Genomic DNA, 1104708 nt, shown 5'->3' with positions numbered 1-1104708 from the left:
TGGCATGCTTATGACTCTGGAACCAACTCCGTTTTAGGATTTCACAACACTTTTAGAGATCCTGCAACAAATTTTAAGAGTCTGTGGCCCATTTGTGGCTTAATAGTAATAGTTCTATTGAGTACTTCTAACATTGGCAGCATTCTTTGAATAATGGGATTATTTTATAGCTTTGTAAGTATCTCTTTAATTTACTTTGGGAATCCTTTAGGATTTTACAACTTCACTGAGTCTTGACGTTCTGTGTAGACCTTTTATGTAAAACTTTTGGTTTTAAGTAGCGCTCGTCAAATCCATCTCTTTCTGTTCCTACTCTGTATTGTCGCTGCTTTCTTCACACCTGTAAACTCTTCATGTGATTGCTAACCGAATTAGCACATTATCTGTGTTCCTTTCTATCGCATGGAGAATTAATTAAATCCCAACAATAGGCATTAATAAATAAAGCTGATGAATAAAAGCTGTAATAGATTTGACTCCACAGTCATATCTTAAGGTATTTACAAAGCAACACAAAATGAAACTTATTAAAGAATATATTTACTTCTAAGCATAGCAACTCAGTTCAGAGAGCTACCAGAGGAAAAACAGCAATGGATGGGGGCACTTTTTCTTTTTTAATTTGAACAAACGAAATTAGAATTTAAAAAAAGATTAAAAGAATACAGTTACTTTTTTTTTTTTTTTGGTACTGGGGATGGAACCCAGGGGCATTCTACCTCTGAGCTACACCCCAGCCCTATTTTTTATTCTTTATTTTGAAACAGGGTCTCACTGAGTTGCAAAGGGCCTCACTAAGTAGCTGAGGCTGTCTGCGAACCCCGATCCTCCTGTCTCAGCCTCCCGAATGCTGGGATGACAAGCATGCACCACCATACCTGGCTTGAATATAGTAACTTTTTTTTTTTTTTTTTTTTTTTGGTGGTGGTGGTATTGGGTTCCTGGGAGCCCTTCCGCCTCCAGGCTACACTCCCAGACCTATTTTATATTTTATTTGGAAACAGGGTCTCTTAAACCAGCGCGGCTGGCTTCGAATCTGCGCGATCCTCCTGTTTCCGCCTCCCAAGCGTGGGGATTACAAGCGTGCGCCACCACGCCCGGCCCGGCGGATATAGTTACTTTTAAAGAGAGGGTCTTTAGGTAAACTTGTCTCAAAAATCCTCTAAGTGTTCAAAGTAAGATACAAATGGGGGGAAATGCCACTGGCATGTAAAAATATCCCCAACATTCATTAAATGCTACAGATTTAATAAGTACTTATTAGAAATACACCAATAATAGATTAAACCAAAAGGCTTAATTTTGACTGTGTTAATTTTAAAATCCTTACAATGTCAAAAGAGATGACATAACGAATAGGATATCTGAGTGGATACAAAAAAATCAGAAGAGAAGGTGAATTTTTTTTTTTTTTTTTTTTTTTGTGGTACTGGGGGTGGAACCCAGAGGCTTTCTACCTTCGGGCTCTACTCCCTGACCTTTTTTATATTTTATTTGGAAACAGGGTCTCACTAAGTTGCTGAGAGCCTCACTAAGTAGCTGAGGCTGGCTTCGAACCCATGTGATCCTCCTGTCTCAGCCTCCCAAGCGCGGGGATTACAAGCGTGCGCCACCACGCCCAGCTAAAAGAGAAGGTGAATTTTAAGTGCTCTGGTCTCTGGATGGAGTAGTTTTAGACAAAGCAGCCTTTGAGCCCAGCCTGACTATGGAAGATTTGTTATTGGAAGAAAGCTCTGGAGGAGCAATCTTTTCCTAGAAAAGCAGTCTACTACTTGGGCTTCACACGAGGGATACTGAGTAACACATGGACGTCAGCCTGGCTTTGGAGAAACGCCGAAACCCTCTTCATGATTTTCTCCAAGGGCGTGCTGTCCACGCTACTTCAACAGCTGTTTCAAAGGCCACTGTTCCAGAAGAACAGCTGGAGACTGAAATTCCTTGCTCCCTGCAACTTCTTTTCGAGGTCCCCTGGACCAGGGCAGGTGATTCTAGGAATGCAAATAACTAGGACATTTTTCTTTCCCTCAATAATGACCAGGTTCACCTACTCACTCAATCCTAAACCAATACCCTCCCAGCGGCTAGATGACCACTGCAGAAACAAAAGGAACATTCTCACTGAGACCTCGCACACCTGCTGTCAAGAGACCAGGCTGTGGGTAACACGCATGCGTGAACAGGAGCCCTCAAACTCAAGTCCTCACGGGAAGTCTGGCGTCTGGATGGCCCAGCTGTGCTGGTCAACCCAGCACTCTATCTTTTCTTTCTTGACTTCTTTCTTTCTTTTTTTGCTACTGGGGTTTGAACCCAGGGGCATTCTACCTCTGAGCTATGCCCCCAACTCTATTTTATTCTCAGTTGGGCGTGGTGACACACACTTGTAATCACAGTACTTGGGAGGCTGAGACAGGAGAATCGCAGGTTTGCAGCCAGCCTCAGTACTCATTGAGGCCCTCTGCAACTTTAGTGAGACCGTTTCAAAATAAAGAATAAAAAAATAGGGAGGGCTGGGGATATGGCTTGGGGGTAGAATGCCCCTGGGTTCCATCCCTGGTACCTCTCCCCCTCCCCCCCAAAAAAAGACACAGAGTCTTACTAGGTTTCTGAGAGTCTTGTTAGATTGCTGAGGCTGGTCTGGGATTACACCAGACACATGTACCACCACACCGAGCTGCACTGAATCTTTCTAATCATCTAAGTGCAATATCAGAAAGAAAAACACGTCCTCACACAGTATTCTCTTGCATATGTAAGAGGAAAGAGTGATTTAAAGGCCAGTCACTTACAGTTTTTGGAGAATAAAATCACTCTAGAATCTCTGCCTTCTCTCTCACAGCACTGAACATGAGCCCACAGGTCAGAGAAGCACCCTCATCAGGGAAGGGGCCCAGGCTTCAGAAATTCCCTCCTGTTCCCCATGCTGAGGAAGAAGGCTGAGGTCTGGGTGCTAGCAAGCTTAGATCAGTGTTTCCTAAACCTCCATGATAGGAATTAGCAGGGCATCTGCTATAACTACCAGTTACCAGGCCCCACCCTGGCCCCTGGAACCTTGCTCTGCAGGGAAGGGGCTACATCTTACAAGAGTCCCAGCTGATATTCATTGTCAAGGAAGCTGGGGAGATGCTCACATTAGACATTAGCTGACGATCTTGAAAAAAATGGAAGAAGTGGCCCCTAGAGCCAGCATCTCTCCTCCAGAGTGAACAAGCTGGCTGAACCGCACAGCATGATGCCAGAAAGTCTTCCCATCACCGCGGCGGCCAACAGAGGGACCACAAAACGGGTTCTCTGGATGCAAAGGGTGGAGGGGAAGCAAAGAGGGCAGGATAGAGGCCAGCTTGTGGCAGCCAAGCAGAGGCCTTCTGCAAAGACGCTTCCCTTAAGGCCCACAGGAGTGAGGATGTGAACGGCACAAAGTTAACAGTGCAGGAGAGGGACAGGAGGCAGGGGCGTGGCAGGGCGTCCTGACCAGGCATAAGCAAAAGCAGCCTGCCACCTGCCTGGCACCATGCAGGTCAAGGTGAGCAGGAGACTAGAAGGGCTCCATCTCCTCACTGGCCTGCTCAGCTCTGGGGATGCACTGAAGTTACCTGTTGCTCTTGAAACCCCGATGATACAAGAAGCCCCACCAGCCCCATTCTGAGGACAGTCACCATGGCAGAAAGCTATGTGTCTCCCGAGGCCAAAGACCTGTGCTCCTCAGCCTTGGACAACCAGGGGAGGCCTGCGCAGCGAGTCTGGCAGAGGCTCTGTGCCCAGGAAACTACCCAATAGGGTCGATTTACACATGAAAACCAAATGTGACAGCATTGGGTAGTTTCACAGTATTCTTCCGAAATTCGAAAGGTCTACTGGTATTTCAAGAGAAGTCAAAAAAGGCAAGGATAAAAAGAACAGCCGGTACCTGGCATTTATTGAGTGCTTCCATTCTGCAAAGCTTTCCACATGATGTCTCATTTAGGACCACAGTAATGCTGTGGGGCAGGTGCCACACAGGTGGGTAAACGGGTTCAGACCAGGTCACCTGCCTTGAGTTATACAGTAAGTGGCAGGTCTGGGATTTGAAGTCAGTTCCAAGTGACATGGAAAGCCATCTGCTTAACCATTGATATGCTATCCTCCCTAGAATCATAGATTGCACGGTTTGGGTCTGGAATGTTCTCCCAAAAGCTCCTACGTTGAAAACACAGTCCTCAATGCAGCAAGGTTCAGAGGCGGGGCTAATCTGGAGGCAGTAGGTTGGTGGCGGGGTGGCCTCGGGGACTACAGCTGTCTCTCTGTCTTTCCACCCCTCTCTTTCTGCTTCTCAGTTGCTATGAGCTGAGCAGCTCTCTTCTGCAATGTACTCTGCCATGATTTTGCTATCTTGGAGCCAGCTGATTATTATTTCTCTCTCTCTCCTTTGAGTGTGTGTGTGTGTGTGTGTGTGTGTGTGTGTTACTACAGAGAGAAGAACCCAGGGAGCTGCTCCACCACTAACTACACCCCCAGCCCTTTATTTTCATTTTTGAGACAGCATCTTGCTAAGTTGCTGAGGCTGGCCTCAGACTGGCGCATTCTGTTTCAGCCTCCCAAGCACTGGGAGTACGGGCGTGCACCACCTCATCCAGCTCTCTCAGTTGCTCTTGTTAGGTATTTTGGTCATGGTGACAAAAACCTGACTGAACACAGCAGCTGTTTGCAGTATGCAGCTTCTGATGTGGCTCCGATACGAAGCCCCTCCTTTGAGTGTGAGCAAGACTAGTGACTTGCTTTTAACCAACAGAATATGGCAGAAGTGATAGGTTGGGCTGGGCGTGGTGGCGCACGCTTGTAATCCCTGCTCTTGGGAGGAGGAGACAGGAGGATCGTGCAGGTTCGAAGCCAGCCGCGCTTGTGTAACCCGGAGGTAGAAGGGTTTCCAGGAACCCCAGTACCACCACCCAAAAAAAAAAAAAAAAAAGGATCGGTTGTCACTTGTGTGGTTAGGTTACATGGGATTATGACATTTGTCTCACTTGTCTTCCTAGAGGACTCTTTCGATTGGCTCTCCCTTGCTGGCTTTGATGAAGCAAGCTGCCATATTGGGAGACCCAAATGCAAGGAACTGAGACAGGACTCCAGCCAGCAGCCCTCAGCCCAACGTCCCTGGGTGAGCTGAAATTCTGCCACAGGGGCCCAGGAGCAGACCTCTCTGCAGCTGAGCCTTCAGATGAGACTACGCACTATCCCCTTATTACAGCCTCATATGAGACAAGACCCTGAATAAGAGAACCCAGCTAAGCCATACCCAGGTTCCTGATGCACAGAGATGGTTTTCCTTAACACGTATTAACTGAAGAAATGAAAGGGATTCGCCATGGCATTTCCATACATGAATACATTATGCATTGATCTGTTCATCCCCTCCTCTTCTCCCTCTTCTCTTCGCCAGCAGCTCTCCCAGTCTCTACAAGACCCACCGAATTTCTTTCTCTTCACTCTTCCCCGTCTCCTTTGAAAGTATAAAATAGGTCTGGGAGTGTAGCCCGGAGGTAGAAGGGTTTCCAGGAACCCCAGTACTACCGCCAAAAAAAAAAAAAAAAAATCCACTGCACACTTCTGTAGGGTTGACGTGTTGGTTTCCATAAATGAATGAGAACATGTGCTGTTCAGCTTTTTGACTTGTCTCGTTCAATATCATGTTCTCCAGTTCTGTTGCTGAAAACAACAGAATTCCATTTTTTATAGCTGAGTAGTACTCCTTCGTGTGAACGTATTTTCCTTAACCATTCCTTCACTGAAGGGCATCTGGGCTGATTTCATATTTTAGCTATCGTGAACAGTGCTGCAGTAAACATCGGGGTTCATGTATCTTTTCAGTAAAGATTTAATGTACTTAGGGTATATACCCAGTAGTGAAACAGCTGGATCACATGGTAGTTCTATACTGTTTTCCATAATGGCTGTATTAATTTATCTTCCCACCAACGGTATATAAAAATTTCCTGCCGGGCATGGTGGCGCACGCTTGTAATCCCCGCGCTTGGGAGGCAGAAACAGGAGGATCGCACAGGTTCGAAGCCAGCCGCGCTGGCTTAGGAGACCCTGTTTCCAAATAAAAATGTAAAAATAGGTCTGGGAGTGTAGTCCAGAGGTAGAAGGGCTTCCAGGAACCCCAGTACCACCAAAAAAAAAAAAAAAAAAAAAAAATTTCCTTTTCTCCACATTCTCGCCAACATTTGTTATTTCTTATCTTTTTTATTTTATTTTATTTTTTTGGTGGTACTGGGGTTCCTGGAAACCCTTCTACCTCCAGGCTACACTCCCAGACCTGTTTTGTACTTTTTTTTTTTTTTAATTTGGAAACAGGGTCTCTTAAACCAGCATGGCTGGCTTCAAACCTGCAGGATCCTGCTGTCTCCGCCTCCCAAGCACAGGGATTACAAGGGTGCACCACCACGCTCGGCGCTATTTCTTATCTTTTTGACGATAGTCATTCTAACTGGAGTGAGATGATATGTCACTGTGGTTTTAAGTTTCCTTGATAATTAGTGAAACTGAGCAAATTTTCATCTATTTGTTAGCCATCTGTATGTGTCCTTTTGTGAAGTGTCTTTTTAGTCCTCATCCTAAAATTAGATTATCTGGTACTGGGCAAGGTGGAACGTGCCTGTAATCCCAGTACTTGGGAGGTTGAAACAGGAGGATCACAGGTTCAAGGCCAGCCTGGGCAACTAAATGAGACCCTGTCTCAAAATAAAATATAAAAAGGGTGCTGGGCGTGGTGGCGCACGCTTGTAATCCCCGCGCTTGGGAGGCAGAGACAGGAGGATCGCGCAGGTTTGAAGCCAGCCACGCGCGCTGGCTTAGGAGACCCTGTTTCCAAATAAAAAAATGTAAAAATAGGTCTGGGAGTGTAGCCCGGAGGTAGAAGGGCTTCCAGGAACCCCAGTACCACCAAAAAAAAAAAAAATATATATATATATATATATATATATATATATATATATATATATATATGGCTAGGGATCTAGCTCAGAGGTAGAACCCACCTGGTCCAATCCCCAGTACCACTAAATAAATACATAAATAAGATTATTTGGTTTTTAGGTGCTCATCTTTTTGAGTTCCCTGTATATTCCAGAGATCAGTCTGTCCAAGGTACCATTTGCAAATATTTTCCCCATTCTGTACGCTCTCTTACCCTGACAATTGCTTCCTGTGCCGTACAGAAGCTTCTTACTTTAATGTGACATCATTTGTCTGTTTTTACTTTTATTTCTTGTGCTTTCGGGGTCCTATCTAAGGGATTACTGCTAAAACCAATGTCTCCGTATTTCATTTATATCTTATTAAAGTAACTTCAGTTTCAGGTTTAAGATTTAGGTCTTTGATCTACGAGTTGATTTGTGTATACAGTGAGAAAAAGATCTTTCTTCTATATCCATCTATCCAATTTTGCCAGCACCATTTATTGAAGAAACTGTCTTTTTCTACTTTATGTTCTTGGTGACTTTGTCAAAAGTCAGTTGGCTATATGAGCATGAATTAAATTCTGGGATCTCCATTCTGTTCCATTGGTCTATGTGTCTGCTTACATGCCAATACCACATTGTTTTAGTCACTATAGCTTTACAGTATGTTTTAAAGTCAAGTACTATGATGACACCAGCTTTTATTCATTTATTTATTTATTTTGTTCAGGGTTATGTTGGCTATTCTGGGTTGTGGTTACATATGAATTTTAGGATTTTTTTTTCTATTTCTGTGAAGAAAGTCATTGCAATGTTTATGGGAATCACACTGAACCTACACATCACTTTAGTTAGTAAGGTCATAACGACACTGATTCTTCCAATACAGGAACAAAGGATTTCTTTTCCATTTTTTCTGTGTGTGTCCTCTAGAATTTTCTTCACCACTGTTTTATACATTTTGTTGTCGAGTATTTCACTTCCTTGGTTGATTTTATTTCTAAATATTTTAATTTTTATAGATATTGTGGATTGGGATTGCAGAAATACATATTAAACTGCTAAATTTGTAATGGCTGATTCCATAGCAACAGATAACTGATACTTTGTCCTTCACAGAAAGTTTCCTACACACCAAGCAGATTGCATATTATATCCTCATGTCATTCTCTTATCAGGACTGTGAGCTGGCAGCATTATCCACACAGATGACTGAGGGTCACAAGATAACTTCAGGCACCTGAAAAATAAACCTGTACATCTTTAAGGGCAAAAACCAAGAGTATTTTCCAAATTCACTCCAAAATCCAGAAAAGCAGACCCCAATTTTTAGAGAATATTTTGCCTCACCCGAGGAAGCAAAAGAGATGGAACTAGGCCACAGGAGTCAGTTCCTGTAAGTGTACAATTCTGTATAAATAGAAAGAGTCAAGGCGTCAGAACCTTCCCACCCAGGAGGCCATATTTCCTTCCCAGCAGGGAAAGGCAGAAGCGTGTGTGTATCAGAGAACAGAAACTGCCTTCAGGTTCAGCTTTATCCTCCTGTCTTTGGTGTTCAAGGCTCAGGGAGTATATTTCAAATACGCTCTCATTCCCTCTTCACCGCTTTAAATAGAAAGCAGATGTTTCTGGATGACAAAACGCGTCTTTAGGCAGACAATATAACCTACTGTTCCTTTGCAGGGTCTTTTTAAAGCTGAATAAACACCAATTGCTGTTCATTGAACACATTTTGGAACCTGACAGTAATTGTCCCCAAGAATAATTAGACAGTCTGTGCAACATATGTATGTTTGGAATGTAGAAACCACTCGGCAGAGAGACCACTCCTGCTTTGAACAATTTTTAGCTCCATGTGAAATAATTCTGCAAAGGAATAGCATAACTACTTTTTGAAGAAAGAAAGTGATGTTTTAACTTGTCATAATTCTTCACTTGCGATGCTTAGTGCCAAGTTTTTTTCTGACATGAAACTATAAAATCTCACCATTCTTATTTTTCCTACTTCTATTTCATTTGGATTATGACAAACTATTCAGGCATTATTTTATAGCCACCTAAGCCATATTCCAAAGTCTCTTAAGGTGCCCGAATTTTTCTTGAGTCTTGAACCCCCTCTGAGTAACACCCATGCAACGCCAAGAGAAAGGTCTTCCCCCTGCCCGGACTGGTAAGGCCGTTCACCCAGCTGAGCTTCAGAGGCCTCCCTGGCTCTCGCCCCCAGAGGACCTGCACCAGGAGCTTTGGAATGGCCCTCAGGCTCCTGACCACTCTCCCTGCTCCCCTGCCAGGCAGGTTCTGTTGTTCTTTCTGCTCGCACATCTGGTCCCCAGTACCACACAACAACAAGACCTCAGTATGTGAGTAGAGCCAAGAAAATTCTAAAAATGTAGAGAGGAGACTTGGCGGTACGGCGTATCCAAATGTATTATTATATAGTTAATAGCGAAGCAGGAAAGTATTAGCAAGTAAGTAGACATACTCATGGAACAGAACAAAGTCTAGAAACAGAAGCCTGTGGAATTAAGGATGTTACAGGCAGTATTGCCCATTAGCGGGAACACAATAAATCATTTTACAAATCCTGTTACAACAATCAGCACCTGGGGAGCCTGCGCCTGCCAGACCTTAGCCAGCAGTCATTCTTTCTCCTGGCTGCTCTGAGCCCCTTCACATGGACCACAGGTGCTTCATTCTATTAACATTATTTCCACTTGCTCTCAAACTATCCTGTTAATAAACCTGATAAATCTGAGGTCTCAGAGAAGAAACATTTGTCATGAATCCTAATTGTCCACCAACAGGGATTCCCCTTTTGGGTCACATTTATACCATGGAATACAAATGCCCTGAGGAATGCTGGCAGGCTTTCTTAGTGACAGTGCTATTCCCCAGAGTACCTAAGGGTATTTAAGGAGCTTTCAGCCCACACTTTCTTATGCCTGGGGTTTGCCGAGTTCTGGGTAAGTTCATAGCCTTAGGGCTGTCCCAGAGGGGCGGATCCTGACTCAAAGGGTGGGTCCCGGGATTGCAGAGCTGCTGAGAGGCAAAGCTAGGGGGAGGCATCTGCGTGGTGGGAGTGAAGCTGTTCTGAGGGTGCGGGGTAGGGAAAGAGATTATGGGGGACAAAGGAAGGGTGAGTCTTGACACAGGAGAGAAATAAAACTCACTAGCAAGACTGCAATGCCATCCCATGTGCAAACAGCACCCCTCAATTTAACTCCCCCACTGCCGCACACTTTCTCCCTTTGTCCCAGACCAGGGCTCAGCAAATGTGCTTGGTTTGGAGGATGAGAAGGTAAATCGCTGTACAGGCCCGGGATGCTTAAGAGACCAGCAAGAGTCACTGTGTGGCTACAGGAGGAGGCCTGAGGGTGGGCCCAGCCTGATGGCCGTGGCCCCTGACTGCTACGCCAAAAAAAATCAGTCTTTATTTTGGAGTCTGAATCTCTTGACTGTGCTCTTTGGAAAATTCACATCAAAGCTATTTTCTCTTCCAAATTCATTTCAAAAGATAACTTGTGGAGAAAAAATTATAAATGCCTTTGGATAGTTGATCTTATAATTATGCAATACCACCTTTAATAAATTGTGTTTCCAAGCCAGGCATGATGGCATAGACCTGTAATCCCAGTACTTGGGAGGCTGAGACAGGAGGATCGCAGGTTCCAGACCAGCCTCAGCAACTTAGTGAGACTCTCGGTAACCTAGCAAGACCCTGCTTTTAACTAAAAAAGGGATCAGGGTGAGGTTCAGAGATAGCATGTCTCTGGGTTGAATCCCCGGTACACACACACACACACACACACACACACACACACACACGCACACACACACACAGTGTTTTCAACCCAAGAATGCTAGGGAACAACACGTGTGATGTGGCGTGTCATGAGAGCTGCACACAGGTATTCAGCTTGCACTTACAAACCCAGTGTGTGGATGGACGGGTTCCGTCTACGATGTGCTGTCCACAGCAGGTATCCTGTCTCAGGACTTCGACATATACTCATGGTTTTACTGTGTGTGTGGCACGCTGAACATTTATACCATAAAACTCATTCTGCTTGAATGCACAATGAACAGAATAAATTTTAAATCAAAAAGCAGAGTTTTATGATTCACATACTGTGAACCCTACTAGGGTCAAATTGGAAAATATTCAAGTAACGATTTCTAAAAAGCCAGGTGGTGAGCTGCCTGAATTACAATTAATGATTTCTGGGACAGCCTAATTCAAGAGAGTGAAAAATCTCGCCAAAGGAACAGTTTGTGTTCTTCCTTTTGCGGAAACACATCTGTGCACAGCGATCTTCCTACTACACGGCAATAACATAAAATACATGACTTACATGCCACACCTGATATAAGGCTATAACTTGACAGAGCCATTCTTCATACAAACCAAATATGTTTGTAAAAAGACGAGAAAAATATTATTTTCGATGTCAAAATGTCAAAGGCTTTTGTATTTATCTACAATAAAAATTAAATGAGATGTTTGACTATTATGTACTTAGTTCTTGATAAACTAGAAATAATTTTCTTTGATGTTAATTATGTTACAGTTAGAAAGTATTCCCACATAAATGTGGACAATCTTGTAGCAATTAATTCATCTGTTTAGATCATATTGTTCTGCCCACTTTAAAGTCTGTTAAATCTTACAATCTTTTAATCTCCCTTTAATATATCAAATGGGTAAAAAAATATTTTTGGTGGAATTTAGGATTGAACCCCAGGGGTGTACTACCCCTGAGCTACACACCCTCAGCCCTATTTCATTTTTTATTTTGATACAAAATCTCATTAAGTTACTGCGCCCTGGCCTCATACCTGTGATCCTCCTGTCTCAGCCTCCCAAGGACTGAGGATTACAAGCATGTGCCAACACGCCCAGCTTCAAAATGGGTAAATTGTTTCATGGTAAAGCAAATTAAGGAAATGCTGGTTTATTATTTTTTTTAAAACAAAGGAGTGGCGCAATCGGCTAAGACTCAGAGAGTAACTGTGGCACCTGTGCTGAGATGGGTGGAAGAGAGAGAGGAGGCTGGAAATGACTGAGGAGGCACGGCGCAGGCACCAGGCACCTACGAGGTGCTGTGCGGCCACCCAGGCATCGAGAGGCGAGGGCCTGGCTGGGCGCCGTGGGGCAGAAAAATGGAAGTGGGCCGGGGAGCTTTCAAAAAGTGGCATCAGAGCTTCTGGTTTCTGGTCTAGCATGGAAAGAACTTGGCAGTCGCCACTTCACCTCAACAAACAAACATTTGAATGAACTGAACAATCAGCTTTTCATGACCTCATCCCAGAAACGAGGTCAAATGGCAAACCACAGCCTCGCCCCCCAAACGGAAGAGATACAAGAGTGGATACAGAGACTCCCCGTGACCACAGCAGACACCCAGATGTGGACACTTCTGTGGGAACCAGTACCAGGGCAGAAAAACCTGAATTGCAATAGACAAATTGCCTTTGGCTCAGAGTGTACAATCTTGAGTTTAAAACACCACGGGAGCCGGGCATGGTGGCACAGGCCTGTAATCCCAGTACTTGGGAGGCTGGGAAAGGAGTACCACAGGTTCATGACCAGCCTCAGCAACTTAGTAAGATCCTGTTTCAAAAAATAAAGTCAAATAAGGCTGGAGCTCAAAGGTAGTATGCCTCTGGATTCACCCCCCAGCACCACACACACACACACACACACACAAAATCTCCCTGGGACCCACTCATAGTGGTGCATCCACAATTCTGTGACTTTCAGAGCTCTACCAAGTTCTTACAATGAAAATATAATAATTTTTAAAAATCCTCACATGCTTCTAGCAGGAAGAGGGAGAAGTAACCACTCTCAAAAACACCCGAGCACTCTGTTCCTACATGGTCTGCTCTTGGAGACACTAATTCAGCGGAGTCTAATCGGCCGGGGGCATTCTCAGAGCCCGAGGTGAAGTTCACTGTCCAGGGGCCCGGGTGCACCAAAGACCCCAGTCCTAAGCGCAGGACCGCAGACCCCTCCTCTCCCCACAACGTACCACTATGTTACAGAAGCCTCTTTTACCCAGTACACTGTGTTATTTTTCAACAGAAAATTACAAGGTATACTTAAAGTGGAAAAAGAGTTTGAAAGTACTGAACAAGCACCAGAACCCACAGTCTGACATGACAAGAATGATGGAATTATCAGACTAGGCATATATGTATTTATTACTCATTTACTTATCTTTGTGGTATGGGGGTTCATTACTCTTTATTTATCTTTGTGGTATGGGGGTTTATTACTGATTTGTTTATATATATTTTTGTGGTACTGGGTACAGGAGCATTCTACCTCTGAGCTACAACCCCAGCCCTTTTAGATTTTTGTTTTGAAACAGGGTCTTGCAAGGCCGCTGAGAGTCCTCCCTACATTGCCGAGGCTGGCTTTGTACTTCCTCTCCCAGCCTCCTAAGTTCTGAGGTTACATATGTGCACCAAGATGCCTGACAAATGTTTTTGAACTTTGATGAATCTGCTAAGGATTTTAATGGAAAAAGTACACAATAAGCCATAACAAACAATATAAGCAGACAAATGGAAATTCTAAGAAAGAATCAAACAGAAATGCTACAGACTAAAAACACTAGGAGAAATGGGGAATGCCTTTGAAAGGCATCACAAGTGGTTAAAAAAAAAAAACAAAAAAAACTACTGTCCCAGCCAACAGTCTCACTGCCATAATCTAAAATGACTGATCATACAATTTAGGGGGGGGGTGATTTGCTCACAGTTCTGGAGACTTAGAGCTTCAGTCCATGTTAGGCTGGATCTGTGGAGTACAGGCCATGGCGGTGAGAAGTGACAAGGGGAGAGAGAGCGCCAAGGCTCTGCTTTCACATCGAGGAGGCCAGAAGCAGCGAGGGAGCAGGGTGAAGAGGAAGCATATAATCCCCAAGCCCACACCCCCACGGGCCCCTCCTTAGCAAGCACACCCCGCTTCCAATACTGCTTCTGTGAGGGGTAGGGGGACAATCTAAATCCAAACCATTACAACTGCTCAGGGAAAGTCCTGAGCAAGAACAGAGAAGACAACCCGACAGGGAGGCGCCTGGGTGAGGGGCTGTCCTTACAGAAAAAGCACAGGGCCCAGAAAGAGAAGCAGACTCACACCAGCCTTCAGCATCTTTCAGGCCGGTGGCGCTCTCCACGCACATGTGGCATTGTGTCTTATTAAAAGCCATCATGTTGCCTTACCTTTATCAGGAAGGGAAAAGAAAACGACAGGTAGGAATATAAAACACACACAGAAGATTCAACCACCCTCATCTTGTCTCAGGGATGTTATCGGGCCTCATTTTAATATTAGTTTCTGTTTGGGCTCCTTCTACCAGTTAGGGTTAAAGGTAAACCCGGGGAGGGCTGCTTCACAAAGCTTTTCTGTTGCCCTCCTTTAAAGAGAAAGGGAAGCACTGGTTCAGGGACCTGGAACAATGTCTTCCAGATGCTGCGACCACCTCACCTGTGTGACCTGGGAAAAGTCACTTCACTCTCTGAAGGGGACATTAATATAACTGCCTCAGGGTTTAAGACTACATGTGATAAGCTGAGTGTGTTGGCATGTGCCTGTCATCCCAGTATTTGGGAGGCTAAGACAGAAGGACAGCAGGTTCGAGGCCAGCCTCAACAACTTGGCAAGACCCTGTTTCAAAATAAATAAATAAATAAATAAATTAATTAATTAATTAATAAGAAGGGGTGAGGATGTAGTTCAGAGATAGACTGCCCCCCCTCAATCCCCAGTACACCCTACTCCCAAAAGAGTCAATGTAACAATGTGTGCAAAATGCCTCTTTGTTATTAATAGCAACCTGCTAAAAGAGTATCATAGTATGTTAATTATAAGCACAAGATACTACCAGAGGGAAGAAAATCTTTTTTACCTCAGACAGCTGAAACTGTCCAAAGGGAACCTAGTTCTCTCTCCCTTATTATCATCAGCAAACTAAAGAAGTCCTCCAAAAGAATAACTTGCTTCAATCGTTTTTTTAAAATAAAAGTTTAGAAGTCTGGGACTTGCTTTTACCTTTGCTGATAAATTGGTAATACTAGTGTTAGCAATGGTCTAATGGCTCATTTTTCCCCTTTAGGTTCTTGGGTAAGTAGCCAGGGGGATTCTATTTCCCATTCTAGGAGATAACCCTTGTAGGTAACACAGCTACCACCATGAGTTGGGGAGAGAAAGCTATTCTTGTTTTCCTGGGAATGGGAATCATGCTTGTTTAAAATCAGAACTGCATGGTTAAAGAGGCTGGGAATTTGCCAAGTCAATTATGAAAAGTGTAGAACGCAAAACCAAAGGTGTAGACATGCCTCAGAAGACTGCTTGGACTGCATCAGTTGGTCTCTCGGGTTAGTGAATATTTTGTACGTGTATTTCAATAAAACTTTATGTACAAGAATTGGTGGTAAGTATAGAGCTGCCAGATTTGGCAGATAAAAATACAGTATTTCCAACTCCATTTTAAACTTCATGTAAACAATGAATAATTTTAAGAATTGTTTTTGCTGAGATATAACTCAGATATCATAAAATTCATCCCCTTAAAAGTTCACCATCATGCATACCTATGTACCTATGTTCATAGCAGTACAATTCGTAATAGCCAAAATATGGAACCAACTCAGATCACCATCAACAGATGAACGGATAGCAAAACTTTGGGAAATACACACAATGGAATTCTATTCAGCCATAAAGAATAACAAAATTATATCATTTACAAGAAGATGGAAAGTCCTGGAGAACATTATGTTAAGTGAGATCAGCCAAGCACAGAAGGAGAAGGTACATATGTTTCCTCTAATATGCCCAAACTAGGAAACACAGAGGATACCAGTGGGACTCCAGATAATGGAGGGGAAATACCAGCAAAGTTTGAATGGAAAGATAGGAGAGGAGGAAGGCTGATCCTGATTAATGAGGGTCTACATCTGAACATGTGTAAAATTATGAATATGACATGGTTAACCTGGACAACCATTGGTGGGAGGGGGGAAGGGAAAATGGGGGCCGGGGGAAGAGGGCACCAAATATAGTTTAAATGTATACCATTTATGTTCAATAAAAAATTTGTTTTAAAAAATAAAATAAAATAAAATTTAAAAAGTTCACTATCAAGAGGCTGTCAGTTACAGAACTGGGCAGCCATCGGCACCTCTCAACCTCAGAGCACCCAAGCAGTACTCAGGAACGGTCACTTTTCATCTCTTCCCTTAGCTTGTGACTGCTCTTCGCTTTCTGTATATGAATTTGTTCTGGGCAGTTCACATAAATGGAATAACACAATACATGAACTTTTGTATCTGGCTTTTTTCACTATCATGTTTTCAAGGTTCATTAATGATGTAACATATATCAGTACTTCATTGTTTTGGGGTTTTTTTGTTTTTTGTTTTTTGTTTCTTGGTGGTTTTTTTTGTTTTTTTTTTTTGTTTGTTTTTTTTGTTTTTTTTGGTGTTACTGGGGTTTCTGGAAGCCCTTCTACCTCCCAGCTACACTTCCAGACCTATTTTATACTTTTTTATTTGGAAACAGGGTCTCTTAAGCCAGCGTGGCTGGCTTTGAACCTGCACGATCCTCCTGTCTCTGCCTCCCAAGTGCGGGGATTACAAGCGTGCACCACCACGCCTGGCCTTACTTCATTGTTTTTTATGGCTGAAAAAAATATTCCATTGTATGGATATACTACACTTTATCCATTTTTCTTTCTTTCTTTGTTTTTTCGATACTGGGGATAGAACCCAGGGGCATTCTACCTCTGAGCTACACCTCCAGCCATATTTTTTATCCTTTATTTTGAAATAGGGTCTCACTGAGTTGCAAAGGGCCTCACTAAGTAGTAGCTGAGGCTGTCCTTGAACCGCAATCCTCCCGTCTCAGCCTCCCAAATGCTGGGATTACAAACTGTGTGCCGCCACGCCCGGTTTTATTTATCCATTTTTCAATTGATGAACATCTGGGTTGCTTCCACTTGGGGGCTATTACAAATAATGCTGATAGGAATTTTCAGCTAGATTTATTTTCTTGGCTCTTGGGTATGTACCTACGAGTGGATTGCTGGCTCATATAAAAGCTCTATGTTTAACTTTTTGAAGAACTGCCAGGCTAATTTCCAAAGCAGCTTCACTATTTTTCATTCCCATCAGCAATGCATGAGGCTTCCAATTTGTCCACATTCTTGCCAACACTTGTTATTTCTTTTTTATATAGACATCCTGGTGGGTATAAAGTGAGGATCAGGGATGCTTAGCACACCTCTAAAGGAATAATCATGTACCTAACTGAAGGCAACCCACACCCAAGCAGGCAGAGCGTGGGACCCTCCCCTGAGCCCCTGCTGATGTTTTTAGGTTGTTGCTGCTGAAGACGGGACCTCACCTCCCAACGAGGCAGGCTATTGCAGAATCTCTTATTAATAGGAGGATTTTTTTAAAAATGCCTTTGGCCAGGCGTGGTGGCGCACGCTTGTAATCACCGCGCTTGGGAGGCGGAGACAGGAGGATCGCGCAGGTTCAAAGCCAGCCGCGCTGGCTTACAAGACCCTGTTTCAAAATATAAAAAAATAGGTCTGGGAGTGTAGCCTGGAGGTGGATGGGCTTCCAGGAACCCCAGTACCACCAAAAAAAATGCCTTTGAAGATACCCCAAACACAGAGAACTGGGGTTTAGAGATGCAAGGAAGGAGTTATGACTAATAAACCATTTTTTATGCAATGCAATCTTGAGAGATACAAGAAAACTTATAGATGACACAGGGGCCACATTTCAAAGGCAGGAAAGATGTCTTACTGGCCTCTGCCTATCTGGAGTGGCCTGGACAAGGTCCAGACTCAGCCTGGGTGCCCAAGGAGAACATCCATTTTTCTTACTTTGCCTTGAAGTTATTCTGCTATTCCTGGGGAAGCCTGAGCTGCATGGAGAAGAGTGTTCCAGATCCTTCTAGAACTTCACTTGTGCAGCTGGAAACCCCATATTGCTCCAGACCAGTGGTGCCCATCAGCAGGACCTGTGAGTCTGACACAATGCCTGCAGCCCAGAGCGCACAGCCTGCCTGACTAGTTATCTCCACCACCGTCCCTGCTTCTGTTACCCCATCCCAAGAGCAGCACTCTCTCAGGTCACTGCCCGTAAAGTGACAGAAACCACTGCTGAGCGGGCTCAGTGACCGACAGATAGGTACCTGGTCCTGAATCAAGCTTTGCACACTTAGAAAACATTCTTGCTGCAGGCCCTCTGCCAGGACCCTTTATCCACAGCACCTGCGCACAGAGTCCCTCTGCCTGGCTCCCTGGGAACTCTCAGATGCTATCTCTTTTTTGGTCATATGTTAAAAACATGCTCGGACTGTGGAAAACAGTTTGGTGGTGTCTTAAAAAGTTAAACATAGAATTATCACATGGTCCTATAATTCCACTTCTAGGTACACACCCACAGGAATAGCAAAAAGATACTGAAATAGCTATTTGTACGTTAAAGTTCAAAGGAGCACTCCTCACAAGAGCCGAAAGGTAGAAATGACTGCACGTCCTTCAACAGAGAAATGGTAGAACATATATACAGTGGATATTATTTAGCCTTTAAAAGGATTGAAAATCTGATACATGCCATCCCACAGAAAAACCTTGAAAATATTATGGTAAAATAAATCACACAAGGACAAAAATATTGTATTACTCCACGTACATGCATCAGATTTTCAAATTCACAGAGATGTAAAGTAGAAAAGTGATTACCAGAGGCTAGAGTGGGGAAGATGAGGAGCTATTACTTAGCAGTACAGAGTATTGAGATGGAGCAGGGAGGACCCTAACCCCACCCCCCAACACACAAGGTTTCCATCCAACGCAAGCTGTTTTCTTTTCTTTCCTTTTTAAGTTTTCTTTTCTATTTTTGTGGTACTTTTAAGTTTTCTTTTCTATTTTGTGAAGATTGACCTCACAGATGTTATACCTCTGAGCTATGCTCTCAGCCCTTTTGATTTTTTAGTTTTAAGACAGGGTCCTTTTAAATTACCACGTGCCAGCCTTGAACTTCTGATCCTCCTGTCTCAACCTCCCAAACACTGGAATTAAAGGTGTTTGCCACCAGACCTGGCGCAACACAATCTGTTTCCAAAAAATGTTTCCAACTATGACCCGCAACCCTGTGTGAATGCCTACTTGATTAACATGTGACTTTCCTGGGGCAGCAGGGGCATCTCTGCCTTTTTTTTTTTTTAAACAAGGTCTCCCTAGGTTGCTGAGAGTGTCTTATGTTGTTGAGGCTGTCCTGGAACCTGTGATCCTCATGTCGCAGTCTCCCATGCGCTGGGATTACAGGTGTAGGCCACCATGCCTGACTCTCTGTTATCTTTTGAGAGCCAAGCTCAGACAAAACCATCACAACACGCACAGACATTCAGGTCAAGTGCAACGCCAGTGACGAGAGCAAGGACCGACACTTGTAGAACTGTAACCACAGCTGGCCGGACACGGCGGGAGCCGCCCTGTTCATCTGTATAAGCTTTGCTCCGGGCGCCCTGAGATGGAGTCAAGATTCTACCCTGTGCACTGTCTCCCCTGTGAAGCACACACTCCAATAAAGCCTCGGTGGAATAGCACTGCCTGATTCTTGGCGATGTCTATCTCAAACTGAGCAAAAAAATTCCTTGGATGAGCCAGGAACACTAAGAACGGGTAACTGGTAACATGAGAAAGAGCTTTCCTTTGCCTTTTGTGATGTCTATTCCAAATGAAGTGTGCTGATCAGTAACGGTTTTTATCTGGGATGATGATACAGTTCTAGGAATGGAGAGTGGCGATGGCTATACAGCACTGTTACTGTCCTTGAGAGTGCCCGAGGAAACAAAACTGGCCCCAGGGGCACAGTAAAAAGTCACCACTTCACAGGGCTCGGGGTGGAGCTCAGTGGCAGAACACCGGGCAGGCACACACAGGCCTGGACTCAGTCCCCAGCACCAAGAAAGTTAGACCTTCTCAGTAAAAAAAGAAACATGACTTAAGGCAATGAGGGTCCTTTTCAACATCAAATTGCAAATACTGAGAAAAACACAGTTTTTGTTGGGAATTTTCTGGAAACGGGGAGTGGTAATAGTTATACAATAGTATGAATACACTGAATGCCCTGGTCTGTACATCTAAAATGGCCAAAGTGGTAAGTTTTATGTTAGGTACATTTTACCACAATTAGAAAAAAATATTGCAATTAATCTCATCGTCTGCTGGAGTGGAGCACATCTGTGTCCTACACACTATCAACACAGCAGTATTTCTTCATAGAACTAGAAAAAAATCAGCCCTAAAATTCATATAGAATAACCAGAGACACAGAGTAGCTAAAACAGTTCTCAGCAATAAGAACCATGCAGGGGGCATCACAATACCTGGCTTCAAACTATACTGCAGATATATAGTAATAAAAACAGCACAGTGTTGACACAAAAACAAAACTGTAGATCAATGGAACAGAAGACTCAGAAATAAATCTACACACTGATATAGCCAACTGATGTTGATAAAGGTGCCAAAAACATACAATGGAGAAAAGATAGCCCTTTTAACAAATGGTGTTGGCAAAATTGGTTATCTATTTGTAGAAAAAATGGAATTAAACCCCATCTTCTCACTCTGCACAAGAGTCAACTCAAGATGGATCAAAGACAAGAAAATTAGACCAGAGACTTTGCAATCACTAGAAGAGGGCATAGGACCAACATCCCAATATATAGACACTGGTAGAAACTTTCTCATTAAGATGCCAGGGCACAATAAATTAAAATCAGGATTAACAAGTAGGACTGCAGCAAATTAAAGCGCTTCTGTGCAACAAAAGAAACCATCAAGAACTTTCAGAGAAAGCCAACTACTTTGCCAGCTACTTCTTTAGAGGATTAATATCTAGAATATACAAAGAACTTAAGAAACCTAACACACACAAAAAAACCCCACGAAGTAGCCCAATCAAAAAATGGGCAAATGTACTAAATAAGCACTTCACAAAAGAAGAAATACACATGGCCAATAAATATATGAAAAAATATTCGATGTCATTAACAATCAGAGAGATGAAAATCAAAACTACACTGAGATTTCGCCTAACCCCAATTAGAATGAAAATAATAAAAAATACAAAGAATAATAAATGCTGGTTAGGGTGTGGGGAAATAGAAAGTGTGATTCATTATTGCTGAGACTGTGAATTTGTGCAGCAACCATGGAGATCAGTGTGTGGAGATAAGTTGGAGGTTCCTCAGAAGAATGGGAAAAGGAACCGCCATCTGATCTAGCTTTATACCACCACTTTCTCAAAGGGATTGAAACCAGACTACTATGGTAATGCATTCATATCTATGTTTAGAGCAGCACAATTCACAAGAATCAAATTATGGAACCAGCCTAAGTGTCCATCAACAGATGAAATGGACTATAAAATTATGGGGTATACACATGATGGAATTCTACTTAGCCATAAAGAGGAATAAAATTATGCCATTTATAGGCAAATGGATGAATCTAGGGAATATTACGGTAAGTGAGATTAGCCAACCACACACACACAAATGATGGGTCAGATGTTTTCCCTCATATGTTTAAGCTAGGGGGAAATGTGGATACAGAAGGAACTCTACACAAGAGAAGATAAACCCTAGAAGAGTGGTGGAGGGGCCTACATGGAGTCTCGATAAAGAAAACACTTCAATGGACACGGAGCACATACACAGAATCATCAATGCCAGCCTCGGGCATGGTGGCGCACACTTGTAATCCCAGTACTTGGGCAGCTGAGAAAGAAAGACAGTAGGTTCGTGGCCAGCCTCAGCTACTTAGTAATGCCCTCTACAACTTAGTGAGACCCTACATAAAGAGACCCAAATAGTGAGACCCAAAAATAAAGAATAAGGAATCAGACTGGGGGTGTAGCTTGGAGGTAGACTATCTCTGGGTTCAATCCCCAGTACAAAAAAAAAAAAAAATCATTGCCGGGCGTGGTGGCGCACGCTTGTAATCCCCACGCTTGGGAGGCGGAGACAGGAGGATCGCGCAGGTTCGAAGCCAGCCGTGCTGGCGTAAGAGACCCTGTTTCAAAAATATAAAATAGGTCTGGGAGTGTAGCCCGGAGGAAGGAGGGCTTCCAGGAACCCCAGTACCACAAAAAAAAAAATCATCAATGCCAGTCTCAATGTCATGCCCAGGGAGCGTGAGGGCACGGGGTGGGAGCTGGGGAGGCGCACTGAGGGCTGTGTGCATGTTTGTTTCTACTGCTCTGAGCCTCACCATGATGTATGATTACAAGGTACCAATAAAAAAAAATAGTAAATAGGAAGCAGAGATATCTAGAGACATAACTTGAGTGGTAAGGGTTTCTGAATGTTATTTCTGGGATGCTTCCAGGAATCTGACTGCTGCCCATATCTACCTCTGGGTTAATCATCTCGAGAGGCGGAGACTGTGGTGAAAGCAGATCCCTTATGTTTGTGCCAGGGCTCCTCCTAAAGCAAGGACTGGGGAGAAGGGAGCCATGTCATCATCCTCCAGGGCAAGGGAGCTATAAGTTTAAGAATCGGGGGCTTTCCATCTTATTGGAATCATCAGAACAGAAACAATAATGGCAGATATACTGGAAGAAACTTATTTTCTTAACATGAGTACACTGTCATTATATATCATAGTTAGATTCAATGTGAAACTTGTCATGTAATAAGAGAAAGGTCTGAGTTTTCCAAATAAAAAAGCTCACTTTCCAGGCAAAATTGTAGTGAGACCCTGTTTCAAAATAAAAATAAAAAAAATAGGGCTGAGGGTGTAATGTGGAAGTAGAATGCCCCTGGGTTCAATCCCCAGTACCAAAAAAAAAAAAAAAAAAAGGAGAGCAATCAAAACCTAGACATAGTCTCAGGAGGAAAATATAATAATAATAATAATAATAATAATAATAATAATAATAATAATAATAATAAATAAAATGAAGTAAAAAATATTAGGTACAGTGGAGCAGACCTGTAATCCCAGTACTTGGGAGGCTGAAACAGGAGGATGGAAGGTTTGAGGATAGCCTCAGCAACTTAGTGAGGTCCTCCACAACTTAATGAGACCCTATTTAAAAATTAAAACAGGGCTGGGGGCATAACTTGAGGGTAAAACACCCCTCGGTTAAATCCCCAGTAACAAATTTTTTAAATTTTAAAATAGGCATTAAAACCGCATCCTCCTGAGCCCTACAACTCCACTGCTAGGAATCTGTTCAAAGGTGATAAATGAGGCACAGATTCTAGGCAAAAGGACCGTCACTGAAGAGCTTCTTACTAAAAACAAACCTGGAAAGAATCTAAACCTCCCCAACGGTGAAGAGTCAAATGAAAAAACTGCCAGCCTTTTAAAATCAAAATGAATATTACTCACATGGAAGGATTTTTCTTTACCCATTATGACTAATTTACTACTTCATTATTTATTACAAAATAAGGCGGCCACCAAGGGTTGCCAAGTCCCCTTCTCACTGCTATCTTCTCTGCGCCCTTCTTCACTAAATAGAAGTAGCCAAGCCGGGCATGGTGGCGCACGCTTGTAATCCCTGCGCTTGGGAGGCAGAGACAGGAGGATCGCGCAGGTTCGAAGCCAGCCGCGCGCGCTGGCTTAGGAGACCCTGTTTCCAAATAAAAATGTAAAAATAGGTCTGGGAGTGTAGCCCGGAGGTAGAAGGGCTTCCAGGAACCCCAGTACCACCAAAAAAAAAAAAAAAAAAAAAAAAAACTAGAACTAGCCAGGCCTTCAAGGATGTGACCATCACTTAACACTTCCTGCCCCAGAGCAAAAAAAAAAAAAAAAAAAAAAAAAAAAAAAAAAAAAAATTAAAAAATAAAAATAAATAAATGGGGGCGGGGGTAGAGATGACTCACAGGTTCCAGAATTCCAGCGATGACCAGCCAACACGGGATTTGTGAGGTGAAAGCAGCAGGCCACAAAACAGCATCATTCCCTTATCAATATGTATACTAATATATATTCACTTGACAAATATTTAGTTCACAACTCTAAAGGAGAACTGTGCTGGGTACTAAGGATATGCCAGAAGACAAGACAGCGACGGCCTCCGCCTCGGAACCCAGCCGCGGTCCCTGTGTGGAGGGCAAGGGTAGTGGGGCGGTACCATAACAACCGGGCTTTCTCAGGAAGGCTGCAAACCCGCGAAGGGCAGACAACGAGGCGCTGCCGTGTGCGGCTGCGCCCAGGCAAGACAGAGGCCGAGACTCTGGCCTCCCAGGCTAAAGGTCAAGTGCAGAGCCACTGGGACCAAACAGAACAGGAGTAAGACAACCCAAACGCGACAGCTGGCAGAGGGAGAGAGGAAGATGCTCTAAAGAACTTCCGGTGGCAAACGCTAGACAGGGGCTTGGCACGTGGGAAGCTGAGCCTCCAGCTGCTGTGGAAAGGGCCAGAGCCCTTGTTTTTGGTTATCACTGGTTACAACCTAGTGGTCAAGAAGTACACACTATTTGTACTTTCCCAGCGAGCCCCAGTATTGAGGGATTTTGTCCTTCCAGGGAGCATTCATTCATTCATTCATTCACTGGTACAAAGGATTGGACCTAGGGACATTCTACCTCCAATTCATACCCCCAGCCTTTTTTTTATATTATTATTCTGAAACAGGGTTTCACTAAGTTGCTGAAGCTGGCCTCATACCTGTGATTCTCTTGTCTCAGCCTCCCAGAGTACTAGGATGACAGGCATGCACCACCACACCCAACTCTAGGAGGTATTTATGAAAGATCATTTGCTTTCTCATTTCTGTATTGGTCTAAGTCACGCGTGCCTGCCAAACACCCTCCTAATCTGCAAGAATTCACTACAGTAATAGGATTCCAGCCGAGAATGAAGGTAGGTTAGTTACGGGCTCCAGCAGCTGGAAGGCAGAACAGCTGGCCTCTGTCTTGGAGAAAGGCTGAAGCAGTGCGGGCGGGCGGTCCCTGCTCCCCCAGGCCCTGGATGGGAAGCGCTGGGAGGGCCACTGCTTTCACACACAAGGACACAGCACATTACACCAAAGATACGGGTATGAAGATGCAGCCGGGGAGATCTGTCCTCCATGGGGACAGTGACGAGTCCTGGAACACACTTAAGGCAGAAGAGATGTGTTTAGAACTTCCTGTTACGAGGCCGAAGCACTTAAGGGAGGTCTTCTTGGAAGGAAGTGTAGCCAGTAAGAACAAACCCCTGTCCTAGAGCCATGATGAGCTTACCATGGGAACGTGGTAGGCCCAAAATATTTGCTTAACTAGCTTATTTGGCTTTGGATAATGTGAAAATAATACCCACATGTGCCCTGCAAGACAAAAGTCCTTTCTATTATTTCCCACAAGATCAAGGGCAAAAGTGTGAGCAGTCACATCTGGTCCATAAGAACAGGTGCAGGGGCCCCATGGTGGAACTCCTGCAGTCTCTCAGGATGGGATGGCTACTGGGACCAGAGCCCTGTGAGACTGAGCCTGCCTGGTCTTGGCTGGACCATGTGCTCTGTGGAGCATCTCAGTGGGAATCACAGAGGACACTGGGGCAGCAATGTCACAAAGGAAGCTGGGACTGAGGGCAGGCAGGACTGCCAGAGCCCCCGACCCGCTCCTCAAAGCCCCAGCCTCCACCTTCATAAGGTGGCACACATCTGCAATCCTACTACTCGGGAGGCTGAGACTGGAGGATCGCAGGTTTGCGGCCAGCCTCAGCAACTTAGTGAGGTCCTCTGCAACTTAGTGAGACCCTGTTTCAAAAAAAAGAATAAAAAATTGGGCCTAGAGATAGAATGCCCCTGGGTTTTATCGCCAGTACCACAAAAAATAAAATAAAATAGGGGTGGGGATGTAGCTCAGAGGTGGAATGCCCCTGGGTTCAATCCTCAGTACCAAAAGAGGTGTGGGGCTTCACAAGCCTAGCACTTGGCCTGGGGACAAAAGGGTGGACGAATGCCGTCCCTCCCTGATGATACCGGGGAGTGCAGGGTGCGATTGCTCCGCCTGGGGTATTGTCTGGCTTGGGTCTTGGCCAGGATCTTTTTGGGACAGTGTGATCTTGGAACAGCGCCCACGGGCCCCAGGACAGGACACCCCAGGGTTCAGATTCCTCTTCCACCAGGGCCTCATTTCGCCATTCTACTCAAATGTCGAGCCCATCTTGGCAGGCAAGGCTTGCTGGCCCAATGGGGCTCATCCCTGAGTTCTTGTCTATGGGGTTTTCCCACCACACTCACTCCACACGTACGATGCCTGACTGTCCGCCTCCTGAACCCCAGGCTCACGACTCACATCCCTGAGAGGGATGCCTCTTTGCACCCCTACTTCAGACACTCACACATTGGATCTGCCACCTGATGGAAGTCTCGTGTTCTGAGAATCTCATGCCCAGCGTAGGGCAGAAACGTCTCCTGTCTCTGTCCTCTTCCCAGCAGACCAGCCCTCCGCCTCCTTCCTAATGGTGACCCCTCACGGACCACAGGTGTGCTTAGAACGGCCCTGCCAATGGCTCCACAGTGCTCAGAGCTGAGAGCATCAATCATAGCATGCTCATAAGAGATTTGCATCCTTTTTTATGTCGACTGACTAGCAGGTAGCACTTACTCAGAAGTGGCTTGAGAAAGAAGTCAATTTGTACAAAATATCATTTGGGCTGGGAGGAAGTGGCCTGTTGAGGAGGGACTCTCCTCTCCTGTCAGGGAGCAGGACAGGGCCCAAGCAGCTGGAGGCCAGGGCTGGGCACTGACTCCAAGCAGTCAGTTCACTTTGCCTGTGTGCTGTACAAATATTTTCCAGGTGTCCACAACATTAAGAAGATTGGGAAACACTGACCTGGATTATGACAGTAGCTTGTTTCTGGATCATTTCTGTTGGCAGGTGAACAAGCTTGGGTTTCTCCTATTTGCTCCAGACCAGTAAGTCAGCTCCACCCGGCAACCCCTCTGCCCACACACCCCACTCAGGGAAGTCACGAGGCTGCTGTCAATGCAGGACCAAGGAAAGCGGCCTATGGGCCAGATGCCCAGCACAAAAAGCTCAGCCCAGTGAGGTTCAGTCATTAAATAAACCAATCAACCACCTCCACCCTTCAGAGTTCTGCTGTCACTCTTGTACTTGGGGCCCCTCCCCTGTTATATATGATTATACATTTCTAGTACAGTATTCGGTTCTCCCACTCTTCCAACAGAAGAGTCTTCATGGATCAAATTAACCTTAGGTACCAGCATTATTTACAAAAAGGTCAACCAGAAATTAACTGAAATGTCCAGCATCAGGAAGAGTCAAGTCCACAAACTAACACAATGGGGTACTGTGTAACCATTTTTGAAAGAGAACATTGTTCTGACTATATAAATATTGCTCCCTCCAAAAGGAAGACATGTTGCTGGGACTACAGTCCTTTCTGATGGTGCTAATGTCAAGAGCTGAGTGCTACTCAAAGGAAAAAGTTCCCAGCATCGAGGTCAAGGGGAGCTTCTCCCTTCTAGCACGCCTCCTCATTGTTCAAAAGCAGACCATATTGAGCCGGGCATGGTGGCGCACGCTTGTAATCCCAGCATTTGGGAGGCTGAGACAGGAGGATCCACGTTCATGGATAGCCTCAGCTACTTAGGCCTCTGAAACTTAGTGAGACCCTGTTTCAGAATAAAGAATAAAAAATAGGGCTGGGGGTGTAGCTCAGAGGTAGAATGCCCCTGGGTTCAATCCTCAGACCCCCCCAAAAAAAAAGAAAGAAAGGAAGGAAGAAGAAAAGAAAAAAGAAAAGAAAAGAAGCAGACCATATCTTCATGTGCTTCATGTTTGGAACATAATGTGCTTGTGATCTTTTCTTTCTTTCTCTCTTTCTTTTCTTTTTTTTTTTTTTTACTGCATCTTTTTCTAAGGAGAAAAGAAACACAGCCCCCTCTCCCATTTGATCCCTAGGTGTATTTAAATGGCCTTCCCTCTGCCCGCTGCCTAGAGTCCGGCGCAGTCTCTGGCCTGAAGACACTATTATTTTTGGAGCCGAGGGCTTCCAGTTCTAATTTGGACTGAGTGCTTCCGAGGCCAATTCCTAGCTGGCTGGCTGGGAGTGCTTTTCATTAGACTCCAAGGGGCTGCTCATTCTTTGTGCCCCTAACTGCCTCCCTCAGAGCCTTCGCCCCTGTTTTGCTGGTATAGATCCTTGAGATGAGTGGAAAGTCATTTTTAAGTTCCCGCATATCTGTAATGGCCTTTATTTTCCCCCTTACAAACTTAACTGGTTTGGCTGGATGTTAGTTCAGTAGGGCTACTGTACCAAACTACCACAAACTCTACAGCTTAAAACAACAAAAGGTTATTCTCTCACAGTTCTGGCCGTCCGAAATGGGTTTCAGCATGCTGACAGGTGTGAGCGAGAGCATGCTCCCTATTGACACTCTAGGGAGAGTCCACTCCCTGCCTCTTCAGCGCCTAGAGCTCACAGCCTTTGCCTCCATCTTCAACCCCTGCAGCGAAGCATCTTCAGTTAGTCTCTGTAAGGCCTTCACACCCCCGTCTTCTGTCTGTGTGCTAAATCTCCTCTGCCGCTCCTTTCAAGATGCTTATAATTGCCAGGTGCGGTGGCGCACGCTTGTAATCCTAGGACTTGGGAGACTGAGACAGGAGGATCGCACAGGTTCGAAGCCAGCCTCAGATACTTAGTGAGGCTCTCAGCAACTTAGAGAGACCCTGTTTCCAAATAAAGTATAAAATAGGTCTGGGAGTGTAGCCTGGAGGTAAAAAGCTATTGGGTTCCATCCCCAGTAACACACACACACACACACACACACACACACACACACACGCTTATAATTGCATTGGGACCTGAATAATTCAGAAGTATCTCCCCAATACAAAATCCTTAGCTTAGTCATAACCTACAAATATTCTCTTACCATATAAGGGAACATATACAGTCTTTCAGATCCTAGAACCTCTTATCTTTGGGGACGTTTTTCAGCCTACTGCAATGGGTATAAAGCCATTTCCCCTCCTGAGCCACTTGGAAGGCATTGCTTCATGACCTTGTGACCTTGCACCCATCTGATGGGAAGCTTGCTGTGCTGGCTCCTCCTCCTCTGCCCTCCTCCCTGTCAGGGCGCCCAGGCCTCCTCCCTCGCTGATCTTCCCTAACCCCACCGCTTCACATGCCATGCCAGACCAAGAATGTCAACATCAAACGCCCGGCCTTGGCTCTGCCAGGCCTCTCTCCTCATCCTCCTCCCCTCTGAGAAGCAGGGGTTCCGAGACCTGCAGCCGAAGCCCAGCTCCAGCCCCTCTTCCCATCCCTGCCTCATGGCACCTGCGGCTCAGGGCAGAGACTGGAGATCTGCGGGAGGGCCTGGCTGCCTCCCTTCCCTCTCTGGCTTCTATGCTGCGGTTCTGACATTACCATTCCTGCGCTTGGTTTCTGCTGTCCAGAAATATGTTTCAATCTCTCAACTACTGATAATCCCCTCCTCTTCATTTTGCTGTCCTAGGATTATGCTTTTCATAATCTCTTTATTATCATTTTAACAGATTCTGGGGAGAGTAGGTATAAATGCACCCAGGCAATGATTCTCTATCTTGAATTCTCAGTTAATCTCATTAATTTTTCAGTTATGATTTGCATATGTTTAAAAGATAACAGACATTCTATTCTAAGCCCTTCCTACACAGCCTCCTGGGGGTGGGGGCTGGGAGGGACGGCAGATCGAGAGTCTCAGCCCAGCTCGCCACACACACCAGCCTCACCTCCAGCCCAGCGCCCTGCCTCGTGTGAGGGGAGCTGCCCTACACAGATGTAAGGGACTGCTGCACTGGGTGTGTATTTCCTCTTTCCAGGATTTTTTTTTAAAAAGCATATTAATTCTTCCAGAAACACGCATTGTGAGACTGAACAACTTTAAATCAAGAACACCTTTTACAGGATCCATCAGCTAAGAGAACCTTTTTACTCCAAAGCAAAGACTGCATGACACATCCCTGCTTTACAAAGGCTCCAGTTTAAAAATAAACATGGGCATTTGAAGGAGCACAAAAATAGTTTGCGCCCACAGATCTACAGAGCCCCGCAGCACTAGGTGTATGCTGGCTTAGAGGGAGCCAAGAGGCCACATTCAATAGGAAGCCCTTGCGGGCCTCAAACAAGCCATCAGGAGTGGAAGGAGCCTTTCCTGTGTGCTTGAATTCCTTGTAATGTGCCGTGCCAGCCATGCTTGTTCAAGCCAGCCACAGGCACACATCCTGTCTAGCTATCCATAGATGGGCTGTAAAGACACCCCCGACCTGAAACCCAGGACCACACCCAGCCTCTGTCTCTGTCTGCCCCTCTGGTCTCCTTCCCACCCATGCCTGTACCCACCCCACAGGCTTAATAAAAGAGAAGCTCCTGCCGGGTGTGGTGGCGCACGCTTGTCATCCCAGCATCTGGGAGGCTGAGACAGGAGGAGCCAGGTTCTCGGGCAGCCCCAGCTGTTTAGCGAGCCCTCTGCGACTCAGTGAGACCCTGTTTCAAAATAAAGAATAAAAAATAGGGCAGGGGGTGTAGCTTGAGGTACAATGCCCCTGGGTTCCATCCCCAGTACCGCAAACAAAACAAAACAAAACAAAACAAAAAACGAGAGATAGAGATAGAGATAGAGACAGAGATAGATAGAGAGCGAGCTCCTGCCCACACCACACCTGTGCCTTCCAATGAACATTGCCCTCCCAGAAATGCTTCTTGTTCATATCACTCTCTCTGAGCCAAACCCCACTGGTCAAAACCCTACCACCCCTCAAGGTAACATGCAAATTAGCTCCTCCTCCAGTGAAGCAAGAGACCTTCCCACCACACAGGGTGCTCTGCCTGGAGCCCAGGCCTTGCTGTGCTTCCTCATCTTTGAGTAGCTATAGGTGGCTGTGTGTCCCTCCCCAGAACTGGGCTGTCAGCCTTGCTGGACAGCTCATTGCTGTGGTGCCTCAATCGTGGAAGTGCTTGACGTTGTACTGAGCTTTGAATGAAACTAAGTCTCAGAGTGACCAGCCCCAGCTAGGGGGTCCCTGTGCAATGCCAAAACTCAAGCCGATGCCTGTTGGCTGAATGACACGAAGTGATGAAGACCACCCCCCTCTCTCTCTCTACACACACACACACACACACACACACACACACACACACACGAGCATGCTGAGGGAGGCTGACCCCCTAAGCTCCAGACCTCCCTGCAATGTGCTGCACAACTGACCTCTCCCGAGATGCCCTGCCTGGCCTGAGAGATGGGGAAACATAGCTCTAAACGCCCGTAGTGTGTCACACCCACAGCCGAGAGCCAGACCCCCCAGGACATGTCAGTCAACAGAGACAGAGGTGAGAGAGAAGTATGCACCGGACAAGGGAGAGCGGAGGTGCAGCCCAGACCCCGCAGAGTTCCTTCTAGACTTCTCTGGATTTGGAAGGGAAATGCACAGAGCACTGTCCTGTTCTCTGTAGGGAGACGTAGGAGACTAGCACAAAGAGTCGTGTTTCTGGAGAGCTCTGGCGGCCAGGTGGGTGAGAGGTCACCATCAATCAGATGTGGGGCTATGGGACTGGAACTTCTAGAGGTTCTTTTGGAAGAAGGTTTAATGATTAGCTTCCAGCAGGTGTCCAGACAGGTGGGGCTCGTACGTGCTGTCCCCGGGAAGCCTGTTTGTTCCCATGCAGCAAGGACATGTCACCTGCTTCCTCCCAAGAGCCAGATGGCCTGTGTATGTTAACTTCTCCCCACTCCATTTTTATCTTCTTCGAGTGTGCTTCTCTGAGCTTCTCTCCTAAGACTCACTGGTTTCCATGAACATTTTCATCTCAGGGCCACAGGGCAATTTATGCTCCTCTCCTAAGAGATCTGTTTTCTAAATAGGAAATGGTCATGTAGCAATGCTGAGATGCACTCCACCAAGGTCTCTGCAGGACACTGGAAAAGGTAGTTTCTGAGGATTTGTTGTTGGTACTGGGGATTGAACCCAGGGGCATTCCACCTCCAGGCTATAGCCCCAGCTATTTTTATGCTTTATTTTGAAACAGGGCCTCACTAAGTTACTGAGGGTCTTGCTAAGTTGCTGAGGCTGGTCTCAAACCTGTTTCAGCCTCCCAAGTACTGGGATTAGAGGTGTGTGACCATGCCCAGACATTCCTAGCAATTTCAATGTTTATTGATCATCTGTTATATGCTAGGCATCACGCTGGGTGCTGACATATACATGACCTCACTCAGTCTGAGTAAGAAATCGACATCCGGGTCTTCATTTTACAGAGAAAAACATAAGAGAGAAAAAGACTAGGTAGCTTGCCCAACGCCACAGAGAGCCTATGACGGTCACCAAAGCCCAACGAGATGCTTCAGGCTCCCTGTACTTTCATTTGTTCCACTGTGCACAGGACCAGTTATGTCCCACGTCCTTGTTCTACCCCCATTTCCTCAGGCCGTCCCTTCCCGAACAGGTTCAGGCTGAGGCCCTCTTGTGATGCTCAACTGGTCTCTGGGTAAACAGGTTCAGCCTTATGTATCCCTTACCAAGCCTGGAAGGAATGATCCAGAAATCCTGACTGTCTTGTCATCAAACTCTGTCAACCACTGCCTCTCACTGCTCCATCAGCTACCAACCCCCGTGTAATTCCCCCTCATTTCTTGGTGATTTTAGCTCCTGGATCACAGCCTCTCTCCTACATGACTCCTGTTTCGATTTTCAATTATTTCAATACATAAAAAGATGATCCTTCCATTGGTCTCTCATTCTTGATCTTCTCTTTCTCTTCCCTCACCTCCCTCTCTGAACACCATGGTATAACCTGTCATTACCATTAACTCCAACCATCTATAATCTTCATGTCATGGATCCCCCTCTCTGAAATTGATACACATCAACCTAATCTGTTCATACTAGAGGTATAAAAATACACATTGACTTCTCGTGGTCGTGGGAGCTGGGAAGTCCAGGATCAAGGTGCCAGAAGGTGTCCTGGCTGACAGTTGGCACCTTCTGGCTGTGTTCTGTGTGGGAGCTGTGAGGGAGTGCTTTGACACTTCCTTGATAAGGGCACTAATTCCCTTCCTGAAGACTCTGTGCTCATGACCTAAGAACCACTTCCCAAAGGTTCTACCTCAATAATAGCATTACACTGGGGAGTAAGTTTACATATACGAGATCTTCTGGGACATCACCTTTACACTGGTGAGTAAGTTTACACATACGAGATTTCCTGGGACATCACCATTCAGGCCATATCACACGCAACATGCCCACGCTCCCAGCCCACATGGCACACGCAACATATCACACGCTCCCAGCCCACATGGCCAGGCACCTCTCCCTGCCTCTGGCTCCTCACCACAGTGAGCTCCTTCTAACACACATGCCATAAAACTGACTTATTTTGTATGTTTCACTTATTGTGTGCCTCACTAGAATGCTGGTTTCACGAAGGCGGAAATTCTTACCTGTCTGGTTCCCTGATACACCCAGTACCACACACAGCGGCTAGAATACACTATGTCCTCAGCAAAACTCAGTGAATGAATGAATTATAGTTGAGTAACTATATAATTATTCAATACCCATTTTCCCTGCTATCCAGTTAGGTCTGCAAGGACTGGAGCCAAGTCTGTCTTAGTCACCCCTGGAGGTACACAGTAAATGTTAATTAAATCGGTGAAAGGAGGAGGAGCAAAGTTAGGGTGTAAGAAGTACCCTGCTGGGCTAGATCCCCTGCATGCAAGGGTAACCTCCGCCTGGACTGCTCGCGCGAGGCTCTGTCTGCACTGGCTGCGACTTAACACAGGTGACCTAAATAAAGGTATTGATCTGGCCAGCCCAAGCACAAAGCACCAGAGGTCTTCGGAACATCAGAGGTTTGAGCACACAGAGTGGTTTCTGTCCCAGCCACACAAATATTTGATACCAAGAATGTGGGGAATTAATTTCACCTGTTACCAGGAAAAGTTCCAGAAGCTGCCTGAAATTTTCATTCTAAACAGATTACCTAGAAGGCCTCAACCATGAGTTTCTTCCAGTAGTAAACACTTTATGACAGCCTATCAAGGTTCCAAATCATAACTACAGTCTGTTGACTTCGCTGGTAGACTGTATTCATGATTCTCAAGGTTAGTTTAGCCTTTACTTGATCAAAGACTTGCTCCAGGAGAAAGGGCATACATAAAAAACAGACAATCAATTTTTGTAATATGTGCAAAGAGAACCAAATTTTATCAAATTTTTCAGAGTCGGTCTGACTCATCACCTAGACTGGCTTGAAACCCCAACTTCTATGGAAATCAAGCGCTGTTTGACTGGAAGACCAATCCTGAAAACCACATAACTAAAAGGATCTTCCTGCCCAATGCTTCCACCAAAGCAAGCAAGTAAATGAACCAAACTCTCTTGTATCTGAAGCAAATGGCGTGGGATGCAGGTAGCCATCTAATGTGTCAGCACTGATGAGCATGAGGAAGATTCTGATTCACAGCCAAAAAAGAAATGAGCAGTGCGGGCTTTGGAGAGCTTAGAGCCACATTCCGTGGCCAGGTTAATGTCAGTACAGCTGGGCTGGGGATACGCCTGAGAGGCAGAGTGCTTGCTCCCTGCACAAGGCCCCAGGTTCGTTCGTTCATTCATTCATTCATTCTCTCTCTCTCTTTCTCTCTCTCTCTCTCTCTCTCTCTCTCTCTCTCACACACACACACACACACACACACACACACACACAATCAATCAATCAATCAATCAGTCAACCAATCCAACTGTAGATTCAGCTCAGCGGGTGTATTTATTTGATATTTAGGTTCCTCTTGCATAGTATGATGAAATGTGACTGGAGCATATAGCCTACCAAGACTGAAGAAATAAGTCATTCTGAAAAACTCTACAGAAATCTAAGAAAAGGACCAGGGAAAATCTATGAGACAGAGGAACGAGACAGAGAAGGTAACAGATTGGCTTGATAGATTCTGAGCAAGAGAAATCTGTAGACAAAAAAAAAAAAAAAAAAAAAAATCTGTAGACAGATCTGTAGTCAGAACATTAGAGTTAATCCCTACTTTAAACCTCTGCCCTTGCCGGGCGTGGTGGCGCACGCTTGTAATCCCCGCGCTTGGGAGGCGGAGACAAGAGGACCGCGCAGGTTCGAAGCCAGCCGCGCGCGCTGGCTTAGGAGACCCTGTTTCTAAATAAAAATATAAAAATAGGTCTGGGAGTGTAGCCCAGAGATAGAAGGGCTTCCAGGAACCCCAGTACCACAAAAAAATAAAAATAAAAAAAAATAAACCTCTGCCCTTTTACAGGTACACTTACAAGGCTTCCTTGAGGCATATCTCTGCTTTTCCTTTTGAAATAAAGTTTTTTCTCATGGAGCTATAAAAGTCGTACAAAATATAAACCCTAGAGTGACTTGCCTTAGACCTAGACAACCTATATAATCACAGGCTTTATTCTATGTCCTGGCTGTGTGGCCTTAACCAAATAACTTAGCCTTTCTGAACTCCTCATCCACAAAATGTAAAGCTTAAATGAAATAATGTATGTAGGTGATCAATAAATGTTAGTTCCCTTCCCCTGGTAGGATTCACTCTTCCACGGATACCAAGTAAGATTCCAAAATGGCCATCTGGCGTGACCCTGGGTCCTCACAGTATGTCATTCATTCTGTGACTTCAGAGATAAAGATCTTGTGCAGCCCCATAATGTGCAGCCAGCCACGAAATAAAGGACCAGTTCTGAAATGCCACCATTGCCCCCAGAAGGAAAGATCTTCTGTCAGGAGATAAAGCAGACCTCTCTGTCCTGCAGACTTACCAGAAATTTCCACCAATGACACAGAGAAGTCAGTGCCGATCTCACTGTGGTGGGAAAGACAGACTTGGCCTGAGGCCGTGGTCATCTCATGTGGCAACCAAAGGACGAGTAAGACCAAGAAGAATCCCGGGGTCTGACATCAGCAGCTGAGAGACACAGCTCCGAGAAACCCATTATACCACATGCCCCCTCGTCTTCTCCTGTGAATTTCCATCATAGGCCAACAATGCCAAACACTTAAAAAGCAACCACTGGAGCCGCACCTATTTCTGCTTTGAGGACAAACTCCTTGGGCCCCTTGGCTCTGCCCTTAAGAGAGAGGACCCAGGACTACAGTGTGACCAGCCCAGGTCAATACTGCTATGCCCAGCGTAGGCCAGCTAATTGTTTAAAGCGTAAGACATTGTTTCCTGCATGGGACAAAGCTTTCAGAATATTTAAAATTCAAGGAGTGGCTTTTTTTCCCCTCCCTCATTTTAAGCAAGTGTTGTGGGATTCTAACAGTTTTCCAGAATATTCCAACCTTGTTAAGGCAAGTGTGGTTTACAAAAAAAAAAAAAAAGTCCTGAGAAAAGAAAGGAGAGAGATTTGATAAAACCAAACTGGATCAGTCAGCAGTTTGATCCCAGGGGAGCTGTCTTTAAATTTAGGGGATCAGGTTCTGTTGGTGCTAAAGTCAGGTAGAAGCCCTGACCACCACTCAGAACACTCTGGGTATGAGTGCGAGGTGTACGGGATCCTCTCCAAGAGAGAGAGAGCTGGCTGCGCTCAGTGGCACACACCTGTAATCCCAGTACTTAGGAGACTGAGACAGGAGGATCGCAGGTTCAAGGACAGCCTCAGTAACTTAGAGAGACCCTGTTTTGAAGTAAAAAGAGCTGAGGGGTCTAGCTCAGGGTTCAACCACTTCAGTACCAAATAGAGGAGACACACACACACACACACACACACACACACACACACACACGGCTGTGCTCAAGTTGACTTCAGTCCAAGTTGGCACTCCATCCAGCTCCATGTCACAGAAGATAACCCAATGCCCACCACCCTGAATAAGATGGGGCAGGAGATACCCACTCCCACAATGCCATAGGAACTTTATTCCCATGCCATAAGGGAGGGAACTGAGGCCCACGACAACCCTGAGTGCCCACTCATCCCAAGGTGATATCTAACATGCTGTTTCCAGAAAGAGTCCGGCAGCAGCTTCCCGGCCACTGCACTGTGCTCAGGCCACGCCGCCCCCAGGGCTAAGCTGCCCCCAGGGCTAAGCCTCAACACCAGCTCCCTGAGGATGCGAGGATGCAGGGAACCTGGTGATGCCCAGCGCTGTTTACTCCTCAGAACAAGGTCCAGGCAAAGGCTTTTCTGGCATCACAAGCCACCTCTTTCTGCCACCTCCCCTGTACATATCCCACCCATGACAGGTGCTCTTGGGAGACCCGGTCACCCACACAGAGCCAGGCCTGGGCCCCTCCCACTGTCCTGAGTCCCATCGACTGGGTCAACAAAGAGCAAGCCCCCACCCCCAAAGGGCAGCCGGTCATGTACATGGACACAGCTCTCTCCTCTCCCTGCCCTCACCTCTCAGTCCATGTTCTCCTTCCTCCTTGCAAAATATGTCCAAGTCCTTTAAACAAGTAATGCCAATCTCTTTGGGTCAAGGCCCCCTTTCTTTCTCTTTCTTTCTTTCTTTCCTCTCTTTTCTTTCTTTCTTTCTTTCTTTCTTTCTTTCTTTCTTTCTTTCTTTCTTTCTTTCTTTCTTTTGTGGTACTGGGTTTCCTAGAAGCCCTTCTACCTCCGGGCTACACTCCCAGACCTATTTTATATTTTTTTATTTGGAAACAGGGTCTCTTAAGCCAGTGAGGCTGGCTTCGAACCTGCGCAGTCCTCCTGTCTCTATCTCCCAAGCATGGGAATTACAAGTGTGCGCCACCACGCCCGGCATTCAAGGCCCCCTTTCAAATTCTGATATAAACTATAGAAATCTTCCCCAAAAGGCATATACCTATCTATGACTCTCCACATGGGGGTGTTCACAGACCCACATGAAGATCCCCTTCTTCTACATACCCTTACAGAACAGGCGTCCAGCCGGGCGTGGTGGCGCACGCTTGTAATCCCTGCACTTGGGAGGCTGAGACAAGAGGATCGCACAGGTTTGAAGCCAGCCTAACCTGGTTTAAGAGACCCTGTTTCCAAATAAAAAATAAAATAGGTCTGGAAGTGCAGCCCGAAGGTAGAAGGCCCCTGGGTTCCATTCCCAGTACCACACAAAAAAAAAAAAAAAAAAAAAAAAAGAACAGGCGTCCAGATGCCTCTTGCTCTTCCTCTCCTCTAAAAGTCCCCGCCACATCCACATCTGGATGACCTCTGGCAGCCAGGACCAACTGCAGTGGCCCACGGCCTCCTTCCTCACTACTTCCACTAAAGCCTCTGAAGCCTTATTCCCCATTCGGAGCAACTGCATCCGCAGGCTGGCCAGGGAGCTCCCTGCCACTGGGACTCCCCAAGTCTCACACCCACAAGAGAGTGGGCCACTCCCCACCAGAGAGAAACTCTTGCCATTACTTTTCCTTGGGGTGGAGGAGGGACGCACACCTCCCTGGTTGCCCAGTGTCACTGAGGATCCCCCGACCCTGGCCCCATACATTTCCTAACCTGAGCTGGTCCTTCCCTCCTCTCTCTTCTCAGCAAAAAAATCCTTCTTGAATTCATCAGGCATCAGGACCCCTGGCCAGAACACCCTCCACCTTTGTGCCTCAATGGAAACCAGCTGGTCCCGAGGGCAGACCCCACAAATACACACCCAGCTGCATGGTCCCCCCTAACCCTGCACATGCGGGACAAGGGAGGGATGGTGCTCTCGTGAATCCTCCATGCCCTTGGTGGCCAGGCACTCCAGTGACCAGCCCCGCTGCTTCTTGGCCACCTCCCGCCAAGGCCTTCTTCCTCTGCTCCTTCAGTGATCCTCACCAAGGCCACACTGCATCCCTCCCACCTGGGAGCACAAGCCCCGCGCCCCTCCTGCCCACGGGCCCTTCTCCCAGCTCGCTCTCAACGTTCCTCCTCACTGAGCTGCCCACCCCCACCACCTCCTGGCGTCCTGTTCTTGCTCAGATCATCCACATCCATCCAAGGCCCAGGCAAGCACCTGCCTCCCCAGCCCCAGCCTGAGGCATCCCACCTTCCGCCTTCTCCGTGCCCAAACCCAAGACACTGGGCAGCATCACAAAACTAGGCAGATGAGTTTCACTTTAAATTCAAGTCCTCTGACCTCAAACTGTCACTCTGCAGTAGCCCACAGGCCTGTTTCCCTGGTTGGCTTGCCACCCACTCCCAGACAACAGTTTACATCATCTTCTCCTCCCCCGGCTCCCCACGCCCTGGCCTCCACCCTGCTCACAGCTGATGACCCAACCATCATGGACAACTGTGCCTTCCCACCACACCCAAGCCTGCCCACGTCGCCCCCACCCCACGGTGGCCTTCTTTCCAGGGGAGGGTGCCTCCACCCGCCTCCAAGCAATGATGCTTCCCTGGTGCTCTGAACCCCAACCCTCTCATCTGCCCAAGGGTGTGGCTCCTCTGTCATCGTCTTCTCTGGCAGAAGTCCTGTAAGCATCCGTGCACACTGTAGCTCTCCCAGGAAACACCTCTGCCTTTCCCTACAATCTCACATCATGGGCCCACTTCTCTGCCCCCTGAACACAATACCAAAGAAAAAAAATGGTCCATGCATCTGCATACAACTCCCCTTCCCAGTCTATTTACCTCCCCAGTCACTGGACTGTTGGCCGCACCTTGATGCCATCTTGGCTCAGGTTAGGGGTACCAGCAACCACCAGGCCACCCAGCCCCACCCGCCTCCCAGAAGGCTCAACAGCAACCCTCAAGCCCTCTCCCTTGAGATGCTTCTCCACTGGCCACCACTCTAGTTTTCCTCATTTCTCACTGGCCACCCCCACCCTGTCTTCTTTGCCACCCAAACTATGGATGTTCCAGGCTCAATCCCAAGAGTCCTCCACCTGCCTTCTCCCATTGGACTCCTCTGCTGAGCCCCAGATTCGTGTAATTAACTTCTTCCTCCCCAGTTCCAGTCACACTCTCAGCCTGAACATGTTGATGCTAAACTGGGTCCTCGCCCCTCCCTCCAAACCTGCTCCTCCTCCGGGCTTCTTACATCTACCAGCAGCATAAGCTCACAGCCCAAGGGGTCCTCTCCACTTCCTCCCTCTTCCTCACCCTGTATGCCATATGTCACCCACAGGAAAGTCCCAAGGGACCCCACATGACACCTGCCCCCGCTCTCCCTCTCCTGAGACCTGCCCAGCCTCGGCCAGCACTGCTCCCCTGAGTCTCACCAGCCTCCTGGCTTCAACCCTGGCCCCTTCCAAGCCATTCTCCATAGAGCACAGCATAGTCTTCTTGGAAACTGACCAGGATCATGTGGCAGCCCTTCAGTCTCCACTCACTGCACCTTAGGTAAAGTCCGCAGCCCCTGCCACAGCTTCCGAGGGCCCACCCTGTTTCATTCTTGCCTACCTCTCTTCAAACCCAGCGGGGCTCCCTCTCACGGCTTGCTCTGGTCCCAATTCTGACATACTGGTCTGATTCCTATTTCCCAAGTGCATGGGACAGCCCTTGCTCATTCTAGGCCCTTGCCCTGTCTTCTCCCTCCACCTGGAATATCCTGTTCCCGTCCTTCGCACGAAGTTACGGCTTAAACATCACCTCTTCAGAGAGGCATCTCGTCATCACACATTCTGAAGCCAGCCTCGGCCAGTGCTTTCCCTCCAGCCCTGGACCCAGCCTGCCCTGGTTTCACTGGTAGATCCACTGCAGGGCGGTCTTCTCTTGGGGGAGGGCGTGAGGCTCACAGACAGGTGGAGTCTGTCTCCCTCACTAGAGTGTAAATTCCATGGCGAGAGAAACATTAATTATATGTTCAAAGGGCATTTGGAACATAGTGGATTAAAATGTGTTCCACCTGTTTCTTTTGATTTTTTTTAATGTGGATACTAGAAAATGTGAAATTGCATATGCAGCTGTCTTATTTTATTGGGCAGCATTGGTTGGGTTGGCAAGGGTACAGGAGTCACCAATGATAACAATATGTTCACCTAACTTCATATTGTTTGTTTGTTTTGTGGTGCTGAGGACTGAATCCAAGCTACACCTCTATTTTATATATTTTACTTTGAAACAAGGTCTCTCTAAATTGCCCAGGCTATCCTCAAACATGCAATCCTCCTGTTTCAGGCTCCCAAGAATTAGGATAATACACATGAGCCACCATGCTCAGCTTCCTATTGTAAGTATTTTATGTGATAAACAATACACATAGGCATGGGCCAAGTGTTCAGAGGCGCACAAAGGACAGGCAGGTCTGGCTGGGTTTTAGCATGCTCAAGGTGTCAAACTAATAGGAATGAACTCATGAATCATCCCTACTTAGCTGGACGCCTTGCGAATAGCTTATGCTAAGTATCCATTACATGGGTAGATTTGAAGGCCCACACTGGGATGACAGAGATGTGTCTCGACATGGTCACCTAGCAAATATCCTACTACCCCTCCCAACTTCAGTGGGTTCCCAGGCTGCTGTGAGTGATACAAGCCTAGACAGTCTCGTCTGCCTAAGACCCAACACTCCCATCTCCAACCTCCCCTTCTACTTAAGAGAATTAGACTCATTAAGAGAAACATGGGTTTCTTACGAATTGGCTTCTCTGATCTCAGCTTTGGGCTTCTGCCACACTCAGTGATGGGCTGAAGGAGAGTGATGGACAGAAGCAATTCCATCCATCTTCCATGGGACACGCTCCAAGTCCCATGGTGAGGGGGAGGAGGACAGAGAGAGAGAAGCTGCCCACACTGCCTCAACCCTCCGGTGTCCAGCTAAGCTTCCAGGTCAGCACATTAACACTCACTTCCAAAAGATTATCCGCTCCTACGCAGCAAAGAAACCACTTCTCACAGAGGCTGATAAACTTCTGGAGTCTATCACTCAAGGAGGTGAGAATTTTAATGAATTTTTATTTTTAAAAAGTCTGATTGACTAACAACAGATCACTGACTGGGCCCTGGGAGAGGCAAGGGCAGAGAGGTGACTGACAGGGATGGAGCAGGCTCGCCCTCTTCTCATGAACTGCCACCACAGCTGCAGGTGGCAAAGCGCCCAGCGTCCTTCCAGAGTGGCCATCCTGTGTGCCTGCCCACTCTATAGTCTAGGACTGCTTGCCTCTGCGGCCCCTTTCCCTCCCAGGTCACTTGTCATATTGGTGAGCCACCTAGCAGTGGCCACCTTTATGAACTCTCAGTCTTCAAGGGGCCCTGGAGGCTGCTGTATTTGCCTGCCCTAATCCCTGCCCCAACCCCTATAAGCAGCTGTATCATTCTTTCCTTTCTTGTTGACCCATCCCCTGGTTTTCAGATTATTTCTTTAGCTCACACAGAAAACAAAATGCCAACCAACCCAGCTCCCCCGGTACCTTTCTTGCCACAGCCTCAAAAGCCTCTGTACCGGCCCCTTTGTACCTACACCATGTCTGGTCTCTGAGGATGATCATCCTGGGCCTCCTCTAGAGGCTTCCTCCTTCTCTTAAGCTCTCCTGCCTCCAACCTCACAGCCTTGACCCTTTTTCTAATATCTTCCACCTCTATTTTCTTTCTTTGCCCTTAGCCTCCCAACACATTCAACTTACAAAAGTCAACCTTCCTTTATCCCTGACTCATCCATCCTCACATTCACCTTCATCTCCAGCCAGACTTCTCCACTCCCTCCTTCAGTGGATTTTGACTGCAAATGAATCTATTTTTTTTCACACTTGGCTGAAGCTGTGCTCACCATCCATCAGTGTCTTACTACACCACTCCCACAGTATTCGGGAGTGTGCATCTTCTCGGTCCCCACCCTCCTCGCAGCTCTCAGAGGCCTCTGAGCTTGCTGAGGAAGTTCTCCTTCGCAGCCTCCTCTCCCGTGGTTCCTACAACCCTTCCCTTCTCCAACAGCCTCCATAAGTCTTGTCACTCTCAGTCTCATTCACTGGCTTATTTTTCTTCCCTTCAATCACAGTCCTCTGCCTGAGTTCCATCTTTATCTTTCTTAATCTAATCTCTCCATAGGTGGTCAAATCCATCTCAGAAGCTGGGCGTGGTGGCACATGCCTGTAGTCCTAATACTTGGGAGGCTGAGATAGGAGGGCTGCAGGTTCGAAGCCAGCCTCAGTAACTTAGTAAGACTTTCAAAAACTTGGCAAGATCCTGTTTCCAAATGAAAAATAAAATCAGTCTGAGGATGTAGCTCAGAGATAGAATGCCCCTGGGTTCAATCCCCAGCAACACACACACACACACACACACACACACACACACCTGAAAGGTGGTGGCTCTCATATTTGTATCTATGACTATCCTAGTTGCTGAGTGCTAGAGCAGAATTTCTTACAGAGGGCACCCAATGGGTGGCCCATCACAAGTGGAAATTAACCACATCCACCCAAATTCAACTGTCATCATTTCCTCCAAAAGGACTGCGCCTCCTCACATGTACCAAATCTCAACCAAGGTTACCACTATCAGCCAGACTCTAGAAAAATCCACACTGCTGGCAACTCAGCCTCTCCCTGTCTCTCATCCCAACAATTAGGGCTGTAAATCCACCTCTCTCATGACTTTCATGAGGGCTTTGGCCCTTATGCATCTTAAGAACATGGACTTTATTCTCTACAGGTGCAAGCTGGATCCCCAACTCTGCCACTTCCTGGCTGAGAGCTTGGATGGGTGACTGACTCTCTCCTATGCAGTTTCTCTAGCTATGGAGGGGGGGACTGCTATGAGAATTAAATGAGATACGGGGAGAGTGCAGGCGGCACTCGTGCTCCACACAGTGACGCCAACCTACTAAGTTCTCGTTAAATGATAGCTTAATTTGTGTCCACACTTAGCAACTACATCGGAAAGACCTTCAAGCTTTCTACCTCTTGATTCCTGTGAGGTCCCAGACATATGTGTTTTTCTTTTATGTACATTCCTCCAGGCTGCCTCAGATCCATTACTGAATAGAGCCAGGCTTCCGTTATGTAAGTCGGTGCCCTCTTTGCTCTGTCTTCTCCATCCATCTGGCCCTCGACACTTCTTGCCTAAACCATGATTATATCCGATGAGGGCTCATTCCTTCCAATCTCTTAACTCTCCATAATATCCTTCACTGCTTTCTCCAGAATAATTTTTTCTAAAATAACTATTTTTCTTCCCCTCAAAATGGAAAATACTTCCTCACTGCCTAGAGACTGAAGTGTATGCCTTAGCAGGTTTCTCTCCCAACCATTCTTCCTTCTTCTTCCTCCTTCTTCTGTCTTTTCTTCCTCCCTTCCTTCCTTCCTTTCCAAGCCACTGACTGCCAATGGTCAGGCCTCATTCTCTGACACCTGGACTCAGTGCCCCCTGACCTCCAGCGTCGCCCACGGCTGGCTCCCTGCTGCCCATGGGATTAAGTCCCAGTACCTGAAAACAGGGTCTCTACTTCGTAGCATTACCTTCCTGAGCCCTTCTCCACACTCACCTTGTACCCCCACTCTTTTTCACCTGACTTCATGTCTACTGTTAATAGCAACACACGAGAATGTGCGTTTCATTTAATCCTAACGCTGGCCCTTAAGATGTTGGTACCATCGTTATTCCCATTTCATGGATGAGGAGATGGAAGCTCAGGGTCTTGCTCCAAGACTGGATCCTGATCTCCATATTTCACTGCTTCCCAGGGCAGCACTTACACGCCCCCCCCCTTCCTCATCTGGTCTACCTGGGAAACGCCTATTCAACCTTCAAGATTCAGCTTGAAGATCACCTTCTGAGGAAGGAATTAACCTTCTCTAACTCCTTGCAGAGTTAAGCACTTCATCCTTGTTCATATTTCAAAACCAGGGCTTACTTCTTTTTCCTAATTACCTGCTCATCACCCATCACCCTCAGGAGGGTAGAAACCCTGTTCTGTGAACCTCTGTTTACCTGGTGCCAGACCCAGAGAAGGTACCAACATCCAGGTGATGGTCACTGGTCAAAGAGTCAAGAAAGGGGCATGAGCTGATGAACTAATGAAGGCCATGGAGTTCAGCTCCATATGAGTAAGGCAGGCACTGAAGAGACGTGAGACCCTGAGACCTGCTGAATAGTCCAAATGGATGCTGGTATCAAGCTGAAATGTGAGGTCATATCCGTGTGACGTTCACCTCCCCCACCAGACTGTAAGCATCAGAGGGCCAAAGACACTCATGACTGTGTTCCCAGCCCCGACACCGGTGCCTAACACAAGGCCACTATTGGTAGACAGTCATTAGTCCCTGAATGAATGAGTGAATGACTAAACAAGCGGTCTAAGGGTTTCTCAATCAGCAACATCATCCCTTGGTCTAATGCCCACAGTAGAGAAAAATGCCTCTTCTTCTGCCCACGGTTGTCTCTCTCCATGAAAGCAACTGGTTGGCAGACTGGTTCACTCGTGCGCATACACGGATCAGCTCTTCTGACCTTCCCGGTCCCCTGACTGGTAAGATTCCTCCACTTGCACCACCTGAAGCTGAGCCATATGAGGTGACACTTCAGAGGGCAAATTTCATATTGTCCGAGTCACCTGATACTAGGGAGCAAACTCTGGCACTACTTAAGACCAGGCATGGAATGATGAGGCTGAAAGAGGCTGGGAGAGCAGGCTGAGGATGCCTGAGAGGATGGACCACGTGGGGAGGGAAGCACTCGGCCCCGCCATCTCCTCCAGAAGTACCCCAAGGGCCACCAGCCAACCTCCTGCCTGAAGAGAAACAACAATGATGGTGGTGGTGATGGTAAATGTGGCCACTTAGTATTTAGTGAGTGATTGTGTGTGGCATGGTGCTAAAGTTTTGCACACATTTTCTATTTAATCGTCTCATTGAACAGAGAAAGACAGTGACGCTGGGCTAGGGATATAGCTCAGTGGTACAGCGCTTGCTCAGGACACATGAAACCCTTGAGTTTCCTCCCAGTACCCCGCACACATGCGCACACACATGACAGTGAACTTCTTTTGTGTGTGTGGGAGGGGTACTGGGGGTTGAACCTGGGGACATTTTACCTTCAAGCTATACCCCCAGCCCTATTTTATTTTTATTTTGAAACAGGGTCTCCTACTACTGAGGCTGTCCTCAAACCTGTGATCCTCCTGTCCCAGCCTCCCAAGTACTGGGATTACAATAATGTGCCACTATGCCTGGCTGACAGTGAAGCTTCTTAAGAGAAATAAAACGACTACTCAAGCTTTCACGATAGCCAGGGGTGGGGTTTGACCTGTTTGCACTGAAGTCATCCCTTCCAGACCCCCTCATGGGTGGCCCTACATGACAACGAACTCAGCCCTGGGTGAGACAGTCACATCCACCCTCAGTGCACTTGGAGGAGTTAGAGAGCTCTTCCTCATCCCAGGTGAGCTGAAACTGGCCTCAGCACCCCTCCACCGGGAGCTGCCTCTCCTGCCCTGTGGAGCGTCCTGGAACAGGTTCCCTTCCATTTCCCCATGAGGACCTTTTCCATCACCCTCCTCCCCTGGGATAAAAGAAGCCAAAACAACTCTTCTTCATTTATCTGAACAACTCCAATTAAAAGCTTTCCCAATTAAAGATCCCAAAGGGGACCAGTGCACAGGCGGTGGGGTCTACAGCATTCCTCACTAATTAGGTCCCGGTGCACATCCCTGGCCCCACAACCCACAAACAGGACGCCCCCAGAGCTGAGACTATCAAAGGGCAGATTGGGCTTGGTCCACCCTCATGGAGGATCTGGATCGACATTTCCCCAGGCAGGGTGAAGAAAGGGACGGCTGGAGCTCCTTACACAGCTGGGGCCCGGCCTCACACGTCTTCCCTTGGGGAGCAGGTGCCTATGTACCAAACGACTTTTAATGCCCAGCTCTTTAGCTAACTGCTTGGGCTGTGGGTAATGCCTTATCCTGAGCTTGTCTGCACAGAGGCAGAAAGTCCACGGTCCCTAATTCCTCAGAGGAATAGTATTAATAAGCCTATCAACCAGGCTTGTGAATAAAAATTTTAAAAAATCTCTCTAGTCTTTGACAAATGTCTAAATGTGTTCCCCACAAGCATATTTTTATTCTAACAAGCTAATTTGAAATATAATTTAAATAATTTCTACCAGAATGATACCATATGACTAACAGCACCTCACTGGCAGAACGGCTGGAGCCTCTACCAGGCATTCAGAGAAGCTCCCATCCTGCCGCTCTTCCCACACAGACCACCCCGCTAGGAAACCGCTCCCCGAAGCCAGCTCTCACCTCCAAGCCTATAAATACGACCGGGGGCAGCCTCCACGCACAATGCCCAGGAAAGGCAGACTTGTAACAAGCAGTGCTCCAGAGACCCGGGCGTCAAAGCCAAGGCCTATCAGAAGCCTTCTGCCCTAACTCCTCATGATGCTTTATTTGATTTTATTTTTTGTACTGGAGATGGAATCCAATGGTATTCTACCTCCAAAGCTACACCCCAACCGTTTTTATTTTTATTCTATTTTATGTTGTTGTTGTTGTTGTTGTTGTTGTTGTTTTGCTTTGAAACAGGGTCTCACCCAGTTGCTGAGGCTGTCCTGTGACCTGCAAAACTCCCATCTCAGCCTCCCAAGTACTGGGATTACAGGTGTATGACATCATGCCCAGCTCAATTTACTTTCAAACAGAACAAAATACAAGTTTTAACTTTCGAAATCTATAAAGCTAGACGTTGGTATGTCAGAGTTCTGATGTTCTAAAAGAATCCCTTTGTTCTATTGTAAATATTGCTTCACATTTGGCGAAGATGGCGGAAGATTTTCTTGTCAAATGGAAAAGAAGCCCCCAGTCCCACCCTAGGCACCCAAGGCAAGTTCTTTCCCAAAGGTCATGGATGCCTGTGCAGGCGAGGTGACACTTCACTGACTTTACCTAGGGTTTGTTGTTAACTTCTTTAAAATTGTCTTACAACTAAAGCAAAATAATGCTTCTAACAAGAAATATAATGTCCTACCTGCATGTATGTCCCTGTCAATCCTCTCACTAAAGAAATTCCATTTGAGCCCTTGATGCACAAGGGGCCTTCCAGGCAGGGGGATGGGGGCTCTGTTTGCAAAGAATCTCCTCCAAGTCTGAAGGTAGAATTAATCTTCCCTGATATTTCCAAACAAGGAGAAACAATTTGAATAGCCAGGTCTCTGTCCACCAACCACCTTAGCAACCACGATGAATCCTTGGGGTTCTTAACAAGATTCGCTGAGGAACAGTGACTCACCCAAAATTACACAGACAGTGCAAATTACCCAGCGCTAATTGTGATCCTGGTTTCTGCTACCATTTCTTTTTCTTGTTTCAGTAATTCACTTAAAGCGAGCAGTTGCTTTAAAGAATTGTCAAAATGTCTTTCAAAAAAAAAAATCCTGCCTCATTCTCTCATTCTAGAAAGGATTTAACCAGGTTTACAAAGCTATCTGAAATCAAGCAAAATGACAAATTAGAAATAAGTGTGGGCTTAAATAATGATGTATTTTTAGTTATTGGTGTGGAAAGATGTCTACTCAAGATACACTAAGTCAAAAATTTATGTTATAAAACAGATGTATAAGATGATCCCACTTTGATTAAAAAAATATATATACACGCTCTACACATACATTTAGACACACAGGGTCATATATACAGGGAGAAAAAAAATCTGTGAAGATAGACACCCAGATGCTGACTGAGGTTATCCCTAAGACGTGGGAAGACAAGTAATTTTCACTTCCTTCTTTATGCTTTTTTTTTTAGTATGAACATGTAATGTTTTATAATTAGAAAAAAAGTCAAGGCTATTTTCATTTTGCTAAAAAAGAAAAAAAAAAGTGGCAGATGAAAAGAGGTAACGGCGACACGAGGGCAGAGCCACAGAACTGAGCTGCCAGTCAAAATGAACGCGCGCCGGTGGCCGTACTCAGGCAACCACACATGCCACGCTAGGTTTTCCAGGAGGCTTTACGGAAGAGAGACCTAGTCGTTTACACAAGTCACTGAGACCGTAAGGAAAAGCAAACAAAGCACCTGCTCTGCTCAGAGCCCTCCTTCAAGAGACTGTGTACAAGCAGCAGATGTGCCCTTGACTCCAGCCAAACACCCCTCGAGGCCAGAAGTGGTAGGGCTGTTTCCAACAAGAATACTGACATGTCCCAAAGTAAACATCCACCCAAAGACGTGGTCTGGCCACAGCCGCCTCCTGGCCTTGGCACCGCCACTCTCCTTCCTTACTGTCCCTTGGCATGCCAGGCACGCTCCTGCCTCAGCACCCTGCCCTTGCTGTCCATGCTGCCGGGAACGCTCCTCCCTCAAACACGCATGTGGCTCCCTGTCTTCGCTCGTGTCTTTCATGCCCCCTTCTCAGGGACGTTATCTAAAGTCTATCCTGCCTGATCGCCTTCTAGCCTGCTTACCTATTCTTTACTATCACCAAGTAAAACTTTACCAACAAATTTAGAAAAGTCAAAGAGTATCTTTCACCCCCATTCGCTAATTCATTCAATACACACGTATTTAGTGCCTACTCCCTCCCAAATTCTGTGTATTTTTCCAATTCAGACAGGAAGAGAGATGTCGTTATCTCGGTGAATGCGGGTGATACTAAATGTTAACAGAACTTCAGCTCCTCCCCAGAGTGTCCAGGGGTATCTCTCCTAAACTCCCCCCAAGAGATGGGACCCTACTATCACCTTTTATACCTTATGAATTGTAACGTTTTGTTTAAACTCACTGCATTGAAGCATAAAGCTAGTACTTGGATATATGGCTTATCTCCTTTTTCAAGATATAAACTCCACAGACACAGGAACTAACTAGTAGATGGGCTCATCTCTGGATCCCCAAATGCACTTGCTGCTTGCCTAACAGACGAAGGGGCTGGAAGAACGTTAGTGCAGTTTTTAAAAACCTACAAACTGAGATAGGCGTGGTGGCACATGCTTGTGATCCCAGGGCTTGGGAGGCTGAGGTAGAAGGATCACAAGCTGGAGGCCAGCGTCAGCAGCGTAGCAAGGTCCTCCACAATTTGGTGAAACCCTGTTTCAAAATAAAGCTGGGTGTGGTGATGCATGCCTATAATCCCAGTACTTGGGAGGCTGAGACGGGAGGATCGCAGGCTCACAGCCAGCCTCAGCTACTTAGGGAGGCCCTCTGCAACTCAGTGAGACCCCATTTCAAAATAAAGAATTAAAAAATAGGGCTGGGGTGTAGCTCAGAGGTAGAATGTCCCTGGGTTCAATCCCTAGTGCCACAAGAAAAAAAAAAAAAAAGAAGAAGGAATGGAAAATTAAATAAAGAAATGAACACAAAAGAAAGTTAATCAGTATAGATTACTGAAAGGCAGCCTGAGGTGTTAGATAACCAAGATTGTGGTATTGATGTACTGTGAGGTCATCTTGGCTGAACAAAATAAATAGTGTAAAGTGAAGCCAAGTGGTAATACAGTAGGTCTGGGCTGCAAACACTGACAAAATTAGCTCAAAGTCACACACAGCAAACAATACAGCTTTTCTGTTGGCCTCCCCCACACCCTGTTTTTGTACTGGGGATTGAACCCAGGGCCATTCTACCTCTGCCCTACACTTCCCGTCCTATTTTACTTTTTATTTTGAAACAGGGTCTTGCTAAATTGCTGAGGCTGGTGGCAGACCTGTGATCCTACTGTTTCAGCCTCCTGGGTACGGGGATTACAAGCGTGTGCCATCACACCCAGGAAGGAAGGAAGAGAGAAAGATAACTTACAACCCCGGTACCTGGATGACAGCAGAGAGATTCCTCAATTAACCCATATCATAATAAAACTTAAATGGCTTGCTTTAGCATTAAAAGAAAACTGCGTCCAAATGTGATCTCTTTCTCTCTTGGCCGTTAGAGCTCCCAATCAAGCAAGCTACATAAAAGGGAATCTGAAAGTTACTCTAACTCCCAGGCCAGCTTCCAAGCCAGGCTGCCCAGCACCGCTGAGCCCTGACTCAATCAAAAGCTGTTTACTGAGGGTCTGCTAGGTGCCAGGTACTGCGCTAGGTGTTGGATACAATGGTGAAAGGGCAAGACCCGGTCTCTGTGGGATTATAAACAAGTCAACGAGGCCCGGATGATGTCAGCATGCTGTGGCAAGCAACTTCAGATACAAAGGCAGCCCTGTGTTAGGGAGTTACGGGAAAGTGTTCTACGTGGGGTGGTTGGAAAGGCCGAACAGTGGACTCCAACACCCAAACCTGAAGAGGAGAAGGTATCTGCAGATCCAGCAGAGGAAATAGCAAGTTTTAGGGCCCCCGGCAGGGCTGGAAAAGGAAAGGTGGCTATGAGTTGCGGGGATGTGGTGAGGGACACCGGCGAGTGAGTCTGGGGGTGCTGCGGGTGAGGCAGGGCCAGGGCCTGGTCTGCTGATGGGTATTTAAGGAGACTAAAATGACCTGATGCGCAGTTTTAAAAGCCAGCCACTCCGGATCCTCTGGGCAAAAGAGACTGGAGGCAATCCAAACTGGAAGCTGAGGGGTGGGCTAGGAAGTCTGTCCAGGAAAATAAAATAGGGCTGAAGGGTGGGGTGTAGCTTGGAGGCAAACATCCCTGGGTTCAATCCCCAGTACCACAAAAAAAGGGGGGGGGGATCAGAGAGGTTAAAGCTATGCTGTCCAATATGCCAAGCACTAGCTAAATGTGGCTCTTTTACATTTAAATTAACTTAACATTCAGATCCTTGATGACACGAGCCACATTTCCGTGTTCCCAAGCTCCACACGGCTGGTGGCTGCTCCACGAGAACATGCTGATATAGGACGTTCCAACACGGTAGAGAGTCCTATTGCACAGAGCTGAACACGCTTTAGCGCGCTGCTGTATTGATGGAAAAGATGCTGAAGAGTTAGGAAGGAAGATATCCTCGGAAAGGAGAGGGGGTGGGCGGAGGCCACGCGGGGAAGAGCGGGCCACTGCCGGGTCAGCAGGAGGGACTGGCCGCCGGGCAAACATTGGTAGCTACAGGTGAGCGCACAGGCGTGGCAGAAGGTGAAGATGTTCCCTTGGTCTGTGGCTGCTATTTTGTCTGTGAAGAGGAAGGCAAGGGGTGCGTAAGAGGAGAGGGACAGGAGAGAGGCCTGGAAGGGAGCAGGCATGACATAGTTGCCTTGGGAGTCACAGCACAGCCTCACTGGGGACCCCACAGCCGCAGAACAGAGAAGAAGTGGGAAGAGACAGCGACGTCTAGAGGAGGAGGGTGTCCGAGTGAGGAGAGGGGAACTCAGGTGGTTTCTTTATTTTCTTAAGTTCTGGCTGTGCCTACCCAGGAGGGCCATGGCAAGGCGGGAGGAGCGCGGCAAGGCTTACTACTGGCTCTCCTTCCTGGGCTCTGCCCCGCCGTCCTACACACGCCTAGAAAGGGTGACACTGGTTCTATTTTGGGTTAAAATGGCTCCCTCCACCTCCCCGGTCTAAACTGCTTATCCAGCTCTTAGCTCCATCTCAATTTACCGCTACGGTTGGTACAGTCGCATAAATTATAGAAGAAGTAGATATATTAAAAACGGTAGAGGTAGGTAAGAGTTACAAACCAGCCCTTACCTACAAGCAGTGAGTAATATACATTTATTGGGTGATATTAAAATTAATGAAAGACATGTTCTGTGTTTAAGCTAAATCCCCAAGCTACCTCGCCTTGCTTTTCCACAAACAAACATTATTTTCTGGCATTTCCTTTAAGCTTTTATGAATAAACTTTTTCAGTGCCACAGAACTACGTGATCTCAACCACAACGTTTTTTTTTTATCACATACGTGTGCTGGGTTGGTTCTGTGTTGGGGTGGGGGGCTGGAGAGAAAGAGTGTGTGTTAAAATTAACAGATTCCTTTTATCTTCCATCTTGAGTCCTACATTTGCCAACTCCTTCCCAAACATTTTTTTAAGTATAAGTATGAAATCTGAGAACCTCAAAGGTTCTCACTGCTCAAAGATTAGCTCTTTCATAGCCCTGAGGGCTCACTGGAAGTGTTACAGGAAGGCTGCCTGCCAGGTAGGGAGCCCCTGGTACACCCCCCACGGGGGCTGAGCACAGGCAGAGTCTCCCAGATGGACACTCTCCTCTCCCTCTCGCCCCCCAGGTCATGTTGGCCCACTGCCCTCATTCCTTCCTTCCTCCGAATTCTCTTGCCTGCCTGTGCCCCCTCCAAACACTGCAGCCCCCAAGAATAAAGATCGCCAAGTGATATGACTCCGGACACTTGCTTGGAGTAGGCGCACTAAAGCTCCCGAGCCGAGGGGCGGGCCAGGCCAGGGGCCCTTTCCTCTGTACCCCCCCATCCCATGTCCCATCCATCCCCAAAGCAAGATCTCCAGACCCCCCCCCCCAAGCACAAGTGTCTGGGTGCTGTGGCGGGCTGAGAATCCTGGGCTCAAGAGCAGCGGACACAGAGATTCAGGACTGGGGTTCACTTACCGACCCCCACCAGTCCCACCGCCCCTAAGTGCCCCGGTCTTCCAAATGCGCACGGGCTGCGCAACCTGGGGAAACGGCACCGAACTATTGCGGGCCTCAGTTTCCCCACCTGTAAAATGGACACCGAGGCCGCTCCCGGATCTGCAGGCGCAGTCAACGCGCCTTCGCCGGGAGCGAGGTGCGGGTTACCGTGTTATCGGCACAGTGGCTCCCTGACTCGGGGCGCAGACTGGCTTCTCGGAGAGAGAGGAGAGATCAATCCAGCTTTTTAAATTACTTTCTACACTCACGAGCATCCGTCACTTCGCCCGCGCTTGCAGGCAGCTTCCCAGCCCGGAGCCTCCCCTCCCGCGCAGCCTCCGCCAGCCCAGCCTCCGCCAGCCCAGCCTCCGCCAGCCCAGCCTCTGCCTCCTCGCAGCCGACCCAGTCCCGGTCCCCGGGCTGCCGGGGCAGGATCCCTTCCAGAAAACTTCGCTCCATCCCGCCGCCGCCCCCGGGCCGAGCGCCGGCCGCGGGCGCGCCCCGGCAGGTGTCCCCGCGGGTGGGCTGGGGGGCCGGCGCACTCACCCCATCTCCGGGCCGCTCCGGCCGCTCCGACGGCCCGGCGCTGGCTCCCCCGCGGCTCAGCCCCGGCGCCGCTCCATGCCGCGGGCTGCGAGGCCACTGCCGCCGCCGCCGCCAGCGCGGGGCGGGGGCTGGGCGGCCCGGAGCTGGGCGGCCGCGCTCGGGCGGTGCCAACCCGCGCCCCGCCGGCTCCTTACGTAACCTCGTGGCCCCGGGGCGCGCAGCCGCCGCTCGCCGCCGCCCCCCCGCCCCCCCCCGCCCCGCCGGGGTCTCCGCAGCCGCCTCGGCTTGGCAGATGGAGGGGACCGAGGCGGAAAGTGGTTTGCACAAGGTCACGCAGCCAGGCCCTCCTTTTTAAAGTCCACCTTCCCACTGCCGGGCTGGGGGGCGGGGGGCTTGGGGTGCCCGCCCTATGAGATTCTGGAAGCCAAAGTGGCAGGGAGGATCGTACACCCCCAAGCAGGTGCCCTGGGGTGTTTCCCTGGGTAAAGAGGGGACGGGGTCTACCCACGTGGAGGGTGCCTCTGAAGGAGACTCCATCAAGGCTGGCTTTATTCTTAGAGCAAGGGAACTTGGGATGGCAAAAGTGGGACTTAAAGGACCATCTCTTAATCTAAACCTCTTCATATACTGGGTCCTGATTCCTCCCAAAGGCTGGCACCGGGTCTAACCCAGCCCTCGCCCCCCTCTCGGCTTTGCGCAGGACCGTCTTCTGCTGAGAGCACACTGCACCCGTGAGCCTGGCATCTGGGGACAGAATGCCAAGGGACAGCAGGTGGAGCAGGGCCCGGCCTGCCCTCCTCACTCTTGGGACCACAGCTGTCACCGCCAGCCTCCACTGCCTCCTCCCAGGGGCACCGGCCCCTTCTGATCTGTGCTTCACATGGCGACCAGTAATTTCTCAAATACAAATCTGATCATGTCGTTGTCCCCTTGAATATCCTTCGGTGGCCTTCCTCCCGCCATCCTTGGGATGAAGACCTAGATATTGGACCTGCCTGTGAGGCCCTGTCCAGTGGGGCACCTTCTCCAGCCTTTGCCCATGCGATTCTCTGTCTGCAAAGATTCTGTCTCCTCCCTTATCTCTGCCACCCCAACTGCCTTGCCTACCTAATTCCTACGCATTCTCAGTTAAACTGACCTTTCCTTTAGAAGCTTTACCTAATGCCCCGATGAGATTGTGAGCGTCTGTACTTGGTCTCTTCATGGCATTCATTTTTAGCATCACCTATTTGTGAACTTATGGGTTTACTCTGTCTCCCGGACACATCTACAAACTCTTATGAAGACCCCACTGCCTAGAACTGAGCCTGAAAAATCCTCCAATAAACACTTGTCGAATGAATAAGCAAATAGGCCAGGCCACGCGTGCGCGGAACCAGCGCAGGTGTGTAAGTAGCAGCCGGTCTGTTCAGAGTCAGCGTTAATGAGCTCTTGGTCGGAGAGGACGTTTATCTATCATAAGCTGAATTCCAAAGACCAGGGCTGAGCCAAGGCACTTGGGGAGATGTTCCTGGCAGAGTTAGGAAGTCAGCAGGAGGAGAATAAAGAGGCGCAGAAGCCAGGTCAGGTGGACTCAGGGTACCAGAAGATAAGAGTCTCAGAGGGGAGGGGCCGAGCAGCTATCCAAGCCCTGAAAGGGAGTTTCCTTGGGCTCCCCTGCTAGAGCACACCCACATCGCCTTGGCGAGATGCAGTGATGCGAAACAGGTGGGGTGGTGAGTCACTCTGATGGCCTCACACAGGCAGCAGTGGGATCAGGATGATCGTGGAGGTATGAGCCCACGTGAGGTTAAATGCTCCGTGATTAAAGTGGCTGTCACTCTGGGATGAGTGAGAAGATTAAGGGCGTGTCAGACGAGATTTGAAGATGGGCACCCCTCCTTCCCTCTGTGGGGAGTGGCCTCCAACCCTCTCCTCCCACCCTGCTGCAGGCCAGGCCAGGTTGTGCCCTCAGTCTCCTCCTCTACAGCAGTCCTGGCCAGCACTAGTTCGTTATCTTGGAATCTTCCCCAGATAGGGGTCCTTACTGTCCCTATCAGGGTCCCTCCATGGAAACCAATACAGCCACCCTCTTTCTGTGGGAAACCGCCCATTTCCGTAGTCTCCATAGCCCAGTTGCCAAGGGAGATGATCTAGGAAATCTGTGCTCAGGGGGCCTAAAATGGAAAGGAGAGAGATTCTTCATGGCCAGAGGCTGAGGCAAGGCTGAGGAGAGTCTTTGCAGGCCGGGAGGCTCAGTTACCCATTTGGGCTGAGTAAGAGACACAGGTGCTGGGGGACAAGGCTGGTGATGTGAGATGGGGCCGGTCCTGAAGAATGTGGATGAGGATGAGGTCCAGGCCCCATGGAGGAGTTAGCCTGGGGGAGGGGAAGAGGCTGTCACAGGGAAGGCCAGCCTGGCCGGCCATCTTACCTAAAGGAAGAAAGGACGGCCACTGAGCACGCGTGCACGAGAGGACCCAGGGTAGAACCCAAATTGGAAACAACAGTTCTGGGCAAATAAAAACTGGTGTTTGGATAGAACGGTATTTGGGGATGATCCCGACAAAGATACACTGGGAGACCGCACCTTCACCAGCATAAGCTCGGGGACTCAGAATGTGTGCCGTGCTGTGCAGGCAGCCACGGCTTCTAGAATCTGATTGCCAGGCACAGACAGTTGGTCTCTGGAACATTCTGCATCCCAACAGATGAGATAACCTTGGGTAGCTCAACAGAGAGCTATAGCCAAGCCATGAAAATAAGAAGCTGGAGCAACAACACATGTGCCCTTCCCTTCTCCGCTACCACTAATTCTCCAAAGCGTGCTGGGCAGGGAAGCACTGTGCCCCTCTTGTGTCGAAGACATTCCACATCCCTGGCTTCTTGACTCTCAAAGGCTAGCTCAGGGACAAGTGGCTGGTCCTAGGTCTGAGGCAGGGAAAACACAAGATGATCCTGGAGCATCTGGTAATTCCAAGAGGTAAAGAAATGCTCAAGAAGCTCCCGGAGGGGGCATGTCCAAGAAGCCGCCCGAAAGAGCTCCAGCCGCCAAAGCTAGGACCGTTTGAGCAAAAATAAATAGGTAATCCAGAATACAAAACAATTATATACACAAGTTCATGGTGAGACAGATATCATTGAATAAGTAAATGGAGAAGAAATCGATTTTCCTTACAGAAGAATCCCAAATAATGTGTGTAGATAGGGGTTTAAACCAGCACCACCATTATCCCACTTCTATCCCTGCCGGAGGACAGGCCGGTCTTCGTGATCTGACTCCAGAGAATAGGGTATGCAAGGGGCACATAGGCCACTACCATAGAGAACCCGGTGGAAAAGACCTTAACCAAGAAACTAGGTGGGCGTGGCCAGAGACACCGTGATGAAGACTTGTACCTCCCCCAAAAGGATGTTCACATCTCTTTCCCAACCTATAACCTCCATCTAATCATGAAAACTACACAGGCACACACCAGCCATATTTATATTTTTTGGGGGGAACAGGGTCTCAGTTGCAGAGGGCCTCACTGTTGCTGAGGCTGGCCATGAACCTGTGATCACATCTCAACCTCCCAAGTACTGGGATTACAAGCATGTGCCACCATATCCAGCTCAATAATTCTTTTTTTAAATTATTTTTTATGGTCCTGAGGATTGAATCCAGGGGCATTTTATCTCTGAGATACACAGCCAGCCATGTTTTTATTTTTTATTTTGAAACAGGGTCTTGTTAATTTGCTGAGATTGGTTATAAATCTGAAATCTTACTGCTTCAGCCTCCCAAGTACTGGAATTATATGTGTCTGCCACCACACTTGACTTATACAAAATAATTCTTATTCTCTCACCTGCAATGCATTCATGCCCTAGAGGCCAAGGAACATTCATGGGCATTACTATACAAGAAATGTCTCTGTGGCTGGCTCAATAGTGTATGGCGGGACAGATCTGAGGAACTTGGGACAACATTGTGAAAGAGCTTAGGGTACAATAAGGAATTCAAACCTGATTTTACATTTTGCTCTTGTTTTATTTTTCTTTTATTTTAGCAGTAGTAGGGATTGAACCCTAGGAGTACTCTGCCACTGAGCTACATGACTAAACCATTTTTTTTATTTTTTTTATTTTTTATTTATTTTTTTTTTAATTTTTATTTTTTTTTTTATTTTTTTTTTTTGGTACTGGGGTTCCTGGAAGCCCTTCTGCCTCCGGGCTACACTCCCAGACCTATTTTTTATATTTTTATTTGGAAACAGGGTCTCCTAAGCCAGCGCGGCTGACTTCGAACCTGCGCGATCCTCCTGTCTCCGCCTCCCAAGCGCGGGGCTTACAAGCGTGCACCATCAACGCCCGGCCTTTACTTTTTATTTTGAGACAAAGTTTTGCTAAAATTGCCTGGGCTGGCCTCAGACTTGTGATCCTTCTGACTTAGCCTCTTGAGTAGCTGGGGGTCTAGGTCTGTGCCATTTTGTGCCATTTTTAAAAAGCATTGCTTTGGCCAGGCATAGTGGCCAGTACTTGGGAGGCTGAGACAGGTGGATTTCAGGTTCAAGGCCAGCCTCAGCAGAGTAGCGAGACTCTCAGAAACCTAGTGAGATCCTGATCCCAAATAAAAAATTTAAAAAGGGCTAGGGTATAGCTCAGAGGTACAATGCCCTTGAGTTCAACCCCCAATACCATAAAAAAGAAGAAAAGAAGAAAGAGGAAAAAGGAAAAAGAAATGACCATGAATATCCCAGCCAGCTGCTAATGCCCACAGGGGCATCGGGTTGTGCTGACCAGACGCCCTGAACTATCACTAATTGATTATCTACCACCTTTACTGCTGTGTGTGTGTGTGTGTGTGTGTTACTGGAGGTTGAACCCAGGGACATTCTATCTCTGAGCTATACCCCATCCCTATTTTTAATTTTATTTTGAAACAGGATTTCATTAAGTTGCTGAGGCTGGCTTCGAACATGCAATCCTCCTGTCTCATCCTCCCAAGTACTGGGATTACAAATGTGTGCCACCACACCCGGCTTCCTTTTTTGGATGTGCGAGCAGGCAAGTCTTTCCCACTAGACGACAGTCTTTCAAGGTCAGGTCTCTCCCTGGACTGTTCTTGCTTTTGGACTCCATCTTCAGACAAGCTGTCTTCTGGGCTTCAGTCTCACTTTCGAGTCTAGCGGGAAATGAAGCAGGTCAAACCAAACTCTTAGAATGAGTCTCGCTGTGTCCGATCGGCTTGCACTGGGGCAAAGGCCCATTCTTGAGCCCTCCCTGTGTGTGAGGGGGAAGGGATGGAATGTCCAGCTGCAGTCCTGTGGTGAGCTGAGCTTCTCACAGAGCGCCATGGTCTGGCAGTGGGACGAGTGCAGACACCCGGAAGGAAAACGAGACAAATGGACACGAGGCGGGGACCAAACATAATCAGAGGCCTACTGTCAGCACAGAGTTACATTTGTTTCCCAGAGTAGGCGGATGAATCGTTAGATGGAAGACAATGGAGGACATTGTTGAGCTATTCCTGGAGAAGAACTTCAATGTACCAATCTGGGGAACTGGAGAATGGCCACAATTCGGAGGATCCAAGGCACAGAGAGTGGGAATGCATGCTTTAAACCAGTCATTTTCTTTCCTTTTATAAAAATATACTTTTATTCGGTACATTATAATTATACAACATACCAAGCTATAGAGTGATAGGAACACCTGCACACATCTCTTAGAGCTCTTCCCTCTGGGTCCCACTCCCTCTCTCTTTCTCTCCACGCATCTTTGAGATTGGAATTGACATTTTTATGTATGTATACAGCATTATTTCAACTGTTAAATTTGGGGGTGGTGGGTATTAGGGATTGAACCCAGAGGCATTCAACCTCCATGTTATCCCCCCAGCCCAGTTTTATTTCTTATTTGGAAACAGGGTCTCACTAAGTTGTAGAGGGCCTCTCTAAGTTGCCAAGGCTGGCTTCAAACCTGCGATTCTCCTGTGTCAGCCTCCCAAGTATGGAGAATACCAGAGTGCACCATCAAGCCTGGTCCAACTGTTACATGTTTACCATCTTCATTCCCTCTTCCTCCCTCTCCCACACCCTGTCCATCAGGCCACTGGAGTCTCTGCTTTTCTATCTGATGTTACGCTTGTTTTCCAATTTTTATCTAGCTTCTACATATAAGAGGAAACATACAATTATTCATTTTTTGAGACTGACTAATCTCACTTAGCATTATATACTCAAGTTCCATTTTTCTACAAATGCTATAATTTTGCTCTGCTCTATGGCTGAGTAAAATTCCATTTTGTGTATCTACCACAGTGTTGTGATCTATTCATCTGTTGATGAACACCTAGGTTGGTTCCATAATTTGGCTATTGTGAATTGTGCTGCCATAAACATAGATATGCATGTATCCCTGTAATATTCTGACTTCAATTCCTTTGGAAAGCTTTGCCCAGGAGCACTAGATATCACTGGGTCATGTGATGTTTCCACTCCATCTGAGAAACCTCCAAAGAGTGCCATAGTGGCTGTGCTAGTTTGCAGCCCCATCATCCACACCCTCACCAGCAGTTATTATTGTTTGCCTTATTGATGATTGCCATCCAACTGGGGTTAGATGGAATCTCAGTATAGTTTTGATTTGTATCTCTCTGATTGCCAGTGATGTTGAACATTTTTTCATATACTTATTGGCCATTTGTATGTCTTCTTTTGAGAAATGTCTCTTCAGTTGAGTTGCCCATTTTTTATTTTTTTTATTTTAGTGTTAAGTTCTTAAACTCTTTGTATAGATATTAGTTCTTTATCAGAGGGATAGCTGTCAAAGATCTTCTCACATTCTGTAGACTCTCTCTTTAGACTCTTGATGGTTTCCTTTAGTGCACAGAAGCCTTTCAGTTGAATGCCATCCCATTCATTAATACTTGTTTTAATATCCTGAGCTTTCGAGGTCTTATTGAGGAAGTTTCTACCAGAACCTATGTGTTGGAGTGTTGGTCCCATGCCCTCTTCTAGCCGTTTCAAAGTTTTCTGGTATAATTTCTAGGTCTTTGAACCATCTTGAGTTGACTCTTATGCAGGATGAGAGGTTGGTTGGTATTTAATTCAATGCTTTTACAAATGAATAACCAGTTTTCCCAACACCATTTCTTGAAAAGGCTGTCTTGATGCACCACAAGGCCCTTGAAGAACAGGAACAAACTAACCTCAAAGCCGAAGGTAGGAAATAATCAAAAGCAGAGCAGAAATTAATGAAAGCAAAACAAAACAAAAACAGTCCAAAAGATTAATAAAGCAAAAAGCTGGTGTTTTGAAAAGATAAAATAAAGTTGACAAACCCTTAGCCAACCTAACAAAAGGAGAGCACAGACCCAAATTTCTAGGATAGGATAAGAAATGTAAAAGGGGATGTCACTGCAGATAATGTGGAAATACAGAAATTACTAGCAACCATTTTTAAACTTATACTCCAATAAATTTGAAAACCTAGAAGGAATTGACAAATTTCTCGATACCCGCAACCTACCCAAACTGAACCAAGAGAGTAGAAAAAACCTACAAGGTCAATAGGAAGCAAAGAGATTGAAATACCAATTAAAACATCTCCCATCAAAGAAAAATCCAGATCCAGAGAGTCCCAGCTAAATTCTACACGACCATTATAGAATGAGTAAGCCCAATGCTCCTCAAATTATTCCATGAAATACAAAAAGAAGGAATATTACCAAACTCATTCTACAAAACCAGCTTCATCTTAATCCCCAAACCAAATAAAGATATTGTGAGAAAAGGAAATTACAGACATCTCAATAACACTGATGAACATAGATGCAAAAGTTCTTTTTTTGTGTGTGGTACTGGGGGTGAAACCCAGGGGCATTGTACCTCCAAGCTACACCCCCAACCCTATTTTTTATTCTTTATTTTGAAACAGGGTCTCACTAAGTTAAGGAAGGCCTCACTAAGTAGCTGAGGCTGGCTGCGAACCTCAATCCTCCTGCCTCAGCTTCTCAAGTACTGGGATTACGAGTGTGAGCCAACATAGCCCTCTACAAAAATTCTATAACATACTAGTAATTCACATTCAAAACTACATTAAGAAAATAGTATCCCATGGCCAAGTAGGCTTCATTCCAGAGATTCAGGGCTGGTTCAACATAAACAAATCAATAACTGTAATCTACCACATTAACAGAGCTAAGGACAAAAATCACATGATCATCTCAATAGAGGTGAAAAAAGCATTTGGCAAAATCTAACATCCTTTCATGATTAAAGATAAACTCTGAAGAAATTAGGGATAGAAGGAATTTACCTCGGCATCATAAAGGCTATATATGATAAAACCAAAGCCTGCCTCATAATGAATGGGGAAGAACTGAATTTCCCCTAAGATCAGGAAAAAGACAAGGATTCCCACTATCACCACTTCTTTTCAACATAGTATTTGAAACTCTAGCCACAGCAATGTGACAGGAGAAAGGAATTAGAGGAATACAAATAAGGAAAGAAGAACTGAAATTATCTTTGTTTGCTGATGATATATCCCTTACTTAGGGGTTCCGCTGTCTTCCTCATCCCCACCTGTGTTCACTCACCAAGCTCTTTCTGCCTTGCCAGCCTGCCCAACTGCCCACTGGACATCTCTTATTTGTTCCCCAGATTCCTCCAAAACAGTGTTTCCAAAATGTTACTCATTATGTCACCTCTCTGATTTGCTACTGTTTCTTTCTCTCCTGGATCACATACAAATCCTTGAGGGTGTCACCCTCTGCTCAACATCTGTAGTCTAAAGCCTCAGTGCTACACATGGCTCCACTATCTGTGTGTGTGTGTGTGTGTGTGAGAGAGAGAGAGAGAGAGAGAGAGAGAGAGAGAGAGAGAGAGAGAGAGAGAGAAAGAGGGAACCAGAACATGAGACCTCCTCAGGGGCATTCCGACTCCTACACCCCCAGCCCTATTTTATTAATTTATTTTTTTTAAACAGGGTCTCTCCAGGTTGCTGAAAGTCTTGCTAAGTTGCTGAGGCTGTCCTCAAATCTGCAATCTTCCTGTCTCAGCCTCCCAAGTACTAAGATTACAGGCCTATGCCAACATGCCTGCCTCTCCTCCTCCTCCTTCTTGATCTTGATTGTTTATTCTGCCTATCCAAGAGCGTGGAAAGGCTTTCTATCTTCTAAAATCTTCAAATTCTTTCTTTCCTTCTCTCTCTCTCTCTCTCTCTCTCTCTCTCTCTTTTTTTTTTTTTTTTTTGTGGTACTGAGGATGGAACCCAGAGGCATTCTACCTCTGAGATACACCCCCAGTCTTATTTTATTCTTTTTAATTTTTAATTTTTGGTGGTACTCTGGGTTCCACCCCCAGTACCACCAAATAAATAAATAAATAAATAAATAGTAGCCAGGTGTGGTGGCACACACTTGTAATCCCAGCATTTGGGAGGCGGAGACAGGAGGATCATGGTTTGAGGACATCCTCACCTAATTAGTGAGGCCCTTTGCAACTCAGTGAGACCCTGTTTCAAAATAAAGAATAAAAAAATAGGGCTGGAGGTATAGCTCAGAGTTAGAATGCCCCTGGGTTCCATCCCCAGTACCTACCGCAAAAAAAAAAAAAAAAAGATAAAAAAATTAAATAAAAAATAGGCCTGGGGTGTAGCTTGGAGGTAAAATGTCCCTGGGTTCCTTCCCGAGTACTCCCCCCCAAAAAGCAAATGATACAAAATAGAAACAAGTAGGCTATCAATTTGTCTCAATGTAGCAAATATTTACTGACTGCCTACTATGCGCCAGATTAGCCACAGATGGCTTGGCGGCATGGTTAGCTATCAGCACACGGCCCCACTCCCACTCTCTCCCAGCCCCATCTGGGAGACCTCAGCGGTTCTAGTTCCTAGAATCTTGGCCTCTAATAATGCTCAGCTGATCCACTTAACTGAGGTGCCCTTTGCAAATCTGGATGTGGTGGGTAACATCTTTCCTGGAAACTTATATATTTCATAGCAATTGCCCAGTGGGCTTTTGGCGCCGTCTCACAAAGCCCTTGCCCGTGCTGGGCTCCCCAGTGAGCCTTGGCTTCTCCTCCGAAGCACCTTCCAGCCTTCCCTAGCTCTGCCCTGTGTAGGGCAGAGAATCGTGATCTGGAAGTCGGCCCAGCATGCGTATGCCGCGGAGCTGGCCATTTCTAATCATCTCTCCAACAGCTACAGCTCAGGGTCTTCAGGAATTTTCTCTGTGGCTTCAGAGTGACAATACCTGAATAGTTCACAGAAAATCGCTTTGAGTCAAGACAATACTGTCTACAAAGTAAACATCTGGTTGATGCTTCACAGTCTCCACCCACCCTCGGAGGCCTCCCTTCACCATTTGGGCAGTCCTGCCCCAGCTCATCCACCCAGCAAAGCTTCCCACATCCTGGCAGGTCCGAGGTGTGAGGGCTGCCTCTTGAAAACACCCTTACTTTTGTAAATTTTCCTTTACGTATGGTATGATTTATTGTTCTCTTTACATATGCTGTCTCTGCCTTTCCCAATATACCAATTTTTAAAATCTCCCTCAAAACCACCACAAAAGCTGTTTAATTTACTCAAATATCCCTTTAGCAGGGCACAGTGATTTGTGCCTGATCCCAGCGACTGGGGTGGGCAAGGCAGAAGAGTTCAAGTTAGAGGCCAGACTGGGTCACTCAGCAAGACTGTCTCAAAATTTCAAAGGGCCGGGGATGTAGCTGGCTGGTAGAGCACTTGCCCGGCATGTGGGAGGCCCTGGATTAAATCCCTAGGACCACCCTGCTTTTTTACATTTACTGGTTTATCACTTGGTAAATGGTTTCCTCTGGTTGGCTTTTTTTTTTTTTTTTTCCCAGAACTGGGGATTGAACCCAGGGGCATTCACTTCTGAGCTATACTTCTAGCTCTATTTTTTTTTTTTTTTTTTTTTTTGGTGGTACTGGGGTTCCTGGAAGCCCTTCTACCTCCGGGCCACACTCCCAGACCTATTTTATATTTTTGAAACAGGGTCTCTTAAACCAGCGCAGCTGGCTACGAACCTGCGCGATCCTCCTGTCTCCGCCTCCCAAGCGTGGGGACTACAAGCGTGCGCCACCACGCCCGGCTGCTCTATTTTTAATTCTTTATTTTTAAACAGAGTCTCACTAAGTGACAGAGGACCTCACTAAGGAGCTGAGGCTAGCCATGCACTTGTGATTCTCCTATCTAATTGATTGTTGTTGTTTTTTTTTATATTGTATCCTGGCCAAATTGTTTCTTTTTTGAATTATAGTAATATGTATCATAACACTTATCATCTTAATTGTTTTAAACTGTGGAGTTAAGTAGCACTAAGTACATCCACAGTACTATACAACCCTTGCTGCTGTCCAGTCCCCAAAATTTTCACTATCCAAAACCAAAAGGAGTTTTTAAAAATGCCCAGAAAGTAGGGATATAATTTACTTTTTATTTCTACCATTGCACGTAGTATGTTCTTGTCTTAGTCCACTTTCTATTGCTAAGACAACCTAAGCTGGGTATTTTATAAAGAAAAGAAGTTTATTTAGCCGGGCGTGGTGATGCACGCTTGTAATCCCAGCATTTGGGAGGCTGAGACAGGAGGATCGTGGTTCGAGGACAGCCTCAGCTACTTAGCGAGGCCCTTTGCAACTTACTGAGACCCTGTTCCAAAATAAAGAATAAAAAGAAGGGCTGGGGGTGTCGCTTGGCGGTAGAATGCCCCTGGGTTCCATCCCCAGTACTGCAAAAAATAAAAAAGAAAAGTGGTTTATTTAGCTCAGAGTACTGGGAATCCGAGAGCACGGTGCCGGTGTCTGGTGAGGCAGCCCCTGGCTGCTCCCCAACGTAATGGGAAAATGGAAGGAGGAACCAGCCACGTGTAGAAGAGACCAAGAGTGTGGGATGGCCTGCCTCTCTCTCCTTGCACATACTTGTGATGGGCATGTGGCCTCCATTCCTAGCAATCTGCTCTCAGGAGAGCTCACTCACTCTGCAGGACCAGCAGAGCATTGCTCCCTTGTGATGTCGTACCCCATGACTAATGACCTTTGAGGCCCTCCTCTCACAGGTTCTACCACCTCCCAACACTGCCACTCAGGGACCAAGCTTCCAGCAAGCGACTTTAAGGGGAACGTAGTCAAACCATATCCAAGCCGTAGCAGCACCCCAGAGTCTTATCTAATTGTGTCATCAAATGACCTATTATAAAATTATTTATTAAGGGTGGGCATGGTGGCACATGCTTGTAATCCCAGTACTTGGGAGGCTGAGACAGGAAGATCGCAGGTTCAAAGCCAGCCTTAGCTACTTAGTGAGGCCCTCTGCAACTTAGGGAGACCCTGTTTCAAAATGAAGAATAAAAAGTTGGGCTGGGGTTGTAGCTCGGGGATAGAACGCTTCTGGGTTCAATCTCCAGTTCCACAAAAAAAATAAATTAAAATTTAAAAATGAATTATTAAATCAAGAAGGAACACTGGGTATGGTGGTGTGTGCTTGTAATCCCAGTACTTGGAAGGCTGAGACAAGAGAATCATAGATTCAAGGCCAGCCTCAGCAAGTTAGTGAGGCGCTCAGCAACCTAGTAAGACCCTGTCACAAAATAAAAAATCAAATAGAGCTGGGGTATAGCTGGGATGCAGAACAGCCCTGTGTTCAATCCCCAGCAAACAAACAACACAAGAAGGGAGGCAGATGTGGTGGCGCACACTTGTGATCCCAGCGTTTGGGAGGCTGTGAAAGGAGGATCGCACGTTCGAGGCCAGCCTCAGCAACTTAGTGAGGCCCTCTGCAACTTAGTGAGACCCTGTTTCAAAATAAAGAATAAAAAATAGGGCAGGGGGTGTAGCTCGAAAGTAGAATGCCTCTGGGTTCCATCCCCAGACCTGAAAAAAAAAAAAAAAAAAAAAAAAAAAAAATATATATATATATATATATATATATATATATATATATGGCTGGGATTGTAGCTCAGAGATAGAATGCCCTGGATTCCATCCCCAGTACCACAAAAATAGAAATAAAAATTAAAAAGGAGGAGGAAGAGGAGAAGAACCTGTAGAAAAGGGAGAAAACATTTATAAACTTATTGTAGCTAGGGAAAACATCAGATTAAGACCTCACCTTGGCAAGAGGGATGAGGATCCCCAAATTACCAAAAAGAGATTCCAAATCAGGCTACAACATTAACTGATGGGGGGGGGGGGCATTAGCCAGAATGAGCTAAGCTCAGGACTCCTGAGTAAGTCCCAGTGCCTAGAGCAGGTCTCCCCCAACTTGCCTCATCTTGTGACTCATTCGGGTCATTTTCCAAACGCACTGATTCAGGACTTCTGGAGCAGGGTGTAAGGATCTGCGTGTTTAATGAACGCCCGAAGTGGGCGGACTGGTGTGTTCCATTAGCAAGGAGGGGCTGACAGCTGCCTAGGGCTGTGCATGTGAGGGTTCCCCGCCAGGCTCCCTGCCTGCTCCAGGAGTTAGTACTTTCTGACGCTTTGCAAACCCCTGCAGGCCCACTGGGACTGAGGACTCCTGTGGACCTTCTGCATCTCTCCCTCCTCCGACACCCACCATAGAGGGCCCGTGAGCCTCTGCTGCTGAAGGCCTGGGAGGATCCCAGGTCCTGGCGGCCCATCCCCTGGCTGGTTTCCTACAGAGGGCTGACAATGAGACGTGGTCCCGATTTAGAACAAAAGAACCATGTATGCACCAGCCAGGTATTAATTAGGGAATGACTACAGATAGCTGGTGACATCAGAGTCTATCTTGAATCCAGCTGGATCGTTTTATGGGAATAAGTTGGGAAGTTCTTATCTACCACATCTGAGGTCAGTGTTAACAGAGGTAGAAACTAGATACCAACTATAACCTACAGAGCTAAAATTTCACCTTGGGGCCCTTCTGATACAGGCCAGCTGAATGAAGCCTGGGGGGCTCATTCATGTTCAGATGAACCCAAACCTACACCTGGACGCTGCCTGGACCACCAGGACACTGCCTCCTCCTCCCGAGCGCAGCCCCAGAACACAGAATAGACTATAGCTAAGCAGGGTGGTGAACACCACTGGCTGGAGATTCACAAGTCTCTTCCTTTGGATCAAGTAAGGCTTTGTTTTCATAAAAACACAACTTCTAAAATAGCCCATTTATTCTGATTCTGGAAAGTTTACATAAGATAGTGTTTCTAAAGGACATCAATAAAGTGTTACACTATAATACTTATGTTTGGGGAATAGTGGGCTAAAAAAAATTAAAATAGGTTTTTTTCAATATTTGTTTTGTCTTCAGAACCTTTAATATGTCAATGTAGACTTAGGAAACTCTAATAAGTGAATATAATATACTAGATTTCCTCATTAACTGGAGAGAGAGAAAAAGAGAGGTGTGTGTATGTGTGTGTGTGTGTGTGTGTGTGCGTGTGTGTGTGTGTGTGTGTGTATGTGTGATTGGAGATTTTGGAGACTGAATTCAGGGGCATTCAACCTTTGAGCTACACCCCAGCCCTATTTTATTTTACTTTTTAAATTATTTATTTATTTATTTATTTATTTTTGCGGTACTTGGGATGGAACCCATGGGCGTTCAACCTCCGAGCAACACACCCAGACCTACTTTTATTCTTTATTTTGTTCTTTTTTTTTTTTTTTTTTTTGGTGGTACTGGGGTTCCTGGAAGCCCTTCTACCTCCGGGATACACTCCCACGGGCTACACTCCCAGACCTATTTTTTAATATTTTTATGTGGAAACAGAGTCTCTTAAGCCAGCGAGGCTGGCTTCGAACCAGCGCGATCCTCCTGTCTCCGCCTCCCAAGCGCGGGGATTACAAGCGTGCGCCACCACGCCCGGCTTATTCTTTATTTTGAAACATGGTCTCACTGAGTTGCAAAGGGCCTCACTAAATAGTAGCTGAGGCTGTCCTCGAACCATGATCCTCCTGTCTCAGCCTCCAAAATGCTGGTATTACAAGCATGTGCCACCACGCCTGGCTTACTTTTTTATTTATTTATTTTATGTATGTATGTATGTATGTATGTATGTATGTATGTATGGTGGTACTGGGGATGGAACCCAGGGGCCTTCTACCTCCGGGCTACACTCCCAGACCTATTTTATATTTTATTTGGAAACAGGGTCTCTTAAACCAGCTGAGGCTGGCTTTGAACCTGGCGATCCTCCTGTCTCAGGCTCCCAAGCGTGGGGATTACAAGGGTGTACCACCATACCCGGCACTTTTTTATTTTAAAACAGGGTTTCACTAAATTCCGGAGGGCCTCACTAAGTTGCTGAGGCTGGTCACAAACCTGCAACAGAGACACAGTCTCCTGAAGGGAGGTAAATCCTCTAGCCTAATTCTGGGCCTGATTTTCCAGCAGATAAACTAATCTTCACTTTAGGGGGCAAAGCAAACTTAGAACTGAGGGGCAAATGGAGGGAGTGGGAATAAATGGCGGGGCCACTGTGTTGGAGCTCGGAGCTCCTGGGAAGCAACACAGAGGCACAGGGCCAGGGCAGCAGGCCCAGCTCCTAAAATGTAGAGAAAGAGGAAGCCAGTGGTCACTGACAATTCCTGGATACAGAGTATTTTATAAGCAGTCTTCTGACCCAACTAGATCTCTGGGGCAGGTCTTTTGATGTGTAGATGGCCTGCTCTGTCTCCAGCACAGACCCTACAGCCTTTTGTTAAACTCCAAAATGTGTTAAGCTGCTTGTCTGGAGTCTGGGATTCCCCCACATCCTTGAGGAAGTTTGCCTCTCTTAGAAATGTAAAAAGGCCCTAGGCTTTTGGGCTTCTTATATTCTCCGCTAATTATCCTTGGTGCCTGGGAATCTGCAGCCCTTTCCTTGAAGCTCCTGGCTCTTTTTTTTTTTTTTTTTTTTTTTTTTTTTACTACCAAAGATATATTTTGAAAATAGAAAATCTTTCCCAGTACTGGTACATTAGTATATTTTGAAGCCCCAATACTGGTCCATTACGGTCCAAGGGGTGATAGTAGTCTAAGGTGCAATTGGAGGGTGATGAATAGGAATAAGGGGGTGGTGGAAGCACCAGGGGAATTCTGCATTTTACTTTTTGGTACTGGGGATTGAACTCAGGGACACTGTACCTCCAAGCTATACTCGCAGCCCTATTTTTTATATATTTTATGAAACAGGGTCTCACGAGGTTGATGAGAGTCTCACTACTTGCTGAGGCTGTCCTCAAACCTGTGATCCTCCTGTCTCAGCCTCCCAAGTACTAGGATCACAGGCATGGGTCCCCATGACCCGCTCACTTCTGTATTTTAGAAATCTGGGAACTGAACCCAGGATAGATGTTTATTTGAGCAGACAGGCATGTGAATGAGGCAAGTAAAACATGAAGCCAGTAAGAACTTGAAATTTATCTGTATGAAATTGAAACCACATGATGAATAAGTTATAGGAGGGTGCAGGGATAGAAAGGGAACAATAGCCCAGTGTTGTGGCACTCTTACACCTGTAATCCCTGTACTTGGGAGATCAAAACAAGAGGATTGCAGATTCAAGGCCAGCCTCAGCAACTTAGTGAGGCCCTCAGCAACTCAATGAGACCCCATTTCAAAATAAAAAAAAAATAGGGCTGGGAGTGTAACTCAGAGGCAGGACACCCCTGGATTCAATCCCCAATACCAAAAATAAACAAATAAAATAAATTTTAAAATGCCAGTGGGGCGTGGTGGTGCATGCGGGTAATCCCAGCATTCAAGAAGGTTGAGATAGGAGGATCGCAGCTTCATGGCCAGCCTCAGCTACTTAGTGAGGCCCTCTGCAACTTAGTGAGACCCTGTTTCAAAATAAAGAATAAAAATATCACGCTGGGGATATAGCTCGGAGGTAGAATGCCCTGGGTTCCATCCCCAGAATCACAAACAAATAAACAAATAAACAAACAAACAAAAATAGGGCTGCGGCTTTCCCTTTATCTGGGTTCAGCCCCTAGCACAAAAAATGGAGGGAGGACAATGTTGTAGCAGCCAGGAGTTTGGAGCGAGGCCTCCCCAGCCTCGGATCAGAAACTTCTCCCTGAGGCAGGGAGGACAGGGCCATTCGGTGGCTTGGGTTTTTTTTTTTTTTTAACAATTTTTTATTGAACATAAGTAGTATACATTTATACTATATTTGGTGCCCTCTCCCCCCCTCCCCCCCCACCAATGGTTGTCCAGGTTAACCATGTCTTATTCATAATTTTACACATGTTCAGGTGTAGACCCTCATTAATCCAGATCGGGGCTTGGGGGTTTTGTGATCTCCATCAGCAGATGACTTGAGATGGCCCAAGAAAAGGGAAAGCTCCTGTCTGGGGCCTGAGAGGAGTTCCCTTACCACCAGTGACCGTCTACCCAGGGCTCTGACAAATGGACAGGGCGCTTCCTTCCCAAACAATATAATTTTCACTGAAAATGGACCTAATAATGTGCCTCGCATACCCTCCAGGCTAAATCGGACTCCAGTGACTCATATTTCTTTTTCTGTCTTCAGTTCCTATCCGTGTTTCCCATTCAGCTCTGTAAATGACAGCAGCGCTGTTCTTCCTACTGGAGAATCTATTTCAGGAGCAGGCAGTGGACAAGTCTATAGTTGTGGGTGTTGTTACCTGTGGCGTAGTGGAAGCTTTACAGCATCCTTTTCAAGTGAAAGGGAAAAGAGAACACACCAAGTGAACTAGATTGATATTTTGCTAGATAAATCCTCAGAGATAAATTTCCTTTATAACACAGTCAGCTCTGTAAGAAAAGAAACTCAAAACAAATGGCTTCTTCCCCAGTCTTGTCCTATAGCTCTGAATGGAGCCAGGGCCCAGAAACAGCCTTTAGCCCAGCTAATAGGTGGGTAGAAATATCTCGAGCTCCTGGGGTTTTTGTTTTGTTTTGTTTTTGGTACTGGGGGTTGAATCCAGGGGCATTCTACCTCTGAGCTACACACCCAGCCCTATTTTTTTTTTTTTTAAACAGGGTTTCATTAAGTTGCAGAGGGATCACTAAGGGGCTGAAGCTGGCTTTATCTGGGTTCAGCCCCTAGCACAAAAAAGGGAGGACAATGTCGTATCAGCCAGGAGTTTGGAGCGAGGCCTCCCCAGCTTCAGACCAGTGATCCTTCTGTCTCAGCCTCCCAAGAACTGGGATTACAAGTGTGGGCCACCATGCCTGGTTTCTAGCTCCTGTAAGACTGAAAGTAGCACACGATGAACAAGTCTTATCCTTGGCAAAATTCAATTCCGTTTGGCAAACTTTCATGAAGCACCCACTACATTCTAGATCCTGTGCTCTGCTAAGGTGTGGGGTGCAACGCCATAGTCCATGGTCCCCGGAGCTCCTCCATACCCAGAAAGGAGAAGGGTGCACCCTGGATCACCGATGCAGAGCAGACCATCCAAAGGGAAGGTGTACCTCTCATTTTAAATTAAGAAACTGATGGGAATATCACGAGCTTGGTTAACCTAAGTCAACTCTTGATAATGAGAGACCCTGGCTTTCTGGATGTTTCCAGATGAGGCTGGAGTGCTGAATCATGCCTTAAGTGCAGAGGCAACTAAAATCATTTGGGGGAAGGACAGAAGCAGCTTTTGTACCCCTTCCTCCAGTCCTACCCTTCCACAGGCCTCTGAGACATGGTTCATGGTTTTTGTTTTAAACACCAGTGACTTGTGTCTTTTTTCTCTGAAGAATTCTGAACCAGGCTGAGAACGATGGTGCATGCCTGTAATCCCAGTACTTGGGAGGCTGAGACAGGAGGATGGAAGTTTGAGGCTAGCCTCAGCAACTTAGTGAGACCTTATTTAAAAAAATAGGGCCACAAATAAAAATTGGAACCGTGTGTGTGTGTGTGTGTGTGTGTGTGTGTGTGAGAGAGAGAGAGAGAGAGAGAGAGAGAGAGAGAGAGAGAGAGAGAGAGAGAAGAGAGAAAGAGAGAGAAAGAAACAGAGATAGAAATGGACAGAAAGCTATTGGGGAAGCAGAGCCACTGAGAGTGTAGAGGGTTTTTTTCTTTCTATTAATTTGACACCATTTTCAAATAACTTTTACTAAATGTAGTAATTTAGCAAGTTTAGTAAAACTTGGTAACTGCAGGCTGAGGGCCTGCAGCCCGGGTGGGTGACTAGCTTCACCCTAACATTGCTTTTTAGATGCAACAATTTTCGCTATGCAGAAGTGATTTAGAAATTCAAATAGATTTTAGAGGGTTCCTGGAAGCAAGGAACTATAACAAGTCCGCTATACTCTCTGACTCTGCTAAAATCAGTTCAATTCTGGGCCAGTGCCATAATTGATATTATGGTTGTCATCTTTCCAAAGAGTACATCAGAAGGCAAACTACTCCAAGGTAGAGGTCTGACACTAAGATTTTAATTATTAACCTCTGCCCTGAAAGCGTCTGGGGCCAAAATCTTCTCTTCTCTTCTGTACCCCTCTGGGCAGTTACCCTGAGGCTTCATCTGTGCTTCAAGTTAATACAGAACAGCTTGATCCAGAATTCATTTCTTTTCTTCTCCTTTCCCTCCCCGTAGTTTGCTTCTTGTAAAGTATAATTTACATAATACAGATTCACTCATTGTAAGTATATAATTCATGATCTTTAGTAAATTTATGGAGTTGTGTGGCCATCATCTCCATCCAGTTTCAGAACATTTCCATCACCCCATGCTCATCTGTGGTCAATCCCTTCCTCCCCCAAGCCACAGGCAATCCTGGATCCACTTTCCGTCTCCATTTCGAGCTTCTTTTTTGAACAGTTTTGGCCTTAACCACTCAAGAACTTCTGCGTCTCTACCTGACGGTGGGGTGGTCCACTAGCTGAAAATATAAATTTCATTATTCAGTTTTTTCAATACATTGCAATTTTATGCCTGTGTGTCTGTAGTGGGTCATGGCGAGTCCTACAACATAAATGAAAAATCCTTAGGCCCTGCGATCAAGGTAGGAGGAAGTGGAGATTGCCTCCAGTGCCGGCACAGCAGGAATTTCAAGGCCTAGGATGAGGATTCTGGCCCCAGGTGAGGTGGCCTCCTATGCAGCGGAATGCTTGCTTTATGCTGAAGTACAAGTTGTTTCTGGGCACCAAGCAGTGAACTCATGGTGCTGTATGTTTTGGACCTGGTGGACATCTCGCTCTAGGTGAGCCATTATATAGTTTGGGTACACCTTCATGAGGTACAAAAGGGACGGGCAACAGGAAGCCTTGTTCCACTGATGCCCCTCGCACTGATTTTTCTTGCTTCTATGTAACTATGAACCGAGTTTAACTAGGTTCTCACTTGGACCCGGACAGACTCCAGGTTCTGGCTCAAATATTATCTAATAGAAAAGCAAATGGATCTTGCTTCAGTCTGTGCCACAGAACATCTGCATTCTGATCTCGTACCACAGAGAATCTGGACTAACCTGCTACACGGCTTCTGCTTCTCAGAACCACAGCTCAAATAGTTGTACAAAGAGGTGTCTTAGTGTCCCTCCAATGGGTAGGGTACAGGCTTTGGAGAGAGAGCTGAGTTCAAATACCATCTTTCCTGCTTTGTTTGTGTGGCCTTGTACAAGTTACCTGTCATCTCTAAGCCTATCTAGGAGGGTTGTTGTGAGGATAATGGGAGATAATATAAATACAAAGCATTGCCCAGTGCCTGGCATCCAGTAAATCCTCCACAGCAAGTGGGAGCAGTATTCAGATTTTGAGGTGGTTGTTTTCACAATACGATGACAAAATGTTTGCATTAGAACCTCTTCTTAGTCAAATCAGCAAAGTCAAGAATATTTTATTTTGCTTTGGAAAACAGCAAGGAACTAACACTACTTAATGATTAAAATTTAGGCTATAGAAAATAGTCCTTATCTCATTTCAGAAGTCAGGGAACTAGTTTCAGAAAAGTATCTGGGTCAAAGTCACAGAGGTTGTTTGCACTTAAAGCCAATGCCCTAGCTGGGCATGGTAGTGCATACCTGTAACCCAAGAACCTGGAAGGTTGAGACAGGAGGATCACAGGTTCAAAGCCAGCCTGAAATGACTTAGCATAATCCTGCTACAAAATAAAGAATAAAACAGGACTGGGGTGCAGCTCCCCACTACCGCACACACACAAAGATAAAGCCAGTATCCTTTCCACTTAAAATCAAGATGACCATAAAGCAAAAGCTCTGTACCACCTACGAAAGGGCTGACTCCTGCCTGGCAGAGGGAACAGTCAACTCTCAACAACTGTGGCATGCTGAAATCTGAGGAGCGACGGCCATGTCTCCAGGTTGAGTCTAGATCACAGTTCATATTCCAAACGTGATTACACAGGGGCTCCCTCCGGGGATTCGGGAGAGGAGATTAGTAAGGACTGGTGGAATGGCCTGAAGAGTATTCAACAGAAAAACGGGCAGTCTCCATCCTCCACAGGCAGGAATCTAAATTCCTCACAGATATAATATGTCTACGTGCTCTCTAGATAAGCTTGTTGGGAAATCATCTCTTTAGTACATTTCTGCTGGTAAACCTTACTTTGTTCTAATTTTTTTCTCACCATGAAGTCCCTTTATCCTTATGTATCAAGTTGGAATTACCTTGTCCATGCCCACACACAATTGCATTTTATTTTATTGTGGCACTAGGGATTGAATCCAGAGGCATTCTGCCTTTGAGCTAAACCTCCAGCCTGATTTTATTTCTTATTTGGAAACAGGGCCTCGCTAAGTTGTCGAGGCTGGCTTCAAACCTGCAATCCTGTCTCAGCCTCCCAAGTACTGGGATTACAAGTGTGTGCCACCACGGCCGGCTCACACATGATTTTATATAATGCCTATGTTACATCACAACTATCTTCTGGTTGACTTTGTTGACTTTACAAATTACATCTTAAGATTTGTAGCCGGGTGTGGTGGCGCACGCTTGTAATCCCAGCATTCGGGAGGCTGAGACCTGAGGATCGCAGTTTGCGGACAGCCTCAGCTACTTAGTGAGGCCCTCTGCAACTCAGTGAGACCCTGTTTCAAAATAAAGAATAAAAAATAGGGAAGGGGGTGTAGCTCGGAGGTCAAATGCCCCTAGGTTCCATCCCCAGACCCACAAAAAAAAGATTTGTGACCCACATATTTTAGATTCTCCCTCCTCCCCCAACACTAAGCCTAAAATATAATAGATATCAACAAATGTTTCTGCAGTTAAAAACAGGTAAGCCAGGCATGGTAGTGCACACTTGTAATCCCAGTACTTGGGAGGCTGAGGTAGGAGGATCACAGGTTCAAAGCCAGCCTCAGCATCTTAGTGATACTCTCAGCAACTTAGTGAGACCCTGTTTCAAAATAAAAAATAAAGTATATCTGAGGGTATATCCTGGAGGTAGAAGGCCCCTGGCCTACATCCCCAGCAAACACACACACACACACACACACACACACACACACACACACACAGATATTAAGGATCTTTATATTATGATTCTATTCCTAGACTTCTACCTTAACAGAAATAAAATATTAAATAAATGATCCAGCTTTATGTTGAATTTACAAAAATGAGCAAATTCAAGTGAAATGTTGAAGAAAAAAAAATTTTTTTTTTTTTAGCTGCAGAGAAATAATGTGCTTTCAGCTCATTTCTAACCAGTGGGATTTAGTCAGAGAGTGGTTGCTAAACACATTCCTGAGAATCTCTCAGGCACATGTGTTATCGGAGGGAACAGAAGGAAACCACCATCGGGTGCAAAGGGGGTGCCCGTGACTGCCTGGGTTCATGCTTTAGCTTCTGTTCCCAGCCCTTCCGGAGGATTCACCTCCACTTTGACTCACTCTCTTAGATGTTTGCCTTTATACTTACCAACTGTTTTAATTTGTGCTTCAACTGTTCTGACCATCTGCTTAGAGAGAACTTCTAGATTATGTCACAGGCTTGTGTGTGTGTGTGTGTGTGTGTGTGTGTGTGTGTGTATCTGTCTGTCTGTCTGTTACTGGGGATTGAACACAGGCACATTCTACTTCCAAGATACACCCCCAGCCCTATTTTATTCTTTCTTTCTTTTTATTAATTAATTAATTTATTTATTTGCGGGTCTGGGGATGGAACCCAGGGACATTCGACCTCCAAGCTACAACCCCTGCCCTATTTTTTATTCCTTATTTTGAAACAGAATTTCACTAAGTTGCAGAGGGCCTCACAAGTTGCCGAGGCTGGATGCAGACCTGTGATCTCCTGTCTCAGCCTCCCAAGTACTGGAATTATGAGCATGCGCCACCATGTTACTTTGCTTTAGAAACAGGAGCTCACTAACTTGCTGAGGCTGGCTTTGAACCTGCAATCCTCCTGTCTCATCCTCCCAAGTACTAGGATTACAAGTGTGTTCCACCACAGGTTTGGAACATCAAATCATATAATTTTGAAGTTGGAGGAGAGCTTAGAAATCAGCAAGACTAACTCCTTCCTTCACCAATGTTCCTTTACTGCTTAATGTTACGTCAATGGCTGGGTCCAGGAGACAGAGACAGACAGACACCCATCACACAGTCCCTGGACTCTTGGCACTATACTCAAGCAGGGAAGATGGATTATGGAACTGATTCAATAAAGAAATATGGATGCCTATCTGACAGATATCCAGGGAAAGATATATTATGCACATGGGGTAAGATGAGTCTTTATATATCACTGGGTGATTATTGGGTGTGGTGGTGGTAAATAGGAAAAGATTAGTCAAATATAAAATTGGAGAGGAAGGCAGAGACATTAACTTAGATAATAAACATTAACTGAGCACCAACTACATATCAGATCACCAGATTTTGGATAATTGCTAAAGATGCGAGAAGTGCAACTTTATCCTCAAGGAGTTTATAGTTTAGGTGGATGTAAACAAATCACAACTCTTTGTGATAAAACATGACTATATATGAAAGATATAAAAAACCACTTCTACTTGGAGATGGGGACAAGTGGGGAGTGTGCTAAGGAGGACCACCTGAACATGACATATGAACTTACGGTTTATCAGGTAGATCAGAGTGGGGAGGAACAGCATGTATATAATACAGCATGAAATCTTCCAAGAACATTACTTGATTTGATAAGAGTGTGCATTTAGTTCAGTTAGGGAGAATGACAGGAGATGAGACTGAACAGAGAGGACACATCTAAATCTTCTCTTCTTTTTCTTTTCTTCGGTGGTGCTGGAGGTCAACCCCAGGGTCTCGTGAATGTTAGGCAAGTGCTCTACCTCTGAGTTACAGCCCCAGGCCCACAGCAAAATCTTGAGACTGGGATTCTATCCCAAGGAGCTTAGACCGTATCCTGTGAGCAACTAGGTATTACCGAAAGGATGAGCCAAGCATGGTAGTGCACACCAGTGACCCCAGTACTTAGGAGACTGAAGTAGGAGAATTGTAGGTTTGAGGCCAGCCTTGGTAATTCAGTGAGGCCCTCAGCAACTTCGTAGGTCCTGTTTAAAATTAAAAAGGGCTGGGGGCATAGCTCAGAAGTAGAATGCCCCTGGGTTCAATTCCTAGTACCAAAAATAAATAAGTAAATAAATGAATAAATGAATAAATGAATGAATAAATAAATAAATAACCAAAAGGATAGATCAAGGTACAACAGTAACAAAGTCTGTGTCTTAGAAAGAACCTACTCCATGGCCGGGCGTGGTGGCGCATGCTTGTAATCCCCGCGCTTGGGAGGCAGAGACAGAAGGATCGCGCAGGTTCGAAGCTAGCCCCGCGCGCTGGCTTAGGAGACCCTGTTTCCAAATAAAAATGCAAAAATAGGTCTGGGAGTGTAGCCCGGAGGTAGAAGGGCTTCCAGGAACCCCAGTACCACCAAAAAAAAAAAAAAGAAAGAACCTACTCCAAGCTGGGCATGGTGCCACATACTTGTAACCCTAGTACTCAGGAGACAGAGGAAGGAGGATCACAGGTTCCCAGTTAGCCTTAGCAACTTAGCAAGGCCTGACAGAACGCAGTGAGACTCTGTTTCAAACTAAAAAATAAAACAGGAGCTGAGTGTGTAGCTCGGAGATGGAATGCCCTTTTGTTCAACCCCCCAGCACCACACACACACACACACACACGCACGCACGCATGCACGCACACACATGCACATGCACACACGCACGCACTCACGAATGAATGAAAGAAGGAATGAACGAACATACTCTGAACTGGCTGGTAGATGATATGGTTATATTACCCACAGCATTCTTTTCTGAGCTGGGCACAGTGGCGCACACCCCTAATCCCAGTACGTGGGAGGCTGAGACGGGAAGATCACAGGTTCTAGGACAGCCTCAGCAACTTAGCAAGACCCTGTTTCAAAATAAAAGTAAAAAGAGTTGGGGGTGTGGCTCAGAGGTAGAATGCCTCTGGGTTCAATCTCCAGTATATCTATATCTATATCTATACCTAACTTCTCTGTATTTTCATGACAATAAAGTAAGAACTCTCTACTCTCTACTAGTGGGATGGAGAAGAGTCTGGAGGGAGCAAGGCTGGATACAGGGACCAGTTAGAGGCTATCATCATGTGTAAAGTAGGAGAGTGACATAAAAGGAAAAAAATGGACAAAGAGAAGAGTTGGTCCAGAGTGACGTCCACAAGGATTAGACGGGGGCTAGGTGTGTCTCTCACAAATTCTCACAAAAAAGAGAATTCCAGGATGCCACCAGGTTTCTGGCACAGGTAACCAGGAGGAAGCATTCTTTGAAAATGAAAATAGAGACAGATAAAGAGGTTCAAAAAGATAAATGTGTATTTAGACACATACTACAGATGCCTATTGGACATCCAGATGGAAACTTAATATGATGGCTGGCTGGTGATATCCAATGTTGAGTCATTAGCACAGAGATAGAAGCTGAAGCCACCGAGAGACAGGGTGCACAGGCAACACAAGGCGACTAGACAGGGCTGGGGCACCATCAGTGTAAGGGGCCAGGAGGGGCGAGGAGTCAGCCGAGGACACAGGGATACAGAGGTGCATTCTGGGTATGTGTGTGGGGTTAATTTTCAGTATATTATGTTTTGACCTCTTAAAAACTTTTCTGACTTGGGCCAGTCAATTCTTAGAGATAACAAAGAAATCAGCCAGGTTCTACCATATCTTTGTTATGTAAACTAACCACCTAGAGCCCTACCTCCTCTATCTGGCCCCTGCACCCCAGAAAAAAATATTCCTATGTCAATCATCCCAAGACCAGGTATTAGGCAGCGAGGGACCAGTCCTACAGTTTAGAGCTCTCTGAAATCATCCAAACTAGCCAATCCAATCGTGTGTGTGTGTGTGTGTGTGTGTGTGTGTGTGTGGTATTGGGGATTGAACCCAGAAGCATTCTATCTCCCAGCTACACCCCCAGCCCAATTTTATTAAGCTCATTAGATTGTTGACAGACTGGCTAAGTTGCCAAGGCTGGCTTCGAGCCTATGATCTTGGCCTGGCCTCCCAAGTACTGGGATTACAGGCATGCGCCACCATGCTCAGAATGACAATCCAGTCGTAAACTGTGCCTGCCTTGTCTTTTCCCAGAACACCCCAGTAAACACTCTGGCCTCATGCTTTCCCCCTGGCTCTTGCTAACCATCCACCCCGGTGTCATTCCCACATGGACCTATGTGGGGTGCTGTGCCTCCTGTCACTAGCATGTGTATCATATACTTTGTTTTCCTGAGTCTTTCCTAACACCTCCTCTTATGGCTGCGCCTGACTAACCATCACACACACACACACACACACACACACACACACACGCACAAAGTAAGATCACATCATAATGCAATATAATAAGAAAGAGTGGCTCTTGGGAGACTGAGGCAGGAAAATGATAGGTGCAAGGTCAGCCTCAGCAACTTAGCAAGGTCCCCTGCAACTTGGTGAGACTCTATTTCCAAAACAAGCTGGGCGTGGTGGCGCACGCTTGTAATCCCAGAATTTGAGAGGCTAACACAGGAGGACTGCGGTTCTTGGCCAGCCTCAGCTACTTAGTGAGGCCCTCTGCAACTTAGTGAGACCCTGTTTCAAAATAAAGAATAAAAATAGTCTGAGGGTGTAGCTTGAAGGAGGTAGAATGTCCCAGGGTTCAATCCTCAGTACCACCCCCCCCAAAAAAAAGAGTGACTTTTTTCTTCTCAGAAGAGAATCATGAGAACTTAGAAACAAGTGAGAAAACTTGAGGGAAGACGGACACTAACGTGCCAACTGCTGCTCAGATGAAATGAGCTGAAGCTGGAACCTTACGCTTGGCCTCAGGTCAGCTCTTCCCTGGTGGCCTTTCCAGCGTGGTTTCAGTGGAGCGCCCGAGAATAGAAACCTGGCTGCAGTGAGCGGAAAAGGTAGAGATGTGCACACCACGGGCCTTGGTAAAGACTCCCTTCGTGGGGGAGAGAGAGAGAGGAGAGCACAGGATCGAGACGGTAGAAACTTGATCAAGTCTGGGGGTGGGAGCAGCAAGTAAAGGGGGAGAGTTGAAAACAGAGAAGGAAGGAAGGAGCAACTTGCCGAAGCAACATGCAGAAGAGCAGAGGCTGCCCTGACCGAGAACACAGGTGGCAGCCAGAGACTAGAGGACAAAAAGTGAAAGGGGGCAGACAGAAGTGAAGCTGCCGGTTCTGCAAATACATACATACTTCTGTTGAAGATACTTGCATTTTAAAATTTATTTATTTATTTGTGTGTGTGTGTGTCCTCGGGATGGAACTCAGGGGCATTCAACCTCCGAGCTACATCCCCTGCCCTATTTTTTACTCTTTATTTTGAAACAGGGTCTCACTGAGTTGCAGAGGGCCTCACTAAGTAGCTGAGGCTGTCTGTGAACCGCGATTCTCCTGTCTCAGCCTCCCAACTGCTGGGATTACAAGCATGCGCCACCAGTTCAGCTCCATACTTGCATTTTTAAAAACATCTCTGTTGCCGGGCGTGGTGATTTCTGTTTAAAAAATGATGGCCTCTTGGTTCCGGCCTCCGTGATGTGAACACAGCCTGCGAGCTGCCTCTTCGCCAAGCCCTGAGATCCGCTATCCCCAGCTTCAAATGGACTGAGCCTGAAACTGGCTCAAGAAATATATATAGGATGCTATTAAGAAAAGTTTTCTTCTTGACATGATTGCCTTTCAAAAAGCCTGTGACAGATTTCAAGGTGCTGAAACAAGGGTTGCAATCATGCAAACAAATGCCATGTATAAGGTTCCCAGAGGAATGACAAAATGAACCCATACCAGATCACGTCTGGTGATCATCTTAAATTCTGGCCAGTACTTTTAGTTGAAGGACTTTGAAATAATACTCTGAAATACTCTATTTGCAAGATGGATTTGTGTATAAATCTTCTAAAAATATAAAGAATAGTTGAAAATGCTTTTTCTGCTGACCAGAATTTAACTTAAATCTAGTAGACTTAGTACCCCTAAAAGGTTTCTTAGATATCTAGATGTCTAAGAAACATTAGAAACTGATTTCCCTTCTTGTAAGCAATATTGCAAGGGCACTGCTTATATTTTCTTTCATATCCTCAGTGTAGCCATTTGTGAGCTATTTTCTGTTTCTCTGGCAAGGTTAGCATAACTTTTACCCTGATTGCTTACTTTTATTAAGACATTGTATGCTTTGATTATTTTTATTACCTGCTTTCATATATTAAATTCTATTTCCTGTTTATTTAATTTACTTTTAACGACTTTTATTGGTGCATTAGAGCCTCACATCATACTGCAATTCATAGAGATAGTGACATGCATGCACACAGCAGCTGGTGAGTTCCTCCCCACACTCCCTCCCTTCCCCACACAGGGTCTGAGATCAGCACTAATGTCCTCACATATGTCCATGCCAATGGAAGGGACTCCGCTGATCCGCCCTCTCCCACCACCTTCCCCTACACCACCTCCCTGGCTTCACTGCAGTTTCTCCTCCAATATCTCAAGTACCACTGGTATCCAGATTGATCCTGCGTATGAGGGAAAACATATGACCTTTCCCTTTCTGTGACTGGCTTATCTCACTTCACATAATGTTCTCCAGGACATTTATCTGCAAATGATATTTTGTTCTTCTTTATTGCTGAATAAATTTCCATTGTGCCCATATCAGTAAGACTCCCAAAGCTCAGAAAACTAGAACAAGAATTAATAAATGGGACGGCATTAAAATAAAAAGTTTCTGCTTATCAAAGAGTACCACCAAGAGTCTAAAGAGAGAGCCCAGCCAGGAGTGATGGTGCACACTTGTAATCCCAGTACTTGGGAAGCTGAGACAGGAGTATCTGGATTCGTGGCCAGCCTCAGCTACTTAGTGAGGCTCTTCACAACTTAGTGAGACCCTGTTTCAAAATAAAGAATAAAAAATCGGGCTGTGTGTGTAGCTCGGAGGTAGAATGTCCCTGGGTTCCAATTTTGGTACCGTTAAAAAAAAAAGAAGAAGAAGCCGGGCGTGGTGGCGCATGCTTGTAATCCCCGCGCTTGAGAGGCAGAGACAGGAGGATCCTGCAGGTATGAAGCCAGCCATGCTGGCTTAAGAGACCCTGTTTCCAAATTAAAAAAAAAAAAAAAGAAAAGAAAAGGTACAAAACAGGTCTGGGAGTGTAGCCAGGAGGTAGAAGGGCTTCCAGGAACCCCAGTACCACCAAAAAAAAAAAAAAAAAAAAAAAAGAATTCAAGCAGAAGGTGGGGGTGGCAGTGTGCATGCTTGTAATCCCAGTGCTTGGGAAACTGAGGCAGGAGGATCTCAAGTTCACAGACAACCTCAGCAACTTAGTGAGGTCACCTGCAACTGAGTGAGACCCTGTTTCAAAATAAAATAGGGATGTGGGTGTAGCTTGGAGGTAGAATGGCCCTGAATTCTATCACCAGTAACACATACACACCAACCACACCTAACACACACACACACACACACACACACACACACACACACACACACACACACGTCATGTCAAACAAAAATAAATCCTGGCGAGGATTTGGGAAAATAGGAAACCTTCTACACTGTTGATGGGATTGTAAATTAGTGTAGCTGCTGAAATCAGTGTGGAGATTCCTCAGTAAATTAGGAATGCATCCATTATATGATCCAGCCATACCACTCCAAGGTATCTTTCCAAAGGAATTGAAGTCAGAATATTAATATATGCATATCCATAATTATAGCAATACAGTTTGCAATTATGAAACCAACTTAGGTGTCCATTAGCAGATGAACTGATTACAAAATATACACACAATGAAATTCTTGTTTGATTAGAACAAGTTCTAAATTTTTTTCAAAATAAGGTTTTCAGCATTGTATCAATGTTTTATGTTATTATAAAAAATTAAAAGTATAAGGGCCAGGCATGGTGGCACACGCTTGTAATCCCAGCATTCAGGAGGCTGAGACCTGAGGATTGCGGTTCACGGACAGCCTCAGCTACTTAGTGAGGCCCTCTGGAATTTAGTGAGACCCTGTTTCAAAATAAAGAATAAAAAATAGGCCGGGTGTGGTGGCGCACGTTTGTAATCCCCGCGCTTGGGAGGCGGAGACAGGAGGATCACACTGGTTCGAAGCCAGCCTCGCTGGCTTAAGAGACTCTGTTTCCACATAAAAATGTTAAAAAATAGGTCTGGGAGTGTAGCCCGTGGGAGTGTATCCCGGAGGTAGAAGGGCTTCCAGGAACCCCAGTACCACCAAAAAAAAAAAAAAAAGAAAAAGAATACAAAATAGGGCAGACGGTGTACCTCGGAGGTCAAATGCCCCTGGGTTCTATCCCCAAACCCGCAAAAAAAAAAATTAAGCCGGGCGTGGTGGCGCACGCTTGTAATCCCCGCGCTTGGGAGGCGGAGACAGGAGGATCACGCAGGTTCGAAGCCAGCCGCGCTGGCGTAAGAGACCCTGTTTCAAAAATATAAAATAGGTCTGGGAGTGTAGCCCGGAGGTAGAAGGGCTTCCAGGAACCCCAGTACCACCAAAAAAAAAAAAAATTAAAAGTATAAAATATGAAAAGTAAACATTCTTCTCACCTTAAAATCAATGACTGTTCTAACAAATATGGAGAAAAAGAAAACCAATGAAGAACAGGCTGTACTTTACTATTGTGTGTTGATATCAAGTAGAAATTGGCAGAGAGTACAAGTTTCTGATTTTCTAATAGAAGAGATCCGGAAGGAGGTAATAGAGCTTCTAAATTTAAATTTTGAATTTGCAAGGAAACTGGTGCTTCAGTTGGATGGGCTGTGCTTTGATGTAAACCAGGTTGTCATTTTCTATATGGGCTTCAGAGAACATGTGTTTTCTACTTTACTGGAGACTTTGTGCCACTTGGTTGGAAACATCAACCTGTTCAAATAATTACATGTGGAAATTACAGAGACTCCTTATCATGTACTACTTGATTATAGAACTTATTGAGCCTATTATAACTTTTAGCATGTTACAAAGCCCTTGTTATAAGAATCTTGTTTTCATAGAGGCTGTTTACAAATTCAAGCAATAAATGTGGGAATGTTTTACTTTAGGGATGCAATATACAATAATAATGACATCTTTCAGGAAGAGACGGTGAAAATGACAATTCACGTGCCTTAAAAAGCTGCATGGTGGGAACCAGAGGAAATGCTTGGCAGGGGTTTCTGCAGCGCCAGGAGTGATGCGATGTCTGAAGATGAGGTTACAGAAAGGGACAGACGAATGCGCCTGAGAGCACATGGGAAATAAAGTGCTACCGGAAATGTGGGTCTAGCAGAGCACACTTAGCTTGTTCCTCCGTGTCATTATGGAGACAAAATTGGGAGTGTTTGGGACGGAGAGGTATTATCTATAATCCAGATTTCCCAAAAGCCAAAAAGCACACATTAACCAACTGTAATCATGCTGTAAGGACTGAATGTTTTGTTGGAAGAGGCATCACCTACATTACTCAGTCAGCTGGAACTCAGAGTAAATATCTACTAAAGCAAGACAACAAGTTCAGAAAAGATATTTCAACGATACTGATAGTTAGAATTCTAATTTTTTTTAATAAAAAAGCTCATGTATCAACACAGCCACTCACTGTTTGGAATAGTGTCTTATATGAATTCAGAAATAAAACTGGAATCTTTTATACACAAGTGTCTACCTTGTAATTAAGAGCCCAAGATGAATGTTTTAAGCAGGGTCTGAAAACTCTTGGTGTTTGGGGGGAAATTCAGATTTATCCAGAAGCACTTTATAACATTCCTGTCATAAACCTGAGGATCCTATAAAAATCCTTAGTGATCTTTTTACAGTACACATATTATATGATGTGCAAGTTTTGGGTTTTGGGTTTTGGAACAGTTACAGACTATTGAGGAGAGTAAATCTGCTACAATAAAAAGACATCCTTATTTTTGTAACTGGTTGCAGTTCCTTTTTACCTGCTGGATTTTAACCTGCTCCTTCAACTGAGTATCTACATATGGATTTTCCTGTTAGGAGCAAGTCTAACTGCTTAGCTCATCTGTCATATACTTTTTATTTTTTTTATTTTTTACAGGTCTGGGGATGGAACCCAGGGACATTTAACCTCTAAGCTACACCCCCTGTCCTATTTTTTATTATTTATTTATTTATTTATTTATTTATTTATTTATTTATTTATTTATTGGTGATACTAGGTATGGAGGCCAGGAGCCTTCTATCTCCAGGCTACACTCCCAGACCTATTTTTATATTTTATTTGGAAACAGGGTCTCCTGAGCCAGCGATGCTGGCTTTGAACCTGCGCAATCCTCCTGTCTCCACCTCCTAAATGCGGGGTTTACAAGCATGCGTCACCACGCCCGGCTTTATTCTTTATTTTGAAACAGGGTCTCAATAAGTTGCAGAGGGCCTCACTTAGTAGTAGCTGAGGCTGTCCGTGAACCACAATCCTCTGGTCCCACCCTCCTGAATGCTGGGATTAAAAGCATGCGCCAGCCGGGTGTGGTGGCACACGCTTGTAATCCCCGCACTTGGGAGGTGGAGACAGGAGGACCACACAGGTTCAAAGCCAGCCACACTGGCTTAAGAGATCCTGTTTCCAAAAATAAAAAAGTATAAAATAGGTCTGGGAGTGTAGCCCGGAGGTAGAAGGGCTTCCAGGAACCCCAGTACCGCCAAAAAAAAAAAAAAAAAAAAAGCTGGGCATGGTGGTACACACTTGAAATTCCAGTACTTGGAAAGCTCAGACAGGAGGATCACAGGTTCAAAGTCAGCCTCAGCAACTTAGTAAGGTCCTCATCAAAGTAGCAAGGCCCTACTTCAAAAAAAGGGAAGAGGGGTTGGGGTGGGTTTGGGGTGTAGCTTAATGGTAAAATGCCCAGGGTTCAATTCCCAGTAAACATATCTCTCTCTCTCTCTCTCTCTCTCTCTCTCTCTCTCTCTCTCTCTCTCTCTCTCTCTCTCTCTCAACAAACAAGATTTTATGTAGAAACATATACTTCTTTTATAGTTATATTTTTACAAGTTTTTATGCTTTAAGTAATAACTTGAAGTTTTGTGCTTCAACTAATGCACTATAAAGGTAAAAACATATTTATCATTATTATTTTTTGGTTTTTGTTTTTTCAGTACTGGATTGACTCTACTTCTGAGCCACAACTCCAGCCCTAATTTTGAAACAGGGTCTTGCTAAGCTCTTGAGGGTCTTATCAAACTGCTGAAATTGGCCTTGAACCTGAGATCCTCTTGTCTCAGCCTCCGAAATACTGGAATTACAGGCATGCGTCACCATGCTTGGCTAATCAATATTTGAATGCATTTTACTTGTAGTTTAGGAAAACTTGGATTGCCTTGAAGAGACCCATTTTAAAAGTTATTATTATTTTTTCTGTAGTGGGGATTGAACCCAGAGGCATTCTACCTCCGAGCTACACCCCCAACCCAATTTTTTATTCTTTATTTTGAAACAGGGTCTCATTAAGTTGCGGAGGCCCTCACTAAGTAGCCAAGGCTGGCTGCAAACCTGCAAACCTGTCTCAGCCTCCCAAGTACTGGGATTACAAGTGTGTGCCACTACACCCAGCTCTCAAGTTATAATTTTGACCACTGTTTTTACTAATTCCCAAATGTATCCTAATACGTACTATTGCCAGGTATCATGCTAAATGATATTTATATGTTAACCTATGTTCACCTTTTTGTGTGTTGTGATATTGGAGATTGAACCCAGGGGCATTCTACTTCCAAACTACACCCCCAGTCCTTCTCATTTGTTTGTTTTGAAACACGGTCTCTCTATCTTGCTAGGGCTGGTTTGAATCTGCAATCCTGCAATCCTCCTGTCTCAGCTTCTCAAGTACTGGAATTATAGCTGAGGCTGTCTGCGAACTGCAACTGCGATCCTCCGGTCTTCGCCTCCCAAATGCTAGGATTACAAGTGTGTGCCACCACGCCCAGCCAGCCTTCACCTTTTTAAAGACTGCTAGATGAAAGCAAAAAACACAATTTGGGGGGCGGCGGGGTACTGGGATTGAATCCAGAGGCATTCTACCTCTGAGCTACATCCCCAGTCTTATTTTGTTTCTTATTTGGAAACAGGGTCTCACTAGGTTGCTGAGAGCCTCACTAAATTGCCAGCACTGGATCTGAAACTGTGATCATACTGTCTCAGCCTCCTAAGCACTAGGATTATAAGTGTACATAATCAGACCTGGCAAAAACACATTATAATTAATTTTTTTTTTTTTTTGGTGGCACTGGGGTTCCTGGAAGCCCTTCTACCTCCGGGCTACACTCCCATGGGCTACACTCCCAGACCTATTTTTTTACCTTTTTATGTGGAAACAGGGTCTCTTAAGCCAGCGCGGCTGGCTCCGAACCAGCGCAATCCTCCTGTCTCCGCCTCCCAAGCGTGGGGATTACAAGCATGCGCCACCACGTCCGGCTATAATTAAATTTTCTAAATAAATGTTTATACCACTAAAAAAGTTATGGAGAAAATTAGGTCAATTTGTAAAACTGGAAGAAAATGAAGCACTGAGAGGAGATGGAAAGCAAAATGGAAGAAGATAGTAACAGAGACAGCAAAATCAACGGTGTGTGTATGTGTCCTGGGGACTGAATCTGGGGCCTTTAGCATACTAGACAGGTGTAGTACTAGAGTCATACCCCCAGATCTTGCTAAATCAATCCTCCTGCTGAAAGGCTCCATTTAGAAGAAAAAATCATAAGTCCCTAGCAGCCAGCTAATAGTTAAAAAGAAAAATATATTTTACTGCAGCTCACAGCTTAGGAATGTAAAATATGTGATAAGCCCACCCCATCTTATGTATACTGACTGGGTCAGAGCGCCTTGACCCGGGAGCTTACTGACTACACTTGGTATCTTATCTAACACCTGACCACAGAATGTACTTTTCAAATGATTCTGTAATTTTCTGTAAACGCATGCAATCTGGCCCAAACCCCTACCCCCCCTAACTGGTGGTCTTTTCCCTATAAATATCCACACTTTCAGTTGCTCGGGGCCGAACTCCTATACGAGTCGGCCCCAGTGCACTGGCTCCTTAATAAACTTTTACCTTTTGCTTTTGCATCAAGGAAAATAAAGTCTCTCATGATACTTGATGTCGCTTATCCTGAGGTTGATTGAGGGTCTCCCCTCGGCGGGGGTCTTACACTGCCTCAGCCTCCTCAGTACCTGGGATTACAAGCAAGCACTATCTCACTCAGCTGAAATAAATGTGTGTGTGTGCATGTGCATGCGCACGTGCATTTTGCTGGCTATTGAACCTAGGGCCTCACTCATGCTAAGCATGCACTCTACCACTGAGCTATGTCTCCAGCTCAGAATCAACTAGTCAAGTGCAATCTTTCTCATACATAAACAAAATCCAAGAATATTACTATACAGAAGAATAGACTAACTCACACTCTTAACAATAACCTTTAGTGGCCAAGGAAAAATTAAATTACGGTCCAACTACTCTGTTTATACCAGATAAGCACTAAGTTTTATGTATACTTCAATTTTTTAAAAAAGGTTCCAATGAAAAAGTCTATGTCAGTTACTTAGAAAATTCACTTTCATGGATCAGATTACTTCCTGATATCAAAGAGAAAAAGTAATTGATAAGATACTGTATTAGATAACATTATGGGCAGAAAAAACTTCATTTGAAAACTTGAAAATTAGCAATGTTTGAGTTCTTCATAGAAACTCTCACAATCCTAGAAGCTCGTAAGTGCCACATATAAATTTAAAGTAAAGAAATATATATATTTTTTCTGGGTAATTCTTCATTACTTCCAAATAATGACAATAGTCACAGGGTGCTATAGTTTTAATCTAGGCTGTCCCTCTTAAAAAAAAGTATATTTGGCAGGGCGTGGTGGCGCACGCTTGTAATCCCCGCACTTGGGAGGTGGAGACAGGAGGATCGCGCAAGTTTGAAGCAAGCCGTGCTGGCTTAAGAGACCCTGTTTCCAAATAAAAATATAAAAAATAGGTCTGGGAGTGTAGCCCGGTGGTAGAAGGTCTTCCAGGAATCCCAGTACCACACACACACACACACACACACACACACACACACACACACACACATACACACGTGTATTTGTTAACTGCTTGGTACTCAGCCTGTAGTGCTATTGGGCCCAGTGGAAGGAAGTTAGGCCAGCTGTGGGATGCCCTGAAGGGGATACTGGCACCCTGGCCCCTTCCTATCTCCATTTCTTTGCTTCCAGGCTGCTATGATGTGAAAAGGCCTCTTCTGTCATATCCTCCCACCATGATGTCCTGCACTGCCTCAGGCCCAAAGCAACAGGGCCCAGTGACCATGAACTGAAACCTCTAACTCATGAGCCAAAATAAACCTTTTCTCTTATTCTCAGGCATTTTGTCTCAGTGATAGAAAATAACATACAAGGAAAAAGCAAACTGGCCTATAAAAACAACCCTTTTCCCAAATATCCTCCCTGACTCATACTAGGTGGGGAAGCATTTTTTTTCAACCCTTACATTACTCTTCATTTCATACATCCTATTCTTGTTCCCTAAATACGAGTATTTCCTGAGTCGTAGGCCTTGGCCTTCTGCTCTTCTCTATAAATACCTTCTCCCTCAGAAGAGATTACATATACCCACGATTTCAACTGTTGTTTCTTCATGTACAACTTACACATTTGCATATTTATGCATAGCCTCTCCTAAGCTTTAGTTCTGTACTAACAATCCCTTAGAAATTTTCTCTTGGATATACCAAATGTCAAAAATATAGTTGAGTCTTGAGCTCATTTTTGCTGTAAAACTAATTTATCCAATGGATATTCCTTTTCAGTCCCAACTTCCCAGGCTTGAAGAATTGGAATTTTCTGATTCGTGCATCAAGTACTTTACGTGGGTGCCGTTGGAGGGGCATCCGTGATCAAAGGACTTCATTCCTCCTCTTGGGCGAATGATGAATTTGGGGTATGTGGAGGCAGTGGGTATGTATGGGGAATGGGCCGGTGCTGGAATTACTGCAGGAATAGAATCGACAGAACTTGGCAAAAGACTGAAGCAGGGTAGGAATGAAAAGGCGCCCAATTCAGACATTAAAGTTTCCAAGTTGTGCACAGTGTGGGAGGAAGAAGGCCAAGTGCTGTCTGGGATCGTCCGTGGCCAGTCACTGAGGCACATCCGAGAAGACATTCGAGAAGATTCTGAGGTGGCTGACACGTCGGCACAGGCGGGGCAGGTGGCGTTTCCGCGGGAACCTAAGTGCCGGGACGGGCGGGCAGCTCCCAAGCAGGGCAGAGGCCGCGGCTCCCGCTCCGACCGGCACCGGCTCCCGCCCACCGGCCACAAGTAGCGCCGGCGCCTCCTAGGCGGCCACCGGGAGGGAAGGTGGCCGAGAGCGCCCTCGCCCTCAGCCGCCCGGGTATTCCGCTCGGCGTGTAGCGCCAAAAATGGAAAGCGGGGCGTGGCCACGAGACTCTCGGCCGGCTCTAAATATCGCGACACTTCGCCCGCAGCTGGCGCTCTCGCCGCCCGGAAGCGGAAGTCGCGTCCCGCTGGCGTCGGCGGAAGCGGCCTCGTTACCCTGGAGAGCGGCGGGCCGGAGGTCGCTTTCCCCGCGACCTTCCTGGAGGCGTCCGGCCCGGCGGGCGCAGCCCTCGCGGTGAGTCGCCGAGTCCGTGCGGTGCCCGAGGCCGCCACCGTCCGGCCTGGCTTCCCCGCGGGTGACGCCTGGCAGCCCGGGTGCGCCGAGGTCGGGCTGGAGCCCCCAGGGCAGCCAGAACTCGTGCTGGTCAGGGGCTGGGGCTCGTCGGCCGCGGCGCAAGTTGCGTGTGCTTTTGATGGCTAATAAATTAGTTGTGTTCGACTATAAATCTGAAAGGCCAAAGCTTTCCTTTTTTCAACAAAAAGGAACGTGCCTCATGAAGTTATGAATGTTTGAGCTGGCTTATGGATTCTAAAGGCCCAAAGGACAAGCTTTGTAGCCGCTTGTTCTTTAGTATAAGCGCTGGTACCCTCTTTACAATGTTAGCGTTGGGCGTATTTAAAGCACTTTATCCCCACATCTTCATTGGCTGAGGCCCTTAAATTCCCAGCCTCTCCGCCTCCATCGTTTGAGGATTTTCCATCAAATCTGTAGGGTAAATTTAAAGCTTGCATAATTCAAATGTTTTAAGTTCCACTCATGAATAATGAGGTCAGTATTTGTTAGCTGGATGCAGGGCTGAAGCAGGAGGATTTAAGGCTGGCCTGGGCAACTTAGAGTATTTCAAAATTTATAAAAAGGGGGAAAGAAGAAGGGAGGGATTTGCTGGGGAGATAGCTGAATGAATGCTACAGCTCTTGCAGGAGGCCATGGGTTCAGTATCTAGTACCAAAAACAAAACAAAATAAAAAAGAAGCCGGGCGTTATTCCGGAGGCTGAGACCTGGAGGATCGTGGTTCGCGGACAGCCTCAGCTACTTAGTGAGGCCCTCTGCAACTCAGTGAGACCCTGTTTCAAAATAAAGAATAAAAAATAGGGCAGCGGGTGTAGCTCCGAGGCAGAATGCCCCTGGGTTCCATCCCCAAACCCGCAAAAAAAAAAAAAAAAAAAAAAAAAAAAAGTTATTTGTCTACTTCTATGTTGGGTGGTGGGTGTGGGATAATACAAAAAGAGTAGAAAAATTTCCCTACCTAACGATTTTACTTCCCATCTGGATTAGGTGTGGATCTTTTCTAGTGATTTCCGTAAGGTTTGTTTTGTTTTCAGTACTGGGGATGGAACCCAGGGGCATTCCACCTCCAAGCTACAACCCCAGCCCTATATATATATATTTTTTTCTAAAACAACAAAAGAAAACATATTCTTTTATCACAATATGAAAATTAGAATACTGATTGAATACAACTGAGATTTCCCTCATGTCTTTCAATTATCAACTTTTAGCCTTAGCAACCTTAATGGTTATCAATTCCCCATCACTTCATAGAGGTTTCATAATATTCCTTCTTATATGTATCAAAACTCATAATGAACAATGAGTTCTGGGTTGCAAAAGAGGATTTAACCTTGCACCCACTTACAAGTCTGTCTTTGTTCACAAGTTTAAACAAAAACATACAAAAGTGCTACCCCAGCCCTATTTTTTATTCTTTATTTTGAAATAGGGTCTCACTGAATTGCAAAGGGCCTAAGTAGCTGAGGCTGTCTGAACTGCAATCCTCCTGTCCTCTCCACACCCAGCTAAGGTACAGTTTTTTAATTAGTTGAACTTATTTTAAAATCATCTCTTGGACTTAAGTACTTGACATTAGTTTGCCAATCCCAGATACATCGAAAGTATAATGTTTGATAAAGCATACTAAGAGCTTGAAAGGTGGAATGTCCATATACTCTTTCTTGTATCCAAACAATTTGGCTGAGGGTGTAGCTTGGAAGTAGAATGCTCTAGGTTCAATCCCCAGTACCAAAAAACAAACAAACAAAAAAAAACCCCCAAAGCCCAGAAAGCTTAATATAAGAAGAAAAGTTATGAGGTTGATAGGGAAAGATCTGGCTTTATTGGGAGGCTGAGATAGGAGGATCATGGTTTGCAGACAGCCTCAGCTACTTAGTGAGGCCTCTGCAACTCAGTGAGACTATTTCAAAAATAAAGGGCTGGGCATGGTGGTGCACGCTTGCAATCCCAGCATTTGGGAGGCTGAGACGGGAGGATGGCTGTTTGCAGACAGCCTCAGCTACTTAAGGCCCTCTGCAACTCAAGTGAGAGGCTGTTTCAAAAATAATGAATAAAAAATAGGCCTGGGCCTGAGGCTTGGAGGTAGAATGCCCTGGGTTCCACTCCTAGCAACACAACAACAACTAAAAGATTTGTTTTTAAAGTTTTAGTATGAGATTAAACCATAAGATAGGTTTTAGGAGTGGGGGGGAGGTTAGGGGCTGTTCTTGAACTTCTGGGCTCAAGTGATCATCCTGTCTCAGCCTCTGAAGTTCTGGAACTTGCAGGCATGGGCCACCTCACCCAGAAGGTTTTAGAAATCTTGAGGCAAGAGCAGAAACAAAGTTTGTGTTAGGAAAAGTAAGGGATGGGAATATTGACTCCTACTTAGTCACGGAAGATTAAGAGAAGTGAAATCTTTGTATTCTGGTTTCTAAGGATTCAACCTTCTGAAGTTTATATTTATTTATTTATTTATTTATTTATTTATTTATTTATTTAATTTTTATTTTTGTGGTACCGGGGACAGACCCAGGGAACTTCTACCTCCGGGTTACCCTCCCAGACCTATTTTTTTTATATATTTTACTTGGAAACAAGGTCTCTTAAACCAGCTGAGGCTGGCTTCGAACCTGCACGATCATCCTGTCTCAGCCTCCCAAGTGCAGGGATTACAAGCATGCGCCACCACGCCTGGCTCCCATCCTTCTGAAGTTTAAGCCAAATATTTTCCTATAGGCAGAGGTCTCTCTAAGAAATAGTGTTTGTTAAATGAATCCATAATTGGCCTGGAAAACTTAGCTGATACAGGTTTCAGTTTTTATAACCATTAGTCAATACCTTATTTACAGTTGTTTTTATTTTAAATTGTCACAGAGTCTGCAATAATAATAATACAGTGGATACCATTAAAAAGTTACCTTAAATGTTAACAGCTGTGCATTTAAATGCTTTTCTCTTTGCCTGTTTCACATCTCTCCTGTACTTTTAATCTTTCCCTTTCTTAATTGTCTTTTTCTCTTATAAGCAACTTCAAGTGTTTTATCTGGTTAAAGCAAGAAATAATCTCTCAGTAATCTCTTCCTGTACTGTTGTCCCCTCTCCCCCCTTAAGAGACAGGAACTCACTTAATTGTCCAGGCTGAGCCTGAATTCCTGGGCTCAAAGATTCTTCCTACCACCCTCCGAATTAGCTTAGACTGCAGGTGCTTGCCAGCTTGCCCTGTCTTATTTTTTTGGTGGTACTAGGGATTGAACCAAGGGGCATTTTACTTCTGAGCTACACCCCCAACCCTATTTTATTTTTTATTTTGAAACAGGGTCTAAGTTGCTACGGTTGGGAGTGGAACTGTGATCCTGCCATCTCAGGCTCCCAAGTATGGGCCACCATGCCCAGGTCGACTTGCTCTTTTATCTCTTCCTTTTACCCAGTTTATTGAAGGCTTACTCTACATCCTGTACATTTCTAATTCCTTACCTTCTAGTTATTTCTCTATCAATTGCTTCAATCCCCTACTCCTCTAAAATAATTACTTGAATCCAATTCTTTTTGGTTTTGTCGCTGTTGATTTGCCACTTCTGGCCACTCTCATCCTTTTGCTTTGGATAGCAATCTCGTCTGGTTGTGCTCTGATCTACCTGTGTTGGTTTTCTTACCTTCCTTGACTGTCAGTGTTCTCTTTGCCATGGTGGCACATAGCTGTAATGCCAGTACTTGGGAGGTTGAGGCAGGAGGATCACGGGTTTGAGGCCCTGTTGCCAAACAAAATTAAAAAGGGCTGGGGATGTAGCTCTGAGGTAGCATGCCCCTAGGTTCATTCCCCAGCATCACAATAAATAAGTGGTAAATTGGATCCTGAGACTTAACATCTCAAGCCACCTATTGCCTACTAGAAGAGATGCCAAGTTGTTTGCATTGAATCTACATTCTTTTCAATTTGTCTCATGCTTCCCTTTCCAGTCTCATTTCTTAACATCTACTCCCTCTTTAATTATACCATTTCTCTCTCTCTCTCTTACTAGAGTGGCAGCTCTTTGGGTGCAGGATCCATGATATAGTGTTCCTCTTTGTGTGGGCTCCTAGCAATACAGTGCCTGGACTATAGTCAAGAAATGTTGAGCTGAATGTAAAAAAAAATCTGTCTTAAATTTAAAAATACATTGGGACTTTTATGAATATATTGTCAAAATTGTTCTTTTTTAGTATCTAGTAAGAGTGTTAATTTTAATTTTTTCTAATAGAAACATCTTAAACTACAGAATTTCAGGATGACTGACATTTCTAAAGCTGTTGTAAATTTTGAAGAGATGTTTGCAAGTAGATTCACAGAAGATGACAAAGAGTACCAGGAATACTTGAAACGCCCTCCTGAATCCCCTCCAATTATTGAGGAATGGAATAGCAGAGCTGGTGGTAATCAAAGAAACAGAGGCAATCGGTATGTATTATTGAGGAGAATAAGGGCTGATGATCTGGCGAAGGATAGCTTTAATCTGCCTCACCACGGGCTAGTGAAGGCAGTACGGAAAAACTACTGCCTAGTAACAGTGCCTAGCACACAGTAAGTGACAACATATATTTGCCCTAATATTTTGTCAGTACTGTGTATTCTTTTCCTTGCTATTCAGATGTACATAGGTACTTTCATCTTTTTTTTTTTCTTTTTTTTTCGGTGGGGGGGGGTGATTGGATCTGGGGATTGAATCTGAGACATTGTACCTCTGAGTTACACACTCATCCCATTAATTAATTTATTTTTATTTTATTTTATTTTACAGTACTGGGGATTGAACCCAGGGGCGTTCTACCTCTCTGAGCAATACCCCCGGCCCTATTTTTTAATCCTTAATCTTCAAACAGAGTTTCGTTTAGTTGCGGAGGTCCTCACTAAGTAGCTGAGGTTGGCCAAGAACCTGCAATCCTGTCTCTGCGTCCCAAGTACTGGCATTACAAGCGTGCACTTACCACACCTAGCCCTTTTTTATTTCCAAACAGTGTCTCACTAAATTGCAGAGGGCTTCCCTAAGTTGCTGAGGCCAGTTGTGAACCTATGATCCTCCTGTCTCAGCCTCCCAAGTACTGAGATTATGGGTGTACACTACCATGTCTGGCTTGCTTTCATCTTTTTTAATGTTCTTGTAAACCAGTATTTTTGCAAAAATACTTTAAAAATTAGTCTGTGTTTTATTCCATATAGAAGGTATTGTTTTGATTATACTTTAGAAAAAACTGTAAAAAAAACTACTTTATAATTCAAAATAATCAGCCAGATGTGGTGGCACATGCCTGTAATCCTAGTACTTGGAAGGCTAAGCAGGTTTGAGACCAGCCTCAGCAACTCAGTGAGGCTGTCAGCAACTTAGCAAGACCCTGTTTCCAAATAAAAAATAAAATAGGGCTGGGGGTGTAGCTTGGAGGTAGGATGCTCCTGGTCAATTCCCAGCACCACAAAAATAAATAATCAAAGGCAAGCTGGGCGTGGTGGCGCACCCTTGTAATACCAGCATTTGGGAAGCTGAGACAGGAGGATTGCAGTTCGCAGACAGCCTCAACTACTACTTAGTGAGGTCCTTTGCAACTCAGTGAGACCCTTTTTCAGAATTTAAAAAAAAAAAAAAAATAGGGCTGGTGGTACAGCTTGGAGGTAGAATGCCCCTGGGTTCCATCCCTGGTACCGCAAAAAATAAATAAATAATAAATAATCAAAGGCATAAATTACCATTCTGACATTCTGATTTTTGTGCAGTTGACTAGAATTTAGTTTGATCTAAAACTGTCATATCATTTGGGTATTTGCCTGTAAAGTGTCTCCTGTAGGATACCAGAAGAATGATTTAAATCTTAGGGAAATTTGACTGGTACTATACATTCTGTAAAAAAAAAAAAAAAAAAATGTTTTTTTACTCTATTTACTGTGTATTTAAGAAAGTAAATGCATTGGGATAAGTTTCTCATTCTTCTTAAATACAGGAAATTTAAAAACCTTTTTGCTTTGTTGTAGGTTGCAAGATAATAGACAGTTTAGAGGTAGGGATAGCAGGCGGGGATGGCCAAGTGACAACCGATCCAATCAGTGGCATGGAGGATCCTGGGGTAACAGTTACCCACAGCACAGACAAGAACCTTACTATCCGCCCCAGTATGGACAATATGGTTACAACCAGCGGCCTCCCTATGGTTACTACTGATGGAAATGTCAGCATCTTTTAATAAAACCATTTGCTTTGTTAACATGACAACAGTTTGTGTGTCTTTTGTTAGTCATAGTTTCCACCCATTAGAGAATGGATTATTAATTTTTGAAACTTGACTTTAAAAAGAATCTTAAGAGATGTCTTGGCTACTGGGAATAAAAACTTCCCTAAAAGCATTGTAGATTATATTACTTGACTTCTACCTCAGATTCTTCTTTATTTTGTAACCTAATAGTGCTTTGGGTTTGTTATATTTTCATTGTTTGACCTCAGGGAGTTCTGTCTTTAACACTGAAATAAAAACATTAAAACAAAAATGCAGCTAGGTGTAGTGGCACATACTTGTAATCCCAGGACTTGGGAGGCTGAGCTAGGAGGAGTGCAGGTTCGTGACCAGCCTCAGAACCTTAGGGAGGCCCTCTGCAACTCACTGAGACTGTTTCAAAATAAAAAATAAAAAAGGACTGGGGTGTAGCTCAGAGATAGAATGCTCCAGGGTTCAATCCTCAGTACCAATAAATAAATAATAAGCATAAAAAATGAAAAATAAAGTAGGGCTGGGGGTACAGATCAGGTAGAATGCCCCTGGGTTCAATCAGCCCCCCCCCCAAAAAAAAGGAAAAGAAAATGCTTGCTTTTACTTTGTAAAATAAAGGACCATCCATACACCGAGATGTGTTTATTTCTAACATTCTACAGAGGTCAGTATAATCAGTTCATGAATGTACTACAGCTATGCTTACTTATATATTGTGTATAACAGCAACTGAAGGTATGATAAAAGAACTCTTTTCTGTATTTCTTTTGGCTTTTGTTATATGACTATGATACTTTGTGATTACTTACTCTATGGGTATGATTCAACTCCAAAATTAACTTGGTCTGTTTTTAAATGGAATTCAAAAATAAAGCTGTAAAATGAAGGACTCATTCTTATTTCAGTGTCTTGATGTGGGTTGGATCAGAACACACATCATTTTGTAGAAACTCGGGCTTTTTGCTTACATACACATAGTGGGGGGTGTTGGGGAATTCATGTTATACAAAAATTTATACTATTCATGTGATAAAGCTGCATTTTGACTTTAACTATTATTCTTTTTCTTTTCTTTTCTTTGGTACTGGGGATTGGACCCAGGAACATTCTATCTCCTAGCTATACCCCCAAACCCACTTTTATTTTTTGTGTGTGTGGTACCAGGGATTGAACCCAGGAGCATTCTACCTTCGAGTTGCATCCCCCAGCCCTATGTTTAATTCTTTATTTTGAAAGAGGGTCTCAGTAGCTAAAGCTGTCTGCAAACCTGCGATCCTCCAGTCTCAGCCTCCCAAGTACTGGGATTACAAGTATGTGCCACCACGCTTGGCTCCCTACTTTTTATTCTTTATTTACTTTTTTAATTTTTTTTTGTGGTGTTGGGGATTGAACCCAGGGGCATTCTACCTCCGAGCTATACTCCCGGCCTGTTTTTTTTTTTGTCTTTTTTTTGGCGGGTCTGGAGATCAAACCCAGGGACATTTGACCTCTGAGCTACACTCTCTACCCTATATTTTATTCTTTATTTTGAAATGGTCTCACTAAGTTGCAAAGGGCCTAAGAAGCTGAGGCTGTCCACGAAACGGATCCTCGGGTCTTAGCCTCCCAAATGCTGGGATTACAAGCCTGCGCCAATACGCCCGGCTTCTCTTATTTTGAAATAGGGTCTCACTAAGCTGGGCGTGGTAGCGCATGGCTTGTAATCCCCCGAGTTTGGGAGGCGGAGACAGGAGGATCGTGCAGGTTCAAAGCCAGCCTGGCTGGCTTAAGAGACCCTGTTTCCAAATAAAAATATAAAATAGGTCTGGAGTGTATCCTGGTGTTAGAAGGGTTCCATCCCCAGGACCACCGAAAAAAGAAAAATAGGGTCTCATGAAGTTTCAAAGTCCCTAAAAGTAGCTGAGGCTCTCTGTAAACCTGGATCCTCCTGTCTCAGCCTCCCGAGTACTGGGATTACAAACTTGTGCCACCACACCTGGCTTATACTTTATTTTGGAACAGGGTCTTACTAAGTTGTAGAGGACCTCACTAAATAGCTGAGGTTGTCTGTGAACCTGCAATCCTCCTGTCGTAGCCTCCCAAATACTGGGATTTACAAGCCTGTGCCACCTTGCCCAGCTGACTCACATTTTTTGGTACAAATGCATACCTTTGCTCCTTCCCTTCTATACATATAGTGGTGATGTCCCCTTTCAAAGGGATCATTCTATTTAAAATCATTTTAATGGTTATTAAAGGTTTTATTAAAAAAGATGTAAGCAACTTCATTCCTAAGTTTTGCAGTTATCCTATTAATAGGGTATGGTGAACTATTTGGTTTTTTATTACTCTGTCCTTCATATCTGAAGAAATTTTAACAGGGGTGATGCTAAACAAGTTTCATGAAAGGTCAAAGGCACTAAGACAACTTCCTAAGTCGACCTCTTTGAGCACTCCGCTGTAGGTCCTTGAGGTTGACTTCTCCAGGTTTCTCTGTGCTCTGGGTCCTTCTCTCCAACCTCCCTTCCTAAACGGTTATCTTTTCAGGTTGGCCACTTTCTTGGAAAGGTTCTGGTAAATCAAGTGTTCACATGCACACAGATGTGAATAAAATTTTAAGGTAAAGTTTTTACCTGTATCCCTCTATATTAATAGACAACAGGCCAGTGCTATTATATAGATAGGCCTGGATAATACAGATGGGTAGCCTAGAAAGTCAAAATGGCCCACATGCACTTCAGGATTTTCTCTGAAAGCAGAGGGGTTTATTAAAAATATCTACCAACTGACGAAGCATAGGCACCAGCCAATTGGGACAGTGCTGATTACGGCATTAACACAGGGCCCTGTGCTGTGTCAGCCACTGACACCACTTAGGGGAGCTGTGGATTCAAGGGACAGTGTTGGAGTGAGAGATGCTTCTCAGGATGCTCAGAAGAGATTCTTTTCCAACAGTACTTTAACAGCTGGCACAGCGAGGCTGCATATGGGGATATCAGCCCTACTTGAATGAGGAAGGGCTCTGTGTGTGTGTGTGTGTGTGTGTGTGTGTGTGTGTGTGTGTGTGTGTGTGTGTGTGTGACTGAACCTATGGGTTTTCTACCATTGAGATACACCCCCATGCCCTTATTTTTAAAGAAAGTTCTTGCTAAGTTGACAAGGCTGCCCTGGAACTTGGAATCCTCCTGTCTTAGACTTCCAAGTATTGGGATTATAGGTGTGTGCCACTGCATCTGGTGGGAACGTCCTAACATGAGTTATTTCTCATTCTGCACAAGTAATCCATGTGATAGTGGTAGTTACGTTTTTGCGTTTTATCAGCAGTCACTATCAGACTGCCTCCCTATATGCTTGAAACCAGGAAGAAATTAAAGGCATGCTTTCTGCTTTCATAATTCAGACACTAGCATTAAAAGAACAAGTATAATTTAAGAGTGGGCACCAAGTCACGTTAAACAGAATTCCCTCTAGATGGTCTGCTATGATAGCATATGCATTAAACAGAGGAGTCCTGGCTTCCCGCCTGTGCTTACAAGGAGGGTGGCCTTGAGGAAATCAGCTCTAAAATTATTGGCTCACCTGGAAAAATGGGGACAATACCTAACTTGCTGCCCTTGCAGAATTATAAAGATAGATGACAAACTGAAGAACTTGAGAATAGAAACTACAGTTGTGAACATTAACCCCAGGGGCACATAACAGGTACAATGCAGAACATTGATAAAGATGTACAATACCCAACTGAAGATGAGGTAGGGCAGGAGACACGACGTTGAGAATCTGTGGTTTCTTTATGTGAATTTATATGTGAATTTAAAAAGGAGAGCAAATTATATCCTTCAGGAAACAGCAAACACTTCAAATGCGGAAGAAAGTCTGTGTAAAGGTTGAGCTAAAATTGGTAGCATTTGCTCTTTCAAAATTGGCACTGACTTTAACATATCCAGCATGATTAATGAATGTATTAGATTAATGTCCTTTTGAGAACATCCTGCTGGATACCTCATCTAGAGGTTTTTACATCTTGTTTTGCTTTTTAGTGCTAGGAGAATTTGGGGTATCCAGAGTGCAATAATTTTGAGTCACTGCTCAGAATAGTTTTTAGGCTCTTGAAACCACGTAGGAAGACATATTAGAAAGATTTCTACCATGGTTTAGTTAACAAAGCTGCATTCCTTATAATGTTCAACATACAAGGATGTAATTTTCCTTTTTTTTTTTTTTTGCCACCACTGGGGTTCCTGGAAGCCCTTCTACCTCCGGGCTACACTCCCAGACCTATTTTACACTTTTTTGTTTTTGGAAACAGGGTTTCTTAAGCCAGCGCGGCTGGCTTCAAACCTGTGTGATACTCCTGTCTCCACCTCCCAAGCGCGGGGATTACAAGCGTGCGCCACCATGCCCGGCTTCCTTTTGTATTTTATCTGCCGGAAGGGAAGTATAGGACTTAATGACAGAATTAAGAGTGATGCATGTCAGTTCCTTTTTTCCCTTAAGAGATGGAGTCTCACTGTGTTTTCCAAGCTCGCTCAGAACTCCTGCACTCAAGCCGCCTGAGTAGGACTACAGGTGTGTGCTATCATGCCTACCTGAAATGTCAATGTTAAGTTTAGAATGGTAAAATGGACGATGATCTTTTGCTGTGAAGGTGTGTGTGTGTGTGTGTGTGTGTGTGTGTGTGTGTGTTTGACTAGGGATTGAACCCAGAGGCATTCTACCTCTGAGCTATACCCCAGCCCTATTTTTTATTCTTTATTTGGAAACAAGGTCTCATTAAGTTGCAGAGAGCCACATTAAGCAGCTGAGGCTGACCATGAACCTGCCATCCTCCTGTCTCAGCCTCCCAAGTACTGGGATTACAAGCGTGCGCCACCATGCCCAGCTGCTGTGAAGGTTCTAAAAGTACTTTTTTTGTGTGGGTCTAGGGATGGAACCCAGGGGCAGCTACACCCCCTGCCCTATTTTTCATTCGTTATTTTCAAACAGGGTCTCACTAAGTTGCAGAGAGCCTCACTGAGTAGCTGAAGCTGTCCCCGAACCATGATCCTCTGCCGGTCTCAGCCTCCCAAATGCTGGGATTACAAGCGTGCGCCACCATGCTCAGCTCTAAAAGTACTATTTGTGAACACTAATAAAAGCACTACACATTGTTCCTAAAGATAATTTTTTATCCTTTATTTTCTGTTCTATTAGATTTAATTTTTTTTTTTTTTTTTGTGGTACTGGGGATGAAACCCAGTGGCCTTCTACCTCCGGGCTACAGTCCCATACCTATTTTATATTTTGTTTGGAAACAGGGTCTCGCTAAGTTGCTGGGAGCCTCACTAAGTAGCTGAGGCTGGCTTTGAACCTGCATGATCCTCCTGTCTCAGCCCCCCAAGCGCGGGGATTACAAGCGTGCGCCACCACACCCGGCCTGTTCTACTCGATTGATTGAACCTGTGTTATTCAGACAACATCCTGAGAGTTATTAACTTATAAGGAAGAAAAGTTTTGCTTACAGTTTCCAGAATTTCAGTGCATAGTCAGTTGGCCCCGTTGCTTTGGGCCTGTAGTGAGATATTCTCCTAGCAGAGGCGCATGCGGAGGAGCCTTCTCACCCTCTGGTGGTTTGGAAGGGACAGCGAGAGGGAAGGGGCTGAGGGTCCAAATATCCCTTCCAAGGGCATGTCCTCAGTGATCTTTTCCCCACTAGGCCCAAAGGTAAAACTCAAAACTTATATCACCTCCCAATAGCACCATGAGCTGGGGACCAGTCTTTTCACACATGGGCTTTTAGGGGGACATTCAAAACCCAAATTGTAGCAGAAGACAACCATAGGTTTGGCTACATGTGGGCTGTTGACTTAATTAGTGCTACTGTCTATGGTGATACTTTTTTTTTTTTCATTAGGAAATAAATACTCCCAGCTCGACACAGTTTGTATTACCATTGGATTTGTTAGTTGAAAATGGTACCTCTGAAAGCACTTGCTTTGGTAATGTCAAACAAAGAGGTAGTGTATGTAAGCTATTCTATTAGCTGGGTGTAGTGGTGCACACTTGTAATCCCAGTACTTGGGAGGCTGAGACAAGGGATCACAGGTTTATGACCAGCCTCAGCTATGTAGTGATGCCGTCCGCAACTAAGTGAGACCATGTTTCAAAATAAAGAATAAAGCCGGGTGTGGAGGCACACACTTGTAATCCCCATGCTTGGGAGGTGGAGACAGGAGGATCGCGCAGGTTCGAAGCCAGCTTCACTGGCTTAAGAGACCTTGTTTCCCAGTAAAATATAAAAAAATAGGTGTCTGGGAGTATAGCCTGGAGGTAGAAGGGTTCCATCCCCAGTACCACCAAAAAATAAATAAATAAAAATAAAATAGAATAAAAAATAGGGCTAAGGGTGTAGCTCAGAGGTAGAATGCCCCTGGGTTCAATCCTTAGTAACACACACACACACACACACACACACACACACACACACACACACACACACTATATGCCAATTACAAATTATTTTTAAAAAGAAAGCACTTATATAAAAGTATTCAACACTGGACTAGGCACATACAGGTGACTGGCCAATATCAAGTTTGTGTCTGTAGTCAGAGGGAGGCATCTGGATTAACTTGAACATAAGAAGTTCAGCTCAAAACCTCTTTCGCTGATGTCTTTGTGGACTGATGGCCTGATCTGGCAGGTGTTTTTGTTCTGGTCCCTAGGGGGCACAGAGAGCCCATGTATTAATTACCAGTTAGATTTTCTCTAGGTTTCAGTGACCTCCTGAGATAGCTCTGAGGGGATGTGATGATGATCTCATGTTTTTTTTTCCACTGCCAGTGACTTTAATTCCCTGAAGAGTCTCCACTCTCTTTGTCTGAATTAGGTAAGAAACAAAAACAAAACAAAAAAACCTACTGTAATCACTAAAGGCTAGAGCTTTGTTGGGATGTATTTTTCTTTTCTTTCCTTTTCCTTTCTTGCTTTTGGAGTATACCTCTGAGCTACACCCCCAAGCCCTATTTTACTTTTCATTTTGAAACAGGGTCTTGTCAAGTTATTGTGCACTGGCCTTGGGCCTGTGAGCTTCCTGCCTCAGCTTTCCAAGTACTGGCACTACAGGTGTGCACTACCATGCCCAGCTTGTATTTTCTCATTTTAAAAATGTCCTTGCCAAGGCATGGCGGTGCACACATGCAATCCCAGTACTTGGGAGCCTGAGACAGGAGGGTCACAGGTTCAAGACCAGCCTTGGGAACTTAGCAAGATCCTGTTTCAAAATAAAATGTAAAACAGGGCTGGGCGGGGGTAGCTCAGAGGTGGAATGTCTCTGTATTCAATCCTCAATACCAAAAAGAAATCCTTAACTGTATACATTTTGTGTGCATACAAAATATTATAAAAAGCAAAACAATACAAAAATGAATAACCTGCACACCTATTATCTATTATGTACTTCTCTCTCATTCATTATGCTCACAGTATATAGATGTGTGTGTGTGTGTGTGTGTGTGTGTGTGTGTGTGTGTGTGTGTGTCTGTGTGTGGTGCTGAGGATGGAAACCAGGAGCATTCTATCTCTGAGCTACACCTCAGCCCTATTTTTTATTCTTTATTTTGAAATGCTCTCACTAAATTGTGGAAGGCCTCACTAAGTAGCTGAGGTTGGTCATGAACCTTTGATCCTCCTGTCTCAGCCTCCCAAGTACTGGGATTACAAGTGTGCACCACCATACCTGGCTAGTATACAGAAATTTGATGTACATATATTTTTTCTTTCCTTACTAGAGTGGGGTTACATTTTTTCATCTACTATGTGAATGCATTAAAAAAAAACAACCTCTTTACTGAGGAGCATAATTGACATCACTCTGAGTCAGCAGCTATAAATTACAAACTAATGATTTATTTTTCTCTTTTCAGTACTGGGGATTGAACCTATGGGCATTCTACCTCTGAGCTATAGCCCCAGACCTAATTTTTATTCTTTATTTTGAATCGGGGTGTCACTAAATTGTACATGGCCTAAGTAGCTGAGGCTGGCCTCGAAGCTGCGATCCTCTTGCCTCAGCCTCCCAAGTGCTGGGATTACAAGTGTGCCCCACCGTGCCCAGCTAGTGACTTAATTTTCTACAGTATGAGTTGACCGGTGTTTCCTTCCTGCTCTTCCTTTCCGTCCATGTCATTAATGCTGCACTGCTTTTGTACACATAGCCTCTTATGCGTCTATGTGCTCTGTGGAGTACTCTCAGAACTAGAACTGTTGGGTTAAGAAGTCTGTTTTTTATTTTGAGCAACGTTAACATTTTCATTGTGCTGTGGCAGTTCACATTCCCATCAGCCACACGAGTGTACATATATGTGTCTCTTCCTCCCACCCTGTGACTTCAGCCCTTTCTTGATGGTCACAAGCTTTTTAATTTCTGAAGCCAGAGAACTTCCCTAGGTTATGTCTCCCTGTCGACTCTCTGGCGTTGTTTCACTTGGGACACTGCCCCTTTCTGTACATCCATCTTTTAGTTCTTCAGTATCTCCTTGATTTTCTTTCTCTATTTGTTCTGTGTCTTTGGTTCCGTGGATTCTCCTTTGGCTTCCACCCTCTCCTTTCTTCGCTCACTCTTCTCTGTCTTGCACTCTAAATGCTCTGCCATCTGCGCAGCCTCCTCTCTCTATTGTTGTTTCCAACATGGCCTTTAGCTCTGATGCTTTTCTTTTGAAATTCAGTGAGCCACATTTCAAGTGCCCCATGGCCACCTGTAATGAGCAGCTACCATACTGGGAGTGCAGCTTTAGAAGAGGACTGAAGGCTCTTGCAGTTGTACTGACTCGACTCATTCCTTTATTCTCCACATTTCCCCAAGCCCCCAAGGCATCTATGGAAATCTAAGGCTCTAAAACAACTTAAAAGCTACTGACAGTAAAAGCACATCACTGGTGAGAGTTTCTTGTAGGAATGACCAGGGGGTCTGTAACCTGTGACTGCAAAGTGAGGATTCTCTGCCCAAACCCTACTAATAAAGAGAACCAGCCAGACGTGGTGGTGCTCGCCTGTAATCCCAGTGCTTGGGAGGCTGAGACGGGAGGATCACCGGGTCCAGGACAGCTTCAGTAATTTAGTGAGGCCCTCTGCAACTTAGTGAGACCCTGTTTCAAAATAAAAATTAAAAAATAGGGCTGGGAGAGTAACACATAGGTGGACTGTCCCTGAGTTCAATTTCTAGTACAACAATAATAATCATAATAAAGATGATGGGGGGGACTGATGGACCTTGGGGCAGACAGGTAGTTATAAAATGTTAAAAACATCTGGACGTGGTGGCAAACACTTGTAATCCCAGTATTTGGGAGACAGAGACAGGAGGATGGCAGGCTTGAGACCAGCCTCAGTGACTTAGTGAGGATATCTGCAATTCAGTAAGATCATGTTTCAAATTAATAAAATAGGGTTGGGGGTGGAGCTAGGAGGTAGAACATCCCTGGGTTCAATCACCAGTAAAATACACACATAGTGCTTAAAAACCTTATCATTTGAATTGTAAGGCTTATCTGAGGAAATCCTATGTAGGTAGAAGGTAGGCAATTTTCTTATAGCTAAGAAAGAGAGTTCTTGGCCATTAGTGTTCAGTGTTGTCTCAGAAGAGGTCCTAGGCCTTGCTGATAGATATAATGGGTCAATCCCTGCAGCAGAAATGGGAGCTCCTGCTGGTCACAGCTCCCTGATTCAGGCCCCAAATTTCCCTGGTTCTGCCCTCAAGCTTTCCAAGTAGTCTTCAAATGATGACTTTTTTTTTTCTCTACTAGAGATTAAACCCAGGGACCTAAATAGAACCCACCGAGCCCTTTTTGAGACAGGGTCTCATTAAGTTGCCCAGGCTGACTTCAAACTTGTGATCCTCTCGCCTTAGCCTCTCAAGTGCCTGGTATTATGGGAGTGCACCTCCACACCCAGTTTAAATGCTAACTCTTGAAGAGATTTCCCAAAGGGACAGAATGTACTAGCTAGAGGATCTCACTATATGACCTATTTGGCAGGTATGTACTTCAGTCAAATAAGTGAAAGCTATCTTGATTAAAAATTAGCTCCTTGCCAAAGGCCCAGCCCAATTCTAGAGTGTGTGTGTCTGTTTGTGTGTGTGTGTGCGTGTGTGTTACTGGAGATGGCACCCAGGGGCATTCTACCTCCAAACTATATCCTCAGCCCTATTTTATTTTGAAACGGTCTCACTAGGTTGATGAGTCTCACTATTTGCTGAGGTTGTCCTTGAACCTGCAATTCTCCTATCTCAGCCACCCAAGTACAGGGATTACAGGTGTGCGCCATAGCACCCAGCCCGATTCTATTTTGAGGAACACTGACTGCATGGGATTTCTGAACACTGCGGAGTTCAGGGGTGTATTCCAGACCATTGACTCCACATGACCCTGAGCTGATTAACAACTCTCCTTAGAAAAAGTCCTAAAGATGTGAGGGCCCAGCCGAAGCCTGAGCCAAGTCTTTCAAAGACAAGACGATCTGTGTGTAGTGGCAGTGAAGAATGGACTTCCTGGTAGTGCAGGTTAAGCTCTCTTAGAAAGGAATCGAGAAATTCTCTCCTTCAAATTCTGTGTGTCTTTCTGCTGTTGCATTATGGTGCCACCTCTTGGATGTAACCTGAAAATCTAGCTTAAGTGCATTTTAGTCACATGCACTAAATCAATGTGAATTTGGGCCATGATGGGTTCTTTTTTTTTTTTTTTTTTTTTTGGTACTGGGGATGGAACCCAGGGCATTCTACCTCCAAGCTACACCCTCAGCCCTATTTTTTATTCTTTATTTTAAAACAGGGTCTCACTAAGTTGCAGAGGACCTCACTAAGTAGCTGAGGCTAGTTGCGAACCTGTGTCCTTCTGTCTCAGCCTCCCAAGCGTGTACCACCACACCTGGCTTCATAAGTACTTTTTTTCATGTGCTTATTAGACAAAGCACACAAATACAAATCAGCAAAGGTAATTATTTACTAAATTACTAAATTTGCACCAAATATATAAAAATATACTTATTATCTTTTTAGCTTTAATACAGATATGGCTCTAATTGGCTTTTACGAACACTGAAATAGCTTTCAGGGCTTCTTTATTCTTTTAAGGATCTTTGGAAATTCATAAGAACTAATAGATTTGAAGATTGCACCTTACCATTACAGAATAAGAAAATTCAGTGACATCTCAAAAATAATTGTTTCAAGTATTGATTATTCTTACCTACTGTTTTATAAAATGTTCCTTATGGTTTTGTTTGTTTGGGTACTGGGGATTGAACCCAGGGACATTCTACCTCCAAGCCACACCCTAGTCCTATTTTATTTTTTATTTTGAAACAGGGTCTCTGGTCTCACTAAGTTGCTGAGACTGGCCTCAAGCCTGAGATCCTCCTGTCCCAGCCTCTCGAGTACTGGGATTATGGATATGTGCCTGGTTCCATATTGTTCCTAAAATATGTAAAAGACTTTTTTTTTACATTTAGGTAAGCATCTTAAATATAAGATAAGGCTATAAAAGCAGTGTGAAACTAGGGATGGTGGTACATACCTGTAATCCCGGTACTTGAGAGAATGAAACACAAAGACCAAAGGTTTAAGGATAGCTTCAGCAACATAGTAAGACCATTTTAAAACCAAAAACAGCCGGGTGTGGTGGCGGATTCTTGTAATCCCTGCGCTTGGGAGGCAGAGACAGGAGGATCGCACAGGTTCGAAGCCAGCCTGGCTGGTTTAAGAGACCCTGTTTCCAAATAAAATATAAAAAAGGTCTGGGAGTGTAGCCCGGAGGTAGAAGGGTTCCATCCCCACTACCACCAAACCAAAAAACCAAAAATAAAAAAGGGCTAGGGGTGTAGCTCAGAGGTTAAATGCCCTTGCATTCAGTCCTAGTACAAAAAAAAGAAAAGAAAAAAAGAAAGAGAAAAGAAGAAAAAAAGAAAAGAAACACTGTGGAGACATTATTGTTTTAGCTTACAGTCTGGGTAAATGCATTCAACTAGGAGTCGAAAGACCTAGGTTCTAGTTGTCATCTTGCATGGCATGATCTTAAATAAGTCTCCCAACCTCTGGATATCAGAAGCCTCATCACAGAGTGCAGGAAGTAGTCAAATGATCCTGAAATCCTTTCAGCTCTGTAATATTGTGGTGCCATGAAATCAGAGTAACAAGCCCAGGCTGCACGGTCAGGGATTTCAGAACCTGTAATCGATGTACAGCATTTTTATTTTGTACTTAAGATTAAATCCAGAGCCATTCTACCTCAAAGCTACACCCCCAGCCCAATTTTATTTCTTATTTGAAAGCAGGGTCTCACTAGTTTGGTGAGAGTTTCACTAAATTGTCAAGTCTGGTTCTGAACTTGCAATCCTCCTGTCTCAGCCTCCCAGGTATTGGGATTACAAGCATGTGCCACCATGCTCAGCTAATGTACAGTACTTTTAAAATTCCCACTCCTTTGAGTATGAGGGGTGTGTGTGTGTGTGTGTGTGTGTGTGTGTTTCCTCCATGTTCTTTTGTGCATTTAAATATATTTTCCTATTTAACAGCCTCTTCTTCATTAGCATTCAAAAAGTCCCTCGAGGATGTCTCTTTCATTTCTTGCTTTTAGTTTTTTTCGGCTTCCTTTTTTAATTTCTCCAAGATCTCTTCTGCAGTTGTAGAGGCCAAAAGCTTCACCACCTTTTCACGAGACTTACCGCCCTGAACCAAAAGGAAAAAACACTAAACATTCTAAGGCCGTGAGTGACAACAGACCTCAACTGTACCCATCACAGCTGTATCTTCATGGGGATGTGACAGGTGACTTTCCTGGTAGATTACGTAGTTTCTTCTGGCCAAAGACTACCTCCCACCTTATACCTTGGGACAAATTTGTAAAACTTGCAGGTTTAGCCGGGCGTGGTGGAGCATGCTTGTAATCCCCACGCTTGGGAGGCTGAGACAGGAGGATCGCACAGGTTCGAAGCCAGCCTCAGCTACTTAGTGAGACCCTGTTTCCAAATAAAGTATAAACAAATAGGTCTGGGAGTATAACCCAGACGTAGAAAAGCCCCTGGGTTCCACCCCCAGTAACACACACACACACACACACACACACACACACACACACACGCCAGGTTTTTTACCTTTATGCTTTAATTTCTGTAATAAAGGTTGGCATTAAAATTTCAAAGTGAATATAGATTTATAATGTCCTACTTTCAAATAATTCTTTTAAAGATAAAATAATTTTAAAATATCAAAATAAAAGCCGGGCGTGGTGGCACACGCTTGTAATCCCCGCGCTTGGGAGGCAGAGACAGGAGGATCGCGCAGGTTCGAAGCCAGCCGCGCGTGCGCTGGCTTAGGAGACCCTGTTTCCAAATATAAAATGTAAAAAGAGGTCTGGGAGTGTAGCCCGGAGGTAGAAGGGCTTCCAGGAACCCCAGTACCACCAAAAAAAAAAAAAATCAAAATAAATACTGAAGTTTATAAAAACACCGTATAAAAACAATTCTAAATATAAACAAATTGCTATTCTTTTGTGTATGTGTGTGTGTGGTACTGGGGATTGAACCCAGGGGCATTCTTCCTCTGAGCTACACCCCCAGCCCCTTATATTTTTCATTTTTTATTTTTTGTTTTTTGTGGTACTGGAGATTGAACCCAGGGGCATTCTACCTCCAGTCTTACTTTATTTTTATTTTGAAACAGGATCTCACTAGGTTGATGAGTCTCGCTACGTGTTAAGGCTGTCCTCCAACCTGCGATCCTCCTATCTCAGCTTCCCCAGTACTGGGATTACAAGCATGCACCACCACACCTGGCTAAGCCATTCTTTATATTGTTACACATTTCTTTTTCTTTTTTTTTTTCCGGAACTGGGGATTGAACCCAGGAGCATTCTACCTCTGAGATATACCCCCAGCCCTACTTTTTATCCTTTATTTTAAAACAGGGTCGCCGGGCATGGTGGCGCACGTTTGTAATCCCCGCGCTTGGGAGGCAGAGACAGGAGGATCGCGCAGGTTCAAAGCCAGCCGCGCGCGCTGGCTTAGGAGACCCTGTTTCCAAATAAAAATGTAAAAATAGGTCTGGGAGTGTAGCCCGGAGATAGACGGGCTTCCAGGAACCCCAGTACCACCAAAAAAAAAAAAAAAAAAAAAAAAACCAGGGTCTAAGCCAGGCGTGGTGGCGCACGCTTGTAATCCCAGCATTCAGGAGGCTGAGACAGGAGGATCACGGTTCACAGCCTCAGCTACTTAGTGAGGCCTCTGCAACTCAGTGAGACCCAGTTTCAAAATAAAGAATAAAAAATAGGGCAGGGGGTGTAGCTCGGAGGTGAATGCCCCTGGGTTCCATCCCCAGACCCACAAAAAAATAAAAACAAATAAATAAATAAAACAGGGTCTAAGTTGCGGAGGGCCTCACTAAGTAGCTGAGGCTGGCCGCGAACCTGTGATCTTCCTGTCTCAGCCTCCCAAGTAATGTACCACCAAACCCTGTTTACTGTTATACATTTCTGAAAATTCCAAACAAGTACATATCCAAGTGCTGCCATTTCAAAATTACTTAAAAACAGCTTTTTCTTTTGTGACCCAGCCCTATTTTATATTCTTTTTTTTTTTTTTTTTTTTTTTTTTTGGTGGTACTGTGGGTGGAACCAAGAGGCTTTCTACTTCTGGGCTATGCTCCCAGACCTATTTTATATTTTATTTGGAAATGGTCTCACTAAGTTGCTGAGAGCCTCACTCAGTAGCTGAGGCTGGCTTCAAACCTGTGCGATCCTCCTGTCTCAGCCTCCCAAGCGCAGGGATTACAAGCGTGCGCCACCACGCCTGTCTATTCTTCATTTTTTAAACAGTGTCTCATCAAGTTGCAGAGGGCAGTGAGTAGCTGAGGCTGGGCACAAACCTGGGATCCTCCTGTCTCAGCTTCCCCAGTACTGGGATTACACGCTTACACTACAATGTCTGGCTCTCAAAGCAACTTTTAAAACGTTTTCAAACACATGTTTTAAAGAAGATAAATCTACAGATTTATCTATGCTCAGGTAGGGTGGAATCTGTACAAGGAAGAAGAGCAAGGAGTGCACTTTAGGTAAAGGTCAGAACATGAGCACCAGGAGTAAATGAGAAATGACCTGCCGCAGGTTGGGATGGCAGGGGAAGTGTCCTGATCACATGAATTTCTGGTGTTTATTAAGGACTCTGCCATCCGAATACAAGCTATATAAATGCAAGATACATAATGTAGCACTGGAGGACACAAGCTTCACACACACACACACACACACACACACACACACACACACACACACACCCTGAGCCCTGCTCCTACTGAATTCTATGATACCCATGAACCTGTACTTAGCAGTCATTCTCAGGTGATTCTCAAGTGTGAAACCATGGTATTACGACTTCATAGGAGCCCGGTAGCTTCCTAATGAGCTTCTCCTTGTAAGCAAAGAAAATGTGGAGGACAGTAACACCCAATGGGCTAACGGAGATGACGTGCATGGGAGTCATGCTAGAGGTTTTGTTTGTTTGTTTGTTTGTTTTTGGGGTGTGGTGATGTCTTGAAGAAAGAAGAGAGCAAGATTAAGCTTTAATCTGAAAATGGGCTTGGGAATAACTTTAGAAAGAAGAAAATGCTGGGAATGCAGCAATAGAAAGGCCAGGGTAAGGACGAAGGTGGTAGAAACTAAGGAAACTAAATAAGAAGAATTCACAGATTTTTATGATTATTAATATAAAAATTTACTTTTATGAGTATTTGTGTTAAAAACTTGGCTTTACAAATTATTTGAAAAAAAATAAGTACTTTATGAATCATGATTGAGTGTAATAATTAAAGATGTTTAAAAGGAGACCTACCTTATCCAAAACCACATCACTCTTCCTGAGTTCTAAGACCTTGGAGAGATACCGACAGAGCTCAGCGTTGGCCTCCCCCTCTGACGGAGGTGCTGCGATCGCGATGCTTACGGCTTCAGTTGTCAAATCTGGAATGAAACGGTGTGAACTTTATCTGTTTATTTATTTATTTATTTATTTATTTGTGGTACTGGAGACTGAACCCAGGGGCATCCTACCCTAGCTCTTTTTATTTGAAACAGGGTCTCACTATGTTGTTGAGACTGGCCTGGGATCTGCAATTTTCCTGACTCAGCCTCCCAAGTACTGGGATTAGAGGCATGTGCCACCATGCCTGGCTTGAACTTTATCCTTGAGTTCTTTCTTCCACAAAATGAGGAAGCTTTGTAAAAGTGCTTACATTTGCTTGGCACATAGTAGATTTTCAGTTAATAACTGCTGGATTGGGCTCAGTCCCTAGCACCAAAACAAAACAAAAAACTGCTGAAGAAATGATTAAACTAATCACAGTTCAGGGAACATGCACATGATAAATATGTCTCTACCATTATATTTATTTATTCATTCATTCATTCATTCATTCATTCATTCACTCATGTATTTTTGTGGCACTAGGGATGGAACCCAGGGGCATTTTACCTCTGAGCTACACCCCCAGCCCTATTTTTTATTCTTTATTTTGAAACAGGGTCTCACTAAGTTGCGGAGGGCCTAAGTAGCTAAGGCTGGCCACAAACCAGATTAAATTCCCCTGGTTTCAATCCTTAGTATCAAAAAGTAAAACAAAAAACAAACATTAACTTGTTTAACCCTCATATTGACTTTATTTTTATTTATTTTTTGTGGTACTGAGATTCAACCCAGGGGAGTTTTACCTCTGAGCCACACCCCCAGCCCTATTTCATTTTTTGTTTGAATCAGGGTCTTGCTAGGTTGCTGAGAGTCTCACTACATTGTTGAGGCTGTCCTTGAACCTGCGATCCTCATGTCTCAGCCTCCCAAGTATTGGGGTTACAAGTGGATACCACCATGCCAGCTTCATAATGACTTTATGAAAAAATTAACACTGTTATTTTCATTTTATAAGAGGGAACTGGAATCAAGCAATATACCCTTTAGTCCTCCATTGTTATTAGGAGAACAGAGTATTTATTCAAAGCAGCTTGCAAATGAGCTCGAGTTGGTCCTGCATCTGGGGTTACTCAGACTTTTTCACACATTTATATTAATAACAACAGGACCACAGAATCCACAAGAATGAGGTGGTGAAACAAACCTCCTCTTGTCCTATCACTGGCTCTCAGATGCACGGTTTTCCACATTTTAACAACTTTTCCATGGTGTTTAATTAATGTAAATTTTTTTCTCACTAAGATACACACAATATCTGTGTACCTTATAGCTGGCACCATCTTAGAATTACTTAGAAAACACTGACCAACAGAGATGAGTTGACATGGCCATTAGCACAAACAAGGCCTACCCAGCACACCATTTGTGGGGTACTGGTTTCAAAATATAAAAATAACTCATTACATAAAATTTTATTTATTTGTTTATTTGTGTGTGTGTGTGTGTGTGTGTGTGTGTGTATGTGTGTTACTGGGGGTGGAACCCAGAGGCTTTCTACCTCCGGGCTATACTCCCAGACCTCTTTTTTATATTTTATTTGAAAACAGGGTCTCACTAAGTTGCTGAAAGCCTCACTAAATAGCTGAGGCTGGCTTTGAACCCGTGCGATCCTCCTGTCTCAGCCTCCCAAGCGCGGGGATTACAAGCGTGCGCCACCATGCCCGGCTTATTTTTATTTATTTATTTATTTATTTATTGTGTGATACTGGGGATGGATACCAGGGGCATTCTACCTCCGAGCTACACCCCCTGCCCTATTTTTTTTTATACTTTATTTTGAAACAGGATCTCACTGGGTTGCAAAGGGCCTCACTAAGTAGCTGAGGCTGCCCATGAACTGTGATCCTCCTGTCTCTGCCTCCCAAATGCTGAGATTACACGCGTGCACCACCACACCTGGCTCTTTATTTTATTTTTACATATATATATATATATATATATGCAATAGTGGGGTTGAACCCAGGGGTATGCTACTACCAAGCTACACCCCCAGTCCTATTTTTATTCTTTATTTTGAAACAGGGTCTCACTAAGTTGCAAAGTCTCTCAAAGTAGTTGAGGCTGGCTGCAAACCTGTGATCCTCCTGTCTCAGCTTCCCAAGTACTGGGATTACAAGCATGCACCACCATGCCCAGCTAAGTATATAAAACTTTGGAGGTATAAGACCTTCAAGACAACTCATATCAATGGTTTTCAACCCTTTTTCTCCTTCGGAATCCTTCCTCTTTTGCAATTCCCTTGGAACCCCAACATTAAAAATAAACGTGAAGAGAGGTCTGCAGGAGCCATGGGTACCTAACTGGCTTCTCCCTTTCCCAAACCGGATTCCTCAGGCACCTCTAGGGCTCCAAGGAATAGTTTGAAAGCCTCTTTGGACAAGTATCTCATCTGACAAATGAAAAAAAAACTGCACTAAGAAATGTTTATATTAGCCAGGTGTGGCTAATATAAAATATACAATGGTTTTCATCTAACTTGGGGTGTGTGTGTGTGTATGTGTGTTTTATGTTACTGGGGATTGAACCCAGAAGCACTCTACCTCTGAGCTACACCCCTATTTCATTTTTTACTTCGAAGCAGAGTCTCACTAAGTTGTGTAGGGTCTTGCTAAGTTGCTAAAGCTGACCACAAATCTTCAATTCTCCTGTCTCAGCTTCCCAAGTACTGGGATTACAAGCGTGCACCCCCCACACCTGGCTCTAACTTAGTATCTTTAAAAACATATATTCACTTTCTAATACACTTACATGAGAATCTAGAATTTTATTTTTTAATTTTATTTATTTATTTATTGGTGGTACTGGGGGTGGAACTCAGGGGTTTTCTACCTCTGGGCTATACTCCCAGACCTTTTTTTTTTTTTTTTTTGGTGGTACTGGGGTTCCTGGAAGCCCTTCTAATGCCGGGCTACACTCCCAGACCTATTTTATGTATTTTCTTAAATTTGGAAACAGGGTCTCTTAAGCCAGCAAGGCTGGCTCCGAACCAGCGCGATCCTCCTGTCTCCGCCACCCAAGCGCGGGGATTACAAGCGTGCGCCACCACACCCGGCTCCCAGACCTATTTTTATATTTTATTTGGAAACAGGGTCTCACCAAGTTGCTGAGAGCTTCACTAAGTAGCTGAGGCTGGCTTTGAACCTGTGTGATCCTCCTATCTCAGCCTCCCAAGCACGGGAATTACAAACGTGCGCCACCACGCCCAGCTGAGAATCTAGAATTTTAAAATTGCCTTTAGATGCAGATGTGAAAATACCCTCACCTGTGGAAAGATACACTGGTCAGCTAGGGGTAAGGAGAGGGTGAGGAGCCCTGAGGCCAAGCCCACCCGAGGGCGGAGGCTTACCTGTCACAGCATTTTGTTTGGAGCCAGGCTTGGCATGGATGGCTATGGTGACACAACCTTTTGGGTCAACTGCCACAGGACCTAAAGGAGCTGGTGGTGTGCCGGGTTCCTTGCTCTGGCTTTTACCCTAAAATGATAACAAACACCCAACTTCACACGTTGCAAACCATTTTCCCACACATTTAATCTGATCTTTCCACTACTCCTCTTCACCATTAGCCAAGATGAACTAGGCTTATTAGTTGAATCCAGGTCTTCTAGAATGCTTTTCTTTCCCATTAGCCTACAAAATGTTTTTTCCTGCCCTGGAAGATTTAATTCTGGCGTCCACACTTTAGTGCTGATCTCTCCTGTCTGCTTTGTACTTCCATCTTTATTTTATTTTATTGATACTGGGGATTGAACCCAGAGGCATCGTAACTTCGAATTACACTCCTGGCCCTTTATTTTGAAACAGGGCTTGCTGGGTTGCTAAGAGTCTCACTAAATTGCTGAGGCTGCCCTCAAATTTTCCATCCTCCTGTCTCAGCCTCGTAAGTACTGGAATTATAGCAGTGCACCACCACACCCAGCTGGCAAGGACCATTTATTATTCATCTTTGTACTGGGTGCAGCGTAAGGTTAGAAGTGTGTACTTGTGTGTGGGAAGGGGGAGAAGCAGAATAGTGACTGGCTTAAAGACCACACTAGGAATTTATAATTCATTCAGAAGATTCGAACTAAGCACCGGAATAGCATGTGAGAAATGGGTGTGTGAAGATGAATAAGGGCACAAAGTCCTTGCTCTCGAGGAGTCGGACTGCAGTGAGGGAGACAACAAACGTAACTGCAGCATTTATGGTACACTGTGCGAAGTGCCCCATGCAAGTGTCATTACTGCAAACAGTGGGGGAAGGCAACCCAGCCTTGAGACACTGGGGATGCTGCAAGCAGGAGGCAGTGCCTGAGCTGAGTCTGAGAAAGGGGTTGGGGTTAGCCCTGCAAAGACAGTGGAGGAGGAGCGGGAATAAAAAAGAAAAAAGAAAAAAAATTGTACTGGGCATTGGACCTCTGAGGCATTCTACCTCCGAGCTACATCCCCAGCCCTATTTTTTATTCTTTATTTTTTAACAGGGTCTCACTGAGTTGCAAAGAGCCTCACTAAGTAGTAGCTGTGGCTGTCCTCGAACTGAGATCGTCCTGTCTCAGCCTCCCAAATGCTGGGATTACAACTGTGTGCCACCACGTCCGGTTCTGTTTTTGAAACAGGTTCTCGCTAAGATGCTGAGAGACTCACTAAATTGCTGAGGCTGGCCTCGAACTTGCGATCCTCCTGTCTCGACTAGCCTTCCAATGACTGGGATAACAGACGTGAGCTACCACACCGGCTGGGAGTGCATTCTTGACCAGGATGCGTTCAGGTCAGATGAGAGGCGGGGCGCGGAATAGACCCCAAGGCAAAAGCATCCCAGCACCACGGACAGCGCAGGCGTGGCGTGCGCCGGCCGCCGAGCTTGGCCTTCCCCTTAGCCGCTGAGCAACCGGGCCCGCCCTCTCGCCGCCACGGGGCTTGCGACTGGCCTTGCTCGTTGCACCAGCTTTCTTGGGCATCTCCGCAACAGAGAGGCGCCGAACGGCGGCCAGAAAATCCAGCCCAGCTCCACGCCGCTTCAACCCGACGCGGAGCCGCAGCATCTAGCCCGGGCCGGAAGGGCGCTCTGCGCCTGCGCACTTAGAGGGGCGGGGCGGCCCAGCGCAGGAAGAGCGCTCTGCGCCTGCGCATTCCGAGGGGCGGGGCGACCCGGCGCCGGAAGAATGATCCGCGCCTGCGCACTCGGAGGGGCGGGGCGGGGCGACCCGGCTCCGGAAAAGCGATCAGCACCTGTGCCCTTCGAGCCCGCGAGTGCCAGAGGCTCGTCCAAGGCCTGCGAGGTGGGGTCTGAGCCTGCCAGGGCCCTCCCCTAGCAAGTGGGAAAGTGTCACTTCTGGTCATTTCTCTCCTCTCTGGGGAAAAAGAAAGGGTTTGCCGCTTCTCCGTACTGGGGTGGAGGCACGAAGGGCACAGGGCCATGTTCTCTGCGCCTGCACCCAGCCCGCGAAGGTGGACAGCCTACGCTGCTCCCGTGGTCACAGTGGGACTGGGCCTCGCGCATCGCGCATATCAGTGTTGCTCCTGCCTGGTCCCGCGCGGAGGATCCCACGTTGTAGAGGGAGAGGATTTAGGCTGTGTCACGTAGCATGGCGACGCTCAGAACGGGAGAAGTCGGCAGAAACAAGTTCATGGACTCACGGAAGGGCTTGGAGGGATTGACACCGCCCAGTCTGCTCTTTTAGAAAGACTCTTGGTTGCAGTGTAGCGAAGAGAGGAAAACCAGTGGCAGGAAGATCTGCTACCTAGGTAGGAGCTAGTGGTGGGAACCAGAGTGGCTGCAGCGGGGATGAGAGCTGATCATTGTAAGCATCTTCTTGTTGGTTTCGGCCTTCTGTTTTCCTTTTTGTTCAGAAAGTTTTCTTTACATAGTTCTCAAGATTAGGCTGCTAACAACTGGAATGACAAGAACTTGGAATGGCTTGATGCCGAATGAGCGGAGTCAAGGAAGATGCCCAGGTTTGGGAGTTTGAAGTACAGTTTGGGACATAATTTTGTAATGACTGTGGGACATCAGAGTAGAAATATTAAGATCATTGTATGCATGTAGCTGAAATTTGAAAGATTTGGGCTGGTGACAAACTCCGTGGCCCTCTGGTGGTAACTGAAGCTGCGGAAGTAGATGAGACCGAGGCTGCACAGACTGCACAGGCCCAGGCCACCACTCTAAAGGTGGGGAGATAAGCCAGCAGTGTAATGGCAGATAAGGGAGGATGCTTCAAGAGAGGGGCAGCAGTGATGAATGTCATGGGGAATGGGGGGGGGGAAGACGTGTAAAATAAAGACCAGTGTCCACAGGATTTAGAAAAAGTGGCTTTGATGACCTAGGCAGTAGTTTCAGTAGAGAGGAGGAAATGGGAATAACAAGCGTGAGAATGATTCAGTGACTTCACTGTTGAACCTGAAGGGCATATTACACTCAGAGGCTTCGTTATTCAAACTGGAGGAGAGTCAACCGTACTTGAAAGTTGATAGAATGAGCCAGGTTAGGACCTGGTTTCCTGAAGTAGTAGGATCTGAACACGAGCAGAGTGAAGTTCGGGTGCACTCATAGGTCTGGTGATAGGAGCTGGAAATTCTTCCCTTAGCTAATGATGGGGAGGTGTTGAAGGTGGAGAGGGGAACAGACTTAAATAGGACTCTGGAGAATGGCAAACTGTCTGCTGAAATCCACCCAGCAGCACCGATGGCCTAGAAGTTGGAAGCCATGACATTATGAAGGTCCTGATCTACCCAATGACATTATTTTACTGTAATTTTGGTGTTGGGAGCTGAATACCCCAGGCCTCATGCCACTGAACCTCCAGCCCGTTACATTAAGTGCGAGGACTCAGCAGTTAGGAAATTGGAAACAAGACAGACAACTGGACTGATAGGAGTATATACAAAGGCTGACTATTACTTATTACAGTTAAAGAGATTAAAGCCGGGCATGGTGGTGCTTGCTTGTAACCCTAGTACTTGGGAGGCTGAGACAGGAGGATCGCAGGTTCACAGCCAATCATAGCAATTTATTGAGACCCTGTTTCTAAGTAAAAAAATAAAATAGGACAAAAGGTGCAGCTCAGACATAGAATGCCCCTGGGTTCAATCCCAGTGACCCCACACACACTTTTAAAGACCAAGGGTAGAGAGAAGAAAGAACAAAGGTAGGATCTAACAGGGTTGGGAAGCCAAAGTTGAGAGCACGAACAGAGACGTCCAGGGGCTGCAGTCCCAAGGTTTAGTAAAGGTCTAATTGGAATGGAGAGCTGGAAGCATCAGAGTCAGAGTAGGATGCCTCAACTATTTCAGAGGCAGAACAGTTTCACAGGACAGAGTACATGGTGTGGCCATGAAAAGGAATGGCTAAAGATTGCTGGAAAAAAGGAAGGATCTGGAGAGCTAGATATGGATGGGTTGTCCACATGGACAGAGACCACTCGGCCTGAAGGCTTGGGCAGAAGATGAGCCAGGTATAAAAACAAAACTGTGTTTCCTTCCTGTGCATTCGGTTCAGAGTTGAGGCACAAAGCTGGGCCTGGTGGTACATGACTACAATCCCCGTGCGTGGGAAGTGGAGGCAGGGAGACCTCAAGTTTGAAGCCAGTCTGGGCAACTTAGTGAGGATGCTGACTGAACAACCCCAAAGGGCTGGGGATGTAGCTCACTGATAGCCAGGCATGTGGGAAGCCCTAAATTCAATCCAGAATACTGCAGTCATTTGTAGAGTATTTTGGGTGAAATTATGACCTCAATTAGAGCTTTGACAGCTGCAAAGAGGACACTGTAGTGGTGAGTGGTGTCTAGCAGGAGGCTAGGTGGATGAAGGGAAGCCATTTAGCCTCTCCCACAGGTGCCTCTGGAGTCGAGTATGAAAACTTACTGCTCCGCTCAGGGAGAGGAAGAAACAGCCTATCTGCTAGAATGTGCCTGACCTGTTGCTCCTGCATAAGCTTGTACCTCTGGAAGGGAGAGGGAGGCAGTGAAAATGTTCCTTAATAGTAAGGGAAAGCACAGGAACTATGATCCAAATAGCAGAAAACCCATTGTGTTCACGCTGGTTCCATTTTATTGTCTTCGGTCAGTTTTAAGTAGCACTCCATTACCTTATTTAGCTTTGCCAGTAGAGAAAAAGGATAAGCTTCTTCTTTCTTTTGCAGTACTAGGATTGGAGCCCACGGACACTACCACTGAGCTACATCTCTGCCCTCCCCCTCCTTTGTAATTAGGCCAAATCCAGGGGCATTCTACCTTCTGAGCCATCGCTCCCCAGCCCTTTTTTTGTCCCCCCTTTTTTGTGGCTCTGGGGATTGAACCCAGGAAAGTTCCACCTCTGAACCACAGCTCCAGCCCTATTTTTTTATTTTGAAACAGGGTCTCACTGGGTTGCTAAGAGTCTCACTATATTGTCAAGGCTGTCCTCGAACCTGTGATATTCCCATCTCAGGCTCCCAAGTACTGCGATTACAAGTGCATGCTACCATGCCAGGCTTTCCCAGCCCTTTCTACATTGGACCAGAGTCTCGCTGACTTGCTGAGGTTGGCCTTGAACCTGTGATCCTCCTGTCTTACCCTCCCAAGTATTGGGAATACAGGCCTGTGCCACTATGACTCTAGACCTTTGTTAAGACAGGGTCTTGCTAAATTGTCCCGGCTGGTCTCAAACCTGTAATTCTCCTTCCTTACCCTCCTGAGTGGCTTGGATTATGCCAATACACCTGGTGGGAAAGAGTTGTTTTGAAGCTTCTGAACTAGCCAAGAGAATAATGTTCCATATGATTTTAAGACTGGAACTGCTATGGCTCCATCCCTCTCCTTGAACGATACATATTATCTAATTCAGGAACAATTCCCAGGCTTTGGATCTGGATAAATAGAACAGAAATATAGAAAGGTGTCTAAAGAAAACACTGTAGAGAAGAACAGTAAGTTTTAGACATTTTTGCATTTAATGTGCCAAATTGGAAGAGCTTGCTTTCTCTCATTTTCTATAAGCTTGTCTATTCTCAGGTAAAATATTTTTTCTTTAAAACTACAGGTGCTACTATGTGGACCCCAAAAAAAGAACATTTTGATATGCAAATACTTCACCTTGCTTTGTTGGGGAGCTATCAGAACATCACACTTTCTTAGAAAGTCTATTCTTCAAGTAAATACAAATTGGTCAAGTATTCTTTTGGATCTTAGAAAGTTTCAGAAGCTGGGCATGGTGGCACACGCTTGTAATTCTAGTACTTGGGAGGCTGAGAGAGGAGGACTGCAGGTTTGCCGCCAGCCTCAGCACTGAGGCCCTCTACAACTTAGTAAAACAAATAAAATACAGGGCTAGGGGTGTAGCTCAGTCATAGAATACCAAAAAATGAAAAAATATTTACAAGTGTGCATCACTGCACCTTGCTATTGATAACTGTGAGGTGACTGTTAACATTTTAAGAGTAAATAACAAGATTCTTATATTCTCCTACATTCTTCATTCTCTAAGCCCCAAGATTAAAATAGGGGAGAGAAACCTCAGACCCCAGCAAAGTGACCAAGAAGATGGCAGTAGCTGTTATGCTGTTTCTCCTACTCTCAGGCAGCAGCAGGAAGGCGTTCCTGTTTTGTGTCACATCACCTCTAAAATAGAAAAGAGGCTGGGTGTGGCACACACCTGTAACCCTAGCACTTGGGAGGCTGAGACAGGAGGATCACAGGTCAGTGGTCAGCATCAGCAACAGAGTAAGACCGTTTCAAAATTAAATAAAAGAGGGCTGGGGTGTAGCTCAGGCAGAATGCCCCTGTGTTCAATCTCCAGTACGTACGTACGTACATACATACATACATACATACATACATACAAACAATTATGTCCCAATTAACTAAAACCTTTGTCCCAAACTAGTATCTTACAGTTTTGTTTTAGAAGCAAAAGAGAAATAACAAAATAAAAATAATAGTAAAAGGATAATACACATTTATTCTTTTAGAATTCCAGATGTTGTCCGTGTTGGGAAGCAGCTCCATTACTTGTACCATGCCCGGGCTGGCCTATATGTTGTTTTCCAGTTCAATACAGGAAGCATATGAAATGCCTCAAACATCAAAAAACCCAGTAACTCATTTCTGACATCCGTTTTAGGGTAGAAGCACTTTCCATAATCATCATTAGAGTATTTGCCAGTTAATCTTTAGCCAGAACCACATGTTCCACAAGTATTCCAGTTGAGGTTTCTATCCATGAGAACATGGTACGAGAGATTAAAAAAAAAAGAAAAAATTCCCTTTTCTTAAGCGACTTAAAAGATTTGTCACCAAAACACCTCACTACCTTCTTGAAAGTTTTATAAAATGAAATACTTTTGATGAGAGTTCTTTTTAAGTTGATATTTAAGGAATTTTGATTTTTAATCATCTTCCACAATCGGTTCTGATATACCTGAAATTTAATTACACTTTAAGATAATCAATTTCAAGGAAAAAATGTTAGTTCATCTACATTTAAAATTTTTGCTTTATATAAAAGTGTATAAATGTCCTGCCAGATATATTTCCTCTCCACTTCCATCTAGACATGCAAGTCACATCACGGCAGTCAGAAATATTAAGTATATTTTACTTCTTGGATAGAACTGTGTATGTGACAGAAAGCACACTTTTAAGCAGTTGAGATTCTGTTTGACGACTTCGTAGTTCCAAAGTAGTTGTTAGGTCTGTTAGTATTTTGCTCCATTACTTGCTCTGTATGATTATCACAATGTTGGGGTGATGCCTGTTCACCTGATCGCCATCCTCATCACCTCAATTTTGGGAATTGTCAGCATCCCCCAGTCAGACAGGCACAGTGGTACAGTTTAGTGAAAGAATCCAGTCTTAGACTATACCTTTAGATCTTTTGTTTTTATCATATTACTGTGAATTTAAACAAACTCCATTTATAGTTGTAAAACTGTACTATAATGCATTACTGTACTATTACAAAATATCCTTTTCTTTAAATGCATTAAAAATGTTCTTGGGCATTTATCAGGCCTATTTTTAGCATCATTCCAGGTAATAACCAGGTATTTCAAAACCCCAAATATAAAGTAATTTTTCTAAATTTTCTGAAATTACTCGAGTTAATAAGAATTCTTTAGGGATACTGACCCATCTCATCTAACCTTCAAAATAGTTAAACAACCCCTCCCCAGAACTGCTATATATAACAAGAATCTTTCAATCCAAAACTATGAAAGACCAGGCCGTAAGTCAGCTGGTCTATGAAATTATGCAAGATGAAGCTGAAATAGCTGAGCTTTTTACATAATTAAAGCCAGTTATCTTTCCCCTAAGGTTACAATAAGAAAATGGAAAATCTGCCCTTAAATCATGCAGAGATTTAAACCAACACTTCTATTTCCTCTAAGAAACTAAAATGTTTCTTTTCTTACAATTATAAATATCCATGACATTCAAACTATTTTTTGGTGGCCTGTTATTTATGCTTTCGATTCTAGACTGTATGGCACTAATTAGCTTAGATGTATTACAGTGCTAAATTATGTATAAAATATTATTTCTGGTATTTGTCCATCTTCTATTGATGTACCATTATTATTGCCAGGGGAACTAAAAAAGAAAAACACGGTCTTGCTTGCAGCAGGTGTCTCATGTACTACTTTCTTCAATCCTTTTGTGCCATAGTGAGAATCTGGACCCTGAATGAGAACAAAAGGTTCATGAGCCATTTTAGTTCAATAAGCACGTACTGACGTAGGACTGCAGCTCATCCACTACAGCTCCTGCAGAAAATTTTAGGCTGCATTTAATTAAAAGAAAGTTTTTTGAGCCAGGCGTGGTGGGGACACTTGTAATTTCAGCATTTGGGAGGCTGAGACAGGAGGATCTTGGTGTGTAGACAGCCTCAGCTACTTAGTGAGGCCCTCCACAACTTAGTGAGACCCTGCTTCAAAATGAAGAATAAAAATAGGACAGGAGGTGTAGCTCGGAGGTTGAATGCCCCTGGGTTCCATCCCCAAAATCTTATTAAGAGGTCAGCTATTTAAAAATAGTAAAAAGGGTTTAAGAAAAAATTACTTTATCTTCTTTCAAGTATTCAATTTCCTCAAAAGAACACTTGTGGGGGTGGGGGACGTACTGGAGATCGAATCCAGGGGCATTCTACTAAGATACTCCAGCCCTTTTTAGTGTTTTGAAACAGGGTCTCACTCTGTTGCTAAGGCTGGCCTCCAACTGTGATCCTTCCATCTGACTCCCAAGCACTGACTTTACAAGGTATGTGCCACAACACCTGGCTGAGCCACTGGTACTTGTTATGCCTTTTCTTGCTTTTTTTAAAACTCCAACCTACACCCCTGGCCTGGTTTTATTTGTATTTTGAAACAGGCCAAGTTGTTGAGGCTGGTCTGGAAGCTGTGATCTTTGTGTCTCAGCCTCCAGAGTACTGAGATCACAGCTGTACTTATTAAGGCAGTGAAATATTCTAGCTTCCAGATTGCTTTTGCTCCCTTGCTTACCCGGAGTCCACTGTCAGTGGCTCTCAGCTTCTAAACATTCCCTAACAATGGAGAGGAGAGCAGGCCCGAGGGCAGCCCCAGGATGAAGGGCTCTTACTTTGAGTGTTGCACACGCTGTGTAGCACACGTTGGGCAGGATCTCTATCGGTTCCTTGAACATGACCCTAAATGTGCTGGCAGTCCCGTCGCAACTAAATCCAGTATCATTTTGTCCTAGCGTTTGTTTTTTTTCATATTCGATGATCTGTAATTTTTAAAAGAGAAGTTAAAGTTAAACCAACTGAAACAAAGATTTGCAGAAAATAATATGAAGCTCCTTAAAAAAGCAGGGTAGACTATATCTGTTTTCCAGTTTTTCCTCTGGTTACCTTTAATAAGGACCTTTAAGCATGATACCAAAAATGACTATTTATCATTTACCACAGTAAGGATGGGGAAGATGTGAGGTACCTGGGTCTTGGCTATAAGTGAGAGGAACTTCCATAGAAGACATACAGAAATCAGACTGCTTGTGCTGAAGAGGGGTAAAGCTTTATGGAGCAGAGTTTTAAAAGCTTGAGTCAGAGCGTACCAGGTTATGAAAAAGGGCTTTCATGCATAGAAACAGTATGTGCCGAGACAAACCTGCCTTTCTGCATAGATGAAAATGGCAATAATGAAACAGGCAAAAGCCAGCTCTGCTGTGGGAAGGTTCAGGACAGTGGGCACGCTGCAAGGAGGGCTGGGAGATCACAGGGGGTCCTTGCCACAGTGCCTATTTGATCAGGGCACTGGTCACACAGGTATGCACTGTTTGTGAAAACTGAGCCATATGTATCACTTACATGCATGTATACTTTCCCGTGAATATAACACAGATTAAGAAAAAGTCACGAAGTGATGATAACCTGCAGTAAATAGTAAGACACAGGATCTGGCTGGCAGTGAGGTCTAGAGCAAACGTTGCACTTTTCTGAGCTTGTTTTAACTATTCATCTGGGAGAAAAAAACTGCTTTACCTTCTTCCAAAGATTATATTTTTTTTTGGGGGGGTGGTGGTGGTACTGGGGGCAAAACCCAGGGACTTTCTACTTCTAGGCTATACTCCCAGACCTATTTTTTATACTTTATTTGGAAACAGGGTCTCACTAAGTTGCTGAGGCTGGCTTCAAACCTGTGCAATCCTCCTGTCTCAGCCGCCCAATCACAGGGATTACAAGCATGTACCACCACACCGGGCTCTTCCTAAGGTTATTGTGAAAATCTTACTATAAAACAAAAGCGGCACACTGTTGTAGCAACAGACCACATGCCAAACCTTTACATATGCATCACCTCAAACTCTAAAGGCAGGTCCCCCCTGTTGTCAGAGCTGATGAGGAAGCTGACTTTGAGAGGTTATGGAATTTGCCCACAGTCACACTTTGTAGGCAACAGAACTGAGATCCAAACCCAGGCGGTTCTGACTTAAAGCTCATTCACAGGTGGGGATGTAGTTTGCAAGTAAAGCACTTGTGCAGCCAGTGCAAAGTCCTGGTCCCATCTCCAGGACCAGGACCACCAAAAAACAGACAAGCACAAAGCTCGTTCACTCAACCATTTTATTTCCTATAAAATGTAGATGAAAATCTCAACTCTAATAAAGTATCATTTCTAGCATATGAATTTATTTTCAACCCCTGCGTGCGGCCATCCCAAGGATCTACTCACAGACTTGCTGCCCTCAACACTGCAGCCCCAGGAGGCTACTGGAAGTTGAGAAGGCCCTTAAGTGACATAACCGTTACAGCCCCAGGAGCTTGCCATCTTTCCTTAATGGTCCACAGAGCGAGCAGAGTGGTTGTGGGTTGAGTACTGCTTTCAAAATCTCCCAAGCCAACATCCTCCATGCTACTGTACAACATAAGGCTCTGGCACTTTCATCTAACATTCAGAACTGACTCAAAGCTGTGCACTGGAGCTAGGAGTATAGTTTAGTGTTAGAGCGCATGTCTAGCTTGCACAAAGCCCCGAGTTCAATCCCGACACTAAAAGAGTACTGCCAAATATCTATTTTAAGTACATGGTTCTTTTAGGTATAGGGTAAAGTGGCTCTAAACAGAACAAGCAGATGCAGACAACTAACTTTCACGATCAAATGCCATCTCTCTATTCCTCTACCTGCTACCTAAACAGTACAGACTTTTTCTATACCTCCATCTATGGGGTAAGGGTCCAGAGTAGGCATCATGAAAAGACCCTCTAGGTGCTCCTATTATATACTTCTGCTTAGTAAAAGTTATTGATAAAGAGAAAACATACTGATTTAGAAGAATTAAAACTCCAAGTATGAAATTTTCATATTCAAAAAAAGAAAAGAACAAATTGCAAGTATGTAAGAGAAGGGTCCAATCCAGGGCCATATCAGCTGTTTTGGGGTATTAAGAGAAGTTTCTCACAGGAATGAGCCTTTACTACAAAGGTCGAACAAGCTGGTAAGTTCCAGAATTTGCCTTTAGACAGGCTTTTCATGGCCCTCACATTGTATGCTTCTAAAAATGTTAAATTAAAAAATGGGACATGGAGAAATGTCACATAAAAACCCACACTTCAGCCAGGTGTGGTGGTACATGCTTGTAATCCCAGTACTTGGGAGGCAGACAGGAGGATCCCAAGTTCATGCCCAGCCTCAGCTACTTAGTGAGGTTCTCCACAACTTAGTAAGACCCTGCTTCAAATAAAGAATAAAAAATAGGACTATAGGACTGAGGGTGTCGCTCGGAGGTAGATGCCCCTGTGTTCAATCCTTAGTAATGAAAGAAGAAAAAAAAATCCACACTTCTGGCTTCTAGGCATCCCTGGGTTTATAGGCTTTTATTACCATATTGCAATGCTGGCGGGAGTGTCTGTCCCTCCCTCCCTCCCCTCTTTCATTTTTGTGTGCTGAAAGCCTTTTACTCCTGAGCTATACTCCTAGCCATATTTTATTTTTTATTTTGTAACAAGGTCTCACCAAGTTGCTGAGAGCCTCACTAAATTGCTAAAGCTGGCTTCCACACCTGCCACCCTACCTCAGCCTCCCAAGTACAGGGATCACAGGCACTGCCCTCATGCACAGCTGTGTCTGCCCCTCTATACAACACATTTCCCACAACTCCTTCCCATTCCATTGTCTCCCTGCACCAGAACCCCGTAAGCATCTGAGTTGGCCACTCTGACAAGAAAAAACAGGTAGTACTGGCAGTGTATTTAGAGTAAGCATGACACTAGACACGGAGGTAAGAAAGAGAACTTCCGTTCCTATTAATTTTCCTCCCAGTATTTAGACTTCATCTTTTTAATTCCTGTTATCCTATCACCCTCCCTTAGTTTGCTGCGAGGAGTCTGAGGCAATCTTACATGGTAGGTGATACATGCTAAAGGAATGCTGGGCCAGAACCCAAGAGGGTCACAGCGGGGCTCTGGCCTTTCCCTGGGCCTGCAGGTGGGCTCAGGAGCTCTACTGGGTAGGATCTTAACAATACTTTATAAAGTATACAAAGTGCAATGGGGAGTGATTATGATAATCTTTTATATGCTTCAAAAGTTTGCTGACAGCCTTATATATATGGCTTGTAATCCCAGTACTTGAAAGGTTGAGACAGGAGGATCACAGGTTTGTGGGCAGCCTCAGCAACTTAGTAAGGCCCTGTTTCAAAATAAAAGAATAAAATGGGGCTGGGGTGTAGCTCAGAGGTAGACTGCCCCTAGGTTCTATTCCCAGTTCCCCACCCCCACACATACAAAAAGGGTTTGTTGAAGTTTTTCTGCACTTAAACCATGGAAGTGAACCAGGTTTGGTGGCACACTTCTGTAATCCCAGCAATTCAGGGGAGACTGAAGCAGGAGGATCCCAAGTTCAAGGCCAGCTGAGCAACTTAGCGGAACTCTGTCTCAAAATAAAAAGGCCTGGGAGTATTGCTCAGTGGTAGAGTGCTTCCAAGTTTAATCTCCAATATAGCTTAAAAAAAAAAAAAAAAAAGCCAAAAAACACCCACCTCCAAATACAACAAAATACTGAAAGAATTTTCTAACATTTCTAAGATTTTTGTTAAAAATTTTGCCAGTACACTATAATCCCAGCACTTGGGAAGCTGAGACAGGAGGATCACAGGTTCACAGCCAGCCTCAACTACTTAGTGAGGCCCTGTTTCAAAATAAAGAGTAAATTAGAACTGGGTATGTAACTCTGAGGTAGAATGCCTCTGGGTTCAATTCCCAGTACCACAAAAAACAAATAATAAGGGTTCTTGGGGATCAATCCCTTGTGCCAAATTGGTGGGCGGCGGGTGAGAACACTGGTTTACTGATGAGGGGAAGCAGAGAGGTATTTAGCTTTCTTCTGGACTAGGGAGTAGTGCCCTACTCTGACAGAAGTGAGGTGGAACAGACCTAGAGAATGAGGCAGGGTCTGGTCTAGACCTTCCCAAGTCAAGAGGTATAAACAGTAGTTTAAAGTAATGAGATCCAAGGTCCTAAAGTTCAAAGTATTATGAAAAAGGCAGAAGGATGTCTTAAACAGCGGATGCGGAGCAGGAAGTACCAACAGAGGCTTCCCTGGACACGCTCCTGGTACTCTAATGCTTCTGTGAAAAAACTGAATTTTCTGAAGCCACATTTTTAAGAACTGTAAAACAGAACTCTCTCAGCTTACAATGATACTAAGAGGACTTTCTGATTCCTTTGGTAATTATATTGAAATTTGGATTTCAGTCAAGGCAATATCTTACTGTAATAATGATAAATTATGGGTGAAAAGTGTACCTGTATATTCACTTGATAATCCGTGGGACCATGAATAGATCCATATAAGCCAAATCCGACTATAGAGATCCTTCTATTAACTGTGAACCTGAGAGAAAAAAGCCAAATATAAAACAACTCCATAAATGTTCATATTCTTTTTTTATTTTTTGTAGTATTGGGGGTTGAACCCAGAGGCATTCTACCTCTAAGCTACACCCCCCAGCTCTATTTTTTATTCTTTATTTTGAAACAGGGTCTAAGTTGCAGCCACCTCACTAAGTAGCTGAGGCTGGCTGAGAACCTGTGATCTAACCATCTCAAACTCCCAAGTACTAAATTACAAGTGTACGTCACTATGCCTGCCTCCATAAATGTTTATATTCTAAAGGTTTATAATTTCTTAAGTGTTACCTGGAACCAAATTTGCTTACAAAGAAAGAAAACTATCACAAATCAGATAACCTGGTCATGTCACTTGCTTTTTTTTTTTCACAGTACTGGGGATGGAACCCTGGGGCATTCTGCCTCCAAGCTATACTTCCAGCCCAATTTTTATTCTTTAATTTAAAATAGGGTCTCACTGAGTTGCAAAGGACCTCACCAAGTAGCTGAGGCTGTCTGCAAACCACGTCCTCCTGTCCCAGCCTCCTAAATGCTAGGATTACAAGCGTGCGCCACCACGCCTGGCTTGTTACTTGCCTTTTTTTTTTTTTTTGCACAGTACTGGGGGTGGAACCCAGGGGCGTTCTACCTCCAAATTACACCTCAGCCCTATTTTTTAGTCTTTTATTTTTGAAACAGGGTCTCAATGAGTTGTGAAACACCTTGCTAAGTAGCTGAGGCTGCCTGCGAACCGTAATCCTCAGGTCTCAGCCTCCCAAATGCTGGGATTACAAATGTGCTCCACCACGCCCGGTGTCACTGGCTTTTAAGAAAACTTTCTAGGGTAAATCTGAACTTAGCAGAATCTTAAGTAGAATGTGTTTTCTGTAGTATAAAAGGAATTTAACGTAAATGCCTACTTTTGTTGTAATGATAATTTTAGTGCTATACTAATGTTTGTACATTCCTTTCATTAATAAAGATATGCCAGCAATCAGGACTGAAGCATAGCCTTCCAAAATAACATGATTCACCAGTTCAGAAATATTTACTGAGGGACTACTACATTTAGGTACTGGACTTGGTGCTGGGGAAATAATAGCCAATAATACACAATTTCTATTCCTATTTTTCTTATAGCCTAATGACAGACATTCATAATAAGTAAAAGAACTGAAAGATTATAATCACAAATAACACAAAACAAGTAATTTTCAACAGTTTCTTTCCTTTTGTGTGTGTGTGTGTGGTATTGAGGATTGAGCCCAAGGTATTCTACTTCAGAGTTATACCCCCAGCCGTATTTTACTTTTTTAAATTTGGAAACAGGGCCTCACTAAGTTGCTGAGGCTGACCTCAAACCTGTGATCTTCCTGTCTGTCTCCCAAAAAAGTTACCACGATTACAGGCATGCACCACCACACCCAGCTCAACATTTTTAACTATCATTTTACTTGTTATTAATGCTATGACCACACCACCACTTAATGAGTGTGCCAGGCCCTGAGCTTCAGTTTTTACATGAATTATATCCTTTAATCACCATATCAGCCCTTTAAAACTAGCTACATACTACTTTTGTTGTCCATAGTTTCTGTAAACAGGTTTTAGCCAGCCAAGGTAATACACGCCTACAGTTTAGCTACTAGAGTGGCTAAGGCAGGATACCTTGACCCTACAAGTTTGCGACCAGCCTGGGCAACAACACAGCAGACCCCCATAGCAATTAACAACAAAAACAAAATAGGAAGAAAGAAACTGAGGTTTAAGGAGATGAAATTGCCCCAGGATGGAAAGTATAGCAGAGTCAGAATACAACCATAGGTCACTGGGGATCAAACACCCATGCTCTTGACTACCACGCCACACACCAGGAGATTAAGACTACCTTTAAAAACTGCAAACACACAGTCTGTAACAGTTCTGTTACTATAGAAAGCAATACAGTCTGTTTTCAAAATTCAGAAAATGGGCTGGGAGTGTGTAGCTCAGTGGTAGCATGTATGGAGCCTGGGGTTTAATCCCCAGCATGAAGAAGGAAGAGCCAGAAAATTCACATAATCAAATGAGGAAGAACTAAAAGCATCTACAAATAGAGGTAACCATTGTCAACCCTTTGCATTTCTTTTTCAGACTTTTTTCTATGAATATATTAAGTATTATAATCCTATACATCCACATACATACATATATATACAATCTCTTTTTCAGGTAAAACAGTACAAAGTTACTACTGACTCACTATATCCAACCAATGCCTTGTAAGATAAACTGGATTATTTGTAGTTTTTATTATGAGATAATACAGTTAAGGCATTCTGTAAAGCCGTATTATTTTCCTAGAATAAATTCCCAGAAGTAGAATTGTTGGCAAAAAAAAAAAAGGCACATACTTAAGGCTTGAGATAAAACACTGTAAAACTGCTTCCTAGAAAGATTAGAACTTTTTACCCCATACAGAGTATGGATCATTTCTATGTCAGTTGCATCAACCATGAATATTTTAATTTTCCATTGCCTTTAAAAACTGAACTGGCACCGGGCGTGGTGGCGCACGCTTGTAATCCCCGCGCTTGGGAGGCGGAGACAGGAGAATTGTGCAGGTTCAAAGCTAGCCGTGCTGGCGTAAGAGACCCTGTTTCCAAATAAAAAGTATAAAATAGGTCTGGGAGCGTAGCCTGGAGGTAGAAGGGTTTCCAGGAACCCCAGTACCACCAAAAAAAAAGAAAAGAAAAGAAAAAAAACCTGCCAAATTCCATTTATATTTCTGATTATTAATCAGGCAAGACATCTGCTCACTGCCCCCTGCATTTATTCCTGAGCGAAACACTCACTAATGTTCTTTTCTCAAGGAGGGCTTTTTTTTTTGGTATAACTGGGATCAACTCGAGCTATCTACCTCTGAGCCAGCCCTATTTATTTTGAAACAGGGTCTCCCTAAGTTGCAGAGGCCTCACTAAGTAGTTGAGGCTGGCCGTGGACCTGCGATCTTCCTGTCTCAGCCTCAAGTACTGGGATTGTAAGCGTGTACCACCATGCCCAGCTGAGTTTGTCTTTTTAATGTGGATTTGAAAGAGCACATTATAAACAAATCATGGTTATTTATGCTTTGTTAGTAATATGTTACAGAAGGTCTCACATTCATTTAAGTATGTGATGGTTTTAGAAATTTTTTTAGTTTTCTCTCTCCCAGCACACAAAACAGGGTCTCACTAAGTTGTAAAGGGCCTCAATCAGTTGCTGAGGCTGGTATTGAGCTTCCAATCCTCCTGTCTCTGCCACCACAACCAGCTCCTTTTATGATATTCTAACTTATCTTTTATGTTAGGCTGGTTTCTGATCACTATAGTTTGTTCTGTACAACACTACCTTCTTTCAGAGCAACAATACCTTTTCATGTTTGATTTGTAATACTTTTTTTTTTGTGTGTGTGTGGTACTGGGACTGAATTTACCCAGGTACATTATACCTCCAAGCCATACCCCAGCTCTATTTTACTTTTATTTTCAAATAGGGTCTCGTTAGGCTGATGACAGTCTCACTACCTGCTGAGGCTGGCCTTGAATCCTCCTGTCTAAGCATACACCATCCACCACACCCAGCTACTGTAACACTGTTTTTAAAAAAGAATTCACTCCTCCAAATTAATTTTGAAATAATTTTGCAAAACCACTTACCAAGTACCAAAATGTGACTTCTGAAAAGAACTGTTTAATATACATAGGTAAACTTGGAAGACACTGTCCTTATCAAAGTCTTAATTCCAGATGAAGTTTTCTAGTCCTTCAAAAAGGTACTACACTGCACATATCTTACTAGTTTAATCCTATTACTTTGTTATTTGTTACTACTGTAGTAATATCCACAGACAAAATATTTTCACTAAATATAAGATTTTTTTACATTTTAAATTTTGTTTTACTTATTGTGATAAAATATTCTTTTTTTGAGGTACTGGGGATTGAACCCAGGGTATTCTACCTCCAAGTTATACCCCAGCCCTATTTTTTTATTCTTTATTTTGAAAAAGAGTCTCACTAAATTGTGGAGGCCTCACTAAGTAGCTGAGGCTGGCCGTGAACTAGTGATCTTCTGTCTTAGCCTCCCAAGTACTGGGATTACAAGTGTGTGCCACAAAAAATATACCATTTTGACTTGATTTTTTTTTTTTTTTTTTGGTGGCACTGGGAACTGAACCCAGTGCAAGTGAAGCAAGCGCTCTACGCAGCACTGAGCTCTCCCCACACCTGGCTCGTTTTGTCCTTTTTTTTAAGTGTACAGTTAGTGGCATTCACATCATTGTATAACTGCCACCACTATTTATGTCTGTCACTGAATTTTGATAACATATAGGGACAGTCGTAGTTTTCAAATGTTTATTTGGCCACTATTATGGTTCGAATAGTTGTTTAGCTGACCTTGAAGTTATTTAGAACAGGTTGTTCTCAAAAGGAATTCTACTTCTGAAGAGGCAAAATTTGTTCTCACAAAGGTGTAGGAGAAGCAATGACCAAGGAGCCAGGCATAAAAGATTTCCTAGAATGCAGACTCCCATAACAAGGAATACAAATCAGCTTTCAAAGTGTCATGCCAGCTGGGCACAGTGGTGCATATCTGCAAACTCAGTACTGGTAAGGCTGAGAAACGAACATTGCAGGTTCCAGGACAGCCTTAGCAACTTAATGATAAGACTCAAAAAATAAAAAGGGCTGTGGAGTAGCTCAGAGGTAGAATGTCCTTGGGGTTCATTCTACAGTACTCCCCCGAAAAAAGTGTCATGCTGAGGCTAGAGGATTGCAAGTTTGAAGCCAGCATTTACAGCTTAGGGAGACCCTGTCTCAAAATAAAAAATAAAGGGTGGGGGGTGTAGCTCAGTGGTAGAGTACCCCTGGGTTTAATCCCTTGAATTTTGAGACCAAAAAAAAAAAAAAAAAACCTGTCATGCCAGAATTCTTATAAATTTAAAACTACAAACCTTGTTTACAACTACAAGCCTTAAACCAAATTTCATTTTATTTATAAATCAAGATTTTTTAGTTCATTTGTGTGTATGTGCTTGTTTCGTAATGTTACAAAATTGTCTTGTCTTGATGAACGCAGGGGTGTTCTACCTATGAGATATACCCCCATCCTTATATTTTTAATTTTTTAATTCTGAATCAGTCTTGGTTGCCAAGGCTAGTCTAAAGCCTGTGATTCTCCTGTCTCAGCCTCCCAAGTACTGGGATTATAGGTATGCACCACCGTGCCTTGCTTTCTCATTGTAATTTTAATATTCACTGAGTTTTGCAAGAGGCATCTACTACATAAATAGAGGAAATATTACAGTCAGTTCTCATTATTTGTAGTAGTCATATTTTACAAAGTTGTTGCATACTAAGAATTAGCAAATACTAAACCAATGCTACTGGGAAAAATATGTACATGTATATACATACACAAATACTACTGTCCTCATTTTACAAAAGAAAACATGGAGCTCAGCAGCACTAATGGACTTGCCTGAGACTGCCCAACTAACAGGTGCCAGGTAAGATCCACACCCTGTGTAACAAGTCCAAGAGTCAAGAATTCCCCCCCTCCCCCCTCAGTACCAGGGATTGAACCCAGGGGCATTCTACCTCTGAGCTCCACCCCCAGCCCTGTTTTTTATTCTTTCTTTTTTGTATTATTCTTTACTTTGAAACCGGGTCTCACTGAGTTGCAAAGGGCCTCACTTAGTAGCTGAGGCTGTCCACAAACCACGCTCCTTCAGTCTCAGCCTCCCAAATGCTGGGATTACAAGTGTGCACCACCATACCCGGCTTTATCCTTTATTTTGAAATAAGATTTCACTAGGTTGCAGAGGACCTTATTAAGTACCTAAAGCTGGCTGCAAACCTGTGATCCTCCTATCTCAGCCTCCCAAGTACTGGGATTACAAGCGTGCATCGCTGAGCAGTTTCAGAGCTTCTTTACTATACTGCACTGCCCTACCTTCTCTATTTCTGGAAGAAAATTGTAACAAGAAGGCAGACCCTCAACTTGCCTGCCAACATGCTGGTTTGGCAACTAGTCACTAGCTGCAAATGTCTAAGAAATAGCTCTGAGTATTTATTTTGAAATTATAGATACATTTCAGCTAGCAAGCAGGGTCACAAACTTGCAAACATAAATAAAGAGAATTGACTACAGTTTTATCTGGACCTTGGTGTGTGAGACATGAATGCAACATCCCTGAACCCTGCAGCTGGAATGGTCTCACCAGGATGATACATGTATATACTGCATGAGCTGCTTCAGGTTGTCTTCTGGTGTTACACTGCCTAAAGTCTATTACTGAAGTGTTTATACGTTTAACTTTACTATTAGTTAAATTTCTCTTTCACATTATAAATAGGTGATTTACCAAATAAAAACGTGTGAAGCATACTATGAATTTCATTTCAGGTTAGTAAAGGGGGAATGACAAACTATTATAAAAAAGGGACAGAGTTTGGAGTTGGGAACAAACATATGTAATGGAATCTGCAAATATAAAAAAGCCTCTTCCTTTCCAACTCTCCAGGCTCTAATTAATCTTTTATGACTGTATCAATCAGAATTATAGTAACATTACTAAGAAACAGCAAAGACAGTAAGTATCCCTATCTTGAGGTTTCAGAATAAAGAAGTATTCTTCTAGATTTAGTCCATTAAAAATAGTTATACCTGAAATAAATATGAAATTTTATCAAAAGCCTTTCTGATATCCACTAAAATCAAATTTTCTTTTGGTGTGCTACAGTGATGACTCATCTGAATATATTTCCTAAGATTGAGCCATTTTTCCAATCTCTTAAGTAAACTCTATTTGCTCATACAGCATTACTCTTCTAAGGTACTGCTAATTAAATATAACATTTTATGTAGAATTTCTTCCTCTATTTAATAAGTGATGCTGATCTGGAGTATTTTTCGTCTTGTCAGATTCCTGTAGAAAAGTTATGCTTCCTTTGATAATTAACCAAGAAGTATTTTCTTCTTTTCATGCTCAAGGAAACTGTTCCTCGAACGTTTGATAAAACTCACCTGCAAAAACCACCTTGTGAAGGGACAGTTCTTTGATAACTTTTAATTCCTTCCATGGTAATTGGTCTATTCAGGCTTTCTTCTTCGGTCAATTTTGATAATTTATATTTGCCTATAAAATGATCCATTCCATCAAGATGTTCAATTTATTAGCACAGAGTAAACTCAGAATTAAAGTAAAAATCTCAGCATTTGATTATATTCCCATTTTGGTTTCTAATGTGAATATTGTTACCTTTGCCAGAGATTTATTTCTTTTTATTGATTTTTTTTAAAAGAAACCAGCTTTATGAAGTTGTCAGTTCCCATTTTGGTTTCTAATGTGAATATTGTTACCTTTGCCAGAGATTTATTTCTTTTTATTGATTTTTTTTTAAAGAAACCAGCTTTATGAAGTTGTCAATTCTACTTTTTTGTTTTTAACTGGGAACTGAACTCAGAGAGCACTCTACCTCTGAGCTACACCCACAGCCCTTTTTATTATTTTGGAACAGGGTTTTGCTAAATTGCTGACACTGACCTTGAACCTGCAATATTCCTGTCTCAGCTTCCCAAATATTGGGATTACAAGCATAAGCCGCCACGCCTGGATCAATTCTACTTTTTAAAATTCACTCATTTCTACATTTATCTACTTTTTCCTTCCCTGGGGTTCTTTTTTCTGTGTGTGTGTGTCGGGGGGGGGTAACTGGGATTGAACCCAGGGGCCTTCTACCTCTGAGCTACATCTCCAGCCCTCTTAAATTTTTTTTTTTTTTTTTTTTTTTTTTTTGTGGTACTGGGGTTCCTGGAAGCCCTTCTACCTCCGGGCTACACTCCCAGACCTATTTTTACATTTTTATTTGGAAACAGGGTCTCCTAAGCCAGCGTGCGCGGCTGGCTTCGAACCTGCGTGATCCTCCTGTCTCTGCCTCCCAAGCGCAGGGATTATAAGCGTGCACCACCACGCCCGGCTTCCCTTTTAATTTTTGAAACAGGGTCCCCCTAGGTTGCTGAAAGTCTAGCTAACACTGCTGAGGCTCTCCTAAAACATGCAATTTTCCTGTCTCAGGCTCCCATGTACGAGGATAACAGGCATGTGCCCACCATGGCTGGCCCATAGGGTTCTTTTGACAGTAATTTTCTAGCTACCCAAATTGAATGCTAAGTCATTTCTTTCTACTCTAACTTATTTAGTAAAAGTAGTTACTTATTACATTTTCTCTGTGTGTAGCTTTGGCCTCATCCCCTAATGTCTCATGTAGTATTCTTACTGTGAACGATCCATAGTTTTACATATGCATTTTAAATTTCCATTTTAATACAAAAATTCTAATAGTCCCTGAACCAACTGGAATTCTACTTAACAAATTTGTCAATAATTTCTAGTTTTATAATAAAGTGCTATTAAATAACTAAAAATACAAAGGGTATGTTTTATAAAAATTAGCACTGATTCTTACCCCCTCTAAAGTATCTCTAACCTAAAGAAATACAGTAGAGCAGAGATAAATTCAACAGGATCTTGTAAATGCATTTTCATGGTCCTTGATTTCTTCCTAATCTTTTTTAACAAATGTATACTGATATTTCCCATGCAACACCTATTTAAAATTAAAAAAAACCTTATACTAAGCTTAGTAAAGTTAAATTGATTAAATAAACTGCAAAAAGTGTTTGATCAACTGAGGCTTAGAACTCAACTCACCAGCACAGGTAATCCAAACCAACTCCACATAAGAGACAGCCCAATCTACTCCTTTATTTTTTTCCTAAGAGGCCACCTCACTCATAATCCATTGAGAAAACCAAGTCTGCTTTAGTGACTGCTTGACTCTATGTAACTTAATAATGTGTTAAGCAAAGATAAAATACATGTAGATTATCTCCCACAATGAGAAAGGCTAACCCCTAACTGCCACCCCTCACCCCGCCAGCCCACGGCATGACAGATACCTGATGCGGTCACTGGTTCCACTGTAACCCCATCGGCTCTCCACTTGCTGGAATCTATTGATGCAGCACTCCTTTCCTCTGAGACAGCACCGTGGCCGGTCGATGTAATCCACTCGGGGTTTAGGATTGACAGTAAAATGAAGGAAGAGGTTTACTACTTCACGATCTGACAAAATTCCAGATTGAGCAGGACCTGTAGAAATGAAAATATAAAACTCAATAAAAGCAATTTGATTTCAGACTATTACTCCACGTAATGTAAATTCAGATCTAGAAAATGTAAAGTAACAATAGAAAGCTTTTAGCAACATATATATTTTAAAAATATATATATATTTGTGTGTGTGTGTGTATGTCTGGGGATGGAACCCAGGGGCATTTGAGCTACACTTCCTGCCCTATTTTTTATTGTTTATTTTGAAACAGGGTCTCACTGAGTTGCAAAGGGCCTCACTAAATAGCTGAGGCTGGCAGTGAACCATGATCCTCAAGTCTCAGCCTCCCGAATGCTGGGATTAAACATGTGCCACCATGCCTAGCTATTTTTAGCATATATTTTAAGTTCTGATAAACACATCTGAGATTACTCTAAAAGTATGTAGTGTTGAAGTCATTAATAAGTCAAAACTTAGATGAAACCCTAAGATAACAGAAGGCCCTTTTTTCTATCAACTTATCCCCTCTAGAGTACCAGACCTTTGTTCACCATTTTCTGTGGTGGGAAACTGCTTACAAAGCAGCCAGAGGTAATCGGCCCTCTCACATTCCCCAACCAGTCTGAGGCCATAATCTGAACAATGTGATGTACATAGAGGTGGGAACAGACAAGGAAAAGTGCATTACTTCTGGAGCTTACAAATTAGCTGCATCAAGAGTAAGATTGGCCAGATGGGGTGGTGTATGCCTTGTAATCCTAGTACTTGAGAGGCTGAGACAGATTGTAGGTTCAAGATTAGCCCAATCAATTTAAGAAACTGTTTCAAAAGAAAAAATAAAGCCAGGCAGGGTGGCGCACGCCTGTAATTCCAGTACTTAGGAAGCTAAGATAGGAGGTTTGCTTCCAGCCTCAGCAACTTAGTGAGGCCCTATTTCAAAATAAAAAATAGAGCCAGGCGTGGTGGCTCACGCTTGTAATCACAGCATTCGGGAGGCTAAGACCGGAGGATCGCGGTTCGCAGACAGCCTCAGCTACTTAGTGAGGCCCTCTGCAACTCAGTGAGACCAGGTTTCAAAATAAAGAATAAAAAACAGGGCAGGGGGTGTAGCTTGGAGATCAGATGCCCCTGGGTTCCAAACCCAAACTTGTAAAAAAAAAAAAAATAGGGCTGGGAATGGGAATGTAGCTCAGAAGTAAAATGCCTCAGGGTTTAATCCTCAGTACCACCAAAAAAATAAACAAACATAAAAAGGGCTGGGGGTATAGTTTAGAGGTAGCATGCCCCTGAGTTCAATACCTAGTACTACAAAAATAAGTGAATAAATTTTTATAAAGATTGAGAGCCGGGCGTGGTGGCAAACACTTGTAATCCCCGCGCCTGAAGGCGGAGACAGGAGGATCAAGCAGGTTCGAAGCCAGCCTCGTTGGCTTAAGAGACCCTGTTTCTAAATAAAATATAAAAAAATTTCTGGGAGTGTAGCCTGGAGGTAGAAGGATTCCATTCCCAGTACCACCAAAAAAAAAAAAAATACTATAATTTTTCCATTTACTGTTTCTGAGAAGAAAAAAAAATTCCAAACGCCTTAAACTTATCCTGGAATAAATGTTGTTTCTTATAAGATGCCAGGAGAGCCAAGTGTGGTGTTGCATGCCTGTAATAACAGTACTCAGGAGGCTGAGAAAGGAGGATCAAAGGTTCCAGGCCAACCTTACCTGCTTAGCAAGGCCCCCAGCAACTTAAAGAGACCTGTTACAAAATAAAAACTAAAATAGGGCTGTGATGTAACATGCTCAGAGGAGGAATGCCCCTGGGTTCAATCCCCAGTAAAACACACACACACACACACACACACACACACACACACACACACACTCTCTCTCTCTCTCTCTCTCTCTCTCTCACACACACACACACACACACACACACACACACAATCAATGATATAGGAACTGATACTGGTCACAGATGTCATTATAACCTCAGAAAGACAATTACCCTCTTCCCAGGTTCGCTCCTCTCACCTATAAAATGTGAATATATGTAGGCATTTATGAGAACTAGGTGAAATTATACACACATGCACTTATCATTTAGTTAGTACTCAACAGCTTCTTCCAAACAAGAATCCCTGGATTACGTCCACACGGAATGCCTGCAGTCAAGAATGGACGGGTGTGCCCGTGAGACAGTGCGCGCACACGCACACAGGTGCTGAGCAACTGTGGTTGTCCCGCGTTCTACCTGATGGTAACTTGCCTCTATACAGTTACTTATGCTATGATGTTATGCCCAACCATGGCATTTTCATCAAATGTGTGAATAAAACATAAAACACTGGCTAGAAAAGCTTCTTTCCCTATCTGACACAGGGAGACTGACTATTAAAATTGGCTTTAACCGGGCGTGGTGGCACGCACTTGTAATCCCAGCATTTGGGAGGCTGAAACAGGAGGATCCGGGTTCACAGCCAGACTCAGCTACCTAGTGAGGACCTTTGCAACTCAGGAGTGGAGCTCAGAGGTAGAATGCCCCTGAATTCTATCCCCAGTACCCCCCACACATGTACAAAATTGGCTTTAATGAAGTTTAAGTCTTACCTGCTGCAAACTCTTCAATTGTCATCAGTGGGAATCGGATTAATGAAAGTGCTTTTCCTAGAACTTTCTGTTTGTTCCCAAAAGTTGCTGGCAATTGTTGTCTCTGACATTCTGCTTCTGCCCAGCGTACTACAGCTCCAAAAAGTCGACTTTCCCGAATACTGAGTGTGTCTCTTTCTAGAACAGCACAGAGTGTGTCTATAAATAAAATACAAAAATATATCAGATTATTTAGTGTGCTTGTATGTCACTGTCAACATGACTACATTATGATGTGAGACTATAATGCACCAATAAAAGCATATTAAAAAGCCAGGCAAGCTGGGCGTGGTGGTGCACGCTTGTAATCCCAGCATTCAGGAGGCTGAGACCAGAGGATCACGGTCGCGGAAAGCCTCAGCTACTTAGTGAGGCCCATCGCTACTCAGGAGACCCTGTTTCAAAATACAGAATAAAAAATTGGGCAGGGGGTGTAGCTCGGAGGTAGAATGTCCCTGGGTTCCATCCCCATTACCACAAAAAAAAAAAAAAAAGAAGAAGAAGAAGAAGAAGAAGAAGAACAACAACAACAACAACAACAACAACAACAACAACAACAACAACATAAGGCAGGGGTGAAGCTTGGAGATCAAATGACCCCGGTTCAATCTCCCTCTGGTACCTCCAAAAAGGTACCAGTATTAAAAAATCTAATATAGCCAGGCTTAGTGATGCCCACCTATAATCTCAGTACTTGGGAGACTGAGATAGGAGGACTGCAGTTTCAGTCCTCCTAAGGGGAACTTCAGCATCTTAGCAAGAACCCTAGCAATTTAGTGAGAACTTATTTCAAAATAAAAGGGTTGGGGCTGTAGCTTAGAGGTAGGATGCCCCTGGATTCAATCCACAGTGCCAAAAATAAAGAAACAAATAAATAAAATATATAACAGTAATACTTTAACTTTAAATAGGGTATACCATATCTATATATAGCAAAGAAATGTTTATTTTTTTATTTAATTTTGCAGTTGTTTACACATTCATATACCAAGAGCCAAATATTTGCTTAATACAAAGACAGTTAACATTAAAAAATAAGTGTCCCCCTCCAAAATAGCAAAAAAAAATGAGCTCTCAGCACATAGTAGGGGCTCTAAGAGGATGTTAAAAATGAATTGGAGCCAGGCATGGTAGTGCACACCTGTAATCTCAGTACTTGGGAGGCTGAGAAAGGAGGACTGAAAGCTCAAGGACAGCCTCAGCAACTTACTCAAGAGACTGTTTCAAAATAAAAAGGGCTGGGCCAGAGGTAAAAGACCCCTGAATTCAACCCTCAATACTAAAAGAAAAAAAAAAAAAAAGAATTAGATACACATATTTTTTTTAAAAATCAAACTTTTCTTCTTTCTATTGTAGCTAAAAAGATGGGTATAAATGAAGGCTCGATGAAGCCTTTTCACAGTTAAAGGAGAATCAATATACTTGTATGCTTTGATAAAGATACACAATGACCATAATATTTAGCCATTCAATGGAAAAACAAGACTTTCTTTTGATATATGTTTCTACTTTGTTTGCTAATAATGAGTAAAGATAAACACATAATAAAGTAAGTACATACACACAGAGAGCACAACACTGACCTTGGCATAATTAAATTAATTTTCCTAAATCACTGTGATACATATCTTTGTCCTTTAACAAAAATTGATGAAAGAATCTCAAGCTGTGCATCGTGGCCCACACCTAACCCCAGTACTTGGGAGGCTGAGATAGGAGGATTACAGGTTAGAGGACAGCTTCACCAACTAGTGAGATCTCATCAACCTAGTGAGAAACAGTATTTCTCCCTCCAGATCACATTTTCAAATCCCAGAGGAGAAAAATCCCCAAATCGACGAGAGTTATTTAAAAAACTCCTGAAACCTTAGTTCCTTCAGTCTCTCAGCTTCTAGAATATTCTGTAACTACCAACTTTTTTTGTGTGTATGTGGTACTGGGGGTGGAACCCAGGGGCTTTTCTACCTCCCGGCTACACCCCCAGACCTATTTTATACTTTATTTGGAAACAGGGTCTAAATTGCTGAGAGCCTCACTAAGTAGCTGAGGCTGGCTTTGAACCTGTGCGATCCTCCTGTCTCAGCCTCCCAAGTGCTGGGATTACAAGCCTGTGCCACCATGCCCGACACTACCTACCAACTTTTTACAAACATATTTGAGAGAAACAGGCCAAGGGGCTATAAATAGGCAGAGGAACACTTAGATCTTCTACTGGCAGATTTGTTGAAATAAGAAATTACAACTGAGAGTTAAATAATGACCATAACAGATCATTTTTCCTAACCATAATACTAGATTTTAATACAGGCAACATGAGACAATTCAGATCAACAAATATTTATAGGGTATCTAACCTGTATAAGGTACTTGAACTTCAAGATTCCTAGGCTCTCGTGGCATTAATAGTAAATATAAGAGCTACTTACAAAATAATATGTAGTTTTAAGTTCTCACATGCAAGCCATATTATTTCAAAAGAGGAAAAAATAAATGAAGCACTTGACAGCCACTTTTAGAGGAAGGTAATTAAGATTAAGCGATGCTCCACTGGCAATTTGGGCAGTGCTTGGGGCTCTCAAATGTTCAGTAACTTAACAGACCTCACATGCAGGTGCTGGGAGGAATTTGATCCAGGCCCTGTCCTTCGGTATAATAAAGAATTTATATATAAAGCCTTCCCAATGTACTGTGCGAGAAAGATAGACAAACTCAAAACATGTGTTCACACAATCACAACATAGGAATGTACTAAGGTCATGAAAGAGGGTGGGGTGCCAGTTCTCAAGACCTGAGTCTCCAAGTGGTGGACTGTGTCCTGAAAGGACCACCCCGGCTGCCTCATGGAGAACTGCACAAGGTGAGAGGGAAAGGCCACCCATCAGTCCAGCGGGCAAGATGCATTGAACATGCAGTGTTCTGCGGTCACCCATGCTAGACAGTGCTAAGAAGCCTTCGAGAAGAAGAGCGGCTAGGAGAGTAGCTGATCAACACATGCACAAAGACAAATACCTAGATCATTTTTCCCCCCTGTGGTACTTGGGGTGTTTTACATTCCCAACCTTTTTTTATATATTGAAACAGGGTCTCTCATTAAGTTGCTGATAGGATTGCTAAACTGTCGAGGCTGAACTCAAGCAAGTACTGGGTTTACAGGTATAAGGTTTCAGATAACAGTATGTGTCAAGAGGACAATAAGCCAGAGTAATGAAACAGGGGACTATTAAAGTGTCCGTTTTAATTAAATATGTCTGAGATAGCCTATCTCAGATCTCAACCTAAGCTCCAGGATAAAAAGCCAACACAAAGATTCAAGTAGGAAAAAAAAAATTCCAGTCAGAAGAAATAGCAAATATAAAGACCTAAAATGTAGCCGGGCGTGGTGGCACACGCTTGTAATCCCCGTACTTGGAAGGCGGAGACAGGAGGATCGCGCAGGTTTGAAGACAGCAGTGCTGGCGTAAGAGACCCTGTTTTCAAATAAAAAGTATAAAATAGGTCTGGGAGTGTAGCCCGGAGGTAGAAGGGTTTCCAGGAACCCTAGTACCACCAAAAAAAAAAAAAAAAAAAAACAAGAAAGAAAGAAAAGAAAAAAAAAAAACCTAAAATGTAAATTATGCTGGCCAGTGTCTATGGAACATAAACGAGGAGGAGGAGAAAGAAAGGTAAGGTAGAACACAATGTCAGACATAGGCACTGACTGCTAGCTGTTTACCAAAAGTCTGTTTTCTCTTCCTGGGATGTGATTAGTTTCCATGTCCTACCTCCCTCTGAAATTACATAGGATCCTGTGAATAGATTCTGAACAAGGAAATGAAGGTACTCTTCAGGGCCAAGGCTTAACGTGTGCTTTCCCTGCTTACACTTCCTCCCATCTATCAGCAAGACACAGCAATAGCCAGGCCTTAGGGAATGGCAGAGCCACAGAGAGCTATCCACTGTCGAGGACATCTTGCGGACTCTTGGGCAAGTGTAAAGTGAGCTTTAGCGACTGAGCCAATATTCACATCGAGGTCTACTTATACCACAGCCAAGCCCAGTTATCATGCGGGGACTTGTAAAGTTTTTAAGCTTTAATTTTATTCTAACTGCAGTGGAAGCAAAGGAGTGATACAATAGTGAGGGCAAAGAGTGATAAAACCCAAATTTGTCATGTTTTTCCCTAGTTTTAAGGAATGAACCCAAGGGGTATTCTACCACTGGGCTACAACCTCAGCCCTATTTTATTCTTCTCTTGAACAGGGTCTCACTAAGTAGCTGAGGCTGGCCACTCATCCTGCCAATCCTCCTGTCTGAGCCTCCTAAGGACTGGGATTACAAGTGTGCACCACCATGCCCAGGTAAAAGCTGATTCTTATAAGAATCATTCTCAATGCCATGTAGAAAATGGGTTGTTTGGATCAGGAGTGGATGGAGGTGAGACTAGAACAGTGGAGTTATTCGGGTGAGAGAGAGCAATGGCTTAGACTAGGCAGTAGCAACATGTTTTAAAAAGTGGTCAGATTCAAAATATATTGCTAAGACTGTATGTGAGGTACAAAAGAGAATGATCAAGAATAACTTCTGGATTTTTTTTTTTTTTTTTTTTTGGTGGTACTGGGGTTCCTGGAAGCCCTTCTACCCCCGGGCTACACTCCCAGATCTATTTTATATTTTTTTATTTGGAAACAGGGTCTCTTAAGCCAGCACAGCTGGCTTCAAACCGGTGCAAGCCTCCTGTCTCTGCCTCCCAAGCGCGGGAATTACAAGCGCGCGCCACCACACCCAGCCAACCTCTGGATTTTTAGCTCCTCTGGATTTTTAGCTTAGGCAAGTTCATGGTGATGCTATTAAGGAAAACTGAAAAAAACTTAGAAAGTAACTGATGATATCTAACAAAGAGCAAGGGAATGTTTAAGGTTTAAAGACTCTTCTTTAATTGTTTTGTTTGAAATGCTAACAAAACCTCCAAATAAAAATGTCTCACCATGGATAATGGCACACCCATAATCCCAGTACTTGAGAGGCTGAGACAGGAGGATCGCAGGTTTGAGGACAGTCTCAGCAATACAGCAAGACTCCCAGCTATATACCATGACCCTGTGTGAAAACAGAAAGTAAGCCAGGTGTGGTGGTACATGCCTATAATCCCAGTACTCGGGAGGCTGAGACAGGAAGATCTCAGGTTAAAGAACATCACCAGCCACTTAAGGCTTTCAGCAGCTTCATGAGAACCAGTTTCAAAATAAAAAACAGCCGGGCGTGGTGGCGCACGCTTGTAATCCCAGCATTTGGGAGGCTGAGACTGGAGGATCGCGGTTCGCGGATAGCCTCAGCTACTTAGTGAGGCCCTCTACAACTCAGTAAGACCCTGTTTCAAAATAAAGAATAAAATATTGGGCAGGGGGCATAGCTTGGAGGTCAAATGTCTCTGGGTTCTAGCCCCAGACCCGCAAAAAATAAAATAAAATAAAATAAAAAATAAACAGGGCTAGGGGTGTAGCTCAGAGTTAGAATGCCCCTAGGTTCAATCCCCAGCACCATATATAAAAAAATAAAAAAGGAAAAAGAGCTAGGGATGTAACTCAGAGACAGAATGCCTACCTAAAAAGAAAAAAAAGTTAAAAGAGAGTTTAGTATATGAATGTGGAGCTTAGAAGGCAAGGATTGAAGATATAAACACTGGGTTCACCATCATACAGTAATATTTAAAGCTACAGGCCAGATTTGGCACTCGCTAGTCTCCTACAAGACAAAACATCTACCACACTTACTCAATATATACTTCTTAGGGGTGGGGGAAGGGATACTGGAGACTTAAACCAGGGGCATTCAACCTCCAAGCTACACCCCAACTTTTTTCAATTTTTGTTTTGAAAAAGTTCTGCTAAGTTGCTGAGCATCTTACTACGATGCTGTCACTGTCCTCAAACCTGCTATCTTCCTGTCTCAGCCTCCCAGGTACTGGGATTACAGACATGGGCTACCACACCCAATTTACACACACCTCAATTTGAGGTAATCTCTCTATTTTCTGTAGTTGCACAATAATTATTTTCTACATATCTAATTTAGGAAAGGCGAATTGCTGTATAAGAATCTTTTCTATTGTCATAAATTCTAATTTTCACATATTTGTTTTTTGATTTTCCAATTAGATGTTTTCTTAACACATCTTACCCTTCTTTGTATTTCTTTCTTGTGTGTGTGTGTGTGTGTGTGTGTGTGTGTGTGTGTGTGTGTGTGTGGTACTGGGGTTCCTGGAAGCCCTTCTTCCTCCGGGCTACACTTCCAGACCTTTTTTTATTTATTTGGAAACAGGGTCTCTTAAGCCAGCGAGCTGACTACGAACCTGCGCGATCCTCCTGTCTCTGCCTCCCAAGAGCAGGGATTACAAGCGTGCACCACCATGCCCCGCCCTTCTTTGTATTTCCACAGGACCGTAGTGTAATGACATGCATAGGTTGAGCATTTTCTTCTTTTTTTGGGGTGGTGGTATTGGGGTTCCTGGAAACCCTTCTACCTCCAAGCTACACTCCCAGACCTATTTTATATTTTATTTGGAAACAGGGTCTCCTAAGCCAGTGCGGCTGGCTTTGAACCTGCACAATCCTCCTGTCTCTGCCTCCCAAGCACGGGGATTACAAGCGTGTTTCACCATGCCCAGCGAACATTTTCATTTATTTGACACCTTTTATTTATTTTTTCCGGGTCTGAGGATGGAACCCAGGGGCATTCAACCTCCGAGCTACACCTCCTGCCCTATTTTTTTACTCTTTATTTTGAAAAGGGCCTCACTGAGCTGCAGAGGGCCTCACTAAGTAGCTGAGGCTGGCCGCGAACGCGATCCTCTGGTCTCCTGCCTCCTGAATGCCACGTCCGGCTCTGACACCTTTTAAACGGCAATGAGGTAGTTTAAGACTTTTAAGAATATTTTTGCCAAAATGAAAGGAAGCAAAACTCTTAAAAAGGTAGAATTCACTTGGGAAAACTGGTCATTTGGACATGCCTGTCCTCCCCAGCTGCCGAGCGGCAGGGCTGTCCTTGAACCACTTGCCTATGTCCACATCAGTGAAGCCCTCTGCGCTGATGGCGTCCACCGTGCTCTTGTCGATCGTGTCCAGGCAGAGACTGGCAAGCTGAGGTTCGTCAAACAGCCGCGCCTAAACGCAGAAAAGCCACGGCTGTATTATTTTTCAGTTATTTCACCTTCAGGCTACACATACTCAAACGTGATACCAAGAACAGCTATAACTGCTAATTATATAAAAGCACCTACTTAAAATATAATGTCTAAACTGAGCGTGATAGCACACTCCTATAATCCCATTACTTGGAGGCGGAGACAGGAGGATCCCAAGTTTGTGGCCAGCCTCTGCAACTTAGTGAGGCCCTATGCAACTTAAGTGAAACTGATTAAAAAAAGAAAAAGAAAAAAGGAAAAGGAAGAAACAGGAGGGCTGGGGGTGTAGCACAGAGGGAGAATGCCCCTGGGTTCAATCTCCAGTACCACAAAAATAAATAAATAAACCAGCGAGGGGCTTCAAAACTGCGCGATCCTCCTGTCTCCACCTCCCAAAAGCAGGGATTATAAGCGTGCGCCACCACGCCCAGCCAGTCCAGTTATTTTTATTCTAATACACACACAGCCTGTTTTCTTATACAGTACCTGATCTGACCCTTAACCCACCAGATAAGACATTATAATCCTATTACCAGAAGAAACAGAGGTTCAAAGACACCTCCTGACTTGCCTAAGATCATCTACCTAGATATGTTGCAGAGTCTTGTGTAAAACTTAGGTTTAAGAACAGAAAAAATTTAAAATTCACACTATGAAATAATGTGATAAGGGATCTATGCTCACAGTGAGGATGAATCTCACAAGCCTGGTGATGAGGAAAAGACAGAGTAATATACAGTGAGCAAAAGAGAATAGATAATGGAAGATTTCCAACCTAAAGTAAAGCTTCTAATATGGGCTTTACTGATCTGTACATTGTGACTTAAAAAAAGAAGTGTAAAAGCAGGGGGAGTGGAAGTCAATTCAAATAGTGTGTGTGTGTGTGTGTGTGTGTGTGTGTGTGTGTGTGTGTGTGTGTGTTTTACTGGGAGTTGAAACCAGGGGCATTCTACTTAGGAGTCACATCCCAAACCACCTTCATTTTTCTTTTTTTTGCAGTACCGGGGGATGGAAACCAGGGGTATTCTACCTCTGAACTACAACGCCTGCCCTATTTTTTATTCTTTATTTTGAAACAGGGTCTCACTAAATAGCTGAGGCTTACTGCAAACCTGTCTCAGCTTCCCAAGCACTGAAATTACAAGCATGCACCACCAAACCTTATTTTTTATTTATTTTATTTATTTATTTTTTTTTAGTGGTACTAGGGTTCCTGAAAGCCCTTCTACATCCGGGCTACACTCCCCAGACCTATTTTATTTTTTTTATTTGGAAACAGGGTCTCTTGAACCAGCGTGATCCTCCTGTCTCCACCTCCCAAGCGCGGGGATTACAAGTGTGCGCCACCATGCCCGGCTTTATTTTTTATTTTGAAACAGGGTCTAAGTTGTGGAGGGCCTTAGTAAGTTCCTGAGGCTGGCTGCAAACCTGTGATTCTTCTGTCTCAGCCTCTCAAGTACTGGGATTCTAAGTGTATACCACCACAACCAGCTATCAATAAAGATTTTTAAAAACCAAGACACTGACAAGAGATACAGTGGTAGACATAACAATGACCGAGCTCTCAGTTTGGCTCAGGCCGGCTCTATGTGAGCTCCAAGTACAAACACTAAACACACAGAGGTAATAAGGAATGGTAATGTAAAAATCCTCTGATACTGCCACAAAAATGATGCCCATCATTTGGCATGTCTAATGGCTCTTTATTTCCTTTAAAGTAAAATTCATTTTATTTTTTGTTTGTTTGTTTGGTACTATGCATGGTACTAGGACTGAACTTAGGGGCATTCTACCTCCAAGCTACACTCCAGCCCTATTTTTAAGTCTTGTCTCACTGAGTTGCAGAGGGCCTCAATAAGTAGCTGAGGTCGTCCGTGAACCACGATCCAAATGCTGGGATTACAAGCATGCGCCACCACGCCTGGCTAAGACCTTGTTTTAAAGTAAAAAAATAAAAAGGGCTAGGGGCATGTCTCTATGGTAGAATGCCCCTAAGTTCAATCCTGCAATATTCCAAGTTAGAGATTTCTGTTAAAAGTTAAATTTATATATATTCTATTTATTTAAAATATGTTTATATTAAAATTTTAAATTTACACATACACAAATATTTTTAAATCATAATTTTTTTGGTACTGGAGATAGAATCCCAGGGGCACTCTACGCCCAAGCTACAAACCCAGCCCTTTGTTTTCGTTTTTTTATTTTTAAGCAGGGTCTTGCTAAGTGGCTGAGACTGGCTTCAAACTTGTGGTCCTCCTGTCTCAGCCTCCAAAGTACTTCAATTACAGGGGTCCACCACAAAACATTTTTTAAAATTACAGACGGTCTGGAAACTCTGATTATATATTGAGCTTATTTATATCAACTTGCTTTGTCGAATAATTTATAAATTCCTAACAAATTTATATTAATAGAATATTAACTCTATTGCATGTAATTTTTCCTTAAAATTTGTTTAGGGGTGTGTGTGTGTGTGTGTGTGTGTGTGTGTGTGTGTGATACTGGGGGTGGAACCAAGGGGCTTTGCTACCTCCAGGCTACACTCCCAAACCTATTTTATACTTTATTTGGAAACAGGGTCTCACTAAGTTGCTGAGAGCCTCACTCAGTAGCTGAGGCTGGCTTTGAACCTGTACAATCCTCTTGTCTCAGCCTTCCAAGCGCTGGGATTACATGCGTGCACCACGCCCGGCTTAAAATTTTAACTTCAACAAAAAGTTACAAGGATAGCCCTCAAAACAGCCATATACCCTTATCCAGATTTACCTATCTAAATATCTGTGGTCAGTCCATGGTAAAGAACATGTGAGTTTAAACAAAGCCAACTGCTAGCTGGGCAGAACGGTCATAAATAACCCAAGAAATGGACACCCATTGTAATTTCACCTTTAGTATAGGATCCTATCTCAGAGCTACATCCCCACGCCCTATTTTATTTACTTATATAGTGGTACAGCCCCTAAATTCATTCATGCATTCATTTAGTGGTACTAGGAATGGAACCCAGGGCATTCTACCTCTGAACTACACTTCCAGACCTATTTTATATTTTACTTGGAAACAGGGTCTCATTAAGTTACTGATAGCCTCACTTAGCTGCTGAGGCTAGCTTCAAACCTACAATCCTCCTGTCTCAGCTTCCCAAGCACTGGGATTGCAAGCGTGTACCACCTCGCCCAGCTCTTTATTCTTTACTTTGAAACAGGGTCTAAGTTGCTAAGGCTGGCTGTGAACCTGAGATTCTCCTCTCAGTCTCCTAAGTAATGGGATTACAAACATGCGCCACCACACCTCGCTAGTTCATACGTTTTTATAACCCGAAGAGTCTATTATCAATGGGAGCATGGTGGCACATACTTGTAATCCCAGTATTTAAGAGACTGAGAATGGAGGATGGAAGGTTTGTGGCCAGCCTCAGCAACTTACTGAGGTAGGTCCTGTACAACTTAGTGAGATCCTGTGTCAAAATAAAAAAAAAGAATAAAACTGGGCTGGTGGTATAGCTTGGAGGTAAAATGCCCCTGGGTTCCATCCCTAGTACTACACATACACAAAAAGAAAGTCTATTAGCAGCAGATATTTCAGTTGGCAAACTCAACTATTATTTTTAGTTTATGTTATTTTATTCAGGGTAGCAACTGTCAATCACTCCACAGATTACACAGGAAGCATCAAGTTTCCTATGAAATCTATTGCTGCTACTTAAGAGTAAAGTAAGTTTTCTAAAACTTAGTGTTGGTATTATCTCTAACAGGACACCTCACAGTTTTTTCCTGTATAGATCATGCTAGTACTGTATACTGAGGCTTTGTTTCAGAGTAAAGCTTCCTGAGACCCTATCAAATAAGTGAACAAGTTACTCAGCAGAACAAGAAGCTCACAATACCCCAAAGTGGACATTCTGACAATACTGGATTCTCAAGCCAGTAAGACATTGAAAAGTTTGCTGACACTGACTTTTAAAGAACCCTTGCTACTCTAAGTGTTGCCCAGAAACACTTGCTTCAAAATGCAGATTCTCAGGCCCCGCTCCAGATCTACTAACCTAGAAACTGCATTTTAACTGCCAAAGGCTATTTACTGACTTCTGAATTGTGTAACTCAAGGTAGCTGAGTGATCCTCTTCACATACATTAATAAAACCACTTGAACAATAATATTACTAATCAATGACAGCTTATTAGATTTTTATCACTAATTTAAGAGAAAAATACAGGGTTCTGACTTAAAATATAGTCCTGCAGGGCATGGTCGCAATTTTGTGCACCTGTAGTCCCAGTACTTTGGAGGCTGAGTGGGAGAATCATTTGAGCTCAGAAGGTCAAGTTATTTCACTTCTCTGACCTAAATTTCTTTATCTATAAAATGGTGATAATAAGTTAAGTACTATTCAGGCATAGTAGTACACACCTATAATCCCAGTACTTGGAAAGATGAGACACAATCAAGGTCAGCCTCAGCCACTTATTCTGAACCTCAACAACTTAGCAAGACCCTATTTAAAAAATAAAAAATAGCCGGGCATGGTGGTACATGCTTGTAATCCCATATTTGAGAGGCTCAGACCAGAGGATTGTGGTTTTCAGACAGCCTCAGCTACTTGGTGAGGCCCTTCACAACTCAGACCCTGTTTCAAAAATAAGACTAAAAAATAGGACTAGGGGTGTAACTTGGAGGTAGAATGCCCCTGAGTTCCATCCCCATTACCGCAAAAAAAAAAAAAAAAAAAAAGAAGTAGAATGCACCTGGGTTCAATCCTTAGTAAGTACCAAACTGAACACTTAAGTTACTGTAAGAAATAAATGAATTAATACATACAGAATACTGAGAAGGGAGACTGCACACAATCATCACCCAATATATTTTGCTATTATCACTATTACTATTATTAGTAGTATAGTATCTGGCATACATGGAGTTCTATAATTATGTTCAAGAAGAAGTGACATCAGCATGTTCTAGCTTCTATAATTATAAATACTTAATGACAAAAGAGTTCTTTTAAATGTACCAAACATTTTCTATATGATAGAATGAACACTCAACTGTAAAGACAGGCTGTGGGCCCTAACATCACCTGTTATGAGACTTTGGACAAGCAATTAATTAGCACAGGTTTTGGTTTTCCCATTTGTAAAATGAGAAGAGTTGAGCTTCAGCTCCTTAGTGATTAATACCAGTACTAAAATTCAGTAGGATTAGATTCATCTTGTTTAAGACAGGGCCTTAAACATTGCCAAAGCTGTTTTGGAACTTCTGGGCTCAAATGATCCTCCCACCGAGTCTCCCAAGTACTGGGACTACAGGTGCGCAAAAACGCGACCATGCTCTACAGGACTATATTTTAAGTCAGAACCTTAAAAACATCTCATACAAGAGCATTACAACACTATCTTAAAGAGAAATAAGTTATATCTAAAGTATGAGCCTAGCCAGGCATGGTGGTGCACACCTGTGATCCTGGTACTTTAGAGGCTGAGACAAGAGGACCTCATGTTTGATGAGGTCAGCCTCAGCAACTTAGCAAGACCCTGTTTCAAAATAAATAAGGACTGCAGAGCACCCCTGGGTTCAACCTCCAGTACAAAAAGAGTATGAATGAGATTACAGGCATTTAAAAAAATGCTAAATAGCATACATTAAGGACTGATTAATGGTTCCACAGGTGTGTTCGGTTTATAAAAAGCCAGACTGTATACTTATAAATGTGTACTTTTTTGTATAATGTACTTAGTGAAAACCTTAAAATGTGAAAGAATATCTGATATGCATTGAAAATTCTAACTCCTTCAGGAACGGGTCAGCAGCTTCCAGATTCAGGTACAAAGACAGTTAATCATAAAACTTTTATGGAATTAAAATATTCAATCTTTATTTCAGATCCAGCAAAACTGAGAACAAAGATGTCCAGACAATTTCTGAACATATTCAGTCACAGCAGGAGCAACAATGGAAATTAATCCCAATTCCAATCCTCCGTAGTCATCTAACCTTGAGCCACAACACCCCACTTACATAAGGTTTCAGTGTCTTTGCCTGCATGATTCAACACTGTGTCATTCTGCATTTCTAGGAGCCGGGTGTGGTGGCACACACCTGTAATCCCAGTAACTTGGGAGGCTGAGACAGGAGAATTGAAGGTTCCAGCCCAGCCTCAGCAACTTAGTGAGACTGTTTCAAAATAAAAAATTAAATAGGGCTGTGGTGTAGCTCTGAGATAGAATGCCTCTGGGTTCAATCTCCAGTAACAAATAAGAAAGAAAGAAAGAAAAAAAAAAAGGTTTGAGGACAGTCTTCACAATGTAGTAAGGCTTTCAGCAACCTAAAGACCCTGTTTCAAAACAAAATATAAAGGGTAGGGAGGGCCTGGGGGAAACAGAATGCTCAAGTTCAATTCCCAGCACCATTAAAAAAGTTGCATTTTTACTCTAAAACTTTATGAATCTGATATATTTCCCTAACACTGTAAAAATAACCATATATACTTTAAAATAACGATCTAAAATTAATTCTTCACCAAATACTAAATATTCACATATAGTTATGCTTATGTTCAATTTCTAGGTTACAATAATACACTTGAGCTACACTTACTTACCTGAGTAAGTAACATAAAGGCGTTATCTGCCCTAAGATGTTTGGTGAGAAATTCCACACAATGTGCTTCCAAGGCTGGGACTGCATATTTCTTAGCAGTATAAAGAGTGGTCATAACTGTTTCTGGGCCAATTTGAACTTCATCTGAATACAGAAATCTGGAAAGCAATTGGGAAATTTGCAGAGATGATCAGTACTGTTTTAGACAAGCAATCCATCAGAGCTACACCTTTGAGGAATATTTTAAAAGAAAATGAGCAAACTGAAAACCAAACTTGCTTCAGATTTTATAGACTATCTACAGGACAGCTATACATACACCACCTCACTTTACTCTTACTCAATCCTGAGAAGCAGGAAATGTCTCCATTTTACTGAGGAGACTGAGGTTAAATGAAGACATGACACTAACACAGGTCCCTAGGCCAAGGCTTCAGAGTTCTTTTTAGTACCCCATTGCTGCTTAGGTAACAGTGGTTCCTTTCTCTCTCCTCATCAAAGGATGTTCACTTAAGTCAATCAACAGTTAGCTAAGATCACATCTCTAAATGTTAAAACAATTGCCTATTTCCTGAGAGTAGTCCCTTCTTATTCTAGTCACCTTTAAATCTGTCACTATAATCCCTCAGCAAAGTGACAACAGAGTATTGGGGCTACGGAAGAAAAACAATGTAATGATCCAGATATTCATGGATCTTTTTATTTTTTTTAATTTTTGGTGGTACTGGGGGTGGAAGCCATGGTAGTACATGCCTGTAATCCCAGTACTTGGGAAGCTAATACAGGAGGATCACAGGTACCAGGCCAGTACATGGTAGCAGCAAGACTCTGGTTCAAAATAAAAATAAAAGAGGCTGAGGATACAGTTCAGACGTAGAACGCCCTGGGTTCAATCGCTAGTGTAACACACACACACACACACACACACACACACACACGCAGACACACACACACACACACACACACACACACACAGAGTTTTAAAAGTTCTCTTCTGTTCCTGAATTACTTGCTTCACTAAGGAAGTTGTTTATTTTTGTCATGCATGGTTTGATTTTTCATATACGCCAAGTGAATGATGTCCCTAAGTTTAGTATTCTAGTAACTGGTCTGTTTCCAGATAGAACCTTCTCCAAAATGGAAAGGCTGGCTTGGCTGAGAGGTCCGTGGACCTTGCTTTTGAGTGGGAAACCAGGCAGAAGCCCAAGGGCCCACAATGACATTGGGAGTAGAGTGTTACCTTGGAGTCCCAAAGCCATACCAGAAGTTTTCTTTTTTGTGGATCTGAGGACGGAACCTAGGGGCATTCGACCTCAAAGCTACACCCCCTGCCCTATTTTTTATTCTTTATTCGAATGCTAGGATTAAGCGCGCGCCACCAGACCGGCTTACTAGCAGTTCTATCTGTTCCAGAGTGTGCTCAATTTAAGGTGGACCCTATCAGTTGTCACCAGCAGCTAGGTGAAGGGATGGTCCATAAACAGGGTTTAAGTTATCTTCCATGTCTGAGCACTGCTTCCTCACTCTTACCTTTCTTTTTTCTTTTTGCTGTGCTGGGGGTGGAACCCAGGGACATTCGACCTCTGAGCTATACCCCCTGCCCTATTATTTATTCTTTATTTTTGAAACAGGGTCTCACTGAATTGCAAAAGGCCTCACTAGATAGTAGCTGAAGCTGTCTACGGACCTTGATCCTTCTGTTTCACCTCCCAAATGCTGGGATCACAAGTGTGCACCACCACACCCAGCTACTCTTTATTTCACTGAGTTGCAAAGGGCCTCACAAGTGGCTGAGGCTACCTACAAATCTGCAATCCTCCTGCTTCAGCCTCCCAAGTACTGGGATTACAAGCGTGCACCACCACACCTGAGTAGGACTGTAGTTTTAGATTATTCTGTATGAGACCACCCCATTCAAATTGCTAAAATTACATTTCAGTCATATACCTCTGCCTTATATTAAAAAACCCTTTTTGCCGGGCATGGTGGCACACACTTGTAATCCCAGCCCTTGGGAGGCTGAGACAGAAGGATCGCACAGGTTCGAAGCCAGCCTCAGCTACTTGGTGAGGCTCTCAGTAACTTAGTGAGACCCTGTTTCCAAATAAAGTATAAAATAGGTCTAGGAGTATAGCCTGGAGGTAGAAAGCCCCTGGGTCCCACCCCCAGTAGCCCCCCTCACACACACACAAAACAACCTTTTTAAGAAACATCTGTGAGCTGGGCATGGTGGTGCACCCTTATAATCCCAGTACTTGGGAGGCCAAGACAGGAAGATTACAGGTTCACAGCCAGTGTCAGCTATTTAGTGAGGCCCTTCGCAACTTAGTGAGTTGTTTCAAAATAAAGAATACAAAATCAGGCTATGGGCCAGGTGTGATGGCGCACACTCGTAATCCTCACCCTTGGGAGGCTGAGACAGGAGGTAAAATATAAAATAGGTCTGGGAGTGTAGCCGGGAGGTAGAAGGCCCCTGGGTTCCATCCCCAGTACCACCAAACAACAACAAAACAACAACAACAAACAAAAACGGCTATGGGTGTAACTCAAGAGGTAGGGAGATAGCCCCTGGGTTCCATCTCAAGTACCTGAAAAATATCTGTGGAGCCAGGCACGTGCGCGCGCACACACACACACACACACACACTCATAAACATCTATTTTTTTTGTGGGGGGAGAGAACTGGGATTTGTTTTCAATACTGTAAACACTAAGCTGGGCATGGTGGCGCACGCTTGTAATCCCTGCACTTGGGAGGCAGAGACAGGAGGATGGCACAGGTTCGAAGCCAGCCTTACTGGCTTAAGAGACCCTGTTTCCAAATAAAATATTAAAAAAAACAGGTCTGGGAGTGTAGCCCAGAGGTAGAAGGGTTCCATTCCCAGTACCACAAAAAAAAAAAATTGTAAACACTACGAATTATAAATGACCAATCAGGTTTCTTTTCTGCATTTGCTTCCAAGATAATTAAAATGAAGGGAGTTACTAGCAATAGCATAAAAATTTTTATTGACCTTACTCTTGGCCCCATTTTAAGTCTTACTCTTTGTGTGTGTGTGTGTGTGTGTGTGTGTGTGTGTGTGTGTGTGGTACTGGTGATGGAACTCAGAGGCATTCTAACTCTGAGCTATACCCCCAGTCCTATTTTTTATTCTTTTTCTTTTAAAAAAGGGTCTCACTAAGGGAAAAATTTTCATTTCGAATAAGAAAGCAAGCTAGTCAGACACCTATTATTCCAATACTTGGGAGGCTGAAAAAGGAGAATCACAGGTTCATGACCAGCCTCAGCCCTTTAGCGAGGCCCTTAGCAACGTAAGACTCAGTTTCCAAAAAAAATTAGAGGTGGGGGGGTACAGCTGAGAGGTAAAATGTCCCTAGGTACAATCCTCAGTACCAATAAGAAAAAAAGCCACCTAAAAATCCAATTATCAAGCCAGGCGTGGTAGCACATACTTGTGATCCTAGTACTTGAGAGGCTGAGACAGGAAAATCACAGATTCAAGAACAACCTCAGCAACTTAGCAAGGCCTTTCACAACTTTGTGAGACCCAGTTTCAAAATAAACAAAATAGGGCTGGGGGTGTAGTTCAGAGGCAGAATGCCCCTAGGCTCAACCTCCAGCACCACAAAAACAAAAAACAAAAAACAAGAATTAGCTAGGCATGGCACACACCTGTAATCCTCAGTACTTGAGACAGACAGAATGATCTGAGGTTTGAGGACAGCCTCCGCAACATAGTGAAACCCTGTTTCAAAATTTAAAAAGGGGGCTGAGAGTGCAGCTCAGAGATAGAATGCCCCTGGGTTTAACCACCAGAACCACAAAAATAAATAAATAAAAATAAAATAGGGCTAGGGTACAGAGTTAGAATGCCCCTGATTCAATCCTTATTATCCCCCTAACAAATCCAAGAATCATCTTGGCTCATACTTTACTCATACGTTTTCTCTATTCTATTAATCATCCGAATTTCTATAATATAAAACTAAGCCAAGATTTACAAAACATAGCTAAAACTTAAACATGACACTCCACAATACTTTGCATTTTAAAGTAGCCACTTAAACTCATATAAACTCATATGACTCTAAGGTCAAGAGGATAGAAAAATGACTGCATGTCACAATTTCTGTTTTCTCAGCTTGCCAAAAAGATAAAACTTAGGTTACATTTAATGTAACTTTAAAGACTTTAAAGGCTAAGGTGAAAAATGATTTCATAATAAGAAAAAAGTCACAAGATCATGTATATTTGTTTTACTCAAAAAATTTCCTGAGGGACTATCTATTATCAGGGCATTGTGATAGGTGAGAGAGCCAAATAAGTAAGATAGCTTTGCCTATAAAAAGCTTAGAACTTGATAATGAAATTACTCAAAAGTAGTACCCCAATGATAACAAAAAATATCTATAGATAATAACATATAACATCTAATCTTTTAAGGCCCTCAATAAACCATGCCTTCTAGCACTTCCCTTTTATATAGATCTGCCCGTAATTAAGCTGGGCTGGCCCAGACTAGCTCCATTTAATCAATGGAATGTGGCAGAGGGACACTGTGCCAGCTTGGAGCCTCACCTTAAGGATACCTAGGAGCTCCTGCTTTTATGCTCCTGGGACCCACCAGCCAAGACACCAAGCTACTCTGCTGGAGCAGGCATGTGAAAGGATGAGACTACATATGGAAAGGGGAAAAGGCTAGGCCATCCCAGCATCTGAGTCATACCCCACCCAGCTGCCACCTGTTAAAACACAGGAGAGACCTGAAAGAGATGCCAGATGCCACAAGGGTGATTGGAGTCAACCCACACAATGAGGAAAGATAATAAAGCGGTTAAGCCATTAGGTGCTGAAGTGATTTGTTCTACAACAAAAGATAACCAGAGAAATTAGATGAGCCAGGGCACAATTCTGCTTATGGGTAGAAGTTAAGTGATGCTTTCTTTATAAAAGCAGAAAATCCTGAAGATTATCCTAAGAGTAGTAATTAAGTGTTAAGATCTTCTGCGCTACAAAATAGGAAGGTAAGGAAGCCTTTTTTTTTTTTTTTTTTTTTTTTTTTGGTGGTGCTGGGGTTCCTGGAAACCCTTCTACCTCCGGGTTACACTCCCAGACCTATTTTTATATATTTTTATTTGGAAACAGGGTCTCTTAAGCCAGCGCAGCTGGCTTCAAAGGAGTGTGATCCTCCTGTCTCCGCCTCCCAAGCGCGGGGATTACAAGCGTGCGCCACCACGCCCGGTTTAAGGAAGCCTTTTCTAAGGCAGGAATTAAAACAAGAAAAAGGTCATCTATAGTTACACTTGTGACAGTAAGTAGGATGAGAGGAAGGGAGAAAATAAAGATTGAATCACAAAGATCTTGTTCACCTCCTACAGTATTTACACTTCATCTTACTGGCATAAAGAAATTAAAAGACTCAGCAGAGCAGTGGTGGCTTCCGCTAATAATCTCAGTACAAGGAAGGCTGAGCCAAGAGGATCTCAGGTTCTCGACCAGCCCCAGCAACTTACTCTGTTTCAAAATAAAATAGGGCCAGGGAATGTTGCTTAAAGGTAGAATGCCCCAGGATCAATCCCCAGCATCACACACAAATAAGATTCAGGGGAATCATGACATATTAGAAAGATAACTGCTAAAGACAGCAGTCTGGCTGAAGAAATACAGAAAAAAAGGAAGACTAAAGGAGGTGAGAAATCTGTAGAATAAACTGGAAGCAACTGTAGCTTGGACCCAAGCTTCCCAATCACTTCCCAGCTGATCCGCAGAATTATGAAAAAGTTAGTATTTTTAAGTCCCTGGGTTTTGGGATTCTTTAAAGCACTTTTTATTGAGTCAGGTGAGGGGCACGCCTATAATCCCAGTACCTGCTGGTTCAAGGACAGCCTTGGCAACTTAGTGAGACTCAGCAACCTGGTTAGAATCCATTTCAAAATAAGAAACAAAAAAAGGGAGCTGGGCATGGTGGCCCATGCCTGTAATCCCAGTAGCTGGGAGGCTAAGATAGGAGGACCACAGGTTCAAGGACAATCTCAGCAAGTAGCAAGTAGTGAGACTCATCAATCTAGCAAGACCCTGTTCCAAACAAAAAATAAAACTGGGCTGGGATGTAGCCCGGAGATAAAATACTCGTGGGTTGTCCCCAGTATGAACCAAAAAAAAAAAAAAAAAAAAAAAAAAAAAAATCCAAAATTTGAATTTCCCATAAGGTATTCTTCCCAAAATATTTGGTGACTATAGCATCTACGTTTCACAGCCAGCCAATACCTAAGTTTAAAAATCAAAGTAGGTATAGCCAGGTGTCATACAGTACACCTATAATCCTAATATTTGTGAGGCTGAGATAGGAGGATTGCAAGTGTGAGGGCAGCCTTGACAACCTAGTGAGACCCTGTTTCAAGTCAAAATATAAAACAGCTGGCGGGGGGATGGCACACACTTGTAACCCTAGCATTTGGGAGCTGAGACAGGTGGATTGCAGTTCGCCGACAGCCTCAGCTACTTAGTGAGGCTCTCTGCAACTCAGTGAGACCCTGTTTCAAAATAAAGAATAAAAAATAGGGCTGGGGGTGTTGGTTGGAGGTAGAATGTCCTTGAGTCCATCCCTGGTGCCACAAAAATAAATAAGTAAATAAATATAAAAATCAAACAGGCTGGCTGTGGTGCTCAGAGATAGACTACCCCTGGGGTTCAATCCCTAGTACCACATAAAAAGAAATAAAATTCAGCACAGTCCCCTGTCCAAATCAGTCTAGATACCTATTTCAGAATTAAGCAATGATCAGAATCTAAGGAAGGATGAGTACCTTTAAAATACACTAAAATAGAAAAAAAAAAAGAAAAGAAATTAAATTGCATCATGCTACATTTCAAGAACTCTAAAAATCAATGGGAAAGGACTGATTTAAAATTTCTATAAAATATGAAATACATACCCTAGCAATGTCAGTATTTTCTCAAAGGGGTACTTAGTAATATTTCAGATGAGCATTTCTCAAATTTAGTCACTACACATATCACTCAGAAGTGTTAAAAATGTTCTCAGGGTCTAATCTCCAAAAATGATAGAGAGAGGGGATCTACAAATTTAACAAGCATCCCTGTAAATTACAATGCAGGTGGCCCACAGATTATTTTGACAAATGCATCTGAATCTAGAAAATTAAATGAACTATATTCAATCCTTCTGTACATGACTTCAAATGCTCTTTAACACTTCACAGTACCTGATTTTTATAAGTGTCCTATTTCGTGCATGCATTGTATTTCATCAAGTGGACCTATCACTGTTTAACTAACCTTTCCATGCACCTGACTTCTTTCTCACTACTATAAATACTACTGCTATAAATATTTTTGTACAGAACATCTTTCCACTACCTGAATGCTTCCTAAGTGGAGAAAGAAAATCTATAGCACCAAACTATTTTCCAAAAGGGTTTGTACCACTGGTCATGGTGGCACATACCTGTAATCCCAGTACTTGGGATGCTGAAACACGAGAAGCTCAGATTTGAGGTCAGCCTCAGCAATTTGGTAATGCCCTCCATAACTTAGTGAGACCCTGTTTCAAAATAAAAAATAAAATAGGGCTGGGAGTGTAATTCAATGGTAGAATGCCCCTGGGTTTAATCCCAGTAAAACACACACACACACACACACACACACACACACACACACACACACGTTTATATCATCATCTTTGTCAAGTAATGCTCCCCAGACTTAAAAAAAATTGGTGGGGTTAAGGGAAAAAGTACTTCATTGCACATGTTTATTTACTAATAAGATTAAACACTTTGTTAATAAGTTGCATTTTTCTTTCCTAATTATCTATATCTATCCTGTCTTTTATCCGTTTATAAATGAGACCTTAGCATTTATTTCTATTTGGAATTTATATTCAATTTCCTGTTGATCTTCCCTATTGAGCTGAGAACTTCTGTGGACTATTCTGTTCCAATAATCTTATGTTTTTGCTTCAGTATTGCTCAAGACTACAAGTTTAACAACACATTCTGCACAGGCAGCCAAAACCACCCTGACATAATGAAACACACACGGTTTTAATGTGAGTCTGCTCCATTACTTGGACGAGTCACTTGACTCAGTCCCATTTGTAAAATTAGGGAGAAATACATACGCCTCCCCAACATAACTGCTGTGATTAAAAGCTAATAATGTCAAACGATTACTCCCTTCTATTAGATACAATTAACCAGTATCAACCTACTACCCTCAAATAATCAAAATGCAAACTTCAACACCAATGGCAGGATTCTTCTGCAACTAGGGATCAAACCCAGAGGCATTCTACCTCAGAGTTACACACCCAGCCCTATTTACTTTTTATTTGAAACGGGAGGTCTCGCTAAATTGCCGAGGCCGGTCTCGAACCTGCGATTCTGCTTCCTCAGCCTTCCACGCACTGGGATTACAGGCGTACGCGACCTCAATGGGGATTCATCTTTGAGCAAATGTGACCTTGCCGAAACACAAGACAGGTAAGGCCACCTTCAACTGTTCTGGCTATTTACTTTTCCGACCCTTAACTTGTAATCCCAGTACCCGGGAGGCTGAGGCAGGAGGGTCGCGGTTCGCGGCCAGCCTCAGCTACTTAGGTCCTCCGCAACTTGGTGAGACCCTGTTTCAGAACGAAGAACAAAAAGTAAGGGTTGAGGATGTAGCTTGGAGGTAAAATGCCCCCGGGTGCAATTTCGAGCTAAACAAAGGATAAAGAAGTTAGAAATCCCCAACTGCGAGGCTTCCCAACCGCCCCTCCCTCGTCCGCCCGCCCGCCCGCCCGCGCCCACCTCAGCAGCGCCAGGAAGGCGGCGGGCTCCACGTCCGGCAGCTCGATCTCGGCAGACGTGGTGGCCATGCCGCCATTGAACATAGCGTCGAAGACGGCGCTGCCGGCCGCCAGCACGAAGCGGTGCGCGGGGATGCGCTGCGGGCCCCCGGCGGCCGCGGCGCCCCGGCCCTTGCCCAGCACGAAGCGCACGTCGCTCAGCAGCTCCGAGTTGAAGAGGAAGGCGAAGCGCTCCTTCAGCGACGCCTTGGTCGCCTGCCAGTTGTACAGCGGCTCCCGCTGCAGGGGGGGCGGCGGCAAGGGGCCCGGCTCCGCCTCGGCGCCCGAGGCCTGCTCGCCCGCCGCGGCCGGCCCCGCCGCGGCCATCCTGCGCTGCGCGGCTCGGGCTACGCAGAGCGATCGCGCCGCGCCGCAGCCATCGTCCGCCGCCCCCAGGGTGGCGTCGCTCCCCGCCTTCCGGGAGGCTGCTTCCGGCCCCGCCCCTGCCGCGGCCCCGCCCCGACACGTAACCACGCCCCGCGCCGCAGCACGCCGCCCCGCCCCTCGATACAGACGCGCTCCCGCCGCCCCGCCCCTGACGGCGTAGGCTCCCCGCCCCTCAGCACGGGCGCGCTCCCGGAGCTCGCAGAGCGTGCCCGGCTCGGAGCTGTGGCATGGGCCCCCTGTTCCTGGGTAGATCCCAGTACCTTGGGAGGCTAAAAACAGGAGGATCACAGGTTTACGGCCAGTAATAAAATAGGGCTGGGGTGTAGCTCAGAGGTTTGATCCCCCAGTGCCACAAAACTAACAAACACGGCTGGAGATGTGGCTCAGTGGTAGAATGCCCCTGGGTACCAATAATTAATTAATTAAGGAAAGGAAGGAAATAACCTAGACTAAGAATCGATTGTATCAACATGCTACTGACAAGTAGCAGTATGTTGAGGGCTGGGGGCAGCTCAGTGGTAGAGCACTTGCCTAACGTGTGAGAGGCCGAGTCTTGATCCCAAGCACCTCATGCACATAGAAATCACAGGATAGAGCAATAAAGATCTGTTTACAAGAGGTTATTGGCATGAAAAAGTATCCTCAATCCATATGCTCAGTGAAAGAACCAGCTACAGAACATGCGCAGTACACCATTCTGATCCTCAGGCTCAGAGTACACCACTCAGTTTCAAAGGTCTGAGCTTTTCAGTCCATTTAACTGGAAGCATATGACCACCTTACTATATATTGCAAGGTGAAAGGATTATGGGTGATTTTCCTATTTTATTATTATTATTTTTATTTGAAGGAAAGAGTTTGGATTTTTTTAAAACATAAATCTTGTGAGAGAAGTCTACATAAAAGGCTTTTGTGGGGGTGGCACTGGGGTCTGAACCCCCGGGGCATTCTACATCTGAGCTATACCCCCAGCCCAATTTTATTTCTTATTTGGAAACAGGGTCTCACCAAGTTGTGGAGGGCCTTACTGAGTTGCCGAGGCTGCCTTCAAACCTGCAATCATCTGGCCTCAGTCTCCCAAGTACTGGGATTACAAGTGTGCACTATCACTGCTGGTTTACTTTTTTTTTTTTTTTTTGGTACTGGGGATGGAACCCAAGGACATTCTACCTCTGCACTTTTTTTTTTTTTTTTTTTTTTTTGTGGTGGTACTTGGGTTCCTGGAAACCCTTCTACCTCTGGGTTACACTCCCAGACCTATTTTATATTTTTATTTGGAAACAGGGTCTCTTAAGCCAGCGCACTGGCTTCGAACCTGCGCAATCCTCCTGTCTCTGCCTCCCAAAAGTGGGGATTACAAGCGTGTGCCACCACACCCGGCTATTCTTTATTTTTTGAAACAGGGTCTCACTAAGTTGCGGAGGGCTTCACTAAGTAGCTGAGGCTGTCTGCGAATCGTGATCCTACACTCTCAGCCTCTTATAATGCTGGGATTATAAGCGTGCAGCACCACGCCCGGTTTACATAAAACTTTTGAATTAGCTACCTAGTGAGCTCTCGCCAGGACATCAGGCATGCCCATGCCACGAGATATAGTTTATTTCCTTGACTTCCTCTGAAGTGCTGGTAGGTATCACTTTCCATTTGACTAAATACAATCGATTACAACCCAACACTCATAGCAAGGCACTAGTTGAGACTACAGAGATAGCTGGGACATATTACTTTTATCAAAGAAGCCTGTAATTTAGTAGGAGGAGGAAGCTCTTTGAGGCCTGCTCAGTTGAAAAGAATGCTTTTGCTATCTGCTGGAGTGCTTAAACACGCACACACACACACACACACACACACACACACACACACACACACACACCAGCAGCAGCAGCAGCAAAGGCAGTTTGCCACACCCTCGACTAAATTCAGCTTTCTTATGGCGCTCATTTTTCTTTGCTTGCCATCGCTTCCTGGAATCCAGCCTAGGGAAGTAATATATATCACCATGTGTGCTAGTTTATAATTAGAACAAATGTGAGGACTTAGAAGAAAATCTATTGGAAAAAATAAGTAAAACTGTAGGGAAGGCAGTCAGGAGAAAGAAGGAAGAGAAGATCTATTTTGGAAAATAATTTAACACCAAAGAAGAGAAGACAGTTTAAAAAGCAATTATTAAGCCCTTACAATTTTTATATTTGGAGGAGTGCAAGAAAAGATAGCTGCTATTGGGTTACCCACTCTTTGAAAGGATGACTGTTAGGGTTATAAATAGAAGCTAAGGTCAAGAAGCTAAAGGCAGAGAAAGGCTCACGTGTCTGCAGACACTGATAAGCTCTGGGGGGAAAGGGCCTGAGAAGCGGCTCCTTGTACATTTAAACCTGCCCGGCCTCCGCCCGACTTCACTGTGGGGACACCAGTGCACAGGAGAGTCTTGCCTCTGAGCTCCCAGAGCCATCAGGGCAGCTTCTCCCACACTTCACCTTTTTCCAACTGAGAACTATCACTTTTCAGAAAAACACGGTTGACCTCACCCCTGTAAACTGCCATTCCTCCTTCCATCCCCAGGGTGAGGACTTTCTGAGATGCTTTTCCCAGAGGCCCAGAATGAAACACACACCACTGCCCGGAGCGCCTCCAGCCCTGGCTCTCACTGTCTGTGCTCAGACTGAACAGAGCAGTTCAGCTTTCCTCCTGGGCCCTCCTCTCTGCTGCCTCTCCCCCAGCCACAGCAGGCTGCTCCCCAGGGTGCCCCCTGGTGCCTCCTGCTGTGCTGTGCCCAGCCCCCTGCTCCCTCCTGGGATGCCTCTTGTCTTTTCTTCCTTCCCTCCTTCTTCCTCTTCCTCTTCCTCTTCCCCTTCCCCTTCCCCTTCCCCTTCCCCTTCCCCTTCCCCTTCCCCTTCCCCTTCCCCTTCCCCTTCCCCTTCTTCTTCTTCTTCTTCTTCTTCTTCTTCTTCTTCTTCTTCTTCTTCTTCTTCTTCTTCTGCAGTACCCAGGATTTAGCCCAGGGGCATTCTACCTCTGAGCTACACCCCCAGCCCTATTTTTTAGTCTTTATTTTGAAACAGGGTCTCACTGAGTTGCAGAGGACTTCACTAAACATCCGAGGCTGGCCTGTACCTATGATCCTCCTGTCTCAGCCTCCCAAGTACTGGGATTCCATGTGTGTGCCACCCCCCTCCCCCCAGCTGGCTCGCTTCTTGTCTTTTGCTGAAAGATTCTTTTCTCTGCTTCCATCACTCCCATCACTAGGCAGTCAGACCTTCCTTCAAAAAGAGGGAAAGAGGGACCTCTTTGTCAACTGTGTCCACCGCCTGTCTCAGATGAGCCTCATCTTCGTGTTAGAGTCCTTCTCCTCTGCCGCATCCCAAAGCCACTCTTCTGGGCTTGAAAAAAAATTAACAGCTGATCAATAGTTTTTGTCTATGCTCCATTCCAGGGGTGAGGGACATGTCTGCCCCTCACAGCAGATTCCTGGCACCATTTTCCTGACATATCTGACTAGTGGGAGGGACCAGGCTACGGTATGGTCTATCTGTGCCCTTTATCTTTATGGACTGAGAAAGCAGAAAATTCCTGTATCATAGTTGTCCTCAGGCAAGACCATTCCATGGGATCCAGCTTCCAGGGGCTGGCAGACGGGAGCTTCCAAAAAGCCTCGCTTTGTTTTTACCAGAGCATCTGTTGCGGGGCCGGCTCCAGGGCCCTGGCTGCGGCTCATTTTTATGGCCCTCCCACTGTTTTTCTTACATACTCTACATCCTTCAAAATCATCCTGACTCCCTGAATCTGTTGCCTTAGGTCAGAATCTCTCCTACCTTCTTCTGGCCCTGTAAGAGTGTGTATTCTCTCTGGCCAGTAGAACCAAAGTAAATGTTAGGTTCTTCAACTAGATTAAAGTATGTCCAGGGGCTCATCAAAGGAAGAGTAGTGTGGGAGGAGACAGATTTGTCAATTAGACATGGCAGTCAGGGCCCTCTGAGGACAGCTCACTAGACGCCAGGACGACACCAGTTCGTGTTTGGACTTAAGTACTGAGATGATTACTTTTGGTCACCACCTTTCTACTCTTTCATTTTTTGGGGGGGTGGGGTTCTGGGATTGAACCCAGGGGTGTTTTACCACTGACCTACACTCCCAGACCCCTTTTTTATTATTTAATTTTGTTTTGAAACAGGGTCTTGTTTAATTGCTGAGGGTCTTGCTAAATGGCTGAAGCTGGCCTTCTATCTCAGCCTCCTAGATACTGGGATTCCAGGCATGTTCCTGGTTCTTCATTCTATTTTTCTTTCTTCCCCCTTCTGTTAACTCATCACTTATTTTTAACCACTTCCTCATCCAAAAATTCCATTTTTAACTCACCCGATTTCATCTGGCAGATTGGAGAGGAAGAAGAGCGCACAGCTGGAGATCACAGCTGTGGAGTCCCATTGCTTAGGTTTGAATCCTGTTTCTACCCTTTCTTGCTTGCGTGACCTTCAACAAGTCACCTGGCCTCTATGATTCAGTTTCCTTTCCTGTAAAATGCAGTATGACACCCACTTTATAGTGTTGTGATGCGGATCAAGAAAGGTAATAATCACAAAGCCCCAGACTAGTGCCTGGCACACAGGAAGAACTTGACTTAGGTGTTTTACAGCAGTTGTCTTTGCACCAATAAGAAAGTAAAAGCATTTGATTCATGTATTTGTCCCTGTTGACTCATACCTTGTCCCTGTTGTTCTGTTTTACCCTGCCTTGTCTGGGTTCTCTAAAGAGGCGAAGGCAATTCTGATATTTACTTTTTGGGGGGAGTGAGTTTACTGGGGATTGAACCCCACAGGTGTTCTATTTCCAAGCTATACCCCCAACCCTATTTATTTCCTATTTGGAAATTTAGCCTTGCTCAATTGCTGAGGCTGGCTTTGAACCTGTGATTATCCTGTTTCAGCCTCCCAAGTACTGGGATTGCAGGTGTGCACCACCCTGTGCAGGCCTGATTTGGATTCTTAAAAGTAATCTGCTAAACCAGGCGTGGTGGCACATGCTTGTAATCCCAGCATTTGGGAGGCTGAGACAGCTTCAGCTACTTAGTGAGGCCTTTGCAACTGATTGAGACTCTGTTTCAAAATTAAGAATAAAAAATAGGGCTGGGGGTGTAGCTAGAAGGTAGAATGCCCCTGGGTTCCACCCCCAGTACTGCAAAAAAAAAAAAAAAAAAAAAAAGCAATTTTCTCTTTTTGGTGGAAAACTGAAAAATGTTGGCAATTTGAAAATACCACAGTGTCAATCTCTGACTTAAATTGTTTTGTTTTGTTTTTATTTGTTTGTTTGAGATAGGATCTATCTAAGTTGCTAAGGCTGACCTCAAACCTGTGATCTTCTTTTTCTCAGCCTCCAAGTACTGGAATTACAAGCATGTAATAACCTGGCTCTTAGGTTACTTTTTGCTTGAGTAACAGTGACAGTATTTTTGTATACAACAAACTAATATATTTTATTTCTCTCTTAATGTTCCTTGCAGCTTTCCTTCTTTAAGATAGAAGGCTTATTTTCCCAGAGCAGAAGAGAGTGGACATTTGGCTTTTTACCAAGGTGAGTAGCATAAAATTAGGGTGGCAACAGAGAAGATGCATGGGCACTCCTGTGTCTCTCTTCACTCCCAGAAATGCAGAATCGAGAGCCAGGCGCCCTGCTGGTCGGGGTAAGGTGACCCTTTGCCTGCACCTCCTTCAGAGGCCAGATGGGTGATGTGGCAGTAGTTCAGTGGAGCTCCTGGGGTCAGCAAAAGCCCAGGCAGGGTGAGCCAGCTGGAGAGCAGCTCTCAGGCTCTGACCAAGAGAAATGAAGATGGGTTACAGGTTAGACCAACTGCAGAGGTCAGCTGTGGACACCAGGAGGCCAGGATGGGGACAGCTGCATCTCAGCTACCATCAGCCGGCACAGCAAAGGGAGGCCCAAGGCCAAGGGAGCGGCTGCCCGCTCTCCTGAGGCCGCACGGGCCCGCCCAGGGCACCCTGCTGCCACCTCAGAGAGGAGCCGAGGTGGGATGGAGGCTCACCTGGGAGGCTCAGTGGCACCCGTTACCTTTGCGCCTTGACCAACTGTACCAGAACACACTGCATTTTGTCAATTAGGCCCATCTAATGGGTGGGACCTGGTAAGATCAGATCACTTAGAAATTAAAAAGCCACATTTCTTCAGTACTTCTGAGTATTGTGGGGCTATACTTCTCTCTTTTGTTTATGAGGCCTTGATTTTACCAATGTATAGACCTCTGTGGCAACAAGCAGTTCATTTAGGGAAATTTTCTGCATATGTGTATGGAATTTGAAAAGAAAGCTCCCGGCAGCGCCATCCTCTAGGATGCCCTTCATTTATTAGCAAAACAATTTTATCATCTCCCTTTTTCTCTCTATTCATCATCTAGTTATCTGTCTACCCACCCAAGTGATAGCCATTGTGTTGGATCCCCGTGCCAGGTATTGAGAGAAGATCAAGAAAAAACAGTCCGTGTGTGTGTGCGTGTGTGTGTGTGTGCGTGTGTGTGTGTGTGTGTGTGTGTGTGTGTGTGTGTGTGTGTGTGTTACTGGGGATTGAACCTAGGGGCATTCTGCCTTTGACCTACACCCCCAGTTCTATATTATTCTTTTATTTTGAAACAGGTTAACAGGTTAACCCTGTTAACCTGTTTCAAAATAAAAGCCGTTAACCCTGTTAACCTTCTACCTTCCTTCCTTTCCCTCCCTTTCTTTCTTTCTTTCTTTCTTTCTTTCTTTCTTTCTTCTTTCTTTCATCTTTCCTTTTTGAGATACTGAGGATGGGACCTAGGGGCATCCTACCTCTGAGCTTTATTCCTAAGCCTATTTTTTTTTTTTTTTTTTTGGTGGTACCTGGAAACCCTTCTACCTCCGGGCTACACTTCCAGACCTATTTTTGTACTTTTTTATTTGGAAACAGGGTCTCTTAAACCAGTGCACGTGGCTGGCTTTGAACCTGTGTGATCCTCCTGTCTCTGCCTCCCAAGCGCAGGGATTACAAGTGTACCACCATGCCCAGCTTAACCCTATTTTTTTTTTTAATTCTTTCTTTGGAAACAGGTCTCACTAAGTTGTGGAGGACCTCACAGAGTAGTTGCTGCTGTAGAGAACCACCATCCTCATGTCTCAGCCTCCCAAATACTGGGGTTACAAGCGTGCACCACCCTGCCCAGCTCTTGTCCTTGCATTTCTAATACAGAAGAGAGTAACAGACACCATTCTGCATCTACTTTTCACATCTGCAAGGGCCTGTTTCCACTTTTTCAGTGTCTCACATTTTAGTTTCCTGGCCCTGTTCTAGGCTCTGGGGTTCTGAGTCTTTGTGTGTGTGTGTGTGTGTGTGTGTGTGTGTGTGTGTGCGCTGGGGATGGAACCCAGGGGCTTTTCTACCTCCGAGCTATACTCCCAGACCTATTTTATATTTTATTTGGAAACAGGGTCTCACTTAGTTGCTGAGAGCCTCACTAAGTAGCTGAGGCTGGCTTCAAACCTGTGCGATCCTCCTGTCTCAGCCTCCCAAGCACTGAGATTACAAGCAGACAGCACCATGCCTGGCTTCTGAGTCTTTTGAGTCAACTATGTTAGTCGGATTTCTGCCACGATAACAAATACCTGAGATAATCAATTTATGAAGAGAAAAGGTTTAGCTGGGCATGGTAGTGCATACCTTGGGATGCTGAGACAGGAGGGTCACAGGTTCACAGCCGGCCTCGGCAATTTAGCAAGGCTCTCAGCAAGGTAGTGAGACCCTGGTTCCGAATAAAAAATAAAATAGGGGTGAGGGTGTAGCTTAGAGGTAAAATGCCCCTGGTTCCATCCTCAGTACCGAGAGAGAGAGAGAGAGAGAGAGAGAGAGAGAGAGAGAGAGAGAGAGAGACAGGCAAACAGACAGTTTAGCTCAGTTTCAGAGGTTCCAGGCCATAATTGGTTGGCATTGCTCTAGGACTTGTCAAGGCAGTACATCGTGGTAAAAACAGGTGATGGAGCAAGATCGCTCACCTCCTGGCTGAAGAGAAAGAGGCAGAGGAAGGGCCCAGCCCCCAGCCCCCTTCAAGGACAGGTCCACATGACCTAAGGACCTCTGTGCTATGCTGCTGCTCCTCCTCCTCCTCTTCCTCCTCCTCTTCCTCCTCCTCCTCCTCCTCTTCCTCTTCCTCCTCATTCTCCTCCTCCTCCTCCTCCTCCTCCTCCTCCTCCTCCTCCTCCTCCTCTTCCTCCTCCTCCTCCTCCTCTTCCTCCTCATTCTCCTCCTCCTCCTCCTCCTCCTCCTCCTCCTTTTCCTCCTCCTTGGATTGAATCCAGGGGCACTCTACCTCTGAGCTACACTCCCAGCTCTATTTTATTTTTATTTTAAAACAGGATCTGGCTCCGTTGATGAGCTTCTCACTACTTGCTGAGACCGTCTTTGAACCTGTGATCCTCCTGTCTCAGCCTCCCAAGCACTAGGATTACATACTTGCTCCGCCATGTTGGGCTTTGGTTCTGTTCCTGATCTCAAGAGTTTGTTGGGAGTTCCAGCAGGGGAGTGCAGTGCTCCTACACCCTGGATGGAGAAGGAGCCTTTGTATCTGGGAAGGTTGTCTTCTCTGACTGAGCACACAGCTTGGGGAGATAGATACACACAGGGAGAAAGAGACCAGGCTGGTATGCAGAATTAGTTAAGAGAAGGTCTCTGAAGTCCATTTACATGGCTTTGAATTGTAACTAGGCCATTTACTTGCTATATGACCTCAGCTAATTAACTTTTTCAGGCCCCACTTTTCTTATTTAGTAAATAGGGATAAGACCCTCGCTGGCAGCTTCTGTACTGTGACTTTCCTAAGGTCGATCCCATGGTTTAATAACCTGACTTTGCTTTTCATTGTTTTAAATACATGGCGTCTCACTTTTCAAGTTCACATTTTTTTTTGGATTGCTGTTATTCAACTTTTTGTCATTGTGATTTTCTCCTTTTTAGTCTATTTTAATTGCCTGGCTGTACTTTTATTTGCCAGCTGTCTCACAAAGGATTTTGATGCAGTCAAATATAAGACAAGAAACTAAAATTAGTCCAATTCACATCACATCACAAGGTTGTTTTGTGTTAGTAAAAATAATCTTAGGGCCCCCAAGGACATTGGAGATCTGGAATTATCTGTCCCACATGTTCTGAATCATTTAAATACCCCACGCAGACTGAGTACAGTTGCTTCTGTCGCAGTGATATAAATATGACCTTCCACGAAAAGGCCTGTCATGGCCAGAAAGGAAACTCAAAGCCGCAGGCTGGCTTCAGAGTCCCCCTCATTAGGATGCACTGCCTCTGGTTACAGGGAAATAAATATAAATCGGACCTGATTATGTGAACACAGCTCAGTTAACTGGACCCAGCTCCGCTCCTTCCCTGCCAACAGAGAGAATCGACTGGGCCCAGTGGGTCTGCCCACGCCAGCCTCAGACACTGCCCTGCTTCTCAAGGCTGGGTCCCCTTTGCTCTTGAGTTCATTCCCTCGCTGTCTTGTTAAGTGTCTGTCCATTTTCTTCCTGATGCCTTTAATGTCTCTGTTTCAACCAGTTCCCCTTCCTGATACCCATAGTGTGCAACAATCAATTTCCCTTCAGAGAAGAAATCTCCTCAGCCTTGCTTCAGCTTTTGGAACTGAGGACTAAACCCAGGGGTATTCTATCTCTGAGCTATACCCCCAGCGCTTTTTAAAATTTTTAAATTTTTAAATAGGATCTCAAACAGGCATGGTGGCGCATGCTTGTAATACTGGCATTTGGGAGGTGGAGACCGGAGGATTGCAGTTTGTGGACAGCCTTAGATACTTGGCGAGGCCCTTTGCAACTCAGTGAGACCCTGTTTCAAAAATAAAAAGACTAAAAACTAGGGCTAGGAGTGTAGCTCGAGTGGTACAGTGTCTCTGGGTTCCATCCCCTGTACTGCAATAAATAAATAAATAAATAAATAAATAAATAAATAAGCAAGCAAGATAGCAAGCAAGCAAGAAAGAAAGAACAAGAACAAGCCAGGTATGGTGGTGCACACTTGTAATCCCAATATTCAGGAGGCTGAGACAGGAGGATCACGGTTCCCAGACAGTTTCAGCTACTTAGTGAGGCCCTTTGCAATGCAGTGAGATCCTGTTTTAAAAATAAATAATAAAAAATAGGGCTGGGGTATAGCTAGGAGGTAAAATGCCCCTGGGTTCCATCCCTAGTACAGAGAGAGAGAGAGAGAGAGAGAGAGAGAGAGAGAGAGAGATCGGAAGAGAAGAAAGAAAGAGAGAGAGAGAAAGAAAGAAAAGAAAAGGAAAGAAAAGAAAAGAAATAGGATCAAGTTGCTGATATTACTAAATTTATGAGGTTGGCTTTGAACTTGCCTATCCTATCTCAGCCTCCCAAGTACTGGGATTTCAGGTGTGCTCCACCAAGCTTGGCTTCAAAGTACCTTCATTTCTCCTTCTCCTCGAATTCTTCAAGTCACTTTCCTGAATGGTTCCAAGGCTGCTGGCTGGTGACTTCCTAACTGCCAAGCTGGGGTCTTTTATTTTTTATACTGCGGATTGGACCCAGGGGCTTTATACCTCTGAGTTACACCCCACACACACACCTGGTTTTTTTTTTGTGTGTGTGTGGTACTGGGGATGGAACCCAGGGGCATTCTACTTCTGAGGTACACCCCCAGCCCTATTTTTTATTCTTTATTTTTAAAACAGGGTTCACTGAGTTGCAAAGGGCCTTACTAAGTGGCTGAGGCTGGCTGCGAACCACGTTCCTTCTGTCTCAGCCTCCCAAATGCTGGGATTACAAGTGTGCGCCACCATGCCCAGCTCCCCCACTTGTTTTATTTTGCATTTTGAAACAGGGTCTCAGCTGGGCGTGATGGTGCATGCCTGTAATCTGGGTACTCAGGAGGCTGAAATAGAAAGATTGCTAAATTTACAGCCAGCCTCAGCAACTCATAACTTAATAAGACAGTGTTCCAAAATAAAACATAAATAGGGCTGGAGGATCCACCACTCTGATAGGGGGCTAATATCCAGAATATAAAAAGAGCTCAAAAGACTCTATACTAGCAAAACAAATAACTCAATCAAGAAATGGGCAACTGAACTGAAGAGACACTTCACAAAAGAAGAGACACATATGGCCAATAGATGCATGAAAAGATGTTCAACATCATTAGCCATCAGGGAGATGCAAATCAAAACTACGCTGAGATTCCATCTAACCCCAGCCAGAGTGGCAAGCATAAAGAAATCAAGTAACAACAAATGCTGGAAAGGATGTGGGGAAAGAGGAACTCTTTTATACTGTTGGTGGGAGTCCAAACTAGTTCAGCTGCTATGGAGATCAGTGTGGAGATTTCTTAGAAAACTGGGAATAGATCCACCATATGATCCAGCTCTACCACTCCTGGGTATTTTTCCAAAGGGGTTGAAATCAGAGAACTACAATAACATATGTATACCTATGTTCATAGCAGCACAATTCGTAATAGCCAAAATATGGAACCAACCTAGATTTCCATCAACAGATGAATGGATTGCAAAATTATGGGAAATATACACAATGGAATTCTATTCAGCTATAAAGAAGAACAAAATCATGCCATTCGCAAGAAGATGGAAAGATATGGAGGACATTATGTTAAGTGAGATCAGCCAAGCACAGAAAAAGAAGGGACTTATGTTTTCTCTAATATGCTCAAACCAGAAAGCAATGGGGATACCAGAGGGACCCTAGACAATGGAAGGGTAATCTCAGCAAAGCTAGAATGGAAGGATAGGAGAGGAAGAAGGCTGAGGTTGATTAATGGAGGAGCTACATCTAAATATGTGTAAAAGTATGAATATAGCATGGTTAACCTGACACTCATTGTTGGGAGGGGGGTAAGGGGAACTGGGGGTAGGGAGAGAGGGCACCAAACACACTCTAAATATATACCATGTTCAATATGTTCCACATATAAATAAAATTTTTAAAAAATAGGGCTGTAGCTGTAGCTTGGAGGTAGAACACTCCTGGGTTCAATCACACAACAACAATAACAAGAGAAAAAAGGGTCTCACTAAATTGCTGAGGCTGGCCTCAAACCTGTGGTCTTAATGTCTCAGCCTCCCAAGTACTAGAGTTACAAGAATGTGCCACCATGCCTGGCTCCAGGAGTCTTTTTTCCCCTTAAAAAGGATCGTGGTTCATGGCCAGCTCCAGCTACTCAGTGAGGGCCTTTGCAAGTCAGTGAGAGCCTGCTTCACAATAAAGAATAACAAATGGGGCTGGGGTTGTAGCTTGAAGGTATAATGTTCCTGGGTTCCTTCCTCAGTACTGAAAAATAATAATAATAATAATACATATGCTTTTATTGTTGCATTGTAATCCCATATCATCGTGAGATGCCATGCTATTGACTCCTGCTTGCCTGGGTTTGAGATGAGTGTTGTAACTCCTCACATCTCCAACCTTTCCTTCTTAGGTTCTGGTATCACATGTCTCTCCTGTCCCACTCCTGAGCACGAATTTCCCTCGTGGTTCTGGCCTTGCCTCATTATTTCCACCCCAATCCTTCTGCTCTCATTTTCTTCTGATCTCAGATATTCCCAGGATTCCAGCTGACGCTGATGATCTGCAGATCTTTCTAGCCCTGGCTCTTCTTCTTAGCATGGTACTTGCTTTGGGTATCCCAACGTCTACTAGAAACCTTTTGCTGTCCCTTAGACAGGTCAAACTGAGCTGACCGTATTTCCTTCAATTCCTAATAAAGTTAAAATGTTGCTCCCTTAAAATAATACCCCTGAAGCCGGGTGTGGTGGCGCACGCTTGTAATTCCCGCACTTGGGAGGCAGAGACAGGAGGATTGCGCTGGTTCGGAGCCAGCCTCGCTGGCTTAAGAGACCCTGTTTCCAAATAAAAAATATAAAATAGGTCTGGGAGTGTGGCCCGGAGATAGAAGGGCTTCTGGGAACCCCAGTACCACAAATAATAATAATAATAATAATAATAATAATAATAATACCCCTGAAATTCTGGCAATAAAGTGGGGATAATGTCTGGCTGACTGTTTTGAGCCTATGGCCTCAACAGTCAATTATATCAGACTGCAGTTGAACTGTGCAGCATCAACCACATGTGTTTAGAGCTGGAGGACGCCATCCGATTGCAGTCCTTTCTCAGGACACGGCCTCACCACGGAAAGTCACTGTGGTTGCTGAGCTGGTCAGCTCAGTACTGGGTGGTGAGCGTGGCCAAGGTTTTACATCTTGCTAAGCTTCTAATTCTTCATCTGTCAAATGGATATAATAACATTGTTGGATACCACAAAAGATCAACCCTTCAGCCTCACAAGAATCAAAATCTTACCCGGTATTGGTCTTTACTAGTAATTCAAAAGAGACCAGGGCCAAGCAGGGGACCCCGCAGCTCCAGGTTCTCCCTCACCCCTGAGGGTACTTCTCACCCTAGGCAGAACACAGGGGGCTTTACAGTGATGAATGCAGGATATCGCATCCACAAAGGGACCAGGAAACACCGCTCTTTTATACTCTAAGGATTACAGCGCTGACAACACTGCTTTCTAATGGGCTAGGGCCCAAAATGCATTCATGCTGGGTGTGTTTACCATGAAGTACTTAAGCAGCCTGACTTTATCCTGGTAAGTGCTCTGCGTAGACGAAGCCTTTTTGTTATTTTTCAGATTCCAAACCCCATCAAGAGGTATTTAGAAGACTGACCTGGATCATTTATTCTTTCTTTTTATGCTTTTCTCCTTGGATGTTCCAAAGATTGGAAATACGGCCAATAACCATCATCTGACAGTTGTTTCTTCTTTCTTAGTTAGTTAGTTTGCTTGTTTAGTTATTTTACCAGGGATCAAAGTCAGGGGCAGTCTACCTCTGAGCTACACCCCCACCCCTATTTTTTATTCTTTATTTTGAAACAGGGTCTCACTGAATTGTAGAGGGCCTTACAAGTAGCTGAGGCTGTCCGCAAACCTGTGATCCTCCTGTCTCAGCCTCCCAAGTACTGGGATTACTAGTGTGTACCACCACACCTGGCTCCCCCACCCCTTTATGAAAAGGGTCTTACGTTGCTGAGTCTGGTCTCGAACTAAAATTCTCCTATCTCAGTCTCCCAGGCACTGGGATTAACAGGTGTGTGCCACAGCACAGGCTAGTGACTTGTTTTAAACTAAGGATGTGATTAGTTCTTCCCAATGAAATTATAGAGTCTGGAACCTTTTGGGAAAGGTTTTGTGGTACAGTTAAATATAAAAGCCCAGGGAGGTATATGCCTGTGATACCAGTACCTGGCAGGCTGAGATAGGAGGATAGCAGGTTTGAGGGCAGCCTCAGCAATTTAGCAAGGCCCTGTTGCAAAGTAAAAATAAAAAATAGGGTGAGGGGTGGGTGTAGCCTGGAGGTAGGGATTCAATCCCTAGTACCAATCCCTAGTACCAATAAATAAATAGATAGATAGATTTTATTTTATTGGTGGTTTTGGGGTTCCTGGAAACCCTTCTACCCGCCAGCTACACTCCCAGGCCTATTTTATATTTTTATTTGGAAACAGGGTCTCTTAAACCAGCGCAGCTGGCTTTGAACCTGCGTGATCCTCCTGTCTCCACCTCCCAAGTGCGGGGATTACAAGTGTGCACCACTATGCCTGGCTTAAATAGATACATTTTAAAAAGTCAAAATAAACCTAGCATAGTGGCACACACCTATAATCCCAGTACTTAGGAGGCTGAGACAGGAGGATCAAGGGATCAAAGCCAGCCTCAGCAACTTAGCAAGACTCTGTTTCAAAATAAAGAATAAGCTTTCCTTGCAGCACCAGGCCCCAAAGAGGAGGGGGACTCAGAACAGAGCTCAGAGCCACAGAGGAGATACGCCGGCCGCACGGCTGAGGACACAGCAGCAGTGCCTTATTGCCGGCGGCAGCGGCGAACTCACCGGACAGCTCCAGATCAAGGAACTCAACAGCCCACCAGGCTCCAGAGAGGAGCGGCGGACAGCGAGCCGAGGTGAGCCGCTGCGGAACAGCCAGGCGGGATTTGGCAGATTTTTCAGCGCAGGTAGCATCTAAAGCTCCCAGTGGCTGGGCTCAGCACACGCTGCAGGGACTCAGAGCGGAGCTCAAAACCAGAGAAGAAATACGCCAGCCTCACGGCCGAGGGTGTGGCAGCGGCGCCATATTGCCACCGGCGGCAGCAGCAGTGAATTCACCGAGTCCACTATAGCTCCATCTGCATACTCAACACCAGTGAGTCAAATTGCGGGCCCCAGAGGAGAAATCCCAATACTGACTCCCAGGGACTTGACCCAGTGGGGGAGTGGCGGTGGCAGAGATATCACACCATAGGAGAACGCGCAACCTGGCACCCCCCATGGTCTAAAGCAGCCTCTATTGACTCCCGGGGTCTGAGACTCTGTGATACAACCCAGTAAAGGAGTAGTGGGATCTGAGACACCACAGACTCGAGATCCAGAGCACCTTAAGTGAAGTCATAGTGACCCAAGGGAAGAACCCAGAGAAGGCACAAACTTCCGAAATCATGGGAAAGAGGAATAACAATGGAGCAATGAATGCCCACAACCCCACAACATCAGAACCTGATAAAACAGAAATTCAGAGATTTCTAGAAGATCAAATAAGGAAAATAACTATAGAAATAATAGAGGTGTTTCTAAAAGAATTTAGAGAGAGCCAAAAAGAGATAAAGGATGCAATTAATGAAGTAAAGGCCTCAATTCAAAGTACAAACAACCGATTAGACCACATGGAGAATAGAATCTCACTCTTAGAAGATGATCACTCCAAAAATGAACGCATAGTTTCTAATCTAGAAAAAAATATCCAACAGCAGGAATCTGACATTGAAGAAATATGGGTCCATTTTAAGAGAGCTAACCTAAGAATAATTGGAATAGAGGAGGGAAAAGAAGGTGAAACCAAAGGGATCAACAATCTTTTCAAGGAAGTAATAGAAAATTTTCCAAACATAGAGCAAGAGGTTGATACACAGGTCCAGGAAACTTATAGAACCCCCTTTAGACAGGATCGGAGAAGAGGATCCCCATGCCACATAATTGTCAAAATGACCAATGTGGAAGCCAAGCAGAGAATCTTAAAGGCAACAAAAACAAAGGGCCAAGTGACATTCAGAGGCAAACCAATTAGAATCACTCCAGACTTCCCAAACCAAGTCATGAGAGCCAGAAGGGCTTGGAGTAACATATTCCAAACTCTGAAAGAAAACAACTTCCAGCCAAAAATTTCCTACCCAGCAAAAAAAAAAAAAAAAAAAAAAAAGGGAAATAAGAAGCTTCCACAACAAACAGAAACTGAAGGAATTTATGTCTTCAAAACCAGTGCTAGAGAAAATACTCAAAGAGATTAACTACAAAGAAGAAATAGGTAACACACACCAGAACCAGAGAAACAAGATTTTCCATCCAACAAACAACTAAGATTAGTCATCTGTGGAGATTCATTATTTATGTTAGTCTTTTACCTATCTCTAAATTGTATTGTTTGCTTTGATTGTTGTTAATTTTTAGGATTTCTATTTGGAATGTTAATATACCTTCAGATATAGCATTTGGAAATATTTTATCCCATTCTATCAGTAACTTTTAACTCTGTTTACATTGTCTTTGGATACACAATATTTTTTTATTTTTTAGGGAGTTTGTATACTCTTCTGTTGCCTGTGCCACTGAAATCATATCCAAGAAATCATTGCCAATTTCAATGTTGTGAGGTTTTATGACCCAGATTTTCTTCTAAAAGTTTATAGTCTTAAGATTTATATTTAGGTCTTTTATCTATTTTGAGTTAATATTTGTATATGTGTTAGGTAAGGGTCTAATTTTATTCTTTTTCATGTAATTATTATTTTTCAACAATATTTAGTTAAAAGATTATTTCCTCCACCAAATGTTCATGGAAACCTTGTCAAAAATAACTTGACAATATAGGGAAGAATTTATCTCTAGGCTTTTATTTAAGTCCAATGGTTTATATATCTGCCTTTAGAACAGTACTACACTGTTTCAATTATTGTAGCTTTATATGGTTTGAAATCAGAAAATATATATCTTCTTCTTCTTTTTTTTTTTTTTTTTTTTTGGTGGTACTGGGGTTCCTGGAAGCCCTTCTACCTCCGGGCTACACTCCCAGACCCATTTTTACATTTTTATTTTGGAAACAGGGTCTCCTAAGCCAGTGCGTGCGGCTGGCTTTGAACCTGCGCGATCCTCCTCTCTCTGCCTCCCAAGTGCGGGGATTACAAGCGTGCGCCACCACGCCCAGCCAGAAAATATATATCTTCTAGTTTTGTTCTTTTTCGAGATCGTTTTGGGTATCTAGAGTCCATATTCCATATTAGGATAGATTTTTTCTGAAAAATAAATATATAAATATATGATCGTGATTTCACCTAAAAAAAAAAAAGAAAAAAGTATTCTCTGGTAAGAAAGAAAGCAAAAAGAAATATTGAAATGTTATCTTTAAGTTATCAAAAGCTTGATATCAGACAAATGAAACTGTTATGTGAGAATATCATTTTTAATTTTGGATAAATGGCTATACTAGATGTCAACCACTAAGCCAAGCATGGGAAGGAGGGATTGGGAGGGAATGGGGTGGGCATCGGGTGGGGGCTGACTGGGCGATGTGTGCATGTATGTCTACAAAAGTTTTTTTGTATCCCACTATGATGTATGAATACAGTGCACCAAAAAAAAAATAAAGAATAAAATAGGGCTGAAGGTGTAGCTCAGAGGTAGAATGTCCTTGGGTTCAATGCTCAGAAACAGATACACACACACACACACACACACACACACACACACACACACACACACAGAGTAAAAAATAAAATAGGAAGCCGGGCGTGGTGGCGCATGCTTGTAATCCCAGCATTCGGGAGGCTGAGACCAGAGGATTGCGGTTTGCGGACAGCCTCAGCTACTTAGTGAGGCTCTCAGCAACTTAGTGAGACCCAGTTTCAAAATAAAGAATAAAAAAATAGGGCAGGAGGTGTAGCTCAGAGGTCAAATGCCCCTAGGTTCCATCCCCAGACCCGCAATAAAATAAAATAAAATAAAATAAAATAGGACTGGGGTATAGCTCAGAGGACTCTTCTCTCCCCCCAGCACACACAAAGATAAAAGCCCAGAGAGGAATATGCTTTGCATTAACAAGCTTAAGGGTGAAAAACCCAACTGCCAAGGGTGGAGATTAGGCAGGCTCATAGAGGCTGTGTTCTTAACGACATCCTTGAACCAATGCAGCTGAATGGAACTTTTTTCCCTCCTAGGATTTCTGTATGTCTGATACCCAAATGTCTTCTTCCATGAGCTATGCATTCTGCTATTGGTATCTACTTATGAAACGACAATTAAATTTTTTCTGTCAAAGAATTAGTTTAATTTAAAGTAATTCCATTTTTGTAAAACCATTATTTTGTAACCCGTGTAAATTCCTGTTTCTTTGTAAGTTTCCACTTCCTGAAAACTGCAAATGTCAACCCCTCCCCTGGCATATCATTCTAGACAAATTAGCCAATCATATAAGACTGTGAAACCATGCCCCCACTAGGAGCACTGTGGAGAAAGCTGCTTTAGGGATAAAAACTGGGCAGGCTTCCTGCTCAGTGTGCGTGCTTAGCAGACTTTTGTTGGTGGCACACCATTTTTGCAAAAAGTAAAAATTTACCTTGCTGAGTGACTGTCCAGAGTTTGTTTCTATTGCTGATTCACTTTTCCCACATCCAGCTGAAACAGAACCTTAAGTCGACCAAGGGAAACAACTAACGTAATGTGTTAAGCACATAGTAGGTGTGTGTGTGTGTGTGTGTGTGTGTGTGTGTGGTATGTGTGTTACTGGCCAGCAAACTCAGGGGTATTCTACCTCCAAGCTACACCTTGTCCCTATTTTAGATTTCATTTTTATTTTTATTTTATTTCCTTATTTTTTGGTGGTACTGGGGTTCCTGGAAACTCTTCTACCTCCGGGTTACACTCCCAGACCTATTTTTATACTTTATTTGGAAACAGGGTCTCCCAAGCCAGCGCGGCTGGCTTCAAACCTGAGCCATCCTCCTGTCTCCGCCTCCCAAGCACGGGATAGTTTTTATTGAAAGAGGGTCTTGCTAGGTTGCTGAGGGTCTGGCTATGTTGCTGAGGTTGTCCTTGAACCTGGATCCTCCTGTCTCAGCCTCCCAAGTACTGGATTTACAGGCATGTACCACCACACCCAGATTACATAATAGATCTTTATCTTACAACCAGGATTCAGTAGTTTTTCTCAGCTTCCTTCCCTCTTTTATAAAACCTGATTTTATTGGGCATCGACAAGCACAAGAAAGGAGGGGCCTGCCTCCAGGTCTCAGAGAGAGAGACCATCATAGGTGTGCATGCATTTTGGTGTCTCTTAGGCCCCTCGGTTCTGTCCCCCTTTCCTTGTCCCAGCTAGCTGTCATCCCTAGTTCTCTGGTCCATGCCGCACATTTGGTGAATCAGCACAACCTTGGATGGTTTCCTAGTTGGCCTCTCTTTTCCACTCTCGGTGGTTTAAGAGCCCTTCATTCTCTGCTCAGATGACTGTCCTCTCATCTCTGCTATTTCATTTCTGCTTACCTCATCCTCTGCACGCCCACCAGTGTAAGCCCTGAAAATGGCCAAGCTCTGCCTAGCGTCCATACTGCTCCTCCCTCCCCGAGGAGAGTGGCTGGCAGTTCTGAGATTTCACCTTCCGTGCCATTCCTCACGCTCTGATACCTTCCCTCCGAAAGGCCCTCTCCACACTGATCCTTCAGGGGTCACATTCTCTGACCGCCTTTCTCAGGGTTCAGGACATGCCGCCTCCAAAATAGAGCCCTGTGGCATTTCAGAAAACAAGAAAAGCAGGGAAGTTGCTCTCATCTGCCTCTTACCCGTTAAACCTTCATTCCAGGGGTGCCCTTGCTATACCTGGAGGAAATGAATATCCTTATCCTCAAAGATACTAAGCTGTTTTGGAAAAGAATCTGAACAAACAGGTCTTGGTAAGTTCCTGGCAGTTCATATTTTCCCACAACTGTCCACTTTTAAAAAAATCAAAGGTCATTAAAATACACAGCCCACTTGTTTTTTGAGTGTTCATTTCTGAACACTCCCCTGTCATATAAAACTTATATTAAGTAAAGTTGTATGCTTTGCTCTTGGGTTTGTTTGTTACTGGGAATTGAACCCAGGGGCATTCTACCGCCAAGCTATACCCCCAACCCTTTTTATTTTGAAACAGGGTCTCCCCAAATTGCTGAGGGTCTCAGTAAGTTGCTGAGGTCAGTCTCGAACTTGTGATCTTTCTGTCTCAGCCTGCCAGCCACTCTCCTCGGGTAAGGAGGAGCAGTATGGACGCTAAGCAGAGGAGGGGTGAGCTCAGCTTGGCCAAAGTACTGGAAGTCGCTTTTCTCTTCTTATTTGTCTTGTTTTTGGTACCTCAGTCATGAACCTGCAATGGGTGAGGAAAGATATTTCTCCCCTCCTTTCCCCTGTGGACAGTGAAACTCACACCCTAATTATTGTGCTTTTCAAGCAAAACTGTGACTGTGATAATTTAATTACTTGTTTGACTTTCCCCTATAGACTGTGAATATTGGTAACATTTACCCTTTCCTCAAAAAATAAACGTATGCTGTGTTTGGGGGTTCATGCTTGTAATCCCCGCGCTTGGGAGGCTGAGACAGGAGGATCGCACAGGTTCAAAGCCAGCCTCAGCTACTTAGTGAGGCTCTCAGCAACTTAGTGAGACCCTGTTTCCAAATAAGGTATAAAATAGGTCTGGGAGTATAGCCTGGAGGTAGAAAAGCCTCTGGGTTCCACCCCAAGTTCCAAATTAAAATAAAATAAATAAATGTAGGGTAGGCGTGGTGGCACATCCCTGTAATCCCCACACTTGGGAGGCTGAGACCAGAGAAGCACATATTGGAGAGCAGCCTTAGCAATAGCAAGACTCTCAATAACTCTCAAGACCCTGTTTCAAAAGAAAAAACTAAAAAGGGCTGGAGGTATAGCTTGGAGGTAGAACGTCCTGGGTTCAATCCCCAGTACCACAAAATAAATTTATTGATTAAAATAAAATGTTTGTCAAATTAATGGATATTATTATTGTTACTATTATTTTGGTACTGGAGATTGAACCCAGGGATGTTATACCTCTGATGTATATCCCAACCCTATTTTATTCTTTATTTTGAAACAGAGCCTTAATAATTTGCTGAGGGCTGTCACTGGGAAAGGGCTGATTCCTCTGTCACAGGGTGGCAAGTTTCCCTCTGTTCTTGTCACTCCAAAAGGAAGATTTCATTTGAGAGACACAGGTAAGGTAATATAAAAGGGCTTATTTATTTATTTATTTATTTATTTATTTTTTGCGGGACTGGGGGGTGGAACCCAGGGGCATTCTTCCTCCAAGCTACACCCCCTGCCCTATTTTTTATTCTTTATTTTGAAACAGGGTCTCACTAAGTTGCAAAGGGCCTCACTGAGTAGCTGAGGCCATCTGCGAACCGCGATCCTCCGGTCTTCGCCTTCCAAATGCTGGGATTGCAAGCGTGAGCCACCGTGCTCGGCTGTATAAAAGGGTTTTATTGGACAGCGCTTGGGAGGCGGAGACAGGAGGATCGCGCAGTTCAAAGCCAGCCGCGCTGGTTTAAGAGACCCTGTTTCCAAATAAAAATATAAAAATAGGTCTGGGAGTGTACCCCAGAGATAGAAGGGTTCCATCCCCAGTACCACCAAAAAAAAAAAGCCCAATGTCCAAGGTGGAGTAGGATATCCAGGATGGTGTCCACTAGTGTTGGGGTATAGGTTAGCGGGCATCTACGCATCTGTTTGTCTTCTGAAAAGGAACCAGAGGTCCTCTCTGGGTGTACAAGAGTAGTTACTTGTGGGTACGTCTGGAGGATGTAGAGATTCACCCAATGTAGTCCACAGCTTGACCCTGGAGTGATGGATTCACCTGGCAATTTCAGATTCCTCGATGGCTATAGGAGTGGACAGAAGAACAGGAAAGGGTTTTTTTGTTTTTTTCCTAAGGAAGGGCTAGTTGATGACATGGCTGGCTGTCATGGTAGGTTTTAATTAGTACCATGGACCCTGAGTGGTAGAAGGGTCTAGTTGAGGAACTTCCAGGGGAGGGGAGAATTTGTCCAAACTCTCAGACAGCTTCTTGGTATTGACCAAGGGCCTTTACTTATTGGTAAGTGTAATTCGTTCCTCATCCAGGAGGAGATCTGACCAGAAGAAATGTTGACCATAAAAAGTCTCAGCAGGGCTAAGTTTTAGCATTGTTATTGGTGAAGCCTTTACCTGCAAGAGTGCCAGAGAAAGAATACTTTGTCCACACTAAGGTTGTTTTCCTTACAGACCTTTCTGTCGGGGAAGTATGGTTTTAAAGTAAAATTTGGGCCTCCAGGGGAAGGGTAGGTAATATATTATCCCCATAATTTTAGCTACTTATTGATTTACCTCTGAGACAAAAGATGGCTCATTGTTACTTTGAAGGGATAGGGTTAAATCAAAATTTGAGAATGATTTCCAGGAGAAGGGCCTTTCCTTGCAGGAAATACCTCCATCCAGCTTGTGAAAGTATCCACAAATGCCAAGTATTTGAATCGCTCAGTAAAACAGATGGGTAGTTGGGTGAAGTCTATCTGCCAATCTTCCCCATTTTTGTGTTGGCGCTGTTAAGGGAGGTGGTCTCTCTCCTTGTGGACTCTTAATTGTGCAGGTTTCACATGCCTGAATGACGCACTCCACAGTCTTATAGGGTCCTTTTCCAGTAAACAACCTTTTGTAAAGGAGAGAAAGAGAGATGATCCCTTCCAAAATGACAGGAGTCATGTAGGCCCTTTAGAACCTTCCCCTGTATTGCTTGTAGGAGATGGATGACAGCATCCAATCAGAGCCGTCCATCTGCCTCTTGGATATATCCCTGTTCTTTGGCCCATGGAATTTCCTCAGGGGTGTAGGTGGAGAGATGTGTGTTGGGGGTATGGGAGGAATTAAGGCGAGCTCCACGTTGACAAATTTAGCTGCCCACTTGGCTCCCTTACCAGCAGCCTGGTTGCCCTGTATGACCTCACTGATTTCTTTTCTTTCTTTTCTTTTTTTTTTGGGGGGGGGGTCTGGGGATGGAATCCAGGGGCATTTGACCTCTGAGCTACACCCCCAGCCCTATTTTTATTCTTTTATTTTGAAACAGGGTCTCACTGAGTTGCAAAGAAGCTCAATAAGTACCTGAGACTGATTGTGAACTGCAATCCTCTGGTCTCAGCTTCCCGAATGCTGGGATTACACCATGCCCACCTGATCTTTCTTTCTTTCTTTCTTTCTTTCTTTCTTTCTTTCTTTCTTTCTTTCTTTCTTGTGGTACTGGGGGTGGAACCTAGAGACTTTCTACCTCTGGGCTATACTCCCAGACCTATTTTTTTATATTTTATTTGGAAACAGGGTCTCACTAAGTTGCTGAGAGCCTCACTAAGTAGCTGAGGCTGGCTTCAAATCTGTGCGATTCTCCTGTCTCAGCCTCCCAAGTGTGGGGATTACAAGTGTGCGCCACCACGCCTGGCTAGCAGATTTCTTTTTGATAATCTTTGCAGTGAACTACTGCAATCCTCAGGGAAGATTTACCACTTAGAGAAGTTTCAGTATCTGAGGGCTTTACTTAAATGGGCTATTTCAGGATAAATAGCCTCTTTCTCTCCAGACAGTGGCATGGGCATGAAGAACCATGAAGGTATATTTGAAATCTGAAAATGGTTGCTCACTTGTCTTTACTCAATTTAAGGGCCTGGATTGAAACTATTCTCTGTCATTTGGACAGAGGTTCCTGGTGGAAGGGTTTAGCTTCAATAATTTCTAAGGTAGATACCATTGCATAGCCAGCCTTTCTGACTTCCTTATCCACAAAAGAATTGCCATCAGTAAAAACAGACAAAGCCAGGGTCTGAGGGCTGATCCCTGAGGTCCTCTCTGCTGGCATAAGAGAGGCTTAGGACTTCTTCACAGGAATGTTGAGAGAGTGTAGCGTCCCTCTGGGACAGGAAGCAGGCTGGTTGATTTAAAGAAGTTCACCTGTGTAAGGTTACATCTAGGTTTTCCAGCAATAGGTTTGGTATTTTAGTAATCTGCTGTTAGTTAGTCAGTAATTTCCTTTGAGTTCCAAAAGAAATGCTACTTTATCGAGAGTATACGTCTCAAGGAGCCTTTCTAGTGTCATCTTAAAGGCTCTGTCCACTAGGAGTGCCGTTGCAGGCATGGCTTGTATGCAACTAGGTGATCCCTGTGTCACGGAATCTAGCCCTTTAGATAAGTACCCTACAGGATGTTTGGTCTGAGGCTTTGGGTCAACACTCCTATGGAAGTTCCTTTTTTCTCTCCTATATATAGTTGGAAGGGTTTATCTGACTGAGGCAGGCCAAGGGCTGGGGCTTGGAGGAGTGATTGTTTGGGTTTGATAAAGCCTTGTTCTTATTCTTTTGCCCACATCAAAGGTTTCATTTCCTCTTCTCCGTCAGAGGATTCATACAAAGGTTTGGCTATTTCCCTAAATATTAGGATATATGTAATATAAACATTATAAATATTATTAATATTAATCTCTTTTTTCATTTTCTCCTACTTTAGAACTTTGTTCTTCCTCCTGACCTCATTCACAATAAACGGAGGTGGCTACTTAGAGGAGGATACCAGTGAAAGCCCCAGATCCCAGTGCTAGATTTTTTTTTTTTTTTTTTTTGGCAGTACCAGGGATAGAACCCAGGGGCATTGTATCTCCAAGCTACACCTCCAGCCCTATTTTTTTATTCTTTAATTTGAAACAGGGTCTCACTGAGTTGTGAAGGGCATCGCTAAGTAGGTCAGGCTGTCCACGAACTGTCATCCTCTAGTCTCTTCCTCCCAAATGCTGGGATTACAAGCGTACTCCACCACGCCCGGCCCAGTGCTAGCTTTTGTAATTTCTTCCTAACGTCTGGAGTTGACCAAGTGATGAACTGATCCTCGAGAATAAGCTTTCCTTCCATTGACCCGAGTCCATGGAAGTGTGTTTGACAAGAGACTCTCTGAGTCTCTTAGAGAAAGCTGTAGGGTTTTCATTAGGCTACTGATATACGGTAGCTAATTTAGTATAATTAATGGGCTTGACCCTGCTGTTTCTTAATTATTCTGAAAAGCAGAACAGAAAATGGTCTCTTGAAGCTGAGCGTAGTGATGTCCCGAAATTCCTTTGTAGCCTTGGTGACATTCTGTCTCTCTGAGTCTAATAGGGTTTCTCCTAGAATGGTGTCTGTGGCCTTCCAGGTTAGATCAAAAGTCTGGACTAGGTGCTCGGAGGCTTCTATATATTAATCAGGGTCATCAGAGAATTTCCCCAGATCTTGCTTACTTTATTTTAGATCTTTTAGAGAGAAGGGGAGTCCAAATTCTCCACACGCCTCCTGTAAAGGGCATATCTTAGATGCTGGGGAAGGGGAGGTCCTGGGTATGAGGGATTCGTTTAGGGTGGTAATAAAGGGTAGACTGCATTAGGGTCCACAGGGTTGAATGAGCATTTGGAGGGTGTGAAGGAATTGACCAGTTTCTCTGGGGCAGTATCTAAGGCAGGGCAGTCTTCCTGTATTGGGGAGGTCTTTCCCATTAGGGCCATAAGGGCAGGATCAATCTTGCATCCTTGACAAAGGTCTGGCTGCTCCCATAAAGCAAAGAAGGCCTGGAAATAAGGGAAATAAGGGACTTCTCCCCATTTTTCTTTCCTGTGACAGAAAAGATCTAGCTGTAATTTAGTGTTGAAATTTAGGCTCCCATCTAGGGGCTCTGCTTTTTGATCGTTTAATTGGTATTGGGGCCAAGCATTATTACAAAAGGAAATGAGCCTTTTTATAATTTCAGAACCAAATTTCTCCCAATTGTTTAAAATACATCCCAATGGAGAATTTGTTGGTCGCATGATCTAATTTCCCATCTGAAAGAGAAGACTCAGGGAGAGGGCATCTCCTCCTCCTCTCAAGTTAAACTTTTTGTCTTCTGGACCCTCAGGGCATCCCCATTGGAACCCAACAAGCTAGGAGGATCCTGTGCACTGGCCAGCCTTTCCAGAGCCCAAAAACCTGCTGCCTACTCAAGTTACTGTTCTATGCCATGGAGGAGGCATACATTTATTGGGCCTTTTAATTTGCCCAGAAGCATTACCTGCCAGGAGCAAAAGGGGCAGAATCTCCTATTATGGGGTACAGACCTACGGCAAAGAAGGTATTCTTGCACTAGATCAGTCAAGGAAACATGCGTCATAAGCCTTGTCCCAGAGTTATCCCAATACCCAGACAGAAAGGTGTCTAAAAGAGCTGGGCGTGGTGACACATGCTTGTAATCCCAGCATTTGGGAGGCCGAAACAGGAGGATTGTGATTTGTGGACAGCCTCAGCTACTTAATGAGGCCCTTTGCAACTCAGTGAGACCTGGTTTCAAAATAAAGAATAAAAATAGGGCTGGGTGTAGCTCAGAGATAGAATGGCCCTGGGTTCCATCCCCAGTACCACACACACACACACACACACACACACACACACACACACACAAAAAAAAAAAAAAAAAAAAAAAGAAAGAAAGAAAGAAAAGAGAAAGAGAGAAAGGTATCTAAAAAGCATTGTAAGCAATATCTTGTGTAACTATTTTCTTTGGCCCTTTTAAAAATCTCAACAAAATGGATAGGATGCAGAAGAGTCATTTAACTAGCTATGGCCCAATTGAGGCTGTCACCTCTTAGCAAATGGAGAACCGGTACTTGGTGATTTAAAATCATTAGCATTTCTTTAAAAAAAAAAAACAAGGGGACAAACAATGTTACCCTACAGTGAGACTGCCCAAATAAAGGAAGAGCTCCAACAGAGAACAGAGGCTGGGAGTGTCTCTGTGGCCCAATACTGGCTACGGAAATCAGAGTATAAATGGCAGGGGAGATGGGGATGACAGGCTGGGAGAGGGCGACCACGAAGAAATGAGAGTGCTGTAGGGGTGCCAGGGTAGACTTATCAGGGGAGAGGAGCTCATCCCAGTAAGCAATTAGAAAAAGTAATGGGCAAGAAGCCTTCTGGTCTCTAACCCAGAAAGATTTAAGGAAGCGGGGGAACTGGCCACCATTAAAGAAGTCATCAGTAGAATTTTAAGATGGAGGAGGAGAAAGAGTCATTCACTTCTAGCAGCCTGCCTTCATCGCCCCTAAGAGAAGTGAGGAGGGAGGAGAACTACTGCTGGAGTTGTTTAGAGAAGTGGATGGAGGAGGGAGAGGCAGCCACGCAGCAGCCTGGCCTCCTGAATCTAAAACGTAGCAGGGAGAGTCGGGGACAAGAGCCAGGTACACGCCATCCTGGTCACAGAATCTAAAATGGAGTGAGAGGTGCACATCGTGGGCCTGTGGAATCTAAAAAGCAGAGGGGAAGAACGGGAAGGAAGGGCCAGGTGTGTGGCAGCCTGGCCTGCAGAACTGGGGGGAGAGCCAAGGAAGGGCCTGGCCACCTGGCCTTAAAGGAGCCAGCATCTTATCTTGTGTAAATCAGATCCACAGCACCACTTTATGTCACAGGGCAGTGAGTTTCCCTCAGTTCTTGTAAGAACTCCAAAAGATTTCATTTGGAGACACAGATAAGGTAAGCATACAAGGGTTTTATTGGGTGACCTTCCTGGTGGATTCACCCAATAAAACCCAGGAAGGTCACCAAGAAGAGAGAGGGTCTGCTAAATGGCGAGTTCTCGCACTGTCCAGAAAGTTTACCCCTCCTCATGCATAGCAATTTGGAGTGTTCACTTCAAGCTTTTGTGCTAAATTCGCCATGTAGGAATTTTCTCACTGGTGACATAGGCTGGAAGAAGAAGGGCCCGAGAAGATTCCTATTTGTATGTAATCTCTACTGTCTAAACAAATACCGCCCTGAGGGTGGTCCAGGGCTCAGGGTCACTCGTAAATTCCTTGGGGACTTTTGGGTCTAACCGGCCTTGTCACAGGCTTCCACACTAAAGTTATATTTTCCTTGTTCCCCGATATTTCCTTTCTACATACTTTATTTCTTCTATTCTACATCAGGGCCTCACTAAGTCGCTGAGGCTGGCCTCTAACCTGTGATCCTACTTTCTTAGCCTTCCAAGTACTGGGATTCCAGGTGTGCCCCACCATGTCTGGCTTGACTAAGGGAATTTCACATCTTATGATTGGGGGAGTGATTCAGTAGACTCTCCACTACTAAGAGGCTGGTTTTGAGATGTAGAGTTTATTTACCCCACCCTAGATCTCCATCCCACTTCTCCTTTCTACTTATGGCCTATAAAGTGGTTTTTTTTTTTTTTTTTTTTTTGGCCCATACTAGAGTCTAGAATCAAGAAAGTGGCGAGCCAGTGAGTGAGGCTTGCATGTGACAATCGATGTTTCCATACACAGAATTCCTATTGTCTGATATTCATTACTCGAGATTATACCGTCATCCCAGTACTTGGGAGGCTGAGGCAGGAGGATTACAAGGTTCAAGGCTGGCTTCAGCAACTTAGTGAGACAGACTCTCTTTCAACCCAAAAATAAAATAGGGCGAAGGGGAATAGCACAGAGAGAGAACTCTCTTGAGTTCAATCCCCAGTACCAAAACATTATATATATACATATCTATATATATTTTACATGCAAAGTAGCAAAAATCATCAACCCTCCAAAATACTCACTGATAATTGATCAGTGGCGAAATCAGTCCCCGCCAGATCAAGCCAAGAGTGACCCCTGTCCAGTGATCCTGTAAGATTCAAATGACCCATCTTAAGCACTTACTGTGCCTGCATCTTCATCTTATTTTCTCTTCATTTGTTACTTGGTTTTACAATCAAATTCCTATTTTGTATAGAAGCTGTTCTCTAACATCATTCATTCCAGTCAACTTCATGAAATCCTATAATTCAGTAGTCCGGGAAAGGCTAATTGACTGTGAGAAATAAAGGGGGAAAAGCCATTGATTCAGTGGATAGGGCCAGACTCTGGAATTAGAGTGACTGTAGCTGAAAAAAATACTGAGAAATGTAAATTGTATTACTGACATTTTGTTGGTCCAAGAAGATCCTTCTTGCATCCCAATATGATGAATCCTCTTAATACTCTTCTGACTTCTTTCACTTCTTTGGGGTTTCAGTTTCTTATACCCCATGGGTTCTCTCTCTCTCTCCTCTCTCCTCCTCTCTCCTCTCTCCTCTCTCCTCTCTCCTCTCTCCTCTCTCCTCTCTCCTCTCTCCTCTCTCCTCTCTCCTCTCTCCTCTCTCCTCTCTCCTCTCTCCTCTCTCCTCTCTCCTCTCTCCTCTCTCCTCTCTCCTCTCTCCTCTCTCTCTCTCTCTCTCTCTCTCTCTCTCTCTCTCTCTCTCTCTCTCTCTCTCTCTCTCGTACTGGGGATGGAACCTAAGTTGAAAATAACAACTAAAAGTGCTTACTATGCTGGTTTGATATTTTGATTTATATGGATCATCTAAAAATAGCTATTAAAGTGTGTAAATTAAATAAATAAACAAGTCTCTCTAGGTTCTTATCACCTCCAAAGAAAAAATTCATTTGAGGGTCACAGGATAAGATGGGGGTTTTGTTGGTAAGGCCACCAGGACTTGAAAAGAGAGAGTCATCCACATAGTGAGTTCTTGTGCTGCCTGGGGTCCCACCCCTCCTCATACATCGCGGTTTGAGGTTGCTTCTGGGTTTTGCACCATAGCTGAGTGGGACTGTGCTAAGTTCACCGTGTTGGAGTTTTCTCTCTGGTGTCTAAGGCTGTAGTATAAAGGATACAAATCTCCGACCAAAGCTATGCAAGGCAATCTCCATATCTCTTCTCAGGAGGGCTGGCTGGATCCTGCTCATGCCATTTTTTTCTTAACCAAACACAAATTACTAAGAGTAAAATTCTAATTGATATGTCATTCTATATAAAAATGTGAGCAAATTTTTAAAGCTATGATTAATGAAAAAATTATAAAGAATATAATGTATTTAATCATCCTGAAAAGAAATATTTTGTGTAAATTGAAAGATTTCTGTAAAGATTGTTTTACATGTAAGGAAACCCAATAAATAGAGATATTTATTAGTATGAGGAGGTATTTTAAAAAGAAAGATAAAGGAAAAAGGGAAATACCTTTAGGTAGAAAAGGATTTTATATGCCAAGGTTTTTTTGTATGCCAAGACTGGATTGTCTAAAAAAAAAAGAACAAAAATCAAAATATTAAACAAGTCACCACGTGTTTAGGGGAGTTGCAAATTATTTGTAAATATTGAAATTTATGAAAGATATTTTGGATGTGATAAATCTGGTGAGAATTAAAAGAAATTATTGAAAGGGTTTTCTGAAAGTCACATGTAATACATTGATTTCATGTTTAAAACAATTAGGTTCCTTATGAAAATTATCTGCTCTTTGATAACATTTTATAAAAACTAGCCTAGAGAGCAAAAGTTTTCCATTTTATTAAGACAATTTCCTGTGTTTTCTTTACATTTAAAGAAGTATGGTTTTCGTTGTAGGTAACGATTTACTGAGAACTAGCTTGAAGAACAAAGATTTGCTGGGTGTGATGGCACATGCTTGTAATCCCAGTATTTAGGAGGCTGAGACAGGAGGATGTCAGGTTTGCAACTTAGTGAGACCCTGTTTCAATAAAAAGAATAAATATCGCCGGGCGTGGTGGCGCACTCTTGTAATCCCCACGCTTGGGAGGCGGAGACAGGAGGATCGCGCTGGTTCAAAGCCAGCCCCGCTGGCTTAAGAGACTCTGTTTCCAAAAAACTATTTAAAATAGGTCTGGGAGTGTAGCCCGGAGGTAGAAGGGTTTCCAGAAACCCCAGTACCACCAAAAAAAAAAAAAAAAAAAAAAGAATAAATATCGGGCTGGGGGTGTAGCTCAGAGGTAGAATGTCCCTGGGTTCAATCCCCAGTACTGAAAAATAGAACAAAGATTTTTCACATTTATTAGGATAATTTCTTGTATCTGCTCTCCTTGTTAGGCCTTTGGTTACTTAAAAAATGGCAGTTTAGCAGAGTCAGGGATTGTCTGTTTAACAGCCTATTAAATAACCACTTTTTATTTTGTGGTACTGGGGGTGGAACCCAGGGGCTTTTCTACCTCCGGGGTACACTCTCAGACCTATTTTATATTTTATTTAGTAACAGGGTCACTAAGTTGCTCAGAGCCTCACTAAGCAGCTGAGGCTGGTTTTGAACCTGCGTGATCCTCCTGTTTTAGCCTCCCAAGCGCTGGGATTACAAGCATGTCCTACCACACCCAGCTTAAGTAACCACTTTATAGCTCAAGCTAAATTAACAAGTATTACCTTGGGTTACTATAGTATATTTGACACCATATATATTTGTGACTAGAGATATCTATATATCTGAGGGATATATATACTGTGAATCTGAGCCTTATCTAAATATAAGAAAATGTTTAAGTCAGGCATGGTGGCACATGCTTGTAATCCTGGTACTTGAGAGGCTGAGACAGGAGGATGACAGGTTGGAGGACAGCCTAAGCAAGTAGCGAAACCCTTATCAACCTGGTGAGAACCTGTGTCAAAATAAAAATAAAATAGGGCTGGAGGGTATAGCACGGAGGTAGAATACCCCTGGGCTCCATCTTCAGGACACACACACACACACACACACACACACACACAGAGTTTAAAAGTTAAAGATATCTAGGTTTTATATACATGCAAAATAACAAATAAGTGATCTCATTTATGCATTGTGAATTGTATTTAAACCTTAATCACACAAAATGGTTAATGACATTATTAAAATTTCTGCTATTTCTATGTTTAGTGCCATTAAAAAATTTCCATTATTTAAGATCTGGTTTATAGGTAGATACTCTAAAACAAATCAAAGTAAAAAGCATAATGGGATATTATCATGGGTGGGAAAATCTGGGAGATTGCCTAATAATTGGTCCATCCGGAGCTGTGAATTGTTCACATTATGATGACGCTGATGCCGTAGTACTGGGGCGTGAACCCAGAGACACCCTACCTCTACGCCACACTCCCAGCTTTATTTTATTTTTTATTTTGAAACAGTTTTACTAAGTTTCTGAGGCTGGTCTTGAACCTGCAATCCTCCTATTCAGCTTTCCAAGTACTAGGATTAAAAGCGTGCAACATCACACCTAACTAGAATTATTAACTTTAAACCAAGACTTGAAACTTTTAAAGAAACTTTTAAAGAGACAGAGGTAAAAATCCATATGGATTCCAAACTTGGACAGAAAGAGGCCTAGTTAATAGCAAGGAAAAAAACATAGTTCAAAAGAATTTATTTTTCAGAATCGTTCAGTTTTATGTTTCTGAATGAAATAGCCATAGTTCATATCCTGGACCATCAAAGAGGGGGAAATTTGTAGGCTCGAGGAAATAGAATTTGTAAGGCTCAAGGAAATAGGAGGCTAAGGAAGCCACCCAACAGTCTGAGGTGCTTATCTTCCACCTGACACAAGATTTCCACTAGGAAAGTGGAAATTACCAGCTGGAAGAGAAGTGGTTATCAAACCCATTATGAAGGAAATCCTGACTCATCTCCACAGAGTGTTCATTGAGGATCCCGAGCCTCCCGCAACAGTATTCTCAAGAGATACGGGTGCATGAGAGTATATACCATAGCCAAGCAAGTGGACGACAGCTGTGTAACCTGTGGAAAAGTAAATGAACAGGCCCCTAAAAAACAACCTTTGGGTACTGGGGATTGAACTCAGGGACATTCTACCTCTGAGCTAACCCCCCAACCCTATTTTATTTTTTAAATTTTGAAACAGGGTCTTACTAAGTTGAAGAGGGTCTCACTAAGTTACTGAGACTGGCCAGGAACCTGAAATTCTCCTGTCTCAGCTTCCCAAGTACTTGGATTTTAGGTGTGCACCACCATGCCCGGCCAATAAATGCTCTTTTATATGCTGTGTATTGTATAAGAGCCTTAATCATGTAAAAATCATGAATGAAGTTATTGAAACTTCTGCCATCTATATGGTTAGTACCATTCAAAAGAAATCCCTGTCATTTAAGATTTGGTTTACATCTGTTTGCTTTGACTGAATAAATGTTTTAGTATTATATAAGAGAGATACAATTGTCCATCAGATAATAAACCTATTTCTTTTTTCTTTTCTTTTCTTTTTTTTGTGGTACTGGGGTTCCCGGAAACCCTTATACCTCCAGGCTACACTCCCAGATGCATTTTTATAACTTTTTTATTTGGAAACAGGGTCTCTTAAGCCAGCGCGGCTGGCTTCGAACATGCACGATCCTCCTGTCTCCGCCTCCCAAGCGCGGGGATTACAAGCGTGCGCCACCACACCCAGCCCAGATAATAAACCTATTTTTGATTAATAAATGCTATTTCCTAAATTTATAAAAGGTCTGGAGCTGGACTTTGATTTTTGTCAATACTATTAACCTACATAGAGTTTTAATTATAATCTTACTGAGCCATGGAATCTAAATTTCATTCCAATAGTAAAAGTTAAATTATATATATATTTCCAGACGTGGTTGCACATGCTTGTAATCTCCATGCTTGGGAGGCTGAGACAGAAGGATCGAACAGGTTCAAAGCCAACCTCAGCTACTTGGTGAGGCTCTCAGCAACTTAGTGAGACCCTGTTTCCAAATAAAATATAAAATAGGGCTGAGAGGATAGCCCAGAGGTAGAAAGCCTCTGGGTTCCACCCCCAGTACCACATTAAAATAAAAAAAATATGTATACATACACACACACACACACACATATATATATATATATATATATATATATATATATATATACTAATACTAGTACATTAATACTAATATATACTATATGTTAGCTATGTGTACTATACTAATACTAAAAATATATACTATATATTAACTTCTATGCAACTGTGATGTTAATTATTACTGCCTCCTTTGTAAGTTAAATATATTTGTGTTTCCTAAGTATCTTCTAAAATGCCAAGCTTCAGAGTCTTGAAGACTTAAATTTCTTCAAGCTTATGAAAATGCTGTTCTGTTGCTTCCTTGGCACTTTCTCTTTTCTTTCCTAATTACACAGATGCTGGGTCTCTGAGTCTTCCTCCCTGCTCTTTATACTTTCCGTCTCTTTATTTTTTCTTGCCTCACATTCTGTGAGATTTCTTGATCCTGCACCTAATGTTTGGTCTTTATATGTGTCTCATTCTCTGTTCAGCCCGGTTATTGAATGTTTTCCATTGCAGTCCTGTATCTAACTTCCAAGAGTCATTTTTTTGTTGTTGTTCTTTATTGTTTTCCCACAGCTGCCCCTCCTCAGTTCTCATCTGCAACATTTCAATTTCTCTGAGAACAGTAACTACAATTTTTATAAAATACTTCCTTTCCTGAATTATCTCTGCTTCCTCCAACAGTTTTTCTCTTGGTTCAGTTTAGACCTTCTTTTCCATGCTGTTGGTATTTCTAATATATTTGACAATTCTTGGCTTCTTGTTTATATTTATGAATAAAGGGCTATGGTGATCAGTATTTGCAGCTTTCATGAATGTCTTTGTCAGTGTGGAGGTCACTGGCAGGCCCCTCCTATGGCTGACAGAAGCATCTGAGGCTTCTATGTAAGTAGGAGGAGTCTGTTTTAGGGTGCCAGGATGAGAGGCAAGCTCTCAGCGAGAGTAGTCCAACACGGTAGCCCAAGTAGGCTTAATTCTAAAGGATTGAGTCCTTTCTCTTTCTTTCTTTCTTTCTTTCTTTCTTTCTTTCTTTCTTTCTTTCTTTCTTTCTCTTTCTTCCTTCCTTCCTTCCTTCCTTCCTTCCTTCCTTCCTTCCTTCCTTCCATCCTTCTTTCTCTATCTTTCTTCCTTTCTTCTCTCTCTCTCTTTCTTTAATACTAAGGTTCAAACTCCAAGCTATGCCATACACACACACACACACACACACACACACACACACACACACAGTCGTTTTCTGGGGATGGAACCCAGGGGCATTCTACTTCCGAGCTACACCACCAGCCCTATTTTTTATTATTTATTTTGAAACTGGATCTCATTGAGTTGCAAATGGCCTCAATAAGTAGCCGAGGCTGGCTGCAAATCTTAATCCTCATGTCTCAGCCTCCCAAATGCTGGGATTACAAGAGTGCCCCACCACACCTGGTTTGCCCCATTTATATTTATTTATTTATTTATTTGGTACTGGGTATTGAGCTTGGGAGCATTCAACCTCTGAGCGAAACCCCCACCCCTATTTTATTTTTTATTTTGAAATAGGGTCTTGCTAAATTGTTATTTTTTTATTTTGAAACAGGGTCTCACTAAGCCCCCCTAAGTAGCTGAGGCTGGCTGCAAACCTGTGATCCTCCTGTCTCAGCCTCCCAAGTACTGAGATTACAGCCATCCATCACCATGGCTGGCTTATGTTTTATTTTTAAACAGGGTCTCGCTCAGTTGCTGAGGCTGATATTGAACTTGCAATCCTGTTTCAGCGTTCCAAGTATTAGGATTACAGGTATGCACCACTGTGCCTGGGAGGGTTGGGTATTTCAAACTGGGGTCTCCTTCATTTGGGAGTCCTTTATTTGGGGGCCCTTTCCTTCAAAAATTCCTTAGGCAGATTGTTCATTTTCTTCAGAGAGCAGGTTTCCTGGTTAATCCTGAATGTGAGAGCCCTTGCTTCCATCCAGGAAGAGGCCAGCACTGCTCCTGAATAACCACAGAAAACCTCCTTTCCTCTGCATTTGTGACTCTGACCTTGGGCTGCTTCTTGTCCTTGTGGGAAGAATTTTAGTGTCTCAGGTATATATTTCCTGTGTTTATTCTTCATCACCGCTCTCTATTTTTCATTTACCCACTGCTGCACTAACTAACCATTCCAAAATTGAATGGCTCAAAACACCGAATATAAACCAGTGTGGTGGTGCACACCTGTAATCTCAGTACTTGGGAGGCTGAGACAGGAGGATTGCAGGTTCAAGATTAGCCAGTTTGGCAAGACCCTGTTTCATTGTAAAAATAAAATTGGGCTGAGAGTATAGCTCAGAGGTAGAATGTCACTGGGTTTAATCCAGTGACATTCTAGTCACTAATCGTAATCTAGTACCGCGTGCACACACACACACACACACACACACACACACACACACACACACACATACACACCAGCTAACCAAACAAAAGCCATCAAAAATATATTATTTCTCATGATTCTCACAGCCAGGAAGTTTCTTGCCTCAAAATGATCTCCCTGCCTGGTGGTGCTGGCCACTTCCTGGGGAATTCACTGGGCTGTCAGCGAGGGCCGGTTCTCCTTCATGTCGCCTCTTTGTCTGGCTGCTTGAGCTCCCTCACAACATGGAGACTGGGCTAGAGCTTTATCTAAGGAGCATTTCAAGACAACAAACCCTGATGTGCAAACACTCATAAGCCTCTGTGTACATTTTTATATCTCATTGGTAAAAACAAGTTACGTGCCGGGCGTGGTGGCGCACGCTTGTAATCCCCGCGCTTGGGAGGCGGAGACAGGAGGATCGCGCAGGTTCGAAGCCAGCCGCGCGCGCTGGCTTAGGAGACCCTGTTTCTAAATAAAAATATAAAATAGGTCTGGGAGTGTAGCCCAAAGGTAGAAGGGCTTCCAGGAACCCCAGTACCACCAAAAAAAAAACAACAACAACAACAAAAAAAAAACAAGTTACGTGCCAATTCTAAAGTCAAGTGGTACTTCAGGTACCATATTGTTTCTTCTTAAAAAGAAAACAAAATGTGGTGTATGTGTGTGTGTTTGTGTGTGTGTGTGAAGTCCCTCTATCTATCTCCAATTACTTCTGTTCAATCTAAATCTGAATATATTGCCGGGGGTGGTGGCGCACGCTTGTAATCCCCGCCCTTGGGAGGCTGAGACAGGAGGATCGCACAGGTTCGAAGCCAGCCTCAGCTACTTAGTGAGGCTCTCAGCAACTTAGTGAGACCCTGTTTCCAAATAAAATATAAAAAAAAGTCTGGTAGTATAGCCTGGAGGTAGAAAGCCTCTGGGTTCCACCCCCAGTACCACCAAAAAAATAAAATAAAATCTGAATATATGAAGTCTTTTTATGATGCCGCAGGAACAGTCTGAATGTTACGGCCACCTTCGGTTTTGATGCATTCCTTGGCCCAGCTCACACTTTCCATACAGAATCTTGAATTATCCTCCATCTGTTGACTTTTCAAATTATAACATTCTGTCCTTATGAACACAGAGCAGTTCTTCTTTCTTGTTAGTTTCCATAACTTCAAATTCCCTACCGCCTCACTTGTACTAAAACTTTCTTGTGTGAAATCACACTTACTGACTGTTGCTTGAAGTATATTCATCACTTCCCTTTGATCAGAATTGACAGTGTTCTGGGAAGGACTGACTAGTCTGCCCTGCTGGGGAAGACTGGTGAGGGGGAAAGAGTTCAGGGATCGGTTGGTGATGTCTGCCTGGGGCTTAGACTGGAAGTGATGGTGTGGATGCCAGGAATGCGCCTTCCATCCAAGCCCCTGGTATTACAAAGTTGTAATCTTCAGAAGCTTCTCCTCTCCGTGGAATTGTTTTGATCACTTGAGTGTGTTGGGTGGCATCATAACATTCTGTCCATATTTATGAACACAGAGCTGGGGGAGTAACTCAGAGATAGAATGCCCCTCAGTTCAATCTCCAGCAAACACACACACACACACACACACACGTAAAATAAAACTTTAAAAAAAAGTTGGGCATGGTGTGTGGTGATGCACACCTGTAATCCCAGTACTTGGGAGACTGAGACAGGAGGATTCAGGTTTGCAGCTAGCCTCAGCTTACTTAGTGAGGCTCTCCATAACTTAGTGAGACCTTGTTTCAAAATAAAGAATAAAAAATAGGGCTGGGGGTGTAGCTCAGAGGTAGAATGCCCCTGGGTTCAATCCCCATCACACACACACACACACACACACACACACACACACACACACACACACACACAATCGAGCTGGGAGTATAGTTCAGAGACAGAACATCCCTGATTTCAATTTGCAGTACCACCACAAAAAAAGAAAACAAGTCTTTTGCAATCCTACCACCTGGAATTACTGTTAAAACTCTGATGTATTTCTGTGCATTTATGTAATTGTAAAAATTGAAATCATGCTATACACAGCATTTTATAATGTACTTTATCCAATCAAACATCTTATCAAGAATGTTATCACTGGACACTAAGTAAATTTAGTAAATAAATTTTTTTTTTTGGTGGTACTGGGGGTGGAACCCAGAGGCTTTCTACCTCCGGGCTACACTCCCAAACCCATTTTTATATTTTATTTGGAAACAAGGTCTCAATAAATTGCTGAGAGCCTCACTAAGTAGCTGAGGCTGGCTTTGAATCTGCGCCATCCTCCTGTCTCAGCCTCCCAAGTGCGGGGATTACAAGCGTGTGCCACCACGCCTGGCTCTAGTAAATATAATTTTGAATTAAAAAGAACCAAAAGGCCAGGCGTGGTGGCACACACTTGTAATCCCCGCACTTGGGAGGCCGAGACAGGAGGATTGCAGGTTTGTGACCAGCCTCAGCAACTTAGTGAGGTACTCTGCAACTTATTGAGATCCTGCTTCAAACTAAAAAATAAAATGAAATAGGCCTAGATGTGTAGCTCAGAGGTAGAATGCCCCTGAGTTCAACCCACAGTGCCACAAAACAAAACAAAAACACCAAGTGTGGATAAGGAAAGAGAGAAGGTGGTAATGAGAGAGACAAGCGCCTTTCTAAGCTGGAGAGCGCCAAGGCTCCAGGTTGAAAGAAGGATCCAGGACAGCCGGGAAGGGAGGAAGACGAGAAGAGGGCAGGCAGGTCTAGGGAGCAAGGTCAGCCACAGTGCAGGAGTTGTGCTGGCCCTAAATCCCTGGGAGGAGCAGGTGTCAGGGAGGAGGAGGGAGTTTAAGGTGCCTGCAGGATAGACTTAGCTATGGAGGAGGATGATGTCCAGGTTACCGGGAAGGATGTTTCCTGGAGACAATGGATAGGTCACAGTGTGGACCAAGACTTTATTACCTGCTCAGAGGTGGAGAACCTTCAAGAATACGGCATAGCATCCTCCATTGCGAGCCCAGGGGGCTTTGGGACTCCTCCTTCCCCTGGCAGAAGGCCAGCTCGCAGTCAAAGCAACACTTGGTAGCCATTGTTTTCCATAATCCGCAGGCATCTGATCTGGGTGCCCTGCCTTCCAGCCTTTGTGCCCCGCAGGGCCTACAGCAGTCTGCAGTCTGGCTGTTCCCAGCCTCCAGGAACACTTCCAACAATAGAAATGAATGTTTCTCTCCTCTGTTAGGTCTTTTCTAGGAGAGTCAATTATTTATTTACTTGTGTGTATAGGGGGGGGTTACTGGGGATTAAACCTAGGGGCATTCTACCTCTGAGCTACACCCCCAGCCATTTATTTATTTATTTATTTATTTATTTATTTATTTATTTATTTATTTATTGGTGGTACTGGGGGTGGGACCCAGGGGCTTTTCTACCTCCAGGCTATACTCCTAGACTTATTTTTATATTTTTTATTTGGAAACAGGGTCTCACTAAGTTACTGAGAGCCTCACTAAGTAGCTGAGGATGGCTTTGAACCTGTGTGATCCTCCTGTCTAATCCCTCAGCGGGGATTACAAACCCAAGGCACCATGCCCAGCTCTTTATTTTTTATTTTGAAGTGGGGTCTAAATTGCTGAACCTCTAACCTGGGATCCTCTAGTCTCAGCCTCTCCAATACTGAAGATGACAGTCATGCACCACCACAGCCCCCGGGGCTGGAGGGTTAATTTTAATCCAAATGTCACCCTGTGTGGTGGCCGCATGCTTGTAATCCCTGCGTTTGGGAGGCTGAGACAGGGGGATCGAGCCTCAGCTGCTTAGTGAGGCTCTCAGCAACTTAGTGAGACCCTGTTTCCAAATAAAATATAAAATAGATCTGGGAGTATAGCCCGGAGGTAGAAAGCCTCTGGGTTCCACCCCCAGTACCACACACCAAAAAACAAACAAACAAACAAACAAACAAATAAATAAATAAATAAAATAATAACAATAATAATTTTAATCCAAAAAGAAAAAGGGGCGGGGAGGCTGCAGGAGCGCCTCGGCGTGCAGACCAGTGCCTAGGAGTGCTCCATACACACCAACCGGGTGGATCCCCGCATCGCGGGCGCTCCCCACTTCTTTAGGATAACTTGACAAAGGTCAGCGCTGGCCAGGGTGCAGCCAGCTTTGAAACCGGACTGTGCGGAGGAGCTGAGGAGCTGAGAAGTCCGGGTCCCGGTCCCGGGCGGGAGCCGGGTCTGTGCGCCCCCGCCCGCCGGGCCTGGCTCCGCCTCCCGCCGCGCGGCGGTCCAGCTGTCGGCGGGCTCGGCTCCGGTGCGGCGGTGGGCGGCGCGGGCGGGGGGCTCCGGGCGCGGGCGGGGGGCTCCGGTGCGGCGGGCGGGGGGCTCCGGGCTCGGGGCACGGGCGGGGGGCTCCGGGCGCGGGCGGGGGGCTCCGGGCTCGGGCGGGGGGCTCCGGGCTCGGGCGGGGGGCTCCGGGCGCGGGCGGGGGGCTCCGGGCGCGGGCGGGGGGCTCCGGGCGCGGGCGGGGGGCTCCGGGCGCGGGCGCCGCCGGAAGCCGGGCGCGGAGGGCGGCGCGATGCGGTGAAGGGCGCGCGCGGCGGCGGCGGCGGCGGCGGCGATGAGCGCCTCGGCGGCCACCGGGGTGTTCGTGCTGTCCCTCTCGGCCATCCCGGTCACCTACGTCTTCAACCACCTGGCGGCCCACCACGAGTGAGTGCGCGGCGGGCGCGGGTCCCGCAACTTTCCCGCGGCCCCGAGCGGGCGGGGAGGAGGCTGGCGGGGCGCAGGGGCTGGAGCCGGGTGACCGGGTCAGCTCGGCCACGCCTCTGCCCTTGAAGCTCGGGGCCCAGGGGGCCGTGGGATCGAACCCTGGCGCCTTCTACCTCCGGGCTACGCCCCCAGCCTTGTTTTTTATTTTTATTTTTTACTTTGAAACAGGGTCTCCCTAAGTTGCTGAGGGTCTTTGCGGAGTCGCTGAGGCTGACCTTGAACCCGCCACCCCCTGCGTCAGCCTCCCAAGCACTGGGACACCAGGGGTCTGGCGGTGTTATCTCGCCCGTTTGCCATTTGTTCCCGTTTCACCAGAATGTGTCCATGTACGGACTTTCACTCACTTAACCATTTCTTAATTTTAGAAGCTGTTGCAAATGACTAGCAGAAATAGCCTTGGTTCTGGGCCTGGCTTAGCCACCCTCCTGGCAGCCTGGCTTCAGTGTTCTGGTCTGCCAAATGGACCAAACTTGCATCCTGTTTGAAGGATCCCGGGACTGCTGTTTGTGCAGTGGCGCTGTGGATGAGAGAGACGATGGGGCGGGGTGGGGTGGGCCAGTGGAGACGGCTTGCTGTCAAAGCCTCACTCCAGCGTGGTTGAGGGTCACCAGCTAACCCAGCCCATGGGGCTCTGAAGCGGGGGAGGGCAGTGGACAGGTGCCAGCTGGTTTGGCTGTTGTCTGTGGAAGAGGAAGGAACCTACATTTCTCGCAGGAGTGGTGCTAAGGAAATTGCAGCAATCTGCAAAGCCTTCCAGACACACAGGCTGGGGACAAGTGTGTGCACACAGGCTGGAGACTTTTTTTTTTCAGTACTGAGGATTGAACCCAGGGGCATTCTACTTCTGACTACATCCCTCAGCCCTATTTTATTTATTTATTTATTTATTTATTTATTTACTCTGAAACAGGGTCTCAATACTAAGTTGCTGAGGCTGACCTTGAACCTGCCACCTCCTGTCTCAGCCTCCCAAGCACTGGGATTACAGGCGTGTGCCACCTCGCCTGGCGTGGCCAGGACCTCTCTCTGGCTGCTGAAGTCGCCTTAACCATCCCGAGCTCCCTAGGCACGGACAGTGTCTGCCCTTGGTCTGACCCAGTCTCTGGGAGCATCTTCTAGAAGTGGCAGCTCTAGGTAGCCACATGTTATGTGCCTGTCAATATAGTGCACAGGGACCCTGTGCTTCTAAAGTAGCATTAGGGTCAAAGCACTAGCTTACTGAGTCCCTGCTGTGTGCTCTGCACTATCCTGGGTGTGGAGGGCATCGCTGTGCACAGGCCAACAAAGGTGGGGGGAGCACGCATTACACCAGACACTAACAGATGCACCAATAGTGACATGCTGTGGTAACAATAAGACCGGGTGGCCAGGGAAGGCTTCTTGGAGAGGGTGGCCCAGTGGCATCGGCAAGATGGGGGCTGAGCCTTGCAGGGAGGGGACGGGGGCAGTGCAGGGGAAGAAGTGTGGAAGGGTTTCCGCAGGAGAGGACTTCAGTGAGGTCTGGGCCTCTGCAGGACGATGCCCAGGCTGAATTATGTGTCACTGCTCACAGTCAGTAAGCTGCCCCCTGATTAAATAATTAGTTTCAGCCATGCTTTCTTCCCTCCTGCAGGTTAAAATCCCGCCCCCCCCCCCCCTGCTGTCTCTGGCTATCTCCTGTCCTGAAAGTTCAGGACTAGTCTGGTATCTGTTCCCTTTTTCTTTCTTTTTTTTTTTTTTTTTAACTTGTTTGGTACTGGGGATGGAACCCAAGGGCACCCCCAGCCCTATATTTTAATTCTTTATTTTGAAACAAGGTCTCACTAATTTGCAGAGGGCCTCACTGAGTAGCTGAGGCTGACCTTGAACCTGGACCGTCCTGTCTCAGGCTCCCAAGTACTGGGATTACAAGTGTGCACCACCAGGCCTGGCTAATCTGTTTGCTTCCTTCAATTCTCCCTGGGGCTGGCCCCTCTGACCTGGGCTGTGACCCCCCACCCCCCTACCCCCAGCACAGCTCTGAGCCTCAGCCCCTGCCCACCTTGCTAGTGCTTCAGCCTCACTGTCTTTTCTCTCTGGGCTCCTGCTGTTTCCTCTTCCTGCTGCCTGCGGGAGCCACACTGGCTTCCTGGCCCAGGTAGAGGCTGCTGCCTCCTTTGCTAGACCGCCCTTCACCCTCCCAGCCAGGGACTGCTCTCTGCGTGAGCCCCTCTGGCTCCTTTGCTGTCCCTTTCTCTAATGGTTTCTTTCCTCTGGTGGAGTTTACCTTCCCGGGCCATGGCTCACCTCTGTGGTTCTGCCCAGCCCAGCGCCATGAGATGAGTAGCTTTCTGCTGTGCTTGGCTTTGTTAGCCAGCTTCCTTCCTACCCCATCTTTCATGAAAGCCTGAGAAACAGAAAAAGCAAAGAGGTTGAGGGTTGAGGAGGCAGGAAAGGATCTCTCTCTCTCTCTCTCTCTCTCTCTCTCTCTCTCTCTCTCTCTCTCACACACACACACACACACACACACCTCATTCTCATCTGTCTTTGCCCCTCTCAGTAGACATCTGTTTTCAGAGGGCATAAGCAACCACTCCCACCCCTAAGAAAAATAGCCTTTTTACCCTTGGGGCAAGTGCAGTGCTGACCATCCCCAGAATCCTTTTTGGAGCTGTTTGAGCAGGTGTTGCACTTGGCTGCCGCAGGGCTTCTTTGGGGACAGTGCTGAGAGGCAGAGATCATCTGCTGCCCCACTGTCCTTTAATTCTTTTCTCACCCCTTGCGAGGATGCTGAGAACCAGCCTGCTTTCTGGCACTCCAGAAGAGCACCAGCCATGTGAGCCTGAGCTCAGGCTTTGGGTGGGCAGGGAAGGAGGCTGTGTGTTGACCACTGCCTGCTCCAGCACGCCTCGCCTCGTCTCTCCCACCTGGATGTGCCGGGCTGCATCAGCTTTCTCCTCCTTCAGCTCATCCCTTTGGAAGGAGCCTGGAGCATCCACTGTGGACACCTCCAAAAGCCTCCCGTTTTTGCTTCTTATCTGCAGACACAGCCATCTCTTCCTCATCATTGAACTGGCCATCCATCCATCATCCATCCATCCATCATCCATCTATCATCTATCCATCCATCATCTATCCATCATCTATCCATCCATTCATCCATCCATCATCTATCCATCCATTCATCCATCATCCATCCATCCATCCATCCATCATCCATCCATCATCCATCCATCATCTATCCATCCATCCATCATCTATCCATCCATTCATCCATCCATCATCTATCCATCATCTCTCCATCCATTCGTCATTCATACATCATTTATACATCATCCACCCATCCTCCATTCATTCCCCTTCCCTCCCTCCACCATTATCCTCTGTCCCAAGGACATATGGTGAAGGTTATCCAAAGGTCCCAGTGTAGCCAGGTGTGGTGGTGCACCCTTGTAATCCCAGCATTTGGGAGGCTGAGACAGGAGGATCACAGGTTCTCAGACAGCCTCAGCTACTTAGTGAGGCCCTTTGCAACTTCGTGAGACCCTGTTTCAAAATCAAGAAAAAATAGGACTGGAAGCTGGGCATGGTGGCGCACGCTTGTAATCCCCGCGCTTGGGAGGCTGAGACAGGAGGATCACACAGGTTTGAAGCCAGCCTCAGCTACTTAGTGAGGCTCTCAGCAACTTAGTGAGACCCTGTTTCCAAATAAAATATAAAATAGGTCTGGGAGTATAGCCCGGAGGTAGAAAGCCTCTGGGTTCCACCCCCAGTACCACCAAAAAAAAAAAAAAATAAAATAGGACTGGGGTTGTAGCTTTGAGGTAGAATGCCCCTGGGTTCCATCCCTAGTACCGCAAAAAAAAAAAAAAAAAAAAAAAAAAAAGGTCCCCGCATTGGGCAGCACCAGCAGTCCAGCAGTAGCAGCTCTAGGGGGCTGCGAGAAGGTCCTGGTGTGGCAGGCCGGGTGGGCAGGGCCATTCTTTGTGGCGCCCTGTCAGTGCTGGGTGTGGGAGTGGGAGTGGGAGTTTCTCTGTGGGACTGGAGGTGGCCTTCTGGGTGGTAGAGCTCAGAGCCCAATGAAATAGGTCCCTGGCCATGAGTGAGGCCGCAGATTCATGGTAAGCCTGTCGGCTAGGGGAAGGGCTGGGGTGAACAGGCAGGTAGTGGCAGCAGTGGCCCTGGGGGGCGAGTGAGGCACCTCCAGCCAAGTGCCCTGAGACCTGAGACAGGTGGGAGGAGAGGAGAAGGGTGTGGGGACACTGGCCCCTGAGACCTACAAGGCTGTGGCCCAGCAAGTTCAACAGTGGGAAGATAAATTTCACTGACTCTCCAGGGCCTGAGCTGTAGGCAGGGGTGGAATTATGTATGAATTATGCCGTGCCGGGCGCAAATGCATTCAATACTCAGGAAATTCCGGGCACTATTGTTACTTTGATAAGTGAGCACCGCCCTCTTCTCCTCGTTTGCAGTTCCTGGACAATCGTAGGGGTGGCTGCCCTCATCCTGCTCCTGGTAGCCTTGCTGGCTCGTGTTCTCGTCAAAAGAAAACCGCCCAGGGACCCGCTGTTCTATGGTACGTGTCCTTGCGGGGAAACAGTTTGTGTCTACTTAGTAACACAGTACTTGGCTTCTGGACACATATTCTTCCTTGGCTGTGAGTGCTCTGAGCCTGCTGCTATCGGAGGCTGGAAGGGAAGGGGTGTTTCAGGACAGTGTGGCCCTCCCCTCTAAGCGCGACCTCCCCCAGCCTGCTGCCCCCTTGCAGGCATGTCCTGGTGGAGGGTCACTGCCAGGGCCAGTGGGCCTGTGTCCTTTGCCCCATCCCGGCGTGCTCCTCCCCCTGCCACCTTGCTGGCCCCTGCCTTCAGCCCCCCACTGTCCCCTCTGCCAGGCACAAACCTAAATGCACTGTGCCTCCCTCTCTGCACATCTACAAAGAGGTACATACCATGATATCTAATAAGATAGTTAAACAAAATCTAAGCAGAAATTAAATACTACTATAGGAGTTATTGATTTAGCACTGATAGTATACCTCCTGTTAAAGTTCTTGGCAAATTAAGCACTTTTTGCGGGGGGCATGGTACTGGAGATGGAACCCAGGGGCATTCTACCTCCAAGCTACACCCCTAGCCCTATTTTTTTAAATTCTTTACTTTGAAACAGGGTCACACTAAGTTGCAGAGGGCCTCACTAAGTAGCCGAGGCTGGCTGTGAACCTGCGATCCTTCTGTCTCAGCCTCCCAAGTACTGGGATTACAAGCATGTGCCACTACGCTTGGCTTAAAATAAGCACTTTTGCAGTATTTTACTAAATCCTTACACCAAATATCCCTCCACTTGCAATGCAGAAGCAAGCTCAGAGATGCTAAGAACTGTGGTCAAATTACAGAGCCAGTGACAGCTGTCGTGGCCCCACAGCCCACACCCTTCCCTTGGGTCACTGCCTCTCGCCAGGCTGTGACTGGCCTTTGAGTGTGCTGGACATGCTGCTGGGCACTTTGCTTTCTGCTACATTAATGTTGATGTCAAACACTCCCCAAATCTCAGTGTCCTCCAGCAACCTACCTTTACTCTTCTTGTTCCCAGGTACGTGGGTGGCTGGGCCACCCTGTTGTAGGCTGTGGGTTGGAACCAGGGCTGTTCTGATCATCCTCCTGCCGTGGGCTGGCAGCTCCCCAGCGCATACCTTTCTTGTGGCAGATGCAGAGCCACAGAGGTGCTAGTGGAAAGAAAGCTACGTCCCTCAGGCCTTGGCTTGGAGCTGGCCACTGTCAGCCTCCATCCACCTTGCGCTGGCCAGAGCAGGCTTTGTGGCCGAGCCCACTGTCAAAGGTGTAGGGAACATCTCCGCCCACAGTGGGCCTTAACAAAGGTGGGATGAGAAAGAAGACTTGTGAGTGACTAGTTTCCCCCAGTTCTCGTGTACAAAACTGAAGCTTGGAGAAACTGTGATTTTCCAAAGGTTTCATGGCCGGTGGGCAGATGGGCTGGGCCTGTCTGACTTTACTTGTGTCTCTTCTCCTGGCCCACTCCCTTGGCTCTGGTCTGGCCCGGCCCTCCTCCCCCACTAGTGTCCTGCTCTTGCCTCCTGCCCCCTGCCACATGAAGCACACACGTAACTTACTGATGTCTCTCTACTTCTTAAGCTGGGGCGCTCTCCGTGCTTGGCTCTCTTCTAGCTTGGAGCACACTGCAGCCTCAGGGACAGCCTTGGGCCAGGCTCCTCACCCACTGAGAAGCAAAGACCCTGTCCTTGTCACTTCTAAGTCAGTGGCCAACATTCCCGTTGACATCAGCAATGGCTGGTAGACTGCAGGGTACAGGGGGAGGCACGAGGTGCAGGGAGGGTACACGTAAGCCCTTTATTCCTGGGGAAAATGCAGATGCTGAACTGTATGTGTGTGTGTGTGTGTGTGTGTGTGTGTGTGTGTGTGTGTTGTGTGTGTGTGTGTGTGTGTGTGTGTGTGTGTGTATGTAAGGTACTGGGGATCAAACCCAGGGGCATTCTACCTCTGAGCTACACCCCCAGCTCTATTTTATCTTATTTTATTTTTTATGGTATTCAGGATTGAGCCCAGGGGCATTCTACCTCCAAGCTATACCCTCAGCCCTATTTTTTTATTTTTATTTTTGAAATAGGCCTCCTAGTACTTGGGAGGCTGAGACAGGAAGATCACAGGTTTGAGGCCAGCTTCAGCAGTTTAGCAGGACTCTTACTAATTTAGTGAAATTCTGTTTCAAAATAAAAAATAAAAGGGGCTGGAGTATAGCTTACAGGTAGAATGCCCTTGGGTTCCATCCCCAATACCATAAAAACAACAACAAAAGAAAAAAACAAGCAAGCAAACAAAAACCCCTGAGTTCTATCCTCAGTACAAACAAAACAAAAAACCAATACATTTATATATATATATATATATATATATATATATATATATTCATACCATCTTATAATATGATGGTATTCATTTAAACCATCTTGTATTCATACCATCTTCTTTTTGTTTTTGGATAGAACCCAGGGATATTCTACTTCTGAGCCACACCCCCAGCCCTATTTTATTTTTTATTTTGAAACAGGGTCTCACTAAGTTGTGGAGAGCCTTGCAAAGTTGCTGAGGCTGGCTGTGAACCTGTGATCCTCCTGTCTCAGTCTCCCAAGTGCTGGGATTACGAGCGTGTGCCACCACACTTGGCCGTGTTCCTTTCTTAAAATCACTGGCCTTTTTTCTTAAAGCCACTGTCACTTGTACATCAAGCCCCCTGTCGGTCTTTGGGATCTCCAGTATGAAACAGGCAAATGATTCCCCTGTCCTGTGTCTTTACTTTAAACCTGGTGGTTACCTGTTGCTTCTTTAACCACTTGGCTACTGGCTTGGTTCCTGCTCCCAGCTGGGATGTGAGTGGGCTCTGGGCAGCCACTTGAAGGGAGAGGAGGACGGCAGGGGTGGCCTGGTGGTGTCTTCTGGGACGGAGTCAGAGGTGACTGTCATTCTTCATCGCCGTGACGTGTGTTCCCTCAGTGAGAACCCTGGGCCAGGCTGAGGGGGATTTGTGAAGAAGGCAGAGGCTCCGCTGGATGTGCAGGAGACATGCTTTGCTAGTTCATGTTGACAGTATCCATGCATCTTGTAGAAAACGTGAGAAACATTCCGTATCATTGGCAAAGACTGGCTCTTAGTAATGACTCCTGCATTCCTGCTTGTTAAACTACTGCCTTCTCTATTCTAGTGTATGCAGTTTTTGGATTTACCAGCGTGGTGAACCTCATCATAGGACTGGAGCAAGATGGCATCATTGACGGGTTCATGACGCACTACCTGAGAGAGGTGAGGGACGGCCCCGGGAGCGGGAGGCTGGGACCATCAGGCCAGCAGCCCAGGCACGTGCTGTCTTCTTACTTACTATAAGCAGCTCAACACGGCCTCATTTTCTGCCCCATAGACATGGCTCTTTATTCACACAGCAAGTGAACCTGAAAGGTAAGCTGAGATCACAAGGAACGATTCTCTCTCCATTCTGCTTTTAGAACTTGTCTCTCACTCCTGACCATCCACGTGACCCCTTTTCCCTTTAAAGGAATTTAGTATTTGTGTATCTGTAAATACATTATAATCTCAGAAAGCCCAGATCAGTCTTAAACAATTTGCAAGGTACCAAACAGCAAGCTACTTAAGCTCTTTGATTTTAATGATTAACCATCCTCCAACCAAATCCTAGCACTGGAAGGAGCCATTCCTATTTTCTTATTTACTCAGGTCACACAAGAAATAAGATCAGATTGAACATAAAGTTTTTATCTGTGTTTCAAATAACAGGGAGCTTTGTATGCCATCTAGGGGGGCTTTAATGCTATCCCAGGGGCCAGGGGAGACTAAATCAGGGAAGGGGCAGTGACCTCGGGGAAGGATGGGCTTCCGGGGAGGGGTCAGTGCCATGAGCTGGGTCACCAGCAAGGCTTCTGTAGGGCCAAGATGGCATGAGGGTGGTTGGACAAAGATAGCGCAGGGGAGAAAGAGGGGTGAACTTCAGAGAATTTGGCGGGAATGAGCAGGGCTCGGGGACCAGCTGGGGTGATGGGCAGGGTAAGGCATAAGATGACTTCCTGATTCTTCTTTGGAATCTGGAAGATTGCTGGTGTTATGAGACCCAAGGGGCACAAGAATTTTGTTCTGTCGGTTTCAGTTGAAGTAGACGCTAGGGTCACAAGTTGTGCTTGCCCAGGGGCTGTCAAATGTGGCAGGGATGCAGCGCTGTCCTAGGTGTGGTATGGTGACCGTGGCTTGCTCTATGCACAGAGGAACTAACTCTGGAAACAGCCATGGAAGGTGTCATCAAGTTGGTGACTGCTGTAGCACTGTTAGAAAATGGCAGTGGGGAGGATGCTTCTGGGGACATGTGGAGTTTCAGATGGCTGATGTCCCAGCTGGCAGGGATTTGTCTTGAGTGTCGAAGAATGGTCCTGGCAGAGATTCAGGGACCATCAGAGTATAGGTGGTACAGTAGGTTTGAGAGGAGAGGAGCTTACCCAGGAGATGGTGGAGAGAGAAGGGGGCTAAGGCCAGAACTTTGGAGAGCAGGGGCAGAAGTGGAGGAGCTTCTGAAGTGGACCGCAGCAGGCAGGCAGAGATGGAGACGTGGAGAGTGGGGCCACTGAGTCCAGAGGAAGGAGGCGGCTGCCCAGAGGGTGGCCAGCACTGGGGCAGAGGGCGTGAGAAGGGAACTGGGGCATAACACAGCCAGGTCCACAGGGCCAGGCTCCAGACACCTGGAAGCTATATAGGGGTGATGGGGCTTGATCCTGTAGGCAGTGACAAGCATTGGAACATTTTAGAGCAGAGGAGTGGCCTGCCAAGAGCCAGGCCACATGAACCTTCATCCAGCAGCAGGAGTGTGTGGATGGGAAGGAGGGGAGAGAGGCAGGGAGACCCTTGGATGGCAGCAGCGGTCCAGTGAGGTCCAACATGGCTTATTCCAGGCCATGATGAAGAGGTAGGGGTGTTGGGGTGACATCACAGAGATAAGACTGATGGGATTTGCCAAAGACTGGAGGAGAGTGGGGAAGAAAATGACAACCCTGTGCTTTTGACCTGGGTAAGTTGAGAGGTAATTGCCAATATTACAAAGAGAGTAAGTTGGGGGTATGTGGAGGAGAGGATGAATTTGAGGAGTTCAGGTGAGTTTGAAGGGCCATTGACCACCCTGCCAAAAAGGCCCACCAAGCCACCAGGAGAGGCCTGTGCTGGCCTTGAGGGCAGGTATGTAGGCATCAAGGACTGAATCCATAGCATTGGGTGGTACCGTCCAGTCAGGGTGTGTCGGAGAGCAGCGTCGCGGGCCAGCACCAGTACAGAGGTACAGTTTTGGTGTTTCCCCCTCTGCTGGGACTTTGCTTTGCTGGTGGAGAGAGATGGTGGAGCAGTCTTTGGCCCAGGGAAGCACGCAGCTTCAGAGAGAGAGTCTGGTCTGCACTCTTTTCGTGAGGGAGATGTGCAAATGAGCCCAGAGAGCGAGTGTGGGAGAGAGAGGAGAGGCAGATGAGGCAGAGGCAGGACGGCATGAAAAACCCAGCAGCCACTGACCCTCCACCAGCCTCCTGGAAAAGGAGACCATAGTTCATCACATCAGTTTGAGTTCATAAAATTCATAAAACTAAAAACTTTCTCAGAAGCACAGCTCTTCTTGGCAGCACAGACTCCGCTGCATATTAGGCGCCAGCTGTGTGACTGTAGGCGAGTGTTGTAACCTCTCGGGGTCTCTGTTTCCCCCTGCAAAGTGGAGTAAAGTAGAGTCAGCTCTGTCCATCTGGCAGGGGCTTGGGGAGGCTGAGTGAGAGGTCGAGGTGATGCTGAGTTCCGTGCTGCCTGTCTATAGGCAAGAGGGGTTGCGAGCACCTCCCACAACCAGCCACCACCATGATGATCAAGGTGAGCGGGGTCTTCCCTGGCCTCCATGAGTTGGCTGTATGGCCAGTGCTGCCATCTGGCTTTGTAGTCACGAAAGTGCATCTGTCCTGGGCCACCGATCCCTATAGCTGACCCCAGTTTTGGCAGCTCCAGGGGTAGAGTTATATTTTCACATTTCTGTTGTTTTTTTGGTGGCACTAGGGGTGGAACCCAGGGGCTTTCTACCTCCGGGCTATGCTCCCAGACCTATTTTATATTTTATTTGGAAACAGGGTCTCACTAAGTTGCTGAGAGCCTCACTCAGTACCTGAGGCTGGCTTCAAAACTGTGTGATCCTCCTGTCTCAGCCTCCCAAGCACTGGGACTACAAGCGTGCGCCACCATGCCCGGCATATTTTCACATTTCTACCAGTTAAGTCAGAATAGTTTCATCCTAGCAGACTAACACTAATTACCTCTGCTGTGTCATCTCACTTGTGAACACGCTTCGTGTTCTGCACCTGTCTGAGTCTGTATTTCAAGTGGACTTCTTTTTAATGCTGTCCGTAGGGGGAACCGTATCTGAACACTGCCTATGGCCACATGATCTGCTACTGGGACGGCTCTGCTCACTACCTGATGTACCTGGTGATGGTGGCGGCCATTGCATGGGAGTAAGTCCCTTCGCCTGGTGTGCGCCTTTGTGATCTTAATGACTGATGACTGGGTATGTAAGGAAAACACGTAGAAGCAGACAAACAAACAGGTGTGCCTGGACATGAATGTGAGTGTGATAGGTAACCAGACACAGCTTTATCTTCCTGGCTCCACTGCCTTTTTATTTTATTTTTTTGCGGTGCTAGGGATAGAACTCAGGGGCATTCTACCTCCAAGCTACACCCCACACCTATTTTATTTGTTGTTTAGAAACAGGGTCTAAATTCCTGAGTCTAACTAAGTTGCGGAGGCTGCAGTCCTGTCGCAGCCTCCCAAGTACTGGGATTACAAGCACGTGCCGCCACGCCTGTCTCTCACTGCCATTTTGAACATGTCTCTGAATTGCTCCTCTACCATGAAGAAGCTCCAAAGCTCAGGCAGACCCACCCTAAGTCTTTTCCTTTTTCTTCTCTTTGTGGTGCTGGGAATTGAACCCAGAGGCATTCTACCTCTGAGCTACACTTCTAGTCATATTTGAAACTGCCCTCAAACCTGTGATCCTCCTGTCTCAGCCTCCCAAGTACTGGGATTACAGATGTTTACCACCATACCCAGCCCACTCTTAGCTTTCTGATGATATTTTCTAATAAGAACAGTCTGTTTTCAGGACTTAAAATCCAGCTCATTCTGTTTCGAAACTTGAATCTTTTTTAGTTTGGAGCTTCTGCCCCTGTTCAGGAGCAGCTCCAGGCTGGGGCCCTGTACTTGGTCCTGGGGTGGCATCTATCATCCTCTGCACCTCTGCATCTGGCCCCTCTGGGGAACATGTCCTTGGGTTTTAAGGAAGAGAGGAGGTCTTCTGTGCCACCTGCAGTCTTCTGGGTACTAGCATTCTCTGCCATGAGATGCTGTCTTGTGAGGCACACATGTGGGCTCTTTGGAGACCCCTGGGCAGAAGCCTTTGAAGTCCCTAAAGTGAACGGCGCTCTTTGGCTGCGGCTGTGGCTCCCCTCCCCGTGTTCACCTTAGTTTCTTTGCACATTGTGGAAGGCACACTCTCTGGAGGGTCTCTTCCAAGATTGCTGCAGCCCAGCTACCTTCCCAGGCCTCTACCGGGCCCCAATTTAAGAAAACCACATATTTTTCTGCCATATGAAGTCCCATATGTCCCATTTTCTCTCTTTTTCCTCAGCCTGTGCTCGGGGACAGCTCCAGTTACCTCTCGTCAGTCCCCTTGCCAACAGTCCCCGTCACTGTGAATGGTCCCTGGGGGTTGGCTGTGGGGGGCTTGAGGGCTGGGATGGGGCGGAGAGCACTGTCTCCTCCACTTCTGTTCCCTCCAGGGAATCTCCTTTCGAGTGACTCCGTCTAGAGTATAGTGTGGAGTTGAGTTACTGGCTTATCAGTGCGAGGAACATCTTGTTGATATTGACGATTAGGGGGATATGCCTAGTAGTTTCTTTAGAACCTGGGGTATGTGACACATTTTACCTCTACTTTCAGGGCTCTGCCCAAAATTGTGATGCCAGGGAAAGTGCACTTTGCATCCTATCACTCATACTTCAGCTATTTAAAATATCGATCCAATTTCCTTTCTTCTTTGAACCTTCTTTTCCCTTTCATGCTGAGTTTGAATATACAACAAGGAAATGCAGGAGAGCCCGGGGCAGCGATGACGCGCTGTAGTTAACAGCAGGTCAGCAGAGCACGAGGACGCAGAGTGCTCACGCTGGCAATACGTGTACTAAAAATGGAACAATATAAGATCTGCGAGGCCCCTGAGCAAGGGTGACACGAATTTGTGAAGTGTTGTTTATTTATTTATTTATTGGTGGTACTGGGGATTGAACCCAGGGGCATTCTACCTCTGAACTACATCCCCGGCCTTTTTATTTAGTTTTGTTTTTTTGAAACAGGGTGTCTCTAGGTTGAGAGTCTTCCTACTTGCTGAGGCTGTCCTTGAACCTGGGGTCCTCCCATTTCAGCCTTCCAAGTACTGGGATTACAGATTAGTGTCACCATTAAGAAAGAAAAAAAAAAAGAAAGAAAAGAAAGGACACAAAAATGGTTCTACGGTCTATCACGTATGGAAATGATGGGTGATCGCTCTTGATTAAGTGTGGATTTATATACTTCATTAGTTAGAATTAAATATTGCCGTCAAGGAATACCTTTTGCTAGTAGTATTTTAAGACAAGTGGACTAAATCAAGATTTGTTCTTCTTACAGGGAGAGCTATAGAACCGTTGGTCTCTATTGGGTTGGCTCCATTATAATGAGCATTGTTGTTTTTGTGCCAGGAAACGTTGTAGGTAAGAAACCTTATCTTAAAATTCACTTTTGTTTTTGGCATTATGGGGAATTTTCACAATAGAAGGGTTATTTTGGTTATAACAAAACCAAGAGATTCTAGACTTATAAAAACATATTTTGAAACACTATTCATATTTCCTCTGCAATCTCACCTTTTTTTTTTTTCTTTTCTTTTGGTACTAGGGATTGAACCGGAGGCAGTCTACCTCAGAGTTTCATGCTAGTCTTTTTTATTTTTGTTTTGAAACAGCCCCAAGTTGCTGAGGCTGGCCTCAAACCTTAGATCCTCTGGTCTTAGCCTCCCATGTACAGAGATTACAGCCATGCACCACACCCAGCTTAATCTCACTTTTCTTTTTTTGTGGTAATAGGGATGGAACCCAGGGACATTGTACCTCCAAGAGACACCCCCAGCCCTATTTTTTATTCCTGATTTTTTTTTTTTTGTGATACTAGGGATGGTACCCAGGGGGCCTTCTACCCCCAGGCTACACTCCCAGACCTATTTTATATTTTATTTGGAAACAGGGTCTCACTAAGTTGCTGAGAGCCTCACTAAGTAGCTGAGGCTGGCTTCAAACCTGTGTGATCCTCCTGTCTCAGCCTCCCAAGCACGGGGATTACAAGCATGCGCCACCACGCCCGGCTTATTCCTGATTTTAAAACAGGGTCTCCCTGAGTTGCAAAGGGCCTCGCTAAGTAGAGGCTGTCTGTGAACTGCAATGGCAATCTTCCTGCTTCAGCCTCCCAAATGCTGGGATTACAAGTGTGTGCCACCACGCCCAGCTATTAATCTCACATTTTAAGGTATGTTTGGAACAATTTTCAGAAGCGTGCACTGAATAATTAGACAACTATCAGTGGCTCTTAATTTTTAGAAGGAACAAAGAGGCTGACTGCGACACTTGTGGCTACATTTGGTGTGCAAATATTTCTCGCTACTCTTTGTATTAGATATAACTCCTGACACACTATGAGAACTTGAATGTGCTTAGAAATGAAGACTCTTGAAGGCTAAAGGAGGTTATTTATGCACACGGAAAATCAGGACAGTATATTACCTAGACTTTTTTCACAGTACTAGAGACTGAACTCAGGGGTTGTTCTATCTCCAAGTTATACACACAATCCTATTTAATTTCTTTTGCTTTGAAACAAGGTTTCGCTAGGTTGCTGAGAGTCTTGATAAGTTGCTGAGGCTGGTCTTGAATCTACAATCCTCTTGTCTCAGCCTCCCAAGTACCCGGATTACAGGCATGTGCCACCATTCCTGGCTTACAGGTACTTTTTATGCTACAAATAAGACATGTCTGTTAATAAACTTTTTTTTGTGTGTGGTAGTACTGGGAATTGAACCCAGGAGAATTCTACCCCTCAGCTACACCCTCAATCCTACTTTTTGCACCACCACTCCTGGCTTGTTATTAAACATTTAGTCGCTTGAAATTCACTTCCCCTCCTTCATCTCTTGAAAAATGTCTGAAGCCGGGCGTGGTGGCGCACGCTTGTAATCCCAGCATTCGGGAGGCTGAGGCCGGAGGATCGTGGTTCGCGGACAGCCTCAGCTACTTAGTGAGGCCCTCTGCAACTCAGTGAGACCCAGTTTCAAAATAAAGAATAAAAAATTGGGCAGGGGGTATAGCTCGGAGGTCAAATGCCTCTGGGTTCCAGCCCCGGACCTGACCAAAAAAAAAAAAAAAAAAAGTCTGGTCCACAGTAAAATTTTAGATGATTTGAAATGGAGAGGTATCTTAAATGTTGTGTTTAGATGTGCTTTGGTTAAACATTTAACTTTCTCTTTTTTTCTCTTTTAAATAGGGAAGTATGGAACACGAATTTGCCCTGCTTTTTTCTTAAGCATACCATATACATGTCTTCCAGTCTGGGCTGGTTTCAGAATCTATAATCAGCCACCTGAAAATTATAATTATCCCTCAAAGGTGATTTGTTAAGCTTACATGTATGTAATCTGTTTTCAAACTCACAGGACTCATTTATGTCTACTGGATGGGACGAGGTCCTCTGAAGACTAGGGCATCTGGGCAGTCAGTGTGACTGTTAGTTGTGTAGCATGTGTACATCTTAATGATGGCGGCCTAGCTGGTCTGCTTCTGTCTGAATACCCTTGCTTCCATGCCTCTGGAGTGTTGTGAGCCAGTGCTTCCCACCGGCTCTTATCATCGTATTCTGCATTAGTGTGCTAAGTGGAGCCCAGTGTGTGGATTGTCTGGGATTGTTAATCTTGGGATTTGAGCACCCGGCATCTCTTTAAGTAATACCTATGCATCTGGCAAGCTGCTGCTGTTTCAGGTAGTTCACATAGCCACAGGGTGGAGCTTGGCTATGGACCTCTTCCGAGATGCTTCCCTTCTATTCACAGACAAGGTGGGCAAGGCGATACAATACTGACCTGGCAGGTACTCTGATGTTAAAGTCTTCATTTCTAAACAAGTGACATCTTTCTATGTGTCTCCTCCACTTACGGATATTAGATCCTCAGGCAAGATACTTTAAGTAAAAATATATGAAAATATAAATTACTATATAATCACATCATGATTATTCCTTTCCAGCTCTACCACTGAGCTACCTCTCAAGTCCTAAAATACATTTTACTTTACACACTTCATTTGTACACCTTCATTTGTACACCTGTTGGGGAACTTCAGGCCGGCACACTGACAACTAGTATGCTTCTACCTTCCTTGAGGAATAAGGTGGTTGTTAAAAGTAAACAGTCACGCCGGGCGTGGTGGCGCACACTTGTAAGGGAGGCGGAGACAGGAGGATCGCGCAGGTTCGAAGCCAGCCGCGCTGGTGTAAGCGACCCTGTTTCAAAAATATAAAATAGGTCTGGGAGTGTAGCCCGGAGGTAGAAGGGCTTCCAGGGACCCCAGTACCACCACACACACACACACACACACACAAAAAGGTAAACAGTCACCCCAGCTTAGAGAGCCCTGGCTCTCTGGTTTCAAAGGCTTCGTGTCAGTGGGTCAAGAGAGCATTCTTACCATATGACACATAGAAACATTTATTATTATTATTTTTATTACTGGGGGTTGAACTCAGGGCATTCTACCTCCAAGCTACACATTAAGCCTTTTTTATTTTTATTTTGAAACAGGGTCTTGCTAAATTCCTGAGGCTGGCCTTGAACCTGTCATCCTTCTGTCTCAGACTCCCAACTATAGATGCCATCAGGCCCAGCTTTATAATAATAATAATGCTAAAATGCAGTGATAGGCCAAATGGGTACTGTCACGAAGTGCTGATAGTAACCTAAGTTCAGAATCTCCAAAGTAACCTAGCAATCCTAACAACCTTAACAAATTTAACTCTTATACCTAGTTGTTCCACATTTAAGGCCCTATCCTAAAAAAAAAAAAAAATTAGAGAAGCTGTCAAAGAAATTGTTCATCATCACATTGAGGGCAACAGTGTAAAATACCTAAGGTTCCCACAGTGAGAGAATAGCTACAGTATGTTTCCATACAGTATTAAATTTTGGAATTTTTTTTGTGGTACTGGGGATGGAACCCAGGGACATTCTGCCTCAGAGACACCTCCAGCCCTATATTTTATTCTTTCTTCTTTTTTTTGTGTGTGTGGGTCTGGGGATGAAACCCAGGGGCATTTGACCTCTGAGCTACACCCCCTGCCCTATTTTTTATTCTTTATTTTGAAACCGAGTCTCACTGAGTTGCAGAGGGCCTCACGAAGTTGCTTGGGCTGGCAGCAAACCTGTGACCTTCCCAAGGACTGGGATTACAAGCTTGCGCCACCATGCTGGGCGAATTTTGGAATTCTTAACAATGTGGGAAAGTGCTAATAATACAGTTGCTAAGTGAAGAATGCAAAATTTAATTTTGTGAAAAACACAAGCTATATAGATGTATATGTGTATATATGTAATATATACATACATATATATGTACATATGTAAACAGACAGGAAAAGTATGGCAGGCTTTTTAGAATTTTTTATTTTTCAAATGAGTGTTATCTTACCTTCATAATCATGAAAATGTTATTTCAACAAAAAATATGTTCTCAGAGCTAGAAAGGGCCCTTCAAGATCACTCTTCATTTCACAGGAGAGGGGTGAGAAATCATTTTCCTAAAGTCTGTGTCCTATGACACGAATGGTGAAGCTTCAAGATTCTCTTATCACCCATCATCATGGCGTTTAATGTTTCAGTAGATTCCAGATTCTTCTTTGGCACTTTGGGTTTCTCTTTAGTTATAAACTCTATTTTAGGTTGTTCAAGAAGTCCAAGCAAAGGCCCTGCTGAGAAGACCATTTGATTTAATGTTGATCCTCTGTCTCCTCCTGGCAACTGGATTTTGCCTGTTCAGAGGCTTGGTAAGCACAACAGATTAAAATGACATAACAAAATTATGCTATTTATGCTTCCAAATAGAAAAAAATCTGGAAATATGTTTTTGTTTTTTTTTTTTTTTTTTTTTTGCGGGTCTGGGGGTGGAACCCAGGGGCATTTGACCTCCGGGCTACACCCCCTGCCCTATTTTTTTATTCTTTATTTTGAAACCGGGTCTCACTGAGTTGCAGAGGGCCTCACTAAGTAGCTGAGGCTGTCCGCGAACCGCGATCCTCCAGGTCTCAGCCTCCCGAATGCTGGGATTACAAGCGTGCGCCACCACGCCCGGCGTGGAAATATGTTTTTTTTAAAATCAGTTTCAGCAAACAAATAGTTTGTCCTCCTGGATCGTGGAGCGGTGGGCCTGCTTCCTGCTGCCCTCCACCCTCAGCTCTCTCTTCCTGGGTAGTTTCCAGGAACACCTCTGCAGGTCCTTAGATCAAGTTCTGTCCAGAAGTAGCTTCCTTCCCTTACTCTAGGACACCTTAAAAATTAGCCATTAGCATTTTATTCTTTTGGTTCCTTTGATGTTTTCCAGTTAATTTTTTAATTTTAATTTTTCTTTTTTGCGGGTCTGGGGATGGAACCCAGGGACATTCGACCTCTAAGCTACACCCCCTGCCCTATTTTTTATTCTTTACTTTGAAACAGGGTCTCACTAAGTTGTGGAGGGCCTCACTAAGTATCTGAGCTGGACATGAACCGTGATCCTCCTGTCTCAGCCTCCTGAATGCTGGGATTAAAAGCATGCGCCACCACGCCTGGCTGATGTTTCCAGTCTAAATGTGACTTTGCTAAGGGTGATATCCTAAGACACAAGTCAGTTGTGGCACAGAGCATCATGTGTTCTTAGAGATAGGGGCAGTGACGCTGAGGAGCCCGCTCACATGACTTCCTTCCCGGTCAGAGTAAACTAAGCTCAGGTTTGGAGCTCGTGCTGATGTGACATGATAAACATGAAGGGCACGTGGGCATTTAATTTTTTTTTTTCTATTTTCCTTTCATCGTTTTCACAGTGTGGAAAGTTAGGAAAAGACATAGCTTTGAAGTTAGAATCCTGGCTATTTACTAGTTGTGTGGCCTTGGAAAAATATTTTGTCCCCTAATTTTTCCTGTTTTGAAGTAAGATAATTTACTTTTTTTTTTAAAGTAAGATAATTTACAAACTTTTGTTAGAGGGCCTTCTACATAGTACACACTCAACGAACAGTTGCGCTTATTATTTTATCAGTGATCCTTCACTGTGCCCCAGTTTTATATTCTTAGCAGAAATAAACTTGAGAAGCTCAGGATTAATTATAGTCAGCTTCAATGGCAATTACTATTTTAAACCTGCTATTGCTGCACACAGTTGGGGCAAGTGTAAACAGATGTAGGTAATCTACTGTTTTGGGGTCCTTGGGCTATTAGGAGCCTGCATGACCTCTTCAGGGTTTGGGATGAGAAGCTATTTTAAGAGCCATCTCTGTCTACAGATTGTCAGAATGTTCCTGGAGGAGTTGGCTATGAGGGGGAGGGATATAGAGGAGAGAAAAGGCAAGGCCACAGGTTCTGCTCATATTACTGAAACTGTCCTTTGGTTAGTTTGGCGCAATTCTCAATATTAAAACAGTAACGGGACAAGACTCAACTGAATTCTCCCATAGCCACACCTACTTCCTTTTGCACATTAAAAAGCCGTGTGGGTGTACATATGTGGTTGGGTGAGGGGGGCTTTGCGATGGACTTGGGTTGGGGCTCATTTTTACTAGCTCTGCTATTAGCCTGCATTTTGCATGTTCTTTAAGTGGGAAAGCATTTCATTTATGGTCAGGGACAGGAGGAGTGGTGCCTGAGGAGAAGGTAACTCGGGGACTCAGCATGGTGCTAGAGAGATGCTCGTCTATTCTGAGGCCCAGAGCCTACTCTGCTGGGACTAAATCTGTTCTGTTGTCACTCAAAGTGGATGGACACAGGAGGTGGCTTCAGACAACAGGACCCTGCTTTCAAATAATTTTCCTTACTGTCCCCAAAAGCCATATGCTCTGTGAGGCTCTGGAGAGAGGAGGATGCTATTTTTTTTAATCTTGCAAAGCATAGAAAGATGAATTTGGCATAGAAGTATGTCTTTCTTCCTATAGAGATAGTTGGCTAGTTTTCCCCAGGGAAAGTGAAACTGGTAAAGCAAGCTGTGCTTTGGCTAGCCAAACCTAGACACTTAACGGGTATTTGACAGGTACCCAAGTATAGAGCATTATCTGCTCCACTATTAAACATCTGCTAATCTCCCTAGATAAATCTTGAAAATATTCCCTTTCTTTCCCTTTAACGGATGAGCCTCTACAATGCACAATTTTGTTAAATAGCAAAGCTGCTTGTGGCCAAACCTGGCACATTTAGCCTGTTATCAGCAAACCTAAGAACCAGAAGTGTCTTTTTATAATGAATCCGTTTTTGTTCTTAGATTGCTTTGGATTGTCCAGCTGAGCTCTGCCGATTGTATGCACAGTTTCAAGAGCCCTACCTAAAGGATCCTGCTGCTTATCCTAAAATTCAGGTCAAGTTGTTTTTATAAAGCCTAAGATTTTAAAAATGTTCTCATTTTTCAAAAAATGGAAAAATATGGTCCTATGTAGAAAATAGGAGCTGACATTTTATCTTTGAAAATGTCATGTTTTTCTACTTTTTATCAGGCCAAACTGATTTGCTGATGTCATTTCTCTGTTCAAAATAGATGCTGGCATACATGTTCTACTCTGTCCCCTACTTTGTGATTGCACTTTATGGCTTAGTGGTTCCTGGATGTTCTTGGATGCCCGACATAACACTGATACATGCCGGCGGTCTAGCTCAGGTACCAAACAATATTCTCTTTTGCGAAGTTTATTGGTGACACGGCAGTCATTGTTAAATATATGAAAAGTATTTCTGCTCAGTATTTTAGTAGAGGAACAAGTTGTGGAACACATTGTCATCTTTTGTTTTATAATTCTTGAGAAAACATTTCTGTATATATATTTTATTTGAACTTCACAATGAATATCTGGCAGATATTCATCGTTTTACAAATGAGGAAACTGATACTGGCTGTGGTGGCGCATGCTTGAAATCCCAGCATTCAGGGGGCTGAGACCGGAGGATCACGGTTCGCGGACAGCCTCAGCTACTTAGTGAGGCCCTCTGCAACTCAGTGAATAAAGAATAAAAAATAGGGCAGGGGGTGTAGCCTGGAGGTCGAATGCCCCTGGGTTCCATCCCCAGACCTGCCAAAAAAAAAAAAAAAAAAAAAAAAAAAAACAACACCAAATGAGGAAACTGAGATCAAGTGACACTAAATTACTTGCCCAAAGTCACATATCCAGGAAGTGACACTTGTTTTTGTAGGACTGTTTCCTAATTTCTGAACATCTGGCTACAGAAAAAATATTGAGCCAGGTGTGGTAGGTGGCACACACTTGTAATCCCAGTACTTGGGAGGCGGATAAAGGAGGATCACAGGTTCAAAGCCAGCCTCAGCAACTCAGTGAAGCTCTCAGCAACCTAGCAAGATCCTGTTTCAAAACAAAGGATAAAATAGGACTAGGGGTGTACCCTGGAGGTAGAAGGCTCCTGAGTTCTATCCCCAGTAAACACAAACATACATAAAAGAGAAGAGAGAGAGAGAGAGAGAGAGAGAGAGAGAGAGAGAGAGAGAGAGAGAGAGAGAGAGGAGAGAGAGCACACTCGCACGCTGTTATTTTAAAGATGTCTTATCTAAATTTAAGATTTCAAAATTCTTCTGTACAGAACCAGGGAAACTGATTTTTTTTTTAAAGTTCTGCTCCTGCTGGGCATGGTGGCACATGCTTATAATCCCAGCATTTGGGATGCTGAGACAGGAAGATCACGGTTTGTGGACAGCCTCAGCTACAACTTAGTGAGGCCCTTTTTCAAAATAAAAAATAAAAAATAGGGCTGGGGGGTGTAGCTCGGAGGTAGAAAGCCCCTGGGTTCTATCCCCAGTAACACACACACACACACACACACACACACACACACACACGCACACATTCTGCTCCTAGAAAGCAGGGCCTGTCACTCAATCCCCCACCTCTGGTGGCACTTTCTCAAGTCTCTGTTAGTAGGTGTTTAGTGAACACTTACTATATTGAACAGGGAGTGAAATTATTTATGCAGTTATCAAATAAAGCACATTTTATTTTGGTACTGGGGATTGAACCTACATCCCCAGCCATATATATTTTTTTCTATATATATATATATTTTTTTTTGGTGGTACTGGGGTTTCTGGAAGCCCTTCTACCTCCGGGCTACACTCCCAGACACCTATTTTGTATTTTTATTTGGAAACAGGGTCTCCTAAGCCAGCACACGCGCCTGGCTTCGAACCTGCGCGATCCTCCTGTCTCTGCCTCCCAAGCGCGGGGATTACAAGCGTGCGCCACCACGCCCGGCTATTTTTTTCTATTTTGAAATGGGGTCTCACTACGTTGTGGAGACCTGCAATCTTTTTGGTTTAGCCTTCCAAGTAATGAGAGAACAGGTATGTACCACCATGTCGCTTTCCTTTGTTTGTTTTTGTTTCAAAACAGGGCCTTGCTAGGTTGCTGAGAGTCTCACTGCACTGCTGAGACTGTCCTCGAACCTGTTATCCTCCTGTCTCAGCCTCCCAAGTACTAGGATTACAGGCGTGCACCACCATGATGGCTCTCAAATCACTTTTGTACAAGATAAAAAGTAGTAAAACTAAGTGACCTCTGAACAGGAGGGAATTAAATAAGTTTTTTTTCCTACTAGAAATAAAAAAAATGAATTCATGTTTTAAAAACATCTTTGTCACCAGGCACAGTGGCATATGCCTGTAATCCCAATAATTGGGAGGCTGAGACAGGAGGACTACAGGTTCAAGGACAGTTGGAGCCAGGTGTGGTGATGCACATTTATAATTCCAGTATTTGGGAGGCTGAGACAGGAGGATCACAGGTTTGTGGCCAGCCTCAGAAATTTAGCAAGACCATTTCCAAATAAAAAATAAAATCAGGCTGGGGGTATAATTTGGAAGGAGAATGCCTCCAGGTTCAATCCCTAGTATTATGCACACAAAAAAGTAAAAATAAAAATAAATAAAATAGGTCTGGGAGTGTAGTTCAGAGGTCAAATGCCTCTGATTTCAATTCCAGTACCACCCATACATCCCCCCCGCCCAAGGTCACAGAGTTACTAATTGGCAGAATAGGGATATCAAATCCTGCTAGACTCCAAAGCCCATATTCTCTTTATTGTTATCCCCACCTGCTCCACAAGCAGCTGCTGCAATCCTGCAGCAGAAAGGGAGACTTTGTACGAGCCTGGAGTAACTGTAGCACTTCTGGGAGGTGGGTGGGTGGGGGGCAGTGACAGCAAGCTGGGCTCTCAGGGCAAGGGGACTGTTAGGCAGAGCCTTGCGGGGGTGGGGTGGTCAGGAAAAACACTTAGGTATGGGAGTGTGCGGCAGGTGAGGGGCGGAGGAAGCCTTGGCCTTTGTTTTCTTGGCCTGGCTCCCTTCCTTGTTCTCCCGTATCCTCAAGGACCTAGGACCCAGGGCCTCACGCTCGCCTCACCCCAGCCAGATGCTTCTTTACAGGTCTAGATTGCTCAGAGTCCAGCAGCTCATTACCTGTTTGCTTTGCTTTCCGGTTGGGCCTCCTCTCCACACTACATGCCTTGGCCTGCCCTGTGCCCCCAGCCCGAGGCAGGAGTCTGAGTCTGCAGCTAGGAAGCTGGCAAAGGACCCGATGTGGGACCTGGTCAAGTCTCAGGGGTCACCTGGAGGATCTGGCAGGAAAACCTAGGCAAAAACCTCGTAATGTAGAAAAGGCCCAGTCAGGAGGCTTAGGAAAGTTATGATTTGGGGACAGCGGGGTGGCAGAACCTGCATCAGCAAGCCAGCCAGGATTCTACCTGATGACGAGGCTCAGCTTGCAGGCGTCCACCTGTGACTTCAGTGGAGGGTTCCAGGCAATAGCAGTGGCAGCTTCAGCCAGACTCAGGCCTTGTAGGAATCCCTGGTTTTATCCTTCACTGCCCAGGTTGACGAGGTAGCCTGAAGTTCCTCTCTTGCTGGAGAGTTCTTAGACCCAGGGCCTGAGGACAGGTCCTGCAAATGTCAGAAGGATGTTTCTCCCAAGGTGAAGAGTGGGGTAATTCAAGAATTATGTATCTGACATCCCCATAGCCCTTGGCTGGGCTTTAATATCTCATAGTGTTCAGGCCTCACTTGGAAATCATGCCACAGCAAAGCAAAGCAGAGATGATGAGAATGTTGGGTTACAGGTTTATGATGTTTTGTACTCAGCAGATACTTGCTTGTGAAATGGCCTTTCACCTTAGGAAGGTATCTAACAGTCATCCTAGTGTATACTCTCCAACTCTGACCAGTGCCCCTTGCTTGCTGAACCTGCCATGTCTAACTTAGAAGCCTTACATATTCATGACCCAACTGACATTACCAGGCTGCTTTTATTGAAAGATCTAGTAAACTTTCAAGACACTCTGCAATTCATCTATTAAAAAAAAAAAAAAAAAAAAAAAAAAAACAACTTGCTGGGCATGGTGGCACATGCTTGTAATACCCGCACCTGGGAGGCTGAGACAGGAGGATCTCACACGTTCGAAGCCAGCCTTAGCTACTTAGTAAGGCTCTCAGCAACTTGATGAGACCCTGTTTCCAAGTAAAATATAAAATAGGTCTGGGAGTATAGCTGGTCAGTAGAAAGCCCCTGGGTTCCACTCCCAGTACCACCAAAACAAACAAACAAACAAAACAAAACAAAACCAAAAAACTTGCTTGGCAAGGTGAGACATGCTTGTAATCCCAGTTCTTGGGAGGCTGGGACTGGAGGATCACAGGTTCACAGCCAGCTTCAACAACTTAGTGAGGCCCTTTGCAGCTTAGTGAGACCATTTCAAAATAAAAATAACATAGGGCTCAGGGTGTACCTCAGAGGTAGAATGACCCTGTGTTTAATCCCCAGTGACATAACTAAAAACAAACAAACAAAAACTGCAAAGTTCTAGGTTAGTACAGGTCAGTGGAAACATGTCAAGTAGTTACTGGGTTCCTGATTTCTGTGTAGGAGGCTGCCAAATCTGTTGACTTCAGAAATCAAAAGATCAATAAAAAATTAAAGAATAAAGTAAAACCAAGATACATTTTAGGTCAGCGTTCCTATGAGGACTTGTCGTAACAAATTGCCTCTTTATACAGAAGACTGCAGTTGCAAGCCTTACTTGAAAAGTACTTGGGCTGCTTCAGTCCACTTACTAGCATCTTCTATGAACGGAAGTATAGTCAGCCTCTACGTGCAGATTCAACCAACCGCCAATTGAGAATGTTAGATCCACAGGGCTACACCTGTACTGAGCATGTAGACTTTCTCTTGTCATTATTTTCTAAAGACAGTACAAGTATGTTCATAGCATTCATATATTAGGTGATATAAGTAATCTAGAGAAAATTTAAAGTATGTGGGACTAGCCTGAGCTTAGTGAGACCCTGCCTTAAAATAAAAAAGGCTAGGCGTATAAGTCATTGGTAGAATTCCCATGTTTAGTTTCTGGCACCATAGGAAAAAAATAACATGTATGTGGGAGGATGTGCAGTACTATACCACTTTATAGAAGAGACTCAAGTATCCATGAATTTCGGCATCTATAGGGGGGAGTCCCAGAACCAATCCCTCTTAGATACCATACAGTCTATTATGGTATCGCTAAAAATGAAAAAAAAAAGTACTAATATAGCTAATATGGTGAAGAGCAGGAGCTTTGGAGGCGGACTGATTCAGATCCCAACGCTGCTGATTAGCTCAGTGAGCCCGGTTACTTTACTACTCTGAGCACGTTTTTGTCTCTATGGTAGGATATTAACAGTACCTTCCTCATAATGTTACTATGAGGGTTAAATGGGGCAATATACGTACAGGCTAAGAAACAGTGCCCGGCATACAGCAGCTATGTAGACTGTCGGTTGCCATTATTGGCATAAGATTCCCAGTAAGAATTTGGTGAAATGCCTTGTTACCAAGATCAATCTGTAGACAACTTAATTAACCTGAAGACAACTTCATTACGGCACATAACAAGTGGGATGAAAGTTACGGGCAGATGATGGGCAGTGGGCTTCCTGCCACGACAGCCGTCGAGGCGGACCAGTCCCCTGTAGGGGCACCCTGGCCCACTTGCTGCTGGCAGCCTCTTCCACTTCTGACTGTGCCTTCTAGAGAGGGCTCTGGGGGCTTCTCTGTGGACAACGTGGTTGTAAACAGATGACTACTGGAAGGGAATCTTTTCCCTCTTGTGGAAACCTTTAAAAAAAACAACCATAAAAGTTAAAGGCTTAGGAAGTTAAAGGCTAGCTGGGATACTGATGCAGATCCCATTTTACTCCTTTATTTCTGGTGTGATTATCAAACTTTTGTGTGTGTGCAGTACTGGAGATTGAACCCAGGGGCGTTCTACCTCCGAACTTATTATTAATAAGTTCTACTTCCCAGCCTTATTATTATTATTATTTTTGCGGGTCTGGGGATGGAATCCGAGGGGCAATTGACCTCCGAGCTACACCCTCTGCCCTTTTTTTATATTTTGACACAGGATCTCACTGAGTTGCAGAGGGCCTCACTAAGTAGCTGAGGCTGTCCTCGAACTGTGATCCTTCGGTCTCAGACTCCTGAATGCTGGGATTACAAGCGTGCGCCACCACGTGTGGCCCCAGCCTTATTTTTTATTCTTTACTTTGAACCAGGGTGTCGCTAAGTTGTGGAGGGCCTCACTAATTAGCTGAGGCTGACTGCTAAACTGCCATCCTCCTGCCTCAGCCTCCCAAGTACTGGGATTACAAGCATGTGCTACCAGGCCTGGCTAATTTAAAGTGAGACTTTGGGCATAACATCTTTATCCTTTGATAGAGATACAGACAGTCAAAAGGTAAACACGGGTATCTAAAAACAAAGAGCCCAGGTTTCCAACAGAGAACACCAGATCATGAGTAGGTATTTGAGTTCTTTATCTGTATTTGGCACCACCCATGGCACGTAACAAATACCAACTCACTGAACCCTCACGACATCCTGTGAGGTAAGTTCCATTATCCATTTTTGGTTTTGGGTGGTGGTAGTGGGGACTGAACCCAGGGGAATTCCACCTCTGAGCTATACCCCCAATCCAATTTTGAAACAGAGCTGAGTTGCTGAGGCTGGCTGCACACTTGCCATCCTCCTGTCTCAGCCTCCCAAGTACTGGGATTACAAATGTGTGCCACTATGCCCAGCTTCCTTTATCCATTTTTATAGAAAAGGAAACCAAAAGGTACTTACATACCTCACCCAAGGCCATCTTGCTGTTTTGTGGCAGAACTGAAATTTGACTCTGGCCAACTGGTTCCAGTCAGTGCTCTGAACCATGGGCGTGGTGGCGTGGTAGTGCACATTTGTAATCCCGGCACTTGGGAGGCTGAGACAGGAGGATTACAGGTTCGAGGTCAGCCTCAGCAACTTAACAAGACTCTGTTTCAAAATAGACAATAAAAAGGGCTGGGGGTGTGTGTGTGTGTAGTTCAGAGGTAGAATCTGGGTTCAATTCCCAGCACCTTAAAAAAAGAAAGAAAAGAAAACCCAAAGAAAAGATAACATGGTTCTGGATTAGCTGCAGACACTACTCTATGTGAAATATATCAAACTCAATTCTTCTGGAACCAGGAATGTGATTTTGAGTCATATTTTCCAGGTTATCTCTATATACAAAAAGAGCTAGTGAAATTTAGCTTTTGTGTACCTTCACTGCTTCATTCTAATCATTCCATTAAAAATGTATCTCAATTATTTCTGTAAGGTAGAAAACAATGTAGAATTAAATAGAAAAATGAATAGGGGCTCAAACACACATCACTGAATTTTGGAAGTTACTGGGATCCAGAACTTGCACATATAATCCTGGGCCAAGTCCTGCAGCAGCACTGTGCTTGCTCGGCTGCCTGACCCCCGCACGGCACTCAGGCTGAACATGGCAGGCCACCATTACAGGAGGGCCTTGTGAGCACACTCTGGGGAGACCGCAGCCCGCCATCAGCTATGTGCTTGAAAACGGAACCCTCTGCAGGTTGAGACGGGTTTCTCCGGGGCTTTAGAAGTCTGGATATTTAACACTATATGCCTTGGGAGGAAGCTGAGGTTCAGTGCGCACTCAGCTGGAGGTATGGCTGCCATAAATACTATTAGAAATATGTGTAGTACCAAGCCGGGCGTGGTGGCGCATGCTTGTGATCCCAGCATTCAGGAGGCTGAGACTGGAGGATCGCGGATTGCAGACAGCCTCAGATACTTAGTGAGGCCCTCTGCGACTCAGTAAGACCCGGTTTCAAAATAAAGAATAAAATATAGGGCAGGGGGTGTAGCTCGGAGGTTGAATGCCCCTGGGTTCCATACCCTGACCCTGAAAAAAAAAAAAATAGTAGTACCAGGAGCAGCAGACAACTGGCTTTAGGGTTTTTGCTCACAGATAACTCTTTTAAGAATGTTGTAATATATTTCTTATTTAATAATCCCAAATAGCCTATTAATATAGGCATAAAAGCAGAGAAATGTTTTATGTATCTGTTTTGTATTTTGACAGTCACAAGACCACTGTTGTTGAACGTTTATTGAGCTCTAACAATGCGATAGGTGCCACACAAAACATTAGACACAGTACCTGCCCAGTGGGCTTACAATCTAATCTAAGGACATGAATCATTTTTAATGTTGCCACGTGTTTGCTGTTTATGAAAATGAGGTATTAACTGCACTGGTTAGTGCAGGACAAGGGCTGACAGAATCACTGACTTTTTATGCAGACTTCCTACGCAAGTAAGCACAACTGTTCATGTTACTTATTCTCTCAATGTAGTATCGTTAGCATTTCCCCAAATCTGGTGATTCAGTGATGTATACAAGTCTATAAAGATGATAGAGCAACCAAACCCACATTTCTGAGAAAACCAGAGTTCAAAACTGGCCTTTAGTCCAGAAGAAAAAGTTTATATATTCAGAAAAACACTATTATTTAAAATAGGCCCTAGGGAAAAAGTGACAGGAGCTAAGCTCCTGTGCAGAGTTCCTAGAAAGGTCCACAAGAGCAGCTCCTCAGGCAGCCCCCAAGTGCCCTTTAGTCTCAAGGTCTTTTGTCCTCGAGCCCAGAAATGCAAACACATTTGCTGGGTTGTTTGGGCATTTGCCCTGGGGAGGTGTCTGAGGGCAGAGCCTCATGGATCACAGCACAGATAATCCACTTGTTGGTCCTTGGCAACACACCAAAGAAATTTAATTTCTATCTCCAGAAAGTAGCAAAAATGTACCAGAGGTATCCAGAATATAACAGTAATTTGTAAAATTGTAGCCCCTTAAAGTCTCTGCCAATGACACAGAGACATGCTGCTTATAAAAGCTTGCCTTTTCTTGTCATGCTAAGTCTTGGCGGTAACACTTTTGTTAACCACTTATCTCAATCAACAATTTTCGAATGGAAGGAGATGTATAACAAATTATTTAAAGGAAATTATACAAAGAGTTGGTCATTTTTGTGATTTGTCTTCTCTAGATTCTACTTTCATCTTTTCACCTCTGATCCTATTGAACTAATGATTTTCGACTTACTATAACATTTAGATTTCCAGTCCTTTACTCGTTAGTATCTTGAATTTCAGCACGACTGGGGGGCTGCATTTGGTACCGACACAGACTTGCCGAGGAAATCCTCTCAGGAGCTTTTACTTCTACAGCAGCCTGCATTACTCTTCCTAATGCAGTTTTCTTCTGTGCTTATGAAAAGTATCAAAAAGACCAACTAGCACATTCTGGATGTGTGTTCTGAATAAGTATTTAAGTACAGAGGGAGACCCTTGCCTGTTTGGTAAACTCAAATTATGCTGCTAAGTCAGACTTCAAATAAATTACACTTTGATTTGAAAAGACTGCTGGCACATATATTTCCATTTTATAAAGCGCAGTCATACCTCTAGCTAAACTGTTAACAACATTATCCTACAAAACAACCCTAACTTATTATTTTTAAATTGCATAAAAAAACACATGAATCAACAACAAAACCACAATGAAAGAGACTTTAAGCTTTTGTGACAATGAGCACATGAAAGAATGCTAAATGAAGTTCAAGTTCTCAGTACTTCTCTTTCAACAGCTATGCTAAATATATTTTAGCTTTTAAAACTCTGGACTTCATTTTTATTGGATTACATTTTGTGAGCCACAGCTGAGTCTCTGTAGGATCTCCAGAATGCAAATCAGAAAAAAAATGGAGATTTTATTCAGATTTTTCTGTTGAATTGAGCCACTAATGAACGTTCATTATGGGGTACTGGATGGGTTAAAAAACACACACACAAGTACATGATAAAACAACACTAAAGAAAGTGTATTTTATTTGAACAGTTATATCAAGAATGATCCTAAATTTAAAGAAGGACTCTCCTATTAAAGACTGGATTGTTTATACTTTGCTTTTGAGGGAGACTGGTTTTTTGAGGGCACAGAAACATGGTGTGAATGAGCCATCCAGAACTCATCATTCACCCACCTGAACACAAATTCGTGCTCATCCACTTTTTTTTTTTTTTTAACAGGCTCAGTTTTCTCACATTGGTGCTTCTCTTCATGCTAGAACTGCTTATGTCTACAGAGTCCCTGAAGAAGCAAAAATTATTTTTTTAGCATTAAACATTGCATATGGAGTTCTTCCTCAGCTTTTGGCTTACCGTTGTATCTACAAACCAGAGTTCTTCATAAAAACAAAGGCAGATGAAAAAGTGGAATAAAAATACTGATATTCTTCTTCTCTAGATTGACTTTTGTTGTACTAGTACTGATTTTATGTCCCATCACTCTCTTGCCATACACAAATATGTAAGAAAACACAAATTGTTAAGCTAGGTGCAGTAGTGAACACCTGTAATCCCAGTACTTGGGAGGCAGAGACAGGAGGATTGCAGGTTTGAGGCCAGCCCCAGCTACTTAGTGAGGCCCTCAACAACTTACCGAGACCCTGTTTAAAATAAAAGGGCTGGGGGCATAGCTTGGAGGTAGAATGCGCCTGAGTTCAATCCCCAGTACCCAAAAAAAGAAAAAAAAAAAAAAAAAAGGCAAGAAAACACAAATATTTGCTCTGTGTTGTCCATGTGAACTCTTGTGTATTACTGTGTGAGTAAATTTTTTTAAAAGGAAAATTGAAGTTGTTGAGAAATATTCTTTAAACAAGAAATATTCCAAATTATCTGAATAAACCTATCTAGCTCAATATTATTTGCACATACTAAACAGCTTGTGAAAAATTACAGTCTAGTGCCTACATCAGTGAGCATAAAAACAGAACCATGCAGACGTGAATATGGTCTATGCATGTACAAAATCAAAGCAGCAATCACAGGTTGAAGAAATAACTTCTGCATATAAGATATTTATATGCTTCATCAGCAACTTCAATATAAAAGGCAGATCATCAGAATATTTTAAAATGTTGCTTGAAAAATGTTTTCCTAAGAAAAGTATATTATTTACTTCTGTTTTAAAAACTGCTTTTACTAAAATTCCTGATGTGAATTTAAATAGCTAAAGCAAGATGGATGAACGTGACCATTAACCTTAGTGAATACTTGCTTTACTGATGGATGGAAATATTTCTATTGTATTTCTGTGTATATTTTTAATAAAATTAATTTTGGCATTTTAAAAAGACGAATCTTACTAAATTTAAAACATTTTATAGTATATATTTTTATGACAAGTTTTGGCCTTTTATTTAAGAAAACAAAGAGTTAAGTTCCAATTGAAAACGTTATCTCTATTGTTCTTATGTTTTAGTGCCAGCATTGAAGAGGACTTTTGATAAATTACTTAAATTTTATTAATTTTAAAATACTCAAACTTAAATAGTACCTTCTAAGGACGAAGAACTGGGTTGGTCCCTATTTCTTCTTATGACTTTGGAAGTGTGTGCATACAGTAGAATCAGTATTTGCTAATGTCAGAAGTGAACACAAGGCGTGGCTGGCTCCTCCGTGTGCTCTGGGTGGGAGTGGACTGGTGCTGTCACACCCCCGCTGCCGTCCTCACCGTCATCCACAGCCCTAGGCTTTTAGGTCTTCTCATGTCTTTTCTTCATGTTCACTGGCTCTTCACCAAAATTAGAATCAAAAGAAAAGGTCTCTAAATCAATTCACAGGTAATGTCAAATGTGAATTTAGGGTCCATAGGCTGGTAAATATGTTGCTTAGCTACAGACAAAAATTGTTGTCATCCTCTTACCAAGTGTTTTTAAATAACATAAAACCTAGAATGTTAAAGGAGAAAAAAGAAAAAGAAAAAAAGAAAACCCTCACCTGCACTTGATTCTACCATCAACCTGCTGTTAACAATTTTGCTTTAGTATATGAATTACATTAATACCTCACATTACATATATGAAACCAGATTACACTAACTTAGTTGTTACAACCTCAAAGTTACTCCCAGTACACATTCCAATAAATTTATTCTTTAAAAACAATACATTTTTTTTGTTTTTGTTTTTGTAACAGTAAACTTTTCAACTACAAACCTCGAATACACAAAAGATGCTCCAAGGACAAGCATAACAGGATTGATAAAACGCAAACTGACTAAATGTGTTCTCACAATATAAGCTGGCATAAAAATAAATAAAACTCAATTATCACAACAGCAACAATAATGTACACATAAAAATGGTTTGTGGATGAGTATTAACTATTCTAATTTTAGCTCCAAAAGAAAATGGTTCATTTAAAAGTCTATACTTAAAGGTCAGTGCTTTGTCTGATTTCTCACAGGGCTTTTGCTAATTTCAGCCTTAAAATGTGAAGTGTCCACCTTGAGTGATTAGCTCAAATTGTACTGGCATTGGGAAAAAAATAAATCATTGCCTTATTTTGGAGTAACACAAAGACTCACTAATTTCACATATAGAAACTCAGTTTGTGTATATAATAACATGAGTTTTGAGAAATTTAAGCTGTCAAATAGCTATTGCTAATACAGAATAGATATTGTACAATATGGTTAAACTTTATACATGGCCTCAAAACTGAAGAATGATTTCAGTTTCACCTTCAATATACCAATATTATGTATCTAGGAATTGCTTTCTGGGTTCTGTCAAAGAGAGGAAATCCCATCCTTAAGCACTATGTTGAGTAGTCACCTAAAATAATGCTAATTAATATTGAACCAAGTGTTTGGTGATAGTGGGGTAAAGGCAGGAAAATGATGAACATAACTGCCTTGAAAAAAGGATCCGAGACATGTAAAAGTCTGTGCAAAAATCTTGGTAATTCTTAGTGGTCAAGGGCAACTTCATGCAACCAAATAACATGAAATTAAATCAATAACCTTTTAAAAAAGGTTAAAATGTCCTTTTTCCCCAAAAGAACAAAAAGGAATGTGAATAATGTACATACAAACTGGGATTCTATCAATGACAGCAAGGACTATGTGTCGGTTCATATCAAATCCAAGAATATTAGACAACCAAACATTTAACCTTCTTGGGTTTCTCTTAATATGCAGCATTCATTATAGTAGTTAGGTCTGTAAAAAAAAAAAGAAAAACAAAACAAGCCTTTAGACGAGTTAGGATATTAACAGTGAAAGCTATCCACACCCACAGAATACATAACTGGTCTTTCTGAGATGTTTAAACTGCCTGTGGCACTAACAATGCTCTGCGAGAACAACTTAAGGCTTTGCTTTATATTTATGACAAAGCTGAAGGGAATACTCTTTTTAGTGTTCCATTAAAAAATAAACAGAGTAAACTGCCCCTAGCTGGGCAGGGCAGGGTGTAGAAGTGGCACTCCGGCCACATGAGAAGGCGTTTACTGCTGGGATGTAGAAAGTCATGGAGAACTGCTGGAGATGGTGGAGTCAGAAATGTAAGTTACATAAAGCTTAAACTCAGTTGGAGTACACACAACTTCTTTTTTTTTTAAACATTTTATTTTGTGTAAAAAAGGGCAAATTTAGTGAATTATTTCCATCTTGTACACAGAGTTATAATTTTAATGCTTTTCACATCCATGCTGAAAATTTGCAATTTGGTAAAAATGACAACTTATTCTTGAAAGTATTTATAATGTAATTAACTTTGACACATGACTTCAATAAATATAAAGTGAACAAAATCAATTTATATAATCTTTGGCTTCCTGCCTTTGAAAAAATATCAAGGATGAAAAAGAAAGGAAGCCCAGATTCCTTTTAAAACTTAGATGGCATATATATGACCAAGATAAAATATTTCTGTCTCATAAAATAATGTTTCAATTTGGGTCCCACTTTAAATTATGTCAGGTTTATTTCCCCAAGGCGTTACTATTTTTGTTTTCCTCATCATTAACTCCAATATATTATCCCTCTCCCTCCATAATGCCCTCATGGGATGGATAAAAAAAGGAAACTCAGGCCTCAAATATTCTTTCCTAAGAACAGCCTGTTTTCGTTTTTTATTTCACTAAGTCAGTGAACTCATTTGTAAGCACACATGTGCACACTCATGGAAATGTTCTCAGAGAGCCAAAACTTATACTCTACCACACAAAAATAATGACAGGTGCTTCAGAAATTTAGGAAAAGTTACTAAACCTACAGTTCCCTCAACATAGCAGAAATACCTTTTTTAGACCTATCTCTACCAAAATGAATCTGGTCTTAAAATCATAAAAAATAAGAATCACACTTAAAATCTGTGAACTTGGAAAAATGCAGTGACTGTTAACTATTAACAAAAACACTAATTATAACATTATACTCGCAGATACTTTTGAGAATTTTCCTCCCTGTCGAAGGAGGAAAACACCTATTAGAACAATTTTTAGTCAAAGAAACTTTTTATTTATTTATTTATTTATTCATTTATTTAATACTTATTTATTTATTTATTTATTTATTTATGTATTTATGTATTTATTTTTTGGTGGTACTAGGGTTCCTGTAAGCCCTTCTACCTCCGGGCTATACTCCCAGACCTATTTTATATTTTTGAAACAGGGTCTCTTACGCCAGCGCGGCTGGCTTCGAACCTGCGCGATCCTCCTGTCTCCGCCTCCCAAGCACGGGGATTACAAGTGTGCGCCACCACGCCCGGCTTAATTTTTATTTTTTGGTGGTACTGGGGGTGGAACCCAGGGGCTTTTCTACCTCTGGGCTATACTCCCAGACCTATTTTATATTTTATTTGGAAACAGGGTCTCACTAAGTTGCTGAGAGCCTCACCAAGTAGCCGAGGCTGGCTTTGAACCTGTGCGATCCTCCTGTCTCAGCCTCCCAAGCGCAGGGATTACAAGCGTGCGCCACCACGCCCAGCTTCAAAGAAACTTTTTAAATGAAACCTTCCTTAATAGTATCTTTCTTATTGGTGGGACATGCTTTGTTTGTTTTAAAACAAAGTATTATCAAATGGGTGCTTGCAGAAGCAAATTATAAAATCAGGTGTTTTTTTTTTGGGGGGGTAGTGGTACTGGGAATTGAATTCAAGGGCATTATACCATCAAGCTACACCCCCAGCCCATGCTGAAAATTTTTATTCTGAAACAGGGTCTTGGAAGGTTGCTGAGATTCTTGTTACATTGCTGAGGCTGTCCTCACGCCTTTGATCCTCCTATCTTAGCCTCCCAATTACTGGGATTATAGGCGCGAGGCACCACGCCTGGCAAAATCTGAGATATTTTTCTTAAGGAAAGTTTTTTAGTATTTCATAAAATAAGAAAATTTATTCTGGAATTATAAAAAAGTATCATTACATTAGAAAAGTTATGTATTTCTAACTTCAATTTTTCTTTGCAATAAACTGATTTTTCCATTCTTTTTTCATATGTTTATTGGTCATTTAAAAAATATTTTATTGCTGCATTGTAGTCATACACCCTAACGGAGTACAGGATGGTAGAGGCATACATGCACATATATTTAGCCCTTCCCCAATTCTTACCCCATTCTCTCCCCTCTCTTCTTTTCATGTTTGGCTTACTGATTGACTTTGATATATTTATGAATATACGTCATGTGCATTAGGAAATTTCTCTTCCTCTTCCCATCCCCTCAGTTAGGTCACCTTCTTTGTTCATCTCTGGTTTCTCTTTCACTGTCTAGAGTTCCTCCTATAGTAAAATCTTGAGATTTTTAAAGTTCTCATATTCTCACCTCTATACTGAAAAGTAAATACTGCTAATTCATTCTGGACATGGTGCTTTCAGTACGGTCACAGCGCAGGTCTGAGTAGGCAGCCAGAGATAGTTACCATCCTCTGTGCAGTGTGCCCCCATACTAGATAATGGCTAGGAAATCCAGTTGGATTCTATCTTGAGGTATCGGAATGGAAGGCACTTTGAGAGAGACACAGGGTGGCAGCAAAGCTGGAGGACACCCAAGTAAGCAGATGTTGTGAGGCAGCAGAAAACATTTGGGATTTTTTATGGAGTACCAATTTTAAGTGAAAAAGTTGATATTAAAAATGGCTGTTAGCTGGGCGTGGTGGCACACGCTTGTAATCCCCGCGCTTGGGAGGCAGAGACAGGAGGATCGCGCAGGTTCAAAGCCAGCTGCTTGCGCTGGCTTAGGAGACCCTGTTCCCAAATAAAAATGTAAAAATAGGTCTGGGAGTGTAGCCCGGAGGTAGAAGGACTTCCAGGAACCCCAATACCACCAAAAAAAAAAAAAAAAAAAAGGCTGTTAAAACCTGGGTATTTGGTGCTTTGTAAAAAAAAAAATACAGAGTGACTTAATACTTTAAGGAAAACAAATGACAGTATTTGTTGTCAATTAAAATTTAAGCACTTAAGTAAATCTTAAATTTTATTTTGTTTTTGTGGTACTGTGGATTAAACCCAGGGGCATTATACTTCTGAGCTACACCCCCTGCCCTATTTTAGTTTTTATTTTGACACAGAGTCTCACTAAGTTGTAAAAGGCCTCAATAAGTAGCTGAGGCTGGTCACAAACCTGTGAGCCTCCTGTCTCAGCCTTCTAAGTATGAAGATTACAGGCATGTGTCAACATACCTGGCTGAATTTTAAATTTTAGAATTTAAAATCTTCCATGATTGACAGCTTTTCAACATTTAAAGATTTTAATAAAGATGAGGCAGTTAAAACTTTTAAAATGTTATTAAAAATATAATGAAATAGGTCAATATTTTGAGGACTCAACTTGGTGAGCCAATATTTTCCAACAGGCAAAAAAAATCTGAAGTGCCAGATAGTCCCACAGATTTTGATGTAACAGAATATGAAAAGTCCAGATTTTATACTGCAGCTAACTTTTAGGGGACCAGCACTTAGATAATTGATAATTGATAATGTTAAGTAAGAATATCCATAATTATCTGGCAAGATTATTAAAATATTCTTATCTTCATTTTCAACTACATATCTGTGTGAAGCCAAGATTTTCATTTTCTTTTTTTCCCCATGGTGCTGGGGATTGAACCCAGGGGTACTCTACCCCCAAGATAGACCCCCAGCCCAATTTTTTATTCTTTATTTTAAAACAGGGTCTCACTAAGTTGCAGAGGGCCTTACTAAGTAGCTGAGGCTGGCTGTGAACCTCTCAATCCTCCCGTCTCAGCCTCCCAAGCACTGGGATCACAAGCATGTGCCACGCCTGGCAATTTTCGTCTTATACTTCAACCAAAGCTATATATCCTAACAGAACACAGAGGCAGATATGAAAACCTAGCTGTCTTCTATTAAGCCACACCCTAAAAAGATGCTGGCGATTGAACCCAGGGGTGTTCTACCATTGAGCTACACTCTCAGCACCTTTTTTTCCCTTTAAGTTAGAGTTTCACTAAGTTTCTGAGGTATTGGGATTGCAGGTATGTGCCACCACACCTGGCTCATTTTTATTTCTGAATAAGTAAGTATCAATAGCTATAACATATATAAGCAAGAGCTCTTTGGAACCCTTAACTTTGAAGAGTATTAAAGAGACCCTTGAGACCAAGAATAAATGAGAGAAAATGGTGAGAGATGAGACTGAAAAGATAAATTTGGCTCATACTGTAAAGGGCAATATATATATATATATATATATATATATATATATATATATATATATATATATTACACACACACACACACACACACACACACACACACACACACACACTAGAATAAAGAGTTTGGACTCAATCTTGAGACAGCACAGCTTCAAGGTCAGAGGAATGAAGGCAAGGACACTGGTGAATGATGATAGCTGTCCTTACAGCCTTTTATCTATCTTCTGTACCTAGCCCAACTATGTAGGAGGAGCTTCACTGATCTCAGCCACTTTTACTCCACTTAAGTTGGTGCAGCCTCTGACATGGCCTCCAATGGTCCCTACTCCTGGTATCCACACTCTCGTCTGGCCTCTTCCCCTGCCTATGGCCTGGACCTGGTGACTTGCTTCTAATGAGGAGATTGATGTAAAAGTGCTGGCATGTCACTTCTAAGACTGAGTTACAAATGACTGACCACCGTCTTGTTAGCACTTTCTTGCAAGCAAAAGATTCTTACTTGCTCTAATGAAGCCAGAGGACACATTACAAGCTGCTTCATGGAAAGACCTATGTGGCAAAGAACCAAGGGAGGCCTGTGGCCAATAGTTGATGAGAATTGAGGTCTAATAGCTATGAAGAGCTGAATCCTGCCAGCAACTACTGGAGTGAAGTTGGAAGAGGATCCATTCCCAGTTAAGCCTTAGGATGATTAGAACCTCTGCTGACACCTTGCTTGAAGCTCTGTGGGACACCTAGAGACAGAGCACCCAGCATGTTGCACCTGCCTGGATTCCTAGTCTACAAAAAAGATGAGATAATAAATGCTGCTTTAAGCCACTAGCTTCTGCAGTAATTTGTTAGGTGGCAAGAGACAAGTAATAAAGCAGACCAAGGCCAATCAGTGCATGATATCCTCCTGGCCAGAGATTAGCAACCTCTTTTTCTGTCCACATGATCAAGCAGGGGAGCACCCATTGTTCAGGATAAGGGAGCCTGCCTCTTCCTGCCTTGTGCTTCCACTAGCAGGAGTGATGAGGTAGTCAAGACAATCTTTGGGGTAAAGAAGGGTTCCTAATAAGGACCTCCTTTCTCTTTCCATTACTACTATTCATAACCTCAAAGCACTGCCTGCCCAAGGTGACATCAGGCTTCTCGTCCTTCTAATAAGCCTTTCTTGCTCACTCTCCTGAGTACCCATCACTTCCTGGTCTCTCACCTCAGTTATGGATGTGTCCTTTTATGTCTTCACTTCTCAGTAGATTCCCTTCTACCTCCTAACTCCTCAAATTCTTCCACTGGGCCCCCTGGAAATCAATCAGCCATTAACAAATCTTTTACATTCTTGCCAACTAAATATCTGAGGTATTCCACACAACATCTTGTCCTGCCTGAACCTCATTTCCCCTGAGTGCAGTAATGTTTCTTGGTCCACATGCTCTCAAATGGAACTCCTTGCTTTTCCATGGCTCTTGTACTTACTATGAGCCCTGGAGGTAGGCAAAGTGTCCTTGCTCTTCACTACTGTTTATAAGCCACTCCCATTCCTTTCCCTGTAACCACCCCCTGGCCGGGGAATGCTTTTAGCTCTGAGTCTCAATAATGTAAGCCACTCCTTCTACAGACTCTCTGGATTACTTATCTTACTCCTTGAAGATTTTAGCTCTGGCCCACTGTCATTTAACGCCATAACTCGTAGATCTCAACAGTCATGTAGATCATCTTCCCAACATTCTGGTCCCTCAATTCCTTAGCATCTCCTCCAAAAATCTAATCCTTCAACCTCCCTCAGTGACTCACTCCCATAATGACTTCTTAAACAAATGAAAATACCCCCATGCAGCCACTAGGAATATTTGTCAATACCCATTCAAGCTACTGTTTGAAGAATAAAACTATAAGGGTTGGCTTAAGAACATGTGTGTGGGGGTTCCTGCTGGCATTTAGTGGGCAGGAGCCAAGGCTACTAAATGCCCTACTATATGGATAGTGCTAACACGATGAAGGACTGTCCTACTCAAACACCAGTAGCACTCCAGCCACCAGCAACTATTGGGACCCTTGTGTAGCTGTATTTAAGCACCTTATTCTTATCATCACCTATATTTCCAGCTCACTTCCTCTATGTGGTAGTGCAACCCCGACACGTTGGTCGACACATTGGTTCTCAATATCTGACTATCCTATCTTTTCTTCATGTCTATCTTTTCCCCTTAACATGATTCAGACTCCATGATTATAATCACTCCACCTTGCACACACCCTTAGTCCCTGCCTGCTAACCTTCTTTCCTGTTTTCTGGGCATACTCCAGTTTTAATTGAATTAATCCCCTGTCCCTCTGTGATTACGTAATGGAATATGCCAAGGCCACACATGCTCCTCCTCACTGCCCTTTTTCAGTTCATGCCCACGAGCCTCCAGTGGGCCCTTGCTGCTGCCTGGCAATTCAACTTCACTTCTCAAATCCATTCTCCCCATATTCTTCTAAGTGACTATTTTATACCTTTTCACTATTGAAACTTACAGCCTTTTTCTTGTTCTCACTCTCAAGTGCTGACCTTATTTTCTCAGAAAATAAAAAAGCAATCACATGAGAACTTTTAGGAGCTCTCACCATGCGCATTCAATGGATGAACTAAGGTAGCCCTGCCTACGCATACTACATCTTGTGTCCTTCTAGACAGAGGATACGGTAGTAAGTTTTTCTTATATTAACATATTGTGACAATTCTTCACTTTGAGCGTTTGTACTAGCATATGTGTTATAAATCCTCCCATCAAGAAAAAAGCCCTCCTTAGCTGGACATGCACACCTCCTTAGCTTAGCTGATGAACACCTGTAATCCCAGTATCTGAGACAGAAGAACTGTAGGTCTGAGGCCAGCCCCAGTAACTTAAAGAGGTCCTCACCAACTCAGACCCTGTTTCAAAATAAAAAATAAAGTCAGACATGGTGGCATTGTAATCTGAGTACTTGGGAGGCTGAGAAAGGAGGATCACAATTTGAGGCCAGCCTGTTACTTAGTGAGGACCTTTGAAACTTAGTGAGATCCTGTTTCAAATAAAGAATTAAAAATAGGACTAGGGGAGTAGCTTGAAGGTAGAATACCCCTGGGTTCAATCCCCAGTACCGAAAAATAAAAATTAAAGGCAGGCATGGTAGCATACACTTGTAATCCTAGTACTTAGGAGGGTGAGACAGGAGGATCACAGGTTTGAAGCCAGCCTTGACAACTTGGTGAGACCTCCACAACTTAGTGAGACTCTGTTTACAAATAAGAAATAAAATAAGGCTGGGGGTATAACTTGGAGATAGAAAGCCTCTCAGTTAAATTCCCAGTACAAAATAAATAAATTTATATATAATATATGGTTGGGGAAGTAGCTCAGAGGTATTCTAGAATGCCTCTGGGTTTGATACTCAGTACAAAAAAAAAAAAAAAAAGCCTCTCTTAACAGTCTATTTAATACCACGACTATTAAGTATTTGAAAAGAAATTCAGTATTAGGCTGTCAGCCCTACAAAATACCAGAACTCATTAGGAAGCCATTATAATTAAGAAAGTAGGTACTGACCAAAGGAACAGAACATAGAACACAGAAACCATGGATATATGACAGGACAATGCAGATCAGTGAAAAGGAAGGACCATTCAAAACTGGTGCTGGCTCGAATGGTTATGCTTAAACAAAATAGAAAAATGGCAACCAGAGAAAAGCTTGACACAATTGACTAAAATAAAATTAAGAAAAAAAGGTTTTTTTTGCAGTACTGGATATTGAACCCAGGGGCATTCAACCTCTGAGCTACACCCTCACCCCACCCCTTTTAAAATTTGAAACAGAACCTCACTATATTCCAGAGGGCCTCATTAAGTAGCAGAGGCTAGCTGTGAACCTCCTGTGATCCTCCTGGCTCAGGCTCCCAAGTACTGAGATTACAGGTATGCACCATCACACCCAGCTAATAGTTAGGATTTTAACCTTTAAGGGATTGTCATTTTTGAAGGTTTTCTTTGGAGAAAGAAAGGTAAGAGACAAAGTCTTTCTATGATGCCCAAATCTTTTGTATGTAACCAATATATTATTTTTAAAAGGCTAAAAATAAAAGATTTTTTTGTTTATACTACCTGTGACCCTGGCCTGATTATTTCAGCCTGTTTATCCAGCTATAAAACAGAAGACAATACTTGCACCTACCTCCCAGGGTTTGTGTGAGGATTAAAAGAGATAATACATATATAGCAGTTAGCCCAGCATGTAGCACATAGGCTGCCATTGCTATTCAGTAGCAACTAGCTGTCAAGATGTTCAAGTAAGAATAGCAGTTAGAAAAATGAATCTAATATGCAGGAGGTACAGAGTGGGAAGGTATAAGTAACATACAACAGCTAAGAATCATTTAAGCAGGTAATATGGACATGGAAAATTTTCAGAGTAGAAGCGAAAAAAGGAGCTGCAGAAGCCAGACATGGTGGTGCATGCCTGTAACCTCAGTATTTGGGAGACTGAACAGAAGGATTGTAGGTTTATGGCCAGCTCAGCAACCTATCAAGGCCCTATGCAACTTAGTGAGACTCGGTTTCAAAATAAATAATAAAACAGGGCTGGGGGTATAGATCAGTGGTGGGATGGCCCTGGACTCAACCAACAGTACCTCAAAATAAGAACAACAAACAAACAAAACAGGGAGAAGAAGTAGAAGACATTGATGACCTGGAAAAAATGTGCCTACTGGTATTAAATGCTGTACAGGTAAAAATGAAGACTAAAGAAGATACTGGATTTAGCAAAGAGAGAATCACTGGAGACCTTCCCAGAGCAGTCTCAATGAGAAGAACAAGGGTGCAGTGGGTTAAGTCATGGTAGGAGGTGAGGGAATGGAGACTGGAAGAGCAGAAAACTCTTTTAAGGCTAAAGACTAAGAAAGGTAGAAAGAATAAATAGTAGATATGGCTGGGGGGAGGTATTTTCACAATTAAGGGAGACTTGAGACTGTTTATATGCAGACAGGAAGCAGCCAATGGAAATGAAGGTAAAGGTATAGAAGAGAAAGGGAAAACCATTGTGGTACCTTGGAGGAAAGAGGAAGAAATGGTATTCTGAACATTGGCAATAGAAAGGTACAGATGAGTGCTTCTCAGACTTTCCTGTGCATATGAATTACCTGGGAATGTAGTTAGAATGCAGAGTCTGGTTTAGAATCTGGTGTCTGGACTAAGTTTGGACTAAGAGTCAACATTTCTAAGCTCCCAGGTAATGATGCTTCTTGTCTAGGGAGTGCACTCTGAATAGTGAGAAAGTAGAACAACTTTTTTTCTATGACAACAAGTGCATGTAGAAAGGAATTTGGTAGTAAAGAGAGAAACTGTGAGAGTTTTTGCTACATGCATACTGAAGCTATCTGGTAAGAAGACAGCAGGTGGAATAAAAAGAAACTCAAGTGAGCCAGGTAGTTAAGCCCTCAGTAATTGTCAGGTGTAAAGACCAAGAAAGGCTGCACGAAAAGGTAATGACGAAGGACTATTTACCGTAGAAATATCAAAAGAAGGAAGGTAGCTGGGCGTGGTGACACACACTTGTAATCCCAGTATTTGGGAGGCTGAGACAGGAGATCTCAGGTTCGTGGCCAGCCTCAGCTACTTAGTGAGGCCCTTCAAAACTTAGCAAGACCTTGTTTCAAAATAAAGAATAAAAAATAGGTCTGGGGCATAGCTCAGAGGTAAAAATGTCCCTGGGTTCAATTCTCATTACCACACATACACACACACACACACACACAAAGAAAAAAAAAAAAAAAAAAAGGAAAGGAGGAGACAAAGCAAGGCTGCGCTGGGTGAGAGGAATAAGAGAACAATTAGAACCATAATACTCTGAGTGATGCTTGTAATCCCAGTACATGGGAGGCCGAGACAGGAGGACCCAGGTTTGTGGCCAGCCTCAGCTACTTAGTGAGGCCCCTGCAACTTAATTAGACCCCGTTTCAAAAAAACAAATTGGGCTGAGGATGTAACTCAGAGGTGGAATGCCCCTGGGTTCAATCCCTAGCACCACAAAAAAAAAAAAAAAAAAAACAAAAAAAAACAAAAAAAACCAAAAAAACCTCTGAGAGTAATTAAAGATAACTGGGATAAAGAAGGACAAAGCTGAGAGGTAAAGAGAACTGACACACAGGCAAAAACTCAGCTGGAATCAGATTAACATGAGAGTAATAATCATATTTTTCATGTGCTATTATTTTAAAATGATATAACACCGTCCAATTAGCCCCTTTAGAGAATGCTATGGAAAATGCCTTGGTGCACAAGTTGCCTTCACTACCACTTTTACAAATGTGGACATGCCAATGGTTAAAGTTAGCAGAGGTTAACAAGAATCAAAATGAATAAACTTACCCTTTTGGATGCTTTAAATCTCAAATATTTCTTAAACATTTAAATACGTAGTGCCCCCACTGGTGTATTAAATTACATACTGCTTCTGGGCAAGAGGCAGCAGTATGTAGCACTTTATTTTGAAATGCCATTGATTTTTTTAATACAAAAAATACAACTGTCAAGTTTCATTATTTCAAAAATTACTTAAAAAACTTTGAAGTTGCTAAAGTTAGTTAAAAAAAAAAAATCTGCTCCTAGAGTTCTCGAATGACAAGCAGGTATAATTCCCACTTGGCTGTCTTTAGTTCTCAGGCTTCAAACATCCAATCACTTACTCAGGATCTGTGAGAGGGTGTATATATAACAAGCTGAGAATAGCTCTCCATTTAACATGTCTGCTAATGATGAGATACGGTTACTGACTCTGAAGCAAAAAATGTTTATGTTAATAGAAGAGAAATCACACACATCTCCTTACCCCTTCACTGGTTTTCTGCAAGTCTGAAGTTGTGTTTCTTGTGTCATTGCCAGCATCTCCCCCCTCGGAGCTGCTTTTGTTTTCCTCTTCTTTACAGTCTTTATCATCTTCATCTCCTGGAGATTTCCGGGACTGTTTAGAGGATTTCTAAATGTTTAGACAGGTTAAAAATTACAGTCAAAAGCAGAAATCCAAAATGCGTCAGTGTAAGCAAAAGACTTGAAGTAGTTAACTTGCAAGCAGTCTCTGTGGCTAAATACAGTGTCCACAAAAGCAATTTGCAAGGTGCCAAGCAGAACTAGGTGACACTGGACAGGTCATTCCATCTCACTGGGCCTCAAGGTTAGTTTCCTCGGGTTGGAAAGGGAGTAGAGGAGGACTAGATGACTTCCCGTACTCACAACTGTCAAAGAACAAACACAGCTGGACACCACCTCAGGAAGATTGAAAGGTGCCCAAAAGTCATCTTTTCCTTATCCATCATTTTACAGTGGTCAGGTGACTTTCCAAGATAATATATAGACATTTATGTTGGAACCCTATTGAAGCTCTTAGGTTAAGGATATATAGAAAAATCTTGACAAACTTTTGCTCTACTGTAGGGGATATAAATCAACATTAATCTTTTGATCTATGAGCAGTTAAGAACCTTAGGCTATATTGGTGAACTAGTCCTTTTCACTGGTCATCTTGCATTTAGAGAAAGATGAAAATACAGTTACAGTCTGCACCAAGAGCTGCTTAGCAGAATACAACTAAGACGGTATGAAAAGCTGGCTCCAAATGTGTGCTTTATTTAAGATAGTAAAATGCAGCACTAATATTTCCTCTTTAAGGAATTTTAAGAATTTTCAAGCACATTGCAAATAAGAGTTGAGGCAAAATGATTTAGCCAAGTCACTTATAGTCTTCCAGAAATGAATTAGCAAACTGGACCTGTCTCAGACAATGAATTATTATTACATATTTTTGGTATGAGGATTGAACACATGGGTGTTTTAGCTTGGAGCTACAACCATCCGTTTATTTTTTGGTGCTAGAGATTGAACCCAAGGGCATTATACCTCTGAGTTACACTCCTAGCCTTTTTTATTGTTTTGAAATGGGGTCTTGCTACGTTGATGGGGGTCTTGCTAGGTTGCTAAGAGCCTCACTAAGTTGCTGGGGGTGGCCTTAAACCTGTAACCCTCCTGTCTCAGCCTCCCAAATACTGGGATTACAGACATGTACCACCATGTTCAGTTTTATTTTTATTTTGAGACAGGGTCTTGCTAAGTTGCTGAGGCTGGCCTTGAATTTGCAACCACCCTGTCTCAGCCTCCAAAGTACTGGGATTATAAGTGAGTACCACCATGCCTGGCAGACAATCAAATTTGGGAGAAAGTACTGGGAATTTAACACAAGGGCACTGTATACCCAAGCTATGCCCCAGCCCTACTTTTAAATTTTTATTTTGAAATAGGGTCATGCTAAGTTAATGAGAGTCTCACTACTTGCTGATGCTCCTTAAACCTGTAATCCTCCTGTTTCAGCCCCTCCCAAGTACAAAGATTACAAGTGTGAGCCATCATACCCAGCTGAAAATTTTTAAAAATGTAACTTCCAAAGAGAAAATATAATCTAGCTGTGTGACAGTATGTACAATCAAACTGCTTTGTGTGTGTGTGTGTGTGTGTGTGTGTGTGTGTGTGGTACTGAGGACAAAACCCAGGGGCATTTTACCTCTGAGCTATACCCCAGGCCTATTTTTTTCTCTATATTTTGAAACAGGGTTTCACTGAGTTGCAAAAGACCTCACTAAATAGTAGTCGAGGTGTCTGCAAATCACGATGCTCCTGTCTCAGCCTCCTGAATGCTGGGATTATAAGCGCGCACCACTACACCTGGCTTCAAACTGCTTTTGATTTACTTAAACTACAACCAAGCCCAAAATGTCAGTTTAAAATGCAGTTATTTTTACTTTTTAGATTGAAGGGAAACAGGTTTAATAATCCAAATGTGGAATGTCTGGAGTGAAATTAAGATTAAGTCTGACAATAGTAAAATATTTTCTGTTTTAGTAAATATAGCATAACTGTTGAAATGTGATAAATGCTTTATATGGTAATTCTCAAATAAAAGGGTGTGTGTGTGTGTGTGTGTGTGTGTGTGTGTGTGTGTGTTAGTGTGTTACTGGGGATGGAACCCAGGGCGGGCATTCTACCTCTGAGCTATACTCCCAGCCCTAATTTTTATTCTTTTTTTGAAACAGAGTCTCACTGAGTTGCCAAGGGCCTCAATAAGTAGTAGCCGAAGCTGTCCCAAAACCAAGATCCTCCTGTCTCAGCCTCCCAAATGATGGGATTATAAGCACGCACCACCACACCCGGCTCAAATAATAGTTCTTGATTTGTAATTCTTATAGATAATAATGTACAACTCCCTGAAATGTATAATGCTTGTAAAATATATTTATGAACAATCCGAGGAGTTTATAAGAATTATAATTTGGCTGGGCGTGGTGATGCATGCTCGTAATCCCAGCATTCAGGAGGCAGAGACTGGAGGATCACAGTTTGCAGAGAGCCTTAGCTACTTAGTGAGGCCCTTCGCAACTCAATGAGACCCTGTTTCAAAAATAAAAAGACTAAAATATAGGGCCCGAGGGTGTAGCTCGGAGGTAGAATACCCCTAGGTTCCATCCCCAGTACAGAAAAAAAAATTATAATTTAAGCCAAGCATGGTGATATATGCTTATAATTCCAGTACTTGGGAGGCTGAGCTAGATGGTTCACAGGTTCAAGGCCGGCCTCAGCAACAAGAACCCATGTTTCAAAATAAATAAATAAATAAATAAATAAATAAATAAATAAATAAGCCAGCCAGCCAGCCAGCCAGCCAGCCAGCCAGCCAGCCAGCCAGCCAGCCAGCCAGCCAGGTGTGGTGGTCCACTCTTGTAATCCTAGTACTTGGGAGGCTGAAACAGGCTGATCGCAGATTTGTGGCCATTCTCAGCTACTTAGTGAGGTCCTCTGTAACTTAGTGAAACCCTTTCTCTAAATAAAGAATAAAAAACAGGGCTAGGCATGGAGCTCGGAGGTAGAATGGCCCTGGGTTCAATTCCCAGTACTGGAGGAGGGGGGAAAAAAAAGGACTGCCTAGTATATAGCTCAGAGGTAGAATGCTCTTGAGTTCAATTCCTAGTACCACAAAAAAAGAAAAAATATATAATTTGGTATACACAGCCTGGAATAAAGCCATTACTGGCTGGGCGTGATGGCGCACGCTTGTAATCCCCGTGCTTGGGAGGCAGAGACAGGAGGATCACACAGGTTCGAAGCCAGCCTTGCTGGCTTAAGAGACCCTGTTTCCAAATAAAAATATAAAATAGGTCTCGGAGTGTAGCCCAGAGTTAGAAGTGTTCCAGTAACCCCAGTACTCCCCCACCCCCAAAGGCCATTACTAGATTTCCATTAATGAGTCACACTATTCAGTGTTCTACTTAGAAATCTGGCTGCCAAATTGTAAGCTTGAGAAGCTCTTTAGATTACTAGCATTCCTAAAATTTTGGTTTCTAAATCAGTGTGTTATCTGTTTTATCAGTATGGTCTCAAATTGGCTGAATGTCCAGTTGGCGCTATTTCTGGTTTTTTATCTAAAATTACTGGTGGTATAGCTTCAGCATCAATTTAATTTACTGTAAGTATACATAAGTAATCTGTACGCAAATGTTTTTGACCTATAATTTCTCAGTATCTCTATGGCTCAAATATGAAGTATCCATGCCCTTACTGCTGAAGATATCTTTAAATCCCTGCACATCTGCTATATTATCACTTTTCATTATGATTACTTAGTTTCATTTTTTTTTTTTACCCCACAGAAAAATGAGATTAATTTAAGCAGTAAAAATATCACATCCCTAACTGGGATGCACTATTAGGTTTTAGTGCACAGGAACACTAGTCAACATTAAGAGATAGATGTAGCGGCATATTGAACAAAAGGGAAACATTTGGGAAAACAAAGAGAACAAGGAGGTCATGCTAGGTCAACTGTTCTCCAAGTGTAGTTCCCAGATTAGTAGCATCAGTCTCACCTAAAAACTTAATTCCCAGACCGTAATCTAGACCTTCTGAACTAGAAACTGGAATGGGATGGGGGGTTATGAGGTTCAACAATATGTATTTTAACAAGCCTTTCTTGTGGCTCTGCTGCATGTGAAAACCACTGCATATTAATCATAAAATATCACAGTTCTGGGCATTGTCTTTATTCTTTATATTAATGGGATGTAGCTCATTGGTAAAGCACCTGCCTAGCATGCAGGAAGCTCTGGGTTTGATCGCCAGTGACATGAATTAAAAATCATGGCTCTTAAGTGACTATGGAAGTTATGATTTAAAGGAAATCATCACTTAAAGTAGATAAAATGGCCGGGCGTGGTGGCACACACTTGTAATCCCCGCGCTTGGGAGGCTGAGACAGGAGGATCACAGAGGTTCGAAGCCAGCCTCAGTACTTAGTGAGGCTCTCAGCAACTTAGTGAGACCCTATTTCCAAATAAAATAGAAAATAGGTCTGGGAGTATAGCCCGGAGGTAGAAAGCCTCTGGGTTCCACCCCCAGTACCACACACACACACACAAAAAAGTAGATAAACAGCGTCATTATCCCTTCACTGAGTTATATTTAATGTCCATTCCAAATACGATTATTATTTTTGGTTTTTGTAATAAGTAATGAAAGGTAGCAATTAAAAGCCATATATTGCATCTGGGCATGGTTGTACATGCCTGTAATTCCAGTACTTGGGAGGTTGAGACAGAAGGATCATAGGTTTGAAGCCAGCCTCAGTAACTTGGTGAAACCCTGTTTCCAAATAAAAAATAAAAGAGTTGGGGGTGTAACTCAGAGGTAGAATGCCTGTGGGTTCAATCCCTATGAACACAGACACACACACACATACACAAAGTTCACACTGTTACAAATCTAGGCAACAGGGCTGGCGGTCTAGGTCAGAGGTAGAATGTCCCTGGGTTCCATCCCCAGAACCTCCCACCCCCACAAAAAGTAGGCAACCTTAGGTAACTTAAAAGTTGTTCAATACATTACACAGATGGTCAGCAAGCACTTGCGAATAAAGTGAAATCAATTCAAGAGGATGTTTCAGTAAAGTCCAAAATGTTAAAAAAGAAATCCAGCTTAAAAAAATTGCAGTGGAATAATTGCAGCCTGAGAGAGAAAATTCTAATTATTTTGTTACTTATAAACTTTACTCCCACCCAAGGCAATCACACGTTTTTCACTAGGTGCACAGGAAGTGATGATACACTCACACAATTTTACATGTGCACCAGGAGGGTGGGTGTTTTATACTGCCAAAATAACTGTTAACAGTTTAATAAACTCTTGGTACTTGTTTTCAAGAAGTTTCCTGCCAGGCATGGTGGCGCACAGAGGATCGCACAGGTTCAAAGCCAGCCTTGCTGGCTTAAGAGACCCTGTTTCCAAATAAATATAAAATAGGTCTAAGAGTGTAGCCCAGAGGTAGAGGGTTCCATCCCCAGTACCACAAAAAAAAAAAAAAAAAGTAGTAGTTTCCTAAGTATATTCAGCTGCTATGTAAAGAATCTAAGTATAAGTAAATTTTCCAATGATTCAATTGTGTGATAGACCAGGCAGAAACCTAAACCAATATGATCTTCAAGTACCAATTTAAGCCGGGTGTGGTGGCACACACTTGTAATCCCAGCACTTGGGAGGCTGAGACAGGAGGATCGCACAGGTTCAAAGCCAGTCTCAGCTACTTAGTGAGGCTCTCAGCAACTTAGTGAGACCCTGTTTCCAAATAAAGTATAAAAAAGGTCTGGGAATATAGCCTGGAGGAAGAAAAGCCCCTGGGTTCTACCCCCCCAGTACCACCACAAAAAACAAAACAACAAAAAAACAAAAACAAAAAACAATTTACCTTGCTTTCAGTTTCTCAAATGTGAAGGTTTTACAATCTCAGCTTTTTAGCTGCACTTCTGAGTTGTTATTATATAAAAAACTCAAGACTTTCAGTTTTTAAATGTAGGATTGTGTCACTGCTGGTTAAAACTTTCAGCTATTGTTACATTTGGATAAAGTTCAAACTCCATAACAAGGCCTACAAGTCTGCACTATGTGGCTTTTGCCCATCTCCCCCTTGATCAAAATTCTCCAGTGGCACCTGCTTCCTTCAATCAGAAACATGCACAACTCTTCCCTTCCTCCAAGCTGTGCTGCTCGGGTACTTCTCTGCCACAAGGGCTGCTCCTCCCAGACCCTTCTTTCAGGTGGGCTTTACAGAAAGGCCTTGCCACCATTCTAAGGGAGGTTACTCTATTCCCATTCATTTTTTTTGCAACTTGTTCACAAATTACATTTATTTCTTACTTGCTTACTGTGCACCACTCCACTGTATTATAGGCTACGAGAAGGCAGGGATGGAGGTGGGTTTGCTCAGCACTGTAACCCTAGTTCAGGGCCAGAGACAGACTGAGTGATGAGGAAATATAAGACCTGAATAAATAAAAAGTCAAAGCACATCTTCTGAAGCACAAAGACAAGTAAGATGTATCTTTATATTTATATATACAGGACATATATATAGCCTTGAGTCATAATGTGTCTCCTATATTCCTAAAGTCTTTAGAGCTTGTCTGGAGGTTATTTTCAGAGGTATAGCTAATTCATATAACTGCATTCTTAACTAAGTTACAGTCTTCCATCTAAGAAGATGGTATTTTCAGGCCAAGTCAGGCCTGTATAGTCAATAGCCAGACTGCCCTACCATCTAAGGTTACCTGTCTATTCCCTCTGCTGTATTAGTCTCTAAAAGTAAAGGCTCTTCAGAATTTAGTATATTTTTTCTATGTGCCAATAAATAAACTGGAAATAATCTTAACATAAATAAGCATGTAACATTGGTAACAATGGGGAATTTTTCAGTAACCTTTGATGCATATGACTTTTTCCGCTTTGAGCCTCCTTTCTCATTTTTCCTTTTTCCTTTTCCATCTTCTTCTACTCTATCACCTTCTTCCTCACTGCTCGCATCTGCGGTATTTCCACCTTCGCCTTCGGTTTCTGAAGAGCTCTGCTGTTGAATTGCCTAAGGAAAAATATTACCTAATTACATTTTGAAAAAAAAAAAACAACAAGGAACACAAACTGTGAAAAGAATCACTCTATTTTAATTTGAAAGGATTGAGTTTATTCTTAAGATTTTCAAAATAAAGGGGTGTAAGGGCCAGTACAGTGGCACACATCTGTAATTCCAGCTACTGAGGAGGCTGAGAAAGGAGGATTCCTTGCACCCAGGAGTTTCAGGACAGCCTAGGCAACAGGCCTGGGCAACAGAGCAAGACCTTGCCTTAATCAATTAATCAATAAATGGCTGTAAACTCAATTTATCAGCGGCCACTTGGTTTGAACCCTTCTGGGTAAAAAGAGTCGTAGTTAATCCAAAATGCTATTAGAGCCAAAAAGAATTCTGATGTAAAAGGATGGAAGGTAACTGTAAGTATAAAGGATATATTACAAAGATGTGCAAAAGCATTAAATCCAAGAAATAAGATCTAGTAAGGGACAATGAAGTAAATCATTACCTGGTATCCAGTGAACTTGACTCCTGGGTTGTTTTCTATCTCCCACAATCCTTCATTAAATCCTTTTCGTTTGTTTGACTTCCCAAATTTGTCTTTGTATTCTTTATATGGGAAAAGGTCTTTGGGACCTAGAAATGCACTGCAGAGACATATTAGATATAGAACTGACATGCTGACCTTCAAATATAAGTTATGTCAAATATCAATACCAAGTATGGTGCCATAGTGATTATATTTATTTATTTGTTTGTTGTATTAGGAATTGAACCAGAGGCGGTTTACTCTGAACTATACCCTAGCCCTATTTTATTTTTTATTTTGAAACAGGGTCTCATTAAATTGCTGAGGCTGGCCTTAAACCTGGAATTCTCCTGTTCCAGTTTTATAGTGACCAAAATTAAAGTATATAAACCTCTCTAAGTTAGGAATGTATTAGGAGATGTTTTAGACACATACTTCAAGACAGAAAAAAATGGATCTTGGAGTATACAAGTCAATAACCCTGGATTGTGCTACTTGGACTTTTACTTTTAAACAATCAATGTATTCTTTTTATAAAATTATTTATTTATTTAGTGGTACTAGGGATAGTTCCAGGGGCCTTCTACCTCTGGGTTACACTCCCAGACCTATTTTATATTTTTATTTGAAAACAGGGTCTCACTACAGTACTAAGAGCTACTAAGTAGCTATGGATGGTTGGTTTCAAACTCATGCGATCATCCTAACTCAGCCTCCCAACTATTAGGATTATAAGCATGTGTCACCACACCCAGATATCTTTATTTTTTTTATTGGTGCATTATAATCATACATCTTAATGGAGAACAAGATGGTAGAGGCATACATGCACACATCACTTATTTGGCCTTTCCCCAATTCCCCCACCTCACTTCTCTATCCCTCCTTCTCAAGTTTGGCTTAGTGATTGACTGTGATGTTTGTGAATGTTCATCACATATATTAGTAAATTTCGCTCTCCCCCTCCCACCCTCGGTTCAGGTCACCTTATTTGCTCATAAAAGGTTTCTTCTCCTTCGTCTAGAGCTCCTCCTATGACCCTTTTCCTCCCTAGCCTCCACATATTAGGGAGAACATCTGATTTCTTACTTTTTGTGACTGACTAATCTCACTTAGCATACATTAATTTTTAGTTACACAAGCAGAATTAAAGATATCTACTTTGACCACTTAAGACACATCATCTTTTTTTTTTTTTTGGTACTGGGGATTGTGAACCTGTGAACCCAGGGGCATTCTACCTCTGAGCTACACCCTAGCCCTATTTTATTTTTATTTTGAAACAGGGTCTGGCTAGGTTGATGAGAGTCTCACTACTTGCTGAGGCTGTCCTTGAACCTGTGATTCTCCTGTTTCAGCCTGCCAAATGCTGGGATTACAAGTGTGTGCCACAACACCTGGCATTCACTAATATTTCTATAAGTCAAAAATCATAGCTAGGTGTGATGGCACACACTAATAATCCCAGCATTTGGGAGGCTGAGACAGGAGGACCACAGTTCGCAGACAGCCTCAGCTACTTAGTGGGGACCCTTTGCAACTCAGTGAGACCCTGTTGCAAAATAATAAAAAAATGGGCTGGTGGTGTAGCTCAGAGGTAGAATGCCCCTGGGTTCCACCCCCAGTGCGACACACACACACACACACACACACACACACACACACACACACAGCACTATTGAGGCAATAGACAAGGAAAAAATAAAAAACAGCAAAGAATATAGAATTGTACCCTATTCAAACCTTGTTCTAAATTAGTCATAATCGATGCCAGGCATGGTGGTGCACGCTTGTAATCCCCGCGCTTGGGGGTGAAGACAGGAGGATCGCGCAGGTTTGAAGCCAGGCTCTCTGGCTTAAGAGACTCTGGTTCCAAATAAAAATATAAAAATAGGTCTGGGAGTGTAGCCTGGAGGTAGAAGAGTTTCCAGGAACCCCAGTACCACCAAAATAAATAAGTCATAATGTTAAAAAAAAAAAAAAAAAAAAAAAGAGCTACAGACCTAGAAAGTGGCTACTTCATGTTCAGAGAAATTTGTCACAAATTATTTCTCTGGCTTTGGCCTTCTGGAATCACTGACTCTATGCAGAGTAAACAGCTGTGGGCTAATCTGCCTTCTGTTCATATCAGCTACTGGTGTTTTCAGGGGAGCCTTAGCCAAACTTGTCTCTACTTTTTTTTTTTTTTTTGGGGGGGGTACTGAGATGGAACCCAGGGACATTCTACCTTCGAGCTACACCCCAAGCCCTATTTTTTATTCTTTATTTTAAAACAGGGTCTCCCTGAGTTGCAAAGGATCTTACTAAGTAGCTAAGGCTGTCTGTGAACTGCGATCCTCCTGTCTTTGCCTCCCAAATGCTGGGATTGTAAGTGTGTGCCACCTTGCCCAGCTAGTTTGTCTCTAGTAGTTCCAAAAGAATCAGGGATAATGGCTATTTTCTGATGAGTTAATAAGTTTCTGGCCTTCCTCATTTTTTACCTTGTTCCTAATACCAAACTTTGTGTGAGATTCGTGTCTGTCTTTCTTTCTTTCTTTCCTTCCTTTCTTTCTTCATTCCTTTCTTTCTTTTTTTTCTTTCTTTTGGGTCTAGGGATGAAACTTATGGGCATTTGACCTCCGAGCTACACTCCCTGCCCTATTTTTATTGTTTATTTTGAAACAGGGTTTCACTAAGTTGCAGAGGGCCTCACTAAGTAGCGGAGGCTGTCCACAAACTCCAATCTCAGTCTCCCGAGTGCTGGTATTACAAGTGTGCACCACCACACCTGGCTTCAGATTCATGTCTTTCTGCTACAAAGAACAGGAAGCTTTCTCCTATAGATAAATGATATTTTTTACTATCATTTCCCATGGATGACTTTGATAACTGATAATGCTAGCTGTTGTCAGAAAGAAGGATCCAAAGCCAACTACTAAGAAAGACCTAAATGAACTAGTAAGAGGAACCTGAATGACCACTCTAAAACAAGCTCTTATTTTTGACAGAAAACCTTTTTCTCCTCCCTGGATTAAAGATAAATTCATATTCCGTCTCAATTGGTTTCAAAACAAAAAATAAAAATAGGACTGGAAGTGTAGCTCAGAGGTAGCAGGCCCCTGGTTTCAATCATCAGTACCACAAAAAAAAAAAAAAATTGCCTTTATATGATCAAACCATTAAAAAAAAAAAACCACAAAAAACAAAACCCACAAATGGACTTTACCAATCTTTTGTAGAGCTGCTTATACTCAAATGAGTCTTAGAATGATGGCATTGACTTATATTACAAATGCTATAGGACAAAATTTTGTTCTTTTTGGCTGAATAAAACTTCGTTATGTGCATATGTTACATTTTCTTTATCTATTCTCCTGCTGATAAACACTTAAGTTGGACCCAGATTTGTGCCAGGTTTCACTAACAGTCAAATGAAAATAATGACTTTGATTTTAAAGACTTATTAGTGGGGCATGATGGCATATGCCTGTAATCCCAGTACTTGGGAGGCTGAGACAAGAGGACTGCAGGTTTGAGACCAGCCCAAACAACTTAGTGAGACTCTCAGCAATCTATTAAAACCCTGTTCAAAAAAAATATAAAAAGGACTGGGGGTATAGTTCAAAGATAGAATGCTCCTAGGTTCAAGCCCCAACACCAAACAAACAAACAACCCAGACACATCAGATTTTGTGATAGTTGTTAGCTTTTCCCCACATCTGTAATTTCTATATCTTTTGTTTTTTTGTTATAAATAACCACCTACATTCTTAATATGTTAAAGTTTGCTCACTGTCCCCCCAAATCCATTCCATTTTTTCTTTCATTTATGAATTATTTCTTTCCACTTTTTTAGCACTGCCCAGCAAGAGATTGTCTCCCAGCTTCCCTTATAGCTAGGCAGGTCACAAGACCAAGTTCTTGCCAATGGATTAAATAAATACAAGTTGTCAGTTCTTTGCAAGGAATTACTGTTCTTCACTTCTCTTTTTTCCTTCCCTTTCCCTAAACCACACATGTACTGCTGAGACAATATATATATATTTTTTTAAATAAGGAGACAAGGGCAACACCAAGAAATGAGAGGACGTCAAGAGAAAAAACTAAGTGGGTTCCCGAGCACAGTACTTTCTATCTACCCTGATCTATCTGCTTACTAGTGGATAATTCAAAAGAAGGAAAGACATGTTTATATTAGAGCCTGCACACTAATCAATACAGTAAATAGACCTTAAAAAGGTTGTACATTTGATAAAACCTGAGGGAATATAACTTTATAATTGAAATATTAATGGAAGAAATTCCTCTAGAAGAAATATATAAGAACTGCAAAATAAATGACTGGGAGTGGTAAGGAAGCCATTCTAGAACTTAAAGTGTCCTAAAGGTGACCTCTGGTTGATGAACAACATTTAAGCAGAAACAGAAATGACACTCAAAAACAAAGGTCTGCTTTTAGTCATAAAGACTTCTATGAATAAAAAAATCTTTGCATTAAGAAAAATATAATATTAAGCCTGGTAACTTTATATAATTGGTTATAATTATTTTAACAAAAGATAAATTACAGATTATTTATAACACTGTAGTCTGGTAGAATTAGGTTAGAACTATTAAAACTTTATTGTATTACTTACGTTTCATGGGTGCCAAAAAAGAAGATAGGATACTTGTTTGCTGGAGGCTTTACAGCTCCCTCTGGGAGTTCATCAATCTATTAAAGAATTTAGTTATTAGTTACTATACACACAATAAGAATTTCTGATAATTTATTGCTAACTTCAAAATAAAATTAATCAAAACCCAAATAGTTTTCTCAAACATTACAAAATGATTCAAAACATTATAATTCATAGGAAGGAGCTCAAAACTACTAATTTAATTTGCCACTTAGCTCATATAGTTTAACTAGGTCTAAGGCTTTTTACAACCAAAGGGCTACCTAGTTTGGTACCAGTTACATAGTCTGGTACCAGTCATAGTCAGATTCAGAAATTCTGCTCACAATTTAAAATTATCAGAAATACTTTGAGGCAAACTTCTTAATTTCTTAATGAAATCATCTCAATGAAATCATCAATTCAAACCCCTATCATTAGGGAGTTTGAATTAATAGCAAATCCAGAGTCTCAATAATTGATATGCAACAATTTCCAATACATAATAAGAATTACAAGATTAAAAAAATGAAAGGCAAAGCTGGGGGCGTAGCTCAGTGGTAGAGCATGTCCCATATGTACAAGACACTTGTATGAACCCAGCAAAACATGCACACATTAAAAAAAAAAAGGGAAGGCCGGGCGTGGTGGTGCATGCTTGTAATCCCCACGCTTGGGAGGCAGAGACAGGAGGATTGCGCAGGTTCGAAGCCAGCCGCGCGCGCTGGCTGAGGAGACCCTGTTTCCAAATAAAAAAGTATAAAAAATAGGTCTGGGAGTGTAGCCCGGAGGTAGAAGGGCTTCCAGGAACCCCAGTACCACAAAAAAAAAAAAAAGGGAAGAAAATATGATCTATACCTAAAAGAATAAGTGGCCAACAGAAACTGACCCTAGGATGACACAGATGTTGATTTAGCAGACAAAGACTTGCAAGCAGCTCTATATGAACTTAATGAGTGGACCATACAGGAAATCCAGACACAGAAATATAAATAATAAAAAATGAAAAATTTAGAACTAAAAAGTACAATAACTGATATGAAAAAATGCACTGAGTGGGAATGAATGAGTCAGTGAATCCAAAGACAATAAAAATTATCTGAAGAACAGAGTAGAATGTTCCTGGATTCAGTGTCCAGTAAAACACACACACACACACACACACACACACACACACACACACACACACCACAAACACACACTGAAGCAAAAATATTTTTAGATAAATAAAAGCTGAGAGAATTTGTTGGGAGCAGACCTGTATCATAAAAACATTCCCCAGGCTAAGGGGAAAAGATACCACACAGAAACTTAGATTTATAGGATAGAGCCAAGCATCACTAATAGTAAATAAGTAAGTAAATTTAAATAATTATAGTTTTATCATATTTCCTGAAATTATTTAAGTAAAATAATAGCTTTACAAGGCAGAAATAAGTAGAAGTGCTAGGCATTACAGATTACATCTATAATCTCAGTACTTAGAGGAGGTGGAGACAGGCCAATCACAGGTTTGAGGCCAGCCTTAGAAACCTAGTAAAACCCTGTTTCCAAAAACCAAAAAGGGCTGAGGGTGTAGCTCAGAGGTAGGCTGCCCCTGGATTTAATCTCTGGCATATATGCATGTCTGTCTGTCTGTTTCTTTCACACACACACACACACACACACACACACCCCTACAGGTGAGTACCACAGCACCTGGCTCCATGCCTCTTTTCTAAGGGCAATAACCTCATTGACAAAGACTCCATTTTCATGACCTAGCTCCTCCCCAAAGCCCCATTTCTTAATACTATCACAATGGAAATTAGGTTTCAACACTGAATTCTGGGGTAACATAAACATTTTTACAATTTTTCTGGTTCTGAGGACTAAACCCAAAGACATTCTACTTCTGAGCCACCTCCCCGCCGCCCCCCAGCCCTATTTTATTTTTATTTTGAAACAGGTCTCACTAGGTTGATCAGAGTCTCACTACTTGGTGAGGCTGTCCTTGAACCTGCGATCCTCATGTTTCAACCTCCCAAGTACTAGGATTATAGGTATATGCCAGCATGCCCGCTGATATAAACATTTTGATTATAGTCATTACGAAGTTAAAAATGTGCAGTGGAAAACACTGGGTATGCAATAAAACAAAAGTACAAAGGATTAGGTATGAAATATAAAATGGTAACATGTTGCTTCTCTTGTGTGTGTGTATTTTGGGGGTTCTGGGGATTGAACCGAGGGGCATTCTACCGCTGAGTTACACCCCCAGCCCTTTCTTAAATTTTGTTTGGAAACAGGGTCTCTCTCACTAAGCTGTTGAGACTGGTCTGGAACCTACCATTCTCTTGTCATAGCTTCCCAAGTACTGGGATTACAGGCATGAGACACCATGCCTGGGCTAAAACATTGTCCCTAAATAGACACTGAAACATTTAAGATACATATTCTTAGCTCTTAAGCATCACTAAAAAATAATGAAAATAGATGTAGCAAAAAACAATCAGAGATTAACACTGGTATTAAAATATAACATAAATATCTGGCTCAGAGAGGGGATGTCTGGTTCCTGAGCAGCCACTTTCGCTGTACTAGTGACAAAAGAGTGAATTAAAAATGGGTGATGCTGAGCCGGGCGTGGTGGCGCGTGCTTATAATCCCAGCATTTGGGAGACTAAGAATGGGGGATCAAGGTTCGTAGACAGCCTTAGCTACTTAGTGAGGCCCTTTGCAACTCAGTAAGACCCTGTTTTCAAAGTAAAGAATAAAAAATTGAGTTGGGTATGGTGGCACACGCTTATAATCCCAGCATTCAGGAGGTGGAGACCGGAGGATAGTGGTTTGCAGACATCCTCAGCTACTTAGTGAGGTCCTTAGCAACTCAAATGGACCCTGTTTCAAAAAATAAAAAGACTAAAAAAAATAGGACTGGGAGTGTAGCTTGGAGATAGAATGCCCCTGGGTTCCATCCCCGGTATGAGGGGAAAAAAAAAAGAAAGAAAAAAAAAAAAAAAAGAAAAGATAAAGCATGTTACAATAGCAAGACTTTACTTTTAAATTAATTAATTTGGTGGTATTGGGGGTGGAACCCAGGGGCTTTCTACCTTCAGGCTTCACTCCTAGACCTATTTTATATTTTATCTGGAAACAGGGTCTCACTAAGTTGCTGAGAGCCTCACTAAGTAGCCGAGGCTGGCTTTGAACCTGTGCAATCCTCCTGTCTCAGCCTCCTAAGTGTAGGGATTACAAGTGTGTGCCACCATTCCCGGCTTCTGAATTTTAAGTCAGTCTAAGTTATAATTCAGAATTGTCTTTAAACAGCTATTCAAAAACACAAAACCGTGAAACAACTGTTATGTATGATTGGTAGTCATGCTTTTTTAACAATTCATTATATGGAAGGATTAAAGTAGAGGAGATAACACCATCACCTCAGATCTGTAATTTATGTGACCATAAGACTGAAGATAATTAAAAACACCATAGATTTTTAAGAAATCTGGTTCTGAATGGCTAAGCAAATCATTCTTAAAAATGTTAAAGTCCTGCCGGGTGTGGTGGCACACGCTTGTAATCCCCGTGCTTGGGAGGCAGAGACAGGAGGATCACGTTGGTTCGAAGCCAGCCTCACTGGCTTAAGAGACCCTGTTTCCAAATAAAAAATATAAAATAGGTCTGGGAGTGAAGCCCGGAGGGTAGAAGGGTTTCCAGGAACCCCAGTACCACCAAAAAAAAAAAAAAAAAAGAAAAAAAGAAATTAAAGTCCTATATAAAATAACAAAAAAATCATGCAACCTTTTTTCTAATAAACTACTTTAAGGAGTCATCCGTTAGAGCAAAATCTTATCAATTTACAATTAAGAGGAGAAAACAGTCTGTTACAATAACTACAAAGTGAAATATGAAGAATTTTTAAAGTAACTAGTTTTATTTTTTTGTGGTGCTGGAGATGGAACCCAGGGGGTATTCTATTTCTGAGCTACCCCAGCCAAATTTTATTCTTTATTTTGAAACAGGGTCTCACTAAGTTGCAGAGGGCCTCACTAATTTGCCAAGGGTAACTGAGAACCTCTGATCCTCCTATCTCAGTCTCCCAAGTACTGGGATTACAAATATGCACTACCATGTCGGGCTCTGTTTTTATTATATGTTAACTATAGATACTAAAAATGTATACTTTCTATAGATATTAAAACAAAAATTAGCTGGGTGTGGTGGCACACGCTTGTAATCCCCACGCTTGGGAGGCTGAGACAGGAGGATCATACAGGTTTGAAGCCAGCCTCAGGTACTTAGTGAGGCTCTCAGCAACTTAGTGAGACCCTGTTTCCAAATAAAATATAAAATAGATCTGGGAGTATAGCCTGGAGGTAGAAAGCCTCTGGGTTCCACCCACAGTACCACCAAAATAAACAAATAAATAGAGTTAGATAAAGTGAAAGGTATTACCAAAAAAATTTCTTGCTATAAAGTATTTGTTGAGAGGATGGCTGAGTAGATAGAAAATGCTCAGATTTTCTTATCCTCAAATCATCCCTCAACTTTGTCTCCATTTCAAACTACTCTATCCTCACTATTCAAACCTCTTTCTTTCTTCTTTTCTTTCTTTCTCCTGTCTCAGCTTCCCAAGTGCTGGGATTACATCTCATCTTCTTTTCATAAGTAGTAATGTAACTCTATCACCACCACAATACTAACATAAGTCTCTCAAAGGTCACCAACAACAGTCCCCTTCCCAATACTACCCTCTTGCCTTTTCTGTAGCTTTGCTATTGGTTTGAATGTGCTTCCTCCAAAATTTAGGTGTTGTCAATGTGACAGTATCTTGTAAGAGTCGGTATTTTTATTTTATTTATTTTTGGGGTGGTACTGGGGGTGGAACCCAGAGGCTTTCTACCTCTGGGCTATACTCCCAGACCTTATATATATATATTTTGGAAGCAGGGTCTCACTAAGTTGCTGAAAGCCTCACTAAGTAGCTGAAGCTGGCTTCGAACCTGTGCAATCCTCCTGTCTCAGCCTCCCAAGCGCAGGGATTACAAGCGTGCGCCACCACACCCGGCAAGTCGGTATTTTAAAAATGTGATTAGAGACGGGCATGGTGCTGTATGCCTGTAAACCCAATACTTGGGAGGCTGAAACAGGAGGATGGCAGGTTCATGGCCAGGCATAGTAACTTAGCAAGTCCTTTTGTAACTTAATGAAATCCTGTTTCAAAATAAAAATAGGGCTGGAGGTGTAGCTTGGAGGTAGAATGATCCTGGGTTCAATTCCCAGTAACACACGAACGCACGCACACTGATTAGGCCATTAGGGCTCCCTCCCTAGTGTATGTGGCTAAGTGTTTTTATAAAGGGGCTGGCTGCATGTTGGGAGTTTGTTCTTTCTTTTCCTTATATACCTCTTGCCAGGTGAGGATGCAGAAAGAAGGCCCTCTCTAGATTCTGATGTCTTGATCTTGGACTTCACAGCCTCCCAAAGGGTGAGGGAATGATTTCTGGTCTTTATAAACCTTATTTCATGTATTCTGCGGAAGCAGCACAAACATAACCCAATGCTTTCTTCTAATGCTTTTGCTTTCCACGTCAGTACTCAGTACTCTATCTGGTTCTTTCTCTTTTTTTTCCTAAGTACTTTTCACCAATCTGTTTCTTTTTCTTTCCCTTCCTTTCTTTTTGGCGCTGGGGATGATCACTGGGGCATTCCACCTCCCAGCTATACCCCCAGCCCTTTTTATTTTTTATGTGGAACATATTGAAAATGACATACATTCAGATTATGCTTGGTACCCTCCCCCTCCCAACAATGAGTGTCCCGGTTAACCATGCTATATTTATATTTTTACACAAATTCGGATGTAGCTCCTTCATTAATCAACCTCAGCCTTCTTCCTCTCCTATCCTTCCATTCTAGCTTTGATGAGGTTTCTCCTCCATTGTCTGGAGTCCCTCTGGTATCCCTTATATTCCTTAGTTTAAGCATATTAGAGAAAACATAAGTCCCTTCTCTTTCTGTGCTTGGCTGATCTCACTTAACATAATGTTCTCCAGGTCTTTCCACCTTCTTGAGAATCACATGATTTTGTTCCTCTTTACTGCTGAGTAGAATTCCATTGTGTGTATTTCTCATAATTTTGAAATCCATTCATCTGTTGATGGAAATCTAGGTTGGTTCCATATTTTGGCTATTATGAATTGTGCTGCTATGAACATAGGTATGCATATATTACTCTAGTTCTCTGATTTCAACCTCTTTGGAAAGATACCCAGGAGTGGTAAAGCCAGATCATATGGTGGATCCATTCCCAGTTTTCTTTCTTTCTTTCTTTCTTTTTTTTTTTTTTTTTTTTTGTGGTACTGGGGATGGAACCCTTCTACCTCTGGGCTACACTCTCAGACCTATTTTATATTTTTCACTTGGAAACAGGGTCTCTTAAGCCAGCAAAGCTGGCTTCGAACCTGCGCGATTCTCCTGTCTCCGTCTTCCAAGGAGTGAGCCACCATGCTCGCCCAGCCCATTCCCAGTTTTCTAAGGAATCTCCACACTGATCTCCATAGCGGAGGAACTAGTTTGCACTCCCACCAACAGTGTAAATGAGTTCCTCTTTCCCCACATCCTCAGACCAGCATTTGTTGTTATTTGCGTTCTTTATGCTTGCTACTCTGATTGGGGTTAGATGGAATTTCAGCGTAGTTTTGATTTGCATCTCCCTGATGGTTAATGATGTTAAACATCTTTTCAGGTATCTATTGGCCATGTGCGTCTCTTCTTTTGTGAAGTGTCTATTCAGTTCAGTTGCCCATTTCTTGATTGGGTTATCTGTTTACTAGTGTAGAGTCTTTTGAGCTTTTTCTACATTCTGGATATTAGTCCTCTATCTGAGTGGTGGCTGGTAAAGATTTTCTCCCATTCTGTAGGCTTTCTCTTTAGGTTTTTGCTGGTTTCCTTTGATTAAAAGAAACTTTTTAGTTTGATGCCATTCCACTTGTTAATTATTGCTTTAATTTCCTGCGCTTTGGAGGTCTTGTTGAGAAAGTTACTGCCTGTGCCTATATGTTAGAGTGTTGAGCCTATGCCCTCCTCTAATAACTTCAGAGTCTCTGGTCTAATTTTAAGTCTTTGATCCTTCTCAAGTTGATTCCTGTGTATGGTGAGAGGTAAGGATTTAGTTCCATCTTTCTACAAACGAATAGCCAGTTCTCCCAGCACCATTTGTTGAAAAAGGCTGTCATTTCTCCAGCATACAAATTTGGCCCCCTCGTCAAAGATCAATTGACTATAGGTGTGTGGATTTGTTTCTGTATCTTTTATTCTATTCCACTGGTCAGTTTGCCTTTTGTGCCAATACCATGCTGTTTTTACTACTATTGCTTCATAGTATAATTTGAAGTCTGGAATTGTGATGCCTCCTGCCTGGTTTTTATTGCTGACAATTGCTTTTGGATATTTTGGGTCTTTTCTTTCTCCACATAAAATTCATGACTGATTTTTCTAGGTCTATGAAGAATGTTATTGGTATTTTAATAGGAATCACATTGAATCTATAGATCACTTTTGGCAGAATGGCCGTTTTGATGATATTTATTCTGCCTATCCATGAGCAAGGAGATCTTTCCATCTTCCAAGGTCTTCTTCAATTTCTTTAGCGCTTTATAGTTTTTGTTGTAGAGGTCTTTGGTTAGGTTTATTCCTAGGTATTTTATTGGTTTTGAGGCTATAGTGAATGAAATTGTTTTATTTCTTTCATTGTTGGTATAAAGAAAAGCAACTGATTTCTTTAGATTGATTTTGATTCCTGCTACTTTGCTGAATTGGTTAATCAGCTCCAGTAGTCTTTTAATTGAGTCCTTTGGGTCTTCTAGATAAAGAAAGCCCTTTTTAAAAAATATTTTTTATTAGTGCATTGTATTTATACATCATAATGGGGTAAAAACTTGTGTAGACAAATGCACACATAACCCAGCCAGCCCCCACCCAGTCCCCACCTCACTCCCTCCTCATCCCTCCCTCCCATGCTTGGCGGCTTAGTGGTTGACTTCGATATAAATAAGGACATCATGTGCTTTAAAGAGTTTCCTTCTCCCCACTCCCGTCCCCACAGTTAGTCTGCCTTATTTGCTCCTCTATAGGATCTCCTTTTTCACCTGGAGTTCCTCCTATGACCCCTTTCACCCTAGCTTTCACATATTAGGGAAAGCATCTGATTCCTTACTTTTTGTGACTGACTAATCTCGCTTAGCATAGTGTCCTCAAGTCAGCATCTGCAGACCAAACCTTTCATTTCAACTTCAGGCATGAAATTTCAAACATATATAAATCAAGTCCATTTACAGGTCCTAGCAGCAGCTTAAAGTCCAGAAAAGGGACATACTTCAGTAACTGGCAAGAGAAAAAGTCTCTTGAAGATATCTATAGCCTTCTTGACTAACATATAGAAACAACCTTAGGATTACTGCACCATCACAAATTCATTTTCAAACTGAATGAACCATGGGACACTAAGCAAAGTTGTTCTGGTATACTAAGAAAAATGGATCTGGAATCGAGAAACTTCTAATTAAGTTCTGCTTTTGATTTACACTGTGTTATTGAAGGTATTGCTTAATCTCTTGGGGCCCTGCATTTCATGTCTATTAAAAGAGATAGCTGGACTAGGTAAGCTCTAGATTTCCTTCACGTCCTGAAATTTCATGGCTTGGCTAAAACTAAACTAAATATCCTCTTAATCTGTTTTGTTTCCTACTTTAATTAATGACACACTGTTACCAAGAAAGAGATCTTAATCTCTTCATTAATTTCTCATACCCAACATTGTTCACTGAATCCTGCCAATTCCACTCCTGAAATGTCTTTCAAAGTCATTCCCATTCTTATTACTTTATTTCCCTTAATCAAGTTCTTATGATCTCTTGAAAAGGCCATTATAGCAGTTTTTCAAAATACCTCCTTATTCCTGGATATCTCCTGTTATTACATAATTTCTATAAAAAGCTTCTAGTGTGGTGGCAGATGCCTGTAATCCCAGTACTTGGGAGGCTGAGACAGGAAGGTCTCAGGTTTGCTGCCAGCCTCAGCTAACTACTGAGGCCCTCTGCAACTTAGTGAGATACTGTTTCAAAATAAAAGAATGAAAAAATAGAGCTGGGGGTGTCACTCAGAAGTAGAATGGCAGCTAATTAAGTTTGTTTACACCAGCATCACCACAAACATGCAATGCACTGTGCCATGATAGCTCTACAAGATAGGAGTTTTCATCCAGCTCCACTATAATCATAGAGAATCATCATTGCATCTGTGGTCCACTGTTGACTAAAACCTTAAATGGCATCTAGCTAGCTACACTGCAAACACACACACACACACACACACACACACCTTTTTCTATCATGTATTACACATGGTTTTCTTCATTTATCATTTGTCTTGATTTTATCTGTAATTTTTTTGTGTGGGACTGGGGATTGAACCCAAGCTCATTCTACCTCTGAGCTCCATCCCAGCCTGATTTTGTTATTCTTTATTTTGAAACAGGACCTCACTAAATTGCAGATGGCCTCACAAGCTGCTGAGGCTGGCTGTGAACCTGCAATCCTCCAATCTCAGCCTCCCAAGTACTGGGTTTATAAGCATGTACTACCATCCCCAGTTCTATAATGTTTATTTTTGCCAGTAGAAATTATTTTTATATAGTAAAAGTTAGTAATCTCTTTTACTTGTGGCTTAGAAAATTCTATTATGTTTAAAAGGCCTTTCCTATCCTAGGATTACCAAAAAATTCTTTCACATTTTCCCTATAATATTTTTGTGGTTTTAGAGAATTATCTTAAGCTAGAAATGTGCTTAATACTAGGTATAGGAAAATGGGACACTTACTGGCAATATAAATTTCTACTAATATTTAAGAAGTTGACACTAGGTGGTATGTGCATGTATGTTTCTATCACACTAAACTTCAATATGATATATGGTTGCAAGGCACCAATAAAAATATATTTAAAAAGGTAGATATGACTGCTTACGTTTTATACAACTTAAAACATACATATCACATGGCCTAACAATTCCACTTCTAGCAAACAATCTATGCTATGGAAGTAAGAGCATAAGTATATAAAGATAACCAATGCTGGGCATGGTGGTCCACGCTTGTAATCCCAACATTTAAGAGGCCGAGATCAGAGGATAGCAGTTCGCGGACAGCCTCAGCCACTTAGCGAGGCCTTTTGCAACTTAATGAGACCCTGTTTCAGAAATGAAAAGACTAAAACATAGGGTTGAGAGTGTAGCTTAGAGGTAGAATGCCCTTGAGTTCCATCCCCAGTACCGCCAAAAAAAAAAAAAAAAAAAAAGAATAAACAAACCAACATGTTCATTAAAGCTCTCCTGCCAAAAGAAAAAATAACTAAAAGGCCATCAGTGTAGGCATAGTTAACTAAACTATAAGACATATTATTGCATATTCTATGCCAGGATCTATTATGTATTGACTTGGAAAGCTAGTAATGAATCAAGGACAAGTGAAAAGAGCAAACTGCAAAATAAAAAATATTTGTAGCTGGGCATGGTGGTGCATGTCTGTAATCTCAGTACTTGGAAGGCTGAGGCAGGACTGAAAGTTGGAAGCTGGCCTCAGCAACTTAGCAAGGCTCTTAGCACCTCAGTTAAGTCCTATTTCAAAATAAAAAATAAAATAGGGCTGGGTATAGCTCAGAGATAGAATACCCCTGGGTTTAATCCTCAATAATACAAAAAAAAAAACAAAAACAGAAAAGACATATGGTGACATAAAGATGCCATCCTATATTTGTTTTATTGAAGTCTAATGAAGAGACCTTTCCAATCTGAGACTGTTATTTCTACTCTTCTATTTAGGTCAGTGTCATATAAGCATTATTGTGTTGGATTTTATTAGTTCAAATAAAAATCATTTATGCTATAGTACAATATCTGTCTTTTTAATGCCTATTTTCTCTATTCATGCCTTTATAAAATATAGCTCAAATATCTCAATTCATTTAAGATCCTATAAGCACTACAAATACATATATTTATTTTGCAGTACTGGGGATGAAACAGTTGCAAAGGGCCTCACTAAGTAGTAGCTGAGGCTGTCCTCAAACTGCAATCCTCCTGTCTCAGTTTCTCAAATGCTGGGAAAACAAGTATGCACTACCACCCCCGGCTTACAAATATTTTAAAAACACTATTAAGACAGTAATATTTATAAAGATAATTATTTTAACCTGAGACAAGAATATTTAGTGCTTTCCTCTCTTCTTCCCTCCCCCTTCCCATTCTTTATTAATCTTTTCTCCATTAGGTACCAATGTTTGATTTAATAAGTTAGCAATCACTTTTCCTGCTACAAAGACTTTAGGAAAGTACCTAGGGCAGATGTCCTCAAAGAAAGAGTAGGAAAATCAGGCACGGTGGTATACACCTGGAATCCCAGTACTTGGGAGACTGAGACAGGAGGATTACAGGTTCTAAGCCAGCCTCAACAATTTAGAGAGGACCTCAGCAATTTTGCACACCCATTTCAAAATAAAAAATAAAACAGGACTGGGGGTGTAGCTCTGAGGTAGAAGGCCTTGGCCAGGTACAGTGGCACAGACATGTAATCTCGGTATTTGTGAGGCTTATACAGGAGGATTACAAATTCAAGGCCAGTGCATGGAAACTTTGTGAGGCCGTTTCTAAATAAAATAGGGCTGGGGGTATAGCCCAGAAGTAGAATGTTCCTGGATTCAATCTTCAGTAACACAAAAAGAAAAAAAAATAAAATATAAAAGAAAAAAATGGTAATAAGAATATCTAACAGCATTTTTTAAATTTTTTAAATACTTTAATTTTTTAAATACTTTAGAATTATTGTTTCCACTATATATGCATACATTTTACATAAATGGTGATGGGAATATGCTGGTATTGGAAAACTGCTTTGGTATTTATTTCAAAATATAAAAAGTAGTCAGGGCTTGGGTGCTACAGACACTTAGGCAGGGAGGAGGAGGTAGAGTTCCCATCACCAAAAGTGATTAGCAAGTAGACAAAAGAGTTGTAGCCCAGGGCCTTCATATTTTAAAGACAAGTTTACAGAAGAAATAACTTCTAGTAGATAGGCTAAAAATCCCCAAGGAGATGGGAGGATGGTACAGGCCTTTGTCAAAGGGGACAGATACCATGTGACCCCAGACTTTGTAAACCAAGTAATACATCTTGGTTTTAACAAAGACTTGCACCTGAGATAGGGGCTGGCCCACACCTGCCATCAGGACAGGAAGAAGGCTTTTGGTCAAGCAGGATGAAAGATAGTAAATCCTTATAATCATACAAAAAGGCTTGTACTGGAGATAATAGGTGGGCCCACACCTAGTTGGGTCAGGAAGACTATTGGTTAAGCAAGATGGAAGATAATGAATCTTTATAAAAACTGTTCTATATCCAAAAACCTCAGTGTCTTATTTTCAAGGCACTCCACTATGTGCCTCTGATGTAGTACTTTATAATTCTCTGTCCCTTCTTTCTACCTTTGTAATAATAAAATTTGCTTAAGCTCACAGCAGTAGTTATGGCTATTTTTTTCTAAATTAGCTAACAACAAGAACCCACGCTTGTCATCTCACACTGTTACAGTTTTGGCTCCGTTACAAATGGGATATATCACAGAAGCTATTTTATCATGAAGATCCCTTTTCTTTGTCTTATAATTGAATAAAGAGGCTTACTTCCCTGATTTACTCAAAGCCAAGGAATGTGTGCTTCTCTCCAGGTCCAGAAGGTTTTTAAGGGGGAGACAGGGTCTATAGTACCTTCTTACACACAAGGAACCGTATTTTACAAAATTCTCTGTATCGTGAAAAGCCCTTCAAAGCAACTGGCATAGATCTAATTAACTTGTTTTCAATGGCTACATATACCAGTGAATAGATAACCTATAACCTATAATCTTTCTCTGAGGGATGGCCATTTACCTTGTTTTCAGTGTTTTTGCCCTTTAAAATAAGGCCACAGTAAACACACTTATATTTTTATATACTGGCCCTTCAATTTCCATAATATAGAGTGATAGGAGTAAGATTGCTGGACCATAGGTTAGTGGCATTTTTCATTTAATAGATATTATCATTAAAAATGATAATAATTCACATTTTGGCCAAGGTATGAAATGACCTCCCTTTCAATCACTAACAGCAATAGGTGTTACTGCTCTTTTAAATTTATATTTCCCTGATTAATGGTGAGGTTGAGCATCTTTTCATAGGTTTATTGGCCATCAGGATTTGCCCTTCAGTAAAATGACTATTCATATTACTTTTAAATTTCTCTACAAGGTTGCCTTTTTGCTAGTCATTTTCAATATATTAACCTGTTATCTCTCATTTCCATTAATTATATACTTCCCCATGATACTGTATGTCTATTAAAGCATTTTCTTGAGTTCAAGGACACGTATGCTATCTTGGTATATTTTCCCTTTCCCCACTTGCCCTCTTCTCATGAGCCTCCTTTCACAGCTCCAATTAACTTATTCTTTTGGTGCTCTCACCCAATTCCACATTTTTAAATGGCATCTGTATGCTGGTAAGTACACATATATGTATGTATATACCTATGTATGTATGTATATATGTACGTAAGTACGTACTGAGGATAGTAGGGATTGAACTCAGGGGCATTCTACCTCTGAGCTAGATACCCAGTCGTATTTTTTTACTTTGAAACAAGCCTTGCTAATTTGCTGAGGCTGGCTTCAAACCTGTGATTCTCTTGTCTCAGCTTCCCAAGTACTGGGATTATAGGCATGTGCCACCATTTCTGGCTGGCCTTTCTTATTTAATAGAGCCACTGTTCACATCTTATTTTTTGTCACTGAGTAAAAAACATTTTGAGGACTAAAGATGTGGGTGAACTACCATAAAGAAAGGCTTTGAAAGATCATATAGCACAACATAAAAATTATAAAAAGCCAGTCTGATGTGGTGATGCATACCTACAATCCCAGTACTTGGGAGGCTCAGACAGAAGGATCACAGATTCAAATCCAGCCTCAACAATTTAGCGAAGCCCTCCACAACTTAGTGAGACCCTGTTTCCAAATAAGAAATAAAATTGGGTTGGGGGTATAACTTGGGAGGTAGAATACCTCTGGGGTCAATCCTCAGTACAAAAAAATTAACAGAAACATCAATAACATTCTAAGGATTTAGAATCACCATTAAATGCATACCATTTTAATTTATCTCTTTTTAAAAGACAAAGATATGAAGATAGTTTTCTTTTTAAAAGTTTCAATTCAAAATAAACAAAAATAAAAATAAAAAACTTTGATGGACATGCGCTCCTGACAGGATTGCTAAACAAATCTTTAATAATGGAAAGTAAACAGGAGCAAGGAAATACCAATATATGCCACAGTTAAGAGAACAAACAATGATGGGTACTCTGACTAGGATGCTAATGTTAATTTTTAGTAGTTCAATATAATTGTCAATAAAATAATAAGGAAAAAAGCACAGTGGACCAAATGTAATAATTCCATAACTTCTTTTCCTAGAGGAGGTCAAGACTTGGTTCTCAGAACAGAGACTGCATCTTTTAGTTTATATCTCAGGAATGAAATTCATCCTCCAAACTTTGTGTATGTCTAGACTATAACAGAATTATAACATACAGAGAGTACTAGGCTATGCCTGCTTCTGACAAGTAAAGGCGGTGGTTCAGCCAATCCATCCTGACTACCTTAGATATGTAACAATGAATTAAACTGATAAAAAAAAATCAACCTTGAGCAGTTTTTGAACACTGTCTCATTTCCCTTGTTCTCAAGTCTATCTAGTTGCCTCATTTTAGGTCAGGCCTGGGCTGTGGCCTTCCTTTCAGCATTTAGTCACTTCCTCTTTGGTCCTATCTGTGAATCTGGTAACATCACAACATTCCACTACACATATAACTGAAGTGTGCATAATGTATTAATGAGTGGTAGAGTTTACTTTAAACCCTATTAGAAATGTAGCAGGGGGCCCCACATATGTTTGTGTCTATGTATACGTTACAAAAACTTTATTCAATCTTAAAAAAGGAAACTAACACCTGTTACAGGAGAGATGAACCTTGAGGACATTAATGCTAAGTGAAACGAGCCCCCGTCACAAAAGGATATATAGTGTATGATTCCACTAAAGGAGGTACTAGAGTAATCAAATTCCTGAGACAGGAGGCAGATGATGGTGGTTGTGGACTAGCAGGCAGAGAATGGAGAGTTCTGTTTAATGGATACAAAGCTTCAGTTTTTCAGGATGAAAACAGTTCTAGAGATTGATGGTAGTGATGGTTACAAAACAATGTAAAAGTTCATTGACATGTTTATAACTGTACACTTCAAAATGGTTAAGATGGTTAAATCTTATGTTATGTGTATTTTATCATAATTAAAATAAAAAATAGAGCTTGGTGTGGTGGTGCACGCTTTGTAATCCCTGTGCTTGGGAGGTGGAGACAGGAGGATTGCACAGGTTTGAAGCCAGCGTTGCTGACTTAAGAGACCCTGTTTCCAAATAAAATATAAAAAATAGGTGTCTGGGAGTGTAGCCTGGACATAGAAGGGTTTCCAGGAACCCCAGTACCACCAAAAATAAACAAGCAAACAAATAAATAAATAAATAAAATAACATAGAAAACAATTATGAACACAAATGGTTCATTAGTTATTAAAGGCTGGTTTTAACCCTTTCTTGTGTAAACTTTTAATTTTTCAAATTAAATCAGGCTTTCTTTCTTTCTTTCTTTCTTTCTTTCTTTCTTTCTTTCTTTTTTGCGGGTCTGGAACCCAGAGGCATTTGACTTCCGAGCTACACCCCCTGCCCAATTATTTTATTCTTTATTTTGAAACAGGGTCTCACTGAGTTGCGAAGGGCCTCACTTAGCTGAGGCTGTCTGTGAACCACGATCCTCCAGTCTCAGTCTCCCAAATGCTGGGATTACAAGCGTGTCACCATGCCCGGCTTAAATCAGGGTTTCTAAATGTCAAAATACTTAGAGGGATCCCATATTTCCTTTCACTTCTTTTATTCCATGAGTGTGCAATGGATTTTATGCAGCTTTTTCCAATGACTCGCCCTGTAACTCTGAGCAACTAGGTGGATGAAAAGATTAATACATTTTAATTTTCTCATCCTCTCCAAAATAACAACACTGGAAATCATCTTAAGTCAAATGTCTCAAAGGTACTATAATTTAACTTTTCATTAAAGACTTCAAAATTGTCTGGAGGAGGGGAGAAGCAATAGAACAAAATATAAAAGGAAGCTTGTTCAGGATTTAGTGTTCTCTTTCACTAGTGGTCTCTATTTAAATGCCATCTTATTAGAGGGACTTTCCCTGAACATTCTACATAAAATGGAAACATCTTTTTATATTTCCTACCCCTGCTAGCACTCCTCCCCCTTTCACTACTTGTTTTTCTTCTCCTTAGCACTTACCAACATCTGAAGGTAGGATCTTTTTTATGTTCTGTGCTTGTTGAAAGAATGAATGTTTAAACCTGCATTACTAGAGATAAAATATACAATATAAGTATAGGCTTTGGTGCCAGGTTTTCAGTTTACTTAATCATTGTAACTGGGCAACCTTGGGGAAGATACTTAAAAATCTCTCTGAACTTCAGGTTTTTTCATCTGTAAAATGAAAGGTAGTAATATCTACAGTATAGGTTAGTGTGCTGATTAATGGCACCCAAGCTCTTAATAAATGCTAAGACTTTTTCTTTCTTAATTACCCTTAGGTATTAAGCCTACTTAATAGCTGTGTGCGGTAGTTTATGCCTATAATCCCAGAAATTGGGAGGCTGAGACAGGAGGATCAAAGGCTAGAGGACAGTCTCAGAAATATAGTGAGATCCTCAGGAACTTAGTAAGACTCTGTTTCAAAATAAAACAATCTTGTAGGTTTACCTCAGAGGTAGAATGCCCCTGGGTTCAATCCCCAGTACAAAACAAACAAATAAACAAAGCCTACTTAAATTAGTTCTCTCTGAATTTCTATTTTATGATTCTAGTTTTACCCATATGACAACTATCAAAGAAAGGAACTAAAATATAATTTTTAGCTTCAACTCTATTAGGCACTTTATGGAGACTAAGTAACTTGCCCATGGTCATAGTTAATGAATGGTAAAGTTTAATTTGAACCCACGCCTCACTGCCTCCAAATATATGCTTCAAACATACTCCCCCATTTTTCCCATTTCTTCTTTACATAGGAGGTCCTTCAACTATTTTGAAGATCACTCTCATAGCCCTTATATCTTTTCTCTAACTAACATTCATATCTCTGAATATCTCTATATGTCTGTTTCTAGATCATTCACTGTTATGAATTCATTCCAATTTGTTGAGGTCTCTAAATTGTTATACCTTGATTAACCATCCTTTAAAGGGAATACAATCTTGCAGCTCTTCAACTGTCATAAAATTTTATCATTAATACTATGAAATATATACAAACATAACAACATGTATATGCTCCTTATGCTAGAGTACTATTACAGCCACACTTTATTTTATTTTTATTTTTTATTTTTGGTAGTACTGGGGGGAAGCCCTTCTACCTCCGGGCTACACTCCCAGACCTAATTTTTAACTTTTTTATTTGGAAATAGAGTCTCTTAAGCCAGCGAGGCTGGCTTTGAACCAGGGCGATCCTCCTGTCTCCGCCTCCCAAGCGCGGGGATTATAAGCGTGCGCCTCCACGCCCGGCTACAGCCACACTTTAAAATCAAGATATAATCTATATATTAAATAAAAATAAAATTATGACACCAATAAAATTCAAATCAATAATACTAACTTAATGTTATAGTGTTCAACTGAAATTACATTCTGTTCACATCATGATACCTCAGGTTCCTTTGAGTTCAGCACCCTTACAATTGCCCTGTGCTGTATGATGAATCAAATCTCCTACCACTTTTCTCCACCAAAACTACCACCAGGCCTCCATTTGCAAGGCCCATCCTGATAATTTAGGTAATCCATAAAATGTGGGAGGTAAAAGAAAGAAATATCTAAGATGATTCAAGGTGTTTGACTTGGGAGTTATTGGTTGAATATCAATTTTTTTTTAATAAAACAGGAATACTTGGGTGGGGAGGGGTAGCTTAGATTTTTCTTTCTTTAGATTTTTTTCTTTTAGATTTTTTTTTTTGTGGAATCTCCAAGCTACACCCCCAGCCCTATTTTTTATTCTTTATTTTGAAATAGGGTCTCACTGAGTTGAAAGGGCCTCACTAAGTAGCTGAGGCTGTTCACGAACCTGGATCCTCCTATCTCAGCCTTCCACATACTGGGATTACAAGCGTGCGCCACTGTACTCAGCTGCTAAGTTGGTCTTGACAATAAATCTGTGGTACCTGAGGGACAGCTAGGTGTAGATGTTTAGTAGGTAAATAAATATATGGATTTGAAGGTCATAGTAGTGACTCTTTATGTTCATAATCCATGAAAGTAAGGCATTATTGTTTCCATTTTACTCTGGAGTTCAAGAGGCTGACACTAGGCAATCTGCTCGAGGTCAATTAGCCACGGAAGGTAAAGGCAGTGTGCAGAAATGGATTTACCCGCCACAAAGGTTTTGCTTTCACTGCACCTTACTGCCTCCAGGAGGAAGAGGTACCACTGTGCTTCTCAATAGCTAGTGGAAAGAGGAAACTGAGGACTTTCATTTATAAACAGAGAGGAAGTGGTAGCTGTTGGTATCTATTTTCTCTATAAAGTAGAAAGGTAAAACAATTTGCTGAAAATGAGTGCAAAGGAACTGGTAGAGGGTATGAACAGTGACTACTAACATCTGAGAAGGCTGTACAAGGAACTGACCCCAGACAAGCAGGACTGAGAGGCAGCATCCCAGAGCAGCCCCCAGCCTGTATGTCTATGCTGAAGCAGAGAAGGCAGATTTTAAGAGTGACCCATGGCAGGGTTTATAGCAAAAAAAAAGATCAGGGTAAGAGCCATTTGAGTTATCATATGGAGTCTCATACAGATGAAGAGTGAAGCCAGGAGGGAGCTGATAAAACAAAGGAACGGCAGAGGTCAAGTGCTCACTTGCAGTGTATAGTACTGAATGAGAGGCAATTTTAGTGCAGCAAAGGAGGGTTCAATCACCATCAGGTGTCACTTCAATAAACATCTCTAACCGGCCACTATTCTTACGCTGTTCTACTTTTGTAATTTGTTTTTATAACAATATAGAAACAAGAAACACATTTGTTCTGGATTACCTGGTCCTTTGGAGCTAAATAAATCTTTGCTCCCAATAAGCTTATTAAAATGAAGAATAAAGAGCATCATATCTCATAGTTCTTACCAAAGGCTTTGTCCTTCCCCTGCCCACCTGTATAGCACAAGACAGAGTCAGTACAGCAGCAGCAGCAGCAGCAGCAGCAGCAGCAGCAGCAGCAGCAGCAGCAGCAGCAGCAGCAGCAGCAGCAGCAACAAAAGGCTGAGCTGGAGAACTACCAGGGTTCTAGAATACCTGGCATCACACAAAATGTATCTTACTTCTCTTGTGAAGTTGTTTTCTAATAGAAATTTACTTATTTTGTGTGAGCCAGTCAGTCACCTGGGGTTCTCCTGCTCTTTGAAAACCAGACATCTGTACTTCTGGGTAGCCTCAGAGACTATTATCAGAACAGAAAGATAGGTTTATTCACAGACCCATTTGCATGCCAACATGGTCTGTTAAATTCATATCTAAGCAAGAAAGATATAACAGAAAAATTCATTTACTACCTCTATTTAATCAGGCTGAAAGATTACCTATATAAATGGCAATGAAACAAAGAATAGTAGTATCAGGATCTCTCTCTCTCTCTCTCTCTCTCTCTCTCTCTCTCTCTCTCTCTCTCTCTGTGTCTCTGTCTCTGTCTCTCTCCCTCTCTCTCATATACTGTCAAATGCTTCCTTAGTCCTTTCAGCTAATGTCAGGTTTGTTGTATTCTTGTGACAGAAATTATAATTAAAATATAGTTACAACAGCCAGGAATTAAGACATTTGTTATTTGTGCAACTTTGGGTGAATGTCTTAAGCTACATGTTGGTGATAATATCTACCTCATACATAGTGAAGTATCAGAGTAGCATCATCATAAATACTTTAACTTTTAATAAATCTATACATATATATTAACCTAGTTTGTAACTAAAGAAATTAATTCAGTTAAGTATTTACATTTATTAAATTGAAAAATTTTTAATTTTAATCTTACTTTTAATGAATACATGAGAAAATATTCTGCTAGTAGGTATGTAAGAAACGTCTCTGGAAGGCAACTTAGCAATATAAAACCAAAGCTCAGCCAGGCATGTTGACACACACTTGTAATCCCAGTACTTAGGAGGCTGAGACAAGAGGATTGAAGGTTTGAACCTTAGCAACTTAGTCTCTTCACAACTTAATGAAACCCTCTTTCCAAATAAAAAATAAAATAGGTCTGGGGTGCAGCCCAAAGGTAGAAAGGCCCTGGGTCCCACCCTCAGTACCCCCCTCCTCAAAAAAACCCCAAAGCTCTAAAATGTGCATATGTTCCTTGACTCAAATATAATTTCCAGAAACTTGACCTAAAGAAATAATTAATCATTTAGTAAAAAGAATGTTTATGTCTTGTTTAAGCCAGACTTCCGAGAAGATGGTGACTGAGAAAAGCAGCATTTACAAGCTCTGCCAAAACTCGATCTCTACTGCCACAAAATCAGTGCTTTTCATAGCCAGAAAACGCCAACAGCAGAGAAATAAAAAATGTAAACACAAGGGACAGAAATAAAAAAGACTAGAAGAACAGCCAGAGCCCAGAAATCAAGCCCGCAATGCAGCAGCAGAGCCACACCAGCACCATCTTCCCTCACAGCACCAGGATCCAGAGAGGAAAGGTAAACAAGGAGCTGAAGTGAGCAGCTGTGGATCATTCAGCTGTAATTCAGCAGTTCTTTCAGCGTGAAGAATGTCTGAAACTCCCAGTGGTCAAGTTCATCACGCCTTCCAGGGACTCAGAACGGAGCCCAAAACCAGAAAAGAAATACGCCAGCCTCACAGCCAAGGGCATGGCAGCAGCGCCATATTGCCAGCAGCGACAGCAAGTTCACCGCACTCGACAGACAGCTCCTGATCAATACGCACAATAACCATGAGTGAAATTGCAGCCCCTAAAGGAGAAATCCCTGTACTGCACACCCAGGGACTTTGATAATCTCCCTGGGTCTGAGATTTTGCAGTCCAACCCAGTGAATGAGTAGCGGTGGCAGAAATACCACCTTAGTCGCAGCTCCCAGTGGGAAAATGCCCAGCCCGGCACACCCCACGGTCTCGCGCAGCCTCGATTAACTTCATGGGTCTGAGACTTTGCGATACAACCCAGTAAAGGAATAGTGGCGGCTGAGATTACCACAGACTCGAGATACAGAGCACCCTAAGTGATCCAGGGAAGGCACAAATTTCTGAAATCATGGGAAAGAGAAACAACAATAGAGCAATGAATGCCCACAACCCCATATTATCAGAACCTGATAACACAGAAATTCAGAGATCTCCAGAAGATCAAATCAGGAATATAACTGTAGAAATAATACAGGATCTTTGAAAAGAATTTAGAGAGAGTCTAAAAGACATAAAGGATGCAATCATTGAGGTAAAGGCCTCAATTCAAAGTATAAACAATCGATTAGACCACATGGAGAATAGAATCTCGCTCCTAGAAGAGGATCACTCCAAAAACGAACGCATAATTTATAACTTAGAAAAAAAAATCAGACAGCAGGAATCTGACATTGAAGAAATATGGGCCCATTTTAAGAGAGCTAACCTAAGAATAATCAGAATAGAGGAGAGAAAAGAAGGTGAAACCAAAGGGATCAATAATATCTTCAAAAAAATAATAGCAGAAAATTTTCCAAACATAGAGCAAGAGATTGATACACAGGTCCAGGAAACTTATAGAACTCCCTTTATACAGGATCAGAGAAGAGGTTCCTCACGCCAAATAACTGTCAAAATGACCAATATGGAAGCCAAGCAGAGAATCTTAAAGGCAACAAAAACAAAAGGCCACGTGACATTCAGAGGCAAACCAATTAGAATCACTCCAGACTTCCCAAACCAAGTAATGAAAGCCAGAAGGGCTTGGAGTAACATATTCCAAACTCTGAAAGAAAACAACTTCCAGCCAAAAATTTCCTACCCAGCACAACTATCTATCAAATTAGATGGGGAAATAAGAAGCTTCCATGACAAACAGAAACTGAAGGAATTTATGTCTTCAAAACCAGCACTAGAGAAAATACTCAAAGAGATTAACTACAAAGAAGAAATAGGTAATACACACCAGAACCAGAGAAACAAGATTTTCCATCCAGCAGACAACTAAGCAAAGAAGAATATATTCATGTGTTGATTGGTTAAAATCTTTGGAGATTCATTATTTATTTTAGTCTTTTACCTATTTCTAAATTGTATTGTTTGCTTTTATTGTTGCTAATTTTTAGGATTTCTATTTGGAATATTAATATACCTTCAGATATAGCATTTGGAAGTATTTTACCCCATTCTACCAGTAACTTTTAACTCCGTTTACATTGTCTTTGGATTTACAATTTTTTTTTATTTTTTAGGAAGTTAGTTTGTTTATTCTGTTGTTGCCTGTGCCTTTGAAATCATATCCAAGAAACTGCTGCCAATTTCAATGTTGTAAAGTGTTATGACCCAGGTTTTCTTCTAAAAGTTTATAGTCTTAAGATTTACATTTAGGTCTTTTAATCTATTTTGAGTTAATATTTGTATATGGTGTTAGGTAAGGGTCCAACTTTATTCTTTTTCATGTAATTATTATTTTTCAACAATATTTAGTGAATCATTATTTCCTTCACCAAATGTTCTTGGAAACCTTGTCAAAAATAACTTGACCATATATGGAAGAATTTATTTCTACGCTTTTTATTTTACTCCACTGGTTTATATATCTGCCTTTATAGCAGTACTACACTATTTCAATTAATGTAGCTTTATAAGGTTTGAAATCAGAAAATGTACATCTTCCAGCTTTGTTCTTTTTCGAGATTGTTTTGGGTATTTAGAGTTCATATTTCATGTTAGGATAGTTTTTTTTTTTTTTCCGGAAAAAAATTGTATGATAGCTTCACCTTTAAAAAAAAAAAAAAAAGAAGGGTGTATTCATTTCGAGTCACCCCCCCCATGCCATTTTGGCATGGGGCTGTATTTCTATTTTCTATATTTCTGTCTTTCTAATAAACTTCTTTAAATCTTCAAAAAAGAAAAGAAAAAAGAAAAAAATCCTCTGGTAAGAAAGAAAGCAAAAAGAAATATTGAAATGTTATCTCTAAGTGATCAAAAGTTTGATATCAGACAAATGAATCTGTTATGTGAGATTATCGTTGTTAATTTTGGATAAATTGCTATATTAGATGTCAACCACTAAGCCAAGCATGAGAAGGAGGGAGGGGGAGGGAATGGTGTGGGGCAGGGGCTACCTGGGCAATGTGTGCACGTATGTCTACACAAGTTTTTTTTTTTTTTAATCCCATTATGATGTATGAATAGAGTGCACCAATAAAAAAATAAAAATAAATAAAAAAAACTGGAGCCGGGCATGGTGGCGCACGCTTGTAATCCCCGCACTTGGGAGGCAGAGACAGGAGGATCACGCTGGTTCTAAGCCAGCCTTGCTGGCTTAAGAGGCCCTTCTTCCAAATTAAAATATAAAAAACAGGTCTGGGAGTGTAGCCCAGAGGTGGAAGGGTTTCCAGGAACCCCAGTACCACCACCAAAAAAAAAAAAAAAAAAAGGAAATAACCCAAACATCCTATAATAGGAATGGATATAATTTATAATAGGTCCATACCTTTATTAGATAGCTATTACAAATGATATAAAAATATATCTGTTACCACTGAAGTAATTTGAGATACCCACTTAAGTGGGGAAAAATTATGTACCTACATATAAATAAGGTGCATATTCAGGCTGCTTACAATGAAATATATTCTTTTTATACTATTATTACTTATACAATGATTTTTATCTATATACTTAATATTTATACTATGAAAATCAGTCCAGTCCCACTTTTAAACATCATTAGATTCACAGAGTTATTCTATCAACTGGGTAAAAAATTCGTTTCTATACTTTTACCTCATTTTCTTTACCTGTTTTATCACTGACAAGTAACAGCCTACTGTGCTTTCAGTAGCACTGCTCCAAGTAACCAGGATGCATTTTACCATGGTCTAACAACTATACCAAAGAAAACATCATCTGGAGATCTTTCTATAATGAAAAACTTTCTCTAATAAATAAGTGGAGCTGGGCACGGTGGCACATGCTTGTAATCCCAGTACTTGGAAGGAAAGACAGGAGGATTGCAGGACTCAGCAAACTAGTGAGATCCTGTTTCAAAATAAAAATAAGAGCTGGAGGTATAGTTTGGAGGTATAATGTCCTTGGGTTCCATCCCTAGTACCCCCCCCCACGCGCACACACACACCAGTGGACTTTTCTATTACATTTATTATACTTACTAGCCTATAATGCTTTTCTAATGGCAATGGATATTTTCAACAAAGTTGCATACAATTTTAAACCATCAGTCATTTTCCAAAAGAACCAAACACAGTCTCTTATAGTGGAGACCTGACTTCAGAAAATTAATATTTTCCAAATCATAAGGAAAAGGTAGTCACTAGGGGATTCCCAAAGGGGATGTGCCAGATTTATCTGGTTGAAATGAAAGCACTGGAAAATGTGCTGGTATTGAGAGTTTAAGTTGTCCACTTGCTCCCAATTTAAGTGAAAGAAATGAGACAATTTGCCAGTTCCTTGGCAAATTCAATGTAGTCCCTGGGGAAAAGACTGAGTGAGCCTGTGCCACTCTACCTGGAGACTGAACTTCGTTGGATTCAGGCCAAGTACTGAAGGTTATAAATATTTAGCCTGATGCTGAGATTAAAAAGAATTTAACTTCCACATCACTCCCTGAAAACATGAGGCCTACTCTCTAGAAATAATATTCTAGTATATCTCATTATCAAAGTCAAAACACTCAGAAAGTGCTATGGAGCAGATACTGAGGATTTCCAACTAATGTTTACATTAATAAAGGGTATAAAATATTTATAATCATATTTTAAGACTGCTGCAAATTTAACCTATTGGTAGAAAAATTAAAAACTGCATCTAGCACTATGCCTTATATAGATTTTAAAAACATGATGAGCAGTGATTTAGTAAGAAAGGCATGGAACAACTCTAATGCAGACAAGCAAGACAGAGGCTGAAACCATTAACAGAGGAAAGCCCAAGGAGCAAGTTTAGAGTAGTGAATGAACCAAGAACCAATCTCTCTCTCTCCCCCTTTCCCTTCTTCCTCCTCTTCCTCCTCCTCCTTCTTCTTCTTCCTCTCCCTCTCTCTCTCCTCCTCTCCTCTCCTGCTGGGCTTAAACCCAGGGCCTCACACATGCTAAGCAAATAGTATGCCACTGAGCTACACCCCCAGTCCTAAATGAGTCTTCTAAAATAGTCAAAAGGCAATAGGAAGATGCAACTTGGATAAAGAGGGCTTGGAGGAAAGTAATCTCACTGAAAACTAAAAATGATGAAATTCAACTCCTGGGGAAGCTTATAGTATCAGAAACTTCCTTGGCCCATATAAAATGTGTACTTTTAAAATTAATGCATAGCTGCCAGGTGTGGTGGCACACGCTTGTAATCCCCGCACTTGGGAGGCGGAGACAGGAGGATCAGGCAGGTTTGAAGTCAGCCTCACTGGCTTAAGAGACCCTGTTTCCAAATAAAAATATAAAATGGGTCTGGGAGTGTAGCCCAGAAATAGAAGGGTTCCATCCCCAGTACCACCCCCCCAAAAAAAAACATAACTTACATACAGTATAGTTCACAAATCTTAAATATGCTGCTTGATAATTTTTTGTGTTTGTGTGTGTGTGTGTGGTGTTGGGGATTGAACCCAGGGGTATTCTATGTCCGAGCTACACCCCCAGCCTGATTTTTTAAAAATATTTTTTTATTTTGAAACATAGTCTCACTAAGTTGCAGAGGACCTCACTAAGTAGCTGAGGCTGTCTGCAAACCTCCTGTCTCAACCTCCCAAATCCTGGGATTACAAGCAGGTGCCACCACACCTAGTTCTTGATAAATTAAAAAAAATATACACACCCATGTAATCACCATCCAGATCACCATGGATCAGTTTTGTTTTTGAATACCAGATAAATAGAATCATACAAAATGTAATGTACTCTCTTCTGATTTTTTTTTCACTCAACCTTATAGTTTTTTTTTTTTTTTTTTTTTGGTGGTACTGGGGTTCCTGGAAGCCCTTCTACCTCCAGGCTACACTCCCAGACCTATTTTTTTTTTTTTTTTACATTTTTATTTGGAAAGAGGGTCTCCTAAGCCAGCGAGCGCAGCTGGCTTCGAACCTGCACGATCCTCCTGTCTCTGCCTCCCAAGCGCGGGGATTACAAGCGTGCGCCACCACGCCCGGCTTAACCTTATAGTTTTGTGGGCACCATAGTAAGCTCCTTTTTACTGCCAAGTAGTACTCCATTGTATGACTACACTACAAATTTATTTATTCATTCTCCTACTGATGGACGTTTGGGTTGCGTCCAGTCTTCTATTATGAATAAAGCTGCTATGTATGAGCACTCTTATACAAGTCTTTCAGTGAACATAAACACTCGTTTTGTCTTGGGTATATGCCTAGAACAAACAAACTGCTAGGTCATAAGGTAGGAATGTGTTTAACTTCAGATCAAGCCAGATTTCAAAAGTGATTCTATCAATTTCCTATCAGCAAAATTTGAAAGTTCTAGCCTGGCGTGTTGGTGCACACCTGTAATCCCAGTACTTCAGAGGATGAGACAGGAGGATCGCAGGTGCATACAGCCTCAGCAACTTAGTGAGACCCTATTTCAAAATAAAACAGGGCTGGGGTATAGCTCAGAGGTAGAATACACCTAGGTTCAATCCCCAGTAACATTAACACATACACACACAATTCAGAGTTATCATACAAAGGCTTAATTAATTTATATTTTAAGAGACAGGTCTCACTATGTTGCCTTGGCAGGCCTTGAACTCCTGGGCTAGAGCAATCCTGCTCTAGCTTTTTGAGTATCTGAACTACAGGTATGTGTCACTCTAACCTGCAATAATTGTGTGTTGTTTGGGACTGAAACCAGGACCTTGCACATGCTAAGCACATATTCTACCAATGAGCTATGCTCTTGGCCCCTCATGTAAAGTTTTAAATTTTAAAAAGTCCATTAATTAAAGTAGAAAAATTCTAAGACTTTTTGTTTGTATTATTTTTATTTTTTCATCTTGTAAAGTAGGACAACACTAGCAGAATGCTTGCATCTTAGGTGATATTTAAGATTTTCGTGGGGTGGGAAGAAAAACTATTTTCTTAATCTTTTAGCTAAAAAGTAAATTTTACTAATACTTAACATATAAGTTGGTATAACGCCATTATTCGTATAGTATATCTACTCTCTTTGGGCTTTCTGTGGTTTACTGCCATTTGTGCCTGATTGAGCAGAATTATGGATTATCTAATTCAACTAACTCATCAAATTAACAAATAGCTAAAAAGTGTGACAAAATACTAATAATTTAAGTGTAAGAAAACAACAAAAAATGACTGAACTGATACTTCGATCCTAGAAAAATCTCTTTAGAAGGTAAAAACTAGTTAGGTCAGGCATAGTGGCACATGCTTATAATCCCAGTAATCTGGGAGGCTGAGACAGGAGGAATGCAGGTTCAAAGTCAGCTTCAGCAACTTAATGAGGTTCTTTGCAATTTAGTGAGACCTTGTTTCAAAATAAAAGATTAAAACCATACTGGGGGTGTAGCTCAGAGGTATACTTACTAAGGAATAGAGTAGTATCAGCATCCAGGAAAAGTGACTGGGGGGTTCCATCGTCTGTCTGTCTGTCTGTCTGTCTGTCTCTCTCTCTCTCTCTCTCTCTCTCTCACACACACACACACACACACACACAGAGTAAAAATTATTCAGGGCATGGTGGTTCATGCCTGTAACCCTAGTGAGGCTAACACGAGAGGATTACAGGTTAAAGGCAAGCACATAGTAACTTAGCAAGACCCTGTTTCCAAATAAAAAATAAAAAACGCTGGGGGTTTAACTCAGAGGTAGAACACCCCTGGGTTCAATGCCCAGTACCCTCAACACACAAAATAAGGTAAAAATTATGACCATCCATCTAATCGAATCTCACAAGAAACAGGCAAAAATATTTCCCAAATTAAGACTTTTTAAAATATGAACACAATCTATTACTATTATTGATACTTTGCCAATAAAAATTTTTAAGCATGAGCCGGGCATGGTGGCGCACGCTTATAATCCCCACGCTTGGGAGGCGGAGACAGGAGGATGGCGCAGGTTCAAAGCCAGTCGCACTGGCTTAAGAGACCCTGTTTCCAAATAAAAATATATTATAAGAAAATAGGTCTGGGAGTGTTGCCCAGAGGTAGAAGTGCTTCCAGGAACCCCAGTACCACCAAAAAAAAAAAAAAAAAAAAAAAAAACAAAACAAAACAAAAAAAAAACCAACAACAACAACAAAAAAAAAAACCAGGAAAAAAAATTTTAAGCATGAACAATATTACTTATGTAACATCATCCTTTTCAGTTTCTTTGGGATTTTATAATGTATATTATAATAATAGTACAAAGTTCAGGCATACATAATTTTGAAGTAAATTTTTATATTTATTAAAGATGCATACTGCAACAGTGAACACGATCAAGAGTTCAGACACTCTTGTTTTAGTACAAGTATTTTTTAGTACTAAGCTATTATTAGTCCTTACACCTAGAGGAACTTCAAATTTTTAAATCTATACACAATAAGTATATTTCATAGAAATAGCTGGCTGCTATTTAATGTTAAAACAACACATCTGAATATTGGGGGAGGAGAGAGGAAGACAGGAATCCATCAGGATGAGGCACAAGGAAGCTTTTCCTGGATGCTGATGCTACTCTATTCCTTAGTGAGTATACCAGCATATACATTCACTGAATGGTACATTTAAGATAAGTACGCTTCATTCTATGTAAATTTTACCTCATAAGAAAAAAAAAGCATCTGTAAGAAATATAGTACTATCTGCAACTTTGAGATGTATTACAAGATGAACTATTGTATGGATGGATGAATGAACACACAAATAGATATTCAATAGGGCAAACAGTACAATTTAATTGCATATACATGGATGCTTACTGTGTAATTATTTCAACTTTTCTATATGTTTGCAATTTTTATGATAAAATGATTGGAAAAATCTATTCAAGAGTTGCAAATTGACAAATTAAAAATGGCACAGTGATACAAAGGTAAGGTAGAAATTTAAAAAAGTAAAAGGTAGGAGGACTCAAGGACCCTTACTTGGTGCTTTTTTGTTCTTCCTTATCCACATGGTATACATTTCTAGACCCTTAGTGGATGCCTGATGCTAGAGAGCACGGAACCCTAGATACACTATGTTTTTTCCTGTACACACATAACTATGATAAAATTCAATTTACAAAGTAGGCACTGTAAGAGATTAACACAATAGTAAAACAGACCAACTATAAGACATAATGTGATAAAAGTTATTTCAATGTGGTCTCTCTCTCAAAATACCTAACGGTACTATACTGTATTTTTGGACTCTAGAAAGTGAAGCCAAGGATGGGGGGGGTACTGTGCTCTTTATCTCAGTGGTGAAAAATTTCCTTATTTTACAGAGTAACAAACTGAAATTCAGAAAGATTACAAAATAGTGTGAAGCCCAGCTGAATCTAACTGGTCCAGTTTCTGAATCCTCCTGACCTATGTTCCTCATACAAGGCTGCCTGGGACCCAAGATTTTCCCTATAGCAGGGAGGTCATTTTTCTATTCCTGCATGGACCAGCTCTGATGGTCAGAAAGCTCTTCCTTCCAGCATGAACCGAAATCCATTTCCCCATGTTTTTCTAACTAAGCTTGGTTCTTTAGGGCCATACAGAATCAAATTCCCACATGATTACCCTTCACATCAAGTGAAAGTATCTGAAATGTGAATAAGCAGATTTCCCCCCAGTTGTTATTTTAGAAAATTATCTACAAAGTTATAAGTAGGTATAAAATGGGGATAATGCCTCATAGAATTGAGACAAAAATAAAATGAGAACACATGTGAGGCAATCTTTCCTTGGATTACAAAATGCTATTCACCATACAGTAGTGTTTTTTGTTTTTTTTTTTTAAATCCTAGGTCTTTTCCTTGAGAAGTTCATGTTAGACAACATATATTTTTCTTTATTGTATCTATTTTGTTCCATTTAAAAATCTGATGGATTTTGGTTCTTCGTTTTATTTTCTCTTTTGCCTTGATGTGGAATTATAACTTCCAGGAATTTTATGTACGATTAGATATACAGGTAGACGCACTTCTGTAGCATTTTCCTGTTTCATGTATTACTACAGGTTGCCAACCTGTGCAAGCGACATGTCAATGTATTTTAAATCTATTTTATTTCTGGCCCTTGGAAGAGATTTTTCAAAGGTAAGACTAAATAAAAGCATTGTGTTACAAGAAATGACCAACTGGTGATGATAATCTTTAATTCACATTTATGTATATAAATAACATCCCAAAGCTCTATATATTTCTTACTTGACAAATATGTTTAGGGATTCCCTAAAGGACTCCTAAAGTCACAAATCCTGCCTCTTTCTGCAGGTACTAAGCTATATTTTAGAATCCAGCAATACTTCAAAAATTTTGCCTTATATTTATGGACCTGCGATTCAGACTTGGAAGAAGTTTTATCCAGAGCCTAAGTGAACCTGAATAAAACTATTTTACCCTTGATAGCGAAGGCTGTTGGTGTTGGAAGAGATGATTACTTTCTAGTACTAAAGAGGATGGACAGAGCTGAAATAACGAGTCCATAACAGAGCCTGAGCCTGACACCAGGTCCCCCCAATTCCTGGCCCAGTGATTCCATTTTACAATCATGCCAAACCAGGTGTCAAAAAAAAAAAAAAAAAAGTGACCACGTCCATCCATGACCTAAACTTTGGTCCATTTCAGCGTGGCCACCCATGATGTCACTTCCTTTTGTGAATGGGTGTGTTTTCCTCTCCTGGGTCTTGTTATCTTCACGATATCCGAGTGTCATTTTTTCCTTGGCCCGTCCGTCCCTCAAGGATACCAAGCGTCTCCCCAGCGCCCCGACCCTCCCCAGGTCCAACATCCAACTGCCAACTACTCCCCAATTGTGCCTCCCCTCTCGCGGGGCCTAGCACGAACGCCGCGCGCGCGCTCCCTCCCGGCGGAGGCTTCCCGGGGCCGCGAGGCGAGCGCCGGCGGGTGGTGGCGGGAGGCCGGGCCCGGCCGGGCCTGCGACCCCGAGCCAACATGGAGCTGAGCGGCCGCCCCCCGCCCGGGGCCGCCCCGCAGGACGAGGGCGGCGGCGCCCGCACAATGCGGGGCTCAACAAGTCGGGGCGCGCGGGCGGCCTCGAGGCCGGGGATGGCGGCGCAAGGGGCGGGCCGCAGCGCGAGGGAAGATGGTGGCCGCGTACTCACCCGCGCCGGCCAGTGCGGGTAGCCCTTCATCTTGGCGAACACCAGGTCGCCCGCTTTGTACTCGCGGGGCCGCGGGCGCGCCATGCCGGCCGGGCTCGGGCTGGGGCTCGGGTCGCCGCGCAGAAGCCGGGCCGCCCCGGGCCGACGGAGCGGGCCTCGACCGGGCGGCCGCGCCGACGAGGAGGCGGCGGATGGGCGGGCGCGGCGCGGAGGAGGAGGAGGGAGGGGCGCGCGCGGCGGCGGCGGCGGCGGGCGGGCGGGCGGGCGGGCCGGGCTGCGCCGCCGCGCCGACCCCTCCTCGCAGGCCGGTCCGCGCGCGCCGCGTCCCCCCGCCCGGCCGGCCGCCGCCGAGCGTTCCGGGGCGCGCGGCTTCCGGCCCCTCCGCCGGGCGGTGGGCGCGGCCTCCGCCGCCGGGCCGCTTTGTTCTGGCCCCCGCGGCCCCCAGCCCCAGGCCGCGCGCCCGGCCGGACAGCGTTTCTGTTTTTAAATGATTATTATTATTATTATTATTATTGTTATTGTTGTTGTTGTTGTTGTTGCTGTTGCTGTTGTTGTTGGAACTGGCATCTGGTCTAGTGATTTCTGCACACAGTTCTTGAGGGCTCCGGCAGCTGGTGCATTTCCCGTTATTTTACTTTGAACTCCTCGACTGGCTGCTGTCAGAGGCGTTTTTTTGTTTTTTGTTTTTTTTTTGTTTGTTTTTTTGTTTTTTTGTTTTTGGCAGTGAGAATCCTCCCAGCCCTCTCCTTTGTGGGGGAGGGAAATGCAGGATTCAAGGAGCCTGTGTTTGCCCCTCGCCCTCCCGAAGAGGCGAACCCGGAGCTAGCCCCCTTGCTGGGTTGTAGATTGCCTTCTTCCTTCTGGGCGCCCTTGCCCTGTCTCTTGTTTTATAGAATTTTTTTTTTTTTTTTCAGCACCCACCTCCCTTACTTGCCATGTGGACTTGTATGTTTTAACTGCTGCTCTGGTGGTGCTGGGCTTCCAGGACTGCGGCTGTAATGTCCCCAGGCTTCGGGTGGATTCCTTATTTCCTTAATAGCGCTCTGGCATTACTTTACTAGTGTGCTTCCTTACTCCTTGCATCTCGTGATCCCCCTTCAGGGATTTACCCTTCCTTGTCTGTCCCACACAGGTTCACCTGTGTGCCTCAGAGTGTAGAGATTTGTGGAAGACTGCTCCAGGTCCTTTTTTTTTTTTTTTTTTTTTTGTCTTATTTGTAGTACTGGGGATGGAACCCAGGGGCATTCTACCTCCAAGCTATACCCCCAGTCCTATTTTTTATTCCTTTTTTGAAACAGGGCCTCATTGAGTTGCAAAAGGCTTCACTAAGTAGCTGAGGTTATCCCCCAACCACGAGCCTAGTTTCAGCCTCCCAAATGCTGGGATTACAAGCGTGCACCACCATACCTGGTGTCCAGGTCTTTTTGGCATATATATATATATATATATATATATATATATATATATATATACACACACACACACACACACACACACACACACACACACATATATATATATATATATATATATATATATATATATATATATAGTCTGGTAATGTGTCTTCCACTTCTAGAACCTGCCACAAGCAGCTGTCATGTCATACTCTGTATGAACCTCTCCAGTGGTTGCTATATCCTCTTATGTCAAAGCCAGATGCCTCTGACTAGCTGCTAAAGCCCTAGCTGTCTGGAGCCTAGTGGTCAGATCTCCCTCTGCTCCCTCTGGGCACAGAGTGGATACAGAGGAGAGGAAGGAAGTCATGGGTGGGGTGGCTGTAGTTTGGGTTTAGATAAACTACTCTGGTAGCCATTGGAGGTGGGTTTGAGAATGAGAGGCAGGATGCCAGGATGCCAGGGCTGAGTCATAGCTTGTTAACTCTGGTTGGCAAGTGGGTAGGAAAAATGGGGAGTCAGAAATGACTCTAGTTGGTTTAAGCAACCGCATGGGTAGTTTTGACGCTCACCAAGGTGAGGAAATCCATGAAAGGGCGTGTTGGAGATCATGAGGGAAGTTTAATGAGATTTCCATGGGTTATCCAACAAGATATCTATGGGGCTGCTGAATATATAGCTTAAAGAAAGTAGGCAGGCAGAGTGTAGATATTTGAGTGATATCAGTATTCAAGTGGTGATTGAGACCAGGACAAAGAATGCCTAGGAGACTAGGGTTGGAAAGGTAGGGTGCAAGGTGACTGACATATCAGGGTTGGGCAGAAGAATTTAATGTTCTAGGAGCCAAGGACTAAAGAGTTTGTAGAAGGGAGAAAGTTTCTAGGTAGGCATCACAGGAAAGTCAGGTAACACATTGGTGACCTTATTGGGAGTTGTTGGATTGCATGGTAGTGGGAAGAAACCAGAGAGCATTGGCTTGAGGTGGGAGAGGCTAAAATGCGGAGGCAAGATGTGTAGACAGCTCACTCCCAACGATGCAGAAAGTAGCGAGAGAGCTGCTCTGTCGTGACTATGTGACTGACTGGTTTTTTAAAGATGGAGAAATCTGAGTGTCATCAGAAGAAGCGGCCAGCAGGGTGGTTGTGAGATAGGACACCCAGTCAGAGCCTTAGAAATATTGTCAGGAAGCTGGGCGTGGTGGCGCATGCTTGTAATCCCCGCGCTTGGGAGGCAGAGACAGGAGGATCGCGCAGGTTCAAAGCCAGCCGCGTGTGCTGGCTTAGGAGACCCTGTTTCCAAATAAAAATGTAAAAATAGGTCTGGGAGTGTAGCCCGGAGGTAGAAGGGCTTCCAGGAACCCCAGTACCACCAAAAAAAAAAGAAAAAAAGAAAAGAAAAGAAAAAAGAAATATTGTCAGGAGTTTAGACCTAAGATGGTAAAGAGTAAAAGTTTCCCCCACCCATCCCCTTAGCTGCCCAAAAGCAAGCTAGCAGACACTTCCGGAAGATAAGGGTTCCTTAGGCAACTAAGAGCCCTGATCCAGGAGCTCTTCCTAATGTAAACAAGAGAGAGCCAGTTAGAAGACTGGAGAGAGCTGGGGGGTGGTGCATCACTTAAGCTCCTTGCTAGGTATAACAGATTTCAAACTTATCCTCCCTGCGCCAAAGTGAGAAAACTGAGGATAGAAGAATCATGCAAGCCCTTTGTTCGAGGCTCAGTTCCGTGAATTTGTCAGCTGATCCATTTGCCGGTAAATAAATAAACCTGTCTCTGATTTCGGCCTCTGGAAATCTCAGAAGTTGGGGAAACTGGAGAGGGGGAGACTGAATGTCCTGTAACAGTGAAGACAGAGACCAAAAGGTGGGTTATTGGCAGAATTTGGTTATTTTGAGAAGGGGAAATTATGCCCCTAGTCCCTTTTATTTTATTTGGAAGTAAGGTCTTGCTAAGTTATTGAACACTGGCCTCGAACCTGCGATCCTCCTCTCTCAGCCTTCTGGGATTACAGATGTGTGCCACCATTCATGGCTTGAGGTCTATCTTAAATGCATACAGCTGAGTACCAGGGGAACTGAGCGCACATTTCTTGAAAGAGAAAGGGCTATAAAAAATAGATATCCTCTGGAAGTCAAACAAAATAACTATAATGTACAGCTTGTGGTGAGAGAGTGCTCACTTAGGAACACTCTCGGAGTGAGCTTTGGTGGCAGTTCTAGGTCAGCAGAAGACCATAAAGTCAACATGGGCCACAACGGGAGAGCGGAGTTTAGGGCTAGGAAGCACCGCCAGAGTAGGAGGGGTACCAGAGGCAACTGCACTCAGGCCACCATGTAGAGAAGCAGAGAACACTGCAGTGAGAGGCCCAGAGGCGTGTTCAGGATCTCAGAACACTGCCTGAGCTACCTGAAATTTTATTTGGGGAATGAACAGGGGATTATTTCATGTCCTGGGAATTACCTCAAGACTCTTCGTTCAGAGTTTTTTTTTTTTTTTTTTTTTCTTTTTTTTTTGTGGTACTGGGGATAGAACCCAGGGCCCAGGGGCCTTCTACCTCCGGGCTACACTCCCAGACCTATTTTATTTGGAAACAGGGTCTCCCTAAGTTGCTGAGAGCCTCACTAAGTAGCTGAGGCTGGATTTTTTTTTTTTTTTTTTGGTGGTACTGGGGTTCCTGGAAGCCCTTCTACCTCTAGGATACACTCCCACGGGCTACACTCCCAGACCTATTTTTTTTTTTTTACCTTTTTATGTGGAAACAGGGTCTCTTAAGCGGCTCCGAACCAGCCCGATCCTCCTGTCTCACCTCCCAAGCGCGGGGATGACAAGCGTGCGCCAACACGCCTGGCTCAAAGCTTGTTTTTTATTGAGATTGTTTTCATTCTCATCCTTTCACTGTCCTGTCCCAGACTGAGGAACAAACTGGATAATTTCAATGAGTTACTGTCTATTTGAGGAGAGTGGATATGAGGTAGGATAAAAGAAACAAACTATTAGATAAAAGGAAAACAATCAGGAAGGAAAGGGGAATATAGTTTTAAAATCTAGAAACTTCATAATCCTTAACTTCACCTTACAGAGTCTATTCTTTCTTAGACAAAAGCCCTTAATGGGTCAGACTTTTAATTATCATGGACTGTCTGGCCTGTCCTTTTCTTAGGTCCTTAACAGACCAGGTCTACACTTGTCATCATAATGGCCTGTCTTCACATCTGAATTCCAGGGATGCTTGACAAACAAAAAATCCCCAAGGAAATCTCACCTTGTGTCCAACCCAGGCATCACCCAGCACCCACCAATGAAACGGTGGGAACCTGAGGATTCAAGGTAAGGAGGCCAGCCATCTATGTCACCCCATCCCTGCCTTGTGCTCCTAGCCACCTCTTCTCGGGGTTCCCTATAAGAGAAAGATTGCAAGGACCCAAAGGACCTCTCATACTCCCAGGATAGCCCAAGTTCTCCCTTGAATGTGTATCCCCACTTTTTTTCCTCCTCCTCCTCTTCCTCCTCCTCCTTCTTCTTTTGCAGTACTGGGGATGCTACGCCCAGCCTTATTTTTTAATCCTTTATTTATATATTTATTTATTTGTGTGGTACTGGGGGTGGAACCAGAGGCTTTCTACCTCCGGGCTATACTCCCAGACCTATTTTATACTTTATTTTGGAAACAGGGTCTCACTAAGTTGCTGAGAGCTTCACTAAGTAGCTGAGGCTGGCTTCGAACCTGTGTGATCCTCCTGTCTCAGCCTCTCAAGTGTTGGGATTACAAGCGTTCGAAGGAGTCAAAACTCTGCCAGATGAAGTGGGGTTGCAGGATTCTGGAGAGGCTAGAAAATGTATCTTTAAGCACTTCAGGGAAGATGTGGAGTGAAGGATGGGGGAGAAATGATGTTTTCTAATTCTGTGCCTAGGCAGGTAGAGGCCCTAGAGCTTTTGTTTTCAGCCCTTGGGAGTCCTGACCCACCAGGCTAAGAATTATAAACACCTTGCTAGTATGGGGAGGGAGTAGGGCACGTGAAAGAGAGAAGTCTTGGAGAATAAATACTGGAAAGAGAAAGTAATAGGGTGAGGAGGGAAGATTGAATTAGCCTGTAACTCCTTCAGTCCCACAGTCATGGGAAAACATGATAGTTCTGTAGAGAGTCCAAGGGTGAATGCAGGCCACCTCGAGAAAGTGGAAAGCCCTTGGGGTCTTTACAGTCCTGTTATAGGGGACCCCGAGCAGGGGTGGCTAGAGACGCATGGCAGGGACGGGTGACACGGGGTGGAGGTCTCCTTTCTTTGAACCCTTAGGTTCTCCGCCATTTCATTGGTGGGGGCTGGGTGATGCCTGCTTCTGACAAATGGCGAGACTTCCTTTGGGATTTTTGTTTGCCAAGCATCCCAGGAAGCTCAGGTGTGAAGACAGGCCATGTAGACTAAAAAATAGGGCTGGGTGTAGCTCAGAGGTATAATGCCCTTGGGTTCCATCCCCGGTACCGCAAAAAAAAAAAAAAAAAAAAAAAAAAAAGTGCATTTTCCCTCTCCTTCCCAATTCGTCTCCTTTTTACCTAATGTGATTTCTCCTATAGTACTTCACCCCTAGTTGAGATACCAGAGTGAATCTATGTTGAATTCTCTTGGTAAACTACCCTAGACAACACCTATGGAACAGAAGCAAGCTATCCCCACCAAACTTTACCCAAATCACAGATTCTTTAGCAAGGCAATGGTGGCACTTTATTTAGGTCACAGAATTTAAGATGGATTATGCTATAACAAAAGAAAACAAAAGCAGGATTTGATGGCAGATTAGATGCAACTCAAAAGAGCTAGTGACCTGAAATATCAGAAGGAAAACAAGTCTGACCAAAGCCCAGAGAGAGAAAAGGAAGGTGGGGAACCCCAGAAAAGAACACAGTATAGTCATACCAGCATTCTACTGGCTGCTATTTGTAAGGCATTCTTTTTTCTGTCTATAATATAGGAGTTTAAAAAGGATACTACAGAGTTTATTTTATTTATTTTATTTTATTTTTGTGGTACTAGGGATGGAACCCAGGGGTTTTCTACCCCAGAGCTATACTCTCAGACCTATTTTATATTTTATTTGGAAACAGGGTCTCACTAAGTTACTGAGAGCCTCACTAAGTAGCTGAGGCTGGCTTTGAACCTATGTGATTCTCCTGTCTCAGCCTCCCAAGTGCTGGGATTACAAACATGTGCCACCATGCCCGACCTACCATAGAGTTTAAGTGGATGAGAAGAGAGAATGAAGGTGAGTGCAGTATTTGAAGCAATGATTACGCCAAATCCCCCCAAACAGATAGAAACCATTAGTATGGATTGAATGTTTGTGCCTGCCCTTTTCATATTCTGAAACCCTAATCCTCAGTGTGCCAGTATTCAAAGAGGAGGCCTGAGGGTATGAGGATTTGGTCATGAGGGTAGAATTTTCAGGATGGGATTATTGTAAGAAGGGAGACAGGAAAATTTGCTTTCTGTCTCTACTTTCTGAGACAGAATGAAAAGATGTTACCTGCAAGCCCGGAAAAGTGCCCTTACTAGACTCTGAATATGCTGGTACATTGGTTTTGGACTTCCCAGCCTCCAGAACTGTGAAAATAAATGTTGCTTAAGCTGCTTAGTCTACGGTATTTTTGTTATAGCAACCTGAATTGACTGACACAGATATCAAGCCATGGATTAAAAAGTACTGTGAATACTAATCATGATAAATACAAAGAATATCACACTGAGGAATATTAATGTTACTGCAACCCATAGACAGAGAATGTGTGGAGAGAAGACAGGCAAAGGTACATTAGTTTCAAAGATGCAGCAAAAAGAAAGCTGATTTACCAACAGGAAGAGAAGAACTACTAACCTAAAGTTCTAAGTCAGGCAGAATATCTTTCAAATAAAGGGAGAAATAAAGATAAATATTAGGTCTATGAATCTAGAGAACTTGTCAACTGAAGACTTGCACGAAAGGAAATACTATTTAGAGCTAGCCAGGCAAAAAGAAAATTATCCTAGGCAGAAGCAGGGAGATGGAGGAAGAAATGGAGAACAACTGAGAGAATACACATTTGAGCAAATATACATAAAAATTGACTATAAAACTAGGTAGTGATCACTTAATTAGGTGTACACAGAGAATAATTCACAAAAAGCACACAACGCATATGTGTTGAAACATCACATGATATCTTATAAATATGCAGAATTTTTATGAATTAGTTAAAAAATAAATCATAGCCAGGCATGGTGGTGCACGCTTATAATCCCAGCATTCGGGAGGCTGAGACTGGAGGATCACCATTAGCAGACTGACTTAGCTACTTAGGGAGGCCCTTCACAACTCAGTGACACCCTGTTTTAAAAAAATAAAAATACTAAAAAATAGGTCTGGGGGTGTAGCTCGGAGGTGCAATACCCCTGGGTTCTATCACCAGTACCACACACACACACACACACACACACACACACACACACATCACAAAAAGTGATTTAGGGTAAATGAGATAAAAACACCAATGTCCCTAGGATATTATAGAATGGGCAAAAATACTAATGCATACATTTTCATAAGCTAAAGATACATTTTGTAAATTCTAGGATAACCACTAAAATGATAATAATAGATGAGTGTTCAACTAATGGAGGATAACAAGATAATAAAAATAATACACAATACACAATTGCAAGAAAAGAGAAAAAATAGTGAATTAAATATTAAATAGTTACAAAAAATTTAAATTCAAATATATCAGTGATTACATTGAAGGTAGAAGAAATGAATACTCCAGTTAAAAGATTAAAAAAATTGTCAGACTGAATTAAAAAGATCACTTTATGCTGCTTACAAGAAACATTGTGTGTGTGTGTGTGTGTGTGTGTGTGTGTGGTGTGTGTGTGTGTGTGTGTGTGTGTGTGTGTGTGTGTGTGTGTTTTAAAAAAATAGGAAGCTGGGCATGGTGGCACACGCTTGTAATCCCAGCATTTGGGAGGCTGAGATAGAAGGATGGCAGTTTGTGGCTTGCCTCAGCTAATTAGACCCTTTGCAACTCAAGGAAACCCTGTTTTAAAATCAAGAATTAAAAATAGGGCTGGAGGTGTAGCTTGGAGATAGAATGCTCCTGGGTTCCATCCCTATTACCACACACACACACCCAAAAAAAAAAAAAAAAGACAGAAGAAATGTGCAGATATTAGAATTAACAAGTGAATTCTGCAAGGCTATCGAACAAAATGTTAATATAGAAAAATAAGTTGTGTTTCTGTGTACCTGCAACAAATAATTAGAAAGTAAAACTTTTGGGAGCTGGGCATGGTGCCACACACTTGTTATCGCAGTACTTGGGAGGCTGAGACAGAAGGATTGCAGGTTCGAGGACAGCCTCAGCAAACAGTGAGACTTTCATCAACCTAGTGAGATCCTGTTTACAAATAAGAAATAAAATCAGGCTGGGCATGTAGCTTGAAGTTAGAATGCCTCTGGATTCAATCCCCAGTAAGTACCACAAAAAAGTGAAACTTTTAGCAATGTTACCATTTGCAAAAAATTAACTACCTAGAAGTAAATCTAATGAAAGATTGTAAGAATTTTACATAGGAAACTATAAAGTATTATTTAGAACAAATTTTTGCGGGGTCTGGGGATGGAACCCAGGGACATCCTACCTCCGAGCTACACACCCTGCCCTATTTTTTATTCTTTATTTTTGAAACAGGGTCTCACTAAGTTGCAGAGGGCCTCATTAAGTAGTTGAGGCTGGCCATGAAGTGTGACCCTCCTGTCTAAGCCTCCTGAATGCTGAGATTACAAGCGTGTGCCACCACGCCCGGCTAGAACAATTTAAATAACCTAAATATAGGAGAACTATACCATTCACATAGTTTTGAAGACTTACTATTATAAATGTGCTATTTCTCCCCAACCAAGCCACATTAAAATCCCAGTGGCTTTTTTTTTTTTTTTTTGGTGTGGAAATTGAGAAGCTGATTCGAACACTTATATGAAATATAAAGAGTCAAGAATAAATACAACAATATTAAAGAAAAGCAAAGGTGGAAGAGCAGTTCTACCAGACATCAATATGCATAAAGGTACAGTGATTAAGTCAGTTAAGTTTAGCATGAAGATAGATGAATAGAGATAAAATTATGAGAGCTGACACTAACCCACACATATATGAATATTTAACTTCTGACAAAGATGGTACTTTGGAAAAGTACCCTTTTTTTGGTACTAGGATTTGAACCCAGTGACATTCTATCTCTGAGTTACACCCCCAAACCTATTTTACTTTTTGCTTTTGAAACAGGGTCTCACTAAGTTACTGAGGGCCTCACTCTGTTGCTGAGGCTATCCTTGAAGCTATGAGCCTCCTGTCTCAGTCTCCCAAGTACTGAGATCACAGGCGTGCACCACCACTCCCAGCTTAAGTATGATCTTGTAAATAAAGGTCTCAGGAACAATGAGCTTTCTATGCCTCCTCTCTCAAGTCTTGAATTTTATCTCATAATATATGCAAAAATCGATTCCAGTTAGATTATGATTTTTTTTTTTTTTGGTGCTACTGGGGTTCCTGGAAGCCCTTCTACCTCCGGGCTACACTCCCAGACCTATTTTTTTATACTTTTTTTATTTGGAAACAGGGTCTCATAAGCCAGTGCGCGCGGATGGCTTCGAACCTGCGCGATCCTCCTGTCTCTGCCTCCCAAGCGCGGGGATTACAAGCGTGCGCCACCACGCCCGGCAAGATTATGATTTTTAATGTGAAAAGTAGAACAAATTAATGACCGTGAGGAAGACAAAACTTTCTTAAGCAGAATATCTCCATCAAAATAAAAGTCCACTAACCATAAAGGAAAGAATTGTTAAAGTACATGAAAATTTAGAAATTCAGCAAGTAAAAACAACAACAACAAAAACCCACAGAGTGTGAAAAAATATTTGCAAGACATTTAACCAACAAGGGGCTTATATAAAGACTATACAAAGAGTGCTACAAAAACATGACAATGTAAGAGAATAATGGGTAAAGAATTTAAACAGGCACTTTACAAAAGATGGTAGAAGTTGCAAAGAAACAATTGGAAAGTTTCTGAGATAATTAGTTGCAGGGGAAATGCAAATTAGAATCACAATACGGTATTTCTACATTGCTGCTTTAAGGGCTAACATTAAAAGTACTAGCAATACAGGTGTTGGTAAAAATGTGAAATGACTGAAACTCAAAAACTGCCAGCGGAAAAATAAATCAGTACAGGGGCCACCCCTTCCCATTAGAGGAGACATTCCAGTATCTCCAGTGGATGCCTGAAACTGAATACTACCAAACCTACGTATACTGTTTTTTTCCTATACATACATAACTATGATAAAGTTTAGTTCATAAATTAGGCACAGGAAGAGATTAGGAACAATACTACCAAAAATAGAACAATTACAACAATATAGTGCCGTAAAAGTTGTTAAAAACTTATGAATTATTTATTTCTGAAAATTTCCACTTAATGTCTTTAGGACACAGTTGACCACTGGAACCTGAAACTGCAGAAAGCAAAATCATGGATATAAAAAGGACTACTGTACAACCAACTTGAAAGCAACTCCTCAGTATTTACTGAAATTCAAAGTAGTATCCACTAGACTTGAAGATAAAGTGACTTACTCCTTATGATTATAAACATGAACATATGTGCAACAAAAGTCACACATGACAGTTTCATTAGGAGTATTATTCCTAACAGTCAAGTCTTCAGGACAATCCAGGTGTCCACCAACACTAGAATGGATAAATAAAATGTGATACAGTCATGTAAGAGGATCTGGGGATGAAGATAGACCAATGACCGCCATGTTCAATAACATAGATTAATGCCATAAACATATTGTTGAGCAAAGGAAGCCAGGCACATGCAAGAATAAATCCTGTGTGACTCCATTTGCACAAAGTTCAGAATTTATCTGTGGTACTAGAAGTCAGGATAGCGGCTACTTTTAGAAAAGTAGAATTAGAGTGCAGGGGACTTTAGGGTGTTAATAATGTTTTATAGACGGGTGTGGTGGCGCACGCTTGTAATCCCCACATTTGGGAGGCGGAGACAGGAGTATCGCGCAGGTTCAAAGCCAGCCACACTGGCTTAAGAGACCCTGTTTCCAAATAAAACCTATAAAATAGGTCTGGGAGTGTAACCCGGAGGTAGACAGGCTTCCAGGAACATCAGTACCACCAAAAAAAAAAAAAAAAAAGTTGTATCTAATCTTATTCTGTGTATTGTTCTATCTCTGTATTCTAGTTAATGTTTTATTTATTTATTTATTTATTTATTTATTTATTTATTGAACTGGGGATGGAACTCAGGGGCATTCTACCTCTGAGCTACACCTTCAGTCTTACTTATTTTATTCTTTGGAAACAGGGTCTCACTAAGTTGCGGAAGGCCTCACTAAGTAGCTGAGGCTCGCCACGAACTTGCGATCCTCCTGTCTCAGCCTCCCAAGTACTGAGATTACAAGTGTGCACCATCGTACCTGGCATGTTCTGTTTATTTAATGTTAATAATGTTCTATTACACAGGTATATTCACCTTATGATAATTCATCAAGCTGTACATAGATTTCTTCACTCCTGTATAATTGTTATTCTTGAATAAAGTTTGTTTCCAAGTAAAAATATTAGGTGTGGGCATGGCTTAAAATTTCTGAAGAAAATGCCATTTAAGTACATTTAATGCCTAATGTTTCTTTCATTGAACAAATCTCTGAAGGAGGAAGGAGATGTCTAGGTGTCAAAAGTACCTTTGGGAGTGGGAGATAGATAACTGTGGGAAGATATTCAGAATCTTGTTCAGGTCATAAAGACCACTTACTCATAATGCTTGAACTTCTTAGGGAGAGGCTATTTCACTCATTTATATGTGTTTAGCATCTGTCGTAAAACCTGACTCAGCTTTGAGCCAGGGAAGGGAAATAGGTTTAACCAACAGGACCAGCTTCAAATTATTAGTAATGGCTCCCTAGAAGACTGTACAGATAATTCATTCTGAGATTGCACTCAGGGTTTTGTGATCAGGAAAGGTTTTGTGATCAGGTAGCAATGTCTGTGGGTACCAAAGACAAAATGGTGGCTTATGCAACCCAGACCAGCCTTCTGAGCTTATAGATGTGACAGCCACAGGATCTCTGCTGTTGTGGAGCACTGGATTAAGATCATTGTTTGCCCAGGAACTCACCATAGGAGCAAAAGGATTTTAAGCTAATAGTGGATAATGTGACAGAAAAGTCAATAAATCAATCTGTATAATTACAATGGAGGAAATGAGGTTTAATGGAAAGAAAAAATAATAGTCAAGAATGTTGGCATTAAGTCCATGTGAAATGGAAACAGAATTAGAAAAAATACCCGTGACCTTCAGTTCTACACAATCATTATCCCTACACAATGTCCCACAGAGCATCGCTCGCAGGATATTCATAGGCAAGTTCAAGCCTGCTTAGGTCAAGCACATGAGTTGAAGATGTAGATTATATGAAAGTATTTAAGGGTTGGGCATAGTGGCATACACTTGTAATCCCAGCACTTGGAAGGCTGAGATGAGAAGATTGTGTGGTTTATGGACAGCCTCAGCTATTTAGTGAGGGCTTCTTAATAAGACCTTGTTTCAAAATCAAATAATAAAAAATAGGGCTGAGTGTGTAGCTTGAAAAAAAGAAAGAAAGAAAGAAAATATCTAAAAGTTACAAATCAGCCGAGCCGTGGTGGTGCACGCTTGTAATCCCAGCACTTGGGAGATTGAGACAGGAGGATCGCAGGTTCAAAGCCAGCCTCAGCAGCTTAGTGAGGCTATGGGCAACTTAGTGAGACCCTCTTTCCGAAAAAATATAAAAATCAGTCTGGAGGTATAGCTTGGAGGTAGAAGGACCCTGGGTACCATCCCCAGTACCACACACAAATTAAATAAATAAATAAATAATAAAAGTTACAAATCAAGCAAACATATTATTAGATAAAATGTGTTCTACTCACCTGCCTTGACAAACATACCTTCAAAATGTTTAAAACGTATAAGAAGTCATCTTTATGCAATTAAAAGATCACAGAGCTGGGCGTGATGGTGCACACTTGTAATCCCCGTGTTTGGGAGGCGGAGACAGAAGGATAGCAGAGACCCTGTTTCCAAATAAAAAATATAAAATAGGTCTGTGAGTGTAGCCCGGAGGTAGAAGGGTTTCCAGGAACCCCAGTACCACCAAAAATAAAATAAATAAATAAATAAATAAAGTAGAAATCCAGGATGATAAACTTAATGATTATTATGCATGGTTGGCTGCTCTGTTATTGGTCCTGTGATGTTAGGTAAGTAATAAAATAAGGACATATATGGCAAATTAATTATCATATACTCTATCAACATCTCCTTGGTTTCATTTCAGCAAAATTGAGATTTACATAACATGCATTTTATTGATAATAATGTAAAGTTAGATATCACTAATGTTTATAATATATTCCTATAGTTCTTGGATGGTTCATCTGTTCCCTGTTATAATAAAACACCTGACATAGGCTACTTGATTCAGAGTTTTGGAGGTTCAAGGGCAAGGCACTGGCATCCACACCGTTCTTGGTTGTGACTCATCATGGCAGATAGCATGGTGGAGCACTCAGGAGCAAGCAAGTGATTTGTAGGAGGAGCAGAGAAAAAGAAACAGACTAGAATCTCCCAACCCATTGCAAGGCACACCCCCAGTGACCTGAGGGAGACTTCCCAAGAAGAGGCACAGAAATCTCAGGAATGTAAGATGGTGTTTCTGCTGGGCATCAGCATGAAGATGTGGCCAAGTGTCCTACCAGCACTGCTGCTACCCACCTCCCGGGAGATCTGCATTGGGGACCGAGCTCTTAATCTCAATGGGGTGCAATGATACCAGCTACTCAGAAGGCAGAGGCAGGAGGATCACTTAAGCTGAGGAGGCCAGGGCCAGCCTGAGCAACTTACCAAGCCTCTGTCTCTTAAAAAGTAGCCAGATGTGGTGGCACATGCCTAGAATCCTGGCATTTGGGAGGCCAAGACAGGAGGGTTGCAGGTTCAAGGCCAGTCTTAGCAACTTCATGAGACCCTGCTTCAAAATAAAAAATAAGAAAGGCTGGGTGTGTAGCCTAGTGGTAGCATGCTCCTTGCTTCCATCCCCAGCACCACTCTCCCCCCGCAAAAAACAACAACAACATTCTCAGTCACATTAAGCAATGCTTGATGGATACCTTGCTAATTTACAACCAGAACCAAGAATTGGACGTATAAAAAAAAGGGGGGGGGGATAAACGAAACTTGTTTTTACCAGGAACAGATATTTTTATGCTATCTGAGGACTTTAATGTGTTAATTTTCCTTTTCTTTCGTCTAAGCACTTCTCCAACTTGGATCTTCTCCAGGCTCCTAGCTTGCCTGATCATCTACCCTAGCAGCAGAGCCACCCACACGCCTTTGCTGTGTTTTGACACAGCCACTTTTGGATTTGCAGGGACAGCGATGCAGAGCAGCGCTTTTCTAGGTGCCGCAGAGCATTTGTGACATGCAGGGAGAAGGGAAGAAATCGCTCTTGCCTGGGGTGACCAGCGTCTTAAGGGTAGGGCAAAATGAATGTCATCATCAAATAGATCGGGGAAGTGCTAAGTTAGAGCACAGTTAAGCCATCTTCATTGCAGGAAATCTTTGGACCTCTGACATGCTAGAGAATCTCACGAAAAGAGAAATCTAATGAGACTGAGAATCTTCAAGAGAGGACGCAGCTCATTCCAAATGAATTCACTTGCAGGAGACTTTATTTATTGTTGGAGCACCTCATGTCCTGCAGCTCAGAGCACAGGGTTTCTGCTCTGCAAAGGACTGAGAAAGAGAAGGAAGTTACTCTGCAGGGCCACGCAGAGCTCATGACAAGGCTCCTCCCTCCACTCACCTCTCCAGAGACAATTCAGAGAGCCCCTCAGAGAGCCGGCCCGAGAATTCAGACAAACCTCTAGGAAGGGGCGGCTGACATACCATCTCTGAGTGTGTGCTTACTTAGTCACTTGCCTTGCTGACCTCTCCCTGTGCTACCAGAGCAAGAGGAACTGCAGGGGTTGAACTCTATCAGTAGCTAAAATGTTTGCAAGAGAAATCCCAATATACCCAAGGGCTATGGGTTGCCTAGATCAGAGATGCCATAGGGAGCTATTGTTACAGGGACCACCACAATGGGCTTCAATTAAGTGGCACAGACATCTCAGGAACACAATACGATATTTCTGCTGGGGCTCAGCATGAAAATGTGGCCAAGTCTCTTACCAGCGCTGGTACTAGCCCCTCACCAACAGGGCTGATTGGAGCCACCTCTGTCCATGCTGGGCCAATAGGTGGCGAGTGAAGAGAGGCTTGTAACATGGAAGATCCCGTTTTCCTATCCCTCCTCCTGCCCTGGGAGGAAGAGAAGTCACCTGGCCCAGGAAGAGGAGGGCATGGGAGTAGATGTGTTCTGAAGCCTCTACTGGGTAGCTCTACTCTAGCTATGGGGTGAGGTGGAGAGGGACCTTTAAGTTACATTTGCAATGGATACATTAAAATTAAGTGGACAGAGTCTTAAGTAAAATAGTGATGGGCTTTAGGGAGTTAGTATAAGAAATAAAAACCATCTTTCGGTTGAAGTAGCAAATTATATAGACGTTTCTTCCTTTCCATGTTGTGATGGTAGTTTAAGCATTCATTTGTAACTATAGCCTATGTCTATTAGGAAACTTGTGGACCCGTTTGCTCCAACAGTACCCCAAGTCCTAGCAGCAAGCCAATCAGTGCAGACTGTAGCCTAACGTGTGCACCTAAAGTTGTCCTACCTGAGCCAATCAATGCAGAATGTACCCTGAGATGTTTTTTCTTTGTCAAAATGATGTTTCTGTCTGTATTAGAGAATAATTAAGCGGAAGAACCCATACTCAAATCAGGGTAAGGGGCAGGATGATGTGAGGACAAAAGCCAAGTGGACTGCTGGCCGACCATATACTTACTTGCCAGACTTTATGTTGGTTGCACACCCTTCTGCAGAAGTAAATTGCCTTGCCAATTTACTTCCAGTTTTATGAGTTATTTGTGGCTTCCCTAGAATGCACTTCTAACAGTCTCAGAGGTTAAAAGAGCCGTCTACCCAGTGGAACATAAGAAGACTTTGAGTTTATTTGTAAAGCACTTAGAAGCATGCCTGACACACAGAGTTTTTGTATAAATGGTGGTTAAGTAAATATAAAATGTGGGCTTCTCAATCAGCTAATGGTTATACTCAAATGCCTATATGTCTAGGCAAGAAATGTATGTCATTGAAACAAAGTAGGTGTAGGATTGGGAGTGGTAGGGACTGTGGCCAACTAAGAGCTTAGTTTCTAAAATTTCACTGATGCTACATCTGTAGGTGCTGTGAGGTCTGACTGTGGGGTCTGTGAGGTCATGAGCATGAGGTCATGCTGGAGGAGGACAAAACAAAGAAAGAGAAATGCCCTGCCCCGAGATGACCTGGCCACTAGCACACCAACCAGGGCTTACACGACTACGCTTGTACGCCCTGCCCCCTTCGTTGCCCCAGAAAGCCTGTAAGGAGACTTGGGTCTTTGGGTTCTCTCCATGGTCAGATACCTCCTTCCAGGTTTTATTTATAAATAAAGCCTGTTTCCTGCTGTCAGGCTATGTTTTCTTTGCCCCCATAGGCCCCAATGGACATCTTTGCATGTGTATTTTTTTTTTTTTCGGGTCTGGGGATGGAACCCAGGGGCATTTGACCTCCAAGCTACACCCCCTACCCTAGTTTTTATTCTTTATTTTGAAACTGGGTCTCACTGAGTTGCAGAGGGCCTCACTGAGTAGCTGAGGCTGTCCGCGAACCGCGATCCTCCAGGTCTCAGCCTCCCGAATGCTGGGATTACAAGCGTGCGCCACCACGCCCGGCTGCATGTGTATTTTTATATAATTGTGGAAATGTTTTTGGACAAAATTCCTATAAATTTGCTGGGTAAGCATGTTTTAGTTAATTTATTTTTGTGGTATTAGGGGTTGAACCCAGGGCACTCCACCACTAAACTTCATCCCCCTTTTTATTTTTTTTTTTATTTTGAGACAGGGTTGCACTAAGTTGCTCAGGCTGGCCTCAAATGTGCAATCCTCCTGCCTCAGCCTCCCAAGTATTTGGGATTACAAGTGTATGTCACTGCATCTGGCTGAATTTTTCACCAACGTTTCCTCCAAAAATTTACCAGTGGACGCAGTTGTTTACTATATATTTATTTTTCAATATCGTCATCAATGATTATCTTTAACTGTTTGACAACTTTCAATGAACCAACTAATGTCTGTGGTGGCCAGTCTGCAAGATGGACTTCAGTGACCCCAGGCTCCTGGTGAATGCACACCCACCTCTTAGTTATCTCTCATATCGGAGCTGATCTGTATGACCATGGCTGACTACATTATTTGCAAGATTCAGAGAAAAAGCAGAAAGAGGTGTTAATAAAGTTACTATAAATAAGGCTGTTCCCTTTTTTTTCTTTTGTAGTCTCTCAACTTGTCAGGGTATTTTTAAATTGGCTATTTTATGTCATCCTAAGAAAAGAAAAATTAAAACGCTAAAATTTTAGCACAAAATTTTTACCGCTCATCTTTAGATGGTGAAAACGACAGTTTCAAGTGCAAACATAAGAATATTTAACTCATATAAAATCCCCAAGATTAAACAGTTCATATTTTATGGTTTATGCATGCATATACATTTTGTTCTTACCAGAACTAAATGACGCAAAACTTATTCTTTTCATTTCTCAATACACGCACACGCCATACTGTGGTAGCTTCCAGAGCGCGCTGGACTTGTGTTTGCTTTGATCTCACTAAACTGCCTGCAGAATTCTGTGCATTGCTAACCTAAGGGAATGGGTAGCCAGGAACAATAGTAGACAGACGTACGGTGTCTCTCCTCGCCTATCTCTTCTATTGCCCCATTGGATTTATTTATGGAACAAAAGTACAAAGGCGAAGTTATGAATACTATTGATAGGGCAATAGCACAGCTGTGTGACTGCAAGGTTGCATGCCCCGGAAGCCCACCCCAGGTGACCAGTGCAATATGGCTGAGAGCAGTAGTGTAACTGCTCAGGCTGGGTCCTAAGAGCCGTGGTGGCTTCTGCTTTATCTTTGGGATTGCTAGCTGGGAGGACATTAGTCACCATGTTGTGAGGACACACAAACGCCAGACTGAGGAGGCACCGAAGCTTTTGCCGGCAGCCAGCATCAAGCTGCCAGTTGCATGAGTGTCTGGCACGGTGGGAACGAACCTTCAGCCACAGTTAAACCTTGACTTCAGCCCATGAAAGAATCCAGGCAGAACGGGCCATCTTAGCAATTTCTGTCTGAATCTCCAATCTACAAAAACTGTCAAAGGTAACAACTATAAATTGCCATTTTTTAAATTAATTAATTAATTAATTAATTAATTATTTTGGCGGTACTGGGGTTCCTGGAAGCCCTTCTACCTCCGGGCTACACTCCCAGACCTATTTTATACTTTTTATTTGAAAACAGAGTCTCTTAAGCCAGCGCGGCTGGCTTCGAACCAGCGAGATCCTCCTGTCTCCGCCTCCCAAGCCCGGGGATTACAAGCGTGCGCCACCACGCCCGGCTTAAATTGCCATTTTAAATCACTAAACTTTGAAGTGATGTCATTCAGTAGATAACTAAAATAATGCTTTATTTCACATTTGCTTTACTTTTTATTGTTTGTTTTGTGGTACTAGGGATTGAACCCAGGGCTGTTCTGAGTTACAACTCCATCCTTATTTTATTTTTATTTTGAAATAGTCTTACTAGGTTGCTGAGTCTCACTACTTGCTAAGGCTGTCCTCGAACCTGAGATTTTCCTATCTCAGCCTCCCAAGTACTGGGATTGCAGGCATGTGCTACCACCTCTGGCTTTGCTTGACTTATAATAAGATCTGTCATCTCTCTTGCACGCTTAGCTGCTTTTTTTCTTCAACTTGCTCAGTTATTTTGTCCAACGTTATTGGGTTGTTTATCATAATGATATGTAAAGAGTTCTTTTTTCGCCAAGGAAACAGTCCTTTGTTGTTCAGATGTATTGCTCATATTTTTCACATTTTATAATTTATTTTTTTACTACTGAAATTTAAAAAATTGAGACCGGGCGTAATGGTGCACGCTGTCATCCCAGCATTCGGGAAGTGGAGACAGGAGGATCATGGTTTGCGGACAGCCTCAGCTACTTAGTGAGGCTCTTCGCAACTCAGTGAGACCCTATTTCAAATAAGAAAAAGACTAAAAAAAAAATAGATCTGGGGTTGTAGCTCAGATGTACAATGCCCCTGGGTTCCATCCCCAGTACCGCAAAAAAAAAAATTTTTTTTAAATTTTCTCATGGTTAAATTGACCAATCTTTCATACTATATGTTGTAGAGTTTGCTTCTTACTCACTAAGGCTTTTTTCTCTCAGTGCCATAGATATGAAAACGCCTATCCTTGCTATGTCTTAGTACTCTATGGCTTTGTTTTTATATTAAAACATTTGGTTCCTCTAGGAGTGTTTGGTGGAGGGGAGAGACAACTCCTCCACTTAATGATAGTTAGGCCGTTATGCAACTTTAATTACCAAATCATCCTTTCTTCACACATCTGAACTATCATTGTTATCATGGCCCAGGTTTCAGTCTGTTCATGGCCTTATTTCTGAACTGTATTTTCTTCCATTGGTTTGCCTATTCCTGTTCCAACATTACTCTTCCATTTCTGGATATCTTATATTTTTATATTTCTAGAATAAGTTTGGAATTATATTTCAACTTCAGATAAATAAGTGAATTAGTATCCCATGGTATTTTTTTGCACTAAATCCATGAATTTGAGCCTCCTTATCAAAGAGTTAACTCTATCTTTCTATTGGCTTATGTCTATTTTATGTTACTTTTTTTGTGGTACTGGGGATTGAACCCAGGGGCATTCTACCTTTGAGCTACATACCCAACCCTATTTTTTAATTTATCTTTTATTGTGAAATAGGGTCTCACTAAGTTACAGAGGGCCTCACTAAGTAGCTGAGGAACTTTTTTGTGGGTCTGGGGATGGCACCCAGGGGTGTTCTACCTCCGAGCTACACCCCCAGCCCTATTTTTTATTCTTTATTTTGAAACAGGGTCTCACTGAGTTGCAAAGGGCCTCACTAAGTAGCAGAGGCTGCCCATGAACCATGATCCTCCTTTCTCAGCCTCCTGTTTTTAGGTGTGTGCCTCCATGTCTGGGTCTTATCCAATTTTATTATTCTCTGTTGACTCTTTTAAGGTTTTAATTATGGAAAGTTTCAAACATGTGCAAAAGCATGACAAAAAGATCTAATGAACACACATTGTATCTGTTTTCTAGTTTCAGTAGTTATCAACTGATGCCCAATCTGTTCCGACACAGTATTTCCTCTATACCTGGATGATTTTGAGCAAATTTTCATATTATGTAAGTTCACTCATAAATATTTCAATAAATATCTCCAAACATAAAGACCCTTAAAATAACTACTATACCACTAGCACCCTTAAAATTGGTAATAATTCCTGATAACACCCCAAATCATGCTCAGTATCCATTTTTTCCCCAAATAGTCCAGCTTTAATTGACACGTGAAAGAAGCCGGGTTTTACAGATGTGACTTGAAATAACCTGAGGTTAGCTAATCATGTCTTTTCTTTCTCATTTGTTTGGCATGTTATGATTACAAGTAATCGTGGGATTTATTTTTACATATTAGTACATGCATGTGTATAATTTGGTCAGTTTTATTCCCCAGTAACAGCACATAAACACACCTACTTGTTCCATAAGATTTTTATGGTCTATCCACCCAAATCATGAGCCAGATAAAGCTCAGATACAGTAACTGCAGCCTTTAAATGATGGGTTTTATGCTCCAGCTCTTTCCTTTCCTAGCAATGCATTTTGTCAGGCAGACAACCTCTCTAGTTTCCCACAACCTTGGTTTAGAAGAGTTCAATACCCGTGGTTTTCTTTTGTTGTTGTTGTTGTTTCTTTTTCTTTTGTTGTTGTTGTTGTTTCTTTTTCTTACTACTGGGGATGGAACCCAGGGGCATTCTACCTCTGAGTTATATCCCCAGTTCTCTTTATTTTTTTGTTTTGAAACAAGGTCTCACTAGGTTGCTGAAGGTCTTACTATGTTGCTGAGGTTGGCCTTGAACCCGCAATTCTCCTGTCTCAGTCTTCCAAGTACTGGGATAATAGGTGTGCGCCACCACGCTCGGCCCCCATGGTATTCTTTAATGTGTTTCTCAGTCTCATATTTCCTGTAAACTTGTAGATCTAGAGAGGCTTGATAAGATTCCTTCAGAGTTGGTTATGTGCTTCTATCCATCAGCATATAATGTCTGCTTATCAGATGTGTGTGTGTGTGTGTGTGTGTGTGTGTGTGTGTGTATGTGTGTGTGTTGCTGGATATTGAACCCAGGGGGCATTATACCACTGAGGTATACCTTCAGACCTATTTTTTTGGGGGGGGGGATCTGGGGATGGAACCCAGGGGCATTTGACCTCCGCGCTACACCCCCAGCCCTATTTTTTATTCTTTATTTTGAAACAGGGTCTCACTAAGTTGCAGAGGACCTCACCAAGTAGCTGAGGCTGTCCGCGAACCACGATCCTCTGGTCTCAGCCTCCCTAATGCTGGCATTACAAGCGTGCACCATCATGCCCCGTCCCTCAGACCTATTTTATTTTTTATCTAGAAATAGGATCTTGCTGGGCCGGGCGTGGTGGCGCACGCTTGTAATCCCCGAGCTTGGGAGGCGGAGACAGGAGGATCGCGCAGGTTTGAAGCCAGCCGCGAGCACTGGCTTAAGAGACCCTGTTTCCAAATAAAAAAGTATAAAATAGGTCTGGGAGTGTAGCCCGGAGGTAGAAGGGCTTCCAGGAACCCCAGTACCACCAAAAAAAAAAAAAAATAGGATCTTGCTAAATTGATGAGAGCCTCAAGTTGCTCAGAGTTGGCTTCAAACCTGTGATCCTCCTGTCTCAGCCTCCCAAGTGCTGGGATCACAGGTGCGTACGTACCATCATTACCGGCTTGCTTAATGAATTAATTCATTTATTAATTAATTTATTTTTGTGTGTGCCACTGGGGATTGAGCCCAAGGGCATTCTACCCCTGAGCTATATATCCCAGGCCAGTTTTATTTTTCATTTTGAAACAGAGTCTCACTAAATTGTTGAGGCTGGCCTTGAACCTGTGATTCTCCTGGGATTTCAGGCGTGTTCCATTGTGCCCCACTCTTTATGGGGATTTAAACCGAACTTCACAGTGCCTCATGTTCAGTATTAAGTCAGGCTTAAACTCTAAATGTGAAACTTTGGAAAAAATTTTTTTCACAGTACTGGTGATTAAACCTAGAAGTATTCTTCCTCCGAGCCCAGCAGCAGATGTTTTTACAATGGAGTGGGCTAGCTTCCCCAGAGAGGTCCTGGTCACACCAAGCGTTGCTGAGAACTTGAGTGAGGTTGTATTTGAATACGCCCAAGTGTGATTTCTTCATAGGGGAGGCAGAATACCGCTGGAGCTGATGCCAAGTTACTGAGCTTTTTCTTAGAATATAGAATTTGGAGGGAGCCATTAGCACAGCACAAACCCCTTGCCATTCTCTTTAACCTCACTTGGAAAGCAGGAGATGAGGGCGCAGGACAGAGCGACTTCATACAGACACACTCAAAGTGCAGGAATTAGAGGAAGCAATGGAAGAACTTCAGAGATTATTTACTGCACCCATTTAAAAAGGAAAGCCTTTTGGCCGGGCGTGGTGGCGCACGCTTGTAATCCCCGCGCTTGGGAGGCAGAGACAGGAGGATCGCGCAGGTTCGAAGCCAGCCGTGCGCGCTGGCTTAGGAGACCCTGTTTCCAAATAAAAAAGTATAAAAAATAGGTCTGGGAGTGTAGCCCGGAGGTAGAAGGGCTTCCAGGAACCCCAGTACCACCAAAAAAAAAAAAAAAAAAAAAAAGAAAAGCCTTTTTATTCATGATTTTTACTAGCAGGACACAAAACAAAATAATAAAACTTGATATGGGTGGTCCCCAAGTTTTTATAGGCCCACCTAATGATTTTTTGACTCCATGATGTTGTGAAAGTATACCTATATATCATTCTGTTTTTCATATTCAGAAAAGTCTTGAATGAATTACATGTGATATTCAACTTTATAACAAAACGGGCTTTGCTTTTTGTTTTTGTTTTTTATTTATTTCTGGGTGGTACTGGGTATTGAACCCAGAGCCATTATAACTCCAAGCTACAGCCCCAGTCTGATTTTATTTCTTATTTTATTTCTTATTTCTTCATTAGGTTGCTGAGAGCCTCGTTAAGCTGCCTAAGCCCGCTTTGAACCTGCAGTCCTCCTATCTCAGCCTCCCAAGTACCGGATTACAAGTATGTGCCATTACAGCTGGCCAAGGCTTTGTATTTTATTATTATTATTATTATTATTATTATTATTATTATTATTATTTTACCAGTTGTAGGCTAACGTCAGTGTTTTGAGCACATTTAAGGAGGCCGGGCTAGGCTGTGATGTTCCATAGGTTAGGTGAATTAAATGTATCCCAAATATTTTCATCTTCTGACTGGTTGATCAGGACATAGCCCCAGCATTAAGTTGAGGAGTGTCTGAATAGAAAAACAAATAACAGGGAGGCTGGGAGGAACCAATACACAGTTCTCAGGAGGACTTAGTTTTGGTGTTCTACAGCTTAGAAGAGTAACTGAGTCTACAACAATCTTTGATGCATTTCAAAACAACTAGCAGGACACAGAGGTCCCCCAACATGTAGAAATGGTTATGTGTGAGGGAATGGAAATGCCAATTACGCTGATTTGATCACCATGGATTGTATACACGATTACCCCTACTGTACCCCACAAGGTGCAAATATTATGTGCCCCCAAACAACCCAAGCCGGTCTGATAGAAGTGGAGTGGACTGTGCGGCTGGTGATTTCTATGTGCCTACTCCTCACATCTCCTTTGGCTGTCTGTCCCTTCAGAGTGGTCTGTGAGACATCTCAGTGTCCCTAGAACACCTCGAAATACAGCCTGGAACCACGATTTGATGGTGGAGAATCGAGGCCTCCAGAGAGGTGTGGAGCCCCATGGCGAGGGCTGTGCTGTCTGGAAGAGGAAGCCCCAGGGGCATTTGATCTCTGAGCTACACCCCCACACTATTATTTTTATTTTATTTTATTTTTTGGTGGTACTGGGGGCTATACTCCCAGACCTATTTTATACTTTATTTGGAAACAGCGTCTCACTAAGTTGCTGGGAGCCTCAGAAGTAGCTGAGGCTGGCTTTGAACCTGTGCGATCCTCCTGTCTCAGGCTCTGGGATTATAAGCGTGCGCCACCCACCATGCCCGTCTCTAAAAATGGATTTAGTAAACACACTTCCTAGTCTGATTGAATCTGAACAGTACACACCACCAGATGCAGTAACCAATAATGACCAGAAGAGGGCCCCCTTCCCCAACAATCCGAAAAGCTGATCTGTGTCAAGATTGGAAAGCCAATCAAGCAGCTTCATAAAATGCTGTTCTTGGCCCCAGTACACCAAGCCCTCTGCACAGAACATCAAGTATATCCATTACGACTAATTAAAACTTATCAAGGACACAGATTTCCCGAGTACTTTTCAAATTACCAGGTGCCCCATAGTCATTCCCATTTGCCTATAATTACTTTAAAACTTTCTTGACAAATCTGTTTTTGTTGTTGTTGTTTGTTTTTGGCACTGGGGACTGAACCCAGGGGTTCAATTTACTTTGAGTTACACCCCCAGTCCTTCTTATCTTTTATTTGAAACAGGGTCTCACTGGGTTGCTGAGAGTTTCGCTGATTTGCAGAGGCTGGTCTAGAAACCTGTGATTCTCCTGTCTCAGCCTCTCAAGTCCTGGGATTCAAGTGTGCACCACCACACCCCGCTTAAAAATCTGGTTTTAATGAATAGTCAGAACATACCTCTCGGAAGGAGCTGTGGGTGAGGGAGAGGTGATGGGGCTGGGCTGCCTGCTCAGAACTACATAGCCGGTGTCAGACGCTTTCCTCTAGCCCCACATCACCATGGAGCTAGACCCCCGTCTGCCACCCCAGAAGGTCTCAAGCTCCTTTGTAGATGCTCTACAGCTCGAGGGAGGAGGAGAGGCTGCCCGAGCCAGTGGCCGCCTCTACTCTCCCCACCTTCGCCCCGAGTGGGAGGAGTAGCGGGATCCTCCCTCTCAGGAACGTCTAGACCAGTGGTTCTCGGGTGGGGGCCATTTTGTCACATTTGACAAGGTGTGGAGACATTTTGGGGTGTCATTATTTTGGAGGTGCTATTGGCATTTAGTGGGTAGGGGCCAGGAAAACCCCTCAACACACTACAGTATGCAGGACAGCCCCCCCACAAGACAGAATGTTCTGATTCAAACTCAGCCAATAAATACTGCTGACTCTGAGAAACTGTGGTCTAGACTTGGGATCAGTCATTCTCAAAGTGTGGTCCTCATAGCTAGTGTGTCAGCACCACCTGGGGACTTATTACAAATGTGAATTCTCGGGCCCTACCTCAGACCTACTAACTCAGAAGTTCTGGGAGCAACCTGTGTTTTAATGCACCTTTCGGAGGGCCTAACACGTGCCCAAGTCTGAGGAACCTGTTTAGTGAAGTCTACTGCTCGGGACTGGTGTTATGCTTCTAAGAGAGTGTGCTTACAGGAACTGCAGGATCTGTTAAAAATGGAGATTGTGGTTTAGTTGTTAAAATTTGCATTTCTTCCAAGTTCCAGGTGTTAATGATCTTGCTGGTCTGGGCCCACACTTTTTGAGAAGGATATAAGATACTGTTTCCAATTTTTCCTATATACAATACACCTGAAATGCATGTTGAAACTTGAGCTGCTGTCTCTGGATGAGACCCACTAGGCAGGACATCTCTAGAGAAAGGCCTAGGAATGTGTATTATTATTATTATTATTATTATCATTATATTATTGTTATTTGCAGTACTGGGGATTGAACCCAGGAACATTTTACCTCTGAGCTACACTCCCATCCCTATTTTTTATCCTTTATTTTGAAGCAAGGTCTCACTAGGTTGCAGAGGGCCTCTCTATGTAGCTGAGGCTGTCCACAAACCTGTGATCCTCCTGTCTCTGCCTCCCAAGTCCTGGGATTACCAGTGTGTGCCACCACGCCCGGCTGGGAATGTGTATTATCAATCAGTGCCCCAGAAAATGCAGTCAAACAGACCCGAAATGATTGACTTTAGAGGGCAAGTTAATTAATGACATCACCTGTGAGGCCCCCATATCTGTCCCAGAAGTTCTCAATTCAGGTAGGCGAGGCTCCACTGAGGGTGGCACCCAGTAAAGAGCGCTTTAAGATGCTGCCAGGTGATTCCAATGTGCTGCCATGTTTAAGAATCAGTGATGAAAGCCAGGAGTGGCGGCGCACACCTGTAATCCTAGTACTTGGGAGGCTGAGGCAGGAGGATCACAAGTTCAAAGTCAGCCTCAGCAAGTAGTGAGACTCTCATCCACCTAGTGAGACCCTGTTTCAAAATAAAAATAAAATAGGGCTGGGGGTATAATCCCCAGTAACACACACACACGCATGCACACACACACACACACACACACACACACACACACACCAGTGGTAATAGAGCACAGTTTGGCAGTTCCTCAAAAAGTCAAACATACAGTTACCATATGAACCACTTCTGCTCCCAGTTGCTCACACAAGAGCACTGAAAACATATGTCCACACAAAGCTGGGCGTGGTGGCGCACGCTTGTAATCCCCGCGCTTGGGAGGCTGAGACAGGAGGGTCGCACAGGTTCGAAGCCAGCCTCAGCTACTGAATGAGGCTCCCAGCAACTTACTGAGACCCTGTTTTCAAATAAAAATATAAAATAGGTCTGGGAGTACAGCCCGGAGGTAGAAGGCCTCTGGATTCCACCCCCAGTACCACCAAAAAAAAAAAAAAATGTCCACACAAAACGTGTACACGGATGTTCATAGCAGCATTATTTATATTAGTAATAAAGTGGAAACCAACCAAAGTTCACTGGCTGGTGAATGGCTAAGCAAACTAAGATGGATGTGTTATATCCACACAGTAGAATATTATTTAGTAATAAGAAGGACCAAATTGGGCATGGCAGACCGTACCTCTAATCCCAGTACTTGAGAGGCTGAGACAGGAGGATTGCAGTTTCAAGGCCAGCCTCAGAAACTCAACAAGGCTCTCAGCAACTTAGTGAGACTCTGTTTCAAAATTAAAATATAAGAGGAGGTGGGGGTGTAGCTCAGAGGTAGGATGCCTCTGGGCTCAACCCCTAGAACTGCTTCCAAAAAGGGGTGATGTGTTACAACGTGGATGAACCTTGAACATATACTGAAAGACCAGATGCAAAAGACCACATAGTGTATGAATCCGTGGATACGCAATCTTGAGGATAAACAAATCCATAGAAACAGAAAAGTAGATTAGTGGTTGAGAGGAAGGTATAGAGAGTGACTGCTTGGTGGGTAGAAGGCTTTATTTGAGGATGATGAACTGCTTTGGAACAAGATAGAGGTGACATAATATTGAGAATGAACTAAATGCCACGCAAGTGCTTTAAAATGCTTAAAAAGAGCCGGGCGTGGTGGCGCACGCTTGTAATCCCCGCGCTTGGGAGGCGGAGACAGGAGGATCGCGCAGGTTCGAAGCCAGCCGTGCGCTGGCTTAGGAGACCCTGTTTCCAAATAAAAATGTAAAAATGGGTCTGGGAGTGTAGCCCGGAGGTAGAAGGGCTTCCAGGAACCCCAGTACCACACACACAAAAAAAATGCTTAAAAAGAGCCAGGCGTGGCGGCACGGGGTTATAATTCTAGTATGTGGAAGGCTGGGAGGCTCAAGGACAGCCTCAGCAATTTAGCGAGACCTTGTTTTCCAAATAAGTAAAATCGGTTTGGGGATGTAGCTCTGCCTCTGGGTTCAATTCCTAGTATCATACATACAGAAAAAAGGCTACAGATGGTAAATTTTATGCTATGAAAATTTTACTGCCAAGACAAATAAAAAACTCTCAAAACAAACAAAAAAATGGAAGTGGTCTATGAACTTTGCTAACAGAGGTAGATTTTAAATCAGGCAAAATCTAGATATGAGCATTATTTCCTCAGTCTGGAGAAAATACCTTAAAATAGACAATGTACTGTATCTATGCCCCTGTGGCTTTGGACACTGGCTAGGGTGGGGAGTAAAGAGTTTGTCTAGAGCTTGAGGGGAGTCTATACGATCAGATCCTATGATTAAAAGCAATGAAACTAGTCTTCGTCATCAGTCAAAACTGTTGATTTGAAAGTTCGTCCCCACAATCTGGGAAGTTTGTGCTTTTCTTATGTTCAGAGTCTCGAGAAAGTCATTGCTGAGACCAGCTGTCTCAGTGTTGGGTGTGGATGCTTTGTTATTTGAGTATAAACAGAATGACCCCACAAGACTGGAGGTTTAGGGACCTGAAGGCAACTGACAATTAAGTTACATTTTTGCAGCCACACACCTGGGAGTGGAGACACTGAAGACCAGAGACCTAGAGGAGATGGCTCAACCTTGAGGAAAAAAGGTCACGGGGAGGTCACGACCCCACACCCTCAGTCACTTGCAAATGACCCTAGCAGGGAAGGATGCTGTCAAAAGAAGTTGAATACAGCCGGGCATGGTGGTGCACACTTGTAAACCCTGAGATAGGAGGATCGCACAGGTTAGAAGCCAGCCTCAGCTACTTAGTGAGGATCTCAGCAACTTAGTGAGACCCTGTTTCTAAATAAAGTATAAAATAGGCCTGGGAGTATAGCCCGGAGGTAGAAAGCCCCTGGGTTCCACCCCCAGTAGCACCACCAAAAAAAAAAAAAAAAGTTGAATATAGAGTTTTCTTCTGGAAATTCAGCTTGCCTAACCTTTTCCTTTTATTTTTGGTTTAATATCCGCCTCCCTTGCTGGGCTCTAAATTCCCAAGGGCAAGGATCTCGTCTGTTATATTCTGCAGTGCTTGGTGCAGGACAGGTGGCTGCTCAATACATCTCTGTTGATTGACAGCTGGAGGTCCAGACAGTGGTGAATGCTGACAGCAGGCTTGTCAAACAGGTAGGCAGGGAAGGGCACTCAGAGCAAAACTTGAGAACACAGTGGCCTGGGTCAGAGAGAGGGCTTCGCAACCTGCGGGCAAAGGAGGAGTCCGAAGGGACATCCTGTAGGTGATGGGTCTGAGTGGAATCTCCACGGAGGCCCCAGGCTCAGTGGGTGGGGACTGGGGAGGCGGTTCCTGCAGAGCAAGCGGCATAGGCAGCCCTTAGGTGGCTGAGCAGCCTGGGACTGGGGGGGGCAGCCTATTGAGGCCAGTGTACCCCTGGGCACCAGGCCCGTCACTCAGTATAGGGAACAGCCGAGGGCTGACCTTAGGCCAATGGGCTTGAAAAGCTGTGCTCTTGCCTGTACCTGGTACTGCCGGGAGCTGTTCATTGGTGTTGGTCCGGTCGGTGAGGGCCCCTCTCCCCCAATCCAAGGATACAAGAGAAAAATGGTTGCCTGCAGGGGAAAGGGCAAAGTGAGTTTAGGATGTTGGGCTGGAGACATCGTGGATTATTGTTGTGTCCAATGGGCATTTACTTACTACTTGAGGGCAGCTCCAGAGTGTAGACTTAGGAGATCCTGGCCTGCCGAGAGGAGCGGGAGTCATGGGAATGAATGAATGAGACAAGGAGAAAGCACCAGGGTGAGGAGACAAAAAGGCCAGGAACAGGACTCGGAGACTCAGAGACCTAGACAGGTCCCCTGAATATGGCCATCAGGTCACTGGGAAGCCTGGTCAGAGTGGGTCTCATATAGGCGGGGAAGGAAGAGGCCAGTGGCCAGGGGCGAGGCCACAGCCTGCCATTCTGGAGAATGGCATAGGGGCTGCAGGAGGACACCCAGAGAAGGGATAGGACTCCAGCAGGTTTTCTTCCTTTTAATCATTAAGATGAAGAAGATCGGCAAATGTTTTAAAGAGATGGTGGAGAGGATGACTTAACTTTCACTATTCAAATGGGGAGTGAAGTAGTGGACTGTGGAATGAGCCCCCGGGGGCGGGGGGGAGTGAGGGCCTCCGCCTCCAGAAAGAACAGGAACATTTTTTGGGGGGATACAGAGGAAAGCATAGCCTTGAACCCACCTTCAACAGTACACAGGAGCCTTAGGGTGGTGAGATAGGCCGAGGGTTCCTTGGCCCTGCGCTTATGGCGAGGCACCCTCTTCTACGGGATACCCAGAATCCATGACTGAGCTGGGTAGGTGTGTGGTCCCCAGGGGCACCCACTTCCGGGAGATGCGGGACTCCTGTGATGGTTGACTCAAGGATTTCCCGGTGGCCTTGCCGAACCTTCTGTAGACTGCCTTAGACCTTGGATACTTTCACCCAACAACCTTCCTCCCCTGGCCCTTTGCTGGGTCAGAAACACATTGTGGGGTGGCTCTCCTAGGCTCCCTTTCTATTTTATCTCAAAGGACTTTCCCTTAACAAAAACCTTATACATTTAGTCTGCTTTGTGGAGAACTGTTACTCACACAGCCACTTCCAAGCATAACAGGGAGAGCCAGAAAGGTTGAGCCAGGGAAACTTAGATTCCCTCAAGATAGGTGTCGACTCTAGGGAGACCACGCTGTGTCTGATTTAGCAGCATATGGCTGGCAGGGGAGCCTGGTCTCTTTCACGTGAAGATTTGCACTGGGATGGTACATAAGGCTCAAGCGGGTTCTCAGGAAGTTGGGCAGACATGATCACATGGTGGTGGGTATGAATATAGGCACAGGGATAGGGGTCATAGGCAGAGGAGCAGGAAGTGAATTCAGCTATGGAGTCACAGGCTGGTGTCTTGCAGAGTGGAGGAAGCATGATTGGCTGGAGGGGAAACGACAAAGGGCTTAGGACAAGTTGAGTTGGATGCTCTGCCTGACTCTGTGTGCTACCCACTGGGTATTTAATGACTACTTAAGACGGTCGAGTTCTTCCAGTTTTGAAAGAATGGTTGTGGGAAATGAAGGAGAAACTTGATAAAAAGATGTAATGAAGGGGAAGAGAGTGGGAAAGGATAGAGAAGTAATAGGGGGAGGAAGACATGGCAGGGCCTTGCAGGATTTTAAAATCTTGGGATTTTAGGGTGTTAAGGGAAGCCATTGGAGGGTGCTGAGCTGGAGTACCACATGATCTGATCACACCTGAGAAAGGTCATTTTGGTCACTGGAGGATGTAAGAGTGGAAGGAAAGGACCAGTTAGGAGGCTTTTTCAGTCATCCAGAAAGGAGAAGAGAGGGCTTGGAGTGGGGTGGAACTAGAACAGATGCTGAGAGATGAATACGTGTCCCTTCAATGACTTTTTTTTTTTTTAACCAGTAGAACATAAAGGAAGGGCATCAATTAATGGAGTGTGGGGGCAGGCAGATGAGATCCTGTTTTTGTCTATTCAGTGGCACTGACCCACTTGTCCATTGCCTGTCAGAAGTTAGTATTCAAGTCAAGCATGGTGGCGCACGCTTGTAATGCCAGTATTCAGGAGGCTGAGACAGGAGGATCGTGGTTCACGGCCAGCCTCAGCTACTTAGTGAGGCCCTTTGAAACTCAGACCCTGTTTCTAAATAAAGACTAAAAAATAGGGCAGGGGGTGTAGCTCAGAGGTAGAATGTCCCAGGGTTCCATCCCCAGTACTGAAAAAAAAAAAAGTATTCATCAGGAAAGCCAGTGGGCACATGATTGACACATAACCTCCCATATCTCATCTACAGAAAACAGCCAGGTTCTTCAATTAGGCCAATATAGCTGGGACATTGGATCCACAGGGCAAAAAAAAAATGTGAAGAAATTAAGAGATTAGTAATAAAAAATTAGTTTTAAAACCTGAGCCGGGCGTGGTGGCGCATGCTTATAATCCCAGCATTCGGGAGGCTGAGACCGGAGGATCGTGGTTTGCGGACAGCCTCAGCTACGTAGTGAGGCCCTCTGAAACTCAGTGGGACCCTGTTTCAAAATAAAAAATAAAAAATAGGGCTGGGGGGTGTAGCTCAGAGGTAGAATGCCCCTGGGTTCCATTCTAGTATTGAAGAAAATAAAAAAAAAAACCTGCACATTTAAGAAGAGGCTTGAATACTTTTTTTTTGCATTGTTTTGAGCATTGACCATAATACTTAACTTTGATAGCTTTGTATTATGTGTGTGTGTTACTGGGAATGGAACCCAGGGCATTCTCCCTCTGAGTTATACCCTCAGCACCATTTTTTATTTGAAAACAGGGTTTCACTAAGTTGTGAAGGGCCTCACAAGGTTGCCGAGTCTGGCTGTGAACCTGCGATCCTCCTGTCTCAGCCTCCCAAGCACTAAGATTATAAGCATGTACCATTACGCCCAGCAGCTTTGTATTTAAAAAAAATTCACCTTATGCATTTTTTGATAAAAGATTAGCACTCAGCTTATCTTCCCAATGAAGTAACCATGTCCTTTCTTTTTAAACTCACTAATCACTACAATTCCTATTTTGAAGTCCCTAACACTATTCCCTGTTCATTAGACTGTCCCTGTATTTTCAACTGTCAAAATCACTGTCTCTGGATATATCTGTACTTAAGAGCACGTGCACCAGTAAAAAGACAATCCACGTAACAAACATTTTTTTTTGCTACAAATATTTTCCTTTTTAAACAAAAGGTGTGCAATATATTTTTATTAAACCATAGAAAATATTTGTATACAAGTTTTTCCACTTTGGGGAAACTGGAATATTAAACATCTGGGTAACAAAACAGTTTGAAATACACATCTTGCTTTAAGCAGAGACAAGTTTTAAGTGGTCACATTTATTAAAGAAAAAGTTGAAATAATCTCTAACAGATTGCTGGCTTTTTCTACTTTTAAGCCAGAGGAGTAATATATCTTATAATCCTCAATTTTCAATAAGGATGTATTTTTATTACTTAAATCAACATAAGTCTATGTGAACTCTGCATACAAAATCAATTTCTTTCTAACCTATGCAGGCTGTTTAAGAGTGCTGAAAATTCTGAATTTCAAGAGATGGTCTCATTCCCCAGGGCTGACAATGTTTTTTTTTCTATAATGACAAACATGTAAAACAGTGTAGAATATATTTCAGAATAAGTTAAATATTAAGACATACAGTATGGCAATAATGTCCTACTTTTCTTTCTACCAAATAAATTTCAAAGGTCATCCCAATCTTACACATTTATAAAAGGGTGAAGACCGAGGGATCCACTGATACTGAAAATATACAAAACCCACCGGAACCATGTCCTCCAAACCTTTTGGTGGAATATAAACAAGTGGTCCTGCCAGAATCAGGCTTGCATTCATCCCAAAGGAGCTAGAAAGGCACACTCTGAAGGTCACCAAATGAAAATGGGCAGTGGTTTTCAAGTGTAGGTAGTCGTTTGTCCTGCTTCTGAGCAGAAATCCAGGTGACAGCGTGACACGTCTGCACTCACACCAAGTACTCACATAACAAACACAAGTTAAATATTACCCAAACCATCTTAAATTAAACTGAAGATCATGACTTTTAAGCACATGAAATACTTTCTCCCTAGTGTTCTAAATACAGGTTACAGATCAAACTCAACAAGGGAACCTGTTAAGAGGCCAAACCGTTTCGACTGAAAACTCCCTGCAGTGACATATGAGACCTTTGCGGGGAGGGAGGGAACTATCATCCACTTCAAATGGAGGGAGGGTTTCAGAAAGTCATTTTTCCAAACTCAAGTCTGGATTTCAGACTCATTGAAGAAGGAACTGGAAACAGGAGCTCTGGGGTTGGTATCTTGCCCATGATGACAGTCTACTTTTCCAAAACATTTATTCCCTAACACCCTTAATACTGCTGGCCTCACCTGAAGCCTCCTCCCAGGTACCAGAACCACACTGTTGATCTGTAGACCCCGATTCTCCCAGAGAACGCGCAAATAAACCCGGGGAAAACTGCATTTCTCCAAGTTTTCCTTCTATCAGTGAAAAACCTCTTGGGCTAAGAAAACCAGTAACTGGAAGGGCCACCCAACTTCAACCTGCCCCAGGGCTTATCTTTTGCTCATCCTCCTGTAGACAAGCTATAAAGTCACATCAGGTACATTTGGCCAGGCTCATCTCAAATGCTATCAATGAGTCAGAACCATTTCTTTGGACGACCTTATTCCTGAATGATAAGAAATGCCTCTCAGGGCTTTTTGGTCTGCTGTTCCACTACTAGAGGTGACTCGGGGACGAGGCCAGGCTCTTGTGCAGGTTGGGATTCTGGCTGTGTCTATTTCGGCTGCGAACAGAAGAAAACATGGTATTGCAGCCTGGCACTTTGCATTTGTGGAGCTGGCGGAGGTGCACGGTTTTGTAGTGGGCCCGAAAGGTCCCCTTGTTACTGTAGGTCTTTTGGCAGAGGTGACAGGTGATGGGCAACCCAGAAGGCAGGCTGGCGAGGCTCTGGTCGGCCTTCTCCATGAGGATGCAGATGGGATACTCATCTTCCCCGGGGACAAGGCCTGGGCCTTCGCAGTTCCCATCGCTGTCCTCCATGAGCACGGTGCCTTCCTCGCTCACCCCGTCGGAGTCCCAGGAGGAATGGCTGCTGTTCTCTGACTTCATGCTGGAGGTAGTGCTCAAATCCAAGACAGTGTCCTTGCCGCCGGGGCCGGGGCTATAGCTCTCCAGGCTGGCACTGTGGACTTGGGTTATTGGGTAAACCAGACTGCCCGTTCGGCTTGTACCCTTGAAGATGACGGATGTCTGGGAAGCTTGCTGTGTGAAGGCTCCATCCTGATAGGCCTCCTTAGCCACATCTTTCAGAAGGTAAGTGGCACGGAAATGGTCTTCGCCGCTCTCCTCTTGGCTCAACACTTTTTGGTGGAAGTTTAGGTTCGAACTGTGTCTACAAGAGTGAAAAGATGGTTAGCCATGGGTTGGGCTTTTGTTTCAGAAAGAGTCATCATTCTGCATAAAGAAACTTGGTAGATCTGGGAAAAACAGAACTCGTGGCATGAGAGAAGTGATGGTAAGGAGTTTGGTCCCTGTGGGATGTTCCTGTGTTTAGTGGATGTTGGCCTGTTTTCACTGTTTCTGAGAGTTAGCGTTCACCAGCCAGGACAATAAGCTAGGAACGCTGCAGTGCTCACCCTCTGAACAAGACATCACTTCCTATACTCATCGGTAGAGAACGGCTTGCCTACTTCAATTAGGCCAGTTTAAACAGAACACTTAAACTGGAGGAGCCTAGAAGAGTATTAGTCACAAATTATAATGAACTAAACAGAGGATTTTATTCCAATGAAACCAGGAAAACACTATCTTCTTGAGCTGTGCTAATATGATTATGGAGCAACTGAAACGTGGCTAGTACCACATATTGAAATGAAAGTAAATTGGGATATATTGAACTAGATAAAATGCATTGTTAAATCATTTCTTTTTGATTTTTTAATGTAGCCATCTGAGAATAATACTAAACTTTTCCTATGTGGCTCCAAATAAATCATCTTTCCATGGAAGAGTGCTGGTCCAGGTCATTTGTACACACTTCTCCCCAGAAGTTATACAGGTGTGGGTGAAAATCTTATTGGCTAGAAATTGTGTGTGTGTGTGTGTGTGTGTGTGTGTGTGTGTGTGCTTGCACATACACACATAGTTTACTTCATGTTTGCAGCTTTTCACTATACACCAGACAGAAGTTTTGCAAATGCAGCAACGTGATCATACCACCCATCTTCTACCCAATCATTATTTCTAAAGGGCAGATAATGAACACCCATTATGACACACACCTTTTACTCATATGTTATCATTTGGATGTAACTTGTAAATCAATGTTGTTCTTGCTCAGGGATCCCTTAACTTCTAACAAGCAAAGACAGCCCTTACCAAGGGGTACCAATCTCTTAAGGGAACAGGAGAATGATCTCAAACAAATTGCCTCCCCCAGTACAAGTCAGAATGTATGCCAGGGTCAAACAGGGGCAAAACGCCTTCACTGAAATAACCAAGAATTGAATTTTCTCTTCCAAACCTCCTAAGACGTGTGTGAGAAGCTTAGTCACATTTCACGAAATGTATACAATCTACTATGTGACTTATTTTATTCCCTGGCACATTTTGGGGGCAACCTAATCAGAATTATACTCCCAGATTACTCACTTTGCAAGCAGCTTTTCTCAACTGCAGCTCTGCCCTGTGATTATGTCATTGTTCTGAGTTGAAGGGGCTAGTATGTGCCGGTAGGAAGCCAGACACTAGACTAACAAATAGGTTCCAGCACACAGGAGTGGGTCAAAAAGGAAGAGCCAGATAAACACATTTGCTGGAACCTCGCACAGAAATATCCTGACACAAAGCAAGCCCCTGAGCCCCATGCACACCCAACTCTAGAGCATCCATGGACAGAAGAACTTCACCTACGGGCCCCTCTTCCCCTGCTCAAGCCACAGAGGATGAGCGAGACGCACTGCCTTAGCTACCGTGTCCCCTTCAGTCCACAACTACTACAACTGAAAAACCCTCCGGACCATGTGTCAGGCCTTCTTCTAGGACTCTGCAAAGTTCGTGCCCATCATTCTTATCTTCCTTTCAACCTCTACTTTGATCTCCAACTCTCCCTTGGGTTTCTATTTGAGACCAGTGATTCTCAAGGGTAAAGTGAGTATTCAAGTGTGGGCTGAGAGACCTAGGGTTCCCTGACACCCTGCCAGGGGTTCTTGAAGGCAACAGCTCATCATTAACTAAGACCATGCCTTTTTTTCATTCTTTCATGAGTGTACAATGGAGTTTTCCAGAGGCTAAAAATGTGATATTGCAACAGACTGAGTACAGAAGTAGATATAAGAATCCAGCTGTCTTCTACTAAAACAGGCAGTAAAGAGATTTGCAAAATTGTAAAACTGAGCCACTTATCTCCCTAAAGTTTTGTTTTGGAAAATATAGCAGCTATTTACTCTTGAAAACATTATACTAATATATGTTAATTATTATTTTCAAGTGACATATTTTTTAGTTTTAATTTCTAATATGATAAATATTGATAGCTATAATGCAAAACTTTGGAGGGTCCTCGGCTAAATGTTTGTAAAGAGGTTGTGAGAACAAAATATTTGAGAGTTCCTGGTTTAGATATACTCCTTTATTTTTACTTTTAATTGTTAAACTCTTTTTTCTTGTGGTACTGGGGATTGAATCCAGGGCTACTCTATGGCTGAGCTACGCCCCCAGTCTTTTTTAGTTTTGGGGATAGCGCCTTTCTTGCTAAATTGCCGAAGCTGGCCTTGAACTTGTGAGCCTCCTGCTTCAGTCTTCCAGGCAGCTGAGATCATAGGTGTGGGCCACTGTGCCCAGGTGGGCATGTCCTTCTTCCAGGAAGCCTTCTTTAATCTCAAGGAGTCTGGCAGTCACCCACTCCCCACATGTGCCCACAGCAGCCTGCAGTTCTCCTACTGCCACCGTCTTCATATTCAACTCTAAACACCTTTTACTGGTCTGTTTCATCCATTACAATGAAGGCGTTTGTGGGCAGGGTTTTTGTCCTCTGTACTGAACACCTAACATAGAAGATTCTGAGTAACTGTTGGCTACATAAGCACCCAAAGGTGTGGTTCCAGTCCCTCCCTGATGGGTCCTGGTAGCTGCTTCTGACAATAACAGAAACTCAAAAAGGGAAAGTCAGTTGTCCTTACAGCATCTCATCTCTGATTTAAGAGAAATGGTGGTAGGCCTGGAAAAAATATTAAATATGCACAAAAAATCAAATGAAAATGCAGCTTGAATCCATATGCATTCTAATTTAGTAGATAGTGTAGGCTAAAACAGTCTCAGACATATCAAGGATAATCTGACTGATAGGACTACCTCTCCTTCATAACAACAGCTCATTCATGGATGAACACTCCTCCTCTTGGAGGATGAAGGAGAAGGACCGGTTCACTAATTAGGGTCCTCTAGTGGTTTGGTTTAACATCCTAGCAACAGAAACAGGGATTTTAACTAATATCTTCTGGGCTTTATTCTACTTGCTAAAGACAATGAATGTGTTCTTATGAACCCTATCCTGGAATGTGTGTGGGAGTCTGTACATTTTCACCCTCTTAACGAATTAGGCCTTACAATTTGGACCCGGTTAGTGGTGGTGTTGAATTGCTTCAAGTCGAGCTTGTTTGAGCACATGTAGCTTTTCGGTATTCTGTGAACAATCTGCTCTTTATCAGATTGCATTACATCCAACAGCTGGTACTTTTCTTAAGACTTTTAGGGTCATCTTTTGGTATGCCTGCTTTTCCTTTTACAGGCTGAAGAAGAGGACCACCTGAAGAGCGGTTAGTGACTCAGGTTCAAGAAGGAAAACATAAGCAAGATTGCAATACTGTGCTGTGTCCCCAGACTGTGAGCTCTGTCCAGAAGTGGGCACTTCATAGAGTTGGACTCTGTTTCATGAAAACCCAGGATCTCTTAAACAATACATCATAGCCCCTGAAACAACCTGCCAATCACCTGTATTCTTTGATATCTTCGTATCTTAAAAAACTTTAATCAAGCAGTTATTCTTCCTTTCAAATGTAGCTGGTTAACTAGAAATCAGAGAAAATGTTCATTTGATGGGTTTCGGATTATGAAATTAAAATCAGACAAGTTTTGGGAAACTACAGTGATAGTTTTTAAAAGCTCCCTCCTCCATCCTCTTCAAATAGCTATTTATCTTTTACCCAGTGTGAGAAGGAGTTTGATTCTTACCTCATACCCTTGGGACAGATATATTTCTGAATTCAGAATTTCTCCGACTTCAGAGAGGCAGAATGATGCATATACTGAAATAGTAAGTTGATGTCCCTATAATAAAATCACTAATATTTCTGTACCAAATATACATAAAAGTCCACACAAAGATAGATTAGAAAAAGATTACAAATAGCCTCACATCGTCTCAGGTTAAACGTCTTGCAGCCAAATGAGTTTATAGATCTTTGGAATTAAAAGTTCATTAATGTGGAAATGTGAAAATGCTTAGAACAGTGATTCTCACCTTGCCATCCCCAGAATAGCAATACTGCTATCACCTGGAAACCCGCTAGAAATGCAAACATCCAGGCCTCATCCCAGACCGACCGAAGCAGAAATTCAAGGGGCAGGGCCCGAGAATCTGTATTTCAACCACCCCCTTGGTAACTCTGATGATGTTAACATTTAAGAAACCCGCCTTAGAAGAAATGACTGCTAGCAAACGCCTTACCTGTCTCTGCTCCTGCGGGACGGGAAGGTGGCACTACAGCCCTCGACCGTGCACGCGTGTGTCTCTTTGGCGTGCCTATTCTTGTGGTGCATTTTCATGCTGCAAGCGTTTTTAAACGTCTTCTTACAGATATCACACTGGAAGCGACTTTCTTCCTTGGGCCTTGCTGACATGTGCTGACCCGTGTGTTCCAGTTCTTTAGAATCTTCAAGACAAGGAAAAGTCATTCCCTTGCTGGATAAAGCACTGAAGAGGCCCCCGGCCAGCAGGCGCTGCTGCAGGTCCAGGTAGTCAGGAAAAGGAACTCGAGGCTCCAGTCCTGGTGTGAAGTGGTGTTCCCGGGCACCTTCCTCTACCTCCCTTGGCACCATGGCCAACGCTAGCTTCTGCTCAGTCTCCCTCTCTGAACTGTGTGTTGTCTGCTCAGGGTTTTGGCTGATGGCTCCACAGGATTCGATCACTGATTCCAGGTGGCAGGGCCTCTCCCCTCGGCTCCCTGGCTGAGTGCACCGTTCCTCCAGTGTTCTGCCTGGCCGAGGGCTGCAGGCCTCCGGCTCATCCTCACTGACCACCTGCAGGGGCACGTCTTCATCCGAGCTGAGACTGGGCTTCTTCTCGTTAGCTATCTCTACAGCTTCCTTCTCTATTTTGATAGGCATACTGGACTTTCGGGATTTCTTCTTGGGAAGATCAAAGGGTGTCTCGTTGGCAATCAGCTGTTCTGGGATGGAAGAGGACAAGAGAGGAAGGGAAGGCAGCACCCCGGGTGTGTTCGCCAGCTCGGCGGGAGTAGCCGGACTGCGGTAGAAAGGAAAGACCGGCTGGACAGTCTTCAGGTTGGGGAAGAGCACGCCGTTTTGCCCAATGCTTGAGAAGGCTGGCTGGCCTTTGCAGTCCTCCCCCGAGCCAGGGTAGCTGGGGAGAGGCCCACAGTCTGGAGACATCACCGCGAAACCCGGGTGCTTGTAGTTCTCGGAGCTCGCCAGGCTCAGGCTGTTCCTGAGATCTTTGTCTCTGTTATTTCTGTTCATCGGCATGTGCAGCCGCGGGTTGGGGTTGGCGCTGTGGCGGTTGCGGCTCCGCAGCGAGCTGAACACCATGTTACAGCCTTCGATGGTGCACTTGTGTTTGATCTTCAGGTGGACGGCGTTGTAGTGGATCTTGAGGGTGCCTTTGTCATAGAAGGTCTTCTCACAGGCGGTGCAGAACACCCGGCCCTTCTTCGTGCTAAGGCTGTTCCTCTCAGGCTTCACTTTGGCCTCGGGGGATAACTGCGTCCTTTCAAGTTTCGTGACGGTGTTGTATGAGCCGGAGTCGCTTAAACGAGCACTGTCTTCTTTTTGAGAAATGGCATCCGGACAGTTCAAACACGGTTCTTTTTCGATCTGAAATGGTGTGGAGTTGGAAGTTAAGAAGCTGCTGTCGGAGAAGGGCCCGTGGATTTCTGGCTTGGGGTCCTGGCTGGGGTCCTGACCCTGCTCCAGCATATACTGTTCAGGCAGTGACCCTATCAGTGCAGGGGGCAGAGGGTTGAAGAACTGGAAAGGTAGCATGAAAGTCATATTGTTTATGAGGTTCTCAAAAGGGTGTATACTGGTGGGGTTTCCTTTGTCCACAGGAGCGGGGAGGCTGGAACTCCTCTGGCTGCAGCTCTCGATGAAAGCCCTGATATCCACATTTGCTGTGGAAGGGGGCATGATGATGGACGGCTCCTCTTTCTCTTGAATGGCCATGAGTTCAACTATGGACTTAGTTTCTCCAAAACGAAGGAACTGCTGCAAGGTGGCCACTTCTTCCTCGCTGGTCATGATGCTCCAGTGATCCAACACCTTTCCCGACGCGTCCTATGCCCAAATCAGAAGAGGTTAAACGTGGGATCAGTTTACTCCTCTTCTCTCTAATAAAGTGGCCATTTGATCAGGGCCTCCCCTAGACTCTGGGCCACCTCTGTGCACCTCAGAAAAAGCTGCCTTTTCTGGATGAACACAGGGCTTGCTGAGTTCAGTCCCTGCTCACCCCACTCTCTCAGGCCAGAAACCAAGTGCAGAACATAAACTGCAAGAATGTAAGCAGCGGGCCTATGACTGGCCCAGAATAGAAAAATCAAATTATATTACTCGAACCTAGGTAAGGAAAATTTGGCTATTTTTCATCTTATTTCAAAACACTTGGTTGTCTTACGTTAGGCATAATAATTTATTTATTTATTTATTATTTATTTATTTTTGCAGGTCTGGGGATGGAACCCAGGGGCACTTAACCTCCGAGCTACACCCCCTGCCCTATTTTTTATTCTTTATTTTGAAACCGGGTCTCACTGAGTTGCAGAGGGCCTCGCTAAGTAGCTGAGGCTGTCCGCGAACCGCGATCCTCCGGTCTCAGCCTCCCGAATGCTGGGATTACAAGCATGCGCCACCACGCCCGGCTAGGTATAATAATTTAAAATTAAAATATATATCATTTGAACAATGGTAACTTTTTAACCTAAAGACTATGGATGGAGCAACCAGACTAGATAGCTCAAGTATTCATTTAGCTGCAAGCTGAGTACTCTGCCCCAGCAACTACCGCCGGAAAACGAATGAACCTGTATTGATCTATAGCCCAGGCTCACAGAGTAGAGCTGTAATTACACTGGAGTGTTGCAGATCTTTCAAACTCTCACAAGGCCTAACTTTTCCCAAAACTACAATAAATATTTTATCACAGAACATGTATTTGATAGCCTACTGAGATTTTTCACAGTGCATATAAGAGTTCTGAAGATGATGAGGAATTGTAACATTATAAATTTTTCATGCATTAGAGGTTCAAGGTAATTGATCCCATATTTTTAATCCTAACACTAGAAAGAAAGATTATTAGGATCATTAAATATTGATCTATGTCATAACGTAAGATCATGATGTTACTCTACATAAAATGGCTGTTTCTAGGCTATTGGGGTCCTGCACTAGAGGTGAACGAACACGTCTCCAGGGGAAAATCAGGTAGAAGTGGGTTCACATTTTAGTTCTGCCCCAGACTAGTGGAATGACTTCAACAAGACCTTAAAGCATTCTAAACCCCTCTGTTTTTTCAATTAGAAAATGGGGATAAGATAACCTGCCTTGAAGGATTAGTAGAAGACTGTCTAAGTTACTAAACAGTTAATAGTTGTTGTTGTTATTTATTATTATTATTTTGTGGTACTGGAGATGGAACCCAGAGGTATTATATTTCCAAGCTACACCCCAGCCCCATTTTTAAATCTTTTTATTTATTTGTTTATTTTTTGTGGTACTGAGGGTAGAACCAGGGGCTTTTCTACCTCCGGGCTATACTCCCAGACCTATTTTATACTTTATTTGGAAACAGGGTCTCACTAAGTAGCTGAGGCTGGCTTTGAACCTGTGCGATCCTCCTGTCTCAGCCTCCCAAGCGCTGGGATTACAAGCGTGCGCCACCACGCCCGGTTTGTTAATCTTAAAAATATGTTAACCTTCTATTTCATTGAAATTTTTACCAAAGGTTAGCTAATATTTTCTATATAATAGCAAGGAGGAAAAATCCTGTATCTGTTTCACATCTCAAAGGAATAATATAATTAATCTCAGAAAACGTGTTCTTTGCTTATTAAAAAAAACACTTTAAGCTGGGCGTGGTGGCGCACGCTTGTAATCCCCGCGTTTGGGAGGCAGAGACAGGAGGATCGCGCAGGTTCGAAGCCAGCCGCCGCGCTGGCTTAGGAGACCCTGTTTCCAAATAAAAATGTAAAAATAGGTCTGGGAGTGTAGCCCGGAGGTAGAAGCGCTTCCAGGGACCCCAGTACCACAAAAAAAAAAAAAACACTTTAATGGCCTCTCTGACTATAAATCATGAAGCCTTATATGTATGGCATGGGAAGAAGGGTTAAATTACTCTAAAAAAAGGAAAGAAAGGATGAAGCACATGGAACACTGGAGGAAAAAAGAGAGGCCAAAAGAGGATTGCAGACAGAGACAAAGGGAGAACGTGCATGGACACAGAATATCACTAGTAGAGCCTAGGAAGAAGAACAAGAGCTGGATGGCCCAAGACTTTAAAGAATAGGAAGGAGCAGCATGAAACCGTTTTTTGCTGTGTGGTTCTGAAACGTAAATTCGCTTTCTGACCCCAGATTCTCAGTAAACTCTGATACAGGCAGCATCTTGTTTCAGAAGGTAGTTTGGGGGATAATAAAAGAATCAGAGGCTGCTGATGGTGGCTGACTGTGGACGGGGCGGTTGAGTGAAACTCAACATTAGAGCATAAGCCACGCTTCCACAGCCTGAAAAGTCTCAGATACCTTAGGGGAGAGCATAGGATTCTCCCGGATTATGAGGTAGGGGCTTAAGCCATTGGAAGAAAAATATTGAAGGGAAAGATGACCACCAATGAATGCCCACAATATTGGTAGGCCACTGGGTTACATCAGCTACATGGGCACTAATTTCAGGAGATACTCTAGAAAAACAGTGGCCATCATCAACGCACCTGCAGCACATATCCACGGATGTAATCCTGAAGGGTCCAGTCCAAGGCATGGAGGATCTGGAGAACCTCATCTTGCTTCAGCACACTGAAGAGCCGGTCCAGTAGGATTTTCAGGCGAACAGGGATGGCCTGGGTCCCATAGAGCATGAGGCTGCTGATGTCAAACACCACATTGGGCTGAACAATCTCCACCTGGCTTGCTGGATACATGGGGGGAATCCTCAGCTTACTTAGAGCTGAAAATCAAGTTGAAGAGATACCATTTTGAAAAGTTCCAATTTTAGGTGAGACATTGTTCAGAAAGCAGGCTGGGGCTAATTCTCAAGTTATCCGTCCCAAGAGAAAAAAAAAAAAACAACATGAATATGCCATGACGAATAACTGTAATGGCCATTAGGCTTTGAGTTATTCACAGGGACTTCCACAATAAAACCTACTGGCATAAGACTTCTCTCCCTTTCTTGAGGCATCTCTAACTAGTAAAATCATCATAAAAAGGAACAGGACACCCAAGTTGGGGAGGGGACAGGAGGAGAGGTGGCAGATGCATAATCAGGAGGATGGTCAATTAGGAAATAAAAAGTCTGGAGGTGAAGAACCCTGGAAAACCAAGGTTTAGATTAACTTGCTATTTTCTACTTGTAGATTTGACAAATCCAGACACCTAAAAGCAACATTCAATGCAACAGCCACCAGCCACGTTTGACTACTCAAATGGAGATTACATTAAATGACAACTTCCATTCTTTACACACTCTGATCTCATTTCATGCACTCAGGAAACATAAATGACCAGCCTAGGATTGGCAGATTTAGCAAATAAACAATCAGGATGTCCAGTTATACATTCAAGATAAACAATTAGTAAGGGATATACTTGTATTGAAATTTTTAGCCAGGCATGGTAGCAAACACTTGTAATCTCAGTACTTGGGAGGCTGAGACAGGAGGATTGAAGGTTTGAGACCAGCCTTAGCCACTTAGTGAGATCCTGTTTCAAAATAAAAATAAAATAGGGCTGAGGTTGTATCTCAGTGGTAGAATGCCCTTGGGTTCAATCTTTAGTACCACATTAAAAAAAAAAAAAAAAGAGGGCATTTATTTTGTTTCTTTTTTGCATTGGGAACTGAACCCAGGGGCATTCTCCTTCCAAGCTACACCCCAGCCCTTTTTTACTTTTTAATTCTAAAACATGCTCTCATTAAGTTGCTAAGGGTCTGGCTAAGTTGTTGTGATCCTCCTGTCTCAGTCTTCCAAGGCCTGAGATTTTAGTCATGTACCACTATGCCTGGCTTTATTGGAAGCATTTTTTTTGTGGTACTGGGGTTCCTGGAAGCCCTTCTACCTCCAGGCTACACTCCCAGACCTCTTTTTACATTTTTATTTGGAAACAGGGTCTCCTAAGCCAGAGCGCGTGGCTTGCTTCGAACCTGCGCGATTCTCCTGTCTCTGCCTCCCAAGCGCAGGGATTACAAGCGTGCGCCACCACGCCCGGCTATTGGAAGCATTTTTAAGCTAAAAAATTAGAGGCTACTTGTTCATGCAAGACATTTCTATCACTACAAAATAAATAGCACTGAAGCACCAGTTTCTCTATCTTTAGAAAAGAGTAAATGAGATACCATATGGAAATAAAACTCAAAGATATAACATAGAAAGCTATTGGCCTGTTATCTGGGACATACTAGCCACTCAGTAGTTAGCTTACTAGTTACCTGCCATTTTTAGATATTGCATCAACCCCTGAAGAACTGTAAGTTATTATGAGGGAACACTGTAAGCCGCAGAGGGGGATTAATAAAGTTAGTTACCATGAGCCACCCATCCATGTCTGCACTGCTCACATTGACGGTGGTTTATTTTCCCAGGCTTGAAGCTTTGGCAACTACAGTTCAGAGTACAGCCAATAGCCTGCAAAAGAGAACACATGTGTGCTTAGCAATGTAAATGCAAGCGGAACCTACATTGCCTTTACAGAACCATCTACACTCTTCCATTCCACGGCATTCACCGAGTGTTGCCCATCTTGCGGTATGCCCAAAGGTGCCTGTTGTATCACGGGAGACAAGCAACTGGCCTGCACTTGAGAAACTATGAACACAGTACACACATATCTTGCATGTGAAAATGGGCCAAAAACCCCCCCAAAATTTGTAAAAAAAAAAAAAAAAAGGGATACACTTTATAAGGAAATAGCCCACTTTGTTATTTAGGTCATAAAAGAGGTCAATAATCACATTGTCACCAGATCTATAGGTTGGCCAGGGCAGCAACTCTGAAAGGCGTACACAAGTCATCACAGGACAGTGAAAGGCAAAGAATCTAAACCACGAGTGCTCACCCACCCCACAATGTGGCAGGGGCTGGAAATGTAAAGAGTTGAGAAGGTGTAGGAGTTGGTTACACCTGGATGATTCCCCAGCGCCACTTGCTTGACTGTGGGGTTGTGGCTGGTGGAGCCGGAGGCTGGACAAGCCCTGCCCTGAGGTCCAGCTGGGCGTTACAGAGCCGCCATGGTGTGGGCGTGGAATGCACAAAGATACAGCGCAACAGGAAACAGATGTATGTGTTCAACAAGGTTCTAGTGTTAAGGGCAAAGCTTCACATTTATTTTTAAGATGAATTCTCGAAAGGAGATGGAGGCCTGAAGAATATAATCTATTATTAAAGAGAAAAAGCCTCAAAGGAGCTCTGTCAGTGAGGTTCCTGGGAAGAGCCGCTGGGTAAAATCTGTGATTCGAGAGAGGCTTGAAACTGGGGAGTGTGAGTACGTTTGGAAGAGGGATGAAAAAGCCCTACAATTATGGGCTTGAAGCTCTAATCTGCTAATGGAGGGACTGCGTGGCCTTCTGTGGAGGATGGGGAAGGGAGAATCTGGTCAAGGACTTGGGAAACTTACTTTACGAAGTAGGTAACCAGTTTTCACTTAAAAACCAGTTGGTGATGGGACTGTAAAATGGTACAGGCACTTTGGAAAATGGTCCAGCAGCTCAACAAGTCAAATGGAGTCACTATATGACCCAGAAATGCCTACAGCCAAGAGAACTAAAAATTCATGTCCACACAAAACTGTGCACTCAAATGCTCACAACAGCACTTTTCACAATCACCAACACCTGGAAAGAATTTCAATACTCGTTAGCTGATGGATAAATAAATGAAGAATGCTGTATCCATACAATGAAATGTTATTTGTCAATCAGAGGAATGTCCAACTGATGTGGGCTACAATGTGGGTGAACCTTGCTAAGCCAGGTACAAGTCACAAACTGCATGATCCCACTTACATAAGCTGTGAAGAGGTGGCCAAATCATAGAGGCAGAAAGTTGACTGCAGATTACCAGGGGCCATGAGGATCCTGGGGTGGGGTGGGAGGGAGACTGACTGCTAATGGGTGTTGGTGGGAAAGAGTGTTGTTTTTCTTATTTTTACTTTATTTTTTATTTTGGTGGTACTGTGGTTCCTGAAAGCCCTTCTACCTCTGGGCTACACTCCCAGACCTAATTTGAAACAGGGTCTCAACTGAGTTGCAAAGAACCTCACTAAGTAGCTTAGGCTGGCCATGATCTGCAACCTCCTTGTGTCAGCTTCCTGAATGCTGGAATTACAAGTGTGCGCCACCACGCCTGGCTCAATCCAGTGATTTTAGTATATTCATAGATTTGTACAACCATCATCACAATCTAATTTTAAAAGATTTTCATCATCACTGAAAGGAGCCTTGTGAACAAGTTTGATAGCAGACAGAATGTTTTCACTTCTCTTAGATGAAGTCCTGGACCTGGAACTGCCAGATGACACACAGGTAACCTCCTATAATCCTGTGTTCAGTTACTACACTTCACATATACTGTTGTTTTTTTTTTGTTTTACATTTCAAAGTTTGTGGCAACCCTGTGTTGAATTTTTCCAACAGCTCAGATGATTATTAGCATTCTTTAGCAATAAAATATGTTTTAAGGTATGTATATTTTAACAGTGATATTTCACTTACTACAGAATAGAAAACATAATTTTTATATGCACTGAGAAACAAACTTGTGTTATTTGCTTTATTGTGATATTTGCTTTTTTGCAGTGGTCTAGAACCAAACTGACAGTATCTCTAAGGTATGCCTATAATAATTCCATGTTTAACTTCTTAGAAACCTCCAGACGGCTGTACTATTTCACATACTCAGCAGCAATGCATCAGGTTCTGACTTCTGCCCAACTTCACCAACTTGTGTCATTTTTATTATAGCCATCCTGGTGGGTGTGAGTAGTATCTCATTGTGGTTTTTATTCCCATTTTCCTGATAACTAATGCCTCTTCATATTTCCTGTGCTTATTGGCCATCTTTTTTGTCTGCTTTGGAGACAAACTTCAGACCCTGTCCCTATTTTTTACAATTGGATTGCATTTTTTTTTTATTTTTTATTTTTTGGTGGTACTGGGGTTCTTGGAGGCCCTTCTACCTCCGGGCTACACTCCCAGACCTATTTTACATTTTTTTATTTGGAAACAGTGTCTCTTAAGCCAACGAGGCTGGCTTCGAACCTGCGCGATCCTCCTGTCTCCGCCCCCCAAGCGCAGGGATTACAAGCGTGCACCACCACGCCCGGCAGACTGCATTTTTAGTAGAGTTGTAAGAGTTCTTAACATTTTCTCGGTACAAGTCCATTTCCAGATATACACTTTGCTAATACTTTCTCCAATGCTTGGATTATCTTTTTACTTTTTTGATGGTGTCCTTTATAGCACAGAGAAGTTTAAATTTTTGACCAGGGTTTCTTTTTGCAGTAATAAAAGTGTTCTAAAATCAGATAGTAATGATGGTTGCACAGCTCAATGGATATACTAAAAGCCAATTGAACGCTTTATAGGGTGAATTTTATGGTATGTAAATTATATCACAATAAAAATGTTATTAAAAATCTGTGACCCTGCTTAGATACAGGCTAACATTTCTATGATTTAACTGTCCTTTTCTTTTGATAACTGAGGTGTACAGCAGATAGCCTCTTGAGCAGGCAAGGCAAGGCTGCTGCTACCAAAAAGCAGGGACACGAGAAATGGTTTTGCTTTTGTAAAGTCATATAACACAAAAAGCTTGATGCAACCATGGCTCTGAATGACTAACAATGCACGCATTCTACAGAGTGATATCCCTGAAGGAGTGAAAACTGGTTCTTGGGAGGGAAAAATACTCCTCTTTTAATATGTTAATCACAAGAATATATATGAACAATACAAGGTGTAATACTATAATTTATTTGGGGGAAGAGACAATTAGGAAAAAAATGGTTAAATCTGTTTAGTCTAGCAGGTAATGAAAAGACAGAGAAACACTGTTCTAATGCCAGAGACTATCTTATTCTTTGGATACAGAGTTTCTACTTGGATATGCATACACAAATGTAAATACATGAGCATATATACACCTTTATATGACTATACTTGGCACATTATGGTGTTACTTTGAGTAGAAGATGAAGAATAAAAGTGATAGTTTAACTTACATTACACACTGTCAAAATGAAAAATTTAAAAGGTACCATTAGTTTAGTTGGTGACCTACCTACTATGTGGACCCATAGCTCAGACTTGGCCCACAAGCCCTATGGATTTCAGTTCATGGATGAACCCATCACTAGTATATTGTCAACAGCTATCAGTATACTCACTAATAAATCTGTGAACTTTTTCATAATATAATTTTTTTTTTCAGTACTGGGGATGGAACCCAGGGGTATTGTACCTTTGAGCTACACCCCCAGCCCTATTTTTTCAGTCTTTTTAATTTTGAAACAGGGTCTCACTGAGATGCAAAGGGCCTAAGTAGCTGAGGTTGTCCGTGAATTGTGATCCTCTGGTCTCAGCCTCCCGAATGCTTAATATGATTTTCTTAATGGAAATTTTTTTAAAGGGAGAAAACATTCTTCTTTGGAAGATTATATCTCTCAGGATGCCATTCATTCTTTAAAAACAAGATTATGGATCCATATGAGTAACCTCACTTTTCATTTACTTGGAAAATAAGACCTGTTTTAACTAAAGAAAGAGATATTCTTGCATACATGCTTCCTCCACAGTTATCAGTGTCTCTGTTCAAAACGCTTGGGTTCCTGCAAAGTCCCAGAAATTGCTGGGTGAGCCTGCCTTAGACTCAGAAGGGAAAAACCACAGAGGGAACAATTCTAAGCACATCTGAGAGCCTAAGCTTGAAACTCGCACCACCAACTCAAGAGTTTTCAACCTTGGCGCCACTGGCATTCTGGGCTAGATAGTTCTCTTTGACTGTCCCGTGCATTGTTTGATGTCTGGCAGCAACCCTGGCCTCAACCCACCAGACTGCCCACTCACCTCACTCCCAAGTGGCAACGACCCCAAAAGTCTCCAGACATTGACAAATGCCCCTAGGACCTGTGTCACCTCCAGTTGAGACCACTGACTTAACTTGGCCATGCAGTTTTAGTAGCTTCTAGTTTTGGGACAGAATTTTAAATAATTTTATCTAAAGTTCCAATGTATGAATGCTACTTTATAAGCAACATTCATGTGATCCTATGTGGACCCATATGATAAGGCTTAGTAAAGCTCATTAAATACATATGAAAATATATCTAAAAGGAATTATTTATGAACTAAAAAAACCTAATTATAATTGGAAGAAATCCTTTTTTTTTTTTTGGTACTGGAGATTGAACCCAGGGGCATTCTTCTTCCAAGATATAACCCTAGCCCTAATTTTTATTATGCATTTTGAAATAGGATCTTACTAAGTTGTGGAGGTCCTCACTAAGTAGCTGAGGCTGGCTGTGAACCCACGATCCTCCTGTCTCAGCCTCCCAAGTACTGGGATTGCAAACATGAGCCATCATGCCTGGCTGGAAGAAAACTCTTGGATTTTACAATCCATCTCAGAACTCCATCATGTTATAAAATTATATCACCATTATCTAGAGGTAATTAAAACTTCTAAAATGAAATCAAACCCAAAGTTCTAATTACAGGATGAAAAATACGCAAATCAAAATGGAAAAATCTTAAAATTTACATTCTTCCCTTTGGAATCCTAATACTTATTCCATTCTTCAGAAACATAAAGCAGATGTTTGCTACATTCTGAACTCATCAAGACATGATTATTGCTTCTTATGCACTCGTCTTAATCAGACTATTTCCGGAATTGTTATTAGTCACTTTCATGTGCAACAAATCAACATTAAAAATTCTATTTTTCTTTTTCGTGACTATAATTTTATCATTCATTTATACAAAAACTATGAATACACCTAGTATGTGGTGGATCTGGTTATCTGCTATCTTGGGATGGAAAGGTATGACCTAGTTTCTAGGGACTTTCATCTCCCAGGTTCTCCTGCTCTGTCTTCAGCTGGAGGAAGCTGCTTCCACAGCTCTCTCACCAGAGACAGAACTGAGTTCTTGGCATTGACACGGCGGGGGATATGCATAGACGCCCTGTGCTGGGCAGTCTAGGTCTCTGATTCGTTTTGAATTATTGAGCTCAAGAATAAAAAATGACTTATTTCAAAGCTCTTTTCATGTTTAGGACATGCAGATATTTTCATTTTACCAAAGATAAATTCAGGGTGATGTTTCCTGGGGACTAGATGGAAGGGGGAAAGGGAAAACCAAAGATCTTTGGGGTTCCCAAATTCATAACACTGGCCCCTTGAAGGGTCTTCTGTGACCTAGCAGAGGTACAAAAGTCAATTGCATTCAGCCCTGGAGCTTTGCAGGCACTACTTCCTTAGTGTGCACTGTCTAGAATACTAGCCACATGTGGCTGTTTAGATTAAAATTAAAATCAGTTGACATTTAAAAATTCATCAGTCACAAGTGTTTAGTAGCCTCACGTGGCCACCATATTGGACAAAATAGAGATACGGAACATTTCCATCATCACAGAAAGTTTTACGGGACAGCGCTAAGGCCAGTGGTCAGCCAAGCTACTGCCATTTATTTATTTATTTATTTATTTATTTATTTATTTATTTGGTGGTGCTGGGGGTGGAACCCAGAGGCTTTCTACCTCCAGGCTATACTCCCAGACTTATTTTTTTTATATTTTTATCTGGAAATAGGGTCTCACTAAGTTGCCGAGAGCCTCACTAAATAGCTGAAGGCTGGCTTTGAACCTGTGTGATCCTCCTGTCTCAGCCTCCCAAGCGCGGGGATTACAAGTGTGCGCCACCACGCCTGGCTCTGCCTTTTATTTTTTTGTGGTACTGGGGATAGAACCCAGGGGCATTCTACCTCCAAGCCATACCCCCACCCCTATTTTTATTTTTAATTCTTTATTTTGAAACAGGGTCTCACTGAGTTGTAGAGGGCCTCGCTAAGTAGCTGAGGCTGTCCATGAACTGCGATCCTCCTGTCTCAGCCTCCCAAATGCTGGAATTACAAGTATGTGCCACCAGCTCGGCTAAGCTACCGTCTTTTGACATGGTGATGTGCATATATAACCAATGATTTCATATAATCCTCACTACCTTACTATGAAGAAATTATTCTTAGGGGACTTAAATTTATAAAAGATTTGTAACTTGTACAAAGCCACAGAGTTGGTGAACTTCGCTGAGAATTTATTATGTATAAGACACTGTTTTAAGCAGTACACATGTATTACTTCATCTCTCCCCCCCCATAACTACATAGGGAAATAGGCATTACCATGCAAACTTTACAGATGAGGACGCTAAAAACTTATAGGCAATAAGGGTGGTCTCAAATCTGGATAACAGGGATGGATTATATCTTGAAATTCAGTCCTGAGTGCCATTTTATTTAATTCTTACAACACTCAATTAGGCCATTATCCTATACTTCTGCAGATAAGGGCATGAAAGTTCCACATGGTAAAGAAACTTCATTCTTTGAGTAAATATTTACTAGACAATTGTAAGTCCAGCATTATTCTAGATTCTAGAGGTTACAGTGTTGAACTAGGTTGATCTGGTCCCTACCCTCAAGAAGCTTATACTCTAGAGGAGTCAAACAATGAACAAGGAAACAAGATGGTTTACTCAGGACTTACGTGGGTGGTGCACAGGAGTTAGTATCTTTTAGACAGGGTTGTCATTAAGGGTCCCCGAGCAGGTGACACGTGAATTGAGTCCCAAGGAATGGCAAGGAGCTGGCCACGTGACAGTAATAGAAAGAGGGAGCGTTGCAGGCAGAAGTCACAGCAAAGGCCCCGAGGGCACGAAAAGAGGCTGGGTGTCCAGGGAGCAGAAAAGGGGCCTGTGTAGCCAGGGCGGCCCTAGTGGATGACAGGAAGTGGGGTCAGAGAGGCAGCAGAGACTATTCTGCACAGGACTATGTGAGGGCCAAGGAATCTGGATTTTGTTCTAACAGTGAGCCTTTTAAACAAGGTATGAAATGAATTTGATCTTCCTGTGAAAGAGATGTTTTTGGTGGCAGAGGTGGGGAGCCTGGAGCTCCTTCCACTGAGAGAGAGCAAAACTCAGGATGGGTCTACACCTCTTCATACTACTGGTTAAACCATCTGACCTTCAGTTCCATGTTTTGGCAGCTTTGACTGGCCCGATACCTGCTCCTGGCAACCTCAAAGGCATATTATAATATGAGGACACAGAAATGGAGAGATGAGGAGACCAGTGATCATAGTTACCTTGTGACTGTCACCATGCCCATAGGTAGGTCCTCTGGGCTCTGGTGGTCTGCCAATAGAGATGCAGCCACCAAAAACGAGCCGGGCGTGGTGGCACACACTTGTAATCTCAGTACCTGGGAGGTTGAGACAGGAGGATCACACAGGTTCGAAGCCAGCCTCAGCTACTTAGTGAGGCTCTCAGCAACTTAGTGAGACCCTGTTTCCAGATAAAGTATAAAATAGGTCTGGGAGCATAACCCAGAGAGAGGTAGAAGGCCTCTGGGTTCCATCCACAATCACACACACACACACAAACATCTATATATAGTCAAAACCTCCCTAAAAGTTGCTCCACAGTGACTCGTTTCTAAAGACTTAATGAAACAGTGAAAACTCAACCACTTGGTAACTAGCACAGGACCTGATACTTGATAAATCCACTGGTGTGACCTGAGAGAATAATGAATAATGAATTACATGCTTAGTGATTATAGATTCCCTCCTGGTACCAACCCCCCACCCCCACCCCCACACTCCACTTTCCTTTCTCCTGATCTGCCTTGGTAAAAGACTTTCTAAGTCTCACCTTGTGGCCAGGTGTTGGCCAATGGTATACAGTAGAAATTGGGTGGGCATTACAGAAAGCTATTGGTGAGTGGGAGCTGGCTGAGCTGAGATTCCACTTTCCTTTTACCCTTTCTCTTCCTCGGAATAAGATGATGTCCAAAGGCCAGTTTGGACCTTTAGGCAGCCCTGAGGCCAAACCCTAAAGATGACTGAGAAGAATTGTGGCTACTTCTTAGGAGTCTTCTCCTAGGAGCTGAATGCAGTTCCTAGTTTACACACGGATCCTCCTCCTGACTGTGGAGGGGACCACCTAAAAACCACATGGAAAACAGCTCACTAGTAGAGATTACCACGGCCAAGTTCTGAGTCTGTGGTCCTCTCTTAATTGAAATTCGAAGGCTGTGCCAGACTCTCAGTGGTAAGAATCATTAAGTCCCCAATTTGAAATCAAAGGATCCAGTCTGCCAAACCACAAATCACTTTTTACAAGTCACTAAGCTTTAGAATAAAAATGCTTCAGGTTTTTCAAGTTGTATTTTTTTAAATGCCGAATATAGACAATTGCTATGAATATGTCGAACCCCCGGAAAATTGCAGTGCATATCAAAAACTGCCAATCAGGCTACATAATACAAGCGAGACAACTTTAAAAGCAGCAGGGCCACCTTTGCCGCCAGGAGGAGGCTTGGTTGCTCTTCACCTGCAGTGAACTTGCCCTTCTCAGCCTCTCCGTGGCTGCAGAGCTAACCCTCCTGCCCAGGGAGACTGCATCCACGTAGGACCCACTGCTCTCAGAGCGGCTTGGCCGCTTCCAGCCTATCCTCCCTCACCTTTCTAATTAGAACCAGATTTTCCTTTCCTGCTTCCTATCTTCTCTTCTCTCATTTTTCACTCATTCCTTTCATTTTTTAAAAGTTCATCATTTTTCTCACATGTAAACCCACAGAGTTAAACAACTAGGATGCTGACAATACCGCGGTTATTTGCCAAATGGGCAATAAAGACAATCAGAAAGGAAAGAGAAGCAAACTCATGAGGTCCTGTTGTGTAAGGTGGCTTCTCTGTAGCTCCAGCACTGAGCTGAGGCTCACCTGGAGGAACACACACACCAGGTGTTCATCCCAGCCAAGTTCCTCCAGGGTCTACCAGCAACAGTTTAGCAAAATGTCAACCACTTAATTTTGTTGTTGTTGTTTAAAATACTTCGACCATGTACTGGGAGCCACAGGGAGCCTGATGGAGCTACAGAAACAAGTGACCCCCAAGCAGCAACAGTTTAGCAAAATGACAACCTCTTAATTTTGTTGTTGTTGTTTAAAAAACTTCCACCATGTACTGGGAGCCACAGGGAGCCTGATGGAGCTATAGAAACAAGTGACCCCCAAGCATCTGCAGGGAGCACAGGCTTCCCTGGGAAGAACAGTCACAGCAAAGAATACAATTTGTCCAAAGTGAGCACCAGGCATAATCATTTTGTTAAAATATAAGAACTCAAAATATACTCAAACCCCAAACATTCATAGAATGCCAGGAAATACACTAATTATCCGGAACACTGGTAAATGAAGGGATAAAACCAGGCATGCAGCCGGGCGTGGTGGCACACGCCTGTATTCCCCGCACTTGGGCGGCAGAGACAGGAGGATCGCGCAGGTTCAAAGCCAGCTGTGCGTGCTGGCTTAGGAGACCCTGTTTCCAAATGAAAATGTAAAAATAGGTCTGGGAGTGTAGCCCGGAGGTAGAAGGGTTTCCAGGAACCCCAGTACCACCTCCCCAAAACACACACACACACACACACACACACACACACAAAAAAAAAAAAAAAAAAAAAAAAAAAAAAACAGGCATGCATCCTTTTCCACACAACCTACATTTCAGGGTAAATACATCAAATCATTGCGAGACAAAGATTCTCTTTGAATATGAGTCAAATAAGCAAAGAACTAGAATACCACCGTTCCACAACTCCTAATGCAAAGGCCAACAACTGGGCCACTTGCCTCGGGATGGAAGGATACATAACCACCACACATTTGGTGTTCTGGGCATAAAAAAGGGGGTGCAAGCCTGATCTGGATCAAGCCTCCTGATCAATTCCAATTTAAGAAACTGTGGGGGATAGAGGAATATTTAAGTGATACCACAAGGAAGCAATCATCTAGACTGGGGAGTAGATGGGGAGTACTCCACACAATGAGTGACCTGGCTTCTTCAACAGAAAAATTAAAAGGAAAAAAGTAAACTATAAACCTGTACTTTAGAGAAGAATGTACAGATTCTACTTGGATCCTGATTTGAACCAATGGTAATTATCAAGTTTACAAAACAATCTAGAAAATTTGAACACTGGAAATGTATTAACATTATGGAGTTAATATGTAATAAGTAATTTTTTGGGGGGGGGTATTGGGGATTGAACCTAGGGCCTTGCTTAGCATGTGCTCTACCAGAGCTACACCCCTATCTTTTTTTTGGGGGGTGCTCTATGGTATACAATTTTTTTTAAGTGTCTTTATGAGCCGGGTGTGGTGGCGCACGCTTGTAATCCCTGTGCTTGGGGAGGCTGAGATAGGAGGATCGCACGGGTTTGAAGCCAGCCTCAGCTGGTTTAAGAGACCCTGTTTCCAAATAAAATATAAAATAGGTCTGAGAGTGTAACCCGGAGGTAGAAGGCCCCTGGGTTCCATCCCCAGTACCACCAAATTAAAATAAAATAAAATAAATTAAAATTAAAAAAACTGTCTTTATATTTTAAAGCTACATATTTAAATATCTGTGAATGAAACTATATGATACCTAGGATTTGCTTCAAAGGAATCCAGTGTTGGTACAGGAAATAAAAACAAAGTGATATTGGCCAGAAGTTGTTAACTGTTGAGCTTCCAACACATCCCACCAAGCTCCACTAAACTACTCTATAATAAAAAATGAAGACAAAATAAGTCAAGTCTCTCATTCCCTCCCAAATGTTAGTTTAAGTAAGATGGCAAACACACGACGGGAACAGTGTTGTCCAGAGAGGCCAGGGAAGGCGTCCTCCGGGAGAGAGCAGGGGCAGGACAAGCTCACCATGCCTACCTGCGTCACAGCCAGGAGCCAGGGCCACAGGACACAGCCTTCTGTTAGGGACAGTGAGAGCCACTATGAAAAGGTACCCTAGGACGGGGGTGTGCTGACCAATGGACGGCCAGGAGTCTCTATAGGGTTCATGGAACCATTAGGGTTCGGAAGAATGGGGAGGCACTGTTCACTATGACCATGATTGGGGAACCCAGACACCAGGTGAGCCTTCATTTGCAATGTGCAAATGACGCTAAAGGAGAACTGACAGGATCTGGTTTCTCAAGGCGTGTGAGAGATGAAAAGAGAGGCCAAAGAAACCAAGGGCAGGAGAGAAAGCCCAGGGAGGTGTGGCCTCTTCAGGTGACAGCTGTTGGGCTGTCTACCTGAAAGCAAAGTGTATGCGTGACATACTTGCAGTGTTCTGCTTAGTTCAAAGAAGGCAATGGGGGAAAAACTTGTTCTTTTGATGTCTATAAATCAAAGTATAAATCTTGTGCCAAAGCAATTTAACATCTGTGCCTTTTTTCTTAAAATTATTAGTTCTGAAAACTGAAGATATAAAAAAAATGCAAATACTACCTGAGAAACCTAACTGAACATTTTTTTCTTCTAAAAATTTAAAAATTACAAAAAATATAAATGATATGTTTTTCTTTATAATCTAGATTTGGGAGACCTCAGAGGTAATCTTCAGAAATGTTTGATAACAAAAACCAGAGACATTATCTGCATGTATATAGAACTTCTAAACACAGTTGAATCAGTCTTGGGGGGAAGGAACAAACACACAGACAAAAAAACAAAATAAGACACTTTAGGATTTCAGCTAAGGTGGCCAGTTACATTAGGAACACAACTTTGCTACTGATGCCAGTACAAAAGCTAGGTGACGTTGTAAACATTTCTAAGTAACATTTTGTAAACATTTATTTTAGGGGCCCAATAAGAACTAGAGTTTCAAAACAAAGTTTTGAAAACAACAGGCTCAGACTCAGTTAATTATGCCATCCTGATCCCTGTCTTAAAAAATTGAGCATGGTATATCATCAAATATTAGAGCTGGGGCAGGACAAAAATTTTATCTTCATAACAAATAAACTCAAGAAACAATGAGAGGTCTATGGAACAAGAACAATGCTTTTGGAAACTGGTAAATAGTGTTCAGAGTACAGTTGAAAAATAACGTTCAGGTCTGAGTATATGGTGGGAGCACACAGTCTGCAAGAATGGACAATGGAAAAGTTAAAAGCCTGAATTAAGAGTTTACCTGGGGCGACCAGTTCCCCCCACATGGGCGGGCTTCGGCTGCCTGCAGTTTACTTCCCCAACTCTCCCCTCACACTCGCTGGGTGGAATGATCATCCCCTCTAGGAAGAGTTACTTCTCTTACGATTTGTCAGACTGGTTTACAATATTGAGTCCATGTGTGGATGGGAACAGTGACCGGCCCATTTGCCTCTAACTGTGCACAGTTTGAAAAGCCCCCAAATTGAACCCAGGGGCGGGGGAGCAGGTCTTCTGTGTGTATACCCACCTTCCCTGGCTAAAATACGCATGTCTGTGTACAGAAAAAGAGCCTCACTGGAATCCTGGAATTTCCAGAATTAGGTAAAGAAACTTCAAAGAATGACAAGATAAGCAGAAATAAGGTTTTTCAGGTAGAAATCCATTTAAAAGGGGAGGAAAAAACCCCTTTCAGCATGCTGCCTCTGCAGAGATCCCAGTTATCTGTATCATCTCTCATATAAATCATCAAAAATAAACAAAAAGAAGTGTATGCTTTGTAGTAGAATACTCAGAATAAGGCAATTTAAAAATATATTTACTCCCTAAGTCTTGATCTTAGGTATAAAAAAAAAATGAGTGGCTTAGCATGGACATTTCGTAGTAGCTATAGTATTTTCAGATTTTTTTTTTTTAAAAAAAGGTCTGTTTCTGACAAAAGTAACTCACTCTAAGTGACATCTGTAGAGGAGAAAATTCACCCTGGGGTAAAGCATACTCCTCCTGCAAGTAATTTACCTTGTGGAACCTTCAGGGCAACTCTTTTTAACAGTCACTGTCAAAATAACTTCTAAAGCCATATACAAAAGCTAGAAGACATTTCTGACTCCCGCCCCATATACCGTAGTTTGTTACTGACAAGCTGAACCTTTCAAACTGTTCCCTGTGTATAGTTATCCCCTGGCATTCTTAAATGACAAGCGTGTGCTTAAGAGACAACAGTCTGTTCTATGGGGAATCCTGCGTGGCTTTTTCTCACCTATAGGGTGGAACTGTCTTTCCAGGAGAACGATCCTGGGTACAGAATGTTGACATGGACCCGAGATGTAGGCCTAACTGTTGCATAGGGAAGACGTACTAAAAATAAAATAACCTTCTAGGGAAACCTAAGTTTCTAGGGCAACTATCCCATGTTGGTTAACATTGGTAATGGGAGTAACCCCAGCAAACCAGTAATTGTTTCATATCCTGGTAGATATCAGCGACCCCCCCCCCAAAAAAAAACAACTTTAAACTAGTAGGAACCGTTTTCACATAGACTGAAGGAGAAGCGAGCCACTAAATCTTTAGTAGTCTGAAGGGACTGCCCCGGTACAGACGCTATTACAAATTAAATTACACAGATGTCTGAACATAATTATGAGTTCCCAAAGTATGAGCAGCATGTATGCTAAGTGAAGATTTCAACACCTCTTCTCAGCATTTAACAGAAACACGTTCGACCAACAGTCGAGTTGAAATAGTAGTACTTTGGGGGTGAAATTAAAGTTTGCAAACTTATTAGACAGGAAATCAAATGACGACTCATATCTTATTCTTTTTAACTGTCTACAAGTACGCCAAAAAGAATAAACTTATTAATCAAAATTCCTCTTAGCAAAAGGGGCAAAAGGGGCAGCTCTCTTATTCACATATATTTAAAGCCAAAATCAAATCTAACACAAGTTGTGGCCTTTGGAATAACGTTCCTTTATATGATGAACAAAATTTTTATTTTGGCACGTATAATTTTAAAGAGGTCTTAATAACGCCTATCAAAGAATTTGGGAAGGGATAATTGAGTGGGCAGTGTATTTATCACTGAACAAAAGTTTCACACATAAACACGTATTCGCAAAGTCAGTCTCTATAAAATCTGAAAAGATCCTATAAAACCTAATAACATATTAAGACAATAAACAAGAAATGAAAGGATATCAGAAAAGAAAAAAAAAAAGCTGCCAAATGCTGTTTTTCAGTTCACTTATACTGTCAAGCCAAAATCTTGTCGCTTTGATGAGAAGAACGTATTAAAAAAAAAAAAAAAAAAACCCGCTGCAACATCTGCTCCTGGTCCTAGGCAGTAACACTTTTCCTCACCGCACCGACAGGGACTCCCGGGACGGTGGCCTCCTTCAAGCCCCGTAAGTGTCAGCAGCAGGGGTCTGGCTGCCACCGGCTTCTGCCCGACTTAATCACCGGTCCCAGGTCTGGCTGAGCGCGCCCATAAAGCCGGACCGGCCCAGCCGGCGGCGCCCGGGTCCCACGCTGTCAGCCTCGGCCGGCGGCGGCTCGCGGTGCCGGCACCGGGAGAACACGCTTCCGCGCGGCGTCTCGGAAAGTGTGGCTCGGAGCGACGCGCTGATTAAAATCAGATCTCCTCCCCAGCTCGGTCCACCTCGGTCACATCTGGCTGACAGCTCCCCGGAGCTCCCCGAGGCAGGTGGGGGCCCAGCCCTGCGCCTCGGAGCTAAAGCCGGCTCTGCACGGAGCTGGCCCCGCACCTCTGTCCCCACCTGCCCGCCCCGCACCTCTGTCCCCACCTGCCCGCCCCGGAGAGCCCCGAGAAGCGCCCGCCTTCCCCTGCGCCCAGGTCCCCATCACCCGGCGAAACCGGCTCCCCGCACAGTCAGCCCGCACCTCCGTCCCCAGGACCCGGCCCCCGAGAGGACCCCCCTGCGCAAAACCAGCCCCGCACCTCCGTCCCCGTCCCCGAGGGGAACCGGCTCGGTACCTCCGTACCCGTGTCTTCATCCCCAAAGGAACCGGCCCGCACCTCGGTCCCCGCCCCGCGCAGAGCCAGCCCGCACCTCCACCCGGCCCCGCGCCTCTGTCCCCGCGTCCCCATCCCATCCCCGAGCAGAGCCAGCCCGCGCGTCCGTGCCCGCGTCTCCGTCCACGAGCGGGCGGGATGGGGTCCCGGCCCCGCGCCGCGCCACGCACCCCAGGGCGCCGTCCCGCCGCCCCGCCACCTCGGACGCTGCGCCCCGCAGCCCCGGGACCCAGCCGCCGCCCGCGCCCGCGATCCCCAGCCGGGGGCCCCGTCTAGGCGGGATGGCGGACGGCCCCACGCCCCGCACGGCCCCGCCACGCCTGCGCGGGCGCCCCGCTCACCTCGGCCATCCTGCGGCTGCAGCGTCGGGGCTCGCGGCGCGCGTCCCCCGCCCGGGCCGCCCCGCGTCCGCCCCGGCTCGGCGGGCGCCGCGTGCAGCAGCTCGGCCGTCGGGCTAAGTGGGCGGCCCGCGCCCCGCGCCCCGCCCCGCCGCCCCGCTAAGTCGGCGCAGCTGCCCCGCCGCCGCCGCCGCCGCCGCCGCAGGGAGGGGGCCGGGCCTGAGGCCGCTGGGCCGCCGCGCGGGCTTGTCGGCCGCCACCCGGGACCCAGGGGGCGCTGCTCGCCCCGGGGAGGACCAGGACCCCAGACGTTCCCCCGAGGCGCGGCACGCGGGCAGGGGTCGCCCGAGGCCCCCTGACTCGCAGGCACCCCCTCCTGCGGAGTCGGTGCGGGACACCCACTTGGCTGTCTGGAGTCTCCGTTCTTTCAGTTGCAAAATGGGATTAAATGTGCACCTCTGTTATTGGATGCTAAGGGTAAAATGAAATCAAGTGTGCTGGAAACCCAATCAGGAGCTAGCCTTAAAGTGCAGATGGGCCAGGGCTGCAGCAGAACCTGCCTTCTGAGCTGAGGACAGACCCTTAGCCCTGAGAGCTGATGCAGGGCCCTGCAGCTGCCGGGACAGAACGCAGCTCTCCTCTGCCCGGGGCAGAACCTGAAGCCAATCAGGCCTCCTCTCCGCCCTTTGGGATCCCAAGGGAGACCTAGGATGGGTGTCCTGTCTCCTCCTTCCCCGATTTATTCCACCTGCTTGTTGCTGGTGGAGATCCCTGCGAAGGAAACAAAGCGCTGTCCTCCCGCAATCTGAGATGAAAGGGAAAAGGGGGCTAGTTGCAATCAATGGAAGGCACCGGCCAGCCTCTAAGGGGTTCAGTCCCCATCACCAGACCGCACCTCTGTCCCCACGTCCCCATCCCTGAGCAGAATGGGCCGTGCATCTGCAACTGCAGCGGAGGGAGAGAGTGAGTGTCAGGGCTGCGCGTGCAGTCCAGGGGCCCGAGGGCTGGACACTGATACTTGGCATTCTGGCCAGGTGTCTTCGAAGTTGCATGGTCTCCTTGCAAGTTGATGAGCCTTGCACTGTGGAGAGAATTCATTTATATGACTAACTTCATCATGAAGCTTGGCTTTACTAATTCCCAACCTCCCATTCCATGTCCCCTGTCCCCCAGCACTTAGGGCTCCTCTTCCTCTCTTCTCTGACTGGTGTTGCATAGTGCCTCCTTAAATCACATCCTCAAATTTCACCACCTCTCCGAAGCCTTCCCTGACCCACCAAGCTTCCATGCTTCCCCCTCTTTGGACTCCCAGGCTCTCCACTCTGCCGTTCTTATGGGTGCCATTGCATTGGCAGCCTCGCTGTGATGTGTCTTTCTTAACTCCTTTGGTCCATGCTCATCCTCCTGGCTCCTGTGTGGTTAGTTGCCATAGGAGAGGAAGTCAGCTTTCTTGGCCTCCCTGTCCTCGGTTATCCGAACAGATATACAACCCTGCCTCGGGCTAGATTGGTAGGGCTAGATAAAATAGTCTCTCTTCTACAAATGCTGCTGTCCTCCTTTGCTTTTGCTGCAGCTAAGTTTACTAGATTTATTACAAGAAGAGTCCTTGGTTGCAGTTTTAGAGTGAATGGTGTTATATGCTTATTATAAATACACTAAAATGTTGCCAGGCGATGTGGCCCGTGCCTGTAATCTCAGCACCTGGGAGGCTGAGACTGGAGGATCACAGGTTTGAGGCCAGCCTTAGCAGGTTAGTGAGATCTTCAGCATCTAAACAAGATCCTATTTTAAAATTTAAAAAGGGCTGGGGCGCCAGGCGTGGTGGTGCACCCTTGTAATCCCAGCATTCGGGAGGCTGAGACCAGAGGATCGCCGTTTGCAGACAGCCTCAGCTACTTAGTGAGGCCCTCCGTAACTTAGTGAGACCCTGTTTCAAAATAAAGAATAAAAAGTAGGGCAGGGGGTGTAGCTCGGAGATAGAATGTCCCTGGGTTTTATTCCCAGACCCCCCCCCCCACACACACACACAAAAGGGCTGGGGATGTAATCAGAGGTAAAATGCTCTGGGGTTCAATCCCCATCACCAACTCCCCCCAAAAAAAACTACTAAAATGTCTAAATGTTAAGCAATGGCCCACTTTTTTGGGGGGTGCTCAGAGGCATTCTATCTCTAAGCTATACCCCCCAGCCCTATTTAATTTTTATTTGGAAATAAGATCTTGCTAAGTTGCTGAGGCTGGCTTCAAACCAGCGATCCTTCTGTCTCAGCCTCCCAAGTACTGAGATTACAGGTGTGCACCACCATATCCAGCTAATGGCCCACTTAAATAACTTCAATCTGTCCAGTTGGAGGACGTGGTCATTATCTTTGCATTTATTGCAATTGACTTATATTCACCTTAGTAAAATAACCACCAGCAACAGGTATTGGGATCAACTTGTTTATTCCTGGTCACAAACACGAGGAGGAACTATAAAACGCAGTTTGAACACATGAAAACCGGCCACTTCTGCCAGCCCAAGTCAGGGGGCTTGACAGCCAAGTTTTTACAAAGATGACAGTCTTGACCCCAGTATAAGGAATTAGGTCTAGATGAAAATTACTAATTAATCTTATATAGCTTCACCTAGAATCATGACCCTTCTGAGATCAGGCCTCACATTTATTTCTCAGATTTGATGGGCTTCTCTGCCATTCTTGGAAATGTGTACGTGGTAACTGGGACAGAGAAATCACCCCGGCCTGTAGAAAGGAATGTGGTCCTGGCGGGGTCAAGACCTTGCAGACCCTGTTCCTGTTCTTTTTCAGGTCGGCCACGGATCTGGCCTGGCCTTGCCCTCCCTCGGCCTCAGTGCCTTCCTCTGGCAATCCAGGCATCCCTGGAGCTACCTGCTCTGAATCCTTCTTCTGTGCTTTGGCTTTACCATTTTCCTTCTGCTTTAGGGGGTCTTTTGTTTGTTTGTTTTGTTTTTGTCTTAGGAAAGCGATAGAAACAGAATGTCTTCACTAACTTGACATGACCCGAGGGTTTAAAAAATCTTTATTAAAAAGGGGAGGGGATCGAGAAGGAACAAAATAAGAAAATCGAGTGACCTGATGTGCTTCTAAGGAGACAAGAACCAGCTCTCTGAAGACAAGGGGCGTGGCCGCCTTTATCTAGAGTGGCGTGCTCTGGGTGGGGGGTTCTAGAGAATCGCCAGAGTGCTGAGGGCCTGGGCTGTGGGGCCTGGGGAGTGGGCAGGTGGCGGCTGCAGGGATGGAGAGCCTGAAGTGGGCAGTTGTAATTCTCTGCTTGTCATCAGCTGGGAATGTGGGCTCAGTTCTGCCAGATTTCCTCCTGACTTTTTAAGAGAAGCTGAAAATATTCTGATATTTAAAAGTTGGCAACTAATTTCGATTTGTGATATAGTGTGAGTCAAATAAAATGTTTGTGAACCGAATCTGGCCAACGTGCTGTTCATTTGCTCTATAGTAACGTCTTCCTGAGGCGTTGGGGGTGTAGCTCAGCGGTAGAATGCCCCTGGATTCAATACCCAGTACAAAAAAAATCAATCAATCATGGGATTAACTATATTAAAAAGAAAAAGAAAAAAGCAACAAACCCACACCTTTTAGCCATGAGACTTGGGTTCTGCTGGTGGGAACCTCGAATTACAGCAGGGCCGGCAGGCAGGTAGGCAGGCAGGTAACTGCCTGAGGAGGTAACTGCCTCTCACCGGAGCCCACCACTGGCCTGGAGGAGGAGCCAGCCCTGGGGCTGTTGGCAGGAAGGCCTGGTGAGGGCCAGAGGGGTAGGGCGAAGTCTTTTGACACAGAGGGTGGGCAGGGAGCCGCAGCCCTCTCAGACCCTGCTGTAGCGGCTCCTCCCAGAGTCCACATTCCTCTGAGGACAGTGTCGGGAAACACCATTCCAAGAGTCACATTGGTACCGTCACCTCCCGGCCCAGACACGGACACCTGGTGGCGGCAGGTCTGGGCACATCTGTAGCTCTGCTCAGTGGTGGAGCCTGACTAAGCAGCACTTGGGCCAAGCCGGCCCCCCCACGCAGCTGCCTGCGGGAGGGAAGGGGGCAGGCAGGCCCGCCACAGACCTGGCACAGGTGTCGCAACTTCCCCCTGCAGCCCCAGGCTGCTTCCTACTGTGGGAGAGGAGAGGAGACCATTGCAAAGGGGCTGCGGGGTTTTGGTGGCAGGTCCTGCCACACAGAAGGGTATACGCTGTGCCTGCACTTTGAGTTTTGGCTGCCAAGACTGCCAAATATCAAGGAGGTGGAGGGATGGGATTGTCAGTGAAAAAGAGTGATAAATGGAATAGTAAATTCCAAAGTGAAAACTAATTCAAGGCTGATGCTAACTGCTTCTCTAAAGGCATCTGCCGGTGAGGCTGCTCGTGAGTGTCAGCGGCCCCCTCTACAATCAGGAACAAATAATTAATTCATTTCCAAGATGGACAAGTCAAAGGCTTATGATGCTTCTTTCAAGTGTAATGCTTGGAGAAAAAAAATGCTGCCAATTTAGCTACCTTTATTTTGGTATGTTTGGGGTGTGTGAAGTTAGCTTCTCCTTTAGTCTTCCACGACCTTTGAACGGCAGTGGTCACAAAAAAGCTGCGGCCTGGCTTCCAAACAGCTCACTCCCTCTCATCACCGAGGGGGTGGGAGGAAACTACCTCCCTGGACACTTTATTTAGTACTACAATTACATCTCTGAACTCAAGGAGCTCTATTTCTAATTAACGTGCGGAAGAAGTACTTACTTTCTCAAAATCCCTTAGATTGGCACTTTGTAGGTTGAGTTGATGAATTTGGGGTGAGTTTTTTAAGGACAAGACAAGTACTGCTTTAGTATGTTTTGAGAGATTGGTGAGCATGCATCAGAAAAGTTTTATGTATGACACCTTGGAACATGGTGTCTTTTGTAAATGAATGATCCATAATCCAATGTGAAGAAGAAAATATTTGGGTTAACCATAACTGAGCATTCAAATTAGAGCCATACTGCTTTTGGAAATTGGAAGGAAAGGGTTAGGGAATATTGACTTCAGGACAGATTTTTAAGTCATCCTCACTTAGTGATAACAAGCTTTCTTTTCCCCTTTCTCTCTCTCTGTCTCTCTCTCTCTCTGTGTCTCTCTCTCTGTGTTTCTCTCTCTCTGTGTTTTCTCTCTCTCTCTCTCTCTCTCTCTCTCTCTCTCTCTCTCTCTCTCTCTCTCTCGCCCGATTTTTAAACTTTTATTTAGAAATAGGGTCTCACTAAGTTGTGAATCCCCTCACTAAGTAGCCGAGACTGGCCAGGAACTTGCAATCCTCCTGTCTCAGCCTCCCAAGTACTAGGATTACAAGCATGCGCCACCACGCCCAGCTGACATCAAGTTTTTAAAAACAATTCTTTTAGCTGGGTGTGGTGGTGCACACTTGCAATCTCAGTACTTGGAAGGGCAAGACAGGAGGATCGCAGATTTGCAGCCAGCCTTGGAAACTTAAGGAGGGCCTCCACAACTTAGTGAAAGTTTGTTTCCAAACAAGAAATAAAATAGAGCTGGGGGAATAATTTAAAGGGAGAAGCCTTTGTGTTCAGTCTCAAGTATATACACCCCCCCAAAAAAAAAAAAAACCTTAGAGGAAGAGAGAGCCATGGAGAAAAAGACAAGCTTGGAGTTACCCATTTTATTACGAGTTGAAAAAAGTAAACCCATCTTTAAATGTCTGAATTGGCATAGAAGGAATAGATCCCTCTTAACAGAGCTTATCTTTGATATTGAATAAAAAGTGGTTAGCAATCCCGAGTCTATGCATGGAGAAGGGTTGTAGAAGGCCCTGTGCTGTGACTGCCTCGCACCCTCCACTGGATTCCTTCCCCAGTGTGCAGTGGCCATGTCCCTGGGTGCTCAGCCACAGTCCCACAGGTGACTGGCCCGGGTAACCTAAACTCAAACCAATCAACATCAGTGCGATTTCATGGCCACAGGAATTGGGTCCAGATGGTCCATTCAGCTTAAAAAGCCCAGGAATTTTGTTTGGTAGGTAGGAGAAGCCAAGTCCTTCTTTCCCCATAGGCTGAAGAGGGAAATATGTGATCCTTGTTGTCGCTGGTAGTCACCTTGTGAATAATAAAGGAAAATGAGTCTGGGAACAGAGCTGATACATAGAGATGAGTAGTCAAGAGATTTGTAGAGAAGTTCAGCCCAAGCCCTGATTCAACCAGCCCTAAAGCTGTTGGCCTTTTTTGGTCTGTGACAAATTAAATAATGTTTATCATTTAAATATGTTGAGATGGTGGTGTTGTTGTTTCTTTTCAATAGAAAGCTTCTGAGCCTAAAGAAACTCACATTAGGTTCTATTAGAAGATTATTTTAGGATGAAGGATACAGAATAAATGTGTTCGTGTTCCCTTCGTCATAACAGTCTTGTTCGTTCATTGCACTTTCAGATGACACCGGTGATAGAGGATTAGGAATCTTCTAACAAGCCCTCAATCTACAAACCTTGGGCCAGGGGGAGATTCTTTAATCAAAGCACACTGATGCTATAAGTCACCATCTTCTTCTTGATCTGAAGTAAACTATTTTCCAGAAATGAGCTCTTCACATACTTTAGTCCCTTGTAGAGGTTTTTCCTCATTGGATTTTGAGATTTTTATAGGATAGACTGTTGATTTTTTTTTTTTTACTGTAGTTAGCACAATGCTTTTCTGTGCACAGTAGGTGCTTCATAAGTATGGGCTTTACCTATATATGTACAAATGAAGAGACTTAAACACATGTTCCTGACTTGTAGTCTCTTAAAATTACCTTCTTATAAGTGGCATAATGGAAGACTTCTAAAAATGTAATTGCTAACTGCGCTTGGAAATCCACTTTGTCAAACTGTGGCTTCTAGCGCCTTGTCTCCAACATCAAATCAGTCTTGATACCCACGTTTCCCAGAGGTGTGGCTTTTAATCCTCAAATTACAACACAAGTTTTAACAGGCCAGTTTTGTCTGTCACCGGGAATTTAGTAATTAACAGAATGCTCCAGCCCTAATGGTTTATCAAAAAGCCAGTCAGTAAGCAAGTAAGAGACATGATACAGGAAACTGACCTGGTACACTCATTGAGGGGATTTATTTAAGGATCACCCCTCATTTTTCTGTTATGCTTAATATAGGGGCCAGTCACTGAAGCTCAATGAGAGCCTTCCAAAGGAAGGCTAGAAGCAAGCCTGGACCATAGATTTTATATATGAACAAAATTGAGGGTCGTGGATGACCACTGTAGGAATCACACACATCAGAGCCATTTCATAGCCGTGGATATTTTGCAACAGCCTTCGCTACAAACGCTTCAATAAAAGTTAGTGGTTTTCTTGGGAGTCCAAAACAGGGCACATTACAGCCAGTGAGTAACCTGCAAGTAATGCCGGTGGTGACAATTTTGCTTTGTTCTGTGGGGGTGTGAGAAGCCAAGTCAGGGCACAGATTGGTGCCCATGAGTGTTGGAAAGCAAGGTCCGCACGCTCAAAGCAGGGAGTGTTCTCTTTATCTGAGGTGGCTGCCAAGTCTTAAATGCTAAAACATGTAGGTGTACTTCAGTAAAGAGAAGGCATGACGTTTCAAAGATAACTTGATGGAAGGCCTGGAAAAAAGAGCTGGGTGATTTGATGTAGACACAAGTTTAGCCCCAGAAAGGCGACCTTCTTTCAGCTCTCGGTGTCCTCAGATGCTGAGGGCAGAGTCGGACACATCCCCAGGACAGCGTTTCCACAGAACAGGCTTTCTGCCTGAACCTCCCTCTCACTTTCCCTCTTCAGGACGCCCCTAATGAATCGCAGATGTCCCGTTCGCTTAGAAGCACGTTTCAGATACATCTGCCCTTGCTGCTTTTATGCAAAAAACACCTGCAAATCTTTATCTTTGGTTAGATTTACCACACGTTTAAAGCTTTGAAATTGTGGTCCGGTGGGAAAGAGGAGCATGTCACCACCCTCCTTCTTAAGTTGAATTCCTCAACCTACAATAGCCTTTGGGGGCAAATATTTTCATTTTTCTTTAAGGTTATTAGTAAGACTCGAACAGTCTCAGATCTATTCAACTGAAAGCTAATTAATTTCTTTAATCCTACAACGTTTGTGGAGGAATCCATAGTGACTGTGGATAGGTAGGTCTTGTGTGTGTGTGTGTGTGTGTGTGTGTGTGTGTGTGTTCCTGATTTTTTGAGTTTTAACAAAGAAGATGAGATCACAGCAGCAAGCAAGGAGAGAACAATGGAATACTGGCAAACTGGCTACGATACAGTCACGGGAACAGTTTCCTTGAGAGTGCCTAGAAAATACATGAGATGTATTTCTGATAAGTGAGTAAATCCCACTAGGCCTCAAGGAAGATTTTAAATACTCCTTTATTCATTCAACTTTAAGACATTTTTATCCCATCATCCAAGGAATGACGAATGCCATTTAAAGAGTTGTGAGACAATAAAATACGGAGCTGCCTCTGGGAAGGTTGACCAAGAAATCCCATTTATTGTGGTTTTATAAGGAGGTAGAAAGTTTGGGCTCATCGTACACTAGCTTTGTGACTTTGGGCACAACTTGGATCTTTTTGAGAGTTCAGTTTTCTCATCTGTAAAATGAGGGAGATGAATTAGTGTCTTTTGTTCATTCCTTTTTTCAAATCGGTGCACCGTAGTCATACATCTTAAGGGAGTGCAAGATGGTAGAGGCGTACATGCACACAGCACTCATTTAGCCCTTCTTCCAATTCTGTGAATACATGTTACGCGTCTTCTGTGTGCACCGCACAGGCTCCCAAAGACAACAAACTCAGGCCCTGTGTTTAGAAGCAGCGACTCAGCAGTACTGTCTCTTTCTGGTTCACACTGACATCGGGAACTGGCTTAGAACTTTCCACCCTACCTCAACCTTCCTTCATTCCTGGATTTTCTTTTTTTTTCCCAGTACTCAGAATGGAACTCAGGGGCATTCTACCTCTGAGCAACACCCCCAGCCCTATTTGTTATTCTTTTTTTTTTTTTTTTTTGGTGGTACTAGGGTTCCTGGAAGCCCTTCTACCTCTGGGCTACACTCCCAGACCTATTTTTTTATTTTTGGAAACAGGTCTCTTAAGCCAGCGTGGCTGGCTTTGAACCTGCGCGATCCTCCTGTCTCTGCCTCCCAAGCGTGGGGATTACAAGCATGAGCCACCACGCCCGGCTATTTTTTATTCTTTATTTTTTATTTTTTTTATTTTTTGGTGGTACTGGGGTTCCTGGAAGCCCTTCTACCTCTGGGCTACACTCCCAGACCTATTTTTACATTTTTATTTGGAAACAGGGTCTCCTAAGCCAGCGCGCATGGCTGGCTTTGAACCTGCGCCATCCTCCTGTCTCCACCTCCCAAGCGCGGGTATTACAAGCGTGCGCCACCACGCCCGGCTATTTTTTATTCTTTATTTTGAAACAGGGTCTCACTGAGTTTCAAAAGGCGTCACTAAGTAGCTGAGGCTGGCTGCGAACCCGGATCTTCCTGTCTTAGCCTCCCAAGTACTGGGATTACAAGCGTGCGCCACCACGCCCGGCTCATTCCTGGATTTAATTGTTCCCGCGGGTGGCTCATCCAGGTCTAGCCCTGCAGTTCTTCAACTCCCTTGGTATCTCCTCTCCAATCCTTCTTAGCACTGCATTGTATTTTGAACCTGTAGAGACCTCAGTTTCCTTACCCCCTCTGGTCCCTACTTGGTCTCTCCTTACCTTTGGAGTCAGGCCCCTGTTTCTATCATTGTGTGTGGAATCAGTAGTTGGTTTCGGGCGCCACTCTCCTTCTGCAGCACCCACTGACCAAAGTCTAACCTGGGTCAGTCCTACCACCAGCCTCAGCTTCAACACACGCAGCGAGTGTTACCAGAGAGGCAGGGTGGCGGCAGGGCTGGGCTCCTCCAGCGCCAGGTTCCACTCTTGTGGTGGCCACCCCCCCTTTGTCTTTCCTTTTCTTGTCCTCGGGGTTTGTCCTCAGCCACCTCCTTGAATTTTTTTTTTTAAGTACTCTAACTCTGGCTGAGTGATGTCTTTCGCTGCATAATTTCAACCACAGCTATACGCTGATGCGGATCCCTGAATCCCGGCGCTAAAAATGGGTTTAGATGCAATGAACACAATATGAGAAACAGGCAGTGTCCTTGGCCTATGGGTCAGTGAGTGCAGATTTTTGCCAGCAGCAAACTATTTTCTGTCCCCAAGTCTCCACTCCTGTCTCTGTCTGGAATCTCCTCACCACTGCAAACACTCCCCTCCCTCTTTCTTCAAACCCTCTGTCCTCTAAAGACATCCAAAATGGGTATCTCTGTTTTCCCTTCCCATGATGGGCTGGTTGTCCTTTTCTCATGGCTGTGCTCTGAGAGTAGACTTCTTTGCTAAACACACAGCCATTGTCCTTTGAAGTGTCCCTTCTCCATCCACGAGAGTCGGAGCCTCTTGAGGGTGAGGGCTGGACTTTCCTAGTTTACTATCTCCCAGGGTTTCACGCAATGCTCAGTGTCTGGGTGTTCAGTAAGTGATTGCTGAAGGACTGGATTGTAGATTCTTCTAATCTCCAACGGCATTCCATCCCATTGGAGATCTTTCTGTTTTGCTCCCTGCACTTTTTTTTTTTTTTTTGGTGGTACTGGGGATGGAACCCAGGGCCCTTCTATCTCCGGGCTACACCCCAGGCCTATTTTATATTTTATTTGGAAACAGGGTCCTTAAGCCAGCTGAGGCTAGCTTCGAACCTGTGATCCTCCTGTCTCAGCCTCCCAAGCGCGGGGATTATAAACATGTGCCACCATGCCCGGCTTCCCTGCACTTTTATTTGTCTGTTTATTAAGTGGAGTTAGGGCTGAAACCCAGGGCTTTGAACATGGCTAGGTAAGTATTCTACCACTGAGCTATCACTGAGCTGCCCAGTCCCCCATTTGAGGTTTTCATAGCTATATTTTTTAAGGGAAATTGGCCTCTAATTGTGTATATGTGAGTCAAAGAAGTTTGGAGTCTGGCATGTTTAATTTATAAAATCAATTGGTAGCTCTTCATTTTCCCCAGTGTCCTGACAAAATTTTTCTAACATGCAAATGACCTGTTCTTCTAAGATCTGGCAGTATTTACCTGTATTCCTGATTCCTGATGGTGGAGGTTTACACTTAAAATTTTTTAAAATTGATTTTCCTTACTATTACTCTTTTCAAGTATTCTGTATCTCACACTTTCAATTATTTTGTTTATTTTTAGGGAGAAATGCTCACCTGTTATTTTAAAATCTAACAACATTGCGCCGGGCGTGGTGGCGCACGCTTGTAATCCCCGCGCTTGGGAGGCGGAGACAGGAGGATCGCGCAGGTTCAAAGCCAGCCGCGCGTGCTGGCTTAGGAGACCCTGTTTCCAAAATGAAAATGTAAAAATAGGTCTGGGAGTGTAGCCCGGAGGTAGAAGGGCTTCCAGGAACCCCAGTACCACCAAAAAAAAAAAAAAAAATCTAACAACATAATTACATGCAATTATATAATGCAAGATATGTTTTAGATATTATATAACTTTTCTCAACTTTAATTTTGCCTTCTTTTAGTTAGATTTGCCACTATATTTTTGCTCTTTAAATAAGTCATATTCTTTCATCTTTATTATTTTCCTAAGAATTTATTTTTATTTTATTTATAAAAGTTTAAATGAAATGCTTAGGTATTTAAAAAACAATTTACAAATCCAACTCTGAGAATATCTTCGGCCACATTTTCCATGTTTGCTTCTATAATGCCTCCATAACTATTTTTCTGAGTATTTATTTCTTCTTGTATTGTTAATATTCTTAGCTAGATATCACATAAAGCTTTCAATTTATTGACATTCTTTTTGTCCTAAACTTTATGATTTTATACTTTATTATACCATGATCACAGATTATGATCAACATAATTTCTCCTTCTTTGATTTTATTGAGAGGGTCTTACATAAATTAATTGTGTTCCTGTTCATAAAGTATAATATATTCATTGTGCCTTTAAGTTATGTTGTTCACATTCTCTAATTCTCTTTTAATGTTTACTCTATTTAATCTGTCACAATTTATTAGTGACAGTGAATTTTAAAATTTCATTGCTGTGTGTGTGTGTGTGTGTGTGTGCGCGTATGTGCGTATGTGCATGTGTGCATGTGTGCGTGTGTGTGCGCGCGCGTATGTGCGTATGTGCATGTGTGCGTGTGTGCGTGTGTGCGTGCGCGTGTGCATGTGTGCGTGTGTGTGTGCGTGTGCGTGTGTGTGTGTGTGTGTGTGTGTGTGTGTGTGTTCTGGGTTAGGGATTGGGAATCTTGGAGGGGGTGCTGATGCATCCCCAGCCTAACACACAGGGCCCAAGTCACTGAGGTCAGGACAGTTACACAGATCGACCCTTCTTCGGTCTCACGCTTTCCTCTTACTGCACTTTCCAACCCGGAGCTCTGTGTAATTACTTGGCTTTTTTCCCTTGGACCAAGTTCTACTTGTGTACCACGGTTATCCCAGATGACCCTCAATAGATATGTGTTCACCAAATAAGTAAATATTGTTAGAATCTTCTTCGAAACAAGCCTGGGATTCCTTGTTCTGTACCGTGGTACCTGGTCTAATTGCTGCACTTGCACTGAATTCAGAGATTTCATTTCGCACTTTCTCCATGTTATTTTCTACTTTTCTGCGGACATAGTAAATATGTTCTGTTTACTTTTAACTCTTTGGGAAGTCAGTTGCCATATTGTTGACCCCAGTTATAATTTTTAAAAAAATAGTTTACTTTTTAACTTATTTTTTTGGTTCTGTTCTTCATCAAAGCTATATCTTTTGATTCACTTTCAAGGGAAAGAAGATATGGCACCTTTTAGGGGTCCCTTCTGGTTTTTGTTTTTTTTTTTGTTTCCCAACATTCTTCTAAAATTTAAAATATAAGTTATACGGTATATATTGCCATCTGGTAAGTTATTCGAGAATGAGTGGTTTAAAACAACAAACACTATCTCCCAGACCTGGCTTAGCTGGGGTGCTCAGAATCAGCATCTCTTAAAGTCTGCAGTCAGGCGCTGGCTGGCTGGTGGAGGGTTTACACTCACACTCACTCTTGTGGCTGTTGACAGATTTGGGAGATTCTCTTCCAAGCTCACTCACATGGCCTTGGCATGAGTCAGGTCCTGAGCGACTTATCCCAGATAAGAGATGGCCAGAGATACCAGTCAGGTCCGGGCTCCTTAGCCCAGATAAGACATGGCCAGAGATAACTGTTTCTTGCCACATGGGTCTATCCACAGAAATAGAGGCTGAGATGAGAGAGAGAGAGAGAGAGAGAGAGAGAGAGAGAGAGAGATAGCACTCATGCTCAAAGGCTTTTTTTTTTTTAGCATGAAGTGGTGAGCAAGACAGAGATCTTTTGTAACCTAATCTTGGGAAGTGACTTCCCACCCATCCTTGGGTGTCACATCTACACCTTAGTGATTTGAAGATACTTCTTTTTCTTCTAACCTTGATGTTTTAAATGTCAGAAGCTCCTGAGGGCCCAGTCCACACTGTGTGGGAAAGCCTGGCCACACTTTCTCTCTTTCTTTTCTTTCTCTCTCTCTTTTCTTTCTTTCTTTATTTCTTTCTTTCTTTCTTTCTTTCTTCCTTTCTTCCTTTCTTCCTTTTCTTTCTTCTCTCTCTCAATACTTTTATTGATGCTTTGTGATTTTACCTACAGATGCACAGTCTTTCCAAACTCACTTTACCCTTGTGCTTCCATATCTGTATTAACTACTCGAGCATCCATGACACTATTTCCTGGTTACTTGGAAAGACTGACTGTAGGTGTTTACGTTTATCTCCGTAACTTACATTTGATGACAATCACATTCTTGTCAATCCTAAGTTCCCCCTAGTTCTTTCATTACTTCTGACCACAGTGATGTGAACACTCGTTGAAGACTCTATAAACAACACAGCTTGTTGGTGTTCTTCTCAGTCTCTGCAAATATTAGAATGTTGCCCTTACATATGAACAACCTGTGGCTGGGAATGAGACCTTTGGGTGTCACATCTACACTTTAGTGATTCGAAGATACTTGTTTCTCTTTTAATTGTAATAGTTTCAGACAAGCTATATGAAGCAAGCCTGGTTTCAGCTCATTTGAATATGACTTTCTACCTTTCCCCCAACCTATAAACACCTTAAAGGTTGACTTTTCCCTTGAGGTTTAAGATACACCAGAATTTGTATTGTTTCCTTTAATTGATCTTATCTGAGATAAAATCGGTCCTCTTGATTTTCAGTACCAAGTATTTTTTTCCCCCTTAAATACTGGGAACTTTATAATCAAGTCTTAACTATTTGTTCTCTCTTTATCATGCCTATTTTATTCACTGATTGGGTATTAGATCAGTGTCCTGTCCTTCATACCCATTGCCTTTTTTTTCCCTTCAAATATTTATGGACCTATTTTATATTTGGTACATGATTCCTGACCCCATCATTTATTTGGACAAATAGATTTTCTGTAGTTATTATCCTGTTTTTAGTGAAGGCCCAGCTCAGCCCTGTGAGCGTGACTCTGCTGTATTCTCCTTTTATGCTAACCTGTTTACTGATTGCTGTGATGCATCCTATCCCCTTTTTATCAGTGGAAATACGAAACAGGCTTGTCCTCACCTACGTTGTGAGGATTTCCCTTTAGAAAAAAAAAAAAAAACTTGCATATTCTTTAGTGCTGTAGTTTTGTTCATGGGTCCCATGTTCCTTCTTCCTTTAAGTTTTATTTTTTTCTAAAAGTCTTTACCATGTTTGTCTGGAAGACCTGAGGGACTGGATTGCTTAAAAACCCACATCCCATGAATCATGTGAGCACGGAGAGCTCTCTCTGGGACTAGTGCCAAAGGCTCCATCACAGGCTGCCAACGGCTCCCCGAGGAAGCCCCTGGGTCTGGAAATGAAGGGCAGCCCAGGCATAGCTGCAGTTAGCTAGCCCACCTCTTTCTTGGAATAAGACTGAGGTATAAATCAATCAATAGATGCAGGTCACTCATCTCTCCTCTGCTGAATGGTTGAGTGAAGAGAATCTAGAGCAGACCAGGTTCACTTTTATTACTGCTGAATTATTTCTTTGTTTTGGCTCATGTTTCAACATTTCTTCTTTATCTCATGCTTCTTCAGGTAACTTCGGGCCCATTTTATCTAACATATTTTCTTTTATTTTGGGCTTATTGTCAACATTTTATCTACTAACATATTTTCCTTTATTTTGGCCTTGTCTTCCCTTCCATCCCATCCTATCCCTCTGGGTTCATTTTTTTTTTTTCTTACTGAAGTAAATCCTTTGGTAGTCTTTTCAGTGAGGATCTATGAATTGCAAACAACTTTAGGTATTATAAATTGGAAAGGCCTTTTTTCAGCGCTCACATCTGAATGATAGTTTGAGTGTGTGAAGAATTCTGAAGTGATGGTTGTTGTTTTCAGCACCCTGATGATACTCCACTAGAAACTGTCTGATTTCTGATATTGTTGGTGAGTGGTCTGCTGTGGGCATAAGCATTATTCTGCTGCCAGCAATCCATCTTGCCTCTTACATAGCTTTAATTTTTTCCTATATCCTGATTTTCCTGATGTTGTGTAATAATGTAGCTAGGAATGAATTACTTTCTGTTACCCTACCAGGATTTGCTGTGTTCTTCAATATGAGGAAGAATTCTTGGTCAGCGTTTGTCTGTTGCTTTCTTATTTCTTCTATATAGTCATCCCAGACTATTCTTAGAAGCCCCAACTTCAAAGAAATATGCTGGAAATTCTCCATTGATCACCCGGGTTTCTGAATTGCTCTTGCATATATGCAAATATATTCATCTTTATTATCCTATGCTTAATTCGGGGTAGATTTTGGTAGTTTCTCTAGCATGCTACTTTTCTTTTTTGTGTCCAAGGTAGAAGATTCTTTTTACACTAATGAACCTATTTTTCATAAGATTCATTGCAAATTATTTTATGTTCTACTGTTATTTTATCTCTGCCTATATTTTGTTTCATGACTTGTTATTCTTATATGAATGTTCTTTCTTCATTTCTTTATTTGAAGACCTCGATGTCATTTTTAGAAAGTTCTGTTACTGTCATTTCATCTGGAAGGAATCCATCTATTGATGGTTGATTTAGAACTTCACGAATGAGTGGAGACCAGACCGAATATCAAGGCATAAAATTGAAATTAAGGTGGGACTGTCCTACTTACTAAAGAAGCCTAAAAAAACTACTGCCACCCGGGCCTATGGTTCTTAAAAAGTCACATTCTTAGGGGAATGGGGGAAACTGTCTTGCACCCAGGACTTAAGTGAAGCTACGCCATTGCTCAGTGTTTGGGTCTGTGCAGTGATCCTAGCCATGGGTGCCCATCTCTCATGGGATACTTTTGAATCCATCAAATCTGCTTACCACTTCTTCCCTAGTATTTTGTATACATTTCTAGTTCATGAATGTGCTTATTTTATTTTTTGGGCGTGACTATACAATACTGGTGTCCCATTTTATGTAATGTGACAATGATCATTGTCTTGTGTTTAAATAGAGTTGGAAAGGGGCTCAGAGTATGAATTTAACTCAATTTTGACTATAAGTCCTGTTTCCAAAAGTATATTTGATATTAGAAATTCAGTACTGAGCCGGGCATGGTGGCACACACTTGTAATCCCGGCATTGGGAGGCTGAGACAGGAGGATTGCGGTTTGCAGACAGCCTCAGCTACTTAATGAGGCCCTTTGCAACTCAGTGAGACCCTGTTTCAAAATAAAGAATAAAAAATAGGACTGGGAGTGTCACTTGGAGGTAGAATGCCCCTGGGTTCCATCCCCAGTACCGCCCAAACAAAACAAAAATCAAAACCAGAACAAATAAAAGTAAATAAAAAAAATAGGACTAGGGGTGTAGTTTGAAGATAGAATGCCCTGGATTCCATCCCCAGTACAAAAAAAAAAAAAAAAAAAAAGCCTATGAATCTGTGGATAACTGTCAAGGGATGTGACCACAATACCAACTATCAGTATAAATTTCCAGTACATAGCTTTTCTCATTTGTACAGATTTGGCTGGGGGGTCTCAGGCAGAAGTGTTTATTGATGACTTTGCTCCTGGCCATGTATATGTGTATATGACTTTGCTCCTGGCCGTGTGTGTGTGTGTGTGTGTGTGTGTGTGTGTGTGTGTTTCCCCATACTATTTACATACATATATATATATATATATATATATATATATATATATATATATAGAGAGAGAGAGAGAGAGAGACATGCACTGGGGCCTGGGGCCAATCAAGTGCACTGCATGTAGGTCAGCAGAAGCCCCCTCTGCACCCAGGTGGCTCTGGATGTCAGTCAACACTTGTGTTACTCCAACAGGGTCCATAAACATCTGTGTGATCCCTAGAACAAAGTGGCAGCTCTGGGTGTGTGTGTGTGTGTGTGTGTGTGTGTGTGTGTGTGTGTGTGTGTGATATCCCTTGCCAAGAGCAAGGGACAGGTCTGAAGTTTTGGTCACTCAGGGCTCTTCTCCCTCCCGCCATCAATAAGGTGGAGGAGTTGCAAGCTCACCTCCAGGCTGTACGTGTGTGTGTGTGTGTGTGTGTGTGTGTGTGTGTCTTCCCCCCATACTATTTACCTATAGCTACCAGGCAAAAACTTTCAGCGTGCTGTCTTTGATCCCAATTGTCCATTTAGAGGAAGAACTCCTGTCTCGGACTTAATATAAGTATTAGGAGCATAGATCCGAGGGCATTGTGAACAGAAGCGCCTAGGCTCCTGTCAGGAGTTGAATCCACACTCCAGCGGGCCATGAGCTGAGCACCAGAGGCTTCCATTTCCGCGAGGCTCTTGGGCCATGTTTCTAGAACTGGTCCCGCCCAACCAGCCTTTGTGAGTTCTGAAACAGGTGATCTCACAGAATGAAGGGTGCCGGGCAAATGTGGCCAGGGGAAGCAGCACTTTCTCCTGCCACAGTTCATTTTGTCTTCTGTTTTGGTGGTTTGAGTTGCGAAGAGTCAGATCTATAAATCCACTGGTAGCCGGACATGGTGGCGCACGCTTGTAATCTCAGCATATGGGAGGCTGAGACAGGAGCATCGTGGTTCGCGGACAGCCTCAGCTGCTTGGTGAGGCCCTTTGCAACTCAGTGAGACCCTGTTTCAAAATAAAGAATAAAAAAAATTTGCTCCAAGGTAGAATGCCCTGGGTTCAATTCCCAGTACCAATAAATAAATAAATAAATAAATAAATAAATAAATACAAAATAAATAATAAAAATCATTGGTGTCTGCCATGACAGTTGCGCTCGATGCAGGATAGAGAAGGGATTTGGTTTATGGCCCTAGGTTCTGATTCCTATTTAATAATCTTATTATATTAGAATTCTGATAAGTGACTCTTTAAATACTTGTCTCTGTTGCAAAAATGCGCTCTGATATTTTTATTCTGTTCTGTTATAGTTTACCTTCTTCTATCACAATCCATTTTATCTTTAAAAGAGGCTGCAAGTATCCATCAATGGATAAAATGTGGTATATGGAAATATACAATGGAATATTATTTGGGCTTAAAAAAGGAAGGGATTTCTATTACCTGGATGAAATCTGAGATAGGACACTAGTGAAGTAAGCCATTCACCAAAAAAGACAAATACTGTGTGATTGCCTAGAGGAGTCAGACTCACAGGGAGAGAGAGAGTAGCAGCTTCCTGAGGCTGGGAAGAGGGGGCATTGAGGGATTGGGGTTTAATGGGCATAGATGGGCATAGAGGAACGTGTTCCGGAGATTTGTTGCAGGAGGATACGAATATACTGAACACTACTGAGCTGTTAGAAATTGTTACCACGGTGAATTTTGTTGATATGTTTTAAAAAATTTAAACTGCAAGTTAAAAATCCAGAACAACACGGTAGAGTGTTAGGACAAAGCAAGTGGGCTTGTGCAAGCCCACGGAGCAGGGCGCAGGCAGCCCGGGGAGTCAGGGAAGGCATTAGTGAATGGCAGAGCTGTCCAGGGAGGGGCTGCGGAGGCTCCGGACAGCAAGGGGTCTGAGCAGGCTGGGCAGCCCTAACCGGGCCCTTATCAAAGGGCCATGGGTTCCTGTGCTCAAACAGCTTCCTGCTTTCAGTCTCTTTCTACCTACACACTGATGCCAGATTAATTTTTTTTCAGAACACCACCTGGATCATGTCACCCTCCTACCTTCCTGGCTAATCCTTCTGGAACTTTTTTTTTTCTTTGCCTGCTGAATAACCCCTCTGCTTGGCACTCAAGGCTCTCTCCATTGGGCCCCACCCTGCTCTGCACAGTTCTTCTTCCTCCCCCGTGTGAACTCTTGCCCCACCATAGCCCTCTCTGGTTGTTCCCGCTGCTCCCGCCTCAGCACCTCCGCCTATGCAGTTTCTCCTGCCAGGTGGGTGCCTCTCTCTTCTCCCAGGCCTGTGCCTTCAGATCCTTCATCCATTCCTCAGGGATCATTCTCTTTCTGGATTCTGCAATGCATAATCTCCCTCTCTCTCTTCCTCTCTCTCTCTCTCTCTCTCTCTCTCTCTCTCTCTCTCTCTGCAGTACTGGGGCTGGAACTCAGGCACATTCTACCTCTGAGCTACACCCTCATCCCTAATTTTTATTCTTTATTTTGAAACAGGGTCTCACTGAGTTGCAAAGGGCCTCACTAAATAGCTGAGACTGTTCGCAAACCACGGTCCTCCTGTCTCAGCCTTCCTAACGCTGGGATTACAAGTGTGCACCACCACGCCTAGCTGTAACATCTCATATTTGCTGTCCTGCCTGTTATTCTCATTCTTCCCCACTGTGTGTGTTCCCGGGGACTGTATCCCACGCATGTCTGAGTCCCTGGTGCTAAGTGACCCATCCAAGGGTCTAAGGATGCTCCACACAGCAGTCAGCCACTAATAGTTATTCTCTGCCATCAGGAGCTTATCTCTGGCCAACAGGGAGCTGGCGGACACCAGGCCCATGTCCACAGGGAAGCAGCTTGTTTACCGTGAGCACGGCTTCCAGCCCACCTCCAGCACCATCCTGTCTACTTCTGACATTCTTGAGCTGAACATCTCCTGACCAGGCCCTCCAGATGCTTAACAGGATTATCTGCCTAACAGCACAGGCCCTCCCAGGCGAGCTCAGTCCAGGAGATGCAGGGGCAGGCTCCCAGCCACATTTTCCCAAAGCCCAAAGAGGGGAGGACACAGGGAAGATGTGCTGTGGGTGGGAGGGGACCAGGCGGAGGCCCTGCGCTGATTAGAAGCAAAGAGAGTGGTTTAACCCAGGAGAAAAGCCGCTTCCACAGACGGGAACTGAGCACAGCAATGCACCACGGGCCTGTTCATTGGCAAATTGGACTGGTCGTGGGCTGGGGAGGAGTGGGGGCGGAGAGCCAGGAGGCGGGCGGGCAGGGGGAGGTGTTGGGAAATCCACCTGGATGCCATCAGTCTTGCCAGAGTAAACAGAGCTGACAGGAGTGCTTGCCGGCAGCCTGGTACAGGTTAGGGGGGGTCAGTGAAGCGGCCCGGTGACCTGCCTGCCCGAAGGTAGAGACGCTCTGGAATCTGTCACACAGGACAGAGCTGAAAGCTCATTCCTCCCCAGTGAACTCGTTTCCTGGCATTCCGCACAACTGGGAGTGCATACACTTTCAAAATGTTTTAAATGTAAATCTGAGCTGGGATCAAAAACACACATTTAAAGCAAAACAAACAAAAAAAAAGATCCCCTCTCCCATCTCAAAGTAGGACCCATACTATAGCTGTCACTAGTAATAAGAAATATATATTTTTAAAAGCTTCTTTTCAGTTTTCTTGAAGCTTGAAGGTTTAAAAAGAGTAGTCAGATTTATAAGGAGGGACCTACCACTTAATTATCTACAATTTTCCAACACGATAGCAGAATCTAACTGAAGCAAAGGTCTTTTATCAAAAATCCTGTAATAATATGGAAAAAGTGCTATAATAAATGGGAGATGGAAATCTCATTTCATAAGAGCAAAACCATGCAGACACTCAGTAATTCTTCCCTCCTCTTCTTCCTCCTCCTCCTTTCTTCTTTGTGCTGCGGATTGAACCCAGGGGCATCGTACCTCCAACCTATACCCCTTGTCCTATTTTCTGTTTCTTATTTTGAACGAGAGTAAGTAGCTAAGGGCCTGAGTTCCCAAGGCTGGCTCTGAACGCGGACTCCTCCTGTCTCTGCCTCCCAAGTATTGAGATTACAGTTCGAGCAGAAGAAGGCGCTTATCAAAGGGCTGTGGTCACCAGTCCACTCCCAAACTTACTCAGATTGTTGGCCACCACGTCCCATCCCGACACTGAATTCTTTTTAGTGGAAATGTGACAGTGATTAACAGCGGCTTATCTAAAATACTTTGGGAGAGAATTTCACAAAGCTTTACAAAGAGAGCAGGAATTGTGAACAACCAGTGGAGAAGTTTTGTGAATTGGAAGCCCGGTCATTTTTGTTCCTCCCTTCAGTGGGCACTGAGGGCCTCTTACATGCATGGACTGCCAGCAGCAGATGAAAGCCACCTGAACATTGAAAGTCATGGCCCCAAAGACACACAGAAGGTGTCTTGTGAAGCTGAGGAGCAGTCCCCACCTGAGCCTGCCTGTGGCCTCTAAGATGTCCCACTGATTGGTTATATCACCTTGGGCAAGTCACTTCACCAGCCTTTGTCTTGTTTCTTCACCAATAAAACAAAGATAGTAAAACCCTGGTGCCTCCCGGGTATTCCTGGCACTAATGAAGGCTCGTAAAGTGCTTTGAGATCCTTAGGATGAAAGTCTCTTCAGCACTGTAAAGCCTGATTATTATGCTGCAAACCCGGCATTCCCATGAAAACCCGGTGAGCCTCTTACCCCATCTCCCAGGCAAGATTAGCCATGGAGAGTTGTAATAAGTTCTTAAAGGATGGAGACTTCCATTACTGATACAAAATATGCTGTAGTGAACTCGTATATTAAGGGCTATTATCATGAATAATTAAGGCCAAGTTCTACTTACAGATTAATGAACCACGGGTATGTTGTGATGCGGTAGATTTTCATTGTGGCTTCCCCACCACCATCACCGGCTAATGTCACAAAATTTATTTATTCTCGGTGGATCTTCCAGTTTGCATAGACGAGCAAGTTTACTGCATGTGATAGGTCGGCGACGTAAACTTCTGAGGGCTACTTATTTACCTACGCTAAGAAATAAACCCAATTAAAGGTCTCTTCCCTTCTTAGTACAGAAGAAGAGGTTCATTAATGATAATGAGGGCCTGAGCTATCCGAGGCCTCAGGTTTGTAATTAATCTTGTACAGGCCTTCCCGCTTGAAAATATTGAATAATATCAAAGTCATGAACGTTGCCTCTGGCTGAAACTCATGCACGTGGAAGGTGAGGGCAGGCTCATGCACAGACATTCTGGCTGACCTTGGACAATGCTATTTCTGATGATGCGTTCGCTTTGGAAGGTGTAACCATAATTAGATCAAATGAAAGCCTTTAGATAACTCACCAAGTTTGAATTTTAAAAATCTATAATTTCTACATGCAATAACATCTAAAAAGATGTCCAAAGTAAGGGACAGAGTGTGAATCTCACTCTAGTTTTTAGCTTTAATCGGCAGCCGTTTTGATGGTCTCTCGCGGGGCCGTTGACTAGAACGCAGCAGAGGTGGCCCTTTTCTCCTGCAACTGGGACATCCGAACTGGCCTCGTGTGTGTCTGATGCTTCAGCAAGGGTGGCTCAAGGGGCTGGGGGCGGCTGGAGTGACTGGCCTAGGGTCCTGTGCCTGGAGCTTCAGGTATCACTGGTGGCTGGGTTCCTTGGTTATCCTCCTGGACCATCAGAGTCTCTCCCTCTCCACATGGCCGCTCCACTGGGTCAGTCATGTCTATGGATCAGAACTAGCTGGATCCTCTGTCAGGCCCTTGAGAGATGACAGTGGGCTGCATTCTTATCTGGAGAGTTGACTAAGAAGAATCTACTCAAGGTTCCATGGATTGTTGGCAGTTTTCACTTCCCTGTGACTAGGAAACCGAGGGTCCTGGCTCTCTACCGGATGACGGCTATTGCCTGCCCTCAGTTGCTAGAGGTCACCACAGTTCCTGGAGGTCCCTTGTGGTTTCTTGCCATGCTGGCTTTCCCAATAAGGCCACTTTGTCCAGACAGCAAGGGAGTCTTTCAAAGCATGAATTTAAAGGCCTGGGAAGGAGGAGTTACAGACACAGCTATGACTATATTAATTGGTGGAATGACTTATAACTGTCCCAAGACAATTTTAAACAAATGTCCAAAGTATTAGAGTTACATTGTGCACTTCTTTTCTGTGATTTCTAGTTCTTCCTTAGCCCCCCCTCCCCCCGTAAAATGCTGCTGTGAAGTAATTAACCATGCCAGTGTTTCCATGGCTCTATAATGAGAGAGGAAAAAAATTACTTTCTGCTAAAGATAAGGGTCACTTTCAGATTTCTGGAATGTGATTTGAAAAGAGAAAGGTATGGGAAACAGAAGAGGAAGGTTGTCGCCTTAGCGAGTTCTGTCTCTGTAGCTGGGAAACTCATCTGCCACTGACCTGATGGTCCAAATCCTGAAAAAGTAGTTAAGGCCATTCACCGCCCTTAGGTTTATAGATAAGCAGAATAAACTAACCTTCAAGGGAATTTGTAGTTCTTTTCCTGACTTGAAGCCAAGTCCCCCAAACACACGCTGTCCTGTGCTGCACCTCCATGCCCAGCTCCTCCAAGTACTCCCACTCACCCACCTCTTCTCTGCCTGGGAAACTCCTCCTTAGCCTTCCACATGTGAGTCTAAGTATCTCCTGCTCTGTAGAGCCTTCCTTGACATCGTTGGGGTAGAGACAGATGCCTCCCTCCTCTGCATCTCGCCACACTCTCTTTTCATCTCCTACTATATTCCACATCATGTCCTATTGCAAGTGATTTCAGTGTCTTCCCCTGGCCCAGGCTTGAGCCCTCAAGCACTGGGACCACATTCGAAGCACCTTTGTTGCAGTAGGGGTGATGAGAAAGTGCTTGGTACCTGATGCAAGTTCCTTGACTCTTAACTTAAAATACTTACCAACCAATGTGGTGAAGGCACTGACCAGCTGGGCAGAAGCTGGCTGCAAACAGTTGTCAGGACTGTTCTGGGCGATAGCCCTCTTCCAACTGCTGAGCAGGTACTGAATGGCTAGTGAAATAAACTCAGTGGTGGCCCGAGGGTTGTCACCATTCCCCATCCTGTGAAATGGGAAAGTAAGACCTTCTTTGTGCTGTAATAGATCTAAGATGAAGAATCAAGGGCCGTGCCCCCTGCCTAATCCAAGTTGATTGACTGTGCATGTGGCCAAATCACTTGTTAATGATTAAGAACTCTAGAAAAAAATGGCTCTAACCCATTATTTAGAATGACACCATTGTTTCCAAAATCATCAGGATTGGCCTGGAGCATATCAGACATGGTTGCAGGTGAGGGTCTTGGCCAGGTGGCCCAAAGGGAGGTAAAGAGAAACAGCTGATCTGCAGGAAGGCTGTGCCTGGCGGACCTGGGCACCTGGGCACCATCGATGGCGGCTAGTTTGCTTTCTCAAGAGCTGCACTTCTCAGGTTCTGCTCACCGGGGGGTGACTCTAAGACCCAGGCTGCTCCCTAGGTGAATGAAGTCCAAGTCTCTGGAGTGTGACTCAGGTATGAGTGTTTTCTAAAGTGCCCCTTAATGAGGCCTGGGGTGGGGGGTTCCAGACAGAGCTGTCCGCAGAGGCTTGGCAGCTTCTGGCTGAGTCGGTGTAGGGCAACTGGGAGCAGTGAGGACTGTGGCCAACTGGAAAGTGTGGGTCCTACTTCAAGATATCCAGCCTTTAAAAAACAAACTTGCCGGGCATGGTGGCGCACGCTTGTAATCCCCGCGCTTGGGAGGCAGAGACGGGAGGATCATGCAGGTTTGAAGCCAGCCGTGCATGCTGGCTTAGGAGACCCTGTTTCCAAATAAAAATGTAAAAATAGGTCTGGGAGTGTAGCCCGGAGGTAGAAGGGCTTCCAGGAACCTCAGTACCACCAAAATAAATAAATAAATAAAAAACAAACTCACCGTTCGAGCCAAATGACACACAGCTGTGAGCCAGTTTTGGCCCCTGGGCTGTTAGTTTGCAAACCTGGTCTGTGCGGAAGGGTCTCAGAACAGGAGGAGCACGGAGGCTCGGGAAAAGCTGCTGAAGGTATCGGCCAAGGACTTTCCCTACGTTCCGTTCCCTTTTCTCCAAGTGCCATCTCCCCAGATGTTAATGGGCTCTTACTAATTTATTTTACATGCTTTTACGTTTCTCCTCAGGTGTCTAGGAAACACATTTTAAAAGGCCGCCGTGGCACATGCCCACGGAGGTCGAATTTCATCTTGGCAAAGAGGCTTTCACAGGGATTACCACTGACATGGCTCTCCCCGAAGCCACTGTGCGCGTTCTGTGTAGAGGGAAGCAAGTAGCTGGGGTCGCCGCTCCTTCTTTCAGCAACACCGTCAGGTGTTCTGCAGAATAGCTCTCTCTTCTAAGCTGTCCTTTTGCAGGAGGTGAGGAGGGGCCTCTCTCCTGGTAGACAGGATTGCGCAGTATCTCACTGAAGGGGCAGACTGATGTATCTAGGTGACATCTGAGGGCTTGTGCCTGTCCGTCGCTTGTCCCACGTACAGCCTCCACTGTGTTCCTTCAACATTTTTAGGGCGCAGAAGTCCTTGCCTAAACTGGGTGTGATCTGGACAAGACCAAACGAGTACTGTCACATGTTCCTCCCGCTCACCCCACCCGTCATTAGTAAGCGATTCCCTTCACTTGGAGGCCTCGGCCAAGTCTGTCACAGAGTCACAGCAGACCCTGCCCCTGGGTGAGGGTGACCCAAGCTCCATTTCCGTTTCCATTCCTTCAGGCAGGTCTCCCAGGTCTCCAGGGGCACCCCTGAGGGAACCAGTATCCTCAACGGCCCGTCTGTAATGTCTCAGTTTCTTTCTAGAAACTTCTCCAGTTTGCGTTGAATCGCTCTTCCTCCCTCAGATTTGCGATTTGTCTTTAGCAAATGAAATGACTCAGAGCAGTCACAGTAAAAGTCACACAACTTACCATAAGGAGGGTTACACAAGAATAAACGTGTGTGTGTGTGTGTGTGTGTGTGTGTGTGTGTGTGTGTGTAAAACAAATGAGTGAATGAACAGTACCGCCCTCTGGACCACATTGCCCATGGGCTGGTAGCAGACGGGGTTTCATGAAGAAAGAGTAGAAAGGGCGTGATGCCATTTTCAGTTCCAGTGGACGTTTATTTCTGAGCGTCTCTTCTCAGGGAGTCAGTTGCTGTGTGAGAAGCAGAGAACAAAGACAAACAAGTAAGTCCCTGCCCTCAGGGAGCTCCCCAAGAGTGGGGTGATCCCAGGGTGCTCCCGCCAGCTCTGACAAAGGGCGTGTGTGCCCTTTCTGTGGGAGCACACAGAGGAAGTGACTAACCCGGCCTTGGGGCACAGGGAAAGTCTAGGAGAAGCTTGGCCATCAGGGCTGGGCCTCGAGACACTCCCGTTTCCCCGAATGATCCTGTATCCAAGTTTGAGGACAGTGTCAGTGCTCAGAAAGAGATGGAGTCGGGTCCTAGGTCGGGTTTCCCAAGTCCTCTCTCCCCACACCTTTACGGGAAAAAAGTGGGCAGACACAGGCTTTAAAGATATTTCCTTTACATCTCAAAGATTTTTTTTCTCTTTCAGAGGGTATTGGGTGGTGATGGTCAAACTCACAGATAAAATGGGAGAATGAAAGCAAAGCCAGGGATGAGGGATGTGGTGTTTGTGCCAAGGTTGGAGCGGTCAGTGGAGTGGTCCGTATCCTGTGCCACTGACCTTGATGAGAACTGTTGATGCCAGAGACTTTCAGTTTTTTAAACTATCACTGTTTTAAGATTCCCTGAAGACAATGAAACCTCTTATTCCCTACACCTCGCCCCATTTGTCACCAAATGAATTAACTTTTTGGAGGTTCAGACAAAACTCAAGATTGACTTGGGATTTTTTTTTTTTTGTTGTTGTTTGTTTACAGTACTGGAGATGGGACCCAGAAGGGGCATTCTACCTCCAAGCCCTAAACCAGCCCTATTTTTTTTTTTTTTTACAGGTCTGGGGATGGAACCCAGGGGCATTCCACCTCCAAGCTACACCCCGTGCCCTATCTTTTGTTCTTATTTTGAAACAGGGTCTCACTAAGTTGCAGAGGGCCTCACTAAGTAGGCTGTCTGCAAACCGTGATTCTCTGATCTCAGCCTCCCAAATGCTGGGATTACAAGCGTGCACCACCATGCCCGGCTCTATTTTTTTTTTTTATTCTTTATTTTTATTTTATTTTATTTTTTGTGGTACTGGGAATGGAACCCCAGGAGTATTCTACCTCCGAGCTACACCCCCAGCTTTATTTTTTATTCTCTATTTTGAAACAGGGTCTCATTAAGTTGCAGAGGGCCTCACTAGGTAGCTGAGGCTATCTGTGAACCACGATCCTCCTGTCTCAGCTTCTCAAATGCTGGGATTACAAGCATGCGCCACCACTCCCGGGTTATTCTTTATTTTGAAACCGGGTCTCAGTGAGTTGAAAAGGGCCTCACCTGGTAGCTGAGGCTGTCCTCGAACTGCGATCCTCCTGTCTCAGCCTCCCAAGTACTGGGATCACAAGCATGCGCCACCACGCCTGGCCAGGGGCATTTCTTTAAGGACCACTGTGGGGCTCTAATGAAGAACAATTCCGCCCTCAGGGAGGCCAGGAAGTGCACCTATATGATGGTGGGAGGATGTTTGTTTGAACCCAGAAAAACAGAGTTGTTAAATAAAAACCTGTACTGCTTAATTTTGAGCCTTGTGAGGTAACCGCATCTCTCTGTGCCCAGTTCTCATTCTAAGATGGGGATAGTGGCAGTCCCTAGCACAGAGGGTCATGATGAGAGTTAAACGAGTAATACACATGAAGTGCTTGGGACGGAGCCTGCTAAGTAGTATGTGATGGATAAATGTTATCTGTTACTGTCAGGGGAAACTGAGTTCCATTAAAAGCTGTCCAAATTTGATACCATCCATTGCCACTTTGCTCAGTGAGTTTGGGTCTTTGAATTCCATACTTGGTTTAGGAAAACCAAAATCTCTCCAGAAGCATCTTTTCCTTGAAGTTGACAAGTTTCCTCAGGACCAGAGCCTATTTGGTTGGCAGGCTTGTTGCTGGGAAGGCTTGTATTCACGGTGGGGATACTACATAGAGAATATTATTCTGGCCTCTCCGAAGCCACCTCTGTTTGCTCTGCGGCTCACGGAGTTGGCCCATTTTCTGCACATCAGAGTGCCATCTCAGAAAGCAGGATGTCCACCTCAGCTTCACGTTACATCCCTCTTTAGAGTGAAAAGTAATTGTTTCCTATTACAAAAGCAGGATGTAGAACTTGTAAGAATTGGGCAGCTTAAGTGAAGAAAAACGCACACATTGTCTTCACCAGAGATATTCTCTGGTGCTCCTCAGGGCTGGGGCTTGTGAGTCTTTTAAATCACACACGCAGCTTTCCAAACAAATCTTGACTTATGCTGAACATGCTACTTTCAGCGTGTATAATGCATTTTTTATATTTTTTCTTTTTTGTGGTACTGGGGATGGAACCTGGGGCATTCTATCTCCTAGCTATACCCCTAGCCCTATTTTTTTTTTTTATTCTTTATTTTGAAACAGAGTCTCACTGAGTTCCAAAGGACCTCATTAAGTAGCTGAGGCTGCCGTGAACTGAGATCCTCCTGTTTCAGCCTCCCGAATGCTGGGATTATAAGCGTATGCCACCATACCAGGCTGGTGAATAATATTTGGCTGAATAATATTTCATCTGATAGACCAATCAACGTTTCACACATTTCTTATTTATTGTTTAACACACAGCTCCTTTTTCTTTGCTGATTTTTGAGATCTTAAAAAAGGACTGCCAGTTCACCACCTGAAGGATGATTATTAGGACACATCCTGTACTATTTCCTTAGTATAAATCCATGGGAATGATATTGCAGAGTTGATTTGAGATGCAGGTAGCCAAATTGTCCCCTAAAAAATCTGGTCCATTCAAACTCTCATCTCTGAAAGTTTGTTTTTGTTTTTTTTTTTTTTTTGGTACTGGGGATGAAACCCAGTACCAAAGCCCCTTCTGAAACCCAGTTCAGAGGGGATGTACCTCTGAACTACATCTCCAGCCCTATTTTTTGTTCTTTATTTTGAAACTGGGTCTCACTAAGTTGCAGAGGGCCTCACTGAGTAACTGAGATGGGCCATGAACCTGTGAACCTTTTGTCTCAGCCTCCCAAGTACTGGGATTTTGTAAGTGTGTCCACCATGTCTAGCTTATGGAAGATTTTTTATTTTATTTTATTTTTTAGCTTCTGAGATCTGGCACATTCAGGGTAGTATAGCCATAGACAGTGGAGAGTATGACAGATTCTTTAAAAAAATATTTCACTAATTTACTAGGCAAAAAGAATATTAGTTTAATTTCTAGATTTCATAACTAATTCCTTTTTTTTTTTTTTGGTGATACTGGGGTTCCTGGAAGCCCTTCTACCTCCGGGCTACACTCCCAGACCTATTTTTACATTTTTATTTGGAAACAGGGTCTCCTAAGCCAGCATGCGCGGATGGCTTCAAACCTGCGCGATCCTCCTATCTCTGCCTCCCAAGCACGGGGATTACAAGCGTGTGCCACCACGCCCGGCTTTCATAACTAATTCTATTTAATATTCTTTATCTAGGTACTGAGGATTGAACCCAGGGTATTCTACCTTTGAGCTTCACCCCCAGCCCTATTTTATTTTTTATTTTGAAGCAAAGTGTCACTAAGTTGCCGAGGGTCTTGCTAAGTTGCTGAGGCTGGCCTTGAACCTGAAATCCTTCTGTTCCAGCCTCCCAGGTATTGAGAGTATAAGCATGCATCACCACATCTAGCTTAGACTGAATACTTAACATATGTTTTCCAGCCATATATATTTCTACTTTTAATAACTACCTTTTCATGTCCTTAGTCCATTTTTTTTCCTGAGGAGATGCTTGACTTTATATTTTTTGATTAATGTATAAATTCTACATTTGTTTCAAATATTATTTTGTAGTTTGCTATTTAACTTTCAATTTTAAGTTTTTTTAAACATATGAAATTAAATTTATAATCTTTTCCGTTTTAGTTTCAATCTTTAAGAATATATGGGTAGTCACTTACATTTTCTTCTGATAATCTGTATGTTTACATTTTAAAGTTGACATCCAATTGACATCTATGCCCCGGCATATAACTAAAAAATCCTTCATATTAGTGCGCAAAATTTAGTGATTTTTGGTATATTCACAGGCTGTCCAACCACCACCTTTATCTAATTTTAAGACAGTTTAATTTATCACCCCTCAAAGCGACTCCATGCCCATTAGCCTCACTCTGTCCTTCCTATCCCCAGCTGTTGAAAACCACTAATCTCCACTAAGACCTTACTAGAGAGCTGACAGAATGGGAGGACATCTTTTCCAGCTCCTCCTCTGATAGAGGATTAATATCTAGAATATACGAAGAGCTCAAGAAACATCGCTAAAAAAAGAAACAACCCAATCAAAAACTGGGCAAGTGAATTAAATAGATACTTCACAAAAGAACAAATACAAATGGCCAATACATACATAAAAAACAAGCAGCATCACATAAAAAACAAGCAGCATCATTAGCAATCAGAGAGACGCAAATTCAAACTACACTGAGATTTCACTTAAATCGAATTAGAATGGCAGTCACTAAAAACGCAAATGATAATAAATGCCGGTGAGGATGTGGGGAAGTAGGCACTCTGATACATTGTTGGTGGGATTGCAAATTAGTGCAGCCACTTAGATCTGTGTGGAGGGTCCCCAGAACCTACCATGTGACCCAGCTATACCACTCCTGAGTATCTACCCAAAAGAACTGAAGCCAGACTACCATAGGAACATGTGCTACCATAGTAACCATAGTAATGTATGCATATCTATGATTATAGCTGCACAATGCACAATTGCCAAACTATGGAACCAGTCTAGGTGTCCATTAACAGATGAATGGATTAAAAATTATGGGATACAACGGAATTCTACTCAGCCATAAAGAAGAACAAAATTATGACATTTGCAGGGAGATGTACGGAACTGGAAAATATTGTGCTAAGTTAGTCAGTCACAAAAAGTGAAAGGTCAGACACTTTTCCTCATAGATGGAAGCTAGGGAAAAATTGGGATATCAGACTCTAGACAAAGGAGGAGAAGTTGATGGAGGGGGTGTAAGGGAGGGAGGTAAGGGGAGGAGGCTGAGGAATGGGTGGCAGCTGGGGGGCTCACCGGGGGCTGTATGCATATATATCTCTATCATTGTGAAATTCATCATGATATATGATTACAATGCACCAATAAAACAAGACAAAATAGTTCCTGGAGAGCAACTATTACCACATAGCTTTCAGACATTAAAAATGAAAGGAATTGCTGGGTGTGGTGGCTCACGCCTGTAATCCCCGCGCTTGGGAGGCAGAGACAGGAGGATTGCATTGGTTTGAAGCCAGCCGCGCTGGCTTAAGAGACCCTGTTTCCAAATAAAAATATAAAAATAGGTCTGGGAGTGTAGCCCGGAGGTAGAAGGGCTTCCAGGAACCCCAGTACCACCAAAAAAAAAAAAAAAAAAAGGAAGGAATCATGATAAAGTTTATATAAATACACATGATAACATAGATGAACTGGGAAAGTTAATTAAGAGATATAAATTATAAAAATTATCTCAACTTTTAAACCTTATATGAATTAATAAATTCAATTTTAGCTGGGAATGGTGGCTCATGCTTGTAATCCCAGCATTTGGGAGGCTGAGACAAGAGGATCACAGTTCAAGGACAGCCTCAGCTACCTAATGAGGCCCTTTGCAACTCAGTGAGACCCTGTTTCAAAATAAAGAATAAAAAAATAGGGCTGGGGGTGTAGCTTGGAATTCCTCTGTGTTCTATCTCCATGGATTTGCCCATTCTAGACATTTCAAATCAATGAAATCACATCATATGTGGTCTTTTGTGTCTGGCTTTTTTCACTTAGCATAACATTTTCAAGGTTCATCAGTGTTGTAGGATGAATGGATACCTTGTTTTTTTTATAGTTTCCATCGTATGGACATAATACATTTTGTCTATCTACTCCTCAATTATTGTAATTTTATGATCCATTTTTTAGGGGGAACAGTGTCCGTCCCCTTGTGGCCCTTAAGGTGTAGTCCTCTGACTACACTTGGGGACTTGTTAGAAATGCAATTTTTAGGTTTCCCTCCTGTCCCACTGAACTACAGCCCCTGGGGATGGGCCTCAGCAGCCTGTTTCCACAAGCCCGCCCAGGTCTCTGACCCACTGTGGCTACGAGCCATTGGTGTACTTGCTCCTCTTCTTTAACATTGTTTTGGTTTTTCTAGATTTATTAATTCCTGTAGATGTCTAGTGATTTGTAATGTAAATCCAAATCCTAATCTTGTAAATTGTTAAAGTCTTCCCAAAGCCTTCTTTTACTTTCTTTCTTTTTCCCCATTTTTGTGGTGCTGGGAATCAAACCCCAAGCCTCTTGCCTGGTAGGCGACTGCTTGTTCACTGAGCTATACCCCCAGGCCTTATTTTTTGATATGGGCTTCTTCAAGTACAAGTGTTCACATTTACATTTTATTTTATTTCAGAGTTTCTCTACTGAACCTCGAGTTTGAGGGCTCATCCTAATCTCCCTGTTTTAAGGGTCTTAATTTTCTTTTAAGTACTGAATTACTATAGAACATAAAGGCCACGCTTCTCAACATCTGCTGCTGCAGGGTTCTGTTGTCTCCAGGGGCTCACATCACATCTTAGGATGTACAGCACGTAGCCTCAGGAGTCTGAGGCCTCCCCGCCCTTGTGGACCTTCTCCCATGGGTGCAGAGATGGGCATTCTGGGTGGTGGGCAGGGCAGGCAGAAGGGCTGGAAGGCACAGTGCTTACCAGTGGAGGTAGTTCGCTCCATTCCTGGTGGTGCTTAGGAAGCTGCAGACATCTTCCCATCCTTTTCTATTGGTTTTGGTTTTGAGGAGAGAAGCCAGATCACTGCATGAGCTGAAAACTAAAGTCAGGTTATAGAGTTTCTATGGCTGCCTCATGCCTAGTATTTGTTCTCCTGAGATTATGCCTCTTTTATTTTGACTTTGTTTTCATCACTGTACATTTGTTTTTTGTGATATCATGGTTGGAACCCAGGGGCATTCTACTTTCGAGCTACACCTCATCCCTATTTTTTATTTTTTTATTTTTTTTTTGGAAACAGGGTCTCACTGAGTTGCGAAGGGTCTCGCTAAGTAGCCGAGGCTGTCCACAGACCACCATCCTCCAGTCTCCACCTCCCGAATGCTGGGATTACAAGCGTGTGTCACCGTGCCCTCATCACTGTGCATTTTATTTATTTATTTATTTTTATTTTTTATTTTGGTGGTACTGGGGTTCCTGGAAGCCCTTCTACCTCCGGGCTACACTCCCAGACCTATTTTTACATTTTTATTTGGAAACAGGGTCTCCTAAGCCAGCGCGCGCGGCTGGCTTCGAACCTGCGTGATCCTACAGTCTCCACCTCCCGAATGCTGGGATTACAAGCGTGTGTCACCGTGCCCTCATCACTGTGCATTTTAAAAGAATCTCTCTCCATATTTTCATGGGCAAGTCCGAGACAAGTCGAGAGAGGGTGTGTGGGGGTGTGGTGGCCACCCCAATAGAGTGACCCGTGTACTCCAGTGGTCTGTGTCTCTGGAGAGGATCCTCTGACCCAGGTTCAGGAGACATGGCATCATCTCCACTGTATTTTTGTTTAAAGATCACAGTTGGGTTGAAAGGACCCAGATAGCACAAAATGAAAAGATGCTTTTGAACTCACAGAATTCTCTTGGTGGGAAACAAGCTAACTACACAACCACAAACACAGATTACCTTTCATGGAAAAAGAAGGAGAACCGGAGGGCCGGGCCAAGAGCATGAGTGGAAATAGAACTGAGTCCTAACCAACGTGCTTCCAGCATCTGCCCAGCTGGGTTTCAGAGCTGCTATAGACCACTAGGATCCGCAGGTGTGTTGGGGTGTGTGCAGGCAGGTGCAGAGAACTGTGTCTGTATTTCCCAGGTGTTCAGATGGGAGGAACTGCTCTCAAGGAGCTGAAAATAAGGAGTGACACCTAAAGAACCTCGTCTGCATCTGGACTGGATTTAGATAGCAGGATTCTCGACACTGATGCTGGACTTTGGTGGCCTTGAAAGGTAGTGTTTTATATAGAAGAATTTAAGTAACCTGTGATCAGATGGTGGACTTACATGCTGTAAAAAGTTGATCCGCACATTCTTTGATACCTCTCCTGTCAGAAGGACCTTAACCCTCTTCTTGAGCATAACTTGGACTTAGTGACTTGTTTCTACTGAATAGAATGTGGTTGTGATGATGGGATGTGGCTTCTGAGATTGCCGTAAAATACACGGTGGCTTTTTTGCATTCTTTTCTACTCATTCCGGGGGAGGTAGCAGCCAGGTCTCCAACCAGCCCCGTGGGGAGATCTTTATGGGAGCAACTGAGGCCTCCTGCCAACAGCTATGTGGACGAGTCCCTTTGCTAGTAGGTCCTACTGGCCCTGCTAAGCCTTCAGATGATGATGGTGTCCCTGCTAGCGTCTTGACTGCAACCTTGTGAGAAATTCTGAGCTAGAACTACTCACTGACCCACAGAAGCCAGTCCATACCGTCTCTTCTAGCCACTATGTTTTGGGGATAATTGGTTACGCAGCAATAGAAAATTAATACACTGGTATACTGTCATTCAGGTAGAGCTTGACTCCTGACACCATCAGGAAAGAAAAATCCAGTCTAAGACCTCTTCAGAGACAGTGCATGTGGCAGAGGTCTTAGAACGAGACGCCTGTGTCATAGTGTAATAATCAGTACGTTTTTATAAACCAAAAATTTGAGTAACCAGCACCCAGATAGAGAAGCAATTTGCTGGACCTCCAGAATCTCCCCTTGGCCTCCACTGGTCCTCACCCCCTGCCAGGGGCGGCCACAATCTTTACCTCTAGCAGCAAAAATGAGTTTTGCCTGTTTTGGAACTTTATGTAAACGACATCATATTCTTTTGTCTGGCTTTTTATACTCAACATTGTGTTTATGAGATCTATCCAAATGGTTGCATGTAGCCTAGATTGCTCATTATAATTACTCTCTAGTATTCTATTGTGTGAAATCCCACAATTTCTTTACAATCCATTCTACTACTGATGGACATTTGAATGGGTTCCAGTTTGGGGCTATTACAAATAGTCTAACTATGAACACGTAAAGATAAGTTTTATGATATGTACACCTAAAAATTGAAAAACAAATATGTAGATTACCTTCCACAGCTTACCTTTTAGACACAGCAAAGAAGAAACAGAGGTTGTAAAAATAATTGAAGTAAATGCTCTCATTAACTAATGTGAATCATTTCTACTAAGCACAGCATGAAAGGTTCCCATGGAAACCACTCATTCCTGCTTAGCCACTGAGTGTACAGTGCACAAGGCTGGGGAGGAGAATCTGGCCTTGTTCTCTAGGAGCTCCCCATCGCATAGGAGGGAGCAAGGGAAGCACTTGTGTGCTGGGACACAGGGCAGACCTTGATAGACACCAAGGAGGTTCCTTATGGAGGGGAGCCCAGGGGATCAAGAGGGCTTCCCAGAGGGTGAGGCTTAGATAACAGACATCAGCAGACACCCAGAGTTGGAGATGAGGTGGAAATGGGAAGAGAGGCTGGCATTATTTATAGAGAACCCACCTCATTAAAAGTGATGGGAAGAAATGCAAGAGGGGAAGAGCAAGTCTTTTTTTTCCAGTGCCCTCCCCACCATCTTCCACTGTTAAGAGAACATGAAAACTGGGTTGGTGGTGCACACCAGTAACAGCAGTACTTGGGAGGGTGAGTCTGGAGGATCACAGGTTCAGAGCCAGCTTCAACAAGACCCTGTTCCAAAATAATATAGGGTTTAGGGTGTAGTTCAGAGGTAGAATTCTTTGGGTTCAATATCTAGTACCACCATTACTCTAAAAAAAACAGAGAATAAAAAAATAGGCATGGGTTTTTTTTTTCTAAAGAAAACTTATTTCAGATGGATTTTTCTTTTCCACCAAAGCTCATCTTTATGATTAGCACATCTGAAAGATTAGAATATCTGAAGTGGTGACTTGATTTAAGTCAAAAGATGCCAAGCTCATTTATCCATCCATCTATCCATCCAATATCTATTCTGTGAGTGAGTCACTGTCCCACATCCCTGAGATGAAGGTGAACCAACACAAACCAATTCTGAATGATCTAAGTAGCATTGCAGCCCACGTACAGAGGTTGGGAAATGGTTAAACAGAAAATCCCTGGGAATGCTCGCCACAGGAAGCTTGGCAAAGCTGATGATATCTGCACGGTGGGGGAGACATTTTCAAGTTGTTCTCAGCCTGGAAATAGTTCCCTTCACCCAAAAAACCAGATGCTGTAAAATCTCCCTCAGGGCTGCAGTGGGGATCTGAGATGCAGACGGTTGAATGAAGACAGTGTTTATGGGCAAGAAGTGCCTGGTACAAAGATGTAGCCCTGATAGAGCCATGCAGCGGTCATTTTGCTTTGTGTGTAGCAGAATTCATGCCGTGTGCACAAGTCTGTACAGTAGCCAGTAGGGACAGGTTTCCCAGAGTTATGCACACTGCACAGAGATGTGCTTAGAGTATAAACTCTGAGCAGCTGAAGACAGAGCCCACTGCTCTTGATTCTTGATATGAAAGGAATGCATAACCATGAGCGAGACCTTCCCCTACAATCCATGTGGCATGATATAGGGCCAAGACGAGGACATGGGGCAATATAATATTTAAGGCAGTGACAGAGGAAGAGTCAAGCAGCATGTAAGCAACTTCTTCCACATATGGCAGAGGGCCTCAGTTGGGTAAAGTGGCTAAAACGAGCAGAACCTGCTATGGTTCTGATATTGCAACACACACACATACACACACACACACACACACACACACACACACACGATCAATTATTCTGGAAGCTGTACAAGGCACATTGTATACGATTAATCAGTTCTCCATAATATGAATTACTTGGATGAGCCAAAACTGATGGATAAAAAAGACCAAAGGGGGCAACTCTACATGTTTCATGTCTTTAAAGTCCTGACAAAGTTCCGTCTCAGTGGATTTCTGGGCAAGGTAGTCTCTGCTCAGTGACAGAGCCCACCATGCAGAATGGGGAGCCTGTAAGGGCTGTTTTGGTCTGAGGACGAAGGGCGCGTGACAGAGACAACCCACCCGAGTGTTTCCTCTCGGGGATGTGTTCTAGCTCTGCCAAAACACTATGCATCTGTGGAACATCACCTTGCTGGCAGTAGAGAGTGAACTTGACCACCAAGAGGTGAAAGTCCACCCCTCTCTTACACGTGGGAAACTTCTCTCTCTCCTATTTCTAGTGTTTTCAAAATTACCTCAAGTTCCCTGTTGCCCAGGTCCACGGGGAAGTACATTATAACCCCACACACCCCTCTCTAAGCCAAACAGCCTTGTGCTTAGTCTAAGCATTGCACTTTGCCCATGAGGATGGAGGCAGAGCAGCTGGGGCCAGTTTCAGGCCACTGAGGCCAGGGTTGTGCCTGCGCCGAGGCCACCCTGGGTCTGGACTTCTTATTTTTCTTCCGTTCTTCCCGTGGCTAACACCACTCTCCACCTGTCCCCCAAAACTCAACCAGAAATCCTTCCTGGTGGTTACCTTCAAATCTAAAAATAAAAGTAGTGGCCAGAGAGGCTAATGCTCCAGGAAAGTGTGTCCATGTTGCTGAGGCTGGTGTAACTCCTCAGCTCCTTTGAATCAGAGGCTGTTTCTGAGAGAGAGCAACTGGGTAGGCCAAGTGGGGAACCGTGTCCACCCAGTCTAATGACAACAGCTGCCAAATTTAGATCCGGGGCACCGGAATACTTAGAAGGGTTTAATCCTGTCTCCTGAGGCCTTTTCTTTGGTATTTCCTGAGGACAGAGTGGGGCCTGCAGCAACTAGCTTTGGGTCTGACTAAGCGTTTTTTTTTTTTTTTTTTTTTTCCTGGAGAAGAGCAAGCCGCAACCAGGCTTCATTCCTGGATGGGGGTAAGACCCAGAGCGAGGCAGAGTGAGGAGGAGAGCTGGGGTACTTGGCCCAGGGCCTGGGTGTCCTTCACAGAGGGAGAGCCTGAAGACAGGTGGCCAGGCTTTTACAAAGGCCTGCCCTTGGTTGTGTGATGCTGAGAGACTTCAGAGAAAAAAAAAAAAAAAAAAGAAAAAAAGAAAAAAAAAAAAAGAACAAATTCAGAACTCTCCCAGGGCCAAAGAAAAGAGTTTCCCCCTGGGAATAGGTTCTTCCTCAACTGTGAAATATTAGCTATAGGAAGAGAAGTCTAGTATGTGCCGGTAGCATATGGGTGCTATGAAATTATTTTGTCTGAAACTTGAGTCTGGGTCCTGGTCAACGCAAGCATGTGGCAATTTACAAAATGTTTGTGCAGGGTGAGATAGGTGTTAAACCACTAAGACCACCCCCTAATAAGAAGGCTGTCTTTGATACTCTATGGTGACAGAGGCCAGAATACTGGGAACCTCTGTGGGTGGGCATGCCATGGGGAAGGTGAACAGGAACCTTCCGGAGACTTGGGAATGTTCTAAACCTTGGTCAGGGTGGTGGCTCTGTGGGCCTGAGCAGGTGTAAAAACAGATACTGAGGCAGGAGGATCACCTGAACCCAGGGATTTGAGGCCAGCCTGGACAGTATAGCACGACCCTGTCTCGGCAAACAGCAAGAAAAACTACAGCAGCAGCAGCAGCAACAACACATGTATTAAGGTGTACCCTTGAGATAAAAAAAAAACCAGGAAAGTAATCTGTGTGTGTGTGTGTGTGTGTGTGTGTGTGTGTGTGTGTGTGTTGCTGGGATTGAACCAGGGTCATTATACCTCTGAACTATACCCCCAAGCCCAATTTTTTTTTGGTGGCACTAGGGGTCGACCCTAAGGACACTGTACCTCTGAGTGACACCCCCAGCCCTGTTTTTTAATCTTTTTTTTAATTTTTGAAACAGGGTCTCACTAAGTTGCAAAGGGCCTCACTAAGGAGCTGAGGCTGTCCACAAACCACGATCCTCAGGTCTCAGCCTCCCAAATGCTGGGATTACAAGCACCCGGCTTTGATTTTTTATTCTTTATTTGAAACGGGGTCTCACTAAGTTGTGGAGGGCCTCACTAAGTAGCTGAAGCTGGCCGTGAACCCAGATCCTCTTGTCCCAGCCTCCCAAGTACTGGGATTACAGGCGTGCTCCACTACACCTGGCTGAAAAGTAATCTTAAATAAGGTTTTCATTGCTTTGGTAAACCAAGAACTCAGGAAGGGGGGCTTTCATTTCCACAGGCTAAAATACAAGTGACTTACATGATCTTTCAAGCCATCTCTGAGTTCTCCCCTATGATATCTTTTGTGCCCAAGCTCCTTCCCCTTAAAACATGACCCACGACTTTTAAGGGTCAAAGATGATTTCTCTCCATCTGTCATTCTCGTCTGTGGCAAATGTGGACATGTCATTCGGAATGTAGCACGGAGGCCCTGATGAAATTGGAAAAGCATGTGGAGATAAAAATCACTCTGGGATGAATCCAGACACTTCCTGCCACTTGCCAGATGTCACAGAGCTGGAAGCCACCCTCCCGGGGGAAGCGGTTCAGCCGGCCTCGGCCAGATGTGTAGGAAGCCGGCTCGGGCCCCCATGCTAACACTGTCCTGATTGTGCAGAGCATATGCTTTCAGTCAAGAGTGAAAAATGCAGGCCAGGGCACATGCCAGGAGTCTTTCAAGCATGGCCCACCAGTCAGCCTGCAGCGCCAAGCACTGAGGCGTCCAGTCAGCAGATGTGTGTCACCACGACGCAGGCCGGGGCTGGTGAGCCGGTCCCAGAGCTCAGTGACCTAATGCACACACTCAGCCCTTCCTGAGAACCTCGCCGTGGCTGTCACGCTGCGGGGTGTGTGTCAGCTTGACTCTGGAGGCTGCCTGGAACTTGTGCACTTGAAGTGCAGGGGCTGGCAGAAATGCCCTTTCCTGCAGCCGTGGCGTCGGAGAGCTGAAGGAGCTGCCGAGACACAGAGGTTCAGCTCCGTGGGACAGCATGGATGGCTGATTTGGGAAAACTGTCTAGTGACTGGGTTCCCTCTCCTGCTGTGGCTTTCCAGGGACCCAGCCTGCCTGCAGCTTGTCCCTGCCTTTCCCATGAAGCCTCCAAGGGTTCCGCCTGCCTTTCCTTATGATGGAAAGCCTCAAAGGTTGAACCTGTTTAAATGTTCTGAGCTCACTAAGATGGGCTTTGCATGGATCCTGCCTGCTCTGATTAAGGAGGGATAAATGTGCAAACATACAAATACACACACTTCTATTTCTATGTGTTTGAGAAGAAGCAGGTAACAAGAGGTTATTCAGAGAGAGAGAGAGAGAGAGAGAGAGAGAGAGAGAGAGAGAGAGACAGACAGACAGACAGACAGACGCTGGCAATGACTGAGATACCCCAAGGCAGCCTATATGTGCTTACAACCCCTCGGTTTTCCAAATAGCAGAAATATTGTGCTGAGACATAAGCCATGGGATGTTGTTCTCTTGGGTGAATACAGCTGGGCAGATGTAGCAACACTTCTCAGTGGTCATTCCCACCAGTTGCTCAGAAACCTGGCCAGGGAGAGTTCTGTTCCCCGAGCTTTGATCCGAAGACCTCCCAGCCTTTGTGGAATTCACTGACGCTGTGTAAGGACATGATCTTCATGGAAGACGGTCATCTTTTGGGCAAATGCACACACTTGTTCCCTTTCTACCCAGACACCTGGAAAGCCAAAAATGACGTCAATCATTACTCCAGCTCACCAAAAACTACTGCCTTCCTGTCCACATAAAGATTTTCCTTTATATAATCGTGGCTCTGGTTTCTTAAGATCTGATCCCCAGAACGGTGAGCACCTGACACGGTGTATTTGCGTGGTGTATTTGTTTCCCTTAGGCCACAGCCATGTGTGTGCTGGGGCCGTGAGCATCAACCTACCTGCCAGTCACCATTCCTGTACCAGGCACTAAAAGTAGTCGCCCAAAAGTTGGCTGAACCTCATGTTTGTGGTGTGGATTCCGTTCCCCTGGCAGAGAGCATTCTCAGGGTAGGCAGTGGGCATGATAATACATACCTGTGGCTCATCACCAGTCATTTACTTGGCTTTAGAATTTGTTTTTGTGCTTACGCTGGAATATGGGTCTGCCTAAGGCTGTGGGAATTCACAGCACTTTAGATAAACTAAATGATCTTCCTCTGAAAGACCTGACTCAGGCAGAACGGAGGGGGTTTAGTCTCCTGTTCAGCCACCCGCTCAGGCCCTGTGCCGGATTCAGAAGCAAGAAGCCAGCCCAAGACAAGCTTCCCCAGCCACCTGCAGTAGACCCCATATAAGCTGGAGAGAGTTCCAGCCTGTCTGCAGAGTGAGAAGCCTTAGTTAGCTTTTCACGATGCCCTCATGCCCACCCCATGGGTCCATGCCCCCAACGTTCTGTTTTCTCTCTGTCACCACCCTAAGACTCCTTTTCAACCTGTGAACCCCTCTGCTTAGTTTTCACATGCATGATAGTTCAATTTTATGTGTCAAAGTGGCTAGGCTATGGTGCCCATTTGCTTGGCCAGACACTGGTGTTAGAGGTTTTGTGCTGAAGGTGTTTCGCAGATGTGACTGAAACCCACCATCACTCGATTTGAGGAGGTGACCCTTGATAATCTGTGTCCACCTGTCAAATGCTTCAAGATCCAGATTTCTCAGAGAAGAAGGAATTTTGCCTCAAGATTATAACATAGAAATCTTACTGGAGTTTCCAGTCTGCAAACTGCCCTACAGATTTCAGACTTACTAGGTCTCACAGTTGTCTAAGTCAACTTATTTAAAAAAAAAATCCCTGTGTTTTGCTAAGGGGAGGATTCTGGAGATTGAACCCAGGAACATTCTACCTCCAAAGATACATCCCCAGCCCTTTTTCTTTTTATTTTTCTTATTTATTTTTTGGTGGTACTGGGGTTCCTGGAAACCCTTCTAACTCTGGGCTACACTCCCAGACCTATTTTATATTTTTATTTGGAAACAGGGTCTCTTAAACCAGCGAGGCTGGCTTCGAACCTGCACGATCCTCCTGTCTCCACCTCCCGAGCGCAGGGATTATAAGCGTGCGCCATCATGCCTGGCTTTCTTTTTTATTTTGAAACAGGATCTCCCTAAGTAACTGAAGATCTTGTTGAGTTATTGAGGCTGGCTTTGAATCTGTGATCCTCCTGTCTGAGCCTCCCAAATGCTGGAATTACAAGTGTGTGCCATCGCAGCTGGATTAAAAGAAGTCTTAGTGTACACACAGGCACATGTGTGCCCTGTTGGTTCCGTTTCTCTGGGGGCCCTGACCTACAACACAGCACTCACTCCTGTTTCCTCAGTATGATTATTGTCTTCATGTCCCCGTATGGCCAGGTCTGCTTTTAGTTCTCCTGCCCAGACCACATGCACGGCCCTCCTTCCCTCTCTCTGCATGCACATCCATCTGAAGATCTCAGTGTTCCTCAAGGAGGTCTGGGCTCCTCCACTCCGGAAACTGGTCCTCCCTTCAGCTGTGCCTGATCCTTGGCTGAGCCATGAGCAGCCTCTTCCACATCAACCCCCTCTGACACCACAGTGGGGAAGGCCTGTTCCCGTAGTCCAGGAGCACAAGCAGAGGTACCCACGCCCCAGAAGCCTGAGCACAAGGGGCAGGGGCGGGGCGGTGGCCTGTCTTTATACCTGCAGGTCCTGGATCCTGCAGGTGACAGCCTGGGCCCCAAGAAGGCCCTGACACCTTTCCTTGAGTTGCCCCAGTGTCTTCGGCTGTTGCTATGTCTGATGAGCTGACCAGACCTGGAGGAGTGTCACTGTCCTGCTGCCTGCCCCTGTGCTCCAAGGTCAGTACCCTCTGACACCTGGCCCCCAGAGAGCCTCTAACTTAACAGCAGGGATTTTGGAGCACAATGAAAAGTCTAAGGGGGAACATGCCATTTTACATAGATGTTTATTTCATAGTTTTATGATGGGTATTTCTGCTTATTTGGTGGAAACTATTTTAAATGTCTTGCTGTCCTCGGTGGGAGAGGGGGGAAGGCCTAGAGAGACATATAAGGGAAGACATTATGGGGGAGAGTTAATACCGGAGAAGAAAGACCAGGACTAGGAGGTTGGCATCCCAAAGGCAGGGTTTTGTCTGTTTTATTTCTCTAGCTCCTAAGATAGCATTTAGCATGGCACAGACCATCAGTAAATCCTCACTGAATGAATGAAGTGAATCAATTTGTTAAAAAGGTTTTTTTTGTAGCCGGGTGTGGTGGTGTACGCTTATAATCCCAGCATTCAGGAGGCTGAGACCAGAGGATAATGGTTTGTGGACAGTCTCAGCTACTTAGAGAGGCCCTTTGCAACTCAGTGAGACCCTGTTTCAAAATAAAGGATAAAAATATGGCAGGGGGTATAGCTCAGAGGTCAAATGCCCCTGGGTTCTATCCCCAACCCCCCAAAATAAATTAATAAAGAATAAAAGGTAGGGCTGGGGGTGGAGCTTGGAGGTATAATGCCCCTGGGTTCCAGTCCCAATACTGGGAAAAAAAAAAAAAGAGGCCTTCTAATTTCCAGAAATCCTGGGATATGCTCTTCTTTTCTTTCTTTCTTTCTTTCTTTCTTTCTTTCTTTCTTTCTTTCTTTCTTTTTCTTTTTTTTTTTTTTGGTGGTATTGGGGATCGAACCCAGGTACATTCTACTTCTGAGCTATGCCCTAGCCCTATTTTATTTTTTATTTTGAAACAGAGTCTTGCTAACGGTCCGAGGCTAGTCTTGAACTTCTGATCCTCCTGTCTCAACCTCCCAAGTACTGGGATTACAGGTGTGTGCCACCTTGCCTTACTGGATATGGTTTTCTTAAACATAACAAATGAGCAACAAAACCAAACCAATCCCCAAAACAAGACCAAAAGATCCCCCCAATCCCTCAAAGCATTAACTCTTGATTTTCTGAGGAAGTGGTAAAGAAGGCCTGCTTGGATTAATTTGTTCTTTTCGGTATACATTTCTTATACCCCAGTGCCAAGCACCCGGCCTGGAGCCCCTGGGACTTTAGCTGATTAAAGAGTGCGGCCCCACCCTCGGGGAGCTCCCACCCAATAGCAGACAGACCAGGGCTCTGATAATTACTGCACAATGTGGTGAGTGTTCTCTGTCTGGAGGGGCCTGGGAGCCAGGGAGGGAGTGACTAACTTCTGACTGCCTGGGGGCCTTCGGGAAGCCTGGGACTCGAAGCCTCAACAGGAGTTCACATGCCTGGCGAGGGGCAAGGAGAGGGAAGGAGTCCAGATTCCACCTTGGACCACGGTTCCATCAGATTACACACTTGCCAGAGTTGCTGACAGGGAGCCTAATGGACAAGCAAAAGTTGGCTCTTCTTCCCTTCCCTCTGCCCCCAAGAGCAATGCTAATGAATGACAGTGGCCAAGAGGCAGGTGAGAGTGAGCAAGAGCCTGGAGCGCGGGCCAACTGCATCGCCAGCCTCCTCCATGAGCCCTGTGGCCTCGGCCGTCCTGAAGTCACCAGTGTGGACCGGGGCTGGCTAACCACATGGCTTCTCCATCAGGCGGGACCTGCGGAGGCAGAGCACCCACGTGACGGCCACTCGGCTTACCTCCGCGCAGAGAGCCAGCCGCAGGGGGCCGCCCCACCAGGATGACTTGATAACAGGACGGATGGGGCTTCTTAAGACAAAGAGTAAATGCTCTTAAGAGAGTGGGTGCTGCTAAAAACCTGTTGCCCGTTAATTGCTGCAGAGTGGAATATGCCAAGGTATCTTAATTCAAATCTTACCTCACCATCCCAGGGACCTTTTGTTGCTGTAAGTAAGGATGGTCCTCGGTTCCAAGAAGAAAATTAAAGGCTGCTCCTGAGATGAGCACAGTCATTTGGATGAAAGAAAACACATGGTTGCATTTAGAGATCAGATCTCGACAAGACGGGGCACTGCCTCCTGCCCAGAGAGAACGGGCCACAGGATGCAAAATTGGAATTGATGTGTGACTACTTTGCCCTTATTATAGCACCTCCAGCAGGGGATCTGGACACACATATCTGGCACTAATTAGTTCTTGCACCTAATTGCCATGGGTGCATACCGTGCGCGCCCATTTTCCTGATGGGAGAACTGACAAGGAGATGGGCACAAAGATGTTTTTAGGGGAAAATGATGCCAAGCCTGCATAAGTGGTAAAGGCTTTGCCTGGGGGAACTGTGTCTTACTACTTCTGCCTGAAGGCACTGTTTGATGCTGAGCTCAGAGCTTCTGCCCTTCAGGGTTGGCTTCCACAATCCGTCCTTGGACTTGGAGTGGAAAATGGCCGAGCTTTATCTTGGAAGCCACACGCTCTTCAGGTCATTACTTCTGAGAAGCAGCGTTGTGAGTAACGGCCTGGCCTCCGGAGCCAGCCCTCCCTGGCTCACACTCGTGTGCTGGCCGCACCAGCTGTGTGAGCTGGGCACGTTTCTCACATAAGACATCGTGCCTCAGTTTCTTCAGCTTTTACTAACAACAATCACATTCTCATGGGTTCACTACAAAGATTAACCAAGTGTTTGCAAGGCCTTTGAAATAATTAATGCCTGTCCCACAAGGCCAATCCACATGAAACTACTAACTTCTACCTCCTTTTGACTTACCAAAAAAATCCAGTAATTTCATGTGACTCATTCTAATATTTGTTTAGTAATAAAGAAAGGGGCCTTAAATATTCTTTATACAGTCATTATATAATATTTTAGTATTTTTATTATTGTCAATTTTCGGATCTTGTTACTAGATGTATGAGATTGTAATATATCCACTTTTTTTCATTAGCTCATTCAAATATACTTTGTACAAATTCCCTTTTAAAAAATTATACATTCCAAGATAGCATTGGATGTCTTGTGCCTGTATTGATAACTCAAACCTGCAGCTGAGGTAGGTGTTGAGGACTCTGCAGTCTAGGATCAGGGAAGGCAGCATGGGGCTGCTTTTGAGGAATGTGTAGACATCACTTATCAGCCCCAGACCCTCAACACTGGCTATAAGAGGAGATCTGAAGAATAGACCTGGCCTGAATGGTAATGGAAGAGACTGCTTCACTCTTTGAAGCCAAAGGAGGGAGAAGGCCTCAGGAGAAACCTTGTCAAGTTAACAGCATGTGGATTCTGTATGTTCTTGGCTCATCTGGGAATCAGTGAGCCACTGGATCTGGCCTGATGCAGCAGTGCCCAGTGTGAGGGAAGAGCCTGAGGTGAGCTCACCTTCCTGACATTGGCTCTGGCCTGGAGTTTCAGTCTTAGTTGGAACACAAGATTAATTCTGAATATGTCCGTGAGCCTAATAGTTGGCTGCTAGGAACAGGTGAAACTAAAAGCCAGTGATTACCACCTAGTAGGACACGAGGATGCTAGGGACAGGAAGACAGAGGCCAAAGGGACAATCCATGGCTACCAGAGGTGCCCAGGAAGGAAGTGACCTTGGAGGACCCATGGATGGCGCCTCCTACTGGCATTAAGCGCATGGTAGCTTGTTACTGCTGGGTAGGAGGGAATGTGTCCTCTCTGGTCAAGCGTCTTACTGACTTATTTCTTTCTCTAGACCACAGTACTGATGGTGAAGTTAGGTGTTTGCAGTTAGTTCTTTTGACTTCAAGATCTGAGCTTTAAGTCCTTCGGGTGATGTAAAAGACATCGACAGGAAGCCCACATGGATTCTACCTTTGTGGGGTCTAGTTACACAGGGTGCAGGCATCTGCACATCATACTGCCACGATGAGAGAAAGACCCTGTGACCGAAGTATACACGTGCCATTTTGAGCGAGTGGAGGAAATGGGGGACTCAAAGTGACCCCTGAAGTGATTAGAGAGGACAAGACTAAGTAGTGTGTGATTAACATAGCACAAGGCAGTGGTGGCAGTGGCTGCTGTTTGAGCCCTTACACAATACCAGACACACAGGAGCGCCATGCCGTTAGTTAAGCTAAGCTCCATGGTGACCAGGGCAGGAAGATGGACTCACTTCTACTGTGTGGATGAAATCAAGGCTTAGAGACACAGCACTTAGCTCTTTCTAAGATAAACACTCAGATAATTGCTTTTCTTATATGTGTATTTAAACTCACAATTTCCTTCTCATTCTACATATTGTCATGTCGCCTATTCATTGTAATTTAGTTAAAAATATTTCCCAATTTTCATTATGATTCCTCTTTGACCTGTGAGTTATCTTTTGTGGTGCTGGGGACTGAACCCAAGGGAATTCTATCGCTGAGCTACACCCTGAGCTCTATTTTATTTTTTTATTTTGAAAAGGGGTCTTGCTAAGTTTCTGAGGGTCTTGCTAAATTGCTGAGGACCTTACTAAATTGCTGCAAACCTGAGCTCCTCCTGTTTCAGCCTCCAGAATACTGAGATTATAGGTGTGCACTACCACACCTGGCTCTATGAGTTATTTAGAAGGATTTCACTTAACATCCAAATACTTAGGATTTTTTTAAGTTATTTTTTGTCATTGCTGGTATACATTATTTTTATTGTGATTTCTAGACTTACCCTATATAGCCTCAAAACCATGAACTTGCTAAGAGTTAATATTTGATTCAGCAGTATCTGAACAAATTTCGGTAAAGTGTCCCATGTACACTTGAAAAAAATATGCATTTTAGCCAGACATGATGGTGGACACACAGTGACTCTGGAGGCTGAGGCAGGAGTATTTCAAGTTCAAGGCCAGCTTGGCAACTTAGTGACACCTCCCTCAAAATAAAAAATAAAAGGAGTCAGGCGTGGTGGCACATGCTTGTAATCCCAGTACTTGGGTGGCAGAGATAGGAGGATCGTGCAGGTTCGAAGCCAGCCTCACTGGCTTAGGAGACCCTGTTTCCAAATAAATAAATATAAAAAATAGGTCTGGGAGGATAGCTCAGAGGTAGAAGGGTTTCCAGGAACCCCAGTACCACCAAAAATAAATAAATAAATAAATAAATAAATAAATAAATAAATAAAGGGCTGGGGTGTATCTTAGTGGTAGAATGCCCTGGGTTCCAATCTCCAATATTTTTTTTAAATGTGCATTCTGTATTTGTTAGGTAAAGTGGTGTGTGTGTGATAGGATCAATTGTGTTTAAATCTTCCCATAAGGTTACTTACCATTGGTCCACTTTTTCCATTAGTTACAGGAGGTGTGGTACAGTCTCTCATCATGAGGAAAGCTAAGCCTTGGTCTTTGGGAAAGCTCATCTATTTTGTATTCCTCCCTTATCCCAAGAGTCACAGTCCTTCAGAGCTTAGCTGAAATTCTGGTGCTTACCTTGGTTCCCCTGCGACAATCCTCCTCAGCCCTGGGAGGCATTGAAGCTGTACCCAGCACCTCAGAGCTCCCCCGCAGCATCCTGCTGCCTTGGGATCTGCAAAGCCTTGGTGAGGGCAGCGTTGGGGCCCAGCCTCCCTGCCTTGTCCCCCTTCTCTCCTGGCCTTGTGCCCGGGCCCACCGCTGCACAGCTCCTGCCTGACTTCACACAAGTTTGATCTCCTGAGAATTTCTTTACCCACCGTTTCTAGTTGATACTGGTATCAGCTGGCCATGGGCATGAACCACCTCGATGGAAGTGGACAATCTGTTTAAAGAGAATTCTTATCTCTTCAAAAATATGTATAAGAATTTAAAATCCACAAAATTAAGAGAACGTTGACCCTAGATGAAAAGATGTACCTTCTTTTTGTGTGTGGAACTGGGGGTTGACCCAAGGGTGCTCTATCTCTGGGCATTCTGTCTCTGAGTTACACCCCTAGCCCTTTAAAAACAATTAAGAAAATGGAAACAGGGTCATGCTAAGTTACTAAGGCTCATTCTAGGTTGCCAAGACTGCCCTTGGACCTGCGGCCCTCCTGTCTCAGCCTCCCTAGGACTAATCAAAATGCCCAGGCAATTTAGATTTTTAGTACCTATATCACATAGTTTGTGTTGCTTTCTATACTTGTTCCCAAACATATATTTTCTATGTAAATTGCCTGTGTATCTACTTATTTGGTAGTCTTTGTTTTTTAAATTAGGTCTTAAAATAGTTTTCTTTTAAAATCTCTGCTGTTTTATTTTTCAAGGCATTTTTTTTTAACATAGTCGAACCTATCAGATTTTTCCTTGCAACTTCTTCTGTTACAGAGAAACTGAGTGCTCCTTGGCTCCTTGCATTTGCTGAGGAGGTATTTTAGGGTCCCCTCCTAGCAAGAAAGTCTCTGATTATTGCACAAAGGGACACCAAGTTTAGGAAGGGAGGACCCAGGAGGGGGCAGGGAAGAAACAAGGGTAAGGCATGCCCTTGAAAGACCTGCTCTCTCAGGGAGTGGTAAGTGTTCCTTGCACATCAAGAACTTGTGTCAATCCAGCTGTCATGAGAAGTACATCAGGAAAGAACCTGGAAAACAATGGAAAAGTTCTCTGGGGCAAAACAAGGTACAACTAGTCATCCCTCGGTCCTCATAGGGTACTGCATCCATGACCCCACTGATGCCCAAATCCTCCGGTGCTAAAATCCCTTCTATAAATTGGCATAGTATCTGCATATAACCTACACACCTTGCCATATACGTTAGATCGTCTTTTACCTGGTAGAGTGCAAGTGCTATACAAATAAATAGATGTTGTATTGTTTAGGGAATAATGACAAGGTGCCGGGCGTGGTGGCGCGCGCTTATAATCCCAGCGTTTGGGAGGCTGAGATCAGAGGATCGTAGTTTGCGAACAGCCTCAGCTACTTAGCGAGGCTCTTCACAACTCAGTGAGATTCTGTTTCAAAACAAAAAGACTAAAAAATAGGGCTGGGGGTGTAGCTCAGAGGTACAATGCCCTTGGGTTCCATCCCCAGTACCACAAAAATTTTAAAAAGTCTAAATGTGTTCTAGTGGCAGTTGGTTGAATCCGCGGGCTTGCAACCCTCTTATACAGAGGACAAGCTGTGAGCATCCTTCCTAATAGGGCCTTGATCTTAGGGGGAAATCAGGAATGGCTTTTGCTGAGAAGCTGAGTGGACAGGCATTTTCAGTAAAAACAAGAGCCAGGCTGTGGAGGTGAGCGAGTAGTCCAGGGGTCCAGCAAGGGAGGCATGCCTGAGCGTAGGCAGAGGTGGCCCAGTGACAGGCTGTCTTCCGTGTCCAATCACAATTCTTCTTCTCCAGGTACTGACATCAGTGAAGGATTGATTGGAATGAGGTTTGATTCTTCTCCGAGGGCTTTTGGATTTTCGTCCGGATTAATCTACTGTTATTGGGCATACGGAAAATATTTTATTGTGCAGGGAACTTCCTGTATCTATTCCAGACCACCAGCTCCTCCTCTCTGGAGAAAACCATCCCTATCCCTTCCTTTCCTTTGCAATTTGGACTCAGTAAAAATAAATATTTATTGCTTAAATTGGCACTGAGAACTCTGAACATTTTCATCAGCCAGCTAATGAGAACTTGTGAATAACTCTTTATTAAGGGAACTGGAACTGAAATGGAATATGAACTCAGATCAGTGTTCCTGAGTTGCACGGCGCAACTCAAATGTATCAGCATTATACCCTTATGCTGGGTGGTATGGAACATAGAGAAATAATTTGATTACTGTTAATTATGGTTATGATCTCTAAGTTAGAGTTAGAGCAGAGCGCATGCTCTTTATAAAGAAAAAATTTAAAAGGATTTTAAAGATATTGATCACCTATTTCACCTTAAAGGCAAATTTCCATCATTCTTAATTCTTGCTTCTTTTTATTTACTCCACTTAATTCTGCAGCGTGCGCATCTCCATTCTGCCCTCCTGTGTCCATAGCAGCTGATCTTGGGGGCCCTCCATTGAGCCACAACCTAACCTTGAGGCCTCACCCCCTGACTCACAGCATCACAATCTCTGGTACACGTTCAGGAGATAAAACCACTTACGACCCCAGCACCATCTCCATGTTCTCCTTACTTTTTTCCTGATTGAAAACCCTATGCTTTAAACACAAGTCACCTGCCCCGTGGCATTCACACACGTCTTCCCAGGTGCTGGACGCAATTACAGTTTCATTTGTTTTTTCAATCTATTGCAACAGGCAACTCTCCTAAAAGCCACATCGCAGAAACACCAAATGGCAAAATATCCAGCTCAGGAAGCCCCATACCAGCACCCAACCACCTGCATGGCAGTCTTTTCCAAATCTAGGGAGGTGAATTCTAAGAAAAAACTTGACAAAACCAATTCCTTTCTTAAAATAGTCTTAGCTATGAGATTGCCTGAAAGATTTTTTTTTTTAAGTGTCAATGATGGTAAAGATATGCCCTTGAAACGGCCCCAATCTTCTGGCATCTAAAGCTTTTCTATATAAAGCTTCCGTCTGAGTTCATATCAGACTATTTACATGCTTGTTTATTATAAAGACAGTTACAAAATACAAATGAAATCATGGATGTCCCCACTCCCTAAAGGTATTTGTTGTTAAAAGATCTTGAGTCTTCTGTGCACATATAATATATAATATATATATATTATATATTATATATACATACATATACACATATGTTTCTGTATGTGTCTCTCTTCTTTTGCATGTAATGAGAGTATTTTTAAAAACCAAGAAATTATAGCATGCATACTATTCGCAATTTTTTTCCATGATTAATATACATGTGCATAGATATTTTTCCCATGTCAGTACTTGTAGTCTAACTCCTGAAGTCTTTCTTATGCAGATGTATCTCAATTATTGAACTTTTACAAATGCTTTAAGTAACAGCTCCATATGATCATCTTTTAAGGAGAGATAACCAGAAGCAAAATTTTGGATCTAGAGGTCTATAGTAGAAGATTTTCTGAGAATATGGCCTGCACTTTTATTAACACTGGATATTACTGGTCTTTGTTTTTGCTAAGATAGCCTCTTTTTAAAATGCTTGCATTTCCCTGACCATAGCGAGGATAGACATTTCCCCACACATTTATTAGCTATTTGAGTTTCTTCTCTAAGTTCGCCTTAGTTTATATTTTTTGCCCGCTTTTCCTGTCGGGTTGGCATTCTGTTGATTTGAATGTCCTTGCCTGTGTTTGTCCAGGGATTCTCAGTCCCAGTTCCACCTTAGAACCAGTCACCCAGTGATCTCGGAAACTTTTATTTCTTCTTCCAGTGCTGAGGACTGAACCGAGGACCTGTGCTGAACCAAGGACCTGTGCAGTGCAGGCCAGACACGTGCTCCAGCCCTAGCCCCCAGGGAACTTTGACGTAGCAGGCCCCACCCTGCAAAATATTTTAATTCCAAGGGGCTATGCTGAGGTCTGCATGTTAAGTCTTAAGCTTTTGGAGTGAGTCTGGCGTGCAGTCGAGGCTGAGAATTGCCGGCCCAGGTGATTCAGAGAGGCTGGAGGGCGAGCGCACAGGGAAGAAGAGGTCAAGGAGCTTGGAGGACGGGTGTGGAAGAATTGTGCACACGGCTGACTGAGTCAGCTCAAGCTGCCATAGCAATAAAACATAGACCGGTTCCATACAGGACAGAAATGGATTTTCTCATGGTGGGGGAGGCTGGACCACCCCCCCCAGTGGGGCTTGGCTTCTGGTGAGGCCTCTCCTCCTGGCTTGCAGATGGCCACCTTCTCTCTGTGCCTCACATGGCAGAGGCAGGGAGCTCCGGTTTCTCTTCCTTTTCTTAAAAGGACATTCATTACATGTGGGCACCCACCCTCTTTGCTTCATTGACACCTAATCACCTCCCAGAGGAGCCACCTCTAAACACCACTGCAGCTTAGGGCTTCCGCATGTGAATTTCAGTAAAAGCATCCAGTCTCCAACAGGGGTGCCATTTCACTACTTATGTTGTTCTGCAATTATCGTACCAGCTTTTTATCTTGATGAGACTAGTTCCTTTGTTTTGTTTGTTTGTTTGTGTGTGGTACTGGGCGTGGAACCCAGGGGCATTCTACCTCTGAGTTATACCCCCACCCCTATTTTACTTTTTATTGTGAAACTGAATCTTGCTAAGTTGCTGATGGATGTTGAGACTGGCCCCAAACTTGCAATCCTCCTGTCTCCGCCTCCTAAGTACTGGGACAACAGGTGTGGGCCACCACAGCTGGCTTACAGGAATATAGTAATAGCAGAAAGAATGAGGGAGGGAGAGAAGAGAGAGGGTCCTTACTAAATCACGTTTCTGAGTGATGGGGCAACAATAAGTACCCTCCTTATTTATTTTTAGTAAAGAAAAACTTTTGGATAGTCACCAGAATTGAACTTAATATTATGACCCTTTTCATTAGATTTTGCCATATTCTATAAACAGTAACTTGTCCTCAAATATTCCCAGGGTGGAATAGACGTAGAACAGACAAATTCTGAGTCCCTCTTTAATATTTCAACTATAGAAGATGAGAGAAAGAAAAAAAAAGAAAGAGCCGGGCGTGGTGGCACACACTTGTAATCCCCGCGCTTGGGAGGCAGAGACAGGAGGATCGCGCAGGTTCGAAGCCAGCCGTGCGCACTGGCTTAGGAGACCCTGTTTCCAAATAAAAAATATAAAAATAGGTCTGGGAGTGTAGCCCGGAGGTAGAAGGGCTTCCAGGAACCCCAGCACCACCAAAATTAAAAAAAAAAAAAGAAAGAAAGAAAGAAAAGAAAAAAGAATTAGCCTTTGCTACAATTTGCAAATTGTAGGTAAGCCAATATTCAGAGGGCTGCATTTCAAGAGTGGTTTCTTCTTTTTTGAAAGGGGAAGAAATTGCTTCCAGAGACCATCATTGGGCAGCACCTGGGGTGGTCCTCCCGAGCCGGGCATCTAACTGAGGAGATGGAGGGTGGTTCAGGCGACAGGCCCCTCTGTGGCAAAGGCATGGGGGTGTCAGGGGACATTTGTTCTGGAACAGTGATTGGCCACCGCTGGAGGAAGCCCACACGTGGCTCTTGGGCGCATCCAGAGCTTTGCTGGCTCTGTGGCTGGAGCCGTTGCTACACACCTCTGCTGATGCGTCTGCCTCTTCCTAAGAAGCTGCCGGAGGGAGCCCTGGAATTATATACCTGGCAGGTTGAGAATAAAGGTAAACAAAGGGCAGACACAGCCTGAGGTCACAGGGCGAGCTGGTAATAACATCATGAATTCCTGAAGGGAAGGGTAGTCTGGCTGCTGAGCTGACGCCCACAGGGAGGAGGTCGGTGTCTCTTAGCTTAGCTCCTGCCATTTGCCATCATACTGGATGTGGGCACGGGGAATTTCTCCATCAGCCACCTCCGAGGGCTCAGTCAAACCTACCAGGATGTCTCCTAGTGGCTTGAGGGCATCCACAGAGGCCAGAATCACCCGCAGGCAGGCCACCTCCTGTGGCTTATACACCCTGAAATAGGTGCCAATTCAGTCTCTCCTTGGACGACCACAACTTTTGGGGCTAAATTTGAGGACATCTATGAATTGAAATAACCATTCATGCAAGATAGATGGCAATGTCCACGTATCCTGAGCACTCTGCATTTTGTCTTAAATACAGAAACTAATATAGAACCCAGATTCAGTAATGAGGGTCCGTGGTCAACAAGTCTACTTTTTAATACAATCGGAAACTAGATGCTGATAGCTGAAGTTTGTGTTCATAATGAATACAAGCTTCATGAGAGCATTCCCCACTGTATCTTCAATGCTCAATCATTGAGCACTGAATGCTAATCATTGAGCATTAGTTGAATTAGTGAGTAATTCTAAGTAGTAAAAACGACCACAGCAGGCTCGTCCAGTCCTTTCCTGGCCCCTGGGGCTGGTCAGAGCTTTTCTGTTAGATCAAAACACTGTAATGCCCTTTTACTCCTGTTTTAACTGTGAACTGTGGTCCACAGGCTTTTCCATGAGAAAACCGTTGTTTGAGGAGCATGCACCCCCATATATATCATGTACATACACAGGTATGCATTACCCTCCCAGAAGTGTGTCAAAGGCTTATGATGCTGATCCAGGTGTGGTGGTGCACAGCTGTGATTCCAGTACTTGGGTGGCTGAGATAAAAGATGGCAGACTTGAGGCTAGCCTCGGCAACTTAATGAGTCCCTCAGCAACTTAGCAAGACCCTGTTTCAAAATAAGAAATAAAAAGGGCTGGGGGTGTAGTTTGGGGGTGTAGAATGCCCCTGGGTTCAGTCCCCAGTACCACACACATACCCACACCCACACCTCATGAAGTCACTCTGCTTACTAATTTACATCTGCTTTTTGCTGGCTCAGCAAAGGAGGGACCACAGACTCCAGCTGCAATCAGAGAGCCTGAGCGCCGGAGAGAAAGGCCGAGTGCACCCTCGGGAGCCAGAGTTTCCTCTGAGCTCTGTTCGGGAGTACCCAGGACCAAGGTGCTGATTCACGCTCCATGACAGCCAATTTCTCAGATTAATCTCCCCAGGCCCAAGAAGCCCCCTGCTCCCTATTTAAAAATAGCCTAGTAACACACACACACACACACACACACACCCACATACCATTAGATTTATTTTTCTTTCACATCATCCTGCAATTTGATTTTGTGCACATAGCACAGAATAATTGAAACCAAACCGGCTGTGCCTGAAAGGCAGCCCCCTGGCTTTGAGTCCTCCTCCCCCAGCTCAGCTCACAGACCTTCGCCTGGTGCCCTGTCCACTCGGGAGGCCTGAGGCGGGAAGGCAGGAGGGGGTGTGGGCCGCGCCATCAAAGCCCTCTTGAGACCATCCTCCCCTCTTCCTTCCTCCACCTCTCTCTTCTCTGGTTGGGGCTCTCTTAAAGCAGTCGTGTTTTCTATGAACGATGAGGCCTGCTGGGGCACGCAGCAGCCACGGAAGGTCCTCCAGGCAAGACTTCCCATAGACGATTTGGCCAAATTCATAAATTAAGTTGAAAATTTGATCCAGCTTGCTGCCAAGCGGGGCTAATTAATTTCTGTAGGGACTGATGAACAGGAAGCACACTCTCCCCATTATTTCATCAGCAATTAATTCCCTCAGCTCCGCTTCATTAGCCTCCTGGCGCTCGCGGTCTGCCGCGCTGGGACAGTGGCTGTGGAGGGAGCCTGGCTATTTTAAGCCTCTTGGACGACGCCTTGGCCCGGCTGCCCTGGCAGGCGACTTGGCCTGCCGCGCAGAGCGCTCGCTAGGGGCTGTTCTGCAGGCCTGGGTGTGCGTGCTTCCTCCCTGGGACTTCTGGATCTTTGTGGCCTCTCTGGCAAGGGGAAGCTGGGTTAGGCCTCACTTTAAAGCAGGCCCACTAATGAGCTTCATTAACGCCCCGGGACACTCCCAAGGACCAGGAGGTGGAGGGAATTGCTGCCAGCCCGGCCTGCTTCAAGCTGCTCCTCCAGGCCCCCTCCGGTCCTAGAACTCAAGGCCTCCAAGTTCTAGAACTCAAGGCCTTCTGGTCAGACAGTAGGCACCTCTTGCAATCATGGGGTGCAGTCAGGGGAGGCTCCCTGGAGGAAGAACAACATAAATATTCCACCAGGGCAGGAACACTATCCATTCTGTTACAACTGTATACTGGGCTCCTAGAACATGTCGTGACAGACCATAGGTGGGCAGTAAAATGTTAGAACCAGGAAGAAAGGGAAGGAAGAAAAGGAGAGAAGGAAAAGTAATGACTAGGCTGAAAGCTGAGACGCATGTGATCTACTCCCAGGTAGGAGAAACAGGTGGAGGTGGTGGCCAGAGCCACGCTGCCTGGGTGTACGCGTTGGGTACTGCATGCCTCTGAGGGCACGTCCATGGACGTCTTTAGAGTGTGTCCACTGCTCCCTGACTATGGGCATCCTCCCTGGAGCTGAGAAGGAGGTGTAGGAGCGCTGCGGGGCCACACTTTCCCAAGCTGGGCTCGGGCTGGCGCACAGAGCTGGTCAGGTGGGTTCACCTGGCTGGGCTCCACCCCAGGAAGGAGGAAAGGCCAGAGAGAAGCCGGGCTGGGAGATTCTGGCTCGGATTCTTGGCAGCCGCCGCACCCTGGCCATCCTCGCTGTTGGCGAATTTCCTTTTTTGTCTGGGTAGAGTGAATGATTGTGGCGAAGGCAGGCCTTGGCCCACGAGGGAGGCAAGTCCCAGCCCTGGACGGCTGCTTCGCTCAGAAGCCCAGACTTGCTCGGGCCTCTCGTCACTTGGAGGAACCATTCTCGGCTCACCCTCCAGCCGCTGTGCCCATTACCGCTGCCCCATCTTTCCACGGTGTTGCCAGAAACAGGCTTTTACTGGGGCTCCCACATCTGAATCATTCTGGAAAAAAAAAAAAAGTTAAATTCTGTCCTCTCTCATAACTGCAAAGAGGAAGAGGAGCTGTGTGTCTAAGCTGAAGCATTGCACTCACAGAAGGTTCCAGGCTGAGTAAGTTAAAAACAGTAGGCTCAGCTCTGAGGGTGGCATGGCCTTTCCTTCCAGCTCTCAATGACGTTATGGAAGATAGAGAAAAGCAGGATAAATCTGAGCCGGGTGTGGTGGTGCACACCTGTAATCCCAGTCCTTGAGAGGCTGAGACAAGAGGATGGCAGATTTGAGACCAGCCTCAGCAGCCTAATGAGACCCTGTCTCAAAACAAACAAACAAACAAACAAACATGAAAAGGACTGAAGGTGTGTAGCTTAGAGGTTAGAAAGCCCTTGGGTTCAATCCCCAGTAAAACACACACACACACACACACACACACACACACACACACACAATCTCTCTCTCTCCCTCTCTCTCTCTCTCTCTCTCTCTCTCTCTCTCTCTCTCTCTCTCTCTCAAAATTGGTGGTGAGGGTGCCAAGCCAGTATTAGAACACTTCAAGGACAGTTGCTTAGCATGAGAATCAATGGTACAAATGAAAGGAAGGTGCCTACGTGTAACCTGGAAGTCAACTTGCTGAGAAAGCCGCCCGGCCTCAGGGGAGAAGCAGGCACATCCTGCACCTCACAGCATCTTCCAGGTGAGAGAGAGAGATGGCCCAAGGTCCTGCTGAGGTTTGGAAGTCACAGGGGCTGGAAGCTGGGCGGGAGGGCGGTGCCTCTGAAGAGCAGACACCCAGCTGAGTCCTCAGAAGCAAAGCGGGCAGATGTGAGGGCTGTGAGCCCAGGGCCAGGTGCTCTTCGCTCCGCCCAGCCCCTGGTGGCACAGGTGTTCTGGGAGCTGCTGGCCACAGGAATGTCTCTAGACACGGATCTCTGTGATCTCCCTGCATCCTGGGGTGGCCGAGTCAGTGAGTGGTTCTGTGTTTTGAGATTAAATAGAAGACAAGTCTAACAGCCACACCGAGGCCAAGTGAGGCAGGAGGGGGGAGTGGAGAAGGATTAAACATACAGTTTTTAAAAATAGACTTAGACTTTTACAAGAGGGCTGGGGATGCGGCTCAAGGGTTGAGTGCTTGCCTAAAACTTTTACAATAATAATTTGTTGACATAAAATTTACATAACATAAAATTAAATATTCTCTCTCTCTCTCTCTCCCTCCCTCCCTCCCTCCCTCCCTCCCTCTCTTTTAGCTTCCTGAATTGAATCTACCTCTGAGCTATACCTCAGACCTGTTTTTTCAGTTTGAAGCAGGGTCTCTCTAAGGGAGGACCTCACTAAGTTGCTGGCCTTAAAGTTATGATTCTCCTGTTTCAGCCTCCCAAGTACTGGGGTTGTAGGTGGGTGCCACCACACCCAGCTTAAAATTAACTATTTTAAAGTGAACAATTAGTGCATTCCCAGTGATGTGCAATTGTCACTCTGTTAGGGTCCGAGAGTCACCCCCTTACCCAAATAACGAAGGACACACCAAGGTTGCAACTCACAAGCAGAGTTTATAGTGCTGCAGCTCTTACTGGCACGCCAGTGGTCGAGACTCCTTCACTAGCTTGACTGTCAGTAGAGGAATTGCCCAGCAGCTACCAGAGGGAGCCTCTGGCCGAGCTAGCGTTCAGCCTCAGTAGACAGCAAGGAAAGTGGTCGGAGCTCGACCCCTAGCACACTTCAGGCTCTATATTTATAGCCCCTGAAGGGGTGGCTACACACGTCACAGCCCGCCAAATTGTAGGATACAACCAATCAGATAAAAAGGTAAACAAGTATAACCAATAATTTCAAAAGAAAGCACACACACACTTGAATCACAGCAAATAGTCTTAAAGGACAGCCTTTCTACGTCACTGCCCGCCAAGGAGTGACTTTCTTTTTCATGCTCGGTTACTATGGTAACCTTCAGCTCGGCCCTTGAATACCAGGTGTCTTCTTTAGATAAGGTTTATAGCGGGCTTGGAACTCACTTCCAAGAAAAGTAGCTTCATATAGCTTCACTCTCTAAACTACTTTATACTATTTTAAAATGTTTCAAACTTTAGTAATATCCTTAAAATAATTTCTAACAGTAACTTAGGTTTTAAAATAAAACAACTTTTAACATTAAGGTAGCTGGGATATAAGCAAGCAGTTTCACAGAAGCCAAAACTCAGGCAGTTATCATAAGCAGGAACTTATAAGTTGTACTTTATATTGGCAAGTGGGGTTACCGAAGCAGAGACTCACAGTTTTATTCTAGGTTAATTCTTCACATTTTAATTTTATCAGGAGAGGGGAATGTTTCCTCACAGTACTCTCACATGTTTTTGTTACTCTCTTACTTCTACAAGGGTCCTATTTTAATTCTAATATCCTGCTTTCTTATTTCTAGTAGATTCCCTATACTAGTATTGTCAATATCTTAGATTCTTCTTCCTGCATTCCTTCAACTCCTATCTAGTTCCAAGATGTTTTCAGCACTTCAAAGTGAAACCCTTACCCATTAAGCAGTCCCTCGCCTTCTCCAGCTCCTGGCAACCCACAATTTGCATATAGCTGTAATCAAAGGATACCGGGGGCCTTTTGTGTCTGGTTTCTTTCACTCAGCATAATGCTCTTTATTTTTTGTTTTATTACTTTGTGGTTCTGGGTATTGAACCTATGGCCTTGAACATGCTAGGCAAATTCTCTTATCACTGAGGTATACCCTCACCACCAATCCAGACTGTGTGTGTGTGTGTGTGTGTGTGTGTGTGTGTGTGTGTGTGTACGTTACTGGGGATTGAACCCAGGGGCTTTCTACCTCCAAGCTATACTCCTAGCCCTTTTTATTTTCTCTTTAGAGACAGGATCTCACCAAGTTGACCGGGATGTTCTTGTCCATCTTCTTTTGTATTATAGCCATCTTAGCAATTGTGAAGTGTTTTTTATGAACATCTAGTATTGATTTTGTTTTTTTTGGGGTGGGGAAATGGTCTGAAGAAAACTTTCATTGAACAAAGATAAGAAATACGCAAGGAGGGGAAGGGTCCTTGCCAGGAGGCTGGAGTATATGATGACGGTAGCGGTGGTGGTAGTGATGGCAGCCAAAATAAGTTAAGCAGTTAGTAATACCAGACATAGAGCTCTAAATACTTTATTCTACACTAAAAAATCCTAGGCAGCTTGCTGTTATTATCATTATTATCATTATTATGCACATACATAGAAATGGAGGCTCTGAGAAGTCCAGGAACTTGCACCACATAGGAAAGCAAAAATAATAATAAAAAAAAAACCAAGCAAACCAACAAACAAAAACACTTTTGAAAAATATTTAGTGCAAAAAAATGCATGTTATACAGCATCTGCTTTATTCTTTCTATAAAATTCAGGAATGCTTTCAAGAGATGAGACCTGAATTGAGATGAAAGAAGAAAAGATGAAGGAAGCCAGATGATGTCATGATAAAATGATGCAGGCCTGCCATGCTATGGTGGAATCTGAAGCCTTAAAAGCAGTAAAGAGCAGGATTTATCCTGCAGAAAATAAAGCCGGAGTCCATTTGTCCATCTGTTGGCTGGCGGCCTGGAGAGAGGGCGGGAGAAGGGCTGGTGTTGAGGCGCAGCATCCTGAGATGCCAGGCACAGAGCTTGATTCTTTCATGGGAGACATTCACACTTTCATCTGCCTGCAGGGCCCCGGGTTGGATCCAAATCAAGCAGATGACGTCTCTGCTCACGTTCCAGCCCTCCTGTCCTGTTGGACTTTCTCCCATAGCTCACATCCATGGGCCCTATCCAGAGTTAGGTCTGAGGTTGGACGATTTCTTTGGTGGGGTGGGGGGGAGTAGCAGGATACGTCTATTTGTTTATCTTTCTCTTATTAAAATAAGCAGGGTACCTTGTCTTTTCTGAGGGCCTCTGCCCATGTGTTTTGGACAGAGTATCTTCCTCCAAGGTAGGTACTGGCTGTCTTCAGCTCCCTTTCACTGTGGGATTTAAAGCTGAGCTGCCCTCTGACCCTGGCAGGGAGATATTGTCTGAGAACAAAGTCTACCTGTTGGAAGGACAGAGCCGTGCCGAGTACTAATGGCATCTTTTGATCCTGTGTTAAGTTGTATCTGACACCTACTGCTACCCCAGGACCATCTAGTTGTACCAACAAATATATGTCCTTTTGTTTAAGCTTTCCAGAGTTGGGGTTTCTGTTACTTATCACCAAAGGAGTTCCAACTGATTTGGTTGGGCAGAATCAATCAATAATGCAGTGTAAAGGCGGCCTTCCTTTGCTGAGAAGCTGCAGCGTTAATATTAACACCCATGCTCATGAGAACATTCTGTCTTCATAAGGTGCCTTTTAAGACTGACCAGTGGAAAGGAAATCAATGAGCTGCGCATAAATGGTGTGTACACAAACAGAAATTCTTCATTCACATGTGTTTTTAGTTCTTTAATTTTCCTGAGAGCCACCTTCATAGTCAAGTTACTGACTTTTAGGGCCCCAAAGACCAAAGTAAGAGGCTGGTGAGTGAAAGGCAATGCCCCAATGCCCAGCCCACCCCATCTGAAGACTGGCCTGTTGATTCCCAAACAGGCAAAGATGCTCTATGGCTGTGTTGAGTGAGAAAACTCTTTGAATAGTTGGCCGTATTCTCACCTTTACGCTCAGCCACGCTGCCTCCTCCCTGTTCCTTCTGTTTGCTGAGATTTCCCTTTCCATCTGTGTACCTTCCTGCCACTGACCGCTGCGGCTCACAGGGTGCTTACTGATGTGTTTACTAGTGGATGGTCAGAGTCTCCCTCCACCAGAAGGCCCAAGAGGCAGTGCAGGCTGGCTTCCGCCTCCTTTCTAGCTGCAGAGGGTGGGTGACTAACAAGAGTTCTTGTTGAATATATGAGTAGGTGAATAAATGGATGAATGTGTGTGTGGGGGGCTTACCTATCTCTTTCTCCTAAAGTTTTTTTTTAAAATACCAGGTTAATGTTTTGTCAACTGATTTTAATTCTGGCTTTTATTGGGGTGGGGACACAGTAGAGGGAGGAAGAGGGGACTTACTGCTCCCTGGAAGCTGGTGCCGTGGTTCCTCTTTCTCTGGATGTGGGAGTGTGCTACTTACAAGAAGATATGAAAGCTACTTTAATTCTACTTCTGGAAGGGGTTGAACAGCAGCTTCCAGGAGTCCTACTGCGAGTGGGTTCTGGTCGATGGTTCGAGTCCTGATTTGTGATAAAGGCGTATTATGATGTCTATCTTGCTTAGGATTTTCTAATTTATTATTACCTGGAGACCTTGGAGAACAAGAGGAGAAGAAAGTGAACAAATGACAAACAGCCTTTTCTCTTAAAACTCTGGGTAGATTCATCTTCATCAAGAGGGAAACAGAAAAGTGAACAATGTCCCATCCATTGGGAGAATATTATGTACCTGGTTAAAAAGCTTATGCTAACGTAAAACATGATTATGCAATGGTATTAAGTCCAGAATAAAAAAGACAAGAAAAGAAAGAGAAAAAGAGACAGAAAGACAGAAAGGAAGACAGACAGACAGACTCAGGACCCAAAGTTTTAGTTATAGAATAGTAACATCTGGCTTGATAAATGCCCTGCCTAGAGGGCCTGGCTCACTTCCCCAGCAGTACCTCTTAACACCCTTTCCCCTGGAGCCTCTGCCCTCTACCCTCCAGTCATGTAAACCCACATTTCACTCAGACATTCTCCCCATTGTTACTCTTCCCCTCTCCTGGATGACTCTTGATTCTTCTTCCTGTCTCAACTTAAATGTCTCCCTCAGGAAACATTTCTCCAAGCCTGCATCAGAGGAAGAGTCTGGAGGGTTGTACTTCCAGGTCATCACTCTCACACAGAGGAAGGGCCCTGAGGGTTGTACTTCCAGGTCATCACTCACACAGAGTCTCTCTTCTCTGAGGTTGCAAGCTCTGTGAGGGTGGCCAGAGTCCCGCATTGCAGTATCTCTAGTACCTAGCATAGTGCCTGGTGTAGGTGCCCACAAGCACTTGTCAAATATAGATCTGAAGGACATAGGCCAAAGTGTTGTCATGCTGTTGCCTCTAAGTGGGTCAACTCAGGCTGATTTTTATTCCAATTTTTCAAGTTCGCAACTATAAGCATGTATTAAATTTAAGATAGAAGATCATAATAGCCCTTTAATTATAAAATATCTGGAGAGGGCATGAACAGGAGAAACATGGACCATGTTTCCTTTCTTCACAGAACAGTGGGATTTGCACCAGCAATTTTTAGGTGTTTAGGGGGAAAACATACAAAGGCATCTGGATTATAAGCCTACCAAATCCTCAAGAGGGCAGTGAGTCCAGAGGGCCACGCAGGCCATGCAGTGAGCTATATGGGCTGTGTGTGACCTCACCTGGCTAGAATGCAGGCTTACAATTATACCTTCAGCAACCTGCTCATGGCCCTGAACAGAGCAGGTACCTACTTAGTAAATGCTTGCTTAATTTCTTTATATTATCTTAGAAACAAAGCTAACTTAAACTGATATGAAGGAAAGGAGAATGTGTTTTGAGCTGGGTGTGGTGGCGCACATCTATAATTCCAGTATTTGGGAGGCTGAGACAGAAGGGTAGAGGGTTTGAGGCCAGCCTCAGCAATTTAGTGATACCCTATTTCAAAATGAAAAACAAAACAGGGCTGGGGGCGTGGCTTGGAGGTAGAACCCTCTGAGATCAACCTTCAGGACAAAATATGTGCTCGTCTTTGTATGCCTCTGGAATTTAGGGATACATAGCAAGGGAGACTTCCCTCTGCCCCAGAAGGAGCAGCGCAGGTGGAAGGTGTGAGCATGCGCAGGTACTCTCTGCCTGTCTAGAGGTGGGCTTTAGAGTGACCTCCATCTTCCAGACTGTGACTGAAAACAAGAAGAGGAGGAAGCGAGGGAGGAGCCTTCTAGCATCAAAACAAGTTCACAAAAGGCCAGGCCTTCAAGTTCATGCCCTGGAGAGCTCTGAGAGCTTTGCTGATCCCCGCTGGGGAGCCTGTGTACAGTTTCTTTGGATACACTTTTAACAGAGTCTTGAGCTTTAAGAGGGTCCCTAGACAAAACAAACCAGGGGTGTTTTTCACAGGGCCCATGACTTTCCAAGTTGCAAATCTAAGCAACAAAAAATTAAAAATAGGCCAAACCTTAAAAAAATCCAATGACTATTTTAGAGAATGAGAAGCATAATTAAGAGCAGGAGTGGGGGCACACACCTGGAATTCCAGCACTTGGGAGGCCCAGACAGGAGGATTGCGGATTCAAGGGCAGCCTCAGCAATTTAGCAAGACTCCCAGCAACTTAGCCAGATTCTGTTTCAAACTAAAAAAATAAGAAGGGCTGGGGGTGCTGTTTAGAGGTAGAATACCCCTGAGTTCAATCCCTAGTGACCCAAAGACATAGACACATGCACAAATAGTAGGCCTGTTTTAAATCACAGAGCAGAACAAAACTGTTATAAACAATAAACAAAGAACTCCCAGGCCCCTGCTACCTGTACCAAAGCAACCACAACTGAGGGCCTGAAGACCAAGTGTGAGAAATGAAGGCAGAGGGGAAGCCCTGTATCTTAAAGTGATTCCCACAAAAAATCCTTTACATTTTTAAAATTGGTTTCTGAGAGAGATTATCCTTATTTATTTATTTATTTTTTTGGTGTGTGTGTGCAGTACTGGGGATGGAACTCAGGGGCATTCTGCCTCCTAGCTAGACCCCCAGCCCATCCTCAGTTCTTCTGAAGTACTGACTCTGGGTAAGTTCCACTGCCCAATATTGCTGGACAGAAAAAGAACTGGGTCGTATTTATTTACTTATTTCCTCTCCTGTTGCAAAACAAATTCTCTAGTCTAGCTGGCTACCCACAACATGCATGCACGCACACAGGTGTGTACACACATACGCATGCACCTGCACACTCACATGCACACACGTACACATACTTTTCTTTCCCTCCCGTGGAGCAGACTAGGGGCTTTCTGAGGGCAGGTCCAACTGGCTTGCTTCTGTGCAGTGCCCAGGGCAGTAGTTTTTCTGGATGAATGAACCAGAGAATGAACAAATGAGTGAATCCCAAGATCTGGTAGTGAGCGGGCCTGTTTGCCTTGCAACGTAGCACACCCATGTCTTGAGGCCACTTCTTAAAACCCGTACTGTAGATGCGTTTGGCTTGACAGGAAGCAATTAAAACAAACCGTAAGCATGGAGGGAATGGTTGTCAGCACTTAATTTGATAACCCACAAACAATGTGGAAACGGCATTTTTCCCTGCAAATGCAGGACATGTGGAAATAAAATCAACTTCAACATGATGTGCAAAACCTAGCAGAGAGGAAAAGTCCTACGATCTATGCTTTTTAAATTCTCCTCCTCCTCCTCCTCCTCCTCCTCCTCCTCCTCCTCCTCCTCCTCCTCCTCCTCCTCCTCCTCCTCCTCTTCTTCTTCTTCTTCTTCTTCTTCTTCTTCTTCTTCTCCTTTCTCTTCATCTTCTTCCTCCTCTTCTCCTCCTTTCCCTTCTCCTTCTCCTTCTCCTTCTCCTTCTCCTTCTCCTTCTTCTTCTTCTTCTTCTTCTTCTTCTTCTTCTTCTTCTTCTTCTTCTTCTTCTTTTGATCGTACTGGGGTTCCTGGAAACCCTTCTACCTCCGGGCTACACTCCCAGACCTATTTTATATTTTTGAAGCAGGGTCTCTTATGCTAGCACGACTGGCTTCGAACCTGCACGATCCTCCTATCTCCACCTCCCAAGCACAGGGATTACAAGCGTGCGCCACCACGCCTGGCCCTCTCCTTCTTTTTTTGATGTGAGATTCCTGCACATATAGTTTTGTGCTTTTTTGGCTAGCTCACCATTTCCTCCATGGAAAACTGTTCAAATCCTTCTGCCAGCCGGGCGTGGTGGCGCACGCTTGTAATCCCTGTGCTTGGGAGGCGGAGACAAGAGGATTGTGCAGGTTCAAAGCCAGCAGTGCTGACTTAAGAGACCCTGTTTCATATATATATATGAATATATATATATATATGAATATATATATATATATATATATGTATATAATTAGGTCTGGGAGTATAACCCGGAGGTAGAAGGGTTTCCAGGGACCCCAGTACCACCAAAAAAAAAAAAAAAATCTTCTGCCACCTCATCCTCTTTTTAGTGCCTTCCTAAAATTCAAGCTATTCTTTCTTCTAATAAGCAAAATTGGGGGATATAATACTACCCATCTGCATCTTCTGAGACTACAAATTATCTGGATGCATCTCATGTCTAGACACCCGCAGGTGCCATTTGGATCCCGGTGTAAGCTGTTTATACCCTGCGTTGTTTTATTTATTCCTCAACATCAGGTCTCTGTTTAATTAAAATCGACTTTGGTCCTCCTGGCATGCGCTGGCACCGTCTCCATCGCAGCACAGAAGTGGTTTTGCTATTATTAATTCCACTTTTGCCTCAGTCTGCTCTAACCTGCGAACGCTCTGTCTGCCCCGGCCCGGAGCTGCTTTCCTTGAGTGCGAGAGGAAATCCACCGCAGCACCAGGGAAGCTTCCCGTTTACAAGCTGTTCTCCCCGCGAACGCTGACTTTCCCCAGACGCTAAATCATAATCTTCGTGTTTTTCGTATTTCACATTCTAGCCACAATTTCAACATCCCATCCCCATGACATTAAGGAAAGATAAATCAGCAGGCGGGACAGCTCCCCTGTACAGACTGGTACGGGCAGACCCGCTCTGCCAACGCCCTCCCCGCTCCTGGCCACCCCGGGTTAACCCCTTCCCAGCTGCCTCCCTGCGAGCCTTCCCAAGCAGCCTTTCTAACATCATAAGTAGGCTTTCACTCTTTCCTTCTTTCTTTTCTTCTTTCCTTCCTTCCTTCTTCTTTCTTCTTTCCCTCTCAAAGTAAGGCGAATGAAAACTATTAACATACTGGCAGTGGAAAACACACTTTGCTTACATTAGTAAGTCTGCACTCAAACTGTTTCGCTCCCTCCTCTTCCAGGATATTTATGACTAGAGGAGGATGAAGGTGAAGGGGGAAAAAAAGCTTATTTTCAGGCGGAGAAATATTACACACTGAACCTTTAGGTTAATTTTTTTTGGTGACTGTCATGCGCAGCAGTGAGAGCCCTGGTGGTTCTTTTCACGCATGGACACAGCCTCACGTGGTCCGTCCTCATGCTGAATTTTTCGGTTGTTATTTTAAAAGAGATTTATTGATGGACAATTTGCTTATGGATGAGTTCTTCCATCTTACCTGTAACACTCAGTGGCTTTGTATGTATTTAGAGAGTGGTGCCCCCATAGGCATAATCTAATTTTAGAACCTTTCTATTACTCTCCCCATCACCCCCCACTCCTCAGCGTCCATTTGCAGTTGTTCCCCTTCCCCAGCCTCAGGTAACCACAATATCTACTTTCTGTCTCTATAGATTTGCCTTTTCTGGGTATTTTATACAAATGGAAGCATACAATAGGTGGTCTTTGGCATCTGCTTTCTTTCACTTAGCCTAATGTCTTTAAAGTTCAGTGCTAATGGCTTTTATTATATGGAAAAGCCCTTTGGAATGGCCAAACAGTCCTAGAAGGCTACACAATCTACCACATACAGGCTAAGTGTGTTTGCAGAGCGCGCCCTGCATAGACATATACCCCAAGATAGGGTGAGAATTCTGTTTAGAGTCCAGTTACGGGTGGAGGGAGCGTCTGTCAAGGACTTTGCATTTGTCAATACAAATACAAAGCATCTTAATCAGTAGCTGGTTTTATTTCATAGAGAAAAATCTAAAATGTACAATTGAAATGGCAGATCAAAGCCACATAACTTTAAGAAATATAGGCTTTCAGCTGGGTGTGGTGGTACGCACTTGTAATCCTTGGAAGGCTGAGATAGGAGGATCAGTTTCAAGGTCAGCCTCAGCAACTTGGTGAGACCCTATTTAAGAATAAAAGGGGGGGTGGGACTGGAATATAGCTCATAGGTAGAATGCCCCGGGTTCCATCCCCAGGACCACAGGAAAAAAAAAAATACAGTTTTTTTTATTACTCTCCTTTCATGGTGTCTGATGAGATCATTATATGTGTTAAAACAACACACATTTCTGCCCTTGACGTACTGAAATGATATGCTCATGTGTAAAGTATTTTATATTAACTAATATAACTATAAAATATATTTACATAGTTATATATAGTTACATAATTAGAACTAATTTAATATTAACTAATTTTTATATTAATTGGCATTACATAGCATTAAGGGAAAGAGAAAGAGAAACCAAAGGCCAGAATGGGAGGTCCAAGGGGAGCAAAAGGCAGAGGCGTGATGATAGACTTGTGGCCTCGTGGCAGGATCAGGGGCGTGCGGAGCAGAAGGGCGCAGACTCCTGTCTCTGCGTCCATTCTTCAGCCTGGTGTCAATACTCCTGCTCCACTCGATTTCAAGTCATTGATGTAAAGATGCTGAGTGCAGAGACGGGGAGAGATGTATACTTGCTGGCAGAGAAGGGCCTTTGCTAGTTCCGTCATGCCATCGCTTCAGACATAGGTCTGTCTGTTTCTGGGCTGGTTGGTAAGCTCCTGGAAGGCTGGCTCCATGTCCTTGCCTCTGCCCCCCTCCACCATCTCTAGAATGGGGTCTGCACACAGATGGTCCTTTGTCCGCCTTTATTGAGGGGAATCCATGCTTTGCTGTGAGAGTGGCATATCCCCATTGGTACTTTTCCAAATGAAAACTGTTCAATAGTGGGATAACTATTTTAGCTTTTAAAAAGTTAAAGTTTAGACGGAGCATGATAAAACCTACCATCTGTATTTCACTCCCAGAACTTGGACATATGTATGCTGCAGTGAATTCTGATGGTGTTCGAAATGCACTGCTTTTATTGGTTTTGAAAGTATGCTCAGGAGCGAAAGGCTTCAGGAGGAGCCTGGGGTTGTATACCTAGCTCTGCTCTGGCCTGGGTCCACTGTCCCAGACCCACACTCATCTATAAAGGAGGGTGCTGCGCTGTTTGCTAGCTCCAGAAGTCTACTCTATCTCTGTTTAGTTACAGGTTAGGGTTCCAAGTGCCCTTTAAACTGAGAAGAAGGCCTGAATTCAGAAGAGTTGTTCTGTTTGACGGTAAGGGTTAAGTATGAGGGCATATGCCCTGAAGAGTCAAGGGCTTGTCTTGGTCTCTTGTCCTCCTTCCTCCTGATGAATTGCCTGACACCTCCTAGATCCTCCAGCTCTTTTCTTTAGAAAATAACATTTGGTTCTGGTCATGGCAGAACCCCAGGCTTTGCTGATTAAGGGCCATAAGAAATGTGACAGCAAATTTAAATACTTTCATATCCATAAAAGCACAAGTCTTGAAATACAAACATTAACCTAAAACACTCGGTGTTGGTTCTCTGTGGACCACGGTGCTTTCTTAACTTGTCAGTGGTTCAGTTACTACTTGTCTCTAATTCTTTTTTTGGAATTCCAAACCTTGGATTCAGTTATAATTTTCTATATTGCTAGATCATGGTAAGACTAAATTGTAATTCTAGGGTCCAGGTTACAGTGGATTAACTTCACAGCATAAACAATTAGGAAACATAGTTCTTCTCTAATCTTGCATTTCAGTGATCATGACATTACTACTGAAGAGGTGGGACAGATCCATGCAGTGAATGGTGTTGTTTAAAAACTCAAATAACTGAGTCAATACAAGAGATCACTTTAAAAGGCTTCTCCAAGAAGGCTTCATACTTCTGGCAAGTGGGAGGTGAGAGTTCAAGGGTAACTTTTCCGCTTGCAATTCGAAAACATAAATTAGGATAATTGTTTTAGAAAATGCTTAAAGACGGAGATGTGTTGATAAGTTTGAGCTCTAATTAAGCAGCTTCTTTTTTAAGCTCATGGTTTAATTTCCCTTCACATACTTTTCTTTCTTTCTTTCTTCTTTTTTTTTTTTTTTTTTGCTAGTAAGCCCTGACACAGCCCCATCTCCTTCAAGATTGTTTTATCTCTTCATCAGGGCTTACAACTTGAGTGTTAACATTAGGCAATGGGTAAGAATAAAAGATAGCTTTGAATTTAGGCTAATAACTTCAGAAAGAACCTCATCGTTTTTATTCGAGTCTCTTTAGCATGTTAAATTGAAAGTATAATGGCTGAATTAATTACTTTGTAAAAATCAGCCCAGAAATCCTATAGCTCACCCAGTGGTGTGCCCCTCTCCCAGCCTGGAATTCCGGAGGGCTTTTCTTTCTTCTCTCTCCCTCACATTCCATATCTAGACAATCATTAAATCTTGCCAACTGTTGCTTGTAATGTGTCTAGAATATATCCTCTCTCTCTCTCTCTCTCTCTCTCTCTCTCTCTCTCTCTCTCTCTCTCTCTCTCTCTCTCTCTCTCTCTCTCTCTCTCTCTCTCTTTCTCTCTCACGCTCAGCTTGGGAGTACATCATCATCACCCCTGGAAGGATATTTCATAAAAATGTGCACTCTTAGGGTCCCCAAGTTTCTGACTCAGGGTTTCAAGGTGGGTCTTTGTATATTTCTAACAAGGCGACCAGGTGACTTCAAGGGCCTTCCCTGAGGAGGCTTGAAAGAGCCTCCTTAAGGAACCAGCTTAAGGGGAGGGGGAGCTTTTTCCAGGCAGCCATTCCAGCAGGTGAGAGCTCTGGGCAGGAAGAGGGGCGGGCAGGGGAGAAGGAAGCCCCAGGGACCAATGTGTGTGGCCTAATGTAACGGCTCTGCTTTGGACAGGCGGAATCCCAGGTGCCTGGAAGTCTCTGTTGAAAGTGCTAGCTGGAAATCTGAGATGAGCATCCACAGCTGAACAGAGCGATCTAGGCTGGATTTGATCTTTAGCTTTCTTGGAAGGAACCTGTCAATAGTGATGAGACGTTTGCCAAGATGGAGCCCCATTTAAACAGTGCCTGGGGAAGCTGAGCTAGCAGGAAAGAGAAGAGGAGGAAAGGAAAGTGCTGGGCAAGCCAAGAGAAAAGAAAACTTTTAAGAAAATAGGAAATGGTTGTCGGGACCAGTTACCCTAGCATTTCTAGTGTCCAGAACAGAGCAGGTACATAGTAAATGTTTTCTGAACCTAATAGGCATGTTGCCCAAGCTGGGGAGGCTGAGGACTGTGCGAGGAGAGGCTGTGGGTCCTTCAGTGGGGTGTGCTGCGCAGCGCTAGGATGGTGGATGGGAGACTAAGCAATGGACATGTGTGGACAGCCAGTGTAGGCTCTGTATGAACATCATGGAACTGGAAGGGAGAGGGATGGGATGGTAGATGGATGGAAAGTAGGTGGGTATCCATGGAGATGGGCAAGAAGATAGAAAGGCAATTTCATATTTTTCTGGGATATGTGGTCTCCTTCTTCCTGTGGCAGGTGGGATTTCAACACTCAAGCTCATGAGGAACTTCCTGTGCTCACTGGGATTGTTTCAAAGGTTACCTTCTAGTTTTTCTTTTTCAAGAAACATTTCCTCTTTGGTAGAGCGATGCTTAAGGCCGCGTTTCCTCCAGAGGGCTTAGCATCTGCTTTCCTGACCTCGGGATGCCTGCTCTTACGTGGCCTGAGCGCCTAGGTGCTACTGAGCCAGGAGCCTCTCTGCAGGGTCGCAGGACAGTCCCTGAGCCAGGTGCGTTTATTCTTACTCTCCCTCAGGAAACTGACCCCCACGGCCCTCGGCTGAGAAGTGGCAGAGCCGGGCTCCAGGCCTGGCTCCATCCGACTCAGACACCTCCTCCCTCCGTGCAGGCTGCCCAAGGACAGGGCCTCTTTCCCCCACAGTTCCTGACCTTTCTGCATTCCAGACAGTTCTTCCTAATTGAGGTGCAGCTTCTCCAGTCACTGGAGGCAAAGCCCTTGCCATTCTTCTCCAGCTTCCCCCTCCTTGCCCCTCCCTGCACAAACACACAGAAGCCAGAGAGAAGCTGCTGGCTCTCGCCTTCAGAACCGCAGGTCTGCCGTGCCCCCATGGTACCCGCTGCCGCCTCCGCCTCCCTGTGCAGAAGCACCACAACACCTCGCTTTGCCTTGTGTGTGGTCCAGCATCCCTTCCAGCTAAGAGAAATCACAGCCACTTAGCATCCTGGTCCAAGTGCTGGGCTCTGCCGTGGGCGTCTGGTACAGTGTCTCATTTAAGCCACCCAGGGTTGCAAGCTAGACGACATAGGAGGAATATCATAGGAGGTGTTCCTTCCTGGGGGCGGGCATTGGAGCTTTGACTCAGTTCAAGCCTACCTGCATTTTAAGACCACCTCCTCCACTGTCTCTGAGCACATGGGGGAAGTCACAGCAGCGGACTGTTGAGGCTCAGAGCTGGGCTGTTCCAGGGAGTCAGACAGGAAGGACCAGGAAAAGCAACTCTGTCACTACTTCGCATGTTTTGAGAAGAGTTTTATGACTTAAGTGACAAATCGATTAAATCCCACATTCCCCCATGCCTAAGGGACTCATTTAGCAACGTGTCTGTTTCTCTATTAGTGTTTAGCCAATTTGAGATTTTAAAAATCCCTTTCTAAGGGGAGACATGACAGGTGCTTTCTCTGCCAGACACCGTTGAGCAGGAAGCACTGAACCCATGGCCAGAAAATTAGAGCTTGAATCGAGGGCAGAGACAAATGACTGGGGGAAGACCGCCTGGCCCGCAGCCTCTGCAGGTGCCAACATCAAGGAAGTTCTAGCTTAGAGAGGATCCAAAGTGGGCTCATGGTGCCTGCTCCTGGGTGACCACTGCCTGATGTGGGTCTCCACTGGACAGGCTTGTGCAGCCCCTGAACCAGTGGCCAGGACTTCTGACATTCCCTCCAGCCTCCTTCCAGCCAGGAGAGCAGCCCCTGTCCAGCCTCAGCCGCACAGGAGCTGCCAGGGGTCAGAGGGGACTCTCTATTTTCTCCACCCATGTTGCCATGGAGACAGGGTGGGGCCTCCCCTCCCCTCTTCACATCTGTGCTTCATTAAGGATGGATTCCCAAAGGTTCCCCTCCGTGGGGGAGTCCCTCTGGATTTTAAAATGGAAAGCAGAGGAAGTTTATAAATTTTACAAATCTATTTTCAGATAATGAAGGGGTTCCTCTGGAGTCCCCGAGGCAATATGTATTCAGGCTCCTCAAGACATCCTGTCTTCTATGGTATTTCTTGGTCATACGTTCAGGGCTCCTAGCCCTGGACCCAGCTCCTGAGGTCTGGGCTCTGGCCCTGAGGTTCCTGGAGCTCTGCTGTGGCTTTTGAATATGTGTTATATTTTGTGAGTCTGCATACCATAAGAATTTCTCCTCCTTAATGATTTTCAGATTCTCTAAGGATCCTTGGACCAAAAGACCAAATACCACTTGTACTTGTGTTTCTAAGCCCATGATTAAGCAGGGCTATTTGGAGAGGGGACAGAGGGAACTTCCAAAAGACGTTTGGACTTGAACACAGAGCATGGTGTTCTGGAGCTTCTGCCTGCCTTGTACCGGGGCATTTTTGGCCGTCAGGAGGCCGGCTCAGGTGTCTTTCCCGAGGACACTGTGACAAGATGATTTTACTTCTGTTTAGGTAACTGTTGGTGATGAGAATCATGGGGAACTGCCAGATGTCCTGAGAAATCTCGCTCCCGTTTTCTTCACAATTAGCTTCTTCAAAGATACATCTATCCTACATTCTCTCTATTTCTGGTTCCCCATTCATCTTGCAACCCGCAATCATTGGATCTCTCTTCTCCTATCCTACAGAAACCACCCCTCCTCCAGACTGGCACCAACCTCTGTCTTGAGTTTCCTTAAGAAGCCTTTCAACTCCTGCCCTACTTGACTTGATTGTAATTCTCTGTATGGATCTAAATAATTCATATTAATCTATCTTAGTCAAAGCATGCTCTGTCTACAACACTATTAGCTATCATTAAGACACTCTCTAGGAAAGGCAAAGAATTTTAACCACAGATCCTGACACTGCTAAATAAGCTTGATATTCACATTTATGTATTCCTTAAATATTATTGAGGGCCTACTGGGTGCCCATCACTGCACCAGGTCCTGACGTTTCAGTGGTGAGCTGGTCTGAGACAACTAGGTACATACTATGTACACACTGTGGAAAAGACCAGGTGAGGGCCCTGAACTCTTAGGAGAATTACTCTGTGGTTAGGATTTCAGTTGCTCTTACTAAAACTACATTATTCATCTGAGTTGGTCTAGGATCCCTCAGGAGTTTAGTCCTTCATAAAGGTAAGACAATCAAAGAGGAATTCTCTCTCTCTCTCTCTCTCTCTCTCTCTCTCTCTCTCTCTCTCTCTCTCTCTCTCTCTCTGTCTTACACACACACACACACACACACACACATCAGCAACCATGGCAAATTCAGGGCCACAGTGAACAGAAGGCCAGGTCAGGAGATCCAGGGCGCATATCTATTTGTCTGTATGTACCTGTGAGAAATTTGGCCCCAAGTACTAATATAATCAGAATATACAGTATAGTTGCTCTTCTAACTTGGAAGTTTTCTAATCTGGTAGGGAGAGAGGCTGAACACATTGATGGTACAGATCAGGATAAATTACCACAGGTATGAAGGAGAACTAATCAAGGCAGTAACAGGATGAAAGAGGGATTCCCTTGTTGCCCTGAAATTGCAGTTAAATCAGTAAGCATCTCAATCTCAAGAGAATCCAGGGGTCCCAGGTAGAGAGGCCCCTTCCTGCAAGGCTTTCTGGGAGATATAGGGACCAATCACTCCCAGAGATCTGCCTCCTCCCCATTCCTCAGGAAGGAGCTGTGAGAAGGGTGTGGCCGCAGGCAGCTGTGTTCATGGACCATCCCTTCCTTTCTCCATGTGGGAGAGGAGCAGAGCCAAGTGACGGAGACATCAGAGGACCAGTGGTGAAGCTGCAGGAGGCAGTGGAGGGAGGGAGTTGGCTCTCGGAAAGCCTCTGCTGAGCTGCAGAAGCTGCAGGTGTTTAGCCGGGGAGACCCTGGAGGGCATCTGGGGACTCTTAGAGCATCAATGTTTTCCTTTTGTCTTTTCTGATCCCATGAACCCGTTCTTCAAAGATGTCAGGACCTGAAGTTCCTACCTCCAGGCTGTCACCCTCCCCAGCAGACAGAGTCCAGCCTGTGCAGCTCCTGGGGTGCTTCTGTGCAGACTGCAGTGGGAGCTGAGCAAGACGGCAGCTCTGCCAGGTAGGATGCGCTCAGCTGGAAGTAATAGTAGACGCACTCACAGCCTAATCCTCCATGACAGCTAACATTTCCTCAGGAAGTCTAGAGCTAGGTGGATCTAGGACTGGCATTGTCAGCCATGCCATTGAGGACCCAGGTATTCTCTGTTTTCACACCCCACCATCCTCCTGTGTTGGAGTTTGGTCCATTGCTTGTCTCTCCAGGGTTGCAACAGGGTCATTGAAGCTCCAGATACCATATTTGACACCAGTGGCCTGAGGAGGGAGAAGGAGAGAGCAGAGACAAAATGGAAATCTTTTTACTGTAAAGGGCTGGGCTCTAGAATTCCTTCATGCCCCACTGCCCAGAGCTAAGGAGGACAGGATTGCTGTCAGTGGTTTAGACCAACCATGATGCTTGTCTTGAGGTCAGTGGTGCCGTGGGGCCTTTTTTTAAATTTTTAATTGGTACCTAGGTTGTGTCGGCAATGGCCAGAGTCTCTTCAATGGTTTTGGACACCAGTTTGGTATATGGGCTTCTTTCATGTGGCCCTTCCTTCATGCATTCGAAGAATTTTGTGTGTGTGTGGTACTGGGGATGCAGGGGCATTCTGTCTACAAGCTACACCCCCAGTCCCATTTTGCTTCTTTTAATTTTTTCGAACAGGGTCTCACTGAGTTGCAAAGGGCCTTTCCTAAGTAACTGAGGTTGTATGTGAACCGCAATCCTCCGGTCTCTGCCTCCCAAATGCTGGCCACACCTGGCCATTCAAAGAATATTGATGGCATCATTTCTACATGCCACGCTAGTGCCAAGTGTTGCTGCTGGTCGGTCTCTTTAACAGCACGCTCAGGGTTCTCTCTCTGTCCTGTCTCTCTAGCACTCTCTGTCCAGCTCCAATTCAAGACCAGCCCTGTTATTTGCCTCCTACTTGCAGCCAGGCAGAACATCCGGTTGATTGACTCATTAGTACACCAGACAATCATTCTAATAACTGAAGTTTTAATAGAGCTTATCCATTCTTATGCTTCTCCTTGGTAGATTCCTCTCCCATGCCCAAGGTAGCTATTCTAAATGTCTCCCTTTAGCTGGGCGTGGTGGCGCACATTTGTAATCCCAGCACTTGGGAGGCTGAGACAGGAGGATCGCACAGGTTCGAAGCCAGCCTCAGCTACTTAGTGAGGCTCTCAGCAACTTAGTGAGACCCTGTTTCCAAATAAATAGGTCTGGGAGTATAGCCTGGAGGTAGAAAGCCTCTGGGTTCCACTCCCAGTACCACCACCACCAAAAAAAAAAAAAAAAAAAAAAAAAAAAAAAAAAAGATAACTGTCTCCCTTCTTATCCACTTAGACCACTCCTCCCTTCCCAGGTAGCAGGGATTTTCTGTTCCTTTCCTGGGCAAACAGAGCCAGGAGCTCTCTGTTTGCTCCCTCCATCCCTCCCTCCACACTGGCTTACCTGCTACCACAACAGGTAGTCTCTTTTCCTCATCTTGTAAGTCCATGCTAACTTTTCTTTAATACAGTAACAACAATACCGTCACTAACATTTAGTAATTATCTGTCTCTTTTCCTCATCTTGTAAGTCCATGCTAACTTTTCTTTAATACAGTAACAACAATACCGTCACTAACATTTAGTAATTATCTGGCTCTGGGCTGAGCATTTGACATGAATTATATTAATTTAATCTGTACATGAAATTAGGAGGGGGATATCATGCCCATTTGGTAGAGAGGAAACCTGAATGTAGGTTGGTAATCGACAGTGTTACACCAAGGTGGAGCTGGCATGCGCGTGCAGATCTGTCGAGAACTTAACACAGTCCTGCTGCCAAGCACTGGGCACAGTCTCGTGGGCTCACCCAGCCCCTGTCCCTTGTGACCCTGTGCATGCACACACATCCTGTCCCCACACAGTTTGCACCATGACACCTGTCTCTGGTCCCCTCTACTGGACTGGGAGTACGACACTGCAGGATTCTGTCTGATTCGCAGTGTTTCTCCCCATTCCTGCTGCGAGACAGCCATCAGTGGGGATGCATTACATTGCAGGGGATGAGAGGGGACACCTGTGCCTGGACAGCAGCGGCCAGGACCCAGCCCAGAGGCACCACCTCCCCCAGGAGACCCGCTCCTGCTCGGCCCACAGGGCTACCGCGTGCAGCCTCTGGAGAGCCATGGGGCCCTGATCTGCAACGCGTGTCCTCTCCAGTATGGAGTGCCCAGTAGCTCCACGCCGGCTACACAGCTCTGTCCTGGACACAGGGTTACAGGGCTTGGCCTTGAGGGACAGCAGCAACCCTGACAGCCATGTGGTTCCCTGGGGCCCTCTTTAGGGTACTGATAGAGACTTGGAGAGCAGCAGAGCCTGACAGCACTGGACGGTCCCTGCAGCCGGCTGGATGTTTAAGCCCCAAGGACTTGGGTGGTGTGCCCTTGGGGACCTGCTCGCTGCTCAGCTGTGCCTTGGCGGGTCCTGGTCCCGGGCGGCCCCAGGCTGTCAGATCAGCCCAGGCCCCGGCGTGCCTGGCGCTGTAAGCATGAGGTCACCTGCCAATAGGCATTTCCTGTCCCTGAACCCTGGCCCAGCCCGGAATCTCCAGCACCTGGGGCAGTCATTGCCAGGCAGCACCAGGCCCTGCCCGCCAGGACTGCTGTGCTGCCGAAGTGGGACAAGTATTTACCAGCGCTGGCAGAAAGGACCAGAAAGCCCACGTCTGTGGGTGTGTCCTGCCGCAGGTGTTCTCTGCGCCAGACGAGCCTTCTGAGCGAGGTCCCACGGCGTCCCATCCTGCTTCCGCCCTTCCAGTGCTTGGCAGAGTCACTGCAGAAACTGAAATCTTTGGGGAAACTGAGGCATTTGGCCAGAGGGCATCCTGAGGACCACCAGGGCATGCCCAGCATCCTCGAGGTGAGGAGGCTGCACGCAGCAACACCTGAGGACACGGAAGATGCAACCCACGGGTGAGTGTTAGGCTAGGAATGTGGGTATTCCCCACAGCCTGGCTCTCCCCAGTCAGAAGGTGAGCTCACAGGACACCAGGGGGGCGGAAGTTCATGCCCCTCCCTGGCCAAGTTTCCTGCACACAGCAGGGCACCATCAGCCCCGCCCCTGTTAAAGCTGGGGATAAAGGGGTTTTCCCTGGTGCCTGTGCGCTACCTATTCAGGGGCAGGAGGAGGGAGGGGTCTTAAGTGTGTTCAGAGGAAGAAGGAGGATCAGAAGGCCTAAGAAACGGCAGGCGCGGATGCAGCTGGACTTGTGACCCTGTGTGAGACCCTTCTGGAGAAAGGCCGGAGCTGGTAGGAGAGCCTGAGGGGTACAGAAGGGACCCTGAGGAGCCGGGCGTGGTGGCGCACGCTTGTAATCTCAGTGCTTGGGAGGCGGAGACAGGAGGATTGCGCAGGTTCAAAGCCAGCCACGCGCGCTGGCTTAGGAGACCCTGTTTCCAAATAAAAATGTAAAAATAGGTCTGGGAGTGTAGCCCGGAGGTAGAAGGGCTTCCAGGAACCCAGTACCACAAAAAAAAAAAAAAAAAAGAAGGGACCCTGAGGGATCATAGGGCCCAGGTGTCCAGGTGTGATCAGAATAGGAGAGGGGGGCGTTTCTACCTGTGAGAATGGGTGGAGCCTCTGCAGCTCCAGGAGGCTGCCCTGGGTTGCATCCTGCCTGGGCAGGGCCCTCCAGTCCCAGCTGTGGTCACAGGGAGGAGGCGCCCTCAAGTGGCTTCCCCTCAGCAGACCTGAGGAGAGGGTACAGCTTCAGAAGGCGCATGGACACCCTCCCTGGATGAGTGGTGCTAAGGATTGAACCCCGGGGCATTCTACCTCAGAGAGCTGTCCCCCTGCTCTATTTTAATTTTTATTTGGAAACAGGGTCTCACTAAGGTGCTGAGAGCCTCACTAAGTGACTGAGGCTGGACATGAACCTGCAAACCTCCTGTCTCAGCCTCCTGAGTACTGGGATTACAGGTGTGCACCACCACACCTGGCTTAGAAGAAAACCAGGAGCCAGGCCAAGGGCTATTGAGAAAGGGGTGGTCATTGATAATGTCCCCGCCCCTTTGCACCCACTGGCATAAGAGGTGGGGAACACTGTAATATTTAACAACAAGGGATTTATGCCTCAAACTTTTGACTCTGTGTGTGTGTGTGTGTGTGTGTGTGTGTGTGTGGCACTGGGGATTGAACCCAGGGACATTCTACCTCTGAGCTATACTTAGAGCCCTATTTTATTTTTTATTTGGAGACCCGGTCTCTCTAGGTTGCTGACAGTCTTCTTACAGTGCTGAGGGCTGACCTCAATCCTGCGATTCTCAGGTCTCAGCCTCCCAACCCTTCTCCGGGCTACACTCCCAGACCTATTTTATATATTTTTAAATTTGGAAACAGGATCTCTTAAGCCAGCGAGGCTGGCTTCAAACCTGTGCGATTCTCCTGGACAAGATGAAGAAACTACAAATAGAAACCTAAAGTGTTTCCCTTCCCTGAGGTAACCACTCTTTACATGATCTAATATGAGCCAGGAGTGGTGGTACATGTTTGTAATCCCAGTACTTGGGAGGCTAAGACAGAAAGATCATGGTTTGCTAACAGCCTCAGCTACTTAGTGAGGCCCTCTGCAACTTAGTGAGACCTTGTTTCAAAGTAAAGAATAAAAATAGGGCTGGGAGTGGCTTGGAGGTGGAATGCACCAGTTCCATTCCCAGTACTGCAAAACAAAACAAAACAAAACAAAACAAAACACCCCAAATACATGCTCTAGTATGTGTATTGTTTTGTGATTTACATTACCCACTTAAAAGTGTATCATGAATCTCTTCACACTGTCAATAAACATCCTTTTACATGATTTTTTAATGGTAGTTTGTTATTTCTTTCTGTAGCTCTGCCAAAAATTATTTTACCAATTCTTCTATTAGACATTAAGATTGCAAGAACTGCTCACCATAAAATAATTCTGTGAGCAGCTCTGTAAACAAATCCATGCACCCATACATGAAGAGTTTCTTAGGATAAATTTTCAGGAAGATAATTGCTAGTTAAATGGTGTGCACTTTATTTATTTATTTATTTATTTATTTTTGGTATGAAAGATTGAACCTAGGGGCATTCTACATCCAAGCTGCATCTTATTTATTTATTTATTTATTTATTTATTGGTGGTACTAGTTCCTGGAAGCCCTTCTATCTCCGGGCTACACTCCCAGACCTATTTTATATTTTTTATTTGGAAACAGGGTCTCTTAAGCCAGCGCGATCCTCCTGTCTCCGCCTCCCAAGCCCGGGGATTACAAGTGTGCGCCACCACGCCCGGCATCTTTTTTATTTTTTATTTTTTTTTATTTTTTATTTTTTTGGTGGTACTGGGGTTCCTGGAAGCCCTTCTACCTCCGGGCTACACTCCCAGACCTATTTTTACATTTTTATTTGGAAACAGGGTCTCCTAAGCCAGCGCGCATGGCTGGCTTTGAACCTGTGCGATCCTCCTGTCTCTGCCTCCCAAGCACGGGTATTACAAGCGTGCGCCACCACGCCCGGCTATTTTTTATTTTGAAACAGAGTCTCACTAAGTTGTCGGAGGCTAGCCTTAAACTAAGATCCTCCTCTCTCAGCCTTCCAAGTACTGGGATTACAGGCCTATGATACCATAACTCAGGGCTAATGTGTATGCTTTTAAGGCTTTTGATATACACTAGCAAACTGTCCCTTAACAGGGTTGTTTCAGTTTCTATTCCCACTTAAAAAGTCTAATTCCCATTTTCCCTCACCCTTGTCCAAGTCTGGTCTTCTCAATCCTTTAACATTCTGTGATAATTTGTCATTTGCCCAAGGTCTCCTACTGATGACCCGAAGCTGAGCCTTGGTTCCTTCTTGCTTTCAGAGTCTGTGCTCTTGACCACCATGATGCTCCGTGGGGGAGGAGGGCTGTCAGCTTAGGAGGGAGGCCTGGCTGTCACCGGTGTTGGAGGGGGGGCCTCCTTTCCCGGTCCCATGTTTTCAGGTGCAGAAACTTGCACTAGAGGCACACTCCCAGCCACCAGCTTCACCCCATACTTTTTTTCTTGGAGGTGGAGTGGGTTATCTGATTGGAAGCTGACAACAGTGGTCCACATTTCTCAACTGGCAGGAGCTAATCTATCAAGAACCTGCTGCCTTCCTGCTTTGTCCTCACCTAAAGCGACAGGAGGCTGCCATCTTGGGTGACTGTGTGTCCATCCATCGCTAACCTGGAAGCTCCCCCAAGCCTGGCCAGAGTAGCACAGAGGCCATATATAGTGAATGTATTCTCTGCGGGCCATGAATCTAAGGATATGTTCTCCAATCAGCTTCCCAATAGTAAAGCTGATGGATTAAATCTTTATCCACCTGTATGTACTGATCCCCAAGCCTGTAGGACATGCACTTAAGGCCTGGGGTGTTAAATCAACTTCTTTAACTTAACGCGGGTGGAGACATTGTAGAACTCCAGGCTTGATGCCAGCTCCCTCCCTCATCCCCCTGCTTGGGCGCACATGCTGAAGCTGAACAGAACACTAGGCGATCTCAGTTCCAAGGGCCAACATCATATCTGAACTGCTTTCTAGGGCACGTACAATTGCAAACATAGGAACAACACTTGTACGAACACTCGGAAGTGCTGTGCTTTAGCCATGGCTTTGGGCCATGAGTAGGCACTTCTGCAGTCCTTTTCAGTTTAGGTACATAGGAGTTAGTATCCATGACCAGTGCTCTGGAAAATTCACAGTAGCCAGAAACGGTCCAAACCCACGTCAGATGGGGATGCAGCCTCTCTGCCCTACTGTTTGTCTTCCCATCCAGGTAACCAAAGCATCACACAGCGAATCTTTCAAGTGAGCTGAAGCTGTAGTGGATCGCCCCTGCCACAGGCGGGCGCCCACCCACCAGGCTCAGCATTTGTCAACGGACCCCAGCATCCTGCTGATAACTGGGCATGGCCAGCCCCTGGCACACGGCTGCTGCGGGAGGAGGGCGAGATGTGGTCCCCAGCAGCAGCCTGTGAGAAGGAAATGGATGCAGGACTCTGGGCTCTGCCCTCCCTCACCAGAGTCACCAGGCAGAAGCAGGGGTATCAGTTGGCCAGGGGGAGGAAGAGCCTAGAAACCTGGAAAGGAGCCAGTTCTCAGCATTGTCCCTGGGCCCTTTTCAACATTGCCTTTTGGTGATTTATTGTCGGGGGGGGGGGGGAAGGGGGAGTTGGAGCTGACTGACAGGTGTCAAGGCCACATGCTTGGGAAAACACCCACGGGGAAGTCCTGGAAGTGGATTCTTCGTGATCTTTAATGCTTTGTGCTGGTAACAGCTGTGAGAACATCTATGCAGTTAATGGCTGGCACGTTTGAGACCTTAAAAGTGTGTTACACACCACACACAATGTTCTACAGCAAAAGCCTCCCCATTAAGTTCTGGGTGGCTTTTGCTGAAGAACAGGGGAAGAGAACAGAGGCTTGGCTGAGTGCACAGTTGCAGAAGGAGTGATGCTGGCCTCTGTCTCTGCCACTAACTCGGTGCACGTGTGCTCTAACACCCACCTGAGGCTGCGAAGGAAGGGGCCTGGGGTGCCAGGCAGGGCTGCGTGATTGGAGCCGCAGAGGGTGCAGTCAACAGCTTCCCCGGAAGCCAGCTGGCCCCAAGCTTCCGGGTGTAAAATAAAGTGCATTAAGGAAGAGCCTCTTCCACCGGGTCCCGTGGGTTCTGAGCTCAGCCTCTGCTCTGTTTTCCAAGCCGGAACCGAGGGGTCCAAGGGCTGTGGCCTACCAGGGGCTTGCCAATGTCTCTCCTCGTCTTGCTGTGGATGCACTCCCATCGCAGAGGAATCTTCTGGAGGACTCAGGACCCCCCATACACCCAGCGGCAGTTTGCAACCATGGAGTTTACTGGAGTTATCTTCACACCTCCCCTGCTGTGACTGCCCAGGCCTTCTGATAACCCCAGGATTTCTACCGGACCCCTGCATTCCTTCCTACAAGAAAAACACCCCCCTGGTCCTCCTCTGGATCCTTAACAAGCCCGAAAAGGTTCAAATTCAGGTTCAGGATCCAGTGCACCCTTTTCAGCAGAGAAGATAAAAGAGCGGGGGAGGAGGATCCTGCTTATCTTTACTTATTTATTTTGCTTATCTTTATTTAATTTAGAAATAGTTCTCTTTGATCCCAGAGCTTACATTTTCGGGGTCTGCAGCAGGGCTCTGGCCTGGGCCCTGGTTACCACAGAAATGGAAAGCCATCCTAGGATTTCGGGGACAGCAGGACATCGCCCCTCTGAGAACTCGGTCCTGGTGTCTGAGAAGCCGCGGGGTGGCCGCCGCCCAGCGGAACCGAATTGAGACGCAGCGGGCACCGATGCGAGGACGAGGACGGACGGCAAATACAGTGCAAGGTAAGCGGGTTGCTGAACGTTGAGTGCTGCAGGCCTCGGGCACAGGTCTTCTCCTTTCTGTCTGCTCCCAGGCTCCATTATGGGATCGGTACTTATTTGAAGAGGAAAGTGTTGGCTTTAGCTTCTTGAATTTAGAGCTAACCACCCAAGGTGTCACCCCAGGAGAGATCTTGGATGCAGATGTTTACCTTGCCTGGGAAAGGTAGGATGTACAAAAGGCTCTCCGAGGCCAGCTGGCCCTGCCCCTTTCCAGGAAAGGAATCACCTCTGAGTTCTGTTCAAGGCTAAGGAACAGAAAAACTCAAAATAGTCCGGGGGGCGTGGTGGCACAGCTTGTAATCCCAGCATTTGGGAGGTGGAGACCAGAGGATCGCAGTTGCAGTTCGTGGACAGCCTCAGCTACTTAGCGAGGCTCTTCGCAACTCAGTGAGACCCTGTTTCAAAAACAAAAGACTAAAAAATAGGGCTGGGGATGTAGCTCGGAGGTAGAATGCCCCTGGATTCCATCTCTGGTACTGCGGGGGGGGAAAAAAAGAATATAAAAGAAAAACTCAAAATAGCTCAAACAATAAAGGGCTTTATTGCTTCTTGTGATTTGAAGACCAAAAGGATTAGCATGGGCTGGCAGGAGGGTCTGATCCCTGAGTCAGTGAAGAAATGAAGATCATGTTTCTCACTCTATTCTCTGACTCCATTCCCTCCAAAAGCTTCATCCTAATCCTGGTCTTCCTCACGGTGGCAAAATGGCCGCAGTCGTTCCTGGTGTCACGTGTGTATACTATCCCTGCTGGAAGATAAGGAAGCATCCTTTCCTAGAGTGCTCTGAGAAGGTGAGCAAGCATTTGTACTTTTCAGGGGCCTCTCACATATGGCCCAGAGACCTGACTTGGGTTACATGCTCACTGGATCCAGTGTCAGCTATGGGCTCACAGGATCAGGTCGCTTCTCTGGTTAGGGATTTGTGATTGTCTTGGTTGGCTCAAGGAACCCACAACTGGTATATTGAAATCACATGAATGCTACACGATGGCGGGGGGAGTGGGTCGCGTGTGTTAGGAGTGGAAGGTATTTAGACGTCAGAAGCACTATAATTTCAGGGACAAAATAAGTCACTTCTTGCCCCAAATATCAACAGTCTGGCCTGGATATATGCCTAACCTTCTAAGCCAGAGCCAAAGGATGTCGGTAAGAGGTCTGGAAATCACGATATAGGTAAAGGGCTCTTCCAATCTGTCTTCAAGGTCTTATGCTTATTGGTTTGGAAGAAATGTCTTAAATTGGCAACAGTGACAACAGCTAGACAGTAAGCCCCTGGGAGCAGAGGCCATGGTGGAACGACTCTGTGACCCCGCGCCTGGCATCTGGACATAACAGATGCTCAGTGACCCCCGGAGGGAGGAAGGACGGAGTGGGAGAAGATGACAGGAAATCTCTTCTTTCATTTCTTTGCCTAGAGGCTGTTGTTAGGCAGCTAGCTAGACATCAGCAGGCGAGGTCAGGGGATGGGCTGGAAATTTACCAACAGAGATTCACACTCCCTCCTGGTGGCAAGGTGGCAGAGATGGGGCTGGCCGGGACGATCTGGAAGTTTACCTGAAGAGCGCCCCCTGTGGGAAGAGGGAGAAACAGCACAAGGTCACTAAGGTGCCACGGGTCCAGGCCAGTCAATCACCCCAAATATAAGACTTAGAAAGAAGGTGTCCAGAGGGACGATAAAACCCAACACGCGGGACACGCCAGGACATTTTCCTTTCCTGAAAATGGACAGATGGACCGGACCGCTCCAGACTCGTCTCTGGAGTGCACCCCATTGCTCCAGGCTGACTTCTGCTCTCAGGACCAGCCACATCAGGGCCTCCCCAGCACAGCCTTCCCGTGGCACCACCTTCTCGTCCCTGCCTTCACAGGGTGTCTAAATGGCCGCCTGCATTCCCTGCCTGTGATTTCTGTTTGAATGCTTTTCAAGCAAGTAATGAAGGTCTGAAGCTGTGCAGAATAATCTAAAAATCTCCCACCCAGTAACACTTCTTGCTTTTTGCGATGTAGCATAATTTTGGCTTTGGTCTTCAAGTGGGCACTCTTTAAATTGTTAAGAAGTGCTGTTTATCGACCTTAGTATTTTTTTTTTTTCTTTAAATGCGGTCCCTTGATTGTGTCAGAATAGACGGAGTAAAGTGCAAGCACCTGGGCTTTCTGTCTTTTTTTTTTTTTTTCCTATTAAATGTTCAGAAAGATACACAAACAGAAAAAGAATCTCTTCAGCTGGGCATGGTGGCACACACCTGTAATCCCAGTACTTGGGAGGCTGAGACAGAAGGATCGAAGGTTCGAAGCCAGCCTCAGTAACATAGGGATTGCTTCCACAACTTAGCAAGGCCCTGCTTCAAAGTGGAAAAAAAAAAATAGGGCTGGAGGTGCAGCTCAGATGCCCTTGGGTTCAATCCTCAATACAAAGAAAAGGAAAAAGAAAAGAAAAAGAAAGGGAAGAAGGAAGAAAAGGAAAGAAAGAAAGGAAAGGAAAGCAAGCAAGCAAGTGAGCGTCTCCCCAGCCCTAGGAGCTCAGGATAAGACTGGAGTATGTGTCAGAGCTGGGAGGAGTCAGTACTGCTTGCAGCTCCAGTGAGGCTGGATTAACTGCTAATTCCTCTGTGCCTCTTGGTGTAAAAACCACTGACTAAGTGAGAAAGGGCCTTGGCTGGCCCCAGAGCGGCCCCACCCCACTGCCGAGCTGGCAGGACAGCCAGACCTCCCTCAGCACCTGGCCTTGGGTTTCCCAGCAGCAGGGATGGCTGTCCCTCCAGAGGAGGAGGGGCCGGGGAGACTGCTGCCCTCAGTGGCTCGCCAGGGCCCCAGGGTGGCATAAAGGAGAGCAGAAACCCCGCTCCTTGATGCTTCCTTACTTCCTTGAAGTTCATGCTGGGCAGGACTTAAAATCCAGAAGAGTGAAGCCTTGTATTCTGAAACAATATGCATACTTTCAAGGGGCATTTCTCCCTGTGCATTCAGTGGAGGGGCTCCGAACTGCCTGGTGAACTGGGATGGGAGCCGGCCAGAACAAAGAATGGAGCCTGGTCAGGTGTGGTGGTGTACACTTGCAATCCCAGTACTTGGGAGGCTGAGACGGGAGGATTGCAGGTTCACGGCCAGCCTCAGCTACTTAATGAGTCCCTTTGCGACTCAGCGAGACCCTGTTTCAAAATAAAAAATAGGGCTGAGGATGTAGTTCGGAGGTCAAATACCCTTAGGTTCCATCCCTAGTACCACAAAAAAAAAAAAAAAAAAAAAAAGAGCACCTGCCCTCTGCCTCTGCCTTTGGGTGGACAGAGTTTCAGGATGCATGGGGCCGGGGTCCCAGGGGCTTTCTAAGCACACCGGGCACTTCGTAGTGACGCTGTTTGCTAAAAGACAGTACCCAGAAAACAAAGTGGAGCTGGGCAGCATTGGAAGAAGCACGTGGCTTTGCTTTCTCTGAAATGCATCTGCTACAGCAGAATTTAATTGCCAAGGAGGCAAATCACGGTTTATTTTAGCTCCTAGTGCTAGGTTCAACACCTGCTAGTCACTTAGTAAATACACTTTAAAGAAATAATGCCAGGCAGACGCAGTTGACAAAGTACCTCCTTTGGATTTTTCTTTTGGGGGGATATACTGGGGATTAAAACTAGGGGCATTCTACCTCCAAGCTACTACCCCCAGATCTTTATATTTTTATTTTGAAACAGGGTCTTGCTAAGGTGTTATTGTACACTGGCCTCCAAACTGTGGTCCTCCTGTCTCAGCCTCTCAAAAATAATAGGATTACAGGTGTGCACCACCATACCTGGTTTGCTTTGTATTTTTAATAAGTGGGAAAGTTTTTCTATTAAAAAAGATCAGGCTAAGCTGAGTGTAGTGGTGCATGCTTATAATCCCAGCATTCCAGGAGGCGGAGACAGGAGGATCCAAGGTTCCTGGCCAGCCTCAGCTACTTAGTGAGCTCCTTTGAAATTCAATGAGACCCTGTTTCAAAATAAAGAATAAAAAAAAATAGGGGCTGGGGGTGTGTAGCTTGGAGGTAGAATGCCCTTAAGTTCCATACCCAGTGCTGCAAAAAAAAAAAAAAAAAATCAGGCTATGAAAAGTAAATAATGGTTTAAAAAGCCCAATCATTAGAGCCATAAAGCTGTCCTCCAGAACCATGTGTTAAAATGTGGGTTCTGATTCAGGAGGTTTCAAGGAGTTCACTGGGAACTTGGAAACTTGAGCATTGAGCAGCAAGGATGTAGAATCGGCTCCGTGCAGGAAGCATCATTCTGATTCCCATCTCTCAGCACCACAACAGACAGCTGGCATCCCAGGAGATACAGGAAGTATGAGAGATGGTCTAGTGGGGAAGCCAATTTCTCTAGTTGTTAACAAAATCTGTATACAGAAAACAATGTATATTTTGATTCGAATACAAAGGAAATGATGTTCTTGGGCAGCCTTGCTCTTCAGAAACAAAAGCTTTTCATCAGGCTTTGATGAAAGGTAAGCCACTTTCTTAATCTAGACCTATCCACCGAGCAGCTGGACAAATCCCAGTTTGGAAAATTATTGCCAAATGTTGTAGAATCTCCCTTGCCATGACAAGTCTTCAGTTGGGTAGGAATTCTGTGCTTGGGACAGCTGGATGTTTGGGAAATTACTTTGCTCCACTGAACACTGGAGATCCTGGGACTTGTGCGTGATTATTACCAAAACCGCCGCTAATGAACGCTTTTCCAAATTATGACTCATTCCCCGGGCTGACTCTTCACAGCGTCTGCTTGGCCGTACCCGTCCTGATCACTCCTTTTGTCATCTGACTTGCAGACGGGTGCCTGATCTCCTTTGATATACTGTACATGACATCCTAACAAACCCTTCCCTTTAATCAAAGGAATCAGACATGTGCCACCGTCAGAAGCCGGGGTGGGGCGAGCGTGGAGCAGATGTGTTCCTGCAGGTCAGATGGAATGAGTGGATTTGGAACATACACTTGGCATAATCTTTACAATCAACCCGAGGATTTGGTCTTAAAATTAAACCCCACATTTTTCACAGGCAGAGATCTCGTAGCCAGCAGCTTTTAGCAGCAGTAAGAAATCGAAAGTCCTAGATAACTTTTCCTAAGTACACTTAGGACTATAACATTTACATGTAGAAATTCTTGAGCTACAGAGTCTCACTTTTTTAGATATCTGATGAAAAGAAATATTTCCACATTCAGATATTATCTATTTACCTACCTATGGATTTTTTTTTTTTGGTTGTTGTTGTTTTTGTTTTGCAGTACAGGGGATGGAACCCAGGGGAATTCTACCTCCAAGATATACCCCCCAGCCCTAGTTTTTATTCTTTATTTTGAAACAAGATCTCACTGATTTGCAAAGGGCCTCACTACGAAGCTGAGGCTGTTTGCAAACCGCAATCCTCCTATCTCAGCCTCCCAAAATGCTGGGATTACAAGTGTGCGCTACCATGCCCGGGTCCCTATGTATGGGTTTTAAAGTAGCCTCCTGACGCCGGGCGCGGTGGCATGTGCTTGTAATCCCAGCATTCAGGAGGCTGAGACCAGAGGATTGCACTTCGTGAACAGCCTCAGCTACTTAATGAGGCCCTTTGCAAATCAGTGAGACCCGGTTTCAAAATAAGGAATAAAAAATAGGGCTGGAGGTGCAGCTCAGAGGTAGAATGCCCCTGGGTTCCACCTCCAGTACCGCAAAAAAAAAAAAAAGCAGCAGCCTCCTGAATACAAATATACAACCCATCTACATATATATTGTATTATGTGTGTGTGCGTTAGTAGGGATTGAACCTGGGGCATTCTACCTCTGAGCTATACCCCCAGCCCTATTTTATTTTTCCTTTTGAAACAGGGTCTCACTAAGTTGCTGAGGGCCTCACTAAGTTGCTGAGACTAGCCTCGACCCTGAGATCTTCCTGTTTCTGCCTCCCAAATACTGGGATTGCCGGTGTGGGCCACCACACCCCACTCTATATACTAATTTTTAAAAGTCACATTTCCAGATACACATCCATAATAGGTAAGAAATAAGTTTTAATATTCTTTTTCTAACAAGTCTACAGGGACATTATCTTTCCCAAGGTGAGAGGTACTCAATAAAGAATCAGTAATGATGGACGTGCTCAAGACGTGCTGGAATGAGAGGCGGATGCTGAGCCAGAGGCTGGACTAGTTTTGCAAGGCGCGCTTTGCTCCTGTGCAGAGACCAGTCTACACATGAGTGCACGCACAGTGAATGATGGATGCGTTGAACAGCGCGCCAGAGACAGAGGACAGAGTGCACAGAACTCTGACCTGGCTGGTGACACTGGAAGGGGCAGCAGATGCCACGGAGTCCTGGAAGACGAAGTGCAAAGAGAAGCGGCTGACTCCGAGGAAAAGACACCTCCGCTAAATGCACTTACTGTTAACGGGCACGTGAGCCGCTAGGCACATCGTCTGTTTCCTCCCCAAGCAAAACACAGGGGGCTGACTTTTGCCACACGGAAGCATTTCTCCATCACGAGATTATTCCAAGAGAATAAAAAGTGGTTTGCTAATGCAGTGTGAATTTTCAAACACTAGTAGAATCACAAAACCTGTCTGAAATCAAGAAAACCCCTAATGTTTCAAGAAACCTCATTCAGAATGGAAGGGAGGAAGGAGGCAGAGATAGACCTCTTTTTATGCTACTCTCAATCCAGAAGTCCTTTCTTTTTTTAATACTAGAGATTGAACCCAGGGGCATTCTACCTCAAAGCCACAACCCCTGCCCTGTTTTATTTTTTGTTTTGAGATAGGGTCTCACTAAGTTTCAGAGACTGGCCTTAAACCTGCAATCCTTCGGTCACAGCCTGCCGAGTACAGGGATTAGAGGCATGTACCCTCTTGCTGTGGTAGTGAGGCTTGCACCTTCTTACTTGTGAAGTCTTTCTTTCTTTCTTTCTTTCTTTCTTTCTTTCTTTCTTTCTTTCTTTCTTTCTTTCTTTCTTTCTTTCCTCTCCTCTCCTCTCCTTTCTTCTTCTTCTTCTTCTTCTTCTTCTTCTTCTTCTTCTTCTTCTTCTTCTTCTTCTTCTTCTTCTTCTTCTTCTTCTTCTTCTCTCTCTCTCTCTCTCTCTCTCTCTCTCTCTCTCTCTTTTACAGTACTGGGGATGGAACCCAGGGCATTCTACCTCCGAGCTACACCCCCAGCCATATTTTTTAGTCTTTTTTATTTTTTGAAACAGGGTCTCACTGAGTTGCTAAGGGCCTCGCTAAGTAGCCGGGGCTGTCCATGAATCACGATCCTCCGGTCTCCGCTTCCTGAATGCTGGGATTACAAGCGTGCGCCACCACGCCCGGCCTGTGTCGTCTTCTTGCTGCGGTTGTTTCTGTCCTTTGGTAGTATCAGGAGGAATTGCCTGGCCAGCAACTTCGTGGGTCTCACATTGCAGCAAGTGAACATAAACTTTAATTATTCAATTATTTTGTTTATGGACAACACGACACCTGCAGTTTTGAGATCATATGAGGGGACCCAATCACACTCATGCAAAAAAACACACACTTTTTTCCTGAAGACCATGGTCAGTCAGTAGTGGGAAATGCCTGCTGGCAGGAAGCTTTTAAATTCCTGAGACCATTAGCCACAGCAACTGTGATTTGAGCAAACATCTCTTAGAGTCAAAATCTGAATGGATAATGGGATCTATGAAAGGAAGGATCAACAAGGCAGTAAAATTTGCAAATACAGAGAGATAGGCAGATGCTGGGGGAGATGGTGGAACACTGGGATTATACCTCAGATTTTTAGCAAAAGCTTTGAGTTGAACAAAGCTTTTGTAAATGGTATGGCTATGAACTGTAGCAGACATTAAATATTTGAAACCTTTCATAAGATTTTACTTTAAGAGAGTGGTTCCCAACCAGAGGCCTTGATGGACATTCAGCGCTACATAGAGACACTTTTGAAGGTCCCAGCCTGCAGGGGGTGGAGGGCTTCTTGCATTGAGAGGGCAGAAGCCAGGGGTGCTGCTAAATACCCTGTGGTGCACCCTTTCCACTTTCTACAGCAAAGGATTATTCAGCCCCAAACATCAATAGTGCCAGGGCTGAGGAGTAAAACCTGTATAGGAGGAAAACCGTGAGATAAAACAGAGGTGAAAGCCTGCAGGTCTTTGAAATAGGATGTGCCCCTGTGCAGCACAAACTCAGGCATACCTAAGGAAGAGGGAGAGAAACTGCTCTCCTGCGGTAAAACTTGCCTTCTAGCTAGAGCAAGAAGAAAGGACTGGCCCCCTTGGGTGGTCCCTGCGGCTCAGTTACTTGGCCCATCTCCTTCACTTTCTGTTGCTAGCTGGCTGTGATAAAATCAATTAGTTTTGAGAATCTTGAGCACACAGTAAAGATAGAAAAATGTATTAATAAAATATAAAAAGTGTTATCAGTCCACATGGGCTGCTGCAGATCTCTTGGTTCCAGGTTCAAAGGTGACCTCAAAGTAGCAGGGGAACAGGCTGTGCATCGCACAGACCCTGAGGCCAGCTGCCCACCGGCTGGCCAGCGGGGTGTGGAAGGCTCAGTGTGCAGCCTGGATACGGGACAAGCCCCCTCGCCCTCCAACAGGGTGTCCGCTGGTACCACCTCTGACATCGCCAGCTTTTTACCAGGTCTTCTGTGCCATGGGAAAGAAATTCACCAATGTTCACAAGTCACAAAATAAACAGACTTGGAGCAGCCAATAATTCTTGTCTCGAGTCAAACGTTAAGTTTCTCGATGTCCACGAGGAAGCTGATTTCTCTGCTCTCTGTTTAGACGTGATTTATCTTCCCTTTCCTGCTCAGCTCAGATGTGTGTCTACATCTAAGTCTGTTCTCCTACCTGATTCTAAATTGGGTCCCTCTTGAGGGCTTATTATATCAATTGCTCTCTTTTCTCTCAAGTTTTCTCTTCTTCCTGGGCAGGCTCTTTTCTTTCTGTTTATCAATGTATCTAAAACCCCAGCCTTCAGATGCAGAACAGCAAGCCCCGCCCCCCTCGTCTGACCAATGGTATTTTCTGCAGTTGTGCGACATGGTTGAGTCTTATGGAGTTATGTAAAGATTAAATGGTGTCACGCCTGTAAAGCTTAACATATGCCCAGAATGCAAGTGATCAATAAATTTAACTAGTTATTATTACTCAAAAGACTTCGACTCAATACCAACACTCTCAATGCACTTTCCCATTTCTGAGTTGCTTCTTTCGGTTGAGTACTGTAATAGCTACATTTCCCCCCCTTATATACTTGAAAATTTTGTGCTATTGCTTTTGTATTTGGAGGAGAGCTTGGCTGTTAATAACACTTTAGAGTAGCATTTTCTTTTCCCTACACGTTTGTGGCCACTTCTTACAGGTGTTGCTGAGAGGGGTCTAAGGCCAGCCTGACTCCTCACTCCTACCCATTTTTTTATGATTGCCTTTTGCCATGTGGGTTCCCATAAGATTATTTATAATCCAAACTTATTATTTTCTCCAAGCTATGTCTAGGTGTAAGTCATTCTATATCATTTTTTTCCCTTTGGAGATTTGATATCTCAAGATTTAGCTTTTAACTTAGCCAAGATATTTTATTTAATATCTCAATATTTTTCTCTTCTTTAGGAACATCAGATTAGTTATGTGTTTGGTTCCCTTTGCGTTCCATATCTATATTTCCTCAGTAATTAAAAATTTCTTGCTTTATTTTGAAGGATTTCCTTAAGTTTACCCGCATGAACCTGACTATATTTTCAGCCATGTTTTACATGTCTCTGTAATATTCAATCCTTTTTTTTTTACCTCTTCCCTAAGGTTTGCAGTAGCATTTCACCCCTTTTGCTGACATAGCATCTCCACCTTGAACTCCTCTATTCCTTACATCTCTTCTGAGTCTCCTTCCTTTGAGGTAAATCATCTTTTCCATAACTTTATTGGGAGAATAGAGGACTCTTTGTATACACGCTTCCTTTATGTCTTGGATATTTTCTCCTGTGATTTACCTTGCCTTTAATGCAAAGATTCAGTTTATGGTTCATCTTCTTCTTTGAATGTGATTGACTACTAAAATATAATAGAGACTTTTAGGGTTTCCAGCTTTCTCACTTGTTTATTGTTGCCCTGGGGGCCAGTCTCTCCCAGCTCCTGACATTCAGGAATTGAGGGTCCCTCATGACTGGTTCTTTAAGCCTCAGTTTCCCTCTGTGGCCATCGATGATCCATGGTACCAAACTATGCTTCCAGTCCGATCTCAAGGATCTTTCACAACAGTTGCCACTTCTTTTGAGGACACACACACCCTGCTCAGTGGCTCTGAGAGGCATGGTGGGATGGATGTGCCATCCAGACCCTTCTTCAGGACTTGAGGACCAGTTGCTGGGTACTATTGGCAAGCGGCCTCAGCTGTCAGCTCTCTTCAGAAAGGGTCACACCCTCTTCATCCAGTGATGCTCTATCCAGTGGTGTCCAATCCCTTCACCTTACCTTGAGACATCTTTGAAGGCCCATCCCAACTCCAGAGATGCCTATGGGAGGATGGAGACCTCGCTCTGCCCACTCCTGCTTCCCCGCTCTCCCTCTCTCCCTCAGGAGAGGATGTCTACAGTGCTCCCCAGCAGAGGTCCTGCATTTTAAACACTCACTCTCATGCCTTGAGACCCACTGGCTCTCAATACCATCTCTTGTCTCCACTCTGGTTTCAGATTTTGGGATGTTTTGACTCATCAAAGATCAATTCTTTTTCTCTCTTTTCCCCATGAGTTTGGAGGCATGAGAATAAAGTAAAAATGTTTACATTCATGCTTATTAAAGAAGAACCCAGAATCAAAAGAGTGAATCTTGAAACCTTTTTATTTATACAATTCCAAATTTTTAGAAAAGTGGCAAAAATCTTACCAATGACTTCTGTATACACATCTTACATACTCGCATATTATTATTTGAACTTCATGAGTCAGGAGCAGACACTGGCCTCCTTACTCCTAAATGTTTTGATGTGTGTTTTCTAACAAGACATTTCCTGTATCATGAGCACAGGTGGGAAATTCACATACTGCAGTATCGTCTGTCAATGCCTGGTTTCTATTCGATGTTGCCAGTTGTCCCCATTGTGTCCTGCATGACACTTGCTTCTGGCAGGAATCCAACCCAGAATCATTTTTGGCATTTGGTTGTCATGAATCCTTAGTATCTTTTATCTGTAGCAGTTCCTCTGACTTTTTTTTTGACCTTGATAATTAATTCTCCTCTCCTCTCTCCTCTCTCCTTTCTCCTCTCTCCTCTCTCCCCTTTCTTCTCTCTTATCCTTTCTTCTCTCTTCTCCTTCTCCTCCTCTTCCTCCTTCCCTCTCCCTCTCTCCCTCCCCTCCCCCTCCCCCCTCTCTCCTTCCCTCCCTCCCCCCCTCTCTTGTATTGAGGATTGAACCCAGGGGCATTCTACTTGTAGCTACACCTCCAGCCCTGTTTAGTTTTTTATTTGGAAAAAGGATCTCCCTAAGTTGTGGAGAGCCTCACAAGGTTGTTGAGGCTGGCCTCAAACCTGTGATCCCCGTTTCAGCCTCCCAAGTACTGAGATTAAAGATGCGCACTGCCGTGCCCAACAACCTTGGCATTTTGAAGAGTAGGAGTCAGTTATGTCATAGAATCCAACATAAAATAGGTCTGGGAGTGTAGCCCGGAGTTGGAAAGGCTTCCAGGAAGCCCAGTACCACCAAAAAAAAAAAAAAAAAAAAAAAAAAATATATATATATATATATATATATATATATATATATATATATATATATATATATATGATGCTCCTCTGCTTGGGTTTGTTTTTGTATGATCAGATTTAGGTTTTCATTGTTGGCAGATGTACCAAAGTATCAATGTTCTTCTGTCTGTGCATCACATTAAAAGGGACGTGATTTTTTTTTTCCAATATTAGTGATGTTAACTTTGATCACGTTGATAAAAAGGTATCTACCAAGTTTCTTCTCTCTAGAGTCATTATTTTTCCCTTTGTAATTGTTATTTATGGTAGATACTTCAAGATTATGTAAATGTCCTGCTACTCATCAAACTTTCACCCCTTGGTGGTGTGCAGCTATTAATTTGAAAACCCTGCCATCCCTCCTAAGTTTACTATTTCTTTTACATGTAGGGAAGAACTTTCTGTATATATTCACATCAGAATGGACTTACGGATTCCAATTTTATTCAGTAGGTTAGGATTCATCCAATTTGATGCTCCATCTGTTTCCTCATGATGATTTAGTTTGATTCTCAGGTTGTTCATGATTTGGCCAATAGGAACCTCTTCAGGTAGACTCACTCCCATGTCCTTCAGACACATCTCATTGCTTTACAAACACATCCTTGCTTTAGGTCCATATCATACATTCCCCGCCCCATCTCTGAAATGAGCCTTTTCCCAAGGAGCCATGATCCTTTTAGGGAGAATGGTATTTAGATGTGAAGATCTAGGCACTAAGTGTGTTCATTGCTGCTAGGTCCTTTCAACTGTCAGGGCTAAGAATCTCTCTCTCTCTCTCTCTCTCTCTCTCTCTCTCTCTCTTCCTCTCCTCTCATATTCATTGATTTATTCAATCATTCTGACACCTCTATCAAACACTATACTACCAAGTTTATTATAATACTTTCCTGTTCATATTTGCAATTCTTTTGTCTAGCAGTAAGAAATTTGGCTTTCATTATCCTCAATAAATTTACTCATTTACTTCAGCCTAGAATACAGAAAGTAGCTTTTGAATTGCTGGCACGTCCCATTGTGAAAAAGCAAACCTACTAATCAGAATTGTCTGGGTTTAAAGGTCTTTTCATTTTTTAGGTTTAAGTTAGAATTTATGTACAGTAAAAAGCATAGGTTTTAAGTATAAAGTTGATGAGATCTGATCAATATATATACCCGTATAACTATCATTATAAATAAGATACAAAATATTTTCCTCAACTCACAAAGTTTTAGCATGCTTCCTTTTAGAAAGTTCCTATGTTCCAAGGGCAACTACTGTTCACCACAGGTTAATTTTGCCTGTTTTTGAACTTTATATAAATGAAAAATATAGTATCTACGCTTTTGTCTCTGGCTTTCTTTTATGTAACACAATATCTTTGAGATTTGTTCATGTCATGGCATATGTTCTGACATTCAATTTTATTTTTCTTGAGTAAATATTTGGAACACCATACAATGGTCATATGCTTATCTTTATTTAAAAAATGACCCAAACAGCAAGGTGTGGTGGTACACACCAGTAATTACAGTGCTTGGGAGGCTGAGGCAGGAGGATTGCAGGTTTGATGATAGTCTCAGCAACAAAGCAAGATACCCAGTAACTTAGCGAGACTCTGTTTCTAAAGAAAAATAAAGTAGAGACGGTGGTGTAGTTCCGAGGTTGAATGCCATGAGGTTCTGTCTCCAGTACCCTCCCCCCCCACACAACTGCCAAAGCATTTTCAAAGTAGCTGTCTCATTGCATACGCCTACCAGCAACATAGGAGAGTTCCAGTGCCTCCATATTTCTTGCCAAGGTTTAGTATTATACATCTCTTTAACTGTAGTTATCCAAGTGGATATGATATGGTGTCTCATTATGACTTCATCTCTCATTTCTCTGGTGACAGATGACATTGGATATCTTTTCTGTGCTTATTATTATTACTGGTCATAGATGTGCTGTGACTACTTTTCCTAGCCTGTGGTTTCTCGCTGGGTCCTTTGATAGACTATTTTGATTTCGGCGCCATCCAGTTTGTCAGAAGTTTCTTTTTTTAATTTTTTTTATTTTAAGTTTATTTTATTGGTGCACTGTGTTCATACATCGTAATGGGATAAAAAAAAAAACTTTTGTAGACATACATGCATACATATCCCAGTTAGCCCCTACCCAATCCCCACCCCGTTCCCTCCCCATCCCTTCTTCCCGTGCTTGGCTCAGTGGTTGACATCTAATATTAGAGCAATTTATCCCAAATTAACAATGATAATCTCACATAACAGTTTCTTTTGTCTGATACCAAGCTTTTGATGACTTAAAGATAACATTTCAATATTTATTTTTGCTTTCTTTCTTACCAGAGAATATTTTTTTCTTTTCTTTTTTTTTTTAGGTAAAACTATCATACATTTATTTATTTTTTTCAGAAAAAAACTATCCTAATATGGAATATGGATTCTAGATACCCAAAACAATCTTGAAAAAGAACAAAGCTAGAAGATGTATATTTTCTGATGTCAAACCTTATAAAGCTACAATAATTGAAACAGTGTGGTACTGTTATAAAGGCAGATATATAAAACATTGGAGTTAAATAAAAGCCTAGAGATAAATTTTTCCATATATGGTTAAGTTATTTTTGACAAGGTTTTCACGAGCATTTGGTGGAGGAAATAATAATCTTTTAACTAAATATTGTTGAAAAATAATAATTACATGAAAAAGAATAAAATTGGACCCTTACCTAACACCATATACAAATATTAACTCAAAATAGATAAAAGACCTAAGTATAAATCTTAAGACTATAAACTTTTAGAAGAAAATCTGGGTCATTAAACCTCACAACATTGAAATTGGCAGTGATTTCTTGGATATGATTTCAATGGCACAGGCAACAGAAGGGTAAACAAACTCCCTAAAAAATAAAAAAAATATTGTATATCCAAAGACAATGTAAACAGAGTTAAAAGTTACTGATAGAATGGGATAAAATATTTCCAAATGCTATACCTGAAGGTATATTAATATTCCAAATAGAAATCCTAAAAATTAGCAACAATAAAAGCAAACAATACAATTTAGAAATAGGTAAAAGACTAACATAAATAATGAATCTCCACAGATAACCAATCTTAGTTGTCTGTTGGATGGAAAATCTTGTTTCTCTGGTTCTGGTGTGTGTTACCTATTTCTTCCTTGTAGTTAATCTCTTTGAGTATTTTCTCTAGCGCTGGTTTTGAAGACATAAATTCCTTCAGTTTCTGTTTGTCGTGGAAGCTTCTTATTTCCCCATCTAATTTGATAGAAAGTTTTGCTGGGTAGGAAATTTTTGGCTGGAAGTTGTTTTCTTTCAGAGTTTGGAGTATGTTACTCCAAGCCCTTCTGGTTCTCATGACTTGGTTTAGGAAGTCTGGAGTGATTCTAATTGGTTTGCCTCTGAATGTCACTTGGCCCTTTGTTTTTGTTGCCTCTAAGTTTCTCTGCTTGGCTTCCACATTGGTCATTTTGACAATTATGTGGCGTGGGGATCCTCTTCTCCGATCCTGACTAAAGGGAGTTCTATAAGTTTCCTGGATCTGTGTATCGACCACTTGTTCTATGTTTGGAAAATTTTCTACTATTACTTCCTTGAAGAGATTGTTGATCCCTTTGGTTTCACTTTCTTTTCCCTCCTCTATTCCAATTATTCTTAGGTTAGCTCTCTTAAAATGGGCCCATATTTCTTCAATGTCAGATTCCTGCTGTCGGATTTTTTTTATAAATTAGAAACTATGTGTTCATTTTTGCAGTGATCATCTTCTAGGAGCGAGATTCTATTCTCCATGTGGTCCAATCGGTTGTTTATACTTTGAATTGAGGCCTTTACTTCATTGATTGCATCCTTTATCTCTTTTTGGCTCTCTCTGAATTCTTTTAGAAACACCTCTATTATTTCTATAGTTATTTTCCTGATTTGATCTTCTAGAAATCTCTGAATTTCTGTTTTATCAGGTTCTGATGTTGTGGGGTTGTAGGCATTCATTGCTCCATTGTTATTCCTCTTTCCCATGATTTCGGAAGTTTGTGCCTTCTCTGGGTTCTTCCCTGGGTCACTACGAGTTCACTTAAGATGCTCTGGATCTCTAGTCTGTGGTATCTCAGTCCCTACTACTCCTTTACTGGGTTGTATCACAAAGTCTCAGACCCAGGGAGTCAATCGAGGCTGCTTTAGACCATGGGGGGTGCCAGGTTGGGTGTTCTCCTGCAGGGAGTTGTGACTATGGTGTGATATCTCTGCCACCACCACTCCCCCACTGGGTCAAGTCCCTGGGAGTGCAGTATTGGGATTTCTCCTCTAGGGGCCGGAATTTGACTCACTGTTGTTGAGTGCATTGATGGAGCTGTAGTGGACTCGGTGAATTTGCTGCTGCTGCCGCCGGTGGCAATATGGCACCGCTGTCACGCCCTCGGCTTTGAGGCTGGTGTATTTCTTCTCTGTTTTTGAGCTCTTCTCTGAGTCCCTGCAGGGTGTGCTGAGCCCAGCCCCTGGGAGCTTTAGACGCCCCCTGCGCCAAAATATCTTCCGAATTCCACCCGGCTCGCTGTCCACTGTTCCTCTCTGGAGCCTGGTGGGCTGTTGAGTGCGTTGGTCTGGTGCCGTCCGGTGAGCTCACTGCTGCCATTGGCAGTATGGCACTGCTGCCGCATCCTTGGCCATGAGGCTGGCGTATCTCCTCTGTGGCTCTGAGCTCTGTCTGAGTCCCCCTCCTCTCTGGAGCCTGGTACTGCAAGGGAAGATGGCGCCCGCACCACTCCGTGCTGCAGCTCCGGCTGCAGCACTGTGGTCTGGTTTCTTTCTAATTTCTCATTTTTCCAGCCCTCTTTTTCTCTGTCTCTTGTATTTATACATTTTTTGTTTCTCTGCTGGTGGTCTTTTCTGGTTATGAAAGGCACTGATTTTGTGGTAATAGAGATTGGTTGTTAGCGGGGCTCGTAAGCCCCGCTTTTCTCCATTGCCATCTTCCTGGAAGTTCCTCCAGAAATTTCTTTTGTTTACTGTTTTTCATGTCATTGCTAAAAAGTCTTTGCTCATTTTCTTGTTTATTTATTTTTTTGTCCTAGAAGCTTTATATTTTCACTTTTATGTTTAGATCTAGAATCCATCTCGAGTTAATTTTATGTGTAGTGTGAATTTGGAGTCAGGGATTACTTTTTCTGTACATTTACGCAATTGTTTCGGCTTCATTTATCCAAAGACTTTCTTTTTCCCCACCTTGTCTTGGTGCTTTGAAAATAAGTTGTCTTTATATGTGCAGGCCTATTTCTGGACTCTCTTCTCTTCCATTAATCTCTTTCTTGGCTGTTACCCTATAACTATGTTCTCCTGATCGTTGTAGCTTCATAGTAAAATTTGAAACCAGATAGCATGCATCCCTACACTTTGTTCTTTTTTGAGATTGCTTTGATAATGCTAGGTCCTTTGTATTTATACATATATTTTATAGTTAATTCATCTGTTTCCACAAAAAATGACCTTTGAGATTTTGATTGATATTAATCTAGAAATTAATTTTGGGTATAATTAGAGTCTTAACAGTGATGTGTCTTCCAGTGTAAGAACTTGGTGTAAACCTGAGTTACACTTTGACCCTCTGAATTTTTATCACAATGCATTTTTAATGCATGTATCTATTACATGTATGTATGTCGGACAGCTCTAGTCACTAGAGAGTTCTTTCCTATACTTCCATTGAACAAAAAAAAATAACTACAACTTTGGAAGTTGTGTAGGAGTGGGGAATCGGAAGTAGGGATACTATCTATGTGAGCTGGTTCTGGGAAGAGCTGACAGGCCATGCCCCTCCTGGATATTGTCTAATGTGGTGTATGGCAATAAGGAGAAAGGGGTAGTTAAAAATGGGGAGAAACATTCAGTACTAATTTTATGGGATGCATGGGTGAGAAAGAGAATGCTGTTTTCTTGAGAAAGCTGATGGAAAGATGGGCACCTTGGGCAGATACATGTGTTTATCTCCCCTAAAGAAGCATATGTCCCATGCAGGGCTAAGCTAAGTCTTAGGATCCGAAAGATAAACAGACCTTCTTTTCTCAAGACTAATCACCTTTTTGGATATTTCACTGCACCAACAGTAACACAGTTTGAAAAGAGCTGTCGTTTATTGAGCACCCCTTTGGTGCCAGCACTGATACTGACGTTTCATAGATTTCATTTTTCGAAATGTTTTGAGATAGGTAATATTAGGTATAGGTTATGGATGAAGAAATTCAGAATTTGAATGGTGGAGTAGACCGGTACCACAGAGCCAGCAAGTGGAAGAGCGCTTACCCCAACCCCATGCATGTCTCCTGGCCTCTCTGAACAACATTGATCTATAATCACTTTCAAATTCACTGTCTTGATGCCCCAGAGGCCTCATCATCCTGGGGAAAGCCCTGTTGATGTCTAATTTACCTCCTTGGCAACTTCTCTTCCACATAAATCTAGGCCAAGGCCAGGGTGAGCTTCCCTGTCAGGCTCTGTCTCCATTGTGCCTTAATTAGCCCAATGGAGATGGAACACCGTGGCCATCAGGACTGGAAATTAGATGTGGGAAATCCCCGGTGGCGTTCAGCCTGGACTTGCTGCTGGGCTTTTAAGTGCATTAGAGCACTCTGCATTGACTCTGCTGGCTGCTCTGGGCTGGCCGACTTGTCAAATTACCTCTCATTTCTGCAGCTCACCTGATGCTGAAGCACTTTCCTGGCATTGGGAGGCCCTGGTTCATCCTGAGGGATCTGGGGACTGGGCCGAGCTTTACAGGTTGGAAGCTGAGACCTGGCTATCTGGCTATATGGGGTATGTGAGTGGTCGATCTTCTTTCAAAACTCAGTGTTCAACGCTAGAGTGATTTTTTTTTTTTTTTTTTTTTTTTGGTGGTACAGAGGATGGAACCCAGGGGCCTTCTACCACCGGGCTACACTCCCAGACCTATTTTATATTTTTTATTTAGAAACAAGGTCTCTTAAGCCAGCTGAGGCTAGCTTCAAACCTGCGCAATCCTCCTGTCTCAGCCTCCCAAGCATGGCAATTATAAGAGTGCGCCACCATGCACGGCTAGAGTGATTTTTTTTTCTCCATGTGGCTGGATTTGAAATCCTAATCTGGCAGTTTAATGAGCTATGGAGTAAAGCTATAATTAAAACAGGACCAAAGTAAATCAGAGAGGGAACTGACTCATATTGAATATGAGTTCTATGGACTCCCCAAAGAAATATGTTGGATAGAGAGTTCATACCTATTATCAGTTATCTGGATTCATAGGCCTGTCATCTGAAGCTACACACCCATCCATGTTCCTCTGATGGAAGCAGTTTATCAGAGGCTGCCCTAAGATAATTTTCTGAGACTGGCTTATTTCACTAAGAATAACATTCTCCAGTGCAATCCGTGTTTCTGCAAATGACATAGTTTTGTATTTTTTATGGCTGAGTAAAATCCTACTTGTATATATACCACATTTTCATTATCCATTGATGGACACCTCGGTTGGTTCCATAGTTTGGCTATTGTGAATTGTGCTGTTGTAAACTGGGCATGCATGTACTTTAGTTCTTTTGGAAATATAGCAAAGAGTGCTACATGTGGGCCATATGGTGGTTCCATTTCTAGTCTTGAGGAACTTCTAATCTCCATGGTAGTTATACTAATTTACAATCCTACCAACAGTGTGTAAGAGTTACTATTTCTCTATATCCTTACCAGTAATTATTATTATTAGTTTTATTATTGTGGGGTGTGTGTGTGTGTGTGTGTGTGTGTGTGTGTGTGTTACAGAAGAATGGACCCGGGGGCATTCTACTTCCAAGATACACTCTTAGCCTTTAAAAAAAAACTTATTATCTTGAAACAGAATCTCACTAAGTTGCTGAGGGTCTTGTTAAGTTGCTGAGGCTGGCCTTGAACCTCAACCTCCCTAGTAATGGGATTACAGGTGTGCACCACTGTGCCCAGCATTATTTGTGTTTACAATGGATAGTTGTCATTCTAACTGAAGTTAGATGGAATTTTAGTGTAGTTTTGATTTGTATTTCCCTGATTGCTGATAATGTTGAATTTTTTTTCATATAGTTGTTGACCATTGTATTTCTTCCTCTGAGACGTGTTTATATCTATTCAGATTAGTAGCCCACTTTGTGTGTGTGTGTGTGTGTGTGTGTGTGTGTGTGTGTGTGTGTTCAGTCTTTGAGTTCTTTATATATTCTAGATAGTAGTCCTTTACTAGAGGAAAAGCTGGTGAAATTTTTCTCCCATTTTGTAGGATTTCTCTTTAGATTCTTGATTGTATCTTCTGCTTTGCAGAAGCTTTTTAATTTGATGTGTCTCATTACTGATTTTCAGTTTTATTTCCTCAGCTTTAGAGTTCTTATTGAGAAAGCCTCCATCGTGTCTGTGTGTTAGAGAGCTGGTCCCATATTTTTTTTTTCTAGTCACTGCAAATGTTCTGGTCTAATTTCTTAGTCTTTGACCCATCTTGAGTTGACTTTTGTGCAGGGTGAGAGGAGACTGATTTCATTCTTCAGAATAATGAAATTAGACCCCTATCTCTCTCCCTACACAGAAATCAATTCAAAATGATATTTTCTTGCTGGGTGTGGTAGCACATGCTTGTAATGTTAGCATTTGGGAGGCTGAGATAAGGAGGATCATGGTTCTCGGACAGCCTCAGCTACTTAGTGAGGCTTTTGGTATCTCAGTGAGACCATTTCAAAATAAAGAATAAAAAAATAGGGCTGGGGGTGTAGCTCAGAGGTAGAATGCCCCTGGGTTCCATCCCCAGTACCAAATATATATAGAAAGATATTTTCTTGGTGTATCCCTACTTGAATAGTGTTGGTATTTATAATTTTTAGAGTCTTACTCTATTAGGGATAGAAATTTATTATCATAATAAAAGTTGCAAATACTTCTTTCTAGATTGCCTTTTTGCTTTACCGTGCAATGTGAAGATTAATTATAAAATTGTGATTAATTATGACAAATTATTTCTGTATTTTGAGCGATAATTGAGGTGTTTCTTGTTGTTGAGAGAAATATAAATAAAACAGCAGAGAATGTAGGAAGGCCTGCATACCTGGAGTCTGAGAATTCCAGGTGGAAGTTTAGACCAAAGGAAATAAATCTTTCTGGGGCTCTAGTTCCACCCCCAACACCCACACACATGCACCAATCCTTCCCTGTTCCCAAGCAGGTACCAAGAACAATCTTTGAAAAAATAGCTGTGAGTCAGGCATGGTGGTACTTGTAATCTCAGTGCTTGGGAGGCTGAGACAGGAAGATTGCAGGTTCAAGAACAGCCTCAACAAGTAGTGAGCCTCTCATCAATCTAGCGAGAGCTTGTTTCAAAATAAAACTAGAATAGGGCTGGGGCATAGCTCAGAAGTAAAGTGCCCCTGGACTCGATCCCTAGTATCATTCACACACGCGTGCGCACGCGCGCGCGCGCACACACACACACACACTAAAAAGAAAGAAAGAAAGAAAAAAGGAAAAAGAAAAGAAAGAAACATAGCTGTGAATTTTCCAGCACACGTATGTGCTGTGTTCTGCCCAGCGACACACACTCTTACCATCACGGCAGGCTTCTCTAGCTGTCCATCTGGGTGAGTGTGGTCCAGAACACAGCTCCTGTAAGGGCCGTGGGAGTGGGAGCTGACACTGGGAACCCTTCCATTGCCCTCCTGCCTTCTGCCAGGATTGTTAGATGTAGCAAAACGATGGGAGGCTCTGTTCTCTGAAGTTGGCTCAGCTCAGGGAGAAATACTGATTCTGACCACAGTCAGAATCCCCATTGCACAAACTATTTCACATTTGAGAGAAGTGATACTGTTGATGAACGAAGATAAAAATACCTCCGATAGGACTTAGTGTTCACAAAACTGTCTTTAAAACATTAAGAGGCATGCCCTTTGTTTCTGTTGTTTTGTGGTACTGAGGATTGAACCCAGGGGCATCCTACCTCCAGGATATACCCCCAGTCCTATTTTATTTGTTATTTTGAAACAGGGTCTCACTAAGCTGCTGAAGACCTCTGCTAAATTGCTGAGGCTGGCCATGAACTTGCACTCCTCCTGCCTCAGCCTCCCAGGTACTGTGATTACAAGCATTTGTCACCAGGTCTGGCTGAAGCTCATCCTTTGAATAAGGCCACACACAGCCTTGCAGGCGACAGCAGGATCTCAGAACCCTCACGAGGCCTTTGGAGACAGGCTGGGAGTGAGTCCTGCCAATCCACAGTGGTGCAAGTGGCTTGGTGGTGAGGTTAGTGAATTCTCAGCCTCAGAACCCCTTCCTGGGTTGTCCCAGCTCCTACAGGGCAGCGGGAGGAAGCTATGGTCCCGCACACCTGGCTGGAGTGCTGCAGGAGCCAGGGATGTTCTCCACAGGGTCCCTAGTGACAGCCTGCTTTCCATGGGGAGCTCCACCCCAGCCAGGAATGCCCTCACCCCGAGGCACCAAGGGGACTGGGTCACCTCCAGGGGTGCTTTGCAGGCCAGAGGGACTGTTTTAAACTATAAACATATAAAAACACATTTCTAGCCTCGGCAACTTAGTGAGGTTCTCAGAAACCTAGTGAGACCCTGTTTCCAAAAAGAAATAAAATCAGGTTGGGGGTGTAGGTTGGAGGTAGACTGCCTCTGGGTTCCATTCCCAGTACAAAACAACAACAACTACCCCCACCAATAAATTTCCATTAAGCCTGCTAGAAGGGCTGACTTCCTTTCTGCTATGGCCTGAATGTCTGTGTCCTACCCCAAATTCATATGTTGAGACCCTTGCCTTGAGCACATCAGTGTTGGAAGGTGAGCGAGGCCTGGGGTGGGGGGAGGTGGCCAGATCCTGGACGAGAGTGCACAAGAGCCAGCGCCATCGCCAACTTGCATGTGTCTTCCAAACTTGTCTGTCTTCTCTAGTTTGCCTTCTGGTCTCTCATTTATTTCCTTCCTTCCTTCTTTTCTTCCTTCCTTCCTTCCCTCTTTTCTTTCTTCCTTCCTTTCTTTCTTTCTTTCTTTCTTTCTTTCTTTCTTTCTTTCTTTCTTTTTCTTTCTCTTTCTCTGTCCTCCTCCCTCTTTCTCTCTTTCATTTGTCTTTCCTTTTTGGTACTGGAAGTTAAACCCAGTAAGTACCCAGGGACATTCTATCTTTGAGCTACACTCACAGCCCTTTTTAAAATTTTATTTAAGCCAGGCGTGGTGGCGCACGCTTGTAATCCCCGCGCTTGGGTGGCAGAGACAGGAGGATCGCGCAGGTTCGAAGCCAGCCGCGTGCGCTGGCTTAGGAGACCCTGTTTCCAAATAAAAAATATAAAAATAGGTCTGGGAGGTAGAAGGGCTTCCAGGAACCCCAGTACCACCAAAAATATATATATATTTACAATTTTATTTTTATTTTTTATTTTTGTTTCTGGGGATGGAACCCAGAGGCATTTGACCTCCGAGCTACACCCCCTACCCAATTTTTAATCCTTTATTTTAAAACAGGGTCTCACTAAGTTGCAGGGGGCCTCACTAAGTAGCTGAGGCTGTCCGCGAACCAGGATCCTCCGGTCTCAGCCTCCCAAATACTGGGATTACAAGCGTGCGCCACCATACCCGGCTTCCCTTTTTGAAAAAAAAAATTTTATTTTTTGGTTAGAATAGCATCTTGCTAAGTTGCTGAGGCTGTCCTTGAACCTGCGATCCTCCAGTTTCAGCCTCCCAAGTATTGGGCTTACAGGTGTGCACCACCACAGGCCACTCATTGTTTTCTGTATTCTTTCAGAGTCCTGCTCTGTGGTTAGGGGCGGAGCTGTCTGCCTTAAGCGAGACCTCCTTCAATCAGTTCTTACCCCCTTCACGCTGCTGACAGAAATTATCTCCTTGGAGTAAAAAGGGTGGCAGGGGCTCTCAGCCCCCTCTCTCCTGTCGCTAGCAGCGGGATGACCTGGGTTTAGGCACCCTTTGTGGACAGCCATGCTTATTTATTTATTCTCAGTATCTCTCGTATCTGTCTATGGTCTATGATAATCTTGCACAGGTCCAGAGGGGAAGTCCTTCTCTTTGGCTGTCTTCCTTGCCCCCTTGGGCTCCCAGTCCGCTCACCTCTTGTCTTCTCCCCAAGATGGCAGTGGGCGGCCATGGCCAGGGGTGCACACTGCCAGTCTGTCCTTAGGCCTCTGGAGGGGATTGTTCTGTTTTGCCCAGACCTGTTGCTAGAGACTGCAGAGGGAGCTCCGTGTCCTGCTGGTGGGATGGAAAATGGCTATTGTGGTCATCTGGTCTCCAGGTGGATCATCTAAAACACGTCAGCTATGTTGTGCACTTGGCATTTTTCCCATATTTTATCATCCCAGAGCGTCTGCCTTCTTCTAAGACGTGGGTTGTTATGCACATCCCTTTCAATGATCTTAGTCTTGGAGGGCATAGGCTCTAATAAAATAGAAAAAAATCACAGAAGTGTTTTTTGAAGTCCAAGCGAATCCTGTTGAATGCATTAATTGGTATTTTTGACCCCTTATTTTTATCCTTATTTTTTATATCTTTAGACACAAAGGGCCAAGGGGCTTCACAAACTTGTGTTTTCTTTTTTGCCTCTTTTCATTCTAACCATCCGGGCAGGCCTCTCTAACTTGGCATACATCCTCTGTACACCATAATTTGCTTAATAATTCCCTGTGGTCTACTCAGTTCTATAAAATCGATTTCAAAACAGTAGAGCGGCAGTAAGATACTTCAGAGAGATAAATATGATACCTTGAGCATAAATTCTAGGAATTTGCTAAATATATACCAGAAACAGGAAAATAAAGTTAGAAGAACCCTTAGAAGGATTGGCTCAATGATCTGATCGAAAAATAGAGGAAGCAGAAAGATATCAAAATTATCCAAAATATCTCCCAAAGCGAGGACGAGGTACCATGGACAGTAGAGCAGGTTGTGCATTGGACAAGGTGCTCTGTCAAGGAAGAGCTTATCCCTTCTGACCATTGAGCGCCCCCAGCGATCCCACAAATGCTGAAGTGGGAGGACCCGCCCGCCCCGAGAGCAGAGACGGCTTGGCTTTATCACACGTGTATTAGAATTTATTTACACCTATGAATTTTAGGAAAATGTCTATTAAGGGAGTTGGCTTTTCGGCAAACTGGGGCCCTCTTTTAGGTTGGACCCAGATTGGGCGGCACTTGGTATTTTCCTGCTAGAAACTTCGCCTGGGTCTAGTGACAGACAGACAGAAAGCCTAGGTGTGCCCTTTAACTTTGAGATTGAGCAGCCAGCGCGCAAGTATAGAGTTTAGAAGGCTCTGGCCATTCAGAAATTCAAGCATTTTGGTTCACTTTATTAAACTAGTTGTAAGCACCTGAACATCTAGACTCCCCACACTACTGGACATCAGGCCCGAGCCTGGAATTCAGGGACATATCAATAAAAAGCCAAGGGTCAAGAGGATATAAAATGAACTCAGGCCCAGGGGAGAGCCCTACCCAGGTCCTCAGGGGAGGGAAGAGTCTCTACATCAAAGATCCTGGGAGGTGAGTTGGGGCCAGGTCTGGAACGCCGGGGCCTTTGCCACTGGTGGGGTAGCCATGCCTCTCCTGGGAGCAGCACTGGGGTCCAGCAGCGGAAGTTAGCTGCAGAGAGGAGAGGGTGGGGCGCCTGTTAATCACAACTGGGGGGGGGGGATCAAGGAGGAGCCTGGGTTCCCAGGACCACATTCAAGTGGAGATGAGGGCCCCCGGGAGCTAACACCAGATGGACCCAATTTTCTATGTAAAAGTCAGGTGAGCTCATCGGCCAGCTGGTGGGGGAGGGCAGGCAGAATGGAAAACAGGAGAGGCAGGCCTCTGTTTGAAGTTCATAGCTTTCAGTGTTCTGCCCGGGGTGGCCGGGATTAGGTAATTTGGTGATTTGTTTGGTTTTTAAACAGAAGTGAAGGACCTGCAAATCCGGGGCATTTGTTCATTGTCACTGGCTTAGGCATTCCCATTTAATTCCCGTTTTTTAAAAATTGCTGCCATAGGTGGCCAAGATCTTTGAAAGTGAGGAACTGTATGGAATTTACTTTTGCCTATAGAAAAATGTGCATGCATTAAGAGCGCATCTCAACTGGCTTTTCCTGAGTTCACCCTCTTGTGAACCCCGCACCCGCCGGAGGAGCAGAACACCCCTTCCAGGCTGGCCTGCGCCTCCCAGGACTTTTGTTCTAATTGCTAACAGCCTACTTCGGTTTTGCCTAAAACTTTTTTTTTTTTTTTTTTTTTTTGTAGTACTGAGGGTGGAACCCAGGGGCTTTTCTACCTCTGGATTATACTCCCAGCCCTATTTCATACTTTTATTTGGAAACAGGGTCTCACTAAGTTGCTGAGAGCCTCATTAAGAGGCTGAGGCTGACTTCGAACCTGTGCGACCCTCCTGTCTCAGCCTCCTAAGCGCTGGGATTACAAGCCTAAAACTTTACAGTCAGTCCATTGCTGTTGAGGAAACCACTGGGTGAGATCGTAAGTTATTCGTGATTGTCTCAGATTTTGTGGAGTGACAGAATTAGGCAGGTTCTATTCCAGTTTGGGTAAATCCATGCACAGAAGCTGACCAGGCAAACCTCATCTTCCAGAAGCCAGCTGGAGGCCCAAGAGGAGGAAGGTGGGCGACAACCCAACAGCCCCAGGGTGGTGGGTGGGGGCCTGTGCATGAGAACAAGGGCCAGAAGCCAGGGATGGGTATGGATGGTAGTCCACACCTTTTCAGCTCCGAGTCTATCAGGAAGAGAACGAGAGTGAAATAAGGGTTACGTTAGGGCTCACAGTGCCCTAGTCTCCACATACACACGCCCTGGTCCTGTGTTCCTGGTCAAAGAAGGCATGGAAGGAGTCCACTGCAAAGACTCAGCTGTTCCCATGACCACAGGAGACAGTCCCTGGAAGCCTGCCCGCCTGTTTCAATGTGGCCTCCTGCACAAGGCCAGGCGCGTGGTAGATTAGCAGCAAATGTGTGTTCACTGGATAAATCTATGAATGAACCCTGTCATATTTTACAGCCAAGGATCTCAGATGCATCCAAGTCCTGATTCTCTTTAGGTCTGTGTGGGTCACATTTCACCGGGTGACTTTGGGCTCAACCTCCTCCCCCTGACTTGGTCATATGTCCACAGGAGTTGCGTGAGACCAAAGGGTGAGTTTAGCATGTCTCAGGCCCATGAATTCTTTTTCCACTTTCCTCCCCCTCCTCCTTCTTCTTCTCTTCCTATTTTCTTCTTGTTACTGAGTACTGAACTCAGGGCTATTTTACCCCCAAGTTACATCCCCAGCCCTTTTTTATTTTGAAATAGGTTCTGGCCAAGTTGCTGGGGGTCTGAGGTTGACCTCAAACCTGTGGTCCTCTTGTCTCAGCCTCCCAAGTACCGTGATTACAGGCATTTACCACCATGCCCTGATCTTTTTTTTCTTCTTTTGTGGTACTGGGGATTGTACCTAGGGGTGTCCTACCACCAAGCTATAACCCACTCTTTTTTTAAAAAAAAAAAATTTAAAACAGGGTCTTGCTGAGTTACCATTGTACTGGCCTTGAACTATGATCCTCCTGTCCCAGCCTCCCAAGGACGAGGATTCCAGGCATGTACCACCAAGCCTAGCTACGCTGTAAAGTTAGGGCCCCTTGTGATCTGGGGTCCCGCTACGACCTGGGCCCGAGGCAATGACTAATAATATTAGCTTCAAAAGCTCACTAGCAGAGAGGCTGAGCCACAGGGGAGAGATTGACAGCCCATGGCCAGGGAAAAGCCACACCTGGAAGCCAGCTGTTCTCTAGCCAGCCGTTCATCGGCACGCTGGAGCTGTTGGTGGTTCCTGTTCACAGTTCATGGGATGAATGTGTGTTGAATAGAAAAGCTGCCTCTGCGTCTCCCTGTGACTGTCAAAGACTTGTCACTTAGAGCTCTGCTACTCAAAGTGTGGTCCCCAACCTACTGCATCAGCACGACATGGGGCTTGTTAGGAATGCAGAATCTCAGGCCTGAGGACAGTGCTGACCCAGGTCATCAGAACCTGCCTCCTAACTAGTTCCTCGGGGAATCTGCCTGGGCACGGGAGAGATGCTGAAGGGCTGCTTTCCAGAGCTTTGGAATCGCACAAGGTACTTTTTAAGTTCCTTTGTTCACTTTAGGTCCCTTGCTGCCCCCTGGAGGCCACAATCATTATAGCAATAGTTTAACGAAAATAAAACTCAATCCAGGGATGACCCTCCTCTGCATACAAATGGGAGATTCTAGAAATACCACCTACGGAATGCATTGCGTCTTCACTTGTGGATGCAGAAAATGACACTTCAGGGGAAGCCCAATCCCTTCTCACAAGGGCAGTGGAAAGAGAAATATGGAGATTTATTTTTCTATGGCTCATAGAAAAATGGGTGGGGGAAGCACACTTCCAGTGGCCTGGCAGGCCTTCTTAAACTGAATGTCGGTGCCACTGCTTTTGAGTTTTCTTAGGATGGCACAGTGAAATCCAATTCCATTACTATCGCCTCTGGGCCTCGGGAACTGGCATCTTCTGTGTATTCATTTAGCACGGTTTAATAAGGCAGCTGACATTGTTTCCCAAGTGGAAACAATGGGCACAATTCCACTTAGAGTGGAATTGTTAGAGTGCCGGTGCCAGCTGGTGCCTGCAGTAGGGATGGGTGGAGCTTTCCAGGCGAGCTGGAATATTGGGATCCAGGGCCAGGGGAGAGAGAGGAACCAGAAGAGGAATGGCGCCTTGTGGTAATAACACTGACGAGCATGTCGTACACATCAATCAGTACTTCCTCAAGTTCCACACCCCTTGAAGGTACGTTACCACCCTCAAAGCCAAGAAAGGGCCAAGACCCCCACAAGATCAGGGTCTCACTCCGATGGGAATTTCCAGCTCTCCATGACAGCCGCTGGGAACACCTGGCAGAGAGACCCATGGAAAGCCCTGTTTCCTGTACTCCCGTCTGCTGACCATCCGGACAGGCTTCGCAGCCTCCATCCATGCTCTGGTTAGAGAGCCAATGCCCGGCATCCCCTGGAAGTTGGTGCACACAGTACCACTGCTTACATGCCTTTAAGCGCGCGCGCGCACACACACACACACATGCATGCGCACACACACACACACACACACACACACACACCATCTGGGAAAGTCTGGCATACTTGAGGCCCTCATCTACCCTCTTTCTTTCCATTTACTTATTCATTAAATGAACACCTGCTTACTGAGTATCTCTAGGATTCCAGTGCGCCCTGGAGGAAATAAAGCAGATCAATGCCTTGCCCTTCAAAGACTGAGGTCTAACACAGCATCCACTAGTCACCTGTGGCTGTTGAGATTTTAGTCAGTTGACATTAAAGAATATTTGATACTGAGGGGCCTCAGTTTCCACCTGTTAAGTCACCTGTTGTCTTGGTTGGCTCGTGGCTGCCGGCTTTAGACAGTACAGAGGAGGAACATTTATAGCACCCCACACAGTTCTGCTGGGCAGCATCATCTTAGAGCTTTTATTTATTCTGATAGTGGGAGACAGATGACAAATGCACGTGTGTGTGTGTGTGTGTGTGTGTGTGTGTGTGTTTGCTGGGGATTGAACCCAGGGCACGCAACCTCTGTGCTACACCCCTAGCCCTGTTTTACTTCTTATTTTGAAACAGGGTCTCTCTGAATTTCCATTTGCTGCTGGCCTCAAACCTGTGATCTTCTTGTCTCAGCCTCCCAATTACTGAGATTACAAGCGTGTGTTATTGTGCCGGTGATCATTTTAAAAATAGATATTGAGATGAAATCAGATAAAATGCTAGAAGGGAAAAAAGTACAGAAGCCAGAAAGGGGGGGGTGGATAGAAAGTGATGAAATTGGAATTTCGGGCTGCTTTTATAAATACTGGCTCTTGTGGTCCACTCCTCTTCCTTGAAATTCCTCCTTGGGGACCACAGGTTCTCTATTTTCCTACATATTTCGCTAATGCCATAGGAATGGGACAGTTCTTCCTGAGATTCTTACAATAAGAGCTGCAGGTTTCTGAAGCACCATCATCTTAGTAGCAACATTCAACAAGCTGCTATGTCAAGACCAAGGTGCTTGTGTGCTCTGAAAACACATTAAGATGTAAAGGACTTGGAACTAACCACTGTCTGCGGTGCTTAGCTTGGAAAGGTTTACTATCACTTCTCAGTACCACCACAAGGGGGCGGTGGTAGTCCAGGAAAGCCACAAGGCTCAATCCCTCACCCTCAATGTAAATTTTATGCATCTATTCATTAGAAATGGAAAGAAATGGATCAGAAATTCATTAGAAATGAAGCCAAATATGAAAATGTAAACTGGAACCTATGTAATTATCAGAGGGCAATTATTAATACTGCAGGACCTAGAATTCCAACTGAATCTTTGTAGAGCTCATGATAATGGAGTCACACATTGCAGATAACCACGAGATGCATGAATTCCCTAGACACTCCCCTTTACTGTTGAGAGGTTGCCCTCTCCTCGATCCTCATTTTAAAATAAATTAAAACCCTTCAGGGTTTTCCTCTATGTATAAAAATGAAAAATCTTTCTAGCCTCTCCTTGAATGATCAATTGATGTTCCCTTAGCTTCGTGTAAAAACATCTGTGAAGAAAACCCATACATTTGTTCCCAGTTGTGATCTTGCAGGTCCAAGGAAAATGGCCATGTTCCACATCTGGGATTCATCGCACCTCCTCTGTTACCTCATCGACTGGCACACATCTTTCCCAGATGTGCAGAAAGAAAAAAAGAAAAATCAACAATCCTATGAAGTGACAAGGTAAACAAAACAGTATCCACACTCAGCTTTCTGTCGCTGCAGCTGGAGATGTGAGGATACAGGGGAAATAAAGCTTCCAGGTCGGGTTTGTCTAAATACCCCGCACACAGTGCAGATGTTGTGTCCCGCCTTTTTACGCACTATGACCTGGCGTGGCTCCCAAGGAGGAATTCTGTGGGAATTTTTTTCCCGGAGAAAGACAAAGCTGGAAGCTGAGAGGTCATGGTTAAACCAACATTTTAGGGTGAATGTAAGATGTCAGTATTTGAACTTGGTTCTGCATGCACTGCCAAGAACCGCGATCTCAAGCTTGTAGCAGGTTACTCAGCTTCTTAGTGACGTGGAATTCAATGTGTGGCAAATAAAAGGCACAAATCCACATTTCTTAGCCCTCTTGCCTTTTTTCCCCCTATGTCTACTTTTCCCTAGAATCCCCCTTCTAGCGATTGTGTGTCAACAGAAAAATTAACACTATATTATGTATATCCATTTGCACTTAAAAGTGTTCAAATCCTTTGGGGTGCACTAAGTTTATACCCCAGAGTCCATCCTAAGGAACTATTCCTAAACACAGGAAGAAGCACTGTAATATGAAAAAAATGATGTTTAATAAAGAATTGTTTAAACCATGAAAAATTTCGAGTGGGATACTTTTAAGTATAAAATAATAGCTGGATGTGGTGGCATACTCTTATAATCCCAGTACTTGGGAGGCTGAGACAGGATTGCAGGTTTGTGGATGGCCTCAGCTACTTAGTGAGGCCCTCCACAATTTAGTAAGACCTTGTTTCAAACTAAAGAACAAAAATTAGGGCTGGGGGTATAGGTTGGAGGTAGAATGCCCTTGGGTTCAATCCCCAGTTCCACAGAAATAAATAAGTAAGAAATAACAGCAGATGATCAAAATAGTCTGATACATATTTGGCTTACATAACTGTATGTAATGCATAATTGACTTAAGCCATCAGAAAAATAATGTGCATGAAGGCCAGACAACATAAAAAATGCTCAAGAAATAAAGAGGACAAGGAAGAAAATATTTTATGCATGGTAATGGCAAGTTATGTTTGAATTTTGTTCAGGAAAAAAGAGTATAAAAGAAAAAAAAGGACAAAGTATTGGATTGTTTCAAATATGATTCCAAAGATTATTTCCCTATTTCTTTTTCTTTCTGACAGTTTCCAACTTTCCTTTAAATGTTGTATGATAGAAAATGCATATCAAAGACTTGGAGTTTAAAACAATTTTTTTTCAGTACTGGGGATTGAACCCAGGGCATTCTACCTCTGAGCTATAACCCAACCCTATTTTATTCTTTATTTTGAAACAGGGTCTTACAGAGTTGCAGAGGGCTGCACTAAGGAGCTGAGGCTGGCTGTGAACCTGCAATCCTCCTGTCAGCCTCCCAAGTACTAGTGGTACAAGCACTTACCACCATGCCTGGTTTCACAATTCTTTTATCTCAAAATTTCTTTTAAAATTATCTTCCCTCCATCCTTGCCTCCTACCTCAAAACCAAAACCATACACTCTGGTCTCAAATAGGTTCATTTGCTTTTTTAGACCAAAAAAAAAAAAAAAAAAATGGGCCCCTACTGCTTTCATCCCTGGGTGTCTCAGGACTAAGAAAAATAAAATCAAACTACCTAGAAAAGACTTTCTAAAATATGTCATGGATAACATTTGGACTAAAGAGAAAACGCCAAGTTCTAATTATGTTTATTTAGAGAATAATTACTGTATAACTTATGAAGACAAGGTATGAGACCAAAGCTATAACTGAGAGGAAAATTCATAGCTTTATGTAAATAAACTGTGTAACCAACTATAGGATTAGGAAACACAAAGGAAACCCAAATAATTTTAGTGGGCACTTTGTTATTGTTGTTTTTAGATAACTTTGTGTGTGTGGGTGGTAAAGAGCTTTAGACCTTTCTACATTAGGGAAATCCACCATGGTGTGAACCTCTGAGTCTGGGAGCATCGTCTAGACTTGGCTGCCCCTAGTATCATGACTTAGCATCATCTGGACGCTGCCTCTGGAGCTCTGAGGCTGGAATAAGCCAGCCAAGGCGAGACGAAGCCAAGGGCAGCCTAGTCTCAATTCCTGGAGCCACATCCAGCATTCAGTGGCCAACCTGGTTCATTGCAGCCCAGTATTCCTGGATACCCAGGGACCCAGCGTTCAGATTCCCGTGCTGCTCTTCCTCGCATCTGGCTCCCTCCACCTCCTGTGAGTTTCAGGCCATTTTGGTGCCCTTCTCCAATCATCTTTTTCAGTTTATGTTAGACCGTTGTCAATAACATCAAATATAACTAATTTTTCTGAATACAACATTAGGGAAAAAAAAAAAACAGAGGAATAAGCTGGGCATGGTGGCACACACTTGTAATTCCAGCATTTGGGAGGCTGAGATAGGAGGATCTGGATTCACAGGCAGCCTGGGCTACTTAGTGAGGTCCTTTGCAACCCAGTGAGACTCTGTTTCAAAATAAAGAATAAAAAATAGGGCTGGTGGTGTAGGTCGGAGGTAGAATGCCCCTGGGTTCATTCCCCAGTACCACACACACACACACACAAAAAAAAAAAATAAATAAATAAAATAAAGAAACATTAATGAAAAAAAAAACTATAGCAGTGATGAGTAAATTCAAAAATCCAATTGGACAGACAAATCCTGCTGGTGGACTTCCAATGAGTGTAATCACCGAGAAAACTAGAAAAAGTCACAAATATTTTTACAAATATTTTTTCAAATATTTTTCGAATATTTTATAAATATTTTTTCAAAATCAGGAGAATATGATCTATAGCTCTATCACTGATTCATTAAATTGAGGAGATAAATTACCAAAATTAACTAAAGTAGGAAATGTGAATATACATTTTATGGAAGACATGACAATGAAAAACCCACATTCTTCCCAAAGGGCACGCGGCAGATGGCCTTGGCTGAGTTTCTCTGAGCCTGCGCTATTTAAACTGCCCTTGGGCTGGGCGTGTTGGCGCAGGCTTGTCATCCCAGTACTGGGGAGGCTGAGACAGGACCATCGCAGGCTCGAAGCCAGCCTCAGCAGCTAAGTGAGGTTCTCAGCATCTTAGACCCTATTTCCAAATAAATTATAAAATAGGTCTGGAGGTGTAGCCTGGAGGTAGAAGGCCCCTGGCTTTCATTCCCAGTACCACACTAAATAAATAAACAAACAAATAAATAAACAAACACACACACACACTGCTCTTGGGCATGGCGAAAGCAGGTGGTGGAGCATGGTCTACATGGCCCTGGGTTAGCCAGATCAAAGGGGGCCACTGGCCCTGCACTTAGTTGCCTCTCCTGCTTAGCAGCTACCCTGTGGGGCGTGGGGTGGGCTGCTCTGTGGACAGATCATCTTACTGTATGCTATTCTAACATATCTTCTTATCTACCTGGGGCTGGTGTTGCCCACCTCTTGGCCAGTCAAGTTAACAGTGTTAACCCAAGTCAGACTCATAGAGCGTTTGTTCCAGGATCTCTATTAAGCCAGGGGGCTTTTGAAAACCAGATTCTGAGAGGATGGTGGGCTTGCTGGGGACAGCTATGACCGAAGGGTCAATCAGTGCAGTGCTTCAGGTCCCTGGCTGGGCCTTCCAGTGGGAGTGCTGACCTCTGACCCCGTGCTAAGTGACCTAAATTACACACTGGGCAGGCAGGGATTGGTGGCACTCTACTTCTGAGCTACACCCCTGCCTTTTTTTTAAAAAAAAAAAACAATTTTGAAACGGGCTCACTAAATTGCTGAGTCTGGCCTCAAACCTGCGATCCTCCTGTCTCAGCTTCCCAAGTACTGGGATTCCAAGTGTAAGCCACCACGCCTGGTAGTTGCTCTTAATGCAGATGGCAAGGAGCTCTGAATACTATATTTATTTATAGATCACCCAATAACTAGGCTCCCAGAGGACCCAATCCTCTTGGACAGATTGCACCGAAAGCACCGCATCTCGCCGCCCACACACCGCTTCCTCTAGGCCCCAGTTCTCGGCTTTTCTCTCGCTCTAGGAGCATTTCCAAGCATCCCTTGCCTAAAACCTACATCTGCGGAAAATGAGCTGGAGGGAAGCGATGTCTTTGCCTGTGAGCAACGCAGGTCTGACATCTGGTCCTGGAGGCAGGGGTTGGGGGCATTCTACTTCTGAGCTACACCCCTGCCCTTATTTAAAAAAATTTTTTTTTGAAACAGGGGCTCACTAAATTGCTGAGTCTGGTGACAATCTCTCCCCCGGCCGGTGACAATCTCCAGGCAAATGCACTCGCCCCGCGCGCCCACCAGCATCCCTGCGCGTCCCCGCTTGCTTCAAGGCCTTGCTCCCTGAGGCTCGGGTCCAAGAGGTCTCCACGCAACAATGAAGCGTGGGCGTTCCCAGCGGCCTCATTTGCATACCGCCGCGGCTTGGCCAATGGGCTGCGCCGGGCCCTGGAACGCGGTGTTGCCATCTGCGTGCGCGCGTGCTAGTGTGACAGCGGCCGTGGCGGTGGCCGTGGGGGCGGCCCGGGGAGCCCAGCGCGGGGACCTGCCCGGGCGCCGCTGTCTCCGCGCCTCCACCAAGCGTCCGCGGGACCCCGCTCCGGCCCGGCGCCGTCGCGATGTCGGTGGCCGGTCTGAAGAAGCAGTTCCACAAAGCCAGCCAGGTAGGGGGCGCGCAGGACGAGGGAGGGGGCGAGCGGGCTGCGGAGGCCCCCGGGCCTGGGGACCCGGACCCCGCGGGCTTCCCGGCTCCGGGGCTTCCCGCCGCGGCCGAAGCCGTCGGCTCTCGCCCTGCTCCACGGCGCCCCCTCCTCCCGGTCCCCGCGCGGTGCATCCGAGAGGTTCTGCGGGGGAGAGCGGAGCGGCGGCCCGAGGTCTCCCGCGCCGGAGGCAGTGGGCGTGGAAGGCCAGGGTGACTCCAAGACGCCATGGGAGGAGGACCTCGGGGAGGACGGCGCAGGCGGACCTCCCTGGAGACCCCAGCCTTTTAGCTGGAGAGCCTCGGGGCGCGTCTAGTCGCCTCCCGCGGCCGCTCGGGCCCTGGCGCCTCCGGGGATGCTGTGCGCATGGCGCTCGGCGGGGCCCGTGCGCTCCCATCGCGCGCCTGGAAATGGACACGGTGGTCTGCACAAGGCTCCCCAGCCCGGGCTCTAAGCGCGGTCCTTCCCTCTTCCAGGTCTTCCCAGGGCTGGCCCTGGCTGAGCACCGGGATGACTGTGTGGTGGGGACCCAGAGACAGACGCGTAAACAAACCGCTGCCAGACACACCTCCGCGCACAGGGGTGGCAGAAAACACAGCGGGGGCGAGGGGGGAGGGGAGATTCCCCGAGGAGGATACGAGTCGAGTCGTTTGAAATCAAGTATGGGGAGGAATTGTGGTTGGGGGTGTGGAAGGAGAGGAGGGCATTCTTTGCAGAGCAAACAGGAGTCATGAAGTGTGTGTGTGTGTGTGTGTGTGTGTGTGTGTGTGTGTGTGTGTGTGTGTGTGTGTGTGTGTGTTGTGCACGACAGGCAAATTTGTTTCCAACATTGCAGGCTCTGCCAGCAATGGCCGAGCTCACCCTGTAGAGGAGCCTAGTCTCTTCCCGCACCCCTGGGTCTCCTGCTCTGTCTGTCTGCCTGCCTCTCTCAATTTTGCAAGAACCCAGGTGCACAGATTTCATTCTGAAGCCACATTTGTAATGAGGCCTCGTCCTGCTTCTCCAACAAATTGGTTCATGAAATGCAGCTGGAATTAGACGAGTCTTTTAGCATCCATCCTAGCTGGAAAGCTCTGCCGTCCCCTCACATCCTTCCAGGAGGAAGCCCGGCAGGCTGTTTGGAGACCCTGGATGAACAGCGGTGCTATTCAGGGCACAGGAGCCCTGGAGGAGAGGCCAGTTAGATGGGGGCAGAGATGATGGATTCACGTTTGGGCCCCAGCACTTTGTCTGTGGAACATCTAGATGCGGCTCCTCCTGCAACAGGTGCACATATTCAACCTGCTGGGTTGTTGGGTCCATGGGGTGAGTCCAAGACTGAGGCTCTTGATTTTTTTTTTTTTTTTGGTGGTACTGGGGGTGGAACCCAGGGGCTTTCTACCTCTGGGATATACTCCCAGACCTATTTTATATTTTATTTGAAAACAGGGTCTCACTGAGTTGCTGAGAGCCTCACTAAGTAGCTGAGGCTGGCTTCAAACCTGTGCGATCCTCCTGTCTCAGCCTCCCAAGTATGGGGATTACAAGCGTGCACCACCACCCTGGGCGAGGCTCTTGATTTTGAGGAATTTCTAGCCTAAATGGAGTTTTAAAAATTAAATGCTAGCTGGGTGTGGTGGTCCACACCTGTAATCCCAGGTGTGGAGGCTGAGACAGGAGGATCATGGTTTGAGATGAGCCTCAGCAACTTAGTGAGACCCTGTTTCAAACTAAAAAGTAAAATAAGGCTGGCTGGGGGTGCAGTTTGGAGGTAGAATGACCTTGGGTTCAATATCCAGTATTAATAATAAAAAAAGTAAATGCACAGTGGGCTATCTACGCACTTCAGGAGCACCCACATTGAAGGACAATGTTTAGCCTAGTGCTTGATGAACACAGGTTACTTAGTAAATATTAATTGAATGCATGAAGTTTCAAGGTAGAGAAACACAGGAAGGAAAGAACTAATAAAATACAAGAGAAAAGTGTCATAGAAATGGGGACGGGTGTTTAAAGGTAGGAGCAACCAGCGAGCACTTCTGTGCGCCAAGAGTGGAGGAGTTTCAATGGTCTGGGCAGCTGGGTGGCCAATGGCCACCACAGACAGGCCAGAGCCAGGGTAACCACTGTCTGTTCTTACATTGGTTTTCTTAGTGTTGGAAGGAAATGAATCTTTAAGATTTTTTTTTCTTCTATTGAGTGTAGACTTCATAGGAACAAATCTCAGAGATAACCAAGATGTAAGTTAAGCTCTGGGATAATTAAGGTTGGTTTCTTATCACTCACCAGAATGAATGGTCGAAATCCTCAGAAGTAATTGGCATTGGAGAATAGTATGCTAGTGATAAGTAGTTTGATTTAATAACTTAGGATCAGTTCGTTAAAAATAAATTGAGCCAAGGGGCTGATTTTTTCTGTATGAGCTGAAATTATTTGAGACTTCATTTGAAAGATCATTGATTTTTTTTTTTTTTCTGGGCTCACTAACATTTGTGGCTAAAGTGCCCAAGAGATAAATTTTAAATCTGTCCTAGAAATCTTTCTAGGAAATTTTTCAGTACAACAGGTTTGTTGGAAAAATTAGACTAGCAATCTGGGTACTCTGTATTGGGAGAGAGGGAAGTGGGGAGGGGGGGCACCAAGAGCGTGTACATATATGTCATTGTCAACATGATTTACATTATGATGTGAGACTATAATGCACCAATAAAAGCACACAAATAATGTTAAAAAAATAAGTAAATTGGGCCAGGTGTGGTGGTGCGCACTCGTAATCCTTGCATTTGGGAGGCAGAGACCTGAGGATCACAGTTTACGCACAGCCTCAGCTACTTAGGCCCTTCGCAACTCAGTGAGACCCTGTTTCAAACATAAAAAGGACTAAAAAATAGGGCTGGGGGTGTAACTTGGAGGAAATAAATAAATAAATAAATAGAACAAGTCAAAAAATAATTTAAGAGCCAGGCGTGGTGGCGCACGCTTGGAATCCCAGCATTCGGGAGGCTGAGACTGGAGGATTGCGGTTAGCGGACAGCCTCAGCTACTTAGTGAGGCCCTCTGTAACTCAGACCCTGTTTCAGAATAAAGAATAAAAAATAGGGCAGGAGGTGTAGCTCAGAGGTCAAATGCCCCTGGGTTCTATTCCTAGACCAGAAAAAAAAATTAAAAAGAACAGGAAAAAAATTAGACTAGAGAATTAATATGAGGGAACACAGTAATAAAAGAAAGTCACATTTTCTCAGACATCTTAATGGTAGGTTTTAACTCATGCAGAGCTTTGCCAGGGGGCACAGGATAGGGAGTCCTGGATGATGTCATTGGCTGAGTAATTCTCTGGGACTCAGGCCTGACTCAGTCACTGCTCAGCTCTGTGGCCTTGCAAATATGACTTAACTCATCTGGATGTTGTTTTTCTCTCTGTATGATAAACTAGAGGGTTTTGAAGGCATGTCCCTGTTTTATTTATTTTATTTATTTTTATTTTTTTGCGGTACTGGGGTTCCTGGAAGCCCTTCTATTTCCGGGCTACACTCCCAGACCTATTTTATATTTTTTATTTGGAAACAGGGTCTTTTAAGACAGCGAGGCTGGCTCCGAACCAGCGCAATCCTCTTGTCTCTGCCTCCCAAGCGCAGGGATTACAAGCGTGCGCCACCACGCCCGGCCATATCCCTGTTTTAAAAATGAATTGTGATGGTTGCAAAACTATGAGTCTACTAAAAACCATCGGGCTGTATGTTTTACTGGGCGAATTGTGGTTTGTGAATTATGTCTCCATAAAGCACACGTATGTATGTACATGTGTGCATGTGTGTGTATCATCCCAGTTCTGAAATTAAGTAATTAAAGCATTTCAGAGAAAAACGAAGTTGATAAAGTGGCCCTTTTATAGATAAAGGTGTCAGAATCGTGGCAAACATAATATTTCAATAATAGGCAAGGTTAAACTACTCAAAACCTTCTGGTTAACTGGTCCTTTTTTTTTTTTCCCTGAGACTTTACCTGTCGTTGTATACCTGTTGTTGAGAAAAAGATCACAAACATTATAGAGTATGAGCTGTAAACCCCAGAGATAAATTATGGGTTATTTTAGCAGCAAATGGAGACTAACAGGAGAAAGATAAAATAAACAAAAATAAGGAGTATCAGATGAGTTTCTTACACAATTAAGTCAATTCTTTGCTTCAGCAGCTGGGATTCAAACCCAGGTGTACTAAGTCTGTAATTAAATACTTAAAAAATTCTCAACAGAATTTTTTTTTAATTTTTTTTTTTTTTGGTCTTACTGGGGTTCCTGGAAGCCCTTCTACCTCCGGGCTACACTCCCAGACCTATTTTTACATTTTTATTTGGAAACAGGGTCTCCTAAGCCAGCGCGCGCAGCTGGCTTCGAACCTGCGCGATCCTCCTGTCTCTGCCTCCCAAGCGCGGGGATTACAAGTGTGCGCCACCACGCGTGGCCCTCAACAGAATTTTTTAAAATAGAGCTTTTTATTCTCCTCCTGGTATGGATACAGCTTGAGCTATTAGAAGTTAAGACAAATAACTTAGAGGTGGCATTTTGGTTTCTTGTTAAACACAGTGCCTGACCAATAAGAAATATAACTTACAACAATTTCATTAGGTCTGCCATTCACTGATGTGTATTTGTTATGCTTGTTTTGTGCAGTTTCTTGGCAGCAGGTTATTGGTGAAGGGGGGCCAGGCCAGTGCATACCCTCATCTGGACATTGTACACATTTTCTCCATTTCAGGACCTTATACTAATAGGGATTTCAGGACCTTGTACTAATGGCCATGTTCTCTCCATTTCTTGCCTAGGGCCCTATTCCACATCCCTCTCAAAGGCTGGGGACCAGTCTTCATCTCTCTTCCTTTTCTGCTTCTTTCCCAATAACCATCTAGTGATGATACCCTATAGGCTGTGACAGCCCCTTTAGCCTCTGTCATGTGATTCAGCAACATAGTGGGGAATGGGGGGGCCCTTAGCATAGCTTTTTGGTCACTTTCCCTCTTTCTCTTTTAATGCATTAACCAGAAAAATAAAAAGTGGTTATTAGGGGCCTAGGCATATTCCCTATCATCACTGATTGCACAGGGCAGCCACTTAGGATGAATGCTCCAGAGAAGGTATCTCTGTAAATTATGAGATTCTCTAGGGAGACAATGAATGTCTCTTGTTTCACTTTATCATTAGGGAGAAAGATAAAATGCACTTTGTAAAATCCATAATGATTTATTTTTTTCCTCTAAGATGCATCAGAAAATATATTAAAGCTAAAGCACTCTTACTCCTTTTTACAGATTTTTCTTGATTAATTAATTCATAAATCTATGTTTTGTTTTTAAAATCAGGGTGCTAGAGAAGATGTCTATACAAAATTGATTTGGATTTTTTTTTTAATGTCTGAAGGATACAAAGTAATCCAAGCATTTTTTGTAACTGGTAACTTTTTGTTCTATAAGATAAATGTATCTCAGGGTATCATTTGGAATTTCACTTAAAATATATGTGAAAGTAAAGATTACCCCTTCTGTTATTTAAAATTAGTTTTTAGCTTTACTAACAAATTGAATGGAGATTCTATCTATCTATCTATCTATCTATCTATCATCTATCTTGTTTTTTGTTTGTGTTTCTGGGGATGGAACCCAGGGGCTTTCTACCTCTGGGCTAAACTCCCAGACCTATTTTATACTTCATTTGGAAACAGGGTCTCACTAAGTTGTTGAGAGCCTCACTAAGTAGCTGAAATTGGCTTCAAACCTGCTCAATCCCCCTGTCTCAGCCTCCCAAGTACTAGAATTATAAGCCTGTGCCACCATACCCGGCTAATGGAAATTATATTTTCCAAAGTTGACATGTGTGCAGGTATCTTAGGTGTATTTGGGGAAGTTATATTGGCCAGCTTTACTTAGGAAATATAACAATCACTAAAGAGAACTAGATGGTCAGATTCTGGAGATTCTACATTAAGAAAACATGGATATTTAGATTTTGCTTCCCAGTGAAAGCCTGGGATGGTGCTGAGTTGGGGTGGGGAGGGCCTGGGAAGAATGAGACCAGGGAGGCATTTTTCAGTCCTAACTACTGTGGTCCTCCTGTGAAATGCCCTCCCAGTGACTCTTCCTTTTCAGTCCCCAAATCACCCAGCCTTGTCTTACTGCAGCACCAGCATCCAGTGACCTTCTGGAGCCCTCTGTTGTTCTGTCTGATTTTCTTTCTGATCTGTTGGACAGTGGCCCTGGCACTGGGTAAATCTTTCTCAAAAGCTGGTGCCCCCAAGCGTGTTGACTGCCCCAGGCTCCACCAGAGGTAGAACTGCTGTTCCAGGCTGTGGGACTTGGGCACTCCCTCCTGAGTCTGACGTCTGTCACCATCCCTGTTGGCGGTCTTTCTTCCTTACGGATCACAACTCAGAAGTCCAGAGGGTCCCCTTGGCTCTGGTGTAGGTGCTTCTCTGCTTCCGAGTGGAACAATGGACACATCTGGAGAGGCTCTTCCAACCCCACACTCTCAGTTTTGGAGGGCTTCCATCCTGTGGTTGCTTCTCTCTTCTGAAGTACTTTTCTTCTCCCTTGGGTCATTTTCATCAGCATGCAGACATGACATGTGTAGAGTGTCTCCTATTCTGCAAAAAGAAAGGTCTTTGATCCTTCCTTCCTGTTCTGTTCCTCTTTCCCTTGCTCAGCAGCATGCATTGAGAGAGTTCGTGGTCCTCTCTGCCTTACATCCCCTCCCCATTCCCTTCTCACCCATTCCAGTGGCTTTCTGGGACACTTTCACTTTCCCAGACTGATGGTCACTTCCCCAGCTAAACTTGCCAGCATCCCCTGACCCAGTAGACCATTCTCTTAGTGCAACAGCTTCTACACTTGCTCAGTTTCCCCCTGGACTCAGTGATTTGTCCTTTAAGTTTCCTTTAATAATGCCTCATCCACTTGACTGTGAAATCCTGGAGTATCTCAGGGCTCTGGACCTGGCATCTCCTCTTCTCCAGCTCCATGTTCTCACTGTGGCTTACCTAGCCACACACCTTGAAATACGATGTATCTATTGATTACCCTCCAAGTTACATTTCTAGCCCAGATGTTCCTCTTGAATACAGACTTACAAATCTATTTTTTTTTAATCATTTCTCTCTTTGGATATTTAAAAGAATCTCAAACTTAAAGTCCAAGCCTGAACTCTTAAATTCCTTCCATTCCAACATGTTTTTCTACTGATGGGCTCAAATATTTGCTCAGCTTCTTAAGTAAAGCCTGTCCCAGTCAGCATTATCACTGCTATAATTTTTAAAAATACAACTGGCCCTACAACTTAGAAAAAGGAAGATGTATTTGCTCACAGTTTTTGGAGATTGCAAGATTCAATCCATGAGTGGTCAGGGTCTGTGGAGCTCAGGGAATGGCGGCAGGAAGGAGACAGACAGACAGACAGCTCTGCTCTCACATCATGGAGGCCAGAAGCAAGAGAGAGCAAACAAGTAAATCCTAGGACCCAGTGCCACACCCTTAGGGACCCACCTTCTCTCGCCACAACTCACTGACCTAGGTTACTACCCAGTGAATCCATTACAATGGATTTATTTACTGAGAAGAAGACAGCCCTCATGACCTAGTTACATCATCACCCTAAACCAAACCCTAACTCTAAAAGTTAATATATGAATTCTTCAGGGGGCATTTTTTTTTTTATCTAACTAGAACTTCCTGGTTCTGTTTTGAAAATATACCCTTAATCCATTCCCTGTTTTCCATCTCTGCTCTTACCATCCTGGTCTTGGCCGTCAGTTTTTGACATGATACAGTAGCCTCATAACCCATTTACAGACCTTTTTTCCTACCAACTACAATCTGACTACCCACAGCAGGATGCTCCTTAAAAAAATGTATATCAAACAAAACCAGCCGGGCGTGGTGGCGCAGGCTTGTAATCCCCACGCTTGGGAGGTGGAGACAGGAGGATCGCGCCGTTTAGAAGCCAGCCTCCCTGGCTTACAAGACCCTGTTTCCAAATAAAAAATATAAAAATAGGTCTGGGAGTGTAGCCCCGAGGTAGAAGGGTTTCCAGGAACCCCAGTACCACCAACCAACCAACCAACCAACAAACAACAAAACAAAACAAGACAAATGCCAGAGAAAATGAAGAAAAGGAACTCATATATATTGTTGGTGGGAATGTAGAGCCCTTATGAAGAATAGTACTGAAGTTCCTAAAATAAAACAACAAAATTATAATTTGAAATGAACCGGCAACCCCACTTTTGGACATGTACCCAAAAGAGATGAAACGAACGTGCCAGAATGACGCCTGCACCCCTGGTGTGTATTGCAACGTTCACAATAGCTAAGATATGGAATGAATGTAGGTGTCCTTCCGTGGATGAATGGATAAATAAAATGTGACTCACACACACACTCACACACTCACACACACTCACACTCACACTCACTGCAGTATTATTTAGCTACAAAGAAGATGGAATCCTTCATTTGTAGCAAAAAATAGAACTGCAATGCAAGATGTTAAGTGAAATAAACCAGAGATAGAAAGACAAATACCGCATCGTCTTTCATGTGTAGAAGCTAAAAAAGAGCACTGATCTGCGTGTAGAACTACTAGAGGTTGGGAAGGGTGAGGTATGGATAAAGGGAGACTAGATTTGATTAGCATGTGTCGTATGACCATGTTGAAATTGAATTTTAAAATTAAATTCTATTCACATATATAATTAATACATGCTAATAAAAATAAAACAAAAATTAAAAAATGCATCTCATACCTTGTCATTCTTTTGTGAGCAAGTCTTAGGTGGCTCCCATTAGCATATTATTATTATTATTATTATTATTATTATTAGTGTGTGTGTGTGTGTGTGTGTGTGTGTGTGTGTGGTACTGGGGTGGAACCCAGAGGCTTTCTAGCTCTAGGCTATACTCCCAGACCTATTTTATACTTTATTTGGAAACAGGGTCTCACTAAGTTGCTGAGAGCTTCACTAAGTAGCTGAGGCTGGCTTCGAACCTGTGCGATCCTTCTGTCTCAGCCTCCTAAGCGCAGGGATTACAAGCGTGCGCCACCACGCCTGGGTAACATTTTATTATTTTTTAAATTTTTGTTTTTTTGCAGTACCAGGGATGGAACCCAGGGGCATTGTACTTCTGAGCTACACCCCCAGTCCTATTTTTAGTATTCAGGGGCATTGTACTTCTGAGCTACACCCCCAGTCCTATTTTTAGTATTTTTATTTTATTTTATTTTATGTATTTATTTATTTATTTTTGCAGTAGTGGAGACGACCCAGGGGCATTCTACCTCTGAGCTATACCCCCATATTTTTATATTTTGAAACAGGGTCTCACTGAGTTGGGAAGGGCTTTGCTAAGTAGCTGAGGCTGTCCTTGAACCACAGGTCTCTGCCTCCAAATGCTGGGATTACAAGCCTGCGCCACGCCCTGGCCTTCCATTAGCATTTTAAAACCTAACCTTTTAATGTCATTTCTCTGTCTCTGGTAAATGTCTTTGTTCTGTCTGATGTTTATTTTACCTGATATTAAGATAGCCAACCTACCTTCTTTTGTATGATGTTTACATGGTATATATTTTTTCTTTTCATTTCTGACCTGGCTATACTATAATATCTGAAGTGTGTTTCTTGGAGATAGCATATAATTAGGTCATATTTTTTAGACCACTCTTCTAGTCTGTCTTTTAATGGTTATTTTTGATCATTTATATTTAATGTAATTATTTACATATTAAAGTTTAAGATTGCCATTTTATATATAGAGATAATATGTATATCTTTCTCTCTGTACCCTATATATATAGCCCTAACCCATATATATATAATATATATATGATATATATTATATATATGATATATAATATATATATATATCATATATATTATACCCAACTATACCCCAAGCCCTATACTTTATTCTTTATTTTGAAACAAGTTCTTACTAGGTTTTGGAGGGCCTAAGTAAGTAGCTGAGGCTGGCCCTGAACCTGCAATCCTCCTGTCTCAGCCTCCCAAGTACTGGGATTATAAGCATGGGCCACCATGCCTGGCTATGTATGTATATGTGTTTTGTGTGTGTGTGTGTGTGTGTGTGTGTGTGTGTGTGTGTGTGTGTATTTAAAAATTTTATTTATTTTTGAGGTACTGGGGATGGAACTCAGGAGCATTGTACCCCTGTGGTACACCCCCAGCCCTAGTTCTTTTAGTCTCTTTATTTTTGAAACAGGGTCTCACTGAGTTGCGAAGGGTCTCGCTAAGTAGCTGAGTCTGTCTGCAAACCACGATCCTCTGGTCTCCACCTCCTGAATGCTGGGATTACAAGCGTGTGCCACCACACCCGGCTATATATTTATTTTTATTTGTTGACTGTGCTCTAGTTCTTTCTTACCCTGCCTTTCTGTGTATCTGTTGACATATTTTTGAATTTTATTTTGATATGGTATGTATAGGTTATGTACCTATAGATCTGTGTTATCTTTTTGTATAGGTTAGTAGTAGATATTCTACACATTCTATTATTTGTAAATAAATTATTATGGTCTGCTAGTGTTACTACTTTAAGAGTTAAAGTGAAAGTTGGAAAACTTACTTTTCTTTAATCTCTGATCATCTTCCTCAATTTGTAATATAATTATATTAAATGCTTTCCTCTGTACATTTAGAAGTATATCAGACAGTGTTATAACCATCAAACATAATATAGAAAACCCAAGAGGAGAAGAAATATATTCTCTACCCATATTTTTGCTTATCTTGTTCTTTCTTCTTGATGTCTTAAGTTTCCTTCTATTGTTTTCTGTTTAAGAGAACCTTCGTTATCCCCACTTTTAGAGTAAGTCCGCTGGTGAAAGTCTCTTAATTTCATCTGAGAATGTCTTGATATCTCCTTCATTCCTGAAGGATATATATATATATATATATATATATATATATTTATTTTAGGTGGTACTGGGGTTCCTAGAAGCCCTTCTACCTCCGGGCTACACGCCCAGACCTATTTTTAAAATATTTTTATTTGGAAACAGGATCTCTTAAGCCAGCGCAGCTGGCTTCAAACCTGCGTGATCCTCCTGTCTCTGCCTCCCAAGCATGGGGATTACAAGGGTGCCCACCATGCCCGGTAGGATATTACTTTGAATACAGGATTCTGGGCTGATGATTCTTTCCTTTTAGCTCCTGGGAAATATTGTGCCACCTTTGGTCTCCATGAAGTTAAGTTAAATAAGTGGGAGACCGTGAGTCTGAGGCTGTCTGGATACTTTGAGTTTCTACACAATGAGCCACAACCTCACTTACGACTTAAATCGAAACCTAACTTAAGAGTAGAATAAAAAGAAGTATTTCAGCCAGTCACAGGCAGATTCACATTAAGCAACTGGCCTCACTGTAGCCAATCAGGTGGCTCCAGGTTCTGCCTATAATAGCTCACGCTGCCGGGCAGAACACTCGGAACCTCTCTGGTTCTTAGTGTTGTCCAGTTGATCTCTGCGTAACTAAGTTCTGCTGAATTTAATTTGTCCAGTCTTTTTCTTTTAGCCATGATTTTTGATGAGAAATGTACTATAATCTGAGTCTGTTTTCTTACACTGGTTAGGTGTGATTTATCTCTCACTGTTTTCAAGATGTTTTTTCTATTTATTTTTCAGAAGTTTGGCTATGATGTGTCTTGAGGATTTTTTTTTTCCTATTTGGGGTTCACTTAGCTTCTTGAATGGATAGACAAGTGCCTTTTGCCAAATTTGGAAAGCTTTCATGCTTTATTCCTACCACTCTCTCCTCCCCTTTTGGGACTCTGACAACATGAATGTTGAATTTTTTTTTTTTTTTGGTGGTACTGGGGTTCCTGGAAACCTTTCTACCTCCGGGCTACACTTCCAGACCTATTTTATATTTTTATTTGGAAACAGGGTCTCTTAAGCCAGTGAGGCTGGCTTCGAACCTGCGCGATCCTCCTGTCTCTGCCTCCCAAGCGCTGGGATTACAAGCGTGCGCCACCATGCCCGGCATGAATGTTGAATTTTTTGTTACAGAGTCACATATCCCAACCACCACCGTTTATTTTCTCTCTGTTCAGATTGGATAGTTTATATTGCTCTTTCTTCCAGTTCTCTGATTTTTTTTTTTTTTTTTTGTCTCTTGCATTCTGGGGGCAAGCTGCATGTTAATATCTTTTCTTTTTCCTTTTGGTTATTGAAATTTTCAACTCCTAAATTTTTATTTGACTTTATATCTTCTCTTTGTTGAGATTTTTTTTCTCATTTTTTCCAAGTGCATTCACAATTGCTTGTTGGCTCCTTTAGAATCTTTGCCATAATTTTAACGGTTCTGTCATCTTGGTGTGGACATCTATTGTCTTCCCTCATTCAACTTGGTATCTTCTTGGTTGTTGGCATGATGGGTGATTTTTTAAAAATTGAAATCTAGGCATTGGGGGAGCTTGAGACTCTAGATGTTATTTAAATGTCTGCTTTTGCCAGGCGTGGTGGCGCACGCTTGTAATCCCCTTGCTTGGGAGGCGGAGACAGGAGGATCGCGCGGGTTCGAAGTCAGCCTCCCTGGCTTAAGAGACCCTGTTTCCAAAAAAAAATATAAAATGGGTCTGGGAGTGTAGCCTGGAGGTAGAAGGCTTTCCAGGAACCTCAGTACCACCAAAAAAGAGTCTGCTTTTGTTGTTTTTATTTGATAGCACTCTTCTGCCATCCAGGTGGGGTAGAAATCCAGGTTCCCCACCTAGACTGTGGACTCCGAATCAGGTGGGGATTCCTCCTTGTTGCTGAGTAGAGGGGTGGAGTTCAGGCTCCTCAGTAATCCCCACTGATACCCCCCTGGCAGGGAAGAAATATCTTGTGTGGAGATTTCTCTCTGGAACTTGAGAGGGAGAAACCTGAAATGATGGACCCGGACAATTGCCTCTTGTGCAACTGACAAAATTTATTCTCTAAAACTTGGTTTTTATACCCTTCTCCAGTTAGGTTGATCATCAGATCTTAGTAGAAAAGAGTAAACACCAAAGTACAAGAGTGGGGTGATAAGTGAAGGACATGTAAATCACTAAGATACAATCATAAGCAAGACAAAAAGAAGACCTGTGACATCACAGGTCTTGTGATCAAGATCAGCCCCATGATTACAGGTCTTGTGATTAAGATCAGCCCCCTGCCCTCACTGATGGGCCTTAGAGGGCAAATTCTGGAAAGGACAGGCGTCACACCCAGAGTTTTGGAGGATTCGACCTTTCGTAGAATCTCCTTTAATTCTTTCAGAACCTTTCGTTCCTCAGGCTTTGTCCATGTCCTCCATCAATCTTGTCATTGCTCCCCTCTTGGGGTGAACTCACCATAGGAGGGACACCCTGCTGGGTGGTGATGGAAGTCCCGACTGTCGGCAGCCACCTGCTGACATATCCTGGAGCAGAAGCCAAGTGGCCTCAGCATCATTGAGGACAGGGGTGGAGGTCCAGGCTCCCCACATGGTCTCCATGGACACGGAAGGGGGCTGTCACTGCGTACTGGATGATAGACGCGCCCCCACGCTGAGCCTTCTTTGACACCCCCAGGGTGAGGAAGGAGTGGGGTGTTGAGTCACCCCCTTGCAGCCTGGCAAGGGTGGGAGTCCAGTGTCCTTGGATAGCTTTTCTTCTGGCATTTGGCTGGAGTAGAGCATTTTCTGTCTCAGAGCTTCGTGTCTCGCCAAGCTGCCCCTTGGTACTTGCCTGTTCCCCATGTCCTCAGCTCCAAGTCTTGCATAAAGGAAGGAAAAAGGAAACCCTAGGGGCGCACCAGTGTGTCACATCTTGGGTCCTGAAGTCCCCAGCCAGTGTGCCTCCTTCTCTCCACCTTCCAGAGTCTTATGTTTGTACTGTATGAAATGCTTAGGATTTTTAGTTGCAGTTAGTGGAGGGATGTGGACAAGTATTTCTCCATCTTCCTGGAAGCAGAAGTTCTCAGTATTGCCCAACTTTAAATCCCTCCTTAGCAGATGTTACTGTCTGATAATTTTCTGTCCTTGTCCTTCATGGAATCCCAAGTCTTTCAGATGCTGCCTGGCATGTGGTAAGTGCTTGGTAAATGGTCTACTAGGGAATGGATATCATCAGGTGATGCTGATGGTGAGTAGGGGTGTGGATGGCCTGATTCTTCCAGCCTATCCTGTACCTAAATCCTATTTGTGTGTGTGTGTGTGTGTGTGTGTCTGAGGATGGAACCCAGGGGCATTCTACCTTTGAGATATCCCCCCAACCCTATTTTATTTTTATTTGGAAACAGGGTCTTATAAAGTTGCTGAGAGCCTCACTAAGTTGCTGAGGCTGGCTTCTAACCTGTGGTCTGCCTGTCTCAGCCTCCCAAGTACTGAGATAATAGAGTTGCACCACCACACCCCAATGCTTAGATTTTCTTGATTTTTATTTCGATGGGGGTGGGGTGGGGTGGGGGAGTGTTCAAAATCCAGTTTTTCATGTGAAATTTCCTAGTTTTGAAATATTGGTCATTGATTTAAATTTCTAACAGACCGCGAGGACGGAAAGGAACGTGTGTGGTGAATTAACATGGCTGGCAGCCTGCCTTCACAGGCTCAGATGAGCCTGTATTGTCTACGTGTGCGGGTGGCCTTTTCTCTCAGGTTTGAATCGTCAAAGGACAATACCTGTTCACCCCAGTGTTGCCTGTGCTTGTTCAGGAGCTAAATATGATCTCTGCCGAGACAGCTCTTGGCTTTTTGAGGGGGATGTTTTTGGAAACCGCGTGGGAAGGCAGATTGAATAAGACTGAGCTGATGAGCATTTTCCCGGGTGCTAGTCTTTGCAAGGAGCTTGGCTGGCACAGCGTGGGCCTGTGGTGTGATGGGGATAAGGGCAGGGAGCTGTCAGGTCAGGATGCAAACGTAGCCATGCCAAGTGGGCGGGCTGCAGCAGGCAGGCTGCTGCTGAGTGGGCGGCCTCACACCGTGCTGCAGACGCAGGCGAGAAATGAGGTACATACAGCTAGGGCTTTGCTCATGGTGACCTGTTTAGGAATATTTTGAGCAGAAGAAACATGAATAGGTCCTTTTTGATAAGACAGATCTAATCCTCCATGGTGGTCTCATTGAGCCTTAGCACATCCTAAGTAAAAGTTATGAGTAAGACAGGCTAATAAATTTTATATAACTTGTGAATTTCATTTAAAAAAAAGTCAACCAGTAGTATTCTAAAATTTTATCCATCCTGGAGCCTCACTGTGGAAATTGGTTTCTTGATTCAAGAGCTTTTTCCAAGACAAGATAGTCATTGTCCAAAACACATGGTCATTGTCCAAAACACATGGTCTGGGGATTGAAGCCAGAAGCACTCAACTCTAAGCTCTACTCTCTTTTTTTTTTTTTTTGGCAGTACTGGGGATGGAATCCAGGGGCATTCTACCTCTGAGCTATATCCCCAGCCCTATTTTTTATTCTTTATTTTGAAACACGGTCTCATTGAGTTGCAAAGGGCCTCACTAAGTACCTGAGGCTGTCCTTCAACCACAATCCTCCTGTCTCAGCCTCACAAATGCTGGGATTACAAGTATATGTCACCACACCCAGCTCCCAACCCTTTTTATTTTCAATTTTTAGTTAATAAGTTTTTCTGGATGGAGGATTGAACCCAAGGGCATAATGCCCCCAGAGCTTTTTATTTTTATTTTTTAAATTTTGAAACAAGGTATCACTAAATTGCTGAGGGTTTTGCTAAATTGTTGAGGCTGGCCTTTAACCTATGATAGTCCCATCTCAGTCTCTCAAGTATCAGAATTACCACCACAAGAGGTTTGGTCATGTCTTTTTTTGGGGGGGAGGGTACCAGGGATGGAACCCAGGGGCATTGTACCTCTGAGCTACACCCCCAGCCCTATTTTTTATTCTTTATTTTGAAACGGGGTCTCACTGAGTTGTAAAGGGCCTTGCTAAGTAGCTGAGACTGTCCGTGAATCCCATGATCCTCCAGTCTCCACCTCCCAGATGCTGGGATTACAAGCGTGCACCACCACTCCTGACTGGCCATGTCTTTTTAAGGATTGACTGCTTAATCTGATGGCAGAACATGCTGGACTAGGAGTAAGATGATGAGGTTAGCATATCATGCAGACATTTCACAGAATGAAAATTCCATAATTTGGTCATTGGTAACAGGGATTCGGGTCCTCAAAGTCATGAACACACTTCTTTATTTATTTTGTCTCTCTGCAGTGCATTCCTTGCTTGGGGCCAATGGGTGGAGGCCCAGGTTTATTTTGAAGAAGTGGAAGCCACATTCCCTCACTCATGTCTGACTGTGGCTGCTCTTGCACTACAAGGGTGGAGTGGAGAGGTTGTGCCAAGAGTGCCTGGCACAGAGGGTGCTGCCCAGGCCATCCCTTCAAGTCCTTTCTGGAAAGGGCCTGCTGCCCTCGGCCCTGTGTCTGGGAGTCAGTGTGTGGTGGTACGTACACACGTTTCTGGGGCCCTGGGAAGAATGCTAGAGAAGTTTTGCCTGAATACACAGTTCAATTGTACAGGTTTTTTTTTTTTTTTTTGGTGGGGGGGTCTCCAGTCACCTAACAACCCTGATTCATCCTGGTGATTTGGGAGGGCTGGAGATTGAAACATGTTCTTACTTTGTAGTTGTGATGGTTTGGTGATGGACTGTCTCCTGAAAAGCTTGTGTATTAGAAATGCAGCAAGGTTCAGAGGTGAAATAATTAAGTCAGGACTCTAACCTCATGAGTGGGTAACTCCATTAATGGGTTCATAATTCAAATGGATTTACTCGATGGTAACTGCAGGCAGCGAGTGTGTGGCTGGAGGTGTTGGGTCACTGGGATCTGTCCTGTGTCTGTCGTCTGTCTGTCTGTCTGTCTCTCTCTCTCTCCTCACTGCCCTGCATACCTTTTCTTCACCATAGTCTGCTACGATGATTTTTCTGCCTTGGAGCCAGCTAACTATGGACTGAACCTCTGGAACCATGAGCCAAATAAATCTTTCTCCCTCTATGTTGTTCTTGTCAGGCATTTTGGTCAAATTGACATAAAAGCTGACTAAAATAGTAGTTCAGGATACTTGAGTGTCCAGAAGTCAGTGCTTTACCCGATGGCCACACACTGAACCCTTCCATCCAAATATTACGGTACTGGACAAGAGCGACCACAGGATGTTTACTTGATGGGCCTCCCATTGCCTTGGATGGAGAGCCCAGGAAGTGTTTGCTTACGGCTGTTTGGAACTTTGCTACTTATCTCATAATTCCTCGTCGGGCAGCAGGGCTCACGGCCCTGGCCAGGTCTACTCCTCTTCCGCCATCTTTCCCTTCTATGTTAACGATTCTGACTTCACTGTGCCTTCTCCTTTGCTCTAATTTGAACGAGTCCCAGTTTGCTTTTCCTGCCAGTTCTCCCCCCACCCCCAGGACTCAAAAATGCTTCCTGGGGGTGATGTCATTTTTGTGTTTATCTTTCCTCTCTCACATGACTTTGATTTAGTATGTGTACTTTAATTTGTGAGCTGTGTTCTGAGGGAGTTCACTCTGTCTCCTTGAAAGGACCGTGGCGAGCCTTTGCCCCAGTTAACCTGAGCTGATTTGTGTTTCAGCAAGGGAACATTCTGGCTTCTGTGGGGCAGACATGGACTGAGTGTGTTCTATAGACTTTGCAGACATTTCATGCCGAAGCTACGTGAACCAGATGGTTATCCATGTCTGCATGCCAGAAATGCATTCTTATAGAAATATCGTGTGCTTGTTCTTCTCAGGGGACTTCCAGGGGTTCTTTGGGAATGGAAATCAGCCATGATTATCCTAAATGAGAAAATTTTTGGATCCCTTCATGGAATTCAGTGTAATATCAGACGACCAGCACAAAAATTTTTTTTGAGGTTGAACCCAGATGCATTCTACCTCTAAGCTACACCCCAGCCCTACTTTAATTTGAAATAGGGTCTTGCTAAGTTGCTTAGCATCTCACTGAGTTGATTACAGACCTCAAAGATGTGATCCTTCTGTCTCAGATCCTTAAATACAGGGATTATAGGTATTTTCCACCATGCCTGGCTCAGCATAGATTTTTTTTCTGTGTGTATATGTGGGGATGGGGTTGAACCCAGGGGCATGCTACCTCTGAGCTACACCCCGGTCCTACTTTATCTATCTGTCTGTCTATCTATCTATCTATCTATCTATCTATCTATCTTCATTTTGTAACAGGCTCTCACTAAATTGCTGAGGCTAGCCAGGAACCTGCGATCCTCCTGTGTCGGTTTCCCAAGTACTGGGATTGTAAGTGTGTGCCACCATGCCCAGCTTAGCATAGATTTTTAAGGAACAAATATTGGACTTATTTTATTTTTCTGAGACTGTAGACCCCGTGGACTTAAGTAAAAGAGCATATAATCCATGGCATATTTTCCCTTTGATAAGGCTATTGATCTGTTCTCTTTGGCCCCTCTGGAGGCCTTTTGCGCAGTGGGCACGGGGGCGTATGAGGTGGGAGAGGGAGTGAGTGGAGATTGAGGGTCAATTAATTACACCCTGAGCTGAAGGGATGGAGTCTTGTCACTCTGAGGGGTCAAGGCCTGGGAGGACTTGCAGTTTACAGAAGGGGCTGAACTTGAAGGAGAGTATCTGTTAGATTTCCTCTGAGCAGGCAGAAGCTGTAGACCAGAGATTCGGGAATTGCAGGGAGGCAAAGGAGGCTGAGCAGGCTGTGTCTCCCTGTAGATAATAGAGAAGCACAGAGAAGCCTGAGCCAGCCAGGGATGAGAGCAGCCTGCTTGGCTGGCGGCACTGGCACCTGTTGGGGGCTTTGGAGCAATGCCTTTTAGTTCTCATTTTTTTTTTTTTTTACCTGCCACTCGGAGTTACTACTTCAAAGGGCTGGCATAGTACTTGGCTCAATTGGTAAGAATGAGAAATTGTGTCTACAGAGCTGTGCACAGCGGAAATGGCCTAACTGATGGGAGTTTAAGTTATCAGTTAGCAGGGAGTTGAACAACATAGTGGTTAAAAGTTTGGGTTCAGAGTCAGAGACCTGGCTGGGGTCCCAGGTCAGCCTTTCTAGTAGCTGTGTGACCGTGAATAGTTACTTCTCTTCTGCAAGTCTCAGTCTCCCCTTCTGCATGGTGGAGCAGCTCCAGCATGTGAACTCAGAGGATTATATGAGCTCATGAAGGTGATAGGCTTAGCACAGGGATGGCCACATAATAATCATGCAGTAAAAGCAGGCTGGTAAGTTTCTCTGCTGACCTCTCACCTGGGACAGAAATTAAATTCAGCTCCAGAAAGTCAAAATTTGCCAAGTTTTATTCTAACAAGCCAGCTGCTCCTGGACGCACCCTCTTTATAGCCTGTGGGAATCTTCTTCTGGGTTCCTGGGGAGCAGAAGTTCTGCCTGGGGTGGTGGCTTAGGCATGTCTCTCCCGCCCCCCCCCCCCCCGTCACATGTGTGGTACTGGCACACAAAACCCCTTGGAGACTGAACCCAGGGGCATTCTACCTCCATACTATACTTTTGAACCTTTTTAAGAAAACTCTTTTGGAAACAGGGTCTTGCCGTGTTGCTGAGTCTGGTCTCACACCTGCCATCCTCCTGTCTCAGTCTCCCAAGTTCTGACTTGGTCCTCTTAAGACCTTCCAGAATTCTTGCTGTGACACACTTTCACACTGCACGCATTAAGGTCTACACTTAATTTGTGATTTCAGGGCCAAGCATGGCCCCCCCCCCGCAGGACTCTTTAAAGAGGTCGAAGCACATTTGGGGTGAGCTGAAGGGAGGTGCCCCGTTGTTTCATGCAACAGGTGTAAGCCTGGCGGGTAGGGTGGGGTGACAGGCGGCTCGGCTGTGGAGTTTGCTTTCTTGGTTTGAGTCTCACCACAAGCCAACTTTGACACAAGGTGTGTAGAGATCCTTTGCTGCTGCTGTTTTTGACGTGACCTCAGAGGGTTAGTAGGGGAGTCAGGGAAGCCAGTAGTTACCTCTGGTGGTCACTGGGGCTCCGTTCTGATAGGAGACTAGCACAGAAACACCTGAGAGCCACCTGCAGAGGCAAGGAGCTGCCAGACCTTCCTCCCCCAAGGGCTGCTCCTGCTGTGATATTACTTACCTGATTCTTACAGTTTTCTGGCTCTTGGGATAAGGTTGTTTCTTTGGTGAGGAGAGAACAGTAACAACAACAATGATAATAAACCAGTGGCCCCAGGCTGAGAGTCGCAGGTGTTTGCAGTGAACAGTCTTGAGCTGGTAGAGGTGAGTCCCCGGGCCCACGGGAGCGTACCCACGGCATATGCACCCTCTGTTTGGGCAGAAGGCTACATCTGCAGCCTACCCACTCCTTGGTCTTGGGCATGCTATATTGTGCTTTTTTCTCCCTCATTTCTCTCATGGTGATAACAGTAGTACCTCCTTCCTAGACTTGGGAAGCTGATTCACTGAGCTGATACTGTAAGGTAAGGTTTTGGTAGAATGCTTACCATGTAATAACTGTTAAGTCAATGCTGGCTATTATCATTATGTGGTTACCTATCAAGTTTCTTCAGTTTTTTTTTAATCAGTGTATTTGAGTTTACCATGTTTACTTTGATGATAGATATAAGTTCTTTGGATAAAATTTAATTTTTTAGTTGTTTCTTTGTACCTCAAGTCATGTCTCCAACTTTTATTTATTTTAAGAATGTTATAAGCTGGGTATGGTGGCGCACGCTTGTAATTCCAGCATTCTGGAGGCTGAGACCGGAGGATTGTGGTTCGCAGACAGCCTCAGCTACTTAGTGAGACCCCGTTTCAAAATAAAGAATAAAAAAAGAAAATCAGGTAGGGGGTGTAGCTCGGAGGTTGAATGCCCCTGGGTTCCATCCCCAGACCTGTGGGGGGGGGGGAAAAGAATGTTATAACACATACAAGATTAAAATATTTTAAACATTTTAATTGACATATAATATTTGTACATACTTATGGAGCATGATGTGCTATTTCGATGTCTGTATACATTGCACAGTGATTGGCTCAGGGTAATGAGCGTGTCCGTCACCTTAAACTTTCATCACTTCTTTTCCATCCTAACATTTGAATTTTATCATACTCAGATTCCTCTTTTCTAACTTTGTTTTGAGATAAAGAGGGGTAGTTATTTCCCACTCATTACTCTTGAAAAAAGATCATGACTTGACTTAGCTTCTAATGATGTTTGATAGTACCTGTTTGCCATCTTCTTGTCAACACTGAGTCTTATTCTTTTTTTTTTTTTTGGTGTTTGCCATTGTGATAAGTTAAAAGAATATGTTGTTTTGATGGGTGTGCATCAATTTCACATGTGTTCTGATAATCTAATCTAAGGAACAGGTGAAGAGAGAGCTTGCCAAAGATTTATTTGGGAATGGACATTGAATTGAGTGTACAGATGCCTTGGGAAGCTACCTGCCTATTCGCCGATCTCGGGGACAAGCAGGAGTTTGTAAAAACAAAACAAGGAGGATTACATAAGTTTTTTTGAAATAATTATTCTTGGCCATAAGGATCAATAACAGAGATGGCGTCAGCCCAAGGTTGGACAGGCGGTTGCTGGCTAGATGTCCTTGCAGACATTCTTTCTGTGTGAGGGTGCGAGGCTGAGGTCCTGGCGGAGTCCCCCTGAGGGTTCTTGTCACCCAGCAGATGGGCACAAGGTCCTCTCCTCTACCACCTCCTGACTTTCTTTGTTCAGGTTTGACACAAGTGACTCTGTTTTGACTCTGGCAACTCTCACAGTGTTGACCCTTTGCATTTCTTTTGTACTGGGGATGGAACCCAGGGATATTCTACCTCTGAGCTACACCCCCAGCCCTATTTTTTATTCTTTATTTGGAAATAGGGTCTCACGGAGTTGCAGAGGGCCTCACTAAGTAGCTGAGGCTGGCTGCAAACCTGTGATCTTCCTGTCTCAGCCTCCCAAGTACGGGGATTACATGCATGCACCGCTCTGTCTGGCTTGGAATTCTTATTCTGTGTTATGGCACTCCCCCATTTTATTCTCCAAACCATTTCCTTCGACACTGATCTCCTGACGTATGTCTAAGTGTGAGAGAGTTTTCTCTAGTTTTTTTCTAAGCGTCTGACTTGGTTCTCTTTGACATGGGAACTATTTTTTCATAATATCTTGTTTTTGATTTCTACAGTTATGTTCTCCTCCGGGCAGAAATCTTGATCTCAGTTTGTCTTTATTCCAGACATGCAAGTCTGGTCTATTTCTCACGGATGTAGATTTGTTTCTTGGATGGTTCTCTTTATGGAATAACCAACATTCTTCATATGTGAGGTTGTTTTCTCTCTTGCTCTTACAGTAGCCTTGGTGTATCTAGTTTCAGCAGGTGAGACATGCTCTGTCAGCCCAGATGGGCAAGGCTGAAGAGACTTAGACTGACAGTTTAGCTTCTCCAGAGAAGGTTGCAGACACCAGGCACAGGTGAGTTTGCTTAAGGCTAGAGTTGTCCAGCACAACCTTCTGAGAAGATGCTCTAGGATTTGAGCTGGCTGATGTAATAGCCAGCCATGTATGGCTACTGAGCCTTTGAAACTTGACTAGTGTGGCTGAGCTGTAGCTAAAAAATTATTTTAGTTTCAATTAATTACAATTGTTTGGTGGCACAGTTGGTGTGAGCTCAGGGATCATGCGTGCTTCATTGACTGTGTTGTTCCCAACCCCTGTCTCATAGTAGGTGTTTGTAGAAATAAATGAGCTGGGCATAGTGACACATGCTTGTAATCCCAGTACCTGGGAGACTGAGCCAGGAGGATTGCAGGTTCTAGGACAGCCTAAGCAAATTAGACCCTTAGAAACCTAGAGAGACCATGTTTCAAAATAAGAAAATAAATAAATACATAAATAAATAAATAGGGTTGGGGATGTAGCTCAGAGGTAGACTGCCCCTGAGTTCAATCCCCAGTACCATATGAACAAAAAGGAAGAAAGGAAGAAACAAAGAGAATAAAAGAAAGAGAGAAAGAAATGAATGCAGGTAGAGGAAGACTCCAACACAAACTTCTTTTTTTTTTTGTTTTTTTGGTGGTACTGGGGTACCTGGAAGCCCTTCTACCTCCAGGCTACACTCCCAGACCTATTTTATATCTTTTATTTGGAAACAGGGTCTCTTAAACCAGCACGGCTGACTTCGAACCTGTGCAATCCTTCTGTCTCTGCCTCCCAAGCACGGGGATTACAAGCGTGCGCCACCACGCCCAGCTAGCACACACGTCTTTCCTTGTTGGGGCAATAGTTCCTGTTTTTTCTGGGTGTCTGTCTGAGGTTAGAGCAGATACCATACCCTCCTGGGTAATAACAGGTGCTATTTGCAGGGCCTTTGTTTATCCCAGGGTGTGCGCCAGCCTGACCAGTGGGCTCTCCTTAGGAATTCCTGCCTGCTTGTTGTCATTCAAAACTTTCTCAAAGCTGCTGCCAGGTAGTTGGGATTGCCCCAGTTTTCAAAGATGAGATAGATATTTTCCAATTTTATAGCCCTTCAGTGGTTCCAGGGAGGAGGTTGGTATAAAGAGGGAAGAGTTCAGATCTATGTTTTGAGTCAAGAGCCTGCTGTCATATTTCCCTCTGTCCGAATCACTTAATATATCTTGATGCAAAAGCTTTAGTTTGCTCCAAATCTTTACTGCTGATTGTATCTTTCAGCAATATAAAATGACCCCTTCAAGCCCTACTTTCTACCTTCTGCCTTTACTCACGCCAAATTAAAGATTGCCTCCTGATTTAATTTTTTCCTCTCATTTGCCCTTAGTTTTCAGTGTAAGACAATGCTGTTCTTTTTAAGGATCAGGTCATCCATGTCTGAACCAATTTTGATGGTCTTTGCCTATTATTTAATGAAGAAATTTAAACCATGTATATTACTGACACATTGACCTGCCTGGTCACCTGCTATTTATTTTCCTGATTCTTTGTTTCCAGGGTGAACTTTACATTGTGAGCTGGTTTTGTTTTTATCTTACACCTTTGTTTGGCTCAAAGTTATGCGATTTCTAATTCTAGCAGAGAATCCTAATGCTTTTCAAAGTCCTTATTAAATCTATACTTACGAAGTTAAGGAAAAGTAGGTTTTTTTCTTTTTCTTTTTCTTTTTGACAGTTGCTGAAGATTTAAAGAAGTTTATTAAAAAGATAGAAATACAGAAAATAGAAATACAGAAAATAGTTACAGCTCCATGCCAGAGTGGCATGGAGGGAGGGTGGTACCAGCTAATTCACCACCCCCCCAAAAGTAGGTTTTTTTCATTCTCCCTGAGAAACAGTTTCATTTTTTCTTTTTTTCCCCTCAGTTTCTTTTTCAGTAACACTTTCATGGCACTTTAATGCCATCCAAGTCAGCATTTAACAATTCATTTTAATGATTTTTCTCTTTCTTCCTTTTATAAGCCTATTATAAACGATGCCTACATTTATATTCCACTTGTGTGACGCTCACTTTGCCATTTCGGATTATTAGTTTTTTGTGGATTCTGACATGAAGTACATTTCCAAGAAGGCCTCACCACATGTTTTCTAAGAATATATTATATTTTTGAAGCTTTGTTTTCCTCCGTTGTCTTCTGTCGTGGACATCGACGTGTCTATATTTTTTAGGTTGCAAGCTTTTTATCTATGGAAACGCAGATATTGTGGCGTTATCTTCTACACCCTCCTGTTGGAGGAAATTCTTTAGGTCATCTTGATTTGTATCCCCTTGAAGATTCATCCTCTCTCTCTCCTTTGAGTTCTTAGGATGCCTCATTTATCCATGTTACCAGAACATGTTTGTCAGTGAATTTCTTTTTATTAATTTTGCTAATATATGAGCAGGGCCAGACATCAGTCTGTTTTCTTTTGAGGAAAGTTTCATGCCTATGTGCTTGGTTTTTTTTTTTTTTTTTTTTTTTTTTTTTTTTTTTTTTTTTTTGGTTGTTTGCTTATTGTGAAAGTTTTCAAAACATACAGATAACTATAGAAAATATCCCCACAACAGTGAATACCTGCCTCAGCCTCCGAGGTACTGGGATTTACAGAGGTCTACCACCATGCTCAGATGCTAAGGATGGGCAGTTGGACAGTGTGGACTCCAGGGTGCAGAAGACTTAATGCAGGCAGCTCGGAAGGACCCCAGAAAAGTAAAGACAAAACATTGAGTCTCCTTCCTAAATACCCATGGTAAAAGATCTTCTGCACTTGCCAGTATTCTGTGAAACACCACTTCAGACTGGATTGCTGTCAGCGCTTAACATTACCCTTCCTTCTAGAGTCTTACGCGTGTACCCTGCTGTGTTACGGTGCGGGGAAAGGAGGCTCTTCCTGTGAAGTGGTCTTGGGAAGGTTTAGAGGCTCTGGATATCTTTCTGCTTTGGAATTTGAAAACGCTTCAGTGTAAATAGATTCACACACCCAAAATTCTAAGTCAAATACAGTTGGTGCTCTCACTGTCCCTATATTCAGGTTGACTCCCAAAGGCACTGGGCGTTTGAAAGTGCTTCACGGAGGAGGGCGTCGTGGACCCATCAGACCTTTGTCCCAGGCCACCAGCAAACCCTGCCTGAGACTTGCCCACCGGGCTTGCAGATTATACAGAGACCGGCTTGTCTACTTCAGATCTGTCTGTTTTCCACAGTGTGGAAGAAGTTAGTCAGCTTGGGAATAGGTTGAGTGAACACAGAATGGGCCCAAAAGAGGGGAGATGGACTTGGTCCCAGCCAGGCCAGTCTTCAGCTGTGAGAGCCTCGTTGCCACCGAGATGTGAAGAGAAGGCCGCAGAATCACCTGCAGGTGAATACTAGAGGGGAGATCTGGTTAATCTCCGATTCAGTTTATGGAAAGCAGAGAAGATTGCAACACTGTGGCAACAGCCCGCCAGATTTAAAATGTAGAATGTAAAGGACACGTGACATATTTCTTGATAAACAGCAAAAAAAAAAAAAAAAAAAAAAAGAGAAATGTTGTCAACATAAGACACTTTTAAGAAGTGGTGGCATTTGAAGTTGAAGCCCACCCAGGCCACCCCACTCTTCTTTTTCAAAAATTGATTTTTAAATTTTAAACCTATAATATAAAAAGCTATACATATATATGGGGCACCACCTGATATTTCAGTACATGTATATATTGTGAAATGTGTAAAGCAGGGTAAATACATCAATCTCTCTAAACATTTTTCATTTTATTTATGGTGAAAACATTCAAAATTCTTTCCTCCATGTGAGACTATAATACACCAATAAAAGCATAAACATCTTTTCTTCTACCTTTTAAAAATAAACACAGCATATTGTTATTATCTGTAGTCACCCTACTGTGCAGTACCACACCAGAACTTCTTTCCTATCTAACTGTAATTTAGTACCTGTTAATCAACATTGCCTTCTTCCCCTCCTACTTTCCTGAGCCTCTGATAACCACCATTGCTATACTCAACTGTTATCAGATCGACTTTTAATTTTTTATATTTTGCAGTACTGGAGATTAAACCCAGGGGCACTCTACCTCCGTGTTATACCTCCAGCCCTATTTTTTATCCTTTATTTTGAAACAGGGTCCCACTGTGTTGCAGAGGTCCTCACTAAGTCACTGAGGCTTGGCCACAAACCCGTGATCCTCCTGTCTCAGCCTCCCAAGAACTGGGATCACAAGCGTGCGCCACCATGCCTGGCTCTCAGATCTACTTTTAGATTACACTTTGAGTGAGATCATGGGCATTTGTCTTTGCACCTGGCTCATTTCATTTCACATAATTCCAGTTCCATCCATGTTGTGGCAAAGGGCAGTACATTATCCTTTTCTGTGGCTGAATAGTTTTCCCTGGCATGTATCTACCACCTTGTCTGTAACCATTCACCAGTTGGTGAGCACTTAGGTTTTTTGCATTCCTCATCTATTGTAAAAGGTGCTGCAGTAAACCTGAGGGTGCAGATGTCTCTTCAATATACGGACTTTATTTTCTTTGGATATACACCCAGTAGTGTGACTGTTGGATGATATGGTAGATCTGTTTTTCATATTCACACCACTCCTCCTACCTCTCCAACTTGCTAGAGGCTGTGTTCTGGGAACACCTGTGATCCTCTGCGAGGCTTTTATTCTGTCCCCAGAATTACATATGGCAAGCAGCACAAAGCCAGAGAACAAGCATCCCAGAGATTTAGAGCAAATGATGGATTTGGTGGCGCACACTTGTAATCCCAGCATTGAGGAGGCTGAGACAGGAGGATCACAGTTCATGGACAGCCTCAGCTACTTAATGAGGCTCTTTGCAACTCAGTGAGATCCTGTTTCAAAATAAAGAATAAAAAAATAGGGATGGAGGTGTCACTTGGAGGTAGAATGCTCCTGGGTTCCATCCCCAGTACTGGGGGGAAAAAAAAAAAAAAAAAAAGACGACTGCCCCTGGTGGTGGCAGTATTCAGCCAGTGATGGATGGAGGACAGGTGGATTAACACCCCTGTCTCCTTTCCTCTCAACCCAGCTGGGGAAACTCTCAGGGGGCCTGGGCCTCATTTGTCCCCAGTGGTAACCACCCCAACCCCTTGCAGTGTGGCTGGGGTCACCTCCCAGGTGAACTCTGCACTGAAATCATGACTTTTTAGTTTTGGGGGGACTGAAACCAAGGGACAATCAATCCGGTACAACCTCAGCACCATTGACATCTTGATCCAAACAAACCATCTGTTAAGACATTTCCATCTGTTGGGGAAATGTGACCATGAACTGCTGTTGTATGATACTAAAGAATTATCGTTTTAACTTACTTTTTAGTGATATATCTTGACTCTTCCAGGTAGTCGTGTGTGTGCCACATAGAGGTGCTTGGTGTGTGTGTGTGTGTACGTGTGTGTTTGTGTGTGTGTGAAGAAAACCAATGAACATGGTCAGCTCAGAAAAGATGCTGCGCACAGCGGGGGAGAAGGGTGAAGTAGTGGGGGCTGGGCTGGCTGGGCTTGGGGGATGCTGCAGTGTGAAGCCGGTGGTCAGCACCATAGGCCTTGTTGAGAAGGGGGATTTGAGTGGAGATTTGGGTTGAGTGAACAACCCAACTGGCTGGCTGTGTGCTGGGCAGAGGGCTTGAGCAGGAGCATTCCTGAGCACAGTTAATTAGCTAGAGCACAATTAGCCAGGGATGGGGGAGGTTGGCACCAAGGAGGGGTGGGGCCGTTGGTGTGGAGCCCTACCGCAGAGGCGACAGGAGTGAACAGAGGGGCTGGTGCAGGTTCTGTTGTATTAGTGGGACAAGATGGACTGAAATTTTAAAAGACCATCCTGGTTGCTCATGGAGGATGGTCTTGAGAGGCCCAGGTGGAGGCAGGTCGGTGGCCAGGGGGCTTCTGCACAAGCTCCTGACCCAGGATCCCATGGTGGGCAGAGCAGCTGGTAAGCCTAGGACAGAGAGCTTGTTATATAGACAGAGCATAGTCGTATGCACTCAAAACCATGCATTTAAAACGATGTGCATTAAAAATCATGCACTTTTCTGGAGGAGGGCTGGCAGGGGAGAGCAAGGGCAGTAGTGCTCGGTGAGCAGGCCATGTGGCTCCAGCCTGGTCCCAGGCGGAGATGATGGAGGTGAGGTTGACCTGCTTGGGGGTGCTGCGCAGAGGATGCTCTGCCTCCGCCCAGGTGCTGAGATCAGAATCCTAGGGCCCTGGGTGCACACTGCTGGGCGAGATCCTGCCCAGCGCTGTGGGTATCCAGGCTGGGGATGACCATGGAGAGGGAGCTCTAGGCTTGGCGCCCAAGTGCTCACTGTGGGTTTCAGTTCAGGCTGGCTTCTGTTTTCTGCTGTCTTCCTCCTTACTGGCTATTCATGCAGGCGGCCAGCAGGACTCAGATATTTATTGCTCAACAATGGGAGGAATGAAGGGCTTTGTTTTTCAGTTAAGACTGCACATTGCAAACCCAGCTGTGGGGAAAGTCGTTCTCTGTTAAATGTAGCAGGCCGGTCAGCGTCAGTTCCTGTTAAATTTAAGAACTCTGCTCTTTCAGGAAGGCATTTAGACTTGACATTAAAGGAAAGAGGGTGAGTCCTTTGAAGAATATCCTGCTTTGCTGGGCATGGTGGTGCACAGCTGTGATCCCAGTACTTGTGAGGCTAAGACAGGAGAATTGCAGGTTTACGACCAACCTAAGCAACTTAGCAAGACTCTGTTTCAGAATAAATAAACAGGACTGAGGGTGGAACTCTAAGATAGACTGCCCCTGGATTCAATCCCCAGTGGAACATATACACAACACACACACACACACACACACACACACACACACACACACACACACTAAAAAGCTGAGTGACACGTGCTTGTAATTTCAGTACTTGGGAGGCTGAGACAGGAGGGTCGCAGGTTCCAGGCTAGCCTTGCTTCAACTTAGTGAGAATCTCAGTAACTCAGGGAAACCCTGTTTCAAAGTTTAAAAAAGGGCCTGGGTTTCAGAAGTGGAAAGTTTCTAGGTTCAGTCTCCCTCCTTAAAAAAAAAAAAAAAAAAAGAATAGCCTTCTATAATGCCTTCCTAATTACTCAGAAACATGAATAATTTAGGGCGTTAACCAGCATGTGTGTAATGCCCTGCTGCCGTCTTGAAAGCATTGTCAGTGACTTTGGAGAGATTCCTTCTTTTTCCCCACTGCTACAACCTCCCAGAACCTAATTGAAATCATGCCCTTGGAGAAATTCAACCCAAGCTACTGCGCACACATATTTGGCGTGGAGCTTCACTTTTCTCGTCTTTCTCTTCAGGCCCCCCCCCCACTTTGGCCGCCCTCAGGGAGCAGGCCCAGTGCTAGGCTCGAGATGGGTATATTAACGTATGCGTCTGCCCTCAATGCCTCGTGTGGAGGGAGGCACGGAGGGGAGTCATCAGGCTTGAGGACGTGTTTCTGTTTGGACAACACAAAGTGCTTATTGTCATCCACTACATGTGCCATGGTCAGATGACTTCATCCAGAACGCATAGCGATTCTGTAATATGCCTCTGCCTGGTGCTAAATACCTCATTCTGTATAGAGATGCAGAATTGCTTCATGTAGATAGAACAGAAAGAATCTTTGCTTTATTCACATATGAATAAGACATCTTTGTTCACAGAAGAGAAAAGTGCCTCTTTATTGTTTAGAAGCTCTATGAATTTTAAATTAAACTGACGGCTCACTATATAATATATTTCAGGGGAAAATTAGCCTTGCTTATACAAGCTTGGGACCAATGCCTACTCTGATGGTATGAATGACTTTGCTTTCAAGTTTGGTTGGTGTGCAAAGACGCTGTGTTTGCCATAGCTATTGCCTGTCGATGAATTGTTTCAGGAAAATCCCATAATTTTAACTTTATATATTTTTTAAAAATTGATATTCTCTTGTTACACATAAGATTTAAAATAGTTTGTAGGAAATAAATGTACTATAGGTAAAAGAAACATATCCTGATCAGGGAAAATATAAATATTTTTGTGGAAAAGTCGAAGTTTGTGGGAATATATGTGCACAGAAGTACTTGTATAAAAAGATCCATGGACTTGCTATTATTCACCTTCACGCTGATGATGAGCTTCTTAGAAGACAAAGCGAAAAGAGGAGAACGACTCATTGACCTGCAGGGACTACAGGCAGAAGTGGCGCTGCAGAATACCTGGTGTGAACACCCCCTCCATCTCCAGGTGTGAACTCACAGCCTCTTCATGGTGGTCACGGTTCTTAGTGAGATGAGAAAGAGAAAGATGAAAAAAGGGGAAGAGAAAAAAATTCTTCTAAATCTGGATTTACTTGGTTTCAGACAATAGGCTTTACCTGTGATTTTAATATTAAAATTCCTTTTAAAAATGAAATAACAGGCCAGGTGTGGTGGCGCACGCTTGTAATCCCTGCGCTTGGGAGGCGGAGACAGGAGGATCACGCAGGTTCGAAGCCAGCCGTGCTGGCTTAAGAGACCCTGTTTCCAAATTAAAAAAATATGAAAATAGGTCTGGGAGTGTAGCCTGGAGGTAGAAGTGTCTCCAGGAACCCCAGTACCACCAAACAAACAAACAAACAAACAAATAAACAAAAAACCAAAACAGCAATAGTTGTGGATTCACTGTGGGAGAGTCACACAAGGGGTCTTTAGACCTGGGTCACCTGCAGAGGGCTGGAGTGGCCTTGGCAGGCTCTCTCAAGGACTGTTAGCATCACCTGCTACTTAAGGGGCCCTGTCCCATCCTGTTTCTTCAGTATCTCTTACTGTGAAGATCTTGGTGGGATGCAGTGAGCTCACCTTTCTGTAACCCAGGTGCATTAACATTAGCTACCAGAGAGTGCAAGATACAGGGATGTATGTTTAAATTGATTGTAAAAATGTGCTTAATACTTCTCATTTATCTTAGCAACTCTACCTGTATTTAATATTAACCTAACTCTTGGCTTCTCTGAGGTCTTTGGTAGTTTTCATTTTAAAACTACTCTTAGGATCATAGTCTTCTAGGTAATTAGATTCAAAGAAATTGGTTTTGAGCAGCAGCCAGTGGCGTGAAAACACACTGCTTTCCTTTTTCCTGGTGTTAGGAAGGCGGCTCCTGGTTCCCTGGGAGCTGCTGGGCTTCCTTTTCCATGAATGAACTTTGAGAAGCTCCTGGTGTCCCACCCTGGCTGTCACCTCCCTCCCTCCCAGCTGCCTCCAGCTGCGGTGTGTGCTACAGAGAGCTCTTACAGTCCCCACCAGCCAGATGGATTAGCTGCCACCAACCTTTTTTGCTTCTTACCTTTTAGAAAAGTCACATCTTTCTTTTTTCCTTCTAAATTTTTAGAACACTTTGAAAAGAATCCTTTTCAAATATATTTACATAGCCCTGTCCTCATGACAGATCCAGGCCCTCCTTTTGAGACAGAGCCCAGTGACTGCAGAAGGAGATAGAGTTGTTTGTATCCTGCTGTTAGCAATTTGCTTCTAGGCTGAAAGTATTCATAAAGTCCTTTCCACACCGTTGTCCACTAGTGGTGCATTAATCACAGCATAGAGCCAGGGAGCAGCATGGGTTGATGGGATTGTTTTTTTATTTGTAGTACTGAGAATGAACAGAGGGGTGTTTTACCTCTGACATACAGCCCCAGCCCCCCTTTTTTGTTTTGTTTTGAAATAGGATCTCACTGTGTTGCTGAGGCTGGCTGCAAACCTGCAATCCTCCTGTCTCAGCCTCCCAAGTGCTGGGATCACAGGTGTGCACCACCACACCTGGCTTCCAGAGGGTCTTTAAGAAGTTGTTTAACTGGGATGAAACTAGGTGAAGGTTTCAAACGTGAAGCATATGGAAGTTCCTTATTTGGCAATGAAAAATAAATCTGTTTTCTGAAAAACCAGCCATGGTAATGGGATGAACACTGGTGGGTAGAGGACATGGCTTCAAGAGCTTGGGTGTTTTCAAGCCCCTTTCACGGCTCACCTGGGCGGGTCACCTTCTGTCCCTGGAGATGTTCCACATCCCCATCTCTGGTACCTTGACACAGACCTTGCCTTCTTCTGGGATTCTCCTCCCTTCCTCTTAGACTCTCCAAATTCTGCTCTTGCTCCAAGGCGCAATTCCCACCTACTGCCTTCCTTCCAAACTGCCCCTCGTACCCAGCTTCACTCCCTGTTGTGGGGCCTTTCTTTGGGGTTTCCTCCTCGTGCCTGGTGATCCTGCATTCCTAATATGACTTTCAGGCCCAGAGTACTCACTGCAGGTGCTCAGGAGGGAAACTTGGCCGAGTGGGATACGTCTATCTAACCCTAAGAGCAGCTGAGCCAGGAGTCATAAGTGAAGAAGCATCATCTGCGCATGGTCATCGAGAATGGATGGGATGGACGTAAAGGTCCTGAGCACTTATGGGTGCGGTGTTGCCCTGGCCTGCAGGGTACCTCAGGCCAGGACAGTGCAGAACAATGGCGTCAGGGCCGCGCTCCATCCTTGGTGGCTCCCTGCTGCCTCGAGTCTGCTTCCCAGACCTGCCTTGTAGTGGGCAGATGTTGTGCACTGCGGACACCTGCTTGTAAGATGTTCAGGGGCAAAAATCTCACTGCCTGGAGTTTGGGATAACATTATGCAAAAAAATAGCTCTTTACAATATAATGAAAAGTGACACTCCCTGCTTTCCAAAATAAGGCTTCATCTCTGTTGAATTTTGAGACCTAAAGAATATCTGCCTGGGAAAGCTTTTCTCATTGAGGATTGAGTCCTGTTTCTCAAATCCCCCCCCTCTTTTTTTTTTTTTTGATTCTGGGGATTGGACCTGTGACTACCTCTGAGCTATACTCCAAATCCTATTTTAATTTTTTATGTTGAAACGAGGTCTCACTAAGTTGCTGAAGCTGATCTCGAACCTGGGATCCTTCTTGGGAGGTTGTCTTAGCCTCCCAAGAACTGGGATTACAGTTGTGCACCACTGTGCTCAGCTCCCAACCCCTTTTAAAAGCTTTAGTGAACAGGAAATGTACAACAAAACGGTTAGAGGCAAAGGGGGGAATTGCATCTGCCAATATTTTAGTGATAGAGATAAAAAGGATTAATAAAAGCCAACAAAGCAAACTTAGGGAATGTGGTGAAGGGTGTTGGAGAATTCTTTGTAGTCTGGGAGAATGTTTGTAATATTTCTGAAACTGTGTAAGCCAGTCATTATTTTGAAATAAAAAGCTTAAAAAAACGCAGATTATTTGAATCAGTGTCCAGTTTAAAAGGATGAGCTAATTACCAAAATGTTTTTATCTCTGTAGACAGCAGTAGTTACGCTTTGCAGTTTAGGGCCATTAGTGTGGGATTACAGCCGGGGTAGGTGTTTGCGCGCCCCGTTTGACTCTTCGACATTCATCCCCAGCTACTGTATGTAATACTCCTCCAGCCTGGGTATGGTAGGCTCACTCATGACCCCACCCCCAGATGTCCAGGTACAAATTCCTGGGCCCTGTGAGTGTTACCTTATATAGCAAAAGGACATTGCAGATGTGATTGAGGATCATGAGACAGATTGTCCTGGATTACCTGGTGAGCCTCATATAGCCATAGGGGTCTTTACAAAACAGAAGCAGGACTGAGGAGGAGAAGGTGGTACCCAAACGGAAACAAGCGATTGGGGTGCTCTGAAGAGGAGCTGGGGACAAGGGATGCAGATGGCCTCTAGAAGCTAAGAAAAGGCAAAGAAACCTGTCCTCCTCTAGAGCTACAGAAGGAACTGCCCATGCCAATACCCTGGTTTTAGACCTATAAGACTGACTCCAGACTTGTGGCCTTCAGGATTGAAGGGGAATATGTTTTTGTGTTATCCTAAGCCACTGAACTTTCGGTGGTTTAGCATAGTAGCTGTGGAGACAGATTCTGGGGTGAGTGGATTCTGCATCTGGATTTATATGAGGAGAGATGCCTGTGCATGAACCCTGGGGCATGGTCACTAGCATTTCAAAGAAATGTCCCCTGGTTCAAATCAGCTGCTCACACCTGGCTTACCTGCCTAGACCCCCACATTGAACACCTGTATGACAGACCTGGCATGAGCTTTGATTCAGAGCTAGTGGGTTGCATGTTTGATGTAACTTCGCAGAGATGCCATTAGTTCCTGCAGAGTGTTTTGGTGGTTTAGGGGGCAAGGTGTGGTTTAGTCCTGGGGCAGAGGGGAGGGGTGTGGGAGAGGGGGAAGGAGTGGGAGCTGGTTTCAGGGCAGAACCTGTGTGAAGTGAGGTCCACTTTTCAAAAAGGACTCCTTGTGCTGTCTTACATTTAGTTTTATTATATCTCTACTGAAATATGTATAAACATAAAAACTAAGTGTTAATTTATGCTTATAGCACTAAGATGACTACAAGTTCCAAATTTATTTCAAATTAAATGAAAATAAAACTACAAATCCAATAAAATTCAAATTAACACCACCGAGTTAATGTTTCGAATAATGTTTTGCTAGATCCAAATTGGTGTGGCAGTGTGATCTCAAACACACTTGTAAAGTTCTGGCATGCTATCTTGCCTTCAACTGAACTGTGTTTAATTCACTACAAAATATTGTTCTGTTGAAAGAAACATATACATACAGTCATTAACTGGTCTACCAAGGACAGCTTTCAGACTCTAATGCAAATATGCAGTTGATTTCATTTATGTAAAAATGAAAAAATACCAAGGCAAACCATAGAGTTTAGTGACACACAGGTAGGGGGTTGGAACCAGGAGGATCTCCGGCCTGTGAGCGGTGGGGAGAACACGTTGGACAGGGGGATGGGGGTTTGTTGGCAGTATTCCAGCCCATTTCAGCCTATTACTACCTACGTGGCAGAAGTTTGATCTATTTTTAGTTGGATAGCTTGGGTATTAGTTACTTCAGTCTTTTTTTGTTTTTGTTTTTTTCATACTAACTTTTAAGAGCTTAAGACCTAAATGTGCAAATTGCTGGATTATTATAAAGCAAACACTAGTGTAACCCCTTCAAGGATAAGAAATAGAACATTACCAGTTCCCAGAAATCACCCCTCACGTGGTCCTTCATAGTTACTTCCCTCCCCAAACTTCGACTTTCTGTGGCAATCATTTATTGATTTTATTTACATTTTACAATCTAAGTCGGCATTTCTGAATACTTTGGGTTGCTTTTGCCTATTTTTTGACTTTTCAAAACAGGGCTATGTTGTATCTTCTCAGTCATTAATTTTTATTGTGGTGTAGTATAACATTATTTATTGATCCTGATGATTATAAATATACTATGATTTACCGATCACGTAAATGTGCACCATGACTTACCGACCCATTCTTCTGTGCTGAACCTCTGAGCTCTTTTTGGATTTTTGGCTGTTAGAAATAATGCTGTTGTGAGGATTCTCATAAATCTCCTGAAGAATGTGTACCTAGGAGCCGATCTGCTTTTCATGTGGTACCCATTGCTAGGTGATGCCATGCTCTTTTCAAACATAAATTTCCATGGTAATTTTCATTGGAATCTGTATGTCCTTGATTCTGGATGAAGTTGAGAATCATTTCGTATATTCATTGGTCACTTGATTTCCTCTGTTTCGAGCAGTCTGGTCACCTCTTTTGAGTTGTTGTTTTAAACTGTCTGCCTTCTTTTTTGGTTTACAGGGTGCATATTCATTCTAAACAAGAGTTTTGTCTATACTCTATTATATATTATTGTAAATATCTTCTGCCCCATTAGTGGGATCTGCTGATCAAGGTCTTAATTTTAATATAGTCAAACTTAGCTATGTTCCCCCTAAATGGTAAGTGCTTTTTATGTACTCTAACTCATCATTCCCAATTCCAGATTGCACAGTTATCCTCTATTTCATCTTCTCAGCTCTTACAGGTTTTTTCACATTTTGTAGTATAAGTCTAGAACTGCAGGTGACCTTCCTGCTCCCAGCAGGTGTGCAGAGCGTGGCCCTCATTGGCCTCCCCTTTCCCTGCTTCAGCGCCCTCTTGTGAATACTTGCTTTCTAGTGTGTATTTTAAATTTCTGGTGGCAGTAATCATTTTAGGATCTTCTTTGGGAGGATTCTCTTAATACCTGGGAGCTCACTTCTGGTCCCAGGGCTTACCAATCTTTCCTTTTTGTGATGTTGTGACTTAGAGGGTGGAATTACTCCCCAGTATGATTGTATCTCTGTCTGTTTGTCTGTCTACTTTCCCTCCCTCCCTCCTCTTGGTTTAGGCCAGAAGCTTCTGGGCCTTTGGACCTTTGTATGTTCATAGGATTTTTTGTCTTTTTTTTTTTTTTTAATTCACAAGGGTTCCATGCAGCCCAAGTAAGATTAATGGGAAAATAAAACCCACTTGACATTTCTTTAGAAGAAATTTAAAACTGTTCTCTAAGAAAAATGAGTTATGTTTTAAAAATTAAGAATGAATCCTAAGTCCCAATAAAAATATTTGGAAAAAAATAGTCACCTACAAATCTTCCCTTGTGCTTTTTCTCAGCAGCAGGAACTGCTAAGGAGCAGTAGAACCTGTCTCCAGAGACCTGAGGGAGGAGAGTAACAGACATCCAGATGCTGTGCCAAGCAGGGTGCATAGAAGTCACTGACAATGTTGTTAAAAAAAAAAAAAAAAAACAAATCACAAGTCTTTTCTCTGGAGTGGTTGCAGATAGATATGTATAGCTTTTGGTAACTTTTGTAAGAGGTGTGTGTGTGTGTGTGTGTGTGTGTGTGTGTGTGTGTGTGAATTTAGAAAAAACAGAAAGAATTGTCCAAGACTGATTCATGACTCTGCCACTTAATTATTACAAGTAAGTGAAAATGTTAATAAGACTTTAGACTTTGTGGTTTTAATTATTTTTCAATTTCATAAAATATCTATATAAAAGACTTTTACAGTTCAAGGACTGGTTATGTACATTAAAAAATTTTTAAACGAGGGTTCTTGCTTATTCATCTGAAAAGCAGGCATATGATTTGTGCTAGAACTCTCTTTAGACTGATATTTACTTGTAAGCATGAAGATTAAGACATCTTGGCTTCAACTTTCTGCCTCCTTTCGAAAGTGTTAAAATTCCCCCAGGCTGGACAGGATGGCTCAAGAAAACAAAATGTAATTTTCTAGTCAAATTATTTCCTGTGGCTCAAAACTCAGTCTTTTGTTCTACCCTTTGATCTTTCACCTCACCTCAAGAGCTCCTCCACACTAGCCCTACAGGTCTTCCCTTCCTAGGTCAGGAAAAAGGGCAAATAACACAACAAATCCCACAGGGGAATGAAGGAATAAAGTCACTCCCTCCGAAATCCCATGTGACTGAGGGTCCCCTGGTGGGCTTGTCTGTGGTCTGACCCCAGGCACAGATGGGTTACAGGAGCCCAGGGACCCAGAAAGAAAACAGCCTTCACAATTATTTACACTCCCAAAGACTCTGCCTCCACCATGCAGGGTCCTCTACAAGGAAAATTCTGAAAGACCACGTTTTGCTATGAAAGGTGAAAGACCACGTTTTGCTATGAAAGGAATCAAATATAAAACTCTAGTGAGAATCAAACTTTTGAAAGGTCAGATGGAAGCCAACAAATAATGGTCATTGATCTGGGTGTGTGTTGGCAAGCTTAAAAAAAAAAGATTTATGAGGCAGATATTGACCTCATTCATCAACCCTAATTGACAGTGGCCAAAGAAAAATCCAAATGAATAGAAACTGGTTTCAGTGCTGGAAATTAGAGAATAAACCATCCTCAACTTGGAGAAAGTTCTACAGATGGCAGAAAGCCACTTGGGCTAAGTACCAATGGTATTCTGAGAAAAAGCTAAGGTATGCAAAGCATATGTAGAAGAGATCCTACAATTCCTGTATAATAGCTGTTAGTTTCTAGAAGTAAGAGTGGAGAGGAGTCTTCCTATGTACAGACTCAGAACATTTCCTCCTATTAAAACCTGCATTCCCAGAGTGGGTCCATAACTCAAACCAGGCCCGAGGATAACCCACCTTCTTCCTGATGTACGAGGGAGGGCACCCAGAAGGTGAGTGGTCCTGAGCACCCCATTCAAGAGGAGGTAAGGCCAAACTTCTTCCTACCATCTCTTATTCTTTTTGCAGGGCATTTGTTTGACTGTCTTTCCAATAAGCAATTCTGATTTCACCTTTGCCCATTCTGAGTTCATTTTCTTTATTAAATTGAGTTTATCCCTCTTGATCACTCCTTATTTATAATGGCCTTTTCTTGTTTTATGTATATAATATCTTCTTGCCAGGAATGGTGGTACAAGCCTATAATCCCAGTACTTGGGAGGTTGAGACAGGAGGATAGCAGGTTCAAAGACAGCTGCTACAATTTAATAAAGCTCTCAACAACTTGGCGAGACCCTGTTTCAAAATAAAAAATAAAAAAGACCGGGGATGTGGCTCAAAGATAGAATTTTCCTGGGTTCAATCCCTAGTACCCCCTCCTACAAAATCTTTGCAAATTTATCTGTGGGTAGTAATGAAAACGTTTTAAAGCTCCTCACTATACCTAGATTATCTATTTCCTTAGAATTATTTCTAAAGTTTTCTCTTTGATACTTTTTCTGTTATTATTATTGGTTTTCCTCACATTTCTGTGGCTCCTGGTTGTCAGTTTATAAGAGTGGAGGATAAGTATGTCAATATAGGTATCAGAGACTTTTCTAATAGTTTTCTCTCCCTCCTGGAAGGACTGAGGATAGGGTGGGATGATAATCAGGAGACTTCACATTGGAGTCAGTGGCCAATGGGGACTGGACAGAAAGGGCATCTTCTCCATGTTTTCATTGTGTCTTTTGGGATGTTTGGAAAGATCTCTGGCTTCTCTCACATCTTTATTTAAACCTGCACTGGGCTCACCCATCAGAATAACTTGGGAGGCTGAGACAGGAGGATAGCATGTTCAAAGACAGCCTCAGCAACTTAGTAAGGCCCTCAACAACTTAGACCCTGTTTCCAAATAAAGAATAAAAATTAGGGCTGGGGGCATAGCTTAGAGGGAGAACGCCCCTGGGTTCCGTCCCCAGTACCGCAATAAATAAATAAATAAATAAATAAATAAATAAATAAATAAGACTAGGGGTGTGGGTACAGGCTTCAGTCTGGGACAAATTCCTCTGCTGTCTATTCTTTAGTGGATAATATTAGTGGTGAATATTTATTTATTTAATTTTTTTTGGTGTTACTGGGGATGAAACCCTCTATCTCCGGGCTACACCCTTAGACCTATTTTATAATTTTTATTTGGAAACAGGGTCTCTTAAGCCAGCGAAGCTGGCTTCAAACCTGAGCAATCCTCCTGTCCTCGCCTCTCAAGCTTGGGGATTACAAGCGTGAGCCACCACGCCCAGCTAGTGGTGAATATTTAATGAGGCAATATGAGATACAGTTCTAAATGTTTTTCATACACTTTATTAAGTGGGAACTATTACTAACTACATTTTGCAGAATTGGAGGCATGGAGGCATCCAGCAATTTGCTCATTTTTCCCTCTAGTTAGCAGTAGACCTGGAGTCTAAGCTAGCGTGTTATAACTCCAGAATTTGCCTTTGGGTGTAGATAAGGGTTGTGGGGATGGGGAAATCACTGGTCCTTCTTGCATTCCATATAATTTTTTAAAAATTAAGTCTTTGTATAGGTCCCCAGAGCTTTCTTCTAGCCTTTTTGTGGTTATTTGTTTAGGTTTGGAATTTCTCTGTAACTTTTATCTCGGGAACAGTTTTCTACCCTGTATATCTGTCGGCTCTTTTCTCAGTTCTCTGATACCATCTGCTCTCCGTCTTCTAGGAATTTCTCACCATTTATGATCTGCTGCTGGTCTCCTTAAAGGCATTTGGTACAGCAAAGAGAAGAATATGCATTTGATGTACCATATTGATTCAATTTTGCAGTATTTATTATATGCATTTTACTTGCTTGTGGTAGGATTAATTTTTTTTTTACCATACTGCTATAATGATTAAACATGAAGTAATATTTGGGGTACTGGGGACACAGATATTATGTAATAGTCCCTGAGATTTTTGTTATTTTGAGTATAGATTATTACACTCTGTATAATTTAGCTGTGATTATGCTAAATAGAGACTTCCAGATGTGGATTATTATGCATGGATGCTGCTTCTACTATTTAGTCAGAGGAGGAAGAGGGGGCCAGCATTGCTTGTTAAACTTCCTTCCAGACAAATAAATCAGGGAAAATACAACATATGTAAATATTAAAAACATTGTATGCTGGGTTCATGAAAGGGATGGATGGCTGAATGTCTTTTTCTACTGAAATAAAACATGCATACAAAAAAGCGACAGACCTATAGTGTACAACCTGACATATTTCAGCAAAGTGATGCATCTGTGTAACCAGTTCGAGGTATAGGCTGTTACCAGTACTCCAGGAGACTCCCTACAACCCTAACTTAAAAATAACCAGCACACTGACCTCTATTACCAAAGATGTTTCTTGTCTTTGATTTTGCAGGAATGGAATAACACAGTGTGTTCTCTTTTATTTTTGAACTTTATGTCGTTAGAATCACACAGCACAAGGTCCTTTCATGCAATGTGATGTATGAAACTTACCTGTGTTGTTGCATATAGTTCTTTTAAATTGCTATATAGTGTTATATTTGAAGAAATAGCCACAATATATTAGTTTTTATTGGTAATTAGACATTTGGGTTGCTTCCAGTTTTGGGGTACTATGAATCATACTGCTTATAAATGACTTTTAGTGTACAAGTGTTAAGGATTTCTGCTGGATGTATCCTGAGGAATGGAATTTCTCGGTTCTAGGTTGGGTCTTTAGATATCCAGCCTTGGTAGACTCTGTGGGCCCTTTGCCAGTGTAGTTATATGGATATATACAGTGAGTGTTTCAGTTGCCCCATTAGAAACTCCGTGTTGTTGTCATTGTTTTAAAATTACTTTAGCCATTCTGGTAGCGACATAGTGGCGTCTCATTGTGGTTTAATTTGCATTTTCATGATAATGCAGTGAAAATATTTTCATATGCTTATTGACTATTTGGATATTAGAATATGTGGGCAACTGCAACAAAAATTTCATAGACTTGGTGGTGTAAACAGCAAACATCTGTTTCTCATAGTTCCAAAGTCCAAGGTGAAGGCAAAAGTAGATTCAGACTGCTGAGAGAGGCCCTGTTTCCTGGAGCAGAACTGGCCGTCTTTGGGAGGAAGGGGCAGGAAGACTCTTTGGGGGCCTCTCGAATAAGGGCTTCACCCTAATGCCCTAACCACCTGCCAAAGAACCCACCTCCTAACACTGTCACACTGGGGGTTGGGATTTCAGCCCATGAAATTTGTGGGGACATAAGCGTTCAAGTCATGACAGATACCTGCTTTTTGTGAAGTTGCCTGTATAAGGTTTTTACCTGTTCTTAAAAATATTGAGTCTTTTCTTCTTAATAACTCATTGGCGTACCTTTCAGTATCTGAATGTTATCTTTGTCAGATAGGTATGTGGAAAATATCTACAACTCTGTGATTTGAATTTTTACTATCTGACTTCTCTAGATTTTAATGAAGTAATCTTTTTTCTTACAGTTAGTATTTTGGGAACTGGCTAAGATATCTCCTTTCCCAAGATTATATTATCTTCTAGAATCCTTACTGTAAACATCCCATGCATTTTAAGAGCAACAAATTATTTTTGATGTGTGACATATGGTAGGGGATCCTAAATTAATTTAAAAAATATAAAGGAATCTTGCAATCAAAGAACTTGAAAACTGGTGATTTGGACCTATATATATTTCCCATTAAGCGCTTTAGCTCCTCAGCTCCACATGCTTAGACAAACCTACCCCCACCCCTACCCCTATCCCTACCCCTACCCCTATATATTTAGCATTATTTATCTTAAAGTATTTTCTAATCTCCATACTGCTTTCATCTTCAACTCAGGCTATATAGACGTGTTGTTTAAGTTTCAAATGCAGATTTGGAATGTTTTCAGGTATTGATTTCTATGTTAATATCACTGCGGTCAGAGAGCATACTCTAAATGATTTTAGCCTTCGGAATTGTTTAGAGTTACGCTTTATGATTCAGTGTATAGTCTGTTTTATTAAGTGTTCTATGTCTTCTTGAAATTAATCTTTCTTCTGTAGTTGTTTGCCATTTTGTCCTGTAGGTGATGCTTCAAGTCAAGTTAATCTGATTTTTTTTTTTTTTTTGGTCTGCTTGTTTTATCAGTCGCTGTGACAGATATATTAGAGATAAATGTTGAAATTATTTATTTCCAATTTAAATTTTATAAGATTATACTTTATACATTTTGAGGCTAGGTTACTAAATACATACTGATTAAGAATTGTTACATATTTCGGGCTGGGCGTGGTGGCGCACGCTTGTAATCCCCGCGCTTGGGAGGCAGAGACAGGAGGATCGCGCAGGTTCGAAGCCAGCCCCGCGCGCTGGCTTAGGAGACCCTGTTTCCAAAATAAAAATGTAAAAATAGGTCTGGGAGTGTAGCCTGGAGGTAGAAGGGCTTCCAGGAACCCCAGTACCACCACCAAAAAAAAAAAAAAAAAAAAAAAAAGAATTGTTACATATTTTTATTTTATTTTTAATACTTTTATTTGTACATTTTAATCTCACATCATAATACAATTATATTTTTATTTTTAAAATAATTGTTTAATGCCCTTTATTCTAGTAATTTTTTGGGCTAGTACTCTATTTGGTAGGAAATTAGTATACTTCCTAAAGTTTTTCTTTTGATATTGTTACTGTTGTGTTTGCCTTTGATCTTTTGCCAACTGTTTATTTTCCTCTCACATAATTATATTTAATGTGCATATCTTATAGAAAGAATATAGCGGTTTATTTTTTTATAATCTTGGCTGATGTTTTTTATTTTATTTAAAATATTTAGTCCACTTACATTTAATGCAATTATTGATATCTTTCATTTAAATCTACTGTTAATATTTGTTTTCTGTTTGACTTATTTAATTTTTTCTTTTTTCTCCTTGTTTCCTTCTTTTGGATTAATAAGTTGTTGTTGTTGTTGTTGTTGTTGTTATTATTGCTATTACTATTATTATTATTAGAGACAAGGTCTCATTGTGTTTCCCTGGCTGGCTAAGAACTTCTAGGCTTAAGCAATCCTTCTGCCTCTGCCTCCTAAATGGTAGGGAAATGGGCATGTGTCACTGTGCCTGGGTTCAATTTTTCAATCATTCCATTTTATTCCTAAAAAAAAATCCTGGACAGACCATATGCATTTTTAATGTGGTGAAACTTTCATTTAATTAGTGCTTTATCACTTCCAAGCAGTAGAAGACTTAGAACAATTTGACTATTCACCTAGAGATGACTTCTTTACTACTACTTTCATGGTTTAAAATTCTACATATATTTAAAGTTTCACAAGATATTATTGTCACTTAAGCCACAGCTATTCACTTTGACTTATCTTTCTGATGCTTTTTATTTATTTCCACATTTCATTGCTTCCATCTGAGATTTTATTTGAAGAACTCCTCTTGGTGTTTCTTTTGCTGTGTGTCTGCTGGTGGGTAATGCCTTCGAGGTTTTTGTGTGCATATTTCAATTTGTCTTTATTTATGAAGGACACAGTCACTATGGGTAAAACTGTAGGTTAGCAGATTATTTTCTGTCAAGCACTTTGAAGTCGTGATTTCATTGTCTTGCAGCTCCTGTGATTTCTGTGGCTACATAAGCTAATAGTCTTCTGGTTTCTTCTTTGAATGCAATGTGCATTTTTCCTTTGATTGCTTTTAAGTTCTCTTTTTTACTTTAGTCTTCAGCAGTTTATGATGTATGGTTTTCTTTATATTTATACTTAAAATTCATAAAGAAGCTTAAATCTGAAGCTTAATATCTTTTATTTTCTATTTTGAATGATTCTTACCTCTTAAAACATTGTTTCTTCTTCATTTTTCTGTCCTCATATTCTGAAACTCCAAAATGCATGTGTCTTAGACATTTCTAGTGTCTGATATGCTTTATCGTTCTTTTTATCTTATCCTTGTTCTCTTTAAATTTCAATTTGAATACTTTCTGCTGACTTATCTTCCATTTCACATATTATCTTATTTGCAACATAAAATTTTTATTTAACTCTTCTACTTCATTTTTAATTTCAGCAATAGAAAATTTAATTTTCTTTCTTTTTACGTTTCCTAGTTTTTAGGGGCTGAGGGAGAGATTTATACTGCCATCTATTTCCTAAAATACATTTATCATAATTATGTTGAACATCATTTCTGCTCTCAGTACTGAGATTACCACTTTGATTATTCAGTCTCTACTTAGATTTTCATAGTTTGGTTTGTTCTCCTGCCAAATATACATATTTTTAATTTTTTTTTTTTTGGTGGTACTGGGGTTCCTGGAAGCCCTTCTACCTCCGGGCTACACTCCCAGACCTATTTTTACATTTTTTAAAATTTGGAAACAGGGTCTCCTAAGCCAGCGCGCGCGGCTGGCTTCGAACCTGCGAGATCCTCCTGTCTCCGCCTCCCAAGCGCGGGGATTACAAGCGTGCGCCACCACGCCCGGCTACATATTTTTAATTTTAAAGGGAGGCATTGTGTGTGAAGAATTGAAGCAGTTCTTGATGGCATATATTTTTCTCCAGAGATTGTTTTATTTTGGCAGACAGTGAGGGCAGAGGCTGATAAGTAAAGGCTGATAACCTTGAGACCAGTGGGGATTGAAATGATTCAAAGGATGCTTTCCAGGTTTTATGAAGTCAGGTCTCTAGACTACTATAGGCCTTGAGAATTAACTAGAACCCCAGGGTGTTTACTGAGGTATCTCCTTATTGGACTGTCCTACACTCGGATTTTCTCTCTTGATCATTGTGATAGTGCAAGAAACCTCTGCCTAAGTCTTCAGTGTTCTAGCAGCAGCCTTGTGATGGTGTCTCAGTGTCTTGACTGTGCATAGGCAAGGGATTGTCAAAAGACTCAAGAGGAAATAGCAATAGCCTGTTGGGTTTACTTCTTTATGTTTCTTTCTTTTTTTTTCTTCCCAGAAATCTGTCCTCATTTCTGCTCTGGTTTCCTTGGTTACAGTGCATTCTGATTTTCCCTTTGCACAGGGTATTGAGACCGCTGTGAGTTTCAGGCTGTAGCTTTCTGCTCAGACTTTCTTTCCCATGTTTCAAGACAGGAAATTTTCCAAAGGGAAAAAGCCTCTTGTGCATGCATGATTCTTCTCAGGGCATTTCTTTCCCTTTTAATTTTGACTTCTCAGAGCCTGGTACCCTCAGAGATATTTTAAAAACGAGCAATTCTGAAAATATTTTAGAGTTACAGAAAATTAAAAATGGATCACAGAGAGCTCACATAACCCTCCGCCCACCTTTCCCTGTTAACAACTTACAAATAACCTTTATTATATTCATACTTAAAATTGAGTATTTCCATATTATCTGAGCTCATAGAAGCAGAGCATGGCTCCTAATAGTTGAAAGAAAAAAAAAAAAAAAGGAACCAGCAGAGAGGGTAGAATTTTGGGTGCAGGGGCTTCTCAAAGTGATCTGTCTTCGTGTTAGATGACCCCGTGGCCAAATGAACACGGGCAGGGCCACATATAACACTTGCCCCCTGGGAAACCTACAGGTACTAATGAGTATTTAAAGCCTCTGAAGGTTTTTGTTTTTATTTCTTTTTTTAATTAATCTTTTATTGGTACTTTGTAATTGGCATACACCATCCCTTGGTCTCTTTCCTTCCCTCAAACCTCTCCCTTTCCTCCTGCCTCTCTTCCCCAATCCTCTCCCATTCCTCCACAGGTCTCTCTCATTTTCATGAGATCACTCTTCTTTCTTGGTTTCCTTTGAGCTACCACATATAAAAGAAAACATTTGACTCTTGATTTTCTGAATCTGGTTGATCATAGCATGAGTTTCTCCAGTTTCCTGAAAAAATTACCTAATTTTGTTCTTTCTGCCTGAACAAACTCCATTGTGTATATATACCCCATTTTCTTTTCCCATCCGTCAGTTGACAGACAACCTTTCAACAAATGATGTCAGGAAAACTGGATAACCATATGTAAAAGAATGAAACTAGACCCCTATCTCTTACCCTATACAAAAGTCAATCAAAATGAAATTAAAAAACTCTAGAAATCAGGCCAGAAACCGCGCAATTACTTAGAAGAAAACATAGGACCAACTAAAGGCACAGGCAGGGACTTCCTTAATAAGCCCCCTAAGCCTTAGGAAATAAAACAAATGGAACGACATCAAATTAGAATGCTCCTGTACAGCAAAGGAATCTACCAAGAGCATAAAGAGAAAGCCTAGAGAACAGGAGGAAATAATCTGAAAGTTTTTTTTTTTTTGTAAAGAAGTCCATTTGATTTTAATTTTCCTGTGTTTCCAAGCTTATGTGGCCAAGGACTAGTTTTTCCTTTTTACTTGGTTTTTACATCCTGTGGAGCTAGTATTTTGTTGCATATATATTGGGAAATGCTGTTTTGAAACAGTTTCTAAAATCTAGAGATACACATTTTGCCATTTTACATTTTGTCCTAGGTTCTGACTTTCTTGCTGTTTAATTCTTTGCTTCATAAAAGGGAAGAAAATGAGCTGGGTGTGATGGGGCATGCCGGTCACCCCAGCACTTGAAGGGCTGAGACAGGAGAATTGCAGGTTTGTGGCTAGCCTCAGCAACTTAGTGAGGGCCTCTGGGCAACTTAGACCCCATTTCAAGATAAAAATAAAGGGCTGGATATATAGATTAGAGGCAGAAAGAGGTAGACTGCTCCTGGGTTTAGTTGCCAGCAACCGTCTCCCCATAAAAATATATAGAACATATAGATATAGGTATATAGATACATAGATATATCTACTTATATAGAGAGACATATAGATAGAGATATATAGACATATAGATAGAGATATATAGACTTAGAGAATGAGAGAATGAGAATATCATCATCATCATTCAAGGTTTCTTTTAACATTTATCATTAAAAACCCACCACATGCCAGGCGTGGCGGCATACACTTATAATCCCAGCATTTGGGAGGCGGAAACTGGAGGATTGTAGTTCCCGGAGAGCCTCAGCTATCTAGCCAGGCACTTCACGACTCAGTGAGACCTGGTTTCAAAAATAAAAGGAGCCGGGCATGGTGGCGCACGCTTGCAATCCCAGCATTCGGGAGGCTGAGACCAGAGGATCGCGATTCGCGGACAGCCTCAGCTACTTAGTGAGGCCCTTTGCAACTCAGTGAGACCCGGTTTCAAAATAAATAATAAAAAAAAAATAGGACAGAGGGTATAGCTCAGAGGTCAAATGCCCCCGGGTTCCATCCCCAGAACCACACACACACAAAAAAAAATAAATAAATAATAAAAGAAATAAAAGGACCCTGTTTAAAAAAAATAAAAGGACTAAAAATAGGGCTGGGCGTGTAGCTTGGAGGTAGAATGCCCCTGGGTTCTATCCGAGTACCACAAAACAAACAAACAAACAAACAAACCACATCTAGCTGCAAAACCAAATACAAAAGCTTCATGTTTTCCAAATAAATTTCTTTTGCAAAATTCTACCATTTTTTGGTAGACTTTGAACATTTGAACTCCTTCCCTCCTCCCACTGGGGATTGAACCCAGGGTATTCTACCTCAGTCCTTTTTTAGGTTATTAAATTTTGAAATAGGGTCTTGAAGCTGTGATCCTCCTGTCTCAGCCTCCCAAGTATTGGGATTACAGGTGTGCACCACCACGCCTAGCTACTTAGTGGTGTTATGTTTTTATTTTATTGGTGTACCATAGTCTCACATAATGTGGATCATTTGACAATGGCATATATTCACACAGTACTTGATGCCCCCTTCCTCTTTTCCCTTCCTCCCAATACTGAGTGTCCAGGTTAACAATGTTATGTTCACATGCATACACATATTTAAATGTAGCTTTTCCATCAATTAACCTCAGCCTTCTTCCTCCCCTCACCTTCAAACCGACACTTATAGTCAATTGATCTTTGACAAAGGGGCCAAATTCATATGCTAAAAAGACAGCTGTTTTCAGCAAATGGTGCTGGGAAAACTGGCTATCCATTTGTAGAAAGATGGAACTAAATCCTTACCTCTCACCATGCACAGGAATCAACTTGAGATGGATCAAAGACCTGGAAATCAGACCAGAGACTGTGAAGCTATTAGAAGAGGGCATAGGCTCAACAATTCAACATATAGGCAGGTACTTTCTCAACAAAACCTTGAAAGCTCAGGAAATTAAGGCAAGAATTAAGAAGTGGGATGGCATCAAACTAAAAAGTTTCTGCTCTTCAAAGGAATCCATCAAGAATCTAAAGAGAAAGCGTATAGAATGGGAGAAGATCTTTACCAGCTACCACTCTGATAGAGGGCTAATATCCAGAACGTACAAAGAGCTCAAAAAACTCTATACCAGCAAAACAAATAGCCCAGTTAAGAAATGGGCAACTGAATTGAATAGACACTTTACGAAAGAAGAGATACAAATGGCCAATAGCTACATGAATTAACATAATTAGCCATCAGGGAGATGCAAATCAAAACTACACTGAGATTCCATCTAACCCCAATCAGAGTGGCAAGCATAAAGAAGTCCAATAACAACAAATGCTGGTGAGGATGTGGGGAAAGAGGAACTCTTTTACTCTATTGGTGGGAGTGCAAACTAGTTCAGCCACTATGGAGATCAGTGTGGAGATTCCTTAGAAAACTGGGAATGGATCCACCATATGATCCAGCTTTACCACTCCTGGGTATCTTTCCAAAGGGGGTGAAATCAGAGAACTACAGTAACATATATATACCCATGTTCATAGCAGCACAATTCGTAATAGCCAAAATATGGAACCAACCTAGGTCTCCATCAACAGGTGAATGGATAGCAAAATAATGGGAAATACACACAATGGAATTCTACTCAGCAATAAATAACAAAATCATGTCATTTGCAAGAAGATGGGAAGACCTGGAGAACATTATGTTAAGTGAGATTAGCCGGGCACAGAAAGAAAAAGGACATATGTTTTCTCTCATATACTTAGTGGTTTTAAACAGCACCACCTACTGGACTTGGGTTTCTATAGACCAGATGAGGCTGGTCCGGTCTGGCTCTCTCATGAGCCTGTCATCAGCAGATCAACTGCGGGCTCGGATCCTAGGCTTGACTGGTTGTCCTGATGGGGTGCTGGCCACTTCTCTGTCGTTAGTAGATTCGTCAGGGCCTGTTCACAGGGTGGCAGCTGGGTTTAAAGAGAGTAAGTGGAGACACACATAGTCTCCCTGTGCGTAGCTGGGTGTGTTTCTGTGAGGCCAAAACGAGTCACAAGCCCAGACCAGAAAAGTGAGGAGCTCTAGGCCAGGGAGGACAGAGAACCCTGGCCACTTTTGTAATCTCCTATGTCTATGCTCTTCAAGAAAATCCTTATCATATTTCACATGCAAGTTAAATACTGCCCCCTTTTTCTCTTACTGTCCCCTTTTCTCTTACCTCCTATTAAATAGCAATACTCTGTGTACAGTAATAGTTGCACAAATAGTAAGAGAAAATCACGCCTGTATTGTAAACAACGTGCAACTCTTTCACCAACCAATGCCCCCCTTTACTATTTTTTTTGTATTCATATTAACATTTTATAGACATAAACCGATTATACTGATATACTTTGCTAAAGAAAATGATTTGGAACTGGGCAAAGTGGCACACATCTGTAATCCTAGTATTTGGCAGCCTGAGACAGAAGGATCACAGGTTTGAGGCCAGCTTCAGCAATTGAGCAAGACTTTCAGCAACCTAGTGAGACCCTGTTTCAAAACAAAGAAAATAAAATAGGGCTGGGGGTGTCACTCTGAGGTAAAATGCCTCTATATTTAATCTCCAGCACTCCTAAAACAAGTAAAAAGGATTCAACATATTTTCTTCTTCCAATCTATCCTCTTCCTTGCTCTTTAATAGACCCCACGGGCCAGAGTGGCTTTTCTGCAAGGGTCCTCTGACTGCACTGTGCTTGATGAGGGGTCTTTCGGGAACGTCTGCATGGCGTCCTTCAGCTCGGTGTGGTGTGAGCTGGCCTCGGCCTGCTGTCCTAGTTTTATTTGTCTCTATTCTCCTCTGAGCACTCATCTTTACAGTTAAACATTCCTTGCCATTTCTCAGCCACATTTGCCCAGGGGTCTTCGTTGTCCGGAGGCGGGTTTTGGTTCTCACAGTGGCACAAGTGTGTGCTGTTAGCGTTCTGTAGGTGGAGACCAGTGGTGCCGCCAGTCATCACACAGCACACAGGACAGCCGCACAAAGGAAAGTCATCTGGGCTAAATGTCATCAGTCTTGCAGCTGAGCCCTGCCCTACCCATTCCCATGTCTGGGTCTCTATTTTCCATGCTACCCCACCCTAGAACACTTTTCCTCCCATGTTGCACATTGAAATGTCCCTATCCTTAAAAAGCCAGCGCAAATGCCACGTGTGTTAGCGAGCAGGTGTGGACCACCCACCCCGGGCTTCTGAGCACTTTCTGTGCATCACTGAAGTGCCTGCCACTTAGTACATCTATATTAACTTGTAGCAACTACACTTATATTAAAATTTATCTTACTGTTCTTCCTTTGTGGTTTAGGTATTAGAAACATGAATATTTCTGGATTATGGGATCTCATCTTATCATGTTTGAGCTAGAGAACCTGCCCTGTGCTCGACATGGAGCAGGTGCGCAATAAGTAAAGGCCGAGCAAGTGAGAGCCGTGTCTCCCCGTGCCCTTGCCCATGGCCGCTCCTCCCAACAGTCTTCTTACTGGTCTTAATTTTTTTTTCATCCAGTAAGTTCAACCAGAGATTTTTAGCACTTTAAGTAATAATTGTCGGATGCACTTTCTTGTGTTTATTTCTGCAGCTGTTTAGTGAAAAAATAAGTGGCGCCGAAGGAACGAAGCTAGATGATGAATTTCTGGACATGGAAAGGGTAAGAGCTCCGCTAGGTACACTGCGCGGGCGGTTGGCTTTCGCTGTGACGTGGCGTGCTGCCGAGGCCAGGGTGTTCACGGGCAGGCCTGGGTGATGTGATCCAGAGGCCAGAGTTCACACCTGACTCCGGGAACCCAATCCAGTCTAGGCAGGTGGAGGGAAGACTGGGATGTAGCTAATTGGTTCCCTCTACTGGCCAGAAGTCAGAATGCATAAAAGGGGTCTATGTTGGCAGTTACTGAAGAACTCAAGAAATTGGTGGGTATGTATCTTAGAAAATCAAAAAGAGACAAGACCCTTCAAATACTTAAGGACTGAGCCAGGCATGGTGTTGTATACCTGTGACATTAGTACTTGAAGGGCTAGACAGGATTACAGACCCTGTTTCAATAAAAAAAAAAGGCTAGGTGTGTAGCTTGGACTTCAGCGTGCTGTGCACACGGGCCATATGCTTCTGTTACAGCAAATGCACAACCAACTTACATAAATTCTGACAGCATCCGCGTGAGGAGAGCAGGGCACACGTGTCACAGTCGAGGAACAGCCTAACTATTCAGTTGCTCCAGTGGTAAAACCAAGATTAAAGTTACTTGCTCTGGCGCTGGGCGTGGTGGCGCACGCTTGTAATCCCCGTGCTTGGGAGGCGGAGACAGGAGGATCATGCAGGTTCAAAGCCAGCCTCGCTGGCATAAGAGACCCTGTTTCCAAAAATAAAATAGGTCTGGGAGTGTAGCCCGGAGGTAGAAGGGCTTCCAGGAACCCCAGTACCACCACCAAAAAAAAAAAAAAAAAGTTAATTGCTTTGCAGCTTCTGCAACACTTGAGAACAGAGTGAGAGTCTTCCACACAGTAAACCAGTCCTTACATATCCGTTTTGTTTGGTGCTGGGGATTGAACCCAGGGAATTCTAGAAATGTTAATACCATGAAGAAAAAAAAAACTTGTTTTGATTCTGAAATGTGATTATTAGTTCTCTGTTAACTAACAATCAGAAAGTCCGGCAATGGTTTTACAAAAAGAAAGATTCAATCTTAACCTGGCAGGGGAAACTTTGATGTTAACAGCTTCTGACCACAGCTCAGAGATGTTCACTTCAGTCATAATACGAAGGATCGTGCTTCTCTTACTGTTGATGACTGAGGGAGTTTCTGCCATGAGTAATTATAGTATCTTTATATCAGTGGAGAAATCCAAGTTCACCTAGTAGATAAGGGCAGTGTGGCTCACGTCTGCTTTTAGCTTTGAGAGACCTCCACGTCTGTCTAGTCACTGAGTAGAGAATTGTAGCTTTTCTGAGTTTTCTAATGTCGCATTGATATTCATTTTAATGTTAAAAGAAAATAAATTGGTGTTCTCCAGCATCATTGGGAGGAGGTAATGTCCCAATATAAAAAACTCAGAAAATATTGCTCCTCCCAAAAATGTTGAAACCACTCACTGGGAATTAAAATAATCACAATAGCCGGACGCGGTGGCACACGCTTGTAATCCCCATGCTTGGGAGGTGGAGACAGGGGGATCACACAGGTTTGAAGCGCTTAAGAGACCCTGTTTCCAAATATAAAAATGTATAAAATAAGTCTGGGAGTGTAGCCCGGAGGTAGAAGGGCTTCCAGGAGCCCCAGTACCACACAAAATAAATAAATAAATAAATAAATAAATAAATAAATAAATAAATAAATAATCACAATAGTGTTAGAAGTATCCAATTAATGAAAATTACTTCTTTACTTGTTGTATTCTGTGAGTTCATTGAGTTTCCCATTAACCAACATGTCTCTATGTTTTGTCTTATTTTTAAGAAAATAGATGTCACTAATAAAGCTGTTGCAGAAATTCTTTCAAAAGCCACGGAGTATCTTCAGCCGAATCCAGGTAATGTTTTATTGTGTAGATGACCACATAAAAATCAATTTTAGTGTATTAATTTGTAGATTATTATAAACTATAACCTGAAGGGGAAGGAGTTTATTACAATGTATTTTTATTAAAGCAAAATGGCATATAGTGTTCACAAACTGTGAAAATAATGTCCGAACTGTAGATTGTGACCTCTGGTTGTTGTTTTTTTTCTTGTACCATATAAAAATGTATAAAAACTATCCAAAAGAGAATGTGCAGGGATATTGATTTATTTGTCTGCAGAATGGAGCTCAGTAACGTAACTGCTTCTTGGAGCTTTGGAATATTTTAACCTGTCTTCTTGTTTGAATTCCTCCTCTATTTAAGATATACACATGAAATAAAAGCATTTATATAATAGTTCTATCCTTTCTCCAGCGATCAAAAGTAGCCACAGGGATCCCTGTTTGGTGAGGGTAGAGGAGATTTGTCTTTGGACTTGCTTGGGATCATTGGATGGAATATTGCCCTTAGCAACAGGGGGCGCTCAGCAAAGACATCTTCTGTGGGATGCTTCAGGAACCCACCAAACATCTTGTAAATGTTTTCTTAGTTTTTCCCCCTTAAAGTTAAAAAAAAGTCTGCCATCCTGTTCTAGAGGACCTTGTCGTTCCATCGTATACATTCATTTGGAAGGAATTTCACATTATGGTTCAACTGCTGAAGAAATGAGGCATGATATATATGAAAGGCAATCTGAGGCACCCAGGAGACACATCAGCATCTCCACAGGTCTTGGGTCCCCCATCAGTATCCAACAGCGTCCAGCGATGCACTTTTCCTAGGGAACCAAAAGAGGGCGCCCAAGCCTCGAGCGTCTTTCTTTTTAAGGGACTTCTCATTTGCATGTCCTTGCTGTGCTCTCTGTGGCTGTAGGAATCCGCACAGAACCAGCTCTCTCAACATCAAGAAAACGAACACTTAAGAATATAAATTTTGTCAAGCATATCCAGGGATGAGGACAGGTATAAAGTGCTTTAAAATTTTACTGATGAGAATAGCTTTGGAAAACACAGTAATGTATCTCCTCCCCAGCCTCCTCAGTGATTGAGAGGGCGAGTTCCTTTTCCTCTATGCCATTCTACAAATTCTTAATAAGCTTCTGGTAGTCTGGAGGTTTCCCTTATCAGGTTTCTGATGGTAACAGAGACTTCACTATCAGAGAGCTGATAGGTAGGGGGCACTGGCCAGCAATAAGTATCCCCCCAGCCAGAGGTCCCTGGTTATTCTAAAGGAAGAGGAAGGCCAGCAGCCCCTAATCCAGTCTAATACTTCCCCCAACCACAGTAAGCACCACACCCTCTCTGTAGTGGGAAGCAAGGGGTGTGTGTGTGTGTGTGTGTGTGTGTGTGTGTGTGTGTGTGTGTTCACATTGGGAATGAAACTTCTGGGCCTTGAAACCCAAAAGATGAGTGCTTTGAGACCAAGACTGGCAAGGCTCTAAAGGCCATCACTGTGAGTATTGCAAGCTCGACTGCTCAGTGTGGTCCATAGACTGGCATGATCAGCAGCCATGGAGATTGTTGAAAACATGGAGTGTTGGGCTCATCCCAGATGGACTGAATTGGACCCTATATTTTAACAAGATCCCTGGGTTATTTGCACACATGTTAAAGTTTTAGAAACATGGGTCTAGAATATGGTGAAAATGATCATCTCAAATATCACAAACTAGGACGCAATTCACTCTCGCCTACAGCGTGGAATCTCAACTCTTAGCTTGGTATTCCATCCACCGTCACAGTTACCTCATACAATTTTGTCCTGTATCAATTTCTTCTGTGGTGAGGCCAGCCAACTCCTTGTCCATTGATGTAAGCAATCCCGCCTCCGTGCCTCACTGACACTACTTCCTGCACTTTTCAGAGGCATCTTCCAGTCTTTCTTCGGCACGTTTTCATCTATTCCTTTCCCTGCACTGTTACAGACTTTCTTTCTATAATGACAGTGTTGATATTCTGCCTCCCAAAAATTGGAGTGCATGCCTAGCGGGAAGGTGATATTTTAGGGCCCCTTGGAGTTCCAGTCCCAAGCACAGCACTACACAGGGCCATGGGTGGTAGCCATTAATCACTTAAGTCAGAGGAAAGGAGAGAAGGTATGAGGCTGGTGCTGCCCATCGCCTCCCTGGGAATGGAGAACTGCGTGCGCTTGGGGGACCAGCAATGCAGGAGTATTACCTCTGCTAGGGTTGTTTCCCCCTGCTGGGTTGGCCTCTTGAACATGGGTAGCCGACCTTCATGACCTTGCTGTCATCCCTTAGAATCATCTTGAAAGCCAGGTGAGGATGTCCATGACCAGTTAATAGTTGAAAGGGCCCCCTCTACCCACCATTCCATTCTTGATTCATACTTGGTCCCTTGCAAAGATGGTCCCTGCAGGTGTGAGTGTCTGATCTCGGCGTGTTGGCGATTCCAAAGATTCGAAAGTGTGTCCCTGGGGTTGCTGATTGCAGCCCACTTGCTGTTTTTTTTTGGAGATAGCCATGTGTGCTGTGATTTCTTTGTTATTGTGGTTAGGCAACAGTGTGCTCAGCCCCCACCTTGGTGAGGAATCCAGACCTTCAGGTGAGGTCACACCAGTCCTGTCAAGCCCCCACCCTCTGGTGTGTGTCTACAGAGATCATGATTCTGAAAACTGATGATTGAATGTCGTGTTCCTATCACATCAGCTTGTAACGTCAAAGCATTACAAATGACCATGTTTTTAAGCATACAGAGCGAAGCTAGGAATGCTAAACACTGTGTCAAAGATCCGGGGGCAGGTGAAGACCACCGGCTACCCACAGACGGAGGGCCTGCTGGGGGACTGCATGCTGAAATACGGCAAGGAGCTTGGGGAAGACTCCACCTTCGGTGAGTGAGGGAGCACACCTGGCAGGGCCTGGATCTCCTGAGGGGGTTGTAGGTTGGGCACAAAACCTATTACCAAAGCAACACATGCTCATTGCAGGGGGCTCAGAAAACCAAGGCCAGTTAAATAACGGGAAAAGCTGACATCACCCGCAGCCCATATCTACTGATAGGCCCAATAAAACCCTTCAAACCTTTTATTTATTCACATATATATGGATAATATATATTCTCATATGCCTCTACAAAATTAAAACTGTATTATAGTATATTTAACCTTTTGTAACCTGTTTCTTTTAACCACTGTCTGTATTATGATTCATGTCACGAAATAATCTTCTCAACTATTGCTTTTAAAGGCTGCGTGAAACTCCATACATCACGGTCTGTTTGACCAGTCCCACTTACTAGCTATAGTAAACTAGATGGGCTTTTATTACAGACCAAGTTTTTATTTTTTACGTTTGTGTCTGTCTTCTGTTTCTCAGTCTATATCCTGTTTTGACCCAATGCCTTGTTGCTTTAAGTATTGTAATTTTAAAGTATTTAAAAACTGTTTTACTAAAATTTCTCCCAGCTAATTAACTGCAAAAGTCACATGGACATAACAGTTTTTAGATGTATGTATGCATGTATGTATGTATGTATGTATGTACATATGTATGTATTGTGGTACTAGGGATTGAACCCAGGGATATTCTACCTCGGAAGTATACCCCCAGCCTTCTTATTTTGAAATGGGGTCTCACTAAGCTGCCGTAAGGTTCTCACTAAGTTACTGAGGCTGGCCTTGAACCTGCTATTCTCTTGTCTCACCCTCCTAAATGCTGGGTTTATAGGTGTGAGCCATTGAGCCCAGCCAACAGTTTTAACTTTTACATATGAAGCTGAAGTCATTTTAAGTCTCCTTTATCAAAAATAAAGACTTACTTAAAAATAAAAATTAAATTGAATTTACTATATTAAGTCTTCCAGGAGTCTTTGGCATGGTTCCTTAGTCAAGGCAGGATATGGAAATTGAGAAATCAAATATTTGGCCATGATAATTATTCTAGGAAGTTGAGAAAAAATCTTTTGAAAACTTAAAACATGAACGAGTGACCGAGGGTAACAGGATCCTTCGGAGCAGCACAGTCGGAGCTCTGTTTTCCCCCGGGGGTCGGTGGGAACAGGGTAGCCTATTCTTACCGGGAAGGTTCAGCCTGCAGTGACCGAGCGGGACTGCCAGGCAGGTCAGAGATCCAGGGGCATTCCTGCTGGGTACAGGGCGATGTCAGCTGGCACCGGGACAGGTGGTTTTCCTGCTCTGTGCCCTGCATACTTTTTTTTTGGCGGGGGGGGGGGGCACGAGCTCTGGAACCTCCTAAAGTGCAGAATACTCAGCGGGTAGAAGCTGAGTGCCTTCCCTTATGGAATACCACAGCTCAAATCCTGGGCCTGGAGAGAGAATGTCCATCAGGTGGAGGCAGCATCCAGTGCTCAGAACAGAGTCTCTGGAGCCTTTGGAGAAAGATATTTGAGAATGTTTGTGTCCCGGCTTGATGAGCTGACAGGTGAGGCATAGCGGAGTGGCGGAGGGTCAGAAGGCCCACCCTCTGCCTACCACCACCTGGGCAGGAAGAGTCCAAGAAAGGCAAGGACTTCCAGTCAACACTTAGGAATCACTTAGAAGCAAATTCTGGAGAGTTGGGCCAGGAAGTTTCTTAGTGAGCTCCCAGCGAGTCAAAATGACATGTATAAGCCAGCTTTAATTTAAAGCAAGGGTCTCCACTTCTTTTTTATAAGATCTTAACTAGTACGTGTCCTTTCTTAAAAAATCGAGGCAGGTCTTGCTATCCCTGATTTCTAGGTGAATAAGTTGTTTATATCCTAGACTGGCAGGTGAACCAACTCTTAAGGTCAGGTTTTGGCTGGGCTCTCAGTTCTGCAGGCTTCCAAACATCAATGACCCCCATGCTTCATCTTTTATTTATATTTATTTATATTTACTTTTTTTTTCTTTTTTTTGCAGTACTGGGGATGGAACCCACGGGCGTTCTACCTCCAAGCTGCACGGCCAGCCCTATTTTTATTCTTTATTTTGAAAGAGGGTCTCACTGAGTTGCAAAGAGCCTCACCAAGTAGCTGATCCATGAACCTGGATCCTCCTATCTCAGCCTCCCAAATGCGTGTGCCTCCAAGCCCTGAAAGCTTCATCTTTTTATAAGACCAATTTGGAAAAGCCCCAGATATGGGAAAAATGGTTCAGTGTAGCGCAGAGTTTTGCATAGACAATTTCTAGAGAGACTTCAACCCTCATGGTGTGTAGTACCCAGAACACTCAGCCTTCAGCAATCTTGCAAAGTGTAACAGAACAGCTAGGTCGAGACACCAGACCATAACCCTGCAAAGACTGTGGGTACCTCTTCATGAGCAACCCCCCCCCCCCACCTGGCCACAGGTGTTCATGTGACCCACAGCATTCCTCTACCTCAGAGAGAATCGAAGCCTTCGGTCCATCCACAAGGATGTGGGTAGCAGCCGCAGAAAGATCCCACAGCTGGAAGCTGATGCGGGCCTTTGTTTATTTGTATTGTAATCATTATTGGTTAATACACACCCCCAAAGAGTGAATTCTTTCATTATTGACAAAAAGAGATTTGATCTTCAAACTTCTGAAAAACCTTTGGTGCCAGTTTCCAGAAGTACCAGGTTTTTGGTTTATTCCCCCTTTATTTGTTGTTGTTTTAAAGGAGCATCATCTCCATCTAGTGGCCATTAATTGTAAGTGCTTCTACTTGTCAGCTTATTTCGTGTGGAGGTCAGAGTGCAGAGGGTTGAGTAAAACTGCTGTAGAAAATAGGAAGCCCCCCCCCCTTTCCTTTTTTTTTTTTAAATTTCTTCTGATTCAAGATCCAGAGGTCCTGCCGGGCATGGTGGCACACGCTTGTAATCCCCAAGCTTGGGAGGCGGAGACAGCAGGATCGCGCTGGTTCGGAGCCAGCCTTGCTGGCTTAAGAGACCCTGTTTCCAAATTAAAAAAAATATAAAATAGGTCTGGGAGTGTAGCCTGGAGGGAGAAGGGCTTCCAGGAACCCCAGTACCACCACCAAAAAAAAAAAAAAAAAAAGAACCCATTTCTTTAGCCGGGCGTGGTGGCACACGTTTGTAATCCCTGCGCTTGGGAGGCAGAGACAGGAGGATCACACAGGTTCAAAGCCAGGCGTGTGCTCTGGCTTAAGAGACCCTGTTTCCAAATAAAAAAGTATACAAAATAGGTCTGGGAGTGTAGCCCGGAGGTAGAAGGGCTTCCAGGAACCCCAATACCACCAAAAAAAAAAAAAAAAAGATCCAGAGGTCCAGAGTAAGGCCTTAAAACCAGCACCCACAGACCATTGGGAAAGAATTCATTACACGTCGCTGTTAACCTAGATGCTCTCCTGAGGAACCTGTTCTGTTTGCATTTTCTGTTCAAGGCAACGCATTGATAGAAGTTGGCGAGTCCATGAAACTAATGGCTGAGGTGAAAGATTCTCTTGATATCAATGTAAAGCAAACTTTTATTGATCCACTTCAGTTACTACAAGACAAAGACTTAAAAGAGATTGGGGTAAGTCAGCCAGTCTATTAAGGTACCTGCTGTTACTTAGAATGATGTTTATGTTGATAGTCATTAGCAGGGTTTGATGGGGACTCAGTGAAATCATTGTCTTGTGGGTGATTTTCCTGAGCTCACTGGGGAGGAGTGAGCTGTCTGCGTGGAGATGGGGCACGTGGCTGATGGGGCTGTGGGCCCATTCCCCCAGCTTTGCAGCTCTGTGCCTCACTGGAGCCAGCTAGACGCCAGACTCAAGATGCACACTTCTTCATCTGTTTCTCTCGTGACAAGTGATTCCATAACTCTGTAGTAGATTTTTGATTATCAGAATCGTACCACATCAGTGGCATTTTTTATACACTGTATGAGTGGTCGTTATTTTTCTCAGGGGAATCAATATCTAGGAATTGCCATCTCTCTTCCGGAAAGCCGTTTAAGATGGTCTTCCAGAGCACACTTGGGAGTTTGCAGGACCCTATTGGGATTGCGCACCACTTCCCTGGCGGTGGTGGTGTCATGGATGTGCAGAAGCAGCCTAATACTCCATCCCGCCAGGGCTTCTGCTCTGCAGAGACCCTGAGAGCTGCCAGAGGACCTTCCTCCAGGTGCCTTAGAGCCTGAGCTGGCTGCAGTGCTGGCCCGCCTGCCCGGATGGCCTTTGAACTTCGGAGATGTCTTGGTTTCCTTTCTTCAGGCCCCATGCTTTTAAAACTGTGGTCCCTTGGATGAGTAGCTTGAACATCACTTGTTAGCAAGGTAAATGCTTGGGTCCTATCCCAGACCTCCCAAATCAGAAATTCTGCAGGCAAAGCCCAGTGGTCTGTATTTTTGAAATCCGCCGGGAGATTCTGATGCACATTAAATTTGAAAAGCACTCTTCCAGCCCATCCTTTTCACGCATGACAGCTGTAAAGCAGTCCTCTGCATTTGCCCCCACAAGGCCAGACACAAGGTTTATAGTTTTCCAAGCAGCATCCTGATGCTCAGCTGCTTCTGGATAAGAAACCATGTAACTTTAAGCGGGAATTCTGTAGATGATCACGAGCTAAGAGTCTCAGAATTAGGAGGCCTCTCCTAGTCTCAGTTATGTTCCATGTGACTTAGAAATTAGGTGTTGGAGAAGCCGGGCGTGGTGGCGCACGCTTGTAATCCCCGCGCTTGGGAGGCTGAGACAGGAGGATCGCGCAGGTTCAAAGCCAGCCTCAGCTACTTAGTGAGGCTCTCAGCAACTTAGTGAGACCCTGTTTCCAAATAAAGTATAAAATAGGTCTGGGAGTATAGCCCACGGGTAGAAAGCCCCTGGGTTCCAACCCCAGTACCACAGGAAAAAAAAAAAAAAGAAAAGAAATTAGGTGTTGGGAACCCATTCCTTTATCATTATCTGACTTACAGCAGTGCGTATGTAAAGGCAGAGAGGGATTTAGGACTTTGCCCAAAGTATCAGATCGTATGAGAAACGCTTTGGCCTTCGGTCCTGTCAGTTCTTTTCACCTTGTTATTATGGAAGTCAGATCTGGTGCTTCTGCTCAAAGAAAGAGAGCAAGTGTCCCATAACCATTACTGGAACTCTCGGTGCCCAATATGCTTGAGGTCTCAAGAATCAGTTTTCCCAGGTTTACAGCCATAACTTCCTAGGGACCCTCCCCTTGTCCTGAACATTTATCTGCCCTGTGCTGCTTCTGACCTGGGAACCCTCAGCATGGACTTGTGAGGAACTCACTCCCACATAAGGCGCCCATTCTGCAAAAACACATCTTGAACTATTATCACTGTACCTTGTTAAAGGGGTGATAATATCATTTTCAGAGGTGATAATATCATTTCAGATATTCATAGGCAATTCCTATGAATATCTCTCCTCTGAAACCCTTGAAAGAATTTTATGAGGCTTCTTCTATAATTGTTTGGGAACTTTTTGGAAGATTCATACATAGCCTGGGGGATATTAGAAACCTGTGGTTTTTTTTATTGTTGTTTTTTTTTTTTTTTTTTTTTGCAGTACTAGGGATGGAACCCAGGGATATTCTACCTCTGAGCTACACCCCCAGCCCTATTTTTTATTCTTTATTTTGAAACAGGGTCTTACTGAGTTGCAAAGGGCCTCATTAAGTAGTTGAGTCTATCCGTGAACTGTGATCCCCCCTCTCAGCCTCCCAAAACTTTTTTTTTTTTTTTTTTTTTTGGTGGTACTGGGGTTCCTGGAAGCCCTGCTACCTCTGGGCTACACTCCCAGACCTATTTTTACATTTTTTTTGTAATTTGGAAACAGGGTCTCTTAAGCCAGTGCGCGCAGTTGGCTTCGAACCTGCGCGATCCTCCTGTCTCTGCCTCCCAAGCGCGGGGATTACAAGCGTGCGCCACCATGCCCGGCTATAGACTATTTCTTGGTGGGGAATGAATGACGGTGCCAGGAGAAATGTCCCTATGTTTTGCATAGTTAATGGGGTTAGAAGTTATCTGCTGTTAATGGAGCCGGAGGGGGGACATCTCACACAGAACATTGAGAAGCAGCCTCCGTGCAAGCATACTACATCCTGTGCATCCCGTAGACGCTCATGCAGCATCACCTCACCCATCCATCTTCCCAAGTGCACGCTGCAGGTGCGGGGTGCACACGGTGGAGGGTGGGAAGACTTCTGCTCCCTGGAGCTCAGGCTGGGAGCAGCAATGACTATGTTCATGGAAATAACGAAAGGAACCGTGTTGTGAACATAGCAGTGCTCTGAGGCCCTCCTCTCTCTCTTTCTAGCACCACCTGAAAAAGCTGGAAGGCCGCCGTCTGGATTACGATTATAAAAAGAAGCGAGTAGGTAAGATACCAGACGAAGAAGTCAGACAAGCGGTAGAAAAATTTGAAGAGTCAAAGGAGTTGGCTGAAAGAAGCATGTTTAATTTTTTAGAAAATGATGTAAGTATTTAAACCAAACAGGAGATTTTAATGTCAATGAATAAAAGCACTGAATGTATGGCTATGCTCAGCCTGGTGAAAAGCTCTAAAGTCTTAGTTGGTATGGCAGTTTGCAGTTCTATAAGCATTATCTCCTGCCTCAGAGGTCGTGTCAGACATCCAGCCAGCCCTGACGTATGTGTTAAATCATGGAAAGTCTTGCTTGTCTCAAGATTGCGTTAGAGATGTCCAAGTAGGCCTTGGGGAGGTGTGCTTGTCTCAGAAGATTGCAAAGTAGATGATCTTTGTGTTTAAGTCTAGAGAAGTGCAGAAAGCCCAGGGCATGTGGCAGTTTATACTTTCCTTGGGCTGGACAGTGCTCTGAGTGAGAGTGGATGTTTGGGATCTAAGAGGTAATCGCTTTCATAGTAGCACTTGTAAAGGAGATGGGATGGTAACAGGGTAGCAGGCTGCGTGCTCCCTTCTGTGCTGGCCGCGTGGAGGCACTTGTACTGCCCGAGAGGAAGAGGCCTTGTCGCCCGCCTCCCTCTGAAGTCCCTGCCCTCAGCCTGGTCACAAGGAAGCCCAGGGCTGCCTCAGACCACACTGGACACTTTGTTAAGCTGGGACAAGTCAGGGAACTTATTTAGCCTCAAAACCATGTCTTATAACAGTTTGTTAAAAGGTACACCAAGGCCTGATGTCTTTCAAGTCAAGTCAAAGTGTGCTCAGCATTTTTTAATCTGTGGTGATGTGTAGGTACATTATGTCCAATTGCAACAATTCATTAAATTCCAGAGAACTAATTTGCCCAACTGGAGAAGCCAATCTGACATTTCCATGCCACTGAGCCATCGAGGACCAACAGGCACAAAAATATTATAGTTCTCCATTTAATTTTTTAAATTTATGGGAAATGGGAAGAGGTATGATAGTATAATGACTCCCTTTGCTTTTCCTTAAATATATAAATTTGCTCTTGAAATTGTCCCTAGTCAATAGGCATTTTTTTTTTGTTTTGGTGTGGCAATATTTAATTTGTTTGGAATATCTAGGAAAAGATTTTGGGTGTGACATGACACTCTCTGTGGGGCCTCACAAATCCTGCTCCACCTGCTCCAACCATCACTGGTGGATTTAAATGTTGAGGGTGTCTATCTGTGACCTTCCTCCTTGAGTCTCCATGATGGCTTTTCGAGGTTCCCCATGAATGAAGCCTGTCTCAGTGGCTCTGGTTTTGTCAATCAACCCAAGAGACCCTGGCTGTGCCCTTGGTATCAGTGAAAAATCAACGATGATCCCTTCATTGTAAACATCCCTTTATTGTTTGTCTATCCCTTGACAGCGACAAGGACTCTTCTTGTAGTGTCCCCCCAAGGATTCCTATGGGGACTTAGCTGCAGATGAGTGGGGGTTCCTGTGCAGCTCTGGGGAACCTGAGTTCCCCCACAGCCCAGCTTCTGGGGTCCACACCTCTGCCAGGAAGGCCACTCTGGCTGGCATCAGGGCTTCTATCTGTGTCCAGGACTTTGACAGAGCCCCTGAGAACCAGCCATGGAGGTGGAGGTGAGGGGCTGTTCAGGCCACATTGCAGGTTCCCTCCTCTCTTTCCCCTTTTCTCAGCTGGCCCCAGCAGCATTTGGTACCCTGTGTGCTGGGGTTGCCTATGCTGGTGGCCACAGTGATGGTGGTGATATACAGAGATTGATGGTGATGATGGAAAGATACTGGTGGCGATGACAAAGGCAAGAACTACCATATTTTGAGCACCCAGTGATGGAGAGGCTCAAGGGTGCTGGTGACAGCCCAATCTTGGTATACTTTCTTTGGCCTTATTTCCCCTCTCAGATACATAGCAGAAGAGACAAGTTACTACATAAGCTTCAGAAGACCACCTTTGCTCTGTTCTGGAGGGGGCAACAGTTAGACCAGAAGGGCCTGCCTTGTCTTTTCTCCTGTCCAGGTGGTCTGGCAGCCTCCCTCCTGTTGACAAGGAAAAGTAGAGAACCTCCTGCCCCGTTCACCCTTGCACCTGACCTACTCATATCATACATGCTCATATTGCTGGTGTGATATGCTTTGTTGGGGAAAAACAAAGTTTAGTGGGTGAGGTAGGGCAGTCATTGAACCCCCATACCCAGTGACCAGGCACAGGTAGATCTTCTGTAGCCCACAGGACGCTGGTACCCTGTTCCCTTTGCCACCAGCCTTCGTCTCTCAGCCTCTTTAGCCACGTTACTTCCTCTGATGGTGGGAAGCTGTACTTCAAGATGGCTGGATTTTCTCCCAGGGAAAGATCCTGGCCTGACTAAGGTTGCTGAGATCTGTCTGATTCCCAGGTGAAGGGTGGGAAAGCTGCAGATCCTGCCAGTGACCGATGGATTTGGCAGTGTGTCCACCCGACGTGGCTGCTGCCAGAGACGGATAGATGGATTCTGCCAAAACCTGGCCTCAGGGGGAGGCTGTGGGCGGGCAGCAGAGGCCCAGGTGCTTCCTCCACACACAAGGAGGAGGTGCTTCTCATGTTGAGAGTTGGGACCTGGAGATACAAGTCAGGCGCTCACCACTTCAAGTTCTGACTCCCTGAGGAATTGACACAGAAACAAGGTTGGAGATACTGCTTAGCTGATTAAAAACACCCAACAATCATGAACTGCAGACCAGCTGGTCAGCTGCATTGGAGGACATGGCCTGGCCAGAGGTCCAAGAACACTCTCTACCCCTCGTGCCCTCCATTGGTAGAAGCTAGTCCCAGAGCAGAGCCAGCCTGACGCCCACCCAGGCACAGTCTGAGATGCTGGAATCGGGCCTCTGGACACGTGGAGTCAGTTTTAGAAGCAGAGTAACCCATCCTGCTAATTAGGGGACATTTCCCGTTCTCCCCACAGGGGAGGAGTAAAGAGGTGCTGGAAAGAGGACTTAGAAGCACTTTCTCCGAAGAAAGTGAATAAGCAGAGTCCAGCGCTGAAGAAAAACATTTGAGGTGGTGCATTTGGTGTCCAGTGCCACCTGCCTGTGCTTCCTGGGCTCTGGCGATTCAAGGGCACAGACTTCCTCTCCAGGAGCAGCCGGTGCCTCCTCCAGCTTTCACCTCCACAGTCTTGGCTGAGAAACAATAAAAGCATCACCAGAGAATGCCTAAAAAATTCCTCACCAAAGCTTTGCCTCAGTTGGGAAGAAGCCGCCTTACTGGGATTGACAGACCTGATCTTTCCCGAGTCTGCAGTCTGCAAATGCAGATTAGGCAACTCTTTCTTTCTAGAAGTTTCTGGTTAGGAGGCCACTTATTGGGATTTCCAGGGTGTGGTCACCTCAGTCCTAGTATATGCTGCCTCTCAAGAAAGAAAAAAACTTACCCCCTGCCTGACTCACCCAGCACAAGGCTCTCTGGAAAAGCTTGCTGGCAGAGGCAGTTTGGGCCTGGCCCATGGTGGGCATCTTGCTCTCTCTGCCCCGGGCCCCAGGTCCAGCCCTCAGAGCCACCCACAAGAGAATGAGCCACATAGAGCAGAAAGCCAGGTCACACACACAGTGTGGCTGCATCACAAGCCCACTTTCTTTTTTTTTTTTTTTGGTGGAACTGGGGTTCCTGGAAACCCTTCTACCTCTGGGCTACACTCCCAGACCTATTTTTATACTTTTTTGTTTGAAAACAGGGTCTCTTACGCCAGCGTGGCTGGCTTCCAACCTGTGTGATCCTCCTGTCTCCACCTCCCAAGCACAGGGATTACAAGCGTGCACCACCATGCCCAGCACAGCCCACTTTCTTAAAGAACACAGATCCCAGACCTGAGGCCCCATGACCTTTTGATGAAGCATCTAGATTTCCCAGTTGTTAGGACTGGTCTCACCAGTTAGACCATAGACCATGTCTCCATCTTGGCTGTAGAAAAAAGGAGGGATGGTGCAGAGACTGGAAGTATTGACCCGGCACTCATAGAACGGGACCGGCAGAGCTGGAGAGGCGCCGTAGGCCCTCACTGTGGTCTTCCACTGAGACCTTGAGTGACATTGCACTTGTTGCTTGAGGCCAGGTGGCTCCATTATCCCACAGGTGGTGATGCAAGCTGGGAGGGGTTGTGTCCTTGGTCCTCTGGCTTTTCAGGGACCCCAGAGGGTGAGGCCTATCACTGATTCTTGCTGTGCCACGCTGGGATGGGCACATCCCTCAGGGCACCCACACAGCTGTCCCCTTGGAGAAGGGCCACAGGAAAATCAGCAAGCTGGTTCTGAGCCCTCATCGCCATTTCTCAGGAACAATAAATCACCAGTAGGCTTAACACACTCTTTCTCCTTCTGTCATTGTAGAGCTTATTCCTCACCATTGTGTGTGTGTGTGTGTTACTGGGAATTCAACCCAAGGCCATTCTGCCTCAGAGCTAAAGCCCAGCTATATATATATATATATATATATATATATATATATATATATATATATATATATATATTTTTTTTTTTTTTTTTTTTGGTGGTACTGGTGTTCCTGGAAGCCCTTCTAACTCCGGGATACACTCCCATGGGCTACACTACACTCCCAGACCTATTTTTTAAAAACTTTTTTATGTGGAAACAGGGTCTCTTAAGGCAGCGAGGCTGGCTCTGAACCAGCGCGATCCTCCTGTCTCCGCCTCCCAAGCGCAGGGATTACAAGCGTGCGCCACCACGCCCGGCGTTATTTTTATAATTTTGAAACAGGTTCTTACTAAGTTGCAGAAGGCCTTCTAAGTTGCTGAGGCAGGCCATGAACCTGTGATCTTCCTGTCTCAGGAAGTGTGATTACAGGCATGTGCTACCACACCTGGCTATTCCTCACCACTTGACATTATCAAATGTAGGTCTTTAACCTTAGCACAAACGGGAGATACTGCATAATAGAAGAGATCTTTTTTTCAATGCAACAAAGCCAGGGCCCTGCAATATCCACAAGCTTTCTTGGTACAAATCACCAGAGCCAGGGGATCCTCCCTCCACCCTTGGGTCCTTGGGTTCCCAAGACTAGTGGAACTACCCGATTCTAGGTTCCTGCCTTCTCTCCCTTGCTCTGAAGTACTAGTTTCCAAAATTAATTCTATGGACTGTTAGCATATTGCATTAATAATGTCTCTATGATCAAATAATTCAGGAAACCTCAAGTTAAACAAAAGTAAACAGCATTTCTTTATAAGACTTTTTAGAGTCTCTTTAGGATAATATGAAAGGTTAATCTCTGAGCAGTTCCCAGGCCAGGATACAGTTGCAGTTTACCAGATTTTTTTTTTTTTTTTTTTTTTTTTTTTTTTTTACTGGGTATTGAACCCAGGGGGATTCTACCTCCAAGCTGTTCCCCAGCCCTATTTTTTATTATTTATTTTGAAGTAGTATCTCACTAAGTTACAGAGGGTCTCACTAAGTAGCTGAGGCTGGCTGTGAACCTGCAATCCTCCTGTCTCAGCCTCCCAAGTTCTGGGATTACAAGCATGCACCACCACGCCTGGTTACTAGACTTATTTGATCCTAGAGCTGCTCTATGATGATATGATGGTTATTGACTTTTCAGGGGACAGGAGAGGTGAGGAATGAGGCGTATCCATACTGGGATGACAGAAAGCATGGCTGACAGGAGCGAGGGATCCGGATTCTGTTTCTGGGTTTGCTTTTGCATAGATCTCTGTTCTGGGCAAGGTGCTCCCACCTAACAAGCATCAGGTGAATGAGCAACGGCACTTGAGAAGTTCTTTTGATGTCCACAGTGCAGAATGAAAGGGATTATTACTCAGGTTATTAATCTGATTGGCTGCCTCAAGCTTTTTTTCAGAAACTCTGCCTGAAGGCTTTTAACCTACTGTAAAAAGACGTCTGCATATGACCAGACTGCAAATTCAGGAGAAAATTCCCTTTGGCTTCCCTGAGGAATCCAAGAAGAGAAGACTATGATACAAGGGAGCAAGAGATTACCTGGATTGTCATGGTTTAAATTGAAGATAGTCTTTGTAGGAAACGTGTCCTTCCAGGAGGGAAAAAGAGTGGTTTACTATCATCCGAAAGATGGGCATTTCTTTCCTTGTGCATGCCGGATGCCCTGGGGGCCCCAGGCACCTGGGTGGGCACCACAATTCTCTCTTTGCTGTCGCCAAGGCCTTCAGAGCTCACCTGGCTGCTAACTATTTGAAGATGAGGAGGTGTCAGAGCCCTGCTGTTATCTCCTGAGTTTTTTATTTTGGTACTAAGGATTGAACACAGGGGCATTCTACCCGTGGGCTATACTCTTAGCCCTTTTTATGTTTTGTTTTGAAAAAGGATCTTCATAGGTTGCAGAGATTCTCACTGCATTTCTGAGGTTGTCCTTGAACCTGTGGTCCTCCTGTCTCTGCCTCCCAGGTACTGGGAATATAGGCCTGTGTCACCACGCTCAGCTTCTCTCCCGGGCCTTAAGGGACTCTGGCATCCATTAAGTTTGCAAACTCAGCCTCAAATGAATAGTTAGAAATGCATTTCTAGATTATATAATCACGTGTTATAGCCATGGCAGAGAATAGCTGAGAATTCCCCAACCCTGACCCCACATATATATGCCAAGAGTATTCATTTAACTGGTTTTTTTTCTTTTTTTAAATTTTTTCTTGGTGCACTGTATTCATACATCATAGTGGGATACAAAAATACTTTTGTAGACATACATGCACACATCGCCCAGTTAGCCCCCGCCCGATCCCCACCCCGCTCCCTCCCCATCCCTCCTTCCCATGCTTGGCTTAGTGGTTGACATCTAGTATTATAGCAATTTATCCATAAATTGTTCCTTTAAAATTAGAAAATGCCAAATGTGCATGATGGTGCACACCTGCAATACCAGTACTTTGGAGACGGAGACAGGAGGATCACGTGTTCAAGGCCAGCCTGGGCAACTTAGTGATACCCTGTCTCAAGAAATAAAAAGGGCTGGCGATGTAGATGTATAGCTAAGTGGTAGTCCTTCCCAGGGTTCAATCCCTAGTCTCAGGCATGAGTGTATACACACACACACACACACACACACACACACACACACATACACACACACACACACAGCCAAACAAAACATATTTCAAAGTGGGCATAAACTAGGAAAATTAATTTTACTGAAGACACAGAGGTATGGCATAGAGTTTACCAAGTACATAACACAAGCACAGTAAGGAAGAAAAATTCTTTCTGTTGCAAATTCTGCCATGGTCCTGTTAAGCCATGGTGCCGGATTTATATAAACGTATGTGTAAGCCAAAGAGATGAAATTTAAGAAATCCTTAGGATTTCATTGGGGCCAGGCTGTCTTTGTTTTGCTTATTGGGTTTTTGGAAATTTTAGGCTCAGTTTATTATCTTTCGAGCCACAGAGCCTGGTAGAATAGATGTAACAGGATGGGATTTCCTTGTTGAGCGCCGATCATATTTTGGCACAAGTGGAATTCCGCATATATCTTAAATGCATACTGAGCCCATATTTAAAATAGTCTATGTGGGTAAGGAAGATTAAAGAACAGGCCACGAAGAATGGTTTGCAACGGCACATGAAAACAGCCTGCATCTCTGAAGGCGTGAGCCCATCATTGGTTTTCCAGGCTGCGAACGTCCGAATGTCCGAATGAATCAGCAGAATGAATAAATCAGATTTTCCCCTAAAGCTTATTAGAAAGTGAAGTAAGAAAATGATGCATAGGCGAGACTATAATGTACCAATAAATGTATTAAAGAAAAGGAAAATGATGCATAGGCTTGGGGAATCCTGGAAAGAGTGATTTTTATTTTTTATATTTTGGTACTGAGGATTAAAGCCAGGCCGTTCTACCTCTGAGCTACACCACTAGAGTATTTATTTTGTTACAGGGCTTCATTAAGTTCCTGGGGTTCTCCCTGAGTTGCTGAAGCTGGCCTCAAGCCTGGCTGCTCTGCCCCGTCTCAGCAGCCCAGTCCCCAAATACTGGGATTATACACATGCGTCACTGCGCCAGCATGAGTTTGATTTGTGTCGTTGTCTAGATCTGGAGTTCATGGGATTTATACTGGGGCCCCATCACCTCAGCCCTCTGGGGTTTGCCTCTGAGCTTCTAGAAATAAGCCTCATTAATTCTAGCTTTCTAGAGCCACTTCTGAGCCACACGGGAAAAGCGGGAGAGTCCTCAGATTGCCTTTCCTCAAATTACGTGTCTTCAGGTTTTCTAGACTTTTCTTGCATAAATAGACTTTTTAAGCAGGCATGGTCAGCTGATCTGTAATTTTATGAATATTTCTTTTGTTTGCAGGGAAGATATGCCAGAGTCTGTATAGTTCATGTTTCAGGAAGGTGCTTTTTACTGGTAGCAACAAAAACACAGGGGATTCTTTGCCCTGGCGCACATGCCGCTCCTGGGGTCCTTCCTTATCTGAGATTGGCTTAATTTACTCCGTCTCTTGATTTGGCTTGGCTAGAAAGTGCCCGTGGAGACTCAAGTAAATTCATTTACTCAATGTTGTTTTCTTCATGTGCAATTGGAAAGGCTTTCTCTGTCCGTTTTCAGATCTATGGGCTTCACAGCATAAAAATCTCCAGAGAACATCATCACCTAATTGGAAGGAGGCATTATTTATTTATTTTTTTGTGTGGTACTGGGGTTCCTGGAAGCCCTTCTACCTCCGGAATACACTCCCAGACCTATTTTTTTTTACATTTTTATTTTGGAAACAGGGTCTCCTAAGCCAGCGCGTGCGGCTGGCTTCGAACCTGCGCGATCCTCCTGTCTCTGCCTCCCAAGCGCGGGGATTACAAGCGTGCACCACCACGCCTGGCCAGAAGGAGGCATATTCTTGAGTTGCATCCAATTCATAATCATAAATAAAATCGAACTTGTTTTTCCAGCATCCACAGCTCTGTGCCCTGACCTGTCTCATTGTGCCGGGCTCAAAGATGGAATTAAATGACATGGGCCCGGGTGGAGGCAGGCGCGGCTCCCCCTCAGAGCTGGGTGCCTCTCTCTAGACAGGGCTCTGGCCTCTGGCCTCCATGAAGTAATTCTACCCTTCTGCTGCAGGTAGAGCAAGTCAGCCAGTTGGCCGTGTTTATAGAGGCAGCGCTAGACTATCACAAACAGTCTACAGAGATTCTGCAGGAGCTGCAGAGCAAGCTTCAGCTGCGGTAAGGCCTTTGCCTCCCTCCAGACCACTGCTCACATCCCTTGAAATCTGTCTGTGTCTCTGTCTCTGTCTCTGTCTCTGTCTCTCTCCCCTTTCCGCTGCCCCATTCCAGTTTTTTGTTTGTTTTTGTGGTACTAGAGATTGAACCCAGGGGCAGTCTGCCTCCAACGTATACCCTCAGCCCTTTTTATTTTGAAACAGGTCTCTCTAGGTTGCTGAAGGTCTTACTAAGTTGCTGAGGCTGTCCTTAAACCTGTAATCCTCCTGTCTCAGCCTCCCAAGTACCGGGATTACAGGCTTGCATCACCCTGCTTGGATCCCTTCCTTTCTATCTCCCTTGTTTTCCCTCCCTCCCTTCCTCCCTCCCTCCCTTCCTCCCTTCCTTCCTTCCTTCCTGTTCTGTTTTAAATCTTCTTTAGCTGGCTTTCATAGTTAGGTGCCAGATGTGACCAGTATGATATATATGCAGCTTTGCATATATAGGACAGAGCTGGGAAAGGGATCTGACCACTCTTCCCTCTTTTCTTTTTACTAAAGCCCCTTTTCTGTGACCTGGGCTTAGGGCAGAGAGAGGTGTTCAACCATGCACCATGGAAGTAGCCCCCTCCGAGCTTCATTACTGAATCGCCCAGAGTTGAGCTTCCTGTTTACAAGCTGGTGTGTTCCATTCTCTAACATCTAGGGGCACGGAGAGGAGAGTGGGATTATATTCAGAAATAGGTCAATAGCTATCAAAAAAGATGTCTTTTTATTTCACTAGTAAAAGTACCAGGCCATGTCCATAAGATTGACACTAAGAGGTATTAAAAGAATCCACAACACTTTTGGGACCATCAAAGCAATACTGGTACGTGTCTTATGACTTTTTTTTTGTGGTACTGGGGTTCCTGGAAGCCCTTCTATCTCTGGGCTACACTCCCAGACCTATTTTATATTTTTTATTTGGAAACAGGGTCTCTTAAGCCAGCTCAGCTGGCTCTGAACCAGCGCGATCCTCCTGTCTCCGCCTCCCAAGCACGGGGATTACAAGCGTGCGCCACCACACCCGGCTTCGTGTCTTATGACTTTAACGATCGAAGTATCTGATGTCTTTCTGGATATTAGTAATATCATATAGAGTGTAAACAGCAATTGAAGCATTGGGCAAAACAACTGCTATCTTATGTTTCGATCAGGCTTGATAATGGAAAGTCGTTTTATACAGTATGAGGGCAATGAATAAATTTGGAGAACTTTTTCTCTTAAAGCAATGCTGTGATCATAAATGAAGACAGAGTGTGTGCCCAGGTTCTTAGGTACCCACCTCTGCAGACAGATAGTCTTCCAGTTCCCATAGGAATAGATTCTCACTGTTCTCTCTGGCCAGAGGTTAGCTGGCTGGCGATGCTGAGTGCTCAGGGGCTACTTGCTAAATGCCCAGGGACTTTGTGAGGACAGATGGTTTTCCTCAAGATGAGCCTCACAGAGCTAGTCAGAAACCAGCAGTTGGGACTCCCCTCTGCCTACGCAGGAGTCAGGGTGCAAACCATCACCTTCCGCTGGTCTAGATTTGCCGCTTATGGGGCAGAGAACAGGATGCGTGCAGCTCACGGGGCTTCGCCACCTGTGGCAGCGTCTGACTCAGTTTCCAATCTGTGTTTCAGAATATCAGCTGCATCCAGCCTCCCCAGACGAGAATATAAACCAAGGCCAGTGAAAAGGAGCTCTAGCGAGCTGAATGGGATTTCTACCACCCCCACCACAAGGACGACAGGTGAGTTAGCCATGTCGAACCTGTGAGGTGCACTCTTCAGCAACATCCAGTTACTCTGTGTCTGGGTCTTCCTGTGCGAATCACTAAGATCCTGAATTTTTTATTTGGTTATTTGGTGAAATCCTCTCCCTCCCCCAAAATGCCCATTTTCCTGTTTCCTGGTTTCAAATGCCTACATTGAGTTTGGTTGATGGATAACAGAAAGAATTCCAATGCTTTGTTAACGCCTGCTAATGTGGCAGAGCTAATGTAGACAGAGCCTTCACTGTAGGAACATTCTTGTTTTCTTATCCTTTATATTTAAATTTTTTTGTGTGTGGTACTGGGGGTGGAACCCAGAAGCCTTCTACCTCTGGGCTATTCTCCCAGACCTATTTTATATTTTTATTTTGGAAACAGGGTCTCAGTTGTTGAGAGCCTCACTAAGTAGCTGAGGCTGGCTTCGAACCTGTGTGATCCTCCGGTCTCGGCCTCCCAAGCGTGGGGATTACAAGCGTGCGCCACCATGCCCGGCTATATTTAAATTTTAACTCTTTCAAAATATCTTACTCCTAGCCAGGCGTGGTGGTGCACACTTGTAACCCCACTAATTGAGAGGCTGAGATAGGATGATCACAGGTTTGGGGCCAGCCTTTTCTCCTTAGGCCCTCTGCAACTTAGTGAGACCCTGTTTCAACTAAAGAATAAAAAACAGAGCCAGACATGGTGGTGCACACTTGTAATCTCCATGCTTGGGAGGCTGAGACAAGAGGATCACACAGGTTCGAAGCCAGCCTCAGCTACTTAGTAAGGCTCTTAGCAACTTAGTGAGACCCTGTTTCCAAAGTCTGAGAGTATAGCCCGGAGATAGAAAGCCCCTGGGTTCCTCCCCCAGTACCACACACACACACACACACACACAAAAAAAAAAAAAAAGAAAGAAAAGAAAAGAAAAAGAAAAAGAAAAAAAAGAAAAGAATAAAAAATAGATCTGGGGGCATAGCTTGGAGGTAGAATGTGCCTGGGTAAAAAAGTAAAAAAATGTTACTCTTTTTTTTTTAATCTTCCTATTTTTTAAAGTTTTAGTAAGCCTTTGTTGGTCACTTCTATATGCTAGGCATTGTCTTAGACTGCATCCTTAATTTTTAATAACAACTATTATATAAATGAAGTATTGAGTAAAATAATGAAAACAAATTTCAAATGGCATAAATTGTTAGGTAGTCTCTTGTGATTGCCCGTTTATCCTAGTCTCTTCCCTGGATATAGCCACTGTTAACCATTTGGCAGGAATATTGTCATATCTGTTTATGACTAGATACACCTATATATTCACACGCGCATACACAGGCTCACCACATACGTACAGTTTTAGATTTCTTTTCTGCTCTGTATGTGCAAGATTACCCTCGCATATTGTTCTTCAGTTTGCTTTTTAAAACGCATCGCTATTTCTTGGAGGTATCGCCGTGTCAGGCATACAGGTCTACCTCACTGTACTTAACGACTCAGTAGTTGTTCATTCTACTTGCCGGAATCTCACTGACATCAGGTTTGCGTTATTTGCATGTCCTTTATCTGCTTCCGCATGCTGACGAGCAAGTCTTTCTAAGAAGTGAAGTTGCTGGGTTAGCGTGAACGCGCATTTTAAATGGTAGAAGATACTGTCAAATCGCCCTTTCCCACGGCCACACTGAACTCGTGTGTGCACCTTCTTTCCACACCAGGCCATTAGTCTTTAATTTCTGCTGAACACTCGTGGATAAAAGGTAGCATTCAATCTTAATTTGCCTGCCTGTAATTACAAATGAAAGTGGACGTTTGTTTTTATATTTTAATTTGCCTTTTTTTTACTTCCTTGTATCTGAATTGCTTATATCATTTATTTATTTTCTTTTAGGTGGTTTGCTTTGTCTTAGTGACATATGAAAAATTACCTAAATATGAGAATATTAGTAGTTTTCCCCCCACTTGTTACTTATCTTCAAACCTTGCTTACTTCTAAAGTGTCTTTATAACTTTCTGTTTCTGTGATTTGCTTTGTTTAGTTTTTTTCAGACTATATAGAAGTTCTTATTTTGATGTAGCCAAATTTATCAAACTTTTTATATATGAATTTTGCGTTTTGTGCTCTGTTGAAAAAACCTTCCTGTCCCCAAAGTTATTCTGCTATGATTTTTCTTCTATTTTTAAAATCTCTTCTTAATATTTAGATCCTTATGGTCCTATCTTTATTTTTGTAAATAGAAAGAAACTGCTGAACTGTCAGAGTGTCTATACTAATTTCCATTCCCACTGACAATGTGTGGGTGACTCAGTTTCTATACATCTTTGTCATCATTTGGAGTTGTCACCATTTTTTATTGTAACCACCTTATTAATGGTGTTTTACCTATTTTCATGTGTGTGTCTTTTTTGGTGAAATTTCTCTTCAGATCTTTGCTCATTTTTTTTTTACTCAGATTGTTGATATTTTTATAATTATTGAGTTTTGAGAATTCCCTATATATTATAAACAGGTCTTATATCCGTATATGCAGTTTGCGAATATGTTCTCTCTGCTTATCATTTTATTCTCATAATGGCATCTTTCACAGATCAAAAGTTTTAAATTCTGATGAAGTCCAGTGTATCAGTCATTCCCGTTTTTTGCCTTTAGTGCGAATCTTTGCTTTGCCCGGTATCAGATCTTTTCCTCTGTTTTTTTTTTTTCTTAAGTTCATGATTCATTTCAAAGTCCTTTTTGTCTAAGTGTGAGTCTTAGGATGAGGTTCATTGATTTTGCCTCTGGATGTCTGGTTATGTAGCACACACCGCTCAGATAAGCTGCATGGTCTGAATTTTCTTCCTCCATGGGTTTCTGTTTTCAATGAAAAATAAAAATCATCAGAGAACCATATGCACACTACACATAGCATGGTACTACATGATGGTCCTACAGGTTTTTACTTATGAAAAACAGCAGCCTCACTTTCTCCTCCCTTCCCAGGGCTTATATTACCGTTTGATGATTCTTTAGTTTGGGTCATGGATGATTTCTAGACGTGGACGGTGAGGATGTAGCTCCTTGTCCTTCAGTCTCCACTGACTACCCCTTCCGGTTTACTTACACCCCCAGTCTTGCTTGATACATGCTCATTATGTAAATCCTGCCCTTTGTCCAGGAGTCTTAAAACACAGCCCCGCTCTATTTAACACACAGTCACCTCCACAGCTGAGTGAGAATGTGGGCAGCCTGTAACTTTTCTGGTTATCCTGGGGTCACGCCGTTCCCGTGTCACTGCCCTGTGTCACTCATGCAGTCACACCTGTGCAGGCTCATGCAGTGGCCGGATCACTAAGAGCACGGAGTAGCCAAACTTAAACGCCCCGTTCACTGTTGCAGTGGCAGGCCCGGCGTCCAGGCAGGGGCCGTGCTTAGCTGCTTCTTCCCACCGACCACTCCTGTTCCTGAAGCAAGAAGGATCACACTTCCAGATTTTGCGGGCTCTTTCAAGGCCTTCCCTCTCTCTGAGAACGTAACACACCCTATATTATGTTCTCTGAACACTCCATACTGCTTCCACAAATTTCTCTAAAAATCTTTCCGAATCTATCTGCTGACCTGGCTGTCGCTGTCATAGATTGGGATTAAGCGTCGTAAAAGTGTGCCCGCCGCCTCCACCTTTGCTTCTGTTTTTGTTTGTTCCAAGTTCTACACGATGGACTTTTGCACATCAATTTTTAAAAGCAGTTCTGAGGCCTCTGCCGAGATTCCCCGTTTTTGGTTCTGTAATCATGATTCACAATGCCCAGCATGAAAACCCTGTTCCCAGCAGCGCCGTCTGGTAGACTGAAGTTACCTTTCCATTCTTCCTGGGTCTCCATAGCCACAGCTCTGTACATCTTCAGGTAGTGGTGGTGGTGGTCCTCTAACTTTGGTCTTGGTTTGTTTATTTTTAAAGCTGTTTTGGACATTCTGGTTCCTATGCATCTCCACGTGAGTTTTATTATCTTTTCAATGTCTACCAACCCCTCTCCCCTACCCACACATTCAGATTTTTATTTGGATTGGACTGAATCTATAGATCATTTCAGAGAGAGTTGATAGTTTAACAATATTGAATGTTTCAATCTTTTCTTTTTTCTTTGTGGTGCCGTAAATGGAACCCAGGGTATTCTACCTGAGCTATATCCCAAGCCCTATTTTATTTTTTTTTTATTTGGAAACAGAGTCTTGCTAAGTTGTTGAGATCCTCACTAATTTGCCGAGTCTGGCCTCCGGCCTGCTATCCTCCTGACTCAACCTCCCAAGTACTGGGATTACAGGTATGTGCCACTGTGCTCACCTCAGTGTTCCAATCTTGAACACGGTCCATTTTGTTTCTGCTTTTTAGTTCTTTTTAAAATTTCAGCAATATTTTTCTGTTTTCAGCACATAGGTATTTTAACGGTTTTTCGGCAATTTCTAAATAGTTCATAATATTGATGCTGTTATAAACATTTTTATAAAATATTTCTACCTTCAAGGTTTTCACTGTGTATAAATTTTTCTTTGCTACAAAACAGGCCTTATTTTTGAATATTGAATCTGCCATGTTGCTAAATGTATTTATTAGCTCTAGTAGGTTTTTATAGATTCTGGAGTTTGTCATATAGATGATTGTGTCATCTGCAGATAAAGACAACTTTTCTGGATGCTGACCCCTTTTCTTTTTCTTGCCTTCTTGCACTTGCCAGAGCCTTCAGCATAGTATTAAACAGAAGTGGTTCAAATGGGCCATTCTGCCCAGTCTTAGGAGAGATGCGTTCAGTGTTTTGTAACTGGCAGTAGTGATATTAGCTGTAGTTCTCATAGATTGTTTTATCAGGTTGAGAGAATTCTCTTCCAGCCATAGTTTGCATAGATTGCCTTTGTCAGGAACAGTTTTTGAATTTCATTAAATGCTTTTTTTTTGGCATCAATTGAGATGATAATTTTTAAAGTTTTTATTTTTTTAATATGGGGAATCATATTAAATTAATTAGATCAAATGGACATTCCTGGGACAGATGTTTTATGGGAAAGTGTTTAAAAATATATACATTGGAGATTTTAGAATATTGTTGGGTTTTCAGAAACATTGTGAAGATAGTACATGCATTTCCATATACTTTATTCATTTCCCCTGTTATTAACATCATACTCAATGGTATGTTTATTATAGTTCATGAATCTACATTGAGTTATAATAATAATTGGAGCCTTGCACATGGTAGGCAAATACTGTATTAGTGAGCCATAACCTCAGCCCCTGACACATTACTATTAACCAAAGCCTATACTTAATTCATATTTTTACTAAATTTTCTTTTTCTGTCTCAGCATCCCATCCAAGATATGACTTAACATTTAATTACCATGTCAAGTTAGACTCTTCTTGGCTATAACAGATTCTGAGATTTTGGTTCTTATTTTTTTTTTCAGTACTAGGGATGGAACCCAGGGGCATTCTACCTCCAAGATACACCCCCAGCCCTATTTTTTATTCGTTATTTTGAAACAAGGTCTTACTGAGTTGCAAAGGACCTCGCTAAGTAGTAGCTGAGGTTGTCTTAAAACCGCGATCCTCCTGTCTCAGCCTCCCAAATGCTGGGATTACAAGAGTGCGCCACCATGCCCAGCTCTGTTTGGGGGTTTTTAATGGTGTGGCAGTTTTGTGGAATACTGTTTAGGTGTTCTTAGCATGTTCCTCTGCTGGGATTTGTGATGTTTTCCCCTGATCAGATGGAGGCTGTGGACTCGGTAGAAGACCACAAAGGTGGAGGCCACTGACCTCACGGTGTGCAGGTTCCTCTGCATCCCTCTTGATCAGCTGGTTATCTGCTTCTTCCTCTCTGAAGTTTCTCCTCTTTTTTTCTAATGTAAAGGTTTTTAAGATTTAAAACATATGTATATATAAGCGATTGTGCTTATCTTTTTATTCTTGAGTGAGCTTTGGGAATTGTGTCCTTCAAGTTGTTGTTTGTAAGTTGTCAAATTTATGGACATAAGCGTTTTGTCCTTATGACCCTTTTAAGATATGTGGAATTTGTAGTGATGTGATCTCTCTCACTCATTTCTGAAATTGGTCACTAGTAACTTCTTATTTTTGATCATTTTGCCCATAAGTTTCTTAATTTTAGTTATCTATTCAAAGAACCAGTTTTCTGTTTCATTGATTTTTTTTTCTTTCCTGCTTACCATTTTCCATTCTATCAAGTTCCATTTTGACATTTATTATTTTATTTCTTCTACTTTGGGTTTCATTGGCTCTCTCTAATTTCTTACGGTAGAAGCTAAGGTTATCGAGTCCATTCGTTTCTAATACATTATTTGTATTTAGTGCCATCAATTTCCCTCAAAGTACTGCTTTAACAGCATTGCACGGATTGGATATATTTTGTTTCCATTTTCACACTTTTCAAAATTTGTTCTGGTTTTACTTTTCATATTTCCCCTTTTCTGTGGTACTGGGGTTCCTGGAAACCCTTCTACCTCTGGGCTACACTCCCAGACACCTATTTTTTATATTTTTATTTGGAAACAGGGTCTCTTAAGCCAGCAAGGCTGGCTTCGAACCTGTGCGATCCTCCTGTCTCCACCTCCCAAGCATGGGGATTATAAGCGTGCGCCACCACACCCAGCTTCTTATTCCCTTTAACTGATGATTTTTTTGAAGTACTGCAATTTCATTTCCACACATGTATATTTTCCGGATTATATTTTTAAGATTTCAAGGTAACTTTATTTTGTTTAAATAATATACTTTGCATGAATTGCATCCTTTTAACATTTTTGAGACTAGCTTCATGGCCCAGAACATGATCCATCTTGGTGAATGTTCTGTGTGCCCTTGGAAAAGAATGTGTATTCTGTTCCTTTTGGATAGAGTGTTCTATGAATGCCAGTGAGGTCAAGTTAGATAGTGTTCAAGCCCTCTGTGTTCTTACTGACTTTCTATTTTCCCATTAGTTTTGAGGTAAAGAATATTGAGATTTCTAATGGTAGCAGTGAATTTATTTTTCCTGGCAACTGAATCAAAGATGGGAGAGTTGGTTACATTCTCTTGCACTCCTTCATGTTCTTTGACCATTTTAACCAAATTACTCACTTTGTTCTTAAATATGGGGCTTTTATTGCATTAAATATCCTTCTTATCTCTCCCTTTAAGGTTTTCCCTTTGATTTGATCCGTTGGCTCTTCCTCTGTGTCTCACCTTCCCTTTTTACTTTCCACATCTCTGCCCCCTGAGGAAACTTCACTTTATTTTATTCTTTGACTGTACCCATTCATTTATTTAGCATAGCTACTAAATCTATTTCTTTTCTATTAGTTTCCTGTTGATACTTTAACAAATCACTACAAACTCTGTGGCTTAAGGTAACACTAATTTCGTATCTGGCTTGTAGTTCTGGGGCTTGAGGTGCTGGTGTTCTTTTGGAGGCTTTAGGGGGAGCCAGGTCTGGCCTCTCCCACCTTCTAGAGGTGCCTGCGTTGCTTGGCTCTTGGGCCCTAGCTCCATCTTCAGAGTCAGTGGCATGGTGTCTTCAGCGCTGCCTCTGATCTCTTCTCCCACCTCTAACCCTCCTGCTCCCTCTTCTCAGGACCCTTTTGATCATATTAGGCCCCCACATAATTTTATGATTACATTGTACCCACCCACATCATCCTGAGCAATTTACTTATATCAAGATTTGTAACACTCATATCTGAAGGTTCTCTTTTGCTGTGTAAGGTAATATATTCAGTTTCTGAGGAATAGCAGTGTATCTTTAGGGGGAAATTATTCTGCCCACCACACAAATACTCAGATTTCCAAAATATTAACTTTATGAGTACTTAGACCCTTCATATTTTTCTGAGAATATTATTGATATATTTTTTTAAAAGTCCACATTTATCCAGGCTGGTGGTGCACACTTGTAATCCCAGTACTTGAGACAGGAGGATCGCAGGTTTGCTGTTAGTCTCAGCTACTTAATGAGGCCCTCCACAACTTAGTGAGACCCTGTTTCAAAGTAAAGAATAAAATATAGGTCTGGGGGTGTAGCTTGGAAGTAGAATTCCCTTGGGTTCAATCCCCAGTACCGCAAAACGAAACAAAGCAAAAAACCCCCAGCGTTCCCATTTAGTGAGTCTGTTAATTCTCTCTTTGAGTATTTGTTGAGCTCTAGTGTCTATTCTATGAAGTTATTTCTCAGTGTTGATGATTCTTGGATGTATATGAAAGTTTTTACTTGAAATTCCTTGTCAGTTTGCTTGCCATAATTAAGGGGGAGAAAGGGATTCTTTGCTGAAGAAGGATAGGCTTTGTTTTCTAGATGTCTCTATATCCATGGCTCTGCCCTGACTCTCTTGGGTCTCCACACTCAAAACTCCTTCTGGAGTCTGGTGCCTGGGCTCTCAGCGATGTAGTCCAAGCTCAGGATGGAGGCCTAACCTGCCGGCTCTTCTTCCAGAACACCAGCCAGTCATCCAGAATCCAGCATCTGTTTCCTCTGAGCTTTGGGCATCCTCAGAATCCACTTTCTAGCAGCCCCGTTCAAGGACCACTGAGAGCTCGATTTCCTCTGTTTGCTTCATTCCATCTTTCAAGCACTCCTGGTCTACTTGCACTGTTCATTCTTGTTTTCCATTATGGTTTGGAACAGTTAAAGTGCCTATTCCTAAATCAGTAGGGACTTGATACGGGGAAGGAAGGCTGTAGTCTCGCACTCCATCTACTCTGTTGATACAATCCACCTTTAAGTTAATCAACGTCATGGGTCACAGTGAATGCATCTCTGCACTGTCTTTAGGTGCTAATTAATAGAGACATGAATAACCTTGAATCATGTAGGGCGATAATCTTTGAAAATCATCTTTTAGACACTCTGATTTTGAGGAGAAAAAATCATAAATAGATGCTAGATTTTTTTTTGGTAGTGGGATTTGAACCCAAAGGTATTCTACCTCATAGCTAGCCCATCCCCCCAGCCATTTTGTTTTGAAATAAGGTCTCACTAAGTTACTGAAGCTTATCTAACTTATGATTGTCCTGTCTCAGCCTTCAAGTACTGGGGTTACAGGTGTATGTCACCACACCTGGCTATAGAGCGTTTTAATGTTCATTTTTAATAGAGAGGATAGTCCTCAGGTTTAAAATGTTTTGACCGCAAGAGTATCTGGTTTGGATTTAATTAACTTGCCTATTTTCCATCATAATTGTGTTCATGGCTGTAGTCTCTTTATAGCATGTGGTCCTAGTTTCAATGTATGTTTTAAATGTGATGTTTCACTTAAATTTATTTGAGTAAAATTGATTTCTGTAAAAATCAGCAAGGGGATACTCAGATACAATGCTCTGAAGACTTCTTTTATACTAGTTTCTTTTTCAGGAAAAAAGAAAAGAAAACCCCAAGTGCGGCATGTAGCAGCATATGATTTCCTTGCTCATGCAAAAACCCAGGGAGAACATTTCGATAGGCTGGGCGGTTCTCATCCATAGACCCATACAGGGGCTGGCGGGGCCACTGCCATCCTTCTCATCCCACTGTGTCCTTTGTGCTGCCTTGGTTGTTATCACTCCAGCCAGAAGGAAGGGGGAAAAGAACAGAAATATCCAGACTAGACATTTTCTCTTAAGCCAGCAAGGCAGGGGCGGCATGCTCAAGTTCCAAGGACAAGAGTTCCATCACCAGCCACATACAGGGCAAAGCAGCTTGGGAAATGCAGTAGTCCGTTTGTGCTGCTGTAACAAAATGAATCATAAAATGTATGTAGTTAGGGGAAAGTTGATGGCTTTGAAGAATAGATATATTTTCTTCTTTAAAGAAATTATGTCCCCTCTGTTTGCTCTGGCTACCAGGAAGCTCAATACCTAATGTGAATATCCTCTAGATGGCCGTGGCTAGAGCACGTGCCCCTGTGTTCCCTGTGACCAGGGTAACTGTGAGTTCTCCATCCTTTGGGACGGCCCTTCGTGTGTATCTGCTGTAGCAGTGTACTTTTTTTTTTTTTAACAGTGCCCCATTTAATCTAAAAGTTTCTATTGTTTGCATAAAAAGTACATTTTTCCCCTACTTTTCATTGCTTTACCTCGCTGGTCTGATAAAACCTATTCTGAATGATTATTATTCTGAATGTTATTATTCTGAATATTATTGTAAGCCCGTTCAATGTTCTGTTTAGAATGAAGCTAGGTATGAACAAACTAGAGACTTTGAAAGTGAGTCCAACCACAGCCTCACCTCAATGTGTTGCCCTTGAGTAAAGCAGGACCCAGGACATCAGGGTGGGCTCTGTCCTTGACCTCCTCGCTCTCCTCTTCCATTTTGCACTGTACCTGGGAATAATGCTTGAAGACAGATGCAGGAACTCAGGGCAAGCCATCAAGACATCATGTCGCACCTGCTACAGAGAGAACCCAACTTTCTTTAGTGTTGGCCCCTGCCTAGCAGCACGGAGCATATTAAACTCTACAAAAATAAGCAGGTGTTTTAATGAAGGCGTCACTGAAGGGCGTAGGCCATAGCATTCGAGTGCCTACAGCACGTTAGGTGCCATTATGTGATGCTTTGTAGACATGACTCATTTTATCCTCTTAATAATACTGCAAGAAAGGGATACTCATACAAAATAAACCCATAGTAAATAGTGTAATGATAATAACAGCTACCCTCAAGTACTTACCATGGCTTAGACATTATACTAAATGCTTTATACACATTTTTAGTAGTATTCTTTTCATGGTACTGTAGATTGGTACTGTTAATAGGTAGGCATTCTACCTATAAGCTACACCTCCAGCCCTATTTTATTTTTATTTTGAAACAGGATATCACGAAGTTGCAGAGGGCCTCATGAGGTTGCTAAGATTGTCCTTGAACATGCAAGTCCCCAGGCGTGTGTCACTGCTCCTGGATTTCTAGTAGTATTTGAATCCCCAGCTTACAGGTGAATAAGTAGAGGTGCGAGAGGTTGAATGGCACTTCCTCAAGGTCACAGAGCCAGTGAGTAGCAGAGCTGGATGCACTGCCCTTACGGCTATTTCATCTTATTCCACCAGGAAGGAATACTGGAGAATGCTACAGGATGCTGAGGGGCACTGGGAATGACTAATTTCTAAGATTCACTGTCCCAGGAGTGTGCAGTCAGCACATGGTCACTGAGGACGTCCATTGTGTGTGTCTGACTTGGGGGGAGAGAACCTGAGAGGACAGAGAGTTCTCTGGCCTCCTCATCCCTGCCACACACTTCTGAGCTTTGGTTTCTTCCTTGTCGGCCTGTAGCTCAGTCCCTAGGCAGATTAAGTTGTTAGAGGGGCAGTGTTCAGCCAGGGACCACAGATGTGCAAAAGACAGCTTTCCAGAAGGCTCCATGTCCAATGACTGGCTTCCCTGCTGCTCCGTATTCTCCTGTCTCTGTGTGCCTGCACTTCTCCTGAGCGCTTCTTTGAAGTTTTCCTTGGCAGTAGCTTCGAGTACCGGTGTCACGCACCCGGCACCAGGCGTCGCTGATTTGTGGGTGGAAATTTTGAGTGGAAAGGGGTCCTGTACTGTTTGTTTCTGAGGCACAGTTTCAAAAGAAAATAGTATTTTATAGCCTGCATTAATGGGAAATTACTTTCCATTAGGATTCTCAATGATTTGCACATACTGTTTATAAAGTAAAGGAAAAATGTCAAGCATTTCACTAACAATTTAAAGCAAAGGTCCCAGGACTGTGCCAGAAACGAATTCCAAGAACATTTTCTTCATCATTTCTTCTTTCTAGAGAAAAAGAAATAGAGAGAGAGAGAGAGAGAGAGAGAGAGAGAGAGAGAGAGAGATGGATGAAAGGACATAGGTTAATTAGGCAGAACACGCTGTGGGACTGAGCTGGAATCCTGATAATATCATTGCTAGGTAGTTAGAGAGCATAAGAAACAAAGAAACATGAGCCAAAGACAGAGAAGGAAGGAATCGCAGCTTGCAATGATGGATTACAGACTAAATCCAAGTTCAGGTCTGGCTCCGAGGAGCAAGAGCCTGTCCAAGCCTGAGAGGACAGGCCCCACCGCTTATCAGAGGAGCTGCTCCTCTGTCCCCAAGGAGAAGAGGAGGCCAAGGGACATCTTTGAGCTGAAGCACGTACCTGGGAAGTCCCAGAGAACCACAGACTTTGTAGAAAAGGGTGTAGCAACTTGTGACCTGTGCTCAAGTATCCTCCCCGCCCCTGGGGATTTCGTGTCAGGCACCAGGTTTGTCAATTATGGACCAAAAGACTAGAAGACCAGGTTTATTTCGTGTTTCTGAGCAGGTCATTTATTTATGAAGGTTCCCCCCCCCCCTCACTGATATTCCTAAAGAAGGTAGTACTTTATAGAGAGACAATGAAGGGTTAATAGGCTCCAAACTGAGGTCTCCTTAAAAAATGTAGGAAAAGCTGAGATTGGTTCACAAATGTGTGTTCCAAATGTGTGCTGCAGCCGTGTCAGAGTGAGGCAAAATAAATCTCTCAAATGACTTGTATTAAGACATTCTGACTCTCGTTAGGTATAAAAGAGACTTTTATAAATTTCCCGACGCTTCTGAGGTGGCTCAGAAAATAATTTCTAGGGCCCAAGTCATTCGGCTCATTGGTGCAAAATTGCTAGGATTACATTAGAAAATAAACATCAGTTCAGAAGTGAAATGTGAGGTTTAAAAATTAAAGAAGACGAGCACTTTGCAAATAGAAACATATACTTTTTTTTTCACCTAAATTTCCAAAGAGGAAATTAAATTTTCGCAGTGTAGTGAAAATGGAGTTTGCCCAGTCAGCAAGTTGCTTCTTACTTTTCTTCTCTTTCTCCTCCCTTCTCTGGCTCTCCCACATCCCCTGTATAATTTCTGTAGAGCATCAGCAATGGCTCAGAGTTCTGAGTCAGGTTATCAACAAGGAGTCCCATGGTGCAGTTCAGATTTACATGCATTCACTGTGTGACGGAGGGTGAGTTTCCTAACATCTTAGACTGAGCTGTTCTGGTCCCTGAATGAAATGATTGGACTTGATCCCTTTTAAGGCGAGTTCTAGCTCTCTGTTCTGTGGCCGAAATGTTTATTATCTTTTATGAGAACTTAGTGTTCTTAAAAATTGGAGAAGTAGACGGGATCAACATTTAATACTTTCTATATTTAAAATAGTTGAAGAAATTAAAGTGTGAGCTATGATTAGGATCTTCCATCAGTAGTTATTGATGAGAGAAATAAGTATCCTTCTCGTATTTTCCAAGCTGAAGGAAGTTCTGGAGGGAAAGGATTTCTCACTCTAGGGGATGGTTTCTTGCAGTGCTTCTAAATATTCTGCAAAAGGAGATCTTGAAAAGCTCTAAAATGTAACTTCTAATGGAGCTGTGGGAATTTCTAACTTAGCCCAAATGGTCATATGATATATCATCTCAAATGCTGCATATCTCCACATATTCATATATATTATGTAATAACATACTTAATCTGTAAAATAAAATCTAAAGTACCACCATCCAGATAGTAATATATTAATTTTTTAAACAGTAGTGTAGAAGTTGATCATTTCCAGGACTCACAGACAGGGCAGCTGTGTAGCCCAACTCCAGGGGCCTTGACATTTGAATCCACATGAGCGACACCCCTAGGTGTCTACACATGCAAGCTCTGCAGTTTAAAGGGATGAGAGACACAGGAAAAGTGGGGGAGACATGCACAAGGCTGGTCATAGCCAACACTAGACCTCCCAGTCAGGAGCACAGCAGAGGCAGGCAGGTCTATGGCCAACTAGGAATCCCTTGTCTTGTCCCAAGGGGGTGACTGATAGTCTGTGGCAGCTGCTCCTTACCTGAGGATGTGGGCCAGGATAGCCAGCTTCTCTGAGCTTTCAAGAGAAGTCAGGAATCACAGGTTCATGTGCCATCTCCTGACTTTTCATTAGGGGAACTAAGTGGAATTGTAGAAAGCACAAGCAAGTCAGAGTGCTGTCTGCGAGCTGATCCCTGCACCGGTGGTGAGAAAGCTGAGGAGCCAGGCTGTTGCCTGTCCCTCCCTGTTCTTTATCTCACACGTGGACTTGGTTGTGGCAGAGGGGCCACCTTTCGGGAAGTTTTGATAACTAAGTGGGCTGCAGCTTCTGAGGCATCTACATAAGTCATCTGAGTAGATCAACCAAGGGCAGGCAAGAGAGGCAAGAGGTTTTATCAGTTAACCCGGGTAACACAGCCCGTGTCACCATGGATGGTGGGTATGGAGGTCAAAACAAGACATACATGCTTACTTTTATAGATGACAATGACTAAACTTGCTTTCTATTGACAAGTAATTTCAATAAATCATATCTCCTGTGGGTAAATGCAGGGCTGTTATTTCTAGAAAGATGGTATGTAGACCTTCTGTAGACTCTGCTCAGTAGTCTGTACCTTATCCACCATGGATTAAGACTTAAAATTGGCATATAAGGAAACCGGAATCCAAGATAACGTGATCCAGAGCTAGGACCCAGGCACTTCACATTTTCGTCCAGTACACATCCATCAGTGGACACAAAGGGTATTTTGGACATGGTGAATGCCATGTATTTTTGTGATATCTATCAGAATTACGCAGCCATATTGTGCTTGGGTCAGCAAAAGGGAAAGAAAAAGTATTGGCTTTGAAAAAAATTTGGCTGCCAAAGTTTGAGATTCTAGGTTGGAAGAAAGAAATGACAACTTTTGAAGGGAGTTTGAACCAGATATGTTCATTCTAATTTAAAAGAAATGGCGTCTTATAGATTGAGCACAGTGCTTGGCCCAGAGTATACACTTGGTAAATGTTTGAGAATGAGCTTCAGTCAGAAATAAACTTGAAATTCAGATTTGTCTCCTGACTTGGTAGTAGATGAATGGGCTGGCCAGACGTGGCCGAAACAGTCACATCTCGGGGTGACCTTGCTTGTGCAAACAGAGCTTTTAGAAGGCAACTTGGATCCCATCCTGATGGGGATGTGGACTCTACCCTTTTAACACGCACCTTCCTTTCTGCTCCTTCATGATCCTGTGATAGCATAAATAATGAGGGAAGACCTTTAAACTTCTGGACTTCAGGAAGCGATTGGAAAATGTGCCTGCCCAGACAGGAGGGGAGAAGAGAAGCCCAAATCCCAGTTTTGTCACTCCAGGTCTCACTTTTGTTCCCTATACAACAGGATTCCGACTCCTACTGCAGAGGATTCTTCTAAGTAATGAATTAGTCCACGTAAGCTAGAGGTGCTGGGCACCGCGCTTGCTATAGAGTGAGATCCCACTGCCCAGCGGCTATTAACTTGGTTATCTGCTTCCCCAGCATACAGCAGACTGGAACCCGCAGATTAGAAAGGCCCAAGGGACCTTCGGGAAGGCTCACTGACAGCAGGAAAGAGTGGCAGGTCGCAGCCCGACTACAAGGGAGGCAAGAGAAAAACTATAAAACGCAGGAACAAAAGCCCCAAAGGCACAGCAGTCTGGGGGACTTACTAAAAGCCAAGAGCCTTCCTCAGGTCAGTAGCTTCCTGGAGACTCCGCACCTGGTCCTTCCACAGCAGGTGTGTGAGTTACTTCTCTCTCCATCCCCTCCCCCCAAAGTAGGCGTGTATGTCAGGGGTCATGTTTGCTTCCCCAAGGGGATGCTCTGAGCAAATGCTTCTGGGTCTGAAGTCCCCAGAGTTGAGGCCAACAGAGGAGGAGAGTGATGGGCTCCTTTGGTGGTCTGGAAACGACTTAAGTTCAAGTGCAGCAAGAGTCATGATTTTTAGTGGTACAGAGAAGGTCTCCCCTTGCCCCACTGGCCTCTCTTACATTTACCTTCCTCAAGGCCAGGGCTTCTTGAAATAGAGCCCTTGAAGACAGCTTGCAGATCGTGGTATAGAGCAAGGAAGGGGGGAGGGAGAGAGAAAGAAAAAGAAAGAAATGAATGAAGCCAGGCTCCATGACCGCCACGCCCCTGATGCCACTTCGGCTCTGGGGTTGAATCCAGCACCCAGAGTACACAGCCTGTATATCAGAGCTCTCAGCGGCTCACTCTGAGGCTGGAGCTCAGGCCCCAGAGACAGGACAGAGGCCAGTCCCCACAGACATCCCCGCAAGGTGGGGCAGGGCTGGTGGGGTCTGGACAGGTAGCCTGAGGGTGGCCCAGGTAGGTTTTAGGTAGAGAATGCTCTCAGAGACACTTTTTAGGCCCCAGCACCATTTGAGGCTGAGGATGGCTTAGCAATGGCGAGGGAATCTCACCGGTGCTGAGTCCTAGAAGGCAGCACTAGCAGAGTGGTCAGGAGCCCAGGCCGGTCGAATATCAGCACAACTGCTTAATCTGTTGAGCCTCACTTTCTCCACCCCTTAAACCAGAGAATATAATGTTACCTACTCACAGGACTTCTCTGGGAATCAAACCCATCAGTATCTCTGAGGTCCTGGGATATTGTCCTGGCACGCGGTAAACGCTAAAGCCCAAGGGGGCTGGCTTGGTTGGGGCTGAAGGGCGTGGGGCTGGGTGGCCTCCACCTGCACGTGCTGTGTGCAGCAGGCGGGTTTGCCAGCGACTCTGTGCCGCGGGGCTTAGGCAAGAAAAGCTGCAGTGGGGGCAGAAAGGCGCTGCAGGGAATTTTCATACCATTAAAATAAGAGGGGGCCCCGTATTGTTAGAAGCTAGATCATTTTGGCGCCAGGAGGGGAATGAAGTTCATTTCGGGGGGGAACATGGTTTTCCTACCTACTGTGTGTTCCTGGTAGAGCATTTATTGTCGAGTCTTCTTTGATTTGATTTATTTTAGAATTTTATTGCTGCAATGTGATTATATACTGCAGTGAGATTGAAAGTGATCCACTCATAGGGTCTCTCTCTCCTCCCCTAATAGTGTGGAGCAGAGCTTGAATAATAAATATTAAAGAGGGACATTCCCTTTTTTCCTGTTAAAATAATCTTTGTTCCAGCACTTTCACAAGGAAGACTGTTTTCCCCACCTCTGCTCGCTCTCATGTTACATTAGCGCCTGGTCTCAGGAGTCAGAGAAAATAAACACAGGCTCCTCGGGAGGGCGGCCTGGCCGCGCAGGGCGCTGGGCCTAGCTAGGCTTCTATGGTGCATGCTCCGTGTCGGCCCGGGAGGAGTTCATCAGTACTCTTGTTCTGGGGGGATCAGGTGTCTGGTCCTGCACCTGAGAGAGCAGATAGTTGGGGCTGCACAGGAACAGGTGGAAGGGGACAGGGATAGACGGAGTCAACGGGGAGCAGGTGAAGAGGGACAGGAGCAGGTGGATGGGGGTGGGCAAGTGAAGGTGCATGGGAACAGGTGGGGCGGCTGAAAGCAGTTGGAGGTGGACAGAAAGCAAGAGCAGGGGCCTGGGGAGCAGCCACAAGATTGAGGGGATTGTGGTGTTGTCAACAAGGACAGGCTGCCTGGTGGGGCCAGTGTCTCTTTCAGGATGTTTCCGGCAGAGGTGCTGGCTTCCGGTAGTGGAGAGCTGGCATCCAGGCCCCTTACAATGCTTGTGTCTAATACTGTTTGGAAGATCCCATGGGGGAAACAGCCCATTCCGCCAGGACTTGAGTTGAGTTTCTTTCACAGTGACTCGGACTCATTCTTTAAATCCAGGGAAAATTCAGCCACTCTTGCTCAGGTGGGCAGGAACTTTCTAACTGAACTGAACTTGCTTATGAGCCTCCATTTAGACCAATGGCAGAAACAGCTTAATCTTTTTTCCATTTCTACTGTTGGCCAAAAGAAAAAAAAAATAGAAAAAGAACAATCTTTTTTCCATTTCTTCTAATGGTGGAAAAAAATGTACTCTTGCCATATTAAGGTAACTCAGTCTCTTCCCATCAAAACGTAGCTGATGCCTTTATTATTTAGTGGGTTTGGGTTTTAAGCACAGTTAGCGCAGACCTGGCGGATGGTCTCCTTCCCCTCATCTACCTAAGCTGTTGCTGGGTGGGTGCCTGGGGCGTTCTCAGAGCACTTAGTGGTCGTGAGGGGCTCCGCAGCTCAGGTGTCTTGGCACAGGAGGCCTGGGGCTTGGCTGGCAACTGCTGAGGTCTGTGGCCCTGCCTCCACTTCTGGGTTGTCATCTTGGTGGCCTGCCCACAGGTGGTCTCTGCCTCTTCTGTGGGACTTGATGGCATTTGACCACAGCTCACAGGGACCCAGGTGTAACTCCCCCAACCCCCTTTCTGTTTAACTCAGTTTTAACATTTCTACAGGCCTTTGGATCTCTTTGTTGGTCCAGAGCACTTAGAGGGGAGCTGCCTTCCAGAGTTCCAGTGGAGAGTGGGCTTGAGACCCATATCTTGGGGTGGAGTTAGGGGGAGTTTCCTCCTTTCCCTTTATGCCCCCCTTCCTCTTTCCCTCCCAGGAGGAACTTGTGTCTTTTCTCTGAGTGACAGGAAACAGCTCCTCTTTTTCTGTGGCTTATAATAGAATCTTTAGATTCTGGGATCTTCAATCGTTGGTTCCTGGGTATCCAGAGGTTTGTGCTCATGTGTGCTCACTCCCCTGCCCCTTTGAATCTCCTAAGAACCTGCCTGGCTCTGGTGTGAAATCCTGAAAGCCTGGGCTTTCATAACACTTCAAAATGGAAACGGCATTATTTTGGAACTCGGAAGCAGAAACGTTAACTGCTTTGTTTATGTCCAGGTTCTGCTCTCCCCTCAAGTGAAAGAGGCCACTGCCTAATGGGTTGAGCACCCCAGGCAACAAAAATGACCCTGAATAAAACATCTGTTGGTTGGTATTCTAGAATATCATCCTGCTGCGTGTGTAACTTGGGTCAGCCTCTTAGTCTCTGGTCAGTGTGAATTTATCAAGTGCCGCACTGCCAAGCTGCCGCCAGGTATGCAGAGGTGCAGGTGCACAGCCATTCATCAAGGCCAGGGGACTCTTCCACCTGGTAGTCTCCTGAGAGAGGCTCCATGTGTCTTGGTGGTCTGGGAAGAAATGCCCTGTTATCTTGGTGGTCAAGGGAGAGATTCCTGTGTGTCTTGGGGTTATTTGCTGATGGAGCAAGAAGTGATTCTGATCCCTTTCCTGCTGTAGAATCTCAAGGCTGGCAGTGTGGTCCTGGTCCCTTGCCTGGAAGGGATGGAGTGAGAAGGTAGTGTTGCATTCTTCCCCTGTTGTGAGTGTGTACAGAGGGCACAGGTGTGTACGCACAGACATGCATATCTCGGTGGCTGGCTTGGACAAGGTCATGCCTGTGTGTAGCGAGTGTTTAAGTCATTGCGAGTGACTTATTGAATAAATAGGAGAATTATGGTGAGCCTAGTAGTCAGTGTGAAGCCCACAAAATGTGTTGACAACTTCAGTAGCATCTTGAGCTATGTGGGGTGAGTGGGGTAGAGTTGATCAGATCTGGGGTCTGTACCCTGGTGACTGGTTCTGGATTGGCCATTAGTGCAAGGTCAGACCTTGTGACCTTCTGGAAACATCGCCACCTCCTCTTCAAAAAGGGGAGGGCTCAGGAAGACCCACAGATTCCCTTCTAGCATTAACACCCCACGTTCAAGGAAATGCTTCTCGAACCTGCCTGCGGCGTGGCGCCTGGCTCCCTCTCTGTTTTAGGTAGTCTGTGGAGAGACACTAAGGAAATACAATCCTTTTTTATGCCACATTGACACCGTTGCATGTTCATTAAGCTGGCTGGGGCTCAGGGCTTAGGTGGCTGTGAGTTCTTGTGTCCAGCCTCCATGCATACAGGTAAGTCCTGTGTGATCAAAGGGAAATGAGAAGTCTTGTTGGAAACCTTCCTGTCTCCAAAGCTTTGAGATCATTGAATGTTATCCCATTGAAATGTAAAATAATGAACTCAGCTTGGGTATTTAAACACTCCCAAACTCCAGCATCCACCATCCTGACAAAAGGAATAGGCAGATGGGCTGGGCGGGGCTGGGGTCTCTTACAAGTCCTAGTTCTAGAGACCTCAGAGAGGTCCAGAGGTTACCATGTAGCCTAGGAGGCTGGCCTGCCTACAAGGGTGTGACCTCCCTGGAGGGGATGAAGACCCCCACACACATACAAACCTTCTCTTTTCCACTAGCTGGAGCTCCTTAGCAGTCCAAGCCCTGGCAGAAGAATATGTAGGAAGGAGAAGGTCATTACACCCTGGCTCTCACCTCCCTTGGACAGTGGAAAGATCTGGAAGGTGGAAAGCACACCAAGGCTCGGTCCCATCACCAATCAGAGCTGGGCAGGGGCTGTTCTGTGTGTGGCTGAGCTGGAGCCATCCCTGTAGGAAGGCAGTGGGAGCCCCTTCAGTGTCCCCCAGGAAAGCTCATGAAGAGAAGCTCCTTGGTTAGGGTCTGGGTTCTCACCCCTGTGTGGATGTGGCCAGAGTGCTGAGGTGGTGGCACTGACCACATCATCAGTCAGAGGAGCCAGTGAGGTGGGCGCCGCTCAGTGGATTTCATCCAGTGCCCCCCCTCCCTGTCCCTCCCCAGGACCAAGGAACTGCTCCTTGTCCAACCACAGAAGTACCACACGTTCTCTGTCCTTGACTCAGACCTGAAAGATCTGGTGTGGAAAGAACATAACCTGTGCAGAACTTATTTCAGCCCTCAAAGTCAAAGGCATTCTAATAGGAAGGGAAGTGGGGCATGGTGGCGCCCTCTCGGAATCCCCGTACTTGGGTGGCTGAGACAGAAGGATCGCAGGTTCAGAGATCAGCGACTTAGTGATCACCAGCCAGCCTCAGCGACTTAGGCCTTCCACAACTTAGTGAGACCCTGCTTCAAAATAAAAAAATAAAAATAGGGCTGGGGGCACAGCCTGGAGGTAGAATAACCCTGAGTAAAATCCCCAGTATTGCAAAAATAAATAAATAAATGAATAAATAAGTAAATTAATTACTAAATAGAAAAATGAAGTAAAAACGGAAAGTGTAGCATATGTTGGCAGAAGGCAGATACACTATATCAGCTATTTTTAACTCTAGGAAAGGGTTAAATCTCCCTTTTAAAAGATAGACACTGCAAACCCGCCATGGTCTTGGGCTGGGATATAGTCCTCTTTTCCTTTCTGGGTCCTTCTGTGGGTATCAAAGCGAGGAGCAGCTGCTGACTGGGGCGGCCCCTCTGACCTCCTCCTGGATGGCTCAGGTCCCTTTCTACTGGTGGCTTCTGCTGTGTGGTGTGTTCTGAGAAGGGGTTCAGCTTCCTTCCAGCCCCATCTTTAGGGTCAGTCATGTCTGCTTCAGCCTTACCTGTAGTCCAGTCTTCTCTAGATAAGGCATTGTCTCACCTGGCTAGGCCCTCAACTCCGGCCTGTCCTAGACTATGAGGACTGCCGAGGTCCTCTAGGGGCTACGGAGAACTGGAGCCCGGCAACACACTAAGTCATTATCCTACGCTATTCTAGAAGCACCCTATGTTCAGAAACCTATAGGCTTAGGTAGTTGGGGCATTTTTTCTCCAAATATTCAGAATGTGAATATTTTCAAAAATGGAAAAAAATAAATATGTAGTTTGTAAAAAAAACAAACAAAAAAAAAACAAACAAAAAAAAACTGCGCTGGGTGTGGTGGCCATGTGCACTCGTCATCCCAGTACTTGGGAGGCTGATACAGGAGGATCACAATTTTGCAGCCAGCCTCAGCTATTTAGTGAGCCTCTCTGCAACTTAGTGAGACCCTGTTTCAAAATAAAGAATAAAAAAATAGGGCTGGGGATGTAGCTTAGAGGTAGAATGCCCCTGGGTTCAATTCTTAATACTGCAAAAATAAAATAAAATAAAAATGTAAAATAAAGTAAAGCTAACATCACTATATCAAAGCCTGAGCAGAATACAAAAACAAAATCATTTCACTTTTAAATATAGATATAATTTTAGAATAGTTATGCAATTAATAAAAACATAATAAATAACCAACATGCCCACCACTAAAATATCTCCTAATACTCAAAGAAAAAAAGTCTGAGGCAGTAAAAAAATGAAATGAGTTTTTTTGTGGGAGAAACTTGATATGTTTGTACTAGAGTTTGTCTCATTAAATGATGTTATGAGAATAGCTGGGAAGTTTTGAAATAGGAGGGTAAAGAGTAAGCCAGGCATGGTGGTGCAGGCCCAGTACTTGGGAGGCTGAGATAGGAGGACCACAGAATCAAGGACAGCCTCAGCAAGTACTAAGTCTCAGCAACCTAGTGAGACCCTGTTTCAAAAGCAAAATATTTTAAAAGGGCTAAGGGTGTAGCTTGGAGATAGAAAGGTCCTGGGTTCAATCCCCAGTAACACACACACACACACACACACACACACACACACACACACACACACACATGAGTAAGAGCTTTCTTTACTAGTTATTAACATTTATTTTCAAGCTACAATATTTAAAATGACGTAGTACTATTACCAAAATGGATGAGTGAACCAAAATATAAAATCCTAAAATAGATCCCAATGTTTACAATGATCAAAATCACAATAACCATAAAGGTAGCATTTGAAAATAGACTGTTAAGTGATGCTGGCATAACTACTTAAGCATTATTAAAAATAATAGATCCTTAACTCTTTTTGCCAAAATCCAAATGGATTAAATGTTAAATATGAAAAAAATGAAAATGCTGTGATAAAATCTGGCTGAATATTTATATATGACTGTAGAGGATAAAACATGAATGAAAAGTTCATTTTTACTGCTTATACCCTTTCAAGTTTCTGCTTGCCAAAACCAGATAGAAACTCCATTCCTAGTCCCATTGCCAGTGCAAACTACAAAAACAAAGCAAAAGTAGATGCTAGCCTGGGAATAATGTTTGTACCAGACAGGACAAACATAGTGTCAATATCCGTAGTATAAAGGGATTCCTAAGTTTTTTTTTTATAAATAGTGATAATAAATTGACAGTAAATGCTAAATATATGGGGAAAATTCATGTTCTATGACCGTCAAATCCTCTCATTAGGAATTTATCCTCAGAAAAAATTGTGCACGTTCATGTGTTTGAACTGATTTTCAAAGAGTTATACATGAAAGCCAAGAGAAAATGAAAACATAAAAAGGAAAAAGAGTGGACATGAGGAAGGCAGAGAGTCAGGGAAGAGAGGAGAGAAGATGAGTGAGGAAGAGAAGAAGAAAGAGGAGGGACCTCCAGTGTCCAACAGTAAATGAAAGAAATTGTGTGATCGGTTGCAGTGGGTACTTGGGAGCTGAGACAAGAGGATCTTTGATTTGAGGCCAGCTTCAGCAATTTAGAGAGGCCTTCAGCAACCTAGTGAGATTCTGTTTAAAACAAACAAACAAAAAAAATAGTGCTGAGGGTATAGCTCAAAGCTGCCAGGACCAATCCCTAGTACTAAGAAAAAATAAAAAGAAATAAATTATGTTACACTGATAGAGTGGAATGCTAGTCAGTGACTAAAAATAACCTGGGAACATGGTCGCAGTAGTATTTGCAAGAAGATTCTTTAATGAAAGAAGCTACATGTAAATATACATTCATAAAGCCATCTGGAATATGAAAACTTCACATTGGTTATCTCGGGGCTAATGGGATACAGATGACTTTTCTCAAATTTGCATCCATGCATTTTCTCTTCTTTAATAATTATGTGTATTAGTTTTGGAAAAAAATTTTTTTGAATGTTCTCCTGAGAACTCTAGGCTTGGTTTAACCTCAAGACATTAGGCTGGTCTATGTCTATGAGCACTCTGCTTCTTCCTGTCCTGGCTCCTGGCCACCAGTTCCAGGAAGATGTCTCTGACCACCTAGGCCTCTCTCTCTCTCCACCCCCCTCAACTTAGTGTTTTAAATGTTTCCCATGTAGCATCCGGTCTCCACAAAGGCTGTAGGCTCCCTGTGGGCAGGGGCTGGGCCTTGCGTTTCTCTTGCCCATCCTTGGGCCTCAGGGCTGAGCTCTCCAGGGAGGTGGGTTGGCCTGTGTTCTTTGCCTGGGAGGCCCAGGTGGTCAGCGCAGGCAGCTGGGGAGCCCAGGAGACCCGGGACCACACACAACATTGGAGCAGGGTGGGGAGGAAGCCTCATGGTGGGAAGGAAGCAGGGCCTGCTGTCCCAGCCCAGATTTTGTGGGTCTCCAGCTCCCCCTAGGAAGATTTGATGTGTTAACCTGTGCTTTCTTTTCTCCATGTCATGTGGACAGGTTCTAACGTTGCTGTGGACCAGCCCTGCTGTCGTGGTCTCTATGACTTTGAACCAGAAAACCAAGGAGAATTAGGATTTAAAGAAGGGGACGTCATTACGTTAACCAATCAAATAGATGAAAACTGGTATGAAGGAATGATCCATGGGGAGTCTGGATTCTTCCCCATAAATTATGTCGAAGTGATTGTGCCTTTACCTCAGTAAATGCGTAACTCAAACCCTGGACACTCTTTGGTAACTGAAATGAATTCGCACAACGTCTCGCAGTGTGGTGTTCTGTGACAGCCTCGCTCTCTGACCAGCCTAATGCCTTTTGTACGTGTGTTCTCTTTATAATGTATTTTGTATCTTTTTGATTTGTATAAATGATTTTATTGTCCTAGCTACATGAAAATAGTTTTCTCCTTTGCTTATTGTCCTAAAACAGTCATTGGTTAAATGTATGTTTTTCCCGTTGCTAAAAAAAAAAATAAATTGCACCCATTGCAGATACGTCAGTAAGTTGCCTATGTATTTCTTGGCAACAATGGAATGCAACATCTGAAACCGAGAAATGCTAAACATTTTGTTTCCCGACTTGGCTCCTGGCATCCGGTCTTTTCACTTTGTTGTTGACTTAGCTTACCTGTGAACAGCCCAATAAACATGACGTGCTGTGTTGGCAAAGGGCCTCAGTTCTTTATAGTGTCGAATTGATTTGCAAGCACGGTCTTCCAGCTGTGCCAACCACTGACCCCAGGTCACAGAAGAGATGCCTGGATAATGGCTCCTAACCAGTGTAGGACTCAGAGAGGGCGTTTGCCCTCTCTACTGACTCTCAAACACTTACATCTGCCTTTGGGCTGGACTGGAAAACTCTTCCGCCTACTTGCAAGTTGATTTATAAGAGAGCCCAACTGAAGTTTTGTTTCCTGTTCAATGTTTGGTAGGTTTTTCAAGCAAGTCCTCTTAGGAATGCTCAGAAAGTGGCTTGGTCAGCAGTTGGGTTGTATTAAATAACATGTCCACTTCGAGCCAATGAACAGGCCCCTGGCCTGGCTCAGGGTATGTGCTTTGATCCTGTGGAGTCACAACACCCCTGTGACAGAGAGGAGTAGGCACAGTCCCCTTTTACAGAGAAAGGGACTCACTGAATGACTTGCCATGAGGATCAAACAACCAAGTAGTGGCCACAGCAGAGTTTGTACTCCAGTGGTTCAACGAACCTCACTGCTCACTGAAGTGCTCATCGAAGCACTCCGCTCTTCACTGGCCTTTGTAACAAATGCTCAGAGGCCAGATCAGTCACCTACAATCAGGCTTCCCAGTCCTGAGACCCTGGCACATCAGTGAACTCATGATGGTCTGCTCTCCTACCAGCCAGCTACGCACACACCTCACCCAAAACAGTTCTTCTGTAGGTGTCCATGATAAAACAGGAGTAATAGTTATCATTTATTGAGTGTTTACTACATGTAAGGTGCTCTTCCAAGCATTTTACATGAAGAAACCCAATTGATCCTCATAGGCCACCCCTCAGGTAGACCTGGTGCCCAGAAAAGGGAATTCAGGTCCTGAAAGGCTACATAACTCATCCACAGTCATACTCTTAAACGATGGAGCACAGTTTAAATGCAGTCTCTCTCTCATGCCCCTGACCTTCACCTCTCTCCTAAAGTACCTCTCTCATCATGGATTTATACATGCGAATTAAAAAAGTACCCTTCTTATTTTTACAAACACCCCATCAGCTTTTATTCTTCACCTGCCACATTAGAAATTTACAAAGGGAATGAGAACCCAGGACCATTCTCATAGTACAGTTAAAATTATCCAAAAATATATTTGGGTAATTTTGTTTGGGGAAAAAGAGTAACAGATGTTAATGGAGAGTTATAAACTCTAATAATAACAAAAAAGCCAGAAATTTATATGAGATTGCCTTTAAAGCAATTAAAATGGGACTTGTGTTGGGCAGGTATCTGCTGAGGGGAGATGGAAGGACCAGGCCACAGTGAGCGGGATGTGTTTGTACTTAATGTCTTTGGCTGGCTTATAGCTTATCATGCAGGGCCCCTCTCCACAGATACCCATGGAAGAGGCCAGCAGGCGACATCTTCAGCCTGGCCCCTGATGCTGGGTTGACACCAGTCTGCTTCTAAGCAACTGCTGGAAAGAAAACTGCCCTTTGAACTCCTGCCTCATGGCTTTTGTGGTTTAACATCAGACGTTAGCTGTACAACTCCCATCAGATCATCTTCTGTTTTTTTAAGAGTCATGTAAATTTTATCTTTTATTATAAAATTTATCATTGGCTTTTTAGAAGTCAAAATAATTTCAAATGGCTTTATTTTTCTAATGATAAAAACTCAAATAGCTTTATTTTTTGAATTATGAAAGCAATACGGGTACATTGTAGAAAAATTCAGAATGTATATGAAGTTGTAGGAGGAAAGTGAAAATCACCTGTTTCTTGGAACTGGGGATTGAGGCCAGGAGTATTCTATTGTTGAGCTTCACCCCATCCCTTTTTATTTTTTTAATTTTTTGTTTATTTTATTTTATTTTAATTTTTTTGGTGGTACTGGGGTTCCTGGAAACCCTTCTACCTCTGGGCTACACTCCCAGACCTATTTTTTATACTTTTTTATTTGGAAACAGGGTCTTTAAGCCAGCGTGGCTGGCTTCAAACCTGCGTGATCCTCCTGTCTCCACCTCCCAAATGTGGGGATTACAAGCATGCACCAGCATGCCTGCCTATTATTTTATTTTTTAAAATTTTGAAACAGGGTCATGCTAAGTTGCTGATGCTGGCCTTGAACCTGCAATCCTGTTTCAGCCTCCCAAGTATGGTGATTATATGTTTGCACTACCATGACCAGCTAAAAATCACCTTTTATTCTACAAATTCAAATAATTATAATTGTCAACATTCTTATCATATATGTCCAGTTTGCCCATGCATATTCATATTAATATAAACACAAATGAGAGTATATATTATGATTTTATTTTCCCATATTAAAACTGTAGACCTAAATGTTATGGTTTATTTGCAACATGGTATTTTATTGCACGACTGTATAACTTCTGTAATTAAGCTCCTGCTGTGACACATTTCCATTTTTCCCACATTATAGAAAAACCTGAAACAAACACCTATGTATACCAATTATTTCCTTATGGTATGTTTTCTAGATTTTTAAAAAATGTTTTTGACTCATAAAAATGGGTCAAAATGACAAACATGTTGAACTTAGATTTAAATTTGATATATTAATTAGCCTCCTCATTACAGTATCTGCACTTCCTGAAAGACTGTATTTTTTCTATATCAGGTGTATTTCTATAGTGTTCTCCATAATGTCTATACCAGTTCATATCCCTATTAAGATGGTATAATGGTTCTCTTGTCCTCTGGGTCCTCCTCAACTTTTGTCATCTAGTTTATAATAACCATCCCCATGGGTGTAAGCTGACACACTCCTCCAGTCTTTTTCATAGAAGGTTTGTCTGTAGATACCTAGTGGGTGCCTGGAAAAACCAAGTACTGGGTCCACTGTTTTTCCTCTGCATACTTAAACACACTTCACACCTTTTCCATCTTAACTAAAAAGTACTTCATACATGTGGTGGCCATAACTTTTGTAGTTTGTGGTGTGACAGTAAAATTAGCACTGATTTCCTTTTCCTTGTTCATAATTTTACAGATCTGTTTTTACCACAGATCTTTGCAACCTCAGCATGTGTTTTTCCCCCTTTCCTTATGAAGTCAAGAACTTTCACTTTTTCACTTAAAGGAAACACTTTACAACTTCACTCTGGCATATCCGAGTCATGGCATTATCACTCTCATGTGCTAAGGCTATCTTAAGTAAAATAAAGGTTACTTAAACAAAAGCACTTAACACCACAACACAGACCCAACAGCTGAGAGGGCTTCAGACTCATGGTCTGAAGCGTAGCGTATACAGTACGCTACTGTATACAGTACGCTACCAGACCATGAGTCAGGTAGCGTAGCGTATATAGTACAGATACTCTGGACAAGAGAGAGTCATGTCCTGGGTGTAATGAAGCAAGACAGCATAAGGTTTCATCATGCTACTCAGGCTGGAGCATAATTTAAAATCTGTGGATTGTTTATTTCTGAAATTTTCCATTTAATACTTTCAGGCCATGGCAACCATGGGTTACTGAATCTGTGGCGAGCAAACCCACAGATAAGGGGCACACTACTGTATTCCATGGGGGCTGTGGCTTGTGTTTCCCTGATGGTTAGTGATGCTGAGAGCCTTTACTAGTACTTGTTAGCAATTTGTATGTCGTCTTTGTAAAAATGTCTCTTGGGTTCTTTGGTTGTTTTAAAATCAGATGATAATGATTTACTACTGAATTACAAATTCCTTATATATTTTAAATATTAACCCTTTACCAGATATATGCTTTAGAAATATTTTCTTGTGCTCCATTGGTTATCTTTCCATTTTATGGCTTTAAAATTTTTTTTTTGCTATGCAGATGATTTTTAGTTTGATATAATCCTACTTATTTTTGCTTTTATTGCTTGTGCTTTGGGGATTATATCCATATAATTATTTGTCTAAAACCAATGTCAAAGAGCTTTCCCCTGTGTTGTCCTTTAGATGTTTTATTGTTTCAGGCCGTATATTTAAGTTCTTAATCCATTTTGAGTGGGCTTTTATGTATGTGATATAATTTGAAATCAAGTGTGATGCTTCTGGGGTTGGGCTGTTCGCGTGTGTGGGAGCTGGGGCTGGACTGGTGATGTGTGTGAGCACACACTGATGCAGAGCAGGGCTGACAGCAATGGGGGGACCCAGCCTCGGGGGTCAGCCGTGGGTGCTGCAGCAGTGCAAGTCATAGGGCTGTTGTGTCCATGTGTGTAATAGCTGTGCTATGTACTTGAGCCAAAAATACCTGTAGAAGCAGCAGCTGGGTGGCTCTGGGAAGCATGAGTGGTGGATTAAGCTCCCAGAATATGCATAGGCCACTAGGGTGAGACTCTGGGCTGGGGAGACTATGGCAGGACCAGCTGAGATTGCAGGCATGAGCCACCATGCCCAGCTACATCTTTTTATATCTTGTTGTATACATTAACAAATTATTGTCTCTGTATTTTAATACTTTCGTCTTCTTAACCTTTACACTAGACTTCAGTGTGACTTATATTCCACCATTACATTAACGAAGCATTATGGATTTGACTGTATACTGCTTTTGCCAGTGAGTTTTATGCCTTTATATGGTCTCATGTTGCCGAGCTCCTATAGGCTAATCATAGGGGATACATAGATGTTGTCCACTGGGTGGACACAGGTGCTCAGGGCCTGCATAGATGGTCAGAGATCCTCAGGTCCTGCAAGGCCCTCGGGAGAGCCTCCTGGTAGAGTCTATGCTGGTTAGCAGGATGTATGGCTCTCTACTGAGAACTTAGCACTGGTTGCTCTGAATTCCCTCCCCTCTCCCTGCTGCTGGGTGATCCCAGTAGACCCAGCCCTTCTGTTTTCTGAGCCTCTGGGAATTGTCCTGCCAGGCTGGGGAGCTGGGTGCTCACTTTGGTCTTACTTTCTCCTGTGGGAGGAACACAGCCCAGGGGCCTCTCTCTGTACCAAGCAGGATTGATGCATGGGAAGTAAAACTACTCTTCCGGCCCTTCTCCAGGCATCTTCGTTCACATTTTTCACTCCATTGGAGGGCTGGAAACTTGGCTAGACCACAGAGCTCACACAAAGCCGTCCTCTGCTGTGGGTGGCTTAGAGAATGCGTGATTCTGCTGAAACACTCTACCTCCATTCTTGCTGACATCGCCCTTTCAAGTCTTCTTAAAACTGTCTTTCATACCCCATCCCAGAAGTCGTCATCATCGCTGTGCATCTGATCTCTCAAACCCCACAAACCGCTCCTGGCTGTTTCTTTTCTGGTGTCTCAGATCTTTTCTCCTCTAAGTCACTCTATGGTGCCAGGCGTGGTGGCACGTGCCTATGATCCAGTGCTTGGGAGGCTGAGACAGGAGGACTGGAGGTTTGAGTCTAGCCTTAGCAACTGAGCGAGACCCTGCCTCCAAATTAAAAAAAAAAAACCAATAAAATAAAATAAGAATTTCTTCATGTTTTCTAAGCCCAAGAGAAGAGTCATAGCTGAGTGAAATGCACCATGAGCTTCCTAAGGGGACACTACCGGAATCTGCAGCAGATGGATTCTAACAGGCCTCCAGTGACCCCTGCCTCCGGGTGTTTATGCTGTTGTGTTTGGTGGGGACACAACAATGTGTTCACCAAATGACTTCGATATGCCGCCTTTCTGGGTCCTTCCAGGTCCAATCCTCAGCCTTCTTGCACGTAGAAGTCATGTACCTCATTCTGGCCAGTGAGTTGGGAGCTACATGTGCCACCTCCCGTGGGCAGTGGGAGGCTCCTGTAGACCCTCCTGCCCCTCGGCAATTCACTTAGATGCTATGTGTTGCCACGCAGAGCCACAGATCCCAAAATACTTGGTCCACTGAACAACCCCAAGGAGGACAACTGCCCTGGGAACTTATCCAACCTGTGCCAGATCCAATGTGAACAAGAAATTATGGGTTAAACCTCGAAGTCTTTTGCTATTTGTTACTGCAGTGTAAACCTAGTCTATGTTGGCAGAGACGTGTGGAGCACAGAGGGAAGTGAAATTGGCCCAAGGTGAGTGGGTGGGTGAGTGGAAGGCAGGGAGTCAACGATGTGTGCTATGCCATGGGCTTCCACACTTCATCCGAAGAGCAGTGGGTTACTGAGTACAACATTCGACAGAGCAGTGACATGATCCAGTCTGCTCTCAGGAATGATTACTCTGGCTTTATCGCTAGTAATCTAAGCAAGACTTCATGATGGCCTAACCTGGGGTAGTGGCCGTAGGGATAGAAGATGGGTAGATCTGAGAGTTAGTGGAGAGGCAGGATGGATAAGATGTGGTGGATGATTTAGAAGCAAGGTATCAAGGACAGGCAATCTGATTTATTTTATCTTTTTTTTTTTTTTAATGTGGTACCAGGGACAAAACCCAGGGGCATGCTACCTTGAATGCTCTATTTTATTCTTTATTTTGAAACAGGGTCTCAAAGTTGCTGAGGGCCTTATTAAGTATGTGAAGCTGGCTGTGAGCTTGTGATCTTCCTGTCTCAGCCTCACAAGAACTGGGATTTCAAGTGTGAGCCACCATGCCTAGTGGCTCCTGATGTGTGACGTGGGTAGTGGGGGGTGTCACTTACAAAGGCTCAGAGGAGAAGAGGAGGTATGTTAGGTGGAAGAGGTGACACAGACAGGGGTGTTGCTTCATTGTTTGCTTAGTTGTTTTAGTGGGGAAGGAAGGAAGGAAGGAAGGAAGGAAGGAAGGAAGGAAGGAAGTTTTGATCAGCTCTGTTCTCCTGCTCTTTCACTGTGAACCTAGCTTGAAAGATGCATGCAGAAGCCCCAGATTCCCCAAGGCAAGTTTGAAATTCAATCCAAGCCTGGGTCTCTGGTTAACCATCAAAGTAAGACTGGGACTCGCTTCGCATTTCCCATGAAATTGCTAAATGCTGTTTCATTAAATGTGTTCCAGAATAGCGTATTATTATTTGTTGTTTTTTAAAGACTAAGAAGAAATCAAAAGACTTTATGAAACAGGCATCCCCAGATTCATTTATGGGGCCAGGAAATTAAGAACAAAGTGTCCAGTGTTCTGCAAAACCTAAATAAAGAAAATGGAAAATAAATTCTAAAAACCGATACTGACATGAAATTGCAGGTCAGACAGAGACTTCTGATCCCACAAGATGATTTGACTCAGGCCATTCCCCATGGAAATTACCAAATGGATAGGATGGAGAATTCTATTTTAATGCTGGAAACTGGGAAAGAGAACCAGCCACATGACTGAAGCTGGAGGTTGGTGAGATCCAGGAGCAGCCACTGCCTTGGTAATCGTGGCTATGTAGGGGAGAAGAGAGCAGTGGACCGGGAGTGTCTTTTCTTGACTATCCCACACAAGTGAGGAGATCACTTTGGAAATAAATGTGACGAGTATAAAAGACAAGACAGTAAGTGATATAAATTTGTAGCCGATCATGGTGGCACACGCTCGTAATCCCAGCATTCAGGAGGCTGAGACAGGAGGATCGCAGTTGAGGACATCCCTAGCTACTTAGTGAGGCCCTTTGCAACTCGGTGAAACCCTGTTTCAAAATAAAGAATAAGACATAGGGCTGGGGGTGTAGGTTTGAGGTAGAAAGCCCCTGGGTTGCATCCCCAGTACTGCACATAAATAAAAAAATAAAAAATAAAAATAAATAAAATAAATAAAAATAAATAAAAAAATTAAATAGGTAAGTTTGCAATATTTCTTTTCTCCTTTGCCTTCAAAAATAGGATTTAAGCTGGGCATGATGGTGCATGCCTGTAATCCCAATAGTTGGGAGGCTGAGACAGGAGGATTGCAGGTTTGAGTATAGTCTCAGCAACTCAGCAAATTTAGTGAGACTCTCAGCAACCCAGCAAGGCCCTGTTTCAAAATCAAAAAATAAAAATAAATGGGGGTATAGCTCAGAGGTAGAATGCCCTTGGGTTCAGTTCCCAATACAAAAAATATTATTTTAAAACATGTGTTAAACTTTTTTCCTAGATTTACCTCCCAGCTGCTTATATTATCTATTCATTATTTATTTTGTATATTGTATCCAAGGCAGAGAATACATGATAATTATCTTTTTGCCTCTTTTGAGACAAGTTTTTGCTATGTTTCACAGGCTGGTCTCCAACTCCTGGACTCAAGTGATCCTCCTGCCTCAGCCTCCTGAGTAGCTGGAATTACAAGTGTGCATCACCATGCCCAGCTAGATTATATTATTTTAACACATATACTTTTTTTTTTTTTTTGGTGGTACTGGGGTTCCTGGATACCCTTCTATCTTCGAGCTGTGCTCCCAGACCCATTTTTTAAAAATATTTTTATTTGGAAACAGGGTCTCTTAAGCCAGCGAGGCTAGCTTCGAACCTGCGCGATCCTCTTTTCTCTGCCTCCCAAGCGCGGGGATTACAAGCATGCGTCACTATGCCCAGCTTAATACACATACTTTTGAGATCAGGGAGTTATTTTATACTGGAGAACATAGAGAAGGAGATTGCATTTTAGATTGTTTTTTGTGGTATTGAGGATTTTGAAACAAGATCTCACTAAGTTACAGAGAGCATCACTAAGTAGATGAGGCTGGCTGTGAACCTGTGATCCTCCTGTCTCTGCCTCCCAAGCGCGGGCATTACAAGTGTGTGCCACCACGCCCGGCGTTTTAGAATCTATTTTTCCAGTAAGCTCCGGTGCTTGTGTTTAAACTTTAAACCTCATTTGGAATTTTACTTTCCCCAAGGGACCTGAAATACCCCCAAGACTGAATTAGCTGCTGTTGTCCAGCTGCGTGTGTCCATAGCTCCCTGCTCTCACACCTCTGGGAATCTGTGTCACGCTGCATTGGGTTCACTTCTGCACACAGCTGCTGTGTCTTGTCACACCGCTGTGCTCCCAAGGCTCTGCAAACACCTGCGCAGATGTACCATGCATGGGTACATACTGCACTCAACTGCATCCACTGATCAGATGTGAATGTGGGTCTGATGGGAGGGTCTGGTTCTTCACGCTCATCCACAGAACGTTTTCGCCCGGAGTCTAGGTAAAGAAGGGAGAAAAATCCATAGCTGGCCATCAGAGTCCTCTCAGAGTTAATGTGCGTTGCAAAACCTAATGCATAGAAATGCTTTGGTTAAACTTCTACTTGAAAAAGGACTTTTCAAGTGTTCCTTTGAGGTGCTTCCAACCCAAATATTGCCAAGCTAAGGGTGTAAGGACGTGCAGGGAGGCAGACTAAACAGGCAGCTCATTCTGTGGCACCGAGTTAGGGGAAGGCAGGACAGCCCAGGAGAGAGTGCCCTCTGCGCAACCCTCCTGGACGGCCAGCGGGAACCTAGTGCTCGCACTTTGAAACGACACAGCGTGCGGCACTTAGAGCAGGTCAGCTTCTACCTCTGCCCCATTCCCTTAAATTAGTCAATCTTTGGAATAAAATGGGGTTTTGGAGTTGACAGAGAGGATCTGCTAGATATGAGGAAGTTTGGCAGAAAGTGAAGGGTAGGAATTTTTTCCTTTCTTTTTCTTTTTCCCCTCTGTCTTCCCTCCCCTTCTTCTTCCCTTCCTTCTTTTTGGGGGATACTGGGGATTGAACCTGGGGGCTTTCAACTTCCAAGCTATACCCCTAACCCCCTTTTTTTTTTTTTGGTGGTACTGGGGTTCTTGGAAGCCCTTCTACCTCCGGGCTACACTCCCAGACCTATTTTATATTTTTTATTTGGAAACAGGGTCTCTTAAGCCAGCGAGGCTGGCTCCGAACCAGCGCGCTCCTCCTGTCTCCCCCTCCCAAGTGCGGGGATTACAAGCGTGCGCCACCACGCCCGGCTCCCCTAACCCTTTTTATTTTTATTTTGTAATAGGATCTTGCTGAGTTGCTGAAGGCCTCACTTTGTTGCTGAGGCCGGCCTGGAACCTGCGATCCTCCAGTCTCAGCCTCCCAAGCACTCAGATTACAGCCCAGAGCCACCATGTCTGGCCGAGAGAAGGGTAACTGTTTAGAGGAATATTTACCACTTGATGAGAGTTTTCCTTTTCTTAAGTTTAACCCTTTTCTTTTTTCTTTCTTTCTTTTTTTTTTTTTTTTGGTGGTACTGGGGTTCCTGGAAGCCCTCCTTCCTCCGGGCTACACTCCCAGACCTATTTTATATTTTTGAAACAGGGTCTCTTACGCCAGCACGGCTGGCTTCGAACCTGCGCGATCCTCCTGTCTCCGCCTCCCAAGCGCGGGGATTACAAGCGTGCGCCACCACGCCCGGCAAGTTTAACCCTTTTCTGAGTGAATGTTTTTTTTTTTTTTCTAAAACACAGGCTATACTTCGTACAATCATAAAAAGCATCTAATGCTTTTTTTTTTTTTTTTTTTGGTGGTACTGGGGTTCCTGGAAGCCCTTCTACCTCTGGGCTACACTCCCAGACCTATTTTTACATTTTTATTTGGAAACAGGGTCTCCTAAGCCAGCGCGCGTGGCTGGCTTCGAACCTGCACGATCCTCCTGTCTCTGCCTCCCAAGCGCGGGGATTACAAGCGTGCGCCACCACGCCCGGCTGCATCTAATGTATTTTATGAAACGAATTTCTGCACAAAAAAAGGGCCCTCTTCTGGTCAGTCAGAAAACCATATGTGCTGGGTGGACACATTTTCCATGCAGGGCTTGGGATGAGTCCTGAAAATCCTTGAGTGCTGAGTATGTATTGTCCAGAGGCCCTTTTCTAAGCAGGCACACCTGTACCCTGGCAGAGCAGGGTGCAGTGGCCAAGGAATCACACCCAATGCCTCCCTGGAAGGAGGGTCCTTGGATATAGGAACCATCTAGGAAGCTACACTGTCACCCAGCTCTGGGGAGACGACTAGCTGCCTAAGGGTGATACAGCCTGGTTCTGATGCTTTAAGTCAGGGAAGGTCTAAGGTATTTCTGTTCGAGGGTCCCCACGGATCTCATGGCCCAAGCCACAGGCCTCCTCTGTCCCTTCTCTCTCCTGCCTCCCAAACTCCATTACAGGTTTTCTGAGGAGTATTCCCTTGGCAATCTTATTCCCTGAAAGCACCCGGCCATCTGGTACCCTGGTCTGTTACCCCTGAGGACCTTGGCTGCGAGTATATCTCTCTAGATTGACTGCGGTCAGTGGTACCTGCTACAGGATTGGCCTCCAGGTCCTTGTATCCTCTGAGCCTTCAGCACAGTCTTCCCAGGACTACGTCACAGCCCTGCCAGCACAAAGAATGACTCTGTATCAAGAACAAATCGTGGCTGATGCCCTGAATTCCTATTCCCTCTCTCTCAGAGTAAAGCACGTCCATAGCACTCACCATCACCAACAGTTACTTCCCCTCTCCTCTCTGTGCACCTCCCATCTGAAGCTCTGCTCGGCTTATCTGGTTGGATCTGATAGGCCCTAAAACTCATGCAGGAATAAGCAGCCCCCCGAGGCTGGCAGTAAAAACCAGAGGAGATGGATTTTAGTGGGGAAATGGGACCTGGTTTCCTACACCTCTCAGAGTCCAAATGTCTGGTCATGTTCTCTAGTGGCAAGAGTCCTCCTGGGGGACCTGCCAGGAGCTGGGCAGGAAGGGGCCTGACTCCTCTGCAGAGACAGATTAGTTAGGCAGCTACACCCAAAAGTCTAATCACCCAATTTCTTGGGTATTCCTTAATTCCTGTTCTTCCCACTCCCCAGTCTTTCTCCATCCCATGTCCTTGGCAGTGTCTTGCTTAAACCTTTGGGCCAGGAGGGTGAAGAGGGAGTGCGTTATGAGGCAGGGCTTCACTTCCATGCAGGCAGAATGGTAAAGGAAAGTACTAGTGGGCGGTGAGGCCACAGGTCTGGGGGACAATTGTGCGGCCTGGCCCACCCCTCAGGAGGGTCTGGGCTCTGAGGCTTTTTCCTCTCCCACTTCCTAGGACCGTGGGCACTCAGCCACAGATGTAGGATTGACCTGCCAGGGTTAACAGGAAGGCGGCACCTCTGTGGGGCCTGGCAGTGTTTCTCCTCTGACCACCTGCTCTCTGCAGAGGCAGTCTGGTGCTAGGTAGAACCTGCTGGCGAGAAAGGTGGCCCTCTGGCCCCTGTGCACAGTGTGGGACACTCCCCGGAGCCTGGCTTAGGATCAGAACCGTCCAGGGGAAAATGAGGCAGGAAGCAGTGCCGAGACATTACTGCCTCCGAGCAGAGCCCCGGCGGCAGAGGTGTGCCCTGTGCCCTCCTGAGCGGCGGTCGCCGGGAACTCAGCCCGTGCAGCTGCCACTCCACAAGCAGACTCTTTGATTTCTCTGTTGCATCTTGAATATTCATGTGCATTTTGCAACCGCCTCCATGGCACGTCATGGCTGTTTTTAAACTACCAGCGATCTGAGCGGTGGTATGGCTCTCCTCGTTGCTAAGAACATGTGGCTTTGAAATCTTGCTACTTCAGTTTTCTCATTTGCAAAAATGGGAATAAAATAATATTTACCCCAGTGGTTGTTGTGTGGACTAAATGAATTAATACACGTTCAGGGTTGGCACCATCCCTGGCACATCCTAAACATTTTGCCATGTTAAGGAGTACATACCACCCCTCCTCCTCATTTGCAGCGTCCTTATTTTTGAAATCACCCAACTGTAGCCCTAGAATCAATACTTGTAGCACTTTCAAAGTCATTTTTCAGCTGAGGTCTAAGGGTCCAAGGAGGCCAGGCTCTGCCTTCTTGTTTAAGCATCTTTTTTTTTTTTTTTTTGGAACTGGGGATTGAACCTGGATGTGTTCTACATCCAAGTTATACCCCCCCGACCCATTTTATTTATTTATTTTTTAAATTGAAATAGGTTCTCACTAAGTTGATGAGGGTCTTGCTAAATTGGTGAGACTAACTCCAAACCTACGATCCTCTTGTCCGAGCCTCCCAGGTCCTGGCATTACAGGCGTGGGTCACCATGCCCGTCTAGCTGAAAAGCTTTTATACTGTGCATAAGCATCATGAAAGGTCTCTATTGTCATGCTGCCACACCGTCTTTTCTTTTTGCTGAAGATCTCACGGTGTAAAGCAGCCTGTGTGCAGTGAGTCTGTGCTGTGCTGTGCCTCCTGGAGCAAGTTCTTTGGGTGAGCTCAGCTGCAGGCAAGAGTTGAGCTGCGGACCTGAGCTCAGAATTAATAACTCCAAGACTCATATGCAATGAGGTGTGTTTACATAGGGACACGGGAAAAGTAAGGTGCTGTGTTGATCAGTTGATTAAAATGCTGTGACCAGAGGTTTGGAGGAAGCTCACTGTTACTTCTGGGAGCAACAACTCATCACTCACAAACTCATTGCGCCCAAGACTTCAGGATGTAACTCTGATGAGCAAAGAGAATCACCTGTACGCAGGCGAGTCCGTTCTGGGTTAGCCCTGCCCTTCCCAAGCTCCATCACCTTGACCAGTCCTCTGCTCACTTTCTACGGGAAGCGAGCCACTGTATCTGCCCCTGGGCAGGTTTTGCGGCTCCTCCTCTTGGCCAGAAGCAGCCTTGGGAGTGAGCGAGGCAGGAGCAGGTCTGAGAGGCGGCAGCAAGAGGGGAAACTCCAGCAGTATCTGGAACGCTCAGACCACCCAGCAGGCAGAGAGTGGGACACCCAGAGTCCAGGAGGAGCAGACCTGGGGTCCCAGCCCTGGCTTCTCCGCTTACCGTGGGAAAGCTGCGTACCCGAAGGAGGTAAGACGCTAGGCTACTAACCAACCCAGGCCCCTGAAAGAAGCCGCAGAGCCAGCACCCTGGCGGCCTTCAAGGCCTTGACTGCCCGGTGGTACTTAGGCAGAGGGTAATCAATCGAATGGCAATCAATCCTGCGGACCTCAAATCCTCTGGCCCTTGGTTTATATCTCGGAGACGAAGCCAAAGCTCCCGTTTCCCTGGATTTCTCTTGGCGTCTGGACTTCCACAGGACATCTCACCCCAGCCTCAGCGCCTGGCGCACCCCCTCCCCGCCCCAAGTCCCAGGCCTGGTTGCGGCATCGCCCCGCAGCCCCGGAGTCCTGTTACCCACGCCCGCCCCGGACCTCCGGGCACCAGGTACCAGGCTGGGGAGGCGCCTGCCGGGTCGCCCGCGTCCAGCCCCTGGCCAGCGGCCGGGCGGGCTCTGCAGCGGGCACCGCGGGGGGCAGGGGCCGCGGTCTCGCTCAGGTCCTGCCCGGGCACGAGCCAGCGGCCCCGGGCAGCCGCGCGGGCTGGGCCCGGCTCTGCAGAACTGGCGCCCGGGCGGGGCGGCGCAGGCGGCGGGGCGAGGGGGCGACGCACCCGCGCTGGCCCGGGCAGGGCGGGCGGCCCCTTTCCCCAGCGCGCCTGCCGGCGTCGGCAATCCCGGCTCTTGGCACCGCGCCTGGCGGCCGGCCCAGGGCAGGAGCGGCTTCCAGGAAGCGGGCGGAGGAGCGTTCCAGCCTCGCCTCGCCGTGGCCGCGGGTCTGCGCCCCCAGCCCGGCCCGGCCCAGGCGCAGCGCCCGCGGGGCGGACGCGGGCGGCACTTGCCGGCGGCGCAGGTGGCGGGCGCCCTCGGGCTGGGCCAGCGCTGCGCTCCGCCGCCCCGAGGGGCGGGCCAGGCGGGGCGGCCCGACCAGCCCCGTTCGGCTTCGCGGCGGCCACTGCGGCGCCGCGGGCTGGAGGCCGGCGTCGGGGAAGGTCCGGGGCCGGATTCCGCACGAGGTGCAGCCGGGCGCGCTGCCCGCCTCTCCTGGGCGCTCGCCGAGCGCGCGGCCCCGGCGGCACGTCCCGACCTTCTGCGGCGCACGGTGGGTGCAGCGATCTGGGCGGAGGGCACCGCGCGGGGTCGAGGGGACGGGTCTCGGGTGGCCTCGCCCGCAGGGTCTGGGGGCTCGGGGCGCGGCGTGGGCGCGAGCCACGCGGCCTCGGGGGCGTCGAGGGCTGGACCGCTCTCGGGACGTGGGTACTTGGGACGGGCGCACTCCGTGGGGGTCCCGGGAGGTTTGGGGAGACCCCTTCGGGGCGCCGCGGGTCAAGGGGCGCTCGCGATCATGGGGGGCTGCACAGGGGTGGGGTTCTTCGGGGTTGGCGGCTCTAGGTTGACCGCGCGTGGACCGCAGCGGGGCCCCTCGAGCGCCCGAAGGTCCAGGCGGTTGGAAGCTGGGTCTCCCCGGGCGCTCGGAGCGCACAGGGCGGAGGCCAGGCGCGCGCCGTGGAAAGGGCGTGGGGTGCTCGGGACCCGGCGGGGACGCCCGTGCCAGGCCGCCTGCAGTCGCGGGCGTGTGCGCTAGGAAGGCTGGTGGTGCGAGGGGTCCAGGGAGCTGCAGTCCCAGGACCCAGCACTTGCCGCCTCCCGGCAGCCCAGCCGCCGCCTCAGGTCGGAAACAGCAGCGCATTTGCGGATCGCATTAGACCAGGCCCTTAATGCTCTCTCCAGATGGAGAGACGCCACCGACCCGCCCCCGGACACCGGCTCCGCCAAGGCGCCCGCGAGGCGAAGCGAGAGTCGAGTGTGACCTCGGCTTTTCCAGTCTGGGCTCATGCTGATTTCCCTGTAAAGTGACAGGAAAACTCAGGGGGAAAGCCCCCGCTGCCCTCCAGGTCCCAGGTAGCCTCTGCTGGTTCGCCCTTGCCTTCTTCTGGGACATTGTGCTAGGCTTGCTCCAGACTGTGCCTTCCAAGCCTCCGTCAAGGGCCCCAGAGGCTCTGGGTGTCTACTGGTGGGGAAATCCTTGAAGGACCCAAAGTCCTGTGTTCCAGTCCTAGAATGCCACCGTCCTGCCGTGTGACCTTAGGCAGGTCCCTCTCCTCTCTGGGCTGGTTGAGTTGGTCTTAGACTCATTTTTGTCTCAAGGAGCAAAAGCTGGCAGGTGTCCTCACCCCTGGCTCCGTGCTGGTTTCCTGAGTCACATGCCAGTAGCCACACCCTGGTGCCGGCAGATGGCCTGGGAGGTGGCTGGTGCAGGGTTGCTCTGGCTCCTGGAGGGCTGGAGGTTGACCACCGGAGGCATTCTAGCCCCCTCCTCACCTGGAGGAGGCAGCCCGAGATTGCCTGCACCCTGCAGACGGCAGCCCCATCCTGTACCAACACAAACTTGCCAAGACATCATCTGGCTCCAGGGTTCCTCCCTCTGGTTGGTTTCTTCTTAAGTCATGGGCTGAGCCGCTGGGGCCAGAGCTGTCTGGAAACCAACTCTTTCCTCTTTTGTAGGCTCCAAGTGAGACCCCTGGGGCACTAGACCCATGGCTTCCTGGAAGAGGCTCTGCTGGCTGCTCATATGGATGGTCTCCATGCACTCCACTCTCCAACAGGTAGGAGGGAGGGAAGGGCAACGGTGGGCATTCCTGGTTCCTGAGGAGTGTCATTCTAGACTACATAAGATGGGATATGATTAGTGTTAATCCTGTACCAGAGACCCTGACTTTCTCTCTTCCCTTCAGCCTATGGTATTTTCGGTTGACTAGCTGTAATGATAATCCCAATACCTTGAAGGTTCTCTCTGAATCCTGAGCAGAGCCCTGATACCACTGTGAATCACGCACCAGTGATGATTTGGCCCAGCCTGGACCCTGTCTGTTCCAACTAGCGTGGCTGGAGAATGGGCTGCTGGAGGCCAGGACACCATGCGTGGCAGAATCAGGCTCTCTCCCTCGCTCATCCAGAGTGCATATTCCGAATGTACTTCTGTGGACACACATCCCACATCCCACACATCTCTTTAGACTCTTGTTTCTTCCTACCAACCTGGGGGAAGGGTCAAGCTCATGTATTGCATCCTTACTTGCCTACTGAGCAGACCCAAGCAAAGAGAGAAGCTCAGAGGCCACAGGTGGAGACAGTGGCAGAGCCCGTGCTGTCTCTATTAAGAGCAGCCTTTGGTCGACTCAGCTGCGTCTTGCTAAGTGGGAATGCGAGTCCAGGATTGCCCGAGCCGCTTACTTTCCAAGATAGCTAGATCATCCAGCTTTCTTATTAAATCTCCTAGTATATAAAGCAATGAAAGCCAGACTAGTATGTTTTGCAGCCTGGATTCAGCCAAGAAGTGTGTGGCCCCAGAGCTAAGAACACAAGAGCACATTTCAGGCAGTATCGTCTCCCTGCTGACCCCAGGAAATGTCCTTTGTGATTAGAACAAGGTGACCCCTCCCTGAAGATGTAACTTCTCGGGCTCATGGCGTGGTGGCCTGTATACTCTTGGGGTCTATCCAAGGCCCTGGCACTTAAGGGCCTAGGTGTCTGCTGAGTAAGCATGTATGCATGAGTGGAGATACACTCTGGCATAAGCCAGGGTGACTTATCTGGCTTTCCTCTCTTGGACTCAGTGTCTCCCAGGTCTCTTCAGCTGCAATGTCCCGTGAATTCTGTGACTCACACAGGCCTGGCAAGGGAGGAGCATCTTCCCTATGTTCCCATGCTATAGATGCTCCCCCACAACCATAGTTTAAAGGCACCTTTTCTTCGAAGTATTTCCAGGGTGCCTTGAGGATTTATCTGGCTAGCAGGGTGTAGTCATTGGGGTAAAAGCTTGGAGACTTATTTTCTGTCCCATCAAAACATCTGAAACAGGCCATGAGAGCTTCAGAGATTTGGTCCTGGTTGAATAGGGCTGAGGCTTCAAGGCACCACGTTTCTTTTCGCCTCCTATCACCCTATAAAACTGCAGTGTGCTTTGAGGCAGTCTGTTGACCTTTGGCCAAGGGCAGAGTTTGCCCAGCTTGAATCACTCACTGACTGCTTTTGGGTTTTTCCATATCTGGGCCTTGGCGGTGCTATGTCTGTGTATTAAGGCAGTGTGCATAGAGGGCCATAAAAGGAGGCTTCAGGCTGGTGGTCCTCACCATCCGTACCGCAGGGTTCGAACCCAGTGCCACACCAGCATCCCTGCATCACATCTCAGTCCCACATCTGTGCATGTGTATGTTGGCAGTAATAATAGTACCCACCTCATAGAATTGTTTGGAGGAGTCAGTCTTTTGGGAAGTGGAAAAGAATTAAAAACAATGCTGTGTCTGGCATGTGGTAAGTTTGACTGTGAATGTCAGCTCTGGGGCTGCTAGTTAAGGCCCAAGTGGTGCCTGTATTTCTTCCATCCAGCTGTTGGGGGCACTCAAGAGGCATGGGCTTCTGAGAGGAGATGCAGGAGAGCTGGGTGATGGGGCCTGAGCTTCTCAGGAGATTCCTGTGGCTATAGCCAGAGCTGCCTCCCTGGATTTCCCCTGGGTTAAGCCTAGGCTTGACAGGAAGTCGCCTGTCTGAGGCATCTTGTGACTTTGGTGTTCAGATGGGGCATATGGTGTTAGGTCTTTCCTCGTTCCATGAGTGCTGCTCCCACGTGGCATGCGTCTTGAGTAGGAATGAGCTGTAAGGAGCATGAGATGTGCCAACTGCTAACAAAAATTAGATTTCCCTTATTCAGTCAGCTGAAACTTACACTGGAATTGGCTGGCCGCAGGTGGTTGTGATAGACCTCAGAACAAGGCACGAGGCTCAGTCTTTGCCTGTTGCTGGTGGAGCTTACTGTTCTCAGATTGCAGGAAAGGCTGCTTCCTCAGGCTCCTGGGTCCTGCAAGCTTCCCGTGGCTTCTGCCCTTTCCCCAGGGACCTCGATCTTCCCGCGTGTCCGGAAGCTGCTGTCCTATACCTCTCTTCCCGCCTGGGGTAATCCTGGGCCTTTAAGACTTTCTCCGGACACATTGAGGGTAAGCCTCATGTTGATAGCCCCCTGAGGTACAGTTTGCTTTTCTCTCTTTCCTTCCCTCCCGGGAGAGTAATAAATAGCCTCTTGTTTATGCTAATTGAATAGCCATAAGATAGATTCCTAGCTCTCTGGCATGTTCTTCTGGTTTCAACCTTGATCGTGTAGCTTGCTGTTATCTCTTTAAACCATTACACCAAGATTTTCCTCTGGGGAGGCACTGTGCTGCTGAGATCCCCTGACGAGTCTTGTCCCTCCTGCCACCCCCCCATACATACCTCCTGTGACTATGAGTGTCGAGGTCTCTTCTGAAAGATAATGTGGTCTTTGAGCACCCTCCTGCCAAGTTCACAGATGTTCATTGGAACAGGTTCCTCCAAGCGATGGCTTTGAAAAGCAGGAGACATTTAGATGAGGTGGCTCTGGGTGGCTTGTTGAAAGAACTGTTCTATAACGCTGGTGGCCTCAGGCAGGGAGAAGGATTTTGAGAATGTCAGAACATAACCTGTGAACCAAGCAGCCTCTGAGTTGGCTTAGACCCATCTTTGGGTCTTGTTAGCATGTATATATCAGGCAGAATGGATACCATGTTGTTTCTGATTATGGGGTGGGGGCTCTTGTGGTAGGCTGAATAATGCCCTCTAAGTATGCACATCTCCGTGATCCTGCAGAAGGTTGGTGGCAGGGTGGACCCATAGGCCATGTGGTTTGGGTAGCTGCCCTCCCAGATCATTATAATATAGGTGGGGCTGTGTGGTGGGCTGAATAAGTCCTCCAAGTAAGTACATCTCTTAATCCCTGGAACCCACAGATGTTCCTTCTGTGGCAAAAGGGGATTTGCAGATGTGATTAAGGATCTTGAGGTTGGGGAGATTATCCTGGATCATACAAGCACAACAATTCTTATGAGAAGGTCACAGGTCAAGGTAGAGGAAGCAGGAGATGCTTTCCTGGAAACCAGGTTCTGGAGCAATGCAGCCGGGAGCCAAGGAGTGCCAGCAGCACCCAGAGGTCAGAGAGGTAAGGGGAAAGTACTCCTCTGGGGTCTTCAGAAGCAACTGGCCCTGATCATACCCTGATTTTAGTTCTGTAACAGCTCATTTTGGATTTCTGACCTCAAGAACTATGAAATCAACTTGTCTTAAGATACTACAGCTGTAGTGACTTGTTATAGCAGCAAGAGGAAGCTAACACAGAATGTCAGGAGTGGACTTGAAATCCTGACCTCTCCCCGCTGCCTGCAGACGTCCCTTCTCTGTTCCTAATAACCCAGATGCAGGGCTTCCTGAATGCTGGCAGCCCAGGCCAAGCCTCTTTCCACAGAAGTCTCACCGTTCAGGTTGCCTCAGTTACCCATGGTGTTTCCATCACCTTTCACCATGCCAGTCAGGGTAGAGAGGACAGGGACCCAGGCAGGTCTCCCCAAACCAGAGATTGTGCTCTAAGAGATGATCAGCTCACAGCGGCCCTGACTCAGACATGGCACACAGTTCTCTGGGTTCAGCCTGGACTTGGCCGACCTTGGTAAGTCATAGCCAGGCTATCTCTGAGCATCTCCCCATCTCAAGCTCTCTAGGAGCTTTGAGGCTCTCTGAAAGATGCATTTGGTGAGTAGTCTCAGTTCAGTGGGGTGCAAATGTACCAGTCCCGCGTGCCTTGTCAAATTCCCTTTTCCCATTCCTTAGTGAAATCTTTGAAAGATTTACTTTACTTTATTAAAAGCCCAGTTCAACTTAATATTGCGGTACCCAGCTTGATTTAAATCTCATTTCCCTTCCCTCTAGGCCAGGCTTGATGCACAGCTCTGGGTATCTGAAGTGAGCTACTCTGTTTTCTGCCGTGGAAGGGTGTGGGTGGGTGGGGCTGCTTCTGAAATACTTCTTCCTCGAATTTTTTTTTGGATTGAGCTTTTCTGGAATGGGAAACAAGGCAAGGGGATGGGAGGAGAGCAAACAGCTCTTCACCTACGTGGATGCCAGCCCTGGTGCTGTTTCTCCCTGACCACTCTGTGGTCTTGGTAGCAGGTGCAGGTTCTCCAGAGCATCCGTGGGACCTTTCCTGCATCCAGTGTCCAGTGCGAGCTTGCCACTTGCTGCTGGGGCCCTCTCACCTAGCAGGCAGCCTTGGCGAGCAGTACGGGCAGGCAGACCCTTTAAGGCCAGTGCCTTTGGGTGGTATCCCCTTGACCTTTGATGGGCCTCACTCTCTGGAAGGCTGGACGTTCCTCCTCTCTTCTCTCTGTTGCCTAAGCTTTTTTCAGTTCTTTCCTCACCCTGGTAAGTCCAGGCTCAGACCAGCAGATCTACTGCTCAAGCCCATGCCCATCTGGGAAGTGGATTGCCGGTCTCTACTTGCAAACATTCCTGATCTCTTGAGCGTTTCTCTTTTCCTCCATCTTCCTTTATAATGCCTGTGTTCCACTGTACTTCAAGACATCATTTTTACTGAACACTTGGGGTGTGTTTAGTATTAGCCACCTGTAATGAACATCGGATGCCCACGTCTTTGCTCACTTATTTGAATATTTTCTTAGAATAGTTCTTTCTCAGTGGAAAGTATTCACTAGCTGTGTAATTCAGTACACCCTGTGGCCCTCCCTTCTCTTCCCTGTGTTTAAGTTCTGGTAGTTTTTCCAGCAGTCTAAGTTTTATGTCCTGAATGAACTTCCCATGTGACCTTGTTCCCTAGGGGGATTTTGTATAAATATTCCAATCTGTGTTGATATCAGTGACCAAAACTCATCCTGGATGCAGACTCCACTTAATTACTAGGTTGTACCCAAGCCCCAGCAGGTGGAGCTGCTGGCCAGACCCAGTGAGGTCCAGCGTGGCATCTGTGACCCCTGCACTCCTCTTCCTCTTTCTACCTCTGCCCATCCCCAAAGCTCCGCCCTTTGCCCCCTCTGTCCCTGCACATGCTCTCCCAGGTAGCCTCAGTCACTCCAGGAGCCTGACTTTGTCACATGGGCTCCCAGGCTTCCTCATGATGGAGCTTTTCAAGTGGAAGCTTTAGATATTCTCTCCAAATAGGATTATAGATACACCAAAATGCTGCCTAATAGTTAGCATTACCAGTTAAATGTAAACATTGAAAATAAAATGCAGTCTCAACAACCCTGTTTTAGTATTTCTTTTTTGAATCCAAGAGCTCCTCCACAATGAAAGGGCCAAGTATCTCTGAGCGCCTGTCGGCCTCTTCTATTGGTATATTGATGGGCCACCGCGCACCTCCCTGGAACATCTCCTGGCGGCCTCAAACATGGCTCTTCCCAAGCAGAGTCCTAACCTCTTGTCCTGCTGGCTCCATCAGCTAGTCATTTGAGCCAGAGCCCTGGTCACCCCAGATACTGCCTGCCTTCTCCATCATCCTTGCCCTGTACCCATGTGCTCCCCAATTCCTATCTGCTCCATCTCAGAAATGCCTCTCCAGTCTGTTTCCTCCTTTTAGTTTCCATTGACACTGCATATTTGAAGAGCAGGGCACCTGGCGGCCGCGGGAGGAGATATGGACGATGGGGAGAATTCGTGCATGCCCTGGGGAAGACCGTAAAGGGCACACCAAGGACTTTCTTCAGTCGGCAGCATGATGTCCTGTGAGTGTTGGTCAGGAGGTGACTGGACAGACTCTCAGGACTCCACTGGGTTACTGGGGTACTTGGGAGGCTTCTGGCACTAGGCCAAGCTGTTAGTGATGAGAACTGAAAGTCAGTCTGCTAAGTGTGGTGGATATGAGCACGGGAACGGCTTCAGAGCCTGAAGGGACCGAATTTGATAGGCAATTACATGAGATTGAGAGAGGGGGGAGAACTGAAAATTTCTTAGGTTTTGAACAACCTTTAGGGGCACAGGAAGGTAAAAATTCATCCTGTTCTTGAGAAATGGTTGGTTAACTCTGAAGGAGTCTGATCTGGATTGTAGAGGGCTGACATACTGAATACATACCGAATTCTTTGAGAGGAAAACAGGATCATAAGAAAGATTTTTTTTTCCTTAGGAAAGCATATTTCAGTACATCTGTACTCCAATAGGGAACCAGCCAGGGGAAAAGGGGAGATTAAAGATTCAAGAAGAAAAAAACCCAATTATATGTAATTGTTTCATAACTTAAAAAAAATAGGCAGTGTTCCTCTATCACACCACTAATGGTTCTTTAAGCACCACCTCTAACGTCTTGTGGAAACCACATTTCAAGGTTTGTGACTGTGATTGCTCTTAGTTTATTTTTATACAGATGCTAATTTCCATAAATAGCATGGAAACATAAAGCAATTTCCTCTCCAAGTATTTTATGCAATTACTTTCTGGAATTTGTCAGCACTGAAGAGCTCTAGCCAATGTATGGTATAAATTATTGTGGTCAAATACTCAAACACATTTGTTCTCCAAGCCTTCATCTATAAATCGAATAGCATTTTATTTTGACAATAACTTAAGGAAGAACATTTTTAATAAAAATCACTTATGGTTTTAAAGGACTCTGAATTCTTTTTCTCTTTTGAAATTACCTTTTTATAGTTTTTAACGTTTTAAAACAAAAAAATTATAAAACCATGAAAAACATAGGAAACAGATGAAAATAAACATCACCTGTATCTCTGCCTTCTGTTAGGATGTTGTATATACTTCCAATATTCTTAGAATTTTAATATGTATGTATCTTTAAATAAGTGATTGTACACTACTTTAATAATTATTTAAAAATCAACAAGAAATATTTTATATATCACTAAATATTCTTATTCAATAATGTTTAATATATTCATAGCACTGCACCATTTGAATGTGTTGCACTCTATTAATTAATTCTTCATTGTTGAACAGTTAGGCTGGTCATAGATTTTGGAGGTTGCAAGGATTACTGCTATAAATATGCTTGAAGATACATCTTTGCTCACATTTGTGATTATTTGCCTTGATTATATTTATAGCAAAATATATAGATGTAATTTTGGAGTTAGAAACTGTAAAGTTTTAAGACTTTTGGTTTATACTATCCAACTACCTCTCAGAAAGTTTCCATCAATGTATATTCGGATCTTTTGATAGTTGGCAACATAAGATTTGGGGAATTTTATTAGTGAGAGATTATTTAAAAGGCTTTTGTTCCATCAGTATCACTGCTTTTGTGAATTGCATCCGGAAGACATTAGAAAGAGAACAGATTTTTACCTTCATATTTTTGCCATCTTTCTATCGAGAATTTCTTGTTAAAATTTAAGTGCTTTTTTTATACAGAGTATTAACCTTTTGTCTTTTATATATTGCAAATTTTCCATTTTGTCACTAATATTTATTTTTATTTTTATTTATTTATTTTTTGTGACACTGGGGTTCCTGGAAGCCCTTCTATCTCGGGGCTACACTCCCAGACCTATTTTGTATTTTTTTATTTGGAAACAGGGTCTTTTAAGCCAGCGAGGCTGGCTCAGAACCAACGTGATCCTCCTGTCTCCGCCTTCCAAGCGCGGGGATTGCAAGCATGCGCCACCACGCCTGGCCCTTTATTTGTTTTTGACATACCAACATTTAAAATTTTCATGTAGTCTGCGCTGGGAGTCTCTTAACTTTTGAATTCTCTGCGTGTTGTGCTAGTTGGCTGGCTCCATCGCTTTGGGCGTGAGGTATGGCAGAGCATCATGGCAGAAGCGCATGGCCAAGGAAGGCTACTCAGCTCACAGCGGCTGGGACGCAGGAGCTGGAGGAGGGGAAGCTTGAACAAGCAATACCCTTCCAGAGCATTCCCCCAGTGACCTACCTCCTCCAATCATGTCCCAACCTTCCTATAGTTTCTACGTTCCTATAGTTTGTACTTGGAATATGATCAAATAATTTAAAGACCTGGACTAGTCAAAACTGTAACAGTGAAGGGAGGCCTTGCTATAAAAGATACTAAATATATTATATTAGTAACTCAATATTCTTAGAATATTAATATGTATGTATCTTTAAACAAGTGATTATACTCTTTTGATAATTATTTTAAAATTAACAATAAGGGACATTTTACATATCACTAAGCATTCTTATATAACAGTGTTTAATATATTCATAGCATTGCATCATTTGAATGTGTCACACTCTATTAATTAATTAATATACCTCAGGACCAGTAGCTCATTTAGCTGTCAATGGATTAATCCACTGATAACGTCGGATTTCTCTGATCCAGTCTCGTCCCAAATGCCTACCTCTGGATCTACATTTGCTGTGTTTTGGACCAAACTTTCAACACATAAGCTTAGGACTCTGCCTTTGTGTTATAGTTAGAAATACTGTATATTGAGAGAAAATACATATATATTGTCCTCTAGTCTTATATTTCTTTTAAGTATTTGAACAGTTTCAAAGATGTTTAGTCTATTGATCTGTCAGTCTCTTCCTGTGCTAATGCATGCTGGCAAAGTTACAAATGTAACGTATAATGTATTTAGTATCTTTTATAGCAAGGCCTCCCTTCACTGTTACAGTTTTGACTAGTCCAGGTCTTTAAATTATTTGGTCACCTTCCAAGTACAAAAAATAACTGTTGTTTTTAAAGGCACATAGCATGACAGCAGAGTAACAAAGTTCCTTCTCTCAGAATTGAACAAAACAACAGAAAGAACAAAGTTTATCTTCGGTGAAACAAGAAAGTGGCACCAGGCTGAGTATAAACCATGAAGGAACTCTTCTGGGTTGGGTGAGGTCTGCATCTGACTGAGGAAGGATCTTGATGGCTGACAGGTGTCTCCTAAGTTGTGAGTGAGAGAGAAATTTCCCTTTAGGGTGACTGTTCTAATTGTGCATATCGGATAAACTTTTGGTAAGAATAAGGAAATTGGGAACTCTGAGTGGGACTTGGAAGAAGTGGGTATTATCTCCAGAGAAGCTCTGGTGTGATTAAAAAAAAAAAGATGGCAAGGTTCACAGTGCTGAAGAGGAATCCTTGTTTGCAGAATTTTTATTGTTCAATGTATGACGGCCTCCTACAGAGGAAGTCTGCTGGGGGTGACATGGCACATGCTAGAGGTGGGGAGAGGGAAGAGCCCTTTTCTTAGGGAAGAGGTGATGGGTTAGGGGCTCTTTTGTGATCTTCACTGGTTTTTTAATATTGAATTGAAGGGAAGATGTGAGTCTAGAGAAAAGGAAATTAAATATGTAACGATAGTGTGAGTCAGACATGAGAGCAGAATTGAAGTTCTGGACTGTTCTAGTTTGTTTTCTATTTCCTATTGCACATCCTCTTTTTGGTGTTCTTTAGGTAATAGCTGATCACCGTAGAAACAACAAAAATAAGACAAAGTCAATAGAATAACCAGTTGGGGAAATGATAGATAGTCTGGGTATCCTACAAGATGACATGTGAAACACTATGGAAATCGTTACAGAAAAAATGATAACAAAAGAGAGCCAGTGTAGATAGGGTTAATGTTTCTGAAAAGGAGAACAGGAAAATATTCAAGAACATAACTAAAGAAAACTTCTCTCACTCATTGTCTTCAGCTCTTTGTAAATGCCAATTTCATATGTATATACAGATACATAGATAAGTATAGATTTTTTGGGGGGGCATCGAGTATTACTGTGGTCTGTTTGATTTTTCTCTTTGTATGGGCCTCACTTTATTGGCTATGATACTTAAATTCTTATTTTTACTTTTTTTATTTTTTGGTGGTACTGGGGTTCCTGGAAGCCCTTCTACCTCCGGGCTACACTCCCAGACCTATTTTTTACATTTTTATTTGGAAACAGGGTCTACTAAGCCAGCGCGCGCGGCTGGCTTCGAACCTGCGCGATCCTCCTGTCTCTGCCTCCCAAGCGCGGGGATGACCAGCGTGTGCCACCACGCCTGGCTTAAATTCTTATTTTTGTTGTGGCACTGGGGTTCCTGGAAGCCCTTCTACCTCGGGGCTACATTCCCAGACCTATTTTGTATTTTTTTTTTAAATTTGGAAACAGGGTCTCTTAAGCCAGTGAGGCTGGCTTTGAACCAGTGCAATCCTCCTGTCTCTGCTTCCCAAGCGTGGGGATTACAAGCGTGTGCCACCACACCTGGCCTAAATTCTTATTTTGAAGTCACATATGTTCATCAGGACAGGATGCAAATAATTTTTTAATTTCACAAGTGTGTGTGCAAGTCAGGTATGAGTACAAGCTGGGTGTGGTAGCACACTCCTGTGATTCTACTACCCAGGAGGTTGAGATAAGAGGATTGCAGGTTTGAGGCCTATGTGTGGTAACTTAGCAATACCCTGTTTAAGAAAATAAATAAATAAAACAGGCTTGGAGTGTAGCAGAGGTAGAATGCCCTGGGTTCTATCCCCAGTATCATCCCCTCCCATAAAAAAGTACATATTTATGTATATATAGGATGGTTTTGTTTTGTTTTGAACAATTTACCATAAGCTTAGTGGCTTATCAGGAACACACACACACACACACACACACACACACACACACATATATAATTTTTTTTTTTTTGCGGGTCTGGGGATGGAACCTGGAACCCAGGGGCATTCGACCTCCGAGCTACACTCCCTGCCCTACTTTTCATTCTTTATTTTGAAACAGGGTCTCACTGAGTTGCAGAGGGCCTCACTAAGTAGCTGAGGCTGTCTGCAAACCATGATCCTCCTGTCTCAGCCTCCTAAATGCTGGGATTACAAGTGTGCGCCACCATGCCCGGCTTAGTAAATATTTTTAATGTAGTCTTTAAATTCAGTGTTTTTAACTTTATCCTTGTCATTCTTTCTCAAGCTCACTATTTTTGTTTACTTTAAAATCTTGTATTTCTTCACAGGTTGTTGAAAAGAGAGATCAGTTTGTCCATAATTACTTTGTGACCATTAAGTAATTTATTGAACTCTTCATGTCCTTTGGACACATGCTGCCTCTGTTTCTATTTTTAAAGTCTGCGTACATTCATTTTGTGAGGGTTCTATTCTGAGAGGAATTCTCTTTTCGTAGAGCTCTGTCCCATGTGGGACCTGGAAGCTAACAGAGCATGTTCACCTCTTAGTGATGGTAGTGACACACGAGGGTCTCTCAAATTCCACAGGTGTCATTTCTCTAATGTCTCATTGGCCAGAGCAACTCACATATAGCTGAAGCCATGGATTTCTACATAGAGCCAGAGACCAGAGACAGTGAGTTATGACTGACTCCACCATGAGGCAGAGTGAGTTATGGCCAACTCAACACCACTGGCTTAGGGAAGTATGTCCCCTTCCATAGGAACTGTGTATATGTGTTGGACTGCAAGAAGGAGGAGTGAATATTTTTTAAAAGTAATCTAAACTATCATTGTGGCAAAGCCATAATTGACGCAGTGTGGTTGCAGAGAATGTGTTTTAATCAGCACCCTCACACGACCCTCACAAACTAGAATCAGTGAGTTTGGTGAGAGTTACCCCAACGATGAATTGTAGCCAGGTGTCATTTTAGGATCTACCCCAGCTTCTCTTTATGAGGTAGATGCTCAGACAAGACAAGAAAAGGCTTTGGTGCCTTCTTTACTGTCTCATGTATAACTCTAAGCCGAAACCCAAGTCTGTAGCAGTAGAAACCCAGAGAGCAATTTCCCTCAGGCCCTTGGGTGGATGGTGTTATTTAGACTTTTTGACTATGGCTACAGTCAAAGAAATTCTTATGTCATTACCATATATGTGTATATGCATATAGACATAATGTTTTCATATTGAGAGTGTCAGGAAATAATACCATTCTATAAGTAAATCATTCTGATATTTACTTTTCTGATTTTATTCTAGTCCAGTAGTTTTTTTTTTCCCTTTTCTCTGGCTAAGATACAACCAATTAATCTCATAGCTCTCTAAAGGGCTGCATTCACACTACTCAGATTGATGGGCCTCAGTCTCTGTCCATCAATATGAACTGGGACAAATAATTGGGTCTGAGCCTGAGTTTAGACTCTCGTACAACCCAAATCTTGGTCAGCCATTGGCTGAATGTAACTCTGCTCTTCTGGGGTGAGAGAATGTAACTGCTCTTCTGTTGGGTATCTTCCTTAACAGAATTGATCTCACCAGTGGTGTAATATAAAGCCTGGTTGTTAGGGTTCTTTAGTGCTATCTAGATGATTTTTTTTTACTCCTCTGACTGAGAATATGAGGACTCATATTAATGGGTTTCCCAATGTTGAATTATTCTTGAGTTCCTGGCATTAACTGCACTTGGCCATGATGCATTGTCTGTTTAATAATCAGCTGGATTTGGTTTGCAAATATTTTATTGAAAATTACCACATCTGTATTCATAAGAGATGTTGGGTTGTACTATATTTTTCAGGGTTTTATATCAAGGTTTTTACTAACCTCGTAAAATGAATTGGGGCACTTTCCATATTTTTTTTTCCTTTTCTGGGTCAGTTTAAGTAGTGCAGAAATAACCCAATGCTTGATGGTTTGGGAGAACTTGCCAATAGAATAAAAGGGGCACAGAACCTTTTTGGAGAAATATTTCTGTGACCATTATATCAGCTTTTTTTTTTCTTTTCTGACTGTAACCACAATACCTGATTAGAACAACTTTGAGAAGGAAGGTTAATGGAGGCTCACCATTGGAGAAGTGTGGTCCATGTTTGGCTGATTACAAGGCAGATACTTTGTGGAAATAGGGTGAGGTGGGGGCAAGCTACTCAACTCAAGGCATCCAGAAGCAGGGCCTGAGACAGGAAGTGGTCAAGGACATATTAGTCCTCAAGGCCACGGCCCCAGTGACCCATGTCTCCCAGCCATGCCCCACCTCTGAGCCTTCCTGCAGTGGGGACCAGGCTTTCTACATATGAGTTCTGGGGGGAAGTGTCCAAACCCAAACCATCACAACTACTTTTTATACAATTATTGGTTTATTCAGGGTTTCGTCTGCTTCTTGAGTCAAGTTTGATAAATTGCATTTTCCTAGAAACTTTCTATTTAATTGGAAACTCAACTATTGGTCAGAAAGAGCAAAGGAGATCATTTTATAATTTTTTCAAAATTAGGGCATGGTGGTACACGCTTGTACTGGAGGATAGCAGTTCACAGATAACCTCAGCTATTTAGTGAGGCCCTTTGCAACTCAGATCCTGTTTCAAAACAAAGAATAAAAAAATAGGGCTGGGGGTGTAGCTCGGAGGTAGAATGCCCCTGGGTTTCATCCCCAGTACTGCAAAAACAACCAAACAAACAAACAAATAAAATTTTGAATTTTTTTCTATTAATTTCTGAATTTTCTCTTCAGAAAATATGGCCTTCAGAGTTTTAGTTTTTGAAAAGTATCAAGAGGCTCAATTTCATTTGTGTCCCAAGAGCATTTGACAATTTGATATTTTTGTAAATTTCCATGAATATTGGACAATTAGTTGCATTCTCTGAATTAGAGTGTATTGTTCTCCTGTCCCCACTGTTTTCTTTTCTTCCTTTCCCTAGGCATTCTCAGCTAATTCCTACTTAGTTCTAGTGTGGAGCAATCTCTCTCTCTTGTTTTCTTGTCTCCTACTGACCCATGTCCTCTGACTTCAGCCTCCTCTGGTGCTTGCATGGCTTTTTTTTTTATATGTATATAAACAAAGACAGTTCTCTCCTTAAGAGGAGTAATAGGCCTAGCTATTGGGTAAGATTAAATTCCACTTCCTAACTTGCTGAACTTGTCTCTGGATTGCTTTTTAGTCTTTCCAGTATTATCATTAATGAAATATTCAACATTTTTATACATAAACACTTCTCTTTTTTACCAGGTTGTACCATTAGAAGCCTGGGAGAGTGTCATTGCTTCCTTGCCAGCAGTTGATATCATAAAAATATGTTCATTTGATAGAGTCCTAGATATTTTAAACTCTGTTACCCTTAAATTCAAATAGAAGTGACCATCCAGGTAATCAAAGAAGGTAATTCTGAGAGTCAGTGTGGCTCCTTTAGGAGTACATTTTAAGCTATTTTATACATTTTAATCTATGTTGTAAAATGGATATGCTATGAGTTTATAATTTAGGAAAAGAAAGGCCTGTATATATTCAACTTCAAAAATAAGGCACTAATAGGGCTGGGATGTAGCTCAGTGACAAAGGGCTTGCCTGGCAAGTGCACTGCCCTGGGTTTGATCCCCAGTCCAAAAAGACAAAAAAAAGGCCCTTTCAGAAAATAAGGTGCTAATAAAAGGAAAGGGGATAAAATTATAAGCAAAAATCACTGGTATTCAGAGGGATCTGGAAGACAGGGTTTCAAGTGAGTTTGGAAGGAGAAAGCACTGTCCAGATCTTTTGCTGTGGTGAAAACAGGGCCTGTGACTGTCCTCTTCCTTTCTGAGTGGTTTGGCTTCTCTCTGAGAGGCTGATAGATAACCCACTCATTCCCTGGGACTAAAGAGCGAGCTGGTGGAGGGCAGAGTCCAGCCTGAGTGTGGGAGGTACTAGTGTTCTGGAGGAAGGATTGCCCCTGTGTTGGCAGTAGTTTTTGGTTATCTTTTTTTTTTTTTTTTCAGATAGAGAAGTGTAAATACACAGGGCAGGCAGAAAGAAGCACATTCAATGCCCTGCGGCTACTCAAGCTAAATTCCTTTTAGAGCAGACATTTCACATTTAGAATGCAGAGCATCCTTCCCACGGAGTGGAACAATGGCATCTAGCTCTTCCTCCACTGTGGCACTCCAGCAGAGGCTGACCCTCCCAGACCCTGGTCAGGGTGCCTGAGCTGTGGTCTTACTTCTCAGGACAGGTTCTGTGGCCTTGACCCTTAGAGGAAGCTGGTGGCTTTGAGCTGACCTAGGAGCTCCCCTTCCCGTCCTTGGGAGGTCCAGCATGTGGCAGGCATCATTGTTCACAGCTCAGAGGTGGAGCACTTGTGCTGTGTGTTCTGTAAACAATCTCTGGGATGCATTAGCAGCTTCCACTGTCAGAGCCAGGAAAGCATTCTGGTGCACGGAGCAGGGGAGGAATGCACAAGTGGCAGACAGCCATGCCCTGGTGGGCTCCGCTTGGGTTCCACGTGTGAGGGGGGTGTTTATCTAGGTGATGCTTACCATGCAACTGGCTGGTATATGGCAGATCCTTATTGTCATACTTAAAACCAGTCACTTTAAAAGACAACTGAAAGCTTTTGCAGAGAGGAAGAAGAACCCAATACTATGGAATGAACTAGCCCGCTGTATGCTATATAGTTAAGTGATAAAACTGATGGATGGACATACACGCACATGGGCACACACAGAACAGCACAGATGGTACACCAACGCAACCTTTGGTCTTCCCTCAGTGGAGCACTGGTTTGTCTCTGGAGGCTACAAGGCCAAGGTGGTGTGTGTCTTTGTTGGCCTCTTGGCTGGTTTCTCCATATTGTCTGCTGGTCTGCTGTGATGTCCATTTCAGGACTCAGGGCATCGAGTAAGCCTTGGCTCCCAAGCTACGTCCTTGGCCAGCACAAGAGCAAGGTCCTGGATAGATGTTAATGGTTTTTTTCCACTCCAGGAATAACCAAGAGGAGCTTTCCCTTCAATAGATACATAGCCCACAAGAGAGGCTTCTTTTTCTTTCTTTCTTTTTTTTTAAAACTGTCATGTGGAAGTACTCACTGAGCTCAGAGCTCTACTTTGTAACACAAGACTGTGGGATTAGCACATAATTCAGAGATTCAATTAACAGATCCATTGATTGACAACTCTTGATGAGCTCAAGCAAGAAAGCAATCTTAAGGGGAACTCATCTGAGGTGAGAGTTGGCAATAGACGCACAAGTGGTTTCCTCATCTGTGTTTAGCAGTGGAATTTGGGCATCCTCCCTTGCTTTCTTGCAGGTTGTAAGGTGGGTGTGAGCACAGAACTTCTAGCTTCTTTGTTATGCTGAGACTCCCTTTAGGGGAAATGTGGTTTGTGAATATTTTCTTCCAGTCTGTAGCCAAGTTTTGCATCCTCTTATTAGGATCTTTTGTAGAGCACAAGCTTTAAAATTTGGTGAAGTCCATCTTGTCGATTTCCTTTTAATTTTTGGATCATAGTTTTTGTTGTCAGAGCCAAGAGCTCTTTGCCTAGCCCTAGATTGCGTATTTTTCTCTTAAGTTTAGAGTGTTACATTTATATTTCTGATCCATTTTGGATTAATTTTTGTTTAAGGTGGACTTACTTTTGCACCTGCATGTCCAATTACATCATGATTGCTTGTTGAGAAGACTTTCCTTCCTCCACTGAATTCCTTTTACTCTACCTTGTGAAAAATTATTTGGAAGTAATTGTGTGGGTCTATTTTCAGACTGTATGTTCTGTTGATCCATATGTCTATCACTTAATACCATGCTATCTCGATTATTTTGGCTATATAATAGATTTTAAAATCAAGTAGAGTAATTCTACTTTATCAAAATTATTTAAACCTATTCAGGTCTCTTTGCATCTCTGCATAAATTTTTGAATAAGCTTATCTGTAATGCACAATGATTTTGATAGGAATTCTATTAAACTTGAGGGAGGATTAACATGTTTACTATGTTAAGGCTTCAGTCCATGGACATAATCTGTCTCTTTTTTATGATGCTTTTTATGCATCAATTTATATGACAGGTGATTTATCTTCTTTATCTTGTTGATTTGATATACACCATTGATTTTCAAATATTGAACAAGACATACATCCCTGAAATAAATTTCACTTAGTCCTGGTGTATCTTTCTTTTCATATATTGCTGAATTCCATTTACTAGTGTTTTTGAAGCTTTGTGCATATAAAATCAAGAGTGTTATTCATCTTTTGTGCTGTAACTGTTTAGTTCTAATACTCTTTATGAAATAAGGACAGCGTTCCCTTTTCTTATGTTTTCTGAAGAGATTGTGTAGAATTGGTGATATTATCCTTTAAATATTTTGTATAATTCTCAAGTGAAACCATGTGTACCTGAAGTTTTCTTTTTTGAAAAGTTTTAAGCAATAAACTCAATTTCCTTAATAGTTGTAGTGCTTTTCAGATTATCTATTTTATATAGTTTGTTTTTCAAGGACTTGATCCATTTCATCTAAACGATTACATTTATACAGTGTTGTTTGTTACATTTCTTTATTATTCTAATGGTTGCAGGATATATAGTGATATCTCATTTCACTCCTGAATTGGTAGTTTGTATCATTTATCTCTCTCTTCTCTTCTCCCTCCCTCCCCCCTCTCTTTGTGGTACTTTGGATTTAATCCAGAGGCATTCTACCTCTGAGTTACACCCCCAGCCCTAATTTTTATTCTTTATTTTTAAATAAGCATCTCACTAAGTTGTTGAGAACCTCACTAAGTAGCTGAGGCTGGGCGTGAGCCTATGGTCCTCCTGTCTCAGCCTCCCAAGTACTGAGATTACAAGTGTGCACCACCACACCTGCTTGTATCATTTATATTTTTTATTTTTGTAACATTGCTGAATCTTTTTCCTTTTTATGATTTAAATTGTTTTACTTCATTTCTATAATTTATTGTTACATAACAGTCTCACATCATAGTATAGTTAATAGTGATATTGACATGCATGCACACAGCACCTGGTGGGCTTTCCCCTACTCTTTCCCCATTCCCCACTTCCCCATACAAGATATTAAGATTGACATTGGTTTTCTCACATATGTATACAATGTCAACAGAAGTGATTCCTTCATTGACCTTCCCTCTCCCTCAGTAGTTTCCCTAGACAACCTCCCTCACTCCACTGGAGTTTCTCCTTCTTTATCTAAAGTCCATCTTGTATCCTAATTACTCCCTAGCCTCTGCATAAGAGAGAAAACATATGACCCTTTACTTCCTTTGACTGACAAATCTCAGTTAATATATGTTTCCCAAGTCCATCCATTTTCCTGCAAATGACATCATTTTGTTCTTCTTTATTTCTGAGTAGAATTCCGTTGTGCATATATCTCATAATTTTGCAATCCATTCATCTGTTGATTATAAAATTATAAAACCTGGATTGGTTTTATAATTTGACTATTGTGAATTATGCTCCTATAAACATGGATATGCATATATTATTATTATTATATTCTGATTTCTATCCCGTTGGAAAGAAATCCAGGAGTGTAGTATAGCTAGATCATGTGGTGGATTCATTCCCAATTTTCTGAGGAATCTCCACACTGATCTCCATAGCAGCTGTACTAATTTACAATCCTATCACTGGTGTAGAAAATTTCCTATTTCCTTACATCTTTACCAGCATTTATTATTGTCTGACTTCTTGATAAGTGCCATTCTGGCTGGGGTTAGATGGAATTTTGGTGTAGTTTTGATTTGCACCTCCCTGACTGCTAATGATGTTGAATATTTTTTTCATGTATTTATTGGCCATTTGTATTTCTTCTTTTGTAAAGTATATGTTTAGTTCAATTTCTTCCTTCCTTTCTTTCTTTCTTTCTTTCTTTCTTTCTTTCTTTCTTTCTTTCTTTCTTTCTTTCTTTCTTTCCACTGGGGATGGAACCCAGGGACATTGTACCTCCAAGCTACACCCCCCCAGCCCTATTTTTAAGTCTTTTTATTTTTTGAAACAGGGTCTCACTGAGTTGCAAAGAGCCTCACTAAGTAGCTGAGGCTGAGAACCATGTTCTTCCAGTCTCCACATCCCGAATGCTGGGATTACAAGCATGCGCCACCATGCCCGGCTGCCCATTTCTTGATTGGATTATTTTTTAGCGTTAAGTCTTTTAAATAATTTTATAATTTGAGTTGATTTTCTATTTTGGTTAGGTTGTCTAAGGGTTTATCAATCTTGTTAATCTCCTCAAATAACCAGTTTTTTGTATTGCTCATACTTTGTATTTATTTTTATTTTTGCTTTCTATTTCATTGATTTCTGGTCTAATTTTAATCGTCTCCCACTTTCTACTGGCTTTGGGATTAATCTGTTTCTGTTTTTTGAAGTCCTTGAGATATATTATTAGGCCACTTACTTGATGACTTTTTGTTTTTCTTATATGGACACTCATTGGTATATATTTTTGTCTTGAAACTGCCTTTAAAGTTTCCCACAGATTTTATATTTTGTATCTCTATATTTTTTTAATACTAGAAAATTTTTATTTCTCTCTTTATTTCTCCTATGACCCAGTTCTCATTCTAAAATGTATAATTCAGTCTCCATGTATTTATGTAATTTCCTTCAGTCTTCTTGTTTCTTATTTCTACTTCCATTTTGATTTGAAAAGATGCATGGAATTATATTACATTTTTTTTTGAATTTGCTAATATTTGCTTTGTGGCCAAGAATGTGGTCTATTTTGGAGAAGTTCCGTGAGTAGCTGAGAAGAATGTGTATTCTGTTGTTATTTTTTGAAATGTTCTGTATATGTCTACAAGGTATATTTGGCTTATGGTTTTCTTTAGGTCTGAAGAGTCTTTACTCATCCTTTCCCAGGAAGATCAATCTAGTGTGTAAATGGTGTGTTAAAGTCTCCCAATATTATTGCATTTGGGTCTATTTGATACCTAATGTCCTGAAGAATTTTTTTTTTTTATTTTTTTTGGTGGTACTGGGGTTCCTGGAAGCCCTTCTACCTCCGGGCTACACTCCCAGACCTATTTTTACATTTTCATTTTTGGAAACAGGGTCTCCTAAGCCAGCGCGCGCGGCTGGCTTCGAACCTGCGCGATCCTCCTGTCTCCGCCTCCCAAGCGCGGGGATTACAAGCGTGCGCCACCACGCCCGGCTGAAGAATTTTTTTTATAAAAGTGCATGCACTTACATTTGAGACAAATGTTTTCTATTATTATATCTTCTTGTTGGATTGTTCCTTTTATTTGTAAGAAGTGACCCACTTTGTCTCTTCTGATAAGTTTTAGTTTGTTTTGTTGGGTATGAGTGTTGCTAACCCTGCTTGTTTACAGTCTCCATTTACATGATGTATCTCTTTTCCATCATTTTACCTTTAGCCTATGGATATCTTTGCCTGTAGGGTGAGTTTCTTATGGTCTTCAATCCACTTTGCCAGTCTATCCCTCTTAATTGGGGAGTTTAGACCTTTGACATTCAGTGTCATAATTAAGGGGTGCTTTTTGTTTCCTGTTATAGGGTTATTTTTCTGTTTGATATAGTGTTATTTCTCCTTTGTGTAGATGCCCATCTGCTTGAATTTGCCCCTTCTCTGGCTCTGGTATTTATTTCTTTTTTCTTCTTTTTTATTTCTTTAAACATTTTTTTAGTGCTAGCTTAGTAGTCATGAAGTTTTTTAGTTTCTGCTTGTCTTTGGAGGTTTTTATTTCTCCATTAATTTTGAATAAAATTTTCGTTGGATATAGCAGTCTTGGTTGGAAGTTGTTTTCTTTCAGGGTTTGGAGTGCCTCGTACCAGTCTCTTCTGGATTTTGTTTGAGAAGTCTGGACTGATTATTATTGTTTTTCCCCTGAATGCCATCCATTATTTTGTTCTAGATGACTTAAAGATTATTTCCCTGGCTCTTATGTTAGTAATTTTATTTTGTGGCGTGCAGAAGTTCTTTGATCTTGTCTTATTAGATTTCTGTATGTCTCCTATATGTGGATATCCAACTCTTTTTCTATTTTTCAGAAATTCTCTGGTATTTTTTTGAAGAGATTTCTAATGCTCTTAGTTTGTGCTTCTAGACCTTTTATAATGCCTATTTTATGTATGTTAGGTCATTTCATATAATCCTATATTTTCTGGATATTCTAGTTATGTTGTCTTATTGTCTTCTCTATATTGTTGACAGTGTGATCAGTTTCGAATGAGCCATCTTCCAAGATTAAGACTCTATTTTCTATGTGTTCTAGCCTGCCACAGGTGGTTTCTATTGAGGTCTTTAATTCATTTATTGACCCCTTTATTTCACTCAAAACCTCTTTTTGGCTCTTACATAGGGCCCAAATTTATCTATTCATATGTTCTTTCCTTTCCTGTACAATTTATTTGATTTCATTTTTGAGGCCTTTGATCATATTGAAAAAAAAATTCTGAATTTTCCTCCTGGCTTTTTCTGCAGTTCAGTATTAGTGGTGTCTCTTGTTGTAGAGTTGTGGGAATTTATTTTTTCCTAGTTGGTCTTTATTCTTATGTTTTTGAAAATTTCAGGCTTGTATTTCTGTTGCCTTGGCATCCTCTTCCTTTTATTGTGGGAGTCCTATGGCTAGTACTTATCCCTTTATAAAAAGGACTATGCTGGGGTATATATATGCCTCAACAAATCTGTTTCATAATAATAAGACTTTTGAGTTCATAGCCCCAAACTACCCCCCCCCCCTTTTGCGGGTCTGGGGATGGAACCCAGGGGCATTCAACCTCTTAGCTATAGCCCCTGTCTTATTTTTTATTCTTTGTTTTGAAACCAGTTCTCACTGAGTTGCAGAGGGCCTCACTAAGTAGCTGAGGCTGTCCGTGAACCACAATCCTCAGGTCTCAGCCTCCCAATGATGGGATTACAAGCATGTCCCACCATGCCCGGCTCAAAACCTCTTTAACAAGATATCATTCTTAGACAGTGCAAGCAAATAGGCATCTTTAATTGGCTGCAGGCCACTGTGCTCTCCAGGCCCAAACTCAGCAGAGTCAGATACTGTGTTCCATTCAGAGCCTATGGCCTGCTGGTTGTGATTTAATGACCCCAAAACACTACCAGTGTTCTACTTGTTGTGAACCTGTGAAACATTGTAGAGTACTGACCTCTGTCTCTGTGGCCAATGGGCATAAGCTCAACAGGGCCAGAAATTACTATGTCTCGAGCTTGTGGCCTGGTGGGCTGAGCTTTGATGGCTCAGGGACACTACTACTGATCTGCTGGTTGCTATCACATGGAGCACTGTTACTCACTGGTATGAGTAACAGGCATAGACTCTGCTGGCAGAGAGTGTTGTGTTCCTAGCCTATAGCTGCATATATGTGAACCACTGCTGGCTCCAGGGCTTTCTGATTTCAGAGACCAAGCTCTGGCAGGGAGAGATTGTACCATTATGAGTTTGGAGCTTGATTGGTCCATTTCTTTAGCCCCAGTGACACTGCTGTTGCTCTGGGAAGCTGAGATCATATGAGACCTGCTTGGCATCTGGCCTTGGTGCTTATGGTGCCACTAGGTTGAAAGTTCATAGTCTTACAGGCCTGAAGCAAAGTTGATGAGTTATTTCACCCCACAAAAACTACTGCTGGTGGTCCTGTGGTGATTTCTGGAGACCTTTGCAGGAGCATGGCGAACTCCCAGCCCTAGGTCCCTTCTGCTGAAACATCCCTAGAAACTGTCTGATAATTCAGGTTTCTGCCCTCTTCTCATTTTCATTCATTGCTTGTGTTTTTAAAGTTTCCTTTGTGTTATGGTATGAATATGTGTGTCTCAATTTCCAATTCATATGTTGAAATCCTAACCCCAAAGGTGACTATTAATAAGTGGGATCTTTGGGCTGTGATTAAGTATGAAGGCAGAGCACTGTGAATGGAATTAGAGTATTTACAAAATAGGAGAGAGGGAACTGTTTGTCCCTTCAACCATGTGAATACATTGTGACAGGGTGGTACCTATAAACCAGAAAATGTGCTGCAGCAGATACTGAATCTGTTGGCACCCTGATCTTGGGTCTCTCAGCCTCCAGAACTGTGAGAAATAGATTTCTGTTCCTTATAAGCTACTTAGCTATTGATACTTTGTTATAGCTGCCTGAATAGACTAAGACACTCTGAGAATTTCCCTTTGATGCATGGATTATTTAGAAGTATATTGTGTAAATTCTAAGAGTTTGGGATTTTCTTGTTATTTTTCTGTTGCTACTTAGGAATTTTCTTTTGTTGCAGAGAATACACTATGAATCATTTTAGAGATCATGAGGTCAAAGTATATACTCCATATGATTTTAGTTGTTTTGAATTGTTGATGTTTCCTTTATATCTAAAAATATGATGTATTTTGATGGTTGTTATTTGAGAATTCTTGAAAAGAATGTGTATTCTGCTGTTTTAGGAGATTGTTCTTTAAGTGTCAGTTCAATTTTGTGGTTGATGGAGTTTAGTTGTTCTATGTCTTTGTCGATTTTCTTTTTTCTAATTTTTCTTCTTCTTTTTTTTTTTTACGGGTCTGGAGATGGAACTCAGGGGCATTTGACCTCTGAGCTATATCCCCTGCCCTATTTTTTATTCTTTATTTTTTGAAACAGGGTCTCGCTAAGTTGCGGAGGGCCTCACTGAGTAGCTGAGGCTGTCCACGAACCATGTTCCTCCAGTCTCAGCCTCCCAAATGCCGTGATCACAAGCGTGCACCACCACACCCGGCTCTTGATTTTCTTTCTAGTTATTAAATTAATTTCTGAGAGAGGGTGATAAAATCCCCAAGTATAATTGTACCTCTATTTTTCCTTTCAATTTTATCAGCTTTTGCTTCAAGTATTTTGAAGTTCTGTTATTTGGCATGTACACATTGAGGATTCCTTTTTTTCTCATGTTTCTCTAGGACCCTTATAATGTTTTTTTTTTACCATCAAGTTTGTTTTGTCTGATATTAATGCAGCCACCAGTTTAGAAAAATCACTATTAAAGTACTATTAACATATTATATATATTTTTATTCTTTTACTTCCAATATGCTTATATTGTTATATTTGAAGTGAGTTTCTTATAGGCAACATACAGTTAGAGCACTTAAAAAATTCAAGCCAGATGTGGTGGTACATGCTTATAATCCCAGTACTTGGGAATCTGAGACAGGAGGATCACAGATTTTTTTGGCACACTCCAGCTACTTAGTGGTACCCTTCACAACTTAATGAGACCCTGCTTCAAAATAAAAAAATAAAATAGGTCTGAGGATATAGCTCAGAAGTAGAATGCCCCAGTACTGCAAAAAAAAAAAAAAATTCATTCTTCCAGTTTCTCTGTGGTATACTGCCATGTTTAATGTGTTTTGATTATTTACATTAACATTTATTACTGAATATGTTAGTGCTTTAGTCTGCCCTTTTATTATTATTATTATTTTCTTTTATTATTTTATTATTATTTTATTATTATTTTTTATTATTTTCTTTCTTTTATTATTTTATTATTTATTATATTTTTGTTTTTTCATTTTTGTTTTATTCCTTTCTTTTTTCTTTTTCCCTGTGGGTTATTGAACGTTTGTTAGCTTTCTCTGTGAATTCATGTATAGAGGTTTTCAATTTCTGATGTTTCCTCTCTCTCTGTGTCTCTGTCCCTGCCCCTGTTTCTTAAGAAACTGATTAAAAATATATTATCTTTATCTTTACTTCTATTTTTGCCCATTGCCTTTCTTCCTGGAATTCTTTTTTTTTTTTTTTGGTGATACTGGGGTTCCTGGAAGCCTTTCTACCTCTGAGCTACACTCCCAGACATATACATATATATATATATATTAATATATCATATCATATTATATAATATACTATATATTATATATTTATAATCACATATAAATTATATTAATATATAATATATTAATAATATATTAATATATTATATTAATTATATGTTAATATATAAAATATATATTTAATTTGGAAACAGGGTCTCTTAAGCCAGCAAGGCTGGCTTCGAACCTGCGTGATCCTCCTGTCTCTGCCTCCCAAGCGCGGGGATTACAAGCATGTGCCAGCACGCTGGCTTCCTTCCTGGAATTCTAAAGCCACCTTCTGTTATCATGTCCTTTCTTTTTGTCATACTTCTTTTTTTCTTTCTAAAAGGGTGGGCCGCCGGGTGTGGTGGCGCTAGGGAGAGGGAGACAAGAGGATCGAGCAGGTTTGAAGACAGCTGTGCTGGCTTAAGAGACCCTCTTTCCAAATTAAAAAAAAAAAAAAAAAAATATATATATATATATATATATATTAGGTCTGGGAGTATAGTCTGGAGGTAGAAGGACTTCCAAGAACCCCAGTACCACCAAAATAAAATAAAATAAAAAATAAATAAATAAATAAATAAAAGGCTAGCCGTGGTGGCGCACGCTTGTAATCCCCACACTTGTGAGGTGGAGACAGGAAGATTGTGCAGGTTTGAAGCCAGTCTCGTTGGCTTAAGAGACCCTGTTTCCAAATAAAAATATAAAATAGGTCTGGGAGTGTAGCCCAGAGGTAGAACGGTTTCCAGGAACCCCAGTACCACCAAATAAATAAATAAATAAATAAATAGGCAGGCCTTCTGAAGACAAGGTCTTGGTTTTCCATCATCTGAGAGCATCTTGATTCCAGGAGGATATTTTTGCTGAACATAAAATTCTAGGTTCATTATTCTCTTCTTCCAGCACTTGAAACATGCTATGCTGCTTCCTTCAGGGCTTCATATAAGAAATCCACTGGCATCTAGATCATTTTTCTATAAGAAAATTATAAATTTTATAAATTAAAATTATAAATTATAAATTATAAAATTATAAAATTATAAATTTAAATTATAAATTCATAACCTATAAGGTTATGAATTTTTTTCTCTCTAGCTGATTTATAGATTTTTTTTGTCCTTGGATTTCAAATATTTAGGCTGTGTCTTGCTGTATTTCTTTTTTTTTGTTTAACCCATTGTCAAGTTTGCAATTTTGTTAATATTTCAAGGACACAGGTATATTAAAACTGGTTAAGATTTGGTGTTCAATTTAAGTTTTTATAAGTGTTCTGCATCTAGAATAATGGGACAAAATGGCTTCAAGATTCAGGTTTTTGAATCTTTAGCTTTAGACTTTAATCCCAAATTAGAAAATTTTAGCAGTTCTTTCCTCAAATATTATTTTCAGCCCTACGCTCTTCCTTTTTTCGACTTAGTGCTATGATGACATAAAAGTTATATCTTTGCTTCTGTAAGCCCCTGGTGTTCTTTGGGTTTTATTTCCAGTCTGTATTCTTTTTGTTGTTTAGATTGTGTGATTTATCTTCATCTTTATCTGAGTTTACTCTCATTTCAATATGCTAAAAGCTTTCATCTGGGAAATTTTATTTAAAAAATTTAATATGTTATACTTTCAGTTCTGTTATTTCTATTTGGTTTTCTCTCTCTCTCTCTCTCTCTCTTTCTCTCTCTTTCTCTCTCTCTCTCTCTCGGTGGTACTGCATGGTTCTTATTGCTCAGAATTGTAATTTTCCTGGTTCTTGGTTTAACATGTGATTTAAAAAAATAGAATCCTAAATATTTTGGGCATTTTGTTAGTGAATCCATTTGACTTAATTTAAATTTACCTGAACATGTGTAAAATTATGAATAAGACATGGTTAACCTGGACAACCATTGGTGGGGGGGGAGAGAGAAAACGGGGGCGGGGGGGGAGGGCACCAAATATAGTGTAAATGTATACTACTTATGTTCAATAAAAAATTGTTTAAAAAAAGAATAAAAAGGTTAAATAATTAAAAAAATAAATTTATCTTCATTTTAGCAGACAGTGAATCAGTTTAGACTTAGTGTGCAGGTCTTTACTGCTTTTGCAGGTTGTAATCATGACCGCAGTTTAGAGCTTTCACTTTTGTGTTTGTGTACAGTGATATCCCACTCTGTAGTTCAGTTCTCGTATCTTTTGCACTGCTAACTCTGGCCAGTTTCATTTGTGGGGTGGTCAGGATTTTACCTAAGACTTTATATGCAGGTTTAAAGAGTCTCTTTCTCCAGTTCCCTTCTTTCTAAGTACATTCTGCTCAGACTGGGACTGGTGGGGCACCTTGCACTGCTAGGTGTGAGTGTGCATTGAATCCACCTTCTCACTTGGTCTCAGCATATGTTGTCCAGCCTTGGGTTTTGGAGGGGGCATGGGTCTGTTCATTGTCACCAGGGGTGGGAGTCCATCCATGGGTCCATCTACTGTCACAGGGGTGGGAGTCCAGACCCACATTTGCTCTTTGCTGACACCATGCCAACAGTGTGTGTGTGTGTGTGTGTGTGTGTGTGTGTGTGTGTGTGTGTGAGCATATCACAGGCTTCCCATTACCATTCGCTGGGGAGTGGAAAGCCACACTTTCCCTTCTCTGATGGCCCTCCTGGTGGTGGTGGTTGGGGGAAGGCATCATTCATGGTGTTTGACTGGAGGAAGGGTGGTTATTGTCAAACAATATTTTCATCCTGTCAGGTTGTCTCATCCTTTGACTAGATAAAACAGCCTCCCTTCTCCTTTTCTTTCCTTCCATCCCTTCCTTTTTTCTCTTTACTTCCTCTGCTTATTGGTATTTGTGAGCTTCCAGGGTTCTCTAGCACTCAATTCAAAATATAGAGTGTAGGGTGTATTCATTCGAGTCACCCCTCCATGCCAGTCTGGTATGGAGCTGTACCTATCCTCTGTATTTCTATCTTTTAATAAACTTCTTTAAATCTTAAAAAAAATATAGAGTGTAAAAGGAAAACTCAGAGAGCCCACTACCACATTGTACCTCAAGATGAGAGGTTCCTAGCTAGTCTGACTCTTTCCATGTTTCAAAGTCTATGTGTGATTATTTGCTATATTATATCCATGGCCTTTAGCTGTGCTTAGCAAGGGAGTGGGGAGACCTGAGTATAAACCATTTTGTCCTTTATTCAACATTTTTTTCTATCTTTGAGGAATTTAGTAATTTTGCTAGAATATGGCTAAGTTCTACTTTTGATCTGTTTTCTTTAAGTGGGGATTTTTCTTCTAGTATGTGCATATGTGTACTTTTTCCTTTAGTGCTGGGGAGTAAACTCATGCACACTAGGTAAGTGTTGTACCACTGATTTGAATATCTTTTTTTTTTTTGTGGTACTGGGGTTCCTGGAAGCCCTTCTACCTCGGGGCTACACTCCCAGACCTATTTTTATATTTTTATTTAGAAACAGGGTCTCTTAAGCCAGCGCGGCTGGCTTCTAACCAGCGCGATCCTCCTGTCTCCACCTCCCTAGCGCAGGGATTACAAGCGTGCACCACCATGCCCAGCTGATTTGAATATCTTTAAACATTTTTTCTGATACAGTATTTTAATTTTCCTTTTGAAGATCATAAGTTATTTCTAGACAGATGTACACTGTCCATTTTCTTTAGCATTTTTCTCATAACTTTTGCATTTACCTTTTTATTAAATCACACATGTCTGCTACTTGGCTATCTCTCCATTTTTTTTTTGTAATGTAATTTCTTTTCTATTCCTTCTGAAGTTTTAAGACCTTTTGTTAGGTCCTTATTCATTTAACCTGATGTCTTACCAATTCATCTTTAAATATTATTTCTCAAAGACCATGTTTTTCTTAGAATTTGATGCTAATATTATCTAAAATTTAGTTTGTTTTCTTCAGGAAAACTTTAAAAATGATCTCTTGCATGTTATATCATTTTTTTCAATGCCGTGGATGCTTGTAATTTCAAATTGGTTTTAATTTTATTCACTTATTCCTGAACAAAAAGTTTTAATAGCTCTATCATCATTTCTAAAACTAGCAAGGTGCACTTTTCCTTGAGTCTGGTACCAGTTGGGATAGGTAAATCCGGATGCAGTAACAACCCAAACATCTCAGCAGCACAATGTACAGAGAATTGTTTTCTCGCTCAGTTACATATGTGTTATATTTACTATCAGTGTTGTCATCTGAAACACTGCAAACTTCATATCAGAGGAAAATAGAGTAAGTGACACATTAGATCCTGGTTCACAAAGGTTTCTGATAAGAAGGGACACGTCACTCAAGTGTTTTATTTTAGCCAAAGTAAGTCACATGGACATACTTAATGTTGAAAGGATAGAGACATGCATTTCTATCATGGAGTAGAGGAGAAGAGATATTTAGGAACTAGCACCAATGACTACCATAGATCCACAACCCACTGTTTGCTTGTGGACCCTAGAAGTGCATCTTTAAGGCCATCAGGAATGGGTTCACGATCAATGGCAAGGTAGGAGCTGCCAGCCTGGCCATATCTATAATCACAGCTGATGTCCATTTGATTAGTCAGTGCCTATGCCTCACTAGTTATTAAGTACTTTGAATATTATGCTTGGTCATATAACTTTTTATCGCAACACTGTCTTCCCACCACATTACAGGGCTGGTAGGGGAGCTAGGGTTTCCGTCAGCTCTCTCCACTGGCTCCAGTTTTGCCATAGCCCACTTGCTTCTCCATCTTCCTTTCACTGTTCTTGGTCTACAGGAAGAGGAAGATTTCAAGGGAAGCAGAATTATTCCCCTCTTCTGGGCCCTTCTCAGCCCTACATAGCAAGGATCTTATAAAAATTTATTTATTACCTATAAAAATTCACCACCTTCTTATTTTTTATTTTTTGTCCTGAACCTAGGGGCATTATACTTCTGAAATATACTTCAACCCATTTATTTTGCTGAGGCTGACCTTGAACCTACAGTCCTTCTGTCTCAGCCTACTGTTAGATTTTAGAGAAGCCACAAATTAAAACTCATGAAACCAAAATAACTTGCAAGGAGACTTACTTCTGTGCAGAAGGGTGTAAGCATGCTGGGCGGGTAGTCCATTTAGCCTTTTATCCCTCTAATGCCTAAGCCATTGCACCATCCCTCATTGGCTGGGGTAAGGCTTCACAATCTAACCTGGTTGGCTGGTTTTCCCTGTGAATATTTTGTAAAAGAAGAAACATGAAGGCAGTACATCCTGGAGCGGAACATAAGGACACATGTACAAAAGTTACAAAATTGATGGCTAGGCTACTGTTGCAAAATAGAAGCCTGCCATTTCTATGTGACCTTGTAAGTTCAAAAGAAAAGACTGTTTTCCTCTCTTATACTCCACAGTAGTGGGAGTCCAGGCATGCACCACCACACCAGGCTAACACTCTACCACTTTCTTAAGAATGGATATTTAGTGGGGCATGGTGGCGCACGCTTGTAATCCCCACGCTTGGGAGGCTGAGACAGGAGGATCATGCAGGTTCGAAGTCAGCCTCAGCTGGCTTAAGAGACCCTGTTTCCAAATAAAAAATATAAAATAAGTCTGGGAGTGAAGCTTGGAAGTAGAAGGCCCCTGGGTTCCATCCCCAGTACCACACACACACACACACACACACACACACACACACACACACACACACATACACACACACACACACACACACAAAAAAAAAAAAAAAAAAAAAAAAAAGAATGGAGATCTAAAACACTCTCACGGTTGTACCATGTGGTTGGTCTCATTTCCAGTTCCAACACTGTTGTTGAAACTCCACCCTGCTTTCCATTGGTTAATTTGGACTGTGTCTGGGTGGGAGGGGCTTGGCCATCTGAATCACCTGAATTAATCTTCATTGATCTGGGGAGAGGGCTGACAATTGTAGCAGGCTTCTCTGTATTTTCTATGGCATAATACGTGGCAGACATGTTGATTTAAAGGCTCAGAGATGGTCTAAACAGAATACCAAAGGTCATGGAAGCCAAAATGACCTGTCCAAGGGTCACAGAATCAGTGAGGGTCAGAACTAAGACCCACAGCTGTAGCTCCCCTGTCGTCTTGCTCTAGACAGACCAGGGCCTCCTGCCAGTGGGAAGCAGCTCATTGCCGACCTTTGGCTACCTTATTAAATATCTTCCTAACTCCTTCTCCTTGTTTTCTCACTCCTTCACCACCCCACTCTTCTCTCCCATCCCCTTTTGTCTTTCTTTTCTAATATATTTTAGGCCTTCCAAAGGAGCCTACAATCACTGCTTGTTCTTTCCATCAGCACTAGGGACTGAATACATTACAGTAGTCCTCCTTTACCCACAGGGGTACGGTCCAAGATTCCCAGTGGATGCCTGGAACCATGATTAGGACCGAACACTACAATCATCCTAATACATGATTAGGACTAAACAGTACCAAATACTGTTTTTATTTTTTCTATACATACATTCCTATGATAACGTTTAATTTCCCAAGTTGGTGCAGGAAGAGATTAACAACAACAGTAATAAAAGAGGGCAGTTCTAACAATATACTGTAATTAGAATTATATGAATGTGGACTTTCTCACAAAATGCCTTTCAGTAGTATAGTCACCCTTCTCCTTGTGGTGATCAGAGATGATATAACGCCTACCTGATGTGATGAGCTGAATCACATAGGCATTGTGTAGTGTTAGTCTCCTGTGTATTAGTTACATGAACACAGGCACTATGATACCACAAAAGTCAATCTGATAATTCAGGTGGCTATTGGAAAGGTAGAATATATAGTGTGGATATACTGGGCAAAGATACGATTTATATCCTGGATATGATAGAGTGGAATGGTATACGTTTCCATCATGATATCCAGGACAGCACAAAATTTAGAAGTGATGAATTGATTATTTCTGGAACTTTCCTTTTAGTACTTTAGACTGAGTTTCAGCTTAGGTAACTAAAACCATAGGAAGTAGAATTATAGATGTATAAAAAAAAGAAGGGAATTATAATACTCAAAATTCAATATAGTCAGATCTTCTAGAGACAGAAGGAGAGAAAAAAGAAAAATAGACCTAGGTTTTGTTGGATAGTGATTTATTTATTTATTTATTTATTATTTATTTATTTATTTTGGTACTAGCAATGGAACCCAGGAGTATTGTACCTTCGAGTTATACCCCCAGCCTGAGGTTGGGGGACTAACTGTATTAATTTTGGAAGAAGAAATAATTTTGTGTCTCCAAAAGACAGGGTAGAGAGATTTAGTATTTGTTTATTGACCAAGGAAGTACGATAGTGCTGTAGTCTAAATAATACTAATTGTTCTTTCTCATGACTTCCTGAATCCAGACTGTTTTCCTTAAAATTTGTTTCAGAGAGCAGACACCATGTAATAACTTTCCTACAAGTGTTTGCTTTCTTAGAAGCGACTATGTTTATTTCTTCAGTTGCAAAATTGTGTTGTTTATAACTCATAAAAAATGTGGATCTAGTCTGATGTGCTTCCCATTTACATTTTTCCCTGGTCACTCCTTACTCTGTTGTCAGGTGGACCAAACTGCTTCATTGTGGAGGAAAAGGATCCTAGGCAGGCCTTCAAAAATCTGACTTTTTTTTTCAGAGGCTTATGAGTACAAGGAAATTCAGTTGGAAATATTTGGACTTTGGCCACAGATTCAATTTGAGGTATTGGCTAAATCGAATGGGTCATTCCTTTGAGCCAAGATGAAGCTCTAGTGTAGAGAATGGAAGAATGGAGACTTGCTCAGACCTGACCGTGATCATCAGAAGAGGCTGCTACTCAGCCAGTGTGTGGCTTACTGCCTCCTTCCTGTAGTGGGAGGGGGGCTGTGTACCGACATGGGAGCACACTGAGCATTTCTCCCACAGTTCCAGCTACTTAGTCTCCCCTCCTTCCAATCCATTCACTCTTCAGTCCTCTGTTCTTGATCCTAAATATCCTTCAAGATTCAAGACATTTATAAAGTCTTCCCTAATCTTCCACTACATAATCTTCTAGAGCCAGCCCCTGCCCACTCAGAAATATTCCTCTGCCTCCATTAAATGCTTCCATTAAATATTTCACGTACTGCATTCTACCTTGCACCTGAGTTATTTCTGTACATAGACGTTCCTTTTCTCCCTCGTTGGACTTCCCATTGGACTCTTCTTGCCCTCTTCTTGAATTCTGCGTCTTGCCTTTGGGATGCCCACACTATTGAGCACAGGTCTGGGGCATGGCAAGGGCTCATGGGACATGCCATCTGGCCTGAAAGAAGTTCAAATTGAGTTGGGAAGACTAGTAGACAACAGGACATGAGTGATGCAGACCAGTTCAAGAGGCAGCCTTGCTCTCAGATAGAACCAGGTCCCTCCACTTGAGCCAGGCCCCACTTACTGGAGGCAGGCCTCTTCCATCTGGAGCCAAACCCTTGCCCACTGGGAACTAGACCTCATGCCCTGGAATCAGGCCTCTTTCATCTAGAGCTAGGCTCCACCCACCTTAAGCCTTGGGCCTGCCCATCTAGAGCCAGGCCTCTTCTATCTGGAGCCAGGCTCTGCCCACCCACAAATCTTATGTGATATTACAAGTATGCGATGTCACGGTAGATTTGAAATCCAAAGCAAAGGTCACCTGTTTACATTTGATCAAGGACAACATTAATTTATCTCCTAAAAATTCTTGCTCATGTTTTAGAATTGTTTTAATTTTTTTTTTGAGATTTCAGCTTAGTCTGCTAAGGTTTTTATTATGTAAAGGATAGTTATATAATTATTTTAAGAATTAATGTAGATTGAATAGTACATACTCATGTACCACTTCTCAGCTTAAGAAATAAAACACTAGAAGCCCTCTGCAATTTAGTGAGACCCTGTCTCAAAATAAAGAATAAAAAATAAGGCTGGGGGTATAACTCGAAGGTACAGTACTCCTGGGTTCCATTGCTAGTACCAAAAAATAAATTAAATAAATAAATAAATAAATAAATAAATAAATCACTATCCAACAAAACCTAGGTCTATTTTTCTTTTTTCTCTCCTTCTGTCTCTAGAAGATCTGACTATATTGCATTTTGAGTATTATAATTCCCTTCTTTTTTTATACTTGTACTACATATTTCTTTTTTTTTTTTTTTTTTTTTTTTTTATTTTTTATTTTTATTTTTATTTTTTTATTGGTGCACTGTATTCATACATCATAGTAGGATACATACTTTTGTAGACATACATGCACACTTTTCCCAGTCAGCCCCCACCCAATCCCCACCCCATTCCCTTCCCATCCCTCCTTCCCATGCTTGGCTTAGTAGTTGACATCTAGTATTATGGCAATTTATCTAAAATTAAAAATGATAATCTCACATAACAGTTTCATTTGTCTGATACCAAGCTTTTGATGACTTAAAGATAACATTTCAATATTTCTTTTTGCTTTCTTTCTTACCAGAGAATATTTTTTTCTATTTTTTAGGTGAAACTATCATATATTTATATATTTATTTTTCAGAAAAAAATCTATCCTAATATGGAATATGGACTCTAGGTACCCAAAACCATCTTGAAAAAGAACAAAGCTAGAAGATATATATTTTCTGATTTCAAACCATATAAAGCTACAATAATTGAAACAGTGTAGTACTATTCTAAAGGCAGATATATAAACCATTGGAGTTAAATAAAAGCCTAGAGCTAAATTCTTCCCTATATTGTCAAGTTATTTTTGACAAGGTTTCCACAAACATTTGGTGGTAGAAATATTAATCTTTTAACTAAATATTGTTAAAAAATAATAATTACATGGAAAAGAATAAAATTGGACCCTTACCTAATCCCATATACAAATATTAACTCAAAATAGATAATAGACCTAAATATAAATCTTAAGACTATAAACTTTTAGGAGAAAATCTGGGTCATTAAACCTCACAACATTGAAATTGGCAGTGATTTCTTGGATATGATTTCAATGGCACAGGCAACAGAGGAGTATACAAACTCCCTAAAAAATAAAAAAAAAATTGTATATCCAAAGACAATGTAAACAGAGTTAACAGTTACTAATAGAATGGGATAAAATATTTCCAATTGCTATATCTGAAGGTATATTAATATTCCAACTAGAAATCCTAAAAATTAACAACAATAAAGGCAAACAATACCCTTTAGAGATAGGTAAAAGACTAACATAAATAATGAATCTCCACAGATAACCAATCTTAGTTGTCTGTTGGATGGAAAATCTTGTTTCTCTAGTTCTGGAGTGTGTTACCTATTTCTTCTTTGTAGTTAATCTCTTTGAGTATTTTCTTTAGTGCTGGTTTTGAAGACATAAATTCCTTCAGTTTCTGTTTGTCATGGAAGCTTCTTATTTCTCCATCTAATTTGATAGAAAGTTTTGCTGGGTAGGAAATTTTTGGCTGGAAGTTGTTTTCTTTCAGAATTGGGAATATGTTACTCCAAGCCCTTCTGGCTCTCATAACTTGGTTTGGGAAGTCTGGAGTGATTCTAATTGGTTTGCCTCTGAATGTCACTTGGCCCTTTGTTTTTGTTGCCTTTAAGATTCTCTGCTTGGCTTCCACATTGGTCATTTTGACAATTATGTGGCGTGGGGATCCTCTTCTCTGCTCCTGTCTAAAGGGAGTTCTATAAGTTTCCTGGACCTGTGTATCGACCTCTTGCTCTATGTTTGGAAAATTTTCTGCTATTACTTCCTTGAAGAGATTGTTGATCCCTTTGGTTTCACTTTCTTTTCCCTCCTCTATTCCAATTATTCTTAGGTTAGCTCTCTTAAAATGGGCCCATATTTCTTCAATGTCAGATTCCTGCTGTCGGATATTTTTTTCTAGATTAGAAACTATGAGTTCATTTTTGGATTGCTCATCTTCTAAGAGCGAGATTCTGTTCTCCATGTGTTCTAATCGGTTGTTTGTGCTTTGAATTGAGGCCTTTACTTCATTAATTGCATCCTTTATCTCTTTTTGGCTCTCTCTGAGTTCTTTTCGAAGCACCTCTATTATTTCTACAGTTATTTTCCTGATTTGATCTTCTAGAAATCTCTGATTTTCTGTTCTATCGGGTTCTGATGTTGTGGGATTGTGGGCATTAATTGCTCCAGTATTATTCCTCTTTCCCATGATTTCGGAAGTTTGTGCCTTCTCTGGGTTCTTCCCTTGGGTCACTATGACTTCCCTTAAGGTGTTCTGGATCTCGAGTCAGTAGTATCTCAGACCCCACTACTCCTTTACTGGGTTTTATCACAGAGTCTCCGACCCAGAGAGTCGATAGAGGCTGCTTTAGACTGTGGGGGGTGCCAGGTTGCATGTTCTCCTATGGTGTGATATCTCTGCCACCGCCCCTCCCCCACTGGGTCAAGTCCCAGGGAGTACAGTACTGGGATTTCTCCTCTGTGGCCCGCAGTTTGACTCACTGTTCTTGAGTACGCAGATATAGCTGTACTGGCCTCGCTGAATTCGCTGCTGCTGCCACCGGTAGCAATATGGCGCCGCTGCTACTCCCTCGGCTGCGGGGCTGGCGTTTTTCTTCTTGATTTTGATTTCTACTCTGAATCTCTGCAGCGTGTGCTGAGCTCGGCCACTGGGAGCTTTAGATGCTCTCTGCGAGGAGAAATCCCGCCTAGCTGTTCCGCAGTGGCTCACCTCGGCTTGCTGTAGCCATCCCGTGAATTCGCCGGTGCCGCCGGCAGTATGGCACTGCTGCCGCGTCTGCCGCGTCCTCGGGCGCAAGGCCGGTGTATCTCCTCTGTGGCTCTGTTCTCAGTCCGCTTTCTCTCTGGAGCTTGGTGATTTTTTGTTTCACTGGTGATGGTGTTTTCTGGCTATGAAAGGCGCTGATTTTGTGGTAATAGAGATTTGTTGTTAGCGGGGCTCTTAAGCCCCGCTTTTCTCGGTCGCCATCTTCCCGGAACTGTACTACATATTTCTAAGGAAGACATGTAGTGTTGTTTTACATTTTTAAATGAAATACAAGTGGAATTATTCTGTGAATTTTATTTGCTTAACATTGCATTAGTGAAATTCACCCATGTTGTTAAATGTAGCTTTAACTCGACATTTAGTTGTTTCCAATTTTCTATTTATGAACTCTGCTGTACATCTTTTTGTAAATCTTTTTGTGTATTAATTTTCTGTGGCCTATACCTAATCATAGAATTTCTGGGCCAAATGATTCATCCATCTTCAATTTATACTAGCTGTTCCAAAAATTATTATGCCAAGTGTGGTACTGATTTATAGTCTTAAGAAAACAAAGTCCTCATTGTACCACTTTCTCTGCAATATTTGATATTGTCAGGCTTTTAATTTTGCCATTTTTAGTTAGAAGATATCATTCTTTCGATGTTATAATTTGTATTTTTCTAATTATTACTGAAATATTCATATTTTCATATCAATGATGTTTGGGTTTCTACTTATATGAATTCACACTTTTTGCCCATGATATTTTCTGTTTGTTTTGTTTGTCTTATCTGTAAATAACATTTATATATATTCTGTATACTAACTCTCTTTTGCTTCTATATATATTTTTTAGTCTGTAGCCTATATTTTTACCTTTTATGGCAAATGAAAATGTTTATTTGTGATTTAATGTACTTTCTCTCTTGAGTGTGAACTCTGGGAAAACAGGTTTTTCACCTCTTGTTCGGTCATGCATTTCCAAGTGCCTAGTATGTGGCACATGGCAGATATTCAGAAATACTTGTTAAATGAGTGGATGGACTGGTGCTTACTAACCTCATCTTTTATAGTTTGCTTTTATTGTGTGTCTTTTAAAAGAATCCCTTCTTGATACCACACAGATTTTATATTTTATTTACTTTTTTGTGGTGCTGGGGATTGAACGCAGAGGCTTCTACCCCATCTCTATTTTATTTTTTATTTGGAAACAGGGTCTCATTAATTTGCTGAGGGCCTTGCTAAAGTTACTGAGGCCGACTTTGAACCTGTGATTCTCCTCACTCAGCCTCCCCAGTACTGGGATTACTGGTGTACACCACCATGTCTTAGAGCTTTATGTTTTATTTTAAATGTTTAGCAGATTTTATTTTCTACTCAAAAAAATCTGTTTCGTGTCCTGTGTGGCTTTATAAATAGATGTAAGAGGTGAATTTTCCATAGTCTCTGCCCCGTGTTAGATATTAGATAGCTCCCTTTACTTTAGAACCTCAGCTTTCCCCTGCTTCCTTCTGTTTCAAAAAGGGGTGCAGGGCTGATGCACTCTGCCCTCCAGATTGTCTCTGCTTGGTGCATGGCAGGCATTCCTTCATAATGCAGCTGTTTCTTCCTTTTTAAAAAATATACCTTCACAGGACAATGAGGTGACAAGGGAGGCCTTCTGGGTATGACACCGACTTTCTCTGTGACCTCTATGTCTGTGTCCTTGTAGAAGCTCCAAGACAACTCTTCCCAGCTTCCTCCTCCTCGTCCCTCCTGACCTGGCCTCTGCTCCTCCACCTGGGTTTCTGCACTGAGCCAAGTAGCAGATGCCTCTTACAGCTCTCACAGACCTCTGGGTAGAGCTTGAAGTGGCTACACCATTTTTCCTTCTGAACCTATGCCCGCTTTTCATCAGAAAAGAGCAGTTTTCTTTTTTAAATATACCTTTATTGTTGCATGATAGTCTCACATCATAATGAAGTTCAGAGTGATAGTGGCATCCATGCCCGCAGCCCTTGGTGAGCTTCCTCTGGTTCCCATCCTACTCCCTCCCCTTCCCCACACAGGATATCAAAACTGGCTTTCATAATTTCATACTTGTACATAACATCAAGGGAAGTGTTTCTTTTATCAATCTTCCTTTCCTCCACATCACCACCCGCATCACCACCCTTCCCGAGACCCTCTCCATCACTCCATTATCTAAGGTCCCTCTTACATTCCAATGACTCCCCAGTTTCTGCATATAAGAGAAAACATATGCCCTTTCATTTTCTGTGACTGGATAATCTCACTTAACATAATGCTCTCCAGGTTCATCAGTTTTCCTGCAAATGATATAATTTTGTTCTTCTTGATCATGTGTATAGCCCATAATTTTATAATCCACCCATCTGTTGGTGGACAAAATATGGAATGCTCCATGAATTTCCATGTCATCCTTGTACAGGGGCCATAGTAATCTCCGTACTGTTCTGATTTTAGTGTATGTGCTTCCAAAGTGAGTACCGGAGCAGTCTGAAGTAAGGATATGGGCTGGTTCCTCACAAGGAGGTTTGTGACCCACCTGCATTGTGGTTACTCTTAAACACAGCCCCTCACATTGGTCAGCTCTTTGCTGTGGGCACCACCTTGCTATGGCAGGGCAGATGGATGTGTAGCAGCCGTCACACATCATCTAAGAACAAGACATAGAATCAGGCACAGTGCTGGAGTTTGCTAAGAACAAGAGAAATGAATGATGTCTGACATCTTAGGTTGCACATAACACCTTGGTTTGAATGTTTGCACTCTTTTCTGGCTTCCTATTCTAGAGCTGAGTGATGTAGTTGTTCAGCTCCACTGGGATGGGAATGTGCTTTTTGCCTCCCAGTGAGGTCTTCCATTGGATTGAGGTTGATGCCTCTTCTCATCAGCCAATAATGGATGTGTGGCACTATCTTAGGCATGGACTCTGCAGCATCAGGATGCCCCCATTAATCCTTTCTGAGGCCCCTTTAGCAGCTGTGTAGTCTCGAATCCAGGACTGCATCATAATAGAGTACTAAAGACTTCCTCCTGGCCCAGGTCAGTGGTGTTCCCTCTCTGCAGAACTTAAAGTGGGGAAAGAACCACTCTAAGACCCTGAATAGCACTGCTGTTCAGTAGAGTAGTAATGAAAACCATGTATATAACAGTAAACTTTCTGGTAAGTATGTTAAAATAAGTTAGAAGCAGGTGAAAATTAATTTTACTAATATATTTCATCTTATCCAGTATATTCAAATATTACTTCAATGTGTAATCACTATAAAAGTTCTGTATATTTCACATAGTTGAATTTCATACTAAGTCTTTGAAATCCAGTGTTTATTTTACATTTTCAGGGCATCTCGGTTCATGGTCACATTTTGAATGCTCAATAGCAGCCCTCGTGTGCTTAGTGGCTCCTGTAGGGGATGCTGAGGCTCTAAGGACTTCTTGGTGGGATCTACATGCCCCAGCTTATCTCCTCCGTCTCTTAGACCATAGCTAGCTAATTTCCTCTGTTCTCTTCTTGCAAGGAGATGACCCAGGCAGGGTTTAATCTTTCTGTAGTCCAGAGCTATCCCTCTCCCTCTTAACATGCTGATTCACTACTGAAATGTGCTTGGGGAAGTTAATATTTACATGTGTGTAACTTTGCATATTGTTCCAAAATACCTGCCAGTTCCTAGTTTTTACAGTATGTATGGAAAATATAAAGGAAGTCCAAGACTATAAAGGAAAATTCCATCTCACATAGTGATAATTACAAACTGGTGGAAAGGGAAAGCTAGGTGACTTTGAGAACAGATTCAGGAGATCCAGCATTGAATACTAGGAACTGTGGGAGGAGAAAGAGGGATGGATGGGGCAGTAGTGAAACAATGGCTAGAAAGTTGTCTTAAGTGAGGAGACATGAAGGGGCTCCCTGGGTTATGGCCAGGGCTGGGAGAAACACACATCCTGAGACATAGGCATATTCTGGTAGAATTTTTAACATTAGGAATGAAGATGAAAAGATTTCTAGTTTCCCCACATTATATTGCTTAAAATGTCTAGGTTTTCACAACATGTTATTAGATACATAGAAAAATAACAAAGTTTGGCTCATGTACATGAAAAGAAAGCAGCTAATAGAAACTGTTTTCAGACCTGACATTGTTCATATTAGACAAGTACTGTAAACCAGCTATGGTAAATATGTTCAAAAATTCCCGATGGAAGAAAAAGTAACTTACAGTAGAAAATAGGCTGATAACAGACTTTTCTTTCACAATTCTTGACTCTAGAAAATGGTGGAATAAGAAATATATTTTAATCTTTGTATATATCTTTTTCATCTGCATGAAATTGATTTTGGCCTACTGATGGAAGAAGGATCTGCACCCACCCATTTTCCTCCTTATGCTAAAGAATTTATTGAGTTATCTATGACTTTCCCATTGATATTAAAGGCTTTGTTATCTAGTATTATATATAAACATGTATGTACCTTTAAGTTAGATTCAAAACTTATAATATGTCTACACATATATATGTATGCACAAACATGCACACAAAATATTTTTCTTGAGGTACTAGAGATAGAACCCAGAGGCATTCTACCTCTGAGCTATACCCCCAATCCTATTTTTTCTCCTTCCTTTCTTTCTTTCTTTCTTTCTTTCTTTCTTTCTTTCTTTCTTTCTTTCTTCCCTTTCCCTCCCTCCCTCCCTTCTTCCCTTCTTTCCTTTCCCTCCCTTTCTTTCTTTCCTTCTTTTGGTGGTACGGGGGTTCCTGGAAACCCTTCTAGCTCTGGGCTACACTCCCAGTCCTATTTTATATTTTTATTTGGAAACAGGATCTCTTAAGCCAGTGAGGCTGGCTTCGAACCAGCGTGATCCTCCTGTCTCCACCTCCCAAGTACGGGGATTACAAGCATGTGCCACCACGCCCAGCTTATTCTTTATTTTGAAACAGGGTCTCACTCGGTTGCAGAGTGCCTCACTATGTAGCTGAGACTGGCCTCAAACCATGATCCTCCTGTGTCAGCCTCCCGACAGACAAAATAATTTATATAACATGTTTAAAGGAAGTGATCATTTGTTTTGTGCCTGTTATTAGAACTTACGGAGTCACTTGTGAGTCCTTTCCTTATTGTATCCGCCTCTCTGCTTAGAAGTAACCACGGCGAAATTTGGGTGTTGTGTTATACTTCCTTTACATATCTTTATAGTTTAGCTACATGAGTGTGTATCCCTAAATAATATATTACTGGTATTATCCTTTGTTTTTGATTCTGTAGAAGTGAGATCATACTGTATCTGCTCTGCTCAATGTTCTGGTTCTAAGTTTCATGTCTCCTGACACGTGAAGCTTAATTCATTAATCTTCCTTGCTCTGTTAGATTCTCACACAGTGTATTGATCCGTGATCCCACTGGTGGTTTATTTTTGTACAGCGTTACATTTTATTTATTTTATTTAGGAACTTTGTATTCATTTAAGGGGAGACCAATATGTGATTTTCCTTCTTGTGTTATTCTTGTCTGGTTTTGTTTCCAAGATTATAATAACCTCGCAAAAGGAATCGTTGGGTGTGCCTTTCTTCTTACTGTTTTCCAAAAAATATTTTAAAGGTTGGAATTTTAAATTTTTTGAATGTTTTGTAAAGCTCACCTCTAAAACCTTGTGGTTTTGTTGTTTTCTTCGTGGGAAGAATGTAAAATATTGATTCCATTTTGTTCATGGTTAACAGCCATCAGGATCTCTTTCTCTCCATTCCTCCTTCCCTCCTCCCTCCTTCCTTTCTTCCTTTTTTCAAGACAGTTTTTTCTTTTTGGTGGTACCGGGGTTCGTGGAAACCCTTCTACCTCTGGGCTACACTCCCAGACCTATTTTATATTTTTTATTTATTTGGAAACAGGGTCTCTTAAGCCAGTGAGGCTGGCTTCGAACCTGCGCGATCCCCCTGTCTCCACCTCCCTAGCGCAGGGATTACAAGCGTGCGCCACCACGCCCGGCTTCAAGGCAGTTTTGATGGTATTTTTTCCCCTAAAACTTTATCATTCATTTCAATATTTCAAGTAGATTGGGAGAATTTTCATAACTGGAGTCTCGAGGTGTTACTTTTGGTTCGTTTCCATCTCTCCACCCACATTTCCTCCACTTTCTCTCCTAGAATGTTACAGGAGCCTAACTTCTGTGTCACTCACCTGTCTGCTCTCTCTAATAATGATCTTATCTCTCCTTCGTTTCCTCAATGCTTCGGAGGGATGAAGGTGCACTTCGCCATCTGCCTTCCAGCCTGGTTCAGGAGCAGCTGAGTCTGCCTCTCCAACCTCCAGCCCTCCCGCTCTGTGCTCTCTGCTCTGTGCTGGGCTCCATGGAGTGGTGATTGCTCACCTACCTGCCCTGTTCTCTCCAGGCTCCTTTGCCCATGTTATTCAAGGAGCCTCTGTTCCTGCATCCTGCTCTGTGTTTTCCTGGCTAGTTCCCACATTCTCCCATCTCTGGCAGGTGGTCCGGCCTCTGTGGCAGTTCCCCCCACCCGCCCGCTCCGGTAGCACCTGGGTTCCCTCTCTGGATAGCACATACCACATGGCTCTGTCACTGCCTGGTTGCTTCTCTCGGTCCACACCCAAATCCAGATGGTGAGCAGTAGCACGGTATCTGCATGTGAAATGTACTCAGCACACACTTGCGGTAATGCAGAAATTAAAAACTCGTTCTTGGAACGTTGTGAGTACTGTATTCTTAGTATTATATATTATTGTGCTTTCATATGGCTCAAAAAACACTATAGTGTGCCTTGTTTTATTAAACAGCTGGGGCAGTTCTGCGAAGGACGGCAGTTTTAAGCTTCACTTATCAATGAGTAACTTGAGGTTCTGTGAGCGCAAATGAGGCCTGTCACAGTCCACAGGCTGCCTCCTCCCCTGGCCACTCTCCCCACCCTGGGCACGCAGCAGCCCAGCATTACTTCATTATCTTGAAGTTGTTCTAGGCTCTTCTATCTCTGAGTTAAGGCAGATGTCTCAGGGCCCTGTGAGCCAGTGAAAGGGTCTCCAGGCTGTGCTTCTGACCTGGATCTGATTTTGCCTAAACAAAAGGTAGTGACTCCCAGAACTCTTGACCATGGGGTATTTTTCTGCTCAGGGGATTTTTTTTGTTATCTAAATTTATCCCAAAAGTATTGTGTTGGTAATTAAATATATAAAATACATATTTATACATATAAATTTTATATATATACATATATTAGAGAAACAGAATGTCGGCCTGGTCCGCTTCTGCCTGGCTCTCCTGCCTGGGAGCTGTGGCGCTTACTCGGTGTGCTTGTCTGGTTTAGCACTCACCTGGACGGGGCCATCCTTGCTTAGGACACCGGGAATGAGACCTGGGACAGTGAAGGTTGTGCGGAGAGCCACACAGCTGCTCACTCGCTCTCTCAGCCCCGGGCTCTCGGCTGCAAACCAGCCCTCTTTCCAATTGAGCAGTCGTTACCAGTTCTGACAGGTGTCTGGTGTCACCAAGTGCATCTGGTTTATGAACACGATCTTCCGTGTATCTGGTACCATTCACACGGTGAATCTGATGTTTATGCAGGACTTAAAACCAGGTGACACTTTTATGTCAAACAAAAAGGGAATTTATTATAACTCCATATGTAATTAAAATTTTAAATTATTCTTCAAACATATATAACTTAAATTCATAAACCGGTATCATGTCCAGCACACTGGATCACAAAATGATACTTTGCGTTTTTCTGTTTTCTTTTGAGCAAAGAAGAATATGTTAAGTTTCTTCTGCTGGTTTATGACTCCTTTATGGGTTTGTTACCATGACACTCCAGAGCATGATGCTTGTATCTTAATTTTATAAAAGCATCACCTTTTGTTTTTAAGAAGTCCTTTATATTTTATGCCAAACCTCAAGGTCTTTCTGTCGTTTATGAAAATTAGGATGATACGATTTTATGCACATTAAAAATAAAGATTCCCTGGGTCTAAATCGTGGTCTTCCTCTCTCCTCTTGTCTTGCTTAAGAATTCTGAATGGCATGAGCATCTCAGCAGTGAATCTCGCAGTTCCTGTGACATGTTCACACTGAGCACTTCCTGCCCTGCATGCCTTAGAAAAACAAACCAGCTGACAACGAATAGAAATGTTTTTCGGAGTATGTGCAAACAGCACATTTCTGTCTCTTTCTTCTTTTGGAAGTTTGCATTTTTAAAGCCTGCATGATTTCAGCCACACAGATGAGCTGTTTCCTGAAAGGAATAAAGCTGTAGGGGTGAGAAAGACCTTGAATAAACATGAGTATATCCGGATGTGCTTCTGGACTTTGTCAGGTTGGGTGGTGTCTCACTGCCGAATGGGGAAGAGTCGCTAACGCTTCTTCTTTTCTCTACCGAATCGTTGCAGATTTATGCATGAGAGTATCATGCACAGGTTTGTATGATACTTGGGAATGGTCACCCAGTTTGGCAACAAAGAATACAAAGCCCACATACGGAATGCGGTGTCAGGAAGGGGTGTTCTCTTCATGCTCACTTTGCACCTGTTAGAAGGACCTAATAGGACCAGATGCAAGCATCTTTCCCTAAGAACACTGACCTCGGTGGCTCACCTCAACCACTCAGTCTAAAACTACAGTTATACCCCTAACCCACGCCTCCATGTTTACACCGTGCTTTCAGACTCCTTTCTATCCAGCCCAGTGTACAATTTGTTTCTCTCTTAAGTTCATTTTTTGCTTTCCCTAGTTAGGATCTTAGCTTCTGGGGAAAAGTGACTCTTGTCTGTACTGATAAAGGCTAAAGTCTCAGGGTCTGAAACGCTGCTGGGTACACAGTAGGTGCTTAGTAAATGTATGTTGACTGACCCCAAGGATTACTTGGGCACTCCATGCTCTTGGGATTCTCCACCCCTATCCCTTTCGTATCTTATCTGACTTGCAGGTAAGTATTTTATTTTACAGAAAAATAACTAAAAATAATTTAGATAAAAGTAATAATTTTATTTCAAATTAAAAGATGCCTTTTCTCTGCCAGAGAGCCAGTGGTGAGTACTGGTGGTGAAGAGGCCATGGGAAATGCATGTTTCATGTTAGTATCATGGCTCGCCTGGACCCAGCGAGCCCCTCAGCGCAGGATTCCTGGCAGGGAGGTCAGGGTTCTTGGGGAGAAGGACCAGTAGCCACCAGGGTTGCACCACATCTGCTGGTGCCTGCTGCATAGTCCCCCATACTACCCTTCCATGCTGTGGTCACTCTGTCCCTCTCCCCCAGAAATCCTCTGTCCTTTCTGGCAGCTTGAGCCAGACAGCATGGCCCCCGCCCAGGTGGCTGGTGCAGAAGGGGAAGGAGGGAGTTTGCAGTTTATCAAGATCAGAGATGAGCACCTGGCTTTCTCTCCAGCAGTAGGACACTGTCTGTGGAATGAGATGTCCAGTTTTCTCCCAGGGTGTTTTAAGGCTGATGTATTTCCATGTGACATTTTGCAAATTGAGGCTGTTTCCAGTGGCTCATCTTACTTACAGGTCTTGAAAAATACACTCGTAAATGTGGTTTTGTTTTTGAAGGGGAGAAGGCCCCAGCAAAAGAGGGTCTGTGCTGTGTACATTGGCAAGGGAAGGCTCTCTTTCCACTCCCTACTCAGAGTAACAGCCATATTGTAACATCATCCCTGTGAGATGCCAGCAAGCTGTTCAGGAGAGCCACGAGGGAGGGGAGGTGTAGACATGGGGCAGCAGGGCGCTGGGTGGGGCAGTGGGCTTCCAGCAAGGAGCTCAATTACTGCAGGTCTTCCAGAGATGAGCCAGCACTGAGCGCTGCAGGAGGGTCGAGAGGAGGAAGAGTGGGTGGCTTCATGTTCAGTATTCCTCTTTTCAGGGGATTGATGGTGAAATCTTCTGTTCTTGGGAGATATTTTCACTTGATTATGTCAGTCCTGCCTGCTGTCAGGGCTGAGAGAGCGAGTGAGAGAGAGGGAGGGAGGGAGGGAGAGAGGGAAGGAGAGAGAGAGAGAGCGAGAGAGAGAGAGCGAGCGAGCGAGAGAGAGAGAGAGAGAGAGAGAGAGAGAGAGAGAGAGAGAGAGAGAGAGATGGGTGCTGGGGATCAGATAATAGTTCCCAAGAGCATATTTCCCTCCAACCAGCTTCCATCTCCTGCAGTTTCCACCATCTTCCAATAGTCCATTCAACTATGAATCCCTCAATGTTTTAACCCATTGATGACATCAGAGCCCTCATCATCCAATCACTTTCTCAAATTCCTACCTCTGAACATTGCTGTACTGGGGACTGAGCCTTCAACACAGGATCCTCTGTGGGACGCTCCAGATCCAAAATTAATAGGCCTTAAAAGGTTTGAACTGTAAAGATACACATGCCATCCTGACCAGGAGGAATGGCTGCCCGTGGCTCCACAGAGATGTCTTCCTTGTAGACAGTTTGCTGGCTCTGAGCCTGGGCTCCTGCCTGCTCTCCCTGGGAGGCACCAGCTAGACTCACGAAGTGCTTTCTCTTAAAGAGACCACCCATCCTTATGCCGAACTGTCCCCTACAGATCTTGGTTTCCGTGACTAGAGATCAACCTACCTGTGAGTCGCTGTTCCTGGCAGAGACCTGAAAAGGCCTTTGCTGACCGCTGGTGTCAAGGGAAGAGTTCAGTAATAGCATCTCAGGGTTTTATCTTTTAGGTGTTTAGCTTTTGCCTAATTTGTTCAGATCTGTTGGGACCACATTGTGTTTAACTGGGATTTCTTGACTTTTGAGGTACATAGGTCCCATTACCCATTATAGAAATACCTACCTCTCTTCTGCTTCCCTCTCCCCCCATCCCATCATTCTAAGAGGCAGGAAAAACAAACAAACAAACAAACAAACACCCAAAGTGCTTTTTCCTCCTCTGCACTCGCTTTTCCACATGGCACTCTGACATCAAATTTATGGAGGAGTGCCCCATACACTGACCACTTTTCCAGTGGACAACAGTAGGCATCCTCTCCTCTATTCTATACTGTCTGCTCGGACCCCACAGGATAAGGACTCAGGCCCACAGGGCTTCCTTCCACTTCAGATGCCAGTCACAAGTCACGGTTGTCACCAGTGCTACTGACTCACCGTCTGTCACTCCAAGCTCCCACCATCCCTCCTTGGGTTCAGTTAACTTGCTGGAATAACTTTACAAGTAAGAAAAACACTTATGTTTATCAGTTTATTCATAAATAGTACAACAAAGGCTGAAGATGAACAATCAGATGGAGGAAAACATAGAGTGAAGTCTGAAAGGGTCCTACGTTAGGGAATCAGAGGCATACCTAATAGCAACCAAGGATTTCACTAACCAGGAAGCTCCTAAACTCAAGTCTTTTAGATTCTTATGAGGCCTCATTACTCAGGTACAGTAGATGACCCTTTGCTCATTGGTATCTTCAACTGTTGTCCCTTCCTGGAGGTTGGGATGATACTGAAAGTGTCAACTATCTAATTGCGTGGTTAGTCCCAACCATCTCTATCCTGTAGCAATCCCGGGGCCCCCATAAGGCACCATCTTAGAATGAAAGATGCGTCTGCCAGTCACACAAAGGTGTCATGAGCTCTGTGTCAGGAGCCAGGAACAGAGACTAAATATTAGGATGAAAGTTCCACAAATATCCTCATCTATAAGAGATTTTTCTCCCACAGTATTGAAGATTGAATCCAGGGCCTCAACACATGCTAGGCAAATGCTTTGCCACTGAGCTATATCTTTAGCCTCCTAGAAAGGGCTTAGCAGCTGTTATAGAATGTTCCCTCAAAGAGCTCATGTATTTATGTTCAGAGTTGATGTCATGAATCAGTGAATATATAATTGTGGGAATAATGAAATGGATTTATTAGGTTGTAACTTAGACAGATGGGGTGTGCCTGGAGGAGATACATCTATGGAGGTGTGGCATGGAGGACTGTGGTTTTGTCTTTGCCTTGCTTGCTCTCTCTTCTTCTGGCCTCCATGATGTGAGAGCAGCCTTGCTTTATCTCTCTCTCTCTCTTATTCCTGCCATCATAACCCTGAGCTCTGTAGTCTCAGCCTGACATGGTCCGAAGCCTGAAATCTCCAAAACTGTGAGCCAATAAATCTTGCTTGCTCTCAGTTGTTTGGTCAGTTGTTTGGATTACAGTAGTGAGAATGTTGACTGAGACAGCAGTTCTATGTCAGAACTGTCAGAGACCAAATACATACTTATTATGTCACAATTTTATAATCAATCAAAACCGGTCCTGGTGGTTATTCTTGATCCTTTGCAGGGTATGGACTGAGGCTTAGAACACTGAAATACTATTCTTGAAGAGCTAGCCCATATTTACTTACTCCTGCCAAAGACTAAGCCTTCAGCTGGGGTGGTGGTGGGAGACACAGCTGTATCCCCATGTCTTGGATTTGGAGCCCCAGAGGTGCCGTCTGGATTCCTCTGCCCCGCCCTGGGGCTCAGCAGCTGTGGATGGTGGCTGGTGGAGCAGATGCATCTTGGCAGCTCCTCTCCAGGCCCTGGCTCTGAGCCCTGGGAAGATCTTGTACTTCCTAGCTGGCCTCTCGCCCCCATCTTCCCTCTCACTCTTGCTACTTAAGGGTCTGACCTCTGTGGTCATCCCATCCTGTAAAGGAGCCACATGCCGCTGAGTCTGTCTGACCATTGGGAGGTTCCCTCCCATCTGGGTGGAAATGTCACATGTGTATTTCTTCCAGTGGTTGCTTTCTGGAAGCAAGAGTGGACTCTGCTATTTCTCCTGAAAGATCTTCTAGTTTTTCTAAGACTCTTAAAGAGGGAAAGTGGAATGGGAATGAAGTTTTTCTGAGCAGCTGGGAGTTTATGTAACCCCAGTCAAATGACCCAACCCCTTGTGTGCACTGAGGCCATCACACCCTTCCTCAGCAATTCTACCAGATGCCCTACAGCCTCTACTTGACCTTTAGTGATGGGCGCTCGCTGTCTCCCAAGGCAGCGGGGGTCTGCTGAGATCTGGTGTATATGGACACTAAATGAGTCTGAAGAGGCCCATTGCTCTTGGGCAGAGATGTCTTGACCATCAGCACCTTCCTTTTTTAGCCCAGGGACTAGCCCTTGTACTCTCGCAGGGTAGCAGGGATGGTGTGGAGGGCAGGACCTTCACGTATGGCTCAGGTGGTGCTGCTCAGTTTTCCATTTCTCAGTCCCATGCACCAGGACCTGCAATTGGCACTTATTGTGAGAGATGTAGAGCCAGGGGATGCCATCCTCAGACCTAAGGGAGCTCTAGAACGCAGTGCTAAAATGGGCCTTGGAAGAGACAGAAACCTGGGATAGGCCAGCATATCATTTTACCAGTCTGAACTGAAGCAGAAGGGAAAAGAAGCTAATTGGAGCTTAAGAAAGATTTGTTATTTTTTTTTAATACTGTAGAAACATTGGCAAACAAATACTCCAGTAACAGGGTATTGTATTTTTACAAAAAGACACTCCAAAAGGTTTTCTCTATATCAGGCCAAGGACAGCCCACCTTGCCCAAAGTTTTGGAGAAAAGGTGGACAGCACTCTTCCAGCACAAAGCAGCTGTGGAGTGGGAAGGAGAGAGATGGCTCCCTGGTAAGAAGGCCAGAAGGAGTGAGGGTGTGATAGGGACAGATGCAAGCAGAGACCAGGCATCCCTGGGCCCCAGTGGCAGGATGTCTGAGGAGTAAACACAGGGGAGGTGGAGGCTCAAAGGCAGGAGTCAGCAAAAACTCATGGACAGATGTGGACTCCATGGACCAAGGGCCACCATCCTTACAAAAGCCAAACCCCCAGTGCAGTCTGGGTCCCATTCCTCTTCCACTAAAGGGCTCTACTCCCATGGTCGTCTTTTCTGCCTCCTCCACTGTCCTTGTCTTACGGGTTGCCCAGTAATAGACATACTTCAGCATCTCCTATCTTCAAAAATTCCACCTGCGGTTCCATGCTTCTCTTACTACTACCCTGCTTTGAGTCTCCTTTTGTGGTCTCTGGGGGAAAGGGGGTCCCTCCTGGAGCCTTGTTTGTGACCAGGTGACTTTGCCTTTCAGACCACAGCGGAGAAGTCTCCTGGTGCCTACTTTCTTCCCGAGTTTGCACTGTCTCCTCAAGGAAGTTTCCTTGAAGATACAACGGGTGAGCAGTTCCTCACCTATCGCTATGACGACCAGGTAAGAACACTGTAAAAGAACCAACCTTTGGCTTTGCCATTTGGCCTGGACAGGACACCGTGTCTCAAAAACACCTGCAAAATGATTATATCTTCCTCTGGGCAGTACTAGTACAATAGACCCAGGACACTTCTGGAAGATCCCATGATCCATATTGGTATGACCCACGTTGGCATGTAATTCCCTACATCGTGTGCAGTTCTGGCTTCCGTAGGGCATTTGCATGAGAATCACTTTTTCTTACTTCTACCAGAAAGAAGACCCATTGACTCATTCTTTTAATTGTCATCAAATTTACTGTTCCGTGCTGAAATGACCCCCAATTTCCATTTTCTAATTAAGCGGTGTTTCCTTGTCCTCTTACTTCATTTCTTTCGTCAGCACCAACATTTTATTCCAAGCTTGCTTCCCAGAAAGAAACATCCCTGTGGGCATGCGTGCTCCCGTGTGTTCCTGTGTGTGTACATGTGTGTTTAAATCTCTTCATGGAGGCTATCCAGAGAACTCCATGCTTGATGAAATGCAGACGTGCCCAGCTTGTCATCGCTATTGCCTTCTTTTCTGAACCCAAACTGACACCTGAACAGCATTTTTTGATGCTGCATGTCTTTGAGATTTCTCACAACTCATTGAAACAGAGAATGTCAGTTTTGCCAGGTGCAAAAGTTTCTAGCCAACAGTCTGAACTTACAGGGCAGTGGAGAAAACCGGCGTAGGATTTGAGTCACATGGGACGTTAGTGATCTTGTCACCTGTGGGCCCAAGTGGAGGCAAGGAATTAGGCGTGGTTACCTTGTTGTGGCACAGGTGGCTTGAGAGGTTGGTGACTGAACCAGCCATGTTGTCTTCTGCTGTGCAGTCAAAGGCCAGCATGATCTGGTTTGATTTAGGCAAGACCTAGTTGGGGGGGGGTAAATGATATTACTCAAAAGGGGCAGCTCTGAGGATTTCAGTCTGCCAACATGGGGATGTAAGATGTGACAACAGGGCAGGGACCCAGCTCAGTGCCTGGCAGGGTAGAGACTGAAGTCATGCACAGCAGGCTGCTGAAGGCTGGACACTGGAACACAGAGAGCACCGAGAAGCCTGCTACCCAAGATGGCATCCCAGTTCAGAGGGAGGCTCGACTTCATCTTGATTCTGAAGGCTGCTGCCCACTGGCCTGCTTTGGTAGGTTTTGCTCTGCATGGGGGTTGGGGTGCTGAGCAAGCAGTTGTGCAAAAGGTCTCCTGTGGGCAAGGAGCAACACAGGTCATTGGGGAGAGGAGACCAATTTTCCTTAATTCAGAATCTTGGTGTTCGATCATGTTTCCAAGTTACCTGACAAATGGGAGCATAAGTAATTATCAGAGGAACTGGGATGAAGGTTACTCTGTATTCACATCATGGAGCATTTGGGTCTGGTTACTAACAAGGCCTAAAATGTCACTAAGTCACTTTGTACCTTTCTTGCCAATAGGTTTTTGGAGGGTCTTTAATTTATGGCTTCTTTTAATCCAGAAATCAATGTGAGACAACAGGTTTTCATAGGAGCACTTAACAGAACCTAATTGAGAAGGCAGTAAAGTAGAAAAGAGGGTGTCTGGAAAATAACAGGCTCTGTATTTTATAATTAAAGAGTGGTTGATGCTTTCTCCAGGCCCCATAGATATGGTATGTTTAATATAATAACAATATAAACGCTAGAAAAAGAGGAAACAAGCCCCTTTCGTCTTTTCAAAAGGTCTAAAGCAGATCTTACTGTGGAAATTCCATCCTAGGATATGTTGCTCCAGAAAAAAAAAAAAAATGAGTACTGTGTAAAAACGCTCTGGGCTGCCCCATGGTGTGACACTTTTAAGGGAAAGGAATAAGGTTGAAGAAAACAAGACAGTAACAGCACCCACCTCCTGCCCTGCTGATTTGCAGGGTAAGCCCCAGACAACATGAACCCTCAGCCCAGCTCTGGTCCTTCCTCTTCCTCATGTGGAGCTCACAGATGCCCTCTGTCAGAAGCTTCCAGGCACTGGGGAAAGGGCAGAACCAATCTAGTGTTATCACAGTTCAAAAAGACCCTTATCCTGTATGTACATGGCAAAACATTAAAATCAGTTAAAAGCAAAAGCTCTGGAGTCAGACAGCTTTGGGTTCAAATCCTAGTTCTGCCATTTTATTGGCTGCGTGACTTTGGACAAGTTACTTTTTGGCACCTCAGTTTTCTTGTCTGGTGTGGATATCTGCATGGTGTTTACCTTAGGGAGGTGTTTTCATATAAGTTTCCTTGCACAGCATAAACATTCAATTTAGCTATTATTATAGTAATCATGTCATTTGCAAACACTCAATTCAGAGAATCTTTGATATGTTTATGCTAAAGGAAAAAACTGTATTTTTAATTTTTTTCAGGGGACCCCACACAACATCTTAAATAGTTTGATTTTTCAGTGTTGGAGAGGCAATCCAGAGTCCCATGTGTGCTAGGCAAGGACTCAGCCACTGATTTACATTCAGTCCTTTAAGTTAGTTTTTATTGAGGTATAACACACATACAATAAAATCCATACATATTTAAAGCACAGAACTTGATGACTTGATGAACTTTTTTTTTTTTTTGGTGGTACTGGGGTTCCTGGAAGCCCTTGTACCTCCGGGCTACACTCCCAGACCTATTTTTACATTTTTTTATTTGGAAACAGGGTCTCCTAAGCCAGCGCGCGGGGCTGGCTTCGAACCTGCGCGATCCTCCTGTTTCTGCCTCCCAAGCGCGGGGATTACAAGCGTGCGCCACCACGCCCGGCCTTGATGAACTTTTAAATATGCTTATGCCTATGTAACCACTACACAAATCAAGAACTTGAACACTTCCATTAACCTAGACGGCTCATGCGCCCTTCCAATCAGCAAGCCTCACATCTGTCAGAAGGAGCCTCCATTCCGATTTCTGTCACTGCTATAGATTCGTTTTGGCTGCCTTTTATTTTTAATTTTATAGAAATGGAATCACACCCCACATACTCATTTGTGTCTGGCTCTTTTCACACATCATTATGTCTGAGAGATTCAACCAAGTCATTGGATCCAACATAATATAGGGTCTAATGTCTAGCAGTCGGTTGTACTCTTTGGAACAAATTGTCTCACGTTGGAACACACCACAGTATGCTGGGTGGCATACCACATTGCTCCTGTGCAGAAATTCCCAGATTGTCCCTAAATCATTTGCAGGGAAGACCTTCCGAAGATTCTATCTCTGTGGCACAGTTTTCCAGCGTAGCCCGCATTCCCGCCACAAGTCAGTGCAGGGTCCATGTGAGTGGCACTGGGGCAGGACCTGTGCTGTCAGATGGCGCGCACATATGCAGAGAAGCTGTCTGCTGTCACAGTGGCCTGAAGCCAGGGCGACAATTGCTTATGCAATTGAGGCGGCAATCTGGCTTCTAAAATTGTTGGGGCAGATGTGGGTTCACGAGGTGTTTCTTCCTATAAAATACTCATTTGAGTGAGACCCTGTTTCAAAACAAAAAAAAATTAAAATAAAATCAGGCTTGGGGTGTAGCTTGGAGGTGGAATGCTCCTCTCTCTCTCTCTCTCTCTCTCTCTCTCTCTCTCTCTCTCTACACACACACACACACACACACACACACACACACACACACACACAATGGGAAGCAGGTGGAAAGTGTGCGGGCACTGGCTTTCTTAGACAGCCCTGGTGGGACTTTTGAAAAAACTTTATCCTGGGCACATTTTTCACAAGGACCTTCAGGTCAGTCTTCAAATGTCTCCTGGATTAGGTGCCTGGAAAACTAATAACCCTGTGGCCACTAAAGCACAGCTGTGATGTAGGCTGCATTTAATGAGACGCGTAAAAGCCACGCTGTGGATTCTCCTGAGAGCCGAAGCCGCGTCTAGTGGAGAGACCAGCCGGTGGCCAGCTGGGGAGCAGCGCCATCGATTGCACACAGGGATACCGGCAGCCTTGGTCTCACTTCTACGCTAACTAGCCTGTAATTTAACAACACTGTCTGGCATCTTTGGACATCAGATTCTGTAGCTGTTCTAAAACACAAAGCAACTTGGATTTCATGATCTGCACTGTCTGCTGAAACCACAGGTAGAGGATCCCACATTGTAGAGTTAATTGATCATTCTGATCATCGAGGCTGTCTTGCCAGCCACACAGTAAACTGTTCTTAGATTGCTGTAGAGTTTTACAGCTGGTGGGGACTTTGGCTCCAGCACCTCATTTTACAAGTCAAAAAGATAGTAGTTCTTGATGTGCAAATGACTTACCCAAGGACCTGTAGGTGGTCCTTTGAAAAACCAAGACCACTGCTTTTCAAATCCCAGGTTCCTCCACTCTAGCATATATTCAACTGCTTTTCAGAAACACTATCTAGAAAATGATATTCTTTCCTGAAAATCTTCATTCTACACCGAGGGTCAGTGGAGCTTTGGAGACATTAGTAAACCACAAAGAATGATTTAATATTCATGGATTGCTTTACCCGCTCTCTCTCAGCTCCTTCAGGACTTTGGAATTAGCTATGCTCATAGCGTCTTCAAAGCATATCATTCCTCCCTCGTTGGGAGCAGGAATCACCTTTTTTTTTTCTTCTCTAGATGAGGCATGTTGGAGTTAAAATGGCAGCTGTGCCTTAGAGCAGGCATCTCAGCACTGGCTGTATTGGGAAGACACTATAAAAAGTCCTGGTTTGGCTGGGTGTGGTGGCACATGCCTATAATCCCAGGACTTGGGAGGCTGAGATCAGAGGATTGCAGGTTTGAAGATAGCCTTAGCAACCTAATGAGACTTTCAGCAACCTAGCAAGACCCTGTTTGAAGAAAAAGAAAAGACTAGTGTTGTAGCTCAGAGGTAGAATAACCCTGCATTTAACCCCCAGTATAAATAATTAAATACATACATATTCCACAACTGGCTAAGCAGGTTATGGTCGGAAGAGATATTGTCACCAGATCCAGAGTAGATCCTCTGTCATCCCCCCTAGAAGTCTAGGAGTTTTATCCCACTAAAGAAATGTTCACAGGCACACAGCTGAAAGCAGGTTGGTTCGAGGAATCAGAATCTCAGTTTTGCACTTTGTTCTCTTTCTCTGCCCTGACAAAGGCAGTATTTGAGAGGGGCCCGTCACTCCCTGCCTAGGTCTCTTTCTGGGAAGGAGACCAATGAGGTCTTTTTCCATCCTTATCTTCTTCACTCCCTTGAAGGGTAAAGAGTGTCTCTTCACAGAAGACCCTAAAGTACAAGCCTCACAGGCAAAGTGTTACTCAATGAAAGTCATTTGCTTTCTAAAAGGTGTTAGGAAGCTGGGCGTGGTGGCGCACATTAGTAATCTCAGTACTTGGGGTGCTGAGACAGAAGAATCATGTGTTTGCGGCCAGCCTCAACAATGTGTGAGGCCCTCTGCAACTTAGACCCTGTTTCAAAGTAAAGAATAAAAAATAGGGCTGGAGATATAGCTCAGAGATAGAATGCCCCTGGGTTCAATCTCTACTACCACAAAAAGAAAAAAGAAAAAGGTTAGGAAACTTTGTGCACAGATTTTTAAAGCATCTTTTGGGTCTAGGGAATTGTGGGTTTGCTGGAAGAGGCATCCTTCTCGTAGCCAGCTGCTGAGAGATGCAGGAGGTGAATCACACAGTAGGTAACTTAGAAGCTAGCACTTCATGTGCTTATTATAAAAATCATCTACATATTGTCTTTATGTGCACATATGTTAGTGTAATGCCAGCTTTGCCACTTCCACATGGCACCAAGTGGTAGGGAAAAAGGCCAACAGACCGAGTTCCAAGCATGCAGGACAGAGCTATGTTCAGTAACTGACAGGTTTGGTTTTCCTAAAATTCACCCATGATCAACCCCAGTGAAGTAAGTGTGGGGCTGTTCATAAAAAGAACCACTTTGATTTCAGGCCAGAAAGGTTCTTTTCTAGATCTATACCCCATCTTTTTTTTTCACCTGTAAACGTTTCTCCAACTCAGCATCTCTTTTGTCTTTTCTTGACCATGTTTGATATATTCAAGATTTCTTCTAGTGTTCAGGTGTGTTAGCCCAGCATGGTGATGCATGCCTATAACCCCAGTCCTTGTGAGGCTGAGACAGGAGGATCACAGGTTTGAGATCAGTCTCAGCACCTTAGTGAGACCCTGACGCAAAATAAAAAATAAAATTGGTGGTCTGGAGGTGTAGCTCAGAGTTAGAATGCCCCTGAATTCAGTCCCCAGTGTCTGTCTGTCTGTCTGTCTGTCTGTCTGTCTGTCTGTCTGTCTCTCTCTCTCTCTCACACACACACACACACACACACACACACACACACACACACACACAGTGGTGATTTGCCCTTACTTCCAGTGTACACTTGATTTCCAGATTCTCGTTGTTCATTTCTATGTTCTCCTGCTAATATTTTAACCTTTAAACCCAGCTTCCAATACATCCTCCGCCTTCACTCTCCTGCCTCAAACAGACATCTTAAGTTTTAAGAATCTTAGTAGCTTTTCCTGTAGTCATACCCAGATTTGGATGTACACAGTTCTTTATTCATTAAAGTCTGTGTAAAATCCGTGGTGTGGTGTCAACGTAGATGGAGTCCTAATTGAGTCCTCTCCGTTCTTGAATATGTCACTGACTATTGAGTGATGTCTCGTCTAAAAACACCTCGCTGATTTGTGTTTTCTTGTATTTCCACTGCCAGGCAGGCAGAGGACTGGATGCGTGGCCCCAAGAGGTATCTGGAATTGTAGCTTCTCAGAGCTGAAGCAAACTGTAGGGATGCTGGGTTTTCAGGTGAGGTCTGTGAGCCCCAGAGGGAAATAGCATCTTGTCCAAGATCACACAGCCAGGCAGTAGCAAAGCCAAGTGTCTGTTCTTTGCCCTTAAGCTCATTTAAGGCATTTTTACATCTAATCTGTGGGCAGGAAAAGTATGAGAGAAATGTTTGAATGAATTTTTAAAACTAGTACTAACAATAATCCATTAGTAATGAAGTCTTTGTATAGTCTTATGCGGAAACTTCTTTCAAGTGTCTTTTTTTCTTATGCTACTATGCCAGACCTAATTTTCCTTTCCCTTATTTAACTATTGATTTATGCATTCTTTCTACAGAGAAGAAATCTGTTTGCTGGGAGTACATCTTTCTCAAAGTAACTTCTTCCGAACTTTTCATGAATATCTTGGCCTGGATCTTCCTTGTGGTTAAGCTGTTGGCAGGCCTCAGAAATATCACTTGAGCTTTCCAAGTTATTTATGTAATAGTTTTTAGCTTGGAAAGCATATACCAACTTCTGAAATTTCTGGTAAAGGAGGATGGACATAGTCCTTGGGCTTGTGGGGTTTTGTTGTCTTCTTCGCTGATCAAAATGAGCCACTTGCATATTCTCCACCTAGGAGAGGTTCTGTGTTGATTCTGGCCTGTGTGCATCATGTTTTTAAGCAGCAAGCCACTTGAGTTTGAATAGTTCATTCCTTTGTTAGTGAGTAATCTCCGTCAAATGTAGTTATGTTCCTTAAATATTCCAAAGATTTAGCGATCTAACGAGAACACAAGCTTGCATTCTGTTAGGAGGGAGAGCGCCTAACTGGGATAATGTGTGCTCTGTGCCTTGCTCAGGCACAGAGTGAGTACATGGCCCTGCATACAGCTGTCAGGCTGTTCTGCTCAACTTTGGCACCCACGAGTCGAGTCTTGCTGTCATTGAGCTTTGCACAAATCAGTTATTTCACAAGAATTTAAAAATGTATTCTTTTAGTAGAGATCTGATATCCAAGCTCTTTTTTTAGCCCCCCCCCCTTTTAGGTCCTGGGGATTGAACCCAAAGGTATTCTCTCTCTGAGCTAGCTACACCTCAGCCCTTTTGTTATTTTTTGTTTTGAAATAGGATCTCATTAAGTTTCTGAGAGCCTTGCTAAGTTGTTGAGGCTGGTCTTGAAGATGCAATCATCCCATCTCAGCCTCCCAAGTATTGAGATTACAGCCATGTGCCACCATGCTTGGCATATCCATGCTCTTGAACTACGTGAACATTGTCCTCTTTTAGTACTGTCTCCTTACACTCATTTTTGGGATGCTGTGTGATTTCTTTTTGGTGATCACTTCTGGGTTAAATGGTGGATATAAGGTGGTGACTTCCAATAATCTCACACGCAACTTCCCCTTCAGTCAAGAATGCTACGAAAGAGTCTTCTATCTCCCCTCCTGTTTCAGGCCAAGCTGATCCCTGCTTAGAAATTTTCAAATCTGATAACACTTTGGCCGGGCGTGGTGGTGCTTGGGAGGTGGAGACAGGAGGATTGCGCTGGTTTGGGGCCAGCCTCACTGGCTTAAGAGACCCTGTTTCCAAATAAACAAAATATAAAATAGGTCTGGGAGTGTAGCCCAGAGGTAGAAGGGCTTCCAGGAACCCCAATACCACCACCAGAAAAAAAAATCTGATAACACCTTGAAAGGAGATAATTTTTGATGCTGAATCTCTGCCATCCACACTCCTGAGAAAAAGGAAGGCCCACCCCTCAGACTTCACTCTTCCTCTGTCCTCATCTTTTGACATTGACCCCCTTCCCATACTCTCCCTTTCCTTCTCATGGTCAACAGAACCCCAGTTCACCCCTTGCCACTTCAGGCACTCACAGTGAGTACAACCTGTGTCTTATTGTTTTTCAAACTCCTCTTTTTGAGGAATATTAACTTCCTGCAGCCTCTCTAAAACTTTGGTTCCTTCTCTGCCCCACTCCCCTAAGCTCACTCCCACTTCATGGTGACTGCTTGACCTCAGAGGGATGTCAGTCCTCTTATCCCAGTTCCTCCCAGGTGACCAGTTACCTTTCAGCATCTCCAGTCCCCTGCCATGTGAATATTCATACTCATGTTATCCCTCTCCTTATATGCACACCACGGTGCCAGCCCAGTGGAGCCCTTTGATTGCCTTTCCCATACAGTGTGGCCTCACATGTCAGGTGAACCTTCAATTTCACCTTCGATTATCTCCAGTTCTGGATTTGACTACTCTTATCACTCCTCGTATTAAATAACTTTTTTGCTACTCAAAGCCTGGGCCCCTTGGAGGAATGCAGGTTTCTATTTTGTCCTGATCTTTCTTCCTCAGGCATACCAAAGAGAGTGGGTTTCATTAGTATCTGCCAGCTTGAAACAGTGCAGGATTATAGATGGGAGCCTGGGCTCCTGATAGGGATGGGGAGTAGAGGCAGATTGAGGAGAGGACGGAAGCATCTCTGTTTTTCCCTCACCAGGGCACAAGCAGAGATCAAGAGAGTTGCAAAACAAAGGTGAATTGATTTGCTGGCCAGTCAGGAGAGAGCCATGGTAGGCAAAAAGGACGTCCCAATCCTCTCCAAGCTGAACTTGGAAGGGCTGGATGTAGAAGCAATAATGGAACTTATTCCCTGCCACAAGGGATTTGAGGCTTTATGTTTTGATTGGCTCTTTTGGAATTTGGAAATGTTTCCTGTTTGGCCGATTCTGGCCCACATCACAAAAGCACAGGCTTGGTTTGCAAAGAGGTTCCTAGCCAGCCAGAGCTCCGTGGGTCCAGGTCGCTGGTGGATGCTTTTGTCTGCTGCTGGTGGGGGCTCAGCACTGTGGGTGAGGTGTTCTTGGATCTGCACTTAGGGGAGCTGGGCGGCCTCTTGAGGGTTCTTCTTGATGGTGGGGAAGTGGCTCCGCATGCAGATGCCTGTGGTTAGGGAGAGAAACATCTCCAAAGTGCCTTTTGTGATCTCTCCATATTTAATTGCCTTTGCAACACTCTTAATCTGTGTCTTACGTAAACTGCTGGAGAGTGGCCAATCTTTCTGATTTCCTTGGGATAGAGACAGTCCCAGTTTTCTACCCTGTCTTGTAGCCTGGGCTTCTCTGTGCACTTGTGGGCTGGGCTTCTCCACAGGATCAGTAGCCCTGCAGTCTGAGTGCAGCTGGGCACAGTCTTGTACCTGCCAAGGATGCCCCACTGGTACGCTTTGTCAGCACTGCCATCCAGGAAGATCCAGGACAGGTGTCCGTAGAGAATCCCTCATGTTTCCTGGCCCTTCGCGGGGCTCTTCCTCAACTGTAGGCTTTGTACCAAGGGCTGGGAATGCCCGCTCTGCCTTTTATACCCAGTTCCTTTCCTCCAGATTACTGTTCAGTGCTTATTCGCCCTTCAGCTTCATTGTTACTTCTTTAGGGTCACCTTCCCCTATACCAACTTGCTTTTGCTTTCTACCCCTTTCTTCTCCTTTCTTTCCTTCCTTTCTTCCACCCTTCCATCCTTCCTCATCCTAGGACTTTACTTCCTAGGGCACTTCCTCCCGCCTGGCCTGAGCAGCCTCCTTGGGTGGCGGGTGGAGGCCTGAGCAGAGAGGAGGTGAGTGTGGGGCACGCAGCACCCAGGTCCATTTGCATTCTTACTTGGACGACTTCTTTACCCCAACAGCAAACTCCGCGCAGATGCTGCATCGTAAGTGGTTTCAGGAAAGTACAGGATTTGAGGGTCAGATCACGTCCCACTGGGGCTCTTGTCTCCAGGGTCCACAGGGACAGCCCAGGATGGTGATGGGTGGCCCTTAGTGGTGGCTCTTCCCAGAACCAGTTTCAGTTACGCCCATTGTCCTGCGCGTGCCCACATGCACGATTGTCCTGGACAAGTTTTCATTTCTAAAAGTCGGTATGTATGGTAGCTCACATGCATGCATTTGAGTTATGTGGAAATTAATGTACATAGCACATGTCTCCCTTCCTAGAGCTGGGTTTGAACTAATTGAGTATTTTCCATCGAGTCTGCCATTATACACTCTGCTGTTCCCACGTGAATTCCCTCCTCTGCTCCCAGCACAGGGGTCATTTCTTCCTTTGTTTTTCACTGCCCTCTGTATCCTTTGGGCGGACAATGTCTTCTCATCACTGCAGCCCCGATTATACTCCATTGCCTGGCACATAGGAAATGCAAAATGAACGTGGTCTGCCTGCCTGCTTGCCTTCCTTCTTTTCTTTTCTTTTCTTTTCTTTTCTTTTCTTTTCCTTTCTTTTCTGTCTTTTCTTTTCTTTTCCTTTCTTTCTTCTGTACTAGGGATTGAACCCAAGGGCATTCTACTTCTGAGCTATACCCCAGCTCTACTTTATTTTTTTTGTTTGGAAACAAGGTCTCACTAAGTTGTTGCAAGCCTCACTGAGTTGCTGAGGCTGGCTTTGAACCTGTGGTCCTTCTGTCTCAGCCTTCCAAGTTCTGAAATTGCAGGCCTGCACCACCAGGCCCAATGTGAACTTGTTTAAGATTATAGCCTATTTCAGAAACCTTCATCTAGGTTCCTCCTCTAAATAGCTCAACCCTCCAGTGGCATTCACACCCCACACAGCGTGTGGGCTCCCCTTCTTCTGTCCCCTTTGGATCCCTCTTCTCTCTTGGTGTGTCCTGTGCTCTGGCCAGACTGGACCTCATGTTTGGGCTCCTTCCCATCTCCACCTTGCTGGGCCTTTGGCATGCCAAGCTGTTCAGTGAATGTCTGCATTCCCTGTGCCTCCCAGCTGAGATTCTTGCTCTCCCATCTTTCCGTGAATGTTTGGAGGACAGTAGCTCAGCCTTGCTTATGCTCCTAAGGCTTCCTCTGGGCTGAGAGTAATTGACAAGGATGTCTTATCTCTACTACTAGAGTCAGAGCAGTTCTAGAACTGGCTGGTGTGACTTTTCTGTATGTTCCTATGAATGTAGAATAGCAATTTTTAGCAGTGACCACACTAGAAGAAATTCCAATTGAAACTTTATTTTTTAATTCTCTTTAAAACATAAATTACAGACGGGCATGGTGGCACACACCTGTAATTCCAGCACTAGAGAGGCTGAGACAGGTGAATCACACGTTCGTGGTCAGCCTCAGCTACTTGGGCCCTCTGCAACTTAGCAAGACCCTGTTTCAAAATAAAAAATAAAAACAGGGCTGGAAATGTAGCTCAGAGGTAGAATATCTCTGGGTTCCATCCCCAGTGCCACAACAACAACAACAACAACAACAACAAACAACATACTTCTTCAGAAGTGTTAATTACCTTTTTCATACTAAAGTCTATTCTTATTTCTTTTTAGTATTTCTTCTACCTAGTAAGGTGAGAAGATAATATTCTTTCTTCCAAATACTGTCAGTCCAAGGATTTGGTCAGAGAATCAGATAATTCTCTGTTTTTGGATACTGGTAGATCTGCTTCCAATTCTCAACCCTTTCCACACGGCCGACCACCAACAAGGATAGTATTGGAGCCCTTTTGGATGAGTTCTTCTCTTAATTCCTTCCCTCTGGGGTTTAGTGCTAGCAGGTTTTTAATTCTTCAGAGGTCAAAATAGTTGAATGAATTTTCCTTTCTAATTAAGAACAAGAAGAGAAATTAGATCAGAGATTTTTCAGTTACTAGAAGAGAAGAGGATATAAGACCAATGCTTTAACATATAGGCACTGATAAAAACTTCTTCAATAAGACCCCAAAGGCACAAGAAGTTAAAATAAGGATTGATAAATGGTATTACATTAAAGGGTTTCTGTGCAACAAAGGAAACTATGAAAAACTTAACAGGGATCCAACAGAATGGGAGATCTTTGCCAACTACTCCTCTGATACCTCTGATACTAATATCTAGGATACACAAAGAACTCAAGAAACTTACTGCTACAAAAAACAAGTAAGCCAATAAAAATGAGCAATCAAACTAAATAGACACATCACAAAAGATGAAATACAAATGACCAATAAATATATTTTAAAATGTTCAATATTATTAGCAATTGGAGAGACTGCAAATCAGAACTACACTGAGGTTTCACCTAACCCCGGTTAGAATGGCAATCATTAAAAACACATACCAGTAAATGCTGGTTGAGGACGTGGGGAAGTAGACACTCTGACACATTGATGGTGGGACTGCAAATTTGTGCAGCCACTTTGAAGATTAGCGTGGAAATTCCTCAGAAGAATCAACCTACCATATGACTCAGCTATACCACTGCTAGATAATCTACCCAAAGGGACTAAAACTAGACTACCATAGTAATACATGCACATCTATATTAACAGCAGCACAATTCACAGTAGCCCAAATATGGAACCAGATTAGATGTTCATCAACAGATGAACTATATTAGAAAGTTACAGCATATACACATAATGGAATTCTACTCAGGCATAAAGACGTTTTCAGGAAAATGGATAGAACTGGTGAATATTATGCTAAGTGAGATTAGTCAGTCACAAAAAGTGAAAGGTCAGATGTTTTCCCTCAAACATGGAAGCTAGGGAAAAATTGGGATACAAATGGGACTCTAGACAAAGGAGGAAAAGTCCTAGTAGAGTGATGGAGGAGCCTAAGAGAGGGAGGTGGGAAAGGGGACTCAGCGAGGAAAATACTTTAGTGGACGTGGTGTAATTACACAAAATCATCAGTGCAGATATAAATACAGTGCATGGGGAGGATGAGAGAGTGAGGTGGAGGATGGGAGGACACCAACTGAGGGCTGTATGCCTAACTTCCTCATGATATATAATTACGGTGTACCAATAATAAACAAAACAACAGATAAAGAAAAGGCAGTGTTTCCAACTAAAATTTTTGTATTTGAACAAGGCTTATGTTGCATTGAGACAGATACTATCTCAATGTATCTAAATTTCATTAAAAGATTATGATGACGCCGGGTGTGGTGGCACACTCTTGTAATCCCCACACTTGGGAGGCGGAGACAGGAGGATAGCACAGGTTCGAAGCCAGCTGCGCTGGCTTAAGAGACCCTGTTTCCAAATAAAAAAGTATAAAATAAGTCTGGGAGTGTAGCCCAGAGATAGAAGGGCTTCCAGGAACTCCAGTACCACACACACACACACAAAGATTATGATGTAATAAAATATATATTAAATGCAAATGCATCTAGTTAAAAGCCTAACTCTAAGCCTTATCTTTCCCATGAAAGATTATAGTACCTTGGAGGCTAAGACAGGAGAGTTGCAGGTTTAGGCCAGCCTCAGTAATCTAGCAAGACCCTTAGCAACTTAATGAGACTGTTTCAAAATTCAAAAATAAACAAATAGGGCTAGTGGTGTAGCTTGGAGGTAGAATTCTCCTGGGTTCAATCCCTAGTGTCAAATAAAAGTAAAAAGAAAACTTTTGAGATGTTTTATCTAAAAAAAAAGACAAATTCTAGACCTTTCTACTAAAAAGACCTAAATATAAGACCAAAGGGGCAACTTAATAGCAGTGAGCTCCCCTAGGGCCCAAATCATGGTCTCTAAGTACCATTTTCCACTCTGAAGGAAGCAGATTCCATGGAAAATGGCTTATTTCATGTTTGGAAGTGGAAATGTGTACAATTAGCCTCCATCATCATGTAATTAACAGGTAGCAAAGGCACTGTCACAACGACCACAGGCTCATCCAGAGGGCTCAGATGCCAACTTGTAGAAACTCTCATGAGCATAAATTCGAACAGTCTGAGCATCAGTAAAAATAAAATGAAAGTACAGATAAAAATAAAAACTGCAAAGAATTGAAGTATATCCACTGTGGGTACCAGGGAAGCAACTTATTACATTGAAGACAAAAGGAAAAACATTTATTCTCCCTTCTCAATATCGACTGTACACACACACACACACACACACACACACACACACACACACGCACGCACACACACTGACCAAACAGTGGTTAAGGAAATTTTGTCTTTACAGAAATGTTCTAGTTAATAAATAAAGAAGATAATACAATAGGAGAGCACCATTATCTTGCAACTGAAGAAACCGATTGGGCTATGCATTGAATTCCAACAGCTGCTCATATTGCAAAAAGAGACAACCAAATGTTATATGTGGCCTGAAGAAAGAAGCACAATACTACCTATCAAGTATTGTCTTCTGTAATTCCAAAGCTGCTCAAAAATCAGAGCAACAGATCCAAGTATTTATTTACAGAATATAGAAAATACAGAGAAATATATTAAACTAAGTCATGAGTTTGCAATCCACAAAACCCACACAGCGGGAAACTTTATTATAAGCCGCACAACCCAGTTTCTTCGACAAATACATTACAAAAGAAAAAGAAAACCAGGTGCAGAACCCCCCAAAACTGAGACTTAAATATATATGTTAACCAATTACAGTGTGGACCATTATTTAAGTCCTGATGTAAACAAATGAAAAACTGTCATACCATTGATGACATTTGTAAGAAAATTAGAAAATTAACATTTTATTGTTCATTTTGGAGGTATGAAAGTGGTATTGTGAATATGTTTTAAAAGTTTGTTTTATAAATTCATATTCAAATCCAAAGTGATAGAATAAGGCGCTTTGCGTCTGCCTCGAAATAATGGGAAGAATGGGTAGTGGGTGTGGTAAAATTGGCCTTCGGTTGCTGATTATGGGCTGGGTTCATTATACTATACTGTTTACCTTATAGCCATCTAAAACCTTACATAATAGAAAGAAACAGCTATAAAACAACAACCCAGCATCCCCAGGAAGTGGACAGAGTCCTTCTAGACTGTCTGGTAGAGGTAATGACCTTAACCAAGACACATGGTTAAGTCAGCAATGATGCCAAAACCCCAAACCCAGGTCTTTCTCAAGAGAAAACACATTCACTTTCTTACCACATCACGTTGCATCAACACAAATAACCAACGTGAAAATATCCACTCCACAAAAAGTAACATGCAGAGAAGCATCTTACAATTAAATGTTGCTTCTGTAGGTAGGCCTTAAATGTTTGGCTTCTTTGCCACACTGAAGTATGAGATAAAATGATTCCAAGTCAGATGTTGCAGGAACTTCTTAATATTCCCTGGCAGTCTGTAAAAAGAGACCCCATGATGTTTCACACATTCTAAAAGCCGAACATAGTCTAGAAGCATCCACCAGGCTGGTGACCCGTGGTCTTCGCATTTTCAACACACTCAGAAGCTAGAATGTGTTGGTGGACATTATAATCCGAGTAGTTATGTCAAACACCCAAATATTTTTATGACAGAAAGTATGCCCTGTTGTTGGCAGGGAGAGTGTTACCACTAGCATATTTTGCAAGCTGAATCGATTTTACGTTCTAACTTGAAGCAGCTTTATTTCCTGCCCCATTATAGGATGCCGCTCTTATAATATAAAATGTGTCCCCAATTCAACTCATTTTAAGACATGGGTTTATAATGCCATAAATTTTGTGCAGACCTCTAACTGAAATGTTTTAAAGCATATTTTTTTCTTAGTTTTGAGCCTTAAACTATTCCACTTTTAGTTTTCAAGTTAAAAAAATACCTCACCAATTTTTATTGTTTTATTAGAATAAGAAACCTAAAAAAAATAAATCTCTTAAACATTACCTTCTTTTCTAGGTTCAGAGGATGAGGTGTAGGAAATCTCAGTTTTTCAGCTTAGTGATTTTTATATTTTTACTCTAATTTTTTTTAGAAGCAGCAAATGTACTTTTTTTTTTTTTTTCGGGTTTGGGGATGGAACCCAGGGGCATTCGACCTCTGAGCTACACCCCCTGCTCTGTTTTTTATTCTTTATTTTGAAACAGGGTCTCACTAAGTTGCAGAGGGCCTCACTAAGTAGCTGAGGCTGTCCACGAACTGTGATCCTCCGGTCTCAGCCTACCGAATGCTGGGATTACAAGCATGTGCCACCACGCCCGGCTGCAAATATAGTTTTTATTTTTTTAAATTTTTATTGGTGCATTATAGACAAACATCATATTGGGGTAAAAATACTTTTTAAATGAGAAAAGTGGCCCCTACCTGGGATTGGAAGAGTTTGACAGAGCTTCAAGCTACTACCTTCAGGTTTCCTTTTGTCTGCCAGGTGTGGTCTTGTCCTGGCTACACTGCACATATCTCTGCTGGGCCTGACTCCTGCCCCACAGACAGGAAACTTGTTGTAACCGCCCAGAGCTCCTCATTGGACACCTCGTTTGAGCACAGGACCTGCCAGTCTTATTGTTCTATTTGCACCTGGGGAGAATGTTGAGGATTAACACTCAGAGGTCCCTGAGCAAGGGATTTAGTGAATGAGTCTCCTCCTGAGGTTCCCTGCAGTCCCCAGTTCAACTCCTACCTAGTTAGAATTCAGTTGTACACAGATTAACCTCCTTAAGCAAGGTATCACAGAGAGAAGGGATCTCTAATTCTTTAGGCACTCTTAGCTGTTGTTTTCCTTCCAAACAGATCTACAACAAGCAACCTGAGACACGTAAAGCACTGGCTGATTGACCACTTTTTGTGTGTGGTGGGGATTGAACCCAGAGCATGTTACCTCTGAGCATGCTTGTAATCCCTTTACTTGGGGGGCTGAGACAAGAGGATCGCAGGTTCAAAGACAGAGTCAGCAAGTGTTGATATTCATCAACCTAGTGAAAACTGTTTCAAAATAAAATAGAACTGGGGGTGTAGCTTATAGGTAGAATGCCCCTAGGTTCAATCCTCAGCAGCTCTCTCTCTCTCACACACACACACACACACACACACACACACACACCTTTAGGCTCCTGAGACAGCACAGGCTGAGAAGAACATAGACTAAAAGAAATGAAAAGTATCCTTTCTAAATGCAGTGAAGATGTGGGAGGGAGGCCAGAGCACATGCTGGACTAGCAGAGAAATGAATTAAAACATACCCAAGAAATTCTGTTATATAGAGAAAGGACAGGGAGATAAAAATCAATTAGGAAAGAGTACCTACCCGGGAGAGATTTCAGAGACCCAACCTGTCTATTTCACAGAGAAAGAGGAGGTCAGATGGGAAGGAGGAAGAAATTTGGTAATGTTGTGAGACATCTTTTGGCTTTTGTGAAATACATCCAAAACTGTTCTTTCACACACGCACACGCACGTGCACCCACCCACCCACCCACACAATCTTCTGATTTCAAATATATTACATTCTTATTTGAAAAAATGAAAAAGCAGGACTCAGTATCTTAGAATTCAAGAAATTCAGAAATGGAAAAAATTAGAATATATAAAAATTAAGCCACATTCTCTGAGACTAAGTAACCCAAATAAACATTAAGATAAATTATTTAGGTAAAAATCTCTAAATATTTGGATTTTTTTTGTGGTACTGGGGATGGAACACTTCTATCTCCAGGCTACACTCCCAGACCTATTATATATATATATATTTTTTTTAATTTTTTTATTTTTGGTGGTACTGGGGTTCCTGGAAGCCCTTAGGGCTACACTCCCAGACCTATTTTATATTTTTATTTGGAAACAGGGTCTCTTAAATCCAGTGAGGCTTGCTTCGAACCTGCGCGATCCTCCTGTCTCCGCCTCCCAAGCGCGGGGATTACAAGCGTGTACCACCACGCCCGGCTATTTTATATTTTATTTGGAAACAGGGTCTCTTAAGCCAGCGAGGCTGGCTTCAAACCTGTGCGATCCTCCTGTCTCAGCCTCCCAAGCACGGGGATTACAAGCATGTGCCACCACGCCCAGCCTAAATATATGGAAATTTTAAAACATTCTCCCAAAACAATTATTGATGAAAGATTAAGTGAAAAGTAGAGTTACAAACTATGTAGAAAAGAACAAAAATGTGAGTACTTGTCTCAGAAATTATCATATAACTATAATTTATATTGAAAGGTAAAACTAACTTTTAATACTTTCAACAGATTATTTAAAATACTCAGGTAGCCAGGTGCCAATGGTGCATAACTGTCCTTCATGAGACAGGAGGCTGAGACAGGAGGATTGTAGGTTCAAGGGCAGTCTCAGCGAGGATCGGGACTCTCATCAACCTAGCAAAACCCTGTTTCAAAATAAAGATAAAATAGGGCTGGGGGTCTAACTCAGAGGTAGAATACCTCTGGGTTCAATCCCCAGTCTGTCTGTCTGTCTGTCTTTCTCTGTCTCTCTCTATCTCTCTCTGTCTCTGTCTCTGTCTCTGTCTCTGTCTCTCTCTCATACACACACACACACACACACACACACACACACACACACACAGAGTGATATTAAAACTGGTTGGCTACTTAGAGAAAATTAATTTAAATCTTTACCATATGCTGGAATAAATTCCACATGGATTGAAAAGCTAAATAAAAATTAAACCATAAAAATAGAAAAGACCATAAAAGTAAATATTTCTCAAATTTCTGATGGAAAAGCTTAACGTGAATGGAAAGTGGAATGTACTGATGGGTTTTCCCACTTTAGAACACTTAAGAAGTATACTTGTCAAAAATAACAATACAAATTACATTCAACTTTGCCAATAAGATGAATTAAAGACAGTAGTTTAATAGGTAAAGGAAAATAATGTACTGTTCCAAAAGGAAATCAAGTGCCTGGTTAACAATCATATGGAAAGATTCAACCCTCATTTCTAACAAATAAAATGTAAATCCAAGCAGTGACCAAACAACATTTTCCCCTCTTAACATTTCTTTATTGAAAAATGGAAAAGTTTGAAAACCTAATGCTAGTGATCGTGATTAGAGCAGCCAGGATTATATGGTTTTGTTGAATACTAATAATTATAGTATGTTTGATAAGCAATTTTGCAACATAGATTAAAATTCTTAAAAATATTTTTACTTTTTGACTCAGAAAAAATGCCTTTTCTAGGAATTTCCCAAGGGTATATTCTAAGTAAAAAATGTTTTATGCAAATAAACATTGATATTATTAGTTAGAATACTTAAAAACCAAAAAAAACAATCTAAATATGAAACTATAAGAAAACAGCTAAGTATACTGTGTGATTTCTGAAATGGTATATTACAAATTTTACTATGCTTATGCTTTTGAGATAACATGGGAAATGCTAATATAATATGATACTTTCTTTGTCAGATACAAAGTAAAGTAAAAAGTAATATATTGGGATGAATGTTATTTATTTATTTTTCTTTTCTTTTCTTTTCTTTTTTGGTGGTACTGGGGTTCCTGGAAGCCCTTCTCCCTCTGGGGTACACTCCCAGACCTACTTTATATTTTTTATTTGGAAACAGGGTCTCTTAAGCCAGCGAGGCTGGCTCCGAACCAGCGCGATCCTCCTGTCTCCGCCTCCCAAGCGCGGGGATTAAAAGCGTGCTCCACCACGCCCGGCTGAATGTTATTTTTTAGAATTTTCATTTGAATAAAACTTTGTTTAAATAACGATGGGCATTATATATACCAGGGCTGTGGCTTTTGCTCTTCATAATGAATTTGGATTATAAGAAATACTCCAGAACTGTATTCGATTCTGTATAAACAACACTCTGTTTTATCCAGTCAATTGTGTTCCATAGGCCCATTGTTTCTGTTCCCTTGATGTTTCATAGAGATGGAATTTATTGCATTTTCCTCATTTGTGCTAGATCATCTTTCTATTTCTGACAAAGGGTTGAAGTTTCATCAGAACATCACACATGCTCTTTATGTTTCTTTGTGTTAGAGGGTATGTTTCTTTTGAAACCGCCAGCTTAGTATATAATGTCACTCTGAATGTGGCTCCTGTCAGACTCCAGTGAACACAGGTAATGGATATTGTCATAAATGACATTTGGTTCATTAGAAGCTGTCAAAATGGGCTGGATAAATCATGGCCCTAGGAAAGTACACAATCCAGCATTGTATCAGGGAAACACACCTTTAAGGAATTCCTTAACTGGTATTTATTACAACCAGCCACATCGTTCTCATTTTCTGCATTTCATTACATTTACCATCTGGGTGTAATCACAAAAGTGAAAGGGGAAATGTAATGTAAAATATCTTCTTCAACCCTCCTAGCCAAAATGAATGGGATCATTCATTTCAGGGAAAAGGCTGAGCGCCTACTGTATACCAGCCCTTGGAATAGAATGAGTAGCAAGACAGTTTCAGTTTTCGATTAGGTCAGAGACCCAGCAAGGGGCCCAGAACAGATGAGGATCCTAATAGAATCCTTATAGAGGTACCCATAGACAACAGAAAAGGAGAGAAAGGTTCTCTTTATGGGGACGAGAGGCTTAGTCATGGTGTCTACAAATTAGGAACTGACCATGTCGGGGAGAGGCTGTGAGTCACACTTTTAAGTGTGATTGGGATTCTGGGGCTGGTGCTAAGTTAATTGTCCTTTGGCATTTTTGTGGGCTGCACACATTACATAGATGGAATTTAGTGTCATTTTAACTTACCAGACCAAGGTTGTGGGTCTAGAGGTTTGGAAAACAACCCAGACTATAATGGGCTACATTTTAGTACAAATCTTTGAAATGACTGTGCCATATTTGCTAAGCTTTGTCTGATGGAAGCCATCTCACCGTCTGGAGACACCAGTGTTGATTAAATTTACAGGGGAATGACTTTGTTTTTAAATAAAGTCATTAAAAACCTCTAGCTCGTTGATGGCACTCATACTACATAAGACAGAGTGCACCATTTTGAATTTCATATAAGATAATTTTGAAATCTATTTGGGATCCTTTAAGTCATTTATTTGGCTTAGTGCCCAACAAAAGCTGGAAAGTGAGTTGGACATCGACCACAAAATGGCCTAGGGGCCCGTTCCCACTGGGTAGACATCTGGAATGGGATGTGAGGAATGGACATTGTGGGCGGACACTTAAGTAGAAGTTGGTATTAGACTGTAGAGAAATATGGTGAGCCATATTTCTCTCAGGCTATAGGGTAGAGTGAGTCTCTGGAAAAAAATCCTTAATTTTTTTTATAATGATGCTTTACAGCTTGAAACATTTTAACTGTTAAATATAGACTATGAAACCATAACTTATTAGCAGTAAGTCCGGGTAGTAATTTTTATGGCAACAATTTATGATGCATTTGTGTGGGTTCTTTAAGAGAAAAACATCTTCAATGCACATTTTGCAAACACCAAAAAATAATTATTTCATGCCTTTAGAATTTGAGTGAATACAGCAATTGTAAGAATTTTATCCAGTCATTTATTATGCTAATTGAGATTTATAGACATTATTCTACAGTTAATGATACTAGCAAGATCATGAGCTAAGATAATATTCTATTAATTTAAAAAAGTTTTGTAACCTAGCTATCATGAAGTTGGTATTGGTGTAACGAAAGAGAGCTGGCTTCCAGCTAGGGTTGGGAGTCTAGGTTCTCGGACCACACAGCACTTGGTGAGTTTTTCCCGGCTCCATCCCCACCCTCTTCTCTACACAAGATATTGAGATTAGCATTGGGAGACACTGAGTGACAGTGCATCAGCGCAGGTTGTCTACTCGTATTTCTGACTACTGTGCAGTCAGCCTGGGTCTTTATGAAGGACGTTAGGTGATGTGAACCATTTTTTTATACTTTTATTGGTACATTGTAGTTTCACATCATAATGTAGTTCATGGTGATAGTGACATACATGCACACAACACTTGGTTAGCTTTCCCCTGGCTTCCTCCTCATTCCCCCCTTCCCCATACCCGATATTGAGATTGACATTGTTGTTCTCGTATATGTTCACAATGTCAATGGAAGTATTTCCTTTATTAATTATCCCTCCACACCAACTCTCCCCTAGACCACACCCCTCACTCCACTAGGATTTCTTCTCCATTGTCTAAAATCCCTTTTTATCCCTCCTCAGCTTCCACATATGCTAGAAAACAGATGACCCTTCACTTTCTGTGACTGGCTAATCTCACTTAACATAATGTTCTCCAGGTCCAACTATTTTCCAGAAAATGACATAATTTTGTTTTTATTTCTGAGTAGAATTCCATTGTGTGTTTATCCTATGATTTTTCAATCCATCTGTTGATAAACACCTAGGTTGGCTCCATAACTTTAGTTGTTGTGAATTGTGCTGCTATAAATATTAATATGCATATATCGCTATAATTTTTTGATTTCAGTCCCTTTGGAAAAATATCTAGGAGTGGCATAGCTGAATCATATGGTGGATCCATTCCCAATTTTCTGAAGAATCTTCACACTGATATCCACAGCAACTGCACTAATTTGTAATCCCACCAACAGTGTATAAGAGTTCCTATTTCCCCACATCCCTGCCAGCATTTATTGTCATTGGACTTCTTAATGATTGCCATTCTGGCTGGGATTAGATGAAATTTTGGTGTATTTTGATTTGCAACTCCCTAATTGCTGATGATGTTGAATATTTTTTCATGAGTTTATTGGGCATTTGTATTTCTTCTTTTGTGAAGCATCATGTACTTTGATGGCTCATTTCTTGATTGGGTTATTATTATGTTTTTAGTGCTAAGTCTTTAAAGTATATATTCTAGATATTAGTCCTCTATTAGAAGAAAACTGGTAAAGATCTTCTCCCATTCTATAAGCTCTCTCTTTAGACTCTTAATGGCTTTCTTTGATGAAGAGATACTTTTTAATTTAATGAAATCTAAGTTATTAATCCTTGTTTTGATTTATTGTCCTTTAGGATCTTATTGAAGAAGTTTCTACCTCTGCCTATATGTTGAAGTGTTGGCCCTATGCCTCCTCTAGTAATTACAAAGTCACTGGTTTGATTTTCAGGTCTTTGAGTTGACTCTTGTTCAGGGTTAGAGGCAGTGATTTAATTTCATTTTTCTACAAATGAACAACCAGTTTTCCCAATAACAGTTGTCAAAAAAAACTGCCTTTTTTTCCAATATATTTTTGGTACCTTTTCTAAAAATAATTTGGCTAAAACTGTGGGAATTTGATTTTGTATCTTCTTTTTTCTTTCATTGGTCTATGTGCCTCTTTTTGTGCTAACACTATGCTGTTTTTATTACTTTGACTCTTTGAAGTCAGGTATTGTGATGCCTCCTGCATGGTTCTTACTGTTGAGAATTGGTTTGGTTATTCTGGGTCTTTTGTTTTTCCATATGAAAGTAGGACTGATTTTCCTAGTTCTGTGAAGAATGAGATTGGTATTTTAATAGAGATGGCATTGACTCTGTAGATAATTTTTTGGTATAATGGTCATTTTAATAATATTTATTCTGCCTGTCTAAGAGCATGGGAGATCTTTCTATTTTTATTTATTTATTTATTTTTTATTTTTTGGTTGTACTGGGGTTCCTGGAAGTCCTTCTACCACTGGACTACACTCCCAGACCTATTTTTTATATTTTTTTTAAATTTGGAAACAGGGTCTCTTAAGCCAGTGAGGCTGGCTCCCAACCAGCGCGATCCTCCTGTCTCCGCCTCCCAAGTGAGGGGATTACAAGCGTGTGCCATCATGCCTGGCTGATCTTTCTATTTTTAAAGATCTTCGATTTCTTTCTTTAGTGTTTAATAATTTTTATTGTAGAAGTCTTTTACCACCTTGGTTAGATTTATTCTAGGTATTTTTGAGGTTATTGTGAATAGATTGTTTTCTTGATTTTTTCAGTGGATTCATGGTTAGCATATAGAAAACTACTGATTTTTAAAATTGATTTTCTATCTCACTACTTTGCTGAATTTGTTAATCAGCTCTAGAAGTCTTTTGATTGAGTTTTTGGGTCTTCTGAGACCATATCATCTACAAATAGAGATAATTTCAGTTCTTCTTTTTCTATTTGTGTTCCTTTGATTTCCTTCTCTTGCCTTATATCTGTGTAGAGTCTTAAGTAATATGTTGAAAACAAGTGGTAATAGTGGACATTCTTATCTTGTCATTGATTTTAAAGGAAATTCTCTCAGTTTTTTCCTATTCAATATGATATTTGTTTATATATTGCCTTTATGATCTTACAATAAGTTCCTTCTAGTCTATTTTTCTGCAGTATTTTTAACATGACTGGGTATTGAGTTTTGCCCATTTTTTTTAGCATCTATTTACATGATCATGAGACTTTTTTAGTTCTATTTATGTGGTAAATTAGATGTGTTAATTTGCACATGTTGAACCAGTCTTGCATCCCTGGAATGAAACCAACTTGTTCATGGTGTACAATTTTCTTGATATGGTTTTAGGTGCATTGTTAGTGTTTTGTTTAGAATTTTTGCACCTAAGTTTATCTAAGATACTAGTCTGTATTTTTCTGGAGGTGTCCTTATTCAGTTTTGGTATTAAGTTGATATTGACCTCATAGAAAGAATTTGGAAGAATTTTACGTTTCTATTTCATGGAATAACTTGTGGAGGATTTGGTTTGATTCTTCTATAAATGGTATGTAGAATCCAGCTGGGAATCCATGTGGACCTGGAATTTTTTTGATGGAAGACTTTTTATTACTGTTTCTGTTTCTTTGTTTGCTATTGATCTGTTTATGTTTTCTATATTGTCTTAGTTCAATTTGGTGGGTCATATATTTCTAGAAATCTGTCATTTTATTCTGTTTTGCAGTTTATGAGAATATAAATTTTCAAAATAATTTCTGATGATCCTTCAGATTTCCCTACTGTGTATGGTTATGTCTCCTTTTTTATTTCTTATTTTAATAATTTAGATTGATTCTTTCTTTTTTTTTTTTGTTAGGTTGGCTAAGGGTTTTCCAATCTTGTTTATTTTTTTTTTTCAGAGAACTAGCTTTTTGTTTTGTTTATATTTTTTTGTTCTCTATTTCATTGGTTTCGGCTGATTTTAATTATTTTATGCCTTCTACTGGCTTTGGGATTAGTCTGTTTTGTTTGTTGAGGGCCTTGAGGAGTATCATTAGGTTAGTTATTTGGTGGCATTCTGTTTTTCTTATGTGAACACTCAGTGCTATAAATTTTCATCTTAAAACTGCATTCAAACTATCCTATACATTTTGGTATGGTGTCTCTATTTTAATTTAATTTGAGGAAACTTTTTATTTCTTCCATTTTCCCCCTATGATCCAGTCCTCACTCAAAAGAATAATATTTAATCTCTGTATATTTATGTAATTCCTCTGGACTTTTTTGTTGTTGATTTCTACTTTCATTCCATTAAAATTTGAAAAGATGCAAAGATTTACATCACATTTTTAGAATTTGTTGCTATTTGTTTTGTGGCCCAGAATATATTCTATTTTTATAAAGGTTCCATGAGCAGGTAAGAAGAATGTGTATTTAGCTTCTGTTGGTTGGAATATTCTATATATGTCTATAGGTCCATTTGGTTTATATTTTTTTTAGGACTCAAGAGTCTTCACTGATCTTTTGTCTGGAAGACTGATAAAGTGGTTTGAGAGGTGTGTTGAGGTCTTCCAGAATTATTGTATTGGGGTCTGAGACTCAATGTCCAAAAGAGTCTGCTTTATAAAAGTGGGTACACTCACATTTGGGGCATAAATGTTTACTATAACTATATATTCTTGTTGGATTTTTTTCTTTTTTAGTAAAAAGTGACCCACTTTGTCTCTTCTGTTAAGTTTTGTCTTAAAGTCAGCTTTGTCAGGTGTGAGAATTTCTACCCCTCCTTGTTTATAGTCTCCATTTACATGAAATAACTTTTCTGATCATTTCACCTTTAACATCCAAATATCTTTGCATGTGGGTGAATTTCTTATAAGCAGAATATAGCTGTGTTATGGCTTTTAATCCACACTGACAATCTATGGCTTTTTTTGGTGGTACTGGGATTCCTGGAAAACCTTCTACCTCCAGGTTACACTCCCAGACCTATTTTTATTTATTTATTTTTTATTGGTGCATTGTAATCATATATCACATTGGAATACAAGACTTGAGAGGATATACAAGCACACATCATCCAATTAGCCCTCATCCAGCCCCCATCCCATTCCCTCCCCCTCCCTCGATTCCATGCTTGTTTGGTGATTAACTTTGATACATATTTTTATGTACCTCCTGCATTTTAAAGAGGCTCCATCCTCCCCTATTCCATACCCTCTGATTGGTCACCTTAGTTGCTTCACTATAGGGCCCTTTCTATAGCTTGACCTCTTCCTGTTGCCCCTTTCCTCCTAGTTATTGCTGATTAGGGGAAGCATCTGATTTTTATTTTCTGAGATATTTCTCTGTGCATGCCGCGTTGCAAGTACCGATCCCACTCTTGACGGCCCCAGTAGTGGCCTGGCTACCCGATGAACTGATCCAGACCTCGCTGGCTCAAGCAGCGGCCTTCCTCATGGGAGGCCCCAATTCTGGTCTCGCTGGCTCTGACACCGGCCTAACCCCTCAGCTGGCTCCAATCCCAGCCTTGCTCTGATACTGGCCTCGGTGGCCTCAGTAGCAGCCTTGCCTCACGGAAGGATCCGATGTCGGCCGCTGGCCCTGGCACTGGCCTAACCCCTCGGCAGGCTCTTATCCTGGCCTCGGAGGCCCCAGCACCGGCCTTGCCTCACGGCAGGCTCCGATGCTGGCCTCACACTCCCAGACCTATTTTATATATTTTTTTAAAATTTGGAAACAGGGTCTCTTAAGTCAGCAAGGCTGGCTTTGAACCAGCATGATCTTCCTGTCTCCGCCTCCCAAGCACAGGGATTACAAGCATGTACCAGCACACTGGGCTCAATCTATGACTTTTAATTGGGGAGTTTAGACTTTGAAAGTCAATGGTATAATTGAGGGATGATTTTTATTCTTAATTTTTATTTTCTGTTTGATATAGTGTTATTTCTCCTTTGTGTAGTTGTTCTTTTGGTAACATTAACCCCTTCTCTGGTTCTGGTATTTATTTCTTTTTTCTTTACTATGTTCTTTATGTCCTGTGTTTCTTCTGTGTCCTTCTTTAAATATTTTGAGTGCCAGCATGATAGTCATGAATTCTTTTAGTTTCTGCTTATCTTGGAAGATTTTTATTTTTCTGACAATTTAAAAAGATATCTTTGTTGGATATAGCAGTCTTGATTGGAAGTAGTTTTCTTTCAGGGTATGGAGTATATTATGCCAATCCCTCCTGGCTTTTATCATTTGAATTGAGAAGTCTGGAGTGATTCTTATTGTTTTGCCCCTATATGTCACCCATTCTTTTTCTCTGGAGGTATTTAAAATTTTTCTATTCTTGACTATTATTTTGATTATTATGTGGCATGGAGAAGTTCTTTGATCTTGTTTTGATTTTGGGGGGAGATTCTGAGTGTCACCTGTATGTGGATGTCCATCTCAATTTTTGTATTTGGGTAATTCTCTGTTATTATTTCTCTGAACAGGTTTCTAATGCCCTTGGTTTTTGCTAGTAGACCTTATTTAATGCCTATTATCCAAAAGTTAGGTTGATTTTATTATCCCATTTAAAAAATATTCCAGTCATGTTATCATATGCCTTCTCTACATTTGACTTTTTGTCATTTTTGAATGGGGTGCCTTTAAGCTCATTCAGACTCTATTTTCCATGTTTTCTAGTTGGTCACAGGTGGTTTCTATTGAAGTCTTCATTTATTGTTTCCTTCATTTTTCTCTTTTTGACTCCTACTTAGGGCTTCAATTTCTCTATTGATAAGTTCCTTCAAATCTTACACACTTTCTTTTATTCTATTTCTAAGGAATTTGATCATATTGAAAATTCTGAATTCTCCTTCTGGCATTTTTTTGTAGCTCAGTATTAGTGATATCCCTTGTTGTTGAGCTATGGGATTTTATTGTTTCCTTTTTGGTCATCATTCTCATGTTTTCAGAATTCTCAGTTTTGCATTTCTGTTGTCTTAGCATCCTTTTCCTCTTTGGGAGTTATATGTCTATTTGTTGTCCATTTATAATACCGCTTATGCTGGAATCATACATTTATGTCAATATATCTATCTCATATGATTAGACATTTGTGTTAGTTCCCCAGAACTTCTTTAACAGGATATAGTTCTTAGTGCAGGAAAACTGAAGTCTCTGATTGGATGCAGGCCTCTGTGAAAACTCAGCAGGACCAGAACTATAATGTTTTATTCAGAGCCTGCGGCCTGCTGGCTGAGATTCCAGGAACACCACTATCTCTCTGCTGGTTGTGAACATGTGAAACATTGTGTAGTGTTGGCATCTGGCTTCTTTGATCAATGGGAAAAGTCTCATTAGGGCTATAGATTATGACATTCCAAGCTTTTGGTCTGGCCAGCTGAGCTTTGATTCCCCAGGTACACCACTGTTGATCTGCTGGTTGTGGTCACATGTAGCATTGTTAGCTCCTGGTATGTGTGATAACCAGGCACAAATTATTCTGGTGAAGAAAAATTGTGTTCCCAGTGTGCAGTGTAGCTAAATCAAGTTGCCCCCAAAAGATACTGCTATTAATCTGCCAGCTGCAATCTCATGAAACCCTGCAGGCTCCTGGTCCCCCTCCTTTCAGGGTCCCAAACCTGCCATGGAGAAATTGTAACATTCTTAGCCTGGGCCTTGGGCAGCTGAGTTACTTATCCCAAGGACACTGCTGCTGCTCTGTAATCAAGTGAGACCTTGCTGGCCTCTAGCCTTGGTACCTGTGGTGCCCAAACGCTGCTGAGCCAGAGTTTATAACCTTCCAAGCCTGTGGCATGATTGGCTGAATTATTTCACCCCCGAAACACCACTGCTGGTGGTCCTGTGGTGATCACTGGAGACCCTGTGTGGGGAGGTGAACTGTGAACCCTAGGTCTGGCCTGAGTATTCCTAGGAATTCTCTGCTAATTCACATCTTTACTGTAGCCCTTGCCCCTACCTTTGTAGGGATGGTTTGCAAACTCCAATGTTTTTTTTTAATTGCTGTGCAAGTCCCTGTAGCCACACAGGCTTCTACTAGGATGGTTTGTAAATTCAAGGTGTTGATGAGCTTAACTATAGCCACTGGGGATCTTGAAGGAAGGGTCTGTAGTTTCTCAGTTACAATGAGCTCAGCTGCAGCCACAGGAGTTCACTGGGCAGTTTGTTTGCACAATCCAGAGAGTCACTGAAAGTGGAGAGAAGATTGCAGTTGCTTTTGGTGTTGGTTCTCTGCCATTATTAACTTGACAAAATTTAGCTTTTTTGCTGGGCGTGGTGGCACACGCTTGTAATCCCCGCACTTGGGAGGCAGAGACAGGAGGATTGCGCAGGTTCGAAGCCAGCGGCACTGGCTTAAGAGACCCTGTTTCCAAATAAAAATATAAAAATGGGTCTGGGAGTGTAGCCCGGAGATAGAAGGGTTTCCAGGAACCCCAGTACCACTAAAAAAAAAAAAAAAATTAGCTTCTTCTTTGCTGGAGTTGGTTTCCAATAGCTGTGAGGTTTCAGCAACCACCAGTTCTCGGGCAGGCTCACCAAAATGGCGCCACTTCTGCTTTCTGTTCACCAGATGAGACACGTGGAGCTCTTTTCAGGCCTTTATTCTCTTTGTGGCCTCCAATTTAACCACACTCTGAGTGTCTTCTGTTGAGTTTTAACTACTTTCCTTTCCTCTTGTCTAGAAGCAGGCTTCCTGCTGGTTGAGTTCTGAGTCTCGGTGCAACCAAAATACTCTGCCTCCCTCTACTCCACCATCTTTAATTCTTTAGTGTGAATTTTTACAACAATAATTACATGACAACTCTAGTTTCATGCAAAAGTGGTTTCATGCTTGAGGTAGTTCTTGATTTTTTGAAAAGTAGAGTAAGGTGGGAAGTTTACTCACTTATCATCCTGACTGAATCAGTAATTTTCATTAACATAAAGCAAAGATTTATAATAGGGTTTTTCAGGAGGAAATTAAAGGACTGGAAGATTCTTATAATTAACCTCAATATGGACACCAAGGATATACCCCAAACTAGCAGATGTGACCAGCTAGGTTGATCAGGTTTAGGAGGAAGTTGCTCAGGTGATGTGAGATGGGTGTCCTGTGCAAATCCCACCATTCAAAGAAGAAAGTACTGAGCTGCCCTCTTGCTGTGAGTCTCTGAATTCCTGTCAACTGAGAGCTGCTGGCAGCTCTTTCCTGGCATCCTGTCTCTATCTTCCTCTTTCCTCCCTTGGAAAGGGTGTCAAAACCGCCTTTCACTATTTGGCACTGCAGGCGCCTGCCGTGGCTCCACTTTGGACTCTTTCTGCCCTGGCAGGAAAAATGGTTTCAGTAAGTTTTTCTACTTCCCACTCTCTGGATTTCTTGTCAGGTACCTGGCCAGATCTATCTTTAAGCATAGGAGAAGAGCTGGAGCAGTCATAGTAGTGACCATAGCTGAAGAACATTCTTCAAGGTTAACTTTTAAGCTCTTCCCTGGATGTGAGAATTCTTCCTTTTCAGAACATTTTCACCACACAATTTACAATTGGCCTCTCACAGCTCATGATGGATTCTTGGTTACTTCTGGTCTACTTTGTAAGTTATGACAGTCTGGTTTTTTTTAAAATTAAGATAAACCTATGTCTCCCAAATATCCATTCTTCTCCATGAGAAAGAAACAAAGGTTATAGCGTTGCTTGGCTGTTTGGGAGTGGAAAAGCAGCTCCCTTGCCAGAACATGGGTCATCCTGGGTGGAGGAGGGCAGCCGGGCACAGCAGCCCTGGGTGGAGGAGGGCAGCCGGGCACAGCAGCCATCAGATCTGGCAGATGTGCATGCTCTGGCCCCAGCAGGGCCACTCTCGGCAAGTGTCTACTAGGCATCTTCTGGGATCATTTTGGCCTGGAAGAAAGACCATTGCAACATTCTGTCACTCCCCTCAAACAAAACATTTCTCCTGCTTCCCTTTCCTTCCTCACCTCTTCTCCCAAACTTGAGAATACAGGAGCAAACTATCTTCCTCTGTTCTGGGGCAGGTAGTGCATCAAAGCACCCTGTTGGTTTCTTCAGTGCCTGCCTTGGGAGGGGAGGACATGGGGATGGAGTGCTCTGCTCCAGGGAGGAAGCTCATGAAGGAAGAACGGCAGTGAGGCTGAGCTGACTGCTGACTCAGGATTTGTTATATTTTCACCAGCACCATCATACGTTTGTCTCACTGTGCACAGGGCATGGCGCCTGTTTTAGAGGCTACAAACAGGTATGAAATATCACGTGTACCTGTGAGTTCATGTACCTAAGATCTAGATGTGATAAAGAATGTCTGAAGAGGAACAGGAGCAGCCTGGGAAGTAGACCCTGAAGGCAAGGGGCATAGGTATTTGAGAACAGGCTGTATCTTGTGTTTCCTGGGAGGAGGCTCTGGGAAGTTCAGTGTGCAAGATGTTTATTTGGGTGTACTTTCAGGAAGGAAGTGGGGTGAACACAGGGAGGCATGGAGCTGCAGCACAGAGCCAAGGGCAGCCTCACCCTGCCCACAAGGGACTCTGGAGCAAGCATGGCCTTTAGAGATGCTCCAAGGTGGAGGAGCATGGCAGCCAGGCCTGCATGCCCCACTTTGACATTTCCCTGGATGTGTACACAGAGTAAGAGAAGGCTGTGTCTCTTCCTTTTCACAGCAGTGGTAAAGGGATGCTGGCCAAAGGATGTTCTCCATGCTTCGATTTTTGGTTTTCCACTGGGCAGGGATATGGTCCTAAGATGGATGCCTTCCAGCAACCATGTCAATCCCTAGAAATGCTGGTGGCTGGAGGCTGTTTGACAACACACTGACACGGCTCAGACAGTGGGAGCTTTGCAGAAGGGGATCGTGGGCTGCCATCCCGGTCACTATGATGTGATGTCATGAGCAACTGATTGCAGAGACACCATGATGGGCCAGATGGACAGTGGCTGCTCGGTATGGAAGCTGAGTAGAGACAGAAGCTAGAGTGCCTTGACTGCCAAGCCAAGAACTATGAGCTTTTTCCTGTGGACATTAGGAATATACTAAATCCTTTGAGCTGTGGATAAGTGTCACAAGTATGAAATTGTGTTTAGAACAATGGATGTGTCTTAGATGTTTAGGATGAAGGTGTGGGCAAGAGGCGCAGGGAATGAGGGTGACTGTGGGTAGTGATTCATAAAGGTGAACACCATGATTAGTGGAAGGAGCCCTGGGCAGCAGGTGGAGTTCTCATTCAAGCCAATGGTAGCTGGCCTGGGAGCCCCTGCTCTTAAGCTTCCTGTTCACCATCTGTAAAAATGATGGGGTTGAAATTCCCTGTCTAGCTCTAGCAGTTTGTGGTCCTATGTTAAAGTTATCTGTTCATCTGTATCCCTAAGTCTTGGGCTTAGGAAAAATGTTGAAGGCTAGTTTAGTGTAAAACCAGACTTCTGGAAGCTTTGGTTATTTGTATGTTAATTGGTTCCTCCAGTCTCATAGCTATCCAAATCCCCATATTTCCACATAAATGTCTGAGCCAGTGGATTATGGATTCAAGCTGAACCAGAATCATGTATCAGTGATTACAAGCCTGAGGGCTTTGTTTCTTAATCAATTACAACATATCCGGTAACTCAACCCAGCTCCACAGAAGATGGAATTAGCTTTCCTTATTGCATAGAGATGGAATGTCTTCACCTAAGCTTCTGCTAAAATATTAATGAAAAGAGGATTAACACTGGCAATAAAGAAACGAGCCAGGTTGAGCCCAGACTTGTCAAGGACTTACTTGACTAAGATGTGTTTCCTTCTCCCTTGTGAATTCTGTGCCATAGCTGGGTGTCATATCCATAGCAAATGGCTAATCTAGAACAGAACAAAAGGAAGACAACGAATAAAAGAGATAAACTCTCTGATCAGGACTCTCATCCCTTCTGTTTTCTAGAGAAATTTTAATTTCTTGATGCATTAACTCAAAACATGACTTTTTCTCCAGATCCATTTATTATTGAATGTATTAGCTCTATGCAAGTGTTTATTAACTATTTCTTCATATGCGTCTTTAATAAACATTTTTATTAAGTGCCTCATATGTTAGGTAGCAAGTTAATTACTGGAGTTACCCTGGCAGGTAAGACCAAATGACAGTCCAAACTTTATGGCCCTAACAGTTTAATCAATTAGACAGACATTATTCAGGCGGTCACATGGTTTGCTCTGTAATTACAGATTAGAGTCAGGAAAAGTTTCTTTGAAGAAGTAGCAATGACGCTGATAACCAAAGGGTAAAAATTCATAGACTGTTAACCAAGCAAGGTTGGATTCTAGCTTCAAGTCATTGGGGAATATAATTTCAGTTATTAAAATTTTATCATATATATTATTAGGGACAGAAAGCAAAACCAATTTATGACTTAACCAAATGCGGAAAGTCATCCAGTAGGTTATAAGTAAAACTGAATTTACATTAGTCTCATAGTTAAGTCTTCAGTGATAGATGTAGACATGATTCTGCTTGGAGCCTTTTTTATTATTGTAGATATATAGTATTGGAAACTTCTGGTCCAGGAAAATCAAGCACAGAGGGGCCCCACTAAACACTGTGGGTATTTGTGATTTTATATGATGCAGTTTGGGGTCTTTTCTAAGTAGGTGGGAAGCTGTGTCAGGAAATTCACTGTATATGGTATGGAGACTGGTATGGGCAGAAGGCTACGTATAGAAGCCTTGTGGTTTGATGCAGCATCTTTCATAAATACAGAGGGGAAACTGCACAGGTGACATTATCATGTGTATTATTTTCAGTCTCATTTACTGTCTACTCCTAGTCCATCACCAACCCCAGGAATAAACTAAATTCCTACAGTGTCTGGGTGAGGAGTGAAAATCCACCTTTTCAACAAGAATCTACCCTCCATCCTTTGAGGACAAATACCTAGAATAGGCTACTACTTTTACAAGAACATCAATAATACCGTGAGAAACAGGAAAAGATTCCACATCATTATCAACAATAATAAAACTATGTCCTAAGAAAGTAAAGAATATTAAGAATGTAATTTATTTCAGGAAACAAATATATTTTAAATATTATTTGGCTTGGCTGTTGATGAAACTGAAGAAAACAGTGAGTGTCTGAAACAATAAAATGAGATGATGTATTTCTAAATGACTAAAAAAGAGTGAATTTCCCTAAACATATAAATGATTAATGGTTGAAGAGATGGAAATGCTTAGTACGCTGGTTTGATAATTACACATTGTATACAAGTATTGAATTACCATAATGTATGACATAAAGATATACAAATATTATGTCTCAATAAATTGAAGTAAGGAAAGTGAACAAATGACACAATAGAAGGATTTAGCTAGCATTAGAAGCAATGAGAACAAAATTAGGATTGTAGAAAATTTTATCAATGACACAGAATCCAAAGAAATAAGCACTCTGGAAGGAGGCAATGCCCTGCTTTGTTTATATTTCCTCTCATTTTTGCAAGTTTTGGTTTTTAATTTATTCTTCTATTGTGTTCATATTTTTGTTATAGCTTCAGTATTTTCTTTATTTTTGATTCTTTGCTATATAGAACACATTTTGCTTGACATTATTCTCCTTGGTGATTTTGAAAGTTTTGATTCTCTTCTAACAATTGCATACTGAATATTTTCAAACACTATCAAATATGCAATTAAATAAGATATGTAAAATAATTAAATGATCAAGTTACAGGTATATATCTATATGTTTTATGTTAAACAAACATACACACATATACATGTAAACTTTCTTTTCCAAAAAATGTTTTGGCTTTTCTTTTAACTTTGTGACTCTGTTTCTAACAATTACTTATATTATTGATATCTAGTAGAACTTTTTGTAATTAAGGACACTTTGTATATATTCATGGTCTAAGACTATAGCCATTAACCATGTGGGGCTCACAATTTCTGAAAATGTATCTAGTGAAAATTCAAGGTCAAACTGTGAAGGTAGATAGAAATCTAGCTTAGATTATACTGCTCTTTAGAGCTTACCATATTCCTTTGATAACTCTGTATACAACTCACTAGAGTTAAATATTTTCCCTTTACCCCAAGAATTATGGACCATATGGTTATATGCTCACTGTTTAGGCTTGCTAAGCTTTTTGTCATTTGTCCTCTGAAGCATTTAACTCAAGCAGTACCTTCTCTGGGGAATGTCCCCTGACTTTCCACACTGGGGATACCTATCCTTTTCTGCTGTTAGTACCTACATACGATGTTGGGTTTTCCTTATCTTCTACTTAGATTGACATTTTAAGGGCAGTGCCTAAATGAGGCTGGGTGAATGTTATTGAACAGGCAAGTGGGTTTAACTTTGTTTCACTTGCAGAACCCTGGCCAGCCTTCTGGAAGACTTACTGGTTGTGACCCCTAACCACATGGCAGTCTTCTGGTGGGAATGGTGGTGTTATCTAACCAAGGAGACTTGTCTAACATTTTTGGGTGAAGGAATTGGCATCCCGTCTCTGTGCCCTCAGGTGGGCAGAATTCTTTGTCCTCTGCTCTTTGCCCTATCTGACACACCATCCAGTGCTGGCCCAGGTCACACAGGTGGCCAGCCCACCTCAGAAGGAGAGGCATGATGGAAACAACAGGCTGGCTTCTGTCAGGACTTACTTTAGTAAATGTCAAATAATATTTCTTGTGGGAGTTTGTTTAAAGCCTATGCCCCTAAAATGTGGTCTGGGTAATATTCTTGATGAGCTGTTGGCACAAAACTTGTGTTTTTCTATGTGAAAATGGCTAACCATAGGTGAAAGTAAATCACAAGGAAAGTCAAAAAAGAATTTCTTTCAAAAACTGGATATCATTAAATTTGAAAAACGATGCCCTGTTTTCCATGGAAAGAAAGCTCCACTGTGGATTGTCAAATGTGAGTGCTTTGAATATGGCCTGAGGCATGCTAAAATTAAAAGCTTGGTCAGATGACCGCAGGGCTGTTAATGGAGGGCAAGGTTGTCTTTGAGATGTTCTCTAGGACTCGTGTGAGAGTGGGAAGAGGCTCTGTACCCACACAAGGTGGGGGTCGGGCTTGCTGTGCCCAACGCGGTGAGCGCAGGTGAGGCGGTTCCATTGTCACAGGGATCTGAAGGCTGAAGATTTTAGTGACACATGGGTGTCATTGGTTAGAAAAGGTTTTTGTCTTCACTTAAACCAGTATCAATCACTATGAGAGCAGCGAGTCTTGGCTCTGTGAATGCGCCTCCTTCCAGTTTCTCCACCTTGCCTCTGTGAATCTTTCAGTTCTTGAGCCTTACCTCTGTGGACATTTCAGGTTAGATGCTTCTTTGCTGTGATGCTGTCCTGTGGGACATCCTGTGGGATGTTTAACAGTATCTTTGGCTCTACCCACACATTCTAGTAACACCCTTCCTTCCCACAGGTACAATGACCATTAAGTCTCCAGATGTCTCCAGGTGTTCTCCCTGGGGCAAAACTGTGCAACTGAGAAACACTGCTTGCTCAGGGTGGGGCATCTGGCTTAGGGCCTGTTCCATCAGCCTTGAGACACCCAGAGGCTTTTCCCATAAATTTTGTGCACAGGAGTGTGAGCCAACAGCACCCTCTTGGCCAGCGTTCACCAGGGATCCTGGATTGCTGGGGCTTTGAAGTCATGGTGGTAAGGCATCTCGGACCTGAGTTGGATTGATTTATATATCAGAGTAATTGACATTTTAAAATGTTGTACTGGTTATTTTATAAACCCAGCAGTTCAGAAAAAGCACAAAGAAAACTACTAATCACTCTATAGCCCACTTTTAAGAAATAGAGCTCATTTTTTATAAGAAGCATTCTGATTGTTTTCACATATATGTATAAATAGGATTTTAGATAGGATAAATAAAACTGCTATCATAGTTTTGTAAAAATGCAATCACATGATGATGTATGTCATTTTAAATTTAAAATATTTAATTTTATGTGAATTTTTAAAAGTGAAGAAATGGAACAAAACAGAAAGATTAGCTAAACTTGATATAAATGTCTCACCACAGTAGAATAAACTATTTCCTAATGTGTATCTCTAAGTATGTGACAAAAGATTATAAACTAGTAGGTGAGAAATTATATTTTAAAATATGTTGTTTAAAATCTTAGTTGAGCTGGGGCTGGTGGTGCACGCTTGTAATCCCAGCATCTGGGAGGCTGAGACAGGAGAATCGTGGTTCGTGGACAGCCTCAGCTACATAGTGAGGCCCTTTGCAATTCAGTGAGACACCGTTTCAAAAGAAAGAATAAAAAATAGGGCTGAGGATGTAGCTCGGAGGTAAAATGCCCCTGGGTTCCATCCCCAGTACAAAAAAAAATCTTAGTTGATGCTACTTGACTTTCTCCCAGTCACCATCTAATTTTTGTTGGGTCTGTAAGAGGGTGCACTGATTTAACGCAGTGTACGTCCTGTCTTACAGCCTTGGTAGTCCTGTGGAATAATGAGAAATGGAATATGCTGGGGTACAGGGGAGGGTGTGAGCGAAAGCTGGAGGCCAGGTGGGGCAAGCCAGGGAATGCTGCAGGTGCAGCACAGGTGTGCTGGGGGTAGGGCAGGGCATCAGAGCTGGAAAAGCAATCAGGGAAACCCTGGCTTGAAATGTAGACAAGATCCTAGAAGGCACTGACTCTTGGGGTAGTGATTCTGGGAGACTTTATATCTATCTTCATCTATCTATCTATCTATCTATCTATCTATCATCTTCATCTGTCTATCTTCTGTCTCTATCACCTGTCTATCTTTCATCTATCTTCTGTATCTATCTATCTATCTATCTATCTATCTATCTATTTCTCAGAGTATGGATGGAGAAGCAAGGCGAGGTATGGGGCATGGGGCATTTCTTTCTCAGAAGTACCTCTCACACAGTCCCACATGTGTAGGTGCTAATATGTCCTGGTTCAGCTGAATGCTTGAGTCTGTGTGACAGCTTGAGTGGCATTTTTATATCATTTACTCAGTTCATATTTTCAAATTTTTGTCATTCAAGACCCTAAGGTAGTATTAACCTGAAAGAATGTATTTACCGTTAACAAAATCCAAGTCATTTGAGATTTCCTCAAATAACCTTTGTGGGAACGTTGGAATGAGCCTTTATTTGAAGTCTGGGAAGTAATATCCCAGTGGAACTCATTTTATTTGGGGTTGTTTTTAATGCAGAGTTGTTAATATAGCATTTCCAATAAGTGACCTTTTATGTGAAATCTGTGTTTAATTACTAATGTTTTAGCAATACCAGTAGAACTGTACTGTTCATTTTAAGTCATAGATTTAAGAACTTGTCAGGAAAATGTTTTATGATTTGATTTATGCCTGTGGATCCGAGAAGGACAAGCAGCGCTCAACCCTTTATGAGGTTGTGAGCGCACTCTGACAATATTCTTGGCTTTTCCCAAGTCCTATTATATAACGAATAAAATATCTTTTTGGAATTTTGTATCCAAATATTCCCTAGCTAGAACTTTACTTTGGAAAAATACGATTCCCTAAGAGATCATCATTTAAACCAAACAACCCAAAGTGCATACTGCATCTCTGGGTGTGTGTCTTTTATGGATTCCTTTGAGTATTTTTCTTTTCCTTTTTAAGCAGGCAAACAAAATGTTACCTTGGGCATTTCATTGTGCAAGCCATCCATATGCACAGAAAATAGAGTTAGCAAAAACTTAGAGCGTGAAAGGGAACCGTCCTGTGGGAGACGTTGTGGAACTGAGGCTCTGCCCTGGCTTCCGGCAGAAGGGGTGTGTTCTGTGGGAAGCAGGTGTCCAGTTCTCCTCACCAAGGTTCTGGGAATCGCTCCTAGGTCGATATCCCTGTCCCTGTCCCTTGTGTCTGTCTCTCTTGGCAGCCAGGGATGGGCACTGCGTCCCACATCCCCGTACCTCTCACTTCCTCTTACTGGTGTGAGAGCTACCCGAGGCCCGGCCAGTGCCTGTCCCCCCAGGGGCCCGACACAGCACCTCCAGTTTCAATGAACGAGTGTGTGCGAGGCATTGAGCAAAGGCAGCCCCGTCCATGAATGTTGCATTTCTTGTGAAATAACCTAGATAAAATGAAATGCTTTTGCAAAACAGAAGCATAGCTCTGCTTGCAATATGGGGGTAGGGAGAGAGAAGAAAGACTTCACTGAGATATAGAAAGAATGTTGCCGGCCAGTGGATGACAGCATCAGATGAGCTTGATCCAGGATGTGAACTGCCGGCTGTGAGTATTGATGTGCGGCTGCCATGTTTGACCGGGCTGTTGGTCATTAAAGGAAGCAGAAAAACACACATGTCCAACACAGAAAGGGCTTCTGCTCAGGCATGCCACAGTGGTTCTGGAAGCACAGATGCTCACCTGTTCCATGGAAATAGGAGCCTCTACCTCCAGGGCTTGTGGAGGCTACAGAGAGTGTGTGTGGGACTCACCCTGGCACAGGGACTAGCTGCCTTACTAGGACTCAGTTTTTTGGGTCTTCCTTCATGCCTCCCCACAGGATCTGGGTGCAGACAGGGGTATAGAAGGGCAGGATGTGGCTGGGTCAAACTTGGACTGGGTTCAGGTAAGACCTGACCTTATAGAGTAGCATGAACATGGAGTATAAATAATGACTTGGACACATTAAAGAAATGTTTGCGAAGGGGAATTGGGAAAGTGGTACCCAACTGAAAAACAGAAGCTGCCCCTTCTGTGTTGTCATGAAGCCTGCGGTGAAGATGTTATCAGTCAGTCCTAATTTGCTGTCACTAGATTCCAAGCAAGGCCTCTTCATGCCTCTTCTCTCAGGAGGCTCACCACCACCAAGCAGCCCAAGAATACGGGCTCTCCCCACCTGATCAGTCCCTCCTTAGGGCTGGTTTCTTCCTTCCCCAAACCTCCCTACCTCCTGACATTTGACAACAGCGATTGGCCTTCTTTTTTGTTTTTATTGTAACATTAAACTGTGTTCACAGATCCCAAGTCTGATTATTTGGCTGCTTACTTGGCATTATGGTCTGCTTACTGTGTTAAGCAGAAATATGCACTTGTGGAATTCTGTGAGATTAGGCAGCTATATCCAGCATGTTTATCAGCGACATGGGCGAAGCGTTGGTCTGCAGAGCTGAGGGAAGTGGCTCATAGCTAGGGTGACGGGAGTGGGGTTCAAACCGGCATCAACAGCCTGGAATCCTGGGCCAAAACCAACAAGAGGAAATTCAGTAGTGATTAATGTTAGTCTTGAGTAAGTACAAATGGACGAGAATTGGCACTACCATCGTTGTTTTGAAAAGACATTATTTAGAAGAAGAAAAACTACTGGCCTTAACTGAGACATTAACCAACTATATTTATTGAGGTCTTGTATGATTTACTTTGTATATGTCATTTTACTTAAATCCTGTTTGGGTAATGAGGACCATCTCAAATTGTGTGTGTGTGTGTGTGTGTGTGTGTGTTACTAGGGATTGAACCAAGGGGCATTCTACCCCCGAGGTACACCAGTGACCCTATTTTTTATTCTTTATTTTGAAACAGAGTCTGACTAAGTTGAAAGGGCCTCACTAAGTAGCTGAGGCTGTCCATTAACTGTGATCCTCCTGTCTCAGCCTCACAAATGCTGGGATTACAAGCGTGTGCCACCACACCTGGCTTGACCATCTCTATTTAATAGATGAGTTTTAGAAAGGTTAAGAAATTTATCCTGATTCAAACAGCTTTTGACCATTATGTGATACTTCCTCCAGAGTGAGTTTTAATAAAATATGTGGCTGAAAAGAAAAAAAGGAAAGGAAGGGAGGATGGAAGGAAGGGAAACTTGGGTTTCATCAAAAGAAGATGGATCACAGGGACAATGTGTAGTCTGTGTTCTTAGTATTCTGGACATTGTGTGTGTGTTGTGTGTGTGTGTGTGTGTGTGTGTGTGTGTGTGTGTGTGGTACTGGGGATGGAACCAGTGGCATTGTATCTCCGAGCTACATGCCCAGCACTATTTTTTAGTCTTTTTATTTTTGAAACAGGGTCTCACTGAATTGCAAAGGGCCTCACTAAGTAGCTGAGGCTGCTACTGCCCATCGTACTGGAGGAACGGATGCTCAGGGAAGCAGTTTCTGTCTCATTATGAGGATGAACACAAACATACACTATGAGAAACACCCCTGGTGGTCCCCAGTCTGCTTCCAGAGAGCTGTCTCTGAATGTCTGCATCATCACCATGCTGCCAGGTCTACAGAGGGATGAGAGCTGGGTAGAAATCAGGAATACTGTTGGTACTCTTTGGATAGAGATGAGTACGTGAGATGGGTAGGGGCTGCTGGTGAAGAAGGGCATTGAGATTTCCAAGCAAGATCCAACCATCTCTTTTTAAAATATAACCTTCTTGGTGTATTGTAGTTAGACAACATAGTGAGGTTCGGTGTGATCCATTCACAAGTGCGACATCACTTGCTCTATTTCCCCCTGCATCCCACCCAGCTCCTCCTTCCCTCCCCATACATGTTAGGTTGGTAATGTAACCTTCATATCTGGGAATAACATTATTTGAAGTGTTTTCTTCATCAAGTCTCTTCTCCCCTCCCCAGTCCCTTCCGCCGTTCTACTGATCTTTCTTATTTATCTGAAGTCCCTTTTGCTTCCTGCTTTTCCCCATATGAGAAAAAACATACAACCCTTGACTTTCTGAGATTGGAAGATTTCACTTAGCATAATGTTCTCAAGTTCCATCCATTTCCTAGAAATGACATAATTTTGTTCTTCTCTGTGGCTGTGTAAAACTCCATTGTGTGTTTATACCACATTTTTTAAATCCACTCATCTGTAGACTGGTCCCATAATTTGGCTATTGCGGATTGCGCTGCTATAAACATGGATGGGTATGTACCACCGTAGCATTCTGATTTTAATTGTTTTGGAAAGATTCTGCGGCATGGCATAGCTGGGTCACATGGCTGTTCCATTCTTTATTTTCTGACGTGTGGCCAAGAGAGGAGACAACATTGAAGAGTCCACTTGAGATGCCATCTTCTGTCTTCTTAAGGGGTGGGGGATATTTTACTGATCCAGTCAGAAAACCAAATGCTCGTATTTTATCCTATGCCTATTTTAGTTATTTTAGAATCAAGATTTTCTTTTTGTAAGTAAGGGTGGAGACGTTATGGAAAGAAACCTGATTCTTACTATAACCTGAACAGATGGAGAGCGGGAATAAAAACTAATTAAACAATATTGCAAAGAGGCTCAGCTTTCACTTAAAAATATATATGATGATGTTTTTCAACTTTTCACATTTAACCTATCAGTATATCGGGTGACAAAATGAAAAACCAATTTCAGCTGTGTGTATTTTAAACGTTTACCTAAGTGATCTGGACGTACCCAGTCTCAATGCCTAGATGAGGGTATTAAACTGCCTTATTGTATTTTTTATGAATTAAAACTTTATGTTTTATATTATGCTATAGACAGAGCAGAGTTGTGATTGGTGACATTTAAGGTCAGAAAATTGAACCGAACAGTGGGCTAATTAGAACAGTAAATAGTGTGGGTTTAATTAGCCCCTGGTCCTATGACAGATTGGATCAGTCGCCAGATATTTATCCTTTCCTTTCACTTGGCTGTACTGAAATATCGCCTCTGGTAGAACTGCTCACCATGCTATATATAGGTAGCTTGGCCAGAAGCCATGAAGCCTGCTGACCAGTGAGACTTGAGTGGAAATGACTGGAAAACCCCCTCTGTGCTCCCAGTCATTATTTCTTCACTTTGGTTTTGAAGGTCCTTTCTCCACATCACTCTAATTTAATTTTCTTTGGTTGGATGAGGTCACTTGTCTTCGGGCCCTTGGAAGCCTGTGAGGTTTCCAGTTGGGTTGCACACTGCAGTTGATCAGTTATGTTGCCGCCTCTTTATAAACTCTGCCACTGGACAACTCAGAACTCACCTATTAAATTCTGTCCGCCTTCGACTTTGCTATGCGCCAGTAGGATGTGGGTTTCGTTGCTTTCTTGTTTTCATTACAGTATTATATTTTTTGATTAAAAAAAAGATTGTACAAAATACAGAGGATCCCAAACAAGCATCAATTATGTTAAAATTACTCAAAGCCTCAATACCTAGGGGTACCTCTGTAACACTTGTTTTTTATTTTGAGGGAGTATGTTTAAAGTTTTATTTCATGATATAATAATTACCAGATAAGAGTTCCCTAGCACACTCAACATAGTTTCTTTATTTTGCAATTTAGTATATCCACATGTGCGCGTATATGTGTGTGTATGTGTGTAGTCACACATATTTTAAATTTATATACTTGTAACACAGTTATAAATTTGCTCTTTAACAATGAACTTATAGGGGCAAGAAACTAGATACAGTCAATTAAAGAGAAATAAGACAGAACAGTATGCTAATGATATGTTAAACTTGATTTTATGCAACATGGGGTAAATTCTGATTATCTTCAGAGGTTGAGCTCAGTTTAAAGGAACATGCCATAAAGGGAAATATTGGTGATATATCTGAAACAATAGTTAATGGTTGTCACTTTGTCATTGATGAAAATAGGGGCCTCTTTTGAATCCATATTTGTTCATTCATTTATTTGTTTTTGTGGTACTGGGGATGGAACCCAGGGGCATTCTACCTCCGAGCTACACCCCCAGTCCTATTTTTTATTCTTTATTTTGAAACCGGGTCTCAATGAGTTGCAAAGGGCCTCACTAAGTAGCTGAGGCTGTCTGCAAACCGCGATCCTCCTGTCTAAACCTCCCAAATGTTGGGATTACAAGCGTGCGCCACCACACTCGGTGAGAATCCACAGCTATTTAAATATGCATTGGAAAAAGTAAAAATTGGAGAAAAGAGATGCCTGATTACACAACAGGCTGTGTATTTTGGTTGTCCTTAATGAATTTCTTAATAAATGTATGATATGAATATACGCAGTGAACTAGAGTATATCTTGCTTATACTTTTAAGAAGAATACAACTCCTGCCACAACTCCACATGATCTGGTGTATTTTCCCTGCACAAAACAATAACCCTGTGACCAAATGATTGACCCGAGGCAGTGTCCACTCCAGCAACATAACACTATTGAAAAGCTCACTCCTTTCTCTACGGATGTACAAGTTTACCCATCTTAAAAGTGACACCGCAGCCGAGCCTGGTGGCTCACGCTTGCAATCCTAATACTTGGGAGGCTGAGACAGGAGGATTGTAGGTTTGCCTCTGCAACTTAGTGAGACTCTGTTTCTAAATAAAAAGAATAAAATAGGGCTGGGTGTATAACTTAAAGGTAGAATGCTCCTGGACACCATTTCTAGCGAAACACACACACACACACACACACACACACACACACACACACACTTATAGGTACTGAAATCACTTTCTTTTTGGTAGTAGGGGATTGCACTCAGGAACATTTAACCTGTAAGCTACACCCCCCAGACCTTTTTATGTTTGGAATCAGGGTCTTGCTAGGTTGCTGAGAATCTTGCTACATGGCTGAGGCTGGACTTGAACCTGTGATTCTCATGTCTCAGCCTCACAAATACTGCACTTACAAGTGTGTACTACCACGCCCAACTCTAGATGTTGCATTTTCACGATTAGTGATTACCTAATGATTGCACTCTATGGTTAGAATGTTTTTTAAAAGAAATTTAAGGCTGAGACAGGAGGATCGTGGTTCACGGTCAGCCTCAGCTACGTAGTGAGGCCCTTTGCAACTCAGTGAGACCCTGTTTCAAAATATAGAATAAAAAACAGGGCTGGGCACATACCTTGGAGGTAGAAGGCCCCTGAGTTCCATCCCCAGTACTGCAAAAAAAAAAAAAAAAAGACAGAAATAAAAAAAAGAAAAAAGAAATGAAAAGAAATTTAAAAAAAAACATGAAAGTAAGATCCATGAATAACACCAGCTGCTTTTATCAAATTTACCATTTTGCGACATAAGCTTTAGATATTTTGGGGGGGATGGGGAAACCAAACATTAAGTTAAGGTTCCTCTTATGTCTGCCCAAGGACCTTGGCTCCTGGCCCCACTTCTTCTGTCATAGGGGAAATTCCATGTGAGTCCTTTTAACACAAGTACTTGTGCTTGTGTGTGTGTATTCATAGATCTCTCTTCTTCTGAAGGTGAAGAGATAGGAAGGATTTTGTGGCCAGGCATGGTGGCCCACACCTGTAATCCTAGTACCTGGGAGGCTGAGACAAGAGGATCCCAGGTTCAAGATTCCAGGTTCCTCGGGAGCTTAGAAGAAACCCTGGGAAATGTAGTGAGACCCCGTTTCTTTCTCTTTTTCTTTTTTTCAGTACTGAGGATTGAACCCAGGGGGCATTCTACCTCCAAGCTGTACCTCCAGCCCGATTTTTAAATCTTTGTTTTGAAATAGGGTCTCACTAAGTTGCAGAGGACCTAAGTAGCTGAAGCTGGCTGCGAACCTGGGATCCTCCTGCTCAGCCCCCCAGGTACTGGGATTACAAGTGCGCGTGACCATGCCCATCTAGCAAATACCTCTTTGAAATCCTGATTTCAGTACTTTGAGATACCCAGAAGTGGATATACTAGATCATACAGTAATTCCATTTTTTTCTATAGATACACTCTGGTAGATAAACTTTGGAATCATTTCTTAAGTTCCAAATATTTTTCTGCCCTTTTAGCACTGTGACCATCTCACTTTTTTTTTTTTTTTTGTGGGTCTGGGGATGGCACCCAGGGGTGTTCTACCTCCGAGCTACACCCCCAGCCCTATTTTTTATTCTTTATTTTGAAACAGGGTCTCACTGAGTTGCAAACGGCCTCACTAAGTAGCTGAGGCTGTCTGTGAGCCACCATCCTCCTGTCTCAGCCTCTCAAATGCTGGGGTTACATGCGTGTACTACCACTCCTGGCACTTTCTTTCCATTTATTCAAGTTTTCTTTAGGATTCTGACAAAGTTTTACAACTTTCTTTAAATAATAAGCTTCAGCCGGGCATGGTGGCGCACACTTGTAATCCCCATGCTTGGGAGGCGGAGACAGGAGGATCGTGCAGGTTCGAAGCCAGCCGCGCTGGCTTAAGAGACCCTGTTTCCAAATAAAAATATAAAAAATAGGTCTGGGAGTGTAGCCTGGAGGTAGAAGGGCTTCCAGGAACCTCAGTACCACCACCACCACCAATTATCATTATTATCACCATCATCATCATCACCATCATCATCATCTTCTTCTTCTTCTTCTTCTTCTTCTTCTTCTTCTTCTTCTTCTTCTTCTTCTTCTTCATTTCTTTTCTATCTGTATCTACATTTACCTATTCATTTTTTCCTTGTAACATCCCCTTTTAGTACTCTCAAGGATCCTAAGTCAGTGGTGGCAATTCCTGGAGACAAATTAAACCAAGCTATACTTATAACTGACCCTTTCGTATTTTCTGCACCTCTAGGCTTTTGCTCAGCCAAGCTTGTCTCTCTGACTTATTTTCTTGGAACAGAACCTTTCTAAGAAGGTCTATACATCTTTCTGTTTCTTGGGAGTTACACCAGTCAGCCTGACGGGCAAGTTAGAATTCCAGGACTGCAGGTCTCTTGGGCTCAAGCTAAGACCTGCTGTGGGAGGTAGTGCTGTGTGCGTGTCCATTACTATTGCTGTGATCCTCATTATAATGTATATTTGCAGTATGCCACTAAAAATAAGAACAAGCAAACAGACAAAAAGCTGATAATAATAGTAATCAGGTGTGGCAGCACATGCTTATAATCCTAGTACTTGGGAGGATGGGACAGAAGCTTCAAGCTCAAGGCCACAAGTTCAAGACGAGCCTCAGCAGCTTAGTGAGACCCTATTTTAAAATTTTAAAAATTAAGAGCCAGGCGTGGTGGTGCACGCTTGTAATCCCTGCGCTTGGGAGGTGGAGACAGGAGGATCGCGCAGGTTCGAAGCCAGTCTCGCTGGCTTAAGAGACCCTGTTTCCAAATAAAAATATATATTAAAAAATAGATCTGGGAGTATAGTCCGGAGGTAGAAGGGTTTCCAGGAACCCCAGTACCACCAAAAGAAAAAAAATTATTGAAAATTAGATTGGTACTGTTGCTCAGTGGTAGAGTGCCCCTCTACCAACTCAATCTCTAGCAACACACACACACACACACACACTAATAATAATAATAATAATAATAATAATAATAATAATAGAAATTGATTGGTGCTTAGTCAATTAATTTAAATTTAGTAATGATAAAATTCCAGGCTTAAAACTGAAGAAAGCTCCCTTTTTTTCTGAGGGACATTCAATCTCTGAGCTACATCTCCAGCCCTATTTTTTATTCTTTATTTTGAAACTAAGTTACCTAGGGCCTCACTAAGTAGCTAAGGCTGGTGGCAAACCTGAGATCCTTTTGTCTCATCTTCCCAAGTATTGTGATTACAAGCATGCACCACCATGCCCAGTTGAAGAAAGCCTTCTTAAGGCGGGAAGATATGCACTATGCATGGGCCAACTAGTTTTCATATAAACCTTGTGTTTGCGTGTGTGTATGTGTGTGTATGTGTGTGTGTGTGTACACACGGGCATGCACGTGTAAGCACCATTCAAAGCAAAGCATTTTTAGGAAACTTGGGTGTCTGTGAATAACAACCTAAAATATCTGTCAGAACTGGGGGACCCCTGGACTCTTCCTACCACATTTGACTATAACTCATTGCTGTGTGTTTGACTTCCAGACCTCAAGAAGCGTTCCTGCAGAGGAGGACGGGGACGGCAACTGGGATGCGTGGGGGGACTGGAGTGACTGCTCCCGGACCTGTGGGGGAGGCGCCTCCTACTCCCTGCGGAGGTGTCTGACTGGACGGTCAGTGCGCACTACCCCTGTGGGCTGGGAGGGTGGCGCTGGACTTGGCTCCATATCGGTGACAGAGGTTTCCTATCTGCTACGTCTAAAGATCGGTCACCTTATTTGAGTAGGAGTGGCCTGTTCCCAAGGGCATGGCCAAGTTCCCAACCAGATGGTGTTCACAGGACTCAGCTACCAGGGGCTTTGAGAAAGGAGTCGGGGCAAGAGGCGCCTCTTCTGGGGTCTTCCGTTTAGTGGCTGCAATTTTAATTTATTTCTTGTTCACTGAATCAGAGCAACCCCTTGATTAAGAAGGTAGGCAGTCCAACATGGTGGCACACCTCTATAATCTCAGTACTTGGAAGGCTGAGATAGGAGGATCACAGGTTTGAGGCTAGCCTCAGCAAGTTAGCAAGACACCCAGCCACTTAGCGAGACCTTGTTTCAAAATAAAACATAAGTAAGTAAAATAGGGCTGGAGGTGTAGCTCAGAGGTAGAACACCTCTGTGTTTAATTCCCAGTACCATAAAAAATTAAAAATAAGATACTGCAGCCAGGTGTGTGGTGGCTCATGCCTATAATCCCAGTAACACAGAGTAACACAGGTTTGAGGCCAGCCTAGGCAACTTAAGGAGACCCTGCTTCAAAGTTTAAAAAGAAAACAAAAGGACTGTGGTTGTAGTTCAGAGGTAGAAAATAAGGTATTGCGAATTCTGCCTTCATAGCTTCTTAGATATATTAGACAGCATTGGCTAAAATGTGAGATCTAAGTTTAAGAGCACTCATAACTGCAGTAAGCCTGCACTAATCTCTCCTTCTGAGATAGTTTGAGATAATTCTTCACAGAGCAGTTTAAATCCAGCCAATTATTTTCACTCAGCTCAGTGGAGCCTGTGCTGGCCCTGGACATAAAAAAATCCCCGAGGACTGACAGCAACTGTAGATTTAGGATGTCTGGTGAAACCAGGCATAGTGGTGGACACCAGTAATCCCCATAGGTGGGAGTGTGAGAGAGGAGGTTTGTAGGCTCAAGGACAGCAACTTAGCAAGATGCTGAGAAATCTAGCAAGACCCTGTTTCAAGATAAAAAGAGAGAGAACGAGAACGAGGGGGGTGTAGCTCAGAGGTCGAATGCCCCTAAGTTAAAAAGAAGAAAGAAAGAAAAGAAGTCTGGTGAAAAAAAATTATCTGAGATTGAAAGCAGAAATTTAGGGAGACCATATAGTTTGGATTCATCAAAATTGTTGCTGAAGACCAAGTATGTCCTTAAGCCTTCAGTAAATGGTTCTTGAACTGAATCCAGAACTTTCTCCATCAAATTAACAAGTCCTTGTTAGGGACACCAGCCCCAGACCCTCTGTATACCCTTAGTGTGATAAGGACTTTAACACTTGTGAGTCCAGCTTAGGTACATCCTGTCCACATATCCTTACAGTCTCGGGAGATAGAAAACAAGTAAACATCAAGTTATATGTTATTAAAACTGCATCTAGGGGGTGGATTGGGTGTTTGGGGAAACCTCTTTCTTGGGGCATATTTGCACTGAGAACCTAGGTATAGCTGAAAGGAAGTCAATCATATGAAGGTTAGCGTTATAGAGGGGAAAAGATTCAGATATTGGGATGAGCACCTGCAAAGGCCCTGGATCAGGAAATGAAAGAGGTTTCTATGCCTGGAGGGCAGTAGGTGAGAGAGGAAGTAGACTGGGTCTATCAACAGCAACAAGGGAACTAAAGAAAACACTAAAAATCAAATAATCCAATCAAAAATGGGCAAGTGAACTACATAGACACTTCACAAAAGAAGAAATTGAAATGGCTAATAAATGCATGAAAAAATGCTCAACATCATTGGCAATCAGAGAGATGCAAATCAAAACTACCCTGAATTTCACCTAACTCCAACAAGAATGGCAATCAACAAATGCTGGTGAGGATGCGGAGAAGTGGGAACTCTAAAACATTGCTGGTGGGATTGCAAATTAGTGCAACCACTTTAGAAAACAGTATGGAGGATCCTCAGAAGAATGTGAACAAATCTACCATTTGACCCAGCAATACCACTTCTGGGTGTCTACCCAAAAGAAAGCAAACCAAACTACCAAACGTATCTATGAGTATCTATGTTCATAGCTGCACAATTCACCATAGACAAACTATGGAACCAGCCAAGATGTCCATTAACAGATGAATGGATTACAAAACTGTGGGATAGGTACAATGGAATTTTACTGAGCCATAACAAAAAAAAAAACACAATTATATCATTTTCAGGGGAATGAATGGAACTGGAGGGCATTATGCTAAGTGAGATTAGTCAGTCACAAAAAATAAGCAATCAGATGCTTTCCCTAATATGTGAAAGCTGAGGAAAAAATGGGTCATAGGAGGAACTCTAGGTGATAAAGGAAATCCTATAGAGGAGCAAACAAGGCAACCTAACTGAGGGGATGGGAGGGGGGAAGAAGGAATATTTTAGAGTTCCCACTCTCTAAAGCACATGATGTACTTAAACAAACATATAGATGTCAACTACTAAGCCAAGCATGGGAAGGAGGGTTGGGGAGGGAATAGAGTGGGAATTGGAAAGGGGATAACTGGGCGATGTGTGCATGTATGTCTACACAAGTTTTTTTTTTTTTATCCCATTATGATGTATGAATACAATGCACCAATAAAAAATTTTTAAAAAGGACAACAAGGGAAAAGGGTCCAATCTGAAAAAATTTGCTTTTTAAATTTCTACTCTATAAGCTTAATCCAGCCTTAATTTTAATTTTAATAAATTAAATTTTATTTTAATTTATTAAAATAAATTATTTATTATTTATTATTTATTATTTATTTATTTAATAAAATTATTTATTATTTTAATAAAATAATTTATTAAAATAAATTATTTTAATAAAATTCACTTCCGTCTTATTTAGATCCACTCCAGAAGAGTCCGACATGGTCTTTGGCTGAGCTAGTCCCCCTGCAGTGGGGACCCGGGGAGGCATGCTGGCGGCTTGGTCTCTGCCTCTGGAAGGTTCTCTGCCTCTCCTCTGTGTCCCAGCTCCTGTTTCCTGGTCATCTCTTCTCCTTTTTCATAGTTACCTCTTCATTTTTATGGAGTACGTTCTCTAGGAACTTCCTCAATATTTGAAAGTGTCTTTCTTTTCTCCTTCAATTCCATTCTTCCAAGTGTATGATTATAGAGAAGTGATTAAGCAATTTAAAGATTGTTGCTGAACCATCTTTTAATACCAAGTGCTATTTGTTGCAAACTCTGTGGGCATTCTGAATTTTTATTCTTTTTTTTCCTTCCTCTCTAGATATATATGAAAGTGGACCCATCCACCATGATAACCCATTTCCTTCCATCTTGAGTCATTTTGGGGGAGATTTGTTCCTCGTTTTACTCTACTTTTATTTTTTTTCTGTTGTTGTTGGAATTCCTCTAATTCAGCTATTAGATCTGGTTTTCTCTCTTTTGTCGACTTGCCATGCTTTCTGGGAGGTTTACCAAAACTAATTTTCAAACTAACTTACTAAGTATTTTCTACTATTTTTCTGAGATAATTTTTCCTTGAATTTTTAAAAATAGCATCCTGTCCCCAACTCTGTTTTATCTCAGGATGTGAATAGCCTCCTGGGGGAAGTTTGCTTTTCCTTGTTTGGTTTTGCTCCTTTTCCAAGTTGTTCAATTGTTCCCTCACATATTTTACATTAGAGATATTTCCAGTTTCTGGCGACCCTCGATTGCTTATCCTTGAGGAAAGGGACTGTGAGCCTAAGTGGAGAGAAATGTGCTGGTCCATCTCATCTGGGTGTTTTCCTTTGGATTTCCCTGGTCTCTCAGAGAAAACTCTTCTGATTTCATTATCTTGGAGCTGAGTGGGCAGGAAGCAGAAGTCTCAGCATTAAACACATGAATTTGTATTTAATCCCTGCTTCAGTGTGGCACTCTAGCACTTAATTGAACCCAGTTACCTCTTAGTCCAGAGACTTTTGTTTTGCCCACTTGAAATAATAACAGCTTTTTTTTGTTGAAATAGGGAAGGAGATCTGGGGTCTCACTACTACTTACACAGACTTTCAGCCAATTCCATTGCTTCTTACCCTGTTTCAGAAGTGTGTGGTGTACCATTTCTGTAGTTTTTGGTGAGTTCTTCAGAGCAAATTGAATTGCTTCTAGGACTCACACTTCTGCCTTAGGACTTACCTCGTTTTGTTCTGTGGAGTTCAAAAATATCCTCATTAAAAAACACAACTTAAGGACATCCATAACTATTACAGAAATTGAGTTTACAATACAAAAACTCATTTCCTGAGTGTTATCCAAGCCTACATGGCTTTGCTGGCAAATTGTACCAAGCACATATAGAAGAACTTACAAGCTCCATACAGTCTCTCAGAAAATAAAAGTAGAGGAAACATCCCAATTCATTTTGTGAATTTAGTATGACTCTAATACCACTACAAGAATGAAAAAGATCAATGGATTTCATGAATATGTGTGACAATGCTGCTGCTGCTGATGATGATTGTGGGCTACCTCTGAACTATATCACCAGCACTTACTTACTTACTTACTTACTTACTTACTTACTTACTTTATTTATTTATTTATTTATTTATTTATTTATTTATTTATTTATTTTATTGGTACTGGAAATGGAACCCAAGGGCTTTCTACCTCTGGGCTATATACTCCCAGACCTATTTTATATTTTATTATGAAACAGGGTCTCACTAATTTGCTGAGAGCCTCACTAAGTAGCTGAGGCTGGCTTCCAACCTGTGCGATCCTCCTGTCTCGGCCTCCCAAGTACTGGGATTACAAGCATGCACCGCCATGTACAGCTTTTATTTTTTATTTTGAAACTGGATCTCACTAACCCAAGCTGGACTCAAATCTGCACGGTTCCTATCTCGGCCTCCCAATGTAAAAATTATTGATAAAATACTACCATATCATTTTCAGAAATACATGAAAAGAATTATATACTGTGAACAAGAGAGTTTATCCCAGAGATTCAAGGGAAGTTCAGTATTTGAAGTTAGTCTGTAATCCAGTCAGTTAACAGGATAAAGAAGAAAAATTCATAGAATCATATCAGTTGATGCAGCAAAAACATTTTGCAGATGCCAAAACCAATTCATAATGAAAAAAATCTCAGAAAACTAGAAAGAGAGGGGGACTTCCTCACTTTGATAAGAGTGTCTCAAACCTATAACTAATCTTATTATGCTGAACAGTGAGAGTCTGAGATCAGGAACAAGGCAAAGGTGTCTGCTCTCTCCATTCTTATTCAACAGAATACTGAGTGTTCTACCCACTATAATTGGGCAAGAAGAGAACATTTATAAAACTGTTTTGGTTTTCTTGATGATATTTTTATCTAGAGAGAAAAATCTCAAGGAATCTGTAAAATAATTTATAGATCACAAAGTGAGTTTAGTAAGATCCAGAATATAGAACAAACATACAAAATTTACTGGATTTTTACTGCTCCTGATGAACATTTAGATACCAAAACGAGAATCACGGTACCCTTTATAATCACTCAAAAAAGCCAAATACTTAGGTGTAAATCTGAATATGGACAGGACCGCAAGGTGCTAATGAAAAGAATCCAAGGTCTAGATAAATGGAGAGGTGTATGGTTATAAGACTCAACAAAGTAAAGATATCAGTTCTCTCCAAACTGATGTATAGGTTTAATCCAATCTCTCTTAAATCCCAGCAAGATTGTTTTGTAGACATAAGCAATATTATTGAAATAATACATGGAGATTTGCATGGAAAATCGTAGGCCCTAGCAGAGTTTAAATAATTTTGGAAAAAGAAAGAGAACAGAATGGGAAGAAAGAAGTTTATTTGTAGCTATTAAGTAAATTTAAGATAAATGTCCCATGTGATTGTGGAAGCCAAGATGAGGACATTAAGGCAAAAAGTGGCCTTGTAACCTGCAAGAGTCATGAGCAATAGGCAGTTGTGAAGGGTCTGAAAGACAGGCCACCAAGCCAGGCGTGGTAAGATTTCTATCGAAAGACCCCCCGATCATGAGTTCACAGTGCAGAAATACAGAGCATGGGAGAAAATACCTTCCATTAGTGAACAGCAGTAGAGCAGTGATGATTTAAGGGAGAAAAGTCAGAATTCTCTATACTAGTGTAAAAATAGCATCTGGTAAAGAGAGACAGTCAGTCTAAGTTGCTGAGACTGGTTTCAGATCTGCAATCCTTTGTCTCAGCCTCCCAAGTACTGGAATTGCAGTTGCGTGCCACCACATCCCACTTAAATTAATCTTTATTTTTAAAGGTTTTGATAATTTTTATTCAAAAAATGTATTGGTGATTGTAATCCTATATGATAGTGAGTCATAGTGAGGCATTGATATAGACACATACCATCATTTGATCTGCTTCCTTCTCCGATCCTTCTCTTTTCCTTTCCTCCCCCCTCTTTCTGGCTCTCCCTACTCTACTCAACTCACTCCTAATTTTCATGGCGTCTCTAATATGTGGAATCTAGAGAGAAAAAGGAAATAAGAAGTATCTCACAAATTAATCTTTAAGCACGATTCCGATTCTAATGGTATTGTAAATATGATGGGAATAATATTGAAAAAGAACAAAACAGGAAGGTTATAAATAGTTAAAAATGCTTAAATTTAACTATAGTCGTGGCATGGGTACAAATAGACCAGTGTAGCAAAATGGAGAGTTCAGAAATTGAAACATGCCCTTATGAGAATGTGATATTTAAATCAACAGAGAGGAAGGACGGATCTAGTGCATGAGGTTCAAATATTGATACCCAAAGGAAAGTGTTAGAACATATCAATCCATATAAAGAATGGCTGTCTAAAATGCATAACTGTATTAATTTCTAGTGGACTAAAGTCCATATTAAATAAAAATGAAAACATTTAGAAAAATGTAGAAGAAAATCTAGTCTTTGGATAGTAAAATATTCCTCAACTAAGATGTAAGGTATCAAGGAAAATACTGGTAAATTTAAGCACAATAAACACTCTTGTTTCATAAAGACTCCTAGAAGCCTTAGGAAAAAGTAAGTTATCAAGCGGGAGAAAATCTTGACAATGTATAGAATCAGCATCTGAAATAGTGACATAACTTCTACATACCAATAAAACCAAAAGGCAAACAGAAACTAGTAGAAAAAATAGGCAAAGGGCACAAACCAGAAACTCACGGAAAGAGAAACTGCTTAGTTGAACACAAATGAAAATATTACAGTCACCAACAAAAGTGCAAAGGAATCTAAAAGGAGGTATTTCATTTTGGGAGGAATAAAAGTTTTAAAATGCCAAATATTGACCTAGGTATATAAATCTGATCACTTTCATACATTAATAACAGGAGAGTGGTATGTCCATGGTATGTCCATGCTAAAGAGCGGTTTGATCCCACAGTGGTATGAGTACCCACAAGGAACCCACAAGGAACAGCCCCATCAGATGTATGTCTTAGAGGAACATGTGTGAATTGTCTAATCTAACAGAAGGAGGTTGCTCGCTGCAGGACTATAGATTCAGGCTAAAATTGGAAACCAACCTAAACCTTCAACATTTAGAAAAACTGATTGATAAAACTAAAAGGCTGAGTGTGGTGACACATACCTATAATCCCAGGACTTGGAAGGCTGAGATAGGAGGATAGCAGGTTCGACTTAGTGAAACACTGTTTCAAAGTAAAAAATAGAAAGGGCTGTGTGTGTAGCTTGGAGGTATAATGTCCCTCGGGTTTCATCCCCAGTACCAAATAAGCAAATAAAATAAAAACAATTGATATATAAATCATAGTATGTTTATAAATTAGATTACTATGGAGCTAATAAATGGATGAAAGTTACATCTATCAACATGAAGAGGCTCAAAAAAAAAAAAAGGAAAAATATCAAGCTTCAGCAGGTTAGGTACACAAAGCCACATGAAAAGTTGAGCTGGAAAATTAAGGTGATAGGACACCATTTACTCAGTTACTGTTTTCATTCCTAAAGTAGTACTTGCTTAATTTTTTTCATTTTTTTTTAGAACTTTTATAATGTTCTTAGCCTCTGTTCTGCTAAGAAAGTCCAAATTTGACCTCTCCCTGAGCTCATCCAATTTGAACAAATATACAAGGTTGGAAAACCTAAACCATGTATGCATATGTATATGTGTAGTACATATATGTGTAACATATTGATATATATTTAGTACATATATATGTTTAATATAACATCTGTAAATGAGAGGCTAGTAAGTTCCATGGTGTCACAGGAAGATAGGACATAGCAACATAAGCCCTCTTTCTATCTTGGTTTCTGGCGTGGGGTCAGCTGGAATCAGACATGTGGAACATCCATTTGTTCCATGTCTAAGAAACAGGAACAATACCATTTTTTCTGCATAAAATAAAATGGGTTCAATTCAAGAGAAGGGTAGGTTTCTTAGTAGTTCAAGCATCCTTGCAACCCACCTTTCAGGCAGGCACAGAGCTTAACCATTGTGCCCCATTCCTATTTGAGAACTTGCGCTGTAATTTTGGAAGTACTCTGAGATGTTCTAGAAGGAAACCTACTTCCTTTGGAAAGGTTTATCCGGTCTCTTTATCCTTAAACCACCGTAGCATGTCATTAAAACTTCACAGATACCGAGCACCTGTGGTCAGTGTGTCTTGGAAGAGGAATTTGGAGGTGATTACATCTCAAACCAGACTAAAAGTCATCCTGAGCTTTAGAAAGCATTATTGGTGTCTTCTGTCTTATCAATGTATTCCTTTAATTCATAAGTTGGGGAAGGGGATGAATGTAGCTATTTTGCTCATTTATTTCTTTGTGGATAAGGTTATTTCAGAATTTGATTACATTTAAATACCCAAGTCAGTTCTTTTGTGCCGCAAACCATACACCAGCCAGAATGTCTCTTTCTCTTGAAGAAATTTGCAACTTGATATTCTAGTCAAGTGCCAACCATGGGAAACACAGGTTTAACATAACTACTATTTTAAAAATTAATATATTTTTATTCTTCAAAACATATGCTTCTCAATCTTTATGACACTAGTATTTGAGTCAATATATCATCAACCGAATATAATAAATTATAGTACTATGAACTCTAGGGAAATTTTATTAATGTTTTTAATGTATCCCTATGTGGAAACAACATATGTTTTTTATATATTCATAAATTTATGACTTAAAAAATCTTCAATTTCAGGGTGCTATGACTGTTGTAATGGACAGAAAATGCATAATTGTGAAATGATGTTTTTGGATTTTCATATACTCCTGATAACCATTAGTTCTTGAGTTTACTAATTAGAATGATATTAAAAAACTTGCAAGTAATATTTCTGCAGCCCAGTTGCTTTGGGCCAGAGGAATCGTTTCCAGAATAAGCTGGCAGGATCCTGCTTGGGGAATCGGGACTCCGGTGTCCTCAGCTGTAAAATAACTTGCATTTCATCTTACGCCTGTTTCATAAAGTAAGCATTCATTTCTGTGCACGCTTGTAACCAGAGCGTGCCACATCAGCAGAGCCCAGTCAGTGTGTTTAGTGTGTGTTAGGCTTGACAAAGAGAAAGAGAAAGTTAACAGTGATGCCCAGATGGTTGGGTTTGAAAGCCTCACCACTGACTTGTAAACGGAGTTGAGAGCGAATCTTCTGCCATCTCTATATGCACGACCTGATATAAGTAGGCAGCTGTGGAGGGAGGAATGAGCCCCAAGTGGTCGGAGCTTTATATTTTGAGAATTCACGAAATGAAATACTTTATTTTCCATGTCACCTCGATGCCGCTGGGATGGGATTTGCAGTGAAGACGTCTCACTCTTCTGGTGTAGGTTTTCAGGCTCAAGATTCAAGCTAGTGATCGTTGGATACTCAGTGTACCATCAGGACGCAGCAGATGTTTGTGGGTGTAGACCGTTGCCATGTGGTCTACCCAGCGTCCTGAGACATACCCATGAGATACCTTTGACTGATATGTCATTCCTCTTTTTGTTTGTTTCTTTCTTCCAAAAATAGTTTAAAAAATTTAAATGGCCAAAATTAAACAATTATTAAATAAGCATCTGAAAAAGTATCCCCAAATTCTAAAACACATGTATGTATGTATGTATGTATGTACATACTTTGATACTGGAGCTCAATCTCAGGGGCATTCTACCTCTGAAGTTAACCCCATCCCTATTTTATTTTTATTTTGAAATAGGGTTTTGCTAAGTTGCTGAGGTTCTGGCCAAGTTGTTGAGGCTGGCTTCAAAACTATGATCCTTCTGTCTTTGCTTCCCAAGTACTGGTCCACTGCACCCAGCTCTAAAACACTTTTTTAATGCCATGTAGCTCTAAAACACTTTTTTTTTAATGCCATGTTTTTTTTATGTCTCAATAGTTTTGTATCCCAGTATTTCTACTCAAATACTCTCTCAAACTGTATCTCTATAATTTGCCTGCCCCTTTAAATTAGAATTATAAGTTTTATGGGACCATAAGTCAATATGGTACAAAAAGCTTTTAGTTATCAATTCCCTAATCTATTAGCAGTTTTCCTCAGTTGGAGGGTTTCCAAAATAAGCAGAGTAATTTAAATTGCCTTTTCACTTTTCACGTTATTCATTTTGTACTTTTATCCACACTTGAAAAGTAAAGCAAGATAAGTCTTATAAGCAACAGCTTGTGCACAGGCCTACCTGTTGTTTAAGCAAAATGGAGTCATTTTCTTTTGACCCAATACTGTTTTTCTGCCAGCTTCCCTGTTTGATGTAGTCTCAAGATTTTATTAACTCAGAAAAACAGACCCCTCACATGTTAAAAAAAAGAGAAAATACACAGCTACAAAATTTATTAATTTATTAAGACTTTTTCACCCCATTGCCAAAATCTGGGAAGAGGTTCTAAACGTGAGAAGGAGCGGCTAAATCGGATACTTTATCTGTCGTCAAGTGCACATGTTCCACTACCATTTGGACAATGCTTTTGGAGTCAGCCATAAGGCTGTTCTTTTTACTCTAAAACTTCTTTCTCCTAAAGACTTCTACATCCAATTAGGATCACACCTCCCAGAGAACACAGTCATGAGAGGACGGTAGTGATAGGTGTTACAAGTGGAACGTAAACTGTGCAGAGTGGATGTTATGACAGGTAAACGGAGAGGGGTGATTTTGAGAATAGCAGCAAAGAAAGAAAAGTCAGGATTAAAAAGGTATCAGCAAAATAAAATACAAAAATAATCACTACCGAAAAATAGAATTGGTCATGTGGAGAAAGTTCTGTAGGAGATCTTATGAAATCACAAGTAAAGGTCAAAGAAAGGAAACATAGATAAGAGAAAAATCAGGCATACATCAACAGAGAAGTGGTAAGTTGAGAGGGAGCCCTAGCCTCAGAATTACAACATTTGCTGGGACAAGATCAGTAATCAAGACTGTAGTTGGAGTTGAGCGTGGTGGCGCACGCTTGTAACCCCTGCATTTGGGAAGCTGAGATGAAAGGATCGTTCCTGGCCAGCCTCAGCTACTAAGTGAGGCCCTCTGCAACTTAGTGAGACCCTGTTTCAAAATAAAGAGTAATAATTAAAAAAAAAAAAAAAAGGCTAGGGTGTAGCTTGGAGGAAGAATGCCCCTGGGTTCCATCCCCAGTACTGGAAAAAAAAAAAAAAAAGACTGCAGTCTGAAACTAATAAGGAACAGTTGAAATGCAAACATATTTGTATCAAAATGTAGCTAATGAAACTGATAAATATGCATATTTATTTTAAAATTCAAGTGCGTATTTGGTAATTGAGTATTCCATTAAAAAGGGCTCACTATTGCCATTTGAAATTAATGGAAGAGAAACATAACTAGATTATAACACAAGTGACTGTAGCTTTAGCTTCCAATACTAATAAAGGAAAGCAAAACAGAAAGAAACTATAAGCTTCCAGGCAGAATAAAGCACAACGCAAAAGAATAAAGGCTAGACTTCTCTGCAAATCTACACCTTAGTGATCAGTGTACCCTGGCTGGGTTTAGGAGAAAGGATCATATAAATAGCAATATCATATCTTGTTGATTGTCTTTTCTATGTAAAATATAAAAGTCCAATTATATGCCACCTATAAATATTTACTGAATAAATGATCTATTAAATAACTTAGCCAACAAATAGTTAAAAACTCATACATGAAATAAATTTCAAATGGACTGTAATTTGTCATCCATTTGTAGGTATGCAGTTCTATGTTTGGACAAAGTGAAAACAGAGATGTTTAGCAAAGTACTTTTATTCTATAAAAAGAGCAGACTCAGTAATCTCACTTCTAGGTATTTAGCTAAGAGAGATGAAAGATTATATAACAATGGAGAGCAGCAGGCACTTCACAGGGCAAAGTACCTACTGGATGGGATTCCAAACCAGAGGACCAGACTGTGTGGAAACGAGTGGTAGGGTCCCTGGCTGGTGGTGGAGGTGAGGACCACTTATATGGGATCATCCCAGGAGGATTCCCAAACTGCCCTGTATCAGCATCCCGGGAAAGCAGTCCCAACACTTTTTTGTAGCATTTATCTAGTAAAGCTCAGGTTTAAACAGAGTAGAAGTGTTGCCTCAAGCAGATTTCCAGCAGAGATGTTTGTAGTAATGAGGAGAAAGATGGGAACCACCTGGCTAACTTGGGTTGCTCAGTAGGTGGGAAAGGGAACTTCCCTGGCAGGGACAAGTCACACAGTGCTTCTCCTGGGAATTTTTCCTTTCTCCTCGGGTGGGGGGGGCACAGAGAGAGATACATATCTGCACAGCCAGGTGTGGTGTTACACACTTGTAATCCCAGTACTTGGGAAGCTCAGACAGGAGGATCACAGGTTCAAAGTCAGCCTCAGTAATTTAGTGAGACCCTGTTTCAAAATCAAATATAAAATAGGGCACATGTGCACACGTATGCACATGTACATACATATACACTACCCACCTGCACACATTATACATTAATTTCTGTAGTTATATGGACCCTGATGTAAGAATAACAGGTGAGTAATAAAGTTAGTTCATTATTTATATTAATCAACTAAAAATTTCACTCTCTATTTCATATATACCTCCTTCAGTCTTGGCCCCTTGATCCTTAAAAATTTAGTTTCTTAGAATTTAACTTTGAATCTTTGAGATAATGTACATTAGTAAAAATTTTAAGGGAGATTAATGTCTTGTTTTCATTTTAGGCTTGCCAGTTCTATGAAATCATTATTTTTTTCTTTTTTCCTTTAGAAATTGTGAAGGACAAAATATTCGATACAAGACATGTAGCAATCATGTAAGTCCTCTAATAAGAATATGTAACCTAATGAAATAATGTGTTAAGTTATAATTTTATAATAATGCTGTAAAACTTAGAGTCAGTAACCTTTGTAGAAAATTGGGATATTTATTTAATCGGCAACAGCTTTCATATAACTGATACCTTTCACTTATACTATCTTCTTAGGCCATTTCATATATATGATCTAATTTGGTAAATATTTAATTTCTGAGATTATAAAAACAGTATGTGATGTCTTAAGCTCCTTCAAGTTTAAAGTGGTTTTTATGCGCATTGTTTCATGTGACCCTCACAGGGTCTCTGAGATACAGGAAGGTGATGTATGGTCATTTCTCTTAGGTGAACAAGGGGACTGAGGCTGAGGGCATAATACTGTTTTCTGAAAGTCACATAGGGGAAGTGTAGAACTCTCTAGTGCTGTCTTTACCTCTGCAAGCCACCTTTCACAGCTACCGCAAAACATTTTCAGGTGACTCTTCAAAAAGCCACACTGAAGGAGAAGTTTATACGACCCTACTCTCTTCTTTTCTGTCAGTCAACACTAAAAACATTAGAAAATGTTGCTTTCTATACAGGAAATGCAGAGTAGACATCAGAAGGAACCAGTCTTATTTTCCATTCAGAATATTTCCTTATTAGTGATTCCTACCCACATCCAAATGATGGGAATCAAGAGAATCCTGAGAGCACATCTGAATGAGGCATCGCCGTCTTCTCAGAAAGGAGCTTGGGAATGTCTCAAGCTTTGTTAGCTGATGAAACAGCTCTCCAGACAACAGCAGTTAAATCACGGTCCCTTTGCATAATACCCCAGCTCATGCTGAAGTAATTGCAGGAACATGATATTTGAAGTTGTCCTTGTAGGAACTCCCGCCCCTCTGGATATTCCCATTTAGCAAGGGACCAAGGGAGGGAGGATCAGGGAAGGAACTGAGAGGCAGCTGAACGGACATCAGGAAATGGAATTTTCCAGGGCCCTGGGTGTAGAAGAAGTCTCCTCCAGGAGGACAGACCCCGACAGCAGTATTTCGGAATTCTGCCCACCCAACAGAAGACACTAAAAAATAAGTCTCCAGGCACTGGAGGGAAACTCAGATGCTCTTCTGTTATGAAGCATGGGTGTGACAGGGACGTGCCACTCTGTCCCCATGCTTCATCAGCATGGTGGGCAGCTTCACCGGGACCCAGGGCACTGCATCACCCTCCCCCAAATTAAGCTGTGGGCCACTGGCTCTCCTACTTCATTCCACTGAGGAGACAGAGCTCTGGACTCTGGGGCTGAAAGATTAAGGGACAGAACCTGCCTGTGTGCAGTGCCTCCTTGGCTCCAGGTCGGCTATGGTCTTAGACCTAAGCCTCCATCAGCACTCAGCACATACCCCAAGTCCTTGGTAAGGAATTATCCTTATCACCAGCTATCAGAGCAAATGGGAATTTCCCAGGGAAGTCATGCATGTCAACCAGGAGCCTGATACCTGGGTTCACTAACTTCTCATATCTTTTTTTATACCAGGGTTTATAGGATTAAAGGCAATACTGGAAGAGGCAAGGGGGAAATATTCTTTAACTCATACAGGCTGTCCCAACTTGGCAAGGGTGTTTGTAGCATGACCTTAGTTTTATGAGCACAGTTAACTCTGCACAGTGGACCCTGTGGGCTCCCTGATGGCTTTCCTGAGGAGGCAACATTTGCTATGGCCCCTGAAAGATCCTTCAAACCACAGATCCTCTGAGTAGCCAGCTTCTGATGGTCTTTCATGCAGTATTTCTCCTTCAGGACTATACTTCCAGTGCCATGTTTCTCCATCTCTGAGCAAGAGCCAGTGGCCCTTCTGTCTGTCTGCAGACCTTTGGGCCATCGGCACTTACACTGCGGCCACTGGCCCTGTGTGTCTGCCTCTGAGTCCCCTCACGTGAGCGCAGGAACCTCCAGACTTTGGCAAGACATATCTCTGATTGGACAGCCTGTCTGGACAAGGCTGCGCACTGCTCCCTATACATACTAAATTTATTTTTTCTCTTTGTCTTTTGCTCTTCCTTGTTTCTCATACCTTGGCCTATTTCCACCACACCACCCTTTAAATCCCAGAGAGTCTACTTTCCCACAATGCCTTATTTACTAATTCTACCTTATAGTAGCCACCTCTGATTTAGTTTTCATGCTAGACATGTTGCCACGTATTACAAAAGAGGATCACAAAAATTATTTCACACTATAATATGGAAATGAAGATAGAATAGAATTTTAAAATTGAGTGATAGCAAAAATAGTATTTCTTCTGAGCCTCTACTTGCTCGTTAAGGGCGGGATTAATTAAATGTCTAATCCAAATTAAAGCTTGGTACAATCTTATTGTATTAATAGTCTCTTAAGCAATAATCTTTCTCTCTTACATAAAAATGCTCAGTTTATTAGGTCATCTTCCTGTCTTGGCTTCTCTCCTTGAGTTGTCCACATGGCTCACACACCCCAGGTTTTAAGATGGGAAAGAAGTCCCTGTATTCAGGATTGGTTCTGAATGGGTTCTAGTTTTCATCTGCTAGCTACAAGCTGCTTCTTCACTCTCCTTTTCTCTTCTTCCTCTTCCTCTTCCTCTTCCTCCTCCTCCTTTCCATCCTCCTCTTCCTTTTCTTCTTTCTCCTCTTCCCTCCCCTCCTCCTTTTTTCCTCTTTTTTATATACCTCCTTTTCTTTGCTTCCCAGGCTGGCCACACTTCTCAAGACACACATTTTTCTTAGATTTACTAATTACCTCTATCAGGTTAGAATCAAGTCTCACTAATTTAGGACCTATTGTTTCCTTACTAACTCTACCTAATTGGTTTTGTAATTTAACTCTCAGATAATAATTTTATTTCCTTCACTATAGTCCCACTGCAGATCTACAACTACCAATAATAACACACTGTTCCAAGGCATTGGTGCATGTAGGTGCTGGAAGAGAACCAGCTCGTGGAGTGGCAGTGCTGGATTCTATTTTTTTCTCTTCTCTGAAGCAGGTGACCTAGGCACAGCTCATCAAGTATGTCTGATAAATAAACGTTGCCTTGAGCTTAACTGCTAGGAAGAAATACTTCTGAGGGAAAGGAAAGCAGAAAAATATTGGGTGTTTGCTGGAGCCAGCCAGCAAAAGTACAGGTTTCGAAGAGAGGCGTGAGGATGAAGAATTCAACTCTAAGAATTTGATTCCAAATTTTTTTTAAATTCTAACGCGGAGGGGGCTACTAGCCTACTATCTCTACTGGCCAACCCCTGCTCCTGGGTCAATATCTCTACTGGTTGACGACTACTCCTGGGTCAGTATTCTCTATTGGGCCAACCTACTGGTTGATGCCTACTCCTGGGTCAATATCATCTCTCTTGGGGCAACTTACTCCTGGGGTATTTATAGAGTTACAGGTCAATCAACATTCTTGTGCTATCACCACTGGAACACAATACAGACCAATCCAAAGCACGTACATTACAGGTAGGTTAATCAGTACCCTCGTGCCATCACCACCTGATTTTCTCTCAGACCTTTTACTTTGAACTTTCCATAATCCCAAACCTTGTTGACTCTGGGCAAAGGACAGTCAACTGAGTCAGAAATATTCTTTTAGGGGAAAACCTTAATGGCTTCCCACAGGTGTTCAAGTTTTCTAAACGTCATCTAGACTGTTTAATAAACAATAATCCCCAGGTTGTCTTGAGCTGGGGTGCAGCTGGACTGGATGGGTTTCTAGAAGACAGTATCCTATAATGCAGTGTGTGTGACTTTGGGTATCGGCCTTAACTCTGTCATATTCTAGTTGTGAATCTTAGGGTTAGTGATTAAACACTTTCCATGTCATGGTTTCCTCCTCTTCTATAATGAGGGGAATGATAGTCCTGACCTTCCCAGTTTAAAGGGTATAAAGAGAAGAGAATGTCAGGAATAATGCCTAGCAGACTATAGAGCATTATCCAGATAAAAGGTCATCTTCATCAGCGATCATCCTTTGCTAGGAACAGAGAAGCCCACTCAAAAGAGCTCAAGGAAGCTGGGATTCATGATTCAAAGCATGACTATGTGGGTAGTAAGAACAACATAAGTATATGTAGGCCTTGGGGGCTGGGAGACAGGAATCACAAGGGAACCCATATCCTTCTGTTGAACTTTTCCTCCTGTGTACTGCCTTGGTTTATTCCAACAGGCATCTCTTAAAGGAAGTGGCCAGGTGGCCTGGACTGATGCAAGCCCTAAACTCTAGCTCAGGTTGAAATTCCAAGTTCCTGGGGGAAACTGACCTGGCATGAACCAGGTGTTTGCCCCTGGATAGTCAGCTGTAGCCAAGGAGAACAAACCTGGCCACCCTTTGGGCGGGACTGACATCCTGAGCCATTTCCTGAAAATTCCTCTCCTTGATTTTGTGAGACTTCACTGGCTTCTGGAGCTTTTGGCCATCTGGACTGAGAAGGCCAGCACAGTCAGGCCCTGGAGAGTGATAGCCCCACCTGCGGGCCTCCACTGGGGAGCCGCCCACTGCTCCTTACTTTCAAAGAGTCAGAGAAAAGGGGCCTCAGCTAGAGAAGAAGGAGGTGAGGCCAGTTTATCATTGATCTTTCCTATGGCCAGATGGAGGACAAAGTCCCTTTTTTCAAGAGAGAAATCAGTCATCCAATTTCGGTCTCCCTCAGTTTTACTTGCTTTCATAGGTGTGACTGAGTTAAGATTTCACCCAGCAACAAAAAATGTGGCTATAATAGAGGATTTAGGAATGTTTCATAGCAAAACAACTAGTTCCAGAAGACAGTTTGTTAATTATATCATTTATCCTCTACTTACTTCCAAAAAGGATTTGGGGCACTTTGTAAAGGCCAAACATATACACACAGTAAAACTCAAGAAAGTCAAGTAGTAAAAAGAGGAGAAATGAAAGACGTTTTGACCAGTTTTAAAATCCTGGCTAAAGTTGTACTAGTATCTATTTGTGGGGGAAAATACAAGTAGATTTTTACATTACTTCATTCATTTGAATAAATTGCAGATAAAAGAAAGAGCTAAATATAATTTTCAATCTGAAAAAGGAACTAGGAACATGCATTTAAGATATTTATCTATCCTCAGGGCAGAATAAGAAAAAACATTTGTAACATTTAATAAAGAAAACCAAGCATGGTGGCCCGGATCTGTGATCTCAGCTACTTGGGAAGCTGAAGCCGAAGGATCCCAAGTTCAAAGCCAGCTTGGAAATGTAGTGAGATGCTGTCTCAAAATAAAATTTTAATAAAGGGCTGGTCAGTGGCAGAGTATTTGTCTAGCATGTATAAAACCCTGGATTTAACTCCCAATACCCCATGTCCCCCCAAAAAAGGGAAGAAACTGAATAGGCACTCAAACAGAAAGAAAACATAATAGGAAACTTAAAAGGTTGATATTAATAGAGTTGACTAAATAACAATTTAAGATCTCTCAACTTCACAAAGTGCTAAAAGCAAAATCAAATGGAAAAAAAAGTTTAATTTAAATGACAAAATTTGATAGCTTCACTATGAAGTTTAAGAGTTTTTATCTGCTATAAATTATAAAAGACAACCCATCCAGTAGATAAATGAATAAAGGACATAAAACACGAGAAATTTGAAGAATTGATAAGAATACATGTATACATGAAAATATATTAAACTTAAATGATAAAAAGTTCAAATACAAGTGAAAGCAATGGAATTCTATTTTATACTTTAGCTTGGAAAACTTTAGAAATTTCTAACTGCAAACTGTGAACGAGTAATGAGAAAATGAAACTTACATGAGATAATAATAATAGTAATAGTAATAATATCTTTCTGGAGGGCAATTTGACACTATTTTGAATAGTCTATAAAGCATGCATATACTTTTGCTCAGAAATTTGTATCTACAAACTATTCCTTGGGAAATAACTAAGCTCTGTATAAAGATTCAGATAGCCAGGTGTGGTGGTGCACACTTGTTATCCCAATACTTGCAAGGCTGAGACATGAGGATCGCAAGTTCGCTGCCAGCCCCAGCTACTTAGTGAGCCCTCTGTAACTTAGTGAGACCCTCTTTTAAAATAAAGAATAAGCCGGGCGTGGTGGCGCACGCTTGTAATCCCCGCGCTTGGGAGGCAGAGACAGGAGGATCGCGCAGGTTCGAAGCTAGCCCCGCGGGCTGGCTTAGGAGACCCTGTTTCCAAATAAAAATGCAAAAATAGGTTTGGGAGTGTAGCCCGGAGGTAGAAGGGCTTCCAGGAACCCCAGTACCACCAAAATAAATAAATAAATAAATAAAAATAAAGAATAAAAAGTAGGGCTGGGGGTGTAGCTTGGAGGCAGAATGCTCCTGAGTTCAATCCCTAGGTCTGCAAAAAATAAAAATAAAAAAAAAATAAAGATTTAGGTATAAGAATTTTTGCTTTGGAAATGTCTGGAGGGGTGAATCAAAATCTAGTCAGAAGACCCCCGAGTAATCAGTACTTGTGCGAGGGCTTCTTACTGGTACTAGGAGAGTGCCCTAGGTATTCACTGGTATGTACTTCTGGTGTAGAGAGAGTTTGATCAAGCTACATCATCAGCCATCAGCTGTCTATCCTGCAGCCAAGTGGGGGCGGGGTTTAGGACCAGTGAAGACCATGAGTGGAACTGACAGAAAAAAAAAAAGGTGGATGAAATAAACAACAAGAAGACAAAGTACTAGGCAGTCTCGCCCAGTACAACAGTTTAGGATTAAAATCGAGGAAAAAAAAGAAAAAAAAAGAAAAAAAAAATCCTTCCCACTGAAATGTCTCCTGTAGGTATGGAGACTAATTAGTGTTTCAGGGAAGACTTTGAACCACCTGGAAAAAACGAAAGTCATTTAGTTTCCCCTGTTTCTAAAGGAAGGAGACCAGGTATTGCATTTGGAAATTCATATCTAAGATTGTTAAAGGAGGGCAAAGTTTGGTGTCCAAGTATTGTCAGCTTTAAATATCTGGAAAAAATTACCTGGATAAAAGGGCGATAAGATCAGTAAGCTGAGCCCCTATGGAGATTTTATTGCAGAGTTCTCATAGAACTTCACAGTTATCGATTTCTAGTTTAAGAGGAAACAATGAAAAGATGAGGTGACTCCCAGGAGAGGGAGGTGGGTCTGCTCCCCTGGCATCTGGGAGCCTTGCTCAGCCCTCTGCTGGCCCTGCATGGGATGATGGGTCAGCATAATGCTCCTTGCTCTGCCCCCTTGCTCTGCCTCCAGGACTGCCCTCCGGACGCAGAGGATTTCAGAGCCCAGCAGTGCTCTGCCTACAACGACGTGCAGTATCAGGGCCGTTATTATGAGTGGCTTCCCCGGTACAACGATCCTGCTGGACCCTGCACACTCAAGTGCCACGCACGGGGGCAGAACTTGGTGGTGGAGCTGGCGCCCAAAGTGCTGGATGGGACGCGTTGCAACACCGCTTCCCTGGACATGTGCATCAGCGGCATCTGCCAGGTAAGCTGCACCTGCCTCCCACGCCGCCCAGGACCTGGTTCCATCACACAAGCACATCTTTCCCTCTGTGCTTGTCATGCTCAGGAGTCCTGGTGAGGGGGTGAGCAGCAGCGAATTGGATAAGGAGTGTTTCTTGTGGCCGGGGCAACTATGCACCAATACAAGGAGTTGTGTTTTTTTTTTTGTTTTTTTGTTTTGTTTTGAGTAACCAGATTTCTAGATTGGCATGTAAGACATCCACCTCATAAAATTGCCCTGCTGTTAACAACCATGTTTTCTGCTTGAAGGATTGAATTATACTCCTGTGACATAGGCAAGGTTTTGCTGTAGAAACCAACAATCCTAAACTCAATGGCTTAAAACAATTACAGGGGCAAGCATGATGGCACAAGCCTCTAATCCTAGTACTGGGAAGTCTGAGACAGGAGGAGCATAGGTTCAAGGCCAGCCTCAGCAACTTAGTGAGACACTCTTTCAAAATAAAAGAGGGCTGGGGGTGTAGCTCCAGGGTAGAGTGCCCTTGGTATTCCCACTACAAAAAATATATTTTGTATTTATAATTATAAATTAATTTGTATATATAATTATAAATGTATATTTGTAATGTATATTACAGGCTACTTCTCACTAATGCTATTCACCCAGCAGGAGATCTTATTTGCAAACATTTTTTTACATAATAGCCACAGTATTGAAGACGAGCTCTTGGGAGTCATGCACTGACCCTTAAAGTTTCTCATAGAAGTGACCAAGATCATTTAGTCTCATATTTTATTGGTCAGAGGCAGTAAGTTAGTGAGCACAGGTAACTTCCTGTGGGTGTGAGAAGTAAGTCTCTTTCTGGCTGAACGAGACTAAGTGGTTTCGCATATCTCTAATGACTCCCACAGCTCCTCCGAAGATGGATTTTTTTTTAAGCCAGAAATATTAGAAATTTTCTTTCAGATATAACCCAATTTTCAGAGATCTCAAATAGAAGTTAATTCAAAAAATTATTTGGTCTGGAGGGACTAAATTAGATTCATCACGCTGGGCGTGGTGGTACATCTGTAATCCTAGAACCTAGGGAGGCGGAGATGGGAGGATCACAGCTTCAAAGCCAGCCTCAAAAACTTAGCGAGGCTCTTGTTTCCAAATAAAAAATAAAATTAGTATGGGGTGTAGTTTGGAAGGGGAATGCCCCTGGGTTCAGTTCCCAGCACCACATTATACTTGTCTATAAAATTTATATTTTGCTTAATTTGGATTAGTGGCACTTATTTAAACTCTTTCTTCTTTTAAGAAGTTGATTAGGAAGTCATATGTAGGAACTCTCAAATAATTCCTAGCTCAAGTGATGATTCATAGATGAATATTTATTCCCCCCAACACTGCTCATACATTAAAAATGCTTGTTTATAGCCGGGCATGATGGCGCACGCTTGTAATCCCCGCGCTTGGGAGGCAGAGACAGGAGGATCGCACAGGTTCGAAGCCAGCCACGCTGGCTTAGGAGACCCTGTTTCCAAATAAAAAATTATAAAAAATAGGTCTGGGAGTGTAGCCTGGAGGTAGAAGGGTTTTCCAGGAACCCCAGTACCACCAAATATATATATATATATATATATATATATATATAAAATAAAAATACTTGTTTATGTTCTGCCCTATCTTGTAACTTGTCTCATTAACTATATTATAAGATGAGAATCTTGTCTTCATAATTTCTACTTTGTGCAGAAAATGGTTAATAGCTGTTAACATACTTTGTTTATGTTATAAATTATTTTACTAATTAAATCACTACAGTTAGAGACATAAGGAGATGTCACAGAAGTTGGCGGTGCTCCAGGAAATTTTTAAAAAGTTGCTTACTGTTGATTATGGTAGGCTATGACAGCCAACATTCAATTGTCCATCAATTTTAAGGGCAGCCCTGGGTTACGCTCTATGAATCACCAGGCAGCCAGACTTTCTTTTCAAATACCATTTTTCTGTGATGTTTTCACATGCTTTATTTGGCTGTAAGATTTGGATGAGTTTTAACCTTAAAAAATTATGAAGCAAATATAAATGATCGGGGAGGAATTTGATTGCCCAAGATTTTGCAAGACCCCGGACACTCTTCAAAATAAGCCCATCCTATCTCCTGAGCCCACACCCTTCCTGGATTGCCAGATAGAAGGCGATTCTCGTTTCTCATTAAATGCAGAGTGCTCAGGGACAGGGACGTGTGAGGACAGCACTTGGCCCAGGAAGCGGGTTTCTGTAATTTCTTAGTAGAATTATTCCCCATGGAGAAAGTTGCTTGAACACAGTTACTCATTGGTCGAATCCCAGCCATACAAGTATGTTTCCAAAATCAATCACTCGTGGTCAATCAATCATGTTCCACGTGTAAATATTCATGTGACGTCCTGGGTCACTGGAACCTTCATTGTTCATCTGTGGACCCTAAAGGTGGAAGAGGTGTAGCAGAGTGCTAAGATGCTGGTGTCAGCTGGCCTGAGCTTTAAAACTATTACTGACACTAGGTATTCGCTGTGTGATGCTGGCAAGTCACTGAACCTCGGTAAGGTTTAGAGGCCTAACTTATAAAACGGAGATCGAGGTATCTCTTGGGTCATAAGATTGTTGTAAATATTAAATGAAGTAGCATGGGCACCGTGCGTGGCAAAATGCCAGGAACATGGTAAAAATTCAGTGAAAACCAACTGTTATCACTAATATTTTATTATCATCTCCATAAAACCATGTAAGCAGGGTCAGAGGCTCTTGGACAACAACTGGTCTCAGCTACTCACCCAGTAATTTAATCCGCACTCCACTTTTCCTGCCAAGATGTCTCTGCTTTTTCAGACTTTCTCATATTGAACTAAGTTATTCTTAAACTTACAGCTTTAGCTATTTGGAAATACACACAGCAAATGCAGACCCTTTCCTCGGAGCTACGGCCCTTTGTGAATTCGAAGTGTCCCCAAGCACAGGATACTCCCTAAACTTCCTCCGAACTTTTCTTCTCCTCCCTGAAAACTTCATTTAATCTTACTCCTTCCCTTCAACACCACATTTTTGGAAAGAATAGTCTACAGATGTGGTTTGAGCTTGCTCCAGTTGTGTTCTCTCTTCAACACCTTGGGCGCAGAGTCTGATTCAGCACCTCCTTAGATCAAAGCACAGGGGCCAGTCGTCCTGTCTGGAGCCACAGTGAAAAGCAGAGGGAAGCCATAAAAGCTCCCTCTATTGCTGGGCCCTTGTCACGTTCCAGTCACAACACCAAGAGTTTCACATGTATCTCCTCACTTAATCTCTGCTAGGTCCCCGCGAAGTGCTTGGTGACGTTGCCGTCTCTGTTCTAGGAGAGGAAAGGCAATCTCTGAATTGGTCCACATCTTGTCTCTGAAAGGCACAGAGGGGTCAGGATGTGTCTGTGGGCTGTTCCCACCTGTGCACACTGGTTTATAACCTAATTAGAGCTGGACGAGTGTAGAAGCAGAGGGAAACCATCACACCAGTTAATGTTGTTGGACACACATAGTGTAAAAGACACTTTTGAAGTGAAAAAAATATGTAAAACACAGACTTTTTTTTTGCCTCGATGGAAGATTACAGTCTATCAGATACATACAGACACATCACAACTCACAAGACGCTGAAAGATAACAGTATGAATTTTTTTTTTTTTTGGTGGTACTGGAGTTTGAATCCAAGGGCATTCTCTCACGCCCTATTTTCTATTTTTCTATTTTATATTTTGAAACAGAGACTCACTAAGTTTATGAGAACCTTGCTAAATTGCTGAGTCTGGCTTCAAACCCATATTTCTCCTCTCAACCTCCCAAGTATTGGGATTACAGGCCTGTGCCATCAAGAGCAGCTAGTATAAACATAATCTATGTGAGACATCTTACCTATTTATTACCTATTTCATCTTACCTATTTCTTCTGTTTTAAAAATGTTTATTAATAGGCCGGGTGTGATGGCGCACGTTTGTAATCCCCGTGCTTGGAAGGCGGAGACGGGAGGATCAAGCTGGCTCAAAGCCAGCCTCGCTGGCTTAAGAGACCCTGTTTCCAAATTAAAATATAAAAAATAGGTCTGAGAGTGTAGCCCAGAGGCAGAAGGGTTTCCAGGAACCCCAGTACCACCAAAAAAACGTTTATTAATATGTAGATATGAAATAGGGGTAGAGATATATATGTACAGATTATGATAAAGAGATTTGAGATATAGAATAAAGAGAGACATGGATACCTAGAAGTCAAAGTAGAGGTATGAGAGGATATCGCAGACCCATCCATCAGATTTAGAGAGCTGTTGTTTGGGGGGGGGGATGAGAGAATGGGACAGTTAGGGGTGAGAGGTAAGGATAAGGCAGAAGAAGGAAACAGCACTTATAATGTTTCATTTCATATTACATACACAAAATATAGATAAAAAAGAGTGGGGCTAGAGGGACAGCTTCCATTCTTTTTGGCAGCCTTGTAGAAGAATTATCTAAATGACATTGTACTCTTGAGATTTTTCCTCATTCAGGTATATAAATCAGTGTTTTCATAAAGGAGAGCCAACCCATGAACCTAGGTATCTTTCCAAAAGAATTAAAGTCAGCCTGCTGCACTGGTACATGCATACCCATGTTTATAGCCCCACATGTCACAACAGCCAAATTATGGAAACAACATAGGTGTCTGTCAACAGATGAGTGGATAAAGTCGATGTGGTGCAGACACAGAGTGGAGCTCTACTCAGCCATAAAGAAGAAAAAAAAATTATGTTATCTGCAGGAACATACATAAAACTGGACAACGTCATACAAAGTGAGTTCATCCAGACTCAGAAAACAAAGGGCTGCTGGGCATGGTGGCACTAACCCCAGTGCTTGGGAGGCTAAGACAGGAGGATCAAGGTTCTGGGACAGCCTCAGCTACTTAATGAGGCCTTCTGCAATGTATGAGACCCTGTTTTAAGGTAAAGAATAAAAAGTAGGGCTAGAGGTATAATTCGGAGGTAGGATGCCCCTGGGTTCCATCCCCAGTACCACAAAAAAAAAAAAAGAAAAGAAAAGAAAGAAGGAAAAGAAAAGAAGATTAAAGGCTACCTACTTTTCATTATAAATGGAAGATAGAAAAAAAAAAAGGAAAATAATCTCATAAAAATTAGGAGGGACCACTAGAGGAATGGAAGGAAATAGGCAGGGGAGGGAGGCAAGGAGATGGAAACAGATTAAATGATGCTCTGTGCATTCGGGGCTGTATCACTAGGAATCTCTCCATCATGCACAGGTAGGGCAGAGAGAAGAGAGCATCAAATAATAGTATGTGTATTCATGAGTGTATCTCTAGGAATCTCTCTGTCATGCACAATTATAATGGGTCAATGAAAATCCAAAGGACAACATCATCAAGGTCCTATGTGTATCAGTGGAGCTGGGCCTCTCTGCACAGCAGCTCACCCTCTGGTCCTTTCTTCAGGCGGTGGGCTGTGACCGGCAGCTGGGCAGCCAGGCCAAGGAGGACAGCTGCGGTGTCTGCGCTGGCGACGGCTCCACCTGCAGGCTGGTGCGGGGACAGTCCAAGGCTCATGTGTCTCCTGAGAAAAGTAGGTGGTACTAGAAGAACATTTCTCTAATGCTAAGCTTCCTGGGTTGGAAGTAACTTTGACCAATTTTCTAAAAGTCAAATTTCTTTCCAAAAAATGCATATGAAATTTTGGTTCCTGTCATGTCTTCGAAGATTGCTTGTTTCCTCGAAACTTTCCAACCCAAAGTATTGCTATTTAAAAAAAAAAAAATGTACATTGTAAAGAATGAATTTCTTTTATCTGCCTTCCTAGGTTGCTAACCAGGTAGAAAATACTGCTCTATATTTATTCCCCATTTACACTTTCTTATTTTTCAGTTATCCATTGCAGCTACTTATCTGTTTTTTTATTTGCTGGCCTTTTCCTTTCTATTGTGAACATATAACATATCATGAATGCTAAGCTTTTGTTTGAATACATATTTCAAATGTGGTTTCCAGTTTGTAATTTGACTTTGAATAATTGTGTGTGTAGTCCCAGTAGTTTCTTAGTTTTATGTATTCAGAAGATTTCATCTCTTCCTTTCGATAATGCCTGCTTTTAAAAAATAATTTCAGTGGTTCATAACTATTCTGTGTTAAGGACCATCTAGTTAACATTTTAGGCTTTTGGGGACATGTCCCAGCCATTCAACACCAATATTACAGTGCAAAGCACCCACAGACAACATGTGTGCGGGTGGGCACAGCTGTGCACCAATAAAACTTTATTTGCAAATGTTGGCTGCTGGCTGAATTTGGTGCTCGGCTTGTAGTTTGTTGTGACTGCTACTTTAAAGGGGAAGAAATTATCCATGCGTGTCTTAAGCCAGTACTTACGTGGAGTTTTCTCCTTTTAAATCTTCTGTTCATTTGAATTTATTTTGATGTACCTTATGAAGTTAGGGATCTTATGTTTTTGCCATATGGGGAGAACGTTATGGGGGTGGGGAAGAAGTCAGGGAGAATCTTCTAGGCAGAGGAAACAGAGTTGCTGTGGCATGAGAAGAAACCCTGGCTTTTCTGAGGACCTGTTGCTGAATTGCTCAGGTCCCGAGTGCTCATTGCATATGGGGGGATCAACAGAATGGCACGCAGGAGTCAGCCTTTCTGATCATACTTTGTATTTCTAGTTAAGTGGAGTCATTAAAGAAATTTGGGTGGTAGGGTGATGCAATTATACTTGTGTTTTAGTAAAAAAAAAAATTAAAAAAATCAATTCCAGCAGTATGTGGAGGCTAGGACACTTGTGTTGTGAGCCTGGATGCAGGGAATCCAAACAGCTTTGTTAACACTCAAGGGTATTTGCAATAACAGGATGCAGAGGAAGCAGCATTGGAGAAATGTGCAGGAGGTGGAATCAGCAGTTTGGTAATTCTTTGAATGGAGACTATCAGAACTAGCATGAAGCAGACTGTTTGGTTTGAGCAGTACCTTCGAGTCTATGTGCCTCATGTAATGAATGACAAGTCTGGGGTGGGCAGACCCTCCTGGGAGCCATCCCAGGGTCTTTGAGGAGCCAGGCTCCTTTCTTTGCATGTCCTGCGATGGTGGCTCCATCTCCATGGAGACAAAGTCAATATTGAACATTTAAACATCTCTTTCATCTCCCTGATAATAGGGAAGAAGTGAGTGTACAGGTAGTGTACAGGCTTTCTCTCGGTATTGTGTCTTTTATCCAGGAAGGAAAGTCCTCCTCAGAACTTTTGCTCATTGATAAGAACTGCAGCACATGGCCCCCTTGCTTCTAAGGACGTGGGAACCTAAGTACTTAGTATTCCATCCATTCTGTGGTTACTAATATTGATATAATGCTTTATAATCCCCAAATTTCTCTCCAGATACATTATTTAATTCTACCAGCACTCTTATATTATAGCTTTAATTTTGTCAAGCCCATCTTTACAATTGGGGAAAATATGGGCTGTAGATGTTAAGAAACAGCTCAGAAAATTAATTATAAGATGCAACATAAGAAAAGGGGCTAAGAAATTGGGGCTCTGGGACAAGACTGCCTGGGTAAAGATCCCAGGCCTGTCCCTTAGCAGCTGAGTAATCAGGGCAAATGATCTAACTTCCAAGTGCATCTTGGTTTTCCCATTTTAAACTGGAAGTAACAATAGTCAGCACAGACTGAGGATAACAACAGCACTGCCTGGTAGAGTTGCTGTTGGGACTATATAAATCAGACCATGCTAAGCACATCACATGGTTGGCTCCTACAGAGTGCTCAGAAATGCTAGCCGTATTTTATTAGAAATGTTACTCACATGGGTACCAAAGGACATCACAACTCCTACATCACATCAATGTGAATATTTGTAAACAGATTTTAAGATCAATAATTGATCCAGCTGAGGATTTTTTGTTTTTTTGTTGGTACTAGGAATTGAACCCAGGGGCATTCTACCTCTGAGCTACCCTTTTTTTATATTAAAATAGGGTCTTGCTAAGTTGCTGAGGCTGGCATCACACCTGTGATCCTCCTGTCTCAGCCTCCCAAGTACTGGGATTAAACCCAACCATCTGAGGATTTTTTTTTTAAAGAGATCTCCTGATGAGTATGAAGGGATTGGCACTGGAAATATCATGAAAAAGGGAACTACAGAAGAAACCATAGAGTATGAACTCAGGTCTGGAAAGACAGTCTGAAGAGACAGGCTGAACTGTGGAGAGTTAAAGGAGGCCCGTGGGTAAGAGAAACATGGCTGATCATGACAGGCAGCTCAGCAGCCGCAGAAACGCTGGTCCGCGGTTGGAAATTTTGTCAGAGAAGACCTATCTTGTCAGGATCCAAGAGAGATGAGACACTGAGATAATTCTAATAAACCAGGATAGAAGCCTAGTGAGATTGTTTTAAGAAAACAATTTTCTTTGGAGAAATGTGGAGAGGAGGCCCTGGAATTCAAAGGAACAGGACTGCAGAGGGCTGTGTAGAGGGGCTGGTCTATGTGCCGTTCACAGTTCTCCTGGCAAGGCCGTGCATACCCCCAACTCCATCTCTCCCTCTACCTTTCTTTTTCTCCCATTGACTTTTCAGCCTTTGGATTGTAAATCCTTTTGAAGATCTATTGAAAGCTGGGCCTTTTCTATCCAGGAAAAATGCATAAATGCTTAAAAGCCCCCTATTTGCCATTGTTTATTTTGAGGGTAGAAAGTTTTCAGACTCATGATGTTCATTCAGGACATTCCAGGTTAAGAGTCCCTAAGATATTGAATATTTTGATTGGTTTCTCTGAAGGAAGGGGAATGAGATCTCCTGATGAGTATGGAGGTATTGGCACTGGAAGTATCATAAAAGTGCTCAGGCCCTTTGGTGCCACGTGGTGTAACTGGGGGCAGCCCTCCGGATGCTGGCATTCACTAGGTTCTGTACACATGTGCAGGGCTGAGGCTGAAGAGGGCAGAGATCCTTCCTGCATGGAACCATGGTGCTTGGCGGTCTTGCTTCTCATTACAGCCCCTTCGTGTCTGTTACCACTCTGCAACTGGCCAGCTAAAGCCGGTTTTGGCTGGGCTTCCCCCTTGGCCATATGGAAGCACTTCCCTGTAATCATGCTTTGTGTGAAAGAGCGGTGGGGAACGAAGCCACGTTTCCCCTGAGTGTGCATCACCGGCCTGCAGACTCTGCAGGGTTTCTCTGTCCAGGCCTTGCCAAGCCAGCATCCCTGACTTCACGGCTCCCTAAGTCACCGTGGCCCCGGGATGCTGTTGGCACAGCCCAGCTGAGTGCACACAGGCTGCACGTTGGGTAGCCTTTCCATCACGCGGTGAGGCAGACACAAGGTGTAAGGGGCTGAAGCCAAAACTTTTGCTGTGAAAAAAAATCAGAAACCCATCCAAATACAATACACAGACTTCCTGTTCAGGGGAGAAGGAGAGGGACCAAACTAACAACAGGCATAAATATCTTCGGATGTTGGAAAAAGGAAGCTGGAGGCTACTCAAGTTTTAAACAGAGAAAACTCTAATGGATCTCAGTAGAAAGAAAATTGTTAGATTGATATCATTTTAATCAGTAAATCGTAACTGCATATATTCGTGAGGTATAAGGGGATGTTTTCATATAAGTATATATTTATCTATATAAATCTAGCTCATGAATAACAAAGAAGCAAACATCTGTTTGGAGAGTCTTGACATTTAGGGACTTAGCTGTATTTCTTGGTTTCTTTCTTATTTAGATCTTATCCATGTAAAGGCACATACGTTTAAAAAAATAAGTACACAATCTGCTTATCTTTTATGGATTCGCGGTCCATTTTTACACGGGGCGCTAAGCCTGTTGGTATAGTGAGGACTAAAGCCAAGCTGAGGTACCAGCATCTCCCTCCTCTCTGGACACTGAAAATAATCACACCTCTCAACCACACTCGTGGATGCCCCGTGCCCCTGACGATAGGCCCCTGGGTCAGGTGGATAATGAGGCTGCTATTGTTTTTTTTTGTTGTACAGTTTGTTTCTTGACTGTCATGTCCAAAAACAATCTGCAAGTGTAACTTGTTCCATGATGAGGAAGACTGTCTCTGCTGTGAGGTGCTTGTTGTCATGATAAGCGGACTGTCTCTCACTCTTCCTGTCTTCTCATATCATCTTTTTCTGCCTCCTTGTTCATCTTTCCCAAACCTTGCATCCTGGGCCCCTCTGATCCCTTGTGTGTCCATCTGTTCTTCCTTCACTAGGCTCCAGCCACAATGACTTTCTGGAAGAGTCTAGAGTCTCAAGTGCCCTTTCTCCCATGAGTCTTTGCACCAACCCATCCATGGGCTTGGAATATGCTTCCCCTACTTTAACACGGTTGCCATATACTCACATGTAAACCCAGGTCCCACGTCCCCAAGAGACTTTATTTATAGTAGGCCCTTCTCATTTCTTTTTTTCTTTTTCTTTTTTTTAAACTGGGATTGAATGTGAGTTACACTCCCAAGTTCTATTTTATTTTATTTTTTTTATTTTGAATAAGGGTCTCACTAAGTAGTGAGATTTATGTTATGTTGCCAAGACTGACCTCAAACCTATGGTCCTCTTGTCTCAGCCTCCCAAGTACTGGGTTTGCATGGGTCTGCCACTACCCCTGATTGGCCCTTCCTTCTATCTTCTGCTTATCTTTTATTGCAAGAAGTAATGACTTATTTATTTAATGTGCTTCACCCACGGGTAAGGTTTGCAAGAGCAGGCACCTGTCTATGTGTAGTGTGGGCCATTTTATTCCTAGGATAAGTGCCATACAGAACCCATCCTAGGAGCTCAATTAACACTGAACGAATGAGTGCATGCACTTAGCTGGAGATGTGTCTGCTTCCCGTTATGATTTCAGTGGGACTGGATGAGATTGTGCAATAGGACTAGACTGGAAGCCAAGACTGTTATAATGACCTTGACTTGGCTGCTAATAATCTGTGATCTTAGGCAGGAAGCTCAGTTCTCTGGACTCTGGCTTTTTCAACTGCGTAGTAAGACTGTTAGTGTGAATGGTTTCTGAGACCCTTTCTAGTTCTACAAGTCTTTGGGGTATATCAGTAATTTCTTCTTTTTTTGTAAAAAAAAATAGATCTTGTAAAAAAATAGAATGGAGTTTAGAGAAATAAGATCTAGAACTTAATATGAAGACATTTTCTAAATTTTTTTATTGGTGCACTGTATTCATACATATAATGGGATAAAAAAAAAAACTTTTGTAGACATATATGCACACTTCACCCAGTTAGCCCCTACCCGATCCCCACCCTGTTCCCTCCCCATCCCTCCTTCCCATGCTTGGCTTAGTGGTTGACATCTAGTATTATAGCAATTTATCCAAAATTAACAATGATAATCTCACATAACAGTTTCATTTGTCTGAAACCAAGCTTTTGATGACTTAAAGATAACATTTTAATATTTCTTTTTGCTTTCTTTCTTACCAGAGAATATTTTTTTCTTTTTTTAAGGTGAAACTATCATACATTTATTTATTTATTTTTCAGAAAAAAATCTATCCTAATATGGAATATGGACTCTAGATATCCAAAATGATCTCGAAAAAGAACAAAGCTAGATGTATATTTTCTGATTTCAAACCATATAAAGCTATAATAATTGAAACAGTGTAGTACTGTTATAAAGGCAGATATATAAACCAATGGAGTTAAAATTTTCTAAATTTTTAATGAAAACTTTTTCCTTTTAATGGTACTGGGGATTGAACCCAGGGGCATTCTGCCTTCGAGCTACATCCCCAGCCCTATTTTTTATTCTTTATTTTGAAACAGGGTCTCACTAAACTGCAGAGGGCCTATCTAAGTAGCTGAGGCTGGCTGCGGACCTGTGATCCTCCTGTCTCAGCCTCCCAAATACTGGGATTACAAAAGTATGCCATCATGTCTGGCTGAATTTTTTATTTTATTTTTTGGTGGTACTGGGGTTCCTGGAAGCACTTCCACCTCCAGGCTACACTCCCAGACCTATTTTTACATTTTTATTTGGAAACAGGGTCTTCTAAGCCAGCGTGTCACTGCCTCCCAAGCACGGGGATTACAAGCATGCACCAACACGCCTGGCTGTCTGGCTGAAAATTTTAACATAGGTGGTTTAAGTGGCCCAGGAAATTTTATAGGTACTGCAATACTGAGTCCGTGTGAAGTCTCCTCTCATTTCCAGAAAGTGCTCCTGTTTACCCTGTGCATGGTACTGTTACTGTGTGTGTGGAAGGGTTTCGTCTGTGCACCGATGCCCTCTGTGTTGTGTGAGCACCCCACATGCCTCTCACACTTAGCCCAACATTGGGCACCTGGTGTGTTCAGTAAAGGTGTGTTACCTTCACCTGAACAGAAGAGAAGAGCTAGCTGGGCATGGTGGCACACGCTTGTAATCCCAGCATTTGGGAGGCTGAGATCATGGTTCAAGGACCACCTCAGCTACTTAGTGGGGCCCTGTGCAACTCAGTAAGACCCTGTTTCAAAATAAAGAATAAAAATAGGGCTAGGGGTATAGCTCAGAGGTAGAATGGCCCATGGGTTCCATGCCCAGTACCCCCCTCCCAAAAAAACAAGGGAAGAACTCACCTGGACCAACCTCTCTGCAGAGTGATTCCTGAGGACACTACACAGGAAAGCAGACTGTGGCAGCCAAGCCCTGTGACACTAGAGTCACCCAGGAGGCCTGACATCACTAACCAGAGTGTTAGGGTTATTAGCAATAATAGTTATCAGGGCAATAATAAAAATGCTGCTCTCTACAGGAGGCCCTGAGCTAAGGCTTCCGCATGGATGACCTGACTTATCCTTACCATAACCCTACCAGATGGATACAATCCTAACCTGCCCCTTTGACCCACAGAGAAATGGGCTCAAGAAAGTTAAAGAAAGACCTGGATCGGGGTTCCACCACCAGTGAGTGGCTAAAGTGGTTCTGACTGCAGAGTCCCCATGTTAGCCCCCCAAACTATCTTGCAAGAACAGCTGGATGAGGGGAGGGGAAGTGTGTACCAAGACGGAGATTAGTGGGGGGGTAGAACAAGGATAGAAGCCCACCTGCCCCAGGTGTGCTTGCTGGATCCTGGTTCTGTGCTCCATCATAATCCCTTAGGGATTCAGCCCACCTGCTAGTCCTCTGGCCCCACCCAAATTTCCTGGGGTAAACCCAGACAATCACGTTGCCAAACTTCCCAGGCGATTGGTAGTTGCCAGTTCAGTCCAGTCGAATCAGGAGGCAGATGGCTATTGTATTCTTGCTGAGCTCTTGATTTCTTAGATGTAACATACACAGCAGAAGAGAAGAGTCACACCGGGGTGGAGAACAGCTGGATGGAACTTGCTAGTAGCACAGGCCCCACTGCAGTGTGCAGCTTAGAGCACCCTGAAAGCCAGCACATTTTTATTTTTATTTTATTTTATTTTATTTTATTTTATTTTATTTTTTGGTGGTACTGGGGGTGGAACGAAGGGGCTTCTACCTCCAGGCTATACTCCTAGACCTATTTTATATATTATTTGGAAACAGGGTCTCACTAAGTTGCTGAGAGTGTCACTAAGTAGCTGAGGCTGGCTTCGCAGCTGTGCGATCCTCCTGTCTCAGCCTCCCAAGCACGGGGATTACGCATGTGCCACCATGCCTGGCAGGTATATGCATTTTTAGGCGCTCTGCCTGTGCTGTTCTTGGAGGTACTTGGAGCCAATGAATAAAGAGGTTGGGAGCATGTGTTCTCCAATAGATACAGGCGCTAAAGACCACGGACACTCACAGATTCGATAGTCATTGACTTCGGTGATGGGACAGAAAAAGGGATGTCAGAACTGGAGGCAGAGGGATCCGTTTCCAGCTTGGTTGTTCTCACCAAGTCAGATCCCCTCTGAGTTCCTACTTTAATTTTTTTTTTTTCCCTTTCTGACCTTTGCTTTGCCGGCTTGCTCCATGGCACATCTCAGGTAACCCCCATTCATTTGCAGGGCAGCATGGAGACGGCTCCGGCTGCACAGACCTCCTCTTCAATTTTCCATGACCCATGGAAGGACAGACAAACTTGAAGCAAATATCATTACCTGAGTTTTGAAAAGTTGTCAGCCCCTGTTCACCAGTGTGACAGAAGGTCCACTCTCTAAGGAGTGCCAGAGGTTATGGGTATAAGGCATTAACAAACATCTTTTTCTTTTCAGTTGGCAAAATGCTTTCACACTTCTTATCTCTCTTAATTTAAAGGAAAATATATTGTTTAAATTTTTCCCATAGGGTTTAATTATTATTAGTGTTAGCATTTGTTCAGACAGCTTTCTTTTAAAAAAAATAATTCTTTAGCTAGGCATGGTGGTGTAACCCCTTTAGCCCCAATGTTTGAGAGGCAGCCTCAGCAACTTAGTAAGACCCTATTTCAAAATAAAAAGTAAACAGGGCTGGGGGTATAGCTCAGAAGTAGAACTTCCCTGGGTTCAATCCCTAGTAACATATACACACACACACACCTTTATTTGTTGGAAATGGTGTGTGTGTGTGTGTGTGTGTGTGTGTGTGTGTGTGTGTGTCTACGCCTGTGCTTAAATAACAGAGAAAATAAATGGTCAAAGAAAGTAACATGAAAAATATTTGACCGAAAATTGCATTGAGTTAAAAAAAATCCTACAATGTTAAAAAAGCAACAACATAATAAAAGCCAGGATAGAAAAACAGGAACATTGCCAAAATGAGAGTAACTGGAACGTCTTCCCATATGACCTTGGAATACGCATGTTTGGGTTGGTGTCCTTCTCTGTGGTCTCAGTAGTGAACATAAGCAATCTGATCTAGATTACAGTCCTTCTGGGCTAGACGCACTGTTTATTGATTAGGTAATATTGTGTGGACAACTCGTTTCCTGTACATCTTGCTACTTTGCAAAGCCATGATGTACAGCAGGAAATGAGACACAGAGAAAACACACCAGCAGGGCTGGCTTTGAGCGTGTGTGGGAGGGAGTCAGTAGAAGCAAGCCTAATCTTCCTTCAGCGAGTGATTACAAAGTCAAACAAACGAAACCCATTTAGTGAAGGTCCGTAACAAACACACACGAGGCATGTGAGTTTGCGTTTATGTGGGGCAAGCTAGTCTTGGAGTGGAAGGGTTAGATGTGGGTTAAAACCCTGGTTCTCTGCTTAGGGGCTCTTTGATCTAATCATGGATCAGTCATTTAAACCTGTAAGACTTCAGTTCCCTTAGTTGTAGAAAGGGATTTTCATTAGAATAAATAAGGTAATTAATCTCCAGTCGCTTAGCCTGGTGTTTCAGGGCACAGAAAGTGTTCAGTGTGACTTTAATAACTGGTGCTTACCCAAGCCCTGGTGGGTACCCCATTTCTTTCAAGACTTTGCAGAGATTACTCATTGAACACTCACAACCCCAGGAAGCAGATATTCTTATTACCATAATTTTACAGATGAAAATGAGGCTAAGCCTCTTACACGCAGTCACACACCAGTTGTATGAGGCAGTGCGGAAACCCCAGCCCAGACTGCCTGGCCCTGAGGGTGATTAGCACTGCTCTCTGCATGTACTGCCTCTCCCAGCAACTTGCAGAATAAAAAGGGGTCAAACGTCATCTAAAGAGTGGCAAGAATGAGCCCTGGAAGATGCACCCTGAGTGGCAGTAGCAGTGATCTCACACCAAGACTTCCATTAAGTGGCTTTGGGATAGTCCAAGCAAGTCAAGTGTGCAGCAGGAGCCAAGGGCCACCTCCCCCCAGAGCATCCAGGTGCGTGCCTGCTGCCAGGGACACTGTAGGGTGGGCCAGAAGAGCCTCTTCTCTACTTGCTCTGTTCCAGCCACTGGAGTCTGCATCATTGGCAAGTAGGGTCTTTTAATATAGCCTTAGAATCGGACTTGCAATTCCCAATAAAAGCAGAAGTTGCCAGAAGAGACCTCACCCCCCAGCGGCACCACCCGTTTCTTGCTCCCTCCCATTACGGAGGCTCAAGTGTCTGTCTTCCTTTCCAAGGCTGACAAATCCCTCCATCTGTGTTCTGGATTCCCATCCCTCTGCCTCAAAGATCTCAGGAGCAGGCCAACAGCCTGCTAGTCCGACATGTCTCTGGGCTCCACCCTAAGCTGCTGGACCAGGGTCTCTCTGGGTGGGGCAGGAATCTGTGTTCTAACAGGTTTTCCAGGTGATTTGTGTGTGTATAATAAAGCTTTGGGGGAGGAACTGCCCTGTAAAAGTATTAGAGACTGAGACAGAAGTTATAAACCTTTCGGGAGAGTTACAAAAACAAAAGGAAGTTCCAGTTTAGGAGAAGGCACTTAAAACTGTGTGGTATAGATCACTTTTCCAGACATTAAGCCTTTTACAGGGTCCCCTTATAGGCTGACCCCAGTTCTAAGCCCTTCACGGATGCCCACAATACACATTGCTCTTCAAGGGCTCCATTGCCCTCTACCCAGAAGAACATTTCAAGAGATTTGGGCTAAAATAAAATTGCAGGGGTTCTGGTCTGCAAGCTTTTACTTGAGTGTATTATTGTTGGTGGAGTGATGGTTGGGATACACACACACACACACACACACACACACACACACACACACACACACAACTAATGCTTCTCAAAGATACTGTAGCCTAACTTCCTAGAGATTTTTCAAGAGTATTAAGCCTAATTGACCAATTGATCTGCCCAAATAAGTTTTGTTTGGTTCAGAAACACTTTCTAATATATACACAGATATACAAATATATACACATATGTTCACACACACTATATATAGCATGTATATGCAGCATATAAACACACACACACTATCTGTAGTGTGTGTACATATGTGGTATATATATACCGCAGGCTTCATATTGTATGACACCAGGAAATCCATGATCTCAACTCCACCCTCTGCCAGTAAAACTAAGTTTGATCACTTGCCTAGGAAGGTGACCTGCAGGTCCCTCCATTGGGTAATCTGTGTTTTCCTCTAGGAAATCTAGAGGAAAACTGTAAATACTGTTTCGCCACAGTCGTTCCTGATTGCTTTTGCATCGATGATCCTTACTTGAAATAGAAAATACACTGTGGGCTGCAAGTTGTTTGTCTTATTATTTCATTCCTTCTACACTTGTAGACAGTCTTCTGGTTAAAATGAAAAGAAGACTTTCTGTTTTTTCTTTTCTCATTTCTTGCTTGGTATTCAGGCATTTTTGTTTATTAAATATTTTTAAATAATAGGGGCGTTATTCTTTTGAGGCCTCAAATTGTCCAAACTGTGAACCAGGCAGTGAGCACGCTAAGTTGACTGCTGGTTCCTTTAGTCATAATTCAGTTGGACTTTACTATTAATTAGCTAATTAATTAATTTTGCAGTACTGAGGGCAAAATAAATTCTGAACCCAGAGGCATTCTACCTCCGAGCTACACCCCCAGCCCTATTTTTTTATTCTTTTTATTTTGAAACAGGGTCTAAGTTGTGGAGGGCCTCACCAAGTAGCTGAGGCTGGCCTTGAAGCTGTGATCCTCCTGTCTCAGCCTCCCAAGTACTGGGATTATGAGTGTGCGCCGCCATTCAGTTGGACTTTAAACCCCGCCTTGGTTCTAGAGCAGCCAGGTGTTCCAGGCTCACTTTGAATTTTCCTGCCTCCACACAGCAAACCTCCTGTTTGTACCGAAGGGCATGATAGATGCTTTCTTCTTATTTTTCATTTTCCAGGTTCAGAACAATGAGCAGACCCCTTGCATCCTCAAAATGTGACTGATGATATTCTTTAATATGATTGAGACCTTACGGGCTTAAGCGTATTTCACATGATTCCGTTGCCGTTGTTATTAATGCTCAAATTGTCCCATTTTTCCCAGTTTTGAGACTGGTCATGTAGATGCCAAGTTCTCTTGACAGGACTCCAGTTGTCTTTGAGAGCTGCTTCTGTTAGGCAGTGATGTGCCAGTATCATCGTGTTCTTTTTCTGACTCAAACCTGAGTTGACCTATTTCTCTAAGAAGTACTGGGTCTTTCTATTTGGAAATGGTGTTTGAAGGCACAACATAAGTGCAAGAGATGTTCACTTCTACTGGGTTAGCTAATGGTTTTGGGTGCTTTTTTTTCATGTGTATAGACATGTATATAATACTATATATTAATGTAATTAATAATAAATGTGATATTTTGAGTATATTTATATCAAATTATGTGAAATATAATTAAATATTAATTTAAAGTTACAAAAGCAGTTTGTTTAATGTCAGAATATCTCTTGAACTTTTTTGTATTATAATACTTTTCCTTTTCACTTTTAAGTATCCTGTGACCTACAGATATGGTATTTTTAACCTTTTCTTTGCAGATTTATTTTGATAGGATGTTTATTTTCTAATTCTATTGACAAGGAACTTCAGAACAGTGGGGACAAAGCACTGTTGATGATAATCATTGCTTGTCTCCGTCTTTGCTGGGAAAAATTCTAATGTTTCACTATTGAGTCTGCTCAGGACTTCTGATATTTTTTATTGAATTGAGGATGTCTCATTTTAGCCCTGGCTTTAATAAGACTACTATAAGTAATGGATGCCGAATTTTAGCAAATACCTTTTTAAAATTTTTTTATTATATTTTTTTGATGGTACTGGGGGTGGAACCCAGGAGCTTTCTACCTCCGGGCTATACTCCCAGACCTATGTTATATTTTATTTGGAAACAGGGTCTCACGAAGTTGCTGAGAGCCTCACTAAGTAGCTGAGGCTGGCTTTGAACCTGTGTGTTCCTCCTGTCTCAGCCTCCCAAGCACGGGGATTATAAGCGTGCGCCACCACACCCAGCTATATACCTTCTGATAGTCATTTAAATTATCATATCATTTAATTTCTTTGATCTGTTATTGTAAGCCATTATTAACACATTTCCCAATGTTGTTCGTTTTTAGAATATACTCTCTTCAGTTATGTTGTAGACTGAATTCTTTTGATACAGTCCTGGGGCTTATTTGCTTTGTATTATTTAGAATTTCCCACATATAGTCATAATTAAAATTTGCTCATACACTTGTTTTGTGCATTAGGGTAGCAAAGTCATGCTGGTTCTATATCACTAATTGGCAACCTTTTTGTCTTCCAATTTGCTTTCAATTTACCTGTTTGCTTAAGATTTTGTAGAACTCATACAGCAAAACTGTTTGCCCCTGGTCTTTATTTGTTTATCCTTCTTTAAAAATGTTTAATTTTAAGAATTTAATTTAAATTTCAAGCTTAAGTGAAATCACATTTTATATTATATATTTTAAAGTAAGTATATGTTCATAAGAGAAAACTAAAAAAAAATATAAAACCTTGCTCCTCCCCTCCTCCCTAGCTCTCCCTTCCTTTCCCAGATGTAATCATTGTCAGTATGCCTGTGCAAACACTCCCTTACATTTAAAGGGTTAAAGAGTGAAGTCTTACTCTATTATTTACTAATGTGTAATTACATGGTACTATGCATTTGCACACTTTTTTTTTTTTTTTTTTGGTGGTACTAGGGTTCCTGGAAGCCCTTCTACCTCCGGGCTACACTCCCAGACCTATTTTATATTTTTGAAACAGGGTCTCCTAAGCCAGCGCGTGCGGCTGGCTTCGAACCTGCGCGATCCTCCTGTCTTCGCCTCCCAAGCGCGGGGATTACAAGCGTGCACCACCACGCCCGGCTGCACACTTTTTTTTTGAGGTACTAGGGATGAAACCCAGGGGCATTGTACCTCCGAGTTACACCCGCAGCCCTATTTTTTAGTCTACTTTTTTTTTAGAAACAGGGTCTCACTGAGTTGCAAAGGGCCTCACTAAGTAGCTGAGGCTGTCTGCGAACTGAGAACTACAATCTTCTGGTCTCCGCCTCCCAAATGCTGGGATTACAAGCATGCACCACCATGCCCAGCCCATTACACACTATTATGTGTATACAATATCACACATGCTTTTACACAGAATATAATGCAGAATATATATAAACATATATATAAACATATATATATTCTGCATATATATTTCTGAATATATATAAATATATATATTCTGCATTATATCACAAATATTAGAGTGTAATATAGTATATATTGTGATAATATATTAATAATATTGTACATCAGTAGAAACAATCCTTCAAACACATCTTGTATGAGGCAGGGAACCTTGGTGGGGAAACCTGGGCTCTCCTTGCTGTCCCAGTAAGGGACTACTGGGATAAATTTTCATATATGAGCTTAGATTACTATGTAGGCATAAAATTAGCAGAATATATAGCAACATAACCAGAAAGCTTTGTGAGGACCAGGAGATCCAGTGGTAATTACCCAGGCTTGAACTGCCAGGCTTTCTGTGGAGGAGCAGTTAGTGACTATTTCATGCTTCCGGAGCTGCATGGTCTGTGTTGTTACAACTCAGTTCTGCCTTCGTAGAGCAAAAGAGTTAGACATGGGTGGGTGCTGCCAGGCTTGGACTGAGGGCCTCATTTTGAGAACCCCCATCAAAGCACATGGATGAGACAGGGGAGGGGCTGTTGAGGTGGAGCCCAGTTTTTTTTTAACCTAAATCTTTTCTTTAATGTTATTTCAAAACATTTAAATAAATTATACAAGCAGTACTGATCTGCCTTGCACATAGTTGGTGCTTTCCAAAGATTTCTTGACTGTAAGATGAAAATAAATTATAGTCAAGAACGTTTTGCAGATGCCCTAGTTTTGGTTGACTTGCTCATTTCAGTTATATGAGTTTTACTATATTTGTTATAAATTCTCTTTCTAGGAGAAGAAAGTGCAATCGCTGTTCCTTTGGGTAGCCGAAGTGTGAGAATAACAGTCAAAGGACCTGCCCATCTCTGTAAGTATAATTTAATCTTAATATTTTTTAATTTCCTGAAAGTCAATCAAGCAAAAACCCTTTTTCTGTATTCATGGTAGGCAGATAAACATCTCAGGGTTTTTCTTCTTTTTTTTTTTTTGTGGTACTCGGGGTAGAAATCAGTGGCTTTCTACCTGTGGGCTATACTCCCAGACCTATTTTATATTTTGGAAACAGGGTCTCACTAAGTTACTGAGAGCCTCACTAAGTAGCTGAGAGTGGCTTAAAACCTGTGCGATCCTCCTGTCTCAGCCTCCCAAGTGCGGGGATTACAAGTGTGCGCCACCAAGCCTGGCCTCTTCTTCACTTTTTTGAAATAGTCTATAGCACCAGTAAAATTATTTAGACCATTTTTTTCCTTCTTGTGTCCCACTGGAGAAGTAACCGTTTGAGATTAATCCTCCCATGGGAGATAAAATCAAGTTATATGTAAAATAAACTATTTTTGCTTAGAGAATAAGGAGGCTTCTGCAGATGCCAGCCAAACCAAAATAAAGTTTAGAATGCAAACCTCAATGACTCTAGCTGATCAGGCAGCAGAAATGTTTCTGCCAGGCATCCTGACTTCCAGTCCAGGCACCACTAAAAGTAGATGTGGGGTTTCCCAGAAGGCTGAGAGTTCAAGGTAAGGGAGGGTTGCAGTGGTATTGTTTCCTTTGGCCGAAGTCAGATAGCATCTCCTCTGTCTTCGTTTTTTTTGCTTTTTCAGGACCTGAAGGAACTGAAAATTTCCATGTTTTTCTCTGTCTCTACTCAGGAGCCCTTGTAGCCTCAGGCAGGACTTCCCTAGTTTTATTCAGAAGAAAGTGGGTCTCTACCAGACCTGCCCTCTGGCTTTGAAGAAGCTTGCTGTGTCTAGCAAACTCTGCCCATAAAAAGTAGAAAGTCCTGTAACTACTGTCGAGCCCTGAAGTCAAGGTCCACAGAATCCAAACATACAGATTTGCCTTTATGTTTTTCCTGCTGGATTACCTACCATGTTAGGTTTTTTTAATCATAAGAATTTCTCAGAGCCAGATGCATCTCACATTTTTGGTAACTTCTAGTTGTATGTTTCTACACACGCACCTGTGCATTTTTTAGATACTGAACTACTATTCCATCCACACATGTCCCCTGAGGAAAAGTTTTAGCAAGACAAAAGCTATCACCATGGTCTAGGCTCAGAACATCCCCCAAAGAAATCTCAACATAGCTAGGCAGTAACCCAGAATGGATAATCTACAGGGATGGAAGGTCATGGGTGATAGCCTGGCTAAGTTGGAATTTTTTGAGGGGATGTTTCGAGCCTAAACCTATTAAAATGTGTAATTTATTGTATATTTATACTCAGCATCTTCACAGGAAGAAGTTATAAATTTTGCATGGGTGATTTTGGGGCTGGGGTATAGCTCAGTGATAAAACATTTGCCCAGCCTGTATGAGTCCCTGGGTTCAATCCCCAGCACTACTGCATACATAGACAAGCAAACAAGCACTTAAATGAGTCTTATGACACGTACATTATATATGTTAAAAAAAAGTTTAAAAAAAACATTTTAAAATACAGTGACTGGGTCCAGTATTCTTGTGATACTAAAGGCAGTTCTCCAAAATTCAGCTTAAAACATTGTTTTTTTTTTAAGTTAGAAAGCAAACAGCAAACATAATAAATAAAGGTAAATGCTTTGAAGCAAAAAGTTCATTTACATAAATATGTACCAGCATATTAAATATAACTTTACCCTCAGGCTGGCATTCCTCCAAGAACAGAGCTCAGAAACATTCCCATTTCTCCAAAAGTGACAGATCTGTTGCTTGGACTGTTTCCTTCTGAACCATCTTGCAATTGGCACTGGAAGTGTTTCTAAATTATCCTTCTCCACCGATGAATGGAACTGGCTTTATTACAAAGGATCTCGTTTACATTTCTGAATATTTAAATACAGGAGAGGCTTTTTCTTCTTGATTTATGCAACCATCTTTCACATTTATGTTTGTAAAAAGTTGTATTTCTGAAATCAAGTTTATTTTGTAGCAATAAATCATTCCTTCCAGATCTGTATTGACTAAAACCCTCCATAAGCCTTCATTATTCAGAACTGAGAGCACTCGGTGACGCTAATTTCAGTCTCTTTGTTGTGGCATGGGATTTAATTACAGAATGTCCAATTTACTACGCATTGCCTGGAGGTGTTTAGATCCTGAGCTTCTGGTCCTGTTCCAAGCCTGAACACCTTATTATAGGGATCACACAGCCCCCAAATTTCCAGTAATATATCCCTTTAAAAATGGAAGCAATAACAGGATCCCTATAAAAGAAGTTTCCCTCAGGCAAAACTTCAGCCCTAATGTATTTAGGTAGCACTAAACTCGAGAGGCTAAGATGCCATAAACTGAAAACCTCTATTATCTATTGGAAAAGCATTTTTCTCCACTACATCCTGCCTGATAATCATAAATAGAGGTTATAAATATAAACACAGATACTGTACCCAGTGACCAACGAAGGGGGATACCAAATGAAATGAGCACATACTATATGGTTCTACCTCAGGCAGAAGTTCGATATGTTTAGAAGCACATTCACTGTGCTAAGCCCTCATCACACCGTTTCCATAACAACCCACTTCTGTGGGCTTTAGAATTTAAACAGATCTCTTGGTGATGGTTACATGGCTTCCTTTATCTATCAGCATTCTTGCAGCTATAATCTAAATATCTGACCACATGACTTAGAGGAAAGAAGATTTATTTTCTTAGAGTTTCACGCCAGTCCATGTAAGGCTGGGGACCACGGATCTCAGGCTACGGCAGCGGGAGATCACGTGGACTCTGCTCTTTACATTTCGGAGTCCAGGAGTCAGAGAGTAGGAGCAAGTGAGAGGGGAGAGGGGGAGAGGGAGGAAGGTGAAGGGAGGGAGGGAGAGCTACCTCCAGCCACCCGGGTACCACCCAGGTAAGTCTATTACAATGGATTTATCCTCTTCTGAGATTACAGTCCTCGTGACTCATTTGCATCAGCTCCAAACATTAGGTGAACTGTTTAGGGGACCTTTTATATGTAACTATAATGCTGTCTTCGTTAAAAAGAACCCTGAACTGATCCTTCTCAATGTAAGCCCTTCAATTTGAAGCCTTCAAAAGCATCCATTATCTTTTTAGACATCATGTCTTTTAAAAACAACAAGCATGATGCCGGGCATGGTGGCACATGCTTGTAATCCCAGCATTCAGGAGGCGGAGGCCAGAGGATTGTGGTTCGCGGACAGCCTCGGCTCCTTAGCAAGGCCCTTGGCAACTCATTGAGACCCTGCTTCAAAAAATAAAATACTGCCGGGCGTGGTGGCGCACGCTTGTAATCCCCACGCTTGGGAGGCGGAGACAGGAGGATCGCGCAGGTTCGAAGCCAGCCGCACGCGCTGGCTTAGGAGACCCTGTTTCTAAATAAAAAATATGAAATAGGTCTGGGAGTGTAGCCTGGAGGTAGAAGGGCTTCCAGGAACCCCAGTACCACCTAAAAATAAATAAATAAATAAATAAATAAATAAATAAATAAATAAATAAATAAAATAAAATACAAAAAATAAAATACTAAAATATGGGACTGGGGGTGTAGCTCAGAGTTATAATGCCCCTGGGTTCCATCCCCAGTACCGCAAAAATAAATAGATAAATAACTAAGTAAAAATAACAGACTTGGATTAAGATATTTAAAGGCGCCATCAGAGATGTGCATTGTGAAGATTTAGGGTGGAAGAAGGCCTTGGCTTATGGTTCTGTCTTCGCCCTGTTTGAAGCTTCCTGCCAAACCTTCCTCAATCTTTCTGCCCCCACCCCACTGAGCCTGGTGAGGGAAGGACTTGGAGCAGTGGACAGCAGGAAGGAGGCTCAGATTCTGTTCCTCTGTAGTGGGGTAGGGAGCCACTAAAGGCCTCCTGGGGTCTCCTGACCCCTTGGCCACCTTTCCACAGAAGCATCAACAGTCAGTGTAAGCTCCGAGAGCTGCAGGGACCGCAGGTACAGCTTTCAGTAACCTCGAATCTCACCGTGTCGGCACACGGGTAATTAAGGGTAAATAGAAATCCATATGTCATTACCGCATTTGAATTGTTGATTGAAAAACCACCAACTCCTTTTTCTCTCATTTATCATAAGAGGCACTAAGAAGAAGCAAATTTGTCACCAATAAAAATGACAACCTTGGAAGAACGGCTTGGGTCTCCACCTCCCTATGGACCCCACACAGCATCTGGGCTAACCCACGTGCTCGGAACTGCTTTCTGCCCAATCTCCACCTTTCTCAAATCACTCCACCCATCTGAATTTACCCACCTTTGCCTCAGCTGCTCTGAGGCCAGATCATCCGCTTTCTGCCTCCTAGCTATGTAGCCAGGGTCTGCCTTCTAGAGATCAGGTATTTTATATCAAGCATCCATTTCAGTGGAGGAGGCTTGAGGAATTTACACAGACTCGAAAATCGGCATTGCTTCTTGTGTTTTTGTATCCTTGTCACCGAACATCTTAAAAACTGGGAGTCTAATGGGATAGACGCCACATTTAAAACAGACCACCAAAGCCAAAGTAACAGAAACGCCAGGCTTTGGCCTGAAGGGTGGATGTCACAGCTTCCAGTTGTTTCTTCTACAAGATCATCTCCTGGATCTCACACCCCTGCCCCCAACACCACATCATGATGAATCCTGGACAGCTGGCTCCGGGAAGTCAGCGAGTGGTAAAGCCATCACTCCGCAGAGCAGAGCCCACTGTGCTATGTGAATTTAATCTGATCTCTTCAGGCTGCATCTCAGGCTAGAAAGTGGGATCTTTCAAGCCTTCTGTGAGGATGGGTGATACCCGGCTTCACCCTGTGTTTGGATATTGCCTTCATCCCCAATGCTTTCTCTCCTTTACTATAGATACCTAGTTCATCCAGTGTAGGCCCTGTTTGCTATCTCTGGTTCCCCACTTCTCTTTTACTGACAACTCACTCTGTAGCACTCAGTTTTAGATCTTCATTGGAACTAGGAAATGAATTTAATCTCACACTTTCCAAAAATCCATTGCGGTCATGGAGACCAGGGCCAGAGAAGTTGGACTTTTGTGTGCCTGAAAGGATTCAGCATTATTCTTCGACCACTAATGACTCCTCCAGATCAAGGAGTTCACGTCCAGCCTTTGAACTGGAAAAAGGAAAACTCCCGGCCTGGCTGTCAGGGACAATCAGGGATGTCTCCTAATGCCTGGGATGTGGTGTGTCCACGGTGCTCAGATTCCTGCAGCTGATCCTTGGCAGAGAGAAAATGCAGTAAATGGAAGGAGCCAGAGCCCAGCAGTGCACAGACCAGAGCTCCTCGTAGGGCCACGTGGTCATTTTTTACAACCAGCTTCTCATTTCTAAGTTTGAAACAAAACAGAGTTTTGATTCTGTCGAGCCTGGTGATAGGGATGGCTGAAGATTGCTAAGGTACCACTGAGTCACATAGAGGTTTTGGAGTAGGGTCAGGCATGGGAGAGCATCCATTGAACCCTCGCTTTGGAAATGAAGTAACAAAATCTCAAGACAGTGAGTTAGAGAAAGAGCTGGCACCAGAAATGCAGGCGCCCCAGTACACCGCCCAGGTGGTGTGTTTCTTTATTGTCTCTCCCAACTTCAGACCAGGTCTGCCAGGTTTGGTGGCACTTGAAAGAAAGGGAGGAAAAAAGAAATGTTTAAATAGAACAGAAATACTATTATGTCCAATGGTGGGCAAATATTTTTCTGTAGGAGAGAGATCACCCTAGAAGGGGAGATCTTTGTGGCAGTGTCAGGGTTCTGTATTTTGACTACGGTATCATGCCATTTTCAGTCCTTAGGACCCAGGTCTGAGGTCAACCTGTTAAGTTGGTGAGGCCCTGTCCCAAACATGGCGTCCAGCTATGGGCACACTGTTACCAATGCTACTTTCCCCGTTTGTTGTTGTTCTTTAATTGTATAAGGTATAATTACTGGAAAAGATGACCTCTCTCTACTGTTTCTGCAATTTTCTGTGAATTTATAATTATTTAAAAATGAAAAGCTTTTAATTGGGTGATGAGTGCATGTATATCTCCACAAGATTATTTTTATTCCATTAAGATGTATGACTACAATGTACCAATAAAAATATATATATAAATGAAAAGCTTTTATGAAAGCAAATTTTATCTGCATGTGGTGTTACGCATCTGTAATCACAGTATTTTTGAGACTGAGAAAGAGGGTCCCAAATTGGTTTCCAGCATCAGCAACGTAGTGAGACCCTGTTTTAAATTAGAAATAGAAAGGGCTGGGTTTTAGTTCAGTGTTAAAACATTCCTGGGTTCAGTCCCCAGTAACACACACACACACACACACACACACACACACACACACACACACACAGGCAAATTTGAGATTCACCATTTTTTTCTGAATAAGAAAAAATTAAGATCTTCTGAACGGTAATAAGCAAATAGGCATGGCTTTATTTACTATATGTTTTCAGCTGCCACATGAAAAAAAATGCCAGGAAAGAAAAGTTTTCTTTTTCCCTTTGTAATAGTAGAAACAGCTCCAAAAAATTATGGCACTTGTAATCCCAGTACTTGGGAGGCTTAGACAGCAAGAAAACATGTTTGAGGCTAGCTTCAGAAACTCAGAGATAGTCTGTTTCAAAATAAAAAAATAAAATTAAAAAAAAACTGGGAGTGTAGCTCTAAGGTAAAATATGCTTGGGTTTAATTCTCAGTACCCAAAACAAATGGACAAAAAAATTGTTTACAGCTATTTTGGTCTACCACCCTTGTTAGTGCCTTTTTATGGACAACTCAAAATTCAATGTCTTTTCTACCAATATGAATCAAGCTATGTAAACTGAGTGGATATTTTGATATTGTGTTGCTATCACTGACTGATACTGTGCTTAGTAAAATGTCATTTGAAATAAAATGCCACTAGGATAGCTGTCTTACTTAAATTTTGTCTTTTAATTTTAGTTATTGAATCGAAAACTCTTCAAGGAACCAAAGGAGAACACAGCTTTAACAACCCCGGGGTCTTCGTGATAGAAAACACAACGGTTGAATTTCAGAAGGGCCCAGACAGGGAAACCTTTAAGATTCCTGGACCTCTGATGGCTGACTTCATCTTCAAGGTAGGATGGTCTGCTTCAGAAACTTCAGGACTATGAAGCCCAGAACATCTTGATTTTAAAAACAGTATGTTTAAAGCTGGGCGTGATGATGCATGCTTATAGTCCCAGTACTTAGGAGGTAGAGACAGAAAGATTGCAGGTTCCAGGCCAGCCTCATCAAGTTAGTAAAACCCCATTCAAAATAAAAAGTAACACAGAACTTGAGATGTAGCTCAGAAGTAAAATTCTTCTGGATTCAATCTCCAGTACCATGATAATGATGATAATAATTAATGACGGGCTGGGGCATAGCTTAGTGGTAGAGTTCTCACCTAGCATGCATGAGGCTCATGGTTTGATCCTTAGTTCCACCAGAGATAGGGAGGGAGGGAGGGAGGGAGGGAGGGAGGGAGGGAGGGAGGGAGAGAGAGAGAGAGAGAGAGAGAGAGAGAGAGAGAAGAAGAAGAAGAAGGAGGAGGAGGAGGAGGAGGAGGAGGAGGAGGAGGAGGAGGAGGAGGAGGAGGAGGAGGAGGAGGAAAGGAAGGAAGGGAGGGAGGGAGGGAGGGAGGGAGGGAGGGAAGAAAGAGAAAGAAAAAACAGTGAGCTTGCCATCAGTGGTTGTTTCTGTACGGAGCACGTATCATCAGTATTTACATCTTGACAATTCATTCCCCAAAATTGTTTCTCAAGTATCAGTTCCTCAACCCTAAGAGTTAAAGTCCATTTGTTTAAGGGAAAGAATGATCTTGTGTTCATACTTACAGTTGCCATGTTCAGTTTCTAATCTCTGGATGCAGGTTGGTGGAAATGGGCTGTGTTCATACACACTGTTCTAGCAAACAAGAGCCGAGGACAAAGGCCTCCTTGGCTGCCACTCTCTGTCCCTAGAGCTGATCCAAGGCCAGGGCTCCTCCCCAGGACAAGTCCATGCCCAGCACCTGTCTCAAGAACCTTCAGTGCACTCTACTTCTCTGGAACCCGGAGCCCATGCCCCTCTCTGGCTAAACCCAGGCATTTTCTCTTGGCTGAAGCTTGTATAATATCAGGCCCCTCTACTTACAAGGAAGGCCCTTCTCATAACCGACAAGTATCCTGAAACTCTTCTGATGGATTGGAAGTGCCTAAGAAATGAAAAGAAACGCATAGTTTAGTGGGTGGTTTCACCCACTTCCTTTTCAGAAAACTTCCAAAATGTAAAAGGAAGAAAGAAAATCTCCCCAATTGCCAGTGATGCCTTTAGGAAAGGGGGAAAAAAAAGCCCCAGATACTTTCAAACAAGCTGTCTGTGTTCTGCCCGCCAACTTGTCAGAGTGTGTCATTGAGACTTCACTGTTTGGGCAGAGGGGGAGGTGTGGCGTTGAGGAAAGCTGCCACCTGCTCTGCATTCCTGATGCCACATCCGGCCTGAGCTGTGATAGCCAAGGCCAGGCTTGCAGGATGTTGATGTCCTCTGTGAAACTCTGGATTTTAACTGGTCAAAACTGAAAAGTCAAGGGACTCTTAAATGAAAATATTGGGTTTTTTTTTTCCCTGCTTTCTTTCAAAACAAGAAGACCTGAAAACTGGCACACACTGAACCATGGCAAAAGGGGGCTGTGGCCGGGTAGCCCCTGCCCGTGCGGTCGGTGCCCTCTCGCATTTATTTGGGTCCTCATTGTTGCCTACCGCAGCCCTGACATTAAAGAGTCGCTTGCCTTTTGTCCCACCCCGGGTGTTTATAATACTTGCCTGCCTCCCTGGACAGTGAAGTTTGTGACTTCTGTCTTAGGTCCTTATGGCATTGACTTAAGGTGCTTCTCTGACAGTCACCTTGTGAAAAATTTGGAGGAGCCGTATCAGCCTTTGGCCTCTTTCTCTGGTCCATTTTATGGCATAAATTAGGGCTTTCCCATTTGATCCTCAAGTAGTGAACACACACACACACACACACACACACACACACACACACACACACACACAGAGTAATTTTTCTCTTTTAACTGCTCTCCAGAGAATCTGTATACTTCTTAAGTCAATGTGGAGGTTTCTGATAGAGTAAGAGACTTCAGTATGGTGTTAAGATGCAGAAATACGAAGATTAATATGTCAAGATATTGGTCAGCATGGAGAGCCCCTGAAGAGCTCTTGATTATTACTATCATATATGGAAGCACATGTGAGCATCACCTGTATACTTTTAGGAGTGCATATTATGAGTGCATGCACACATGTACATGTATATATGTATGTTGTAATGGATTGGGAGAGTATGGTTGTGGGGAAACTGTTCCCGGGAACCCCTGCTAGGGTCCCGGACACACTTTCCCTCAAACCATAACAAATCCAAAATGACCAAAACCAGAAAGAAACCACAGGTTCTTGTCCTAAGCTAAGAATAAATATGCATAGCTTGGACAGTTGCTGAAGATTTAAAGAAGTTTATTTAAAAAGATAGAAATACAGGAGATAGTCACAGCCCTGTGCCTGAGAGTGGCACAAGGGGGCAACTCGAATGAATATACCAAAGAACCCCAGTTTACGGAGTGTTTTTATCTTGACCAAGTCTGCAGCAGGTCCTTTGATCTGTAGATATGCTGCCCTATCTCTTAGTCCAGTTTTCTGCTGTCTCCATCTCCGGACACAGACCTCTACACCTTTTGCTACTCTCCCAAGATGTGTTAAATTGCTTCTCTGGGACCTGGGATTTCCTCCCATCTGTCTCTCCTTAGAAATGTAAAGAGACCTCTTCCCTGGCTAGGCTTTCTTTCCTTCTCTTTAGAAATGTAAATTACAAGTCCCTTCTTCCCGCCAGTCCTGGCTTTCTTTAGTACAAACGATATATTTTCAAAATTGGAAATCTTTCCCAATACTGGTATATTAATACATTTTAAAACCTCTTCCCAATTCTAGTACATATGTGTTTACTTTTTTTTAATATTTGGAAGGATATATCCCAAAGTGGAAACAACAGTGGTTATTTCAGGGGGGAGAGTGTTTGGGTGCAGTGGTCTTAGCTTCTCCCATAATATCTAACTCATTTTAAGTCCTGGGCATGGGGGCACACACCTGTGCTCTCGGTACCAAGAGGCTGAGACAAGAGGATCACAGGTTTGAGGCCAGCCTCAGCAACTTATTGAGACTCTGTTTTAAAATAAAAAGTAAAAAGGCCTGGAGGTGCAACTCAGAGGTAGAATACTACTGGGTTCAATCCTTGGTACCCAAATAACAATAACAATAACTTTTTAAGAGAAGAAATTTATGTACCATTTGCATAGTTAAAATCATTTCACACCTTCTTGCCTGAGTTGTATATTGACCACTTAATAGAGTATATTATTTGTTTGTTTGTTTGTTTATTTATTTATTTCTGCCGTACTGGAAATGGAACCCATGGGCATTCTACCTTCGGGCTACACCCCTAGGCTTATTTTTTATTCTTTCTTTTTTTTTTTTGAAACAGGGTCTCACTGAGTTGTAAAGAGCCTCACTAGGTAGCTGAGGCTGTCTGCGAACCCAAATCCTCCTGTCTTAGCCTCCCAAATGCTGAGATTACAAGCGTGCCCCACCATGTCCTGCCTAATAGAGTATGTTTTAACAGTTTGCTGTCTGCTGTCTGAATTAGTACTCAGTCCTCAATTTTCCTGTCTCTGAATTCTGGCATCCTCAAACTTCAGTTTCTGAAAAGTTTTGAACTCTCTAGCCTGAAAAAGTTGTTTAAAAAATGACCTTTATCAAAAAAGATGTTGCACACCACTGATGCATGTATAAAACTCGCTTTCCTGCCTGCAGCCATCTTCTTTCATGGATGCGCTTGGTGGGAGGGGAATCTGGCAGAATTGGCAATGCAGGGAGACTGGCTCTGGTGTTATTTTACCTGGACTTGGGAGCTTGTCCAAATCCTGTGGGTTTCTAGGAAATATCCTTCTCCATCGGTTATACTTTTTTTTTTTTTTTTAGTTCAAAACATTGTAGAGTCAGCCGGGCGTGGTGGCGCACGCTTGTAATCCCTGCGCTTGGGAGGCGGAGACAGGAGGATCGCGCAGGTTCGAAGCCAGCCGTGCTGGCATAAGAGACCCTGTTTCAAAAATATAAAATAGGTCTGGGAGTGTAGCCCGTAGGAAGAAGAGGGGCTTCCAGGAACCCCAGTACCACCAAAAAAAAAAAAAAAAAAAAAAAACAAAAAAAACATTGTAGAGTGGCCCAGCCTGGGCTGTTATTAAGATAAGGAACTCCTTGCTTCTGCTTATCTCTGCCTGGCCTGTCCAACAGTGGAGTCATGGCGGCACTGTAACTGGAGGCCGACAGACCTGTGTTGGACCCGGCCTCTTTCCACTCCAGTCCATCATGAACCGCTGAAGATCAGCACTGCCTCCCCTGTGCCGCTGGGGCAGATATGTAGGTACCCTGGGCTGTGTTGGAGCATGTCACTCGCACAATTCACACAACAGGCCTGATTTCCTGAACTTTCAGTAAATTCCGTGTTGAAAGCTGCTATATTCCTAAAGTATGTCGACAAGAGACCGATGTTACAGTGTCTTGTAGCTGTTGCTGCTCAGGTTAAGAAATGTAGCAACTCACTACCCCAATAAGAAAAAATAAAGCTCTATTCTTTTTTCTTTAAATAATACTTTTATTGGTGTATTATAATCACACACAATAATGAAGTTCAGAGTGATAGGGACACACGTGGACACAGCGCTTGGTGAGCTTCTCCCGGGCTCTCACCTCATTTCGTCCCCTTCCCTGTACATGATAAGATGGATGCTGATAATTTTGTGTATGCATATAGCATCAATGGAAGTGTTTTGTTCATTAATTATTCCTCTCCTAAACCTCCAACACTACTCCAGTGGGCTCCCTCCTCCTATATCTAGAGTCCCTCCTATATCCTGATTTCTCTCTAGCTTCTACATAATGAGAGCAAACACAGGACCCTTCACTTTCTGGCACTGGCTCATTTCATTAAGAATAATGGTTGTACCATTCCTGAAAATTGTACCTTCTCTTTTTTTCCAGTGGAGCCTCACGATATAGTCTTGTTTTCCAGGATAATCTAAATGATGACCCCTGTCACAGAACTGTTGTGCTGGGGATGTTTTGCATTGGGACCTTATGGGGTCTGATTGTTTTTCCCCTTTAATATAATACCTGTCGCCACCAGGGAGCAGTAAAAAGTCTCCACTGAGTCATTGATGCTCCCTGCTTGGTTGATTGGGCAATCAGATAGGCATTATTTATTCAGGAAGAATTTATCAAACATCTGCCTCTGTGAGCAGATGTGATAAATACCAACTTTAAGTATATTCCTCTGAGAATATCTCATAAAGGTAAATGCCTTGGATGAAGCCATCTCTTTCTGTGGTTAATTTTTAACTCCAGCCTTTTCCTCTTTTAAAGCATGCACACATACATCTCTGGAGTGGTATCGTCCCCCAAGACTCCGACCCGCAGGGGCTTAGAGAACGACACAGACACCTTTTCAGCTGAAATATGAATTCTTCTTTAATGGATCCTTAACATGTCTCTTCTTCCTTCTTCTAATATGTCTGACAATGCGTACAACAATATATATCAGCATCATAATCCCTCCTTCTATTTCCTACCAACCCCAAGCTTTCACAGTTAGGGCATGCACACTTCTGACTTTCTCATAGGCAGGCTGGTGGTAGGCGTCACTTATCATTCTGCAGGCACGTAGCATGGCACACTGCGCATGCTTAAGGAGACGTCCATCTTGTGAGTCTCATGACTTGGCTGCAAGCCTAGGCACCATCTTGAATCCACGCTGGCAACAAGCCTGGGTGCCATCTCGGTCCAGCCGAGTGGGCCCCGACAGAGTGGAGGTATCTTCTTTGTGGCCTGAAATCTTCCTTTTTCTGCCAGCTGTCTTCTCAGCGCATCATTTTTCTTCCATTTAGATCTTGTGTGTTTCTGTAGGAAAATGCTTTCTGGGTTGCGTTTCCACTAGCTTTTGGCCATACATTCTCCATCTGGGGTTTCCTCCGACCTCACCTTCAGGATCTGGCTTACCTTGGTAGATATGATAGCACACCTAACTTGATCCAGGACAAGTGGACTCCATCTGCCGGCTTCTCTCATGGCCTGTGGCCAGTGCAGGTGGTGACTGAATTCAGATCTTCCCAGGTGTTCAAACACAGCAAGCCATTATAGCAGTGGCTGCCTTAGTGTCCTAGGGCTCTGATAGCAGGGTACCACAAACTGAATCTCTCATACACTGGCATCTATCATCTCAGTTCTGAGTCTAAATGTCCAAAATCAAGGTGTTGGCAGGATTGGTTACTTTGATGGCTGTGGGGGAGGATCTGTCTCCTGCTGCCTCTTCAATTCTGATAGCAGAGGCCTCCCCCCCACCCCCCCGTCTTCTTTCTTGTCATCCCTCTGTGCTTGTCCGCCTCTGTGTCCAAATCCCCCTTATCTTAAACACCCAGTCATATTGGATGCCTAATGGCCTGCCCTAATGGCCTCAGCTTAACTTGATTACATCTGTAAAGACCTGACTTCCAAGTCAGATCACATTGAGGGCAAAGACTTCAACATTTTTTTTTTTTTGGTGGGTACACGAGTCAACCCATAGCAGTGCCAACAGAAGCAGAAATTCATCTATTTTATCGTGTCACTGAATCAGGATTCCATTCCATCCTGTGTCTCCCGCTAATCACAAAGGCAGAAAGTGGTCTGCTGAAGGAAATGTCTAGTTAAAGAAGTTCAAATACTGTTCTGGTAGTCACAAATACAGTTCTTTGCTAAGTGTGTGTGTGTGTGTGTGTGTGTGTATACATCACAGGAGATGTATATGGTGAAAAAGGGGATTCATCAAATCAGCTTACAGTCCAAAGCAGCGTAGTGGAGAGCAGGGGGAAACCACAGCTGGTGGAGCGGTCCAAGAGCTGGAGTCTCAGAAAAGGAGCAACCGATAACACAGTCCCAGTCCAAGATGGAAGAACCAGGAAACTCCCTTGGGAAACAATGGTGAAGGTTGAGTTTGAGAAGCTGAAGGTGAGAGCCCCATATATTCACATGGCTTTCTCCTTTTTATCCAGGCTCAGCACCTGTCAGAACAGTGCCGCCCACATTCAGGGCAGGACTTCCCCCTTCAGACTGCTGTTACATAAAGCAGTCATCACATCAGCACACCCAAAGCCACAGAATCTTAGGTGTTTCATAATCTAGTCAAGTTGGCAATCCATCCGTCAGAGCATCTCTTCTGTCATTGGAGCTGTCTGCCCTGGGGACCAGAAAGTGGCGGGTGGGTGCCTGGGAAATTGTTAGTGAGAGTGCAAAGAGGAAGCTTTAGTGTTCAACTTGTGTTCATTGAAGGTTATTGTTATCTTTGTTTTCTGTACGGACTTTTGTTAGTCAGGCTCCGTGGAGAAAGATGAGTATTTTCTAAGTTGATTTGGTTCCCATCCTATCTCAAGGCCAAGCTGGGAGGGGGGACCATATGATAGCTTTTCTTCTGTGTATGGGAATGATGCCCTTTCCGTAATAAGGCGGGGTTCATGCTTCTTCGTGTACTGTAGATGAATCCTTACTGTTTAACGGATCACTGTGGTTGCAGACGGGACCTGCGAGAATGTTCTGCTGAGGTCCATAGCTGCATCCCATACATCTCATCTCATACATCTCATCTCATAGGTATCCAAACATGTCTGTTACAATAGGATTATCTCTTTCTGTAAATCATCTGGCTTTGATTCCTTTTCTTTCTTTTTTTACTGTCTTTTCAATACTAATGGAGAGGATTTAGAAACAGTTTCAGGGTCTCTTAGGCTTACTCTTGGAGCTAATTTCTCAATTTCCATTTTTCGGGAGAATTGTTTTATCTAATTTTACAACTTAACTTTTCAAATATCACTACAGTGTCCCCATATCATTAAATAACCACTCTACTGCTCCTCTGTGACTTTTCCATTTCTGAAGATGTTTATTATTTCCTTGTCAAATTTTTGTTTTGTTTAAATCACCCACAGATCGTCTCTGAGGTCTAAGTACTAGGGTTTAGTTTTGTTGATAAATTTCCTAAGACTTTAAAAATTCTTTTTATCAATTTATATTTCTATTCCTTTACTTTTATGTGGGTTATCTTGATCTTGTATCTTTGGCTTTTAGAGCTAAAAATTTTCCACTTTATTTTGTGTTTATGGCTTTTCTTGATTTAGGAATATCAATTTCCTCATACAAAAGCTATTAGTTTTATTGTAATATAGTATATCACCTTCAACATTACGTTTTGTGGTACTTATACCCTGATTAAGAAATCTTTGCTTTATTCAGCACCTGGAGGACATTCTGTGTTCAACAAATTTTCAAATAAAGGTTCAACAAATTTTAAAATATTATAAACAATTTTGGAACAATACAGTGTGGAATCTTCTATTACTGGGTACAGTGTTCTACATATATCAATTAGGTCATGGTTATTAGTTGTGTTAGTCTAAATTATAGCCTTACTAATTTTTGTTTGCTTATTCTATTAGTTGCTGTATTTATTTGACTTTCATTTGATTCCTGAAGCTTCCGCATCATATATTCTGAGGTAGATTTTTAGGTACATTTACATTTAGAATCATTTTCTGTTCATAGTCAATTGACCCTTTTATCATTATGAAACTATTATCTTTCAGCATTTTGAAGCTATCTATTATCTTCTGGATTTCATTTCTTTTGTTGAGAAGTCAGCTGCCGGTCTGATTTTTGTTCCTTAGAAAGTAGTGTGTCAGCTGGGCTTGGTAGGGCATGCCTGTAATCCCAGTACTTGGGAGTCTGAGACAGGAAGATCATAGGTTCAAGACTAGCCTCAGCAACTTAGTGAGATTTTCAGAAACCTAGCAAGACTTTATTTTGAAATAAAAACAAACAAACCAGGGGTGTAGCTTGGAAGTAGAATGCCCCTAAATTCAATCCCCAGTACCACAAAAAACACTGTGCCTTTTTTCTTTAAGTGTTTTCTGTTTTGGTTAGACTATGATGTAATTAGTGATTTTATTCGACCTGAGGCTCATGTATCTCTGGAGATTCTCACACATTTCTCCCTTAGGTTAGTTTCTGTCCATCCCAAGTTACTTTATCTCCATTTCTAGGACTGCAATTATAATTTTACCTTTATCCAATATGTCTAATTTCTGCTTCTTATTTGCCATTTTACTGCTTAAGTGCATTGAATCCAAGAATCAGCAGATTACGGTGAAGCAAGCCATTCATCTGTTTTGGTAAATAAAGTTTTATTAGAACACAGCCACCTTTTTCTTGCATACATGCTGTTGATGGATACTTTTGCACTCTACCAGCAGAGCTGGCAAGTTATAATAAAAATCATATAGCCCGGAAACCTAAAATGTTTAGCGTCTGACTCTCTAAGAAAATATTTGCCAAACTCCAGTGTAATCTACTGTTAAATCCACCCACTGAAATATTTAAGTTATTATACTTTAAAGTATATTTCTAGTAAAATTATCTGTCTTATCATTTAATTTCTCAAACATTTAAATTATAGCATCTTAAGCTGGGCACAATAGCCCATGCTTGTAACCCCAGTACTTGGGAGGCTGAGACAGATTGCTGCCAGCCTCTGAAACTTAGTGAAACCCTCCACAACTTAGTGAGAACGTGTTTCCAAATAAGAAATAAAATCAGGCTGAGGATATAACTTGGAGGTAAAATCCCTCTGGGTTCAATCCTCAATACCAAAGAAACAAAAACAAACAAACAAACAATGTAGTATCTTAATCCAGATTCTCTTAAAACAGAGCCAATAGCAAAAGTTTTGTGCCAAACTTGATGTTTTATGTCTTACGAAGGGCATAAGGTGTTGCTAGGCTCTTCCGTGAGGAAACAAGATACAAAGCCAAGGATAGAGTGGTAAGGGCCCTAGTGCCATACTTAAATTTCCAAGTTTTTCTTAGCTAATGCTAGTATCTGGATTTCCTGTAATTAGGTTTGTAAATTCTTGTTTCTATTTTTGGTCATTATGAAATTCTGTTTTCATGTGCCTAGCTATTTTTAAAGTATGTGCTGTATATTATGCATAAAACATGATAGATATAATTTGTGACTGGGTTATTTTTGCTTCTAAAAAGATAGCTAGGTTAGGACCCAATCACCTTCATCCAAGAAGGAATTTAAATGATTTGGACCTGAGCTTCATTCCCTTTGAAAGTTGGTCTGTTTCCAGTTTGTTTTTATTCCTAGGATCCCAGCTTCTAGTGTCCCGGCAGTGAGCCCGGGGCGGCCAATCCCCCCGCCCTCACCTTGGCAGGCCCTGAGCTCTGGTGTTCACTGCTTCAGCTTCATGCATCTGATGACAGGTCTGTGCAGCTTCTGAGCTCTCCGTCACCACTCACGCATTGGAAAATGCCTCCTGCCGAAAGGTGGTGCCAAACCTGGTGCCAAATGTGTACTCATGTTTCTGGGTTCCCTTCGCATCTGGGATCTCGCCCCTGAAAGTCTTCCCAGTGTGGCAGTGCTGTGAGGCCTTAAAATACATTTAAAAATATTTTACATAGTCTTTTTCTTTGTGCTCTGTGGGAGGATTCATCATAAATGAGCCTTTCTGCCACAGCCAGAAGCAGCACACTTTGCTGGTGGTTTTCGTTGGTAAACCCTGTACTGTTTCCACCCCTTACCGTACCCTTCCCTCCCTTTCATATCTTCAATCTGGAATTTTCTTACCATTTTATAATTAAATGCTTCAAGCTATTATCTTCCACCTCAACCCCTGTTTAGATTAATTTATGAGATTTACTGACTTCACACTATTGCTTCTGGCAGCTCCCAACTTTCTTCTGTGTTTATCTTAGTTCTTGAACTAAGTGATTCCATCCTAAAATGGTTTTAATAAGTATCTTTAGATGATAAAGTTTTCGTTTCTTTATGTCTGTAAATATCTTAATTTCACTTATTTATTTATTATTTTTTCTTTTTGCTGGTACTAGGGATTGAACCCAGGGCCATTCTACCTCCAGCCCCCCAGCCCTATATTTTGTCCTTTATTTTTGAAACAGGTCTCACTGAGTTGTGGAGGGCCTCACAAAATAGCTGAGGCTGCTGCAAACATGTGGTCCTCCTGTCTCAGCTTCCCAGCTACTGGGATTACAAACGTGTGCCACCACGCCTGGATTGATTTCACTTATTAATGATTGATAATTTGATGACAGATTGATCATTGATCATTGATTTCTGGTTAACAATTTTATTGTAGAATTCTAGGTCCAAAATTCTTATTCCTTATCAATTCAGAAATATGATAATGCTTTCTCATATCCTATATTGCTTATAAGAAATCTGATACCTCCTTTGTAGGAAATCATTTTTTTCTTTTTTTGGTAACTTTTAGGATTTTTTTTAATCCTTATTATATTGTTAAATGTTTGCTCAGAACTCAGTGAGTAAGAGTGTGTGTGTGTGTGTGTGTGTGTGTGTGTGTGTGTGTGTGTGTTTGTGTTTTACTGGGGATTGTACCCAGGAGCATTCTACTTCTGAGCTATATCTCTAGCCCTTTGTATATTTTATTTTGAAACAGGGTCTCACTAGATTGCTGAGCTATCCTTGAACCTGCAATACTCCTGTCTCAGCCTCCCAGGTTCTGGGATTACTGGCATGCACCACCATGCCTGGCTCAGTGAGTATTTTTTAAAATGAAGATTACTGTCTTTTCGTGGTCTAGGAAACTCTTTGCAATTATATAATAAAATATTACCCATATTTATTCTCTCTGTTGTCTCTAGCTTTTTAGCAATATTGTAGCAGATTGTTAATCTTCTAAATTTTTCCTTTAAAAATTAAGCTATGTTATTTTGTAAGCTGTTTCTTCCACTAAATATAGTGTGAATATTTTCTCATGTCATGAATTATTCTTTTTGTTTTCTCATTAAAAATTTATTTCTTGGGTTTTTTTAAACCAGTAACATTTTTTCAGAGGTTTTGCTGTTATGCTGACATACTTGGTATTCTTCTGTGGTGAGAACACTTCAAATCTGCTCTCTTGGTGATTTGAGGTACACAGCGATGACCTCTGTGCGTGGGCATTTCAGGATCTGTACTCTGTGTGATTTTACTTTCTCTCTTTTGCTCTTTATGTCACACTCTGGGAGTTTCTCTCAGTTCATGAATTCGTTCAATCAGTAGGGAAGGAAAAGATAAAAGGAGAGAGAGTGTGGTGTTTGAGTAAAAGCGCCTGAAAGTGAACTTGCCTCGTCTACAGCTGTTCGCTCTTAGCAGCTCCCTTCCCTTTTGATCAGGTACCACAGGGTTCATAGGGAGCACTGTGCATCTGTGTGCACTCGAGGTGAGTTTCTGTCGTTGTGCCTTTGGGATTTTTTCAGAGGAACTGTGACAGATATTGCTCTTAAAAATATAAGGATCCCAATTATATGTCTTGTTCTGAGCAAACCCAGATTAAGTCTCAACCCCTGTCATCTTGGAAATTAAAATCAAACTGTTTCAAGAAGAAAATATATTAAATAAGTAAATAGAGACATTTTCATGCGCCCATTCACAGGCATGGAATTGCCTGGGAAATGACTCCAGGGAGATTTGCTGAGAATCATCGGAGTTTCCAGGACAGATCTAAATGAAGATCTAAATCGTGACAGATCTCAATGAAGTGCCAGCCCATCTTAAGATGTTCCCATCATGCTCCAGAGTTTGTTGGAATTCTGGTGGGGTTATCTACCCAGATGCGGCATCTTTACCCCAGTTTGAACAGTGTGAACAGCACAGCTCACTGCTTAAAAATGTGCATCACAGTTCTCTCTGTCCAGACCAGGTATACCGTGGCCAAAGACAGCATGGTCCAGTTTTTCTTCTACCAACCCATCAGTCATCAGTGGAGACAGACCGACTTCTTCCCCTGCACCGTCACGTGTGGAGGAGGTGAGGCACGGACTTCGCTTGTGAGTGCTTGGAGCCCAGAGTTAGAAATCACATATACACATTTCTGAAACTGACTTTAACAATGATGTGATCCTCAGAGATGTCTAATTATGCGGCACCTGATCTGAAGACTGGTGGGAAAGAATATTGGGAAAACACCTTTCACTTTCAGCCATGGGCCGCAAACATGTTTGACTGTGTCCTCATCTTGAGTTCTATAAAGCATGGGTCATTTTTTATTTTCTGCAGAAATCCTGAGAAGCAGAGTGACGTGCCCAGCCAGATCAAGTTAATAGATGTATTGGTTCCATTGAGATGTCTACGTTATCTCTCTGCAGATGTGAGAATGTACTCTTAGTAAAAGGAGAAGGGGTCTCTCTTGAGTGAGAGGAGAGAGTCCTGCTTATTGTAGTTCGGGGTCTTACAATTGAGGACAGTTTGGGGTGCAAGTATAATTTAAGGCTCCACACACACACTACAAGCCAGAGGTCCTTTCTGTCGATAACACTTTCTCTTTAATATGGAGAAGCAAAGGCCCTCTGGGACAGAGGAGGAGGTGGCCAGAGCCATTGTCAAAATAATTCCCTTCCTCTACTGAACTTTTAAACCAGAGTAAATAGTTTTCAATGAATGTTGACACAGAAGCCACAGTCACTGGGACTTAGGGAGGGACTTAGGGAGATACCTTTTTTGGGGACCAGGCAGTGGTCCTGGCTGTTAGCCTGTGTCAAGCCACCTGCCCTGCACTGGTACCCTTCATCATGTTTGTTTTTTAAAAACCCTAAGGAAGGTCTACTTTAATCTTGGTGCTACAAGTACATCAGGGAAACTGCTGATCAGTGTCAGGTTCCCATGAATATGTAAGTCAGATGGCAGGTGGCTCAGACCCCAGCAGAAGCTTATGCCCCTATGAACAGAACAGGAGCTGTCTCAGGCTGCATGGGGCCCCAGAAGAAAAGTAAAAAGTTGATCTTCCCGGTTAGTTAGTTCTACTAGTGCCAGACTTGGTGAGATTGACCATTTTAATTCTGTAGCTACAGCAGTCCTTCTTAGAGTGATGTCTCTGGACCAGCAGCATCCACCTCTCAGGGACCTTATGAGACATATGAATTCTTGAGCCCCAGTTCAGGCCTACTGAGTCAGGGCCTCTGGGGACCGGGCCAGCTGCTGTGTCTAACATGTGATCTGGGAATTGTGGCACACTCTGTGCTCTGAGAACCTACTCTAGGAAGCAGTGTTTGGGGCCATCAGCTACAGCCATATTAATGTCTCCATTTTTGCCATATTTATTTTACCCCTGTACCACTGTTTATCCAACAAGCTTTCTTTAAGTAGACCTTTTTCACATATAAGCCTGTATTCAAAACAGTTAAATTTTATATCAGCCACAGAAACTGGTACACAGCAGAGCACTGGAGAATCCCCATCCTGCAGCTCAGACCGCCTCTAGTTTATTTTCAATTTCTCTTTTGTCAATCCTGAGAAGCATCTTTAGGAGCCAACGCTCCTTCAGATCTTTTGACTCAGTGACTCTCCTGTGGACTCTTCAGGGAACTTCCTAGAAACATTTGACCTCTTCCAAAGCTGACTGAGGTAGAATATTGTTGGAAATGAGACCGTGAACTGGAAAAACCTGATGGGTCTCTCCAAATCAGGGCCAGATACTTTGGGGCCAATCCCATTCTCCAAAATTTGCAAGCCAGAATTCACCAGGAGAGGCGGCAGGTCCCGAGGGAGCCTTGGCACATCTGGATGCACCTCTTGGCCTCACTGCTGTGGGCTTTGAGCCATCTTTGAGCCTTGGTTTCTCAGCTATAAATATAAGGAGATGAGACGTGCCATGCTGGCACTGAGTGGGCACTCAGAATATGTTGTTCTGTCAGGATCCTCACCTAAGTGTCATCCCAGATGCCTCTGCCAAGATGTCCTCATCCCAGCATCCACAGCTGTGCTGGTGATGGACCCCGTGTCCACACTGCTCAGTGGCCATAGCACTGAGCTCTCAGAGTTGGCAGGGCAGACCTATAGACACCATGTGAGTCTCTTACACCCAGTGCTGAATTCACCACTATAGAGGCAGGTAGACACAATTCCAAGAAGATAAGAGTCTTCAATGGATCCCAAAGTGAGAACAAAGAGATTGGTAGGACCTTTGTGTTTTTATTTAATTTTTTCTCTGTAGAGAAGCAATTTCCCATTCTTTTAAACATATTACTTCTCTTTCATACACAGTTATTCAGAGAGATATTCCCTTTTGGACCCATAAGGCAAAAGAGAAGCCTTCCACTTTGGGAGGGATCTTGTATAGCAGGATTCAGCTTAGTCCCATTGATCAAGGAATTCCTGAGAAAAGGACAGGTGCCCCCCAAAAAAGACAGACAGTCCTGCTGGAACCATATATGTACACCAGAGCACCTAGCAGTCAGACTTCCCCCAAATATAACAGTGGGTGTTAGAACAGAGACAGGTCTTAGGCTGCCATGTGATGTCTGCTGTTTTCTGCATCCTGGGAGGATTTCAGTTCATTTATTCACAATATTGGAAGACAGCCTGCCTTATTTATTTGCTCTTAGTTATCACTAAACTGCAGTAAAAATAAGGAGGAAAACAAATTCTCTCCCCTAAATTAGAAACACCTGTCTGTCCCCTGCTTCCTCCTTGTGGAAGTATGTTTCTGTTTAGGAAACATAGGAGCTGAAACCTCACTCTGTACTCATTTGGAGCGGGGGGTATAAAAACACAGGCATAAAACCCACAAGGAAAGCATTACCAAAATTTAATTACGTTAGTAATGAAGTCTACGTGATTTGTATGAATGGCATTTCAGAGAGTTTAGGATAATCAAGAAAATTAGCTCATGGGTCTGGATGGTACCGCAGGTACTTGGACAGACTTTCCGGGTCTTGCCTGTAATTATCTGCAGGGGCATCTGAGATCAGTATAAAGCAAATGCTGAGATTACCCCGGCCATCTGATACTGCTGACTTTCCGCAGATACTGGCACCCGAGTCACATTTTATTGACTCCGTTTGGATTTTCATTCTTGTGGTTTCGACCTTGCTTTCTGTAATGCATACCAGTCTGTCCCCTGCTCTCTACTTGTATCCAAGCCATGTTTTGTAGAAGGCTTTCTCTGGTGGTTTATAAAATCAGATTCCTCTTGACAATTAGGACTGTAAATGTATTTTTAGACCTGTAGACCAATTGGCAGAGACTAAGAGCTCAGCTTTAGCCCCCCTCCACCCCTTTTTTGAGAGCTTATTCTAGCTTTGAAAAATTACTTTAAAAATATTTAGCTTAACATGACATTTATGTAGTGACAGGAAACCTGCAGTCAGATCTCGATGGGAAGGGAAGTGTCCTGTGAGTTTTTAAATGGACAATGTTCATCTCCCTGGAATGTTCACTGCCCTTGCAGACTGCGGATCGGGTTTAATAGAATTAGGAATACATCCTCATTCCTTTCCCTTTGAAAGCTTGGGAGGTATGGCTGGGAGGATACAGAGAGACAGATTTCACTCTCTCACCCACCGATGATGCTTAATTGTCCAGGTGGACAGTTTGCTGGTGTTGCAGGTGCCCTTGTTTGGCCGCTGGTGAGGGAAGTGTAGGAGATGGTGGGATATTATGAAAGAAACGTTCAACACAGCAGCGAACCAGCACAGAGGTGGCTCTCAAAAGTGATGTTGAGTGAGGGGGAAAAAGTAGAAATTAGAGCAAGATTAAAAACACGTCATCATTTAAGTTAAAAGCAGATACCCATGAAACATTATATAAGACAGTGGCATATTAAGGATCTATCAACTATCAATCAGAATAGGCATGAGGAGGGGGAGAAGATTAGAACATTAGTGGCAATGGGGATGGAAGGGAAATACAAGGAAATAAAGGAGAGTACACAGAGCCATGAAAGAGGTAAGACAATAAACTGACTATAATAGGATGGCATCCGAGGTCCCAGGACTTCTTAAAAGGCATCCGTCACAACTTGCTAGTCACAAAGGCTAAGAGAACCACTCTGGGCTAAGTGGCTGTTCTTAACTTTGACTACATGTTTTAGTCATTTTAGCAGAACCTGAGGTTCTTTGGTAAAAAGTATTGATTTCCTGTTCCTAGTGCGAGTGCTTCATTGGATGAAAAAGGGACCTGGGCACTGGTGTGCAATAAAAGCTCCCATGTGAACTGGGTATGGTGGTCCCACACTTGTAATCTCAGTACTGGGGAAGCCGAGACAGGAGGATCACAGGTTCAAGGCCCATCAATGTAGCAAGACCCTGTTTCAAAATAATAAAATAAAAAGGGCTGGGGTATAACTCAGAGGAAGAATGCCCCTCAGTTCAATCCCCAATATTAAATAAAAGAAAAGAAAAAGAAAAAAAAGTTTTCATGGGATTCTGTTACATATAGCCAGAGTTGAAAATCACCAAGTTGAATTTCTTAAAAAGCACAGGGTATGTGGCCGGTGATAACTTTCCCAAGCAAAAACGAGACAGACAGATTTCGAGACTTCCCTCTTCTGCACCTCTAGGTTACCAGCTCAATTCTGCTGAGTGTGTGGATATCCGCCTGAAGAGGGTGGTTCCTGACCACTACTGCCACTACTACCCTGAAAACGTGAAACCCAAACCGAAGTTGAAGGAATGCAGCATGGACCCTTGCCCATCAAGGTTTGTGCAGGGGCCAAACCCTTTTTTACTTTTTTATAAGAAAGCAATCAGCTGCAAGCAGGGCTGAATGGTTCTTGCAGGACAATTTTATCTCTCAACTTTGAACATGGCTGGTGGCAGGTGCCTGCTTTTCCATTTATAACCACGGTCACTGGGAATTAGGGTGTACTTGTTAAGCCAGTCACTCGGGATAGCTTTCTCTTCTTGTGGTATTAGATGTCCATAAGCCCGTCATCAGAAACCTTTGTGCACATCTCTTGCATGTACAATATTAAAGATCTCTTTGTCCAAGCCCAATGGGCAGGCCATCTGTCAGTCATAAATATCTCTCACTCACCATTGACGCCTTTAATCTGGATCGCCCACTACCACATTTTGAGTTTTGAAGTGTTCACATTAAATTCAGTATAAAAAATGCATTGTGTAAGCAAGTACAAAGTTTTAACACCAACGCAGAAGATCTATATGTAAGCAGTCCTGCCGCATCATTTAGTACCTGCTGACTTGGGTTGCCTGGGGAAATTTCCTGGCTTCATTTTAGTATCTTCAAATAACAGCATAACATCAAGTCCCAGAATCCCCCCCGCCCCGATATCTGCCAGCTGGCTGAGTGGAGAGTACAAGTGGAAAGGGAAGCTTCTCAGTGGACCCTCATTTCCTTTTACCACCCTGCCCATTTCCTATAACCCTGGGGGAACATGATTACTAATAAAGACTTTTTATTTTCCTTCATTTTATCAGTGCATTGTAATCATATGTCAGGATTACAAGTTCAGAGTGCTACAGACATACATACACACAGCACTTGGTTAGCCACATCCCCACCCCCACCCTGCCCATACCCCAAATTGAGATTGACATTGATAATTTTGTATATACATATCCTTTCAATTGACGTATTTTGTTCATCCCCAAATCTCCCCCCACCCCTGTCTTCTTCCATTAGACCCCCCCATCACTCCACTGGTGTTTTTTCTCCTTCGTCTAGAGTCCCTTTTGTATCCTAGTTTTTCCCTAGTTTTCACGTTTGAGGGAAATATATCACCCTTCACTTTTTGTAATAGAGACCTTTGAAAGGGTATTCTCTGGAAAAAAGTGACTTTCATAAGATCCTATCAATATTACAATGTGTTAATATCATTAATATACCTTACTAGAAGAAAGATGATTAAAAGGACTACATAGATCTGTCTAAATTAGATATTTTTTTCCTTTGATTAATATATCACTAGTTCATTTTTCTGTCTTTTCACATATAACTGGTGATGGTTTTTGTCAGAGTTGTTCCTGAAAATTAAAGAGATGATATCTACCTGCCATGGTGGTTCACACATGTAATCCTAGTGACCTGGGAGGCGAAGGCAAGAGGATTGCAAGCTTGAGATTAGCCTTGGCAACTTAGTGAGACCCTGTCCTAAAATTAAATGGTCTGGGGCCCGGCATGGTGCACACTTGTAATCCCGGCATTTGCGAGGCTGAGACTGGAGGATCTAGGTTCACGGCCAGCCTCAGCTACTTAGTGAGGCCCTCTGCAACTTAGTGAGACCCTGTTTCAAAATAAAGAATACAAAATAGACCTGGGGGTGTCACTCAGAGGTATAAGGCCCCTGGGTTTCATCCCCAGTACCGATAGATGATAGATAGATAGATAGATAAATAGGTAGATAGATCGATGGATGGATGGGTGGTCTGGGGATATAGCTCATTAGTAGAGCATCCCTGGATTCAGTCCCCAGTAGTGCAATCAATAAATCAATAAATCATAGGGAGAAATATGTTGGGCAAATTTGGGGGAATAGTTCATAACATTTGGCATTTTTAGTTTTCAGTTTGAAAGAGAGTCCTGATACTTGTGATGTTGTCAACTCTGTATTAGCCATTTAATAGATACCTTGATTTAGAAGTGATCTATTCACAATGGTTTTATTTGTAGTGATGGATTTAAAGAGATTATGCCCTATGACCACTTCCAGCCTCTCCCGCGGTGAGTTATTTTCCTTTTCCTTTCTGCAATTTACTCTAAGTAGTTTGCAGGCCTCTGTTAGCATTGCAGCAATCATCTGTAACATAGCAGGGGTAGATGTCAGACTCTTTCGGAGCAAGAGAGAAAACAGACAACTCAGTAATAAGAAAGCTCTTTCTAAGAATCAAATGGAATGGGCTTATCTTGGACCGCCAGGTATCACAGAAGGAGCTAAAATATTAAAATTGATCAGAAACTTTAATCCCCTGTCACACCTAGATGACTAATGTAACTCTCTGAGTTTCTATTACTCTCTAATAACATGGTCCATTAGTATTTTACAGTTGAGAGACAGTTCAAAAGATCCATTTCACATTTGATTACTCTACTTCTCACAATGTCCCTAGGAAGGGTTACTAGGACAAGTGTATTTTATTCTCATTTGGCAGAGCCTCCAGTTCTGAGGAGGTAAATTCCTGTGACTATAGACTGTGCCTTATAACTCCAGATCTTGCTCCTCCCTCCACTGAGCCACAGCTAATGCCTTAGGGCCGTATATTTTGCAGCCATGTTTGCAAACTTGAGACGAAAGAGCAATCAACTAATCAGTAATGTATTTTTGTTTGTTTTTGAGCTGGGAACATAATCCTTGGACTGCATGTTCCGTGTCCTGTGGAGGAGGGATCCAGAGGCGGAGCTTTGTGTGTGTGGAGGAATCCATGCACGCAGAGATCCTACAAGTGGAAGAATGGAAGTGCATGTACGCACCCAAGCCTAAGGTCATGCAGACCTGCAATCTGTTTGATTGCCCCAAGTGGGTTGCCATGGAGTGGTCGCAGGTGAGATTCAAGATCATGCTAACTTTTTATTAAATCTCAGATTTCAAGGAATATTTGCTCTGTGCCCAGCACTGTATTGCCTGCAATGCAATACAAAAGTTGTATTTGAACATGGTCCTCGTTCCCAAAGGGCTTTGGAGGACAGTTAGAGGGTGATGTTAGAGGGACCCCCAGCCTCAGTGCTGATAAGAGGTAGCACTGTTAAGGCCACTGGTATATCTGGAAGGAACAGGTATTGAAGCACAGTCAGTTGGCGGATCCTTGCTGCCTTTGTAGTGTTTAGCCTTCTTTGAAGATATGTAGAATTTGAACAAGGCAGAGAGGGCTGCACAAAGGCAGGAATGGCATGAGGTGACTAGAAGCTGAAAAAGGCCCAGTGTGTTTAGATTGGAGAACAGAAGGGAGAATTAGAAGGTCAAGGTGGAAATGTTGACTTGATATTAGAAAACTGCCCTTAACCTAGTAGTTATGAAGATGCTTCATGATTTTGTGAAGAAAATAATATATTTTAAGGAGGTAGGAGAGCCCAGTATTGGGAAAGACCAGAGACAAGCACCCTGTTTGGAAATCATTTGGTTTGCAGATTGTAAGAAAAAAAGAAAAGAAAGAAAACAGCCCAGGAATATGAAAAGGCCTCATGTCAGATTAGCTTAGTCTCCAGGGAAAAACTCAGGATGAAAGAGAGAGCCTCTAGACCAAATGAAGTGCAGGTAGGTTCATCAAAGGTGAACAAATGCAGGGACTGGTATTTAGGGGATAGTAAGGGAGGGAGGGAGGGAGGGAGGGAAAGAGAGAGAAAATGTGTGTGTGTGTGTGTGTGTGTGTGTGTGTGTGTGTGTGTGTGTGTGTGCGCGCGCATGCTACTGGGGAATGAACCCAGCAGTGTTCTTCCTCTGAGCTATACCCCCAGCCCTTTTTTCCTTTTTAAAATTTTTGCTTTGAGACAGGGTTTTGCTAGGTCCTGAGAGTCTCACATAAGTTGCTGAGGTTGGTCTTGAACCTGTTATCCTCCTGTCTGGATTATAGATGTATGCTATCACTCTCAACTGGTTTTAGTATTTTAATCTTAACCTTTTAATTTTCTAGACAGTAAGCCATAACTGACTCAAGTTTCTCTGGCTTATTTTGTGTGTGATCTCTATACATGTACTAACATGCTCTAACATGTTATCTCTATAGATACTCTATACATGCACTAACATGTCTATATGTCTAATTAATGTGTTACCAACCATGCTAGAGATAAATAAAACTTACTCTTGCCTCCCCAAAGCTTAGATCCCAGTTGTCCAGGTGTGCAAGCCAATAGCTGTGTACAGCATGGTGGTATGAGTTATCATCCATGTAGGATTTCTCTGCATGGGGCAGAAGGACTCACCCACCTGGCAGTGTAAGAAACAGCTAAGAAGGAGGGGCTTGAAGAGTGCTGAGTTGGCCAAGTGGAGACCAACTTCACCTCCTTAGCTGACACCTCAGCTAGATGTCATCCATATTTACTAGGGCAGCAGTTGTCAATTTTGATTTTCTTATGTCCAAAATAAGTTTGGTAAATTATATGTTCTTTCTTGTGTAATTGACATCTACATTTTATCATAAGTTTTAATAATTGCAAAGAATATCATTTCCAACAGGCTGTGGATGGTGACATTTTAAAAGTGTTAAAATGTTTTTTAAAAAATGTGTCCAGGCGCTGGGCGTGGTGGCGCACGCTTGTAATCTCCGCGCTTGGGAGGCGGAGACAGGAGGATCGTGCAGGTTCGAAGCCAGCCACGCTGGCTTTAGAGACCCTGTTTCCAAATAAAAATATAAAAGAAATAGGTCTGGGAGTGTAGCCCGGAGGTAGAAGGGCTTCCAGGAACCCCAGTACCACCAAAAAAAAAAAAATGTGTCCAGTGGAACCTAAATGTCATGATGATTTCCACCCTTACCATCTTTAAATAGCATCAACACACTCTTCAACCATTTGAATACTGATTCCCCCACCTTGAGCTCACATTTTGAATCCCCTTCTCCATAAAATTTTACCCTAATGTAATGCGTTTTGTGCTTTAAAGTCTTGTATTGATAATACCATTCTATCTCTCTCCAAGAAAATAGATATAGTCAAAAATAATTTATTTCCGTTTCCTGCGACCAAAAGGCTCTTAAGTATTCAAAATGTTTCCCTGAATCCATTTATTATTAAATTTAATTTTAGTATATAATCAAAACAACATAAATATATTTCAGAATTTGGTAAAAATTAATTATGCATGAAATGTAAATTTTTATTTGAAATCAGTTTTCTAAAAGATATGAGGTTTTAAAATACTACATTTATCCATTGTCAGCAGTAATTTTATTGTTACTGTTTACCATTAATTCTTGTTTCATATTGACAATATCTTATGTGCACACACTTGGAAAATGTATTCACATAAATAAATATACTGATGCCAGGCGTGGTAGCGCACGCTTGTAATCCCAGCATTTGGGAGGTTGAGACTGGAGGATCAAGGATTGTGGACAGCCTCAGCTACTTAGTGAGGCCCTCTGCTACTTAGTGAGACCCTGTCTCAAAATAAAGAATAAAAAATAGGGCAGGGGATGTAGCTCGGAGGTAGAATGCCCCTGGGTTCCATCCCCAGACCTGCTATAAATAAATAAATAAATAAATATATATATATATATATATATATATATATATATATATATATATACTGGACTGAAAAGTGTTTATTTCAGCAAGGTCATTTAGTTCTTTGAACTCCTGAGTTATATGCTAAAAATTATGTGATGATCTATCAAAAAACATTATCTTTAAGGATTTGTCAGCTCAAAGTTTAAGTTCTCTTTTAATTTTTAATTTTTTAATTAAATTAATTTTTTTAAATTTTAAATAAAAAAAATTTTTTTTTGGTCGCACTGGGGTTCCTGGAAGCCCCTCTACCTCCAGGCTACACTCCCAGACCTATTTTTTTATTTTTGGAAACAGGGTCTCTTAAGCCAGCGTGGCTGGCTTCGAACCTGTGCGATCCTCCTGTCTCCGCCTCCCAAGCACGGGGATTACAAGCGTGCGCCACCACGCCCAGCTTAAATTAAATTTTTAAAGTTTAATTTTCATATGAAAAAAACAATGCCTTGTAGACCTCTTCATGAGAAGGAGACTCACCAGCTTTTCTTTCTGTCCTTTGAAGTGCACCGTGACTTGTGGCCGAGGATTACGTTACCGGGTAGTTCTGTGTATCAACCATAGGGGACAACACGTTGGTGGCTGCAACCCACAGCTGAAACTGCACATCAAAGAGGAATGCGTCGTTCCCATCCCATGTTATAAGCCAAAAGGTAAGTGCGCCGTGTGTCTTCAATCAATCAGAGGCATTTTCTAGCTCTTGTCCAGTATCACCACATTGCCATTTCAACTTGTATTCTTATGGAAATGGTTTCACTACCGACAGTTTTTAGTAGATCTGTCTACCTAGATAAAGATGTTGAACATGCATGCTTTGTTGATATGGAGAGAAAACTGAACTCCAGCTGGTTTAGATTGTAGAGAGTGACTCCTATCTGTCCTGGCCTGCATGGACATTTATTGGTGGACATAAAATAATGGGATGCAGTCCTTGCCTTCAAGAAAAAAGCAGAGAAGGAGAAAAGGAAAAAGAGGAAGAAGAGCAGGAGAAGATAGAAGAGGTTCATGTTCCCCTTCACGCAGCACATTGTACCTCCCTCTCTACTGCAGTGATAAGTTTTGTGAAGGAAGAACAATGTCATGGTGATTGTGTGTCAGTTCAGGGAACAAATGAAGACACTTAGCTCCCAATCTAGGTCTGTGCGTACATTTAGAATGTCTCCTCTAGTTCCCATTTCTCCCCCTAAACTAGAAGAAATGGGTATACAACCACGGGTGGCAAGTCCTGGCATCATATTTTGACCATATACTCACTCCTCTGTTTATACATTCATTTCCTTATATTAGGAAGGTGGTACTAATCCTTCTGTTAAATGTCTTCCTTCTTGAAATGGAAAACAATTATTTCTACCTGTTAGTAAGGAGGACTCTTTTTTAGTCTTTTAAAGAGGATGGTAAAATTCTCATTTCTGATTTCTGTATTTATTATTTATACAACTAGACACCCCAACTAACCATTCAGCACATATTCACTTGACTGAGTCTATCTTGCGGAGAATGTACTGTTGGCTGTGACAGGTGCACAGACTCACCCCTAACTCTCTCAATGGCAACATTTTCCCTTTCTTTGTATGTAAGAGTAGTTTCATAGACACTTTCATTGTGTCTATAACTTACCAGGGCAGCCCCAGAAGGTTTCCTTTCTTATTTCACAACTAAATAGTTTCTTCCCCCACATCTAAGGTGGCTTTGAGGAAAAGAAAGAGGCACCAGTGTGCCGCTTTCTGCCAGTTGGAGCTGATAACCATTTCCCTCAACAAAAAATGAGATTTGAGTAAACCATGACATAAACTCTCTTAACTTCTCAGTTTATCAACCTTCTGCCATTTCCTTTTCTCTATTAATTTCTGCATTCAGTGGGCAAAAAGAATTTGTAGAAAAACAAAGCAAACTGGTATTGTTGAAGCAAGAGCTTGAATTTGCAAATTATTTGTGATTTATCACAAGCATTTGCATGTTTAACTTCAAGAGCACATTCGGCTGTATTATGGACCATGTGAGTTGCATTTTGTAATGTACTAATTTTTTTTAAAAAAAGGCAGAAATTTTATTCATTCCGGAAGCCACCTAATGTACTGTGCTGAAGGTCTCAACTTGCATTTGAAAAGCATGACCTCTTAATTAATGAAATTTTCAGCCAATAACGATCATATACCTAACTCCCTGGTGATTCATAGTAATTAAGTTCATTGTTTGTGTTCCCTTTTTCTTAGAAAAAAGTCCAGTGGAAGCTAAATTACCTTGGCTTAAACAAGCCCAAGAGCTAGAAGAGACCAGAACAGCAACAGAAGAACCAACGTGAGTCCAGGACCTTTCATGGGAGGAATCAGGGCATAGCCAGTTAACATGATATATGTAATTTTTGTACTCATTGGAGTGCAATGATACATGTAGTATCCAAATGACCTGAATCTGCAGACTCTAGAGAGCTCGAGCTGGCTAGAATTTTTCTTTATTTCACAATTCAGCAGTCCTGCTTTGGCAGTATCTATGAGAAGCACAGAAAAGAACAGTGTTATTTAACTCAAAGCAGACTCAGCTTTCTGTTATAATTAGGAGTCGGGATAATTTCTAGATGAACACATCTGATTTAACCAGAGACCATCGCAACCATCGCAGTATTAAACCAATCACTCCATAGTTAGGTCACATGGAGTCTCTATAAAACTAATTATGTTGAAACACATTAGGGTGGCCTGAGTGAGTGTAAGAAATCCCAGGCTGATGCGGTACGGGGGAATGGAAAAAAAAAAAACATGTGGCATTATGACTGTTGGAACTTAGAACAACTGCTATTAACTATGTGACCTTAGACAGGTCTTACTTTTTTTTTTTTTTTTGATGTCTCATTCTCCTTATTTATAAAAGGGGCAGGTTGAGCCCAATCTCTCCAGGGTCCATTGCAGTTCAAAAATCCAATGACCATTCCCTGTGTTTGATGCGGCAAGTGTGGACTTTAAAGGGGTCAGTGGAAATGAAGCACAAACCACGGCAGCATTTGGATCCAGAAATCAAAAGAGACAAGGGCATCCGGGTGCTCGGGGTTTCTAGCAGGGAGCATATTAGAACAGCATCACCCAGGAGGGACTCCAGCAACAGGATAAGGATGGCTGGTTCTAGGTCAGATTGGTTGAGATAAGAGAGAGACCCAGGCCTGTCTCCCTGAGATCAAGCCCAACCTACCCCTTTTATAAATACGGAGCCAGACACACAGACAATTCGAAGGCCTGTCTCAGGTCACACAGTTAGCTGTGGTGGTCCTAAACTCTCACCCTCCTGGTGCCATGAGTCCATTTCCCATTCCGCATTGGCCCCAGGAGGATTTCTCCCTAAAACCGCCAGGGCCTTTCTTCATCCCCACCTTCATCAGTGGGCAGAGGTGCTGTATTAAGAGGCAGCTCATTCTCATGTTGAGCAAACCTAAGTTATTATAAGGCAAGATTTTTTTTCTCTCCCATGGAGCCAAAATATGCCTCCTTCAAATTTCTGTTTTTTGACACAAGAAAAGCCCACATTTAATCCCTGTTCCATGTGACAAGTTTTCATAGACTCAGAGAGTGCTGTCATGGATCTCAGGAGCCTGATCTTTTCCAGGCTCATTGTCTCAGCCTTTTCAGCAGTTTCTGTGTGTTGTTTTTAGGTCCCTTACCAATCCCAGTGCACTTTTTGGAACACACTGTCATTTGTCAATGTCCCTTTTAACCATGGTCCAGCTCCATGGTGAGCCAAGAGGAGCCTGAGAAGGCACCATGCCTTGTGCTGTGGGCCAGGAGGACTGGCATGTCACACTGCAATGGGCTTGACCTTGGTCAGGCCTGAACGTGGCCGCAGAAGACTCTGGATGCCATGGGGATTAATGGCCCCAGAGGTATTGAGCAAAGAGCGATGAGAGTGGGGCTCAGAGCAGAAGCTCAGAGATAGAAGAAGAAAGAGCATCAGGAGAGGTGGGTAGTGGAGAGAAATGGTGAGCAGGATGCAGGAAAGCTCAAGTTTACAGAAGCTGGGAGGGTGCAGCACATAGCTTCCAAATGTCACAGAAAGCCAAGGGGAAACTGAGGAATGAAAAAGGGCAATTGATTGACATGAAGGTTGTTTTTAGTTAATTATAGAATTGGATCAAGGGTGGGGGAGAAAAAACACTGTAGGGATTTTAAGAAATGAATTTCCAGATATGAAGGAAGTGGGCAATGGGTATTTGACCAAAGAAGGAAGGAGTAAAGATGGATAGTCAGGCAAAAAGAGAATGTGGGTATGTATGTGTTTAATGTTGTTTTGCATTTGAAGTTAGGACTGTCTTAATATATTAAGAGATGACAAGGAGCCAAGCATGGCGGCATGGGACTGTAATCCCAGTACGTGGGAGGCCGAGACAGAAGTATCACAGGTTCGAGGCCAGTTTCAGCAACTTAGTGAGGCCCTCAACAACTTAGCAAGACCCTGTTTCAAAACAAAAAATAAGAACCAGGTGTGGTGATGCACACTTATAATCCCAGTACTTGGGAGACTGAGACAAGAGGATTGACGATTTGAAGCCAGCCTCAGAAGCTTAGTGAGGCTCTCAACAACTTAGTGAGACCCTGTTTCCAAAGAAAATATAAAATAAGTCTAGGGGTGTAACCCGGAGATAGAAGGCCCCTGAGTGCTATCCTCAGTACTACAAAACACAAAAAGCATAGGGCTGGGGATGCAGCTCAGAGGTAGAACACCCCTAGGTTTGATCTCTAGTACCACGTAAACAAAAGAACAAGGATTTTAGACAAGCAGGTTAGCATCTCTAGGCCTCCCAATGGTACACGGAGGGCACTAGGCTCACACTACTGGAGCCTTACCTTCTCCGACCACCTAGGATAAGATGAGGAAGACAAATACCATGAAGAAAGGATTTTGAGACAACAGAAAGTAATTATGTTCATTTTCACTCAGGAAAGATTATGAAGTTCTCACTCTAGGATGAAGGGACCTACCAGCATCGTCTACTCTCAACCACAATTTGATAACAATTGCTAATCCTTAGGTATGTCCTTTGGGTTTGTAGGTAGCTGTCTGTCTGCCTGTCCAGTTCTCTAGACTAGATGCCCAGAGTCATTCCCGCCTCTTTCCTGCAATTCCCTTCAGTGGACCCCCGCTGGGCTGGCCTGATCAAGTTTACTGAGATATTTCTTGGTCCCGCTCCTCGGTCCATTCCCTCTCCCACCCATGCCCAGCTCCTGAATTTGCCACCAGGACACCTGCAATAGCTTTCTGTTTACTCTGCGCTTGGTCCTCTCAAATCTGCCCTCTGGTGGATGCCAGATGTCAGACTGGTCTAGCTAAGGCAAAGTCTGGTTCTGTCTTTGCAGTGGTTAGAACATCCATGTCTCCTCACCACCCAGAGCTTCATGCTTGCTCACGAGGTTGAACAGACTGCAGGACGTTCCTCTTTCTGACCCACCCGTCCCTGGCTGCTTTCTTGCTTTGGCCTAAATGTACTCAGCCATGCTGGGCTGTTGGCTCTCCCTCACCCACAGCTGGCTGCCACTCCCGCTGGCTGGCACTACGTCCCTTCCCCCCAGCCCTCACCCCCATTCATTGGAAATACACTCCCAAGTCTTTTTTAAAAAACTTCTACTATAAGCCAGGCATGGTGGCACAGGCTTATAATCCCAGCATTCGGGAGGCTGAGAAAGGAGGATCATTGTTTGCAGACAGCCTCAGCTATTTAGCGAGGCCCTCTGCAACTTAGTGAGATCCTGTTTTGAAATAAAGAATAAAAAATAGGGCTGGGAGTGTAGCTCGGAGGTAGAATGCCCCTGGGTTCCATCCCTAGCACGGCAAAAAAGAAAAACTTCTATTATAGAAATTTCAGACCTATTTAAAGAATCGTGTGGCGACCCCCATGTGCTCATAACAGCATCGCCAGTTACTCTCAAGGCCCCTCCTGTTTCACCTGCATCAACACCGTCCCGCCCACCGAACACAGGCACCTGCCCCAGCATTTCGGTATGCATCTCTAAAATAGAAGGATTCTTTTTTAAATAACAAAAAATAGCATGTTTTAAAGAATGGTTCTCAGATTGCTTCTATTAGAATCACCTGTGGTGTTTTTTTAACTAGTGATTTCTGGATGGGACCCTGGGAATAGGGACCTATCACCAACATTTTTCTTAATCTTTGATTTTTTTTCATTATTATAGGTAACACATAACACAAAACTTAGAATTGCAACCATTTTAAAGGGAACAGCTCAGGGCATGAAGTATGGTCCCATTGTTATTGGGTTTGTTTTCATCATCCCCAACATAAACTCTGTGCCTATTAAATAATAACCCCCCATTATCTCCCTCCCGGCCCACAGACACTTGCAGTTTCAGTTCTACTTTCTATCTAATGAATTTCAGTCACCAACATTTTTAACAAGCACTCCGGGTTACTTTGAGTGGTGGCATGCACATCTAGAACTACTAGATGGGATAGTCCCGAAGGTCCTTTCAAGGTCAGGATACACTAGCCATATGACTGAGGCGAAACAGGCAATGTCATAAAACCTACAGGGGTTCAGCCCTGTAAGCATCTCACGCCTGCATTTTCTCTTGACCCCGACTGAGTGTTCCAGGGGTTCTTCCTGCCCTTTTCATAAAGCAAAGCTTATTAAGCTCTTAACACCTGAAGTCGGCCACCCTCTTCCCTCCCTGTGTGGAGGACTGAGCCAGCAGCACCTGCCGCCTGGCCTAAACAGTGGCCGCCCCACATCCCGCCCCCTCCCAGTCTTCCTGTGCAGTTCACACTGCCTGGCCCTCTGGTGTGAAGTTTATAGCTTCCTGCCACTACTGACTCTCTTTGTTCTCTCAATTTCCAAACAAAACCACAGCGTATCTCAGCTTCCAGTTCATCCTTTTACGACCGCTATCTCTGTGGTGTGGGCCGCTTGCTCGCTGACAGCAGAGGATGCGCAGCTGTGTGTGACTTCCCTGGCACAGAGCCTGCCAGGCTGGCCGCGGAAGATGAACGTGTCTGCTCTCTTGGTGCCCTTGGCCCCAGCTTGGGATTTACACAGGGAACTCGGAGGCTTTCTTTTTAATTAGGAAAATAAAAATCATAGCTTGTGCAGCTAAGCCAGGGGGACTGCAGCTTCAGCCTTCTTGCTCATGCTAGGGAAAGGTGTCCACACCTCTGCCTGTGTTGGCGACGTGTCTTCTCTCTGGACCCACCCGCCTTTCCTTGGGGCCGCAGCAGTGTGGTATCCCTCGTGCCGATTTGAAAGAAAGAAAATGAAAGAAATAGAATGAATTCCTTGTATGTCTTCTTCACTGCCATCTTAACTTCTCTGGAAATTATCTTTGCTAAAAGCAAATTATATTTAGCTTTTGTAGAAATTAGTATTGGCTAATTAAGGGCAAACTAGGTTATATTTCAGGAATCAATCTTCTCTCTCTCTCTATCTATCTATCTCTCTCTCTCTTTTGCAGTACTGGGAATGAAACCCAGGGGCATTCAACCTTCGAGCTACAGTGCCCCAGCTCTATTTTTTATTTTGAAACAGCGTCTCACTGAGTTGCAGAGGGCCTCACTAAGTAGCTGAGGCTGACCGGGAACTGTGATCCTCTGGTCTCAGCCTCCTGAATGCTGGGATTACAAGCGTGCAACATCATGCCCGGCTAGGAATCTCTTTCTAAACAACATCTAACCTTGAGGATTTCTTCCATGCCAGACCATGCTCTAGGTGTTCTTCAAGGGTAACTCGCTCAGTTCTCACAACAGCCCTACACAGAGGTGTCATTATCTTCATCCTGGGGCTGAGGAAGCCGAGGAGCGGGAAGTATAAGGAACTGTCATCATTTCAGAGCTGTAAGATGTGGACAGTGATTTGAGGACACGTGATGGACATTGAGCATCAGTAATACAGAAACACAAGATCCACAGCGCTCCACACTCAAGCTATTTGAGTAGTGACATGACTCCGCAAGTGAAAGTTTACATTTGACCCCCGTGCGATGCAGCGATCAAAATGCAGGCACACAAAAATATACGATAAAATCACATTCAGGCTACGTATAAAATGTATATGAAACAAGTGAATTTTGTGTCTAGACTTGGGACCCTAGCCTCAAGATACCTCATTATGTATATGTAAATGTTAAAGGAAAAAAATCTGAAACCCTTCTGATCTCAACCATCTCAGATAAGGGAGACTCGGCCTGGACTGGATTGCAGTATCATGCCAGATGACTAGAATTCAAGTCCTGCCAATCCTCAGGTTGTTCCAATGGAGTAGACAGAGACATGGTACTATCTTGTGGCATTGTAAGGTTGCAATGTATTGTGATTATTGAAAGATGCGTTGTGGTACGAAAGATGACATTATGGTGATGTTGGAGGTCAGGTCAGGGATGGCTTCCTGGAGGAGCTAATACAGGGATTGAGATGCTAACATACTGAGTCAGAAGAATATACAGGAGACCCTTGGTAGGGGTGGCAGCTTGATGGGTCCCGTGGCCCTGCAGATGGTCTAGTGGTCAGAATGTGGAGAGAGGCCTGGGGGGCAGCGAGGACGGGGTGGGAGGACCAGCATGTCTTTGGAGGCCTGCGCGGCTTCATCTGGGAGCAGCTGGGGCTGCGTACGGAGATGAGCCAGGGAAACACTGCCGGGTTATCTTATAAGAAGGTCTCTGTGGCCATCTGCAGCTTGTTTCTAATTATTCATTATAATAAATAATCACAGCAAACCTCCAACAGCACATTTCTAATTGTCTCCTTAAGACCTGTTTGCTGGGAGAATGTTCTGTGCCAGAGCAGGCACCTCAAAGGCTTTGATTTCTAATACCCACCACCCAGAAGGTCAGTACTGACTTCCCTGCCAGTGGTAGCACTCAAGGCCACCTTCTCTCCCACGCCTTCAACAATGCTGGGAAATTATCTTTTTTTAAAAAATACACTTCTCTGGTTATCTTTATTTCATAAAGTTTACAGTGAGATCTGTAGGGAATTTATTTTGGGATTTAATGTTTAAAAATATGTGGTGGCACATGCCCGTAATCCCAGTACTAGGGAGGCTGAGATAGGAAGGCTGCAGGTTTGAGGCCAGCCTCAGGAACCTAGGGAGACCATCAGCAACTTAGTGCAGCCCTGTTTCAAAATAAAAAATAAAAATAGAGCTGAGGGTACAGCTTAGAGGTAGAGTACCCCAGTAAAACACACACACACACACACACACACACACACACACACACACACACACACTTTAAATTCTTTCTTTCATTAAGCCAGAGATATTTTTAATCCCCATGTTTTGATGTTTTAACCGTATCCTTTTGTTTCATTGAATATTTCCTTGAATTTTGTTAGTAAATTTTAAATAGCTGCCATAAAATTTCCTTCTGTCTCTGACAGTAAATATTTTCCCAAAATGTATTTTTTTTCTTTCACTGACACATTTTATTCTTCCTTTATGTGAAAGTTCTACCTCACTCAAATATTGGTGTTTAGTTTACTTATTCTGGAAAGAAAAAAAAAAAAAAAACCACCAGTCCCCTGACGCAGTATTGCACAATCACGTCTGGATCCCTTTACCATCACCCTGGCGATCTTAGGTGCTCCTGGCCTCTGGGGCTGCGGATCCACCTGTGACCTGTGACAGGCCACTTCTCCGTGCCACAGCTCCCTCACTTGTAAAGCAGGAGAGATGACACTTTCGGAGAGGGCTGTGGTTATGAGGAAGTCGTAAAATGTATGTGGAGCATCAAGAACAGATTCTCACACAAATAACAAGGCAGCGAGTGTCATTGTTACTATTTTTATTTCATTGCGCTTACGAAATTTTTTCTTTAATTCTGCTATGATCTCATTTAACCCTCATCCATCCTGAATAGGTAGCCTCTATCATTTCTTTCTTTCAGAAAGCTTTTGCCTTTGTACTTGAAGAACACATTGAGTAGGATATAGATTTTTCTCCCTCTTAACTTTCAGTCTGTCTTTTTGTGGTTTTGAATGTTGTGGGCATCTGAGGTCTCCCTGAATTTTGATTCCTATTGGGAATGTGCTTTTTATGCCCAGATACCTGGGTAATTCTTTTTCATCCTCAAAATTTTAATATTTTTAGCTAGGTGTAGTCATGTTCTATGGCGTTATGCATTATCACAAACTTACCAATATAAAGAAACATAATTTTTTTTCCACAATGCTGATAGTCAGAAGCCCAGTAGAATGGGCTGGTTTCTCTCTCCCGTTCCCAAATCGTCTGTCAGCCTTGGGTTTCCACTGGAGGCCTGAGGCTCCCCCAGCTCAGCCCAGCAATTGGCTGAACTCAGCTCCTGATTGTACACAGCTGGGATGCCCTTTTCCTGCTGGTTGTGGACTGGGGCATCTTCTCAATTTCTAGAGGCCGCTGTACCCTGGGACTGGTGGCCTCTTCTAGACCTAGACCCTGGGTTGGCAACAGCCGTGAAGGGCCTCTCTGCCTGGAATCCCTCTCACCTCCTGTTCCGCTGCATCTCTGACTCCAGCCAGAAAAGGTTTGGTTCCTAAAGATCATTTGATGAAATTAGCCTCACCAGCACAATCCAGGATTCTCTCTTCCCTCAAAGTTCATAATCTCAGTCACCCCTTAAGAACATGGGAATGCTTGGGGACAGTGGGGCAAAGGGCATGTTATTCTTTCTCCAGCTCTAGGCTTCTTTGTTAATTTTTTAAAATTGCTTTTTCCCAGATGAGGATACCTTTTTGAGATGTATTTTAGGGACATTTTTTTCCTTATTTTATTTCTGAACACTTTCTGTTTCATGTTAGTCTTATATATCTCCAGTATTGATTAGTTAGGTTCTCTCTCACATTGTCCTTAAAAGTGGATTTTTAAGAATTGCTTTATAAGGGTACGGTTTAAATCCACGAAGTGATGTCTACTTAAAATGCACCATCAATGTTTTGATAGCTGATGTTTTACCCTCAAAACCCCAGCTCCCCCCATGCCTTTCTCCTTCTCGACAGCACTCACTGGCAGCCCTGCCTCTGTGGCGCCCACTGCATCTTTGGCCATGTCTCCTCTGGCTTTCCTGGTTCTGACTCACTTGTCAGGTTGGCGGCCTGGGGTTGTCCTCACGACTGTTTCCGCAGCTCTGCAGCTCTCAGCTCAGGCTGTCGGTTCACCATCTGGTCCCAAGCTCTGCTCAAGACCTCCGATGGTGCAGGGCCGCCAGCCCTCTGCTGCATTCCACCTGCATGTGCCTCTCCATTGTGTTTATGCAGCCATGTTCTTTAAAAACTCATTACTGGGAGTGTGTACAGGGGAGAGACTTGTGCCAATACTCTATCTTTTGTTTAAATTAAAAATAATACATATAAAATCATGCTAGCCAGGCGTGGTGGTACACATCTGGAATCCCAGGACTTGGAAGCCTGAGGCAGGAGGGTCACAGATTCCAGGCCAGCCCCAGCAACTTAGTGAGACCCTGTTTCAAAATAAAATAGTGCTGCGGGTGTAGCTCAGAGGAAGGACATTCTGGGTTCAACCCCCAGTACCACACACACACACACACACACACACACACACACACACACACACATTATAGATATAGACCTACATATATACATACACACAAACACAACTGTACCTTTCTAAATCAATATTCAAAAATGCAGCTTTTAGGGATAACATGAGAGAGAACCCAAGTAATCAATACTGAATATATAAAATATATAAATGTATGTATGTATATGCCATTATTTCATGACCTTTGATTTAGTGCTTAATAATTCAGGATAAGAAATAAGTGCTTTATTCAGTCGGTGAAATATTTTTATATTTTAAAGATGCTTCAGAAGTTTAGAGTATTAAATATCAAAACACTTTAAAACTACATCTTCTTTAGAAAAGATACCTTACAATTTATTCCCTAAACTTGGAGATAGTTTAACATGACTTCACCTGTCACAAATAATAAGCTCATAAAAATTTGCTGAATAAATATTAGTATCTAGGTGTGGGTGCCCATGCTGTAATCCCAGTACTTACAAGGCTGAGGCAGGAGGATCATAGATTTGAGGCCAGCCTTGGCAATTTAGTGAGACTGTCAAAAACTAAATACCCTCTTTCAAAGTAAAAAATAAAAGGAGTTTAAAGTGTAGAATCCCTAATATCAAAAGAAAAACTGGTAAAAAATCTTCATATTACAAAAGAAATCAGATTAAAAAAAATCGATCTCTACGTGACAGTTTATTTTTATTACTAGATCTTAACAAAACATTTGCAGTGGCATTTTGCACTGGTTATAGCACAGAACTTAATTTTTATACAGATGCAAAAATAGGGTGTATCTTTAGTGAAGAATTATTTGTGTTATTATTAAATTTAAAAACCTGCGGACCGCCTGACTGCCAACAGGAGGATAGCATCCCAAGAGTGCCGGGCGCCTCTGAACACAGCTGGCTGTTTCCCTGGCTTGAATGCTTGGCCCCTCCCCGGTGGCCCTGTGCGCTCTCGGTGACCCATCTCTGGCCTCTGGTTTCATAGGTTCATTCCCGATCCCTGGTCGGCCTGCAGCACCACATGCGGGCTGGGCGTGCAAGTGCGTCAGGTCAGGTGCCGGGTGCTTCTCGCCTTCACTCAGACTGACACGGAGCTTCCAGAAGAGGAGTGTGAAGGCCCCACGCTGCCCACCGAGCGGCCCTGCCTCCTCAGAGCCTGCGACCAGGGCCGCGCATCCCCAGAGCCCAGTGGCCCTCTCCACACAGACAGCGAGGCCACCTACGACTGGGAGTACGCGGGCCTCACCCCCTGCTCGGCCACCTGCTCTGGAGGTAGGTGGGCCTCTGCGGAGGGCTGGCCATGTCGGTGCTGCTGGTGCGGAGAACTGACAAAGGGGATGGGTGCAATGGAGATCTCAGGGATGAGGTAGCATTCTGAAAACTGGCAGTTTGAGCCTTTTCTTTTTGTTATATTGTCTGGTTGCTATTTTAGAAAGATAAAAGAGTGATGGTCAGAGTTTTATCCTGACTAAAAAAAAGTATGATCCCTTGACCTAAGAATCTGCATAATTAGCTGGGCATGGTGGAGCACACCTGTAACCCAGTTACTTTGGAGGCTGAGACAAGAGGATCGCAGGTTCAAAGATAGCCTCAATGATTTAGTGAGGCTCTCAGAAACTTAGGGAAACACTATTTCAAAACAAAAAAAAATAAATAAAGAAAAGGTCTTGGGGTGTAGCTTGGAGGTAGAATACCCCTGGGCTCAATCCCCAGTAAAATGCATGCACGCACGCATGCACACACACACACACACACACACACACACACACACACACACACACACAGCATAACTAAGGTGAGAGGGGTAGCCACTGGTTAATCAGGAATAAATAGGGAAATGCAAAAGGGATAAGTCAGAGTTACAGAGGAGGCAGCCTGGGATTGTCCGTGCTGGTGCAGCTCGCAACCAGAGATGCCATCAGGAAGCACTGAGGCTCAGACCTGCACACAGTACAGAAGCGTCTAGCCTGGCGTGGTGGCGCACGCTTGTAATCCCCACGCTTGGGAGGCAGAGACAGGAGGATTGCGCAGGTTCGAAGCCAGCTGGGCGCGCTGGCTTAGGAGACCCTGTTTCCAAATTTTAAAAAAGTATAAAAAATAGGTCTGGGAGTGTAGCCCGGAGGTAGAAGGGCTTCCAGGAACCCCAGTACCACCAAAAAAAAAAAAAAGTCTAATCACATGACTTATGTGTCTGTATTTGAAAAGTGGTGCTTCCTCTTGATGAGCCTGGGGTGACCCTGTAGGGACAACCACTGAGATTCTGAGATTCGAAAGTGGCCCCTATTCAGTCACAATACTAGATGCTGGGACTTCCTGCTGCCTAAGTACAATGCGACAGCCATTGCTACTGTGATCTCATGAGGCCTGGAACTATCTGATTCATCAGGAGAGCAGAAATGGATTTTGTTATTGCCTGCATACCCGAAAGCTACCTTATGCATCTCAAGCTTTTAGACATGGCCATTGATAATTCTGTTTCAGCGGTTACTCCATCATCCATGTCTTCAGTTCTCTTGAGATGGGTGCACAGCATGCTGGGCCCTTGGAACTCAGACCTGACAGAGTTGCCCAAAGAATGACCACGTGCATCCTGATTCCATTTTGAGAGTTTGTTGTTAGGTCTTATTTTGGGAGCATAATGGCTTGCATCCCCAGTGGCCATGAGGACAGCTCCAGCTTCCCCCTCTAGGGAGAGCATACCTCTAGAATGATTTTTTTTTTTTTTTGGCATTCCTGTAGCAGCTTTGTTGAGATACAATTCACAGTCATACAGTCTATGGATATGTACAGTATAGTAGTTTTTAGTATATTCACAAGGATATGCAACCTTTGACACACTCAATCTTAGAACACTTTAATTGTTCCTATAAGAAACCCTATATCCTTAAGTAACCATACCCCGTATGAGCAGTAGTATACAGGGTGGGTGATGCCACCCTGGTCTTGGTTTTAGCACTCATGGAAATCTCTCTGTTATTAGATTTAATGACAATAGTTTATATATACTTACTGCACATTTCTGTGCCCTGGCCTCAGCGAGGGTGACTCAGTACCTTTTCTAACTGGGAAAGAACATTCATCACATGCTCATAGACAAACATGTAAAATTACAGCTGGTAATAACAACCACAAAGGGGGTGCGTGCACCATGACAGGGGGCAGTCTGCTTAATTAGGGAAGCAGTGAAAACTATTGCACTTGGATTTTATTATAATAGATGAGGAATTAGTTAAGCACAGGAGGGTTTAGAGTGGGGTGGCACAGAAAGAACTGCAGAGAGAGCCAGTAGAGAGGCTCAGGGGCAGGAGGGAGTGAGAGACATCCCAGGGACTGCAGGAGCCAGGCACAGCTGAGCACCTACATTGAGGTCAAGTTCCTCATAGGACAGTGCCAGGGAGGAAGGCAGGGCAGAAGAACTGAGGTCTTGATGACGTGGGTCAAGATCGACAGGCAGACGTGCAAGCGATTGAAGAGAGCCCGCTTCTCATGAGGACTTCAAGGTGCCTGGAGACCTCCAGGTGGAGATGTCAGTGTGGTGGGACCTGTGAGTCCAAAGCCACTTGGAGGAATCTGGGCTGGAAAGACACAATTGTGGGTCATTTGCTGTGGAGAGACTGAGGCCTAAAGGGTGGCCGAGAAATTTCAGGGATAGAATACCTGGGAGGAGTGAGGGGGCTAAGTCCTATGGACATTCATTTAATGGCTGGGTGGGGTATCCAGGGCTGCAAAGTCCAGGAGGAGAAAGGGGCAGTGAGGTCAGAGGAAAACCCCAAGTAGTGGTGTGGTGGGAACCAAGGTAAGCCACAGGCACTTGGGTGCACAGGTGATGCGGATTCAGCACTGACAAGTGTCCAGGTAGCTAAAAAAGGGCCACCTTTTGGAGTAGCAGAGATGAGGGCCAGATTTGGATGAGCTGTGGGAGAGCCATAGATGGTAAAAGGGAGAGGAGTAGGTTTTCAGTGGCAATACTTAATCATGATAAAGAGAGCAGGGGATAGATGGAGGGGATTGAGGGGAAGTCACGTGTGTGTGTGTGTGTGTGTGTGTGTGTGTGTGTGTGTGTGTGTGTGTGTGTGATTTATTATAAGTCTTGGGCACCTTTAAAAGGCAATGAGAAGCCAAGCATGGTGGTGCACGCTTGTAATCCTAGCCACTTGGGAGGCTTAGACAGGAGGATCGCTGTTTGCAGACAGCCTTAGCTACTTGGTGAGGCCCTTTGCACCTCAGTGAGACCCTGTTTCTAAATAAAGAAGTAAAAAAATATAGGGCTGGGGGTGAAGCTCAGAGGTAGAATGCCCTTGCCTGCCATCCCCAGTACCACCACCACAACAAGAGAAAAGAACTTGAAACGCAAAGCAGAGCCATGGAGATGAGTCTCACCTAGTTGGGCGGGCAGTTCAGGTCCAGGATGAATAGGAGAGAAGGTGGTCTGTAGGCTAATCAAAGGAAGTCTCTCTCTGGCTGTTTTCTGGGTATGCCTGAATATTTTATGAGAGGGATTTGGTGGGTGTGAGGATAGATATTTGAGCTCATGATTGTAGTCTTATCTTACTATACGCTGACTGGTATGTGCTAGTGTTTAAGTTAGGGTTTTGCGTTTATTAATGAGTGGAGCACTACTCTATTTTGCATAGTGGACTACAAGAGTACTTTCCTGCAAGTGTGAGATGGGAGTGGACTGGAGCTGGCTCATTTGGGCTCATTTCAGCTCTCTCTCAGGCTCCCTGTGGAGATGTGTTCTCAACACGGTCCATTAGCCGTCACTGTTTGTTCTTCAGATCATGACAGGCCTCGAGCTATAGTTCTTTTTTTCCCCAACTACTCTTGATATAATTGGTCACTTCCTCTCAGGCGCAGTGATGCTTATGACGCCCTTCCCAAGGCCAAAAGGCTTTCAACAGCACTTAATCTTTACCAGCTGTCTCCTCAACTGGTTCCCGAAAGGACTCACCTCTGTGGAGCCCTGCAACACTTGCGTGCCTGGGGAGGCTCGATGCTGTTCTTTGGCTCTTCTCTGGGTCCATAACATATCATGACTCCCCTCTTTGATCTTACCTGAGCATTAATAGTAGAACCTGCACAATCGTACCCTAGGATATGACCTAACTACAGACAGAAAAAAAATACATCTTGAAGGTGTGTCTCTAGGCGTGTGTGTGTGTGTGTGTGTGTGTGTGTGTGTGTGTGTGTATGTGTTCTTTGGCATATTTGAACTAGTCAAGACTCTTGTTTGCAAGTGATGGAAGCCCGACTCAAAACTACCTAAACCAACAGAAAATAATGTGTTACTTCACTTAACGGCTCTGCTCCCCTCTTGAAGTCTGTGTTTTGCCTTTTAATCATTCACTAATATCACAATGAAGACTTGAGTCTAAACATACAGCCCTGTGGCACCCCATACGTGATTGCGGCCCCATAAAAGCACATTGCCGAGTGGTTCTGTGGCCATCTCAGGTAGTGTAAGCACACTCCGCGATGTCCCCGCAGTGACAGAATCACCTAACAGTGCAGTCCTCGGAACATGACCCCATCACTAAGTGGCGCATGGCTATATGCATATTGGCTAAAAAGGAAAAAGTTCCTTTGTTGTAACACTGCAAAAGGCAGTAAAGGATGTTGCCTTGTGCTAATAAAGGAACTTGTTTGAAAAAGTAGGCTGAAATTTCAACCCTGGACTTGGTTTATGTGTGCTCAAGGTGTAGTTGCAGCTGTTGCTTGAAGTTTGGTAAGTGTAAAATGAACTTCCTCTTAAATATATTTTTACAATTTTTATATTTTGCTTTTAACTTTATTTTCGAAAATATTTATTGGATCGTACTTCTTAATGAGAGAGGTGTCAAAGTCACATCGTAAGACCAGCATGGTGGATGGGAAATAGCCTGTGGCCATCTTTGGAAAATACATTCTGTGTCAATAAGTACGCCACATTGTCTTTACATTATTTTCAGCAAACTTCCTGTAAGACAGAAAAGTATGTTATAGGTGTTGCATAATTTCATTTAAAATGGCTAAAATGATGTTTTAAGGTTCATCCTGTCAATCTATAGAAGCTATCCCTAAATAGTCTCTGAATATATTTTCTAAAGAATTTGTGAAAGATATGGCGGGTCCCCCTGGTGCACAGAGACACGCAGAGATCCATAATAAATGATATGGATGCCTTTATTCGTGGGAAGTCGGACTCCAGCCCCCGCGTGCCCGCGGGGGCTGGTGGGGGAGAGTGCGTCTCTGTTTCCCTGTAGGGCTCCCCTCTGAACTCTGAACTCGCTTCTTCCTGACCAGAAGGCATGGTCCCCTCTTGGAATTACTGGGCTCCGCCTCCTAGCTTCCGGCCCTGCCCCCTGTGGGGCAGGGGCAGCTCGAACCTTTCAATTTGTACTACCGATTAAAATATATTTGGAAGCTAATGATTTTCTTCAGATTAAAAAAGAATGAAACTTACTAAAACGAGAACATTTGAGCCCTTTCAGGTCACTAAGGAAATTTTGATTTTTGCAAATGAGAACCAGAGTTATTAAGCTATAGCATGACCTCTTAGATTTCAGGTTAGCCAATGTTTGTTTAAAAAGTTCAAGGAAGATGCGTGCAGATTTAAGACTACACCCACCCTGGCAGAGAGCGTAAAATTACACTAAAGACAGCAGAATAAATTTTACTGGAAAGAATTGAGCATCACGAATATATATTTTATAAGCATTCCTGGCCTGTACTGCATTCTGAAAAAAATGCTGTAAAATGGTTGAATTGTAACATGGCATTTGAAAGAACCACAACCTGGTAACATAATGGAAATATATCCTCACATGAAACTCAGTACATTTGCGTATTTCACATAGCACCGTCAGTTGCTATGTGAAATACGCAGGTTTGTTTTATTTTTTTCATCAATAGCCTGGTTTGTATTTCTTTCAGTTCTGATTGCTGAGGAGTGATTCTTTTTTGTCTCAACAGGAAGAGTAGTGGTCTAGAGCAGGGGCTTTGGGGAAGACAGATCTGTCCTACCTCAAAGGAAAATCATGCCCATGGAAGTTCACCTTTGAATAAGGAGCAGCCCCTGCTTTTGGAAACCATAGTATGTTTTGGAGTCACTAGAGTGGATCAGGAGGCAGAGGCAGGAAATTTCAGTTTTTTGAGTCTACCATTTTTTGTTCTCTTAATTTCTCTCCAAACTTAGTTTTTTTATTATTAACTTAATAAAATGAAGATAAAGATATCATCCTTTTGACTTCACTGGATTATTGTGGGCTCAAATAATATATTTGACCTCATCAGATTATTATAGGCTCAAATAATATTTGAAAGTACTTTGAATATTTCTCAATGGAAGGTACTGCTATTACTTTAGTTGGAATTTTTTTAATATTATTAATTATAATAATAGTGGACAACTCAAGCTGTAATTAAAAATTTAAAATGTTGTATGTCAAGCCAGGCATGGTGGTGCACACTTGTAATCCCAGCAATCGGGAGGCTAAGACTGGAGGATCATGGTGTGTGGATAGCCTCAGCTATTTAGCGAGGCCTTTTGCAACTCAGTGAGACAGTTTCAAAAATAAAAAAGACTAAAAAAATGGAGCTGGGGGTGTGTGGCTTGGAGGTACAGTGCTCCTGGGTTTCATCCCCAGTACTGCAAAAAAAAAAAATTTGTATGTCAGATTTACACATATATAATGATATAAAGAAAATGTTACTCTTAAGCAGCTAGTATGAACACTCCTCCTGGGAAATCTTGCACTCCATCAAGGAAGGAGCCCCTTGATGGTTCATTTCGGGGAACCCCTGGACTCAAGTACATTCAGGACACAGATAACTCTGAGGGTGGCTGAAGCATTGAGAGTGTCTGAGTCAGCTTTTACGTCACTGTGACCGAAATACTTGACAAGAACAACTTAGAGGAGCAAAGATTAATTCTGTGTCACAGTTTCAGAGGTTTAGTCCATTGGAAAGCTTCTTAGTTCATGGTGACCAGAAGCAGAGAGAGATAGGAAGCAGATATGGACAGATAAAGTCCTCAAGGCCATACCCCCAGTGACCCGTCTCCAGCCATGCCCCACCTCTGCACCTTGCTGCTTGGGGAACATGCTTTCAACACATGAACTTCTGGGGAGACATTTCAAACCATGAAGAAACTTAAAGGGTGGAAGGAATCTTAGGGGCTGGGAGACTTTTGGGAATGTGAGGCATTGCCCACAGGTGTTACCTGAAGTGTGGCCTCAGCCCCTTGGTATAGTCAAAAGGACAGCGGCCTAAGACTTTGGAGACCCAAGACCCTGTTTTCTTTCCACAATAAATTATTTTATGTCATTTTCATTTTCCCCTTTTCTACCCTCCAGGCTATCAAGAAGCCATAGCCGTGTGCTTACACACCCAGACCCAGCAGACAGTCAACGACAGCTTGTGTGACATGGCCCACCGTCCTCCACCCATGAGCCAGGCCTGCAATACAGAGCCCTGCCCACCCAGGTATGCACTGTCTCGTGCCCCTACCAGGCACTCTATCTATGGGAGATGCACTGTGTCTGGAGGGTAAAACCCTTCCCTGCAGAGAAGCCCTGTGCATGCAGGCTCACCCAGGGTAAGTCATCTGAGTCCACCTCAGTGCTCTCCTGGGCTCCAGACACGCTCCAGCCCGTTCTCGCAGAGATGCTCATCTGTGGCCCTCTGAGTGGCAATCCTCTGTAGCCTGGATTTGGTTTGCATCAGATCCAGGTGGTGGGGCTTCCCTCCCTATTCTCTACATTACCCAGCACTCTCTCTCTGGAAAGAGGACTGCGAAAGAAATGGTTTGCAATTTGCACAGACTTTCTGCAGTGGATTGCATTTTGGTTAAGCACGGGATTCTCATCACCATTCTCAAAGAAGAGTAAACTGAAAAGGCAACTCAAAATGTCGGGGCTTGTTTTATTTCTGGATTCAGATCTTAGTCCAGATTAGCATGAGGCTAGTCTTCACTAGAGTTCTGTCCTTGGTTTCTAGCCCAAACCATTGACAAGCAAGGACAGGGACAAAAAGTAGAGCAGGTGACAGCTAAAACAGAGGAAATGGAGTGATGACAGCATGGAAAACACTTCAGATGGAAATGGCCCGGGACTGGGAGGCCCCACCTCACGCCTGGGAAAGGAAGCCTGCTGCACTCTTGCTCGGCAAGTGGAGACAGCTGTAGTGTGTTGTCACATAATCTTTTCAGGAAAAAAGAATGTCAAGGTACAAAACAATCCACCATCCCTTCTCGGTTTATTTAATGATTAGCGCACGTGATCATCATGGCAACCGCAACTATGTTTAATGTAAGGAAAATAATGTTAATGTCATTTTAAATTTGATTTTTTAAGACTAAGTCCAAATCAAACATTTTTCCCATTTTTTTCATGAAACTTGATAGAGTGGACTCGCATTATGTAGCTTTTCTGGTTTTATGGACATGGCATTCTTGACAACTTGTTTCTCAATACTTTGTAAATCTGCCCTATGTGTTTCTTCTTTTATTCATTTGTTTTATGTTGTTTGCTTTTTGTGGTATTGAGGATTGAACCCAGAAGCACTTGACCTCCAAGCTATACTCCCTGCCCGTCTTAATTTTTTTTTTTTTTTTTTTTTGGTGGAACTGAGGGTTGAACCCAGGGGCATTCTACCTCCAAGCTATACCCCAGCCCTATTTTTTATTCTTAATTTTGAAACAGAATCTCACAAAGTTGCAGAGGGCCTCACTAAGTAGCTGAGGCTAGCCGTGAACCTGTGCTCCTGTCTCAGCCTCCCATCTGTGTACCACCACACCCAGCTAAAATTTTTTATTTTGAAACAGGGCCTCACTAAGTTATTTTGCAACTGGCCTCAAGACTGATCTTCCTGTCTCAGCCTCCCAAATACTGGGATTGAAGGTATGTGCCACCATACCTGGGTGCCCTATTCATTTCTAACCCCACTATCCTAATTCAGATTATGTTTCACCTGAACTGTTTTCAGAGTTTCTGAATGAACTCCTGCCTCTCATCTTTCTGGATCAGGCCCATGTGCAGAACAATCATCAAAAGATCATTGTCTAACTTGCAGAGTGAATGTACACATCTCCCACATAAGTTCCTTCAATGGCTGTCTTCTACCTATAGGTTACACATTCCTTATTTTGGCCCATGGACTGGTTTTCTGGGGCCGCCATAGCAAAGCACTATGACTGAGTGGCTCGAAGAAAAGAAACTTATTGTCTCAGAGACCTGGAGACTACATATGCTAAGTCCTGGTATGGGCAGGGTTGGCTCCTCCTGCAGGCTCCCAGGGGAGATCTTCACACCTCTCTCCTCACCTGCAGCTGCCCCATTGCTTGGCTCATGGATGGCATCCCCACTTTTATTTCACGGCTTCTTCCTTCAGTGTATCTCTGCATTTAAATTTCTTTTTTCCATAAGGACACCACGCATAAGGGGTAGGGTCTACACTAGCGCACTTAACTTGATTATCTGCAAAGACTCTATCTCCAAATAAGTTCCCAGCCATAGATACTAGGAGTTATAACCCAAACATCTTGGGGGGGGGGATAATTCAACCTGTAACAGTACACAAATTCTTTAACCTAACTCTTGAGTCATACCTCCTGTTTCCACCACCCTCAACACACACACACACACACACACACACACACACACACACACACACACAACATAACACACACACAACACACACACACACCTTCACTCTCAGGAACATGCTCAGCAGCCACCCTACAGTGTTCACTGTGACCCACGATGGTGCCCTCATGTGCCCTCTTGGCCCCACACATACCGTGCAGGTGCCCGCAGCCCTCCTCTACCATGAACGAGGTTGATTCCTTGTCATAGACATCACTCGTTCACTTCTCACTAGTAAGATGAAGTTCAGCAGAAAGTGAAAACGGACCCTAGCCCGGGACACTCAGTAGAGGAGAACCCCTCAAAAGCCAACGAGACCTGGAAATGGACTGGGTTGTGGGTAGAGCCCACTTCTGCCCTTCTCAGGATCTCTCAGGAGTAGGTCTTTTGCTTTCTGGACCTAGCTTATTAATCTAGATCATAAAGAAAAGTGTTATGATTACCAAGGCCCTTGAGCCCCACTCTTCCATTTTTAAGTGGTTGTTTCAAATTATGCCTTTCATGCACATCTGCAGGTGATGCCCAGGCTTCTTGCAGCCTCCTTGCATCCTTACAGGAGCAGAGCTGCTCTCACCGGCGATGGGATTACTTCCTGATAAGCTCATCCTTAGTTGAAAATGTCGGCGATGGGATTACTTCCTGATAAGCTCATCCTTAGTTGAAAATGTGTTCAGTGCTCCGAATGCGTGTGCTTTCATGCCACCCCAAAGTGCAAAGCTCATTAAGTGTACCATTTTGTACCTTGTACCATGCTGAGTCAGGTCACCTGCAGTGTGGTTGGTTTTTTTATTTTTTTTTTTTCAGCTCTAAGCATGGCGGCCTTTGCATGACCCCTCAGGGGGTCGGACAGGCTAAGTTGGGTTTGTAGTGTTCTACTTCCTTTGTCTACCAGACCACAGCAAGATTTAGCAGCAGGTCTGGAGACTGTTTCTCGAGGCTGCTGAAAAGAGCCCAGGGTTTGTCTGCACATCTGCCTGTGTGGTGCTCCCTGCCCTCCTCGCGGGCCTCTGCAGCAATTCCCGCAACCCTCTTCCTCAGCAAGCTCCTGCCTCGGAGCTTCCACCTCATATGAACTGCTAGGAGTGACGGAGCAGACAGGACAATAGGCTGCGAAATGAAGAGCTTTTTATGTGAAAGGAAATACAATTTTATTAAACTTAATAAACTTTTTGAAGGTTGAGAGTTATATTTGGAAAATACCCAGGAGAGACAAAGGCCTGATGCCAAAATAAAGGTAAGTTTACAAAAATGTTTTAGGTTCTAGAAACCAGTGGTGTAGGAATAACAGGAACAGAGGTTCCATAATATTTTCCATACAAATATTTACTGACTCCAAGGGCAATCACAGTAAAATATCACCCCAGGGTGAAACTTACCACTGAGACCTGGGTGGATAGCACTGGCTTTTTATTTACCCAAAGGCAAACTCACTTGATGTATGAGCCTGGACTCCCCAAGGTGGGGTGTCGTATGTTTATTTGCTCTTACGAGGTCGCTCCCCCTGGTCTATCCTATAACTGCTGAGTGTCTGCTATTTATGGAGTTTGCTTTTTCTAAGAGAGAGCCAGCTGCTTGTAGAAACATGCGTGTTACATAATCCCATTGGTCGAAGATACTTCTCTAATGGGCCTCAGAGCTGCTGGAGAGGCAAGAAGGAAAGCAGGAGGCAGGAGTGATGTTTTTTTCTTTCTTTCTTTCTTTCTTTCTTTCTTTCTTTCTTTCTTTCTTTCTTTTCTTTTTTCTTTTTTTTTTTTTTGGTGGTACTGGGTTCCTGGAAGCTCTTCTACCTCCGGGCTACACTCCCAGACCTATTTTATATTTTTTTATTTGGAAACAGGGTCTCTTAAGCTAGCACGGCTGGCTTCGAACCTGCGTGATCCTCGTGTCTCTGTCTCCCAAGCGCGGGGATTACAAATGTGTGCCACCACGCCTGGCGATGTGTTTCTTTTCTTCCCCCAGTCATCATCACTTTCTATTATTTTATTTTTTATAATTTATTTATTTTTATTTTTATTTTTATGTGGAACATATTGAAAATGGCATACATTCAAACTATGCTTGGTACTCTCTCCCTACTTCCCCTTTCCCCCTCCCAACAATGAATGTCCAGGTTAACCACGCTATATTTATATTTTTACACAAATTCGGATGTAGCTCCTTCATTAATCAACATCAGCCTGCTTCCTCTCCTATCCTTCCATTCTAGTCTATACAGCATATTACCTGTACCCTGAACTTAAAAATCAGTATTCAGTTTGTTGTCTGTTGATAAGAAATTGTTACCCATTTATTGAATAAAACAGTCCTATCTCTGGTCCCTTGTAGCCTTAATTGATTCTTCTAGCTATGTACATCTTGAACAAGGATCATGGCTAGCCATTCCAGATAATTTGCATGTGTAAAGTGAACTGTTTAAATTGTGAAACAGAAGCCTCTAGTTAGCTATGTAATTGGGTCGTCATCAACCTCTGACACAGATAGCTGCTACTAGTTGGTGACTTCTCTCACTACTAGAATTAAGCTACTAGAATTAAGATGTGATCAGTTACGGTCTAACTAATCAATAAACTTCCAGTTAAGATGGTGTTGTACCAGGCGTGGTGGCACATGCTTGTTATCCCAGTACTTGGGAGACTGAGACAGGAGAATCTCAGGTTCGAGGCCAGCCTAGGCCACTTAAGGCCCTCTGTAATTTAGTGAGACTCTGTTTCAAAATAAGGAATAAAAAAATAGGCTGGAGTGTAGCTCAGAGGTGGAATGCTCCTGGGTTTGATCCTCAGTTCCACAAAAGAAAAAAAAAAAAAAGAATAGATGGTGTTGTAACTTCAGGTCCTACTCCAAAGGCAGATTGCCTAGAGGTCCAGTAGGAAAGGGGAATGATAAACCCAGGAAAAAGCATGCAGTGGCCAGTGACACTGGGCCTGGGGTTCTCTGAGGCTGGAGGCCCCAAGGCAATTGAACAAATGAGAATTCAGTTCCTATGGGACAAAGGAAAGGGTAAAAGGAGGTAGGGGGGAGAGAGAGAGAGAGGGAAGGAGGAGGAGGAGGAGGAGGAGGAGGAGGAGGAGGAGGAGGAGGAGGAGGAGGAGGAGGAGGAGGAGGAGGAGAGAACCCCCCTTCAAACTTAGCCTAAACAGTGAAATTCCAAAGTGCAGGAGGAAACCTAAAATGAAAACAGATTTCATAGTTAAAAGATGAATTTAGCAAGCTTATAATCCCAGTATTTGGGAAGCGGAGACAGGAGGATTGCAAGTTTGTAGCCAGCCTCAGCTACTTACTGAGGCCCTTTGCAACTTAATAAGATCCTGTATCAAAATAAAGAATAAAAAAGAGGGCTGGGAGTGTAGCTCAGAGGTAGAGTAACCCTGGGTTCAATTCTCAGTACCACAAGAAAAGATGAATTTAGTCCAGATGCAAAAGTGCACAAACAATCTGAGAAAGACTAGAGTTATTAGACTCTTTGGAGATATGAATTAATTAATAGTATTCATATGAAGTACTAGAAATTATGTAATATAAGGGTGAATATTCACGACACAATTAGAAAACCTAGAAATTACACAATGAGAAAACCTAGAAATGAAAAAAATCAATCAAATAAAGGAGTAAGTTTTAGACAGTCAAAGAAAGAACTGGTGACCTGAAGATACTGGCAATGAAATAAAATGAATCAAAAAGTGAAGGTTTTAGGGAAATAGGAGCAATTTAAGAAATATGGAGGTAATGGCAGAGAAGCAAGATATGAAACAAGCTGCTTACTAAAACTTGGGAAGAAACATCTATTCCTAGCCTCAAGAGAAATACAAGAAAACAAACCCCGCATAATTATGTAATATTAACACTGCAGAAAATCAGGGATGGACAGAAGGCCTTAAAATCTACTAGATGCTAAAAACAGATCAACTACATGTAACTTACTAATAACTGAAGTTCTCAGAAGGCCAAAGAGTAAGACCTTCAGAACGCTGAGGGGAAACCATGACCAACCCAGAGCTAAGCTTCCTGAAGCAGTATTTCACATATGTGCATGTGTACATCCATTTCTAGCCATGGGATGGACTAGGTACCCTTGCATCCCTTTGCTGAAAAACTTCCACAGTGTTGGGTAATATATCTAAAACACAACTCGAAATGCAGAAATAGTCTTATAAAAAAATAAGAGAAATCTTCAAACCAACACTAAGCAGAAGCATGGGTGAATCAGGGGTCCAGAGTGGGGACCCATCATTAAAGAAGTGCCATCATGCGGCAGCTACCAGTTCCTAGACTCATGGGCTTTGTCAGTTTTACCTTAAGTATTTGGACCTCCAGAAGGTTAGGTATAGAATAGAGATTGCTGCACAAAGCCAGGGTGAAAAAGAAAATTGGAAGCTGGGCATGGTGGTGCCTGCTTGTAATCCCAGCATTTGGGAGGCTGAGACAGGAGGGCTTTGGTTTGTAGCCAGCCTCAGCTACTTAGGCCCTTTGCAACTCAGTGAGACCCTATCTCAAAATAAAGAATAAAAGATAGGGCTGGGGTGTGTCTTGGAGGTAGAAACTCTCGGGGTTCCATCCGCAGTTCAGAAAAAAAAAAAAGTGGGGGGGGGGTGACAAAAATCCTTCATCCCATAGAGAGATTGCAAGAAATATGTCTTGGCTATTGCCTCTAAATGGAAGAAATCAAAAAATTTCTTTTGAGAATATAAAAACCACAAGTAGCCCTTCATAAAGGAATGAAGTTTATATCCACTCTGCTTCATAAAATTAATACACATCGGTCTCGACAGAGATCATGCAAATATCTCTTGTGGAAGAATGTGTCTTCTACTGAGACTTTATAATTCCCAAAAAGCCATTCTGAGCCTGAGCTCATGATCCGATATCAAAGGACTCAGGAAGAAGCAGCGTGTGAGAGGGGGCGGGGACAGATTCAGAGACACAGAACACTGGGTGATAAGCAAATTATCAGGTACAAAAAATAAGTTTGTTTAAAGATATAAAGCAGGAAATGGAAAAATCTAAATGAGGAAAAATAAACTACCAAAAGTGCTTGGAGGATTTTTTAAAAGAATCAAGTATCAGGTGGAATCATTACGATCAGTCACAAATAATTTAATATTGGCAATTCGTGTGCTTGAGCCTAACAGGCTATCTAGAAGTTAAGATGTAGTTTAAGAGTTATGAACTAGAGTAAATGAGTAAACTGCAAAGAGAGATATAAAGAAATTGCAATAAAGCACAGATAGTAAATGACATTTCATCATAGATCTAAATGGAGCTACAGAAAGAGAGTAATAGAATTACTATTCAGAGGTAATTGCTGAGGATATTTCAGAATTAGTGAAAAATATGAATCCTAATAATTAGAGTTGGAACCTCAAGCAGGAAAAATAAAAAGGTACAGCCAGATGCACTGTTGTTAAACCTCAGAACTCCAAAAACAAGGAGAATCTTAGAATCAGAGAGAAAAGATGGACAGGAAGAGCAACAGCAAAGCTAATATTTTTTTTCTTTCTATCAGAGCTAATGAAGTATTATCTGCCAAGAGCTGGGAAAGCTGGATGTGGTGGCACATGCCTGTAATCCCAGTACTCTGGAGGCTGAGAGAGAAGGATCGCAGTTTCAAAGCCAGCATCAGAAACAGCATAGCTCTCTGCAAATTAGCAAGACTTTGTTTTTAAAATAAAAACTAAAGCCGGGCATGGTGGCGCACGCTTGTAATCCCCGCGCTTGGGAGGCAGAGACAGGAGGATCGCGCAGGTTCGAAGCCAGCCACGTGCACTGGCTTAGGAGACTCTGTTTCCAAATTTTTAAAAAAATGTAAAAATAGGTCTGGGAGTGTAGCCCGGAGGAAGAAGGGCTTCCATGAGCCCCAGTACCACAAAAATAAATAAATAAATAAATAAATAATAAAATAAAATTAAAAATAAAATAAGGCTGGGGATATAGCTCTGAGGTAGAAGGCCTCTGGGTTCCATCCCCAGTATCACCAAAAAAAAAAAAAAAAAAAATTATGGAAAAAATAACTGTTAACCTAGAGTTGTAAACTTAGTGAGCCAGTATTTTAGGAATTAAGTAAGAATAGTTTTAAATTGTGATAGTATCGCATATTAGTAGGAGTCAGAAAACTATGAGGATTATGAGTCAATACATACAAAATACTTGATACAGTAGACAATCAATACACATTAGCAATTATATTAGTTGTCTTCGGTGAACAAAAACAGGAGACTTTAGTCTTACTGAAAACAATTTTTAAAATATTTTCATTAACCAAGAGAATTACCCTAGAGGAAGAACTGAGATATAAAAAGTCATTAACAATGAAGATCAGTAATAATATCTGAATTATAGGCATAAAAATACTAGTCAACAGCCGGGCGTGGTGGCGCACGCTTGTAATCCCCGCACTTGGGAGGCAGAGACACGAGGATCGCGCAGGTTCGAAGCCAGCCGCGCGCGCTGGCTTAGGAGACCCTGTTTCCAAATGAAAATGTAAAAATAGGTCTGGGAGTGTAGCCCGGAGGTAGAAGGGCTTCCAGGAACCCCAGTACCACCAAAAAAAAAAAAAAAAAAAAAAAAAAACTAGTCAACAAAGCCTTATAAAGCTCAGAGGGGCTAATTGGCATCAAAGTTGAAAATAATTTTTGTTAACTCCAGAGTTGGTATATATGCTCTTTTCTATTTAGTTTTCTTTGTATATTATAATTATACATAATAGTGGGGCTTAGTGCTACATAGTTATACATGCATATACATGATTTGGTCAATTTTATTCCCTAGTATCTTACCTTTAAAAATCTAAGGGTAACCCTAAGAATAGATAACAGAAGGAAGCCAGGCGTGGTGGCGCACCCTTGTGATCCTACTGAGACAGGAGGATCACAGTTCACAGCCAGCCTTAGTGAAGCACTCTGCAACTCAGTGAGACCCTGTTTCAAAATAAAGATTAAAAAATAGGACTTGGGGTGTACCTCAGAGGAAGAATGCCCTGGGTTCCATACCCAGAAATGCAAAAATAAATAAATAAATAAATAAATAAATAAATAAATAAATAACAGAAGGGAAGATAAAATAAAAATATCAAAAAATTGAAACTTAAAAATCAGAGAATATACCTAAAGTAAGAAGTATGGAAAAGTAAGGAAAACCAATTTTATTTGTAAATTTATTTATTTATTTATTTATTTATTTATTTATTTATTTATTTATTTATTTATTTATTTTTGGTGGTACTGGGGTTCCTGAAAGCCCTTCTACCTCCGGGCCACACTCCCAGACCTATTTTATATATTTTTTTGAAACAGGGTCTCTTAAACCAGCGCGGCTGGCTACGAACCTGCGCGATCCTCCTGTCTCTGCCTTTCAAGCGTGGGGATTACAAGCGTGTGCCACCATGCCCGGCTGGAAAACCAATTTTAAACAACAGTAACAGATGAGTGTGGCTCAAGATTGCCAGAAGTCCTTTCATCTTATAGGACGGAGATGCTGAGTAACTCTAGACTTTGTTATAAAACTTGACAGTTATGCATGTCAAAATTTAAGGGTTATTTATAGTTGGGTGTGGAGGCGCATGCTTGTAATCCCAGTACATGGGAGGCTGAGGCAGGAAGATCGCATAAAATGCCCCTGAGTTCAATCCCTGGTACCATACACCATACACACACACACACACACACACACACACACACACACAGAATTAAGGGTTAATGTTAAATAAATAGAAATTCTAACTTATATATTCATTTTTTCTTTTTGCCTTATATACAAATTTGTGAGATTTTATAATTAAAAAAGTGTTATGGTCAGATATTGTGTTCCCTGAAGAGTTCAGGATCGGAATCTTATTAGTAGATGAATCCACTGTAATAGATTTACTGGGTAGTAACCTAATCTGGTGGGATGGGGATGGAGCAGGTGGATCCCTGTGGGTGAGGCCTTAGACACCGTGCTTGTGTCTATGAATCCCCTGGATTTCTTGTCCTTTTTAAAGCTTCTGACCTCCACGATGTGAGAGCAGAGTCTTGTTTCTCATCTTCTCTCGCTTCTGGAGCTTTGCATACTCCCTCCCCACAGTTTCTGGGTTCTTGTGGTGGCTACATCGCTAGACATCTCTCAGTGACACCCCCAACTGCCAGTGCTGGCCCCACACCCCACTCCCACTCGGTGGTTGGTCTCTGAAGGTCATGAATGTGGATCAGGTAATGGCTACCCCCAATGGACCACAGTCAAGTGTTTAGTGTCTAAAAGGGCCCAGAATTAGATAAGAGCTGGCTTTTAAAAAGAGCATTGCTATGCTCTAAAACAAAAATTTTATGATAAGTAAACCATCTCTGAGAAAGGGTGTTACTTTTTAAGAAGCTTTGTACAATCGAGATATTTAATATTTTTTATCTGGTTGCATTTTGTTGTTGTTGCCAGAGTTTCAGTTTCTCTGGAGTTGATAATTGCCTTGATTTTTTGTTGTTGATGTTGTTGGCTTTATTTCTATGACCCTATCATTAACTTCTTTTAAAACTCTACCAGAGTTTAAATATCCTCAGTACATTCAAACACATCACATTTTTTTTTCATTTTCTTGGTACTTAAGCAATGTTTCTATTTCAGTTCTGGTCAACTGAGATGTTTATTGTGTATAGGAGGATGTCTATCCTGATGTCTTTATTGAGCCATTACCGCTATTGTTTTTTAACAGAGGGGGATTCAGTTATCTATCTTGCTCTGCTCTCCTGACCTCTCTAACTTGATATTTGAATGCATTTATTCAGATTAAGGAGGTTATTATGTATAGCTATTGAATTTTAGCAAATGTTTTTCTACTTCCATTGAAATAACCATATGAATTTTTGCCTATACTTTGGTAATGTCATACACTTGGAATTTCCAAAGTCAGATCAGTTTCGACATCTGAGAATAAACCTTGCTTGGTCACAATATATATTCTTTCTCACTTTAACACTTGACTGCTAGTATTTTGTTTAGGATTTTTATATCAGGTGTTTACAAGAGACATTGTTCTAAATAATAGATACTTTCTCTTATCTATTTTCTGGAGAATGTAAGGCTAAAATTATGTATGCCTTAAATGCTTAGTAGAATTTTTACCAAGGAAGTTGTCTGATAATGAGTTTATTTTGTGCTATTTTAAATTTAATTTAATAGATTCAGAAATATTTAGATTTCTCTCTATTAATTTTTAACACCTGATTTTTGTAGGTGTTTTTCTATCTGTATAGATTTTCAAGTTTTCATCTATATTACTACTATTGTTGTTGTTGTTGTTGTTGTTGTTGTTGTTGTTTTGTTTGTTTGAAGTACTGGGAATGGAACCCAGGGCATTCTACTTTGGAGCTATACCCCCAGCCCTATTTTTTATTCTTTATTTTGGAAGAGGGTCCCACTAAATTGCAGAGGGCCTCACTAAGTACCCGAGACTGGCCATGAACCTGTAATCCTCCTGTCTCAGCCTCCCAAATACTGGGATTACATGCATGTGCCGCTATGCCCAGCTTGATTTTCAGATTTATTGACAGTGCCTTTTATTATAAACCTATATGCATTTCAATGCCTTTGAAATTACCCTTACATTTCTGATATTGATAATTTGTGCTTTCTCTGTTTTTCATCATATTTTATCTATCCTATTAGTCTTTTGAAGAACCAGCTTTTATTTTTAATTCTAATTTATTTGTTATCTTTATCATTTCCTTTCTTATACTTTCTTTGAGTCTAATTGTTGTTCTTTTTTTAGCCTCCTGAAATAGATACCTAGCTTACTAAAGTCAGTATTTCTTTCCTTTTTATACATACATTTAAAGCTCTTAACTTTGTTCTCATAGCTTAGCTGCATCCTACCATTTTTGACACTTGCTACTTTTACTGACATTCATTTAAAAATACTTTCTAATTTCCATTGTGATATTTTTCCCTTTGGCTCATGAGTAATATAAAAGATTGTTGCATAACTCCTAAATTTTTGGGATTCTCTAATTTAGTTCCACTATGATCAGAAAACATACTATATTAGTTAGCTCAGGCTGCCATAACAAAATCCCATAGATTCGGCAGTTCAAAGAGAGGTTTGTTTTTCTCTAGTCTGGAAAGTCCAGGATAAAGTCCAGCAGGTTTGGTTTTCATGAGGACTCTTTTTCTGGCTTTCAGACAGCTGTTGTCTGGACTTCTGAACTTCTTTCTGTATCCTTGCATAGTGGGGAGGGAGCAAGCTCTCTAGTGTCTCCTTTTGCAAAGGCACTAATCCCATCATGAGGGTTCCAACTTCATCACCTCCTCTAACCCTAACTAGTTCTTAGAGGCCTCAGCTCCGGGCTATCTCCATTTGGGACACAGGGCTTCATTATATAATTTTTGGGAGTGACACAAACATTTAGCCTGTAACACATATTTTATATTATTTTAATCCCTTAAGTAACTTGTTTCTACATCCTTAGGATTTATAGTTTTTAGGGTATATAATCACCTATAAAAATATTTTTTCTGGGCCAGGCGTGGTGGCGCACACTTGTAATCCCAGAACTTGGGAAGCAGAGACCAGAGGATCATGGTTTGCAGACAGCCTTAGCTACTTAGCGAGGCCCTCTGCAACTCAGTGAGACCCTGTTTCAAAATAAAGAATAAAAAATTAGGGCTGGGGGTGTCACTTAGAGCTAGAATTCCCATGGGTTCCATCCCCAGTATTGCAAAAAATATATATATATATATATTTATATATATTATATAATATATATAATATATATAATATATATTATATATATAATATATATATTATATATATATTGCTTCCTGTGTAATCATAAAATTTTGTGCTCAGATATCTTCTGACTTTATAATATACAATAAAATATTTTAATCCTCTACTTTGGAAACATTAAAGTACTATAAAAATTTTTCCATTTTTTGCAGATTTGTAGGGATTTGATCACAAAACTAGCAGGATTCAATTCTTTTCTTGCACAAGACTTCTATAGCTTCCTAGAAAGTTATATATTTCATCAGTATTCACAAATGTACCATTATACCTAAGTTCTTATTAATATTTATTTTCTTGATATGTCAAAGGCTTTTTATAGAATATTTTAAAGTGTTTTAAATAATAATTCAAATTATATTCAAATTATAATATAATTTAATATAATTATAATTTAATTATAATTTAATATAATTATAATATATATAAATAATTCAAATTATATTTCTGTTTGTTTTTTCCATATCTAACAGCTCATGCTTCATACACATTGATTCTTTTTTTTCAGTCTCTAGACTTCTATGATTATTATTATATATTCATTACAAAATTTCCCTTCATTTGTCTCAAATACTATTTTTGGTTTTTATTTCCCCCTATTTACATATGTAAAACATGTTTATCACAGAAAAATAGAGGTGATTAAAACTAAAAGTCACTTTAAAAATAAGCACTAATTTTTAAGAGAACCAACTTATTTTTTTCTATTAATGAATGTTCATTATAATAAACCTCAGGAAGCGGGGCGTGGTGGCGCATGCTTGTAATCCTAGCATTTGGGAGGCTGAGACTAGAGGATCACAGTTCGCGGACAGCCTCAGCTACTTAGTGAGGCCCTCTTCAACTTAGTGAGATCCTGTTTCAAAATAAAGAATAAAAAATAGGGCAGGGGGTATAGCTCGGAGGTCAAATGCCTCTGGGTTCCATCTCCAGACCCGCAAAATAAATAGATAGATAGATAGATAGATAGATAGATAGATAAACCTCAGGAAAGAATTAAGGCTAAAGAAAATAAAAATTCTATCACTTAGAGATGACTAATGTTGATATTTTGATGTATAATTATCCAGACTTTTTCTACATGCATTTATAACTGTACAAATAATTTGATTATATTATATAAACCATTTTATGACCTTACTTCCTTCTTAATAAAAATATATCACGAATTAATTTCTATGTGAATGACTGTACATCCACTTTATTATTTTAATGGCTGAGAGTACTCTGTTTAATGAATGGACAAGTATTTACTGCATCCTTTATTGCGAAACATTTAGATGATCTTTCATTTGGTGAAATTAAAAAACATTTTTTTTTTTGCTATTACAAACTACCCTGGAGCCAAAATCCTTTTATGTACATTTTAAGCAACCTAAAATGGTTTCCCTGCAGCATATTTCTACAGTAACTAAGAATTCATGTTCACTCAAAATTAACCATGCACAAATTAAAATGATCATAATGTATAATGCTCATCCATCACATGGACAGAGACTTTTCACATTATATTCTTCAGCATGACTCTGAGTGTAGGAAACTAGGCACTCTCACATATTTCTGGTGGCTATAAATTGGAAGAATCTTTCCTGAAGGCACTTTGGAAATATGTATCGAGAGCAGCTGCCCTGGCTTTTCATTTTTACAGATGTTTCATGAGAAAACCTGAATTTTCCAAGATCTTATTAGAAAGGAATCATATATATATATATATATATATATATATATATATATATATATATATATATATATATACATATATATGTATATATGTTATATGCTGTAAATCTAATTCTAACATAAAAGAAATTTCTTAGGGATATTCCAAATAATGGATCCAGGTGCCCCAAAGATTTTCTGAAGTGTGTTTTTAAGCATTGAAAATTTCTTTTGACACCTGCATAAATCACCATTGCCTTGGGATTCTACTTGAAACCAAACTGAGATTTTATTTTTGATAGATGATGGCAAGGCAAGATGGGGGGGAAAGAAAACCTGCTTCTTTTCATTCTGGCCCTTCCCAAATGGGAGTAAGATCTTTAAGTGCTTTCCCGACACTTCTTGCTGTTATGTACAACCTTTCTGTATTTTTATGGTGTGTATCGCTGGAGATGCTGTTGCCATCGACTCTGTACACAGCCAAGTCTGGCTGCGCAGAGACCTGGGAAGTATTCACGCTGGTCGTGGCCGGCTGTCTTGTTGGACAGGTCAACCTTCCTGCTTGTTCTTTGGTACAGATGGCACATGAGCTCTTGGGGACCCTGCTCAGCGACCTGCGGTGTGGGAATCCAGACCCGGGAGGTATACTGTCTGCACCCAGAGGAGTCCCCCGCCCCTCCTGAGGAATGCCAAGATGAAAAGCCCCATGCCCTACAAGCGTGCAACCAGTTCGATTGCCCTCCTGGCTGGCACATTGAAGACTGGCAGCAGGTACGACAGATGAGCCCGTTGGTCCACAGCCCATTTTCTGTCCCCTGCACTGGCATAAAGTAAGCTGAGCCCTCTGCCTTCCTGCTCTGTCTTCTTAGTGCTCCCGGACCTGTGGCGGGGGCACTCAGAACCGCAGGGTCACCTGCCGGCAGCTGTTGACGGATGGCAGCTTTCTGAATCTCTCTGATGAATTGTGCCAAGGACCCAAGGCGTCATCCCACAAGTCCTGCGCCCGCACAGACTGCCCTCCGCATTTTGCCGTGGGAGAATGGTCGAAGGTAAGGGTCACACTCGCCCCACGGCGCCATCTCTGCTGCTCTCCCTTTGTTCCAGCCTCTAAATAAATGTTTGCTCCACAGGATCAGACCATGACCAGTGTGAGGTGAGTGGGGTGGGAACTGAAGAAGCTGCTGCTTCTGGCTCTCTGGGTCAGGGGCTAGTGCCTGGGCCACACCCCGACACCACGATTCCTTTTCAGTTTTTATTCAGTGTGTGTTAAACTGCTCTCACTTCTCTCCCGCACCAATCCCTTCTTTTGCAACTCCCAGAATGGTCTGCCAGAGTGCTCTCAACATCAGTCTGATTCCTCTCTTCCATGTGTCGCTGCCTATGAATTATTCATTAAACCCCGTCGTTTCGACTCTCTGGACATCTTCACGCTTTTATTTACTCTGCGGTCTGCTGCCACCACTGCCAATTTTATCTTTCATCATCCCAAGCTTGGCTTATTGCAATCAGAAGAGTTCTAGCACATCATTTCTGGCTGGCATGGCCTGACACAGTCTAGCAGCAATGCCTTACTTTTTGGACTGGGGGAACTGAACCCCAACAGCTTAAATAAGATACCCACGCTCCCATAGAGGCAAAGTTGGCACAGAAGCCATTTCTTCTGCCTTCATTGCTTCTGTTATGATGCCTCCTACTCGACCTCCTGCCTCTGGATCCTCTCACATCCTCAGAGTGTCTGACAGAGCAAAGCGCTCCCTTGCTCTCTTCACCAGATCGGCTTGCTCAGATCTGCCATGGGTCTTACTGCTGCAGAGTCCACATCCCAAGCGGAGCACACAGGGCTGCCCCTGACGTGGGTGATACTCTTACTGAAGCTCTTTATTCTCATTCCAGACCTCTCTCTGCTCCAGGCTGGCTTGCTGCACCCTTCACATGATAGGCTGAGGTGACAGGTGCTCAGGCCCCACAGAGCTCCCAGCGAGTAAATGTCTCCCTCAGTCAAAATCAGGGGAAATGCAAAGTGTTGTTGAAGTGGTGAATTTTAGAAAAGCTAGAGTCTCTCAGCATAGGAGAGGGAAATAGTTCATTGGAAAGATGTTTTGAAGGAGACAGAGAAAGAGGTCACATAACCTGAGCTGATGTGAAGCAGCTTGTCTCTCATGCTCCCGGAGGCCACCAGTGCTCTTCCAGACCCCACCTCACAGCCAGTCCTACATCTCCAGGAAGCCTGTCTGGGAGGAACGGGAAGTTTGCACACAGCTCAGGAACACAGGGCCATTGGGACAGCACAAGCCAGAGTTCAGACAGGTCCAGACAGGCATGCAGACCGTGCCACAGCAGTCTGGATTTCCTGTGGGGTTCAGCCTTTCTCCTGTTAGGTAAAATTTCCTCTTATTTCAGAGTTGCTTTGCTTTGGCAGAGACTCTGGGACCAAATTGCCACCCTTTCCTAAAATTCCCTGCCAAACTAATTCTTGTGCCATGGGATGGCTCAGTTGGGGGCGGCCATCCATTATGTGGTTCTGGATAGAGCCCTTCCACATTGGCCACTAACCCTGGACACAGAAAGGCTGAGAAGCTACACCAGAATTTCCATTCTTGACTGAGCCGGGCCTGTTGCCCTCTTCCCCCACACAATTTCTGTTCGTGACATTTTTTGAGCCTTGTCCATTCATTGGCCCATGAGTTTGCCTTGGTTCCGTAGATCTGTACCAAGCATGAGGGAGAAAAGAACTTTCAGCTCTAACGCAGCTTTTCAGGTTACAAGAAGGAAGCATTGACTCAGAGCTGGCCGTCTTCCTGGCCATCTTCTCCTTCATGCCCTGTGCAACCTCTTGTTCATGCAGCACTGCTTGTCTGAAACCCAGGCGACCCCTCTCTTTCTTTATCCTGTGGACTTTGATGGAGCACTTAACCATTTTGTCTACATTCATCTTTCACCTTTGTGATGCTTCCAGGTGTTTTTGTTTTCCCTGCATCTCTATTTTTCTTTCTGTTGATTTTTCTTCCAAGTTTCCAGAAAGCTCAACATTTGACCTTTTAGTTTTCATGACTACATTTTTACTCTAGTTGATTCTGTGTCCTTACCTCTCCCCTGACTCTTCATTTCTAGGAATGGTCTCTAAACTTGTATCCAATACCACATCAACTTCCCAAGTAGGATAGATTCCCATCATAGAGAGCAGGGACCCCTTCGGTCTCCTACCAAATCCCACTGCACCACATACACCGACAGTTGTAATCCTTGTCTTGACTTCTCCACTCCTGTGTTCAGTTACCTATCCCTTCCATCTATTCAATTCTTGAAATATGTCCATATTTTAAGTAGAAAACCAAAGATCTTTATAAATAAGACATTTTACAAGGAACATGTCCAGGACACATGGAGTTCCAAATTTAGTACTCCAGTTTCCAATAGACTTACTCTTTATTACTCATGAAGATAATCTCTCTCATTTTGCAGGCAGTTCACATTGGCTCATGAGAATCAATTGTAATATCATTACAACTTGTGCTCCATGACATTGGGTTGATATCTAGAAATCAACTACAACAAAAAAGAATTTATACCATAGAAACTGACAAAACAATCAGGGATCTTTCCTCCAAGGACCTGTTGTAAAAATTAAAGTTGACAAGTACATAAAATAGTTATGTGGATGTACACACACACACACACACACACACACACACACACACATCGCAGTCTTACAGATAAAAACTGTTTCACATTATTGATGGTGCTCAGGATGGAAAAATCCCCTCAAAAAGTACTGATCTTTCTACAAAATCTAAGAAGCATGATTAGGTTTATCTAATACATTTAAAAATTTTTATCTACATAATTGGCATTTGGTGGGGTCAGAAAACACGCTGTATCTGAATGCAGATCCATCCTATCAGTCATTATCCTATAGAGTTAGCTTATTCTTGATCAGAGGTCTTTGGCCCAAATGCATTAACTATTTGTTTAGATACTCCTTCTGTGAATAAAGAATGTTTCAGCTTTCAAGGGCTTTAAAAAGCCTTCTTTTATTCTTTTTATGTGAAATTACTTATATGAATTAATTACTAAGTAGATAACAACTCTTCTATATGAATAATAGGGCCTTTTCAGGTTCAATAAAAGTTTGTCCTTATAAATTAACCCATTCAAGATACTCGGTGCATTCAAGTCCATGCATGTCCTTCTGTCTGTCCCACTTTAACCCTCACACACATCCAACCTGAATATGCCTTATTTTCCTAGATTATAGCCACCCAAGCACAAGGACCACCTCTGTCCATCTGTATTCAGTGTGTTGTTTAGCAAACACTTGTCAGCTAGATTAAAAGAATGTATAAAACTTCTTCTAAATTGGATATTCCCACTACCACCCCCTTCCATGCTCATGGCCACTTAAACAGCAAACATTCACAGCATAATGAGGTACATTGATGAGATAATGTTTATAATCATATAAAAGGAGCCCAATTAAAGTGCCCCATGTACAGAACTATGAAAAAAATGAAAGAAAACATATGCATATGCCTGGGTCCCAGGAAGGTGTTATAGAAGATGTACCTTAAAGTTGAATCTTAAGAAATGAGTGCAAACTGTGGAAAGGAGACCCAGGGCTGTTCTAGCTATGCCACAGTGTATAGGAGGCACAGAGCTGTGGGCTTATCAGTGGTTTTTGGAATTGGAAGAGGATGCACTGAAGAAATGGTGAAGGATGAGATGGGAAGAGGAGGTCACAGCCAGATGGTGAATGAAGGACTTTGGATATCCATATTTATCTCTTCTGTCACTGAGAACATGACAGAAGGTGTTTGAATGGGAAAGGAAAGGTGCAAGGTGCCAGACATATAATTCTGGTGGAAGCATGGGGAAAATAACATAGAGGATGAAATTGCTGAACTTGAGAAGCCGTGTTAGGCAGAGACTGAGATAAAACCAATGAGAGAAGAAAACCTTTAGGACAGAAAATAGTGGATAGTTTTGAAAGATATTTGGGGAATATAAGTGACATACTTGTTAGGTAGAGAGTGGGATAAAACCAATGAGAGATAATAAAAGCATTAGGATAGAAAATAGCAGATAGTTTTGAAAGATATTTAGGAAATATAATTGACATACTTGGTTATCTAGTTGCTAGAAAAATGAACAAAAAAGAGGGTGGCCAATATTTCAGTCTTAGGAAGCTAATGGATGGGGTTGCATTAATTTTTAAATTATTTAGAGAAGAGGAAGCATAGACAGCAGGTAATTTAAAAGGAGCGAACATGGGTTTATTTTGAACTATATATACATTGAGATTCTATAAAGGTAGCAGTAAAAAATTATAGCTCAGAAGAGAGCTGCAATAAAGATATAATTGCAGCAGTCATCAACATGTACGTGGTAGTTGAAGTCATAGAAGATGAGTACTGTGCTATCTCAGAGTATATTTTTGACAATAGTCCCTTTCAAAACTGCCAGGAAGCTTCCAGTGAAACAAATGATGGTGGTGGCCTCCTTGCTTAATAGCCTCGAATTCCTCATTAAAAAGCTAAACAAGCGCCGGGCATGGTGGCGCACGCTTGTAATCCCCGCGCTTGGGAGGCGGAGACAGGAGGATCGCGCAGTTTCGAAGCCAGCCGCGCGCGCTGTCTTAGGAGACCCTGTTTCTAAATAAAAATATAAAAATAGGTCTGGGAGTGTAGCCCAGAGGTAGAAGGGCTTCCAGGAACCCCAGTACCACCAAAAAAAAAGCTAAACAAAAAGAAATACATAGCAATTAATATCGCAGAAAAAAGGTAAGTGGGTAAGACCATACTAGGCACAATGACAGACGTTTCACAGAAACTAAAAATTTAGAAGCCAGGAGGAGATATTAAAGAGATAGGCCAGGAATTTCCACAGAACACTGGAACATGGATGTCAGTAATAAATACCCTGACAAGGTGATGATCCTCCTCTGAACGTAACCCTGAGCAAGCTAGTCTCAGGCAGGTTAGTGACACAGAGAGAAGACTCCAGATTCTGGAGTGGCCTGAGGGGAAAGGTGGACGTGCAGACCCAGGAGGCTGAGCACTGGAGCACCTCACATCCCGTGGGTCTCCAGAAGTACCTCACAGCTTGTCAGAATCATAATGTAGGTCAAGAAGAAACACACAGTCAGGAAGGAGAACCTTCAGTTCCCTCGGAGTGGAGAGTCCAGAGGACACAAACCTCAGAACTCTGGCCAAATAGTCGAATGCTTCTTTTTATAACCAGAGACCAGAGAAAGGAGCCTTTATCAGTGAGGATGAGATAGATGTTTGAAACGGTCCTCCCCAAACACTCCTTTCCTAAAAGCACAGAAATCAGTCTATTTAAGTTATATATGAGCATTAGCAAACCCCACATAAAGATACTGCACAGTAAAAGTATTAATAACCTACCAACATAACAAGAATTTGGCGTGATGCAGGTGAAAATATAACATTGTAAAATGAGCTAAGAAAACGATGAAAATGAGTCAAAAATAGAAAATCTAGGAAGTAGGACGAATAGCAGGGGAGTAAAAAGACAGCAGGCTGGGTTCAGGAAAGATTTAGACAACTAAAGGGAAGTTTTTCAGAATGCAGATTAAACTGGAAATAACCCAAGAATAGTTAGACACAAAGTGAAATAAGGAATAGATAAGAAAAGAAAGAAGTAAAAATTAAAGAGAAGTTCATGTGAAAATACACAGAGAAAAATCTAATGAATGTGTGGGCCCAGGAAAAGAAAATCACCAAACAATGTAACGGAAGAAAAGTATGGATAAAAGACTTACATTGCAACATTTAAGGGTCACTATGTATACCTGAGATCATTAATCCAGAATGGTCAACATCAAGGCAAATTTTACCAAAATGACTGACATTAGAGATGAAGAGAGATGTTTCTGTGGCGGGTGTGGTGCTGCACTCTTGTAATCCCTTTACTTGGGAGGCTGAGACAGGAGGATCACAAGCTCATGGCCATCCTCAGCAACTTAGTGAGGCCCTCAACAATTTAGTGAGAGTCTGTTTTAAAATAAGGAATAAAATAAGCTGGGCATGGTGGTGCACGCTTGTAATCCCCGCACTTGGGAGGTGGAGACAGGAGGATCCTGTCGAACCTTTGTTTCCAAATAAAAAATATAAAAAAATAGGTCTGGGAGTGTAGCCCAGAGGTAGAAGGGTTTCCAGGAACCCCAGTACCACCAAAAAATAAAAAAATAAAAAAATAAAATAAGGCTGGAGGTATAGCTCTGAGGTATATTGACCCTGGATTCAATCCTCAGTAACACACACACACACACACACACACACACACACACACACACACACACACAGAGAGAGAGAGAGAGAGAGAGAGAGAGAGAGAGAGAGAATGAGAGAATGAGAGAATCAGTAACACACACACACACACACACACACACACACACACACACACAGAGAGAGAGGAGAGAGAAAGAGAATGTGTTTGTGCATCAAGTCATTTATTAGGGAAAGAAACTGATTCTGAGATCAGGCTTCTTAATGATATGATTTCACACCAGAAAACAGGAACAATATAATTAATATACTGAAGGAAAGAAAATATGATCCACAGATCTTACACCTTGACAAACTGACCTTCCAGTTTAAAGGTTATAAGCGAATAGACACAAAGATGCAAGAACTCAAGAAGAGTATTGTTATTTGCATGAACTCTTTCTGAGGAAACGACCAGATGTCTATAGTGAAGCCATAGATGCTTCCGCACAAGGTTGCTACTTTGTGAGTGGTAATTAAAGGCCTTGATTAAGACACACACACACACACACACACACACACACACACACACACACACACACACAAGCTGTGAGCATTCTCTAATGACATTCTTACTTTGAACTGAGCAGGAACAGTCTTGTAAGACCTCCACCCAGAAAAAGAGGTTTACAAACAACACTAGCATTCATAATGAGGAGAAATATCTGGTCTGATACGTGAACAAAAATACCTCGGTGGTAGTGTAATAAAAAGTTGACACTGATTTTTATGATGTGGACCACTCTTAGACGATCATTTGACTTGTTAAAAAAATGATACTTTTGTAAATAGTAATTTTCAAATGCGTGTTCAAAAGCCTACAGAAAGCTTTTATCTGTACTGAAAATAATAATCAGGGCTTTCTGTCAACAGGATAATAAAGGCATTTTCAAAAATTCTATCCCCCTCCTTTGAAACCCAACCAAAAAACCACAAAGAGAATAAAAAGAGGAAACACCCTGTCTTCAGTGAACAATGAAATGGCCATGAGCCCAAACTATAAATTATGAAACACACCTGCCAAAGACCATAAAATCTGGATTAAAATGAGAGGAAAGCTTGAGAACTGACAAATATTTCCTCAGGCGCCAAGTGGGATATAGATTTCTCTGGGAATAATTGTAGCCATCCTGAAGGCCTACTCAATAGTTCTTTGATTACAGAGACTACTAGATCAAGGACCCAGAGCTACCTGAAAAGACAGAGTGTCCCTGCAGAACTGGTGGAGACAGAGCCAAAGGGGAGGCCATATTTTTATGCCTCCTCACCTAAGAAAGGATGCCAGAGATGAAGAGGTGTTCAGATATACAGACTGGTAGCTGGGTTATTATATAGTGAGCCCATAATTTACAAAACTCTTTTCTTAGCCACAGCAACCTTTCAATATTTTTTTTTTTTTTTTGGTGGTACTGATTCCTGGAAGCCCTTCTACCTCCGGGATACACTCCCACGGGCTACACTCCCAGACCTATTTTTTAACATTTTTATGTGGAAACAGAGTCTCTTAAGCCAGCAAGGCTGGCTTCGAACAAGCACGATCCTCCTGTCTCTGCCTCCCAAGCGCGGGGATTACAAGCGTGCGCCACCAAGCCCGGCAGCCACAGCAACCTTTCAATATTTTTTTTTTTCTTTTGGTGGTACTGGAGTTCCTGGAAACCCTTCTACCTCCAGGCTACACTCCCAGACCTATTTTATACTTTTATTTGGAAACAGGGTCTCTTAAGCCAGTGAGGCTGGCTTTGAACCTGCGCGATCCTCCTGTCTCTGCCTCCCAAGTGAAGGGATTACAAGTGTGCACCACACGCCCAGCATCACAGCAACCTTTCAAATATCAAAATATGAAGAGTGTTGTGAGGAACAGAAATGAGATTTTGTGTCAGTGTTGAAGATAGCACACTGATGTAAAAACTCAGAGGAGAAGGAAGATGGGATTTAGGGAAAAGAGCCTAAGCAAGCGTCACACAGTGCAACAAAGGTGTTCCAAGAGAGAAGTTCCAACCAACAGGTTTCATGTTCACGAAGAAGCCATAGTTGTGATGCCCAGGGGGAATGTGGCTCAAAAGCAAGATTTGTGTTTTTAAAAAGTATAAGAAGACAGAAGGAGAAGATAAGAAAACTGGAGCAGCCCGGTGAAAAACAAACAAATAAAAACAAGAAATAGCAGACATAAAAGTAACATTATAAGCAACAACATAAAAAAAAAAATACCTGCCAAAAACAGAAGTACATGGTGTACAGGCTGGAATAAATTATATAAGGTGATATTGAAAGGAACAAAGATATAAAATTGTAGCGGCAATGATGGGTACAAAAAAGATCAAACATGAACACAACTGATATTTATTGAGAACAAAATGAATGGAAGAGAAAACCAGAGATTAAAAATAAAGAGAACTAGCCGGGCGTGGTGGCGCTCGCTTGTAATCCCCGCGCTTGGGAGGCTGAAACAGGAGGGATCGTGCAGGTTCGAAGCCAGCTTCAGCTGGCTTAAGAGACCCTGTTTCCAAATAAAATATAAAATAGGTCTGGGAGTGTAGCCCGGAGGTAGAAGGCCCCTGGGTTCCATCCCCAGTAACACCACCAAATAATAATAATAATACTAATTAATAATAATAATAATAATAATAATAATAATGAGAACTGACTTGCTTTGGCCAAAGCTTTTCCCAGTGGGTCCCATGACACACCATGTGCCAAGAGAATATGACCATCTTAGACTGTGCGCATGAGGCGCTGAGATTGTTAGATAAAGAAGTAAGCCCCAGGCCTCTGAGCAGAAAAGGCAAACAAATCAACCATAAAGATTCCCTCCTGCGCCTCACAGGGTTTCACCAGAGCATTTGATACAAGAAGACAGTGGAGCAGGATCCAAGGAAGAAGAAGTAGCACCTGAGAATGTCATCTTCCTCCAGGTTGCTCTGCACGTACAAGGGCACCAGACAGGCAGGCAGGGGACCCTATTCGTGTGTGTGTGTGTGTGTGTGTGTGTGTGTGTGTGTGTGTGTTAGTGGGAATGGAACCCAGAGGCACTCTACCTCCAAGAGACACCACCAGCTCTCTTTTTTATTATTTATTTTGAAACAGGGTCTCACTGAGTTGCAGAGGGCCTCACTAAGTAGCTGAGGCTGTCCACAAACTGCGATCCTCCTGTTTCAGCTGCCCAAAAGCTGGGATTTCAAGCATGGGCCACCATGCCCAGCCAAGGGACTCTATTCTGAGGAGCCTTCCTTGAAAATCTTATAGGGCCAATGGGAGTCACAAAGATGATTTGAAATACAGAATCCAGGAATGCACTGACCCCAGTAAAAGAAGATGGATGATACGCAATGAATTCATTTACATCTAAAGATTAATCAACTGGCAATTACAGTTCAGGACAGAATATAAATAGCAGAAATCCTGATATCTCTTCGACATGAAAAATAATTGGGGATTTAGAGAGAAAAGGTGGAAAAAGCCTAAGTATGCTCACTGCCTCATTCTTCAGCACAAGTTCCCTAAATACTCTAAGTCAAAATATGTCTTTAAAAATGACTATCCAAGCACTGGGCGTGGTGGCGCACGCTTGTAATCCCCGCGCTTGGGAGGCGGAGACAGGAGGATCCCGCAGGTCCGAAGCCAGCCTCTCTGGCTTAAGATACCTTGTTTCCAAATAAAAATATAAAAAATATAGGTCTGGGAGTGTAGCCCAGAGGTAGAAGGGTTTCCAGGAACCCCAGTACCATAAAAAAATAAATAAATAAAAATAAATGACTATCCAAGCCAGGCATGGTGGCGCATGCTTGTAATCCCAGTACTTGGAGGCTGAGACAGGAGGATCTGGGTTCTCAGCCAGCCTCAGCTACTTAGTAAGGCCTTCCACAACTTAGTGAAATCCTGTATCAAAATAAAGAATAAAAAATCAGTCTGAGGGTATAGCTTGAAGGTAGAATGCCTCTGGGTTCAATTCCCAGCACCACACACACAAAAACAATGACTATCCAAATCTCTCATTTGTTTCTCTACTTTCTTGACCTTACACATTTTTTTTTCTTGTTTAGATATTTTTTTTTATTGGTGCATTATATTCATACATCATATTGGGGTAAAAAACTTGTGTGTAGAGACATGCACACATCACTGATTTAACCCCTACCCAATTCCCACCCCACATTCTTTTAGTAATTAATTATAGTAGAAAAATTGGGCATTCGGCAAATTCTTTAATTTTACTTTAATTTCTTTCCTAACATACTCAATAAAAGTGTATTAAATTTTAAAGTTCAAATCACATGTCTACACAATGATTGTCAAGTATAAATGCTATTTTTATATCTTGCAGTGTGGGAGAGTCTTAAAATCTTCTTGTACTAGTCAGCTATGCATTGCTATGATGAAATACCTGAGGGAATTAATTTGTGAAGAGAAAATATTTCCTTAACTCACAGTTTTTTGGGGGGCTCAAAATTGCATCAGCCCAGGTTAGTGAGAGTATAGATGATAGTGGTGGGATATCTGGTGGAGCAGATGTCCTGTCTTAAGCCAGGAAGCAAGGGTTGGGCATAAGTAGGGTAAAGGCAGGATCCATGAAGGCTATACCCCAATGACCTGAGCACCTCCTGCTGGGCCCCACCTCTTAAAGGCACATAGCACCTTTCAATAGCTCTACCCTAGGAATCAAGCCTTTGTATATCAACCTTCCTTTTTATACACTTTTAAGTTTATTAATTTTGTTTTTATGGATACACACAAACATGAGAATCAAATATATTAATGGTATACCACATGGTATCTAATACATGTATGCATTGCATGATGTTTAAATTAAGTTAAATGTATGTATCCCTCAAACATTTATGATTTCTTTTATGGTAAAAACATTAAAAATCCTTTCTTCTAGCTATTCCGGATACTAACTTGTCACAAGTATAATTTAAACTCATTTTCTTTCATTCTCTAGTTTGTCTCTTCTCTCTGCTAATATTTTCCTCTGCTGTGCAAAACCTTTATACTTTGATCTATTCCTATTTGTCTATTTTTACTTTTCTGTGATTTGGTGGGAGGTCTTTTTCAAACTTTAAAAAAAAACAATTCCTTGCCATTTCAAATATCTTAAAGCATTTTCCCTGTGTTTTCTTATAGTAGCTTCAAAACTTAAGGTCTTACATTTGAGTCTTTATTGCATCTTGAGCTGGTTTTTGTAACTGGTAAGAGTTAAAAGTTTCATTCATCTGCATGGGTTTCACAGCAGCATTCATGAGAAGACTGTCCTCTCCCCAAGCATGACCTTTGTTAAAGGTCAGTTGGCTCTAGATCCGTGAGCTTACTTCTAGGCTCTCTATTTGGTCTATGTGTCTATTTTTATGCCAATACCATGCTGTTTTGATTACTACATCTTCATAGTATATTTTGGAGTCAGTGTAATGCCTCCTGCCTTCCTTTTGCTAAGTGTTGCTTTGGGTATTTGAGGGGTTTTGTGATATACAAATTTCAGGATTGTTTCAGTTCTATGGAGAATATTGTTGGTATTTTGCTGGAGTACAATTTAATCTGTAGCTTTCTTTAGTAATCCAAGAACATAGCATTTTTTTTGTATGTGTTTTGCTTCAGTTTCTTTTTTAAAATTTGGAAACATGGTCTCTTTCTTTCTTTCTTTTTTTCTTTCTTTCTTTCTTTCTTTTGTTTGTTTGCGGGTCTGGGGATGGAACCTAGGGGCATTCAACCTCCAAGCTACACCCCCTGCCCTATTTTTTATTCTTTATTTTGAAACAGGGTCTCACTTTGTGACTTTGCTACTGTTGGCTGGCTCAAGATGTTTATTTACAATTTGTGTTTCAGTGCTCGGTCAGTTGTGGAGCTGGAATCCAGAGGAGGAAACAGGTGTGTCAGAAACTGACGGCCAAGGGCCGGCGCCTTCCACTCAGTGAGACAATCTGCAAGGACCTTCCAGGGCTCCCGCTCGTGAGATCGTGCCAGATGCCCAAGTGCAGTGGTACGTGTGCTGGTCCTTGCTGCTGCAAGATGTGCTGACTCTGTATTCAATCCTTTCATTTCCCAAGGGCCAGGGTGCTAATAACCTGGGGGCAAAGCCAAGCCAGCAGGACCTAGGCATGTTTTAAGCAGCAAATGGTAGAATGTGGAAGACCAAGACCCACTTCTAAGAAAAGTCAGTTTTAAGAAATGCACATCCAATTAACATGCATCTTTGAGGCTTCTCCCTGGGGTGTGTAGTCTCTACTATGATTTCTTCCACTTAGAATTGACAAGTGTGCCTTGTAGAAGGTAAGCAGAAAAATGCCCTGGCCTGCTTTGCCAGTGATGTATTTGTATGCATTCTACTAAAGGTAGAAGAGCTTAGGTTTTTTTTTTTTAATATCAAAATATTTTTTCTTCTGAAAGATCTAAAGCCAGCAAGCAAGCTTGAAAACATGACATGCCTTTGGTTTACAAAGCTGGTAGTTTGGCTACCTCTTCAATGAATTATGAATAATAGCTTTCATAGGGTTTATACTATGACTTTATTCAAAACTAATATGCATGGAGCATTCATCTGTTTTGTCAGTGTACATGAGTGGATGCATATTTACAAGTGCATATGTATGTTCCATGTAAAAAGATCACAAGAAAGAAATTCAGGGCTGCCAGGGAAGCAGTTGAAAATTAGGCGGCAGAGAGGTGGTAGGCAGTAAGGAAGAGTGACACTGGGAATGATAGTTTCTGAATCCATTTCCTGTTTTATTTTTTACCACCTTTAATTATTTGCCTGCAAAATAATATTCATTACCTCAGGTTCCCTCCTGAGCTTGCTTATGTTATGAAAAAAATCAGGGTGAACAATTTTTAGTTTTATGCTGTGTATGTGTGTGTCTTTAGACTATTGTCGGCTTACCTGGAGAAACTCAAAAAGTAAAATTATAAACCCATTAAAAGTAAGAACATTTATGGGGCACTTACTGTGGGGAGCTCCTTGAATGCAATATCTCACTGGAAGACAATTGTTAGTTTTCCCTGTTTAGAAACAAGGAACCTGGAACAGGGCAGGTGTGTGATTTAACGCCCAAGGCTCATGGCTGCCAGTTGGCCAGTTGGCCTGTTTAATCCCAAGTCTGCCTGATTTGTGTGATTCCTGAGCCCACATTCTTAGCTGCTTCTCTCTGCTGAGTCATGAAGAACATTAGTATTATTTTCCCTGGAATCCTTTGAAAACAAATTCTCAAACCCTCAAGGTTCCAAGTGTTCCAGTCCCCAGGAAGTTGGGGATGTCTGTGATTAGTGGCACACGGTTGTTCTTTGCTTGAATTGCATATCTCTCTGATAATTTTTTTCTGACCTTTATTAGTTGTGGATAGCTGTGAACCATTGTGATTAGATTATGAACTGCCATGGAGAAGACTGAAATTAAAGTTGCACTGGCAGCTTCCTCTAAAACAATAACAATGACATATGGGGATACGTGGTGGTTATCAGGGCGTGCAGTGTGGTACAAGGTGAAATTATAAATTATATTAATTGAACAAAGTTAGAAGTTTTAAGGGGGAAAAAAGAACAGCAATATTTCCTCTTTAGCCCACCTTATTCCCTAGTCTGCCCAACACAAAGGTCAAGGAAACAGACAAGAGATAGGAATGAATGTTCCTAGCTGCAGCCTGGCTTCAGCCTCCACCTTCTCTCCATGGCTTTGTTTTGACTGATCAGTTCTCTCTCTGTGCTTGCCTAGAGCATCCTCTCCTTCCACCCCATCACAGATCCCAGCCCTGAGCCTTGTGTTCCTGAGCCTCCCTGCTGCTGTCTCCGAGCCACTGTTCTGCTATACTATACATTTAGTGCACAGACTGCCCTTGCCCTACCTTCTAAGGCACCGTGCACAGACCTGTGAGACACTTTCTAGCTCTCTCCAGGACACACACCAGGCCCAGCCTTCCTCTCCAACATTTGCCAACGTCTAGGACAACCAACATACGTGTTGATTACCTTCCTAACACCTCATTCCCCACAGCCCTGTCCACTCTCCTGACCTGGCACTGTGGTGCAGAGACACCCTGGACTTCCTGACATGGGTGCCCAGAGCCAGTATCTTGCTCATTTCCCACTGCCACCCATCACAGTCCCACTCATTTGACTGAGGCCTCACTGTGACCACAGCTCTGCCGGAGGACTTTGTTGTGCTCTGCCTCCTTGTCTTGTACTAGCAACCCGTCCCCTGAGCTGGTGTTCCCATCACCTACTTAACCAACCTACTGCTAAGACCTTAATGCTTGTCTGTGGCTTACCACCTTGGTCCCTGCTCATCTCTGACCCTGGTGCCACTTCTCAAGTGACTTTGTTTTGTTTTAATTCCCTGGCCTGAACTAATGGAATTTGTTTAAAAAAAAAATCCTATCACCATACTGATGAGACATAGTTTGTATTTATGCTGTCTAATTTAGTTGGGCAATAGAACGGGTGTTTTTTTCCTAAGAATGTCCTAGACATTCACCATAGCCTTGCAAGAATACTGTCAAAAAGGTATTTTTTGAGTGTATTTTTTTTCTTAGTCATTTTCTTTTTGGGCATGCAGACATGAAACCAAAGACAAAGACAGACCTTGCTAAACAGGGCCCTGAGATCCTCAGTGTTCGGAGAGTCTATATTCAGACCCAGGAAGAGAAGCGTATTAACCTGACTGTCGGTAGCAGAGCCTACTTGCTGCCCAACACATCTGTGATTATTAAATGCCCAGTGCGACGATTCCAGAAATCCATGATCTTGTGGGAGAAGGATGGCCGCTGTTTGCAGAATTCCAAACGACTGGGCATCACCAAGTCAGGCTCCCTGAAGATCCACAGTCTCGCAACCCCTGACATCGGCGTGTACAGGTGTGTTGCAGGCTCTGCGCGGGAAACAGTGGTTCTCAAGCTCATTGGGACCGACAACCGGCTCATTGCACACCCGGCCCTTGGAGAATACACAAGGGGGAATCCTGCAGCGGCCCACAAGGGAGCCAAGAGCCTGGGAGCCATGTGGGACAAAATGCGCCAAAGGTGGAACAACAAAAATGAGCTCGACGTACATGATGGTCAGATGAATAATCGACCCTTCCTGCAGGCGCTCTTGGGTCCCTGCAGCAATTCTGTGGGAAATACAGATGCCTGGAAGTTTAAGAACAAGCAGTTTGAAGCAGCCGTCAAGCAGGGATCCTACAGCATGGAGACAGCCCAGTTTGATGAGCTGATAAGAAACATGAGTCAGCTCCTGGAAGCCGGAGAGGTCAGCGATGACTTGGCATCCCAGATGATATACCAGCTGGTGGCTGAGCTGGCCAGGGCACAGCCAGCACACATCCAGGGGAGGGACATCCGGAGAGAGGAGCCTCCCTTCTTTCAGCTCAGGCGTGGGTCAGAAAGTGTGCCCCAAAGCTCAGGAGGAAAAAGCTCTGTCAAGCTGACCTTCGTGCCTTCGGGACCCATCCTCATGAGGCGAAGCCAGCCCCCTGCAGTTTCATTCAATAAAACAATCAACACAAGGATTGGAAATACAGTCTACATTACACAGAGAACAGAGGCCATCAACATACTCTGTGACCTTATCACCCCCAGTGAGGCCACTTATACATGGACCAAGGATGGAGCGTTACTTCAGCCCTCAGAAAAGTAAGTAAAGCGAGAATAATATGGTGGATGTTATAGGACCTTCTTGATGGCTCTCTTACTTTTCTTGAAAACATTTCTGAACTCTTTCTCCTAAGGCTATAATTCCAACTAAAATGAAATGTGAAAATATCAGAATGGTGTTTTTGCCTATGGTCTGTAATGGTTTAAATTCAACCATCGTGTTGATCCCAATTACTCTCATATTAACGCAAGACTAAAGTGTGTACAGATTCTCCCTTCGCATAGCACTTACTTAAAAATAAACCAACATAACCGGGCGTGGTGGTGCACGCTTGTAATCCCCGCGCTTGGGAGGCGGAGACAGGAGGATCGCGCAGGTTCAAAGCTAGTTACGCTGGCTTAGGAGACCCTGTTTCCAAATAAAAAATATAAAAATATAGGTCTGGGAATGTAGCCCACAGGTAGCAGGGCTTCCAGGAACCCAAGTACCACCAAAATAAATAAATAAACCAACATTAGACCATGAAAAAAGCAGGCTTGTAAGTAGTAATCTTACATTATGTTAGAAATGAAAATGATCATTTACAGAGTTCTCCCATAGCTGTGTGTGACACCTCCTTTGGGCTCATGTTAGCCCCGCAATACTGGCAGGGCGGAGGTAACAGTCTAAAGAAGTCATTGAGAAACAGAATCTAACGACCACTTCAAAGTGAGTCAGAACCAGGGTCCTCACTCCCAAACACCAGTCAAAACAGTAGCCATGGTAGAAAGATTGGGTACCTGAAATAGTGTTCTACTACCGTGCCGTGTTTGATGGCATACTGTCTAAAAATAAGGTGATAAGAACCAAAGTTTCTGGAGGTGCTTAAAACATAATATTAAAACACGTTTTATTGTGCTCTCTGTGTCAGTGCAAAACTGTCACATTTCAGTAATTTTATATAAAATAATGGATAATGGATACTAACTCCCATTTTTGCATTCTTTATTATCTTCAAGCCTTGCCCTTTATACACAGGGCTACAGACACTGGGCTTTCTTTTACTTTACATTTTTGAATGCAGTTTGCACCTTTTTAGCCTTTAGGGATTGTTATGAGACCCAAACCAAACAGCAGGTATTCAATTGGTTTGTAAACTGTAAAGTACTTTTAAAATGCAGGTTTTATATTTATCTTGTTCTTTGTGCTGAGAAAGACAGAGAGAGAGAGAGAGAGAGAGAGAGAGAGAGAGAGAGAGAGAGAGAAAGAGAGAGAGAGAGGAGAGAGAGAGAGAGAAAAGAAAGAGATGAAATCTTAAAATGAAAAGGTAGAAAAAAGTCTATTTTTTTTTTTTTTTTGGTTGTACTGGGGTTCCTGGAAACCCTTCTACCTCCGGGCTACACTCCCAGACCTATTTTTTTTTATATTTTAATTTGAAAACAGGGTCTCTTTAGCCAGCATGGCTGGCTTCGAACCTGCGCGATCCTCCTGTCTCCTCCTCCCAAGCACGGGGATTACAAGCATGCACCACCACGCCCGGCAAAAGTCTAATTTTTTTAATCCTAGAATTCTGAACACAGTTATGCAATGAAATTTTAGAAGTGTAATAAACCTTGAAACTTAGTGGTTCTCAAACCTTTTGGTCTTAGGACCCTTTAAATTTAAAAATGATTGATTGAAGAACCCAAGTAATTCTTGTTCCTGTGAGGTATATCTATTAGTTTTTAGCTTAGAAATTAAAACCAAGAAACATTTAGAATATCTCTGATAGTCCAGTTCAAAAAAAACAATAGCAAGCCCATTACAAGCTATTACAAATAACAAACTTTTTAAAAAGCAATACCCCAAATTATTGGCAACTTTCTGTCTTTGAAATTTTCTTTAGTATCTGACGTAGAGACATTTTTAGCAGGGTATGGTAGCATCTGTCTGTGTTCTCAGCTACTGGAGAGAGTGAGGTAGAAGGATCAAAAGTTTAAGGCCACCGTGGGTAACTTGGCAATACACTGTCTCAGCATAGGAAATAAAAGAGGCTGGGGTATAGCTAAGTGGCAGAGTACTTGCCTAGCATATGTGAGGCTCTTGGTTCAATACCCACTATAACCAAAAACATAAAATAATCACATATATACATGGATCTTATAAATGCTTCCTCATCTGTTTATTTGAAATACAAGGTAAAAAAAAGTTTGCCTCATACAGATAAAAAAGAATATTTTAATACACTTTTCAGAAGCTGCCCGTGGTGGCGGCGCAGACTTGTAATCCCATCATTTGGGAGGCTGAGACTGGAGGATCGCAGTTCACGGACAGCCTCAGCTACTTAGCAAGGCCCTTCACAACTCAGTGAGACCCTGTTTCAAAAATTAAAAAAGACGAAAATAGGGCTGGGGATGTAGCTTGGAGGTACAGTGCGCCGGATTCAATCCCCAGTACCACAAAAAAATAAAATAAAAATTAATACCCTTTCGGATAATTGTGGATATTCTCCTTTAATACTAAAACTTGATAAATGGTAGTTTCTCAGAATTAGTTGGAATGTAGAATCTGAAATCACATTTATGAAATACTGGCCTTAGCCAGGCTTGGTGATGCATGTTTGTACTTGGGTGGATGAAACAGGAGGATCTCAGGTTTGAGGTCAGCCTCGGCATATCAGTGAGACTCTATTTCAAAATAAAAAATAGATAAATAAAAATGTTTAGGGTTATAACTTAGAATAGAATGCCCTGGGTTCAATTCCTAGGACCACACACCCCCCAAAATAAAAGGCTGGCCTCTGTTCAGTAAAACTCTATTGGTTTATCTTACACTCAATAGATTTTTCATCCATGCATGATTTCATAACACCATTCATTGTTGGCTCATTAAGTTATATGGATCTTCCAAATGTTAACATATTTCATTTCATAATATAAAATGCACATATTCTTCAATATTATCATCAAAAAAGCTTAAGTTTTGGGAAGCTGTCAATCTCACTAAAGTGGATACTAGTTTCCCAAAATTCTATTTTTCACTCAAAAGCTCAAATTTTATCATTGGCAAATACTATCAGTTGTTCCCCTAGAGCTGGCCAGCTCGTTTTGTTCATTAAAAATATCCAGACATGGTGGGGCACACCTGCGACCCCAGTAGTTGGAAGGCTCAGACAGAAGGATCACAAGTTTGAGGCTAGCCTCAGTACCAGAGGGAGCTTCTTAGCAACCTAGTGAGACCCTGTTTCAAAATAAAAATAAAAATGGCTTGGAGTATAGCTCAGAGGTAGAATGCCCATGGGTTCAATTCCCGTTGCCATAATAAATACATGTAGAGGTTTTGATATGGTATCTCCTGCACAGATGTGCTTCTGCATACTTGAGAGGTCAAAACTGAAGCAGTTCCATCTATCTAATAAGAGTTTTGATTAAAAAATTTAAGAGACTCGGATCCATTTTTATTTTCATAGTTTTTTCTCTGATATGTACCCAGTTATTTCCAATTTATGTTTAAGTTTCTTTATGTAACAAAGGCTCTCACCCTTGAGATATTTTTTTTAAATTTCATGAAGAGTTTCAGCTGAAGTGCTTCAGACATGGGATCATGTTTCTGAGACCCTCTGTGCAAGGACAGAAAGCCATGCAGGTGCAGAACACGGTTTGGATGCCCGCTGAGTAGTGGCAGCAGAAAGGGAGTCTGTGGGTGTGCTGCTAGCAGTGCCGTTCATAGAAAAGCCAGCTGTGCTGTCACTTTAGGTCAACAGTGAGGCTGAACAGCAGCGGCCCAGGTCAGACCTGCCAGGAACCCCACCTGCTGCCTCTCGAGCCCAAGACTGACCCAGCTTCAATACCTCTGTCGCCCCAGTTGGCAGATAAGGTTCAGGGGTGCTCAGTGACCTCAGGTCCCTGTGGCTTCTCATGCACACATCACTCATTTAGCCCGTCCCCAATTCCCACCCTATTCCCTCCCCCTCCCTCCTTCTCACATTTGGCTTAATGATTGACTTTGATATGTTTGTGAATGTATACTGTGGAATTTCACAGTGAAAATGGACATGGTTCTGACTCCGGCCCCACTGACAGCAAGGCCACCTGTGGTCCTGAAACCTGCAATACATCTGTGGGATTGTGGGATTGAACCCAGGAGCATTCTACCTCTGAATTACACCTCCAGCCCTATATTTTATTCTTTAATTTGAAGCAGGGTCTCCCTAAGTAGCTGAGGCTGGCGGAAAACCTGCGATCCTCCCCTATCTCAGTCTCCCAAGTACTGGGATTACAAGTGTGGGCCGTTATACCTGGCAATATCCATGGTTCTGACTCCTGCCCAATGTGTGGGCTTTGTGTACCCAAAACCCCACCCTCTCTACCTCTAGTCTTCCATTGCTCTGGTCTATCTAATCATTTACACACTTAGTCATTAAAGGTTTGAGGGACTTGCTATATCCAGCTACCGTACCAAGCACTGGGAATGGATGGCTGTGAATAAGATATGGCCCTAACTTTAAAAAGATCACAATCTAGTGGAAAGAAATATACATATATATAAATATACATATATGTTTACCTATATATAACAAATATGCTTATTTGTTATATACATATGTAACAAATAAATATATGAACCAAAAAAGAAAGAGTCCAGAGGGGACTGAAGGTGTTGGGAATTACATTTGATCCAGGGCTCAGTGAGTGTAGGGTGAGGTTTTCCAAAAAGGGAGATGGCCATTTCAGGTAGAATGAGTAATATATACAGTCAGTATGATGACAGATCATGGAATGTTACAGAAACAGGTACGTTATGGCTGATGCATAGGGTGAGAGATAGGAAATGACAAGGAATGAAGAAGTGGCCCAGCTCAGTTCGTGAAGAAACGCAGTGCTGAGAGGTCAGGCTAGAGCTGGACGCAGGGACGTTCAGCTGTAATCTCAGTACTTGGCAGGCTAAGACAGGATAATCACAGGTTCATGGCCAACCTCAGCACCTCACCATGGTCCTCCCCAAATAAGTGAGACTCTGATCAAAAATAAATAAAATAAAATGTAAAATAGTGCTGAGGGTGTAGCTTGGGGGTAGAATGCCACTGGGTTCCAACCCAGGTGAAACACACACACACACACACACACACACACACACACACACACACAATCAGAATAGTCCATATTGCTAAAAAAATTTATAAAGTGGAATGGGTAAATAAATAATACATATAAAGCTAATCCAGATTTAGAAGCAGATGCAAACCGTTAAGAAAACAAAATAATAAAAGTAGAACAAATACTCTTTTTTGCTTCTCTGAATAATTATATAGTTAGTATATACTTGATCACCTCTGGTTCTTAAAGTGGGCTTTGTATGTCAGTTTCTAGGAATAGCAATAACTGGGAAATGATAAGGAACTCGTGCAGTTCATCTCCAACTCTTAACTGCATGGTCCAAACCCAACGTACACCGCAGCCTGAGCAGGGTAACCTTGACCATCTTCACACAGCGGTGGTGAGGTAGTGACTCCCTGTGGAACAGCCCTCACCAAAGCCTGCCGGTGCCACAGTGAAGAGCCGCACCTGCAGCTTGTTAGGATATGGTAGAAAATGAGGGTTTTATATCCAGCAAGTTCAAAGAGTTGCTATTTTTTTTAAATGTGGTAGAGTAAGCATCCAGTCCATCTAGAAAAGTCTGCTCTCATGTGAGATGAGATGGGCTGCCTGGGCGCCCAGGTTTCATCCAGATATAACTGTTCTACAAACCTAAGGCAAGAGGACAGACTTTCCTACGCTCCTGGTCTACATTTTTCTGTCTATAGACAGGATGCTGGATTAGACCATCTTTTGGGATCCCTGCTAACACAAGGCCTATAATTTTGTTTTTCTTTCTCTGTAACTTTCTGTGGCCCTAGAGGAGTTAAATATGGTCCTTGAGCTGGGTGGTGTACATCTGTAATCCCAGTATTGAGAGGCTGAGACAGGAGGATCATAGGTTCAAAGCCAGCCTCAGCAACTTAATGAAACCCTCAACAACTTAGTGAAACCCTGTTTCAAAATAAAATAGGGCTGTGGCAGGGATGTAACTCAGAGGTAGAATGACCTTGGGTTCAATCCCCAGTACCAAAAAAGAAAAAAAAATGTTGCTTGAATGCAGACTCCTTTTAACTATTCTACAGGATAATTTTGGATGGAACCGGGAGACTACAGATACGAAATCCTACAAGGAAAGAACAAGGGATCTATGCATGTTCGGTGGCTACTCCCCTCGGTTCAGACGTGGAGAGTTCTTCTGTGCTGTATGCAGGTAATGCCCATGGTTGAGACCTACAGTGTCTACTTTTGTTTTCAGTATTAAACTCCAGAGCATCAGTGCTCAAACCTGAGCTGCATCACTGTCACTAGAGGGCTCCTTGACACAGGTTGCTGGACTCCACCTCTGCCTCAGGATTGGGATGAGTCTGAGAACTGGCTGTGTGTGTGTGTGTGTGTGTGTGTGTGTGTGTGTGTGTGTGTGTGTGTTTGGTACTATGAACTGAACCCAGAGGCACTCTACCTCAAAGCTACACCCACAGCCATATATTGTTTTTTTTTATTTTGAAACAAGGTCTTGCTATGTTGCTGAGGGCCTCACTAAGTCTCTGAGGTTGGCCTTGAACCTGTGATCCTCCTTTCTCAGCTCCTCAGTACTGGGATTATAGGTGCGCATCGCTGCACCTGGCTTGAGGACTGACATTTTTAATATGCTCATGGGATAGGCTGGAGCTGCTGGCCAAGGACTGCGCTCTGGAGACTCTGTTCTAGTGCTCATGGTCAGTGAACTGGGGATTAATGAGGCAGAGTTCATTGGTGGTGTTATTATTATGTGGTTTCCTTTTTTTTTTAAAGTTCTACCAGTCAAGGAAAGAGATTAGTGATCCTTTAGAGGTGGCATGAGTCTCCCGGTAGCATGCCTGCTGATCCTGTTATGGTTTCACATTAGTGTATGTTTTCACAGGAACTGGACCATGTCATTTGGATATTACAATGTGATTTTTTATCATGAAGGGACACATTTATTTATTTATTTATTTATTTTTAATTTTATTTATTTTTTTTTTTGGTGGTACTGGGGTTCCTGGAAGCCCTTCTACCTCCGGGCTACACTCCCACGGGCTACACTCCCAGACCTATTTTTTAAATACTTTTTTTATGTGGAAACAGGGTCTCTTAAGCCAGCATGGCTGGCTTCGAACCTGCGCGATCCTCTCGTCTCCGCCTCCCAAACGCGGGGATTACAAGCGTGCGCCACCACGCCCGGCCAGTATTTTTATTTTTGAAACAGCATCGCACTGAGTTGCAAAGGGCCTCACTAAGTAGCTGAGGCTGTCTGAACTACGATCTTCAGTCTCTGCCTCCTGAATGCTGGGATTACAAGTGTGCACCACCACGCCCGGCTGAAGAGACACTTTTAGATGGTAAAGTTCTATGCAGTGCTTCCTTGTGGCAAGCTCCCATTCTGGGACTAAACAGTAAAGGCAGAGAGCTGTTTCCACTCCTTGCTGTGAGGTCTCTGGAGTCTGCGGCTCAAGTGGACTAGGATGAGAAGGGGACCATGTCAGGGAGCGGAGTCCAGCATCTGGTCATCTCCATGTGGAGCTGTGTGGTAGGCACTTTATTCACATTTGCTCACTAAGGAGGCTGGACCTGTTGATCTTAAAAGTATAGTGTGAAGGTTCTGAGCCCTTTCTCTGGCCTCCTTCCCAAGGCAGAGCCTTCGGGCTTTGGTTTTTCTCTTGGATTCTTCTGTCCTGTGAACATAACCCTCTCCCCAGAGGCATCAGTTCCAAGGCAGGAAAGACTAGCCCTCCTTCAGATCTCATGTTTCCCCATACGCCCACACCGCAATAACCCAAATTCCTGGTTGAGCTGGTGTGAGGTTCTCAGGAGCCTGAGGGTAAGTGGTCATAACCAAAGCCCCTCCCAGCCAAAGCATCCCATCTCGTCACTTCTCAGGACAGACAGATTTCCCTCACCTGTGCGTCTAGGAAGAGTAAAACAATTGGTGCCCAAACCATTTCTCAATTCTCTTTCCCAGGGTACATGTTACCAGGCTGGCTATCTGAACGTCATTGTTCTCTCATGCAGTGACTGTGTGGCTATAAACAGGTTGGGAAGTACAGTCTTTCCCATCCTCCCTCCCCCAGGAGCTCATGCAGGATCATTAGAGCAGGGAGCTGTTGTCATAGTGCTACCTGCCGGAGCAGTTTTCTGTGGGATGTTCCCTCAGGGATGCTGCCTGCCCTGATCCCATGTGTACTGAGACCTATGACAACCAACCTTTACGGATTGCCACACCCACCACCCTGTGCAGTCGTGGTGTCTCCCAGCAGCCCCAGCTCTTAATTCCCATTGTCCATCTTAGGTATAAAAAGTGTTTCCTGGCCGGGCGTGGTGACGCACGCTTATAATCCCCAAGCTTGGGAGCCTGAGACAGGAGGATCGCACAGGTTCAAAGCCAGCCTCAGCTGGCTTAAGAGACCCTGTTTCCAAATAAAAATATAAAATAGGTCTGGGAGTGTCGCCCGGAGGTAGAAGGCCCCTGGGTTCCATCCCCAGGACCACCAAAAAAAAAAAAAAAAGCGTTTCCTGAATGCATTAGTAAATTAATCTGCTAACCATCAAAAACTAAGGAAGTAAAAATCTTCGGCTGGATTCTTGACTCTTTATAACTTTGTTTTTATCATTTTTCCATGAAGGTTTAATGCAGGTATTTGCTTCATATTAATTAAAATGCTATGTTTGAGCTTTTCTTGCAGACAGCTTACTTGTAATGACATCATCTAGTCTCAGAAATGGGCCACTTAAGATGTTTTCTCCTTTGAGACTTCTTGCAGTATAGACAGGTGTAAATAATATTTTAGGTAGGACTCTGTAGCAGCTTTTCTGTTTTAAGTTGAGTTTAAGTAGGGTAAGAAGACTCTGAACCATATTTGGGTAAGAAAAGTGCAAGTTAGAAGGAATCTAAGAGAGCTATCTCAGTTCTTTTATGGGATTCCAACTAAAGTCCAAGAGGAAGATTTTGCTCAAGTGTACATACATATAGTTTAAAGAGACTCTACAAATATTACGGTCTCTGGCCTACCTGGTCTATCTCCAGTTTAGCGTTGCATGGATGCTGCAGCCTAGTGTTATTCTGGAATGGACATGTCAGCCTGGCTCTGTATTTTCTATACACAGAAAAACTTTATAAGGAATGTTTTAGGCACCAGGTTTATATTGATTGTTTGTTTGGTTGTTTTTTTTGGTGGTACTAGGCGTGGAACCCAGGGGCTTTTCTACCTCTGGGCTGTACTCCCAGACCTATTTTATACTTTATTTAGAAACAGGGTCTCACTAAGTTGCTGAGAGCCTCACTAAGTAGCTGAGGCTGGCTTCGAACCCACGTGATTCTCCTGTCTCAGCCTCCCAAGCACTAGGATTATAAGCGTACGCCACCAGGCCTGGCTACCAGGTTTGTATTGAAAATCCCTCCTGCACTGATGATCTTTGTGGTTATCAAGACATGGGTACCTCTAATCTTCTTAGCCAGAAGCATCAAGTGTGGTAAATTCTTAATGGAATGAAACCTTGTCTTATTCTTAGTGCAATATAACAAGGTTTCTAGAGGTTTCCCCAGCTAGGATAACTCTTGCCAAGGGATGGCAAGGTGCATCAGGACCTTTGGCCCAGTCTCATCAGCCCCTACCCCAATATCTCACATCCCTCCTTCCAGAAAATGCCAAGTGGTCACAAGCCTTGGTGTGTTTTGGTCCTGCTTCAACTCATTCAGGGTTGCATTGCAGAGATAATATTCATGTCTCATTTCTTCTTTGCTTCTTCTGATCTTCTGAATTCTTTTCAAATTTTTAAAGAATTACCCTTACTTTTTTTTTTATAAAACCAAAATATCCAGTGGGCAACTGATTTGTACAGACTGAAGTATGGTTTACAAAGGGTAAAGGCCTGAACCTAACATGCCTTCCTGTTCCCTTTGAATTAAGAGGCACCTGTCATCTTGTCTACTAAAAGAAACATCACCAAGCCAGAACGCAGCCATCTGTCCGTTGTGGTGGGAGGCACTGTGGAGGTGGCCCTTGGAGCAAACGTGACGATCCAATGTCCTGTGAAAGGTAAGAGTTAGCATTTGCAGTGGGAAGGTGAGTGGTAAGTCCATTGCCAGGAGCTGACAGCTGGTGCCATAATGCCCCAGGCCTCACCTGATAGGCTGAACAGCCGGATTCCCAGCACACAGACACTGTGCAAAAGATGAATCTGTAGATATGAAGCCACAGGTGTCTAAAGTTTCTGTGTCCTTCCACCTACAAAAGATTCTGAAAAACAGATCTAATTTCCATTGAGAAAAAACTCAACTTTAATATTATATTAAATATTTCTCTTCCCCAGGTGTTTAGAACCAGGCTTTTGGGGAGATTAATCATTGAGAGAATTAGATGATTTGCCGTCCTAACTCAGGGAACACTTTCCTGGAAACTGAGTTAGGGGAAGGAGGGCTCCAGCAAAGGCCATTAGACCCAGCTCCCTTACCAGGCCCACTACCTGGTCCTACAAGGAGCCTGTCTCCCAGCCCTCCGTAATCTTCAGCCCTGCTTATGAATTGTCCCTTTGCTCTTCTTTAGCTGGTAGTCTTCCCCTGGGAACTCAAACCCTGGGGACTCAGCAGGGGTTCCTTCCTTTTCAAAATAAGCCACCTCTGCAGGAACTACAATCATTTTCAATGATGTGCCATTTTAAACAAACCATAGTGAATTTAGTGTTTTCTTACGGGCTGAAGCCATGGCCAGCTTAGCTTTCTCGAGAGACTATTCTTTTTAAAGACAGATGGTGAGGTTGATAGAGGGCCAGAAAGCATAGGTTTTACAGACAGTTTTGTGACTACTTAGCACACATTCATAGGTGAGGCACATGTCTTTCTTACCCTCATTTCTAAAACAATACACTCAGTGTAGGTGTAGAAGAAGTGACGTTGGTCATCACTGAATGCAGCCCTTCCTTTTATACACAAGCACATTATAGCACAAGGTACAAAGTCAAATACTGCCTTACAAACTATATTTTCATACTGAAAATTGGGATTTCTGTCAATTGGTGGCATATAAAGTTTTTATTTTTTTTTGTTTTTATTTTTTATTTTTGGTGGTACTGGGGTTCCTGGAAACCCTTCTACCTCTGGGCTACACTCCCAGACCTATTTTTATATTTTTATTTGGAAACAGGGTCTCTTAAGCCAGCAGGCTGGCTTTGAACATGTGCGATCCTCCTGTCTCTGCCTCCCAAGTGTGGGGATTACAAGCGTGCACCACCACGCCCGTCTTTATTTTTGTTTTTTAAAAATGTCTTTCACTAAACATTTTATTGCGAACTCATTTTTGTAGATCTCATAGCACATATCCTAGCTTCCAGACAAATTCATAATCCTTTATTACAGCAAAATATATTTTATTCAAACTATGTAGCATAGATATCAATAGTAATTATCAATAGCAATTATTAGAGGGGTCCTAATAAATCTATTAAATAATAAATCCTGAAAATTAACATATATGTGTGTGTGTGTGTGTGTGTGTGTGTGTGTGTGTGTGTAATTTTTTTTTTGATGGTACTAGGGTTCCTGAAAGCCCTCCTACCTCCGGGCTACATTCCCAGACCTACTTTATATTTTTTATTTATTTGGAAACAGGGTCTCTTAAGCCAGCGAAGCTGACTACGAACCTGCGCGATCCTCCTGTCTCTGCCTCCCAAGCGCGGGGATTACAAGCGTGTACCACTACGCCCGGCCTGAAAATTAATATATTTTGAAAGGTTAAAAGTTTCAGGTTGTAAATATTATTTGCTCTTAAAATATATATATTAAAAAAAAATACCAAGGAGGTGAGGTAGGGTTTAAACTGAACTCTCTCTGCCACCTTCTGGCAAGAAAAGAAAGTTTTTCTGGCAAAATGATCAGTAAATATCAAGGGCCGCATGTCTAATTTTTCTCCTAATAGTGCAAAGAACAACTTCTCCACACCACATAATAATCAAAATAACCAACATGGAGGTCAAGGAGAGAATCTTAAATGCACCAAGTGCAAAAGGACAAGTGATATTAAGGAAGAAAACAACAAGAATCACTACGCACTTCTCAGCTTTTAACTAGGGCTAAATCGTAGAAGAAATAAGAAGAGAAATTTTAAAAATCCCAAGATTAAACAAAGATAGAGAAACAACATACCAAAATCTACGAGAAACTTGGAAATTAATTTTAAGAGAAAAATTTATGACATTGAGTGCTCACATAAGAAAAACAGATAACAAATAAATGACCTAAGAATACACCTGAAGGTTCTCAACAATAATAACAAAACAGGAATACATTAATCCCAAAGCCAATAGAAGGCAGGGAATAATTCACATCGGAGCAGAAATCAATGAAATAGAGAACAATAGCAACAACAAAACAACACAAAATATTAACAAAACAAAACACTGGTTTTTAAAAGAAAGACAATATTGAAACTCTTAGCCAGCCTATTGTAAAGAAAAAGAGAATCAATTCAAATTATTAAAATAAGAAATGAAAAAAGAGACATCACCATAGACAGCAGGGAAAATCAGAGAATCACCAGAAAAAACTAATTTGAAAATTTATACTCCAATAAACTAGAAACCATAGAAGAAAATGACCGATTTATAGACATGTGCAACCTACCTACATTGGAGCAAGAAGAAACCCTAATTCACCAATAGCAAGCAGAGAGAGAAACTGCAATAAAAAAAAAAAGCCTTGCATCAAAGAAAAAGAAAAGTTCGGGTCCAGATAAATTCTCAGCTGAATTCCATAAAACCTAGAACTAAACACAATCCTTCACAAAATATTCTGTGAAATACAAAGAAAGAGAGAGTTCTTTTAAACTCCTCCTATGAAGCAAGTATCACTTTAATACCCAAACTGAAGAAAGATCCCTCAAAAATAAATTACAGACCAATATCCTTGATGAACATAATGCAAAAATTCTAAACAGATTACTAGTAATATGCATCCAAAACCATATCAAGAAAATTTTATACCATGGCCAAGTTGGTTGCATTCCAGGGATGCAAGGCTGGTTCAACATACACAGATCAATACGTGTAATTCATCACATAAATAGAACTAAGGACAAAAATCACATGACCATCTCAATAGATGCTGAGAAAGCATATGACAATATCCAAAACACATTCATGTTCAAAAAAAAAAAAAAACACTGCAGAAAATTGGAGGAATTAGAAGGAATTTAGATTAACATCATGAAGGAAATATATAATAAACCCAAAGCCAACATCATATTGAACGGGGAAAAATGGCAAGAATTCTCTTTAAAATCAGGAACAAGACAATGATGCCTACTATTACGGCTCCTTTTAAATATACTTGAAACTCTAGCCAGAGTGATAAGGCAAGAGAAGGAATTCAAAGGAATACAAATAAGAAACAAAAAACAGATTATCTCTATTTGCAGATTATGATTCTATACTTAGAAGACCCCAAAACGGAACCAAAAGATTTATAGAACTAATTTAAAATTCAGCAAAAAAAGCAAGATACAAAACCAGTGTCCAAAAATTAATAGCTCTTTTATACACCAATTATGAATCCACTGATAAAGAAATCCAGAAAACAATTCCATTCACAATACCTCAAAATCAATAAAATACCTAGGATTAAATCTTAAAAAGGAGGTAAAAGACCTCTACAATTAAAATTACAAAACACTAAAGAAATTGAAGGAGATTCTAGAAGATGGGGCGATCTCCCATGCTCTTAGATAGGCAGACTAAATATTATCAAAATGCCTAGTCTACCAAAAGTAATCTACAGATTCAATGTAATTTCTATTAAGATATAAGTGTCATTCTTCACAGATCTAGAAATATCAATTGCAAATTTCATATGGAAAAACAAAAGACTCAAAATAACCTACACAATTCTCAGCAATAAGAACAATGTAGAAAGTATCACAGTACCTGTCTTCAGATTATACTAGAGCTATGGTAATAGAAACAGTATGGTCGGGCGTGGTTGTGCACACTTGTAATCCCCGCACTTGGGAGGCAGAGACAGGAGGATTGCGAATGTTCAAAGCCTGCCTCGCTGGCTTAAGAGACCCTGTTTCCAAATTTAAAAAAAAAAAAAAATATCCGGGCGTGGTGGCGCACACTTGTAATCCCCACACTTGGGAGGTTGAGACAGGAAGATCGCACAGGTTCAAAGCCAGGCTCAGCTACTTAGTGGGGCTCTCAGCAACTTAATGAGACCCTGTTTCCAAATAAAAATATAAAATAGGTCTGGGAGTATAGCCCAGAGGTAGAAGGCCTCTGGGGTCTACCCCCAGTACCACCAAAAAAAAAAAATTATATATATATATATATATATATATATATATATGTGTGTGTGTGTGTGTGTGTATATATATATATATGTGTGTGTGTGTGTGTGTGTGTGTATGTGTGTGTGTATATATATATATATATATATTTGTCTGGGAGTGTAGCCCAGAGGTAGAAGGGTTTCCAGGAACACCAGTACCAAAAAAAAAAAAAAAAGGAACCAGTTTAAACAGTATGGTATTGGTATAAAAACAGACACATAGAACAATGAAATGGAACAGAAGATGTAGAAACAAATCCACACACTTATAGCCAGTTGATTTTTAACAGAGGTGCTCAAAGATGTTGAGGAAAAGACAGCCTTTCAACAAATGGTGTTGGAAAAACTCGCTATCTACTTGTTAAAAAAATAGAATTAAACCCCAACCTCTTACCCTGAACAGGAGTCAATTCAATATGGATCAAAGATGTGGAAATTAGACCAGAGACTTTGAAACAACTAGAGGAAGGTATAGGACCAACACTCCAACATATAGGCGTAGGTAGAAAATTCCTCAATTGAGACCTCCAAAGCTCAGGAAATTTAAAAAGGAATTAATAAATGAGATAGCATTAAATTACAAAATTTCTGTTATTCAAAGTAAGCCATCAAGAGTCTAAAGAGAGAGCCTACATAATAGGATAAGATCTTTACCAGCTACTCTGACTGAAGACTAATATCTAGAATATACAAAGAGCTTAAAATACTTAATACTAAAAATGTCATCTTATCGAAAAGTAGCAATTAAACTGAATAGGCATTTCTCAAAAGAAATAAAAATGGTCAATAAATATATGAAAAAAATGTTCAATGTCATTAGCAATCAGGGAGATAGAAATCAGAACTGCACAGATCCCATTTAACCCAAATTAGAATGGCAGTCATCAAGAATCCAAACAACAATAAAGGCTGGCTAGGATATAGGGAAATAGGAAATCTTATATACTGATGGTGGGATTGCAAATTAATGCAGCTGCTATGGAGATCGCTTTGAAGATTCTACAAAAAATCCCGGGAATGGATCCATCAGATGATCCAGCTATACCACTCTTGGGTATCTTTCCAAAGGAACCGAAATCAGAAAATCATAGTAATATTTGCATATCCATGTTCACAGTAGCACAACTTACAATAGCCAAATTATGGAATGAACCTAGGTGCCCATCAACAGATGAATGCATTGCAAAATAAGGGCATCTGCACACAATGCAATTCTACTGAGCAATGAAGAAGAACAAAACCATGTCATTTTCAGGAAAATGGAGGGACCTGGAGGATATTATGTTAAGTGAGATTAGTCAGTCACAGAAAATGAAGGGCCATTTATTTCCTCTCAAATGCAGAAGCTAGGAAGTAATTAGAATACCAGAGGGGCCTTAGACAATGGAGGAGGAACCAGGGGAGCAGTGGAAGGGGTCTCAGAGAGAAGGAGTGGAAGGAGATTAGTGAAGGAAACACTTCCACTGACATTGTACACATAGGTGAAATTAGCAGTGCCAACCTCAGTATCATGTGGGGAGGGGAGAGTAAGGAGCGAGTGGTAGGAGGCTCACCAAGTGCTGTGTATATGTACAACGTTATCACTATAACTACATTATCATGTGGAACTACATTGCACTGGTAAAAGCATATTTCATAGAAGACGTGACAGTTGTAAAAAATTATCCTAACATTAACGGTGAAGTTTTAAAACATATCCATTAAAACTGGGGAGGAGACGCCCTTTATCGTTGTAGCTGTTTAACACTACTTTAAATGCACTAGTCAGTGTGATCAAATCCATCTTTCTATCCACTCAGCAAGTGTCCAGTGGTTCTTTAGTGTGCAGGGATGAATGAGATTTCATTTCCGCAGCTGTATAGACCAAGGAATTAAACATAGAAATGTTTATAGAGTGCATCAGAACCTTAAAAGAGATGCTAGTTAAGGCTTCTGACGAGTTAGAGAAGGTCTACCTACAGAAGAGATGAATTGCAACCAGCCCATTTACAGCAAAAGTAAAGAGCATTGTAATGCAAACAGTGTGTATGTAAAAGCATAGAAATGCAAGATGGCCTGGCTTATTACAAAACCACAGCAGACCTGTGTGGCTTGAAACAGAGGATATCAGGTGGTCTTGGAAGTATACATTGAGGCCAGATTGTTAAGGCCTTTTTTTTTTCTTCAGTACTGGGGATGGAACCCAGGGGCATTCTACTCTGAGCTACACCCCCATCCCTCTTTTTTATTCTTTATTTTGAAACAGGATCTCCCTAAGTTGTAAAGAGCCTCACTAAGTAGCTGAGGCTGGCTGTGAACCTGTGATCCTCCTGTCTCAGCCTCCCAGGTACTGGGATTACAAGTGTGTGCCACCACGCCCAGCTTGTTAAGGCCTCTTAATGCCCTGCCACAATACTTGGTCTTCATTTTGTTGGCAGTGAGGAGGCAAGAGAAGTTTAATCAGGATAACAGTGTGGGTCAATCTGTATTATAGATTGTTTTAGATTTAGCATTCCACCGTCAATATGGATGAATTCAAGGAGAAAGGAACTGTAAAAAGCCATAAATTAAACTCAACCAAATTTTCTCAGTAGTCATTTATTTGATTGTTGAGCCTAAAGCCTGTCAGTCACTCAAGATACTGGATTAAGATCTCACGCCTCTGATTTACCCAGGAGAGAGTGTAGATATATATGACAGCTAGCAATCGATGCACCATTAGTCAAGGAATTATGACACCAGTGTCCCCAATCCAGGGCTAGATGGTAACATTTGAATGCTAAGTTTAGCATGGAGAGTAGATGTGCTGCAAAAACTAAGGAGTATGTGCCAAGAGGAACCATCTAAGTGAAGAGCAAACTGGAAAACTACCAAGACTCATCACAGATAACAACTAACTTGAGTACCTAATGTTTGTCAGCTTGATTAGCCTCTAATGTGAATATTATTTTCATGTTGCTTATAAGGAAGTGGACTGAGGTCCATGTAGTTATGCATTCTTTTTTCTTTAAATAGTGTTATTGGTGTAGTATAATTGTACATCATAGTGAGATTGAAAGTGATACAAGCATACCAGTGCTTAGCACTTGGTGTCTTTTGCTCCCTATACAAACCTGCCCTTCTTTCCTCTCTCCCCACACATCATGGTAGTGAGACTGGCAGTAGTACCATTATGTATAGACTTGTCTTTGTAATCAGTGTGTCAGCTAAGATTTACACCCTAGTCTGTGTGACTCCAAAGGACCTGGGCAGAGAAGGAAATATCTGCGTTGGAGATAGCAGAACGGGAGCCACGCAGAAGGTCTGACTGGAGAGAAGAGTGTCAAGGCGGAGGTGTGAAGAAGAACCTAGCAAGTGTCACAGTTTTGGGATGGGAGGCAGGAGGCTCAGGAATGGGAAACATGCCAGATTCCGAACTCAGCTGGAGAGCTGGCCCATGCAGTAGGTTCTAGGATTCAGGTCAAGGGCACTCTGAGGTGCCCTTCTGTGTTAGACGAGGTTCTACCCACAGCCCTAAGTCTGGCCCACATGACAGAGGCCCCATTGAACATGTGGCCCCCACCGCCTCAGAAATGGAGAAAAATGTGGTAAATTGTTCTTTGATTCTATACCCAACAGATTTTTATTACCATATTTCTGATGTTAAGACTCCTTTAGATGGACCTAGGAGTATAGTTCAGTGGTAGAACACTTGCTTAGCATTCATAATGCCTAGGTTTGATCCCCAGCATTAGACAAAAATAAGTGAATAAATAAGTAAATAAAGACTCCTTTAGCCAACGTAAATATTAATATTAGTGTAATGGCTCTGGCTGGGTCCTGCCAAGCCTACTGAACAATCACAACAGTCTGAGCCAGGAGGCAGAAGGGAGTTACCTCCTTTTTGCTCTTGGACCAAAAATATTCGTGGTGATCTTTAGAAGCCCAGGATTCAGAAGAAATTAGTTCTTTGAAGCCAGGAGTTCATGTGTGGTACCCCTGTCTGGCCTGGTTCTGTGGGCTCTTCTATCTGTTGTCCAAGCGGGAGCCAGAACAGCTAGCTGAGGGCTCCCCAGATGTGCATGCAATCTGCTTATCCACCACAGGGAGGCTTTTCTAGCCTGGCAGCAAAGGTGAAGGTTTGCACACACCTCAAACCAGCCAAATCTACTGCTCTATGGGCAAGGACTTTCTGCCCTTCAGGACACCGCTTTGGTGGCTGTCGGGCAGGGGCAGAGTGCACAGAGCACCTGTGGCAGGTGGTGCAGTGTCTACCATGCAAAATGCAGAAATGGTCAGGACCTGCCAATGCTGCTCTCCACTTAGAGTCACTTCTCAAGGAACAACTTCAGGCTTTTAATTTTAAGATAATATCTGGTGCCAGGTCTGGTGGCACATGCCGAGGGAAGTGGAAACAGAAGGATTTCAGATATGAGGCCAGCCTCAACAACTTAGGGAGCCCCTCACCAACTTAGTGAGACCCTGTCTCAAAATTAAAAATAAAAAAAGTTTGGGAGTGTAGCTCAGAGTTAAAATGCCCCTAGGCTCAATCCCCAGTACATAAATAAATAAATAAATAAATAAATAAATAAATAAATAAATAAATAAAGTTTGATATATATAGTATTTCTTTCTCATAGAATCTTTTTAATCTGTAAATGAGACCCTGAAAGACAAAAATCCAGAAGTGAATTGAGTAGAGCTCCGGGGATAACATTGGCAGAGTGAGAGAGAGTTAGCATCCCAGGCAAGAAGACCAGGTACCAGAAAGGTCAGGGATGACCAGGCCAGGGAGAGGACATGATAACACTCTCTTCCAGGTCAGAAGGAACATTTTAAATAACTTTGGGGAGGAGCTTATAATTGTGGATCTGGTGGATGGATGTTGGGACCCAGATGATTTCTAAATCTTTTTTTTTTTTTTTTTTTTTGGTGGTGCTGGGGTTCCTGGAAGCCCTTCTACCTCCGGGCTACACTCCCAGACCTATTTTTGCAGTTTTTTTATTTGGAAACAGGGTCTCCTAAGCCAGCACGCGGGGCTAGCTTCGAACCTGCGCGATCCTCCTGTCTCTGCCTCCCAAGCACGGGGATTACAAGCGTGCGCCACCACACCCGGCGATTTCTAAATCTTGAAGTAAAAAATGCTTGGGGAATCTGTCAACATCACCTTCCTAGAGAAGAGAAAGTACTTCTGTGGCTATTCAAGGGAACTCTGCAAATGGTAAAAGCCAAACCCTTGTATTTGGTCCTGGAGAGAGCATCCTTGATGGATAGTCCTTCATCAAGAAGCACAGAGAGTATATTTCTAGAAAGGATATAAGAGTATGCAGCTAACTCAGAGAAAGGAACCTTCCTTATAAAACTTTCTGTGCTGTGCAGGTCGGCCTGGTACTTGAGAAGAATACATCCTTTATTCTAGGAGCTTTAAGATATTTCCCCTGATGCTGAAACCTTGAACTGTCGTTGATTTGTTGCATTTATTAGTGGCAATTCCCTCTGAGGTTCTCCTGTTCTGTGCTCAACTTGCCTCTTATCTTATAAATTGTCGACATCATTTCTTCATGATCCCCTGGAGGTAATATATGGTAGCTTCAACCTCTGCTTGTCAGATGTGGTCAGGGTGTTGGTGGGGGGAGAATATTGTGTGAGCATTGAATAAATGGTGGAAAGAAACACACAAAACCCCTCAGGGATAATGTATGCTTATATAAAGACTCAGCCTCTTAGGGCAGTCAAGCTGGGCCAAGGATTTTATAGCGAAGATTTTATCCTGACCTTTTGAGGATGAGAAAAATTTGTCTTTAAACACTATTTTAAAGATACCCCAGGGGTGCGGACTTTTTGCCACACATGTCTTGCAGCCCCTTCAGGTCTGAACGTTTTTCCACAACACTTGCCTTCCAAAAATGATTTCAGCATTGTGGAAATAGAACATTGAATATTTCGGAACTGCAAGTCTTGCGGGAAATAGCCCGTCTTTGAGGTTAGATAAATAAGGTTAAACTATTCCCGACACTTTATAGCTGTTTTGACAGAGCAAACACTTGTAAATTTTGAAAGGCGGTGAAGAGCAGTAGTAGGAAGAATCCTGTGTGCATTCCCTCTGGCCTCTTCAGTTCTTTGCAAGATCTTCAGATGCATATGATGTCGCTAGGTCCTGAGGCCCAGGGTCAGCTTCCTTCCTTGGCACTAGGGACTTTTCTCTCTCCTTTTGCATCTAAGAACTTGCCATTCTTTGTTTTGCCTTTTGAAGTTCCTACCATATTTTAAATATCACTAACTATGCAAACTCAAGGCCATGCCCTCCCCATACTGAGGCTGATTGTCTCTGACCCCATCAGTTCCAGAGTTTGCACATTCCACAGTTTTTGGCCCTGAAGTGGCACCGTTCCCTGGGGTTTTCCCTGGCCTGGGCCCTCTCACTTTGGGCTCCAGCTGTCCCATCTCTTTTGTCCTTGGTCAGGCAGGATGCAGAACTCAGCTCCTTAACTGGTCACCATTTAGAGGAAGACACCCATTAATACCAAGCATTTGGCAAATGCATTCAGCAAGGCTGCAGATTCAGGAACCACAGCAAAGGTATCCTGGTACCTGGCCATCCCTGACCCCAATCCTTCTAACCTCCTGCCCTTACTCCCAATCTCATGGATTGAGATAGTATCTGCAAGTTCTTTCCCTATTATGAAGTTCTTGCCTACAAAGACACGTGTCCAAAGCTTCCAAGATGTTCTGAAGGAAAAGGTTTCACCCTCTTTAGAAAACAGCTAGAGTTACATATTGCAAAACAATTTCCCTGACCTTTGGCTTGTTCTGATTGAAATTCCTTCAGCAAGCCTTCGAGTGTGTGCTCCTGGGCACTCCTGAGATGAATGTGGCTGTTTTATGGATGGGCCTTTGTGTGAAGTCAGAGGTCCTTACACTGTCTTATTAGATTGCTGGAGAAGGAGGCAGATTCCTGAGAGGAATCTCACTCTTACCCTCCTGAAAGCCTAGCAGCAGAAAGGGCTGATGCTGAGACTTCCAGCAAAGCTATGGCAGGGGAACTAGCAGAGGGCTGACAAGGTCGTTTTGCAGAAGACGTGCTGGATAGGAGATTTCTTGATTACCACGGGGTATAGGGAGCTTGGGAATGGGTGGGTGACTGCCAGAGGAGCATTTATTTGTCCCCGACACCTAGTAATATCAGAAAAAGCATGAGGAACATAAAGCGACTAGAAAGTAACAGAGCATCAGAATTATTCATGGCCAACAGGATTAGGGGCACACACTTATAATATTTGAGAACCTCTTAGTACTTGAGAGGCTGAGACAGGAGGATTGTAGGTTGGAGGCCAGCCTCAGCAGTTTAGTGAAAACCCCTGCCACTTAGCAAGATCCATTTAAAAATAAAAAAAATCCAAAGGGCTGAGGACATAGCTCAGAGGTAGAATGTCTTGGGTTCAATCCCCAGTAACTAACACACATACACACACACACACACACACACACACACACACACACACAAGCACACACACACATACACACACACACGAATAATTTGTGGTAAAAATGGACCCATTCAAGAGTCACTTTGAGGTGGTTTCAGTTTTTATTTTTAAATCTGCTGAACAATAAGTTCTAGTAAGATGAAAACCAGGCTCCTGGAGTTGCATTGTTCACACAACAGTCCTCACCAGCCCAGCTCTAGAATCCTGAAGTGGGGGTTCCTGTAGAGCACCCCGACATGGAAGCCAGCTCCCCTTGTGGAGTTACCTGAGGCACGTCCTGTAAGCTGAGCAGAAGGGGCTCTGGCCTCCCTTCAAAGCCTACCTACGGCAGCAGAGCCAGGGCACTGTGGGCAGCAGGTGCCAGATCAGGGCAAAGCCAGAGAAAGCACCTGCGTAACCACTGTCTGCTTCACAATGAAGTCCTTCACTTGAGGTCTGGCTCAGGTGAGTCCCAGCATCTGTGCCAGCAAGGGGCAGAAGTGCAAGAGAACATTTCCTGAGGCTGAGGGTAGCTGAGTCCCACAACAGGAGAATTCCTTTCTAGACTGAGGACACTTTCAATCCAATGGGTTTTTACTGGGCATGCCTGTGTTTCTACATCCCCAGCCCTGGCAACAAACAGCTTCCAAAAAGATGGAAGGCTGATGATGATATCATGCAAATGTACTCATGTCAGGGGAAGAAGTCCAGTAGGCATCATGAGGATCGTGTGGCCAGCCCAGTGTCTCAGAGGCTTCTCATGAGGGGTGAGCAGGGCAGCAAAGAGGAGACTGGCATGCTGAGAAGGTAGGAACATTCCAGGATGACGCTTCTACTTTGAGGTCCCAAAGCTCAGAGGAAGGAGTTGGTGAGGCTGCATTCCTGCCAGGAGATGCTGGGAGTACATCTGCTTCAAGTTTCTTTCAGCTATCGTCTGGATTTAGTTCCTTGTCATTGGAGGGCTGAAGTCTCTTGGCCACTCCTGGCTCTCAGAGGCCATCTGCACGCCTGGGCTCGCAGCCTTCTTCACCTTCAAAATCAGCAGTGATGGATCCTGTCTTTTGTGTATGGTGACTCTCTGGACTCCTCCCCTACCTCTCTCACCCGTTTCTCTTCCTTCGCATCTCTCTGACTACATCTCTCCTCGTCCTCTGATTTCAAGGACTTGTAGCATTATGTTGGGCCCAGCCAGATCATTTTAAGATCAGCTGGCAAGGAAGCTTAATTACATCTGCAAAAACCCTTTATACCAGTATTTAGGTTAACATTTGATTGAGTAGCCAGGGCATGAGAATCTCCAGTGACAACTTTAGGATTCTGCCCATCACACTGAGATCATACAAAGCCACAGGATTAAGGACAACGAGCTCCAGGACCACCATTTCAGACAAAGATCCTTTAAACCTCAAATATTGTACCACAGTATAATGAGGCTCCTAATCTTCTTTCAGATTCCTTTCACAGTTTAGACATTGGAACCCAAAGTGACTGTCAAGATTGTAAACTAACAGATGACAGGACAGACAGCGCCTTCCCCCACACGTTCCCCCTCCTTGAGTGCAGATGGCCTTTTTTACCTGGAGTTTTGGGGTGATGAATCTGTGCCAGCATCAGTCTTTGGTTTCTACAAGTGTGTGGGGGGATTTGCAGGGGTAGAGTTTTCTCTAGAGTAGCATGGTAACTGCCCTATGAGACCTGAGTAGCCAGCTTGATGAGATGCAGGGCTAGACCTGAAGTCAAAGGCTTCCCAGCCTCCATAGCTGGGATCTGGAGCTAGCAGCAACCCCCTTCAACCTCCAAAATAGGGAGAGCTGTGAGGATCAGTGACTCCCCCAGGCTCCTGGAACACTTCGTGCCTACTCTAAGGGGCCTTGCTTGTGTCAGGATCATAGCAACAACATGTTTCTTTTTGTCCAGAATTGTCCTATATCTTTGGTGTCCTCTCTAGCCAGAGCACCGGGAGAAGAGGTCAGCTTCAAACCTACCTGGTTCCGACTCGGGCATCATCTGAGGCTTCCTCAGCTCATCTGAACTCTTAGAGACTCGGTCTTAAATGCTGAGACGTCTCAAGACTGGGGGAAGAACTCTGTGTCCAGGGTTCCACAATAGTGCTTAAGGTCTGCATCTCACTGTGTTCACCCAGACTTGAAACTCAGTGCTTTTTTAAAGATTATTGGTGCATTGTGGTCATACATCTTAATGGAGTGCAAGATGGTAGAGGCATACATGTACACCTCACGCCATTAGCCCTTACCTAATTCCCACTCCATATCCTCCCCCTCCCTCCTTCTGTTTGGCTTAGTGATTGACTTTGATATATTTGTGAATATACATCATGTGCATTAGGTAATTTCCTTCTTCCCCTTATTTCCTCATCTATAGTTATAGGTGAGAGCATTCGATTTCTTATTTTTTGTGACTGATTCATAATGTTTTCCAGTTCCATCCATTTCCCTGTAAATGACATGATTGTGTTCTTCTTTGTGGCTGAGTAGAATTCCATTGTGTGCATATCTTATAGTCTTGTAACCCATTCATCATTCCTCTGTTGATGGAGATCTTGGCTGGTTCCATAGTTTGGCAATTGTGAATTGTGCAGGTATGAACATAGATAGGCATGCATTAGTTTGGTAGTTTGGTTTCCATTATTATGGGCAGACACCCAGATCAGTGCTTCTTCTCCCTGAAATCATCCTCTTTCACAAAACAAAATTCATCTTCCAAAGCTTTTCTATTCTTACTCAGAGAGGAATGTTCCATTCATGTGCACAGCAAACAACTCACAGGTGTATGCATTTGCTTTCTTAAAGGGTCCTTAGGACGTCTCACCCTTAGGAAACTCTCTCTATGGCTCCTCCCCATATTCTTCAGCTACTCACTTCCTCTGCAAAGCTCTCTACTACCCCATCCAATTTCAAAACCGCCTCCCTTCCCATAGAGTAATCCCTCCCTTTGGCTCCTATATTTTAACTTGCACATGTAAACCAACCAGGTGCTTAGTAGACTTAAGCCTTTGCTTTAACGTGCTTCCCCTTAGGGCTGCCATAGGGGCACAGAAAAATAGAAATAGCCTAGTATACATTATTAAACCCCGTTGCCAGCTTGCTGTCCAACACTAAATGCTTTCATCACCTATTCTGCAGCCCTGTTCTTAAAGGAATTGCCTTTGTCATATTTGTTTTTGTTCCCAAGGTGTCCCTCAGCCTCATGTAACATGGTGGAAGAGAGGAGGTCTGAGCGAAAGTGTTTCCTCGCTTCTCAATGGATCCCTGTTGTTGCAGAACGTTTCCCTTGGGAATGAAGGAGCCTATGTCTGCACAGCCACCAACGATCTCGGGGAGGCACTGGCAGCCTCTGTGCTCCACTTGCTGGGTAAGCGTCAAGTGACTTCTCCTTGTGCTTCTGATCATGTGCGCAAAGCAGTCCTGGTTGCCTTGACACCAGATATGAGTGGATGAGGTGGTGTCAGATGGTTTTAACCATCGCTTCCACTGCCTACTTCAAAACAAGCACTAAATTCTAACACCTGTCACACTAGTTCTTCTTTCTTAATGTCGCTTCTCAGCTTTAGGACTTACACTGGGACATAAACTTTCCTGGTCGTATCAAGACCCTTCATCTTCTGCTATTATCTGCTTAACTCCTGACTCTTTCTTTTTCCTTCTCTCTTTCCTTCCTCCTCTCTCTTCCTCCTCCTCGCCCTCCTCCTCCTCTTCAATCTCCTCATCCTCCTCCTTGTCCTCTCTCTTCTCCTTTTTGGTGGTGCTGGGGTTGCTGTACTATTAGGAAGGGCTTATTTTCTCTTTTTCTTTTTTTTTTTGGTGGTACTTGGGTTCCTGGAAGCCTTTCTACCTACAGGCTACCCAGACCTATTTTTATGTTTTTATTTGGAAACAGGGTCTCTGAAGCCAACGCAGCTGGCTTTGAACCTGCGTGATCCTCCTGTCTCCTCCTCCCAAGTGCGGGGATTACAAGTATGCGCCACCACGTCTGGAGTAGGAAGGGATTATTTTCTAGGAGTTGTCTTTAAGAATCCCCATTCTCAAATAAAAATCCAATAATTTGTAATTGGTAAGAAGTATTACTTTCTGTTTTCTCAGAACAAAGATGGCCAGGCAGTAAAATGGCATTTCCCACAGGACATGAAAATCGTGTTCTTCAGACATCCAACACCAAAACCAGCAATGACGACTCAATGGGGAGACCCCTGGCTCCAGGTCTGCGGTTTTGACTTTTTTGAGATTTCCTATTTGTAATGAGTGGGAAAAAAATTTTAAGTTAGCCAAAGAACCTCCATGTTTTTCACTTTGCAATATGAAAAACTCTTTCTAGGCATTTGGCCAGCTCTCTCTCTCTCTCTTTCTCTCCTTTTTTTTTTAATCCCTTGGTATTTAGTGACTCAATATACTCCTAACATATTGAAACTTATTTTTAGAAAAATCTACTTCTGAGGAAGCCCAGAGAGCACATATCTCTAAATGTGCACCATTATTTGTAATAATGGAGATATTGATTTTCCAGTTTCAAAACTACTGCAGACTCAGTAAATATTAATAGAGGGAAGGCTCACTAAAAGTTCTGGAATCAATTCTTCCATTTCTCTCTTTACACACACACACACACACACACACACACACACTCAAAATGTTTTTCACTATATATCAAGTCTGTTATAAAGCGGTGCTTGATCAGAAGAGACTACAGTTAAGTATTCCAAGCTTGCAAAAACTTTCCAGAAGGCCAAGGTATAAAGTAGAATTAAGAAAATCAGAGATGCTAGAATCCTGCAAAGACATTACTGATATTCTCAGCCCCATGTAGCACAAAAGTGAGTAAATCACAGCAGCTACTGCTAAGCCTCCTGTTTGATTCCATCAATTTCACAGAACAATAATGGCTATGCAATTTCAGTGTTTTAAGTCTTAAGGAATATCTCTCATTTGAGGAATATATCATGCATAATCTAACTCTGCAGGTAGGGATTCTGGGGACTGCAGATCCTAGGCTTCCACCTCCGGAGATGTGAGAGAGAACTCAGAAAAGGGAGAGAGCGCTAAGCTGCCAATCAACAACCCGCCACGTCACTAATGACATCATCATCATCTAGAGACATTTATATGTCCTATTTCTTCTCTTCTTTTAGACATAATAGTGCCATTATTACATGCACAATTGTTCACTTGATGCTCGACAATATTTGCTGAGCGATTACTCTCCCCAGGGCTGGGATACAGAGATGACCTAGTCCATGACAAACTCACAGTCTTATGAGGAAGGAAATCATGTAAAGAGGTATCTTGAAGCAGTCCAACAAGTGCCATAATAGAAGGATGAGCAAAGTCCATTGGTAGCACTAAAGAAGGGGCCCTACATCTTTCTGGGGAAGTCAAGTACATATAGATTGTAATGTTTGTTCTGGAAAAAGAAAGGATATACCAGTTGGAGAAACTAGAATGTGCAAAGCCACAGAGAAGAGGAGTGTCTGGTGGAACATGAGTAGTAAAAGAGGAATTCTCTCAAATCAGTTGATAGAAGCATTTCTATCAAATGATCTCATGAGGATGAAGCTACTGAGGAATGTCAAATCTTAGCCATAGCCCAGTTTGGTTTATTGGAACTATCTACATCAAGCTACCTTCTCCTGCATATATGTGTACACACACATGCAAACATAAAAGCAAATGTGTAAACACATTGTAGAATATGCTGGCTCTTCACTGAATCCTTACCTTAGCATTTCTAAAAGACTGCTTTATTAGTTAAAAAAAATTAGTTTAAGCCAGGCATGGTGACACACACCTGTAATCCTAGTACTTGGGAGGTTGAGACGATGACAAGAACAAGGACAGCTTCAGCAATGCACCAAGACTCTCAATAACCTAGTAAGATCCTGTTTCAAAACAAAAATATAAAAAGGACTAGGAGTTTAGCTCAGAGGTAGAATGCCCCTGGGTTCAATCCCCAATATGACTAATATATAATGAACATCCTTTTTGCACACACACACACACACACACACACACACACACACACACACACAAAATGGCAAAAAGACTTGAACAGATACTTCACCAGATAAGGGATGCATCTGGCAGTAGAGGAGAGGGAGATTCAAATCACAATGAGATACAGTTACACACTCATCACAGTAGCTGAAAGTAAAGAGATCAACCATGCCAAACTTGGGCAAGAACATCAAGCAACTGAACTCTCATGCATTCCTTGGTGTGTAAAATGGGAAGACATGACCGTTTGGAAACCATTTGGTTGTTTGTAATTGAGTTAACTTTATTCCTCCTCTTGACCCAGAAATTCCACTCATAGTTGTTTAGCCAAAAAAGAGTGAAGACTTGCTTACAAAAAGATTTACACAGAAATGTTCAGCCCTCTTCACAATAACCCCAAAGAGGAGAATGGAATTTAAAAAACTATATTATATTCACAGATGGAGTGGTATTCAATAGTAAAAGAGAGTGAACTATTGATATGCCCAGTAGTATGTGTGAATCTCAAAAACTTACACTCAGAGAAAGAAGCTGGATACAAAAAGTACACGTTGCCTGACTTCTAGCAATAGGCAACACCGATGGGTACTGACTAAACATGAGCATGCAGTTGCCTGGGAAGAGGCGATTGATTGGAGAGAGACAAAAGGGAGCTTTTGAGGTGATCAAAATATTATATACCTTGCTCTGAATCACAGTTACTTAAGTTTGGGCAATTGTGAAAGCATATAAACCATACTGCTGAGATCTGAGAATTTTATTGAATGTGAATTATACTTCAATAAATATCACACTTTTTTTTTTTTTAAAGAAATGTCTCCTGCCTTGGCCCGTGCAGGCGTCTCTGTGACATGTGGCATAATAGAAAGAGACTTGGAATCTGATACATGCATATCTCTGTTCCTCTGATAGGTGATAGACTTTGGGCAAATTCCTTCCCTTCATTCAGTTTCTACTTCTGCAAATAAAAGTCTCTCCTGCAGCAGATGACCAGAAAGATTAGGTGAAAACTTGATGGTTAAGTGCCTAACCCCGCACCTATCACCTGGGAGGTTCTCAATAAAGAGCTGTTTTTAAAAAGTTATTTTTAGGTAAACTGTACTCCTGAGGGTCCAAGTCAAAATACATCGTATGGTTCCGCATCGCACACGATGCCATGTGTAGTTGAAGTCAGAAGTTCAAATGCAGAAAGAAAAACTGGGGAAAAAATTGAGGTGAAGAAATCACTCTGTGAGAGTGCCTGTGGTCACAGCTGGTAGCTATCAATTACTTGTGGTTATTGCAGGAAAATCTGGCGCTTTCTATGACTACACAGATCTGTCCTCACTGGGTCCTGCCTGTTCGCTTACCACGTGTCAGCAGGGAAGAGAAAGGTTGTATGGGACAGAGTCTACAACAAAAGTATAGTGTGTGCCAGAGGTGGTCAGCTTCTACTTTACTAAAGTTTTCTTTAGAAGGTCCATTTTTTACCTTTCCAGATGTCCCCATGACAAATTATTGGTTTGCTTTCAGGACTAAACTGAAGTTCTGATTCAGAATTAATGGCAACACAAGAATGGAACTCAAATTGCACCTTTAGCCACACTGCTTAATCCCTGGCCCCTGTTCCTCCTGCTAAATTATCTTCCATCTCTTAGCTTGATCCATTTTTGGAAAACTGAGCACTGTGGTGCACTCTTGGAGACATCTCCCCCTCAATTCTCTTACACTGAAAGAGTGTTGCAGAGGCCGCTGCCTGCTAAAGTAGCTCCTCCCTCTCTTTGGGGCTTTCTGGAAGATCTACCTGGCTCACAGTAGCCCCTCACCCAGGCTGTGGTCAAAGGACCCTATTCTGGCCACCATTCCTGTCAGTTATTAGGATAAGTTAGTTGAGGGGAAGTGAGGACTCCCTAGTGCTGCGAGCTGGCTTCCTCTGTGTGTGCTACTTCAAAACACAGACAGACGGCTGGCCAGAGAACAGCTCCTGGTGGTCTCTGACCACACCCTCTGCAGCCCACCGCCATTTGTTATTTGGGACTGAGATGATGTTTCCTTTCTGCAGAGCCTTTTTGGGAACCTGGAAACTGGACACATTGTTCTGCCACCTGTGGCCACTTGGGAGTTCGCATTCAGAGACCCCGATGTGTGACGGCCAGTGGGCAGGGAGTAAGCGAAGCCCTCTGTGACCCCCTCCAGAGGCCACTGGCTGGGTTCCAGCCCTGTAATGTCCGGGACTGCCCCGCCAGGTATGTGGAGGCACCCCCTTGTCTCACCACTACTAAGCGTCTGCTTGTTCTAAGGGCATGACATTCTGGATAGAATAGCTTAGTAACTGAAATTTAGTTAGCCCTTTCTCTGTCACAGGCTTTCTGCTGAGTGCCGTACCTGGGTCACTTCAAAGAAGGCTATGAGGTAGATTGTGGTTTCATATTTGACAGGTGGGAAAACTCCTGAGACCCTGCAGTTCTGTCTTGCAGTATTCCAGCAGCAGGGGAGACCTCTGTGATGCTCGGCATCTCCAAAGCATCCACCTCCACATCTTGTCTCCTGTAATCATGAAAGCATGAACAGCAGGGTTGGATAGACCTATCATCCAATCCCAGCTCTGTTGCCAGTTTAGTTATAGAACCATGGCCAATTTATTTGGTTAACTCCCTGTAAAAATGGGAATGACATGAGGACTACGTGAGATAATGTACAAGGATCTTGTAGCGCAATCAGCACAGAGATGCTTTAGAAATCTTCCCCTCCCACCGGGCGTGGTGGCGCACGCTTGTAATCCCCGCACTTGGGAGGCGGAGACAGGAGGATCGCGCAGGTTCGAAGCCAGCAGCGCTGGCTTAAGAGACCCTGTTTCCAAAAATAAAAAAAATAGGTCTGGGAGTGTAGCCCAGATATAGAAGGGCTTCCAGGAACCTCAGTACCACCAAAAAAAAAAAGAAAGAAAAGAAAGAAAAAGAAAAAGAAATCTTCCCCTCCCTCTGGCTTCAGTGCATCGTATCTACTTTTGTGAACATTCTCACTAACGCTGCCCTGACACTGCCCCCTAGGACCACACGAGTGACAGGTGGCCCACCCTGCTGCTGTGCCGGGCATCTACACATCCTGATTCTGTTGCTCCCTTGAGTAAAAGAAAATCTGAGAAGAGGACCAGGAGTTACCAGCCATAGCATTAGGACCAACTTTTCCTTTAAACAGGACTCCCTGTACAGTCGGGCACGCCAGTCCTTACTCAGACCTTGTAGTTTTTGTTTGTAGGTGGTCTGCGAGCATGTGGTCAGCGTGCTCTGTGACTTGTGGCCAGGGTTTCCACAGTCGACAAGTGACCTGCAAGCAGACAAAAGCCAGTGGAGCCGTACAGATGGTGGCCCCGAGGGCATGTGCCCCCAGAGACCGGCCTCTGGGAAGAAAACCATGTTCTGGTCAACCATGTGTTCAGTGGGTCGTCGAACCAGGGAGCCAGGTAATACCCCCAGCGCTGACTGTAATATTTAGGATCATCTCCTGTTCCTAATAAACTTCCTAAAATGAATGTATACTGTTATGTTCTCAAGGCCTACATTTTGGGATCCTAATGTCTCTTGTCTTCCAGTATAAAGGTGAATCTGAATCCTGGGTACAGTAACAGAAAGAAGTGCCAAGGCAGCTCAACTTGGGGCAGTTAAAAATAGGACCAGCCTCCAAGAAAAGAATGGAAGAAATATTAGTAATATCTGTGTAAAATCTCAAACCCCATAATCCAAATACCATCTTTCAGAAAATTATAGTAAAATTGCAAAAGTCAGGCATGGTGGTACATGCCTGCAATCCCAGTAGTTGGGAGGCTGAGACAAGAGGATTGCAGGTTCAAGGTCAGCCTCAGTAACTTAGACCCTGTTTCAAAATAAAACAAGGCTGAGTGTGTAGCTCAGAGGCAGAATGCCCCTGAGTTCAATCCCCAGCACCAAAAGACCAAAGCAAACCAAAATTATAGTTCAACTTCTAAGAAAATTTTGTTTTAAATGCATAGAAATTCAATAAAAATATGACACATTATTAAAACACATAAGGGAAATGTTGGGCAAATAAAATACCTATTTTATTTCTGACTGGAAAATGTCAGGACTGTAAGGATGTCCATTTCCTTAAATGACTTCATGCATATAATACAATTTTAATTAAAATAACAGAGAAACTTTCTGTGAAACAAAATAATTCTGACATTCATCTAAGAGAATAAGTACAAAATTTTTAGAAAAATATTATTGGAGATGCAGCAAGCCTTTCTTCAACACATGTTATGGCAGGAGGCAACGCTATTGTAAGATAGACCCTCTCTTGGGCAGGAATAGACACATGGCATAAAGCATAATTACAGCACAGAAACAGCCCATACTAGGTGGCTGTAAAGTTCAAAGGCACTTAATCATAGGATAAAGAATGCCTTTACAAATAACTGGTAAGCAACCGGGCGTGGGGGCGCACGCTTGTAATCTCAGCATTCGGGAGGCTGAGACAGGAGGATCCGGGTTTGCGGACGGCCTCAGCTACTTAGGCCCTTTGCAACTCAGTGAGACCCTGTTTCAAAATAAAGAATAAAAAATAGTTCTGGGAGAGTGTAGCTTGGAGGCGGAATGCCCCTGGGTTCCATACCCATTACTGTAAAAAAATAAAAATAAAAAATAGAGAGTAAGCCAACCAGATGTGGTACACACTTATAATACTTGGGAGGCTGAGACAGGAGGATTGTGGGTTCATGGCCAGCCTCAGCTACTTAGTGAGTCTCTTCACAACTTAGTGAGACCCTGTTTCAAAATAAAGAATAATAAATTGGGCTGAAGGTGTAGCTCGGAGGTAGAATGCCACTGGGTTTCATCCCCAGTTCCTTAAAAGAATAAAAAAAAAGCTGGGCATGGTGGCACATGCTTAGAATCCCAGTACTTGGCTAAAAGAGGAGGATTTCAGTTTTACAATCAGCCCCAACAATAAAGTGAGGCCCTGTCTAAAAATAAAAGAATTAAATTGAGCTGGGGGTGTAGTTCGAAAGTAGAATGCCACTGGGTTCCATCCTTAGTGCCACAAAAAATAAATAAAAATTAAAAATAGAGTATAAGCTGGAGATGGTGGCACAAGCCCGTAATCCTAGTATGAGAGGCTGAGATAGGAGAATTGCAAGTGGGTTTGAGGCCCATGTCAGCAACTTAGTAATACCCTGTTTCAAAACAAAAAATAAAATAGGGCTGGGAGTTTAGCTGGGATAGTATAAAAAGGTAAAGACAGTGACAAACGTTGGGAAGATGTAAAGATGTTGGAAACTTGAGTTGCTGCTGATGGGAAAGTAAAATGGTACAGCCACCTGGAAAAACTGTCTAGTAGTTCCTCACGAGGTTGTACACAGAACTACAAGATGACCCAGCAATTCCACTTTTAGGTATATAACCAATAATATGTCCACATAAAAAAATTTCACATGAAAGTTAAAAGGAGAATTACTCATAATAACCCAAAGATAGAAACCCTAATAATAGTAATAATAATCCATAATTACCAAGAAGAGGAAATTGCTGCTTCACAGATAAACTGTGGTGTTTGTACAAGGAATAGTGTTTGGCTGTTAAAAGGAATGATACATGCTAGAACACTAACAAACCTTAAAAACAAAAGTTAAGACAGACACAGAGGACCACATATCATATAGCTCCATTTATCTGAAGTATCTAGACTCTATTAACTGTATAGATTCGTGGTTTCCTAGGCCTGGGGGAGAACTGTGGGAGGAGTTGTGGGGGTGAGAGCTAAAGTCATTGATTTCTTTGGGGGATGATGATAATGTTCTAAGATGGATTGTAGTAAGCTGCTCTAAAAGACATTTAGTTGTGCAAATTAAGTGGTGAATTCTGTGACACATGAAACATGTGAATTGTTACTCAGTAAAGCTGTTAGCTAAAAAAGGACAGTATGAGAGAAGTTGGCTAACTGATGTAAGAAAAGTAAATAGAATTAGAGAAGAAACTCAGAATATACACCAAAATAAATTATAACTTGACTAAGGAGATAAGTTTAAAAGTAATCAAATGCTGAGAGGCTGAGACAGGAAGAAAGTTCACAGCCAGCCTCAGCTACTTAGTGAGTCCCTTCGAAACTCAGTGAGACCCTGTTTCAAAATAAAGAATAAAAAATAGGGCTAGGGGTGTAGCTTGGAGGTAGAATGCCCCTGGGCTCCATGCCTACTACTGAAAAAATAATCAAATGTAAACAGAACACAACGGGTAAGATCATTTTAAGCATAAAACAAATTATTAAAAAATTAATAGGCATTATGACTTTTTAGAAACTTAAGCACTACACATGAATTTTAAGATTTTTGTTTTCTGTAGTTGGATTCACCTTAGCACAAAACTCCACTTTTTTCAGAGTGGGGAAACTCTAGACTTGTCATTTAGATGTAAGTGCAGTTGTAAGCCATGATTCAGGCTTCTGTTTCTGTCTGCCCAGAGGCAGGCTCAGCCTCAGGGGAAGGAAAGAGAAGCCCAGGGGTCTCCCTGGATCTGAAGGAGAGGTTCTGCAGGAAGAGCAGTTGTCTCCTCAACTTTCTCATAGCTGATCTTGTCTGTCTGCCTTGGGACATGATCTTGGTATGGGCTTAGGGGAGCTCAGGGTTTGCATCTCACTGTGTTTCTGTTCCAGTGTCCCAGACGATGCTTGGGTTCTGTTGCCATGAGGATGCAGCTCCATCACACAGCTTTCAGACGCAATGGCTCTGACCCCGACCGCGAGGACAGGAGGTACTGCCCACCCCGGGCTGCAGAGAACCTCTTCCTGGCTGCCTAAAACCCCAGAGACAGAATTGCTTCTTGTTCCACCACCTATCATAATGGACTACTAAATTCTCATTTCTTCCATTCTCAGTAGTATATAATATGGGCTATGTATATTTGAATGTTAAATATAAAGAGAGAAAAGGGTGGCATTGAGAGTAAACAGGTATTTTCCCTCGATACACAAAGCTGGTCAAGCCTAATAATATTTTGTTTAGGTTTACAGATGAAATCTTCCTAATGTTCTCAATGAACTACTTTATTTCTCTGTTTTGAAACTGTTTTGATTAGGATACTGACACTGTGGTTTAGCAGAAAGTAAAATAAAGTATATCTTGTGGAAGAGCTTACACAGAGAGGAGTTTGTTCTCTTATAGGGAAGTCTAAGCTGGTAGATGGTGTAAGAGTAGCTGAGCTTTATTCTGAGGTTATCCCAAGGCCCAGACTCCTTCCATCTGGCCACCCTACCATCCCAGAGACAGTACCCGCACACTGAGCAGGGGTGCTGGCATTCTATCACTCTGTTACTGTGTGACTTTGAACCACCTAACTGCCCAAATCTGTAAAATGGTGTGTTGCCATCCGTGAGGGGTATAGTTGGAAAGCGTTGATTAGTTAGCAGGGCGGAAGACCCTGGGTCATAGAAGATTCTCAATATCCATTTCTCCCTCCTCCACACTTCGAGTCTTGCTGGAGAAGATGGCAATTGGCCTCGGCAGTTGGTTTGTTACCATGTTGAGCCTTCAGTCAGGTTTGGAGTGAAGGTTTTGCTGCTTTTCCTGTTCTACAGAGCTATTGCTCTCAAGTCAGAACCCTGCTCCTCATGTGAAAAATGTTCTCAACAGACCATCTGGTTTCCTATTGGCTGAGGAGACAGGTGACACACAGATTGATGGGCATAATCCCCGATGCCTCACTTTGTGTCCACAGAGATATGTTTACAACAACAGTGCACGTATGGGTTGGACTTTTTAGTTTAATACGCCATACATATTTTTCTGAGACCTGTGTTTTCTACTTCAGAATACATTTTAAAGACTTTTTTCCCCATCATAAAGTACATAAATATTAAATTCGTCCTTTTTTTTGGTTCTGAGGACAGTGTTCTACCTCTGAATTACATCCCTAAACATTTTTTAAAAATTGTTCATTTATTTATTTGGGAGGCACTAAGGATCGAACCCAGATACATTTTATCTCCGAGCTACGCCCCCAGCCCCTATTTAATTTTGAAACAGGGTCTCGCTAAGTTACTGAGAGTCTTTTCTACATTGCTGATGGTGGCCTCAAACCTGCAATCCTCTAATCTCAGCCTCCCAAGTACTGAGACTATAGGTACATGCCACTGCCCCGGCCGTCCTTTTTCATTGCTTTATTTATTTTAAATTGCTGTATTTCATTGCTGATGGACATTTGATAGTTTCAATTTTTCTCTTACAAACAGATACCACAGTAAACATTCTGGACCATATATGTTTATCCACAGAGGGTAATATTTTTATAGGGTAAAATTTTCAATATGGAATTGAATTGTTAGGCATGCTCATTTGGATACTACCAAATATATTAAAATTAACCCCCTTTCATATATACTATCTCATTATATATATAATGAGATATATATATAATTATATATATAATGAGATATATATATATCTCATTATATATATATAATGAGATAGTATATATGTATCTTCTCTTGAACACATCTTAAATTTCTCCCACCATGCCCTGGCCAAGTCACTGCCTTTCCTCCCCTGCCTCCCTACCGTGGACACCCAGCAGGTGCCCCCCATCCACCATTTCCTTTCCCAACCCTGGCCCAAGGACTCATCCTACCACCCTAACTCCCTGCCAGGTGAAAATTATCTCAAAGGCTTGACTCGCTCCTTGGAAGGTCAGCCAAAATCCTTAACATGACTATAACCCCTCTAAGTCCTGTTTCCCTGCACGGCCTTGGCCACACCGCACTCTTGCTCATCTGTGTTCCAGCAACACCGTCTTTCCTGCGGTTCCTTGGACACACCTTGTGCTTCCAATAAAAGTTGGCAAAAGTCAGAAGCAGAAAATAGAAAAGGAATGCAGCATGGAGTAGTCTGTCGAGAGGTTCAAAATCTGAGTAGATGGTTTTACATAGAAGACCACATGAGGCTGGCCATGTGAGGTGCCCAGCCTGTGCCTGCTGGCCAGACAGTCCCATCCATGCCGTCCTGCGCCTGCCATGGGATTGACTGTGCCTTGGCTGCACCCCGTTCTCAGTGCTCAGCCGCTAAGCTGTCTTGGACTTCTGCTTCCCTGTTCTCCTCCTCCCTTCATATTCAGGGTGGCCCGGCTGCCATCAAAGAAAAAAAAATGATCACATTAGTTAAGCTCCTTTGGGCTAGAAACAAAAGTCAACTTGGAATGATTTATGTAAAGAAGGCAAGGGACTTATTCATAAAACAAGACCACCTAACACTGGCATACAACAATTTGACACCTTCTTTACTTAGTCTCTGCTCTGTTGTTCAGAATGATGCAACTTTGAGCCCCTGAGATTCATTCCCATTGGGGAAAACAAAAGCATTTAGCCGGGTGTGGTGGCACATACTTGTAATCCCAGTACTTGGGAGACTGGGACTGGAGGGTTGCAGGTTTGTGACCAGACCAGCCTCGGCTACTTAGTGAGGTTTTCTGCAACTTGGTGAAACCCTGATTCAAAATAAATAATAAAAAGTAGGGCTGGGGGGTGTAGCTCAGAAGTAGAATACCCCTGGGTTCAATACCCAGTACTGGGGAAAAAAAAAAAAGCACTTAACAGGGCAGCTGTCTCCTCTCTCCTCATCCTCCCCTCAACCTTAGGCTCAGTTTGTTTTGTTGGAAGGGTTCATTTAAGTAAACTCTTGGATGGAGTCTCCCCCTACTGGCTGATCAGACTTGTGTGTAAGGCTCTCCCTTAGAGAAGAAATTCAGTTAACCACAATTCTTCTCCATTTCGTTACATTTCCAGTGATGTTTCAACACCCCTTATAAATTTATGTGCCATGATAAGAAGCCTTTGCTAGGAAAAGAGAAGTGTCTCAAAGCTGGGCTTGGTGGCACAGGCCTGTAATCTCAGCTACTCAAGAGTCTAAGGCAGAAGAATCTTAAGTTCAAGGAAAGCCTGGGCAATGTAGTAAAGATTGTCTCAAAATGAAAAGGACATTGGGTGCATCTCAGTGTTTTATTTTAGTATGTTCAAGGTCCTGTGTTCAGTCCCTAATACCACACAAACACACACAAAGTCTCAAAGAATCCGAAGGGAGATGCAGTTAGATCTCAGGAAGGACCATAACCAAGAAATGGGAAATCCCTGGGGTTTTTTCTCCTCTCATCCCTGCTGCTCTGTGTGTTTTTACCTTATTCTTTGCTCTTTCTTAAAACTTTGTCTCTCTCTTTGGCCCCTGTGGTAGAAACTTCAAGCCTCAAGTGTCTTCTTTAGCAGCCTCTAGATTCACTGACCACCTACTTAGGAGCTGTCTTCCAGTTGTCTTTGGGCTTGGCGAGACATTCTCATACAGTATAAATACATCTTCCAGAAGCCCCAGGGAACCAGGGATATATAGCTCAAAGTGGCTCCATTAAGTGGCTTTCTCCTCCATTGTAAACATCTTTTCAAAAATCAGAAAGAATTGAGTTTCTCTTCTGTTTTAAAGGGCAGTGAATCACAGATTTCTCTTAGCAGATAAGACTGCTCACAGGTAAATTCACACTCAGGCTGGAATGCACATCAAGTGTTATAAACAGAAAGTACCAGGCCTGATAACAAGGCTGAGGAGCTGCTGTGGTCCCTGTAGTTCATGCTCCCTCACCTAAGTGATCTGCTGTAGCTCTTCAAGCCACCAGCTTGTCTCTGGATGTGTTCCTGACTTGGGTTGAGTTGTGTGAACAGGGCTAGCTGGCCAGGCCTTTAGCACATCTAAGCAGAACTCAAGTCCCAGTAAACAGGGATGATGTTGTCACCACCACTCTGGATTACATGGTCTAGAAGCGGGGGACATCTCCATTTTAGATGGAGGAATCCAAGACCAAGGGACCTGCCCCTCGTGGAGGAGGACTCTTCAGGTGGTAAGGACGCCTTGGCAGTGATCCCACACCCCACTTACCCTTCCTGTGTGATGTTGAGCATGGGCTGTCACCATAGGACCTTCTTCTTAGGGGCATTGACTTCACTCTGCCTCACCCTTGTGGTACTCTGCTCATTTTCTGGTACCCACCGTACATCCTTGAACTGGATTTGGGACTGGGAATATATTTCACCCATTTCTACTTCCTACTTCAATACCCATTTGATGGACACATAAATATCCTTAATAAATGTTTATTGTTTTTTTTTCTAAAATAGATCTTCCTCTTCTCCTCTCTTATACATCTGTGGCAATTTCCAGATTCTTCCTAATATACCTGGGGCTTACTTAGGTGGACTGTGGGGTCATTTTCGATGGCTTGTAAACTGTCTATATCCTTAGGTGATCTAATTATCTTTAATGTGGTCATGATTGCACCACTACTTTACCTAGCCAGCCATGGATGACAGTACAAATGAGTTTTCTGATAAACAGGGCCCTGACTGCCAAAGCTATAGTAACATGGAAAATACATAAGACTCAGTCCCATCAAGAGGTGATGCCTGCCTCTTCTTTTTACCTTGTTCTTTCATTTTAGGTACATCTCTGGGAGGAACTGCACCTCAGGGGCCTGTGAGGTGTGTTGGCGCATGGGCCCCTGGAAGCCCTGTACGGCGGTCTGTGGCAGGGGCTTCCAGTCTCGCAAAGTGGAGTGTGTTCACACTAGGAGCTGCAAGCCCGTGGCCCAGAGACGCTGTGCGCAGAACAAGAAGCCAGCTTCCTGGAGGCACTGCCTCGGGCCTTCCTGCGATAGTATGTACCCCTCTGGGTATCTCCACTGCCTGAGGCCTAGTCTAAACCAGACCCTGACATGTCCACCTTATCCAAGCCCCATATGAGAGTGCCTTCAGAATGGAATGTGGTGGCTTTGGACAATATGTTAGCTTTCATGTGGACACAACTTGATGTTCTCTAGAGAGGGAAGTGGCAGATCAGGATACCAACGGCACTGGCTATGCCCTTCCAACCCATTAGGTAACCTCTCTACGCAGTTCTGCTGCCTGGTTGGGTTTGAGGAGCTGTGCAGTGTCCTGAAATTCCATGTTGAGCTGAGTGCATGTTATTTTTCCAAGGAGCAGGTCTGTAGCTTTTTTGTTGTTGTTCATAAACCTGCAAAAACTGAGCGAGTTTAGCTGGGTTGAGAAGTGAGTCCCTAACACTTCGACTCCAAGACAAAGTAGTGCAAAGCCCAAGGCTAGTTTCTCCTGCTTACTCTGCTGCATTCATCTACGGCTTCTCATAATATCTACCAACTTCTCACGAGGTCATAAACAAAACCTGTGATACGGATCCTTCTTCCCTTTTTCAGGAGACTGCGCAGACACAATGCACTACTGTGCGTTCATCAAGCATCTTAATTTGTGCTCCCTGGATCGCCACAAGCAAAGGTGCTGCCAGTCATGCCAAGAAGGATAAACCCGTGGAGGGGCTGCCGATGATAAGAGAGGAACATAGAAGCTCTTTCCCCCATGTCTGTGGTTCAGAAACACATTTCCTTAAGACTCCAGATTCCATGATCAGAGGTCGATGCAAAAACACTGCGGTTGAGACTGTAAAGTGAAATTTCCCATGGTCAGTTTTTAATTTCAGTTCCTGTGAACGACAAATCCCAGGGTTAACAAAAGCCCTGCTGCACTCATGCTCCGGGCCCTCACCATGTCCTTCTGGTCAGGAAGTCGCAGAGATCACGCGTGCACCCTCCCCTGCCCTGCTTCAGAGCCAAGCGCACATAGTGTGTCCTGAGGGTTCGGGGGAAATAGTGACAGCTGGCTTCCCCTTCTCTCTGGTTGTAGAGTTTCTGCAAGTCTATGAGGTACTTACAACTTCAAAGCTCTGGCTGGCATTGTTCAAATGTTGGGGCCAAAGTATGTTCACAGATCATTAAGTTCAGCCTCAAAAAGAAAATCTCTCTGGACAGGCTTAAAACAGCGGCGGCCAGCCCAAGGATTCTCAGGGGGATGGCACCTCGTCCTTGCTCTTAGAGCACCCGTGGGAGAAAGCACCAAGTTGACGTTGCCGCCCTTTCCATCTGTGGCCTGACGAGGCGTCTTGGAAGCCAAAGAAGAGGGCAAGCTGATCTTCTACTGATCCTGAAGGATATTCAAAGCTTTCTTTTAAGAGCTGTGAATGAAACTTTTTCTAAGCACTATTTCTTGCACACAAACAGAAAAAGCCTAATTAGACCTAATTTATGCATAAGATAGTATTCCTGAGGATTTTTATTTTGGATGGTTTATAAGAAAGTAATCTAAATAAGAAATATAGTTGAGAACTGTTCGTAGTAAATAACAGTTTTAATTGGAGCTGTTTTTTCAGTATATCCAAAGTAAACTAGGGTTAGACTAAAAGTTATACTTTTAGGACTAGGGTTAGAGGTAGAATTTGGGAGAAAAGGTTCAGGTTAGTTTTAGTTTTAAATTAAAGCTAGGATTGGGTTGGGGGAGAAAAAGGTTAAATTAGGGCTAAAGTTAGGCTTGGCTTTAAGGACCAGATTGGGGCAGGGTTGGGCTAGGCTAAGGGTGGGTCAACGCTGGTGGTTATGTCAGGTTAAATTTGCAGTAAATGTTCCTATTAAAATAAGTTCAGGCTAGCAATAAATTGCAAGTTCTAAGGCTGGTTTGGTTATGGGATCTATTCTTGGTATTCTTCTACTCATGGCTTTAGATGGCACATAACCCCAAATAAGAAGTCAGACATCATCATTCAGTGTCCTAGCCTCCTGTATGCATGCTTGCTCCCTGAAGCCTGTGGGTGGCAAAGTTTTCCAATCAGAATGTGCTGGACCTGACTCCTGGGCAAGGAGAGAACTTCGTATTTGGCTTTGAATTTGTCTGTGGACGAGCATGCTGAGTGCTTCTGTCACCAGGTCTCGTCCCGCATTCTCCTTTCAGCCTCACCCACACTGGCATGAGTGCTACTGTATGTGGAGGGTTGGTAGCTGGCAATAGACGGGGTGAGTGAAGAGGACATACCAGCCCTGGAGCTGTTGATCATCAATCACCTTTGATGGTTGAAGGCTATTAAATTAAAAGAAGGATCATTTGTAAAATACTCTTTGTATATATTTATTATATGACTTAAAGGTGCAATATTTTTATTTTGTACAGTATGTAATAAAGACACGGGACATATATTTTTCATACTAACAAAGTTTCTTATTAAATTGCTTCACCTTTGTATTTAAAGTTATCCTTTTTCATTTGCTATTGTACTTTTGTTATCACTCAAATGACATTCCTGTGTACTGTATTTTACTACTGTTTATGAGAGTTAATGTTTCTCTTTTATGATCCTTAAGCAACTCATGAATAAATGTACTTTGATTATTTAGTGACAACCTAAAGATGCAGGTGGCTTATTTGTGTTGGGTTTTGGTAGTCATTGTGCTTTTCACCTTGTCTACCCCCCCGCCCCCGGTTATTACAGCAGCAGCCTAATAAGTCCTGTCCTTCACACTGTCCTTCAGAGTGTGGGTTCAGTTCAGATCGCTCAGAAATTCACTTAACCCCCTCATCCCAGTCATTTATATCTTGTGAATTATATTTAAAAGAGAACAGAAGATAGAAAAAAATTTTAAACAAATGACCTGAAACAGGTATAAAAATGGAGAGTAGTCGCTAGGAGAGCAGAGGTACTTAAGCCCCTATTATTTATTTTTAAAGACTTTACTTTTTTAGAGCAGTTTTAGGTTCACAGCAAAACTGAGAAGAAGGTATAGAGGTTTTCTATGTACACTTTGTCCAAACATATGCCTAGCCTCTCTCATTATCAGCATGCCCCACCAGAATTGTACATTTGTTACAACTGGTGAAGTACATTGACACCATAATAATCCAAAGTCCATCCTGCACATAACTTATTCTTGGTACTGTGCGTTCTATGGATTTAGACAAATGTATGATGATGTGTGTCTATCATGACTATCATATGGAGCATTCCTACTCTTTACTCCATCTGTTTGTCCCTCACCCATTTTGAATTAATTTTTGTGAAAGATATATGATCTGTGTCTATATTCATTTTTTCATGGGTATGTCCAATTGTTCCACCACCAGTTGTTGTTGAAAAGGCTATCTTTGTTCCAAAGTGTGGGTTTGCCCTTTTTTTCAAATTATCCGTTGATTGTATTCATTTAGGTCCATTTCCAAGTTCCTTATTCTGTTCCACCAATTTATTTTCTAGTCTACTGCCAGTACAAACATCTTGATAACTATCATTTTAGTAAGTCTTGAGGTTGAGTAGTGTCAATCTTCTCATTTTGTTCTCCTTCAATACTGTGTTGACTATTTTGGGTCTTCTGTGTCTTCATATAAACTTTAAAATCAATTTGTCAGTATCCATAAAATAACCTGCTGAGAGTTTGATGGGGGTTTCATTGAATCTGTGGATCACATTGGGAAGAATTGACATTTGACAATCCTTGAATATAGACCATCTTTCCATTTATTTAGTTTTAATTTGATTTATTTCATCAGAGGCTTGTGGTTCTACTCATATAGATCTTGTACATATTTTGTTAAATATATACCTAAGTATTCCATTTTAGATGGTGCTAATGTAAATGGTGTTTTTTATATTTAAAATTCCACCTGTTCATTTCTGATATACAGGAAAACAATAGACTTTTGTTTATTTATGTGGTGGTGCCGGGGGTCAAACTCAGGGCCTCATGCATGTGGGGCAAGTGTTCTTCCATCATGCTGGACTCCCAGCCTAGCAATTGTCTTTTACATAGTAACTCTGTGGACCACATTACTACTATAGTCACTTATTAGGTCCAGGAATTGTTTTTTAGTTGATTCTTTTGGATTTTCTACATAAATGATCACACCATGAGTAAACAAAGTTGTATTTCTCCTTTCCCAAACTATTTTTATGTGCTTTCCTTGTCTTGTTACACTAGCCTATGATTCCAGTATTAGGATGGGAGTGATAAGAAGGGATGTCTGGCTCCACATCTAGTGAAAAAGCTTTGCATTTTTCAACATTAAGCATGATGTTAGCTATATGGTGTTTGAAGGTATTCCATCAGTTGAGGAAGTGTCCCTCTCTTCCTAGATTACTGAAAGTTTATATCATGAGTGGGTTTTGGATTTTGGCATCTACTGATATGTGTTTTTTTTCTGCTTCTATTTATATAATCATGTGATTTTTCTTTTTTACTGTTAATGTGATAGATTACATTAATTAAGTTTTGAATATTGAACCACACATACCTGGAATAAATCCCACTTAGTCCTGGTATAGAATTCTTTTTATAAGCTATTGTATTTAATTTGCTAGTGTTTTGTTGAAAATGTTTACATCTATGCTTAAGAGAGAATGGTCTATAGTTTTCTTGTACTATTTTTTTTTGGTTTTTTTGTATTAGAATGATAGGGCCTCATAGAAGGAGTTTGAAAATATTATGTAAAGTATTTGGAAGTATTCTATCCACTGAAAGAAACTAGAAAATTGATATAATTTACTTCCTAATTATTTGCTATAATGAACACATCTGGGCCTGGCACTTTCTGGCTTTGAATATTATCAATTACTGATTCAACTTATTGAATAGCTATAGGTATATTTCTTTTTGTGTGAGCTATCAGATTTCTTCTTCTTGCATGCTTGGCCTCTGAAGAGAAGTTGAATGTAATTGTTGTCTTTGCTCTTGTTATAAACTTTTTTTTTTTTTTGGTTGGAAAAAGTACTGGGAATTGAACCCAGGGTCATTCTATTTCTGAGTTATACTCTCAGTCCTTTTTTATTTTGAAACAAGGTCTTACTAGGTCTGTTGAGGCTCTCACTAATTTGCCAAGACAGGCCTTGAAACTGCTATCCTCCTAAATCATCCTCCAAAGTACTGGGATTATAGGTGTGGAATCCTCTGCTTCTAACTTCTGAATCTTTTTTCTCATTTTTCTCAATAAGACTATGCAGAAAGACAGGGTGGAAATTGGATAGGCTGGAGGTGGAAATTTCCTACCAACTCTTTTTCTAAATTTTCCTCTATTTTTCCATAAGATTCATCCAAATTTGGCTTAGTGGAAATTCCTTCTAGAATCTGGAAGGTTGTTAAAGAATATTAATAGTTTGCAGAGCAGTTCAAATATATGTGTTTCTGCATAGTATCTCATGGTGGCGCACGCTTGTAATCCCTGCGTTTGGGAGGCGGGGACAGGAGGATGGCACAGGTTCAAAGCCAGCCTCACTGGCTTAAGAGACCCTGTTTCCAAATAAAAATATAAAATAGGTCTGGGAGTGTAGCCTGGAGGTAGAAGGGCTTCCAGGAACCCCAGTATCACCACCAAAAAAAAAAAAAAACCTTAGAAAGAGGATGAGTTGGAGATGGCTTATCTCCTTCCACCTTCTTAACTTAGAAGTCTCTTTAACTCGTACACAGAAATATGGATCTCTCTGTACTGTGTTTTTTTCCCCCACTTTTCTTGATCAGGCAAGTTCCAACTTCCCAGGAAACATCTTAAGGGACATTGTTCTGAACTGCCAGGCTAAATGTCTTTGGCTGTGTCTTATTCTTATGTCTCTTTTCACACCCATTATATTGGTAGATTGTAGCAATACACTATCACTCATTATTTTATCTCAGTCCTATGGCAAAATGCCTCAGGAAACCCCAGTAGATGTCATATAAAGGGCGACCTGTGTCCAGGGAGGAGACCAACCCTATCAAATTGCTGAGGAGTCTGAATATCCAGCAGTAGGATGTGTGCTAGGGTGAAAGAATGCCATTAAAAATTAGTATTCCCTAATTTAAAATTTTGATTATAGAACAAGGTTTTCTATTTAAGAATATCTACTTATAATATAGGTTAATTTAAATAGGAGTTTATTGAAAAGCTCTACTTTCCAAAGAACACTGGGTAGAGAATGACTTCATGAAAATCCATTCCTTTAAATTACTTTATTAATGTTGCATAAACATATACAATTTCACATGCAATATTTTTCACTGTTGTAAATATTAGAACAAATTACTATCAAATAATTAGAAATGGTTAAAAACAAATATTTGTAAATCAATTCTCAACAAATATATATTTTGAAAAACTTTGAAGCCATAAGAAGCTGTTAACAATCACTTTGTGCCAAACAAATCCTATGTATCCATAATGCAATCATATGTTCTTAAACACTCCCCGAGTTTCATTCGTGAGTAATTTCCAGCACTCCTGAGAGCAGCATGCCGTCTCTGCTCCACTTGCCGCTGTCACTCCTTGCTCCCTTCCTGGCACTGCACGAAGTGGTAAACGAGGTGGTTGTGCCCAGGCTGGGCCATCTGCTTCTGAACGGAATCTGGACGTGGCAAGGAGGAGCAGGACTACCTCCGCTTACCCTGAAGACTTCTTTAGGGTTGTCCATCTTCCTATATATTGCTCTGGCAAATACTGTCAATCAAATCCAACCCAGCCAGGATTCAATCCAGCCAGGCTCTTCACTTCCTGTGACAACCTCTCAGATCCTTGAGTCACTAGAGAGGGAAAGACTTCTCTCAGAAGCACATACTACTCATAAGCTCAAAGGAAACTAGGCTATTTTATAATCCTTGCTACAGGCTAGGAAGTGAATTTAGAGTATATAATTATCCTAAATTGAAAAGGTACAGAAAGTAATTGAGTGATTTACTAATAATCCTATTCGTTTGTACTTTAATTTGTAGGTTAAGATGTATCATATGATCTGATGTTCAAAACAATTTTGTGACAGGTAAGCAGAAAAGATATCCTTTTACACATGAAGACACAGAGGCTCAGAGACATGAGTCATCTGCCTAGGGTGGCACAAATAGACACTGATGGTGTGAGAATTTGAACTCAGGTCCTCTGATTCCCAGCTCCCAGAGCTGTTCCTCATCACACCACAATGCCCCCTACTAACTTGAACATGGTGAGGGCTGGTAAGGAGCAGGGCTGAAGTCTTCAACACTACTAACCACTGATTTGGTGGGTGTGTCATAGAAAAGGGATCCAGGTACTTGGGATTGAATTTAGCAACATTCTACCTCTGAGCTACACCCCCAGGCCTATTTTTTATTTTGAAACAGGGTTTCACTAAGTTGTAGAGGCCCTCACTAAGTAGCTCTTGGAAGTCTCAGACTCCCAAGTACCAGGGATTACAAGTGTGTCCCACCATACCTGGCTCATGTATCATTTTCATTGTAGTTCTAGATAATCCCAATGTGTTTGACAAATCATAGCTGGTATATAAATAACCATATTATTGCCATAATTATAAACATAAGTATAAATGATAATATATTGAAGACAATGAAATATTGTTAGATATTAAAACAGTTCAGATGAGAATGTACATTATCCAGCATTCAGAAATGCACATTGAAACACAGACTTGGTTAAAATATCAGCAAAAAATGGATTTTAAGATTCTGATCTCCTAAAATATATTTTTCAATTAAAAAAAATTTTTAAATGACTTATTAAAATCTCTAATAATTTTTTTTCACTATAATAACTAAGGATTCTTTTGGAAAACCAACATCTCATTGGTTAGCTTCCTTTTAATCATGATTTGATGACTAGGAGACCTTCACTGTAGGAGTGATCTTCCGGAAGAATTTATGACCTTGGGAATTTGTATTTTCAAATATGTAACCTGGAGGAGAGGGATAGCTAGCTGGGCAGATTTCCTGTTTCTTCGGTGTATATTCCACAGAATACATGGTGATGTCATCAAATGGAACAGACCTCTTAAGAGCAACATTTACAGGTTTGCAACTCTCCGTTGGAATCAATTCATGTGGCACATAGTGAGATCGGAAAGTGCTCAAACCATCAAATTTTCCAGATGGGTTGGGAATCTGCTGCTGCTGCTTAATGAGTCCTTGACGACAACTTTCCCATACTGGAAAATCTTCCTTCATGGTACTTTTTCCTTGGAAAGGAAGATTATTTTTTCTTCTGAGAGAGACTGGCCTGATGGGAACAACACGGCTGGTCTGATACGGAATGTAGTCGAGATGGCTTGTGCTGCTCAACTCCATGCTCCCTGCGGGGGGCACGTACTCCGGGACCTTCCTGACTTCAGGTGGTGGGATTTCCCAGGGCTGGAAACTTTCACGGAATTCAGTGCTGCCTTCAAACTGGGCATTTTGGGTCACTCTGGTGTAGGCAGGTCTGCAGATTTTCACAGTCTCACCAACAAGACCCTGAAAGTCATTCCGGTGAGTTGTGAGGTCCTCAAAAGGTTGGTCAGTGGGCTTGTAAACTTCCTTTGGCTTTGCAAACCTGACTTCTGGCTGATGCGGTACATAGGCCAGGCGGTGACTTGTATCACTACAAAATGGGATGGTGGAGCATGTGACCACAGGGGAGGGTTTGAAGCTTGGCCTCAGCCTTATCTCCTGAGGAACATAGTCATCTTGAAATGTGGTTGAATTTCCAAACTTCACTGTTGGGGGATGGTAAGCTTGTTCTGGTTTATAAAGTTCACTTTTCTGAATGCCCCAAGATCTATAATCATCTTAAAAATTAAAACAAAACATTTTTAAATGCTGAAGAAAACAACTGTCTTCTAAGAATCATGACTGATTCCTCTTTGACAAACAACTTTTCTTCCCAGGGGCATTCTACCTCCGAGCTACAGCCCCAACCCTATTTTATTCTTTATTTTGAAACAGGGGCTCACTAAATTGCAGCTCTCAAGTTGTTGAGGCTGGCCGCAAACCTGCCATCCTCCTATCTCAGCATCTCAAGTACTGAGATTATAAACATGTGTCACCACACCTGGCTTGACAAACAACTTTTCATTCCCTTTAGAAATCCAAATAGTAGCATCAAGTATGAAGTTTGTGATTCCTCCTTGATTCTTTAACCCATCTCCTCTCCTTAGGATACCCAACTTTTCATTTATGGATTATCTGATCACATACAAAGAATGGCACACCTATGCCTGATGGCAGGTAATTATTAAAAAACCACAGGATCATGTCATGAGGAGAGTTTAGGTTACAGTTATATCCCAAGAACTGGCTAGGATTTTCACTGCAACTCACAAAAATGGTAAGATAAGCTACGAAGTTCAGGGGTTAGCACAAAATAAAGTGCCCTGATGTGTGGACAAAAGTGATGTGGGAGTTGGGTGTGGTGGCTGGCACACACCTATCCCAGTACTTGGGAGCCTGAGACAAGAGAATCGTTAAGTTTGAGACCAGCCTCAGCAATGTAGCAAGGCCTTAGCAATTTAGACCCTGTTTTTTAAAAAATGATATATATATGTCTGTGTGTGTGTGTGTGTGTGTGTGTGTGAGAGAGAGAGAGAGAGAGAGAGAGAGAGAGAGAGAGAGAGAGAGAGAGAGAGAGAGAGAGAGATTGTAGCTGAGTAATAGAATGCCCCTAGGTTCAGTCCTCACACATTTGTGATGTGGGTATTACTCCCAACTTTGGGGGACTCTTCCAAGAAGAGAAGATTTCAGCTCCATTATACTCTACACTTCTACAGGACTTCTTGGGCAGAAACAAGGTAATGTGCACTATCCCGAAAAGATCATCAGCTTCAATTCTTTTATCTTACCAAATGGACTTTAAGGCATTCTCGAAAGATAGAGGACTATCTAGAGGACTGGAACCTAATTAGAGTGCTTTCAAAAGTGTTTAAAATTGTATGTAGAACTTAGAAGTGAACATCAGATCTAAGATTTGAGATTTTAAAAGTTCAATACCTTAACCCAACTGCCTGACTCTTACCTAGAGCATAGAAAGAAAACTGAAATATTTATATTCCAACTGAGGACTATCTAGGTTGTGTATATCTAAATGAGAAAGTAGTAAGCCGAGGAATACCTCAAAACTGAATTCATCCAAAAATATGTATTTCTAAATGCCAAAACTAATTTATAAAAATGTTTTATATAAGACAGTGTATTACAAGATGGACAAAAGTCTGGGCAACGTTTATGGAAATAGCCTAGGTTTGAATACCTATTATGTCAATACCTCTTTTGAAGAGAAAAAATCCTTATCTATAGACATATCTGTTCAAATGGCCAAGACTTAGACTAAATAATTAAGTTAGTCTTGGATGAGAGTGGGTACCTGATGAGAGTGGGTACCTGATCCAAAGGCAAACAGTCTTTGGGCTACCAGAGACCCATGAAACAAACTGGCAAGAAAAGATGGGCTAGAAGCAGCAGGCTTGCTTTTTGAACCTACAGTTGCAGTAGACACATACTCTCACCGGGCTGACAGCGATGCCTTGCCTGCAATGCTGCTGGGCCTCTCTCCATGGTTGCTCTTTTTCTAGCCCTCCCCTAATCTCTCTGATAAGCACACAGTGAGCATCCAAAGAGAAGAGCCTATGAGTGGTTTGGACTCCCCTCTGTGTCTGAAGCTCTTAGGGAATCCGTACTCTCATACTTGCTCCCACTCAGTCTTTGGCAATGTGTTAGAAAGTGAATTTCTTTAGCTGTTGGCATGCCAGGCCGTCTTCACCACTGCAGGTGAAATGGAGTTTGCATCCTGTTTCAACCTGGAGGCAGCTGTTTGTCTTATATTTTTAATATCTCCTTAAGGCACAGAGAATCAATCTTTGAGATTAATTCAATATTGAGTTTGTTTACCATTTAAGGTACTGAATTACCAAGCTGGGTTTAAGTGGACTATATTACTATTTGCTTTTGATTTTCTTGTAGGCTCCCCTAAACCCTTATTTCTTCCTCTTAAATTAATGAAGCATATTTTATTATTCTATTTTCTCTATTATGATTTTAATCATAACTTTCTGTATTTTTTTTTGTGGTACTGGGGATGGAACCCTTCTACCTCTGGGCTACACTCCCAGACCTATTTTATATTTTTATTTGGAAACAGGGTCTCTTAAGCCAGCGAGGGGTTTCAAACCTGTGCGATCCTCCTGTCTCCGCCTCCCAAGAGTGGGGATTACAAGAGTGTACCACCTCACCGGCAACTTTCTGATTTTTAAATAAAAATATTATTTTGATTTATTATGAGATATTTCTGGCCTGGTCAAACATATTTTTACCACTTAAGTAATAGAATGACTTCTGGACAGTTTATTATATCTTCTTTCCTTTTATGCTATTGTTCTAATATATTTTACTTCCATATTTGTGTAAAAACACAATTGTTGTGACTTTAAGAAGTTAATGTTCCTAAATGTACCCACATATTTATAATTTCTGTATGTTTTCTTCCTTCATGGATTTCATGTTTCTATGTGGGATTATTTATCTCCAACTTGAAGAACTTGTAGTATAGTTTTACTGCTAATGAATTTTGTTTTGTCTAAAAATATCTTTATTTTGTTTTTTCTTTTGAAGGACATTTTCACTAGATACAAAATTCCTGCCGGGTGTGGTGACGCATGCTTGTAATCCCCGTGTTTGAGAGGCGGAGACAGGAAGATCGTGCAGGTTTGAAGACAGCCTCGCTAGCTTAAGAGACTCTGTTTCCAAATAAAATATAATATAGGTCTTGGAGTGTAGCCCGGAGGTAGAAGGGTTCCATCCTCAATACCAACAACAACAACAAAAAATTCCAGGATTCACTGGAATTCTAGATTTTTTTCCCCTGTTAGCACTTTAAAAATTGCCATTCCATTGTCTCTGACTTCCATAGTTTTAATTCAAAAGTCAAGTGTTAGTCTGTTGAAACGGCTGATGCAATTTTTCTTTTTGTAGATAATTTGTAGTTTAGCTCTAATTTTTATTAATTAATCTTTATTTGGTCTCCAGAAGTTTGACAATAGTTTCCCAGGGATACTTTTCTTTATGCTAAGCTTTGCTGAGTTTCTCAAATCTGTGGGCTGATTTTATCATCGATTTTAGAAATTTCAGCTAGGTGCAGTGGTGCACACCTCTGAAGGCTAAGACAAGAGGATCTTGGGTTTTAGGGGACCCTTAGCAAGCAGTGAGACTCTCCGCAGTCTAATGAGACCCTGATTCCAAACAAAAAAAATAAAACAGGGCTGGGGTTGTTGCTCAGAGGTGGAATGTCTCTGAGTCCAATTCCCCAGTAAAACACACACACACACACACACACACACACACACACACACACACACACAATTTCATGACCATTACCTCCATAGGTCCAATGATATTTTACTAGATAGGGGATGCTGAATATAAGAGAATCACAGAATCTGAAAATCAATGTTGCCAGGCATAATGGCACATGCTTGTAATCCCAGTACCTGGGAGGCTAAAACAGGAAGATTGTATATTTGTGGCCAGCTTCAAAAACATAGTAAGGCCCTCCACAGCTTAGTTAAACTCTCTTTCAAAGTAAAAAAATAAGGCTAAGGGTAGCACACAGAGGTATAATGCCCCTGGGTTCAACCCCAGCACCAGAAAAAAATATTAATGTTATTTTCAACAGGAGACAGTTTTTTCCTTCTTTTCCTAGTTCCTAGGTAGACAGTATGTGGGGCAGATCATTTCACTCTAATTAGGAATTGAGCTAGCTCAGCACTCAATGGCACCTTTAGTTATATATAGCCTTCTTCTAGTTTTAAATGTCTCAAAGACATCAAGAATAAGATTTGAAGTATGTTTGAAGTGTTTGTGGTAGGGCCTCCATTCTAGTAGGACTTTGTCTTGTTAGCATTGGCTCTCAACACACACACACACACACACACACACAATTTTATGATGGATGATACTGGGACTTGAGCCCAGGAGCATTCTACCACTGAGCTCTTCCTTTTTAATTCTGAAACAAGATATCTCTAAGTTAATGATCTTTAATTCTGAAACAAGATCTCTCTAAAGTTAACTACACACCCAGTCCTATTAATTTTGAAACAAGGTCTAAGTTAATGCATGAACCTTGAACCTGTGATCCTCCATCCCAGCCTCTCGAGTACTGGGATTACAGGCATGAGGCACTGAACTTGGCACCACCACAACTTCTTATCCACTCACCCATGAATACATACTTAAGTTGTTTTCCTATCCTGGCCATTGTGAAAATGCTGCAATGAATATGGGAGTATCTTTTTGAGGTACCAATTTCATTTCTTTCAGGTATATAGCCTGAATGGATGGATTGCTAGATTATATGGTTTTCTATTTTTAATTTTTTTTGAGTAACTGTCAAACTGTTTTCCATAATGGCTGTACCAATTTACATTCCTGCCAACAGGAATACAATGGTTCTTTTCCTCTAAATCATTGCCAATACTATTATCTTTTAAATAATACCCATTCTGACAGGTATGAGGTGATATATTATTTTTAATTGCATTTTCCCCGCATTAGTTGAGTAGCTTATCACATACTTGTTGGCCATTTGTATCTATTCTCTGAAAAATGTCTATTCAGATACTTTAGCCATTTTTTAAAATCAGGTTGCTTATTGTTTCTTATTAAGAGTTTTTTTAAATATATTTTGGATATTAATCCCTTATCTGATAAATAGTTTGCAAATACTTGCTATAGGTTATCTTTTAATTTCTTGTTCTGCAGAAGCTTTTTAGTTTGATGTAATCTCATTTGTCTATTTTTGGTTTTGTTGTCTATGCTTTTGGCATCATATCTTTAAATTTTTTCCAAGGTCAATGTCAAGGAACTTTCTCTTTCCTTCTTGGGATTATATGCTTTTAGTCTTATGCTTATGTCTTCATTTGACTTTGAGTTGAATTTGTGTATGGTGTAAGATAAGGGTCCAATTTCATCCTTTAATATGTGGATACCCAGCTTTCCCAATGCCATTTATTGAAGAGACAATTCTTTCTCCGTTGTGTATTTGCGGCATTCCTGTTAAAGATTAGTTGGTTGTATGTGCTTGGATATACTTCTTAGTTCTTGATGCTGTTTCATTGGTCTGTGTGTCTGCTCTCATGCCAGTACCATACTATTTTAACTACTATAGGCTTGTAATGTAATTTGCAATCAGGAAGTACAATCTGTCCAACTCTGATTCTTCTCAGATCACTTTGGCTAATCAGAATCTTGTGGTCCCATGTAATTTTTAGAATTGTTTTTTTTCTATTTCTGTGAAAAATGTCTTTGGTATTTTAGTAGAAATTGCAATGAATCTGTAGATTGCTTTGGGTAGTACTGACATCTTAATATTAATTCTTCTAATCCACAAATATAGAATATCATTCCATTGACTTATGTCTTCATTAGTTTCTTTCATCAATATTTTATAGTTTTCTGTGTAGATATCTACTCTCCTTGGTTTTCAAATGTAAACTCTCTAAATGTCAGCAACCATTCTACAATCCAGATCTTTGTATTCCTTCCAATGACTAAGACAGAACAGGGCAATCTCTACAACTATTTGCCAAGTCAAATAGTGGTCTATTTTGGTCTACATTTTATTATGAGTTTCTAAGCTAAGGCTGCTGAAGGAAGATATAGTTTGTTCCATAAAACCCCACTATTCAGAATATAATTGCTATCTTGCTTACCATCTTGCATTTCTCTTTCTTTCTTTCCTTTTCTTTCTTTCTTTCTTTCTTTCTTTCTTTCTTTCTTTCTTTCTTTCTTTCTTTCTTTCTTTCTTTCTTTCTTTCTTTCTGTGGTACTGGGGTTCCTGGAAACCCTTCTACCTCCAGGCTACACTCCCAGACCTATTTTATATTTTTATTTGGAAACAGGGTCTCTTAAGCCAGCAAGGCTGGCTTCAAACCAGCACAATCCTCTTGTCTCTGCCTCCTAAGCACAGGGATTACAAGTGTGCACCACCACGCCCGGCTGCATTTTTCTTTATCATATCCCATCTCTGTTTTTCCTCTGTCCTCTAACTCTCAGAATTAGGTTTTATAGATACCTTTATAGATACCTGCCTTATAGTAGGCATCTACAAAACCTTCAGTGCAATAACATAGAACAGTAAAGTATAACTTGGCCTTGAGATTTCTATTGTCTCATGCCTGAAAACCTGGAAGTACAAAGTGTAATCAATATTTCCTTACTAGGAAAGTTCAGAAGCTAGAAGGACAGAGGAAACCTAAGATTCCTAAGCCTTGAACTATGAGATTAGAAATATGGGAATCGAAGGGAAATTCAGTTGATGGAAAGCCAGAATTAGGGTTGGTGAGTTAGCTTTGTATGTATGTTCAAAGGATCAGATGTCATTAATATTACTGATTTTTTAGTACTGCTTACAGAGGGAAAAAAGAGAAAATCTTATTATGGTTGTATAAAAGAGCAGGTAAAATCATTATCATTCATTATTGTTTAAATCAAAATTTTTGCTGAACATTATATCCTGTGTATATCAACAAATCTATACTCAGCAATCACTATATACTACATTTGATTATAATATACTTGTTCACTATATTCATAGTCTTCACAATGTGTTCCTTGTGTAGCATCGCATATATTCACTGCTTTAACTATCAGAAAGGACATTATTTCTAACTTTCCTAAGGCATAGGCTCACAGATCATGGTATACTGATACCATGTACTTAACATGGAGGTAAGTACATGTACAAGTCAAAGAAAAGTATGCATTTAGTTATTAAACGCTATCCATACTAATTAAATTTTGAATCATTCCCTTGACTTTAAATGGCATCACTCTAAAAAAACATTTCATATTAGGACATATTCATTCATCATCTCACATAACTAATAGTAAAAATATAAAATAATGTCTACTTATCAAGATAGCCTATTGTTTCTAAAATGAAGCCCTCCATCCCCCAAAAGTAATAGAGTATTTAAAAACCAGATAGGATTTTTAGAAAGAAAAATTGGCCATTCATGCCCAACTCCTATCCCTTTGAGTCAGTTTGTAGCAGGAGGAGGTATGCTCATATTTCCCCCATGCTGAAAGTCTTAGAAGAGCAGTAACCATGTGGTACTACAGCATGCCTGTCAGGGGTTGATCAGTCTACTTACTTCAAGGTTCAGTATCAAGACACACTACTCATAAATGGAAGTTTTGTCTTCCACCCAGCCTTTATCAGTATAAAAGCATTTTTGTTTTCTACCTACTAACTCTTTTTGCTTTATAGGTTTGTTTGGAACTTGAATGGAAAAGCCAGCTGCTACTTATATGAACGTTTCAAAGAATCCAATATTATTTGTAAAGTCTCAACTCATTCTAGGATAGGAAGGGACAATACTAAATGTGACAAAGTGACAAATGTGACATAATCCTTGTTCAGTAGCATCATTTTTTTAAATATTTTTAGATAGAGAAAATTAATAAAGAGGCTTCACTATTTTGACCAAAGAAAATAAGTTTTCCTAAACTATGGGGCTAAGTTTGGCAATGCATCAAAATTAGTTTGGTATTAGTGTCAAAGATAGAGGTTTCCGTTTTTTGGCTCCTTAACTTTTGAATTGGCATGTTACCTTTATAGGTTGGGACAGTGTCCAACTTTCCTTTTTTAACTTGTTTTCTTTCCAAAGGCCGGACTATTGCCACGGGCTGCACTTTATAAGAATTAAAATCTCGTTTGTAGGTAGTACCAAGATCAATCTTCCCCTGTTTTGGTTTGTATTCTTCTGGTATGTGGCGAGGCTGTTTGACTATTTCATAAGGACGATAATCTGACCTGAAATATATAAATTTAAAACATAGCCTCACAAGTTCTTTTATTCAATTATCTCAGTATTGAAAACTTCAAAGTTTTTTTCTTACCTGAAAAGTCTAAGACACTAAAATGGTAATTGTTAAATTACTTGAAAAAAGTAATTTATAGGATCCTATTCAGGGACTAAATAGCTTAAGAAAAGTAATATGCCAGAAATCCTAGCTTTCAAAACATCAAGAGATCGTCAGTTGATTTGATCTGAAGTAAATAAAATCCTCAAGTAATTGGTATTTTTTCTAATGTGGAAGGTAATCTCAGGTGAATAGTTTAATTAACCTGAAAAGCTTTAAAAATGTATTTCCCTGCATTCACTTTGTCAAAATCCTTGTTCATCTACAGGAAGACTCCAGCAAGCTAGTTGGACTCACTTTCTTCTTACTGAGGTCATACTGTCGTCCCGCTCAGTGTTAAATGATGTGAAGCTCGTGCCTTTAGCTATAAATCCCACCCCTAGTATGGATGTGAGTCTTTGTCATTTGAGGACCTTCCCATGGATGGAGACAGATGGTAATCCAGCCACCCTGGGCAGTGCACAACGCTGTATGACAGAGGGCAGTGCCGCAGACACTGAGGCAGTCCTGCGGATTGGCCAATTCCACAGATTCAGACTGATCAGGCTGTCTGGGTCCAGATCCTGGCTCTGTCATCCCCTAGCTGCACAACCCTGGCTAACTTACACTGTCTATGCTCCAGTTTCCTCACATATAAAATGGGACAGTACCTGCCGCAGAGGGATGTTTTAAGGATACACACATGCTTACAAGGGTGCTCTGTACATTGCAAAGGGAGTTTGTTAGCCTCCATTATTATTCTTCCAAGTCTTTTTTCTTCTGGATTCTGTTTGCTGTGCCATTTATTTTATGATTGGCCTATCTTGTATCAATCAGTATTTGCTGCTTACATATTTAAGCTCCAAATACCAAATAAAAAAAAAAACTCACAGAATCCCTTCTCTTACTTACACTATAACTTCAGAGATGGTTTGACTCCATTTTTCCGCCCCCTCCCCTTCACTTCTTTCATCCACTCAGTCTTGTGTCTGGCATTTTCACTTCTAACACAGCTCGAGGGGTCACAGTGACTTCATTCTGACCAGCCCATCAGACCTCTTCAGAACTCATCTTACTTGCCCAGTTAACACTTTATTCCAGGAAACTCTCCCTTCCTGCCTTACTGATTATTTTTCTCAGTCTTCTAGGTAGTTTCATCCACCTCTTCTCAACCATTAAATAAATGCTGGTGCTCCTTAACACCTGCACTACACATTCTCTTATGGATGGCTCCTCTATTCCCATGTCTTCAATGACAACCTTTGCAGAAGTGACTCTCAGATTTGTATCGCAGCGTAGGTCTCTTCTCTTGAACTCCATCTCAGTAGCTACATGACATCTTGGATACCCAATGATGCATCTAAACTCAATATGCCCCAAATAAAACCATTTCTCCCCAACAGATGTGATGTTTGATTGCCCCTTACATTAGTGAACAGCATCACCATCTCTTCAGCTCACAGTCAGAAATCTAGAATTCACGCTTTTTACCTCACTTCCCTCCCATATAATCTGGTCTCTCATCAACTCCTATCCATCTGCCTTTGGAATTTCTCTCAAATCGAGTTCTCTCCATCTCCATCACTGTCATGAGGTCAAAGCTTCTGTAACCACTCATTTGACTCACTCCTGTGTCTTTCTATGCCCACGTACCTGGGTCCACTTTAGTTTTCTCTCCAGTCTTGGCTCCGGTGGCACCAAAGCAGCACTTTCACATGTAAAGCTGGTCAGGTCATCCTTGCCCTCACCTCCCTAGCCTCCTCACCTCCCTGCCTGTCACTCACCACCATGCCTCCTAAACATGCGTCGGAAAGGAAAGCTTCAGTGGCTGCTTACTGCAAAAGGCTATAGGCAAAGGTGAGCATGCTAAAGGCCCTGCCAGCCTCCTCACAGTCTCGGCTCACAGTGCGTGTCCATGTTCGTGCTCTGCTCTAGCTGGCCTTTGAGAATTTCCCACTTTCCACGCTTCTTCCTGCTGGAGGCTTCTCTTTGCCTGGAGGGCACTCCATTCTTCTTTAAATATAGTTCACTGCTTAACATCCTTCAGGTTTGAGCCCGTTTTGTCATTTTTCCTGATCAATGCAAACCTCTTTCTCTAGTTATTGGAGTACCTTGTACCTATCCTTCATAGATTTTTTTATATTACTGTTGCAATATGCTTTTGATTGACTTCTCCACTAGATTATATCCTCTGTAAGAAGAGAGATTATAACTTTCTTGGTTCATACTATATCTCAAGTGACTAAAACAGTGCCTGATGTTTAGCAAGTGATTAACATGTGTTTACTTAATAGATGAATAGCAGTAAAGATCACATACCTCCTCTTTTTAAGGCATCTGAACTGTTCTTTGATCTGCCCAAATACCAGCTATTGGGAATAGGCTAAAATACAATCAGGACTTGGGATAATGAGGGAAAGGCAGCGGAGAGTGCTTAGCTTAGAAGTCTCATTTTCTCAGATTAGACTACTTAGGTGTTTAAAGCATGCCTCAAGCCCAAAGCAACCCTCTGTGGAGGAGCAGTAAAGGTGAGTGAGTCTTTTCTTTTGATATATCCCAAAGCATTTGGTATGTCCATAGTCCTACTCCTTCTGGGCAGACTTCCTGCAGATGCCGGCAGCCTTCTCACTGTGTTAAATCATAATCCTGTAAGGGAACACGTCCTGTACAAGTTCAGTCAGCTGCTCTTCACACGGTCTCTTTCTGCATGATAGAGCAGTATAAAATGGCACCTTACTCTCTGTTGGTACTACAAATAATCCAGCTTTCTACTTTTGGTCACCATGGTCATCATAAGGGAGTCGCGCTAGAGCTCCATTCCCCTCATTACAGTTCTTACAAATACTGCTAGTGTCCTAGTCAAAACACAAAGAAAAGCCCCAGTATCTTACAAAGTAGAGAGTTAGCAATCTAAGAAATGGAATTTTTAGTTTTATCGGTATACTTTCACCTTTTGGAATTTGGAACTGTTTATAATCTTTATTTTTAATACCCTTATTTCCCTTCCCTCCCTCCTTCCTTCCCTCTTTCTATATCTTATGAAGGGTGACATACACAAGTCAAATAGGAAAACCAAGAACTGCTTTCTAAAAGAAAAATATGGAAGGTTAAACTTTCTCAATATTAACATTTTGAATTAGTTAAAAGCAAAGCCTTTATTCAATAAATGTAAGTGTTGTGACATTTATTTTAAATCTTCATTATGAACCATGCGGTATCCAGGAAGAGAGACCTTAAAATGAGAAAAGTGCTCGAGCAGCCCTCCCATGTGCTCTGTGTTAACCAGCTGTTCACATTATCTCCTGTGCTATCTCCACCATCCCCATGGGCAGTCTGGAATCTGCCCCTGCAGTGAATCCATGGCAACAGAATCACCAACAGTCATGGTCAAAAATGTAGGTTCCTGGGACTCACACCATTATACCCTTGTTTAGATGCAGTTTTAGAATCTGAAATGTTAACACAGATGTAAAACACACACCAAAGTGTAGAACCATGGAAAATCTTCACACTTGTAGAAGAGCCACACACCTACAGAAGTTTAACTAGTCACCAAAGCATCATTATTACAAGGGTGCCTGAAGTGTTAAAAGTAGAAGCATTAGACTAAGTATGAAAGTTTCTGCGTTTGCTATATGAGTAGAAGGAGCTCTATCTGAAATAAAACAGAAATGGCTAACATGAAAATGAAAGCTGGCTGGGCATGGGGGGGGGCACACTTGTAATCCCAGTTCTTGGGAGGCTGAGACAGGAGGATCACAGGCTTGTGGCCAGCCTCAGCTACTTAGTGGGACCCTCCACAACTTAGTGAGACCCTCTTTCAAAAAAATAGAGAAAAAAATAGGGTTGGGGGTGAAGCTCGGAGGCAGAATGCCCCTGGGTTCCATCCCTAGTACCGGTAAATAAATAAATATGCTATGGAACATTTCTAAAATCTAAAGTTTTAGGAGTCTGATATGAGTTCCTTAAAAGCAGGAACTTGAACTTACTGATATTTTTACACCTAATGTATAAAATTTGCCAAGAATATAGTGTACTCATGAACAGTTTAAGTAAAATAATGAAAGGAAATAATGAATGAAAGGAACTAATCCACCAAACTTCCAAGGAGACTAATAGATACTACTAATTGAAAAACAAAAGTAAACCCTAGGTCTAAGTGAAAATTTAGGATGAAGAGGATTTTTTCCATCACCCACTGAATAAGTTATTAGGCATTAGGTGCCACCAAGCAGTGTACTCGATTCTGGAAACAGAATGCTGAGAAAACAGAGGACTCAGCTCCTCCTGCTCTCCTGGAACACTGAAACTAATCTAATGATAAGTGACTGGAAGGCCCCGTGAGAACTCAAGTCCAGGAATCTTACCTAGCCTGAAAGCTGGGTGAAGTGTGGAGAAGACTTTCCCAAGGGACAAGCAAGGCAAGCGCTACTGACGGGAACAGGTATTAAACCAAGGGAAGGGGGAGGGAAGTTCCAGGCAGGGAAAATAGTGTCTTGGAAAGAGCTGAGGCAATGAAATCCTGGCACTTTAAAGGAGAAATGTCCTGTGGGGTTGGGGCCTGAGTGAAAGAAGCAGGGAAGAGACAACCCTTGCTGGACATGTGAGGGCTGTGGGCTAAAGTTAAGCTCTGGGAGTTAGGAGTTAGGCAGGGACCTGACAGGCTAGATTTGCATTTTAAAAAGATCATCAGATCAGAGATACAAAAACTGAGTAGACACAGAAGAAACGATCAGGAAGCTGCCCCATTCCTCTAGATGGTGTAAACAAGGAGACACAAACAAATGAAATATTTGGGGAGGTAAAAATTCAGTAGAAGAACTTTTCATTTCCATTTTTTCTTCTAAGTCTTTGTTACCCTTTATACCTATCTTTCTCAAGTTGTGACTTAACTAGTTTCTTGCTTGTTGGATTGGCTCAACTTAAATCAGCTAAAAAGGTAAACTTAGAACACTTAATTATTAAGACCAGGAGAGTTGGGAGAAATATAAGCAAATAGCTGCTCAATATTTACTTAAATGTAGTTACTCCTTCCATTTTACCATGCCATGCTTGGAACTCTTGCTTGGGTTTAAGACTCTGGGGTGGAAGCACATTGCCATATGCTGGATATTTTTCCAAGTATTCAGTTGTGTGGCAAGACATGCCAGAATTTTCGTAGATCTTTGTGGTTCCATGTGGACAATGATGTCGCCTGTACAAACAAATAAACTGAGAGATTATTTTGCTTTAAAAAAACAACAACAACTACTGTGGTTACTGCATTTAATCAGAGACCTCCAATAAACTCAGTGTCTAAACTCCAGAGTAGGTTTCCTAGAAAACACTGTTCCTTCTGTGATGATGCTTACAGAGATAATTAGTGTAGCTGTATGTGGTGGAGACCCATGTCTTGTTATCCTACAGACACTGAAGCACTAATAAGTAGATATCACAGACTCCTTGTAAAAGGTTCCATATTAATTTAGGTTTCATCTATTATATGTGCTCACATGAGATGGATTCAGAGCAGAGCTACATGAGGAGGAGACAGGGCATGACATTCATTTGTTTGCATGGATTGTGACAGTGGCAAAGAGTTTGGAGCCAGTAGCTGGCAGGCAGTCTCCTGATCTGCAAGGTGATTTCCTGACTTGGTGGCTTCCTGACCTTGGCAAAGAGGAATGATTTTGGAGCCTACAGCTCTATTACAGTTTTCTGATTGTGGCAGAGGTAGTGGATCCCTTTGAAGCCCAGTTCTGTAGTGAAATTTTGGGTATTTTTACTAGAAATTTATTTTGAAATGGTTTATCTTCAGTTCATTCATATATTTTCACTCATCTATCTCTATATATATACATATACACACATCTATGTATGTGTGTATATATATATATATATATATATATATATATATATATATATAGAGAGAGAGAGAGAGAGAGAGAGAGAGAGTGGTGGCACAGCAGAAAACACAAATGAAATATTTGGGGAGGTAAAAAAAATCAATAGAGCTTTTTATTTCCCTTTTTTCCTAAGTTTTTGCTAACTTTTATGTATGGCTATTGAAAGATGGTAAGAAAATAAATATTGGGGGGAAAGTGGGTTGTAGAATAATATGTACTGCATGCTTCCTCATCTTCTTTCTTTTTAAGTATGTATAAAAAATAAGTCTTAACCATTTGTTATCTGTGGGAGAAAAGATTATGAGAAATAAGTCTTAACCATTTGTAAGCTGTTATAAAAAGATTATGAACCTTTCACTACATTATAGGTTTTTATGGCATTGGACAGAGATAAAAACCCTTAAACGACATAATTATATAAAAAAGTAAAAACATAAGGTCAGCTTCTCAGGTCTGATACCATTTGGGGCCCAGGCCTTGAGGTAAGGGTGGATAATACAGGTTCAGTTCAGGCAAAGCTGGACCTAAAGAAAATACACATGTTCTGCAGACTAATCTGAACCAACTAAGATACCTGGACCAGACGAACTCCAGGTAGAAAGTAAGAAAAATAAGTTTCTTTGCATGGAGGTTGTTGAAGAATTGTAGTGTAGGGAAGAGTAAAGAGGTATCACAGGATGTCTAAGACACTTCAAGGTCAGGAGTGTCAAGAGGTTCAGGACCATCAGCTGAAGCTGGAGGCTGTAAGAAAATGCTGAAGAGATTTCATGCCAACCATGGTTTAAGACTCTTGGAAGAATTAGGGTATACAGGTTCCGAGTAGAGGTCCTGATAAAGCTGAGTTATAAGAACAAAGTTATATCTTCAGAATTTGCCATATTTTTAGTTTTATTTTCCATGAAAGCAATATAGTCACATTATAACAAATCAATGCTGCAAGGCTGTGAAGGAAGAAAAAGCCTTCCATCCCAACATTTTCAATTATCATCAAAAGAAAATTCTTTTGTATTATTATTTCTGCTTTTTAAAGTTTGCAGGAGGCCGAGCATGAAGGCGCATCTGAATACTTGGGAGGCTGAGACAGGAGGATCATGGTTCGTGGCCAGCCTCAGTTGCTTAGTGAGGCCTGCAGCAACTCAATGAGACCCCATTTCAAAAATAAAGAATAAAAAATTGGGCTGAGGGTGTAGCTCGGAGGCAGAATGCTTCTGAGTTCAACCCCCAGTCCCCTCCAAAAAGAGACAATAAAATAAAGTTTATAGGAGACTATATCTGTAACACTTGTGTATGAACTTGATTTAATAATTAAACCATCCCATTCACTTCTTAGTGTGATATGGTCATTCATTCACTCAGCAAGTATTTGGTGAGCAATGATTATATAAAGGTATTGAGGGCAATGTTAAGAAAAGGCAAAAATTTTCCCTTCCTCTTTGAGTTTTCATCCTAAAGGGGGAGTGGGTAGGGAGTGCTGATAACAATGATTTTTTTGTACTGGGGATTGAACTTAGGGACATAATGTCCCCAACCCCTTGAAAACTGTTTGAATGACAGGACCTTTCATTGTATTTGAGAAAAGAGCTGAATGAGCCTCATTTTTTTTTTTAAGCATTCTTCATTTCTGCTTTCCAACATAAAATAACCTCATCCCAGTTCATATAATAAATTGGATAAAACTGATATGTGAAGCTATGTAATTTTATAGTGTGTGTGGAGGGGGCGGAATAATGATCCAATCAGCAAACGGACAGGTAGCAGAAATAGGTCAAAACTTCCCCAGTGATCTCCATCTTCATAGATAGAGTACATTTACTGAAATATTAACATGCTTCTCCTCTTGTCTTTTCCACTTACTTCCAGCAGGTATTCTCTTGTGGGGATTTTAGTCGGACAGAGAAGAGAAACTGCACGAAGTCCACAAATCTCCCTGTCTTTAAGAAAAAGTTAATGGAAGAGATGAAATCAGTATCCCTAACGGGAGATGAAAGATAGTTGCCTTTTAAGGTCACAGGGGGGAAAATGGTCTAGCAACAAAAAGAAGAAAGAGGTAAAGATCTCCTTTCCCCTGCCCCCATTGAGAGGGGGTAAAAGGTGAAAGGGAAGAGATTCTGAGAAGAGTGAGGAGTTTTTGCCAGTTTCAGTGCCCCAGGAGAGGGCCAGATCTCAAGAGCTGGCTGAGTGGAGCCTGGCAACAAAAACGCCTAGCTTTGCAAAGATGCTTGTACCTCAAGCATAAGAATGACAGCAGCGGAGGCACTGCTCTAGAAAGAAACATGAGCTTCAGAAAGGGACCTTCTTATGGCAATCACACCAAAGTTCAAAGGCCAGAGGTGACGCCTCCTACATTGGCAATGTTTCACTTCCTTGGATCATTAAACTGCTTGAAAAAAAGGGGAGTTTCCAACATAGTGCAGGTTGGATTTTATGACTGCTGCATGGGAAGGGAGGTTAGGTTAAATATAAATTAATATTAGAACAAATAATAACTTTTTTCTTACACAACAGTTTGTAGATTCATAATTCAAAAGTTTATACATCTGTTAATCTATTTCTAGTTATAAACAGTTTATTATGGAAGTGGCAGAGAACTGCTTTTCATCAGCATGCAGGTATTTTTCCTTTGAAGAGAGAACAAGAGACACGAAGGGATTGACACATTCATATTGATTTAGCAAATAGTGATCTAACCCTTGGGTCAACAGTGTAGATGAGGAAGGAGAAGCGTGTGTTTACAGGTGGTGGAAGGTTGTTAGGAAGAGCTCACACAGGAATCTAGGTTTCAGGGTGCCTTGTCTGTCAGGTAGAGCCCAAAGTGTCTCTGCCTAGACCTGTGGGAATATGGTCTAGTTGCAGGGCAGTGTAAAATGGACTTTACATACTGTTCTTTTTAATTCGTCAACAAATTACTTTTTTTATATATAAGGCATGCACTTGTGCACTTGGACCTGGTTCTACCACTTACCAGTCTTATACTGCAGATTCGCATACCATTATTCTGACCAGGATAGTGCTTCAGTTTGCATCATTTGACAAGGGGGTCTTAGGTCTACAAAGAAAAACTTTGCCCCAGCGGTCTGCAAATACCAGGGGCGCAAGGGCATAGTCCATCTCTGCCCCTTGTCCTGGCCCCTAAGGCCCCCGAGGCTGCTTCGTTAGCAGGCCAAGGTGTGCCCCTTCCCCAGTGTACTGGCTAAACTGAGGTCCCTAGGTCTCCTACCTCCACACCCCTCCCCTGCGTGCTGACCACACTGAAGTCCCTGTTCCCCCTGCCCTGTGTCTTGACCTGGACTCCTGTCCTGACCATGCTAAGATTCATTCTCTCTCTCTCTCTCTCTCTCTCTCTCTCTCTCTCTCTCTCTCACACACACACACACACACACACACACACACACACACACACACACACACACACACACACAGTGTCCAGCTATGCTGAGGAGTCCCTGGGCCTCCTGTCTCCGTGTCCTGATCACGCTGAGGTCCCCAGTCCCCGACCTCCTGTCTGGCCACACTGAGGTCTCCCAGGTTCCCGCTCCTGTGTCTGGCTACGCTGAGGTTCCCGGGCCTCCAGTACCCCTGTCCTGACCATGCTGAGGTTTCTGTCTGTCACACACACACACACACACACACACACACACACACACACACACACACACGCGGTGTCCGGCCACGGTCCCTTGGCCCCACGTTCTGAGTCCCGCGCCAAGCTCACCCGCAGGTGCAGATCTGGCACAGACACCTGCTCCGCATGTTCTTGGCCGCGGCAGTCCTATGCCAGGCGCCTCAGTCCTCTACCCACGCGCCGGCCGTCGTCAAGGCGACCGCGCTGCCTGGCTACGGACGCGCGCCCGCTTCCGGCTTCCGGCGGCGGCGCGGCGCGCGCGGGTCAAAGGTCGTGCGTCGGCGTGCCTGCCCTGCAGCGTTCCGGGTGCGGCGCGGAGTGGTGAGTCCGAGCCGAAGGCGGCGGGGATCTGGGCGGCGGCGTCCAGGTGGGTCGGGAGCCCCAGAAAAAGCGGGTCCGGGCCTGGCGGCGGGAGGGCGGCGGCCCAGGGGCTTCTTTCCACTGAGGGGAACGAATGACCGGCGCTGCACCTGCTTGCATCCTGAGCACGTGACCCAAACTTTGTTGGGTGGTGTTGAAAGCCAGGTTTCATGTGGGCGGACGGGAGCTCGGGTCCTAGAACCCTAACGAGGGCCTTGGGGAGGTCGAGAGGGCAAGGAGAGGCGGGGACGTCGCCTCTCCCCGCCTGCGGCCGGCCCGCAGCCCTCCGGGAGGACTGCCTTGGCGCCTGCCCCCTGGCAGGTGCTCTGTGCCAGGCCCCGGGAGCTGCGCCCTCTCGAAGTATGAGCCATAACTCCGCAAGGGTGAGCGCACCCCATGGATAAAGTTCATTGACTTTCGTGTTGGACTTGGGCATCCCATCTAGAAACGTTCATGGGATCGGAGTTTAAGGAGCCCGAGAAGTGTCGTCAACTCACGGCATCTAAATGTGTTTCCCTTTGAGCCGATCCTTGCGCTGTTTGTGATTCATGTTTAATTTTTAGTCACAGGAAATAAGCTACCATGGTGCTCAATAGTTTGGATAAGATGGTTCAACTCCAGAAAAACACCGCCAACATCAGGAACATTTGTGTTTTGGCTCATGTGGACCATGGTAAGAATATTTTTTTTAAGGGATTTGTCTTCCTGATGAAAGGAGGGCGTGCCTATGTGTTTCAGGGCAGTGAAGCTTTGGGCAGTTGAGGTTGATGCTTGTTAGGAAGTAAGCCTTCATTTCTTTAAAAGTTTGTGTGATGTCAGAGAATCAAGTGTTGCAAGCATTTGAAATGGACGCAGGGAATTAGTGGTTAGCATTCTTTCATATAGTATGTCACGTTTTCAGACCAGAACTTGAGTGTCTATTAACATAGGATAATTTTTGGAAATGGCTTTGTATATAAATTATCTGTAGTTTTGATATTCTGTCCTTGGCATCCTTGCTTTGTGATCATATTTAATTCGTCAGATATTTATTGAACATCTACTGAGTTCATGGTATTTTGCTAGGTATATCAGGAGGGAGACAGTAGGAGTGGATCCTCTCCCAGGCTGTAGAGGAGGCTTTAGGGTGACACGGGGCAAATTGAGAGAGACATATAAGGGAAAAGTAGACTGATGGTTTGGAAGACTCAAGAGTTGGGGTTTACATTTTAGGGGGTATGCCTTTGCCCTACTCAGAATGAATTCTGTTTAGTGGGTAGCAAGAAAGTGATGCTCTAGGATTATATGCTAACACATACTAATCATGTGGGGAGCAGGTAACATTATCAGTGTTCCTGCTGATTGGCTCCTGGCTTGAATTACTATACAGATTCTGTAGCTTTAAGTTTCTAGAGTGCAGTAAGGATTTGTCTTGAAGAAAGAGACCTTTTTTTTTTTTTAGGCCAACCCAACTACAGTTTATATGTATATCTAGGTTATTCTGTCAACAAAATTACCTGTTTGTTCCACTTGAAATTGTATAGATATTGGACATAGGCTGTTTCATGAATATAACTATAATTGTATATGTGAGTATACAAAGTTTCTTTTATTATAAAGTAGACTGTAGATCTGGGTCTGGATACTACATTATAGTAGTTGGACCATGTAACTGATGCCTCTACTGTAAGGAACAAAATACAGTAAATTTCCTTGCTAAGTATATTAGCTTTTTGATAAAGTAAGTTTTCTTGTTAAATACATGTTAACAGTTTAACTGGCAAATGCCAATTTAGAGCCTAAGGTGTGGGGGGGAGTGGCAGAAAACTATGCTCTTTGTTTCTTGATATTTTTGTTTCTTGATATTCTTGGTATACTTTTCAGAGAGAAAAGTATTGCTGTCCTTTTGTCATTCTGATCCTTTAGTAGTTTATTTTTATTAGCATGAACTCTGTTATGGATGTGGGATGATTGGTAAAACAATTGGAATAAACTTGATCAAGTTCTTAAAGGACAGATTGTAGTAACAGTAACACTTGTCAAAAGATGTTCTGTATTTTGACTAACATCATTAAAAGCCTACATTCTACTGTATGTAGAGTCTGTCTCAGTCTGAGAATATTTCTTTAAAAAGCCTGACAGCTTTTCAGGTGAAATCGATGAGATCCACATGGAGATAAAAGTAATAGCACTATAGAGTGCTAGCATCTGTGTTCTTCCAGGTGATATTCTGTTCAAAAGCCTTTAAAAGCTCTCAAAATCTTTCTTTTGTTTTGTCTCGCCTGGTATAAATAAGTAAGAAATCTTTGCCTGTGACCAGACATTAAATCTGCAGGTACAACCCATCACAACTCCTTTTAAAAAACTTATGTTGATTTTAATTAATTTTATTTTAACAGGAAAAACTACTCTTGCCGATTGTCTTATATCTAGTAATGGAATCATCTCCAGCCGTCTGGCAGGCAAGGTATGTTGTTTCATTTGATGAATACTTGTCGCGTCTGTGTGAGTCTTAGCTGTTGACAATGTGATGAGCCATTTGCTGTGTTCTTCGGTGATCTAAAAAAGCATAAAACATACTTCTTAAATCTCAGAAGCTGCCAATCTATTAAGCAAGAGAAAACATACTGAGAAAAAGTTCCTTCTATATTTCTTTATATTAATACTGTATTTGATAAGTACATGAGTGAGATTTACATCAAGTCAGATGGTACACAGCTGTGGAATTAACACAGAGGTGTTCTACACCAGTGGACAAGTTGGGTGGACAAGAGGGTGCAGAAGCCATCGGGTGGTGGAAGGAACAGATTTGGCTCACTTGTGGGCTGTACTTGACTTGAGTGGAGCATTTGCTTAGAGACTAGTGAGAGAGAAGGTGGCTGGATGGAGTGTGTCAGATTACAGAAGTCCTTGAAGGTTAACCTGAGCATCCTCAGTACCAAAGGGAAGCTCTTAGCCTCGAGGATCAGTATTTTAGGAAGTGGATTGAAAAATATCTTTGTTTCTAGCTGTGAGTTGAAAGGGCTTAGGATAATTTACTTAGCAGTAGAACAATAGAAATATTCCTTTCCTAAATGAATGTAGTATATAATCAGCAGGGTTTATCAGGTGACTGGGAGCTACAGCCCTAACCCTATTTTTTATTCTTTATTCTGAAACAGGGTCTCATTGTATTGCAGAGGGCCTCACTAAATGGCTGAGGCTGTTCCTCCTGTCTCAGCCATCCAGATTCTGGGATTACAAGTGTGTGCCACCACACCTGTCTATAAAAAGATAATTTTTCATAACCAAATAATTTATCTCAAATTCAAGGTTGATTTAATATTAACCGTATTAATGGATTAGAGATAAATCATGATCAAATCAATAGATACAGAAGATACTCTGTAAAATTCAACATCTATTGTGATAAAACCTTTTTTACAAAGTATGTTTAGAAGGTAACTCCAATAATCAGATATGAAGTACTTAACAAAAAAATCCTACAGTGAAGATTGAAGTTAATGATGAAGTATTGAAACTTTTCTGTTTATATTCAGAGATGAAGCAAGATTGGCTTTTGGCTTTTGTGCCCTTCTGCTGACTGTGTTATAACTGCTTTACATTTTACTAGGGGTTCTAGCTGCAACAATAAGGAAAATAAATTTTGGAAAGGAAAAAATAGCTGTATTATTAGTAGGTAATGTAACTAAGAATCACTAAAAATTCAGTGATTTCATAAGAATCACTGAAAAGAACTATGCACGAAGAAATAGAAAATACAATTTTGAAAATATATCACTTAATAGTATTAAAAGTGTCCTTGCAAGATATTGGAGAAAAACTTAGATCTGTAGAAAGATATATCATATTCATGTATTGGCAGACTTATTTTGAAAAATAACAATTTTCACATTGATTTACATAGATTCAGCAGTTCTAGTAAAAATTACAATAGTTTTTTTTTTAATTTGAACTTAATAAGCTGATTTTAAAATTCATACAGAAAAAACAGATTTTAGTTAATTGGGAAGTAAAGATGTATACGTTGCATTCTTCTAGCTAAGGTACATGGACAGCAGAGAAGATGAACAGATCCGAGGGATCACCATGAAATCCAGTGCCATTTCACTACATTACGCCAAAGGTACATTGATCAGCATTTTTAAAGAAAAATGGTTTTGTACCTTCATGTCCCCCTTTCTCTTTCTGAACTAATTGTATGCCTCTGGTTTTTTTGTGACATGAGTAATGTCTCATGTCAAAAATAAAAGAAGCTCTGTGAAAAAAATCATTAAATTTATTTATCATCAAATTATCATTAAAAAATATATCAATGTAAATACTCCCCTATCCAGTATCTTCGGTCTCCCCCTTATTCACCTGGGCAGGAGGTGCCCATTTTCTGACTCCCTAAGACTGTTTTGAGCTCCGCCAGCCTCTGTTGAGGTGGCTCAGAGGTGTCATGTCACTGCAGTCTTGCTGAAATTCTGTCTCTGCTTCCATGACTTCTGTCGTACTTCTACAACAGAACTCTGGTCTTGGCAAGACTGGTTCTCCACACTTCCTCCTCATACTTTGGTGAGGTTCTCAAACAGGTTCTTGGAGCTGCAGGAGACTTCCCATGCCTCCTCTTAGGGCTTCCTCATTCTTGCCAACAGCTGTGTTAGAACTTCTGGTTTCTCCCAGTCAACCCCTCATTCCCTCCTCACAACCTCAGTGGGCCTTCTCTTTCACAGAGGAGAGGAATTCCCAACTGCTTGCCACCATAGCTCAGATGGTATTGGCATCCTTGCTTGCTTCCTGTCACTGGGGAAGACCTACACTGGATTTATCATGTATTTGTAGCTCTCTCTCCTGTGTCTTCAAACTCTTACTCTGAACTGACTCCTGGACATCAGCTCTTAAGCATGCCCACCTCGCCCTGCATGGTTCTTCGCCCTTCCTGGTTAAAGCTGTGCTACTATTACTCTCTTAGTAATATTGGCTCTTATGATAGAGTCTGCACCTAATAGTAATGACGCACATTAGCAATGTGAAATTGCATGAAAGATGGTCAGTCCTTAATCTGTGACACCCCTCCAGGGTACTTTAAGTGTAGTGAGGCTCTGAGATGTTCTTCTTTTACTCCAGGGTCTCTTATTAGAGTTTTTAATTCTTCAATCCTTTCAAGGAAAAATGCAGTCAATAAAAGAATGAAGACAGTTAGTTTACTGCCTACTCAGAAACCTTCAAAGGGAGAGAAGGCCTCACTGACTTCAAAGTTAAGGTGCGGCCATGGTGCGGAGGGGATGGGGGCTGAGTGGCCTGTCATTGTTCTGAGAGAAAAACAGTGAGGTAAACAGTCATCTCAGGTGGCCTATCCATGGTCTAGTTTGTTTCATGTCAAAGAAAAGTCTGGAGTGGCCTTTGGGATTAGTTTATGCAGCAAAAACAGAGAACTTAATTTGTTTGCTACTCATGCTGTTTCTAGATCATCATTTCCTCCTTCCTCTCTAAATCTTACAAAGTTGGACATTTATTCCATCAGAGCCAATCTCCCACAACCTCTTTTTGTGGCAGCCTTCTCCTGAAGGAGCTCAGGTACTCTGCCATGCTTTCTTCCGGGCTGCCAAATGCCTGAGGAAGAGCATGACCATCCTGCACGGCTGCAACTTGTATTTTAAACTGTTTATTTCAGGTAAGGAGGAGTACCTGATTAACCTCATAGACTCCCCGGGACATGTGGATTTCTCCTCAGAAGTGTCAACAGCAGTTCGCATTTGTGATGGGTGCATCATCGTGGTGGATGCTGTGGAAGGGGTGTGTCCACAGGTAATGGTGTGGCGTGGGAATGCGTCACTGTCTGAAGAAGGTGGAAAAAGGAGACCTTGTCAGTTAATGTGCCACTTCAGGCACGTCACCCACCATCAGAAAGTTGGTTTTGCATTTCATAGTTGGTAATGTTTCAGTCTGTAGTGGAGTTAATCACCAGAGTTTTAGAGGGATCGTAGCGATGTTGGCTGATGTCACCTTCATTTTCTACTCCTCAATATACACATTTGTTTTAATATTTTTAAAAAGAACATAAAAGGTTTAAGTTGCTCAAATGGAAGAAGTTTGGTATTCCAGGATGTGCTGTGATGGTCCTGTGGCCTCCGCTGTGATTACCTAGGGGCACAGGTATCCCAAGCTGAGACGCGTGGCCTTAGTCTGTAGTGTCTTAGGTTCCTGATGGGATAAGTGAAATGAACACATCTGCTCTTAGAACAGCAGGATAGCGGCCACCCCAAGGCAAGGCCATGACCAGGAGGCGGTCATGTTTGACCTGTGTGCTGGTGTCATGTTATCCATGTGGCTGTGTGTACACACGTACGATGGCTCTGCTGTCTTGGCAGTTTTACCCACCCTTAAGCTGGAAGGTAGGGGTGGCTCGCTGGATGTTTGTTGCTGTGCTGTGTGTGTGTGTGCTTTGCGAATGCCTATTTCTGAATGGCTATCCTGAAAGGGGGGTATGTGGTTATTAATTGAGGTTCTCTGGTATGCTTTAATTATTGCAAAGCATGTGTTTTACATTTCTCTCTCTTTTTTTTTTCCAGACACAGGCAGTTCTGCGACAAGCTTGGCTCGAGAATATCCGTCCAGTTTTAGTGATTAATAAGATAGATCGCTTAATAGTGGAACTAAAATTTACCCCACAGGAGGCCTATTCTCACCTCAAGAATATTCTAGAACAGGTATTGTGTTACTCAATATTCTAAAATCTGTGGGTTGTAAATTCATAAGGAAGTTGATGGATTGAGTAAGAGGAGTTGTGTAGAAAATTTATGTATTTAGACGTTTTCCACTTAGGGTTGAGGCCTGTGGAGTTTCTACACTGTGACAGAGGCAACAGCTAGCATGCTCTCTGGAGTCCCTCTGTCTCCTGGAAGCTCCTCAGATCAAACTTGAACAATGTGCTCTGTTGTGTAAAGCTTTGTCGTGAGCCAGGTGTGGTGGCGCACACTTGTAATCCCAGTACTTGGGAGGCAGAGACAGAAGGATCACAGGTTTGTGGCCATCCTCAGCCATTTAGTGAGGCCTTCTGCAACTTAGTGAGACCCTGTTTCAAAATAAAGAATAAAAAATAGAACTGGAGGTAGAACTCAGAGGTAGAATGCCCCTGGGTTCAATCCCCAGTGCAAAAAATAAAAAAATAGCCGGGCATGGTGGCGCACGCTTGTAATCCCTGCGCTTGGGAGGCGGAGACAGGAGGATCGCGCAGGTTCGAAGCCAGCCGCGCTGGCGTAAGAGACCCTGTTTCAAAAATATAAAATAGGTCTGGGAGTGTAACCCGGAGGTAGAAGGGCTTCCAGGAACCCCAGTACCACCAAAAAAAAAAAATAATAATAAAGAATAAAAAATAAAAAAATAAAGCCTTGTCATCTAGTCCTTAAGCGAGGCAGTGCTAGAAGGCTCTATAATATCGTATTACCCGTCTCTAGATGAAATTTTACCCAAGCATTTATTCAGCAAACTTTCGCATACATATATGTCAAACCAATTATTAAATGTCCACTGTGTGCTAAGCCTTGTGACTGTAAGCAGGTCAGGTTTCCTATTTCAAATAGCTCGCAGGGTAGGTGAGAGAAGCAGTGAAAAGCGTTTAGCGAGCTGTGAGCAGTGAGCTATGCTCTGGGTATGATGTGAGAGCAGACGAGGACCACTTACCTACTGTGAGTCACGAGGGGAGAGACAGAAAAGGTCTGTCAGCAGAAACCTTGAGATGGAAGAGAGGTGTTTGCCAGGAAGAGAATTAGAGTGAGGACATCAACAGAGGGAATAAGATGTGCAGTCACAAAGGCAAGTGTAGAACAACAGGGAAGTTGTCATACCTGAAGAAGTAGGTCTTGTTGAGCAGGGACAAGAGATGGAAGAAAGGAGTGCGAGGCTAAGTTTTGTGAGCCTCGTTGCCATGCGTTGGAGTCTGAAACTCTAAGGTAGTGAAACGTCTTTGTTGAGCTCAGCCTGAGGGTGGCATTGATGGAAACAGAGCAGAAAGAGAACAAAACGATTGGCTGATCTGGTTCCCTCTAGGGGTAGGCAGAGGTGTAGGATATTCCTACCCTGCAGTAATCTAGAAATGTTCCTGCCCTGCAGGGCGTGGCAGATGAAATGAGGTCTGTAGATGGGAATGTGGGGATTCCAGTGTAGACTGGAACTTGTAGGAATTCTGAGTGGTAGGTTCATTTTCTCTGAGGTAGGAGATAAGATTACTTATTTGGAGGTGAAAGCAGCTGGGAATTAGAGGTTGGGAAGAGAGCCTAAAGAGAGTAGTGGAAACTTCAAACAGCTGACATCCTGTGAAGGGGATGCGGTAGTTGCCTGGGGTTACCAGCCCAGGAGTGTGGAGTTCGGAAAGCACGAGTTCCTGGTATACCAGGCCCCAGCACCTAAAGATGTGACTTGTGCTTTATGTTAAAAAAAATAATTATAGAGGTTACCTTTCAAAAGGCTTATAATTTAGTTTGCTGGATTTTGAAAGAACAGGTTAATACACATACGTCATTCACTGATTGTAAAGGTGACTTCCAAGCAGCCCAAGCTGTGACAGAGACTCTAGCCCTAACAGGTAGACAGTGTGTCTCCTACCAAGAGCGTGCTAAGCATCAGAATGACACTCTGCCGTTTCACCATCTCTCCTAGATTAATGCACTCACAGGAACTCTTTTTACTTCTAAAGTCCTAGAAGAAAGAGCAGAGAGAGAAACTGAGTCCCAAGGGAATCCAGGTTCTGAGCCAGGAGAGCAAGTGTACGACTGGAGCACTGGCCTGGAGGACACGGACGATTCTCACCTTTACTTCTCTCCAGAACAGGGGAATGTGGTGTTTACCAGTGCCATAGATGGGTGGGGCTTTGGGTAAGTCCTTTCCAGTCCAGTTAAATCTCTGTAGATTCCACACATAATTGCTCTTTTTTGTTTTGTTTTTTGGTTTTGTACTGGGGGTTGAATTCAGGATTATTCTACCTCTGAGTTATAGCCCCAGCTCTTTTTATTTTTAATTTTAAACAGGGCCTCACTGAGTTGCTGAGTCTGGCCTTGAACCTGCGATCCTATCTCAGCCTCCCATGTACTAGGATTACAGGCATGTGCCACCATCCCTGGCTACAATTGATCTTTTTAGCTTATTAACTTTTTATTTAGAGATAATTGTAGCTTCATAGAGTCATGAGAAGTAATGTGGAGTGTTCTCGTATCAGTATTCAGTACTGCCCTACCTGTGAAAACATATTATATGATCATAGTTTAGTATCACAAGCAGGATGCTGCCATTGATAAAATCAAGACAAAGAAAGCTTCCTTCATCACAAAGAGCCATGTGTCACCCTTATATAGCCACACCTGCTTCCTCCCACCCTCAAGCCTCCTTAGCCTCGGATAACCTTGATCTTTTTTCCTTGATATATCTATCTATCTATCTATCTATATATATATATATATAATTTTTTTTTTTTTTTTTTTTTTTGCGTACTGGGGGTGGAACTCAGGGACATTCTACTTCTGAGCTACAATCCCAGCCCTAATTTTTATTTCTTTTGAAACAGGGTCTCACTGAGTTGCAGAGGGCCTCACTAAGTAGCTGAGGCTGTCCTCGAACTGCAATCCCCCTGTCGCAGCCTCCTAAATTTTGGGATTACAAGTGTGCGCCACAACACCTGGCAATCTCCAACAGTATTATTGAAATAAAATCAAAACTGTGTATAACAGAAATGGAACTAAACATGTAATTGTATTTGGGTTGGATCTTTTCACTCAGCATAATTCTCCTGTGATTTATCCTAGTGGCTGTATGTTGCAGGTTGAGCCCCCTCATCTGAAGTGCTTGGGTCTAGAAATGTTTCACATTTAGGGTTTGGCTTGGTTGGGAATATTTGTGTTAACATAATGAGGTCTTGGGGATAGGACCCAAATTCAAATGTGAATCTCATTTCTATTTCATATATACCTTATGATATAGTCTGAAGACAATTTTTACACAATAATTTTATAATGTGCCTGTGTTTTAACCGTGACACGTTACAGGAGATCAGGTACAGAATTTCCCACTTATGGTGTCATGTTAATGCCCAAACTTTAGATTTGGAGCATTTTGGATTTTGTGTTTTTGGATTGAGGATTCTGTAACAGTCGATCGCTTTTTATTGTTGGTGGTATTACATGTATGGATTTGCCAGTTTTCAATCATTCACCTGTTAAAGGATATCTGGGTTGGTTTTTTTCCTTCTGTTTTTTGGTTTTCGTAAGTAAAATGATATAAACATTCATGTGCAGATTTTTGTGTGAGCATAAATTTTCATTTCTTTGGGATAAACGCCCAGGAGTACAGTTGCTGGTCATATGGTAGTTATGTATTTAATTTTTAAAGAAAGTGCAAACTTTTCCAGAGGGGCTCTACTGCTTTATATTCCTGGCATTCGTGTGTGAGCGATGTGGTTTCTCTCTATTTTTATCATCTTTTGGTGTTTTCACACTATTTTATTGCCTTCTAATGGTTGTGTACTGATAGGCACCGTGGTTTTGATTTTCATTTTCCTAACAGCTGGTGATATTAAAGTCTTTACCTGTGTTAATTTGTCATCTTTGTATTTTTTTGGATAAAGTGTTTCTTTGTCTTTTGTCTTTGTTGTAATTGTATTTTTATATATTTTTGAGTTTTGCAGATTTTTTCTACAATTTAGACAGTAGTCCTTTGTCTTGTATATGCTTTTTAAATGTTTTCTCCCAGTCTGTAGCTTGACTTTATATCCTCTTAATGTGTTTCACTGGGCAAAGTTCTTAACTTGTGTCAAGTCCCATTTGTCAAATTACCTTATTACAGATATTGCTTTTAGAGTTTAAAAGCTCTTATGAGCCCAGCATGGTGGCGCACGCTTGTAATCCAGCATTCGGGAGGCTGAGACAGAAGGCCCATAGTTTGAGGACAGCCTTAGCTACTTAGTGATGCCCTTTGCAACTCAGTGAGATCCTGTTTCAAAATAAAGAATAAAAAATAGGGCTGGGGGTGTAGCCCAGAAATAGAATGCCCCTGGGTTCCATCCCCAGTACCACAAAAAAGTAAATAAATAAAATATAAGCTCTTTATGCAGTGTCTTAGATCCTGAAGAATTGCTCTCATTTTTTTGTCCTAAAAGTTTTATAGTTTCACTGTTTACAGTTAAGTCTGTGGTCCATTTTTAGTTAAATTTATAGAGATGAGAGACTTGGGTTGAGATTTATTTATTTTTGCCTGTAAATGTCCAGTTACTCCAGTTCTGTTTGTTGAAAATGATATCCCTCCTCTAAAAATTGTATTTGTATCTATCAGAAACAGTTGGGCATATTTTTGTGGTTCTATTTCTACGTTTTATTCTGTTCCATTGATTTATATTTCTATTTCCAGCAGTACCACATACTCTTGAATATAGTAATTGTTTAATAAGTCTTGAAATTTGGTAGATTATTTCTGCCTGCGTTATTCTTTTGCAAAATTATTTTAGCTGTTCCTGAGTCCATTCCTTGCCATATAAATTCTGTGACAAACTTTATAATAATCTGCAAAAGAATCTTGATGCAATTTTGATGGAAATTGCATGGTAAACCTGTATATTTATCTGGAGAGAATTGATATCTTTGTTATGTTGAATCTAACATTTGCAGTACTTGGGATGGAACCCATACCCTAACTATACCCCCAGCCCTATTTTTTATTCTTTATTTTGAAACAGGGTCTCACTAAGTTGCAGAAGGCCTCACTAAGTAGGGATTCCAAGCGTGCACCACCAAGCCTGGCTCTGTATTCTTTAATCCAGGAAGCTTTAAAACTTGGTTTGGCAGATTCTGGCTCTAGAGTTCATTTTCTTTGTGAGCAGCTGTCACATAGCAGTGAAGACTTGAAATGAGTTTCTACTGTAGGTTTAGACAGCTAGAGTCTACATTTCCTTGGTCTTTGTTTCTTTTGTTTTGCATACAAAATTAAGAAAGGAAGCTATAGCAAGAATTCTAACACGCACTAATGTAGAGAGAGCTGGAGAAGAACATGGGCTTTGGGTCAGATAGCTTGGGTTTGAATACCTGTTCTTTCATGACCTTTGCAACATCTGCACATCACTGCCTTTCTGTAAGATGGGAAGTTTGTAGCGTGATTGAAGTGATGAGGTTTACTAATGCTTGTAAGCCTGTGTTACCTCAGCAGCCCTTCACACAGGGACACTTGGGTGTTAGCTAGCTGTACTCACACTCATTATTGTTGCTGTTGATAACATGAACTGTTGTTTTTCCTTTAGAATTGAGCATTTTGCAAATATCTATAGTGCAAAAATTGGCATCAAAAAGGAAGTTCTCTTGAAAACTTTGTGGGGAGACTATTATATAAATATGAAGGCTAAGAAGATCATGAAGGTTGATCAGGTAATATGGGATATGCTGGTTTTACAAAAGTCTGATACTGTAACATCTTTACTAGATATAATTCAGCTTTAGATTGTGTGGACAAGTTAATTGGAACTTTTGTTGTATATAATGGGTAGGCTTATGAGCCTTATATCCAAGTCTTAGGAATATAAAGTTCTTATTTATTTATTTATTTATTTATTTATTTATTTAATTTATTTTTTGCGCGTCTGGGGATGGAACCCAGGGGCATTCGACCTCTGAACTACACCCCCTGCCCTATTTTTTATTCTTTATTTTGAAACCAGGTCTGAGTTGCAAAGGGCGTTACTAAGTAGCTGAAGCTATGTTTGAACTGCGATCCTCCAGTCTCAGCCTCCCAAATGCTGGGATTACAAGCGTGCGCCATCATGCCTGGCTAAGTCCTTTTAAATATGTTAAGCAAATTAGATGCTGTGGTGCATGCCTATAATCCAGCTCATTAGGAGGCTGAGACAGGTGGATTGCTTGCACCCAGGAGTTCAAGACCAGCCTGGGCAACCTAGTGAGATCTTGTCTCTAAGTATAAGTAAACAAGCAAAGAGTGACTGTTTTTATGGTGTCAGGAATTGAACTCAAGGGCATTCTACCTCTGAGCTACATCTCCAGCCTTATTTCATTTTCTGTTTTGAAGCAAGGTCTCACTAAGTTGCTGAAGCTGGCTGGTAACCTGTGATTCTCCTGTTTCAGTCCCCCAAGTGTTGGGATTGTACCACCACACCTGGCATTTTTTTTTTTTTAAGGAGATCAAAATCTCAGATCCCTAGTACTTGAAGCAACACAGTTTGCTTTATGCACTCGTGTGTCTTTGCAGAGGTGTCTCTTCTAGATGCCAGTGTATGGTCCTCATGGTAGTTTTTTTTCGGCAGAGGGTCCCATACAGTGCTGATGAGAGAGGCTGGTGTTCCCAGTTCCCGTCCCTCTATAGATGGAGGAGATTAGGACTGCTGTGGTCTCAATGGATATTTTTTGAGCCTTCATTTTTTAATGTAAAATTTATGATTTTATCAATTTCTTCTCACTGAAAATTTTATATACTCCTTTTAGGAGGTATTCCCAAGTATAAAACCTCGGGAAAGAAAGAAAAAAAAAAGAGGCCAGTAATGCTAGTGATAGGGTTTTCTTTTATGTTTTGATGCATATCTCCCTGAGTTTAGATTCTACCATTTATAGTATGTAGCTGCCTTTTTGCTTAAACATCTTCCTTTGCCATTGAAAACTTTTTACAAACAGTATGTTTAAAGGAGAGTGAATGTAGAAACAACTGTGTCTGAATTCTGACTCAACTGGTTTTGTGACTTTTGTCTGTTTTTCTCTCTTTAAGATAATATGCTACCTTATTTCATAGGGTAGTTAGGATGACTCTATGAAGTAATTCCAGTAAACTCTTTAGAACAGCTCCAGTCACATAACAAGAAATGCGATTATTATTTTAGTTTTTGAGAGTACCATAATTTTTGTGAGCATTCTCCTAAGGTTGGACATAGTTTTTTCCTCAGATGTTTTTATACATACATAATGCTGTAATTCATAATATTCATGCATACATTTTTCTTTTCATGATGACATTTTTTAAACTAGCCATTCAAAAGCGATGACTTATGATTTCCTAATGCTGTGGCCAGTCACTCTTCAGAAAGCTTTCGGTTTATATTCCATCTCACACAGATGTGAGAGCATCCACCTGAAGAAACTCTGGCTGTTCCTTTTTGTATAGTTTAGTAAGAGAAATGGTAAGGTTTTGTTTTTAATTTTCATTTTGTTGTGAATGTTCTTTTTTTTATACATTTAAGAGCATTTTATATTTCCTTCAAAATACTTGAGATCAAAGTTCAAGGATAGAGCCTGCACATGCAGAGTGGGGTTTTAGCTCTCAGCAGCTGCTGTGTCCTCCAAATGGTCACGTGATCTTCCAAGTCCCTGATCCCCAAGGGAGGGAATGGCAGGTTATTGTTGTGGATTGTTGGCTCTTTGAGACATTCTTATAACTACTTTCATCTTTACTGTTAAATACTTTTTAGTAAAAATGAGACAGACTAATATAAAACATGTTGCAGATGAATGTGTCAATGCCAAGTAATTGTTCAGGAACTCAAGCCCATATATTCTTTCCTGCAGGCCAAAGGAAAGAAGCCTTTATTTGTACAGTTGATCCTGGAAAATATATGGAGTTTATATGATGCTGTCTTGAAAAAGTAAGACTGTCATAAAATTGTTTATCTTGGGCAGTATAATGTGCCTCATTTTCCAGTTTGATGAGTCACATTTCAGAATGCTGAGATAGATGGAGACTGTGAACAGAACCTTTAAAGATGAGTTGATTGCAAGGCTTGGAAACAATTTGGAACCAAAGTAAAGGATGCTGGAGGAGGGGCAGAGCAGTAACAGTTTATAGAGTGCTAAGGAGAAGAGATAAAAGGATTGAAAGAAACATTAGGCTTTTGTTTTTATAAAATGAGATTTTAAAAATAGTCATTGTACAAGAGGTACTTGATATCTAGGTCACCAGTGGGGAACTTGAAAAATAACTTGCCTGGTTCAAGCAGAAAAGAAAACTTGCTTTACTAAATTATTGTCTTAGTTATCCCAGGGGTGGAATAATAACTCTTAAGCATTTGTTTGTAAAGCCACTTTACTAGTTTGCATACCATATTTTAGGAGACTGTGTAATGATGCTTCTTCATGAGAAGTTTAAAGCGGAGTTCATCTCCAGGTGTCAGAGTAGAGGTCGGGGAAGCCTTGGTATGGTAGTTATCCCTTTAATCATTTTTAGCTTTTTTTTAAAAGGGCAGGAGGTGGTGGTTGCTATCAAGTAATGTTGAGTTTCATTTTCCCACTGCTCACTAATATCTGTATATGCCTTTTTCCTCTCATCTTGTGTTTATTATAGAGACAAAGAAAAAATTGATAAAATTGTGACTTCTTTAGGATTAAAAATTGGTGCTCGGGAGGCACGCCATTCAGATCCTAAAGTTCAGATCAATGCTATTTGCAGTCAGTGGCTACCCATATCCCATGCTGTTCTTGGTATCCTTTATTTTAATGATTTTTAATGAAATAGTTTTGATGAAACAAGGGAAAAAGAAAGTGTTTTGTTGGCAACCAACTAAGTCCTTTGGTAATAACAAATTTTAATCCAAAGTAAGTCTTTTCTTATTATATAATATTCTACCACAAAACTGTTTAATACTTTAAAAATTAATGTACTCATGCTATCTAATATTAATACTAATGAGTATTCTTTTAAAAAGACATTTATTTTTTTTCTTTTGTTAGTAAGCATGTAAAAATAAAAGTATTTACACCAATATTTATATATAAGCAGATAATTTTGATGTTCTGTATTTTCATTTCAAGGTCACAGATAGCCATGTGGCAAGGTTGTGTATTGGGTATGTTCATGAGCCATCAATTGAGGATATGTGTTCTAAGAATCCTGTCTGAACTTTAAGGAGTCCGTGAACTCTCTGAAATTCTGTGCATATTTTGACATGTGGATCATAAATTGCATTACCTGTATAGACAGGCATGGTTATGTCATTGTTTATTGCAGAGGTTTAACCTATGGTGATGGGTACTAGCAAGGTTCTGAGTCCTTAACAACAGACTGCAGCTATGGTGTGTCAGAAACTTCCTAGTCCTCTTGATATTACAGCTGAGAGAGTGGAAAAACTGATGTGCACAGGGTCGCAAACGTTTGACTCTCTTCCACTAGAAACTCAAGCGCTGAAGGCAGGTGAGGCAAATGTGAATGTGTTGGAATGAACCTTGTTGACTGCTCTAATTTCAGGCTGCTCTAGACAATTTGTTCAGTGGTAGTTTGGAAAATGGATCATTTGCCAAATGTCCTGTCCTTGAGTCAGCTGTTTCACAAATGACCATTTTACCAGTTTTATTCCCCTACCCCAAAGTTTCTGTTTGACTCTAGCCATTTTGCTCAGCCCTCTGAGGTATGCCCAGACTCTAAGATACAGTCCTCCTACCCTGATCTTTTTTTAAAATCATGCTACATGCCATCTCCCAAACAGCCAGGAATATGTGCCTGGAGTTACACAAAAATGTCCACTGGGAATTTTCACATGCACAAGCCCAATCTATGCCCTGTACAGATTCTTCCCTGGAGAGGGGACGTTTCCATTCCAGGCTCTGCCAGTGTCAAAAAATGTTTCTGTATGCATTCTGTATCCCTGATTCTTCTCATTCTATTTAATTCGTAACCCCTGCTCCCCAACCTCTCCACTCTTGGGGTCACTCCCACTGTTGACTCTCCTCTGTTAAATCTAATGGCCAATTCTCAGTCTTTACCTGACAAATCTGTCACTAGCACCAGTTATCTTTCTCCTTGGACACTTTTCTTTCCTTGATTTCCAAGCTTCCATGGACTTCTACTTTGCTCTCTGTCTCTCTTGATCTCTTTTCCAGGAAGTCCCTGTTCATCTCTGACTGTTTCAATTTGGATGTCCCAAGCCAGACTCAGTCTTCACACCTCCTCCATCTTGTCAGCCCTTCCCTTGGTGATCTAACCTAGTCTCAAGGTTTTAAGTGACAAGATATGTTCATAGTTCCCATGTCTGTATCTACAATAGACATCAGGTCTCAACTCCAGACTCACATGCAGTTGGATACTCCCTCTCTCCACTTCGTTTTCTGAGAAGTATCTTACACTTAATGTATTTCAAACTTGTCTCCTCTCTCATCCCCAAACTTGCCCTTCCTAGTTACTCCTGTCTCTGTTGGAGATAACTTAATTTGCCCAGACCAAGAACCTTGAAGCCATGTGTGGCTCACACCGCTGTGTCCCTCTTGTCAGCAAATCCTGTTTACCCTTCCTTTGAAATATGTGCAGAATGCAGATGCTTGCTGCCATTTCCCTTTCTGCCTTTCTGGGCTGCACCCCCATCGCCTTGCCTGGTCACATAATAGCCTGCCAAGCCTTCCAGTGAGAGCTCTGCTTCTGCCTTGCTTCCCTTTGGTGTTCTCCCTGGGCCACAGCCTGGCCTGGCCTGCTCACATGCACGTCAGGCCTGTCACTGTTCCTCAGATCCTTTCAGAGGATCTGCTGCAGGACTTGTGATAAGTGTTTCTTATTTCCTATAGTTTTTAACTTTCTTTTTTTTTTTTGTTAAATTCTTTGTGTATGAATTACTTTGATAGGAGGTGATTTTTAAAAAATTACTAACCTGTGGTTTTATGCCTCCGATCGATCCAGCTTAAAAATGTCAATACATTGATAAAAACTTGTGTTAAATTTTATATATTTAGACACAATTGACATCTTTCTCGTATCGAATTCTAAGAATTTTTGTTAGTCTCATGATACATAATTTTTGCTTTTTTAACTTGTCATGAGGGATTGGAAAATCTTTTGATTTTTATTTATTTTAACAAACTACCTTTTTTACCTCACCTTTGGTGCATTCCTCAACGTTTATTAGGCCTTATGGTGGTCAGCCTCGTTCCGGAGCTTGCGCTCTGGTGTCAGAGCCTCTCCGCCCCACCCTGTTAGTTGCATTTCTCTTTCTCCATGTCTACACTTGCTCCTCTGTTCTTTCCGTGTAGTCTTTCCAAGTGGAATTTTTATGATAGTTGTATAATGTTTTGTACTTAGATGATGCTGTGTTGCAAACACCTTAGTAGGCAAGTTTTAATTTTTCTGGAAAGCTTCAGAAAAAAAAATCTGGGTTGTTAATAATGAGAAAAAAATGTGACATATTTGCTTCCTGTCTATTTAGCTTTTATGAAATGTGGAAGTGAGGACACTGCTCCAGTTATTATCTTTGTTTCCAAAATGTTTGCAGTTGACGCTAAGGCCTTGCCTCAGAATAAGCCAAGGTGAGGAGAGGGAAATGGCTGGTGGAGTGGGGAGGGCTTCCCTGGTGGGGTGTCCTGGGGTGTGGGTGGGAGGGCGCAGACACGCCTCTCATTCAGACTGAGCCGATTTGATTCCCAGGCTGACATTCACATTTTACAGTTCTGCACCATTTGTAATACCTCTGGAGGAGAAAGCTGACAAAATCAGCTCTGGAGTATCAGCTTGAGCTCATGTAAATTTGAAGGGTAGTAATAGTTGTAGCGACTGCAGATAACTCATTGAGCATGCCAGGCGGGAGGTAACCTCAGCCCACCTGCCTTGTCACAGCTGCCTGATCTGTCAGCCGCAGGGAAGCCTGGGAGTGATCCCCTGCTTCTCTGCGTTATAGATACACAGAGCTGGCATGCATCGGGAGGGATTGTTTCTCAGGCTCTGGAGTCGGGACTCTCCTCATGTGTGGTGCTTCTTCCATTTCTCCTGCTTCTCCTGCTGGTCCAGATCCTGAGCACCCGTGGGAGTCACTGCAGTAGCTGCAGCTGGTCCTGCTCCAGCCTCGAGTTCTGTCAGTGCGTTTGTCGCCCTTCCTTCAGGGCCATCTTTTAAGACTCAACCAGGAAGGTTTAGGTCTCCTGCTTAAAAGTGCTCAGACTCACTGCCTTAAGCAGCTATACCCAAAATGTGAAATATATGGTTGATTGTGCTTTCACTGGTACTAAGAGAAACGAGTTTTAATTTAACGCCCGGCTTAGTTTTTAATATGATGAAAGATATATATTTTTTGTAAACATTCTGTTTCCAATTCTTAGGGGTATAGTGATTTCTGTATATTGATCTTATATTCAGTTACTCTCTTAATGATTATGCTTATACTTTATTCCTTTTTTTTAAACTTTTTTCACATGTAATCATATCAACTTCCAATGACATCAACTTCCAATGACAGTTTTTTCTAATCACACTGGTTAGGACCTGCAGAGCATCACTTAGTGATGGTAGCGGGCATTCTTATCACCTTTTTCTAGTCTTTTAGAAAAATCCCTCAGTACTTCTCTGCAGGTGCTCTGTTTTTCAGAATCGCCAAATTCCCATGGCAAAAAAGCAACAGCAGGTAGGGGTCTCTTCAGTCAGTTTTCCCTCTTCCGAATCCCTCTGAATCCTCAGTGCTTTGTTAATTTAATTTAGTTTAATACCTATTTACTAAGGTATTAAACTTACTAAGCAGGACTTGTTCTCTGGAATGATGTGGCTTGGAAGTGCATCTTACGTACTCTCCACATCTTCCCCGGGCAGTCTGTGTGACTGCTTGAGACTCCCGAGAGAATGTAGATGAGAATATGCGACACTCGGGTAACATCCCAAGTCCTGCTTTTCCATCTTGTAACTAGTGATAATGATAATTCAAATAATCTAACAACAGTTCTGCAGTGGAAGAAGTATTTAGTACTTCAGATTAATGTGTCAGGAAATTAAGGAGCTTTCCAAAAACAGGTAATGTACTCCAGCAGAACTGAATCTCTTCAATCTTAGCTTCTCTCTTCTGAATTCTGACCCCTGAATCCTTAGTGCTTTGTTAACAAAGAGGCCAAAAAGTATGTGGATCCAGGTCTGTCTAGCTTTCAAGCTCTGGCCTTTCACCTCACTGTGAACAGTCTGCCCTCAGCCATCCTGGATGGCTTTGCAGTGTCCACCCCTAAGTCGAGGCAGGCAGCCATCCAACCTGTCAGCCTGCTTTAGATCTGACCTTTGCTTTTGCTCTTCCACACTGGAGTTCATAGGAAATTGCCTATTGAATTCTCACCTGGTGGTCAGCACCTATGAAGTGACATTCTGCTTTGAGTTTTCTGGGTGGCCTCTGCCCCCAGGATCCTGCAACTCTGGTTTCTTTTCTTCTTCCTTGAGAATCAGCCTCTAGTAACAAGAGGCTTACTTCTCATTGTGGTCACCCATGCCCCATCTCAGCTACCTGGTGGTCCAGGCGCCTCTGGGACTGACTGCAGCGCAGCCCTCCACCAGCCTTTCTCTCGCTCTCCTGCCCTGCAGCCAGAGTCACAGGCCAGAGGACTCCCTGTGCTGTGTTCCTGCCTCTTCCTTCCACCCTCAAATTCACCTACCAAACCTAGCTTTTGATCCTCCAGTCAGTGTTCTCACCTCTGGTTTCCTTTAGCTCCTCAAGAGGCATCATCTTTAGTAGTTAAGCTATAGCCTAAATATCCCCACCCGTAACTGTTTACTTATTAGTACAGCCTATTTCTCACAAATAAATGCCTTGTTGTCAACAAATACTGAGTATACAGTGGGTACTTTATCTAAATCTTTGCTGACTTCCCATGTGTTTGCTTGCTCCCCTCTGCCACCACTCCTCCAGCACACATTGTGCGTGGCATATAGTAGGCCGACGGGTGTGTAGATGGACACAAGGAAGACAGCAAGCAGCCGGGCGTGGTGGCACACGCTTGTAATCCCAGCATTTGGGAGGCTGAGACCGGAGGATCGTGGTTCGCGGACAGCCTCAACTATTTAGCGAGGCCCTCTGCAACTCATTGAGACCCGGTTTCAAAATAAAGAATAAAAAATAGGGCAGGGGGTGTAGCTTGGAGGTCGAATGCCCCTGGGTTTTATTCCCAGACCCACCAAAAAAAAAAAAAAAAAAAAAAAAAGCAAGCACCTGTGCAGTTGATGCTAACTGATAACTATAAAAGTTGATATAGTCCAGATCCATGTCATGAGCTTAGGCAGATGAGGATTTCATAGCTGAGGTGAAAAACATGTTTTTTTCTAACCAAATCTACAATAAAATTATATTTACTTAAAATGGTGATTTAATATCTTTAATTCCTTCTTCTGAATAGAAGACATAGCTTGGTGTAAGGTTTAGAGCCAAACAAATCTAGATTTAAATTATGATTTCTCCAATTAACATATGTGTGACTATGGGTCAGGTTACTTAAACTTCCGAAGTCTCCATTTTCCATATTTAAAATATAGATATAAAACATACTTCATTTAATTGTTGTGATGCCTATGTGCATAATACATCTAAAGTGATTAATACAGTGTCTGGATCAGTGATAAGCCCATTAGAAGAGACCATCTCTCTTCCAGTGCTAACAGGTACCTCAAGTATTTCCTTCTCCCTACTCTACTACCACTACTACTAAGAAAGGGAATGCGTTCTGCATTCAATGTGTGACTCATACCTTTAGATACTCTTACGAGTTTTTAGCAAAAGCCTAGTCATAAGGAACATTATCTAAGGTTTGAGTGAAGGAAGAGCTGATGTGGCAAGCCTGAGAAGGGAGAGGAAGGCTGAGGGCAGAGAGAGGAAGCAGGCTGATAGATAGAGCTCCACAGCAGCAGGTGCTAGCAGCAGTGAGGAAGCAGCGTGCTCTGTGTTGAAAGGCCTGCTAGCATGGAGAGCTGCCTGCGGAGCAGCTGACTCTCATGGGGTAGGCATTGCTCCAGAGCCAGAGCTCTGACTGCGGGTGATGCAGCTCACCCAGCCAGTCTCAAGGACAAGTTGCTCATATGTCTGCATCCTGGCATGTAGCCCTGTTACCTGCATTGGGCTGGGGCTACAAGAAGGGCCAGCTCCCAGACTGAACTCTCATTCTGAGTGGCATTGGAGAGGACGGCAGAGTAGTGGGAAGTCTTGCCTGGCTGGCAGGCATCTGGGTAGTATGGCAGTCTGCTTAATAGTTGCCTTCCAGGTTAGCCTGTGTGAAGTAAAAGGTGAAAAGGGCTTTAGGGCACTTGACATGAGCTGCTCCAAGATTCTATGGCCGTTTAGAAGGTCAGCAAGCAAGCCCATGCAGATTGCCTGTCCATGTGGCTTCACAGTGCTGTGAGGGGAGAGGAGGGGAGGTGGGAGATGAGGCTGGCATTGGTGTCAAGTCAGAGATGGGCAAAAGCAGGAATCCTAGGTCAAAGATGAGGACTGTGAGGAAGGGGCACACTGTGCTGGCACCAGGCGGAACAGTGCAGCTTCCAGGGCTGGGGCATAAACTTGGACCAGAGGCTCAGCTGGGTCCTAAGCTCAGTCCCAGAGTACAGAGGAAAGGATCTCAATTTCACCAACTTTAGAGAAGGGTTTGATCTTTCTCTGTGTTGGGGTTGAGCATGCAAGTAGTTTATAAGAACCCCCATAGTTTCGACACCCAGTCCTGGGACTCAGTCAACCTGCCTGGTTTCTGCCTTCCAAACTCAAACTCCCATACAAAATGCCCAGTTTATTCAATTTAGATCTTACTCTTGGTGAAGAAGACCTTTGTAGCATTAAAGCTCTGAGTACCTTCTCTGTCCTGACAGGCAAGTGGGTAACACGTTAGGAAAGATAGCCGTTACCAGCACCTCTTAGATTAATCCCCAGGAAGCGCACATGCACACCTCCTTCTTTTGTTTTGATACCTTGTGAACCTAAAACAGTAGCTGATAATCGGACATTTGGCCCTCTGAATTGCCAGTACTGGGCCTGACCTTGAACCCTTCTGTGTGAGTGCCAGTCCTCTGTGAAGCCATGTTTTTGTACTTGAGAAGAAAATCTTACTTTCTTACTGAAATCTACTGCCTGTTTCTCTCAGGGGTGTTCCAAGTCCTGGTAGTTGTTACTCGTTCCCGTCCTTTTCCCACTTTTATGCCACTTCTTGAAGGAATAAAGGTGTGTAAGAAAGGATCCAAGGATCCGTGTGCTTGGGGGACATGGACGTTTGCGTGCCGGCTCATAAGCTCACAATAGCCGGGGATACCACATTGTCAGAGGGCCCAGTGGACCCTCTCCTATTGCCATGGCCAGATGAGAACTTGGAGAAGCCTTCTACCTGGAAGGGAGTTGGGACCAGTTGTCACCTAATTCAGCCATGTTGGTCCTGCTATTTCCCTTGAATAAACTGAGAGGTGTTTGATGTTGACAGGTGATAACGTATTTGTGACACCCCATAGGCCTCTCACTCAAGAAGAAATTGCTCAGAGGCGTGAGCGTGCGAGACAGAGGCATGCAGAGAAGCTTGCAGCGGCCCAGGGACAGGCGCCCTTGGAGCCCGCCCAGGATGGGAATGCCCTTGACGCAAGTCCACAAAGAGAAGAACCAGGAGGTAGAGCTTTCAAGGAGCTTTAGTGCAAAGTATTTGACTTTTGCTTAACTTGGGACACTTGTTCTTTAAGTGTGGGGCTTTTTGCTATAATTACCATTTTCATCAATATTCTTTTTATTTTTGGCGTTTCTCTTCTCAAATTGGACCAAACACATCATGCTCCCACTGTTCCTCGGTGTTTCTAGGTAGTTCCTGGGTCAGAGAGAGCATTCCTGCCCTTATTATCATTTGTTTCTGGCAGGTGACGAGCAGCAGGTGTCAAGTGTGAGTCCTGACCCCGTGCCACAGGAAGGAAGCAGCCAGGAGTCTTTCATCGCATTTGCTCGTGTGTTCAGCGGTGTAGCTCGAAGAGGAAAGAAGATTTTTGTCTTGGGGCCCAAATACAGCCCTGTTGAGTTTTTGCAACGGGTAAGAATAGGAAATAACACATTGCTCTGTTGTTTCAGGGCTCTGATACCTCTTCAGATTGGCTGTAGCTTGTTAGTAGTATGTGGAAAAGTGTACTGAGTGAATCCCTTACCTCTTCCTGTGCTGCTTTGGTAGTGTTTGGTGTATATGTCTCTAGCATTTAGGAAACCTTGCCAGTGTGTGAACCAGTGTTTTAGGCCTCACTTAATTGTAAGGCTTTTCTTACAGGCAGGTGCCACCTGTGGCTAGAGGAAGGATGAGTAAGAGTGATGGGGTGCTGGAGCCAAAAGTGGGTGGCTCAGGCCAGGTTGACCTTAGCAGCTGCCTGCCAGGCAGGTCCCAGAAACCCCATTGGGAGGATGTGCAAGCAGGTGGACAGCTGCCATCTAAAAATGCCTGAGCCAGAGAACAAAAGAAATCACAGGTTAGAGCTGTCTTACTGGAAGTAAGATACATACACTGTGATCAAGGCCATGTGATCAAGGCCATGGGATGACTAAGATGCCCAAGGCCCAGGTAGCCTGTCAGGATTAGCAGGAAGCAACTGGCCTGTCAGTGACATGAAACCCAGGAGCAGAAGCTGGGCTCCTCCCTGTGTGGGAAGCAGCCTGTCTACAGGTAAACCAGAAAAGCTGCACTTTGCAATTGGGGCTGGAATTGGAGTCTCCACATGGTTATTTCTGGCCTCGCACACTTTTCCCATCAGCACTGCATGGAAGATGAGCAGTCCTTGCTGGCTCTGAGAAGAAGCATGGCACCTGGTGTGTATAGGATTTTATTTATGGGAGGCTGAAAGTGTTAGAGTGGCATGTATTATGGCTGGACGTAGTGTCGCACGCTTGTAATCCTCGCTCTTGGGAGGCTGAGACAGAAAGATCGCACAGGTTCAAAGCCAGCCTCAGCTATTTAGTGAGGCTCTCAGCAACTTAGTGAGACCCTGTTTTCAAATAAAATGTAAAATAGCTCTGGGAGTATAGCCCGGAAGTAGAAAGCCCCTGGGTTCCACCCCTAGTACCACCAAAAAAAAAACCCATTTATGATTGTCTTAACATCTCAGCATGGACATACTTGATAATTTGTTGTTCCTCAGTAAGGATCAAGTATCTGTTAATATTTTTTTTTTCTTTAAACTGTCCAGGTAGCCAGGTGTGGTGGTGCACGCTTGTAATCCCAGCATTTGGGAGGCTGAGACAGGAGGATCGCAGTCCACAGATGGCCTCAGCTACTTAGTGAGGCCCTTTGCAACTCAGAGAGGCTGTGTTTCAAAATAAAGAATAAAAAATAGGGCTGGGGGTTAGCTTGGAGGTAGAATGCCCCTAGGTTCCATTCCTAGTACTGCAAAACAAACTGTCCAAGTGAGTAAGAAAGTATTTACTGAAACACTGATTTATTGGGCATTACCTATTTTATGAGCACTCCAGTTTACTTTCTCTACATAGTATTTCTTTGCTCTTAAGAGGCTTCAGGTTGAAGACAATTACTTAGGTCAGATGACTTAAGCAGGAATGATAAAATGCATTGATAGCACAGAAGGCCCTTAATTTTGTAGTCAGATTCCCATAAAAATCAATTTTGATCTACTTTAAAAAAAGGAAATCTATCAGACCTGGCCTAGAAGTAAGTCCCACCCAGAAGTTTGTGTTTATCCTTTATACTTTTTTTCTGTTAAACGTTATAGATGACAACAAATTTAGCAGCTTGAAACAATACACATTTTATCATTGCACAGTTTTTATAAGTTAGGCCTCCAGCCACTGCTGAGCTGGGTCTTCTCCATAGGACCACACAAAGCCGAGTCAGGACTGGGGAAGAATCTGTCCTGGGCAGCAGGTAGGTTGTTGGTAGAGTTCACCGCACCTGTCGGGTGAGGCTTCAGCTTCTTTTGATTGCTGATGGCCCTTAGCTCCTTGAGGTCACCTTCAGCTTCTTGCCCTGTGGACTTCGCCACCTTGGAGGCTTATTTGATGAAGCCATGGAGGCCCTAGAACGAGGCTTCTCAAGAAACAGTCCAGTATTACATGGTCATAGAGTGATGTCTCATCCATTATCTTGGCTGTACTGCATTGGTTAGAAGCCAGTGTCCAGGACCCACTCACACACGGTGGTCTCAGGAAGGTGTGAGCATTGGGAAGCACGGATGGGGAGGGTGCCAGCCATATTTTTCTTTTGCTCTGTTCTTCCTTTCTTTATAATCTTATAATCTTTGTGCACTTTTCTGAAGAATATATTATTTATATGCATGTTCTTGAACTTTGTATAAATGGAATCTTACCAGTTTTTCTTCTACAATTTGCTTTTTTATTAACATTGTGATATTAATCTATGTTAATGTTGATTCCTATAGTTCATTTATTGCTCATCCCAGCATAATATTTCATTATATAAATACCTACATGGGGCCAGGATGTAGCTCAGTGGCAAACCACCTGCTTTGCAGGTATGGTGCTCTGGGTTCGAACTCCAGTTCCAAAAAGACCCAAAAAAAAAAAAAAAAAAGGGAAAAAAATAAATACCTACTTTGTGTCTCCACTTTCCTGTCACTGTATATTTGGGCTGCTTTCAGTTTTTGCTGAACAAATGCTACCTTAAATATTTTTGTATGTATCTTTTTATATGCATTTGCAAGAAATTCTAGGTCATACACCTGTAGTGGAACTATCTGGGTATCCTTCAGCTTAATAGGCTGTTCCTGAATAGCCCTGAGAGCAGTTGTGATTTGTGCTGCCAGTGGGAGTGTCTGATGCACAGTGCTGCTTGTTCCACATCCTCACCAAAATTAGACTTTTAGCTTGGGCCCATCCGCTGGGTATGATATGGCATTTTGTAAAAGTTTTAATTTAAGTTTTCTCATTTTTTAATATGTCTATTGGTCAATTATATTTTCTCTTGTGCTACTTTAAAAAAAATACTGTTTTTATACCCTTGCATAGTCTAGATTCTATAGATACTGATTTCTTGTCAATCTTAAGTTTTGTAGATTTCTTCTCCAGTTTGTAACTCGTCTTCACTTTCTATCTGGTATCTGTTAATGGACAATTTGTGTGTGTGCGTGTGTGTGTGTGTGTGGTACTAGGGATTGAACCTAGTTAGGGGCACTGTATCTCTAAGATATATACCCAACTATTTTTTAAATTTTGAGATAGGGTCTTATTGAGTTGCTGAGGCTAGATCTGTAATCTTCTGGTCTCAGCCTCCCAGGTACTGGGATTAGAGGTGTGTGTCACTGTGCCTGGCCAGAAATGTTTAATTTTAGTGTAGTTGAATTCATCGGTTTCTTCATGGATTTTGCTTTTTGTAGTTTAAGAAAATTAGGACTGTACTAAAGACTCAATGCTTTCTCCTATGTTTTCTTTGAAAGTTCAATGTTTTGCTTTTCATATTTAAGTATTTAATCCAGTGTTTATGGTATGAAGGGATCCATTTTCATTTTTCACTATATAAGTGAACATTTTTTCAGCAACATTTAACAGTCTGCTTTTATTCATTTATCTGCTTAGTGAACTGTCATAAATCAAATGTAACATGCACCTGGGTTTGTTTCTAGACTTTAGATTTCTGTTTGCTTGTTTATAGCAATTCTATTTAGTGTTATCTTCATTTCTAAATGCTTTGACATCTAAGTCTCTGTCGTTTCGTGTGTGTGTGCATGTTTGTGTGTCTTATTTAGTACTGACTGCCAACTTCTCTATGTGAAGTGAGCTTATAGTGAGCTTCTCCTGTTCTGTGAAAAGCCCTATTGAAACTGTCATTGGAAATCAGTGTATGTATTTGCTATCGATGAACATTTCACAACATAGCATCTTACCATGGATGTGTTAGGTTTACCTATTTATTTATGTGACTTTTAATATTTTTCATAAAAGTTTTATAGTTTTCTCCATATAAAGATCTTGAATGACTTTGCTTGACTTATCCCTAGTTATATTTTGTTGCTATTCTAAAAGTTAATGTTTTAAACAATCTAATCTATTTCATTGCCAATCTACAAAATTACTCTTGTCTTTTACATATTGATCTTATGCCTGTGCTGCCTTGCTAACTGTTCTACTTATTATAATTTACCTGTAGCTTTTTTAAGCGAATGTTTATATTGTTTGTGAATAATTCTGTTGCTTTCTATCTAATCTTTACATTTTTAATTCTTTCCAATCATTTGTGTGTGTGCTGGGATGGTACTGGAGATTGATCCCAGGGGTACTCTACCACTGAGCTACATATCTCAGCTTTTTTCTTTATTTTTTTCTTTTTTGAGACAGGGTCTCATTAAGTTGTCCAGACTGGCATTGAATTTAAGATTCACCTGCCTCAACCTCTTGAGCCCCTGTAATTACAGGTGTGCTACCACATCCGGCTTTCCGGCCTATCTTTGGAGCTACCCTGCAGAGTTGGGATTGTGTCAAAACATGTATCCTTAGATGTACCATGTACTAGAAAGACCCTCATTTTCATAAGGATTCCAGGTCTACCTTAACTCAGGAGGCTTGCCTTCCTCTGAGCCTTTGTGGACTTATTTTTATAAACTACTTCTTTGTCAGTCACTCTGTTTGTGATGTTGTTTTTGTGTGTTGTATCTGATTTATCTTCTTTGTAGCATTAGTGCAGTGCCTTGGGCCTATAGATACCACAAATATGTGGGCTGTTTGATTGAAATATTTTCTGAAAACTTGCATTTATGAGGAGAATATATTCCTGAAGGCTTTACAACTCAGGTAGACCTTGAATCATTGCAGACAGTGTCTCCCGAAGATGTAGGGGAGTTCATAAATGTATTGTTCTCATAACATATTTTTGCTGTGTGTATGCTGTATCTCTTTTCCAGATTAATAACATAGCATGTAATAGCAGTTGTTTGGATTTTCCTGTGGCGTTTTTATTAGCTATTTTCATGTGTTAGTAGGTACTTACACCAGTCCTTGTTGAATGCTGAAGAACACTTTATAAAACTAAAACAATTTAAATTACAGAAGTGATAAGAGTGTGGGGGTGCTCGCATACCAGCAACAGGAGTACACTCCTCTCACAACAGATTCATGTTTCTTGGCCTTGAAGCTTATGAATAAATGGGAATCTGGACAGTTATTATATTTTATTCATAAAGTGAGACTTTAATCATACCATTTTAAATTTGCATATTCTCGGGTTTACATTAAAGGTGGCTACACCATAACTTCCTGTTAAGTAGAAACAATTTTATGGATCCAGTCAGTGGTCCCAAATGTCTCCTAACTTGTCTTCAACCCTTGTCCTCACCCAGGTTCCACTGGGCTTCTCGGCACCACTAGAGGACCTCCCTGCTGTCCCCCACATGGCATGCTGTGCTCTGGAAAACCTGTATCTTCTGATGGGCAGGGAACTGGAAGATCTAGAGGAGGTACCTCCGGGAAACGTGCTAGGTAGGGGACAATGTTTTACATCTTTATTCTGATATGTCACTAACATCTAAATGTTAGCACATTTAAAGATGTGCTAACATCTTTAAAAATTTAGTGAAGAATTTAAAGGGAATGGCTTTATCTGTTTTTTAGTTTGCCAAATAAACGACGTCTTGAACTTAGTGTATCTGCATAAGAACATGTGAATCAGTTGCTCACTATGAGTTAGGCCGGCTCTGGTTAAGTGATACCATTTTCTCTCTTGTCTGCCTCTCGAGGCAGCCTTGGCTCTGCTGTCTGCTACAGGAAGACATTTTACAAGCCCAAACCGGTTCGTCTTGGAGAAAGTAGACGTATGCCTCTCATTTATGTTTTAAAATATTATGAGGCAGTGATAGGAGCAAGTGGAGGCAAGTGTGCCTAAACATTTGTTTGCCAGATTTACCCATATTAGAATAAGCCAAGCAGACACACCACTTTGGGGACAAAGTGGGTTGAGGAGTGAAAAGCCACACTTATTTTCTATAAGAGTCAGAATTGTATTTAGCTGCAGGTAACAAAAAATGAACTGCATAGTCTTAAAATTTGTTCCATAAGACTTCTAAGGTAGGCAGTCCATGGCGACTGTGATGGCTGCTCTGTGTAAGTGGAGACCAGGTTCCTTCTCTCTGCCTCTTATGCAAACCTCAGCCAGTGGCCATTCTCCAGTGGGAACCAAAATGCTTTTGTATCTCCAAGAATCACATCCATATTGCTCACAGGAAGATGGTACAAGGGTCAAGGACTTAAAATGGTTAATGTTTTTATTTAGGAAGAAATGCCCTCTCTAGTGACTTCTGTGTATGCTGTCATTTTGTCCTGTGGCCCCCCTAGCTGCAAGGGCAGCCCAGGACTGAGGATTTTACCCTTCGGTCCTCTGTAGTTATGGCAAGGGATATCAGGGTTGTGAATAACTTTGAGATAGCCAGTCCACAGCCAGCCATGTTCCCCCACAGTTGCCTCTTTACATCAGCAGAAAGGTCCGCTAGAAGTACCGTGATTGCAACACTGAAGGACTTAGAACCCTGCTAGCCACTTTGATTTCTTCTGAATTATGACATATAGTATCTTTTTTCCTTCTTAATTCCTTAATTCAAATCAGAGTGAGCCTCCTGCATGTCGAGACTGCATCTCCTACATTTCTGGTCATAGTGCTGCCACTGCTGGTTATATGGTCCTGGCCAGTGGTGTAACCTTATTGAGCATCAGGACGCACATTTTTCCAAGTGATTTGAGCTAGGCCAATGGCTGCTAATATTTCTTATGATAGAAATAGAACAGCCACTTTTATTTATCATAACTGTTACATCATTTATCCTAAACATTAAGACAAACCATTAAATGACATTGTATGAAATACATTTAATACCATAGCTATAAAATACTAACAAAACTGTACAAAATAGTGACAAAGTTGAACTTTAAAATTGTCATTATAAGTTGGGCACAGTGGTACATGCCTATAATCCCAGTACTTGGAAGACTGAGACAGGAGGATTGCAGGTTCAAGACCAGCCTCAGCAACTCAGTAAGACCTTGTTTCAAACTAAAAAGTAAAATAGGGGTGGAGTTTTAGCTCAAAGGTAGAACATCACTGAGTTTAATTCCCAGTATCACAAAAGAAAAGAAAAAAAGTGCCATCTCAGCAGGAATGGAATAAGATAAAAATTCTTAGTATTCATGTCATAAAAATTTTCTCTAGATTATATCAGTATTCTAACAGGTAAAAAAAAAAAAACAAAAAAAAAAAACAGTTCTAAACTATACTATCTCCCAGCTCACTTCTAAGCTTCTCAGGCCTGTGTTTCTTAAAGGAAAACTTTATTTCAGTAATTAGGGCATTTTCGCTCAGTGTTCATTAGAAGGAACAGCAAATATTCTGGGTATGGTTATTTGGTCAGACTGATAACCCATGTGATTGGCTCCATCAAAACCTCTTGAAATAGTTACCAGCCTCAGATGCATAGAATAACCTTTTCAGGCAAATTTCACTTTTTCATTGATTAACATATGAGACATATGTTAGCAGTAGCAACAATTTCAAAGCCAGGGTGCTTAGTAAAAGCAGCTTTCAAAGCTAGCATTAAGTTTAGGACACCAGAGAAGGCTGGGTGACCTGGTGTGAAGAGGTGAAAAGAGAGCCCAGGAGAAGGCCAGCAGGCTTCCAGGGATGGAGCCCTGCCCTTCCAGCTCCTGGGCTGCCAGGGAGTCGGTCAGGACCAGGCATGTTAGTTGGAGTCAGGTTTATCTTCTCAGGTAAGTTTGAGATGGAAAGGCTAGATGGTTGAATTTGGCCAGAATAATCTTGTTTTCTAATTACTTGTTGCTGCATAATAAACCACAAAAAAGCCTAGTTGGCTTAAAATAAAGATGAGTTCTTTTTTTTTTTTTTTTTTGGTGGTACTGGGGTGGAACCTAGAGGCTTTCTACCTCCGGGATATACTCCCAGACCTATTTTATACTTTATTTGGAAACAGGGTCTCACTAAGTTGCTGAGAGCCTTACTAAGTAGCTGAGACTGGTTTCGAACCTATATGATCCTCCTGTCTCAGCCTCCCAAGCGCGAGGATTACAAGTGTGTGCCACCAGGCCCGGCAAGATGACTTATTTTTCATGCCTCTGCAGTTGGAGGGTGGTTTGGTGGGGCAGCTTGCCTATCCCAGGGGTTGCTATTGAGGCAGCTCAAGTCTGGAGGCTGCAGTTGTGTGAAGGGTCTTTCACTCAAGTGTCTGGAAGCTGAGGCTGTCTCTTTGCTGAGCCGGGGCTGGGCCTGCCCTGAGGCCTTACCATGTTGCTTACTCGGCTTCCTTACCACATGGTGGCTGGACTTTATGGTGAGCATCCAGGTAGCAGAGCCAAGAGGAAGTTGTGTCAGCCTTTATAACCGAGCCCCATAGCCTTAAGTTGTCTGCCACATTCTGTAAGTCACTGGACCTGGCCCGTACTCACAAGGAGGGAACCAACTCTACCTGTTAATGGAAGACATATCCAAGAGTTTGTGGACATGTTTTGAAACTACTACACAAATTATCTATTTAATCATAGATAATTTGTTGTTTTCCTCCTACATTTTAGTTGGCCGATGATAGGACACATATCAGTCAACAGAGATGTTCACAGTGGTCAGGGCAGTCCTGTGGACTGTCCTTTTTGTTAACTTGGAGAAAATTCATGATTCCTACCTCATAAGAAAAGAGTAGAGAGCAGTGTGACTGGGACCCGTGTGCTTTTCACCAGAAATGGTATAGTCATGGAAGTTATCAAGTACAAGAAAGTTTTCAAGCACGGATGAAAAGTTTTGTTGGAAAAAGAAATGAAAACATTCTGTGGCATTCCTGGACAATTTGGTATTATATAATCAAAGTCAAAAAGAAAGTTCTTTTATTGGCATTTGAAAAATGTAAATTTCACATTTGAACTTGGCTCTAACTCACTCACAGAACTTGTATACACTGATGATATGGAATAGGTTTTGTATCTGGAAATAGTTGATCTAAAGTTTAAAACCATTTAATTCAAACCTGATGTTTATAAAGTTGAGATGGGATTAGAGGCCTCTCACCATGTTTAACATACAATAGCCTTTTATTCAATTTGCCTACCAAAATATTTCTAAGAATAAATGTTTGCTATGGCATGAGGAGAAATTAAATTAGGATTCCACATCTTTAGCCTTTTTATATACTTGTAGATTCCTAGATTCTTTCATACAGTTAAGCTTTTAAAAGTTCAGGGATGTATTCTGAAACATGATACTCCTCTTTTTTAGTAAACTGCTAGTGATGCTATAAGAATCTTTGTTTCGTTCCTTCTAGAAGTTTCAGAAGGTAAGAGTGTGCTTACCTGAGATTTGGGCTGGATAATCTTTATAATAAAAAGGAAGTTGGATGTGGTAGTGCATGCCTGTAATCCCAGTACTTGGGAGGCTGAGATGAGAGAATGACAGGTTTGAGGATAGCCTCAGCAATGAAGTGAGACTGTCAAGCAATCTAGCCAGACCTTGCTAAAAAACAAAAAAAGGTGGAAGTGTAGCTTAGAGGTTGATTGCCCCTGGATTCAATCAACAGGAGGAATGAAAGAAAGATGGGAGGGACTCGTGTTTCTGATTTTTAGGTTAATAGCGTAAATGTGAATAAACATTGAGATTTATCAAATGGCCGTATTTTCTTTCAGGTGATATGCAGGACTGTTCTCCTTTGATCACTTAGTCTATGAATCATAGTGACACGTGTCCTAATGCTAAAACAGTTTTTCCTTCCTGGAAGAAACTCTTTGATGAGTGTATTTCACGTATGTTAATGGAGAAATAAATTTAGTTCACTGGCTTAGATTGAGTGTTCCTGGTTCAAAATGCCTGGGACAAGATGTGTTCCATTTTTAGACTTTTTTGTGATTTTGGGATGTACACAATGAGATGTCCTAGGGGTGGGGCCAGATCTAAACACAACATTCACGTGTGTTTCATCTGCACCTAATACTGTAGCTTGAAGGCAGTTTGATGCAGTATCTTAGTGCATCTGCATTTATTCTAGGACCTGATAGGTGAGGTCACGTACGACCTTGCCTAAGTATAGCCTCGTATTAGTGCTCAGAAGTTTCAAATTTTGGATTGTTGATCCACCTAGTTAAACAAAAAGTTTATATTTGTAAATTTGCCTGGTCTGGAGTGTTTGTGTATATTTCTTTTGCATGTGTTGAGCTTAGATGTCAGCATTAGATACATAAAAATATTGCTTTAAAATTATTCTGCAATATTCTAAAAATACATTCTGTGGGATTATTTAAATGATATAAGAATTATCTGGTCCTTAAATTTTTTTATAGTAATGTCCATGAAACCAACTGTACCTGGTTGTCTATCAAGGTTATAATTAGATAATGTTCTAAATTATTATTTTTCTCTTTTTTCTTTTTTACATTATTACTGTAGTGCTCTTGTAGATAATAAAGTTGGTTATTTAGTTCATTTGCACAGAGACTACTACTGATATTGGTTATAGTCATGATTTCAGCAATTAACATCTAGGGCTTACTGTGTGATAGAAATTGTACTAGGTGTTTAGGAGGGATTATCTTACTATATTTCTGTCAGATGAGATAGTTAGATTTTACAGACGGGAAAACAAGCCTTATAAATACTAAATGCTTTTCCATGATCCTCTGATAATATATACTAAAAAACCTGGGGTACTTATCTGCCTTTTTATCTGTAGTTAGTTAACCTGTTTGTTTCTATGTTACTTTAGTTTTTTCTGTCTCTTGATCAGTCTTATTGAGGGTGACTTTTTGTTTTTGTGTTTTTGTTTTTGGGATGTATGTATATATGCATGTATGTGTATGTGTGGTACTGAGGATTGAACCAAGAGACATTCTACCTCTGAGCTATACCCCCAGCCCTCTTTTTTATTTTGAAACCAGGTCTAAGTTGTTGAGAGTCTCGATACATTGCTGAGGCTGGCCAGGGACCATGTGTTCCTCCTGTCTCTGCCTCCCAAGTACTATGATTACAGGCATGCATCGCCACGCCTGGCTCTTATGGTTGCTTTTTGATATTATATCTTCTATGCTTTAAGAATAAATTCTTTATATATTTCAGTTTTTTAGTACATTTATGCATCATTATTAAATCTTGCTTCCCGACTATCGTGGATTGTTTACATTTCTTTTTTATTTGTAAGAGTTGATTCATTTGTTTTTCAAGTGAAAACATTATTGCCTGAATCTTAATGACTTTGGCTGAATTTCTTTAATTTCTCTGTAGTGCTGTCTTTGTCATTACATTTTCATATTTACCCTAAATGAACCCCCAGTGGGCTACAGTTGCATCTTATAGATCTGATGAGCTGTGGATCCCTTCAGTCTTTGGAGCCAGTGAGCAGGCTGTAGGAATATAATGTCCCTTCCTCTGTCACTTCAGATTAGATTGATAGCATATGTTCAATAAAATGCTTATCATGCAGCTTAAGTTGTGTCTGTTGATTCTCATTTTTACTGACTACAGTGATTGGTATAACTACAAAACTTCTTTTGTGTAAATTAATATAGCTTTATAACCCAAGAACTGTTTGTCTACTAGGCAGCTAACTGGCACTGTGGACATTGTGTGAGACTACAGTATTATTGGATGAGTGTTTTCTTCCCTTCCATCTCTAAAGAATATATTCCTCTTTTACTTTTTAAGTGACACAAAGTAGAGACCAAATCATTAGGGATGACTAAGTGAGAGGTCACTGATACAGTTTTTGCTGAATTATTTTTGAAAAAGAAAGGCGCAAAATGGTGTAACAGTTTGAAGAAATAGTTAAGTCAGGAGATTGTGTGTGTGTGTGTGTGTGTGTGTGTCCGCACACGCGCATTTTTGGTTTTTTGCGTTTTATTTCCTAGAGTGCTGTACTTACTCATCAGAGTGAAAAGAGCAAATGAAAAGAGCAAGTTGATAGATGCAGTGAAATTTTAAGTGATTAATGATAAAGGAGATATGTCTCTCCCAAGTCAGTAATGTAGAATCTGGATATCTGGTGAGGTGAGGAAAGCTTGGCGTGGAGTAAGGTGGTGAAATGTAGCAAACGCGTGGAGAAGGCCCACCGAGCCCTCGCCAGCAGGTCATCAGATTGGACCAGGTTGGATCACAGTGAGAAGTGTTGATTGGGGGTCCAGCGAGCTCTGCCAGACACGGGCAGGTCAGGTTGGCCTGAGCGGGTGCCAGTCAGTGTGGAACTACAGGCCATTCTTAGACGGTTTGAGACATCCCTAGGGGCAAGCTGGAAGGAATGCCACTGAGACCATCTTTTTACAAGTGTAGAGGAAGGTGATGTGAGATGGAGAAGCATGTTTCTAGTATGATCTAAAAACGTGTTGACATGTATGGCAGGCACATTTGGTGTAACTTAATCAAGAAAATGACCTTCTAAAATCACTATGAGAGAGTTGTCCTTTCATAACTATTAGAATGACAAATGTAAAAATCAGACCGTATCCTGTGCTGTAGGATATTGTTGTATATTGACATAACTTAACACACCTGTTTTGAAGAATATGTGATCCCCAAATGCAGTAATTCTACTTTTAAGTATATGTCTTAAAGGAGCTTTAATTCTACACTTAAGCAAGGAGACATGCTACACAGAAGTTAACAGTAGCACTGTTCATGAAAGGGAAGAAGGAAAGAAAGAACTAAGTTTCCATTGACAGAAGAACAGCTAAGTTATGGTGTTGTCATGAAATCAAATATACATGCGTAAAAATAAATGGCAAATGGTATGGGTCATCTTTGATCAGTCCCAGAAGTATAAAGAATTTAAAAAGAAGAAAGTTGCAGGTAATTTCTACCAAAGTTAAACCGTTAATGCTGTATTACTTAAGAAGAGATACATGTGTAATAAAAAATAAATATATAGCAAATAGACAAGTTCAAGGTCATGGCTACTTTGAGAAAGGATGTGACTGAGGAGGAATGTTGGTAAAGTTCTGTTTCTTCAGGTGAGTAGTAAGCCTAAATCATCTGCTTTATCTTTCTTTTCACCATTTTGATGTCCTTAATGGCTTCTTATGTATTTTTTAACAATTCTGAGTGAAGGCAATGTTGATAGCTCTTTGACTTTGTTGGAGCACTCCTGTAGAACCTGTCCCATGGAACGGCATGAAGGGGCACAGGGTGCAGATTGACATTCCAGCTCAGTGCCTGGGGCTCTGGAGCCTGGCAGGTCTCAGCCTCTCTAACCATAGTTTCCTCATCTACAGTGCAGGACCACTAGGACTGCTGCAAAGATCAGAGGGGTGGTGCCTTCAAACCTATCAAAACGTACAATATGAATTAAGTAACTTGGTCATTACCATTTCTCTCCTTAGGAGATAGCAGTAATTAATAGACTTCTCAAAGCCACACATACAAAGAAATAAATCATAACTGAACCACTTAAATGTAAGGATTCATTACTTGTTTAATGTATTTATTTATTCTCCATGCTGTACAGTGTGGAGCCATTCTTAGGGACAGGAAGCTGAAGGGGCTGCAGCTTACACTCTGCACTCTGTTTTGGTCTCCTAAGTGTGTTATTACCAAAGAAAAATAAATTTAAGTAGCCTAATACCAGTTGAAGTCTTTGGGGAAGAAGTCCTCATTCTTATACAAGGCTGTGTGTGTGTGTGTGTGTGTGTGTGTGTGTGTGTGTGTGTGTGTGTGTGTGTTGTGTGTACACACCCCAGTCCTAGCTGTCTAAAATAGTTCCAGCAGGCAACAGCCTAAACTACCACTACTCCCAAGAAGCTTTCCTGGGACAAGGACTTCTGCCCGTGGCCTTCTTACTCCGAGGTTATTTGTGAGCCCAGTATTCCTGTTATTTATAACTTCTAGAGACACCAGCTGCTGTCTCCATGGCATAAATCACTTTCAGAACACCTGGGTGGCCTTTACTTCTGCTTTTCAAAGTTGCTGGCATTTGGAAAAGACTGTTCCCTGTGTTGACATAGCTTTTCTCTGATTTTACCTTTCTGTGAACTTGAGATTTTGGGGTGAGGGCATTTGATAGAGTGAGAAAAGGATATAAACTCTCTCTGATAAGCTTTCCTTTCATAGGATATAAAGTCTCTTAAAAGGGAAAGATAAGGGATTTTTGTTGTCATTTGGTTTTGTTATTTTTCAGTGATTCTTTGTTTACTCTGGAAAGGCAAACCTTTGTTTACTTAATTTTATAGCCTAATAATTTCATATACTCTTCTTTTGTACCTACCATATCATGTTTGGTTCTATACTGCTCACTAGGTTAGATTTTTCAAGCTTAGTGCTTAATGGTCCACATTAATTATAGGCCCTCTGTGGCTCTGATCCCAGCCCATAGCCAATGAGACATCACGGGCTTTTCCACTGAGGACCACAGGCAGGCAAGTTGGCCACTTCTGTGGGAATTCCCTATCCATCCATCCAAGTGAGGTAAAGCAGTGACCTCTGTGACTTTCCTTCTCTTAGCTCACAGGAACCTTCCCTGCTTCTCCACTGTCCATGTCCTTCTTTTGTCAGCTGCTTTGCTGTCTTCTGCACCCTCTCCTCCTCCTGCCATCTGAAGGCTGCCTTGGGCCCAGAGACTGTTCCACAGAGAGGAATCCCATTCCTCCAGAGGTCCTTCCTCAGAGCCAGGCAGGCCTTGTCCTGTTGGGATGACAAGGAGCCTTAGAGGTCCAGCGGGGCTTTCTCAGACTTGAACCAACTCAGAGCATTGGCATGTTCTCTCAGAGGCCAAGCGATGGGCCTCTGTTAACTGGCCTTGATTTGGGGCAGAGAAGAGTCCATAGCCACTTCCACCTGCACTACACTGAGGTGAACACAAGGGGGCAGCCTCCCCACATATTTTCATTACACAGGACAATAGGAACAAAGGCCGATTTTTCTGAGCGAGGCAGGAGCCAGGCTATGCTCCAGTACCCGCATGTAAAGCGTGCAGCCTCTAACTCTGTTTATAAGAGCGTCCAGCTCTTGGGAAGGGCATACGGGTGCTGAGTCGATGTGCTTTCCTGGTGGTTTTCTCAGTGTGGATCCTGTTTGTCCCTCACCCAACCCAGAATCAGCACAGGGCAGGAAGGCATATTTTATTATTGGAGGCTTAGATATGACTGGATCATCAATATAAAAGAATGGAAACCAGCTTAGCTTACCGTCGGAATCTGAATAATGATTTCAAGGCAATCATTTGAATTTGTTTCTTTTTTTTCTTTCTTTCTCTCCCCCCATCCCACCTCTCTTCCAAATACTAAAAGCATTGTTTCAAATGTAATTTTTTTATCCTGATTTCTTCTTCATCTTGGAAATTGAGTTAAATTCCTTTGGTAATTTCTAGTTGGAAAAGTGTTAGGATGGAAAATGCATGCTGCTTAGTGGGCGATGAAGCAGAATATAAACTACCACCGATATCCTGATTGCCTTTGCAGTTAGAAGCACATCGTCAGTTTTATGTTTCCTGGTTGACTGTTTTTTAATTTACAGCAGTTCAGCACATAATTGCATTGATGATCATATTTCAAAGGATTTGAGCGTATTGATTCAAGTCCAGAATTAAAGTAAAAATTGTTATTCCTTCACTGTTGTATCTCAGTTCATTTTGATATTTGACTGTAATGGTTGGAAGAAGTCAGATATGCTTTGAAAATCAAAGGTGATTTCTCTCTCCCCTGGCGTAGAGGCAAGGTGGAAACAGGAATGTTTTCTTTCAGATCTCGACAGAAATAGCAGTCGGTCGATGTATTATATGATTGTTTTTCTGCAGGGCCACAAGTCTTCAATTTTTTTAAAGTGACTATAATAAATTTTATTTTTCTGAGCAGTTTGTATAATCAGTTTCATATTTCCATGTCTTTCCTTAACTGATACTATCAGGGTCGCCACAAGTGTACTGGGAAGATAGATGGAGTTAGATTTTACACACATTTATTTAGCACCTTTTCATGCCAGGTGCTCAGCAAGTCACATTTGTGTTTTTAAGCCTCATAACAAACTTTAGTGATAGTTTTTTTTAATCTTCATTTTGGAGGTGAAAAAACTGAGATGGAGAGATTTTTTTTTTTTTTTTTTTTTTTGGTGGTACTGGGGTTCATGGAAACCCTTCTCCCAGACCTATTTTTACATTTTTATTTGGAAACAGGGTCTCCTAAGCCGGTGCGCGTGGCTGGCTTTGAACCTGCGTGATCCTCCTGTCTCTGCCTCCCAAGTGCGGGGATTACAATTGTGCGCCACCACGCTCGGCAAGACGGAGAAAATTTTTATTTGCCAACAACTTAGACTATTCCAATCATCCTTTATTAGCTATGATTTTGTTTCTGTACAGTTGTGTAGCTGAGATCACTTTAAATACCTTTATTATTGATTATCCTCGCTCTATGATTATAAAAGTGAAAATGTGCTGTAATAACTTTTGGCATTCTTCTTAGAATCCTTGAGTCTCATAGTTCCTGTGGCCTGGTCCCTTCTTCCTGCAGGTCAGAAATCTGAGACTCGGGGGCTGGGTTTTCCAAGCTTGAACAGTTGGTAGTGAGTAGAGACTGGACCCAGGTCTTTTCCTTTATAAGAGAGCAGCTCATGGGAAAGGACAGGAGGAGAAGGAACTGGGCCCCTCAGAGGAAAAGAGACGCTGGCTGTGAGGCCTCCCTGTGCTCTCTCCTGGAGCCTGTGCCTCCCGTGGGGCGTCCCGGACACCGCACACTTCCACTCCCTTCCATCACTGCCTCTGTCTGCTGCTCAAGGGTCATTGCTCCCTTTACTGCTTGAAAAACTCAGACTGAGGTCCCAACCCAGATGACACCTCCTCTCCACAGTTCGCCAACTGCTGCTTCCGGCTTCTTCCCTCAAGTTCTGTACTCCAGTGCATTTCTCTCTGACCCCTTATTCCATAGTTTGTGTTTTCAGTTGGTATCTCTGAGTTCCTGGGGCAGGGTTACCATGCTCTGTGGATATCTTTGTATCAAGTTCAGGCTGGGTACAATGGGCATGTGTCAGGGTGGGCGTGTGGGTAAGTGGATGACTGCCCCCCCCCCCCCGCCCCGGCGCTCCTTTGGGGTCTGTGGAGGCGCAGGATACATTCCCACAGTTAGTCATTAGTTTGCTAGCTTCTGGATTATATATGTGGGAAATTGAGTTACAGCCAGTCAAAAAAGGAGATTGGAGATCCAGTTTATTTGAAAACTTGAATGTCCAGCATGTGCTTTTGGTTCATATCTTTGTCTTTTTCTGATATTTGGTACATGCACCAGGAATTTTTTCCAGTGGCTTGCATTACTTTAGAGGTGTAGCACTGGGAGTAGGCAGCCAGGCTGGGGATATGACCTGTGTGCATGTCTTTCAAATGTACATACACTAATCTGTCCAGAAACAAAATATTCTAGTATCCTTTACAGCCTGAAGTCACATGTCCTTATTCAAATCTTTTAAAATAGTTTTACTCTTTGGAGTAACTGAGTATTTTATGGACTTGAGTTTGGCCCTTTGAAATCTAATTTCTATATATCTGACATGCCTACAGTATTTTTTGATAATAAATCAATTTCTCTTGTAGTTAGATGAGTTTATAACTGAAATCAGACTTGTTTAAAGTATGGTAAAATATAAAATTATCTTTAAAAAGACAATAGAACCCAAATAGGTGGGAGTTGACAGTTGACTGGTATAATTATAGATAGTTTAAATGTATTGATATCGCACTTAGATAACCAAATGTTTCTAACACCCACAAAATCATAACCAAATTTAAATGTATCTAAAAATATAAGCTGGGTGTGGTGGCACACGCTTGTAATCTCAGCACCTGGGGGACTAGGACAGGAGGATCGTGGTTCACTGACTGCCTCAGCTACTTAGTGAGGCCCTTGCAACTCAGTGAGACCCTGTTTCAAAATAAAGAATTAAAAGTAGGGCTGGGGGTGTAGCTCAGAGGTAGAATGCCCCTGGGTTCCATACCCAGTACCACAAAATAGATAAATTAGATAGATAGATAGATAGATAGATAGATAAAAAATGTAGCCAATCCATAGCTGTGCTTTCTGTAAACATGGAGGTTCTTTGCCTGTGTATCCTATTTTATTTTACACTTGCTTTAGCATGCCTCATTGGTTTTTAGATTCTTCTGAAAACAATATGGGAAAGTGGAGAAGAAGCCCAGCATTTGAACCTGTTTACTCCCTCCTTTTTCCATAGTGAAGTATTTATTCTTATAACTAGTAAGATCTCACAACCTGGTACACTCAGAATATCCTGGTGTCTGCCTGTTGTGTTTGAGAAGTTTTTGATAGTGCTCCTCCCACCTTGAAAATTCTAGGTTGGGTGATGAATTCTACCTGGTCACTCTTATTATGACTTACATAGTTTTCCTTACTTTATCTTATGCTTTGATTCTAATGCCTCAAGTACATTTTTTTATCATACTTTTCTGTATTTTTTAATTCTTTAATATTTTGGAAGGCATATTCTGTTTTTATTAATAAGTGCCTTTATGTATTTTAAATTATTCTTTAAACATATCAGTACCAATATGTTATTCTTTGGATTCCACCAATTTAAGACTTAGACTTTGTAAGAAAATGTGGACATCTGATTCATCATTCTGTCTCTGATGGTTTATATTATTGTGCTTTGAACAAAGTACATGCCCAAGAAATCCTAGTGGAATGGATTGTAGGAAATGGTTTGCCTTTCTTAGAATGAAATTCAGCCTAGTAGAGAATGGTTTAGATCCCTGCAGGTGAAAGGCCTGGGGTTGAGTTTGGCCTGAGGATCTAGACCGCCCAACACCCTGCTAACCAAACCCAGCCCAGCATTGGAACAGATTTCAGTTACCTTGTTTTGTGACCCACAGACTCCCAGATGAGTTTTCAGCAAACTCTTTTCCAGTTAAAGTTCTTGCTCTATACTACTTCTGAGCACAGTGGCATGGGGCTTCCCAGTGTCTAGCAGAGGCTAAGAGGGTAGCCTGGCTTGGCTGCTGTGGCCACTGGCAGTGTTGGTGCCAGCACCATGTCCTGGAGCTGGGAGAGTAAGGACCTTGAGTTGGGGGGGGGGGCAGACCGAATGGAACAATAGTTAAAGGGACATTCAAAGAATTCCAGAATGAAGTTGAAGATGTTTGTGAGCATATTCTGTTGATTAGGCTCTGGATACTTCTAAAGAATAAGGTCGTCTTCTTAGTTTGAAGGAGGCATGGTAATAGAGAGCTAGGTGTGTTCTGTAGCAGTCAGTTAGCTATGAGCCAAGGGAGGAAAGAATGGCCATTTGTAAAATTTGAGTTACAGAATATGCTCTGTACTCTGATAGGCTGTTTACAATGCTTGATAAAAGAAATCTTTTTACTTTGCCAGATTTTACTCTAGCTAAATGCTTAAAACTTTAGGCAAATAAGGACAAGTTAACTCTTGTTAATGTAATACTGCTTGTGAATGAATACCTTGATAACTAGAAAATACAGTTATTTTGACTTCGTGTTCAAAGTAAAGGATTGCTCATCTGCAAAACTGGAAAAGGATGTAATTGGGCCTATATGATGAGAAAAGCTATGGATAAGTAGAATTTAGATATTTTCCAAGTTACTAGACAACTGCTTAGCATAATATCAAACACCCAGTGCTGCTTCATCTATTCCTTGAATCTGAACTTATTCCTTGGGCATAACTCCTTCAAACACGTTTGCTTGTTACATTCACTATTCCACTTAGGATCCCAGAGTCACAAACCATAACACAATCTCAAGTTGTCTTCTTTCTTCCTTTTTTAAAGTTATGTAAGTTGGCTGGGCATGGTGGCACATGCTTATAATCTTAGTACTTGGGAGGCTGAGACAGGAGGATCATGGTTCAAGGGCAGCCTCAGCTACTTAGTGTGAGGCCCTCCACAACTCAGTGAGGTCCTGTTTCAAAATAAAGAAGAAAAAATAGGGCTGCGGGTGTAGCTCAGAGGTAGAATGCCCCTGGGTTCCGTCCCCAGCTCTGCAAAAACTGTATGTTAATTTTTTTGTTTTAAAAAAAAGTGGCGCACACTTTTAATCCCAGTACTTGGGAGGCTGAAACAGGAGAATTGCAGGTTTGTGTCAGCCATCCTCAGCTACTTAGTAAGACCCTGTTTCAAAATAAAAAATCAAATAGAGCTGGGAGTTTAGCTCAGAGGTAGAATGCCCCTGAATTCAATCCCTAGTAACACAACACAAAAAATTCTTTGTTTACAGTTTTAGGTGGTACTCTTTTTAAATTTTTATTTCACTTATTTGAATTTCACACAACACATACTTATTGTAAAAAAAAAAAAATCCAGGCAGTAATAGAAATGTCAAGGTAAAATGAAATTCTCTCATCGCTGCAGCCACTTCTGTGACATAGCGGTGATAGCCAGCAGCATCTTCCCATAGTTTTCCTTGCACATACACGCACGCATATACACACTAGTATTCTGCTTGTGTTGTAAAAGTGGTATTGAGTGTATTATCTGTTTGGTTTAGTTCAACAGATGTGTGCACTGAGCTCCTGTACACAGTGTCAGAGGTGCTGTGCACTGTAAGTGTGTATAATCTGTGCCCTAGGGCCATTTATCACATTCTCTTCTAACACATTTTTAAACTCATTACCAGTGCTAATCCCTTTATCAGTGCTCCAGGAGTTTTCAGCTTATGATGTTATGAAACCCAAATAAGGCAATCTTTGCTAAAGCACTTAAACACAAAGCAGTAAGATATGACCACAGTATTTATGAATTCTAATTGTTGTCATTGCTATATTTGAATTATTTCAGTAGGTTCCATATACCTTCAGACCACTCTGTTATACTTATTGTATCTGTAATATATATATATAATTTGTCTTGCATGATTGAATCTGAGGCATTTTACCTCCAAGCTACACCTAGCCCTTTTTTTATTTGGAAAACAGGATTACTCTAATTTGGAGAGAACCTCGATAAGTTGCTGAGGCTGGCCTCAAGCCTGGGACCCTCCTGTTTCATCCTCTCAAGTACTGAGATTACTGGCCGGCAGGCACCACCATGCCCAGTGGTCTATTAACTTTTAAATGCAATATGTCTGACTTTCTTTGTCTCAACAGATGTTTTTTTTTTGTTTTTGTTTTTAAAGTCCTTACTAGTTGAATCTTCTGTAGCCTTTCTCTTCTATATCTATATCTGGTTATATCTGATTAATGAGAACCATAAATTTTGCTTAATTAACACGTGTTTGAAAGTCAAGATTTCTTCTGGATTATACTCCACAACCATTGTTGTCATTATTTTATCATCAGTTTCTCACAGCCAGAGATTTTAACTTAGCCACAAATAGAAAAGTTTTTGTTTTTGTCAAAAAAAAACACACACACACAGCCAGGCGTGGTGGCACACGCTTGTAATCCCAGCATTCGGGAGGCTGTGAGACAGGAGGATCGCAGTTGCGGACAGCCTCAGCTACTTAGTGAGGACCTCCACAACTCAGTGAGACCCTGTTTCAAAGTAAAGAATATAAAATACAGGGCTGGGGGTGTAGCTGGAGGTAAAATGTCCCTGGGTTTTATCCCCAGTATTGGGGGGAAAAAAAAAAAAGACCACACACAACTCTTGAGAAGTTGCTTTTACTTTTGACCACATAATTTTCACATGTCCTACAAGAAAGTGAGCTTGGTGGCTTTGAGTGAAAAACAGTGGCACTTCAGCGGACCTCAGCGTGTTCTGATCACAGACGGATGGAGTGTGGCTTGATTAAAGAGGCCTGGCCTGAAGTGGTCCCTATAGACGCTGAACTGGACCCGGATGAAAGTCCTAATGACTCTGCCCTCGTCCGGGCATCAGGAGTCATTGAAACGAGCGAGCTTGGGATTTCACGTCCAGGTCCATTTTTAATACTACCCCCTTATGTTTTCATAGCACTGCATGCTTTTCAAAATGCTTTTATCTGTAGTATTTGATCTGGCTAGTCTGCTTTTAGCGTCTATATTTCAAAGACCAGTAATGGTTATGTTGGAAGTAATACCTATTAGAATAGTGACTTTGAAAACTTGGAAATTATTTCCAGGTGTTTCAGGTTGGCTACATTCGAATGATGAAACTTTAAACTTTGTTCTATATAAAAGAAAACGTTGCTGCTTGAAATGATCTTAGAAATTAGCAACCCAAAATATTTCAGGGTTTTTGTTGTTTTTCGTCATCTATTCTATAGTAAATGTGTGTAACTTACTGCACTGTGGATAGTGCACAATATGTGAAGAAAACTGAAAGCATAGGAGGAAAAAAGGTGCAGCAAAGAAAACTTGTTTTTTGTTAAATACCTGACATGGTGCATATGAAGTTTAAACAGTTTTCATGACAGAAAACCTCCCTCCTCCCTCCTCCCTTAGTCACAGTTGGGATGTGCACTAGTCGGGGAAAACACCAGTCAAGAAAACAATAGCTTGTGCAGTATGTATTCTGGCATCTTTCTAGGTGTTCTGCTTATGGCCTCGTATTATTTTTTTTTCCTTTTTCTTTTCCTTTGTTGAGAGGTTAGCGATTGAAGCCAGGGCTTCCTGCGCGCATAACATGCATTCTACCACTGAGCTACATCCCTGCCCTACACATTTTTCTCATGTTCCAAAGACATAAAAGGATAATTTGCATATATATACAGACATATATAATAAATGTAATATATGTGTGTGGTGCATACATATATGTATAATAGGCATACCTATTAAATCATATTGTTATATTACTCAAGACCTAGAAAACGTGTGAAAAAAGGCTAGCCTCCCTATTCTGGTTCTGCTCGATGACCCTTTCTTATACCACATAGATGATCACCAAGATAGCAAAGAAATTTATACTAAATCTAAAATCTTCCCACCTATGTGTGCAGACTAAAAAAAATGAAATAGACACATACTGTTAAGCACAACTCCTTTACCACTTAAGGAAAACGGACACTTTCCTCTTAGGATAAGTGGAAGAATAAGTAGACACAAAGAGAGATGGCATTCCAAAAGAAAAAGACCAATTTTACCAACAAAAGCAAATAGTCCTGTTGGAAAGGTATTTCTTGAACAAACAAGAGAAAACTGAAAAATCCAATTCAGAGCAAGATTAGGGGGGCACTGCATTGATTAAAATCAGAGCAAATAGTCAAGTAAAACAAATGAACTGAGAACAAGAATGTTACTCTAGAAAAACACTACAGTAACAGTGGGATTTATTCTCTGCCAACTTGACTTCGTCAGATGATGTAGAAAGACAGTATTTGTGCCGTCATTCGTAAAAATAGATAAAATATAGCATGGCATACTTCTGTAATTCCAGGACTTTGAGGAGGCTGAGACAGGATCCCGGGTTTGAAGCCAGTCTCAGCAACTGAGAGCCCTGTTTTCAAATAAAAAATAGGGCTGGGGGTATAGCTCAGAGGTAGAATGTCTCTGGCATTCAATCCCCAGCACCATTTAAAAAGAAAAAGATAAAAGATTTTTAAAAAATAGCTAGTGTAAGAAGGTAAAGTATCAAAGGTACAACCGCAGTTTCCAAAGAAATGAAAAGTAACATACCTCTGGAAGTTAACCTGAAATCCCTACAGGCTGAGAGTCCAGCAAAGTGGCACTCATAACACTGCCAGGCCAGTGCCTGTGGTGCCTGTGGTTACAGCCATGGGCCCCATAATGATGGACTGGTAGTGACCACAGTGGTCCCATCAGCTTAGAGGAGCTGGAAGGCGCCTAGCAGTGCTGAGGCCTTCTACTACACAACACGCCTTTCATGTGCTTGGTGATGCTGGTGGAAACAGACCACTGAGCTGCTGGTTGTATAGCACAGCACATACACTTATGTACACTATATTATGCTTGATAACAAATGACTTACTCGTTTATGTATTTCCTATACTCTACTGTTCATTGTTATTTTAGTTTATGCTGCTGTTGCAGAGATGCTTTACTGTAAAGCAGTTGACCGTGTTACGCCAGTAACACCACAGTTTACCTCATCTCTTCATCATGTCAAGGGTTGCTTTGAGCGGGCAGCCTGCAACATCTAGATGTGCAGGTACACTCTGTGGTGTTCCCACCGTGGCAGAATCACCACGAGGTGCATTTCTCAGAACGTGTGCCAGGGGACTTAGCACACAGCATCATGAGTTCCAGGGCACCATCTAGAGCAAAGTGGCCTCAGTCGCCAGGGTCGCGAGCACTAAGAAGGTCTTAGATGCAAGGGTGAGGGCAAAGCCAAGTCACCAGGACTGTTGCCGCCGCAGGTAGGAACAGGAAACAGCCCTGGAGGGTCTGTGGTGGGCACAGGGCATGAAAAGGGAAACCTCGGCTCACCAGGGTCAGCTGTTTTTCAGGAATTTTGCTAACCAGTTGTTAAACTTGGTCCTTGGTCATTTTTAAAGATTAAACAATGGAAATTTATAGTTGAGTTAATTCTTTTAAAAAATGCAGGTAATGTTAACATGATTTTAGAATCTAGTGTCTTCTGGCAATAGCAAAACAGTGTAAGTAGAGTCCCCAGTATTTGGGAATGATTCACTTGACTCACTCTTTTACTTGTCTTATGTAAAAAGAAGCATTTGCGTTTTACAGTTAGATGGGGCTTTCCTGAGAGCCACACAAGGTGGCACTTAGGCTGGAACACTTCTGTGTGGGGCAGGTGACTTCCCATCACCTTTGGCTTCACACCCTGCATTTACGAGTGTCAAGATGGTGAAGAGGGAAGCTATGTCGATTTTAAAACTGACAGAAGTAAAAGTTACGCAGATCAAAGCCCATGCAGATGTGGTTCCAAAACTGTAAGTAAAGAAAAAATAATAAAATACATTGGAATTCACAGGTCAATAGCAGATGTGTTTAAAAAGGTCGTTGCAAGGGAAAACAGTAAGACTAAATAGTAATTAAGTAATAGGTGCAGATTTCAGAACTGTTGAGAGAGCACTGTGCACCTTTCAGGGCCAGTTAATTTCTATATGCAAATATGCTTCTTCATTTTCTAGAAAAAAATGTTACACAATTATTTTAGAATAGTTAGATGTCCTGAAAATTCAGTAACTAATGGTATTGGACCTTAGTTTAAATTTTCTTTGTTTTTAACAGTTCAGCATGCTATCATTCTATATGTAAGTATATGTAAGTTGAACAATTTTTACTACTATTTTTATGTTTTGGGCTTTTTTTTTTTTTTTTTTTTTTTACACAGTACCAGGGATTGAACCCGGGGACATTCTACCTCCAAGTTATACTCCCAGCCCCATTTTTTATTATTTTGAAATAGTAAGTAGCTGAGGGTGGCTGCACACGTGCACTCTAGGGACGAAGGTGTCCTCGATTATTACTTATTCCACTCTTTAAGTTCATCTTTTCTCTCTGTGTCCTTAGATGACAAACTTTTTATAATATCACGTTTTTTTTTTTTTTTTTTTTTTTTTTTTGGCGGGTTTGGGGATGGAACCCAGGGACATTTGACCTCCGAGCTACGGCCCCTGTCCTATTTTTTAATTCTTTATTTTGAAACAGGGTCTCACTAAGTTGCAGAGGGCCTCACTAAGTAGCTGAGGCTGGCTTCGAACCCATGCGATCCTCCTGTCTCAGCCTCCCAAGCGCGGGGATTACAAACGTGCGCCACCACGCCCGGCTTCACATGTATTTTTGACATAGCTAGTTTCACCTCATTTCAGCCAGTAATCCTTCTTCAGTCCACCTGTGAGAAATCTGAGAGTTGGAAGTTTTCATTCTCTTTCTTAGAATTTACTGAGCTTCCATTTTTCCCCCAAATGTGAAGCAAATTCCCAGATGGCAGGGAGAGCATGAAAGGCTAGAGAAACAGTTTGGCAGGGCAGGAGGAAGTCGTGCAGAGTGTCTTTCCACACCAGTTTGCGCTCAGCCCATTTTAGAGTATGGGTTTAGTCATTTCTTTGGTTCCTATTAGGAGTATGTGTAGCTGGGCCCTGATTTAAAGTGACTGTGACTTCGAGGGAGATAGGAGCGGGCTCCTTCTCTGGGGATTTCCATGGTAATTGCCCCTTGCACAGGGAAGCTGAGCTCAATATCAGGCATCTGCCTTCTCTGTTGTTAGAATAGCTCTCTTGGGTCCTCCCCCTCTGAGGTGCTATATGTGCACTACAGTCCTGTTTTTAACTCACCTTCCACCTGCGCTGTGCTTCTGCTGCTCTCTGTGGGTCTGAGGAGTACCGTTCAATGCTGAGGATTCTGTGTATCTCGATTACAGATCTTTTGCATGGTGAGATAACTGTTGGGCCTTTCCAAGATAGACAGTCATGATCATGACTTTCCTAACGATCTTCAAAAGCAACAAGTGTTTTGTTCAAAAACAATTATGAACTATTGATTATAACGATAGCCTAGTAATAATGGGTCAGTTTTCTGAGCCCCTGTGCCAGGCTAATTCACATCTGTGCCCACCTCTGAGGTCCCACAGTGCTACAGCCTCATAGAAAGTTAGCCCGTACCAGAGGAAGGAGTCTGGCCAGCCCAGAGCCCTCCACTGACAACATGCACAAGTGGATTGTCCTCTCTAGGATTGCTAAGATAACCTGACAGAATCCTGCTGGGCAGAGTTCCCAGCACTTTGTACTTTTTAGGGAATCCTCTGCTTGGTTTTGTCTTAATGTTGGCTTCAATAGATATTTAAACCAGCTGCCAGCAACCCTATTCACAGAGAACACAAGGGCCTATTGTAAACCTAGTGATAATATTAAAATGGCTGAGCATTCAGCGCCTCAGAGCTCCAGGGTACATTTTGATGGACCATCTTAAAGAACCTCTGTTGTTAACTACATTTTCCAGCTCCTCCCATCAGATGGGGGTGGGCCTGCAAGTTATCACCAGAACCTTCTCCTCAGCTTGTCTCTCAGCTGTGGAGCTGGGACCGAGGCCGAGGCAGGAGCAAGAGGTGCTTCAGTGGCAGTGTGACCCCACCTGCTGAGCATCCCCCCATATGAGGAGGTGAACCTCCCAGAGCAAGCCGTGGGAGGGCTGCGCCACTGCCAGGCTCATTTTTATCCCTGTGCTTCAAGAGCCAGGCAGAGGAACCCTGGAGATGCTTTGAGTTACTAATGAACACAAAGTTTACATGTAGGACAGAGTTGTTTTAAAATACATTGATCAACTTTTCTCTCTCCACATTTGAGAAAGTTTGCTTCTTACTGCACAGCCAAAGGGCGTCTGGGCGTGAACGCTGGATGAGTCTCCGTCCCGCACTGCCTGCTGCTGAGGGACCCGTCACTCCCAGCTCCCTTCCTTGCTGCCTGTCCCTCCCCTGCCTCCTTCCCACCAGTGCCCACAGTGTCTGCAGAGCAGCTCTCGCTGTGGCAAGAAGTCGGATATCATTTTTTTGCCCCGTTGTTTGTCTGCTGCCGCCTTCCCTGGCCAGCTTCTCTGGTTGTTGAGCCTGACTTTATGCCCAGTTTTGGCACTGTGTCCTTCATTCCTGTAAAATGTGATTTACAAACAGTTACCATTCTCTTCTGCCAAACCCGTCCTTTGCGATAGAGTGATAATTCAGTTACATGTGATGGCTGCCTAGAAATTGGATCTTCTTACCTAAATACAGTACTCTATTAAATTTATACATGCAATGCAGCATGGAAGAATTGAAAAGTTAGGGGGAGGGGTGTCATGAGAGCAGAAGTTTTGAGGGAGCTGTGATAGCTTGCAGGGATTTAAAAAGCTTGCTTCATTCCAGAAAAGAACACTAGAGTTAGTAGGGCGGTCACAGGGAAAGCGGTTTGAATGTGGCGGGAGGAGCCAGGAGAGCCTTAGGGGTAGGAGCTGTTCATTCACCCGCCAGGGAACTCACCCGCAGGAGCGTTCACTACGAGTAAGCGAACACACATGTGGATACATACGGGAACTGGAAGTGAGCTGCTGGGACCATCCTACCCTAGGGATGTTGTGAAAGAGATCCCATACTCCAGGCAGGTTGTTTTAAAGCTTATTGTTAAGCTCCTTCCACTTCAAGAGCACTACACTTCAGGAGTAACCACACATTTTACTGCTGTCACTGAGGATAATAAATTTATTTTGTGTCAGGGAACTGGTAATTTTTTTTCCTTTCCATGTTCAACTGTAATCACAATTAAAGTTTGTTTTAAATGATCTTCAGAGTCTTTAAAAATTATTTTCCTAGACTTGTATGCAGAATGTAGAAATACAAATTAGCTTGTATCCAATTTGATGATTGTTTTGCTCTAGCCAGTTAAAGAGAAAATTTTATATATGTGTGGAATTTTTATAAGAGTATATCATGAATGGTAGGGAAACTTGTGGATAGACTCATAAGACCTCAGATGTTTAAAGCTTAAAGGTACTTGAGATACCATGTCATTCATTCCATGTTCTTTAGGAAGGGCAATTTAAGAATCTAGCTGATGGGCTAGTTTGTTAATTAAAAAAAATTTACCTTTATACCATGTATTTCTTCTTATCAAGTGTACTTACTGTTACAGTGGTACAGCAAAACTGTGCAGGTATGAGATGTAGCTGCGGGTTCTTGTTCTTAGCTATCTTGGAAAAGAATAGCCAGAACTCTTTTTTTTTGCTGTAAGAAGGAACAGAAATTAGATTAAAGCACTGCACCCAAATTTAGGCTGTAGTGGAGTAACTTGAAAATAAGTTACTGGAGTTTTGGATACAGAACAGTTTTTGTAAAGAATTTTATCCCGTATCTTTTATCCCATATCTTTGCTTAACCAATCATCTTCTTGACCCGACTAGATCCGCCCCTTCTCCTGAGCAAGTCTTTTGATGTGGGGATTCACTACCTTACATCCTGTCTGACCAAAAGTCCTCTTCCTATATAGGTGTAAGCTCAAATCTTTAAGACCCCAAAATGTGTTACTAGATTGGAAGTCAAGGATCTCTTGAAGGCTTCTGCCATCCTCCCACATCCTAGCTTGTCTGCTAGAATTTATTTTCTCTGTAAACTTCTCTTTAAAATGCAAAGGCCCTGGGCTACCTCTATTTTCTTGCTAATCACCCTTGGTACCAGGAACTCTGCAGGGTTCCTTTCCTGTCTGAGTACCTGCACAACACCCAAGCTCTGACTATTTTAAAATCAATGCCAGAGCATTTAAATACATTTTGAAATTAGTATCAAAGATGTTTCCCAATACCAGCACACTTAGATATACCAAATATATCTCCTAATGTTGAAAGGACAGGAGGTCTGATTATTTTTTAGTCATACTTTACACTTTTTAATGAAAATATATCTTATAATATTTTATTAATACTGTATCTTAATTTGTTATCACATTTGGAATTGCTGTAATCTTTATCATAGCTGAATGCATGTAATGGCTATAACTTTTTTTATTTTTGGTGGGTCTGAGGATGGAACCCAGGGGCATTTTTATTATTTATTTTGAAACAGAGTCTCACTAAGTTGCAGAGGGCCTAAGTACCTGAGGCTGGCCATGAACTACTCAGTACTAGTACTGTTTCCATTTGTATTTGTAGTTATTTTTCTTGTATATTTATCTCACCCTTTTAATAGAATTTTGTACTTGTTACTATCTAAGTAGTCTTTAAATTTAATTTATTGGTGGCTGCATAGTATTTTGATAATTATGCTATAGTCAGCTAGACCTGTATTGTTAAGCAATTAGGATATTTTTAGTTATGGAAAACTGCTGTCTTGTAGAAATGTATTGAGTCTATTGTTTTATGAGAGGATAATAGATGAGAATGGCTATATTAATTGGGGGACTCCCCCATCCTTAGTTATTTTTCATTTTCTTTTAACAGAGTCTCCTTTAATCCAATCCTCCAGTATAAACCCCTTTGCATTTTATATATGGGGGTTTGATTGCTTGAAATACCAATATAACCATGTTTCTATATTATAAAATTATAATAACCCACAACATCTGTAGTATAAACTCTCCTCACTATTTGATATACAATTAATACCAAAAGTTCAACCTGGAATTCTGATTCCCACTTCAGCAATCTTCTAGGTGAGAAAGCAAATAAATGCGAGGGTTGTTTCTAGTTTATGTGTGGCCCCCAATAACACAACTGCTCTGGAAGATACTTCTTCTCACCACAAAGTAGTGCACACACTGGGGAATACACTGGCTTGGACGGCCTGTTAGCCTAAAAATTGGTGAGCATTCTAATATTGCTGCTTTCCCCTTTAGAAATTATATTTTTTCAGTAGTTTTTCTTTTGGGGGGATACTAGGGATCAGACCAAGGGACATTCTACCTTAGAGCTACACCCTGAGCACCCCTCCTCTTTTTTTTGAAATAGAGTCTAAGTTGCTGAGGCTGGCCTCAAACCTATCCTCCTGTCTCAACCACCCACGTACTGGGATTGCAGGTGTGCACCACCACACCTGGCTTCTTAAGTAGATTCTAACGCCAAGTAAGAGGAAGCACCCACGCCATTTCAGGGTGCAGACACTTAGCCATGGTCTCCAAAACGTCAAGCTTCAAGGCTCAGGGATTGGCAGAAGTGCTTGGCATAAAGTGACTGAGTTCTTAAAATGCTGTGGGAGTGATCGGTTGTTATTAAGTTACAGTTAAATAGGAGCAAGAAACTCTGTTGTGCTATTGCACTGGAGGTGACTAAAGATAGCCATATAATACTGTATATTTCAAGTTTTTACCATCAAGACTTGATGAAATGTTTGGGGATATAAATATGCTTCAAAACATGCAATATATGCATGTATTGAAACAACATAGTACCCTATTCTTTTATATCAGTTAAAATTTTTTTTTTTTTTTTTTTTTTTTTTTTTTTTTTTTTGGTGGTACTGGTGTTCCTGGAAACCCTTCTCCAGGCTACACTCCCAGACCTGTTTTGTTTTTTTATTTCGGAAACAGGGTCTCTTATGCCAGCAAAGCTGAGCCTGCGCGAAGCTCCTGTCTCCGCCTCCCAAGCAGGGGTATTACAAGCATGGGCCACCACGCCCAGCTAAAATAAATTTTTATAAAACTGCAATCGGGAGCACTTACAGTAACAAAATGACAAGCAAGCTGAATGTGAGAGTTCTCCATCTTTCATCTGTATCTCCTCTGGCACAGCACTAAATGTGAGTCAGAGTTGTCAATAGATACTTAGTGAAATAAATCTCAAACAACAGAAATTGTGTAAAATATCCTTTCAACTTTTTTGAGGTCGCTCTCAAACAAGTCACCCCGTATATTAGACTATCAGATTGTACACAACACCCTAAATTTTATAATTCCTGAACTGACTGAGGAAAATACTAACTTGAAAAAGCAATCATTCCAGGTGATGAAGGATGCCAGAGTGACACGGGGTGGCACAGGGCAGGCGCTTGCCAGGTGGCCTAAGGTAGGTCTGGATAGGTTCTTTGCCTGAGCGTCAGCACAGCCTTTACTCTGAGGCTCTCAGGAGCCTGGGTACCCTCAGGAACACCCCAGCTCCCTATCAGATGGGAATCCAAGACTCCCTCTGTGGACACCAAACACCAGGAAATCCCAGGCTGGAAATCCAAAGGGGAGACCACAGTTTCCGTTTCTGGGACCAAATTGATTGATGCTAATGTAATCCATTCACTGCATAATCCCAGGGCATACTGCTGTATGGTAATTCAAACAATGTGAACATTCAAGGACCAGAAGCAACAAAATGATTGCTTCTTGTTTAGAAAATCTTTATCATCATAAAAATAGTGTTATTTACTGAGACCATTTGTTTAAGTGTAGGAAAATAAAATAAATTCATAATCCCACCATCAAGAGATAGCCACTGCTAACTTTTTTCGTGTGCATTAAAGTTGTAATTTTGAAGTAAATGTGTTTTAGCCATGCCTACTGGTGCCAGTAATCTCAGCCACTCCCGGCTGCTCTACTGAAAAGGCAGAGACAGCCAGTTACACGTTCCTGTGCAACTTAACAAGATCCTGTCTCAGAATAAAAAATAAAAAGGGCTGGGGATGCATCTCAGTTATAGAGTGCTTGCCTAGCATGTGTGATGCCTAGAGAGAGAGATTAAGAAAAAAAAGGGAGGGAGGGAGGATCTTTGAAAAGGTGAAAGGTACACTGTGTGTGTGAGGTGGCAGTGGATACTGGGGATCAAACCCACAGGCCTTCTGCCTCTGAGCTGCGCCCCAGCCCCTTTTAGTTTGAAACAGGTTCTCACTAAATTGTTGAGGCTGGAGTTGAACCTGTGATCTTTCTATTTTAGCTTCCCAAGTGCTGGGATTATAGTTGTGCGCCACTGTTCCTAACTTAGATGCACTTTTTATTTTATATATATACTTTTTTTTTTTTTTTTTTTTGGTGGTACTGGAGGTGGAACCAGGGGCTTTTCTACCTTTGGGCTATACTCCCACACCTATTTCATACTTTATTTGGAAATAGGGTCTCAATAAGTTCTTTGAACCTATGTGATCTTCCTGTCTCAGCCTCCCAAGTGCTGGGATTACAAGCGTGTACCACCACGCCTGGCATTAGATGCACTTTTTAAATGAATGATGGTTATTTACAATTTATAGAAATAAGAGAAAGGTAAAAATCAGTTGTGATCCTATTATACAGCAATAATTAACATATTTTTCAACAGTGAATAATATAATGAATGTCTGTGAATCCACCATCCAGCTATAACTAGTTTTCATATTTTTCCTTAATTGTATCAGTTCTTTCTATACTTACACTGGTCCCTAATGTAAGCTCTGTTGTACCACTCCCTTATCCCATTCCCAACTCCCTCCTTCCCCAACAGAGGTTATTTTCTTAAGGTTAATATGTGTTTTCTTTTTCTGATGTATTAAAATTTATTTGCTTCAGTATTGCCTTTAACTTGTCTATAAACAATATGTGTTTTTTTTATTTTTTAAATTTTGCCTAACAGTACTATATTGTTAATGACCTTGTGTAACATCTTATTATACAGTTTCGTGTTTTCCAGATTTTTTTGTGTTGATTTAATTGTATGAATCTATCATTCCTTACCCAATTTTCTGTTGATGCATATTTAAGGTTGCTTTCAAGTTTCTGCTGTTAAAAATGGCATTACAGTGTACAGCTTTGCACTGTTTCCCTGTGGCTTGGATGGGTTTCTCTAGTGTGCTCATTCTTAACCCTTTTAACCCTTTTAAACTCAAACTTTGTTTTAATAGTAAATATTTTTCTTTTTTCTTTTTTTTCTCTGAAGATTTATTTACTTTTGTGTTACTGGGGATTGAATCCAGGGATTCCTCCGAGCTATGCCCCAGCCCAGTTTTACTTTTTATTTTGAAACAAGATCTCACTGAATTGCTGAGACTATCCCAGAATCTGAGAGCCTCCTGACTCAGCCTCCCAAGTCCTGAGATTAGAGGCACACACCACCATGCCTGTCTTGAAGGTTTATTGCTGAGAAAATGAGTTTCAATTTTTCTTTCAAGGTAACTGCTTTCCTTGTTGTGGCCAAGATATTGCTCAGCTCCTCTGGCTTTCCCTTGACACAGAGGTGTGTCTCTACCCTACCCCCCCCCCTTTTTTTTCCTTGCAGTACTGGGGATGGAACCCAGGGGCATTCTACCTCCAAGCTATACCCCAAGCCCTATTTTTTATTCTTTATTTTGAAACAGGGTCTCACTGAGTTTAAAGGGCCTCACCAAGTAGCTTGAGGCTGTCCACAAACCACCATCCTCCTGTCTCAGCCTCCCAAATCTGGGATTACAAGTGTGCGCCACCACGCCTAGCTCTCCACCCTTTTTTGGTTGAACTTGAGGGTCCACTTGTCCTTGGAGACTGAGTTGCCCCATCGCGCAGCCACGACCTCTGGATCATGTCCCTCACAAGCTTGCCATAGCGCAGCGCTCATAGCAAAGCCACGACCTCTGGATCATGCCCCACACAAGCTTGCTGTGGTTGGTGAGGCGCCAGTGGCAGAGGCTGTGCCTGGGCTTGCTCACATTTTTGGTCACCTTGGGGCCTTTTAGAGGTCATTGGCCGTGGGGTCACGCAGAGCCATGGCTGTTCCTCTTTAGTGGCTGCTGGAGCACAGTTTAACTTCACCTTTCCACCCAGAAATGAAATTCAGATAAAATAATCTGCCTGTCTTACACAAATTTCACACACATTAGTTGAATTATTTAACTGTAATGTAAAGGATAAATAAAAGGGAAGCAATTTGCAATAAAGTCAAGTGCATTTCATATGTATGTACATGTTTCAGCTGAATTACACCAGAAGTCTGACTGAGTCAGTGCCTGCAGTCACCACATGTATGTTACACTTGGAGCAGCCTTGTGGTCAAGGCGTTTGTACTGCCATGAACAGCTGCTCTTGAATGGTGAATTGCTTATTTTCAGAATAGGCTCATGCTTTGATGTCATGGCAATTCCATTCCTGAAAACTCATGTATATTAAACAGCAAAAGTACTTTGTTATTAAAATAAAATTACATTTAAGTGCAGAATCTTACTAGCGGGTTTGTCCAGCAGAATACTCAAAGACTGTGCCAAAGGATAACTCTTCTTATGGGATGTTTCCAAACCTGATGGGGTACTTGCCCCTGCCCACCACATGTCAGTCATGGGCCCAGCCAGAACATGGCTGCCAGTGGTGAGTGACCCAGGGATGAGGGCCACCTGTGTCTGGCATGTGCGAACAAAGCCATGTGGGTGATTGCACAGCCTGGGTGTATCTGTTGAACATTGCACAACTCTTCTCTCATATAGTTGTAATTATTTATTTATTTATTTATTTATTTATTTATTTATTTATTTATTTATTTGGTGGTACTGGGGTTCCTGGAAGCCCTTTTACCTCCGGGCTACACTCCCAGACCTATTTTATATTTTTGAAACAGGGTCTCTTACGCCAGCGCGGCTGGCTTTGATCCTGCGCGATCCTCCTGTCTCCGCCTCCCAAGCGCAGGGATTACAAGCGTGCGCCACCACGCCCGGCATAGTTGTAATAATTTTTATTCCCATCTGTAGTATGTATCTATTTTACACACATACTTGCCAACATGTGGTTCCTACAGACTAATACCTCTTATATTGATGCGAAATAGAATATTGTTTTTATTTGTGTTTTTATTAGTGAGGTTACTACTGTGTCTTATTTTTTTTTTACTACTGGGGATGGAACCCAGGGGCCTTCTACCTCAGAGCATACCCCCAGCCCTATTTTTTATTCTTTACTTTGAAACAGGGTCTTACTGAGTTGCAGAGGGCCTCACAAAGTAGTTGAGGCTGTCTGCAAACCGCAGTCCTCCTGTCTCAGCCTCCCCAGTGCTGGGGTTACTAGTGTGCCCACCACGCCCGGCTGCTGTGTCTTTTCTTGATGCTCTTTATATTCTTTACCTCTGTTTATTTTGGGCTGCCCATCTCTCTTCATTGATTTATGCCAGTTCTTTAGGTATACTTAGAACTCTGTCTCTGATATAAGTTGGAAATGTCTACGTTGTAGTTTCTGTGGGGAGGTGTTAGTACTGTGGAATGAACCCAAGTTACATTCCCCAGCCCTTCAGCCTTTTTTTTTTTTTTTTTTTTTTTGAGCAGATTGTGGCTAAGTTTCCCCGGTTGGTGTCAAACTTGCTATTGTCCTGTCTCAGCATCCTGAGTAGCTGGAATTACAGGTGTGCACTACTGTACCCTGCTTGTAGCTCTCTGTGTTATCTTTTGTCATAAACTTTTTTGTAATATGGGACCTGTTGTCTTGTGGTATCTCATGATGTGTATTTTCTGTTTTTTTGTTTCACACTTAGGTCTTTGATTCATATTTATTTTTGCATGCAATAGAGATTCAGGCTGTCTCAGCTGCGCACGGCGGGCTTCCTGTGTGCTGTGTGCGTCTACTGGCCCCTCCTCCACCGCTGATCTCTGGTGGGCCAGCACCACCCTGCTCTGCGCATCTTTCCCCTGCAGTCCTGCTGCTCTCTCAGGAAAGGAGTTACGAGTTGACCCTTAGTTTTCCCTTTAATCTGATCCATAGCCAACAGAACGAGCTCGCACTTGAGGTGCCCTTCTGGGTTTTACCTGTTCATTGAGGTTTTCCTTCGTGTTTCTGTTGCTTCCATCATTTCAAAAAGGATCTCTGATATCCCTGTGAGGGGTTGCCGTTTTATCTGTAAGTGAGTCCATGTTGTTTTTAATGGGAAATATTTAAGGTTTAAAGGGAGAGGGAGTCTGATCCTGATTTCCTCGTCCTATTAAGCCATATCTCTTCTCTTCTATTTGTTCTAAAACAAATTTCCGGCATTGTTTTCAGCTGTGTCAAGTACTGTGTGCTGTGTCCATGCTGGCCTTTGTATATTTCCCCACCTATTTAAGTCACTTGAATTGGAACCAAGTACATTTTGAAGGAGCATTACTTAAAATTGTGTGTTACTTTACAAAATAGAAATTTAAGTCAGTGATACAGGACACTAAGCTCATAAATGGGCATAATTATGAGTTTATGCCTTGTTAAATGTCCTTATAACCTTTATAGTTAACTAGTTAACAGTATATATAAAAACTTAAATGTGCAATTCATGTCACACAACAAATGTAATTCTCAGTGTGATTTAGATCTATTAAACAACTGCCACCATGGCCCTTACGCTCGTGTGGCCATTGCTTCAGGGAGAGCTCAGATTCAGCTCAGGTCCACCTCATTCCCAATAATTCACATGGACAAAAGGAAAGAATTGATGGTGGTTGCAAGATCAGAGACGTGGAGAAGTGGCATACGGAGACTTTCCACCCACGTTGTCCCCGGTACACTGAGCTGAGGGTCTAACTTCCCTTCACTGTCTTCAGTGACGTTCAGGTCCCGTGGTCCCCACCTCCGTAGCCTGAGGTGCCAGCTTTTCTCCATGCGCTGTGCCCTAGGTGTTCTGCTGTACGTGAGAAAGAGGAAAAGTTCTAAGAAAAGTCCCTAGAACTTCTTAGGGCTTTTCTGTGTTGACTGTGGCCTGGCATCCCCTTCCCACCAGTAAGTGACTAATTCTTGGTCTTCACGTCTGTTTCTGTTCTGACCCTTGCTCACTATTTTAAATATTTTAATGGCCTATGTGTTGCCTCTTTCCCCTGGACTATCCTCTGTAGAGTCTTTTGGTACCTGCGTGGCGAGTTCACTGCCGTTTGTTTACTTTGAGACCGGTGGAGGAGCACTCGGGCACAAGGTGGGATCTCCAGGTCCTTTGGTGAGAGCCGAACTCCATTGGCTGGTGTGTCCTCAGATGGGGTGCTTGGCTCCCATATGATCCTTTCTTGGGCACAAATTGGGACCCCATAGAGACCTACAGTTCTATCTCTCTTCTCTTTTTCAGGACACGGAGGGACAAGTTCTCAAATATAGACAAAGATAGCAAGACTGCACATCTCAAAATTTTTTGATTCTTCAGAGTGAAGAGGAAAAAACATTTTCTCTCCCCTCTATGAAAAGGGCCCACAAATCTCAGTGTTACTTGCTTACAAACTTATTAGCTCCGTATGTTCCTATAAAGAGAAAAATGTTATTACATGATGATGTCACTATTGCAGAATTTTCCCTAGAACTTCCCCTAATAGGAGGAAGCTAAAGGGTAGTGAATTTAATGAACTTGTTTAATATAATGGACAGATTTGGCCCATCATCTGAAAGCTTAGCTAACTTGTACTGATCTTCTTCTCTTAAGTGGCAGGCTTGGGAAAAGCTAATTGTATATCTGTGTATCTATCTGCCTTCACAGGGTTTATAAAGAGTGTGTGTGTGTTCCTTACATTCTTTGTATTTGAGTCAAAGAAAGCAGAATCTTAGTTTCTTGGAAAAAATAGAGAATCTGGACATAAAATTGGAGGCAGAAGATATGGGCTTCTTTGACATGAACAGACAGAAGGGCCTAGAGGCAGAAGGTGGTCTTCCAATCCAAGGGTTTCTAGACTCCCACCATCTGGGAAATCTACTTTAGGAAAAAAAAAAGTCCTGAGTCCCTTCCAAAGTGGTATTCAACACTCTCACAGGCCTGAGGCCGTGTGGATGCCCATCATATACCTTGTATTTACCACAAAGGTTTAAAGGGATGCATTAATGCCAGCCTAAACAGATTAAGAGGGACAAGTAATGAATGAATGGGTGTTGCAACTTGAACATCAGTTTGAAATAAAAGATCTTCTAGCTAGAGTATTATTAACAGTTTCTCACACAATTTTTTAAAATTTCAGTAGTGTTTGTATTAGAGCAGCAAAATAATATTTGACAAGTCTAGATTCTGCTTAAGATGTCAGTGCTGTCCCTGTACAGGCTGCCAGCACATTTGCCCTGCCAGAAGCCCAGTGTTGAGTGGAGGCTCCCCGCCTCCCTGCCTGCGACCTCCTCCCAGGGGAGCCAGCCTTCAAGGCCAGGAGTTGTTGAGAAGAGGGGAGGCCTCAGCAGGAGGCCCATCCACCTCTCAGGCCCCACCATTTTTGTTCTATAAAATATTATTGAAAGATCTCTGCTTAATAGTGTTTGTTTTGGGATTCTGTTTTAGAAGGAAATATTAGGGACAGCCTGGAGTATATTTTGCCTGCCAGTGTTTACAAAGTGTTAATTTCCATTTAAGAAGTATTTGTAGGGTGTAGTATAGAGCCTAGCAGGGGCCTTTGTGCCCAGAGAAGTCAGCCTGTGACTGGATATTATCTGTCTCTCAATCTGTGAGACACTGTTAACACATGAATTTATCTAATATTATCCATTATATAAAGAAGAATCAAACAGCTGGGGTCATTTATCTTCAATCAGACAAAAGTTATAAGTGTTTATAAACTAGAATTCTTGCTGCCCAGTAAATTGCTTTATGTCCACATTATTCAACCTGTTTTTTCTCTTTTTTTTAAACCATATGCTGTGTGTGCACGCACGCACAACAAACAAAACTTTACATCCTCTTTAGTCATTGAAATTTAAAAATAAATATGGTAACCAAAAGTAGTGCCACTGATTTGGGGGTTTTCCCCGCTTGAACTATTCATTGCTTCTGTCTCAAAAATCCTGAAATGATTTCCTGGAGGGAATATGTCCTTCGTCCCCTGGTCCTAGGTGGAAAATGCTTCAGTAGATGTACCTTGTGTGACAGAACTATTATTCTTTTGTAATTGTTACAATTTTGACTTAAATGAAAATCCTGATTATAAGTAGAAGAAAAGGACGAAATTATATAAACATTAGTGTAAATATATGTGTCAGTAGAGAAAGAAAATAGAGAAATAAAAAGTAGCAATATTAGAATATTTTAATTATGAGTATCCTGTTCTATTTTTAAAATTGTACTTGATGGCATTATTTTTAAAACAAAAAGATTGTTTCAAATTTTGCTTTTGTACATATACCAAGTTGTTATCCACAGTTCATCAAGAAATTCTTAAAAGAAATTCTTAAGTCATTTTATTGCAGTTGGCCCAGATAACCTTACTGGTCCCTTTCCTGGGTTTTAAAATTTTATTTAGAAGTTAAGTCGGAGTGTTGACACATAATACAAGTTCCTTTGGTGCATGGCCCTTTTCTTTTTTTTCTTTTTTTTTTTTTTTGTGGTACTGGGGTTCCTGGAAGCCCTTCTACCTCCGGGCTACACTCCCAGACCTATTTTTGCATTTTTATTTGGAAACAGGGTCTCCTAAGCCAGTGCGCGGGGCTAGCTTCGAACCTGCGCAATCCTCCTGTCTCCGCCTCCCAAGCGCGGGGATTACAAGCGTGCGCCACCACGCCCGGCAGCATGTCCCTTTTCTATAAGTTCCTAATCTTGAGTCAGAATATTGTCTGTTGAGTTAATTTCTGTTTTTATATTTTGGAGGGGATTACAATCATGTCACCAGATCTGGGGACATCTAAATAGTAAGAATAGATTTGGTCATTGGAAAAGCAAAAGGTAAACCAAAAGTTCAGAAAGACGGGTTGAAAATGTACCAGCCATCCACCGCTGCGTCCCTTTTGGTGCAGAGGAAAAGCCAGCACTGGTCACGGGCTGTGTGTAATGGATGCTGGCCATCGATGGGTCAGAAGCAGGAGGAGAGAGGTGTGAAAGGAACATTTGCTGTGGGGTCTTCTCGAGCCCTTGACTTCACTGGAGATGATGTTCTTTCTGGTAGTGTTTATGGTACCAGTGGAGACCTGAGCAAGAAATAATGACAGGGACGAGCTTCTCTGCTGGCCAAGAAATTCTGACACATGAAATTAACTTTTCACCAAAGTCAGTCAGTCCATTGGGGCAGAGAGAGAAGTCAGTACCTGGGAAACTTGATCTGAAGAGGACCCACGCACACGAAAGGCCTAGGAAGCATGTCCTGAGCTGAGCTGGGAAGCACTGGCGGTGTGCAGTGTGAGGCTACCCGAACTGGGGTAACAGGACCTGATGGGGCCTTGAAAATCCAAGCGGTAGTTGTTGAGCACAGAGGACGCATGCTTTCTGGGTATATCTGGATAATGAACCAAGAAATGTGTGGAGGTGGGTGATGGGGTTGAAGCACAGTACAAGGACTTTTCTTCCGTGGAGCTTTCCTGCAGTTGAGTGAGGTGAATTCTGGATGCATTCAGGTGCAATGTCAAAGGGGAGGTTTCCACACTCTGCAGCCAGGCAGCAAGATGCCTGCACGCTGCCTTCCAGGTGTGTGTGGCCGGCATAGTATCCTGTCGCCCAGTGCTTTCCCATCACTTACGGGTCAGCTGAAGGCAGCAAAGGGTGTCCATTGTTGCTTTCTCTTGGTTGTTTCTAAACTCAAGATGCAAAAGTAGAACTAACTCAATTCCTTTGCCTATTCTCCTTTCCTTAAAGCTTGTGGCCTCTCACTGTCCCTCCCCTCCTCAAATCTTTCCTAACCTGGAACACAAAATTGCCCCATGAATGTCTCGACAGTGCTCAAAATGTCGTTCACTCTCATGCTGGATGGGAGATTCAGAACGCCCTTTTTCTCTCATTCTCTCTGCTGCCATCTGCTCGAAGGCAAATATACACCCGAGTTTCATGCAGCCAGGAGCCTGAGGTGGGCTGGGGTATCTGAGACACTCTTTAAAACTGAGTAGTTGGGGAGCCGCTTAGGATCAAGTGCTGCCACACAGCAACATCACATTTTAAGACTCTTAAGTTCTCTCTATTCATATGCACCTGGATTTGGCAAAAGAGATTATTTTAGTAGAAATCACACTCATCAAAATATATTTTAAAGAGTTAGAAATAATCATTGTTTTCAGACAAATGTATCAAGAAATAATAATTTCTGTCATTTGAAGTAGGCATGCTTTAGTCCAGTTTGATGTAGCAGGATTTGTATATCTGGAAAACATTAGCAGAATTTCTGTTTCTGACAGCAATCAAATAGAATGCGGACTTGCAAACAGCATGGTGCAGGTCTGCCTCATTCAGTGCTTTGGAAGTGTTTGACTCTGTGACAGTATACTAGGTTGATTCTGTTGTTTTTCTCATTTTAAGTCCAGAAGTTATTGACCTGTGGGTCTTGTCTTCTTGCAGGAATAGGAGGCCTTCAAGACTTTGTGCTAAAATCTGCAACACTTTGCAGTCTGCCCTCCTGCCCACCCTTTGTACCACTCAACTTTGAAGCCACACCTATTGTGAGAGTCGCTGTTGAGCCAAAACACCCAAGTAAGAGCGCCTTGTCCTTAGAGCATATGACTTTCACTTTTCCTTCAAATGCATGTGCTTATTACTTGATTTCATGACTTGTTCAGGAGTGTATTTTGAGTTTTGTATTTTGAGTGTTTGTTCAAGTGTATCGGAAAAGCCACCTTCAAAGGGCGTGTAACCCCTGTCTTAAGAATGGTATCCAGTTGCTGTATTCTTCTGGGTTACAGAGATAGGGTTATATCCTATATCCTTTGTCACCCTGGCCCAGAGTGATAGCGCAACAAAGCTCACATTTTATGTGACTACTTCTGAGTTAGAATCTCACCTGAAGACCCTTGGTTCAAAATCCTCATCTACCTCTTTCCTTGGGGCTTGCTAGGTTATCAGGACACTGAGCGTTTCCTCTTTCCTCTTTAGAAACTGCTCTCTGCCCCTTTTCTGTTTGCTATATAACACCACATATTCCTGACTACATAGTGACGATTTTTGCATTTACCACTTGTCTGGCCAGCCTTACTAACTCTTCTCCCCTTGACCATCACTGGCCCCTTCTGCCTGTGTTTTGCTATTTCGAGAGGCTAGTGGTGGTAAATAATCTCTGCATCTTGCCTTAAGGAAACCAAAGAATAAATGTGCAAAGGGTAGCTTTCTGTTGAGGTATATGGCTTTAGTGTGCCTGTACCAACTATCCTTCCTCTCCTTCAAGTTTTAAGAAACATCTTTTGCAGCCTGGCGTGGTGATGCACGCTTATAATCTGAGCATTTGGGAGGCTGAGACAGGAGGTTCACAGATTCATAGCCATCCTCCGCTACTTAGTGAGGCCCTTTGCAACTCAGTGAGACCCTGTTTCAAAATAAAGAATAAAAAATAGGGCTGGGGGTATAGCTCAGAGGTAAAATCCCCCTAGTAGTTTCCATCCCCAGTACTGCAAAAAAACAAAACTATCTTTTGCCATCAAGGGTTGCTAGTGCAGATACTTAGAGGACTACCCCCTGACTTCTGGCCTCAGCCCTGGTAAAGAGCCATCTGCCTCAGCTGCAGAGTTAGGCATCTGTGCTGTCACTGTGGCTGAGAGGACCTTGGTTGCCATAGGTTTACCCCTCTGTGGGAAGCCTGCTTCCTCTTGCAGATTGTGCAGATCCTCATCCTTCATGATTTTGTCCTTTCACTCTACTTTCTGGGCTAATTGTGGTTACTCTCCACTACCTCCAACCTTGAGAGGCACATACAAGAAAACTTAGTTTCATTTAAATTGTGGCTTTGGAATCTGGCAGCCAACGTTTATTCTTAGATGTTACTGGCATTTATTTACATCTTTATTCCTACTTAGCATAATATTGCATTACATCTAAATTTTAAAAAGAGGAATTAAATATTTAATAATTTACAGTATTTTATTATAAAGTTACCATTTTTTTTAAGGCTCTTTGCTAGTTGTGTGTTACTCTATATGCTGTTATCCAGGCCAGGGAAAACCCAGCCCTTGCAAGCAACAGGACTATCTTGTGGGCATCTCTGCTGATGGTCCTGGTGCCCGGTGTCATGGCAGGCTCTCAGTAAGGTTAACGTCCTTTACTTTGTCTGGAAATGAGATGGTCTAAGGTTCTCTATCTGGAAGCCAAAGTGTTATTTTCTCATATGTATTTCTTTTTTTGTTTTGTTTTGTTTTTTGGTGGTACTGGAGATGGAACCCTTCTACCCCCGGGCTACACGCCCAGACCTATTTTTATACTTTATTTGGAAACAGGGTCTCTTAAGCTAGCGAGGCGGACTTCGAACCTGTGCGATCCTCCTATCTCCGCCTCCCAAGCTCGGGGATTACAAGTGTGCGCCACCACGCCCGGCTCATTAAATTTTTTTGAGCTTTGTAAAATGTAAACTAAAATGGCCAGGAAGGACACAGGTTTTTTTTTGTTGTTGTTGTTGTTATTCTTGTTTTATAATTTTAAAGGGATCATTGCTCTTTCCTAACAAATATGTTGTTTTTATCATGTATTTCTTGATTCTGTAATTGAAATACCCATTTGTATATTTCATTGTCTGAAATTTATGCTCATTGAGCTGTCTTGGGGTTTTTATACTGTCAGTGTCATCTACATACAAAATGTCAGAAAACTTTTCCTTAGTGCCATCCTCATGCCTATGAGTCCCCAGCAGATACTTATTTTCTGTTTACTCCTTGCACTGTTACCTTACGCTCATCTTTACTTTTCAGTGACCCTTTGGGTTTCTCTCAACTAACTTCTGAAATGTTCCTCCCTAAGGCAAGACTCCCTGCAGTGCTGCCCCTGAGAAGCACTGGATGATCCCTTGTTTGTGTGTAATAGAACGGGCTCCCGAGGTCCTCTGCTTTTTCATCAAGACAGACTGGCTGGAATAATCTGTTCACAGCCGCCTCTTCTCTCAAGGAGAAGCACGGTCTGAGCGCTTGTTCTTCTACCTTTCTGGTTTCCCCAGCAGGAGACAGATGTGGCAGCCAGCCTCTCCCCAGTGGTCAGCTTTGAGTCTCCATGATAAGCTCATGAGGATCTCATGTTGACTGTCGAAACCAGTAACTTGCTAGAAGGCAGTTTTCTTCATATCACTGCATTATTTGGAAGAAAAATAAACTTGTCACTTTATTAATCTCTTCCACTGTGATTTCTCCGTCACTGGGTGTGACCACTGTCTTTGACTGCATTACTCCCTACTTATCATATCTAATCAGTATTTTATTTTGTTCACCTAGGTGAAATGCCTCATCTCGTGAAAGGCATGAAGCTGTTAAACCAAGCTGACCCTTGTGTCCAGATTTTAATTCAGGAAACGGGAGAGCATGTTTTAGTCACAGCAGGTGAAGTCCACCTTCAGCGATGCTTGGATGACTTAAAAGAAAGGTTAGATGAAAATGTGAGAGTTGGAGAATGATAGCTTCCAGGATTCATGGCATGCTTTAGTGTTCCTACACTGGTCAAACTAGGCTATGGCCTATTTTTGGAGAAAATAAAAAATTCTCAACTCAGACACAAATTGTTACTGGATCATAAATTTAATTTTAAATAACAGAAAAATGCCATTTCATGCCTATACTGAATAATTTTGCATTTTTAGCTTGAATCATAGAACATTTTCATGTACATGTAGGTATATTTTGCTTTCAGCATACACACATGTGCAGAACATATCAGGGCAGTAAATGTAGTCTGTGATGAGGATAGACTTCTTTATATTGTGGTTTATACAATATAAGCCTGGAAATCTTTGTTTCTCCTTGAAGGTGATATATAAGTAATTAATTAAAGGCTATTGCAAATCACTTTCTGTAAGCAACGTTTTTCCTCTTTGTTGTATTCATAATGAAGATTTCAGCAATAAGGAAAATATAGAACAGTAAGAAAGTCATTTGATTACCATGCAGAAATAACCACCTTGACATTTGAGTTCATACATCTATACTTGGTTCTGTGCATATTCAAGTATATACAGGTATCTGTATGCACAGCTCTAGTTATTTGGTTCAGATGAACTGCTAGAAGTATTATTCCTGGCTCAAAAAGTATATACTTTGCCTGGTGTAGTGTCTCACACTTGTAATCCCATTATTTGGGAGTTTGAGACAGGAGAATCATAGGTTCAAAGCCAGCTTCAGCAATTTAGTGAGGCTATCAGCAACCTAGTGAGACGTTGTTTCCAAAAAAGTAAATAAAATCAGGTTGGGGGTATGGCTAGGAGGTAGAATGCCTCTGGATTCAATCTCCAGGACCAAAGGGGGAAAAAAGGTATGCACTCAACCAGTAATTGCACTGAAAAGTGCTTTTCTACTTTTTCCACCCTTGCATATTGCCATTTTTAAAAAACAAGACTCCTCAATCTGAAAAAGAAGTAAAAGGTCTCCATTGTTAATGTATATTTTTGTGCTTTCAGGTGAAAAAAATAGGATTTGTCCTATAAAGGCCTGTTTCTAAAAAAAAATTCTGAGACTATAATAGTCATAACTAATTATAAATGATGGATGCATTTGTATACCAAGTATTACAATGCAGTCACTGTGTTGAGCACTGTCTCTCCCACTTACTCCTTACAACTACCCAGTGCAGTCAGTGGTGGAGGAGTGGTACACCTGGTGGTGAGGATTTTAGAAAACAGATGTTCTTTGCCACCTTCCCTGGGGGTTTTATCTCTTGCCAGTCAGATGTGCCATGTCTGCTTCTCAGTTACAGTGGCGTGTGGCTTTTTCCTTCAGTGTTTCTATAACCTCATAAGTACAAAATTGGAAGGTGAACTTTCCAGTTCTCTCCAATTGCTTTCACTTTGTCACCATTTTTTTGGAATTTCTGAATATTCTAATGTCGAGTGGAGAAAAATTCTAATTGAACATATCATAAGACAAACCATATGGTAAATAATAAATTTTATAGCATTTCTTTAAAAAAAACAACTTGAGCCAGGTGTGGAGGTGCATGCTTGTAACTTCAGCATTTGGGAGGCTGAAACAGGATCATGGTTCACGGACAGCCTCAGCTACTTAGTGAGGCCCTTTGCAACTCAGTGTGACCCTGTTTCAAAACAAAAAATAAAAAGAATGGGGCTGGGGGTGTAGCTTGGAGATAGAATGACCCTGGGTTCCATCCCTAATACGACAAAAAAAACCTTTTGAAATACTATATTTCTGTGTCTTTGAACTAAACTCTTTTCCCTCTTTTCATATAATGTATATGTTTACGTGCATCTATACATATGTCTGTACACATTTCCAGTAGCAGATGTAGACCAGACCAGTGCTTTAGTGTTAACTGGCAGTGAGGTAGACAGAAAGTAAAAAAAAAGAAAGGTTGCCTGGTTTCATGGTCGTCAGAATCGATCTGTGCATGCCCCGTGTGAATTTATAGCCCATGTGGAAGAAAATCCCATGTAAAACTAAAATTGACCTCATGTGGAGAAGGGGCTTTCTGAACTTTGTGCCACATTGGGGTGCAAGACTTGTGCTGTCCAGTGGTCGCTACCCACCTGAAGCTACTCGAACTCCAGTTGGTTAAAGTCAAAGTGTTAAATCAGTTCCGCAGTTGCACAGGTCACATTCAGACATGCAGTAGCTTCATGTGACTAAGTAAACCAAGCATTCCTTTCCTCAGTTGTCCTAGCCACATTTCCAGTGCTCAGCAGTCAGTGAAGGTGGTTTCCTTCATCGCAGATCATTTGGAAAGTGCTCCTCTAGACAGACTCCTGATCGCCCTGCCCTCACTCTGCACCTCATTATCAAAGTAAAGCATTCCTGAGGATTTGACTAGCTGTCCTGGAAGTCTCTGATTACTTCTTTTCAGAGCTATAATCCTTGGGCTTTTCTTTGTGTGACTCTTAGATTGGCAATTTTTTTTAAGCCTTTATATGTCAAATCCTATTAAGACATTTATTTTCCACCCAAAACATTCTTATCTAAATAGATGGTATATTTATCTTGAGAATGAACAAGGCAGTGACATCCCAGTGTGAGCAGTGAACTCCCTGAAGGGATGCTCACATTAGAGGTAGTCTTTTCAGTCTGAAATGAAAGCAGGTTTTGAAGTGTGATGTGATGTAAATTACAGATCTTTCTTAGTAAAATAACTTTTATGTTTCTGTTTTTGCAGTCTTCATTGCAGAGCATGGAGTGTTGATGCCATTTTGATTATAACCTTCTCTTATTTCTCTTGGATTTATAGGTTTGCAAAGATTCCTATCAGTGTATCTGAACCCATTATTCCATTCAGAGAAACAATCACAAAACCCCCAAAAGTTGATATGGTCAATGAAGAAATAGGCAAGCAGCAGAAAGTTGCAGTCATACACCAAACAAAAGAAGATCAAAGCAAAATCCCTGAAGGAATCCAGGTCGACTCTGATGGCCTCATCACTCTTACAACTCCTAATAAACTCGCCACGCTCAGTGTTCGAGCCATGCCCCTTCCAGAAGAAGTCACTCAGCTTCTGGAAGAAAATAGTGACTTGATTCGTTCCATGGAGCAGTTAACATCCTCTTTGAATGAGGGTTCAAATATGCAGTCAATTCATCAGAAGACCCAAGAGAAAATTTGGGAATTCAAAGGAAAACTAGAGCAATACCTAACAGGGAGAAAATGGAGGAACACTGTTGACCAAATCTGGTCATTTGGTCCAAGAAAGTGTGGGCCCAACATACTAGTCAATAAAAGTGAAGATTTTCAGAGCTCAGTATGGACAGGCCCAGCTGGAAGAGCGTCAAAGGAAGCCAGTAGATACCGAGATTTGGGCAATAGCATCGTGAGCGGCTTCCAGCTGGCAGCCCTCTCTGGCCCCATGTGTGAGGAGCCTCTCATGGGTGTCTGTTTTGTTCTAGAAAAATGGGACCTAAGTAGACTTGAGGAACAAGGAGCAAGTGAAAAGCAGAATCAAGAACAAAGAAATCTGGTGGTGGAAGATGAAACCCATCCTGGTGGAGATGAAAACCAAGAGCTACAAGATGGTTGCTTGGAGCCCTCTGAGAAGAGGACTTCCCAGAAAGGCGAATCTCCAGTCCCTGACTGCTACGGGCCCCTCTCAGGACAGCTCATTGCTACTATGAAGGAAGCGTGTCGCTACGCGCTGCAGGTGAAGCCTCAGCGCCTGATGGCAGCGATGTACACCTGTGACATCATGGCCACCAGTGATGTTCTTGGTAAGGAAGGAAAGGGAGACCTTGGGAAACGCCTGATTGACAGAGGTGTCTTCCAGAGCTTGCATTCATTCAGTATTTTTACAGGAGCTGCACTTTCTGCCAAGTTACTAAGGAAGTAAGATCTTTGAAAGCCTGAGGCTTTAATCTTGAGGGAGGGAAATACATGATTACTAAAGATCTTCTCTTTTGCTACAAACAGAATCTTTTTTCCTCCAGTGAAAAGACTGATAAATAAGGGTTAGCCTGCCCTTACATGTTACCATACAAACTTCTCAAGTGAATAAGCATATCAGTCTGAGTAATCAGAGTCATTCAGACGGTGATCAGAGAATAAGATAAGCATTCTTGTCCTCGTGAACAATGGAAGTTCTTTCTAAAAAAATTATTAAGGGCTTTTTTTTCTGCTAACCGTTATATCCATTTCTGATTTTTCACTCCTTGAGAGATTGCCTTAGGGATCCCAGAAGACATGAAGTCCTGAAGCATAATAGCTGTTTTGACTTTTGACTGATACTACTTCACTGAGACTTATTTTCTTCACTAATAAATCTTCATTAATAAGTCTTGAGACTTATTTTCTTCACTGAGACTTGTTGAAAAAATAGAATAATTTTCATGATAAGGTTGATAATCACTCATGATAGGTTGTGAAGCTTTGGACAAGAACACACACATTGTATATAGAAGTTTCTGGGATCCAGGAGGTCTCTTTCTCTGGAGATAATAATGGACCTGTTTCATTATAAAAAGAGTGTAAAGGAGGGTGGGGGAGTAGACCCAGTGATTGTTTTTTCTCTGACCCCAGGTCCTTTGAATCAGTATGTAGCTTAATTGCATTGTTTTTAGCAAGTTTCTTTTGTAGAGTAACTCCTGAAAATAGAAATCTAAGTTTCTCTCCTCCAAAAGGAATGTAGGCTTGCATCTCAGTCAGGTTCTGAGACAAAATGAGTATCCCTGGTAGCATTTCAAAAGCAGATGGGCCAAACGGGTCACATAGCTTTAGCAGCTACAGGACTTCTCAAAGCCAGCATGCACTGTGAGCCAGTCTCCCAGTGACCTGCACATGCAGTGTTCCTCGACCTGCTGTGCATGCATCCCTGTCAGCACCTTGTGGGATTAGTGTGTGGGAACCTATCTGGACCAATTCCTGGATGTTAATTTACATTTTCATTCAGAACATTTTTATGGAAGCAGAGATAAGAGTCAAATCCAGGCATTTTACTCCTTCAAGTCTTGAAGCAAGCCTCAGAGCTCTTCTGCAGGCTTTCTGGCCCTTGCAGAGATGCTTCGCCACCTCTCTTTGAACACTTTGCTGAAAGGCAGTTTGCAGCCAGTTCCATAATTAGTTGGTGTCTTTCCTATGTTGAGAGTGAAGTCTGTTTCCTACCCATGTGCACCATCGTTCATCTCATGTGGCAGCCCTTCATGTAGTTGAGGAGAGTGCTGGTGTTCTTCTCTATCCAGGAAAAGTCTCCAGATTCTTCAGCTGTTTTCATGGGTCTTGTATCCTTTCACCTTTCCAGTTGCTATCCTTTTGGGACATGGTTTATTTGATCATCATCTCCCTGAAACGTTTGAACAAAACACCCACCCATTCCTAAACACCGCTTCTCATAAGAGATGCAGCATTTTTCTTTTATTGCAAGTTAGCGATTGTGTCTCATCATTAACTTGTGGGGAGAGTCAAGATCAGCCCAGTTGTAAAGATAAATTTTGTCTTTCTATTCTGTTCCCCAAAAGCAGGACTCACATTCTCATGAATGTCTAGACTAGAAGTTATATAGTCTCATGAACTCCTGTATTCATGTATCAATAATTTGAATCTATATGATTGATTAATTTTTGGCAAGGTGGATGGTGGTACTAGGGGTTGAGGGATGCTCTGCCACTGAGCTCTACCCACAACCCTTTTTTAATTTCAAAACAAGGTCTTTTCTTTTTCCTTATATGCTTGAAATGATTCTTCCTGAAGTCCAAGGTCCATTAGGTCCATGCCTATCCCTTCTCTCAAGATAACGGAACACTTGTCTCCTCCAAATATAATGGAAACACATTTCCTCCACAAATTGCCCTCACTTCTACATTACCTATTTCAAGTGGTGTTTGTCCTTCTGTTTTCTGAGAAGGCAAAATGTCAGCATAACACAATCAGCTGTTGGCATTTATCAGATCGAAATTTCCAGCAAACTGCTGAGTCACCCCTGTGTGCCCACCTTGTCCTTTCTACTAGAAAACTACCACCTGGACCCTACATCTGACTAGGCTTCTCTGAGATGAGACAGAGAAGTTTTGTCCTCCCCCTTTTTTTGTTTTGTTTGTGTTTTCATTGTAGCACTGCTTCCCTGGCCTTCAGACTCAGTTCTGCCACTTCCCAGGAAGAGGTGCCTGTCTTTAGCTCTCAAGGCCATTCTCCTGCTTCTCTCTTTGGAGTAAAGTGTGTCTCCCCTGCCTCATCCTTGTACAAGTCCCATGGTGCCCGGCCTCACTGCCCCATCTGAGCGCTTAACTGCGTACGCCGGTCAGCTGGTAAGCAGCCTTTGTACCGTTGTCACCTGTCAGCTTCCGAACACGTTGCCCTGCGACCCACTGGCTGCCACACCCACCCTTACACAGAAGCTGCTTAGACTCGCTCTGGGTTTCGTTGTTGTTTTTTTCCCCTGAATTGGTATGTCCTCTTGCCAGGATTAGAGAATTTCCTCTGAAACCTGTTTTCTCATTGCTCTTGAGGAGCTCTGTGGGATCAGCAGCCAGCGTCCAGAGCCCACGTTCCTTTTAACTCTCTAAGAGTCAGAATAAGTTGATTTTAGTTTGTTTTTTTTAATAGCAAATGAGTTAACTTAGTTACTTAAAAGAGACTAAACTTGCCGGGCGTGGTGGTGCACGCTTGTAATCCCCACGCTTGGGAGATGGACGTAGGAGGATCGCACAGGTTCGAAGCCAGCCGTGCTGGCTTGGGAGACCCTATTTGCAAATAAAGTATAAAAATAGGTCTGGGAGTGTAGCCCGGAGGTAAAAGAGTTTCTAGGAACCCCGGTATGACAAAAGAGAGAGAGACAGACAGACACACACACACACACACACACACACACACACACTAAACTTCAGCCAGGCATGGTGGCACATGCATTTGGGAGGCTGAGACAGGAGGTTGTTGTTCAGGACAGCCTCAGCTATTTAGGCCCTTTGCAACTCTGAGACTTTGCTTCAAAATAAAGAATAAAAAATAGGGCTAGATGAGATGTGTTGCTCGGAGGTGGAAAGCTGCTGCTGGGTTTCATCACCTTTGCAAAAAAAAAAAAAAAAGAGTAAACTTAGTTTTTTTTACACAAATTGTTAAAATGAAAATTTATTTCCCTTGAGTCAAAATGGGAAAATTTATAGGAAAATAATCATCTCAGAATTTCTTTAATTGTTGCTCTTGTTTTTTTCCCAATAACCTCACATTTTTAAACTACTCCTTCTTGTTAGACATTATTAGAGTTTAACCTCCAGCTATTATAATTGTCTCTTTACATGTAGGAATAAATACCACTATTATCAGAATGTATGTATTTTAGTTTATTAGAAGCATTATAAGTATCACTGTGTGCTTTTAAAAAGTTTTTCTTATTCTGTACTTGAGGTTCTTTTTTTATATCAGCATTTCATAATTTAATTCAACAAAGATTTATTGAGCTGTACATACCGGTTCTTATGTAAAGCATTACTCTCTTTTTTTTTTTTTTTTTTTTTTGGTGGTGGTGGTACTGAGGATGTAACCCAGGGACCTTCTACCCATGGGCTACACTCCAGACCTATTTTATATTTTATTTGGAACCAGAGTCTCTTTAAGCCATGGCTTCGAAACTGTGCGATCCTCCTGTCTCAGCCTCCCAAGTGCAGGGATTACAAGCGTGCGCTACCACACCCGGCTTAAGCATTACTCTCTTTAAGAGATGAATTAAGAAGACAAAGTTTAATTCTGTAAAATAATTTAAAATAAAATACAGTTGGATTTAGTGCACAGACATGGTTTTCCAGTGAAATTGTATGAGAAATTTAGCAAAACTTGGAAACAGGGTAGGTCTTTTGAAAGTCTATGAAAGTGGACTTTCATGGGTTGAATAATCGAGTTCAAGCTCTTTTTACCGCAAAACTACAGCTGACTTAGGCTACATTGAACTTAAGTTCCCTCATGAGCTTTCTAGGAACCTGTTCAGCATTACCTCTCTAACCCTGGACACGAGTTATGATGTTTACCTATGATAACTATCTTGTTAGAATTGGGTTTTTACCTCTTTCTGTCAGTATATTTGTTACCCTGCCAGCTTCGTGTAGATTTTAGATTTGATGGTCCCTTTTGGATGCTTAAGTGGCTGACAACAAAAGTAAGAATATGAGGCTGTGGGCAGAGCCACTGAAGACCTTTATCCAGGGTGGGGTTGACTGGTTATCATCAAATCCTATAAACTTGTTGCTAAATCTATCTGGATAGTAGCAGCTGGACCACATTCCCCACTGTGTCCACAGCGTGCTCTGTCTCCTGTTGGATTGAAGTCCATCTGTGTCCTCTCAACCACATTTGCTTGATTTAAGAGTCTGGTAGCTCTGTGGCAAGAGTTGAGAAGCTAGTGTAACCTAATTCATAGGAATGAGAAGTGTCTGCCAGCGTGTGCAAGTATTTGTATAATTGAAATTATTCTACAAGTGTTACCAACAATTACAGAAATCATAAGATTAGCTGGGCATGGTAGCACACACCTCTAATCCCAGTACTTGGGGAAGTCAGCCTCAACAATGTATAGCAAGACCCTCTGCAACTTAGTGAGACCCTATTTCAAAATAAAAAGTAAGTAGGCTTGGGTGTGTACCTCAGGCAGATAAATAAAAAATGAAAGAAAAATCTCTCCCCTTGGAAATCAGCCTTTCATTTTCCTTTTTATAATGCTTGTCCTTAATAGTACATTTTGTACAGTTATGACCCTTATTGTAGAAATAATCTAGTATATTCCTTCCTATATTATTTATTTTAAACATGCTTCTCTTTGGCTACTTATAATTCATAACTTCCTTTTCACCTCTACATAATTGCTATTAATTTGATATGCTTTAATTACTGACCCATCATATCTGAATTGGAAATTCGCATTGCTCCCTTCTTGTTGTACTATTGTAAAAAGTGGTGTGAACAGCTGCTTACTTTACTGAATTCAGAAGAAGACAACAACACACTTAACTATCTCCCAGCCTAAGAATTGTAGAGCCTACATGTTAATCTTACTGTGAAGGAAGAAGGAAATGTGCGTGTGAATCTGGTTCAGTGGACTACAGGGAAAGGGGTTTCAGCCTTGAGTATTGAATTTCATGGAGCAGGTTGTTTTTGAATAGCCGGGAATCGTGAGGTTCTTTGAATATAGAGTTGGGCTAAGGTATTCTAGGATGAAGGACCTGTGGGCTCTGAGTGGAGAAACCCCAAGGGTGTACTGTGGCCGGTGCGGGGTTTATCTTGGCACAGGGCACAGGGTCTGGGTTTGGCAACCAACAAGTTACTTCTGGTCTCAGAGAGCCATGGATACAGGCTGAAACATTTGCAGTGTAGTTGTTAGCAGTTGAGCCCTGATCAAAACTGTCCAATTAATTAACCTTTCTGCTGCTTTTTCCTGAAGAATTCTTCCCTTGCGCCTTCCATGCAGTAGGACACTCAGGGGTCTTTCTCTGAGTGAGTGAACAGATGAATGGCCAGGGTCAGTGCCCCTGCTCAGTCCATGGCAAGTCCTCCTTGACGTGGGCACGTTAATCTCCAGTGACAACCTGGTGGGTGGAGAGTTTCTGAATGCATCCAGGCATTGGGTATATTCTGTCATGAGAGCTGAGCACATTTGGAAGGTTTTTATTACAGTGTTTTCCTTTGTGCCATGATCCAGCACTGTGCCCCAGTTTTAGGATGGAGTTGCAGTGAAATTAAAAGTGAATAGCTCAGAAGTCTGGTTAATTACATTTAGTCTCAATTGCAATTATTGATCTGGGTCTGCTGGCAGGGCCTGAGAAGGGAGGGCTGCGGTCTCTTGAGGGCAGCCAGGCCGCTCCCAGGATGGCCGACTGGCCCCATTCTGTGTTCCTCTTGACCTCTCCTGCTTTGCATTCACCTCCATAGGCCACCTAGAAACTTGAAAAAGAAAAGAAAATGTCTTTTTTTATGGTGTTACCAGGGGTAGAAGCCAGGGGATTCTACCTCTGGACTATACCCCTCGCCCTGTTTCATTTTATTTTCTACAATGGGATGTTGCTAAGTTACTGAAAGCCTCACAAAGTTGCTGAGGCTGGCTTTGAGCCTGTGATCATCCTGTCTCAGCCTCCATGTAGTAGAATTACAGACATATGCCACCACACCTGGCTTATGAAACTTTTCTTAGGATCAGGTATCAGAGGAAGGATTACTAGTTCACACATACCAGCTGTTCTGTAGGATTTTCTTCCCTACCTAAAAAATTAATGAAGGTTCGGCAGTTTCATAGTTCATTAGACTGTATTTCTGGTGGTATTTTCATTTCTGGGTAACATGTACTGAGAGGGAGGTAAATAAATCACAGTCAGCTGAGCGTGATGGCGCACACTTGTAATCCTAGTTAGTACTTGGGAGGCTGAGACAGGAGGATCACAGGTTCACGGCTAGCCTCAGCTCCTTAGTGAGGCCCTCTGCAACTCAGTGAGACCCTGTTTCAAAATAAGGAGTGAAAAATCAGGCTGGGGGTAGAACTCAGAGGTAGCATGCCCCTGGGTTTAGGTTCAATTCCAAGTACCACCAAAATAAATAAATAAATTGCAGTCGTTCAAGTAGGAATGTGGCTGGGCTAGAAGACAAAATACAAGATACATCAAAGAGATTGGTTTGGAAAAAAGAAAAGGTAATTCTCTTCTGGTAGCTTAAAGGCTATTCACGAATGGGGTGTAAATGTGTCCCATGATACAAAGTAGGACTGAGGGGTAGAACCTTCAGGGGAGCAGATTTGAGGCTCAGGAGTTGTCTGGCAGTCACGGCCATCCAAAAATGGACCATGATGCGGCCCACCCTGGAAGGAAGTGGGCGTGGGGTCCGAGTGCAGAGCTGAAGCAGCTAATGAGGTAGAACTCGGTGGCCCTTAAGTTCCCCTCCAACCCGCTGTTCTGCAGCCTATAAGGCCAGCCTTTCCAGGAGGACAGGCAGGGACGAGCAATGGCGCTCTGTTCTTAGACATGTTGAACTTAGAAGGAAGCCGGCTCCAGGTGGGATGCTTGTATTCATGGGACACTAAGACACGAATCAGGCCTGAGCTGGCTTGCGGTGCGGTGGGGTTCAGAGAAGAATGCACAGCTTTGCACAATGCTCGTAGGAAACACCTGTACCTCCAGGAGTCCCTGAAATACACAGGGGGAGGATTGGGGCTGGGCTTGGAAGGAGGGTAGTACCGACATTAGCACATTGGCAGAGGGCTGGTCAGAAGCTTCAGCTGCCACGGAGTCATGCTGAATGAGGACTGAGGGAAGTGTTTATGAAATTCCAAGTGTCCATGGAATGAGAGCATCGGCATCAGAGCGCATCCAGTGGTGAGGTGCAATCTCCTGTGCAGATGCATGGGGAGGAAGGGCGGCGAGCGTGGTAGCTAGCTGGGGAGCAAGCCGCTGCACAGGTGGGGTCTTCCTTCAATAATGGGAGCTTCAGGGCTTGGTTTGGTTTTAATAATCTTAAGGTCTTCTAACAGTTTTCTGCCAATTATTTTCACTTACCCCTCCTAATCACCACCAGGGGAGAATCTGAATCAGAAAAGCCTGAGAGTCAGTTTTGCTGTGTCCTCAGTTCCTACTTTAAAAAGCAGAGTTGGTGACAGAGCCCCTGTCTTGGTCTTAGAAGAGGTGTCCAGGATGCATATCTGGCCGGCAGACGGGGCTCTGCTTTACTACAGGGCTGTGCAGACCACAGTGATTGGTGAGAGGAGACTTTCTTTAGAGTATCTGCTGGCTGCAGCAAGTTCTTCCCAATTGTGATTTTTTGTTTTATCTTTGCTCTTCACAGTTTATTCTGCTTACAAGTTGATGTCTGTAATCCCAGTGCTTGGGAGGCTGATGAGACAGAATTGCAGGTTCAAAGCCAGCCTCAGCAACTTAGTGAGACCCTCTTGTTTTTGTCCTTATTGTGAAGTACTGAGGGTTGAACCTGGGGCATTCTGCCTGAGTTACACCCCCAGCCCTATTGTTCATTCTTTCCTTTGAAGCAGAGTCTCAGTAAGTTGAGGGCCTCACTAAGTCGCTGAGGCTGGCTGTGAACCTGTGGTTATACTACCTCAGCCTCCCAAGTACTGGGATTATAAGCCTGTATTCAAATAGGGCCGGGTGGTGTAGCCCAGAGGTAGATGGCCCCTGGGTTCCACCCCAGTACCATGAAAAAAAGGGGGGGAGGAGGGAGATGTGCCTGATTACTAATTAAAGCATCTGACGGGAATTTACTAAGAGTTTTTGTAATGTAGCACCAAAAATTGTTACCAGGCAGTAAGGATTCCAAACACTGTCAGTTTCTAGGGGAGTGAACTCCAATACTCCTGTCACTGAAATAATACCAACCTAATTATATATGTGGTTTTAATTTTTAGATTTTTAAATCTTTAAAATTTTTAATTTTAGTATAAAACTTTCATTGTACCAGTTCTTGCTTACTAAGCCCTGATAGTCTATGTCATCATAATTATCATTGTCACTGTATTAATATCTCATAATCATTAGAGTGCTCATTCATTGGTGTTCACGCCCAAGGACATCACCTGGTTGTGATGGTCTTGAAAGGTCCTTTTCAAGTTTTCTCACACTGTGTTGCAGGATTGTAATACAATTTGGGGTTTGTTATCTTTCATTTCTTACTTCTCTGTAATTATGCTTTACTTTTTAAATAAACACTTAAATTTCTTTGCTTTGCCAAATCATTTAGTACAGATTTAATCATCAGTGTATTATATGTATAATATGTATATACATGTATAAATAGCCATGTCTTTGTTTGGTTTGAATCATATGACCAGTCAGTGAATTTTAAAGATTTTGGGCTTTGCAGGTCGAGTGTATGCTGTTTTGTCAAAGAGAGAAGGCCGAGTGCTTCAGGAAGAGATGAAAGAAGGGACCGATATGTTCATCATCAAGGCTGTGCTGCCTGTTGCTGAGAGCTTCGGCTTTGCTGATGAGATCCGCAAGAGGACGAGTGGCCTGGCCAGCCCGCAGCTGGTGTTCAGCCACTGGGAGGTAAAGACGCAAACCCTTCCTCCCTGCTCCTCCGCACCAGAGGCCAGAAGGCTGTCCTGTGGCTTCCGCAGTTATACTGATGGGAGGGAGCGGGTGGCACTTTCCATCTGAACTGAACCGCCTTTAGTTTGTAGCTCATGGCGTACACACTCAACACTCGTAAGTTCATTCCATTTATTTGTTGTAAAATTTAAGACAGAAGAACTAATTCTTCACCCATGAGAGATATATTTTTAAAATTTTAAAAGAAGCCGGGCGTGGTGGCGCACGCTTGTAATCCCAGCATTTGGGAGGCTGAGACCGGAGGATCGCGGTTCACGGAGAGCCTCAGCTACTTAATGAGGCCCTCTGCCACTTAGTGAGACCCTGTTTCAAAATAAAGAATAAAAAAAATTGGGCAGGGGGTGTAGCTCGGCGATCAAATGCCTCTGGATTCCATCCCCAGACCCAGACCCTCAAAAGAAAAAATTAAGGAAAAGCACTGTTGGCATCTATGGGGGCGTGTGCCGCAAGGAGGGCTTCCCATTGTTCTGATCGTATATTCTTTAGCCTGTTGGCCATCTAGGCTCTGTGCTTTCAAGTGTTGTGGAAAGAGTTGACTCATCTAAGCATTTCTTACCAGTGCAGTAGAAGTAGGTAAATAAACAAACCTTTTCTGTAATCAGAAAGGCAAACCTAACAGATCTCGTTGCAGGGAAGAGAAGAAAGGATTGTGAACAAACTGTTCTTTAAGTTATAGGGAGAAATAATACCAAGAGGCCAGGGGAGGAAAACTGCAAAATCAATTTATATTTCAAGAAAGAGTCAGGAATAGAATTTTTCCATTGAAAGAGGTGCAACTACGCCTTTCTGTTGAAAGGTGGGTTTTGTTGTCCCTGTCTACAGGCAGCTGGACTACTTCACATTGCTTTCTCCAGGAGGTATGCAACTTAGTGGAAGACTAGGCTCCCTGACAGTGGGGTCAAGGAGCCCCGGTCTTGGACAGCAGTCCGCCACGTGTCTGGACTTGGTGTGGTGCTCCTCTGGGGGTTTTTGCTCCTAGAAGGACTGCATTCATGTCTCCCCTCAGCCCATGTCGCAGGCCCTCGCTGCCTGAGGCTGTTTCCTGTCTGTCCTCATCCTGCCACACATTCCTTCTGGCTTCACATAGACAATCTCAAGGTTTTTCTTCAACTTTTCCATGCTAAGCTGTTCTCTCACTTTCTATAGCCACCAGGGTTCCTTTTTCTAGAACATTTTAAACAGTTTAGATTTAGGTGGTTTATGGAGAATGAAAATAATTGAGGAGGAACTTTCTTTTTAAAATGAAATTTATAAAAGTGAATCAGTACAGAAGAGTGACGCTTTGGATAAAACTGACTCAGGACAAATGTTAATTCAGCAAGTTCCTATCCCCTGAATTGACTCAAATCAAGATATTAGTTCAGAGCATTCAACTGTGTCTACATTTCTTTCTAGGAAAAAAAAATTATTCTTTTTTTTTTTCTATTTTATTTTATTTATGTATTAATTATTTATTTCTGCATTACTGGGGGTGGAACCTAGGGGCATTCTACCTCCAAGCTACAACCCTAGCCCTATTTTTTATTCTTTATTTTGAAACAGGGTCTCATTGAGTTGTAAAGGGCCTCACTAAGTACCTGGGCTGGCCGTGAACCATGATCCTCCTGTCTCAGCCTCCCAATGCTTGATAGAACCAAGGTTAATGTTCTGATTTAGTTCATATTTTCTTTGGTCAGTATAAACTTTGTATTTTAATAGTGACTTTCTATGAAATTTTTTTTGTATTTGCATCTTTGAAAACTAAATGATGTTTTGATGGTTTTATTGCCTTATATTGATATCTTTGTAGCATTTCATTTTGTAGAGAGCACTGTCCTCAAAAGATTTAAGTCATTTGTTAATACTCAAACATATGAATAGTAACTTTCCATTTATCTAAAATCTATCTTTTCAGTTTGAGCTTTTTACTCAACTTTTATATAAATCACAAACCAGTAGGATATAACAGAATTGGATTGAAAAGACAGTGCCCGGAGAGCAGGAGCTGTCGGTGTTGTGAGCACATCGCTGATATCCCCAGAGCAGAGCACACTCCACAGGCCCCCTCCCAGGCTCTGATGACAGGGACAGGCCGTGCTGACTGGTACCTGGAGCCCAGAGACCTACACTTCAGCATGTGACCCTGGGGCAGAGTGCTTTCTGCACCGGCACTGCCTTTGCTGAATACCATCTCCAGAACTCACGCACTGCATCTCTTAGAGATGGCAGGTCGTCCATCTCCTGAAGATGGCCTTGAGAAACTCTGGCAGGAGAAGCTGGGTTATGGTGTGTTTGATCAGAACAAAGAGGATGTAGGTTAAGTAATCCTTGGGACCATCTGTAAATACATATCCTAAGTAGTCATTCAGAGCTGTTGTGGCATCCTTACAGGAAGAAGGACAAGTCTGAATAAGGAAAGAGGCGAGACTAATTTAACAAAGGTAGCTCCTGTGAGGCAGAGGTTGCTTCTCCTTGCGTCTGAGGAGGCACGTGGCTCACTGGGTGGCTGGCCACCTTTCCCAGCACAGGCTCGTATGGGTGATCCAGAGTTGGTGTGCTCCCTCATGCCCACATCATGGCCGGGAAGACACAACTGGGTCTTACTCATACAACTTCATACAACTTACTCATACAACTTGCTAGGCCCCACCTAGCAAGGAGGCTGGGAATTACAGTCCATAACTAGGTCAGGAATCAGCAAACCATGTTTCGTTGCCTAGTTTTAGTAAATAACATTTCATTGGAATACAGCCATACCCATCCATTTACATATCTTCTATGGTTGTTTTTAGGCAGAGTTAAACAGTTGGAACACAGAATATTTTCAAAGCTTAAGATACCTACAGTCTTTTTCTTTTCTTTTTTTCTTTCTTTCTTTCTTTCTTTCTTTCTTTCTTTCTTTCTTTCTTTCTTTTTTTTTTTTTTTTTTTGGTGGTACTGGGGTTCCTGGAAGCCCTTCTATCTCCGGGCTATACTCCCAGACCTATTTTATATTTTTGAAACAGAGTCTCTTACGCCAGCGCGGCTGGCTTCGAACCTGCACTAATCCTCCTGTCTCCGCCTCCCAAGCGCGGGGATTACAAGCGTGCGCCACCACGCCCTGCATCTGCCCTGCATCTTTTTTTTTTTTTTTTTTTTTGAGTCAAGTTCTTACTGTGTTGCCCATACTGACCTTGAACTTGTGATCCTCCTGCCTCAGCCTCCCTAGTAGCAGGGATTAAAGGTATGCATCACCACACCTGTCTGCCCACCCTGAACCTAAGTGGCCATTTGCCCATCTGTTGCTCAAGAAATCAGGAGAATAGGTATTTGGGGACAATGAGTACAAAAACAGCAAGAATTTTATGACATGGGCAATTTTTGTTACAAGAAATCCATAATGGCTTTCAGTTTCCTTTATCTCTCAGAATTGGGGAGGGGCTGAAATTGATCTTGCATCCTTAGTAGTTTCAAAAAATATTAGTTTCTGGCTTAGCTGCAGCTTGTTATTAAAAACCAATTTCTTAATAAGCAACTTTAGAGAAAAGATGTTGTCAAGAAAAGTTTTGCTCCAGTTTGTGCATCCTTCTCTCATCGTCTTACCGCCTGTCATGGTCCTATTTCCAAAAGCTTCAAATCTTTGAGTCTTAAAACTAGATTATAATTAAATGTCATTGATCTGATATTTCTTGGCTGTCTTCAGTTTTTCCTTCATAGCCTTAGAAATAACACAGTTGTTGAGATGTGGCGTCTCACTCCAAAGCATTTTTTTTTTTCATTTGTATTCTACCACACCATATAATTTACAATCAAGAGCTTTTGAGAAATAGTGCTTCAAAAAATAGAGAAAATAAAATTACCGGCATTTTCCACGAGGAAACCTTTTAAGTCAGCGATCTCATAATTTCTCTTTCTAAGTTTTGCCACTCTGAGAAAAAAAGGAAAAAAAGGCTCTAATAATAGACACAGAAAGAAAAATATTAACTACTAGTGCTGTTGTACATGTATGTCGGCATAACCTTAAGATTGGCCACAGCACAGAGATGGCCCTGAGGGCTGAGTTGCAGCTTGTGGGGTGAGAGAGACGGACCTGAAGAGGTTGGTTTGGGGCATGGTGTTTTCCACCTGCAGGCCACAATCAATGACAGAATTGGGTAAGGGATTGAAGTGGTGCCCCCAAAGCTTTACCTTCTAGGTTTTTTAACTTTGGGGGCTACACTTTGCACTTGGGGGTCTCCCTGGAGTTAGAAAATGGCATCCTCTTCAGGCTGCTGAGTTGTGAAAGCACATTCCCTGCTAAGCAGAGGAGTTCTGGCCAGCCTTTGAGGGAGAAGCCCACCCCTGCCATCTGAGGGCTACCCCACAGAGTCCCCAGAGAAGACACCTGAGCATAGAAGGCGGCCCCGGGGCCTGCAGGGAGTGCAGCCACCAGCCTGAGAGGTGTGTGGCCAGGGCCCACAAAAGGGCTTAGGAGCCCCAAGCCGCCTCCTGTTTTTGTGGTGCAGATTGAACCCAGGGGTATTCTGTCTCCAAGCTATATTGCCAGCTCTTTTTATCTTTTATGTTGGAACAAGCCTGCCTTGCTGAGTTTGCACACATTGGCCTTGAACCTGCAGTCCTGCTGTCTTAGCCTCCCAAGTTCCAGGATTACATAATAGCCCTGTGTGCCACCATGCCCAGCTTCCAGGTGTGTGTGTGAGGAGGTACTGGGGATTGAGCCAATGAGCGGTCTACCTCCCAGCTACATCCCCAGCCCTTTTAAATTTTATCTTATTTTTGTTTTGAAACAATTCTCCCTAGGTTACTGAGAGTCTTGCTACAGTGCTGAGGCTATCCTCAAACCTGTGATTCTCCCCAGCCTCTCAAGTACTGGGATTATAGGCTTGTGCCACCAGGCCCAGCTGGGGTCTTCTTTCTGGCCTTAAATCAGCCAGTCTAAGTCAGTACCTTTTGCTTAGCACCTCATTTCCCTCTCTGTACTTTATCACTTTTCTTTTTAACAGGGTTTAAGATTTATTCACTATTACAACTCGGACCTGCTAAGAGCATTTATTGTACATTTACCAGGCATATAGTAAAGGTGCCTCCCCTCAGAGAAAAACAGCCAAGCCACAGCGAAGGCCCAAGCTGGAAGGGAAGAGGCCCCAGGACCCTTGCAGAGTCCCCAGAGGCATGACAGCTGATCACCTCCCTGAGCTTCAGGCGTAGCCTGAGATTAAGTGAGGTAGCATGCGGAGGTTCTGAGCATGGTCCTCAGGTTAGGGGCCTTGCTGAGACCTGCTCCAGAACAGAGGTGGGGAATAGAGCACAGGAGGCATGTGCAGCTTGCTGAAGGCCACATGGCTAGTTAAGGCCAGAAGTACACCTGGAGTAATTAGATCAGCTGGGCTCCTTAACCTCAGATAAGATCTGGTGTGTGGGTCCAGGCAGCCCTTCTTCCCATAGGCCCCTGATGAAGGAATCCTGTGCTATGGTCTCTGCTCCCTCCTGTTCCCCTGCAGCCTCCCCTTTTCTCTTGTGCCTCGTATATTGGTGCTGACTCTGGGAGCCCAGTGTGACATATGATAGACTTAATTGGATGTGGTAGGTCCCAGAAACCTGCCAGTGCTTGGCTGATGGCAGCTTTAGAGATTCGGTGACTGCTGGATAGATGTGTAATCTGAGTGCTGTGGTTCACGTACCCAGCACATCCACCCCTCCAGCCCAAGGCCTTCAGCTGTGCTCCTGCACCCCTCGCCCTGCGGCATGGGTGAGGATAGAGGGTTCCTCTGCAAGGGCAGGACCAGCACAGGTCTTCCAGTGGCTCAGCCTAGAGGCTCATCGAAGCACACAGGCTGCCAGCAACTCCACCTGGGCTTCCTGGCCTTGGCTTACACCTCTGGGCTGTGGTCCTGACACAGCGACACAGTGGTGTGATGCGAGGGTAGTGACATTCCTCCCTGTATCCAGGGCGCAGCTCCTGTATCGACTGCAGTGCTCACTCGGTCCTCAGAGTCCCCTGTGCTGCCCTCACTCCAGCCGCAGTGCCTGTGGGCTTAGTGAAGTGCCCCCTTCCCTCTCCTCCCATTCTCTTTGCCCATTGAGTGGCTCTGGGAACAGACTTTACACCCACACTTGCCTCTCCCACCAGCAAAGCAGAGGAACCAACTCCTAAACAGTTTGGAGGCTTGGTCCTTAACAAGTGTTGAAAATTTACCACCTCCCCACCCCCCAACAGTTAACCCTACGACTTGTGGATGGCTAGGTTTAAACAATTACAATTTATTCATAAGTTACTGTACAGAGAGGTTTCGTGCACCCTGCTTCATGATCTCTTGTGACTAGTGTGATGCCAAGTGTTCAGATCTACCAGTTATGTGCTCAACTTAACCAGTGCCCCTGGACAAGCTGTGTTTGGGTAAAGCCAGTCTTCCTGGCAGTCCTGTCCTGCAAAGCCAGAGGCTTTGGAGACAGACGAGGCCAGAAGGGACTGGTGCCCTGCCTTGTGACTTCTTTAATTTTCATAGCAGCCTGTATCAGTTCTGAATGTCTTCATCTACAAAGACGTAATGCCACAGCATAGTTGCTTAAGTAGTTGAGTGGCTCAGTGGCACTTCTACTGTGTGTGTGTGTGTGTGTGTGTGTGTGTGTGTGTGTGTGTGTGTAGTTCTATTAATTTTTGTCATGTGTGTGGCTTAATGTAACTACTGCCACCACAATCAAGACACAGTTGTTCAATCCCACAAAGCTCCCTTGTCTACTCAGACTCACTCCCTGATAGTGACAGCTTCAAATGGCAGCTGTTTTCCTTCCTCCTGCCCGGTGCCAGCCCAGAGCCCCAGAGCCTGCCCTGGACCTGACTCGCATCATGGCGACATCTTCTGCCAGTGAGCATCAGGAATGAGCCTGCCGCCCTCAGCCTGGTGGCTGCAGAGTTAGAGCTGAGTCTCCTGAGACCTGTGTGTGCTCCCTCAGATCGCCCAGGCCCCAGCACAGGGTTTCTTTCCTGCTCCCCACAGTTGGTCCTTGCCCCTTTCCTGCCCCCCGGCCCTGGCCTCCACTGGGACCTACTCCCAAACACACTCACTGGAGAGACTCACTGTCGCCCAGAACTTGCGCTCCACAGCGCTCTCCTGCTCACTCTCCGGCCGCTCTTCCTTCAGGGTCCTAAGAGCACTTTCTATTTCTGTGAGAGTGTCCCTGGAGTCTGCCTGACTAAGGTTGCCTTTGTTCTCTGAAACTAACTAGATGATGACTTTAGGCTCCCGCTTGGGCTCCTCAGTCCTCGAAGCGCTGCAGGCGTTCTGCCATCTGCACATGTTCATCCCTCCTCTTCTGCAGGTGGTCGGCTCGACTTCCTGCGTGTGTCTTGGCACCTCCAGTGCTGCCCTGTCTGCAGGCAGAACCAGGCCTCAGAGGTGCAGTGCTCGAAAAATGGCGGCATCGCCCCTTCCTCAGGGGTGGCTATTTTATTATCTTGCTTAGGATTCGATAGGTTTTTCCACCTGAAGACTTACGCATGTCTTGTTCTTTGATTTTAAAACTCCTGTTAGATAAAACCTGCACATATCTTTTACAGCTCATGATTTTATTTTCCCATTTTTAAACTTTCTGTCTGTATTGCATTATGGGAAATTTGTCCTTTTAAAAATAATTTTTTTGTTTTGTTTTGTTTTGTTTTGTTTGGTGGTACTGGGGTTCCTGGAAACCCTTCTACCTCCGGGCTACACTCCCAGACCTTTTTTTTTTTTTGAAACAGAGTTTCTTACACCAGCGTGGCTAGCTTCAAACCTGCGCGATCCTCCTGTCTCTGCCTCCCAAGCGCGGGGATTACAAGCATGCGCCACCACGCCCGGCATGATGTAATCATTTTGAAGTAAGCATTTAGTACATCCACGGTGTTGTGCAGCCACCACCCTCAAACAGCCCCAGCACTCCAGAGTGAACCCCTTGCCTGTCAAGCCCTCCCTCCTGCCTGCCTGCCCCGTCCCTGGAAACCACTGGGCTGCGCTCAGTCCATGTGTCCACCTGTGCTGGCAAACACAGGGCCGAACAGTACTGTGTTGCTTTGTGTAGCATGGAAGTGAGCGTCAGTGCTTCACTCCTCACTGTGGCTTTATAGTACCCCATTCTGTGATATGTTTTGTTTATCCATTGGACATTTAGGCTTCCTTGCATTTTAGTTATTGGGAATAAAGCTACTGTAGACTTGTATGTACGGGTGCTTGATTGAGCCCGTGTGTGTGTGTGTGTGTGTGTGTGTGTGTGTGTGTGTGTGTGTGTGTTCGGAACTGGGGATTGAACCCAAGGGCATTTATTATACCTCTGACCCACACCCCCAGCCCTGGTCTCACTAAGCTGGGGAGGACCTCACTAAGTGGCTGTGGCGGGCCGCGAACCTGTGATCTTCCTGGATCAGCCTCCCAAGTACTGAGAGCACAAACGTGTCCCCACGCCGGCTTGAGCCCTTGTTTTCAGTCCCTTGGAGAGTATATCCATAGGAGTGGAATTATGGGGTCATAAGAAATTTTGTACTTTTGGTGAAAACTGCCAAAAAGTTTTTTAGAACGATAGTACCATTTTACATTCTAGCAAGCAATGTGTGAGGCTTCCGGTTTCTTCACATCCTACCTACATCTATTTTCCTTTTTTTTTTTTTTTTTTTTTGGTGGTACTGGGGGTGGAATCCAAAGGCTTTCTACCTCCGGGCTATACTCCCAGACCTTTTTTTTTTTAATATTTTATTTGGAAACAGGGTCTCACTAAGTTGCTGAAAGCCTCACTAAGTAGCTGAGGCTGGCTTCGAACCTGTGTGATCCTCCTGTCTCAGCCTCCCAAGCGCTGGGATTACAAGCGTGCGCCACCACGCCCGGTTCACATCTATTTTCCTTTTTAAAAAGTTGCTTTTATCATAGTGGCCATGCCAGTGTGGTTGAAGTTGTATCTTCTGTGGTTTTGATTTGCATTTCTGTAATAGCTAATGATATTGACTCTCGTTTTATTTGTTTTTTGGCCATTTGTGTATCTTTGGAGAAATGTTTATTCAACTCCTTGGCCAGTATTTTTATTGGGCTGTTGAGAGTCTTTTTGCTAATTTATAAATTCCTTTTTTCTTCTTCTTTTTTTCCTGTACTAGGGATTGATTGAGTCTGTTTGGGGTTGGGTATGTGAGTGTGTGGGTGTTGTGGAACTGGGGATTGAACCCAGGGGCATTCTACCTCCGAGCAACACCCCAGCCCTATTTTTCATTCTTTATTTTGAAACAGGGTCTCACTAAGTTGCAGAGGGCCTTCACTAAATAGCTGAGGCTAGCCACAAACCTGTGATCCTCCATTCTCAGCCTCCCAAGTACTGGGATTTCAAGGGTGTCCCACCATGCCCAGCTCTGAGAGTCCTTTTTATATCCTGGGTCTCAAGTATCTGTTAATTCACTTATTCTTTTTTCAGCAATATTCTGTTTGATGGACTGAGTTTTTGCTCTGATTTTTGTGTTTATAGGATTTCTAGTTCTTACTTTTTTGCAACTACCTAATGTTTCATGGGTGCCACCTACTCCTGTATTTTCTTAAGGAATTTTGAGTGGGTCTTCTATTGGGCTATCTTTAGACTGCTCTGTTACCTGTCCTGGCTTGATTAGGAATTGGTCTTTTTGTTGAGTCTGGCTTCTCCCCTCCTTTGTTCTTCACGTCTTTAGTGGTAGTCCTTTCCGCCCTGTGCCCTCTTGAGAGCCAAAGCTCCAGCTGCATCCTTTGCAGGGGCTCAGTGCCTTCACCAGTACTGATGGTGTAGGACAGGCTGGCCCAGGACAGTGGCCTTAGCACAGGTCAAGTCTGGTCTCCAGAGGTGATGGCTTCCACCTCCTGGTCTGTAGCTCATGTCTATCATATCTACCTCACCTGGGCAGCCATAGACTTGCTGCTCCAGAGAAGAGCCAGTGGTTATAGCCCCATACTCCTGGGGGTGTGGCCTGGGGCCCATCCTAAGGGGCATCAAGAGCCTGGCCCTCCTGGCTGTCTTGTCCCATCTCCCTGGGGGTGTGGGTGGGCTTACACCTCCACTTCCTACTGTGGGCTCTCCTGGCTCCCTCCAGAAACCTCCCCCTGCCTGGGCCACAGAAATTGCCCTTTCCATCTTGAAGAGTTACTCGTTTAAAGTATATTTTTCTTTTATTTTTTTGAATTTTGAATTGAAAAGTATTGGAATTTATGGCCACTCAGACTGAGAAATTAAAGAATAAAATGTAAGGTACAGAAAGGCTACATGTAATTTTTTTTCTGATAAAGCTGATCTTGGAGAATGTGGTCTTTGGGAACAATCAGGCTTCCCATAAAACTCTGAATTAGATAAGATGGTCAGGACTCCCATTGGAGCAGAGCTCCCCTCCTCTGGTGGTTATGGAGGGACCCCACAGGTCGTGTGTTTCCTGTGGACCGGTCCTTCTAGTAAGGGAGATGAAGAGGAAGCTAGGTAGGAAGCAGGCGTGGTTGGAAATAGGGGTGCCAGAGGAATGAGGAGGGGAGTCTGTGTGTGCCAGAACATGGGTCCCCTGGGTCCAGCTCACCAGGACACCTGCTGAGCTTTAGCGCAAAAGCTCAGAATAATCAAAAACACACTTACAGGTGTTGATCTTGGTTGGGGTCAGAGGCGGAATTGATGAAGACACTCACTTCCAGACGTGTCCTCGTCAGAAGGAGAGCATCTTTACTGCTGCTCTCGATCACTGCCTGCCTTCTTGTTGAGTGTCAGGAGGTGGCTCTGTGAGCCGAGTGCCGAATGGTGCATTCTGACTGGATCCACCTCCACTGTTGCCAGCAGCCAGGCCTGCCGTGCCTGAGCATCAGCATTCCTTACCAGCTTAGCTCCTTTGCAGCAGCAGACCTCCCGTGTTAGCTGGCACTGTGTGGTTAAGTGTAGCCCCTCTGCCTAACCTAGCACTTGTCACCTTCTTTCACGAGGTCATTCCCAGCGATCCCTTCTGGGTGCCAACCACAGAGGAGGAGTACCTGCACTTTGGGGAGAAAGCTGATTCTGAGAACCAGGCCCGGAAGTACATGAATGCAGTGCGGAAGAGGAAGGGACTTTATGTGGAAGAAAAGATCGTGGAGCACGCAGAAAAGCAGAGAACACTTGGCAAAAATAAGTAGTTACTGCTGTCCATGGATTCCTCACAGTTCATTTTAAAGTATCATCGAGGCTTTAATTTGGGGAAATTTTCGTTGTGCTCAATTCTGTGTGTTCACTTTGAATAAAGTTGATTCATATAAATGTTAAAAGGAAGATACCAGAGAACATATTTTTAGTGTTTCTTAAATTGATTCTGGCTCGAGACAGGAGGTCATCATAAATACCGCAGTGGTAAGTTATTACTACTACAAACCCTCCTCCCAGCAGCACGGTGTGCAAGTTCAGGGTGGCCCTCCAGTGCTGAGGGCGGCACACACGGGCCCCACAGTGGGCGTGGGCACACGCGGCCCCCCATCCAGGGCTCATGCTCTGCTGGCGACCTCGCATAGGGCACGTGGGGCTCTGTCACATCATCAGATCACAGACTTAACGAGCTGTTGCTGTCAGAGAGTTAATTCATGTTGCTGTAAAAGCTGATCCACCTTGTGGCGTCTGGCCAAACGGCTCGGTGAGCTTTCATGCTCACAAGCGGCATTACCCCTTTTAAATAATGTTACTGAAGGGTATGTCCTGTACCTTTTCCATCTAAAAAAAGCTACATTTCTGTCTTTTTGCTTGTTCCTCTTAACCTTACTAGAAGGATATTGGCTAGTGTGCATGAGGCGACTGCCATTGTCAATATTTTCTGTATCTCCTCAGTTGCCTCATTCAGGTTGGTCCCCATTTGAGGAACAAATGAAGTTCAGTCATAAATAGATTTTGTAATTTTTGATGTTGCATAATAATTTTATAGCCAGTTGATTCCTTTACATAACAAAATTAACAGACGATGAGTTGGGCATGGTAGTGCATGCCTGGATCCCAGTACTTGAGAGGCTGAGGTAGGAGAGTCGCAGATTTGAGGACAGCCTCAGCAAGTAGTGAGGCGCTCATCAACCTAAGCAAGACCCTGTTTCAGAATAAAAATAGGGCTGGGGGTGCAGCTCAGGGGTAGAATGCTTCTGGTTTCAATCTCCAGTATCCAGTTTCACAAAATAAATATGTACATATATTTGTTTATATAATATATATGATATGATATAGCATATGTGTGTGTATATGTATATGTGTGTGTGTGTGTGTATATATATATATATATATATATATATATATATATATATATATTCAGACCAGATTTTGAAATGTTTTAATGGATTTTCTTAATGACCTAGGTCATTCTTCATACTAGTTATAGACATTTTATCTTTAATCTTCAGAGCCTTGGCATCTAGGTCCCAGACTTTAGGGAAAGTGTGGCTAGATAATTTACTGTTTAAATTTAACAGATAACATCTGAATTAATTTAGGAGCATTATACCATGTATTGGTTCATTTAAACACTGATAACAGCAAAAGCTAGCACATGGATTTATAGCTTTTGTAAATACCATTGTTCCCACTGCCAGGTATGCTATGAAATGTTTTCCTACATTACATAATATCAGCAAATTAATAGGGAATAGAAGCATAACTCATTTAGAGCTCTTTCTGCAGTTCTCTTGGGCCTTGCCAGATCTGAGGGTGTGGGGATGACCTGTCAAGCTGACAGGTGGGATAAGTGGTGTTAGATGAGTTGGTAATGGGCGGGAGAACGGCCACAGTGAGGCAGGCCGCCAGATGTAGCTTGCCTGCCATCTAAATAATTCAAATAGCCCACCTCATTGTGTGATCTTTGATGAGACCCCTGTCCCCATTCTTGATAGCACAGAAACATTGTCCACCCTGTGCCCCAGGCCAGGCCCAAACACTAGCCCGAGTTGGTTAGATTCACTGGAATCAGACCACAAGCAGTCAGTGCTGGAGCAGAAAGGCAGTGCTTCTGATTCTGCTGGATTCTTGCAATCCCTTATAATAGGTTTCAGAGGCAATGAGGAAGGCTGGCCTGAGAAAGCACAGAACCAGGACCTTCCTTCAAGATTCTTTGGTCCAGAGGCAGCTCAGAGGACAGGCAGTGCTGACTTTAGACCTCTTCCCACCCAGCCTTGGAGCACAAGTGGGCAAGACTAGAGGGGCCTGGGTCCAGGACCCTGCTCAAGGAGGGCGAGCAGACCAGACCACCACTGCCTCTGCCAGAGAGGCTGCAAGGGGCTCCTTTGTGGGCCAGGGTCTCCACAGACCAGAATGCAGGCCCCTTCTCCTGTTGTTTCTGGGATAGCGCCTGTTCTTGGGAGAGTGGTTTGTGTTAACTAGTGGCCTTCTGCATACATAGAAGCATCTTACTCTCACACCTGCTGTACAAAGCAGGCTGAGGAATTGCCAGGGCCTACTGGGAAGCCAAGGCTCCCCTCAGCTGGCCTGGGACGGCTCCAGCCTCTGCCACTATGGGCCCCATAGCCTCTTTTCTGAGAGCAAGTGAGCCTGGGAGAAAACTTGTGGAGAGACAGCAAGTGCTGGTGCTGCACTACTTGGGCCGGAGGGATGGGGCCCAGCAGGAGGAGCTTGGAGGAGCAGCAGGGGCCCTAACTCTGGCCAGTAAGTGCACAGCAGGGAAGGGCCAGCACCTTCCAGGAAAGGCGTGGGGTTTCCAGGCAGCAGAGATACCTTCCTGGCAACCAGGCCTGATTGGACAGTAGAGATGACAGGTGCATGGGAGGTGGCCTGCAGGGCCTGGTCTAAAGGGCTCTTCACCTCAGTACCCACCTGACGTCCCACGACCCAACAGCTCCCTGTGCAGGGTTCCTGCTGCCGTAGAGCAGAGATACTGCAGGGGGGCTGTGCCAAGGAGAACAGGAGCCAGGTTGCACCAGGACTGTTGTCAGAAGACCTGAGAGGTGACAGGGGACGTTTTGTTAATTTGAGCTCCCTTTGATTCTTTTGGGGTCCAAGTTTGAGTTATTTATATTTACAGTAGAGTTTTGGGGTGTGTTTTTATTTTGAAACAGGGTCTCGCCAAGTTGCTGAGGCTGGCCTTAAACCTATGATCCTCATGTCTCAGCCTCCCAAATACTGGGATTACAGGAGTGCACAACTATACCCAGATTTTTTTATAGTTCTTAATTTTCTCCTATACAACATCCAGAAAGGGAGAGCCTTTTGAAAACAGCGCCCTCTAGCTGGGTGTGGTGGCACATGCCTGTAATCCTAGTACTTGGGAGGCTGAGGTGAGATTTGCAAGTTTGAGAACAGAGTGCAAAAATTTAGTAGATTCCCTGTTCTAAAATAAAAGAGTTTGGGTTGTAACTCAGAACTAGAGCACCCCTGGGTTCAATTCCCAGAACCACAACAAAGAAAAAAAAAAAAGAGCAAATAGAGATGGGCATGTAACTTGGTGGTAGAGTACTTACCAAGCACGCACAGGGCCCTGTATTTGATCCTCAGCACTGCAAGGGAAAAAGAAAAGAAGCTCTGTCTCCTTTTCTTTTAAGAAGGAGGCTCCTCCGCTCTGCACAGTCGAGGGGTCGAGTGGGTTTGATCACTATACCTGAGTGTGACCCAGGCTCACCCAATCATCAAGTCCCTTGACCTCCTTAGAGTAGACAGGCAAACCCAAGATGCTTCAGCAAGTGTCAACCTCAGGGCTTTTGCAAGAGACACTATTTTCTTATTGGAGTTGCTTTGCCAGTAGGGAATAAAAATGGGCCACTGGTGGCTGTCTTCACCACATGGCTCCATATTGCCAGAGAAGTCCAATGCTGGAAAGCAGAGCAGAGAGATCAGGAGAGCATAGTTTTTGTAAACATTCTTTTGAACATCTGAATTCTATACCCAACCCCAGGAGAGACAGTAACTTCCCCTTTATTTAAGTCAGCCTGAGTTGAGTTTCAGTCACAAGCAAAGAGTCTTAACCAACATAAGACCTTTGAGCGGGCCACCCTCCTGCTCAGAAATATCCAAAGTCTCCCTGTCTACAAGTACTTGCCGTTTCCTTCTCATCTTTCAAACCCTGTCTCTAATGCAATCTCCATTAGGATATCATCTTCCTCCTGACTACCCAAATGACAGCTTGTCTTTTTCTGAAGTCCATAACCGCCTTTGTATCTCTTTTATGGTACCCAGCATGCTCTAGTGAATGTGATTTGTGTACAGATACCACTCCATCTGCTCATTTGGGAGCTCTTTGGAGGGGACGACATTTCTGTCATTCTGTGCCTTGCAATGGTGGATCTCGGTATTGGAAGCATAGTGACTGGCCCAAGGCCATACATCCAGTCAGGTAGAGCCACAGGGAGAGCACAGGCCCTCTGGCTTCCATCCAGAGCTCCCGCAGGCCATGTGCAGTGAAAGGAAAACCTTAGAGTGGCGTGCCCTGTGCAGTGTTCTTAAAGTGTGGTTCCCAGGCCAGCAGGAGCAGCAGCAGCGCCCGGGAGTCTAGGAAATGCACATTCTCAGCCCCCACCTTGAAAGGATCAGATCGCTCCCGGGTTGAGGACTGAGCAGAGAGTGCCCCCGGCAAGATGCTTCAACACCGTCCTGGTGATTGCAACACACTCGGCTTTGAAAAACACTGCTGCGAAGATGTCAACTGGTACGTATTTAATACATTTCGCTTTATGAATTCGTTAACTATTTTGTGACTTACAGAAGAAAATACACAGCCGTCCTCATCACCCTAATATGAAGTAAGAAGAAAGCCTTGTTTCAGCTCTTTCCTTTTTACCGAACATATGGAAATTCTGACATCTTCCAGATGTGTCCACTGTCATTTTAGGGTTGGGATTCTCAAACTAAAGGTGAAGAGAGAGAGAGAATGAACCAAAAAATATATTTAATTTGTGAAAGAGCCTCCACATGGCATCCATCATGGACAGAATGTTGGTGGATGAAGCAGCTACTTGCTGTTCAAGCCCAGCGGGGCAGAGGGAGAAATGGCCTGCCAGCTCGCAGATCTGGGGCACTTATAAGTGCTTTTAAAGAGAAAGGAGCGGATCAAACTGGAAAGATTTGTTTGAACATCAAGTTTAGATTTTTTTTTTATTTGCCCTAATTCAAATGGAATGACCTTGTGAGATGTCTAGTTGTGAGTTTTCTCTTTTTCTGTCTCCTTAACAAAGTATCTAGAAAACTCAGTGCTGAGAGAATCATTGTCATGTATGTCACATGAAATCATAGAAAATAGTCCATTTTTATAGGCTGCTCTATTCAAAGACATCTTTTGGTAAAAAAAAAACAAACAAACAAAAAAAAACTTCACTTTGAGCATAACAATTTGAGGCAAATTCATATCACCATTTCCAGAGGCTTTGGAGTGTTTTTTTTTTTTTTTTAAGTTTATCACCATTTTTAGTCCTTCAAGATAAATGGGATTCATCATTTTGGAATGGAGACAGAAAAAGCAATGCCCACTTTTCAACTATCTCTCTAAGAAAAGTGGAAATCTATTCAAGCCTGAGATTCCATGGCACCTGAGAGCTCATTCCCATCCTCTGAAAGGCTGACGCTTCTTAGGTGACATCAAGGAGCCCTAAAGCGGCCCGAGCTCACCACCCTGATACTGTGTGGTGTTCCTGGGCTCCAGCTGAGGTCAGGCCTGCCCTGAGCACTGCCCAGTGGGCTCTACACCTCCCCGCTCATGCCTCCCTCACTGTTTCTCTCCTCCACGCCAGTCCTTCCCCAGCTCCTCGGCCACGCTGCTGCCAAAGCTATGCTGTTATTTGGTGGATTCTAAAAGTGCAGGCCCCCAGGTAGGATTTCATGGAGGCTTGCGCTCCTAGCACCTGCTCTTCGTGGGACCCAGGCACCTTCTGTCACTCACCCGGTGGCTTTCACCACCATCACATTGGACATTTTCTCCTAGAAAGTTCCTCAGAATCCCCTATAAATAGATATTTTTAGGTTCGATCTACCAACCATTCTGTCCACAGCAAGTCTCTGAGCCCAGCGTACAACAAGGTGGGAATTAATACCTGGACATGACATTGGGGGACTAGAGAGGAGCTGGACATCCTTGGCCACTGTGGGCTCCAGCGCAGACAAGCACTTTGAGAAGTGGCCCAGCCTGGTCCAGGAGTAAGTATTAAAAGGTAAAAATGCCATGTACTTTAACCCAGCAATCTCCTACAGAAACATTCACCCCAGGACACAAAGATCTCAACAAGACTCAATAGACTAGGCCCAAAGGGAAAAATTTCAGTGTCTGTCAGTGGAGACTAGCTTAGATCAACTGGAATCTCTGAACAGTTCTTAAGACAAACAGTTCTTAAGAAGACTGGAAGCCAGGCCTGGTGGCGCACACTTGTAATCCCAGTAATTCGAGAGGCTGAGACAGGAGAATCACAGTTTACGGACAGCCTCAGATACTTAGGTCCCTTGCAACTCAGTGAGACCCTGTTTCCAAAAAAATAAGAATAGAAAATAGGGCTGGGGGTGTAGCGCAGAGGTAGAATGCCCCTGGGTTCTATCCCTGGTACCGCCAAAAAAAAAAAAAAAAAAAAGAAAGACTGGAGAAGGCCTTTACTTAATGATCCAGAATTCCAAGACAATGGGATGTGAAGAGCCAAGCTACAGAACTATATCTTACTGAATCCATTTTATTACACATTTGTAATATATGCATGCATTGTTAATAGATGCTTAGGAAAACTGAAGTCACAAGTCTGTTGAATAAATCATCAATATGGGTTTAATGATGATAGATTTTTTCTTCATTATATCTTTCTATGAAGTTTTACTTTTTATACAGCCAAGATGTGCTACTTTGATAATCAGGGAAAATAATCATAAGACAAATGATAAAGCGATCCTGCACCATCACCTCAGCTGTGGGTACTGCCGTCAATTGCTGAAGGGCTCTGCATGAAATTGGTAGACTGCTTTAGGCAGGAACACTGTTGGAACAGTATTGGGAGGAAGCCGGCTCTGCAAGCCTGGCAAGCAGACAGCCCGGTAGCGGAGGCCATGACACCAGCAGGCTCTGGGCAGGGTAGGTGCAGAAAGGACAGCCTGGCGTGCGCTAACCACCCACCACCCTCTGCAGCCCCATTTTGGCTCTTATTTATTTATTTATTATTTTATTTGTGGTATGGGGGATGGAACCCAGGGACATTCTACCTCCGAGCCACACCCCAGCCCTATTTTTTTTATTCTTGATTTTGAAACAGTGTCTCAGTGAGTTGCAAAGGACCTCACTAAGTAGTTGAGGCTGGCCTTGAATCGCGATCCTCTGGCCTCGGCCTCCCAAATGCTGGGCTTACAAGCGTGCGCCACCACGCCCGGCTTCTTTTTGGCTCTTTCTGAGTCACATGATGATGTTACAAGTAAAAAGACCAAGGAAAACTGATGATGGGCCCTGATGATTCCTCAAATTCCTCAGGAATTTGGAGAGGGAAGTGTGGAAGACACTTAGCCAGTTGGAAGAGAAAGAAGAGAGGCCAAGAGGGAGAGCTGGTACGCTGCTAAGTGGAAGTGGGGCTCTGATCCCAAGTCCTTTTTGTTCCCACAGGTCCCCTCTCTGAGATTCTCTCAGGGAACTTGAGCAAAGCATCAGAGGCCCATTTCCAAGAGGTAAGAGCCATGCACTAGCAGGTGGGCAGAGCCAGGGGATGGTTCCGTGTGTTTCCTGTGGTGATTGTCCTGGTGAAAGCTGCCCGTCCCAATCCCGTGAGCTCCAGGGAAGTTCACGGGAACACTCACCTCCAGTGACCTCACTGCATGCAGTGACCTTTGACCCCTTCCCTCTGGGTTTTAACAAGTAGACGGAATACAGATGTTGGAGAGGAGATACCCCCACATAGTCTTGGTAAGGCAGAGATGAAAAGGGCACATGGTGCCACCCAGCGCCCCGGGGTCACTTCTGAGACCGGCTCTGTGCCGTCCAGCTCTTCTCTAGCAATGCTGGTCCTGAAGGCGAGAGACAGCGTTGCTGTCAGCCCTGCCATATACCAGCCGGCACTGCTCTAAGCGCCGTATGACTGCCTCTGTTAATGGCCCAACTGCCCGGCTCGTGAGAAGGCCGAGCACAGGAAGCACACGGCTGGCGTCAGAGACCTCGCTGCGTCTTCTGTCAAGGGCAGCCCCAGTGAGCCCCTCAGGTGGCCGCTGGACCTGGGTGCTGGTGTTCCTGGTGTGGGCACAGTGGGCAAGGACAGGTGGCAGGACCGTGCGGCCGGTGTGTGAAGCTGCGCGTGTCTTGCCCTCAGCCTCCACGCCGTGACTGTAGGGCCACCATCCTTCATCTGCTGACGGCACCTGGTTAAGTCTGCCTGTGACGAGGACATCGTGAGCTCCCTGGAGTAGGGGCTGTGCCCCATTCCGTGGCTGTCCTGTGCTCACACCTGGTAGGGACACTGGCAAGTTGACTCTGTGTGTGTGTGTGTGTGTGTGTGTGTGTGTGTGTGTTAAGTTACTGGGGCATCCTACCTCTTGAGCAACACTCCCAGCCCTTATTTATTTATTTATTTATTTATTTATTTATTTATTATTTTTGTGTGTGTGGTACTGGGGGTAGAACCCAAGGGCATTGTACCTCCAAGCTACACTCCCAGCCCTATTTTTTTAGTCTTTTTATTTTTTAGAACTGAGTTGCGAAGGGCCTCACTAAGTAATGAGCCTGTCTGCGAACCACAAACTTCCTGTCTCAGCCTCCCAAATGCTGGGATTACAAGTGTGCGCCACCACGCCTGGCCTATTTTTATTTTGAAACAGGGTCTTGCTAGGTTGATGAGTCTCACTACTTGCTGAGGCTGGCCTCTAACCTGTCGTCCTATTTCAGCCTCCCAAGTACTGCAATTACATGTGTGTACCACCACACCCAGCTAGCTAAGTTCACTCTTGAATGGGTCTTGCTGAAGCCTGGGGAGCAACAGCTGAGTAGAGGAGGAGTGGTCTGTTGCAGTTCCCCTGTGGGGAAGTGACTTCTCCACTCTCAGCAGGTGCTCCCGGCACAGAAGGTGTTGGAGCAGGGACAAGAAGGGGAGGAAGGGGCTATCCTCCCCACCGCACACCTGCTCTTTCCTTCCCTCAGAGCCAGCACAGCATTTCCTTCTTCACACAAGGAGCCTGAGGGACCCCAGACCTCTGGGGTCTGTTTGACTTCTCAAGAAGGACATTTTGAGCTAAGTAAGATCAGTCTAAGACCCTTTGGAGGATGTGGTGTGGCTCAGTGGTAGAGCTGGATGCGGGGCCTGCTGCACGTAGCAGGAGGGAGTGCAGGGATGTCCACAGTGTACTTTGTTTGCTCATAGGACCTAGTTATGAGGACGAAGAGAAGGAAAGCTGGGGAGGATGCTGAGATGGCCAGGAAGGATGCTGAGGGGAGGAAGGTGACGTATGTAATGAGACCCAGGGAATTGCTAAAGGCTTTGGAATCAAAGTGTAGTGTGTTAACGCTGCTTCAAGAAAGGTTGATTTGCTAGTGATGCATCTGACTGATTGGATTTGGATGCCTGGGCTCAAAAGCTGGCAGAGCCGTGGCCCCGGGAATGTAGAGTTGGGCCTGGAACCCCCAAGGCATCCCAACCAGTGCGGCTCCTTGAGGTCTAAACAAGGAGGGAGAGAAGAGAGTTCAGGTCCTCCTCCCAACCACGGTGATCCCTGTATACAGGACGCGGAGGTGGGGAGACTTGTGCTGCTCTCAAGAGAGAGACGAGTGAGCTAACGGGTCTCCATGACAGACACATACACTCACCCCACTGTCCTTGCAACTCTGTCCTCATATGTCTTTGTAAGCATGCATAAGTGTTTCTTCAGGGTTGTTATCAAAGGATATATGCATATAAACTTTTGAAAAACTCTGGAAAGCGCCTTTATTTTGAATAATAAGTCCCCTTTGGTGGATGTGAGAACAGGCTATTGGGATCATAAGATGTTACACCCTACCTGGAGAGAAATTTAGCAATGCAATCTTTAAAGTATAACTTTATCAGTGTGACTACCTATATTGCATTTCATTTGACATTTATCCTAAGGAAATAATTAGACAAATCAGCAAAGATGTTTTTATTAGACTCTAGACAGTATTATATATTGTCGTGAAAAGTCGGGGAAATCCCTAGGCGGCTAGTCCAGACAATAGACTGCTGAAAGAAAAAAAAAAAAGTGTGTTGTAGATCTATACCTGGTTTGCTTTGCTGTGCAGAAGCTTTCTAATTTGATGCAATCCAGTGCATCAATTTTTGCTTCTGTTGATTATGCTTTGGGGAAGGGTCACATAAAATAATCTTTACCCTGACCAGTGTTGCAGTGCATTTTCTCCATATAGTCTTGAGATAGTTTCAGGCCTTCTGTTTGTCTTTGATCTATTTTGACTTGACTTTTGTAAATGATGAGATCAGGGTCTAGTTTCATTCCACATGTGAATATCCAGTCCATTTATTGCAGCACCATCTATTGCAGAGAGCATCCTTTCTCCACTGTTTGTTCTTGGTGCCTGTGTAGAACATCAGTTGGCTGTAAATACAAAGATTTATTTATGGGTTTTCTCTGCCATTCCATTGGTCTGTGTATCCGTTTTTATGCCAGTATCATGCTGTTTGGGTGCATAGCTTCGTAGTATGTTTTGAAGTCAGGCACTATGATGCCTACTGCTTTGTTCTTTTTACTCAACATTGCTTTAGCTTATTCGAGGTCTTTTTTGGTTCCATATAAAAACCTGGGGATTTTTTTTTTCTATTTTTGTAAAGAATGCCATTGGTATTTTGATAGGGTCCGCATTCTGCCTGCAGATTGCTTTGGGTAGTTGCAAGGTGTGTTTGATCATGGATTCTGAAAAAGCAGGTTATAAAACACCAGTTTGGAGGCCCCATGGGTTGGGGCTTGCTCTACACCCCTGGCTCTGAACTCCCATTTATTTTCTGAGTCAAGGCCAATAGCGACCTCTGCCAGATACTTCCTCCCCATTCCCGGCTGGATCTGCCTCCACTCATGAAGCCCTGCAGATGGGTAGGGGGTCTTCTCCTCAGTTCCTTGGCTCCTTTTCTTGCTGGCACTCCTTGGGTTTGGGGGAAAGTGGAAGCACTTTCTCTTAGTTCCCAGCACGTATACAGAGTCTTCCTATTAGGTCTGTGTTACATTAGGGAACTGAGGGAGGAAGGACTTGAGTCTTTAACTTAGATAGTAGTATCTAGGACCAGGTTTGAAGCTCCACCCCGCCGTCACTCTCCCCTGAAAGTCTCTGTGTGCAACAACCTGGCTTGTTCCTCTCACTGTAATTGATGGACACTCAGGGGTCATCATTTTATCCTATATGTTCATGTCTTTTATGAGTCTGCTTTTCATCATCATCGCTGTGAATAAAATACCTGACAAGAATAACTCAGAGGAGCAAAGGTTCATTTGGGCTCATGGTCCAGAGGTTCAGTCCATGGTCCGCCAACTCCTATGCAGAAACTTCATGGTGGCAGGGTTTGGCGGAGAAAAGCACAGCCAGAAGCAGATAGTGAGAGGATGGGACCAGAGACAGATCTAGTCCCAGGCCTCGCCCCCAGTGACTCACCTTCTCTAGTCATGTCCTACCCGCCTGCAATAATCCAAATCATTAATCCATCCAGTGGATCCCTCCCAGTCCAAGGGTTTCACCTCGAAGCATTGGTGCTTTGTGAACACATGAGCCTTTGGGGGGCATTCCAACACAAACCATAACATGTCTCTTTAGGGATTTCCTAACTGTACTTGGAGTCACATCTGTCCCCTTTCCTTTTGTTTCTGAAAAGGTCTTGAGATTTTTCTTTGAAATCAAAAGAAGTAACAACAGTATCCCCATTTCTCAGTGTTAGAGAATTCCTCAGACACATTGAGCTACAGGTGGTAGTCATTCTGGAAAATTAAGGAGAGAGAAATAAAGGCATGAGATGAGTACTTGGGACAAAGAGCATGACCAGGATAATGAACTATGGGTTAGACCCCCACATGCCTTCCTTTTAACTGGGGGGAGGAGTGGGAGCTATGGTTTGAAAGCATCCCCTAAAGTCCCATGCAGTAAAGGCTCTTATGATAGCCTGTGGTGCTACTGGAGGGGAGGAACCTTTAAGAGGTGGAGCAAAATGGAAGGAAGTCGGGTAATTGGAGACATGCCCTTAAAGGGGATGTTGGGACCCTGCCCCTCCCAGTCTCTTGCTTCCTGGCTCCCCTGAGGTGAAGAGGCCAATGAAGTTCAGAGCTTATGGTGTGATGGGCAAGGTCCAATAAGGAGAGACTCTGGGCATCCACACTGGAAAGTGGGAAGGTGGGCGAGGTGCTCATCCTGAGGACATGCGTGAGGCCTCCAAAAAAAACAGGTGGAGTTTAATGATGTGTTCACATGCTGCTTCTGAAATCCTGGACCTCGAACTTGTTCTTAGAAGGAATGCCTGCCGGCATCGGAGCCTGCCTTGAGGCAAGGCCGGTACTGGGGCCTCTGAGGCCGGGATCGGAGCCTGCCGAGGGGTTAGGCCGCTGCTGGGGCCAGTGAGGCCGGCATCGGAGCCTGCCGTGAGGCAAGGCCGGTACTGGGGCCTCCGAGGCCAGGATAAGAACCTGCCGAGGGGTTAGGCCAGTGCTGGGGCCAGTGAGGCCGGCATCGGAGCCTGCCGTGAGGCAAGGCCAGTACTGGGGCCTCCGAGGCCAGGATAAGAGCCTGCCGAGGGGTTAGGCCGGTGCCGGGGCCAGCAAGGCCGGCATCGGAGCCTGCCTTGATGCATGACCAGTGCTGGGGCCTCCAAATCCGGGATCGGAGCCTGCCAAGGGGTTAGGCCGGTGCTGGGGCCAGCAAGGCCGGCATCGGAGCCTGCCTTGAGGCAAGGCCGGTACTGGGGCCTCTGAGGCCGGGATCGGAGCCTGCCGAGGGGTTAGGCCGCTGCTGGGGCCAGTGAGGCCGGCATCGGAGCCTGCCGTGAGGCAAGGCCGGTACTGGGGCCTCCGAGGCCAGGATAAGAGCCTGCCGAGGGGTTAGGCCAGTGCTGGGGCCAGTGAGGCCGGCATCGGAGCCTGCCGTGAGGCAAGGCCGGTACTGGGGCCTCCGAGGCCAGGATAAGAGCCTGTTGAGGGGTTAGGCCGGTGCTGGGGCCAGCGAGGCCGGCATCGGAGCCTGCCTTGATGCATGACCAGTGCTGGGGCCTCCAAATCCGGGATCGGAGCCTGCCAAGGGGTTAGGCCGGTGCTGGGGCCAGCGAGGCCGGCATCGGAGCCTGCCTTGAGGCAAGGCCGGTACTAGGGCCTCTGAGGCCGGGATCGGAGCCTGCCGAGGGGTTAGGCCGCTGCTGGGGCCAGTGAGGCCGGCATCGGAGCCTGCCGTGAGGCAAGGCCGGTACTGGGGCCTCCGAGGCCAGGATAAGAGCCTGCCGAGGGGTTAGGCCAGTGCTGGGGCCAGTGAGGCCGGCATCGGAGCCTGCCTTGAGGCAAGGCCGGTACTAGGGCCTCTGAGGCCGGGATCGGAGCCTGCCGAGGGGTTAGGCCGCTGCTGGGGCCAGTGAGGCCGGCATCGGAGCCTGCCGTGAGGCAAGGCCGGTACTGGGGCCTCCGAGGCCAGGATAAGAGCCTGCCGAGGGGTTAGGCCAGTGCTGGGGCCAGTGAGGCCGGCATCGGAGCCTGCCTTGAGGCAAGGCCGGTACTGGGGCCTCGAGGCCAGGATAAGAGTCTGCCGAGGGGTTAGGCCGGTGCTGGGGCCAGCGAGGCCGGCCGCGGAGCCTGCCGTGAGGCAAGGCCGGTACTGGGGCCTCCAAGGCCAGGATAAGAGCTTGCCGAGGGGTTAGGCCGGTGCTGGGGCCAACGAGGCCGGCAGCGGAGCCTGCCGTGAGGCATGACCAGTGCTGGGGCCTCCGAGGCCGGGATCGGAGCATGCCGAGGGGTTAGGCCGGTGCTGGGGCCAGCGAGGCCGGCATCGGAGCCTGCCGTGAGGCAAGACCGGTACTGGGGCCTCTAGGCCAGGATAAGAGCCCGCCGAGGGGTTAGGCCGGTGCTGGGGCCAGTGAGGCCGGCATCGGAGCCTGCCTTGAGGCAAGGCCGGTACTGGGGCCTCTGAGGCCGGGATCAGAGCCTGCCGAGGGGTTAGGCCGCTGCTGGGGCCAGTGAGGCCGGCATCGGAGCCTGCCGTGAGGCAAGGCCGGTACTGGGGCCTCCGAGGCCAGGATAAGAACCTGCTGAGGGGTTAGGCCGGTGTGGGGCCAGCGAGGCCGGCATCGGAGCCTGCCTTGAGGCAAGGCCGGTACTGGGGCCTCGAGGCCAGGATAAGAGCCTGCCGAGGGGTTAGGCCGGTGCTGGGGCCAGCGAGGCCGGCATCGGAGCCTGCCTTGATGCATGACCAGTGCTGGGGCCTCCAAATCCGGGATCGGAGCCTGCCAAGGGGTTAGGCCGGTGCTGGGGCCAGCGAGGCCGGCATCGGTGCCTGCCTTGAGGCAAGGACGGTACTAGGGCCTCTGAGGCCGGGATCGGAGCCTGCCGAGGGGTTAGGCCGCTGCTGGGGCCAGTGAGGCCGGAATCGGAGCCTGCCGTGAGGCAAGGCCAGTACTGGGGCCTCCGAGGCCAGGATAAGAGCCTGCCGAGGGGTTAGGCCGGTGCCGGGGCCAGCAAGGCCGGCATCGGAGCCTGCCTTGATGCATGACCAGTGCTGGGGCCTCCAAATCCGGGATCGGAGCCTGCCAAGGGGTTAGGCCGGTGCTGGGGCCAGCGAGGCCGGCATCGGAGCCTGCCTTGAGGCAAGGCCGGTACTGGGGCCTCTGAGGCCGGGATCGGAGCCTGCCGAGGGGTTAGGCCGCTGCTGGGGCCAGTGAGGCCGGCATCGGAGCCTGCCGTGAGGCAAGGCCGGTACTGGGGCCTCCGAGGCCAGGATAAGAGCCTGCCGAGGGGTTAGGCCAGTGCTGGGGCCAGTGAGGCCGGCATCGGAGCCTGCCGTGAGGCAAGGCCGGTACTGGGGCCTCCGAGGCCAGGATAAGAGCCTGTTGAGGGGTTAGGCCGGTGCTGGGGCCAGCGAGGCCGGCATCGGAGCCTGCCTTGATGCATGACCAGTGCTGGGGCCTCCAAATCCGGGATCGGAGCCTGCCAAGGGGTTAGGCCGGTGCTGGGGCCAGCGAGGCCGGCATCGGAGCCTGCCTTGAGGCAAGGCCGGTACTAGGGCCTCTGAGGCCGGGATCGGAGCCTGCCGAGGGGTTAGGCCGCTGCTGGGGCCAGTGAGGCCGGCATCGGAGCCTGCCGTGAGGCAAGGCCGGTACTGGGGCCTCCGAGGCCAGGATAAGAGCCTGCCGAGGGGTTAGGCCAGTGCTGGGGCCAGTGAGGCCGGCATCGGAGCCTGCCTTGAGGCAAGGCCGGTACTAGGGCCTCTGAGGCCGGGATCGGAGCCTGCCGAGGGGTTAGGCCGCTGCTGGGGCCAGTGAGGCCGGCATCGGAGCCTGCCGTGAGGCAAGGCCGGTACTGGGGCCTCCGAGGCCAGGATAAGAGCCTGCCGAGGGGTTAGGCCAGTGCTGGGGCCAGTGAGGCCGGCATCGGAGCCTGCCTTGAGGCAAGGCCGGTACTGGGGCCTCGAGGCCAGGATAAGAGTCTGCCGAGGGGTTAGGCCGGTGCTGGGGCCAGCGAGGCCGGCCGCGGAGCCTGCCATGAGGCAAGGCCGGTACTGGGGCCTCCAAGGCCAGGATAAGAGCTTGCCGAGGGGTTAGGCCGGTGCTGGGGCCAACGAGGCCGGCAGCGGAGCCTGCCGTGAGGCATGACCAGTGCTGGGGCCTCCGAGGCCGGGATCGGAGCATGCCGAGGGGTTAGGCCGGTGCTGGGGCCAGCGAGGCCGGCATCGGAGCCTGCCGTGAGGCAAGACCGGTACTGGGGCCTCTAGGCCAGGATAAGAGCCCGCCGAGGGGTTAGGCCGGTGCTGGGGCCAGTGAGGCCGGCATCGGAGCCTGCCTTGAGGCAAGGCCGGTACTGGGGCCTCTGAGGCCGGGATCGGAGCCTGCCGAGGGGTTAGGCCGCTGCTGGGGCCAGTGAGGCCGGCATCGGAGCCTGCCGTGAGGCAAGGCCGGTACTGGGGCCTCCGAGGCCAGGATAAGAACCTGCTGAGGGGTTAGGCCGGTGTGGGGCCAGCGAGGCCGGCATCGGAGCCTGCCTTGAGGCAAGGCCGGTACTGGGGCCTCGAGGCCAGGATAAGAGCCTGCCGAGGGGTTAGGCCGGTGCTGGGGCCAGCGAGGCCGGCATCGGAGCCTGCCTTGATGCATGACCAGTGCTGGGGCCTCCAAATCCGGGATCGGAGCCTGCCAAGGGGTTAGGCCGGTGCTGGGGCCAGCGAGGCCGGCATCGGTGCCTGCCTTGAGGCAAGGACGGTACTAGGGCCTCTGAGGCCGGGATCGGAGCCTGCCGAGGGGTTAGGCCGCTGCTGGGGCCAGTGAGGCCGGCATCGGAGCCTGCCGTGAGGCAAGGCCAGTACTGGGGCCTCCGAGGCCAGGATAAGAGCCTGCCGAGGGGTTAGGCCGGTGCCGGGGCCAGCAAGGCCGGCATCGGAGCCTGCCTTGATGCATGACCAGTGCTGGGGCCTCCAAATCCGGGATCGGAGCCTGCCAAGGGGTTAGGCCGGTGCTGGGGCCAGCGAGGCCGGCATCGGAGCCTGCCTTGAGGCAAGGCCGGTACTGGGGCCTCTGAGGCCGGGATCTGAGCCTGCCGAGGGGTTAGGCCGCTGCTGGGGCCAGTGAGGCCGGCATCGGAGCCTGCCGTGAGGCAAGGCCGGTACTGGGGCCTCCGAGGCCAGGATAAGAGCCTGCCGAGGGGTTAGGCCAGTGCTGGGGCCAGTGAGGCCGGCAGCGGAGCCTGCCGTGAGGCAAGGCCGGTATTGGGGCCTCCGAGGCCAGGATAAGAGCCTGCCGAGGGGTTAGGCCGGTGCTGGGGCCAGCGAGGCCGGCATCGGAGCCTGCCTTGATGCATGACCAGTGCTGGGGCCTCCGAGGCCGGGATCGGAGCCTGCCGAGGGGTTAGGCCGGTGCTGGGGCCAGCGAGGCCGGCATCGGAGCCTGCCTTGAGGCAAGGCCGGTACTAGGGCCTCTGAGGCCGGGATCGGAGCCTGCCGAGGGGTTAGGCCGCTGCTGGGGCCAGTGAGGCCGGCATCGGAGCCTGCCGTGAGGCAAGGCCGGTACTGGGGCCTCCGAGGCCAGGATAAGAACCTGCTGAGGGGTTAGGCCGGTGCTGGGGCCAGCGAGGCCGGCATCGGAGCCTGCCTTGAGGCAAGGCCGGTACTGGGGCCTCGAGGCCAGGATAAGAGCCTGCCGAGGGGTTAGGCCGGTACTGGGGCCAGCGAGGCCGGCATCGGAGCCTGCCGTGAGGCAAGGCCGCTACTGGGGCCTCCGAGGCCAGGATAAGAGCTTGCCGAGGGTTTAGGCCGGTGCTGGGGCCAACGAGGCCGGCAGCGGAGCCTGCCGTGAGGCATGACCAGTGCTGGGGCCTCCGAGGCCGGGATCGGAGCATGCCGAGGGGTTAGGCCAGTGCTGGGGCCAGCAAGGCCGGCATCGGAGCCTGCCTTGAGGCAAGGCCGGTATTGGGGCCTCCGAGGCCAGGATAAGAGCCTGCTGAGGGGTTAGGCCGGTGCTGGGGCCAGCGAGGCCGGCATCGGAGCCTGCCTTGAGGCATGACCAGTGCTGGGGCCTCCGAGGCCGGGATCGGAGCATGCCGAGGGGTTAGGCCGGTGCTGGGGCCAGCGAGGCCGGCATCGGAGCCTGCCTTGAGGCAAGGCCGGTACTGGGGCCTCTGAGGCCAGGATAAGAGCCTGTCAAGGGGTTAGGCCGGTGCTGGGGCCAGTGAGGCCGGCATCGGAGCCTGCCGTGAGGCATTACCAGTGTTGGGGCCTCCGAGGCCGGGATTGGAATCCTGCCAAGGGGTTAGACTGGTGCAGGGGCCAATGGCCAGCATCGGAGCCTGGCGTGAGGCAAGTTCACTCCTGCGGCCTCCAAGGTCGGGACCAAAGCCAGCTTAGGGGTTTGACCGGTTCAGGGGCCAGCGAGACCAGAACTGGGTCCTCCCATGAGGCAAGGCCGCTGCTTTAGCCAGCGAGGTCTGGATCAGTCCACTGAGTAGCCAGGCCACTACTGGGACCATGAAGAGTGGGATTGGTACTTGCAACGCAGCATGCACAGAGAAATATCACAGAAAATATAAATCAGACGCTTCTCTTAATCAGCAATAACTAGGAGGAAAAGGGCAACAGGAAGAGGTTGAGCTATAGAAAGGGCCCTATAGTGAAGCAACTAATGTGACCAATCAGAGGGTATGTAATACTGGAGGACGGAGCCTCTTTAAAACGCAGGAGGTACATAAACAAATGTATCAAAGTAAATCACCAAAGAAGTGTGGGATGGAGGGAGGGGGAGGGAATGGGATGGGGGCTGGAGGAGGGCTAATTGGATGATGTGTGCTTGTATATCCTCTCAAGTCTTGTACTCCAATGTGATTGATATATGACTACAATGCACCAATTTAAAAAATAAATTAATTAAAAAAAAAAAAAGAAGGAATGCCTGGCCTTAGAACTCTACGTAGAGCGAACCTCAATTTACTCTCAACATGGCTCTCCTTCAACTCTTGGCTACCACAGGCAGAGAACCAACATTCAGTTTTTGGTGTCATCAAAAATCCATTAACCAATCAATAATCAATCAACCAGTTAAGTCGATAACGTCAGGAAAGGTGCTTCCAGGGATTTATCAGCACTCTCAGGAGTCTGTGACAGTTATCTGATCTAATGACACCTTGAGTAAACTGAGGCACAGAGAGGAAGCAGCTCAAGGGCTGTGGACCAAGGCTGTAAGGCAGATAGGGGAGGTTCTCCCTACTGAAAACTGTCCTCTGCCCATCATGTAGAAATGCTCTTGACTGAAAAGAAAACCAAGGCAACCTAAAAAGCAAGCGCCTCGCACTGTCAAGGCTAAAGAACAAGAATGAATGCTAGGATCATATCCACACCCCCAGTGCGCTGATTCCTTCAGGAAAACTAGTATTCCTGTCAAAACTGGTGGGATTTAATGGTCTGCTGTTTGGAAAAGGGGGTTCCTTATCAACATGGAAGAGAAAGTTTCCCATCAATTCCGGCCTTCATGTGTGAACATTCCCTCTGCACCATCTAAGGAGCCCAGACCCTCAGCTGCATTTCCCTTCTGGTAAGCTTAGATCACACACTTAGGAGAACCTTGACTTCTTCCCCTGTATCTCGGACTGCTGGGATGCATGACTGAAGCAACACAAAGCCCAGACAATAAAATTGGACGTGAAAAATAAATAAATATACAGTATTGGGAAGGGAGAGAGAGGTCATCATATTTAGAGGACATGATAGCATACCTTACTTGGTGCCAGGTAAACATTTCCAAAGACACATCTCATATACCCTGTAATGAAGAACTTGAAGGAGATTATTACAAAGAGAATCAAGTTTGCAAATTAAAATATTGTATTACCAGGAAATAAAATACTTGAGAGATGACTAGCATCTTTTTGTTATTATGAAATATTTTATATACACAACTGAAGATACACACACACAAACACACTATATTAAGATGTTATAAAACAAGCCGGGCATGGTGGCGCACACCTGTAATCCCAATATTTGGGAAGCTGGGACCAAAGGTTTGTAGGTTTGAGGACAGCCTCAGCAAGTAGTGAGACTCTCAACCTAAAGAGACCTTGTTTCAAAATATATATATATATATAGGGCTGGAGAGCTCAGAGATGGAATGCCCGTGAATTCAATCCCCAGTACCACACACACACGAAAAGAAGTTGCAAAACAAAGGAAGAAGCATTCACAACCCAGTTTCAGAAACATAGGCTCTTTAGAAAGAAAACAATATAAAAATACTATTGGATGATATAAATAAAGATGTGACTAAATATATTATGCTTCACATGGGAAACCTAAATGTTATTTTTTGTTTTTTCAGTACTGGGATGGAACCCTGGGCATTAAACCTCTAAGCTACACCCCCCAGCCCTATTTTTTATTCTTTATTTTGAAAAAGGGTCTCACTAAGTTGCAAAGGGCTTCACTAGCTGAGGCTGTCCGCGAACCTTGATTCTCCAATCTCAGCCTCCCCAATGCTGGGAGTATAAGCATGTGCCATCACGCCCAGCGAAACCTAGATGTTATTGAAAGATATTTTTTCTTTATGAAGCATTTTATAGACTTACTCTCATCATCGTAAAATGGCTATAAAAATATCTTAGTCAAAATCCAAATAAAATCTTTAGAGAATACTATTATGCCAATATTAGTTTTCTAGTTTTGAACAATGTACCATGGTTCTATAAAATGCCAATAAGAAGCAACACTTGGCAAAGAGTATATGGGAATTCTGCAGACAAATTTGCAACTCATAAATAAAAAGATTGAAATAATAGTTAATATCAAAAGGTACATGTTTTTCCAAATCGAATTGTTTTGTGGGCATCCCTGATCTGCATTATGATAAGTATGAGCTTGCTCTGTATATTCAGTGATGAAGCCCCAGAACCATCTGAAATCTATTGCTTGCTAAGTGTGAGGTCAGGAAACCCAAAAGTCTCATGGTGACATTGACCAGACTGGCTGCAAGGGGCAGAGCTGCGTTCTTCTCATTAGACAAGCTATCCTTTTCATGCAAGAATGTACAACATGTTTACTCAAGAAGCCATGAGACATGTGTGCCAAATGCCCGTCAGATCTTCTTCCTTGCCTCTGTCTGTCTGTGCCTCCCTGAAACCATGTCATGGCCAGAGATGTCCCTCAAGCATGGGAGCAGGGCCGAGCCTCCCCATCTCCTTTGCATGGACTCTGGGCCCCCTGGCGTGCCCACGTGCAGCCGATTGGAGGCTTTCTCTTAGTTCTGCTTCTCTCTAGCTATAATGCTAGGGGTCCTTGGACTCAGTTTCCAGATCTGTGAATACAGAGTCACAACATGTATCTACCTATGTCACAGGTATTTGAAAGCAGTCTACTGTGGTTGCTCAAAATCCATCTTTTTCATCCCATTTCTGTCTTGTTTCAAGCACCCAGGTGAACTCCAGCATCCAGTGAGGATGATAGAAAGAGGGAGGCAGAGACAGTCTGGCCCTTCAGGAAGTCACAGGCTGTGCCAGTCCGGGAAAGGGCAGTTTTGATTCCAGTTGCCCTGACTTCCGGTCCAGAGGCTGGAGGTCCAGAGATGGGCATGGGAAGCTGGGATGACCTCTAAATGGCCCTATAGCCTGGGACTAGGCAGCCAGAGGCCCCATATCCCAGGAAATTATAGATGAACTGAACAGTCAAATACTAAACCAGCTGGAGAAGGTAGATGACCCATCTACCCTGTCTCTGGAGGCCCTTCTGCTGACAGTGGGGCTGGCCGCCTACCCCCAGTGCTGACCAGTGACACCAGGGCTGGGGCCTGTGCACACGTCCAGAGCCTACATGCTAGAAGCGCATCCCTAGCCATTCAGCATCTGCAGCAGAACCAGAGGGAGGGCTCTTGATCAAAAGCTCTGGTTTTTACACCCCCTTCCCCCATATCCACTGCTTTCAAAGTGGGTCCCTTTTAGGGAAAAGAGCATGCTTTTCTTCTCGGCCTGGAATATGGAATACCTCTCTTCCCTGTCCCTTCTTCCCTCCAGTTTCCCTGCCCCTGCCCGGCGGCCTGTAAGTCACCTTTAACATCTCCAGCCACAGGCCTCCTCTGAGGACATCTCTGACTCGGGGGCTCCACCTCCGGGGGTCCTTGGGCCAGGTGCTTAGGCATCCGGCCATTGCAGCTCTAACAGAGGCTCCTCAGTGGCAGCATGATTGTGTGAGTGCGTGTGTCTCCACCATTCTCCCCCGAGGGCAAGGGCGCTGTGCACACACCAGGCAGATGTTCTCATCTGATCTCTCCATCAACCCTGTGAGGTCGCTTTTACATCACAGATGGTCCCCAACTTACCATGGTTCCATTTCGTGTTTTATTTTATCATGATGTGAAAGCAGCGCATTGTGTAGGAACTCCACTTTTAGCATTTTGATCTTTTCCCAAACCAGCCATATGTGATATATTCTCTGTCAATGCTGGCCCGTAGCAGCAGGGAGCCATAGCTCCCAGGAGCCACACAGGGTGAGGGGGGGACGGCCAGTACATTAGGGTGCAGCGTTCCACCCTAATGGGGGCAGGTTTTGTTGTTTGAGTTGCTGGGGGTTGGTTGGTGCTGAGGCTGCGGAGGGCATGGAAGGAGGAGAAGAGAACTCGTGCGGGCGGGTGGCGTGGGCAGGGCGCCTTCCTTTTCAGTGCTTGGCCACTCGGAAACACAGCATGAAAAGGGGGGGGGGGTCCCCAGTAGTTCACATGAGCAACCGCAGGCCTGAATATACTGTAGGGCTGACGCTTCAGCTCATTATACGATATTACTTTTCTTTCATTTGCCTTCTTTGGCAAATTAAACCGTAAAGAAAGAGTTAACTCTGCTAAGGCAGAATTCCATTCTTTTCTACCAACATCACACAACATCACACTCCATTTTCTAATGATTTTGTGCTCTTAAATAGGAAGAGGCAGAATTGTAAAGATGCTCCCCCAGTGCAACTACAACTTAATGAAATTTCAATAACTATGCCAACCAGTTACCTTTTTAATCTTATAAGCCTGACTAGATTGTTTATCTTTTTTATTGGTGCATATTAATTACTCAGCCCGATTGGGCTTCTTTGTGACACATTTGTACACACTTCGAATATGAGTGCTGACATGGTACCGCTGGGGGGAAGATTCCACACCTGGCTCATGAGATAGATTGTAGTCAAAAGGCAGGCATACAGTGGAGCGTGAGGGCACGTGCCTGTGATTCCAGTATTTGGAAGTTCGAGAGAGGAGGATCACAGATTTGAGGCAGCTTTAGCAACTTAGTGAGACCCTATTTCAAAATTATAAATAAATAAATAAATAAATAAATAAATAAATGGCTTAGTATGTAACTTAGAGTCCCCTATGTTCAATCCCCAATACCTCCTCTCCCCCAAAATACAGGCAATACTAAATACATTGTACAAATCACCTTTAGGCTAGGTTTTTTTTTTTTAAAGTATAGATGAAATACCAATGAATTTTGTGTTTAAACTAAAATTCCAATCCCAACAGATTACATTATACATATGCAAATATTCCAAAAGCCAAAAAAAAGAGCAAAACCCAGAAACACTTGTGGTCCCAAGCATTTTAGATACGGGATACTTAGCCTGTAAAGGCATTTTGTACTATTCTGGATTTCTGGCGTTCATCAGGATGTAGGCCGCTGTAAGAAAGGGGTATCTGAGCCTGGAGCAGCAGCGTGTGTGCGGTACCATCTGCATTTGTCTTGCTTCTGAGTTCATGCCTTAGCTACTGGCCATGGAGGCACATTTAGATCCATGCCTGCCTTTTCTTGCTGTGTCTTCATTGCCCAGCCTGGCAGGTACTCTGTGGATATCTACCTATGCAGGTAGATAAATCCCCTCAAGAGGCTGCACAAACCCCCAGCAGGTAGCCGGGTCCTTGAGGCCCACTGTACCCATGGCACTCCACACCTGTGGCTCCAGCTGTGGCTTTGTCACAGGGCGCCCAGGTGCTTGGACAACAGCAGTGAAATGTGAAGGATGTGAGGCCGACCTATGAGGCCACCCGAGGCCTGCCTGCCCGTCATGTGGGCTTTAATGACTCCAAACGCCGAGGATTGTAAAATAAATAGGACTTTATACAAGCTAGTCGAGATGGTCTGAAGAGAACGGAGAAAGCGGTGACCTCATTGGCGGGGTTGGAATAGGACAGTAGATTTGGTAACGTATCGTAACCACATTGCACTGACGGCAGTTGGTCACTGTGGTGTGGTTTTATAATAGAATCTCCCCATCCCTAGAAAAGGACACCAAAGCACTTAGGGTTAAAGGGCCATGATGGACACAGCTGGCCCTCTAATGTTTCAGAAGGGGTGTGTGTGTGTGTGTGTGTGTGTGTGTGTGTGTGTGTGTGTGTTCTGTCTTTCTGTATGTATAAAATGTTGGCTTTTCTGGGGCTGGGTGTGATGGCTCATGCTTATAATTCTAGCATTCAGGAGGCAGAGACCCAGGAATTGCATTTCGTGGACAGCCTCAGGTATTTAGCGAGGCCCTTTGCAAATCAAAGAGACTGTTTCAAAAAATAAAAAGACTGGCCAGGCGTGGTGGCGCACGCTTGCAATCCTAGCTCTTGGGAGGCTGAGACAGGAGGATCGCACAGGTTCGAAGCCAGACTCAGCTACTTAGGCTCTCAGCAACTCAGTGAGACCCTGTTTCCAAATTAAATAGAATATAGGTCTGGGAGTGTAGCCCAGAGGTAGAAAGCCCCTGGGTTCCATTCCTGGTACCACAAAAAATAAAAAATAAGAAAAATAAAAAGACTGAAAAATAGGACTGGGGGGTGTAGCTTGGAAGTACAATGCCCCTGGGTTCCATCCTCACTATCGCAAAAAAAAAAAAAAAAAAGAAAAAGAAAATGGTGGCTTTTCTTTCCTGTTTTTTTTTTTTGGTAGTGCTGTAGGGCTGGGGATCAAACTCAGGGTCCTGTGCATCCTAGGTAAGGACTCTACCACTGAGCTACACCCCAACCTATAATTTATTGTGTGTGTGTGTGTGTGTGTGTGTGTGTGTGCACCTGCGCATGTGTATATCTGTGTATATGCATATATATGATATATAAATATATAGTACTTATATAAATAATGTTATTTATTAAAAATACAATATATAATAATATAATATGTTATTTATATATAATATATAAGTAACATATTTATATGTATAAATAACAAAGCAAATAGGACAGATGTTGACAATGGATGCATCTGTGTAAAGACCATATGATGTTCTTTGTGTCATCCTTATTTTTTCAACTCTTTTGCAAGTCCAAATAAAAAATAAAAAGCAACTAAACAAGCAGCCAACTTTAGGAAAGACTTCCGCCGCCAGCTATGTCAGGCTTCCTGGGTGCAGTGCGCACTGCGGGGGCTGGCAGGGCTGCGGCCGCCTTGTCATGGCTGGTGTTTTCTGTCCTATTGACTTCTGCTGAATGCTCAGCGCTCAGCTGGCCTGGCTCTGCGAGGGGCAAGGGTTTCCTTGCAGAGGCGCCACGTGCTGGGCAGAGGCACATGAGGTGGCACCACGCCAGCCCCAGATGGGCTCCCTCAGGACAGTGGGTCTGCAGCTGGACAGTGCCCCGGCCAGCTCCAGGCTGCGGGCACAGGGGCATCTGTGTGGCTTACCAATGTCGCTGTGAGTGGAGACAGTTGAGGCTGTCTGTGGCTATGCATCTGCTGGTCCATTTACCACCGCACCCTGTGTAGGGCGGGGGTTCAACCCTCTCAGCCTGCACCCCATAAGCATCAACCTGTACCCTGCACACAGACTGCTAGATCTTCTCACCCTGCACTCACAGTGTTAGACCTTCTAACCTTGAACGCCAGCACAACAGCCAGCACCCCGCGCACATGGTGTTTGACCTTTACCACCCTGCACCCCGCGCACATCTAGTGTTACACCTTCTCAGCCTGCACCCTATGCGGGTCCAGCACTAGAGCTTTGCACCCTGCGCACCTCACACAGATAGCATTAGGCCTCTGTCTCCAGTGCCTGCTACTTGGTGTGAAGATGTCATCTTCGAAGCAGAAGACTGTCAATCTGCTCTGACACCCCACAAGACCCTCTGAGCATCGTGTGTGTGTGTGTGTGTGTGTGTGTGTGTGTGTGTGTGTATGTGTACACGCATGTGTGCCTCTGTTTGATACTAGGGGTTGAACTGAACTCAGGACCTCACTTGTGCTAGGCAAGTGCTTCACTACTGAGCTACTTTCCCAGCATTTTTTTTTTTTTTTTTTTTTTTTTTTGTGGTACTGGAGATGGAACCCTTCTACCTCCGGGCTACACTCCCAGACCTATTTTTACATTTTTATTTGGAAACAGGGTCTCTTAAGCCAGCGAGGGGCTTTGAACTTGCAGGATCCTCCTGTCTCTGCCTCTCAAGTGCAGGGATTACAAATGTGCACCACCATGCCCAGCCTTTTCCAGCATTTTTAATTTAAATTTTTTTTTTTTTTTTTTTGTGTGTGTGTGTGTGTGTGGTACTGGGGATAGAACTCAGGGGTATTCTACCTCTGAGCTATACCCCCAGCTCTTCTGAGTTATTTAATTAATTAATTAATTTATGTATTTATTTATTTTAGTGTGGTACTGGGGATGGAACCCAGGGGCATTCTACCTCTGAGCTACACCCGCAGCCCTATTTTTTATTCTTTATTTTCAAACAGGGTCTCACTGACAAAGGGCCTCACTAAGTAGCTGAGGCTGTCCGCAAACCATGATCCTCCTGTCTCGGCCTCCCAAATGCTGAGATGACAAGCCTGTGCCACCACGCCCGGCACATTTTTTTATTTTACATTGAGACAGGATAACTTGCCAAGTTATCCAGGCTGGGCTCGAAGTTGTCATCCTTCTGCCTAGGCCTCCAGAACCACTGAGGCCTTTACATCAGGGGCTGCGCTGACAAGTAGCCCCTTGCTTGGTTCTCATGCTGCCTCCATTGCAAGCAGCACATTTACTATCCAAGAGTAGAAACAGGTACAGAGGCTAAATAGTTTCCGGGTGTGGTGGCGCACGCTTGTAATCCCAGCATTTGGGAGGCTGAGACAGGAGGATTGCAGTTCATAGGCCTCAGCTACTACTTAGTGAGGCCCTTTGCAACTCAGTGAGACCCTGCTTCAAAATAAAGAATAAAAAAATAGGGCTGGGGTATAGCTCGGAGGTAGAATGCCCCTGGAATCTATCCTCAGTACAAAAAAAAAAGAGCTGGGCATGGTGGCACATGCTTATAATCCCGTACTTGGGAGGCTGAGACAGGAGGATCGTAGGTTCACGACCCACCTCAGCTACTTAGTTTGTGGGTAGAATGCTGCTGGGTTCCATCCTCCGTACTATAAAAAAAACAAATGGATTCTAAACTAGCACAGAAAATGGTGGAGCAAAGATTTCCTACATGACCTAGTAGCTAGCAGGGGAGGTAAGAAGATCCACAAGGAACTTCCAGTCAGGCTGGGAGAGGAGTGAGGCCAAGAGAGACCCACGCTCTTGGTGGGAGGTGAAGGGGGAGGTATCGATTGCTTTGGCTCTGGGGTGCACCTGGGAGGCTTCCTTGTGGAGGTGGCATCTTCCTGGGGCCTAAAAGGACAGTAAGAGTTATGAGAGGGAAATGATGTAAAAAGAGGAACATTTGGAAGGTGATCACAACAACGTGGGGAGCTGAAAGTGGCAGTTGGAATCCTAGGAAGGGATCTACTGAGCCCCTTCTCTGTGCTGCGCACTGTGCAAAGCACTTTAGAGGAATCAACTCATTTCAAACAAGCCCTTGCCGGGCGTGGTGGCGCACGCTACTGATCCCAGGACTTGGGAGGCCGAGACAGGAGGATGGCAGGTTCATGGCCAACCTTAGCTACTTAATGAGGCCTTCTGCAACTTAGTGAGACCTTGTTTCAAAAAAATTAAATAAATAAAAAGAATTTTAAAAATAGGGCTGGGATATAGCTTGGAGGTAGAATGCCCCTGGGTTCAATCCCCAGTACCACAAAACATAATATAAATAAATAAATAAACAAACAAATAAGTACTCCCTGAAGTGGGCCCTATTAACCACCCTTGCTTTACAGTAGAGAAGATGGAGATATCAGGGATGATTACACTCACATCTGGTGTGGTAACAGAGCCCCTGATCCTTGCTTCATGGAAGGGGAGGAGGGGGAGGGGGAGGGAGGGGAGGAAGGAGGAGAGCCTGGGTCAGCTGGAGTGCTTTAAGGAGTCTGGTTTCTGTCCCAGTCTCCTTTAACCTTGACCAAGGAGGCTGTATCATTTATGCTCTTTCCTTGCTTGCAGACACGGGAAATTTATAAAAACTGCAGGCCCTTAAGATAAAAGGTGCTCTGGAGACAAGACAGTCTCCCTTCCTTAAATCAACTCAAGAGCTCAGGAGACTCCGCTTCCTTTCTAATAGCCCTGTACCACATCTGTCCTGCTTCATCTGTTTTGTGGCACAGGGAAATTAGGGGGAAACTGAGTTTCCTGAGCTCTTGGGCAGCCTCCCCTCCCTCCCTGCTGCATGTCCCTAGAATCCAGCATCAGGGCCTCCTGGCAAAACCTCCAGCTTCTGTGACTGGACATCTGGCTTTGTAACACTGTAGGAATTTGTACCACTGGAGTTTTCAGTGGAGTTGTACCGCAACTATGAAACAGTAGAGTTCACTTAATAAAAGAAGCGTCTGTGATTGTAGGAAGCACACCCAATTCTGGTTGGCTGTATGAAATGCATCCATTTTTTTTTTGGGGGGGGAGGGGTTGTGAAAAATATGTAAGGCTTCTGATTTCAAGAAACAGATTTACATTCCTCCTGTCTCTGCAGGAAACCCTAAATCAAAGGCCATCAACAAATCAACACACGCTTATCTGTCGGGTGCATTTGTCCCTGTTTGTAATTATGCAGTTATGTGTGTGTAATCAGTGCTCGTCTGCTTGCTAGATTTTTTAAACTCTACCTCCCCAGCCACTGTCTTGATTACACTGAACTCCACTGCCCAGGCAGTGCCTGGCGCAAAGGGCAATTTAAATATCTGTGTACAGAAGGAAGGGAGGGAGGAAGAGGGGGGAAGAAAGAAAGGGAGGGAAGAGGTGGTCGGAGAGGAGTGTGATGAGATTCCTTACGACCATTCTGTTTAGTGGCGTGCAAGTTTCTTATATAGTAACAGAGATGATAATAGTACTCGTCTCAGTGTTTTTATTATTATTTATTTATTGGTAGTACTGGGGTTCCTGGAAGCCCTTCTACCTCCGGGCTACACTCCCAGACCTATTTTATATTTTTTTTATTTATTTGGAAACAGGGTCTCTTAAGCCAGCGAGGCTGACTACGAACCCCCGCGATCCTCCTGTCTCTGCCTCCCAAGCGCGGGGATTACAAGCGTGCGCCACCATGCCTGGCTCAATGTTCTTTTTTAACTCAAGTAATTATTATTTTGTAAGTGTCAGGCAAAGGACGCCCCTGCTCTGGGTCTGCAGAAGGTCCCAAACTTATTTTTCTTACCATCTCCTTTACAGAAGAAAAAAAAATTTACTTGGTATATCTGCAAGAAATCCACCTTCTCTAAGTCATTTAGCAGAGAGATGCAGTGCCAGATTTGTGTTCTCTATCTGTGTGCTTTTCTCCAGCGCCCATCGGGTGGTATCACACACTTTGGGACCCTGCGTGGGGGTCCTGTTCCTGCTGTCATCTGGTGGCAGCTCGCCTCCCTGCCCCAGAGTATGAAGCCCGGGCCCATGTCCCCCTTCTCGTCCAGCAGGGAGCCTGACACTTCACCCAGGGCTTCCATTACAGGAGTGTGTAGCCTAAACCCAGAGGGCCACTGTTTGTAAGGGAAGGGGTATGGACAGGGCTGAGGGGTCTGCACAGATGTGCTTGAGACCCCTGGTGCCGTGGGTGGAATATGGAGTGGGGTCAAAGGGAGGTGAAAGTCAGGGGTGAGAAAGAGCCCTGTTGCAGCCAGTGTTCAGGGCAGACCCTCAAGAGGCTGCTAGTTGTACATTCTAACTTATCCTCTAAGGCCATTATGAAGGTCTGTTTGCCAATGTCGTAAGTTAGAACCTCTGCCAGGGTCCTATTCAACAGCTTAGAGCTGATTTATAACTTCTGAATATTTAGATACACCCACACGAGTGTATCTATGTGTGGGGTATGCATGTTATAGATTGTAAACCTCACCTGATTTATAACTTCTGAATATTTAGATATACCCACACGAGTGTATCTATGTGTGGGGTATGCATGTTATAGATTGTAAACCTCACCTGCTCTCATACCTTCCTTAGGGTGAAGGAGCTTGACTTTAGACTGTGGCTCTGCTGGCCACTTAGCAGCTGAACTCCATTTCCCAGCTGCATACTCCTGTAATTCCAGTACCTGGGAAGCTGAGATGGAAGGATTGCAGGTCTCAGGACAGCATAAGGTAACTTAGACCTTTAGCAACTTAGTAAAACCCTGTTTCAAAATTAAAAACAAAAACATTGGCGGGGCCTGGTGGTGCAAGCTTGCAATCCCAGTACTCAGGAGGGGGTAGCTCAGAGGTAATATGGCCCTGGGTTCCATCCCCAGTACCACAAAAAAGACAAAAACAAAAACAAGAATAGGGCTGGGGTTTAGCTCAAGGTAGAACATCCCTGGGCTCAATCCCCAGTACCACAAAACAAAAACAAAAGCAAAAAAAAAAAAAAAAAAAAAAACCCCAAAAAAACCCCCTAAAACAAAAAACCTTCCATTTCCTCAGGGGAAAAGTAGACATAATCTTACTGCCTGTTTCACTGGATTATTAAGATTATTAAATGAGCAATTAGCATAGTCCTGGGACATTAGAAGTGCTCCATAGCTGGGCGTGGTGGCGCACGCTTGTAATCCCTGCGCTTGGGAGGCAGAGACAGGAGGATCACGCAGGTTCGAAGCCAGCCGCCGCGCTGGCTTAGGAGACCCTGTTTCCAAATTTAAAAAATGTAAAAACAGGTCTGGGAGTGTAGCCCAGAGGTAGAAGGGCTTCCAGGAACTCCAGTACCACCCAAAACAAACAAACAAAAAAAAGTGCTCCATAAACACTATAACAGTGTTTTCTGCCATTTCATTCTGTACGTGAAACTCTTGTCATGTTGCATCGCATATTTATTTGGAGGCCAGAAGTAAGAACTCTGTGGAATAAGGAGCCAGGTCCCCACGAGCTGTCCTTGTACCAGGTCCCTCCTGGTGGCTCTGTCACCGGTGCAAGTGCTCACGGGGCCTGTTTGCATTTGTGCTGTCTCCCTCTGGATCACAAGCAGGGCCCTGTCTTTCTCGGGCTCACTATTTCACCCCAGCCCCAGCCCGGGCCCGCAGGCTCGGTGCCCCAAGAACGTGCTAGAGGCTGCAAATCTGCACCAAGCCGCCATGACCCGGGATCTGGCTCTGAGCTTTCTTTCCCATTGTATGGATGCTGCAGTTCATTATATTGTTCATTACACAGGATGCATTTTGATTAGGGTTATATAAAATTATGGTTATAAATTATCTTTAAAGAATGTATCCTATCAGAACCTTCTCTTTTGGTTTGTCTCCAATCATCAATTTACTTATAACATTGTAAGTATATGTGTGTGTGAGTATGTGTGTCTCTCTTTAGGTATATTGTACATATATATGTAGATATACACATATAGATAGACAGATAGATGATAGATAGATAGAGATTTTGTTTTTTTGGTGTTTTGGTACTGGGGATTGAACTCATGGCCATTTTACCACTATACCCTTAGCCCTTTTTACTTTTTATTTTGATACAGGGCCTTGCTGAGTTGCTGAGGCTAGCCTCAAACCTGTGATTCTCCTGTCTCAGCCTCTAAAGTACTGGGATTACAGGCATGCACCAAAGTGCCATATTATTTTTATTTTGAAACAGGGTCTTGCTAAGTTACCATGCATCAGCCTCAAACTGGCTCATATATACATTGTGTTATATATAATCACATATATACACACATTATTTATTAAATATATTACCATTTTCTTTTGTGTGTGTGGTGCTGGGGATTGAACCCAGGGGCATTCTACCTCCAAGCTACACCCCCAGCCTGATTTTTATTTTTGGAAAAAAGTTTTACTATATTGCAGAGGGCCATTACTAAGTAGCTGAGGCTGCCAGGAACCTGGATCCTTCTGTTTCAGCCTCCCAAGTACTGGGATTACAAGCATGTTCCACCACACCCGGCTTGAGATATATATATATATATTTTTTTTAAGTAAAACATAATATAGGTACCAGTGATTTCTTAGGTTTGATAATACTAGAGATACTTTATAATGCGAGTTAGTGAATATATGATAATTGAACTAAAAGAAGCTCAAAGTCGCCACCGACACGCTATGTGTGTACATCATGCTTGGGAGAGCCCTACTATGTATACTGTGTTGATACAATCTTCTGGTTTTGCTTTTGTTTTTGTTGTGGATTTTTTTTTGTGTGTGTGTGGTACTGGGGTTCCTGGAAGCCCTTCTACTTCCAGGCTATACTCCCAGACCTATTTTATACTTTTTTATTATTGGAAACAGGGTCTCTTAAGGCAGTGCAGCTGGCTTCGAACCTGCGCGATCCTCCTGTCTCCGCCTCCCAAGCGCGGGGATTATGAGCGTGCGCCACCACGCCCGGCACAATCTTCTGTTTTGATACAGACCTTCTTCCTGCAGGTCTCACCCTAAGTGATTTCCACTGTTAGTGTTCTGCTTTAGAAACTCCTTCCCCTATTCCAATAATTATAGCAACAGTCATCTACATTTTTGTTCAGTTCTTTAATGATTCTGTTTTTTGAAACTTAACTCTTAAATTCCCCTGGAATTTATTTGGGTGTAAGCTGACAAGTTAAAAACAACAACAACAATCCAACCTAATACATTGTTTCTAAAGAGCCAGTCATCTCTGCCTTGTTTTTGGAATACTCTCTTCTACCACTCTGAAAATTCTGCCTTTGTCATGGAGTAAAAGTGTTTCAGTTTAGGTTTGTTTATACACATTTAAGGCCTTTTTAGTGATCCAGCTTTCTTCTGATGCTGACATACACTGTTTTAACTTCTGGACCACATGGTTAAGTACAGGGGGATACGAGGACTGACTGCCTCTTTTTCTGCTTTTTTAAGGTCCTTACCAGTTATGCTGAGCGTTACCTTGTGGATTCATAAGTGTCACTTCTAACATCAGCCATGAGGTGGGTACTCTTAGTACCCCTATTTCACAAATAAGGAAACTGAGCACAGCAACTTGAGCACTTGCTCAAGGTGACAGCTATAGGCAGGGTCAGGCGCTGTCACCACATGCAGGCTAAACCACACGGCGGCCCACACTTGTAATCCCAGTACTTGGGAGGCTGAGACAGGAGGATCGCGGGTTCACAGATAGCCTCAGCAACTTAGTGAGGCCCTCAGCAATTTAGTGAGACCCTCTTTCAAAATAAAAAAAAAGTAGCCGGGCGTGGTGGCGCACGCTTGTAATCCCCGCGCTTGGGAGGCGGAGACAGGAGGATCGCGCAGGTTCAAAGCCAGCCTCGCGCGCTGGCTTAGGAGACCCTGTTTCCAAATAAAAATGTAAAAATAGGTCTGGGAGTGTAGCCCGGAGATAGAAGGGCTTCCAGGAACCCCAGAACCACCACCAAAAATAAATAAATAAATAAACAAATAAATAAATAAATAAATAATAAAAAATTAAAAAGTAAAATAGGTCGGGCGTGTGGTTCGGAGGTGGGATTCTCTTGAGCTTAATCCTCAGCACTGAAACACACAGGCAGGTTAGTTCCAGAGGCGGTGGTGTTGACTTGTACAAAGTGCACTAGATCCTGTCTGAGAATCAATCTCCCTGCTAAGCAGACTGTATTTCCCTCCTGTTACTACTTGTTCGTGTTTGCTACATTTGTTTGGCTGTTTTGTGCCTTTGTATGCTTTTATTATGTCTTGTTTTATACTTTTTACTTACACTGCTTCATAAAAAATTCTGGCTAGAGATTGTATTTTATTTCTTTTTTTTTCAGAGATGTGGAATTTATGTCATGCATGGTCTCTATTTTGATTCTCTGGTTAGGCTTAGTCATGATTGTGCTTGCTTTAAAAAAAAATTCTTTTTTTTTTTTTGGTGGTACTGGGGTTCCTGGAAGCCCTTCTACCTCTGGGCCCAGACCTATTGTATACTTTTTTATTTTTGGAAACAGGGTCTCTTAAGCCAGTGCAGCTGGCTTCGAACCTGCGTGATCCTTCTGTCTCCGCCTCCCAAGTGCGGGGATTACAAGCAAGCGCCACCACGGCCGGCTTAAAAAAAATTATTTAACTGATATTTCCTTGGTTGTCAGGGCTGGTGGATCTTTATTTGGTTGCACACAATTTTAGTGCAATGCTAAGTGTAGAATTTAATAAATAAATTATTAAAGATTTTCTTTAATATGATAAGATCATTTTATTAGTAGTAAGATATCAATAGCACTGTTGACTACATTTTATTGCTTTAACTGAAATGCATGGGAAGAAAATAATTTCATCAAGAGGCTAAAATGGATAATACTTCAGAGGTATTTATGAGAATAACATGGCTATTTTTATTAATAAACATCTTGGTTTTCAGTGTTGCTTAATATAGACACAAAGATTCTTTAGATTATAGAAGTATTTCTTGTTTTTTAAAAAAGTTATAAGAACACAGAATTTGTGATCATACGGGGATAAATATTAAAGAGTTTTAAGTATTTTTGTAGTCTATATTTCATCTAAGAAATCCTTCATCCCACTAGACTATCTATATCCTACCATCAAGAAGGAAAGACCCACATTAGTAATCTACCTGAGTCAGGGCTGGTATTCCTGTTTTACAGATGAGAAGACCGAAGCTTAGGTCTTGACTAGATGAATATCAATAAGCCAACTGGGAAGAAAACTCAAAATGTCACCACTCCTGGCGCACAAACTTTTTGTAGGAGTCAGCAGATGAAGGGGTGTGTGTGTGTATGTGTGTGTGTGTTCATGCATGCTCATGGGCTGTGAGGTGAGGCACCCCACCTGCAGGCAATTCTAAGCTTAAGAAATTCTTATCTTATTGCAATGTCCATTTTCCAATAACATCTAGATTTGTTCTGCCCTATGTAGTTTCAAAGAACAGGATGCTTTTTGTATAGTTCGTTTTTCATGTGTGGTTGGTACTCGGGATTGAACCCAGGTGCATTCTACTTTTGAGCTACATTCCTGTATCTATTTTATCTTTGGATTTTTAAACAGGGCCTCACTAATTTGCAGAGGGCCTCACTAAGTTGCCGAGGCTGGCCACAACCCACCAGTTTTGCCTCAGCCTTCCAAGTACTAGGATCACAAGCATGCACCACCTGACTTGCATAGTTCTTTAAATATTGGCAAACTATCACAACTTTCATCATTTACTGTTGCTTTTCAGTTGTGATTTATTTGAACCTCTATTTACCGGGCACATATGATTATGAGACGCTGTACATTTCATTCTATTTATTTATTATTATGTGTCATCACACTGTCATCCTCACATCTGAGGAATAAATACAATCATCTTCCTGTCTAGAGGACGATAGTTCCTTCAATCATCTCCTACACCATTGTTTCCCATCTTTCTACACTGCTGGACCTCTTTTTCTAGACATGTCCCTGTCCTAGAAGGCCAGCTGGAGTCTGGATTCTGCAGTCCCTGGACTCCAGTCCTGGTTCAAATTCTTCCCAGAAACTGAGCATTGAAAAGTTTAACTTTATATACTAGAGCTGATGGTGCATAGCTGGTGGGAAAGCTGTGCGGATGGAACTAAAAGCATGTGAGTATCCTTGCATAGCTCCTGTTTTATTGTGGTGGCCTGGAAGTTCCTCCTGGCAGCCTGGGAGGACTTGCCTGTCTCCCCAGATGGGATGTACACTCCTCCAGGTGTTTCCCTCCCCACAAGGCATTCTGTTTAAGCTCAGGAAAGGAGAGTAGAAGGGAGGGCGAAGGGCTTTCTCGTCTCCTGCAGGCTGCCTGCTTCCCTGTTGTCACCCAGGTTTGGGGAGCGATTACCTTAGCAATCTCTTAAGTTTGCTTCCAGCCAAATTCCTGTGAGACTGCCCCAGGCCAAACAGTGTAACACAGCAGGTGGATGCTAGAGGCAATTTCCTTAAATGATAAGGCTACTGGACCATGGCACAGAAGCCTGGACTCCAGCTTCCCCCTCTAGCCCCACATGGATGAGGATTTGATGCTGGGTTGGCCATTCCTTAGGCCTTCAGTTAGTTCAGTGTCTAATTATAAGGTTGGACCACACACCTGTAAAAATCCTTTATCCTAACCTCCTATGGCTTCTGTCAGTTTTATATATAGGAATCAACCTAAAGCTTTAAAAGGAAATTGTAAAAATGCTTCTATTCCTATTGGGTATAGTGGTGTATCCCTGTAATCCCAGAATTTGGGAGACTGAGACAGGAAGATCACAGGTTTGAGGCCAGCCTCAGCAACTTAGTGAGACTCTTAGCAACCTAGCAAGAACCTATTTCAAAATAAAAAATAAAAAATATGGGGTTGTAGGGCAGAGATAGAATGCCCCGGGGCTTAACTCCCAGTACAAATAAATAAATAAATAAATAAATAAATAAATAAATAAATACAGCTTTAACTCCACTATTTTATCTCTTTGCAGAAAAAAGAAATAGCACCTTCTTGCTTAAAATTGTCTTTCTAGGATCCTTAAATTTTCATGTATCTGAGAGAGTTTTAAATTACTTTCTCTGCAAAATCATTATGACTGGTAATTAACTAAGTCATGTTTAAATTTTAGAAGTCAAGCTACTCTTAAAGATCGATTTAATAAAAATTTGTGAAACTTTTGCCTTCTCTCTCCTAATCCTAGAAGCTTTAGTAAATATAAATATGAGCTAGGATGCAATTTTGATTTTTGGTTTTTCCTTCTACTTATATCAGGGATGGCGTAGGGAGTGCTTTTTATTTTATTAAGCCTTTTAGTGCTATCTAATTTTCAAAACTAAGCACATATTACTTTTAAAAATTAACAGAATAAAGATATATGTTCAGAACTTGAAGCACAGAGGAAAGAAAGATTGTGTTCCCACTACTTAAAGAATAATCATTAAGCCAGGCGTGGTGGTGCACACGTAATCCCAGCATTTGAGAGGCTGAGACAGGAGGATTCTGGTTCGTGGATAGCCTCAGTTACTTAGTGAGGCCCTCTGCAACCTAGTGAGACCCTGGGTTCCATCCCCAGACCCCCCCACACACAAAAAGAATAATCATTAAAATTCTGATGCCTTTTCTGCCAATCCATTCAGTGCCACTACTTCTCTTTTTGTTAGACATGTACACACACACACACACACATACACACACACACATTCCTTACCATCTTTTTTGTTCACTCAGCCTAAGAAGAACCTTTCTCATATTATTAAGATATAAAAATAGCTGAGCGTGGTGGCACACACTTGTAATCCCAGCATTTGGGAGGCTGAGACAGGAGGATCGTGGTCCACAGACGGCCTCAGCTACTTAGTGAGGCCCTTTGCAACTCAGTGAGACCCTGCTTCAAAATAAAGAATAAAAAAATAGGGCTGGGAGTATAGCTTGGAGGTAAAATGCCCCTGGGTTCCATCCCCAATACCACAAAAAAGATATAAAAATAGAAGTGTGTTACACGTGCCATATGTCATACCTGTGTTAACAACACAAAGAACATCAAGAACCAAAGTTTGAGCCGGGCATGGTGGTGCACACTTGTAATCCCCGCGCTTGGGAGGAGGATCGTGGTTTGTGGCCAACCTCAGCTACTTAGTGAAGCCCTCTGCAACTTAGTGAGACCCTCTGCAACTTAGTGAGACCCTGTTTCAAAATAAAGAATAAAAAATTGGCTAGGGGTGTAGCTCAGAGTTAGAATGCCCCTGGGTTCCATCCCTAGCACCCCCCCACACACACACACACACTAAGAATCAAAGTGCTCTTACCCCCACACATGTGAGAAGCAGGCTGGGAATTGCTCTTGCGTCCAGCTGAGGAGGATGGCGGGGACAGGAAGGAACTCAGGCTGGCTAATCACAGGCTCTGGTACTAGTCATGAGACTTGTGACCTGGGCACAGAAGTGCCTCTAAGACTGTTGGGGGCTGCAGCTTAGGTCATCTTAGGGGCTCTCCTTAAGGAAAAGAACAAAAACCTTACTCTTGAAAGTGTTACTGAAGCGTGTGTTCCCGCAGATAAACCGTAGGTCCTGCCCCAGGGCCTTGAAGGGCCCCGAGTGAGAGCTCTATCTGCTGGAAGGTAAATCCCGCTCTGCTTGGGCAACCGCTGAACTCACCACATCCCTAAATTGGGGGTAATGAAAGTACCTGGCTCAGAGCAGTTAGGAAATAAGACTGTCGACCCGCAAGCATTTGGTAAAACGCCTGCTACACAAGAGGCGCTCCAGAGATATTACCCACGATGACTATTTTTACTCAAACTCATGTAGTTGTGGCTGGAGTCATGTGTGCTGTTTCCTAAGCTATTTGTGTACATCCTTAGGAGAGTTATACCTGCAAGGCTTTGAAGCCAGCTCACTCACTCAACATACACTTACTGAGTGTCTGGTAGATGCTCTGCGCTGAGCTAAGCAGGTCCGAGTTAATTCTCACACATTATCTGTTGGAAGCACAACTCAAATATCCCCTGCCCTGGGAAGTGTCCTTAGACCCTAGGCAGATCCGCCGCTTGGAGTGCTAACCCACAAGTGAGTGGGTGTGGATGAGAGAAGGTCCAAGGGAAAGGACCTCCCTCCCACCCCTCGCCACCTCCTTCATTTCTGTATCACTGACTCTTTCCTTTCTGCTCAATATTAAATGATGACATCATGTTCTTGTTTTCATCTAGAACTTTACTTTCTTTTACCAGCCATTCAGTTTGCAAAAGTACACAAGATGTGTGCAAAATAGTTTTGAGGCCTCTGGAAACAAAGACAAAGTTGTCCTATTGATCTTGTTTGCTTGTGTCTGATAACTACCTTTTCTTATTTTTTTTTCAGCTGTGTGTGTGGGGGGGTACTGGGGATTGAACCTAGGGCCATTCTATCTCTGAGCTATACACCCAGTCCTATTTTTTTTTTTGAAACAAGGTCTCATTAAATTGCAGGGAGGCCTTACTAAGTAGCTGAAGCTGGCTGTGAACCTGTGATCCTCCTGTCTCAGCCTCCCAAGTACAGGGATGACAAGGGTGTGCCACCATGCCCAGATCTTCCTATCTTCCTTCCTTCCTTCTTCCTTTCTTTTTTTCTGTACCGGGGATAGATCCCATGGGCATTCTACCACTGAGCTACACCCCAGCCCTATTTTTTACTCTTTATTTTGAAATAGGGTCTCACTGAGTTGCAAAGGGCCTCACAAAGTAGCTGAGACTGGCCACTAACCATGATCCTCCTGTCTCAGCCTCCCAAATGGCGGGATTACAAGTGTATGCCACCACATCCAGCTTCTTTTCTTATTTTTATAACTGAAATTCTCTATTACCAGACCACAGTCCACAAGCTTTTCTCCCATACTAGTAATAAAATAATTTGACCACATTGAGAAGTCCTTAGAGAATATCAGGAAAAGAAATTAAGCTCTGGGTCTTACAGGAGCCTGGGAAAATCTAGCCAGAAACTTTAAGGTTATTTACATCAGAACTGGGCTTGATGACTTTTATGGTGTCTGGATTTATTAAAACCATTAACAAAGAACAAACCTTTTAAACATTTTAAAATTCTTTTAATAAAAGTATTCATGTGTCCCAAACCACCCTGACCTGTCAGTGGTATTAGATACATCCAGGAAAGGGAAGTGATCACATTTGTTTAGTGCCTTGAAACCTGGAATGTTACCTTTCACCATCACTACACATCTCAATTAAAGGACTGATGCAGGTTAGGAAGCTGGATGTGAGCTTTTTAGGACAACACTAAGCACAGCTGTCAAATGGAACTAGATTGGTCAGATGTTCTCTAACCTGGACCACGCGGGTCACCTTCCTACTCTCAGGAGGCTTCCAATGGTGTCTGTAATAAACCATGCTGATCTCTGTATAGGATTTACGGGAATGTTCCAGTCTGTGCAGGGGTGACCTGGGTGACAGGGACCATCTTGAGCACTTTGGGATTGAAAGGTGTCCATGAATTCTTGTGATCAGAATGTCAGTTTATTAACTGGGCGTGGTAGTTCATGCTTGTAATCCCAGACCTTGAGAGGCTGAGACAGGAGGATTGCAGATTTGAAACCAGCCTCCGCAAGTTAGTGAAGCTCTCCACAACTTAGTGAGACCCTGTTTCAAAATAAAAAATAAATACCGCTAGGGGTGCACAGTTGGAATACCCTTGGGTTCAATCCCCTGTCTGTCTGTCTCCTCTCTCCTGCAAGTGCAAGATGGTGGTTGTGGAACGCGTGCAGACCCGGGCAAGTACAGCTCCCACTTCCACAGCCCAGCAGGGGAGAGTGACATTTAAGCATGTCACCTAGGGAAGGGATGTGTCCAGCTCCCAGGTAATGCCCCAAGGACCCCAGGACTCCTCCGAAGCTGTCAGTCCCCTAAGTTTCAAATGGCTGTCTGAATTAACCCATCTAAAATGTTATCCCAGCATGTTTCCAGGGAAGGCTTTACTGCAGGCCTGAAAATGTTTGCATCACAAACCACCCTGGGAGGGAGTGGTGGGTGTCCTCCCACACCCCCTTTACCTGTGACAATACCTCATTAGCCAGGAAGCTCTACCCTTATGGTGTGTGTTATTTGGAAAAAGACACCTCTGTGGGCCCAAACTGGAGGCTGTTATAATTCCTAAAAACAGCCAAGAAGCCCCAGACCAAGGACTTGTGTCGGCAAGGGGGGGATGTGCTTATCCGTGGTCAGCTTCTGCCTACAGGTCCACCCCGCCCATGCCCCTGTAATGTGAGTCCCCCAGGGGCACGCCCTCCTCGTTCCCAAATGAAGTGGCCACCCCGTCTATAAACCGGGTCACAAAATACCGCAATTCCTTGCTGGGGCTCTAGGCTGGGGCTTTCGCGGTGGACTCGGCGCCCACCCCCTCCCTCTAACATTCTAAGAAAAACACGCCGAGCTCGGTATAACGTAAACATCCTGGGGAAACAACCGCTGTAACTGGCTCCTAAGCCTGGCTTCCCTAAGGAAATAATCAGCACCTCTGCGCCCAGACAGCTCCGGGAGGGCGGCGGGGCTCACGGTCCCGCTCTGGGAAGAGCAGGTACCGGGGACAAAGTGCGCTCCCAGCTAGCACGACGGGCGCCCGGACCGCCCGGGTGGGCAGGGCACCCACTGTCCCCATCCTGCGGACGGGGACCGAGGTCCGGGGCGCGCCCGCGCTCTCCCCGGGGCGCTCGGGGGCGCCGCTGCCTTCCAGCCCGGAACCGCGCGGCTCTGCAGCGGCCACGTGGCCGCATTGTGCTCGGCAGGCGCCCCTCGGCGTGCGCGGGGCTGTGGCCGCGATCCGGGCTCCGGCCGCTCTGCGGGGCCGCCTGGGCCGGGCGGCCCCGGGAACAAAGGAGGGGAGCGCGCGGCCGCGAGCCCCGCCCGGCCGCCCCGCCCAGCCTGCTTTCTCCCGGAGCTCGGAGGGGTCCTCGGAGGGCCCGGGAGGCGGCGCAGCTCGCCGTCCCCGCGGCTGGCGCCGACGCGCCCTCCCTCCGCCACTGCCCCGCGCGGGCCGGAGCGCACAAAGCGCGGCCGCCGGCGGGCGCTCACCGCGGCGGGGCGGACCCGGCGCCCGCCTTAAAGGGCGCGCCCGCTCGGCGCGCAGCGCGCATGCCCGGCGCGGGGCGGGACCGGGCGGCGGGCGCGCTCCCCGCGGGCGCGAGGGCCGGCGTCCCCGGGGGCTCGTGCGCGCGTCGGGGCCGCGGGCTCGGCGTCCGCGCGCTGGGCGTGTGCGGGCCCCGGGCGGCCGGCCGGGCTGGCGCTGCGGCGGCGTCGGGCTTTGCGGGCCCGGGGCGGGGTGCAGGCGGGGGCCGCGGGCGCACGGAGCCTTTGTGTGCCCGTCTCCCGCGCAGGTGGCAGCCCGCGCCCGGACTCGCTCGCCGCGGCGCCCCGGGGCGCCGAGCCCCATTGTCCGCGTCCCGGGGCTCGGGCGGCGCTGGGGCCGGTGACAGCCCCTCCGGGCGGTGGCGCCAGCGCCGCGCTGGGCTCCTCGGGCACTAACGGGACTTCCCGAGGACCGCTCCCGGCCGGGCCGCGGGCCCCGGAGTGGGGCGAGGGAGGAGACCTGGGGACCGTGGCGGTCCTCGGGCCCGGGCGCACGCGAGTGTCCCGAGCCTGCCGGCCCCGCATCAGACAACAAAGAGAGGCGTTCGCGCGGGGGGAGGGGCCGGGGGCGGCGGCGCCCGCTCCCCGCGCTCGGCCGCGGCCTCCGCCCGCCCCCGGCCCGGCGCGCGCCAATCGCCTCCCCCAGCGATAGTGTCAGTAGCATTGTAGTGTCAGCTCCCGCCGGTGACGTTGCGCCGCGCTCGTCCCCCTCCGGAGCCGTCTGGCTGCAGAGGCTCAGTCGAGAGGCGGGCAGGAGAGGAAGAAAGCGCTGAGTGAGGGCGGGCGGGCGGGCGGGCGGGAGGGAGGGAGTGGAGGAGCCGGGGAGGGGCTCCTTAAAGAAACGCTGCGGTCGCTCGCCAGCTCGCTCTGCGCTCGGCTTTGTGGCCAGCTAGCCGGGCACTCGGGGGCCACGCGCGGCCGCCGCTCGAGCTCTGCCCCCACCCCAACCTCCAGCCGATCTGGGGTGGGGACCCAGGAGGGGGCTCCTGCAGCCACTGCGGGTGCGGACGGCGGCGAGCGACCCGCTCCTCCCCGCGCGGAGAAAGGAGCCACGGAGCCCTCCGCAGCCGGCCGGCCTCCCCGCCCCTGACCAGCCGCTTCCCGGCTGCCTTTGTGGCCGCAGCTTCTCGCCGCCGAGCGGAGGGCCGGCGGGGGCGCGGCGCGCACGGCCGAGCGATGCCCAGCTCGCTGTTTGCAGACCTGGAGCGCAACGGCGGCGGGGGCGGCGGCGGCGGGGGCGGCGGCGGCGGCTGCGGCGGGGGAGAGACCCTGGATGACCAAAGAGCCCTGCAGCTCGCTCTCGACCAGCTTTCCTTGCTGGGGCTGGACAGTGACGAGGGCGCCTCTCTGTACGACGGCGAGCCGCGCAAGAGGAGCGTGAACATGACCGAGTGCGTGCCGGTGCCCAGTTCCGAGCACGTCGCGGAGATCGTGGGGCGGCAAGGTGGGTCCGGCGGGGATGGGGAGGTTGAGGGGTGTGTAGGGTCCCGCGCCCCCGCCTCGCTGGGAGGGCGTGTGCAGGATCTCGAATCTGCGGTGCTGGGGAGCTTTGGGGAGGGGAGGAAGAGCCGCGCGATGGGCCGGCGCCCCAGACAAAGAAAGTGCAGGCAGGCTGTCTCCCAGAGCCGCCCTGCCGCCGCGGCAGGATGCACTTTCTCCTGCTAAGACCACCGCCTTCTCCCCCAGCGCCCCCACTCAGCCCACCTGGGGAAAGATAATTTAAATATAAGATGCTTGGGGGAGGGGGGCCTTTGATCGGTCCTTTGGGAGGAGGGAGGAGGAGGAGTGAGCATCGGATGGGAGGAGGATTCTGGATTTCTGTACAGCGGAATGGAGTCCAGAGTAGGAACAATGGGTCCCGGGACTGCACCCCCCAGCCCCCCCCCCCCACTCTAGCACGGGAATCGCGGCTCCAGCCGCCTTCGCCAAGCCTCTTGGAGTTGTCTTCGAGGCGGACGGCGCGCCCAACTGGGTCCCCGCAGCATTTTCCCCGATGACTTTTCTGGGGTTCTCGGGTTTGGCTTGGGACCACTGCAGCCCACGGAGGGGGGGGGGAAGCAGGCAGTGGGCTGTTTCTGGAGCGCCTCTCGGGTGGAACCCAGTGCCCAGCCCGCGGCGTGGCTGTGGGTCAGCGAGGGAGACGCCCCCTTTCTTCCCCTGGCGTGCTCCGCCGTCCCGCGGCCCGGGACTGGATGCCGGCTGTCGCTGGTCCCCGCGGCTACCCGGGATAATGGGCGTGTCTGTCTCTCTCTCCCCCTCTCTCCTACTTCCTCCTTCGGGACCCCGGCTCCCAGGTTGTAAAATCAAGGCTCTGCGGGCGAAGACCAACACTTACATCAAGACCCCAGTTCGCGGGGAGGAGCCTGTCTTTGTTGTGACGGGCAGGAAGGAGGATGTGGCCATGGCCCGGAGGGAGATCATCTCGGCGGCGGAGCATTTCTCCATGATCCGTGCCTCGCGGAATAAGAACACCGCGCTCAACGGTGCGGTGCCGGGGCCGCCCAACCTGCCCGGGCAGACCACCATCCAGGTGCGGGTGCCCTACCGCGTGGTGGGGCTCGTGGTGGGGCCCAAGGGCGCCACTATCAAGCGCATCCAACAGCAGACGCACACGTACATCGTGACGCCCAGCCGCGACAAGGAGCCCGTGTTCGAGGTGACAGGCATGCCTGAGAACGTGGACCGCGCTCGGGAGGAGATCGAGGCGCACATCGCGCTGCGCACCGGCGGCATCGTCGAGCTCACCGACGAGAACGACTTCCACGCCAATGGCACCGACGTGGGCTTCGACCTGCACCACGGGTCCGGCGGGTCCGGCCCGGGTAGCCTCTGGAGCAAGCCCACCCCCAGCATCACGCCCACCCCCGGACGCAAACCCTTCTCCAGCTACCGCAACGACAGCTCCAGCTCGCTGGGCAGTGCCTCCACGGACTCCTACTTCGGCGGCGGCGGCGGCACCACCGGCAGCGCCGCCGCCACCCCGCGCCTGACGGACTACAGCCCCCCGAGCCCCGCGCTCAGCTTCGCGCACAACGGCAACAACAACAACGGCAACGGGTACACCTACAGCGCCCGGGAAGCCTCGGCACCTTCCCCCGACGGCTGTCCTGAGCTGCAGCCCACCTTCGACCCGGCTCCCGCCCCTCCACCTGGGGCGCCCCTGCTCTGGGCCCAGTTCGAGAGGTCCCCCGGAGGCGGACCCGCGGCTCCCGTGTCCTCTTCCTGCTCTTCCTCGGCATCTTCGTCGGCTTCCTCGTCCTCCGTGGTCTTTCCCGGGGGTGGCGCCAGCGCGCCCCCCAATGCCAATCTGGGGCTGCTGGTGCACCGCCGGCTGCGCCTGTCTCCGCCCTTGCACATGGCTCCGGGCGCCAGCGAGCACCACCTGGCTCGCCGGGTGCGCAGCGACCCCGGCGGAGGAGGCCTGGCCTATGCCGCCTACGCCAACGGGCTTGGGGCGCAGCTGCCGGGCTTGCAGTCTTCAGACACGTCGGGCTCCTCCTCGTCGTCCAGCTCCTCCTCCAGCTCGTCATCCTCTTCCTCGGGGCTGCGGCGCAAGGGCAGCCGCGACTGCTCCGTGTGCTTCGAGAGCGAAGTGATCGCCGCGCTGGTGCCCTGCGGCCACAACCTCTTCTGCATGGAGTGCGCCAACCGCATCTGCGAGAAGAACGAGCCCGAGTGCCCGGTCTGCCACACCGCGGTCACTCAGGCCATCCGCATCTTTTCCTGAAGGCAGCGCGGCGGCGTGCGCATGCCCCGCGGCGCCGGGAGGCCCCCTGCCCGCCATCCACCCTCCAGCCTCCCCGGTGCCCCGCCGCCTCCCCCAGCCCCACCCCCTCACACGCCGAGATCATCGGAGAGGAGCTTGGAGAGCTGTAGTATCCACTCATTTTTAAAATGTAATTTTTAAACAAAGGGACTTTGCCAGGACAGATCTGCGTCAAGAGTACTGTATAGCCTGGGAACCTGAACCAGCCGAAATGCATGCTCTATAAATAATAGGAACGGCGACATTCTAGTAATGATAGTTTTTACACTGTACTTAATAGGAAGCTTCCAAAAGAAGAAAACCCCACAAGTTTTCCATTTTCTTAAAGTAGGAAAAACGAACAATAATGCTGATGACGAAGAGGATGGTAATGGGATGGGATGGGGGATGTTTGGCGCGTCCCCCTTGTGGGTGGGTTCCTACGATGCGCATAGAACACAGGTGGATCCTTTTTGAATGTTCGTGGAAGGGCCAGGAGTTCCTGTGAAACCAGGATACTGCAGCTTTATTAAAGTTAAAGAAACTGTAACATATCTCTTATATATTAAAAAAAACCTTTAAAAGTTTTAAAGAGAATTTGCATTAATACAGATTGAAGTATTTTATTCTTTTTTGACTTGAAAAATTATATTTCATATTGCAAAGATGTTTACAAGTATTTTAATTTAAGTTCAGTGAACTTTTTTGTAGCTGGGTTAAATCTTTTTATTTTAGTATGGCCTTATGGCAAAGAACACTGTATTATTTTAATAATCACACAATTGTGACGGAACTACAACCATAAAATGTGTAACGTTTTGAGCAGTATTCTGTTGGGATGGAGATTTTATAGGTTCACAAATCTTGTAGATCTGCTTCACCCAGCATATTTTCTATTCAGTGATATAAAGCATATTTTATTCTATATTATTACAAAAAAACGGAAATGTATACACATGTCAAAAGGAACTGTTGATGCTTTCTAACATTTGTATAAATAGAATTCAGTGCAAGTTACAAAAATTCTGTTGCACCACTATAGTTTTAGTATTTCTATTTTAATACATTTGTTTACCACTTGTTTATGTATATGTAGGTGACGTTACTTGAGCTTAAATGTACTTTACTGAGCAAAGTTTAAAAAACAAAATATATTTTATTTTATGATAAAGGGCCTTTAACCTCATGGTCAAATACTAATATTATATTTGCTGAGACAAGATTTGAAATTGTATCAAGAGTTTTATTTTTCTGACATTTAAAGTTCTACATAATAAAGGTAAAACTTAAGTAATGGTGCTACTTCATTTTTTAAGTATTTCTATATAAATAAAATATTGAAGAAAATCTATCCTGTGTGGTGACTTGATTTTTTTAAAGCCTCTTTCAGTCTTACTGTAAAGAAACACTTTTAAGTGACAGATTGAAATACATATATCTGTGTATAGTATGTGAGTATTTTATCAGTAGAATAGACATTTGGAAGAGACTAGAATTGTTTGGTTGGATGGTTGGTTGGGGGTAACAATATTTTTTATTTTTATTTATTTATTTATTTTATTATTATTTTTTTGTGGGTCTGGGGATGAAACCCAGAGGCATTTGACCTCCGAGCTACACCCCTACCCAATTTTTTTTTTTTTTTTTTTTTTGGTGGTACTGGGGTTCCTGGAAGCCCTTCTACCTCCGGGCTACACTCCCAGACCTCTTTTTACATTTTGTATTTGGAAACAGGGTCTCCTAAGCCAGCGTGCGCGGCTGGCTTCGAACCTGCGCGATCCTCCTGTCTCTGCCTCCCAAGCGTGGGGATTACAAGCGTGCGCCACCACGCCCGGCCCTACCCAATTTTTTATTCTTTATTTTGAAACAGGGTCTCACTGAGTGGTGGAGGGCCTCACTAAGTAGCTGAGGCTGTCCACCAAAGATCCTCAGGTCTCAGCCTCCCAAATACTGGGATTATTAGCTTGCGCTACCACTCCCGACTCAGTATTATTATTATTTTTTAAGTTGCAAATATCTGCTGAATCAGGGTCTACTTTTCCATTAGATATAGCGGGCACAGTGCTTAGGGCCCATGATATTGGGTGGGTGGGTGGGGGCGTGTACAGGAAAATGATTACTTTAAAATTAGAAGGTAAAAGAGGAAATGTTTTTAATTTTCAGCTTCACAAAACCTTTTTTAAATTTGCCTAAAAACATTAAGAAAATAAAACATGTAAGTACTTAAAGTAATATAAAAAAAATTTAGTGCCTTGGGAAGGCCAGAGTGGTAGGGCTCAGGGAAGGCCTGGGCTGCCTCATGAGTTTCCATCCAGGGCCAGTTCCCCAGGGGAGCTGAAGAAGGTAGGAGGAATACCACTTCTGAGTCCTTGCTAGACGGGAGCACTACCTTAATAGTTTCTGCTTGACAGGCTAATTGGTGTTGACAGGCTGTGGGTGTTAACTGTTGTTGTTTTGAGGGAAGTTTTTGTTTGCTTTTGACAGGCTACACCTGTTCCCTGGCTCAGCGGAGGCTCCTTCAAGGGGGTGACCATGTGTTTTCATTTGACCTCTTCATCTTGGTCTTCCAGAGAGTATTTAGGAATGACCAGACTCCACCACCAAACTTAGAGCTTCCACATGAGGCTGCTGCTGGAGAACTGTATCTGCCTCCAATGGAGCTGGTGTTTTAGTCCTAGCAGGTAAATCCAGAGAGAAGGCTATCTCTAATAAGCGTTGATGCCCCCCCCCATCCCTTTGTATTGGTTTTTATTTGTCCAGAAACGCCGCCACTACCTATTTAGCTCCTGATTTGTTTGTTTCAAATGATGCTGTGAAGAGGCCACAGACAGGCTCTCAGGACTGGAAGAGTGAAAGGAGTGGCCCTATTTGAAGAATTCCTGGCATTGGCTTCAGCTCTGCCAAGTTTGCAGGTGGCCAGGCAAGCGTTTACTCCTTCACCTCTCCCTCAAGGACTGGAGGCCCATCAAGGACAAATGTCCAGCCTCCCCCCACCTTCCCCTTCTTCCCCTCAGCTGCCTGGGAATGCCCAGAACAGAACAGAGATTCTTTTTACACTCGCTTTCCTTAGGGCCGCTTTGCATTTCTGCTTTAACAGACCCAGTGCAGATAATGCAAGGAGAACCCAAAGCCTTGCTATTTCCTTCTCATCTCCCCGCCCCTTCCACCTCCCATTCATATAACATTGTCTGTGGCCAATATGCTGCTTTGGCAAATGAAGAAAGATCTGCTTTCTTGAGGCTAAAGACAGACCCTTGAATGGCATATACTATTTTTTTTTTCTTTTACAGTTAGAGGTTCCCTTTCTTGATATAAAGTTTGGGGACATAGTGTAATTAGCCTTTTTTTTTTTTTTGTGGTACTGGGGATAGAACTCAGGGGCATTCCACCTCCAAGCTACACCCCCAGCCCTATTTTTTTTTAATTTTGAAACAGGGTCTAACTAAGTTGCGAAAGGCCTCACTAAGAAGCTGAGGCTGTCTGCGAACCACGATCCTCTGGCCTCAGCCTCCCGAATGCTGGGATTACAAGCGTGCGCCACCACGCCTGGCATAATTAGGCTTCTTGAGGCAGCTCTCATCTTGGGTCTCCCCTTCCAAGCCGAGGCTCATTGCCAGCAGGGAATATGGGCCCACAGGGGTGACATTAGATGGCTTCGCTTTCTGTCCGAGGTAAGCCTTTTGTCACAGGCACTGGTTTGCTCAGGTGACTTCTGTGGACCTCTGGCTGTGGAGCTGGAAAGAGGAGAGGGGCTGCATTATGTCCTCTAGCTGCCAGAGACTCTCTTTTCTACTTCCGTACCCTTCTGGAGCCCATCTCTCTGCACCAACAAAATACCAACTAACAGACATCTCTCCCCTAATTACTATGCCGTGTTTTATTGCTTTATGTAGAATAGTGGTTCTCAGCAGGGGTGATTTGGGACAGCCCCTTCTCCCCCTGGGCTGGTAAGCTGGGGACAATTTTGGTGAATATAAAATGGGCAGTGCACCCAACTGAATGCAGTCCCTGGTAGGTCTGCTGAGCATCCTACAATGCGCAGGACAGGCCTGTCACTTGTCTGCGATGCAGACAAGGCACAAGCATCTTCGCTGCTGCTCACTCCTGCCTTGAAACCAGTGATGTTGTTCCAACACTTAAAGGTTGGCCTTGGGGGTGTTCTGAGATGACACGCGTCCCCCATAGCTCTGGTTTCACTAGGAGCAGTGTGGGGGAGGGAAGGCGAGGTCTGAGCACAGGAGGTCCTGGCTAAGGGACTCTGAAGCAGCGCCACACCCCAGCTGGATCTTCAGATGAAACATTTAGAAGAAAGTGTGGCATATGGTGAGTGCTATCTGTCTATCATCCCATATGTGTGCTATCTCTTTTTATTTTATAGCCTTATGACCTTCGCATTTTTTTTTTTACTATGTGATTATAGGTCAGAAAGAATTTTAAAAATTGAAAGCAGCATGCTTGAGTGGTGTTAAGTCAACTTGACTGGGCCCAATCTTCTACATCGAGCATTTCGATGTATAACTGTGTGTGTGTGTGTGTGTGTGTGTGTGTGTGTGTGTGTGTGTGTATGTGTGTGTGTGTTGCTGGGAATCAAATTCAGGGCCTTGCAAACGCTAAATACCCTACCACTAAGCTATAGCTCCCACTCAGCATCCATCTCTCTCTCTCTCTCTCTCTCTCTCTCTCTCTCTCTCTCTTTCTTTTGGGTGGTACTGGGGATTGAACCCTTGAACCCAGGGACATTCTACCTCCAAGTTAAACCTCCAGCCCTATTTTTTATTCTTTAGTTTGAAGAACTAAGTTGAGGAGGGCCTCAGTAAGTAGCTGAGGCCGGCGACAAATCTACCATCCTTCTGTCTCAGCCTCCCAAGCACTGGGATTACAAGTGTGTGCCACCATGCCTAGCTCAGTATATCTTCAAAATGATACAATCTATTATTTTGGTTTGTATAGGAGGCATGATTTTCAAAATCCTCTCATAAAATTATTTCACAGAAACACCGTAAGAGAGTCAATAATGCAGATGTCCTTATTCTCCCACTTTATAGCCCAAGAAATGGAGCTAAATACCATACCTAGCAGGGATCATTGCCAAAGTAGATATGAGTGCTTTCTGGAGACCAAGATGTTTGTAGGTCATATCCTGTACAGATGTACAGAAATCTGTTTTCACATAATAGCCAAAAGTAACTCCAGTGAATTATGACTAAACTTAATGTATTATTTACTGAAAATATCCAAACCTGCCACCCAAGGATGTAGAGTCCAGTAAAGCACACTTCTCATTAAACTGCGATGACATTGCCTTGGCATCCCTCCGGTGACTCAGAAGGCCCTTCAGAGAACTCGTTGTGAACATCAGTGACTGCCACGAGAGAAGGATCACTTAAAGTTTCTTGATAATCAGGATCACAATTTGAGGAGTCATTTATCACAGTCCCATTTTGTGGCGTACATCCTAGATGGATTAGCTCGCCCATAATTCCTAATCAAGGAACCCTCTCTACCCTCAACTCAGCCTCCTGTCTCTTGGCTGAGAGATGTTGGGACGATCACTCTGCATCTCCCAGATCCAGTTTTCTCATACCTAGCAGTGCATTGCTTTGTTAACCGGTCCCTTGAAATGCTCGCACGGGAGTGACCTGCAAAAGATGTATAAACTACAAAGTCCTGGGTCCATCCTTGAAATTCTTATTCACAAATTTGGGGATGAGGCCTGGAAACCTACAGTTTGAGATTTCCCCTATATCCATCAATAGGGGATGATTAAGGATAAAAATATACTTTAAATGGCTCTGCAGGATGCCCTTAAAAAGAGTGAAAGTGGCTTAAATTATACTTATATTGAACGACCTTCAGTATGTATTACTAGGAGGAAAATAAAGTTCATTATAGCATGTATGGGGTGCTACATTTGTATTAAAATTGTGTATGGAGACGTAGATACGAGTACACTTGTATGCATGGAATGTGTCGCCGGTGAAGGAGTCTGAAGGTCAGGGGTCACAAGAGAGGACCAGTGGGATACACAGGGATGTGGAAGAGGAGATTTACTATGCAAATTAGCTTGCCCGATTATCGAAGCTGAGACACCCCGTGATACGCAGGTTGGAGAACCAGAAAAGCTAGTGGCCTGAGACCAGAAGAGCTGAAGGTGAATCTCAGTTCAAGGGTGGAGGCCTGAGGGCCCAGCGTTCTGAGATGCAGTGGCAGGAGGTGGGTGAGCAGTTCTTTCTTCCTTCCTCTACCTCTGTTCTCTGGGGACTTCAGTGGGTTGCAAGGTGCTGGCCCACATCAGTAAACCACATCTTCTTTATTCAGTCTACTGAGGCAAATGCTAGTCTCCCAGGAGCCGCCTTCCTGGATGCATCCAGAGATAATACTTTACTAGTTATCTGGGTGTCCTTTAGCCTAGTCAAGTTGATACCTAAAAATGGCCACCACAAACATGCCTATCACAAAACTTACCATCTTAGCTATTTTAAGTCCTCAATTCAGTGGCATTGATGATATATCATTCTGCAACCATCACCGTACCTGTCCTTGGAGATTTTGCATCATCTCAAACTGAAGCTTTGTACTCACTAAATGATAACTCCCCATTATGTCCTACCCCCAACTTCTGGCAATCACTTTTGTGTGTGTGTGTGTGTGTGTGTGTGTGTGTGTGTGTGTTTGGAGGGTTACAAGGGATTGAATACAGGGCATTATACCTCCAACACGCCTACCCCTATTTTAGTTTTATTTTGAAACAGGGTCTAAGTTGCTGGGACTAGCCTCAAACCTGCAATCTTCCTGTCTCAGCCTCCCAAGTCCTAGCATGACAGATGTGTACCACCACTATTACCACCACTGGCTACCACTCTTTTACTTGCTTTAAGAATATAAGTCATGTTAAGCCGGGCGTGGTGGAACACACTTGTAATCCCAGCATTCGGGAGGCTGAGGTGGGAGGATTGAGATTCACAGACAGCCTCAGCTACTTAGTGAAGCCCTCTGCAATTTAGTGAGACCCTGTTTCAAAATAAAGAATAAAAACTAGGGCAAGGGGTGTAGCTCGGGGTCAATGCCCCTGAGTTCCACACACACACACACACACACACACACACACACACACACACACAGAATTTAAGACATGTTCCTTTTTTTAGGTTTCTCATTTATTACAGATTTCCTTCCCAGCAGAAGGTGGATAAGAAAAAGCCAGTTGGGGGGGGGAAATATTTTTCGTGCACGTGTCCAGTGCTATAACTTGGGTAAAAAATATCTCCAAAGCTCCATGTGTTGAAGGCTTGGTCCCCATCTTGGCGCTGTTGGAAGGTGCTGGAAGCCTTTAAGGCAGTGGGGCCTAGTGGAAGTTTGTTGTGGGTGTGCCTTGAAAAAAGATTTTAGGACTCTGGCCTCTTCCTCTCTTTGCTTCCTGGTCATCATAAATAGAGCAGCGTCCTCTACCTAATGCTCCTAAGATGATGCGCTGCCTTGCCACAAGCTGAGCCTGCCACAAGCACAGGACCCCTGAATCCAGCAGCCCAAAACACCCTTTACTTCTTACAGATGGGCGATATCGGGTCTGTGTTATGGTAACGGGAAGCTGATTGACACACCAAGTAAGATTCTGAGTGTGCTGAGAAACCCAGCCTTGCTACCCACCTCTGCCCAGAGGCTCACTGAGGCCATGGCCGGGAACCTGCTCAGGTTGACTCCACTGGAGACAAGGAGGACAGCGCCAAGAGACAGCCATGTTCAAGCAGAGGAGAGGGCCCTGGAGCAGAGCACCCCTCAGTCCTCAGGGATCAATCCTGAGGACACCCTGCTTTTGGACTTTCGGCCTCCAGAACTGAGAAATATTTCTATTATTTAAGACACTGGGTGGTACTTTGCCGCCCTAGCAGATGCGCACGGGAGTGTTTTCCATCAGTGCCCTTCCCCCAAATCAGCCTCAACAGTCATTAAATAAAAGCCAACATTTGGAAACATCCCAATGATGTTGTCCTAAGACAACTATTCAGTTAGCTTGTGGTATCAGCCACTAAATCATATTTAAACTTAAGTCGCCGTTGAGAACACATAACTGTGGGGGGATTCTCTGCGCTTTGCCTCTGAGTTCTCTGCGAGGTGTCAGAGTTTAGTTTGTCATGCATCCCCAGGGGCTGGTTCCTTCCACAGCAGCTTTGACTTGTGTATAGAATTCCCATGGCCATAAAGCCCTAGCTAGGACTCAGTTTGACAAGATGGTACTGCTCAGTTATGTGGTTCTGCATTCGTGCCGTCCATATTCTAAATTCCACGTACTTTGCTGTCATCGGAAACACCAAAGTTGGTTAGTATTGGATATTGGTCTAGAGGCAAGAGTTTCACTGTTTTAATCATTAAGGCAGGATGAGCTGGGTTGCCCTGGAAGAGAATTTATCCTAGGCTTCAAATTTGATAGACAACCTAGTTCCATAACAACCAGGAGGCCTGGTATTATAACTTGTCTTTAGGATGTTCCCCTCGACCTCGTGGAGGAAGGTAGCCATGGTTTTGTTCATGTTTACGGTGCTGGGGATTGAACTCGGGGGTGTCTACTTTTGAAATATACCCCAAGTCTTATTTTATGGTTTGAAACAAGGTCTCAGTAAGTTGCTGAAGGCTTTGCTAATTGTCGAAGCTGGCCTTGAGCCTGCCACCCTCCTGTCTCGGGCTCCCAAGTACTGGGTTTGCAGGTGCATGACACCAAGTCCCTCTCAAGACAGTCATGCTGGAGTAGGGCTTGGTTGCTGAGGACTGGTTCCTGAGGGTGTGGCCCTGGGGATTATATATGTTCCCTTCTCCCCTTGTTCTCTTGCTACAGTGATGTGAGAGGTGAGATGTTATCTCTCTCTCTCTCTCTCTCTGTCTTTCACACTCTCTCTCTTCCTCCCTCTCTCTCCCTCTCTCTCTCCTCTACATCATGTCCTGAGCTCTGCAGACTTCACCTGGCCTTACATGAACAGAATCCCTGAAATCTCCAGAACTGTGAGTAAATAAATCTTCCTTCAAGTTGTGGTGGTGGTATTTTGGATCACAGCGGTCAGGATGCTGAATGAGACATCTGGCTTATCCAGTCTCTTACCTTGAGCTTCTTAGTAACTCCAGCTTTACTAAGCCGAGGGCAAGAGATATATAGAAAGTAAATCCCCAACTCTACCTGTCCACCATTTCCTCAGTAGTCTCAAACCTCTCATCAGGTTTTAAATAAAAATTAAGGGGTTTCTCTCTGAATGGGAAAGATAGATAGGAGGTTTCATTCATTTTTCTTTTTTCTTTGGAGTGGAATTGTTGGAATCTGACCTTTGCTTAGCTCTACATGTGTATTAATGGATACCAAACTATAGAAAGGAAACTTTTATGACAATAACACATCAATACACAAACTTAAAGGGATTTAAAATAAGTACTAGTAATAAGTGGATCTCAAATGCATCCTAATAAAGGTTAGTCTTTGATATACATTCAACACAGGCTGGGTCCAGTGTAAGACATACTACTTAGCAAGTCCTAGTAGTTACTAGTAACAGAACAATGAATTTGTTTGTTCCTGGTTTTCACTTGTATACAGTTAGTGATTCTTTTTTTGTTTCATCTCAGGTATAACATTTAGTGAGTAAAAGCGTCAAGTGTGTTCTCTATAAGAGTATGTTCTCTATATGAAGTATGTTCTCTATATGAAATATGTTCTCTGTATGTATTGCCTGCTGTCGGCTGTGGGACCTGTGTGTTCTCTGCAGGCTTTGGTTTTCTGTGTGAACCTCGCTGGGAGCTCTTGTAATTAAATGTCTCAAGCAGATGTTTAAGTGGAGCTTCTCAGTCAGGCGTGGCAGCCCACACTTGTAATCCCAGTACTTGGGAGGCCGAGACAGAAGGGTCACAGGTTAGAGGCCAGCCTCAGCTACTTAGTGAGGCCCTTTGCAACTTAGTGAGACCCTGTTTCAAAATAAAGAATAAAAGGCCGGGCGTGGTGGTGCACGCTTGTAATCCCCGCGCTTGGGAGGCAGAGACAGGAGGATCGCGCAGGTTCGAAGCCAGCTGCGCGTGCTGGCTTAGGAGACCCTGTTTCCAAATAAAAATGTAAAATTAGGTCTGGGAGTGTAGCCCGGAGGTAGGCTTCCAGGAACCCCAGTACCACCAAAAAATAAAAAAAGGAATAAAAAAATAAAATAGGGCTGGGGGTGTAGCTGAGAGGTAGAATGCCCCTGGGTTCATTTCCTAGTACTACAAATAATTAAGTAAGTAAGTAAGTAAGTAACTAACTAACTAACTAAATAGAGACTTTTATGCAGCGTTTTCAGCAACAGGTTTTAGCCTGTTTTCAGCATCTTGTATTTCAGTGTTCACAGATGAGGAACATTTACTGTTTTATGTCCTTCTTAATTACTTATTACTGATTATTTGCATCTGATACATCTCTTTGTTTCATTTTTCTTCTTTTTGACAAACGTTTAATTTTACTTTTATATTTAACTTGAAAAAGATTTAATAAATGAACTTTCAAAAACACATCCTCACTCCTAGAAAGAGAGGGTATGTACCCGTCACCAATTAGCATCAATATGTATATGAATTAGTAATGGAAATTTTCAGATAATCTAGTTGTACATTGGTTGGTTGAAGTGATGATTCAGAGGCCCGTGCCTGTAACTCCAGCTACTTAAGAAGCTGAGGCAGGAGGATCACAATTTTGAGGCCAGCTTGGGCAAGTTAGTGAGACCCTGTCTCAAAATAAAAACTAAAATGGGCCAGGGCTGTGGCTCAGTGATAGAGCGCTCCTGGGTTCGATCCCAAGTAGCGAACACTAGTGGATTAATATGGAATGATGATGTCGAAAGCATTCCTGGAAGGGCTGGGAAACATTTTTTAAGAAAGACAGACAGACAGACAGACAGACACACACACACACACACACACCCCATTTTGAGACAAGCATACTGAGGTTTTCCTGATATTCGATTCCCCTTTATAGGCTTTTTTTTTTCTTTCTTTGTGAATGCATATCTTGCCCAAGAATGTGGAACTAGACCCTTTAATATACAATACCAAGCTAACTCTAAAGCAAACTGTCTCGCATGTGTACCCCCCATAGTCCTACTGAGGAGCAGTTCTTGGCTTGGGGAACCCAGTTCATTATGCACAGCTGTGGGCACGTGGCCAATTGAGGCTCGTTATGCAAATTGTCATTAAGGAGCATAGGCCTGGGCCTGCCTGCCTGCCTCCCTCCCTCCCTCCCTCCCTCCCTCCCTCCCTCCCTCCCTCCCTCCCTCCCTTCCTTCCTTCCTTCCTTCCTTCCTTCCTTCCTTCCTTCCTTCCTTCCTTCCGTCCCCCAGCCTGCAGAAGGCGGCCATCACTGAACGAGTCCTGCTCCTGACGCCCTCATTCCGGGTGGCCTTGGTGAAAGGTAGGTCCCCTGGGCCTACCAATGGAGCATAAGCCTCTAGTGAGTGTTTCAGCTCCATCTAATATGCCCACTCCAGCCTTCTTACCCTTCTTCCTCTTGGTTTGCCCAGGTAACTCAGTCATGTTCTCTTGCTCAGCATAAGCCACCTCTTTCTCTAGCCTTCTGGAAGCCAGTGAACAGCAAGAAAGTGCTGGTGTAGACCTGGTAGGAAGCACAGGCCAGGACGGAATTAGACATACAAGACATTCTGTGGGTGGAAGGCCTGTGAGGCAGTAGGGAGGAGCAAGTGGGGAGCCCCCCGACCTCAGGCTACAGTATGCGACTGACCCCCATGAGGGAGAAAGGGAAGGAGCAGGCTGGCGGGGAATCCTGCAGCAAAGGCTTCTCCTGCGCGTGGCAGGGTTGACTGTTCTCAGTGTCTCCCAGGTCCCATAGATGGGGAGCAGCCGGGAGAGCTGGCTTCAGGGATGTCTCAGTAGATCCCATGTGTAGCAGCTGAAGGTGGTCAGCCATCTGCCTACATCAGTAAGGTTTGAATGGAGAACCTGCCCCAGGGAGGTGTATTAGGATTCTTTAGAGAACTGAGGGGGCTCACTTGATGATGGGGGCTGAGAAGTCCCACCGTGTAGTCTGCTGTTTGCAGGCTGAAGACCCAGGAGATGCAGCAGGAGATGCGGCTCTGAGAGCTGCCAGGAGTGATGGAGGAGGCCCCGTCACAGGCCACTGGAGACTGATGTGAAGCTCAAAGATCAAAGAGAGGGGATTCCTCCTTCCTTCACTTTTTTTTTTTTGTTTTGTTTTGTTCTATTAAGGCCCTCGATGGATTAGATGGTGTCTGTCTTAGTTTATCTGAGCTTCTAGGAAAAAGAATAAAACAGACTGGGTAACTTATAAGTATTATGATTTTTGTTGTTGTTGTGCTGGTAGTACTGGTGATTGAACCCAGGGGTACTCTTTCTCTGAGCTACACCCCAGACATTTATTATTTTTGGTGGTACTGGGGATGGAACCCAGGGGTCTTCTACCTCCAGGCTATACTCCCAGATATATATATCTTTATATTTTATAAATATATAAATATATTTATATAAATATATATTTATATTTTATATAAATATATAAATATATAAATATAGAATATATATTTTATATATTTTTATATTTTATATAATATTTTATATTTATATATTTAATATATATTATATATATTTAATATATATTTAAAATATTTAATATATATTTATATAATGTCTGGGAGTATATACCTGCACGATCGTCCTGGCTCAGCCTCCCAAGCACGGGGATTACAAGCGTGCGCCACCACACCCGGCAACACCCCAGTTATTTAAAATTTTTACTCTGAAACAGGGTATCACTAAGTTGCTGAGGCTAGCCTCAAACCCATGATCCTCCTGTCTCAGCCTCCTAAGTACCAGGATTATAGGTGGGCACCATCACACCCAGTTACAAAAAATGTACATTTATTGCACACTATTCTGGAGGCTGAGGAATCCAACACCAAGATGCCAGCAGATTTTGTATCTGATGAGGACTCTTCTTCATAGAGGGTACCTTCTTGTGGTCTCCTCACATGACAGAAAGGCTCGAGGGGTCCAATAAGCCACCTCAGGTCTCTTTTGCAATCCCACTCATGAGGGCTCTGCCCACTTGCCTACCAAAGGCCCCATCTCCTAACACCACCATCTTGGGCGTTATCTAGTTACCACCACGTGAACTTTGGAGGGACACAGATACTTGGAACCTAGCAATGCCCATCCTTGTTTAGGATGGCTGTCTGCTTCATCCAGCCCATGAATTCAAATTCATCCAAGAACACCCTCACAGACACTCAGAAATAGAATTTACTCTGGGCACTTTGTATCCCAGTCACCTTGACACAATTAACCACCACAGGAGGGCACCAGAAAGGGGCCGGTACCCAAGAGAACGAAGCAAAGGGCCATAGACTTGAATAGGATGGTGAGGAGGCCTCTGCAGGGGCCATGCCAGAGCACACTGCATACACCAGCATGTTACTCAGTATGCCCCAGTAAGGCTAATGCAAAATGAATGAGTGAATGAATCTCACTGCAGATCTCATGCCAGGCTCAGAATAACCACAGGCTAGTTCCTCTGTGGTCCATTTAGTCAGTTTATGTCCAGTGATTAGCTGCATGTCAAAAACTGGCAGGAGGGACTGCTGTCTGTCATGAATGTCCCCCAGTCTCTGCTGGCTAAAGATTTTGAAACCTGTGTTTTCAGCTAGGTATGATGGTGCATGTCTAGAATCTCAGTACTCAGGAGGCAGAGGCAGGAGGATCACAGGTTCATGGCCAGCCTAAGCAAGTTATCAAGATCCTATTTCAAAGTAACAAAATAAAAAGGCCCGGGGGTATAGCTCAGAGGTAGAATGGCCCTGGGTTCTATCTCCAGTACAGGGGAAAAAAAAAGAATTAAAAAAGAAAGAAAGAAAGAAAAGAATGGAGAATCTCTTATTCCACATTGGGCTGGGCACTCTGCCAGGTTATATTCCTTATACATCTTTCCTGTCTCCCATCCTGCTTCCTCTGTCTCCTCCTCCTCTCTGCCCTCATTCTCCAACCCTCCTGTGTCTGTCTACCCCACACCTGATCTGGTCATCTCTTTGACTGTCCCCCTCGCTCTTCCCTTCTAGTCTTTAGGCTTCCTTCCTCTCCTACTCGGTCCCTCTCCATAGATGCTTCTCACACTCTGCCACACCCTCCATGCAGTGCACACCACACAGTCACAAACCTCCGTCTGAGTTTCCTGGTCCTGTTCTTGACTGACCAATATGCCTGTGACTTCAAGGTTTTCAGATGCAATAAATTTAATTACTTCACTCTAGAAGTTGATCCGATTTCAGGAACTCTGACTGGAGAGGGAAATGTTTAGGGAAAGGCAATTTCATGATTTTCAAGCTTACAGATAACCTGCTACAACATTGTCAAGGGAAAGAAGAATACCTCTATATCAGGAAATCTAGCAAAAGCCTTTACAGAATGATAAGATGCATTGTTGTGCTTTAAATACATTTGCTGATGTAAAATGCCATAACTTCAAAGAGGTCAATATTCCCTCTGAATCGAATTATAGAATTACTAAGGAAAATCGCATATTCCTCCACTGAGATAAAATTACAGGATAAAATTTTTGTCAAACAATACTTTTCCAAGTGCTGATGGGTAGTGTCGTCCAACCAATAAGTGTTCTTAATTAAAAAAAAATTAAGTTGACAGGTACCCTGCAAATATAAAATGTATACAACATGCTAACCTATCCTTCTATCTATAAAGGTATGCTTCTCTTAAGATTAATATAATTTTTGCCATTAGGTATTACTACTATGGTTCTATTTAAAATTATATATGGTTGTGGGTATTTCCTCCAAGGACCTGGAATCTAGATCTTGGAAGTCAAAGAAAGGTAAGCCTGGGGTGGGGGTGGGAAGAAGCTGACATGAGTTCATGGGCAGCCAAGATGGAGGCGATTTCCTCGATTCTTTGAGATCAAAACCCTTGATGTTAGAACGCTCAGCCTCTCCATTCTTGGCATTTGGGGACAGTAATTCTTTGCTGTGGGAGCTGCTCTTCTCATTGAGGGATTTCAATAAATTCGTGGTCCCTACCTTATACATCTTCCTCCCTCCCCTGCACATCAACCAAGGATGCCGCTAGACATGGCCACATGCTCCCTGGGGGCTGGGAAGTGGGCTCAGGATCTATCTGCCTTAGGTTACAGACAAGGAAGCAGATGTAGGGGCTGCATGAGGATTTCTATTAGTGGAAGAGGAAAGATATTCTTGTCTAGATCTTCCAAACGAAGAAATACAGCAGGCCCAAGACAGCTCAGTGGGTAGCTGAGAAAGGTCTCCCGCAAGGCCAGCAAGCTGTAGTGTGAGACATAAAGGGGCCAGAGAACCCTCAAGGGAGAGGCAACCAAAAGGGAAGCAGAGACTGCATTTATACTCACGGAGGAAACTCTCCATAGCAGATGGTGGGCGGGCCTTGAAGAAGAGAGCAGCAGGCACCCAGGAGCCCTGGGCAGCTCCATTGGGACCAGTGGAGAGGAGGCAGAGTCTGAACTCTCAGGGCTGGACCCTGACGGGCGGGGGAGGATGGCCCAGCTGTGACCTTGGCTGGAGTTGTTGGTGGTGACCTTTGGTGGCTTCTTTTGTGGGGCCAGCAGCCAACAGAGGAGGGGAGACACAGGAAAGAACATGTTCAGTCCTGAAAGAGCAGTTGGGTGAGCAGAGATGGCAGCTGCACAGGATAGGAACAGCTGGACAGACTGCAAATAACCGGAGGCCTGGAGGGAGGAAAGAGATGCCCCTGCTCCGAGATGAGGGGACTGTGAGCCTAGGCACCAGGACAGGACTCTTCTGCTTTGAAAGAAAACTTGAGAAGGGGCATGGGGGCAGGGGTGGGGAATTCTGACTTCTCTTCCCAGAGCTCAGTAGAGGCATCTGAAGCAGTCACTATGCCCTCTCCTGATTATTCAACAAGACTGCCCCGGGAACAAGTGTCTGGGAGGTGCCTCAGGACAGCTGACCTAGAGGGTGACCTTAGAGGGATTCCCGTACTCAGAAGAAAGGAAAGTCAGCTCCTGAGTGTGAGCCTTGTGGTTATGGGGAGACAGACTTTGGTAGGAAATGTGTGCATGGGAGAGGCCTGAGGAATGTCAGTGTGTGTGTGTGTGTGTGTGTGTGTGTGTGTGTGTGTGTGCACATGCACATGCACTCACTCGTGCATGCATGCATGCATGTGTAGGGGGCTGGTTTTTCCTTCATGTCTTTACAGTGTAAAGAACCCAAACAGTGACCAGGCCATGTGGAAACCTTACTGGATAATAGAAATGGGTCCGTGTCCTTCACCCCAGGGCCATGGTGTGCCCCTTTCCTCCCAGCAGTCCTCAAAGGGAGAAGAGTCTCCACACGAAACGTTAGGGGAGCCTGTGCTTCACTGAGTTCACAGAGTTCAAGGCTGTTTGCTCAAAGGGATATTTTTTTTTCTGTGTGTGTGGTACTGGGGATGGAACCCATGGGCATTCTACCTCTGAGCTACACCCTCAGCCTTATTTTTTATTCTTTATTTTGGAAAAGCATCGCACTGAGCTGCAGAGGGCCTCACTAAGTAGCTGAGGCTGGGGATTTTGTTTTTTTAATTGAAGTTCCTCACCTATACCTCTAGAAGAAAAAAATTGTAAATTCTGACTGTGCCCAGTGCCCTGTGAAGGGGACCTGTGGATTATGTTTTAGTAAAAGAAAGCATGTTCCAATGGACCAGGAGACTCCTGGTAGGAAAATTCCCTGGGAATGAGGTCTTGGAGAAGAATGTGTGAGTCACCCTGTTCCTGCTGGCCAGCATTGGACTGGCAGAGAGAGCATCAGCACGTGTTTGTGGACTGATCAGATGAATTAGCTAATTAATTGGAGGACGATGCCTCTTAGCACATTGCCTCCCTCTGCTCCCCGCTGGCTTCCGCCTGGTCCTTCTCACCAGGAAACAGGGTGGGAAGGAGGAAGCCTGCAATGGTCCTTTGCTTCTGGCTCCAGTTCTGATGGCCCTCTGATCACTGAGGCAAAGGCTGCCCAGAGTAGGGAAGAGCGAAAAGAAAGGTGACCAGCGGTGCATGTTGGCTAGCCCATCACAGAAGCCAAGGGACAGCACACAGAGTCTCCTCTCAGGCAGGCTGGCTGGCTTTGGGATGCCTCGGATCTACTTTAACTACTGCTGCTTGGACGTCCTAAAGGGAACCCCAAGGAACCTCTGGGAGGAGAAGTGTTTGAGAGACGTGGGGCGCTGTGTGGTTGAAGTGGCCTTGGAGGCAAAGGTGGTCATAGCTGAAGCTGCTCCTTTAATTTGGTCGGCTTGATGAGATCTGAGATGTAATGTCATGTGTAACGAGGGCAAGAGGATCCTTTGGATCTTAGAGGAAGGGATGGGGACTTGTGTCCCTTTCGGTTGGCTCTGTCCTGGGTCAGGCGCGTCCTGATTATCGTTTCTTTGTGCGCTAGGAAGCTCTGGAGCTTTTGGCGTCAGTGTCCTGCCTGGAGCATGGCTTAGGGAAGTGTCTCGAAGGGCTTGGGTTTAAGGCAGGGAGGAGTGATATGGGGAGACCAAACTTGAGCTCCTTGACGGGACAGAGAGAAGAGGAAGAAGACAGGAGATGCTTACCCACCCCCGAGGTCAGGAAGGAAAGTCCGATGACCAGGAGTGTGGAGGGAGCTGGCATTTCTGGGGTGAAGAGATGCTCCGTTGAACTGTCATTGTCAGAGGAGAACGTAGCTAAAAAGACCCGTGTCCCCTACTCAAGTTGCTCTCGCCCATAAACTGTTGCTTCTTCTACCCTGAAATTAGACCCAGGGCTCAGTATGTGTGTTTTCTTCCTCTTTGTAAAGAAGACATTAATAAATACAAAGTTCTTGCAGAGGATCATCCACGGGCATATATTGTTCCAAGCAGATTTTGTAACCATGTCTATCCTGTTCACTTACATAGCGTATATGGTCAATAAATGTTTAAAGCAAAGTCATTTAAAATAATCCTTAGTCATTTTGAGTCTGCTTATATCTAGAAAGCAGGAGAGAATGCTGAATTAAAATTTGGGAACCCTAACCGGGTGTGGTAGCACATACTTGTAATCCCAGTACTTGGGAGGATCTGGGTTCTCTGCCAGCCTCAGCTACTTAGTGAGGCCCTCTGCTACTTAGTGAGACTCTGTTTCAAAAATAAAGAATAAAAAATTGGGCTGGGGGTGTAGCTCGGAGATAGAATGCCCCTGAGTTCAATCCCCAGCACCATGGCAGGACCACATGCATTTTCTCTTCTTGAGAATAACAGTTAGACTACATTTCCCAGCCTCTTTTATAATGAATGTGATCATGGGATTGAGTTCTAGCCAATAAAATGTGAGTGAAAGGGTCTTTCTCTGTGTTCCAGCAGGAAATACCTTCTCCCCGATTTTCTGCTCCGAGTTTAAAAAGGGTGGAGCTATACAATGAAAGGATTATTGGTTTCTGAACTGTCACTGGGGGATAACTACTTGCTGATCAGGAACACCTATTTTGGGTTCGTATGGGCTAGCAATAAATTACAGAGTCAGTAGTCCTTATCTAAAATGTTTAGAACTAAAAGTATTTAAGATTTCGGATTTTTAAAAAAGTATGAGTTATATGCATATACATCATGAGATATCTTGGGGATAGGACTGCAGTCTAAACAGAGATTCGCTTGTGTTTCTGATACACCTTGTCCATATAGCCTGAAGGTCATTGTATGTGGGAGTTTTAGCCGTGCCTGTGTCTTGACTACCACCCCTCCTATGAGGTCACACGCGGAGTTTTCCACTTGTGTACCCAGGTGGGTGCTCAGAAAGTTTGGGATTTTAGAGCATTTTTGTATTTTCAGGCTAGAGATGATCAACCCGCCCCTGGGATTCTGTGGTTTCCCAGCTATGTTACAGGTAGTGTTACCTCAACCGATTCAGAAACTTGTAAGTGGTACATTGAAGTAAGGTGTTTCTAAAACAAATCCTTAAAGAATGGATATGGCATCGAATTACTTACCCATCAAGTGAGTTGTGAGAAAATTGTCATCAGATGATGAAAAGATGGGGTCCTATGTTATTCAGGGGCAAAACACTGATAAAATTGTTACCCTTGATCGTTTTAAATGCAAGGTTCAGATATTGTGAAACCCAGGCTACAGAGAAAAATGTGTTGGCTTTTATTTTTTGCTTTTTGCTTCTTTCATTTATTTTTTTTTTGGTGGTACATGGGGATGAAACTCAGTGACTTTCTACCTCCAGGTTGCACCCCCTAGACCTATTTTTTTTATATTTTATTCGGAAACAAGGTCTCACTAAGTTGCAGAGGGCCTCACTAAGTAGCTGAGGCTGGCTTCAACCTGGCATGATCCTCCTATCTCAGCCTCCCAATGCTTTTTGCTTTTTGCTTCTTGACTCATATTATCACACACACACACACACACACACACACACACACACACACACACACACAGAGTCAGACTATAATTGGCCAATTTGCAAGCATAAGTGAGAGGGACTATTGTGTAGAGAAAGCTAGTGCTGTAGACCCCACACGTGAACGAAAAAGCTCAGTAAGGTTTACCAGTTAAACAATGACTCAGCCCCATGGTGAAGTTCAGACTGATGCTGTGCCTTATTAATTGTCTGAGAAGGCCTCGAGGTCGCAGCATCAGGAAGGCAGGTAGAACCGAGGGGAGTAAGTAAGTAAAGCACCAGACTTCAAAGTCATGCCTATGAAAAAATTCCTAGTGTGATGACTTGGCTGAGGAGCTCACAGGAAGAACACCTATCAGAAAGCTAGTAGGTTTTGGAAAGAATTTGATTGCTAGGGAGTCTAGCAACCCATATTTAAAAGGTTTTTTTTTTTTTTTTTTTTGGTGTACTGGGGTTCCTGGAAGCCCTTCTACCTCCGGGCTACGCTCCCAGACCTATTTTATATTTTTGAAACAGGGTCTCTTATGCCAGCGCGGCTGGCTTCGAACCTGCGCGATCCTCCTGTCTCCGCCTCCCAAGCGCGGGGATTACAAGCGTGCGCCACCACGCCCGGCCTATTTAAAAGGTTTTCAACGGAATCTTATTCCTGCTCCCTATCTTTGCGCACTGGGAGGCTGTCTGGTGCAGCACCGGCTTGCTCACCAGTGCTGTGGAGAGTACTGGGTAGGGAGGCTCCCAGTGGCTGCTTTGGGGCCACAAGCATATGGGACCAGGAGTGCCCTGGAGGGTGGACTTGCCCTGGGGCTGAGGAAAGAGACCAGGTGGGATTTCGCATTGCTCTGGACCAGCCATGCTGTGGTCCTCCTCTCTTTCCAACTTTTTTTTTTTTGGTGGTCTGGGGGTGGAACCCAGAGGCTTTCTACCTCCGAGCTATATTCCCAGACCCACTTTATATTTTATTTGGAAACAGGGTCTCACTAAGTTGCTGAGAGCCTCACTAAGTAGCTGAGGCTGGCTTTGAACCTGCGCGATCCTCCTGTCTCAGCCTCCCAAGCGCGGGGCTTACAAACGTGCGCCACCATGCCCGGCGTCTCTCTTTCCAATTTCGAATGAGACTTTCTGTTGTGAGTTTGCTGCTGCTGCTCCACGGTGATTTAGTTGGTGCATGTATGAGTGCAGATGGTCTGTTCTCTGACTCCCTGGCTGCTGGGCCATGAGGAGCCACATCTGAGCTTGTCTGAGGTCCTAGACTGTGAGCCAGGTGCAGTGGCTGATGTACATGAGTGTGTTGTGTGTACCCAGGAGGGAGGAGCAGATTTGGTGCCCAGAAGGACAGACGCTGCCATCCCCAGGCCTGTCTGCGCTCTCCCAGCACCCCACCACAGGTGTGTCTGAGTGTTAAGCCACTGGAATATTGGTGAAGGTAGTAGATGTGACATTCCTGCTCCGAGGCCCCACCCATAATCCTCTCTCCCCACTCAGGGCCACATAGAGGCCACCTGGACAAGATGGAGAAGCCCCAGGATAGGACCCGAGCCATCACTTGGAAGGAGGCCACTTGATGGTACAGAGCACATTTTGGGTTACTCTCCTGAGATTGAGGATTTTTTTTTCCCTAGCAACTACTGTTACCTTTAGTAACACCATGTTAAAAAAGTAAAAAGCATTCTCTTTGTCTATTCCCTAGGGATTCTCTGCTCCTTTCAAATCTCCTCCACTTACAAGTTATCCCGCCTCTTTGTGAATTTAAAGAAAAGAAAAAAAAAAAACACTCATCAGGGAATGGGACAATTTAGCCTTTGCCACCATTCTGGAACTTTCCCTTGAAAGTTGCATGACCCATACCCCCGCCTATCCACTTGTCCAGTTAGAGTGTTAATAAATGGCCCGATTGTTTTCCTAGGTAAATGGTTCAAGCAAATGAAAGAAGACTTGTCAGGCTGGGTTGAGACGATGAAGGTGCTGAATAATTCTTTAGGTCTTAGTCTCCCTAGGAACAAGGACACTTGAGACCCCAGGCAAGCATCACTTTATACTCAGTCATGAAGAAAAATATTTAATCTCCTTTAGACTTATCTTTCCAGTCCATATCTAAGGGACAAGCAATCTCTCTTTCACAGGCTGGTCATAAAGATTCAGTGCAGTCAAACATACATCGTGCCTGGTAGAGAGGCTGGTGGATAACAGTTGCTTAGTAAACGCTGGCTTTAGAACAACTGGTCTTACTCTGTCCTGTTCTGTATTGGGAGTTTATGATGTCTGCTTACGTGGGTGAAATGAAGAGGATGCTGACTCTGCCCTATGGTAATTTCTGATGTAGAAAAGAGAATTTAGCATTCGTTTCTTTTCCCACCAGCCTTCTCTGTCTTCCCTGCCACCTCTCCCACGCATGGAGTATAACTCCTGCTTTAGCGGCCCCTGGGGGGTCCTCGCACACATCTTTTTTAATGTTTTCTGTCTTGTTTATCCTCCCCCAGTCTCCTTTTTCTTTTCCCAAGCTGCAGCATCTGTTTTAAAAACATCCTTCTTTATGGCCGGGCGTGGTGGTGCACGCTTGTAATCCCCGTGCTTGGGAGGTGGAGACAGGAGGATCGCGCAGGTTCGAAGCCAGCCGCGCTGGCGTAAGAGACCCTGTTTCAAAAATATAAAATAGGTCTGGGAGTGTAGCCCGGAGGTAGAAGGGCTTCCAGGAACCCCAGTACCACCAAAAAAAAACCAAAACAAACAAACAAACAAACAAAACAACAACAACAAAAAAAACATCCTTCTTTAAGCTGGGCTTAGTGGCACGTGCTTGTAATCCTAGTACTTGGGAGGCTGAGACTGGAAGATTGCAGGTTCAAGGCCACCCTCAGCAATTTAGTGAGGATCTCAGCAACTTAGTAAGACTCTGTTTCCAAATAAGAAAGAAAATCAACCTAGGGATGTAGCACAGAGGTAAAATGCCTCTGGTTTCAATTTCCAGTACCAATAAATGAATAACTGAATAAACAAATAAATAAATAAATAAATAAATTCTTTTTTTCCTTAGGTTTCTCCCTTCCTCCCTTGTCCTCTCACCCTGCCCTGGTGTTTCTCTGTCTTCACTTCCACACTGAGCTTTCTGCCCCTCATGCGCTCCCAGCAACACCTTTTCCTCTGCACGCCTCCTTGGTGACACAAAGCACTCTTGCCGAGATGGAGGATGCCGTTGGTTGCTATGCCAGTGGGCAAATGCATTTAGAGAGAGAGAGAGATGCAGTTTTATTTTCTGCTGGTCAATAGGTGCTTGATGTGCAAATTGACAGGGGGAGAGACGCAGCTGTCTTCATGACTGATTCTATAACAAAAATATGATCCCGGTGTTTAGATATAGATCCTGTTGTATAAAGCTGTTCTGTACAAATGGGTACATGGTCTTTCTGTTCAGCCATGGTTTAGCCTAGAAAAATCTCCTATTTGTCAATACAGGTACAATTCCATTTTGTGCGCTCTGAGGCCATCATTTCCATATTCTGCTGCACACAATTAGATAACATCACCCGCCACAATAATAGCTAGCGTTTACTTGAAGGCAAAGGTGAATAAGACAGAGTCCTCCGCAGCTCAGGGGCTGTTTTATAAATCTGGTTCCAATTAAATTTAATTACCAGAGCCTCTTAATGTCACATTTTATTCTGCAGAGAAAAAATACCAAGTTGTATCCTGTCTGGTTTGTGATTCAGGAAAGACTGATAATAAGTAAAGCAAGCCACTCTCACTCGCTTTTTCTGCTATTAAGCAACAATTAACTCCCAATTTTCTTTCTTTCTCTTTAATCTCTCAGCTCATCCTAATTATGGGTGAAATGGCAGCTTTATCATATACATTGGATTACTCTCTCCATTTTACTCCACCCTTGTTCTGTTTTGATTGAAAAGCAAAGGGATATAGAGTAGGGGAAAGTCAGCCCCGAGGGTAGTGGGATGGTTTTCAGGCCTATTTGGAGGAATTTCTGCCCAGTGCAGAGCAAAGTGGAACAGACTGTGCAGTTGGGGTTGCCCTTCTGAGGAGCAGTGTGGAGGAAGGTCATAATATGCACGCTGGTTTGCAAGGAGAAGGATGAATCTGGACAGCGGGCCACCATCTCTGCATCCCTTTTTCCCGGGGAGGACCAGTGGCTGAGAGCAGCTGTGTGGCAGTGGCTTCACCAGCTGACCTGGAGCTGGAGCCAAGGACAGCTCGAGGGTACGTCTGGATGGGCGGTGGCCACATCTAGTGTTCTCGAGGCTGGACTGAAAGCTGCAGGAAGGCAGAGCCCGCCTGCCAGCTGCATAACAGGCATGCCGTGGACATTTGTGGGCTTTGGGGGGGAAAGCACTGGATCTGGGATGTCAATTGATGCCAGCCCATTGCAGTCGGCACCGCCTTCTCTCTAGGATGGTCATGGTAGTGGCACAATGGTCATCCCTTTACTGCTTTGCTGGGTTGGATTGCTGTTTCCTGGATACCAGTTCTTCTGACCAATCAATTGTCTGAACTTCTAGAGACATGGCTGTCAAGAGAATAGCTGCTCATGGTCCTGTATTGTCCAGAATCGCTCATGGAAATCTTATATTTTGTATCGATTTCTATTCAAGTGGTTTTCATTCTTCAGCATCTAGGAGGTTTTTGATTGCTTTCGTTTTCTAAGTTTCTGAGTGATGTGTGAGGGTGTAGCTCAGCTCTTGGCTATCTTGCCCAGTACGGTGTGGGTAGTCCACTCTTCATTTGAAGATCAATGCTTCCCTTAGCTAGAGTAAATTATCTTTCAGTTTTGAATAGGTTTCTTTCTAATATAGCTTTCTGGAATTTATGGGTTTCTTTAGGGGGGGGGTACTGGGAGTTGAACTCAAGCACATTGCATCTCTGAGATATACCTGTAGTCCTGTTTTATATTTTTCTTCTGAAATAGGGTCTCACTAATTTGCTGAGGGCCTTGCTAAGTGGCTGAGATTGGCCAAGACTCTTCACTCCTTCTGTCTCAGCCTCCCAAGTACTGGGATTACAGGTGTGCACTACGGCACCCAGCTGGAATTTATGTTCTAATTGTTTGAGCTTTGAAATTTGAGGTGTATGACTATAAGAGCCTGCTACTTTTATTTTCCCACTCTTCTATTGAAAATTAAACAAAATTTTGGCAATCACGCTTTGAAAATGCTACAAATTGCTCTTATTATCTTAGTTTTTTTTTCTTTTGTGGTGCTAGGGATTGAACCCAGGGGTGTTCTACCTCTGAGCTATACTCCCCGAGCTATTTTATTTTTTATTTTTTGGAACAGGGTTTCACTAAGTTGTGGAGGGTTTCACTAAGTTGTTGAGACTGGCCATGAACCTGCAATCCTCCTGTCTCAGCCTCCCAAGTACTGGGATTACAGGCATGTACCACCACACTCAGCTTGGTTGTTTTTGTCAACCCATTGGCTCTTTTAAGAAGGAAGAACTGGCTGAAATGTGTAAGCTTATCTGTAAGGAAGAACAAGAAAAACAGTGTCTGTTGAAAGCCAGGTATGATGGCACACTCCTGTAATCCCAGTACTTGAGAGGCGGAGACAGGAGGATTCCAGGTTTGAGACAGCCTCAGCAATGTAGTGAGACTTTCAGAAATCTAGTGAGATGGTTTCAAAACAATAAAAACAGGGGTTAGGGATATAGTGAAGAGGTAGTATCCCTGGGTTCAATCCTTATTAACACACACACACACACACACACACACACACACACACACACAATGTGGGTCCTGCTGGGGTGAGATTCCACCTGCCCCACCCAGGAGCCGCGTCTGGACCACATCAGAGTGGGTGAAGTACAGTTTCCACAGCCAAGTCTTCTCAAGCAGGAGTCTAGGCTTGGTGTCTCAGAACCCTGGGGTCCAAGTAGAAGAAAAAATATTGGAGATGTGGTAGCATCGAGTGTCAGCCACACTGAAAAAACTGAATTCCAACAAAGATCCACCCACAGACAGCTTTCTTTGAGAAGAAAGTTAGCCACACAGAGATAGCCAACACTAGAGCAGCCAGCACAGGTCTCTGTGGCAGCCATCCACTCAGTGACACTCAGGACAAGTCAATGAGCCAACCAACCAACCTTCCTTCCTTCCTTCCTTCCTCTTCTACCTTGATGGCCCCACCAGTGTGGTGCTCAGGAGAAGAACTGGGAAGGAGAGTGGCTCAGAGGGACACCACAACTCTGGAGAAGGGAGAGGAGCCTCCCTGCATGTGGAAATCTCTGCGGAATGCTCTGGAAGTGCTGAGAACAGAGAGGTGGATGCCAGTGGACAACAGGAAGCCAGAGGAGACTCAGAAGTAAGAGAACTTGAGCAGGGGTTGGGGGTGGAGTGAGCACAGGGCTTGTGTGGTGAGAGCAACCAGAGCCCTTGGAGCACGGGGAGAGGTTTGAAGGCACAAAGAGGGAGCCAAATGCCCTTTACTGGGTATTTCCAATGGCCCTGCTTCCTCCATGAAATCCACATATGGAGAAACAATTTCAACCCCAGAAAAGAGAAGTCCACAAGAGCAGCAGGGTGGGGAGGTCTGCGATGTGGAAAGAAACAAGGTTCAAGGCAACTAAAGCCAGCAGCAATAATTTTTAAGAGACAATCTTGTGGTTGATGTTCTTGAGTTCTGTCTAATGCTTTGAGAAGGAGATGAAGAGGTGAAATTTTAGAGATGGGAATGTTCTAGAAGGAGAGGTGGTGGGAAATTATGCTGGTTGCAACTTGGGGAGAGCTTCTAGTGATTTAGTAAGTTAACGGGAAAGACGTGGGGATGGTAAAGAAATTTGTATGGGAAAGAACTCAGAAGAGTCACTTACTGGGGTGCCAAGATGGTGGAGCAGAAGTGGGCTCCTCTGCAGCTCAGAGAAGAGCTGCTCAGCACCGTGGGTGGCAGAGGATATGTGCTGAGGTTCAGTACTAGACAGACAGAGGCTGGAGAGGCCCAGAGACTCTGTTTCCAGAACAGAGGGCCAAGAGTTCAGCAGTGCCGATTCGGTGGTGCAATGCCAGAGAACTGCAGGGGCAAGGGCAACACAAAAAGGCTGGGGGACAGAGTGGACAAAATGGGCATAAATGATGCAGAATAGACAGGAAGTCTGAGCCTCACTGACCCTGGAGTGACAGGGGCTGAGGACTGAACAGGGCTCCTTTCTCAATAGTGTGGTGCTAGGCAGGAGCCATCCTGTGCAGGTTATTCCTGAGCTTGCTGCTTCGGGAAGTATCTTTGAAGATTAGCTAGAGAGGGATACAGCATGTATCAGTTTCCCTTTGCTGCTATAACAAATTACCTAGACTTGGCTTAATACAACACAAAAAACGACTAACCGTAGAAGTTGTAAGTTTTAAAATGGGTCTTATGGTGCCCAGATTTAGGGTGTTGGAAGGGGTATGTCCCATCCTGGAGGGGAAGGGGGAATCCATTTTCTCCTCTCTTTCAGATTCTAGAGGTTGTCTGTGTTCCTTATTCTTGGTTTCCTCCCTCCATCTGCAAGGCCAGCAATGGTGAGGTGAAACTTTTTATGCTACCATTTTGAAACTTTCTCTTTTGATTCTCAGCTTCCACTTTTAAGGAATCTTGTGATTAGACTGGACCCACCTGGATAAACCAGAGTACTTTCCTCATCTCAAAATCATCTAATTAGCTACTTTAATTGCATCTGTAACACAGTTTAAAACACAGTTTTACCTAACACCAGCCATGTTAGGTAACGTGTTCACTGATTTTGGGCATAGACATCTTTGGGGGGCATTGTTTTGCATGCAAAAGATAGTCAAAAGGAAAGGCTTTCAATAAAAGTCAAGCTACAGCCAGGTAGGAGGAGAACCTGAGAAGAAGAATATCACAATTGTCTTTGAAATCAAGCCCAAGCATCTAGGGATGTAACCTCAGAATAACCAGCTGCTTTTTGTGACCTTTGATGAGGGACTGCTGCATTGGTAGATACCAGCAAATTTGTTTTGTTTTTGTGGTTCTGGGGTTTGTGGTGCCGAGAATTGAACCCAGGGGTCATTCTACCTCAGAGCTTCACCACCAACCCAATTTTATTTTCTACTTTGAATCAATGTCTCACTAGGTTGATGAGAGTCTCACTACTTGCTGAGGCTGTCCTTGGACCTATGATCCTCCTGTCTCAGTTTCCCAAGTACTGAGATCACAGGCATGGGACACGCTGCCATGCCTGGCTGGCACCAGCAGATTTGCACTTTGGTTTTAGGTCTGATAGCTACTCTTGGTTGTCAACTTGACCGGACTGATAGATGCATAGACGACTGGTAAACCTCACTTACCAGTGTGTCCATGCGAGTGTTTCCAGAGATGCCTGGAGTGTGGCCAGTGAGCTGAGTGGAGAAGACCTGCCATGATTGTGGGCAGTATCATCCAACAGGCTGGGGTCAGGACAGGATGAGAAAGTGGGAGAAGGCAAAATGTGCGTGTTCTTTCTTGAGCAAACATGAGTGTTGCTGCTGATGTTACCTCTGCATGTCAGACTCGTGATTCTAGAGCCTTTGAATGCAGACTTACACTGGCAACTCTCCAGGGGGCTCCAGGCCTTCCACCTCTGTCTGGGGCTGCATCTTTGGTCCCTCTCATTCTGAGGCTCCCGCTTCTTAGGCTGAGTAGCTATGGGTTCCTCCAGTTCTCTAACCTGCAGATGCAACCCAACCTAATAAACCCCCTCTTGTAATTCTATATATTCTGTTGGTTCTGTTCCTCTAGAGAACTCTGACTAATCTAAGGTTTTGTTTTCTATGCTCCATTAGGAAAACTATAAGTTAATTTCTCTTTCACTCATACACCATGGGTTGTACTTTGCTCAGGAAGCAATACACAGGAAAACTTTAGTAAATAATGGGAGGTGGTATGTATATTAAAGATATATTGTCCTGGAATTTTCCTAAAACTCCTTGTCCCTGTGCACATACTCAGGCTATGTAAATACTGTCTCAGGTTCAGCTGCCTCTTTCAAGCTGCAGTGAAGTTTCTCCAAGTCATGAACTTCTAGGCTTTTGTTAGAGGGTCTGCACTAAATGAGTGATTCTGTTAGCCCACACAGGTCATTTATATACAAAAGGCACACTTACAAATTGTCCCTGTCCTCGACGGTAACATTACCATATTTTGCTCATAAGAGACATATTTAATATAAAATACAAAGTTGAACGGAAAAGAATGGAAAAAGGTGTTCTAGGAAAATATTAGACATGTATAGGTGTAGCCATGTCAGACAAAAAATAGGTTTCCAGCCAGGCGTGGTGGTACACGCTTGTAATCCCAGCATTCGGGAGGCAGAGGCAGGAGGTTTGTGGTTCGAGGACAGTCTCAAGTACTACTTAGTGAGGCCCTTCGCAACTCAGTGAGACCCTGTTTCAAACATAAAAAAGGACTAAAATATAGGGCTGAGGGCGTAGCTCGGAGGTTGAATGTCCCTAGATAAATCAATGCACAGTAACAAAAAGTTCCCGTCTTAAGGAAGATATCACAATTCTAATCTTGCATGCTCATAATATCGTAGTCTCAAAATACATCAAACAAAGAGGGACAGAACTGCATGGAGAAATGAACGTGGTGAACATCATGGTGGGGATTTTAGTCCACTCCTCTCTGTAATCAATACAGCAGGTTTTCCACAAGGTAAGGATGTAGATAGCCCGGCATCATTAGCAAGCTTGACCTTATTTACTCATATTAATGGTTGTATCCAACAGCTGTGGCGCTCACATTCTTGAGCATTGTGCATACAGATGCCACATGCTGTAATTCTCTGCAGTGATGGGAATGTGCAACACATGTAGTCTAACACGGGAGGCACAGGTTGCATGAAATATGGCAGTGCGGTGACAAAACTGCATTTTTTTTTCTTTTGGTGGGACTGGGGATGGAATCATTCTATCTCCGGGCTACACTCCCAGATGTATTTTATATTTTTATTTGGAAACAGGGTCTCTTAAGGTTACTATGTTGGGTGGTATATAAGTAGAACACAAGAGCAAATCTCAGCACATTTTAGAAGACAGGCACCAGAGGATCACATTCTCTGACTATAACAAAAATCAGGTTCAAAATCAATATCAAAAGATAATTTAAAGCCGGGCGTGGTGGTGCACGCTTGTAATCCCCGCGCTTGGGAGGCGGAGACAGGAGGATCGCGCAGGTTCGAAGCCAGCCGCACACGCTGGCTTAGGAGACCCTGTTTCCAAATAAAAATGTAAAAATAGGTCTGGGAGTGTAGCCCGGAGGTAGAAGGGCTTCCAGGAACCCCAGTACCACCAAAAAAAAAAAAAAAAAAGATAATTTAAAAGCTGCGTCCACTTGGAAATCAAGAGCATTTTGAAAGGATTCAAATGTCAAAGAAGAAAGTGGGATGGAAATTCAAATATATTTGGAATTGAACAAAACCAAAAAAATTCTACCTAACAGAACTTGGGTTGAAGTTAATTTTGGTAAAGGAAAATTTACAGCCTTAAGTGCTTATAGATAAGAAAAGAATAAAGGCTAAAAATTAATGATACAAGCAGTGATATAACTCTTAAGTAAATTAGAAAAGTGAAAAAACCTTCAAAAGCAAAATATTAAAGGTGAGCTAAAAATAATTTAAATAGGAGATAAAGAGACAACAGATAGCATGGAAAAAGTAAAAATGTGTTGCTTGAAATAATAACATTGCTAAACCTCTAGCAATATTGATCAAATAAATAGACTGAACAACGATTTAGGAAAAAATAATATAACTACATACACTGTAAAGATTAGAATCTCAGTGATAATATACAATTATGAATAACCATGTCCCATTTCTAAAAACTTAGGCAAAACAGACCAGTTCTGAGAAATATAAAGCTGATCAAAATCGCCTCAAGAAAGATGGAAAACACAGATTGTCTGCTAACTGTTAAAATAGAAATCAATAACTTAAAATTTTCCTCTAAAGATATTATCAGGCCTAGAAGTTTTATGCATGGGTTATAACAATGAAGGTACACATAGTTCTAGTCTCACATGAAATATTTCACGAAACAAAAAGAAAAATATCTGCCGCTCGTTTAATGAAGCAAGTTTGACACGTATACTGAAACTGTAAACAATGACTGGGAAACAAGGAAAACTCCTGTCAGGTCGGTTTAGGTCATGAACTAGTGGACAAAAGCCTCGCAAGCTAAACTCAACGTGTGAGAGTGACAATATATCAGGCCATTCTGGATGTTTCCCAGGAAATGTAAAATGAGTCCAACATTAGACAGTCTCTTCACACATTCCACAACATGCACGGATCAAAGCAGAGAACCAGATGATCATTTCAGTAAGTGCAGGAAAAAACGTAGAAATCAAAACGTACTCGCGAAAAACTTTTAACAAAGTAGGAATAGAAGGAAAGTTTCTTAACTTATCAAGGTTACCTATGAAAAGCCTATGTCAAATGAACAGTATATAATCCTGTCCTGAGGAAGTTCACAATCTGGAGGAGAGAGATACAGAGGCCAGTGTGGCTAGGAATCACAAAATCACTTCTTAAAATCCTCTTAACAGAAAGGAAACGTTGATCAAGGTACTCATTGCACCTTAGCTTCTTTTTATGTACTAATATTGCTCAAATACTCTCCTTTCTGTGCTCTCACAGTGCAGTCTTCTCTCTCATATTGTGCCATTTCATCTGTAATTATATCCTGCAGAAGAGTTTTAAAATGCTATGCTTATATCAAGCTGTACTGGGAGGCTGCCACTCCCCTAGTCTGCATGACATTGTGACTCAGGGCTTTTATTTTTTATTTTGAATTCTGGGGACATTTTAACATAATTTAAAAACCCTAAAACTCTTTTTATTCAAGGCCTGTGTACAGACATGCTTGCCACACCATGGCACTAACAGCCCCGCACTTCAGGGAGGATAGAGGGTCATGAGTGGGGAGAGAAAGGGGATGGCGGTCAAGAATGGTGTGGGAAGAAATTCAAGAGTAGGAGAGGAAGGAAAGGACAGCTGTTGAACCCTCTGTCCAGCAAAAACAAAGGCCATAATGCTTAATGCTTTTTTAGGAACAGATGTCAAGATCCCCTCTCTGATCCCCGCACTATCCTCACAAACATAAGTGAGGTTTGGGGTTAGGTCTCTCACGCACATCGCAAGTATGGATTCTCAAGTGATTTGTGGTAGGGGTGAAGGTCCTTTGCCACAAAGAGTTTGAGAAACATTGAGATAGTCCTCATCAAAATCCAGAAACACTGTTCATAATCAGACACTGGGAAGAAGGAAAAGACAAACTACACAATGGAAGAGGTTTGCAGCACATATAAAGATCTACTATCTAAAATGCATAAAGAACTCATTCAGATAAATTAGAGATATGAAAGAAATCCTAATGTCCTATAAACATGGTAAAAGGCCTCCACCTCATTAGTCATCAGGGAAACGAAAATTAAAACCACACACAGTCACCAGGTTGGCGAAAACTTAAAGGCTTCATGAGCCTACATAGTGGGAGGGACCTCCAGTTACAAAAAACCCAAATGTCTGTTGCTCGTGGGAGTGAACATTGGTTAGACTACTTGGGAAAATGCATTGGCAGTTATCTACCAAAGCAGAACACACACATACCCTGTAATCCAGAAGACTCAACAGAAATGTATCACATGTGTGGACCAAATGACATGCAAGGATATTCACAGGATCATTATTTGTAATAACTTCCAGATGAAACACACAGATGTCCATCAATAGTAGAATGAGGAGATTGTTTTATAGTCACACAAGGGACTATTCTATAGATGCCATTCATTCTCAAAGCACGGGCCATGGACCACAAGTGTCAACATCACCTGTGAACCTGTCAAAGATGCAGATCCTAGGGCTGCACCTCAGCAGGGCTTTAAAAAGCCCTTTAGATGATTCTAATGCACATTAACAACTGGGAGCAGAGTTTCTCTCCATAGAACTTGACCTCTGCCAAGACAGAAATGAATTAATTATTGCTTTGGTCAACAATATGAGTGAGTCTCACAAATACCTAGTTGTCCTGGGATTTCCCTAGCTCCCTCTGAGGACTAGCAGGGCATTTAAACAGGCATACTCTCCTGTGAATTCATAAGTGTCTCCAAGGCACAGTGGTTCTCCCACCTCACCTTGGTAGTGAGCAGTAGACAGAGGCGTAGGTCACTGGAGGGGTCCAGGGATGAAGGGTGTCCTTAGGTTCCAGGGAAACATTGGGCTCTGTCATGAAGTTCTTGGTCAAATCTGTAATTGGGATTGCTGGAACTCCTCCTGGAGTCCTGGTGCTGTAGCCTCAGGTTTGGCTGTGGTTGAGGAGAGGAAAGTTCTACTGAGGAAAACTCTCAAGGGTCTAGATGAAGGAAATCTATGAAGATCAGATATCCTGTGCTGATGAGGACAGAGGCTCTGGAGGTGTGTGGCTCACCCCGGCTCCATATCTCTGGTTCTGATTTCTTGGTCATTGCTATTGCTGCCACTGCCAAGATAGTTTGGCCAGGCTGCTCCTGCTGGAGAGTCTCCCCAGCTTTGGCTGCAGTTCCTTGTGGTAGACAGTGTCTTTTGCTGACTCCATGGACACTCCCCTGGGTTCCTGTAGCTCTCGCTTCCTTCACTCTCACCCCGTCTGTCCAAGCATTCCTTAAAGTTTAAATTTGTAAGCGTCACGAGAAACATAAAAATTGCAATATTCTAGGGTATAGATGCAATCTCATTGAAGGATTATGGATCTCAGTGGTTCTGGACCAAAGAGCAGATCACGATTCTACCGATTTCAGTGAATTCTTCCAGCTCTAGGAATCCCAATGCCTTCTATACATTATTGACTCCCTCCCAAGCATACTGCTGGCCCTTCTCTAAGCCCTAAGTGCATACTATCTACTTGCCTATGTGACACTTTGGCTTTATCCTAAAATAGATTGATTCTCCCTCTATTGGCTTCTCACCCCGTCCACAAAATGCAAAATGTTCCTCTTCCAGTCCTCGCCAGCTCAGGTAATGGTTCCACCACTCATCTGTGTCTGATATGCAGGAGCCTTTCCAGTTCCTGGTTACCTCATCTTCCATGTTCAATCTATCAACACAATCTTTTGACATTTATTTTTTTACCCAAACACTTCTGACTCCCTCCACTCTCTCCCCAAGAACAACCTACAACTGCCTCTCCTTAAAATTCCTGCATAAACCGGGCCTGGTGGTACATGATTGTAATCCCAGTACTTGGGAGGCTGAGACAGGGGGATCGATCATAGGTTTGAAGCCAGCTTCTGCAACTCAGCAAGGCTCTCAGCAACCTAGTGAGACTGTTTCCAAATAAGAAATAAAATCAGACTTCCGGGAAGATGGCGACCGAGAAAAGCGGGGCTTAAGAGCCCCGCTAACAACTAATCTCCATTACCACAAAATCAGCGCCTTTCATACCCAGAAAACACCATCACCAGAGAAACAAAAAAATCACCAGGCTCCAGAGAGAAAGCAGACTGAGAACAGAGCTCAGAGCCACAGAGGAGATACACCGGCCTCACGCCCGAGACCGCGGCAGCAGCGCCATACTGCCGGCGGCAGCGGCGACTTCACCAGACGGCTACAGCAAGCCAAGGTGAGCTGCTGCGGAACAGCCAGGCGGGATTTCTCGCCTCAGGTAAAATCTAAAGCTCCAAGTGGCTGAGCTCAGCACACGCTGCAGGGATTCAGAGTGGAAATCAAAACCAAGAAGAAATACGCCAGCCTCACGGCCGAGGGCGTAGCAGCGGCGCCATATTGCCACCGGAGGCAGCAACAGAGAATTCACCGAATCCAGTACAGCTACATCTGTGTACTCAAGAACAGTAAGTCAAATTGCGGGCCACAGAGGAGAAATCCCAGTACTGTACTCCCTGGGACTTGACCCAGTGGGGGAGGGGCGGTGGCAGAGATATCACACCATAGGAGAACGTGCAACCTGGCACCCCCCACAGTCTAAAGCAGCCTCTATCGACTCTCTGGGTCGGAGACTCTGTGATACAACCCAGTAAAGGAGTAGTGGGGTCTGAGATACTACTGACTCAAGATCCAGAACACCTTAAGTGAAGTCATAGTGACCCAAGGGAAGAACCCAGAGAAGGCACAAACTTTCTAAATCATGGGAAAGAGGAATAATACTGGAGCAATGAATGCTCACAACCCCACAACATCAGAACCCGATAAAACAGAAAATCAGAGATTTCTAGAAGATCAAATCAGGAAAATAACTGTAGAAATAATAGAGGTGCTTCGAAAAGAACTCAGAGAGAGCCAAAAAGAGATAAAGGATGCAATTAATGAAGTAAAGGCCTCAATTCAAAGCACAAACAACCGATTAGAACACATGGAGAACAGAATCTCGCTCTTAGAAGATGATCATTCCAAAAATGTATGCATAGTTTCTAATCTAGAAAAAAATATCTGACAGCAGGAATCTGATATTGAAGAAATATGGGCCCATTTTAAGAGAGCTAACCTAAGAATAATTGGAATAGAGGAGGGAAAAGAAAGTGAAACCAAAGGGATCAACATTCTCTTCAAGGAAGTAATAGCAGAAAATTTTCCAGACATAGAGCAAGAGGTTGATACACAGGTCCAGGAAACTTATAGAACTCCCTTTAGACAGGATCGGAGAAGAGGATCCCCATGCCACACAATTGTCAAAATGACCAATGTGGAAGCCAAGCAGAGAATCTTAAAGGCAACAAAAACAAAGGGCCAAGTGACATTCAGAGGCAAACCAATTAGAATCACTCCAGACTTCCCAAACCAAGTCATGAGAGCCAGAAGGGCTTGGAGTAACATATTCCAAACTCTGAAAGAAAACAACTTCCAGCCAAAAATTTCCTACCCAGCAAAACTTTCTATCAAATTAGATGGAGAAATAAGAAGCTTCCATGACAAACAGAACTGAAGGAATTTATGTCTTCAAAACCAGCACTAGAGAAAATACTCAAAGAGATTAACTACAAAGAAGAAATAGGTAACACACACCAGAACCAGAGAAACAAGAGTTTCCATCCAACAGACAACTAAGACTGGTTATCTGTGGAGATTCATTATTTATGTTAGTCTTTTACCTATCTCTAAATGGTATTGTTTGCCTTTATTGTTGTTAGGGAGTTTGTATACTCTTCTGTTGCCTGTGCCATTGAAATCATATCCAAGAAATCACTGCCAATTTCAATGTTGTGAGGTTTTATGACCCAGATTTTCTCCTAAAAGTTTATAGTCTTAAGATTTATATTTAGGTCTTTTATATATTTTGAGTTAATATTTGTATATGGGATTAGGTAAGGGTCCAACTTTATTCTTTTCCATGTAATTATTATGTTTCAACAATATTTAGATAAAAGATTATTATTTCCACCACCAAATGTTCGTGGAAACCTTGTCAAAAATAACTTGACAATATTGGGAAGAATTTAGCTCTAGGCTTTTATTTAACTCCAGTGGTTTTTATATCTGCCTTTAGAATAGTACTACACTGTTTCAATTATTATAGCTTTATATGATTTGAAATCAGAAAATATATATCTTCTAGCTTTGTTCTTTTTCAAGATCGTTTTGGGTATCTAGAGTCCATTTTCCATATTAGGATAGATTTTTTTTCCTGAAAAATAAATATATAAATATATGATAGTTTCACCTAAAAAAAATAGAAAAAAATATTTTCTGGTAAGAAAGAAAGTAAAAAGAAATATTGAAATGTTATCTTTAAGTAATCAAAAGTTTGGTATCAGACAAATGAAACTGTTATGTGAGATTATCATTTTTAATTTTGGATAAATTGCTATAATACTAGATATCAACCACTAAGCCAAGCATGGGAGGGAGGGATGGGAAGAGAATGGGGTGGGGATCAGGTGGGGGCTGACTGGGCGATGTGTGCATGTATGTCTACAAAAGTTTGTATCCCACTATGATGTATGAATACAGTGCACCAATAAAAAAAAAAGAAATAAAATCAGAGTAGGGATGTATGTAGCTCAGAGGCAGAATACTCCAGTACAAAAAAAAAAAAAAAATTAACTCCCTAACACATCTGTGTCCACTCTTGCCCCCTCCATTTCATTCTGCAGACAGCAGCTGAAGTGATGTTTTTGAAACATGTAACTCCGATGACTTAAGCCCCTAAACAAATTTTTCCTCAAGGTGTATATGTCAGGTATGTTGATCACAGCGACGAAAAACCAACACAGACCACACTGTGGGGAAATAGTATGATTCGAATTCCAGCCCTTGTTCCTTAATTCCAAGTTTCTCATAAAGTTTCTAACACAAATATGCAAATTGGGATAGTGTCCTCAATACATAATTTAGGCTTAAATTATGGCCCTTTCTTTAAACAGAGCTTTTCCCTGGTGCAGTGGCTTCACTATGATGATCTGAGTCAAAAGTTTGTTTTCATGACATGTGATCAAGAAACTTCATGTCTTAACCAAGATGATATTTGTTTTGTCTCAGGAAACATTCACATGTTTCTCAGCTAAGCAGAAAATTCAGGAGTAAAGGGGGAAGGGAGGCAGATGCTTACCAAACTTTTTAAAATTTTATCCCCATCAGCCATTTAGAGCCTGGTTTCATAAAGAACAAAAAATGTGTTTACTGCCTGATAAGGAGGCATGTGACCTGGTTTCTCAACCCTACTTACTAAATAATGTGCTGAAACTGCTTTGTATTTTCAGGTCCTTATGTTCAGATTGCTGTATACGTGAAGTCTATGCTTTAGTCTAACCCAGATCATTCTGGATTTTTGCTTCAGTGATGTTCAACATTTGGGCTATGTACTTTCTTTATGGCGAATGGCGGATGGTCTGAGGTGGATTTAGTTTAGTGTTAAATATATGCTACTCATGAATGCAGACTACATACATCCCTCTAAATGGGCTTTTGTTCACTGGACAACAGTTTGTAGACTAAAAGTTCTGCTAGGAAAGTGGCTTGAATGCTAAAGGTTGGATAACTCAGGTTTATAAAAGGGACAGAGAGCGAGCTCCACCCATTTACTTATTAGTTTCTAAAGTACATTCATGGTGTGCTGCTGGAGAGGGACCCCCAGAGCTTCACAGGAATGGAACACATGCAAATGTGGAGTAGAGGGAAGGAAGAGAGAGTAATAAGGGCGCTATATGTTTGCCTGCCTGCCTTTTTTCTTCCTTCCTTCCTTCCTTCCTTCCTTCCTTCCTTCCTTCCTTCCTTCCTGGATTGAATCCAAAGTCTCAAACATGCTAGGCAAGCACTCTGCTGCTGAGCTACCCCCACCCCCAGCCCAGGATATCATTTCATATTATTTCCTAACACTTTTTCAAGCCATAGACTTTTAAGAAGTCCTTAGGAAAAAAATAAAAGGGTTTTTGCAGTCACACAGATTTAGAAAATACTGTGCTTCTCTTTTAGAAGTTCACAGGGTGTGAAAGTACTATAAAGGCTTTGTAAGAATCTTCACTCAAGATAGCCCATTAACTTTAAGTGGACCCTAGAGTGTTTTTTTTTTTCCTTTTAGAGGCATATTGATATCATACCACTTAAGTTTGAGTACTTTAAATCAGAGTTGGGGAGCTATTATTGCTTGTTTCTCTGGGGCTCTGGGGGACTGAGGTACCAGACAGGAAAGGCTGAGTGAGGGAGTCTCAGATGGGTGGCATCCAGAATGAACAGGCTCGATACTGGTAAATCAGTAAGGGCAGATATTTTTTCAATACTGGGGATTGAATGCAGGGGAGTTCTACCTTTGAGCTATGCCCTAGCCATTTTTATTTTTATTTTGAAATGGCTTCTCGCTAGGTTGTTGAGGAAAATTGTTGCTGAGGCTGGCCTTGAACCTTCAACCCCTCCTGTCTCAGCCTCCCAAGTACTGGGCTTACAGGCAGCACCACCACCCCTGGCTGTAAGGGAAGATCTTTAATCTGTAATGTATCATTCCAGTAGGGGAGCAAGTCCAGCATGAGATGAGATCAGCTTCTACTCGCCCAGAAGTGACTGGGGTTTGGCAGGAAGAATGAGGACACAGATAGAGAGGGCCTCCTGGGGGCTTCGTAGAGTCAGGAAAGCAAAAAGTTAGGAAAAACAGGAACTGGGCTTGGATTGGTTCATAGGAAGCTCATCCAGGCTTATGACTGGTGGTTACTGGAGTTAGGTTCTTGTTCTCCCACCGTGGCTTAGAGGCAAGGGCCTTGGTAGTCTCAGGTGATGCTAGAACAGGGGACTGTTTTGGCAGCCTTGACCTTCCCCAGACTGCACTTTAGGGTCATCCTGGCGAGGGGACCTTGAGCTATTAGGAATTATACTGGTGTCTGTTCAAGTCTTCCTGTTCCAAGGTTGGGATCTCATCTGGAGGAGGCTCAGTGAACCTGTCTGGAGTTTGGGCAGGAGAGAGTCTCTCGTCAAAGGTGGGGTCCATCAGAGCTGAGTAGAGAAGCCAGGACCCAGACAGATCAGAGGGCGAGCACTGTGCCCCGAGACTCTTCTTCCCATGTCCAGCTAGTCACCTCCCCGGCAGGACAGTTCATCTCCATAAGCCTCAGTTTACCTTGCTGCTCCCAGTCCCTGATCACTCCCCGTTAGGAAAACAGAAGATAGAAGGATGTCACTGATGGCAAGGTTGCTGCACAGGGTTGCCTAGTGCTTGCTCTTTCTCCTCAGATCGCCCCAGATGAGAAATGGGAGGCATGGAATTTGTGGAGCAGGTGGAGATAGCTTGATTTAGATCAAATTGCATTTAATTTAGCACTTCTGCTTTCCTAGGGACAGTTCGAGGGAATGTCCTCAGATGCCGCCTTCCACCCACGGTACTGCAGCCAGCCGTGTCTTGCTGGGGACCTCCACAGGTGCGTCACGTCCATCTGCTAACTCCTGATCCTACAGTTCCCGTGCCTTCCTCTGCCTCTCACCCCGAAGCCTTCTGAGGGCCCCTGCTCTGCCTCTTGACTCCTCAGTTTCTTCTTCATTCAGTGGACTTTCTCCAAATACATCTTAGAGTAAATGTCCTTAGGGACCTCCTTTTGTTCTCAGAAGCAAGTCTGGTCTCCCCACAAAGGCATTTCAGTAGTACTTTTTCAGGGTGTTAGGTATAGAATGTCCCTTAAATAGTTCATTTATCAATATTCAGGGTTTAGATAGAGTCAGGAGAGTTTCAATCTCAGCAGTGGATAAATTCATTGTAATGAATGGACTTATTTGAGTGGTGACCTGGGCTGATAGGCTGTGGTTGGAGAAGGTGGGTCCCTGGAGCCGCAGCCTTGGGGATTATAGATGGTTCCTCCTCCCCTTACTCTCTCCTGTTTCCAGCTTCTGTTATGTGAGGGCAAAGCCTTTCCTTTTCCCTCTCTCCATCTCCTGCTGTCATGCCCTGAGATCTGTAGTCCCCGGCCTCACATGGATGGAACCAGAAACTGTGAGCAAATAAACTTCCTTCCTCTGAATTATGTGGTCAGGTCTTTGGATTATAGCAGTGAGAACATTAAGACACAGGGCTTTGTGTCCATCTCTATTTTATTCTTATATTACCATTGATGGGGTTTTTAATGTGATTCGTCTTTGCTTCTTACTCTGACTCTCCCCTCCTCTTGCCCTTGCTGTGTTTCCTTCTTAGTGTGCTCTGCTCAACTTGGTAAAGTCCAGCTCAATTTTCATTTTCAACATGTGGCTTTCCCCTTGAAGACCCTCTGGCGCAAGCCTCTCCCATGCTCCTACAGTTCTTTCTTTTCAGCATCTGAATCTTTGTTTAGCTATTTGTACCTTTATCTATCTCCTTGGAAGAAAGATGACATTTTATTCATCTTGGTATGCTCACAGAGCCTAGCACCTACTGTACATCATAGGTACTCAAGTGTTCGTGTTTGCAAAATCAAATACAAAGATCTGAGAGATATTTCTGTTTACAAGAAGTGTTTATATTCTGGATATTTTCCTTCAGGAGTATTACTTATTCTATCAGTATAAGCATAACTCCCAATTAATCTTTTTTTTTTTTTTTTTTGGTGGTACTGGGTTTCCTGGAAGCCCTTCTACCTCCGGGCTACACTCCCAGACCTATTTTTACATTTTATTTGGAAACAGGGTCTCCTAAGCCAGCGCGTGTGGCTGGCTTCGAATCTGCGGGATCCTCCTGTCTCTGCCTCCCAAGCGGGGGATTACAAGCGTGCGCCACCACGCCCGGCCCAATTAATCTTAATTGATTAATTCATTGACAGTGAAGCTTGAACCCGGGGGCATTCTACCTCTGAGCTACATACCCAGCCTTTTTTATTTTTTATTTTGAAACAGGGCCTTGCTGAGGCTGACCTTGAACTTGTGATCCTCCTATCTCAGATTCCCAACCAAGTACTGGGATTACAGGAATACATCACCCCAACTGGTTCCAACTATTTTAATTTAACAGTGAAAAAAAATTAAAACAAAAAAGGTAAATCCTGGACAATGTGAGATGATGAAATATTATATTTTTTAGTCCTTTTAAAACTTTGTATTATAATTTTTTTTCTAGGAGAGACTAATATGAGGTAGAGAGCTCTCTCTCTTCTAAATACCTGAAAAGCAATCAATTTGCAATTATGTTAATGTTTTTTCTTTTGCTCTGTCTATGTAATTAATTCCTTCTGGAAGGCCCTAAAATTTAGATATTTTAAAATATGGTCCATGGAAAGTACTTCAACATCATCAAGGCAATATACTGCAAACCCAAAGCCAACATTATATTGAATGGGGAAAAACTGCAAGAATTTCCGCTACAGTCAGGAACAAGACAAGGATGCCCACTTTCACCTCTCCTTTTCAATATAGTCCTTGAGACTCTTGCTGCAGCAATCAGACAAGAGAAGGAAATCAAAGGAATCCACATAGGAAGAGAGGAAGTGAAATTATCCTTATTCGCAGATGACATGATCCTTTACCTGGAAGACCCAAAGAACTCAACCAAAAGACTTCTGGAGCTGATCGACAAATTCGGCAAAGTCGCAGGTTACAAAATCAACCTAAAGAAATCAGTGGCCTTTCTTTATGCCAACAACGAATCCACAATGAAGGAAACAAAAACAACAATTCCATTCACTATAACCTCAAAACCAATAAAATACCTAGGAATAAACCTAACCCAAGATGTAAAAGACCTCTACAACAAAAACTATAAAACATTAAAAAAAGAAATAGAAGAAGACCTTGGAAGATGGAAAGATCTCCCGTGCTCATGGATAGGCAGAATAAATATCATCAAAATGGCCATTCTGCCAAAACTGATCTATAGGTTCAATGCAATTCCCATTAAAATACCAGTGACATTCTTCAGAGACCTAGAAAAATCAATCATGAACTTCATATGGAGAAAGAAAAGACCTAGAATAGCCAAAGCAATTCTCAATAACAAGAAACACGCAGGAGGCATTACAATCCCAGACTTCAAACTATACTATAGAGCAATAGTAGTAAAAACAGCATGGTACTGGCACAAAAACAGATATACTGACCAGTGGATTAGAATAGAAGATACAGAAACAAACCCACACATCTTTAGTCAATTAATCTTTGACAAAGGGGCCAAACACATACGCTGGAGAAAAGACAGCCTTTTCAACAAGTGGTGCTGGGAGAACTGGCTAGCCATTTGTAAAAAGATGAAGCTAAACCCCTATATCTCACCTAACACAGGAATCAACTCAAGATGGATCAAAGACTTAGAAATTAGACCTGAGACGGTGAAGTTAGTAGAGGAGAACATAGGTTCAACACTACAACATATTGGCACAGGCAGTAACTTTCTCAACAAAACCTCCAAAGCTCAGGAAATTAAAGCAAGAATAAACAAGTGGGATAACATTAAACTAAAAAGTTTCTTCTCATCAAAGGAAACTATCAATAACCTAAAGAGGAAGCCTACAGAATGGGAAAGGATCTTTACCAGCCACCATTCTGATAGGGGGCTAATATCCAGAGTATACAAAGAGCTCAAAAGGCTCTACACCAACAAAACAAACAACCCAATCAAGAAATGGGCAAATGAACTAAATAGACACTTCACAAAAGAAGAGATACAAAGGGCTAATAGATACATGAAAAGATGTTCTTCATCACTGGCCATCAGGGAGATGCAAATCAAAACTACACTGAGATTCCATCTAACCCCAGTGAGAGTAGCAAGCATAAAGAAATCAAACAACAACAAATGCTGGCGAGGATGTGGGGAAAGAGGAACTCTTTTACACTGTTGGTGGGAGTGCAAACTAGTTCAGCCACTATGGAGATCTGTGTGGAGATTCCTAAGAAAGGTGGGAATAGATCCACCATATGATCCAGCTATACCACTCCTGGGTATCTTTCCAAAAGGGTTGAATTCAGAGAAATACAGCAACATATGCATACCTATGTTCATAGCAGCACAATTTGTAATAGCCAAAATATGGATCCAACCCAGATCACCATCAACAGATGAATGGATAGCAAAACTGTGGGAAATACACACAATGGAATTCTATTCAGCCATAAAGAAGAACAAAATTTTATCATTTGCAAGAAGATGGAAAGCCCTGGAAAGCATCATGTTAAGTGAGATCAGCCAAGCACAGAAGGAGAAGATACACATGTTTCCTCTAATATGCCCAAACTAGAAAACACAAAGGATACCAGTAGGACCCCAGATATTAGAGGGGAAATACTAGCTAAGTTTTAATGGAAAGATAGGAGAGGAGAAAGGCCGATCTTGATTAAGGAGCATCTTCACCTGAACATGTGTAAAATTATGAATAAGACATGGTTAACCTGGCCAACCATTGGTGGGGGGGGGGGAGAAAATGGGGGCGGGGGGAGAGGGCACCAAATATAGTGTAAATGTATACTATTTATGTTCAATAAAAAATTGTTAAAAAAATAAAAAAAAAAAAAAAAAAAAAAAAAAAAAAAAAAAAAAAAAAAAAAAAAAAAAAAAATATGGTCCATGGACTGATTGATTATTATAAAAATATTGAAACAATTATTTTTAGACTCTATCTCTTCAATTACTATATAATTATGCATAATCATAGAAAAGCTTTATTCCTAGTTCTATCTTCAATCTGTCTTGGATTAGAACAATCTGAGATAGAATCTTGACAGAAGTAAAAATAGATTTTAATTTTTCAAAGTCCACTTAACAAAAGCTAAAAATGACTTTCCTCCCTTATGGTAATGGGGAACTTTAATTGAAAACAGATGAGCAGATGTGGCCTGCATGCTCAGCATATGTGGATCTCCAGTATGTTTTTAGTGTGTGAGTCAAGGCTGTGGTTCCAGACTTCAGAGAGCAATACATAATTCATTACCGTTGTCTTTTCCACAGAGCTGTGTTTCTTAAGCTCTTCCTTGGGCTTGGGGCTGTCTTGGCTGTTTCAGAATTTTGGTGAGCAGATTGAGTGATAATTTTAGGCTTCTAAAATCAGTCTGTGTCCCCTCAGTCACATGATGTCATAAGCAGCTGGAGTTGCCTTGGCAACTCCACAGAATAAAAGTGCTGCTTTTGGTAAAACTTCAGGTCATGTGACCCAGTTCTGTAGCTGGGGAAGACGACACAAAATTATTACTTACTGGCTTCTCCACCAAAACAAACCCAGATTCGCATGAGAGAAAAACAAATCCGGAACCCGAAGTCCCATGTGAATTAATTACTGGCCCCTGCCGTCATCTGAAAGCCAAGTTTGTTTGACATTGTAATTTCAACAAGCTCTCTTCTCCTCCCTGCGATACTTTGAGACTTGGCTCCTCCTTCCCGTAGACCCAGGAAACTGCACCCAGGCCGGAGAAGAGGGACAAAGCACATTGACCCAGAGGATTAGACTGCCCCACCTTTCATCCATCCGGTGTGTGTGGATTCCAGTTATTGCCACCAATATGCTGTGTGACTTTGGGAGAGTCAGATTCATCTCCTAGGGGGTTAAGGTCCTGCCTCTATGTAAGGGCCTCACTGTCAGGAAATCAGGTGCCATTCAGCAAGCAGACACATTGTGGTCTATAAAACACAAGTAGTAGCCGGGCGTGGTGGCGTACGCTTGTAATCCCTGCGCTTGGGAGGCAGAGACAGGAGGATGGCACAGGTTCGTAGCCAGCCTCGCTGGCTTAAGAGACCCTGTTTCCAAATAAAAATATAAAAAATGGGTCTGGGAGTGTAGCCCGGAGGTAGAAGAGTTTCCAGGAACCCCAGTACCACCAAAAATAAATAAATAAATAAATAAATAAATAAATAAATAAATAAAAAAACACAAGTAGCCAACAGTGGTCAGTTGTCCACTTCAGACAGCTGTTTAAAATGGTAAAACGGCTTTGTGTTTTGCCTTTTTATGGCTGTAAGTACAAATTTTCAAAAGAATATGTGCAAACAGCAAAACAAAAACGCTAAAGGGAGCAGAATAAAAGCAACACTGTTCTGCCATCCAGGGGTGACAGCGCTCTGATACTTTCAAAACTTTCTTCCTGGCCGGGCTTGGTGGCGCGCGCTTGTAATCCCCGCGCTTGGGAGGCAGAGACAGGAGGATCGCGCAGGTTCGAAGCCAGCCGCGCGCGCTGGCTTAGGAGACCCTGTTTCCAAATAAAAATGTAAAAATAGGTCTGGGAGTATAGCCCGGAGGTAGAAGGGCTTCCAGGAACCCCAGTACCACCAAAAAAAAAAAAAAAAAAAACCAAAAAAACAAACAAAAACAAAAAACAAAAAAACCCTTTCTTCCTTGTTTAAAGTTACTTCTGCATAAATATAATACATTTGTGTACGCCATATAAACAGATGATAAAACACATACACAAGTGCATCTGTGTTATCACTCACATAAAGCTATTTCTCCATGACCTCCCCAAAGGGGTGTATCTTAATTTTTTTCTCTTTATAAAGCTAATAATTTAGGTGACTTAAGGTTACTTTTTAAATAGTTTAAGGTGACTTTAAGCTTGCTTTTAATATGTTATAATTTTTAATTTTTCGCAAGTGTTTTTAATGATTGCTGTTATTTTATTTAACCATTTTCATGTGGTTTGGCTTTTCTAATATTGTACTATGCTAAGTAATATGGAGTGTGCGTGGCGGCACACACCTATAATCCCAGTACTTTGGAGGCTGAGGTAGGAGGATAACAGGTTTGAGGACAGCCTCAGCAACTTAGCAAGACCCTCAGAATCTTAGCAAGAACCTGTTTCAAAATAAAAAATAAAATAGGCCTGAGGGTATAGCTTAGAGGTAGAATGCTCCTGGATTCAATCCCCAGAGCCAATAATAAAAAAAGTAATTACTTACATTTAAGATAGAGTATCAGAGGTGAGAATATAACATCAAAATTTGTATCAAAAATTTTAAGGCTCTATACACATTGCTTTTTCAGAAAACTTATTTTTTTATCATTTACTCCTTTACCAGCTGTGAATGAAAATGCTAGTCTTAGCACACACTTGTCAGAATTAAATTGAATCAGAGTTTGAAAAAAATGTGGTTTAATACCTATGACTTAGATCTTGGTTTCTGATACCATTCTGTTCTATTTTACTGGTGTATCTGCGTAGGCTTATTTCTAGGATTTTTGTTGTTTCATTGGTCTATAAATCTATTTTTGTGTATTGGCACCTTTGTAGACTATGTATGTGTGAATTTTTTCCTGGGATTTCTGTTCTGTTTCATTGGTCGATTTGTCTGTTTTTATGCCAGTACCATACTGTTTTGAATATGATAGCTCTGCAATATAGTTTGAATTCAGGACATGTGATACCTCCAGCTTTGCTATTTCAATACAATATGGCTCTATCTAGTCAAGGTCTTCTGTTGTTCCATATAAATTTTAGAATTATTTTTCTAGGTCTATGAAAATTGCCATTGGGATTTTGATAGGAATTATGTTGAATCTCTAAGTTACTTTGAGTGATAATGTTTTTACAATATGAGTTCTTATGATCCAAGAACATAATATCTTTTTATTTATTTGTGTTATCATCAACTATCTTCAATTTCTTTTATCAATGTTTTGCAGATTTTAGTGTATAGATCTTTTACCTCCTTGGCTAAGCTTATACTCTTTTATACTATTATAAGTGGGATTGTTTTCTTAACTAGTGTTTTTTGTTATATAAAATGCAGCTGATTTCTGTATATTAATTCTGTATCTTGCAACTTTACTGAATTAATTTATTGGTTCTAGAAGTTTTTTGGTACAGTATTTAGAATTTTTTTAAATTAAGAAGATGATGTCTTCTGGAAACAGAGACAATTTAACTACTTTTTTCCATTAAAATAATATTTTGTAGTACTGAGGATTGAACCTAGGGGCATTCTTTCTTTGAGCGATACCTACAGCTCCCAAGAACTAAGATCACAGGCATCCTTTTATTCATCTTAGTGGAAGAATTTCAGATTTTTAACCTTGAGTGTGCCCTATATGACTTATAATGTGTTGAGGCACATATCTGCTCTACTTTGTTGAGATTTTTTACCATGATAATGTGTTAAATTTTGCCATTGATTTTTATGCATCTGTTGAAATTATAATATGATTTCACCCTTCATTGTTAGTGCGGTGTATCACAATTATTGATTTGTGTGATCGGATCATCCTTGGATCCACAGGATAATCACACTTGATTATGGTGTGCTATCTATTTCATATACTGTTGAGTTTGATCTGATAGTATTTTATTGACAATTTTTGCATCTGTGTTCATCAGGGTCATTGGCTTCTAACTTTCTTTTCTTTCAGTGTTCTTATTTGGCTTTGGCATGCAGGTAACTCGGGCCTTGTGAATCAGCTTGGAATTGTTCCCTTCTCTTCAGTATTTTTGGAAGAGTTCGATAAAGGTTGGTATTAATTTTTAAATGTTGGATAAAACTCACCCGTGAAGCCATTAGGTTCTGTTTTGCTTTGTTTTGTTTTGGTACTAGGGATTGAACCCAGAGGCATTCTACCTCTAAGCTATATCCCCAGCTGCCCCCATTTTATTTTTTATTTAGAAACAAAGTCTTACTAGTTTGCTGAGAGTCTTACTACATTGCTGAGGCTGGCCTCCAACCTGTGATCTTTCTCTCTCAGCCTCTCAAATATTGGGGTTACAGGCTTACACCACCACGCCTGGCTCCTTTTTACTTTTTAATGGGAGATTTTTGGTTACCGATTCCATCTCCTCACTTATTGACATTTTTCATTTACACTATTAAAAGAACATATTTTGCTGGGCGTGGTGGCTCACACTTGTAATCCCCGCGCTTGGGAGGCAGAGACAGGAGGATTGCGCAGGTTCGAAGCCAGCCTTGCTGGCTTAAGAGACCCTGTTTCCAAAAAAAAAAAAAAAAAAAGAGTATAAAATAGGTTTGGGAGAGTGTAGCCCAGAGGTAGAAGGGTTTCCAGGAACTCCAGTACCACACACACACACACAAAAAAAAAAAACAACAAAAAAAGAACATATTTTGGGAAATGTATATCTTCATCATCTTAATGCCTAAATAATATTCCATTGTGTGGATAATCATATAATTACTTTATAAAACCCATATTTGCATATTCAAGTGGTTTTCAACTTTTCAAAATTGTAAGCTTAACTTTCAAGCACGTGTTTCACTGTAGACTTGACTTATTTTCTTACAGTAATGTTCTAAAAACTTAGATCCATGGGTCAAAGGTTAATCCTATTTTTGGAGGTTTTTCAGTATATTTCAACAACAAACGGCCTTTCAGAAAGGCTGTAACAATGGACACTTCTACTAGATATGTATGAATGTATTTCTTTTTTCAACTTTTTATTAATATATTATATTCAGCCGGGCGTGGTGGCGCACGCTTGTAATCCCCGCGCTTGGGAGGCAGAGACAGGAGGATCGCGCAGGTTCGAAGCCAGCCGCGTGCGCTGGCTTAGGAGACCCTGTTTCTAAATAAAAATATAAAATAGGTCTGGGAGTGTAGCCCGGAGGTAGAAGGGCTTCCAGAAACCCCAGTACCACCAAATATATATATATATATATGTATATATATATTATATTCATACATCATATTAGGGTTAAAAAACTTGTGTGTACATACATGTACACATCACCGATTTAACCCCTACCATTCCTTCCCCATCCGTCCTTCCCTTGTTCGGCTTGGTGGTTGACTTTGATATGTTTAAGTACATTGTGTGTTTTAGAGATTTTCCTCTCCCCCCTCCTTTTTCCTCCTTTAGGTTGCCTTGGTTTGCTTCTCTATAGGATTCCCTTTTTCAGTATGAATGTATTTCTACACACCTTTATCAGAAGTGAATATTACCACACTTATACATTCTTGGCAATATTATAAGGAAATAGAGGCAAACTTACTTTTCTTTTAATTTGCTTTATCACTGGTAAATTTTATTAATTTTTTAAAGATTTTTTATTAATGCATTGTATTTATGCACCATAATGATGTAAAAAACTTTTGTAGACATAAATGCACACATCACCCAGCCAACTCCCACCCACTCCCCACCTCACTCCCTCCCTATCCCTCCCTCCTTCCCATGCTTGGTTTAGTGGTTGACTTCGATATGCATTTTAAAGAGTTTCCCTTTCCCCCACTCCCATTCCCACAGTTAGGTTGCCTTATTTCCTCCTCTATAGGATTTCCTTTTTCACCCAGAGTTCCTCCTATGACCCCATTCACCCTAGCTTTCACATATTAGGGAAAGCATTCGATTCCTTACTTTTTGTGACTGACTAATCTCACTTAGCATAATGTCCTCAAGATCCATCCATTTCCCTGAAAATACCACAATTGTATTTTTTTTATGGCTGAGAAAAATTCCATTGTTTACATGTCCCACAGTTTTGTAATCTATTCATTTGTTGATGGATTGGTAAAATTTAGCAATTTAGCCAGGCTTGCTGGCGCAGGCTTGTAATCCCGGCACTTGGGAGGCGGAGACAGGAGGATCGCGCAGGTTTGAAGCCAGCCACTCTGGCAAGAGACCCTAGTTCCAAAAAAAAAAAGTGTAAAATAGGTCTGGGAAATAGCCCAGAGGTAGAAGGGCTTCCAGGAACCCCAGTACCACCGAAAAAAAAAAGCAATTTATTTTATATTATAATTTCCTTTTAAAGTATTTTCTCATGTTTTTATGAGGTATTTAATTTTTTCATACACATTGCAGTTTTTTTCTGTCTGTTGTTTGTATTTTAATTTTTTTTTCCAGAACTGGGGATAGAACCCAGGGGCATTCTACCTTCGGGCTATACTCCCAGCCCTATTTTTTATCTTTATTTTTTTGAAACAAGGTCTCACTGAGTTGCAGAGGGCCTCACTAAGTAGCTGAGGCTGGCTGAGAACTGCGATCCTCCTGTTTCAGCCTCCCAAATGAGATTACAAGTGTGCGAGACCATGCCCGGCATGTATTTTAATTTTATTTTTGATTTTTTCTTAACATTTGGAAGTCTTGAAAATTTCCATGTTCAAATTGTTCCATTAGGTATCAGGATTTCTGAAGGCTTTTCTACCAGAGTATGCTGATACCTTCTAGTTGTTTCTTTTTTTCTTTTTTCGGTGGTACTGGGGTTCCTGGAAACCCTTCTACTTCTGGGCTATACTCCCAGACCTATTTTATACTTTTTTTTAAAATTTGGAAACAGGGTCTCTTTTATTATATATTGATATATATTGATACATATCATTATAAGCAAACCAGATATATATATATATATATATATATATATATATATATATATATATATATATATATATATATATAATTATAAGCAGGAAACAGGGTCTCTTAAACCAGCATGGCTGGCTTCAAATCTGCATGGTCCTCCTGTGTCTGCCTCCCAAGTGCAGGGATTATAAACGTGTGCCACCGCACCCGGCCCAAGTTGTTTCTAACGTATCATTTTAAATAATTATTTTTTATGCTCAAAAGGACTTATTACCTGCATTAAAGTACAATGTCTCAATTATATAAAGCTGTTTTTCATACCTATTTCTAAATTTTTAATCTTTATTTTGGTAACTTCTTTCTTTCTTTCTTTCTTCTTCTTTTTTTTTTTTTTTGTTTTTTGGTGGTACTGGGGTTCCTGGAAACCCTTCTACCGTCAGGCTACACTCCCAGACCTATTTTACATTTTTATTTGGAAACAGGGTTTCTTAAACCAGCAAGGCTGGCTTTGAACCTGCGTGATCCTCCTGTCTTCCCCTCCCAAGTGCGGGGATTACAAGCCTGCGCCACCATGCCCGGTGTTCTTTCATTTTTTTTGTGTGTGTATGATTTTCTCAAATTCGAGACCTTGGAAGGCGTGTGTGTGTGTGTGTGTGTGTTACTAGGTTGGACCCTGGGGCATTCTACTTCTGAGCTATAACCCAGTCCTTTTTTATTTTTTTGTTTTGAAACAGAGTCTCCTTAGATTACTGAAAGTCTAAGTTACCAAGGCTAATCTTGAACCTGAGATCCTCCTGTCTCAGCTCAAATACTAGGTTTATAGATGTGTACCACTATACCCACACGCTTGGAGGGTCTGTCTTTCTCTTTCTTTCTTTCTTTCTTTCTTTCTTTCTTTCTTTCTTTCTTTCTTTCTTTCTTTCTTTCTCTCTCCCTTTCTCCCTTTCTCTCTTTCTTTCTCTCTTTCTGCAGTCCTAGGAATGGAACCCAGGACACCCACAGCCCTAGTTTTTATTCTTTATTTTGAAACATGATCCCACTAACTTTCAGAAGGCCACACTAAATAGCTGAGGCTGATCATGAACCTTGGTCCTATTGTCTCAGCTTCCCAAGTACTGGTATTGCAACTATGCACCACCATGCCTGGCTTTCTGGAGGACATTTTAAAGGACTTAAATTTTGATAAGAGATTATTTTTTACCCCAAACAAGTACAAAATTTAACTTTCTTGCTCTCTCTTTTTAATATTTATTTGGGTTTCTTTTCTAAATAGCTTTATTATTCTCATATATTCAAAAGATATATGTAATAGTATTTCTATTATCGATTATATTTTACCAGTTGTCAGACTCAAGAGGGAAGTAACACTACTTGACTTCAGAAATAGAAATTTAAAAACCTTGACTCTGCCTCCTACTTTAAACTTTCTTGATCACTTTTATTGTTATTTTCTAGCTACCATTTCCTCTGGGAGAGTAATTTTTTGCCATTAGCCTTCCATTTTATGATCAGATTTATGACAGGTGTTTGGTCGTACAGGGTACAGGGCTCACTGCCATTTCATTTACAACACAAGTTTCCCACTTCTTAGCTTCGAATATTGCTCATTCTCAGTCATCTAGAAAATACCTTTGAGGATATATTCAAGGTGCTATATTTCTGAGCCCTTAAATGTCTCAGATGCTTTTCTATTTATTGCCTTGAAATCTGGCCAATGCAATTCTTGGGTCCCCTCATTTTACCTTCAATCTCTGTAGCTATTAATCCACTGTGTTTTGGCATTTAAAGATGCAGAGAAAGCCAGGTGTGGTGGCACACACCTGTCATCCCAATACTTGGAAAGCAAGAGGATTGCAGGTTTCAGGCCAGCCTCAGAAATTTAGCAAGATCCTCTTTCAAAATAAAAAAAAAAAATGGGCTGGGGGTATAAGTTGGAGGTAGAATGGCCCTGGGGTCAATCTCCAATAAAACACACATTCACACATATGAACACATGGGCACACACACATACGGGCACACACCCAGATGCAGAGAAGACTGAGGCTGTTTCCTTTATCCATCCTTCCTTCCTTCCTTCCTTCCTTCCTTCCTTCCTTCCTTCCTTCTTTCCTTCCCCCCCTCTTTCTGTATCTAAATATAGTTGTATTATTTTCTTTGTTCCTGGCATTAAGAGCTTTTTTCTTTTTTGAGATGTTTTTGTGGCATGGGTTCTTCAAGTTGACCTTTGCCTGAAAAGGTGCATGACAGGCCCCTCTCAACGCACCCGGGGTTGATGCCCTTTCATGCACCTCGCTCGTGACCTGCCTTTATCAGTGGCCTGTGAGCAGAAGGGACAAATGTCACTGCCAGGTAGACATGAAGAGACAGCTTCTGCTTTTCCATGTCCTTCTTGTCCTCTGCTGTGATAACTGCAGATTTCTCAGGTAGATGTTATTTTATCATGAACCTACAATGTAAGCAAAAGTCAACTTTTTTTGTTGCTATAAGCCATTTTGATTTTGGACGTGCCTATGACCTCAGCATACATAACCAAGCCAATTTTGAGGAATAGATGCAATAAACTTCAATTAGGCAAATATGTGGCTTTCTTTTTCTACTAAGGTATTTTTCAAGCTTTTTGGTCCCAGATTTAAAGTTTATCAAGGGCCTCCCTCTTCAAACATTTGTTTTTGTTGGCTATCTCTATCGGTATTTGTCATATTAGCAATTGAAGCAGAGTTTAAAACTATTCATAATTAATTTGCCTAAAATAATAGAAAACCCACGATATCTTACAAGTAAAATATTTTGATGAAACAAAATACATTCCAAAAAATGAAATTCAATGAGAAAGAATGGCATTGTTTCATATTTTTGCAAATCTCTTTAAATGAAACTAAATAAAACCGGCTCAATTTCCACACTTCTTTCTTCATCCACTCTGCTGAATTATGTTATTTTGATTGAAGTATAAGAAGAAAATTCAGCCTCACACAAATACATGATTAGAAAAGAGAAGGACATTTTAAAAGCCTTTTGTGATGGTTACAGATTATTTGATATTTCATCAACACTTGACAACGGATAGTTTTTTTCAAAGGCAAGTTGTATACTGTGAAACCATATTAATGACCTATTTGCCTGTGTGACATTAAAGCCCGTTGGTCTTCCATATACTTTGAATACATCATTTGTACCATACACATTGGTCATTTGGGACATTTGATCAATGGAGAGTTATAGATCTTTTAAATGCTGACATTATTTCCTTTTACTATTTTCAAGAACCACATTAGTTAACATTGCCACTATTTTAGCAGGAAAGCCTTTACGTATTTAAAACCTATCAGATTCATGGTGGCTAGTACGTGTTTTCCAAAATTTTAATTTCTCACTAGAAACTCAAATTTTATAATTGGCAAGAAAAGCATCATTCGTCCTTGGAGAGACAAATTTCCTTTGCTTTTTCTCCCCCCCCCCCAAGAAAATTGTCTGCTATGTGTTCATACCTGAATAACCAAAAACTGGCAATTATTCATTTAAGGAAAATGACGTTTCACGAAAAACATGTCTGACCTCACCAAATAATGGTCTTGGAGCGACTATTGTAGTTTTCTGTGGGGCACAGGGCTTCATGCTTGTCTATGGGTGCAGACCAAATCACCCCTAATTTAGCAGGTTAACTCCTAGATAGACATTTATAGTCTAACATAGTTTCCATGGGGCAGGAACCTGAAGAGAGTATTTCGGGTAATTTGGACTTCAGGTCTGACATGATGCTGTAGTCTAGTCACGAGCCAGGGCTGAGGTTGTCCCAAGGCTTGAGGGGCAGGGAAGATCCACCTCTAAGCTGGGTCTGCACATCATTATTTTAGATGACATTTTAGACTATTATTTTCCTATTGATGATGTTGATCTCAACGTATATTCAGGAATCTCATTGTATATACCAGAGCACTATATTACACTACATATTATTGTATCTTTTAAAAAATATACATTTATTGGTGTATTGTAATCATGTATCACAATGAAGTTCAGGTGATGGGGACATCCACACAGCCCTTGGTGAGCTTCCCCAGATCCTCCTCCCTCTCCGTCCCTGCACGTGATCCCTTCACATATGCACATAGCATGAACCAAGACTTGCCCCCCAGCCACGCACACCTCCCTCTTCTAGGCCCCCTCAGTGACTCCACCGGGGGTTCTCTTCCTTCATCTGCAATCCTTCTTCTATCCCAATTTCTCGCTAGCTTCCACAAATGAGAGAAAACATATGACCCTTCACTTTCTGAGGCTGGATGGATGCACAGTGGAATTCTACTCCCTCACTCCCCTACATTTTATCATTTAGTGTAGCCATCACTTTCTCTTAAATCCAAGAATGATTCTCTAGTTATTTTCCACATTACTGATTCAATTTTCAGAAACCTCAGTCTGGGGTTGTGAGGGTTTTTAAGCGTTTAGGTGTGTGTTTATCTTAATCTTTGTAAACCCTCACTGCACCTCTTTCCTTACTTGCCCGTTTCCACTCTGTGCTATTGAAGCATAGTTCTCCCCTTCTCTGATGAGCTGAGATGATGCAGAGACGACCCCCTCACACACTTGGCTTCCTCCCCTTTGTAGCAGTTTTACCTGTGGGAGCCAGGTCAGATGGTGTCCTGGGTGCTGCGGCTATTCTCTGGGGGCCGCCTTGAACACGCACCTCTGTGGCAGCCCAGTCTTGAGTTTGATGTGATCCTCTCTCTCAATCAGACAGTGGGAGAGGAAAGATGGCACCTATGTTTTCCCTGGTGGGGCCACTTGGTGGGTTTCTTCTGTGCAGACACATGAAGGCACCCCTTCTTCATCCATCTTTCTCTGCCTTGTAGACATTATTGGAGCTCTTTCACAGGTTTAGAGCAGGCATGTCCATTAGACCTTGGTGTTTAGCATTGCTGAATCTTGTGTTTACTCACTAAATGATTAGGGATGGGGACTATAGGAGTAAAATTACACTTAAATTTTTTTGCTCCTGATAGACTTTAAAAGGTTATTAAAGTTGACTTGGAGCCGGGCGTGGTGGCGCATGCTTGTAATCCCCGCACTTGGGAGGCAGAGACAGGAGGATCGCGCAGGTTCGAAGCCAGCCACGCGCGCTGGCTTAGGAGACCCTGTTTCCAGATAAAAATGTAAAAATAGGAGTGTAGCCCGGAGGTAGAAGGGCTTCCAGGAACCCCAGTACCACCAAAAAAAAAAAAAAAGTTAACTTGGGTGATAATAGCAGTGTAAGACAGGGTATTTTTGATAATTTGAAACTTTTATCATTATTATTGTTTTTAATGGTACATGTTTATAGGGTATAATGTGATGGTTTGATATATGCATGCAACGTATAATGATCACATTGGGATGATTAGCATTTCCATCTTCTTAAACATTTATCACCACTTTGTGTTGGAATCATAACATATTTTGATAGGTAAATGCATGGGGCGGTGCTAGTCGTAAACTCATACCATATGTGCTCTAACGCTCTTGGGATTTCATTTTTATTATTTTCTTTAGTATCTGTTTTAAAAATTTAATTGTAATTACTGTGCACATACAATGTGGAGCTGATTTTAATAGTAGTGGATCTTCAGGGAGTGGACCCTGCTCAACACCGTCATACTGAGCTCTCTCCTGGGGCTGTTAAAGTTGTATAGTGGTTGTTATAAGGGAAGATTGTTTTAAGAGAAGATAAGGCATTCGATTTCTTCTTCATTGCTTGGATTTCTTTACAATTAACCTGCTTTAGTGTACTCCTTATATAATAAAATAATAAGTCATGAACAGCTTTATTGAGATATAACTCTTCTACTGTATACCCTGTGACTCAGTGGTTTTTAGTGCAGGTTTGTTTCACCATCACCACAAAGGATTTAGAACATTTTTATCTCCCTAAAATAAACCCTGTCCCCACTAGCTGTCACTCCATTTCCCTCCTCCAACCTTCTAATATACTCTCTATCTTTATGGATTTGCCTGTTCTGGAAATTTTATATACATGAAATCATACATGTTGCCTTTTGTGTCTGGCTTCTTTAAAACACTAGCATATTATTTTCAATATCCATCCCTGTTGTAGCTTGTATAAGTACTTAATTTCTTCTCATGGCTAAATTATATTTCATTGTATGGATATAATGATTTCATTTAATTGATTCGTAAAATAATAGATATTAGATTATTTCCACTTTGGGGGCTATTACAAATAATGCTGTTATGAATATTTATGTACACTTTCTTGCAAAACATGTTTTTATTTCGCTTGAATACTCCTCTGATTTGAATGTTTTTGCCCCCGCCCCAAATTTGTATGTTGAAACCTAGGCAATCAGAAAGCCCCTTGACCCACTGCGTAGGGTGTAGGTTATAGTGCAGGGACAGCTGCCTCTGATGAGCCCTCACCACACATCACACCTGCTGGCACTTTGATCTTGGACTTTCTGGCATGCAGAGCTTTGAGAAAATAAACTTCTGTTGTTTGTGAGATACCCAGCTTAATGATATTTTGTTATGGCTGCCTGAATGGACTAAGATGGTAATCCAGAAGCAGAATCACTGGGCCAAATAGTAACTTTATATTTAGCTTCTTGAAAAGCTTCCGAGCTGCTTCTTAAGTGGCTGCACCATTTCACATTCCCACCAGCAATGGATGAGGGTTCCAATTTCCCCACATGCATCCTTGCCAACAGTTGTGACTGTCCATCTTTTTTATTATAGCCATACCAGTGGGTGTGTAGTGGTAATTCACTGTGGTTTTGATTTCATTTCCCTAATGATTAATGATCACCTTTTCTATGCTTTGTGGCACGGCATTTGTGTATCTTCTTTGAAGAAATATCTTTCCAATTCTCAAATAATTGGCTCATTTAAAAAATTGGGCTCATTGTCTTTTTATCGTTCGGTTTTAAGAGTTCTTTATATATTATTGATTCAAGCCCTTTAGTAGGTTCTTAAAACATTTTATTCAGCTCTGTGAGTTGTTTTTATACTTTCTTGATGTCCTGGGAAACACAAAATTTAAAAATTTTGTTGAAGTCAAATTTATGTACTTTTTATTCTGTTTCTTGTGCTTTTGGTGTCATTTCTAAGAAGACATTGCTAAATCCAAGGTCAAGAAGATTTATTCTTATGTTTTCTTTAAAATATTTTAACCCTTACGTTTATGTCTGTAATTTATTTACTTTAATTTTTGTGTATGGCGTGAGGTAGGGGTTCATCTTTATTCATTTGCATGTGGTTGCCTAGTTGTTCTAGCACCATGCTGTCTTGGCACCTTGTCAAACACCAGGTAACCATAAAGTAGGAGATTGTTTCTGGACTCTCAAACTTATGCCATCGCTTTACATTTCAATCTGTTGTCCTGATAACTGTAATTTTTGTTGTAAATACTGACATTGGAAGCTTTGAGTTCTCCAACTATTTATTTTTTTTCAAGACTGTTTTAGCTAGTTTGGGTCTATTGCATTTCCATGTGAATTTTTTGGGTTCTTTTGTTAATTTCTGCAAAAAAGGCATTTGGAATTTTTTTTTGCCTTTTTATATAATTTTTACTGGCGCATTGTAATTATACATCATAGCGAGCTTCAAATCAATACAGACACATACACACTTGCTGTGTTTCCATCTATATTCCATCATGCCTCCTCTTCCTGCCTCACTGTACATGTTAAAGGCATCTAGAATTTTGATAGTGTTTTATTCTTTTAACTGCTATGCAGTGCTAAATTATTTATTTTAATTACTATATTTTCCAAACCATTTGCTGCAATGATAGATAAACTCCAGCTTTATTCTGTAATCATATTTTATGTTAATTATGCTTTTAGGATTTTGAGAAAAACACTTATACTGTATAATCTCTATAGGTGAATTTTTTTGTTATACTTTTTCTGTGTTTATATTTCTGCTTTATAATTTCTAAGATTTACGTGTATGTTCTAGTAGTTATTTTGCAGTTAGATTCTTTAGTTAGCAATATTGAAGTCAGTATGTTTTATCTTTATTTTCGCCTCCCTTCTCCATTTAGTTTCTTTGATTATATTATTTTTATGCATATTTACTTTTATAACTTTATATATACTTATAACTATTATCATGGTTTCTTTATTTTTAGCCTATAAATGATGAAGAAATTGGGATATTTTATAACACTCCATCTTCTTCTCCCAATCTTGCTGTTTAGTTGTTTTTTATATTGTAAGAGTGTATGTCATTTACATTTTCTTAGGTGAAGTTTATTTTATTTTATTTTATTTTGTGGGTCTGGGGATGGAACCCAGGGGCATTTGACCTCCGAGCTACACCCCCTGTCCAATTTTTTATTCTTTATTTTGAAACCGGTCTCACTGAGTTGCAGAGGGCCTCACTAAGTAGCTGAGGCTGTCCGTGAACCGCGATCCTCCAGGTCTCAGCCTCACAAATGCTGGGATTACAAGCGTGCGCCACCATGCCCGGCTGGTAAAGTTTATTTCTACATTTTCTTTAGTTATACTACATTTAAGTAAATTAAATATCCATTGCCTCTTATTTTGCTTTGTTTCTCCATTTAGCACTTGATTGTGTTTGATTTCTTTTCTAGAAGTTTTTTCAGGAAGGGTATCATGGGAAATGTGTTTACCTTTGTCAGAAGTGAGGATGCTTATTTGGGCGTGGTGGTTCACGCTTGTAATCCCAGCATTCGGGAGGCTGAGACCAGAGGATCGCGGTTCGCGGACAGCCTCAGCTACTTAGTGAGGCCCTCTGCAACTCAGTGAGACCCTGTTTCAAAATAAAGAAAAAAAAAATAGGGCTAGAGGTAGCTTGAAGGTAGAATACCCCTGAGTTACACACACACACACACACACACACACACACACACACACACACACAGAGGCTTACCATACACATTGTTGTTCCTCAACATAAATTATTTTCTTAAATATGGTGTGTGTCTGTTTGTCTCCAAACTATGGACTTGACATATATGTTTATACTTTCTTTGTTGTTTTGGGGTGATTCGGAAGAGATAAAATGCCATAGTACTATTTTTATTCTGCAAATTAAACTGGATGTTTGGAATACTTTATTTTTCAATATCTTTTCTCTCTTACTCACATACTAGAGGGTAGGGGGTCATGTTTGGTATGCTGCTAATATTCTTCTTAGCACATAATACTCATACCATTAAACATTTGTTTTATAATTATATACAGGGCAAATATGAAGTTAAGTAAGTAAACTTTTGTTAGCTGACTGCTCCAGTGTTATCGGGAAGAATCATCAATTACCTTTAAATAAGTAAATCTCTCTTATCATTTATCTGTACCATGCCACATAGAGGTACTCACTGAGAAACGGCATCATTGCAAATCAGTTCCTGAGATTTGGAGCTAACACTTGAAACAATTGTTTATGATTTCATAGTATCTTTATATTTATCTCTTAATTGGCAGGTACCAAGATGTCTTGCTGCGGCTCAGATTTAGCTGCCTCAGGGGAGCCTGCCTATCTCTCTGACATACCCTTAAACACTCAAAGTAAATGCAGGTGTGTCATGAACTCTATTTTGTTTAGTTGACTATTCCCAATGTTTTCTTTAAATTTATTGAGCCGGGCGTGGTGGCGCACGCTTGTAATCCCCGCGCTTGGGAGGCAGAGACAGGAGGATCGCGCAGGTTCGAAGCCAGCCGCGCGCGCTGGCTTAGGAGACCCTGTTTCCAAATAAAAATGTAAAAATAGGTCTGGGAGTGTAGCCCGGAGATAGAAGGGCTTCCAGGAACCCCAGTACCACCAAAAAAAAAATAAAAATAAATAAATAAATAAATAAATAAATTTATTGAACATGTGTTCAGTTGGGTACCATAACAATGATATGGACAAATATAAATTTTATTTTAGTTATATAGATTGATACTGGGAAACCAAGTACTGGGATTAAAGGCATGGGCCACTGTGCTTGGCAGGCCTGCCTTTCTTTAGATCCCCTATGTGCCCCTCTCTTCAACGTGAGTTCACTCATTCCTGACAAGGATGCCGAGTGCAGCATTCCTTCCCTCCTGAACCCAAATGCCAAATCTAAAATGAACTCAAAAGTCTTGGTTGAGGACGAGTTTGTGGGACTCAGTCTTACTGTGAAACTTGAGGTTCTTCTCCTTATCAGCAGAACTCACATATATCCGACTAGCAGGCCGGGTCTCTGCTCCTCACTGGGGCATTCTGCCAATAAGTACTTAGAACTTCATCCTTATTCATGTCAACCCAGCTTTTTATTGGCCTCCCATTGTATTTATTAACAGCAAAGCAGAGGCTCTCGCTTACACTTAGGATGAGCAAGAGGTTTTCTGGAGGTGTGGCTCTCACTCATGCCCACCCACTGTGCTCATCTTAGACTCAACATAGTTCTGAAGCTCTCTTGGCTTCCCTCTCTCAGACATAATTTCTGAAAGTTGCACAAACAGAATTTAACAATTATTAAAGTAAGATGAAGCTTAATTGTAGAGCTTATAGTTCATTAACATTTTTTTTGAAAAAAGAAAAATGTGTTTTGTAGATAGACACATAGGTGTTATGCTGTAGTCACACACCGCCACGGTGTAAAATGGCTTTCCTCAGCAGCATTTTATGATAAGGAGGAATTAACAATTCTAATAATGAAATAACATGGTTTTTCTTCATTAACTTCTGTAGAGCAGCAAATAAATGGCCATAGATAATCAAAGGAATGGAGCATTTAAATTGCTATTTTAAAATACAGTGAAATCCTGGACCTGGTTTGGAAACAGTGCCAAGTAAGCTTTAAAAGCCATGCTTATTTCTTACATAAATTTTCTAATTTTAAAACTCTCTTTTGTATCCTATGTAAAATCCTCTATGAGAAGAATTTAAATACTATATTTGAGATAAATTGAAATATTAATAAGCAAGCACGCATTCTTGGAGCGGAAGACAGCATTATATCTCCAATTGGATCTTTAAAAAAATAACATTTGAGAAACCAAGAAGGCGCACAGGTCTCTATGGGTCACGAGCTCGCATGTGGCAGAGCTGTGATGGGAGGCGGATGCAGGCATCGGCTGAGTACCCTCTTGCTGTCCACTAGAACTCTGTCTCCCTTGCCACTTACATTCATTGCAATCATGAGCCTGGCAGCCAGCCTCCTTTTAGATTTGTAGAAATCCCTTGATTTTGGTGCTTAACAGTCTCCCAACATGTTGGAGACATGGCCTGGAGTGAGAAGAAGAAAAAGAAAAAGGAGAAGGAGGAGGAAGCGAAGTAGGAAGAGAAGGAGGAAGAGGAAGAGGAGGAGGAGGAGGAAAATAAAAGGATCACCTTTCAGATGATGGATGTAGAGAGCAAAACAAGAGCAGTAGGTTGAGCTTTTGACTGTATCTTTTCATTAAACATTCACCCACCAATTCATCCACTACCTCCCCATTTATCAATCAACTTATCTACTCTCCATCCATCCATCCACCATTTCTCCATCTACCATCCATTTGCCATTTATCCATTTATGCATCATTGATCCATCCATTCATTCGTCCATCTGCTACCCACCCAGCCATCTACCTACATACCTATCTACCATTTATCTATCCACCTACTCACCCACCCACCCACTCACCTGATATCCGTTCATTCACACACATTACATTAATCTGTCTACTCACCCACCTACCTATCCATCCACTCACTCACCCATATATCCATCCATCCATCCATCCATCCATCATCCATCCATCCATCCATTTATCCACCATCCATATATGGAACTCATGAGGCTTGGGGGAAGGAGAGACTGTTCTTAATATACAGCAACACTTAAAAATTCTCTTCTCTACCTCTCCTTATCTAAGTGACCTCCACATGGGCTGCAACTGTTCCCATAAAACAAGGCTAGTGCCCAAATTTTCCTCGCCTACCTCTCTTCTCTTGCTTGTGTCCCATTTTTTCCCCTGAACGTAGAACATTCCTTGGAGATGCACTTTCTACTAATGACCTTCCAGCTGTCAAAAGCCCCTGAGAAGCACGTTGGTTATGCCTACAAAAGTCTGTAAGGTATGATCTTGTGTTTGGGGACCTTCAGCCTATCATCTCTAAGACCAGAAATCATCTGTTGCCCACAGCAGCCTTGGGGATGTATGTGGTAGTATCTCATTTGTGTGAAGAAAGAATGAAAGAATAATCTTGTTGTGGTGCATCTGACTGATCCTTGCTACCTTTCCTTTGTGTCTCTAAAAAGAGGAGGAGACTATGGTCAGGCCGTACTTTGTCTTTCAGATTCCCTGGCTCAGGCTGGCATTTTTAAGGCACATCTGGAAGAGACCATTCATAGAAGCTCAGTTTTTTCCCCTCTCTTCTGTCTAATAAAAGATCTAATTCCTCAGTTTAACATCTTCTGTCCAGTGAAGTTCTGGTCCAAGATTGTTTCAGATTTATTGCTGCTGGGCCAACTAAGTAGGTGCCAAGCACTGTTATAAGTGCTCACTTATGTATCAAGAAGGTTTGTATTAAGAATCCTGTAGGGTTGGTACTAGTATTATCCCAGTTCTGTTGATGGCAGAAGTTGAGGCATGGAGAGGTTAGGTAGTTAGCCAGGATTATTAACCTAGTAAAGGGTTAGGTTAGGTAGTTAGCTCAAGACTACTAGTAAAGGACTAGATTAGGGAGTTGGCCTGAGATCGCTCAGACAGTAAAGGATGGTGGTAATATTTGCACCCAGGCAGTCTCTCTTCAACATACATGCTGTTTACCTCTCTTTCCACCGCCTCTCGAAAGAAAGCCCCTCTTGATCACCACTGTGGCGTACCCAGTCATAATGAAGATGTAAAATGAGTGCAGTGAACTTGCCTCCTTGGGATGAAGCAGGAGTCAGGCACTATTTCCCATGGGAAGCCCTTCATCTGGTCCTTAGCACATTTCTAGTGTTCAATAGCAATTACAGATTTAAAGAAACTGAGGCCCACGGGGGTCACGTGACTCGTTCAAGGTCATGGAAAAAGCTGGTGATCCACGGGTACCCACAGCCAGCTCAATGGATTGGTTTTGTGGATTCTTAGGCCATTACTTCTCCTTACGGAATGTTTAAATAGAGTTGTTTAGCAAAATGCCACACAATCTCTGCGCCAGATCCTCGAGTTGTAAGAACAAATTGCTGCGGGCTGCACAGTGCCTGTAATTACGGTGGTTACCAATGGTAAACATGCTGCCTGGTTTTGTCATGGCAAACAGACAGCAGCGCACAGGCACACTCGGATCCTTTTTAATATGTAAAGAATTTTTCTGGGACTTCATGCCACCAGAATGTCAGAAGAGTTAATGGCAGATGTGGTTGTGGAAACGTTCTGTATTTTTAGACAACCTTTAATTAAAACACTTTGTATGTCTCGGCGACCAAATCATATGCCGCCACTTGAAGGCTGTCAGAAGGGGAAGAAGTGTACAAAGCTTCTAAACGCAGCCTTGCTTATTTTTTATCTGAGATGGAGTGAGGGAGCCTTTGCAGGGACAAGGCTCTCTCTGACTTCAAAATCGTATGAATTTAATATGCAGCAGAAATACACAGTGTTCAGTGCATTCTAAGGTCCACAGTCAGTGCGACCTGTCAGCGGATGGGTCAGCCTGAGGACTGCGAGCTCAGCCTGCAGCCCCCGCCAAGGCTCCTGATCTGGGGGAGCTTCCTGATAAATCGAAACTGTTGTTTGTTGGCTTTGTGTATTCAAACATAAGGGGGTTTTCAGGGCTCTGCTAGGATAGAGTCATGGATCGCTAGAAACACGCTGGAATCAGATTTGATGCCAGTGTGTGTGTGAAAGAGAGGGCACTTAGGGAGCAACTGTGTTCAAATGTAAAACAGTGGTTTTATTACCAAGCCATACATCTGACCAAGTTCCCTGCCACTGCTTTGTTACCTGTTCTGTGGTGGTTGAAGATCTGTGCAGATTCTCTGATACTCTTCTACAAAGAGGCAGAGCCTTGTTCCCCTCCCGGGAGTGTGGGCTAGACCTAGCCACTCCCTTCCAATGATGAGATCAAATGGGGATGCAGTGTGATTTCTGAGATGGATCATGGATGGCACAAGGACTTCCTTCTCCCCTTGCCTGGCCTTTGAATTGCTGGTTCTGGGAAGTCAGCCATCATGGCACGAGGATGCTCAAAGAGTGAGGAGCTGGGTGTCCCGCTGCAGTGCTGAGGGTGCAGGCCCATGCTCAGACGACCAGATCCCTGCAGGAGCCCTGGGTGCAGCCTTCTGGAACACTCGAGCTGCAGCCTTCTGGCCTCGCTGCTCCTGTGTCTCAACCCACGAAGTCTCTTGGACCACACATGCTTGCTGTTTTAAGTCACAGTTTTGGGGCAATTTTATAGTCGGCAACAGACAGCCAATAGATAATAGTGAGACAGCCTTTCCCTCACTTGACTGTCTCCTACTTGTCCCCTCTGCTTGTCCATCATCCCTCCATCCCCGCCCTGGATCTCATCCGCTTGCAGTGGGTGGGTGGGGTGGGGCTGCAAGGCCCATTTCTCAGTCTTTGGCAATAATAAATTTTTTAAAGCTGTAAGTTTGAAATTTGGTTTTAAGAGCCAGGCATGGTGGCACGCCTTGTAATCCCAGTACTTGGGAGGCTGAGGCAGGAAGATCGCAGGTTCAGGGCCAGCCTCAACTACTTAGTGAGACCGTGTTTCAAAAAATAAAGAATAATGCCGGGTGTGGTGGGGCATGCTTGTAATCCCCGCGCTTGGGAGGCAGAGACAGGAGGATCGCGCAGGTTCAAAGCCAGCCGCATGTGCTGGCTTAGGAGATCCTGTTTCCAAATAAAAATTTAAAAGAAAATAGGTCTGGGAGTGTAGCCCGGAGGTAGAAGGGCTTCCAGGAACCCAGTACCACACACACACACAAAAAGAATAAGCCGGGCATGGTGGCACACGCTTGTAATGCCAGCATTTGGGAGGCTGAGACAGGAGGATTGCGGTTTGCGGCCAACCTCAGCTACTTAGTGAGGTCCTTTGTAACTCAGTGAGACCCTGTTTCAAAATAAAGAATAAAGCCGGGTGTAGTGGTGTACGCTTGTAATCCCTGTGCTTGGGAGGTGGAGACAGGAGGATCGTGCAGGTTTGAAGCCAGCCACACTGTCTTAGGAGACCCTGTTTCCAAATAAAAATATAAAAAGTAGGTCTGGGAGTGTAGCCCGGAAATAGAAAGGTTTCCAGGAACCCCAGTATCACCAAAACAACAACAACAACAACAACAACAACAACAACAACAACAACAGCAACAAGAAAACACAAAACCATAAGGCAGGGGGTATAACTCGGAGGTAGAATACCCCTCAGTTTCATCCCCAGTACCACAAAAAGAATAAAAAATAGGGCTGGGAGTGTAGCTTGGAGGTAGAATGCCCCTGGGTTCAATCCCCAGTACTGAAACAAAACAAAAAACAGAAAAGAGATATTAGTTTTAAGAACTTCCAGCATAACCCTGCAGCATCCCAGCCTCTGTATCTCTCTTACTGCCATCCAGAGGAGCTGGAGAATTTAGTTCGTCCCTTTCTGAAGGCGACTTGAAGTTCAGGTGACCACATTTTCATGGTGTGTGATGGTTATGGGCAGCTTGTTCGTGGTTAACAGTACCACTCAACTGATTTCCACCTGGCCACCCTTCAGCAGGAGCCCTGAAGGTCCCAGGAATGCCCTACCGAGGCTTATACCAGAGTCCCCAAAGATTCGTTTTTCTCTTTCTCAGTGTTTAGGCTGCTCCAAGGGAAAGACGAATCAGGGAGCCCCCACTCTAACTAGTCCCCATCTTTGCATCCATTTCTCTGCAGATAGACCTGTGACGTGTCAATCAAGGACTACACATGGAAGTGGGCTTTCCCACGGCCTTGGACATGGGCAGGTGATCCTGAGACAACATATAATTGTCCACGTGTAGGAAGAGAAACAATTTAAAAGAGCACATGAAGAAATTTGAGAATGAAGAAAATTGAGAATTCTTTTTTTTTTGTATTGTAGGTCTGGCGATGGAACCCAGGGGCATTCCACCTCTGAGCTACACCCCCTGCCCTATTTTTTATTCTTTATTTTAAAACCGGGTCTCATTGAGTTGCAGAGGGCCTTACTAAGTAGCCGAGGCTGTCCGCGAACCACGATTCTCAGGTCTCAGCTTCCCGAATGCTGGGATTAGAAGCGTGCGCCACCACGCCCAGCTTGAGGATTCTTTGACACTGCTAATAATTTGAAAAGCAGATGGCAAAGGATCTCAGATGGTTTTAAGTTTTTTGCAAGATCATTTAAATCACGAAAATCAGCCGGGCATGGTGGCACATGCTTGTAATCCCAGTACTTGGGAGGCTGAGACGGGAGGATCGCACAGGTTTGAAGCTCTCTAATTAGCACTCAAGGTGAAGCAGAGCTCACTTTATTTGCAGATTTTAATCTGGGGCCAGGGTAAGAAATGGTACCAGAGAGTATTTTTTTTTTTTTTGTAGTACTGGGCACTGAACCCAGGGGCATAATACCTTCAAGCTATAGCCCCAGCCCCATTTTTTATTCTTTTATTTATTTATTTATTTTGGTGGTACTGGGGTTCCTGGAAACCCTTCTACCTCTGGGCTATACTCCCAGATCCATTTTTTATATTTTTATTTGGAAACAGGGTCTCCTAAGCCAGTGTGGCTGGCTTCGAACTTGTGCAATCTTCCTGTCTCCGCCTCCCAAGTGAGGGGATTACAAGCGTGAACCACCATGCCCGGCTTCCATTTTTTATTCTTAATAGGGTCTCACTAAGTTGCAGAGGGACTCACTAAGTAGCTGAGGCTGTCGCAAACCGGCAGTTCTCCTGTCTCAGCCTCCCAAGTACTAGGATTACAAGCATGTGCCGCCATACTTGGCTAGAAATCGTACCATTGCTGGGCTTTCACCAGAGATGCAGAGAAAGCCACAGGAGATGGTTGTAATTCTTGAAGAAAGTGAGTGGGTTGACTGTTCAGTAGGATCACCTGTGGAGCCTTTGAGGGTCTGGTGAGGCTGCTCCGGGAGAGCATGGTGTGCTCTGGAAACCATGAACATGTGGCAGGTCCTGGGCACATGGGAGGAGCTGGTGGCTGGCATTCCTGAGGGAGATGTCACATGGGTGTGGGTGTTAGCATTGTAACCCAGGACTTCTTGGGGCCTTTCTCCTCATGCTATAGTATAAATGAGGGTTCCCTAATCACATGTGCAGGACAGATGCCTAGTTCCATCCTTTGGACTCAGAGATAGTTGGGTAATATCAGGGTAGTACTCAAAACCTCAAGGCTTGCAAAGTTCCAGCCAATTCTAATGTCCCACTGGAACTAGAAACTCCCCTGGTGGAGGGTAGGGCGGGCACAGTAGAGGGAAACAGGAGTGCTATACAAACCATGCAGCCCTAGGGCTGGTACCAGAGGGACATGGAGCCTGGGAGCCTGCAGAGATGAGAAAAAGGGGAGGATTAGTGACTTCACTAAGGACTTATGTTCTAGACTCCAGGGTACAGCTAGGGGTGCTCTTTTCTGTTTTCTTTTTCTTTTACACAAGTGGATCCCCGGAGAGAACATAGACTGGCAAGGTGGGGGTGCGAATGTGGGACATGCTTCCCATCTTCCCTGGCCCTGGTGGGGAGGATGCTGGTGTTCCCACAGCTCTGGCTCCCAGCACACTGGCAGAGAGCAGTACTGTCCTCACTGGACACGGCAGATGCCATGCCTCAAGCTGCCCGGGAAGGATTTCAAGTGTTCGGGGTCAGGCCTGTGTCATGCTGACGAGGGCCAGGAACTGTGCAGTTTGGTTGTCCCCTTATAAGAGGCCCAGTTGTTCTTTATGGACACATAACCCAAAGCCAGCTTGCACACTCGTCTTTCAAATGAGCACTATCTACACTTGGAGCAACGTATCATACTTAGCTAGTTTTATATTTAACATCTATAAATGTCAGTTCCCAAAGTGAGCAGTCTGTTGGCTCGATTGAGCTCCAACAAGAGCAGAGAAGGCTGGGTAGGGATGACAGGAGCCTGGATCCCACGAGGACCTCCTCCCGGGGATGCCACATCCAGCGAGACAACAGGTAGTCATAGTGCAAGCAAGAGAGCGAGCAGAAGCACGGGGCCTCGCCATGACGGGGGCCGCGGGCGGAGGGTGGGTCTCTAATAATCTGGTGGGAATCTAGAACATATCAAGGGTGCGTAGGAGAGCTGATAGAACAGGAAGGCTGGCCAGGGGTTGGAGAACTTGGCCAAAGAGTCTGGATGTGACACAGACATTCAGAATCTGTGCAAGGCTCTTGGACAGGGAGTGATGTCATCTGTAAGAGAGTTAGCCAGCCCACAGAAGCTGGAGATGGGGGCGAGTGGGAGCGAGGAGCACCCACGTGGGGCGTGAGGATGGCCCTGAAGGGCGGCACTTAGAACAGGAGAAGGGGTGACCGAGTACAGCAGATAGCTCAGTTGTTATGGGGAAAGGGGTCTGAGAAGACTCTCATGTTCTTGGCCCGGTGACTGGGCCGTGGTATGTGTTATCAATAGAGACAAAGGAGATAGGATTAGAGGGGCACGGTGGGGTGGGGAGGCTAAGCTTTGATGCACTGCTTTTAGGCATCAGATGCAAACATTTATCAGATCCTGGGGACATCAGGACTAGGAGGAGGAGAGCAGGGAGGTGAAGACAGGGGTCATGGGTGTGGCAGATGGCTCAGTGCCTGGGTGGCCTTGCTGAGCTGGGGATATGAGAGTAAACACCATGCTAGAACTTTCCCACTGTCTCAGTCCTCACCGTAGCTCTGTGAGACAGTCCTCACCATCCTCACTGTGTAGACAAGCAGAGAGGTTCAGGGCTGCTCAGGAGAGCAGGCCACAGGCTGAAGAGCTGAATTCAGGTCCACCACCAAGAACCTGAACACCAACAATCTTCATTTTCTACCCCGGCCTTCTATAAACTAGGAACAGTTTTTTTTTTTTTTTTTTAAAGCAGACAAAAATAGGAAGGCAGACAACTCAGAATAAAGGATAGCCTTTATTGTTCTTATATTTGCATTTTGAAAAAAGTCATCGTGACTGTGGGTGGGCCAAGGGACAGTCCATGGGAAAAGGACAGATGTGTCAAAGAGACCGCGCAGCCAGGCATGGTGGTGCACGCCTGTAATCCTGCGGCTTGGGAGGCTGAGGTAGGAGCATCACAGGTTAGGCTTAGCGATGTAGCAAGACCCTGTTTCCAAATTAAAAAAAAAACTAACAAAGGAGCTGGGGGTGTAGCTTGGAGTTAAAATGCCTTTGAATCCAATCCCAAGTAACACACAGTCTGGGCTTTAGGGAACCTGGGGGTGGGTGACTGGTGTGAAGGCTGATTATCATAGGAACAGCACTTAGTGTTATTTGAGTGGTAGACAGGATAATCCCTCCCCTTCTCCAAAGATGTTTGCATCCCAGTCCCCAGAATCTGTATGTTAGGGTAAGGGGTAAAGGTTCAGGGTGCAGTGGAAGTCACCCTCTCACAGCCTGATGTACAGACTGTGAGATCATGCCGTGTTACCTGGGAAGGCCCAGTAGAATTACCAGGGCCCATGGACATTGGGAAAAAAGAAGCCAGAGAGAGAATCTGAGAGATATCAGGGTGAGAAGACCCAGAGTGAGGCTGTTAGGAGGAGGAAGCAGAGCCAGGGATGGGGCCAGTCGTGGAAGCAGGAGGAGGTGAGGACAGGAGACTCCAGGGGCCTCTAAGACACACCCATGTTGGCTCAGCAAGTTCCATTCATGGCTTCTGACCCTGAGAAGCAGAAGAGAGCACATGTGCATTGTTTGAAGGCATGGCACTAGAGACATTGTATAGCAGTGAGACAAAAGGAACTGTAGAAATAATGCCGCCCAACCTACTCATTACGCACAGGACGACTGGGAGGCCCAAGAGGTGGACGTGCCTAGTGCAGACACCCGGGAAGGCCATGTGCCATTCACGGAAGGATGGCTCACTGCCCGGCTCGTGCTGGCTGGCCCTCGGAAGGGTGTTCTGCGGGGACTCTAGGCCTCCTTAACAAAGAAGCCAAAGGAGAGCAAAGCCCGCCTTTCTGTGGGACAACTCGGTTCAGCTCATTCAGAGTTAAGCTCAGCGTGGTCACCCTCGACGTTCTCTCCGTGCTCCAACAGGGCTGATGTTGACCCTAAGAACTTCCCAGGGAAGTGGGCAAGCTCAGCGGGGTGTGGCTGAGGGCAGTGGCTCTCTTCTGGGGCCTCTGTCACTCTGTATTTTAATAACTCCATGCAGATCCATATTCTGGCCCATATCTCATATCCCACGCAGTCCCCTGGCCCCACATGGAGTGGTTCAGAACAGGCTCCTCCCAGACCCTGAGCTTGAAAACCAATGCTCAGCCCTTCTGCCTGCACTTGCCCTGCTAGCCCTTCATCCTCCACGGCTTTTCCAGAATGTCTTTCTAACCAGTTCTCTTTGGTTCTGAATGCTCCCTGTACACCTGTGTGGGTCTGAAGTTTTGAGGATCTAGAGACCTCCTTTCTCTTCATCAGTGCTCCAGAGACGCCTTCTCAGGACATTCTTATCCCCGAGCCTTGACCCCCTGCTTATGCTCAGCCCTCTGCAGAGAGGGAGGCATCTTTGAACTTGAGAACTCCTGCACACCTGTCCACAGGGGAGGGGTGGGGGATGGCATCTTTGGGAAGTGCCACCACTTCTTAAATTTTTCCCTGAGCCACCTTCCCCGACTCCATCCACCTAGGCTTCTCTTGTGTCCCAAAGGGCTCAGTAGCTACCAAGTGTGTCGTAAAGAAGGACTGGCTTACTCAGTCTCTAATGCCCCTTGGAGGCCTGAAATGCCTCATTGTATCTGACAGCTATCTTGTTATTAAACTATTTGGTGTGTGTGTGTGTGTGTGTGTGTGTGTGTGTGTGTGTGTGTGTGTAGTTTGAACCCAGGGGTTGAATCCAGAAGCATTTTATCTCTGAACTACTTCCCAGCCCCTTTTAGTCTATATTTGTGAAACAGGTTCTCACTAAGTTGCTGAGGGTCTTGTTAAATTGCAGAGGCCATCCTCAAAACAGCAATCCTCCTGTCTAGCCTCTCGAGTGTTGGGATTACAGGCAGGCACCACCAGGCCTGGCTAAAAGCGCCGTCTGCCTTCTAACAAGGAGTCTTACACAGTGCAGTTGAGGTGGGGAAGGGGCTCTCAGCCTCGGGGGCCATGCGTGCAGTGCCGGCCTGCTTGGTGGCAGAACCCAAGCCTGTGGTATTGTTTTGACTGTGATGTTAGGACGACATGGAGCTTCTCAATGTTTTCACCCTTATCAGATCCCAAGCAATAACATTTTCTTTAAGTATGGTCATACCTCCTGCCAAAAAAGCCCACATATTAAAGAAAAGACACAAAGAGTAGAAGGAAGTGAACTAATTCAATCAGATGTTAGAGCAATATAGAATTTTCAACATATATGGCTTTAATAAAAATACATATACTATATACATGTCGATTTAAAAATGTGAAGCTAAAAAAAATACCCTAAAGAGTTTCCCATTCACTCTTTCTCCGCCAGCCCCATGTTTTGAGTGATTTTGGGTGTGGAGATGCTGTAGATTTCTTCCCCGGCATTTAACTCTTGTCTCCTCCTTCATCTCTGTCTCGGAGGGGTGGGCGCTTTTGGGTTCAGTTTCTGGAATGAACGATGAGAGAAAGAGAGGGGGACTTAGATGGGTCCAAGAAGGACTGGAGCAATGATTCTGTTACAGAGCAGGCTTTATCCTTCTATTTCTTCCCCTTCCTTTCTACTCAACATCAAAGCAGCTGGGCCACAGCATCATTTTGGAGTCTGGAGCCTGACGTCCTCCTGGGCTGTGTTCACCTTTAATCATCATGGCGTGATCCGGAGGGAAGGGATCCATCAGACCCCTAGTTTTGGGGACACCTGTGGCTTTCGCTTCTGTCCCGGGATCCTTGGCCAAGGAGGCCACCAGAGAGTTCCTTTCCCACAAGGCCACCTGGCTAGCGTGGCTGATGGCTGCACAGAGCCCTGGTCTCCTCAGTCTTGGCCCATTAGTTGTGCAGTAAAGATCCTGCAGCGAAGTGGGCAAGTGGGGTGATGCAGTGAGAAGAAGAAAGGGGGTGATGACCAATTGAGCTTGAGATGCAGAGGGAGAATGCTGCCATTCAGAAAAGGAGGGGGGACATGTTTGGGAGGAGTGGGGCAGATGTTAGGATACATTTGGGTGTGTTGAATGCCAGGTACTGTGGGGACACTGGGAATGAGTGAGTTATCAGTAGGAAGTCTGGAAATCAAAGGAAAGATTGGTGAGGGGGACAGCAAGCCACCACTTTGAGGTGGCAATGAACGCCCAAAGGAAGGTCAATCAAAGAAAATAACCAAGCCAGGATGTTAACGCATCCTTGTAATCCCAATACTTGGGAGGCTGAGACTGGAGGATCACAGGTTTGTGGCTATCCTCAGCTACCTGGGTGGGATTCTCTGCATATTAGCGAGACCCTATTTCAAAATAAAAAATAGAAATAGGGCTGGGCGTGGTGGCGCACACTTGTAATCCTGGCACTTGGGAGGCAGAGACAGGAGGATTGCGCAGGTTCGAAGCCAGCCTCGCTGGCTTAAGAGACCCTGTTTCCAAATAAAAATATAAAAAATTAGGTCTGGGAGTGTAGCCTGGAGGTAGAAGGGCTTCCAGGAACCTCAGTACCACCAAAATAAATAAATAAATAAATAAATAAATAAATAAATAAAAATAGGGCTGGGGATGTAGCTTGGCATAGAATGCCCCTGGGTTTAATCTTCAGTATTGGAAAAGAAAAGAAAAGAAAAGAAATAAAATATGTGGTGGACCCCTGTAATCCTAGCACTTGAGAGGCGGAGATAGGAGGATTGCAGGTTCAAGGGCAGACTCAGCAACTTAGTGAGACCCACAGCGACCAGGCTAGACCTTGTTTCAAAATAAATAGGGCTGTGTTTGGGGCTTAAAAATAGAATACCCCAGTACCCCCAAAAAAGGTCCCATACACACACACACATATACGCACATTTCAGAGAACCTGAGAAATATATAAATAAATCAAATGACATGTTAAAAGGGAAAAGAGATTGGGGGAGACAATAGGAGCACAGGCAACAGAAAAACCCAAAGGGCACAAGACCTGGCAAAGAGAAAGGGGGCAGCTTCAGAATGAAGTGGTTAACAGACGCGAGTCAGGGCTGGGCTGGGGAGAGAGCAGGAAGAAAGAAGATGGAGCCATGGTGCGGAGACTAGGGTTTCAAGAAATACAACGTCAGAGAAATAAAAAAGGAAGAAGATGATGAACTGGGGAGGGGGGTCAGGAGGAAGCTGTCCATAGGAGGCCAAGATGTCAGCGCATGGGGAGAGAAGGGTCCCAAGGCTGAGTGGGGAGAGCAGCTCCATCCCATCTGGTCCTCTCCAGTGGTGCGCACAAAGCCAGCCCTCCTTCTCCTCTTGTCATTATTACTATTTTTCTAAAGCAAGTTCAGATTTCTGTCTCGGGGGTGTGTAAACAGGGCCAGTGGTTCCCAAGGACTCGGGGTTCCCAGAGCTCTGCCTGTCTTCCTGGCTGTCTGCTCAGGCTGCCGCAGGGGAAGAGCCTGAGTGTTGGGGTGAGATGCACCGGCTCGGGAGCAGCAAGCACCACTCCGTTCTGCAAGCGTTCTCTAGATAATTACAGAGCCACGGCGAAGCTGTCAGGATCTTGGCTTGTGAGGGAACTGCCTTGTTTTCACAATTCCTTGACTTTTGCTGCCGTGGCAGGCTTCTCTTCCCTCAAAGAACACTGTCCTATTCTCTTGCAAATCATAGAGTTTCCAGTGAGGGCCGGCCTTGGCAGAGGTTTTAGATTTAAGGCTCGGCTCTTCCACTGTTCCAATGAATGGTTGTGATACCAGGCAACTTGCTTCAGGTTTTGATGCACTGATCCTTGGAGTTGGGGTCTGTTATGCCTTTCCTTCTTCCCTGATTCTTGGAGTTGCCTATAGAAGAAAGAGTCAATCATTTATGGAAGGTCTAACTTTGTTTAAATGCTACCCTATGTGCTTCCCCAGGAGTAGTCTTGCTTAATTGATGCATTTGCAACAGGGGTGTCTTGATCTCATTTCATTCTAGATGAGGAGATGACTTATATGGAAGCGATTTATCTGGAAACCAGTGACTTACAAATGAGAGTTGGAATGGAAACCCTGCTCGCGTTCCCGTCATTGTGCCTTGCTTTGTGCTTGAAAGTCTAAGTCCCTGTAGAGTCTAGGAGAGGGCACAGCGGCAAGAAAACGCCTCTGGTACACAAAGAGTGATCCCTTGCAGAAAAATCGTACTTCATTTGAAGTAGAGCCCAGATATTATTTATTTCAGGAAGACATTGCATAGCACCCATTTCAGATCCTGCAGAAACTCAGAGAGAGGAGGAATGTGAACTACTCTAGTCAATATGGCTTCCTGGAAGAAGAGAGACATGAATTTGGTTTTGGAGAAGGAGAGATTGAGAAGGTAAAGAGACCTTTTTTTTTTTTTTAAATAGAAGAAGAACCCGGTATGTGAATTAAAAGATAAGGCATACAAAGGATTTCTGAAAGATGTTTAGGAAATTGGCTAGAGCACAGTGAGGGTGAAACTGTTACTGAAGTTTGTTGAAATCAAACAAGACTGGCTCAGCCCCAGAATGATAGGAAACAGGGAGATACCACAGAGCTTGGGCAGCGACCATTTCAATCTACTCACCATCTATCCACATATCTATCATTTATCTATCCAACATCCATCCTTCTGTCCATCTACCTACCATCATCCATCCATCCGTCCATCCGTCCATCCATCCATTCATCCATCCATCCACTATTCATTCATATCCCATCCATCCATCCACCCATCAGTGACTCATCCATTTGCCATCCTTCCATCAATACATACATTTATTTATTCACTTTATATCTATCCATTCATTCATCTACCTATTCATTGTCCAACTGTCCATCCATCCACTCATCAACTCACCTTTTATCCATTCATCTATCCATCTTCTATCCATCCATCTATGATATACCATACACATTAATGCATCCATTAATGTATTTATCCCTCCTTCCTGCAAGTACTCAATGGGATTGTGCATGTGCCTGTCTATTTGGAGAGTAGAAACAAAATGTATGCACAAGAGCCTGGAGTTTTCACAAGAATGCAAGCAAGGGAACTATATGAAATAGATTCAAAGAAAAGAGGGAGCATTTTTTTATCTGTTTGTAATTTATTTATTATACATATTTTAAGGTCTACCCCCAAAGCTGTCTCATTCCACAGGTCCCTTTGTGAATGATTGGAGTTTTTTATTCTTCAATCATATTTACTTTTAAACATACTCCATTTTTAACTGGACTATGAAATCAGAGAAAGAAGATACAATTTGCAAATCTACCTGCCCAATAAATACCTTCTGAGCATATACTATATATACTAGGCACCATGCTAGTTGCCAGGAGGGTTGGAATTTTTGTTGAATTGAATTGATAGGGCTAGATGTTTTGAGGCCTGCCCTTACTGTAGCATCCCATGGATTCATGGCTACTGTTGGGTAAGGGAGATGTAAGCCTTTGAAGGTTGGGGTAGGCATTGATGAGGCGTAGTAGTACTGGGGAGGTAGAGGTACTTGGAGGGAGTGCTGGCTGTTGAGAGTGTATGGACAACAGCAGCGAGACTTAAATGGCCAGAGGAACACTCAGGCCACACTCAGAGGTGCCATGCTTGGGTTTGTGGGAGGCGTGCACAGTTTCACTCTCTGTATTTCAGTTTTCTGTCTTATGAATGTGTGTGCAATGGCCCCACAGGTGTAAATGTGTGCACACAACCCCTGCACGTGGTGAGCTAGGTTGTACAGCTATGCAGAGCATAGCATAGTATGCAGAGCAGCAGCATGTCAGTTACTTTGGTCTCCTCAGGGTTATGGTGTAGCCCTTGCTCCTTGCGATGCTCCGCTGGTTTTGAAAGCATCTGTGAGTGGCATTCTCTGGGACAAGTTTCTGACCGTATTCTTAGCTTACCCACTGATAAATTCCTGTTTAATGACTGAAAAAATTCCACGAGTGCCTTTGCAGAGATGAAACAGGTAAAACGGGACAAAGGGCATCTCTCTGGGGCATCACTCTCATTGTGCAATGTATTACCTCAGTTATTCTGTCTATGTAAGATTAGTTATTGAAATAATAATGGGGAGAAACAAGCTTCTCAGTCACTAACGGCCTGTCAAAGTTGTGAATTCTGAACTTGGACATCATCGGATTGGAATTTGCTGGGATGCATGTGCCATATGTTATTATAGTTATGTGACAATTTGGAAACATCTCAAGAAATTTCCATGACTCAGAGCAATATTTCTTGTATTTGCATCAGCCAATATACACCCCTTTTTACTTTTTAGAAAATGTTTATTTTTGTTTTTATTTTAGAACCAGAGAGTGCCTGCTTCACTATTTGAATGCCAGACCACTTTCATGGATATTTCTCCAAAGCTGCTAAACCCATAGATTTCACATGAGCAGATTTCCATAAGTGCACCTCTGCTGATGAATATATCAGCTCGTGCTGCGTTACAAAGTCCCTTTATCTGGCAATAGCACCTGTCACTAGGTGTCCTCATTTTGCTTAATTGAAGGTATTTTCCTGAGGTCATTTGTTTTTTCTTTCTAGGGTTAAGGGCGGTGCACAATTTTCCTTTTTCACCCACATCTGCAGAGGTTCTCAGAATGCCTGCAAATGAACACTGTATGCTCTGTTTTAAAGTCTTAGGTGATTTCTCCCCTGGGGCGTATACTTTTACTTCTTAAGGTCTTGTAATTCGCTTGAAAATGCACATTTACCCACACTAATAAAATTTTCTTCCAGCTATATATTCCCTGCATTACATCATATCATTAAGCACCAGAACTGCTCAAGCTTGGATTTTCCCCAAAGATTGTGGGAACTTTGTGACGGGTTCCATGAAGTGAGCTCTTATTCTGTGATGGTCTAAAAATAGTTGTACCACACTGTAAAAACATATTGCGAGTGACTTAAATTAATGCCTCTCTTTTGTGTGCACGAGCTATTAGACGATGGGTTGGGAGCCTATTCATTTACAGAGAAGAAGGTTGAGACCCTGGCAAGTGCAGGGATTTGCTCACAGTTCACAGCGAGTCCTTGGGGCCCCGGGCACTGGGACACACATCTCTGGATTCCCTACTGTGAAGAGAAAATGTCCAACTTGGATTCTTGGAGGGTTGGAGGGCGATATGTCTGGAATACTGTAGCTCTGGATTAAAATTCCAGCAGATCACCTCTTATCTGTATTGACTTTGAGAAATCTAAACATGTCCCTGTCTATTCATCTCTAAAATGGGCATAATAGTTGTGGCTCCTCAGAGAATTTTTATGGCAGGTAAATGACACAATTTATGCTAATATGCTAATGAAATACCTCCAAATAGAAACTGATCAACTATGGATAGTGTAATTCTTATTGTTTTCATGTAGAAAGTCATATAGGGTAAAGACTGAATGTTTTAATGACCAGGATGGAGTGATCTGAAGGAAAACTGATTTATTTCTATAAATAATTGCTTAGGAAAGAAATATTGTATGTGTGCAAGAAAACCTAACAGGAGTTTTTGCTGTCATAATGCTACTGTGTGTGTGTGTGTGTGTGTGTGTGTGTGTGTGTGTGTGTGTATGGTACTGGGGATGGAACTCAGGGGCAATCTATCTCTGAGCTATACCCCCAGCCCTATTTTTTATTCTTTATTTTGAAACCAGGTCTCACTAAGTTGCGGAGGTCCTCATTACAATAGCTGAGGCTGACCTTGAACCTGAGACCTTCCTGTCTCAGCCTCCCAAGTACTGGGAATGCAAGCATGCACCACCATGCCAGGCTATATCTTGTTATTTTGAATTGACAGTACACCCTTGAAAGTTGAATTATGCTCCAAGTATCTAATCCTGCAATTAGAGTAGATGCCACTAGGTGGCAGTGGTTTCTTAGTCAAGGTTCTGATTTTGGTTACCAAGGGGATAATGAGAGGTCATTGGCACCTGTTCTCATGCGCACACCCATTTTAAAGTAGACTCCACCATTAGCACACACCCACATTTACTGAAGTGCCACAATTGAAAGGACTTTGAAGTCAGATATATTTGGGGTTGAATCCTTCCTCCACTTCCTGGATTAATGTGGGTAAACCATGTACAACCAATGCCCAGTTTAAGAAACAGCTTTGCAGAACCAGTAGTCAGATGCCTTCCTGTGTCTTTGCTAAGTTGTTATTCCTCCCCACCCCAGTCCTAACTCATGTCACCATAGATTTTTTGTATATTTTTAGATAATTATAAATGGAATCACACAGTATGCATTTTTATACCTTCTTTCTTTTTTCTTAATATTGTATTTGAGATTTATCTGTTTTGCTGCATGGGGCAGTATTTTGCTCATTTTCACTGGAGCATAGTATTTCCTTATATAAACATACCACTATCTATTCTTCCAGTCTCCTATTGATGGATATTGGACGTATTTCCAGTTTGGGGTTATAAAAATAATAATACTGGGGCTGGGCAAGGTGGCACAGGCTTGGAATCCCAGTATTTTGGAGACTGAGATAGGAGGATCGTGGTTCATGGACAGCTTCAGCTACTACTTAGTGAGGCCCTTTGCAACTTAGTGAGACCCCTTTTCAAAATAAAGAATAAAAAATAGGGCTAGGGGGTGTAGCACGGAGGTAGAATGCCCCTGGGTTCCATCCTCAGTACTGAAAAGAAAAAAAAAAAAAAGATTACATTGAGTCTATAGATTCACTCAGATGAACTGACACCTGGAAATATTAAGTCTTCAGGTCCATGGATATAGTATACAGCCTGAATTAGGTCATTTAAATTCTTTTCAGTAGCATATCATTGTCTTCTGTATAAAGCTCTTTCATTTATTTGTAGGGTGCTTGGATGTTATGCCACCTATGCTTAATAATGATTATTTCCTATACTTTCCTCAAACATCTGAATGTTAACTTAGTTTTCTTTTCCTTTATTATGTTAACTAGAGTCTCAGCACTCTGTTGAGTAGAAATGGTGATGGTGGCATCTAACTTGGTCCCAAGCTTAGGCAGGTGGATTTTTTTTTTTTTTTGGTGGGACTGGGGTTCCTGGAAGCCCTTCTATCTCTGGGCTACACTCCCAGACCCTTTTTATACTTTATTGAATTTGGAAACAGGGTCTCTTAAGCCAGCGCGGCTGGCTTTGAACCTGCGCGATCCTCCTGTCTTCACCTCCCAAGAGCAGGAGGGATTACAAGTGTGCGCCACCATGCCCGGCAGCCAGGTGGATTTTAATATTTCAACATTAATTATATTTACTCTCTATTTATTTCGATGGTTCGTTTATGAGATTAAAGAAATTATCCTTTATTCCCAATTTCTAGAGATATTTTTGTCATTAATGGGAAATAATTTATCCAAATGTGTTTTTTTCTCTTTTATGGAGAAAAATGGTTCTTGCCACTTTTGTGTTAGTCTGATGAATAATACAAACTGATTTTTAAATGTTAAACCAATGTTGACTTCTTGGTATTAACCAAATGTGATCAATCCTTAATTTTCCTTTTTATGTATAACTGGATTCTATTTGCTAGTATTTGCTTTTCATCTTCATCTATATTAAGGAGAGAGATTGGACTATATTCTTCCTGTTATATAATGGGTTTTTATTTTTTAAGGTTTTGGTATTAAGGATGTGCTGAAAAAAGAATAAGAGTTGGAAAGTATTCCCACTTTTTTGTTTTCTAAAAAAGTTTATGTAAGTAATAGATGTTCTTTCTTAAATATTTGAAAGAATTTACCATTGACGTTATCTGAGCTTGGGTCTTGTTTTTGTGGGAGGGTTTAAAATAATAGATTCAATTTCATTCTTAGACACCAGAATATTCTTTCCATTTCTTCTTGAGTCAATTTTGATGAGTTGTGTTTTTTCAAAACATCTACATGTTTTCATTGACATATGTTGTTTTCTGCCTAAGACCACTAGTGACAAGCAGCTTTAGAAAACATCCTTTAGGTTCTTGGCCTCCTCCTCTTCTCTAAAAAAGTTTTAGGCTTGCCAGGTGTGGTGGTGATGCTTATGATCCCAGCATTTGAGAGGCTGAGGCAGGAGGATGTTGGGTTCGAAGGCAGCCTCAGCTACTTAGTGAGGCACTTTGCAACTCACCCTGTTTCAAAATAAAGAATAAAAATAGGGCTGGAGGTGTAGCTTGGAGGTAGAGTGGCCCTGGGTTCTGTCCCCAGTACCACAAAAAAAAAAAGTCCAGCATTTGGGAGGCTAAGACAGTAGGATCATGGTTCACAGACAGCCTCAGCTACTTAGTGAGGCCTTTGCAACTCAGTGAGACCCTGTTTCAAAATAAAGAATAAAAAATAGGGCTGGGGGTATAGCTTGGAGGTAGAGTGCTCCCCAGTACCCCCCCCCCAAAAAAAAACAAAGAAAAAGTTTTAGGCTGTTATTTTTCTATTTGAATTAACTTGTAATTGAGTTGCATGCCAATTGGATTGCAGTTGGGCAGATTCTACTCAGGCTACAGGTGGTTTTCTAAGTTGGCGCTGTAACTGGAGTTCTGTTGGCCGCTCATTCATTCATACCAGTGTTGCCTTGTTTAAGAAAATCCAGCCTTTTCTCTGTCTTCAGTGATGCCATTGGCTAAACAGCATGAAAGATGACATGAACACTATGACTAAGTGTCGGTGTGTATAGGTAATGACGACCTCAAAAATGTCCAAAATGGTTTTATGATGTCATCAATCTCAATTTCAGAGCTGTTATAAAGTTAAACAATAGCATAGAACAGATGAAATGTGATAGTTCTTTGTCAGCACAGTGACACCAGTCACTCTTTTTTCTCCTTTCGAAACCTTTATTTTCTCTTCTGTCTGAGTAGGTCTTATCCGTTATAAAATTGGAAAGCTATATGCCTGTATTTTTTGGTGTTAAATTTCACTTTTGCATTCATTTTAATGTGTTTTTTTTATTTTTTATTTTTTTGGTGATACTGGGGATGGAACCCTTCTTCTCCAGGTACACTCCCAAACCTATTTTTTTATATTTTATTTGGAAACAGGGTTTATTAAGCCAGCAAGGCTGGCTTCGAACCTGCGCGATCCTCCTGTCTCCACCTCCCATGCGGGGGGATTACAAGCGTGCGCCACCACGTCCGGCAAATGTGTTTTACATGACATAATTTATAATTGATTTTAAAGGATTTCATTTTTCTAAGTAGTTGGAGTGTAACATGAACACAAAGATGTTATTGTTTCATATGCTTTAAAGTGTTTGTCTCCTTTGATTTATTTTCCATTTGCCCTGAGGTATATAGAAAGGAAGGTGCCGTTCATTGAAATTTCCGTATCACTGCTTAGTGCTTCAAGTGTTCCCAGGACGGTAAATCATCCTTTTTTCCCCTCCAGAGCCCAGAGTTTCGTATAACTCATGTGGCCATTGAAGCTTTCCCTTGGCCCAACAACCAACCTGTTCTTTGGAAACCATTGTGTGTGAAAGAATTGTTACCTTTTCACCAACAAAGGCTCTCTCTTGCTGGACTAGGGGGACTACCCAAGTGCTTCCGCTGTGTTCTCAACATCAGCTGAGGACCCTCCGAAAGCCTTGTGAGGGAACCAAATGTTACTTAACTACTTAGCCACCCGACCCCTTCTGCCAGTGCCAGAGTTAACTGAGTAAAGATACATTGGCTTAACCATCCTCAGAGCACATGTTTTATTTTGTAAGCATTGTAAGGAGAAGGGAACTAGAAATGGCCAACCCAACCAGAAGAATTAGCACTGAAGGCCCTGCCAAAGAGGGCGGTGTGGTGGATTGCAGGAGGTATGTGATCAGGAGGCCTGGCTAGAGTCTTCATCTTTCCATTAATAGATTAAGCAGCCTCACGTTGCAGGGCCAGCCTCAGCTTCAGAGCAGCCTTCCCGTGTTGTCAAGACTGCTGCCACCGCTAGAAAGAAGGCTGCTCTTTCAATCTTTTCCTCCTTTCCCAGGACTCCTTAGCAAACCTCACCTCTTGTCTCCTATTTACTTTAGATCTGTCCCGGAGATTAGACCAGTCAGACTCTACCCATGGCACTGAGTGTCCTGTCAGCTTCTCCCAAAGCACAGGGCGTAGCAAGGGGTGTGCAGATCTGAACTAAGGCTGGTTACCGTTAGAATGGAGAGAGGTGAGTTGAAAAAGCCCCCTGAACTCCCAGCATGGGGGAGATTCGAGTCCAGGGGGAGATGAAATCAATGATCTTTAAGTGTTGCCCTGAAACACTCCAGAAATTAGTGTTAAAACCTCTCTGGTTTTAACTCTTTTGAGCTTTTTTTTATTTTGTCATCTCTTGATGGCTTTACCACCCCACATCCTAGATCAAAATAGAAATGTTCACATGTCCTGCACAGGCACATGTACCTGTGTGTCCACACACACTTAGAAGACCCCTGCACACAGCCCCCCTCCCCCCCCACTGCCTTCCTCATTCTCCAGGGACAAATTTTACTTTCAGAACTACCCTTCATTCTGAGTAATTTCAGGGAAGATGGCAGGTTTGCTCAGCGCCCTGAAGAATTTGAATCGCCACACTGGTTTGTGGGTTCTGATGGCTCCTGACGTACCCTCCCTACCTTCCCGCTGGCTAATTATGAACCCAGCAAAGGGGATTCGAATTTCCGATAGAGATGGAAACCAGAAATTTTACTTAATAACTTACTAGAAGTGCATTCCCACTCTACAGAACTTACAGGAAGCCCCGAGGTACAAAGGAAGGCCATATAAGGAAAATGAGGTCGGAGGAAATTCTTTGCTCATTATGGAGTCTGTCTGTCATTCTCTCTCTCTCCCTTCACTGACTCCTGGCCTACAATTCCTAATAACGCTAAGGGTGAGAGGAGAATTTGGCAACTGAAAAAATGGGGATTAGTGCACCGAGGAGATCTAGTTTTGTTCAAGGTTTTTGATAAGCAAACAAACATGCACTGCTTCAACGAGAAAGGTGTCCGGGAGACCGTTCCTCGAGTGATGTGGGCTGCAAGCGGGGAGAGGTGGGCGGGAGGCAGGAGGGTGGAGACCAAGCCACACACGTGCTTTATGAGCAAATGTCGAGATGGAGATCTCTCCCTGATCAAAGGCCTGTGTGCGGGAGAGAGTAGACCTGAGGCTCCAGAGGCAGAGGAATAGTGTTTTCTGGGGAAAATTTATTATAGGAAAGAGCAGAAATTTTTAGAAATGATCTAACTTGAACTCAATAAACTTCAGGAAGCTGGGGATGAGATGAAAACACAGTGGACTTTGATGAAAAGGGAGATCAGGGAGATAAGGAAAGCTTTTAAGGAAACTAAAATTTAACGACTTTTTAAATGGTTGATAACAGATTTGGAAGCAAAAACTTACAAAAAATGCAGTGTCCTGCACTTTTTTTCTCTCTTACTCACGTGGTTGCTGGAGCTGGTTCCACACCTTGCATCCTCTGGGAACATGTGTTCAGTAGCTCATTATTTTTTAAATGTGCATTTAGCTGATTTTAGTGAAAAGGAAATTGGGAATTTAGGTTCCTTCTTTTCTACTTTGGCTTTTCAAAGAGAACTACATTATTGAATGCCAAATGTGCTATTAAAATGACTCTAAGAGCCAGGTGTGGTGGTGACACATATCTGTTATCAGTACTTGGGAGGCTGAGACAGGACAATCACAGGTTCGAGGCCAGCCTCAGCAACTTAGTGATCCCCTGTTTCAAAACAATAAATAAACAGAAACAAAATAGGGCTGGCAGCACAGAGGTTAAATACCCATGAGGTCAACCCCTAGTACCACTGAATGAATGAATGAGTGAATAAATGAATAAAAGAAATGACAGTGAGTCTTAATAAATCTGACTTCTTTAAAATTGTTTGGTCTGGGTTAATGATTAAATGTAGAGTGTGAGCTTTGTAAAGTGATAGGTGTAGAGAGGAATCCAGCATACAGGTTCAGGAAGTGTAAAATGAGCCCAATTAACAGTATTTTATACTAAACATGGAATCATAGAATCAAATGCAGCACTTTAATCAGAAACATATTGATTTTCAAATGGGTGTACCCTGGAGCCACAGGGGTCTCAGAGGCTGGAGGAAGGTGGTAGGGTCTTAGGGATTAAGGCTCCTTAACTCCATTTCAACCAAGCAGCTTATCTTGATTCTTTAAAAAAACATTCTTTATAATTTGGGCATCTAAGGCTTTTTTTTTGGTAATGTTTTTTATGGTTAAATCCATTAGAGAACTCTTACTGTTGAATCAAATTGAGAAAGTCTCCCAAAATTTGAAAGAAAAGTGTACGCAAATAAAAATAGAGAAGATAACATATAATACAGCATAGTGCTGAAGCAACATGTAGATTACAAGATGCTGGAGGGCAGACTGGCTAAAGAAAAGAGACACAATAATAACAAAGACATCAAAGAGGAGTTGTCTAAAGTCAAAGAAGTACCAAGCATAACTAATCAAAGAAAAGATGAGAACTGGCTGTGGGGGGTCACATCTGCGATCTCAGTACTTGGGAGGCTGAAACAGAAGGATGGCAGGTTCGCAATCAGCCTCAGCAACTTAGTGAGGCCCTGAACAACTTAGCAAGACCCTGTTTCAAAATAATTTTAAAAAGGGGGCTGGGGTGTAAGGCTGGAGGTAGAATGCCTCTGGGATTATTTCCTACCATAAAAAAGAAAAAAAGACCAAGGCCATTTTGGGTTGTAGTACCTTTTTTTTTTTTTCCCCCCCGGGTCTGGGGATAGAACCCAGGGGCATTCAACCTCCGAGCTACACCGCTGCCCTATTTTTTAATTCTTTATTTTGAAACAGGGTCTCACTGAGTTGCAAAGGGCCTCACTAAGTAGCTGAGGCTGTCCGCAAACCGTGATCCTATGGTCTCAGCCTCCCGAATGCTGGCATTACAAGCGTGCACCACCACGCCCGGCGCCTATTCTTTATTCTTTATTTTGAAACAGGGTCTCATTGAGTTGCACAGGGCCTCACTAAGTAGCTGAGGCTGTCCACGAACTGTGATCCTCTGGTCTCAGCCTCCTGAATGCTGGGATTACAAGCGTGAGCCACCATGCCCAGCTGTAGTATCGTTACAAAGATATACATTTTTAATCTATGTTCATACTTATGTCAATGTGTAATTGGATTAATAAATATATATGCATCAATATCAACATATGTATCTATATCAATACTGATACCTATATCTGCATCTATGTCTGTTATATATACCTGTAATTATCTCTATATACATGTATAGCGACATGTTTATCTGTACCTACATCAGTATCTATATCTATAAATCTATCTGTAGTTATGCAGGCTCAGGGGGAAGGAGCACAGCATTTTATTTTATTTATATTCAGGCTTGCCCTATACTACTCCACATCGCTGTTTTGAAAAGAAATCGTATATCCTCCCAATTGTATTAATTAATTATTTTTCTTTTTTTTTTTTTGGTGGTACTGGGGTAGAACCCAGAGGCTTTCTACCTCCGGGCTATACTCTCAGACCTATTTTATATTTTATTTGGAAACAAGGTCTCATTAAGTTGCTGAGAGCCTCACTAAGTAGCCGAGGCTGGCTTCAAACCTGCGCAATGCTGCTGTAGTGCGGGGATTACAAGCGTGCGCCACCTCGCCCGGCTATTTATTAATTAATTTACTGACTGTGGTGCTGGGGATGTGAACCAGGACCTCACACATGCTAGGCAAGAACTCTAGCACTGAGCTATACTCCAGTCCTTCTCCCACAGTTATATATCAGCAAAGTTATTCACAGGTGAAGAGCTTCCATGGGACCATTGGAGAAGGTAGAGGAGACTTAAAGGATCCACCAGTGTAAAAAAAAAAAAGGAAAACTATGAACTTTCCTCAGAGCTATTATTCCACAAATCATTTAAGTGGTCTAGAAAATGAGTTAGAATAGGTAAAAGTAGGGTTGCAGTATAGAAGTATGACTAGAAAAATTAAAATAGTTAAATGTAATTATTTTTGCATACTCTGAAAACTAAGTGCAATTAAATGCACAAATCTAATATAAAATTTATGATTTCATTATACGGATGTTCTTAAAAATTCCAAGTATTATTAACAAAACTGGAAACAAGGTAGGGGAGAGTCACCGAAAGGTATGAATTAAATGTGTCACTGCATAGAGGAGTAGGGAAGAGAGTTTAGTTTTGAGTTTTAGCACTAGAAAAATATATTTTCAAGACTTGATTCAAATCTTAAAATTTCATACATATAAGACTGACTTTTCAAGTCTTAAGTATAAGACACAAGGGTCATCAACAGCAGTAATTTAAAACGATAGTCAATTTTCATGTCATTTAATAAAATATTACCATTTCATAAAATAAAATATGATGTAAAACTGTAAGAAAAAATGGAAAACCATAAAAATTTCTCTCAAATCCTCAAAGCATGAAACATCAGGAACATCAATAAGAATGAACACTTTGCTCATGACAGTAAACATAGGTTAAGATAGTTCCATAAAATTTAATTAATCTTTGTCTGGAGTAAAAGAGCCCAGCAAATACAATCTCATTATAGGTTATTTATAAAGGTCATATCTATCTAAAAAAAAAAGATGTAAAAAAAACCCAGAAAGATTAAAATCAAGATATTAGGTTAATAATGTGTACACAAGCAAACATAAAAGTAAAAGTCACAAATAAAAGGCTTCTCTATCAATATTATATAATTAAGAATTCAAAGTATGAAAGCGTTCAAAGTGACTGAAATTCATTTTAACTTGATAACAGGTACAAAGCACAGTCTAGACCTAAGGGCCAGGAACAGTCATATGATGAGTAGTAACACAGGACTGACTGACGAGTGGATGATTCTGATACACGGTTCCCAAGAAAACCCTTGATAGCCCAGAAAAAGAGGGAGACGTTAGCACCAGCATCTCGAAAGGTTAAGCAGCCCAAACAAAGAATGAAAAGAACCTGGGTAATAGTATGACTGAGTTTAATTAAATAGATTAAATTGAAATTTTCACCTTAAAATAGTTAAATACACTTGTGAAGAATTTATTGAGTAACCATAAAATGTAATTAGATGAGGAAAAAAAAAAAAACCCTTAGCGCATTCCAAATAGGAGAAATTCTATAGTTCTTTTTTTTTTTTTTTTGGCGATCACAAATTCCAATCATATGGGAAAAAGTTGAAATCTGTTCCTTCCCAAATATTCAAAATTAATTTCAAATATCTCAGAAACAGCAGAAATGAGAGTCCTCAGTATCACACTGCCAGGTGCTGTGGAAGTAGAGCTGAGAGGAAGAGCTGTGTACTCAAAGGAGAATAAATGGAAATTTATGATTTCCATGGGAATCTCCAATGGAAATGGAGATTGAGAGACACGTAACCCATCCGAGATTCAACCCCAGTCACGGGCAAGTGAACTAAACATAAACATGTCACAAAAGAAGAAATACAAATGGCCAGTAAATATATGAAAGCAATGGCTGATATCATTGGCAATCAGGGAAATGCAAATCAAAACTACTCTGGGATTTCTAACCCCAATTAGAATGGCAGTCATTAAGACAAACAATGATAAATGCTGGTGAGGGTGTGGAGAAGTGGGAACTCTGATACATTGTTGAGGGGATTGCAGATTGGTGCAACCACTTTGGAAAACAGTGTGGAGGGTCCTCGGAACCTACCATATGGCCCAGCTATACCACTCCTGGGTATCTACCCAAAAGAACTGAAGCCAGACTACCATAGTAACGTACGCATATCTATGTTTATAGCTACACAATTCACAGTTGCCAAACTATGGAAGCAGCCAAGATGTCCATCAACAGATGAATGGATTACAAAATTATGGGATATACACACATGGAATTCTATTTATCCATAAAGAAGAACAAAATCATGTCATTTGCAGGGAAATGTACGGAACTGGGAAATATCATCAGTCACAAAAAGTAAAAGGTAGGATGCTTTCCCTAATATGTGGAAGCTAGGAAGAAATTAGGATGCAGGAGGGACTCCAGACAGAGGGAGAGAAACTCTGTAGAGTGAAGGAGGGATCCCAACTGAGGGAGATGAGGGGGAGACTTGAAGAGGAAACACCTCAATGGATGGGATGTACACACACAAATTTATCAGTGCCAATCACTGTCCAGCATGGGGAGGTGGAGAGGGAGAGGGAGAGGGACTGGGGTGGGAACTGGGGGAGGGCTCAACAGGTACTGCGTCCATGTATGCCTCTGTCGCCTTGAACTTCATTAAGATGTTTGATTACAGTGCACCAATAAATAAAAAAAGAAGAAAATAAAGATGAACAAAACTTGATGAAAATGAAAGGGAGGATAACATTAAGCCAGACACCAACAATTAAAAGATAATAAATGATGGACACTCTCAAGAAATCATTCTAATACCTCTATTTTTTTAATGAGATGAAATAAAATAAATTCCTACAGTTGTGAAAATAAATTAGACCATCCTAAAATATGGACTAACTTTAAGAAAAATATATCTTTTTAAAAAATCACATTGCACG

At 43.3% G+C, this 1104708-nt stretch overlaps 10 protein-coding genes across 13 annotated transcripts; 5 read left to right on the top strand and 5 right to left on the bottom strand.

Annotated features, from left to right (window-relative positions):
• Nucleotides 1–91789: 91789 nt before the first annotated feature.
• Nucleotides 91790–98076, top strand: RAMAC (RNA guanine-7 methyltransferase activating subunit; the record flags this gene model as incomplete). Its single annotated transcript, XM_080692203.1, has 3 exons — nucleotides 91790–91851; nucleotides 96130–96326; nucleotides 97890–98076. Exons 2-3 carry the CDS (start codon nucleotides 96157–96159, stop codon nucleotides 98074–98076), a joined length of 357 nt encoding a protein of 118 aa, XP_080548329.1. The 5' UTR covers nucleotides 91790–91851; nucleotides 96130–96156.
• Nucleotides 98077–110702: 12626 nt separating this feature from the next.
• On the bottom strand, nucleotides 110703–119021 carry LOC308260383 (UPF0235 protein C15orf40; the record flags this gene model as incomplete). The annotated part of the gene is made up of 4 exons (XM_080691676.1): nucleotides 110703–110798; nucleotides 113954–114081; nucleotides 117432–117558; nucleotides 118992–119021. The coding sequence occupies 4 exons, from the start codon at nucleotides 119019–119021 to the stop codon at nucleotides 110703–110705; spliced, it is 381 nt and encodes a 126-aa protein (XP_080547802.1).
• Nucleotides 119022–125558: 6537 nt separating this feature from the next.
• BTBD1 (BTB domain containing 1) lies at nucleotides 125559–166098 on the bottom strand (the record flags this gene model as incomplete). Its single annotated transcript, XM_080692753.1, has 8 exons — nucleotides 125559–125717; nucleotides 126634–126780; nucleotides 131298–131385; nucleotides 140367–140559; nucleotides 143122–143319; nucleotides 150194–150299; nucleotides 156921–157077; nucleotides 165734–166098. The coding sequence occupies 8 exons, from the start codon at nucleotides 166096–166098 to the stop codon at nucleotides 125559–125561; spliced, it is 1413 nt and encodes a 470-aa protein (XP_080548879.1).
• Nucleotides 166099–206911: 40813 nt separating this feature from the next.
• TM6SF1 (transmembrane 6 superfamily member 1) lies at nucleotides 206912–237589 on the top strand (the record flags this gene model as incomplete). Of its 2 annotated transcripts, XM_080692754.1 has the most annotated exons (10): nucleotides 206912–207003; nucleotides 211494–211597; nucleotides 214759–214856; nucleotides 217983–218086; nucleotides 220299–220381; nucleotides 222201–222322; nucleotides 224643–224747; nucleotides 227207–227299; nucleotides 227477–227596; nucleotides 237398–237589. In XM_080692754.1, the coding sequence occupies 10 exons, from the start codon at nucleotides 206912–206914 to the stop codon at nucleotides 237587–237589; spliced, it is 1113 nt and encodes a 370-aa protein (XP_080548880.1). The 2 variants fall into 2 exon arrangements, with proteins under 2 accessions (XP_080548880.1, XP_080548881.1); XM_080692755.1 differs by lacking the exon at nucleotides 227207–227299.
• A 12695-nt stretch (nucleotides 237590–250284) lies between these two features.
• On the bottom strand, nucleotides 250285–295694 carry HDGFL3 (HDGF like 3; the record flags this gene model as incomplete). The annotated part of the gene is made up of 6 exons (XM_080691675.1): nucleotides 250285–250317; nucleotides 251676–251822; nucleotides 258633–258791; nucleotides 259288–259426; nucleotides 263925–264001; nucleotides 295611–295694. 6 exons carry the CDS (start codon nucleotides 295692–295694, stop codon nucleotides 250285–250287), a joined length of 639 nt encoding a protein of 212 aa, XP_080547801.1.
• A 34673-nt stretch (nucleotides 295695–330367) lies between these two features.
• BNC1 (basonuclin zinc finger protein 1) lies at nucleotides 330368–364121 on the bottom strand (the record flags this gene model as incomplete). The annotated part of the gene is made up of 10 exons (XM_080691674.1): nucleotides 330368–331043; nucleotides 335379–337222; nucleotides 339873–340108; nucleotides 341684–341783; nucleotides 357504–357616; nucleotides 357661–357924; nucleotides 358386–358445; nucleotides 361218–361274; nucleotides 361593–361752; nucleotides 364038–364121. 10 exons carry the CDS (start codon nucleotides 364119–364121, stop codon nucleotides 330368–330370), a joined length of 3594 nt encoding a protein of 1197 aa, XP_080547800.1.
• A 112525-nt stretch (nucleotides 364122–476646) lies between these two features.
• LOC308260840 (endophilin-A3) lies at nucleotides 476647–853065 on the top strand (the record flags this gene model as incomplete). Of its 2 annotated transcripts, XM_080692395.1 has the most annotated exons (36): nucleotides 476647–476691; nucleotides 528012–528080; nucleotides 529885–529957; nucleotides 532696–532839; nucleotides 536292–536425; nucleotides 539163–539321; nucleotides 548323–548426; nucleotides 550069–550200; nucleotides 591039–591111; nucleotides 641465–641584; nucleotides 689740–689867; nucleotides 703097–703142; nucleotides 710365–710601; nucleotides 716056–716182; nucleotides 731335–731409; nucleotides 738406–738563; nucleotides 751301–751412; nucleotides 755941–756079; nucleotides 758013–758063; nucleotides 758677–758881; nucleotides 762058–762205; nucleotides 763766–763850; nucleotides 774034–774320; nucleotides 781382–781511; nucleotides 796652–796844; nucleotides 796943–797122; nucleotides 809177–809330; nucleotides 811896–812967; nucleotides 819048–819175; nucleotides 822891–823019; nucleotides 837916–838095; nucleotides 842770–842953; nucleotides 843966–844170; nucleotides 847374–847471; nucleotides 852188–852402; nucleotides 852959–853065. In XM_080692395.1, the coding sequence occupies 36 exons, from the start codon at nucleotides 476647–476649 to the stop codon at nucleotides 853063–853065; spliced, it is 5826 nt and encodes a 1941-aa protein (XP_080548521.1). The 2 variants fall into 2 exon arrangements, with proteins under 2 accessions (XP_080548521.1, XP_080548522.1); XM_080692396.1 differs by lacking the exons at nucleotides 591039–591111; nucleotides 641465–641584; nucleotides 689740–689867; ... (23 more) ...; nucleotides 852188–852402; nucleotides 852959–853065 and adding an exon at nucleotides 574233–574438 and having other exon boundaries at nucleotides 550069–550178.
• Nucleotides 853066–860185: 7120 nt separating this feature from the next.
• On the bottom strand, nucleotides 860186–878874 carry SAXO2 (stabilizer of axonemal microtubules 2; the record flags this gene model as incomplete). Its single annotated transcript, XM_080692875.1, has 4 exons — nucleotides 878834–878874; nucleotides 874251–874430; nucleotides 868945–869147; nucleotides 860186–861129 (listed from the first exon to the last, which is right to left on the bottom strand). The coding sequence occupies exons 1-4, from the start codon at nucleotides 878869–878871 to the stop codon at nucleotides 860186–860188; spliced, it is 1365 nt and encodes a 454-aa protein (XP_080549001.1). The 5' UTR covers nucleotides 878872–878874.
• Nucleotides 878875–879685: 811 nt separating this feature from the next.
• Nucleotides 879686–971211, top strand: EFL1 (elongation factor like GTPase 1; the record flags this gene model as incomplete). 2 transcript variants are annotated; one of them, XM_080690628.1, is made up of 19 exons in its annotated part: nucleotides 879686–879776; nucleotides 881482–881549; nucleotides 883124–883208; nucleotides 884742–884875; nucleotides 885640–885777; nucleotides 887726–887940; nucleotides 891345–891468; nucleotides 893608–893684; nucleotides 894380–894516; nucleotides 895103–895225; nucleotides 897222–897321; nucleotides 902237–902388; nucleotides 902630–902796; nucleotides 908051–908189; nucleotides 944061–944192; nucleotides 946904–947051; nucleotides 949854–950824; nucleotides 959883–960067; nucleotides 971023–971211. In XM_080690628.1, 19 exons carry the CDS (start codon nucleotides 879686–879688, stop codon nucleotides 971209–971211), a joined length of 3375 nt encoding a protein of 1124 aa, XP_080546754.1. The 2 variants fall into 2 exon arrangements, with proteins under 2 accessions (XP_080546754.1, XP_080546755.1); XM_080690629.1 differs by lacking the exons at nucleotides 881482–881549; nucleotides 883124–883208.
• A 42371-nt stretch (nucleotides 971212–1013582) lies between these two features.
• MEX3B (mex-3 RNA binding family member B) lies at nucleotides 1013583–1016133 on the top strand (the record flags this gene model as incomplete). Its single annotated transcript, XM_080693450.1, has 2 exons — nucleotides 1013583–1013850; nucleotides 1014701–1016133. The coding sequence occupies 2 exons, from the start codon at nucleotides 1013583–1013585 to the stop codon at nucleotides 1016131–1016133; spliced, it is 1701 nt and encodes a 566-aa protein (XP_080549576.1).
• Nucleotides 1016134–1104708: the final 88575 nt, after the last annotated feature.

This window comes from Muscardinus avellanarius (assembly GCF_963383645.1).
Source record: "Muscardinus avellanarius genome assembly, chromosome: 3".
Lineage (NCBI taxonomy): Eukaryota > Metazoa > Chordata > Mammalia > Rodentia > Gliridae > Muscardinus > Muscardinus avellanarius.
The sequence above is the reverse complement of the archived record's forward strand: the minus strand, read 5'-3'. Positions and strand labels throughout refer to the sequence as shown.